The sequence below is a fragment of the Prorops nasuta genome, unplaced genomic scaffold (genome assembly GCF_024137725.1).
Source record: "Prorops nasuta isolate Cenicafe-Biocafe unplaced genomic scaffold, Cenicafe_Pnas_1.2 PNAS00009, whole genome shotgun sequence".
In the NCBI taxonomy this organism is placed as follows: Eukaryota; Metazoa; Arthropoda; class Insecta; order Hymenoptera; family Bethylidae; genus Prorops; species Prorops nasuta.
The window spans coordinates 3,955,733-5,010,062 of record NW_027116806.1 but is presented as its reverse complement, the minus strand read 5'-3'; the positions used below and the strand labels follow the sequence as shown (position 1 = coordinate 5,010,062).

At 38.2% G+C, this 1,054,330-nt stretch overlaps 85 protein-coding genes and 10 long non-coding RNA genes across 174 annotated transcripts; 55 read left to right on the top strand and 40 right to left on the bottom strand.

The window, feature by feature from the left end:
• Positions 1-12,463: 12,463 nt before the first annotated feature.
• LOC136776276 (uncharacterized) lies at positions 12,464-15,095 on the bottom strand. Its single transcript, XM_066731691.1, has 3 exons — positions 14,734-15,095; positions 14,476-14,661; positions 12,464-13,412 (listed from the first exon to the last, which is right to left on the bottom strand). Exons 1-3 carry the CDS (start codon positions 14,980-14,982, stop codon positions 13,362-13,364), a joined length of 486 nt encoding a protein of 161 aa, XP_066587788.1. The 5' UTR covers positions 14,983-15,095; the 3' UTR covers positions 12,464-13,361.
• Positions 15,096-118,155: 103,060 nt separating this feature from the next.
• Positions 118,156-121,126, bottom strand: LOC136776298 (uncharacterized). 2 transcript variants are annotated; one of them, XR_010823050.1, is made up of 3 exons: positions 120,559-121,126; positions 120,359-120,493; positions 118,156-119,996 (listed from the first exon to the last, which is right to left on the bottom strand). It is a non-coding gene; the product is annotated as an uncharacterized lncRNA (long non-coding RNA). The 2 variants fall into 2 exon arrangements; XR_010823051.1 differs by having other exon boundaries at positions 118,156-119,957.
• A 24,135-nt stretch (positions 121,127-145,261) lies between these two features.
• On the top strand, positions 145,262-216,983 carry LOC136776325 (transcription factor Sox-2-like). Of its 6 annotated transcripts, none has more exons than XR_010823055.1 (4): positions 145,262-147,800; positions 180,280-180,345; positions 202,263-202,389; positions 216,718-216,983. XR_010823055.1 is itself a non-coding variant. In XM_066731760.1 (3 exons), the coding sequence occupies exons 1-3, from the start codon at positions 146,437-146,439 to the stop codon at positions 216,779-216,781; spliced, it is 1,494 nt and encodes a 497-aa protein (XP_066587857.1). In that variant the 5' UTR covers positions 145,262-146,436; the 3' UTR covers positions 216,782-216,983. The 6 variants fall into 6 exon arrangements, 4 of the variants coding, with proteins under 4 accessions (XP_066587857.1, XP_066587860.1, XP_066587859.1 ...); XR_010823056.1 differs by lacking the exon at positions 216,718-216,983 and adding an exon at positions 206,702-206,842; XM_066731760.1 differs by lacking the exon at positions 202,263-202,389.
• A 19,500-nt stretch (positions 216,984-236,483) lies between these two features.
• l(2)37Cc (prohibitin l(2)37Cc) lies at positions 236,484-238,430 on the bottom strand. The gene is made up of 4 exons (XM_066731641.1): positions 238,277-238,430; positions 237,794-237,906; positions 237,289-237,710; positions 236,484-237,212 (listed from the first exon to the last, which is right to left on the bottom strand). Exons 2-4 carry the CDS (start codon positions 237,891-237,893, stop codon positions 236,904-236,906), a joined length of 831 nt encoding a protein of 276 aa, XP_066587738.1. The 5' UTR covers positions 237,894-237,906; positions 238,277-238,430; the 3' UTR covers positions 236,484-236,903.
• A 210-nt stretch (positions 238,431-238,640) lies between these two features.
• LOC136776234 (inosine triphosphate pyrophosphatase) lies at positions 238,641-241,763 on the bottom strand. 4 transcript variants are annotated; one of them, XR_010823035.1, is made up of 4 exons: positions 241,372-241,508; positions 239,176-241,098; positions 239,038-239,073; positions 238,641-238,957 (listed from the first exon to the last, which is right to left on the bottom strand). XR_010823035.1 is itself a non-coding variant. In XM_066731616.1 (2 exons), exon 2 carries the CDS (start codon positions 241,085-241,087, stop codon positions 240,515-240,517), a length of 573 nt encoding a protein of 190 aa, XP_066587713.1. In that variant the 5' UTR covers positions 241,088-241,098; positions 241,372-241,508; the 3' UTR covers positions 238,641-240,514. The 4 variants fall into 4 exon arrangements, 1 of the variants encoding a protein (XP_066587713.1); XR_010823036.1 differs by lacking the exon at positions 241,372-241,508 and adding an exon at positions 241,640-241,763 and having other exon boundaries at positions 239,038-241,098; XR_010823034.1 differs by having other exon boundaries at positions 239,038-241,098.
• Positions 241,743-243,952, top strand: Rpn8 (regulatory particle non-ATPase 8). Its single transcript, XM_066731615.1, has 6 exons — positions 241,743-241,854; positions 241,986-242,202; positions 242,353-242,445; positions 242,527-242,705; positions 242,774-242,977; positions 243,044-243,952. The coding sequence occupies exons 2-6, from the start codon at positions 242,028-242,030 to the stop codon at positions 243,353-243,355; spliced, it is 963 nt and encodes a 320-aa protein (XP_066587712.1). The 5' UTR covers positions 241,743-241,854; positions 241,986-242,027; the 3' UTR covers positions 243,356-243,952.
• A 130-nt stretch (positions 243,953-244,082) lies between these two features.
• On the bottom strand, positions 244,083-252,551 carry atk (artichoke). Of its 2 annotated transcripts, none has more exons than XM_066731613.1 (12): positions 252,321-252,551; positions 250,309-250,521; positions 249,017-250,187; positions 248,237-248,943; positions 247,309-247,633; positions 246,873-247,139; positions 246,415-246,568; positions 246,137-246,343; positions 245,723-245,992; positions 245,042-245,537; positions 244,643-244,950; positions 244,083-244,540 (listed from the first exon to the last, which is right to left on the bottom strand). In XM_066731613.1, exons 2-12 carry the CDS (start codon positions 250,470-250,472, stop codon positions 244,083-244,085), a joined length of 4,527 nt encoding a protein of 1,508 aa, XP_066587710.1. In that variant the 5' UTR covers positions 250,473-250,521; positions 252,321-252,551. The 2 variants fall into 2 exon arrangements, with proteins under 2 accessions (XP_066587710.1, XP_066587711.1); XM_066731614.1 differs by having other exon boundaries at positions 245,723-245,830.
• Positions 252,552-253,803: 1,252 nt separating this feature from the next.
• Positions 253,804-256,178, top strand: Tdh (L-threonine dehydrogenase). Its single transcript, XM_066732132.1, has 5 exons — positions 253,804-254,054; positions 254,135-254,398; positions 254,798-255,058; positions 255,593-255,859; positions 255,937-256,178. The coding sequence occupies exons 1-5, from the start codon at positions 253,919-253,921 to the stop codon at positions 256,095-256,097; spliced, it is 1,089 nt and encodes a 362-aa protein (XP_066588229.1). The 5' UTR covers positions 253,804-253,918; the 3' UTR covers positions 256,098-256,178.
• Positions 256,094-258,493, bottom strand: LOC136776536 (DNA primase large subunit-like). Its single transcript, XM_066732129.1, has 7 exons — positions 258,192-258,493; positions 257,777-258,114; positions 257,475-257,702; positions 257,274-257,411; positions 256,819-257,197; positions 256,585-256,746; positions 256,094-256,524 (listed from the first exon to the last, which is right to left on the bottom strand). The coding sequence occupies exons 1-7, from the start codon at positions 258,346-258,348 to the stop codon at positions 256,229-256,231; spliced, it is 1,698 nt and encodes a 565-aa protein (XP_066588226.1). The 5' UTR covers positions 258,349-258,493; the 3' UTR covers positions 256,094-256,228.
• Positions 258,494-258,675: 182 nt separating this feature from the next.
• Positions 258,676-261,943, top strand: CCT5 (chaperonin containing TCP1 subunit 5). The gene is made up of 7 exons (XM_066732131.1): positions 258,676-258,961; positions 259,459-259,883; positions 259,966-260,158; positions 260,233-260,502; positions 260,813-260,998; positions 261,225-261,543; positions 261,620-261,943. The coding sequence occupies exons 1-7, from the start codon at positions 258,854-258,856 to the stop codon at positions 261,745-261,747; spliced, it is 1,629 nt and encodes a 542-aa protein (XP_066588228.1). The 5' UTR covers positions 258,676-258,853; the 3' UTR covers positions 261,748-261,943.
• A 299-nt stretch (positions 261,944-262,242) lies between these two features.
• Positions 262,243-278,930, bottom strand: didum (dilute class unconventional myosin). 3 transcript variants are annotated; one of them, XM_066732126.1, is made up of 22 exons: positions 278,334-278,930; positions 270,888-271,312; positions 270,506-270,806; positions 270,111-270,422; positions 269,441-269,929; positions 269,160-269,366; positions 268,960-269,079; positions 268,430-268,728; positions 267,623-268,241; positions 267,290-267,481; positions 266,838-267,206; positions 266,472-266,753; positions 266,284-266,389; positions 265,744-265,930; positions 265,613-265,642; positions 265,255-265,453; positions 265,078-265,171; positions 264,879-264,947; positions 264,503-264,664; positions 263,734-264,409; positions 263,330-263,612; positions 262,243-263,264 (listed from the first exon to the last, which is right to left on the bottom strand). In XM_066732126.1, the coding sequence occupies exons 1-22, from the start codon at positions 278,358-278,360 to the stop codon at positions 263,145-263,147; spliced, it is 5,568 nt and encodes a 1,855-aa protein (XP_066588223.1). In that variant the 5' UTR covers positions 278,361-278,930; the 3' UTR covers positions 262,243-263,144. The 3 variants fall into 3 exon arrangements, with proteins under 3 accessions (XP_066588223.1, XP_066588224.1, XP_066588225.1); XM_066732127.1 differs by having other exon boundaries at positions 265,613-265,639; XM_066732128.1 differs by lacking the exon at positions 265,613-265,642.
• A 715-nt stretch (positions 278,931-279,645) lies between these two features.
• On the top strand, positions 279,646-286,115 carry LOC136776197 (uncharacterized). The gene is made up of 16 exons (XM_066731578.1): positions 279,646-279,794; positions 279,858-280,133; positions 280,213-280,363; positions 280,440-280,599; positions 280,667-280,930; positions 280,989-281,202; positions 281,260-281,575; positions 281,657-281,964; positions 282,040-283,033; positions 283,214-283,563; positions 283,636-284,217; positions 284,271-284,390; positions 284,453-284,999; positions 285,064-285,309; positions 285,368-285,751; positions 285,855-286,115. The coding sequence occupies exons 1-15, from the start codon at positions 279,646-279,648 to the stop codon at positions 285,545-285,547; spliced, it is 4,857 nt and encodes a 1,618-aa protein (XP_066587675.1). The 3' UTR covers positions 285,548-285,751; positions 285,855-286,115.
• On the top strand, positions 285,917-290,611 carry LOC136776196 (axoneme-associated protein mst101(2)-like). Its single transcript, XM_066731577.1, has 4 exons — positions 285,917-286,255; positions 286,372-286,743; positions 286,829-289,860; positions 290,374-290,611. The coding sequence occupies exons 1-4, from the start codon at positions 285,917-285,919 to the stop codon at positions 290,609-290,611; spliced, it is 3,981 nt and encodes a 1,326-aa protein (XP_066587674.1).
• Positions 290,612-290,681: 70 nt separating this feature from the next.
• LOC136776059 (cysteine dioxygenase type 1) lies at positions 290,682-295,654 on the top strand. The gene is made up of 7 exons (XM_066731389.1): positions 290,682-291,161; positions 291,243-291,515; positions 291,771-292,477; positions 294,713-294,854; positions 294,938-295,043; positions 295,134-295,303; positions 295,479-295,654. The coding sequence occupies exons 3-7, from the start codon at positions 292,248-292,250 to the stop codon at positions 295,512-295,514; spliced, it is 684 nt and encodes a 227-aa protein (XP_066587486.1). The 5' UTR covers positions 290,682-291,161; positions 291,243-291,515; positions 291,771-292,247; the 3' UTR covers positions 295,515-295,654.
• Positions 295,655-295,778: 124 nt separating this feature from the next.
• LOC136776057 (acyl-coenzyme A diphosphatase NUDT19-like) lies at positions 295,779-298,734 on the top strand. Of its 4 annotated transcripts, none has more exons than XM_066731384.1 (7): positions 295,779-295,989; positions 296,520-296,712; positions 296,781-296,889; positions 296,948-297,281; positions 297,348-297,583; positions 297,666-297,829; positions 297,898-298,246. In XM_066731384.1, the coding sequence occupies exons 3-7, from the start codon at positions 296,809-296,811 to the stop codon at positions 298,157-298,159; spliced, it is 1,077 nt and encodes a 358-aa protein (XP_066587481.1). In that variant the 5' UTR covers positions 295,779-295,989; positions 296,520-296,712; positions 296,781-296,808; the 3' UTR covers positions 298,160-298,246. The 4 variants fall into 4 exon arrangements, with proteins under 4 accessions (XP_066587481.1, XP_066587480.1, XP_066587478.1 ...); XM_066731383.1 differs by having other exon boundaries at positions 297,342-297,583; XM_066731381.1 differs by having other exon boundaries at positions 296,948-297,583; positions 297,898-298,734.
• On the top strand, positions 296,222-296,687 carry Sdhaf3 (Succinate dehydrogenase assembly factor 3). The gene is made up of 2 exons (XM_066731576.1): positions 296,222-296,395; positions 296,520-296,687. The coding sequence occupies exons 1-2, from the start codon at positions 296,222-296,224 to the stop codon at positions 296,685-296,687; spliced, it is 342 nt and encodes a 113-aa protein (XP_066587673.1).
• Positions 298,735-299,913: 1,179 nt separating the features above from the next.
• spab (space blanket) lies at positions 299,914-305,135 on the bottom strand. 3 transcript variants are annotated; one of them, XM_066731387.1, is made up of 7 exons: positions 305,041-305,135; positions 304,723-304,785; positions 303,908-304,110; positions 302,388-302,529; positions 301,893-302,042; positions 301,636-301,724; positions 299,914-301,561 (listed from the first exon to the last, which is right to left on the bottom strand). In XM_066731387.1, the coding sequence occupies exons 3-7, from the start codon at positions 304,073-304,075 to the stop codon at positions 301,418-301,420; spliced, it is 693 nt and encodes a 230-aa protein (XP_066587484.1). In that variant the 5' UTR covers positions 304,076-304,110; positions 304,723-304,785; positions 305,041-305,135; the 3' UTR covers positions 299,914-301,417. The 3 variants fall into 3 exon arrangements, with proteins under 3 accessions (XP_066587484.1, XP_066587483.1, XP_066587485.1); XM_066731386.1 differs by lacking the exon at positions 305,041-305,135 and having other exon boundaries at positions 304,723-305,031; XM_066731388.1 differs by lacking the exon at positions 305,041-305,135 and having other exon boundaries at positions 302,391-302,529; positions 304,723-305,031.
• A 4,946-nt stretch (positions 305,136-310,081) lies between these two features.
• On the bottom strand, positions 310,082-311,411 carry LOC136776254 (uncharacterized). The gene is made up of 2 exons (XR_010823038.1): positions 310,317-311,411; positions 310,082-310,227 (listed from the first exon to the last, which is right to left on the bottom strand). It is a non-coding gene; the product is annotated as an uncharacterized lncRNA (long non-coding RNA).
• Positions 311,412-316,290: 4,879 nt separating this feature from the next.
• flz (filzig) lies at positions 316,291-363,078 on the bottom strand. Its single transcript, XM_066732175.1, has 7 exons — positions 362,982-363,078; positions 321,239-321,338; positions 318,244-321,093; positions 317,984-318,170; positions 317,448-317,713; positions 317,207-317,361; positions 316,291-317,011 (listed from the first exon to the last, which is right to left on the bottom strand). Exons 2-7 carry the CDS (start codon positions 321,336-321,338, stop codon positions 316,850-316,852), a joined length of 3,720 nt encoding a protein of 1,239 aa, XP_066588272.1. The 5' UTR covers positions 362,982-363,078; the 3' UTR covers positions 316,291-316,849.
• Positions 323,333-323,868, top strand: LOC136776558 (uncharacterized). Its single transcript, XR_010823085.1, has 2 exons — positions 323,333-323,511; positions 323,581-323,868. It is a non-coding gene; the product is annotated as an uncharacterized lncRNA (long non-coding RNA).
• Positions 330,277-330,809, top strand: LOC136776313 (uncharacterized). Its single transcript, XR_010823054.1, has 2 exons — positions 330,277-330,431; positions 330,497-330,809. It is a non-coding gene; the product is annotated as an uncharacterized lncRNA (long non-coding RNA).
• A 10,434-nt stretch (positions 363,079-373,512) lies between the features above and the next one.
• On the bottom strand, positions 373,513-384,640 carry Np (Notopleural). Its single transcript, XM_066731575.1, has 10 exons — positions 384,532-384,640; positions 380,239-380,580; positions 378,203-380,065; positions 377,031-377,177; positions 376,723-376,860; positions 375,812-375,888; positions 375,342-375,442; positions 374,987-375,258; positions 374,499-374,653; positions 373,513-374,417 (listed from the first exon to the last, which is right to left on the bottom strand). Exons 1-10 carry the CDS (start codon positions 384,638-384,640, stop codon positions 374,253-374,255), a joined length of 3,369 nt encoding a protein of 1,122 aa, XP_066587672.1. The 3' UTR covers positions 373,513-374,252.
• A 10,146-nt stretch (positions 384,641-394,786) lies between these two features.
• LOC136776270 (uncharacterized) lies at positions 394,787-401,555 on the top strand. The gene is made up of 4 exons (XM_066731677.1): positions 394,787-394,886; positions 400,195-400,244; positions 400,356-400,580; positions 400,656-401,555. Exons 3-4 carry the CDS (start codon positions 400,369-400,371, stop codon positions 400,864-400,866), a joined length of 423 nt encoding a protein of 140 aa, XP_066587774.1. The 5' UTR covers positions 394,787-394,886; positions 400,195-400,244; positions 400,356-400,368; the 3' UTR covers positions 400,867-401,555.
• Positions 401,556-401,726: 171 nt separating this feature from the next.
• Positions 401,727-405,167, bottom strand: LOC136776268 (mucin-2-like). Its single transcript, XM_066731676.1, has 6 exons — positions 404,233-405,167; positions 403,972-404,061; positions 403,720-403,830; positions 403,636-403,643; positions 402,157-403,600; positions 401,727-402,080 (listed from the first exon to the last, which is right to left on the bottom strand). The coding sequence occupies exons 1-6, from the start codon at positions 405,077-405,079 to the stop codon at positions 401,812-401,814; spliced, it is 2,769 nt and encodes a 922-aa protein (XP_066587773.1). The 5' UTR covers positions 405,080-405,167; the 3' UTR covers positions 401,727-401,811.
• A 1,016-nt stretch (positions 405,168-406,183) lies between these two features.
• LOC136776324 (F-box/LRR-repeat protein 20) lies at positions 406,184-418,091 on the top strand. Of its 3 annotated transcripts, none has more exons than XM_066731758.1 (9): positions 406,184-406,351; positions 410,869-411,084; positions 411,473-411,540; positions 411,637-411,766; positions 411,891-412,352; positions 412,467-412,658; positions 412,738-412,839; positions 413,119-413,334; positions 413,436-418,091. In XM_066731758.1, exons 1-9 carry the CDS (start codon positions 406,322-406,324, stop codon positions 413,541-413,543), a joined length of 1,524 nt encoding a protein of 507 aa, XP_066587855.1. In that variant the 5' UTR covers positions 406,184-406,321; the 3' UTR covers positions 413,544-418,091. The 3 variants fall into 3 exon arrangements, with proteins under 3 accessions (XP_066587855.1, XP_066587854.1, XP_066587856.1); XM_066731757.1 differs by having other exon boundaries at positions 410,866-411,084; XM_066731759.1 differs by lacking the exon at positions 410,869-411,084.
• Positions 418,092-423,359: 5,268 nt separating this feature from the next.
• On the bottom strand, positions 423,360-425,181 carry LOC136776295 (uncharacterized). Its single transcript, XR_010823049.1, has 3 exons — positions 424,554-425,181; positions 424,272-424,483; positions 423,360-424,184 (listed from the first exon to the last, which is right to left on the bottom strand). It is a non-coding gene; the product is annotated as an uncharacterized lncRNA (long non-coding RNA).
• Positions 425,182-425,894: 713 nt separating this feature from the next.
• Positions 425,895-428,235, top strand: LOC136776294 (uncharacterized). The gene is made up of 2 exons (XM_066731716.1): positions 425,895-426,256; positions 426,344-428,235. The coding sequence occupies exon 2, from the start codon at positions 426,364-426,366 to the stop codon at positions 427,894-427,896; it is 1,533 nt and encodes a 510-aa protein (XP_066587813.1). The 5' UTR covers positions 425,895-426,256; positions 426,344-426,363; the 3' UTR covers positions 427,897-428,235.
• Positions 428,030-429,954, top strand: LOC136776193 (serine-rich adhesin for platelets-like). The gene is made up of 5 exons (XM_066731574.1): positions 428,030-428,063; positions 428,225-428,368; positions 428,433-428,627; positions 428,697-429,077; positions 429,293-429,954. Exons 1-5 carry the CDS (start codon positions 428,030-428,032, stop codon positions 429,526-429,528), a joined length of 990 nt encoding a protein of 329 aa, XP_066587671.1. The 3' UTR covers positions 429,529-429,954.
• A 720-nt stretch (positions 429,955-430,674) lies between these two features.
• Positions 430,675-434,580, top strand: l(2)37Cb (lethal (2) 37Cb). Its single transcript, XM_066731715.1, has 10 exons — positions 430,675-431,069; positions 431,140-431,308; positions 431,383-432,120; positions 432,188-432,492; positions 432,744-432,901; positions 432,974-433,136; positions 433,231-433,341; positions 433,406-433,841; positions 433,918-434,023; positions 434,090-434,580. The coding sequence occupies exons 1-10, from the start codon at positions 430,925-430,927 to the stop codon at positions 434,396-434,398; spliced, it is 2,640 nt and encodes an 879-aa protein (XP_066587812.1). The 5' UTR covers positions 430,675-430,924; the 3' UTR covers positions 434,399-434,580.
• A 636-nt stretch (positions 434,581-435,216) lies between these two features.
• Positions 435,217-437,361, top strand: LOC136776547 (probable cytosolic Fe-S cluster assembly factor AGAP009023). Of its 3 annotated transcripts, none has more exons than XM_066732154.1 (7): positions 435,217-435,359; positions 435,423-435,518; positions 435,591-435,746; positions 435,822-436,089; positions 436,147-436,395; positions 436,462-436,839; positions 436,908-437,361. In XM_066732154.1, exons 1-7 carry the CDS (start codon positions 435,294-435,296, stop codon positions 437,162-437,164), a joined length of 1,470 nt encoding a protein of 489 aa, XP_066588251.1. In that variant the 5' UTR covers positions 435,217-435,293; the 3' UTR covers positions 437,165-437,361. The 3 variants fall into 3 exon arrangements, with proteins under 3 accessions (XP_066588251.1, XP_066588249.1, XP_066588248.1); XM_066732152.1 differs by having other exon boundaries at positions 435,410-435,518; XM_066732151.1 differs by having other exon boundaries at positions 435,407-435,518.
• A 159-nt stretch (positions 437,362-437,520) lies between these two features.
• LOC136776549 (josephin-2-like) lies at positions 437,521-439,279 on the bottom strand. The gene is made up of 5 exons (XM_066732158.1): positions 439,146-439,279; positions 438,830-439,054; positions 438,537-438,751; positions 438,303-438,483; positions 437,521-438,234 (listed from the first exon to the last, which is right to left on the bottom strand). The coding sequence occupies exons 2-5, from the start codon at positions 438,881-438,883 to the stop codon at positions 437,962-437,964; spliced, it is 723 nt and encodes a 240-aa protein (XP_066588255.1). The 5' UTR covers positions 438,884-439,054; positions 439,146-439,279; the 3' UTR covers positions 437,521-437,961.
• A 245-nt stretch (positions 439,280-439,524) lies between these two features.
• On the top strand, positions 439,525-442,312 carry Hat1 (histone acetyltransferase 1). 3 transcript variants are annotated; one of them, XM_066732156.1, is made up of 8 exons: positions 439,525-439,674; positions 439,997-440,149; positions 440,212-440,474; positions 440,543-440,699; positions 441,113-441,327; positions 441,400-441,551; positions 441,632-441,701; positions 441,780-442,312. In XM_066732156.1, the coding sequence occupies exons 2-8, from the start codon at positions 440,001-440,003 to the stop codon at positions 441,926-441,928; spliced, it is 1,155 nt and encodes a 384-aa protein (XP_066588253.1). In that variant the 5' UTR covers positions 439,525-439,674; positions 439,997-440,000; the 3' UTR covers positions 441,929-442,312. The 3 variants fall into 3 exon arrangements, with proteins under 3 accessions (XP_066588253.1, XP_066588254.1, XP_066588252.1); XM_066732157.1 differs by having other exon boundaries at positions 441,783-442,302; XM_066732155.1 differs by having other exon boundaries at positions 441,632-442,297.
• Positions 442,313-443,151: 839 nt separating this feature from the next.
• Positions 443,152-457,618, top strand: LanA (laminin subunit alpha). The gene is made up of 13 exons (XM_066732150.1): positions 443,152-443,197; positions 443,690-443,958; positions 445,065-445,211; positions 445,943-446,350; positions 446,458-446,671; positions 446,815-447,024; positions 447,103-447,375; positions 447,452-447,589; positions 447,677-447,949; positions 448,074-456,502; positions 456,588-456,747; positions 456,825-457,052; positions 457,132-457,618. The coding sequence occupies exons 2-13, from the start codon at positions 443,743-443,745 to the stop codon at positions 457,392-457,394; spliced, it is 10,959 nt and encodes a 3,652-aa protein (XP_066588247.1). The 5' UTR covers positions 443,152-443,197; positions 443,690-443,742; the 3' UTR covers positions 457,395-457,618.
• Positions 457,619-457,763: 145 nt separating this feature from the next.
• Positions 457,764-470,332, bottom strand: LOC136776364 (IDLSRF-like peptide). The gene is made up of 4 exons (XM_066731827.1): positions 469,945-470,332; positions 464,409-464,543; positions 463,538-463,690; positions 457,764-463,366 (listed from the first exon to the last, which is right to left on the bottom strand). Exons 1-4 carry the CDS (start codon positions 470,075-470,077, stop codon positions 463,173-463,175), a joined length of 615 nt encoding a protein of 204 aa, XP_066587924.1. The 5' UTR covers positions 470,078-470,332; the 3' UTR covers positions 457,764-463,172.
• Positions 470,333-470,728: 396 nt separating this feature from the next.
• LOC136776042 (G patch domain and ankyrin repeat-containing protein 1 homolog) lies at positions 470,729-474,453 on the top strand. Of its 5 annotated transcripts, none has more exons than XM_066731362.1 (6): positions 470,729-470,931; positions 471,036-471,087; positions 472,020-472,062; positions 472,194-472,268; positions 473,015-474,231; positions 474,315-474,453. In XM_066731362.1, the coding sequence occupies exon 5, from the start codon at positions 473,060-473,062 to the stop codon at positions 474,140-474,142; it is 1,083 nt and encodes a 360-aa protein (XP_066587459.1). In that variant the 5' UTR covers positions 470,729-470,931; positions 471,036-471,087; positions 472,020-472,062; positions 472,194-472,268; positions 473,015-473,059; the 3' UTR covers positions 474,143-474,231; positions 474,315-474,453. The 5 variants fall into 5 exon arrangements, with proteins under 5 accessions (XP_066587459.1, XP_066587458.1, XP_066587456.1 ...); XM_066731361.1 differs by having other exon boundaries at positions 472,194-472,806; XM_066731359.1 differs by having other exon boundaries at positions 472,194-474,231.
• On the top strand, positions 474,309-474,830 carry Pdrg1 (Pdrg1 prefoldin-like subunit; the record flags this gene model as incomplete). Its single annotated transcript, XM_066731573.1, has 2 exons — positions 474,309-474,543; positions 474,615-474,830. Coding segments are annotated over 2 exons (405 nt in total), but the record flags the coding sequence as incomplete, so codon positions are not given.
• On the bottom strand, positions 474,831-476,254 carry LOC136776191 (decapping and exoribonuclease protein-like). Its single transcript, XM_066731571.1, has 4 exons — positions 475,947-476,254; positions 475,637-475,860; positions 475,123-475,472; positions 474,831-475,058 (listed from the first exon to the last, which is right to left on the bottom strand). The coding sequence occupies exons 1-4, from the start codon at positions 476,252-476,254 to the stop codon at positions 474,831-474,833; spliced, it is 1,110 nt and encodes a 369-aa protein (XP_066587668.1).
• Positions 476,255-476,885: 631 nt separating this feature from the next.
• On the bottom strand, positions 476,886-483,742 carry LOC136776041 (decapping and exoribonuclease protein-like). 4 transcript variants are annotated; one of them, XR_010823020.1, is made up of 8 exons: positions 482,989-483,742; positions 482,759-482,920; positions 482,468-482,691; positions 482,011-482,366; positions 478,669-481,941; positions 478,368-478,591; positions 477,260-477,615; positions 476,886-477,194 (listed from the first exon to the last, which is right to left on the bottom strand). XR_010823020.1 is itself a non-coding variant. In XM_066731358.1 (4 exons), the coding sequence occupies exons 1-4, from the start codon at positions 478,983-478,985 to the stop codon at positions 477,175-477,177; spliced, it is 921 nt and encodes a 306-aa protein (XP_066587455.1). In that variant the 5' UTR covers positions 478,986-481,689; the 3' UTR covers positions 476,886-477,174. The 4 variants fall into 4 exon arrangements, 2 of the variants coding, with proteins under 2 accessions (XP_066587455.1, XP_066587454.1); XR_010823019.1 differs by having other exon boundaries at positions 482,759-483,742; XM_066731358.1 differs by lacking the exons at positions 482,011-482,366; positions 482,468-482,691; positions 482,759-482,920; positions 482,989-483,742 and having other exon boundaries at positions 477,256-477,615; positions 478,669-481,689.
• Positions 483,743-483,787: 45 nt separating this feature from the next.
• Positions 483,788-486,197, top strand: mst (misato mitochondrial distribution and morphology regulator). Its single transcript, XM_066731356.1, has 5 exons — positions 483,788-484,015; positions 484,130-484,210; positions 484,493-484,939; positions 485,016-485,829; positions 485,905-486,197. Exons 1-5 carry the CDS (start codon positions 483,941-483,943, stop codon positions 486,111-486,113), a joined length of 1,626 nt encoding a protein of 541 aa, XP_066587453.1. The 5' UTR covers positions 483,788-483,940; the 3' UTR covers positions 486,114-486,197.
• A 132-nt stretch (positions 486,198-486,329) lies between these two features.
• LOC136776044 (calcium and integrin-binding family member 3-like) lies at positions 486,330-489,801 on the top strand. Its single transcript, XM_066731366.1, has 4 exons — positions 486,330-486,726; positions 486,908-487,028; positions 487,128-487,299; positions 488,577-489,801. The coding sequence occupies exons 1-4, from the start codon at positions 486,641-486,643 to the stop codon at positions 488,792-488,794; spliced, it is 597 nt and encodes a 198-aa protein (XP_066587463.1). The 5' UTR covers positions 486,330-486,640; the 3' UTR covers positions 488,795-489,801.
• A 5,018-nt stretch (positions 489,802-494,819) lies between these two features.
• LOC136776360 (uncharacterized) lies at positions 494,820-496,810 on the bottom strand. The gene is made up of 3 exons (XR_010823057.1): positions 496,025-496,810; positions 495,513-495,735; positions 494,820-495,374 (listed from the first exon to the last, which is right to left on the bottom strand). It is a non-coding gene; the product is annotated as an uncharacterized lncRNA (long non-coding RNA).
• Positions 496,811-504,721: 7,911 nt separating this feature from the next.
• On the top strand, positions 504,722-507,564 carry Hsp83 (Heat shock protein 83). The gene is made up of 2 exons (XM_066732143.1): positions 504,722-504,879; positions 505,216-507,564. The coding sequence occupies exon 2, from the start codon at positions 505,216-505,218 to the stop codon at positions 507,376-507,378; it is 2,163 nt and encodes a 720-aa protein (XP_066588240.1). The 5' UTR covers positions 504,722-504,879; the 3' UTR covers positions 507,379-507,564.
• Positions 507,565-507,853: 289 nt separating this feature from the next.
• On the top strand, positions 507,854-509,462 carry LOC136776514 (alpha-ketoglutarate dehydrogenase component 4). Of its 2 annotated transcripts, none has more exons than XM_066732091.1 (4): positions 507,854-507,998; positions 508,273-508,327; positions 508,418-508,590; positions 509,321-509,462. In XM_066732091.1, exons 1-4 carry the CDS (start codon positions 507,975-507,977, stop codon positions 509,336-509,338), a joined length of 270 nt encoding a protein of 89 aa, XP_066588188.1. In that variant the 5' UTR covers positions 507,854-507,974; the 3' UTR covers positions 509,339-509,462. The 2 variants fall into 2 exon arrangements, with proteins under 2 accessions (XP_066588188.1, XP_066588187.1); XM_066732090.1 differs by having other exon boundaries at positions 508,415-508,590.
• A 116-nt stretch (positions 509,463-509,578) lies between these two features.
• LOC136776510 (nuclear pore complex protein Nup205-like) lies at positions 509,579-523,255 on the top strand. Of its 2 annotated transcripts, XM_066732084.1 has the most exons (12): positions 509,579-509,680; positions 509,876-510,202; positions 510,403-510,753; positions 511,229-511,491; positions 511,555-511,672; positions 517,024-517,187; positions 517,256-517,672; positions 517,739-518,030; positions 518,100-518,813; positions 518,892-522,113; positions 522,193-522,668; positions 522,747-523,255. In XM_066732084.1, the coding sequence occupies exons 2-12, from the start codon at positions 510,058-510,060 to the stop codon at positions 523,161-523,163; spliced, it is 6,579 nt and encodes a 2,192-aa protein (XP_066588181.1). In that variant the 5' UTR covers positions 509,579-509,680; positions 509,876-510,057; the 3' UTR covers positions 523,164-523,255. The 2 variants fall into 2 exon arrangements, with proteins under 2 accessions (XP_066588181.1, XP_066588183.1); XM_066732086.1 differs by lacking the exons at positions 509,579-509,680; positions 509,876-510,202; positions 510,403-510,753; positions 511,229-511,491; positions 511,555-511,672 and adding an exon at positions 516,760-516,894 and having other exon boundaries at positions 522,747-523,175.
• Positions 511,905-514,681, top strand: LOC136776451 (neurofilament medium polypeptide-like; the record flags this gene model as incomplete). Its single annotated transcript, XM_066731983.1, has 4 exons — positions 511,905-512,081; positions 512,897-513,045; positions 513,116-513,302; positions 513,861-514,681. Coding segments are annotated over 4 exons (891 nt in total), but the record flags the coding sequence as incomplete, so codon positions are not given.
• Positions 514,824-516,493, top strand: LOC136776512 (uncharacterized). The gene has a single exon (XM_066732088.1). It carries the CDS (start codon positions 515,238-515,240, stop codon positions 516,198-516,200), a length of 963 nt encoding a protein of 320 aa, XP_066588185.1. The 5' UTR covers positions 514,824-515,237; the 3' UTR covers positions 516,201-516,493.
• Positions 523,256-523,285: 30 nt separating the features above from the next.
• Positions 523,286-524,470, bottom strand: PIG-C (phosphatidylinositol glycan anchor biosynthesis class C). Its single transcript, XM_066732089.1, has 2 exons — positions 524,331-524,470; positions 523,286-524,248 (listed from the first exon to the last, which is right to left on the bottom strand). Exon 2 carries the CDS (start codon positions 524,239-524,241, stop codon positions 523,420-523,422), a length of 822 nt encoding a protein of 273 aa, XP_066588186.1. The 5' UTR covers positions 524,242-524,248; positions 524,331-524,470; the 3' UTR covers positions 523,286-523,419.
• Positions 524,471-524,530: 60 nt separating this feature from the next.
• On the top strand, positions 524,531-528,246 carry Prp6 (pre-mRNA processing factor 6). The gene is made up of 9 exons (XM_066732087.1): positions 524,531-524,678; positions 524,784-524,843; positions 524,915-525,041; positions 525,106-525,656; positions 525,720-526,500; positions 526,578-526,793; positions 526,872-527,213; positions 527,293-527,636; positions 527,747-528,246. The coding sequence occupies exons 1-9, from the start codon at positions 524,584-524,586 to the stop codon at positions 528,024-528,026; spliced, it is 2,796 nt and encodes a 931-aa protein (XP_066588184.1). The 5' UTR covers positions 524,531-524,583; the 3' UTR covers positions 528,027-528,246.
• A 412-nt stretch (positions 528,247-528,658) lies between these two features.
• Positions 528,659-533,616, top strand: RtGEF (Rho-type guanine nucleotide exchange factor). 5 transcript variants are annotated; one of them, XM_066731446.1, is made up of 12 exons: positions 528,676-529,098; positions 529,178-529,304; positions 529,374-529,557; positions 529,621-529,836; positions 529,905-530,103; positions 530,172-530,399; positions 530,463-530,541; positions 530,613-530,731; positions 532,414-532,594; positions 532,671-532,772; positions 532,841-532,928; positions 532,997-533,616. In XM_066731446.1, the coding sequence occupies exons 1-12, from the start codon at positions 529,030-529,032 to the stop codon at positions 533,190-533,192; spliced, it is 1,788 nt and encodes a 595-aa protein (XP_066587543.1). In that variant the 5' UTR covers positions 528,676-529,029; the 3' UTR covers positions 533,193-533,616. The 5 variants fall into 5 exon arrangements, 1 of the variants encoding a protein (XP_066587543.1); XR_010823031.1 differs by lacking the exons at positions 532,841-532,928; positions 532,997-533,616 and having other exon boundaries at positions 528,659-528,758; positions 528,944-529,098; positions 530,613-532,004; XR_010823029.1 differs by lacking the exons at positions 532,841-532,928; positions 532,997-533,616 and having other exon boundaries at positions 528,667-528,857; positions 528,944-529,098; positions 530,613-532,004.
• Positions 533,617-533,754: 138 nt separating this feature from the next.
• MED11 (mediator complex subunit 11) lies at positions 533,755-535,232 on the bottom strand. Of its 2 annotated transcripts, XM_066731452.1 has the most exons (4): positions 535,119-535,232; positions 534,295-534,414; positions 534,074-534,214; positions 533,755-533,979 (listed from the first exon to the last, which is right to left on the bottom strand). In XM_066731452.1, exons 2-4 carry the CDS (start codon positions 534,368-534,370, stop codon positions 533,861-533,863), a joined length of 336 nt encoding a protein of 111 aa, XP_066587549.1. In that variant the 5' UTR covers positions 534,371-534,414; positions 535,119-535,232; the 3' UTR covers positions 533,755-533,860. The 2 variants fall into 2 exon arrangements, with proteins under 2 accessions (XP_066587549.1, XP_066587548.1); XM_066731451.1 differs by lacking the exon at positions 535,119-535,232 and having other exon boundaries at positions 534,295-534,510.
• Positions 535,233-535,445: 213 nt separating this feature from the next.
• Positions 535,446-536,565, bottom strand: LOC136776093 (cytochrome b-c1 complex subunit Rieske, mitochondrial-like). Its single transcript, XM_066731450.1, has 4 exons — positions 536,430-536,565; positions 536,197-536,343; positions 535,944-536,121; positions 535,446-535,753 (listed from the first exon to the last, which is right to left on the bottom strand). The coding sequence occupies exons 1-4, from the start codon at positions 536,530-536,532 to the stop codon at positions 535,462-535,464; spliced, it is 720 nt and encodes a 239-aa protein (XP_066587547.1). The 5' UTR covers positions 536,533-536,565; the 3' UTR covers positions 535,446-535,461.
• Positions 536,566-536,702: 137 nt separating this feature from the next.
• On the bottom strand, positions 536,703-540,359 carry LOC136776092 (vanin-like protein 1). 2 transcript variants are annotated; one of them, XM_066731449.1, is made up of 9 exons: positions 540,149-540,359; positions 539,822-539,943; positions 539,121-539,201; positions 538,917-539,054; positions 538,710-538,856; positions 538,450-538,613; positions 538,172-538,386; positions 537,907-538,011; positions 536,703-537,819 (listed from the first exon to the last, which is right to left on the bottom strand). In XM_066731449.1, exons 3-9 carry the CDS (start codon positions 539,178-539,180, stop codon positions 537,047-537,049), a joined length of 1,602 nt encoding a protein of 533 aa, XP_066587546.1. In that variant the 5' UTR covers positions 539,181-539,201; positions 539,822-539,943; positions 540,149-540,359; the 3' UTR covers positions 536,703-537,046. The 2 variants fall into 2 exon arrangements, with proteins under 2 accessions (XP_066587546.1, XP_066587545.1); XM_066731448.1 differs by lacking the exon at positions 539,822-539,943.
• A 2,719-nt stretch (positions 540,360-543,078) lies between these two features.
• Syt7 (Synaptotagmin 7) lies at positions 543,079-664,139 on the top strand. Of its 3 annotated transcripts, XM_066731860.1 has the most exons (11): positions 543,079-543,736; positions 587,770-587,828; positions 594,446-594,696; positions 651,412-651,423; positions 654,270-654,444; positions 655,455-655,601; positions 655,688-655,835; positions 656,559-656,668; positions 657,535-657,703; positions 657,989-658,198; positions 658,487-664,139. In XM_066731860.1, exons 3-11 carry the CDS (start codon positions 594,452-594,454, stop codon positions 658,585-658,587), a joined length of 1,317 nt encoding a protein of 438 aa, XP_066587957.1. In that variant the 5' UTR covers positions 543,079-543,736; positions 587,770-587,828; positions 594,446-594,451; the 3' UTR covers positions 658,588-664,139. The 3 variants fall into 3 exon arrangements, with proteins under 3 accessions (XP_066587957.1, XP_066587955.1, XP_066587956.1); XM_066731858.1 differs by lacking the exons at positions 543,079-543,736; positions 587,770-587,828 and adding an exon at positions 591,638-592,209; XM_066731859.1 differs by lacking the exons at positions 543,079-543,736; positions 587,770-587,828; positions 651,412-651,423 and adding an exon at positions 591,638-592,209.
• LOC136776386 (uncharacterized) lies at positions 618,024-623,644 on the top strand. Its single transcript, XR_010823062.1, has 3 exons — positions 618,024-618,123; positions 620,052-620,202; positions 621,136-623,644. It is a non-coding gene; the product is annotated as an uncharacterized lncRNA (long non-coding RNA).
• Positions 664,140-665,946: 1,807 nt separating the features above from the next.
• Positions 665,947-672,784, bottom strand: LOC136776380 (dynein axonemal intermediate chain 7-like). 3 transcript variants are annotated; one of them, XM_066731853.1, is made up of 15 exons: positions 672,654-672,784; positions 671,279-671,665; positions 670,426-670,612; positions 670,222-670,362; positions 670,060-670,134; positions 669,755-669,954; positions 669,254-669,426; positions 668,931-669,185; positions 668,682-668,843; positions 668,453-668,606; positions 668,086-668,375; positions 667,907-668,016; positions 667,391-667,609; positions 666,886-666,993; positions 665,947-666,658 (listed from the first exon to the last, which is right to left on the bottom strand). In XM_066731853.1, the coding sequence occupies exons 2-15, from the start codon at positions 671,350-671,352 to the stop codon at positions 666,518-666,520; spliced, it is 2,289 nt and encodes a 762-aa protein (XP_066587950.1). In that variant the 5' UTR covers positions 671,353-671,665; positions 672,654-672,784; the 3' UTR covers positions 665,947-666,517. The 3 variants fall into 3 exon arrangements, with proteins under 3 accessions (XP_066587950.1, XP_066587951.1, XP_066587952.1); XM_066731854.1 differs by having other exon boundaries at positions 667,907-668,002; positions 668,090-668,375; XM_066731855.1 differs by lacking the exons at positions 665,947-666,658; positions 666,886-666,993 and having other exon boundaries at positions 667,442-667,609; positions 667,907-668,002.
• On the top strand, positions 672,462-678,608 carry LOC136776381 (fatty acyl-CoA reductase 1-like). 2 transcript variants are annotated; one of them, XM_066731856.1, is made up of 11 exons: positions 672,466-672,494; positions 672,637-672,882; positions 673,323-673,571; positions 673,680-673,825; positions 673,913-674,022; positions 674,111-674,303; positions 674,399-674,647; positions 674,752-674,928; positions 675,002-675,082; positions 677,588-677,732; positions 678,202-678,608. In XM_066731856.1, the coding sequence occupies exons 2-10, from the start codon at positions 672,670-672,672 to the stop codon at positions 677,721-677,723; spliced, it is 1,554 nt and encodes a 517-aa protein (XP_066587953.1). In that variant the 5' UTR covers positions 672,466-672,494; positions 672,637-672,669; the 3' UTR covers positions 677,724-677,732; positions 678,202-678,608. The 2 variants fall into 2 exon arrangements, with proteins under 2 accessions (XP_066587954.1, XP_066587953.1); XM_066731857.1 differs by lacking the exons at positions 677,588-677,732; positions 678,202-678,608 and adding an exon at positions 675,149-677,527 and having other exon boundaries at positions 672,462-672,882.
• Positions 678,609-680,421: 1,813 nt separating this feature from the next.
• LOC136776379 (uncharacterized) lies at positions 680,422-689,436 on the top strand. 4 transcript variants are annotated; one of them, XM_066731851.1, is made up of 9 exons: positions 680,422-681,179; positions 684,595-685,937; positions 686,143-686,445; positions 686,579-687,561; positions 687,765-687,932; positions 688,035-688,275; positions 688,369-688,495; positions 688,585-688,780; positions 688,889-689,057. In XM_066731851.1, the coding sequence occupies exons 2-9, from the start codon at positions 684,720-684,722 to the stop codon at positions 688,923-688,925; spliced, it is 3,273 nt and encodes a 1,090-aa protein (XP_066587948.1). In that variant the 5' UTR covers positions 680,422-681,179; positions 684,595-684,719; the 3' UTR covers positions 688,926-689,057. The 4 variants fall into 4 exon arrangements, with proteins under 4 accessions (XP_066587948.1, XP_066587949.1, XP_066587946.1 ...); XM_066731852.1 differs by having other exon boundaries at positions 680,423-681,179; positions 688,892-689,057; XM_066731849.1 differs by having other exon boundaries at positions 680,592-681,179; positions 688,585-688,766; positions 688,889-689,436.
• Positions 689,429-692,271, top strand: LOC136776384 (uncharacterized). 4 transcript variants are annotated; one of them, XM_066731864.1, is made up of 3 exons: positions 689,429-689,979; positions 691,130-691,287; positions 691,381-692,271. In XM_066731864.1, exons 2-3 carry the CDS (start codon positions 691,150-691,152, stop codon positions 692,242-692,244), a joined length of 1,002 nt encoding a protein of 333 aa, XP_066587961.1. In that variant the 5' UTR covers positions 689,429-689,979; positions 691,130-691,149; the 3' UTR covers positions 692,245-692,271. The 4 variants fall into 4 exon arrangements, with proteins under 4 accessions (XP_066587961.1, XP_066587960.1, XP_066587959.1 ...); XM_066731863.1 differs by having other exon boundaries at positions 689,429-690,594; positions 690,734-691,287; XM_066731862.1 differs by having other exon boundaries at positions 689,429-691,005.
• A 58-nt stretch (positions 692,272-692,329) lies between these two features.
• Positions 692,330-694,404, bottom strand: LOC136776385 (afadin- and alpha-actinin-binding protein-like). Of its 3 annotated transcripts, none has more exons than XM_066731868.1 (6): positions 694,199-694,404; positions 693,836-694,040; positions 693,567-693,764; positions 693,264-693,395; positions 693,087-693,198; positions 692,330-693,005 (listed from the first exon to the last, which is right to left on the bottom strand). In XM_066731868.1, exons 2-6 carry the CDS (start codon positions 693,971-693,973, stop codon positions 692,791-692,793), a joined length of 795 nt encoding a protein of 264 aa, XP_066587965.1. In that variant the 5' UTR covers positions 693,974-694,040; positions 694,199-694,404; the 3' UTR covers positions 692,330-692,790. The 3 variants fall into 3 exon arrangements, with proteins under 3 accessions (XP_066587965.1, XP_066587964.1, XP_066587963.1); XM_066731867.1 differs by having other exon boundaries at positions 692,331-693,005; positions 694,210-694,404; XM_066731866.1 differs by having other exon boundaries at positions 692,332-693,005; positions 694,121-694,402.
• A 4,042-nt stretch (positions 694,405-698,446) lies between these two features.
• Positions 698,447-721,663, bottom strand: nau (nautilus). Its single transcript, XM_066731638.1, has 5 exons — positions 720,877-721,663; positions 719,397-719,673; positions 718,950-719,120; positions 711,960-712,038; positions 698,447-698,893 (listed from the first exon to the last, which is right to left on the bottom strand). Exons 1-5 carry the CDS (start codon positions 721,119-721,121, stop codon positions 698,763-698,765), a joined length of 903 nt encoding a protein of 300 aa, XP_066587735.1. The 5' UTR covers positions 721,122-721,663; the 3' UTR covers positions 698,447-698,762.
• A 7,166-nt stretch (positions 721,664-728,829) lies between these two features.
• On the top strand, positions 728,830-741,228 carry LOC136776336 (43 kDa receptor-associated protein of the synapse). Its single transcript, XM_066731780.1, is given in 12 exon segments — positions 728,830-732,817; positions 734,398-734,466; positions 736,713-736,935; positions 737,769-737,920; positions 738,020-738,112; positions 738,114-738,164; positions 738,233-738,392; positions 738,483-738,683; positions 738,822-738,920; positions 739,042-739,233; positions 739,459-739,658; positions 739,750-741,228. Coding segments are annotated over 12 exon segments (1,749 nt in total). The 5' UTR covers positions 728,830-732,716; the 3' UTR covers positions 739,958-741,228.
• A 1,730-nt stretch (positions 741,229-742,958) lies between these two features.
• On the bottom strand, positions 742,959-752,051 carry LOC136776407 (dynein heavy chain, cytoplasmic-like). 6 transcript variants are annotated; one of them, XM_066731910.1, is made up of 8 exons: positions 751,527-752,050; positions 750,239-750,627; positions 748,611-749,128; positions 747,317-748,544; positions 746,847-747,223; positions 746,204-746,275; positions 745,255-746,137; positions 742,959-745,188 (listed from the first exon to the last, which is right to left on the bottom strand). In XM_066731910.1, the coding sequence occupies exons 2-8, from the start codon at positions 750,489-750,491 to the stop codon at positions 744,845-744,847; spliced, it is 3,675 nt and encodes a 1,224-aa protein (XP_066588007.1). In that variant the 5' UTR covers positions 750,492-750,627; positions 751,527-752,050; the 3' UTR covers positions 742,959-744,844. The 6 variants fall into 6 exon arrangements, with proteins under 6 accessions (XP_066588007.1, XP_066588006.1, XP_066588010.1 ...); XM_066731911.1 differs by having other exon boundaries at positions 744,955-745,129; positions 745,189-746,137; positions 751,527-752,051; XM_066731912.1 differs by having other exon boundaries at positions 745,023-745,129; positions 745,210-746,137.
• A 631-nt stretch (positions 752,052-752,682) lies between these two features.
• Positions 752,683-758,603, top strand: Patr-1 (Protein associated with topo II related - 1). 3 transcript variants are annotated; one of them, XM_066731445.1, is made up of 10 exons: positions 752,683-752,824; positions 753,344-753,526; positions 753,593-754,013; positions 754,115-754,218; positions 754,286-754,773; positions 754,855-755,065; positions 755,128-755,352; positions 755,437-755,700; positions 755,788-755,996; positions 756,094-758,603. In XM_066731445.1, the coding sequence occupies exons 1-10, from the start codon at positions 752,786-752,788 to the stop codon at positions 756,098-756,100; spliced, it is 2,151 nt and encodes a 716-aa protein (XP_066587542.1). In that variant the 5' UTR covers positions 752,683-752,785; the 3' UTR covers positions 756,101-758,603. The 3 variants fall into 3 exon arrangements, with proteins under 3 accessions (XP_066587542.1, XP_066587541.1, XP_066587540.1); XM_066731444.1 differs by having other exon boundaries at positions 754,289-754,773; positions 755,788-758,602; XM_066731443.1 differs by having other exon boundaries at positions 755,788-758,602.
• Positions 758,604-758,970: 367 nt separating this feature from the next.
• On the top strand, positions 758,971-762,599 carry LOC136776521 (rho guanine nucleotide exchange factor 39-like). Its single transcript, XM_066732105.1, has 8 exons — positions 758,971-760,035; positions 760,108-760,238; positions 760,306-760,527; positions 760,614-760,800; positions 760,875-761,287; positions 761,369-761,509; positions 761,577-761,768; positions 761,842-762,599. Exons 1-8 carry the CDS (start codon positions 759,939-759,941, stop codon positions 761,998-762,000), a joined length of 1,542 nt encoding a protein of 513 aa, XP_066588202.1. The 5' UTR covers positions 758,971-759,938; the 3' UTR covers positions 762,001-762,599.
• Positions 762,600-763,266: 667 nt separating this feature from the next.
• On the top strand, positions 763,267-794,547 carry LOC136776520 (neurofilament heavy polypeptide-like). Of its 3 annotated transcripts, XM_066732104.1 has the most exons (6): positions 786,940-786,954; positions 787,938-788,054; positions 788,124-788,365; positions 789,566-789,716; positions 789,798-789,990; positions 790,085-794,547. In XM_066732104.1, exons 4-6 carry the CDS (start codon positions 789,644-789,646, stop codon positions 792,876-792,878), a joined length of 3,060 nt encoding a protein of 1,019 aa, XP_066588201.1. In that variant the 5' UTR covers positions 786,940-786,954; positions 787,938-788,054; positions 788,124-788,365; positions 789,566-789,643; the 3' UTR covers positions 792,879-794,547. The 3 variants fall into 3 exon arrangements, with proteins under 3 accessions (XP_066588199.1, XP_066588201.1, XP_066588200.1); XM_066732102.1 differs by lacking the exons at positions 786,940-786,954; positions 787,938-788,054 and adding an exon at positions 763,267-763,607; XM_066732103.1 differs by lacking the exon at positions 786,940-786,954 and having other exon boundaries at positions 787,648-788,054.
• LOC136776524 (uncharacterized) lies at positions 763,543-765,489 on the bottom strand. Its single transcript, XR_010823081.1, has 3 exons — positions 765,300-765,489; positions 765,025-765,227; positions 763,543-763,668 (listed from the first exon to the last, which is right to left on the bottom strand). It is a non-coding gene; the product is annotated as an uncharacterized lncRNA (long non-coding RNA).
• Positions 794,548-794,896: 349 nt separating the features above from the next.
• Positions 794,897-795,410, bottom strand: LOC136776190 (cysteine-rich PDZ-binding protein). Its single transcript, XM_066731570.1, has 3 exons — positions 795,389-795,410; positions 795,287-795,346; positions 794,897-795,210 (listed from the first exon to the last, which is right to left on the bottom strand). Exons 1-3 carry the CDS (start codon positions 795,408-795,410, stop codon positions 794,897-794,899), a joined length of 396 nt encoding a protein of 131 aa, XP_066587667.1.
• Positions 795,411-795,440: 30 nt separating this feature from the next.
• On the bottom strand, positions 795,441-802,239 carry LOC136776523 (uncharacterized). Its single transcript, XR_010823080.1, has 3 exons — positions 802,102-802,239; positions 795,789-796,002; positions 795,441-795,707 (listed from the first exon to the last, which is right to left on the bottom strand). It is a non-coding gene; the product is annotated as an uncharacterized lncRNA (long non-coding RNA).
• On the top strand, positions 795,924-802,110 carry Nup214 (nuclear pore complex protein Nup214). Of its 2 annotated transcripts, XM_066732101.1 has the most exons (6): positions 795,924-796,022; positions 796,478-796,774; positions 796,886-798,941; positions 799,023-801,104; positions 801,173-801,356; positions 801,430-802,110. In XM_066732101.1, the coding sequence occupies exons 1-6, from the start codon at positions 795,990-795,992 to the stop codon at positions 801,455-801,457; spliced, it is 4,680 nt and encodes a 1,559-aa protein (XP_066588198.1). In that variant the 5' UTR covers positions 795,924-795,989; the 3' UTR covers positions 801,458-802,110. The 2 variants fall into 2 exon arrangements, with proteins under 2 accessions (XP_066588198.1, XP_066588197.1); XM_066732100.1 differs by having other exon boundaries at positions 796,886-801,104.
• A 1,612-nt stretch (positions 802,240-803,851) lies between the features above and the next one.
• Pdzd8 (PDZ domain containing 8) lies at positions 803,852-811,184 on the top strand. Of its 2 annotated transcripts, XM_066731907.1 has the most exons (10): positions 803,852-804,253; positions 804,491-804,822; positions 804,898-805,090; positions 805,175-805,437; positions 805,503-806,577; positions 806,664-806,926; positions 807,033-807,236; positions 807,966-808,115; positions 809,818-810,000; positions 810,110-811,184. In XM_066731907.1, the coding sequence occupies exons 1-10, from the start codon at positions 804,118-804,120 to the stop codon at positions 810,314-810,316; spliced, it is 3,006 nt and encodes a 1,001-aa protein (XP_066588004.1). In that variant the 5' UTR covers positions 803,852-804,117; the 3' UTR covers positions 810,317-811,184. The 2 variants fall into 2 exon arrangements, with proteins under 2 accessions (XP_066588004.1, XP_066588005.1); XM_066731908.1 differs by lacking the exon at positions 807,966-808,115.
• Positions 811,185-817,286: 6,102 nt separating this feature from the next.
• Sclp (leucine rich repeat containing protein 20 sclp) lies at positions 817,287-827,725 on the top strand. 2 transcript variants are annotated; one of them, XM_066732125.1, is made up of 4 exons: positions 817,287-817,927; positions 823,377-823,520; positions 823,589-823,756; positions 824,008-827,725. In XM_066732125.1, the coding sequence occupies exons 1-4, from the start codon at positions 817,768-817,770 to the stop codon at positions 824,169-824,171; spliced, it is 636 nt and encodes a 211-aa protein (XP_066588222.1). In that variant the 5' UTR covers positions 817,287-817,767; the 3' UTR covers positions 824,172-827,725. The 2 variants fall into 2 exon arrangements, with proteins under 2 accessions (XP_066588222.1, XP_066588221.1); XM_066732124.1 differs by lacking the exon at positions 817,287-817,927 and adding an exon at positions 822,285-822,498.
• Positions 827,726-828,073: 348 nt separating this feature from the next.
• On the bottom strand, positions 828,074-907,749 carry Cip4 (formin-binding protein 1-like Cip4). 4 transcript variants are annotated; one of them, XM_066732116.1, is made up of 11 exons: positions 907,526-907,749; positions 841,296-841,411; positions 836,370-836,420; positions 834,290-834,596; positions 834,029-834,175; positions 833,563-833,919; positions 832,454-832,483; positions 831,638-831,945; positions 831,352-831,546; positions 830,828-830,964; positions 828,074-830,306 (listed from the first exon to the last, which is right to left on the bottom strand). In XM_066732116.1, exons 1-11 carry the CDS (start codon positions 907,547-907,549, stop codon positions 830,149-830,151), a joined length of 1,830 nt encoding a protein of 609 aa, XP_066588213.1. In that variant the 5' UTR covers positions 907,550-907,749; the 3' UTR covers positions 828,074-830,148. The 4 variants fall into 4 exon arrangements, with proteins under 4 accessions (XP_066588213.1, XP_066588215.1, XP_066588216.1 ...); XM_066732118.1 differs by having other exon boundaries at positions 830,828-830,952; XM_066732119.1 differs by lacking the exon at positions 832,454-832,483 and having other exon boundaries at positions 907,526-907,748.
• A 395-nt stretch (positions 907,750-908,144) lies between these two features.
• Positions 908,145-915,325, top strand: sws (patatin like phospholipase domain containing sws). Of its 3 annotated transcripts, XM_066732110.1 has the most exons (16): positions 908,155-908,730; positions 908,897-909,301; positions 909,377-909,796; positions 909,881-910,045; positions 910,125-910,213; positions 910,281-910,659; positions 910,751-911,044; positions 911,118-911,494; positions 911,591-911,759; positions 911,855-912,235; positions 912,327-912,602; positions 912,689-912,875; positions 913,906-914,022; positions 914,160-914,480; positions 914,561-914,853; positions 914,931-915,325. In XM_066732110.1, the coding sequence occupies exons 1-16, from the start codon at positions 908,701-908,703 to the stop codon at positions 915,030-915,032; spliced, it is 4,005 nt and encodes a 1,334-aa protein (XP_066588207.1). In that variant the 5' UTR covers positions 908,155-908,700; the 3' UTR covers positions 915,033-915,325. The 3 variants fall into 3 exon arrangements, with proteins under 3 accessions (XP_066588209.1, XP_066588207.1, XP_066588208.1); XM_066732111.1 differs by lacking the exon at positions 913,906-914,022 and having other exon boundaries at positions 914,931-915,324; XM_066732112.1 differs by lacking the exons at positions 913,906-914,022; positions 914,160-914,480; positions 914,561-914,853; positions 914,931-915,325 and adding an exon at positions 913,372-913,857 and having other exon boundaries at positions 908,145-908,730.
• A 66-nt stretch (positions 915,326-915,391) lies between these two features.
• On the bottom strand, positions 915,392-918,726 carry LOC136776531 (folylpolyglutamate synthase, mitochondrial-like). Of its 2 annotated transcripts, none has more exons than XM_066732121.1 (5): positions 918,498-918,726; positions 917,483-918,000; positions 917,013-917,297; positions 916,833-916,939; positions 915,392-916,749 (listed from the first exon to the last, which is right to left on the bottom strand). In XM_066732121.1, exons 3-5 carry the CDS (start codon positions 917,082-917,084, stop codon positions 915,396-915,398), a joined length of 1,533 nt encoding a protein of 510 aa, XP_066588218.1. In that variant the 5' UTR covers positions 917,085-917,297; positions 917,483-918,000; positions 918,498-918,726; the 3' UTR covers positions 915,392-915,395. The 2 variants fall into 2 exon arrangements, with proteins under 2 accessions (XP_066588218.1, XP_066588219.1); XM_066732122.1 differs by having other exon boundaries at positions 917,483-917,768.
• A 955-nt stretch (positions 918,727-919,681) lies between these two features.
• On the top strand, positions 919,682-928,918 carry aPKC (protein kinase C iota type). Its single transcript, XM_066732115.1, has 8 exons — positions 919,682-921,320; positions 923,847-923,897; positions 924,986-925,071; positions 925,812-926,106; positions 926,790-927,239; positions 927,417-927,889; positions 928,163-928,278; positions 928,689-928,918. Exons 1-8 carry the CDS (start codon positions 920,486-920,488, stop codon positions 928,774-928,776), a joined length of 2,394 nt encoding a protein of 797 aa, XP_066588212.1. The 5' UTR covers positions 919,682-920,485; the 3' UTR covers positions 928,777-928,918.
• Positions 928,777-936,509, top strand: LOC136776189 (uncharacterized; the record flags this gene model as incomplete). The annotated part of the gene is made up of 1 exon (XM_066731569.1): positions 928,777-936,509. A coding segment is annotated over one exon (465 nt), but the record flags the coding sequence as incomplete, so codon positions are not given.
• Positions 936,510-936,531: 22 nt separating this feature from the next.
• Positions 936,532-949,380, bottom strand: LOC136776528 (BTB/POZ domain-containing protein 7). Of its 2 annotated transcripts, none has more exons than XM_066732113.1 (12): positions 948,927-949,380; positions 948,504-948,575; positions 948,124-948,381; positions 947,677-948,041; positions 947,039-947,589; positions 946,809-946,972; positions 946,289-946,673; positions 946,050-946,202; positions 945,805-945,961; positions 945,531-945,709; positions 939,262-939,474; positions 936,532-938,757 (listed from the first exon to the last, which is right to left on the bottom strand). In XM_066732113.1, exons 3-12 carry the CDS (start codon positions 948,360-948,362, stop codon positions 938,461-938,463), a joined length of 2,703 nt encoding a protein of 900 aa, XP_066588210.1. In that variant the 5' UTR covers positions 948,363-948,381; positions 948,504-948,575; positions 948,927-949,380; the 3' UTR covers positions 936,532-938,460. The 2 variants fall into 2 exon arrangements, with proteins under 2 accessions (XP_066588210.1, XP_066588211.1); XM_066732114.1 differs by having other exon boundaries at positions 936,712-938,754.
• LOC136776532 (uncharacterized) lies at positions 940,260-945,455 on the top strand. The gene is made up of 2 exons (XM_066732123.1): positions 940,260-940,513; positions 943,922-945,455. The coding sequence occupies exon 2, from the start codon at positions 944,018-944,020 to the stop codon at positions 945,251-945,253; it is 1,236 nt and encodes a 411-aa protein (XP_066588220.1). The 5' UTR covers positions 940,260-940,513; positions 943,922-944,017; the 3' UTR covers positions 945,254-945,455.
• Positions 949,381-950,728: 1,348 nt separating the features above from the next.
• LOC136776242 (26S proteasome non-ATPase regulatory subunit 9) lies at positions 950,729-952,841 on the top strand. The gene is made up of 4 exons (XM_066731633.1): positions 950,729-950,851; positions 950,931-951,392; positions 951,483-951,779; positions 951,856-952,841. Exons 2-4 carry the CDS (start codon positions 951,282-951,284, stop codon positions 952,081-952,083), a joined length of 636 nt encoding a protein of 211 aa, XP_066587730.1. The 5' UTR covers positions 950,729-950,851; positions 950,931-951,281; the 3' UTR covers positions 952,084-952,841.
• An 8,582-nt stretch (positions 952,842-961,423) lies between these two features.
• Positions 961,424-965,722, top strand: LOC136776442 (zinc finger protein 708-like). 2 transcript variants are annotated; one of them, XM_066731973.1, is made up of 4 exons: positions 961,424-961,779; positions 961,897-961,961; positions 962,045-962,755; positions 962,818-965,722. In XM_066731973.1, exons 2-4 carry the CDS (start codon positions 961,959-961,961, stop codon positions 964,531-964,533), a joined length of 2,430 nt encoding a protein of 809 aa, XP_066588070.1. In that variant the 5' UTR covers positions 961,424-961,779; positions 961,897-961,958; the 3' UTR covers positions 964,534-965,722. The 2 variants fall into 2 exon arrangements, with proteins under 2 accessions (XP_066588070.1, XP_066588071.1); XM_066731974.1 differs by having other exon boundaries at positions 962,032-962,755.
• Positions 965,723-965,902: 180 nt separating this feature from the next.
• Positions 965,903-968,707, top strand: LOC136776443 (ADP-dependent glucokinase). The gene is made up of 5 exons (XM_066731976.1): positions 965,903-966,437; positions 966,511-966,798; positions 966,864-967,000; positions 967,062-967,510; positions 967,577-968,707. The coding sequence occupies exons 1-5, from the start codon at positions 966,106-966,108 to the stop codon at positions 967,817-967,819; spliced, it is 1,449 nt and encodes a 482-aa protein (XP_066588073.1). The 5' UTR covers positions 965,903-966,105; the 3' UTR covers positions 967,820-968,707.
• A 123-nt stretch (positions 968,708-968,830) lies between these two features.
• LOC136776441 (zinc finger matrin-type protein CG9776-like) lies at positions 968,831-975,370 on the bottom strand. Its single transcript, XM_066731972.1, has 9 exons — positions 975,195-975,370; positions 974,576-974,955; positions 974,355-974,483; positions 973,725-973,878; positions 973,319-973,497; positions 972,856-973,227; positions 972,663-972,768; positions 971,444-971,562; positions 968,831-971,364 (listed from the first exon to the last, which is right to left on the bottom strand). Exons 2-9 carry the CDS (start codon positions 974,864-974,866, stop codon positions 969,268-969,270), a joined length of 3,447 nt encoding a protein of 1,148 aa, XP_066588069.1. The 5' UTR covers positions 974,867-974,955; positions 975,195-975,370; the 3' UTR covers positions 968,831-969,267.
• Positions 975,371-975,761: 391 nt separating this feature from the next.
• Positions 975,762-978,011, top strand: LOC136776439 (26S proteasome non-ATPase regulatory subunit 6-like). The gene is made up of 2 exons (XM_066731971.1): positions 975,762-976,956; positions 977,279-978,011. The coding sequence occupies exons 1-2, from the start codon at positions 975,773-975,775 to the stop codon at positions 977,973-977,975; spliced, it is 1,881 nt and encodes a 626-aa protein (XP_066588068.1). The 5' UTR covers positions 975,762-975,772; the 3' UTR covers positions 977,976-978,011.
• A 139-nt stretch (positions 978,012-978,150) lies between these two features.
• Positions 978,151-984,539, bottom strand: spd-2 (spindle defective 2). Of its 2 annotated transcripts, XM_066731969.1 has the most exons (20): positions 984,055-984,539; positions 983,810-983,937; positions 983,612-983,737; positions 983,376-983,524; positions 983,001-983,305; positions 982,763-982,935; positions 982,194-982,691; positions 981,826-982,098; positions 981,545-981,750; positions 981,203-981,466; positions 980,978-981,122; positions 980,556-980,913; positions 980,292-980,465; positions 980,014-980,227; positions 979,755-979,934; positions 979,512-979,695; positions 979,220-979,418; positions 978,831-978,969; positions 978,562-978,746; positions 978,151-978,484 (listed from the first exon to the last, which is right to left on the bottom strand). In XM_066731969.1, the coding sequence occupies exons 1-20, from the start codon at positions 984,189-984,191 to the stop codon at positions 978,151-978,153; spliced, it is 4,371 nt and encodes a 1,456-aa protein (XP_066588066.1). In that variant the 5' UTR covers positions 984,192-984,539. The 2 variants fall into 2 exon arrangements, with proteins under 2 accessions (XP_066588066.1, XP_066588067.1); XM_066731970.1 differs by lacking the exons at positions 983,376-983,524; positions 983,612-983,737; positions 983,810-983,937; positions 984,055-984,539 and having other exon boundaries at positions 982,763-982,915; positions 983,001-983,022.
• A 1,350-nt stretch (positions 984,540-985,889) lies between these two features.
• On the bottom strand, positions 985,890-986,650 carry LOC136776440 (uncharacterized). Its single transcript, XR_010823073.1, has 3 exons — positions 986,491-986,650; positions 986,303-986,401; positions 985,890-986,215 (listed from the first exon to the last, which is right to left on the bottom strand). It is a non-coding gene; the product is annotated as an uncharacterized lncRNA (long non-coding RNA).
• A 22,955-nt stretch (positions 986,651-1,009,605) lies between these two features.
• Positions 1,009,606-1,018,918, bottom strand: GlcT (ceramide glucosyltransferase). Its single transcript, XM_066731648.1, has one exon. The coding sequence runs from the start codon at positions 1,016,118-1,016,120 to the stop codon at positions 1,014,924-1,014,926; it is 1,197 nt and encodes a 398-aa protein (XP_066587745.1). The 5' UTR covers positions 1,016,121-1,018,918; the 3' UTR covers positions 1,009,606-1,014,923.
• A 3,402-nt stretch (positions 1,018,919-1,022,320) lies between these two features.
• Der-1 (derlin-1) lies at positions 1,022,321-1,023,998 on the top strand. The gene is made up of 2 exons (XM_066732159.1): positions 1,022,321-1,022,962; positions 1,023,033-1,023,998. The coding sequence occupies exons 1-2, from the start codon at positions 1,022,524-1,022,526 to the stop codon at positions 1,023,347-1,023,349; spliced, it is 756 nt and encodes a 251-aa protein (XP_066588256.1). The 5' UTR covers positions 1,022,321-1,022,523; the 3' UTR covers positions 1,023,350-1,023,998.
• Positions 1,023,999-1,024,138: 140 nt separating this feature from the next.
• RpL12 (ribosomal protein L12) lies at positions 1,024,139-1,025,438 on the bottom strand. 2 transcript variants are annotated; one of them, XM_066732160.1, is made up of 4 exons: positions 1,025,213-1,025,437; positions 1,025,051-1,025,124; positions 1,024,521-1,024,910; positions 1,024,139-1,024,182 (listed from the first exon to the last, which is right to left on the bottom strand). In XM_066732160.1, exons 1-3 carry the CDS (start codon positions 1,025,247-1,025,249, stop codon positions 1,024,524-1,024,526), a joined length of 498 nt encoding a protein of 165 aa, XP_066588257.1. In that variant the 5' UTR covers positions 1,025,250-1,025,437; the 3' UTR covers positions 1,024,139-1,024,182; positions 1,024,521-1,024,523. The 2 variants fall into 2 exon arrangements, with proteins under 2 accessions (XP_066588257.1, XP_066588258.1); XM_066732161.1 differs by having other exon boundaries at positions 1,024,139-1,024,910; positions 1,025,213-1,025,438.
• A 789-nt stretch (positions 1,025,439-1,026,227) lies between these two features.
• Positions 1,026,228-1,027,967, top strand: LOC136776327 (putative nuclease HARBI1). The gene is made up of 3 exons (XM_066731765.1): positions 1,026,228-1,026,873; positions 1,026,947-1,027,222; positions 1,027,298-1,027,967. The coding sequence occupies exons 1-3, from the start codon at positions 1,026,784-1,026,786 to the stop codon at positions 1,027,829-1,027,831; spliced, it is 900 nt and encodes a 299-aa protein (XP_066587862.1). The 5' UTR covers positions 1,026,228-1,026,783; the 3' UTR covers positions 1,027,832-1,027,967.
• Positions 1,027,968-1,028,135: 168 nt separating this feature from the next.
• On the bottom strand, positions 1,028,136-1,031,060 carry LOC136776322 (uncharacterized). Of its 4 annotated transcripts, none has more exons than XM_066731750.1 (9): positions 1,030,727-1,031,060; positions 1,030,215-1,030,445; positions 1,029,796-1,029,962; positions 1,029,479-1,029,710; positions 1,029,256-1,029,404; positions 1,028,946-1,029,180; positions 1,028,740-1,028,885; positions 1,028,590-1,028,662; positions 1,028,136-1,028,525 (listed from the first exon to the last, which is right to left on the bottom strand). In XM_066731750.1, the coding sequence occupies exons 2-9, from the start codon at positions 1,030,427-1,030,429 to the stop codon at positions 1,028,231-1,028,233; spliced, it is 1,512 nt and encodes a 503-aa protein (XP_066587847.1). In that variant the 5' UTR covers positions 1,030,430-1,030,445; positions 1,030,727-1,031,060; the 3' UTR covers positions 1,028,136-1,028,230. The 4 variants fall into 4 exon arrangements, with proteins under 4 accessions (XP_066587847.1, XP_066587850.1, XP_066587851.1 ...); XM_066731753.1 differs by having other exon boundaries at positions 1,028,136-1,028,522; XM_066731754.1 differs by having other exon boundaries at positions 1,028,136-1,028,516.
• A 3,752-nt stretch (positions 1,031,061-1,034,812) lies between these two features.
• LOC136776396 (U6 snRNA phosphodiesterase 1) lies at positions 1,034,813-1,036,394 on the top strand. Of its 2 annotated transcripts, none has more exons than XM_066731893.1 (4): positions 1,034,813-1,035,079; positions 1,035,192-1,035,334; positions 1,035,383-1,035,738; positions 1,035,832-1,036,394. In XM_066731893.1, the coding sequence occupies exons 1-4, from the start codon at positions 1,035,012-1,035,014 to the stop codon at positions 1,036,033-1,036,035; spliced, it is 771 nt and encodes a 256-aa protein (XP_066587990.1). In that variant the 5' UTR covers positions 1,034,813-1,035,011; the 3' UTR covers positions 1,036,036-1,036,394. The 2 variants fall into 2 exon arrangements, with proteins under 2 accessions (XP_066587990.1, XP_066587991.1); XM_066731894.1 differs by having other exon boundaries at positions 1,034,817-1,035,079; positions 1,035,401-1,035,738.
• Positions 1,036,301-1,041,032, bottom strand: LOC136776394 (tonsoku-like protein). 2 transcript variants are annotated; one of them, XM_066731892.1, is made up of 7 exons: positions 1,041,014-1,041,032; positions 1,040,547-1,040,658; positions 1,040,224-1,040,481; positions 1,039,965-1,040,130; positions 1,039,478-1,039,893; positions 1,037,400-1,039,409; positions 1,036,301-1,037,324 (listed from the first exon to the last, which is right to left on the bottom strand). In XM_066731892.1, exons 2-7 carry the CDS (start codon positions 1,040,635-1,040,637, stop codon positions 1,036,387-1,036,389), a joined length of 3,879 nt encoding a protein of 1,292 aa, XP_066587989.1. In that variant the 5' UTR covers positions 1,040,638-1,040,658; positions 1,041,014-1,041,032; the 3' UTR covers positions 1,036,301-1,036,386. The 2 variants fall into 2 exon arrangements, with proteins under 2 accessions (XP_066587989.1, XP_066587988.1); XM_066731891.1 differs by lacking the exon at positions 1,041,014-1,041,032 and having other exon boundaries at positions 1,040,547-1,040,957.
• Positions 1,041,033-1,041,282: 250 nt separating this feature from the next.
• LOC136776306 (putative nuclease HARBI1) lies at positions 1,041,283-1,042,767 on the top strand. The gene is made up of 5 exons (XM_066731728.1): positions 1,041,283-1,041,332; positions 1,041,408-1,041,600; positions 1,041,674-1,041,960; positions 1,042,031-1,042,574; positions 1,042,634-1,042,767. Exons 2-5 carry the CDS (start codon positions 1,041,446-1,041,448, stop codon positions 1,042,641-1,042,643), a joined length of 996 nt encoding a protein of 331 aa, XP_066587825.1. The 5' UTR covers positions 1,041,283-1,041,332; positions 1,041,408-1,041,445; the 3' UTR covers positions 1,042,644-1,042,767.
• A 320-nt stretch (positions 1,042,768-1,043,087) lies between these two features.
• On the bottom strand, positions 1,043,088-1,044,420 carry LOC136776307 (uncharacterized). Its single transcript, XM_066731729.1, has 4 exons — positions 1,044,215-1,044,420; positions 1,043,793-1,044,124; positions 1,043,529-1,043,725; positions 1,043,088-1,043,450 (listed from the first exon to the last, which is right to left on the bottom strand). Exons 2-4 carry the CDS (start codon positions 1,044,070-1,044,072, stop codon positions 1,043,088-1,043,090), a joined length of 840 nt encoding a protein of 279 aa, XP_066587826.1. The 5' UTR covers positions 1,044,073-1,044,124; positions 1,044,215-1,044,420.
• Positions 1,044,421-1,044,648: 228 nt separating this feature from the next.
• On the top strand, positions 1,044,649-1,053,864 carry LOC136776095 (peptidyl-prolyl cis-trans isomerase sig-7). Of its 2 annotated transcripts, XM_066731454.1 has the most exons (6): positions 1,044,649-1,044,800; positions 1,044,946-1,045,311; positions 1,045,402-1,045,436; positions 1,045,515-1,045,756; positions 1,045,830-1,046,002; positions 1,053,147-1,053,864. In XM_066731454.1, exons 1-6 carry the CDS (start codon positions 1,044,731-1,044,733, stop codon positions 1,053,782-1,053,784), a joined length of 1,524 nt encoding a protein of 507 aa, XP_066587551.1. In that variant the 5' UTR covers positions 1,044,649-1,044,730; the 3' UTR covers positions 1,053,785-1,053,864. The 2 variants fall into 2 exon arrangements, with proteins under 2 accessions (XP_066587551.1, XP_066587550.1); XM_066731453.1 differs by having other exon boundaries at positions 1,044,946-1,045,436.
• The last annotated feature ends 466 nt before the right edge of the window (positions 1,053,865-1,054,330 follow it).

Sequence of the window (1,054,330 nt, the reverse complement as noted above, 5' to 3'; positions counted from 1 at the left end):
TCATCACCCCAACTGCAATCACGCTTAATTATTCGCAATTGGATTTCTCACCCCCCACCCCCACTGTACAAGAGAACTACAAACTCTCGATATCTCGATGCTCGACGATATATATTTACAGTTTTGAGGCTTTTCACGATTGAAAGAAACTCTTTCGTCGTTTTATTTCTTCCATCTCTTGATTTTCCTCATCCACAAGTTCTTTTGACTGATTTCTGAAAGATTTAATTACAACGCTCGGTTATAATTAACACTGGTACTTTTTTCATTCTATATCGTGTATGCAAGTTCACCTTTAAATTATTTACAGTCTTCTCCCTATTAATTTTTTCCATAAGAAATTTCCTGGCGAATGCGAGGCTTCTTGGGTCCCATGAAAATCGGAGCAATTTAATTCAGTCCCAATGCAGGTGTTAATTAACACGCTGCACTCACGCGCTCAAATCTCCTCTTCTTCCACCTATCAATCTATCAACTGCGTGACTCCCCCCTCTCCCCACCTCCAATGAAGCCTCTTCGTGAAATCAGGGACCAAAGTATTAATTATCAATTAGATAATTCATCTAGCTTAGATTATTTCAATAATTTCAAAAAGACTAATCGGTACTTTGATCCCAGATAAAATATTCCAGAAGAACTAACTTACGAACAATTTGGATAGGCGCAAAATTCGTTAAAAAAAATATATAAAAATCACGGAGCTGATCGATGATGGAAAATGAGTCGAGTGTTAATAATTAAGGAAGTCGCTGATGAGTGAATTTTAATTGAGAGGAATGGAAATTGTTTGATTTGCGAGAGAATCGGTGGGAGGCTTGGTCGAAGGGGTTGAAGGTATCGGTGTTGACAAGGGTAATAAAATGTGATAAATCGAGTGACCGAGTGGTTGATGCCTCGATCCCCGAGGACCTGTCCGAAGAAGAGGGTTGAGGCAGGTTGGCGTTGGACCGAGAGAGAAAGAGAGATAGAGAGGTGGCGAGGAGGGGGGGGGGGGGGGTCGGCGAGGTGTATTTTGGAGGGGTTGACTGGGGCTGAAAGAGAGGCGACTCTGAAGAGACGCCGACGCACACGGCGCCTGGCGTCGTGCCGGTACATTCACGTACATGCTGCCGCGTGACGTCACCGCATTGTTAGACGAGCAAGCATTGTAGTCACTATTGTGAGTCTCCGCCATTATTCTAAGACAATCGTCCGACACAATGAGACGGACGCGAGAGGATGAGTGAACGGCCGATTCCACCCCTCCCCCCTCCTCCCTATTCCACTTTTATCTTGCTCTTTTTACCTCACCCCACTTACCATTTTACTCATTCACATCCGATGATAGATCAATAATGATAAACGAAGGAAATTTTCAATTCACGATCAAGTTTTTCGCCGCTGAGAAATCAGTGGATATAATAATGCCCGCTGGAATAAACAGATTGTGGAGGTTTTTTTATTCGAGACTCGTTGCGTTGTCTCGTCTTTATCTCATCGCTATGCCTGGCGATTATCTTTCTGCATGGTATGGGGTAAAGAGAAGTACTCTCTCTCTCTCTCTCTCTCTTTGCTTGTGCGGCCACTGCTGGAAGCGGGAAGTGCAGGGGATGAAAGGAGAACAAGAGAGGAGCGGACAATGGATTTGGCTGGTTGGTGGCTCTCCGCGTGTGTCGGTGTGTGCGTGGCCACAGAGAGGACTCGCCTCGTCCGTGTATTGGTGGCGCGCTGCATTGTCGCAGGGTATTGTCGCGGCTCGGTTATTGTGTGTCGCTGTTTTGTGACTGATCGCAAGGTGGCGTTTGCAGGACCCGACACTCCCCCCCCCCCCCCCTCTCTCTCGTCGCCCCTTTTCCCCCACTCACGATCGTTAGGCACGTTTGCGATTATTCGCCAGGACCGATGAAATCCGCGATAAACCACCCTTCCACTTCTGTCCCCCTCCCCCACCTCTCTCTTTCTCGCTTCACCACCCCCGCCAACTATTTCGATAAATCGCAAATGCTCCCTCATCCTCGCACCGTGAGACGAGAATTTAAATCGCGCGCAAGAAAAACATTTCCGCGCTCTGACAGAGTCGTATGACGCGTGTGTGTTTGTATCGTAACGCACACACAAAAAGGGAGACGGAGAGGCAGCAGAAGTGGTTGCATTCTGCAGTCACGGAATTTCTATGGACTGTTTGTGGCCCCTTTCCTCTCTCTCTCTCTCTCTCTTTCTTTCTTTCTACCTCCTCTCAGTGTCTTCCTCAGAAGTTCCTTCTGCACCCCCCCTCCCCACGCCACCCCCCCTCCTCTCCTTCTTCCTTCGAACCTTCTTTCACCGCCTCCCCCCATATTCCTCCACTTTCTCGCCGTGGCGAACGTCGAGACGCGTTTTCACTCGTCTCGAACGAGCTTTTTCTTGTTTCGGATAAAACTGCGCTATGAATCGGAGATTTTTACTTTTGTCCAATATGTGACAAGTGGTATTTAATTGGTCCTTTTCCTATATTAACGTCCACTCGAAGACACGATCGATTTGCAGAGACTATATAAGATTTAAAGGGTGCATGTATCGATCTAGTCATTAAGGAATAATCGTTCGAGGTTTTTGGTGCTGTAGAGGGAAAAAGGACGGAGTTTTTGGGTTGTAAATAAGGGCTAGTAGAAACAACAGGTGTAGGGCAGGCAGACGGTCGTTGGTAGCCTGGTAGGTGTCCCGAAGCTTTCAGCTCTCGAGTCCTCAACCCTCGACTCTCCTCGTCTCTCAGCCCCCTCTCTGCTGCGGGGTGAGAGTGAGGTGTGTCCCGGTGATTATACCAGGCGTTACGGTAGGTTTCTCCACGTGTTATTTCTCTACCCCTACCAATCTAGGATTCTTTTCTATGGCGTTTGTGCTCTTCGAAGGTGATTGGAAAAATCGAAAGTTGAAGGGAAAGAGAAAAAAGGAGAGAGACAGTGTGCGTGTGTGTGTGAGAGAGAGAGAGAGAGGGTAGATGGAGATAGGGGAGATGAATAGGAGCGAAGGAAAGGATGGGTGGCGGTATCGGTTAAGTGGGGGAAATTGCAAAACAATGAGAAGAGGTAGTGGGGGTAACAATGTGAGGGACAATAGGCCTGATAATGTGCCAGAGAATGGACGCCTAGACAAAAGAGTCGAATAAGGGCGTGCGCGCACCTACCGATTCGCCAGCCACATTACACCATCGACTCATCGCTTCCCTATACTGTACAGACTCATCGCCAAAAACAATGTTACAATCCCCCCTCTTTAACCCTCTATTCATTCCTCTCGCGAAAGAATCGAAAAAGCACAGTCTTTCATCGAACAATGATTCCTCCTCGCTCATAATAACTGAGGTTGGAATTTATAGGGAGGGAAAGGGGGGGGGAGGGGTGGGTGGAATCAAGGAAAATGAAGAAGAAATTAACAACGAAATTTCGATAGAGTACGTGGCATTAAAGTTACGGTCGTGCGTTCGGCGGAAATCTGAAGGGCCTAATAAAAAGGTCAAAGTGCTCTCGGGGTAGGTAGCTTAAAAATTGCACGAGGTATAGGGTAGGGGGGAGCGCTAACTCCGCGCAGAATGGAGAGGAAAGTTTCGAAACGAGTATTTTAGTCACCGTGGTAAGCAGGAGAGTCGGGACGGATGCCTGGAAAACAATAATTAGGAACGCCCGGTGCGCGAATCCGTACAACGTTCAGCGGAGAATATATTTCCGAGCTTTCAGCCCCTTCTACCTACCCACCCCCACCACCCATTGCTTGCTGAATGGAAGCCCTTGGAACTCCGTAAAATAGACAAAAGCCTCGCTGCCGAACAATTCGTCTATTCTACTGCGTGGTTACGAGCGAACGAGCTTTAGCGTATAACATATTCGCATGCACCCCCACCCTTGCCCCTCTCACCGCCAAAACTCCCACCGTCAACCTCGAAACCGTTACAGCCCCCTCTCGTTCCGATACTCTTTCGCCCACTCTTTGCCACTCGAGACAGAGAAGCAAAACTTTCTCTTTCCTCGCCAAAAATTGTCTCTCGCTCCGCGCCACGATGCGAGAAACAAAATTGGTTCTCGATGGTACCGGTGGGAAGAAGAAGAGGGATGGGAGAGGGGGGGGGGGGAGGGGGAGGGGAGATTTTGTATCGAGCGTGAATTTTTAGCGCGAACAATGGCGAGGCTGATTGAATTAGGAGCGGTATTTGTGGGAACGCGTGAATATTCCGTATTGTAGTGACGTAGAGGGGGTGGTGGATAGGGGATGAAGGTGGGTTGGCTTATCAGCATCAAGTTGACAGTCGTCGGTGCGCGCGATGGAATTATGGCCAATGCTTTCGCGAGCATCTCTCGCGACGACCGATTCAACGTTATTACATTACACGCCGCCAACAATCTCCATCGGGCAAACTATAGCAACGCGCACGCACACACACACGTGCAGCGGCAATGCTCATCCATGGACGAGCCCGGGACTCATTGTTCGAGCAACCACCGCCTCCCTCGGGCCACACCGTTCCGCCGCGTTCCCTTAATCGGCTGTTGAAAATAATTTTTAAATCGTCATTTTTTCATCCGTTCTTTCCTCCGATTGGTGCAGCAGGAGTTTGGCGCGGGGACGGTTATGGTATCGGAGAGGCGAGGCGAGGTACAACAATGGGGGTGGTGGTAACGGTGGTGGTCGACACAATACTGGCTTGCCTGACTTCTTTGCGTGTCAAATGATTGAAAAGCCGTGCAGGGGTCGCGCGCGGGGGTTGCTGCAGCCTGGAGAACGCTCCTGCTGGAGGGGAGTCGGACCTCGCTACTGCGGGGGTGGTCCGGGCGGACAGGGTGGTTTTCGGAGGTGTACGGGGGTATGAAAGGCGTGCTTTGTTTGGAAACAATGCCGATACTCGGCTACATCCTCCTCATCTCCATTCTTCGCCTTGACGCAGCACCGCTCCGTGAAGGGTTGCTGCCTTTATTCATCCCTGATTAAAGTTATAGGTTATTTTCGCTCTGTTTCGCACAGAAATCCTCCACCTCCGATCTATACGAATTCTTTCACGTCCCTTGGAGCAACGACCACACCGGAGCTTTTCAATCTGTCCCGCTCCGACGAGTCCTCCTGTTCTCCACTTCCTTCAAGGTCACCGAATCGCAGGTTTCACACCTGCGAGGCCACCCGCCATCTCTCCGCCCCCGCAATCAATGGAAAATAATTTCAGCCATCCTTCGGACCGCGATTGAAACGGGGGAGGGGGGGGGGGAGAGGTTGTCGGAGAGATGTTTGCAGCGTGCGAATATGTGTGTATTCGTGTGTCACGTATAAGAAGTGGAATTTAAAGGACGAAGAGGAGGGAATGTGCGAGTGACGCGACGACGAGTCGTGCGAGCTTCCGATACGCGTGACGACGCGTGCTTCGAGTTTATTTGTACATGTATAATATAACGTAGACTTGTGTCCTTGTATGTGTGTTTACAGACACACGTACGGACACATAGAGACGAGACGGTTCAATAGGGGCGAACGGCATCCATAGAGCCCCGAGCCAGATGAGGTCTTCCAGCTTCCGTTGAGTCCGCGTGAAAGGATGCCCCAATAATATTCCATTCACCAAACCACCCCCTCGGTATTCCCGTCCCGGACCGGACTCGCCTCAACCCCCTGGCCATTGATTTTTCATTCGTCGGCTTTTCAATAGTTTGTTATGAGCTTTCCTTCGACGACGTTTCGCTATATACGTACTCACGACAATCCCCCTTCCCCCGACCCTCTCGTTACTCTCTGATTTTTCAGAAACTGCTCCGTAACCAGAAAACGTCTTTTGAACGGTACCAGGATCTATCCTGGAGCTTATATATATATATATATATAACGAGAGATATTAAAGTCATTTTCAAGATGGAGTATACCTTGTGGATCAATCGAATATTTAACCCCGACCCTCTCAGCCATCCTACACTGATAATCACTCGAAAAATCCACAAGCTAAGAAAGGAACGATCGCGTGCAGCAGCAATTTAGAATTTTTTCATCGGCAATCGTGAGAGGAATTTTCCGTCGGTATTATTGGTATCGATCGAACGGTCGGGGTCGAAAGTTCTTACGTCCGTCCCTTCTATGATTTATCTATCGCGCAGCTTTGAAAACGGGATCCTCGAAGCGGTCTGAAAGCGCGCAGATTGATAAAAGAAATAATCGAGGGAGTCGAGAGAGAGAGAGAGAGAGAGAGAGAGAGAGAGAGAGAGAGAGAGAGAGAGAGAGAGAGAGAGAGATCCGATAGCTGAGGGAAGCGTGGCCGGATACGAGGGTGGCGTTGGGAGGTGGGACGGGCCGAATGTCGAACATCCCTATGAAATAGGGGTAGCTGGATCCTTCGGATGGATTTGCCTCCCCACCCTGGCTCGCGCCAGCGTTTCTGGCCCACGTCACGACGCGTGTCTTATTCGTACGTACTCAACTGGCACGCGCTATATTCTTTTTCTACTTCTCCCTCATCCCCATCATCCCTCTCCCCTCTCCTTTCCTTTTCAGAACGCATCCTGTCTATCCATCCCATTGATCCGCTCCTCGTCATCTTTTTAACGCCGCGAAAAATCTTCCACTCCTTGACAAACTATTCAATCCTTTCACCAGAGTCACATTTTTCCCTTAATTGCGCGCCTTGTACTCTGCGAAAACTCTACTTATTAGGACTTTATTGTACGTGCATTATGAGTCGGTGGGTGGTTAAGCAAGTGTTATTTGGTCCTCGTGGCAAAAGGAGCGCGTGCAGCTCTCGCTGAAGAGTCCAGGGAGAGAGATGAGGGGCTGTTGCGGGGACGTAATGCTGGAAGGGCTTGCAATCGCGCATGACCGCGCGATAAAAGGAAGTGGCGGAGCTGCTGAAACGCCGGAAAGTTGCAAATGGGATGAAAGGGGGTGGATGAGGAGTGTTTGTGCGTCTCTCTCTCTCTCTCTCTCTCTCTGTATATGTGTGTATGGCATGTTAGACAGAGAGAGAGAGAGAGAGACTGCGAAGGGAAACGGCGGGAAAAGACAAAGGGGTGGTGGAGAACTGTGAATCCCGTGGCAGCAATGCCACTACATTCGCTCGCCTTTCAAAGCTGGGACGGTTTAACCCCCTCTCTAATTCCACCCCCCTCCATTCGAAACCTCTAGCAACCCTCAACGAGTAACCTTGTTTTACCATCGTCTTCCGGATTCCGCGTCGAATCGTCCGAAACTGTTAATTACCCTTTAACTCTCTCTGCCGCGTTATTCCGACGAATTTTAATCTCTCTCTCTCTCTCTCTCTCTCTCTCTCTCTCTCAAAAACTAACCTCCTCTCGTCTCACTTTCACCTCGATTTCTCCCTTAAATTTAAAATTAACAAAACTCGAATTCTTCCCTACTCCTGTAAATCGGATCCAGTTTAACGAAGAAATTGTTTTTTCGGTTTAAATTTGAAATCCGAAGCAGCGTATATAGCACGGGATTGAACGGTGGATTTTATTGAGATTTTCCTAAGGGTGTTTTTACGGGGTCTAAGCTGGGATGGTGTGTTCTGTTCGTCTTACGCTTTGTGTGTATATATATTCATAAAGCCCTTTATTGGGGTAGTTATAACGCGACTCGAAAGGGTGAGTTTTCGGGGGATGATTTATCATTATCCCGATAAACTAGACTCGATAAGGATACTCGACACATCGGACACGTTCTGTTTGGATAGGGACGAATGATTTACCATTTCCTCGGTGCATCTGCTCGTTTAATTAACGCTGCTCTCTGTTTCTGGACCTTTTGTTTCCAAGATATATCGACCCTGATACTCTCGATGCTTTTGTCATATACACCGAATAACTTGTTTAAACAATACACTCGAAAGCACCTCAGAATTAGACATTTCTTTTCGTTTCTTCCTTTCACCCTTTTTAACGTTGATAATTTTGGTACGTGCATGGACAATGCGTCTCTTCTACGTTTCATTTGAGAGTTATTTTCCCATGGAAATGGCAAATATATATAAAATATTGAAAAAGAGGAAGAGTTTAAGAGGAGGGATAGAGAGATAGAGAGAGAGAAATTCATGTGTGGTTGGCCACGTTTATGAATGGCTTTTCCATGTGTTCTCAATGACACGTGGTTTAGGGTGATTATATGTAGAGGGGCCGAAGGGAGGCATATTGTTCGCGTGCAAGGGGAATTCCGAGGGGCCGGGGGTGTGTCGACAGGGCGTGGAGTCGATTTACCCTTACCCACGGATCCACCACTATGAAAATCCTCTACCGCATAATCCCGATCAATTTACAATCTTCCCATTATTAATTCTTTCGTTGATTCTCGATTGATCAATCTTGTATATTTTTGCTTTTATTTTTAATTCGCAAGGCTTTCGAAAGAATTAATGAAATACGAGAAAATGTAAAGCGTCTCTCGGTTGAATCATCGGTATTTGTTCCGGTATTTGTACAAAAGATAGACACCGTTGTAGACATCTTTGTGCATGGTGTAAGAGAGAGAGAGAGAGAGAGAGAGAAGTGCAAAGTGGGGTCAAGTGAATGCACCACTCATTTTCTCTCCTCGTCCCGATTCTTCCTTTGATTCTTGCTACGCTCCTTCAATAAAATCGACCGTTAAATGCCTTATCCAGGCACAGTGGTGAATAAAAAATTCACTTCTCTCTCAAAAGATTTTATTTTTGCTTCGACATAAAAGACAATTAAAAAACGTGAGAAGAGTACATCTAATTGATCGATTTCCGTTTCAGGTTCCTGGTCCCGTCAGCATTCATTAAGGTAAGTGCAATTTTCCCATACTTTTCGGTTACTTTTACCGTCCCTTGTGAATTACGAGCCTGCGGTGCCTTCTGCCCAGACTCGAAAGAATCGAGATGGGCAAGGGCTTTGGCGAATTTTTTTTTGTGGCTGGCAAATATGAATAACAATCAAGAGGCATAACCCTCCCACGATATATAGGCTCGCATAATACTGGTAATATATGTATTATACGGCCGGTCTTTACGAGCAACTGGCGCATTTTTATGCTAATCCGCCAATCGTACCCACACTGTAAACAGAAATCGTCACTCGAATTTGTTCCGCGAAAAAAAGTGCCTCGTAAACGGGGACGAGGGTGCATATATTGCATCTCTCGGACAAAGTCCGAGGAAAATTCCTCTCGTGACCTTGGGGGGAGGAAAAAACCTTGAAAACCACAGAAAAAAAGAAGAACAGAGCTCCCCTCGTCCAATCAATTTTCCCCGAATTGGTTGGATAGCGGTTGAACCCGTTTGTAAATTTCATTCGTTCAACTCGTCGCTCTCATACCCCATCGTTTCTCTAATTTTATTCCATGACAAAAAAAATCTTTCCGTAAACAATCAAAGCGTATGATTTCGCAGTAAAATTTTGTTAATTAAAATTTCTAGTTAATTTATTTTATTTTCCCGTAGAGTTTTCACGCTGCTGTCCTAGCAAAATTATACACATTTGCTATATATTATATATACACATCGAGACGCGTTGTTGATTGGGTGGGACTGGGACGAGTGTCGGTGGAGCAAAGTACAGAGAGTCGAGAAGAATTGGCGATACGCTGATGATAGACAGTCGGATAGATAGATGGAGGAGAATATAGGGGAGGGGAGATTACATGGCGAGAGGGTCGAGGGAGGGGAATAAAACGAGCGCCGAGGCATCGCGGCCAGCCGTTTTGTGCACGGCGCGCAAAAGATGCCTTTGAATCCTTAACTCCCTTTGAAACTCTCATTCTGGGAGCAAAATGGCGAGAACGAGCCGTATTCTTCTGCTGAATGACGTATTGAGCGAGTTTTGTATGCCGTTGCGTCCGCGTACGGCTCATCCAGGAGCCACCGGCTGCTTGTGCCGTTTATACTTTATGTATATACATATATATATATATATATATGTGTTTAGTGTAGTATACATACACATATGTAAATACTGTTATTTACGAGCCAGCCCCTCTTCCCCCGACGTCTCCTCGGATAAGAAACGTATCCTGCAGTCGCGTGAGAATCCACGAAGAATGAATTTCGATCTGCTTGTATCAGTGGTGTACGTTTATGATCCATCGGTGATAGGGAGATAAAATTCAATTCATGGATTAATCGAACCACGCGCATCAGATGTTTCCATTCGGAGATTTGATACAAGTTAGAAGAGCCTGAAGAAAAATCTGTGTTGAATATAGCAGGGAAGAGTCTGAGCCCAGAAGACTGTTCGCAACAATAAATTTGTAATGAGTATAAATGGTGTACGGCTGATGATCTATTGGTTCGAGGGAGGGGGGATAAATTTAACTTGGTGGATTTATCAAACCAAGTTTATTAGATTTGTGCACTGGAGGATCTGCAAAGCGGATCTCTCGTTGCAAAGAGAAAATGTTCGTGAATATAGTCAGGAGTCTGAGCCAAGGAGGCTCTCCACACAGCAATGAACTGCGATGCATACGAGTGATACACGTTGATGATCTTTCGATGAGGGGCAGGGTGGAGGGGAGTAAATAAAAGTCGATCGAAGCAAGTGCATTAGATTTTTGCACTCGTGGATCTGGCACGGGCCGTCTCTCTGTGCTCGGAGAAGATTTGCGTGAAGATAGCAGGGAGTCTGAGCCGAGGAGGCTCTCCGCAGCGGAGGAGTAAGGGTGGTGGTGGTGGTAGTGGTGGTGGTGGTGGTGGTGGTAGGAGTATGGGGTGGGGTGGTGTAGGAGGCGGAGGGCATAGAGCAGCTGAATAGGAAGCGACACAATGGACCTGGGTGGCTGTGGAGGCGTGTTATCAAATGGGTTCCTCATTCACATACTGCGGCCTGAGCTACCTGTGTCTGTCTGTACCGATGTCTGTCTGTTATACTTATTCATACGGCCCATTGTGTCCTCCACTGTTGAGTCGAGTTCAGTTCAGTTGAGAACGCGATGGAACGTGCCACAATGCACGAATATGGACTGTGCCTCTCATTCTCTCTCTCTCTCTCTCTCTCCCTCTCTCGCTCCCACACAAACACACACACCTTAAAATCCTAACACCCTTTCACTCTCCTCCCCCCACAACCAACGTCTTCAACCTTTTCTAAACTCTCCCACCCCCTATTTTACCACCCACCAGCCCCGATCTCTCGATGCTTTCGTCCGGCCGGCTGAAAAGAAAATTGTGTTGGGAAATTGTATCCAAGGGAAGACCCTGGCTGGATTCCTCGCTCTTTTCCTCCCCGTCGCTCCTCCTCCAGTCCAGAGAGATTCGCAATTTGCCAAAAGAACGCGAGACCCCTCGACATTTTTTCTCCATGCAATTGCAGGTGGCATCGAAAAGCAGGATGCTCTCGAGTGCAGCCCGTGCATGCGATCCAAGGTGTGCTTTTTGGTAGAATCGCGCAAAGTGCTCCGTGTTACGTTGGAATTTTGGGGTGGCATTGGGGGGGGGGGGGGGGGGGGAGGCGACGGGGGTTGAGGAAGCTTCGGGACGACGCACTTGCACACAATCACCAACGCGCTCGTTGTAGAGCAAGCACCGACAACAATGAGCCAGAGACAAAGCCCAGCTACAATGCTGATGTTGAACTCGACTGATTTCGACGATTTTTGGCCTTTGAATGTGCATCGCGCGTTACTCGACAATGATTCCCGCATACGTAATCATCGCTATGCGCACAGAATCTCCTCCCGCCTACGTATACACACTACGTACACTCGCTACCACCGACAGTGACTCTCAATCCCATCACCAGACTTTCCTCCATGCGAACTCTCGACCTTCCCCCACCACTTTATTATTATTTCTCTTGAAGAGAAGAAGACAAATTTCTCTCGAGTTCTTTTACACCGTGACAAGTGAATTTCTTGAGATTCTTATATAGCAATAATTTTTCTTAGTCCATTTCGAGGATATTCGTGCGTTTGCAAGGTTTCCAGGGAAAATTGTCACTGAGTGGGGGGATCTTGAATCGAAGCTTGTTTCGCGAATGTTTCGGATGTCCAGCGACGATCGATTGAGCACCGCTGACCGCACCTGAATAGATACATTGTACCGGGGCAGCCTATTGACGGGCGATTGTTCCCTCAACAATAACAACAATATCTGAATAGTCGTGCATGCACATCTCGCGCGTAACGCAGCCACGCGAGTGCCTCGACTCGCTTTTCCACCTATGCCATCGGCCCCACTCTCTTTCCAGGAAACACCTACATATACGTCCGAGAAATCCTCCTACTCGCCCGACTACGCGTATCGTGTGCGATTTTAATTTTCTTACTCGTCGCTCTCGCATCTCAGCTTCCTCTTATCTCGATGTAGACATTTATTTGTCCAATCGTAACAAATATCTCAGCAACGTAACGCAGCCATGCAAATGCCTCGGTTCGTTTTTCACCGATAGAACTCTCGCCATCCGCTTGCTTTTGCAACAAAACATTTCCACGCTTCCACGCTCAATATTTGACCCTTGTTTGAAATATTGCGCGCTTTCTATTGTGATTATTCGTTTAATTCGATAGAAGAGAGAAATAGATTTGAAGATCCTCGTGTTATCATGATGTAAGAATTTATTCTTATTGCATTGATATTGATGATATTTATATAAAACAATTTTGGACTTTTTTTTATGTATTTGTTTCTTTTTAGAATTCATTGTTTAATCAGGTTCGTAAACAATAGTCAAAACTATCCGTACATATTATAAAAATCACATTTCGTACAATGTTCGATTATGATTTAGTGCGTAATCATAATTAGCATATAGGAAAGCAGCTTATCTTAGAGTTAATATAAAAAGCTACTAGCAAATTTTTTCTTTCCATTTTAGTATACATATACGGTTGATACTTTACGATGTAGACTTTAAAAGATTTATGTTCAAGAATGTTTCTTGAATCTATGCCGAAGCAGTGTAAGAAAAAAATATTATTTTCGAAAAATGTTAATATTTCGAGTGCACTTGCTTCGGTAAATTGGTACAAACTTGTGTGGTTTGTATGTATATAAAAGATAACGCGGTGTTGTTATTTATATCTTAAAATGAGAAATGACCATTGCAGCCCGTAACCGATTCGCTTCCGCGTTATTGATAAATATTTTTAATAATAGTTTATTAATTATACGCTCGCCTATGAGTAATAAGTGAGAAGTCTCTTTTTGCTATAGGATCAAGCTCTTCATGCATTTTCTTCGTTGTTGTCTTCCATTGTCACGAGGGAAATATGGAATATACGTGTATTTAACGCTTCTGGCGATTACTTTGAAATTCCCTCCTTGGTTTCATTTCTGGTTCCTTTGTGAAACGTGTCTTGTGTAGGTTGAAACTTCTCGTAGATTTCCGTCGAGTCGTTTGATAGAATCGGCCGCTGCTGTATTTTAAATCATCAATGTTGCCTTAAACACTGGGTTTGCGATTTTGGTTTTACTCTGTTTGTTTGTTTTTTTTTTAAAATTGAAACAAGGATGGCTCGCTAAATCCACACTCGTCGCAGCAGCTCTGAAATCCAAAAAATGTTATTTTCATAGCTCGTTGGGTAATTTATACACTTGTGTATGTTTCTTTTTCAGTTACTTCACTCGTATCAAAATATAAACAGTACACCAATATTAAATATTATCATTACCCCCCCCCCCCCCCCCCTCCCCAAGAAATATTTCTATCAACTTTTTCCAATGCACGACAGATCGACTAGTCTTCATTCGACCTTCATTTTTTTCCCATCATAATAGTTCCCTTGGATCGAGGATTTGTCACGCAGAAACGAGTATCTGTCAGGAGATAATTTGCAGATATTTAAATATTCAATTTAGAAACCATAATTCGTATAAAAGAAAAAAATGCAGGACTTTTTGACCACGAGATACCGACAGGTCCACGATAAAATTAAAAAAGCCGATTTTCTGAACATCAGAACTAAGCTCCAAGTAAGAAAGATTTTGCTTCCCCTCTAAACTATAATCCTTAGTGCAATTATTTACAAGCGAATATGGTTTTTAGTGCGTTAAAGAATTGAAGCCTTTAACGAAGTATCAGCTATCGACGTTTTTACAGCAGAATATGATCAAGTATCAACAGACGTTATCGGAGAACATGACAAAATTTTCAAGCCCCAGATATTTGTCGAAATTGGAGTATCTGAGAAAAATTCCTAGCCACAGATATTTATCGAAACCGTGGCAAGTCAGATACTGGATACTGAGCTTCATAGTGTCGATTCCTATCATTTTCAGTACCAATAACAGAAAGTCCAGCAAGATATCCGAAAAAACGGAGGGCTTTAGTAGTGCGCAAAAGAAATAGAGAATTTATAATAGTATGTAGAGAGACAAGACTCGCAAAGGCTGATTTGTTTCTGCGTGAAATTCACATTTGAAGTTTCACAATTCCGAGATCAGAAGAGGAGGAGACAAAGTTTGGTTCCAGATTCAAAATTGAGTATGATCATTAGCTATATAATAATTACAGGGGAATGTATATTTGATTAGAATAAAATGGAGATATAAACATGGGGAAGTAGAAAGAGCGTCGATTATGCTTCATTAGTTTTATGTGTACTCACCGTAGGATAGTCTTCGGTAAGCCCGTAATCGCCCAGTCGAAAATAAACCGATCGGTTTGCCATGAAGGTCTTAAAATTGTAACGGGGCATTGCTGGATTTCTCATTTGCCAAAAAGGCCCCCTGAGATTGGCGCCAAGATTTAGTATGTCGCGCTCCTTGTAAATAACTTTTATCGGCTCGTTCGGCTGAAAAAGTAGATATCGAGAGAATCAGTTTAATTACCGCTTTAATTAAGTGCATTGTCGTGATTAGTCCACCTTTTCAACATTTTTGTTGCATTCGGAAACAGGCGAGCAGGGTCTCGAGGTGTCCGGCGTTAAACCTGGCGTATCATTTTCACCGGAGGGTAAACTACTGATGCCGCTTGATTCACTTGCGGTACTTGGTGAAATTGGCCCGTTGCCGGCTAGACATCTTAATCCTTGTTCGTAAAGAATTCTAACTCCACGAGCACAGAAATGCTCCGGTTCCAGACCCGATAATGGTAGAGCTATGGTCAAGGCCATTCCGAATCGTAAGTCAGTCACAGGAAGAGCCGGATTTCCCGCTTAGTTCAAATTTTTAATTTCGAAATGATTAATCTTAGCGGAGCATATACCTTATTGCTTGCTCCTCCCGGTGCCGGTAGACAACTGAAATGATTTTCTGTGTGTGTTTCATATATTTACTATTTATGACTCCACATCTATTGCATAGTGTACTAATGAAACACATTGGTAAACATGACTTTCAATCGCTCTTGGATCTATAGGAAAATACACAGCTTGTAAATAAAAGCGAAAGGATTTTATTCGCACTTATACAGAAGAGTTTTCAACCTCCCCACCAACATTACAAGCAGAATTTTTCTGTATAACATAATCGTTTTTAGAGATTTTATATTCCTATAAATTTTTTCTCAAAATATCGTTATTGGAAGAAATAAATTTTATCCTGCTGCTGCAGGGATCTACCGATCTTCTTTACCGTTGGTAAGTTTTTAACTTCCTTATCGACCACGAATCCGCGAAGAACCTGTAATACCGACATGTGCTACGGTTCGGGATTTCTACTTTACCCCGAGCGATGCTGCATTACCGACGCTCGCGCTTGCGAATTGTTGCCGCTGATCGCCGCTAGGAAATACGTCTGCTAGACAGAAGCTTTCAGCATCCAATATTTCTCCCAAAATATGGATTTCCGATAGCGGAAAAAATGAAACAACCTTATTTTTGGATTTAGCGAGTAACGAGAATGCAAGAAATTGAAGAATAAATCTGCTTGGGGACCAAAAATTTTTGACCTACTTTCTCGCTAGTGACCGAAGGATAGTACGATTAGTATATAAGGCCAGAGTCTGACCATCCTTTCGTGGTCCGCTACTACTCAGGAAATCCGTGTGTTGGGTGAACTCGACCGTCCCAGATCTTCGAGGAGGCGTTTCAGGAAGTCCAGTTGGCGGGGGGGACTCTCTTTCAGCATGGGATTCTTAACGTTTCGTTGATGATTGTCATTTACAGATTTACTCGTATGTGCCCCGGTTACGATAGTATGTAAAAGCTCTAGCAGCACTCCTCTTCTCTCTGATGAGCTGTACTAATGGAAACTCTGAAGGGCTTCGCAAATGAGTTGTATAATGGCTAATGAAATAAAAGTGATTGATGCGAATTCATAATTGTCAGCTCAAAGATAGCGACATTGTCTGCACAAAGCGACACCAAAACGCAAATCGACACGAAATTAAGAGCCACAAAACCTTGCAGCCGAAGATATTTCAAATGTTGCATTAAGAGAAGGAGCGTGCACTTGACGGCGGAGTCTAATCATGTGAAAACTTTACTATATATATATAACAAATCTTAATATTGTGAAAACTTTACTGATACGTGACACCCCAGAAAGAGCGCGCGCTTGCATCTAATGAAGCTATATGCAATGTTCCGACGAAGCATTGAGTTCCCGGGTTGAGAGTGGAGGACTTCACGTTGAGTGGATGGAATGGCGACGAATTGGGGAGATGGGTGCTCGATGCTTGCGGCGTAAGTCACTAGCATGCTGAGTAATGACATTGACCACTTTTTTTTTGCTCTCTTATTACCCTACATGTTGTGCAGCTCTTCCAAAGAAAATCTCTTTCTCAGCAATAAAAATTAATTATCATCTATCGCACTAACAGAGTATACAGTTAGGACTTTGATGAAGAAGCATCAGTTGGTAGCATGATTTTTAAGCGAACTTTCATTTATCTTTATAGCGGTGGCGTGTGGGAGAAAATTGATGAATTTTAGTCTTTTTTCCAAAGTTTTTGTGTAAAAAAGATTAGAGAGAAGAGGGAGAGAGTGAACGCGTAACATAGAGAGCTACAGGCAGGCTGATTCTCGGTAGCGCGACCCATCCGGTGGCCCTAGCAACGCACATGCGCCCTTCTTGGGCTCTCTGGGGTTTCTCTCTCCGGATGGTTGGGGATTGGCCCGGAGTAACACCCCCTCATAATGGGTTCACCCGTCCGAGCGAGCGCGAGAGGGACCAGAGAGACAGACTGTAACTATAGGAGCGAGATGGAGAGAGAGAGAAGAGAGGTAGTTGGGAGGGTAACGGAAGCCATATTGATTTCCCTATGTTTCCCAGTGTTGTTACTATAGCGCCCGCCGAGGGCGCGAGCACCACCCTCTACCAACCCCCTCTCAGCCACCCTCTTTGCCCTCCTCATCCTTTCCACATCGAGCAAGAGACTCGTCGACGGACGCGAATTCCCTTCCGGTCTCACTCGTTCCATCTCCATCCCCCTAATCCCCTTCCCTTCTCTCTCTTTCTCTATATATATATATATATATATATATATATATCTCCCTCTTCCCACCTCTTCATGCCAACTTCCGACTTTTGCACGACGTTTCGTTCGTTTCTTTTGTCGACACTGTCCTGCGCGGCTCGAATTTGATAAAGTAAAAAAGCCGATGCGTCGGGAGCGGACACGTGTACCGGCAGTCGCCATTGTCTTTTTGCCTCTTTTTCGCTGTCTCAACCGACACTACCAGGCTTTACTCGTACCCAACTGACACATGCAATTTCAGCTGAATCGACCTTACTCCAGCTTCCAATACTCCGCTTTATTCGTTAATTCAACAGTAAATATAATAGTACCTTGATTTTCCTTTCCTTCGTTATAAACGAAAGGTTTGTAAGAAATTGCGAAAGGAAATGCTGGTGAAATTTATAAAGGCCGGGAGAGGCGGAGGAACCAGGTGTTTTTACGAGATTCTCTCATTGTTTTTGCGTGGCATCAGGGTCAATTAATAGGAGTCATTTATAAGGGCAAGTCGGGGAATCTGGGAATCCGCAATCCGGCCGGGAGCAATAAATCTCAAGTCGGGTTGGAAGCGGAACCCCCCTTGTAAGCTGGTTGTATTGTAGCTATTACCGAGCCATGCATCACTAGGTAACAACCTACGCGCTCTCTCTCTCTCTCTCTCTTTCCCTCTCTTTCCCTCTCTTAGCTTCCCTCATACCCCCTCCCAACCCATCCCATCCCATGCCCCATCCTCTCGCACTGCAAGAGCGCGAAGCTACTGGAACGCGTCTCTGGGAAGCGACGCAGCTGATATCGTGCATGGACCACCCAGGTGCTACGCCGATACCTTTCCCCCCAAGGGAAAACCATATCCCGCTACCACCGTCGCGCTAGATCCAGAAACTCCACTCTACCTCCAACCATTTCTCACTCGTCTCCCATCTAAATTTCATCCTTTTACTTTTATCCACGCGGCAAATTCACCAAATCACCTATAATTCATCAATAACTACACGAACGACATTCTCGTCGAGCATCACGCGCACGGAAAAGATATTTCTTTAAGGGGAGAGTCTTTGTATGGGGTCTCACTCTGTTTCTCGCTCCATCGTTAATTCGATTAATTGGTCCCAATATTTTGACAGGTAAGGATAATTAGGTTGATTCATGAGACGGTTGTACGTGGATGTTGGTTTGCGTGCCTGAAAGATTTTAAGTGGCAATCAGGGAGAGAGACGCAGGATGCGCGCGAGGGTCGGAAGAAAACTCGATATCTCGACTCGTGCTGCCGCCACGTGCCGAGAGAGTAGAGCAGACACACCCACCCAACTCCCCCAAAAGATTGGCCGACCCGGTGAAACCCACAGACCCCATAAACCTCGTCGTCTCGGCACCATCAAACGAGTGCTAATGCACTTAATAGCGAGTTCTCGTGAGTCTTGCGTGAGAACCTGCGGGGGCGGGCGAAGCATCGAAACACGCGTGCCAACCCTGTAGCTTCTCCCCAACCATGGCCCAATTTCACCACTACTCTCTCCCCCCTGCAATATGCCACTTTGTCACGAAGCTGCTGCTGCTGTTGCTTCCTAGGACCGTAAATCTCCCCGACGAGACGTCAAGCGCAAAATAAAATGTCGACTTTTAACGAACGAAATGGCAAATTTTAAAAATTACGTCTAAAATGCAACGCGGAGAAGTCGGTGAGGAATCGAAAAAGAGAACGAGGGAACGAGTTTCGAGAGTGCGAGTCACTGGTCCGAGAAGCATTGTTATTCAAAGGTCCAGTATAGTGGTTGGCGAGGGATGGTGGAGGGGGGGGGGGGGGGGGGATAGGAGTCTATCCGCGAGACGTGAAATTTATGTAAAATCATGCGACGCCGCGGGCATATGTGGACGCCGCGCCGGGTGTAATAACGTAAGATCGAAGGTCGCCGGTATAACAAACCGCCTAGCGCGTCCTCATAACATGTAAAACACCGGGATTACCGGATAATAACCGCTGCGCTGGTAGCCTTGTGCGGTTTGCCAACTTATACGCTCTCTTTGCGCGAAACGAAAAAAACAATCTATCCACACACCCACACACACAGACGCGTTTTAAGCGTGCGCGAGTAATTTCCAGTATGAAAATAGAGAGGAGCTCGGTAAATGAAAGCAGAGCGACACGGACGGTAATAAAGCGAAGGAAAAGTAGACGAAAAATAATTAACGTATTCCGGCTGGATTTATGCACGTGTAGCATCGCCACGGACCAAAGTATTCCGGCTATTGACCAGTGTTGGCTTCGCACGAACGCACATACACGCGCGTACCGCTATTGTCTTAGCTGACCAATACGCTTATTGGCTTTTGGAGAGCCGGTGATGGTGCTTTGTGTGCGCGCGCGTGTGTGTGTGCGGCGGTGATAATGAAAACGCCATGGCGGATCAGAGCGAGAGAGAGAGAGAGAGAGAGAGAGAGAGAGAGAGCATTCCCGGCTAGCCAAGATAATTCCCTTGCTGTCCAACGGACACTGGGAATTCTCCGACCAAGCGTACCCCCTGTGGATTTAATATCGCTTTATTAACCCACTTCAGTCACGCGCAACCAACTGTCTTACGCAACGCTCGCGCTATACCATCGAGGAATCTCAATAAGCAAGCGTATACCGATAGCGACCGATGCGTCTCTCGATTAATTCAAATTAGAAGGGCCAATGCCGCACGTACGCGGTTCGTTTGGGTTATTACCGATAAAAGGCGCATGCGCAGCAACGTTGCTGATATCGAGATTCTTGGCGATCTCGCGCTACGAGACCGTTTCGTCGAGTTAAACTGGTTTGAGAAATTGTTTCCGCTCCAGGTAAGAGGCGGCGATGCCACTCGCAGCAGCAATTGGACGCGCCGATATTATTTCTCAGCGATCCTGCAATCCCACGAAACAAGGCACTCGAATCTCCACACGCCTGACTTGCGAGGGAGCCGGCTTAACGGACCAAACTCTCGCTTCGTTTGCACGGGCAAACCCAGCCACATGTCCATTTGAATATTTAATTGTCCGTTATTCGGGGGACTTTTGGCAAACTCGTTGCCGGAGTGGACGAAAGTTTCGCGCGGAGAAGAGTCCGTTGGAGGTTGGGAGTGCGCTGGTGCACGTTTCCCGTCGCGTCAGGTTTCCCGGGCAGAATCAATCGCTGCGCGAGGGGGAGGAGGGGCGGAAGACAATTTTAGCGGAGGAAAAAGCTGTAAGCTTGCACCCTTTTAATCCGCGTATCCCTTCGGCGGGCTTGTAGGATTATCACGGGGTATCATATGGGGCCACTCGAGAGCCGAACCAAAGGGGCTCGGAGCTGTTGGAGTATATCGCGGGCATTGTTGGTGGTAGTGAAAGAGGGAGGGGGGTGGTGAGTGAGGTAGGTAGGCCGGAGGGAGGCTTTTGCGGAGGCAGAAGTGGGGCTCCCGTGGCGCTGCCGCCAAATCCACCGCAAATTCTCTCTCGAGCACTCCTTGCTTAGACCTGGTTGCACGTGCTACTTGAGAGCTAGACGGGGACTATCCGATGAGTACTCTTGCCAAACGTAGCTCGTTTGCTCAAAGTAGCCCAGTCTCGCTCCAGACTTGCATGTTTATAATAAGAGAGAGAGAGAGAGAGAGAGAGAGAGAGAGAGAGAGAGAGAGAGAAATGAAGAGATTCTGTCTTATTTCGAAAGAAACACGAATCGCATCCACCGAGTATCAAAATCGTGACTCTTTGTTGAAAAATTGTAAAAGATGAACTTTTGGTAGACCACTGATTGGACTACATTGGAAACAATACGAGGATTGACTGTTGGCTCGGGCAGACCTAGACTCGACAGAGACGGAAAGCGAGCTATATATATATATATATATGAAGTAGCAGGCTGCTCTGGAGGTGGGGAGGTTGGGGGTGGATACGGGCGAGCACACGTAAACAATCCGAGCGGCGGTGTGCGCGAAGGGTGAACGCGCGTGTCGCGGGAGGGTGTGCGAGGGTGGAGGGAGGTAGGGAGGTGTGGGAGGTGGTCTACCACCCGTCACTCGAGGGGTGGTTTGTAACAAAATCAATAGAGGGGTGGCACGCAGAACGCGACGAGGCCTGTGCGCAGTCCTCTCCTTCGGCGCAGGCGTACTCTCTTCGCTACCCTCTTTCCACCTCCCCCACCTCCTCCACCACCGACTCCGGAGGTGATGGCCTGCGATGGAGTAGTGGAGTACTCGTCCTCCCCTCCCCTCCCCACCTCCAACGTTCACCGTCCGTGCATCTCTAACCTCGAAATTCTCTGCCGAGTGCTGCCATCTTCTCTACGCTCCTCTCCTCCCCCCCCCCTCAAACGCCCTCCTCAAAATCTCCTGAAATTTTCCACTTTTCTACTTCCTTATCAGAAAGCTCTCCGCCATGTATCCATCGTCCATGGAAAGCTTAAGAATTAAAGGAATAAAAATTTCGTGGTTATCTGTTCCAGCCTCCATTCGGATTATTCCGAAATCTGTAATAACGATAGATCGATCGTTGCAAGTGGAAAATGGAAAATTGCAATTCTCTTATCGTTGATTCATTCTCTTTGCAGACGGAGCGTTGTCTCTCGGTCTCGGAAGGTCGTTGAATCAGTAGGAAGGAAGCAACGAACTCATTCGGCTCCGTTAAATATCTTGCTTCTTGGTTTCGTCGCAAGATCGACTCGAGCGGGAAAATAAGAAAATTGTAGAAAATTCGTAGAATCTTGAGATAATCGATAGTTCATCGGGTCGAATTGGTTGGCCGGTGCTAATTACGAAGGAGACGAAGCGGATTAATGTTTCAATGGGCGAAATTAATTCCAGAGCGTCTGTCTGGTACTCCCGAGGGAGAGACGTTGAAAGAGGGAAGGGGGATGTGGTGGGGGAGGGGGGAGGGGGTTAGAGGGCAAGAAATAAACGGGTTGTCGCGAAATCCGGGGAAGCTGTCGATAGCAGAACCAGAACGGTCGATAAACGTGCGAGACAGCGGCAAGAGATGAAGGGGGGAGCGAAGAGATGGCGAGGGAGAGGGGGGATGAAAAGTGGAGAGAAGAAGTGGACAATGAAGAGGCAGAAGAGCAAGCTGGGAAAAACACTCGGCCAGAAACGTCGGCTAATGCTTTTATCGCTACTCTCGATTCCTTCAGCCGATTTTATCCGAATCAAGCCATTTGTCCTTTCGTGAATTCCCGTTCGTAAACATTCCGTAATGACGCGTCTCTCTCTCTCTCTCTCTCTCTCTCTCTCTCTCTCTCGATACTTCCCCTGCCTCGCTCGAGTGCTGCTTCCAGCCTGATCCACGAATTCCACTCGGAGACCATCTTATCCTTCCTCGTGAATCCATTTAAACCCTTATCCACGATACGTTTCGCCAATCGAATTTACCGAATCAAGCCCTTTTTTCTACGCTCCTTCAGATCCCAAGTGCCCCACCGTACTCCAAATAATTCACGCTCGACAATTGCTGAAAGTTTGTTAAATGAGAAATGGTAAGAGTGGCGAGATAAAAGCGAGTGTGTGCGAGAGAGAAAAGGGCAGGGGTTAAAAGTGATAAAGGGCGAGGAAAGAAAAGCGAGGAGGGATAAAGAGATAGGGCGACCTTGGCTGACAAAGGATAACAGGAATCTTTGTTTTCCCGCTGGTTCAACGGCATCCGTGGTCGCGATATTTTCTCAAGGTCACTCTCCGTCTGGAGAGCCACCCTCGAAAACCCTTTCGCGTGGTTCGCGCTGAAAATTTCGCGAGTGGTGGAAGGGGGGGGGGGGGGTGGGGCGTTATAGAAATAGTTTTGGCATCGATCTTTTTCTCTATCTTTCTTCTGGGTCTTCCTCTTCAGGATGGATGATCCGATCGAGTGATCTGACTTTGTAAACTGCTGCTTGACAAAGGCTCGGCTAAGTTCATCGTGCTTCATCGGTGTCGAGGTCGTTTCTGCATTCTGGAAGGTCGTGTGAATGGCATTCTCCGATATGTCCTTACGTGGCAGTGCTTCGTGCTGTCTTTCTCCGACTGTCCGTCTACCCCCTCCCCCCCCCCCTTCCCCTCTCAGTTTTGCCTTCTCCGCGTCAACCTCGAGGCCCCATTGTGCCATGCCGGACTTCTCAATGGACTCTCGGGGGCTGTCGGACGCTCACAGAAATGCAACCAGAAAGGAAATGAGCTCCTATCCCTACTCCATTTCTAACGCGCGAACTACAGAAGAAAATCTTTCCATTTCCCTATATATACCCTTTCCAAAGAAGCGCACCGACATTATTCTCCACTTGCGATTTCCACCAAAGCTCCCTTTCCAACCTCGCGTGTCCAAATATTATTCCCCCTATACTCTGTTTGTCCTGTCCATGTAAAAACAGTTTATCTACCTTGGCCTTTACTCCATATTTATTTTTCTCTCCACCGTCGGTCCCTAATCCCAACTTGGTCTCGATAGTTCTTCCCAGATTTGCAGTTGTGCTATATAGTTTAACTTATGACGTCACCCAGAGGGATATTCTATATACGGAGATCCGGTAGAAATATTTCAGCCTCTGAAGCAGCATCATCGGGGGAGATGGAGAGGATCATCTTTTGTGATGATTTTTTTCCTCCTTTTTGTGGAGAGGACGCGTTGGTAAGACAGCAGTGGAGGAGCTCCAGCTGGACGAGACCGATGCGAGTCACTTAAATCGTAGGTGGCGTGAAAATTGAATGGCTAAGACGGTCCTTTTGGAAAAAGGGAACCCCTCCGGCACTCGCCGGCTGATCCCAGCAAGATCCTGCGCGTGTCTGCTCGCACCTGGCCAATCCACGACTCCGAGTCGGATCTTCTCTTTATCCCCCGAACCCTCTTATTCTTTGTCGGGACACGCGACCGGCGAAATAATGCTCCGGAAACTTTAATTTATCGATCGTAAACTCACCGACCTTCTCTCCCTGTTTCGGGCCTGCCCCGAAGATCCCGTCCTTTACACCGCTCTGATACACCTTATCTCTACGACGTGACAGCGATCAACCTCGAAACTGACAATGCCTCCCGTTTCACTCTTGTCGGACTTGCATCTTCCACTATATTTCTCTCACTCGGAGAGAATCTCTACAGATTTCCTAATGTCCCACGATCATTTTCACCTTGGGGGATGAAAGAGGTTATTTACGCGAGGCAGTCTGAAAAAATCCTTCGATAGGACGACCCTACGCGTTCTTTAATAAGCAAACTTATTTTTATCATTCTTATTCAATTATTTCTTAACAAGAGTGACGAGAGGACGAGAAAATTTAGGATGGAGTGGATGATTCGATGCAGTGCCGATTTCTTGGAGTGGAGTTTCAAGAGTGCGGAAAGAAACATTAAAACTATCGCACGATGCGTCTTCATAACGGCGCAATAAAAGTTCCTCTCTTTTGCAAATGGGCAAACTTTATCCTGCCAACACCGGATGATGATGCCTCCCCCCCCCCCCTCCCTCCCTCTCTTTCTCACTCTCGCCCAGTCTTCTTACCGGCCACCTTCACCCCATAACAATCCTCATCCTCCTCTCCCCGTACCCCGACCCGTGCGACGCTGCGACAATTATTTGTTCGTTTTACTGCCGCGACAACTACCTCCTCTCCAACTACGCTCCAACAAACTTTACGCAGGAAACAAAATTTTCCACTTTGAAATTCGATCGAGCCCCATTTAAAAGTCTTCCAAGTATATTTTTTAAGAAATCCTTCCCGGTAACTTTCCCCCGTCTCGTCGACGACTCCGCGCCAACCTTCTCCTCCTCTTCCCACCGACCACTCAGAATTTTCACTCAAAATTAATCCAATCAGCTTTTCCGCAAGGTTACTTGCCAGTTTTTCCAGTAACAAGTTTAATTCCACATAAAACTCTCGTGGCCCTCGACAAAAGTCCGCAGAATAATTTCTGTCGTCTAGGAATCGTATATGTGGAAAGATATACCTGTTCGCAGAGGGCAAACACTGCGAGAAACGTTAAAAATGTGAAAATCTGTAACGTGGAACGTCCCTGTAGTCTCGTTGGCCTTTGAAAGGGAAAGGATTTTGAGGGATTCGTTGGAAATAGTTGGAGGATTACGAGCTGCTGTAGTTTAGGTAAGGTAGTCCAGGTGTTATTATTGCGGTATCCATGGCGGCTAGATAAATATTTAGCGATGGCAAAGTTGAGGAATCGGTGGAGGAGGGCTTTTGTGTTTGGGGAGTAAAAAAAGGTCGCGTGTCAAGGATGCTCGGTCCTAGCCTCGGTAATCGTGTATCCCGTGGAAGGTGGAAGTTTCGCGGGAGGCCGGGAGATTCGTTCCGCTCGAAGAAATCCTCCTCCGCCCCGTAGCCCGCCAACCCCCTTTACACGTCGCGCATTTACCAAAGCGCATCCTTTATGGGAAGGATCACCTCGGGGAGGAACGGGACACCTGCTCCTGCTCCTTCCTGGCCATTGACGAGTTGAAATATGAAGGTCCCCGGGGACTCGGGACACACCTGGATTTCTCTCCGTACTTACACACCCCTCTCCCTCCTCTGTAACATCACACAGAGACACTTCAGAGTCCGATCCCCAAAGGACAGGCAGGATCCAATGAATCGACGCAAATCACCCGAAAATACCGAGAAATTCCTACGCCAAATTAATCATCCTATATATGATGTAGTAAATCAAATCCAATTTTCTCATAAATTCAAACTTTTTTCTGCAACTTGATTTTATTTTCTATTAAAAGTGTAAGACGTAGCAGGTTTTATCCCATTTGATTGTTCGATTATTTTAATTGCTTTATTGGATTTTTTATGGATTAATGATCGAGGTACCGACGTGTGGTATATTGAGAGGTATAATATACAAGGTAAGAATTAAGGGCGTATTAGAATTACACAGAGAGCTGGTCACTTTTTGTGGTACAATACTCTATAGCAGCCCCATTCAAGTTTATTGCGTTCCTTTTTCCTGTAATAAACTTTGTTGAAGCTGACTGCGGCACGGGAGAGAGAGAGAGAGAGAGAGGGAGAGAGAGAGACAGAGAGACTTTTTTATACGTGGAGTCTTTTCAATTACACGCCACTTCCATGAATCTCGAAATGGACCAGTGCCAGAGAGGCTTCGATGCCTTTTCAGGCCAAAAGTGAAATCTTTCGAAAATTCTACGAAACTGTAACTCCGAATATTTTTTTCTCTCGTTCAGCCCCAAGTTGAGCGCTCCGGACCGGATGTGCCTCAAGAGGGGAGGATGGTCGAAGGTGCGAACGTTTGCAAAGCCCTTTCCGGGATTTTCCTCGCTTTTCCAACGCAAAGCTGCGGTTTACCTGCCTCATCATTCTCCGCTTTTTTCCACCCGAAAGTCACCTTTTTTCGCCAAGCATCAATATTAATCTGTTGGGCACACACGCGCGCCATTTTTCCTATTTATTCCAAATGATGCGAACCGGAAGTGCCGCAGGGAGTCGACATTTATTTTTGGTAAAATTGCCAGATCATGCAGGTATTTCGCAGCGATGGAAGGGTAGGTGCATGAGAATGTGCGAATTTCGTGAAAATCGAGAGTTCTTGGTGGGAAGAAGATAACGAGGCTGGGATCGACGGTGACACCTGAGGTGCGGAGGTCGTGACACGTTACGAGGGTAGTCCAGCCGGGCATCCATCACTTCTTTGTATCCTAGCCGAGTGACACCTGGTTTTTCGCCTCCCGCACCCCTCAGCCTCGACCTTTTTCCCTCCCCCTGTCGGATACCGGCCAGCTCATGATGGCCGGAACCACCCCCGAAATCCCTGCGGGGTGGAAACTCGCCTAGAAAAATAAACAAGTCGCTATCCGGTCCCGGTGATCGTTAACCGAGCCTAATACAGGATAATTATTATTGATGATACGTATCCTGTCGATCGATCTTCCCGGAATTATTCCCTCGGGTCAAATCTTCTCCCGTCATTATTTCTTCGATTAATCTGTACGTGCACGATATTTTCTTCCCCCCTCCCCCCCCCCCCCCTTCTTTCACAGCATCGATCCATCGGTCGATCTCCACCAAGCATTCGTTCATTCGTCTCAGCGAATGATATTCGTTGCTCGATCGAGGTTTCAGTTTTCATCGCGAAAACTCGATCGGAACTATCCGACCGATACACATTTCGAGCAACAAGTTGGCTGGGCGGAGATCTTCTTTTTAATTCGGGACATTACCGATCCATTATGCGAAATACGTAAGCGATTTTGAAAGGTACAATGGCAGAATGACTGAGTCACTTCTTTGATGTTCCTATCACAATGGGAAAAAACGCGTAGCACGCGATATTTTTAAAACTTCTATCGGGAATAGTCCGCGTAAAATTTCTTACCCTGTACAATCGTTTGTATATCCAAGGAATTTCACTTTGGCTTTTCACACGAATTTCTGCACTGTAATTTCCTAAATCGATTTTGTCAGATATTTTCCCTTAGAAGTACAAGAGTATTCTCTCCTCTTTTTCCTTTTTGTTGAAATAAGTCAAAAGTAAGTAGAATTGGCCTAAATAAATAGATCTAATTTTGTTAAATAAGAGCAAGAGCTATTTTGGGAAGCTTATCCATTTGCTTCGGAAAATAAATGGTTTTAGGCTATTTCTTAGGGGTAAGAAGGATGAAATTTGTTGAGAAAAATAAAAATTCTTCTAAGAGAGAGAGAGAAATAGCAGTTTGATGGGATGGATAAATCGTGCGAGGTAAAACGATGGAAGGAACCGACATTGAGGGGTAGCAGTGGAGGCTCCTTTTTCTTTCACGTCAGGATTTTTGATCGAACGAATCGCAGTCGCAGGTGAGTGCGACCACGGGGATTTATATATTTACAAACGCCAAGTCACTGGCTCGGGTTATTAATAAGCTACACCCTGTCCCTATCACAAAAAACATCGGACATTTTTAAATTGCCCTCGCGTCAAGCCATCTTTCCCTTATCCTTGTCCTTAGTTGATTCGATTGATCGATAATTCCACTCCTCCCTCAGTGCACCAGAGAGCATCTAGAAAAATTGCTTCAGCTATTTTATACCTACAAATCCATAATACGCGCTAAACTACTCCTATAAATTATCGGACCACGTTTTTCCTGCGTTTCAAAAAGGAGCAAGTATTTTTCAAAGTTTAATTGTCCTATTGGCTGGACAAAGATGAAAAAAGGGCAATAATAGCTCGGATCGAGTTTCATAGAATTCGATTGAAGTTGGTACGGTGGTGGGCCGTAAAATCTTTAACGAGGCAGTTTCGCGGAGCGTCTTTGTAAACGGCATGAATAACGCAATAAAATGTATACAGTCAAGAGTTTACCTGTATAAGTGCGCGCGAATAAATTCAACGGAACTCCGTAAGGTATGGCTCTTCCATAACTCCAACTCCCACTTCCCCCTTCCCCTCCCCTCCTCCTGTCGAAAACTGTCATAAAAGCCACGAGCGTAGCACGAGGAGATAATTTCACGTAATGACCAAACATAATCCTTAATTTTAATACTTTTCATCCCCCTGCAGTCTGACTCACTGACATCTGCTCCCGTTCTAACGCCATATTCTTGTTTCTCATTCTCATTCGTTATTCCTCAATTTCCAATCTTTCACATCATTTTTCTTACAGATGCGGCGAGCGCTTTCACCGGAAGATGCGTGCCATAGGGGTGAGTACAGATAGTGAAAGAGAAAAAGATACGTTTTAATTTTGATAGAATTTGGATTTTTGCAATGGGCAGATGGTTTAATTATGCGATTGGGAAGGATTTGCTTTGCGCGATCCACCAGCAGTTTCCGGTTTTCCGTATAGGTGTTGCCAAACAGCGAAAAGCCCAGGGCGTCGGGTGATGGTTGAGGAGGGTCTGGGGTGGTTGGAAGGTGGTGCGGAAGAGGATTCCTCTCTGGCGTCACCTCGAGGGCCCAATTAGCGCCAGCCACGAGTGTCATTCCGTCGCGGTTTCCGCATTCTGCCGTTCGCTGGCGTTTTCTGCCATTCCTCACCCTCCCCTTTGCAAATCTGCACACACTATCGTTATTACTATCACTCCCCTCTCTCGTTTCTTTCCTCTGGGCATCCCCCCCCCTCTCTCTCTCTCTCTTTATTTATATGTATATCACACACACACACACACACACACACCTCGTTATCCAATTTTGCACACGTCCGTCTCCCTCATTTTTACATCCCAAGACTAGTTTACGCTAGAATCTTGGCCAGAACCTCTTCAAGTTCATAAATAATAATGCACGATGATTTTCACAGATTCTACGTTAATTAAATGGAGTCGAGGAAACGATGCTCCGCTGTGCATGTATACAAGGGTAAGAGGAATGGGCGCGAGTAATTAAGAATTTTGACCTGTTAAGTTTTCATTCTGGATGGCAGAGGGACACTTTAAGCAACGTTAATTATTATCAGCGTAATGAGCCCCCGGCAAAGTCCGTAGCGGGTTTTCTCTACCCCAGCTCGAAACTTGACGTTTCCTTCTTCATTTCGCTGTCTCGCTTTCTGGAAGACTCGACTGGAGTGTCAAAGAACCCTTTCCCGTCATCCTTCGGGATATCTGCTAAATCTGCATCGCTGCGTCTTTCCAGTGAGCTGATCTCGTTAAGAGATCACCTTTCTCTTCGTATCCCCTTGCTGCAAAAACTACGCTCCTTACACGTTCCCATCATCTTACCAAACCACCACCCACCCTCCGTCTCCTCTCCGAATCTCAACCGAATTGCATTTTCCACGCTAACTATCCTCTCCTAATTACTCCCTCCCCCACTCCAAGCAACGAATTTACGAATGAAAGAAAATTATGGCAGAGCGAAAAACTGATCTCGGTTCATCTCAAAGTCACTCGGGTAATAAAGTGAATTCACTCCGGAAGATTTTCCCGCCCGGGCCAATCGGATCGAGGAGAATTACAGCACGAGTGGCGATAGTCCCTGGGATCCAGGAGGCTATTGTATCGCTCGCTGGAATTTCACGCAGTCGAATCCCCGTGGAAACTCAGCTGTCAGTCAAGCTCTGTGTCGTCTCACGTTTTATTGACTCTGCCTCATCGGGCCTTCGCTCGTAATAACTTGTTCCTCAAAAATCCCGTCTCACCCGGGGATTAGATCCTCCGTTCATATATATATATATATATATATAGTACACCGCTGCCACCTTGAAATAGCGCTACATTGACCGAATGTCGTCGACCTTCTTTTTTGCTTTAAATAATTAATTATAACGAAAAGAAATTGGATCGATAATGATTTTCTTTGGTTCGTGACTTTGATCGTGAGAAAAAATGAGGTGGGGGGTGGAGGAATTAGGGAGGGTGAGATATAAAAGAAGTAAAATAAAGTAAAAGAGTGGATGGGAGAGGTATGTGGTTTCACGGCGCATAAACAAGTGGTTCGTTAAAGCGAGCAGTGTGCTAGGGGTGGAAAGGGTTGGCGTAGGCATCGAAGTCCTCGCTGCTGTAGACATAAGTGCGAATTGCAACACCAGCTTGGAGTAGACGTGAAAACGAAGAGGTGAGTGCCGGTGCGTGGGTGCATAGCGCCGTGGACCCGCGTACTAATTACCTCCTCCCATTCTCTCGCTATCTCTCACACTTCCATAGAAGCGACAAAAATCTCACCTCACGCCACATCCCTCCCTCCGTTAATAAACTTTTCCTTATTTATTTGGCTCTGCAACAAAATTTCAAACACGTAATAACCGAAGTCGATTAGAAACATTTTTTCCACCATATATACACGAAGAGAAGGTGGGTAGATTTGTTTTTATACCAGAACTCTACACTGCATAGAATATATATATATAAATATAGTATAACAGAGTTACTTAGTTTATATACACGTTTTTTCACTAGGCTACAATAACAGAAGGGGGAAACTTTTACAGAGGAACAAAAGTATAAGAGAGACAGAGCGAGAGAGAGAGAGAGAGAGAGAGGGATTCAGTCTCGTTTGTCGAATAGTCGTTCTCGTAATTAGTTCATTTGGCTGTGCTAATTACCTTTGCCTTAATAGATACCTGAGGTACACGCGTGTGCAAGCCTGAAAAAGCTCGAGGCTCGGTATCGCGAAAGCTCATTCGCTCTTATAACCCGTGCAGCATCTCGTTTTTCTCTCCTCTTTCATTTTTCCATCTTTTCCCCCTCCCCCCTCTCTTCATCCCTTTTCCACCAACTCTTTGTCCCCCCCCCCTCCCCCCTCTTTTGGCGTTTCACCTTTTCCTTCGGCAACGGCTGGCTGATCGCGAGACGCTCATCTTTTTCACAGATCAGACGAGCCTCTGGCAGGGCGTGAAACTTGCAAAGCCTGACATAGGCTGAAAGCTTCAAAGTCGCATCGCGATAGCGACTAATTATACTGATTTTCCAAATTAGCCACTCATCCCCCTCTAATGGACGTCAATGTTTCCACCACGTTCTTTCATTGCCAGCTTCCAAAGCGTAGGAATTCTTATTATAACATAATCCACACTCGCTACACTCTATGCTCCTCTCCTCTTTCGTTAATTAACTGCAGAGCAGTCGTGGAAAATTACGAAATTCTCCCTAGGCAAGCGGCTAATTTTGCGGTTTAAAAATTCTACAATCCTTTTCCTGAAATTCGTGAAAAAATGTTAAAGTGGAGGGGCTGCGAGGGAGGTCGTTATATATAGGTATTTTCTCGGAAGGATGGTACACGTACCAAGAGTGTCATTCAATTGCACATCCCAATTAAATAACAGGCAAAAGGGCGACGTAGCGTCGCTCGTGGAGCGTCTCGACGCCCTTTAATTGCGAGCTCCTCCAGCAGGAATCACCGGGAAAACGAGACGAGTATAAACACTCCTCCAACTCTGGTGCAACTTGCCAGCTTCACCCTCTGCGACTCTTTGCTCGTATCCCAATCAATATAGGACCAGATTTTTCCATCGACTGAAACAGACGCGATGAGTCGAATCGCGTTTAATCGCTGATAACGCTTGGATAAATCTGAAACAACGAGAGTTATGAAACGACGATGAATTAGCTTACCGAGCGGGAAAAATAATGTAGACTCATGGGTCTTGAAGAATATCGACTGATAGATAGCGAAGCGTTACAAAGCAATTTTTATTAGCCCTACCACCACGTCATTTCTCAAACAGTCCTGCGAAGAGTGACACGTGTCGCGTGACGTGGCTCCCTCTCTCTCTCTTCTCTCTTCTTTCAAAACGTGAATATGCACGAATTACGAGCATCAACATTTGGAATCAACAAACGTTTATGAAATATTTGCGTCTGCCGAGTGCCATGCGTTTCCTGTTTAAATTATTAATCACTGAACTATGACGTGTAGCCAATATGATTTGTAATCGAAAAAATAGCAAATAATATTTTTTTCTAAAATCCAAAGGAAAAACTGTATTATACGTCTATTTGAAATCGTAATTCGATGAACCTCGGGAGCAGAAAATGAAACTACGATCCACAATTAAAGTAGACTATTTCACTTTTTTACGAGAGGGTGGATGAAGACTTCCGGTTCCCGGAAGTCATACGCGTGGTGGAATTCCGGAGGCCAGCGGGCTAATGAAAAAAAAGACTCGTGCGTGTTTGCATGTGTAAGTATAAGCTAGAGAGAGGGGAGGGGGAACGCAACGAGTTATAGAGGGCTTCGCGCTGTAGTGTGAAAAGGTGCAGCGAGGAATAAACGAGCCCGTTGTATTTCGTCGACTGCGTATCTCATCGCTGAAGCCAACGCCATTTTTTTGCAGCTTTCACCGGGAAATTTCCGCCATCACCGAAATAGGCCAATCGCCGGAAGTGCACGTCTCTTATACATATGTGTACACACCGTTATACCTTCCACCTAGTGCTACCACGTTTGCCCGGCGTATTGCTGCTGAGGATGTGCTGAAGAAATAATTCCAATTTGCAAGTAAGAAGCCGACGAGTTTTTGATCGGTTAGGTAAACTTGAATCGAGTCGAGATGTGAAATGAATAAATAATCGAGGTGGATTTTAGGCGGGATTAGTTGTTAAAATTAATGGGACGGAAGGATCGAGATGGTGAAATTTTCAGGATATCCATAAGGGAGAGGGGTGGAGGGGGGAGGTTGGCTGGTAAAAGGACAGTTTGCAGTGGAGGAGGGGGTGGATGGTGGCAGTTGGCTAATGGATGCCAGGAGTCTTACGACGAAGGAACTAGCGGCGGGGGCGTTGGGGGTGGAGAACGTCGCGACGCCAAACTTTAACTCGTTAATTACCGGCGCGAGGGCAACTTCTTGCCGGCGCTCGAATATTTCAAACTATTGTGCCTCGTAAACCCCTCGGGCTTGGCAAAGCCATCCCCTCCTCCCGCCTCCCGCTTCCCACCCCCGCCCCGCCACCGCACAGACGTCTTCGGTAATACCAGCCTCCTAGACCCCCCGTCAGACTCGCACGTACCTAATACCCAGCCATTTCTTCCCCCGTTTATTCCATCTTACTCTATATATACCATTCGTCGATCTTTAACAAGCTATCAGCATCTCGGTCATGGTTAGAAATAAAGAAAGAAGAAATATATATTTTATTAGATTTCTGAGACTCGTGTGAGTATTATTTGGCATAGAGATATTCAACGAGATACTTTGAGAATTATCTATATCCTTAAACAGTAGATTGCCTCGAACTTTCATTTACACAAATAAACAATTACCACTCTTTCCCTATTTTCACCAAACATTTGATTAAGATTCTGAAAAATTTAATACCATCGGTATTCCTATCGATGGTTTTCAAGAGATTTCTTTTAGAAGGCTGGACGAAACGTAGTGAATTCTAGGAGAAATACTGGAAGAATCTTGGAAGGCAGTGAGTCTCTTTCAATTACAGCGATGAGGAAGGAGGAATTTCGTAGGTGGAACGAAAAGTGGGAGGGGTGGAGGAGGGGGGGGGGGGGTAGGAAGACAACACCCCGGGCGACACCCTCGAGCTTCTCGTTGTTAATCGTTGGTTGCACCCTTTCATGGCTGCGCTCATGGCTTCTTCGCCTGTATAAAGCGTTTTCTCGCCCGTGCCCTTTTGTCCATTAGCCTCGTCGTTGTCGTCGTCGTCGTACCGTCTCAGCTTCCTTCGTTTCTTCGCATCCCTCGACAAGGAGAACCTCACCTGAGCCTCCAAAGATGCGGGATAACAAGCTCGCTCGACCGTGGAAAGCAGCTCTTACTATCCAGACCTAACCTAACCTTCTTACCCTATTGATCTTGTTACATTATCCTTATATGTGTATATATATATATATATGTATACACTGACACTGGGCTGCATTTGCAAAAATTTTAATCCTAATCTGTTTTTCAAAACTCGTATTGCCAGCCTCCACTTCTTTCCCATCCGTTTCAAAGCGACGAAAAAATTCTGAAAACAGCGAGGGAAACTCTCTGAAGTATCGTCATTGTTCACGGGTGAGAGGGGTATGGAGAGTGGTGGCGATTAATTTAATTGCGCGTACCTCTCCCACTCGTGCAACTGACTCTCCGCAACGTGGAAAAAGCAATTAAGCACTTGGAGCGCCGATTGGCCGTACAATTAAGAGAATTATAATATCGCGATAATTGCGAGAATGAACGTTGTGCGACGAGGACCTTGAACAGGGGTCTCGCATAGATGAAAATTCTTTTTGCTATAATCTTCCACTTTTTTCTTGTATACATTTTGTAAAATGTCTTTTTCGATGAGCAGTAATTAACGAGCGGTAGGGTGTATTTTCAGGCGACTCGGTGGCTACAAAGCAGATATATTTTCGCGAGGGATGGGGGATGAAGTGGTAAAAAGAACAGGCAGAAGTCTTGAGAGGATCTTTCGGATTGCGCGTTGAGTTTAAGGGAGAGGAAAAAGAAATGGAGAGAGAGAGAGAGAGAGAGAGATCCATCGTGGATGGATGGAGGAATCGGCGAACAGTTTCCAAGGGGATTCGCACCGTCGCCCAGCAACCCCCGAGCCCCTCGGCCATCTTCTAAATTCCTGTCCCATTGGCAAGTCACTTTGTCCAATGCCGAGCACAACTTTGTCGATTTATCTCGAGTGTATACGCGACGCTCGCGATAAGATTCTCTCTAATTCGACTATCCACCCCCACCGTTTCTACTGCCCCCACCCACCCATCGATCCTACCAGCAGGAAGGAAGGAAGGTATATCGCGCGGCATTATCCAACCTACTGAACGTCCTGATAATCCTAACGACCACGATAATGCTTCGCTGGAAATTTTACTGTAATCGCTACTGCGTTTATGATCCACTTTGCGCTACTCGAATCACCCGAATTACCCCATCTAAAATTTCCACCGTTCGCCATTCGTTTCTACCCCTCCCATCCCTCTTATACTTCTTTCGTCAATTTTTTCATCCCCCACAATTTGCAAACTTCTGATAAGAAGATGGAGCGATGAGAGCCCAGCTGGGTAAAACTTTGAAAATCCCTCTAGCTTGGATATCATTTACCTTGGCGCGTGTGTTTTTATTTATACAGAGTATATCAATGTATAAATGTGAGTGTATATAGACAGCCAGCGAGGAGGAATGGTACTTACGCATTCAAATCCCCGGGCTCATCGAGTGGGACGTTTGTTGGCTCTTCTAATAGAAGCGTTTATCCTCGCATTAGCATATGCACACTGCACACACACATGCATACATTTATAGGTACATTGGCGCGAATGTGCGAAACGCCAGTGTGTTGTGCAGGACGCACTTACCGATTAATGGTCCTTGCTTCCCGTCGTTTTCCTCCCTCTTGTGTTTACCTTTGGCCCCCGTGCGAGAAAACAAATCCCCGCGAGGAATCAGCCGAGCCAACAACAGCGAAAAACTGGCAAACAACTCGTACAACCTCGATTAATAATTAATTTCCACCAGCTTCTCTACCATTTCTCTCTCTCTCTCTCTCTCTCTCTCTCGTGTGTGTGTATGTATTTTGTAAAATATAAAAGAAAGAGAGAAGAAAAGTAAGAATGGAGGTATAATGATAAGATATTGAGGGAGTTGGTGTCGGTCCATTCGGTATTATCGGAGCGTTGGTATCTGATGACCCGCCCAGGGCTGCCAGTGACAGCGGCAGTCGGGAAATGAGGACTTGTAGGAGCATCTGGGGAGAGTGGTGGCTGTAGAATGGCGGTGGGTGGTTAGGGGTTAGGTGGAGTCTTCATGTCATGCACTTAAATATGTACGGAGATAATGCTGCGTGGTAGTGGAGGAGGACGACCTGCTGGGTGAGCTTCTCTCCTCTCTCTTCCACACTCCAATGGAACGGAGCATACCGGAGTGTTTCAGACAGTTTGTTTACCAACCGAGTGTCTCTTGCCTCCCCCCCCCCCCCCACCACAAGATATATATACTACTACACTCTCTCACTTCCTTTCCAACGATTGATATCCTTGCTGGAAATTCGTCCCTTCTCTACACTCTTCTAGAAACAGTTACTCTCTGCCAAGCCAGAATTTTTACTATCCTGTTACACCTTTCTTCCAGCTATAACAATAATAGAAACATTGTTAGACATTGCAAACCTGTTGGCAGGAGAGTAGAATCGACGGAAAATCGCAAGAGGGACATTTTCATGGAATGGAGGGCAATATCCTAGTAGGGCAGCTCGATAATATTGATTCCACGGTCTATTCATCCCTCGTAATGAACTTAGTGCAAATCAATGGCCATTGTTGGACCAGCAACAACGAAAAAAGCACGCTCAAGAAAGGAAAGAAAAAAAAATGATTAAGCAGATCGTTTAGCACAGAGGCAGTCTTGTTTCGTCAATTCTGAAAAGCCAATATTGGCAAACATTCCTGGAAAATAAATATTTCATTGTTAACGAGAGCTTTATTGTGCCGTTCAGCTTAATTGATTTTTTTACTAGAAACTGCTGACGCTGGAGAATGATGTATACATGTAAACTATATTTATACGTAGAAAGGATGCTTTCGAAGAGGTTAAATTTTAATTTTACTCGAACGAAGGAATAAGCTGTGTATAAAAGGAAAACAGTGATTTGGCGTTGAAAAGTTCGTAGAAAGATAATGGCGTGTGTGCGTAAGGTCGAGGGTTGGGTTTAAGGAATTCTTGGGGGGGGGGGGGGGTGGTACGTCATTGTCCCGTAGGAATCATCATCATCATCGTCGTCGTCATCATCAACGACAGGAGCATCCTCGTCAACGCCAAGTCCGTATTTGGAGATTAGACTACCAAATAAGTGGGTACGTGCCAGTGCAGCCCCCCATGAGGCACCCGCATGCCACCCCCTGGGGGATGCAATCAGGACGTTTCAATCAACAGTCGCTGAGGGGGTGGGTCTCTAGGGGTGGAAATGGGGTTGCAGAAGGAATCGCGATTACTGCGATAACCAAGGGGCATTAAATCTTGGCCCGAACAGGCTAGAAACCTCCCCCTCCCTCTCTACCCCTTTGTCATCGAGTGCTTTTAACGCGCGCTGACTCACGTCTCTCGTGTTTTAAAATCTTTCTGAATTTTGCCCTCTCTCTCTCTCTCTCTCTCTGCTTCCTTTCGATAGTCTTTCCAATAACAAAGTCTTACCTGGACGCAATGGTTTTGCTCCTGAAAGTCTCGAATCGGCAAGGAGACAAATATGGCAAGCGTGAACCAGGTAAATTCACGATGTACTCGATGGTTCATCGATCGGTATTGGTGACACGAGTGGTGAAAGTAGAGTTTGGGCAGACCGAAGTCCTGGACAATGGGCTTTTAACGTCACTGTCAATGGTGCCAATGTCCTCCTACGTCCGGACACGAGCTGAAGAAACTCCTGGCGAAAAGAGAAAGGGAGAATGAAGAGGACTTTGATCGGGAAGATGACAAAAGGGTAACAGAGTTTTGGAGATTGCAGTTGATAGCAAGAGATAGAGGTAAATATATATATATATATATATATATACAGGGTGAGGAAAAAGAACGGATACCCTTAAATATCTATCAAACTATATGTTTTAGAAAAAAATGTTTCAAATAGAAGTTTTAGGATTTCAAAAAATCTATCATATCAGATTATAAGTTTCGTTTTATATAGCAAAGTGAATGTAAGGTCAAGATCACTTTAATTTTTTTTAATGGGAGCCCCTATTTTTTATTACATATTCTTGTTGCTTATTTCAAGAGCTTTCCAAAGCACTATAGGAAATTGTTTTTATCTTAAAAATTGTTTAAGTTACAGACATAAAATATGTTGCCACGGACATTAGCGTTGGACTTACATTTCGTGCGTGCGTGTGGGTGTGCGTGTGTGCGTGTGTGTGGGTGTGCGTGCGTGTTCGTGTGGGTGTGCGTGCGCGTGTGTGTGCATGTGTGTGCGTGTTCGTGCGCGTGTACGTGTGTGTGCGTGTTCGTGCGCGTGCGCGCGTGCGCGCGTGTGTATCTGATACTGTTGCTTTTGTGTGTATGAACGGTTTAGATCAAATGTTCGAAATGTTCGCCAAGTGCAGTTTGGCAGTATGCTAATCGGTCATAAAATCCTAACGTAGCATTCTGAATGTGTGCTCTTGGAATCAACACGGCTTGATCTAGAATGCGGCGGCGCAGTTGTTGTACATTTTTCGGCTTTTCTATGTAAACTTTATGCTTCAAAACGCCCCATAAAAAATAGTCGAGAGGCGAGAGGTCCGGCGATCGCGCAGGCCATTCAATCGTACCTCTTCTCCCTATCCAACGGTCAGCGAAAACTTGATCCAAATAACGTCGAACGACTCTTCCATAATGTGGCGGAGCGCCGTCTTGTTGGAACCAAATGTTTTCCATATCTTCACCAACAGTTGCTCTTATTGCAGGAATTATTTGATTTCTCAGCATAGTTAGATAGACGTCTGCAGTTAAATCTCCTTCAATAATGAAAGGACCTATTAATGTATTATTTAAAAGACCTGCCCAAACATTAACCTTACCGCGATATTGCGTATGTGATTCGTCGATCCAATGAGGATTCGAGTCCGACCAAAATCTACAATTATGTCGATTAACTGTACCATCAAGCTGAAAAGTTGCCTCGTCTGAAAAAACTATGTTGGGAAGTAAGTGAGGTTCTGCAATTATTTTGGACATCATGAATTCGCAAAACTCTAAACGTCGATCAAAATCATCTTCATTCAATTGTTGCACTAATTGAATTTTATAGGAGTGGAATTTCTCCTTTTTTAATATTTTGCAAACTGACTTTTGATCTATTTCGTGTTCTAGAGATGCCCTGCGAGTGGAAGTGTGTGGATTCTCTACAAAGGATTGTAAAACATCTAATGACTTCTCAGGATTAGATGCTGTTGCTGGTCTTCCTGTTTTTAATCGGTTTTTAATGCCACCAGTTTCTTCAAAGCGCTTGATTGTTTTACCAATAGTAGCTTTAGAAATAGGTGTATTTCCATTTCGGAAGGTTGCATTAAAGATCTGCGTCACCTCTCTGTACGATCTTTGTCTATTTCCCCAGCCCCTTATCATTAAAAGAGTTATTCTTTCATTTTCGGTGAGTTGAGGCATTTTCAAAAAACAATATTAACAATAAAACAAAGCACAAACAACGTAAACAATAAAAAGTAAATTGATACGTGATTTGGGGTCTCACTGATACCGATGATCTATTAAACCAACAGGCAATAAGTAATGAAAGTAATTAAAAGCATTAAATATTGAGTCGTTATGGAAACAATAAATAACGAATATTTGCAAAAATAATTGGGACGGAGCAACTACAAAAATTACTAATAAATATTATTCAAAATGGCAATGGGCACTAAGTAGATTTCTAAATATTGAGTTGTATATTTTCCAACTTATATTAGGGTTGTCTATGCGGTGTGAAAATCTCATGTGATCATTCATACACCATAACACATACAAGAGATGCAATCTGGAAGAATACATTTTGTGTAATATTAGTTCCAGTGATATCATAACTTCAGAGGTCTGTAACTTAAACAATTTTTAAGATAAAAACAATTTCCTATAGTGCTTTGGAAAGCTCTTGAAATAAGCATCAAGAATGTGTAATAAAAAATAGGGGTTCCCATTAAAAAAAATTAAAGTGATCTTGACCTTACATTCACTTTGCTATACAAAACGAAACTTATAATCTGATATGATATATTTTTTGAAATCCTAAAACTTTTATTTGAAACATTTTTTTCTAAAACGTATAGTTTGATAGATATTTAAGGGTATCCGTTCTTTTTCCTCACCCTGTATATACAGCATATAGGGAACGGGAGGAGGAACAGAGACACTGAGAGAGAGAGAGAGAGAGAGAGAGAGAGAGAGAGAGAGAGAGTTGGTTGACAAGTTGGAGCACGAGAGAGTCGTAGGGGGAGAAGAAAGGGAGAGAGCTACTCTCACTTTTCAGTTGACAGTCGATATCCGGGATTATCGATGAAGTACTAAACAATTCGTAATCGCTCGAGTACCAAAGCCAGAGCTCCTATCGTCCTTCGGATTTCGCCCTTTCCCCTCACCCTTTCCCTTTAGCCGATTCACTATATTTAACCGGAAATCGAACTTTCATCACTCCACCCTTTCATGCTCCGACTAAGATTGAAAGAAATATTAAAAAGTGCTTTGTGCAACCATGACTGCACGCGTCTCGGTTCTCACTCTGTTGGAGTATAAGAAAGATCAAGTTTTTGTTGCTAATAAGGGAGAATCTGGGGGAGGGAGAGGATATCTCAGTCTTTGGGGTGGAAAGTTAACGGCTTGCAGCGGGACGGTCGTTTAATTTTGTTTATGCTAGCACTTTGGGAGACGAAAACACGGTATCTCAATTCACCGACGTAATTTTGCCTTGCAGACGCTTGGCTGCCTTACGATTATAGCGTAATCATATCGGATTGTTATTATGCTTGATGTCCCGGCAGGGGCTTGCGAAGGGAAGCCAGGCTTATCTTTGAAATATGCTGATAGGCCATTTTCCCCACAACCCCTCTCTCTCTCTCTCTCTCTCTCTACCTCGATCTCTTCTTCTTACCTTTCCAACTTCTACCTCTTCTTCTTCTTCTTCTTCTTCTTCTTCATCTGCCACATCTCTCTTTATCTCCCCGAACCGGCAATCGCCCCAGGATTCTCTCCTGCTTTTTTTATCACCAGATTTGAAATTCTCCTCACCCAGACTCTCGCTGGATCCCTGGGAAAAAAACATTCTTCTCTCTTTCTCGCATAATCTAGCCTATTCAATTTTCCATTTTTCTTTAGTGAACAAAATTACTATGGATCGATGCTCTTACGAAATTCAGGCGTGAGCGTATCCTATATACGTGACGTAATTATAATTTGGATATACAAAGAAGCGCAGAGAAAGTGACCCTAAGGATTGAATAAAATTTAGGATTTTTCCATGAGAATTAAATTTGTAACGAATCGTGTGACGTGAAACAGCTGCAGCTGCAGATGATGCATCCCGACGGTTTTAATCATCGTTGAGCTTCGTTGTTGGATAACGTGCAAAGTGGAAGAATAGTAATATGAAATAATACAATGTGTAAGAAGAGAGAAGAAAAGTTAATAATATTTGGTGGTCCATATATAGGAAATAGAAACAAATTTATCTCTCAATAATCGCTAGCTTTAATTACAGTTTATGTCTCCAGGCTTAAAACCCTTTTCACTACCTCGGCAAGAGTAAATAATCGTTCATTGAATGATTCACCAAACGCCAGTATTATCGCATCAAATATACTCGATTTTTCACACCCACTGCCACTTGTAATAAATTCAAAGCTTTATTTATGAATATATGTATAATAAATAGATAACGGTGGATTACCTTGTTTGAAAATATAATCGCGTTTCCCGATTTGTATAATACGATAATAGCACCCTGGAAAATCTCACGTTCTTTGACAAATTACTCCCCCCCCCCCCTCCCCCCTCTTCTCCTTTATCTCGCGCATTGTTACGTATGTAGTAGATTTATTGTCATTTTGTCGTAGAGTCAGGGAGGAAGTGAAGCTTTGATCTCTTTCCATTATCCATGGTTTTTTCTTCGCCGAGAAGCGAGGAGGGATTCCGAGTCGGCGACATCAATTACTGCTACTGCAATCAGTAATTTTCAGTAGCGTTGCTGTCCTATGGGATGATAATAGTTTCGTAAGGGGTCTGCTGGAACAAGCAAAACAAACTGAGCCATATGGGATTTCGTTGACTCGATGCAGGGAGTAGTATAGTAAGAATTGGGGAGGGGGTTGATGAGGGAGCAAAAATGTAAAACTGCTGATACAGAGAGAGAGAGAGAGAGAGAGTGTGTTCACGAGTGATACGCCCATGTAATCAAGGGAAAAGGGGGGTCCAACCGGTACCCCCACAAACCCCATATACGCCTACATGGTGAACCGTGATTAACTTTTCCTCCTAGCCCCATTCATTTGCCATTCATTCCAGTCCACACGCATTATGGTCTCTCGCTCCTATCCGCACGTGGCTGCGTGTGCTGCTTCATTGGCTACTCTCAAATTTTACCGTCTCTTCGTTCCTAGCGCAGCCGTAATACGTCTCACGCGTCGAAAACCGAAATTCAACGAGAAATCGAAAGAAAAGATCAGCCAAAAATTCCAATTTTTTCAATCTCCGATTAAAAGCTTCGGTTTTCAATCTTTTTAGCTTTTTCGGGATGATGGGAGAGGGTTTTACCAAACGAGGATCGATGCGGGATTAGTTCACCGGTCCTTTCAAATTGAAATGGAATTGATGTAGAAACTCAGCTGACTCTGAAAGCCAAAAAGAATCCCCCTTATCAAAGGGATGTTCAAGTGGTACTGGCCATCTGATCGACAGATTGCAGCAAAAGATAAACATTCAATTTATTTCAAGTTTTTCGAAATTGATCCTTCTTTACGATAGTGTTGCATGTGTCAAAAGCTACTACGGATATAAGCAGGGAAAAGAACGTCGATTAAATTTTTTTAAGTCGATACATTAAAAAATGTTTTAATCACACTCGATTATTGATTTTCGACTTTTGTTACTTTTTATTTACAATTCTTATCTAATGAAACAATTCTCCTCCACCAAATCTCTGCATTTATTAATATATTATAATCGAGGTTTTTTCGTTCGAAGAGAAAACAAACAAACTAAAGGATATTTCCTTGAAACTCGCTGTATTATTGTACAGGTATAATAAGCAAAGACGAGAGAGAGAGAGAGAGAGAGAGAGAGACGGGTACTCGAGGGTTGTTGGGGAATGGAAGATTTCGAAAAGATTGGGCGATGAAAAGTTTCGGGTGGAATAACTCGATTTGAGAGATTGTTCTATTGGCGGAGTGAGTGCCAAGCGATAAAGTGAATTGTAAAGTAATTGCATAAGATTAGTAGCAGCGAGCACGGGAGGCACTCTGTCGGTTACTTCCAGCTCAATGAGTCTCAACGACTTTACTTTGAGTCGTTCTTTCCCCTTCCCCCCCCCCCCTCCCCCTCCACCAATTTCCTATTTCCTAATACTTCTCGTTTTTTTATCTCATTTTCTCTCGAATCTTGTTCCTTCCCTCCGCGTTCCATCGGGCTAATTTGTTGAGATACCGCTTGCCAATATTTCAATCCTCCTTTTTCAGAGCAGCGCATCCCACGAATGAAAGGACGCTCGAACCGCGATATCCGCTTCCGGTATAATTGCTTCCTGCCCTACGAGCGTTCATGCGTTTGAAGGATTCGACGATCCTCACGAGCAATTAATGCGAATCCCTACTTCCTAATTGGCTCGGGATAATTCGCGCTAGAGACAATCGTACACTAGCTGCAAATTAATCGACCACCCGAGTCTGATTTGCCGGATACACTCGAGACTCGCGAAAGATAAATTTACCATTTTCGAATTATACTCGATCCACGTGAGTCACGCTTTCGTCGTCTCCATTTTTTTTTTATTCAGAAAGAATCTTCTCGGAGATGTAAAAAAAGGCGAGATTAGGCCGGTCCATTAGGAACCCATGGAGAGCCCTCTTTATTTTCGAGGTTGAGTACGCGAGAGAAGAAAGAGAGAGAGAGAGAGAGAGGGTGAAATCGAGGGAGAGGCAGTATAGGAGAGCGAAAGAATAAAAGAAGCGGAGAAATTCGCACGATTGGAAGGCAGCCCTCGTTCGGATTGCGAGAATGACGCGTAAGAGTGGAAATTCGACTGCGAAATGGATTTGCGACAAGGTGACTGCGAGCCGAACCGAGAATTCTAATAAGGGACCGTTCCACTACTTCGATCTCCCTCTCTCCCTCTTGTCAAACTTGTTGGGTTTTCGTCGAAAGCGCAGAGCAGTAGAGGTTGCTAGACGAGAGGGACGTGGATCGAGGCGAAGATAGAAAAAGGGTTGGCGAGGGTGAGAGAGGCTGGCTAAGTACGGACAATATCCGAGTAATGGCTGCCTCGAGCTACTTTTATATCCTGCGAGCACCGTTGAAAGCTAATGTCCTTGATAACGATGACCACCCCTGAACTGCTCATCCCTCAGCTTGCAAGCTTCTCTTCCTTCGATACTCTCCTTCCGGTAGCCATCCCCTCCCTCTACCTTCGCGAATTCACTTCCGTCCAACTCTGAAAGAACCGTCCGCTCCCACCATAAATGCCACCCTTAATTTAATAGCACCCTCGTCCTGTTTTTTTTCCTTCTTCCTCTTAGTTTTACCTGCAAGACTTTTTCCATTCGAAAGCTTCGCCTAAAATTCGAATGAAATTTTCGAATTTTTGGACCAAGCATTTTTCCAATTCCCATCTACTTTTTCGTGGTCCTGGCTAAATAATGCTGTCAGCTGTCGGACAAAGCTCGCGTTACCTTAGGATTTCAACACCTTTCTCGGGATCTTCCATTTCCATGTATACAGCTTGATAAGAAAAAGAATTCTCTTGTCAGAGAAATCTACGTATCCAGGAATCGCCGTCAGTTTCGTTGACCAGAGCTGAATAAATCGTGTGAATTTTGGGAGGCGCTTGAGTAGGGGTTGGAAAGGGTGTAGAAATTCTTAGACAATATGTTTTCTCGTAGCTGTTGCTGCAAGCACAGACGAGTGGGGCTAGAAGGGACCAATGGGAATGTTCGGCAGAGCTGATAACTCGGTTAAAACGGTACAGATATTTCATTAGACATCCCTCGGGGTGCGACCCTCGACAAACCTGGAAAAGTCAAACGAGAGCCTCCAAAGGGGTCAGGTCAAAAAACTGGAGGCACTGTATAATATAAGAAACACGAGTGTGAGGTAACTATATTTTTCTTCAAAGACTCTCGATTAAAAATTAGTGCTGTCTCACTTATAAAAATCTGAAGAAAAATGACGTCGCGTTTTTATGACTAGTTTTTCATCAAAAATAAATAAAACTCCCTTAACCTCACCACTTCCCCAGAAATTAAATTCCCATTAAAAGAAAAACCATAAATTAACAAATATCTAAAAATTCTCATGAATTTCATCGACTGAGAGAGAGAATAAGATCAATGAAAAAAGTACTGTATTAAAACAGTGATTCTGGTTGAAGAGACGAGGAGGGGTGTAAAGATACTTGAACAATATGTTTTCTCGTTGCTGTTGTTACAAGAAGAGCCGAGTGGGACTGGAAGGGACCAAGGGGACACGTACGGTTAGCAGAGCTGGTAATTCGGTTAGAGCGGCACGGATATTTCATTAGATAAAACCCCCAGGGCGCGACCCTCGCGCGACCCCGGAAATCGGCGAGTCGACCGAGAGTCACCAGAGGGTCGATTCGAAAACCAAACGAAGCCCCTTCCTTATTACGCCGTGTTAAGTCGAGTAACTATACGAATTTTCGTCAAATTATTGGCACAACAAATAAATCTCGCCTATATATATATATATATATATATACATATATACTGCACGAACCTCCAGCAGTGTCGTTTCTACAATTTCCATCGTGGATTCTCTGCATTATCGATCGAACGTTTCGTTTATGGAAAATTAGAGGCTGCTTCACGTGTACGTATATACCTCATATACCTGTGAAATGGTGGAAGGGTGGTTGGGGGTGGAGGAAACTGACAGACGTTCTCTCCCACGATCACCCTCGCGAAGAGCTTAGGATTACCGTGGACCTGGTATACATCTCTCTCTCTCTCTCTCTCTCTCGCGCGCGCTCTCTTTGCGTATCGCGCGCGCGTAAATGCGTAATACGCTACATTAACTCGATCCATCATGCGAGAAGGATCAAGTTTGCGCGTGTACGAGTATCAAAGCCTAACTCTGCCTAAGCCTCAATTAGATTCGAACCGATATCGATGTATACTAGTAGTCTTATATTTCCACGTGGAAACAGCTGTTAGAAAAACGGACGGGAGAGCAATGTAACGAAAGCTTGAAATTTATCGAGGAAGTATCCTATATATGTATATATATATATATATACCTTGGTCAAATGACGTCCGGCGATTGGTTCTTAATTCCAGTGCGAGATAACGCGTTGGTCTGCATGGTGGGAAGCAAAACTGCGAGGAAGGATCGTTTATCATAATCAGTGACAAGCGAGGAATGCGGCGCGTTTCCTCGGTGGCTTATCAAGGCTGCCTAATACGCACGCCCCCACACGCGCCACTCACCGACCGGACTTTGTATATTAGATTTAAATAAAAATACCAGCTGCCGTGTTCGCAAGCCGTACACCTAATAAATCAAAGGGACGTTTAACCGAGCATACCAACGCTATCTGCGATATTCGGAAAAATTACAACCATCTATTTAACGTATATATAGTAAATAATTTACAGGCTTCGGGAAGAGCTCGAATAAATTCGGGTGAAATTGAAGAGATCGAGTGGCGATCGATCGTTTATCGATTTATCGACGAGAGGCGTTTGATTTTGCAGACGGTACATATGTTATAGTTCAATGGTGGCTTTCGACGAATGGTCGAGTTAATTCCGAGTGACGCGATTTGGCTGGCTGTCGGAGGGAATTTCATTAACTGGGTGGTGGTATCCAAGAATGGTTGAAGCGGCTACTGTGGACGGGGCTTAATTTGCACGGGAGTCGGGAGAGAGAATCCATCCGCCCACGCCAAGTAAGGACGTGCCTTAATCTATGCAAGAGAGCCCAGGGTGTGGCACACCAGGTTGGATTATGTGACCGGGAGCCGTAATGAGCACGCCGACAGGATAAATCACTCTACGCGCGCTACCAGGATAATCATAATCCCCATTGCCCTTCCATATCCTTATACAATTTTTCATCTTCAAAAAATCCAACGAATTTTGCTAAAAATTGCGATTTATCGCCAAGCGCGATTCCACTTTTCGTATCAGGTCCTAGGTACCCCTTGCAGCTCCTATAAGGGATGGCAATATCAGGGTGGATGGAATAGGGGCTGAAAAAATATGGCGCAGCATTAACGAAAAGAAGATCCGAGAAATACGCGGGATACGTTAATTGTCCAATAAAGCGGAGTTACGGCCGGTAAAAATATTCCGTTAACACGCTCGTAAGGAGACCTGGAAATGACGCGGAAGGACATTACTTTTTCACTAAAGTCGTTCGGGCCCCTTCGACTCCCTTAAATTGGCCGCTTCGTTCCCAGTTTTTTTTTTTAATCAGTCATTATCGTTTTTACTCCTCCACGAGAAAATCTTCATTAGAGACCCCTTGGAACGTTTCGTTCGTTCGACTCCTTCGATTCGACTCTGCTTCTCCTTCCTTTCTCCTATGTTCTGTGAGTCGTCAAGGACGAAATATCAGTTTCGCTTATAATTTTATTATAAAATTCAAGATTCGCATCTATACAAGTTGCTGTGCATTATTTTCTAGAATCTTATAAATTTCTGCTTTTGCTAATTGATCCTCTATTATGCATAGAGGAGTAAAAAACGTCGAGTCGAATTATGCTACATACATTAAACTATAGCAAGTATATATATATATATATATATATTTCCAACAGTACCATATCATAAAAACGATGACCAGAAATACTGAAATTGAGAAACATCGGGATTAATGGTGAAACAATTAAGATCTTAGTTAATTGAAATTATTTTTTAATTCTTATATATACAGTGACTATATATATTTAGAGTCATGCATATTGTTGCGAAAGCAATTGAACGATGGATTCTCGTCACGTTCAGGCAGGAGACTAAAGGAGAATCCACCTTCCATTTGGTTGTTTCCGCGAAAATGTCCCCTCGAGATAAGGATTTTCTTGTTCCTTTTATTCGTTTTAATCTCGTGCCAGGATGGAGCGCTGCCGCGCCGTCAGTGGTTGGAGAATGAGATATTTCGGAATAATGAGCGTGGATGGGTGCGCCACCGGATAAACTGTATTTATGGGACTCGCTTGTGCCCACCTTTCAGTTTCCTTCTGCGACTCTCTTGAAAACAGACAGTAATATACCTGCAACACAATACAGAAACGAGTAAAAATAATAATTCCTATATATATATATATATATGTATATGTTTTTTCGTTACTCGATAAAAGTTTCTCGCGCTTTATCTTTATTTTTGGAGAAGATTGACAGTGAAAAAGGGATGAAAAGCTGGAACGGTCGGAAGTTTAGAGAGGGTGGTAGGGGGAGTGGGAGGGGAGGGGGAGAAAAAAAGTCATGTTCGTCCATAGAAGAGCCCTTCTTGTCTATTGAGGAGAGCCGCCCTTCGGCAGCTCTATCGATTTCTTTTCATCGCGATACGAAAATAGTTTCGAGTGGCCCCCGCCGGAACTCGAGGGCTTCTTAAGACCGACGAAAGGGTGTACTTCTCGCTGACAGAGAACCCAAAATGGCGTCCCGATACAGGAACACCCTCGCAAATGCCTCTACAAGGAAAACGCATTAAACTTGAGAAAAATATCCATAGCTCACGAAACAAGGCCAAACTTCACCTTGGCAAATCTACACGTATATATATATATATATATATATACAGCATATAAAATAACTTTAAACTCCCGAATAATTCTGAGGCTCTATTATTACAGTATTATACTCTCTCGTACACTTTGTCACATTTTTATAACAGTGATTTTCTCGGATATTTTCTGTACAAGAAAATATACAAATTGTGGAAAGAGATCGTCGACGTACGCGCGATCGTACAAGTTTCTTGTATGAAATCTAATTAAAATGCGTTCCTTCACTCCCTACCTGCCTACTGTTACATATATATATATATATTCATGATACGACACGTAGCATTTTCCCACTCGCTCCACCTGCACGTACACAACGAGCAAATTTTTGCATTTCTCCTTGGAGCGATAAGGCGAAGACGGAAATTAATTAATCCCTGCTCGACGATTGTCTCGGCGTTTCCTAATTGGACTCTCGGCCGCCATCTTCTTGCGGCGATCTTGAAAAATTCCTTGCAATTTGTTGTCGACGCTCGTTAAGCCGGACTTTGCGGTGGAGATTGGAAATTGTCGAAACGTCTTTGTGCGCGCGGAGGATGGTGAGCTGCAGGCGGGTCAGAAATTAAAGGGAGGTGGGACGAAGAAGTATGGATCGAGTGTAGATGGATGGATGCATGGGAAAAGAAGAGGGAAAGGAAGAAAAGAGGTGGGTTGGAAGCCAGGAAAAGCTGGAGAGCCTGGAGCCGCTTCTCGTCGTCGGCTCTTTGACTGATGATTGGCAATCCGTAAGCCGATTACCGGCGCTCAATGTGCTCGGCGAGCCGCGTTTTACCCTCTCCACCTCCACCCCCTCGTGCCACCACCCCCGCTTCGCTAACTCGACGTCACCAACGATCCACCATTTCGGCCCCTTGGACGCGGTGTTATCTGGGCCACCTATATATCCACAGAGAAATTCTCCCTCCCCGACCAACTATACCACTCGAGCGTACACTATAGACTCTACTACACAGTCAGTGATCCCCTTATTAACCGCAGGCCGGTAATTGCGATCGACGAGCGATCATGGTGCGCCTCGATGGCTGCCCTCTGCGTTCGGATTAGGCAGATTAGTCGGCCGTTAGACCGCCGGATAATTGATTGCACGCCCTCCCCCTCCCACCCCCTCCCTCCAATCGCACCGAACGCCTTCCAATTATTAACACCCCTCCCCCCTCCAGCTCCTCCGACACCTTCCTGCTGCAACCACAACCTCCTCACCTGGCCCCATCCATGAACCTATTTTTCTTCTTTATAACTCACACGCACACATATATATGTATATATATATATATATAGTATTTCCCAAGCCATCCTGTTTTTCCGTTCAGGCCACTCTTGATCGATATTGCCCTTGCAGTGTGCGTTCGATCGCCGATAATGACGTGTAAACACTAATTAAGCCGCGCAGCCCCACTAATTAGTGATCCGGCATATAGGAGACCTGCGCGAGCCCGTTAATTAATTAGAATCACTCTGGCGTACCTCTCTCGCTACGATTGCCCGCCTATTACTTTCCTCTCCCTCGCCTTTTCACTTTTCACTTTTAACCCCCGGGCCAGCACCAATTTCATTCGTCAAAAAGCTCGAATTCTCCGGCTAGTGGAGAAAAGCCACGACATTTCACGCTGAATCGGTCAAAAGTGTCCTCCACCCTTCAAACTTACCCTTTTGCCAACAATTTTCCTCTCTATACTTTTCCCTGCAGATTCGAGTGGGAAAACAAATTTTCAATGGAAATTTCCAAATTCTCCATTGATTTTCCTGTATTTTCCACCCTTTGTCGCGAGGAACGTTCGATTTTTTCTAGTGTAACGAGTCACGTGCGGTCTAGAGTTATTTTCCAGCTGCGGAGCGAGCTAGGACAGTTGGGAACTTTTAGCAGTCCAAACAACTCGTGTTTCGGGTTACCGCGCATCAATCTGACCGAGAGAACTCACCATGTACATATATGCGGGCGTCAATCCGTTCGCTCCCTGCTTCCTCATAACGCAAACATTTTCTTTGGTAAAAAAGGGGTCAGTCTTAGGTAAATAAGAATTCGTCTGGACGCATTGGATGCGAGCAAACTGCCTCCCGAAATTAATCTAGAATAAATATGGGAAAATTAGCGATATAACTCCGGACTGCGGAAGAAGGGTAGAAACAATTATCTCGGATGAAAGGGGAAAATCGATGGAAATCCTGAAGGAGGGTTTGTATATATAATAAAAACTCGATTGAATCGAGTTGTTAATGGGAAGAGAATAGTCACTGGGAATTTTAGAGGGCTGTTAAAGACGGTTGGCATGTATAACTGTGAGAAATTTTGCGATAAAAATGTAGTATAGTGGAAGAAGGGTAGAAAAATTGTCTTGGACGAAAAGGGGAGAAATTGATGAAATAAACCATGAAGCACGGTTTGTATAGTTGGCAGAATTTTTAGGACTGTTCGAGGACAGAGAGCTATGGCATGTAAATATAAGAACCGAGCGATGAAAGTGGAATGGAGGAAGGGTAGAGATCGATAAAAACCACAGTGTAGAATAATCGAAGGGTGGTGATAAAAGCTGGACTGGATTGAGTGGTTATTGGGAAGGGGGCAGTTGCTAGAATTTCTAGAAGGATGTTTAAGGACAGTTAACATGTAAATATGAGAGAGCGAGCGACGAAAATGGACCGGAGGAGGGGTGTGGTGGAGAATTTTCTTCGACAGGCGAGAGGGTAAAAATCAATGAAAACCACAGAGCAGAATAATCGAAGGGTGGTAATAAAAACTGGACTGGATTGAGTGGTTAATGGGAAGGGGGTATAGTTACTAGGATTTCTAGGGGGGTGTTTGAAGGCAGTTGACACGTCGTAACCTCCCCCAGGAGGGCCGGATTCGACGCGATGCCATTATTTAGCCAACAGTGAGGGGTCAGAGGCAGCATCTCGGTCCTGTTTCTCCGCTCTGATAGACATTGCAGACTGCGGAGATTCGCCGATTCGACGGGGGTGTGTATGCCACCCCAACGCGCCTTGCTAAATATATGCATGGCGTGTGATTGACGCCTACACGAGCGACACGAGCCTCTCTCCTCCCCTTCGTTCAATAGCCCCATTTCTCAGTCGTCTCGCCATTTCTCACGTAGAAACACCGACTGGGTTTCAACTAAGAACCGATCCGACAGCTCTATATTTATTTCGATCCCCCAGCTCCGTTCTCGCAAATCGACTGGATATATTAAAAATGTCTCCCCTTCCCCCTAAAGCGCCGATAAATAAAAATACAGGATGACGTCCAGCAGCCTGCAATTACAACGCAATTGCTCGCAATGGAACGGACTACAGGAGTGTACGTCGTCGTCTGGTTCTAATATAATAATAATGAGAGAGTGGTGGATGTCGCGAGGCTCTCGCGAATTCCAGGCACGTAGGGACCGTCGCACGAGGCGCCAATCACGGCAACATTCATGCCGTGCACGATGTGCGAGACTGAACGACGATGCGCGCGAGAACTACCCCCTTCATCCCTCTCGCTCGCCGCTGCACCCTCTCTCTCTCTCTCTCTCTCTCTCTCTCTTGAGTAACCTTCGCGAAGGACAAAGACGGAGCGACGAGTGAGACCGGTAACCAACTCGAAACTCCCCAATTATTTGACCATTCGTCGTCAACGTGCTCCAAATCTACAAGTGTGTTTACCCTTTCAACCCCCTACCAGACCCAGTGGCTCGAACAAAATGCCAGAGAAACATAGGCGGCTGAAGGATATTTGCTGATTCTCGAAAATCATCCCGTTCCACCGGGAGTTCCTGCAGGAGCGTTCCCATGCATTGGACCGCGCGCAGCCAACGATCCTAATTGGTCAACGGTAATTATTGCCGGACGTTTTGTGCCGCCAGCTCCGGTCTCTCTTCTCCTTCGACGTTTTATTTCGCTCTCCGGAAATTGCCGATTCGGTGCGATGCGGGTCAAGCTGAGCCAGCTCCGAGGGCCGCTGCTAATCTTCCCTGCAGCGCCGACAACAACCGGTCGACCGACCAACGGCTGACTAAGATGTGATTTTCCCGCAGCGCGCGCGCGCACTCTTCCACAATTTTCCTGCTTTTCGTCGAGTGGCAAAAAACTTTGCAGCTAGAGCGGCGCGTCGCAGGTTTCCTCCGGGTCCAGCGTGAACCAGTGAATCGTATAACGGAAGGGGTATAGTTATTGGAACGTCGAAGGGACGCGTGGTTTAAAAGGCGGAACGTATACGCGGACCGAGAGTGTATTATTATTGGAAGAGAAGTGGATATAGAATGCGAAATTAAACGATGCTCTCTCCAATGGGATTCGGCGGGGACCCTCTGGCATATTGGGTGTCGCCAGAACACGGCCGCAGATTCACTTAAAACCAGTTAGCACTGCCCTTCTGCTCGAGCTTCCTTCGCCCTTCGACTCGGTCTGCGGCTTAGTCGACCCCTCCTGCACAAGGGTCGAAGCACACACCCCCGCCCTCGCCACCTCTCCTCCTCGACGTTATACACCCTATACCCCTCGATTCACGCCCTGCCATACGCACTTTCCATCAGGAGAAGACTTTATAATCCCAACCATTCGCTTCCCATAAATATTCAATGAAATTTCATCAATATCAACAAACTTTGCCAATGAAATTTCACCCCCGAATTACCCGCCGACGAAAATAAATACGAGGTCATCGAGAAACGTTTGGCGAAGAAAGGAGCTTCTTACATAGTATATACACGAGTGATGGGAGAGGGGGCTAAATGCTATAACGATTCAATTTTTAATTTCTTTTTTTAATCGAATGTTTATAATTGTTGTTGTCGAGTGGTTGGATTCAGTCACTTATCGTTCGTAGCATGGATCATTAACGAGAAAACGATTAGCTGCGCTGTGTATATAGGGTCTCTCAGATAGGAGATGCAGGGAGGGGGGTGAGAGAAACCGGTGTACACGCGTGTAGGGAGTTGTAGAAGCAACACGATGATTATTACAACGACACACACGCAGCAGCAGCAGTCTGGGGAAAATTATTAGTAGCTTCTGATCGCGGCTACTTCCCTACTTCGACAAAAGGCCCGTTAATTTACTAACGAGTACCCCCATAACCACTCTTAGGAAAAGATTAACTACCGGAATTTTTCCCTGACCCTCGCACTTTTCCACGAAAATCACGCTAATCGCTTCCCTCCTTCTGCCAGATACTCGTGCATCGGCCATAAATTAAACCCGATGTACATTGCACAGACACATATATATTTCCTTCCACGATGATAAGCGAGCTTATAAAAACGCTCGAGCATGGAATAAAAGAGAGACGGTTTCTTTTTTGGATAGCACTGTGGTGGGGGTAGATTGGCAAGGGGAGGTGAAAAAATGATAGGCTATAGAGCGAATGGATATGGCGAGTTGGAATAGCGGTTCAATCTCGCGATAAGGTAGCTGGCTACGCAGCAACGACTGGAAATACTTTAAACTAAGCCTAAAACATTGCCCCGAGGGAATGTGTTCGCGATCGGGGATCTAAAGTGCTCGTGATAAACTCCAGCCTAGTCTAAGTTTACGATCTGTCGTACGTCTCTTTAAACTACTCGAGGGTGCCTCCTCCCCCTGGCGTTCCACTCCAAACTATGTAAATTACATCGTCGCTTTGAAAAGTCATTTTTATATACACCACCCCAAATATCGATTTTATATCTCCTGGTATTCGCCAGAACGACGCAAACTTATTTTCATCGCACAGAGAAGAGTTTCTCGCGAGGAAAATATCAATGAATTTTTAGCACAGTGGAGATGGGAGGCCGGCCGCAGGATCATCGAAATGTGGAAAGTCCTCTCGGTACTTTACGGAAGGGGTGAAAAATCTCGTTGATCGAGAGCGAAGATTTGGCGAGAGTCGAATGGTGGCTTTACAGAGGTCGACGAACCAAGTAATCAGCGAGAGTTCGTTCGGTCCGAGCAGCAATTATTCGCCACGCGACGATTGGCCCATATTGGGAGAGCGAGTGATTACGCAAAGAGCGCGTCAGAAATAATTTGCAATGACGTACATGCGTTCGCGAGGAAGAAGAGTAGGGGTAGCGGTTGGAGAGGGTTGAAAACGAAGGGGATGATATTCTAACTATCCCACAGTGGCACGGTATTAGGGCACCGTGACGTGTGGCCGCCCCTGAGGTCCATCCCCCACGGGGTGCAAGTAAGAGAGAGAGAGAGAGAGAGAGAGAGAGAGAGATCGGACTCCCTTAAAATCCCCCTACACCCCACAACACCCTCTCCCACCTTGGAAAATATTCACTGGCAATATGCTGACAGCATATGCTACGGACTTGCCCCGGCTAATCCGATTTATTACAGTCCGATCTGTATATATAGATATAACGTGATTTTATCGCGATATATCGATACACGAGGAGAGCGTTACCGATATGGATTACCTCGCTCTTTGTCTCTAAAGGGTGAATTAATAATCTCCCTATAATCGGGATTTCACTTGCCAAGCAACGATAAGGCTTCCCCCTGTACTTGCTCTAATTACCTCAAATGAAAACATCAATTCCAAACGATCTCCCGCAGTATTTAAAATCACCTCGTGTTTCCAATTCTGAAATGGACGCGCGGTAAAATCGCGATTTATTCCTGCAAAGCTCGCGAGGGTTTTATTATTACGAGTGAAAAATAAAAAATCCTTCGCCGTTGTCTCTCGTTGCTCTCGATTTTCATCGATGAAAAAAACGTTCGTCCATCCACACACACACACACACGTGCGTTCGTGTATACGTGTGCGAACTGGAGAATCCTGTTCAGGGTCCCCGCGGCGTTCGCACCGTGGGATTGGAACCGGGTCCGGGATCTCGAGTATCCTGGACTCTCGTGTGCGTTTCGCCCCGTCTCCGACAGCTTCCGGCTGCGCGAGTTTTCCTGTGAGAACCCTCTGCAATCCCCACTCCTCTCCCTCTCTCGCCATCCCCCAACGCGTCATCACCGCCCAAAGACAAAGGACCTTTTTTTTAGTCCCCTCCCCCCTCCCCCCTTACCGCCGGCTCGCAATTCTCCTCCCACCAGACCCACTCACCCCTGCAAAACTGCTCCAACGTTCGCTAGAAATTTTAGCAGCGGTTGCCTCAACGTTTATTCCAACCCAACACTTACCCACAGTCATTTCCCTCAACTGAAATTTCTTCGCCAACTCCAGGGAATTTTTCACAGCTTCTGCTGAAACGTTGTAAAAATTAAGACATTTATCTATATATGCATGATCGTTTCGTAACGCGTGTCTATACTCACTCATCAACGCTGTACACTCTTCTCCGAACTTCCGGCGAGACCAGCCAAAGCACGCTGGACGCCGACTACTATACTAAAAATGACGATTGCACGAGGGGGCGGATGGCTTCTCATGTTACACCAGACCATAACGGAATTGCTTTATACAGTAGCAGCGTGTCTCTTGTTGCCTCGCTACCTTATTTTGTCCTTTTAACTCTCTCTCTCTCTCTCTCTCTCTCTCTCTCTCTCTTATACTCTGGTTCTCCAAGATCGAGTCGCTAACGAGACAGTTGGCCACCCTAAGCCAACCGGGGCCACCTAAACGCGTCCGCTTCACTCACTAAATCAAGATGTACATTGGTCACGCTGTACGCGCTGCCAGCCTCTCTCTTATCCATGCTTATGAAACATTGATTTCACGTGGCCACCATGCAACCGGCTTCCACTTACCTACTGGGTGACTCGAAAATTCGCATCGTCTCGACATACCTCGAAGAACACCGGAAGCTTGCACCAACCTTCCTCTTCCCTCATTATCCCCCCCCCCCCCCCCAGAAAATAATTCAATCCGCATCTCGTAGTTTTTGCCAAACCAACGAGAAACGCGACTGGATTGGATTTTCCTGGTAAAGCAATGGTACAGCCAGCACACCAAGTGGATGGTACAGCAGAACGAGCCCCAGAGTTTTTCTTGCGCCAAAGGTCAGGCAATTTTAATACTGGCAGAACTCGTTGGCTGCATCAACGTGTCGTGCTTCAGCTGCAGGATCGAGAAAGACGGCAGAAAAAAGAGAGAAAATAGCTGCGAGTCAAAGTTGGAAAAAGCTCTTCGCTATGATTTATCGTGGTAGCAGCGATACTTGTAGTAATAAATGTATCGTGGGTGGTGTTTAGAGTTTTTCTGCCATAGGAAATTTCCAGGTCATTGGTATAGAGGATGGACGCGGTGGTTGCAGGGGTGGTGTGCTCGTGGAGGGGGGTGCTGGGTTATCGTGCGTGACACGGATCATTACCCTGGCAGGATACGATGTCCTGCCTGGGTCTAAGATTAATCACTTGGCTTGGTCCAGGACAATATCGCTCGGTACAACGACGCGAGCCTGATAACTCGCGCGACACCTTCGATAAGACCCTGAGGAATTTCCCCAAGTTTCCATACTCCCTCCTCCTCCACTCTATACATATATTTTTAGTCCTCGTCCATTGGCGAAAAAAAACTCACACTCCGCGCGGGAATTGGAAAAATTTCAGCGAAAAATACTGACCGAGCTTTTTTTTCGCTTCATTCCTCATGGACGAAAAAAGGTACTGGATAAATTCAACTATGGCGAGCGGTGGGCTGGAACGAGAACTCTGAAGCGGTTTCGAAGTAATTTTCAAGTTTCCCAGCTACCTCCCCCCCCCCCCCCCCCCCCCCACCTCCCTCATCGTGCAGTTCTCAACTATACTATAACGGAATAAACTGCAGATTTTAATTGCTGCTCGCGAACCTGCCCGGTTTCAGCTGGAATTACTCGAGTGCCCGAGCTCGAGATTTCGCTGTTACCAATGCAGGCGAACCCTACGGATAAATAGCCGATTTTTTTCTTTTTTTTTGTATAAATCTCGCATAATCCAATCAGCGCACTCGTAGGATTCGATCGATCGACGAAGGTCGAGGGAAGAATCGGGGAGTGGAAAAAAGAGTCCAATGTGGGGATTTTCGTTGTTTCTTTGGTGGAACGACGCGAAATTAGCAGAGTCTATTTTCATAGGGTGGCAGTGGAGCCAGGTCCGGTTGGCAAATAATGCGTGACTTAATTCGCGATAAATTTCGCGGTTACTCGAGCGTCCACTTAATGGATGTCGCAAGCCGTATTACAAACCAGTAAAAGGAAGAGAGATGGAGCGAGAGGAAAGTGGGCGCACAAATCAAACGGTGGATAGAGAGAGGCTGGCGTCTGTTTGCAAATGAATTGGCAAGGAGAAGCGTCGCACGCGCTCGCGCTGATCGTCGAAGAAGCGCGAAGGGCTAAACTGACAAAGAGAGAGCGAGAGGGGGAAAGAATGAGAACTCACGGCGGGGTGCACTGAAAACAAGCCAACTTACCAGTGACTGGCTCGCAGAGTAAGGGGGTTAGTCTCATCGCTTTTTTTTTTGTCAAGCTACTTGGCCGTGACGTCATCGGGGTCACAATATTTGGCCCGCAAATCACCGTAGGTGCCTTTCTCTCCTGCTCGACTTCTTCTCCTCTGACCGATCTTTTTGTGTTGCCCAATAATGCGTTTTCCCGCAAAATACAACTGCCTGCTCGCTTATTATACAAACTGACCCCCGATGATCTTATTCTCTCTCTCTCTCTCTCTCTCTCTCTCTCTCTTTCTCTCTCTCTCTATTTAGTCCAGGGAGATTTAGATCCGTATCGAGATTGCGGACTTTAAATATTTTATTGTCGTCTCGCCTCGACCTTTTTTCACGCAGAGCGAGAGAGAGGCTCTCGTTAAACGCGTGACTGCGCCTGCCTGCTTTTGCCCGCTCGGTGAGAACGCCAAAAATGGCCGCGTTAAATGGCCGATGTGTAAATGACCGAAGAATTATTATGCGCATAATTTTAAGTGTTTCCGACCAATCCAATGAATTTATGCTAATCTCTCTTCTCCAACGGCTGACTTTTCGCATATCCACCACTGATCCAATTGCTTCCATAGCGTTGATTGCTGAGGAACTGTGACATTGCTCAAGGTTAAAGCAGAAGAAAAATCTTGCGGATTGTTTAAAGGAAGATACGCGGGTATGAGACGAATCGAAACGCTTTGGCTAGAAATATTCTGGAGTTGCGTTTGGTTTGCTACACTCTTCCACAAAGGCATTTCGCGTCAGAGCGATGGCACTTGTACGCGAATGATCATTTTGCAAATTTCCAATTGATCGTATAGCGACGATTCGACTGTTACGATGGTACTGGTGGAATAATTGTCCATGGCTGATTCGAGGCAAAGACGAAAACAAGATACGCGTCTATAAAAAGCAAACTGACGAAACGGAGAATAAGAAAAAGTTGGAGCGCATATTATTGGCGTAGGAGAGCTAGAAATATCCTTGGTCACGGTTGGTTTAATCCGCGTTCCCAGAAGGGGCTCACATCGCGGCGTCGGAGAGGCGGTGCTCGCGGGGGAGAAGACGTGACTGGGTCGCGATGGCACACGCGACTTTGCGTAAGCAGGTGTGACGATGCACGGACACGCGTCTACCAGGAAAGCCTCGTACGAAGCCGCCACCAGGTGTTCGTGCATGGCTACGACGAATTTCGCGCGTTTCGTTTCTCGCGCGCACGTCTAGAGCCCGACTGACTTATCCTCCCCCTCATCGCTCTCGCCTCGTCTCACGACGCTCTTAATCCTGGCAAATAAATCCTTCGTACGCGTCCCACTAAAAATTGGGAACGATGCGAATCAGTCGGTAATTGGATCGTCCGTGTACGAAAAGCGATATTTATATTCAAAGGGAGGATGTATGTAGGTGGTGGAGAGGGGGGAGCTGTCAAATTGGGCCTTGGATCGAATCATGACACGTTTTCAGCAATGGCCGGTGATCGTTGGTACAAGGGAGGGTTGGAAAGGTTGGCGGGGGAGTGGTGAAAAGGGAGGGGGAGTTAGCTTCGTGGCTACCGGGGCCCGAGATTCGGTCCCACGCAGCTGGGCCTCTCGGCAGGGGCCCGGTCGGGATCCTTTGTCATGCAAATCCATATCCCTCCCGCCACCAGACAACCCCCGACAGGGGACCAGGTGTGCGTTTCTTCTGCCCGTAGGAGCTGAACGGGACTCTCTGTCACTCGATAGCCAGGGAGGAACCACACCGTCGACCCCCGACATTTCCAACGTCCAACGAGACCTTGCACAAAGACACTGGGCCTCGAGGGGCGAAAATACTACCCCCTCTCTCTCTCTCTCTCTCTCTTGCGATCCTTCTCTTGCATTACTTGCCCATGCGTGGTTACACCCAACCTCCGCCCCTTGGCACAGAAAACTGCCTGCTGCTTTGTTCGATCATCCTCCTATAAATATATATTATATATTAGTATCTGATCCTCCAAATTTCACGAAATTCTGCCAATTGAATCAAATATGGTTTAAAGAAAAGCGATAATGGAAGTGTAGATCTTGAAGAGAGAAAAGTTTGTCTCGATGTCAATATTCCAGGAGGAATACTATTAGAAGGAGAGTGGGGGGATCGAGGAGGTATAAATCGGAACGTGCTACGGCACGAGGTCGCGTAAGGCAGGGAGCCGCGCGGGGAGCCGGGAGCTTCGATATTACACCGAGTGCTTTCATCCCTTCGACGCGACACATCGAATCCAATGACGCTCTATACGAGTGAAAGGGTATCAACAGATCGACCCACCGGAAACTGCCGTGCAACGCACCCACTTCTCAAGGTCCTTTTATATTACTACGCTTCCGACGAATAGCAAAAATATGACGTCTTTTTAAGAAGCACGTACATTAAAGATATTTTTACAAAATTTCGTCGAATTTAAGACTCTTCTTCTGATAATCTACTTCTCGGTCCATACCTTGATTCCATCAATGCTATTACATTCAGCCACTCGAATCTTGTGATTTGTCCTGGACGCTTCGCGAGGGTCCCGCGGGAAGAAAGGATTCGCTTAACGGCGGAGGATAATTGGTCCCGTTGGATCTAAATGCGAATCGAGGCAGTCGTGATTTCAGGGGTGAAAAACTTTCGAAAGATTCTCGATTTATCAGGGCAGCGAATCGGTAGAATCTCGACCAATTAGCGAGGACAACCCTTCTCGGCTTGAAAAGGTATAGCGTACGGTTGGCGAAAGTACTCCTGCCTAGCTCTTATTCGAATTCTTATCGCGTTTCGTACGCGGGCGAATCTTCGCAGTTACAATTATTCTCCCCCTTTTTTCACGGGAGGTCGTAGAAGGGAAGGCCGGGCCGTTTGCACAATTTGTGGCAACGAGAGCTACTCTCGAGGAGCGTTGACAGGATTGCGGCTAATACTTTGGATGCAATTTGAGACGCGATAAAATTTTCCGTGGGATTTTTTAGGTGGGGGGGGGGGGGGAGGGGTGTGGGAGCAGGGGGGGGGGGGTTTGCATCTGGCAATGCAGCGTCGCGTCGATCCGGGAGAAGGTTCCAGCTGCGATTATTCCGTGTAATTAAGTCGACGGAAGCTTTCTTGGGAGCTTTCAGGAGGAGAGCTTTGGATGAAAAAGGGGAAGGTGTGGGAGGAAAGGGCGGTTGGGGGAAGGGGAGGGGGAGGGCGAAGGCGGTAATTAAGAGAGTTAGTTGCGGGTCTTCCAATTAGGAAGCGACAGAAGCCAACTCTCCCTCGCCCTGCCATGCCATGCCATGCCATGCCACCATGACGCTTGGCTCACTTGGTTCGCCCTGCAGCCAACTTCTCTCCCAAAGACCACCCCCACCCCTATTTAACCCTCCAGACCCACCTCCGCTCCCCTCTCTCACCTCGCACGCCCCCTGCTTCCTCCTTTTTCATAACTAATCAGTATATTTTTTTCTCAAATTTCGCTCCTTTGTGGCACTCGCCTCATCTTTCCACGGAGAACCAGCAGGCATGAATGGTCATTAACGCGTCACGCAGTCTGGATAAGATCTTACCTTGCGCTAAGGCGGGTTGCGGACTGAGAAAGAGGCTTATCGCGAGATCTGCGCACTGCGTGTTTCACGGAGAAAGGGAGGACAAAAGCGAAACCGACGACAAATCTCGTCGCAATAACACCGACCGCTGATGAAGACGTCGGGACCACCTGGAGATTTCCGAAGATTGCGTTTTCCACCCGCCAACACCTCTCTCTCTCTCTCTCTCTCTCTCTCTCCGCTCCTTCCTATACCTCGCCTACAACAACGTGTAACGAGATTTTTACGACCTTCTCCAGCGAAATCGTCCGAATCCTTCACAAAAGGACTCTTCCACGATGATCCTATCGGATCACGATGGATTTATCGAATTCATTAGTGATCGTCGTCCACCTTGTCCCAAACCACCATTCATTTCTACCATACATCCTCCAGATTCACTCTTGAATTTCTATTTTAACGAGAATTACCGAGAAACTAAAAAAGAGCCAGTCTTTTCGGAGGGAAGGAATCGTTGGTATAACGTTGATTAAATTTTGCGACGGGGTTGTTGCGAGGAAAGTGGATTATTAATTTGGTGGACGATTTTCGTCGGGCGTATGGGCAGGGGGGGAGGAATGAAATAAGACGAGGCGAGGGATCGTCGATCGATATTTGGATCGGGTGAGGATTTTAGGTGGCACGGAGGGAGGGGGGGGGGGGGTCGAGGTTGATGATCGGCATGCTCGTATTGTACGTTGGCCAAGCAGGCGGCGATCGTTAATCAAGTGAGAGCCACTGGGGTTGAGTATGTATGTGTGTGTGTGTATAAGAGAGAGAGAGAGGGAGCTCATTGTGGGCGGGTTATTAATCAAATGAGAACTACTGCGGCCTATTGTCGGTCTCTGGCAGGGATTCCGAACGGGAGGGCAAGGCTAGCTGGCCAAGCGAAAGGGGTGGAGTGAAGCGGATGCAGGAGGAGAGGAGAGGATAGACTCTCCTTCTCGTATCGACCAAAACTCAAGAGAGAACCGCACTCCATGCTCTCACTCACACACACACACACACTGACACACAGTTGCGCAGGAATACACACTTTCGCGCAAAAACATTCTCAGCCAGCAGCTCGTTGGATCTCTACCTATATATATACAGCTACGTACAACTTACTCTTCGTGGTTTCCGCCGAAAACTTTGTCGACTCGACCCGAATTCCTTTTATTAGGTACCTTTGCGCCCCGGGAAAAACCGGGTCACCTTAAAGGGACCTCCTACCTCGTCGACGACTCGTCAATTTTCTTTTTCACCTTTTTATATTATCGTCTCTCTTTTTTTCCCTCTAAAAACTCCCCACGATCTCCGGATCGATAATCTTTTATTCCCGCCTCTTGTTTGCGAGAAATATTTTCTTCAAACGTTCTGTATTTTTGCTATCGATCAATCACGATTCTTCTAGAAATTCTCTAGTTTGTTTATATATTATCATTTCTTTTCTTCCTTTTAAACAAACTCTCCACGATCCCTCGCGATCTATAATCTTTCATCCCCGGTTCTTGTTCGCGAGAAGTGTTTTCTTGAAATTGTATTTTTGCTATCAATCAATCAGGATTCTTCCAGCAAAATGTCTAGTTTCTACATAGAGTTTGGCCAAAAGAGTCGCGAATTGGAATATGCAAATTTCGTAGGATTCGCTACGCAGGTGTTTTTTGTCCTTAGTTAGAAAAGTGTGGGGGAGTGGGGACGAGAGAGGGATTGGGTGTTTTTTCGTTCTCCTCGCCATTACCTGCTGCAGCCAGCCGGGTAGTACTAGCACGGCGAACAAAAAGATCAGCCGGCGGATAACTGGAGAGAGAATTCGTGTCACAACACGGTATACTCTATTATTCCATCGCGAATAAATGCCGAGTCTCGCCGACCGCAAGAAACAGGATAATTACGTGAAAATAAACTGGTTGATTCCAACCCAGAGATTACAGGGAGCGACCGATCCTCGGATAAGCTTCCATCGACAAAAATACACTCGCACGATTTTGTCCTCTGCTCGATGACACTGATATTATTAACGATAAACGAGCTTATCTAGATTTTATTCGACGCTGACAATTTTCGTGTCTCGAAACGCGTGCCAAAGGCCGAGTGAGTATGTGTAAAAGAATAAGTTTGACGATGGAAAGAGCAGAGGAATATATAGGGGAAGAAAAGAAATAGAGAGAGAGAGAGAGAGGTTGAAGGATTTTTCTCACAAACCCTAGGTAGCCCCGTGCACGTGAGACTCTACCTGCTCGAATTCCGACAGGGCGGCGTGCTCCAGTTGGCAAAAGCGTTCCCACGACGTACTACGGAACATAGCTTATGCACCGCCATTTTTGTCCTGTCGACAAGCATGGCCGACTTCTCTCTCTCACACACACACACACACAACGCACGCACGCACCCCCAGGTGCTTCTGAAAAAAAAGGAAAAGAAAAACAACCCTTGAGAAAAGATTGTTCGGAAAATTGAGTAAAATAACAACGTCTGCTAATTTGTGTGATACAGTGATACTCTGTGTTATTTTTTGCTGGAGAGGGGGGGGGGGGGGGGTGAGGGGAAGGTTGCTAAGATAGCACGGATTAATGATTGGTGGACGTGGGATAGTTGAATCGTTGAATGGATCGTTGTTTTTTTTATGCGAATTCCCAGAGCTGACTGGGATAGCGGACAATGCACTGGCTCCAACAATCGGTGCGACAATTAGCAGCTCGGCTTTCTATTTCGGGCTAATTAATGCCCGCTAGTTGCTCAGCCGCAGTAGAAAATCTACAGAGGTGACAGCACGCGTGAAAGCACCCAAGTGCCGTGCGATATTGATCATTTCAAAGATAACGCGCCTGTTCCTCTCCTTCTCTCTCTCTCTCTCTCTCTCTTTTCACCAATAATCAATTCGATGACGTGTAATTAGCGCCAGCATATTTTCTGACGTGCCCTGTCACGTCAATCCACCAATTTGGATCCTCATTAAAAATATCAAATAGCAACCTGAGAACTGCCATGCAGACTCTGCTGCGAATGTTCAAAAATTGCGTTTTTGCTTGTTATTGGCAAAAAGTCTAATGTTAAATTTTGCAAATTCTTCGCTCTGTTTGCTATTTCCTCTAAAGGGAGAAGGAAGGGGTGAATGATTTCTGTGTGTGGTCCTTTACATTCGCGATAAATCATTATCCGTCCTTTTCGCGCTGCTGTTAAATTAAATTAGTCGAGGTAACTCTACGTGAAAACGACGAGCGTATCACAGAGAGAGAGAGAGAGAGAGAGAGAGAGAGAGAGAGAGAGAGAGAGAGAGAGCGAAGTTTGCCGAAAATCGTATGTAAAAGAACGCGTTCTGTCTTGCTTTCTCTATGTATGGTCTACTCGTTCTCCACTGGAGACCTAATATTAAATTGCTGGAATTACGTATTGAAATATTTCCAGGAAACGGATTATCGAGGAGTGGAGGGAGTGTGGGGGGGGGGGGGGGGGAGAGCAGGCGATACTGGAATGATTGGATGAATCTGCTTGGCGCAAACAATCCCGTTAATAAATACCGCAGAGACCAATCCGCGCTAATTAATGCAGATACGCGTGCCCGGGTTATCGGGAATTCATGTTATTCCACTTTTAATGGCAAAATCAGCGCGATTCATTCGACTCGCTGAAAAAGACCCATTCCACGCGTGTATCGAATAGCTTTATTTTTATATATACTCTCAAAATTTTCGCTCTCCCAGTTCGATTGGCATGCCACCAAAGCTGCGCAAACAACGTTATTCCAATTTTGGTAATGATCCAATCAATCAAACCGAGTTCGTCGATTACGAATCAGCCGGATTTCCACTCAGCGACGCATTTCTATCTTTTTTTCGCGTTTATGTTTCTCTATATTTATTAAGGTCAAAAATTGGGCGACAAAGTGGATAAATTAGGGAGATTGGAGGGATCGGGGGGGCTTCGATCGGTTGTTTGTTGCGCCACGTGGCGCGGTTTAGGAAAGCATCCATGTCCTCCAGACAGCCATTAGCAATCTCTCCTATACCACTCTCTCTCTCTCTCTCTCTCTCTCTCGGTCTATGCCAGCGGTGGTTAGCGCTGGAAAGTTTCAAGTAGTTGGTAGACACATGGCAGGCTGCAGGTCTGGCCTCTCGACCAATCGCAATTATCCCTAAACACTGCAGGCACAGCTGACCCCCTCCCCCCTCCCTCCTGTTTCAAACCCTCATATTCCACCCAAGAAACTCTCTTCTATCCACACGTGACACCCCCCTGTACCTCCTCGCCACGGAAAACATTCAGAGGGACCGAGGAACTTGACGACCCAACACGCGAAACTCCGCACAACTTTCAACCACCCACGCTTAATCCGAGTTTCGCGAACAACTTGGTTCAAAGGTCCCGCGTATCCCGAAGGACCTTCCATCACAGCCAACTCGTACTACATACTTACCAGAAATTATCCAAAGAATTTTTACACTCTCCGAAATGAGGATTTTCGATTAATCGCCATGCCAGAGGCATTTGCCGCGATTAAACTCGAGAAATGGCGGTTTCCGGTTTCTTCGGGAAAGCGGAACTCGAGGATCGATTGTTCTTCTCGTTCCGCGAGTCACGTAAAAAGGCGTATATATATAGTTTGTAGAGCGCGCGTATTCCCGTATGCGAGAGGGAGAATCGTCGGAGTTTTCGCGAGCGATGAGATATACGAAGGTGGGGGCCCGGGTGAAATGCAAATGGGGTGGTTTGGAGAAAGGGAGAGGAGAAGGAACGATGCTTAAATTTCCGATATTTTAACCGCGGCTTACTCGTGCAACAAGTCCTTTCTCCTCAGTTGCCTTTGAAAGCCTCGCTAAGTAATTTCGGTTACGCCATCCGGCTCGCGGCTTCCTTACTCGCTTTTCCACCCCTTTGCAGCCTCCCCCTCCCCCCCCCCCCCTCCTTCCTTCGCTCATGCCCTATATTCAATCTTCGCCTTTTTATCCCTTCCTTCCAGATTAAGCAACTCGCCTGGCAATTAACGATCCTTCGCTCTCCTAGAAACTTTCAAACTTCCTCCGACCAATCGTTTTTTGCTAATTATGATCAAAGAAATAATATATATGTATGTAAAGTTCATACTAGTCACACAAATGATTGTTTGGATGCAGAGTTTGCTCGGGGGAATTTGGCGTAAGAGGGAAACGGCACGTGAAGCGTGAAAAGAGAATTGTCTGGGGGGGAGGTGTATATATATATATATATATATTGAGAGGTGGTTGGTCGGAGGTGCAATTGCTGATCGCATGTAACAGACACGCAATCAAGAATGAATTATCGCGAGGCCACGCCTCCTGCCAGTCGTTCACCAGGGCCAACAAAGCAGACGCATCACCAGCAGCAACGCCACTGTCGATGATGTGTGTTAATAATCATCCACCTTTCCTCGCAAACTTTACCTCGCTCTCTTCCTTCCAGCTCCCCCCCCCCCCCCCCCCCTCCCAAACAATTATTAAAATAGAAAAAAATGATATGCGAATCTTCGTATGATATACGTCATCAGATTTTATCATTTCGCGCAGGATTAACAATGGAGAGACGGATAATGTTTACTGTTACCAATCAGTAAGACACAATACATCACGATACAACGTAGATAAACAGACTGTCGGTGATCTCCCTTTGTGGACCAGATGGGCCTGTGCTGTTAGAATCGATTGCTGCTCCGTTCAAGTTGATCCACCGGATCGAGTCCACTGATCCGATTAATCTGTTTGAGCGAGACCTTAATGATCGCCGGTCACTCTCGATTATTGCGGATGCTACAACTAATTAATTTGTTCAACAAAAAGTATTAAATTTCATACGTAACAGTCATTGCACATCATCGATGAAATGCAAGATCGTTGGGGAGGTTATTATTGAAACGATCTATATTTGATCTAGATCAATATATAATGACACTATATATATACCGTTAAATATTAAGATCAAATGAAAATTAATTCATTGCAGCAAACTTTTAAAAAACCAGCAGGCATTGGTCATTACCGATCGAGAGAAACGTTAGAAACCAACACTCATGACTGATTCGATTAATCCGTGCGAGCAAAACATTAATGATCCAGCTGTCACACCGGTCATTATCAACGAGTACGAAAGTTGGAATCGATTAATTATTTATTTGAACGAAACATTAATGATCCGACAGAGTGATGGGTCATTACCATGGAATAAGAAGATTATAGAAGCGATCGCTGACAGATCGAGTTGACCCAAGGAACGAAGACGACTGATCCGGTTAATCCGCTGGAGGGAAATGTTAATGATTGGATATATAGTCATCGGTGATCATCGACGAATGAGCAGGCCGGAGAAAAGGCTGCAACCATAAAGCAGCTGTTTGCCAGTAAACACGTCGCACTGTATATTGCAACAATAATAATAAAGTGTAGTAAAAGAGAGGTACGCCTTGAAAATAGGCTATATATATATATCGCCGGGCAGTCGCCTGACGTACTGGCACAGATTGGATTTGAAGTTTATAAGGCGGAAATTCCTGCTACCCCCCCCCCCCCCTCCATTCCCTTCAACAGCCCTTTACGACCCCGAAGCAAAACTGGCGCCGTTCGCCGTCCTGCACTCTCTCCTCGTGCATGCAACGTTTGTCGAAACTTTTGTTTGCTCCCATGTTAAGCCACATGCCTCGTGTATTAATGGCAAAATAGCCCGGGTCCATTATGCAACATTGTTTGCTCCGCTCTCCGTCTCTCTCCCTCTCGCACGGGCCTTGAAAAAGCACCGGCTCCACTCGAGTCCCAAACGCAAACACGAGGAATCAATCGTTCAGCGAGGAATCTTTGTGCCGGAGCTGCCTCACCGGGAGGATTTGGGATGTTTAAGGGGATTATCGGTAATTAGGCGTTGAGAAGCGAGAAGGAGGGGGAGGGGGGAGGCAGTGGGCGACGAAAATTAGAAATGCAGAGCCACGTCCACGTTGTCCGGGATAGATTAAGCCGAATCCTAAGGTTGATGGATGAAACGGGACTTATGTATCCGGCGGTGTCCGTGTCCGTGCATCATCAATAACTCTGCCAGGTTTTTTCACTGGACGCCGACTCGCGTAGGTCGCCAGGATCTCTCTAATGTGCTCCCCAGCCCTCCTCTCTCACCTGTATTAGTGCGCCAAGCTTTTATTCCACGCGAGAATGTAAGAAACGACACCGTGCTGACTCTTCGTTAGCTCGACTCTCGTCATTTGTCAGCCATACGTGCCTAATGACGAGCCAGCCACGATTACGAAATATATAATCTCGAAGCGATAATAATCCGCGCTCCGCACCGGCGACTCGCACGCTTATTGGCCAATTGCGCGCTTTGTATCGGCTTGCTTCTTCGACGTATAATTGTTATTATTAACGCTGGAATCTGCATGGAAAAAGGAGGAAGGGCATCATTGGCAGGCAGGAGAGGAAGAATAAATTTTCTCGATGAATTTCGAGGGGTGGGGAGGAGAAGCGACGTCGCAGAGACGAAATATCAGGCATTATACAGGGTAGGAGATCGATGAAAGTGGAGAGTAAAAAGTGTACACGCGCGCATCCTGGAAGGCACACGCGAGTTTTGGCGAACTCTGGAAGCTTGCCTGTGTTGACCTAGGGGGAGTGTACCGAGCCGTAAAAGGCCAAATAATTCTTGGCCCGGGAGACCTTGCCGGACAATATCTCTGGGGAAGGGGAGGGGTGGGGGTGGTCGACCTCCGCCCCCTCCACCGTTGGTAATAAATTCGCAATTTCCTTATTACGGGTAATGCTCCGGTCGGCGGGTGAGCTCGCATAAATATCCCGAGTTCCGGTGATCCCGTGACTTCCGGTCAGCCGCAATCACTCGCAGCGCTCCGTATAGGGGTGGAATGGGACCAGGAGGGGGTGGGAGGGGGCAACGACTGCAGCAGGGAATCCCCTTTTTTCGGCAAAAGTGCGGGGCGAAGCTCGCGATGGAATTTGTCCCCGGACGGTTCCGCCCTCCGATGACCACTGATAAATTTACTAGACTCTCACCCCCCCCCCCCCCTCCTCCTCCCAGCGCCACTCTCTTTTTCAGCTCTTGGCTCCGAGTTTCTGGCCCCTCTCCCCCGACCAGTCGACATTCCTGCGAGATATAAATCCAACGCACTACCGATATTCCCCGACCGCAGCCTCAATGGCCACACTGCGACTCCCACTAAATTATTCCTCCACTTCTTTCTCAATGACGAATCGATGGACAAACCGTTCTCTCGACCTTACGGCGTATCGCACGTAATAGAAAAAAAGCTCGTCTCACGATTTCTCCTCGAATCTTGATTTTTCATTCTCCGCTCGAGCCAACAATATTCTCGCCTATGGAAAAGTTCTCCACCACCCTCACCCTCCCTCCCCGAGCACTAGACGAGTCTCGCTCCTCGCCATCCTCTTTCAGCCTCCACCGAGACTCTCGCGCTACTTTTACTCCTTTGAGCGAAGGACCAAGAACAAAATTTCATCGCCAAGGAACTTTATGGCTTGATAATATATATATAATCTAGGAGGATATTAAAAAAGGGTGGGTGATCGTCGGCAGGGTGAAAACGTGAAAGTTGGGTTCTGTTTGTGACAAAATCCTAGGTCGTTATCTGGGTAAATTCGGTCTGGTGGGCCAATCTGTTTCCTTTATCTGTCTGGCGAATCGTGGTAGTGGGGAGGGGCTGAATATCCGGAGACAAGGATACTTTTCTCTCTCTATGTGTGTGTGCGTTCGTGTGGGGGGTGTGGACGAGCTAAGTAGACCGACGAAGATCCCGCTCTGGGGTAAAAATGGGTGTCACGCTCCAATAAAACAAGCAATATCGCGGTGTCCCGGAGCTAAAGAAGGTCCTGCTGGCGTTATCCTGCCACGGGGGGTCCCCTCCCGGCTCTCCCCATCCTCCGACCTTTCGCAGGACTCTATATTGCTGTCGGATCATCGCGCCTGCATCGCATTACGGACGATATCACCCTTTTCTACACGTACGGTTCGCCTACAATGCCAAATCTCGCTGCTACCTCGCAGAAATCGCTCCGAGCCTCCCTATATTGCGTCACCTACTTTAATAATCATTCCTTTCTCCAGCCAGCCGCCCTCCCCTTCCCCCTCCCCACACACCTTCCTTTCTCAAAGAACCACCCTCTGCCACGTTACACGAAACGTATTTTCCCCGATTAACATTCACCTTCCGCTGCGTGCACCTGATTCGGATAAAACCCGAGGAATCGGTATATCTGCAAAATCTATCATCGTTCTAATGGTATATGATTGCAGGAGAACGAATTTGCAGTTTTTTGCTTTTCTAATAAGAAGGGAGTATGGGTGAGAATTAATGGGGTGTGCAAGGTGGGGCTATTGATATTGCCTGGAGAATTTGGCAGCTAGTCATTGGAAAATACCTGAAGGAAGGCCGATCACGCGTGTAACACGCGGATTATTAATCGGGGAATAATTTGACGCTTACTTCAGCCCCTCGGAGCTATGCACACCCCCTTATTCCCACTTACCCTCCATAGCTACCAGACAGGACCAGCATCGAGCCAAGTTATTGGCTTCACGGATTCTCTCTAATGTGTCTTCCGATAGTTCATAAGTCTGCTACGCGTCACCAGCAACCCCAAAGCCACCCCTTTATATATTCACCATCGAGCATAGTAACCAGACAAATTCACTTCTAAAACTACCACCATCCATATTTCCCTCTGTAAATTATTTTATCCAGCCTCTCTTTGTCCAAAAGTTGATCCCTCCTTGGTCGAATCTTCTCTTGCGGTTAATCCCCCCCCCCCCCCCTCCCATACCTATACGCAACCGAGGCCACCTCGTATACGAGAGCAGACACGACTGAGTCACAAATCTCGAGACTCATTAATCTTGATCCTGATCTACGGGACTCGACTCGCATCCTTCAAACTTACTGATATTCTCGAGAAACGATCGAAACCCAAGCCTCGATAAAATATCCACCAATCGATGAAAAATATGGTTCGGCTAATGTTCATTTAACTTCCATTATTCCAACGATTACATATATATAACCTAATAATCCCTCTCTCTCTCTCTCTCTCTCTCTCTCTCTCTCTCTCTCTCTCTCGTTTTTCAGAAAACCATTACTGGGATACGAGGAATATCATGAATTTTGGGTAAGTAAAGATTTTTGAATTTTATAAACATAACAAAGTGTATCGATTGCTCGATTCTGAAAAATATAAGGTTTGAGGTTAAATATATACGGTAGAGAAGATGGGAATCGAATAATTAATTGAGACGCAGAGCGCATGATGACGATCGCGATTGCTGCAGACTTTGCGGGTTGATGTTCGAGGGTATGGAGGATGGAAGAAGAGGAGAGATGGGTAGGCAAGAGGCAGGTGTGGAGGTGGCGAACACGGTGGTGGTGGACACGTCATTTATCTTTCAACCCCTCCCCGCCCCTCGCCCCTGGGCTTACCACCTCCATCCATACTCTAGCGCCATCTTGGGCACTCCCACTCTCCACCTCCCTCAGCTTCCCTCTCTCTCTCATTCTCCTTCTCCAACTTTATTTTTTCTTCCTGCCCTTGAGAGTCACACTCCCTCCCCTCTGTATTTCTCTCCAATTTTACTACGTCGCTGAATTCGCCACGTACGCGCTCTAGACTGTATATATACATGCATCTTTCCTCTTTGTTTTTTCTCCTCTCGTACTCCCACCTCCCTTTTCACTCCGCTCATCATTTTATTGCCGAGCTTCCTTCGCCGTTACTTCTGCTCGAAAATTCTCTCGTAATCATCCGACGATTCCCTCTCTCTGTAACTATCATTCTACTTCGTGTCCTCTTCTTCGCGGGCTATACATAGTACATATATATATATATATACCGAGTCGCGTCTTGCAAGTTTGAAACTAGTCCGCCCACTGTCGCCATCACTCCTCCTCGTATTCTCGGTAGCAGCAGCTTCTCGCTCTTGCGTGGCTGGCAATTATTCTACGTAGGTCCCAGCCACTCTTCTTCCTCCTGCCTAATGAATATTCATTGGTCGCGTCAACGTTGCCCTTTCGCCCTCCTCTCGCACTCTTATCTCATCAAAGCTTCCACCAATTACCGAGCGACGTTGCAAAACTAACGCGCGCGATTCTTGCATTATCCGCCGCGAGTGAAGCGAGAATGGAGCTGGTGGCGAACGAGCGTGTTAGCCGCACGATAATCGAGCGACCGGGAAAAGTTGGTTCGCGACTCGCGTTTCCCGGCCTTTAAAGCTCTCTACCCCCCGTTGATCGTGGTCGCGATACGCGCGGAGAGGGGGAAGGGGGGGGGTGGCAGTGGTGGCACGGTACTGCAGGTGGGAGGGGGGGGGGGGAGGTGCAGGCCCCGCCACAATGGCAAAGCGCGGAACAATGCCTATCCGCGGCTAATTCGAAATTCGTAGCGTTCTCCGCGCTCCATAATTAACGCCAGCCTCCTGTCTCTCGCGTCCTCGATTAAAAAATGGAAGGGGGAGGGGGAAATATCGACGACGTATAATTGCGCGGGACGCGACGCTTTTTTAACGATCCTCCACCACCTGCACCTCTGTATTAATCCGGAATATTGGGATAACGATGCCACCCCCGCCCACCGATGGGAAACGCCAACTCCAATTCACTCGCCCTATTCATTCATCCAATTAACTCATCCGACCAGATACCTTCATCCAGTTCATTCACTCCCCCCCCCCCCCCCCTCTGCCGTCACTCTCTCTCTCTCTCTCGCAATTCTGCAGAATCCAGTCGAAAAATCCTAATAATTCTCCCATGCTTTCAGATCCTCCACTCCCAGAAATTAATTTCTTTTTGGAAAAACTAAAAAATCCTGGGAGAATCTCTAGTTGGAAAATAATAATAGATCGGTTGAATAAACTTTCGCGATTTTTCTGTTGTGTAGATTTTGTTTCAGTTAGACATATGCGTGTTTGTGTGTGTGTGTGTGTGTGTGTATAGGTGCCGCGTATCGGAGCACAGCGTGCAAATACTCCGGTATTCATGAATCCCGGTTCTAGCCCACGGGATGTGTACGGTAGGTCCACAAGCGGAGACCGACTGGGTCCCCGTTGCCAGCTGCAACCTTGGCAACGTCGCTCCCCCTCCCCTCCACCCCCACCTCCACCCTCCTCCCTCTTTCCGTTTCAGCCGGAATAATTAAACTCGATCACCATTCACACCACTGTACATCCCGCACAATCCAACGATCGCGTTCCTTGCAAAAACCTTGCAAAAATTAGTCAAACACCCACGAAATCTCTTTATTCCATTTATTCCCACTCATTAATCCTATAGGCTCGACAAAAAAAACCATTTTCTTTCCTCGAGAGGTCGGTGTAAGATTCGAGGGGAACGAAACGAAGGGAAGTGGAGAATTTGCGAGGAGCGTCAACTATACGTAGGGCTTCCGGTCTTATCGCATTCGCTATCAACAGTGTCGCGGGTTTCGCGTTGTTTCCAGGATAATCACGCGACAAAGCGAGAGCTTTGGGTCTCTCCTCGTACCCCGGGGAGATTGCCGAAACGAAGTCGAAAACAGCGAGGAAGCCTTTTAGGTTCTTCTGTTTCATCCCCGCACTCCGCTCCGTCCATCCCCACCATTGGACTCTTTCTAATTCGTATATACGAGAGTGATCAAAGGCACGTGGAAAATCAATCGTTAACACTGGATCATCACTCGAACGCGCGTTTCGCAAAAAACCAAATTTTTTCCTCGTCCAAAAGAGACGCAGCAGCTGATGATTAACGTGTATCGTATATTCGATTTAAGAATTAACATGGTATTAATTCGTGGGGTTGCTGTGGGGGTGGTGGGAGATTTGTGAAACATTGAGCTTGGCCAACTAGCCCGGGGGCCAGTGTTATCGAGCAGAATTCAAGAACGTTATGGCGAAAGCTATGTAGTATATATATATATAGGGTATGTGCGATGAAGAGAGAGAGAGAGAGAGAGAGGGAGAGAGAGCTGATATCCGCGAGTTTGCAGGGAATTCAGAGTCCAGGCACGTCTATCCAGGTCTCTCTTGGAATATTAGCTTGCAGCAGCCAGTTGGCTATGTATGTACGTTGGTGTGTGTTTGGAAGGGGAAGAGAAAGAGAGAGATGGAGGTTGGGGGTGGGGGAGAGGGGAGGAAACTCTGCCTGGAGCTTGCAAGCGACAGACGTGCATACCGTATTAAGCTGCCTGCTCACTATGCAATTTGTGCGCGAAAACGTGGCCTGTGTGTATTTCCTTCCAGCCGCATATTGAAGATATCAAGCATCATTGATTCCTTCCTTACCCTTTTTTGCCAGTCCTGAACCAGCTATTAATCTCGATGGAAAAGCCTAATTTCATCATCCCGTATTTTTGTCGCCTCACCACCCAATACAATATCACAAATAAACCGTGTATATTGTCATAATTACCTTGGACTGTTAATTTGTATGAAAAATGAATTTTTGCAGAACGGAGGCTGCGGATGAGCACGAGATGGGAATTACCCGATCCCTCGTGATAATTATGTACCAATTTAAGCTAATTACTAAAGAATGTATGGTTTAACCGTAGCTAATTAGAGCGCTCTCTCTCTCTCTCTCTCTCTTTCTCACTGAGAAAAAAAAGACACGAACCACGTCTACCTGCTATTTATTACTGTTATTTACCCTCCTTCAATAAACGGCAAGAAAGTATATATAGCATAGAATTTCTTTCTCAGCGATACTTTTTCCTTTAAACATTAGCAAACTTTCAAGCTTCACCGGTTTCTTTGTGAAATAACTGCACAATTTTCATTGCTCGTAAATGTAAATAAATGTACACGCACCATGCTTGCTAGTATAGTACGCGGGGCTCCATGCTCGTTCTCCCCATTGTCCCATTATTGGCTTGTAAAAAATTCGTCACTGCTGTAACGATGAATGGGGAATCGCTTGTAGTTTAGTGGTTGCAGGGTCCGTTTTCGCCTCCGAATAGAAGCGTCAGAAATTGTAGCGAGTTCGATTGTCGAGTAGGCAAATAATATTTTCTATTTAAAATTCCAAGACCTGTATATATATGCATCTCGATCGATATTACAAGTTGTAGTGTTCTTGAAGAAGAGAGCTAGTTTAACTTGAAAAGACCAGACAGAGATTGGACGTTGCGCGTGTATTATAGAGTACGTTCTATTTTTTATTCGAGTTTCCTTGATAAGAGAAATATAGTTAAGGTGAGAACCACTGGTGAAAGTGGATAGCACTTATCCGGGCCATAACTCCGGTACCCTCGGGTAGACATTCTGGCCTCCAGCGTGCCATAAATACAGTTGGCTTGGAGGGTGAGGAGCGAGGAGTTGGGAGGATGGAAGAAAACATCGCAAGTCCCTCCCTGGAGGAGGAATAAAGGGGGAGAAGGAGGGAGGGGGAGAGAAACAGGAGGGTTTAGCCCACGGTATACCTTAAAACAAATATATCGCGCGTAAATCCAGCATGGAGACGACTTCTGGGATGTTACGACACGCATTCCATGCGCGAAAGGGGACGGCAAATCGTCCTGCTTTGCTTTACATATTTTTCTACAGAATTGCCTTTCTACAGCCTTATATTCCTACCCCGATAAACTCGCGACAACAGTTGTCTCCAATCATCCCTTTCGCTTCGACGATTTATCTTTTTCCACTCGAATCTTACCCCCCCCCCCCCCTCCTCCCTATATCAGCCATCAAAGTCAATTCAATCGATATCTCTTGCGAATATATACATATCGTTTCCAGTAAGAGAGCCACGTGGAATATTATAATATAGTTTGCAGGAAAGCGATTGAGTCAGGTGAGATTGGTAATTTTGCACAATGGTAGAGCGAGGAGGGATGATCCGTTGAGGTCTAGAGATAGGAATAGAGATAGAAAGTTGCGAGGGAGGTGAGGGGGATTATTTTGACTCGTTTGGCACAGTGACACGAAGAGAAGCCATTTGCTGCGGGTGCCTGATAAATAGAACGAAGGTGCGGGGGTAACGGGGTGAGACGACAATGGCCAGTCGGAAGAAAGGGGTAGCTTTAATTTCCCTGACAGTTCCTGGCAATTACGGGGTGGCTCGAGTCGATAGCCATCTCCATCGGCCTCCTACAATACCTCCCGGTGAACCCATGCCACCACCTCCCCCCTTTGCTACTCCTCACTTCCGATTTCTTACCACTTCAATAACTCCTCCCCCCCCCCCCCCCCCCTCCTTCCAAGACCATTCCAATCTTCGACTCCAAAACTCGAAAAAGCACGGTAAATCTCTCAACGAAATTAATCTAAGAGACTCGACGCTGAAAATTTGGAATAATCTTGGAAAAAGGAGTTTGCGTAATAATGGAAAATTGAGTAAAAATTGGAGTTGGAGGACGGGGTGGTTAAACGATTAAAATAGGAAGAGATTTCGAGGCATCTTGGCTGAGGAGCGCGAGACCTTCGCGCAAAGGGTAGAAAGGGGAGAGATAGGAAGGACTAGAGAAGAGAGGTTGTGGATCGAGAGGGGGTGGGGGGTGGAAAGAAAAGCGAAGAGAGAAGCTGGGATCGAGGTCGACGAGTGGCAATTAGGCAAATGAATAATTTCCAGTGAATTAAGCGGAACTCGCTCGACGAAAAAGGCGATAATGCAGAAAGCGAAGTAAATAGAAGGGTGGCTTCGCCTTCCGCTGACTCGAGGGGGGGGGGGGGGGGGGGGTGCGCTCCAGGCCGGGGAAGGGGGGACGAAAGTAGCGAGAGACGACATTGGCACACGTACATTACACGCATACGTCGAAGCTCCTCGCGCTTCCAACAGGAATAACATGGCGCGAGAGGGCCACGCGTTACGCACGGCTGCTGCAATCAAACGTCAATCCCAGCCGGAGTAATTTTCAAGTAATTTGTTACTCCCGGACGTGGAAAAATATTTTACCGCGCGCGTTCATCATTCCCTGTCACCTTATTTCTCCCGGCGTTCTCTGCCAAATGAGTCGTCAAAGCACCTCTCGTCTTGCTTGCCCCCTTATCGTGCCTTCTCGAGAGAGAGAGAGAGAGAGAGAATGAAAGAAAAAAATATCAACGTTGGGGGAAAAACTTGCAATAACGCGATTTCTCATTTTCCTGCGGAAAATTCCTGTCACTCTGATATTTCTGACCGTGGCGAATGAATGAGATTTTTATTTAACATAAGACTGTATATATATATATATATATATATGTTATGGAGTTTTGTGAAAGCGAATATAGTGTTTTCTAGGTGAAAATGAGGGTTGGAGTGGAAGATGGAGGTGGAGAGCAACCAAAATTCGAAGAGAGTACCAGGGAAGAAACTTGAGGGTATTGTCAGTGAGAGCCAATTATTGCGTTCCTCACGGTTTCCTATTCTCTCCCTCTCTCTCTCTCTCTCTCTCTCTTTCTCGTCTGCAAAGCGTCTCTCTGCATACACAGGGGTTGAGGGATGGTTTACTGAGAGTTACGGGAGGTAGCGGGGGGGGGGGGGGGGAAGGGAGTGGACCAAGCGTCTTCGACTTGGCAGTTCTTACTCGTTTTGCCCCGGAGTCCTTCATTCAGCCAAAGTCTAATTAAAGTGCAGCTGCAAGTTAAATTAAAACACGATAATGTTGCCCTGGCTTCTCCTCCCTTTCCGCTCTTTCCCGTCACTTTATTCCTCCCCTTCTTCCGTCTTGTTTCACCTTCGTTACTGTGTCGTCGTCACTGTGGAATACACAAGAGGGAAAACTGGAAAGACAAAGATAAATAGAGAAGGACAAGGGGGGGGGGGGAGAAAAACAACTTATCAACACATTCCCGTGATAATCGAACTACGGAAGCCAATCGCAGCTCACTGGCGTTACTTTCGAGCAGGTACCGGTGAAATTGATCCACGATGAAAACCATATAAATCATAGCAATAATGGAGAAGTTCGACGGAGAGTCACATGAATAAATTGGATGATGAGGACAATAATTGGTTCCGAGTCGTCAGCACTTTGGTGATATTTCGTACGTCTCGCACGTTGGATTGGCGGATTACAAGCATATCGCACGGCTCATAAGTTCAGCTTAGCGCAACGATGAGTCTGCCGAGGGTTGGTTGGCCCGAGGAGGGAGGGAGTAGGGTGTATGATAGGGAGTGGTAGCTAGGTTGGTAGAAAGTGGCCCGTGGTAGGTCTGGCCGTGCAGAATTCGCGTCTGGGGCCAGCCAGAGTAGGAGGGGGGAGGAAGGGTTAAAGATGCGTGTCATACCGCAACTTGATTAATGTACTTTGCTTCATCCATCTCCGCAAGCATCCACCTTCCACCACTCTGGAAACCTCCCCCTCCCGCAGATGCTGCCCGGACGCGCGTCCCACACGTTTGTTACGTGAAAATCCATGCCCGATGAACGCCAACCTAGCTCTTCCAGAATCGCTAGAAGACTCGACGATGAATTTCGCATTCGTGTACTTTCGCCTGTTTCGGCAAATCTGGCTAAAAATTCGTTGGCGAACCTTATCGCGACCGATCGGAAGCTCGACGAAGCGCGGGAAATGATTAATTTCTGGAGATGTGGGAAAGAAGGTGCAGGGAGGTAACTGTGATTTCTCCGAGAGCCGGGACGGATGGGGACAGGGTGACAGACGGACGAAAAACAAGGCGCACGCGCGCGAGAGAGCGAGAGAGAAATGGCAAGTAAGGCTGTCGTCTGGTCTAATCTGGAACGCGGCACGAGAGCCCTAATCCAGCTTATCCAGAAAGTAATTTTCAGTCTTTTCAGGCTACCTCCTTCCCCTTTTTTCATCTATTTTCCTTCCTTTTTTTTATCTCGCCCTGCAGTCCCGAAGGAATCCCCGGGCAAATGCAAGTTTTAACAAGTATTCCGACTGGGAGACGGAAGGGAGAGGTTGATAATAGTTCCCTCTCTCTCCCTCTTCTCTTCACTCGTGCTCCTGGAAAATCGCTCGCCAAACTCCTGCCTGGCAATTATAAATCGAACGAGATATTCGACCGAATAACGCGATACGATCCAATCACACACATATTCGCTTTCAAAGACCACGCAGAAAGCTAAGATCGCATTGTTCCGGATCGAGCATATCTGTCTCGAAAGGGCTCTGGATTTCGACTTATAAGTATATACGAGCCGAGGATCTTAATCTTCCAGCTACAAATTTCACGTTTAAAAAAAAAACTAAGAAGGGGAAGAAGTAGCAGAGGAGATTCTGGATAAAATGGATAGTACGCTTTAATGGTTGATGAAGAAAATTGTTGAAGCGTTTGTTGGTGTTTGCGAGGTGGATTGAACAGAAGTAGGGATAAAGGGGAGGAGGGAAGAGGGGAGTGGGAAGGGGTAGTATTGGGAGGCACGTAGACTCGCAAGTATCCAAGGGAGTCTAGAGAGAGGCCTGGCAGGAGGCACTGTACGCATTACACGTACGTGTACATGGTATATGTGCATTGAGTACATACATACAAATATATATATATATATATAGCAGAGTATACAGAGCGAGCATATAGGAAGGTAGTGGTGTCTGGAGGACTCTCACCGCCGCAACATTACGCTGATTGCCTGAATTATCCGCAACCAGTCCGCCTCTATACCTCTCTCTCTCTCTCTCTCCCTCTCTTCGTGTACCGCCAAATCTACCATATACCATGCGCTCGCACAAACACACGCATTATAGAGGAACGAAGGCGTGCGCACGCCCACCAACTAATATCTAGCTTCTTGCGTGACTCGTTCTCCACAGTTACTCTTCCGCTAATGGATTGTTTACCGTGATTCTTCGCTCATATAACACGAAATTCCCCGCTCGAATCCATGGGAATTACATCGTTACAGGTTTTGTAAAAAATTTCACATTCGAGCGAGCGTCGATTGTCGGATAAGAGCCTCGCGAGACTCTGCCGATATTCGACGTTTAGTTTCGATTCCACCCCCGTAGAGTTTCGATCGGTTTTCCACCTTGGCATTCTCCATCATTGTTTCCAAGGGTTTCTAGGTAGGTAGGTGGGTGTGGGTGGGTAGGGGTGGTTGCGAGCGCGAGATACGAGGCTGGAGTGGAAATCACGAAAGCCCTGTGGGTGCTCGGGATTCGCCCCTTCTAATCTGGTCTCCTTGGTTTCGCCCTCTGGGAGGTGGGCGGGGTGGGAGGGCCGGCTGCTTCTCGACAGAAGGGTAGTTTCCCCTTGTGGAGAGAGCGAGAGGAGGAGCCCGTTTTAAAGGGTAGCGAACGCCTCGACAAAAGCAACCCTCTTTAAGTTCGCTCACTCTCCAACCCTCCGCCAACCAATGCGTACTCTCCAATCTCGATTTCGCGTGCCGGCTTTTCCCAAAAGTGCCCTCTCCACCTAAAATCAATTCGCCTCCCTGCTGCCTTTCTGCCTGCTTTACTCACCCCCCCCCCCCCTCTACCCCCTCGTCACTCTCTCCCCCTCAATACCTCCCAGGAACCAAACTTGACCCACGTGTCTTACCTATGTAACGACCAATTCCACGAAATTCCTCCAAATTTATATTTTATCCAGCACCCTGCGTCGAATTTCATTTCGCAAAGTGTCGTTGCCGAAAGAAACACGCGGCAACTGGTTTTCAAAGTTCCTATATATATACAGATAGATATATAGGGGGAAGTCCGTAAAGTTCGACGATCCGTGAAGGACGGAAGCACGTATAGTGGCGATTAACGAGGAAATTCGATGAAATCGTAAATTCGTTCGTTCGGTCGCGTCCGTCCGCACTCGGCTCGTCGCGTATTTCTCGATAAACGTATAGCGATCCGTGGTATTGGGGGAGTGTATATATATATATATATATATATATATTCCTGGCGAATACTACTACTCGCGTGCAAAAGCAGCGCAGCCACTCTCGAAAAAGTGGCAAAACGGGACACCACGGACGACAATAAAATTTGCTAAACGATGTAAATAATGGATGGGAAAACTCGTGGACGACTCTCACTTATTTCCACCCTGGCATAATTCAAGCGGGATTTATGGCCTCTGCTCCATTACGCAAAATATTGTCAAAAAAAAAAAAAAAGAAAAAAACAACTAGACTGCCCCACAATTCACTCTGTATAACTCGTTTACCCCCGATATACGCGTGTTCGAGAATTCTCAATTATCCCTCCCAATTATTTATTCTCCTTAATGAAACATTTTCCATCCTCCTGCAGTTTCTCCCTTTTTCCTTCAACTCGTTTTCTTAAATGGATCGTTTCGAGCGTTTCTGCACCAATGAATCTCTTTCACGAAACTTTATTCTCCTTTCGGCGAGATTCATTTTTGTTCATTCGAAAGGATAAAGTTTGCCCGGCAGAAGCGATGGAGGGTGAAGATTTCCCGAGTTTATTCCTATATAAATATTTCGTGATCGACGTGTGATTGTTTCTAGGTAGTTGTATATATAGTACGGTTTACTATATATAACGAAATACGATTTCTCGTCGTTATCGTTCAGTGACTATCCACATGTGGGATGTACATGAATACGAACGGGGAGAGATCGAAGATGGAGACACGAGGATGTTCAAAGAGTAATGATACAAAGCTGTGTGGAGAAAGTGAAGGTTTGGGAAAATAAAAATTGCGATAAGGAGGGGGAAGGGGGCACTCGAAGGAAAAGAGAAGGCGTAAGAAGAGAGTTGAAAATAGAAGAGGAGAGAAGGAAGAAGAGAGCGAAAGAGCGAGATAGAGAGAGTGGTCCTCGGATTGGTCCATGCCAGGTCTCCAACCTCCGGCACGCACGTAACGCGGCCAGATCGATACGCACTGCCCAAGCCAACCTCTCTCCCCTCCCCTCGCCCTCGCTCACTTACTCACTCCGACAAGCTGCCTCTCCATTCACCTATACCTTCCCTCTTCCACACACACACTTTACTATAGTCACGTTTCGCCTGGTACTCAGAACATAACTGCCCTCTGTCTCAGCCCACCAACTGATACTTTCTCTCCGTTCCCATCTCGAAATTACATCAGGAATTATTTAATGATCCATCCAGTTAACCGAACAAACGCCATATGCCATCATTCGACACCCCACCGATGATTTCCATTAAATACAGCTTTAAATCCCAGCTAAATCAATAAATTCCTCCATTTTCAACAATTTTTACATTCGCCTAAGCCTATTACGATCGCAGCACGAATACCATACCGTGAGAGATACCCATGACCACGTACTGCACCATAAATTGCTTTTGAGCCTAATCGCCGAAATCGAATGGCTCGAGTTAATTAGCGCGCGAGACGAATTAAGCTGGCAATCCGTAATCGAAAAGGTTTTTCGAAGCTGACTCAAATTGGGTTCCATGATTCGTTCGGTGTGTTCTAGGAACATTTCTCAGTCATGAATGAATTTTCCTTGGCTTTTTTTATTCAAGGAATATAAGGTACATTGGTTTTGGCCAGTTCGAGTCTGGACTACTGGAAAATGGTCTCTCGGCGGCGAAGGAAAAGATTGAGCAGGGAGGCAAAGGAGGGAAAAGCCGATGGACGCTCGTATAGAGGGCTCCTGGACCGGGGTGAACCACCCTCGGCGCGAATCACGCATGTCAATGGCAGTTTTTGTGTGTGCGAGCATAGAGAGCGTGGAGAATCGAATGACAATCGAATTACAGCGTAACGAGGATGCGTCATTATTCATACTGCGAATTAACTAGCCACCCTGGAATCTGTGTACACTTTGCGATCTGCTCTCTTACAAGCCAATCACACGTTGCTTCATTCTCGATAGGCTGGCTCGATTATTTTTTAATCTCAGAAATCCTTCTTCTTGTATAACGTCTTCCTCCAAGCTAGATCATCTTAATTTTCTCTGTTATAATTAATGATAGAGAAAAATGATATGGAACGCACTTGCACAATTCAAGGGGAAACTCGCAGTTTTCTAAAAAAACATTCTGAAGGTCACTGTATTTTAGATTTCAAGGTCATTGCTGTTTTTTAAACAGAGCCATCCATTTTTTATTACATATTCTTATATAGCTAATCTAGACAAGTGTTCGTAATATTCTGTTTTTTTCATTTCAATCAATCGTTTACGAGAAATTTTGATTCGAAATTGCTTCTATAGAAGTGGGTATTGTTGAAGTAGTATGCGTGACCGTACTTGCACACACGCGTATATAGCTGCTCACCTATGTATGCTTTTATATCGAAATTTCTCGCAAACCAGTGAATGCAATGAAAAAATGATAAGAGTGTCTTGGAAAGTTTTGGAAATATACAAAAATATGTTACAAAAAATAAAAAATTCCATCTGAAAAATATCAATGAGAACGGAATCTAACAGAAATGACGGTCTTGAGCATTCTTTCTAAGTGTAACTAAGAACGTTCGATGTGTAAATCTGTTTTATATTATTTTTTCTATTATTTATAACAATAGACACACACACACATATCTTAGATGGGCATGTTTACTGGAACATCCTATATATATTTATATATTTAACAAGAGTATTGGAATAATTTTTTTCTCATCTCAGAATTGGACTTTTAGAAAGCAGTGGGAAATTTAAATAGATATGTCTCTCCAGAGTTGAGATGGAAAAGGCGTGGTCTGCTTGGCCGCAGTCTCCCTTCCGGCACGGCGCGAAGTTATCGCGAGGAAAAATACGAGATTCCCGCGTAGCGGTTGTTGAAATTAATTTTTCCTCTCGCTAATCCGTCCTGGTGGCTTCGTGGACGTCGACTGGATAAGGCAGAGAGATACGAGAATTGATTAGCATTTCGCATTAAAACTCGCCTCACCCTGAAACGCGCCAAGGACCAGGAAAATCCTTGGATTCCATCTAAAAAGTTTGATTAAAGCTTTCTCGCTGTGCTTTCTTTTCTCTTTCACACACACACACACAAATTTTTAGCCCATTATTCTCATGCTAATTATATCAGTCTAGTTCGAAAAATCGGCCAATTATTATACGACACGATTTCAGTCGTCCACCGAAATTCATCGATCCGACAAATAAGCGATGAAAGTTGGCGGAGGCTTTCAAATGAGCGAGCGAACGAGGAGAAATTGGAGGTTGAGGAAAAAAGTGGGAATGCTTGAATGGAAGAAGAAGGAAAAGAGGAGGAGAGGAGAGGAGAGGAGAAAATGACTTGGGGAAAATAAGTTGAAACGTTTTGTCGTATCGATAAATTCGTGGCTGAGCCATTCGGTATAGATCGCGCGACGCCGAGTGAATTCCGTGAGGGTGAAAGAAAGCGGGATACGTCTCTCTGTGGTTGGGATGTTGCGTGGGAGGGGGCAGGATGGCAGGATGGCGGCCCGTTGAAGAAATAAATCATCCGGCGTGCATACATCACGCGAGGAAGCAACGTCGAGAGTGAAAAACTTGGTGAAAACTCGTGGCAGCGACAAACCGCCGGCTTATCCAGTTACACGAAAAGGGAGCATCGACCATTTTTCCCCTCCATTTTCTACTTTCTCTCTCCCCGCGTTCCCCAACCCCTCCTCCCGTCCAGTTATCACCGGAAAAAATGTACCAATTAATGCTCCTAAAAGGGATGTTAATGAACCTCGGTGAAACTTGCGTAGGGTTTGAAAATAATTTGGAAAAATACAAGGGGCTGCTGTAGTATAAATTTCGTAGTACTATATATATATATATATATATATACATACTACGAGACGCTATAACAGTAGAAGCGAGAGGGAGCTAATGGATAACAGACTTATCGCAATCTGAAGGACAAATTAATGACGGTAACAGTGATTAGTGAAAAACTTTGATGAAAATTCGTGGCAGCGACAAACCGCTGGCTTATCCAGTTACGCGAAAAGGGATCATCGACCATTTTTACCCCTCCCCTTTACCAGCTATTACTGACAAAAAAAGTCTACCAATTAATGCTCGTAAAATGGATGTTAACGAATTTCGGTGAAACTTGTGCAGCGTTTGAAAATAATGTTGAAATAGCGAGGGAAGATTTAATGCATCTGGTGGTGGTATGCACCGATGAGACATTACATATAGATATGTCAATGGTCAGACTTATCAATCGGAAGGACGAATTAATGACGGGAATAATGACGAATTATAGTGCTGGTAGATATGATTAGATAGAAAGCGTCATTAGCGATGCCTGTTGCGTTTAATGGTAGAGACGGAAGGCGGATGATCTCTATAATTTCAGAAGGATCTGCGATTCCAGGCTTCTCTGTCTCTGAAAGCGACGCTGCTTAGTTGGCAGTTTAATTAGAATTATGCAGGATTGCTATATTATAGGAAAGCCAAGCATAGGCGTTATGGCAAACATGGAGAAACTGATTAATCTCCCTCTCTCTCTCTCTCACATTAACATTCCCGCACATCTCTATATGTATATATACCTCAATGCATCCACGTCATTCATTCTGAATGACCGGAGATCCGATTGATGAAATCCCAGTAAATCACTGCTTCGTCAAGAGTTGATTTGATTTTTTAGCCATCTCCTTTGAATACTATTATATATATATATAAGAGCAATCAACGAGTATGCTACTCTTAATGACTCGTAATATATTTTTGTAAAACAAACAGCGAATTGTTGGAAATGATAACGCGAGGCCACGTGACGATCCATAGATCTTGGCCCAGTGCGTCTCCATTAGGATCTTTGGAATTGGGTCGTGGTGATAAGAGAGGGATAGGAGAGCCTTACCGAGAGGAATCCAAGGGGAGGGGGGAGGGCTACCAAGGGATTAATCGTCGTCCATTTGGGTAATCTGGCATTCACAGCTCGTTACGCGATAGGCCAATAATATGTCCTCGTTGTGTCTCGCGAGACAATGGTACATCCCGAGAATGTCCCGAGGATGTCCCATGAGTTTCTCTACACTAAAAATACAACCGGGAATGCGGGAAGATTGTACCTCGAACACCCTTGGCGAAACAAAAACTTGCTGGATAATCGGTGGATCAGAGTCCATCAAGTCTCATTATTGCTTCTTATTCGAGTATTTCGTCCCTTTCGGTCCCTTTGTATTTATTTCAGCGTTGAAGCTCCGCTCGGTAAACTGGCTTGAAAATCTTCAATGATTCCTCATTGTTGTCCCCGTTGGAATTAATCAGCGATTTGTATCAGTCGGTTTCGGTAAATAATAAATGGGATGCTCGCGAGCGAGGAGTCTCGAGAGAAACTCGAAAGCTCCTGGAGGAGCATATATATATATATATATATCGGCTATGAGATATCGGTTATTGTAATGCGCGCGACTAGCGGAAAATGCATTTTTCGGCTGGAGAGAGAGAGAGAGAGAGAGAGTAGGGTGACGAGGTCGGAGGGGTGAAGGGGGGGGGGGGGGGGAGGGGGACGATGGGATGTCTGAAGAACGTTGGGACACGTCTCGCGTTGGTCACGCGGCCAAGTTTTCGGACTGATTAGCATTTTTTCCCTCCAGCTGACCCGATGACGTCCGACTGGGGCACAATGCCGGCTACTTATTTATTTAAATACGGGCATCCTGTCTTTTCACGCGAAGATTTATGCACGCCGTCGAGCTAATTGCCGTCCCATTATACGGATAATGCTATTCCGTCGCGTAACGACGCCGACGACCGGGCGTCGCTATCCCCACCATGCACGCTCAGCCTTCCTTCTTCCACCGCTCACAAAAGACGACGCATCGCTCGCGGAATATTCGATCGTCCGATCCGTCCTCTCCTCCGACTCAAGGCGATGGATTCCTGTACGCTCTTCCGACCAAAATAACCTAACCTTACCCCTCCCCCATTTCGCATAATCATCGCTCCTGCATAAACAAGCGTCTGCGTCTTCGCTCGGTTCTCCAAAAAATCCTATATATATATATATATATATATATATACTACACACGCGTTTATTTTTATTTTTCTCTCTCTCTCTCTCTCGAAATTCCCAACTGGAAGAATCGCAGCGAGGCGGTAGATTTCCGCCAACCAGCATAATTCCTGATGAACCTGTGTGATCCACTTGGTAAGAGTTCCATTGGGATTAAAAGAAGTGAAAAGATGTAATAAAGAGCGATGATGCGATTTCTCACGAGGATTTGAAGAAAACTTTTCAGCAGGATCGCCTGTAGGACTAATCCAATTAAGGAAAGTCCACGTACAATCGGTGATTTTTCTCTCAAGTTGGACGGCTCTCTCTCTCTCTCTCTCTCTCTCTCTCTCGGTGCTAGAGTAACCGAGCCCGCACACCAACCACCCCCTACTTCTCTTTTCTTCGCCCTTTCATCGACACTTGTTTCTTACGTTCGCCGATCTAATTTACGATCGGCGCACCGTTTCACAATGGCCGCGACATATTTCTCACGGCCGCTCCAAGAATCAGCACCGACAATGGACCACGCTGCAGGAAACACCGAGGCGCGTTACAACCTTAAACGCCAGGCCTTTGTCAATAAAAATTTGTCCCTCCAACGGGAACCCTGTTTGTCCAATTAATTCATTCGGACTAACGCGTTATTTACCACGCGATATTCAAGCAAAACGCCTTTCTTAAAAATAAATGATAAAGATACCATTGACGAAACATTTATTAAACAAAATTACAAAAATTGTCAGAACGTCCTTTTCAATCATTGATAAATAATCGATTTGTCATACAGGATTAATTCGGTGAGATCGAACGATGCTGTGATTATATATATATATGTGTGTGCAAAGTGAAATATGGCTAGTTTGATCGAGCATGAAGAAATATATAGCGGAGCGATCGTGGTGCGAGCTTCTATAATCCAATGAAAGTAAACCGAGTTACAATGTATCGCTTAATCGAGGAACAAGGGCAGCGTGCTCCTTGTTATCCCGAGGGCACCCTGCAGGTCCCTGCCGGGAATTCATATACGTATTCCTGTGGATTGCTGAACAATGCTGTTGCTCCAATTGACGGATATACAATCGTGTACAGTCCTATACAACGATACTTGTTTACTCTCCCCCTCCCCTCCCCCAAATTAATAACAAGAATTTTTAGATCAAACAAATTTACTCAGTATTGCATATACAAAGTAAAATTTAAATGAGAAAAAGTAGCGTTATACGTATACATATATAAGTGTACGTACTCGTATATATGTAATTCTTGAAGTGAAAACGAATTGGAGGAAAAGATAGCGATGTTTTTTGCGTAGTAAAAGAGCGAAAGAAATAGGTGGGCGAGTAAGAAACGAGGAATAATTTCTTATCCTGGTGAGCATTATTTCAGAAGGCCATTCATCACGAGATGAATGACGCGAGCATAATATTTTATATTCCTTCGGGGAGCGAACGGATCACTCCGGATGCCATCGTCAGGAGCACTCTCGCATAATCCAGGATTCGGTTTTTCCGATTCGTCACGCTATCGTTTCTAGGGTCCGTGTACCACTCTCTCTCTCTCTCTCTCTCTCTCTCTCTGCCTCCCGCACTTTAAATAATACACATACCCACTGTCCAATAATGAAGAAACCAGAAAGAAAAAGTTTTTAACGAGATGGGTTACGCATTTAGAGATCACATTGATGGGGAAATATCGAAATATCGTATGGGAGATGCCGGGAGAATTGGAGGTTTGCGAGAGGAGAAAAAATGCGAGTGAGGTTGGCTGGGCATATTGCGAGCTTCCTCTGGAAAATCTCTGCAGCGGACCGGGGGATTATAAAAATATATATGGATGCAAGTTTCCGTGAATGTATGTGCGTGCACGCGTGTGTGTGTGTGTGTGTGTTGTTGCTCGGTATCTGTTTCGCATGGGTGTAATCAATAAGACATTCGTGACGCGACGGTTATGGCTGATGGGGAGGCTGCACACGGGGGGTTCGAGCCATGAATATCTTTCGATAGATTGCACATCGTCCTTGTTCGGCCCCAATGCGTCGCGATGCGTCGGATCCTGGCGATCCTGACGACCGTCAGGGGTCCTGACGAGGGGTAGAGCACACCCCTGCGCGCGTCTCCCACACTCTCTACTACCATCCTGTTCAGCCACGCGTCCACCGCGGTTGACTTCCCCCCCCCCCCCCTCCCTTCCCCCATTTTTTCATTCATCCACCATACACATGCATATACACCCAACTATATCCTAGCTCGCTCTATATAGCAGAATATATCTCAAACAATTTTCTTCTTTCTCCAAATTTTAATTCTCGCGCTGTATTTATCTGGTGCATCGATCATTTTTCATGATTTATATATATATATATATATATCCACGCGAACGACGGAGAGCGTAACCAGTTTAGGGTAATATTACGAATAAATAGGCAGGATCAATATTTTCATAGGTCATTCTTGGCACGTATATAGATGCAACAGCGGCATGGGATATATTCGTATGGCAAACCGTCCATCGACCAGGGAGTTTGGGGAACGTGAAAATTCCAAGCTACAAGGGTGGAATATAGTTTTTATAACGACGCCACGGGGAGGTTAACGCGTCCACCCTTTCTCACCCCCGCCACGCCAGGACTCGCATTGACCAGGCCAACTCGACATTTGCCACTTTCATTTATCAGGATCGAGGATTTCCTCCATCACTTTTCTCTCGCAAAATTCCTCTAAACTCTCCCGGGAATTCGCTTGATTGATGACTCTGGTCCATCGGAATAACAGTTTAGCGCGAAATTCAATCGTCGTATCAATCCGAACATTAAACCGATCTTATCCGACCAGTCTTTCTGCTGGTGGATTCGATAAATTAGAATTTAATCGTGTGCTTCAATTTTTCCAGGCTTTCCGTGCTTCGTAGTCATTTTTCCGGGTGATGATGAGTGCACGAGCAGACGTCTGTGCATATATATATATATATATATATATATATATATGTGATATGGAGAGAGAGAGAGGGAGAGAAAGAGCCATCAATGCGTTCATTGTGCCCCACTTGACTTTGTTGTCAGGGAACCCCCTTTGTGCCATCTTCTTTCACGTAAATATAAATATATATACCACGCTATAGGTACACGCATGCTATATAGAGTATAGAGATATATATTATCACTCTTGCTCGGTACCCCACACCATTTCGCGCTCTCCCCACACGAGAACGTTCCTTTTTTTCTTTGTCCTCTTAATTATTCGTTTTGTGTACGCTAACAGCCGCCAGATTTCTCAAACGTATCACAGATGTAAGGGGGGACAGCACCGTTTACCTTTGTTTTCTCATTTAGCCCCGTTATCCAGCTGTGAGATGACGACATCGCAAAATCTCTCTCTCTCTCTCTCTCTCTCTCTCTCTCTCACCGACACGTTTCCTCGATCAATTACAATTACCACAATAAGATCAATTACGGAATTCGAGGAACGATACGTTTTCCACGTGATAGCGGCAAACACTGCGGCAGGATATACCGAAAATTTAATAAAAAAAAGAGAGAATGGGTTGATTGACGTTTAGGGTGTGATGAGAAAAAAAAAATGATCGGAACGTGGTGGTGGTGTAGCCACAGAGTAGCGGTATCGAGTATCGAGAGTGTGTTGGAGAATAGGTGTGCAGGGGGGGGGGGGGGGATTTAAGGGGGAGGGGGTAGTTACCGCCTGAGGGCAGCTCGTTAATCCGACGCATAGTTTATACGTCATTAAACGTCTCGCAAGGGGTGGAATCGTCGGCACGCGTGGAATCCGCGGACGTCACGACGTATATTGCCACCCGAGGCGTCGCGACGCCCTAGCCGGAGGCTAGATCCTCGGAGTGGGGGCAGGAAAGGCCCAGGGGAGAGCTGTCACGTCGAATCATCCCTCGGAGATATGACAGCGGTCTTCTTTCTGTAGGGTGAGTCTGATCGACCCCGAAATCGAGATTAAATGTTCGTCCACCCCTCGGAATACCACCCCCTCCAACTCCACCGATCCTTAACCCAAGAAAGAAAAGCCTGGCAAGCCCCGAGTATATCTGGATATCTCAAAACTCACGGAGGAATTACTATTTGTGAAAATCAAAAATCAACCCCTTTACGTGATTCTCCGCTTGAACAGTCAGATTTTCGTCGATTGTTCTACGCTATAAATTTGCTTTTTCAAGGATTTTCTTGGATGAAGAATTTCCTCTGTCGTAGGGCGTGGGGATGGCGAGGGGGGCGGTAATAGAAGGAGTCGGGGAGCGAGAGGGGGAGGAGGGTGGTAAGAGCGAGGAAGGCCATGCAAAGGGCATCATTCTAATTGCCCCGGACTTCCTCCCAACCCCTTTTGTACGACCCTCTAGGTGTTCTTCCTTCCACCCCCTCCCTTGCAACTCCAACGCCAGCTCTAAGTCATTTCTGCGATTAATTTTTCCTTCCAATTTGCACGCGGCAGTAATTAAGGGACCGGGGCGCAGTACATCATCCAAAGCTGTCTGCCCTCTTACTTCCTCGCTCGCTTGCTTGCTTGCTCGGGGCTGATTTTAGTGCCGGGCTTCTTCGAAACAATGGTGGACCCACCTCCCAGCCCCACGCACATATACCGTCTTCAGAACAGCGGATCGAAAAATCCATCCCGAGACCTTATCAAATTTACCTCGGCTGCTTCTTCGTCTCTCCACAATTTTTCATCCCCCGATCTACAATTCTAATTAGTCCCTCGCTGAATTTATCTCCAAAGCTCGCATCAATTTTTCCTCTCCCTTGGAAGAGGATTTCTGGGAGGAGAAAACTGAGAGACTGGAGAACTGTGAAAATTGTGCGAGAAGTAATTTTTTCGACCGAGTTTCCTCACGATTTATGTTCGTCAGGTGTGCAGGTGTGGGGAGGAAGAGCGAGGGGATGGACGAGGTGAGGAATGAGTTAAGTTGCTAAGTACAGTAGCGAACATGGGACATTTTAATTTTCACGTATGACAGACAGCAAAGCAGTGTCGAGCGGAGCGGAGCAAGCAAAGCAAAGCAGAGTAAAGTAAAGTAAAGTAATGTGAAGTGAAGTAAAGCGGAGCGTAAGGGTAGCTTCCGGTTAAGAAGGGCGTAAGAGTAGTAGCCGCAGTGGCTCCTGAAGGTGTTTAATAACGGTAATGCTAGAGATGGGGTAGTGTCCGGGGGAGAGGATGGAACGAGTCGAGACTCGGTTTATTCATCGCGACTAGCTCGTTCGTGCAGCGTTTCTTCCTTATGAATGCACTGAATGCTTCTCGCTATCCATCTCTCCTTCTCACTTTTACCTCTCTTATTCTTCTTATCATTCCTGTTTTCCCTTCACCCCATACGCTCGTCTCTGCGAGAGACCCTCTCCCACGACTGTTAATCTCCAAAAAAATTCTTTTCATCCCTCCCTGCACCCTTGGCTTTCAGCCTCCAACCGATGCCACCACGATTATTTGCCCAACGAATAAATAATCAATCAGGAGGATTTCAGAGAAATTGAGTGGTTCGGCAGGTGAAAAAAAAATCAATGTGGAGGGAACAGTAAAGAGGGTCTGAAACAGAGACGGAACGAGAGAGAGAGAGAGAGAGAGAAGAGAGGGAGAGAGAGTCTCTCTTGCGGAATGGAAGGGTGGAAATTGAGCGGGCTTTGATGATAAATTAAGAGTTCAATTGATGAGGCTCCGCGGTGGAATTAAAAGTATGGAAACCGCAAAGCGTGTGGGCTGAAAGAGGCCATGGGGGTTGAGATTTTCGCGATCGACGGTGTAGCGGAGCACAGGTTCATCCACCCCCGAGGTTTTTAGCTTCGTGTGTCTGTCCATGCATTGGTCGGTGGTCGGTCGACTGGTTTAGTTTGCTGCATCGAAACACGTAAGTCCAGAAGGGCAATAATAGATCCCACAATACTACGCGAGCTTTTCAGGGTGAAAGCTGCTAGGGGGTTGGGTGGATGGGTGAGTTGGCTTGGTTTGGCTTGGCTTGGCTTGGCCTGGCTCGGGTTGGATTGGGTGTGTGGGTGGGTGGATGGATGGGTGGTAGCGAGCTAGCTCATCAACTAATGGCCCGCACCGGAACTGAACTACCTTCTCGCGCATCCTCTTCCATTTCTCTCTCCCTAAGCTCATACGCCATCCACCTACACGACCTACATACTCATGCCAGTCACTACATCGTCTGTTAAAACCTGTACGCGCGTTATACGATATTCTCCCTCTCCCTCTATATATATATATATATATATCCCTGTGTCCCTGTACCTGACTCCGTCTGCTACTTTATTTCAGAAATTTAGCATTATTACCGTCTTCTTCGTTGCTGCCTTATGCCCGGATGAATGTGCCTTTTCTACAGATCCTTTAATCTATCCTGATTGTGTTCCCCTTTCTTTGTCTCTCTCTCTCTCTCTCTCTCCCTCTCTCTCTCCCTCTCCCTCTCTCTCTCCCTCTCTCTCCCTCTCCCTCTCCCTCTCTCTCATTCTTCATCTATATAGTCGAATACCCAGTCGTCATACCGCTTCCTTTTCTGCCTCCATCTCGAGAAATTCCTGAAATATTCAGCCAATTGAATTGATATTCTCTTAGTATATTATTCGTCGATAGAAGCTAAAATTAATCAAGTCGATTGCACGGGCTGGCAAAAGAATTTAGAGTCGAAATTATTAAAATCATTTGTGTATCTTGGGATATTGTGTTGGTGACAGGGGTGACCTTAGCCAAAAAAGTAAAGAGCGACACAGAGGGGTGAGTCGGAAGGAAGGATTCGCATAAATCCAGCCCTTCTGACTAACTCGAAACCGCCCCGCGAGCGGACCATGAATATTGATCAATCCCCTTTCTTCCCCGTCCCAACTACTTCCTGGATCCTGCCGCACCCGCACGCACAACTTCCATCGTCTCCGGGACTATCTCCATTTTCTTCCTAGCCCCCCCCCCCCCTCCCCTCTCACTCTCTCTCTCTCTCTCTCTCCCTCCTCCCTTATTCCTATATACCATCTTTGTTTCGTATAAGCACCAATCGATATTTCAACGCGCTCTTTCTTGTTTTGCGGAAAATCTGAGAATTCTTCCCCTTTCTTCCCCCTTTGCCATAAACTTTCCCTTGCCCCCTGCATCTATTTTTCGTCGAGTCCCATCGAATTGCTCGATTTTTTCCACCCAACCTGCAAGACCCCCTAACGGAGAAAGACTCAATTTGCGCGAGACTTTATCTTGACGCGATCTAGTTATGCCAGGCACGATCCACTCGAGAAAATCATTGTGTGGGATCACCCCCTCCCCCTCCGCAGTCATTCAATCACATTCTATCATTCGTCCTTGCATCGTTATCAGCGGCGACCTTCGCTCGTCTGCCAAATCTTCTCCGACTGGGACGCAAAAATCAATTCGCTCCGAAACTCGTATATGTGTATATGTGTGCTCGACTTATTCCACCCCCTTACGCTTCTCTTGAAAATCTCCCGATTTATCCTGAAACACTGTGGCACCTCCCATCCTGTGCCGATCGAATTCGCGAGGCTTCCAATTCGACCGAATCGTCGTCGATGAAGCAAAGTGTGCCAAGAATCGATCGACTGATTCATTGATTTCTGACACGAAATCCTGGTTCACTTTTTCATGAATAGACTTGTTAAGTATCTTTTAAGCTACCAGACGATATGCGTTCCGCCCCTTTTGTCTTGTGTTTTCCTTTTCACGCTGCTTCCTGTCTTTTCAGTGCTCGCGATCTCGTTCATTCATGCCTCGCCGAGACCTTCTTGCCACGAGGAACCAAAGAATGAAGAAAAAAACAAACACTTCAGCGACGTTCAAAGTTTGCCTCACTTCCGTTTGGCCGAAATCCTAATTACCGTTCGGTCGTTCCAGCCACGATTACGATCGGTACTCGAGTGTACATATTGTATAAGAGAATCTTCTTGTCCCTCTTATGTATATTCCTTGCTATGTAAAAAGTCTTATATTAAAATAAGGGAAGAGGAGTAGATTTAAATGTTGACTAAAATCACGTGACCAAACGAATATTTATACGTTGAAATATTATAGGTCGCGACTGATTGGATGGTCAAGGGTGGTGTGGAATTCAAGTGGGGGGGAGAGTCGAGTCTGTCGAAATATTCATGACGCAGGCAAAGAGAAGAGGCGACGTGGCTTCGGCCACGTGCCGACTCGTCCGACTCGCTTTTCTTTGATAACTTCCGGTATTGCACCCAGTTGTCGGCGGTTCACGTGGGGAGGTGCGTCGAGAAAGAAAAGAGGGGGAGGGACGCGCTTTTGTTTCGCTAAACACCTACGCGTTAGCACATCGACCAATGACGTCACAGTTCCGTATAAAAACTCGCAAATGCGTCAAACGCGAGGGACGTCATTTTGCTAAATTCACTCTCTCCTATACCACCCTCCCCCTCCCCCCTCTCTAAAAAGATCCGAAGGTGCTCGCTCGTCTCATCATTCCATTAAATCCAGGGCCAAGAGAAGAAAGAGATTGCGATATTTGAGTTTTTAGCCCCGACAACCCTATCCGGAACTTTAAACGATTTTAGCGCTTTGAGAGTTGCCATGGCAACCGTGGCCTTGCGTTTGTTAATCCCTGACTCCCCGACGCACCGAGGAGGGGAGGGAGGGTTGGTTGAAATAAAGCAAAAGAGGGTGGATTCTTCCTCTTCCCATCTGTACGAGTTAAGAAGAGTCGGAGGGAGAGGGATGCATCCGGGGAATTAGGAGAGGCTTCATCATTATACTCTCATCATTCACTTGGCTCCTGCTCTCGCTTTCATTTCTCTTCTCGGGCCGCGCGGCGGAGAAACCGCGCTATCGCTGCCATTTGCACCGTCTTGCCGTTATTTATCGCACCCCTTGTGTTTCCCATCGTCTTCTTATTTCATTCCCACCTCCTCCCTGCCGGATCCGTGAATAATAATAAAATACTGCCTCGTCTTAAATTCCTTCGCCGCGGCTCTTCCCGTAGATCGACCTCCCCGCCCCCGTAGCTTCGTTCCTATATATGTATATGTATATATATATATACGACTGAAAGTTATTACTTTTGATCAGTGAGAAACAAATACAACGCGTCTCCCTGGGAAATCCAATCCTGTAACATTTGTTATTTCTTTGGCCAATGCTGAAAACCGTTGACCCACTCCTTATTCCATATACTTATACTTGTAAAGCACGCTGCGCATGTTTTATTTTGCATCCAGTTTGCATAAGCCATTATACATCGGTTCTTTCGCATATATCAAAGCCCCGTTCGGGCATATATCACTCGCGTACTTTGGCGGGCGTTCGTGTAGTCGTTACTGCGTGAGTCGGGGGGGTTACTCATACACGTAGAAAAACGGGGGGAACATTGTTTTTAGCGGGATAAGACGCGTAAAAAATTTCGGAGACTTCAATGCCCGTGATGAATGTGGAAGTGCTGTGTTTGGATTGGTGTGTCGTTGCTAAAGTTCTCTCAAAATGTGTATGCGTGTGCGAGGGAGAAGAAGAAAAAAAAAGATTAAAGTCGAAGGCTCACCGTGGCTCGTTATTCATCGACGGCTGTCAGAAGGCATTATTTACGCGATTCGCGCAGCCGCCATTAATTCCTACCGGTGCATCCGCCACGCAACAAAATTATTCGTCTTTGACGCTTCTCGGCCAAAATTCTCCGCAGCTTTTCTTCGAAATGCTAAATATTCGCCTAACAGATCCATTGAGACAACGTCACGGCTGATTATCCGATGCGAAACGCTCCTTCGAAAATGTCCCCTCTCCACCCCTCCCCCCCCTTCTCACTATTTTTGCCAACCTCTTCATCAATTTGCCACAGAGCAATTATCGACATTCGCGATAAACACGAAACGATTCGCTCGTAAATTTATAAGGCTGTAGGATTTTTCAGCGGAGCACTCGGAGAGTTCGCTTAATTTCCTGGGGACTTCCGGTTTAGCAGGAGCGAAGCAAAAGTCGTCTGGCTTGCGGAGAAGAGCTGTGGAACGCGCAGCTTGGTGCTTGCGGATATCCAATAACGGCAGGAGCATCGCGTTACGGACGGATTTCATTTCCTTCGACGCCCGCGAGATTCGAACCAGCTCGACAAGGAAATCGAGAAGGAGCGAGGGAGAGGGGGGGGGGGGGGGGAAGTGACGAACGGTAAACTCGAAACTTCTCATCTCGCTCTCTTTCTCAATTCCGTGCAAACGGCAAACAATGAATTTCCGACGCAGAAATTTCCAGCGCGAAGCAGCTAAGGAAAATCGTGTTCCATCCGGGAAAATTGATGGGAAGCTTGAAGAGCCGATAAGACTCGCGAAGAAGATTCCTCCGAGCTCAACTATGCGAGGACAGAGGAGCAAAATAAACGGAGAAATTGGATGATTTCTCCTTTTGTTATATATATATATATATATATATATATAGGTAAAAAGAGAAAGGATAATATAGTTTTGCGTGGTAATAAAGGCTGGAGGTAGGTGGGTGGTGGTAGAGGGGGTGGGGACCGCGTGGCAAAGGGGAAGCTGGGCGTCGCACCACCGGAAGTACGTCTAATGTATCCGTCTGGGGTCACGCGTCATCTCGCTTCCGGCACGGCCATTACCTTCGGTAAAACGCTTCGCAAAAGGGGAGATTCGCCATCCTCCATGGTGTCGTTGTCCCAATGCACTTCCGCTACACTCCATTTTTATTGCCGCTCCAGAAAATCCAAATTCTCATATCCCCCAGGGAGCTATACCCGAGCGAAGCTCTCTACGTCAAACCTATAGCCAATATTCGTTATATTCGGTGACGAATTTTCCACCTATACAGGGTGTAACTCGATTTTTCAACTTTTTAAAATATTTTTATATCTTATAGCATCCTCATCATCGTCCTTCGAGTTTTGTGAAAAAACAAGCAGTGGTAACGGAGCTACCGAAGACATTTGAAATTTTATATATATATATAAAAAGTTTATTGACAATATACGAAGCTTAAATATGCAAAGAGAGTATTGCCTCGATCAACTGGGAGAGAAATGGAATCTGAAGATTTATTATCGTATATATAAAAATCGAGCCAACTTGATTAAAAGCGACGCGATGATTTTGTCACACCCTGTACACGAAGGCTAAAGGCGAATAACGCGTTAAGTTCATTTTGCTACTGCACGTTTTCAGCACGAACGTTGTCACTTAACCCGCTTTTGCTCGTGACAGAATATATTTGCGCGTTCGAGAATATTTTTAGGATCGAATAGAAAAATGATTAGAAAATGGTCTTACATAATTCTTACTCTCGGTCTTCGTGTGAGTTTCAGTTTGAGGGGGAGGGGGGGGGGGGGAGAGGGAGTGGAGATACACAAACAGCAGGCAAAGCAAAAGTCCTTCACGCTGCTGAGAATAAATCATGGCGAATCGGACGGTAAAATGCATAATTTATTGAAGAGAGCGCAAATGACGGGCGTGCTTGGGAATTCTGAAAAGTTGTCGCACGATTAGCGGCGGCGCCTCGCTGGATTTCGCCTCTCCGTTTGCGGGAATAACAAACAGCACTGTTTGTGCATTCGAAACGGACCGCGCTCCAAAAGAGGGGGGGGGGGGGGGGGAGAAATTAAAATTCATCGCGCGACCTCGATGGTATCGATTGATTGTCTCGCTCTCGGCAACGCTCAAACAGAAACGCTGAAACTTATAACGACACCATTGTTTTCCAATCTACCGTCGTTTTGCTTATGCTGAAAAATATCAAGCCTCGTTAAATACTCGAAACTCTTCGTTTTATTTGATTTTATATAAAAACCTCCATTGTTATCCCATAATGTATATTCCTCGTTGCGTTACAGACCAACGCTGATAATACGATGATAATGAAGAAAAACGTGTAATATGCAGCGAGCAATCAGTCTTATTTATCGTGGGAGAGAAATTGGAAAAATTTGGTAAAAGAGGGAAAATTGAATTTTCAATATTGTTCGTTTTTCGTGGAGAAAGCAGATTAGGGAGAAAATCGCGGGAAAACGCGGAGGAGCGAGAGGACCTCGGGGCTAAGCAGAGCTAATCTTGGGAGAGCGAGAGAGAGAGGGGGGGTGGGGGGGTGGTGAGGTAGATGGAAAATTTAGTCCGTGGGTGGCTGTTGGTGCATTTGTTTCGCGGGATGGTGCAGAAGAAAGCACAACAATGGCGGCTCGGATCTTGTCGGCGGCCACTTTGAAGCCACCTGCCCCCTTTTCCCTCTCTCTCTCTCTCTCTCTCTCTCTCTCTCTCTCGAAGCTCTTCCTCGACTAGTCTTCATCTTCGTCCAAACCCAGCTATACCTTCCCCAAAGACTTTCTCCCTTTCCTTCGTTCATTCTTTCTTTCTTCCAGCAGCCGGAGATTTCGCTAATAAGCAAGAGACTGCTAAGCTCCGAAAAACCAGCGCGATTACCGATTTATCTACGACAGCCATGATCGCTAGGGGAAAAGCCTCTCCGTGAAACCCGGGATTATTTACCCAAGAAACTGTCCTTCGCGTCTCTACAGTTGCACGCTAAATTCTAAATACTCGGCGACTGCTTTCTTCTTGAACATTAAAGAGAATATGCGATTATCCAACTTTAAATTAATTCGCGCGACACGACTCTCTCTCTCTCTCTCTCTCTCTCTATGAGAAAATGCTAAACTCGATTAAATATCTTTCTCATTCCAGTATCGTATATATATGTATATAGGAATGACGATGAAAGTTACGAATTCTTTGCGGAGCGTAAATTAATTAGGAGAAGAAGCATGAATGAGTGAATAGGAGTGTGGGGAACGTTTGTAAGAATCCTACCTGTTCCTCTGTTCGGATCGTTTGGTAGCGACTGGTGAGAAGGAAAAAGAGAGAGAAAGGAGGAGAGCGAGATGAGATATTTGGTCGAAGAGAGAGGCAAAGTCTGGAATGGTGGCCGGTAGGAAAAAGATCGAGTTGGAGGAGCGGGCCAATGGGGAAAGAGCCCGTTTACCTTACCAGATTGGTCGGCGCATTGTTTCAAGGGAGGCCCGGCGCATGCGTGATCCACTGCGTGGGAGGAACATCTATAGCTCACAGCCCACGACCTATGCACGCAGAAACGCACCAACACTCGATCCAACCAATCTTTATCGATCTTCTCACTATAAATCCACCCCTATATGCATTTATCTTTATTAAACAAGCTATACTTGCCTAATCCTTGCTCCTCTTAAATACCTTATGTAGTATTAGTTTTCTAATTAGTTTAATCAAACTGGCCAATTTTGATTTTGTTTTTATTAAACAATAAATTGAGTCAATATCAAAATCAATTATGACTTGGTAACATATCTGGATAACATAGAAACATTCGACAAAATTCTATCTAAATAATTTTTATCGATTTTTATATCTGCCAAATGAATATTGCGAAATTCTTGCTCTTGTTAAATATTTTCTTTCATTGGTCTTTCGATGGGTTTATTAAAGCTTTCCGCTATTTTGTTTTTATTCTTATCGACCAATAATTCGTGTCAATATCACGAATATAGTTATAACTATCGTATTAGCCTACGATGATCTGTATATAGAGAAATACGTGCAACAAAATTCGATTCGAATAAGCATAATTGATTTTGTTATCGCAGATATATGTATACGCTTTCATTTATCAACCAAATAAATCGTACAAAATTTTTATTCCGATTATAGGTTTGAATTTATTCGAATTCCTCTTCTAATTAGCTTAATGAAGCTTGTCGCTTTTCAATTTTATTCTTAACGATTAACGAAACGCGTTAATATCGTCGGTAGGTAATTGAAAAGCCGCGCGCGCGCGCGCGCGAAAAGGCAGCAGTGGTAATGATCGAGAAGCCGGATCGGGCAACAAATGGGGCAGGATTTCCTTTTTACCGGAGATCCGCAAGGGAGAGCGGGGTGGAGGTTGATTTCTTTATACCCAGTTGGAGAGTTTGAATCGAAATAGAAGCTAATCTTCCGGTAGTTCAGAGCTTTGTGCGCCAGGAAAGGTGGCAAGGTGCTATTATTACGCTGGATAATAACGCCAGGACGATTTTGGAGCTGCATGGTCTTCTTCCTTTTATAGCTTTTTTTCAATAGCACTGATGACCTCTGCAGCCACCCTCACCCCTCCCCCTCTCCCATCATCTATGTTTTTTCGAAATATTATTGCGCCGTACGGAGTAGCAAAAATATTTATGCAATTTCTATAGCCAGATTTTCCAACTTTTCCATTCACGTTCCCAATGCGGCATATTGTATTAAACTCCGTGAAAATTATCCGGCTACTAATCAATGCAAAATTAATCCCTCTAGAAACTCTCGGATTGATTTAAAAGGGCAGCGAAATAATTTTATGTATGAAGCAAATATTGATTGGTCGATGGGATTCTTTTGGGAAAAGAATGCTGATTGGTTATGACGAATTGTATACTGGCGAAGCTGGCTTCTTAACGAGTCATGTTGTTTGAGGAATAGTGAAATAAAGGGAGAAATGGAATAAATAATGAATGGAGAGAGAGAGAGAGAGAGAGAGAGAGAGAGAGTCTTTGTTGAAATTCTCTTTTTTCGCAATGCCAATTTTGCTTCAGGTGGCAGCGCGCTATAAAACAAGCTTCCCCGATTTGGCTGGCTGGGTCTGGCTAAAATTTCGAGAGGACGAGTGGGCGAAAAACAGGTGAGAGAAAAAAACCAGCGCTCCACAACGGATTCTCATTTTATTCCGGCTGAAATCTGCCTGTGTGCGAGCTCGTGTTTCTATGTTTCGCGTGCGAGTGGGAGGAACGCCGAAAAAAAAGGAAAAAGGAAAAAAAACTAGAGAAGAAAAAAAAAAGGTCCATATAGGCATTTAGCCGTAAACGAAACAACAAATTGGGCGCCCAATTAATGGGAAATATGGGCATTGATCGAGGGAAGCACAATCGGAATTTCAATACGCAGCTGAGATTGGGTTCTTATATAGGTGCAGGGAGTTCCCCGCGGCGTCGCGCCTCGCTCGCCCTCTCCTTTTTGTCTTTGGCCAAAAAATGGATTTCACCGCCATTCACCCAGACCAATCAATCTCTCGTTAATAAATCAGAGATGGAATATTGGCGAATTTCCAATTTCACGTGCGTTCTGCTGGACGATCGATGGTAATTTTGATAGATCGCCGAGAAAATTGTTGGATTTCCGATCGAAGCGTTTAATGTTAAATCGAATAATCGGTCAAATGATCGAGACAACGTTGCGCGACTCGCGAACGTTCTAAATCGTTCGTCATTCCTCCCTGTGCTGCTGTGGAATGGGAATGGAGGTTCGTTCGACGACACTGCGCCAATTGTGCGGGATGCATGCATGCAGGTATCGTTTAAAGTCGATATACGAAAATTTTGTGAAAGTCGAGAGAGCAGATGCATCGCGAGTGAGAAAAGGTGGGAGAGGGGGGGGGGGGGGAGAGGATACAGAGGTTCGTTGCTGGGATCGTTGAGCAAGTGAAGATCCTACGAGGAGCGAGGTTGGATCATTAATGAGCGTAATATATTAGGGAGTCCTTTGTCGAGACGCGAGGCTCTTTCAGCGAGTGTCAAGCTGAATCCTGTCGGTCCTGCAAGGCTGGCAGGAAAGGGGGGAGGGGGGTTAAAGATGAAGAGGAAGAAGAAGAAGGAGAAGACGAAGGAGGCGGAGGAGAAAAGGAGAAGAAGAGTAGGAAAGGAATGAGTAATATGGATAGGTGAGAGGTGTGAAAGGTGGCGAACGTGGAGAGGGAGGGGGGAGGGGTGAGGAAAGGGATTGAAAACCGAGAGAATTCAGAGAGCGTATCCGGGCCGGAGAGACAAATGTGTTCGTGGGTACGTGAGACAAAACGCGACAGCGTCTGTCATTCGTTAAACAGGTTTCACGCACGGTGAAGGAGCAGGAGGTGGCGGGAGGGGAGGAGGGGGGAGAGTAGGGGTAAAATGGAAGCACCAATGGAATTTGTCCTTCTTCTTCTTAAATAAAAGAATCCCTCTCTCTCTCTCTCTCTCTCTCTCTCTCTCTACTTATCCTGGTCCAACTTGCTCGCCCACTCCCCCCACCCCTCTTTTTGGGCAAGAGTGCAGACATTCCGAGGTCGAGTGTCATTACTCAAGAGGAATACGTGTCACCAGAAGATTCCAGCGAGAAATGAAAGCGGCCTCGCAGGTAAGCAGAAAGAGAATCCTTCTCGCGCGAGGATGCATCAATGAAAGTACCTGTATACTATATGTACAGGAAGAATACCGGAGGACTCTGATGGCCCGAGTGCTCCCTCCAACTTTTCTCGCTCGACCTGTCAGCTCGTACCGACTTTGCCCGATCGCCTCCTGACAAATCGTCGATGACCAATTCCACGACACGCCGAGACCATACCGTTTCTTCTCGCACTTTACCAATCCTTCCTTTTCACACCCCCACCCGTACTTGTGCACCACCATTCGTACAAATTATCCAAGAAAAATATTTCTCGATGTTGCATAATGAATTTTCGAGGAGAATCTCTAAATAATAATAATAACAATTTTTAAAAACTTTTCTGGATATATCGAGCTGGTACCAATTTTTCGCCATCGTCTCCTGTCAAAATGTCAAAGACCATTTTCACAGCTGACCAAGACAATCGTGATTCTTCAAGTACTTTACTAATTTTGTTTTACCTACTCCCTACCTCCCTCTATACAGTACTTCTACCCCCAATCTTAGCCTCTATACCAACGAGAAAATAATTCTCTCCGTAATGCATCATGAATTCTCGCAGGGTCTCCGAATGAACAGTCATGAAAATTGCTTATCAGCAGAAACGACGTGGCAGTGTTAACGGCAGTCGAGCGCGTAATGTCCCATTGAGCATTGGTAGAAACGGCTGGACGGACAGACGGACATACGGGCGAACGATCCTCACGCGGGATTCGGCTACGAGGGAAGCGGATCACGTTGACACAAAGCGTCCGTAATCCCTTTATCTACTCTCCGACCGCTCTCCTGGGCCCCACGTGTTACTCCCCGCGCTCCTCCCCCGGAATACCCACACCGATTTCAACCTAGCCTAACCTAACATTGCCGATTTTCTCCTCTTTTCTCTCCCACGAGGAATGACAATCGTCGCTCCCGTTTCGTCAAAATCGGGAGGAATTATCGTCTTAGCTTTAGAACTGCGAAATTATTCCATCGTTTTGTTTAATAAAAAGGGAAATTTTTTAATCAGCTATGCTACCCCCTTTGTTTTTTTAAACCACGGAGTGATTTTTAGGGGATTCATCGGATGACTCGTGTATAAATAGGTTTCGACGTATGGAAATTATCAATAAGGATAATAATTATAATTTCCTGTTTATTTGAAGAAGCAATGTCAAAGGAAGGAAGGAGAGGTGGCCGTGAGTTTTTCAAGGCGATTTACTCGAGCCCTGATGTAATCCTCGAGGTAGCTCACTCGCGAGGAAGGACATCAAAGTGGTGGAAAGCGCTGATCCTTAATAAGCATCGAACCCTTGGCTAAAATCTGTGCAGATAAATTACAGGATCTCCCAGCAGGGGTTGGGACTCTATTAAAAATGCAATATTCTCGTTAATCCTCCACGCTATGCTCCACTAATTAGCCTCCCCTCTCTCAACCGGTCTCAATTGTCCTGCAAATATTTCCCTGCAATATCCAGTTCGCAATAAAAATCAACAATTTCCGACCCCTTCCTCCTCTACGCTAGAGTGGATCGATGTATTCTCGATATGAGCAAAGATAGGTATGGTTTTAGGAATATTTAACAAAAAATTGGTTTTGAAAAAAGCTTCGCTAAGGATGAACAACGGGATAAAATGGGAAATTGCGCGAAATATATTTCTCATAGGAGGGGTGCATTGAAAAAAAAATGGCATTTTCATCGATTGAGGAAAAGAAAATACATGGTCCCTGTTGGTCCAGAGGGAATTTCGCTTTTCCCTCTGAGCGGCGTGGTTGGTCCGGTCGACTAGCTTCGCTGATTGCTGCTACATCTTTGATGACCTCGTCCAGACAGAGAAGAGGGCGAGGATCGAGCACGCTGTGCAAAGAGTGAAACGTTGAGATTGATATTTTAACAGACAGATTACCTAAGCAAGCTCCCGGCAAGCCCTCGATGAGTTTCCACCCCCTTCTAGCACCAATTCCATCCCCTCCCCCCCCCTTTTCCTACTTCTTCAATAAATCTCCAAATATAAATAGACAATGTCCAAGCCAAAAACGAGCATGTATTCATCGTTATGGCCTAAAATTCTTCCATGTTGCAGTATAAATTCATTTTCGATAATTTAGAGAATATTTAATTTATTTTTTTTTGAAATTAATTACGACAAGATATAATTCTCTTGGTACTTTGGTCCTCAAAAATTCAGAGATGAACCACTTTGCTTTGTAATTTCTTCCTAATACCGTTGCTGGGCGTGTAACGAGCGATAAATTAATACCAGGCGAAAATAATTAATACACGTTGTTCGATTGATACTATAACGCGCGTCTCGTAGGAGAAAGGGGAGGGGGGGGGGTGGTGTACCAGAGTGAAGTTTGATGAAGTTGGCGTACCTGATTGGCAAAGTTGGCCATCGCGAAGTTGGAGAGTTGACCAAGGAAATTGGTGCTGTCTAGACTGAGGAGACGACTAGGTATATAAGACTCTCGGGATTCTTACTCTCTCTCTCTCTCTCTCTCTTCATGAACGTTCCACGATTATTATTATTATTATTATATTACTACACGACTCGATATAGTTTCTATTATCCCTCTCGCGAGGATATTAGCAAATAATTTTTGAATGACTGGTATCGGTAAGAACTTTGATGCACCTGGTCGAGGTCATTGACCTTGAGGAATAAAAAATACAAGAGCAGGGGAGAGGCTGGGCGGCAAAATCAAAGCTGCCAGTTCTGGAGCGGATGGTGGTATCCGCTAGACGTGATTAATCAAGTCATTGCTAGCCTTCTTCAGGATCTCGACCTTGCCAGCCCGAAGAATGTGAGCATACCGAAGTATCCGCGCTCTGCTCGAGTTATTAATAACCAATTATTCGATACGCTTCCAGACTTTTTCCCTCTCTTCACCCCTCTCCTTGTCGACTCTCATGCAAATTCATCAGACCATTTTTCTACTCCCCCCTCCTCACAATCTTCGGTTCTCCAACATCGAACACCTAGACGAGTCGCAACCACCACTAGAAGCAATTCATATATACATATACATACTCTCGTATATGATACACACGTAAGTTTCGTCTCGTCCTATCCAAGCCCGTTGCTCTACCACACCACGAACAACGCGCGTTACACGTATGGCACTCAAACACGCGTATTCACACGTTTCGTCTCGTCATCTCGTTTCACCGGCAAATCTCTCATCCGTTGAAAAATAAAATTACAGTAAAGTCGACGAAGTTGCGTAAAGAGGTAAGAAAAAATGAAGTAGCGATCGAAATACGTGCGAAGAGAGGAAACAAGATGGAAATCATGCAAGGCATTGGGTAGTTTTACGTAATGAGTCTCTTTTGTGAAATATTGGAAGAAAAGTGACGTGTTTTCGACTTACGTAAGAGTTTTGGGTCGGCGCGGATATTCCGAGTGGCAATTGGCGCAGGTGGATCCGACGTTATATACGCACTTCCGGTGTACGTACGTCTTAGATCCGAAGGACAGCGTTTCTGTCAATGTCTGCGTATATATGTTCGACCGTCCACTATTGGACGTCATTTTTACCAACGAGACAAACGTTGAAGAAACGAGTGTTCGTCGTGGAATTCCCAGCATTTAATTTCTTTTTTCTCTCGGCAATGGCTGCTCGCTATGTTTCTAATTTTGCTATCGAGTTTCACTTAAATTCTTAAACAAAGAGAGAAAGACTGACGAGTGAGAGGCGGTGAGCGAAAAGTTTAGCTTCGCTTTTGTAACTGCGACCCGTAATTGCTGCGTCTGAGTTCCTGAACGTGTTAATGTTTGTGTATATTCTCGATGTCTGACCGCAGGCAATCCCCCCTCCACCCTTCCTTGTTTTTCGTCACACCCTCATAATTAATCATTCCTCCCACTTGGTCCTATACTCACTCTCTCTTTCTCATTCTATCTCGAAGAACCCCGAAAGAATTCATCTTTTCTCTTAAGCTTGGTATTGAAGAAATTTGATGAAATTTGCATTAGGTCTTGTTCCATGATCGATTTATCGAAGAGATAAAAAGAAATGCGAGTTCTAAATAAAACACAAACAGTGTTTAGAAGAAAGGAAAAAAAACTATTCGCATTCTAAACGCTTCTATTCGTTTCTTATCCGGAATCCCCACCCACTCTCAACATGTATCTCTCGCAGAAATTTACCGGTAGAAATTTCATCCCTGAGAATCTCGTGGAGGGAAGCTCCGCAGAGGAAATCTAATCTTAAAAATCCACAGTGGCTCGGTTGGATTCGATGATTTCTAGCGAGGAATCAAAATCTGGAGCAACCAACCAAACGTTGCTGTATTTCCTGCGAAGCGTATTTATTACCGGGGTATTTCAGAAATCTCACACACACACACACACACATACACACATAATAACTCACGGCCAAGTCCGATGGAGAGGAGAAATTACACACATATATATATTTATATATATACACCTAGCACTCTGGAGGAATAAGATGGCGATCTTCGGAACGAAGGTGGAGGGGACGGATTACGTTGAGAAGGCAAGGGCAAAATGTAGTCCTGCCAGCAATCAGAAACACATTATCGAGCTGGCTTGGTAATACGTCTCCGCTCACTTCGGAAATATCCACCACTCAACGTTTCCTACATTCTCGCAGATATTCTTTCGACTATTCCAACAAAATATATCTAAACCAAGATAAACCTGCAGACTCCGCTCTCTATCGAAAGAAAATACAAAAAAATCTGCACTTTTTAAGATATCACGAGGAATATCCTCTTCGATATTATTATTATTATTATGGCGAATAATTTTCTCGATAGAATAGAGAGAGAGAGAGAGAGGGTGGGGTTGGTTTAAGGATATATCAAAGGATCTTAGGTAGGAAGGAGCTTGATCCTCCGGAAGGGTCCAGCTTGTCCTGCAATAGGATCAAGCTGGCTCCGGAAGCCATAAAAAGTCCCTCCGTTTCCTGCCAGAAGCAGCAAAACTTCTAATTTGCCACCGATAAATCCGTCGACTTCCGGTAATGATTTTCATCACGATGCGTTGGCCGATTCCTTCCATCATTCTTTAGAATAAACGCGAGAAAAAAAGCGGAAGCTGCCGGGAGGAGAAATTCTTCTGACCCAAGGATTTATCAAACATTGGTAAATTTGATTCGATAGGATGCATAGGCTAATGATAGACCAATTCGTACAATTTTAGTTGGTCCAATGCTGCACGAGTGGCTATCGAGAATTAAACGTACAAATTATCATAATAGTTATCGATGCTCCGTTCAGAATTGGCTAGAAATCAATAATGGTACACAGAAGGATGAGGACGATGTCGAAAGATGGAGTCGAGATTAAAAACGGATCGATCTAACCTGGAACGAGGTCTGACTTTCAGGAATATCTAAGGAGGAGGGCGAACGAGGCTTTTTATAAATTGTATTAAAATCATACTATATATATATATATTAGGGTGGCCATAAAAAAAGAAATTTTTTTCCGGTGCTTTTATTTTGTTAAGAATGATGCAAAAATAGGAATCGAATTTTTTTAGATTTTTTTGAAGCCGTTAAATGGTGCCGATATCGTTTTTAAAGTTAAAAATCCGATGTTCTTCCACTTCTTCGAGGTTAGATGTAAACCAAAATTCCAATAAGCTTTTAATTTGTCAAAAATTATAAAAAAAAAAAGAGATCCTCGAATTGATAGAATTTTTAAAGCCGTTAAAATGTGCCAATATCGATTTTAAAATTAAAGATTTAGATTTATTGAAAACGATTTAACGAAATTATAAATTAATATTGTGTTTTGAAAAGTCCTTTAGTTAAATTACAAGAAAATGTAATAAAAAAAACATTAATCCAGCACAATATTAATTTATAATTTTGTTAAATCGTTTTCAATAAATCTAAATTTTTAATTTTAAAAACGATATCGGCAACATTTAACGGCTTCAAAAAAATCTAAAAAAATTTGATTCCTATTTTTTCATCATTCTTAACAAAATAAAAGCACCGGAAAAAATTTTCTGTTTTTATGGCCACCCTAATATATATATGTCATCGAGAATGCTCGCATCTGCACAGATCCAACGCGTGCATGGCTTGTGTAAACCTGAAGAACTTGTCTTTCATGAACTTAACCATCTATATCGTACATTTGGTTCTTCTTTCTAACGCACCAATCGATACGTCAAGAGTAAATAAATATAAAATTTCTCATAATCCTCGGGTTTGCTCAACCTCTCAACGATCCAATTAATTATAACATTTAGGAATAATTTGCGAAGTATGAAAGACGAGAAAAAATTAATTTCCTTCATCCGTGGCTCCAGGGAGACTTCCGGTGGGGCTATGCACATTCTTTCTTTTCCATTTGCAGGCTCTAGCTCCTTTCTCTCGATCTTCGCCAACGTAATCACGCCACTATCACATCCGAAAGTTTTTAATGAATCCGTCAAGGCTCGCGTCTCTCCTTATAAAATTTTTCATACCCTTTTTCCATATTTTCGCCCTTTCCTCGACCTGCCCGTACCGGCGACCATGATCTTAGAGGCCTCGGGCTACGGGGAGACCAACGGCGAGCTGCCAGACCAGAGGAAAAAAAGGCTCTGAAGAATATATATATATATAGCCCAGCCTTGCAGAATCCAGCCAGTGTAATCTCCAGATTCTCCACGTGGAACTTCCCTCGAGGTCGCTGGAACAAAATTTCCCTCAGTCTCGCGATCCTCTTTCATTAAATAAACAAAGAGAAAGAGCTCTTTTCTCTTGGCTAAAAAATGTTAAATACTTAAAATTTTAACAAGTTTCGTTTTATCAAGAATTCGGAGGAATAGAGATAAATGAATCTGTGAATGTGGATGGCTGGTAGCACGGTGCAGCGTGGGAGTAATAGAGCGGCAAAAGTAATCGGGGCTAAGACGGTTTATGATTCGATTAAACGATGTAGGTGAATCTGTATCGGGCCACTTGTTCCACTGATAATGGTCGTCTGCAATCTGGCAGGGAGGAAGCGGGCGCGTTCTTAATTTAGCATGGGCTATGATCTTCGCCGGGTCTGATATCAGCAGCAGCCACGAGAAGCAAAAGAAGGAGAGAGGGGAGGGGAGGGGGGATAAAAGAAGGAAGAAAAAGGAGAACGAAGAGAGATTGGAAAGGTGCTGAAGAGGGAGAAGACTAGGGCGAATTGGAAGCGAGAAAAGAGAGGAAGACGCGAGAGGATTGAGGTGGGAGGCCAGGGAACGAAGGGGAGGTAGAACGATGGATGGTTCGTCCATTCAAAGTTCCCAGGAGGCAACAAAGGGCCAGCAACGAGCTGATCAAATTATCCAATTCATTTGGATTGGCGAGCGAATAAGTGCTCGCCGTTACCAAGAGGCCCACTTCAGGGCCTTCGAGCACTATCAGCCTTCCTATGAGACGACCAGGCCAAATAAAATAGCTTCCCATCTCATTTCCACTCCCCAAATACCTCCACTCGAGCATCGAAACTGCACAAATTTCACCAAACTCCTCCACCCTTAAATTCACTCGTTGCGAACACATTGATATAAAAAAGAAAACCACGGTGAATTCGAGTTTTATATATATATATATATATATATATATTTGTACGCGAAGAAATTCGCTGCTCGAGATCCATTAACATTATAAAGGAACGAGGAGTCCTGGTGAAGTGGAGCGCAGGACACTTTGAATATTTCAACTTGGCGAGTTGACGCGAGACAATCATTTATATTCGGTTAATCGGGAACGAGCGTAGTGGTTGGGGTGACGACGATAGAGGGGGAGGGGGGAGGGGTTGGAATTAAGACCACGAAAGTGACGAGGCCGAGGAAAAGTTTGTATCAGGGGGATGAAAACTTGCCCGATAATGTCAACGGGACGTTCGAATGCTCCACGCCTACACATTTGTTTCGCAAGTCCCAAGCGGGGCTCTCCGGAATCCTCGAGAAAATTAATCATTGCGAAAACTGTCGAATCCGAAGTTTCTTGCTTCTGGAATTAAATTCGTTCGAGGAGACGACGAATGAAAAACTCTCCTCTCTCCAGAACTCTAATAATCGTTCGTTGTTTCGCACTGTATTTATTTATGGTGTAAAATTGAAAATTTCGCCATAGAGTCGGAAGGGTCTCTCCGACCAACCGGAAGTGACGCACTAGACGGCTTCACGCTTTTGCGCGTTCATAAATATTTACCAGACGGAGCGCGATGAGGGGCGAGAGGACGTTCGACGCTGTTTCCGTTATGCTTTCTCTCTCTCCGTAGATTTAATGAACCGCACTGATTTTTCACGGCTACGAATGCCGGAGGGTCTGTTTCCATCCATCCTTTCTTCTGCTCGCTCGCCCCGCAATTCCTCTCCTTTTCTTCTCCACGAAATATCAACAATTTTTTCATCCCGCAGACCGGAGCATCGCTCGACGACGCCAGAAAGAGGAAAACAGAAAAATTGTGGAAAGTTTTGATGCGGGGTAGCAAAAAACAAAAAAAATCAGTTGATCGAGTCCCGTAGGATTTTTCGAGGGGAACTCCCGGTCGTGATATTTAATAACCCGTAAGCGAACGAGGGAGAGAGCTAGGTGGACGGGGAGCGAGAAGGAAAACAAGTACACTTATATATATATATAGATATAGGTATATATACAGTATATGTATAACATACACGCGTGATCTGACGTACGGGTATTAAACTCCGTTGCGAGTGTCGGAGGTTCGTTACGTACAATGCGCCGTTGATTGACCAACCAGATCCGCCCTGAAGTGGCGCACAGTTGCCATCTCGTCGCGATATCGGATCACGTTGCCCCAATTGTCACCGTCGCTATCTTCAACCCCCGATACTCACCCTCCTCAGTCGTGCCGCGCGCTGTTTATCCGAATTTCCCAACTTCTTTTTTCTCCTATAAACGGACAAATAAATTACGAATTACTCGATCGAGCTTGCAAATTATTCCACAGAAAAGTCTTTTGTGGTTTCGTCAACCAGAAGGAAGTGATTTTTCTATTCCAAGAATTTTTAGATCAGAGGAGCTAGGTTGTTTTTAGGGGTTGAAAATTCACGCGTGTGTATAATTATAGAGGCGTAAGGACGCTGAAGGAAGTTTGGAGGAATTATATGACGAGACGTTGCTCGTGGGGAAGGTGGTGGAGGGCGAGGGGATGGGTGGGCTGAAGGAGGAGGAGGAGAGAATCCACCCTCGGCATTTGGCCCGTTGAACTGAATAGCCGGCTAATGAACGCGAAGCCTCTGCTCTCTGTCGGTCCGCACGTCCACTCCAGAAATCATCATTGCTCCGGCATAGCTGAAGATGAAACTGATGCTGCGCGATTGCCAGTCAAGCTACTCTAGTCCGGCGCACACGAATTACCCAACTGTGCTATATTTTTCTGCTTTCTCCAGTCGAGCACTCGGGGACGAAGAGAAATTACTCTTTTTTCTAATTTAGCTCAATGGTGGATCACGCGTGTGTCGATGGATATCATTGCAATGAACTATCAAAAAATCATGATTTCTCTAGCATATAACTGAAGATTAAATTTACGTCGGTGCACGAATTGCCAAACTGTGCTATATTTTCCGGATTTTTCATTCGAGCACTCGAGGACAGAGAGAAATTAATTTTTTTGTAATTTAGCTGGATGGAGGAACACGCGTGTATCGATAGGTACAATTTCAATTTTGCTATCTCCCCCTCGTAGTTCTTGGAGAAAGGAAGCTTGGCAGGCTGCAGGGGTTTCGGGGTGTCGATCCGACGTTAGATAGGCGATGCCTTCTCGTTCACGACTGTCACTCAAATCCTCTCTCAACCCCCTTTTCCACCACCCCCAATCCTGTCCCCTTGCGACAAGCCTCTCGCACGTTCCTCAGCATCAGCCACCCCCGCGGACTCGGTAATTGAATTTCACGAGTTGGTTACCCAAGCTCCACCTTCATCCCCTCCCCCTCTCCACCCTCTAGCGTTACAATATATTATTCAACGTATTCCCATAAAATCCCATATCGCGAATAAACTCGTCTCTTTCGTCACTGTCGAATGCACAATTAATGCTGGAATTATTAATACATATATATATATATATATATATATATTAGGGTGGTCATTAAAAAAATTGTTGGCGGATCCTTAAAAAACACTTAAGTATTTGATGAGAAACTGAAACCTGTGGCCTGACAAATGATAGAAACACGTGCCTCAATGGGATCAAATATAATTTTCGAAAAATTTTACAGTTTTTCGCAGATAACTCATTAAACATTCAATTCTATGAAAAGATGCATATAACCTTTTCTCCGAAGAGTTAAATTCTACATAATAAAGATTCTATACATTTTTCTTCTAGAATGCATACTAATCGAGATATTGCTGAAAAATCGATCCTCTTTTTCGTTTATACACATTATACTGATATGTTTATATGAATAATTATTTTTAGTTTACCGTACTATTAACATATTTTATTAAATTAAGAGAAATAAACTGTGTAACTACAGCGAAATAAGAATAACTACTCATATGAGCATGTCAATATAATGTGTATAAATGAAAAAGAGGATCGATTTTTCAGGAATATCTCGATTAGTATGCATTCTAGAAGAAAAATGTATAGAGTCTTTATTATGTAGAATTTAATTCTTCAGAGAAAAGGTTATATGCATTTTTTCAGAGAATCGAATATTTAATGAGTTATCTGCGAAAAACTGTAAAATTCTTCGAAAATTGTATTTGATCGCATTGAGGCACGTGTTTCCATCATTTATCAGGCCACAGGTTTCAACCACTGCAGTTTCTCATCAAATACTAGTGGTTTTTAAGGATCCGCCAAAAAAATCTTTTTTAACGATCACCCTAATATATATATATATATATATATATATCCATTGATCTTATCGCAGCGATTCTCCTCGGATGCGTCATTGCATGGTTTCGTAAAATATCATCCGATAAGTTTGAGGTTAATATACGGTGTAGCGTGGTGGCTTGAATGGAATTAGTACAAGGCCCTGGCTGGGCTGGCTGGCCGGCACAAGCGTGACTCGTCGATTCTCAATCGGAGTCTTTGAAAAATCCGCTGAACGTCTGAAAGTCTGTCTAATATACGTCAAGAAGAGCGTGACGCGAGACGATGCGGCGGAGGTATTAGAATTATTAGCCAATTTTCTGCCAGGATTGATGGACAATTTGTTACTGGAGAATTTCCAATGGTGACTCGTCGAATCTTGAAAATTTATCGATTACGATTTGCCTGTATGAAAAGAGCTCGATACTCGTCGAGAGACTGAAATTACCCCATTAGCCAATTGGAAGCGAATAATTGGCATTTCAATATCGTCTCGAGCCGAATAAAAAGGGAAAATAATTGTTTGAAAAGTGTAGTAATGAATTTTCAGTGGAGCGCGCGGGAGGTGCAAAATCTACTTTTTTCTCTCCAACGCTTCTTTCCCTCCATTTCTAACTAGCAACGAATTCACGATTATTTCCGGAAGACCTAAGCGAGGATAAAAGGGGTTGGCACGATTTTTACGATCCTCGCGCACCCTTCCACGAACACGACGGTGGACCATCGGCCATTTTTTCCATCCGACCCTGAAGAACCATCGTAAAACGCAACCGACACTGCATGGTATATAGGAACGTCGTTTTTCGACAGAGACCAAAAACTTCACGCTGATTTGCCTTTTAAAATACTATATAGAATACACATGCACCCCTCTTAAATACCTCTCATTCTTTTTCTCTACTTGTTAAATTTTTCAAATTCCGTCGGGTCGCTTTAATCTTTCGCTAAATGGCTGCGACGAATATCATTATACAATAATAGGACTGGATGAGAAAAAAATAAATCCATCTTATGAAATTCGAGCATTTGTTGGTGCTATAGGAACGATTCGGTGAATTTTTATCACTTTTATACCGAATAGGGAGAAACTGGAGAAATTGGGAGAAAGCTCGACGATCCTTAGCCGGGGACTCCCGAAAAATCTCGAGTATCCCATTCCGCGTCGCGAAATATTTCCTGCGGGAAGAATCCATTTCTCCAAGAGAGAGAGAGAGAGAGAGAGAGAGAGAGAGAGAGAGAGAGACCTTCCAACCGATCTCGTGGCGGAATCTGCGTCGATCCATGCCACGCCAAGCCAAGCCAAGACCGTCTCGGAGGCCACACGACTGGAGGGAGAGGAAATATTTTTATTGGAACGATTGGGGCTGACGTACGAGGGTCCTTCCTATATTCCGGAATCTTTTTCTCGCTCCAGAACAGCCTCCTAGGATTTTTCCCGTGCTGGATTTCCCAGTATCGAAACTCCAGACTCTCCTTCTAATTTCGCCTCGAATTTATTTTGAAAACTCCAGCAGCACGAAGAGCCTTCGGGAACCTTTCACTCGAAGCAAGAAAAATTCCAAGAAATTCTTTCGATTCGATAATTCATGTTTGCATCCGATTCGTTATAAATATCGAAAAATCATTCGACTTTTTCGATGCAATTTTCGACGATTGAATTTAAGGCTGGAATTCCTGGTGGACGAAGGTGCAGAAAAATAAGACGGGGGAAAAAAACTGAAATTGAGTATCTTAAAGACAGAGAAGAGAGGGTCGGGTTATGGCACATTAGCGGCGCTGGGTATTTTGTATTCTGAATACGTCCAGTCATCCTCGAAGAATCGGCAGACAATATGGCGCCCCCTGCTCGTCGCTTCTCAACCCCCTTAAGTAGTGTACTCGCTGTCCCTCTTCACCCCCTCTCCTATTCGCTCGAAGGAAGTAAAAAAAGATAGAAAACTCCGAGCATGCGTTTCTTTCCTAAGTCTTAGGTACGCTTTGTACTACATCCTACGTCCACGGGCAATCTACAGAAACTACCATGGTCTTCCCGGTTTTCATCGATTATCCCATTCGACTACCTTTGGGCAATAAATTAATCTAAGCTTTCTATATATATATATATCCACAAAAATTCACCTATTAGAACTGAAAATATACAAGGTAAATCCTTCTGACCTTGCTCCAATTTTTCAGCTCTACAATACATAGTCTGTCTACGTATATAATATATAATTAATAATTTAATAGTTTTATTCCAACTTTTCTTTGAATTTTATAACTCAGTACTATACAATTTAAGATTGTGTTTAGTTTGTGAAAGGAGAATTTTGTGCGAAGGGGAAATGTGGGGGAGGAGAAGAAGGACGAGGATGAGGATCAGAAGAAGAGGGGTAGGGGGTGGCTAAGGGAAGGTTTCAGGAATGAAAAAGAGATGCGACGAAGAAGGGGTCCAAGAACCATTCATTCGTGCAGAAGTAAGTAGAGATTTCCGGAGGCTGCCACCCTCTCGCAATGGGGGTGTCTTCTTACCTGGTACCCCCCGTGTTCTCGTTCCCTCCACTGTCTTTCCGCGCCACCATCGAAATTCAGGCCCCATAGGAAAATCTCTCTCTCTGTCTCTCTGCCATATATACTATATAGCATATATAGCACAGTATTGAGTCTGAAACCGAATGAATGACCCGTGCTTGCTGGAATCCTTTGTGCAGGAATTCCATCCTCTTGCCTGGCAGCACGCTCCAATCCAGTTCGCTACAACGACCAGTGTCACCCCGATGCCAAACGTTATTAATTACCCAAACAAAACACTATTCCTCCTCTTCCCTATATATATATATATATTTCCACCATTTTTCCTCAACGCCATAACTTTCGCATGTCGTTTCTATTCCTCCTATAATTCCGCACATTCGCTCAAAGGGCAGATACACAGCTTGAAAAGGGGGGGGGGGGGGTGAGGACAACGAAAAAAAAAAGGAGGGAAAAGAGTCCACCTAGGATGATCTCGCACGTGCAGGTACGCAAACTCCGCGGAAAGAGGCCACAGAAAAGTTTCTCACGGCAGTTTTACGCTGCCACCCCTCTCCCCCACCATCCCCCTACCCCGAAAATCCTCTTCCCCGTGAAGGTAGAATTTCGAGAGTACGCGCCGCGCACTTTGCCCGAATTTCTCTAGCTTCCATGAATGCGTACCTTTTTCTCTCCCCCGTAACCACCCCTTCTGGGAATAAAAGACCTGCGGTCGCAGGATACTTTGTGTCCCCACCGATCCTGCCATCCTCGAAACGTCCTCGAACTCTTTACGACTGAACAAGACCGTAAGATTTCCCATAGTGTTTTCAAAAGAGAAATTCTCATCGATCTCTCTCTCTCTCTCTCGATACTCCCATTTCATTACCAATAGGAACTCAATTTTTTTGTTATATCCAGGACTCGAATTATAGCGCATGAGTTATAAAAGGGGTGAGTTCCATGAAAGTTTAATTAAGAGAAAACGATATCCCACAAAAAACAAGCTTTGCTTGTAAAAAAAGGACGGCAAGTACATAAGTCGTATCTAGTATGATTAATATATAGTAATATAAAATATTTTAATTAAAAAAAAGTAGTGAAATCCAAATGTTAGGCAAGTATAAATTTTTTCCATGGCGAAAATTGAAATTTAGAAAAAAGTAAATAGTAATACAAAAATTACTTGCCAGGCCCGTTGTATGCAATCGTATTAAATAGCCACATTTTTAACTTACGAGAAGCAATGCTTATATTGCAAGATAGCAACTTACACATGAATATTACGGGCCCGGCAAGTAATTTTTGTATTACTATTTACTTTTTTCTAAATTTCAATTTTCGCCATGGAAAAAATTTATACTTGCCTAACATTTGGATTTCACTACTTTTTTTTAATTAAAATATTTTATATTACTATATATTAATCATACTAGATACGACTTATGTACTTGCCGTCCTTTTTTTACAAGCAAAGCTTGTTTTTTGTGGGATCTTATAACGTTTTGTAAGAATATAGGAATTAAAACTAAAAATTCTTTTAACTAATTCAATCTAATAAAACATTTTCCAATGTTCTCATCGTTCCATAATGTAAAGCTTCAATTCGAGATATTAATTTATTAATCTATTAAATATAATACAAAATATTACAATGATGAGTTCTTATCATAATTACACTTTTAGAGGCATTTAACATAGGATTCAATGACTGTTTGAGTTATATTTTCAACATCATATACCCAATATCACATTAAAGCCTTTCGCTTTCAAAAATTTGTTTCTAAATTTACCTTTAAATCCACTTTTTTCTTAGGTGTTACTCTCACTATCATCTTTGCATTATGGCTCTTTCCCTGGTAAACTAGTGACATTTATATATTCTTTTCATTAATATAAACTGTAAAATATATACCAGTTAATGCAATGGAAGTCTATGTTTTTTAGGTATACTGCTTTCAGTTTCTTGAAGTTACACAATGTATGTTCTATTACATGTGAAATATTGAAATTATGAATTCCTTTCATATTTACACATTTACATGATTTTATTATAATTTTCATCAACTATGTTATTTCTAATTCCAAAGTTGTATGCCCAAAATCACCTGCAGGCACTTCACTCTCAAGGATTTTCTTATAAATTAACTCATATTTATCCATCACTTTTTTAGCTGTTAACCTCAACATCAACTTTGAATTATGGCACTTTCTCCAGCACACTAGTGCCATTTATATTTTCCCTTCATTAGTATAAACTAGGAAATACACCAATTTATACAATGGATGCCTCTCTTTATTAAATATACAGCTTTCAGTTTCCTAATTTTATTCACCATATGCCTGATCACATGTAAAATATTGCAATCATGAATTCTTTTCATATTTACACATCTACATAAATTTATTATAATTTTCATCAACTATGTGATTTCTAATTCCAAAGTTGTATGCCTAAAATCACCTGCAAGCACTTCACTCTTAAGGATTTTCTTATAAATTAGCTCATATTTATCCATCATTTTCTTAGCTGTTACCGTCAATATCAACTTTGAATTATGGCACTTTCTCCAGCACACTAGTACCATTTATATTTTCCTTTCATTAATATAAACTAGGAAATACACCAATTTATACAATGGAAGCCACTCTTTTGTGGATATACTGCTTTCAGTTTCGCAAAGTTATTCACTGTAAATTCTATTGCATGGAAAATATTAATATGATGACTTCTTTTCATTGTTTCATTTCTAGATGACGTTATCATTAAAATTATGATTTAATTGACTTATATATTTCAAAGGGTTTATGCCCAAAATCACCTGCAAGCCTTTCGCTATTAAAAATTGGCTTCCAAATTAATTTTTTAATTTCTCCACCTTTTTCCTTAGGTTTAACTCTCAACATTAACTTTGCATTATGGCTCTTTCTATGGTAAACTGGAATCATTTCTGACTTCTTGTATTAAATATTACAGCTTAACCCTGCACAATGACACAATAAACATGTTATTGTAAATCAATCTGAAATAAAATCTCACTAAGTACCAAAAGATATATTACATATTATATTATAAAAATCAATGTTATTCTTATAAAAAATTAAATTTGAATAATTTTTTTGGTAATAATAATAATTTCTTTCTATTCTGATTGGGGAAGCGTAGGTAAATATATGGTTTTAATACTTTTTTATATTATAATTGAATATTAAATAACGATTAGAAAATATTTATCTGCTTTTCTTTAATCGTAGTAATAAGAAAGATTTATTGTCTCATGGAAAATTGTTTCTATATATGATATAACCTATCGGACAGTTGAAATCCATATGAGTTTAAAGAAAAGAAAAATTTAAACATGAAATTTGTTATTGATTTCCATACCTGGATGTTTAGCATATGTTCAAACCTCATCCTTCTCTGTTTCATTTACAACCTTTGTTAATCTGCATTCTCCAATGACAGGGTATTTCCAAGAATTGTTATAGCATTTGGCACTGGTTGGCATCAAACTGCAAACTATGAAATAATGCCTATATATAACTTTGTTTTAATTAAACAAATTCTTTTTACAATGTACTTACTTTACATGAAAATGTTTATGTTTATAGCTATTGAGACACTACCGTGTGTCTTAATTATGAGTGAATGTAACAAGATTATCCTTATCTGTTTTATCTGCAATAACCTTTGAAGTACATCTGGAAAGAGAGACTCAACAAAGTAATTGTTATATTTTAATACATGCTTGAGCTGAATTAAAAAATAAATAAATAAACAATTAATTTTTAATTACATACATTTTAAGCGGTTGAATGAGTTACACATACTTTACCATGTGATAATGAACAATTGGCTTATCTTTTTCTTTCGCTAGTAAATTGACATATCATTGAGTCATCAACAGTTAATCACATTTCAAACTACTGTTTCCATTGCTCAACCAGTACTCCGTAGTTGCATTAAACCAAAGCTCTGTTTTCCAGCAACACATGGCAGCACTATCTTCATTATCTATTTTATTATAAAAAGTAGTAATATCCACTGGAACTGTAACTGATTCCTCTTTAACTATGGTAGTACTTTTTGGTGCTTGCATTTTTCCAAGAATTGTTATAGCATTTGGCACTGGTCTGGCATCAAATTGCAAACTATGAAAGGATACCTTGTATATAACTTTGCTTTAATTAAACTAATTTTTTTCACAATGTACTTACTTTTCTTAAAAACGTTTATGTTAATTGTTGTTGAAACACTACCATGTGTGTTGGTTATGAGTGAACGTAACAACCTCATCCTTCTGTTTCATTTACAATTTTCGTTAATCTACATTCTTCAATAACAGGGTATTTCCAAGAATTGTTAGAGCATTTGGCACTGGTATGACTTCAAATCAGAGGTGCATACAAGGAAAATATTTTATTTATAACCTGAAATAAAATCCCACAAAGTACCACAAAATATTAAATTTTAATATATTTTACAATGTTGTGTTACTTATCTGATTCTCCATCAGACTCCTTCATGTATTTATTCCTTTAGTTTAATTATCTACACTTTGAATTATATCACACTATTTTTATCCTAATACAGAGTAATTTTGATTTTGACCTTATTGACAGTTCTATCGAAATCGATCGAAATTAGGGTTATGCCGGTATTGAATATAGCAGTTGAATATAGCAGCCAACTTCAGCCCGAGACATACAGAAGCGGTCAACTTCAGCCCGAGACATACAGATCAGCCCGAGACATACAGAAAGGAAGGAGAAGAATTTCAACTTCGGCATATATATAGCTAACAGAGTATGAGATCTCTGGATTGCGTGAACCGATTTTAATGTTTATGGGCTCAAATGAAAGCTCGTTCAAAACCATTTTAAGAAAAGCTTTGCTTAAATCATGATAGTGGATTATTCACAAAGAAAAATCGGTTTGAAAATTAGGACAGCCAAACTTGCTGTATAAGAGAGTAGTGCCTCGACGGCCGTATATACATGTTATTATCTACTTTTTTCTGTACTTGCCGTCGAGACACTACCGTGTCTCTTGATTTTTCGAGACCTATGAACCTGCGCAGCATCCACGTACGGCGGATCTGACAGGATGATGTTGGATTGGTAGGTGAACGCAGGGTCGAAGATACTGCATCGTCACGTGTCTCTATTAGATGGAAACTGGCTTTTTGCTCGCGTTCCAGCATCCCAGCTATACGCTCCTCCTGTTTTCTCACTTGCCACTCATCGTCGCAGCCAGCACTCTCCTCTTATTTATTCTCTCTGTTTTTTTATCATCCGCTATAAAAATCCATCCTTCCCTCCACATTATTATATCCCTTCAATTTAGACTTATTTCACCAGCAGAGTTACGATTCTACAAAAATTCCATTTCCACTCGTTCGATACGCTGTGTAATTTTATCGCTCGAAATTAGCGTACCGACAGGTGTAGAATTCTTCCTCGAGGAAATTGCGTTTGAAAAATGATAATAATAATGTTCTAGCGGTGGTACGGAAGGATTTTTTAAAGGACACGGGGGGCGAGTCGTTTGGCGAGTGCGAGTGTACGTCGCCAGAGGTCGTGTTTATGTCCATCTCGACTGCAGGAGTCAGCGTGTGTGTGTGTGCGCGCGCGCGGTACACGCGTTTCGACACTTTGGATAGGGATGAAGCGGGGCAAGCGCGTGGGGGTGGAGAGCTTGCTGGTCAGGGATATTGCGAGAGGGTCAGAAATTCGATGGACGGATAATGGCGGCGGTTTGGAGTACGCACCAGGGGGATGAACACCCTCTAAAATCTACGGTGCCGATGGAACTGTTTAATTTAGCCTTTGTAAACCCGTCCTGTCCTCCATTCCACCATTATATCTCATGCGTGACACGAGTTCTTGATTTACCGATAGCCACCGTGCCACTTTGCTCTCCCTCGTCCAATCAACGCTCGGCTTCCTACTCTCTCCCTCCCTCTACCCCTCTCCACCCCAATTCATCACAATTTTAAATATACACCGAACGAACCCTTTCTCTCCTAGCATTTTTTCACAAATCTACAATTACACTGACAATATTTTCCCATGGATGATATGTACACAAGCAATATGCTCGATATCGGTAAAGCACGAGAGGAAATCGTCCTAGGCTCAAGAACGCGATAGTAAAGGGTGGGGATTTTCCAAGAAACATTTCCATAATTCCCAACCGTTCGGGGTTTTCCCATCGTTATATTTATTTCTGCGTCTCGGAATAATCTGGATTTTATAATGTTCAGGAGGAAAGTTTTATTAGGAATGGAAGAAAATTGGTGGTACAGAGGAATCGAGAGGGTAATGCGATTGGTAGAGGATAGGGTACACGTGTATGCTTCTGTTATAGACGTTGGCAAAATGGCATACCGCAGGATTCACGTAACAATCTCCTTTTTCACCTGTTGCTTATTGTTGTACTGTAAAAGGCAGGCCGATTTGCACGGTGAATGCACTTATGGACACCGATCGTACTCTTGTATGAAAAAGTTGACGTGCCACGAGCTGCGGGAGCAGCTCCCTCCTTTTGCCATAGAATACACCATGTACCCCGTAACTTGTACACCGTATTCGCACACTTATGTGCACGCATACACGTACGAAATGTACACAGAGTCCTGCTGTCCTGTTTCGGGAAGATTCAGCTCCTTTGATCGTCTATTCAATCCAAGTGGAACCCGAACCGCCATAGAATCTCTCTCTCTCTCTCTCTCTCTCTCTCTTGCACATCTTAACAAACTCTCCCCCTCCCAAAAGAGCCACGATTCCATTCTCATCGTTAACGCTCAATAGAGCCCCAAAAAATCATTTTTCCATCTACCCCTAAACAACTCCTAATGGACCCGACTCGTCTCTTCAATTTACACACCTCCATTATGATTAAATTCTTTGTCGCGCTAATCTTTTCTTTTCAATGAAGTCACTTTACCAATTTCTCGACAAATTCCTACCACGTGCAATGCGAAATTCCTTCTGGAACGACGCTCCGTACGCTACAAGAGTTTCTTAATGATGGTTAAATTTGACGATTTCTACCTGTGACGAGGCGAGGCGTCAGGATTGGAAAGAAACGAGATTCCGGACGAGAGTAATCTGGCTTCGATTTACAGTCCTGGTGGGATTTGGCAGATCATATCAGATTTTCCTACCGTTTGGAAAACATTTCAATGGAAGTTTAACGCGTGATGGAGTGAAATAGGGGAGGGTGGAATAATCTCGAAGAAATCCTTCCGCGGTGTTTGGAGTGCCGGTTGAAATTCGAGGTCCTTTCTCGATGATTTTCTCATTGGCCGGTGCGAGGGAGATGTCCTTTGGAGATGGCCCGGCCAGGATCATGAATGAAATTCCTGGACACTGGCCATTCATTGAGATGAGAAGGTCGATAGCCATCGGTATTTATATTCGAACCACCCACTTCCTTTTTTCGTCCTGGCCCATTTCTCCGGCTCCGTAGTTTGCTTTTCCTCGAAAGGTCCTGCGAAAGCTTCGATGGTCGACCCGTTTGTCCAAGAAAAAGAAGTGTCCTGCCAACTCCCCTCTCCCGTTTATACGACAAAACAGAAAACTTTTACCTCGCTCTCTCCACGAAAAACCTCATCCATCCTCGCAAAAATTTCACGACTTACCGCAAGACTCCCCCCACCACCACCACTTCCATCAAATCCCATATTATTCGATACGTCCGCGAAGCTGCAGTCTAGCTGCTGGAACAATATGCGTCCATAACTGATTAACACAACCGTATATATATATATATATATAGGCTTCGACACGAGAACGCGGAACAAAACTGATCGGACGAATGGTAATCAATGCTCGCTTTTTTAATTCGGTGGATGATGAAAAAAAAAGAGAGATCTAGAGAAATGACAAGGCTTTGATGCACGATCCTCCGATTATTTTATTCCGTAGCAACAGGTTGATGCAATCGCTTCTCCGTATTTTATTTATCCATTATTCTCTCCGAATTTCCCAATGCTACGCTGAAAAATCAATTTCATTCTGTGCTGGCGTGCTCGTTAAATACATACATATATATAGGACGCATAGTATTATGATTAAATCGCCAACGGCCAAACAATATTGCATCGAGAGGGAATGACGTTCGGTGCCCAGAGGTTTTTCGCTGCACACTTGGAGTTGTTTGTTCGGTACGTATATACGTGAGCAGCGGTGAATTTTCGGTTGAAAAAAGGATGCAACGATCCTGCAGGATCCCGTTAATAATAATAATAGGCTTGCGAGGCGGAGGGGCAGAGAGGGAAGAGGAATGAAGAAAGGAAGCGAGAGGAGTGAATCGCGAGATCCTGCAGGCGAATTTGGTCGGAGGGAAAGCCTATTAGCGTTTGTCGGGAGGATTCTGCGGAGGATCCTTGGAGGTGGTTTGCCTAGCCGATTGCCTAGCGAATCGCAAAATCCCTGCAACAAAGCGACCGTGATCGCCGCGGGAGATTGGAAAACTCAGCGGTGGCGTCTACGCCGGCGCGCTGTTGCCATCTTTCCACCTGCTGAAGACATAAATCACGCGGGAGTCCTTCGAGGAGAAATCTTTACTTGCAGGTGCCCTCAACCACCGATTTTATGCCTCCAAGCTCGTTACTTCCAACTTTCAATTTCACTTTGAAAACCTTCGGCTGGTACTTCCTCCCCCCTCTCTCTCTCTCTCTCTCTCTCTCTCTATCAAGTACCTGAAGTCCCTTCGACCAATTTTCACGAATCTCAATATTATATATTCAAAAGGACTATTTTAGACTGCAAATTTAACAAGATGACGTAAAACTATTGCACAATTTATGTATTTATATATATATTTTTCTAGATTTTATTTTTCTTGCATTCAGGTATATGGCAAGAAGGATGAATGGAATCGTGGATGATGGGACTCGGCAGGAATGATGAGAGCAAAGAAATTTAGGTGGAATTTTAGACAGCGGGAGAGAGAGAGAGAGAGAGAGAGAGAGAGGAGGAAGGGAAGAAAAATGGCGCGACGCTGTCTGGGCTGTTCGAGTCGAGCGACGCCCGCTGAGAGTGCCAGGTGTGGACCAGGTCGACCCAACAAAATATATAAATTATCCTACGGCACTTCCAGGAACTACCTGGGTTCGAAATTTACGAGCAAATTAATCGTTGCATCGACTCTCGCCAATTTCTTTCCACCCTCCTTTGGAAAATCTCTTCCATGAATTAGCCACCAGTTATATAATAGCGTCAACGATATAATTAAATAAATAAACGGGAAGAAAAGTAATTTTATCAGGAGGCAAAATGAGACCAGCATAGAATTCATTAGCTTTAACATAATTACATAATAAAATTTACTTTGAGATAAAATTCAATGATTATATTCGTTTTAAGCATGGCGAGTGTTGGCGGAATTCCGATAAAAGTTTTTTTCTTCAGGATGTGAGACCAAAGCTGTAGAGTTTTGCAGATTTTTTCTTACGATCGGTTGGTGACTCAATGTTGCGAAAAGTTGGCTTTAAAGAGAGAGAGAGAGAGAGAGAGAGAGAGAGAGAGAAAGTAAAGCATTTGGATGCGAAGGAGGAAGAAAAGTTTGGTATGGCACTCTGCAATAATTCACTTTGGGCTTATTGGCAGTGAGAACTGGAAGGTTTCTAAAAGTATCTGGCTGGGTTGGGCTGGGCTAGCGGAGCAGTGTAACGCAAGCGGGTGGAAGGCAAGCAGCAGCTTTGCTGTTTTCCGCTCTGCCAAATCAAGTGGAAAGCGGAGCAATTGTCGTAGGCCCTCGTCACCCACGGCCGACTCTCGGGGTGGGGATGAGTTACTTGGACCAAAAAAATCAATTATTTGCAAATTCCATCCCACTTATTCAATCTTCACGGCGCAAACGAGCGGAGCAAACAATTTTATAGACCTCCAGCGGGACATAACGAACCGGAAAAATTTCATTATATACAATTCCCGTTTTAGCGTAGTATCATAAATATTTTACCTGTGTGGGACTGGCCAATAAAACTAAGAGGCGAAAAATAAAAATTGAAATCCCTTCTATAGCTATATAGCATATAATAATTTGATTGATTTTCTCTTTCCTCGATTAAAGCACTCGAAGAGAATCCACGCTGCAAAAGGGACAATCCGTTTCTCCGGATAGTACGTACACACGATTGAATCTGATAATCCAATTCTTCTGGCTTTCGAGTGTTTCATTGTTAAACGCTTGTTGGATCTGTGTAACACCTACAGGGGACACTTAGAGGCCACAAAAGACGAAAGGATTAATTTCCGAGCGAATTGAGGAGCAAACTTGTCAAAACATTTGAATGGAATCGATGCAGAATGGATCTATACAAATATTATTCCGTGCCGATACAATAAAGAACATCGGGAGAAAAGCTCCATTCTTGCATTGTTCCACCTGTGTCGACGCCACTGAATTGCTTGGATTATCCACGTGGCGGTTGCGCTTGTAGTGCGTGTGCACTCTATACGTGGCTATACAATATGCACATATATATATAGTGTACAGTGTAGACACACTATATAGTTGTAGCAGGGGTGGGATGGACTAGGCCGCCGGGGAAGCAAAGCAGACAAGGCAGGGAGGTAGGGAGCGTGCTTTCGTTAGGTTTTTATAAAAAGGAGAGTGATTTCTCGCTGGATACAGTCAAGAAAGTACCACACAGTCTTCTCAATAGAATTTGCGATCAAAGCCTGCCCTTTTCCTCCCGGGCCCCTCGTACAAAGACCTCCGCGTTTATTTACCTTTCTGCGCCAATGGCCCAAAGAAAATATCGCCAAATCTGACACGGATCCCTCCTGCACCTTCCTTCTCTCACGATTCACCTTCTTTTCACGCCTTTTACCCTATAATTTTCCACTTTTCAGCCAATTCTCCAAAAACCCTCGGCTTATTTTTTCAACGTCTTAATACCGTTGTGGTGCTCGAGTTCGCTAATAACGTCGTTTGTACCTACCGACCGAATGGATGCGAAACATTGGCAGTCCCACCATATATTGTCCGGAGGACGCTCCGCCTGCCTCGAAACGAGAAGCACTTCGATCGTTGTGTCGTCGTGACGAGTATTATATATGAGTATCTAGGAAGTTTACAGGGATCCTTCTCTGTGCAGGGAAAGGGAGGGAGGGGGGGGGGGGGACATCGCAGGAAAGGTTGGCGTAAAGTGCCAAGCGAGAGGATCTTGGACATTTTATTGAATTAGACACGCGAAGGTGGCACCTTGGAGTGTTTGAGCCTCTCTGCTTCGAATCTGATATGCCAGCTCGTAATTTACCTCGAATAATCGATTATGCATTCTAGGAGTCGCATGCGTGTGGCTGTACTCCGCACACGCTTCTCCTGCTTATTATATCTTCTGTTTGGTCGCGACGTGACGCGACGTTCCATCGGACCCCCTCCCCCCTCTCTTCGTACACATAAATTATCATAGCTCGACTCCTCGTGGACTTTTGAAAACGCATCAAAGAGAAGCAAGCTGCGAGACGAATCTCTCACGCGAGACTCGCGCGGGAGCACTATTTATTTTTAGCCAAGCGCAGTGTGTATCGGTATAGCCTCTTCAAGAAGGTTCTCCACGAAAATCCGCCAGGGCGACCCGTCCTCGTCAACCGGAAATAAACGAAAATGTCGAAGAAGAGATCGAGGTGGCTTATGATAATTTCTAGGACACTGCGGGTAAATTACATCGGTGCCATTGTCAGGGAGAAGGAAAAACTAGTCGAAAGAGTGGAAGTTGTAGGAACAAGTTGCGGAGCTCGTTATCGCGCGCGCTCTTTGTCCGCGCGGTTTCTTGCGCGCGCCTCCGGAAGAGGCCGAGTCCTTAGGAAAAGGAGTCCTCCGAGCGGAGGAAGTTGAATAGCGAGCGCCACGGGACATCGGCAGTTGGCAGGACACAGGTGACAGGAATTGGTCTTCTCCCCCCCCCCCCCCCTCCTCCCCTCTTTCAGAGTTTCTCTAATCTCAACAACAAAGATTAGCCTCATTAACTCTCGCAACGCAACCTCTTTTCCCACGCGCCTCGCGTCCTTCGACCACCAAACCTCCCCTCCAGAACCAAACTTACGCCGAAGATCCTCCACCACCGGTCCAAAACCTCTCTAAATCGTTTCTTTCCACGTAATTAGCGAGCAACCCTTTCTCGACTCATGCTAATTTTCGCCAAACCAGTTTTTCTGGTATTTTGCTCCATATAACTGTTACCCGAACCACTTTTTCTTCTCTTCTCGATAATTCCAGACGCGGAACTCCTGAAATTAGGTATAGGATAACGTTGAATACCCACTCGAGGGTGAGTTGGATGGGTTTTTATTTTATTTTTTTTTTCCAGTAAAAGCCATATTTAATCAAAGAGGAGTGGGGAGGGATAAATCCTGTCGATGTTTCACGAGTGGGTGGTTATTTCGAAGCAGATCGGTGGTATCGTTGGAACGGGGATGAGATCGGAGCTATTGGAGTGTCGAAGGTGAGCGTTGCGTGGTTGGTGGCAGTTGGTCCAGGTAGCATCGGCGAGTCCATTCATGTGTCGGACGACGAAGGCCGGGAGAAGTATCGGAATGTCGTAAATTCCGGGAGCGACCTCCCGTGGATCCTGGACGGTACGTAAAAAAATCGGGAACGCCTGAGAAATATCGAATCACCGCCATTCAAGAAACTCGCAAGTCTACCCCTCCCCCTCCCCTATGAACCTTTCTGTTTCACCGTACTTGCGGCCGATCCCAACGGGATCTCGCAGGATCTCGAAGGATCCTTTGAATTAAGCGGAGAACAAAGAACCTCGAACTGAGTGCAGCTACCGCAGGATCTGGTTTCCTTTACCCTATTTCATCCGACTGACGTTATACTCCCTTCTCCCCGTTCCTTTCTCTACTTCACCGAATTCAACGCTTATTCCTCACAATTCTCTTGTTTTTTTGCAATCTAGAAAAAAAAACGCCAGGACAATTGTTTCACCGACGAGAAAGATTGAAAAGTTGGAAGAGCGGAGAGATTGGATATTTTTTCAGGGTAGATTCACATGCAGGAGGCTTTTTTTTTTTTAAGGAGGCGTGAATCGAAGGAGCACGGGAGGCAGCATTATGGGAGGCAAGCGAGCAAAGGGGAGAAATATCTGGGGTAAGAGGCGCGGAGAGATAAGTCGTTGGTTGTCGGGGCATCTGCATTCTACGGGACTTCCGGCCATCTTGAGCGAGGCTTTGGGGCTTTCTTGGTGGAAACGGTCCATTCTGGCCTCGCGTTGTATCGGTTTTGAGGGACGATGTCTCGGAGGTGAGAAGACGGGATGGGAGGAAACGCTGAATAGAAGATTGGAACTCTTTCTGCGGTGACGGCGTGGCTTCCGGCGGGGGCGGCTGATAGTGCCGGCTATTTCCGGTGGCCACCGTCACTATGCTATCGCCCAGCAGGTTTTCTCCCCTATCCCTCGGGGCCATCCGCGCTAAACGTCCACAACGTCGCCGACGACTCACGCGTTACTCTCTTCATCCTCCAACATATTTTTCCATTCAACTCAGCCTCCCGCCCCCTCCCCCCCTCTTCTCTATCTAAACTTTTGAAATTCCAACCGCGAATATCTCCTTGCGTCGTAACGCCAAAGTTCTAAACTTCGTCCCCTATTTTCATTTTGCTAAAATTTCTATCAAACATAACGCGTATTTAAAATGTACAAATTCATTCAACCTCTTTAACAACAACGAGGAGGAGGATCGTGGAAAAGGTCGCAGGAAATTTATGAGAGTTACTGTACACGCGTGTGTGCGAGCAGACGTTCTGCGCAATATATATAGGAATACACCGCGAGGCTAGATATACTCCTGAGCAGAGTTATTCAGCTGTCAATCAGGCCCCACGACACGGTGCGTCCCGGTGCCAGTCCCGGGGAACATCTGCCCCTGGAGAACGCGATACGTTGGCGGATGAGGGCGTTTCTTAGTCCACGCTCTGCCTCTCTTTCATCTCCCGTCCAGGTTGCTCCACTTTTATCCAAATCAATCCAGAACCGAGTAGAAAAAGACACGGTTCTAATCGCTTTTCTAATATTTTTATTTACGGCTCTGCATTACGTATCAAAAGATATGACGATATGATTATTATTATTATGAGAGGAGAGTCGCAATATAGTGAATAGGACTGAGTCGACATCAAATATTGAACTTTGCCAGATGGACTTGTCGCGTGTAATTAGTATCTTTTGATAGTGCGCGACTGGTGGTGGGTGTTGGAGGGGCTGGCAAGTGCATATATTGGTATAAGTATGGGCAAGTATAGGCAAAAGCCTTAAAGTTGGCGAGATGGACAGGATAGGAGGAATTAAGCGAGGGCCAGGCGTGGAATGAATAGCGAGATGCCGAGAGGTCCATTGAGAGTGAATTAAATGACCCTGCGGTTTCGCTAGATGCTGGATGCCTGGGTAAAGAGGCTTGCGCGCGATTGGCCGCTGTTTACCTCCATTTCAATCGTGGCCTCCATTGGCCCCTACCTACCCTTCGGACGATTATCTTTGCCATGGAATTTGCTTTTCTTAACCGGAAATGGCCCCTGCTCCCCAGTCAACCCCGTCTATATATACCACTTTCCGAAAACTCTGCGCAGGTACTCTATATATATAGTGATGATAAAGCATTGATAAGTTCCGTACAGTAATTGCTCATCCTTCTACAAGACTTTGATTTCTTGGTGAGAGAAATTTCGAGAATTCCAAAATGGCGAACGAGGAAATTTCTTGGGATGTGGAACCGGAAGAAAAAAGAGGAGGCGTTGGATTTAGTAGACATCCATCAGGCGAGCAGGGATCGTGTCCTCTGGTTGGCCGCGGGGCGACACTGACCCAACTGCCAGTTCCTCGTGGAACCATTTGATGGATGCGAGATTACAGCGACGGGGACACTCGTTGACAAGCAGTGATGTATCACCGTCCTATACCACCACCTCCGCCTACATACTTATTACTATGCCCAAAATACCCTACGTACCGATAGAATACGATTAGACCCACCCTCGCTATCATCGACCCTCCCCCCTCCTCTCCTCTCCATATCCCTGCAAACGCAAAATTAGCCAACCCTCTCATATATAAACTAGACTTTTTTCTATTTCTATATACACACGAGGATCGACTTACAGCGATTATTCCCAGAGAGTGTTTTTTTGACGAAGGTGGAAAATAAGTTACGTGGTCGTTGCATGAGAGAAGCAAAAAGAAAAATCAGATATTTGATCTGGCAGGAGAGGAGATGGCGGAAAGGTGACACTGGATCCAATTGTAACTCGTTAACTGGTCCATTGAGATTTCGGGACGTCTTGACAACGTTTCAATGCAAGCCAGACTAGACTTTACGCGTCTCTAGCGTCAAAGGATTCCACGAGTCAAACAAAAAGCTGCTTACAAAAAATTTCTGCCATCTGCTTCACTTTCTCCCCCTCCCCCTTCGAACGTCTCATAGAAGTCATCCTGGTTCCAGATCAAAGTTGAATCTCGTCTATATATATATATACTGCAGAGTCAATTGGCTTAAGGCAGAAATTAGTTTAGAAGGTGAGTATTACAAAGTTGGGTACCTATATAATAGGCTAGAGTTAAAGAAGCAGACGAGACCAGGGTGGTATATGTCGGTATTTTGGAGATTATCCCGAGTAGAAGGTGTTACTGGGATTTTCTTGAGACAATGGAGAACGGGCCGAGGGCGAAGGACCGCTCTCGCGTGTCCTACTAATTACTCGCTAATCCTGCGAGCGTACCTAGTCGCGGATCCATAAAGCCAGGATTACCGTGGCGAACGGTGGATTATAACGGTGTCCTTGATCCTTACCGCCGGAAGACGCCATTTCATCTCTAAGGTGTCTTCTCGCAATTTACTACCTTCTATATCCTCCTAATTCCTCCAACGCCTTCGACTTGCCCCAAACTCTCCCCGATCCTAATTTCTTTATTCCTGCGCTTATGCAGTCGTCGATTCGACTAATCCTACAACTAATAAATTCATCCATTGCAAACTTGTAATATTCCTGACAAGTTTTTTAATTTTCAAAATAGCTGTCACAATTATAAAGCTAGTTTGTTATCCTCTCATAATCCCTCCAACGCCTTCGACTTGCTCCAAACTCTCCCCGAGCCTAATTTCTTTATTCCCGTTTATAAAGTCGTGCATTTGACGAATGCTGCGAGTAAAAAGTTGTCTGTTTCCAAAATGCCCGTTGATCGTGTCCTTCTCGCGAATCCCGGTGGTGCTTTCACGTGGAAAAATGCGAGCGACAGCTGAGAGGGATTTGAAAGTTGACGTGGCTTTGGTCCAGCGTCCACGATGACGATGGCAGACTTCGGATATAGCGAAAGATAAACGAAAATCGGAAGCGCTGCGACAAAAACTGATCGATCTTCCACAGCTTTAACCATTCACGGAGAGCGATGATGCGTCTTGAAAGAATATTTTTTGCCGAGTCTATTTATAGAATATCGATAAGATAAAGAAACTAAACGCTGTGATCACCTAGGATCGAGAGCAACTCAGTAAGTATCACAGCCACAAGTATATATATACAACCAAGGAAACAATTGAAAAATGTTGGAAATCAGGTAGCAAGAAAAGGGAATAAGATATTCCAGTGACAAAAGAAAGAGAAGGTTTTCGGGGTCGAGGAGTTAATGACACTAATCGACGAGGGTGTCGGAGTTTTCATTGGTGGTTTGTGAAAGTGAATATCGCATGGCGTGGTTTTCTTTCCGGGCTTAATTTCAGGATTGCCGGTGGTGGTTGGGCCATTAATCACCCGGCGGCTACGCCGCACACTGGGCTGTTTGCGAAGCAGTCCGCAATAAAGCATTTCGCCGATCGATTCACCGTCGATTCTGCATCGTCGAATTATCCAGATAGACTATGCAGCCACGCTTGCCAACAGTCCACCAGCCGGAGCAGCTACTATCCGTCCTGCCCGCGTCGTTTATTCGCAATAACAACTTTCCCTCCGCGCGCGACAACTATCCACTAATTCCACTCTTCCACCTGACGAGAACCCCTGCCCAATTTCCAATGCTGAACGATGGATGGATGGTTGCATGAAAGCCATACATACTATATGTATACGTATATGAGTATGGGCTTATGTGGCTTATAGCCTTCCGCATATTTAATACTTTATTGTACGCTATAAGAATTTTCAGAACAATGAGTCAGCCTTTCGCTAAATAATTAAACTGGTTACCTCGATGATTTATTATGCTGTTACATGAAAGTATTGGAATCAACAGTTAATCCTTGGCACCGGCTCTACAAAGAAGCCATAGCTATATATATATATATATAGGGCCAACACACATTTTTATTATTAGCCACAACCTGCACCATTTCCAGGACCTTCGAGCTCGCCTCCCAAGGGGGTGAGTGTCGTATTCGTTGAAACAGATATTCCCTAAAGTTTTATTGCTGTGCATTACACTCTAACCTTAAGCTTTGTACCTGGCCATTTTACAGTACAATATACCATCGTATAACAATTATGAATTTGCCTTTCTATGGAAATTCCCGAAAAGCGACTGGTATAATTTCGGGTCGAAGCCGTAATCCCTGAAACGATCCTTGACATGCTTTATGGGACATTGTATATACATGTATATATATTACTGGAGAGATTTTTCCGCCGGTTCCTTCGTCCGTTTGTGATTTTCGGTGGACGCGCTCGGGTCGCGGGGGTGGGAAGTAATTTCGGTGGAAGAACGAAGAAATTGATTAAAGCGCTGAATTTGGCATGAGGCGAGTTAAAGGGTGAAGGAAAAATTCGCGGAGGCGCCATTCTCACCCGAGTTGACCCTGAATTATTCAACGGCCCGAAGACCCGGCTGGAGGACTTCATAAAAATTGCAGACGTCGTGATTGCCGCGCTACGAGCCCGGAGAAAAGAAACCTTTGAAATTTTACCCCTGGCCTCCGACGTTCGCCATCTTCCCTCTCCGCTCCTCTCAACCACGGACTTTTTTAACCCCACACGTGCAGGCGTCGTAAAACCAGACGATTATAGAGACGCGAATGTGCCCATAACGGTCCACTGAATTTTCCTCGAGTTAATCACCTGGCAAGAGAAAATGCCCCTCTCTCCTATTTCCCTCCATTTTCATCCCTTGTTTTCTTCTTTACCTCCTATATACTGTATATATATATATATATATATATATATGTAGAAGCGTGCACATCTTAATGGACACCTGGTCGATTCGTACCTTGCGTCGAAGGTGATTCGGAGCAAGCTTCTGGATATATAGCTATAGGAGGTCTTTGCGAGGATTTCCCCAGGAAAATTGGCACAGTCGAGAGAAATGTAACTGGTGACGTACAATCGATCAGAGTAAATCCCCCCGAGTCACCGCGCTGGCCCCTTAAACCCACCCACGGATCGCTCCGTGGTATGTAAAGGGTGTGTTTAAATTGCGACAAGGGCTTTAGTGGAAAGTTCGCCAGGCGATTCGTAACAGTCCCGACTACCAACTAGCCATAATGTGGAAATCGTGTCGCTTTTCCAAAAGTCCTGCTGCACGTTGCGTGAATAAGCCCGATGACTCTCTTTCCATTTTGTAACTCTCGGTATACTTTGTTTACATATATATATATATATATATATGTATGTATGTAACCGATATCCCCGAGTTCCAGGAATAAATGGCGAGAAAAATTAGCTCGAGATGCAAGAATTGTGAAGAAACAGAAAGGGATTCCTTAGAACGGAGAATAATGATGAAAACGATAAGAGGTCACTCGCGACAATTATTCAAAGAACATTATTATTTGAATTCCGAGAAGATCGTAGAACTCTCGATCGATTATTTCCACGATAAAAAAGTGTATATAAATATATAACGTGTTAAAAAATGAATTAGTATTTTGAAGAGAACCTGTACGAGAGAGTCCATCATGGATAATTTCGATAGGTGCAAGTGGCCATTTCCAGAGGAGCAAAGGCATAAATATGAAGAATAAATAGGAGTAAATAAACGTAATATATTGAGTGGAAGAGTGAGAGAGAGAGAGAGAGAGAGAGAGAGAGAGAGAGAGAGAGAGAGATTGGATGAGTTAGGTGAGGCCGGGAGAGAAGGGAGGGATGCGGGTAGAGAAAAAGGGTCCATGGCCAGGATTGGCCGAGGTTACGCGCACGTGTGCGTGGCTTTATCCGGAGCGGTGAGAAACGGGAAAAAGTGCGTGCACGCACACGCAGCGGATCGAAGCATCCCTCCCCCCCCCCCCTCCGGCCCTATCGCGTCCCCCATCCTACCCCCCTCCCTACACCCCGCGCGCCCGTACACAACCACGTCCGCGCGAGCGAGGGGTGGAAGCCATCTGCATCGCAATGAATGCCACTAACCACCCTGCCCCGCCTAACCCCCTTCGCCCCAGCTTCAACCCCTCGCGACGTGGCTCAGCCGGACGAACGCCATGGGTTCTCAATCCACTTCCGATTTGCCAACTTCCCCACTTCTCCGCTATATACCTCAACTTTCTCGCTTTCATATATATGTATCTTTTTTATTTTATATATTTCTAGTCTTTATTATACTCATGATACATAATCGCTCGTGGTTTTCCCATTTTACCAGCAATTATCCACGTGTGAAGAGATGTTTCTAAAATCCCACGTAACGTTTACGAAGATTCGAGTCGATCGCGTTGAAATTGTTGAAATGTCGAAGAGGATACGGTTTATGAATGCAAAGGTTAGTTAGGTTGGTGCGCGGGGAACGGAAGAAAAGCGTAGGTTTCAGGCTGGTCCCTCGGTGGTAATAAAACGGCAATTTAATTCATACACTTGATAAACGCCAGGCTGGCTGGCTGGCAATCTTGGCGAGAGAGTGGAGCGAGCGGAAGGGCTCATTTTGCAAATCATTGCCTCGCGATTGTAAAATATTGCCTAGGAGGGGATAATGGCGTAGATAAAGAAGTCGTTTTCACCTCGTACGTGTAATTAATTCATAATAATATAAAAGTGTCGAGTTTTATAGGCAATGGGTTTCTCCGTATAGGAATAATAATGGCGCGAGGATAAATCAAGGCTGGATGGAGTTTGATAAAATATTCGGATTTGGATTCTTCCCCCCTGACGCGTACACGTACTTAAATTGTAAGGAGGTGCTAGAATCCCGACTACAAAGCTAGTTATAGCGTGTACGCACGATTTCTTCGAGGTCACAACAAGAGTGAATCTCGGACAAACGGGTGCGTCGTCTCGGATTTAATCCTCGTTCCTCCACGATCCAGTCTTCGCTCCCCTACCCACCCAGTCACCATCCGTGTGTAGTTTTTGCCTCCTGCCGTCTCCCCCTCCCTCCTCGCGTAACCAACAGCATCACCGGTCGCATCGCGAGTGTGTATAATGTAACCTCGAGAGGGTAGATTTCTCCCCTGTATTTACCTGTCACCTAGATGACGATCGTGACGAGGGTATCTACCCTCGATGGCTACAGTTTCTCGTCCTTGAATTCGCAGGTCCTGCCCAAGGACCTCTCGCTCCCCGATCATCCAAAATCGTATCAAACCCTTCCCCATCGACGTCAGCAGAAATATTCGCCTCTCGTCCTAAATTCTATTTAAATATTTTTTAAACATCCTGCGTGATATTTCTTCCTCTCGCTCGTTCTCCAATTTTCTCCCATTCGCGAGAGACTCGAAATTTGTTTCGTACACGAGCCGAGGTGTAAATTGCGATCGCTCGATGGCAACGCAGGTTTTGCAAAAAACCAATTAAGAGGAGTGTAAAGTTTGAAAAGAAATTTTTGTGAGAGAAAAATAGGGGGGAGGGGGGAGGAGGATGGTACTTGTGTGCAGAAGAGGGAGAGAGAGGGATACTCGAGTTTGATTTTCTCGAGCAAGTGGGATCTGATTGATAGAAAGTTAATTGTTAGGATAAACAGGAGGGTTGATTGTCATGCAGAGAGATGCTGGATGACTGGTTCGGGTCTGGTCAATTATCATGAAAATTTTCAACTTGAGAGAAGGCGTCGGAGAGGTGCCAATGACGTGACACCGGGCCGCGTCAAGTTTTAGGGGAGTGCACGTGTACCGAGCCAGGGCCCAAGGGTCCCGCAAAATGGGCACCGGGGGTTAAGATGGACACGAAATTGGCATAAATGAGATTGATACGACTTTAAGTTACTAAGGTACTACCTACTCTCTCTCTCTCTCTCTCTCTCTCTCTCCTGCACCCTCTCCCTTTCTCTCTTTCTCAAAGGGCACGCCACACTCGTCACGCTACTTTTCGCACACCCATAAACGCGCTTTTCGACAGATACGCCCCAAACTACTCAAACTCGACGAGAATCATCAAACCTGTCGTCGCTTCGATCATCCACTCGATCCCACCACTGGCAAAATGAACAATAAAATCTGCATTCCTATATATATATATACTCCTCTCTCCCTCTCTTCTTCTCCACACCACCCCTCCCTCTCCAAAAAATCACCCAACCACTCAAATCTTCATCCTCCACACTCTTTTTCTCCCATTTCAACTATATTTACGACGCTAAAAATTTTCCAAACTATATATATATACACACAAACCGATTGAATTTTACGATTTTTCCAAGCTCTCCTATACCTGGAAGCTGCATGGAGAGAGGGACAAAGGAAACGCTACTAAAAATTGGCTCCGTCGCAGAGGGCGTAGAGTCGAATGAATTTATTGGTGCAAAAAATGGCTAGTATTCCCTTAGCGAGTATCTCGCATGCGGTGGTGTGTAGAACAAGTAATAAAATAATTTGAACGACCGGTGTGAATTATGCGCGCGGTACAAATAATAATATCTGGTCGGCACGCATCCCCGCAATAAATATCTCAGGGGTTGCGAGTGGAGTAACTCGGGAGCGGAGTTGGGTCGAGCGAAGGATGGTTTCGTGTTATGGGGGGGGGGGGGGGGGGGGGGGTTGGTACCCTCGGCAACTCTCGCTGCGATCCAAGGTGCTCTGTGCGGAGCGGAGCCAAACGCTCGCTCGCTATGTGGAGCAAAACTCGGTAACGAGGGGCCCCTGCGAAACCGGGACCTCGCTCGGTCCCTTTTGCTGTCTGCTCCGCTTACCAACGCGCCTTCCAGCCGGAAATCGTGGGAACCGACCCGACCATGCCAAAGCCCCAATACCGCGAACCTTTATAACCATCACCCCATTACCGCCAAATTTCCACAGTACCAGACCGAGTAATAACAGCGACAAGTTCTATTTATACCCTGCGAGAATACGCAAATATATATATATATATATATATATGTATGTATACTTCTGTCATTTGATTTCAATTCATGGACGAGTCTAACCTCCCTTTCCCCAAATTCCTACCGACTCTTCGCAAACAGCGCGATAATAATCGTTCCCTCTCTCAAACTCTTTCAATTTACCTGCTTTGACCGATTAACTTTTTTTTTAGAGATACTCAAAATCTTTATTAACTTTGTACAGTCCTCGTGCTCCATTACAGCGTCCATCTCTCTCTCTCTCTCTCTCTCTCTCTCTCTAATATTAGATTTCGCAGATGTTATGAAATTAAAAAAATGGCCGGAGGAACGCGGTTCGATGCTTCAATTTGTTTTCGATTAAAATCGTTCGCGGAGTGAAGGAAAGATGGAATAACCCGGCGAGATGAACGATAAAGAATTATGCTATGGATAACTATGCACGTATGTATATATACATAAAATAATATACGTAATTCGCGCGTGATTGGTATAGGTGGTACGCATCTCGTGGGACGTCAGGCGCAGGTGTACAAATAAAATGTGCGCGCGAGAGAGCAATCAGATTGCGCACGAACAATTTTTTGCCGGCTGTGGCTGCGACTCTGGTTCTGGTACTGGTACTGGTTCTGGCTGCATCATTCTCCCTGATTGCTAAACGATGCGCGCAACTCTGCAACGATTATACGCATCCGCGAGAATCCGAGTCTCATTGCGCTGTCAGTACGTTTTCACCGCGTAATCTGCCGACCCTCTGCTCCTCCCGCACCCCACCCACCTTTCCCAATGATCGACCCCCCACCTCCCACTCCCCTCTTCCCGTTACACCCCCTCCCATTCAACCACCCATGCTGCACCACTAAACAGTCGCTGCTATTGAACTAAGCTAAAAAAAAAATAAATAAAATGATTGCGAGTAATCTCTCTAGCACCCCCTTCCCCCCCCCCCCTCCCCCTCCTCCCACATCTCTTCAAAACTGATCCCATTTCATCCAGATCAACCCTTTTGCCAACTACCAATATAACGATGCAATCCAATTTTTGTTAAATGACCATCCGATTAATAGAAAAATTCATTCTTCCGCGAAACGGTTTCGATATTATTCGATCGTTTCTTACGTGAGATTATAATTTTTGTTTTAAGAATATGGATTTGTGTAGCACGAGTTTTTGCTGAAAATTTATACTCGTTATCCTTTTGGTTTCAGACGAGGAGACGAGGGGACGAGTGGGGATGTACGATAACGTGGTGAGTAAAAGTGATTGTTTCAAAATTAGATGGTGCACACACACAAGGGTATATATAGAAGAGCGCTTTTGACCCAAGCTTCTAAATTATTTATAACGGTAGCACCTGGTAATGATATATGCCGACGCTCATTCAAAGAACAAGGTGCCACTATGTCTATACCTGCTTAGCCTCGAATAAAGGAAACGTTCAACATTTTCCCAAAGCGTGATTGAAATGAATAAAAATATTGGCGAATCTTAAACGTAATCGATCGGTTCTCTACCTGAACCAACGTGACATTGATACAATAAGGTACGAGTTGCGTGCAAAGAAGCGATTAAATTTTTAGCGCAATCGCGTAAAGCGAGCAGTGTAAAAATTGTGTTTATCGAAGAATTTTTGGATGATCCGAGTGGAATAATTTATTGCCCAGACTGTACTGTACAAAAGAAATAATCGAAATTATTTCGAGAAGAAAGGTAACAATCAGGCTTTGTAATCGGTGCTCGAAACGATAAAGACTTTGTTGGCCACCCTTCCGACGTCACACCCTTACTTCCACCCCCAGGAGCTCCTACCCGCTCCACTATCGAAGCCATACACGCATACACTCGCGCACAATCTGTGTTTCCCTCGAGAAGAGGGCCAATAATATCACCTGTTGGCAATTGCACGCTCATGGATTCTTTCGCTTTGCTGCCGTAGCCTCTGCAGCTTTTCATCCCTTTCCACCGTTCTCCATTTTCTTATCGCGCTTAATGAGATACAAACAAACGACAATCCTCCCCTTTTGGGTTCACCGAGAAAACTCAATCGAGCCTTGAGCCTCTAAAACAAGGAACGTCTTGCCGACTTGAGACAGTCACGAATCTACTGCCCGGGTAATACGATTTAACCGTTATGAAGAGGTATGGGTCAACTGGTATACTTTCACGAAAAACGGATTAAGCCGTCCATAAAACTTCCAAGATGAAGTTATATGACGCAGGTAGTAAAAGGGGTAGGCAGAGACGCAGACAATGTAATAAATCAAAAGAAACCAACAGGAAGCTCTAGGATAAATCCATTTGGTAATTACTTGATTCTCTCCTGCAACAGTTACTCTTTTCTAGTACAATTGTAACGAAGAAAGTAACAAACATAAAATTTATGCTTAGGGACTGCCCCAAAGCATTAGTACAAAAAGACGCGTATCTCTTTAACTAAAGAGACATTCAATTTTCATGTATGACCTTTCCGAAAGCAAATAATAAGAGACTTCGAGATGGTCCTATGCAAAAATTGAATATCTTTTACAGTTAAGGAGATACTCGTCTTTTCGCATCTATATTTTAGGTCGGTACAAAAGCCTCACCCTGTATAAAAATGTCGTCCATGCACGGAACAAGAATAAAGAATAAAAATGATAATTCGTCGAAAAAATAACTTAAAATCTACCAATATTGTTACTAACAATCTTAATAAAGTATTAAAATGAGGAAGAGGGCGGTGAGTACTGTCGAGGGGGAAGAAAGGGGATTACAATAAATCAAATTGAAGAAGCTGATGGTAATTATAGAAATTTAAGTTTTAGGCCACAAGAAAAGTCGACAAGGCCGCAAGGATGATGCGAGCTTTAGGAAAGATGACAGGCTCGGACCAGGCAAATATTGACGTTCGTGTAACGAAACTACAGAGAATTTATTGGTGAGCGTATTCCTCGGGTTCTCCAGAACGTCGTTGGGTTCCCTCGGAGTCTATTGTTTGCGGATCGAGTACCATCAGACCGTATCCGACGGTATGTACCTGTCTCCGCAGCAGGAGAGAGTTATACACGTATATATATATATATATACATTTCTCGCGGTGCATACCTGACCCAAGTGCGACAACCTGCCGACAATTGGCGTTTTTAATTACGCCTACCATGCAGTCCTCCGTCTGCGTACAAAGTAAACGGTGTTAATTTCGACGTATATTTTCCGGGAAATCCCATTATGCGAATCCTTTTTCCTCGAACAATCCTCATTAACCCATTAAATCCACTTATAACTGCCTAATAGCTGCTACAAAAATTCGCAAAATCTCACGAGGCTATGTGGAATTTGCGCGGCTCCTGCTGCATTCTTATATATATATATATATATATATATATATTGCTATTTCGTGGAAGGGAAAGTGGGGGAGGGGTGGAAAAGCGCGCGAAATGCCACAAGTGGCACATAAACCGTGCGGAATAAGTGGATTGATAGGTCGTTACGTGAGTAAAAGATAGATCGCAAGGTGGAAGAGAGAGAGAGAGAGAGAGAGAGGAGTGAGGTGGGGAGGGGGAGCAGGAAAGAGAAACTGTACAATAAGTCGTGATCCGACAATGGTCTACCGCGGGCGGTCTTTGTGATTCAAATCGATGTTTGCGATACTCGATGGCGCACTGCTTTTGTGACCAGCAAGCTTTCCTATAACTCTCCTGTATATAAACTATCCTCATCGACTTCCTCCTCCCTCCGGTTGACCGTGTTTTTGCACCAGAATCTTTAAGTTACCCCTTTTATAATTTTCCTCGCTCGTTCTGTCGAAGAAAATGTTATAACAGTGGCGTTGATTAACTGTTTTGCCAAATGCTATATATATATATATATATATATATATATATTTTGTATTATTATCGAGATAAAAAAGAAAGAAATTTTGCACGTGTGAAAAAAAGTAAGGTTTGCTTTGATTATAAAATGGTGGATTAATTAAGAAAGAGAGTGGAGGTGCTTGCGCGGAGATACGCACCTGCGGAAGTGAGTGAAAAGGGCTATAGGCTGCAAAGAGAAGAGAGACCGAGAGCGAGAGAGAGAGAGAGAGAGAGAGAGAGAGAGGAGAACGGAACAATGCGGATTTTTCTGTCGGGAAAATTGAATGTTCCTGGATCGTAGACGGTGTGTAAGAAGGGCGCACCCTTCGCTCGCGCGCCGTTACTTTTATTGTCACGGATCACGGGGGCCTCGCTATGATTATCTATGACGCATTCTTCCATTATACGCTCTCACCTCCCCCTCCCGGGGCCCGCGGCAACAGGTCCTACGCAGCCAGAGAACTCGCTTAAACGCAGTCGCATCGCCCAATAGACCTCTTTCACCCAACCGACCTCTTTGTGAATTTCCTTCAATGACACGGCCATACCGGAAAAGGCATCCAGTCGCTTTTTAGCCCACCGGATATGAGAAATTTCAATATCTCCCGAGAGAGAGAGAGAGAGAGAGAGGAACGTGCGCCTTCTCCCACACTCAAGTATTACTCGCGATACGATAGCAACGCGATTCATAAAATTCGGGTCCATCGTATTCTTAGACTCTTTTCTGAATAATCGAAAAACTCTTACCACTCTCCATTAATAATCATTTTGTTTTTACGCACTGATCCAAAGCATGACGTTCATATATATAACTACAACGGCCGTGCAATTTTCCACGTCAAATCATGCGAATTCCTGCCAAAATCCAATCTCGAGAGTTGAAAACGACGAATCTCACTGAAAACGGTTTAATTATTACATTTTCCGACAGGATTTTATGGAAAAAAAATGATGGGGAAATGTAATCGAAATTAAAATCCAGCGCGTTGTCACAATTATGTCGCTTTATTATTACAGAGCTGCGTTATTTTAGGCGTAATTGCCGTCTGGCCGGTAGATTCTCATTTATTTATAATTAAAAAACAGTCGTTGAAGCGGGTTTGCCCGTTCCAGTCGTGTATGACGGAGTGACAGGAAATAAAATCGGTCAGGGAGCTTCCCAGGAAATCGCGTACGTTTGAGAGAGAGGGGAAAAATTCGTGCAAGGGAAAATTCCGTGGAAAAATCAGCCTCGACGGATCGTCCTATTGAACTGTCGAAAATTCAGCGTGACGTCATAGTTTGACGATTGTGGCGCGAGAGTAAACGCGACAAGTGAGTTTTTTGTGAGGTTAGAATGCGAGTTTGCAAAAATGCCACAAGTGGTGTGGAAGCTACTGTCACACGAATAATCCAAGGTGTCAGCGTTCCAATCGAGTGATAAGGCTAAACTTGTGGGGACAGTAGTGGTAGAGATGGGAAGAGTGACTTTTGCGTAAAGTAACGCGACGGAACGCGTGGCGAGCATGTATCCGTCGAGCTACTGTGACAAAAATGCTACAAGTGGTATGGAATTCGCTCAACCGAAAACGCATAGTCGAAATGACGACGCAAAACACGAAGCTGAACGAAAAACTCGGTTAAAATTCCTTTGAGCATCTGGCGGGGGGATCTGAATGCATGAATCGCACTCGAAATGAAAGGCCGAGATTTATCGGAGCTAATGAGACGCGATCGTGAAAGAGAGGGAGCCACAGGAATCAAAGAAAATATATCTTCGAGCCGTTTCACGCACGAGCGTGTAGTTGGGAAACTTTTGTCAGGCTTTGGTCTGGGCTAAAGTACGTCGAACCGTTCCAATTCACTTGGGATATTTGCGCGAAAATTCAGCAGCCATTGCGGCATGTGCGAGCGCGGAAAGCATCGCATACCGAGGCAAAGAACGAGAGCAGCGCTCGGCAGAACGCTCGAAAGTCCAGTCGAGATCCGTCGGATAGGCGATTTCGCGCTACGAGGCCGAAAAACAGAGAGTTAGAAGCCAGCAGCAGTAGCAGTAGCAGTGCAGTAACAAACCGGCGAGAGGGGGAGAGAGAGAGAGAGCAACGACAGAGCTGAGAATCGAAGGGAGCGAGAGGGAGAGGACGAAAAAGCGGCCGTAAACGGCAGAGCAGATAGCGAGAGAAAGAAGGAAGAAAAAAAAGCGGGCTGGTGAGCATTGGAAAGAGAGGTACGGAGGGGGAAAGCTTGCAGTGCGAGAGGGATAACTGTGAAGCAGGCAACGCTGCCGCTAGAGGCGCTCGGGCTCGTGACGTCACAGGAGGAAAGAACCTCCTATAGAGGAGTAGGAGGCAGCCGATTGGTCGGAGAGAATGATGGCAGGCGTGCGCTGCCAATCGATTGCCGGTGCGGAGCTCGGCAATGCTCGGCTACCCTCGGTTTTCCCGAATCCCCACTCTGTCGACAGGGGGAGGGTCGAGCGAGGTAGCAGAAGTGGTGGTGGAACTTCGCTCAGTACCAAACGGCTCCCCAGAGGACCCTCAGGCGGAATCCACAACGATCAGATTATAGCGTACGCCCGACGAGAGCAGAGCTGCCACTTCGCTCCTCGTCGTTGTTACGTTTTTACGTTTTCTTTTGCCTACGAGGTTAACGCGGTCCAAAGCCACGTTTCACCCTCTCTCCAATCACCGCTCATGGACAGAGCGCGATAATATCAACGATCACCAGTGAATCCCAGTTATCAGTGCTCACACGATATTGTTGAAAACCTTGGCGTTTTCGGCAATTTTGCATCCCGCGACAAAATCGATCGATCGATAACGCCGGAGGAAGTGACAGTGCGATAGTTGACACGATCCAGACTCGATTGACCCGGATCTTAACCCAGTGTTGACGGGGGTTCGCGTTACGATAGAGCAAACAGCCGATTGACAGTTGTGCCATCACGTGTACCCGTGCCTCGAGAATCTATCAGTGATCATTCGTGACTGTCAATGAGAATTCAACGCTTGCCGGTCGAGATAATCCGCGAATTGACTACTATATTGTGTATCGAGTGACGGACGGAACCGATTTAACGAGATTCGTCGACGATATAGCGTCGAGTTAAAAAGGAAACCGATGGTCGAGGATCCAGCGAGGAATCGTCGTAAAGTGACTAGCGTAAGGATTGAGTAAGGAGTGATATATACGATCGGGGACAAAGTAATAAGCGCACGGATCATTCGGAAATCGAGATATTTTCATGAGCAGCGAGCGGAGAGCGTCGGTCGCGTGGTGACCGTTCTCCAGAGCCTAGAGTGGTTTCCGGTGCACGGAAGGAGCACGCGCGCGCGCGCGCGTACCAGACAGAGAAAGAGAGTGAAGGGTCGGCGCGACTCGTCGAGATTTTCCTCACGTCGATAGACTGAGAAACGGGCGGCAAGCTGTACGGGCACAGGGAGGAAGACATGCTAACGATGGAGTCGGACCTAAAAGGCGGCAGCCTGCACGGTCAGATGCCTCCGCATCCGCACCAGGGTGTCTCGCCGATGGGCCATCACACCGGAGTTTCTCCCTACGGCTCCCTGGGCTCCATCGTGCACAGTCCTGCTCTCTCAGGAGGTAGCCCCCCGAGCAGTGGAGGCCTTGGCCTTGGTCTCCAGCATCATCACCAGGCCCAACAGCATCACTACGCCTCCATGCAGGCTCAGCAACAGCAGCAGCAGCAACAACAACAAACCATGCATTCCCTCGCGCAGCAAAACGCTCAGCAGCAACAGCAACACCATCCTCACCAGCAGCAGCAACAACAGCAACAGAGCGCTCCTCAGCATCATCAACCGCCCAACAATAACAACAATACCAGCAAAAACAACAACATAGACCGCGTGAAGAGGCCGATGAACGCGTTCATGGTGTGGTCGCGGGGCCAGAGACGCAAAATGGCGCAGGAGAACCCGAAGATGCACAATTCCGAGATCTCGAAGAGGCTGGGAGCCGAGTGGAAGCTGCTGAGCGAGTCGGAGAAGCGTCCGTTCATCGACGAGGCCAAGAGGCTGAGAGCGGTTCACATGAAGGAGCATCCCGATTACAAGTACCGGCCACGCCGTAAGACCAAGACTCTGCTGAAGAAGGACAAGTTCCCTTTGGGCGGAGGTGTGGCCGGCGTCGGAGGGATGCTGGGGGTGGACCAGCGACAAATCGGAGCCACCGGTGGTCCGCAGCAGGCACAATTGTCGCGGGACGTTTATCAGATGCCCAATGGGTACATGCCGAATGGATACATGATGCCCGATCCGACGGCTTATCAGCAACACGTAGCTTACGGGGGTCATATGGGGGCTGCCGCCGCAGCCGCAGCTTCCGCCGCAGGTTATCCCAGGTACGACATGGGTCACCATATGAGCGGGGGCAGCCCGAGTCCCATAAACAGCTATATGAACGGCTACGGAGGTTACACCACGGTTCCCGGTGGCTCCCCGTCCCCCTATCACCAAGCCCAGCCAGGCTCGCAGCTCTCGTCTCACAGTCCAAGTGGTAGTAGCATTAAATCCGAGCCGACGAGCCCGGCTAGCGCAGGGATCCACACGCCGACGCCGACGGGCACGACATCCACCGGGGTCGCCGCCTCCCAAGTCAAAAGGGAATACATGGGACAGCCCCAGACTCAACAGTCCCAGGGAGATCTTATACAGATGATCAATATGTACCTACCCCAAGGAGCTGCTGAACAATCCGTCGTTCAACACGGTGCTGGCCTTGTCTACTCTCCAGGACCATCGCCCGATCCTCTCGGCCAACACCACTCCGCGATTCCGCCAGCCTCTCATATGTAAGCATCCTCTTCTTCCGTTTACTTTTATTTCTCTCTTCATTCACGCTTTTTTTCGCCAAATCCTCCAAATAACCAGGACCAACTTCCCTCGATTCTTCGTTACGAGTATATTCTTTCTAGAGACTTGTCCACGCATACACGGGTTTTTGTACTAAGGCAACGCGCGTTGCTCCTGGTTATTTTTCTGGTGGAAAAAGTACGGTTCTGATTCGAGCACAACATATACAGTACTTGTATGGTAGCTCGGTCACGCAACCGCGTTAGTTCTTTCATCTCTGGACCTATTAACATCCTAGTCGAAGTGTCCCGATCCCGCTTCTTCTTGCTATATACTTCAATGTACTCCTTGTGGCGTAATAGTAATTTGGCGGAGTAACCAATTTTTGTTCCTAGCGTCGACTCGAGCTCTTGTACAATTGTTCGTTGCATTCATTAATGTTAAATTTGCTCCGTTCTCGTTGAACCGCTCGATCGAGACAGATATATATATATATATATATATATCGGTTGATACTGAACCATTCTTGCTTACGTCCAGACGTGAAAGATTACGCTAGTATGCTTGATATGATTTTTGAAAAACAAGTGAATATCAAGTTTTGGCAAATGGATTGAGTTAAAACCAAGTAAAACGATCGTTCGTGTATAGAGTGGACTTTTAATAAAAGAATGAAATAAAAGTCGATTAAAGTTGCACTCGCCAATGAGTGGCACGATTAAAGCTTATTTTGTTTTGGCTCAATCGACAAGTTTCATGTAGACACGGGATTGTGAAAGTCACATTCCGCTGAACAAGAAAAACACTTCATTCACACCTAACGCAAAAACAATAACCTCGTAGGATAGCTTAGAAGAGCATGGATGGAAGCCTGTACGAATGGACGCCCTAGAAAATGAAGCAGAAAACGTTCTCGTACGGAAAACGGTCGAAAGAGGCGGGAAAACGAGAGAAAGAGAGAGAGAGAGAGAGAGAGAGAGAGAGAGAGAGAGAAATAGCACACGTGGGGGCAGTAAGGAAGGGAAAAATGTTTCCTCGCAACTTCGGAGACAGTTTTTGCACGGGCTACGAAGGAAAGCCGGGGGTGTAAAGGGGAGCTAGCAGATTGGAAAATCCCGGCAGAATTCGACCAGGAGAACCGAGAAGCAGTACATGTTATACTTGCGGACAAATTTTACTTGTGTAAATTGCGTCGATCAATGGACTTTGTTATTACAGCTGTATAAACAATTGATATTTTTTTAGTTTTCTCTTAATTCATAGTTTTAATAAAACTAGCGTTTGCAATCAGCAAAACTCATCCGAATTCTCGATTGTATCCGAAATTGCGACGAGACCAGGTGCTTACCACCCCCACGTATCTCTCCGCTCCGTAGCAGAAATTTATTAGTAGCCGAGAATCGTTGATAACGAACGTGCGGATAAAGAAAATGGAGAGTTTGAAGATGGGCAAGTTTTGATGCTACCGAAATCAATATCGGAGAGCCTGGCAGTCCTACATTATACTTTTCTTTATCTGCTGATTCGTTGGAAGACTCCAGCAGGCGACAATCCATTATTTATATTTAAAGTCTAAAAAGCGTACGTGTAGAATATATTTAAATGATAATGATAATGAAAAATTGCGCGCGATATCGCTTAGTAGGTAGGCATTTGTAAAGATGAATTTTTAACGGGAAGAAACGAAAGACCCTCTGTGATAAAATGGCGTCGCGACCACCGAGAAAATCCAGAGTATCGATATAATAAGTAACGTATCGGAAACGGGCAATTAAATCAAGGAGAATGGGTAATTTTAAGATGAATAATAATAATCGTTGCTTTTAAGGTTTAAAGTGCTAGGCTCACGCGAATGTAAATAACTATACATATTTATACATATTATAAATAAATAAATATATATATATATATTTATATTTATATATATATATATATATATATATATATTATACAGATATTAAAAAACGGAAGAAAAACATATGTATAAAGAGATTTATATTAAATATTTCTAGTTATTATATATATTATATTATATAGTACACACACAGCTAAATAGAAGACACGCGTGTATCATATTCCTCGTTAAATGTGCTCTTCTACGACGAATTGAAATAAGCGCGAATTAATTACGCGCATCCGTGACTTCAACGCCGAAACAGGAACGTCATACCAGATGGATATAGTAAAAATCACGTAATTTAAATAGAAAATAATTCAGCTCGTATTCGTGTAACCGGTAAAATACCGATAACAGTATTTATCACTTATTTCTTTCGGAGAGAAATAGAATATCTAAGCGTGAAACAAACTAGCCAAGAGTCGTTTCAGTGCTGTCAAATTCTTGATTTTTCACGTTGCGTAGCTGTATTGCTATCAGAGAGATTTTCAAGACTCTTATAACCTACCATTGTACAGAGACGCACGTATTTACGAATAAATGCACCGATGAGAATTGTACGACAGAGTCCGAGGATAAAAGGACGAGCGTTACTTCTCAACGGTTGATGCAGTATATATAACATTGGTACTTCCTATTTTACCCGCTATTTTTACTATTATTATTATTAATATTATTATTATTATTATTATTAACATTATTATTACCGCCACTGGTGTGCTGTCCTTATAATTATTACGATTAATATTAATTTTCTCCATTATTTTTAACATACTATTTATCATCTGTACGACCCATTCCTCTGTACCTCTGTAGTCCGTTTTCCTTGCTCCCAGTTTCCTCGTAGTGACTATTATTTTCTTTTAAACGTAATCGAAGCATAATCTAACTGTATGATATATATAACTCGGTGACATAAATAATATAATCCCATAGGGCATATCGGACTGCGTTCTCTTCGTATTTTTGTGACCGGTCCTCAATGGCAGAACGAATGAACGGTGGACGACATCCTCTTGAAATCTAAATACGAGAAAAAAAATAAAGAGAGAGAGAAAGATAGAGATAGTGTATGTGCGTGTGTGGGTGAAAGAGAGAGAGAGAGAGAGAGAGAGAGAGAGAACAAAAATAGAGACGCCATCAAGAAAATTTACCTGTATACGAAAGGATTATCGCACGCACTCACACGTACACACTCACACTACACACACGATGCTGCTTGCTGTAATTGCGATTTAATCTGTGATAAGGGACGAAATTGTGCAGCTTTTTAAAGGTTTGTATGACGAGACAGAAGGCAAAAGTTTTCAAACCATTTCAATATTTTCGATAATTCTTTTATTGCTTTGTGGACACGAAGGATGAGAACCGAACAAAAAAGTTATTCCATTTGCTTCGCAAAGTTCCGAGCAAAAGTTGGCCTTATTTATAAATAGAGTTTTACCGTTAATTAGTGGAAAATTTCATGTTACAAAGGACAGAAATTTGTCAGACCAGTTTTATTTTTAATCATTCATATTTCAATGTTTTACATGTGTATTTTTTTATTGTTGATGCTGCTGCTTTCGTACATTTTTTGTTTTGTTTTTGACGATAACTGAGAGCAATCTTGAGTACACTCTGAAAGAAATCATTTATAGATTAATCATATTTAGGAATCTCCGCAAACTGTCGCGTTACAGCAAGCAACAAGTTGTACATATACATAAAAATGAGCGAGATCAATAATTTGTCTTTTTTTTTTATATTTTATCTTAATGATTTAAACGACGGAAAAAATCGTTGGTCGTTGACACTTTACGTTTTGTAATCAACGTTTAGATTTATTTTCAAGCTTCTCTCGTGTACCTTCGACACGTAAAAGTTGGAACAACAGTGCTTGTACAAATTAACTATTAATCATTATTGCACGGAATTTTTTAAGCGAGAATTCTGTAATGTATATATTTTTTTGGCCATTACCGCTGTGGCATTTTCCAATATATATAAATATATATATATACATATATAAATACACACTTATAAATATGTATATTGTCGAGAAGCAGCTTTCTTATGTTTTCAATTCCGTCATCTTATATACACTTTTAAAAAATTACCCCGTTACGCTTTCTTCTTTTTTCTTTTTTTTAACAATGTATACCTCCTTTTCCTTCGATACCAAATATCTTATGAGTTTTGTTATCAAGTTATGATATTGTTGTAAAGTGTATATTGGAAATATGAAAATAACTGCAATCATCAAGTTAGACTAATAAAAAGAGAAAATATATATTACTTTTAATAAGAGTTGATTTTTCTTTCTTTTCAACATTATCACAAATTTAGGGTTAAGCAATTAATCGTAGTGAATGGTATAATTTTAATTTTCCGCACGAGAAGGAATTAATTGCGGTGCCCACCGATTTCAAGGTAATTATATAAAAAAGTTTTAAACCAAAATTTCGTATGACTGATTACTGCATGCCTTTGGTGGTATTGGTTTGACTAGGTGATCGTTCGGTAGTAGTTTTGGAAATGGTTCGTAATCCCCACAACTCGAATGGAACAGAGAGAGAGAGAGAGAGAGAGAGAGAGAGAGAGAGAGAGAGGATCGAAACAACAAATTGACTGCGTGCTATTAAAACGAAGAACCACAGAAGGCTTGCTAAACGAGGGGGTTCATTGGAATTTAGTTGCTTGTGGATTTTTCTCGTGGGAGGTCGTTTGTACGAAATATTCCAATAAATAAAACGCTCGGCATGGATGAGTGGAGACATTAATTCGTGCCAATAAATATTCCCATCGTTCCGGCACATAAACCTGGCGTTTGTCATACACACGCAGTCATTTCGGTTAAAAGGCATTCCCTCTGCCACTGAATGCAAATGCGAGTGCTCGTTGTGTGCGCCGGTAGGGTCTCTAAAGTGCTTTCAATTACGTGTTCCACCTAACGTCCTGGCCTCGAGGGCCGTTTTCCTATGTTTTACATAACCGGGATTTTCAAGTGTTTCACGCCCCACGAGGATACCTTCGGCAAAATTCATCAGCAGCCCAACAACTCGCCTCCGCTACTTCTCGCTCACCTCTCGTCGTCGTCGACGTCGACGTCGTCATCGTCGCGCAAGATTTATATTATCACCAGTCTCTCTCCTCGCTCCCTGTCCTTGCCTTATTTCTCTCGAGTTTCCTTAACGATTTTTCTTTCCAACCACTATTGGCTCTCTCGATGGATAGAACTTGGCCCGCGGGGATCCACTAGCCACGGTGAAAGCGACCAGTTTAATGCGTATCGCTCTCCTCCACCGTTAGAAAGGGACAATTTTCAAAAAATCATTCCCCGGAGAGAGAGAGAGAGAGAGAGAGAGAGAGAGAGGAGGGAATCTTGCTGAGGCCGTGGCAAAAATAAACAACGCATAGCCAAGTGCTACACTAGGACGCCAAGGTAAACACTGTTTGAACTTGGGCGAGCCAAAGGTCGAAAAACTTTAGTGGGACTTGGCTGGCAATACGCGAAGCGTGCCAACGGATATCTTTTATTTCTTGGAAAACTTTCTGCTGTCGAAGCAACACAATGCCCGCGCATACGCGCTCGTGTTTTTCTTTTTGTTTACATTCAACTAGCTCGAAAGCTCGCTTATACGAGGAACCCTTCAACCGTATTGTTTTCAGATTCATGGAATTTTAGGTCTCTATAACGCTACACTGAACTTGCATTGTAATTTCATAAATGTTTACTATTTTTTACCCAAGCAAAGCTTTATAATTCGAGCGCTTTTATTCTTTAATCGACATTTTTCTTCGAGACGAACGCAAGAGACCACTGACAAGAATATTCAACGGACAATCGCGTTGTTTTTCGTTACCAGCATTTATCAACCGCGATCATTATATTTCTGTACCCTCGCGCTTACGTTGGCATAAAAAGCGTTTTTCTCTCAAGAGTTGACAGTCGCTGATTACCTGGCAGTGCGTTACCAACTTAACAAGCCTCTAACGCGTTCCTTAAATCCTCTTCATTATCCTCGTAAAAATCATTCTAAACTGCACTACCTGAAAAGAGCCTCGTTTGGCAATTGAGCGATTCAGGGAACTTTGCGTTTGACCTAATTTTACGGTTATCGCTTATTTGCTTATTTCTGCGTCAATTTCACTCCCCCCCCCCCTCCCTTTCTCTATACACATATTCTTCTCTCACACTCTTACTACAAATGTATCCCTATATATGCAAAATTGTTGCTGATCCAGAACTTTTCAACGATTCAAACCTTTGCGACTCATTCAACAATAACAACGGCGTTCTCAAAATAAAACAATGCGTTAATTGGACGAAATAATTAACTAGAAAATTTTCCATTTATTCCCACCTGCCGAAGGTACATGTACGGATCAATCGACCGGTAAAGCTTACTTGAACGTTAATAACAAGGTCGTTTCACACCGGATACTCGATTGCTCAGTGGCAAACTGCCAATAATCCCACCACGCCTGCCGTTAGCTTCGGCTTCGCGCAGTAAGGAGTGCGTTTTAGGTAAATTAGTCGTGAAAATAATCTTCCTCGGGCTGTGTGCGTGTGGGTGCAATCTCGGAGAGGGGGAAAACGGAAAGAATCTCGCGATGACCAATCCCAAGTTGAACTTGCTTTCCAATTAACGCTGGCTTCGCACGCCAATACTCCTGCCTCTCGTTGCTTTTCGTAGTTTAGATTTCGAGACGGGTTTAGCGAGGAATTCGAGGAGCTACCGAGCTGTTTGCCGATGCAAACGCGTGTGCAGAATTTGCGGTTTAGCGGTGTCAGTGTAAATCACTCGCGAGGCAAAGGACAGGTGCCACGGCTCGGGCTCTCGCAATATTTATGAAAATAATCTTCGTGGAAAATTATATCCCGGCGCGCCGCGAAAGCGAATTAATCCAGAAGAAAATATAGCAACGGTAAGGAGATCGTTGAATATTGAAAAATGGAGAATCTAGCGAAGAGGGGAGCGATCGATGTGGAGGAAAAAATGGAAACGTTCGGTCCGCAGCTTCTGCATCGGAGTAAAATTTCCAACGTCTCGGCTCGAACCGAGGCATTCCTCCAGTGAATTTTCTTGCCGTTCCTTTTCTGTTCTCCGAGCCCCTCCTCACGTTCCCCGGGGTTTATGGCACGGGTGCGACAGTTATTGCAAGCAACGGCCGTCATCGGCTATACCGGTGGACCTTCCAATTTGTTAATTGGCACAATAACGTATGCACACTCGTATTTTGCTTCGTCCCCCCCCCCCCCCTCTGAAAACAGTATTATTTACGAGCAAATATAATAATTACCGAACTCGAAACGTAATAATAATTGATTCGTAAATCGTGCGTTTCGTCTATTGTACACCGAGCAGGTTAATTATTGATCAACGCGACGAGGGGGGGGGGGGGGGGGGAGGTGATCGGCCGCAGGAGGGCACCGGGTTAATAAAGCACCGGACTATTATTTTACGGCCGGTGATTTTTCAAGAGCGCGACATTGGCGGAGTTGATAATCGTGTGAGTAATCGCGTCTGGCGACGCTTACGAAAACAAGGGAGCACTGGGGGAATCGGTGGGGGTCCTAATGCCCGATTCGCATGTGCGCCGAGGGGCTAATTCAACGCGATGGCAATCGGCCATATTTGTCTTAATTTCGGAAGGAGACACCTCGGGGGCCTTATCGGAATTCGCGTCAAGTCTATCGCCTTGGGAGATCCGACGGATTAGAATTCGGCTCGTGTCTCTTTAATTTCTAGCCGGACACGCGTCTCAATTATACCCCCCCCCCCCACCCCCCACCCCTCGGTCCCTTTCACCTCGAGCAACGCCACGAAAACCTTTCTAAAACAGGACGGGAAATAAGCGGGAATCCGTCTTCTCTCCCAACAGTATTCGCGTATGCTCGTCCCTAACAAACAGTTTCCTTTTATTCTCCGTGTGCTCGGGGCTTCTCTCTCTCTCTCTCTCAGTCAGAAAAAATCTTTTTATCACCACTCCGCGACGATTCCTCTGCAGCGCACGAGGAGTTTGATCGCCTGATTTTTCTACAATATTATTGTTTCTTGCTTCGGCGAGGCTGCTGTGTCGACGACGTTAACGTTACACGGGACAAACTACAAGGCACTATATCACTCAACGCGCGCGGGAATAATAAACAATAAATTCCGGTGAAATATCGCAGCGAACAAACCTAACCTATATGTTCAGGATAAACTGGCCGCGCGACCGATCACTGCGCATGCGTGGACGCGTCCTCGCTCACCGCGGACCCAACATAACCTCTCTCCTCCTCTTTTCTTTTTCTTCTTCCCTCTTCTTTGTCCGTGGGCTTTCGTACTTTTGCTTCTTCGGCTTTATCCATGATTTTCTTAATGCTTTTTGCGTTCATCGATCTCGCTCGTCGATAAGAATCGGCTGAATTTGTCGCATTAGGAACGCATTAGCGCGCGATAAGGGCTACAGAAGCGTGGCGTGACACGAGTGCCCTTGTAGGCTCAACAATCATCGAGGCTAACAGCTAAACGAAATATTGCAGTAATTGTCAACATTTTTTTCGCTTCTTTCTTATTGCAAGTCAATTACAAATGTATATATATATAGATTACTCGCGTAGTTGTATTCGTATGAAATTTAATACATTTCTCCTTTTTCAACGAACAATTCCCAGATTTTTTCAATCGACTCTTATCAGTTTTGCGATTCCCGCTGTAGTGTGAAATTTGAAGAAAAATAAAGTGTTCGCATGCGGACAGACGTAAACAGAAGGATTGATTTACCGTTGAGGAATTTGGCTGGAAACGAACACAATAACGGCGTGAGAAATCATCCCCACAGGTCCTTGAAGCTAATTGTCGCGTTAACATTAATTACATCGTGGTAGAAAATGGTCGTCTAGCCGATTTTACTGCACATCCACGCACACCGGCGAGAGAATTTCGTTGGTCCCGCGCAAATTAGTAATCGTCACGGCGATTAGAGATTTTCAACTTTAACTTTCCGCTCGCGTTGTACGTGCTCGGTTTACCCCGTTAATTTCTCACTCGTCTCTTAGCGATTTGTCACTTGGTGCGAGCTTAGTCGAGTTTCGTTAATCTCTCTTAGCCCCCCCCCCCCCCCCTTCTCCTCAAGTTCAACGCTCTCGCTTCACCCGAACACACTTTAATCCAGCCAAAAATTCAATTTCGAATTTACTTGAAGAACAAAAATGTAGCTCTAGCGATGAGCTAAATTAAATAAAATGTGCGAAAATGTCGAGACTTTGAATTCCTCTCTTTCTCTTTGGGGCAATTTTTCAATCGAATTAGCAGGAAGCGACGTGGCAGCGCAAAGGGGCGACAAAATAGCGGCTTATTGCGCGGCGGCACGTCCTCCGAGATGGAGACGACGCGACGAGGCAAGCGAAGACGCGTCACGAAGGCGACGCGATGACAAGTGAACGCCCAACGACGAAGAACGGAGGAATTGCATAAGAGAGATGACGCGAGATAAGCGTGCACACGTCCAAGTGCGTTTACACGTGCATTATCATTAATGTGCCAAGCCTGCAGTCCTCGTCTTGCGCGCCCACCAAGGGCATCCGTGCACCGCATGCACCGTTACGCACGAATGACTTCTCCATTTAACTTCGTCACGAGCCACGCACGATCCATTTTCCGTCCAGCTTTTCTCGTGTCTTTTCACGAATTTTCGCCGTGACGCGACCGCGACCGAGCGTCGCGTGGCGTGGGTCGTAGAAAGGAACCAAAATGGCGGCTCTGGTCCCCTCTTGCGCAGCCACCTCGTCCGATCTCGAGGGGACTCGGCCCAGGAAGCTTTAGGCCGAGTGTCATTCTATTTAATTAAAATGTCACGGACGGTGATAAATGTCGACCGCGTGAAAGAAGTTGTCGCCTAGAAGAGAGAAGATAATAAATGAAATTCGCTATCGTCTTGACGGCCGAGGCTCGCGCGAGCTGCGGCAGAAAGAAAGCTCTTCTCGCTCGGAATAAAGCAAAGCACAAAAGAGTCGCAGCGACCATATACGAAACATTCGCCTCTCACCTCTCCTATTTTCCTACGATCGCGCGTCTTTTCGACTAATTGCGCGAGTTCCTCGATTCAATTCCCTCTCCATACACCACTCTCTGTAATCCTTCCTCGCGAGTCGGCGAAAAAATTCGTTCTGCTTGAAAGAGAGAATAACCAGATGTAATTAATCGAAACTGGTAATTAACGAGAACTATTACGAGCTTTGGATGAAAGTTTACAAAAAGCTGTGATTATGTAATAATCAATTCTCTGGACGAACGTTGATTGGAATATCAAAATTTAAAGTTTTGTACACGCTGTGTCTTTGGGGGGGGGGGGGGGGGGGGTCGATAGTCGGTAGCGAGGAGTTCGTTTAGCGATTGAATTGAATTTCGTGGACAATATGCGAAGCCTTCTCCGTTTGATTTTTTCGGTGAGTTTGGTTTCGTGGTGGAACTATTAACAAACGATGGCCGCGAGGAAGGGGGGAGGGGGGAAGAGAGACAGGCACGGTGGATGCCGAGCGAAGGTGAGTCATCCGAAGGGTCATCGAAGAAATAAATTTTCTTCCACGCATACCGTAGCGAACAGCCGAAGAAAGACGATGTCAAGGTGAGAGCGAAGCATAACGTCGGCTTACAGTTTAATTCGACTTTACTCTGCTCTCCTTTTCTCGCCATTCCCCCTCCTCGCACTCTCTCTCTCTCTCTCTCTCTCTCTCTCTCTCTCTCTCTCTCTCTCTCTCGCAAGATGTTTAAACCGATCCGATTTATAGGTCACTTTTCTCAAATATATATATATATATATACATATTACACAACGTACATTACGCGAAACAACTCTGAAAACGTTCCTCTTATCCCTGCTATCAATCTATGTACTACACGTTCATCATCCAAATTTTCAATTTCACGTAAAAGATTCTAACGGGAAATCGTATTTTAATCTTACGATTGGAACAGCGTCAAACTTTGATATACCGTACTACTATTTCATTCGTCCATTTCATTTTCTTCATCGAATTCCAGCACCGAATTCTAGCCTTTCGCTATTTCTCTGAAATATCCAGCGCTCTGGGCATGGCTGGTGGAGGAGGGAGTGAGACGGATGGAGGGGGGGGGGGGGGAATGATGGTGAAGGTGCAGGAAGGCAATGCGATTCCACTCTGGAATCCAATGATTCTGCGGAATGTACACGACGAGATATACACTAACACGTATTCCCTCGCGTCCGTGTGTATTTCTTCCACCAAAACACACACACACACACCTACGCAACGCGCGCTCGCGAACGCTTATTCATCGCTAGACATCTATCTCCAGATGTATTGGTTTCTCGATATTTCCGTGTATTTGTTCTCCCGCTGCACACTTATTACGAGAAACACGCACGCAGGTATTTTGTACGAGTGTTGTATTCTTCTCCACATACACAGATAGGCGCGCGTCGTCGAGTTCTCTCCCATACATTCGTGTCTTTTGAAAAATTCGTTCGAATCTCCGGAGAATGATTTTGCAATTAAATTCCCATCACCGAGTGGACCACCACTCGTTAATCAAATGCTCGCTCGGTGCAAGCGTCGCTCTTCGGTGGCGACTCTTTACCTTTGGTCCTGCCACGTTCTCGGAAGGTACTACGAACGTATCTGATCGTATATCTAACCGTGAACTATATATATATGCGCGCGAGAAGGAAAACAATTTCATTTCCTCGTCGTCATCCTCGTAGCTCGTCGAGACAGGATTAAGGAGTCGGGCAGATTTTCCGAGAAGTATTTTCATTTCTCGCTGAAGAAACGAGGAGGCGCGTGTGTTGGTGAAAGAGGAAGAAATTGAAGAATTAATTAGAGAGAGAGAGAGAGAGAGAGAGGAAGAGACGTCTGCGCTGGTGACAAAACACGACGAATTATGTATGTGTGGTGTGTGTAAGAGAGATTCGTTGCGAGAGCAAAAGTGTTTGGTGGATGAGAACTGGAGGAGGGGGGGAGGAGGGGAGGTGTGAAACACGCTCCCGTGACTCTTTTCTTTTCTTGGCACGAGGGTGCACTTAATTGCGAGTTTAAGTAATTAGTAGCACGCCAAGCGTCACCCTTTTGACGTTTTTCCTCTTTTTCCCCCACCATTTTCCTTCTCCTCCCTCTCTCCCACACCTTCTTCAACTTCTTCTTCATCTCCTGCAGCTTCTCTTCTCTCGATGCTCCCTCAGCTCCTTGCGCGCTCCGGAACACGATACTCCCGTGCAGCTTTTTCTCCAAATATAATTGCGAGAACCGTCGGTTTTTGGCCATCCTCGCTCGGATTCAATGCCGTACAATAAAAAAGACTCCCACCACGAGACACTGTAATTAAAATTCATTCAATGGATTAATACAAATTGCAGCAATTATAAAAGCATGCTGGTCTTTTATTGTAAAAAATGCTCAGTTTCTTCCTCCAATTTATTCTTACTGCTTCGATAAATTTTATTAATTATAAATATTTGCACTTTGTATAGATGTATTGTTGTGTGTGTGTGTGTGTGTGTGTATTTCTAGCATAATATCTTATTCGAGTTCCTTCGCGAGTGCCAGTCAACGCTGCAGGCTGGTAATTGCTCAGCCTTATTAACATAAAACAATCGTGGGTGAAAAAAGTACTCTTGGTACATTAATAGGAATGGGAAAACTGGGCACTCGTAGCGTTCATTATATCGGTGAGTATATTTCCCATTGAAAGAATTTACGTTGCAACTGGAATGATCAAAATGCGAGTGCACTCGACGGCAGGGGGAGTGCTAATGAGTAATTAGCACTGATACTTGAGTGGTAAACAATGCATTTTGTTCTTTTTCACACTCTGGCCTAAAAGACACATGGTATATGGTAGTACTTGTAACGACCGACCGGAATACATAATGTTTCAAGTGGGATATTTGTTTTAATACGATAACCCCTTATCTCGCAATTTCCAATACTCCAACGCCTGATGAATTAATAAAATTACTCAAGCTCGCATTATCCAATTCTATAATGTATATAACGTTCAACGGAGAACGTTGCGAAAGAATTGTCCAATGACTCGAAATACAATTTCAGTTTCTCACTGATAATTGATGCAGTTCAATATTCACTTTAATTAAATACTAATTATTTATGTAATGACGCTTGTTATTGGAGAATATTAAATTGAACAATTGTGCTTTGTTTATTTATATTGTATCGCAAGTTTTATAGATAATTTCGGAGAAAGTTGGTGGCTAAATGGTGGAGAAATGATTTTCTCGTAGCTTTTGCGAGAAATGACGAGATTTTCCTCGATGAGGGAAAATTCGTTTGAAATTTCATATTGAACAGTGATTGGCAGCTTGACGCGGCTCCAAATATCGCGTTATCTCTCGTCCAGTGATAACATTAGCACGCGATAACGCATCGTTGGCACAAGTGGCGCAGCTGTGTGCTACCAGTTTCTTGTTTAAAATGAAGACATCAGACGACCATCCACGTATTTGCTGTTGGCGCGACTCTGGGACACTTTTTCTCTCTTCCTGAAGCAAATTCCTTATCGACGAACACCGTCGTTCTCCGCTATGCTAATTTTCCTTGTATATTTGGTAACAGTGCCATTGCTTCCTCGCCAAATTTCTCTCAAAACCCTCGCGATAATTCTGCCTAGTTTGCCAAAACGATCGAACTCGACAATTTTCTGAACAATCTTCATTAAAAATCTACAATCCAATGGCTTTTTACTCGAGATGAAAAAAAATATTGAAAATTTCCTATATCAAAGTGTATGGACGTTGAGAATGTAATTTTCATCGCAAAGGTTGAATTTATTTATAGGAATGGCTTGGCTGGAGGAGAAGCGAGAATTTTTGGTCAGTCGTTGCAGAATTGGATGTGCGAGAGCCATTTTTCCACCATTTCTCAGCCTCATCCGCGAAGGATTCCGGTTGGATTGGACGAAGAGGGGCGCATGCGTTGCTGGGAAAACGCATTTCTGCCAGAATGCCACGCTATGGCTATACGCCTTACACTGGATGCGCCTGCGCTCGCCCCGAAACCGACAGTCGACACGTCGAGTTTGCGAATAGCGATAGACCAGACTCCGATATTTTCTCATCTGGAATTATCCGGCTAGATTTTCTTTTGTCCAAATGCTGAATTATCTTAATTTTGGATTAGTACGAGACTTGTGAAATATAGGAGTTTGGCGTTTGTTGTAAATGAAATTTATTTAATTTTGAAGAGATATACAATATTGCAACTATACATAATATTTTCATTCCAACGAATATCTTCATGTATATACGGACGAGCGTTGAAATGATCTTAGTAGCAGGTTTACCTCAATTAGTTAGTCTGATGTCTATTGAAGCGTTCAATTTAGGCTTTGGATATTAGCGTGCACGGAGATCATTAGTTTATATATTATATAGAAAAGAGGAGATGGTTTGATTCGATAAAATTGATTATTTTAATAATTATGAAAGAGATAGAAGGGATAAAGATGATCAAATTAACGAAAGGTGCAAGTCATACCTATACATTGGAGTCTGGTAGCTTATAGAAGGTATGTACGATGTTGGATGATAAAAATAGAAATGATGAAAGAATAATTTCTTCAAAACAGCGAATAATTTGAATGGCGAGTTAACGCGGACCAAGGGAATAATATAAAAGCTATGGAAAAAGAGTGGAGTCGATCGAAATGACACTGATGTTGCTAATGGATTTGCAAGAGGTAGTAGGGATAGGTGGCTATATAGGCTAGGACGAAATTAGGGAAGAGTGGAAATCGTGGAGGTGGGAGGTGGCACGGGGAAGAAGGTAAACGATGAATCGGCCAGAACCACGAAGGACATATCATCGAGAGAGCAAATCTTTAATGGCCATTCACATTTTTCAACTTGCCGGGTTTCACGGGCCCAGTTAGGTGCCGGGCTAAGCCGCGGCCTCGTAAATTACATTTTTTTCGCCGATGATTTGTGAGCGTGGCGGGGACCTAGACGAAAAATTCACGCCGTCATATCTGGGTGACTGGGACTCTCCTTCGGCTTACCTAACCCCTCTCTTCGATAATTAATTATTCCACTCGACGCCTCGCCAGTTACCACTCTATAGTCCAGGACGTAAGCTTACACTGCTCTACACAGTGACAAGTACCCCCTATGTATATGTACTTAAACGTATAATGGTACGAAACGTAGTTCAGTGCAGAAGCCTCGACTCTGTAAAATATAAATTGCTGTGCATGGTACGTGGAAAGCTATGAAAAATTGCATGGAAAATGTTGACTTCAAGTATACAAAATTCTGTCTGGTTCGAGAGAACGGGGCACCGTTCTTCCGCATGGTTTTTGCTCGGGATGATAAAAATTCTGTTGCTGTCTCGATATGCGTGAATGAGTTGACGCGGCATAACGAAACGTTTCTCGCGATGGGAGAGTCTATCGGGCCACGTCCTTATCTCGATCGGTCATCGCGATAAGTGAACGGATCCTTCGTGGTACCGATCCGAATCGCTGATGAATTATCCAAGCGAGAAATTCTAGTTGTCCTATATGTTAAGATGAATATACATGTATGTATATATATATATATATATAGGATGACAAAATTCGAGGCAGAATGATTTGGGAGTTGGGAAAAAATGAGTCGCGAAAGGATGGTGCGGCGGAGCTGCAGCGGGAACCGGACGCTCCGGAGGACACCAGGTAGAAATACAATAAAACTTTTGGTCCCGACGGGAGACTGCTGGTCACGCCTGGACGTGTCATATTAGGATAACCAGGATTCCATCCCCCCGAGCCTACTTTAAAAAAACATTAATTACTCGCCGGTGATAAAATCTCCCGCTAATACCTTAACCCACCGTTTTATCTCCTTCATTTTTCATAATTACCAAACTATTTTGACCGTTAAATTTTCATGCTTCGGTCACGATATTCTTATGGGAATATCTTGACGTTCGTTTGTTCCATTTTTAGTTATATATGTATATATCTATATATTGTTGCTAGAGCATCGCATTCGTGTGGTTTTCTTTGAGGGGGTGTGTGAAGGTGGCATGGCATATCTTGGAGAGTTTTAGATTTTCCTGTCTTTTTTCAAGGTCTGTCTCGAGGCGTGAAAAAGTCGAGCGATTTGCCACGCTCGATATCCTTTTGCTCGCGCACGTTTGGCCATAAATTAGAAATTATAAAGAGCCGAGGTCCTCTCCTAGTCCTTCGGATTCCAACGTTTCTCCGTCCGATGCTAATTCCCCGAACGACTCTTCCGCTCTCTCGCCACGAGCCTGTGACAAACTCTCGCTTCTTTTTCTCGTTTTTTTTTTACTTACAAAAATAAAGCGAGAGAAGAGATAAAGTTTTATTGTCGCACTGGGGTATGAAATGTTACGATAATTGCGCAGGATCCCGGTTGGGATACAGTAGTAAACAGGTTAGTAGTGTCCCGTGCAATATTTACAATGCGTGCGATCCTTCCAGGTATATAAAATATTACAGCATCCCTTACATTCTGGTATCTCAGTACCTATAGCTAATCATACTAAAATAGCACGCTAAACACCAGAAATCGTATCTGCAATTTTTCATTCTCCCACTTCTTGACAACTGTACACCACACTCTTGAAATTCCAAAGTCGAATCTGCTCTTTTTCACTATTTAATACGACCTTGAAGATTTTTTAATCATTCAAAAACTTGCATTTTAATTTGCAAATGTCGAATTATTTCAAAATATCACAAGTGTTGGCTATTAAATTTAACGAGCACAGGATACTGATACCAATATAGATAGAGAGAGAGAGAGAGAGAGAGAGAGAGAGAGAGAGAGAGAGAGACGCAGATACGGAAACGTTGATGAAGAGCAGGATAAAGTAGAGTATATAAGGTATAGAGGATAGATAGAAGTGGTTGCAGAGGCAGATATAGTATTGTGCTATATAGGTAGGGGTAAAAAACGTTAACTGGTAGGATTAATTGCCGAGGAGGCAGGATGTTCTTCTTCCTGGCGACTAGCGCGGTGGCCGCGCGCGTTATTTTTGAGAATCCAGCGCGAACGGCATTCCAGGGTGGGGCAGTCCCGGCATTAAATCATTTCGCTCACCGCGACTGCAGTGGCTTGGCTGCCGAGGATTCAGGACTCTCTCGCTCGCAAACATATATATATATATATATATATATATAGAGAGAGAGAGAGAGAGAGACGTGCACAGGCTCGACACTCTCGCTTTATTGCGAATTTACTCCCCGTCGACGATAAATTTCCTTCTGCTACCAACCAGCTTTGACAACCACCACTCGCGACTCGATCCTCCTTATACTACCTATATTACACAAATTTACTCCCCTGCCTACATTAATTAATGCAAATTTCTCCTTTAAAACCTTCGAAACCAAACAACTCCGTTTCTTCCACCCCCATCCCTCCCCTTTATCGTCAAATTATTATCATTATTCTTCTCTTCAAGGACGTTCCTATACAAATAGCCGCGCAAGACAAACTCCCTCCCACTCTTTTACCCATTTCTTCATTTCGAATCACTTATCATCACCGCTGGTTCATCGATCCCAACGACTATATTCTCCCGTTTGCAGCTTCCAGCCGCTAATTGCACCTGCGAATCTCCGTATTTTTATTTTCACGCTCCAATTAGTGTAATTGGTGCTATTAGCTGACGCTCCTTTTTTCTCACGCGATTCTACTATATATATATATATGTATGTATAAATGGATCGTAATTGCGCAGCATCGATGAACCTTCGCACACACCGAGTCCTACCCTTCGGTGACGTAGGAAAATGGCACAGTGACGTCATCCAGGAATCGTCCTGCGAGATCGACTTGCGTTCTTCGATAGATCGAGATGCCCGTGTTGAGTCTCTCGAAACCATAAGATAGAGACTCGCAAAGATTCGCGTTAAACCGCGCGGATTGGTCGAACGACCCGCAACGCTGGAGAACCGCGCGAAACAGATTACGCGATTTTAGCAGCCGCCATTTTGTACCGGAATATTTTCATCCGACACTCGCAAAAATCTGGATAACCACGCCCGACGCATTACCAAGGTAAAACGTATATATATATATATATATACTTGCTGGCAAAGAAGGAAAATCACGCGAAACAGCGCAAAGAAAATCGAGATTCGTCCAACGCTTAATGGACCTTCCATTATCCCGAGAGGCTGGATCGAGTTTCAAGGACGTCCCGGGAATATCCGTCGCACACTCGTGCGGACGTTCCTCCAACGACGCAATTATCGAAATCATCGACCCTCGATTTTCGCCATTTTTTCCACCACCCCCCCCCCCCCCCCCCGATCTCGCCAATGGACAGAAAAATATGTGTTTCATCGAACAATATCGACGGGGATAAAAAATTATCAGCGTTTCGTGCCGAATATGCGGAAGAGATATGGAGGTAACGGATGATGATCGATGTTCGTTGGATGCGGGCAGGCTGCGTTCGTAAAGGTATACATGTGTGTGCGTGTGCGAGTCTGTATACGTACATATGTAGAGAGATTGGGGGAGCCGTGAGTACACTTGAAACGCCCAAGCTTAATTAGGTCCGTGGCAACAACTGACCAGCCACGTGCGTCACCAATCCTACCTACCGGGGAGAATCGTAAACTCCCCCCCCCCCCCCTCCCAACAATAATACGTACACAAACCAACGTAGCACGTCACACAGCTCATGCCATCGCATTGCTTATGCGAAGCATCATTTGCACCTGAATCGCACGCGTTCAGTTTTCCCCCCAAAAGAGCAATTATACACAGAGACGAAACAAAAGTATGGCGAATATTACAATAACAATGGAATTCCATTGGAAAGTCGACCTGCCACGAGTCGAGGGCAATTTTCTTCTTTTATCTCCTGAAAATAGGCGTGAAAGTTTTCGAGGGATCGCGGTCGATGTTATCGCTCGGCTGCTGGTTTTTCCACCCCCTCAACCGAGTCACCGTTTTTCCCCGGTAAACATCTGCGATCCGTCCCTGACACTCGTTTGTACCAGCGGTAATCGGTACCCGCTTAATGATCCTATTAACACAACTGGGACTCCCTGTAAATTAGTCATTCCGGAAAACTCGAACCGCGTCTCGGAAAACCCATGAAAACTGATCGCAATGATTTTCCGCCGTTCCAGTCCAAACAGAGACGCGTTAAGAAAACACCGAGCGAAACGCTATTAAAATTCAGGAGGAGCGGGCTGTGCCTGTGCTCTCGAGAGGGCAAAGGGCAAAAAAAAGGGCGAAGGCATTTAAGCGGGTTTCTCCAGGTTGGAATTTGTCCGACTTGGGCGAACGGGTTATAATGGAGAGGTAGTGCGATTGGTGGGCGAGATAAATTCGCAAAGATACCGGGAAAGCCGGAGGAAATGACGTTAGTTTCCATTAAAAAGTTCAATGGCGGATATTGACGTTGTTGGAAGCCTCGGGTATCCGCGTCCTTCCACCTAGAACAAAGCCAAAGTTTGTTCATCCTGCTCGCACGGGGTACATACTATATATATACATTATAGCATAATATACAGGTCATTCTCCATGAATAGAAAATCCACTCACTAACCGTTGTCAGGCTCGCTATTGATTATTCCCCAGAAAAGGATCTTTCCAGCTCATTCCCGTGCGTTATAAACAGTGAACAAGGTGTCCGATTCATATAAAATGCCGTTGGATCGAGCGAGAATCGGATAGGACAGTGGATCTGTTATTGCTGGCTCTGGCTCTCTCGGTTCGTGAAAGTATTTCGAGCGAGGCGTACAGAGACATGATGAAGAGTAGAGGAGGAGGGGGGGGGGGGGGTAGGAGAGAAATAAATGGCAGATCAGAGAGGCGTTCGGCACCTTTGGGTGATCGGCACTCGAGGCCCAAGGATCGATTCCAAGCCGCTTGGAGTTTCGATGAGTCAGGATGCTCCGTCGAGGTGTTAACTGCCCAGTCACGATGCACATGTTCGACCAGCAAACGTGCCATGTTCCCTTCTACTTTGCCTTCTACCACACACACACACACACACCTACACACGCTTGAAAGAACGCGTGCCAGTGTACGTGGCCAGTGTCAGGTATCATACTCGAGGTTATTGACACTACTGACCAGATATTGACTGACCACTCTGAAAAATCACCAGTGACCCTCGACACACCCAGCAGCTCCACGTAATCATCTTTTAAATTATAATCGCCGTCCTTCCATCGATAATAATATTAAGTTAAAATTTGGCGAACGTCTTGGGGTGTTTCAGCCCGATTCTAATAAAGCAACAATGATGTTGCGTGCTCGAGTCCTGGATGAAGACACTAGAGAGAGAGAGAGAGAGACGATGGACGGTAGCTTAATGGAAAAGTTGATTCGGCAGAGGTGGGTTTAACGCGAAGCTATGCGAGCGAGATAGCGTATATATAGCGTAGAGCGTAGTTGGAGCCGATGGCGAAGGCCGGCAACGCCGCAGCGTGCACTCGACAATGTGTCTGTGCGTCAAAAGCAGCGGGGAAGCAGAGTTTCTTGCTGTAACTAACTACTCGTGAATTTATCGAGGTACCAACTCGAGTTTCTCGCCTTCGTTTGCTGGCGCAGGGTATGAGGGGGGGGGGGGGAGGGAGAAGGTAACCGAGGAAACTTTCGCCAAGTTCCCGAGGGAGCGGGAAACGCTCGGGGGTATACCTCGCTGCTTCACCACCGCCTACCAGCTTCTTCCTTCGGCAAACAAAATGGCGCGCTCCCCCTCCCCCTCTGGAAAATCCACGCGCGATCCTGCGCCGTACCGGGGAAAAATACCGCGACGACGACGAGGAGCGCTAATTTTTCTAGATGACACTATGTATATACACCGGCCGGTACGCGTCGCATGTGCCAGACCGGAAGTACGGTGGGTAGCTTGTCGCGGAGGGATGTCGCAGGCCACCGTGACCGAATCTCGATCCGCAAAATCCTCACCCACACACCTGCTCCCGCGATTAATCACTATACTCGTTGCACGCGTCTGGATCGCAGTCCTTTCTCTCTCTCTCTCTCTCTCTATATATATATATATATACATATATATGTATAGATCGACGCTGGGAAAAAGTGTGATTGAAATTATTGGAAAATTGACGTTAGACTTTTGGAGGGGGGAGGAGGGGACGACCTAAAATTCAGACGCAAAAAGTGGACGTAACTGCATACGGAGGCTACATGCGCAAACACATATTCCATTTCCTGCCGGAGCACGGATGAGTTCCAATTACACAATGGCTGAGAGACTCCAGTATCTATATATACTGTGTGAGCGCATGGTACATGCATATACATATATATATATATATATATGTGGTATATATGCCATATGAAACGAGATAACGACCGACCGCGCTACTTTCATCCACTGCAGGAGCTCGCCAAGTATTCGGAACGTCGCAATTAGATCCAAAGATCTCCTTTCAAAGCAACCACTCTTCATCTCGCATTAGAAATATTTACGAGCATTTTTTTACTTTGGTATTCGCTTTTTCCACAGAAATTGTCGAGGCAGCTTCGAGTCGGACGGAAACGTTCGAGGAACGCTGTGCTGCGTTTCGTGGTAATATTCTCCGAGCTGTCACCAGTGCAATTTTTTTATCAATTCTGAATCGTTTCAGTCTCATCGAAGTTCGTTGAGAATTCTCGTGCCAAAAACCGTTGGAAGAAAAAGTGCTTGGGATTTCGAAAACAAAAACCTCGGTCTTTTATTTGGAGGAATATAAATAAAATCTCACCGCGGGGAGTAACTGAATAGGGGGGGGGGGATGAAATAAAAGAGAGTGGGGGAGTAGCATCGGTGAATGGCAACGAAGCACGAGGTAAATATAAACATTGGCTTCGTGGAAGGATATTAAGGCGCGTGTACACGAAAGTACGTGATCCATCGGACGATGCCAATTACCTCCTGTATGGAATAATTAACCGTCGACCCACGTGGCATCTTCACGCAGAATTTCCATTTTGATTTTCTTCTCACGCGCATTACCTTTCTCGCGTGATTCCGGAAGGGGCACGCGCTCTTACTCACTGCTCGTATCGTACCTGGGATTACATGGCTTCCCCGCAAAGCATATTGAATAACGCCAGCCGTGATTCCGTTGTTCCTCATCACACCTTCCCTGCCTTCTAATCGTCCGCCATTCGACCTTAGCCCACACGCATCAACCGCGATATATCAAACAATCGTTTTACCACGGTACTCGTCGTCGATTATTGCAACACTGTGCCTCGGGAGGAAATAGTTGGATAGCGGGACAGAAATCGGAGAGGGAAGAAAATTTGAGGATGGATGAAGAAATTAAGCGCTGGGTCCGAAATAAAAAAGAATGTTTGATGTACCGAACGCTGAATATACCTGGAGGGTTTTTCTCAGGCCGCCGAACACAAACGTGGGTCGACGTGGTCGCGGCTACTGGATTTCATCCCTGGCTAAACTCTCTCCGAGAGAGTCCAGGAAGCTTCGCCCTCTCCTCTACCTCCCCCCCCCCCCCCCCCCCCCCCACTCCTTTCTTTCTTTCTTTCTTTCTTTTCCGCTCGCCGAAACGGTCTCGAGCCATTTGATCTTGTCCACGATAGCTGCGAAGAGGATCAACTCAGCTGGAATATCTCCCGTCTGGATGTTCTTATTTACCCCCGTGTCTGTGTGCACTCGCCTATACGTACACGTATTACTTACACTATTCTTATGCACAACGTTATTACTATATATTTTTCCGCTGTATCTTCGACAACTTTGATATATATATATATATATATATATATATATATATAGAGTATTGCGGAAAATAACAGTTTATTCGAGTAACGTTAATAGATTGTCTCAATTATCAACAACTGCCTTATTTATGACAGTTTAAGCTGAGAGAAGAATCGCGGGTGAGCGAGTGTGAAAAAAAGTGAAGGTTGATAGAAGGGGGTTCGTTTTAGAGGGAAGAGAGGATGAAAGTGGATTCTGGGTAGAATCCGCAGGTTTGATTCGAAACGACAAGGGAACTTTGCGCGCTGCATTTACTTCAACGTCCATGCGTCAGTATTGATTTTTTCAGCGAGTCGCTTCGAATTCTTCAATTTTATCCATGGAGCGTCCCCCCCCCCCCGTACCGCGTTTGAAAACTCTTCTCGGTGATTCGTCGAAATCGACAGGTTGGCTCGGATCGCTTCCTGGTAGTTGACGAACGTCTCGAGGCCGTCCGGAAGAAGCGTTCCGGAAGAGAAGACCGGTGCACGGTGTACTCCTGCTGGTGCATCGTAGATTTGATTCGAATCCGAGATTGCTCGCTGCTGGGACGCGTTGGAGGGTCCTATCCTTCGGGTCTTTCGTAATTTCCATACAGGAAGCCTCGTAACTAGAGACTCAACGGGGACCACCGCCTCGAGAGTCTTTGCCTTCGACTTCCTCTCGTCTATTTCCCTATCTCTTTCACCAACAAACGCGGTGTGTGATTACCAATCGACGGTGTTACCCCCCCCCCCTCCCCTCCCTTTATTATCGTCCCAAATGAGAAACATGGAAAAATGCGAGGAAAAATAATTCCTCCCTCTACGATGATGAATCTCCAGCGCGTTCCTGGATGCACAATATGCGCGACTTATCTCAGATCGGTCGCTCCAGTTTACACAATGCCGCGGGACTCGCTTAAGTTCCAGACAATTAGAATTTCAACGACTGTATATACGGTGCAGGAGAAAAATTCTAGGAGGAGTGTAGAGTGCGACTCGTGGTTTGCTTGGTCGACGCGAGGTTTTGGTCCTATACCATAAGGCGTGCACGAGAATTTTTAAAGTTTCCGTGTATCGGTAAGTGTAGTAAGTGCACGCGTCGTAGATGGTGGCTGTAGAGAGCGCGCGTGTCGAGTGGGGCAGCAAGAAAAGGCTGTCACGCTCACGCACAAAGCGCGTGGATTCCCTCGTCTCGTGAGCAGCACCGATTAGCATCGCGAGTGCGTTCCATGGTAATTCTGCTTTCGTCTCGTGGTAAACCGAATCGAGCGAAGATTCTCGGGGAATCCCGCTAACTCTTGCTTATAAAAATGCGAGAGAATATAAACTTGGTCTAGAGGTTAGGTTATGGTATCGCGATGGTGTAAACGGGGGTAGGGAGATAAATTTAACGTAAAACTGAGGCGAGAGGAACGAAGAGGAAGAGGGGGTAGGGGGTGAGGGGGAAGCGTAGGTAGGTCGGGGTCCTTTTTCCGCGGGGAGGAATCCAGTTGAAGAGGAACTGGCTGGGATGCCAGGTGCGTGGTTTGGAAACGCACGAGGACGAGGTGGGGGGGGGGGGGGGAGGGGGGGGGCAAAATTTTCGACGAGTCCTTGAGGGGTGAACGCGCATGGATCTGGGTACTGGAGAGAGAGAGAGAGAGAGGGGGGGGGGGGGGAGGTAGCCGAACGATCACCGAAGGGGGCCGAGGGTCTCTCGCTACCTGAGTTCTCCAGACCCTTACCGGTCCCGGTCCCCGGTTTCTGGTACTACGAGAGTGGAGAGCGGACGAGAGCTACGAGCTCGATTCGGGCGCCCAACTGTCTGTGCTGCTATAAACGCACGTCGCACGTCGGTCGGGGACGTTCGGTTCTGCTTCGTTCCTCCCCGTCTCGAGTCTCGACATCAGACTTTCCGCCTCCTGGCTCTCTCGTCGGCGTTGGTGGCTGCCCGAAATTGCCGCCGCGTCGATCCTTACAATTCTCCTTCCTGGCTCCTACGAACACTGGGCCTTACCTGCCGATATTTCCCGATCTTCCGCAAGGCCCTTCCACGGACCCCCCAATAAACGTCCTCTTTAATCCCCGACGAATCACTCGTACTGGCTGCCAAAATTTGTCAAGCTTCCCAGTGACTCTCAACCTTGCGGTTGTACCTCGGAGTAGAATTTAATTGGCTTCTCTTCTTTCTATCGAGGGCTGGGGCGAGAAAAGTCCACGCTTCGAGCCACGCGTGGGTGCTATATTAAATATTTGACGAGGTGTACGGCCTCCCAGTATAAACAACGGAAATCACATCCTGCGTAAGATCCGCAAATATTTGCCCGACCTCACCTTTCCCTACCCATGCAGCAAATTAGCATCCAAAGTTTTCGTCGTGTTCAATTGTATATTTTTGAACACGTGTAAGGGGTACGCTGTACGGGTTTCCTTTTTCTTCTTCGGTAATTTAGTTTTATAGTTTTGGAAGGAGCAGGTTGTGTTTTTTGTAGGAATTTTATTGAGTCATTCCGTTTTTAGGGCAAGCTTGTATATATATACGTGATTTTGTATAGCAACGTTTTAATGATAAAAATATTGAGAAGCAAAGATTAGTGTGTTAATTAATTTCTTTTATTATTTATTGTTTATTCTTTCTCCACGTTTACGGACCTTACTTTATACCGATTCATCTTTAATTTACCGAGATCCATCTCGATAAACTTTCAATTTATTTAAGGTTCCCAAGTGTCAGAATTTTTGCATTTCATTAGTTCACTTGATGTTGGTTTCTTCTCATCAATTTTATCCATCGGTTAATATTTCAACAACGTTCTTCAAAGTTGACCAATCACCAACACCAGCCTCGATCATTTCCAAATTTCTCCACCTGTACAAACCGATTTTCTCTTACCTCGACAAAAAATCACAATCTCAGCCCAAAAAAACAGTCATCGACAATAGCACTGATTGTTAAAATTGTTTATCGAAAAGTCTGAAAATACCAAGATTTCCCGGCTTTTCCGCGTGCGTTGACTAATTTAAGGTTGGAATCGCCACGGTGTCCCGTGGGAAAATCACGGAAAACTCTAAGAGCGAGAGCGAGAGAGAAAAGGGAAAAGTTTCCAGTGGTGGAAGTTGAAGCTGGCTTCCAAGAAACGAGATATTTCGTTATTTGCGTTGCGTTTGGAAGCTTCACGGAATATAATGGATGATCCTGCGTGATTGGTGGAGGGAAATTTTTGGAAAAGGGGATTTTCCTGGACAAAACGCGCGAAAGGTGAAAATCGGCGGTTTGGTCGGATGGATTTATAGAATTTTAGGGGGTGTTAGTAGGTGGTGGGAAGAAAAATTGGCATCGGGCGCGCACAGCGCACTTGTCCAAGGCTCCTAGAAGGTTTTCAAAAGCTATCCCCTGCACTTGATGGCTGTTGGATGCGATAAATGCTCACGTAAATCGCCGTGGAATCCCCTTTCTCTTCGTTCTACGGCTAATACCCGTTTCGAGGGCGTGCAGGTGAATTTATTCAAATGCCGATCGATTCAAAAGGACGCCACTCATTGACACGAGCATCTAACTCGATCTCTTTCTCTCCCTTTCTCGCTCGCACGCGTGTATATATGTATACACCTATACACACGCAATATAGACGCGTATACGCTCGTCCCCCCCCCCCTCTCTCTCTCTCTCTCTCTCTCTATCGCGGCCGCTAATAATCCGTTCTTGCACGGGCTTTTTGTCAGTCGACGGCGATCCTTTTGTGCAAGCTCCGACGCCTCCGGAGGGGAGAGGCTTCAACAATGAGCGTGTTTGATATACGATTCGGGAATTTGTTTATAAATACCTGCGGAGCAAAGCCGGAAGCTCGCGGGCTTGACGCGCCGAAGACAAAAATTCCTCCCGCGCCCCCGAATCTCCCGCCATTTTTCTTCTCACCTAACCTAAAAAAAGCACGCGTGCGTTTCGCCGCGAAAAACATTCGAGAGAAAATATAGAGTCGTGTGGAACGATCGAATAATTCAGCGAGTCTTTGCAAAGGTCGTTTGATCAGGTGTAGTGATACGCGTGTGTGTGTGTGTGATTAATTAGGGGGTTAAATGAGAATATTTTGGCAAATAAGATTCGTTAGGGGCTTTTTTTCTGCCGCGCGAGGTTGGCTGAGAGTCGTTGTTGGAGCGAGTAACTGAAATCTCAGCATCCGTCACCCTCCACCGCGTGCCCCTGATGGCCATGATGGCCCCTGAAGGAGAGCTACCGGTGTGCTCGGCCTTACTCACCCCCCACCTTACCCCTTGTCCCCCTTTTTCATCCCCCTGTGCACGAGGGGTCTGCACAACTGCAGCTGCACAGTCATTGCCAGGTGTGCTCTCTCGCTATGCTGCCGCCGCAAGGGTGATTTTCCCTCTCTCTCCCTCTTACACGCACACAAACACAAGAATCCTCTATTCTTTCTACCTTCAACGATTTGTTTTTATTTGGACTTTTCCTACGTGCGCGAAACTCTTATCCGTCTCCCTCCTCCCGCAAAAAATGTTCTTGGATCGATATGTACAGAGAGAGAGAGAGAGAGAGAGAGAGAGAGAGACCGAATTCCGCTCCGGAAAGGCAGATTGGAAATTGCGGAAACGAGATGGGACCGAGCAATATCTCGATAAGCTGACTCTCCGTGCGCAACGCTCTCATTGCCTCAATTTCCACTTCCGCTTGGCGGCTTCCGGTGTAGATCGCTTTTTCTCATAGAGGCCGTGCCTAAAATCCTCAATCGTCACGCTCGTGCGACATTTCCACAAAAAGGACGCGATAATCACTGCCAATAATTGGTCCATTACGCGACGATCCAACCTTTCCAATTATCCTCCGGCAAATCTTTTCCTTTTTACTCCCACTTTTTCTCTATTCGCGTTTCTTTCTTCCGCATTATTTTGCAATTCTCGCAACGACGTTGCTTCTTGCCGGTCGTTGGAATTTTCAAAAAAAGTCCTCAAAAGTTCGTGCGCGTATAAATTTCGATGAAACTGTGCGGAGGTGAAACGTGCAACAAGTGTAATAAAAGAGAGAGGGTGGGGGGGACGGAGGTTACCGAACCGGATAAGATCTCGTAATGCGTGGTGACGTCAGCGGAAGTAGCGACGGGTAGGAGAGCTAGGATCGGTGGTCCCGGTCGATTCGCGGGAGTCCTCGAGCGGAGGATCCATGGATCCGAGTGCTCGGTTGAGCGTGTTTCCCACCTGAAAACCGGAAGTGGAGGTTTCGTGCGTCTACGGCGAGGGGCGGAGGGGATCGTGGAGGGCAAGCCTACCGGAACACCGGAACCGGAAGGGCGCGGAACTGGCTGAGGCACGTCCCGGACGGTACTGGACTCGCACTGATTACTATACTATATATATATATATATATATATATACGTACTCCATCGTCGAACTTGTCGCCTCGATGATTTTCCTCGATGCCCCCCCCCCCCCTCCCATAACTGTATCACCTCTCCTTTTCAATATTCCCAAAATCTAATTGGATATTTATCAATGAACCACGGCGCTCTTTTCGAACTCTTTCATGGGAACTAATGAGCAAACTGTAGGGGACAGCCTGTCCATCAGCGTGGCTAATGATATACTATTTAAAAAAATGATTGCAGACCCCTTTCGACCGAATTCCCACAACCTTCTTGGTCGTTCAAACCACAGTGAAAAAAGAAATCACTGAATCGCGCGTGTGCCACTCGCGATCGTTTCAGTTTTCGCCAGTTTTTCCCACAATAAGTCAGGAAAGCCATCCCTGATTGACCCCTTTCACCTGCCTCCACCAAATTCCCATGCTTCCTCTGCAGGAAACTCCCCCTCCTCTATATATATATATATATATATGCGTTTTTGGTGCACCCTGCAGTCATGCTTAATTTTCTTATCTAATCATCCATTCCGTGTAATTTATATTTCTCTACACACGGTGTGCAAAAAATCAATGCTCGTTAATTTCGATATAAAAATTGTAAATATTTTTGTTTAATTTAGCTACATGCTTCATCCCCAATGAGTCTAGATTTTTGAAATAATTAATTGGAGCTGGTTCGATTGGATGGTTCAACGATTCATACAGGAATGTGGTGCAGTATAAATATACACACACTCTTACCTCACCATTCTCCCTTCTTACACACACTCCTCGAGAAACGCATGCTGCTGCGCGAATGATTATTGAGTTAAGCAATGACGTTAATCGCGTAATTGACAATGTCGTGTATAGTCGATCTTGATAAACCGCGCAGCATTAAATAACTTTTTCATTACGTAAATTCGTACCCAACCTTCCTTACGTTATCATCAGCGCAAACACATCTGAATTATTGCGAGTCAATAAAACTACGAAACGGGGAAACTCATCGCAGTATCACTGGGGTAATTGAGAATACACACGCGGCGTTAATTGTAATTAATTAGCGCGCTGACAAACGATTCATCAAATTTCCTAGAAAATTGACTACGTTGATTCGAGGCCAATAAACGAGCGTTAGTAAGCGATTTGTCGTGCCGAAAAAATGGGCGTGTATCGATGTTGACTGGGTGGGTCGATAATTGATGATGATAATGAGAATAATGGATATAAGGGGGGGGGGGGAGGGTGTCGTGGGAGGAAAGCAGGTGAGAAGGAAAGCAGAAGGAAATTTGGAACATTTCAGGGTGGCACCTCGCGTTGGAGAACATTTGTCAAGGTGACAAGGCAATCTCACCCCCCGCGAATCATCCCCCACCCTTTTCTATCACTCTCCCCGTCATCGATCAAACCTATTTTGCCACTGGTGCTCCCTGGAAAAAAACTCCTCGCGTTTGCTCCTTGCACCATCTGCAGAGTCTACCTTAAAACCCTACACCTTTCTCCTTCGATCCTCGCAATTTCATCCAGATTCGCCCACTTTTTCGCAAGAATTTACATATATACACAAGAGTGTACTACAGGAGAAGTGGAGAACCGTGCGGATTCCGCCTGGAGGTAGTCGGCCAGGCTCGGCCTCTCTCGCGGTAGAATTTAACAAATGGATCGTTTAATCACGAAGGATCCTGGCAGTTGAGTGGAGTCATTTGGCCTAATGGTAGGCCCTTGTTTAGCGCGCGCGGTAGATTGCCGGGCAATTTCCTCGCGAGGGGGAGAGAGAGAGAGAGAGAGAGAGAGAGAGAGAGAGCGGAAGATGCAAGATTTTGTTTAAACCAGCACCTCGCTCGGATCGCCATTAGTTAGACTCTTCCCTCCCCCCGACCGGCGATGATACGCAGCGGCTAGTTGGGAACGTGTCGGCAGGTTCCCTTTTTTCACCGAGGCTGCAAACTCGCGCGCTGGCCCGTCTGAAAAAATCACGTCCCAACCTGCTCTCCTGCCAGACCATCCCAGAAGTTGTTTATACGTTTATAGTTCAATCTCGGCGAATATTAATCTTCCTGCCGACGCCATTTTTCAAACATCGCACAGCCGTTCCTCCACCCGAGTCCGAGGTCTCCCTATTAAGCCATCGGAGACAGAAATAACTCGATCCTCGTCACGGACTCTCGTTAAGCCGCCGGCCAACACCTCGCCAGAGCCTTTCGGCACACACACACGCACACACCGTTTCGTTCTCTTCGAACTTGTATAAGTACCCGTATCTTCTAGCACTCGCAGCTCGAATTAATCGCAAAGCGTCACGCGACACGAAACTATACCGAATGATCGTCCAGAGAATTCGATTGGATCGCCTTTGAGGAATTTTTTCCGGTTAATGTGCAATGCTTGGATTTTCGTTGTAAATCGGACGATTTCGGGAGAGAGTTAATTCTCTCGAGTCGCGACGAACAAAAGTCCTGCGCTTGAAAATCACCGGTAATTCCATGCTCGACACATATTTCCAGCCGATCGTTGGAACGAAATTTGATACAGTTTACAAATCAGCCGAATTGTTGCTATCGGCTTGTTTGCTGCTATATAACTATTGTGAGTTCTCGTGTTACCGGACTACGATACAAATGTTTCGACGCGCGTTCCCTTTCGTCGTATTACAAAGTTCCGCGAACGTTTAGTAAACGAAGTATGTATCGCTCTTGGCCTCCCCCCCCCCCCCCCCCGCCACCATTCTCCCTTTTCACGCGGGGACAGCTCGCGTCCTGAAATTCGTTTTGCAATTTCTTCCTTGAACGACGCGAAACACGCAGCGCTGGCAACGACTCGATCGAAGCTAAATTCACGAAAAAAATATAACAGTTTATGAATCTTTTAAAAATTTATGCACGTTGTATAATTCGTCTCAGGCATTTTATATATATATATATATATATATATATAAATTCACCTATTTCCGGAACTGTATATAAGAGCGATTTTTTAAAACTCGCATTTAAATTAAAAACGATATTGATTAAAAAATAAATAAGTCTTACAGTTGCGAAAATAAATGAATTTTTGTGTCGACGTTCCGAAAACGAATTAAAATATAATAGAACCAGTGCGATATTCGAAGGTCCTGCAGGATTCTAATGCGATTTCCTCGCTGCGGTAAAGGAGTATCGCGGGGGTTGTTTAGTCTCTCGGCATATTGCGGGAAGCAAAAATCACATTCCGCTCGACCCCAGGAATTACCACGTTGAATATATGCGTATATGTGTGTGTGTGCACTGCATTCCCACACTTTGCCGTGCTCTAGCGCGCGCGCGTGTGTGTGTGCGTGAACAAGAATCACGCAAGCGGCCACGCTTGAATGCGTAATGCCTGCGGACACTGATTTCCACCCTCGACTGCGGGGACAGATGGGGTTCTCACGACTCCCCCCCCCCCCCCCCCCCCAGTCAGTCCTGACAGTGTCACCAACCAGTAGCCTTCTGGGCTTTGCATTAACGTACCTCGTAATCGGGCACCGATAATGTGCCCTGTCACAACACGCAAATAGCCTCTGGCGAACGACCAATCACGCTATACCTTATATATATTATAGATCGTACTCCCTGAAATTTCTACGGTTCGTCAAATCTTGGACGTTCCTATACGAGAATCTTATTAATTCGTCATAAAAATATTTATAGAACATCTACACTCGATTTACGAAAACGTTATATATGAACGTCTAACCATGCACACACGTTATACCTTATATATTGTAAATTGTACTGCCTGAAATTTCTACGGTTCGTCATCAAAACTTGGACATTCCTATACAAGAATCTTATTAATTTGCCATAAGAATATTTATCAAAGTAGACTCGATTTACAATAAGGTTACACATTTTTGTAACAGTATAATAATGATTATTATTTGGGTTATTTAGATGTTGATAGGAGAGCTACAGGAGCAGGAAAGAGAAGGCAAACAATCTACGACAATGGGAGTAGTCGATACAGGCTCGAAAAAGTCGAATAAAATTCATTTCAGACTCGATAATGCATCGGCACGTCGAGGATGAAAGCGCTCCGTGTACTTTTATGCTGTATAAGCGACGCGTCTCTGTACTTTTATGCTATTAAAGCTCTCGCGACGACAGATAGGAAAAACGTATCGACACACGTCGTTCCCGGCGACACCGGAATTCGCCACGTCGAGTCGCGTCGAGTCGCGTCTCCCCCGTCCACTTTATTCGTCGCTCCTAAGTTCACTTCATTATGCGAAACGCGCGCGGACGCTTTCATCAAAATCGACAGATCGCACTTCACTCCCCCTCCCACCCTTTGTTCCGTTACCTCTCTATTAAACTCCAAGATTTTTCCATTTATTCTCACCGACGCGAGCAAGAGCTCTCTTCTTAATTGAAAATTAAACAACCTATATATATATAGAGGTATATATGTTTTTTTTTATAAAGCGCTAAATGCAAAAATATTTTTACTGCGTGTTCTACTATATATATATATATATATATATCGATGTAAGATACAATGCTCTCTTCTAATTGGATCGATTTTGGACTTTCAGGTCGGAGAGCGAGCGGAAAATGTTGAACCCCGAAGCTGGCTGTTATTCGGAATCCGTGCGAACATGGTGAGTCTCTAACGTTGCATAGTGGATGTTGAAGAGAGTTGCTCGGATGGTGCAGCAGGAGAATCGAAGAGAAAGTCCTTGGAGAGATATAGGCTAGCTCTTTCTTATTTGCATAAGGATGCCTTACGAGTGTATCAAGCCGAGTCTCGAATCGAATTACACGGGTAGGTCTAATCGCCCTCGGATGTCTCACTTGGCGTGCCGCGTAATCACCGAAGCGTAGCCTCATTAACGCGCAATCTTAATTAGTTACAAAGCTGCCTGCACGCCGACAATTTTCTACCTGCACGAGTCGCGTGCATTGGCCGAGTCTATCGGTCTACCACAGGCTCCTTCGTAATTCCAAGGACGGGACTCGGTTGTATGTGTTAAACGAAAAAATTAACGTCCTTTAGGTATCTTCAAGGTCAAATATATTTTTTTGTTCATTTAAGAAGGAGAGTGGGATGTTTCGTCGAGTACAAAAAAAAAGTGCGTGCGGAGAAATGAAACTTTTCCAGCGAAAATTTTGTCCCCGTTTTGAAACACCCTGTATAATGCAGGAATAAGCCACGCCCACAAAAGTTTTTCACGCCCACATCGTTGCACTTGGATGAAATCTCGCAAAAAGATAGCATTACCATAGGCGTAGAAAGAGTCACTAATAGTAATAATCCGATTACGTATTCAGTCCCGATAGAATCAATTCTCTAGTCTTGTCTGAAAATTACACGTTGCCGGGACTACAAGTTACGTGGAGATTGCTGAGATTTTCATAAGTGAGTGAACGAGTAAATTTTCATAAGTGGCTGAACGAGTTAATTTTCTCGTAATAACCGTCCGTTCCCACTGCACTGCGATTGAGTAATAGCGCTGAGAATACGGTAGGTATAATTCTTGCACATGCACATCGGACACTCGTGCGTTAGAGAGATGGAATAATCGACTTTAAGAATTATCGAGTATTTTCTCCTTGGTACGAATCGCATCATCCACACAAGGAAACTCTTCTTCGCCTCGCGTACTCCAGTTGATATCGTTCGTCGAGGGTGCAGTATATAGTGTTTTTGCCTGATGGATTTATCGAGACGCGGAAAAAAGGGAATTTCTGGAGACATCAGGAAGGAGTTAGGACTCGGAAGGAATGATTCGGAAGGAACGATAGAGAGAAGCCAGGGTGATAGAGGAGGGTCAGGGTTTTTTTTTTTTTTTTTTAATGCGATTAAGCCTCTTATCAGATGTCACTTTCGTTTCTTGCGCGATCACGTCGCCAAACTCGTTTGTCATCGCGCGACGTCCACGGGGGGTTGCATGATTTACTTCCGCCCCGACCAACAGCCACCCCCTCTCGCCCCGAAAATACGCCGATTCTCGTTCATCCCTCCTCCCCTGCAAGAAACCCGCTACCGATAGCCTAATGGACCGTGACAAAAACGTAATTACTCCTGCTGTCCCTGAAATATAACTCCCTGGGGCCTCTCTCGACTCTACAGGAAAAATTAGTACTTTGGAAATAATACAATTTATAGAAAATTGTCCAAGTTTAAAAACTATTTTTTATCACTAAAAGCAACGAGAATATTTAAGCCAATTGATTTAATATTGTTATACGAATACTAATCGGTGTCTTAACCATTTAATATTTCATTAAATTGCGGATATTGCAAATTCTACTGTGTAAAATAACAATATAAATTGCTATTAATTTAACAATTTACACACCGAGGAAAGAATGTGGTGAATAATACTGTACAATGTAGCAATTTGTATTCTAAATTCCAACGATATAATATTCTATTAATGTCGTAACAAAATAGTTTAAACGTTTTAATTACCATATATATTATATATCACACCGACTATATTCTTCGCGAAGAAAAATACTTTTCACTGCTCGAATCCTCTCCCAGCCGCAGCTATACCTGCCCACACGAAAAATTTCAATAACCCGCTCATCCGCGCCATTTGGCTCGCGACTCGTGGAAATTGAAGAGAGGCTCGCGGTTGCCCGGTGGAATTTAGTTGAACCAAGGAAGTATCTCTCGATGGGACAAAGAAACAAAGGACGAAAGCATCGAGGCTGCAGTGGGGTGGTATCTCGTAGAAATTTTCGCCAAGCAGAATCGGAGAATTAGTTTGGCGAAGCGAAGAGAGGAGAGAGAAGGTGAGTGCGTTGAAAAGAGGTATAACGTGGAGGGAGGGTATTTATGGTGGTATAAACGTCTTGGAATGGAGAGTGGTTGGGGGAGAGAAGCGCGTTGAGAGCGCGTGGTTCGTTTCGGGGGTGGGGGAGGGGGGAGGGGATGGATGGAAGAAAAATAGTGCGAATGCACGACGTGAAATCGTTCGTGAAAGCTCGCGTGCTGCACGCACGTCCCGTGGACGTGTCAGGAAACATCCTGGGATTCGTTAAGGTTGGCCGTTAACGCCTTTGCGCCCCCCCCCTCCCCCCCCCCCCCTCCCCGACCCCTCTCGGCGGCATAACGCCGGCTTAGTGTCGCATTAGCGGCTATCCCAGGAGGGAAAAATAAAGCGAGGAAAGCTTGCCGAGAAAGAATCCAACTAACCTTACATATATACATATATGTACACACCTTCTCTCCACACCTTCGCTGTATCATCCATCCTTTAAATTTAATTACGAAATATACAACCACGCGGAAAAAAATCTGCCACGTGTCAGAAACGAGCCATTTTCGTTCCATCGACAGGTTCGAATATCGAGGCAAATCGCTGGATTTTTCATCGATATAAACTATATATATATGTATATGTTTATCGACCCCCATCGAAGCGTGTATCAAAATAACGAGTGAAGTTGGCAACGAAGCGATGATATTTTTTAGGGCAGGGCCGCCATTGTGGTTGTGTGTTTGCGCGTAAGCGAGGAGGTTTCGGTATAGGAGCTAATGAATGGAGTGATCGGTGAAGGACAATTTTTTCAGGTGATAAGGCATTAAAGTCGGCGGGAAAGCGACGGAGCGGAATCGAATCGATAAATCAGCGTCGACCGACAAAGCAGGAAGAATTCAATCGAGCATTACTCCCCAGGCAGCGCTAAGTGTCTCCAGGGGTAATTAATTATTAATTGGGATTACTCGACCCCACCGACCTCTCAACGACGTAACGACTTCCTCCGGGGCTCCCCCAAGACAAACGAGTCTCCACCCCGCTGCCGTGCCGTGTCGGCGAACTCTACGAATTTTTCGTCCCCTTACACCCTCTGCCATACCTCGTGCACTCTCTCTCTCTCTCTCTCTCTCTCTCTCTCTCTCTCTCTCTTTCTCTCTTTCTCACATTATCATTCGCCTAATTTTCCTAATTTCGTTTCCGTGGAATGCTAAGAGTTTTGTAGTATTTTTTTTTTAGGAAACAATGGAAAAATCGAGCGATCGAATGGAGAGGAGGGAGACTGACTGGGTATTATTGGGAAAAAGTTTGCTTTTGGCAAAAAGTTGGTAGCAGACTCTCTGGAGAGCAGGTCTGGACTGAGTGGGAGGGAGGGACGAGACGGCGAGGACCGGTCTTGTCGGAGAGCCGCGCGCGAGTCGTTCGTGTGTGTCGTTACACGAGTTCCGATCCCCCAGAAGCACCCCAGTTTGTCAAAGCGACCCTTCGGTGTCGCTTACAAGACAGCAAATTTGTCTCAGATAAGCAAAACAAACACTCCGCGGGAGAATCAGAGGACTTTCTCTCTTTTGCTTAGCTACGTCTCTCTCTCTCTCTCTTGCGTATTTTCTTTTTTTTTTGTGCCACGCTCCTGTGGAATGCGCTACTCCTACTACCGTTCCTCGAAAAATTCACCGAGTCTCTGACTTGGCCATTTCATTTTTCTCGTTTGCCGATCGAAAGACTACTGGTTTCCCCCCCCCCCCCCCCCCCACCCCTCGCCCTCTATTTACAATTAAAACATCATGCTAGCTATACAAATGAAACAATGTAATTCTCGAGGAAACTATTCATGAGAAAAGATAAATTTTGGCATAGTTCCTGAAGACCTTGCCCGATTATTAATCATTCGTCGGACCAAGCAACCGATGATTATCGCTTCCAAAAAGCAGGATCATTGATCGAAGGATCGATAAAACTGTCCAACCACGTTCAGGTATATATTAAGAACCTAACGTATCTATTAGAATTCAAAAATCCCAACGGAAAGATTCATTTCGAACAGCATCATTATCCGACCCGATAAAATCTCAGTTTTCCTACGTGAAAATGCAAAGGAAAACTCTTCATTGAAATTTAAATGTCGCCAGCATCCAAGGTTTTACTTTCATTCTTACCAAACGTTCTTAATTTTTAATATAGAACAATTCTTTTTATATATTTTACAACTTCAATATTTTTCTGCCAACTAGCGTGACTTAAAAATCAGGGTTGAAGTGGGAAGAAGGTGAGAGTGATCAGGCAATAAGAGGTTTCTCCACGGTACTCTGGTAAAAAAAAAAAAAAAAAAAAAAGTAGAAGAGGGATGGGAGAAAGAAAAGTGTACAGAAAGGATCAAGAATATTGCATTGTGCGAATAAGAAAGCTGACGTTTACACGCAAGTTAACAACGGCTGTAATGAAGTCGCCAGTGCAATACTATCGGTAAAAGGGGAGAATTTGTATTATGCACGAACCGTCCACAAATAAACACGAGAAGACGAACCTTCCGAGAAGGATAAAATCTAATGTATGCAAATCCCACGAATGGATAAAACGCGAGGCTGGAATGGCTCTCTTCTCGGAAGCCACGTTTTCGTTCCGTTCCTGCATTAATTGTCCCATAAATCCAAGCACGAGGAGAGTCACGTGACCTCGCTTCGATCAACGCACATCGATTTCCCCGATGTACGAAAAATCGCCAAGAGCGTTTCCTTTCTTCCCTTCGCCGCCCGTGTCGAGTTTCCACGAAGAAAAAAAATCGATGGATTAGCGTGGCTTCCCGGAACGCTCGGCCGAGCAAGACAATGAACTTTCGGAAATCTCAAAGCGAACATTTTCCATCCTCGGCCCCCGTCTGTTCGATTTTCCGACCGATCGCGTCCGGAAAAACTGAATTTTCCTCCAAAAATTTCCCGAGTTTTCCATTTTCCATGCACGAGTTATACGAACTCGTCCGATTAACTAATTCACCATCGGTGCACTAGCGATATTCCAATCGCTTTAAAATAGACTATACATATCAAACGAAGCGGCTCCATTGTGGAATTACGTAACGCGATTAGGTCGAGCGAATCCAATCGAATGATACGGGCGATTTTTTACGACAACGTTGTGACATTCGTCGATGAAATTATTCATAGCTTATTATCGAGAATGATGCGCGTTGGGCGAGTGTTGGAGGGGTTCGATATTAGCTGTATAAGAGGGAGGGGGGGGGGGGAGGGGTGAAGGAGTCACGAGAGCACAGCTTCTCTCTGGTCGAAAGTGAAACGAATGGGATCGGTAAAGGATTGCAGTGACGATAATGTCGTCCTAAATGCGATTCAACGGCGAGAATTTCTTGTTGCGCACGAGAGCACCATCAGCGGGATCAGCAACAGCCAGCGTCCATCCAGACTGCGTGGAATTCGTTCTGCCGGCTTTTTCGAGGGGTTGCAGGGGCAGCTGCGCGAAAAAAGAAAATTTCAGCCCCAGCTGGCCCTCGCTCGCTCGCTCGCTTTCTCTCTCTCTCTCTCTCGCTCTCAAGAATCCCCTAGGGTTACCCGCCGCACCGTACAGTACGTGTACCACCGATACACGTCCAACAACCGATCTCCACACGTGCCTTGCTACGCTACTCCATCCAAACTACCATTCGACACGCCTTTCCACCACTCTCCCGCATCTATCCCGAAATATTCCCTTTTCCATCCTCCTGTATGTGTGTCTCTCTCTCTCTCTCTCTCTCTACCTCTATATGTGTACACACGTATATACCGATGGATAAATAACATCGATCGATCCTAACCTCGAAACTCATCGTAGGAGATTCCAAGAAAATTTTTCCCGCCAAATTTTCTTTCGCGAGAAAATTGGCTTTTCCGGAGAACAAAAGTAAACGAAGAGTAATGAAAAGCGAGTGTTATTGTTTTTCCGGGGAGTTTTACGAGTTGTTTAACGCTGATTCGTTGAGCAAAGGAAATCAGGGCACGTTGAAACTTTGGACGGAGGTGTAATCCAGCGTGTCATTCGATTATTCGTCGTAATAAAATCGAATGACGAGCCAATAAAATATTTATGGAATCGAGTATACCGTGCACACTGGCACGAAACGCCTCGCCAGAGTTTTCCCCGGTGGTTACACGATGTTTACCCCTCGAGCAACCCCTAAGGGTTGCTGCTGCGTTCTGCCACATGCGCACACACACAGGGATGCGCGAGAACACGAATGCTCAATGGTAGAACCGATGACAACCACAAGTTTCGCTGGCCGATCCGATGAGCTCCCTCTTCAGCAATCTCGCGCGTGCCACTCTCCAAGATCATTATCTTCGTCACCCCTTCCCCCCTCTTGATCTTCCATTTTTTCCCTTGTATTTCTGCACGAGGATCGTCGAATCGATCATCCTTTCCCTAGGGATTCTACATTTTTTTAACGGTACTCTTGATACTTCTCGGACAATCAGAAGAGGAGTTAAAAATTCTACGCTTAATATTTTTTAAAGGGGCAAGAAGGGGTGTAATTGGAATGCAGGAAGCAAAGTTTATGTATATATATAGGAAGGAGACTCTCGGATTTATTAGTGAGTTTGAAGGAAGTCGAGGTTTCGACGCGTAACTCAACATCCACGTGATGTTGACTGATTATCAGTGCAGGACGTTTCAGAGATTGTAATCTTACAGTTACCAGTGTAATACCCCATAAATTCCCCGTATGGAATATCGAACGAAACCTATATATATATAAAACCATAAGGATTTATTCCAATCGTTCGTTAGAAAGAAAATTCACGACTGATCCCCGTGTGTTTCTCGGAGGAATTCTAAATATAAAAGAAAAAAGGTAAAAATTAATTTTAGCAGCCTACATTCTTGAAGAGAAACGTGGAAAGCATTATTGACGCGCCAGAGGATGGACTTTGTGAAAAGATTCGGTGAATTTTCGGGGGAATGGAAAAATTTCTATTGGAAAGATGAAGTTGTCGAGTCGAAGAGCGAGGGTGGGAGGGAGTGGTGAGGAGGAAGAAGAAGAAGAAGCAGTATTTGGAGGGTCGGGGTGGGGCGGAAAATCGTGAATCGACAAGCGTGACCGAGCGCACGGTTTATATTGTTTCACGCGTTGAACGCTGGATGGAAAATCGTCCGTGGGACTTGAATGGCCGACGTTTGGTGCTGCTGGGGTCGGCAGGTGGGGGCAGAACGGAAATACGACGTCATCGAGCGGTGCCGAGAGGTGCGAAGACGTTTCACGGAATTGCACGGCGATTTAAACCTCGTTACGTCGGTAATTCTTCAAAGTCCCTTCGCTTGACTTGCAGAAAACGAGAAGCGTCAGCGAGAAGGACGAAAATTTCGTCTCTGTACTTTCCTATTCGATAAATCAATCCTGCGCAGTGGTAATTCTCGTTTCGCTCTTTTCCCCGATGTTAATCGCGATGAAATGCAGTGACGCGGAATTTTCTAAAATTATAATACGAAAAGGGAGCATAGTTTGAGGAGAGCGTGGTGTGGGGGGGGGGGGGGGGGGGAGTAAGGAACGTTATAAGAAGGCGAACGTGAAAGCGTCAATCGGATTTCCGATGGGCGATAAAATTTTTGCCATGCTGACCGTAGGCAAAAAAGCGGTGAAGCATGCACGTGCATGCATATCGTGGATTTCGAGTGCTGGCAACGACCAACCACCAGCAATATGGCACTTGTGATACATGCGCGTATAACCGTGTACAGTACTCGTAATACTCTTCTGCGGCACAGCCAGTCGACTGGGCTGGCTGGGACGCTGGGAGTTGGAACTGCGAAATGAATACTTCTCCCCCACTCGAGACTCGCGTCGGTAGCCATTTTTATATTTCCTTAGATATGACCCCAACCACTTACCACTGCACGACCACGTATCTGCCGCTGCGGACCCCAACTCTCTCTCTCTCTCTCTCTCTCTCTCTCTCTCGTCTATTTATACATTCATTTGCTAATATTTACCCATCGTGCGTTTACAGTTTGTTATATTCAAACTCTCTCTTTCTCTATGTAGAAAAATTCTTATTACAACGGTACTAATAATCGCACGATAGGGTTAACAATTTAAAGAGGAACGTGTAAGGAAAATCGACAAGTTTTTGATAAGAGATTATATTGGCAACGATCCCTAATTGGTTTATAAAAATCCCCCAACGATAACGGACACCTGTTGACGGAACAAAAATATGGCGGTTTGTCAAGGTAAACCGCAGCGTGACGGGGAAAAATTAAGGAAATCACGTGACGTTGTTTATTCGATGCGACATGTGCATTTCCGGATAGTATCGGCAGTTGGAATCTTGCTGCAGAGGCGCTGATTAATAATTACGGCCATTGTCGACACTGCTAAACGCTTTAATCAATGTCATCGGGCCAATTTCCGATCCTGCCCAGGAAATTACGTGCTACGCCACCGAAACGCAACCGGAAGTTGTAATTTATGAAGCAGCCTGCCGATCCAGAACTGTCCGCTCGATCCTCTCTCTCGCTTCCACAGAGATCCACACACACACACACACACACACAAACATACTTTTATTCGCCAGTCGTTTTTTTGCATGGTCCACACAGTCCGGTGGCCCGAACGATTTTTGTCAAACCGAAGAAAACGTTCGATTTCCGTTGAAAATCTTGCGGAGATTTTCCAACGACACGATCGTCGGATGTCTGAGACATTTTGGAAGCGAGAACTCGACACGTATAGGAGCGGCCTGGGCTACCTGTCGCAGGTGCGAAAAACTTCGGACACGATTTCCTCGATGAGGATGGCATTGAAGGACCGAAGCAGCTTGGGGTACGTAAGCCTTTCCCTCCTTGCCACAGGTGGCTCCTAAGCCGATTAGACACAGCACGCCGGACAATTTGTTGACGAAACTCAATCCTTGTTTCACGCCGCTACTCTTTTCCGTCTCTTCTTCCTCTGCCACTTTCTTAATATCCTATATATATAATAATATACACTTTTCCACTCTTCCTATACACTACTTTTTTTTCTTTCATCCTCCACTTCCACTCCACCTCCCCCCCCCCCTTAGGTCACTTCTGAACAATCCCTTAAGGCGATCCTCGACCGGCTCACCGACCATAATCTCCAACGATCTATGATCCAGAGCCAAGGATATTTATGCAAGATCAGCGTGACAGGTGGATCTCTCGCTCGTCCCGCCCGCCTTAAAAGTACATCGAACTAAGAGGCTTTATTGCATTAAATCTCCCCCCCCCCCCCCCCCCAAGACCTTAATTGAATTATTTTTCAAGAACCCTCCCAAAACGTATACGATCGACAATTTGCCGGGCAGCACACGCTTTTACGAGGAGCGAGATAATTTTTGATAGAGCGCGTGTCGCACGATTCCTTCGACAATGGTTTTATTGGTCGAATATGCGCGTTAAAGAAGCCCGTATCTCTGTTCCTCTTTGTCGAGCGTTGACGGTTGACGCGCGCGGCGCTAATTTATCGCTCTCGAGCAAAGCCGAACGTTTCTCGGATCTTCGAGGGACGAAGAAGCCTCGTGTTTTTAATCAGCTTAGTCGACTGCCGAGCCTGAATGCCCCAATGAAATTTTACAAATTATCGCTGAAAGCTGCTTTATACACAAACGAATGAAGCTTGTCCCAAATATTTTCCTCGCGACTCGATTCTCCGCTGCTACCGTTACACTTTGCCAACGCTCGACTCGTCGAATCGTCCGATGTAGAATGGCTGTATAGTCGCGAGTCGGTGTACACATAAACAAATCTGACTGTCCTTCTCGCTCGCAGAGGCAAAGCGTACACGCCTCGTGTACGTTCAGAGAGCACAAAGCTCACGGATTGTTTTCGATGCTCGTTTCGAGTCCTCGGAATTTCTGCGAACTCGAGAGACGAAAAAGTCCTCTTTGTTGACGCTCGCGCCACGGAATAAGAGAGTTAATGATTTTAGTTTTGTGTGTATTGTTAAACGATCGGAAAAGTTTCGCGGACTTTTCGTGCGGTTTAATCGGACGTGCAAGTTCGTCGAGTCGGGAAAGTTCCTCAACAGGTGGGGGGGGGGGGGGGGGGGGAGTTTTGGAAGGCAGGCAGGCACTTGAATTTCGCCATTGGCGCGATTGGACGCGGGCCACTCGCTATCGAAGCCTTCGGACGCTTATCTCGAAAACCGCAAATAAAAACTTTCTCTGCTTGTGAGGTGCGGCGGAGAAACTCGGTGGAACGCTGCGTGAGACTCGCGGTGTTTTCGAGGTTTGCCTTGTGCAGTGGTGGAGTCGGGGGAAGGGGGGGGGCGCCTTCCCGGAACGCACACGAGACGCCACGCGCAATAAAGCAGAAAAGGCTGGAAATGCCGCGAGAAAACACTCCCTCCCCTTTGTTCTCCAACATTTAAGTTATTCAGTGGCGTATCTCTTGATAAGAGGCCCCCAAGCCGAGACAATAAGGAAACGCGAAACTTGCTAATAGTTCGCCAACTTGTACCTTGTACTCTTTTGAATAATTATTCAAACGTTTACTACCACACCCACCACTCTCAGACACAAACGCTCTCCTAAACGTTTCTCCTCCAGTCGCGCGGCGCGCGCGCGCGCGTGCGACAATAACAACAATATTTATAATAACACAATGCTAGACGCCGCGGCAGCAGCGTGATTTTCCAAAGCTCGCTTCGGCGAAAAATTGAAATGGGAAACGATTGAAACGAAGCTGCGCGATTCAATGAGAAATATAATTAAGGGACTATCCAGCGCTCTGTAATTTCAACGAGTTTTTGATGGAGACGCGATAATTGAAAGATAATGGGGAAGATAATTAGCTGCGAAAACGCGGGATGTCCTTGACAAAGGGGGTCCTATTTTCGCGGTTGGTTGCTTGTTCGAGGATGCTGGAAGGGGGAGAGGAGGGGGTAGAAAAGAGAATCGAGGCGTCTAATCTGTCGGCAGTGATCAGGATGGAATATCGATGATGAAGTCTCGGAGTTCTTTGAAGTTGGCCGTTCTCTCTCAACGGGGGAGCCAACCGCTCTCCAATCCCCCTCCCCCGAAAGACTCGTCCTTATCCTCGGCATCCGCAGGACCACTTTTCGTCTGTCGGGACTCATCTGCTCTCTCTCCCTCTCTCTCTCTCTCTCTCTCTCTCTCTCTCTCTCTCTCTCTCTCTGACTCAGTCCTTAAATATTCCAAGAATAAAACTCCGGTCACCGATACAGTATCGGAGTGGTCTTTCCAGAGGGGGGAGGGGGGGGGGATGAGGACAAAGTGCAATTTTCCGTGTATCGATTAAAAATGTCTGTGAGAAAAATTGAGAGTGAATGAGAGTGCGGGAAGACTGGAGTGAGGACGCGAGGGGGTGAAGAAGAAGATTGGGGGGAGGGAGGGGGAAAGGCAAGGGTCGTAAGGCAGCAGGCAAGAAGCCTAGACAAAGCTGCGATCATAAAAGTGTCCGTTTTGATGGTCGATGCTGCTTTATGGCCACCGTGCTAGGAACACCCTGCTATACACTGCAGACCTCTCCTGCAGGTAACCGTCCATCCCGTCCTTTTCGTCCTTCTTTTCTCCTTCTTGCTCTCCAGTCTCCTCGAGCTCCTCCGTAGACAGCAACACGCCTACCAACCTTCCAACACTAATTGCCGTTAATCCTTCGGAAAAACGTCGTCACCCTTGCCAATCGCCAACCAGACACCGTTTCACCAACAACTCGACTAACCATCTCACCTTCCGCAAACGTTCCATCTTCCACCCCCTCGCGCAACAGCTGCCCTAATATATTTACACGACCGTTATCCTGAGACTCGCATCCTTTGCTGTTTTCACAAATATTCACTCCGCAACGTTCTCCAGGTTACGTATATAGGCTCGAAAGAAAGAGACGAGTTAATTTCAGGTATCGTACAATTAAGAGGATTTTATGGAGGCGAGGGAGAGTAATTTATTTTCACGAATTTACTCTATATTTCCATGATCGCCCTTTTTACACCCTCGCATCCTCTCATTTTCACAAATATTCGTTATCCAGCGTTTTTAAGCTCGCATACAGTCGAAGAAAGAGCGAGGAGACGACCATGAAATTTCAGGTGTCCTACTATTAAAACGATTTCACAGGGGGCGGGGGACGGTAATTCATTACGACGAAAAGACAAAGCGAGTTTTAAACGACACTGGCGAAGATGGATGGAGCAGGGCGAGAAGGAGTAGGAAGAAGAAGAAGAAGAAGAAGAACGTGGTGAGCTCATTAGTGGTGACATGGGATGTTTCTCTTTTTTCTGCCAAGCAACGGTCGATTCTCAAACGGATGGGCGGATTGTTACGGACAAACCGCAACAAGTCAAACCCCCAGCGACGACACTTTCCAAGACAATGGACGGAGCCGCCTCCCCCTCCCCCTCGCAAAGATAAATTTGTTTTCACCAGGCCGTACTAGCTCCGAAACATCGCGGACCGATTTTCCACTTTTCTAATTTTCTCGTCACGCAAATCAACGAAATTTACAACTTTACTCTTTACCCACAACGCTACAGCTTCCACCTTTTGCATAATTCAACGTTCGACGCTGCATCCGTGCATTTTTGCCACTTTTCTCGGCCCCGTCCCTCTCTCGACTCTTTGGAAATGAGAGTATAAATTAAGCTGATTTCCAGCAGAAGAGTGTAAACAATGGAGCGACGGGACGTGGACTCGCAGCGAGCCAGCGGCGACTCCTCGTGTTCGAGTCAGTATTGTTGATACTCGTGGTAGAACGTACGTATATCAGATAGGGTGTGAGAAGAGTGCATTTCCAGTTGAAATTTCTGCCTCCGGCGGCGTGTGGTTTTCACGTTAATGGCGCTACGTGGACTACACGCAACTTTATCAGTTAACGAAATCGCGGAATTTGCGGAGCTGCAAAAGCCCCGTTGGTCCGGGAGAACTTTGCATTGACTCTACCTCCCCCCCCCCCTCCCTCCCTCACACACACCATATCTATCGACTGCTAGTTTATGTTACGCGTACGTTATTCGACTCTGGCCGCCAGATACGCGAGCTACTACCTCGCTATCGGCTCGTTTCCAGATTTCACCCCGCCCTTATTTACTTCCCACCCCGTTTCATTGTCCAACCCCCACCCCTTTATCGGAAATTCATGGAGAAAAACATTTCATTCGTGGCAAAAAACCAATCGATTCTCTCGATTACCACGATTCGATTTTCCAGCTTTTCCCTTATCGGGAAAATTCGTCTTCGGCGTCGTCCTCCTCTGCTTTATGGGACGAAGAATTTTGTGGAATCTAGATCGGTGCTCGGGCCCCAGGAAAATCTTCCGAGCAGTGTATATATGTTTGCACGTGTGTGTGCGTGTTGTCACGGCGGAGCTGCTGGGTGGTACCCGACACCACCGGTGCGACACTTTCAGCGTGGCAGCTTATAGCTGCGAGTAATACGAGAAGTCGCGTAGATGACATCGAGTGTACCGTGGTCGAGCTGCAAGAAAATCGCGCTGTGAAACTGCGAGCTGCAGCCTGCACGGCGCGACGCGACGCGACGCGACGTCGAGACCAGCACGTGCGCACTGGCCGGCCAAAGGAGAACTTCCGAGAAGCCGGTAACGGGATATCCGCACCGAAGCGGAATCACTCCGAAGCAAAATTTTCATTTCGCCTAGCGGGAGAATTCCTTCCAATCCGTTCCTCCACTCTCGATCCTCTGACATGACGCCGGGATCGAAATATCCCTCCCCATTTTCCATTTTCCACTCGCACTAGAGTCTCGAGGTGTTTTTCTTCGGTGAGAGTTTTCGGGACGGAAGGAAAGTCGAGTAAATCATATTGTTGGCTCGGCTTGCGCGAACCTTGTCCGTCTCCCATCTGTTTTTCTTTTCTGGAAGGGTATACGTATCGCTCACGTGCACTCGGTATGTTTGGCACGTGAGTTACCGCATGCATCCAGCCAATTTGCCATTTTCCACGTTTTCCTCCGCTCGATCCTGCAGCGTTTGGAATTTTCTCGAATTTTATTTGGCTTCTCTCGGAGGTGCAGTGTGCTATATATATATATATATATATATATGTAATAATATCGCAACGCTGCGGGTTATTTGGTCGAGGAGCTGGCGGTGCCACTAATTACCGCAGGAACCAAGGATTAAGTTGGTATAGCGAAGCTGAGAGGTGGCCCGTGCTTTCCGCAGGGTTTCTTCGTGTTTGCGTGGGCGTTTCTGCCGCTCGGACACTGCGGGCTTCCCGCGTGAAAAAATGCCAGAGGCTTTGCGCGCGCCCCACGCAACGCGCAGCCTGCAGTTTCTCTCAGTGTTTCGCCAGTGATAAACACGCCAAGTTACGATTTCTCGGAGCCGGAGCCCCCCATCCCCCCTTCTCACTCTTTTTCGTCCCTCCGCACACGAGAGACGACACGCGTCCCCAGGTACCACAGAAAATTAAACGTTCGCGCCGAAAAGCCATTTCTTTCCCCTCTCCCCCCCTCCCCCCTCCTCTCTTGGCTATTTTATATTTTCAACCCCCTCCTCCTTCCCTCGTCCACCGCCCACCCCCCCCCTCCCCTCCCTTCCCTCTCCTCTCGCCATCGATGTCTCTCGCTAAACGCTCGCCAAAAGATAAATGGCCTGCTCGATCGATTCTGAGAATATTATTACGAGCCAGCTGCTTAACGACAAAATAAATCATTATGCAACGTACCACGTTTATATTCCTATACGGTTTTTCTCATCCACCAACTCGAATCTTTCATTAATTAATTCCTCTTTAATTCTGCAACAGCTCGATCGATCGTATTTTCTCGCAAATATCTTTCGCGAGATCGACCGGTACTCCAATTTTCTAGTTTTTTTCTGGTATAGGAAGGAGAATCGTGTTTTTTTGGGACTCATCGTGCGAATTTTGCATTTTTTGGGCCTTGCGTACGACCTTCGGTGAGGAAATGTGGAAATTTGGTATTTGGTGCTTGGTGGTTTTCGAATGGGTGGGGGGAGCAGCAGCAGCGGAAGCAGGCGAGGCCCCGCTGGTTTTGCTCGCGCGCTGGAGGGCCCAGAGGGCCGAGCGAGGGCCAAGAGTTCGCGGTGGGGCCCGTTCATCAGAGGCAACTTGTCACGCCGCTGGGCATCGGGCATAAATTTCTCTCCGTAATGTGACAGCTCCCCCTCCACATGTTTCCCTTCCCTCAGCCCCACCACCAACCGCCTCTTACCACGAGAAACGAACTTGGGCCCCACCGAGAGAATTCATACACCGGGTGCTCGGTAATTCTTTACCAAACTCGTACTTCCCCCCTTCCACCTCTGCAATACCTCGATCATTTTCACCCAACGTCTCACTCAAATCCACCAACCTTCCTCAATTTCCTAAAACAAATGTACAAAATCTGCTATGAATACACAAAATAAATCAAACGAATATCGCTATAGCCACGTGCATATAGTTTCATAAACAATTAAGCGAATAAACAAAAATAACTCGAATCAAATCAAATTAAATTAAACTCGTCGATATCAAATAAATATTCATTAAAATCAATTGCGGGTCTCGATGCACCGTTCGCCACATTATTTGTTTAAACCAAGTCATTTTTTCATTAATTACCTGCACACCTTCGCGAAACGCTTGATAAATTTTGAAATTCAGCCTCGAAGTCTCTGACCGACATACAGCAGCGAATATTCGTGCGAGAGCACAAAGCAGCGATGGCAAAATTTATCGATAAATTGGATTTTGCACTGTCCTTACATTCCCACTCCTTTTTGGATATTATCGGACGGATAGGACAGGGGGGGGGGGGGAGGGGTAGAGGAGAATTCGCAGGTGGCAGAGAGAGGAACTGCATCGATAATTTTGCGAGAGAGAAATCCGGTATTGGCTATATATATATAGCTCCGAGCTGCGATAACGTGGCTGATATCGTTTGCTTTCTGGGTTCGCGCAGACGAGGCGATGCTTCGCTCGTTGCTGCTGCCGTTGGTTTGCGTTTGGGGAGGGGGGGGGGGGGGTGTAGGTGGTGATGGTAGAGGGGGGGGGAGGGCAGTTTCCTCCTTTCCGCCGGAACTCGATAGCCATCGACTGGCTGATGCCACCAACACACACACACACTAACGTGCTTCCGCATTTTCACCCATACACAGAAAACGCATTATCGTAGGTACCGCGTAAAAATCCCTCATTCTCGTAATTATCCGTTTCCTCGTTCGGAGAATTTTATTGCTGCCCGTGCTATAAACCGCACCATCGCTGCTGCGCGTCCCACAATTTTCAATCGAACCTAAAACTTCAACCTTCTCTCCCCTTTTCACTATATATAGCAATAATATTATAATCTCGATAGGTAGCTCGTCGCACATTTTCATCGCTCGACCACGCAATCGCGTCAGATATTTCCGATCCGCGGTGTAAATTCGCCGGAGATTGCGAGTGATAAACAAGTGGAATTAGATTTATGACGGCTCGGCGGTATTGCCAAACCTTGGAGGGGCCGTAATTTTCTCACACGTTCAATCTTCGAGGCTGTAACACCTACGAGAGCGGCTTATTAATCACTGACACTCGGTACTTTCGTCCTTCCATCTCCGCGCACATACTAAATGATCCTTCCACTCTCTCACCTCGCAGTTACCACCTGACGGACAAATACACCGTTTGGACTCTCCAACGCCTCGTCGAGTCTCGGCCTTCGATTCCTCCAACCCAAGCAGCATATTTGAGTCAGGAATTGGAGAACAATTAAGTTATCGAGTAAATTATGTCGATAATTGAATCATGGATATTCAATTGCACGAAAATCTTCGTATTCTCGTGGGTCGTCACTCGAGAGGCAGGGTTGCTTAACTTTGGCTCAAGGAGGAGGTGGAGCGAGATGGAGAAGAGTGGTTTGGGGGGCGGGGGGAGTATTAATCTCGCGAAGATACAATGGTGAAAAGTCGTAACGGCGGCACGTCATTCCTCAGCGAGCTCCTCATCACTCTCGGGACCGAGCCGTGACCAATCCGGAATAAATATTGGCGATTATTAAGCGGCCAGTTTCTCCCCTCCCTCCCCCCCACCCCTCTCTTTCGGTGCGAGCTTTCTCGAACGAAGAACAGCACACGGAGACGCTTGAGACGTTAAGTGGGCCCATTAGCCGCGTTCCTTCCTACGTTCCTGCATTCCAAAGCTAACCTAACTTAACCTCTCGTCTCACCTGCCACGCGCGCTTCAGGAATCCAACCCCGTTTCAACCCTGGATCCGTCTCTTTCCTAAATTATATACACGTTGGAACGAGACGTGTCTCTGCGTTTGGTATTAAATTAAGGATCGAGGAAAAAGGTTTTCCATCGATTTCCCAAATGCAGAACTCGAAGGGTTTGTCCATAGTGAGTTTTGCTGAAATAACGAGTATTCCTCCCCGAAGACAGTCGTATATATTATAAGGAGGGGGATGCGAAATGTGATCAGGGAAAATTCCAGGTTAAATGAAGAGAGGATCATTGGGGGAATGATTTGTAAGGAGGTGCGAGATGGAAGGGCCGACAAAGGGCCCGAGAGTCATCATGACGAATACACGTTGCAAGGGAGCGAGCTGCGAGAGAGGTTCGTGCATGGATGGAAAGGAAGAAGAATCCTTTCTGGCTAGGATGAAGATGTCACCGTGGAGGACCTGACCCCACTGCAGGAGTCAGCGAATTCCTCGAGCGATCGATCCGCGAGCCCATGTCACGATGAAGTTATCCGTTCTCTGTCACTTCTCTTACTTCTTCGTCCTCCTCTTCTTCTTCCTCGCCTCTCGCAGCTCCACTCCCCCCCCCCCCCCTCCATCCTCCTTTTCTTCAGGCACGTGTGCAACTCTTCTTCCTCGCATTCTCCACTATTTAATCTTGATCGATCGTTCTTTCCATTCCACGCCTGAAAATGACACCTCGAACTCCATCGCTTTTTCAACCTGAAAGCCTTCTTTCTCCTCGGTAACCTTCGTAATGCGCACGATGCATCTCGCTGATTCCCGTGTAATTATTCCTCCGAGAGCGTGGACCAAACGTGCCATGCGTACTATATATATATATATGTGTGTGTGTGTAGGTGCACTGCTCTTTTCGGAGAGACGTGCTGCGAGGTTCTCTGCAGTTTTATTGGTACGCTGCGAGGACAGGGGGGGGGGGGGGATGGAAAAAAGGGAAAATCGAGAGGAAGGAGTAAATAAAATAGGAAGGAAGAGAAGATGGAGAGACATCGGAACTCGAAACGATGCTGCGGACTGGCAGTTTTTATGGATTCCGGTTCGCTTGAACTTCCGGTTAGCGATCTCATCTCCAAACAAGCTTCCCTCCCTCTCTCACTCTCTCTTCCTGAACCATCCTCTCTACGATTCATTCTCCCGTACAACCCCTCGCGACCTCGTCCAGTCAAACTCACCCCGACTCGCCACCCCCCCCCCCTCCTACCCCTTTATCGCTATCGAGCCTGCACCTTCCAATTCCAACCGCGCTCCATTTCGCTCTCTTTTTCCTAGAGCTAGCTCTCTCTCTCTCTCTCTCTCTCTCATCCCAGTTTATCCTTCTCCAGTTCGTCGCGTCCTCGTACTTCCGTTTCCTGCGAGTGATTTGTCAAGTGAACATGGAAAATCGCCGAGGTTACGATTGACGACTCTCGGCGTCCAGAACTATCGCATATATATATATATATATATAAGAACAAGATATTGCTGATATGCATGAAAAATCGAGGCGAGACTCGATTGGAAAAGAAGAGGGATGGTTATAATCCTCAAATATACAATTAATTATTCGAAACCTAATTTTAATTTCTTATCTACTTAGAATATCAGAAATTTATATATAAGCATTGTGATGTTAAAGCGGACACTAAAATTTAGTAAATTTTTCTGTGAAAAATATCATATAACACCAGTATCGAAATAATATGAAATTTCGTATCCTGCAGAATTCTCTTGATGCAATTTTCAGGAAGTATTATGCCCTTTAAGGGTTGTCTTCTCTCTCGTATCGTCTGCATGGCAAATGCTCTTGATTTTAGCTCGTTTCTTGGCAACTGTCGTACAAGGAGATAAGAGGGAGCGAGAGGGGTGCAAAGAAAAATATAGGAGAGAGAGAGAGAGAGAGAGAGAGAGTTGTGCGAGCAGCTGATAAGAGAGCGTGTCTCGCGTGTCTTCGTGCATAAAATTAACTGACGAATTTGCAGCGCGCGCACGCGAGTTAATTTGCTAGCGGAGCCTCCCTAAGACACCTTGTCGCATCGTGGAAAGCGACGTCTACTCCGAGACTTCATTAACACTCCACTAATTAGTCACTCCTCGCTCCCTAAACTAATCTTACGCCACGACTTTTTCTTGCCAGAATTCACCATCCCTCTATGATATCAACATTCTCCGCCGTTTCTTCGTCTCCCTCCTCCACTTCCGGTTAATATCGACGGTTCAAAGGTCAAACGTAGTCGTTTCCAGGCGTCGTGGGAGGAGGGAAGAAAGCAAGATGGAGTTTCTGGATTAGGTCGATGTATACGAGATGTATTTTAGTTGGTTTTTCCATGGGAATGGATGGAAGTGTATATATATATATATATAGGAGGGGGGGGGGGGGAGTAGTGGGGGATACGTTGTTATCGACGGCTTGCGCATAAACAGAAAACTCAGCTGGCCGAGGTTATCGCGAGATATACACGGCCGTCTCTGGTTGGCTGAGCCGCAGCTTCGGCCTGGCTGGCCTCCGGGTTGGCTGACACAGGCGAATCCTCCATTTCGTTCCGTTCTGTTTCCTCGTTTCTGCCTCCGCTCCTTCCCACCCGCCCTCTTCCTTCGCCAGATATCTCACACACCATCACCTGTAACCTCCCCACTTTCAAAAAAATTAGAAAAATAATTTTAACTACCGATGCAGCTCCAAGCAAATTTTTTATACTCATTTAGAAAGAGAAGGGAGTAGAGCGAGTAACAAGAGTGTGCCGAAAGAGATTCCTTGAGTTTTTTCAAAGAAAGAATATCCTTGCACTCTGTACTAAAATCTCACGTACCATCTTTTTTAAACTACACTTTCAAGAAAAAAAACATCAAGCAGAAACGCAGCTGAAAGAAAATGTTATATAGCGAGTTCGAGGGGGGGGGGGGCAGTATGAGTAATAATAATAATAGTAGTAGTAGGAGCGTGGAAGGAGAGATTCGTCGAGTTTAGTCGAAGCGAGAGTACAATAGTGATTACGGGGCGATTCGCGAGCAATTAAAGCCAAGTGGCCGGAGCAAACATCGATCGGTCGGAGTGCACAAGGGGAATTGGTGGTAAAGCACTGCGAATAGAAAGCACACACGTCGTGCAGAGGCTGTCCCGGTTTGTCCATTGCGCCGAGGAGTAGGGGGGGGTACCGGTTGTAGACTCTCAAATATTTGCCAGTCCGGGCAAACACCACTCGTACCATTGTTCCTCCGCGCTACTATGTGTAAATTTAATCTTTCCGGACCCCGAGAATAAGCACCACGTGCTTGCACGATCTTGCAAACTACCGCCTGTGCTATATCTCCCCTCCCCCACCTCCTTCCCCAAACATAACCTAAAAGCATACAGGTCTAAACCGACGGAGTAACGAATGCACAAAAAATGCAATATTTTCTTTTCTATAAAATCCTCGCGCGCGGTACAATGGATCAATTTTCAAGTTCTCCCGATAGATTCAGGAATTTCCTATCGCAACTCAAGCATGCGCGTTTAGGTCAAGCCGATCGACGAGTCTCGCACGATTCCGTGACATTCCCGACGTATGGAAGAGAGTTTTCTCGCCGTGGGCGTACGCTAGATTGGAGTGGAGCGGAGAAGGTAACGAAGAGCCGGTTCATTACTCGGTATCTCGTGACATTTGCGGGCCTCGTAAATGAGACGTAGCAGAGGAGGTGAGAGCGCTCGGAGCCGTCTCGTTACGGCCATCCATCACTTTTGCACCTCCACGGAGGTGTCTTATATAGCAAGAAACGCGTTCCGCTCTTCATTTTCTTATACTCCTCGGATCTTTCAGCTGCTTTCTCTCTCCCCCCTCCACGTCCAGTCCCGCTCCCACTCCCACTACCGCTCCACGTCCAATTCCCTATGCTGCATTCTCAATCTATATATATATATATTAGAGTGGCCATTAAAAAAAAAATTTTTTCCGGTGCTTTTATTTTGTTAAGAATGATGGAAAAAGAGGAATCAAATTTTTTTAGATTTTTTTGAAGCCGTTAAATGGTGCCGATATCGTTTTTAAAGTTAAAAATCCGATGTTCTTCCACTTTTTCGAGGTTAGATGTAAACCAAAATTCTAATAAGCTTTTAATTTGTCAAAAATTATGAAAAAAAGAGATCCTCGAATTTATAGAATTTTTTGAAGCCGTTAAATTGTGCTAATATCGATTTTAAAATGAAAATTTAGATTTATTGAAAACGATTTAACGAAATTATAAATTAATATTGTGCTTTGAAAAGTCCTTTAGTTAAATTGCAAGAAAATGTCATAAAAAAAACATTAATCCAGCACAATATTAATTTATAATTTTGTTAAATCGTTTTCAATAAATCTAAATTTTTAATTTTAAAAACGATATCGGCACCATTTAACGGCTTCAAAAAAATCTAAAAAAATTTGATTCCTCTTTTTTCATCATTTTTAACAAAATAAAAGCACCGGAAAAAATTTTCTTTTTTTATGGCCACCCTAATATATATATATAGTGCTCTGGAAGATTAACAGAAATGTCCATTTTTTGGGGGCTGAAAATTTCAAGGACACGACGCAGGGACGAGAAATATATATATATATATATATATTAGTATACCAATCGTAATACCAGCTGGTCACTCATGGTATATGCGTGCCTGGTTTGTGTTGCAGGGATTGGAACGCGACGGGCAACGTCCGCGTACAAGAATCCTGGCCGACGTGAGCGGCTTTCGCGACGACCACCTCTAAATTCTTCAGCGGCGAAGGATTAGGATCCTTGAGAGTTTTGCGCGAAACGGTGAGTTACATTTCAATAGTTCACTTATAACTCCACATGCAGATATATGCGAGTCGCTCGACGATTGCACGAGTCCCGAGGGATAATTATGTTCGGTTGTTATGGATAAATGTGTGATATAGCTATATATATATATTATTTTTGTGCTTTGAGAAAGAATCGAGTCGACGATGCAAACGTGCACCGATCTATGTGTGTGTGCGTGTGTTTTAGAAGTGGGGGGGGGGGGGGCGTCCAGTGGGAAGCAAAAGAGAGGCAAAGCAAAGCGAAGAGGATCGTTTGGGCCGCGAACAGGTCGGGGTAGATTAGTTTCAGGAGTGATCGGCGGGTAGAATCGGTCTGGAAGATCGTTGGATCGATCGATCGATCTCCGAAGGAGAGATCTCACGGCGTGACCGATTCCTCCCGATCGAGTGGCGCGGCCAGTTAAAGCGGGACCCAGCAGTGTTTTGCCCCAGTTTCACTTGACAGGTCGATCTCCACGCCGATTTCGTTCCGCTCAAGCAAACTGCTCGATTTCCTCGCTCGATAATATCCAGCCTCCTCTCGGAATCCAATCCGGATCGCCGAAAATCCCCCTGGATCCCGCGTGTCAACGATCTAACCTTAATTAAGTCCAGCCCTTTAAGATCTGCACGCTTCGCGAGACGAGGAGGAACGAAAGGTGCCGTGCGTCGAAGAAAAGAGGATGACCGTTCGGGACGTTGAAAATCGGTCCGGTCGTTTGGAGAAGCTGACTCGTTGCATCTCGGTCCCGTATGTGGCAAAGGATCTCCTCTTCAGGGTTTAGGAGTGGACGGGAAGCGCGATAGAGTTTGACAAAAATTCGGTTAACGGTGGTGGGGGGGAGGGGGGCGGTACTGGACGATTTTACTCGAAGAGAATAACTGAATTTCTGGAGTTTAGGCCGAGGGCCGATCGAGGAACGGGACGTAGTACATCGGCCGTTGCCCATCAGCGGTGTCGCGATCCGGAATTTTCTCCAGAAGAAAAATATGGTTGATTTGCGAGCAGAAGAGCGAGGAAGAGAGAGGAGCGATCGGTGAGAGGGTATAGTTGCGAGGTTCGAGGGGGAAGAATGCGCAGAGTCATCATCCGATCGAGCCAGCAGCCTTGAAGAGGTACCCGAAGTTCTTCCAACGAGCACGACAGCTATGAAATCGCCGCTGATTGCTCCTCCCTCGCCTCCAGCCAATCCCCCTTTAACCCCTCGAGAGGAAACCCCCCAAAATCCCCCCTCCCTTCCACTGAAAAATACCTCCAAAATCGCCCGCGAAATTCTACATTTTTTTCTCTCGCAAATTTCTGCCCCCCTTTGGTCCCCATTCTTTCCTCCTTTCTTCAAAAATCGCTCAATAGCACTATGAACCTTGCACGCTCCCCCTTCCCCTCCCAATGTGATCCAGCGTCGTTCAACATCGTCACCCACTCCCCCCCCCCCCCTCTCCAACTCCTCGTTGAAACGATCGATTAATTGGTGCACTTATTGATTTTTCCCTTTTTTCTTCCAGCGATTCTTCACCATTTTTCTCGCTGCTGGAATAACGCTGATTCACGAAAACAAGAAAATCCAGAAGGGAGGATACGGCCGAGATTAACTCGTCAAACGTGACGCCTGTTGTCTTAGCAACTTCGTAATTCCCGCTGGATACGCGTCCAATGGCTTATTTCAGCCAATTAACCGGCTGATATCCTTTCCTCCTCGCACCTGCAAAAACTCACTTTTCACCCTACGCTTATATTTTAGATAAACAGATGCGTCTGCTTCGGGTGAAAACTTCATTTCTTCCTCGATTCTTTTCTCGAATAAAAGTTAACGTTGCGTAAATACTTCGGAGTAAATTGTACACGAGAATTGGTAAAACCATATATAGATAATCCTTCCGGAGAATTTTAAAGAATCTACACTCCTGGCCTTCTTCTTGCGCAGTGGTTGTCAATCGGAGATTCTTTCGTGGAATTTTTTGCGACGAAGAAGAGTTTGGCTAAATTTCGCTGGTGTCTTTTGATGTTGGGTCAGAGGGTTGATAGTTATGGTCGAGAAGGAGGAAGGATGATGTTGGAGGGGGGGGGGGGGGGGGGAGGCGAGCTGTCGAAGGTGAGAGAAGGAGGTGGGGCCGTCGAAGATCGGGCGAGAAATCGAGTTCGTCCAGTCATCCAGCATAACGAGCTTCGGCTTCTTCCGTGAGCTTGTGAAAGCTCTCCTTACCCCATCTATCGTGATTGGCCGATCCATCGTTCCTAACCTCAGCACCGACTGCCACGAATCGTCGCTCCTCGTCACACGTTGCCTCTATTAGCGATCGACGAGTTTTCTCGATAAACTATCGTGCCTCAAAAGTATAATAATAACATTTGAGAGTGAAAGGCAGAAAATTGGAATTCAAAATTCTTGCAAATCAACGTACAACCCTGATATAAATGGAGGTATATATATATATCGAAGAAAAGTATTTCGGTTAATTTCGGTGGGATTATTCCCGGTGGAGACTCTGAGCGTTAAATGCGCGTAGAATTCCCATCCAGGTATTTTCTGTCAGTTACCGCCGAGTTCCTGTGGATGACACAATCTTTGTGACGCTGCTCCTTCAGAACCTGGGAAAACATCGCGCACTGGGACTACTCGCTGGAACTGTCACTGACAGGGCATCTCATTCTCGTAAAAATAATTACATTGACTGGGCGAGGACGAAAGGGTTTGGGGGGAGTAAAATCCAACACGCGGGACCACACCGAGAAACTCGTAATGGAAGGGCTGAAATTATAAGGGTAGCCACTCGCAATTACCATAGCTTTTGTCCCAATCTTATGGCTGATAAATTGTGAAATGGAATTCATTTCTACCAGCTCGCTTATGCCATTCATCGATTAATATCGTTCTCCAATTTATATCCCGTAAAAATTCTTATTGCTCTTCTTCGATGCGGACAATTTGCCAGAGGACCACGAAAACTTTTCCAGATTGTTTTCCTCTGGATAAATTTAAGGAACATATTTGTACCAATTATTTATTTATTTCTTGCATAATCCTGATGAGTAGTAGGGGGGGGGGGGGGGGGTAAAAGGAGAGCAAGAGAATACGTTACCGGGAAGGAGGAAGGAAGGAAACCGATTGAGAGTGTGGAGGAGGGGGGGGGGATGACTGTGCGAGAACGGTGCTGCGCTGGCCGCCTCAATTTCTGGCGTCAATTAAAAAGTGACGCGGACCGAGGAAAATCTGTAATTAACGCCCCTCCCACTCCTCCATCACCACCCTCAACAATCGATCCTGATGACCTCGGTACTATCTTCACGCCCGACTTTTATCCCTCGTTAATCGAACCTCCCACCCGAATCTTGATTGAGACGCGCAATTTCTGCCCTTCCTCCCTTTCCCTACGACCACCGATATACCACTTTTCTAAAATTATATTTTTCTCATTCTCGACGACGAATCGCTTGAAATCGAGTCACCAGGGAAATGGAACGTCTATAAATGAAGAAGAAAGAGACTCGAGGAACGACGCTTCGATCGGTAATAATGAAACCGGCACGGATCTACCGGAGGATCCTTCGGGACTCGATCGACCAATCGAGGGAAGCGAAGAGATATATATGTAGATATAGATGTGTGTGTGTGTGTGTGCATTAATATATATATATATATAGATAAAGAGAGGAAGCGTTAATTCGCGCAGATCGATGATTGCCAGTTATGGATGGGCGTCAGCGTGGAACCGTTTCAGCTTCGTTATTGTTATTATTATTACGCGGTAGCGTCGAGTCCAGAGGGACTTCTCCTCTATCGCGCCCCTTCAATAGACGCGTGCACGCGTTCCTGGTAATTAATAATTGCGAGTAATTATCTCCTATCTTCCACTCCGCTCCCAGCAGCCCCAATCGAAAACTTATACTCGAGTGGTTGAATCTCGCAGGACCAAGGATATAATACATCCTCCGGGTTATTATATCCCCCCTGAGTTATGTGGCTTCCAGCCAATCAACGGCTTTTTATTTTTGTCCCCGGGAATCATCGGGACTCGTTCGATCCGACCTCGGAATATCGCGAGAACTCTTCATCGTTGAATTTCCATCCAGCAAGTTCAATGGTCGTCGAAGTATAATCTTAATAATTTTAACCAGAAAACCGTGTAATTTTGTGGATCAAATTTTCAGCGGACCAATAGAATTCTTTTTAATTTAGCGATTGTACCGGATTGGGATTTAAGGGGGATATTAACAATGTAATAGCGATAATGATCGACAATGACTGAATGGAAAATATAGTTTATCATGAATTACCAGGCAATGTTTCTTTTTTCTTTCTTTTTAGAGGCAGACCAGGGGAAGCGCGCGAAGATCGGCCCCAGCCCGGAACCTGTTATGAACATATGATTAAGCTCATTTTAATAAGTTTTTATGTAGATCTTTACGCGTAAGGATGTATAATAAAAGTAAGTGTTGAATAAACGAGATACGTTGAAGCTGTGCTGCGTTCTCTTTATTGTCCTCGCCCTTTGGAAGCAGAGAAGAGAGAGTGGGGAGGAGGGATGGAAAAAAAACAGGCAGAAACTGGCCTGCATAATGAAAGGAATTCTTTATCCTGGAAACGCCGCTGATAAGTTATCGCGAAACGTTGCCCCGAGTGCGGAATATTCCGAGCTCTGATTCGTACGCCGCAAAGTCCCAAAGAATTATCGACTGCTTTGAAAAACTTCTTTTTCATCCCCCTTTGATACGCGTCGCAGTGGAAAAAGCCCTCGATCAATTTCTTCACTAAAAGAACCTGTCTTTTGCTACTTCCCCAACCAACATTCTCCCTCTCTCTCTCTCTCTCTCTCTCTTATAACTTTGCAATTAAAAAACTCACTGAAAATTATCCCAGCCTCTCCCCTGCAATTTTCCAATCAGCCCAGAAAACTACCCTCGAGGTAACTTTGCATTTTTCGTATACTTATATGCCGAACTATTCGAAAAGAATTTCACTCTTCGCTCGAATCTTTCTCAGACACCCTAGGGCGATATTTATGGACTATTATTACGAGATTTTGGTCGGTGATATAAATTGGGGAAGGAAGGAATAACTAACAAGGGAAATATTAGACGGAGCTTGGCGAAATTCGAGAAGCCGGAGAAGATGGTTTCCGGGAGGAATACCCGGGGAGTCCTGCAGGATCTTAGCTGGCAGGTTGAAGGACGAGGGTTAGCTCCAAGTCGCCCTATTGGCTGTTCCAGACTATCGACCAACCACGGACCGGCCCTTTGTTTTAGCCACCACCCTTCGTCCACTCCCTACCCACGGAGTCTCAACCCTCCTCCACCCTCCAACCGCCTTTTCCAACCTCGCCAAACTCCTCTGCAAAATAATATCTTTACCGCATTCCTTTATATGTATACATTCCTTTCAGAAATTTCATTGCCCACTCGTCATCGCACTCGAGCTTCGTTACATTTGGCAAAGGTTTTTAACGAGAAACCGAAACCGTCCATCTCCGTCCGTTAAATTCTCGCGAACCAAAGTTTAGGGAGAAAAGTGTGCTGCACTTTTCCTGTGTGTGCGAGACAGAGAGAGAGAGAGAGAGAGAGAGAGAGAGAGAGAGAGAGAGAGAGAGTGGAGGAAACTCGAAAATACAGATCTGAAATTTACGAGAAAATAATATGCAGCGCGCGTCTGGCGAAAGCTTCCTTTTTTCTGCCAGTGTCTAGCAACTTCCGGCGCTGTTGGTGTAGGAAAGGGGGTGGTTGAAAAAAAAGCGGAAAAACTGAAAAAGAAATTACTTTTCTCCTTTGTATTTCGGTATCTGGCGTGCGGGGTCTGTCTTCCAGGAGAACGGAGGATGTGGATGAAGGAGAGTCAGCTTCGTCGTTGTAGGTTTGAGATATATATATATATATATATATGGGCGAGGGTGAGAAGAGAGGGGTGGGCCGAGGTTTTATCTCGCTCATCCTCATTAAAGAGCCTCCTTTCCCATGCGTTTTTCCGTCATCCTTCATTCCACTCGCTTCTCTTTCCTTTTCACTCCCTGCCCCCCCCCCTCCCTTCCCGCTCTCTCTCTCTCTCTCTGTCACCCTGTAGACATTTTTTCTTCCATTTCTCTCGCACTCGCCAAACGCAAATTTTTCCCAGAGGCAAACAAGGTATACGGGTAGCGCGTACCATGGATTTCAGAGACGGGTGTGTGTGTGTGTGTGTGTGGGTGTAAGAAACAGAGAAAGAGTATATAATTCGTTCACGTACACGCTTGCAGCACGCCACCGCTGCTTTTTATGTAAACAGTGAAAGATGCTTCGGCAAGTGGTGTCTATCCCGACGCGAGTAGAATGAGTGGGTGGGGGGGGGGGGGGGGGGGGGGACACTGCAGCATGCTCTATTAATTAAAAAAATGAGCCCCGCCGAACGAGCGCAACTCTCTCTCTCTCTCTTTCTCTCTCTCCTCCAACCCCAAGCCCCGATGGCAGAAACAACAGGCACACGGCTCCAAAGGTGAAAAGCGAATGCGTTACTGCGCATCAACGCCCGCGTAATTGGTCCGCATTAATTACTGCTTATTTTCCCTCCATTTAGCAAGATCCGACTCCGCGGCAGAACTATCTGCACCACCAGCCACTTCATTTCTCCGCCAACGCGAATCCACTCGAATCTTTTTACTCGAATTTTCACGCTGAATTAGACGCTCCGAACAAAAAATATCTCCACTTTTGTTTCTCCTCGAAATTTCGCAAAATTTCAGTAATTAGAAATTATTCGAGTACTCGTTCATCCTTATTCTCTGCAATCACTATTTCCTCTACTTTTCATAAAACTGTGATAAAAATATACACGAAGAGACTAATTTAATTCTCTTAATTGCAATAAAATTGATTCCAAAAATGTATTGCTCTGTGTAAAAGATGAATTAGGTCTAAACAATAAATTACCATGAAAGTGCGAAGAAAATAATGATTCGAGTCAACTGGTGTATAACCAGCTAAGTACAATTTGTTTCTCGGTGTAAAGACACCATCCACAGGACGCAATCACTGATAACATAAGCTACGACCTCGTAACGCACTACGTTAACAGCATCGTATTCAAAGCGTTCGACCAGTGCACCTTCATCCGCTTAGCATAATTAGCTGTTCGATGCCCAACTGCCCTATTGGATCGATGCCCTAATTGATTCATCGCTACCGAACGATTCGAGCATCGTTATCCTCTCTACAAACTTCCCCTCGAAAATTCTTCGAATACCGTCGATAATGAAAAAATTAACCGATAATTAATCTCCTTTATTGTACTCGTACTACAAATATACAACAGTTTAAGCAAACGAACGCTTTGCAGCTGTGACGATCGAATTTGATATATCTTCCATTTTTAATTGCGAGTCGTCGAGGGTTGTTACCGCAACAATGATGATGATAGTGGTGATCCTGATGGTAATAATGATAATGATAATAATAATAATATGGAATGGAGGAGAGACGAGGAGGAAAACAGTGGAAGAAGTGGGAGCAAACGAAGGTAGCATAACTGGAACGTCAATCAGGAGCGTTCTCCTTTGGCAAATTACTGTCAAGGCCAATTAGAATAGACATGGATGCTTCGAGAGTGGGTGAAATCAAAATATCAGCCCTCAGCGCTACCATTACGTGCCCCGGGCTATTTTCACCAACGCGAATCACCCGAACGATCCTGCGCCTAATTATAATCCATCCCGCAAAGCCTCGACTTTCATTTTCAATATTACAGTGATTATGGTAAAAATTCGATGCGGCTAATAATATTGACAAAAATTGCTTTATTGCCGATTCCAACGTTTTCAAGTCGACTTCGGAAGGTCGAGTGAATTTTGCATCGGCTGAGAGAAGAGAGAAAATATATTTATCGTGTATTAGAGACGTAATCATTTTTTTCATAGAAATTTTAGTTATATATATATATAGAGATGAGGAGGAAAGGACGATGCGCGAGACAAATGCGAGGAATAATGTAGTTGCTGGATGGTCCTGGAATAAAAAGACCACTGGAAGAGGATTGTGTCTCCAAGAAGGATAAAGGGGAGGGGGGGGGGGCGGTGAACAACCGAGCAGAGGGCGAGTAGGGGTGATCAGAGACGATTTCAGGGATTTTCTAGGGGACGAACGAGAACTGATTCGCGGGGGTCGAACACGTGATTAGATGGCCCACCCCAAACCACCAGCCTTTACCTCCCCCTTCCTCCTCCTCCATTCGATTCTGCAGATTGGAGACGCCCTACCGCGGAGACATAAAAAAATGCAATCGGCTCTTACACTAATGAAAAAAAAGACCCCAGGTAATTCGTATAGCATTCTCTCTCTCTCTCTCTCTCTCTCTCTCTCATTGTGCAATAGTAATACGAAATAAAAACTATATATAGAACGAGTGACAAGTACTATCTGTCACAAATATATACCGAAAAATTTCTATGAAATCAGTGGACGCTGCTGCATTTCTCAATGAAAGAAGGCTTAAGCTTGCCAATCACTCGGCGCGAATGACGAATCGGCGGATTTTCATTGAATGGAAAAAATAAAGAGCCGGGATGAGAAGAATGAAGAAAAGTCGTTTCTTTGGTCTTTTAGTTCGTGGCATGGACCGAAGGGTGGGGGAGACGTAGAGGGGCGGTAAGGGATCGAATCCTGCTCATCCTCGCGAAATCCCAATAATCCGCGATGAGACACAGATTGAGTTCCGGTCGGTCGCTGCTAAAAAAGTCCAAGGAGTCGCAAGAAAATTGCAATCCTTCCGGAACGGGGGATGATAAAATTGCCAGTGGCCAGGTGTTACCGTAATCCGGATAGTGGAACTGTCCAAGGACTTATCTCTCTCGTACGTGTGAACTCGTCCACTCTCTCCACACATACACGCACCACCAGACTCATTCAGAAAATATCCAGCAAATTTTTCCTTTCCCTTTTTTATCGCTCCATCTCCCCCCCCCCCCCCCCTCGCACAGTGACGTCACGCTCCTACATTTTCCTCCTGCGCACTGCGCTTTCTTAAATAAACAGCTTTGCTGCAACTATGTAGCTGCGTCGTCGTGTCTCGAAAATGCTTCGCGAGATTCGTCGCGGCAGCCAACTGCGGTAGAAATAATCGTGCATACCATATTCGAAGATTAAATTGCTGCTGGATTTTATCTCTCCTGATAGCCTAGCTGCGACTGCAGTACGGGGAATGTCCTGGGAGCTCGTGAAATCAGTTCAGGAAATTTATCGTCGTGGAAACTTGAGAAATTCCATTGACCCAAACGTTCTCCACTCCGAAAATAGATTCCATTCGGATTCGAGATGAGAACGCGCGATCTACATACCTATAGTGTGTGGTTTTCGGGTTCGTTTATTAGCTGAGAGAGACAAAAATGAAAATTCGTTTAATTATGTTTTTAATTATTATTAAAGCTTTAGTGATTAAGATCTGGTTTTGCCCAGTTGTTCCTTATATACATGTAGAAATAGCAAGGTGATGCGCGAGAGGAGAGGGTGGAAGGTTCCACACATCAGGTATTAGCTTGGAAAGTACTCGAGAGGGTAATGAGAAGTCGTTGAAAACCTTGCAAACTCGGTAGAAAAACGGTGGCGGTGGATGCAAGAAAGTGAGAGAGAGAGAGAGAGAGAGAGAGGGGGGGGGGGATAGGAGATGGGAGATCGATTGGAAAATCCTCTTAGGCGGAAGAGATTGAAGGAGAGAGCAAAGAATGAGGAGAAGAGCCGTCGAAGAAAAGGGACAAAATGGCGGAACGCGAAAATAATGATGGCAGCGCGTGAGATAATTGGCGTAAGGAGCTTGCGTCTAGTGGTTCCACGGCTAGATCAAAGGACTCTCGCTCATCCCCCGTCCCCTCCTCGCCTCTCCCATCGCTGCTGCTCACCAACAACGCTTTTTTTACTACCGCGGGAGAGCTCCTTTTTATCCCCTCCCCCCTCCCCCTCCCCCTCTTCGGCAGCCATCTCCACCCCTACTCCTATATATATATATACCCACTTTATACCCTGGCACGGAAACCGTGGCAGATACGCGAGATCGATGATTAATTTCCAATCGCGACTTAATTACGTCTAAGCTCGATTCAGCAGCGAGATAGAAAGGACTCCCGTGTGGCCTTGGGAAAAAAAGATTAGAGCCCGGCCACCGCGAGAGTGTGCGAAGCCCTTTCAGTTCCTCTCTCACTGGCTTCGCTAATAATAAAACACAATTATCCCAATGATTTATCAAAGGGCTCCTCTCTCAATCTTCTTATCGCTCTCATTTTTAATCAATTATGAGATTTTTACGCAACATATATAATATTCATTTACGCACCAGCCATTTTTCCTCGTTTTCAATCGAGAATCAAATTACCTCTCGGTCGTTCGCCATCTTTTTCTTTCTTACAAATATTTATGGTGTATCAAAGGTGGGGTAGTGGGGACTGTTTTGTTTATTCCAGTGGACCACTTTGTGGGAGAGGATTGTTTTCGAGGTGGAAAGAAGCTGATGGGAATATAGGAGCTATGGAGATATGTATATATATATATATATATGTAACGTAAGAGTGGACATCTGTGTCTAGGAGGACAACCTTCGTCCTGATTTTCGCAGGACGACCCACGCAGATCCTATTTCTCTCTCACTCCCGAGCAGCCACTTTGTGCAGATAGGATCTCGAAACAAATTACGAGTCTTGCCGGCTGCCGCATGGATTAAAATCATCGGGACTCTCGTGTTCTCCAAATCGATAAACACGATCTACCACCTCCCCCTCTCCTCGCTATATATATAGTATATACATATAGCACCACACACCAAATAGAAAATCTGAAAATCTCACTGGCACAGATTTAACGGTTGCATTAATCTCGCTTCAGTCCCTCCACACTGGACGATTATAAATTCTCCTGGAAAATATTATTATGATAATTTTTAAGCTTATATAATTATCGGTGCTCGAGATGTAGATCCCACGGATTTAAATGGTATTTTGTCGATTAATCCGAGTAGTTAGGGTCCAATAAGCGTGTCGTTTGTCGGTTCGCCATTAATAAGCGAACCAGAGTGGATCCACAAGGGCGACTGGATAAGGAACGGTCGACTACTGGTTTACACTCTTACGCAGAAAGTCCAATGTAATGCATATGATATACGACACAGGAACCAGCGAGAACCTGACCCTGGCTTGCAGCTTCTTCTACCCACGAGACTCGCTTACCACAACATTCACGTTACCTGCTTGCCTACCTATCCAACTCTAAATTATCCAATAAGAACTCTGCAGACTCCCGGAGACTCGCTTGGTAATTTATACAACAAATTTTACCTTAAACCGACCAAACGAAGAAGCTCCTTTTCAATGCTGTGTGTCTGTGTTTGTGCATGTGTGTGTGTGTAGAGACATCCATCGGAGGGTGACACATCCGACTTGTGAAATGGGTGTAAATGAGAGTTTGGAATTCTTTTGTGTAGATTAATGGAGAGGGGGGGGGGGGGGTAGAAGGATGAAATAGAAAATTGGAATATTACGAGGTAGAAGGGTTTGATGTCGGGGTCAGAGGGAGGCTGGTGTATCGTATATCGCACATATCGGGTCTGAGGATCGGTGTAAGCCGGTAGCTGTGCTGGCTGGCTGCACGTTGCAGAAACCACAGCCCTCCACTCTCGTCCACAGCCACGCTCGATGCGCACAATTAATATCGAGCCGTATCTCCGATCTCTCATTATTACCTGCTGCTGCAACGGGGACCAACCTTCTTCTCCCTCCTCCCAAGTACCTCGCTCTCTATGGAGAACCACTGAATCACTCGAGAATACGACAGTTCTTTAGATATTTAAATTTTATCGAAGAAAAACTCAGGGCCGCTCAATTTTTATGTAAGAAAATATTTGCAATATTTTCGGAATTTTGCTTAAACGTACTTTAATCTCTTTCCTCATTTTTTTCTCTAATAGCTATCGAGAACCACTGCGTATCCTTGGCTGAATCACGTTGTAACACACGCGAATAGCACTCTGGAATAATTCGAGAGTGAAAGATATGTTTGGAGGAGCCAAATATCTTCGGGCGTTGTTCAAGGAATTTGGCTAGACTGCAGATATTAAGAAAATCATAGTTCACAGCTGTGGCTATTGAAAATATCACAGCTTTATGATATCAATGATCTCGAGAACCAAATGGCAGCAGGATTGGCTCGAGGCACAAAAATCACGCTATTAGCGTTTTGGTGCTCCATAGTTTCGCTGGTTATATACGATAACCTCGAGAGGACCTAATGGGGACAAAAATAGCTCTAGGCAGAGAAACGATTTTACTATTTGCCATTTGGCGAATCTACGAGCCAATTAACACCTCTACGAACGTTGTGTTTATACTAATTCCATGCTGGTGTGTATTATTTTGGAGAGGCGCAGCGGGGCTAATGAAAGTTAGGGGGAAAATGGGTCCATCGGGGAAAGGGGAGGGGTAAAACGAGAAATAGGAAAAAATAGAGTTGGTCCATATAGGTGTGCGTTGGATAACGGAGGAATCTGGTGGTTTCCGTGGATGAGGTTGTGTGGGTAGCCGCTACCGTACGCCCCGGGACACCAGTGTCGACCATGCATCACCCTAACGAGCCGGGCATCGCGTGCCGATCTGTATTAAGGATTTATAATCCCCCGGGTACCGACTCCTAGTGTCCCGTTCCCTGGACCAGCCGTGCACGGATATTTGCCTATACTCTCACGATCGCCTTCCACCAGGATCGACCGGGACAGATGGCTCACCCACGAAGAAATGCCTGATTCCAACGCGAGATAACTCGGAGAATTTATTCTCGCCTCTACCCCTTGCCTACCGGAGAGATATCATTATTTTTACCTTGCTATCTCCTCATTAATCACATTAAGGCTCACTTATTAATTGCTCCCCCCCCCCCCCCCTTTATTTTTAAAATCCTTATCAGGACCTGGACTATGATCCTTTTAGCAATTCCATTTGTGACGTTTGTGTAGAATAATGTAGAAAAAAGGTTATCTTATTGAAACGGAGTAACGTTTACATATAAGTATAGGAATAGAGAATACTCTGAAAAATAACCACAAGTTTTTGGAGGAAAACAAACGCGACCGTTCCCTCGTTACAATTTAGATCCTGAGATAAAGGTATTTTCTCTCGTAAACGTGAAGAAGCAGTATTTGTCATCCGGAGAATAAATTTCTCTGGACAGAAAAATTGTCTCGATCAAATTCCTAGAGGTACGTAGAAGCAAGGAATTTAAGGATTCGGTTCTGGTATCTTCATGATTGATTTTTCGCTGGTACGAGTCATTAATTAAGTTTTTCGTGTAAAAAAAGAATGTTCGTAGCTGGAAGAACTGGTTCCTGGTTATTAATTCGAGGTGGAAAAATTCTAGGTTATATAGGAGAGAGATAAAAGGGGGATAGAAATAGAGTTGGACGCTCACGAGAGAAATGGTTCTGTCCTACCACAGTGGGTCGCCAAATTAATAAGCGTTTAGACCGAGACATCAGCCACGAGATAATTCCGGTAAAGCTGCGTCGTCGGCCATATTGATGGGACCTCCTGCGACTCGACCTCTCGTGCAGGAAAAATACTAATGAGTCCTCGATCCTCGCTTCCGTCAAACTTCGTGATTTCCCCCCAGAAAACGTTCCTGGCCTGTAAACCAAGCGAAAAACACTTTAACGCTATCTCTACTCGAATAATGAAGAATTTTAATCATTTCGGACAATCCTTTCTAAAACACAAAATTAATGAGGAAAAAGTTAGAAAATAAACTGTACTAAGATATAAAATACTCGTATGTAATTAAAAAGTTGTGTGCATGGGAGAGTGTGGGAAATAATTAATTGGGGAAAATAGGGGGAGTTTCCTATATATATAGTGTCCAATTGCATTTGGCCAACTGTTAAAAAGAGTGTTCGAGGAGAGTAGCTCCAGCTGGTAGAGTCATTCGTGGGGATACCCACGGGTGGCCTCGTACCGTAGGACTCTACGTAGCCCCGCGAGAAGAAACCGAGCACTGGCGCATTAATAACACTGGTAGCCACTCATATGTTAAACGTCCACCCCGTTCTGCCCCCTCCCCCCACCCCCCCCCCCCTCTCCCCGCTACTACCTACAGCGACGCGTGCTCCTCCGCGACACCTCCTATCTATCCGATACACTCCGTTATCCTTCTGCTACCAACTTCCTGCTCGGATTACAACTGCCTCCCCCCCCCCCCCCCCCCTCCCAACCTGTCATAATTCTCAAACTCCCTCTATATATTTACACACACATATATATATATATATACATTCTCCATAAATCGACTCACTCGCAAATTTTACCAGTTATTAACGAACTCTCGCAATTTCTGTTGCAGGTACCAATACCCTGAGGAGCACAAGTCCTACTCGAGGTACTACGCCTCAAGGTCACCGCAATAGTGCACAGTCCCGGAACTTTTCTGTTCGTGCCAAAAGTGCCGCTGGACTCTGTCTCGTTACTAGCGAAAGGAAGGGAAATATAGAGAGAGGGGGGAGCGTGCGATAGAAATATTGACACTCTTCATGGTATCTGTTATATTGTAATTATTCGTCGATATCGCAAGTTATAATAAAATTATTATATAATACTAACATAAACACATTTTTAACATACCATCGTCTGGCTTTTATTTCACCTTTTTTTGTTTCAATGTCAAGTGAGGTAAGGAGTGAAAGGGAGTAGGGGGAGGGGGGAGTCTGCCCCTCGGCAGATTTCATTCGGGACTCGCCCCGAGATCTTTTAATTTGAGGCCAAATTCCTCTCGAGGATGAAATGCGGGGAGCCACCGAGTGCTCGTATTGCGAGAGGGTGGCGGCTCTGCCTGGCTTCCCGCTTGTTTGCTACCCCCCGCAGAATTCTAAAACACCCCCTGCGTGTTTACCAGCGCCTTTCTCCAACCGAATCTCTAGCCGATCCACTCGAAACTGCCTTCTGTCCCGAATCACAGAATTATATACACCAGCCAGTCGCTTCCTTCCAAAACTCACCCTGAAAACCCTCCTACGCTCTCGTACAACCTAATTACCTATACCCCTGCAAAAATCACGAGTGCACGAGGGAGATAAACAGAGATGGACGGAGAATTTCCTCGGAAAATTTCCGGAAAATTAAGTCCGATAAAATGATTCTCTCTCGGCTTAGCAATTTTTCTCCAATTTCTTTCACGCTCAGCAACGCATCTGGTTATGTTCAAGGTAAGCAGGGGAGGGTAGTTAAATGGGTATCGATAAAAGTCAGGGTACAGGATGGAAAAAGTAAAATGTTGCTGGCCGCATTCCTGAGGGAGGCGAAAAATATTGAAGAGGGTGGTGAGGAGGGTCCTTCTTGGTGGGCCTTCGCTCTGCCTCGATCCACCGTCCGCACTGTATATGTATATATATATATATATACGTTTCCAAGCAGGTGAACGGTGAATCGTGTCTCCCATGCACCTACTTAATATAAGCACGTACATCCGTGCCCGTGTGCGTGCCCACGCGAGACTCCTAACTTATTGCTCGACTACCGTTTTTTCGGAGCACCCGGAGATTCCTACACTGCAGATTCCTCTCGCGTTATTTCCTCAATGCTAATTTTATATATAATCCTCGAAATTTCTAGAAAAACGTATAAACTGTGAATATACGCAAAAAATATCCCTCACCTCCTATGTAAATTTAACTCGTGCTTTATTTCTATTATTGCAATTTTTATTAATCGTGGAATTAAATTTTTTCACTGCTTTTTTTCCGGAAGGAAGGTCGTGTAGGGAAGTTAATGCAGGCCAATATCCAAAATTAAAACGCGTTACCGGTGCAGCAAATCATTGGCGTACAATGCCAGGAAGTAGGGGGGGGGGGGGAGGATGGAACGAAAGAAAGGAGCCGTGTCCTTGCAAGGATATTGCACAGTTCTGTGCGATATTACCCTCATCCTTTCTTATTATTTCTTTTGACGTAACCCACCATCGATCCATTAAAACTTCCCTCCACGCGGATTACTCCTTATCCACCCCCAAGCCCCTCCTACCCCTAACCATACTAAAACAACCATCACCCAGCTTCTATCAAATTATTATCAACAGCCAATCCTTCCACCCGAATTTCCTCGTGAAATCTAAAAATCCAAACGTATCTCGTTCACGTTATTTTCCATGTGACTCACGGGTAATGTTATATCATCGATGTCATTATGATTTTCAGGAATTTAATCGTAGTGGAATTCGCTGGTGGTACTAGTGGAGTGATTGAAATTACTGCAGATTTAATCGAATGGAATGAATCCCGCGAGATTGTTTGTGTGATTTATCGACGTTGGAAAAATTTCATTGGGACGGAGAGGGGGTGGGTGGAGCAAGAGGGAGAGAGATGGTAAATTTTTAGTCGCGCCGATTAGACGATTCAGGAATGTACCAGGAAGATCCTGCGTATATCGAGGCTCGAGAGATCATTTTTTAAGTTGGTCCAAGGCCTGGGGTCGATGGAATCAGAACGCAGCCCTAAGGGGGTGGTTTGCCCTTGATCGTCGCGGCCACCCTTCCGACCGCAGATTGAAATTCTTAGCCAAGCAGAATTGCTGGGGGTCCCTCGAGTGGCTGTTCCACCCCTCGCTGGATTACGTTATCTCACTCGTCACTCTATCCGTTGACCATCTATCACGTTTCCTACGCCTGGCTAATATCGCCCCTAACCCCTGCCCCGTGCCAACCTTTCTTCCTTTTCATCCTCCCCCCTCTTTCTTCAATTTTTTCTTCTATGTTTCTTTTTTTCATTTAAAATTTTTAAACGATACAATAATACTATCGTTTCCACTCGATTCCCAACGTTTCAAGAGGGGGGGGTGAAAATCGTCGAAACAATAAGCTGAGATAGAATGGGAAGAACTACGGGCTGGTCAAAACGATACTGGCTATCACAACTGACCGACTGGCCTGTCCATCGCTGACAAACTTGCATTTGCATTTACACCTCTGCCTTTTCCCTCAACCTTTCCATCTATTCAGAGAAATTATCAATGCACGAGACGCGATTCCCTTTCTCTCTATTTTTATTCCTCCCCCCCCCCCCCTTTCTCTCTCGCTCCACCTCGTACTCGCGTAAAACCTTTTTCCAAAAATTTTCATCATTCGCTATGGAGAAACGAAAAAATGTCCTTTTCACTCGCTTCCATCACGAGTCCGTAACAAAATTCGACGGGAGAACAAATTTCTGGCGCTCTGCAGCGTCGAATTGAGAAAAAAAAATATTCTATATAACTAAAAACCATTTGGAGGTGGAGTCGAAGTATCGCGTGACGTTGGCTGGATATTAAAAGGAAAAAATTGCGTATCCGCCGAAAAGCAATAATCGTTGCGGGTACGTTCGCGTGTTTCGAACGAATTCTTGTTTCACCACGACATCCTTTCACACGTCAGTAAGCAAATAGATGAGAAAATGAGAGAGAGAGAGAGAGAGAGAGAGACCTGCAATGTATATCGAGGAGTACCTCGCCAATAATTTTCGATATAATGTACACACTGGTTGGTGGCCAAACGCGTCAATTTTTTTAGATGGAAATTAAGCCAATGAAGAAAGGAGAGAAACTGCTCGTGTGTGCACTTTGTGGAGGAATTCAAGAGAGTATAAGTTGCCATTTAACTCGGAACGTTCGAGACTCTGTGCATTTGCGCCATTCCAGTTTTCTTGGTACTGGCCAGCCAGCCAGCGCCAGAGGTGATCCACCTTAATTAATGAGTTTATCGGAAACTCTCCGAGTCCGGGACTAAAGGAGGAGGGGAGGGGGGAGAAGGCTAGAAAGCTCCGTCATTCGCCGCCATTTTAATTTCGCGAAGAAACTTTCTAATTACGAACTTTTCTGATTAATCACAGTAATTAATTAGTAGCCTCCGCGGAAGGAAGTAAGGAAAATACGGAACTCCTGGTTAAAACTCCCTCACTCCCCCCCCCCCCCCACTCCCTCGCTTTTCGGGTCCAACGGGCCATCTTCTAACTCTCCTCCCCACACCCCTCACTCTCTTTCTCCCCTTTCAGACCCACAGCTCCTTTTCATTCCAGTTTTACGCCTGCCTCCTTGCTTCGCTTCAAACGTCTTAAGAATACGTTTTTAATTAATCGTGCGCGTTAAATTTTCTTGCAATTCTAGACGAAATACTACTGAGCTATAGTTATACTGCATTTTCTATTTTATACATTTATATGTATCACGAAGGTTTTATATATATATATATATGCTTTGTTCTCTATTTTTTCTTTGAAACAAATACAGAATTGTATGTTCATTACGATATAGTCAATATTGCTTTTGAATCCTGCCACAGCTTCAGTCTCCCAAATGACCTATTAACCTCCCCCTCCTTATTTTCTCGTTTCTTCCCTTTCCAACGAAAGCATCTCTGTGCGAAGAAATCCTTCTCGACTCGGACTATCTTAGCAGTAAACTCAATGAAAATGATAAATTTTTTAATTGCAAAATCACACATACGTTTCAATAAATAATTTATCTATATATAGAAAATGTATTTGTTTGACGAATTTACTCTCTATGAAATTCTTTGTGATTTACATGTATTTAATCGGAAAGAAAAGAATCGCGCTTGACGTCAGTCTCCCTCGAGCGAGTCGAGATGAAAAAATAGAAAATTCTGATTTCACTGCTGGACAGATGACTTTCTCGATTTAATGCGATATATTAATTTTCTTTCTATGCATAGCTGGAGTTAAACGGAATGTATAAGTAAGAAGCTTATGGGAGCCGCCCACGCAACCGCCCACCAAAACACACGAACAAGTCAAACAGAGCGCTATTCCGTTACTGGGTGTTAAATGTGGCGTTAAGTGGTTCGTCGATGAACACGTATAGTGAATACCAAATACAGAATATCTCTCTCTCTCTCTATATATATATATATATATAAACGAACAAACATTTATCGACCATTTAATCGCTTTTTATTGATTCATCGCCACGAAATTTCTCAATCATCAGAAACCGACTCCTCCAATTTCCACATTTTCCCATTTTCCAATAAAAACTTATACTCGAAGGCTTACTTGGGATTTGCCTGCATCTCCCAGCAGCATACACCAATCGGTTTCATTAATTTCGAATTTAGTTTGCTTTTGATGAGGCAGGCAGGGAAGGTCGAGAAGTTAAAGTATGGTGTTGCGGGTGCATGGGGTGGGGTGTTACAAAGATGAGTATATATATATATAAGAGTAGAGCTGAGTGGTGGGGGAGGGGTATTGGAGGGTTGATTTAGAGATTTCGATGAAGAGAGGAGGGTGCGGTGTCCTCTGGAGATATCGCGAGTCGCCTCGTAATGAACGAGCGAGCATCACAGAGGGGCATGTGACACGCGTGTGCGTGAACATCCTGCGACACGGCGGGGGAGGAGGGGCCAAATGGAAAACACAATGCGTGTCTCCTGGGAGACGCTTATCTGAAATTACAATGTTACCTCGCATCAGCCCCTGGACCAGCTGCTGGAAATCCGTGTCCTGCCACTGCCACTCAACGCCTACCACCGACACTCCGACTACCACTAATTCATACACTCCCCCCCCCCTCCCCCCACCTCCCCCACGAATCCCTCCTTCTCTCTTAAGAAATTCCACTCACCATCCATCCATCCACCTATTTCCTACGCCTCTCCTCGCGTCGCTGACACTCTTATTTCCCTTACCACCCACGAATCCCTGAAGATTGAAAAAAAACATCTTTTAAAAAGACCGGAAAATCCACGACGAACGAAATTTTGCAAATTAAACGACCCGATTGTAAAAGGATGTGGACCGGTGCTACGAATGAGTTCCGCGGCTTCTTTTAACATGGCGACAAACTGGAGCGCGTAATGAGGGACTCGTCTTGGGAGAGGCGTCGAGGAGGACACGAGGAAATAAGGTGAAAGAAGAAGTCTGGCTTAGAAAGATAAAAGTGGGAAGTCGGGGGAAGAAATGGAGAAGTGCGTTTGGTCGCGCTAAAAGCTCGTTTTAAAAGATATTTTTCTACTTAGGTGTATATATATATATATATATATAGGTGTATACACGAGTATAGAAACCTGTGCCGTCGACGTAGTTTTCTATCGAAAAGGAAAGTGTCCTTTCATCAGCGGGACTGCCAGCAATTATATCCCCTTCCTTCCCATGCTTCTTCTAACTCCTTATAAGGAATTCAGAAAATTAATTATGTTACGCCTTAATTGCACGCCCTACTGATCCAGCCCGACGACGAGTAGAGGAGAAAACTGTTGGGAAATATTTGTTATAGTTTTCTTATTCGACAGAGATAAAGAAATCTAATCTCAATTAGTAGGATTATCATTTTCGAGGTGAGTGATAATTTTTGACACTTTGAATTGAGGGGGTAAGAGAAATTATTAGGATTTCTCGTCGATTGGGCTCGGGTTGATTTTCGGTAATTGATGTTAAAGCGGGAGGGAGGGGGAGGGGGAGTGCCCGAGGATAGGTGTCAAAAGGATCACGGAGACGAAACGTGCGTGATCAGGATTCATCTTGGGCTTTGCATGTCTTGTCGCAGTTTACTCCCCCCTCCACTTTCGCACCTTCCACGGTAGCGGCCGTTGCGGCCCGGGTAGCCTCGCCGGTAACTCGATCTTCATTTCAGCCACTCCACCTCATTCGTTTCTCCAAATTCCCCCCCCCCCCCCCCTCCTCCTCCCTCGTTACTCACCCCTTATCACGTACATTTAAGAAATTTTCAACTTCCAGTATAATTCCACCATAATACTCCACAGTCGACAATGAGACGCGTTCAGTTTCTAGAAATCTACTCTCTAAATTTTCTTGTGACGTTTACAAAGATCGAGGTGAAAAAACGTGTTTTGAACGGAACGGCAATTGTATCGAAGCAATAACGAAATGAAAATAAACGAGAGTGGAGGGAGAGAGTTGGTTGTTTCTCGGTAGCGAAGACTAAACGTTCTGGCGTATACACAGGGAGAGAGAGAGAGAGAGACAGAGAGAGAGAGAATTGATCACAAAGAGAGAAACTTTGAGAGAATCTGCAAGCTCGGTATTCGTAGGTAGGAAAGCAAAAGTGGGTGGAGGGGGCGAGAGAGGCGTCGTGGATGGGTAGATCGGTGATTAAGAGGGAAGAAAAGGGTGAAAACGACTGGGGGATAGAAAAGAGATAGCTGGAAGGACTAGAGAGGACAGTTTCGCGATTAATGAGCGGTGTTTGTTGTTAATTGCTGCCGCCATTAGGTTTGCTCCCACTTTTTTTCCGCTCCCTCCGGCCCCTTAAACCCTCAACAGCTCCTCGAAAACGTGCATGTTAATGATCGCCAGCCACGGTCTTTATCTTTTCCACCTCATTTGTGATTCAACCTTCCTACCACTGAAAAACTCCCCGGTTTCAACCCTCTCGAGTCCCCCTCCCCCACACCCATCTTCCAATGAAACGTTTGGCTAAGCGAGTCCTCCAGAGTTCAGTTTCGCGGATGAATTCCTTCTTCTCGAGTCCTCCGCGCCAATCCGAACCATACACGTTCGCTCCATGGAAAAAGGATAAAGGAGCACGTAAGAGAAGGAAGGAGAAACGGCGCCCAGTCGTTACAAAATATCATCACCCTGTATCGCTGCTGTATTAACGATGGTCCGACTCTAATGACGCTGGAACGCTCCGCGACTTGAAAATCATTTTACTCCACCCTTTTTAAACCCTTGCTTTCTTCCTCGCCATTTATACACAAAAGTATATTTATCCAACTTTCCTCGCGATTGTTATTCGTATATAAATTATTTCTGCAGTTTTTTATAACGTCTAAGATATCGGCCCTGCAGAAAATGGGTGTGTCCAGAGAAAGAGGGAAATTAAGGAAGTTCTCCAGTACGCAAAGTAATGCAATAATTATTCCGAAGGAAGTAATAAAATTAATCTCAGCGGCTGTACCCATCGTGGCTTTCCGGGCGTTTTCGGTGGCGTTGCCCTCCTATAAATCAAAGTCAGTTTAGCTTTTAATAATTCGACGCGGGGGCGGTAACCCGGATAATATACGCCCCAAGTTTTCGGTCTTTGCACAACGCGCAAGCTACACTCGACAACTTCTCTCGCTGCACCCTGACAAACTTTGCTACTTCTTCGCCCGACCTCTCTCTCTCTATATATATATATGCGTTCCGAACTTTGCCGAAGGATTTTTTCCGCCGCTCACCTCGAGGATCGATCGAGGACGAAGGAAATTAATCGATTTTCGATTCGACTTTCCAAGCGGACGCTGTATATAAATATCCGGAAGGCCTGCAAGAACGGAGCGGATATATGGTACGCGAAGGAAAAGTGTAAGTGGCCACTGGGTAGGTGGTGCTCGGGGGCAGAACGGGTAAGTATCAGTAAATAATCGCGGCGGACGTTGCATTACCGGTCGGAATTTATGATTCGGGCCGTCCGGTCACGTTCGCCGGAGGCTCCTTTGGCCACCGGAGTCCCAAGACGGTCCGGATAGGAAGGTGAACCTAAGAGAAGGGGGGGGGGGAGGAAGAGGAAGGCAACCGAAAGTAGAGAAAAGAAGACTGAAAGAAAATTGGAAGACGAGAGAGAGAGAGAGAGAGAGAGAGAGAGAGAGAGAGAGAGAGAGAGAGAGAGAGATGATTAAAAGAGTGGGAGCAGCTTCGCACACAGGAGTCCTTAAACGCCTCGCGAACCAATTTGCCACGGTGTGTGTCCATCAGGTGATAAATATTCCACTACCCTCGCTACGTTTGCTCCACTCAACAGCTTCTCTTCCCCTCCCCTCCCCCCTACCAATAACACAACTACCAAATTGATAATCTCCTCTTTGCAAAATAAGTTTTTACCCTTATAGGTTCAAGCGCCCTTTTGCCCGAGACAGGATAATTATTGGAGTATCGATGATTTAGTCATTTGCCGATTAACCAGGAGATCCGCCCCCGGATCACCTTTCCTCTCATTTGCTTCGAGGGCGTTACTGCCGACCACACAGAATCCCAAAGAAACGTATCGAAATATTAATTTATCCCACGAAACCGACGTAATTGGCGAAATTCTATCGAGGAAAACTGCTCGTAAGAAAAAGAGCGTACTGAATTTATACTATAAAATTGCTAGGATATATATATATATATATATATACCATGTAGATGCGACGTTCGTGCTACAAAAGGATCGAATCAATCTATCGAGAATAGAATCGAAGAGAAATTTTAATAATATCGAGCGAGAGAAAAGCGATTGGCACTGCGTTGGATGACATTGGTTGCACGGTTATCCAAATGGGATTTGGTCGTTTGGCGAACACGAATCTCGCCACCCGTTATAGCTGTTACCACACAGGGTGTGATTTACGCGTCCCCTGATTTACACTGATTACGGGGCCCCGCCACGTCGCAAAGCAAATACAGCTCCCCCTCCCACCCATTCCACCTCTTCCCTCACTCTCCCCGTGGGTCGTCCAGCACCCACTCGCCAGGGCCAACATCAATTTCCGCTGATTGATTTTACTCAGGTATTAAATTAATTCCCCTACCCCTCTCTCTCTCTCTCTCCCCACTACGCCAACGGACGAATATCCGTGCTCCACCCCCCCCCCCCTCTTTCTATTTTCTATACCGCATTATCGCCTCATTATCGCATCCTTAAATCCCACTAGTCAGTTCACCATCGACTCTCCATTCTAATCCCTCGATCCTTTCAACTCGATCGACGCCCAATAATCCAATCTCCAGCACTGTTGCGCACCCAGCTCCATACTCTTCTTTATTGGATTATCACGCTTGTTTATCCGATCGGTTCATTTTCCTCCAATCAATCCCATCGACTCTATAACTCCCATCTCATTCGTTTAGACTCCATCAATAGAGTTGGATCGATAAAGCTGTTCTCTCGGATCCTTTCGTCAAACTCCAAAGATTTGAGTTTGTAGTTTTCCATGAAAATTTACAAGAAACGTCTTGGGTGGATTCAACGGAGCATTCGTCGACAAATTTTAATCAATTTGACCGAGCGATCCACACCCAGTCGAAGATTTTTCGATTTACGAACGGCCGGTGATTCCACGCGGTGAAGCCCCTCGTTTTGACCGTGCGTGCGTGGCTCCACCTATCGCTTAATTTCGCGTACTACGATTCCTGACCAGAATATACTGCAGCGCCAAACTGCACAATTGCGCGTGGAAAATTCACTTTTCCACGGAAATTCCAGTGCAGTGACAAATTTCACCGTCGTCCTACTATCGGCCGGTCAACGTTCCATGGCACCGAAGCGATTAATTAATTTTTATAGCTAGACATTGATTACCGGTGACTCGCTGTTTATTATTCCTAACCTCAAATTTCCACCCAACAATCTTTCAAGTAGGATTTGCTTCGACCTAATCGTGATTTGCTGGTATCGACAGAGTTATCGGGCAAAGGACTTGGTTGGACTACTCCGAGCACTGTTATTATTACTGATTTCCGGAGAGGAAAAGATATATTTATCTGCATGGATTTTGGTTATAGAAATGGAGGAGCGCGAGAATCCCACCTCGGAGGGAGAAAAATGTTTGGCTTCGTGGATGGCGGATGACGAAAGATGAGTGGCGAGGGACGGGGGGAGGGGAAGTGGATATCCAGCGGAGTGAAGACCTCAGCCGAGGTGACCTTCGACCCTGGTGGATCCGAGCGCGCATAATGCTTCATTGTAATTACAATAAAGGTTATCTCGCCGGGATTTCGAGACTCGGCCGTTCAGTCATTCGCGTTATTGAGATGGTAAACGGCCCCAAGACCCGGTTACACCTCACCTCCCGCATCTCTCCCTCACCGGCAATCCCACCACGTCCAACGATGGACAGATAATGCCCACACGTAGACAACGGGCCGAGAGAACAAAAATCATACGGCCGATAAGATATCGCGGGATATTGTGTATCTTGGCCTGCAACCTAAAAGAGATAGATGAACACGCCGATATACGGCCAACCTGATACCACCGAAATATTTCTCTACCGCCACAGGCCAAATATTCTAATTCGCTCTCTTAATTCTCAAACATTTTTCTCTGCCTCCCACGAAAATTTCACGGTTTTCTCAAATCGTGTCAGAGCGAATTTGGCTAACGTTTCGCAAGTTTTTGGTCCTCGGAGGGAATGGTCGAGAGGTAGAATTGATTCGTCTTGGTTAGGCTAGGTCGTATAGAAAGAGGAGTGGGGGTAAAATTGCGCGAATTCTTGTGTCGCACCTCGACCGACGATATTGGGCGTAAGATGGTCCTGGATATAATGATGATGATTGTTCGGAATAATTTTGGCCGAACGCGGCTTCTTTGAGTGTCACGCTATTCTTGGCACGGTCCCAACGCGAAAACACTCGCAAGAAAAAACGGATCTCCCGACACACAAACTTCCTTAACCTTCCTCTCATTACCCTCCATTTAACTACAAAATTCGGGAAACACTTTGGCCGATAAAATCGACAGGAATTCAATGTTACCGAGTTCTCCAAGAATTTACCGCTTGGTACCACTCGAAGTGTCTTCTTTATTATTATCATTCGAATATAACGTTTATATTTTTTGTAACAAAATTTCATTTTATGAGTGAAAAAATATATAGACATTCTTGAATTTTCAAATAACTTCCGTTCACCGTTTGATTGATATTTTTTCTCGGAGCGAAAAAGGTCATCTCGTTGACAAAATGAGAAATAAAGTTTTAGTACTTAAAGCTAATAAGTAGAGTCCTAATAAGAGAAGCAACGGTTGGAGAGCAGCTTGTCGCCAGAAGAAAAGCGGAAGTTTCAAAAGGATGAGAGCGAGTGGGGAGGATCGTTTGCAGAGCAAATAGATCGCATTGGAGGGTGACCAGGCTCGTTTTCGGCTAAAATGAAGGGTTGCTACTGTTAAATGGCGGGTTAACCCGGTTCCGCTCTGGATTTCTACGATCCTCTAATTCAATTAGGATCTTAGAGAGCGAAATCGAGATGCGATTAGGCTACCAGCTGGCGCTGGAAGGCACGAAAAAAGTCAAGTTTGCCCGCCCGGTCATTAAGACAGGTGAGGTAGCAACCCGAACGAAACATCCTCAGCCAAAAAACTCCTCGATCCAATCTCCCTAATCGCGTCCAAAACGCACTTTTATCCAAGAATCTGCCAAATCTTGCAAATCGAGCAGTCCTTTCGATAAATAGTTTAAGAAACTTCATTGTCGAGGACCGACGAGCCCTCCTATAATTTTGTTTACCTATAATGACACCTGACGCGTCCTTAACTAATTATTCTTATTTGCCAATCGTCTTCACATCACGCGATACATTGTGTGCATTCCACGAATAAGTTAAAATTTCTTCGGTATAATTCTACTTTGGTACAAAAATTCTATAACAAAGCTAATAAAGTATGACGAATGCTGTTGATAAAATTCAAGTGGATAAAAAATAACAAGAGCTTTCCCAAAGCAATAAGAACGTTCGTTAATATGGAAAAATGAGGAATTTTACTTGTCAATCAGGAAACATGATGATGAGACGAGGAATATTGTCGTTGGCCAGCTGAGAGCTATAAAGGGCAGGCCCTGGGCCCATCGCCGATCGCTTCCGCCGTCAATAACGTCAACGGAAGCTGGACCTGTAATTTTCCCCTGCGTAATTCCAACCGGCACGAGGACTTTCGCCAAATCCGATGCTCTCCGAAGTACATATATATACGTCCAAATCGAGACTTCCGCTCTCTGTCTTTGCATTTTCACTCGACGCGCGGCCCTAAGGCAAGACTCTCCTCTAAATGACAGTTTCTCGCTTCGACGGAAACTCACCCGGTCAAGTTTACTTCCGCTCGAAATAGTCGCACGCTCCTGCATGATTCACTCTCTTCGTTAATATACTCGCTATTCCACAATCGGGGCAATGTTACGATACAAAAGAACCGTTTATTCTGCATCCTATAGATATATGACACATTGGAACGCTCCTAAAACTTTTCTATCGGCGCATCGATGTAAAGGGAACGTTATTGTCGCGTTTAGGAAAGACTATATCTATACTTGCGAGTGGTTCTTGAGAATTTCTATAAACAAATTTAATTGCAGTGGCACGCAAAATGGCGGAAATACCACAATCGGGGCAATATTATAATAAAAAAGAATTGTTTGTTCTGCATCCTATATGACACATTGGAACGCTCCTAAAACTTTTCTATCGGCGCGTCGATGTAAAGGGAACGTTATTGTCGCGTTTAGGAAAGACTATATCCACTTGCGAGTGCTTCTTGAGAATTCCTACAAGCAAATTTAATTGCAGTGGCACGCAAGATGGCGGAAATATTCGTGTATAATTCGGTGGATGAAATCGATCGCTCGGAACTTTCGTCACGCGACCTGTTGCGGCCAACTCAAACTTGTGCTGCTTTTGTCTTTCCTGTGCTTCTCTTCCTTCCGTTCCTGTATCGCTTGGACACTCACGAAAACCGAGCGACTCGACCTTCGACTTAACCTCGCTTTCTCGACATCGAAAAATTCCAGTGAATTTATCAGTTTTATTTGCACGAAAATTAATTTTAGATACGAAGAAATGGATGAGAGTAATTAGGAAAAATTTTCTGGGCAATTCGTAGAGTAGATCCTGATGGAGAGAGACAAGGCGAGTATCAATTTTCCCTGTTCAGCAGTCGCGTGGTGGGAAGAAAATGGAGGGGTCGAGTCCATTTATCGTCGTATTATCTGCGTGTACATGTGCCCGTGCTTTTTTCTCCTTAATGAAGATTTATTACATTATCTTCGCGCGCTTCTCGCTCGCAAAGAAATTAATCTCGTCGGCATCGTTACGTGTTCTTAGGCCAATCTAAGAAAGAAAAAACAGATCCGGGGGAAATTGCTGAAACGCCCTCGCGAAAAATACCGTCCAGGAAGAAACGGACGCGATGGGAGAGATTTAAATTCACGTTGGGACGAAACAGTCCGCCAGTGGTGCTCAATAATCGCATCTAAATCTCTGAAACGAGAAACTGTCTAATTGTGATAAAAAAACATCGAGACGGAATATATCGACGCGTTTTCCCGATCCTCGAGCTTGTTAAGCTTCGTTCATAATTCATCGCGTGCGGATGAGAGCGTGGGATCAAACGCGAAGCTCCATGAAATTGTCTCTGTCTGGTGACAGCTACCTCGCCATGAACTCTGACCTTGTTCATCCTGCATAGGAGACGACGTCGCGTTCTCACAACTGCGCTACCGTCGCATCCATCAAAATTCTTTATTAACTCAATTATACAGGGTGTTTCAAAAAACACGAGCATCCTTCCGCAACAGGATAAATAACTCCTCCCATAAATGCTCGAACTGACGGTGATTTGAAAAGATTATAAATAGTATTTTACAGTTCTACTGTACGTTAATTTGGAGAGCGTACTTGTTCGTGAAAATTATTATAAGGTTTTGCACTTGGAGGAAACGAGGGAGAAACGAGAGGAGTCTGCGGAATGAAATTGGAGGATGTAAGATGGAATTAAAAGAGAAAAAGAGTCGTGAGAGGGGTACGAGGTGGTTCAAGGGGATTCGAGAGGGATTCGGTGGAGAAGGGGGGGGGGGGATGGATTGGTAACATATGTGTAACGCGAGGGGCGTTCCGTGGTTGAGTTGAGGTCCGGTCCGTCCATCCGTCTGTGGCAACGAGTCCTCGGACGTAATTGCTACATCCTCAGATGCTGCTGTTTCTCTTCCACCATCCAACATCCACGAAAATCGTCCCTTCACGTGCGTGTTGCACATATTTTGCGTATTCCCTGTGCACGCATGCACAGCAACCGGAAGACGCGGAACTCTCCTGCTATACCTTCCTCTTGTCCCAAATTCAATTACGATCCAACTCTTTCCTCCAATCGCCAACTTTTACACACAATTTTCTATCGTGATTATATAGTCACCTCCCCTCGATAACGCGAAAAATCTCTAAAATCAGAAATTAAAGCAAATGATTATTACAACGTTAAATCCAAAGCGATCGCATAATTCAATCGCTTCTCTTTATACATACGCGGTTCTGATTCAGTCTCGAAGTTATAACGACGAGGGAAAGATAACGGTGGCCTTGAGGAAAACCCGTGACCTACCGTATCCTTAGCGGTGAACCCTTCTTCCTCGCGGATACCTCTGACAAAAGAAAATCGCGATCGTCTCTTGCAGTTTTTGCACGCGATGACCCGAGCCTTTCTGCAGGATAGATTTATCCCGAGCAGAAAATCTCCTAACGGGACCTGTCGCACGAAACTGTACCGTCAAACGTCTTTATGAACAACATCTCCGGAGAAGATTGAGAAAACATGAAAAATTTGCAAAATTCCTGGTCGCCAGGTAGAAAACAAAACACAGTCGAGACTAATACGCTTGATTTAACCTTGCGTTACATTCTTGTGTCCATATAAGAAAATAAACATCGTATAGTATATTCAGGAAGGTTTGCTTGGCCGAGAGACGAGAATAAACAGTTGGTGTGCTTCTCATGTGTGTAAGAGAGAGAGAGAGAGAGAGAGAGAGAGAGAGAGAGAGAGAGAGCAAAAGTATAATGATGACCATTAGCACACTTATCGAGTGGAAAATACAAGGTAGGAGAATTGATTAGAGCGTGGATGACGTTGTCCCGCGAGGAAAAAGGGAATTATCGAATGCCCCGGGTGGTTCGGGTAGCATTGCCGGTTATTACGAATTTTTTCATCAATTACCGGCGCGTACTTACCGCTTCACGCGCGCCATCACGTGAATTACATTGAATACTCGCGTGACAGGAGGCTCGGCTACCGGCCATCCAGTTCCACGCTCGAAAAATCGGCATCTCACAAAGGCTGAGATTCGGCTGACCGTATACAATCATTCTCGCACTTTCGCTCGACTTTCTGTTCTTCGGCCCTTCGACCAACTGTTTAATTTACATTTTCGTACGCAATTACAATATACAATTTAGCTTATTCCGGCCACGAGGGCTGCCTCATTCATACTCGCACGCGATTCCTCCGCCGCGTCTCTCGCATCAGCCTCCGCTCTACCCTCTCTCTTCATCTTATTGTTCTTCATCATTTTCTCCTCTTCGGACACCAACGTTAGATATCAACTTTTCAACTTCCTTCCTGTGTGTGTGTGTGTGTGTATGTGTGTTTGTATAATTAGTTCATCGACCAACCTTAACGTAAATTTCCCATTTAAGGTTCCACTCGTATTTCACGCGCGATTTTTATCGCCCGGATCTACGAGTTTAGGACTAGTCATTTTGGCTCCTGACCGCGCTCACGAGCTTCGATCCTTCGGACTGATACTTTTAACGGCTCGTTAGCACGGAAAATCATCGCCTGAAAATCGCTCATCTCAGCTATATCGCCAAAATTGCCCCAACACCTTTTTAACCGTCTGCATTGTATACCTATATATTTATATCAGAAACGTTGCCTTTTAGACCGAGTCTTGTTAGGTTGGATCAAATTGATCTGGATTGACTAGTGAGGTCAACCTAAGAGATAGTATGGTAAATTTTAGTTGAATTAATAATTTATGTTTTACCAATTTTTAATTTCAAAAATTTGCTGTACTTTGGTTTGAACTGCCTCCTCTGTAATTAATCTTGAATTTTTTAATAAAATCTGGTACGGCAGAAGATTCGACTATTAAAGTCGAATAAAAGGTAGATTATTTTTGCTCGAAAATTGAACGATGAATTATATACTATACGTATATATGTATATATTAATGGTAAAATATTATGATAAATGATTTACAAGACTTGGGGAGACCAGTCGAAAATGCATTTGCGAGTAGAAACATGGTCGAGCAGGAACAATCGACCACTTTGGCAAGAGTTTCACTAATAAAACACGAATACGAGTGGATTCGGACCACGTTGATTGCAGCTTAAATGAATTTCGTCAGTCGTCGGGTCGAAGGTCGATCTTTGTGTAGCGAAGAACCGCGGGGCACAAATGAAACTGGCCACTGACCACTGGACGGATTAATGAGTGGAAAATCAGACGTCCTCCTGCACGGACCACAAAATTCAAATGGCCCCGAGGACTTTGACTTTGGTGTTTCGACCAGTTGACCAACCATGCGTGCAATTAACGACTTAGCGCTCAACCGTTGATGAAAACTCATTAGGAATCGCTAATGAAGACTTCAAACGGTGCAAGGAATGACGAAAATTTGTTTGTTTGCTTGTTTGTGATTTTCAGCGATATGTCAGGGATCGAAGAGAGGAGGAGCTATAGTTAAAAAAAAAGATGAAGGAGTGGGGAGGTGTCGAGGAGGCTCGCGTGCTGGAACCGGCGTGGCAGCGAGATTACAGGGCTGGCCCCGGGGACCCAGACCAAGTGGATCCTAAATCTTTAGTGAGAAGGGGGGAGGGGGGAGGAGGGTGGAGACGGATGGCAGAAAGTCCCCGGGGGCTCTCACCTGAAGCTGCAGCGATGCACTCATCAAGCAGCCTGTACTTCCACATCTCCTTCTGCATACAACTCCCCCCCCCCCCTATCTCCCTACATGCCTTCCGGAATTAGCGAATAGAGCGGGGACCTCGCGTGCAATTCCGTCCTGCAGAACCCTCGCACGGTCGAAAATAAAAAGTTTCGGGGGCACCGTGCGTATATAAGCGATCCTCTCCTCTATTTAATAACTTTTAGAACACTTGCAAATAACCCCTTGCTAATGTCCATGGCCACCCAAAACCAGAGTCATCGCCAACGGCCCCTCTCCCCCCCCCCCCCTCCGAAACGTTTATAGAGTATCATTTTCTAAAATTATGCTAATCCCTTCACGCTACTGGTCTTCCTCGCTTCTCGCGTACGGAGAACGATTTATCGATCAAACTTGCGATACGAATATAGGTTATGTTCGAAAACGAATATTCTTCGATTCTTCCGCCGCTTTCACCTACATTTGCGAGAATGGTTTATTAAAATGACGCGCTTGTAATTAGGAAATAGTCGTTGATGTGTTTGTGAAACGGAAGCGAAATGACGTTTAATGTTATATATATATATATATACAGCGAATATTCCGATACTTCCGCTAGTTATTTTCACGCGTGCAATGAGAATCAAAATATTCCCAGCCTGTAAAAGAGCGGGATAACCGACGATGGTTTACGACGTGGAATGAAATATCGAAACGCAACCGCGCAAATATTTACAGCTCGGAAATATTTTTTCCAATCCTTCCTTTGGTCCCACAGCCTCCGGCCGAACGAAATTTATTTTTCAGCTCCCTATACGCGCGATAAACTCTTTCTCGCCTCGAGAATTCCTTCAGCCTTAGCTGCTACGTATAAGAATCGGTATATATTTTATAGCTATTATTTTAGAACAAGTCTTTATGTATCATTTGAAACCTTGCTCCCCGCTATTATTATCGACGGAATATTATTCTTGTACGAGATTCCACGGGAGCCATCGAAGCTGCAGAAAAAGACTCGGAATAAGAAATATAAAAAGATGAACACTCTTGGGTATTATCTTAAAGCATTCTAATTATCATTTCTGTCTGTTCTGGCGATTCGCGTTAAAATGCGCAGCACGCGATCCGCCATTCCCAACGAGTGCAACGGCCGATTTTGTCGCCTTTGGCTTATTCCTGCACTCTCCGCAAATAATCATTCCAGCATTGCCCTCGGCTCGGTTCTCACTCCCGATACTTCCACCCTTGCATTCACCCACCAATCTCGGACTGATTACCTAATTCTACAATTTTTACTTTCGCTCTTATACGATTTTTGGACGGAAACTTTTAGGAGAAAGGGGTGATGGCTTGCGAGGAGGAAAACGAGAAATAAAGGATGGGGGGGGGGGGAGGGGGGTGCCTAAGGCATATTTAGTCGCTTTGGCAACGGCATATGCGGCTCGCGTGCATCGCTGCAACCGGAGGAGCTGGGAGTAACAGGTGCAGACGCCAAGGAAGCGATCGTTAGCCCAACAGCCCGCGGTGCATGTGTGCCTATTATGATTTCTTCGTAATTAGTCTCCCCCTCCTTCCATCATCCAGAGTATTTGGCGTACCTATCATTTGTTTCGTTGCATGCATGGCCCCGAAGAACATGTGCTACCCGTTGTCGTAGCCCCGACTCCTCTTCTTGCAGCGGTTTTCTTCTTCCTCCTCCTCTTCTTCTTTTTCTTTTTCTTCTTATTCCCTCAGCGGTTTTCTTCATCCTTTTCCTTTTCTTCTTCCGATCTCCTCGGCGGTTTTCTTCTTCTGGTTCCCTCGCAGTTTTCTTCGGTTCCCTCAGCGGTTTCCTTTCTCTGGTTTTCTTTATCCCTCTCCTTTTCTTCTTTTGACCCTCTCAGCAATGTTCTTCTTCCTCTTCTTGCTGCAAACATACGTGAAACTGTTATAGCCATTCCCACTTCGTAAGAAGGCTACTCAGCAATACGTTATTTTTATCTTCCTTTGTTATCGTGACTATATATAGACAAGGTGACTTAATTATTTACCACTTATTTCGAAATTATTTTTCTCACATGATTTTTCGATTCGAGATTTATCGTGCCATTGGTATAAGATAGTTTTAAAAGATTTGTAAAATGTTTTTGGAGAAGTTCCATGAGGTATTGCAATAGTGCAGGAAGAAATGTTAGAGGAGAGGGGAGAGAAGGAGCTTTACCGACTTCGAAATATCCGCGAATCGTCTTATGTAGGATTTCTGGGAGGGTTGGCTGTTTGCACCTCTCGACAAATAAGGGGAAGTCGTTATCCCAGTGGCTGGGTGGAGTAATTAACTGCTTCTGGCTCCTTTCTGCCCTTCCAAGCTCCTTCCTTTCCGGCTTTGGCTTCTACTCGAAGGAGCAGACTTAAGGAGGCTCGCTTAGGCTTTCACGGGGTCGTGTCTTCATTATTCACGCTAATCTGCTTTTGCTGGCTTCTGCTACTACACTAACCTTCTCCGTTTCTCTCCCTCTCTATTTCTCACTCATTTATTCACTCTATCTATCTATCTATCTCTCTCTCCCCCGTTGCCTTCATCGCGCCGACAAGAGAAATCATAGAGACGTACTACTAACAAACGCACCATGAAATTTCGAGTAAACGTTGGAGAAATTATCTATCCACTACCCCTAATTCAGAACTAAGCTATCATTCTCCTAAACTTTCTTTTCGTTCGTTCCATCCTTGTCAATAAATAGCAACAACCAATGACATAATAAATTTAACACAAATTTATTTCTATCCCTTTATAACAATCGTTAAAAACTATAGGCTATAAAAATACAAGCAGCATGGATACTGGGTTTATTCATTTCTGTTACTTAAAAAGAAATGCAGAGATTAAGTCAGAGGTAGACGGATAGTTAAATCTATTTATAATATTTTCTACAGTGAAAAAACAGATATGACAGACAAAATCTCGTTTGCTCTGCTTAATAGATAGAATTTATCAGTTTTATTCTTTCAATTGGAGAAGATTCACTTAATATAAATGCTTGAATGGTGCGAAGAGGTACACCGGAAGCTCTTCTTCCGATTTCTAGGTCTTTTAAAGAAGAAACGAATCTGCTGCATTAAAATAATGGTCTGAAACGCATTTCATCATTTCTGATCTCGACAATTTATTTCTTCCTTCTTTATTGCGGTAAATTTAACAGGAAATTTTGTCCTGTAGGGAGATAGGCAACTTGTCGAGCTTTTGATAATTGTTTGGCAATATCCTCTGCAGCTTCTATTCTCCTGAGCTCCACGAGACCATCACCAGCTTCACCGAGAGACTTGGCAATTAAAAGCGCAGCTTGTGCATCACCCTCGGCGCTAATAATAGTTGCTTTCTTTGTTTGTTCGGCCTTTTCTACGACAAATCTAGCCTTCTCAGCTTCCTGTTGGGCTACTTGCTTTAACTCAACAGCATGAGTGAATTCCCTTCCAAAAGTTAAATGCGTCTGAAATTTTAATAAGCATAAACATTATATCTTGCACAAGAGAAACCACTTAAACTATCCAACCATTTGGACTTACAATTGAAATGTCATCTAGGATGACACCAAACTGTGAAGCTCTTTCAGTCAAAGCCTCGCTAACTTTTTGTGAAACTATTTCTCTCTGTGTGATCAATTCTCCTGCATCAAATTGTGCCACAACAGATTTTAAAACTTCATTTGTTATAGAAGGCAAAACACGCTCATCGTAGTCTTGTCCCAGTATAGTATAAATTTTAGGTAATTCCTCCGAAACTGGTCTAAAAAGAATACGGAGTGTAATATTTACATTCTGAAGATCTTTGCTTCCTGTAATGACTGGAACATTTCTAGGCTGTGATCTGATATCAAATATAATGGGTCTTTGAACCCAGGGGATAATAAAATGTGTTCCTTCCCCCATTACTTGGCTCTTTACCCCTGTAAATCTGTCAAAGATTACAGCTCTTTGGCCTCCATCGACTAAAAAAAAAAAAAAAACAAACAAAAATTAGGAACTCCTTAATTTGTATACATTTTTCATAAGGATAATCAGAACCATTTACCATTATAAAGGGCTGAATTTACTACTCCACCAGTAATGGCTAGTCCTATACCAAGTTGACTCAGCCGATTCATAAACTGTCCCACTTTCTGCTGTGCCATTATGATATATGATCTAAAAAGTGTTAAAGAATAAGACAGTCGCTCAGAAAGATTCCTGATAGAACATTATGAAAATATTTAAATATAGACATCTACTATACAATTCTTACCTAACCTATAAATTTCATATAATGCAACGCTACAGTATATTTCATACAGAGAAATTAACATTTAAAAGATTTCAAACTTTAAGTTACGTAAATTATTGATTAAGAGAAGTTCTATATTACTTACAAAAATATTAATCAACAATTAATATACCCGGTGTATACTAAGTTTAAAGGTCCATATCAGTTCAATAAAAGTTTATACAAATAGCAGATAGATATCAGCATACAAAAGGATGAAATTACGAATTATTTGCTATTAGTTTAGTTACTTACGCTTATATAATCCGCTTGTCTTTTAAGAAGAAATTATTAGTTTTTTGCCTCGTGAGCTTAGCGGCTCTTTTCGGCATTCATGCGTTGATAAAAGGGGAATAGGCATGGAATAGCTATAGGTTACGATTGGTTACTTACTTTACTGACTGGACTGATTATAAGTATCTGAGTAGGGTGTGGAAGGGGTGTATTCAGTGTCAGTATAGGTTAGGGTTGTTAGGAATAGCAAGAGAATAGTAGCCGCAGACGCCGCAGTAGCGCTCACTTGCTTCTGCTTTCTGCTCTATCGACTTGCCATCGTAATTCGTAAACGTGACCAGCCATCTTAAAAAATCATTACAGCGGGAAATTGAAAATAAACAACTCTTACTAAATAATTTTATTATTGTTTTCGTTACAATTTACAAACAAAAAATGTACAAAATAGTAAATATAACTGCATTAATGAAGCAATCACTATATTGTGCAATAACAATGACAATAATTGTATTTTTTTTAAATTATATGAATATCATATATCCTAAAATTTGTCTCACCTACAGAAATTCCAGTCAAAGGTGCAGAAGAGAAAAACGTACAGAAATTTGTATCGTAGATTTTGTGGCATCCGAGAAAACATATGTTGATTCTATTGATCCAATGAACCGGTTATTGCAGGCCAAGTAGTAATTTCAACGTAGTCTAGTGGTAACAACCAAAGAGAACATTAACGTACACAGGATATATACACGAGAAAAATATTCCCATTGGTCGCTACCCACCTTGTTTCGGGTACTTCCCACCAATTCAGAGTCCAACTGTGATATTACAAACAATTTATTTAATAGATAAGATAGGTGAGATAGCATTGTCTACATATATATATATATATATACATATATATGACATTATTTTTTTACCTGTCCAATCTCCATCAAGTACAGATTTTAAATTTAGACATTACTTCAAAGTCCCATCGATACCAAATTGTTTTTCTTTTGGCAACAATTTTGTGCCTTACCTGAACCAATCGACCAGCACCTTCATCTTCACGTGGATCGAGACAAACAACTGGTAGACTGAAGCGATGCTTTTCCCTATTTATAAGGCGCAAAATCTGTGGGATGCAAAAGTGCAAGCTATCGATAACCTCGCGGGAAAGGGTGTTACATGCGTTAATAATCTACAACACAGATAACCCCTTTCAGCCATCTCATTTTAGTAGCTTCAACTTTCCAAACACTTTTTTCATCCTCTTCTTTTACATATTCAGCTCCACCTTCAATGGCCATTTTGCACTTAAGATCAATGTCACTTCTTTGTCTAGTTTAATATTTATCAATAAGGAAATAGCTAGTTAATTAATGAGCTTTTTGTCTTTCGGTATTTTTAAATCAACTCAGTACTGGGAAGTTGAAGAATATTTTTATCAACTTTAAAAATGTAATTCATTATAAGTGTGTAACTATATACGCGCACAAAGATTTATTGTTGTGTTATTAATGATTTCACAGAGACGACTCGCGGTATCTTTTATATTTTTGAAGCACAAAATTATCAACATTTAATCTGCTTTTTACTAACCCAAAAAGTTAAAATAGTAATATCAATTACTTTCTCACACATGCTAATTACAATTATATGTATTTAGTATGCTACCATGCATGTCTCTTTATGGGATTCACTTTACCTTTTTTATCAATAAAGATTAACGATTATTCGAAAAATAAAAACAATAAAGTTTGAAGATAAAATAGATTTTCTTTTATTTCTCTAAATTGTCTGACACTAAATTTTTTGTCTGATAGCTTTGCACGTACATAATTACCGCAAATTCTTGAACTACCGGAATAAATATGTAATCCGAGTATTGTTATACATTGGAATTTATCAGCCAGACAGCTCTACCAAAATTACAATCTTGTTTTCAATACACATTCATTCGATAGAGAAAGATCAACATACTACAAGAAAGTAACGTATATTTCAACGATAAATCAATAATAAAAGCCGAAATGAGATGTGCGTTGAACGTAACTCGAAAATCTCGAGTAGTTAGAGAAAAAATAGTAAATATTTAAAACCTACTATAAACAAATAAAAGGAATAAGTTCACTTGCTAAAGGAAAGAAGTGTTGCTATAAAATCATTGTTATTTTTTCGTCAATATAACGGATAAATTCTTTATAAATGTCGTCGTTTTATCTCCAGCCATTACCAGCATGAAACTGGAGAGCGTCAATAAATAAAAGTTAAAAATTAGCTATGAGGGTCATTTAAAAAATACTTTTTCAGCTCATGGAGAGCCTTGCTTCTATGCGAGATTTTGTTCTTCTCCTCTTTAGGAAGCTCAGCGTATGTTTTTTCAAATCCCGCGGGTTGAAAACATGGGTCCCAGCCAAAGTCCCTCGGACCTCTCGGATCTACAATTGTTCCCCGCGTTCGTCCTTGGAATAAAATCACAGGATCCTCTTCTCCGCCGGCACAATAGGCGAATGTGCAGATAGCCTCAGCCGTTTTATCTTCCCATCCGTGTAACATTTTGTACAGTCCTTCTGGACCAATGCTATCCAGAAACCATTTTATGTACGGACCCGGAAGTCCCTTGTAAGCGTTGAAGCACAAACAAGTATCTTCGATTACTACCGGGCCTTTAACCATTCTTGCAGCCACTTTACATTTTTCCTTGCAAATTTCCTCTATTTCACCTTGAAATTCAGGTAAATCAATTTTCATATTCGTCATCTTACGAGGAAAATTCTTTCCTAAAATGGCGACAAACTCTTCCAATTTTTTTGCGTTTCCAGTTACAAACGTGATGGGTTTAGCCATATTTTTCTATTCTGAAAATACCAAAAACAAACTAATTATTCAATTTCTCAAATATTCCGTATAGAATTTTAATGATATTCCCGCCTTTCCTCACTAGCGCCACGATTTATAGGTCAGTGAATTTAAGTTTGTCGAAAAATGATTTAAAATGATATTCAATGTGTCTGAGGAGGTGCATCAAAATTTAATAGTAAACAAAATCAAACGATAAATGGTAAAGTGCGATTTGGGATAAGTTTTACTCTTTGTAAAGAAATAAATTCATTATGAAAACTAAAACTAACCTTTCTTTAAAACGACGAGTATCTAACTTTGATCCGACTAGTGACTCTACTAAACTCTAAACTGTACTGAAACTTCTGTTTAGGTTGTGCTAGCAGGGCTGCTAACTACATTCTTGTTTAGATTAGCAAAAAATTGTCACTACTCGACAATAAATTTAATTCTATATTTGATTACAAAGCATCTTTGTATCAAGTAGTTTGAAGTAGACATTCGTAATCACGTAACGTTAAGTTTACAATTTAACCAAGTAAAATTATGGTTAATTACCCGAAATAAGAAAGATTCATTTAGCACGTAGTAGTTTTTATTTAAAATATCTTTAAAAATTCAATAATTGTGATATAATAATGAATTTCTATTTTATATATTAGGTAAGCGTCAAGCGAGTCCATCTAACCCTATATTTTCGTTTATTTAAACTGTTCTGAAATTAAGCGAAAATGTAATTTATTGGCAATAAAGGCTATGTTCTGTTTTCCACTGTGAGTATTGAAAACTTATATATTTAATGTCACACAAACTGTAAACATTCAGTCTTCACAGTCCATAAATGGAACACGGCCAGTGTCTTTTTCCTATCCTACCTAAGTTTCCTTCGTTTCGTTGTCCACAGGTCCACTCCTTTCTTCAGTAAGGTCGCCATAAAATTGCAAAAATGCCGAGTCAAGAAGTAGCCACGACAAAAGTGGTAGTCCACCCATTAGTTTTATTAAGTGTAGTAGACCATTTTAACCGTATGGGAAAAATTGGAAATCAGAAAAGAGTGGTCGGTGTACTTTTGGGCTGCTGGAGGGCGAAAGGCGTTTTGGACGTGTCAAACAGTTTTGCAGGTTAGGTTACTTAAACCTGAAAAATCTCTGTTTCTTATGTTGATTTTTCAATTAGCTTGATCTGTAGGTCATTCTAACATTAATTTCATTATGTAAGGCTTCTTAAAACATAGATTAGTGTTTGGATAATTAATTTTCACCATTTTTCAGTTCCCTTTGATGAGGATGACAAGGATAAAAGTGTCTGGTTCCTAGATCATGACTACCTTGAAAATATGTATGGAATGTTCAAAAAAGTCAATGGTAAATACTTCTAAATTATATTTTTCTTTCTGTTATATTTTAAGCAATTGATTAATGGAGGCATAAATTTCTCTTGTTTAGCAAGAGAGAAGGTAGTGGGCTGGTACCACACAGGGCCAAAGTTGCACCAAAATGATGTAGCAATCAATGAATTAATCAGACGGTATTGTCCAAATTCTGTTCTTGTAATAATTGATGCCAAACCCAAAGATCTTGGTTTACCAACAGAAGCTTATCAAGCAGTAGAAGAAGTTCATGATGTAAGTTGTTGAAAGAAATTGTTATTGCACATATAGTATATTGCAATTATCTATCATTATTCTTGTAGGATGGATCACCAACTTCTAAAACCTTTGAACATATTCCTAGTGAAATTGGTGCTGAGGAAGCTGAAGAAGTTGGAGTGGAGCATTTATTAAGAGATATTAAGGATACGACTGTTGGAACGCTTAGTCAAAGAGTCACTAATCAACTTCTTGGTTTGAAGGGACTTCACGAACAAATTAGAGAAATAAGAGATTATTTAATACAGGTTTGACTTTAGTTTTTTTTATTTAAAACCGAAAAATATTTTCTATTAAAAATCTTATTTGTTTAGGTTGGAAATGGCAAATTACCAATTAATCATCAAATTGTCTATCAACTTCAAGATATCTTTAATCTATTACCAGATATGACACAAAGTAACTTTGTCGATTCTCTTTATGTGAAGACAAATGACCAAATGTTAGTTGTATATTTAGCAGCACTTGTAAGATCTATTATTGCTTTACACAACCTAATTAATAATAAATTAACGAATCGAGATGCTGAGAAAAAGGAAACTGACAAGAAAGATGCGAAAAAAGATGAAAAAAAAGAGGAGGAGAAAAAAGATGATAAAGAGAAAGCTAAAACTAAGAGTCAGTGAATTAATTAAATAATCTCTACGTTAATCGTGCAAGACTGGTTAAGTGAGAAATATTTTATGACTTCACTTGTAAATCTATGATAATAAAATTTATTTACAGGATAGATTTTACACAAGAAATATTTGTTAAATAAATTTTGCGATGTATCCGTTTGAAATTTAAAAAAAATATAACAAACATTTGTAACTACATCTCAGTAAACAAACGAGACATGCATGTAAGTGTTCTGAGCCAAGTATTTTCTTTCATTATTAAGTAAATAATCATTCATAGTCCAACCCTTGGAGTAAAGAATATTTATAGCCTAATTGCTTAACTTCTAAACAAAAATGCAAACGAGAATACATGCACCGTGTGACGTTGTTACTTCATCTAAAGTTACTGAAAACCTAGAGTTTATATACAATTAACAAAAACATTTTTATTGTACTATTATTAATACCCAAAGTACTTCTGAATATCGAAACATCTGAGAGTCTAAAAAATCCTTAGATCTTAAGATAATTTCAAACATTGTTTACACTGTATTTTTTAAGAAAAATCTCAAAAAGAAAAAATCAATATGCCATTAAAATAAATAAACCGCTTATCTGTCAGTCGTTTTCTTTTTTAACGAGAATGCACATTCATTACATCTAACGTTTTGCTAGAATAAACAACAGAAAAAGCTTATGAGTAAAATATTGTTATAACGATTTGAAAGTATTAATTTTTGGAAAGCAAAATCTAAATGTTGTACCAGACGAAGAAGATTTGTATAGCGGTAAACATAAATTGAGAAATTCCAATATTTGTAGTTTTTCCATAAGAAACACCTACGAAAGGTTCTAAATCGCTATCGTTGTAATGCTGGAAGTACCAATTAAATGCATTATCGTCCATCACTTTTGCATTTCCGTCATCTTTCCTGTTTTTGGACTCTTGAGATTCCGAGCTTTTCTGAGCAGCTCTCTCCGCGTTTCCAATATGGGGCGAAGGAACTTTTGTGATGGTTGATCTTCCAAGTGGTCTTGAACTACTAGGGAGTGACGTCACTTGTCCACCAGGAATCAAAAGAGCCGACAATGCCGAAGCCTCAGTAGCTCGTTCTGTTGAGGATATTAAATACTTGTCCTCCAATTTTTGTCTTCCTATACTCTGCGTCAGATAATACGGTAATTCTGGAGTCGTTCCATGAATATTTTCTGTTTAACAAATTAAATGTTAAAATTGATTAGTTCCTCATTCGTTGTACAAGTATAGAATGCACTATATCAGCTCTCTCATAAAAAATTTTAAGCACTCACCATCGGGTTTTAATCCATCTTTTGTATTAACTGTAGTTACTTCTTCTTTCTCCTTATTACTCCAAGGATAATTCGTCGTTATCCTCCCATCTTTATCGTTCCTATTAGTTTCCGATGTCATACTGTTCGGTGTGGTCCATACAATTTTACTCGCAGTTTCTTGCGACTTATCTCCTACCTTTGGTATATCCACGCTTATCTCCAAGCTTTCGCCACTGTAAATTTCTGTCGAGACCAAAGCTTCGACCGTTTCTTGCGAGACTTCCTCAACTTCGTCCGTACTAGTTGCGTTTTGTGGAATATAGATACTGAAAAGAGTCCATCATATTTAAAAACGATCAATCAATTATGCTACCAATATTATACTGAATTATCCAATTATTTGTAAAGTATAAATACCTGATTTTTGTGTTATTAGTGGAGAACTTCCGAGTAACGGTACCGGTTGGAAAAGAATGGTTTTTGCTGATACTAATATTTGATAATTCATCCCTCTCCCTCAAAGCAGTCTTAGGTTTTGTGTTTCTCAAGAAAGTTTTTTCTACCTTGGCGACAGTTGCATTCGAACTTTTCCAATGTTTTCGCTCTTCGGTCATTCGAAGAGCGGTTAGATTTTGGCTCTCAGAAATTTGGGTCTCTTTGGCATGTGCCAAGCGAGGATCCGGAATTGGCAAGAATCCTCCCTGGCCTCGTGGTAACGGGACGAAGCCACCACGATGGATCTCTGGTTCCGTCAATGGAAAATTTTTGTATCTACCTTGATTGGACCTTCCAGTCACAGGATCGTCTTTCCTTTCTGCCTTCCTTCCACTATTACCCCAAAGATTAAAGTTCAAACTGGGCAATGGTACCCCGAAGAAAGTGAACCCTGAACTGCTCGGCGATGGCGGAACTCCTGAAAAAATAAGGAAACTTACAGTCCAATTTTAGAACTATCTCAAATTGAATCAAATGATAAAAACCTCGCCAGAGGGTCAAACAACAATTTACAAATATAAATTCCCGTACAGTGAAGATCATTGGTAAGTCTATTAGTCTCAACTTAAATAATATAATATCTAAAAAAAATTCTATTCCAACCATTTTTCTTTACAGGAGAGGTACTATTCTTCACAGTAGATTGTGGCTTGGATTGCTGATCTCCAGTTTGTACTTTGGTCATCTCAGAGACGTTGAGTTCCGGTACATCTGGAAGTAACGGAGGAGTCGTCGAATTCACCAGTCCAAAATCTGGATTGTTCTGATTATAGTCGATATAGTCGTAATAAATATCTGTATCGGTCGGTGGTGCCTTGGTTGATGAAATTTTTATGTTCATCCAAGCAGGCAACGTCTCGGTAACACCATATACTGATGAAAAGAGTTAATTAAAATATCTGTGCATAAATTCATACCAAAATTATGATGATAGGAATTTGGATTTTGGAGATCAGATGGTACCGGAAACGTGACCGTAGTGAGGTGTGCTTTGCTGAAACAAATGTTTTAGCTTACTGGAAGAAGCAGGTGAGATAGCATTGATCATTTCTGCCTCGCATCCAGGAGGAATTGGCTCTGCCTGTATGTCCCTTTGACAATCCTGTCGAGAAAGACGAATTTCCTTAAACAAGGAGCCATCGGCGCATCTAGGGCCTTCCGCGGATGATTGCTGCAGCCACCCTCTCAGCCACAACATTCCACAAGAACAAGAGAGCGGATTTCCTGAAATTTTTCAGACCTACATGAATATATTTATGAAGGAAGAAGAAACATTTCAGGCAGAAGATTGTTACCATCGATATCCAATATGGCAATATTGGAGCGTAGTCTCTTAAAGGCAGTTTCTGAAACGGAAGCCATCTTGTTGCTCCTGAGGCTAAGAACCCTCAGCCTAGGCATATCGTCGAACGGCGAGCCATGAATAGCACAGATTCGATTGTTGTCCATCTGTCCAGAACAAGAAAAGGAAGAAGTCAGACGCGCGAAACTGGATCGCTATCTTTCATCTAATTAACGATGCAAGGATACGAATAATTATTCCCCGACCATAACGGCCGTACCACGCTTCATGGCGGAGTTTCACTCTCAACGAGAAAGTATTCTGCATTACGAAAACTCTCTCTCTCTCTCTCTCTCTCTCTATTTCTCCTCATTCTACAAAAATCTTTTGTGACGCAAATCAAAGATGAATTCCAACGATTCTATTTCTTATATCAACTTTAAGCAATATCGAGTGCGAATCATGATAAACCTTTAACTCGACGAGCCACTCCATAGCTGCCAGACTATCGCTGGAAACTCTGGATAAACGATTGTTGCTGAGATCCAAAACTTCCAAAGAGCGAAGACTATCCAGTCCAACGTATTCCAAACCAGCTAGATTATTGTTGCTGAGATTCAGGAAGAGAAGGTGGGGCACGTTGATAAATGCATTGTTTGCTATCTCGTGGATACGATTCTCCTGAAGCTCTGCACTTTGCAAAAGTGGTAGTTCCGTGAAAGCTCCGCTAGGTATCGACTGAAAGCAAAAGAGAGGAAGTAGTGCACGAAGAGTCTAAAGAATTCATTGATAAGAAAGTTTAATTTCAGTGAAATTGAATTATTGGTTTGATAACGCTATAAAAACAAATTATTTTCTCGTTAATATAATTAAATTTGTTTAAAATAGAAAAAGAGCGATCGATCACCTGCAATTTATTCTTGCCGAGTCTAACAGCTTGCAGTTCTGGAAGTGCTCTGATGGCGTTTCTCTCAATGACCCTGAGATCGTTGTTTTCCAGGTCGATCAAGGTCAAACGTGGTAGCCGATCGAACGCACCCTCGCGGAGCTCCCTGATTCGATTTCTTACGAGCTTCAACTCCAGCAAGGACGAGAGGCTGCTGAGGGTCTCCGGGGACAGGATGTTCAGCTTGTTGAAGCTCAAGTCGAGCACCTGAAGGGCCGTTAAACCGTGCAGCGATCCGGGTAACTCGGTCAAAGTATTGTGCGACGCGTACAATTCTCGAAGGTCCCTGCAATTAACGTCCTATCTTGACTCTGACATCTCTAGTGACAAAATGTCGCTCTTCCTCTTCAAGCTCTATCATGCGAAAACTTTCTTTCGAAACCGCTCCTCTCTTCTCTCCTATTCAATGCAAATTTAAAAATAACGGATGCAACGAATTAATTCCAAGGGCGCCGTTGCCCCACTCGGAGCCACTGGTCCTGGAATTTCATTTCGACAATGACGGAGAGAAATTGCGCGAGATTCGAGCGAGGAGGGGTAAATTGGACGACACGCCATGATGCTACCGGACAACGAGGAGAGGTGGACATTAAAGTGGTCGACGTAAAACTTTCTCGCCACCATTTTTCAAGTGACGCAATCAGAAGACTACGAGTGAAACCGCTTTTCCCACTAGCTCGAGCTAGGGGAGAAACGTCGAGATTCTACATAGGTTCACTTGTTTTCGTCTCCACTTCTTACCTCTGTCGTCGAATATCGCTCAATTTCAGCGAAAGTCATTCTTCGAATTTCTGCTATTTATGAGAAAGTTGAGGGAAAATTCTTGAAAATTGTAGAGCATGTAGTTTTTCAAGGATAACGTGGAAGATTTGGGAGGCTGATTTCTTACCTGGTGTTCATGAAACACGAGTGGGGAATTTGGGCAAGGTTGTTCCTGCTGATGTCGAGTCTCTGGAGTCTAGAATTTTCTTGGAAGATGTCAGGTCTGATGACCTCCAATCGGTTTCCTCTGAGATTTAGGTCCATGAGGGATCTGAGTGGTCGAAAGCTCCTACCGTGGAGGGTAACCAGTCGGTTGTACTTGAGGTCGAGTTGCTCCAGCCTCCCAAGACCATCGAAGGTACCATCCTCGAGGATCCTGAGGGCGTTGTAGCCGAGGTTCAGCTTCCTCAAGGTCGGCAGGTCGTTCAGAGTACCAGGTGGGATCCTCTCGATCCCGTTGGCGCTTATGTCCAGAGTCCTCAGAACCGGAAGTGCTAGATCTTGCGAGGTCACGCTTGGTAACGCCACTATCCGGTTCATGGACATGTGCAGGTGCTCGATGTTTTTAGGTAGGCCTGGAACTAACTCCAGCATCCGGTTCCAGCCAATATCCAGCTCGTATAAATTCATCAAATGCCGGAATGTCATCGGGTGCAGCACCGACAACGCATTACCAGAAACGTTCACGTGCTCCAATGCTGGAGTATTCACGAACGAATCTGGTTCTATCAAACCGATCGCGTTCCCACTTAGATCCAAACGTCGGAGGTTCGGAAGATTCGCCAACAATCTTGGCTCCACGTGACGGAAATAATTGCCGGAAAGATCGAGACCCTGAAAATCGCAGGAAGTTAAAATTATATATTTATAAAACTTAGGAAGAGGAAAATGGCGAAAATGTACGGACCTTGAGAGCTGGCAAGTTCCAAAATGGCGCCTCCAGCAAGTTGGAGAGAGAATTGTTGCTGAGTCTGAGTTCCCTAAGAGCGGGCATAGCGGTGAAACTTTCTCTCTGGAGGAAAGCGAGTCTGTTATGGTCCAAATGGAGTCTCTCCAAGGTCGGATGGCCCCTGAGAGCTCCAAAGGGAATTTCCTCCAATTGATTGTGGCTAGCGTCGAGGAATTTCAATCTAGGTAAAGATTCTAAAACCGATCTCAACTCGGCTACGTGGCTCAGATCGTTATTGATGAGCCACATTTCTTCCAGGCCAGATCCCATTCTTCTGGAGGAAAAGTCGGGGTGGATCCTGTGTACCATGTTGTGATTGAGGTCCAGGGTCTTCAGCATTGGTACTCGCTGGAAAGCTCCAGGAAAAACCTCGGTGATCTGGTTCCTGGATAAATACAATTTGGACAACATTGGAAGATCCACGAAAGTGGCTTCCGCTAAACGATTGATCCGGTTCCTGTCGAGTTTGACGATGCTGAGGGCCGGTAAGTCCACGCAGGCTCGACCAACTAATCCAGCGTCGATGAAGGAGTTCCCGACCAGAGAGAGTTCCTTCAACTCCGGCAAGTCTATCATAGCTCGTGGGTGAATCCAATGAACCCCGCAATCGCTCACGTTCACCAAATTCAATCTGGGCAAGCTTCGCAAAACACCAGCCTCCAACCTGGTTAACCTTGGACTGCCAAACACGTGGAGCTGCTCCAAATTTGGTAATTCTCGAAAATTCCTAGGTGCCAGCTCCAAAAGGGCCGGGGAATTTATTTGCAGGTATCTGAGCTTTGGCAGACCGGAAAATCTCGGTAATCTCTTCATGACCTTGCTCTGAAGGGTGACTGCCTCGAGACCTTGAAGGTTCTCCAAACTGTCGATCGGTAACGATCGCAATTCGGGCTCTACTATGAAAAGCTCCAGAAGAGAATCGTGCAGACCCTCCAGCCATCCTGACGAAACTCTCTCCAGACGATTATTTCGCAACATCAAACGGAGTACTCGAAGACTCGTGAAGACCTTGCCTGGTAAACTTGGCAAATTGTTGTTCTCCAGAATTAATTCGTCCACTGGTCGAGTTACGTAATGACTCACTGCGTTCAGTCCTTCCAGTACCTTTGGCAATTCGCTGTGGCTACACCTGTATTTTATTCATAAACTTCTAATTAAATTATTGTTTCATCTTGAAAGTTATTTTTCACAAGTTGCGAAATAGAAGCGATTATATTTATCGTTCTATTTTCTTCAAGATAATTGCTCACCATATTTGAAATTCCATGTCTCGCGTGGAACATCTGCAGGGTAGAATTTTATCCTGAGGAGGACAACCATACTCCGGTCCCAATTGGCCATTGGTACCCACCAATTGAAGCACCAGGTACCAAAGGACGATTAGGAGGCCTCCACCTTCCAACGATCTGACCATCGCGCATCTGGACCAAAGTCTAGGGCTTCAAACAACACTCCTGCATTTTCTAGAATTGCATAAAAATATCCAATGCATTTAATTAGGGGTGCGACACTCCTCCATTTTATAGAATTCTTTTAAAATTGTTCTGGAGGTGCCACATGGAGTTTTCCCTTGACAGGACTTGGTATTACGGGCACTCTCGCGCGACAGCAATTATTAACGGAGAATGATTGTCCTAGCGGTCTTTAACTCTGCTTACGGTACGCAGCATCAATTTGCCAAGCTGTGACCGTAACGCCCACACACGCACCTACACACTCTTACACGCAAACTTGAAAAAATTCTCGAACCCTCCAGCGTGACGCTGAAGACCCCAAGAGCCCTGTAAAATCCATAAACGCTCCTTTGCTTTTCATCCACTTTTTCCTACAATTTATTCAAATTCATCAACTACCCAATAATTTCGCAAGTTTCACAGAAATACCTTTCATCTTTTGTACAAATTCGACGAACGGCTATAATTCTCGATCATGAGAGAATCGAAAGAGAATTGTATTTTTTTTTTCTTTTTGTAATGTATAATGTATTTCTTTTGTTTTTAGAATTACCTGTGGAAATACTTAAGATTCATTTTCCTGGCGCGTATTTCCTCGAGGCTTACCGGAGACAATTGGTTGAATTTCTTCGATAAGGGGAAGTTGAAAGGGGGGTGCTGGGAGAATTGCTGTGATGCGTGAACAAAATTTCGCAATGGTTCCCCCGAAAGTGGAAAACACCACACTGCGCTGACCCGAAAGCCCGTTGGAGCGGGAAGAATGTCGAAGGTGCGATAAATCGTAAGACTTATTAGATCGTAAAAGCATCAGTCGCCTTTTTCTTGGGACATCAATGACGCCCATCCATTGAGAAACATATACTATGTATCCTTCCGAGGTATCAAATTCTAACGTACATATTTTACTCGATTAATAAATTAATTAACAAAATTTAGCTAAATTTAAATAATTTTTAATAATTATATAAATAATGCTCTATATAATTTCAACGAGAATAACAATGATTATACGATTAAAAATTCTTTAATTTTCCGGTGGTTGTTAAAGTTGTTTAATGCAACAGTATATATACATGGGATATCCAGGTGAATTTTTTCTTTGACGATTTTCGTTGCATTGTAAGGTTGGCGCGTACGTAACTGACGCGTGGCGAGGATAAGAGTCATCGGGGGATCTAGTGAAAGTGATTCGTACTTCCTCGATATTCGTCTTCAACGATCCATGCCAGCTCTTACCTCCAGCCTACTTTTTCAACGATTCTATCGTTGCTTTTTATGCAACAGCCAATATAAGGTCATGCACCTTACTGCACACAGTCGCGCACCGCAAGGTCTTCCAACCACTCTGGGAATAGTTCATTAATCCTCTTTTATTTTTTGCAATTAAATCGTTTGTACGTTATTAGAAAGAGTTACATTGCTAAAAGCACCTCTAAAATATCTACACAAATTTTAAAAGCTACTGTAAGAAGCAATTATTCCTTACATTTTAATATTTCCTCGAATAATCGTCGTGAATGAAATAAACATTAGTATTTAAATTTACCAAATTTATCTCAGTGATGCGTTATTTGTAGCTTGACTATAGTTTGATGAATGATCGCGATAATGGAGGAAAACGAAGGAGGAGTTGGATTGTCTGATAAGAATTAAGGATCTCATCCGGGTTACTGTTACGCATTTTCCGATCTGCTAAACCCGCATCAATATGTATAGAGGATAATAAAGTTTGCACACTGGTCAGAGTGAAGGAAGCGGCTTCTGGAACCATTGCTGAAAGAAGAAATAACAGATTTTTATAAACTCACCTCAGTGGCGTAGCTCCTCGAAATGGTAACGAAAAATTCGCACAATCACACTTTTTATTTGATTTTCCAACCAATTGGAAAACGAAAGAAAAGTTTAAAAATTATGTACGAGACAAACGAATTGGTGAAAATTATAATGGAAAGCTGACGTAGAGTGTAGATAAGATTCGGAATAAATTTGGCGATAGTTAATAGTGAAAATAAAAATAAGAGACACTTTATGTAAGTGGATGAAAGGTGCAACCGCACAAAGTAGTGGATGGAATATGACTGAAACGTAGGCGCGAGGGAGGAAAAAGAGAATTGCGAAGTGCGTGTCCAGCCACCATGAAGACACGCTTCCAGGAAATCTTCTTCCCTTTCCACCAAATCCTACTGACTGCTTTAGATTGTTTTTCACTGACGGAAAAATCACCGCCCCGTCTATACGCCAGCGATTGAATAATGAAAGAGAGAAAATTGTGAAAAATGTATTGCAGGGCAATCATCGAAGTCGTTTTGTCGTTTTACTAAATTACTTCGTGATTTGCTATGGCTAGATCTACCGACTAATTAAAACAACCCATAATTAGTCCTATTAGTTCACAGCTGGCACGTTTGACCGTGTTCTTAGTACCGTTCATCATAAATGTCTCCCTCTCACGTACCTCGAGTAACTTAACAAATTAATATATTGTCTTTTGATTGTCAAAAAATGTCAAATATTCCATTTTTCATACAATTGTATTTATAAAAGATTCGGCACTTTTCGTGACAATTTTTTCTTAGATAAAATCGTTTAATTTCTTCATAAAGTGAAATGTCCTTATCTGTTTTGGATTAATAACGAGTTGCTAATCTAACAAAGTTAATTTGCAGTTGCAAATTTGTACAGTTACCTAGTTCCGCTTTTATTGCAAATTTACGGTGCCAAAATTTTATCTTGCGTTTTAATATTTAATGCGATGGATTAGAGTATTAGAGAATAGTTCTCGTAGATTGGATCTACGAAATATTGAGATACAACCGGTTCTTGATCGATTGGATGACGTAAGCCCAAGATAGATCCCACAGGTATATGATCTAAAGCTAGATCCGAGGATCGCATGAAAACCGGTATCACCTACTACTATGCTTTAGTATATAAACATTGTTGACGATACTCGTTACTGAATTAAAAAAATTAATTGGTAAGCATTGAAAAAAGCATAATACTTCCGATAATAAATCGAATGTTTTTATCGTCCTGCTGAAATACCAGATGAGATGTTTGAAATATTTCAAAGAATATGAAAAAAAAAATATCAGTATTGAGTTATGAATAAATAATTGTTTTAATATCAATATTTCATTGTACATTTGCGAGAATATCGTGGTCTATTTGGAAGGCCAGAAGATATATCGTGAAAAAAGATTTATGTGTGTGAATGTATATATTTCCTGACAGGTGAGATGTTTGTGTGGTCGAACTGGTTTTCTTAAGGAACTATAATCTAGGATGATTATGCGACTCTTGGTCAGTTGCTTATCGACATTGCTACTCAATAGAATCGGCTTATTTGCCCCTTTTGAAACGGAAATTTTAGACAATTTTTTATCAAACACTTCCTTTTTGCAAGATGTTAACAAAATACCTCGTGAGAATCAGTGGCAATCTTTTTACAAATTCTTTGAGAAGTTTTAGTGTTAGTTCCTATAAGCTTCAAAATAGATATATCGATGGGATTGATAGGCCTCCTAGAATATTGATAACAGGTGAAAAGTATCCTTTTTCCACGATGAATAACATTACTAGTAATTATAATAATAATGAATAACAATAATTGACAAAATAGGAGGCTTGGGCCAATTGGGCTCCGAATGCGCAAAACTTTTAAGAAGCCAGTATGGGCCGGAGAATGTTATACTGTCGGATATTATAAAACCAACCGATGAGAACTTAGCAAACGGTCCGTTCATCTTTGCTGATATCCTGGACTTCAAAGGTCTTCAGAAAATCGTTGTCAATCATAGAATCGATTGGCTCATACATTTCAGTGCTCTTCTCAGTGCAGTTGGTGAACAAAACGTTCCACTTGCAGTAAGAGTTAATATCGAAGGTATTTAATTTCTCTCTCACCACCGTTGTAGTATCCTTTAAATTATAGCGTTAACTCATCCCGATCAGTGCACTGCTAAATAATAACTTTTAATTAATGCGAAAAAAAGATTTCTAAAAAAAAATTGCTTTTGATATTATAAAACGAGGCACGAGTGAAACAATATGTTCTAACGAGAGATTTTTCTTATTTGATAAGAATTATATTCTGTCACGAAAGACAATTTGCGGGTGAAAGTAAAATGAATTCCGGAATGTAAGATTTCTACTGAATTTCCTCTGTTCCGTAAATTAATTCTATTTTGAATCTTCATTATTGATATAGTAAATAATTAATTATCGCACATTGCCTTTCGTACTGTTATTATATCAGGAATTTTGCATGTATAAATTCAATTAGGAATGCACAATGTTATGGAATTGGCTAAACAGTACAATCTGAGGATTTTCGTCCCTTCGACAATTGGTGCCTTCGGTCCAGATTCACCGAGGAACCCAACACCAAATGTAACGGTTCAACGACCCCGTACCATTTACGGAGTTAGCAAAGTCCATGCGGAACTTTTAGGAGAATACTATTTCCATAGGTTCGGCCTTGATTTTAGATGCCTTCGATTCCCAGGAGTTATCAGCAGTGATCCTCCTGGCGGTGGTACTACAGGTAAACTATACTGAAACCTTTGTTTTCCTTGAAACAAATTCATGTCACATCTGGCTGAAATCTTGGCTAACGTGGGCTTTCATAATTTTCTACTAAAAAAAAATATAAGTTGTTCTATATTGTAAACAAAAAATTACAGTAGAATTAGTAAAAGTATCTGACTTGCAGAAATACCACGAGATAAATGTTGGATTCCAGTTCACTTATTTCTCCTTTCAATATTGCGTTCGACATTTAACAGTTTGTTTACAAGAATTTTCTCGGTGATTAATCACTAAAAGAATTTGCATAAAACGGCTTGACTCGGGTGAATGTAATGGAATAAGGAACGCAAGGAAGGGGTCTTCGTTTTCTTGAAGAAGTAGAGCATGTAACATTGACGATTACAGTAATAGCGCAATATCGGTCGTCAAGGACAATAATTCGACTAAACTGAAAATGAGTTTGGTCACACGATTTAAGCATGTTTTTCCATGGATATGTGGGATAAGTCCAGATAGAAGCACAATTCTGCCAATGTTTTATTTCTCGCAGATTATGCCGTTGCTGTTTTTCACGAGGGACTGGTAAACAAGAAGTATGAATGTTATTTGGAGCCTACGACGAGATTGCCAATGATGTACATCGAAGATTGTTTGTCATCTCTCTTCCAGTTTTTAAACACACCCAATGAACTTCTACGTAGGCGAGTATATAATGTGACTGCAATGAGCTTTACTCCTGATGAGCTATTTGCTGAATTAAGCAAACACGTACCTGACCTACAAATCTCTTATAAACCGGATGCTCGACAGTATATAGGTAAATCTACTAATAATTCCTCCTTAAATTGTCCCACGTTATTGTACCATAATCAATATCAATCACTTCACCAACAGCCAACAGCTGGCCGCAAGTTTTTGACGACAGTGAAGCTCGCCATGATTGGGGCTGGAAGCATAAGTATGATCTCCCAGATCTCGTGGAACAGATGATTCGAGATGTCAACAAAAACTTTTTGTCTAAGTTAAAATTGAAGGAAGTGAATAGTTATATATGATGCAACGGGCATAATGAATTTATTTCCCAGAAACTCTTAATGATGTATGAAGCCTTTAGAAGAATAAACATATTTTTAGAATTTGTGATTAAAAAATTAACAAAATACCTAATGAATGCTCATTTATGGCATTAGACCTCCCCATCGGGTACTTGTGACATATCTAAGTCATCGTTCAATAATTCTTCAATATTTAATGGCGTTTTTGAGTTTGATGATTTTGGAGTATTGACTACTGTTGATAAATTTCTAGCAGGAGTACTGCTAGTGATTCTCCTTACTGGAGTAGAATTGTAATTGCTTCTTGAAGGAGTTGAATTAGGTGTCCCATTAAAGCCTTCATTTCTTCTGGGTGTACCACTGAATCCTTCATTTCTTCTAGGAGTAAAATTGTTTGTACTTTGGGATATCTTATCATCTTTGTTCTCTGTGAAAAGGAATAGAAAATTATGGTTTTATAACAAACTTTTTCCTTTAAAATTTTTACCTGGGACATCATCCTTTATTAAAATTGTACGACTTTCAAGGAAGTATGCATTAGGATGTATGATTGGTCTTTCTGGTAGTTTTTTGTGAAATATTTCAAAATATTTGGTACATGCTAAAGAATATTGCCCTTCTTTTGATAGCTCCAATATTTCAATAATTTCTGTAATAAAATATACAATCAGCACAATTTTCAACCCAACCTAAGAAAATTAATGAGTAAATAAAAACTTACGTGCTGGTGGCACTCCATATTTTGTTAATTTTTGTTTCAATACATCTTGATCCATGTGCTTATAGGGGCAGCCATGATAGTCACCAGGTCCAGGAAAACTGCCCATAATTTTTTGACATCCCACAGGGGTGTAACTTGATCGCTTACCTTCTTTACCGTATTGATGTCTAATATTGTAAGTATGCTTTTTCTCAAATTCGATTTGGTCCATTTTTTTTGTAAATTCTTGTTGCCAAAAACGCATTGAATCTTCTAAAGTTACTCCTATGCCTTTAATAAATAATCCATATTGAAAACGAGCCCCATGCCTAAGGTGATGAGTTTCTCGTAGAGCCTCATGCATAACTCTCATGCAGAGAGGATATGATGTTTTAGACAGCTGTAATTATATTTAGAAATTCAAATAAAAATATGAAAGCAAAAGTAGAAATTAATTTTTGAAAATATGTAATTACTTCATCTAATTTTTCAATAGGTGTAGTAGAAGTCGTCCAAACAACCTTGGTCATCTCTGAAAATGAATTTGGTAGGGATTTGAAATAAGAATATAAGCGATCATCGTCAGAAATATTCAGCAAGTAATTATTTGCTTTCTATAAAAAAAATTTAATTATTCTTAAAAATGATAAATGACAATTTTTTAACTTTGTTTTTACCTGTAAGCCTGTCAATAAATTTTTTTTAAAGTGTGATGTAAATACTGAAGACAGCTCAATTTGAGGAACATAAGTTACGCCATCTTTTAGTAATACCATTCTTTTTCTTATTAAATCCAACACTTTTATAAATGGAACCTTATAAAAATCTGTTGTGTCAATTGACATTACCCTTGCTGTAGACAAATACAAATCTTCCTTTAAATTTTCTTTTTCTTCTTGAGAAACCTATAAAAAATAATTGTTTAATTAATATTATTGCAATTTTGTATAATTATACCTTATAATAAAATCTAACTTACAGATGTGCACTTAATTTCACTTGTATTAAGTAAGTATTCAATACCCTCTTTGCTTAGTGAAGAAAACCTTAATTTAAACAACTTTGTCTCCTGTGTTATAAACCATTTCTGTTGATCTGGATCTAGTGCATAAGCCATTCTAAGAATATGATGAGATAATCGATCTTTTTTTCTAGCTTGAATATCTGTATCTTCGTTAGACGTACATCCTTTTCCAAGCAATAAATGTGCCATAAACTTTATGCCATCTTTTTTAAAAGCTGTAAGTAGAGCATCTTTGCGAGCTTCAATATTTGGTAAATCTGATCGTATAAAAACACATTCTACCAATTGAAGTGCTGCAGTTTACACATGGAAAAACATTGGTAATTAAGTAATAATATTTTATAGAATTTTATGTTTAAATAAAACACACCTTTTAGCCTGTCCAAGCCTGCTTGTTGAAATTCAATTAATGCAAGTTTTTCACCTGTTGGTGGTGTTTCATAAAATTGCAAATCAAATGGATAAATCTCTTTAAGAGAATCAATTTCTGCATTTACTTTATAACGACGACGGACTTTATACTCCATTTCTAATGTTTAATACTTAAAAAGAGCTTATTTATTAGAAACTTAACGTAAATAATTATTCTTAAATTATATATTTTTATTTTAGTTTTGACATAACTCTCTTTCTACATTTTCCACCATATTGCAAATTTTGCCGCCAAAATACATAACCTAAAACGTCTAGTAAACTTGGGGTCGTCTGCCAGTATACTGAAAACCTATATTTTACGTGACATACATTGTAGGGTTTTAGTACTCGCAGCTAATAAACGAACGCAGCCGGAGAGTACTCAGTACATACCCCCGCGGTCCAACTCAACCCGAGAGTAAAGCCTGAAGCCAGTCCCGGACCCACCCGGACCGCTCGTCACGACACATCTCCGATTTTCCAATAATATTTATTGATCAGTCTTTTACGGATAATAACGAGTTAGAAAAAAATAACTTTTTCGGACGATTTAAAAATCCTCCCGGACGCTCCCGTAAGGTCAATAAAAGAGGTCAGTGTCGGGGGAAAAGAGGACAGATGGCAACCCTACCCGGGACCGTGGCTTTTGATGAATACGGTCGGCCATTTATCATCCTGCGGGATCAGGAGAGGCAGAAACGCCTGACCGGTCAAGATGCGATTAAGGTAAGTCCGAATCTATAATTATCTTACATCTATTAAATAATTCATTTCAACTGCCAGATATATTTCCACGTTACATAAGTTTTTCACAAATTATTTTTATGTAAATTCTTTAATTCACTGAAATATACGTTTCATTTATGTTCGCCACGTGATAGTACAAATGGCGGCTCCAATTTTTCTCATTTACAACTTCATTTTCTCAAATCTGCTTATATATATATACATATATATCTTAGGGCTTAATATTACACGCAAAAGCTTTATATTACTTTATGGCAAAAAGAATTTTAAAATATATGGCAAATAATTTAAACTGATGATTTCATGGAGTGCTCATTTTTTGACCATACAAGGATGGAAAGCATGAAGATTCTTGTGTTTGAAAATACTATTATTTTTTCGTATAGAAAATTTAAAACATTTTTTCTTTGTTTAATTTTCATAGTTATTTCGAAACCTAAGTGCTGATTAAAAAAAAAAATTTTATTAAATTTTAGTCTCATATTCTGGCTGCACGCAATGTGGCAAATATTCTCAGAACCTCTCTGGGACCCAAAGGCTTGGATAAGCTGATGGTAAGCAGTGATGGTGATGTCACAGTGACAAATGATGGAGCTACTATATTGAAAAATATGGATGTTGACCATGAGATTGCAAAACTCATGGTTCAACTTTCTCAATCTCAAGATGATGAAATTGGGGATGGTACAACTGGAGTTGTTGTACTAGCTGGTGCTTTAATGGAACAAGCTGAGCAATTGCTGGATAAAGGAATCCATCCAATAAGAATAGCTGATGGGTTTGAATTAGCTGCAAAGTGCGCCATTGAGCATTTGGAAACAATTACAGATACCTTTCATGGTAGTGACTCCAACCTAGAGCCCTATATTGAAATAGCCAAAACTACTCTAGGTTCTAAAATGTAATTATCTTTAAAAGCATAAATTTACAATTAAATTTTTTGTTCTCTAATAATATTAATTGTTTTTTTATTCATGTTATAGCATTAACAAGTGTCATAGACAAATGGCAGAAATTGCAGTTAAAGCTGTGTTAGCAGTTCTAGATAAAGAAAACAATGATGTAAACTTTGAGCTTATCAAAGTTGAAGGTAAAGTTGGTGGTAGGCTTGAAGATACCATGCTAGTTAAAGGTGTGGTTGTTGACAAAGATTTTAGCCATCCTCAGATGCCAAAGGTAAGTTGTAGATAAATTATTACAAAATATTTTGCTTTTTTAGCTCAGTATAATTAATTTACAACAAATTTCAGAGGTTGGAAAATGTAAAATTAGCCATTTTAACTTGTCCATTTGAACCACCTAAACCAAAAACCAAGCATAAGCTGGATGTTAAGTCAGTTGAAGATTACAAAGCATTACGTGAATATGAACAAGAAAAATTCATTGAAATGGTAAAGAAGGTAAAGGAAGCTGGAGCTACTCTAGCAATATGTCAATGGGGTTTCGATGATGAAGCTAACCATTTATTATTGCAAAATAAACTGCCAGCAGTGAGATGGGTGGGTGGACCAGAAATTGAAGTAAGTTAATAAACAAAGTTTGTATTGCAATTTAATTGTAATATGCCTAATGATGACAAAATGCAATAGAGGAGGGTAAGAGACTAGTAATTTTGCAACTTAATTTAATTGACCAAATTGTTTCCTTAAGTTTTCTTTAACTTTTAGAAATATCATTGTTCCTTTATAATAACTTGTGAAATAACTGGTTGATTACAGTGGCTCCAATGACCATAAGATTATGAGAGCTGAAGGCTTATAATTTTTCAGAAATTAGCTTTTATTCTCTGTATCAAATAAAATTTCTTAAAGATATAATCAATATTTTTAGCTCATCGCCATTGCTACTGGTGGCCGCATCGTTCCACGTTTCGAAGAGCTATCTCCAGATAAACTTGGATTTGCTGGTGTTGTAAGAGAATTATCTTTTGGTACTACAAAAGACAAGATGTTGGTCATTGAGGAGTGCAAAAACTCCAAAGCAGTCACAATCTTTATTAGAGGTGGCAATAAAATGGTAAGTGAAAAGAATTCTATAACGTGCAAGGAGAATTCCAGTCGTGCCAATTTAATGCACCAACTGACCAGACACCTTGCAAAATTAAAATGCATTTTTGATTCTAATCGTTCAGTTTAAAATTGGACTTCATTTGGAAATGCTACAATCAATTTTCAATAATGTTACTTAAAATAATTCTTTTAAAACATTCTCTTAGTTATTTAAACATTAATATTTTTAATAGATTATTGAAGAAGCAAAACGGGCCATTCACGATGCACTTTGTACAGTGAGAAATGTAGTGAAGGACTCAAAGATCATTTATGGAGGTGGAGCAGCTGAAATTTCCTGTTCCTTGGAATGTGCAGCTAAGGCTGATAAGATCGGAACTTTGGAGCAATATGCTTTCCGAGCATTCGCTGAAGCACTCGAAGCAGTTCCAATGGCCTTGGCAGAAAATTCTGGATTGTCTTCAGTGGACACTATTGCAGAAATCAAGGCGAGACAGTTAGTTGAAAAGAATCCAGCACTTGGCATTGACTGCCTAAATCGTGGAACTGCAGGTATTTATTATCAGTGATATTTAAACGAAAAAATTACTTTTTAATATTAACAATTTCATGATTATTTCTGTTTCAGACATGAAAGTTCAGAATGTCATTGAAACTTTAACGAGCAAAAAACAGCAAATTCTCTTGGCTACACAATTGGTGAAAATGGTATTAAAAATCGACGATATTCGGTCACCCAGCGATGCCCATGAATAAAGCCTAATGAACTTCATACTCTTAGCTTTTGCTATTTTTTAAATTATTACTTAAGATATCTTTGATTAAAAATGCCACGGATCCTTATTTTCACGCTTTATTCACATTTCTAACTGATGTTACGTAAGTCCGATTCGTACTTTAAACGCTTTGAATAATATATGTTAATTTGGTAATAAAATAATAGTGAAAATTATTCGAATCGTTTAATTCATTTGTATATATATATATATATATATATATATATATATATAAGCTTTATTAATTGAATCAATAAATACGAGACTTTTGTATAATGCTACATATTCTTGGCTTAATCGCACGATTGCCTAAATGATTAGGAAGAATTTATAGTTTTCCCTTTTTTACTTGCGTTTGTTATTTATTATAGGAACAAATAGATTTTTCACATCGAGTCATTTATGGAAACCGGTTCTATTTGGAAAACGGGACAATAATAGATTGTACTTTCATGAAAAAATGAGGAGCTGTATATTGAAACCGAAAACAAAAATATATTATATAGAATTTTCAGTGTGTCCAACTTCCATTTTTTCTCTAAAATGGCACAGATTACAGTAATTTGTACATATTCGTAAATTATAATATAACAATAACATATCTATAATTTTCTTTCGCTTCTCACTCTTGCTTAAATTCTCTCTCTTATCATTTTCTCTATATCACACTCTGGTTTGCCTTCTTCCGGATCCACGACAGACCCAAAGTCATAACGGCTCTTAGCGTATCACAAAATATACAATCTATCCCAACAACACAATATTTATATCTCTCTTCAATTTTCTCATTTTTACACGATAAATACATTAAAATACAATTTCTCTACATGGCAATGCAGATATTTTCTTTCGACGAAGGCCACTAAAACGATTACCAAGTTAACGATGGAAGTCAATGAAACGAGTCTTAAAACAATGGATGGCTTTTTACGATTCTTACATGAACAATCAAATCGCAGTTGACTCTCCTGACCAGTGCTTACAATTTCTACCATAATTATCTTCGTTCGTCACTTACTTTTTAAGTGCTGATAACAATTAATCGCGATCGAAAACAAATGTTCTAATAAATTGCGTCATAATTTGGGGTAAGGTGTGCCAATCATATATAAATACTGGATTTGGGAATACCAATTACCCAAGAGTAAAAAAAACTCTAAATATGTATACAATTTTTATACTATATATATGTGTATGTGTATGTGTTGTGTGTGTATAAAACGTGATAACGATGGCTTTTCTGGGATGCGATTCAAGCTAATCTACATAATTTCTGCATCGCTAAATCAACCAATAAATAGGCTAAGCAAATTCGGTTATTGACTAAAACTTATGTAAATTGGAATTATATGGGTTGCTAATCACTCGTATAATTTTTCACACTTTCTTAAGCATCGGCAAGTCCAACACGTCTGGAATTTCAATGTCTTCCAATCGGATGTTCGATGGGTTAAATGGGAAACGTATGGTATACGAGTATTTGAGATCCATTAATAACTAAAAAATACATTAAATTAGTCTGTTACTTCTTTTCATCATCATGTAAATTAAACAATCTTTACCTGCTCGTTAGTTTCTCCACGCTCAGTCAACTTGGCTTGTACTTTTCGGATGAACGAAACTGGTACTCTGGTCTCGTAATCATCAGCAGGTGTATAAAGATTTAAGATTTTAACTATCTGATTTGCCGTAAGTTTATTGCACATATCGCAGATTGATTCAACATCCTCATCAGTTTTTCTAGCTTGTAATAACTGAGCAGCTTGAATGATTGGTTGAAGAGCATCGGCTGCCAATGCAAGATTCCTGTCTCTACTCCATTGCTCCAAGTGACTTAAATTATATCTGTAAGTAAAGTATTTATCGTTCAGTGAATCTTTTTTGCTGTCAAAATAAAAGTTACGTAGAAATCGAGGGAATCCGGTACAAATGTTATTCTAAGAAAAATATTGATTAAAATTTGTACCTAATCTGCATCCCTTTGGTCCAATGACAAAGTTCATTTCTCAGCAGCAAGTTGTTCAATGCACTGGCACACATGAAATAGAACAATTGTTTGAAGAGCTGAGCAATAATTTCAGGATCCACTCCGTGGTACTGTAAAGTTTTGTGTACTTGACTAAGCTCGTCCAAAAGTTTATCAAGTTTCTGCTGGGTCGATTCGGGCTCTTCGCCTACCGAAGATGATCTTGGTCTTCCTGATTTGTTGGAATTGAGTCCACTGATAGCTTCGTGTTCTAGTAAAGCTGGTACGGTGAGAGCTTGTATGTGCTCTTTAAGCTTTGTGACAATATTGTTAAATATCCAATGCGCAATATTGCCCAATACGACTCGATACTCGCTGAGATCAAAGTTCTTCAGACATTGCTCATTTTGTCTGGGTGTATTTCCTATCTGAAAAGGCTTGTCTCCCGAATATTGCTTCAGGTTGTGCAGCAACCTTAGCGTATTGCTTAACCACAAAACGCTTGAGTCAAAATCACCTCGTTTTTTCACCACATTTTTTACGGCATTCAAATAACCCGTGAGCAAAGAACGCACTTTATCGTCATCGTTTATATAATCTGTGTGCCTTACACACATGAACAAAATATATGCTGGTAACCCTGGTAGCAACGTAACTGCGACTCTGGGCTTTAGTTCTGAAAAAAAATTGATGTTTAGATCATGCCTTACAAATTGAAATATATAATTTTAAAACAATCATATTTAAACTATTTTAATAATAGTTTTACCTATGACTAAATGTCTAATCACAATCGTGACTTCTTCCTTTTTGAATTCAAACATTCCTTCGAATTCTCTTTCCTTTTTCCTGATAAGAGGCAAATTTCCTTCAGTGGAATCATTTGACGACACCCCGGAAGAATTATTGAATGACTCCATGCTGTCTATTACTATATAAAAAAATGTCGAATTAAGGCAATTAGTGAAAACTAATTAATTTTATAAAAGTAGTATATAAAACAAAGAAAAATAGTTTATGCCAAGCTGAGGGTAAGTGTAAACGTGAAGTAAAAACAATATTCAGTCAAAGTGAGTTTTGGTCTTTGGATGGATCAAAAAGTGTGTAAACAACGAATATTGGTCACACACAGACCATACACTCACCGCCACCCTTAACTATATACACAGGGCGATCCTTATATTCCTTAAATTCCTTAGTATCTTCTCCCTCGTCTATGCAAGCAATAAAAGCAAATACTTGTATTCAATACTAAGCTTTCCTAACAATTACTTCTTTTATTCGAGCATTATTAATATTTTCGTATAATTCAATCAACAAAATTTCTGATAAAGAATTACTCACAGCCAGCATCTCTCAATCGTTTCGCCAGCAGCTTCAGTTGTTTCCTTAATTTACGGCAGTCCTCAGCTGCCCCGTCGTATTTCTCTTGCAGATCCTATTCAGTGAATATTCATTTAATAAAAGAATATATTGTATGATCTGTATATGCATGGACAATTATATTTTTCAATTGCATACCAGATTTTCAGATGTTAATCTAGTGATTTCGTACTGCATATAAGCTTCGGTTTGAGATTGAGGAGATTTGCTCAAGTCGATGGACAACAATTTCTGTTGTCTTTGAACTTCGTCCATCAGTCTATCGATTTCAGCCCGCCATTCATCTTTCTGGGCATTCCAGTTGTTCTGCTTGGTTTGCAGTTCATCTTCCAATTGTCTTAAAAAACAACACAACAAAAAATGTATCATATATCATCTTAATAGTTACAATTTTAAATTGATTAGAAATCTAGAATGAAGAAAAAAAATATATTTCTAAGGGATGAAGAATAAAAAAAAATTGGAACATCAAGGTAACAACATCTACTGAACTCACTCTCTGGATGCCTTTCTCTTTTTAAGACTACTGAATATGGACGTGCACGCATAAAGGACAAATCATGATTAGACTAGACTCTAATTTAGCAACAGTATTATAATTTTTTTTCGATTAGCTGGATTATTTACCTATTGATCTTCTTCTGTGCTTCAAAGGCTAACACCAATTCGCCATCTTCATTGATAATATCCACATCTTTACCATAATTGGAACCCATATTTTTTATTCTTCTAGTATGATCTGCCAGAACACTGTGAAGCTGAATGCATTCCTCTCTCCTCCTTTCTAGCTCTTCTTGTAATGCATCGAATTGTGCTACGAAAAATGTAATGTATATGTAAAACAAGTAATTTAGATCCACCAAATCCTCTGATTTTTCATTCAATTTATCAACGATAAAATATGTTTAAAATCAGCATTTTTCCATTTAAAATTCAGCCAAGACGAATTAACTTGTTTAGGAAAAGTCAATTCAAGAGATTTTGGAAATGAATGATGTAAAAGCATGGTTAGAAATGAATAGTAAAGAAAAGCGAGAGAAAAAAAAGCAGAAAGACATGTGAGCGTGGTTTATAATGTTATTTATTTTGTGCTAAAAAGAAACAATGATAAAAAAAAGTCCACAAAATGATTAATAATATATAAAAATAGACGAGACATGAATTTACCCATAATATTTTGTTTCGCTGCCGTGGAATCTGCCTCAATCACTGTTTTCCTTAGCGATCCTAAATCCTTCTTCAGCTGAGCATTCTCCATTTCTAGTTCTTGAAGCTAATAAATATTCGATGTGAGTAGAGAATTTAATCATAGCTTTTTTTATTAAAGGTAAAATATTTGATAAATTATTAATCACCCTAAAACTGTCCTGTGTTCTCGAACTATCCTCGGGACTATCTTTTTCTAGATTTTCCACGAGTCGATTTAATCTTCCATTTTCTTTTTCCAAATCTTTCAATTTTTGCTGCAATTTTAAGACAAGGCCAATGTCTACTGGTGCATGTGTTGGTCCATTCGTAGATTGGACTTCTCGATCAGGTGGACTATCAGTACGTTGCTGGTTCCAGTCTATCGTCTCCACGCGTGAGTACGGTGTTGACGAAGAAGCAGTAGACCTTACAGAGCCATAACCAAAGTCCTTGAAAGTGAGAAAATTTTCAAATGAATGGTCGTTAGACATTTTTTAGCAAAAATTACTTAGAATTAAAAAAAAAATAATTACAATATTAGCATCATCCTGAGGAAGTTCAGTAGTGGTTACTTGTCCACTTCCGCTAGATGCATTGCTCAAGGACCGAGAATGTCCAGGTGCTTGCAGAGCTGCAACTAGTTTTTGCTCCAACATTTCCGCATGCTGTTCCAGATCGTGATAATCCTTTAGTAGACGCTGATAGGCTCCGCGATCCTGATCCTGATCAAGGAGCAATATTTCTTTTTCTTGCTCCAATCTGTGCCTCAGATTTTCATCAGCTCCTCTTAAATTGGTTCTCAATTTTTCATTTGCCATAGACAGTTCTTTTTTGACCTTCTCGGTTTCTTCCTGTAGCCTCTTAATTTCCATTGTTTTCTTGGACATGCTCTTTTCTTTATCCTGTAAAAAGCAATCGGTTATTTAAAAGAAGGAAGAATAGGAGAAGCGACGAAGGAACAAATTAATAAAACAGCTGTACTAACATGTAAGAGATCCAATTTCTCTTCCTTCTCTTTAACAATAACCTCCTTCATTTGCTCCACAATTTTCTCCTTCTCCTTGACGAGTGCTGCCAATCTTTTATTCTCAGCATCGACCGACTTATATCCTTCCAGCTTGGCTTTCAACTCAAAAACTTCATTTTGAACAATTTTCAAGTGCTGACTTTCCTTTGCCTGGAAGGACATCATCGATGACGCGAATAGTTAGTATACAACGAAGAGAAAAAATAATAATTAATTCCAGCAATTTGGGCAAACATCTAAAACCAAATGGAAAATAATATAATAATAACATCGAAATGCTTCCGGTTTTACCATTTCATTGATCTTTTGTTGAAGAGTAATGATCTTCATCTCGAGGCCTTTGTTCAGGGATTTCACGTGCTCGACGCTCCTCGCTTCGGCCTTCAGTCTCTTAAACACTCGTTTGGCCAGGTATTTTCTGATACAGGACTGAACGATGATGATGTTTCTGAGCTTCTTCTTGCAAGCACTTCTGACAAGGTAGCCTCTGGCAAATCTTTGAATAACAATGACCGCTGCGGTATCCCTCATAGCAGCGAACCTCTCGCGAGCCATCTTCCCCCTGCTGTAAGTCTGGATGCCTAAAATAGCTTTTCTGATCTGCAGGAATTGCTTCCTTTGCAGCCAACCCTTCACTCTCGCCTGAATCTTCACAGCAGCCCTTTCTCTCCTGATGGCTTGCGCTTTCTTTCTGGCTATGTAACCTCTGCCATGTTTCTGTAGGCCCAGAGCTGCCTTACGAATCTTCTGATATCTTTTGCGGCAGATAAAACCGCGCACCATTTTCTGCATCATTATACATGCATCTCTTTGCTTTTCTCCTCGCAGTTTCTCCAGGTAAGCTACTTGGCCTGCTCGGAACAGCACTTTTGTCTTACCAAATTTATATTTGTCTTCATCGTTGAGATATCTGTGATACAAACATTCGCAAGTCAAACTTTATTCTAAACCACAAATAAGCTATCAATAATAATAACAGTGGACTTGAAAAAATATAAAAAACAATTGTACAACATATGGGTGATGAGACTCATTTGAATATATTTTACTTTTCGCATGGCCCACTGTTATATCAGATAGGATAGATTCGTAAATGACCTTTGCAATATTCGACGACACGTCTCTTTGAGATCATTTCTATTAATGTCCTTGAACTTGCAGAGACTCCTAAATCTCTGGAAGAAATCTGCATAAGTGCGTTGACTCGGGAAGCCCGCGGCGGAGATCCTGATGGTCTCGAGTACTCCACAAGCTCGTAATTGCTGCACCGCCCGAATTGGGTTATACTCGAAGGATTCTTTTGTATCGTTCGGTTTGATGCATCTTACGTAATGTGGCGTAGTTTCGTTCAAGGTTGACATTAGCATATTGAGAGAGTCTCGGAATTGAGAACCGACCTGCCAAAAATTAAGATTTTTTAAAAAGTCCATTCTTTCTAATTAACTCGATCAATTTATTATTATAGAAGAAACGCATTATTTTTTTTAATTTTTTTTTTCTACAGATCACAACAAATTTATCATTTTTTAAAGTTTGACAGATTAAAAAAAAAAGAAGAATATAGAATGAAGTTCTACGAGGTTGGTTATTTTGAATGGGAAAAGCGGGAAATCACTGGTTCCTCTTACCGTTTTCTTATTCTGCTTTGGATTACTTTGTACCGGCTTTTGAGCAGATACCTTAATCCTTGCATTTGGCACTACGAGCTTAGTTTCTTCTTCACGGAATAACTTTTTCAATAATTTATTCTGAATAAAAAAGAAAGATTAACATTTCTCCCACTTTTTAATATTAGTTAATTAATGGATCAATTAATTGATAAACTTACTTCGCTGGACCTCAGTACATCGATCTGTTCCTCTATCACAGTATCTCTGTTCTTTTCCAGGAAGCCCACCGTTTCGTATTGAACACGATCAGCAAAATGAATAATGAGAAAAGCGGAAGTGCCGAATCTTGGCTTTTCGAAGTGCTTGGATTTCGTACATTTTGCATACAATTTCTCAGCCCATGAGCTATCCGAGCCTTTGGGCATCTAAGACAATCAAAGGCTAAGTTAAACAATCAAGTAATCGCTCGCTTCGGTATTTTATCTAATTTTTTATTTACCCGACACTCTTCGTCTAGCAAGTCGAGGATGCCCAGTTTGGTCTCTATGAGATCTATACAAGGTTGATTATCGTAAAAATCGATAAAAGTCCATTCTATCTCTTCCTTCAAGTATTCCTCTTGTTCCAATTTGAAGACGTGTTGATTGAATTGTTGCTGCAACTTTTCATTGGCGTAATTAATACAGAACTGCTCGAAGGAATTGATCTCGAAGGTCTCGAAACCGTAGATGTCGAGGACCCCGATGAAGTATTGGGCCTTCACTTGTGATTGCAGGGAAGCATTAATTCCGGATACTATCCAATTGAAGAGCTCTGCATAAATGTGCTTAGCCAAAGCATCTCGGGCTCCAATAGCCTGATCCACGTTCATCGGTTTGAGAAAAACTTCATGCGTTGATACTATCTTCCTATGGCACAGCCATTTTCTCATAATATTTACATCCGTCCCTAACAATTCTGAGATTATTAGCAGATGTTTATCACTTGGCTGAAAATTGTAAATAAAAACTTTGAATTGTCATCATCCATGCTTACTTAAAATAGACTTATTGCCCAAATGTAACAAGTTAGCATAAGAGAAAAGTTTACTTGTTACATTTTTACAGTAACTATCAACAAGTCCAATACTGTACCATTGAACAATATCTTAACAAAGCTACGTGATTTACCGATATATAACTAGCTTCAGTATCAACGTCGTTTCCACTGGTCTGATAAGTGCAGATGTTAACGTTTCCAAGATGTAATATGGCAGCTAAAATTCGTAACATGTCATCCTGTTGTTTGGAGGTGAAGCCCAGCATGGTTAAAGCGCTGATTGTCTCATCGAAATACTCTAGATCGTCGACCCCATCAATCTGTGGATTGTTCCCTTGGTTCAAATAATGAAACTCATCCTGGTAGCTCAAGTGCAAATGTGGAAACCTATCCACCGCAGAGCACATTTGATAGAATATGTGATAATTCCTTTCCTCGTTGGCCTAAAACAATGACATAAGTTTAATACTACGTCCGACACAAAATATACGTTTAAAAAATCACAAAACTCAAATTTTATCAATACCTGAAAAACGACTCTGGATTTCTCCAGTAGATAGGTTCTCATACTGGCACCAGTGATATTGTAGTTCTTGTTGAAGTGGATCTGAATAAATTTGCCAAATCTTGAAGAATTATCGTTCCTGGTGGTCTTGGCGTTACCAATTGCTTCCATGATGGGCGAGGATGCCAGGACCTTTTTCTCCACTTGGGTCTCGGTAGCGGAACCACCGACGGTTGCAAAATATCGCATGGCATATTTGGCAGAGACCGTTTTGCCGGCGCCAGATTCGCCTGAGACTATAATGGACTGATCATGGCCTTCCCTGAAATTTGTTGTCATCGGTGAGATTAATTTTTCCGCAGCATCAAAATTTTCTAGGGTTGAAATAAGAATAATAAGAAACCTTTCGAGCTTCGTGTAGGCTTCCTCAGCCACAGCGAAGATGTGTGGCTCCAAGTCACCCATGGCTTGGCCTCGGTAGGCCCAAATAGTGTCATTTCCATAAATGGGTAATTCGTTGTAAGGATTGAAAGCGACCAGGACGATTCCACAGTACGTGTAAATGCAGTGTCGTTGAAACCTAATTTGTAGGTTGTAGAGAACGGCTGGCTCGTGGAGGAACGACAGTGACGTCAGATTGTTCTCCCCAATCAGGATATCCGGGTTTCTCAGTGGTGGAAGATCCGAATCAGATTTGATGTCCAAACATCTGGTTTCTCTGCTTTCCTCGGTGAAAACCTTCAACGTTGGCTGATTCAACTTGTAATCCTCCAGTAGAACGGCGCTCTGCCAGATTTTGTCTGGATGAGGCACCCACACCCTGCTGTCCTGAAATCACAAATACCTATTTTACACATTTGCTATTATGAAAAAAAAAACAAAATTTACTTTCATTATACTAATTCCTATATACCAACAATAAAGTATCAGCTGTTACTTGGAATAATAAGTCAACATTAAATGAGTGTGATAAGAGGAAAATTAATGGAGAAAGATAAGGAGTTATTCATAGCAGCAATTTTATGTCATATAATATATATTAGCAATAATTTTTTTTCTTCTTCCTCAAGTTATACGATATATTCTTTTCAAATTTGTCCAAAGAATTTCGGAAGGAATTCTTCATAATTTTCTAAAGCTCCGAATTTCCGACGTTGTAGAACCCCGAATTTTCCGGTTGCTTTAGCAGAAAACTGGAGAACCGAGGATTTCATGGAAATTGATTGAAGCTAGGAAATAAAGGATTGTGTAAATTTCGACACGGTTGAGAGTCCGCAACAAAGGGGTTCGTAGTAGTTTTCATTGCTTTCTAAGTGCGTTTAATTGGCCGTGCTGGTCTTAAAGCGTCCGTTTCATTAATTTGTTAATCATGAGGTAAAACGCTATTAATATGTAACAGCACGCTCGCCATAGTCGTCCTGCGGTTTCATTATCATTGCTATATTCGTAAATCATACGAGATGTTCATTGTTAAAGTAAAACGGCGTCTGGTCGAAATCCACTCTCACTTTCGAGTGAATATTTATATGGAAACTCGTGTAAAGTGTGCAATTTAAAACTTAACATGGGAGTGAAGAGGTAGGAGGGAGAAAGCAAAAAAAGGAGGAGGGGGGGGGGGGGGGACAGAAAATGGTGCCAGAGCAATTTGGCCGAATATTTATTATGCTACGAGGTACATTTTGCTATCTGGTGTAACTTGAATAATTTTCCTAGAACTGGCTGTAAATAATCCAGAGTTTGGTCAACATTTATCAGATCAGAATTTACAAGTAATTGTGGAAAGTAATGGCGGGTGGTTTACTGCTTCTCAAATGTCCCTTTGCGGTTTCTGCGTGTCTTAATAACTCGCGTTGTCTATACTTGACATTTTCCAGGTATATACGTCATGTTCTGTATATACATATATATGTACACTTGAGCATACTGGAAGGTAAGAGAGTCACGAACAAGAGTTCGAGAGCTGGTTTAACGGTTCCCTGATAATACTCAATAGACTTTCGCGCTCTAACAAAGTAGAAACGACGAATTGCCACCCGTGCAACTCGGCGTGACCGATGACCAAAGAATTTCCGAGTCTTGACCTCAAAAAATAGAGAAAAAAACAAAGATTCAATTACATCGGTCATTAACTTGACCTTTGTATTCCTTAAACTCTCCGCGATGGTCGACAAAAATGTTTGCCTTTATTTCTGAATTGTTTATGCTTGTTCTTGGTAAAACGTACAGACAGATTTCTTCTTTGTTATTATTTTGCTCTTTTCAGTGGCCCGCTCTGCAAAATTGTACGGAAACATTCGCGCTCGATCCGAATTTCATCATTGTTTACCTTAATCGCTGCAGCAAGAATTTGTAAACAGAGAAAGACAGCATTTTTTTCTCGACTTGGAATCAATCATCGGTTTGCGCGAAGATCACGTTCGGCGAAAGTTTTCATTGATTATGCAAGTGCGATCAGTCAACGTAACGCGAGTGGAAGCGAGCATTATGCATTATCTCGCTGATCGAGGAAAGTGAGACTGTAAACAATAGCTTACTGGGAAGATCGAGCGAAAGATAATAGAAATTGGATTAATCTAAGCCTCCCAACAAAATCTGTCCAATTTCCAATTGCGTCATTCAACTTTTTATTTCCCTCATTTCAATCATAATTATTTAGATTTCGTTCCTTTCTCTCAACAAAGAAAGAAAATACGCTGGGTTTTTCTAAAAATCGAGTTTAAATTTTCCTTTTTGCGCCAGCCTTTCATTCGTGAATCGCGTTAATTAATTTTCGCATTAACGGCGAAGCCAGTGACTCGCGGAGGGATTTAGCAGCAACTTATGGCTTTATTTATCGGTATTTCCAAGGCGCTGAGGCATTCTCGCGGAGGTGGAATGGCCAGAGATTGGTTCCCATGCTTTCTACGTTATATCTGCGGTCGAGCAACTGTAGTCATTATCACGAGTCACTCGTGCACGCGGAATAAAACAAAAAGTATCACTCTCACGGTTCCCACGACGGAATTCCTCCATCGTGCGGGGGTGGCGGAAAATATACCAAGTCGAGCGCAACTTTGAAAATTCTGAATAAAGTTTGTGCTCGAGTGCTAATTTATGGATAAACTGGCTAAAATACATGGAATCTTTTCTTCTATTTTCTTAAATACTCGAAATAGTTTGATAAATTATTGGAAGCAAGGGAGGATAGGGTGGGAGAGGAGTGTCGATGCTACGTGGAACCCCCAGCACTTGTATTTTATTTGTTATGCTCAACAACCACCGATCTACGGCTTCTGTCACCTTTCCTCCTCGTCCGTTTCAAAGAAAATACAGCTGTGGATGTCTCTCTTGACACAGCCCGAGTTTTGTTTACGTGGCTGTCTTTATATTTCGCTGCAAAAAATTCCACGTCTTTTACTGACTCGCACTTTTCGCGAAAAGTGAAGAAAAAAAAGTAAACAATGAACTCGCTCGCTCGTCGTTTCCGAGTAGCTTCTTTGTGTAGATTGTGTGTGATAGTTTACCAAACGTTGTATCGAATATCGGAATTAAATAGAAGAGTTGACGATAATGTAAACAAACTTTTTTATGATTCGACTCGAGATACGAAATACATTAAAAGCGGGGTTCTTCGAAGCAACGAACAACACCAAGTCCAATCACGAGTCGTGGAGAAGAATTCCTATGGGAATCTAACGGTACATCGAGTTTATTCCGTATCGACTATTCGTTAAACACTCGTGCTCTTTTCCTTTTCAACAATACCGAAGCACTTGACGTTAGAAATTCATGCTTCATGGGAGTTTTATAAATTGTCACGTATTGTAGTTTTATCTAGTTTGCTCCAATAACCAGCTGTCTCTTTTTATTCCATTTCTTACATCTGGCTTTCCAATTTTTGTCATGAAACATTTTCAACCTGGAAAAATCTCAATTATTTTTAATCGCAGTTTAATTAGATAAACGTGCAATCGTAGTTGAAAAGTGGGAGTATAATAATCTTATCAGGATGAGACCATCCCACTCGTGAGTCATCGGAACTGATTCAGTTGTTGGGAAATAATTAGGCTTCGGTTGCAAACAGCTTTACCTATTTCGCAAACAAAAATGAAAGATGGCTGCGAAGCAGGAAGCTTGAACAACAGCGATCTGCAATCCGAGCCTTTTAATCCACTTATGCATTATAGTGCAAAACCTGAAGCGTGGAAATAGTTTCAGAGGTTAGGATACCCGGGGCCCTACATCTCTCCTTCAAACGAAATAATACATTTACATTTAAATCTTAGGAGTCGAATCGATGGAAAACGAGGAATCGGCTCGTTGTAGTTTCGAATGTTACAAACAAGATGGCGGGAAAAAATTTAAGTGAAAAATATATTTATTTGAGAAAAATACGTGGTGTTTATTAAATAAAGCAGATGGACCTGTTAAGCTTCGTGTAAGCTGTGGTTGAAGCTTTTCTAAGCGCAGCAAAATCGATCGTTGCACGAACGCTATATAGTAGGTATACTGTAATGATATATTTCACGTTATACGCGGATTGCATATAACCCGCATTTCAACCTAACGGGGTCAAGTTCTCCATACGCGTTCTCCTATCCTTCTCTACGGTCACCGAAAAGGATCAATAATTCTTTTTAAAAAGATGCTGGCGAGTCTGAGGAGCAAAAAGCTTGGTCATTTTTCCTATTTATAAAAAAATACCTTTAAGGCGTCTACTAATTTATGTTTTTACAGCTCAAAAGTTATTCTGTCTCGCTATTTTCTTCATCCAATTTATTCGCTCGTTTCTTTTTCTAGCATTAAATGTTTCCTTCACCAGAAGCGAGGAAAATTGATAAATTATGCGCGAAACTCCCACAACGATTTTGCGCAACCTCAATACTATAATATCACTTTGTACTTGTGTGATAATTACGTCAACGACTACCAGATAGATATCGCGAACCATTCACAATTTTATGCTTGTAATTCTCATGACTAGAAAAACGTCAACGGTTGTGCGAAACTTAAACGCCGCATAAATATTTAACGGAGATTGCAGAAATAAATCCGGAGAATAGAAATTGCAATTTTTCTCAAGTGTGGATCAGGAGGAGACGTAGTGGTGGAGTCTCGCGTCTCGTATAAAAAGTAAACTACACGTGATCGAGACATCGAAAATATAATTTTCTTGACATGCTTGATTTTTAAAGCTGTTTCAAAAGGACTAAACGCTTTTCACGACCAGCAATGTCGTCTTTAACCTTTTGATGCACGAATTTTTATTCGGATAATGTATTAATCTTTTGCATTTCAATGTATAAGTATATGTGCAAGCCCCTGTATCAAGGGTTAAGCATTATTATTGTAGGAGTAGTGTTAGTAATATATGAGATGGGAGATAAATTCTGCTGTGCATAAAACGTATTTCAGTGAGTCGAATTCCTGTGGAGGAATCCTCTTGGGGCTGGATGAACAGGGCACGAGAGAGGAGAATGACCTATCTTGAGAGTTTTTGTTTTTCTATGGGGAGAGAAAGGGATCTAGTTGGCCATAAGCGACTCTGCCGATCACGTTCCACGGCCAATCGTGCGAGAGCAACACAGTTCTCTCTCTCTCTCCTTCGAACGAGGATAACCTTACTTATACACATATGAGATATTCACACGTGTTATTACGACCACAACAAGCCAAAAAAAGAATTGATAAGCCCAGCTCAATTGCAAAACTTCAGCATAATATCGATCATTCCTTTCACCAATTTAGTTTCCTTTCTTCGGTTAACCTTATTTCGCTCTGCTATTTTTATGCCTTTAGTTTGCGTTTTTTCTTTCCTTCTCTCTTTCAATAACAGTCACGAGAGTGAGATGGCAATATTCCTTTTCGGGATAACGCAGCGCGATTCTCCCGTTTGAGACTTTATATTACTTTGAGATATTTTGCTTTATTCGGCCACCTCGCGCAGCTCTTCCGCCAAACAAAAGAAAGTATAAAACGCTTCCATCCAGTAGGTCGTTCTCCCCGCACTTCAAGAGCTTCCCGAGTAAAGATAGTTTCACGTTGGTAATAGTACTACAGTAGTACAGTATAACGTATTTGGAATGAAATTGTTGGCAAAAGGTGATTCGTCTTGTTAAACGTAGCCTCTTGAAAAAGCCTGATGTCAGAAATTCAATGGAAAAACAAATAACCCTACAAGTCCGTTAGACCTTGTGTTGACCGTAACACACATTTTCATTTCTATAGATAGAGCTTCGTACCGATAGGTATACTGCTTATTAGCGTTTTACATAACCGACCGTCCATAAATTAATATCATAGCGTTATTTTCAGACCAGTCTTGATAAGAAATTACTTATCTTGATATTTCGTATCTTTTCTTATTGCAGCCGCCATATTGATTTTTGTAAGAACAAGATTTATGTAGGACGAACGTTTGGCAATCTTCAGACTCAATCGATCTAGCTTGCCTTTATGACTCTCTGGCGCAAGACACCGATGCGTCTTCTGGTTAGCGTTGCTATATTTGTATTAATTAAATTATTTATCGTTGGTACAGATCTTGGAATGATAGAATCTCAAATTAACTTAGAGGAACTACGCGTTCACCTGATCAGAGTTACGAATCAGGTAGTAATATAGAAAGTTAACCTTAAAGGGGATCTAGTAATATGTAAAGACTCCGGAGAATCTCGTAGGATACCACGATGAGCCCCCCAAACTTCCCTGACCCTATTGTGACGCAAGTCAAACTCTGTTAGGATCAACCACGCTCGTATTACACATTTTCTCGCAACACTTCCGACTTTCTCAACGCTACAATACAAATTTCACAATTTACAAATTACTCGTGCGAACGAGTCACATTGTTCGATCAAAACACTCCACAGAGTTTCGCTTAATTTAATTAACGATACATGACGAGAAATCGAAATTTCTTTGAAATATAGCAAAATATAAGAAATTTCTGCAAATCGTTTCTTGGAAACAAAATAGTTCCATTTTACGAATCATTCTTTTCCTTGAAGATATAAAAAATTAGATACGATGCTTTTGCCAGATGCTCAAATGCTTTCGGATCAATGGGAATCTCCACTGGAGAAATCGAACCTTCTTGTGTCACCTTTGTGTTTCACCCACCAACCCGTGCATCTTGAGAGAAAATCAATCTCATGCGAGTTTTGTTAGGCTTTCAAACATAAAAGAGCAACAACTAGCTTACATTTTCTCTATAATATAGGTATATTCCTTTAAAAAAATGTATAATCTCATTTGCTCTCGTTCCAAGTGATTACGGATAATTACAATAAAATCTGCTTCAAAATAAACGAAAAAGGTTTATAGAGCCGTCACATTTATGCGCAGAATCTAAAATTGAACTACAGCGCAGAAATTTGACCGTTTCGCGAACGGTTTTTCTAGGTTATTCGTGATGCTGGAACACTCATTATATCAGCGAGAGTTTGTCCATTCAATTTGTTATTTTTAATTAGTACAGAGCTAGGTATAAAATATTTTGTAAAAAGTTTAGATCAAGGTTGCAATGGATGCTTTGGATGAGATTCGCGCCAGTAGGTATTTCGCAGAGGTGATTCTCACATAGATAATTTAGAATTTGGATCGTGACAGTAATAGAATAAGATTTATCGTCGTTTGTCAATCCCTTACTGCGCAAGTTCTTTCGCTATAGCGAAATCGAGTTGTCCCATTTCCGGCGGGCGTATCATTCCCGCCGACCCAGTCCGGGAGTAGTGGGCCACACGGTAATCCAGAATTTAGGTTAGCAGGCGCGAAATATCGATTGGCTACGTGAAAATGAAAACAACGAAATGACGAGTGGGAATTGGAACGTTTTTGGAATGCGCCGAAAAAGATATTTGTATTCTACCTTGACGTAAAGCTCCCTAGTAGTCATTGTAATCGAGTGATATCCTTTGGTATCCTTATTTTCACACACCACTCACAAGCCACAAGCACACACACATGCACAGGTGCACTCGTAAACTTAATGGAACCGGCTAGACCGAAACATCGGATCACTCTACGCGCCAGATTATCAATAAGCTCGAAATTTTCGAGACATCCTGGTTGTCATCTACCGAGGTCATGGCATGTTTATATCTGTATCCCATTTAACTCATTTAATGTACTTCCCTTATCAGGACGAGAGATACAAGAATACAATCACAATCTCCCTTTCTTTATTAACTTTTATGATTTGCCACAATGTGTGTAAACATATATCTATGTGCGTAATTCAATTACATATTTTACTACTTGGTGCGAGACTCTACAGTCTCCTGATTATACAAGGACACTTATTTCTTCGTGATATCCTTTGCATGGAAACGTGAAACTTTCCCGGATACGGATTCCACGCACCTCCACGTAAACGTCATACGACGGCACTGCTACAGCTGGTTCGTTATCGGTTTAGATTGGGCGCCCCTGGCCCCTCCATTTTACCTTTGCGATTCTAACACAAGCCGCGCGCACCATCCTCTCCCATCCTTTTTTGTCCGGAGGAAGCCAGTCGTTCTCTCCCTCTTCTCTTTTGTCCGAAAGTTGAAAGTAAAATCTCCAAAGTCTCCTATGTCGCCATCTTGTGACTCTCCGACTAACCATCCATACTCACCCTCCCCCCTTTTCATGTCCCTATAGACTACAGTCGTATTCAGAATTTCTTTCTCGTTTAATAAAAGTCAAATTCTCCGTTAAGCAACTCATTCTCTACGATTATTATTTATTAATCAGTTCATTGCTCGAAATTAATGCTCTTATAGATTTTTTTATGGAAGACTGCATAAAGAAAAGGACAAGGCTCGTTCGACGATTGATTCATTTATAACGGTATTTATGTCGATATTCAACTACGGAAGTATGTGTAGTATATATACTTGGTCCTCAGGCGGATGATCCCCGTTATATGAAGATTGGATTTCGGAATAAACCGGTTTGCTGCCACACTGTTGCTTAAAAAATTGTGATTTTTTGTATCTTTCAGAAATTTTCCTGCCTTCCCGGCGAAACTTCTTTACCGAGAGGAGTCATTTTGTGGTAAAACAGGAAACCCCCTATATTATCCTATGAGAAGCTGATTTTTTCTAAATTTGACCAAATTCACTCAGAAGCGTTAGAAGAAGTATTTTTCGTCGGCTTTATCAGGAGGTTATTTCAGTATTCATGTAGAAAGTTGAGTAATGGCGTTTTTCCAGCTGATTTTAAAGGCTCGCAAATTAGAAAAAGCTAGATTAATTTATGAAGATGAAAAACTAAAGTCGATTGAGATATCTGAAGGCGCCAAGCCTCATTATACGTTTCAGCAGAAACTTCGAAGACAAAAATTACGGTATGTCGAATATTCAACTAGAAAAGAGTCTCCTTTTTATTCCTTCTTTCAAAATATTTTTAGATGCAAAAGAAAAACAAAGGAGCTCTTGAGAAAAGTCACAACATGTCCAGAAGGTTCTTGGTTTCACAGAAGAGCCGTTATGCTTCGAACGGACGGAACCTTCGAAAATTATATTTTTAAGAGCCTTCTAGGTTTCCTCGGGGGTATTTTCCTCACGTATTTGTTCTTCATGTTCTTTGTCTTCCAGTTGAATTTTACATTGCAATCGGCAACGTTGCTTTGCTCGATTTTTGGTATAATTTTAACGCTTGGACTCGCATTTTCTTATCGGGTCCGGTAAGAAAACATTGCGACGAAAAAAAATGTGGTATCGCGAGTTGCAAATGCATCAAAAACAATGAAGCGTATTTTCCAGATGTATCGTGTTTTTGCTGTTGCCACAATTTTTTTCTAAAAGGGGTAGACAAGCTTTGATGGCCTACGCATTTATTTTAGCTCTCACTGGGCCGGCTAAAAACACTCTGCACAATACAGGAGTGCTTTCCGAATCTTTGGCATGTGGGCAGGTAGTTTATTAAGGAAAACGCGAGAATATGCCAAATCAATTCCGGTGACCTCATTACTCTTATTTATTTTCTACAGAAACAATTAAAGGACGCCGTGAAGGCTGTTGTTGACCTAATAAAGCAGCCGTTCTATGCTTTGAAAGAGGCAATAACAAAAGTGATAAAAACGGTCAAGTTGATCGTGAAAAGAATCAAACAAACGCTTATTGCTATTAAGAGAGTAGTTCTCAGTATTTGTAAGCAACATATCTTATTATTAGCAAATAATTTTCCGTTTCACCTAAGTAACCTTTTCTCTTTTAGTAAGAGTAATCAAATCCGTTTTCGAGTGGCTAGGCAGTATTGTAAATATTTGCAACAAAAAGTTAGGCACTCCATTCGATAGATGCCAAAGGGTTTTTGAAGGAGCTGTAGCGGATTGTAAAGCAAAACTCGGACCATTTTTTGGGGGCATTTGCAATCTCACATATGTAGTTAGCGCACTGTGCTACATTGTAAAGCCCTTGGACTTTATTTGTATGCTTGTATCCTACGTCGCCGATGCCATTGTCGATACTGTGCGAAAAAGTAAACTTCTTCGAGTTCTTCTACTATTTTCTTACTTATTCCCAAACTGCTCTTCCAGAGATAAGGAAATTTACAAAACGTATGAAAGCCATGTTTTACGTGAAAATACAATTTTCCCATTCGTTTCACTTCGAGACAAATCAGAGCAAAAGTTTGGAGGAAGTATCGACTGGGATTGTAACAGAAATTCGTTCCAGAACGGACAAATTTTTAACCGTCTTTGACTGGATGAGTTTTGGCACCAGCTTCTTCGTCGTTTTCATGCTACTCAGGTAAACAAGCAACAAAGGGTTAATAATTCCTGCCATGAAAACATTGATACTTTGCAGAGTTATTCACTATCGCCATAAATGGCTAACAAACGAGAGATTCGATAACAGATATTTAACCGAGGATCTACGAACAATAGACTTGATAAGATGTCGCCAGGACAAAGAGACAGTTTTACCATTGAACCGTCGAGAGCGTAACAAATACATACCTTTGACCTCCATGACCTTAGTGAGAATGGAAAAGGTGAAATTGGCTAGATCAGCTGTTTTTCTCGCTCTAGCAACTTTTAAGCTTTGCATCCACATGCTTGCTGACTACAGTTTATATTGGATACTCAGTACCATCAGGTACCACGGCAGATTCGAAACTAAAGTATATCAACCTTCGACGTGCTTTCTCAATTTTTTCAACCAAACTATTAGAGTTATAAGAACTAATTCTTGGAAAATATAGGTTCAACGACCAAATTCAGTAGGACTTTACGTTTCTGGTACTGGATACCTAGCAGAATTGTATCGTAGCATAGCAAAGGCGTTCACACCCCACGCCAAAGACATGGAGATAGATTCGATACCATGTTTACCAGATCCAATACCACCTGATTTCGATAGGTACACGCAGATCGTATCATTGATAGTGCTTTGCTGGCTCATGGCGATCTTCGAACCTTACGGATTGAGACTGAGGCACGTGGTCATGTCCTATTACCATCCTGATAGGGCGAAGCAAAGAGCTACCTGGCTCTACAACCACATAATCAGGTAAGTTATCGATAAATGATAAAATAAAAATAAGCAATTTTCTTAGAACAACTATTGAGTCTTAAATCTACGTAGATCCAGAGGAAGTTTTTTGAAATTTGCCCGAAGGCAGCTTCGTCGTAAATTTGGCATGGCTGGGGGCGATCGAATAGAGGGTGTCACGGTCAAACAGAGGCTGGCAGCGTGTTGTCCGCTGTTACACAGGATGTTCGACGACAAGTTGGATCGTTGTTTGATGTGTGGCATGGTGCAACGCCCTGGCGAGGAAACCCATGTGAAATGTGTCACTCCAGATTGTCTGGGGTTTTATTGTCTTCAGTGTTATGCTGACCTTGGAAATCTTTGCACTATTTGCAAGATGCCTATCGAGTATGGGGATTTGTCCGACATGAGTGAGGAGAGGGATTCCTCGGACGATCAGTTGGCTCGAAAGGTGGAGAGGTTGATGAGAGAAAGTAAGGACAAGGAAGGAGAGCAGAGGAAGAAGAGGGACGAGAAGTTGGAGGACGTGGAGTCGAAGAAGAAGAGTTCTGAAGAGGAGGATGATGAAGTTTTGCTAAAGGACGAAGCCAATCAAACGGATAAAGGCTTCGAGGAAGCAACTGGAAGTAGCGAATCTTTGTATAGCTATACTTACCAGGAAGAGTCACCGGAAGAAGGGGAGGATACCGTACATAAGCGCCTGCCTTTCAGGGATCTCGAGGCTCAGAATATTCGTGATGACGTCACAATTCAAATCTTTAATCAACTTGCAAAAGAGGAAGAATCATCCAGCGAAGGTCCCACTTCCTGTTTTGTCGTCAGAGCCCGTAGGAGGCTCAAAACCAAAACAGGAAGGGATAAACAACGAAAGAGATGCGTTTGTCCGACCAATGAATCCTCCAGTTCATCAGGCTCCACAAGGACCTCGGATTCCAGCGAGGAAGTCGACGAAGAGGAAGTCGTCCATGTCGAAGTCGAGGATAGCTCGTGCAAACTCGTTTCCGGTGAAAATAAGGAGCATGTTAAACAAAACCGGACTCAAAAAATTATCCAAGCCCTCTCCAAGGTTCCTTGGCTCCGGAAGAACGTAAGACTCTTTCTGGTTTAAACGTGGCATTTTTTCTGTACAAATTACAAGAAATTAGTATAACATGCATAAGAATATTATAAATTAATCTGGATATCTTATATCGCAAGAATAAGAAACTACTGATAATTTTCTTCTAATTTTTTAACAAGTTTATTATTAATACCGTAATTTTTATAGGAGGAGGGCATTTCCGGTGATTTTGGTTCAAGGCCGTCATTAATGAGGAAAATAATTGGAATGTTAAAATCGGGTAAATCGAAGGGGCGGGTACAAACTTATAGAAGAGTTGGGAACCGGAAGCGAGGTGAAGAGAAAAATTCGTCGAGCTCCTCTTGCGACGAGACTTGTGCGTTTTTGACTGCCAAAGAGAAGGTGGATCCTGGATTCAACATATATTCCAAAAATTACGATTCTCACCGAACTAGGCGTAGGTTCCTTTCGAAACCGGATGACGTCGATTTGAGAAATTTCAACGACCCCTTGGAACATGCAAAAGGCGAGAAATTGTTCTCCAAAAAGCATCCCAGGTACACTTTTGGGAAAAGTTGTTAAAACTGGTTGTTAGGATCTGCTTTAATACATGAAATTGTATAAAAAAGGTATTCGGAGACTGCATCAAGAAATACAAGGTACTATGAGATAAACGAGATCGGAAATGATGGTAGGAGGAGGGGTGAAAAGATGAATATCAATTTATCGATAGACACGAAGACTCAGAATATCGAAGATGGAAATCATTGGAATATTCCCACTGATAAAAATCTGGAAGACTCTAGTGAGGAAATTTCGAAAAGTTCTTCCGAAGTTGAAACAAAAGAAGACGAAAATTCTCAGTCTAGCACGGATAGAGACTTCGTCCATAAGAATAGAATGCAAGGAGGGGCGGATACCGAAGATGGAAAGACTTCTGAAACAGTTAATCCTGATATTTATGACCCTTTAGCTGGACTAGAATTATACGGGGTGCAGTACCAGAGAAGAAAACGATTGACAGGAAAAGAAGAAAATACAAATTTCGAAGAGTTTAAAAAATCTACAAGGACACTTCCGGTGGCTACAGTTGACAAGGCTACCGATCTGCCGGATAAAAGCAGAGCTGTTCAGACTAAATTACTTAAGCAGGAAGAAAGAATCGAGGAGTTTGCAAAAAAGAAGATAAATCAAGAATATCCCAGGAAAAGGTAGAAAATTATATAGTAAAAGAAATACTTTATAATAAATATATATTTTTTAGAAATAGAAATGAATATAACGAGCCAGAAACCTCGGAGATACCAACGGTGGATAAGGGTAGATGTTTGAGAAAAAAGTGTTGGCGAAGAAAACACCAAAAAAGAAAACGCACTTGTTCTTGGTGAGATTGCTGATTTTTTTATCAATTTTTGGACTGTTCATGGTATTTTTTTGTATAAATAGCTCAAGATGTAGAAAAGGAAAAACGACACGTAGGAGAGAGTCCAGTAAATGCGTTTGTTCCGTCGTGAGATCAAAGGAAAGAATAGTTATGTGTTCCAGATCGGTTCAGAATAGCCAGATAGAATTAAGAGAGAAGGGTATGCAGTGCGAGTGGAGGGAGCCAATTATGATCGAATGTCCTCGCGAAAGGGAGGAGAGTGACGAACGTTTGGAAATGGATTTTGATCATAGAAAAGTGGATTGTCGATGTATTTATCGTTCTTCGGTTTGTCACGAGGATAACTGTCCCTTTTTTTCTCAACGGTGTCATCCGCTTTACCAAAAATTGCAAGAAGGACCGATGAGGGGTCCGAAAAGGAGAGAATATTTTCGTGGCATTGGAAATCCAAAATTAATCGAAGAACTAAAGAAACGAGAAGTGGTGAAAAAAATTGCCAAATGTGGGGTTTCCAGGATGGCACAGACCCCACGTGAAATGTGGATGAAGCCAGAAATGAAAGACGAAGCATGCAGTTATTCATCCATGATTTGTCATGCTCCAGAAACTGTACTAGAAATTATTTTTTATAGAAATAATTTTCGTTTACTTATAAATATATAAATTTCTTCAGGATCCAACTAACAGCGATGAAGAGAAAACGCTTCCTTACCAAGAAACAAATGCGTTTAGGAAAGTTGTGCGAGAATTTCGTAACATGACGGACGAGAGAAATAAGAAAGATCGTCAATCTCTAATTTCATTTTCAAAGAGAGCTGATAAAATGAAAGACGTACAGCAATTATTTCCAAAAGTTGAGCAGATGAAAAGAGCCAATATTTTATCAAGATTTAAGGATCGAGTTACTTCTGCTATTAATGTAATTAGATTATATAAAATTGTTTTTTTTTATTAATTATATAAACGTTTTTCAACAGCCACTGGGTGTATCGACAGCAAAAAAGCTGGAAGAGTTTTCTGAAAATTCAGATTTTTCCGAAACCGAACCTGAGAAAGTATCCTTGTTGAAAAGATATCCATGTGGAAAAAGTCGAATTGGTAATTTAAGTACTCATGAAGATACCACGAACTATGAAGAAACAGAGGATCAGAAATGAGTTTCCTAACAGAATATATTAGAAAATCTAATTACAATTATAACTATACGACCGGTTTATTGTTGTCCACAGTAAAAAAGTTCTATTCTTTCTATAGTCATTTATTTTTCAAATTCAAACTGTCAACATAACCTACTATTAGACAAATCCAAATTTTAAAGTTCTCGGCCAGGATGGTAAAACACGATAAAGAATAAAATAAAAGTAAGATGCTTGTACATAAGTATGGAACTCTTTTGTAAAATAAATTAATTTTTCTATCGTATTCTACGCGTTTCTTTATCTTCTTATTGTTTTTGTTGTATAGGAACTATGTAAAACTTAAATCAACTGTAGTATAAAAGAACTAAATCGTATAAAGAGGAAATAATGTTGCAAAAATTGTTTGGTCACAAAAAGTCCGAAGATGGGAAGAAGAATAAACCGAATTTGTGTGCTTTTGCGACATATCCCTGTCAAGTGGCTAAATCCACCAGTTCCCCCCCTCCACTTTTGGTAGACGCTTCAGTAATTACGGATGAGAAATCGAAAAATTGTCAAGATGTCAAAAATATGCCAAAAACAGACTCGAAAGAGGCGAGTGATTCTACTGGCAATGGATCAACAGTGAGATCTGAATCCAGTCAATTGAATTCGCTAAAATTGAAGGAAATCATCGACCACTCGCTGAAGGAAGCTGTTCAAACCATAGTGAAACAATGCTCAATGGTACTTAAGACGCGACTGTCTACGAATCGCAGAGACAATTAATCGTAATAAAATTAATTGGCCAAAAATGTCTACTCTATTGTGTCAATGTTAATTTTAAATCTAATTTTTCGCAGGACGGTGATAAATCAGGGAAAAACGTGGATTTGCCAACGGTTTGCTATAACAAAGAAATAAAATCATCAGAGGATAGATATTCACGAGAAAAACTGGTACCATGTGTAACTGGCGAGGCGAGAAGATTGTCAGTGGAGTCAGAGGTTCGCCAGAGACGCAGGCTTCCTTCGAAGGTCACGAAGAACATCGAGGTAGCTAAAAAATGCTGTAGGGGCAGGGATCGTGAGAAGGAGAAGAGGGAAAAAATATTGGCAGAGAAAATCCTTCGTAAGGAAAGGAACGCAAAGGCATTGACAAAAAAAATGGATAACCGTAGAATGACCGGAAATGTGAATATTTATATTTGTTCAGAGGCCAATGAAAATGTCCAGGTAAAGGAAAATTTTTATGAATGGAGTTTTGATTTTTTTTTAAATAATTGAGTGAATAGGAGTACAATTTGAATATATGTTTTAGGAGAAGGGGAAGAAGAAAGAAAATGAGAAAGTTTGCTCTGAGAGCAATTCGGGAACAACAGCGACGGTTGGTTCAACGATAACGGCTGGTGGATCGTCGAGTACGAGTAGCAAATTGCTGGAGAGCATGAAGAAGAAACGGGAGAAGGCTCGGGATAGATTGAGCTGCCTCTGCGAAGAGGACAGCCAACCCAGTACGGTAATTTCAGCATCCGGTAGTTCCGATTTAAAATACAAAACGTCCGGTCGAGTCATCCAGGAATGTCCATCACTCCTTCGGGATTCCTCCAGCAGGGACACTGGAAACAGTTTCTCCACTTCATCCAGAGATTTCGCCGATTCCTCTAACTCTCTTCAAGGTCGAAGATCTAATTTCCGGTTCGAGCAACAACCCGACTTCTCTCGCAAGGAACACGAGTGGTTGGACGAATCCTTTCACGCAAAACGCCAAATTAATCGGGATAAACCAACTTGTAACTGTTCGATGAAAAAGGATCTAGATAGAATCAGACAGGATACTGGGAAAAACAATTTTCGCTCTGTTGGTGTTAGCCAGAGGGAAAACCAGTCTCAACAGTGGTCCAAATGCAACTGTATCGCGATGGAAGATGAATCTATGACCAATTTAGGAAAATGCAACGTTTGTAAGCCGCCAGGGTTTAAAGAAAATTTTAATGTCTGCGGAACGACGAATTCTGAAGAAAAATTCACCGTTTGTAGATCTGGAAACTCGCGAGAAAATTGCAAAGTTCGTGAGACAACAAATTTTAAAGAAAAGTTCACTGTTTGTAGATCTGGGAATTTGCAAGAAAAAGTCAATGTTTGTGAAGTAGCTAATTCTGAAGAAAAGTTTACCGTTTGTGGATCTGGAAATTTGAGAGAAAATTTTAATGTTTGTGAAACGACAAATTCTGAAGAAAGATTCACTGTCTGTGGATCTGGAGGCTCGGGAGAAAAAATAACAGTTTGTACGAATGATGAAAAATTGGAAAAATCTGGTAGATTGACTGGTGGCCTGGCTAATGATACGAATGTTGAGGGGGAGAAAGAAAATTCTCATAAAATGAAACTCTCTGTTGTTAACGAGGAGAGAGATTCAATAAAATCAATCGACGAGTCTGAGAAGAATAGCGTTGTCATGGAAAAACTAGAAAAGAAAAAAGGATTTTCTCCAATCTTGAAGAGAGCAGCAATAGCTACGATTAAAAACGTGAAGGGTATAGAAAAAACTAAAGTTTCCGATGTTGCTGAAGAAATAAATGATGAGACCCTTAAAGAAGAGAATAAAGAATCGACGAACAATGTTGAAGAGAAAAAAATTGAAAATAATAACGAAGAGGGGAAATCAGGTGAACTGGAGAAGAAGGATGAACAGGTTGTTCCTGAAAAAGGATCTCTGGTTGGACAATACATAAGAAAAACTCTGCTTGCGGTGAAGAATTTAGTGTTTAAGGAAAAGGAGCAGAAAGAAGAGTCGATAATTCAGAATTCGAACAAACCTGAAGAGAAGAAAGTAGTTGAATCGTTGCCAAAACCGATTTTGGACATACCGATCGTGAGGAAACCAACCGTACCATCGAGAAAGCCAGCAGTCATGAGAGTCCAAGGGACAAATCCTCCCCTGCTACCAAATCGGAAGTCTTCAAAGTCGAAATTGGTGACAGTTCTGGGCAATAGGAAGATTGAACCACTTCAGAGTCCAGAAAAGTTACATCCAAAACCTGAAGATACAAATAAAAGATTAGATTCTATAAATGGAAATCAGAACAAGGATAAAAAGGAAAATGTTGAAATCTTCAACAAACAAGCAGACATTAACTTTCCATTAAGCAGAAATAGAAGAATAAAAAGTGACGAAGTTGAAAGTAAGAGAGAAATGGAGAAAAATGAGGATTTATCTGTAGTTAAGAAGCACTGTAATCGGTGTAACTTGCCGGAATTCGAGTGTTGTTGTTCGAGAAAATTGGAGAACTGCGCAAGGAACTCCATAGAAAAGCCTTTACGTCTCGAACAGGAGTTTTGTTGCAACTGCAATAACGAAAAAATTCGTTGCACCTGCGAATCCATAAATCGTCGTTCTTGCAAATCCCCGGAAACTCATGACTGCTTCAAGGTCAAAGAAGATGAGAGACCGAGGACCTTAGAGATCTGTATGGAGTGTTTGGAAACGAGGAATAATTGCAGGTGCAAAAAAATTGAAATTTGCGTTGACTGTAGCAACGTAAAAGAAGTTTGCAAGTGCAAAGTAAAATTTTGCGGCTCTTGTGGATTTTCCCTGGAGGAGTGCAAATGCAGGAAATACTGCGCTACATGTCTTAACTTTAAAGACCAATGCAAATGTACAAGGTCAGCCTTTAGGCAGCCTTTCAGAGAAAATGGTACTCGAGAAGATTCTCCAAAATGCAATTGCAACAAAATAGACATTTGCGATAATCCACAGAAGTGCAGCTGCAGGAAAAGTTGCATTTGCGAAAATCAGCAGGAATACAATTACAGGAAAATTTGCATTTGCGAAAATCCACAAAAATGCAGTTGTAGGAAAAATTGCAATTCTGAAAATCCACCTGATTGCAGTTGTAGGAAAAATTGCATTTGCGAAAATCCACAGAAATGCAGTTGTAGGAAAAATTGCAATTCTGAAAATCCACCTGATTGCAGTTGTAGGAAAAACTGCATTTGTGAAAATGTGCAGAATTGCAGTTGCAATGCTACAAGGAAGTCGTACTATTTAACGAAAATATATCAATGCAAGTGTCCGGAAACCGAAGGTTGCAACTGCAGATGTTCCATCGAAAGGGAAAAAGCAGGCCCTACTATTCCACATTCGTGGAAGCTGAAGAAACAAAACGATCAGTGCTGCTGTGACATAACAAAGCCCTGCGGTTCCGATAAGCTTCCGTATCAAAGACTGAGCGCTTTTTCCCATGTCATGAACGAACTTCAGCAAAAAATCAGCGAATCAGTCTGTTGCTCTCGTTGTAGAAGGATTCCCTGCTGCTGCAGGGCCAACGATCGCCAAAAATTTTGCGTCAGGTAAATCTTAACTTAACTTTCCCCTCTACTGCTTTAATAACTTCTATCATCTAGCAAAATCTTATATTACGAAAATTAAAAAAAACCATGCGCGATTTCTACCTTAGTCCAAGAACCTACAAGAAATTGGAATCGAGAAAAAGAGGAAGAAGCAGATCGCCGAATAATTACAGACACGAGCAGCAGGTCCCGAAGGGGAGCACCAAAATTCCAGTGGTCCCCGCGTGCTGCACTTGCAGAGTGACTCCGTGCAGGTGCAGGAAAAACAGAACGAGGAAACCTCAGGCTAAATGTTATTACTGCAAAAATCTTCCTTGCTCGTAAGTAACAATTTAAAGCTGATGTGTATTAAAACGTTTTTAAAGCGTTCTATAATTAACGAGCATTGAGTTAATTTTTATGAATAAATTGCGATAGTGAAAAAACAATTTTGTCGACACTCGGTATTAACGGGTACGTGGCTGTTTATCGTATGGATTTTCATAATTGTGTTTATCAAATTAATTTTTGCAGTTGTATGAGTGGAAAAGAGGTCAATCGGGTGAGAGTGTGCAACTGCGGCGATTCGCCAGTGAGGCGAGGTAGGAAAGAGGAGGACCGGAGACAAGAAGAAGGGGAAGAAATTGTGCAGTGTGATAAGTTATCGGCTAGTCCTAAAATGGAGAGGAAAATTGTCAATGACGTATGCCTTAAGAAATACGACAGATGTGAAATTAATCACGAAGCGTCGATCTGCGAAAGAACCAGATGATCGAACTTTGTTAAAATCTCATTAAGTATATATACGATTTTAGCTCCGGCACGCTTATCTAATTACTAGTAGTCCTTCGTTTATTCTAACGTGACCAAATATTGATTGCAGCTGCGAACGCAGCAAAATTGTTAACGTTATTAATAAGTCATAATTGAAGACAAAAATTAATGTCCCATTCATAAATGTGACTCGTAGTTCATCGACCGTTTCAAAAAGCAAGATTTACGTTTGGAGCGTTAATGAAATTATATCACAGGCGTTGCGCGAGTGCAAATATTATTCTTGTTAAAAATATTGTCGTACGATATGTATACTTTGTAATTACGAAAGAATCGACAAAAATACGTTAGTCACTCGACGAATAATATCCACGTGGATTATTTTCACATTCGGATATAGACTTATCGGAAAAAGACAAAATTAACACGAGCAGAGGAATCTGCCATTTTTTTTTTTATTTCAATAAAAAGCAATTTTAAGATTAAAGTTAACGTGATTTTCAGGCGGCTTTTTTATTATTCTAACCGGATGTGTAATAATTCTCATGGTAATAGAAAAAATCATTTAGAAATATTGTTAAAGTGTTACCTTGGAGGATTTCGAAAAATTCTTTTAAACCGATCGAAAGTTTTTCAGGCTAAGGTGAAATAGTCACAGACTGCCATAAAGGAAGATTGGCAGGTGACTCTAGGAAACACAGGTGTGCTCTGAGGTTGGAATGGAACTATTGTGACAAAAGGTAAAGCTGTGACAGAGCACACGCGAGGTACACTCATCCAGGAAAAACAACGATAAAAAATAATTAAACAAGAATTCAGAGAGAGAGAGAGAGAGAGAACGATCCAACTTTACAAAGCTCCTTTTTTAACTCTTCAAGATCAAATTGCCAGAAGCGTACGAGGTATAAACCAATTTAAAACTTTGTAGCACAAATGTGAGAATATTTATTTATTATATGTATAGAATTTTCTTAACGTCCAGTTTTTCCAATGACAAATTTTCTCGATTAGAGTGAAAACGAGAAATGCTAATTTTACAATACTACATATATGTATATATATTCATCTTCATAATTATTATAATTTTTCTTATTAACTCGACAATACAAAATTACATTTGATCCTTTGTTAAAAGGTCCAGATATTTTTAATTGCAGGAGTCAGAGACGGATCGTGCGTACAAAATTTGTAGGGGGCCCAGAGTTACTACGGGTGGAGTAGGGGACTTATATACGCTGCATATAAGATGTTGTTGCTCGTACAGTAGAACGACACGAACCGTAGACGAGTAAAGGCAGAAGTTGTACTGTACGGATTAGACGTTGCAGCCAAAGACATTTTCATTCCCTTCGCTTTTCTCCAACACAACGACATAGAAAATTATTTTCCCTAAGTGAAACTTCATCGTTCTCCGCAAGCCGTCGCATTCCATCTGCACCGACATCGTCACGCGAAAATTGTCCGATGTTTTTTGCTTCGTCTTACTCAAAGCCCACGACAAATCGAGATTCGAAGGAATAAAGTGTCGTTTGTTTACACAGAGAGGGTTCTGCACTTTTACCTCGTGGGGAAGTTTCTCCCTAAAAACTTTTTTCGTTTGGCTGTAGCAATTAGAGGAAGAAAAAATAGCAAAGATGGAGGTGTGTAAAGAAGACAATCGGGTATTGGGTGTGACGCGAGAAAAATCACTAAAGAACCAACCGTTGTACGAGAAAAAACAGTTTACCCTTCGAGAACTGATCGACGAGCTTTACGAAGCCTTCAAAACAGATCGTGTCGACATCGACCACGTTCAAAACCTGATGGCTGCTTACAAAAGCAATCCTCTCGAGTGGAAAAAATACGCCAAATTCGATAGATACAGGTAAATCTTTCAATCTCTTAAATAAACTATAGATTTTATTTGTTTTAGTTCTCTTTTATTGTTTCGTTAACCGAAGCTTTGAGGAAGATTCAAATTGTTCATCTGATCAGAGTTTGTGCACTGGAAGTAAACACAGAATATAAAGAAGAAATAGGAGAAACAAGAAGATTCTAGGATAGATGTGTATAGAATTTTTGGCAGCTTTTGGTAGTTACTCCAGTTATTGCTCAGATTATGAGGTAAACGTAACGGAAATGGGTTTGCAACCTAACGGTCACCGCCGATTAGCTACATTCCCAGAAGAGACAGAGCAAGCTGGATTTTCGTAAATTGAACTTTACCAGCGAGTATTTTTGGCAAAATGTCGCGAGGTAAGGAGACCGAGTCTATGAACATTATAGATACATACGAGTTCATGGATTTTGCACAATCGGTAAATATTTACCTCGATTATCTCTCCAATTGAACTGCGACTGGTAATTGTGAAACTTCCAATGTAGCGAAGTTCATGGGTTATCACAGGCACGCCATGGTTCAAACGGCAGATATTTTCCACGAGGGCGTAATCATCACGATCCACACAACTGATTTTTAACGATCCTTAAAATATGTACATGTAAAAACAGTGTACAATTCTTTCTTCTCCTTTGACAGATGCTTCTATCTGCTCATTTGTCTAATAATACGTTTGTTTATAGATTTTTATCAATACGTAGGTAGAGGTTAAGAAATTGGACGTTGGTGAAGAGCAAGAGTGGTTAATTTTTGTTTGATTTCTGCAGAGATTTTCTCAATTTTTCTTTATTATATTTCTATAGTTTTGTGTATTTATGAACTGAGTGAATTACGTGTATGTCAAGTTTCTCGTTGGCACTTTAGATTCGAATAATCGGCTAGGCTCCTACAAAATAAATATGATTCGTTATAAAGAAGATGTTTTTTCACGTGCATTCATGTCTCTCGATTGTCACGCCTAATGTACATTCAAAAAAGTGTTGAGTTTGGCTGATTTGGCAAATCTTAGAATGGAAATTGGAAGAATCAATGGACTTTATTATTGAGTGAAAACATCCAAGCTCCAAGAGGATAAAATTGTTTTTAATAACAAAATCAAGAAAGGTAAATAACGGTTGCGATATCGCGAAATGTCAGGAGCACGTGGCTTCTGGTTTACCTATGATATTTGATTTATTTTGCAATCTTATCTGTTTTTGCTTTGAATTGGTAAAGATGAAAGCGCCAGTTACGGGTAACGAACGGATAGGCTTTTGTTTACTATATTACAATTGTAACATAGAATTGGTGAGTGTGTTTGTACAGCAGTATAGGAAACTAAAGGAATGATCGAGGGGAGGATGTATAAGAGGTTTATAGCCAAACGATAATAACGAAGTTTCTGGAACGTGGTAACAATTAACCAAAGGCACGGTTGCTACATTGTTTGCACGATAAGTGAAGTCAAACATCGTTCTACGTCACAAAGTAAATAAAACGAAATTCCAGGTTTTCTTTAACACTTTATTCTATTACAGTCTCAGCTTTTTTTCTCTTCGGGGACTCCTCGTTTAATCAAAACTCTTTCCGATCGAGCTCATTCAGTAATAACAAGCAAGATAAGGACCAATTAAAAGTGGAAAGAAACTATCCAATCCATATACGATTTGATTGCTAGTACGCGATTATTTTTTCTAACGAGATTAATCGCACGTTTGACACAAAGTTGACCTACGAATTATCAACCAGACTCGTTCATCCGTGACGCACATCCGTTGCTCATCGCCATTCGCAATATCGCTTATTTGGCCAATTTTTTCCTTCGCCAAACTCCAATGTTGCAGCTGAAAGTGAACGTGATTCTGGAATTTCTATGCACACTTTCGTACACAGGCTCTTGCAACAGTAGTGTATACATACATGCATACTTTCGCGCGTTAAAACTATATGGGTCGGGTCATTTGCCAGCTGCGAACTGTAATTTCTCTCCAATCGTGTTCTGCAAAATTACGAGCACTTCCGGTTACCGGTATCGATATATATTCCAAACTCGCGATTCTCTCGCAGGAGAAATATGAGAGTAAATTGGTCGAAGAAAGTTTGATTTTTATGGACTGTAGAATTATTAGGATTGCAATCGAGGAGGAACTGATGCAAGAGTGAAACGAATCATTTTGTTTGAAATTCAGAATTTATTTTTTAAATAATAATTCATCGGAGATAAATTGATTGATTGCACAGATATACCAGGAATTTGGTGGACGAGGGAAATGGAAGATTCAACTTGATGGTACTGTGTTGGGCTGAAGGTCATGGCTCGGCCATTCACGATCACGCCGATGCCCATTGTGTCATGAAAGTTCTTCAAGGGGAGCTGTGCGAAGTAATAAACAGGAGAATAAAATATATTTGTAGTTACATGTTTATAAATCGATAGCTCTTGACAAATCTGTTGCATCTTTTTAGACCAGATACGCGTGGCCGTCGGACAATAACATTCAAGATAACGGTGAAGGACTCCGGGAGCTGCAAAGGACCACACTTGGACTCAACGAAATTTGCTACATAAATGGTACATATTTCGACAGTGTACTGTATAATACATTTTTTTTCTATCGTTTTAATTTTTAACTCTACCATTTTTTCTTATATTTTGTCTCAGATTCTCTAGGATTGCATCGAGTAGAAAATCCAAGCGCAGTCAATTCAGCTGTCTCCTTACATTTGTATTCACCGCCCTTCGAAAGTTGCTCAGTTTTTAATAAACAGACTGGCCAGAGAACCACTTGTAAAGTTACTTTTTGGTCCAAATACGGAGAAAAAAGATCACGAGTAAGTACAAAAGAAATGCTAAGGTGCGGGTACACACTGCGCATTCGTTCCACACGTACCATACGCCCCGTCCGTGTATTTCGCGATCCGTATACTCGCACCTTTAAGATTAAAAATATGGTCTTCACGAATTGTTTGATCGTCAAAATTACAAATGCCTTTTTTCCTTTTTTAGGAAGTTCAAGATTCTCGGACTCCCGAAGATAATTAAATACATATTTTCATATAATTTAATCATTTAAAATATATGTATATATCGTTTATATATTTTTACTTAAAATTTGTATGCATGACTTCAATAAGTAATGATCGAATGTAAATATAATATTATAATAACTATATATATATATATATATATATATATTACATTATTTAACCTTGACAAACTATCCTTATTATATATATGTATAAATTTTATATATATATATATATATATATAAGAAAAATCACTTAAAATGTAGATATTAACAGCTATAAATGCAGGAATTGTTTAAACCCGTGCATTTGATTAGATTGCCCTTGAGGACAATTATCAATTTTATCAACACTGCATGCTGGTAATTATTGCTTATAGTTTCGAAATCTACTGAATACAATAACCAGAGATGAAATTCTTATATAAATGGTTGGACATTTAAGCAAACTAGATTTCCCGCTTCATGCGCAGTTAACTTGTTTGATTTTTGGTAAGTTTTTTATAATTACACACCTAAAGTACTGGAACTGTAGTAGGATTCACCTCATCATGTGACTGATGTGACTTTTTTCCTTATAAAAACCGTTTAACCTTAAACTTTACCTGACATGAAAGTTTACTCAATGTATAATTGTATAAAATATTCCTAATTATTCTTTAATAAATAAAATAAAACAGTATATTATGCAACAAACATTTTCGATAGTTAATAATCAAGTACCATGGAATTGTCACATATACAACGAGTTAAAAAAGTCTATAAGATAATTTTGAGGTTACACCGTGGATTACCTCCAGAAATGCAGGTTTTAGGAAATAATTACGTCCGTGATGAATTTCAAAGACATAAAACTTGTAATACAGGTGAAGCCGCAATTTTTATGCACGAATGGACTGTTAGTATTGTTTTATTAAACATCTAAATTGTACTACCTTAGGTTATTATAATAGTAAAGAAAATTATTTTTTATAGTCAAATTTTTATATATCTTTTTTTTTTCATAATTGCCATATTTGCAGGACTATGCTTTATCATTAGCCAAACAGTTGGGCTTAAGAGGACCAAAAACTGCTCAGCAACTAGGTAAAGACTTGAATGAAAAAGATTATGATAAGTTCCGAGATGAACAAATGTACCAGTTGTATGAATTGATGCTTGCTGCCACTGGTAAATCTAACGAGAAATAAATGTAGATATATTATAACAATATAGGTGAATAATAAACATTCAATTTAATTTATTTTTCAATAACGATTGGTTGACATAATTTTTTTTCCTAGAATTATTATAATTTTTTAATAAGCAAAAATGAAGACTTGTAGAAATTCAGCTAGTCTTATAATAGCAGCATATAATAAACAAAATAATAATGATTCATCATTAGCCACTGTAAGTGTTAAAGAAAATTATATAATATTATAAGATATTCTCACACTTTTTATTTCAGTACAATTATAGCTTGCTTTGTTTAAAACGACATCAAAAGTCAAGTTTTCTCCCAGGATCATATGTATTCCCAGGCGGTGTTGCTGAGCCAGCAGATGCTGACCTTAAATGGAATAATATTTTCTCAAAATTTAATTTAAATTATAAAAATTTGTTGCCCTTAATTCCAAATACTGCTCAACCTAGTATTTTAAAGTCTGCAGTGGGAGAATTGCCTAGACAGGTTTCATTGCGAATTACAGCAATACGTGAAACTTTTGAGGAATGTGGTATTTTAATTTGTAAGAAACATACAACAAAAAAGTCAAGATATAATTGGGCCCAACACCTGGAAGGTAATGGAAAATATAAATATATATATAAGGCTGGTAGTTTCAATAATAATTTTAAGATAGTTATAGATCCGGATATTGATTTACATGATTGGAAAAGTAAGGTTCACAGTGATGCTACCCAATTTTATGAACTGTGTGAAAAGCTGCAATGTTATCCAGATTTATGGGCTCTTCATGAGTGGAGCAACTGGATGACACCCTTATATATGAGTGGAAAACGCTTTGATACTATTTTCTTTCTAACGTGTTTATCTTCCATACCCGAGACAAATTTTGATGAAAAAGAAATGGAAGATATGAAGGTATATAAAATTTTACATAACACTACTAACAGTCATTCGTTTTAAAATTATATTTGATCTTAATTTTTATGAATTTTTATAGTGGGACTTGCCAAATAACTTTTTTAAAACAGAATCAGAAATAATTCTTCCACCTCCACAATATTATGAAATAAAAAGAATAGGAAACTTTCAAATTCTGGAAGACCTGCATAGATTTGCTGCTGACTGCAGTATGAAAAATATTCAATTATTTTTACCTGTAAGGTTAACATTTTACAGTAAGGGTTTTTAAACTTCTTAGTTTTATATTAATAAAAATATTTGTAGGTAAGGGTAAATTTGTTGGATGGCTTTGTTCATGTTTTACCTGGAGATTCCATGTATCCTGAGGAAGCAAAAACACAAGGAGAACAAGTTTTAGATAAAACCGATATGACAATTAGAGAGTTAAGAGATATCTCTTATAAAAAAAACAGATTTGAATTTTTTCTAGATTTTACAAAGAAGCAATTAGTTATAGATAATTTTGATATCATATCAGATGTTTTTGTATCACCCAAAGTGTATATTGAAAATTTGAAAACTAAACTGTAATTTATTGCATAATTTTTATCTTGTACCAATGCAAATATAGATTTATATTTGAACAAAAAGAAAGTAATTTATGTGAAAGCTTTTTAACCAACCGAGAAGTAGTTATCTTACGTAAAACAAAACTACTGGCTAGTGGCCGCGTTCGGGAATCTATTGCCTGAGGTTATACAATACACCGAATCATGTCGTACTGCCACTTGCCAGTAGATTCCGGAACGCAGCTTAAGCTACGTGATTATCGATGTTCTTTGCTGTTTGATTTAAAAAGTGGATTAACAGGTGTAAAATTAAGGTATGTTTTCATGGTGTCGATCTTTCGGAAGCAACAAAAGGTCAAGTGAAGTGACTCGTGTTTTCTCCATCTGATCGCTTTACTCTTTGCTTCATCGCTAATGATGCTTGCTGAAAAAAGTTAAATTCTTCAAACTTTTAATAATATTTTATAAAACAATTAATCGATGAGGTATACGTTTAAATATGTGTGTGTTTAGATCAATTTTTGTAGAGCTTGCAGTAACATAATCGTACGTAGGCATTATTTAAAACCTGCTTAGTCGTCGAGAGTGATATATTCTTGGCGTCACTAATGGAAATCTCACTAGCACCAATTTTGAATAAATATATACGAAACGAAGCTGAACCAGAAATGATTGTTTCAATTTTAAATAATTTCTTATTACAATAATTAATTTTTTTAAAAAAGTTTAAACGAATAATATTTAAAGTAAGGTACACTTAATTGAAATATTATCTGAAGATCTTGTTACACTTAACTATTGTGTTGGTTTATTTTATAATTTTGAACATTTACATATATTCATACACATATATTGATGCTGAAATAATTTTTCTGCAGAGGTACTTTTGACTCGAAGCCAAGCGGCTGAATTTTTCTATGTCTACATTATCTCGTACATATTGATGTAGGATCTTCAGTTTTAAAATTCACAAAATTAAATCTGGAAAACTTTATCACGGGTGATCGTAAGAGGAAGAAGAATAGAATATTTTACAGTAATTTTATTATTAATAAAAACGTTTCGAATTGAATAAAAAATCAACGTTGAAAGAATAGCCTAATGCAAAAAGCGTAGTCATAAAAAGTTTCAATTCAGAGCTTGTTTGAATATTAATGAAAACAGAAACGATTCTCCGATCGATAGCTGGTTTCTGGTTCATGCTCTTGTCTTTAACACAAGCTTTAACCTTCCGGCGGGCGTTTTGTCATATTTTTTACGACAGAACCACAAAAATGTAATATTTATATCCTATATATAATATGACACAAATAAAATTGTTTTAAAGTAAAAATGTGAAAAATATGCATAGTTCATCATTGCTGTGTAAAATATTTAAAGTTTGAATATTGATGAAAGTATTAAAAACAGTCGAACGTAAAACGATATGCGACCATCGCTTGCGCACAAAAGAAAAATGTTAGGGCTCCTTAGCCCCTTGTAAAGGAACAACACTTGTGTTTTATGATATGTTTTTATAATCTAACTTATAAATGCGGTGGAAATATCAAACTTCCCTAAAAATAGCCGACTTTTTAATGAAAGAATATAGGGAAAAAATTGTGGGAGGGATATTAACAATGTACTAGGCGAGCTTCCAGCGCAGCGGATTTCCACATGTTACGAAATTTGTCTACACTATATACCAGAAAAAACCTCAAAACGTAAATGAAAATCTTGCAGGTAGCAGCAATAAATATTTTCTAGCTATATCTTCAGAGATAGGCACAATATGAGAATAATAAAATAGATTAAACAATACTTTTTGTTATTTTTGTTTCTTTTCTCTGTATATCCGAGATATTTTAGTGAATTGGACATATACATACGATAAAAGGATGTTACATATATACTTGTATTAGATATACATCTCGAGAAAATATATGACAGCTATGCTATAAGATATATGTATTATAGAGCTTAGGTGTATACACAGATATAAGATAAAAATATAATTTCGATAGAATATTTCAATAACATTCACAGTTAAAACACTCTCAATGCTTTAGGCATTCGCGTGATATGTTTAGCTCTCCTTACATAATTAAGTAAGAAATACTAAAAGTTACTGATATGTATATTTGGTTTTCTTTTCTCCTGGATTAGTGACGCAGGTGAAAATATTTAGTCAATACAATGTACGATCCATCTTTCCGATTTTTAAGGTAATCCCATTGCAAATATTTGTATATCTCGTACTTAAACATTACTACTTTCATATGCTTTGTTGTTTATTAAGGTTTAGTCTACTATTAATTATTTATCGAATAGGCCTACCGAGACTTTCAATATATAGTTATCGATTAATTTAATTTTCTGTCGTATTATAATATATTTATTTCATTGCTTCCTTTGTCACTAATGTCAAGAAATTACTGTCAAAAAAACTTGTATTCTTCACGTTTTCTAACGAGCGCGATAATCACGATAAAAAGAAGGAACCCAGATGCATAATCCTGGATTAAACAGTTTCCGTTTCTGCGTGCAATGCAAAATATCACATAATTTATAAAAATAATAATAACGTACGCCAGTTGATCACAGTCAAGTGAAGTTCTGCATTTGTGTGTATTTGTATGTAGGATGAAAGAAACGTCAACGTAACTTAAGAAACCGAAGAATTCGCAAATAATTGGAATTTATGTTAATCAGTGTTAATTGACAATGGACGAAAAGTTGCTGTAGCACGAGTCGCAAATCATTTCATCGGTTCTCTTTTGATAGTTATGTGCGTTTCCTTCTGTTTAGCCGCTTTTATACAGACAGACTTTCGGTTTTTAGCTTAAATCTTAAATTCACTAATTCACTTAAGAAGCTACGAGACGGTCGGTCGATATGTGTCGGTTATTTCATCAGTCACAATTCTTCACGAAAGCAAGATGGATACCTCACCACAATGGTCACGTGACGGGTCACGTGACTCGCAGAAATATCCATTTCTACTTGTTATTAGCTAGGGTCAAGATCCAAGTCAATTCAAAATCTCTCTCGCTCTCTCCCTCTCTCACTCTTGAATTTTATATTTCCTGGAGGATTTCTAACCTCGTCGCGCGACCATCGGAGGTGGACGAACATTTTCACCGGCATATGTAGATTATTTGAATATTCTGGTGGAGCTGCTACCGGTGCTAGAGGAATAGGTTACGAGTGGAAAAAATCTTAAGTTCTATTCACAGGATGACTAGGGGTAATTTGATTCTTGCAGTTCGTCCCACCGTCGCCATCTTGATTACGTAGGACCTTAGGCAAATGGCAATCGTTTGAAGAGACGGTTGCCCTGATTGGCGATTCGTTTCTCACCAGAAGTGTAATCCACGATGGACTTTACCTGATCTATCGCTACCGGACCGATGCAAACCAGAGGATCTTTGAAATATGAGCAAACCTAACAAACACAATTGTTAATTGGATGAATGAAATTAAGCGTTGTGTAATAATAATCATATTTATAATAATTACCTTCCTTGGCGTCTGCCTGTGTCGCCTCTGTAGTTGACAACATAGTCCACGACTGGTGTCACATTCCCCGGACGTTACGCATTCCTCGCCTTCAAATTTAAAAAATAATCGATTAATTCTGCAGCTTTACTCGAATTTCTGGTATCCGAGAAACCACATATGTACGTGATACTCGAAAGATTCCACTTAAAGCAGGAACTGTTTTACTCAGGTAATTCTGTATACGTAGTTAATTATTGAGGTTATAATGAGCTTACTGTATTGTTTATTGGAGGTAACCGGAGGCTGGCACGAGCGTGTCGCACCACCCGCTACATCTACGCACATCAATCCAGTCTCGCAATCGGTGTCCCTTCTACATATCTCGCCTTGCTTCAGGCCGTACAAAAACACGCACTTGCCCTCTTCTGCGAAACATATAACAACAACTCGTCAGAATCCTTTCTTTCGCTTTATCGTTGAATATTTTATGGATTTGCAAATAAGTTTTAAAAAAACCATAAAATGCTCAAACGAACAACAAGATTGGATGTGCTGACAAAGGAATATTCTCAGGAAAATATATAATAAAAGGCAGTGTTTCACCTTTGAACCTTTGCACGAGGCGATAAATAAAATGTGAGATTTTTATCAAGCGTGGTGCAAAAGAAAAATAAGGAACATTCTCGGGGAGTGTAGCGTTGTTTTGGTGAAGAGTGCGAGGGGTGCTGGAAGGTTTTTTTTGTACACAAAGGAAACTCTTAAGCTATTACCACCAGCAAAATTGCTGTTGACGCAAAATTGGCCGGAGCAGCAGTCCTCGCTAGTGATGCACTTCCTCTCGTCGCACGGATGTTCCACCATTTCGTCCAGTGCATTTCCAAACCCGGTTGAATAGTCATCCGCTAATGGCCGCTATTCAATTATGTTACATCGACCGATCAATCAATGCACAATATCGTTAAAACTATTTACATCGCTATACCAAGTGTAATAATATTTGTAGAATAAACTCATAAACAAATAAATTTGCGTTTTTTTAGCGAGGTATGGAATGAAGTGGTAAAAGAGTGGTGGGGGTGAAAATAGAGTGTTCGTCGTTCAAGATTCAACGAGAATTGCTCGAGGGAAAAGGTTTTTCTCAAGGAGAGTCTCGTGCGTCGTGGAGAAATAAGAAGGAAAATACTCGGATGTTAATTTGGTTGGAAATAGGATTTTTCGGAGTTGAAAGTTTTTTATCGCGTTAAATTCGTGGCTGGTGTACTCGAAGGGAAGTTCTTTTCTTCGGAGGAACAAGTTATTTTGTCGCAGTACACTCTAGCCCGATCGATATTCCATTTTCGCGTTGTTGCATGCACTTATATAATGGCGAGGGCAAACTTCGCAACCGAGGAATTCTCCAGGGTGAATTCTCCTACTTTTCGCCCCCGCACGACATTAGCTGCGCAGATTAGGCCGAGATTGCCATTGTCCCTACACCTCCCACCCCCTCTCCCCTTTTCACCCTCAACCAGCATTTCCCCTTTCTCTTTTACAGGTATAACATCGTTTATATCGCACGCACCATAAGCCAGTCAGCCCCATTCGAGATCGTCTGCGAGATATTCGCTTTAAGATGTCAGCTTCTGCCATTAGCATAATGAACGTTAAAGAAATTCTCCGAACTTCTCCTTCAATTCCATCAACACGCATGCCATTTTATCCGTCCATTGAGAAATAAACATTCTTCTTCCGTTAATTAGAACATTGCCTGATTGCATGGACAATCGTGTCGATGGAAATTATTTTAACCCTCGGATTAGATTTTTTTCTTGTTTATTAATATGGATATTATTATCCTCCAATTAACATAATTGACGTTGGAGACCAGTTTTATTTAGCAAACGCTTGTACTCGTACAATTTTATTGCTTCATTGAAAGTAAACACACGTTTCCTACAAATTGGAATATTGCCTGACTACGTGAAAATTGTCCAATTTTCTCCTTCGTTCCAGAAGACCATTATCTTTTATATAGACTAGAGTGTCGAGTACTTCGTTTTCTTAGAAAATGACAAAAAATTATTGTTGTTAAAAATGTAATTTTCAGCTTTTGTTTGCTAAGCAAAGTAGAAGAGAATTATACTCTCTATTTGAATAGAGTAGAATAAAATTTACTCAATTTTACCGAGAGCAATTTTACCTCAATTAAATTAGGGTCGTTTGGAAAAGAAAAGAAGTAGGTTTTTAATTAGATAAGTAATTGTATTGTCAGAAAATATGAGAAAAATGCGGGAGAAAATTGAAGGGTTACCTGGAGTAGTCCGGATTTGCCAAGGTAGCCATTGTGATGTCCATAACCAAGATTCGACAGCATTTCCGGACTGAAGCGGTTAAAGAGACCGCCCCAGGCATCCACGTTGACGAACGTCACCACGAGGGTCACCAGTAAAATCGTCGCACACGTCTGTAACTTCATCATTTTTCCTCTTTCCCTCTTTCGATCCCCGTCAGATTCTACAGACAAATTCAGGACAAAAGCCTCGTTTAGTACAAACGTAGCTCCGAGCGGAAGGAAATTGGGTCATCCGGACTGCCGAAAATTCTCCTTTAACTTCGCGCTTTGTCCATAAAACCTCGTGAAAAATTTCCCACTCGCAATTCCTCTCACAAGATTAACCGATTTTTATCGTCAAATTGACCATTTTTCATCAAACACTCCCATCCATCACCTTCAACTTCCCATACAAATGGCTCTGTCCGTACAACCTGTTGGTTTCCACCCATAATCCTTCCTCTCCTCTCTCCTTCCAACCCTGTGACCACAAACATTCCCATTCACTTGAAAATTTTCCACAAAAACCATTCAAAAAGTAAAAACTACGCTCGAGGAAATAACCAAACGATATTTTGTAGACAAAAACTATCATTATATCCAATATAACGATGAAAATTATAATTATTAAATAATCAGCTGTTTCCAGACACTTGTTGTTTCAGAATTGAATTTGTCAGAGGAATATAGCTGATTTTGTTCCAAAGTTTTAATAATAACTGAGCAAAAAAAAATAACAGGGGTGTCGGGTGGGAGTAAAAGAAAGAAAAAATAAGAGTGTCGAAAGGACTTACTAAATATCAAGGGCGTTGGTCAGCTCCTTGTCAGTTGGCTCTTATCAATAGTCCAAGGTTAAGCTGCAAGAGGGTAAATTTTTCAAGGTGTTTGGAGACAGGGGGATGGGGGCGAATGTTTTTATGGAAAATGATTTAAAGTGTTAGTTTGTCTACAGAACGACACAGAGTGATGAAATTAGGTTGCACCGGATTGAGTGAGAAAATTCTAAACAGACAGAGAGGGGGAGGAAGAGGCAAACAGATAGAGAGGGAAAGAGAGAGAGAGAGAGAGAGAGAGAGAGAGAGAGAGAGAGAGAGAGAGAGAGAGAGAGAGACCCGTGAGCAAAATGCAAAATGCAGCACGCGATATCAACAAGTCCTCGGCGGAGTTTGACGAACGACTGAGGTATCCTCGTACACCCTGCCAATCTATACTCCTGGTTCCTACCCTACGTCGTTCCGTTCTGCTTTCGTCGTGCAAGCGCATTTTCACCTCGCGCATGCGCCCCTCCAACTCACCCCAACTTTCTACGTACACTGTTTGCACCCCCTCTACCTACGTACGATTTTATTCATTCAGTTTTTCATCCCCGGCCAAACAACCCTTTCCTTACGACTTTTACCCATTTATTTATCCCCCTCCCCCCTCTTCTTTTTCTTAATTTAAAATTTTATCCGATTTCAAAAATTTGACAAATATTCTTTGGACTCTGTCCCCCTTCAGTGTCCCATTAACGAAATTTACTGGGATAAATTTTATTTTAAACACTTTCCACGTGAAAGATTTCTCAGTAGAAAGTATACGAGTGGACATTTTTATTAATGGAAGCAGAAACAGTATGGATCTGGAACGGCGTTATGTGGAAACGGGATCTGCTTTGTAGTATAATAGTGTTGTATAATCTTCGTGTGTCGCATTTAAGTAGTTTTATTGACTTTTATTACGTGATTATGCATACTATTCGTGTCAATGGTCTACACACTCCTTTTTATATCTTTCAGGAGTTTTTATATTGCACTATGTGTAATTTAGTTGCAGTTGCTTAATCTCAATGGAAGAAAGGCTTCTTTTTTCGAAAACTGATGCATAAATAAATAAAGTTTTAATTTTATAAAGTAAAGACTTTTAAAAATATGTATCATTATTCTAGTCATATATATAATATTGTAAAACATATAGGAAGATTATATTCTTTTCAATGTAGGTCGGTTTCTTAGGAATTTGAGAAAAATCTTTGGATATAATACATTCTGGACCATGATTTTCATTCCAGATCAAATTAAATGTACAGTTAATGGATAGCTTTTCATGAAGTGCTTTTATTCCATTATTCCTATAGTAGTGACTGATTTTTAACATGATTATTTTTATTTAAGCCAGACAGCTTTTATTGTAATATTTTTATTTGCTTCATTTAGTACTAGGTAATAAATAGTTTTAATTCCTTCCACTATCTTAATAGGATGAGGTACTTATGACGCCTAGGATTTAAAACGTAAAATTTAATTTATTTCAAGAATATAGCAAATCTTAATTTATAGACAGAAATTTGTAGAATGTGAAACAAGATAAAAGATTCTGAAAGGTCTTGTACAACATTTTTACATCTCTTGTAGCCAACGAAATAACATTTTCTTACGTATATGTTTTATTTTCTAAGTGTATAATTGCTTCATCCTGTGTAATAAACTAAAACTAATATCTACATACATATTGAATATTTTTTGTTGGCACTATTCTAAAATAATTAATGCATAAATTTTAGTAAATATTTTTATAATATGTATTTTGAATTGGTACAAAAAATTGTGAAATTTGAATAGAATACTTCAAACTTAACAAAGGATTGAAACTTGAGAAATAGTTTATATATCCAATTGTAGTAATTTTATTTTCAATAGTATTAATGGATACCAGGTTTCACAGTGTAGATTAAATATATACATATGATCTCTCATAATATATCTCACCGTAATTCAACAAGGCTAATAATGGCAGTATATAACGTATTAAAAAAACGGATTTTAGTTTTTAATAACATTTTACTAATAGGTCAAGGTCAACGAATGTTATAGCGTACATTATCAACTTTGCTTACACACTCAAGAATTTTCTACTTTTACTTTTTAATATTAATAATAAGATTACATTAGTCGAATTAATTTTAATTGTTCAGTTTCTTCACTTTTTCATCGTGTACTGTTTTACACTCGACTACCAGTTTCTGCAGGTAGTGCGAGTTATCTTTAGATTCCTGTTAAAATTAAATTTGTTTAGGATAAAACGAAATTAATTTAAAATTTTCTAATATATGACAATTTACATACGGCGGCTAAAAATGCGTTGTCCAAGCAAAGTTCGTATTCTTGCTGGGCTGCTTTTAATTTATCTGATTGGCCATCTGATAATATGCAGCTTATAATTCCAGATAAAATGAAAAGAACGGATATTAGAAACAGCTTCATGACGTAATTTCAATTGGACTGTAGTTGTTGCGGATGTATAACTAATCGGCTGAGTTTTTGGTCGCTTTTATACCTCCACCGTAAAAATACATAAACTGTCTTATCTTAATTTCTTATAAAGAAGAAAATTTTATTGAAAAATTAAATTTTAGCACGCTAGTTGTATCGATAGCTAATTTTTATTTTATTTCTTTTTTTTATTTATTTTAAATCGATTTCCGCAATCGAAATTCAATGAGTAATTCGTGATATATTTCAACTATGGAAACCAGTGTTTGAAAAATAAAAAAATTGTTTAGAAATATTTGTTTACATAATAATTGTTGCTAAAATAAGTTTGTCTTTCTTTCTAATTATTTCTGCAATAGTAAATCGATTAAAGGTATATTACGCAGCTGTATTTATCAGCTGCTATTATGGTTTTGTGTGGTCCTTCATTATAACATTATTGAACCGTATACAGCATCAATCATCGTCCAGACATTCGCCTGACGAAACGTCGTTCATCATGATTCTAGACCAAATCAAAAGAACGATAATGTATAGCATCATGATGCAGTTTCAATGTTTCCTCAGAAATAACTAATTGGTTGAATTTTTAGCAGTTTTTAATTTCTTGTGCGTAAATTAACAATTTTGTTTCTTTAGAAAAGAAGAAATCATTTAATCATTATATATTTATTTATTTTGTAATATTTTTTCTAGGATGAATAGCGAGAGAGAGATAAATAATTATCATAAATCTATATGTAGAATATAAGAAATTCTAAACCTATATAGGTATAAGGTGATTTTTCTAATATGTCACCTTAAATATTTTGACAGTGATTAAATTTTATAGTTTTTGATTGATATTTATAAATATAGAGAGAGGAAACAGTTATAATGAATAATGAGGTTACAGCGCAGATAAAAATAGAGGTACGATTAGGGTTTGAGTTTTTAACTTAAATTTCTTTTTAATGGAACTCTTTAATATTTATTGCTTTTTCATGTAGCTTCTTTGGGAAACTTTTGAAAACATTAATTAATGCACAGTCGAGTGCAGCGAAGGTTACTCAAATGGCTATACCCCTTTACTATTTTCCCCGTCTCACCCTTTTACTAGCATTTGCCTGGTTTTTCGATCTTCGTACAGCCGGCTATGCAAATTTATCTGACCATTAAAAAAAATTCAATTAATCTGCAAATCTCCTTAATTGTACCTCCACTTTCAATTAAATCTATATATAACCTCGTTACTTTACTTCTCCCTTCCCAAAATTGTTTTGAAAAATGATAAAAATCTATAGGCTCTCATCACTTTACTGTATATACATTTGCTTAATTGGCTAATGGCTAATATGTATTCATACGTTTGATATAAAAACGAACTCAAATGAGAAAAAACGACGTGTATATACATATTGCTCACCTGAAATGTGAAAACCTGAAAAATCGACATAGAGAAAAAAATTATAAGAAGCTAATCCCCTTTTATTTATATATAATTTTTAGATTTATTTGTTCCATGGAAACATTTACTGCTATTTAGTGTAAAATTTAATCGTAGGTCGAAGAGTAGTTGAACAATTAACAAAATGTCCCACGATTACTAAAAAAGCATGCTAATTTTGACTGAAAACATTTTTTCTCCTACGTCTGTATTATTTTCCAAGTTTTATCATCCCAATGCTTTTCAATTATATTTCCTTCTCTTTTATTAAAAAAAATCGACCTTTTATTATCTGTAGAATTACATTTTGCAACTCTTTTATCGATGCATTTTAATCATCCACCACGGTAATCTTATTTTTTATCCACTATTACTGTTTCGCGTCTCATTTTATTTAAAAGTTCGCCACAATTTTATTACGTTTCTTATTACTCAAGCTTTTTTATGTTTCTCTATCGTTCGAGCTTGCTAAAAACCATTTTGAAGGCTTCTTCCTACCATTTTTAGTATTGATGATCGAATTTTAACGAATACTTCATTATTATTTATTGTAAAGAAAAGTAAATGACTCGATTTATTGAGTTTTTTAAAATCACATTGGTTTGTTAGACACAACAAAAATTCCTATAACAATTACTTTTAAAAATATTAGAAATGACTGTCCTCCACATACTAACAAGGAGCAATAAAATGTTATGAAAACTACTGATAACGAAATGGCTTTCATCCTCCTGTTTACACTGCTCTCCTTATTTGTTTAGTAAATTTCTCGCGAGTACTTAACATAAATTTTACTAAAGTAGTTTATATGATTTTTCTTTGATTTAATGTAAGTATGGTGTCTTTCAACAACGCTCCTGTTTTAAATAAATAAAAATATAATTTGTGAAAAGAGACGTACTTCTATTTTAACTAAACATATATACAAACTCTTAGACTAGTAATGCAATACATTATTTTCCAAATATCCATAACAGCTACTCTTATAAATTTCTGTTTTTCCAGAAAAAATTTTCTTCGTGCTTTGAAATAAATTCCTTGTTTAAAAACTCTTTATAATAAATAGTAAATATATATATGATATTCAATATTAATTTTACACATATAAGAAAGTATAATGGAATATGTATAATTAGAGCATACAGAGGATTCTCTGAAATAACTTGTCTAATGAGAAACGCATCTCAGTTGCAATGAAAGATTCAGGCTCGTAAAATCGTTGATTAATCTCATACACAGCGTTGTTATCGTGGAAAATATTACTAGGATAGAGCATACAAGGTTTCAGTAATATTAAATGTGTAATACATTTCTCATGATGAAAAACGGATAATAAAGGAATACAGGAAATGCACAACAGCGAATTTTAACCTACGCAGATATTTCATCAGATTTTTTCAATAAAAGTCCACACACATAAAAGTATTTTTACCAATACAAAGGAGAAATAGTTCAAGCTAATTTTTCAATTAAATATCACGAATAACAAGTGGTTTATTTACTTTAATTACATGTTTGTGTTAATGAATAGGATTCTATCCTCCATAAACTTGTTTATAACATTTATCTATCCATTGGCTATACGTTGCTTGTTGTGCAGGATCAGTGAAGTATTGCGGATACTATTGATAAGAAGCAAATATGAATGTAATTAAAAAAAATGCGCAATAATATATATTTTAAAGTTTATATTATGAACATTTTTACTTACCCCGTACCAAGGCCCTTCTAGCATACATTCTTTGTACTTCTGGCACAGTTCATCATTCAGACAATCTTCCGACAACACATTATTCATCGTGATTCCTGCCCAAATTACGAGAACGGGTAATAAATACACCTTCATTATGTAACTTCAACGTTGCTGCAGAAATAATTATTAGGTCCCGTTTTTAACCGTTTTTATACTTTTTCGGTAACATGTAGCATTTAAACTATCTTATCTCTCTTTAAAAGAAGTGAAGTAATAATATGTTATTGTTATATTTTTAATGTAATTGTCGCAAAGCGAATACCAACGAGGTTATACTTATAGTTAACCTTTTCGTCACGAATTATTTACTCTTGAAAAAAAGACTCATGGCACTACTAACCAGGTCTTTCGTATTCAGTTTTATTTTCTGATAACAAAAATTAACAAAAGATGAAAACACCGTTCTCTAATCAAATTTATGCTTATGACAATACGAGGAAAATGTTTAAAATCAGTAAAATTTATCAAATTTAGACATTCTCAGCATTTATTTAGTGTGTTCTTATACATATATAAAGATCCCATGACCCTGAGAGTCGAATAAAAGTCAAAGAGTATCTGAATTTAATTTAAAAGTGAATTCAAACCGTGAAGAAAATAAACAACTTCACATATAGTATAAGGTTTCAATAATTTGTTTGTATATAAAGAGCGTTCACTGGAAGAGTACGTATAACATTTGTACGCAAGGAAGGAATTTTAAGAAACCCAAATCCTCTTATTTATGAAATTATTAGATTTACTTCTACTCTTATTTCCTCTGTTAATCCTGACAGTTTCTTGGAACTGCCTGTTTGTCGTAATCCCTTTTTCAGGAATTTCAGGAATATTTTATTCCTGCACAATGTGGGAGGCATTATGTTTACGTCTGCATTATTCTCCACGTGTAATCCTCGCAAAGCCTTTTCGATCATATTTCCTTCCTATTTCTTCAAAAATTCGACCTTCTATCCTCTAGAGAATTACATTTTACAACTACTTTATCAATGCATTATACTCGTCTACCGCAACAATCTTAATATGTATTTGCTGTTATTTTTCCAGTTTGACGAAATTTTATTACACTTCTTATACTGCCTAAACTTTTTTATTTTTCCCTATCGCTTGAACTCGCTAAATACCATTTTCTCAAGGCTTTTTCCTATCGTTTGCAGCATTATCGATCGAATTTTTCACAAAAACTCCACGTTATCACTTCATATATAACATTGACGATTTATTGTGTCCTTTTAAATCATTTTTATTTCATAGACAGGAAGAAATTTCCTGTAAAATATTTTTAAAATATCCGTCTTCTCAAGCCAACTGGGAATAATACAAACTTTTTGAATATATACTACCAATAACGAAAAAACTTCTACTCTGTTGTTTACTCAATTTTCTGTATTTTTGAATAATGTCTCGAGCGGGTCCTTAACATAAATTTTGCTTAGGTAGTTGATGTAATTTTATTTGAAAAATGTACAGTATCTTTCAACGGAGGTATCGTTGCAAATCAAGAAAAAAATGTAATGTTTTTGTGAAAAAAGGCGATATTGTTATTTTCATCTAAAGTGTAAACCCTAAAAGGCTTTTAACATCTATAGTAATAGGATACATCTGTGTACTTCATAGTATTCTTTTGAGGATATAAGTCATCACTCTTATGAGACGAAAGAGAGCTCTTGCAGAAACTTCCTTTAAAATATTTAAGACTTTAATATTTATTATATACTCAGCTAGTTTAATATTCTTGAATCTTATTTCGATCCTAAGTTTTACTATATGCCCATAGTACAGTAAATTGCATACAAAAATTTGTTGCTTCATAGATATTTTTAAAGAGTATAGAATTTTAACACAGTTTAAATTTATTTTGATAAAACAAATTTTATTGTTATTATTTTATTTGAATTGAGGGGTTATCACTGATTAATAAATATTCATATGTTATTTTGTTATAGCATATTGTTTTAAATATAATATAACAAAGAAATATATATATAATAAATTATAAGTAATATCTGTAAATAATTGTCTCACCTGTTCTCTCTTTGTTTACACAAATCGATATCAACGTTAATGGAAAGATTGGAAAATTGTTTAAAAGGGTATACCAAAAAAATAACTTTACAAACACATAATAAATTACAGGGTTTGTTATTTTATTTTGTCTTGTTGTTACACCAACCTTCTTTAATCCATTACATCCCAAGCTGAAACTAGGCTAGATATAGGATCGAAACTAATTACTCCCTAGTAGTAAAATTGGTCCCAATGACGTCGAAATGACCGGATTTCTAGTTATCGTGTCGTTAAAATGACTAATTTTAATACTAGGCCTGGAAACGTATGTGTCATAGATGAAAAAAGACCCATTTTTCTTCTCTCATTTGCCACATTGTTTGTAAAAAGTTATTTCACTACTTATGATTAAAATTTAAATTTTTAACAAATTTGCACGTCGATCAGTTCTATGTGAAGAAACACGAGTATAATTACTCTTTCATTTTTTTCTGTAAGAGTACCGCTTATTTTGTAAAAAAATTCATTATATTACGTTTTTACTGAAAATAATTAGTCATGATGATTCCATATACGTAATAGGCATAATTGATTAATTTTCCTATCATGGTTTACTTTCAACCCATCAATCATAAAATCCATTTCAACAAATTATCGGCAAATGCTTTGTTTGAACAGTTTTTCAATTCTAAATATTACTTACACTTATATAAACGATTCAATTAAAAGTTAAAATCTGACCTTCAAATGAATTTAAAGGGTACCACAAGGTTACAACGAAGGTCAACATTTTGTATATAATTTTACACCTTCTTTACAGTGATTTATTTAAGCAGTAATATGCGTAAATCTTTTAATGAAAAATGGTAAAATGACAGCTATGAGCTATTTAAAGTTCAACAACGAAACGTAGACTCAAATTTAAATTTTTTGGAAATTAGTGTTTCATGGTTTATCATCCATTGTCCTGCAAAATTTCAGAATCGATAGCCAGAATATAGGATATGTTTGGAGGTCACTCTCTGTATCATATTTCGAAAAACGAAACCGATTTATAGGAACAACTAAAAAGTATATTTAAATCACATCTGTTATATAGCTGAGGCTAAAGTTTAACTTTGCACTAAAATTTGATTCTTCTTAAAGAAAGATAAGACATTTTATGAGAGTATTTATACGATAGAGATACAAAAACAACAGATTAACCACAATTGGGTTGAAACTACATCATGAAGCTGTATTTATTAGCTGTTCTTTTAGTTTGGTCGGGAGTTATGATTAATTGTGTGTTATCGCAAAACGATAATGCTCCTCTGTGAAAGAAACTGCAATGTGTAAATCTAAGGTATATAATACACGTATACAAATTGTCATTTTAAGTATTAAATTATTTTGGCCCAGTGCTATAATATTTTTTATAATTTCTGTAGAAAAATATTGCTTGGGGAGGCCTTTTTGGAGCTTCTATAGAGGCAATCGCATGATAATGAAAACAAAAGCAAAATAAGAAAAAAATTGCATTTGAGATTGATTCCTCACAATCTTATGATAATACACTACTCCTTGAATTTACAATGCGAAAAAGAAGTCGTTAAAATTATATAAATAATATTTTACTGGAATAATACTGTGCTCCGATACTCTTAATTCAACATAAATTTCAATAAAATCAAGCACCATGGTCTACTACACACCAAATGATATTTCCACATGGCTTATTACATTTAAATTCATTTCATGTAGATGAAAATGATCAACCTCACACGTGAAATCAATATTTCACACCGAACGACGATATCCAATTTCGTACTGCGAAGATCAAAACTTGCACAGCAACCTCATCAAAATATTTCGCCAAATATCATAGTTCATAAAATATTGTCTAAAAATAAAAAAGATATCTCCAAAAGGTTTGTTTAAAATAGAAATTTTCAGGAAAATATTTACCTATCCAAATACCATAGAGCTCTCGAAGGAAGAAGGAATTGTTAGTCGCGTCAATTTAAATTTAAATTAGCCATCGTGTTGTTTTTGCAATTAAAAGAGGGAAGATATGTTTTTTCATACACAGGATAAAAAGCTCATTAGTATTTGCGTCGTTTCCGGTGTTGCTTGGGGCAAGAGGGGGGGGGGGGGGAGGGGGTCGCTGCCAGAGATTTTTTCTATTATAAAGATAATGGAAATTGGTCCCTCGGTGGGTATACGTTAGACGCGTAATTTCACGTACATCGTCATTTCCGGTTTTTCTCCTTTTATATATACTATATACATATATATATATATATATATGTAACTGAGTATATCTCTCGCACGAGCTTGCGCATATTTGTAGAGGCGCGTGGTTAGATTCTCCAAGTGGTCGTAAGTCGTTCTTTAAGTCGGTTAAGTTTTTCGCAGCGTTCCCGCTGGTCAGAGAGTCACGGCGTGTAGGTGTTTTAGCTTCATCCTTGTTGAATTTTAGCTACCGGAGTTACCGTATCCTCTTCTAGCCTGATAGTATTGATCCTGGTAGTCCCGCTGTTCCCGCTGGGCTCCGTCTACGCACACATATTCCAACGCCCACATACACGTGCTTATGCGAACGCCCACAATTTACCTGCACAGGTACGCAATCCTATCTATTCCCATCCTCTCCCACACATATACATACACATAACGTTAATAACATCCCTAAGGATCTTCCAGATAAATTCAGTTTAGCACCCAGGAAATTTCATTATCGCAAGGCCATTTTAGCTGATAAATGCTACTCCTAATTACTCCCTCCAATAAACAGAAACTACCTTCTGACCAAAAAAACCCAGATTTCTGGATCAGCTAGACATCAAGCAAATTAAAATCTTTCTGAAACGCGTTTAGGACGCTTCAAAGATTTCAAAGGACTTGTACATTTTTTAGAGAGTATCATCATAATTTAAAATTTTAAGTGGATTCAACGTACTTTGTAATTAAAGACGTAATTGAGTGAACATTTATGTAGAAGAAGGATTTAGTACACATTTTTATATATCATTGAGGAAATGTGATGGTGAAGAAGTAAATTAAGGGAAATAATCGTGAAATTCGTGTCGTTACACACGAGAAGCTGTACAATACGAGTAGTGATTGTTTAAAGGGACAATTGAAACTATCCATCTTAAATTTGTTTCTAAAATAACACATTGGTTGACGTTTAAAAAATAAAGATATTGTTTGGAAAGAGTTAAATTGTTTAGCGATATGTTAAATGTGCAATGAAGTAACATTCAGCTACTAAAGTAAAATATATATCTTATCTCTTATGCAGGGGGAAATATATAGTTTGTAAGTAACAGCTTTTTTTTCAGAAAACAAAACGAAAAATTATTTCGTGATAAATTAACAATGCTAATCTGCTAATATGATACGATCATCCATGATGAAGTCACTGCAATTAACGTTCTGCATGAACTGAATGAAGTTTCTTAAGAATTTGATAAACTTACAAAAGACTAAAGATTTGATGCTTCTATACAAATGTGACAACGAAAATTCAATGATGCAACTATTAAATAATTTGTAAATGTAATATTAAATGTACTCTAATGTACGTTAAAGTTCCCAAATAAAGATGGTTACTACGAATCCTCCCATTTAAAACAGAATATTCATATTTTGACACGACTTTTCTAGTAGAGACAGGTATATGCATAGTGTAATTCGGCCTTTAAACTTGAATGCGCAGGCTCTCTGCGGATCCAGCTTTTACGCTTTTCCTTTTTCAACAGATCCACTCGTTCCATTTTTTTCTATAAAAGTAAAACCTTGCAATTTCGATATGGAATTTCATAGGAAACCATAATCCCACTGAAATTTAAAGTATTAAAAATTTTGAATTTCAATACATACGAATCTTGATGGATAAAAAATTTGTGAAAGGTGATAGAGAAGAAAACAAATTGTATAAAAATGAGTTTAATAAATAACAGCTAACAGCAAAATAAATAAGGCTTTTGTAATACGATATTTCCATATAAGAGTTAAAAGCATGTTAATGTACCTATATATTATAGAAATATTAATATCTCTATAAAACATATATATCATATATTTATATTATATATAAATATGTACACAGAACACAACGGATATACGAGGATCGATGACATCGGACTCTCCGTGTTTAAAATGATGATCCGTGTGTGCTGGGAAGAATATCTCGCGACGTTTTTTGCTCATTCTACAAAGGACAAAGCGCCATTTCCCGGATGTTTTAGAAATATTATCTCTCGTAGACACTAAGAAAGTATAGTATGCTTTTACCACATGTGGATATAAAAGCTTGGGTGAATAACTGAAGCGTTCCATACGGTACATAATTTAATAATGGGATGATAAAATGGCACTTTATCGTTTGAACGAGGCTTCTAAGTCGCTGGATAATAATTGTCCTATCTCAGGAGAAATAAATTAGTCTTCCTTTGTACATTTATACAGATTGGCACGGAATGGCCGAATGCCACTGGATCTCACACACCGGTGATACCGTGGAGCCAAGGCTTGAAGAAGGTGGTCCTCATGTAGACACCTGGTAAGTACGGAGCAGCACATTTGATCCCATGGGAAACGGTGCCAACCAGGAACCATCTTCCATCCGGTCGTTCCATCACCAACGGTCCACCACTGTCGCCCTGAACAAACAATTTACTTCTATCAATAATTTCCTTGCAAATGACAGTCTTCCAACGACCTTGGACTCTCAAACCGTATATTTATCTTGACGAGATCCAATTGTAGCCGGGCAAACGTCACCCCCCCCCCCCCTTTGTGCCAGAGGCTAGTTGGGGGTGGCGTATTTTACGTTGGAAGAGAAGAATTTTATTTACCTCGCACGAGTCCTTTTGACCGTTTGCATAGCCAGCGCACAGGAAGCTATCCAGGATCAACTTGGAGTGTCCTGCCGTTTGGAACATTTCTTGGCAAACGGAATTCTTTATTATCGGCACCTGCACTTCTTGCAATACGGAAGGCACGCCACCATCTGCGATAAAAATTAAATTTTTTTCTCAATTTGTCATAGAAATATTTAATAATATTGGTGATGGTAATTAGTAACAACGTTCTTACTGTATTTCAGTCTTCCCCAGCCTGTAACCGTGGCCATTCTTCCGGTAAAATCTGCTCCGTCATCTGGCATGCAAATTGGAACTATGTGGGCATCGAATTGTACCGGACTCTCCAGCTCCAAAAGGGCCAAATCGTTCTCAAAGGTGGCAGGATCGTATCCACGATTCACGATCACTCGACGCACGTTCCTCGTCACGCTCCTCTTAGACTCCAGTTCTCCAGAGATGTCAAACTCTCCGAATACTGCTACCAAGGACGCCAGGAACCTATATGGGATAACGATAATATTAGAAATCAAGAATTTCCTTCAGATCCCCAGAGGCAATGAAGGAAGAGAGTTTTTGATTAGAGAAATGCTCTGGTAAAAAATTAGAACGAAATTTGTGAACAAAGAGATATTACGCTGGAAAATGAAGAGATAAGACAATGAAGTTATATTCTCGTAGCAATAATAGTCAATTAAAGGACTGTTTTATGGTGAGCCGTAAAAACAAAGTAACGTGACGCGCCATTAGCTATAAAGATCATGTACACACCCTGGTTGACAGTGAGCGGCTGTGATGACGTATTTGTCGGTGATGAGCACACCTCCACACTTGTTTTTTGTGAACAATCCGAGCCACGTGGCTTCTCGTACCAGGACTTGCCAAGGCCACTCCCCAAAGGTAGCTCCTTTTCCACCAACGATTCTACCGGACTTCACAAGTGGTCTCACGCCACATTCTGTTTCACGAAGAAAAAATTTGTTAGATTTGATAATTGCATTAAAAAATGAAGTAATCGTAGAAAAACTCACGAGTGCGAAAATCAGGCGTAGGACTAGCTTCTTCTTCTACGGTGGGTTGTATAGTGGTACCAGGAGAAGTGGCTTCGTAGAGTACAGGGGCAGTACTTGGTGGAATTGTGGTGGTGGGCCTTTTAGTGGGCCTTTTGGAGGGCCTTGGTTTCTTGGTGGTAGCGGAAGACTGTGGTCTCTTAACGGTCACACTGGTAGGTTTGGGTCTGGTAGTTCCTCCTGGTTTCTGTGGCCTCGAGGATGGTTTCTGGGTAACGGGCCTGCTAGGTTTGCTGGTGGGCCTATTCGGTTTGGTAGTGGGCCTGCTGGGCTTGTTGGAGGGTTTGCTCGGTTTGTTAGCTGGTTTGCTCGGTTTGCTAGAGGGTTTGCTCGGTTTGCTAGCGGGCCTGCTGGGTTTTCCGGTGGGTCTTCTCGTCGTAGTCTTACTGGTCACCTGACCTGGTCTCAACGTAGTCCCAGGCTTCGTCGAGGTCCCTGGTTTCCTAGTTGGTTTCTTCCTGCTTGGTTTTCTCGTTGGCGCTGCTACTGTCGTCGTCGCGTTGTATACGACATCCTGAGGAACGACGAAATTACCGGTAAGACTCTCGTCCCCGATGAGAGTCGCCGTGGAGATGTCACCGTCGCTACTGATCTCGATGCTGGTTGGATAGTAAGTACCGTTCAAGGCCTCCACCAGAGTGGGCTTCTCTTGCTGAGAGCCAGGATCAGAGACCGTAAGATTGGGATTCCTGACTGGTGGGAAATTCACAAGATCGTTCTGTTGTGGAGACTCGTCGTCACAAGCCGGAAGTGTGGTCTTGGTGACCGTAGTTATTTCCGTGTCAACGTTAGGATTCTTGATTATGATTGTGTTGATCGGCGAAAGAGCGTCGTTTGGCCACGAAAAATTCGGCGTTGATGGCTTCGGCCGCAAGCTTGGCTTTCCGGACCATGCGGAAATCGTGGTCCAAACTGTCGGACGTTTCGTTGCTTGGTCGTTGGAGCTCGCCACTTCCGGTCCCGTTGAGGGCTTAGCGCTCGTTGGATCCTTCAGGTTTACGCTTATGTAGCTGGTGGAGACTACGTGGTTGTTATTAGTGGAAACGGTACCGGAAGTAATGACGGTACTGATGTTATGAGTTATGGTAGTGGAGACGCTGGGTTTCTTCGTGCTAACATTGCTGGGTTTGTGGACCACTGGTTTAGGGGTACTCGATAGCCTTGTAATGGCCTTTTGAGTGGTTTCGGTAGAGTACTCGGTACCAAGGGGACCAAGGACTATGACGGTGGGTGCTGGTGGATTTGTCGTTGGTCTCGCGGAGTAACTGAAACTGCTATATGGTCCATAGGTGGTCTGAGTGGATGGCCTTGAGAAGGGATTGGATGTTGAGTGGGTGGAGTGACCGTTCTCCGTTGAAACCAGCTCGTAATTGTAGAAGGTGTCTGGTTTGGAGGGTTTGTAGTAAGTGTAAGGGAAGGATTCTGTAGTTGTCGATGGCGACCTTGAAGTGGAGACTTTGTAGGCGGAAGGCTTAGAGGTCTCGTCGATGCTAACCCAACCTTGAGGAGGCGAGGGGATCTTGGGGACAGTGACTCTGTTCTCAGGACTTTGGGTTGTGTTATTCAATATCGATATGATATGATTAATAGCTATTTCCTCTTTATCCAAAATGTCATTTTTCTTATTTCCTGATGGAACGTCGTAGGTTATCGTTGGTACCCTCACTAGATCATCCTTACTCACGTGACTGGTAGCAGTCAAGGGTGTGGTATTTTCAATCGACACACTCGAGGACTTGACGGAGCCTATGGACGTTCTTTCAGTGGTCCTCTCGTTACTAAATTTATCCAATTTGTCAGCAGGCATATATTGAACTGGTGCTGTAATTGGAGGAGTCTCTACTTCCGGCAGCTTATCGAATGTCGTTGGTTTCTCCGGTTTGGACTGATCGGGGAACTTGACCCATTGATCTGGTTCCACAGTCGTGGTCTTCCTTCTCTCGACAGCCACTGTCGTTTTCTTCTTAGAGTCCATGAAACCGGAAGTGACCTTCTTCGTGGGAGCCGGAGTTCCGTTTGCTTGAAAGAATTCGTCGGTTCCATGAGTCTCGTCCAGCTGGGTACCATTCTCGTTGAGAAGAATCGTGTCTGCCGAAGAATGATTGTTGACTGTTATTCCATGGGAGAAGAGAGCTGGCAGCTGATCGACGGGATCGGCTATCTGCAGAATCTGATCGGGCCTTAGAAGAGTCGTGACCGAGTCATGGTGATTCTGTTCCTTGTGGTTAGTCTGCTGAGACAGGAGGTTCGGTAGCTGAAGGTTATCCAGGATTTCCTGCTGACCCAGCAAAGTCGAGAAATCCTGCTCGAAATGAGAGAGGTCAAGCTGCTGCACTTGAGGCTTTTCCGCGTTTTCTATCGTGTCGCTCATCGAAGAAGATAATCCTGAAGAGGACCCTGAAGAAGACCCTGAAGAAGGCATCAAGGTCGATATCTTCGTGTAGGAGGTATCTGAATTGTCAGAACTGGTTTCTCCAACCTTGTTCTTCAAGGAATTATCGGCCTGCGTTCCCACAGGCGTGCCATCTGCGTTTAGTAGGATCGGGACTTCAGGCACGTGGTCTATCTCGTGAACATGAAGAAGCTCGTCGATGCTCAGCTGAGTGGAATCATCCTGGCCGTGCTTACTGGGTAATTGACAACACGCTCCGAACAGGAACCCATCCATGCATGCACCGACCACTTCTCCGTTACGCCTGCTGCACTCGTAATTGAACATGCAGATCGCCGGCTCGTTGGACTTTATTCTCGATGGTAACGTTGGCTGACACGCTTTTGGCACTATCCTGTACCCACCGAACAATTTTCTCCCTGGAACAATTTTATCTCACTTATAACTCATCCACGCCTTCAACATCTTTTCCCAACAAGCATTCGCTTCGTAAATCGACGTGCTTTCCATTTTCACTGACGAAACCCACGTCTTATATTTTATTATAAATTTAAAAATACTGACCTTCGCTTTGACCTTGACCTCCTGACGTTTGCGGTAGAGAAAGACCATGTTTCAGCCCAATTAAAAGGATCAGTAGACCAATGAATTTGTCAGGAGCCATCTGCGAATGAAACAAAATTATGTAGTAAGGAGGAAACGAGTGATGGATTAAGTTGATAGATATGCTATTTATTATACTGGGGTGTAAGGAATCCTTTAAGTGCAAAGGTATAGCAAGGATATCAAGTGGAAGCGACAGTTACAAAAAAGCATAAAGAGTATAAATAAAAACAGAAAAGGTCATCTGCCACTCCAATGGTTCCGTAATAATAAAATATGTAAAGCGCAGAAAAAGAAACTACGAAACGCTTGCAGCTACCTAACGTTATGCACAATCTTCAGAGAGATTAAGATTAAACTAAAATTATAGTTATAATATAAAGTACCGCAAAAGATTAGAGAGTACATTTTTAGAGCAGGTACAAAAATTTCGTTTTCGTAGCACTGCTTTCTATGAAAGATGTAGGCATATATTTGAGGCTCCTTTTCGTTTGAACCAAACTAATCCTATAAGAGGCAAGAAAGTTCTGAATAATAATATATTGATATATACCAGAGAGTGGAGAGCTCCGTAATACAAAAATCTGAGGTGTAGGAATAACTAGGTCGAATTCATTTTGCCTCCACCTTCGTTTCCAGTACGCGAGTTGACAGGCTGAATCTTTTTCTTACTCTCCTTTTATTATTCTTTTATTTTATTTAGCGCCACCTCCCATACAAGTCTCGCGTAAAAGTTATTTATGAAAGCAACGAGTCCAAGCTTAATGCTAGTCTAGTGTTATATAAATAAAAGAAATAATTAAAACATAACTCTATTTTCCTTTATGTCATCAAACATTTATTTCATGTAAATAATTAACATATTTTATAAGAAATAAATAGATACGCATTTTTGTTAAAAATAGTGTAATTATTTTAGTTTGAAGCAGGTACTTATTTTTTGTATTAAGAGTATTGAAGCAGTAGTTTTTTTTTTTATAAAAATATGATTTTTAAATGGCAATACTTTTAGGACAGTGTATATAGATTATGAGATCGATATCTTATCCGATCTTCCGATCTGGAGCCAGTTACGAGAATTCCGGTTATCTTATTTCCAACGTGACATTCCAATATTCCTTTATACATCTCTTAGGAGCTATGAAATATCTGTAATTATCTTTGCCAAAAATATATTCTATAAGAAACAAAAATGATTAGAATTAAGAAAAGATATTTAACTGTTTAGAATTTAGAATGTATAGTAAAAATAGAAGATTACGAATATATATATATATATACATAGAATAAAGTATAGGATCCTTCTTTTCCTTTGACTATTAGTTGCTTCGCCGAGCTTATTAGTTACCGTAATTACTATACAGATGTTTAAATAACACATATATTTATATATTGCAATGTTATAGAGACAGTTCTTCTGGTCCCCTAATACGTATACCCGCACGTGTAAACAGATTAGTTGAGTCATGCAGTGATATAATTTTTATTGCTATAATAATGCACGTGTAGAAAATAGAAGGGATATGTAGATACCAACATTTATTTTAGCATCCAAAAGTATTTGATACCCTTCAAATTAATCAGATTTTTTAAGCAAGATTTAGCCAACTCAAATTTATATAGTTTCACCAATGCAAAAACGATTTAAAAGAATGTCTGCATTGTGGCGTATAGCTGCAAAAGTGGCAAAGCAATTTCAAAAAAATAATTTTTTACTAAAAATAACTTTTCTCTACCTGTACATATACTACTTTGTAAACCCAGCACGTCCTATGTTTGTCCTTTAAAAGTAACTATATTTTTATTCCGGATTAGTATTTTTTTTAGATTGGATTTTGATGTTCTGTATAAGAAAAAGCAATCAAAATAATTTTGAGGAAAAATGGATTTTATCACATTTCTGTAGTTTATTACTCAATATTATTTAAAAAATATCTCTTAATTTAACTGAGTCTAACATTTATTTTTGCAATAAAACTTGAATATTTCAATATAAAGATTAGACTTTCTATGAGATTATAATTGTATTTATGTACAGTACTAGTATATTAATGTTTGAAAATTCAATCTATTAGTTACTGTTCGATGAAAACTACACCATGAAGTTGTACTTATTAGCTATTCTCTTGGTTTGGTCTGGAGTTATCATTAATTGTGTGTTATCATCAGCAGTTTCAGATGAAGATAAAGCTAAAGCAGAGAAGAAATTCGAAAAGTGTGCGGACGAAGCACTTGTAAGTTGAAGATCGTTATAAATATTAAAATATCTTAATTCAGTTTTAACCAAATTTCCTTTTTTGTAGAGGAGGCATGGATACTTATTCTCTACCATTTATGCCACTGTGCATAGCAAGTGTATATACCAATATAAACAAGATATTGGAGAAGAACTAGATTTCTGGGACAAGCTTCGATTAGTTGGATGATGTATCGCTTCTTTAATTGATGCTGCACAAAGGAATGTTTAAAAAATATATAAATTATATTTAAATTAAAAATATATTGTTCCAATATTTTCACTTGGAAACACAAATATGTAGTATCTATTATTACCAAATAAAGTAGTTACAGTATTTTTAACTAATTAATAATTATTTTTTTCTCATGAAATTAATTAATAATTTTTATCAAATAAGTTTATGACAAAATTAATGGAAAACAGATATCCGTGTTAATCATATCTTTTTTCATTCACTATAATACATAACCATCACTGAGCCTAAAGCCATTATTTGCACGAATGATTTTTGCATGAGACTCGAATGTGTGCGACGAAAAATAAAAGAAAATGACGCTAGGAGAGAAAGAAAAAATATGGAGCTGGTTTCGAAGGATCAAAGGATCCGTAACGTCGTTGGAGAGAATATATAAAGCAGGTAGTTGGCATAATGCGATACTAAATGACTCTAGTGAGAAGCGCGTATAAATAATCTTGATTTCAGATCTGCTAACCACATCGAGGATATATATTTATTGCTAACGGTAACGCCGCGGGGATGGAGTTGTTGGCACGCGTTGCGGAAACTGGAAATCTCGAGAGACGAGTTTTCTGGTCCAAATGAACTTTCCTATGGGAAAGAGTGACACTTTTTTCTTAGACTTTACCTATGGCAATTTCCCAAATGTTTTTTTTTTAACAATTATCAAGTCACGTTACAATTTGAAAAACTTATTAAGAAACCATTTGATAACGATTTTCCAATAGCAAGAGATAAAAAAGAATATTTTCTAATAAGGCTGTAATTAAAACAATTATTTACAAAATTAAAAAAAAAGTTTTCAAAGAACTTGTTTGTCAAAGAAATTAAAATCCCAATATTTTTCGGTATAAAAAATTAAAGTTCTTTCCTATAAATATATATATATATATATATACGACAAAGTTCGAAGGAAGCATTGTAATTTAGTGCATCAAATTCGATCGTGCTTCGACTGTCAATCGTCTTACTGTAATTTGCTTCGATTACGATTGACCCGATTGGCGACATAAAAAAAATTCCACGCGAGTCCTCGGCGACCGAGCGAACCGGAGTGTGTCTCGCTAACAAAAGGAAGAAAACATTCGAGGCTTTTTCTTGGAATGAGAAAAAAGCGGTGAAAGGAGATGAATAAATATCAGCTGAAAAGTATTACGGATTCTCTCCTGAGAGTAAAAAAAAAATCATTCGTAAACAAAGTAAAGCAAACAGCTATATAGAAATGTAGAAAGAGAGGGGCTGAACAAATAACGCGTACGTATCTTGATTTTCATTCCGGATAATAATCAGCTCTTGCTTTTGCTCGAATAATGATAATTCGTGACATAAATTATTAACCAGTATTTTCATTTCCCAGAGACAGGTATGGAATGAAAAAAATAAAATGAAAAAAGGAGATATTATTTAACGTGGAGAATGCAGCTCGCGCGGTGCTTCGATATCATTCGTGTAGATAACGGTCCATTGTTGCTCTTGCCAAAAAATGATAATATTCGCGGTATAAATTATTATCGAACGTTTTCATTTCCGAGGTTAATGGGTCACGGGAGGAGGAACGATGTATCGGGCTCGCGACGCGCGGTCTCGTGTTTCTGCGTGATCTCGCGGTGTATATAGTGCGCTCGGTCGGTAAAGTAGATCGCGTCTATAGAAATTGCGCGGGAAAAACGAGGAATGGAAGGAAAAATATATATCAAAGAGTTTGCAGTCGAGACGGCGTGGCTATTCGCCATGACCACGACGAATCCCATATTTGCTCGCGGCGGAACCATGCAACGACTTTCAGCAAACGATTAACAAATTTGCATTGTAAATCCTCGACGCGTTCCTCGACTTAACCTCCAATCGGTCATTTTCTCCATGTGCTTCTAATGGCGCGGGCTCCTCGGTAATTGTTTCAAAATACTAAGTCGATGTTAACATTGTAAACAGCAGAAATTGCGTTGTAAAATTGACTCATGAAATTCAGATGAGACGGTAGACTCTATATACGATAGGCAGGATATAACGTTATGGTTTGAGGATAATATTTTATGGCGATTTAATGAACAAATTGCAAGCTTTGAGCGAAATTTAATCACAGAGCTGCGGTCTTAACCTTGCCCGTGAACGTTTTTGAACTTCCGTTATATCCGCTGTAATTTAAATATAATCTGGGGGTGGTCCCGTAATTATATATCTGCGATCTTGCAACCCCTTGGACTCGCGAATAAACGAAGGTTAGGAATTTTGTTAATCAAATTGCAAGAGAGGTATTAGCATAATAATAACAATCGAATGGAAATAAGGATGACCGGAGGAGAAAAAGTAGCAGGACGCGATGTATACTATAAAAGTTGCAAAATGATAATCCAGGAGTCGGTGATACAGAGTGAGTGGGAGTTGGATATGGAGGGGGGATAGTGAGAGGAAAATAAAAATGTAGGATGGAGAGCCCGAAGGCGAGGAAGCTAACGGAAGTTCACGAGCAATCGCGGGCAAGGTTAGCCGAGGTCCATGATTAACTTTTAGTTAGTAGTAAAGAGGTACCGTATGCCATATATAACAACCCCCTTAAATTCAATAATAGAAAAAATACAGTTATCGAACAATAAAAAAATGGGGGACAAATATAACAGTGAACAGGAATTGATATAAATATAAAGAAGAAAATAAAAACATCGATAAGATCGTAAGTCGAAGTTGGCATCGGAGCCGATCGTGAGAGAAAAATAAAATTGTAGGATAGCCCGAAGGCGAGGAAGCTAACGGAAGTTCACGAGCGATCACGGACAAGGTTATCCGAGGTCCATGATTAGCTTTTAGTTAATTACATGATCGAAAGGTATGGTACCGTAAGTGAAAATACGCCAAATTGCAACTTCTTCGAGCACTAAATAGAAAAAATAAAGATTATATTGAATAATAAAAGAATCCACGACTACGTGCAGTGGATTTATATGAGAGGAAAAGATTGGCAAGATCGTAATTGGAGTTGGAGCTGAAATTGGAACTGATCGTGAAAGGAGAATAAAAATGAGGAATATAACTCGAAGGTGAGGAAGCTAACGGAAAATGACGAGGGATCACGGGCCAGGTTAACCGAGGGCCAGGTTAACCGAGGGCCATGATTGCGTTTTAGTGACTTATATATATATATATATATATAGCAGACAAGTGTATGGGAGAAAAGAGCCCCCCCCCCCCCCCCTCCATCCAAAGGTTTTCACGATGACTCGAGGAGGACCGAGGACCGAGGAGGAGGCCAGTCGGAAGAGAAGAACCGCGTGCCACGCGCGCACACGCACGTGCTATCCTCTACCTGTGTATGCGCGTGCTGCTCGAGTCCCGTTACCCCGGACGGAGCACCGGAGGAACATCGCGGGACACCCAACTTCCTCATCCACCACTTTTCATTCCTTTTATTACCATTGCCCCCGTCCTAGCAAAAACTAACATCCTACCCATCTTATCTTCCACGAAATTAACTCCCACTACGTCTATTCCCATAAACTTCTTTAAATTAATAACCAACTTCTTAGGATTTTCCTCATATTTCTTCAAAACAATTTAATTCTTAACGTGTTTTATACAGGAAAGTTTAATATGATTTTTTGTGTTTGATAAAGTAATTTTTATTTTCTCAAAGTTTATTTCTTAACTGAATTTTTCTATTTTTGAATTTTTTATGAAATTTCATTAGGTTTATTTTTGAATATCTAACTCTTCTGATTGATTATAGAGAAAAAGAGAGAGGTCCTCCCACACTCCATTAAATTAAATTATAACTTTATGCAGGAGTACTTGAAAAAATTATACAAGTTAACTTTTATGTAATTTTGTTGAAATTCAATCATTATTAGTTTTAAAGGAGAAATTAATTAAGCTAACGATTAGTAAGAGTCCGTATATTTTACAAGATAATTTTACAGACTTTTTGCATTTATATTTTTATCCAGTGTTCCGCTTTTTATTTATGAAATATATGAATGGCATACTAGGAGATTCGCTATATATTAATTGTACGATTGTGCCGCTCTAATTTTTTACTCGGACCGTTAATGCGATAATTAACATCCGGAGAATAATCACTGATTAATCAGTAGGCTGTAGCCCAGTTTAACCCGGACATTTCCAACTACTATTCTTCATCGACCTAGACTTTTGTACGAAATACCAACAAACAGCAAGGTCAAATTGATGCTCGAGAACCTGAGCAATGCATTGACGAGAAATTGCTGAAGAAAGTTGGACTAAAGATAATGTTATCAAATATTTATGTGCTTGAAGGATCACTGTCTTGTTAAACGATTCTCAAACGTTCGTCATTCGAATAAAATATGTTTAATTTAACCCTTTGCACTCGCGACAGATGACTCGATCTTAGTCACCGTCTAACGGGGGGTAAATAATTGTCTCGAGTGCAAAAGGTTAATCAATATTCACACTATTTTCATATATCATATATTTATTTATATAGTATCAAATGATTCCTTGATTTGATTAATATTTTCCTTCCTACATTATAAATCACTCCATCTTAATATATAATTTTTGTTTCCAATGTTACGTATTATTAAAAGGCGTGGATATGTGTAAATTTTCCTTTATCATGCCAATCAATAGTGTATATTTTACAAATTTAAGATTACCCTGAGACTATACTTAGAAAACATTCGACAAACCCATAAGTTTGTAACGCCAAACAGTCTCTGATACAATTGCTTAAATTGTTAAAAAAACATATTTCAACATTATTAGAAGTAAAATTTATTTTTGCAATAAAATTTAAATATTTCTATCGAAAGATAAGACATTTTATAATGAGGTATAAAAACGGCTGAAAATTCTACAGATTAGTCACTGTTCGATTGAAAGTACATCATGAAGCTGCATTTATTAACAGTTCTTCTGGTATTGTTTGTAATGATGTTTAATCATGTCTTATCAACGATAGTAGCAACAGAGGCACAAAGGGAACGCTGGCGTCAGAAAGCTGCAAGAACACGTACTTTGTGTAGAAAGAAGGTAAATGGTCTATGTAAATATTAATATATTTTTATTTAGTTAAAATATATTTGCTTTTTTATAGCATCATCTGGAAGATAATAAACCATTGCCTTTGGATATGTTTTACCAGTGCATGCTCGAATTTTCACCAAAGGCAGGGTGAAATAAATTGAACTAGGATTGGTTATAGGTAAACAGTCTAATCGTACTGCTGTATAATTTGTACTATGAATAACAGAGACTAAAATGAAATAAATATTATTTCACTTACAAACAGCTATTGTTTTAGTATTCCTAATTAAAAACAAGATTATATCTATATTAAAAAATAAATAAATTAATACATAGTACACATTTTTCTGCTTCTTTCGAATAGTGTTGAATGGAATCACTGAAATATATTTGTCTGTAATATAAGCTACTACACTCCTTTCGCCATATTTACCTTCATGGTTTACTTCAACAAATTATGTTTCATTTCGTAATACAATAATTTTGCATAATGCTGCTGATTTTAATCATTTTTATATAGTATTATTTAGGTATACGAAAATTAATTATAAATTTAAATTCAAATAAATTTAAATTTGTTTAATAAAGAGATTTTATCCACATATTACCCTGTCTTTCATGGTAAACCTTGCAAATTTTTGTTGTTCGTATTACTGTTTCTAAAGAGCAGAATCTGAATAGTACTATCTTTACCTCGGTAAACTTCATTTTATTACTGTATTTTTATTTGTCTTATTTAACGCAAGCTAATAAAAATTTGCTCTTTATGTTCTTAAAGCACGAATCGTAATAAACAACAATCAAATCCATATGACAAACTACGACAAACTCAGTAAAAATGTATTTCACCCTCCCTCTCCTTCTTTAAAAATTAAGGGAAATATTAAACATGGAAGATAGAAAATATTAGTTAAATTTTTAATGGACCAAATAGTTGAGTAGATTGAACAAATAAAATCTGAATTTTTGTTAGTTTTACCTAATCAGAACAATACTAGGTCTCCAATTCTAATTTAAGCTGAAATTGAGATAAATGCAATTAACGAATAATATTGTTTGGACCTAAAATTATAAGTCATTCGTGACATATTTTTTTATAAAAAATAGTACCTAATTTTCAATTCATTTTATACATATTTGCAATTATAATTTAGTTCCAAATAAGAATTAATTTTTGAGTAATAAGGTGCGTTATGCATGGACGTGGTAAATCACAGGATCTGTCTATTTATAAAATTGTTGTTATCAGTGAATGCATCGGTAACATCATAGAGGGATAAAGATTATCCTATGTCTTGACGTTCGAAGTTATACATTTGCCTACCTTCGAAATGATCTGATTCCTTAAAAGATACACGATAAACCCTCATTTTTATCGCACAGACCGATTACGGAATTTTTTTTAGTTTTAATATATATGCTTACGTAACTCTTGGGGTAAAATTTATTTTTGCGATAAAATTTGATTATTTCTAACAAAAGATAAGGCATTTGCTACGGAAGTATAAAAGCGGCTAAAAATTCAACAAAAGTAGTCACTGTTCAATTGCACCGACATCATGAAGCTGTACTTATTAGCTGTTCTTTTGCTTTGGTCTGGAATAGCGATTAACCACGTGTTATCAATGCCTGCACCAGGAAAGGCCGATGCAGACTTGGAAACTTGTGTGCAGGATGTAAATAATCCTTTAAAATGTTAGCACATTTGTATCTCGTTCTAATGGCATTTGCCTTTTTGCAGATGGTTGAGAAATTGCCTCCTGACTCTACCGAGTATGAGACCATATATGATAAATGTCTAGAAACATACCGCGTAAGCTCAAAGTAAAATATATCATAATTAGGTTAAATCAATCCATAAGATCTGATAATGACTGTAATCTGCACTGCAGAAAAGGATCTAAAATGTAATAAATATTATATATATATATATATATATATATATATATATTTAAGTGAAAAAAAAAGATTGTTTCAATACCTCCAATTCAAAACAAAAATGTATTTTTTGCAAAATAAATCAACCGATTCATAATAAAATTGGTTAAATTTTTCTAACAGTGTCAAATGGAATCTTCGAAATATATTTGTCGGTAAAGTAAACTACTGCATTAATCTTACAGTATCCACCCTCGCAAAGTAGTTGAACCGTCTGTAGAGGAGACCGGGGTAAAACGGTACCCTTAAGGATAAAGGCTTATATTTAGGTTATTATTTTTAAAAAATTGAAAATAAAACGACTTTGATTTAATATAAACCTTATTTAAAGTGGTGACACAAAATTAAATAATTATTTTTATTTTTGATCAATCAAATCTTTTTTATAATTTGAAAAAAAAACATAACAATTTACGGTTTTACCCCGACCCATGGGTAAAATAGGGTACTCCACGGATTCAAATTGGATACAAAAAATTGATACAGACTTAGCATGTATTACATGAGAAATTATATAAATCTTCAATTTTCTAGTCAGTTCATCCTTCATAAGGCCATTTTACATTTTTTATGCATTGTACCCATCCTTCTTGTAATTTTGTTAATGCGCATATTTCTTTAAAATAAATACATTTATTAGGGGAAACCCAGGTAAAATAGGGTACCAGGGTAAAACAAGAACCCATTAATATAACAAAAATTATATTCCTGATTCAGTCATTAATGAAGGTATGAGGTCCGATTTTACCCCGTACGGTTTTCCCCTTAACCATACAAAGTGTATTTAAATATTATACAGACATATATCGTATGTAAATTAAAAATACGACTAACGAAATTATAGTTAAAAATATTACAAATTAAGTGACTTAAGTGAAAATTTACTCTATTAGTCCAGATTTTGTACTGAACACTTCGAAATTATCGAAAACTTTTAAGAATTATGTGCAGAGATGAAAAATAAAGCGTTTGGAAAGTAATCAAGCGCCAATGTTTACAAATTTTTGCTGATAAATATCTTTAAGTGGCACCATTACATACCTTCATTAATGATTGAATCAGAAATGTAGTTTATGTTATATTAATGGGTCCTTGTTTTACCCCGGTACCCTATTTTACCCGGGTCTCCCCTATATGTTTCGTTTGGTAAAACATTTTTTTTACCACCAATATTAATCAATCTAATTGTGTTCTTTAGTTATTTGCTAATAATTCATTTTCAGCTTGTATAAAATTTATAATTTCTCTAATAATGAAATTATCTACAGGATATCTCGTGTCTTGTATTATGTATGTAAATTTAGTAGAAATATTTTCTTATTCGTGTTGCTGTTACTAGAGGGCATACTTTGAATGATTTTATCTTCATTTCGGTAGAACCAAATTTATTGCTGTATATTTATATGTTCTTTGTTTAGTCTCTATTCAATAAAATTGTTGTGCTTTAATTTATTATGGCGCTAATTATAATGAATAATAATGCAATTTCTTTGATAAAGTTTGATTAATATCTGTAAATGAATCTCATAATTTCCATCTCATTCTGCAAAAATTAATGGCATCAACAAAAAAAAAAAAAAAAAAATAAGGAAGTTGGTCTAATTTAGGATGGTCCGAAGAGATCGACTTTAAAAATAAAGTATGATTTTAGGTAGTTTTTGTTTGTTTAGAACACCACCTCAATTTAATATTTAATTTTGATCTCCATTTAAGATAAATAACCAATGATTGGGAGGGGAGTCGTGTTTGAATTTATGATTAAAAATTATGAGTAGCAGCATTCTTTGTTAAAAGTAGATCCTATTTTTGTATCAGATATATCTCAATTTAAAAGGAAGAACTCTAAAATTCTGGCTTCTACTTGCTTTTCATCTAAATTTATTTAATAAAAAATAAAAAAATTTATTACTGAGGTTCATAAAGGACATGATGATTCGTAGGATTTTACTTTTTGTATAATCATATTTCCGATGTTTATATCAGAAATAACACAGATGCATTCAGAACATCCTTTATATACCCTGGCACTTGGAAGTATAAATTTGTTTACCTTCAAATTAACTTAATCATTTAGGCAAGATCTGTTAAAAATTCTATTTTTTGCATCGTGAAAAACTAATAGGGAAACATTTTTTAATTGTTTTCAAAATAAACGTCATCATAGCTGGGGATAAAATTTATTTTTGCAATAAAGTTTAACTATTTCTAAGAAAAGATCAGAAATTTTCTAAAGCGAGGTATATAAACCGCTGAAAATTCATTGGATTAGCCACTTCGTGACTGAAACTACATAATGAAGCTCTATTTATTAGCTGTTCTTTTGCTTTGGTCAGGAATTACAATTAACCAAATATTATCAATAGCACAAGATGTAAAAATGGATGTCGAAGCTCAGTTGAAGGAATGTCTGAAAAATGTAAATGACCATTACACAGACAAGCATGAAAATATTTTTATTTAGTTTTAATTCATTATTATTTTTTGTCTTTTTTGTTATATGTAGATTCCTACGTACATTCGTAAACCGTCGAGCAGATATGGCTACTGTGAAGCGATATACAACAAAAATATACAGAAACTAAATTAATATCTAGGAGTAACTACATAAATGTAATCGGATTACCACTGAAATTTACATTATTAGAAAGATTCTAAATTGAAATAAATATCATTTGAATGAAAAAAAATATTGCTTCAAAATTATATTCTTAATTCCTAAATTAAATTAATCTCTTACAAAATAAAGCAAATGTAGTATTTGTAGTAAATTATAAACTTTTTTTTATATATTCCAGTGTAATAATTAAAAAATAACATTAAAAAAGTGTATAATGAAATTAAAAGAAAAAAATTCAATCTTAAGTATCTTTTGTATTAACATAATACATCATCATAGAGCTTGAATCCATTACTTGCATAAATGACTGCGTGAGACTTGAATAAAAATGTCCAAAAATAATATATAAGAATATTGATTTAAATGAGAAAAAATGGAGCCAGGTTTTCAAGAATCAGATTTTGTGAGGACGTTGGCATAATACAATACTAAATAGCTGAAGTGAGAACGGCGTATAAGTAATCTTAGCTTCAGGGATTTACTAACCATATGACGAATATACTCATTATATATTTATTGCTGACAGTAACACGTACATTGTTTAAGTTTTTGGTACATGTTGCTGAAACTGAAAATCAGATGCCACAAGATTTCTGGTTTAAGTGAACTTTATCGATATGAGAAAGAACAATGCTGTTTTTTCGATTTCTTCTATACACGAATTTCCCAATTTGATACAACAATTTTTGCTGTAAAAAGGATATAACGTAACTATTTTATCGTATTTACCCTTTTGGCATAGCTCAGCCAACAATACACGTTTTTTTTGGTAATGCATTATTTTTTAATACTATACCAATAATAATAACTATTGTTGAACTCTTTAGTTATCTACGAATTAATTCCAATTAATTTTATATATATTTTACTTTCGGTAAAAAGGAAATTATGTGCAAGCTATCCTGCCATAATGGTAAATTTTGTAACATTTTGTTTATTCGTATTATTGTTTATAAAGAATAGAATTGTATCAGTTCTATCATTATTTTAGTGAAACGAAGTTTATTGCTATATTTTAATGGATATTATTCAATGCTAACTAATAAATAGTTATATTTTATTATTTTATATATAGCGCAAATCGTAATAAATTATAATAAAATCTGTTGACAAACTATAAATAATATCTGTTTATGTATAGGTTTGGACGCTTTATGACACTGCAGCAGAGATGGACGTAAAAATCCATTTATCTGCGTGGCTCTAAGAGATATCAATTTTTTCTGTAAGAATTCTTTAAACGCAAATAAAAAATATCTAAGGTTCTATAAAAAAATTGTATCCCTTAACGGGATAATAATCGCTTACTTCTATCAATGTCTCTATGCTATCTCTCTCTTTGACACGTTTTCAGTGCCTCTCACCCTGCAAAATCTTTCTTAATTTTCTTTTTCCTTCTGTAAAATTACAATAAATATAGTAAAGAATGAAAACTGATTAAATTTAGAATAGATTAACTAGCTATGAGAGGTCGATTTGAAAATATTGTATGATTTTAGGATAATGTTTGCCTAAATGAAACCAAATCATATTTGCAATCACAGTTTATTTATACTACAATTTAGATAAGTATAATTAATGAGTAACCTTTTTTTAATACCAATTTAAATCAAAAGTCATGTATACCATTTTCTCGTTAATAATAGTCCCCAATTTTTGAATAACTTTTGCTCAAACAGAAATATAAATAGTTTTAAAATTTTGATTTTTCATCTATTTTTGTTCTGTGAGTTTAGTTCCAAAAAATGTATAATTTTCGACATAGGAGCGTTTTGAATACAATGTAAGACTAGACTAGTGTTTATATATAGTATAATTGTTATTTTTCATCAATCTATCGGAAATAGTATAGATTTAGGTAGATCATCCTTTGTTCCGGGGTATCCAAAATATTTATTTATCAATATGCGACAAACCCAAATATGTTTCGCGAAAAACAATTACGGAAAATTTTTTAAAATAGTTTCATAAATATTAACTAACCTAGCAAAAGGAAATAAAGTTTAGTTTTGTAATAAAATTTTATTATTTATAAAAAAAAGATAAGGTCATGTATGAAGAAGTATAAAAACAGCTGAAAATTAAAGCGGCAATAGTCATTGTTTAATTGAAACCACACCATGAAGTTGTATTTATTAGCTGTTTTTTTGCTTTGGTCTGCAATTACGATTAGCCAAGTGTTATCAATAATACCAGAAAAAAAGAAAATCGAAGATGAGAGGATCGCGTGCTTGAATAAAGTAAATATTAATTACAAGAATTGAAATATTTTTGTTCAGTTCTAATCACATTTTTGTCTTTTTATTTAGGTTCCTCGGGGTTCTCCCGAGTATCAAGCCAATTATGACAGTTGTATGGCCGCATATCGCAAAGCTATGAGGGAAATAAACTGCAAGCTAGGATTTTCTAGCTGCTAGTGATCGGATCGCTGTTCTATCTGTATTTGTAATGCGATCTAAAAAGAAATAAATATTATTTGTTTAAAAAGAAAACTATTGTCTCAATAGTCCCAATCCAAAACTAAAATATTTCTATTACAAAATAAATCAATAAAAAGTAATAAGTTTTGCTAATCTATTTGGATAGTTTTTAACGGAATCTTTGTTATATATTTGTCATCATAGCAAAGTATCAAATTCACTTTGCCGTATTTAAGAGAACAGAGTAACCTAGCCAACTACGTTTTCTTTTGGTAATACAGTACTTTGGGCCAAAAAGAGATTTTACAAGGACTTTTCAGTTTTTCAATTTATCTTTTTAATTTGTAAATAATCTTTTAAATTTCTATATTATTATTTAATCAAAATTTGTTATAAATAATAATAATTTGGTTTACCACTTTATTAAAACCGATTACAAGTTATAAGCTTTAATTTTTAAAGTCAAACGTCCCAAGTTTTTCACGATCTCCCCTAAATGTAGTAATCACAGGTTTGATCTGATTCTCACAGAATTGAAAATACAAGCGTATGTCTCATAAATACCACGTATCTTGGAATATCATCCTCTATTCTAGCATTCGAAAGTATTAGTTGCCACCTTTTATATTAATTTAATTACATTAGCACAATTTAACCAATTCAATTTATTATAACGTAAACCGAAATAAAAAAATTATAAAAATATATAGGCTACCACAGGCAGGGTATAAAATTTAGTTTTCCAATAAAATGTGAATATTTTTAAATAAAGATTAGGTACTTAATAGAGGGGTATAAAAGCGACTGAAATTTTCATCGACAAATAATGTTCGATTGAAACAACATCATGAAGCTGTACCTATTAGCAGTTCCTTTGATTTGGTTCGGAATTATGGTTAACCATGTCATTTTTTCAACAAATATACCAACAGATGAAGAATTGAGAGCCTGGTTCATGCGTAGCAAGCTTTTTCTGAATTGGTGCAGAGAGAAGGGGGTAATTATATAGTGCTTATAAACATTATAATATTTTTATATCATTTCAATCACATCTGCGTTTTTATAGTATCATCTGGACACAAACAAACTTTATCATACGGAATTTAACAAGTGTTTAGAAGAATATATACATACAATAGATTTTTGGAACTAGCTTCATCTCTATGCAGACGGAGTGATAGCTCACGTAATGTAGATCGTCGAAAGTTTCTAAGATGAATTAAATATTATTTAAGTTAACAAAAACTATTATTTTAATATACCTAATTTATAACAAACAAATATATCTAAACTATTATAAAAGAAAGCAATATTTTACTGTTTTTAATAAATGAAAAAACTATTTGTTTTGGTGAAATAAATGAATAATGTAATTAAAATTAAAAGGTTTATAAAACTATAGGAAAATGTAATTCAGTTTTCATTACATTTATCTTCGACACACGATCATTATTTAAATTAGATTCGTTTCTTGTACATAAATGACTTTAGCCGAAATTTAAATATGATAACGAAAAATTAAATAAAAAAGTGATTAGAGAGTAGAATTAAAGAGAAAAGTTGAAGCTGGGGGTTTTCATAAGGATCCAGGAATCTATATATTAGTAGCTGGCATAATGCTATACTAAATGAAACTGACGAAAAATGCTTATAGATAATATGCGTATCTGACACCTGCAAACTACGTCCTAGATTTACGTATATATATGTTCCCCTGTGTACGCTTAAGTGCTTTATGACACTCGAGCGGAGATGGAATCTAAAACTCCATTTATCTGCATGCGTACTCCTCAGAAAGATCAACTTTTTTTATACGACTTCTTTGAATGCAAATAAAAAATAGTTTCTACAAGGTTCTATGAAAAAAATCATTTTCTTCATATTTAACGAAATAGTATTAGCTTACGTTAATTAATATGAGTATCTATGGTTTGATGCGTGTCTAAGTTCACCATCCTTTGAAATCTTTTTTTCACTTTCCTCTCTTACTATAAGAATTACAAGAATATATTAGAAATTGATCAATGGAGGGGATAATTAGATGTAATGGGCCAAGTCAAATGATATTGACTGATTTATGTTACTTTTTGCCTAAACGGAACAAAACCAGATCTTAAATCCTAATTTATATACACTACAAACTAGATATATGTTTAATTAATAATCTTCTTTTAATATCAAATTAAAAGCCATATGTTATTTATTTATTCAAATTATTTATTAGTTCCAAATTTTGTATTAGATTTTTGCCTAAGCAGAAATATTAACACGTCAAAAATTTTGGTTTTCATCTCTTTTTCATCTGATTTTAGTTTTAATACAAGCTTTAATTTTTGACATAGGACCGCTTTGAATACAGTTAACATGGATCCGATATTATTTTAAGTGCACCTATATATTAGAAATAGTATGGATGTAGGGACATCGTTCTTTGTTCTGGTTTCCAAACAATTTATTTGTCAATATTTAAAAAACTTAAGGTGGTCGTCTAGTGTATCAGGCCAAAAAAATTGTTTTTTTTAAATCACGTCTAAATTATGTTTAGAATACGTGGATAAAAGGATTTTTTAAAATTCGAAGCCGTTCAAAAGTTTCAGCCGTAAATCGGTGCAGGTATACACAGTAAGTATACGGTGTGCACGGGAATTTGTTAGTTTTTCTCGAAACACGTTTTTTTCCAACTGCTGCCATAATATCTCAAAAACCAGTTGACCGATTAAGTTCAAATCTATATAGCATATTCAGTATATGTACAACTACAAAGTGAACTAAAATAATTAACATTGGTTCAATAGTATTTTTTTTACCAGCTAAATAGACCCCGAAAAAATGCGAAAAATTTATTTTTAATTTTCTAATGCGTGTAACTCTTTTTGTGTTTGGAATTTTAACTTCATTTTAGTTCACTTTATAGCCTCATATCACACGATTAAAATGGCACTTGAATTTTTAATCTTAAATAAGCAGAACCGCCGGAATCTTATTGGCAGCAGTGGAGCACCGTTTTTTACAGACGCATTTCTGTTAGGCGGCGTATCTTATATTTCGTGCAAAATATTGGCATGAAATTTTTTAAAACCTTGTTTTAAATGGTATTAAAACTGATATACAAAATATAGATTGTTTTATTTAAATGGTTCGCTAGAAAAAAATTAAAAAAAAAGCAATAAAAATAAAGCCTTAGCATTAGACGACCCCCTTAATTTGTTTTGCAGAAAACTTATGGAAAATATTTAAAAATAGTTTTAAAAATATTGAATAACTTATATAGCAAAGAAGAAAAACTTAGTTTCAAAATAAAACTGTATCGTTTCTAACGAAAGTTAATGCATCGCATGAAGAGCTATACAAATGTCTGAAAATTGAACCTGCTATAGTATAGTCATTGTTTGATTGAAACAACACTATGAAGCTATATTTATTAACTGTTCAGTTGCTTTGATCTGCAATTACGATTAACCAAATGTTATCAATAATACGAGAAAAAAGGAAAATCGAAGATGAGAGGATCGCATGCTTGAATAAAGCAAATATTCATTACAAGAATTGAAATATTTTTGTTCATTTCTAATCACATTTTGGTCTTTTTATTTGGGTTTCTCGGGGTTCTCCCGAGTATCAAGCCATTTATGAAGTTGTAAGGCCGCATATCGCAAAGCTATGAAGGAAATAAACTGCAAGCTAGGATTTTCTAGTTGCTAGTGATCGGATCGCTGTTCTATCTCTATTGGTAATGCGATCTAAAAATAAATAAATATTATTTGTTTAAAAAGAAAACTATTGTCTCAATACTCTCAATCCAAAACTAAAATACTTCTATTACAAAATAAATCTATAAAAAAGTAATAAATTTTGCTAATCCATTTGGATAGTTTTTAACGGAATCTTTGTTATATATTTGTCATCATAGCAAAGTATCAAATGCATTTTGCCTTATTTAACATAACAGAGTAACCTAGCCAACTACGTTTCCTTTGGTAATATAGTACTTTGGGCCAAAAAGAGATTTTACAAGGACTTTTCAGTTTTTCAATTTATCTTTTTAATTTGTAAATAATCTTTTAAGTTTCTATATTATTATTTAATCAAAATTTGTTTTAAATAATAATAATTTGGTTTACCATTTTATTAAAACCGTTTACAAGTTACAAGCTTTATTTTTAAAGTCAAACGCCCCAATAAGTTTTCCATAATCTCCCCTAAATATACTCAATCACAGGCTAGGTCTATTTCTTATAAAATTGAAAATACAAGCATATGCCTCATAAATACCACGGATCTTGGAGTATCATCCTCTATTATAGCATTCGAAAGTATTAGATGCCACCTTTTAAATTAATTCAATTACATTAGAAAAATTTAACCATTTCAATTTTTGATAACGAAAACCGATGTAAAAAAATATTAAAAGTTCTGTTCAAAATATATAGGCTACCACGGGCAGAATATTAAATTTAGTTTTCTAATAAAATTTGAATATTTCTTAATAAAGATTAGGTACTTAATAGAGAGGTATAAAAGCGACTGAAATTTTCATCGACAAATACTGTTCGATTGAAACAACATCATGAAGCTGTACCTATTAGCAGTTCTTTTGATTTGGTCCGGAATTATGGTTAACCATGTCATTTTGTCAACAAATGTACCAGCAGTCAAATCATTCCGAGACTCGTTTTCGATGAGCATACTTATCTTTGATTGGTGTAGAAGGAAGGGGGTAATTATATGATGGTTATAAACATTATAATATTTTTATTTCATTTCAATCACATCTGCTTTTTTATAGTATCATCTGGACACAAGCAGACCTGATTATAACCAATTTTACAAGTGTCTGGATGATTATGAACGGAATAAGGATAAAATTGATTTCTGGAACTAGCTCCATCTCCATGCAGACGGTGTGATAGCTTCCTTAATATTGATTGTCGAAAGTTTCTAAGATGAATTAAATATTATTTAAGTTAACAAAAACTATTATTTTAATATACCTAATTTATAACAAACAAATATATCTAAACTATTATAAAAGAAAGCAATAATTTACTGTTTCTCAATAAATTAAAAAACTATTTGATTTTGTGGAATAAATGAATAATGTAATTAATTAAAAGATTTATAAAATTAAACGAAAATGTAATTCAGTTTTCATTACTTTTATCTTAGATACACGACCATTATTTAAATTTGATTCGTTTCTTTGATATAAATGACTTTAGCCGTAATTTGAATAATGATAACGAAAAATAAAATAAAAGAGTGATAAGAGAGTAGAATTAGAGAGATAAGTTGTGAAGCTGTGGGTTTTCATAAGGATCCAAAAATCTATATAGATAATATTCGTATCTGACACCTGTGCCAACGATATAAGCATCTTAGATTCACGTATACATCTATTCCTGTATAAGGTTAAGTACTTTATGACACTCCAGTGGAGATGGAATGCAAAACTCCATTTATCTACGTACTCCTCAAAAAGATAAAATTTTTATATGACCTCTTTAAATGCAAATAGAAAAAAGTTTCTACAAGTTTTTATGAAAAAAATCATATCCCTCATAATTAACGAAATAATATTAGCTTACGTCAATTAAAATATGTTTCTATAGTTTGACGCGTGTCTAAGTGCCTCATCCTTTAAAATCTTTCTCACTTTCCTCTCTAACTATAAGAATTACAAGAAGATATTAGAAATTGATCAATGTTTAAGAGGAACAATTAGATATAATGGGCCAAGTCAAGAGATATAGACTGATTTATGTTAGTTTTTACCTAACCGGAACCAAACCAGATCTTAAATCCTAATTTATATACACTATAAATTAGATATATGGTTTAATAAATAATCTTTTGATATCAAATTAAAAGCTATATATTATTTTTTTATTCAAAATATATAGTTTCCAATTTTTTATTAGTTTTTTGCTTAAGCAGAAATATAACCATATCAAAAATTTTGGTTTTCATCTCTTTTTAATTTGAATTTAGTTTCAATACAAGCTTTAATTTTTGACATAGGAGCACTTTGAATACTGTATAACATGGATCCGATATTATTTTAAGTGCACTTATTAGAAATAATATGGATTTTGGGAAATCGTTCTTTGTTCTATTTTTCAAAACATTTATTTGTCAATATTTAACAAACACAAGTTTGTTTTGCGGAAAGTTTAAGGAAAATATTTAAAAATAGTTTTACAAATATTAAATAACTTATATAGCAAGGAAATAAAACTTAGTTTTAAAATAAAACTTTATCGTTTCTAATGAAAGATAGGGCATCGCATGAAGAGGTATAAAAACGTCTGAAAATTGAACCTGCTCTATAGTCATTGTTTGATTGAAACAACATCATGAAGCTGTATTTATTAACTGTTCTTTTGCTTTGGTCTGCAATTACAATTAATCAAGTGTTATCAATAACACCAGAAAATAATGCAGTCGAAAATGAGAGGATCGCTTGTATAAATAAAGTAAATTTTAATTACAAATATTAATATATTTTTGTATATATATCTTAAATCACATTTGCTTTCTTTTAGTTTACTGCAGGCACTCGCAGGTATCGGGCCAATTATGATGCTTGTATGATCGAATATGACAAAGCTTTGCAAAGAGTAAAGTGTCAGGTGGGGCTGGGATATTCTAGTAGATGCTAGTGATCGAGGGAATCGCTGCTATAATTGCACTGTGTGAAAAGCAATCTAAAATGAAATAAATATTATTTAAGTGAGACAAAAAGACTATTCTTTCAATACTCCTAATTCAAAACAAAAATATTTCTATTGCTAAATATAGATCAGTAATTTCGTAATTATTTTTTCAGATTTATATATCCCGATAGTGTTGAACGGAAGTTGTGAAATAAATTTATCAGTAAAGCAAACTTCAACATTTATTTGGTAGTACTTAGGAAGAAATTTGCAGTAAAATTTACTTCTAAAAATTAGCAAAAATTATTGTATTACACCATATTTTATTGGGACGTATTAATAACTTTGTAACAATTACTGGAAACTAAAGAATCTTTCTTATCGACATGATAAATTTTACGTTTAGTACTATAAAAGTTAAAACTATCAATAATTATTATGATGAAGCACCGTAAAAAATACTATCACTCCGTAAAATAATTATTCCTGTGCACACAATACGTATATTTTTTATTAAATTTAGGGTTATAATTGGTTTATGCCTTAAGCATAATTAAAAATTTTAAATTTAACTCTTTAATTGGTCTTGATAAAGCTCACAAGAAAAGCTGTGGATAATATTGGTTTTTGATTTGCTAACTAAATAGCATATATATATTGTTGTGATAGTTGAACCGGATTGGATTTTAGAGGACACGTTTGGAAGCTGTAAAACTCAAGACAAAAGTTGTCTGATACAAATGGACATTTGTACGAAGAAAATTACAGCTGTTTTCTTCGATTTTATTGTTGTCTTAATTATCCAATTATGACGTAACAATTCTTAGGTACAAAAAGGAGAAAATGAGAGGAAAAGCGCTAATTAAAATAAGAAATAAGAAGAGAGATTTGCTTTCATACACCGTAGTAGCAATAGGTACTCTATCTGTCTTGCACAGTCAAATTTTTACTTTTTTAGTGTTATTATTTTCAAACAGTAGAATTTTATTAGTACAATTTTTATTTTAGTGATAGTAATTTTATATTGCAATTCTTTTTTTCGCATTATTTAAATCTAACTAATAAATAGTTGCATTTTATTATGTTTATTAAAAGGTGAATCTTAATAAATTACAATGAAATTTGGATGATAAACTATGAGTGATATCAGTACATAGAATGTCCTCACTACTTTTTTCGCGTTCTGTAAATAATTATTGTTAATATTAAAGAAAAGAATAGAAAACTAAAATCAACTTTAGGATGGGCCAAAGAGATAGATCGAATCGAAAATGAAGCCGATTTTTTGGTAGTTTTTGCTTATTCAGAAGAAATCCAAGTCTTAAATCCTAATTTTGAACCATACTTCATATAAACAAGCACCGAATAATCTTCTTTGGAATTGAAATTAATGAAATCCCATATATGGACATTTTTTCATGAAAAAGAAGATTCGATTCAGGATTATTTTTTGTCTAAGTTGAAAAAATGAGGTTTAAAACTATAATTTTGTATTTGTCTTTCTTTGAAATTTATTGTTCGATCGTGGTACGTTATAAACATTGTAAATCAAAGGCTCGATTTTTTATTGTAAAATTGAAAATACTCGCACATATAAGAAATAGCTTGGATAAGGAAGCCCATCCTACTACACTGGCATTCAAAAGTATTTATTTGCCAACACCTAATATGCCTATAATTATATAAGGAAAATTGGTCAAACTCGCACACAAATTTGTATCGGGATAATTAATTTCAGGAAACTTTTTTATATTACTTAAAATACCTATAAAAACAGCTAAAATTTCAAGAGAATAACATTTAATTTTGTAATAAAATGTTTAATTTTTAAATAAAGATATGGTACTCTGTAAAGAAGTATAAAAACGGTTAAAAATGTGACCCAGTCACCGCTCAATCGAGACTCCATCATGAAGCTGTACCTATTAGCTTTTCTTTTAGTTTGGTTTGGGGAACCATAAATCACCATGCTTCATCAACGGTTATAGTATCATCAAATTTATACAAGGACCCCATGCCTGATGTTGCTAATTTTCAATGGGACATGATTTGGTGTAGAAATAAGGTGAATGGTTATTATAAAAAGGATAATATATTTTGACTTTGTTTCAATCATATCTGTTTATTTTTATAGGCTTATCAAATATTTGGGCCAACTAACGGAAAGGAATATCACGAGTGTATGCTACGTTATGAAAGAGAAAAGGGAAAGATGGGATGATTTAGTCAGAGTATTTAATTCCATAGTAATGATGTTATTAATTCTGTAATGTACACTGCAGAAATCAGTTTCTAAGATGAAATAAATATTAATTAATTTAAGAAAAGGTTGTTTCAATAATCCTTATTTAACCCTTAATTAGGCGCATCAGAACTATTACCATGTTAATCAAATGGGAGTTGATCCCATACAACGAAATAATAGCCAATTATTGAATAAATATATAGCATTATTACAATGTCCTTAAACATTATTTTTCAACCGATGCTCTCCGTCATAGTCGGAATGTTGTACTGTTCATTATTTTATGTTAAGTTGATTGTAATAACATCTGCGTTAATTGATTTCCTTACGTAGACTTAAAAATATAGTGACGTCATATTAATGACCACTGTTAACTATTTAATGTTACCAATCCTTAGAACAATCACAACGAACATCAATCCATATCATTCTTTGGCATTAACTCAGGTTTAAATCGTTAATATAAATACCTCATAGTATGAAGCTATACAAATTGACATTATTATTACAGTTACTTCTGAGACATTAATTTATCACCTGGTTCATTATTTATAATAAAATGCGGTGATCAACAGGACATAATATCAAACATCGGAGTGTTTAGTTTTACGTATTCAGTTCATTGGTATAATCTAACATTCGTACTAGACATGATTTTTGACATTGAATTAATGTTAATGTTACATTACGATAATTGTAGCATAGGTATTAAATTAAGGATGATGATATTAAATCAATCTTAAGCATTCCTTCATATAATTACTCTTGGATATTGTATTAATTGAAAATACATTGTATTAATGATATCTAAGCCGATGTTCACCATGTATTAATAACAGGTTGACTATTTCTTTCTGTGTAAAGCATGTGTAGAATACGTGGATAAAAGGATTTTTCAAAATTCGAAGCCGTTCAAAAGTTTCAGCCGTAAACCGGTGCATGTATACACAACAAGTATACGGGGTGCACGGGAGTTTGTTAGCTTTTCTCGAGACACGTTTTTTCAAACTGCGGCCATGATATCTTAAAAACTAGTTGACCGATTATGTTCAAATTTATACAGCATATTCAGTATATGTAAAACTACAAAGTAAACTAAAATAATTAACATTGTTTCAATAGTTTTTCTTTTACCAGCGAAATGACAAAAAAAAATGCGAAAAATTGATTTTTAATTTTCTAAAGCGTGTACCTTTTTTTGTGTTTGGAATTTTAACTTCATTTTAGTTCACTTTATAGCCTCATATCACACGATTAAAATGGCACTTGAATTTTTAATCTGAAATAAGCAGAACCGCCGGAATCTTGGCAGCAGTGGAGCACCGTTTTTTACAGACGCATTCCTCTTAGGCGGCGTATCTTATATTTCGTGCAAAATATTGGCATGAAATTTTTTAAAACCTTGTTTTAAATGTTAATAAAACTGATATACAAATTATAGAATGTTTTATTTGAATGGTTCAACAGAAAATAATGTTTAAGAAAGCAATAAAATTAAAGCCTTCGCACTAGACGACCTCCTTAATTTGTTTTGCGGAAAGCTTATGGAAAATGTTTTAAAATAGTTTTAAAAGTATTAAATAACTTATATAACAAAAAAAAACTTAGTTTTAAAATAAAACTTTATCATTTCTAATGAAAGATAAGGCATCGCATGAAGAGGTATAAAAATGTCTGAAAATTAAACCTACTATATAGTCATTGTTTGATTGAAACAACACTATGAAGATGTATTTATTAACTATTCTTTTGCTTTGATCTGCAATTATGATTAACCAAGTGTTATCAATAATACGAGAAAAAAAGAAAATCGAAGATGAGAGGATCACGTGGTTGAATAAAGTAATTATTCATTACAAGAATTGAAATATTTTTGTTCATTTCTAATCACATTTTGGTCTTTTTATTTGGGTTTCTCGGGGTTCTCCCGAGTATCAAGCCAATTATGACAGTTGTAAGGCCGCATATCGCAAAGCTATGAAGGAAGTAAACTGCAAACTGGGATTGTCTACTAAGTGTTAGTGATCGGGGATCGCTGCTGTATCTCTATTGTTAAATGCGAACTAAAAAGAAATAAATATTATTTGTTTAAAAAGAAAACTATATTGTCTCAATACTCTCAATCCAAAACTAAAATATTTCTATTACAAAATAAATGTTTAAAAAAGTAATAAGTTTTGTAATCCATTTGGATAGTTTTTAACGAAATCTTTGTTATATATTCGTCAGCATAGCAAACTATCAAATTCACTTTGCCGTATTTAAGAGAACAGAGTAACCTAGCCAACTACGTTTCCTTTGGTAATATAGTTCTTTGGGCCTAAAAGAGGTTTTACAAGGATTTTTCAATTTGTCATTTCATCTTTTTAATTCGTAAATAATCTTTTAAGTTTTTATTATTATTTAATCAAAATTTGTTTTAAATAATAATAATTAGGTTTACCTTTTTATTAAAACCGTTTACAAGTTAGAAGCTTTAATTTTTAAAGTCAAACGTCCCAAGTTTTTCACGATCTCCCCTAAATATAGTAAATCACAGGTTTGGTCTGATTCTCACAAAATTGAAAATACAAGCTATGTCTCATAAATACAACGGATCTTGGAATATCATCCTCTATTCTAGCATTCGAAAGTATTAGTTGCCACCTTTTACATTAATTTAATTACATTAGCACAATTTAACCAATTCAATTTTTTATAACGAAAACCGAAATAAAAAAATTATAAAAATATATAGGCTACCACAGGCAGGGTATTAAATTTAGTTTTCCAATAAAATGTGAATATTTTTAAATAAAGATTAGGTACTTAATAGAGGGGTATAAAAGCGACTGAAATTTTCATCGACAAATACTGTTCGATTGAAACAACATCATGAAGCTGTACCTATTAGCAGTTCTTTTGATTTGGTTCGGAATTATGGTTAACCATGTCATTTTGTCAACAAATATACCAACAGACAGACAATTGAGAGACTGGTTTAATCGTAGCATTCTTCTTCTGGATTGGTGTAGAGATAAGGGGGTAATTGCATGGTGGTTATAAACACTATAATATTTTTATTTCATTTCAATCACATCTGCTTTTTTATAGTATCATCTGCACACAAACAAATTTGATAATGCGGAATTTAGAAAGTGTCTAGAGGAATATACAAATACAGTAGGAATATAATTGATTTTTGGATCTAACTCCATGCAGACTACGTGATAGCTTCCGTAATGTAAATTGTCGAAAGTTTCTAAGATGAACTAATAATTATTTATAAGTTAACAAAAACTATTGTTTTAATATACCTAATTTAAGACAAAAATATATTTAAACTATTATAAAAGAAAGCAATGTTGCTATTTTTAATAAATTAAAAAACTATTTTATTTCTGTGAAATAAATGATTTGTGTAAATTAGTTAAAAGTTTTATAAAACTAAACGAAAATGTAATTCACTTTTAATTATTTTTATCTTCAATAAAAGACCATTATTTAAATTTGATTCATTACTTGTATATAAATGACTTTGGTCAAAATTTGAATAATTGATAACGAAAAATAAAATAAAAAAGTGATTAGAGAGTACAATTAAAGAGAGAGATTGAAGCTGGGGGTTTTAATAAGAATTAAAGAATCTATAGATTAGTAGCTGGCATAATGCTATACTAAATGAAACTGACGAAAAATGCTTATACAAGTAATTGTTTGATTGAAACAACATCATGAAGCTGTATTTATTAACTGTTCTTTTGCTTTGGTCTGCAATTACAATTAATCAAGCGTTATCAATAACACCAGAAAATGATACAGTCGAAAATGAGAGGATCGCTTGTATAAATAAAGTAAATTTTAATTACAAATATTAATATATTTTTGTATATATATCTTAAATCACATTTGCTTTCTTTTAGTTTACTGCAGGCACTCGCAGGTATCGGGCCAATTATGATGCTTGTATGATCGAATATGACAAAGCTTTGCAAAGAGTAAAGTGTCAGGTGGGGCTGGGATATTCTAGTAGATGCTAGTGATCGAGAGAATCGCTGCTATAATTGCACTGTGTGAAAAGCAATCTAAAATGAAATAAATATTCTTTAAGTGAGACAAAAAGACTATTCTTTCAATACTCCTAATTCAAAACTAAGATATTTCCATTACAAAATAGACCTGTCATTTCGTAATTATTTTTTCTGATTTATACATCCCAATAGTATTCAACGGAATTTGTGAAATAAATTTATCATTAAAGCAAGCTACCACATTTATTTCGTATTACTTAGGAAGAAATTTCCAGTGAAATTTACTTCTAAAAATTAGGAAAAATTATTGTACTTTACCATACCTTATTGGGACGTATTAATAAGTTTGTAAAAATTGCTGAAAATTAAAGAATTTTTCTTATCGACATGATAAATTTTACGTTTAGTACTATAAAAATTAAAACTGTTAATAATTATTATCATGAAGCACCGTAAAAAATAGTATCACTCCGTAAAATAATTATTCCTGTGCATAATATGTATGTTTTTAATAAAATTAGGATTATAATTGTCCTATACCTTAAGCATAATCAAAAATTTTAAATTTAAGTCTTTAATTGGCCTTGATAAAGCTCACAAGAAAAGCTGTGGATAATATTGGTTTTTGATTTGTTAACTAAATAGCATATACATATATATTGTTGTGATAGTTGAACCGGATTGGATTTTAGAGGACACGTTCGGAAACTGTAAAACTCAAGACAAAAGTTTTCTGATACGAAAGGACATTTGTACAAAGAAAAGTACATCTGTTTTCTTCGATTTTATTGGTGTATTAATTACCCCATTATGACGTAACAATTCTTATAGGTACAAAAAGGAGAAAATGAGGGGAAATGCACAAATTAATATAAGAAATAAGAAGAGAGATTTGCTTTCACACACCAGACTAGCAATAAATATCCTATAGCTATCTTACACAGTCAAATTTTTACATTTGTTCTGTATTATTGTTTCCAAATTGTAGAATTTTATTAGTTCAATCTTTATTATAGTAATATTTACATTTTGTATTGCTATAGTTTTATTCCGATTATTTGAATCTAGTTAATAAATAGTTGCATTTTATTATGCTTTATATAGCGTGAATCATAATAAACTACAATAAAATCTGTACGATAAACTATGACTAATATCTACATTAGACTATCCTGCATTTTTTTTTATTCTTTTTTTGCTCCAGTCCCAAAAATCGTTAAGTTAGATAGAAAAAAACAACTTCCCGAAATTTGTAGTTCGAAAAAAATTGTTTAGAACTGTCTCAGTCAACATTTATGATTAATTTGCACAAAAATTCATTTATCTCCGAAACTATAGAAGATATCAACTTTCTTTATATAACTTTTCCTGTGCCTCTCTGCATTTATTTTCTGAAAGGTTGTTAGCAATAACTTGATATCTTTTATAGTTTCGAAGATAAATGAGTTTTTATGTAAAATTAACATAAATGTTGATTGAGTCAGTTCTAAAATTTTTTTTGAGCTGAAAATTTGGGAGCGTTTTTTTCTATCCAATGTAACGATTTTCAAGACTGGAGTGAACAAAAAAATATTCAGGACGGTCTAATCTATATGTAGAAGTTCTTTACTCCCTACTTCGTTCTATAAAAAGTTATTCCCAATATTAAAGAAAAGAATGGAAAACTATAGTTCAATTTTAGGGTCTCCTAACGAGATAAGCCGAGTCAACAAATAAAGTCGGTTTTGTGTTAGTGTTTGTCGAATCAGAATAAATCCAAGACTAAAATGCTCAACTTTAATAGTATTTTAAATACGTAAGCAACGAATAATCTGTTTTGGAATTGAAATTATTGAAATCCCATGCATGAACATTTTTTTTTTTTGGAACAAGAGATTCGATTTAGGCTGGGGCCACACTATGCGTTTTAACCGGACCGGTAAAAACGATTGCGTTTTCACCGGAAAGCATTCATAAGTAACATTGCCCCTGTTGGGCAGCTTGCGGCGAGTGCGGCACGACCGGATCAGTGTGGCCCTTCTCATTCAAAACTATGTGCTTTCGCAATACATCCATTTTTACCGGTCCGTTTAAAACGCATAGTGTGGCCCCAGCCTTAGGATTAGTTTTTGTCTGAATTGAAAAAACGAGGTATGAAACCGTGGCTTTCGATTTGTTTTGGACCTGAATTTAGATCTGAAAAAGAATTTATTGTTTGACCATGGAACGTCATAAATATATAGTTAATGAATCGATTGGGTTTTTTATTGTGAAAATTGAAGATATATGAGTGAATGTATCAGAAATAGTACGGATAAGGAGGTATCATCCTTTACCCCAAAAATGAAAAGTATATATATATATATATATATATATATATATTTGCAAACCTTCAAATACGCCTAATTCATGACAGAAGTAGAATTCGACAAGCCTAAGCTATCTGTATCGGAATAAGTCATATCAGAACATTTTTTTATATTGTTTTAAAAATATAAACTAATATTGTAGGAAGATAAAATTTAATATTTTTAAGTAAAGATAAGGCACTCTATAAACAAGTATAAGAATGGCTAAAAATGCAAGACCTAATCACTGTTCAATCAAGACTCCATCATGAAGTTATACCTATTAGTTTTTCTTTTAGTTTGGTCTGGGATTGGAATTGATTATGTTTCATCAACAATTGTATCATTGGATAATAACCAGAAAGACTTGTCTTTGGCTGCGTTTTTTCATTCTGTCTTGAATTGGTGTAAAACGAAGGTAAATGTTTATTATAAAAAGGAAAATATTTTGATTTTGTTTCAATTACTTCTGATTTTTTATAGTATAATCTACAGATATTGACATATAAATCAGAGGAATTTCGCAAGTGTGTACAAGAATTTAAAAAAGAGCAGGGATAAATGGGATGATTTTTATTATCAGTAGCTCCATGCTGATGGTATTATCGATTGTGTATTATACGCTGTAAAAAATGTATCTAAAAGTTGAAGTAAATATTAATTAATTTAAAAAAAAAGGTTGTTTCAGTAGGGTAGACTGGGTACGATTGTAACGGGGTACGGTTGAAACAACTAGAATATCTAAAAAAACTATTAATATGAAACTGATGAGTCTTGGTGAGAAGATAGTGGGAGATAGTCTAAAATTGTTTCAAAGCCTCACTTCGCTCTCCTTGCAATAATCCCAAAAACAGAGGGGTCCATTGTATTTCAAATGCTAAAAGTAAGTATTTTTGATCGATTCATTTTGTTAATATCTGAATATACTTAATCTCTAAGCACTATTACGGTGGATTTTTCATAATTAGTACTGAGAGAAAAAATCGTTTGAATTTAATGAATGTATTTATTTGAATTTGATTTATTTCAATCTAATGATTTTTAGTTCAATTAAATATATTTTATTTAAATCAAATGAAGAATTAATTGAGATTAAAAAATACATGCATTAAACAGCATTTATTTGAAATACATAAATATTTGTTTTTCTCAAATATTATTTATTAAAACCAAACGGCCTGCATACTTAAATTAATCAACGTAATTGATTTAAATACCAATTTTAAGAAGTTAGAAAATATTTTTTTCACATTAACATATATTTGTTAAAAAGCATAAAATATAGGATTGCCTGAAGTAAGTAACTAAATAAATTAATATTTTATTGAAACAAATATATATTGATTGCACGTCATAAAATATTCTTTTCTTTCAATTATATGAAATACTTAAATTAAAAATAATACACACGCATATTTTGAAACTATTATAAATGGGACCTCCAAAAGCTTGCATTTCACACCACATTAACTTATTTGAATGTAATGAATTATTTCTTCCGTTAAAACTTCTTATTCATTAAAATTGAATAAGAGATTGTTTAATTTTAATGCATCCTTGTGTTATTTAATTAATGATTGCTTTTACTGAAAGAATCCATTTATTTGAAAGTAATATTCTATTCATTTATTTGCCAACAACATATTTAATTGATCCAATAAAAGTTTGCTAATTCTTATGCTGAAATATCTAATACGAATAAATTCTATACGTTTTGATGAAAAGAAATAAATCTTGTATCTAAGTACACTATGCATTTGCTTTCAAGAAAGTTTAGTTTGTGCTAAACGATTTTTAATTTGGCTTAAAATATCTATTAATTTCATTTAAACGAAGAATAGAATAAAACAAAAAATATATTCTTGTTTAATTTAAACTAATAAAATCTAGATTCTAACGATTCCTAAATTAAATATATTCCTGTAGCAATATTAATTTGCCTTTTTATGCAATCATTCCTTAAAGATTTTAATGCAAAATTAAAAGCAGGTTGTCGACTACACGTTTTGTATGTAATAGTGGTTGAGTGCACTTTTTTAGTGATGTCCATAATATTTCTTTAAATCATTATATTTGTTGAACAATGGAATAAAACGTTCAATTTATTTAGCGTCTTGGAAAACTTTTATGATATGTCAAAAAAACTTATATTATGTAGGAAGCCCTAATTAAAAAACTCTAGATGCATTTCAGTAACCTCAACTGAAGATTCCAATATTAAATAAAGGACACCGTTGTTTATACCTCTGCTCTATAAATACATTGTAATTAAGGGAAATGAAATTTATTTTGTACTATTGCAAATGAATACTATACCGTTTAATAATCATTTATATGGCTATGAAATTGAAGAGTCGTCAACTTGGAAAGTCGTTTCCCACAAAAAATGTAATTGATTATTCTCCATATTATGCTCACGTAGTAGTAAATGGAAAAATGTACGTAACAGGTCTGTAAAGTTTGATGTATATTTTACACCTTCGGATCCTATTCATATGGTTTAAAGTTTATAATAATTTCTAAAATGTGCACAATAAATTTATTTTCATCTAATATTTTGTATTTATTAGTTCATAATATAAATTTGTTCCTATTTACAAAAATGATTAAAACAAAGAAATTATCATACATAAAAAATGGATGTGAACTGGGACATTTAACAGAAACTCCATTCGTAACAACTATATAGAGATCCTTAGATTAAAAAAAAAATTGGTTCAAACAAATTTTTCTTTGAATGATTGCCATCTCAAAATATATTTTATACAAATAAATTAAATAAAGTTTGATAGAAATTAATTTGATTCAAATCATGATTTGTTTTATTTAATCAGTTGTTCATTAAAGCTATGTATATATTTGTTTGAAAACTGATAAAGTCAACATTTGTTTCAATCAGGATCCTATATCTTATGCATAACAAATTTTCCATGCTTTTACTTCCTCAATCAACAAAAAAATTAAATAAAATATATGTTGTTAACAATTCGGTAAACTTTATAAATGAAGTTATTACTCTGCCGTTATTTCCAATTAAATATTTCACCAACTCTATAAACTTTGAGAATGTATTCGGAACCAAGAAATTATGTATTTCTATAAATTAAATATATTCGTTCCTTAATACTCTTATATTCGTTTGAATTTAATGTATATTTATAACTATACACATGCTATTCATTTTGCGGCCACTAGATGGCACATGACACCTCGCGCGCGTTTCTCTCGCTAGTTACCTTCGTGTAGTCAGTTTCTATATAAGAAAATATAATCTTATGTATTCTGGCTGTTATGAGAGGTAAGTGTATGTATATTAATGTATTACATATATGTATATGTTGTATGTGTCGTATTAATTGTATTGTAATTTCTACTTTGTTTCAGACAAATAAATGTAAATTAATAATGTTTTCAGGTGGAGAAATTATTCGTTAAATACAAATGATCGATGTAATGAAGAATATTAAGCATTATAAGACTTCTGATCTCAGAAAATGTTATGAACAATGAAAATATCCGGAGCGATGTAGTACAGGCACAAAATTGAAAACATATGGTTGAATGAAGTTTAAATATAACGTATGAAGCAATTAAAATTTTTATAAATTTTATATTATATCTAATTATTATAAATGAATATTTATTTAGATGCAATAAATAAGTTCTTTGAGACAAACATTTTAAACGAAATTTCCGAACGACATTGCTTTTAAAATGAATGAAATAATTAATGGGTTGAAACTAATACAATTGTGAAATATATTTCATTTCAACGAATATTTATTTCTTTTAAACAAATATGGGATAAAAATTAGCCTTATTATGACGTGTTTTCTTATTACGTAATCAATACGTCATGAACACGTCATCAATGTGTACTTTTATATTTCATTACTAATAAATACTTTCTTTATTTTATAAAATGTCTGCATGGTTTTAATGAATATTTACTTCAATAAAATGTGCATTTATTTAAGTTTAAAAATTAATGACGTCATAGCCGTACATCATAAATGACGTAATAGCGGTACGTCAAATAATTCGCGAAATCTTAATGCAGCATCCGTTACACTATATCAAACGAACGTTTCAAAGAAACGCATATTTTGGAGACACAATTGTACATTGCTTACTTTGACATGAATATGTGCATGTTTTTAAGATATATGCATTTTCAGAAAAATTTTTGCAGTTGTGGTTTATGAAATATATTCTTGAATTAAACATTATCTATGTAATTGAACCAATCGTTTACTGAAATTAATTAGATATTCATGTGATTTAAAATGTTGATTTTTTTATTGTAATAAAATAAGTTTGAATTTATCATATATTGATTTAGAGTTATTCGTTAGATCCAAACAAACTCGTTAAAATCAAATAAACTAGTAGCATGGACGCATATTAAGTGCCGCATTTGGTTGAATTTAACGAAAATCATTAGATTCAAACGATTTTTTCTCTCAGTATATTTGAGTTTTATTTTGTGTAGTTTAATACTTTTTATAGATTATCCGATAAATTCGTAAGAGCTATTAAAGTCTAAAATCGGAGGGTGGGTATGATTGTAACACTTTTCTTGGTGTCGATTGTAACAACCATTTTTTTTTTATATTTATCGTTTAAGATGCCAATACAGCGAGTCAGAAAGATATCTAGAAGTCAGAACGACATCTCCTGTTTCGAAGATGCTTATGACGCAGTGGAAAGAGGTACATCCTTAAGGAAACAACAGCATATTCAGCGAAAAACAGTTAACAGGGAAAAGAAAAGTTGCTTAATGAATTAAAAGAAAAAGGAGTAAAAGGCACAGCCAAAAAAAAATAAAACAGTCATAGAGCATCAACATCTAATGAAGAAAATGTTTGCTTGGTATGCATTGAATTATTTAATAATAGTAAACCAAGAGAAAAATGGATTCAATGTCAAGGCGAATGTATATATATAGATATATATATAAGCTCTGCAGGGCTCATTTATGATGTACAGGAGGTAGTCGTACCTTTATCTGCTACTATTGTGATGAATCAGAATAATTTATTGTTTAATTAACATAGTTATAAAAAGAATTATAAACAGATGTTTCATTTACATTTTTATATATTTATATGAGCAAAAATATTGCATTTATTGATGCCTTCAATTTGTTTATGTTTAATAATAAAGCAAAAATTTTTATGTAAAATTTTTTATTGTTGTTTACGAAGATGTAATAAAAACCATTAAAATTAATTTATTTCATATTATTTTCATGTGTTACACACGATCCCCATGAGTGTTTCAACCGTGCCTGGTATGAGGACGATTATAACAATAGCACAGATGTAGGTAAAATGCCTATGCATTAAGAAATCATGGCTTTTAAGCATCTGATTGTGATGATATCTTAAAGACAGATATTTTTCTTTTAATTTTGTTGCATTGCGTTACCATTATTGTGAAAAACGAAAATAGTACAAGCGATCAAAGTAAAATTGTTTCAATCGTACCCAGTCTACCCTTGTCCTAATTCAGAACAAAAATATATTTACAGTGTTGCAAAAAAAAGTTACGATATTATTTTTTGGTAAATTTAATTTATTTTTAATTATTTCTCATCTTTAAAACACGATCATCATTAAACTTTGACTCACATTATTACTTGCAATAATGTCTTATGCAGAAAATTGAAATAGAAAAGACAAGAAGTAAATAAAAGAATGATTAAGGGAGAGAAGGAGAAAAGTTGGAACTGTGGATTTTCAAGGGTCGCTAGATCTGCAACGTCGTCGATGAAAATATATAGAGTAGGTAGTCGGCATAATGCTATATTAAATGAAACTAACGAGAAATGCTATAGGAAATATTGGTTTCTAATTTGCCAACAAAATGGTAGATATATATATTTATTGCCAATAGGGTAGCGGAGTTGGATTTTCAAGGACACGTCGCGAAAAATGAAAATTCGGAAACCAAAACGTTCTCCAAACGAACTTTCTTATACAAAAAAAGTAACGCCATTATCTTTGACACATTATAATTTTACCAATATCTTAATCACGACAAGACACAATTCTCTGCTATAAAATTAAAAAAAAGAAATACAACAAGAAAAGCACAGATTAAAATAAAATCGAGAGAAGAAGAGAGATTTACTCTCGTTAAACGAAAGCACGTGGAGGAGTCGATGGCGCGCGGGTCCGTAGATGAGGGAAATCACTTTCCTCGGAGGACGGTATAGGTGGAAGTATTCACAGTTGAACGCGCAAGACCTGAAAAGCTATCGTGTAATGATCCCGAAGTCCCGATGACAATGATCACCGGAAGGAAAAGGAGAATTATAATCCAACTACGCGGGAAATCACGTGATAATTACAGCAGAAAGTACATATACGTCCCAATCATACCTGTTGCACCGCACGAATGCTATTTCATACTACGCACCTCTCTTCGTGTGTTCCCCACCTCTTCAGACCCTTCCCCGCCCGTCCCTTTACGGTACTAACGTCACATTCCTGTTGGGGAAAATCTTCGGCTACAAAGTTCCGTTAATTTCGGTAATGCATCGCCATTAACGATAAACGATTACATCGATAAGAGTATCTTCGTCGATCCAATGAGTTTTAAACTCTATTCGACCGATGGACCGAAGATGGACTTCCGGTTGAGAGTTGTAAAGTCGCGCGAAGAAGAAACTCCTAATTTGTCAAGTGGTTGAAAGGGACTTCCGGTTTGGAAGACGAATGAATGCTGGAAGCCATGCAGAGGGAGAAATTGAGAAGAGGCAGGAGACTATTTGCAAAAAGAAATGGAAGACAGAGGTTGAACGAACCGAATGATGACGTAAGTAGATTGAGAGTGCGAGGCGAGGTCTCAAAGATATTTTCCCATGTGGATCGAGGGGAAAAAATGTGGACGCAGCAGCTGAGGTAAATTTTCATGCCAGATAAGGCGAGCAACCGCAACACGTATCGAAAATTCTTCCGCGTTCATTGGCCGTTCATCAATATAATGTTGCATCGGGTGGTCGACACAAGTGGGCTTATATATATATATATATATATTATTGCAAGAAGGAAGAGAGTGGAAAGGTGGTGGGGGGAGATCGAACGAAGAGAGCAGAGAGCATAGTAGACTTAGGAGAAAGCTCAGTTTGGCATGCCACTTGCTTATTGGATCTGGGTGACCTGATTGTGCCGAGGCCAAGCCACTTCCTCATCTTCTTCGGTCTTCCTTTCTCGACTGTCACCATACTGCACGTTGCTTCCTTCATCGCTCGCTTAATTCACCCCCCATTAATTTCTTCTTAATTCCCACGCTACAACTCATTCTCAATTTTGTCAATTCACCTCCTCCCTGAATCCTAACTCATCGATTCAATATCACTTCATAAGTTTTTCTCAGATTGCAGCAGGTTTGATCGGATCAAGATGATTCGTCAATTTCCTTCTGTCGTTACTATATTTCCACGTGATCAATGATTTCTCGTCCCTTATCAATTATTCCAGGCATGCGTTAACTCGATTACTCGCTTCATTCGTTCCGACGAGTTTCCATTCTGCGCATGGATATCATAACTGTTGGATGGTTTGGCTAGCAGCATTTTTCAATGGATAATGACTTTCCATTAATTACTGTTACTGTCACAATACAGTCGAAAGATACCGTTCTATGCAGGTGCTTTCACTGTTTCTCCCCCGGGCGTTCTCGACAGGATCGCTCGTGCAAAACTGATCGACTTCTTTGCCGACCTGTGCTCACTGCTCAGCTGCGACCATTCAATCCCACGGAAAGCGACAGTTTATCTTTTTCAATCTTCTCTTTGCCGATATATATATATATATATATATATATATAGTTGCTAAAAACTGTTCGTTGAATTTCAAAGCTTTAATCCAACGATTAACGATGGGAAAACCTTTTACGAGTTTCTGTAATATGGAAACAACGAAAAAACGACTGTTTCGATTAATAAATAAGTTATCGGTTTGCCAGCTATTTTCAGCGATCCTTTACCGATTCATCAAACGAGCGTTTCATCTTATTTTCGGATTCGATAAATAATTTCTGCAACACTGACATAATTAATGATGATAGGAACGTGGGTATATAACTCGATCGATCGCTTGGAATTACTCGATTATTTTTTACCACTTTTATTGTTCAGCAATTCGAGAGTGTCGAGGTTTCTAAAAATATATTAGCAGGGAGCAGCGAGACATACTCCGAGGCGAAAAAAAGGTAAATACTAGGTTAAACGCTATTCAAAGCTAGCGCAATTAATCGTTGAATTTCACCGAAGAGCTGTCAGCGTGAAAAGAATCGATGAAATATAATCATTCCAAGAAGGTTTCCATGTGACCCGTATTTCGTCTCTCTTAACAAAAGCACCTTGGACGCTCGACTGGCGATTTTCTACAACACTGTAGTCGACTGTAGCCCGGAATGAAATAAATACTAGGAAATACGTGGATGTAAACAAGATAAGTAGTCCATCGGAGAAGAAAGTCACTCGGTTCGTCCGATAATAAACAAACTAGGTACAAAATGTATATGCTATATGTGTGTATACGCGTAATATATTTATATCGCATGCTAATTTTATTATACATTGCACGTATTTCTTGGAAATAAAATAACAAGTCGAATGGAAGTAGAGCAATGGGAGAAGAAAGTCACCGGGAGGTTAGGCGGGGGTTTCGGTAGACGCGTAGACTACAGGAATTACTATTTAATAATGGTCTGTGCCCAGACTTGGAATGCATCCTGCCTGCAGTGCATCAGCACATTTTCTCGGATGGCACAAATCTCATTCGAGGATTCCGTCGGCCAATCAGCCCAATCATTGCTGATAATTCATTTGGATCTTTCTCTCCACCAATCAAACCGCTGATTCTCCCTTGGCAGCTCGTAATTTCAACGACATTTCGCTCGGTGCATATGGTGAATTCTTATTGAATTTCACGAAACGTCCGCTGAATATCAATCACACAGGACTGACCCGAATATCACTCTTCCAACACGTTTCTTCTCCGGTAGGAGACTCGGGCATCGAGGATGGAGCTTTTGTAGGTTATACGGTGTTTCCGCGCATGCGCGAGAACGTTACACGTGACAACTTAACTGAAAGAGCACAGTGTCAGGAACGTTCCTGACACATTCTTTCTTGTTTCAGGATAAACCCTCGTAAAAATGATTGTTTTTTAGTCTCGTTAGGTTTTTTATTATTAACAAAACTTATCCGTGTATCTTCGATCGAGTCAAGGAGAAATTGGTAACCGGTTGAAATCGGGATTCCGAGGTAATTAAATTGGCAAAGATCGTGTATCACGTGCGATTGTTTCATTTTGCGGTTTGGTGCAGCTTTCGAGTTTCTTTATTGGCCAGATTCAATGGCGAGCGATTGGATGACGATTCAACAGAGCGTCGCGAACCTTTTCTAGAAATATATGTGTTAGAAATATTCTATACATTGAATATCTCAAATGCGGTCCGTTTACCGCGTGCTGAAGTCGGCAAGGCAGCTTTCTCCTCGCATCTAGAGCCATCGACATGGACGTCTTGTATTTACACAACTGCATCGATTCCCGATTTTCTTTTCTCCTGCAAACCAACCAATCCCTGTATCGATCTAATCCCTCGTAGCTCACAGAAATCTTATATTACAACAGGAAAATCCTATTTAAAGCCCTCCATCTTTCACCTAGCACTCCTCTACTACTCGTTCAACCTCGCACAATTTTTATTTTCCATTTACTCCTACCCCCATTCTTCCACTCTTGTCCTCAATTTACTTTCATCCCATTCTTTCCCTCCGTTTCAATCAAATTCTTCCACTCCTCTCCTTCATTTACTCCCATCTCATTCTTCAAATCTTGTTTCCCATTTACCCCTACCCCATTCTTGCATTTCCTTTTTTTCTCCTCTTCCATTTTATTCCTTTACCTTGACTCCCTGCCCCCCCCCCCCCTCCCTTGTCCCTCCTTCGAATGTGCGTAGCAAATATTCTTTTCTTTAATTAAATTTCCTTTAATCGTAATATTCCTTTACCTTGACACCCACCCATTCCCCTCCTTCCTTCTTCAATTATAAATTTCCTTTAATTCTCTAATTTTGTATAATTTCTCCATTCCTACTCCTGAAAAACGTTTTATTTCAAAAAATATTTAAAGACATCGCGCGACTGTTAAGATCCATTCTTACACATCGTAGTACAATAGATACTAAATATATATAGTTTATAAATCTCGTGTCCCACGTGTGCTTAAATAAAGAGCAGAATTATTTGCGGCTTTAACCGAATGATGCTCGGCGGTATACGAGGAGACTGATATGGATTGAAATGAGCTTTGTGATTGAGTTTCATCCGAAATGGTTATCGATCGATCGGATTCACCTTTTGTGCTTCGATGACGGGGAGTCAAGTGGCGTCGAGCGACGGGTCATCGATAATTCAGTGAACGAGCTACGCGACATAATTTATGGCATTTGGAAATTTAACATCGGTGGTAGCAAATATCGATTTTGCATAAACGCTTCGGGAAGACGGACGTCGAATACGCTTAATAGCCGCAATTTGCGACGCTATTTGTTTTACTGTTAATAAAAGCGTCGTCGATAAACAGGATAGTAGCTCGTTTGTTTCTTAATGGATAAAAAACAAACGATCGACGTTGACGAAGCAAATGAGCTTAATTGAAATTTTACAAACGACCCTGTCCATTCTTCCCGGGTTACCGATCGAGCAAAGATCGCTCCTCGCTTCCAAGAAGCACTGGGAAAAAATCGTTTAATTAATTCTCGGCCAATCGTTTAATGTTTACGATCGATATTCAGCACGGACGAAGCTTTAACTGTGGAAAATTGGCCACGTTCGTTACGAGGATCGCTCTGAGAGAACGAGCAATAAACCGTCGTACTTGAGACTCTTAGCCTCGGAATCGATCGACCACTGGATAAAGACACTTGCTCTGTCGATCGGAAATTTTTCCCCCGCGCCATCAGTTTCATCGATCTCGATGCTAAATTTATCATTAATTCACGCGTCGATATTTTTCTTCGTCTCTTTTACTCGCCTTTGACCATCGAGAGTGTTCGGCAAAAGTCGTGGATCCGCTCACGCGATTTCCGTCTTTCGATGATCGGTCACGATGATTAATTTGATTAATTTTATCGAGAGAAATTTCATTCGAGAACGACGATGAGATTCCATTGGACGTTGCGAGTATACACTTTGAAATTGATTTTTGCAATTCACAGGTGAGCCGAGATTCGAGTTAGTGCGTATTTGCAAGGAATAATTAACATTCGTCAATTTATACCGTTAGCGGCTGCTGTTGCCGCTGGTGTAACTGTTCTTGTCATCTCAACGTCGAAGGGGAAAATGGTATTTAGAGAGAGAGAGAGAGAGAGAGAGACTTGGAATAAAATCGTGCAAAACTCTTGGGATCGAAGGCACAGTATTGGTTTATCGCAGGATCGCTGTGCGAGATGCGAATCACGATTGGAATTAATATTTGAAATTACATCCGGTCGTCGATTTTACTATCGATTCGTTTCATTGTAGACGCTAGACTCATAATCCGAGGCTACGTGTGCATTTTTCATTCACGCGCGTTAATCTGGATTTACGTGACCGGCATTCCTACGAATGCCAACCGGTTGTGCGGACGATGATTTTTTTTTTCGGTGGCAAAGTATTCATAGTGAAATCTCGAGATAAGACCAAGCGGAGTGATTATATTGATTACGAGAGATAAAATGTCGTTAGAGACCCGAAATTGACGCGCTGGACGTAAAAATGTGGGTTGAATTGTGGAAAATGTAGAGGATGGCGGTGAAAATCGGCACGATCGGTAAAAAATCAGTTGACCAATGAAGCGTTTATCGGGGTCGTAGAATTTTCACGGGGCGAATTTATTCCGTCGAGGCAGGACAGCTGTTTTTTCTCTTTCCGGCACGGCTAGGACTACCGATCCGTTGCGGGTTCTCCGATGTGGGTTAACCGGTCTCGGGTTCTCGTGGCGAATCCACTTACCGTGCCAAGCGCAGAAACCGTCGTGGAGAGCAGCCCGGTTAACAACAGCGTCTCATAACTTCCTGCTTGAAACAAGCTCAAGGTCACTCGCAGCAAAGGGTCCTCCGTCTTCACCTGCAGCCACTTGTATCACTTGCCTCGTGGAACTGGGATCACTGTACCGATCACTTCGGGACCTGCAGGAATTATCCGGTGATTCTCCTCACCGAGGTCTTCCGGAAAATATACCTCGCGAACCAAATGAAACGATCGAGGAGGCGAACCGATCTTTTCACAAAACTTTCGATCGGTATGGAATCGGTATCGATCGGTACCGGAAGTCGATCCGAATACCGGTTATAGAAGCTATCCCGTGTGTCCTTGTTCGAAAAGGAAGAGATCGGTATTGTAGCTGGGTGAAGAAGAACGCGGAACTTTTTGAAAGCGATCGGCCGATCCGCGTTATTCGTTCATCCGGCAGGTTAACTGGATGGTACCTGTCTGGCCGGTGTGCCGCGGCGGCATGTGCAGGAATCGCATGGCTAAGTCATAAGCCAGTCCATCCAGATGATGGTGGTGGCTCCAGTATAGTGGCAGGGGCCTCGCCTGCACGGGGGAGGGGGCCCCGCAGGTGGGGAAGGGGACGGAGAAATCAAAGTGGGCCACTGGCCAGGTCACGTGGAGAAGAACGGGGCCCAACGTCCACAACTGCGACACACTGTCCTACTCATTGCCTATACGAGACGTTCAACGTCTTCTCCTCCTCCTCCCCCACCATTACCATCAATTTCCTCGCCTCCTCCTTTACTATACACACTCTTCCATTTCTACCATAATTTCTCTCTCTCTCTCTCGTGTTTTTCTCCAATTCTCCAATTCCCCACCGATAGGCCCAAATCTTTCCGTCGATTCAACGATCCATATAGGGATGGTTCGTTCGTGAGGTCTTTTCAAATTCAGGCTAGAGACCGAAATCAGGCTACGGTAGACTGAAAATAACAAAGTGGAAAACTGAGAGGAATCGCGCGACGTTTGAGGTAAAACTGCGCTTTCATCGGGTAACATCAAAGCGGAACGTTGACTCTCCTTTGGTTCTGGGGCCTCTCTCGTCGATCCGAGCACAGAAGGGTCTCTGCTTGGTTAACACCGTTATCAATTAGACATTCCTCCGGCTGGCTACGAATTCTAAACACCTCTCGGCTTCCCCGGATCATCCTATTGCGCCTTCGCATTGAACGGTAATATCGAAAAATTATATCCCCGACTTACAACCGAGAGACTTGTTAACTAAATTTATCGCTTCCTTTTACACTGTATACCATTTTTAATTATAGCAAAGGTGCCGTTGCGATGCGAGCCGAAAGTCCGAAGAACGCGAATCATCACTCGTAAATATAACGAAAAGCGATGTATTTATTGCCATTATTTCTTTTTCATAATTTTCATCCTCTTCGCTGCTATAATTATTCCATTGCGCGTAATTTAACATAACACACGCGTGTGTATACAAGGAGTTTTTTTCTTCCCAAAAGATTGAGATAAATCGATGGACGATGAATATTAATCGTAGACAATTTTTGGAACACCTGGAAAGACTGGAAGGTTCGAGGAACTGCATGATTAGTCAGCTTTGGTGAAAGAAAAAGAAAAAAAAAGGCGCACGAAGGAAAGAAAAATAGAGTCAGACGAATAGCCCAGCGGCGTCGGGCTGACTCCGAAATGAGGTGAAATTCGGCGGTCACGAAGCTGATTGGCATTCCACATGGCGAATCATCGTCCGCGAAAGTCCACTCGGTTTAAACCACCAATTCCGGAGCCCCTTTTCTTAAAAAAAAATCCGTTAAAATTTCTTTCGACGCGATAACAATGAAACGCTTCATTCTACTCGACGGAGATCGTTGACACGCGCAGGAGAAAACTCTCGGCGAGGAGTACGTTCTATAGCTAACACTTTTGGTGCTAAATATCGCCATGTTTTCGCACCAGCGATTTCCGTCTGGCTCACTGGCTCGACAAACGAGTCAAAAGAGGCTCGCGCAATTGCGTTGACGTCTCTCTTGATTGGCTGATATATATTCTTCACTCTCATATATATAGGTGAACGATTGGCAAAAAAACTTGACATATATGCATATATATATACGTATCCTCGAGTTATCGAGTTTCCATACACCCGTGGTATATCGGATTTTCCCTCCTCCCCTTCTATTGTCACCTATTTATATATATAAGCAAAGTATACCACAGCGCCAGTGTCCCTTCTCTCTCCAACGTTTATTTCAATTTTTCTAAGACAATAGAGGAGGGACGCCTGGTGGAGTGGGAACCACGATGCAATTTTATCGAGGTAAGTGCACGAGTTAATTCCTTCGTGACGTAAACCGTTACATCACGTTGTAGCGTGAGAACTGTGACGTAGAACATTCTGCTCCATCGTTTTAAAGGACGTATTCATCACAGAGCCAAGGCGTGGGTGTTTAACAAAAACTTGGGAAACTACCCAATGAGCGCTCTCGCTCTTGTCCGTATTTTCGAACAAACCGTGTTAAACACTTGTTAACACCTGCTGCGAATTTGTCCTTTACAGCTTTGCTCGTTCAACGACTTTCTGTTTGAATTACGTTCCTCATTGTTGGAAATATATTTAACACCTCGGCGCCATTCATGGAAATCGTTATAGTGATGAAAACTCGCTACAAATGAAACAAGCTCGAAATTCAAGTTTGTTATTCGCTTTCATTTCCACCTATATTTCCACTCCCAATTACCGAGGGTGCTCGAAAATTCTATGGAACTTTGGCATTTATGCGAAAATGTCTCGGTTTTCCGGACCTTTTCATATTTCTACGATCCGTTCCAATCGAATAGCGTGTAAAAGGAAAAAGAATTTTCCTGTTTTATACACTCGATTGGATAAAGCATCGTTGAAAACATCAAATCGATTTACACTTGCTGCGTATATTTGTATGCTATGCTATAGGAGAAAGGTCGACGAATCAATTTCCCGTAATGTGTGCAGCTGAGTTAATCGTTTTATTTAAATCGGGTAATATTATTTTTGTACCATTGTACATTAATCTATATAACGTTGTAAATTAGAGTAATTGGGAGCATTAACTAATGCCAGGATAAACAACCACTTGACACTTTTATCTCTTTATTACATCGCTTTATTAAGGCACATAAAGTAAGGTGTAAATTAGTCCATGTGTAGCAGCATTACGTCTGGATGCATGAATTTTCAAAGGTAATCATTATCTCGATCAAGAGCAGAACGATATGCTCTACATTAGAAAAAGAAGTTTATTTCCGTGGCTCATTCTGTGCTCCCAGCTAATTTCATAAATAATTTAATGCTGTTACATCACAAAGCAGCTCAGCTGGCTCTCTTAGTTTATTTATAAATATTTAACAAACTGGATGTACAGGAATCTCCAAAACGAGACTAACTTCCTAATCTAATCTCATCATTTTACAAGTAGGCATTTTCAAAGAATACCCTGGCCTGATTTAATGCTCCAGTTTACCATTTTAACGTTGTACAATTTTACAAAATTCTTTTCACAATGATTACACATTTTTTCCACGAAATTCCTTCCTTCGACGATCACAGATTCGTCGAGTGGCCTCGGACAAATTTCCTCTCCTGTTACTTCCAGCTGGAATTCCAAAATCTCGAAGCTCGCCGTCACCTTAAATTAGCTTTGGTAATTTAATCGGGTTGTACGAGAGAGGGGCATGCATACAGAGGATATCGGTGTTTGACTTACGAAGGAGCCGGCGGAGTGGTCAGTTTCCGAGCCCAAGTCCGTGAATATGTATTCGGTTACCAACAAGTACCGTTTCCAGAGGTTAGGAGGCGCGTTATTTGCATTCCTATATAGCAGGTGCTACCGAAAATCCTGAGGGATCCTCCGCGTAACGAGATCCTTCGGATTCCCGAAAAGATTTCTTCCTAACCTCCGTTCGACTATTATACACCTGTGCTCCCCAGGCGTTCCTGTCTCTGAGTGTTTATTTTCTGTGTCCCTGCATGTGTGTGTTTTGTGAACGTGACCGGACCCAAGTAGGTCAGGACCTGCAACTTTCATCACACGGCGTCGCACATACATTCGTATAAAGCACTATTCCACTTTAATGACAATACGTGTATGCGGATGACTTTGTTCGTGTAATTAGAGCTTGCCCAGCCAGTGATATCTCACCGCGCGACGAAACGTGTAATAGTTACCAAGGATACACGGTTCAAGCATGCTTTCGATACAAGCATGCAATTAACTTAATTACATACATTTGCTGCTTACTAATTGATTTTTATCAAATTCCCCTTTCTCCGTAATTCGTCCACTTTAGCCACTCGATTCGACAAATTCGCATGTTCCATTTATATTCAAGCTTTACAGTTATAGTCCTGAAAAAATCCACGCTTGTGATTTCATGATCCATGCAAGAAAAGGCGGTATTGTTCGATGTTCCATTTAAGTTTTTAGGTTAGCTGCATACTACATTGAACGTTAGTCGTGAAATTGCGATCAGTTCCGTTTATCACATCCAATAGTGAAATTTTCCACGTTTAATTTCTCTCCGGCTGGATCTCTGTCTCTCTGTTATTACTACCATTGCAGCTTTCTGGCCCATTTGCTCGCTCGACTTATTTACGCTCAGGTTGTCCCGAACCGAACGGATGGCAGCAGCGACCGAAGCACCTAACCTTAGTTACGCACGAAGACAAATTGGCAAAGCTTAGGCGGTGCGCTACCTTCTGTTAGGAAAAGCTTCCCGTGGATTAATCTAACTGTACATTTATACAGAGGAGAAATTCAACGATGACATTAGAGATTATTAAAACGACAGAAAATCTCGGGCCGACAATGTGGATAATTATATTTCCTCCAAAGAAGCCAGTTGTGAACTCTTATAACGCCAGAGGACTGTGCGTATAGGTTAGGTTGGATGATCGTGACTTTCTGTAAGTGGGTCGCGACCCGTGCTTCTTTCAATGAATTTTCATTGATACGTGTAATCACGTTTAGCCAATGGCGTGCGTGGGAATCGAGGAGACTTTTTTGCAACACCTGCGCCAACAACATCAAAAGAAATTCCGAAACAGCAGCTATATCTACAAGTGCGCGTTCCAAGACTCTTTCTCGTCTTAAATCAAGAAACTTATTTCCAACTCCTACGATAAAACGAGTGGAATCGTTAAAAAAACTCCCGGTGATCAAACCGCATCGAGGCAGGGACAACTTTAATTAGAATCGTGAAAAGAGCCAAATGAATTGTAGAATAAAATGACGAATGGCAAGTTTTGCATTTGAATAAACGTGAGAAGAGGAATCATGAAATTTTAACCATGATTTAAATCGCGTGGCTTTATGGGAAAGCTGAGTAGCGAAATTGATGGAAGTGGCTCAGTCGATAAATTAAGTTGTTTCGAGTGTGGGTATCCCGCGATATATATATAGTAACCGAGACTTTCAGTGACTGTTGAAAAGATTCTGCATCTTGTGACGCGTTGACTAAAAGCCAACGGCGCAGGGCCATAAATTTCCAAGGATGAGAACTCACGGCTTATCCCAAGAAAGAATCCAATACATTTAGGCCACGACCCCATAAGCTGAGGAACAATCGATGGTCATGACCCAGGATACACCCGCAGAACTGGGTCAGAATTGCCTCTGCCCTTTCACGTCGCACGCAGTTTTTTTTTACCGTTGTGTTTCTACAACCTGCTCGTAGAGTCCCGGTGGAACCCGAAATGAGAAGCTTGACACCTAATTTTGCTAATTCTCTAATTAAACCGAGAGCTGCTGCGGGGTCTTTACATCTGTCTCGCACGATGAGTCCATGGAAGCTCACAAATGTATAAAACTTTATAGTTCTCCTTGAAAGTTTTCAAAGACCCTGCCTGCACGCTTTTGACAAAAACAACAAAATCTTTATACGATAATTTAAATTCGCAGGAAATCTCTCGAGCGAAATATCAATGTCCGCAGAACACGTTTTACTCTGTACAAAGAGAATGAGTTCTGGTTTCATGCAGGACGTACGTGGAGGTCGGTGTCGTGTTCCAGGAAAGAAATGTCAAAACTGAGTAAAGTGGTAAATTTGAAAATTAAGCAATGTAGATCGTGCAAAAGGAGAAAACAGGTGGCCTCGGTTAGAGTAGTTGTTGCTACTACTAAACCCATGAAGGTATACCGTCTGGCAGGAGGCAAGGTCAGTCCGTGACCCTGGCAATCCGTGCGACCCCGATTCGAAGGAAATTCCATGATCGATCACGCCCCCACAGCAGCAACGTAGTTGCGCCGACGCACCTTGCGTTTTATCTCGACTACTCGACTTGCACATTCTCCATAGCCAAGAATTTTAATCTTCGATCCATATGATAATTATGGCGTGAAAGAATGATGAAATTCAGCAAACACAAACGTCCAATTTTTGAAGGATCGATATTGGCCACACGCAAGGGCCAAGTACAGCTCATTGATAAATCGCCAATAGGGCAGAGTCATCGTACTCTTCCACTAGAAGATAGCATAGAATGAAATCATTTTTAATCCTTAATGACATTAATAATAATAACTAAGTTTACAAGTAATATTAATGTTCTTTTTTCTTAACATCCTCCTTCCATCTTGATTTTTTGAGTTGCCTCATTTAGAGCGACTACCGACAGTTAGCGAAAAGAATTCGTGTAGAACGTTCGTAGAGCTCTTTTTATGAAACAAAAGATGTACTCACGCTCGAACTCTTTAGAAATTCTAAATCCATTTTCTGATACCATTAGAGTTCAAAAAAAGAACCCCTTTTTTGCTCAACAAAGTGGAAGAGTTGAAAAGAATTTTCCTTACAACCTTATATGCATAGCTGTAATGATAGGTTATGTTGCAATGCAATTCATTGAATTTTTAGATTAAGTAATTTTATTACATTTATACATCGTGGGAGATAATGAAGGAACCGGGTATTCGACTGCTACATTAAGCGCAACACGCAATATTTCGTGTGTTCGTGAAGAGAGTGCAATTATTCCTGTGGAAGAATGGATTTCACTCCGACACGCAGGCACGCAGACAGCCAGACGTTTTTCGAAGAATGGCCAGGAGGACACTGGCTCCGTGCTCCCGATATCGATCAAGCCCAAATATAACCTAAAAAGACAGCGGATATTTCTTCACTTTCTTCTCCTTAGCGCGCGTTTCGTTGATTATGCTGCATTTTGCGAGCATCGTTTCTTTATTTCTTCCCTCTAGCAGTGGAAGAAGCTCCACTTTGCACAGACTTGGCTGTAAAACGGTACTTTATTCGTGAACCAACAGTTACCATAGCTCGTGGCTGGTAATAATGCAAATCCTGCAGAGAGGCTAGCCTAAGTATCCGATGATCGAGAGTAAAATATGGGCTTCGCGTTAAAATGCTTATCGTGCAACTAGCGACACTCGTAATGAACCAGGGAGGATACAGTTACTAGATTAAGCGGCATGCATTAAGCTCTCTAACATCACGCCAATTTATTTTATTAGCCCATTTCAATATGCTAAACTGAAGTAGTTGAAGCAAAAAGTCAGCGGGAAAGAAAGCGAGGTAATCTGACAGTGACGAGAATGAAGACAAACGATCGATGGAACGCGGAAAATGAGGTTAGCGTTGACCAAAAAGGCGGGCAAAAATATATAAACTCTGCCAATAAAGAAGAAGTAGCAATGATGTTTTGAAAATAAAGGAGAGATCGTGAAATCGAGCAGTTTTAAGAATATTGCGTGAAAAGGAAATTGAAGAAAACGAAAGGATGGGAAAAGTGAGGTTAGGTTAGGAGAGCTCTCTTTGTTTCCGTGGTATTTTTGGTATTGTCGATTTTACAGGTGACGGTCCAATGAGTTAAGTACGACCAATGATTTACTGGCTGCTTTCCGCGTACGGTTTCGTGACTTCATAAGGAAAAGGCGGAGGTAGCTGGCTTTCTCCAAAGCCACTTAACCCGGTCCAGTAACATCCATCCATGGCCCGTCACGCCTCTGAGGTTTTCAGCAGTTTTGCTTTTGCATTCGCTAACGTTTATCGCGCTAGCATCTTATGGCCATTCGCAATACGTGATCCAACATACAAACTTCCAGCAAGAATCTTTTCCACTCCAACCCCTGACTCGCTCGTTGAGTACATTCCATATATTTTTCCCAGAATTCGTTTCATTTCCCATAAATTGTAACATCTTCTCTAGGCTTCACATCAGTGACTCAAAGTCTCGCATCAAGAATGGCTATAAAAGGGTATACAGCCGCCCTGTATATCTGTGAATCATATTGCATCATCCAAGGAGAATGGCTAAACGCACTATATTATTACTTCTTAAGATTAGGATACACAGGAAAACGGATGCTGCCGGGAAAATTCAACTGAAGCATCATGCTAATCTAATATGAAAGATTATGTAAATGGGTCGACTAGGATTTACAGCAAAACATAGATTTTTGCATAACAACGTAATTGAGATGATTTTCGTGGACACTCGTACTGAATACTAAACGTCTCTCGAGTTGAGTCACATTACTGTTACGGTATCTTCCGAAAACGATTATTTTAGAGCATTCCACTCGAGAGACATTTTCGTTTATACGAAGATTTTAGATTTCTCTCGAGTCTTCGGGATTTTTCTAGATAGTTTTTCGCCGATAGATTATGCTAAATACCTCTCCCATCGAATGTTTGATCTGGCGAGAGGAAAAAGTAATGGGAAATAATAGGAGCTGCATGCATCAAGCTTGCGTTTGACCTACAAAAGACTTCCAGTTTTCCCGCATGTTAAAAAAAAATGTTTTTCCTCCTATCTCTACCTTTCTCCGCGGAATATCTTAATTACTAGAACCAATCATGCGCATATTTCGCGTTCCATTAAGTTTTCTTCTTATTATCCCTTTCGATCGTCGATGGAAATTCTTTCCGATATTTTCTATCTGTGGCGACCTCTCAGCAGCCAGGGATGAATTACCATTGTGTAATCCGCGGAAGAAGCCTGAAGCTTCGGAACGGAAGGTGTGTACGTGGGTAGAGAGAGAAACGGAAATTGAAATTTTTTCCATGAACACAGCCTCTGCTTATAACGATATAATGCTTTCACTACCCACTTTAGCTTTGAGATTGTTACATGGAAGCTTTTCGAGAATATATTTAATTATCGATTGTAGTAGGAAGCTGAGTAAGTACGATAAAGGTTATGTATGGCTCACGGCGACCGTAAGGAAAATATGTAATTGATAAGATTATTAATTAACCCTGCGAAGGAGAAGAGGATGAAATCAATTTAAATGCGGTAGATAAGTATCGATAGTTTTCTAGAACGTTACAAATTTCACAATAACATTGGGAAAAATCAGCACGGGTCGTCCGTGAGTACACGATGCATGTGTCGACACCTTCAATCACTCTCAAGTGTGTTATTAAGATAGCACACGGGATCGTATATCATCTTGTTATTACTGCTATAGAAAGCCACAAGCAAGTATAATATTCACATATTTACGACATATTAAATACCGCTGCCCTAAAACTGCCGTAATATATAGTATAATAATTTACGAATCGTGGTTAAACTTTATTTTCAGTATTCTGTAAAATTTTTAACTCGATCGTCTTTACGCGTCCAATCGAATACTCCAGGTTAGGTTAGGGTTTGTTTAGCTCGTTCAGGAGGTTGCCCGGGTACTGTCGCGGGTCCCGAGATGTGGCGCTTTGTTTTACGAAATAATGCAAATCGAGATTGGCCATGCTTTGTTCACGAAATAGTATTGAAAATATTTAATGAGACGACTTGAAAGGAAGTAGAGTTGTATTGCTAATGTAACAATGGATCCGGTGCTCCGTTAAATAGAATCTAAAAACCTCTCGGCTCTTTCTAGGCCAGCCAGTCGACTAATGCAGTCGGTGGTTTCCTTTTTCGGCGCGAATCGACGCCAACGTCACGCTGTTACCGCTAATAAAACACAGAGTCTCTGGCAAAAATAGGCGTATTTCTTAAATATTGATACCACAAATAGTTCACCATTAAGCTACACCGCGTAACTATGTATTAAACTATATTTCGGTGCCAGAAACTGCACTTCGAAAATTCTAAAGTCCCCTTTTAGCTCTTCAAGGCGATTTATATTCATGCTGCTTCGCAGAATTACCTTTCCATTTTTTATCGATGGTTTTTCAAGTACCATTTTTATTTGGTGAATCAATCGTATCGAGTTACCCGTCACTTTGCGAAAGTAAAAATCACGCGATGTCCCAATTTTTCTTAGAGCGTGACGGGCAGCATGAAAATCAACCGGAAATGAAAGATATATTCGAGGAATCTGATTCTAGCTGGCCGCAATCCGGATCATTTGTAACCAAGGATGAAGGATATTAGTTCTGGTGCAACCCCGGAAAAAAAATATTTTCTCAATTCTGCCTTAAATAAGTAAAGTTTTATGGTGAAACATAACAAAAGAATAATAAAAAATAGTTTCAAGATTCTTGATGAGAATTAAAGCGAGAATGGATAATTTATCTATATTTTTAATGAGATTCGTTTTTGTTTACAAAGATTCACCGCTTCCATTAACCTATAGGGACAGTAAAATAGCACTGGTTTAATGTAATAAATTTAAATAGAAGCGATGGAATACAATGTAGTTACAGGGTATTTTCTTTTATTCGCAATTCGGCTCCGAACGACTCGTGCAATATAATGGGTCTTAAATAGTGACCGTAAATCATATCATCGTAAATAAAAAAGCTTTGGAATAAAAGAAAGTACCAAGCGTTTCTGTACAGTCCCCTCGAGCTAAATATAAATATACTTTAGTTGGTTATATTTTCTTTTCAATAAAAATATAATTTTAAGGTCAGGCTAATCGTATATATACAAGAACATTGGTGAGACGTATGAGCCGTAAGACTTTTCTCTTTAGGCACATTTCGGTCAAACTTTTTTAAATAATTATTACAATAACAAATGTCCAAACACTATCACTGGTACTACGGGACTCTTGGAGAAGCCGCGATTTCTAGTTCATTAGTATTGGCATGTAAAATGAGTAAAAACGTTTTACGAGGTGAGCAAAGGCACGCCATCTAATGTTTTATGTATCTAGTCGGTACGGTAGCGACCTCTCGGCCGTCGATATTTGCACTAAAATCCACTCGTATCACACTGAGACAGAAGATGTCGCCACTGTGGCCTTCCTCGGCCGCTTGGGCAATTTGTAGTAAGACCAAACAAACGCAAATTGTACGATTCTTTCGAATCCAATTTTTGCTTTCAGCTTAGAACTGAAGAATTTGATTGATCCATTCACGGAATTCCGAGATTCGAGTATAGACGCCTGGTTGATTGGGAACGGCACAACCGATTCCCCAGCTGATCACACCTGCCAGGATCCATCTTTTGTCTTTGGCTCTTTGGATCACCATTGGACCACCGCTGTCGCCCTAAAATCCACGTAAATCCAATATATTACTTCATTCACCGCTGTTCCAATTGAAATAATGTTTCACAGTATTATATCTTACCTCGCAGGAATCCGATCCCCCCTTTCTCCAGCCAGCGCAAATGAAAATGTTCGGTATATGCTCGATATAGCCGGCATTTTTGTACATGGATTCGCACACTGTGTTATTAATAACCGGTACGGCAACTTCTTGCAAAATGGAAGGTAATGGGCCCTCTGCAAAAACAAGCAAGCACGGAGTTGAGGAACGCACAGATACGAGAACGGATCAGCGTCGTAAAATTTACCCAATGCCGAATCACGAGTGAAATTAAATAATACGACTGCGAGACAATACGGAAACTTGATTATTATTAAAAGATATGATCGTGTTTAATAACGCAGTAACCTTGCGTTGATCTAAAAATGGACGGAGGAGGTTTGTCAAATTTATTGAATGAAATGAAGAATGAATGGGATTAATAATATTTATCTTGCGTCAGGATATCAAGATATCGAAGCAATCGGGCTATTATTGATCGATGCGAGGACACTATTATTCTTGCTTACCGTCGTAGAGCCTGCCCCAGCCAGTCACGTAAGCTGTCCGGCCAACGTAATTCTCATCGTCGTCCGGTAAACAAATCGGCAATACGTTGGGCTGGAATGGCAGAAGTGGTTCGTAGAATCTCAACAATGCCAAGTCATATTCAAACGTTCGTGGATCGAATTGTGGGTGACTCGCTACGATTTGCACTCTCCTCTCCTGATACCCGTAAGGTTCTTCTTCGTTCGCCAAATCGTGCTCACCGATTCTCAACAAAAGATCGCTCGGTGGTACGCTAAAAGACAGTTATGCAATTCATTCAATTATACTTGGTATTTTCAAAGCTATTAATAATTTTTGCCTTATTAGGGTCCTTACTTTTCCACGCAATGAGCCGCGGTAATCGCCCAATTTTCATTCAGCAAAGCAGCGCCACATTTGTGTAAATAAGTCGATGTCCTCCATTGTCGCAAAGAGATCTGTACAGACAGCTGTTCTTAATTATCAGAAAATCTACTAATCGCACAGATCATTACTCAAGATGAACTTTATTTTCAATGCCAATTTTACGCATTCGCGAGATTCACTGATAAACCGTGATATAATCACAACTTCGAGCGTGCAAATACCAAGGATCTACGAGAACTCTCATTGACGTAATATAAACAGTAGCTCAATAATATCCTATTTCTCCAAGAACACGAAACGTCGGAAACAAGCGTGCCGAGTGAAAAGTGTGTAAAGATGCGGGGAAAAACAAATACAGAATCTTCGATAGAACATAAGTAATAATAAACAAAGTAGGTGACCCTCGAAAGTCGATGGTATTGTTTTTTTATTTTTCTTACCTGCCAGGGCCATTTACCGAAGGAGCTGCGATTTCCACCAACGATTCTGGATTCCGGAAATAGTCTTCTGCCGCACACTGCAAGAAGAAGCATTGTCGAGTTTATACCTTTCAGAAGATTCGTGTATCTCATTGCGGGAGAGTTTCGTCGGAGAAACGAACTGTCTGTATTCATCGGACTGGATGAACCGGTACCATCCCGTGCTACTCTTTACCTTTTTTGCCCCCCCCCCCCCCCCCAATCCCTACTACCACGATCCGCAACCTCTCGCTAACCACAGCATTAACTTTTTGCTGTTCGCATTGTGTTTGCTCTCGCGTCCATTCTTTCTTTACCTTCGATCGATTCTCGGAGACAACATGGCGCGATTACTCGGAAACTTATTCACTTCTGTTTACCAACATCTGTGTTAACGATCTTCCACAGAACTTATTGAGCAAGATTTCGCGAATTGCCTCGAGATCTTATTTATCTTTATGGTTAGGAGAAAAAATATTTTTTATCGAAAACATCGGCTATTCGCAAACAGCAGGACGATATTGAATAAAGCCAATCTCGAGACCGGACGAGACAAACTGGATTAATCGTTGGACGATGAAGATTATTTATTTTTCGCTTCGCTCGTCGTTACAGAATCGACACGCCTTTATCTCGTACAAGAATACGCCCTGACCGTACGGCTCTATTTCTTTCAATAAACATACTCCTGTCGGTAACAGAGAAACCTGCACCGCCTTTTTCTCCATTCCACCTTTGAGTAACTGTAAGCTTTTTTTTGTCATTCTATTCGCACGATCTTAACGGTACCAGAAGCTAATTGATGCGAGTCATATTGAGATTCCTGAAATACAAGTTAATTCCGGCCCAGGTTCTGGTTTCATTGTAATCGGTTTGCGGTGTAAAAGAGTCACCTTGCTTGTAGTCGGACATGTTGAGGGTCTCCATTGGTACCGGAAGCGAGGAATCTATAGTGACTCCAATGGGGGGTGGCAGCGTGGACGCAGCAGGCCTCTTTGTTTCGAGTTCCACGGTTGTAGCTTCGGTGGCCGCTAGAAATTCATCGAGATTCGTAAGATTGGCAGAAAATTTCTTAGCGAATTAACATAATGATGATACTACAACTGGCGGATCGGAGAGGCTGATATAACAGAATTCCCGATGACTGAGCCGTGGCTCCGAGCAAGCAGAGTCTTTGAGCGTGTTTCGATTAATGCCTTACCAGAAGTCACAGGTTGCTGCTGGGTGGGTTCGACAACCGGTTTTGTCGTTGACTCTTCCTGAGCTTGCGGTTTTTCGGTAGTCGGCGATTGAATCATTATCCAACCATCGGGAGACGTTATGGGGGTCCAAATGCTCTCCGTTTCTCCTGCAATAGAATTTTATCGTCTCCGAATTAGCCAAGTCCATGCTAATATATTCGTCAATTACAAAATCCATTAAGTTTTTTGTGTCCGAAGAAGGTCAGGGGATCGGGCGATTTTACGAAGGTAATTTGTTGTACGATTCGATCGAATCAGTTGTCATAATTGGCTGGAAGGATCGACCGCTGGTGGGGGAGGAGGAAGCTAAGTCGAATCGCTCCGGGAGCTGCCATCAGCGAGATTAAACCGTTGGTCGACTCTTTGAACCGTTACAACGTCCCGGCCCAATAGAATTTATCTTCATTCGGCTTGCGACACTCGGAAAGAATTTAAAGCAGATTTTAATTGGCTCAAAATTTTCCATCTTAATTCGGAAAAGATTTCCATTTCCACCTCCAGTCACGATCTAACGGATTTATTACGGTCCTCGAGGTTCATTCATTCTCGCGCGAACGATATGAATATTGCGATAAAAAGAAACGTGTTTGCCCGCTAAATTCACGGGTATATCGACGACGATGTTGGCATTTGATCAAGGATTATGGCAGTCTGGTGAGAAAAAGCGTGGCTGGGCAAATTTGACGAGGGTCAACAGAGCCAATGAGGCCAAAAATCGATACTGCAAGCGATACTTCCCAACGTAATCAATCAAATCCCACTCGAGCTTAATTCCAGCCATGATCCGTCTATTCTAACGCGAATCCCATCATTTTACCTCAAGGCACTGGTAACAATTGCTCTTCTCAACTTCGACAATAGGCACCTATCTCAACTATTCCGACGTTAATTAATGAAACGCCATTTGTATACCTAAGAACAATATTCTTCCCACACACACATACACATTGAAATAATTCGTTCAATAATTTACGAAATTTTCATATTATTCGTATACATATATGGTTATCTCGATTGATATTAATTTTTTAATCGATGGTTTGTTTTAGATTATGTTCAATTTTACGCGGGACATGGTCGGTGTCAAGGAGAGGAAAGTTGGATGGAAATTTTGATTATCAATTAAGCTTACCATCGATAATGCCAATGGTGGACGAGACTTCCGGTACCTTCGTAGCGAATTCATCAGAGTTCGATGACCAAGTAACAAGGCCCGGTGAATATGTTGTTTGGCTAGTGGATTCAGTGTTGGTGTTTACTTCGGGAATTAAAGGAGTTTGAGTGCCGGTGGTTGTGGTCTCGTCCAGGACACTCGTGACGTTGACAAAACTGGTTGTCGAGGGCTTTGTGGGTTTAATGGGCTTCGAGGGTTTTTCGGTTGGCTTCAACTTAGTTGTCTGAGTGGATAAAGTCGAAATCTTCTCAGTTGTGGTTATGGGTCTGGTAGCGGGGATGGCAGGCTCCTTAGTGGTGAACGTTGTTATTGGTTTTGACTGGCTCGTTGGTTTTGTTTGAGTAGTTGGTCTCGATCCTGACACAGTTGGTTTGGTTGCCGTCGCAGTTGGTCTAGTTACTCCCACAGTTGGCCTAGTCTCGGTTACGATTGGTCTGGTTACTCCCACAGTTGGTTTAGTCTCGGTCACGATTGGTGTGGTTACACCTACAGTTGGTTTTGTGTCGGTCACAATTGGTCTAGTTACTCCCACAATTGGTCTTGTCTCGGTCGCAATTGGTCTAGTTACTCCTGCAGTTGGTTTGCTTTCCGTCGCAATTGGTCTAGTTACTCCTGCAGTTGGTTTGCTTTCCGTTGCAATTGGTCTCGTTCCAACTGTAGTTGGTCTTGTTCCAGTCGCAGCTGGTCTTGTTATTCCTACAGTTGGTTTGTTTTCCGTGACAATTGGTCTCGATCCTAGTGTGGTCGGTCTTGTTCCAGTTGCAGTTGGTCTCGTTCCTACAGTAGTTGGACGTGTTTCGACCGTAACTGGTCTCGTCTGTAATGTGGTCGGTTTGGTCTCTGTAGCAGTTGGTTTCGTTTCTATCGGTACTGGTCTAAACTGAGTAGTAGTTGGTTTACTGGCCAATTTTGTGGGTACCGTAGGCTTGATACTGAATGGCTTCGTGACAGTGGAGCTGGATGGTCTAGTTGAGCCTGAAGATGGTCTTGCAGTTGGTTTACTGAACGGCTTCAGACTAGAAGGTTTCGATGTAAACGGTTTTGTCGTTTCCGGGAATTTCGTGCTGCTCGATCCGAAAGTGGTTTGAATCTTTTGGTCTACCGGCTTTTTAGTGGTCACCTTTTGATCATCCACGGTCGTCGGTGAATAAAGAATGGTAGTCTCCGTGTTTGCGTTCAATTGGATGGTAGTCACGGGACTTTCGGTAATTGGTCTTGTAGGGTAAGTCGAAGGTTTACCGGAAGTCGATGGTCTTTTCGTCGGTGAACTCGGTTTTTTTGTGGTCACCGGACGTTTCGTCACTGTACTTGGTCTTTTGCTCACGGAAGTGGTTGGTCTTCTAGTTGTACTCTGACTTGGCTTCGATGTCGTGTTCCTTGGCGGAAATCTCGTAACGGAAGTCACCTTTTGCGTTGTGGTTGATGTTATCAAGCTAGTCTGGGTCAAAATTGGGGTCTGCGGTGGTCTCTCAGTGGTCGAAATCTGAGCAGGTCTCTTTGTTATTGGCTTTTGAATCGGCGTAGGAAGTTCAAACGTAGTTGATAATCCAGTTTCGTTCTCCGAAGACTGACTCGTAGGCTTGTGACCCAATGTGGTCATCGGACGTTTCGTAACCGTACTCGAAAATGGTTTCAGCGGCCTTGTCACCGTTTCCTTGATCCCATTACTGGTCTGTGGATTGACGGTAGTTGAACTCGATCCATTTTGCACGGATTGGAAAGTGGAGAAACGAATTGGTTGGGTCGTTGCTGTTTCTGCTATGGTGGTCATCGGTCTCTTCGGCATTGTGTCCGTCGTGTCTTTCACGCTACTCGAGCTCGCTAGCGTAGTTTGCGTATTTCCCTAAAGAAAATCCAAAAATTATATCGAACCAATATAATTAAAATTCATTTTAAATAATTCTTTAAATAAATCTTATTTTTCAAAATATACGGGCTCCTTTTTCTCACGTGAAAACTTCTTAATACAATCAATAAGCAATAATTTAACGAACATTTTACAAAGCGATACCCAAAATAACTAACCAAAGTTTGCTGAGTGTTCCCAGTAGTTGGTTTGGGTTTATTATAGAACTCAGGGATGTCATTACTCTCGATTGGTCGATGAGTTGTGACGAACGGCCTTGAGAAGGATGGCCCATCATCAATGGTATTGTCTTGAGGGAAGACATCGGGCTCCTCATCGATCTTGCAACAACTGCCGAAGTAGAAACGATCTATGCAGGTTCCCAGGTGCGTTCCGTTTGCCTTTGCGCAGGTAAACGCGAACATGCATACTCCGGTCTCTCCCGTCCTGCGGGATACGCATGGCAAGTGTCTTATGTTCCTTCCGGTTCCTGAAATTCGTTGGGAATCTCTTTAAAATTCATTTTAAATTTAAACTGTACAATATAAAATGTAACCTCCTATAATTATAAAAATAAATGTTAAAAAATTCGCGAAGCTGAACGATTTGTTGATGGTTTCGAGCTGTAAATTTGATTAACGAGAAGAAAAAGGAGGGGAGGAAAGAGATAGGATGACTTCCGTGACTCTCGTAATCTCAACCTTCACCCGGTAACTCTAACTGTGCATTTGCCATGTATCTAATACGTTCCACATTCCAGCTACGGATGCTCGCTCTCAGCTACAGCTGTACTTCTAATTTTCCAAGCCTATCCATTTTATAATCATGAAGAACCAGCAACGATAGCTTGGATTTAATCCACCAAGAAATTAGTGTATCAAACATGAATAATTTTCGTCGCACGATGACAATTTTGTTTTTCGATGGATTAAAATTTACAATCGTGCAGTTGTATATTCTATGACTTCTGGTGGTTGTATACGTAAGAAAAAGAGGAATACCCGAAAGGTCTTATAGATGCTTTCTTCAAGAAGGTATGACATTTTCGGCAGGGTTGAAGTTTAGGGTGAATTCGTAAAAAGGAGATTTGGTTTATTTACGAATGAGTATATAGCGAGTGGTTATCGAAGAATCGATGTCAGTGCTGGCATTCTGGTACCGTTAAGCTTCGATGTATGAGCCAGTTGTGTATCGGACAAAAGTGGGTCATAGTCATAGTCCCAATGTAACTGGTTGCTTCCTACTCTAAGACACCTCGTAATCTTCAGCTCTTCTACGTTTTTTATCCTCTCAAGACCCCCGTACATTCCTCGATCCCGCATACCTGACCCACACCATCATCCAACTGCACTAAGTCTCAACTTCTTCATCATCTTCTTCCCCTTTTCATCTTCAACACACACAATTTCTATCTTTTCCCTCTCGTTCTTTATCCTCCCCAAACTTCATATTCATCCTCAACTTTCAGTTTTGAATCTATCACCTTGAAAGTAGCTATGAAAACATTGTCAAGTCTCAAAATTCAATTCTCTTATTACCATTGTAAAAAATATCAGATGCTGAAGACCAAAGAATTTTGACGTTTGAAAAAATTGAAGCATAATCATTTTATCCAAAGTTGTATTATACGAGAATATGCATGATTTATTAATTGGATAAGCGATGTACACGATCGATCCACTAGAAAATTGTATCCATTTAAAAGTGCAAACAAGTTTTTATCAGGTATACTAAAACTGGGTTAATAGCTTAATCGGGACAAATAAAATGATTGATCCAGTTAGCCCAGCCATTCTTTTCTACTTGCTATACACGTGATGTAAAAATCCACCTCAGTTCAGTATCAGTTCTCGCGCATGATAATCTTAATCTTCAAATTCTGTACTTCCTTGATAATTTAAATCTCCAATTTTCCGAGCACAATTATCATTTCCGCTTCGTTATTCCTTGCAACGCAAAGTACCTGTTACAAGTCTCAGATTAGCCATTATCGCGTTTCTTTACTCATCCATATAGATAAAAGACCATTTTCGAGAAATTCGTTTCTCAATTACGAATAAGTATATATATATATATAACAAAGAAGAAAAATAATTATTCATCCCAGTTCCTCCAGTTCCCAGGGTCGTTTCAGGGTAAAACGATTCTTCAAGAAGAACAGAAACGACGAAAATTGAGGGAGAAAAAGGGAAATATCGGTGCTCCACTTTTTCTCGTGGTCTCGATGGTCAATAATTGAGAGAGAGAGAGAGAGAGAGAGAGAGAGAAGGATAGGGAAGAATCCTTCGAGCGCGAGAAGAAAGTATTCGCATTGTTCAATTGTTTCCCGCAACCGTCGTTCCTCGTCATAGGAAAAAATGCTTTGAGCAAAAAAATGGAGGCTAAATGTTTGTTTGGATTCGAGGTCAGTCGGTCGTTCCCCAAAAAGTACTCTATTCTTCCTCAGGCTGATGTGCGCTGGCGGAAATTCACTGTGAGTCACGGACAGTTGGAAGAAAGTTAGAGAGACGACTGACTTGGCTTGGCTTGGCCCCATGGAATTCAGTCCCGATGTTTCCTCCGAGTGTCCTTCTCTATGTGTATATGCGTTTATATCTGCACGCCTTTTCCTTTTACGTGCAATCGTGTGTCTTTACGCAAGTCTGATTACTCAGACACACAGAAACACAGCAGATTCTTGTCCGGACGTACCTTATCGTTTCAAGTAGCCCAGATATGACGTAAGAACTGCTTATAATGGATCGATGTACCATTTCGTAAACTATTACTATTTTATCACTAATAAACGTGCTTAAACTCCCTTGGAAAATTGCATTTACGCGCGTTGCGTGGGATTCCCCTCACAGCCACAAATTACCTATCCTTCGCACGCATGCGTTTAAAGAGATTTTGACTATAGAGTTCTACGTCACACATATAGCTTTATGATCCCAACGTGTGTATATCGAAGTTTATTTCTAGCTCCGGCCAATCTTACGTGTTTCCATCAAAAGCGAAATATTTAACCTTCCTCTTTAAAATAGATGCGAGGTGAAATGTTAAATAACGGATAAGGATAATTGTTCAAAATTTAATTTTCTTCGCTTTTTCAATCTTATTTTTTTGTCCGTTATTTTACACGAGTGAACTTGCATTTTGATTATAGAGAAATATATTAATTAAAAATCCACATTTCCTTCGATCCATCCGATTGCATTATCTTCTTTAAACCGTTCGATTAGAGTGGTGAATTCAAAGAAACCAAGAAACGATTCGAGGAGAAAATTGGTTCATCAAAAGTGCGGCTGATTTAGACGGTAGGACGCGTCACTGATACGTGCGATAGTGAGATTTTTCTTTTGACAGAATTTAATCTGATGTAGAGAATGGTATACGTTCGACTATCAAAGTTCAATATGACTGTGTGAAATTAAAAAGAATTTTATGAAAAATTGTCCTGACTCATCTAAAAGAGGAATTCTTGAAAGATTAGATCAACTAAATTCCAATATTTTTGAAGAGTAAACTCATCATCTTACAGCAGCAATATAAACATTATCTACATTTAACGAACATTTTTAGAAAAGAAAGTAAAACATTTTTGTAAACTGAAAGTCAATAATTGTAAAGAGTGAAATTCTTTGCGCAGAAAAGATGACATAAGGAATTGTTGATTCGACAGGAATGATCGGTAGAAAGATGACGCAGGGATGTTGGATTTGGGAAAGATTACTGTTGGATCCGCGTGCATTATTATTCTCTCGTTGCGGGCCGTTTGAGCGAGAGAGGGGAGTGGTGATCAAACGACGAGTAGAATGTTAATGAGAACGGTGAGAGATGACGATGGCGGAAAAATCAATGTGTGTCCGGTGCGCGACGATGACCGCGACTGACCCACTTGCGTGTAGAAAACTGACCAGTCCGCCCACACGTTCGCCCGTTCCAATAGGAACCCAAGGTAGGTTCAATGTCGTCCCTGGCTGGACTAAGCGGTACCCACGTCCGACGTTCCGGCTTTGGGCCTCACCAACGCAACACACATCCACGAAAAATCCCGTTCAATTCCCAAAACTCAACCTCGAAAAACACTGACTTCTAACTGGTGACTGTTGTCCCCCACCCCTACATTCATTCCTTTTTATAACGTAATAATATTAGCATCCTGAAATTTAACTTAATCGCAATTTATTAAGGAAAATGATGAGCTTGTCTTTAAAATATCAATTATTTATATAAGGTCGAACCGATAATAAATTATATGGGTTTATGAACGAGGTGAGTTATGAAAGTCAAAGCTTTCTTTCGGTCGTTGAATTTCTTCGAGTGTGTGTTGCAGTTATAATTAATTCCGAGCGAAGGTGATGGCGGACCGGGGGCAGCAGCTATGGGATCGCACGTGAATCACCTGTGCGATTCTACGTGACGAATGAGTCATGAAATAATCCGTGTCACTCGAACTTACCACCTGGCAGAAAATGAGGTACGTAGATTGGGCTGGCCGTCACTATCGAGTGCAGTAGAACGTTGCCAAGGAGAACGATGGCTACCGATCGCCTTTGTTGGTCCCACATCTGTAACAAGACCAGTATAGTGTATTGATTAAGTAGATCCAGTTCTCCCAGAAGAAACACTCGTCGCGTTATGGTATCGCAGAAGACCAATGGAAGAATTTCAGAAAAATCTTTCATCGGATCTGAGAACTTCTGCCTCCAGTTTTCCGATAACTACGACGAGTTGTCAAGAAAATTTCGTGGAAATTTAGAAACTGGTACGTGAGCGAGTAAAACCTTGAGGAGAAACGTGATATTTTTTTTCCGAATTCCCGAAGAAACCCTTGCATTTGTACAATTAGTGCGCTAGAGATGGCAATGCATATTCCCACAATCGACAATGCTGAGAATATTCTCACCAAAAGGACGAATCCCATTTTAACCGAAACTCTATGATAATCGGGTAATTTTTCGTAGCAACCCCATGCGATACTTTAATTGCTATCTTAGCCGAACCGGATGAGCGGCCATCTTGCTTCCGGTTCTCGCAAAATTATAACTGAAATTAAATATAATAAACTCTGAAAAGAAACACGATTGAAGAAGAATCGGTTGAATCAACCTTTCTAAATTACACTAAACATACGAAGAAACTCGGGAGAGTACCATCCAACAATATACACATAAATTTCCAAAAGTCGAGTACCCGAAGGCTGACCAAAAGTCCCAGAGAAATTTGGCGGGAAAAAGAGGTTAGGTGCAAAAACGCGTGGAGCGAATCGTTCGATCCGCTTTGAGTTTATCAGCTTCGAGACGTCGATGAAAGAAGGCTTCATATATATATATATATATATATATATATGTGTGTGTGTGTATATAATATCCCGACGGACTCTTATTTCCCCCGTGGCTGATTAAACGAGCACGAACGATTTTTCCCGAATGGTTCATTCGCCGGGTAGTAAGCGAGGTTGGAACTACAGTTATGTCGAGGCTGAAAGAATTTGGGTGTAACGTTATATCAACGAGAGGAACGTTAAATTTGTCGATGGTCAGGTCAATCCTCCAGCTAGCCTAACCCCGTTACGTACTCAAATTTCCCCCAAAATAAACGACGACGTAATCGCGTTACATCCTCGCGCAATTTGCCGTATATCGAACGGGACGAGAACGACGCGTGACGCACTTCGCCGAGTGACTCCGATCGGGGATACCAACCTTCTGGAAATAAATCATCTTCTTGTCGAACGAAAACACTCTGTAAACATACTCAACGATGAATCTTAATGTACCCTCTTTCTTACAGTGTTTACTACGAGGACTCGAGATTACCTGGAAAATAATATCAACGGGCTTTCGAGAACTCGAGTGTACTCTGTTTGTTTTGGTTTTTTCGTGGCTTTCGCGCGTTTGCCAAGGTTTTAATGGCCAAGAAATTGCAGTGACCTCACTCGCGCCGTGCATTCCCTTCTTGGAGGAAGTGATAAAAACCGTTACAGTTATTCGACGATGGAATTCGGCTGCCGAAGCTACCGAACACACTTCGCCCCACTGTTATTATATCGCGTTAAGAAAAAACCCACGTGAGACTTTGATCCCTTGCCCGTGCTTATTATCGTTGTTTTTGGAATAAGTAAGCAGACGTGTTATATCTCGTTGTGTTGCAAGACTCTCCGGGGAATCAGAGTTTTGAAATAGCTCGCAATGTTTAAACTAATGTTACGGGTAAGAGTTTCATTGTAATTTTCAGCTGTGGCGCGAGTGATAACGGTATCCACCACTTTCGTTTAGAAGTGTTCCACAACCAACACGTGGTTGACATCGTGTCAGGCCCTCGTTTCTCCTACTATACATAGGCGTAACGTTAAACGAAAACTATTCTCGTTCCACGGATCAACGACCCAACGCCATTAATGCATACGCACTTTATCGGATTCATGCAGGAAATTGATGCAATTTCTAAATCCACCTACCGTGGAGACTTTCGCTTTTGGTAAATGATCGTTCCAGCAGCTTTTCAGCCTCATTGAAATTTCGGCGGTGGACTCGACTTTATTTTTGCGATTATTCGAGTTTCGACTCGTTCATAGGAGCTTTTTATTTTGCGCGTTTGAGAGAAAGGGATAGAGATATATGTATATATATATAGAGAGAGAGAGAGAGAGAGGCATAAATAAAATGTGCAAAGCAGAGACGATGAGGTTACGGTTAACGTAACGGGCGGCGGTTTGAAAGAGAAGACAAGGTGAATTTCGAACGAAACGAAGTTGTCAACGGTTAATGGCTGCATGGATTCGTGAAAGTCGAATTGACTCGGAGGAGCAAGTGGTACCGCTATTCCTGAACGACATACGGGTTACTCTTCGGCAAACATGTGCCAGCCGATACAAATTCTACGCGTACAAAATCCACGTGACGCGTTAACAATATTATCCTCATAGCAGAAAATTCCTCTAGCCAACTGCCATTAAAATCCACTCTACACACTATTTTTTTATAATAATTTAATACGTTAAATCTGTTCAACTCTATGTACAACGTGCTACCAATGGTAAAAATTGAGAAAAAATACATTTTCTTTTTTAAAAATTGCTCTAGATATTTTTAATCAATATCTCAATCGATTAAGAATCACGATCGATCCAAAAATAACGAGCAGGACGAAAGATGGAGTTTTTGGGATATATTTATACAAGCGAGGGTAGAAGATGGATGCGCGGTGAAATACGTTGGTCGAGAGATAAGCGATGTAAGTTGAGCGTGATTGATACAGAGTTGAGGTCACTCGCACAAGAAAGAAGTTCTTTGAACGGAGACCTTGAAAGAAAATCGTGCTCTTACCTTGTCCGATACCGGCCGGTCGATGCAAAGATGTAAACCTCCCCGTAGTTAGGCTCCGTAAATCGTCATTCTTTCAACGAATATCTCCTCCCAAGAGCTTTGTCTTCGGCTTGGAAAATTCTTTCCTCTGGATTCAACGATAAATACCGGGCAATGATTTTCTCTTCAGCGTCGAAGAACAGTCATCGATGAAATTGGAGGAGATTGCGATGGAGTACTTCAGGGTAAATTTAATCGAGGTCTCTCGGGTGTCTCTCACAGGTGTCCATCAGCCATTGAACAATAATACCGATGCAGAATCCGTAAGCAAGCACGTGCACGATCTCCTTCGCGTTCGGTGCGACCTTCGCCGGGGTCCTTTCACAACTACAACAACCGGAGGAAGACGATGATTTTGGCTCACACTCGAAACATTCTCAATGAGGAGACAGCGGTTAATGGTGGAAATGGTAAGGTATTCTGTTGGTGGTAGTAAATTCTTGACGAGACCCTTGTCTGAAGGAATTTCTTGGTGGGATGAAGGAGGATGAGGACGAGGAGGAGGAAGAGGAGGAGGAGGAGGAGGAGGAGGAGGAGGAGGAAAATGGTTAATAAGAAGGAGGAATTTGGTGGATTTTCTGTTATGAGAGGAGGTTGTGGTTGGAAGGAACGAATAGTCGAACAGTTGGACCTGGTGACCCGTATGGGACTATTATCTTCTATTGCCGAAGGGCTGCTGGACTATGAGTAACGACTGGTCGATCCGATCTTAGCCGATCCAGGTGCTTTTAGCTCGGCTCCGCGTGCACGAATTGCGCCAGAGCAACTCGACCACTTGCTGTGAAAGCCCTCTCTTTTCCCTGTGTGCCTCTCTTTCTCGCTTACTTCGGGCCCCCTACCACCTGCAAACGCTCCACTAAACTGTCCAGGGGTTCTGTTGTCCAGCTCAAACTCTCCTCCTCTTCTCCTTCTCTCCTCGCGTTACTCCCCTCCGATCCTCCATCAAAAACTCTTTCCCTCCTTCTCCATCGTTCGCCAAAACTCATCTCGATGTTCTCCAAAAGAGAGAGAAAAAACAACGAGATACCCTTCCTCCGGACTCTATCTAGTCCCAGCGTATCGATATCTCGACTTTTAATTACGTAGTGCCTATATCTGTCTCTTTCTCTCTCTCTCTCTCTCTCTTCCTTCCTTTTTTTCCTTTTCCAGGGGTCTCTTCCTCCGGTTGGATATTGCAGCGCTAGCCTTCCCGCTTGCTTTTAGTCTTTGTGCCCACTCTAGCGAGAGAGTCGAGTCGAGGTGGTGGCAATGACCGTTCTCCTCAACGATCCTCCTTCTTTCCTCCTCGCTCACAGCGAGCTGTCTACCTTCCAACTATTCTTCTCCCTTCCACTCAATCACGTATCTCCCTCTACAGTGTAAAAGCCTGTTGCTTCTCACTCCAGCCGATCGCTCACTTTCTTCCACTTATTTCTGTTTCTGTATCTCTTCTTCTTCTCCGGCCTCTCTTACTCGGTTCTTCCTCTTCTCTCTCTCTCTCTCTCTCTCTCTCTCTCCCTCCCTTGCTTATTTTCTTCGTCTGACTCAAATATGTAGTATATAAACTCCCTCCCCCCTCCTCTTTCCGTCCAATCCTTCCCATCCCACAGGTACAGCGACTATCATTAACGCTCCTTCCAATGGACTTCCAACCGGTACATCTGCGACCCCATTAAGAATCATTGCTACACGAGAAAAATTTACCAAATAAAGAAACATTACAGCCATAAAAACATTTATATCTCAACCTTGAGGGATTCTGATCTACCGCAAATTTATAAAAGTGAATTTTCACCATTTTCATCCATATATATACAAAATATTACACGTAGGAATTTTAAGTCTCCTCCTCTCGCGTACCCGTACCAACTAGTCGAGTGGAATCGGTATATAAATTAATGGTGACTCGAGTAGACGGTTGGTGCCGGCTAAACTTCGCGGATCGCGTGGATAGTGCCAGGAATGTTCCTGAAACGTTGCAGGACTCAATCTGACACGTGTATCGTTATACGCGTGATCGAACGGGCTTATTTATAAAGCGAGGAGAATCGATCGTATTGGACAGAATTCACGGTGCATGAGTCAGGAGTTGTACCAAAGGGAAATTAAATGGCCTTTATATATATATATATATATATATATACACATATATTGTGGTTGTTGTGTTATCGGCCGAATTTACAAAGTCGAATGGACTTTTAAGGAGGAAGACTGAATTTCCATTTTTCACGTGAATAATTTAACCGGCAGCCGGGGGTGGGGGTAGTGAGAGGCGAAAGGCGAAAAGCGAGCTAGCCGAAGAAGAAGGCGCGTCGCGCGTTTTTACATCTTCACCGGAGCCGACGTCAATTTTTGTCCCATTGACTTTCATTCTTTTCCGCCAACCTGCGGCGACTCGGCCATCTTTTCACGCGCTCGTAAATCGAACAACCTGCCAGGAGATTCCATTCGCGAGTCTCTTTGATAATTCAGTCCCCAGCTGCGACCTCGTTTCGCTTATCTTTACGATTCGCGTGAGTTTATTTTATTTTCTCCCCCGAAAGCGACGCGCGGACGTACGTGTTAAATAAACATCGACGCTTCCGCTCTTTTTTCGGGGGGTGGACTGCAGCGGTGCAGCATCCGCTGGGACCGATTTTCTTCGACCTTTCCCCTCGAGCCAACCATGCACTTCTTTCAATGCCAAATGGACGACTTATGCTTTACGAGCGATTTTCTTTTCACGAACCAACCGACTCGAATTCCATCCTATATTCCTCGTGAAAATCTTCTTCGCCTGCCGCAGGTAACTTACCGACCTGTCGAAGGCTCTTTCAGGATAATCTACGAATCTTCCTTCGATTAATTTCTTTAATTTTCCTCGTTTGAAAAAATTCTATCTTTGTATTTATATTACGTCTCCTCTCTTCGTCTCGAAGATGCCTCGTTCTTGCGTAAGTTCTCCATTTTGTTACAGGAAACCCATCGAACGGTTTACTACCAGCAAACTTGTTCCAACCCAGATAACAAAAAAGTGCATAAAATGTTTTAAGAATATTTATAGATTGTACAATGTTCTCTCTATAAATATTCTTATAATAATCCGTCAAGTTTTGCGCTATCTGGCAAAAGAGCGAATTAGGTTACGTTGGAAGTTTTGCCGGAGGAAGCGCAGGGCTTAAGAAAGGAGTGGAAGGATTTTCACAATGCTTTATGAGGACTTTGATTCCAGCCAGTAATTCTCATAGGGGGGTGATAAACTTTTTAACGACTATGACTCTGCACTTTGGCAGGCGCTCTGCATCGTTATACGCGATACGCGAGCATACTTCGCGCATTCTCAGCATTCGACATTTCAACTTCCACTTATGATCGTCCAGACGCAATCTCAGCCAACTGGAAAATTGCGAAAATCCATCGGGATGACAATATTGCGAGAAATCAACTAGCTCACTTTTTTTCTTCCTTTTTAGAGGCCTGGACAAACTAAATATAGACGCTGATCACGAGAGCCTGTAAATATAGACACTTGCATGATTTATTAGACACATTGGGGTAGTTCTGAATATAGGAGTTTAGGCAAAAATAGCTGGCCCTGCAGAGGGTACTTAATTAGGTAATTTTTGTAAATAAATAATTTAATTATGTTCTTAATTTGGAAAAATATTTTAGGCGTAAGCAAAAACGAGGCATGATAAGGATATAGTAACAATGAAAGGGAATGTTAATTGTTAAGGAAGAGGAAAAGAAAGTGGTAATTATGTTTATTTCGTTTCTGCTTTAAGACGTACATAAAAATTTAATGAATTTTTTGGGAAACTGTTGGAAGGTACAGGTAAAGGTGGTGGTTCGTGCAAGCGACCAAGTTGGCAAGGGAAGATCAATCATTTTGGTGGAGGGCAGTAAAATATAATTAACCGAGGGTTTAATCCAGGTGGAATTGATCCGTGATAGCTCATAATGCTGCAAAAGTCGTATCGTTATGGGGTGTCTCGATATTAATAACGTTCGGTTCAGCCCCCTTTCGTCGGAATGGGATTTCAGATTTTTTTCTTGCTTATCGACGTGTTCATCACGATCCGAGGGCCCACGTATATAAGGGATTACAAGTTGCCTACCCCACCAGACTCGCCACACCGTATATAATAGCACAGATGGCACTACCGTCTTAAAAAGTTCAAAGCCACAAACTGCCAAAGTAGCTTAGCCAGTTGGGCTGGCCAGATTTTCCGACTATCCCCGAAATCTTTTCCGACCAAAAATCTCTTCATATACCAAAATTTCCAATCCCGTTCTTCAAATATCGAGCAGCCATATAGCGCTGATCATTCGTGTGACGTCGCACCAATTAACCTCTGGACCAACGTGCACGATTGCTTGGAGGAAGATGAACAAAAGGAAATATATTCGATATATATGACTTTTTCAATTCTAAATGTTATTTTGATAGTCAGTGTATGAAAATCATCAAGTCTTGATTATAGTCCTTTACGGAAATTTGGAATCGATCGATTCGATAGCTGCATTGACGTTCAAAAGTCTGAGAAAACTAAAGTGAAAATTAATTTAAATTTAAAATTTTTTATATTTGGATAAAAAAATGGCTGGGGTCTGTTTGATATTGTTCTACAGATTATTTCAAAATCTTTCGAATGGTGTAATTGTTAAATTCACTGCTCCTTTTTTTATTTTTTATATAGCTAAAAGTTTACAATTAAAAAATGTTAAATATTTATCTACTTTACCTTTACATATTTCATATTAATTTTGGAAATAATGGATCTTAAAATAATGTGTGCTATATTATTGATATACTGTTACTTCAATAAAACTACCATGCACCTACTCCACATAAAACAAAAAATTAATATTTTTCAAATGTTTTTAAATTATTTTTACTCCATCTTCGTATTTAACAATTGAAATTTCTGCATTGTGTTAAATTAATAAAAAGCAACATTTTTACATTAACACTATCATAGCATTTGAATAATATAAAGATAGAGAATTGAGCAAAAAGTCCATTATTTTAAATATTAAACATATTATTACTTTCGATAAAGCATGAAAATATGCAGCGAATATAAATGTTTAAAAATATATTCAAATAATTTATATAACTATATATACATACTATTTAAAAAGCTTAAAAAAAATATTTATAATAAGACCAAGTAAATCCCTGTACCATTTTTCGAATCAAAAATATATAACACTTTGATGTAGAGTCGTTTTTCACCGTAGTGATTATATACAAAGTTTTGAACAGCAGTGTATGTATATTCTTTCTTATCACCCTTATGATCACCCGAAACTATATATATACAGGATTTCTCGTGAGGCATGGGGTGTTCAATGGTGACGAAGCTTTTTATTGCTGTATTTTGCTACTAAAAACAGAAAGCCGTAAAAACTTGGCTCACACCGCGTAAAAGTCTAAAATAACCCCAAAAGGGGAATTTCAGATAATTTTATCATACCACAACCGTTATTCCAGCCTAATTAGATTTAATTAATTTTATTCGCAAAGCGTACTGCCGTCGCCATCTTTACGACTCGGTAGCATTTTTATCGAATAAATGAAACGGTGTCTCCAGCAGGTATATAGTTGATTGTATTTTTATACACTTGGAATACCTGATCCTTAATGGCAAATTTCCAAAATCAAAAAACCAATTATTTCCACTAAAAATATGTTTTTACTTGTGAAAATTGTTTACAATATTTATTGAACTACTTAAAACAAAAAAATATTATTAATAAGTGAATAAAATTTCATTTCCAATTATTTCCCTGAAGCTTGTCCTGGTAACGAGGAAAAATCTGGAATAATAATGATTATTCCGACGTTTAGAGCAAAAATTTATTGTTGGTTTCTTTACTGATTGTTGCGTGGCAACATAATAGTACAAATATGTCACGTATATTTCCATAAATAACAGCCGCCCACAAATGTGTAGTGAAGAGATACGCTTGTCATACAATACTAATAAATTCATTCAGCTTTCACTTCTTTATGAAAATCTGAAACAATTTTCATCTTGCAAAACTGGTCGTTCGGAAAGTCGATTTCCGTCGAACCGTGAAAAGATTGACGTAATTTTTGCATTCGACTTTTGTAATCTTCGCTTAGTTCGATATTAAATACATTTATGCAAATAAATTTTATATAGACGTAACGCATGTACGTATGTCTATATTTTACCGTCAAGCACGGAATCGTGACGCGCTTCGCCTATCGAGGAGAAACTCAACCATCTGCCTTTATTTGACTTTTTTTTTTTTAATAATCATTAATCAGGTTATACGCACATTGTCAAGATAAATATCTGTGAATTTCCTATCGTTCGATCGCGGTCTAAAAAAATATTTCTTGCAATCATTCCAGGTAATTGCTTAATTAATTTCGTCTATTTTTAAAATACCACCCCTCCTCTTTATATATAAAACCTTATTCAAACAAATATTAGAGGACCCAATCGTCACGATAATCTCCAATCCTTCGCCCGATTATTTTCAACTTTTCTCCCATTTCCAACCCCCAAACACACAAGGTCCGTAAAATTCCTGATTCTTGCCTCCCCCAGCCTGTTGCTTTTACGACCATTTTGTATATCGATTCCCGTCGAGTGTCCCCAGAAGCAGCAGCCTCGACAAAGCCTTAGTGATAAATCGTTATCGTCGCTTTTATTCAAATTATTTGCACTAGCCGTACCCACCATCAATTTCATTTTTACAATGTATCCGTCTCATCCGCGACTTCCCCCAATTTATCAAGACACTTGGTCAGTCCTTATTGTAAATATCGAAGACTCCCTCCCCCTGACAAAGAAATCACTCCAATACCAATATATTTTTTAAGACCAAGACGGAAAATTTCCACGATTCTATAAAATTGCTATCGCATCAAAACTAATGCGAAGAATGGTAGAAACTTTAAAATGGCAGTTTTCTAAGAAAAATTGCACGCTGGTGTACACATCGATGGATGATGTAAAGGGGCCTAGGGTTGGAGGAAGGAAGGATTAAAATTGGATGTTGATTTTTGGAAGGTGGTAGAAATTTGTTAGAGTGTCAGAGGGGGAGGGGGAGGGTGGTTCTTCGCCCACACCCCCATGGGAGGCCGAGATAAAGTTGAGTTTGCGAAGTGGAGAGGAAGCGAATTAGCGTGTATGTCATCTGGGTGATTCTGTTGTGCGAGTAGGTGTTGGGTGTTGGTAGAATGGAAGGAAAGCGTGGAAGGAAGAGTTAGGTTGAGGAGTAGGGAAGTGATTGGTGGGGCTGGTGGTTCCTCGAGGATTGGTCGCGCGCGTTCCACACGGGCTGCAGCCGAGGGGATGCGTCGGAGGGTGCGTCTCCAGGTATAAATCCTCCTGTCCGCGCCAGAAACAGCCGATCCGAACTTACGAAACGTTCGCATCCATCCACGACGACTCAGGAGAACCACCACTTCCGGTCTCGACCATCCATACGAATAATACAAATCCGCGTGAGTACTTCCTATTCTCTCTCTTCTACCTTTCATTCATATCTCACATGCATCCTCCTACAAAAATTATCCAACCTTTTTCTCAATAGTATCATACATTTTTAATTTTTTCTAATATTCACTTTACCCCCTTCGTATATATATATATATATATATATATCTAATTCACATTTCCCCCCACAAACAATATTTTAACCATTAGAATTTTTTTCTTTATTATTATTTATTTTATTATTATTTTTCCAGTGAACCGAGTTTTTTTCCGTGTAATTTTCTTTTAGACATTTTTTCTCGTTTCTCTGTTTGACCTCTTGAACTTTACAGCGCTGCAATTCTATTCGGTATGGTTCGACGTATGTTACAACGTTAATTACGCGTAGTGCTGCAATGTGTGTACTAAATTACATAGGTCTAATAGTGATGATCAGCATAACTGGGATTTTGTTATTTTTTAAAATTCACAGAATGTTGTAGCTGCATGACTATTTCAATTAAAGGATTATTATAAATATTAGGTTTTTAAAATTATCTCTATAACGGATTTGACATTTTAAAGTCAGAAATATAATATTTTGCATTTTTAATAATGTAATGAATGAGAGGAAATGAGTTTTTAGCCTGGCAACAAGATACAAGATTTTCGACTGGCTTATCCGGGATTCCATTTATTATGTAACACGACACTCCGGTACAAACGTAGCTGTCTGATAAGCTTTTGCTACCAAAATATTGAAACGCCATAATTTAACGAGTAGCCAAACAAACGTGGAAACAAATACTAATATTTATATAAATGTTTTTAAAATTTTTCGTACAAACAATTTATCGTAATCTATAGAAATTTTCGAGCATTTTTTTTTTACAAATTACGCGATATATAATAAATAATATAAGTTTATTTATTTCAACCAAATTCAAAGGCCATATTAAATATTGACCACGCCAACACGTCCATGTTTCAGCCGCCACCTCGAAATAGCATCAAACGTACACTTTAATAACGTAACGACGATACTAGTTTAATTTTGCGGCTACGTTTCGAAAGAATTTTTTCGCTGATGTATCCATGCGACGTGGGAGGAAAATTGAACAGTTTTCGAGGATTGATTAGTTTTTCGGGTTAAGAAATAGCATGGAAAATCCTCGCGGCGAAAATTGAGTGTCCCTTTAAAGTGGAGAAACGGTGGCTTTTACGATGTGTATTCTTTTGGTCAACGAGACACTATAACGGGCAAGATGGCCGACTTTCTATGTGGTTCATGAAAAATGCTCGGGCGAAAAACATAAAGCATGCAATATTGTTGCTTTAACGGGGCCGTAAAGCTCGTGTAATTAATTTTTACAGAAAGGACAACCTCAGAGTCGATGCTGCTCTTTCAAGATGGCCACCGCTCAAAAAGACAATAAATTCGCATAGACAGCGAGCTAATCGAATTTTTCCAATCGCGAATTAACTTCCCAACTCCCCCACCCATGCACCGTTCTTATAACACGAATCCCTATCGTCAAATAGGCGTGAATAATCAAGGGAGATCCGCCTTTCCGCGTTTCACATGCATTTTAATTAATTTGCATGTTAAACGATTATTTACACGCGCTACCAAATCCGAGAAATCAATACACGCGAAAAATCAGCCCGATTTGCAAACTCATTTATTGCTTTATTACATTCTATTTAGACAACTTGTTTACTCTAGCAACATTCTCGACTTTGTCACCAACTAACCGTTGTTATAATGCTCTTACCTAGTTTTACTCTCAATTTATTACAACTGCAGGGGGGAGTTCTTACCCGCGTACAAATCGTAATATCGAAAATGGGCAAATATCGAGCGTTGGCGTGCTTGTCCGGTCGGGAAATGTTTGGCTATTGGCTCAACGCGATTAGAACTTTCAAGTACCAACAGACATTAATCAAATACAGCGCCCTCTCTCCATAGACGCGATAACCTATAGAAATTTGGAACTATTCCATTTGGGAAGATTGATCCCGGTAAATAGTCGACCAATAGGAGAGCGTTCCTCGACTCCAAAGAGGAAAGGCCTAAAAAAAGAAACTGGCCACTTTATACGTGAAATGAAAAGCTCCAGTTATCCTTTCTCATTTTAGTTCGGAGCTCCGACGGTTTCGTTGAACAGTGAATAAGTGGAAAGGGGGGAAGAAGGGGGTGAACTTCCGCTCATTGTTCACCTGACGTTGTTTGACAATGAAACATCATCTGTTACTCGCGGTTTACCTTATCTTAGACGATTTGACATACTGTACGAAACACTTTAAACGTTTCAATTCTAACGGCGTCGTTTCATAGCCGAGACATTTCCTGGGATCGCAAAGCTTATTTTCTTCCTTCGCTACTTACTTACCTAACTTACAAGTAGTATATTTCTAACGACGCGGATCAATTACGTTAGATAGAATTTTATGTAAGCTCGTGTGAACGTTTGGTGAACCTCCCATAGAACACCAAATGACTTAATGACATCTTTTAGGCGTCTTTTAGTCAATTGGATTACTAAAATATGCCTATAAGACAACTTTTAGTCAAGTGTGCTGTATAAGCCTATAATCTCTTCGATTAATTATCTCATTAGTTGGATCTTAATTATTATACTAGGGTCGCGCGTGCATATATTTGCAATACAGCGAGGTGAGAATGTATGTAACTGCTGTATGAGTTTGCAAGAATAATTCGGTAAAAATTGTAAAAGTTATCTATAGGGTGTTCTCGTGGTATGCATACAGCAATTTGCACTACTGCACATTCTCACATTAATGTTGCTGCATTTTTTATTATGCATTGTGAAGATAATTGTAATAAAAGAGTATCTATTAGTAAATACACACGTGTGTCTAGACTGCATGTAGTACCGATACGATACAAAGTGGCCGTGATTACAGTAACAAGGACACACCGATTACAGACTTAACCTAAATTTAATTCTAAATTTCGATAATCATATCAATATCCAACGTAATGTAAATATAGTACATATGTGGTATTACGAAAGCTATCAAATTCCAAGGCTCCGATAATAAGGATTTGAAGAGCGAAAAGATACCACTGCGCCTTAGTAAATTAAATATAATAAGTAGTTTTTCGGTATGTCGTAAGTGTTTTAACCATAATTGATATTGGATGTAAAGAATGTCTGATACAATATAATATTTCCTGCGGTTGATGACTTAGATATAAAAAATTATTATTCTTTTCAATTAAAAATACTCAACTATATAAACTCGGTTTTAATAACGATACTTTAACCTTAAAAGCCCAATGTTGTAAATGTAAATTGCAAATCCATAGACAAAAATGCAAAAATTGAAACGTTAAAGATGTTCTTTTTATCATAAGGTCAATATTCTCAAAAATTATATATTATATCTAAATTAAATATTACACGTGTGAGATATCCACATTTAACGAGCTATGATGCAATATATTGAAAATTTGCCCCTTCCTCAGAATTTAATTTTTAACCGGATCGTTTCGCAAATGATATTGTATGAATATATTTTAGTAGATTGGTCAAAGTGAAAATATATTTATGAGATTGGCTAGCGAGGTACGATCGGTGATTACAAATTCCGTAAGCTTTAATGATACCGCGGGTAGTAAGTGCTGATTAAGTAAAGAGGTCAAAGGTATGTTAAGGTGTGTGTGAAAATGTGACCGAAGGGACATCCGAAATTTCTCGCATTCGAGAATAACGGAGAAGTTGTTTGTTATTCCGCTTGAAATGCAGATGAAGCAACAGGTAACTCGACTTCAAGGCTCAACATCGTCCCATTTCGTACGTTCGCTGCCTGCTCTGCATTTAACTGCTATCCAGCTAACCATCTCTCGTCTTTCCGACAAATCAAATTTTCATCAAATAATAATTCGATTTGCCTTTTTTCTCCGAAAAAAGCACGATCCCTTACCGTCAATCCCAACGTCTAGTTAATTAAGCAAATGCCAGCATCTTCTCCTCTATCAATAATCAGTTGTCGTTCATCTTTAATCATATTTCACATACATACTCTCGTTCTTTAAATTATATCAATAGTCCCCTCAGTAGTAATTTAAAAGAATAATTATTGAATCGATCAGTGATGTGAATTGATTTAACCAATAGTACAACGCGACGATAAGATAAGAATAATTGTCCCTTTAGCGAGCGTACACTGTGAGAAATTTATTCGTACGTAGCTCAGCTAACTTCACTTTGTACTTTCTGAACACAATTTTAAATCCCCCACGCTGTATATTAAGGATTTGCTCCTATTGCAACCTTGACAAATCTGTTTTGAAGACTCTAATATAAAATGTCGACTTAATTTTGATAGAATCATTATGAAAATCGGATTTCACTGTCTGATAATAATAATCAATTATCTCTGATTTAAAGCTGCTTATCTCAACTTTGAATGTCGGATAGCATAAGTGTTATTTACCCGAGAAACAATGTTAAATTTTGAATTTCTGGAAGTACTTCTAGTTTGATTAAAATTACTCAAATCTCTCGTATATTACTCAAGTATTGATCAGGCAACAGATTGATCATCAAAGTTCATCCATAAGATGCAAATTGATTCCGTTCACACCCACGTGCTCCACATATACTGCACCTACCCCAGTCAAATATGGATTTATAATTGAAGCTATACATTTTTCCAAAAGCTACTACAGTCATATATTTTTTATACTTGCTCGTTTCACTGCTAAAGCGAAGAAAACCTCTTTTGGAAAAAATTACTTTTTATGTTTGTAATCGAATGCTATACTGTTAGTAAGAGATAAGTAATTTCGAGAAAAAGATTTAATACTTAAATTAGTATAGTATATAAAAAATGATTTAGATTTTAGGAAATTCTTATACTGTTAAAACGTTTTTTACCACATCCTCAATTTTCACATTTTACCGACCGTATAAAGATCGTATAAAAAAAGTTGCGTTTCTTCTTTTGGCATTCACTAAAAAATATTAAAAGCTTTTCCAAGACAGTTAAGCAGTTTTGCTAGTAATACAACATACGTAAACTATATCGTGTAGCAGCGCAGGTGATATTCTTCGATCACAGAATGTAACTTATTGATACTTTCTCTCTCTCTCTCTCTCTTTTATCTCTCCAGACATATAGAAAACACTTAAACTAACCCACTGCATGCGGTTACCCCAAATAACTCTATGAATAAAAAATAATATACATAAACTGCTGACATTTTCCCCAAAAAAGTAAAATGATACTTCAAATTTTTATCGGTGAAAATCCGGATAGATCAGAAGCAATATATGAGATTGAGTTTGATTTCTTGGTTTATTTCAGTGTTCCCTCCAAGATTACACGGTGATTCTTCCACCATTGAATAATCCAAGGTTGGATGAAATTTCGACACTAGGACACGATCGGTTCTTAACGGATTAAGAATCCCTGAAGACTAAGGAGAAGAAATCATCGTAGAACGATATTTTGTCTTATTTTTGCAGAAATCAAAATAAAATGGCAACGTCAATGAAGAAGGAAGCTAGAAGTTTGAATTTCTCTTACGTAGCCTTTACAGTGTTCGTACTGATGGTATTCGCAAGTATTTTTGTCAATGCGGAACCGGAACCTATGGAGAGGCCTACGAGGCCCAAAGAATTCCAAAGTAACGAGGAGTTGAAGAAGTATTTGATCGACTATATTCGATACTATGACCGATACTCCCCCAGGTATCTTCAATAATCATTTTCCGCGAGTGAATATAATTTTATGATCTACAATTAAGTATTATATGGATATCGCAGTAGGTATGGTAAGAGGGATGTTTCGGACATACCACGCCTGGATCGACCGTGGGAAATCTTTAGGATATTACTGGAAGCACGTCGTCAAGCTCAACAGCAAAAATTAAAGGAACGACAACACTACGAGCAACTTTTACTACAGGACGTAGAGCGTCCAAAGCCCACCAACTTTCCGGAATTACTGGCTAAACTCTACGACGAAACGCAATAGATTCAGCCCTATCTTCTTCTCACACAACGAGAACTTTACACACTTTACTACCTTGTGCTTTGTTCTTTTGGTCAAATAAATTTGCGAGGTTTCGTAAGAAAAAAAACTCATGGCTAAACGCTGTTATATCAAATTGATACTTTAAACATGTATACAGGGTGCCCTTGAACCTCCACGTGGACTTTTAACTGGTGACTCTTTGGAGCGTAACAAAATAATTTGTTTGAAAATTTAAGTTTTACGAAGTAGTTTTCAACTTATGAAGGTGTTAAATCGACGAATCGCGTCTTCGGAAATTCGAGCAAGATGCTCATTGGTTTCACTAGTGAGACCAGAGGCAAGTGAGGTTATAAAAGTATGGAAAGTGAGATGTCAGAGTGTAGAGACTGTGTAATATTCTTCATCACTCGTAATTAACGTATATAGTAATTACAACCTATTTTGCAAAATATAAATTTTCAAACGAATTTTATTGTGCATCCTGTATAATATATACATTAATTCGTAAGAAATTGCTATCTATTCGCATATACGTGTACAGATATACATATGCACAAAGGTTTGTCAATATATGTATATAATATATCTGTATAATGTTAAAATCAACGCTGATTTTATCTCTTATCGTCTATGCCAAAGAATCTTGTGCAATTATTATTTTCGTATGAATAAAGAACGTATAATACAATTATTCCTTTCACGTTTATCAGCGAGTCATCGAGAGGTGCAATATGAAAGAAAAATGGAAAAAAGAATTAATGAATAGTTAAAAATATTGTTTTTATTTTTAAAAAGATTATACAAAATGATAAGGACGACAAGTCAGCTTTTTCAGCTTGAATGGTGCAAATAAAGTATAACGATATTATGATTGGATGCTGCATGTACTTATAGGTATAGTATACTTAAAACATTTGAGGTATGCATTAACTATTTAAGATTGTATTAAAAGAAGCGATTGATTATCGGTAAATCGCTGAACCAAGAACGTGATCTGGAGTTCAAAGTACAGTGAGCAGTTTTCGGGTCGTAGCAGCCAACAGCTTCGGGGTCAAAGTTCAGTCCTTCGGGACAATCGTAAATGTAGGTAAGACTACTCTCGCAAGCACAGAAAGTGCTGCACTCATTCGTAGGCACAAAAGCTTCCTCTTCTTCCGGACATACGTCGGTACAATAAATTCGCTTGCCACCTTGTATTTTCTCGCTTGCAGGCTCTGTAATTAAAAATGATGGTTCGCCATGAAGAAGACATCTTCATCAACTTATAGACGTTTAATGTTTATGACTTACCTGGTACCGGAAGCAAATTGTGAGCAGCGGAACATGTTCGCTTACTCGTGTGAATGCAAGCTCGAAGAATCGGATCAAAAACTAGACCCTGCATACACCGTCTCAGGTCTCTTTTCCCATTCTTGCATAAATAATAGAAAAGACAGTTTTGCTCATGCGGCAAAGCGGTCATTGAGTTGGGTGGACATTCCAAAGGAGCTTTGGGAGTCGTGGATGATTTGTTACTCGTAGCAGACGCTGGTTCAAGAGTATTCGCACTGTCCTTAACGCATCTGAGCAATGTAGGGCTGAAGTGGAATTTATCTCTGCAATTGTGCACGGTCTTCACGCCATTGGTGCATTGATAATACTTAGTAGGGTCCGTCTCGTGTGGGAAATAAGTAGTTTTGCTACCAGGCAGACATTTATGTTTATCGAATGGACATTTCACCTTCTCAGGAAGATCACAAATCTTCTTTACAGGATCAAAGTGCTTCTGTTTGGTACAAACTTGCACTATCAAACGTCCTCCCCAACACCTGTAGTACTTTGTGCAGGAACCAAACACCGGTAATAACGTGTTATCCGGACAAGCTGGTGTGGCCACTGATGTTGCTGGTGTTGTCGTAGTCGGTGATTTGGTATGCCGAGAAGTTGGTGATACAGGTGTGGTTGTTGTCAATTTGGGAGCTACCGTCGTGTAAGGACAGTTTGCTTCCGAAGGCTGCTTGCATGTCTGATCTCTGCGATCAAAGTGCAGACCTTTACGACAATGCCTCAGCACCAATTCGTTATTAACACACTTGTAATACATCCAACAGAAGCATTCATGGGGTATGTATTCGTTTTCCGGACAGACATGGGCTGGCTCCTGCGTCGTAGTAGTTGGGGCATCTGTTGAAGTCGTGGAATGGGTCAAATGAGGACAATCGGCAGTTGACGGATCCTCGCAGGTCTTTGATACATTGTTAAAGTGCTTTCCATCATCACATTCATGTCTGAACAGCTTTCCATGTTCGCAGATGTAGTAAACGTTGCACAAACACTCGTGTATGAAGATATCACCATCGGTACACTCGGTTGGAGGCTCAGGAGTGGTTGTAGTTGTTGGTTTTGTCGTTGTAGTTGTGGGCTTTTCTGTAGTCGTTGTCGTGGGTTCTGGTGTGGTGGTTAAATATGGACAATTGGCTACTTTTGGATCACTACACTTTTGATTTACAAAGTCAAAGTGAAGTCCATTTGGACATTCTTTGCGAACCAACTTTCCATCTTCGCATTCGTAATATTTCCTACAGCTACACTCGTGAGGAATTTTTTTATCATTATCACATACTGGTTTGGGAGTGGTGGTGGGCTCTGTTGTTGTGGTTGTTGGAGGTTCTGTAGTTGTAGTCGTTGGTACTTCCGTTGTGGTCGTGGAATGAGCCAAATGAGGACAATCGGCAGTTGATGGGTCCTCGCAGGTCTTTGATACATTGTTAAAGTGATTTCCATCTTCACATTCGTATCTTATTAGTTTTCCATCCTCACAGATGTAGTAAACATTGCACAAACACTCGTGTATGAAGATATCACCCTCGGTACACTCGGTTGGAGGCTCGGGAGTGGTTGTAGTTGTTGGTTTTGTAGTAGTTGTAGGTTTCTCTGTAGTCGTTGTGGTGGGTTCTGGTGTGGTGGTTAAATATGGACAGTTAGCTACTTTTGGATCACTACACTTTTGATTTACAAAGTCAAAGTGAAGTCCATTTGGACATTCTTTGCGAACCAACTTTCCATCTTCGCATTCGTAATATTTCCTACAGCTACACTCGTGAGGAATTTTTTTATCATTATCACATACTGGTTTGGGAGTGGTGGTGGGCTCTGTTGTTGTGGTTGTTGGAGGTTCTGTAGTTGTAGTCGTTGGTACTTCCGTTGTAGTCGTGGAATGAGCCAAATGAGGACAATCGGCAGTTGACGGATCCTCGCAGGTCTTTGATACATTGTTAAAGTGATTTCCATCTTCACATTCGTATCTTATTAGTTTTCCATCCTCACAGATGTAGTAAACATTGCACAAACACTCGTGTATGAAGATATCACCCTCGGTACACTCGGTTGGAGGCTCGGGAGTGGTTGTAGTTGTTGGTTTTGTAGTAGTTGTAGGTTTCTCTGTAGTCGTTGTGGTGGGTTCTGGTGTGGTGGTTAAATATGGACAGTTAGCTACTTTTGGATCACTACACTTTTGATTTACAAAGTCAAAGTGAAGTCCATTTGGACATTCTTTGCGAACCAACTTTCCATCTTCGCATTCGTAATATTTCCTACAGCTACACTCGTGAGGAATTTTTTTATCATTATCACATACTGGTTTGGGAGTAGTGGTGGGCTCTGTTGTTGTAGTAGTTGGTGTTTCGGTCGTAGTGGTTGTCAAATACGGGCACTTGGCAGAACTGGGATCCGTGCAGGTTTTGGTAGCTTGATTAAAGTGCAGGCCAGGTTTACATTTGTATAAAACTTTTTTTCCTTTCTCACATTTATAGTACTTGGTACACGAACAATCATGAGGAGATCTTTCTCCCTCTTTGCATTTTGGATGATCTGGTTTGGGAGTAGTGGTGCTGGTGGTGGTAGTGGTAGTAGTGGTAAAAGGAGGATAGGGATAGGGACATTTAGCGTTTTCTGGTGTATCACAATCGGAAGTTTTGGAATTGAAATGTTCACCGTAATCACACTCGTACAGGATCAATTGCCCTTTATCACAATGGTAAAAGTATTGGCACTGACAAGGATGCTGATAGTTTTTTCCATCTTTGCAGGAGGCTGGTTTGGCTGCACGATTATCGTTTTCACATCCGGCGGTCCATGGCCAATCACAGACCTGATCTTCCACGTTAAAATGCAACCTGTGTCCGTCTGCCATTAATCCACACTCCTTTTCGATTTTCACTCCGTTCGAACACATGTAGAACTTAGTGCAGTCTATCTCGTGAGGCAGCAGGGTGTTTCTACCCTCTGGATTCACCGAGGGACATACTGCTTCTTTACCACCACGAACACAGGCTATCGTGACCAAAGTCACGACAGCTCTCAATAAAAACCCTAAATAAAAAGAAAAATAATATTAGAAGCAGAAATCATTACACGAGACTGATCGTAATGACCAAATTTTTGTATTTTCATCGCCAACAAAAAGTTGGTAATTTTAATTTCAGAATGATATGTTTGATTGTCTGATAAACTAAAAATCTTTTACTCTTACCATTCATTCTCAATTGGCAACAAGCACCTGGTCTAACAAAATTCTGGCGAGGATGAGGAGGCGGTACTATGCTTTATAAAGAATACATCTATCTAATCAAATATTGATAATCAAAATTCGTCATCGCTCGAGATTCCTTAAATCTATAAATTAGGCCGAATTATTTTATCGAAACGTTATCATATCTTTAACATAAAAGGCGCCCAAAATTCCTTGGTCACGCTTATCAAGCTTCCCAACATCGATTCTTTATTCTACCTATTTAACTCGATACAATTAATTTGTTTAAACTATCTAATTCGGCATATGATCTGATAAACTCTGCAATATTTGGAAAATGAAATTGCAAATACATGTTTTTCGTGTATCAAAAAAATGATATAATCGATCGTGGAATTATCCCGGAAGATTAGGAAGGAATCGGCAGTTGCGGGGGTATCGGTGGGTGGTAAAATGTTAAGAAGAGAAGGGTGGTAGAAAGAGGGAGAGAGAGAGCGAGGGAGAGAGAAAGTTGTTACGATATATCGGTAAAGAAGATTCCTGCTGCGAGCGAGGAGAACCGATTGAAAGCGTTGCAAGAGCGAAGTGAAACGAGAGGTAAACAAAGTTTGCGCAGGTCCAATGGATGCAGACAAAGTGCACGTCGCGGTCGGCTGGTCGAAAATAGCGAGCCAATGGCGAGCGTGTAAACAACGGCTGGAAGTGCGGTGATTGGCTGCACTGTCGCCAAGTCGACCATCGCGAGCCAATGAAAGCGTCGCCTCTGTCTCCTAGGGAAATTGCAGCAGAGGCTATCCTTTTCCCCACTCCGGCGCTACCAGAGCGAGCATACAGCATATTTTCAGTAGACTCGGCCATTTCCCTCGCGACGCGTCCCGTTTCTTTTTTTCCGAAAAACCGTGCGGGTGTTCCCGAAAGCCCTGCAAAATAACGCGACGCAAAAGGATGATACACTCCGGGCGCACCAGGCTCGAGGTAAGTCAACGACGATCAATTCTCCGGGAGCTGGCAAAACGAACAACCGAGCTCACTGTCGGAGATCGTGCGTGTCCAATGTTGTCATTGTTGAACAGCTGATTCGCTCCCCTGACCTCCGCGAATCACCACTGATGCCTCCCAAGCGTGAAAAATTCGGGAAAATCGATGAAAATCGAGAATCGTTCTCGTTCAGTTATACCAGCGTTGCCTGTCGATGGGCTTTTAAGGATCCAATGGGGTTCTGGTCACTTTATGGTGGATTCTTCTCTTCGACAGTCTTTCCAAGTGCATATATGTGTCTGTGTCTTTCTCTGTGTTCATAGTACATGCGTGCGAGCGTGCATGTTTGTACACATCGACCAGCCAAGTCCATCCTTTGTTCTTCCCATCACCTGCCTGCCGGACACTTCCAACTACAATCAAATTCTTCTTTCGTTTTTCCATTTTTCCGTTTTTTCTCCAGTCATTTTCCAACTTTTATCCCTAACGTACTCCTTTGTTCTCCAGTTCTTCGCTTCTTAATTCCAGTCTCCGTATACCTGCTGACGTAGGACTCGCTGTTTTTCACATTTTCAACCTAAACGCTCTCTCTCTCTTTCTCTTTCTCTCTCGCTCTTTCCAACTCTGCAAGATTTTTTCTGGCTGCTTTGATTTCTTAACGGTGACCCGTAAAACCTGCACGTAATTTTTATTTTTTTCCAGAAATTCTTGGTAAGTCTTTTCACCTTTCACCAATGTTTCCATGAGATTCTTTACATTTCACTTTTGCACGCCAAGTGTACACGTTTCTCTCCTTCTCTGTCAATCTTTATTACATTTTTGTTGTTGTTTTGCTTCCTTATCAGCAGTCCCCGTACGACTCCAACGCTCGCGTCGATTGTTTTGAGAAAATTCTTGCAAATTCTCTCCGCTTTGTCGCTCGTTCAACGAAAATGTTTCCTCGTTTTTGGTCAGTTTTCTGCGTTTTCACTCACTCTAATCTCATTTTATGGCTGATATCGCTCGACCATATCGCACAATAACGATCTATCTGTCCGACGCTCAATTTACATAGTAAATTACGCCATAACGCCGTGCATGTGTTGTGTTATTTAATTTTTCTCGTTTCAATTCGACCTCGTCCACTTTGAATTTTTTCGCCCATGTCCTTTTTCCTGCAGAGTCGCTTGGAATAAAGATTTCATGGTGTCAGGACTTGAGATTAACAAGGATGAATAATCGAGTGTGACGGGACGATGTTATATTGGAGAGAGACGAATATATATATTTTTGTCGTCAAGCGCAGAACGGCATGGATACAGGGTTTTATTTACACCGCTCGCACGTGTTAAAGAATACCTTGGTTATTCTCGATATCAACAACCGTGGCATCCGTTAAGTGCAACGTAATTTGATAAGAATGAGCATTCATAATTTATTAACACTGCTCATTGTCTTTTACTACCCACATATACATGCTCCAACAAGCTCACTCTCAGAACCAATGTAGGTGTATATGTATAGCTAGAAGCACTCACGCGCGCAGTACTTGCAAGTCGATATATGGAATTACAGTGCCATTCTTGATATTATCACGTTTAAAAATAGTTCATTTCTTTTCTAGCATTTTCTCGCTCACAAAAATTGAGCTTTAATACACCTCTGTTATTTATGTAATCAAATAAAATTAATTTTTCCCCTGATCCCTTCCACATTCTGTGTATATCTTTATTCTTTATTTTTTCTACGCACGTGTTTACACTTTTTACTTATTTTTACGTACTTCTCGTGAACAATAAGCTTTGTTGGACAAAGCAATGTTTCAGAATCGCTTGGTTTTTAGACTTTGTTTCATGCTCTACTGAATGTTTAAATATTTTGTCATTACTTAAATTATTTTTTATTATTTACAATAAAAATATTTAACACAATTTGGAAAAACATATTTTTGTAAAAGTAGTAGTACAAGAAATTATACGAAATTTCGTATCTTTTTTTTTTTTCACTATTTTCTTATATAAAAATAGCTTCCACTAAGATTATAAAGACCATTTGAACAGCTTTGGAGCAAGCCCGTATAAATTAATTTTTAAGAAAATTTATATCAGTATTGGTTATCGATTAAGTTATTACACTGCATCGTATAAACTAGATAATTTTTAACAGAATCGAACAAATAAAATTATAATTCGGTTGCTATAACAAATTCTCAGTTTCACCACCATGTATTTTAACAATTTAATCAATGACAATCACTGATACCTTTTTATAAATATGAATTTAGTCGGATTTGATTCGAAGATTCTCATTAGAAATTTCTTTCCACGAATTCCAAAAAAAAAAAAATCATTCCAGAAGAGGAAACGTTTTTTTAACGAAGCATCACGGATTACTCGGCTCACGATCATTTTGCCATTATCGTATTTTAATCCACCGAAACTCTGCTTCGCACATTTTATCAATCATTATTATGTTGCGCATCAATGAATTTTCACGAGTCTTATCGAAAAGTCAGGATTAATTCGGATTCCGTTCGATCGGATCGTCAATATTGATGGATCGCTGGAGTTTCTTGTCAAAATTAATTTAATGGTTAGGGGGAGGGGGGGCGATCCATTTTTTGCTCTCCCAAGGTAGAATAGAATATCTGCGAGCACGTGGTCCAGTCGAAGGAGATACGTTGTACGATGAGAATTCATTCCGCCCTTGGTAAGAATCAATCTAAGCAAGTTAACATCCAATTCCGCAATTGCTCAACCGTTTGCCTCGAAATTACCGGCGATTTGTCCCGGCGACCATTTTTTTTAGATCATAATGCAGCGTTGGATTATTTTATCCTTATTTTTCTTTCAAGAGAAGTTTAACGATTTCAGCGAACGATGAGCGTACGTAGAAAGGAACAATAATAAAACGATGATTCTCGAAGTTATGGAAAATGGATTGTTATGTTGTTTTTTCTATTCTTTTTTTACAGGAATTAAACAATGTTTTTCAAAAAATAAAGCGTTTATGGAATCATAATAAAGAGACTATTTTTAATCATTTCATTATTCAATATTACCAAATACAGTTTTATCTTTCTCCTGATTACCTTCCACTCTGATCAAGCTCAATCGCGTCACCAAACTATATTTTCAACTAAATTTTAAAAATGCCCTTCAATATAATCGTGTCTGAAAATTACTTAACACTTCATTCTCCATCTTATTTTTCTTTTCATTCTATTCTGAGAAAACACCGCACAATTTCTTGACTCGAGCAAAATTACCGATAATAACAAAGCTTTGTTTACCCTTAAAAGAGCATCGTGTTTGAGAGCGTAGCGAGCGGAATGAAGTTTATTGCTCGGGCGGAAAATTTTTAGAAGTATGTCTGAAAAATCTGTTTCGTAGGGTATTATAAAATTAACAGCGAAAGTATCATTGGATGATTTTAGGCAGCGTATTATAAAAAAATCCGGGGAAGGACGATAAGCAAATAAGCAACAATCGTGAAGTTTACGTCCATTGGAAAACTTGATTAAGAGAAACGTAAACTAAGGTCATAGGTGGGTAAGTAAGACTCAATACCCGAATCTACTTTTTCACGAATTTTTTTCTTAACTTTTATCATTTTTTTTCGTCTCCATTAATTTCAGTTTGCGCTATTTCCTTTTGGTGATAAATACCAATTTCTAACGAGAGTTAATGATAATTTTCCTGAGGAGAGATCAGGAAAACTATTGTACGGTAATTTTCAAAAAAAATTGACTTGCACCACTATCTTATATAGCTATATAATGACTCATTTTCTAACGCTTCATTTATATCTCCTAGCTTCCACCAGAGCGTTTGGTTTATCAGTTTCTTTATCCAATTGCTTGATTGCTTGATAAAAAGACACGACTGAGACTTGAATCGACCAATGAATTCTTCACTTTTTCTTGATTTTCTTCTTCAAACGTCTCGCTTTGTCCAAGCATCGTTAAGAAAGTGTATAGGATATTTGCTGATTGGATTTATTCGGTATAACTAAAATTAATCCATCACGTTTGGACAGTCGATATATATATATATATATATTTATATATAGGAACAAATTGACGGATTATACGGTTGATTCGACAGGTTGATTTCCTTAATTTCCTTCTAATGCCTCCGATTAATTCTGCCTGCTTATCATTTCATTAACTTTTCCGGTAACCACACTAATGAGATTCGAAGGGTAAAGTATCGCTGGTTAATTGAAATAAATAAAACATGAATGTGTAAAATAATCATTTGGTTCTCGTTTGGTCGTTCTCAATATTTTTGGATCTCCGAGTCGTCGCATTGTTTATTGACTACAATTGTTTGTGCTTTGGTGCAGTTTATGCGAAGATAATTCCACCATTTTGTTTTAATAAGTATGGCGTATAGTTATCAGTCGAAGGTGCTTGATTTTAGTGTGTTGCGAGGGGGATGGGGGGAGGGGAGTAGAAAGGAAAATTGAAGGGATAGACAATTAGAGACAAGATTTTAATGCGAGGGATTGTAAATTGGGATGTGTTTTAGAAGAAAGTAAGTCGCGTGGGCGTGGGAGGAGGGAACCAGGGTTTACAAGCTGTCGAGGAATCCAGTACCGGAAGTCAGTGGTGGAGACAGCAGCATCCACCCTTTCATCATCACCATCACACTCACCATCATCATCATCATCATCAGGCCAGTTATTATTCATCGCAAGCACACTCTTACAACAACCCTGTCAGTACCATGAAGCAATCGTACATGCAGGTTGGTCTATCATCCCCTCGAAAATTTAAACATCATTCTCGCTAAAAGCCCATCGAACAACACCATTTCCATTATCGAACGCGTGGAATTAACAAGAAACAACCATAAAACATATATTATCGTAGAATACATTTTTATCGTTCTTACAATATAGTTTCAAAATTATAGAGAAGAATCTAATTAAAAATAGGTAATTTTGATTAATAATTATCAAGTAAAGAATTGTCGAATCATCGCTTGTGGCAAGTTATTGCTTGCAGTGAAAGGAAAAAAAACAGTGAGCAAATAAAAGATGTCGTAATGGTTTCTAGGATGGTTAAAGGTTTCCAGTAATTTTTTGAGAACTTATCGTGGTACATAACCTAATTCTTCTGCTTTCGGTTTTCAGCTGACATGGGTATTTCACGACGATGAGGCACAGATCAACAAGAAACTGCCAAAAGAGCTGCTACTAAGGTACAAAAGTTAAATTACATTACTTCCATGACTCTTTAATTATTTTCCATCCGCCTGTGACTGAAACGAAAATTTATGATATTTAATGTTTTGCAGAATACTTTCATACCTCGACGTAGTGTCGTTATGTCGCTGCGCCCAAGTCAGCAAAGCCTGGAACGTATTAGCCCTGGATGGATCCAATTGGCAGAGGATAGATCTGTTCGATTTTCAAAGGGACGTCGAGGTAATGTAGGATGTGTTAAGAAGCGCTGGAAAATATTTTGGTAGATGGTAGAAATAAAAGCTTGAGACGATGCAGTGGTACATGTGTTGGAAAGTGGAAAAACTGAATATATGGTGTTTCACAGGGACCGGTAATAGAGAACATTTCAAGAAGATGCGGGGGGTTCTTACGCCAGCTGTCTCTGCGAGGCTGCCAGAGCATCGGGAACAACTCGATGAGGACCCTGGCTCAATCCTGCCCTAACATAGAGGAATTAAATTTGAGCCAATGCAAGAAGATCTCAGACGTGACCTGCGCGGCACTCAGCTGCCATTGTCCCAAGCTGCAACGACTGAACTTAGACTCCTGCCCGGAGATAACCGATATATCCTTGAAGGATCTCTCGGACGGATGTCCCTTACTCACACACATCAATCTGTCCTGGTGCGAGCACCTCACCGACAATGGCGTCGAGGCCCTCGCCAGGGGCTGCCCTGAACTCCGCAGTTTTTTCAGTAAAGGCTGCAGGCAACTTACCGACAGGGCCGTCAAGTGTCTTGCTCGATACTGTCCTAATTTAGAAGCTATCAACTTGCACGAGTGCAGAGTAATTTCACTTAATTCTGTCAAAATTTCTACCTTACCGAATGACTCATTTTAAACTTTAATTTTGTTAATATTTTCATTGGGATAAGTAGTTCATTCTAAATTTCATTTGCAGAACATAACTGACGATGCTGTAAGAGAATTGAGCGAGAAGTGTCCAAGGCTGCACTACGTGTGTTTATCAAACTGTCCTAACCTAACAGACGCATCGTTGGTCACTCTGGCCCAGCACTGTCCTTTCCTCAGTGTCCTCGAGTGTGTAGCTTGCACTCATTTCACCGATGCTGGATTTCAAGCTCTTGCCAGAGTAAATATTAATGAGAGTTAGCCAGAATTCAGGAGAAAAATATAGTCATAGAAATTTAATTTTGCTCTTTTCTTTGTAGAATTGCAGACTGCTGGAAAAAATGGACCTGGAAGAGTGCCTTTTAATAACCGATGCCACCCTTATTCACCTGGCAATGGGTTGTCCCAGGCTTGAAAAATTGGTGAATTTCTTTGAACGCTTTACTTACAGTACCATGTGAGACAAGTGTTTTGATATCAGGACATTAATAACATTGGACTGTCCTCCTTGTGCTAGATTTAACAAAATTCAACTATTTTTATCAATCGTTTATATGATTAGGAGACTTTCCAATAGTTAACCAAACGTAAAATATTTTATTATTCCATTGATTGACTCTCTTCATCTAAAATTAAATTATGAAGAAAGAGATAAAATTAATTAAAGCTTTCAGAGAATTTATATTTTGGGATCATTGCAGAGTTTATCACACTGCGAGCTGATAACGGACGAAGGTATCAGGCAACTGGCATTGTCACCTTGTGCAGCAGAGCACCTAGCAGTATTAGAATTGGACAATTGTCCACTAATTACTGATGCCAGTTTAGATCATCTTCTACAAGCTTGCCACAATTTGGAACGCATCGAACTTTACGACTGCCAGCTAATTACACGAGCCGGTATACGTCGACTAAGAGTAAGATTTGTCACGTACAAATATATTTCTTCAAAATATAATGTTAACGATTGCCCCAAAAGAAAGCTCAATAATTCTGTTTAAATTCATTTTTCCAACAGACACATCTGCCCAACATAAGAGTCCACGCATATTTCGCACCAGTGACACCCCCACCAAGCGCAGGAGCATCCCGACAGCGATATTGCCGATGCTGCGTTATTCTGTGATTCGACATTCGCGCAATGTGGAAGAAACTCATTCGGAAATTCACGAACCTGGTGGTCCACAATCGGTGATCGAACCACCTAGCAGTTTGACAAGGCTGACAGGGTGTGATTCATCCACCGTCTCAACATTCTCTAGCACTACTACCGTGGTGGCGATCGTAAATATCGTAAAGCAAATATTTGCTAGTATTACTGCGACTGCTAATTATGCTTCAACTACCGCTACTGTCGCTAATCGTTTGTACTAGTTAGTCAGATAGGCTCAACCTATCACGAATCGTTGGAGCCATCGTCTCTCCAAAGGAAAGAAATTCTTTGGTTTCACTGCCTGTACATAGTATATTCGTTATTGGAAATCTTACTTTCTTACTTCCTTTTCGTATACTCGATTCTCGCGAGTAATCCTATATCGTCACGAACGTATCGTTCGAGTCACCTGTGTAAATACATTTATACCTTATGTTCACAAGGGACTGCTCTAATCACGAGTCCAGGTAGATGTTAAATATATCCTCCATTTTTTTTAATTTTTTTTATGTTATAAGCATTGTTGTATTGCTTTTACGACTGGTCGATGCTTCGTTATAGCGAAGATGGTGTCTACGTAACCTGGATTTTTTTCCAGGTATTTGCTTCGATAAAATAAGACTAGGCCTTGCATCTATGACTTTCATCCTTGATGAGTCATGCAGGATTTTTTCCAATGCTGTACTCTCTAGGGTTTTCCGTGGACTTTCTCCTAGGCTTATCTAGGAGGTATTCATGGATTTTTTTAAATCCATCTTGATGTTTCATCGAGTTCTTGAAAGAGGACTAAGTTCGCGGCGTCTAGGAATATATATATATATATAGCCGGGCAAAGTTTGAGGGCTACCGCGAGTTTCTTTCCTTTCAATGGAGATCGTGAACTTGACTCGGCGCACAATTCACTTAAGAGCAACTCTAAAGGTCATCGTTGATTTTTACGAGCGACATACATTCGAATATTATCCTTGATAGCCGCACGAAACGGCTTTAGGATGCATTTCAGCTCCCTATGTGTATTTTAAAGCCTCATCGCCAATCAAAGCCCATCATTTTCTTCTTATTTGTGATTATAATCAAAATTTCTAGTCGATGTTATCCTTTTTCTCAACTTTATGAGTTAATCGCCGTTTTGCTTTAAGAAGGAGACGGTGGGCTTTTAGCTGTCGGTGAACCAATCACGTTTCTCCTCTCAACAGTCCGGACTTTTTCCCCTTTTACTGGTCAAGGACTAGGAGAGCACAGACTGATAAACGAATCAAAGTGTTAACCGATTTAACTACACTCTCAGCACACGAGATGTTGATATTTTTACTTCTTAAAATCTGAATGTGACGCTAATGATGAGTTCATCTCTCTTGGCGCAAAGCTTTAAATCGTGTCAGGAAAGTTTGTAAAGAGATTTTCCAAACAACCGAAAAGTTGTACTAGCAAAAATAGATTTTTCCTTTGTTTAATTGATATTCAATCAATAAATGTGTGTGTGTGTGTGTGTGTGCGCGTGCGTGCGTGCGTGCGTGTGTGTGCGTGTGAGTCTTCCAATGAGAAAACAGTTTTGGAAAATGATATCTTTAATTATCTGTATTAAAACTCGATTTATTAGCTATTATATAATGGTTTCAAAAGTATCTGAGAAATTTTACGGCTGATTTGGGAAAGGTCCTTCAGGCTCCTGTAACTTTGATTCAAAATGTGAAAGAGCGCAGCGTTTATTGCGTTAAATCAGATAAAGTATCAAGTTCTAATCCTTGGTAGCGTATAAGGTCGCATATATCTAATACTTAGAGTTTAACAAAATAACGGATGAAGCAATTATACATATACTATACACAAACACAAGCGTAAACAAGTATATAAGATAAGATATATTTTATACGCTGCATGTCATCTTTAGAAAAATAACATGATCATCGCTGGAGAGAGTAAATATTTAAGAAAATTAATTAAGGAGTTCATTGCTATTGATACTGCAAATTTATTCTACGCGCTTTTGAGTTTTCTTGTTAACGTTACCAAATTCTCACAAATTTTTTGTGAAATAATCAAACGATCTTTAGTTATCTGTATAAAATAATTTTATTTGAAAACGATTGAGAAGATACAGATTGAAAAAGAATATATCTTTCTGTCTCTCGGAACATGACCAATTTTTAGTTATCGAATAAAAATCATTAAACTACAGTTCACAAAGGCTTTTGTCCAATGCAATTAGGCAAAATAATAATTTTTAAGTTGCTGTCGATCTTAAAAAATTTTATCTTCTTTGTTGATATTGCAGAATTAAAAGCAGAAGATAAAATTGTATAACGGATTTCGAGATAAAAGGATTGATCTATAAGATATTGTTTGTCGAGTGGCCTTGGGTGAACTTTCTGGATGTTAAGAGATGGCAGGGTTTCCGCCAAATTTTCGAACTGCCATTATTCAATCAACTAACTATTATCTAGTATATGAAACTCTTAGCAATATTCTACGATCATACGACTTGCATTTAAAGGAATAGCTTTGAAAAAAAGGAGGCATAAAGAAAGTCGGATTTTTTGTACGCTATAGGGGCTATTAGCGATCCTGATAAACTTATTCCTCCTGGTCTCGGTTTCCGTTTAATATTACAAGTAAATTTAGCAATTGAAAGCTTGGAGGGCTTAAGAGGAGCAACGCGATAATAAGATGACCGTCATGTGATCGCGCTGGTCGTTGGAAGCCTTTACGATTCATTTGTTATATTACGTGGGTAAACGTTACCCACGCGTCACTGGCAATTTGTGTATATTCTATATATATATATATATATATATATATATATATATTTCATCGCAAACGTTCCTTTTTTCACGATGAAACGGAATAAACGAATCCTACGGCCGCCATTTTGCGGAAGGCCTTAAAATGCGTATTTCGACGAAACGTTATACTAATATGCAAATAGAGACAGACAATGATTGAGGTGAGAAGAAAGAGGAATGAAAAGAAGGAGAAGCGATATTATATTCGATAACACAGACTATCCGTCGGATAAAACGGGCAGATCACTTCTGTACTTTACGAGAACACATTTTTGATAAGTCGAGCCAGCGTTTTGCCGGCAAAGCGAATTTCGTTGACGAACCAAACTAACCAATAGTGAATGGTCAAAAAGGCATCGATGAAGATTTGCGAAAACTAATGTCATTTCTCGTGAATTTCATCCGTGCCTCTTCGGCGCATTGATATTTTATTGTCGAAGAACAATGCTAAAAGAATCCACGAAGCGATACCGAAGAAAAGTTGAAGCCGAGTGGTCGAGCAAGTGTTTGGCTGTGCAATAGATTAGGAAGAGAAAGCGAAACGTGTGTAATAGAATTTGCGAGTGTGCGTATGCTTGTGAGAGAGAATGAAAGTAAGCTTAGGTATGTATGAGAAAAAAGAAGTTAGGGTGAAAAGAAGACAGAAGAAAGGAAGAGAGACGATAATCGAAGTCAGCGAAGACAAATTGTTTTATCGGCGATTTTTGGCATTTTCCATTGCTAGGAATATTTTACACCGAGATATTGAATACGTTGAAAGTAAGAAAAATATAAGGAATAGGGGAATTTTTATTGTTTAAGCTATATTGACACTGTAGCTCTGTATAAATTTGGCTGCACAATCTGCACTAATGCGATAAGTTAGAAATTGATAAAATGATTATCTTCTTTCAGCTTTTTGCTTAAAAGGGACAGTGCACAGCGAGGTATAAACTTTTAAGGTGTAAACCACGAAAACAGATTTTACACTGTGCAGCATGAAAGGCTACTTTTGAATAAATGTGTTTTCTGTATGTTAAATGTATACTTACATCTCGTATTCAGTATCCTGGTACAAAATAGCTCTTAAAGAGAATCGTGTGCACAGCCTCTTACCTTGATCTCAAAATTTGTCAGTCGGTGATCGCAAATGAATTATTAAGTTCCTATGAAAACTTTAAAAAAATATTTAACGGTTTTCGAACATTCGTAATGTAGGAAAATTCTTTTTCACCGAATTTTGAAAAATCGTCTTTTGTCGTCGATTACCGATCGGTTAAGTTTCGGGATCAATATGTACAAAGCTAGATAAAGCACTAGGTATGCGAGGAAAATATAGAAGCCTGTAGATTTATACAAACTTGACTTAGCACTGAATCTAATAAAGTTCGATTACTTGTAGATTATAACTACTTCATTGTTGTGATTGAGGAAATTGTGAAAAAGAGAAATGCACCGAGCACACGAGACTCTTTCGCCGAAGGATTATTTTCGGGAGCGGAGATAGCCGCTGAAATTCTTCCCTCAGAGTTTTATGTCGTCCTAATTGTTGGGATTATTTTTAAGGGACTGGGCAAACTGGCCCTAAGGCCCTGAAGGGATATAGACTATCTCAGCTATCGAGAAGACGTTCTTACAAGTTTTTCCGTACAGAATACAGATTCACATTGTAGCTGATTATATCGTCACTTCGCTGCTTCGACAAGTTGCAGTCTACCATGTATATATATTTTCATTAATGTATGTATAATAAAATATATTCGAGACAATCTCTAGCAAGTTTTTTCCTGTGCGTTTTTGCCTAAATGTGAGAGATTTGACCCGGTATGATTCCAGAGTAAAACTAAAAGGGGAATGAGGTAGGGATACTAAAATACTATTCGCTATGTGCACACCTACACATTGGTAGTCAGGTAAGAATGTGTAGTGATGCATATGCATAATATCAGCGCTGACTGTCGATAAATTTTGTCATTTTTGCCGGACTTTTTTTGTTTATGTATATTGCTACACATTCTTACCTGACTGCCAACGTGTAGGTGTGCACATTGCGAATACATCCAAAGTGGAAAACACAGATGGGTTATCGTGAAAGCTAATACCAACAGGGTCCTGGATTCAAGCAGTACGGATCTAGCTCGAGTTAGTGCGGCTGGCGTACTTAAGTAGTAAGCGGGCAGCAACTTCCTCGTAAACGAGATTGCTCCTCGCCAGTCGCCGTAGTCATCGAAGTAACTGAATACGTACCTGCCAAATTGAATTAAAGATTAATTGATAGTAAAAAGCATTTATAATACGATATTGTAGCTTATATGTATAAAAATGCTAAAAATCCCAATCTGATAAATAATAATAATTATTTCTTTCATAATCCTTCTACTTTTCTCAATATTTAATTAAAAATGGGTGTATCCAACCGACAGCAACGGTCTCAGCCGCTAAGTAAAATATACTTATGATTGGTCAATTTTAACTAATCAACCAACCAATCATACGCGGATTTTACTTAACGGCTGAGACCGCTAGTGTCGGTTGGATACACCGAATACCCATACACCCAAACGTGTCTTTCAGATCATCGAGGTTATGTTGATCTAACCTAAAGATGCGGGTAGTACACGCGCGTGAAACGTGTGGAGGGTGTGGAGTCAGTGGAGTGGACACGCCACGCGGGGTCAGCGGACGCGCCGCACGCCCTATTCAAAAGTCCGCGCCGCGCGTATACTATTTCACGCGTTGTGACTTGTGTGATGTCCAATGGTCCAATTGTATCGATATTTTGTATCGATACGTACGTATCGTAGTTCGATAAATCAATATTATACTGTATTAATATATCGATACACACAACTTACAGACTACAGTATAATAACAATAACCTACATGTTTTTTAATAAGAATACAAAAATCTAAAGAAAATATCTATTATCTATTTTGATTTTAATGAAATTAAAAATTTACTCATGTAAGAAATGAACTTAACTGTTACATGTTGGAGTTGGTATGTAATTATTAAGAAGGAAAAATAAATTGGACTGTTTAAAACACATCGTTTCTATTTTACTTTAAACTTTATTTAGATCAAAATAATTATAAAATTACTAAACCTATAAAATAATTAACCTTTTACATTACATCCAGTCTTCAAGGGGCAGCGAGCTTAAGAATAGTAACTGATGTAAGTGTTCTCCACTCAAACGATTTCTACTTTCTGTTACTATTCTACCTGCTTTTGAAAAAAGTCTCTCACATGGCACTGAAGATGCAACAGCTGCCAAATATTTTTGACCTAATTTGCTTAATGCAGTATTATTCATTTTCCAAAATTGTATCGGACATGCATCAATATTAATAGGCAACTGACCCAAATAAAATTTTAAGTCGTCAGGATATTCTCTTGGATTAAAACTATGTCTTTCTTTGGATTGGTTTACTAATGTTTGATGATATAACCAGAAACTATTATTATAATTAATATCCACAAGATTATTCTCATCTTCTTCGTTTAGAATTGTACTGTTAGTCATGGTTGCTATATCCATTATTATTTCAGAGCAAGCATCTTTATCATTGAAGTGAATGGATTTGAATCTAGGATCCAAAATGGTTGCTTTCGCCAAAATTGTGTCCTTTTCTATATTTTCAAATCTCATTTGAAATTGTTCCAATAGTAATTCTTTCATATGATTTGCAGTTTTTGTTACGGGTTGTGATAACATTAGTGTTTTTTGTAAAGTATTTTTTACGGGTATTACTTTACTCGCAGTTAGGTAATATTCTCCACTTATTATTTTTGTGGCTTCCTTAAAAGGTTTTAAGAGATTAACTAACTCTTTTATTATTTGTAACTCGGTTGCTGCACATTATTCCGTACGTAGAAATTTTCGCAGGTAGACGGTTCCAAGCCATTAGAGCTTATGTCTTTGCAATAGATACACAACGCTTCTGAATCATTTCATAAAAACATTCCTACTTTATCATTATTTTCTGCGTCAACTATATTTCGCCCATTTGCAGTTATTTCAGATGCAAAGATCGTTTGTGCAGTGGCCGAGCGAGAAAACATGGTGAAAATGAAATTATTGTGAAAAATCCACACAATATGCATGAGGCTGACCATGAATACTTAAAAGTTGCTAAATTGCGGGAAAATACTTTTAAGTATTCGCAGGAAAATCTTACAACCCCCAGAGAAGTCTATGACGAATTGTTACAAAAGTATGTTATATTTATTGCCCGTCAAATAATGCTCTCTTTCTTCATTTTAAAACTTCATTCCTTTTAAAAATCAACAGCTTAAACAATTTTTCAAACTGCTATTCTATTTAATTTAGAGCACATTATAAATTGATCTGGGCAAAATCTAGTAATTCGCAATTGTTATCAATGGTTGGCTGAAACGTTTAAGCAAAATATATTTTTCAAAATTTTTTGATAATATAAACTGCAACTACATTATCTTATATTAACAAAAAATAAACTAACCACGGTGTAATTTTGGATTTCATTTTTCCAAAAGAAACTCAATTTTTGTCATTTGACCAAATAAAATATAGTTTACAAAAATGGTGTCAATTGTCGAGGCCCCCCTACAAGAAAATATATCTGATATTGATATTTTATTAAATGAAAATAACATTTGGCAACAAATGTTAAATTTTACATGTAACAATAGCAATTACAAATTGGACATTTTTAAATACGTTGACAATTTCAACGAAGACCACGTCTCTATTGTGTTTGGTTGCCAAAAATTTAATGAACATGTTTTACAAAATGCAACGTGTTTTTTCATTGATGCAACGTATAAGACAAGGCCACGAGTAGAAGGCGCTTATCAGTTGCTGACAATATTAACCAAAAAATATGAAAAGATTTGTTTTTATTTCATAATTAATATAAAAAGAAAAAGGAAAAACTATTAACTAAAACATGGCTAGTATAATGCACCTTTCAGATATTTATTAGTATTTTAACTAATAAGAATTTCCTTAATTATTTATTATTAATATTTCTTCTAGCGCATACCTATTGCATGGGCAATAATGTCGAAAAAGACGAAACGTCTATGTGCATGAGAAAACCCTCATAATGATAAAACGGCACATTGCCCCGCAAATGTCCGCGGTGAAATTCATGGCCGATTATGAAATTGGATTATACAGTTCCATAAAAAAGGTTTTTCCAACATGTGAAATTACAAGGTGTTATTTTCATTTGATATATGTAAGTGCAATTATTTAGTAGTTTTTTAATTGCATAATTATCATTTTCTTCTAATGTTATTAATTTCAAATTTTTCTAAAATCTGAATTAATACTAAACAGAAATAGTAGTTAAATAATATTTGGAACACCTGTAGTAAAAGAAAAAAATCTTAATTTAAAGAATATCAGAAAAAAGCTAAGAAAAATGGGGATCGAACGTACCATTAAAGATTTGAACCAAAATGATGGAGTTATTTTGAAAAAAATAATTCGAAAAATTATGAATGTATGCTTCCTGCCTCCTGCACTAATTCAAGATGCCTTCCTTCAATTGTGCGAAGAAGCTGAGGAATATGAGGATTTATTTGACATAATTTCTCCGTTTCTCGTATATTATAGAAGGCAACGGATTATGCAAACCTCGCCTGAGGTAATGTCCCTTTATAAATGCATAGATAGGACAAATAATGCACAGGAGAGATTCCATTTATATCTACACCAAATAATAGACACCAAGCCACCTGTGCACAATTTTTTTTGTAAGTATTTCCAATCAACGCTGTTCTCTGAAGCAGATAAGGCGACACGTTAAGAAAATTTTTGAAATAATTATTTCCGTCGATTCATAGATTCGCGTGATAATACGATTAACAGTGCACAAGGCGTTTCTTGATAAAAATCTTGTAGCTTCCAATTTCCTTAAGAAATACAAACTCTACTTAATCGTATATACATAGCACGGAGATTAATTGTTTTTATTTCAAATTTTTAAAAAATATGTACGCAACTGTTCTTCTACGACAAATTTATGCATACCTCCAATTCCATATTTATAAAAGTGTAGGTAGTTTTCTTTCTTCGTGGGCTTGTATTATTAGTTCAGCCCACTTGTAAAATTTATATTCGGTGTGGGGGGCTATTAACAACTTTAACACTTCGGTATCACAAATTTTATTTTGATGTTGGCTTTACAATGATCTAATTACAACTGACTCGCTTCTACAAATTCGGATTGATCTGCTTAGTCGATCCAAACTGGTTTACATTTTTTTTGTATACAAATCATAATTACCGTTTATTATGTTCTCTTCGCAACAGTGCTCATCTATGAAAACCCAACAACTTTTCTCTCCCCCCGAGTCATTACATTTAATTTTATTACATGTTAATTGTCTACCGACTGAGACATCTTCGTGCTTAGGATTTGTGATGCCCTACGCCTGAACCAACACGACCACAATTGTGTTCCAAGGAAATGAATAACAAAATCCCTTCTATTTCCTTTCTATAGCGTACACCAATCTTTAATGAAATATAATTAGAATTGAAATTATTACTAATTTTCAAATACTGAATTTACAGTTTTTTTAATATAAAAATTCAAGTCGTCGTAACAAAAACAAAAAAAATATATATATGTATTTTATTTTGCAGATACCATTGTACAGATAAGTAAAAATTATCGTTACGCTTAATCAGTTGAATAGAGGAATTAATGTGCAAGAAAAAACTAGAAAAATTGTCTAAATGGCTTGCAAAATCTTGGGCTGATTTTGACCGATATCTTTTTTTGGATAAGGATGGGCCAATTGTAAAAAATAAAATTAAAGAGTTTTTGGAGCAGTCCTTATATTATACACCGAAGATTTTTGACAACATTATACATGATCTTAATAGACATTATTCAGGTTTATATTATTCATTTCATTTTTAATATCTTTCAGAGAGAATTCTTTTATTAATAAGTGTATAAAAATTTGCATACAATAGACAATAAATTGATAATATTATAACATTTTATGATCTTAAAGTAAAGTTGATGTTCTAGTTAATTTATACACGAAAAGATAACATTTTGTAATCTGTTTGATGTAAATCTTTATACATGCAAATGTTTAACGATTATACAGTTTCTATAAATAATGATTAATTCATTAATATCTCATATTTTCTCTATTTTTGCAGATAACAACGATGAAAATGTTATATGAACATAAGATTTATCGCATTAGGCACTTTACAAACGAAGGCATATGATGTACTTCTTTTATTTGTACAGACAACGATGCTTATAGAAAAATCAAGGCTCGCGAATGGAGTCATTTTAAAAAGCTGTTGTATATATTGGAACACATTTCAGAATAATTTTTTCCATTCTTGACATCCGTCCAGTTTTAATGCCCGCGCCAAATTTCTAGCGACCGCTAATTTGAAAATATCTGTCTTATCCCCGAATTTTGGATGATTTCCTTAAGCCTCTATGCAACGTAACAGCTCAAAACTATCACTGGACGAAAGAAGAACGTCTTCTGCTTCCAATAATTGTAACTCGTCAGTCAAAAGAATTTATCAAAATCTAGGAAAAACGAAGAGTAAAGCTTCCCATAGAACACCAAATGACTTAAAGATATCTTTTAGGTATCTTTCAGTCAATTGGCTGACTAAAAGATGTCTAAAGGATAACTTTTAATCAAGTGTGCTGTATGGGTTAGTAGTTTTATTAGATATACAAATTGTTTAACGACTTCAGTTATAAATCTCTTACTATTTATTTGTTAAATTAGAAATCAAAAGGGCGACAAATAAACTTGCTAAATCCTTGAACTCTCCATTTTTGAACTTTTGATGAAATTCAGAATATTCACCTCGAATTAAATAAATTTTATAAATCAGTACAAAATATACTACATTTTTATTATTTTTAGTACTATCTAAGTATAAAATTAACCAACTTATATATGTGAGTCTTTCAATAGCCAGCATACAGGTTCCTAAATCCTCGAATAAATCACAACATTCCAAATCGCTATTATCAGCATAATGTCTCAAAAATTGATCAGCAATATAAGTAATAAATCCATTATTTTGCGCTTTCAATGCCCAAGTAAGAGAATTTCCCATTCGTCCTTGTTTTATGCACTTTAATCCTTGGATATTGCAAATACTAGAAAATAATACAAATTCTTTAAATATCTATTAATTGTCAGTATCAAGAAGCAAATTAAAATACTTACCGACATAATACATATTATTATCCTTGACAATATCTTTTATTTTAGATATTCTACATTCACTTCCCATTGACAGTGATTGCAAAAGAATCTCTAATCTTGCTTTGCCTTACGTTTCACAATGCATTAGATTAGTAGCACCACGTTGCGATAATGAGTGATGGCATGTTAATGTAGTGCCGTACTCTAGTAGAAGGCATTTGTGAAATTGTTTAATAACTTTAATTTGATTTTTATCCTGAATATTAAGCTTGCCACTATAATAAAGTCTATCAAATGAGCTGCAAACCATCCTTTCTCATTCATGTTTTGTATCGTTTCTATGATCTGAGGTAAATTGTTTACTATCAATGCAAGCGTAATGATATCTGCTAGCCTGCTTGCGTGCCATTTCTCTGCTACTTTGTTAGCATGATGAGACAGTTTATGGAGTTTGCAGCAAGGTATTGAATAGATAAGTTTTGCAGTCAAAAGTTCAAATCAAGCTTGTGTTTACTCAGTATGCTCCAATAAAATTGCTTTATTCCCTAAAACCACAGTTCCATTAAATACTCTAGTTCATTGGTTTCCTCAGCTTAAGGGGAATCTGTATATCGACATTACAGAGCGAAATCTTGCGCCAAACGAAACGGCCTCATTTCTTAACCGATTTTAACGTTTATGCACCTTTTTGGAAACGCCAAAAGATTATCTAGCGATCTTCGTTGGCCGATTTTTTAAATTTCACTTTTTTTTTAGTTTTTTATTTTCTAAAAAATCGGCCAACGAAGATCGCTAGATAATCTTTTGGCGTTTCCAAAAAGGTGCATAAACGTTAAAATCGGTTAAGAAATGAGGCCGTTTCGTTTGGCGCAAGATTTCGCTCTGTAATGTCGATATACAGATTCCCCTTAAGATTATGTAAAGAAAACCCCTCCTTCTCTTTCCAGTCACGAAACGTAAGAACTGCTTCAGGCCGGGAAATATGCATGGTGGGGTATGGTTCTACATAAGGTAAAGTGGCCAATACTGGGACAGTGTACAAAACGTGTCCTATACTGGGACGATAATAAATAATCTTTGCTACCTATTACATCTCAAAATAGAATATCAAAGTAAAAATTGTTTAATATTTTCAAAGTTCTTACTTATTTCATAACACTATTTGTTTTTATTTTGATAAGTTAAATGTTTTATAAAAAAGTATTAAAAAGTGGTTCTCAATAAATGCGGATGAACGTTGTCAAAACTCGCCAGTTTGCTTGTGCTTCATAAGTATGAGCCTAACTTTCCTGTCCTTGATTTAATGAATTTTTGCACATACATAAATGTAATATTATTTCTTCACATTTTTATTACGTTCATAAATGGAATGAGTGATTATTTTGATTATTTCATTCAATATATTTTTTTAAATCTTGTGTTCCATTATTGGACAAGTTTTTGAATGAGTTGCGCAAACTGGAACAGGATGGCGCTGGTCGTTCCAGTTTCGGAATCGTCAGCGTGAGTTGCATATTCGCGTTGCCAATACTGGGACATGTATTTCAATAGGGTTTTAAGTAGTATTTTGCAATAAATTATACTTTGATAGAGTTTAAACAATATTTTTGAACTTTACGTGTGTAGTCAAGTACTTATAGTCGGTAGGAAAATTACTTGAAGTACAGTATTGTGTGTGAATCAATCTAACCTCCATCTAACCTCTAGTTCTATATACAATCTAGGTAAGATATTTTTCCATACATATTCAATTTAATTTTCTAATAAATAATAAATAAACATTCATATTAATACTTCAATTAATTTTATAGATATCTAACTTGTTCAGAAAATGGCCAAAACTAAAAAAAATGGATCTGAAAGTACGTCAAAGAAGAAGAAAGAGCATGATTTGAAATGTAAGAAAACTAAGTCAAAGAAGAACAGTAAAACCAACAAAATGAAAAAGAAAAGAATAGAAAGAAATTATAATGTGCAATCGATTAAAGAAGCTTTGGACGCAATTGACAAGGGGAAGTCGTATCGTGAAGCATCAGAAAGTTTTGGAGTTCCCAAGACCACGCTGTACCGGTTCAAGAAAAGTGATAACCCAGAGCTAAACTCCAAAAAAGGTGCTCCGACAGTGTTCACTGCATCCGAAGAAGAAAACTTTGTTGCCTGGATTCTCTATCGTGCTGAACGGGGGTTTCCTGTTAATAAAAAACTGTTGTTGGATACAGTTAAAGATTATGTGATGAGTACAGGAAGAAATAATCCTTTCAGCAATGATGGACCAGGATACAAATGGTATCGACTGTTCATGAAGCGACATAGCAACTTGAGTATCCATTCTGCTCAAAACCTTACCACTACCCGGGCATCTGTATCAGAGAGTGACTTACGACAGTGGTTCGCTAAATTGAAAATATACCTAGAAGAAAAAAATCTTTTGAACATAGATCCAAAAAGGATATTCAATTTGGACGAATCATCATTTATGTTAGTGCCTCCAAAGAATGATGCTGTCATTACCAAGAAAGGCGCGAGGGCTATCTATAAGGTTGTAAGCGGGAACGAGAAGAGCTGTCTTACTGTACTGTTCACTGTGACTGCATCAGGACAACTACTTCCTCCGATGATCTTATTTGATCTTAAAACTACTCCGAGGAAAGAAGTTTTGGAAAAAATACCCACTGATTGGGCAGTAGGCAATACTGAAAAAGGTTGGATGACTTCTGAGAGTTTTTATAAGTATATAGTAAATGTTTTCTATAACTGGCTGGTTGAAAATGGTATTGAGTTTCCTGTCATATTATACGCAGATAATCACTCGTCACATTTAACGATGCCATTAGTTAAATTTTGTCAAGAAAAACAAATAGAGTTGATCGGACTTTATCCTAATTCTACCCATATTATACAGCCACTGGAGGTAGGATTGTTTCATGTTTTAAAAGACAAGTATAAGGAAGCTAATGACGCGTGGAGGATAAAGAATAATGTTATAGACGTTAAAAAGCATATGTTCACTGAAATTTTAAAAACTGCTTTGGACTCTTACAATTTTTCAAACTGCATTGTAAGTGGATTCCGTGGATGTGGACTGTTTCCGTTTAACCCTGATGCAGTGCAGTATAATATACTTAACAAAAAGAAAAAAAAGAAAAAAAATTCGACTGCTCAGAATTTAGAGGAAGTAACTGCTGCAAATAGCTCATCCAGTAATAGTGACACGTTCCTCCAGACTTTCGAAAGGAAATGTCTTTCTTCGAGTATATTGGATGATTTCACAAGAAATGAATCGAATGAATTCTGGATTGGAGACATTAAGTTAGAAGGTCTCTTTGAAACTTGGAGAAAATTAAGAGGCACTTCTGGTAAATAAATGAGACTTTCGTATTTTCTTAATGCAACTACTTAATGTCTACTATTTTTATTCATTCATGAGTCTATTATTACTTATTTTAATTGTAAATTATGAAGTTCGATCAATTTTACATATGATTTTTTAAAACTTAATGTTTCAATTATTTATCTTAATTTTACGGAATGGTGATATGAATGTAAATTTTATTTTTCATCTTAGATAACATTACAAGAATAGAAAATCGTAATTCACCGAACAATGTTAGCAATATTGGTGTTGTTGATGTCATAGATGATACCGCAGTGGCATTTGAAGATGTAGATGTAACCAATAGTATTTCGACAAGACTTGATAGAAAACAGCAGTTTAGATAACTTAAGTCAGACTACAAATTCTTTCAATTCAAATGAAAATCAAGAAGATATAGCTTTAAATGAAACATGTAGTGCACATGAGAATACTGGTTCTGTTGCTTCTAATGAGTTACATGGTTAGTTAAAATTATTATTTAAATTTGAATTATGTTCGTAATAATAATACACGTATTTTTTTAGACATCAGCACTTATGTCGTCGAAGAGACTGTTGTGGAAACCGAGGCACTTATGACAGACGATCCTGCATATATCTATGGGATTCCTACTCCTGACGACAGTTTGTCAAGTTCGTGTCTGCGAACTGGTACATCAGAAGAGATTGTACATAATAATATGGATACATTTAATATTGTGTCTTCTGAAAACTCACAAGGTTGGTTATAATAAATATTTCTATTTGAAATATATTCAAAATTATAATTCACATTTTTACTATTTTCAGATGTGAGTACTTTCGTTGAAAAGATCGTTTTTCAAGAATCTACTAATGGTCAGGACCATTCACTCAATGATAGCATCTCAAGTCTACATAGTGGTAGAGAAGTAGATATAGTCACACACGTATCCACCAATGAGTCATTGGATTCTACAAGTCAATCGATCGGCACTCTAAAGAACAATCCTGATAATAGTCTATCAAGTCTCCACAGTGATACTGAAAAAGACACAGTCTTAGATTTATCGACAAGTTGCTCATCAATTTCTACAAGTCAATCTAAATCTATAGTAACAGACTTTAATAGTGAGAAAACTTTAACAACAGAAGAAACAAAAAGTTTATCGAAAACTTGGAATCAAAACGAAGAAGTTAAGGTTGTTACGAGTGAGTATTTTTATTTTACTAATATATATGACTAACATAGAATACCATATTTTTAATAATATTTTAATGGTTGCGTTTCAAATTTTAAGCGCTAAGGTAGCGCTATATCATGATTGGTCAGTTGAATCAATTTGACCAATCATGACACGTATTTTACCTAGCGCTACCATAGCGCTAAAGTTTTGAAACGCAGTCAATGTATGCGTATATTGTAGCTAACGGGGATTTGAATATCTCTCCGGAAATTCTCAAATTTGCAAAAATCCCTCAAATTAAACCGAAAAAGAGGAAAATTGAAAGGAGCGAGGTCACTGTCAATACTGTAGGAGAAGTTATACAAACTCTTCAGAAAAAAGAAAATGAGAAAATATTGCGGCAAACCCAAATCGAATTGAAAAAAACAGAAAGAAGAGAAGAAAGTATTGAAAGACAAAGAAAAGACCGTAGCTAAATCTTTTCAAGAGAAAAAGAAGCAGTTAAGCAACGACAAAAAAATTTGAATTCACAAATTGAAGCTCTTAAAATTGCCATAAAAAACGAAGAGAATAAAGAAAACCGAGTTGTTCTTGAAGAAAAGATGAGCACCTTAATCAATAATATTGAAGAAATTGAACGAGAGCTTGTGCATGTTGAAGTGCAATGTCTACAATCAAAATTAAAAATAAAACAGGAAAAGATTTAAAGATTTTTTATACTTATAATTAGATATTTAAACTGTTACCAAACATTTAAAGACTGTATTAGTTTAATGTTATCTAAAAGATGAAAAATAAATTATTTTATTTAAGAATAAAATGTTCATGTTGATATGAAAAACGTTTATGTCATGCTCATACGTATTTTATTAAGAAATTAAGATTAATAAATGACGTTCTTATGTTCCACAAAATAATCGATTTTTATTCTTTTAACGTATCCCGCAAGTTTAATGTGAATTCGTAACTTAATTCTAACTAGCGCATATCAATTTTGCTTGTCCCAGTATTGGGCACGGTGTGTTCCACTTTAGGGTTAACTTCAAAACTGCTGTCCCAGTAATGGTCAAAATGACTATCTATTAAAATACAGTATTTTAATACTTATAATGCTTTAATCATCCTATATCATTGTGGGAAACGGATCACGAATGTGTTGGCTACCTGCTATAATTTTTCTTTTATGGAATAAAGCATTATACTTTTTTTCATTTATCTTATGTAACTTAGATTGTCGTAAGTGTCCCACCCAGTATTGGCCACTTTACCTTACGCAGTACGCATCGAAAGCGGAAATACGTAGATAGGTTATTATAAAATTTAAATGAGCAGGGTATCGGATCGCAAGACAAAGACAGCGCTAGTGCACTCCAAAAATGAGATAGGGAGCAAGGCAAGGCTCCCATGGCTCAAGCTCAAGTCTCAACAAAGTCGAGAGTGGTCGAGAGAGCGAAACCTGGCGCGCCGCCGGCCGCGCGGCTCGCGAGCTTAAATACTTCTCGGACAAAATTTGACTAGCGAGAAACACTCGCGAGACGGCCATCTGGCGGCGGTGTGCCAAAGTGGGAAGTGTGGAAATTAGAGACGGAGAGCGAGAGAGAGTCGAGAGAGAGTGAGTGAGGCTCAAATTCAAGCAAGTCTGATGAAGATTGAAGACTTGAAGAAGCCAGTCTCGGAGTTCGGACCGCTCACCAAGACACATCTCCGATTTCCAATAATATTTATTGATCAGTTTTTAACGGGTAATAACGAATTAGAAAAAAATAACTTTTTCGAACGATTTGAAAATCCCAAATAAATTTAAAAATCCCCTCGGACTATCCCGTAAGGTTAATAAAAGAGGTCAGTGTATATCCGGGGAAAAGAGGACGAATGGCAACCCTAAGCGAGGACAGTGATAGCGAAGAGGAAAGGCGTAAAAAGGATATTAAAGAGAGAGATGAATTTGCAAATAGATTAAAAGCTAAAGATGAAACTAAAATACGTAAAGTTGCTATGCCAGCAGGCTCTGGAGCAGGTTTGACATTTTGTTTATATCTCATTTTTTTCAAAATAATCATTATAAATTGAATATAAATATCTCTTAGCCGAGGCAGCAAAGCGACTTAAAATCATGGAAACTGTTACAAAAGAGAAGCTGGTACCAAAATTACGTGTTGAGTCTCGAAGAAAATACTTGGAAAAAAGAAAAGAAGATAAAGTAGCTGAATTAGAAGCTGATATAATTGATGATGAGCTGTTGTTTGAAGAAGAAATGTAATTAGTTTTCTTTTAACACACCTTGATTTTAAATTATAAAGATAGAACTTAATTGTTTAACAATTTTATAGATTGACTGAGAGAGAGAAAAAAGAGAGAGCTCATAAGAAGCAATTGCTACAATTAGCGAAAGAACATGAAAAGGCTAGAGAGCTTGAGCGTGTACAACGCTATCATATGCCTTTGGATAAAGGAAAAGAAGGAACAGAGCAAGAACCTCCTGAAATTGAGCCCCCTCAGTCTGAGCAAAATAAATGGGAGTCCGAACAAATGTCGTCAGCTGTATTTAAATTTGGTGCTAAAGATCGCAAAGCACAGCAAGAATATGATTTGCTTTTGGAAGATGAGGTAGAGTTTATTCAAGCACTAATTATGCCTGGAACGAATGATAAAAAGAGAGAAGTAAGTCCACCACCTGAAGTTAAAAGAATGCAAACCATTCAGGAGACAAAGAAAAGCCTTCCAATCTATCCTTTTAAAAAAGATCTCATTCAAGCAATTAAGAATCATCAGGTTTTAATTATTGAGGGTGAGACAGGATCCGGAAAAACGACGCAGATTCCGCAATACCTTTATGAATCAGGTTTTACTAATGACAATAAAATAATTGGATGTACCCAGCCGAGGCGTGTCGCTACGATGTCAGTTTCGGCCAGAGTTGCGCATGAAATGGCTGTAAAATTGGGAAATGAAGTAGGTTATGCTATTAGGTTTGAAGACTGCACATCTTACAGAACAAAAATTAAATATATGACCGACGGTACTTTGCACCGTGAATTCCTCAGTGAGCCTGATTTAGCTTCATATAGGTATAATAATTGAATGCACTTAAATTATTATATTAGTAAAATTCTATTAGCTGACAAATTTTTTCAGTGTAATGATAATTGACGAGGCCCATGAAAGAACTTTGCATACGGATATATTATTTGGTTTGGTAAAAGATATCACAAGATTTAGAACAGACTTAAAACTGTTAATATCATCTGCTACACTGGATGCAACAAAATTCAGCGAATTCTTCGATGATGCTCCAATTTTCAGGATACCAGGCCGTCGGTTTCCAGTTGATATTTATTACACAAAAGCTCCTGAGGCTGATTATATAGATGCCTGCGTGGTTTCCATTCTTCAGATTCATACTACACAACCTCATGGAGACATTCTCGTATTTTTAACTGGTATATCCACATTTTTAATTTAAATTTATTGAAATCATAAGCTCGTAAAAATTCACGCATCTTCTAAGTATTACCTCAAATCATATTGATTAAATTTAGCTATATATTGTTAAAAGAGTATTGTTATATTTAATTGATACTAGAAATAGGTCATTAGACTATTGTCACTGTAGGACACCAGTAAAAACATCAGTTTGGAAAAATATCAACACCGTGGAGATATCAAGTAACTTAAAAATATTAATGTGAAGGTCAGGACGAGATTGAAACGTGTCAAGAATTGCTGCAGGAGAGAGTCCGACGGTTGGGGAGCAAATTGGGCGAACTTTTAATACTGCCAGTCTATGCAAATTTGCCTACCGATATGCAAGCAAAAATTTTTCAACCTACACCACCTGGTGCTAGAAAGGTATAATTGAAACTTTATTGAACTTTTAAACTTGAAAGAGTAAGATCTATTAACATTTGTTTTTATATGCAGGTTGTACTTGCTACAAATATAGCAGAAACGTCATTGACAATAGATAACATTGTTTACGTTATAGACCCAGGTTTTGCGAAGCAGAATAATTTCAATTCTAGGACCGGCATGGAAAGTTTAATGGTTGTGCCGATCAGTAAAGCGTCTGCGAACCAAAGAGCAGGTAGTGTTTCTTTATCAGTTCTACTTTTGCATTCTTTCTATAACTGACAAGATAAAATAAATTAAATAACAAATTTTTGTTTTCTTATGGACAGGTAGAGCTGGCAGGGTTGCTCCAGGAAAATGTTTCAGACTTTATACTGCATGGGCTTATCATCATGAATTAGAAGATAACACTGTGCCGGAAATTCAGAGGATTAATCTTGGTAACTAAGAAAATGTAAATTACATCGATTACCGCATGCACTTAATTGAATTATTTTGTTACAGGAAATGCTGTATTGACCCTTAAAGCTTTGGGCATTAATGATTTAGTGCATTTTGATTTTCTGGATCCACCACCACACGAAACATTGGTTTTAGCCCTTGAACAACTCTATGCGCTCGGCGCTCTTAATCATCGAGGAGAGCTCACGAAACTTGGCAGAAGAATGGCTGAATTTCCTCTAGATCCAATGATGGCAAAAATGTTAATTGCTAGTGAGCGCTATAAATGCTCAGAAGAAATTGCGACTATAGCGGCTATGCTATCGGTAAACGGTGCAATTTTTTATAGGCCCAAGGATAAAATCATTCACGCGGATACAGCGAGAAAAAATTTCCACGTTCCGGGTGGCGATCATCTTACATTATTAAATGTTTATAACCAGTGGGCTCAGTGTGATTTTAGTACTCATTGGTGTTATGAGAATTTTATCCAGCACAGGTATATTATTATATAATATTATAACCACATTTTGTTTATTACGATGCATTATAATTTTTAATGTCGTTTTATACAGGTCTATGAAACGTGCCAGAGATGTAAGAGAGCAATTGGTAGGATTAATGCAACGCGTTGAGATGGAGCTCGTTTCTGGTATTGCAGAAACAGTAAATATAAGAAAGGTACTTAAATTCTTCTTCCTTAGTTACTTAATAAACGTAGAATATTTTAAATTATTATTTATTTAGGCTATTACTGCTGGTTACTTTTATCACGTGGCAAGATTGTCCAAAGGTGGTCACTATAAAACAGCAAAGCACAATCAGACAGTTTCGATTCATCCTAACAGCTCGCTTTTTCAAGAATTACCACGATGGCTCCTTTATCACGAATTGGTTTTTACCACTAAGGAATTTATGAGACAAGTTACAGAAATTGAGAGCAAATGGCTTTTAGAAGTTGCACCACATTATTATAAGCCTAAAGAGTTAGAAGATTCGACTAATAAAAAAATGCCGAAAGTTGCCGGTAGGACGGCTCCGGATGGAACTAACTAGATTTTTCCCAACCTTTATATTAAAAGTTGATCATAGTGACATCAGGACGATACAAAATCAATCTTCTCGACAGCATATGACCAATTTTACTTTCTATGCGTTAATTATATTGTAATGTAGATTGACTATTTTGTACAAAATAAAATGTATTTTTTTTCTATAAATAAATAACTAAAATTTTAATCATACAAAAGTTTTATTGAAATGTAGCAACGGTTCTCCAAATGAGAATAGCGATTTTTCCTTTTACGTACATGTACAATAATGAATTTACATGATATGTTATGGAAGAGGCAAAAGCTTCTCCAACTACAACGTGAAAAGGTGGGCTAAATTTTTCATCCAGAAAATTTTTTATCGTACGAGCTGCCTGGTCATAATCATCCAAATGTTTTTCTATCGCAGTTGCACAAAACTCTACCGTTTTCCTTTTCATGTCATCGGGCATATTTGTATACTAATAACAAATTATTTTATGTACTTTAATTATTATAAATAGTTAACAATTATATACCTTGCATAATGGATATTTGTGAAAAACAAATGTCTGTATTTCCTTTTTTACCTCACCCGCTGACAGCATAATTTTTAATTTGAATTGGAATTGGAAACAGTGATGCCACAATTGGCACAATCAAGCTTCTGGCAACGAAAATGAAGTTAGCCGCTAGCCAGCAGCAGCATAGAAAATTTGAAGGGAAGGGGTTGCAGCTTTGCTTGTGTATGTATGTACATACATACATATACATATGCCTGCCTGCAATAGTCACATTGGCCGATGAGTAGAAAATGTAGAAATAGGGAGAGAGGAAGGAGATGGCATTGGTGTCATTGGTGAAGGAAGACAGGTTTACGGATTAAATACAGTAATCATAGATTTATTTTTTATGAAAAAATGTCTGCAAGATTTAGTGGCATTTTACAAATTACTAATCTTGACGATTTTATCACCCCTTCCCAAGTGAGTTAGAAATTTATTTCTATAAGTTTTAACTATTGTAACCACAGTAGTGTTTCATTTCAGGAATGTATAAAACCTGTTGAAATTGAAAAATCAACAGGGAGCATTACAGGAGCAAAACTTAAAATTGAACAAGATGAAGCTTATATGGAAGTGGAAGTAATGGAGATAATTTAATATTTATATAAATAGATTAATTAATTTCGATTTATTTCTTGCAATCCTTTGTAGAATCAGCCATTGGAAAAATTGAAAAAGGTTGAAATTACATTAGCTGATTGCTTAGCTTGCAGTGGATGCATTACTTCTGCGGAAAGTATTTTAATCTCTCAGCAAAGCCATGAAGAGCTGCTTCGCATATTTCAACAAAAAGTACAACAACAAAAGGTAATGGTTTGAAATATATAACTTTTCTTATTTTGTACTGTAATACATAGTTAAGTCATTAAATTGTTTATTTAGAGCGAAAGGGAGAAGTCAATATTTATAGTTGTAAGTCTAGCTGTTCAACCAGTTTTATCATTAGCTGAAAACTACAAATTAGAACCAGAACAATGCATGAAAAAACTTGCTGGATTTTTTTATGAATTAGGAGCAGACTGTGTTTTAGATATGACAACAGCTGATGATTTTTCATTATTGGAGTCTGCAAAAGAATTTGTTGAACGTTTTAAAGCAAAAGAGGAAGGAATAAAGAAAAAATTACCAATGCTAGCTTCATCTTGTCCAGGTAAGTAATTTCTTTTAAGGTTTGATCTGTAATCTATTGATTTCTTTATTATTATAGGGTTTATTTGCTATGCAGAAAAAACTCATGGAAATTTTATACTACCTTATATAAGCGAAACAAAATCAGCACAGCAAATCATGGGATCTATAGTAAAATATCATTTAGCAGAAGCTAAAGGTTTGCCACCAGAGCAAGTTTACCATGTTACTTTAATGCCCTGTTATGACAAAAAGTTGGAAGCCTCCAGAGATGATTTTTATAATAAAGAGAGAGGTGCTAAAGATGTTGATTGTGTAATTACAACAGGTAACTTTTCACAACCTATTAAATTATGCTTTATTTTTTTATGTAATAAAAGGGTTTCATTTTTAGTGGAAATTCAGCAAATGTTAAATGAAAAAAATATAGCTTTGAATGATATTTATGAGGCAAATTTAAAGAAACCCTTTGGATCGTACAGTAATACAATAGATAATACATTATGGGGTCATAGCGGTTCAGGAAGTGGTGGATATGCAGATTTTATATTTCGTTATGCTGCAAGAAATATTTTTCATGAAAATATAGATACAGTGAAATTTAAGAATCTCAGAAATCCTGATTTTCAAGAAGCAATATTAGAAAAGGATGGAAAAATTCTATTAAGATTTGCGATTGTAAATGGTTTTAGAAATATACAAAATATTGTTCAAAAATTAAAAAGGGATAAATGCCCTTATGACTATGTAGAAATTATGGCATGTCCTTGTGGTGAGTAAATCATTTAATACAAAAAATTGAGTAATCAGAGAAGTAAAGAGGTGACAATTTGTTATCAGGTTGTATGAATGGAGGTGCACAAATTAGGCCTGAAGAAAATTCTAGTAATTCCCAGGATAAACCTAGAGAGTTGGCATCAAAATTAGAAGAAATGCTGCACTGTTTACCACAAATTGATCCAGAAACCAATTCAGTAACACAAGATTTGTACAGAACTTGGCTTGGTAGTGAACACACGGATAAGTCAATGGCATTTCTTCATACCCAATACCATGAAATTGAAAAAGTTAATACTGCCTTAGCGATAAAATGGTAGTATAATAAAATTGTAATATTTATGGTGATATTAAATATAACCTGTTGAATCATATGTTTTATTTACTCTTACATATTAATAAATACAATTTCCCAATAATTATAATCAATGATAACACAATTTTATATATTTACATAGCATAAATCTCAGAATAACAGAATAGATTGTGTAATACTTATGGAATGGAACAAAGAACAATAAAAAATAAATTAAAGCAACATTCTTAAATCTCACATATCTTATTACCTCTGTAAAGAAGTCACGTCAAAAATATATACATACTTATAAAAAGTGCGCGTGATAATAAAAAAAATTGTATATCATTTCTTATAAATAAATGTCCTTTTTTTATTTTCAATCAATTTTAGCGTGAATATGTATAGCGTATCGAACTGATCGTTTTTTAATTTATCAAAATTCATAGTTATTTAAGCTAACTTTGTTAATTAAATCATTTAAACATTCACATTATTCTTTAATTTTATGTTTATTTTAAATTCTTTCTTAACATCAATCTTATTTTTGTTAAATTTTTAGGATCATGTATACCAATACATTGGCAGCATAGTGAAAATGTATAACTGTATACATATGCAGTAATGTTCATTAAAAATATCAAAATTTATCAATATTGGCGCTGATAGTATGTATACACAGTATTAAACATTCTCACTTCAATGTCATTGTATTAATGAACATGGAGCAAATATGGTAGCCTAATAATTCTTTAAAACATGACCAGAGTTTGCTTCCATACAACAGGCACAAAACCTTGAACTTCATCACAGTAGTTTCAATTATCTTAAATTTTTATTATTTTCTAAATCCTCTTTAGTATTTTTATATTCATTTAAATTTTCCTCTATTTCAGTTGCATTCACATCAGTCACCTCTGGCTGATAGCCTTCTTCTATATACCTGATCGAATCTCTATCTGCATTATTATCCTTCTTTTCAGTTGTGTTATTCAACCACCCATGATTAATATCTACTTCTTTAGATACAACAAGAAACAATTCTTTTTCCTTGTTATCCATTTGATTCTTTAGGTACTGCAGTAGATCACTGTCCTTTAAAATTTTTAATAATTAATATAAGTTTTTGTTTTCTCCTATATTCAGTATTAATTAAGTCCAACCTTTCCTATTAGTTGTGGGGAATGTAATTTAGAATCCAGATTATAAAAAACATCCTGGATCTTTCTTAAAGCAATCCAATGCCTTCTTCTTAAAGGTAACAAAACAAAGCCTATTTTATATTCCATTGGAACATTTAATATAAATCCTTTAATGTTATCCAAGCATAGACATGTGGGATCCCTTTAATAAAGGAGAATTTACTAGTTGTCATAAACAGTACACTATTTTAGTACCTTCTTTTATCGAACCAAACAGCTTCACATCCTTTTCGTTGCAATGCTGCCATAATAACATTGATGTCATAATTGCCAATTCCTAACAGAGACTTATGAGGATTGATCCAAACATCAGGACTTAGACTGTAACATATTTGATCTAGCTCTTGTTTGCTAAAGCCTCTTTCTTGAAATAAATTATTTAATGCATGTAGGGCACATAGCTCCTTTACCTGTAAACAGAGATATATATTGTAAAATATATTTAGTATGATATTTGACTTCAACAATGACTTATTAAGAAATATTACCTGCCGTTCATGATAAATTGGCTTAACCATATCAGCTCCTGCACTAGCAACCATTTTTAAATGAATTTTTATTATCCTTACAAAATAATTAATATTAATAACATAACTATCACTTCATGAAACTACCGATGTTATGACAATTATAAGTAAACAAATGTTTGTGTATGTTCTAACTGATGTTTCTTGTGTGGTTTTAACTACTCTTCTAAAATATGTATAATAATCCTTAAAGCAAAAGAAAACCATTAAGAGCTTATTATTGAAGTATATATGTACATATATATATACAAATTTCTTTCCTAGCACTTATACATACACTTTAATTACGTTTATTAAGAATAGGTTAAGTTTAATTATATTCGTTTTCTAATTTTCTGTTATATTTATTTTAGACATTTCTCCGGAGATTCCCGAACAAGACAGCCGATTTTCCGGATTAAACCGAGTACTTCGTCGCGCTTTATTTTCAATTTTAATTTTTATATTATTTAAAAGTTCTTTTAAAATGATTCATTATAATTTTTGACTTTATTGTAATTTTACTTTATAATTTGAAACATTAGATATCATAAATGTACTATGAAAATATTGACAAAGTGATAAAAAATATATTCATGAAAAACCGTCTTTATGTTAAGCAAGAAGCCATAGAGATCATTCATAGGATGCAGAATTTAGCAGCATACATATATATATATATATTTGAGCATATTTCTCATGAGGAGAGCGGTCACTTTCTGATTTTGGCGCGAAGTTGATACAATTAATCTGTTATTCGTCTCCTTAGAAAGAAAAAGAATTGTAGGAAAATATTTAAAAATCTTGTAATGAACAGTATTTTACAAGTAAGTCTAATATTACGATTAAAGTGAGAATCTTCACTATTCAGTTTATTTTATATTTTTGCAATAACGTCTTCCAAAGAGCTTTCAGTTAAATTTGTTTCCCATTACGCATTAAATTTAATGACCATGAAGATCTTTGGACATTACTTTTTAATTGTGTGAAATAAATTCTTTGTAATTTAATATCTCTCCCTAATTTATTGATAAAAATTTTTATTCAAGTGATTTATTTTATAGATGCTGTAAAGTTGTTTAAAATTTAACCTTAAAGTTTTATGAACAATGTGCATTCTATTTAATGCCATATTTTGATTTGTTTTAGTAAAATGGAAGATTCAGTAACAGCTCGCTTGAAAAGTTTAGTAGTTAATAGCAACGATGCATTAGAATTCAAGATGATTCGAAAAGTTCAAGATCTTGAGGATGATGGAACAACATTTAAGCCAGAAATGTCTCATCAAGTATTTGGAGATAGGTTTGTAAAATAAATATAAGCATGCAGTCAGAAGATAGGAACAATTTAACTTTATTTTTCAGTGAGACAATATTTGGTTATCGAGACCTTAAAATTAAATTATATTACTCAGCTGGTAGTTTGGAAACATATGTAGGAGTGTCATATTCTGAAAAAATTTGTAAAGATTCTTATGAAGGTATTGAAGCTGATGAAATATTACCTAAGTTAGTGGATAAACTTGCACCAAAGTTCCATGAAAGTATAGATTCATTCACGGAGTCTTTAAAAAAGGATGAGAATTTTAGACCTCATGGAGAATTACTACATGCATTTACATTAGATGGTATGAAAGCAATTTTATTCTGATTATTTGCTCATTTACTCCTATAGAAAACAGTTTTTTGTCTACAGATAATGGCTCTGCAAGACACTTTGAAGTTTATAAAGCTGATATGAGTTATAAGGGTTTTAAGGAATATCACCAACGCCTCCGAACATTTGTACTATGGTACATAGATGCTGCAAATTTTGTTGATGTTGATGATGATTTATGGCATTATTTTACAATGTATGAAAATTCTTATTTTGCTATAATAGGCCCAAGTATAATTCTGACCAATTAGAAAAATATACAGAGAGGAGATTATTTTAAGAAGAAACCAATTATAACATTGTTTGGTCTAACTCTATTAGTAAATTCTTAAGGAGAAGAAATCCTTTAATTTGAGGCACTTTATTACTCAACAGATTTTCACTGTATTGACCAATAGGACAGAGCCACTTGATTCTTCTAATAATACAAAGCCTGAAAATAATGAATTTTTAATCCTTTTAACTTTTTAATTAAAATCTAGGGCTAAACATTTTATAAATATTTTCTGCTTAAAATTCTCTTCTCTTTTTAAATTTTTTAGCTTATATATAGTTAACCTCAGGGCCAATATGTAATATTGGAAAACAATAATTTTTATTTTTCAAAAGGTTTGAAAAATACGATGGTAAAGTTGGAAGTCCCCATTATGCAACAATTGGTTTTGCTACGGTTTATCAGTATTATGCGTATCCTCGTAATACCAGACCGAGGATCGCGCAAGTTTTAATTTTACCTCCTTTTCAAGGAATGGGCTTGGGTGCTGATTTACTCCGAGCAATTTATCGCGAATATGTAGGTAGAAATGAAGTAAAAGATATCACAGGTAAGAAACATTTTTTATTTATTTATTAAAAACTTGTCAGTTATTGCTACAAAATAAATTATTTTGATTCAGTGGAAGATCCTTCAGTAAATTTTCAACGTATACGAGATTTCGTGGATGCATTAAACTGTTCTACCTTGTCTAGCTTTTCCAAGGAAAATCTATTGCAACCTTTTAACAAAAGTATGGCTGAAGAAGCCAGAGAAAAATTAAAAATTAACAAGGTAAATTTTCTTCAATCCGCGGTTGGCATAAACTTTATACATCGTTTGATAAATTAATTTGTACAATAATTTTCTCATAGAAACAAGCGAGAAGAGTGTACGAAATTTTAAGATTTAGAATAACGGATTTGTCAAATGAGAAGGAATATCGTGAGTATAGATTAATTGTAAAGAAAAGACTAAATCTCCCTTACAAGCGTGAACAACAAGATTTTAAAAAACTGCAAGCAGCTTTGAAGAATCTGGACAAGCGTCAGACGAACATTGCATTACCGCCAAAGGAGCAAAGATACGAAGCACTCGAAAAGGAATACAGAATTTTAGAAGAAGCATATAAGAAAGTTGTTGAACGACTACAGGATGAGATTCAACTTTGAACTTTGCTGCTTCTCTCGTATACTTTCTGAGATAAAAACGAAGATTTTCCAAAGCTCGGACATACGACGAATCAAAACATATTACAGAGTAGATTTGAGGAAACAACTTGTGATAAATCTCTAAACACTTTAAAATCTTATCAAGAACCTTACCGAATTCAATCGCACGAAAAAGGAATATCGTTTAAACTAGGATTTGTCTTTACACAACATTACATAATATTTCATTTACCAAAAAATGTAAAACAAATAATATTTAATTTTTTTTTTTTAGTATTTTTAGTCTACTTTTAAGAAACCTATTTTACAATAAATCAATGAATAAAGAATTCCTATCTTTCAATCTTTTAGAACTCTTTTTCTTTTATAGTTTAAATAGAAACAATGATTTCCGTCTCTTCTGAACGTTTATAATACAGTTTTGTCAAGAGCATGACAAACGAGGTCGTAATTTTGTTTATAAAATAATATAATATACAAGGCCTGCAACTCTTAAAACGTCTCAGAACATGGAAGTAATGAGATACGTATCTTTGTAATAATAAAATATATTACATTTTTGAATATTACTTTTTTGATACCTCTTACTATTCGCTATGTGCACACCTACACATTGGTAGTCAGGTAAGAATGTGTAGTGATGCATATGCATAATATCAGCGCTGACTGTCGGTAAATTTTGTCATTTTTGCCGGACTTTTTTTTGTTTATGTATATTGCTACACATTCTTACCTGACTGCCAACGTGTAGATGTGCACATAGCGAATATGCATTCAAACGGGTCTGGTACTAAATTTTGATACTTTTAGAAAGTGATGAAAAACGCTTTCTTACATGCATTATTTAAGATGTTTGAAGTGTCTGAGTCTGTATCTTATATTATAATATATTATATGTTTAATACAATAGCAGAGATTTAAATTTATCGAATAATTATTAATAATTAAAAATGAGAATTCTAGACATTTTGATTTTCGAAGAATAGCAAGATTGAGCACGATTGTGCAAAACTTCCAAGAAGGATGGGAGAGACTTTTGTAGCCGGTAGCCGTTGAGAATGACTTAAAGGGGGGAAAGATGAGCGATTTGCGGGGCAAACTTATTCATTGGCATTTCTGAGATGTTTCGCTGGATCTTTTCTGGCGAGAAAGAGACAGAGAAAACGCGTAGAGAGACGCCAGCCTCTTCAAGTTTGGCCACCGACAGCCTTGCCAGACGGTCCGCAGCCTCCAAGCTACACACTTCGGACTCTAAACGGCAAAAACAAGGTATTTATCCCTTATTCCCTTTATTCTCTTTCTTCTCTCTTCTATTCTCTTACTATATCATTCAAATAAATCCATTCCCAAACCCTTCCATATTATTTATAAAAATTTTCCAAGCAATCTTTTCCAAAATTATTTTCCAATTAGTTTACTCAAATAATAAAAAGACTCCCTTATTTCCTTTATCCCTTTTTTGTCTCACCTTACTACCATAAAATTAAAAAAAGGAATTCACATACTATTCGTATACTAATTCACACAAATTTTCCAAGTTTAAAATAATTTTGCAATTTTATTTGTACAATAGCAAAAGATTTCGTTATCATTTTTTCCAATTACTATTTCCTTTCTTTCTTTCCTTACCACATACAATTTCAAGAAGTAGATTTTTCCTGTTTCAAATAAAATTATTGAAAAAGTTCTTGAAATATTAATAACGATTCGGTTTCTTTATATACGATACAAAATGTTCAGTTACAATTATTGAATTTCCAGAAATCGTAAGAGAGAGAAAAGGACGAGGGTGAAGCAGTAGTAGAGCTGGCAAGATGTTGCGGTGGCTGCTGGTAATTTGCCTGGCCAGTCTAGCCATAGAAAATACTTTGGCAGAAATTCTAACGCCGCCGTACTTCAATTTAGCCGAAGGAAAAGAGATCATAGCCTCGGCTACATGTGGTGTCGATACACCTGGACCAGAACTTTACTGCAAATTAGTCGGTGCGAATTCTGATCCGGATGAGGACATTAATCTTATTCAAGGACAGGTATATATTATTATTACTCATTTATCACTGATATTGAACCATCCATTCCTTTGTTAAATTTCGTCAACATTCTTCTATACATTTCTAAATACAAGCGATTAAATCATATTATTTATTTAAAATTAATACTACGATGAAAGCAAAAATAGAATCTTTAATGAAGAATATACAATGAGTCTTAAAAAAGTTTTATACAATCTTTGAGCCACGTGCATCGAACTCTTGAAAATACAAATGATCAGCGAAGGATGCTAATCGTTTCTGACGGGGTGTCAATGGGTTCGTGAAAGAAGAAGAAGAGAAAGAATCTGCTGACGGAGCAAAACTCGCTGATATAATTAAGAAGAAAGTAATTATCGCTAATTGCATAAACCACGACTCTTCGATAGCCAATTGCATAAACATGAATTTTATAACATGTAATCGTATTTATTTATAAATTGCTATTGATAGCCAAGATGTTTTTTTTATAGCATCAATATAAAGAGGTTTTATTCGGTCGAGTTATCTTCCTTTAGAGCCCTACATTTTAATAGAGGAAGCTGACCTGCTGGACACAGAACGATTCAGGACAAAGACTTTTTCCTTTTTTCCTTTTCTCTCAAGGACAAAACAGCAGGCTAGACACGACAATCTTGAATTGACAATTTGAAGAATATTCTATACAATGTATTTTATGCATCAAGAGATTTTTTGTCGATTAATATTTATCCAGTATCCACGAAGACGTATACTGCAAATTCGGTAGATTGTGTAGAGTTTCAGTCTGATGGAATAATATGCCTATTCATCTGTAGGCATGAAATGTGATCCCGTTTAGACTAGAAGAGAGAAAACAGATAAGTAAATTGAAGATAAAGTTGACCTCCCGATAACTTCTTCTCACTCTTCTTCTTCTTCGTCTTCTTCGTAAAATAATGACCTACATAAATATATATATATATAGATACGTTTGAACGAAATTGAATAAAGTTTTATAAATTTGTATTTATTTATAATATCTATAATGATAAAGAAAATAATAACATAAATAGATGAAACAATAAAGCGGTTTAATGCTTAGCTAAAGTTGGATGTAATAATTATGTAAATTTTTTCTTGTTTAGGTCTGCGACTATTGCGATGAAAATAACCCTGAAAAGAGACATCCCCCTGAATATGCTGTGGACGGTTCGGAAACTTGGTGGCAATCACCACCGCTCTCCAGATCCATGAAATACAATAATGTCACCTTAACAATTAACCTCGCTCAGGTATAAACTGAAACAAAATTGAAGCTTGAGGCATCGTATTAGGGTGTAAAACGCTGAGCAAAGTGTCTTATCTATCAGAGAGGAGCACTATCACGTGTCGTAGGCGTTTTCCTGCAGTCGAAGAATAATCTTCGGGTTACATCCGGAGGACAGTCGATAACGTTTCAAAAGAGATATTTTACAACATGGGATAGCTACAAGAAGCTTTGAAATGAGTTCATTTAACTTAATTAATATGAATTTCGTTAATTTATAATTTTTTAAATTTATGAATAGATTTTTGTAATTTTATAAATGCTGTAGTAAGAATAATTTAATTTTGAGGGTAGCATTATAAGCTTTCTAGAAATAATAATAGAATATGAGGGAGAAAACGTGTTGAAGTGGCCGCCTGGGTGGACAGGCCAAAAATATCCTCTGGTTAATAGAGTGAGTTTAATGGGAAGGGATGGAGGGGGAGAGTCCTCTTATGGTACCCCACCACGTGCATTATGGCACCAGCTCTGAACATGTGTTATGCATGTGGCCCTTAAAGAAAATACGATGCTCCACACAAAACTTCTTTTTCATCAATATTATAATAATGGAACTGACCAATTAAAAACTTGAACTTTTAATTATTAACTTTTAAAAATTACAATTCAGCTTTTACATTAATATCTTTTTAAGCAATATATAACTAATTTCCAGTGAATAATTTAAGTGTAATAATGATTTTTTATTAATTTTAGGAGTTCCATGTTGCATACGTTTTTATCAAGATGGGAAATTCACCACGTCCGGGTTTATGGATTTTGGAAAAGTCTAAGGATTATGGGAAAACTTGGCAGCCCTGGCAATATTTCTCAGATTCTGAGAGTGATTGTTTAAAATACTTTGGGGTTGATGCCCAAACACCAATTACGAGGGACGACAGCGTTATTTGTTCATTGGAATATTCGAAAATCGTTCCATTGGAGGGTGGAGAAATTGTAATTTCCATTCTTAATAATCGACCATCCGCCAAAAATTATTTCAATTCTACTCTTCTGCAAGAATGGACCAGGGCCACCAACGTTCGTTTCCGTTTTCTCAGAACAAAGAACTTACTGGGACATTTGATGTCTGTTGCACGCGAAGACCCCACGGTTACTAGAAGGGTATAAAAAATTAATTCATTTTGTACAATTCACACAAGTTTAATTTGTATTAAAGAACGTTGAGTATTTTTTTCCAATTTTAGCTATAGCTATAAACTCTTTTTTAGTACTTTTATTCTATAAAAGACATCAGTATTGGTGGAAGGTGCATGTGTAATGGCCATGCTGACACCTGCGACGTTCTCGACCCCAATATGCCGAATAAACTGGTGTGCAGATGTCAGCACAATACTTGTGGACCTCAATGTGCCTCTTGCTGTAAAGGCTTTGAACAGAAAAAGTGGCGGATATCCACAGCGTTTAAAAAGTTTACTTGCGAACGTAATTATAAAAAGAAATAACTATTAGGACTACACTCGTTTATTATTACGATATAAAACTGGTATAATAATAAATGAACGTAGTTTTAAACGTATTTTAAATACTGACAAACAAGTACAGATAAAATCAATTTTATTACATAGCTTGTAACTGTTTCGGACACTCCGATGAATGTGAATATGATCCGGAAGCGGACGAAAAGCATTTGTCATTGGATATTCATGGGAACTACGAGGGTGGTGGTCGTTGCAAGAACTGCAAACACAATACTCGAGGAATCAATTGTAACGAGTGCCAACCACAATTTTATCGGCCACGAGATAAGCCCCTTAATGCCACTGATGCGTGTCAACGTTAGTTTTTATAGTCTTCAGTTTATTATGATACTTATCAAAACCAAACTATTAAATAATAATACTTCGTTTCTTTAGCATGCGACTGTAATCACTTCTATTCAACTGGAAACTGCAGTGAATTTGACGGGAAGTGTGAGTGTCGTAAAGAATTCACTCCACCAAATTGTGACTCTTGTAGCTATGGTTATTATGGTTATCCAAAATGCAGACCTTGTGATTGTAATATAGAAGGAACCGATGGTTACCAGTGCGAAGCCAACGAAGGTTTTTGTTCCTGCAAACCAAATTTTGCTGGGCACCATTGTGATCACTGTGCCGAAGGCTATTATAAAATCAACGAGTGTCTACGTAGGAGCAATTAAATTCTTTAAATAAATGTCATGGAATTTAAATAATACTTTAATTATTCATTACAATACTTTAGCTTGCCAATGTAATCCCCTCGGAGCCCTCAGTAATATTTGTGACGTAATATCCGGAAACTGTACTTGCAAGAACAACTATGGTGCAAGATCTTGTGATATCTGCGAGGATGGATACTTCAACTATCCAGTATGCCAGTGTAAGATTTACGAGCTTATCCAAAATTAACCATCTATATCACAAATTTTTCAGCATGAATAGCAATTGCGATAATTTTTATTTATAGATTGCGACTGTGACACAAAGGGCACAGAGCCTGGAATTTGTAACAAGGTGGATGGAACCTGTTTGTGCAAGCCAGGCTACGGCGGACCGAGATGCGATCAATGTATTAATGGATATTACGGTTATCCCAACTGTAAATCTTGTAACTGTAGCTCGAATGGATCTTCGTCAACTAGCTGTGATTCGAGGGGAAAGTGTTCTTGCCTCGCTAACTTTGCTGGAAGGACTTGCGATCAATGCAGTGCTGGAAATTATTTGTATCCTAGCTGTATTGGTAAGTAGTATACGCGGTACTAAGAAAATAACTACTTAGTTTTAATTTACTCCATAGATAGTTAAATTCACAATAGACTAAAGTGATTTATCATTAATTTAATCTAATTTTGAAAATTCCGCAGCTTGCAACTGCGACAGTCATGGGTCGATTGGAACGTCCTGCGATGCTGAAGGAATGTGCCAATGCAGAGAGAATTTCGATGGGCAAAGGTGTGACAAATGTAAGGAAGGCTATTACAACTTCCCCATTTGCGAAGGTTGTAATTGCGATCCAGCAGGGGTCGTTGAAACTTTCCAAGGTTGCGGAACGCTACCATCTAACGAGCTTTGCCAGTGTAAGGAAAGAGTCGAAGGAAGGATTTGTAATAGCTGTAAACCTCTATATTGGAATCTGCAGCCTTACAATCCTGATGGCTGCGAGCAATGCCATTGTAATATTCCAGGAGTTATCGGAGGAATTGGCGAATGTAACACAAAAACTGGTCAATGTAACTGTAAGCCTGGCGTCACTGACAGGGATTGCTCGAAATGCGTTGATGGAACTTACAATTTGCAAGAGGGTAATTTGTTCGGTTGCTCGGATTGCTTTTGCGATATCGGTGGTTCCGTCAATTCTATCTGTGACAAGATTTCTGGCCAGTGCCCATGTCAACCACGCATCACTGGTCTAACATGTAAAGAACCGCTGCAAGCCCATTATTTTCCCACTCTTCACCAGTTCAAATACGAGGCTGAGAATGGCAGGACTCCGGACGATACACCTGTTAGTTATGGCATCAGTGAAGAGTTCTTCCCTGGTTACAGCTGGAAAGGATACGCTGTCTTTTCCATTCTTCAGAATGAAATTCTTCTAACCGTTGATATCTACAAGTCATCCGTGTACAGAATGGTAATCTATTACGTGAACTCTAACAACGAGTCTATTCTTGGTACCATTAAGATTACACCAGACAATCCGGCTGATGCAGAGCAATCTTTCCAAGTCCATTTCAAACCATCACGAAAACCTTCGTTCGTGACCGTCGCAGGAGCTGATGGTATTCGTCCATCGCCAATGGTCATAAATCCTGGACGTTGGTCTATCAGTATTATGAATAAGAAGAGTTTGTTCGTTGATTATATTGTTCTATTACCAGCTGAATATTACGAAGCTACCATTTTGACCCAGGACGTAAATGTACCTTGCGAAGTAGGCTATAAAGGACTCTGCAGGCAATATGGATATCCTAATTTAATGAAATTCGATTCCGTTCATGGTGCGGGTGGATTCTTGAATGAGAATAACATAAGAATTCCCCTGACTGAATATTTTACTGACAAGGAAACGCTCAAGGAAATAGGTGAGAATGAAGTACCTTTGATCAATGATAAACAAGAAGAGATCCACTTTGAGTTGAGGATATCTAAGCCAGGACCACACGTTTTACTCATTACTTACGTTACCTCCAAAAACGAAAATTCAACATCGGTATTATTGATAGAGGCAAACTCAGTTGGAAAAGGAAAAGCTACCCTGTACCCTTGCAGATATACAAACATTTGCAGACAAGTTGTGACGGATGTCTATAATAGGGTTGCTATTATGAATTTCCCATCGAATTACGTTACCCTAGTACTCACTGGAGAGCCAACTTCGAATGTGGCAATAAACTCTGTCGTGGCCATTCCTATTCAAGATTGGTCCTTGGACTACATTAAGCCAAAATCAGTTTGCGTTAAGAAGAATGGAAAATGTGTGCAAGGAATCTTCCCCGAAGCATCTGAAGCCAAGAAGATCGAGTTCGAAACAACTAGTGAAGATTCTGAACATCTGCCTCAGGGAATCTTTGACAATACCACAAAACTGATTTATTTGAATGAAAAGAATCCAATGGTGGATGTTCACGCCAAGGTACCTGAAGCTGGAGACTACATCTTCGTGGTACAATACTACCAACCGGATCATCCTGAGTATGCTTTGGATGTCCTGGTGCAAAATGGCAAATTCTATGAAGGCAAAGTTAAAATTGATCATTGTCCTAGTAACAGCGGATGCCGTAGTATCGTGAAGCAGATAGATGGTAGCAATAGATTCCATGTAATGGAGAGTTTTGTCATCAGTTTGAAGGAAAACTTTAATAATGGACTTTGGTTGGACTATATTCTGGTAATCCCAGCTGATCACTTTAACGAGAAGATCCTAAAAAAGGTCCAGTTCGACCAAACTAAGGAGTTTATTAAGAAATGTGGTACCAACCACTTTTACATCAACGTTACCGAGGCAGGTTTTTGCAGAGATTCGGTATTTTCTTTGACTGCAGATTACAATAACGGAGCATTGGCCTGTCACTGCGATAGGGAAGGCTCCACTGATTTTGAGTGTTCCAAATTTGGTGGTCAATGTCCATGCAAGCCTAATATCGTTGGTAGACGTTGCGAGTACTGCAAGAATAATTATTATGGCTTCCCTTACTGCAGACCTTGCATCTGTCCTCGTGGAAATTTGTGCGATCCTGAAACTGGTGATTGCTATTGTCCTCCTAAGGTCACTGGCGAGTTTTGTGATAAGTGCATCAACGGTACTTACGGATATGATCCATTCATAGGCTGCAGAGACTGCAGCTGTTCCCCTCTCGGTGTGGTCCCCGGAAACTTGCAATGTGACCTTTTCACAGGTGAATGTAACTGCAAGGAGAATGTTGTGGATCGCCAATGTGACAAGTGCAGAGCTGGTTATTCCCAATTCCCATACTGCGAGAAGTGCGACTGTGACATCAGGGGTACTACAACTGACATTTGCGATCAATATACAGCAGAATGCTTCTGTAAGAACAACGTTCAAGGATCGGCCTGTGATGTTTGCAAAGAGGGAACCTTCAACCTTCAGGATAACAACGAACAAGGTTGTACCAAGTGCTTCTGCTTTGGCAAAACCACCAGATGTACATCGGCCAATCTTTACTGGTCCCAAACCATGGACATGGTTGACTGGGATCTGGCCTCTGTGGATGAGAAAAGTGGAAATATCAGCTCTTTACCTCTAGCTCTTCAAGGACTAAATTCCACTAGTTTTGTCATAGATCTTGTAAACAACGATGAAGTCGTGTACTTCAGTGCGCCACAGACCTATCTGGGTAAAAGAATCACTTCTTATGGTGGACACCTGAACTACACAGTTCATTATACAACTGGACCATTTGGTAAAGCTGTGAGTAGGCCTGATGTGATTCTCTCAGGTGGAAATATTGTACTATTTTATTATGGGGAGGAACAACCACCATCCTTCACCAGCTTCAGAGGATCAGTGCAGCTGGTCGAAAGCAACTTCCTAACCGTAAATCGTCAACTTGCTACCAGAGAACAGATCATGATAGTACTGGAAGATCTTGAAGGCCTGTACATCAGGGCAACCTATTGGAACCAAAGTATCACAGCAACTTTATCCTACGCTATTCTAGATATCCCAACAGACCACTATTCACCAAAGTACAGTGTACCAGCCAGCAGTGTCGAGCAGTGTCAATGTCCGCCAAACTACCAAGGATCATCTTGCGAGGAATGTGCTCCTGGCTACTACAGAGTTCAGTCCGGACCTTACGGTGGCTATTGCGTTAAATGTCAATGCCACGGTCACTCGGACACCTGCGATGTCAATACTGGCGTCTGCACAAACTGCAAGAACGGTACCACCGGGGACCATTGTGAGTACTGCGAACAAGGATACTACGGAAATGCCACAATTGGAACACCATCCGACTGCTTGATTTGCGTGTGCCCATTACCGGTTCCATCCAACAATTTCGCCACTGGTTGCGAGGTTAACGAAGAAGGCAACAAAATCAGCTGCGATTGTTTGCCAGGATATTATGGTGCTCGTTGTCAAGCCTGTGCTGCAGGATTCTATGGAAACCCAGAAGTCTATGGGGATTACTGTAAACCTTGCGAATGTTCTGGTAACATTGACACCAATCAAGTTGGGTCCTGCGACTCCATCACCGGAGAATGTTTGCAATGTCTGAATAACACTTATGGGAAGGCATGTAACCTGTGTAAACCAGGATTCTTCGGTGATGCAATCGATAGGAAGGATTGTCAAAGTTGTCTGTGCGACACCTGCGGAATGGAGGAGTGTGATAATCGTAATGGTCAATGTCATTGTAAGGAAAATGTCGTTGGTGAGAAATGCGATAGTTGCGAGGTCAATCATTATGGTTTCAATTCCTGCGATGGTTGTAAGCCTTGTGATTGTGGTCTCGCATCGGAGAGCAGCCAGTGTGATGATGAGACTGGTCAGTGCAGATGTAAGCCTGGGGTAACCGGAAGGAAGTGTGACCAGTGTATAGCAGGCTATTGGGATTATGGTCCGGATGGTTGTACTTCTTGCGGTTGTAACACTGGTTACTCCGTCGGTGCCTCTTGCAACGTCACCACTGGCCAGTGTACATGTCTCCCTGGAGTTATCGGAGAGAAATGTGACCACTGTCCTTACAGGAACGTTTTATTGGAAGGTCAAGGATGTTTCCAATGTGGTTCCTGCGCAGGAGATTTGCTAGACGTTACTGACGAACTTGCAGGCCTTTTAGATCCAGTCTTCTACGAATTTAATCAAGTGGCCGACAGCTACTTCACCCACCAGAGGCTGAGATTCATCAATGACACTGTTAACGAGTTATATCCGGAAGTGAAGCTTCTGGACCCTAGCCGAGTGAACCTATTTCCTCTTCAGCAGAAGCTTACTAGTCTGGACCAGGAGGTATCCAGTCAGAAACGAAGGGTGGAGTACACTGCTGAGGATAGCCTCAAATGGAAACAAGGTGCTCAGCAGACTCTCAAGGACATGAATGACCTTGAACAGGAAGTTGTCGACGAGATAAAGTTGGTGAATTCAGTGGTATCAGAGGTGCAAACTTTGTCACAAAATATAGAATTGGGTAGTGCTGCTAAGGTGGACAGCGCCCTGAAGGAGGCCCAGGACATACTCAAGAAGATCCAGGAAGTGTCCTTCGTGACCTTCAGAGACCAAGCCACTGATAACGCTGACCAAGCTAATATCATCTTCTCTTCGATGATCGAGTATAACTTCCCAGTGAACAATTTAAGCTCCATAGCCTCTGAAATAAACGAGAAAATGAAAAACGCCACTGAGAAGATGGATGATCTTGCGAGGATCGCTAAGGAGGCTGAACAACTCGCTAGGGACGTCGAGAGGTTGAATAAAGAGAACAGGGTAGCAGCTGTGACTGGAAATTTAGAAATTATTAAGAATTTCACTATGGAGGCTCAAGAAGACTTGGATGTTGGTTCTCAGCTAAATACGAACGCTAGTCAGTTCCTCGAGGAGGCCACGACAAACATGGAGATTCTAGCGTCGAATGCATTGGATAATACTATGAACGATTTGAACGCATCTATATCGGATAATGACCAGATGTTACTGGATATTCTGGATCTGGTCCAGAATGCGAATACTCACTCCAGTGCACTCCACAGTTTGTCCCTTGATATGGACAATCTTCTGGAGGACACTAGGAATACCAAAGCAGTTAGGGCAGTGTCTGCTTACAAGGATATAGTGAAAGCAATTGAAATAGCAAGGGATAACTCTGAGGAAGCTAGGGATGCAGCAAATAATGCCACAAGCTTGTTGGATGGATTCGAGGAGAGCATGAAGAACTCCAGGAACAACTCGACAATTTTATTAGCTGAAGCTGAGGATGCTTTGAGGAAGACCGTTGGCAGATCCGAAGAGAATCTTCAGCAAGCTCGTGCTGGTGCCAAATCCATCGATGAGCAGAACAAACGTAACAAGGAAATTCTCGATAACATCGACAAGGTCCTAGCTAATAGTCCTTCGGAGTCTTCATCGCAGGCCCAGAGAGCCAAACAGGAAGCTACTTATATCGAGGCTAGCATTCAGCAAGGAATCGAATACATCAACGACGTCGTCAATAAAATCCCTCTTGATGTTAAGGAAGCCAAACAGCTCTCGAAAAACACTTCTGAATCAATACGCGATGTTTCTCAGGCTAAGAAACAGTTAGATATCGTGGACAGGGTGAGCCCGCAGATAGTTAAACTGATAAATGGTTTGAACGCCACTCAGGCAGGAATAGAAAATACCGGAAATGACCTTAGGAGTAAAATTGAAGCTTTGAGAAACAAAATTGCAAATGCTAGGGAATTGGCTGATAGATTCAAGGTTGGATTGACCTTCTACAGGAACACCACCTTGGAATTGAAGAATCCTGAGAATTTACCACTTTTGGCTACGTCCACTAAGATCTCTGTTTACTTCAAGACCAACAAAACTAATGGATTCTTGCTGTACCTCGGAAACGAGGATAAAACATCACCAAGGGTCAAGAGTCACGACTTCATGGCACTGTTAATTGAAAGTGGATACCCAGTGTTCATCGTGGATTTAGGTTCTGGTCCTGAGAAGGTCATCCTCAACAAGTACGTGGCTGATGATGTATGGAGGAAGATAGAAGTGGACAGAACTGGGAAGAACGTGAAACTGAGGGTTGTTGAGGATGCTGGCGAGGGTCAAGAAGTGTCGTTCCTGAATGATGCTGTTATATTAGGAACAAATTCCATCTTCAATTTGGATCAAGATCAATCCAAGCTATTTGTAGGAGGATATCCACCGTCCTTCCAGATACAAGACGCAGTGACTGCTTCCTCGTTCGAAGGACAAATGGAGGAGTTAGTTATAGGGGATACTCCAGTTTCATTCTGGAACTTTATGTATGGAGAGAATAACAGACAACGGGCACGCGAAAGGGATAAACTTGTGAATCTACAGCCAAGCACTGGATTCAGATTCGACAGAAGTGGCTATGCCATCATCAGTCGAAGGAACTTGCAGATTCCAGTGGACAGTAAAAAGTTTGGTATCAATCTGAATTTCAAAACGTTTACAGGGGATGGTTTGATATACTTGATGGGTAACAATAAACAATTCTTGGCATTAGAAATAAGAAATGGTAATATTCTATACCAATATGACTTGGGTGAAGGAGAGATCACGCTGTCCTCTCCAATGAGGTACAACGATGGTCAGTGGCATTCTCTCGAGGCTCGTCGACTTGGCAAGATTGGTTTGTTGAAGATAGATGGTCAAATGGTGGCTAAAGGTGAAGTTGGTGGAGAAGGCAAGAGTTTAGTTGCGCCCGACCATATTTATTTCGGTGGATATCTACCAAACGAGAGCCATATGTTTAAACCAGTGACAAATCTGGGCTTCGATGGCTGCATCGATAACGTTGTAATCCTGGAAACCTCTGTGGATTTGAGTAGAAACGTTCAAGCATTTGGTGTGGTGCCTGGATGTCCTGTGAGATTTGCCAGCATTGTGGCCTTTGAAGAAAACACACCAGGCTATGTGAGGTGGAGAAATATTTCAGCAATAGATACCCTGCAAGTGAACTTGAAATTCAAGACGCTGGCCAGTAATGGCTTGATTTTCTACGTAGCTGATGATTACCGAAACACTGCTTGCTATTTAGCATTGTTGAATGGTGATTTAGTGTTCAATAGCCAGGGTGTAGAACTGAAGGCTGAATCCAATGGAATTAAATTCAACGACAACGAGTGGCACGTCGTTACAGCTTCGTATACAGCAAGGACCCTGTTATTGGATATTGACGATACGAAGAATTATAGTTCGGACTCATCTCCACTTCCTCTTAACCTACAGAATGCTAATTTGTTTATAGGAGGACTACCGAAGTATGTAAAAGCCAACGAGCCTGAAGTTCAAACTCCATTTGTTGGATGTATTGGGGATACTACAGTAAATGGAGCAATTGTTAATTTTGCAAATACCACAGAGAAGCCTAATGCATATTTAGGTAAATGCAAAGGTGGTCAACCACCTTTGCCACCAGTCGTTGGGCCAGAAATCAATTGGCCAAACTTGTTACCTACAGAAGAAAATAGAGAACCAGTTGATGAGACGACTCAAATTAATATTGTAGATGTGGACATAGATAAGAATGAAGAAGAAGAGCCAACGTTGGAAGGACGTGGAAAAGAACGAGAAGGGCCTCCCAAAATCCCCACCACTACTCCAGCTGCATTATTACCGGAAACTGTTGATAATTGTCATCTTCCTTATTATCCAGCTGTTGATCCTGATCCTGAAAATGCTTGGAGGTTTGGCACAGTGAGGAATAGCAGATTGGAGTACAGATCTCTTACAGGAACTTATAAGAATAAATACGACTTCCAAATTGACATTAAGACACTAGCAGACGAAGGAATCATTTTCTATGGTACCGATCTCACCAGGCTGGACTTGATTGCTGTATACGTATTGGAGGGGAGAATTCACTATAAGTTTGATTGTGGAAGTGGACCAGCTTTGTTGACCAGTAAGAAGAAGATCAATGATAATCAGTGGCACAATATTATATTTAAACGGGAGGGCAACTATGGTGAACTAGCTATTGATGATGAACCTGAGATTACTGGTTACTCCGAAGGTCACACAATGGCCATCAATGTCAGCCCACCTTTCTACGTTGGAGGTGTTCTTCCAGAATTGAATAGGGCTGCGTCAGCAACCATTGTAAGCATATGCAATTTGATCATTATAATAGTAGATAACATTTCTATAATTTGTCTGCTTGCTATAAACTACTTTTTAATATTAGGGAGTGAACAAGACATTCAGTGGATGCCTAGGCAATTTCATGCTAAATGGTCAGCAAGTTGGAGAAGCATCAGCAAAAATTGGGGTGATTCCTTGCTCGAAACGAGTCGAACTTGGCCTCTTCTTCTATCCTGGAAATGGAAGCAACTTGTTCAAAGCAAGTAAGTAATTAGATTTGAATAGCTATTATATTAATAAAATTTTGACAAGAACAAGAATTAAAATCTGGCATTTTTAGTTGACAAATTTAACGTGGGAAGAGAAATAGATATTCAGATGGATATCAAACCAAGATCTACTTCCGGCCACCTTCTTTCTGTTCATGGAAGACGTGACCATTTAGTATTAGAAATGGTGAACGGCACTATCAAGTTCTTGGTAAAAACATTAAAAGGTGCGATAAATAGTACATTTGTACCGGCGATGCCTAATTCTCTGTGCGATGGTAATTGGCACAATATTCGAGGTAATTATTTTTTTCAGTGTTTCCATCGAAATATCTACGAGTTTATCAATTATTTCATGCTTTAATCTTCATTTTACAGCTGTCAAACAAAAGAATGCTGTTCTGCTGTCGGTGGACCATAAATCAGCTTCGCCAGGAATCGCTGAAAAAATTGAAAAAGTTCTATCTAGGCATCCAATGTTCATTGGTGGACATCCTCTACTTGGTAAACTTCGTGGAAGTACATCCCAAGCTCAATACGTGGGATGCATGAGGAATATCTGGATTAACACGGTCCCCATCAGCATAGACGCAGATCGTACCTACGGAGAAGTTTTAGCGAATGTTTGTCCAACGATATAAGCCATCGTTAATCCAATATCATTGACATAATATGGAAAATATCAAGTGTTTGTGTACAAAGATTATTATCAGATTTTCATTCATTTGTCATATTTTTATAAGCATGAATTAAAGATATTTTAAATACTTCATTAATTTTGTTTCAATCAAAAAATGGTATTTGAAGAAATCAAGACTGTTCTTCGTGTTTTATCCAGCTAAATACAACAAATAAAAATGTTACTCAGAAGCATAAAAGCGTTTTTGTTATCTTTTGTATATACTTGGATATGAATAAGGGTGTGGGAATTATGCGAGTTTTATTTTTGTTCAAAGAAACTGTCATTTTTTAGTATATGTATATTATTATACCATACCATAAGACTTAAAACATGAATAGGTAAAACTGAAGGATGTTCACTTTATTATTCATTTCTTATCGCGCGTAAAAATGATTTTCTAGGACATCTGGTTATTAATAATATTAATGGTTATTAATAATCTCTCAATAAATGCAATTACAAAAATCTGAAGAAGCTAAATCACTCGTACAGTGTCGATAATACATATAGCAATTAAGATACAATAAATTGGCAGTAGAACAATACAGAAGTGGAAAAAACAAATAGGGGTGCATGATTTGAATTGATATTATCACATATCTTTGAACGTTTAAAGAAGAAATGGTCGATTATACCGTCGATTTTACCGTCGAGTCGGAATGACAATCAGTTATAACTGAAATGATTAATAATCATAATTACGTAAACTGGTTAAATCTAATGATCCAGCTACTATAGAATATGCATACTCTCTATCATAAACTGTTGGCTTGACACAGAAATAACCAATAATAATCATCATAATCTTCAGTTCACAATCATCAATATTGACTATGATTATAATAGAACCTAAAAGCTTTATATCACTCAACCTTGATTGCAAAACAGAGTTCTTTATTATCCCATAAAAATATACTACTTTTCCTTTTGTCTCTCTCCCTTTTTCTCATTAATTATTATCAAATGTCAATTGAACAAAGGCACAAATATCTATTCTAATATAAATGTATATTCTCTGATATATATTTAATTATGTTATTTATAATATCTCTTAAAACATATTATGTCATCTTTCTGCATTGCTATGAAAAGTATAATTTATCATACAGATCTATTCACTTTCAACTTGGAAAAGGATACTCGTGAATAGGCACTCAATAGGCATTTTTATTACACAGTTCACTGCTAGTTTCTTCATTTTTCTTTTTATAAGAATGAAAGAAAAATACGCAATTTCCATAGAGGTCATCATGAAGAACGATTATTCAACTTAATGGATAATTAATTGACAAATTAATTGTGTCGAATAAGCTAAATTCTTTCCTAGCAATTTTTTAGTATGACAGAGGCTTTAATATATTTTCTGCTAATATAGAGGTGAGTCTTGAGGTAGTGTACAAGATTGTCGAAGAATATTATAATTGTAAATATGTATGTTTTATAATAATACTTAACATATTTTCCACTCGATGTTCTCAACCAATACATCATCATGTTTTACTTTAACATATAGCAACAAAGGTGAGGATTGTTCATAAACGATATTGTAATTGTAATTTATAATAATCAATAAATTTATTAATCACCAAAAAGTTAAAAGATAGTACTCCAAAAATTGATAAAGTGCTATTTAAGAACGACCAGAAGTTTTCTCTATTAAATATACATGAAGTCAGAAAATTCTTAAATCTTTAAAGAAGATGGTATACAGAAGTTCCGCTTAAGTCGACAATTAATGTTTAATGTATATTGTAAATTTTATTAGCACATACTCAAAGCATTTGTATAGTTGGGTCAATATCAATATTTCTTCATTCAATTAATTCTTGTCACTTCTTCACGAAGCTGCATTACATGGGGAAAATAAATCCTGAATACTAAGAAATGTATAAAAATAGTAAAATGATTAAGAGCACTCGATTCGTTAGATTTTTTATCCTAGTAAAAATATAAAGTTCAAGAATACGATAAGAAAAACTCTTTTTTTTCCAATCCAACCTTTGTTAAGATCACAATAGTTAAGTAAAGAAAAAGATTTTTAATCAAATGGAAAAAAATGTTAAAAGTTCAATGGAGAAAAGTTTGACATTGAATAAGAATGAAGAAAGATTGAAAAGTCTTTGGTGTAATAACTGAGAATGTGCTACACGACAATTCTTATATAGTTACGAAGTTATAACGAAAGGGAAGATAATTAGTTAAGACTAATTAGCCATTCCAAAACGACGGTATTATTACATGCAGCGTGCGTTTGACGTGTCGACGGGGGTGACTCCAATCAGATCATTGGACTGGATTTTACCTAGTCTGACATTATAGATTGAAAAGAAAGAAAGGGCCAAACCGCACGAGCGAAGGATTTCTGGCTTAGCCCTTCCACACGCTCTTTTCATTTTAATACACAATTATTTTTTCCCTCTCGAATTCTGCCCTGTTCGGTCCAGGCCCTACTTTGGACCGTAATTGACATCTGGAGGGAATGTTACATTTTATACCAAAATATTATCTACCATCTGATAAAAGAGACTCTGTCCGTCGATATAAGTAATCGCTCAACTCCAAACCTCATGCAAATTTCCTGTCACAAACTTATGGAGTTCGAGATAAATGAGCAAAGATAAAAGCTTTCCATCCCTTTTCGGTTAATCAACCAAGTTCCAATTAACGTGACTCAAGTCTTAAATCTAAAATTTTGCAAGAAATCAAAGGAACGACGACTTCAACTTGAGAATAATTAAGAGTTAAAAAAGTCCTGCAGGAAAATTTGTATAAAATTCAGAGTCGCTCTTACATGGTTGATTCTCTTACGAAAATTAGTTGCTTGAAAAGCAGATACGTCTGTAGATTTATAATATATATATACTTTCATTTTTATAGAATTTTCTCAAGAAGTCCTATCCACTCGTCCCCCGTACGCCCGTTTAATCGCTAAATTATATACTGTTAGCAACCATTATGGTGCCAATGATATGTCTCAAAGATCACGTATAACTTTCTCATCGATTAAAATCTATGGCCGATTTGCCAAATGATAAAGTAATGATAAAGAATCAAATAATAATCGAATTGCGCGATATACATAAATTTATATATATATATATATATATCTAATAAATAATTTTAATCAAATGGATTAATCGATCAATGATTCAATCGTAGAGAATAATCCAATAATTATTATTAAATTATATTCTGTGATCACCTTTTACGGTGTCAATGATATGTCTGAAGGATCACGTAATTTTCTCATCGTTTAAACTGCCTGGCCATTCGCCGATCGATGATTAGATGGTAGCAACAAAATGAGTAATTCGAATCACGCGATATTCTCGATGGACAATTTTAATCAGGTAAGTCAATTGGTATCAATTAATTGGTTTCATCGTTAATTCCATAGGAGGAAGAAGGCAAATTGATTGATTAAATTGTGACGAATGAACATCACTTATATTGGAAAAACAGAATCATCGATCATGGAAACGCCAGGACATTTTAACGTGCGAAACATTAATATTGATATGTACGCTTATTCGTCACTATACGTTAAAGCGTGGAGAAGTAAAGGCCTGAAAAAATTCGGCTCTCGCTTCAATTAAATTTACGTTTAAAATTACTGATATGTATGTCTGCGTATTTTAAGTGATATGTACGTGTTACCGTAATGAAAATATTATTAAAGCATTATCTCTTAATTATCTTCTTCGTACATAAGTAAACTCGCGTCATACCCTGAAGAAACGCGGTACGATGCTTGATTTGTACCCAGCTTCCTGCCTTTCTTTCATAAGCATATACAACAATTATAATCTCATATAGAAATATTTGTTTATACGCTTAAACAAATGTAATCCTGCTAAGCTGACACAATTAACTCTAGTAATATGCCTTAGTTCAGATGCGCGATATCGTCGAATTGGTTTTCTCCAAAGCAGAAAAACATTGTGCGTAATATTAATGAGAAATAGTTATTGAACAACTTTTCATCATCAATTTCATTGTTATAACGAAGAATTCCTTATATCAATAAAATATTCGTTATATCAATAAATTTAACCATCACCTCTATTAATTTGTTCATGAAAACTGGTCCAATAACCATTTTGATCCATATTACAGACTAATCTTTTAAGTATTCTCAAAAATCAATTTTTGAATCATCCTCGCGCAATAATTGCTCGTTTGAAGCGATCAACGAGCGACAAGAAATGTTAGCAAGCTTTTCCTCGACTCGCTATGAATTTATTTTCCTTGCAATACGATAATGCTCGATATCTGAAAGACTTGCCAAAAAGCTTACACACATCTCTTAGTTAAATTTTGGATTATCCGTGCACGTTACAGTTAAATACAATAATTCAAGTATTGACCGGAATTTTCATAAACTTTTATAAACTCTCAATCTCTCTCTCTCTCTCTCTCTCTCTCTCTCTCTCTCTCTCTGAATTTTTGCTTTCACCATATAACCATATAATAAATGAACTTTCAGAAACATTTGTAAACTTTCACAAAACAACTCTGAATAATCTCTCCAAGATATGTATATAATTTTATACGATAATAATAACCAAAAAAAAGGAATATATTTAGAAAGGTTTATAGATTATTTATAAATCATTCCGAGTGAATGCGCCGCACAAGCAAGCTAGTGTCTTGAGAAAAGAAATAATAAAGCCAAGGAAAAATTTATTTAGCAATTAGTAGAGCAATGATTATTCAACTGTGAAAATAAATAATTGTAATAATTGAATAACAGGTTATTAAGAATGTTTACTCACACAGTCGAAATAAGTAATAATTCAACGTAGCTCAATTCCTTGACTTTTCAGTAGCTTCTCGAGTTACAAAAGTCAATTAAATCAACAATTAAGAAAGAGGACCGACCATGAAAAATAAAACGTAAGAAAATGTAAAGCTCTGTGTGGATATTAAATATTACTCTACTACTAATTGAAATTAAAAGCGTTAAAGAAAAGATGGGAAAACTTCCCTTGGCAAAGCTCGCGTAGAGCGAGGAAAGTTTCGTAAATAAATGATTGTCAGATTTACATTAAGCAGTCAGTAATCATTGAAGAAAAGTCCCTAATATTAATTAAAGTCGTAATTGGACAAATATTCACGATCAAAATTGAACGTATAATAACAAAAATGACTGAAATAAAGAATATTTAAAAGGTCCAATAATCACTATTAATTAATATTACGAACAAAATGCTTTTAAATGATCACTTCGCTTAACTTTCAAGCGGTGCTTTCAAAGCGATTGTACAATCACCCACTGATAAAGTCAAGAGGGTCTTTATCAATTTATAAGGAGACAAGAGAGTCCTTAAAAATTCTACAAGCTGGGAAAGTTTACCCTCTTTTCAATCGCCACCTCCGCAAAGCTCGAATGAAGCCACCTTGAAAAATTCCGATCAAGAAAGTAGCGAATACTCCTCCTTGACTTTCGAAGAAAAACTTTTCATCAAACCGTGCATCTTCCTTTTTGTATCGGAAATTGCAGGCTTTCCCGTTTCCCTCTTGATTAATTGGAGGAAAACGAAGGAAAAGTCGATTCGCTTGACACTTTCGAAAAGAATTTTCAAGGGTATGAGAGACGAGATTTGTTGGAGGAGAAAAGAAATGAAAAAAATATATATATAACACCACTAATCAGATCGTCTATCGGATACTGAAACGAGGCAAACTTTTTGTAAGTGAACAAAATAGTCTCAAGTCTTTCCTTCTCCAAGGAAGCTCAATCGAGAAATCCAGTTTTCACGAGTTTCTCCAAAAAGAATTTTACGTCGCCCAATTCGGAGTCTTTAATCCCGAGGGATTTCAACATTCCTAGATCTCCGTTCTCCACTGCCATAAAAACTGAGCGCAGATGTTCAAGATCGGTGCGCACCAAATGCAGAGCTGCTCCAAAATCTTCGATCGTCTGTGATTCTAAAAGAAAATACAAAATTAACAATATTTTCTTTCACTTTATACATTATGTATAAAATAAAAAGTTTTTTACAATATATATTTACTGGATAATATTATTTTCTTCAAGTTCCAGAAGTGAAAGAATATATATATATATATATATATATATATATGACAATATAAACATACCAGAAAGTGCAATGGCAACTTTATCCACGCCGCCCAAATGCTGAAGTGTGTCACGTGCCTTGCTACCAAAAAGCTTCTCTAGATAATTGGGACCGTGGCTGGCCAACAAAGAGTGTAGGAAACTTGAAGTTTCTTCTACAGGTGGTCTCTTGGCTGAAATAAGGAAATGAAAAATTAGTAGCCTAACCTGAGCTTCGAGAGACCTGGGAAATTTCTAGGAAAATCAGGGAAATTAAATTTCGTGGAAAATCAAGAAAACAAACGATTGACAATTTTTACAAATACAATAACGTGAAATTGGGAAAATTGAATAAAAGAAAACATCAGTGTGTAAATATAAAAAGATAGTAAATATTGTAAAAAGGAAGAAATTTTCATAAATTTGATAATAAGTCAATTTGTGGAAAAAATATAATTATCAAATAAATGGAGTTGAAACGATAACATTCGTAAAATAGAGAATTTGCGCGAGGTAGAAACGTTAGAAAATACACGAAAGCCAAAGAGATATGGGGGAAGCTGAATTGCAAACAGGATTAGAGAACATCTGTGTACCTACATCGCTATTCTAGAGACAATTGGACCACTTTCAGCAATTTGTTGAGTAAACTACCAGTCACGGTTGAAATTACGTTGCAATTGGATATGAAGCTATTTATAAAATGATGCAATTTTGTCAAACTATTTGTAAAAAAGATTAAAATGCATTGTTTTCGTGTCTTCTAATTTGTTCGTTAATAAATTACACTATATTCGCGTGTCTCCATTAATTTGATCGAATCAAGTGTTTGATTCATCTCACTTTAGCGAGACTAAAATAATTCTTCGTGCACGAATGAACGTAGCGCACGATAGGAATTTCTTGTTGTACCTGCTGTGCACAATCGAGAATCCTCGTCGTATCCATCGGGACAATCGGGTGCTCCGTCGCATAAATATTGTATCGAGATGCAGAGTAATTGATCACCGGGGCATTTAAAAGGTTCGTACGGATGGCAGGAACTCCCTGTGAAAAATAAATCGTAAAGTCAATATTTTTTATTGATACAAAATTTTAATTGAGGAAAGGTGGAAATATTTCACGGGTAATACAAAATTGAAAGGAAAAATACAAAACTCTTGGATAATTAGTTCTTATTTCACAAATCAGTGAAATTTCCCTGTGGGACTAACAATAACATTATACACTTTCACACGTTAATATCGCTTCAGATAACAGTAAAATCAATTTTCTTAATTTGACAGAAAATTAAAATTGAGGAAAGGTGGAACATTCGATCGATACTAGGAAATTAAAAGGAATAATAAAGAGCTCTTGGAAAATTCTGGTTAGAATCCTTTATTTCATAAATTAGTGAAATTTTATTCCCACCAGTAGAGCTTTCTTCACTATCGTTAATAATTTTCCTATATGGAACCACACACACAACAATAACAATTAGGTACCTACTTTCATGCGTTCATAACACTTCAAATATATAACGCCTCGCGAAACCCACGTATTTTTCGACTAATTACATTTGTTTTGTTCCATGAAATGAAATTCACGCAACTGCAGTTTTTTCAATAAAAATAATTTTTCTATTTTTGAAAATAATAGACGAGGATTAAACGAAATATCCTTTGCCAGGATAAATATTAACAATGAGTCCTGCTGCAATAAAAAATTGTGTGGAAAAATATTTTCTCTAACTGATGTTTACTGATGCGATAAACAAACGGATGCAGAAATGTTTCTGGGAAAAAATATGTTGCATTGGAAAGAATTGTTATCGATCGCTAAATAAATAGAAATTCTTACAGTTTCGCCCGTAGCAGCCATGCGAATTGAAAACTTTTCCGAGTAAACATCGTGCAGCACGTTGACGTAAAAATTAACAGACATTTCTTATTGTTAAAATAATTTGTTACAACCAAAGAAATCTAGATGAATTTTTAATGAAAATCGGTGCTTTATATTTTCTCTTTTTCTATTTTTTTTTTTTTTTTTGTTAAAGAAAGTTTTGATTAATGCATTAAATGTTTTTATAGTTTTTTTTCTGCAAGATACCCGTAATATTATCGGATGGCTTGTATTATTCAGATACGCTACGAATATCGTTCCTGGAAAAAACTCTTTAGCTTCGTATTAAACTTTTATCAGTCCAGTTCATTTCTTGATCAAGATAAGCCCCCTTAATTCCTAAGTAATTCCCATTTGGGAATAAAATGGTGAGTGACCAATTCGCAAAGGTAGCAAAATTAAAATTTGCAGTATTTTTTATAAAAGAAATAGGTTCCTTTAATCGCAAATGTATCTCGACTTTCAGTAATTTCTCTTAAAAATAAAAGATGGTTTATCGGAGATAAAATTGTTCAATCCGTTATTACAAGTTTTGAGGAAAAAGTTACTTTGGAATTCCCAATAATCTTACCGCGCCTTCAATATTGAATACGTTGGCCCCTTTCAAACTAGGACCAGTGCTAAAATCGAACAATGTGTCAAGGCTACCCTATTTAATTATCAAACTTAATTCTATTAGAGCTAAAGCGATTAATAGTATACCGACTCATGTTCCAAAATTGCTTCAGGGAGAAACAGACTTTGAATCTGATCTAATCGACTCGGAGTTGACGTTGATTGTGCAATTCAATGTAACTCTTTCTTTAGTGAAAAGTTAAATACATTTAATGCTTAATTAATAAAACATTATGTGAGGTACAATTAAATTCTAATAAATAATTATAGTATTATAGTAATTATTAAAAATATAATAGTTAAATAATAAATAGAAAGTGAATATACTGAATAATACAAATAATCATTTAATTTTTATTAAATATTCAGTAAATTCTGCAACTCTGGTTAATTCGATACTTCCCTGATAAAAACCAACCCAATATTATTGCCTATTTCAAAGCACATAACGTACAGTACTCACGTACAGTCGTATAACCCTCGTCTACAATTTCGTGGACGAAGGAAAGAAACGTGTCATATTTGAAGCAAAATTATGCGAAGGGGGGAATTTATATTTCGTAGCAGAGATTCTTCCTTCGCCTGGAGTTGGCTTGCATTAATAAATAATAATTAATGCGTGGATAAATGAGTAAACAGATGGAAAGTTATAGTTAACTCAATTCTAGAAAGAATTTTATAAAAAAACACTTCTTCTCCTTAGTAGGAATAATTTCCATATCAGTGGGAATCTAAAAAAAAAAAGAAACCATGAATGAATGAATAAAAAAATTGTGAAAAATACGAGGTAGAAATAATTTCTCGTATACGAAAAATACTTAAGATTTGGCTGATTTCAGAAAGATTTGTGCTTGAATTGGTGTCGCTTTTTTTTACTTATCCTGATGAATAATATTTCAGCAGCGAAAGGTGGCCCAAGGGCCTCCCACGTTGGTCGTTAATGCAAATTCACCGGGTAGGATAGCACCAGGCTCCACCCTCTTGCACACGATTTCCCATTCAACGCCAGTACATTTTATCCTTTCAACGGTGCACCGAAAATTAAATCCCCCCTTCGTTTCCATAGCTCCGGCCATTTCACTAAAAAATTATTAAACAAGCTTTTCTGTACCCTACATTCCAGTTGCTCGACTGGAAAATTGTCCTATAATAAACCCTACAGTTATTCCTTTTTCCAGCGTTTTTTCTGTACAAGAAAAACGCAATAATGATGGGAAAATATTTAGGATGGAAAATCTAATGAATAGACGAGTTTATTGGCATTACTGTAATCATTGCAGTGATTAGGGATGAAGACCAAATCACTTTGGATGATAGCTTTACACCTGGGACTGACGATAATTGAACACGCGAGCTTTGAACTCTCTCACTCGACTAATTTTTCCATTTTCCAGCAATTTTCCTATACCAGAAAAACACAATGTTTGTAGGAAAATATTTAGAATGGCAGATTTAATTAATAGAGAAGTTTAATGAAATTGCTGTTACCAGTGATTATAGGGATGAAGACCAAATCATTTTGGATGCTGGCATTACGCGTGGCACTGATGGTAATTAAACACACAACCTTTGAACACCTCTGCTCGACCTTTTCTTATATTCCATCTAACGAGAACAACGCTGCAGCGGTGTAATAATAAAACGTTGCAAACAGATGAAAAGTCTGATGATAAACCCCACTGTTTTCACTTTTCAAGCATTTTTCCTGTACAAGGAAAACGCCATGTTGAGGAAGAAATATTTAGGATGGAGAATTAAATTAATCGACGAATTTACTGAAATTGCTGTAATTGGTAATTAGATATATAGACCAAATTATTTTGGATGCTAGCTCTACGCGTGGAACTGATGATAATTGAGCACGCAACCTTTCAACTCCTTTGCTCGACCATTCTGTTTTTCCATTTTCCTTCCTTTTTCCTATACAAAGAAAATGCAATGTTGATGAGAAAATATTTAGAATGAAAAAATTAAATGAATAGACCAGCTTCCTGAAATTGCTGTAATCGGTCATTAGGGATAAAGGTCGAACATTTTAGATGCCAGCTTTACGCGTAGGACTGATGAAAATTGAACACGCTACCTTTGAACTCCTTTGCTCGACCTTTCCCTATTTCATCCAACGAGAACAGCGATACCATAATAAACGGTAGCACAAATGAAAACTTACCATTTCTCACTTGCAAATTGACTTTTTCCATTTTTCCACATACAATTTTCCTTCCTTCTTTGAAATCACCTCATTTTTCTCCTCTTGTTGGGAATATGCTCATGCAGGACAATCTTACTCCTCCATTAACCTACATAAATATTTTACTAAAATATTCTACCAGCTTCGAGCTTCCGTCAAAAAATCCCCTTTAACCTAATGACCACGCTAAACAACCTTGCTATTCTATTCAGAGCGTGTTATTGTTTAAAAAAAAAACACTTTAATAAGAAAGAATTACTCTGCAATGTACCTAAATTTTAACTACAACTATTTATGTACTTGAAGCTTTTTGTTGAAACTAAACATTATTACAAGAACTTCGTAAATTGTTATCTGAGAAAATATTGTAATTTTGTACCGTTAAATATTTAGATAAGGGTGGTCGCGTAGACGCGTTGCTCGAGAGATGAAGCGATAAGCTAGCGCGGAGTGTCTGACCATGCAACTACCCTAACCACTTATACGCTTTCTGAACGCAAGTCTCGATGCAGTGACTCATTTAGCTTGCCAGAAAAATGTAAACAAAACTGAATTGACTTCGTGTAAGCAGTGTACCTTTTCAGGGTGACTCACGTGTTCCCGTGTAATATAGATTATACTGACACTGGGCAATTCGCTATATTGATATTGATCATACAATCCTTTTATCTCCCTAATGGTCCCTTGACAAGCTGATCCGTGTAAATTATCCATCAACCTACTGCAAATAGTCGTGAAATAGGGGTAAGATAGAAGGAGTATTAAATTGATACAAGTTGCTTCGTGAACAATCATTGTTGAATAGTGAAGTATTACACACTTGAAAACTGATTTCGTGTTTAAGTGGAAAAAGACTAGTCACGCGCAGTCAGTCTTATTTCTTTTTAACAAAAAATTCGCATGGCGAATCAACGAAAACCAGTTTAAAAGATAAATATTGGATTAACATGAAAGGTCCCTTGATGAATAGACCCATGTGGATCGTTCCTCCAAATGTTTCACGAAATATTTAATCCCAGTGGGAAAGAAACTCGTCACGCTCAGCACCAAGAGTTTTTTCTTACCCATAACGACGAAATACTTGCACGAATGTAAGTAAAACAACGAAAAACGGGTCTAAATTATAAATACACGACGGTAAACTGTAAATAAATCAAGTTGACATTCTGCATGGTTCTACAAGAACAAAAAACACTTCGCCACGTTCTCCTACCACGAAATCCTGGTCACGCTTGTTAAGCCTTCCACGAAAGGAGTCTCCAAAAACTCAGTATCCTAGAACTACAATAACGAAACAATACATACAATTTTGAAGCAAATACACATTCTAATAAAAGAACAAAAAGAAATCAATTTAATGATTTCGGATTTCACTAACATTATTAAGCTATAACAAAGTGACGATATCTTTTAAGTATACTCTTGATATATTGCTGTAAGTTTGATGTTGTCAAGGAAATTTTATCTTTGAAAAAAAAAAACATAAAAAAGTCAATTTTGAAAGGACTAGAATGATTTAAAACGAATCAACTGTGGAGGGTGGTTAATTGAATTGGAAAATAAGAGAGTTATAAATTTTCAGAGAGTTGATGAGAGAAGAGCTTATGGTTGATGGGATAATGAAGAAAAATGTGCAAGTTTGAAAAGAATGGAAGTAACATCTGGTAGGGTGTCGATTGATATGCGAATGGAGTGTCTGTGATTAGTTTGTGTGCCATGTGTGTATGTTTGTGTGTTAGTGTATGTGTGGTGTAGTACCTGCACGTTTGGAGAAGGGGCTGTAGAATCGGCTGAGGTCCATCGCCATGACGGGGTTGAGGAAGGCGGCGCAGTAGGTGAGGGCGAGGCCGAGGCCGAGCGCGAAGACGCGGCTACGGATGCCCCGGAACATCCTCTTTGATCTTGGGGGAAGGCCAATTGGAACGCCCTGGATGGCCTTGAGGATGCCTACAGCTGAGCGGGCCGTCAGCGAATGCTCAGAACGCAACTTCCTGCAGGGCAACGCTCGGAAGCTGCTGGCTGGCTGGCGCTCACCAGGATGCCGCGTTGCACTCGGCAAGTCGGCACTGGCCGCCACCAGAGCACTCTGCAATCCCACCACAGCACCATCGGCTCGTCTCGGTAATCCTCGGCTATCATCGGTTACTTCCCCCCGGAACGGACCAACGAATCTTCGTTACCGGCCGGAAATGCTCGGCAAACCTCGGGGCGATTCACCGAAAAGCACAAACCTTCCGTTATTCGGCGCCTGCCGGAAATTCTCGACAGCTTTCGGTCGTTTTCCCCCACTTCCTCTTTTCCTCTATTTCTCTTTTACATTTTATCCCCACTCCTATTTTCACGAACCTGACCAATTGGAAATTATTGCTTTTGTATCACTCTCCTTTCCCTATTTTTTCGAAATCATTTTCAAAAAAGACGTTGAGGCACTATAGCCAATCAGTGTCTTAAAATGCTTCGGCCAATCACACTGCTCGGAATTCTCTGGCAATATTCATAATTCCTGAACACCTACGCTTCATATCCAGTAACCTGCCTACATCGATTTCGCACGTTTGCCAGGAACACCTGCTCTTCCTCTAAGGATTCAGTCTTTATTCCATTTACGGGTGGAAAAACTAGTAGGAGTAGATAAGACAAAGTTGTTCAACCTTCGACAACTCTAGAAAAAGAACTTGAGCAAAAATCAAATTTCCGCATTTGGATAGCTTCTTACGCTAATTAAAAAATTTTTTTTTATATCAGGTAAAACAAATAACAAAAAAAATATATTAAAAGAAGATAGGAGTTTCACACACACACACACACACACAAATGCATATTATTTATTTTAATTATAATAATAACAGGTCAAATTTCGCTGTCTTGTGGCAAAATGAAGTAGAATTTTACACTATTTCGGTAAGTAAAATATGTTTAGTTTTAAGTTTTTCATCTATTCATTTCGAAATCACAGAGATTTTAAGAAAAATATTTAAACAAAAGTTATGAAGTTGAAATTAATCTATCTATTAGTCTTAAACATTTGACCTTGTAGGCCTTCATCAAGGATACGTAAAGGTTACATTTGAATTTTTGACATATAATGATATAGTATTTATTGCATATTATACATGTGCATAGTCGCTTATCTACTTATATTTTTGAAGCGAAATATATTAGGGAATAATTCGATGAAATCATAAATGAATATAGTTATTTGAAAAGCTCTCTTAAAATATATGTTATAAGAAAATACAATTAAAAATACACCATTCCATTTAAAAAGTTCAAGGTGACCTTCCCATATTCTCCATAAGGACACATAAGATCTAATTTTCAATGCCGGTATATACATACATCAGTCTGCACCACTTTGAGCCTTTAAACTTTTGCTTGAAGCATTTTCCCCAAAAATCCATTTCTTTTCAAAATGATTAGGCAACACAATTAAAATGGAGCATACTGTATATGAGGCAATTTTTCTAACTAATGTTGCTTGATTACACTTATATCCCACGGATTTTTAAATGACTTTCATAAAATTTTCAAATTTTTTCACCGAATGTAATAAATTCCACGCGCGTACGACCAGACAAGTTGTATGAATTTTTTATAAGCAATATTTTTAGCTTTATGTTATACCATTTGTATACTTTTACTACTTGCCACGCGAGTCTGATATTTATTAGGTTCTTCTACTGCATCAGTCATTCCCCTCTCTTTATTCCAAGTACAATTCTCCTTTAATTGCTAAGAATGCATAAATATAACTATGGAATAATAAAAGCATTTAAAGCTGGGTATAATAAATTATTTATATATAATTTATTAAATAAAAATTATTTTTTTAGCTACAAGATTCCTGACTTACCATCAATACAGAAATAAAAATAAGTAAGCACACTTATCTTGAGTACTACAACTACATTACCCACTACTACACCTCGTACACCTCTACTACCTTACATATGTATTTCTGTATAGATAGCGCGCATGCGCAATGAGGATATTATTTACCATTACAGACAGAGCATCATATCGTCTTCACTTCAACCTGGTTCAGCCACACGTAAATCGTAATCATCACGTATCAATCATGCGTATGTACTATTTATATCAGTTTATGTATGGGCAGTATGGATTTAAAGTTATTAAAGGATGAAATTGTCAAATAAAAAGAGCTAATGCACGATTACCAATCGCCCACGCTATTTTTCCTAAAAGTCAAAGGTGTCTTATCGTGCAATCTCGTGTGTGTGACCATGTGTAAACGTTTGACCTCGCAAATTCCCAATAGTTCCAATTTTCAATCTTGTCTTATTCGTCCTTCAGTCTTGGTACACTAAACTTTTTTTTACCGCATACAACAATTGTAACTGCAAAGTTTTTAATTAATTTTAGTACTTTCGTTTATCAACATAGATCATAATAATAAAGCTAAAAATTTAATACATTGTTCATTTTTCAAGTTAGTAGTTTTTTACGTTTTTTATGTGGACTAATAGATTTAGGCAAGTGTAGCTAAAGCAAACAAGTATTTTTGCAACATTATAAATTTTTTTTTAAGTTTGTTGAATTTGTGTTTTTATTCGAAGTGGCAAAGTATAACAGAGAGAGAAAAAGAGTATGCAAGGGAAGGTAAATAATCAATATTCAATACTTATATATTTTCCACTGAGTACATAGTGCTACATACTTTTCATATAATTTTGATGAAAAATTGCTCTTTTTAATACAAGAATACCTACCATAATACTGTAAATCACCATGGATTTATTACTTAATTAAAAAAGACTTTTATTTTATTGAAGATAACAGTAAATGCCAAGTTCATTCATTCTTACAGTAGTTGGTTAGTCTAGAAGGTGGTTCATGGTATTAATCGTTGCTCATGGAGCTTCCATGGAAAATTTTTGTTCGTGAATCTGAATGTATTGAAGATGAAGCATCAAAACAAAGTATGCATATGCTCAAATTCCAAGGGGATGAAGCTAAGTTAGCATACGAAAACATTGTTAAACAAGAGTACCCGTTAAGTTCTATTGAAAAAAGAAAGCAAAATGTAGCATTTAATAATTCAGTTAAAAACCACTCCATCTCTAGTGGTCACATACTTAATAAACAAACAAAGAAACATCAAACATTGATAAATAGTGGACAAATTGTTTGTGCAAATGCAATATTGAAAGCTGTGGAACAATGTGACTTAAAGTTTCTGCAAACTTATGTAAAACCAGAAAATGTTAACCTGTGCGATGACTTTGGATGGACACCTTTGATGTCAGCTGCATATTGTGGACAAATAGAAATTGTTAAATATTTACTATCATTAGGAGCTAATATAATAGCAAAGGAAAAGTCTGGTTTAACTGCTGCACGTTTAGCATTAAAAAAGAACCATTTTAATATAGTGGCATTATTAAAAAGCAGGCATGTCTCTTGTCCTGGTCCCATTCCAGAGAAGCCTGAGCAGCAAAAAGTAGAGCAACAAGAACACCAATTAGATATCTTAAAGACTAATGTAGTTCAAGAAAATAAAATTGTTTTAAAGGAGAAAGATGAAATTTCAGAATTTTATTGCGAAATTTGTAAAACTACTTTTTATGAAACAAAGTTGAAAGCTCATGAGTCCTCTACATTGCATATATTTAATTCAAAGCCTAAATTAAAAAGTGTTATGTATACAATTTCAAAACAAAACAAGGGATACCAAATGCTTCTAAATACTGGTTGGGACGAAGAAACTGGTTTAGGGCCATCTGGCAAAGGAATGAAATATCCGATTAAAGCAACTATGAAAATAGATCGTAAAGGAATTGGGCATTCGAAAGAAAAAGATGCTAAGTTAATGAATACAAATTTTATAAATGTAAACCCTACAAACAAACAAAAATCATTACGTAAGAAGGATAGAGAAAAACTTTTAAGTTTTGAAGCTCAGAAGGACAGAGCTATAAGAATAGCTTTGTCTTAAAGCATTTCCATTTATTCTTTTTTTTCCTAAAAACCTTTGCAAATGGATTGTGAAAACTTTTAAAATTACTAGCTACTTTTTTTAAATAAGTAAGTTTAGCATTTGCACATTTGCCACTTCTTTTGTATCAATGTACTTTTATTTATGATTACTCTTTTTCTTTCTGTTACAGGCCATGGGTGATATACAAAAAATGTTAAAGCACTTGGAACAAGTGGAATCAAAGGCAAATGAGATTCTCACAGACAGACAAGAAATTGTTGCTCTTGATAAGAAGAGGAATGATGACCGTATGGGGATGAGAGCTTTGCAAAAATCAAAATCTGACAAAAGCTGGATAACCATTGGTCCATTATTAATCAAAATGCCATCCAAGAAAGCTGAAGAGTTGCTAGTAAAAGGTTAGTCTTTGTTAAAAGTTCATTTTATTCAAAATCACCTTATATTAAATATTATATTATTAAATTTTTAGATCAAAAAGAATGTGATATTGAAATTAATAAAATACAAAGCAACTTAAAATTAAAAGTAAATGAGTTGCGGGATTTAGAGCTTATTAATCCAGTTCCTGGCTTAATGCTCCAACCAATGTCCCATAAAGAGATGTTTGCAATTAAAAAAAACTTAGGCCAAAGTCTTTAAAATGTGTCTTAATTATTCAATAAAAACTTATATCTATTAAAGTGTATTAATATTTGTTTTCGAAGTTTATTGCTTTTTCTATATAACCTATGGGCAAAAAATTGTATTGTTCGTTAGATGGACTTAACTCTTCCATATGTATGGTGGTATTTTCATTTTTATCCAATGAAAATTTATATATACATTCATCATAGTTTTTGACAACACTTTCATAAATGAATGTCAATGTTTGTATTGCCGCTTTTTTATATTGTTCACTATTGCCAATTATGTCCTATAAATAATAGCACAATTGTTATTATCTTAAACAAATATTAAAAAAAACGAAATTTACTTACCTCGATTTCCCCTAATTTTAATTTTTTAATGGATTGAACAATTCCGTTTTCGTTTCGTAATCCATAAACTATATTTTGGATGTTTGATAAATAGCTTTGTATCCAGAAGATACTGTACTTTTTATGAAAGCCCTTTTTATTATTAGGAGAGCAATAAAATTCATTACTTGTTCTTATTAATACGAATTCGGTATTTTTTTCTACAGTTTCAACTTTGGTGTCAGACATGACACCATATAGATCTGCCATATAAAGCAAATTAAATCTACCAAATTGACTTTTAAATACGCAATAAAACTTGTCTGTAGTTTGTAAAGGCTTTGTAGGATCTGGTTCAGTATAAGGGGAATCTGTGAAAAGAAGTTAAATGTTTTTGAAAATTTTCGAGTATGCGGTATACAAATGTATGAAATCCGGCTTTTACGGATTTTTTTATATTATTTTCTTTACTTACCATCAAGGTGCTACCGTGCAATTAAAAATGGATAAATTAAATAAATTTAAAAACAAATACCTGATAATAAATATTGCTCGAATTTGAAATCCCAAATTAAACACTTTTTTAATTTGTTTGCAATTGGTGTTGGCCTGTATTTGTCTTTATCAGGCATATATATACACAGATATATAATATCTAAAAATTTAATAGCGCATATCGTCCATCCCTCGTGGAATGCAATAGGTGACGAGAATATTGCATTTATAGTGCCTTTTACACTTATGAAAGTTGGCTTAATCCTACGACACAAAATGCAGAACAAATTTATTTACTAAAGAAATACAATTCCTTTTTAATATTACTCATAAGAAATTAAAATAATAACCATGCTCCACTTATTTCATCTCTTTTTTGCACACGCGAAAAATTGTCCGTTATCCACTCAAATAAATCATTTAGTGCTTCCTTTTTTTTATTAACATTATCTTGGTCTATCGTTACATTCAGGTCAAAGTTTATAAAACTACCAGGTTCTTTGTAGTATTTTAATGCCGAGCAATCGCGCTTAATTATTTTCTTCTTAGAGTTATTATCTATCCCTAATTCTTCCTTGACACTGTAGTAGTCCACTATTTGAAGGTCACTAAGATCTGGATAGAAATGGTCGTTTAAGTCAATCTTTTTAATAGACATGATTGATAAAAATTCACAAAAAATATCAGATTAAATAAAATTCTTTATTCATAGCTTCGACTGAACGAATCGACGTTAAAAGTATGAATGCTCTCTATACAAAATTCTATATTCTTTCCATACAAGAAAAGTTTGATAAGCCAAGGCTACTGTTTATTTCTAAGGCTATATAGTATCGGATGTCGAAGATACGATAAAATTGTTAGTATTATTAACTTATAAAATTGGTTACAGGATTAAGTTACATTGACACGTAATGCATTATATTGTATATAGAATTTAAAAGCTTATATATAAAGGGTGTCCCTATGATTATGGCTATTTAAAATATCTTAACTATTGTTAATGATAGAGAAAAATAATGTAAGATAAAGTACTTAGAAAATGTTGGCATTGATAAATCAATTTTGTAATCGATCTTAAATTAATGCAAGAACTAACGAGGGCTTCTTTGAACGCGCGATTGTTTATTTTTCTCAAATTTTATTTTACTTGGAGTTTCGTTACAGCCTTGCTGTACGTGATATTATGGCTTTATCCCAACATCTACGTTCCAATGCTGTGCTTGTTATGCATTCTAATAATTCTCATTAGGGTGTATATTCACTGATAAAATATTTCACTTTGCATATATAATACTCAACAGTTTTTATTCGTATAAAAATAGGATATTTGTAACATTTTCAAAATGCTTTTTTTAAGTCTATTAAGCTGTATTATTAGTTTGAAAGGTCATTGCTTTTTCTATGAAATCTTTGGGTAAAAAATTGTATTTCTCGTTAGATGGACTTAATTCTTCCATGAAAATAGTATCTTGTTGATCAACGTCAAATGAAAATTTGTAAATGCATTCATCATAGTTTTTTACAACATTATCATGAATGTATGTTAGTATTTGTAATGCAGATCTTTTGCATTTATCACTGCATGCTATGTTTTTCTGTAAATAAAAATGTAATTTTTAATGATTTCATTAAAGATTGAAGAGGCAAAGATCATACCTACTTCTATTTTTGACAATTTAAAGCTTTTTATGAATTTGACGATACCAGCAGAGTTTCTAAAACCGCAAACTATAGTCTGTGTATTTGCTAAGTAGGATTGCGCCCACCACTTAATATACTTATGATTATCCCTTAATTTATGTTCGAAGGCATAATCGTATCTCTCCCCATTAGTTTTGACTTCTACAAATTCTGCCGTTTGTTTGAGCAAATCATCAGCTTTATTATGTAATTTAACACTATCTATTTCAGCCCTATAAAGCAATGTAAATTTGTCAAATTGAGTTCTGAATACACAACAAAACTCTTCTAAATTATCCACAGGCTGCGCAGGGTTTGGTTCGCTATCAGGAGAATCTATAAAAAAAATAGTTTAATATACAGGGTGTTAGAAAAGTCCCTGGTCTCTAAATTAACTAAAGAGCGAAGCATTTTTTAACAAATCTGTCGAATATATATTTTTGGAAACTTATCAAATTATACTACATTCTAATATTGCGTTAACTTTGCATGAATACTAAAGAACGAATGAAAGATGTCTTGAGTTTTTATTGTATTATTTGTTATTGTAGTTGATCTCGGGAGTACTTCTTAAATCACATAAATCTACTAATCAATCCAGATGCTTGTGGAATATTTAGATTAGAAATTGTGTACATAAATTTGGATTTTTCTGAAGTAATGGTGTAACTGATACAAATATAAACATATGCATTCGTTTATCTACCTCTAATTTCGAACCCAAATATATCATAGACACTTGAATTGAATGGTCCATTCATAAGGAATCCTCGAAAGCTCTCGAGATTCGCTATAATAGTACATATAATAACGATGTATGATTAAAAAAAAACTTAAGATGTGTGTCATACGCTTTTTAGTACTTCAACCAAAGTCAATTTAAAATCACCACGTGGTATGTAAAAATTGTATAAAAATCTTAAAATATTTATTCAACAGATTACTTCAAACAAACTTCGCTCCTTAATTGTTTTAGGGATCTGGAAATTTTCTAACACCCTATATATTTTATTCTGCAATTCGAAAAACTCGAAAAGAAAAGTTAAATGTATTTTTCTGAAAATTTATTTATTATATATTATAAGTACCTGATAATACATATTGCTCAAACTTAAAACCCCATTTTGTATATTTACTCTTGTAATTGATTTGTTTTGACAATTTCTGGATTTCTTTATCTGTTTTATATACTGAGAGGTATATAATACCTTGGAGTTTAACAGCACAAATAATCCATCCATTATATTTTTCAGATGGTGTGCATAGTAATGTGCCAATGGCACCTTTGATGCTTACAAAATGTGGCTTAATCCTATGGTATAAAAACTAATTAAAATTAAATGAAAAAAAGAATTGATTTGATATTTGGCAAAGTATTTAAATAAATACCAATGTCCATTCGAATCTTTTTCTTGTATAACTGACATATTTTCAGATATCCATTTAAACAGAAAATTTAGAGCTTCAGTCTTTTCTCTTACCTCATCTCTTGTTGTTGTTATGTTTAAATTATAATTTATAATACCTTTTGGATGCTTATAAAATCTCAACTTTGAACAATCGGATTTTACAATTAACTTTTTATCTCTTTGGGGTGCCCTGTACTCTTCCTCTACTATGCTATAATAGCCCACTACTTTGATATCAGTAATATCAGGACATGGACCAAATTTTGAATTGATTTTCATGCAAGACTTGGTTGACATTATTAAATACTCAAAGGCACAACAATATGTCTTCACAAAATCCTTTTCTACCAACGACTGAGCGAACTGTCAGTGAAAATTAAATTGATAGTGTAATATTTACAATCGTGCAAGAAGAGAAGGGATTTTATCTGTTTATTATGAATCATATATACTATACAAAGAATATCAACTATCGACTATCTATGATAAGATGAAATATTAATTACAGATGATACGGATTTATGTATAATTAACTTGATATTTTTTAATTATTTAAATATTAGCTGTGTATTTATTTTTAAGTTGTGTCTCGTAAGTATGATTTTAATATTATTTACAGGCACATTTTAAAACTTAGGTAAATATGAAAAAAAAGCGCTTTAAACCCTTTAAAATATAATTATATTATCATTTTCTGGTAACTTTTATACAAGTTATACATACACAAATATATTTAATAATAGTAGATTTTATTTTTTAGATATAAATCACACCTTTAGAACATACGCTTAATTCTTTATATAGGGTTAGCCAGATAAACCGCCTCAGGCTATGGACATAAAATGCTGTTTAACTTCATAATTATAAGAGATAGCAATTTTTGTAATAAGGCCTTTTTGAACGGAAATCAAAAGACACTTCAAAAATAGCAAAAATTGCTATCTCTAATAATTACAAAGTTTAACAGCATTTTATGTACATGGTCTCAGGCGTTTTATCTGGCTAACCCTGTATAAATGTCAAATCATGACTTTAACTATTTTTAGGAAAAAAAAGCGTAATTACTACAGTTACATTTCGAAAATTGTACATATTGTTCTATTACAAATAAGGATAATTTCGCCATTTTGGCAAGTGTTGGAGGCTATTATGGGTTAAAGATTATAGATTGACATAAATAAATGTAATAAGGATTATTGATATTATACACTATAAAGATAATGTGTTTTTTTTAGCTTTACTTAGTATTTTCCTAGCTAAATTTACATATCACATTACAGTCGAATCACGCACAAATCAATTTCCTACAATACATATTTAGGAAAATTGTCTGATTTCAGAAAAAAGAAACAAATATTTTAAGGCCCTTATTCCGCGCGAGTATACAATCCCTTCCAGGAGGCTTTAGACTAGCGACGAGCTCATGTTAATAAACCCAATCAGATGATGACAGTAAACGGAGCAAAATCAAAATCACTCTGACCCTAACTTATATATTTATAATCGAACAATATTTTTATATTCTTATTAATATATTATAAGCATTTTAAAAATGAGAATGAGCCCAAACACGAATTTATTATATTTATTTCTACCATTTATGCTTTATGACATAAAAAATAATTAGCCCAATAAAGTCTTATTATGATTTATTTTCATCTTAAAAATATAAATAATGCATCACTGATAATTTTAAAATTATTTTATGAAAAACATAAAAGTTACTAATTTTCTCTAGAGATAAAATAATCCCATCTTAACGGGAATCCGTATACCGACATTACAGGGCAAAAACTGCTTCGCATGCAGCGTCGTCATTTGTTGGCGGATTGTAAAGTTATTATAGGTTTTTGGAAATGCCAGAAGATTATCTACTGAAGTGTACGTTGGGCAAATTAACAAAAAATGAAAAAAATTTTTGTTTAAATAAATATATTAACATTATTGAGAAACAACAATTAAATCGCAAAATCCCCCAACGTACTTCACTAGATAATGTTCTTACGTTTCCAAAAAGTCGACAAAAATGCAAATCCGTCAAGAAATGACGATGCTGCATTTGGAATAAATAATGGAAGAATTTCGTGTTGGCGACTTCCCGAGCTCGAAATTCTTCTATTATTTATTTCGCATGCAGCATCGTCATTTCTTGACGGATTTGCATTTTTGTCGACTTTTTGGAAACGTAAGAACATTATCTAGTGAAGTACGTTGGGGAATTTTGCGATTTAATTGTTGTTTCTCAATAATGCTAATATATTTATTTAAACAAAACTTTTTTTTCATTTTTTGTTAATTTGCCCAACGTACACTTCAGTAGATAATCTTCTGGCATTTCCAAAAACCAAAATAACTTTACAATCCGCCAACAAATGACGACGCTGCATGCGAAATAGTTTTTGCCCTGTAATGTCGGTATACGGATTCCCGTTAAGAAAAAAGCAGTATTTCCACCTTTTATCATCTTCATTGTAACTGTTCTTACAACCTGCTTTTATTATTACACAGTAGCTAAGAAAAAATGTTGTAAATGTTCTTTCCATGACTTAATAAAGCTATCAAAACTAGCAAGTCCAGCTTCCAGTAACCAGTCGTAAATTGAAATGCAATAATTTAAAACTAAAAGTAGTAGAAATGTTACCTTTTTTATTAGGGTGCTAGAATAGTATGAAGTTTCATTGTTTTTGGTCTGTTTATTGTCATTGGTTTATTCCGTTTATTGCTATAGAAATTCTATGTTATAGCAAGTATAAACCACTTAGTAAACAAGCCTTCTTTGCCAAAGAAGGCCCCTTAAAACATACGTATTAGTATTGAAACAAATTAATATCCTTAATGTATATACATAGAATTCTAACATTTTGTATGTATAAAAGGCACTTAGTAGAAGAAACTTAAAAATGTATTGTAAAATTTAAAAAAGCAAGATTTATATTAATGCTAAAATCATTTGGTTCACAGAGCAATATTTATAATTAAAAAAGACCAATTTAGTGAATGTAATCATAATTTAATCAAATAACTCATTATTAGTCTTTTTAAAATTTACTGCTTCTTTTATAAAATCGCTAGTCAAAAATGCATAGTTTTGATCATCTGGACTTAATTCTTCCATGGAAATTATATCTTTATGGTGTAAATCATATGAAAATTTATATATACATTCATCATAGTTTTTTACAACACTGTCATAAATGAATGTTAGCGTTTGCAGTGCAAATCTATGACATTTATCAATTTTTCGTACAAATTTCTATAAATAAAAGAAAAATATAATTTTTATTACATTTATTAATACTAAATTTTTACCAAAATTATATACCTCCAAAGTTGACAAGTGAAGATTCATCATGGATGTTATTATACCTTTATTATTCCTAAAACCACAAACTATATGTGGAATATTCACGAGATAGGATTGTCCCCACCACTTTACATATTTATTTTTATTTCTTAAACAATTTTGTAATGTATGATCATTTTTATCCCCATTAGTTTTCACTTCAACAAATTCTACATTTTGTTTTAGTATATTATCAATTTTTTTATCTGAAATAACACCATCTATTTCTGCCCCATAAAGCAATTTAAATTTTCCAAATTGACTTTTAAAAATACAGCAAAACTCATCTGTATTGGATACAGGCTTTGTAAAATCTGGCTCACAATCAGGAGAATCTAAAGAAAGAATTAACCATAGCATATAGTTTTTCTGCACTTACAATTTGATAATTAAAAAAGTTAAATATATTAAAAAATTGTTACATATGGATAAATACCTGAAAATACATATTGTTCAAATTTAAATCCCCATTTTAAAAAATTTTCTACAGTTTCAGATCTGCTTTCAATCTTCTGTTTTTCTTCATCCGTTTTAAATAATGAAAGATATATAATACCTTGAAATTTACAAGCGCAAATTATCCATCCATTAAAGTCCTCATATGGTGAGCATAAAATTTTGTTAAATGTGCCTCTAAAACTTATAAAGTCAGGCTTCTTCCTGTATAAAATTAAAAAAAATTACTAGTAAAAGTCTAATGATTTTATAATGCACGTGTAATACTTACCAGTGTCTATTAATATCTTTTGTAAATATATTTGGAAAATTTTGTTTAATCCATTTCAACATAAAAGTAAGCTTTTCTTCTTTATTAGTCATTTTATCTTCATGCAATGTTGTGTTTAAATCAAACTTTAAATGGTTATAGTTCTGAGGCGGTTTGAAATATCTCAACATTGAACAATCAGGTTTATAAATTCGTTCATTATTTTCAGAAGCTATGCTGAAATAACCTACCAATTGAATGTTGGTAACTTTAGGGCATTCTCCTGTATTTGAATTTATTTTTTGTGAATGTTTAGACATAATGACGCTTTAGATAAAAAATTAAATTTTTCGTAGATCTCGGAAAATATGCACTATTTCTTGATATCAACAGATTTGTTCGTGTTACTAAGTCTGTTTTTTTCCGCTGTACTATTGAACTGGTGCAATTAGTTGAAATAAGACAAACATATTGTTTTCTCACTCTAACTCATTGAACTAGTGCAGCAGTGCACAAGACAAAAAAACAAACCTACTATCTCAAACGAAGTATATATAACTTAAATAAAATATGCAGAAAGTGCAAGCAATGCAACAGGCTGCAATAGGCTAAAGAGTAAAGGCTTAAATTTATAAACGAAACTTAATCTTAGTACGGTCTTAGCTAAGATCAATTGTCTCACTTTAACCTTCAATTACTGAGATTCGAGCTTAAGTTTGGTTTATAAATTCGATCCAAAGAGTGTAAAAAGAGTAGATATAACGGGGATGCAACAATCTACATTATCCAACGAGGGCATTTAGCTCAGACAACTTTTGAGGGAGCGATGTATGTTATTGGCTAGTACTTTTAGATCCTACAATTTTATCCAATAGAAGTAAAAGTTTAAAAAGAATTTCTCAACAATTCCGCAACTGTGTCTGGGCCGTCTGGGCTGAATACACAAACACCATGCAAACACCCAACACTACGGCTATAGTGGCTCCGCCCAGCTCCGCTAGGCGCTATGCCACGCTATCCGCTATACCCGCTATACTGGCTATTCGGCAGAGTTGCCAAGTGGCCCAAGTGTAGACAGTACTTTCGGTAATCGGTACTACCTGGTCCTGGTACTACCGTAGTACTGCAAGGAATGATACCTGGAGAAATCTTATTTCAATTTTCTTTAGGAAATGAAACAATAAAATTTCAATAAAACAAATAATGACTCGAGAAATAGTGACAATTCAATTAGGCCATTATTCTAATTTTATTGGGACACATTGGTGGAATATCCAGGTAAGATGGAAAATCTAACCTCTCCCTTTAAAATCAATGAGCCTTAATAAATAGAAGTAGAAGTCGTATGCGGAATTATTTCTGTCAAAAATAAAGTTAAACTTTTATTTGCAGGAAACTAATTTTTCTTATGATCCTGCAAATCCTTCAGAGATTAATCATGATGTGCTGTATAGAGAAGGGGAAACACAAAAAGTAAGGCTAGAACAGATTAGATTTATTGAAGTTTTTCATTAATTCAACTAAGAGTGTGAATGAAAAATTCATCTATCTTTGTAATTACAAAAGATCAATTTTCGCATAAATGCTGTTCGGATATATGAATAAAGAGTATTTTCAGAAAGGTTCTATGGAAAGAAGTGATATCTTTTATACTAAAAAAGATAAATGAATGTGTGTGTTCATACTCTGGGCAAATTAAATGAAATACCTTATATAATCAATTATTAAGTATCTAGGAAAATATTAACATTTCAGAGAGAAGTTACTTATACACCAAGATTATTAGTCGTAGACTTAAAAGGATCAAATGGATATTTAAATGAACAGGGAACATTGTATGATACATCTAACAGTGGTAGTAATGAACCAATATTATGGGATGATGAAAATTTGGAAGTATCCACTGAATCTGCTATAGCTAAACCAAAATTTATTGAAGACTTGGATAGACCATCAAAGGACTTGGAGGAGCATTTTTATGATCTGGAGAATTCAATTAAAACATGGGCAGACTATCTAATACCAAGATATCATCCTAGAACTCTAAGCTTTATAAAAAAATACAAGCATGAATGCTCAGAACAACCTTTCGATGTATTCACGTATGGCCGTGCTTTATGGAATGAACCCCAATTTGCTGATGATTTTTCAGATAAAATAAGAAAATATGTAGAGGAATGTGATTTTTTGCAAGGATTTCAGGTTTGTAACTACAAATATTACAATTATATTTTAAATTATTATATATTTAATACTATTCTTTTTATATGAAAATTAGATACTTTTAGATTCCACAGATGCTTTTGGTGGGTTAGGATCTTCTTGCATTCAGCATTTGCATGATGAGTATGGAAAAAGCATCATATGCTTTCCTTCTATCAATTATGAAAGCACTGAACCATCTATGAAAAGTCTAGTGAAGGCCATAAATACTGCATTGTCCTGGCAATGCATCTCAGAGAATTCATCTTTGTTTAGTCCACTTTGTGTTGGAGAAAATAGCTTATTTAAATGTGGAAGTCCAAGGAAATTTCAGTATTTGAATTATAATCCAGAATTAAAATATCACAGTAGTGCCCTGCTTGCAACAGCATTGGACACCTTAACTCTGAGATATAGACGTAAAGAGTATTCCAATATTGTCTTATCAGATTTATGCGCAGACTTAAACAAATTAGGCAGAAAAGCAGCAGCTACCAGCCTGACCCTGCCATTTCCTATGATAGAAAAACGAGATTTGATTGATATTTTGGATGATTTTGCAGATAGTGATTCTGCTTTGTGGACCAGTCTAACTCCATTTTGTGATATTAGTTGTGAAAGAAGTATGCAGTGCATTAGTTTACGAGGAGTTCCTGAAGATAGACTAAAAAGGCCACTCTCTGAAGCTAAGAAGCAAATTTCCAAACCAGCCTATAAATGCTCCAGTGTACATGAAATGATGACTTTATTTTTGGCTTGTACTTGTCGTACAACGGCCACTTATCTATCCACAATTGAGTCTGGTTTGAAGATTAAAACGCCCTATCCGAATATTTTTAATACGAATGTAACGGAGAATGGTAATATCGCAGGATGGCCTGTAGGAATCGGTAGGATTTTAAATTTCTCTTAATAATTATTATAATAATATGTCATCATTCATTATCTTAATTCATTTTGTGTAGATGTTAAATCCGTTCCTGTTATGGCTGGAATTCATAGTGGAAGTAGCTTGGGATTGATGTATGAATCGCTCCATGAACAACTGAGAAAAGTGAAAAACATTAAAAAATATCATACATTTTTAGATTCTGGCTTAGAAGAGGATGAATTTAAAGAGTGCCTTGAACATTTACTTGATAGCAAAGAATTGTATGAAGACCATTATGATTGATTATTTAATTTGCTAAAAAATATTATAATTTATTGTACTATTAGTCGTTCGTATCCTTTACAATAAATACTTTTATAACTTAAATATTCTTCCTTCGAATATTTCGCAAAATTGAAAAGATTATTAATTTAAATAATTATGTAAACATATATCAACGGGTATATTTGGAGAATACTTAGAGTAGTGAGGCTTCTGAAAGTGGGTGCGGCGAGACACACCCTGTTTATTAGATGGCACGATTTCGTATTGAACTTCTAGGGTGTGAAGCGCAACTAGTCTCCCGTTAACTTTGAAACAGAAAGGACACATAATTAAAATATTGGTTGAGTAATACTCTTGAAAGCAAACCAACAAGAACTTGTATTTACATAAATATTATCATCTGTTGATTTTTAAAGAAGGTTTAAATATGGGGAAGGAAAAATGATCAACTTTCAGTTTTAAAAGTCCACTATTTATAACTATAGTTTCGTCACAAAATCTGCCAACAACGTATGCAGGAAAATTGAGAAAGAAGAAAAAAGATCATGGGAAATAAAGTAGCTACTTTTTCTGAAGAGCAGTTGGAGGATTATCAGGATTGCACGTTTTTCACGCGTAAGGAAATTTTAAGGTATGCTGAAAGTTCACCAATAATTAAAGTAAACGTTTACTTTGAATGAACTGAAAGGGCATAAGCATGGAATTAGAGAATCTTAAAAAGAAGTTATTACGAAAGTTACAATCAATTATTGGCTTTGATTTTCTTTTTAGAAGTATTGATAATGATCCTTATATTGTTTTTTCGTCGATAGGATATTCAAACGTTTTCGTGAGATGGGAGATCCAGGAATGATACCAAGGGTCATGACATCACAAGATGCATCTACGGTCAGATTGCCATTGTCCTATTTGGCACGAATACCAGAATTAAAGGTATACATATGAATATAATCAATAATACTAAGTAATATACTTTAAATTGTATGTTTGTTAATTTTTCTTAACCAACACCTTACCTGATACTATTTTCAGGAAAATCCGTTTAGACAACGTATTTCGGAGGTTTTTACAAAGGGACAAGAGTCCTCAGGGTATTCAGCAAATGCTGAAGGCATTTGCTTCGAGGAGTTCCTCGAGATGATGTCGGTTTTTTCCGAGCATGCACCTAGAGATTTGAAAGTTTTCTACGCCTTCAGGATCTACGGTAGCTCTTAAGAAACAATAAATATTAGATAAATATAGTTAAGCTCAGAGAATTAAAAATATAGATTTTAGCAGGGCTTATATTCTTACACTCTAGTCAAGGATTTCGTGAGTGTGCGTATCATGCGCTACAAATGACTGTACATTTTTTTACAATGTCATTATGAAAACAGTCTAAGAGCAACATTTAATGGTTATTGTAGAAAGTAAAAATATTAAAAAGAAATATAATTACTTTCCGCGGAAAAGCATAGGGCCAGTGATACCCCCCCCCTCTCTCTCTCTCTCTCTCTCTCTCTCTCTCGGCACAGCATTCTGCATTTTTAGTTAATACTGGACCCTTTATGTGTACATATATTTATACTTTGAAATGGTTTTGATAGCTTCAGTGTTAACGGGAGTCCGTATACCGATATTACAGGGCGAAAACTATTTCGCATGCAGCGTCGTCATTTGTTGACGGATTGTAAAGTTATTACAGGTTTTTGGAAATGCCAGAAGCTTATCTACTAAGTTACGTTAAGACAATTAACAAAAAATGAAAAAAATTTTTGTTTAAATAAATAAATTAACATTATTGAGAAACAACAATTAAATCGCAAAATCCCCCAACGTACTTTACTAGATAATGTTCATACGTTTCCAAAAAGTCCACATAAATGCAAATCCGTCAAGAAATGACGATGCTGCATTTGGAATAAATAATAGAAGAACTTCGTGTTGGCGACTTCCCGAACACGAAATTCTTCTATTATTTATTTCGCATGCAGCATCGTCATTTCTTGACGGATTTGCATTTCTGTCGACTTTTTGGAAACGTAAGAACATTATCTAGTGAAGTACGTTGGGGAATTCTGCGATTTAATTGTTGTTTCTCAATAATGCTAATATATTTATTTAAACAAAACTTTTTTCATTTTTTGTTAATTTTCCTAACGTAACTTAGTAGATAAGCTTCTGGCATTTCCAAAAACCTGTAATAACTTTACAATCCGTCAACAAATAACGAAGCTGCATGTGAAATAGTTTTTGCTCTATAATGTCGGTATACGGATTCCCGTTAAGAGTGATTACATTATGCGACTACACTATATAATTTTTATGAATAGGATAGAAAGTATAGAGAATAATAACAGGCCTTTAGAAATTAAAGACATTCGTCGTTTAAAATATTTAACAAATCAAGTTTATTTTTATGAATCAGTGGTAAATAGTATAGTAATGAATTGAGAAGGAAATAGAATACGCGTTAATGTATTTTTTTTTTAATTGTTGTAGACTTTGACGACGACGGTGTATTGGGACTGAGGGACTTGGAGCACGCTTGTCGCCAGTTGGTACAAGGAGGTTTAAGCACCGAGGAAGTAGACATAGTGTGCAGAAAAATCCTCGAGGAGAGCGACATCGACTGCGACGGTGCTCTGTCGTACCTGGAGTTTGAGCACGTCGTTACTAGAGCCTCAGATTTCATGGCAAATTTTCACATAAGAATTTAATTTATAGAATCTACCTAAAACTGTTAAGTTGTAGATTAACTCTTCGTTACATCTCAATGTGATCAATTGAATTACAATTATCGTAGGTGCACATTGAAAAAACGAACACGCAGCTTATGAAATGCTAAATTCTAAAGTTTATTAACACATTTGGATGTAATAATAGGATGGTGGGACAGAGAATAAAGTTAACGAACTGAATATGTAAATGAGCAACGTTGAACGACGCCCATACGTGTTACAATATGTAAAATGCTTGGGTCACGTAAGTAGTTTCTGTTGAGCAATAGCAGTCGGTAGTGGGCAAGTAACCGGGCCATTCATCCTTGCACTATGAATTTATTTTGAAGGAGAAATAGTATCAGAGCTAGTAAAAATGGAAGTAGCGTATAGGAGAGGTAGAATTTAAAGAGAAAAGAGTTGGAAGAAATATAACAGGTAGGGGGGTGGAGGTAGACGAGCAAAAGAGAGGGGAATGGGGGGATGAGGATATACTGGGGCTAGGAGAGGCGGGAGTCGGACTGCCAGTGGCTTAAAAAGCGGTCGAAATCGGAGATACCGCCCTGTGGCACAGAACGAGAGTCAGTTATAGTCGGCTGGTAACCAAGGCCATCCGGTCAGTTCTCCCCCTTTGCCTCTGTCCTCGGCCGCCATCTTTGTTACCCGAGCCCCTCCATTGCGTCCTTTCGCCGTGTGAGACCCTCGGGGTTCGACCGAAGAGGGTCCGCTCCGCTCTCGAGCATCTTCCCCCTCCCCTCTGAACCGACACGGCCCCAGACAGCAACCTTTTACACTGGCGTAGACACCAGACTTATTTTTTAAACCATCAATCTGGCCTAACGAGCCTATCCCGCTATCGAAAGAACGATTCGACTCTCCCACAACGAAAACTCATTCGCAATTTCATTCTTCATCCTCCATTGCGACTCTCAGACAGTCTCAGCTAGCACACTTTTTAGAATAGTAGCATTTCTTGCAAAGGCGCAGGAATATTTTGTATGCTTAAACGCCGAGATAAATAAAACAGCGCCCTCTTTGCCAAGATGGCCGCCCATTGACTCGATCCAAACGATCACCTCGAATTTTCGAACTCGAGGACATCTCGTTAAGTGGAATAGGTCCAGCAGCAGGTAGCATTTTTGGTTTGGGAAAAGTGGCAAGAACTGGGATTTCATCGCGTGCTGCAGTTTCAGCTACTTTTTTCTTCCGAAGAAGCTACCGAGTTCAATTTTGGGAGTGGAGATAAAAGATTGCGCACACCAGCTTGTTTCAGCATTCTTTGGCGTGGAAGCACTGGAAGCGTTCTGGATACGGGTCCGTGAGGAAGAGATGGAGGGGAGAAATAAGAAGACAGGGTTCGCGGGTGGATGCTGCGGAGGAGGCCTCAACGAGATTTGAAGCTAGCTCTCTCGGGAAGCTCGGCGTGGGCGAGATTCGATTCGGAATCTCCTTGTCCTTCTCTACCATAAAAAACTAACAATGTCACGTAAGACACGCCTTTCCTCGACCGACAATCCCTTTCTAATTATTCCGCTTGCTTCTCGTCGTAAACCGAAAAATCCAATCCCTTTTTACAATGTTCATTCCAGAGTCTTCTTCAACTATTCCCAAACCACCTAGCCTCCTGCGCTAAAGCATTTATCCCTGGTACATTTTTATAAACAATTTGTTAAACGTCTTTTCTCATCAAAAACTTGACCCAATCAATTTGAAAATCTTTTAAACAAAATCTTAAGAATTATCAGAGTTATTCACGATGCACGTGTGTAATATTATGACGACGTCGATGAGGAAAAGTCGAGTGTGACGTAAGAACAAATGGCACATACATAGACGTATGTATACATCATTTGAGCGATTATTCGCAAATTTTCAAGGCGCAGTCGAGGATCTTGAACCTTCCCAAACCGGACTTGGTTGGATCTGTTATCTCCCTCCTACCCGCTGGTTTGCACAAGTCAGACCTCGTACTTGGCTCTCAAGGAAAAGGTTGAACTTAAATTTACATTCGTGATTCTTCGTTGTTATTATTAAAACTTTTAATATCGACGTTCCATCTTACCCACGTGAAAAATGTACATGCAGACGTATGACAAATGAATCAATGAAAGAGGCAAGAAGAAGAAGAAGAAGAAGTGAAAGAGTATAAAAAGGTAGGGTAAGAAATCCGAAGATAGACGATGAAAAAATGTCAAGGGATGGATAGCGACGAGATATTGAGGAAACCGTAGGGATTGGTGAAGAAATAGGTGGAAATAATATTTGTGGTATTGCGGTGCGAGCGAGCAAGAGTGTTGTTAGGTGTGAGAAAATTATGGGGGAGTTTGACAAGGCTGTTTGACGGAAAGTTGAAACGGTCGAAATAATATTGGCGGGCACATATCGTGATGGTTCATAAGAGGTTCTGGCGTCTACCTCAGAGAGGAGAAGAAGAGGTGAGTGGAAGTTAGTAGGGGGAGGGGGAGGAAGGGTTCGAAGGAGTCGGTTGGCCAACGGAATGTGGCTTGACCGGCCAACCATCCCCCGCCCCCTCCTCCCTCACTCGAGACTCGGTCCAGCAACTGAATCCAACAAGAGTGACCGAGATGCAAGACTGGCCCAACCGCCTTTGCCTCCTAATGGCTTCCATTGGGGTGCTCGAAATATTCTTTCGCTATCTACAGTATCTCCTCCATCCGTAATCGACCACTCTCCTCATTCTCTCCCTTTTCCTCACATACACACTCGATCTCTCTCTTTCTACCACGATTCTGCTCTATTTCCATCTCTGATCTATTCTTCCTCGTCATCTTCCTCCTGGTCTCCTTATTATCCCAATTAAACGTTCTCCGGTATCAAATTCATCTATGCTATAAAGTATATTCCAGTTTTAATTAAATTTGCAGGTCATTTAGATATGTTATTCTTTTATATTCTTACCTTTCCTCGAGTGATCCATTCTTTACAGTCCTCGTCCAATTAGGTACTTTCCAGTTTTTTCAATTCATATTTATCGCAATCTGTAGCATTTCACCCAAGATCAATTTAGCTTGTGCAGGAGCTAGTTACGCGTTGACAAGCCACAGTTCCTTTCATGGAAATGACCAAATGTAGATTATTCAGATATATAGGGAATGATAACAGGCTAGGGAGAGAAAGAGAGAGAGAGAGAGAATCAGGAAGGAGCGTATTTCTGCCTACTTTGAAATTGTAGTAGTAGTCTGGTAGAGCGAGGAGTACTCAAATGAATATTGATTTATCAGCTCCCCATAACGGTGCTGAGTCGGAACGTGTTGGGTCAAGTGGATCTCGCATCATAGGAGCAAAGCTCGTCTAGCCTAGTTATGAAGAGTCAGTGACCTTCCAAAATCACGCGGAGTGATAAACACCGCTAGAGAAACGACCTTTGCTCGACGACAATTAGTCGATAAGCAATAAAGAATCTTTAAATAAACGAATTGTTTCTAAAAGTCTCCTTTTAAATTTCATTTTTTGTTCAAAATTCTAAAAGAAATGGAAATTATAAAATCTCACAATTTTGGTTTTTCGAATAAAATATCGAGCGATTTCCGTCACGGAAACTGATAGATTTTAACCTCGTAGCCACCAATTTTTAGACCCGTCACAGCTACCGCAAACTAGAATTTTCCACACTGAAATTTTTCCCGCGTCATTTCCTCTCAATTATTCACACGTATGCAGAATCATTATTCAGAAACATTTTGCAGCTAATGGCGAAACAAAAGATTATTCACAAATTCATGGAAAAGTGATAATAGAGAAAAGGAAACTGGTAAATCAAGAAATAATCATTTCCGTTCCAAATATAATAAAAGAAAATGTCGTCAGTGATCTTTAGCTCCTGTTGAATTACAAATTTGTGAGAATTGATAACAATGAACAGCAGATAATTTGTATCTCAATTTAAAATGAATTTTTCCCCCAATTCTTATTCTTTTTGTTCTTAGTCAACCTTATTGTTAAAATCGGTTTGTGCTTATAATCTTTTGCGAAAGTTTATAAACTGCTTTGCATATTTTTCGTTTCTTGGAAGATACGCGTGACGGTCGCAAAAGCTACCGTGTATATTTGTCGATACGGGCAACGTGTGTTGTTGTGTAAACAATTGGCACGCCTGTCTCGGCTTGTCACGACTACTCAAGGAGTTTCTCAAATCTACTCAGTTCAAAGCGAAAACAAAACTTGTCTTAAGAAAAATATGGCCGATTTAACCAACAATATTCTAAATAATTCAACTTTGTAATTTTTTCCACGTTGAAAATTTCCTAAAAATCTTGCTCTAGAATATACTTCTTTTTGTTTCTAACTCGAATTATAAATCAATTAAACAATAATTCTAGATTTTGTATATTTTCTAGAACTCCCCAAAAGTCTTGTTTTAAAATTAAAAAAATCATTCATATCTGAAATTAATTAGCGATAATTGATGAACTTTTGGACGTCCCCTAGTTTCCTCTTCATGGATCATCCGTGAAACGTCCAAAATCGCGTAATATTCCTTGGAGAGCTCGCCCTTCGAATGCACGAGACGTTTCTGGAATAAATTTGGGTCTGGCACTCGAGCAGAAAGCTGATCCACCGGCCACGAAGAGTTGCAAAACTTCTTTCGACAGCTCCCTAGCGAGACTCTTTTCTTCTATCGGACACTTTGTAAAAGATAATCAATTGTCGCTGAATGTCATACGAGTCTCCGGACATGAATTGAAGTTGTCAAATCTGATAGAGAAACATCGAATTAAACGAGTACAAAAAAATTAACCAGATACAAACTTAAAAAAACAATCTTATAATAAGATTGTAAAACTACATAGAATGAAAGAGTTGAATGAAAAGAAGAAAAGGAGGAGAATGGAGGAGAAAAAGAAGTCTCGCGAAGAGATACCAAGTCCAGCATGGAGTCGCCACTCGAGGGTACTCAACAAGCCAAACGATTATTAATTTTTCTCCCTTGGTCGTAAGTTTTTATCGCCCACGAGAAGAACTGCTTTATCCTCCCAGGACCTGACTCCTGTTCATCATATCCTGGAGAGAAAGGCATTCCACCTTAAGATTAACGCACTACAAATCGCCCTCGAGAACCGGTAGGGTCTGTGAAGCTCTTGCACTCTCCCCATAAAAATCCTTGACTGAAAGAACAGTTTGCCAAACTCTTGTTAAAAGTAAAAAGAACTTTGTATATTTCCCTCTGCCAATAAACCAATTAATGTTTCTTTCTCTCCTGACTATACATGTATATAATAATCACTCGAAGTCCATGCTAAATACCGATGCAGAGTATTACTGGTTTTCTCTCTGAACCGGGTCATTTCCTGCTCGGCGAAAATTGAAGAAAATGGAAGATCACGGTGGATGAGAGTTTTCTGGCGAGACTGAAGGGAGGTTCGAGGGGGGGGGGGGGGAATGGAGAGCGAGGCTGGCTGAGGCTGAGGAGCTCCATCTGCATAACCGGTATATGGAGAGGCAGAGGCAGACAACGGCAATGGCGAGCAAAGGTAAAGGTAAAGGCAAAGAGGCAGCCAAGTCCCAGCGATGTCCGAGGCACGTTCGAGCCTCGTGTCCTCGGTAGTATATATACGTTATATGTATTGCTTGCTCGGCCGCGCGCGGCGCAAAGTGTGGATCGGCGGAATCGGCCAGGACGAGACGGCGAATCATTGCGGGGGGGGGGGGGTAGAGAAGATGAGAAGAAGTGGATTGTGGAAGGGGGGAGGAGAGAGAGAGAGAGAGAGAGAGAGAGAGAGAGACAAGACGGAACCGAAGCCTTTCCTCTCGATGGGGGAACCAGAAGATTTGCCTCGTGTGGGAAGAAGTTGCTGGGTCGAACGAGGAGCCACTGTGAGATTCAGCAGAGTAATGCTTACGAGAGAGATACGAATACTCGGATAGAGGAAAGGATAAATAGATTCTACGGATAGATACAAAATGGTAGGGGGTATACCATATGCACGAGCTCTTTGATAGAACGAGCAAAGAGAGATTGATACAAATGCATTATTTTGTACAATGAAAATATATTGATCGAAGATCGAGGAGAGAATAAAACAGAGTTAAGAGAACTGCAGGAAGAAAAAGGTGGATGTATCGGAGAAGACTGGAACAAAAAAAACAGGATGAGTTGAAAGCAGAGGAACGAAGAGTCTGGATAGGGAAAGAACGACAGGAATGAAGAAGGATTTAGGGTGAAGTGTTCGGAGGGAGGGGGATATTTGGTCCAAGGGAGAATTTTTGAAGGGGAACTTGCGTAGAAGGGAGATCGAGGATTTTTGGTTGATAGGGAATTAGAGGAGATCGGGGGGAGGAGCGTCGGATCGAGGAAAGAGGGGATAAGAAGCGTTTATAGTAGAGGAAACTCTTTGGTTAAGAGAGAAAAAGGAAGAGCGGAGGAAAGCGTAGGCGCGAGTACTCGCTGACGATGACATCATCGACACTCACTCGCCCTGCCGAGTCATTCCCTGTCTCAGCCAATGGTCACCTTTCAACTTCATAAACGTCACACATGACTGAATTTTCTTCGACGAAGCCACGAAGAATGGTTCGTTCCATTTTCACCATAAGATTAACCGATTTATATTTTTTGCACCTGAAAATGTATTATTATTCTAGTAATTTTATGGTTTCCTCATCAAGAGATTGCTTGCAAGAAGCATTCTTATTTTTATTAAAATTGCGCCCGACGAGGAAAATAATTTGGAAAAAATCTTGATAAGTTTAAACCTACCGCGTGAGATTTCAAGCTCGGCCTGCTTGATTATCTGCCGCTTGGTGATTTCAATGGGCAGCTTGCCGCAACCGCAATGTCTGCTGCCCCTCGGTCCAATATCCTCCATCCTCCATCGCCATTTCCAGAAGCAGCACGCAACTTCCAATCAATTTAATCGTGCTGCTATACCAAATCTCGACTCATCCCAAAGTGCGAGCTTAACGAGTCTCTTCCATGTCCCCTAGGATTAAGAGAAAACTTAAAGTCGACAATTTACAAGCTCCTTTTGTTCATGGAAATTTCGAAGGTCGAGTGATTTTTCATTGGCAAAGATGGATAGAAATTTCCATGAGAGGTATAATATAAGATTGTAGGTAAGAGGAATGGACTGTGCGAGATTAGAGGGAGTTTTTGAGAGATCAGGGCCAGATTTGAAAAGGTCCATCGTTATTTAAGTCTTTGTTCGCTGGAGTTGGGATCATTAACGGAAAAGGCCCAGGAAATGGAAGGACTCCGGATCGAAGCCCTACCTGCTCTGTATAATCAATGGACTATTTGAGAAAAAAATCTTAAGCTTCCCAAATTGCTGAGAAATCCCACGTCGTCCAGGAATGGCCGTTGTCGTTAGGGTTATTCGAGGAAAATGGCGGTCGAGCGTTGGTTGCTTCAACGATTAACAAAATTGCAGATGACGAAGAGACGCGTGTTTATCGAAGGCTGGTATTGGACGAAGATGGATCGTCGTTGCCGAAGAACGCGCGTCTCCAGATTCTGGAATGGTGGAAACGACACTTTGGTAATTTATCGAGTTAGAGTTGCGCGCAGACAGTTGGAGCAGGTAGCTTGATGCTTTGGAAATGTTAAATTCGAAGGAGCCGCTTTCGACGGTTGTGCAGAGGCGGTTACCAGGACGAGGACTATAGAAATCGCTTCGCACCTGCCTGAGAGGTAAAAAGGAAAGCTTGGAACCCCCGTGTAGTCCAAGAACCGAAACTTCATAGTCCTCTCTCGCCCCTTCTGCCGCCACTTGGGACTCTTCGTGTTTTTCTTGTGGGGTTAAACGCCATCTTCTCTCTCTCGGCTCAGGTGGACCGGCCCCAACAACTTCCAGCCTCAACTTGGTCCGTTACGGTTTTCCGCCATCTTGCCAATCCCTCTCTTTCCCAAATTTATCCTCCACAATTTCTTCCTTCTTCTCGCCTCGGTCTCCACTAGCCGAGTATATAGGAATAGGACGACGCGTAGCCCCAAGGTTTCCGCGGCAAAAGTGCAGCCGCAATTACGCGCGTTCATCCTTTCTTGCCCACCACGCTCAATTGTTATTGGCCACATTACCGAGCTAAACAGCGATCTTAACTGGCAACGAACCATTAAAGACCCCTTTGAAATCAGGCTTGAAGCGTAAGAAAGACTTTCACACCTTTGCCATCTTTTTGTCTCAATTATTTCCCGCGCAAAAGTTTTGGGCCAAAAAACCTTGGGCGTTTGTTCAGGCACGACCAATCGATTAAAGATATTCTAATCAGTTTCTTGCATCTCTCGGTCGCTTTCTGGGATCCCTTAATGGTCCTTTTCTTTCAAATGGAATAATGTATATGAATGTCTAAGTCTCTGGACTTTTAAAATGGTCTTTTCTGTTTATGGTAGGGGGCGAGGGGTCTCGCAGTCTGACACTCGGTTCGTGTGAAATAAAAAGTCAGGTGTGCGCTAGTGGAAAACGGAAGAAAGAGCGAAGCAAGGACGATGTACATCCGGCGGAAGTCGAAGGGCATCGGCTCGTGACGCCAACGCCTGCGTGCCAGAGCCATCAGCCATGGATTAGCCTTATACCTGGACAGTCACAAACCGAGCGAGACTGCTAGGAGGATATAACTGTACCGATCTTCTCCATCCCAAGAATCCCAACCCCTCGAATTCATAATGCAGGGATCACTCCCGACTACTTTTCCACCTTTTCTCCCTTTTCCCTTTCCTTCATGGACTTTTCCAAAGCCTATTTCTTAAATTCTGCGTCTCATTATTTATCCAACCAGCCTTGCACAGTCTCACCTCGCATTCCCTCGTATCGAAACTTCGGCAGCTAGACTGAAAGGAATATGAGGAAACTCAAGTTAATCGTTCTGGCTATAGTGGGAGATGTAGAGGCTGAAGTGAAATTTTCCAAATACTTATTTCAGGAAATATGTCTCGGTCCATTCAAGTTTCAAGCTCTCCACTGGTCGAAACATTGTGCGCGCATCCAACGCCAATTAAGGAGGCATGTGTGGCTGCGTGTCGTAATTTTCAGTGGTCGGAGCACGAGCATCCGGGTTAAAGTATCGTTCAATGAGCGACCATTGCGTACGGAGCAAGGGGTTTGACTCTTCGCTCTCGATTCTCCGTACCAGCAACGCCCACCTTTCCACGCAGTCGATATCCGTTCGCCAATTCATTTGAAATTAACCTCTCGTGGTGATTTCGGATAATCGATGAAACAAACTCGTTTTCACCGAGCGAGAAGCTGCAGACTTCTACAGAAATCCGCTCCATTGGTACAGCGAGCAAAGAAAATGGCGTCGGTGTGCGTAATCTCGTGGACCTAAAAAATTCAGCAATTAGAATACTGGAGCGTGTAGAGGTTGTAGGAAAAAACTTGGGACTTGGGATGATTATTTGTCGTTTCGTGGCATTGGAATAATGAAGTTGGCGCGTTGGACGATATTGTGGTGGCTCGGACGGGATTTCTGCCGGAGGCTGTACGCTGTAAGCGAGAGCGGCGGAAAAGGGAGAGCAGGAGACACGTGGAGTCGTGCAAAACGTGCAGAAGGTCCCGGTGGGTGAGCGTTGAAGAAGGATGGAACGAGGGAGGGAGGTAGAAAGGTATTGGTAAGGGGAGAGATATATATATAAGAGGGGGGAGGGGGGAAGAGAAAGAGAACCGGAGATCGGTAGAGGGGTCATTGGTTGTTCCGAGCTGAACGTATGGGAATCGTTATGGACCGACTATAGTCGTTGGAATGCATCCTTTTTTTTCCTTTTTGTGTCTCCCCGTCTACCTGACGGACCGCCGCCGCCACCGCCGCCACCGCCGTTCTCTTCGACGCACCGGCACCGTCGTCGACCCAAACCAGCAAGAAGGGGCTGGCACGTAAGTAAAAGGACGCAGACTATACTCTCGTCTCTCCATCTTACAACAGACAGAGATACCTCATTTGAGAGCAAGACGAGAGCAAAGATGCTGCCCAACCTCCGAAGCCAAAAATTCACCTCCTCCTATTCCATTTTAACCCAAAGGGAGGACCTGCAAAGTTAAATCCAATGTATGTTCGAACGAGCGTTAAGAACTTAGAGCGAAATTTTCAACATTGAAAACATCAAAACGAACTTCTGGAGTTCCAAGTTGTTATTCTTTTTTTTTTTTTGTTTTTTTTTTCAATTATAGAAGAGCCGGGCGAGAGTTTGAGAACTTTCGGTGTGTTTCAAGGAGATCCAATATGTTTGGGAGAGGGACGAAGACGGCTTGAGAAAGGAGAGGAAACGTGGGAGAGAGAAAGAGAGAGAAGAAGGATTTCAGGCAGAGAGAGCACCGAGGCACACGTAGAGGAGAGTACACGAAGACTAGGTAGGTAAGCAGGTAGGGGCGACGGAAAGGGGAGAGAGAAAGAGAGAACGGAGTCTTTTATGGGAGAAGAGCGAGCGAGAGAGAGGGAGAGTCAAGGGGGGAAGGGAGGATCAACGACTGAGAGACGTCGTACGTTCGCATCGGTGACGTCATCCGGCTGGTTTGAACGCACCAATCGCAAAGCAAAATCCTCGAGGAGAATAGTGGTGGTTGTCGACTTTGAAGAAGGGGCCAAGAAAGGTGCGTGCGGTACGGTCGTAGAGCGCGGGGCCAGTTGATCAGTGAGTGCGGTAGTGATCTCATCGCAAGCTCGTCCAGGTGTAATTTTCTTCCCTAACATCCTTATATCCTCCTCCCTTTTCTATCGTAACCTCATTCCTTACATTTCCGTCCAGCCAACCTGTTAAAAGTAGACCCTCTCTGTGCACTGGTTCTTCGTAATATTTTCGGAGTTTTCTTCAATTTTTACTTTATCCTCGACGACCTCTTCAGGTATGAACTCTTACTTTTCGGCCAATATCTCGTTTTTTTCTAGAGATTTCTGGTCCTACTCTCATCCGGTCCACCTAACCTTGCTCGAGTATCCTGCCACCATCTGTAATTACGAATTCGGACAAAAATGAGACTTTAAGTTTTTCTATTGTTTTGTTAAATTTTTCAACGATTACGTCGATTTTACCGCCATTTTAAAGCATCCGAGACCTCTCAATCAGGAAGAGATCGTTGAAACATGTTTGAACGGGTTTTCTTACCTCGATTAGGCCCCTTCTCTCAACCGTTTTCGGGCTTTTTCCGTTACGCACGTAGATTCAGTCGATAAAACATTCTTTTTTACCGATCGGGTTTACTACCTACTTGCTGCTTTTTCCCGCGCTTTACCTTACAGTTCGCGTGCGAATTTCCGTAGATCACTCTCCTAGCAACAGGTTATCCAGCCGTTTCTTCAGCAACGGCTAAATTCCTTCGCGTTTCCTGCTGAATTTATTCACCTTACTCGTCTAGAATCATTAAACTGCGCTCGCTACTGTGTGAAAAGCACCATTGCTACAACCATTTTCATTACCATTATCAACGTTCGGGTACACTCGGTATTAATCGCCAACGTTACAAAATCAAAGTCAAAGCAACGTTCGAGGTTACCGTTAATGTTCCATGTCGAAGGTATCCTTGACGTGACCCGTATTCACCAATTTTTAAGTTATTTGTATTTTTCTAGAGTTTAGTAGAGCAGTTTTCGATGTCATCGGAGGACTGATAAACGCGTTTTTGTTCCACACATTAATGTAATGCGTCATTTACCTGGCTGACGTATCCTCATCTGACTTTGAATAACGTGCGTATTATGTATGAATTAGCACGCAAACCAGCCACAAACCGTTTAACCGGCTCAGCATTTTCCATTCCGAACATTCAAAGCTGCCAGTAAAACAACTGGCATTTTATTAGGATAGTCGTTTATACATTTTTTCAGTGAATTTTGTGGAGGTAATTTTTTCCTTTTCTACTTTTTTCAGTAGACAAAATTGTGATTATGAAAATAAAATCATCGCGAATTATCGTGGCATTGTAGAATACAAAATTTATAAATCATGTACAAATGGTATTGTAATGAGAAAATAGATTACCTCGGGTTCAAGGTCATCTTTGTTATACGAGACTGTTTATAGTGTTTACGTATCATTTTCGGTTCGTGGCGTATTATGACTCAAAGGTTCGTTATCGAAATTCAAACTTGGCTCCCAAGCTTGTAATAATGACTAGAATTTTAGGATTTCGTCGTTACGATTCATCGAGAAAGGATTAGAAAAAGTGAGTGAGAAATAGAGGCAGAAAAATTCAAAAGCCCCTACTTAATTTTTGCAAATCGAAAAAACGTATCTAACTTCAGCGATATCTCTCAGTTTTAGCGAGTCTTTGGTAAAATAAAATAAATCCACCTCGATAAGTACTAAAGCGATAATGGTCGTACACACGCAGATATACTATATTAGCCCGTGACAATCTCGCTTACTCACACCAGTTGTATTTACCCAAGAAATTTTACGGAAAAGTGGACTCAGCGAGGAGGCAAATATCGTGTACAGTTGAGAATCACCGTTCGAGTATTCGAGTAAAAATATCATTTGAAAATTAATGTTGGAGAGACATCTGTGCTCTTGGCCAGTGTGGATCTGAAACTCGGCGAGTGATTGGCGGGAATCAAATGACGAAATGGCCGTTGAAGCGCGATAGAAACTTATAGCTATTTGATAACCGAACGGTCAATAAAACGTATCGTCCAAAGACCTGCTTTCAGTACGTTAATTTCAAGCTTGTTCTCTTATTTAATAGTAATCTAAATTTTTAGATTTATTGTCCCTCACAACGAACGACTGCTTGCAAATCTCTTCAGGTATTTATCGGAAAATTTCAATCTATTTTCATTTCCACGTTCGAGTATCGACAACGCTCACCTGACAAATAAACGAATCGAAGGCTGGCTTATCGTGTGAGATAGATATGTGTTATACTATAAGTAGATATGTTTGTCGTGCGAGTACGTGACGGTAATTTGCGATTCGGATAAATCGCTGTGCTTCGCTCGAGAGCAACGAGAGCCACATGGCATTATTATAAATAATTGAAACCACGGAATGCAGGAGATAGACTCGCTTGATTCTTGACGTAACATTGGTGAGATAAGGTATAGTTATTACTTTCCCTCACAGATACTTACGAAACGTTTCACACGTCAACTGTAAATTAACCAACATTTGTCTCACCGCTTTCAATTAATCACAGCTAAATTACTGCTAAAATCTTAATCGTATCGTTTCAATACTAATTTCTCTTCAGATAATTGCCATGGTTAACTGTGCATGAATCGATAAAGTGCTTAAATCGCTACAACTTTTTGCTCGTCTTGGAAACTGAATAAATTGACCAAGAGAAAAGAATCACTCGATCTTACCTTGAAAAAATGCGTTCTACCGAGTAAATTGGACAAGACGGTTATCTTAAGAAATATAACGAATGTTTGATTGAATATTGTTGGATAAAAGAATCAAGCGAGTACTTGGATAATGATTTTGTATGTAAGAGGAGGAACTACAGAGAGACGAGGAAAGAAAGAGTGTTCGCATAATGTAGGCCTCCGTTATAAGGTACTTTCACTCTGAAATGTCAATGGCTCTCTCTGTCTTTTTTTTTTTTTTGCTTTTCACTCTTCTCACGACTGACATATAAATTAGTCCTGGCGACGTCACAAGTGATTTTTGTTTCAGGCACGAACAGAAAGCTTTAGTTCCGTCGAGGGAAGAAGATGGCGCAAGAGGAATGGCAGAGAATCAATTTTATTATTATCACGCTGGAAATCTGAAGATCTTGGCGCGGACATTTTCTTTGGTTATCTAGCTGTATGAGTTTTATACTACATCATAAAGCTAGGTTACCGGAGTTAAGTTCCTCGCCATATCAACTCCAACGATCTATTCTCTCCCCACCTCCTTCCTTTTTGTGCAGCGCTACACGCTTCAGTGAAAATAAAGTATACTCGGCAATGGGATCTCGCGCACCCGTGAAGATGGACTTCGTTCATTTGGTATAAATAGAAAATATATTTTATTCCTGATTGTAATTAAACTGCGACAATATAGATTAAGATAAAAAGTAGTTTTTATTCTATACAATCCAATCAAATAAAATGTAATCAGCTTGAGATATTGTTCTATCGTAATTATATTGCCATTTTCATTTTCGTGATTCACTGTATTTGCGCACGATTCTCATTCTGCAATCGAATAAAAATAAAATGCGAAGCTTAACTATAATTTAATCGCTTATTTCTCAACGCGTTTACGTTGACTGGATTTTGTAATTTATTCACCGTTAATGCTGGGAATTTATATAATAGTAAGAGTTTCTGCTTGTAAATTAAAGCTACTAGTTTTCCTTGAAAATTTTGAGGTCGAGCCTTGAAAAGCAGAAACTCGATTGCTGTCGACCTTGATACGAGGCACAGGCCTAACGTGTACATTTTGACGCATGGCTCCATGGTATCTTTAAAAATAACACTTCCATTGATATATATTTATTTGATTTATTCGTTAAATGTAAGAAATAGAATATAAGTTTCGTTATGCGTTAGTGTTGGTAAGTTAAAGCTGAAATCAAATTATTCGAGCAAAAAGAAGTGCTTCAGAGGATTGAATTTATTAGGAGAATGTATATTCTTCTCGTACTTGCGGAGGTAATACTCTTTTTAGGCACCGACACACTTCGTGACGATCGCTGTTCCCACAGCACAGTTGAAGAGCTTGGCCAACTGCATGCATGTGTATTACAATGAAACCACCTTGAAGGGCGGATGTCTCGCTTGAGGTACTTGGAATGACATCGATACGAATATTTGGATGGAATATATGTACACGATTTACTCAACTCTTCTATTTTGCACCACCCCAGCTAAACATATATATTATAAAGTATATCTATAAATAAATATTTGTCAGTAAGCTCCATGTAATGTTTTAACAAAATAAACCTTTGAACTCTCATGTTAAAAATTGTATATACTTTAATCTTGCTTTACTTTATTATAAAAAGAATTATCATATAATCTATCTTAACAATGTTATTGAATTTCAACCTAACTTTATCTTATTGTCATCAAATCAATTATATAAAGTTGTAAATTCGATTAAAATTAATAACATTCGTAATTTATTATTGCATTGAGTTCAGATGCTTATTATGATAAAATATTATTGGACCAGGAAATATGCACAATGAACAAAATTACTGTAATCTCGGTCGATAAGACTAATACGATGATAAAAAAAACAACAGCAGCAGATGTCTTAAATATCTTCTGTTGATAGTTATTTTTAAATTTCAAAGCTCTTTCAAGTTCCAGCTAACGTTACAGAGGGCACCACAAGACAGTCTCGAAATATACTGACTGAAATTTCACTGATGGTAAAAATCGCTGTGTTTTATGTGTGTATGTATAATTCTTTTTTAACTTCTCTCCATTCAAATAGGTCCAAAAATAGTAAAATCAATAAAAGTATAAATAAAATTTTAGAAATATTATCTTTTAACAAATGAAATTCTTACATCATTTACTTTAATGCTTAAATAATTTAGCGCAATTCTTTATTCATTTATGAAAAAATCATATTTTGTTTAATGTTTCTGAATTAAAATTATAATCATCATTATATTGAAGTTTAATTTGAAAAGCACATTATTGTTATTGCATATTTTACTACATGTCAAATAGTCCAATGTGTATAGAATTCAATTAATTATGAATTTCATGAATTTTGTACCGTAATGTAAAATAATAGTAACAAATGTTCAAGAAGCAAAGAAATAGAAGAAATGTGCATTTTTGGAATATTCGCGATAGAGCTGGTTCTAGAACAAACGAATCATTCCATATAAAAGTCGGAAGTACTACGTTCGTATAATGAGTTTCGAAAAAATTTTATTCACCCCATTTGGATATAAATAATCTTATAAAACTCTATTTAGCAAAACTCGCAATTAAATGCTTCTAATTGATAGTTCTGATTCAAATATAATAGTTTATTTCAAGAAAATTTGTAATTTTAGATATTAATATCATCGGAAGTTAGCAGTATTCGACTCCAGGAAACTTCTAGAATATTCCAGAATGTTCTAGAAATCGCAGCGGTATATAAAGCAGGGAAGTTGCCGGCACGCTGCTTTTCTGTCTGAATCAATTGAGTGTGTGTTGTCGACTTTCAACTTTTATCAATCTATTAACACAGAACGAAGGTGCGTATTTTGTAGCTTAATTTTCACCTATAATCATTCTGCTATATTAAAATCAAGTGAAAATGCATAATCAATCAGTTATTTTATACTTATAACTTGCATAAAATTTAACGTTAGTTCTTCCTTGCACGTGTCAAAATAATAAGATAAAGTTTTTAGTGATATCGGTTATGTTCTTGTCATCAAATTTGATTCTTTTAAAATAATTTATAAATTAGTTTTAAATACAAAAACTGTCATAATTAAGGAAAAAAATTAATGGGGTGTAAACTAATATTTTGAGGAATATGTTTCCTACTTATGTACATATATGTTAATAATTTTTTGAAATTTCAGATGCCAGAGAAAATGGAAACCAACACAGAGGTTGAAACCTTTGCCTTCCAGGCTGAGATTGCTCAACTTATGTCATTGATCATCAATACCTTCTATTCCAACAAAGAAATCTTTCTCAGAGAATTGATTTCCAACTCCAGTGATGCTTTGGACAAAATCCGTTACGAATCTTTAACGGACCCATCAAAGCTTGATAGTGGAAAGGAATTGTATATCAAGATTATCCCTAACAAGAATGATGGAACATTGACCATTATTGATACCGGTATAGGTATGACCAAAACTGACTTGGTAAACAACCTTGGTACAATTGCCAAGTCTGGTACAAAAGCTTTCATGGAAGCTCTTCAAGCTGGTGCAGACATATCCATGATTGGCCAGTTTGGTGTGGGTTTCTATTCTGCTTACTTGGTTGCTGACAAAGTCACTGTGGTTTCAAAGCACAATGATGATGAGCAATATTTATGGGAATCCAGTGCAGGAGGTTCCTTCACTGTTAGAGTAGACAATGGTGAGCCACTGGGTCGTGGAACAAAAATTATTCTCCACATCAAAGAAGATCAGACTGAATATCTAGAAGAGAGTAAAATCAAGGAAATTGTCAAGAAACACTCTCAATTCATTGGCTATCCAATCAAATTGGTTGTCCAGAAGGAGCGTGAGAAGGAGCTAAGCGACGATGAGGCAGAAGCTGAGGAGGAGAAGAAAGAAGAGGAAAAGGAAGAAGATGGTAAACCAAAAGTAGAAGATGTTGGTGAGGATGAAGAAGAAGAAGATAAAGATAAGAAAAAGAAGAAGAAGAAAACAATTAAAGAGAAGTACTCTGAAGATGAGGAACTGAACAAAACTAAGCCTATCTGGACCAGAAATCCAGATGACATTACTCAGGAAGAGTATGGTGAATTCTACAAATCATTAACCAATGATTGGGAAGACCATCTAGCTGTAAAACATTTCTCTGTAGAAGGGCAACTGGAATTTAGGGCTTTACTGTTTGTGCCAAGACGCATGCCCTTTGATTTGTTTGAAAATAAGAAAAGGAAAAATAACATCAAATTGTACGTAAGAAGGGTATTCATCATGGACAATTGCGAGGAACTGATTCCAGAATATCTGAACTTCATGAAGGGAGTTGTAGACAGCGAGGACTTGCCACTAAATATTTCTCGTGAAATGTTGCAGCAAAACAAGATCCTTAAAGTAATCCGCAAAAATCTTGTCAAGAAATGCTTAGAGCTGTTTGAAGAGCTTACAGAAGACAAAGAAAACTATAAGAAGTTCTATGACCAATTTAGCAAGAACATCAAACTAGGTATCCATGAGGATAGTTCTAACCGTAGCAAATTGGCTGATCTTCTTAGATTCCACACCTCCGCATCTGGAGATGAAGCATGCTCTCTAAAGGACTATGTTGGTAGAATGAAGGAAAATCAGAAGCACATCTACTTCATCACTGGAGAAAGCAAGGATCAAGTAGCCAACAGCTCATTTGTTGAACGTGTAAAGAAACGCGGATTTGAAGTCGTTTACATGACAGAGCCTATCGATGAATATGTAGTCCAACAGATGAAAGAGTTTGATGGAAAGCAGCTGGTATCTGTAACAAAGGAAGGTTTGGAACTACCAGAGGATGAAGAAGAAAAGAAAAAGAGAGAAGAGGATAAAGCTAAGTTTGAAAATCTTTGCAAGGTTATGAAGAATATCCTTGATAGCAAAGTAGAAAAGGTTGTTGTATCCAACCGATTAGTAGATTCCCCTTGCTGCATCGTAACCTCCCAATACGGTTGGACGGCAAACATGGAGAGGATCATGAAGGCACAAGCACTTAGAGACACTAGCACTATGGGATATATGGCTGCTAAGAAACATCTGGAAATTAATCCTGACCATGCTATTGTTGAAACTCTTAGAGAAAAAGCTGAAGCTGACAAAAATGATAAGGCTGTTAAGGACTTAGTAATTCTTTTATTTGAAACCGCCCTTCTCTCGTCAGGATTTACTCTCGATGAGCCACAAGTGCATGCTTCTAGAATCTATAGAATGATAAAGCTTGGCTTAGGTATTGATGAAGAGGAGCCTGCTCCAGAGGAAAAACCTGCTGAGGATGTAACACCAATTGAAGTTGATGCAGAGGATGCATCTCGAATGGAAGAAGTTGATTAAACACATCTGTCTATTCGTTTAAGTTTATAATTACATAAAGACTGGTAAAAATAAAAAAGTTTTAAGCGGTTTTGTAATATAATAGTATTAATTAATTTATCATTCCTAATTGTATTCCCAATACCAAATATTTTCTCCTGTAAGTTTAAACATTAAATGTTTTAATAAACTTATTATTAGATCATATATTGAATTTTTATTAGTTACAAAAATCAATCTTCAACTCCTGTCTATCTTAGAAAGTAAGTTGAATTATGAAAAGATAATTATTATTTTAGTATACAAGTACTTGAAGCAAGTTATTTATTTCAGCATTTACAAATTAATTTCCATTTACCTATTCCAACATCTAAACTTATAACTGATAAAGAAAGTGTTCTGGAAATAATTAGCTGTTTAAAATTGTCAAAAAAGCGCGCTGAGGTCGGAGAAGCGCCATCTACTTATGAAAGTCTATTTCTCTCTCTTGAATTAATACAGGTCAATACACGTCTCTCTTTTGCCTTTCATATAATTCAGACGGGTTTACCCAGTCAGTTCCGAACTTCTAGAAAATTATTTTAAGTAGAAATTTTTATTTAACTTCGATCAAGAGAATGATGGCAAGCAACGGGTGGAAGGTCAGCGAAAAAATAAAATATTTTAGTATTACCTATTTATTTCATATCATATTCCTAAAATGATTATCAATCAGTTGTATAATTGTAACTAAAACTTGTTTACATAGGTTAGGGAGTATTTTTTTTAAGCGATCTATGGTTGGTCTCGGCTATACTTTATAAATATAATGGTGAAATAAAAAAGAAACTAATTCTTTGATATAGATTTCTTGGATTAATGTACAATTACATAATGTTAATTTGTTTACATAGGTTAGGAATGATTTTTTTACAGGTAGTAAAACCACGCATTCCTATGATAAAATTTCGTTACGGAGGAATTAACAGAGGTGAAGAATTAATTGCAAAATGAAACAATAGTGCTACTTGTTCTTTATATTGAGGAATTTTAATTTTAAATATTTCAAATTGGTTAGCAGTCACTGGTGCAGCGGCTGCGCCATCAATCAAGTCAGGAACGTCGAAGGTTCAGCAAGGAAATGGAGGTGCAACAGGGCCCAATGTTACTATTTTACCAACTATAGACGATATATATCTACCTCCTAGATTCCAGAGAAGACCCTTGGATGATCGAGAGATTGAATATATCAATGTAAGATTCATAATATTCGTTAAATACATTCCGCTTCTCTGTATTTTCCACAACTTCTCTTTTCCAGAAAATTCCGTCGGCAAATAAAATAGATCGCGAGAAAACCTCCATTTTATTTGCCATGCTTTGTAATATTCCTTAATTGACAAAATCCATTTTGGACCAATTAAAAATTATTCATTTTTTGAATTTGTTTCGATGAAATTATTGAGAAATCGGACAAATTAAAGTAAGCTTAACAATTTTTACGAAAAATCATTTAATTCTCTCTAAATATTTTTTCTAGAAAATTTTTTATAAACGTTTAAAGTACTTAAATCAGATCGATAATCCTGCTTCACTTTAAAGCCCTTTCCCTCGAAATTGCATAATTTGTGAAACCTGGTGAAACCTAGCAAACTTAGATCCATCTATATCTTTAAAAAGTGAGCAGTATATGAAATATAATTAATGCAAAAGAGAACATTCTAATGAATGAATAACCGTAAGAAGAATAAAACGTTTATATAAATAAAACGAAAGATTATATTTTTTGTGGAGAAATTTTTAATATCCTTATGTATAAGGATCGTCCTAACAATTAAAAACAAATTTTTTACAGAATTTAAATTTTAATGGAAATTCCGAAGGCATCGAATAAGCAATAAAATACCTTTTGTTTGGGTTAATTTGTGTTTCTTAGAATTACAAAGTTTTTGTCGAACTAATGTTGCTTTTTATCATTTTTCAGCGTGGCGGACCGGAATAAAAGTGCTTATAGGTTTCAACGAATTTAGGTCATCGAGAACATTGAATTCTATTTACCAATCAATTAATATACAATGTATTACATAAATAAATAAAATCGCAAATGATCTAGTCCCGTCGAAAAATATCTACTCTTACTCATAAAACTGACAAGGTCACTCGACTATGACATTGCCCGAGCACGCTATTTTCGACCACAGGCTTTTAGCTCATTTCTCTAACAGCTTAAGAAACGCTCAGTGCTATAGGCAAAAGCTGCTAAAAGCTCGGCTTTTCGAGTGAGTGACACCATGAATAAACGCACAAAATGAACAATTCTTTATCGAATACGACCTGGATCTGTGTAAGTTGAAAATATCTGTTTGGAAAAAAAAAATAAGCATTTATCAAATTAATAATTTTTTTGCTATTTGAAAAATTGAATAAGTGATAAAAAAATAATTGTGAATAGTAATCAATAAATCTTATATTAAAATTTTCACGATTGTTAGCGTTTTCTAAATAAAACTTTGTAAAAAAGAAGGTGCTTAATAATAAGTATAACATTTTTCGAGGGTTCCAGCAGATGTAGACGCAGCCCTGCTTGATGATAGAAATAGCAGACAGCATTTACTTGCTGTAAAGCAGAGCATTCATTTGCCAACAGTTGTGGTTAAAAGGCAGAATTCTTCCAAAATCGTCTAATTTCATCGATCTGGATAACGAACGAACTAATAAACGATGGCTGAAATAACTGATTTTGGCACAAAGAAAACTGTGTTGATACTAGCGATAGTTGTCGGCTGTTTTGCTGTTTTGTGGCCGAAAATTTTTTACCCTATGATAAATTCGACTGTCAATCCGCCCCGCACAATCGATGGCTCTAGTAAGTTGTACACCTATCATTAATTTACTTATTTGTTTTTTTATTATACGTAATTAAGTATTCTCTTTTTTTCATTTAATTAACTTTTCCATTACTTATATTTGTTGGCTAGTTTAGTATTTACATTTATAAAGTTTGTTATTTATTCATTTACCAAATATAATTATTTTTTATTTGCAAAACTTGTTAATTTTTGTTAGCATGCTGCGATGTAATATTTGAAAGTGATGTTACGGCTGTGGACATTATGCAAGAGCTGTGTCGGAATATATTAAAGCACCATCAGATTGATCCAAGGATTAGAGATGCATTAAATACAAAGATTACACCTCAGAGCACAAGTCTGTGTAGAGAGGAGGTTTTAGCTAGATGTGGCATAGATTTGTCATCTTTCTTAGCTGAAAGAGAACGACTGGGAAAAACTTATAAACAAGTTTTGGAGGATATCAGGACGCTTAATAGCTCTTTATGCCTTAAAACATATTATGGCATTCCCCTTTCTCGATTAGGAATGCCACACCTTATAAGATACCACATTCTAATGCCACACAGTAAGAGATGCATTTAAAAAAATGTGAATATTTAAACTAATTATAGATAATTCTTCTATAATTCACAATTATGATTCTTATTCCCCTATATTATAACATAAGTAACCAATTTTTGCTTATTGTGCTGTAATTAATATAGTTTTTTTACAAAGTAGAAAAAATAATAAATAGGAATAAGTTAGTATACATCAGCAGATATATATGAGAAGTAGATTTAATTTATCCATTTTCTATTGGAGATGTTCCAATAAAGTGACTTTAAGCTGGCACATTTTACTTAGAGTATTGTTAAAGTGTGAATATAAATATTATAATTTATAGTTTATTGCATCTATTTTTAATTTGTAAATTTGAAAATTATTTGTTACTAACATAATATATTTAAAACCATTAAACGTGTTTTAATGTCTTCTTCAATAATGAAAGAAATTCAAACTTAATAAAGCTAATTATTTTGTAATTTATATGCAAATAGATCCTATAAAGCAAGAACGTCGGACCCCTCCACATGCTGGAGGGCTACATCCAGCCCTGAGAGAGCGTGGTAGAGCAATTCCTTCTTCACACATAGTGCCAAGAGTTGTAGACAGAACAGACAATGGTGCTCAAAAAATAAGGCCACCCTTGGGTGGTGCTGGTCATGGAGGAAATCAACATAAGGGAAGCAATCCAATGGGAGTAATAATGCCTGTATATACTATTGGCATTGTAGTATTCTTTTTTTATACCATTATAAAGGTAAAAGCTTAATATCAAATGTTAAGTGTTTTATTAACGAATTAAGCATTTTTTATCAAACAGGTCTTAAAGAGAAATACAGATGGCGAAACTGTTTCGGAATTTCCTGGCGTTGATGCAGAAAAGGAATTCCGGAAAAGGGTCTTTAGTCCTGATATTCTAACTTCTGCAATGACTGGTGGTAGATGTCAATATCAAAGGGATAGATCTCCATCACCAATTGGACGTGTTCCAACTATAGAAGAACTTAAAGATCGTTAGTATATTATTGTTAGTAACAAAATCATTATTGATCACATTCTACATGAATAATTGAAATATTCAAAACAAGCACAATTAGAACACGCACGCAGTGTTATACGTTAAAGAACTTAACTTGTGCATATAAGGTAATAATTGTATATTCCATTTTGAATCAACTTAATGTTGTTGCACGTGCTGGAACGCTAGAAGCGGCAGGAGACATAGAAATAGATCAGCTGAGAAGGAGATTAGTCGAAACTGAAGCAGCTATGGAAAGAATAGTTGTCCAAATGGGCAATATTTCACGTTCAGTTGTGCACAGTTCAAGTTCACAAGCAGATTCTAAGGTTTACTAAATTAATTCTACACAGATTCAATTTTAGCTTGTCCTTTTCTAGAAACATGCACGTCGTTGTGTTCTGATTGCGTTACAAGCTTTCTTCATCTTTAGTTTGTTATAATAGTAATACTATTTTAAAGAAAATATTTTGAAATTTCGTAACTATCTTTATTGGCATTTAAAGCTTGTGAGTATTGAGTTAAAAAAAATTTGGTACTTTTTATATATTTTGAGTAGTAGATGGAGCTTCAAAATCTAATGTCCTGGCAGAAGGCAGCATTAGTTTCAAGGTATACTCATCAAAGTATATAAGAGTTCATTTTATAAAGGTGTAATTAATATTTCTCAAGATATATGTAACATTGGCTAATAATTAATTTGCAAATTTGAAAAAATGCATACTTCTAAAATTTATACTTTACATGCATGGCATTTAAATCAAGGAGTGTTTTAGTTTATAAATTATCATTCCTTTATTTAAATATTCTGTACATACTGTTGTTGATTAAAGTTAATAAGTAGATTTCGTTGTTTAACAGTTTGTTAGTAGTTTTCTTAGTAATTAAATAGGACATAAAGGAAATCTCGCACATTAGCAAAATTATGTTTTCTTGATCAAAAATTGATTGCTTAACTCATTTTAGGTTCGTCCTGTCAAGATTTACGTTTTATAATAAGTAAAACATGCACGGATCTTAAAAGACCATTTGTGAAGTTTTTTTCAAAGCTTGCATTCTGTGTTTTTTTAGAAGTTTTATTTTATTAAACCCGAAGAAACTAAATGTACTAATAAATAATGAGTCACTGGTTCCTTGTTTGCAGAAAGATGAAGATGAAGATGAATTTAAAAAGAATGAAGATAGCCAATCGCCATCTGTTAAAGTACTCGGAATGGAAATGACTGCATGTTGTGAAGGAGGCCAGAAATGTACGAGTCGACCTACGACCCCAATTTTTCCTGAAAAGTCAATGTAATTAAATTTTTATTTAAGCAATGTATATATTATTCCATATATAATCAGTGTTTAAAATAAATTTCAGACAAGTTGAAAGAGAAAAGACTCCTCCTGTGCCAATTTACTTAGAAGGTGCGCTTCCGCCACAATGCGAGTTGCTCGTAACAGATTCAGAGACTCAGGAACAGAAGGCGGAAGAAGATGCCGAGGCTGCAGTGGTCATCTCGAGTAAAATGACTTTGTCCCTCATCAGCTTGGACCAGACAGCAGCTGTAAGGAAATATTAGAATTACCAACAGAATCAAATGAAACTGCGGAGCCTTGTTTTATTTGGTGATTCTTTCATTCATTTAATTGTTTGCCTAACTTTTGTATAGGTTACATAATATAGCATCACAGATCACTGGAACTAATTACAGCAAACTATAAATACGCTTCTTTTTAATTGCCTTCGTAAAAAAGTAGTTGGTAATTATTTGGATTGTTCAAAACAAAGGATCTGTATAATCTCACTGACACCTGCTGTGAAAGTTTTTTGATTAATTCAATTTATTTTGAAGAGCACTTGTTGTATTTTAATTGATTATTTTTCCAATTACAATTGATATTAATTTTATGTTTACATTTAATTCGGTATATTTCGCGATCTTTAGCAAATTAATGTTTAATTATATCACTAAATATTCATAATCCCTTTTTGTTATTAATTAACAATTATATCTTTATTTTAATTTATTATTTATAATTTATTCCGATGGTATATATAGCTACAATTTTTTATAAAATAATTGTTTTTTCAATAGATAATAATGATTTTTACAATTTAATAGGAAGCTGAAGAAAAAACGAGGCAAATATTAAGAGAAAGTGTAATCAGGGAAACAGGACAAATTAGCGAAAGAACTGGTAATATTACAGAAGATGAAGAGGAGGAAGATGAAGTTGATGAAGATGAAGAAGTAGATGAAGAAGAAGGCGAAGAAGGAGAGTACGAAGAAGAGGAATATGAAGAAGAGGAGGAAAATAAACCAGATGGAACAAAAACAGAAGTGATCGCAACAGAAGAAAAACAAATAGAAAAGGATTATATTGAAGATGACGAGGACGAAAATATTCCCGAAAATTTATATGAGAAGGAAGACTACAGTAAGAATTACAACATAAATGCTTTATCAACTGATTCTAGTTCTGATGATGAAGAACTTTAATAATCACTAGATCGTATAAAAATTAGTATTTACAATTTTTGTAAGTAATTGTCTGCAATTCTTAGAGTATTATTTAAAATAAATTTTAAAAAAGATGCCAACAAATAGCTTAGGAAGATTTAATATTGTTTATTAAAATATTGCCGGGTATACAAAATTTGTAAGGTTTAATTTTATTATCGTTTATTTCATCAATCTTTATTGAAAATTAACATAATACATAAAAATCAAAATTATAAGAAGTCATATTTGGATACCATATTAATATACAAAACGTTAGCTTTTATCCTAAATTTTAGATAAATCTTTAGTGAAAATTTGATTGTACTGTAGAAGCAATGAATCTTGTTTAATCTTGTCATGTGAGTGGAAAAATAGGATTTTTGTCTGAAAGTAATTGATATAAATATTTATGATATTAATAAATCATTGTTAACTGTTAATTGCGTTTTTATTTAACATTAAAGTAAATCTACTTTTGCATAGGTTTATATAGACTATACCGAAAATTATCCGCGTTTCTTTGTAGTAGTTTTTACTGAGAAATTAAGGACTGGAAGATTATATATGTATACATATATATGTTTATCTCTGCATTTATTGTAAACAAAAATTATCGGTAACTTAAATTACCTTCATGTTGATAAGGCATAAGGACGACGACTGGGGATCAGGTCGATCAGGGCTGCGGCCCCAGACTAACGGCTTGCATTTGTTTATTTTATGATCGAATTACAGAGATTGATGAAGAAATTGGAAATACGACACCAGAGAGCCAAGCTCTTCTGATAAGAACAAAAGTGAGATCTGCAATGCAGCCATAATTATATAGCAGCAGTCTCGTCTGAACATTCCTTCTGATCAAATCTTTCTGGAGTGTTTTAAATCCTTTGTGTCCAGCTATAAGTATTATAGCAAGCAAGTGGCAGAACTTGCATCATAACAGAATCCATAAGAAAATAAGAAAAATAATATTTTTGTTTCACTTTCGTCTATATCATGTCTAATGACAAAGGTGCTAATAATTGTACACTGCGTGGATTAATGGCTGATCCGTTTGTTCCTGAATGCTTAAATAGTGTAAGCTATTGGCAGAATAAGCAAAAGACTCGTATTATTTCAGATTTTATTAATAAAAAAGACTTTGACTTTAATAAATTGAAGCTTGAATTTAGTAAACATTGCAAGGATTATTTGGATCCAATAAAGAAAGGAGTAGGTAGCTTCAAAATACAATTTTGTAGTGAAATTATATACACAAAACCATCAGAATCAAGCACTAATAGCAAAGATAGCATTAGTAAATACATTTTCAAGGATACTAGTAATATTGATCATAAAGTATTCGTAACTAATATTAATGATAATAAATATTCACTAGACAGCTTGGGTGTAAAAGATCCTGAAAACTGCATGATATTAACATCTGAGCAGGCAAGATTGATAGCTTTAGAAACATTCATGCAATTATTGGAGTTTAATTACATCGAATCACTAAAACCTACTTCATTTATGAAAAATAAGCTGCTCTTTACACCAGTAGCTAAATACTATTTTGCTGGTGCAGATGTAGATCTGTTAGCGAAAGAATTACAGGAACCTACAAATTATATTATAAAAGCTATAAATAGCAGTGTCGAAAGCAATGGATTTTATTTGCAGACTGCAGATGTCAATTTTGCTATATACTGTGTCTTACAAGCTATTGAAGACATAAAGGGCCAAGACATGAGAAGATTTATTATGTGTAAGATTGTGACACCATATTTAGATAGAAATTTTATAATCAAAAAAGAGAGAGTACAAATTATAGCTAAGATCATGAAAAATGATGCATATTCTAAATACATAGATGAGGCTCTAGATGAGTTATGTGACCCATTATGTGACCATAAACATAAGACTTATAGTCAATCGGAGATTGATGAAGCTTGTGCTTACAAACGTTTTTCTTTTAAATAATGTTACCTTTGGTACCAATATCTTCTACCATTGTTAAGCAACTGAAGCAACATGAAAGCATACAGATTTTTGTAATAATGAGAATTAGAGGATATTTTAATTTTCTTTAAGCAGTATATGACATTAATCCTCGTAATGCTAGAGTTTAAGAGATTGTTATTATTAACACTATTATATTATTAATACAGATAAAGCATGTAGTTTCTAATTAACAAAAAGCTTTTATTTCTATTTTTTAATTTTCTAGTAAAAAAATAGGAAAATGTTTTAAATAGCAATAAGTTTTTATTTGTATTTTATAAATTCCTAATAAAAGAGTTAAAGAATGTAAAATTATTATATTTTTCCTCTACCTTCTATTCTACTTCAAAAGCACTTCAGTCAGACTTCTGACTTCAGTTTAGAGCATAAGACGCAATGACGCATAAGAGTGCCGCAAAACAATTCGAAATTTAAACAAACAATTTTTTCGTCACTTTTAAAATTTCGATACTAGCGATATCTATAAAATATTATGAAAACTAAAATTCGAGTGTTAACCTAACCTATTCCCGCGCTGCAAAGCTGTAAAAGTACAAGTATGTCGAAGCCGGTGTGCTTGTAGTCTGTAGATATTCTTTCAGCACTTAAAGAGCTACAAATTCATTTCATATTCAACAGGGGACTATTAAAAAATTTAACAATATGACTGAAGGTGATGAAAAAAATTGTATATTTGGAATTTTACATTTTTAATCTCTGTTTTAATTAGGATCTTATATCAGAAACAGTTGTGCTATTTATTTTTGAATGTAAGCATGATACATTTTATGAAAAATTTTAGATAAAATAACCACTGAGGATATGTGGACACCTTATAAAGAGCTACAAAATCTTGTGGAGCGCTATATTTTGTCAGCTCAAAACTCTCATGACCCACAGTATCATGAATTTACCGAAGCCTTGAGGAATCACAAACAAAATTTTTTACGTCTATTAGAAAATCCTGTGAGTAATGATTACTTATTTTTTGCTACCTACTACGATAAAATAATTATTTTGTTTTCTTATATTAGGTAAAAAATGCAAAGAGTAGAGCAGAAATAGTAAACGGTGTGACAGAAGGTATAACATTACCTGGTCTAGGACATCAATTATTGTCAAAAGAATTAGTGGATGATACTCTGATTGTATCGGATATGTATAATTTAAATGAATTTATGGCATTAGATATTTTATGTACTGCTCAATTGCAAATGCCTCACCACCCTGGTTTAACCAGAGGTTTAACAGCTATTCTTTTATACTATGATGGTAGAAAAGCACTTACTTCCACTTTAAGAATTTTAGTCCAAGCTAGGTTGGGGCATAGTTGGTTGTTAGATGTTCCAAGAACTCTGTTAGAACATATTACAGCTTACACAGACACTCTTAAGGAAAATGGATTATTAGATAGAATTTTATGCTTGCTTAAAGAAATGGATCCTACCAAGGTATGTCAAATTAACCAGTACAGAATATTTCTGCCTCTGATGCATTAACAACGGAATTATTAATAGGAGCAAGATCTTTTACAACAAAATAGAGCACTGGGAGGTGCCAAGCATCATCATATGGTCATGAAATTATATAATGATACAAGACAAGATCTTGCTGATATAATATATTTATGGTCTGCACAGTCATCTTTACCAAGTAAAATTTCATTTAGCCTATTATCACTTCTGCAAACAAGGCAGGTTGAGTCTGAAGCAGGAGATGGAGGCCCAAGTAATGTGACTTTGGCACTTATCATGGCTTTGTTGAATTCCATCCATCCTTGTTTACTTCATAGTCATGAAGATGGGGAAGGTAATAATATTAATAGAAAAACAAAATATACAATATTTGTCAACTAAAACTATTTTTTCTATAATTTAGAACTAATGAGGCAAATGCCTTTAATAGCAGAAGCAGGAATACTAGAGGAATTACATCAGAAATTAATAGCCGATCATTTATCTTGGGAAAGCGCTGGATTGCGAGGTGTGTTTCAGTTTGCCCTAGCTGTAGTGATACCTACAATAAAAACTCTAAATCTACCTCATTTACAAAACATCACGTACGAAGACATATTGGAAGCTGCACTGAACAACAAAGCTTTTCACTTTATAACTAATGCTGTCTTTAAGAATGAAAGCTTTCATAACGAGGAACCTTACGTTCGATATTTTCACAATCTCATTTCTGATTTTATACTGTTGATGCCTTTAAAAATCAGAGAGTTGCGAAATCGTGCCGATGAATCAATGAGATTCATACAAGCTTATCAACAACAAGGAATAGAGCCTCCAATGAATTTTGATAATCACTTTGAATATCTGATGCTCATGGTTGCAGAACTGTATAAAAAGGATCCACTAAAATTAAACTTAGTTATGGACTATTGGTGTCAGCATTCTGATCCAAATCATACACAAAACACTGTTCATATAAATCGTTTACCTTCTAGGCAAGTTGCACTCTTCAAATTTGTGCGATTAGCTAGCGAAGTTCTGCCTGCTGGTTTGTTTGTTCCATATTTAAAAATGGTCGCATCCCTTGCATCCTCACCACAAGCTGCCAAACAGGCCTTTGACTTTTTAAAGCCTAATGGTATATCTTTAAAGACTTTTTGCTAATACATTCAATGCTTCTAATACTTGTTTCCTATTAATAATACTTCAATTTCAGGCTCGGCCGGATCAACAACCATATCGTGGGATCATTTTTTTAACTCTTTGAACCACTATCATTCTAAACTACGAGAAGAACTACCACCAAGTCAAGATACAGTTTATAGACAAAGAAGTCATCCAAAAGGGATTACTCCACATGAAGTGAAAGGACTAGAAGCAGTTTTGCTGGTCGTTCAAGTGATAGCAAAATACGATGAGATGTCTCGAGTTGCCATTTGTGAACATCCAAGCTGGAAAGTTTTGCCATCTCTAATTGGATTAGTTGGTTGCACTATACCAATCTTGCTAAAAGCTACTCTCGTACGAACTTTGGCAGCCCTAGCCAGATCACCAGATAGCTCCTCAACAGTTTGGCAAAGCTTGGAGGCTGCTCAAATTCTTTCAACAATTCCAACCACCAGTAGTTACAGACCTAGAGGAGTGCAAACTGAGCTGGAAGAAGTTGAATCTAGAAACGAAGAATATCCTCTAACAAGAGCTATTTTGGAATTGTTGGATGTGCTTACAGATTTTCCAATTCCACGATTACTTGGTGTTGGTCAAAGAAACCCTGGCTTTGATCCATATCTGTACTTCTTAGTAAATACAGTCTTCCTACGATTTAATACACGATCCTATAAGAATCCTGCTGAAAAATGGGAGGTTGCCGAGACTTGTTTAAAAATTTTCTCCAAATTAATCAGACAGTATGAGCCAGTCATAGATGATTTTGTAGGCTGCAAAGTGGAATTGCAGGGTGGAGAAACGACCTTGGTCAATTCTGCACCAGGATATCATATTATGACGAAGCTCTATTCGAATTCCGAGCTTTTGCACGTGATATTGTATATTTTAGGTGAAGGGTGTTTAAACTTTGATACATACGATGCTTTTCCTGGGAAAAAGCACATGGAGAGTAGTACTTTGTCTTGTTTGGAGATTATTGAAAGGGGATTAAAGATGCAACACCCTTACATGGCACAATCAGCAACAGCCCCAAGTAGCAATAAAGTCTTGGTAGGTCTTTCAAGACTGTTACTGGGTGTCAATCCTAGAAGTGGAAAACCAGATCACATGGTGAACGTAGTTAAATATGTTTCGTATAATGCTTGGTATCCCAGGCACGCGTTCGTTGCTGTTGGAATCGTACAAGGTGTTGCAACTGAACCTGGTGCAGATTCTGAACTACTGTTGACCTTTACAGCAACCCCAGCTTTGACAACAAATATCAGGCATGGCTTTGTGGAGTGCTTAGATTCTGATAATGCTTCTGACACAACGGATGATCATCCAGAACCACATGGAAATTGCAAAGAAAGAATTTTGTCACTTCTGATGCAAAGCATTCATAGACCAGCACCTTGTCTGGCTCATTACCTATTGGGATTCGATATTTCTAAGGATATTAGAAAAACAATTATTGAACAGCCAGGAATTCGTGGTTTTCCCCGTACCTGTCTGCATTCGATTTTAGGGATCTTGGAGCAATCCTTAGAAGACGGTCGATCAAAAATTACAGAATCCTGTTATTGTTTCTTACATACTTTATCAGCCAACAATAAAACGTCACAATCAGTTCTGAGATTTTTAAGAACCGCTACTAATCAAGATTTTGTTCAAAGACATTTATCAAAGTTGCCATTCCAAGGTGAAAATCGAGCGACCGAATTGAGCTGTATGTCCTGGCTATTAAAAATCGCTGCTATCGAATTAAGAGTAGTGGGTGGAAGTTTGCAAAATTCATTGATTCAGAGGCTGATAGGAAATTTCAGCAATGATAGAGATGTAATCTTTTCTCAGAAGTTATTGATGGATTTATTGCATTATATTGACTTCCAGCTTTATTTGGAACCAGTCAAAACATGGGAATGCTTTGACTCAAATCAGGTAGAAATGGTCTTAAATCGATGCAGTGTCTCCGTGTCTCCTCTAAGTGGACCTCAATTGATTGACATCAGAAAATTGCATTCCCTTATTACAGAAGAGATGACAGTTACTCAAACTAGTGCTACTGTCAATCAACGAAAATTAATGCAGCAAGAATTGCAAGCTATTCTTCAATATGCATTGAAGAGAAATCAAACTAAAATGCTGTCCTACGCAACTGTTAAGTTTGTTGAAGGGTGGTGTCAAACTACAGAAATTTTGTTCTGTGTAGCAACAAATCAGCAATTACCGGCCTCGCAAAGGCAAAATCTTCTTTTAAACTTATCTCACGATCTGCTACAAAAGATGACAAGTTGCGAAGCTTTGAACGAGATTAAGACGCTTGTATCAGGTACTGTGCTGATGCTATTAGTAAACTTGAGAAATACATTTGTAATACAAACTGATAATGAATTACTGCCCTCATCTCCTTCAAACACAACAATGATGAAGATAATTCTCAGCCACATCCTGCAGTGGATTTTAAATTCCGCAGCATCTTCTCAGAAAGTCCTTACGCACCTGTACGGTGCTCTCCTCAATTTTCTTTGTGTCGTCGGTTTGGAGAGAACGGAAAACTCAAATTCTATAGATTCAATGTATGTCAGTCTTCTCGATAACACTCTCAACAGAGTTGTTCCAGTTCGAGAAAGGTCTCACCGATATGCAACAATTCAAGTTATCAATAGTTTTGGCAGTAAATTAATGGACATCCTCTGTCATAATTGTTTAGGTGGGCACGACGTGTGTAAAATGTTAGCTTTGTCGTGTTTGGACAAAATTTTGGAACTGGATTATAATAATGCTTGGATGATATATCTTAGCAGTCAAGGATACCTAAAGCACATGATAGATAGTCTGTTGGAATCCGACAACTTGTTACGAGCAGTTTTACAGCCGGAACCACAAACTCTTAGGCCTCTATACTTGTATGAGGCAAAAATGGCAACTTTTTGCAGGATGGCAAGCACCAGATTAGGAGCAGAAAGTTTATTGGAGAATAAAATCTTACCCTGTATGTCCAGTATGTGTGTGTTCGATCAACACCCAGATTTTCAGATGAAATTCGATAGTGGTGACTGTTCCTTCATTCCTCCCATTAGTCAGAGATATCAACAAATATTTTTACCTGCCTTGTACTTGTGCGATGCCTTATTAACTACTTTAGGAACTGAAAATCAATCTTGTGCCATACAAGTTTGCACGTTTTTGCAAAGCCATCGGGATACCGTAGAAATGGCTCTGAGAAATCCTCTGTTCCTTGGAGAGATTGCTTGCTTGACTGGTGTAATTTCTAGATCAGCCAATATTGGTTAGATTTCTTTATATCTTTGTAAATAATTTAGTAAATTGTCAAATAATCAATTTAATAATGTACTTTTTAATTTTAGATATGTACAAATTAGTGGATGAAGAATTTTCTCGTACAGATTTAAATCAGCAGCAACTGGAAGATAGTGCTGGATTAAGAGAACTTCGTGCGCATTTATATCGCCTACAGAAGTTGATGTTATCCTTATTACTAAAATTTCAATTACAGTCTGGATCAGGAAACATGAATAGTTCCGATGAGCATTATAGCTCTTGTGTGCAAATTATTGCCAATATTATGCTATACGCGAGAAATCAAATGCAGCATAGTCGTATGGATCAAAAGATACGGAATGTTTTGTTTGATCCATACCTGACAATAAAATCTGGAAAGAATGATCAGATGAAAGGAATGTCTTCTGGCATACACCTAGGAATTGTCGTCGATCAACTCACTTCTGCTACAGATGTAGTTCATTCTGAGATACCCCATATCGATACTCTCATAAAAAAAGTATCCATGGTACCAAATATGAATACTGGTGAACTTAATAAGGTAAGCTATAAATGTATGAATGTTAATTATTTAATTCTCAAATAATTTAATAATCACTTTTACCTTGTTTCATTGCAGTATTTGTTGGATACAGAAACAGATTTAGATTTAGAGAAGCAGCGAATAGTTGTTGAGCAAAGACTAAATCATTATACCAATGATAAGAGAAAAACATTGAAGTATTGTTCTCTCATAATAGAGCACAGCCTATATATTTTATGGAGTCATTTAGACTTTTATGCAACTCAAATTATATCACCTCAAGGATGGAAACAAATTCCTTCCGGACGGGTAGATGAAAATATGTTGGATTGGATTTTATCCACTGAGACATTATCTGAGCTATTTTTAGGACTGGTGTCTGTATTTAATGACAGTTTTATTACTAAACTTTTAAACTCACGGAGTGAATATACTACAATAGAACTTACTTTTATAGAATCACTTGTAAGAAGAATTAAAAGGTTATTACAATTTGTTAGTAAAGTACATTAAAGATATTGAATTGTAAAATTTTTATATAACTTGTTGGTTTGTCACACAATAAAATTTCCATTTAAGCAGTATTTATAAAATGATAATCAATAAATTTTAAATAAAAAAAAAAATATCTTGTTATAATTTTAAATAATCAATTATAATTTATTCTTTGGTTGATACAAAGCTGGTTTAAAATTATTCTTAAATTTAAATGACAGCTAAATCATGTCATAAAAACTAAATTAGCTAATTTAAAAAAAAAAAAAAAATGTCAAGATGTAATTATAGCTTCATCCCATGGGCCATATATATTATTTTTATATTTTTGACATCTGACATACCAACCAGGGCAAATAAAGTGTACATAAATTGTAACTATTATTAAGGCATAAGAAAGAACTTTTGATACAACTGACAGTGCATATATTGTTCCAATTGCCAATAAAAACGATATAATTAATTTGTTTTTCATTTGATATAGTAAAAATGGCAGCAGTACAAAACATTCAACGGATATGGTTAAAAGAGAAAAAGCATGTAAAGCTGAAGCTAATCTAGAAGCTAACATCAATGAGCCAAATATTGAGGAAGTTATTGATAGTGAATCTGAGAGACAAATTTCCAAACATCCATATTTTCCAAATATCAGATGTATGAAAAACATTATTATAGCCATTGCATAGATAGTATCTGTACTAATACTTTCTGTTAGCGTCTTAAGAACTGGAGATAATACATATCCAAAAACTAAAAAGACTAGTACAGTTCTAATGTCTTTGGTCCATTTTTCTAATATATTTGGCACTTTAAAATTATAAATTAAATATCCTAGTATGGTGAGAATTACACCAAGAGTAAAAATAAAATTTGGGGTTGCGCATTCATTATTCAAAGATATAAATATTATCACAAATAATACTACAATATCTAATTTTATAGATATACTAGCTGCTAAAGTAATTGCTTCTAAAAGCGTAACATTATTTGGCTTAATATTCTTTTGAAGCTGTTTCAAGAATGTATTATCTGTATAATTATCAGGAACGCCATAATTGTCATACAGGTTCTTTCTCCAATGTATTTCCTCTACCATAATGAAACTGCAAAATTTAAAAGGATTATTTATTCTTTAATTTTAACCAAAAATTTGTTTAACGAGTATATTTTTTTTTAAGCGCTCACATTTTTTTAAAGTAGAATTAACATTTGATAACAATTCAATAATTAGTATTCCTATTGTTATCATAAGAAATATGTGCTGAATTTTTTCCATTGTTTACCGTTTATTATTCTTAAACAATCCATGCTTTTTAACTGTGGAGTGTGTGACTTATTGAGTTCGTAATAATGGGTTATATTCAATTACGGAGGTGGTTTGGTTATGTCAGGTCAGGTTGTATCAAAATATTATGACAAAATATACGGATAAAGTACAATGGCAGTGCCGTCAGTCTCGTTGTCTACCCGTAATAAAAAGCATTTCCTAGGAGTTCCAGCGCCATTAGGATATGTAGCTGGTGTTGGCAGAGGGTCAGAATCAATTCGAAGCTTTTGTCGTTTTAAGAATTGTTTTTATTTGACAGCAAAACAAGTATTCCAATTGCCTAAATTCTAACCTAAACTTTCCACTTTCAGAGCAACTGGTTTTACTACCAGATCTGATATTGGTCCTGCTCGTGATGCCAACGATGTATCGTAAGTGTAAGATTTTTTATTTCTTCTTATAGCTAAAGTATTGTTTTTTATTGTAAATTTTGTAAACCTAGGGATGACAGACATGCTCCACCTACAAAGCGTACAAAGAAAAAAGAAGAGGAAGAAGAGGATGAAGAAGACTTAAATGACTCTAATTATGACGAGTTTTCTGGATATGGAGGCTCATTGTTTAGCAAGGTACATGAATAATATTTTTTTTCCATTTTTGTAAACTTTAATAAAAGTTTAACATTTTGTAAAGGATCCTTATGACAAAGATGATGAGGAAGCAGATGCAATATATGAAGCTATTGACAAGAGAATGGATGAGAAACGTAAAGAGTATAGAGAAAAGAGACTGAGAGAAGAATTAGAGAGGTATCGTCAAGAACGTCCTAAGATTCAGCAGCAATTTTCTGATTTAAAGAGGGAATTAGTAAATGTAAGCGAAGATGAATGGAAAAATGTTCCAGAAGTAGGGGATGCTAGAAATAGGAAGCAAAGAAATCCAAGAGCAGAAAAATTCACTCCTCTTCCAGACTCAGTTTTAGCAAGAAATTTAGGAGGTGAAACTTCCACAAGTATAGATCCTTCTAGTGGATTAGCATCCATGATGCCTGGAATGGCAACACCAGGAATGTTAACACCAACAGGCGATTTGGACCTAAGAAAAATTGGACAAGCTAGAAACACACTGATGAATGTTAAGCTAAATCAAGTTTCTGATTCTGTGGAAGGACAAACTGTAGTTGATCCTAAGGGGTATCTAACTGATTTACAGAGTATGATTCCAACATATGGTGGAGATATAAAGTAAGTCACATAAAATTTATGAAATGAATAAAATAATTAATTCAAATATATACATTATTTTAGTGATATAAAGAAAGCAAGACTATTATTGAAATCAGTAAGAGAAACAAATCCAAATCATCCTCCAGCATGGATAGCATCGGCACGATTGGAAGAAGTAACAGGAAAGGTTCAAGCAGCAAGGAATTTAATAATGAAAGGATGCGAGGTTAATCCAACCTCAGAAGATTTATGGCTGGAAGCAGCGAGACTTCAACCACCCGATACAGCAAAAGCCGTAATCGCTCAATCCGTCAGGCACATTCCAACATCTGTTAGGATTTGGATAAAAGCTGCCGATCTTGAAATAGAAACTAAAGCAAAGAGAAGAGTCTATCGTAAGGCTTTAGAGCACATACCAAATTCTGTGAGGCTATGGAAAGCAGCCGTTGAACTGGAGGAGCCAGAAGATGCCAGAATTCTCTTAAGCAGAGCTGTCGAGTGTTGTCCGACGAGTGTAGATCTTTGGTTAGCCTTGGCGAGATTGGAAACTTATGACAATGCCAGAAAAGTATTGAACAAAGCTAGAGAAAACATTCCCACTGATAGACAAATTTGGACTACAGCTGCGAAACTCGAAGAAGCTAACGGCAACAAACACATGGTGGAGAAAATTATTGACCGCGCTATTTCCTCTTTGAGTGCAAACGGGGTTGAAATTAACAGAGAGCACTGGTTCAAGGAAGCCATGGAAGCTGAAAAAGCTGGCGCCGTTCATTGCTGCCAGGTGATTGTAAAAGCTATTATTGGTTTCGGAGTCGAGGAAGAAGACAGGAAGCACACTTGGATGGAAGATGCAGAAACTGTAAGTTAGATTTGTATTATTCACTTTATTACAGATGATACTAATTATAGATAAATATTTTTGTTTTCATTCTTCAGTGCGCGCAACAAGGAGCATTGGAATGTGCTAGGGCAGTTTACGCATATGCGTTGACCGCATTTCCAAGTAAGAAATCAATTTGGTTGAGAGCTGCATATTTTGAAAAAACTTATGGAACACGAGAATCTTTGGAATCACTTTTGCAAAGAGCTGTTGCTCATTGTCCTAAGAGTGAAGTTCTTTGGCTTATGGGAGCCAAGTCAAAGTGGCTCGCTGTAAGTATTAATTCGATTAGGTTTTTTACATGAATATATTTTTGTTTACTATCTCACATGGTTATCGAATCTTCTTAGGGAGATGTTCCAGCGGCACGAGGAATTTTATCTTTGGCATTTCAAGCCAATCCGAACTCGGAGGAAATTTGGCTAGCAGCTGTGAAGCTCGAATCAGAAAACAATGAATATGAAAGAGCTCGACGATTATTAGCTAAAGCAAGAGCCTCCGCTCCTACGCCAAGAGTAATGATGAAAAGTGCAAAATTGGAGTGGGCTCTAAACAATTTGGATGCTGCTTTGCATCTTTTGAAAGAGGCTCTGGAGGCTTTTGATGATTTTCCAAAGCTGTGGCTTATGAAAGGACAAATTGAGGAACAGCAAGGGGATCTGGATAAAGCTTTGGAGACTTACAACCAAGCTGTAAGTTAAAGTAATTTAACATTAAATAACATATATAGATACAAATTATTTTTCTTTAAATATAATGGTTATTTTGTAGATTAAAAAATGTCCGACGTCTATTCCTATATGGCGTTTATTATCACAATTAGAGCACCGAAAGGGTCAGATTACAAAAGCTCGTTCGGTATTGGAAAAAGCTCGACTTCGTAATCCAAAAAATGCCGAACTCTGGCTGGAAGCGATTAGAAATGAATTGAAGCCGGGCGGTGTAAGAGATATGGCAAATACATTGATGGCTAAAGCTTTGCAGGAATGCCCAACATCCGGGCTACTGTGGGCTGAAGCGATTTTCATGGAACCACGTCCACAAAGAAAAACTAAGAGCGTGGATGCATTGAAAAAATGTGAACATGATGCACACGTTCTTCTTGCAGTGTCAAAGTAAGTAATTTAACTGTATGAAGTATCCTTTATTTATTATTATTATGCAGGATGTTGCTAAATCATTCGTTTTTCGGCAAATTCCAACTTTTGGCAAACTTTTTTTGCAGGCTTTTCTGGTGCGAACACAAAATATCAAAATGTAGAGACTGGTTCAATCGAACAGTTAAAATAGATCCTGATTTAGGTGATGCTTGGGCCTACTTTTATAAGTTTGAGTTATTGAATGGAACGGAGGAGCAACAGGAGGATGTTAAAAAGCGTTGCGCGGCAGCAGAACCACACCATGGCGAAAACTGGTGTAAAGTGTCGAAAAATATAGCAAATTGGTGTTTAGGTATCGATCAAATACTGGTTCTAGTAGCGAGAGACTTACCAATACCAATATAGAAAAAACCAATACCTCAGATACATGTAATCGTTTATCAATAAAACAAATTAATGTATAGTTTTGACGCGCGAAAACGCCTTAGAAAAAAAAATTATTTATAATAACTTTGTTTAATATTTTTTTTATCTTCAAAAATATATAATACCTTTTAATCAAAAAGCATGGAATAATTTATTAAGCTAAACTCAATCTTATTCAAAAGGATTTTATATGATAAGAATAAATAAATTTTAGAACATTTACATACAATTTTCGCACAAAATACATTTCATATTGTTTTGCTTTTTACGATTGTAGGTATAAAATGAATATGAAGGCAATGGAATAATTTTTTAACTTTTTCAACGATTATCAGCTAAATGTATAATGAGAAATGTACTACATATATATATATATATATTTATCATTACATTTAGCTGATGTTTGTCGTTAAACTTGATAGAATACGGGATTACAAAGTCAGATTATTAAAACCTTATATGTGTATGTACATATGTAATTAGTTTAGAGTTAGTTAAGTTAAATTAAACTATAGAGATTTTACGTCACATCCGAATTTTGAAGTCTCGTGGCTTATTTGAACTCGGCAGTCGCCCAGTCGACAGTCACACACTCACACACAGGCCATAGGCCAGCCAGCTGCTGCCAGGCCACAGCTCATTGCAGCTCACACGTATCACTATTCACATTCACAGGCATTCACAGCCGTTCGTAAGGGAGTCAGCTTTAAGGTAACCCTTAGTTGTGCATTTAACGTCAAGCTATAATCTATATATGTCACAATACGTCGTAGGGTGTGTTATATTAAAAACGAGTAATAACTATTTTTGGTAATGAATTCCTTAACATTATAGTTGCTCCTTTACACTTAAGTAATACAAAAAGTGCATTGTAAGATTTGTGACTTTTTATTAAGGTGACAAGCCTTCAAATGAGAACGTCCAAAATGTTACCTTGAAAGTTCTATTTCTTCTTTCCTTCTATAAGTTGCCTCAATTAATTATGTCGAAATCCGATGGACCTAAACTAGTCACAGCATTATTTTCATTTAAAGGCAAAAATAACGACGAAGTAGGTGTTATTTAAAACTTATGCTAAAAAATATCTTAATTCAAAATGTAAATTATACTTTTATTGTATTTTTATACAGCTGTGTTTCAAAAAAGGTGATATTATTACAATAACACAGACTGATGATGAGGGTTGGTGGGAAGGTACACTACATGACAAGACTGGATGGTTTCCATCAAATTATGTTAAGGAATATAGAGCAGCAGGTATGTGTAGTTTGCTGCCAGTTTTTTATGTGGCAGGTTATAATTGGAACGCTTAAATTTTTGTTAAAGATAATAATTCTCATTCGGCCAAAATATCTCCAGAGAAAAGTCCACAGGAATGTTCATCGCCAGTTTATCAAAAAATTAATCGGGATATAGTATTAAAAGATATTGTGGATTCAGAAAGAGTGAATGTAGCTGAATTACAAGGCTTAGTTACTAGTTTTCTACAACCATTAGAATTGGCAAATATGTATGTAGTAAGCATCATTTCTTACAATAAATGGTTTTTATAGATTAATATTTTTAATTCCAGATTAAAAAAAGAGGAGTACAAGCAAATGCTTGGAAATATTCATGATGTCTTAGAAATTCATCAGTGCCTTTTAGCAAATTTAGAAGCAGCTGTCTCTCAAGGGCTAACAGCTAGGATAGGACATTTGTTTTTAATGTTAGCTCCTAAGTTAAAAATCATTCATACTACATATTGTAATAACCATCCTCAAGCTGTTTGCATACTTGATAAATATAGGTAATATTTTACTTAAAAATGTTCAAATTCTTAATAACATAGTACTTATATTTAAAACTTAATTATAGAGATGAGCTGAATGAGTTTATGCAACATAAAGGAGCTATTTCTCCTGGAATATTAGTTTTAACAACAGGCCTTAGTAAGCCTTTTAGAAGACTGGATAAATACTCACAAATGCTACAAGAGTTAGAAAGATATACAGAAAAGAATCATCCTGACAGGGGGGACACTCAACGCAGTATAACTGTTTATAGAGAAATTACGGTATGAAATACATTTTGAAGTAATCATGTAGATATTCTTATAATGTTTCATTAAATGATATATTACAGGACCGTTGTGCCTCAATACGAAAGCAACGTGAGCTGGCATTGCAGATATTAACTAGCGGTATTAAGAGCTGGGAAGGTGAAGAGCTTAGCTCACTTGGTGATGTTCTTCATGTAGGAGCCGTAACTCTTGCAACAGGTGGAGATAGGAGAGATCGATACTTTGTACTATTCCCAACTACATTACTGGTTTTAAGCACCAGTGCACGAATGAGCTCCTTCATATACGAAGTATGTTTATTTAAATACTAAAAATAAAATATAAAGAAAAACTAAAAAATTAACTCTTTGTAGGGAAAATTACCACTTACGGGTATAAATGTTATTGTTAAAGATGATACTGATGATTGTAAATATGCCTTTGAAATTACTGGTGAGTCATTTAAAAAATGACTAAACAAATTACATGCTTAACTCATTATATATGTACATATAATATTTTAGGTCCCATGATCGAAACCATAATGGTTCTTTGTAGTAGTAAAGAAGAAAGGCAACAATGGATTGAGCTCTTAAGCCAGGAGCAGAGAAATAGCGTGTTAAGGTCGCCAACGACGCCCCGTGTGAGTTGTAATCACCCCCCTTATACGCGGCTTTCCAGATATTTCGCGAAACTCGTGAGGAGTAAAGTAATATATCCACAATTAATAAAGAAACTTCTTTATCGTCAATACATTTTAAAGCCAGATTTAAGTGGTGTAAAATTAAGAAAGTTTAAGGTGACGACGTATTCCGCGTATCCGGTTGCGAGCAGTAGATTTTCCGACTCCGAAACAGACACTGAGACGGAAGAAAGAACAGTTTCACTAGAACCGTCGCGAACTCTTCGTACTTCCACCTTGACATTGGACGTTAGATATGCAATAGACGATAGAGATTATTGTCCTGCAGGTTTAGTCAGTACATCCTCTCTCACGAATTTCGCGTCGAGAGTCATTAACGAGAATCGTTCATCCCTCGAAACGAGCAAGAGTTTACCTGACTTTGCAACGTCGAATCACATCCTGCCGAACCTTCTACTTTCAACATGTAATTCTGATACACCAATTTTATTGCCGCGAACCCATGATTTTTATCGTGAAAATCTGGACGTGCCGCATAACCGTATGCTGCTTTGTGGTGCAACGGTGAAACACTGGAAAGCTGTAGAACTCTGCGAGAAGGGAGCTGAACTTTCTGGTGAAAGTATCTCGGTACCTTCTACTATTACCAGTATAATGGCTGTCGAATGCGAAAATCTTCAGCAAGAGCAGAATCCATTATACCTTACATCCAGCTTGCTTTCATCGGATTCTGGCATGGCTGAAAGCTGCTATTTACACTCTTCGGGGATTAATTCATGCTACAAATCTTTTGGGTATAACCGTCATAAATATATACAGCCAATTAGCGTGTCACATAGTGAAAGTGAAAATGATGAGAACAAATATGAAAATCAATGCATATGCACTTCACCTTTCGGTTCTACTCCGAGAGACAGTACACGTTCAGTGGATATGCACGAAATCACTGAAGAAAGTTCGGATTCGTGGAAGACGGCACACGAAGCAAATATCAATGAGGAATTTAAGGATGATGCAAGTGGTTCTGCACTTGATCTAACCGCAGAGAATGCTAAGACCTTTTGTTTATATAATTATGAAAATACAAAGCAAAAAAGATATTCACAGCCACCACCGCTTGTCCACCAAAGTAAGAGTAAAAGGGCTGACAGGCGTATACAACGGCCAAGCCGGGAAGATCCCAAAGAGCAAACGCAACAAGTTTATACATCTGGATTATATGCTCATTGGTGGCTGAAGAAAAGCATTCCATTGTCTGAATGCACACAACGAGGCAAGCTTCCATGGCATGGCTGTTTTTTTCTCTTATCGATTTGATAACTTTACCAAATCCGCTACTAATTGTTTATCATCAGAAACTTTTGCTTTCCTATTCACAGCCATGTTGTGTGAAGTATGCTTTTGCTTTACACCATCACTAACATGGAAGTACACCGGTCATATTATGGAATGCATCACAATGCAACCAATACATTAATTCTTTTTGTTGTATCTTCATCTCTCATTCCGCGAAAATGCGTTGCGTCCAATTTGATTTTTAGAATAGAAAAGTGCTTTTATCGTAGGTAGGGCGTGTGCTTCATTCATACGAGTCCATAAAACATTTTCGCTTGTAGTTTACTAGCATTACATAAAAGCCAATAACATTCGTAAAAAGTTTTTTAACTCAATTCGTTTAACAGATGAACAGCAATCACACGAACGGAAAACTTCAAAAGCAGCTGCTGGAGCATTATTCGTCCCCAGGGATTAAAAAACCTTGGAGCCTTGCCTCGTTGCGTCCAGCAGCTCCGACATACTCTTTTAAGAATATTGGAAAATTTGATGCCGCCATGGATCAATCCCGTTCACCGCGATCTTGTAGTAAATATGCGTAATATTTTATACGTAAAAAATGAAGATATTTTATCTTTTGCCTCTATCCTTTTTTATTTTATAGATGAACGTCAATTTGAAGATGATGCCATCATTTTGAAAGTAATTGAAAGCTACTGCCTGACAGTTAATACTAGATTAACGGTACATTCAAGTGAATCAAATCGTAAGTATCTTATTAAACAAGGTTTTCTTTACCGCACCGATATTTTGTGTGATCTTTTCGTCTTGCAGCCATACTGGACTTGGAATCACAAAAATTTCGTGATAGAGCTTCTGTGTCGCAAAATAAATTAGGGAATTGCGATTCAAGTAATGATAGGTACGGCTTGTGGCCTTGAGTGTGTTGTAAGCCATTTTATATGAATAATTTATTTTATTTGTTATTAGAGCACTGTCAGAAACGGTTAGAACACTGAAGAATCAAATGACAGATTTACAGTCACAAATGTCGCTATTAACAAAACAGCTAGACGAAGAACGAAGATCAAGGCTTTCTTTAGCTGCTATGGTGGAGCGTAGCATAGCTATTACAGATGCCCCAACTTCTACCACAAAATTTAATCTTTATCAGTTTAAGACATAGAAAAACAATCGCGGTGAAATTTGTAATAAACGTTTGAAATTTGCAATATACACTAGTAGGATTGAAACTGAATTTACATTTTAACGAGCGGCCGCATAAATTTATACGACTATTTTATATACTTTTAGATTTTTTGTTATTATTTTTTTAATTAGCTTTAATTATCTGAAGTCCTTATTGAATTAAGGCGTCAATTTTCTCGATTGGACTGACAAAAAATATTGTAGCTCGTTTAGCTTATACTTTTCAAACTTTTATAATTGATATCAACAATTTAAGAAGTGTAGATAAAAGTAATTGAATAATTATCTCACTAAAAAATATAAGCATTTAGTGTGAGTAAGATTGAAATTAGATACTTTTTAATAATAACATTTGTTTTTAATTTGTGTTATAATCCAACTACATCTATCCTTTAAAGAAGTTGTTATAGTTTATGTCAACCAACCAAATATATATATAATGAAAAATTGCAATGTACTAGTATTATGTTACTTATATATTATATTACACATATAAATTATAGGAATAGGTTTGGCAGGAAGTTTCAAGTTTAATAAAAAAATATTCACAAAGTTTATTTGACATTTATAGTTAATAATTAGTTTTCACGTAATTAAAGCTAATCATTACTTTTACACAGAGTAGATGTAGCAAAATACTAAAAATTATGTTTTATTTTTTATACGTCCTAATTCGTTAACTCTGCTTCGAACATGTTCTAATCTGTGCCAAGCCATTTGTAAAACTTTTTGACTTGCGTACCCAGATCCCTCGTGTGGTTGACCTGTTTTAATTCAGATTAGAGTATTAATGTTAACAAAAATCTAAGAAATGTGTCTTATCAAAAATTAATTTTAATAAAGAGTAAAAATTATTACCTGTTGAAACTTGAGTAAGATAGCTAATTTGTTCGCTTAGTTTAGATTCAACATGACCCAAAGTTTTTAGAAATTGATGAGTCTGACCTTCTGCTTGTTTTAAACTAGATTTTTCTTTACTTAGTTCCATAAAAGCTTGACCTTAATAATATAAATGAAAATTATTGGGATTATTCAGTGGAAACAATTATTAAGTTTTTCTTAATATATGATATATTTACCAGCACTTTGTAAGCAAACTATAATGTCTTTCTCTATTGTTTCCAAAATTTGAATTCTTTCCATCGGCGGAGTCATTTTTACTAAACCTCACAAATCTTGAAAACTTTTATGTAGGACAGCTATAATATTTAGATTAAGTTTAATATTTACACTTAGAGGTTATAATTACATATGTATGTATATAAGAATTTGACCAGCGCGGTAAGCTTAGCTTTTCTGATGGCGCAGGCGTATGAGAATTATGGGAAATGCGCGTGAGCACTGAGCAGTTGAGTTTGAGAAGTAATGTTTGCAGGGAGGATGAGGAATGAGGATGGGGACATGGGGAGGATTACGTAAACAACGTCACGGGGATCATAGGATTCTTAGGAAGGGAAAGAGTAATGAGAGTAATGGAATATTAGAGCTCGATAAAGAGCTATGTGGAGTTAGTAATATTAAAAGTATTGTTTATTCGTATAGTTTATTTATTGGTTAAGAAATTTCTTTACAATATACCTTTTGAAAATTGCGTAAAACTTAAGTTATTTTTGTTATAATATTATTTCGGCTGTGTAATAAAATTCTTCAAATTTAAACCGAGGAACAAAGTACATAAAAATTAAACATTATTGAAATTATTTCACGTCATATTTGGTGGTGTCGGTAGATGTTATTGGTAACTGCCTTCTGCGTGTTATACTGTGGATAATAGCGTATTATTGTAGTGATGGAATATTGTAGAAAATCGGGACCCTTATACCGTGACTCTTATTCTTATGGTGGTTATCGCAAGGGAGTCAAAGTAAGGTGGGAATTTCCAATTCCAATAATCTTTCATCACCTGGTTAGATTTTAGTAATTCCACAGATTTCCAGACAATTCAGACAGCAGGCAGGTTCGGCAGATGGACAGACATGGTCAAGGTTACCCGAGTGCCCGACAGCCAAAATACCGGACGTCGAGGTGAACAGAACTGAATATAAACTCTTAATCTACGTCATTCTACGTTTACCTTTAAATTTTCGAAATGTTCCCAAAACACACCTTCATTACTTCATTCATGTAAGAGAGGTCGTATATACATTGACTAAAGTAAGCTGAAGTTCTTATATGCTAGATAATATACTTCAGCAACAAAATTAATTCCAACAAAACCATTTTTAAGAAGTATGTATAATAGCATGTTATCCAATTAATAAATCATTGTTTTCTATAAATGCGTATTCAGGAACTTCTAGATTAGTCGGCGCCGGTCCTTTACGAATCCGACCGCTTGCATCAAAATGTGATCCATGGCATGGACAAAAGAATCCTCCAGGTATTAGTCCAGCATTAGGAATTGGTACGCAACCCAAGTGGGTGCATATGCCAACGACGACCAACCATTCTGGTCTCTTCACTCGTTCATTATCCGTTTCTGGATCGATTAAACTTGACACATCAACAGCTCGCTCTTGATCAATTATTGACTGGGGCCTAAGAGTTATCATTATTTTATAATTTAATTGATTTCAATATTCGCGTTTATCTCAATGAATGTCTAACGAAAAATTCAGTTTTTAACAAAAAAATATATATATATATATTTTTTTTTCAAGGATTCAGTTTGAAAAACGCTATCGTGCTGCAATAATGCAGTGAAAAAATAATATTTTATCAATTAAACCTGTGATAAATAAAAACTGGTCTTCCTCGCCATTTGACGGTTAAAATTTTTCCTATTGGTATTTCAGAAGTTTTTATTAGGGATTGCGCTTCTGCCATCACAACGCGAGTTGGACTAAGAAAATTTAGATAATGAAGGGTACAGGCTTTCGTACCGTAGAGCAAAGTGGCTCCTAGGACTAAAATTATTGTATTATTTTTATATGATACAGGTATAATTTAATAAATTTTAATTAAAATTTTTTTCTTATTACCAGCGGAGCTCAGGTAGCTTATTACTTTTCGCTCATCAGCATTACTTGCTGCTAATTTGCATGGATCTTTATTCGATTTTCGTCGATATTCATCAAAATTCGGTTTTGGAATGTCCGTATACGAATAGCGATTATGATTGAACACCACTGAAATAATATCAAATTTAACCTATTTCAATTGCCTATTATGATGTTGTATATTTTCGATAAGAGAATTTTTAACTAGATTATACCTGTTTTGATATTTAGAGACGAGCATATCAGGGGATAATGCTGTTTCTTCGGATTGCTTAAATTATACTTTTTGAAAAGTCCTGAATATAAAAGTTTAGCCATGACTCTTTTTTTTAAGAATTATTTTTAAAAACTTGTGATATATCGTTGTTAACAGTCAAGCTTATTGCCATTAAACATTCGAGTTTCTTTTTTTCAGTTTTCGTATAGTTGAATTATTGCTGTTATTGAGCTCAGTTCACGCGGACAAATGAGAATTAAGATTTGTTCGATTGTTTAGAAAATATAATATTTTGTTTATTTGATACAATTGATACGAAAGTAATAAAATAGCTTTCGACTTATATAAATTAATTATTGTTATTACAAATCGATGAATTCTCGCTCCGTTAATACAATATTATAAAAGCTTTTATGCAAAAGCATAATCTTTTTTCAATAATAAATATCTATGCGTACACGCAAGGCACTAGAAGGTATTGAACTAAGCGGTTTTAAAGCTTACGAAATACAAGGAACTCTGTTTTTGTTAAGAATCCAAAACAATTATTTTTGTACATAATTTTTGCTACAATAATCATGATCCAAGAGACTATACTTTATGATGTAAGAATAGTTAATTGTACATATAAAAAATAAAATACATAATCGTTGCAAGACTGAGCAAATTATGCATAGAATTTTTAGATGCAGCACTATATGTATCTTTGCTGTATTCCCTGCAGTACAAACCAAAGGTGAGAACATTTCGCACTGGCTCAGTTTTGCTTATAGTGACGTGACCATGCTTTTCGTGTTTATGCTCTTCGAATAAAAAGTTGTTCAACGGCAACAATGATGGGCTTGTCAATGTATTTGGCATAACTAATATCTCGTCATAATTGTCAAATGTGCCAGATATTTCAATTTTCTTGAAGGTTGTTTCGGATGTTTTGGTGCTCCAGCCGCATGATGCGACAGTATCGTTCGCACACTGAACCACTGCACACACACGTGTACCAGCAAATATGATATTGGAGTAAGTACGTAATCCATTGAACACTACAAAACGATAGTTGGAGGCAGGATCGACGTGACTGATGTCAACTGTAAAATCGCAGCAGAAACCGTTGTGACAAATCTTTTTCGTAGTCGACGTGTTAAAAGCAGCAGTTTCGAAAACGGTAATATCGTCATGATACAATTTAAGTTCACCGACATCATTGGCACGCTTTACTCTTGTTTCATCATTTGCACGTGCACTCAGATATTCAGTATTTACATGCTCAAGTTTCATGGAATTACTTTGATCCCCGCTTGGTGTGGTCTTTTTCTTCTTTAAAACATCCACTGCCAGATAATGTTCAGTGGTCTCAAACGGAAATGTTATTTTTGCGATACCATTTCGACCTGAAAAATCGACGAGCAATTATTACGACAATAGAAAGCTTTTGCTACACTTTTTTGACAAATTATTTAATGTTTGAAAATAATTACCCATGTAAATTCCACTTCCCGAGTTTCCTACCTCTGGTCTATTGTATCCGGAAGCCAAGAAATTAACGTCTTCGGCATACGACCACCCAGCCTGCATCTGCGTCGCTGTGGAAAAGTACGTTATTTTCTTTTACTTATTTATTTATCGCTTATCTGCTGTTATACTGTTGGTAATTTAACGCTTCAAAGACCATAATCGTGGAAATCCCATTTTTCGGTATCAGCATGAGTATTACTCGAGCGTTAAAGTATCGACACGACTTACCGGTTAAGAACGGCAGCTCGGAGAACCAAGCGGTGGTAAAGATAATGTCGGTTATTTGATGCTTCCTCGTTAAAGTTAAAGCTGGCTCTTTGAACAATATGTCGAAACACGTAAAAGTTCCAAATGTCACTCCAAAATCAGTATCAAACGTTACGATTTCCGGGTTGGTTGTCACGTTGAACTGTGGCTCCAGATACAAATGGGTTTTACGGTATCTGAAAGCGAAAAGTATTTTGTATTCCATGATAAAGTAGAGCGCATAAGCCAGTGTTACCAACCTAGCGATAATTTTTCCGTTACGATCGAACGCTACATTGGTATTGTAATAAAGAGTGTTATCTCCAGCGCAATGCTTTTTGTGTTCACACGGATGTTTCTCAGCAATATTTATAACGACGTAAATTTGATTCTGCTGGGCTGCGCAGGATATGTTTTTCAATACCTTTGGTACATTGGAAAGAACATGTAAATAAAGTAAGGAGAACAAAGAAGTGATGCTGCTTTTTTATTTACGTTTTAAGACAGTGTAAACACTGACCTGGCTCACAGGAATCGTATCATTCAGACACGGAATGTAGTTCTCGGACACTGCGGGAACTAATGTTGTCCACGACTCTATTTCGTCTCTTCCTGGTAAGTCGGTCGTCGTTAAACCATCCTCAGGAAAAACTATAATGTCGGCACGCTGAAACCGGTGAATCATAAATTCTCGCGTCTTTTTCCTCCATGCAAATCAGCCGCTTACCTGAAATTCCGCTGCTTTCTTAATAATTCGAACGTAGGATTCTGAATTCTCGCGTAATCCTAACTCACTGCTCGCTTCCTGTTTCGGTGGAAATTCCACCACTGCGGCAATGTAACTTGGCGAGTCTGGCGTTGATTTCTGATCAAACGATATGATTAAAAACACGGATAATAGTTTATTATGTTTTCAACGTTATGTAATTACCTGATCAGATACTTGCAAGCAGATTAACAGCGAGCAAATAAAATATAATTTTCTTCCCATTTTTTCCGGGTAGATTTTCTTCTATATTTATAACAAATAAAAGCATGATTAAAAACATTGTTTGAATTTCAATGCATAGATTGCGTGGGTAAAGAATTTTAATCAATTGTGCGTAAATTTCAAAAATATGAGAGAAATATAATGATAAAAATATATATATTTCTTATTCTTTTTAATTGAAACATAATAATAGCTTGCATAAATATTGTGAATTACTTCATAGTCTTGTTTAATTGAAAATAAGAACGAGACACAAGATTAAAAGTAATTTGAAAAAGCGTGATACAAAGTTCGCTGATCACTGCAATCACATGACTCGGATATTCTGCTGTTCCATCTTCTATCCGTGCAAAATAAGCAATCTATAGTATATGCCAGCTACAGTAAGCAGTCGAGCGAGCGTAAGTACCGGTGATTCTTTGTTGATACCCAACGCAATTATATCTAGATTCCTTAGCCTTTCAAAGTGTTTTACTCTTATTATTAATGGCTCACTTTTATTTTCCGTAAAAACTTGCCAACGATTGCACACGAATCTTCGTCAAGTATTTTAACTTGTATTTTGACAATTAAAACATATGCAACTCCTACATTAATGAGTAAACATGCGAGAAATGATTATTTCACTAAATATCTATTACCTTCTTATCACTTATTTTTCGATCATTTTCTTCAGTGACTTAGAATCTTCAAACGATTTCTAATGCTTATAAGGATATATAGAACGATTGATAATATTAATTATATAAAACACTGGATTTTACTGGAAAAAAAAAAATTATTGTGTATGTGTCTTACGCTATAAAAGATCTTGTTATGGTCGTGTATAGTTGTTTTTGTGTATTTTAGAGTTATTGGATAAGAAGAATACAATGTTTACCTTTTGGTTTGATAGATATCGTTGTTTCAATATAAATGCGTGTGGATTGTATACGTTATATATGATTTATAGAGAATGTAATATTTACCTAGGATAATAAAATGTAGTAGCACCTACGTGCTGGAGTTCCTGGAAAATGTTGTATCAATGAATCAGAGGATATACGAAGTATGTAAAATATAGTCTTTTATCTGTGTGGAAAAAGCCTAGAATGCCAGTCAACAGCAGCAGCACACTGCACACAGATCCTTATAACTATCACGACTGTACCGGTCAGTACTCTTTAGTATAGTGAAAGGATGAGAAGCGGTGGCTGGCTTTTCCCTACTTAACTGTATATGCGTACCGCCCCACCACTAAACTTATAACTCTTAATAATCTGTAGACAGCAATTGTTGAAGCAAACAATATATATCAACTTTTCAGACATGATAAATTTTTATCTGGAAAATTTTCGTCGTGTCATTAAAAATGCTAAATTATTAACTTGTCCTTGTACGTACATGAATTAATTATAACTTTTTCATTTAATCGGATTTGAGGAGAAATTTTACGTTGATTAAAGCACACTCGTTTTTCGAAGATTATTATACATATCAGAATTTTCCTTTCTTATTATTTGTTACAAATCAAAGAAGTATTCAATTTTGTCGGTAATGCAGATCGAGCAAAAATTGTTTGCCAAAAGCAGCGTTCTTTTTTCATATATAGCCAGTGGATTATTGTACTCTGAAAGAAATTTTATTTGATACTTGATATAATAAATTTCTAATGATAAAGATTCAACGATAGAGTAAGTTTGTGAAGTGTCGATAAAGTAGATTGTACCTTAAGCAGTAGATGGTCATATGTGAAAAAAAAATGATGATATAACAATGAATTTCAATTGAAAATAAAAATGCTACCCTATTTTGATAAAAGTATACAATTATTAAAATAAAAAAAGATTATATTTTAAAAATTATAATGAAAAATGTTTGACATGATTAAGCATTGAACTTTTAAGAAGCTTGAATTTATTTTGGTTAAAATTTCCATTATTCAAATGTAGCTAATATTGATACAAAGAACAAAAATAATGCTTTCCAATGTTTATTATGAATTATTTACAAAAATATAATCCTTTAAACAGTATTCATATTTATCAATCGATAGAATATATTAACTGGTTTAGACTACAGAATTTTGTAATGGAAAACCAGTTTTCCCCAGACATGAACGAGCCTGAAAATCCATTGTCGAGCTTTAAGAGAATCTTGCCTCTTTTCCTGTCTAGCTAAGTAAGTATTTACCATGCACCGTTGAGCCGCAAAAGAAGTCTCTCCTGGTTTATATCAGTGTTTGTCATCGGTTTGATACTTCAATTTAATATATACTATATTCATAAAAAAATTATTTACCAACACCTTGTCTGATTTATCATTAAAATTCATCAATGTAAATAAAATTAATTTAAATACTTGTTCTAAACCCACTTAATACCCTGATATACGAAATATATCCAGTCATTTGTATTATAATCGCAAGATTCGTATAAATATTAAGTAAAAAAATTATAATGCTATATTACATATATATATATATATATATATATATATATATATATAAAATCTTATAAAAATGATTTATTTATTATTTATTGTGTATATATATATGTTTTCGCTGCAACGTACGAATTGTGGCTTACTTCCGAGAATAGATTTATAAAAATGGAATGGAAAGAAGGGCTAAAATAAATCAGAACCTTGACGTTTTTCCATTTCAATTTCATGCTGCTCTAAAGAGAGCAGATAAATTCAGTTTGATACGGCGCATCCTAATGCGATGCTTTCGGTGGACGCAATCAGCAACTGGACCAGATTTTCAAGGTCGTTAGGACCTCGTCCATCGTGAGGACAGCGAACATCCAGAGTGCTCAGCGAGTACATCGTTACTTTCAACTAGCCGAAATTCTCCAAAGTCCTTTGCCTATATATATATACCCTTGCTTTTTTCTCATTCCTGCTTCTCGCTCGCAACTAGAAGCTTAAAGGGATATATTGGACTGTAATCCTCGTACCATTAAAGACTCTTGCACCTTTTTAATCCTTCAGCTATACCTATATCGAAATGAATCTTCCAAAGCCATGAAACCTTCTACGAATCTCCTACGAAAGTATACTCGAAAGAAACTCTGAATGCTTCGTCGAGTCAAGGGCTAAAAAAAAAAAAAAAATAAACAATGGGACAATTTTTCAGAAAGCCTTATAGAATAATTCCAAAGAAACCACGAATAGAGGTCGTGCAGCGAAACGTAAATATTATTGTACGAGGTACCCAAGTGCAAATCGCGTTGAACGAGAGTGATATGGTTAAGAAAAAGTGCGAGTGAATATTTACATTTGTAAGAAGAGTAAGAGTACAAAGATCGAATATATCGATCTTGGCTAGAGAGTGTTGTGAAAATATTGGTTGGTGTACAGTGGTGAAAAAGTAGGAAAATTTTTGATGTCGTTGGTAGAGGGAATCTGGAGAAGAGGGATGGAGATCCAAGGGAAGAAAAATGGGTACTGATATATATATATATATACCTATAGGAAGAAGTGCATTCATACACTGACTGAACCGAAAACTAGAGAGCTCCCCAGCGACACGTTGGTCTCTGGTGCAAGAGATTTTGCACGTTTGCAGAATCAGACGTCTGCTACAGCATTGGTTAGGATCGAATGGATTGGTATAGGTAGAGAGTCCGCGGCAGGATGGAGGTTTGTGTGTTTTGAGTGATGTGGCGAGGTAGGGTAAGTGGAAGAAACTGAGAAGAAGCGAAGAAGATGTATATATAAATATAGAAAGCGAGAGAGAGAGAGAGAGAGAGGGAGAAGGGAGTGTCAGGTTAGCGCGGGGTGCGCGCGGTTTTCTTGGGGGTCGGAGCCGGGTCGGGGGCGCCGCGCCGCACCACTCTTGGTGGGGGTAGCGAGCCCGCGAGTGGACGACGAGGGTTGGTTGGGAGCCGCGAGCGAAGCAGCAGTGCGTCGCGACACAAGCTGCCACGCGGTGGCTCGTCAGTCTTCTTCTTCTCCTCGTCGTCCTCGTCGTCGTCGTCGTCGTCGTCGTCGTCGTCGTTCAACTTCCTCGTACTACATTTTTCCTCGACTGTGCGACGTTTCAGTGACCAGCTTCGTTCTCCGGGCACCATCCTCGATCCCCTCTGCTCGTGCTCCTCTCCCCCCCCCCCCCCCCCCACCCTTAGCCTTTCCTACGATTCTCTCTTCCGCTATTTATCTTTCCATTTTTTGCCTCTCTACCCCCACCCCTACTCTCTCATCCCTGCAACGAATTTTCCATATTCCGTCCGCGAAAATTGGATTTTTCTCTCACGCATCAGCACCAACAATTGCGACCCATTTTTTCATCCCTCTCTTTTTTTTTTCCGTCTCTTCCGGAGCCTCTCGAAAATTCCTGCACCCTCCCACAACGTTTTCTCGTGATCTTCGCTGGCTGGTCTCTCCACCGTCGAGTCTCAAAGGTCAATCGCGAAGGCACGGTGGAGATTCGTGGAATCCCTCTGGGTGCGCGGTAACTGCAAGCGTGCGCGATATGAAGTGAGTTGTTGCTGACGGTTGTTCCGCATTGAAATTTGCGCGGCCCCACCGCCGGCGCACCTGGAAACGGTCATCTCCTCTGCTTTCAGATCCGCGTAAGTATAGGAGCTCGTAAACTTTTCTATGCTTTTACTCCTTATTGTTACTGCTCTTTTATTTACCCTCCGCGTGCAATTTACAGCCCTTTCCCGAGCTCTTCCCCGACGCTGCGAAATGCATCCGACCTTTTCGAGCCTTGCACCGTACCACCTGACGCTTATTTCCACATTATAAGGACGTTCTCGAAATGCGCATTGATTGCTGCGATTGTGAAAGGGACGGAAGACAGGACGATTGATTTAAGGTTGGCTTCGGGCCGAGGATATTGCGATCGGAACGCCGCGCCGTCACGAATTTTGATAGCGCGGATAAGAGGAGTTTTCGGACTTTGCCCGAGCGTCAGAGTTGCCGCTTGAAATGTGAAAACAGACGTAGCACTTAACCGTCTTGTTTCACTCCTGATTAGTTTCTAAACTTGTTCCAGGATGGTTCGCCATTTGCCGAGTTATCCACCAACATCCCCTAAGAATTTCTCACCTTTCCGCTGTCCCAAACTTCCGAGATACGATTTTCCTCTTTCGTGGTTTATTCCGCTATAGGATCTTCTCCCCGAGTTTATACCTCACTTTCCTTTTGCTTAATCGTTATCGTAACGTACACTGTGTAAATCTTGGAATGTTTCTAAATTTGCTTGTAAATTATTGGTTTTCAAATTATTTGCTATTATTATAAGAAAATAAAATTATTATAGCAAGGAATTGTTCCTGTTTTCCATTTGATTTATTAAATTAATTTCCACTGCCCCAAAATTCTAAGATACGATTTTTCTCTTTCGTCGTTTATTCCGCAATAGGATCTTCACGAGTTTTTTTATTTTCCTTTTGCTTAATCGTTATCGTAACGTACACTGTGTAAATCTTGGAATGTTTCTAAATTTGCTTGTAAACGATCGTTTTTTAAATTATTTGTTCTTATTAAGAAAACAAAATTATTATAGCAAGAGATTGTTCCTGTTTTTCATTTGATTTATTAACTGGAATACGTTGGACGTTCGAGTGAATTGATCGAAGCTGCAGGGCCTGCAGGTCCCCGACGAGGAAACTCACTCGACAGCATTTTCTTTCGTTGTTTGCGCGGCAGAATTTCCTCCAGCAGTTTTCCAATCTTTTCTCGAATTTTCTTTCTAACAATAATCCTGCGTCTCGAGGTATTTCTAAATTCGCTCGTAAATAACCGCTTCTCTCGTCGTTTATTTATTATTAAGAAAGTAAATTTATCAGTGAAGGGTTTTATGCGTTCTCCAGTTGATTTATTAATCGAAATAAGGTAGACGTTCGAGCGAGTTGGTTAAAGTTGGGCCCCGACCAGGACGCGTAGGCTATAGCTTTATCTCGGTGTTGCCTTATCTCTCTTATCTATTAATTTTTTAAGGCCATTAAGTATAGCGTTAAGCGTAGAGTCCGCGTTCGATGAAGAACCCTGAAATGTCACGCTTCGGTTACGTAACGTGGAGGTATAATGGAATAATTGATCCGGTGCGATATCTTTCTCTTTCCTTTGTACAAACACTTTGGTAATAGAATTTGCACTAGGATGTCAGGTTGACTCATTTAAACAGATGCGTGTCATGGAAATTGCTTTCTGAAAAATTAATGTTATGGACGTTATGAAACTATAGCTTGTGTTTTTATTTCCAACTCGTTTGTCTCGATGCACGGAACAACTTTGATGTAAAGTTGAATTCTTGCAGGTCGGGAGTACCGGGACATGGATGGATAGATGCATGCTTTTAAAAGACAATAAGAATTCTATAAAGTTCATAAAATCAGTAACAATGATTTTATCGATTACCCGGCTTATCATAATTTCAGCGCAATTTTCGTGTCATTCATTAAGCTTGGATATTCCTGCAGGAAGTGAATCTCCTTTGAGAGAGAGAGAGAGAGAGAGAGACAGTGCTTTTTTGCTCTACTAAAGACGGATAGATGCATGGTTTTAAAAGACAGCAGGAATTGTATAAAGTCAATAAAATCAGTAACAATGATTTTACTGATTGCTCCGCTTATTATAATTTGAGCACAATTTTCGCGTCATCGATGCTCGAATATTCCTGTAGGAAGTGAATCTCCTTTGAGAGAGAGAGAGAGAGAGAGAGAGACAGTGTCTTTTTGCTCTACTAAATTAAGTGGGCGGAAATGACGTGGCCTTGTTAAATATCAGTGCTGATTACGACGATAAATCGTTAATTGTTTGCCCCGCCGCGCCAGCCCTATTACCCTTAAATATCTTGTAATTAAATTGCACTAATACACGCTTTACTCGTCCTTAGTATAATAATCATTTACGCGCGAATAGATGATTCTTGTTTCAACTTTGCGAGGTATAGGTGAATTATCAGTCGAGGGGGAGGGGGGGGGGGAAGAGGAATATTTCTCTCTGCTATATAATTAAAGCGATAACCACATTGCAGCGAGTAATAAATTGTTGACTCGTTCACATCGAGTTACAGTAAATTTTCCAAAGGGCTGTGTTTATTGGCATAAAAAGATCGATGGAACCCTGCTAGGCATTCGATTGATCTCAATTAGTTTATTCGCCTCTCCCTCTCTCTCCCCCCCCCCCCCCCTCTTATCAGGGCCACGTGTTTCACAGAATTCAAGTAGAGTCAGCTTATTACTGATAATCGATATATAACTTATTTTTTCAATCCTACGCTTCTCTTTTTGCATAATAAAATTTATCCCATAAACGTAAATTCGTTTTAGAATTTTGCACACGCCTTTGAATAGACGAGTCGAAATTGTATCCCTCGAGGGATGAGTGGATGCTGAAGAATATTTTGTTTCCTTCCTATATCGTAATTTTTAAAGTTGCAATAAAAAATTTCATAAAGAAGACTTTGAGCACGCTGTATATAGCCTTGGAGAAATTAGCTTCAAATGGATCAACTTTTGGCGCTGCTTAAACTTTTCACTTATCCTGCAACCTGAATCCAAGCATTCGTACGACTTTAAGCAGAAAAGCGATTATCGCGCAGTAAGCTCGACTGATCAAGCACTTTATTTAAGCCAAAAGCTTGCGTCAATATTGAGAATAAAGCCGAGGAAAACACACGAATAATATTTAATTTCCGGATAAAACAAACGCGATACTTTCATAAATCGTGCATCGAACGAGTTTCTGTAAAGATTAAAGTATTGTTTGCATTAAATTTGTATAATACCAGAGGAAACCTACCAAATCTCTCTTCTCCATTTATCGACTAAAATATTTTCGTAACAAAAATCCCAAAGCAAATAGAATAAACGTTAGGACACGATTGAATACATTGTTTGAAAAAAGAATTATTCCATACACCCATACATATATATATATATATGTTCTCCACACGTAAATAAAATTAAAACTAAGAATTTCCGTGTTCCAAATACGTCGACTGTACTCTGCTCGATTAAGTTGGCGAGTCTCGTTGCGAGTTTGGAGATTTTTGTTCCTTTTGAGCAAGAGCACCTTGTCTGGAGAAAAAGTCTTGCCTTTCCAGGGCTTTTTCGAGAATGAAAAAGTTAAAGTGAGATCGAAGAGGAGAAGTAGTATAAGGCCCGTTGGAACGCGAGCACAGAATGCCGTAGACACCGAGCTTCTTGGCATTCCAAGCAATATTCCAAAGCTGCTTTTATTATGGCCGGCACATTTCGAGCCAATTGACATTTCTTAACGTGCTGATGCGATACCAGTGATTTCTTCTGCCTCGTGCTTTCCAGGATTCTCATCGATGGAGCGGCTCCATTTTCTCTCGATCTCACATGCACACGTATCGCATTCCTCGTGAAATGCATCACACACACACGCGTGCGTTACGATCGCATCCCGGTTCCAGCAGCTGAACGCTTTGATCGACCATTTCCGAATATTAACTATAATTCCGAAACAGGTGGGGGGTTGGAGGAACTCGTGAAATTTCTATAAAACCTCATCCCGAGTAAATAATTCATGGATAAATGGAACTTATTTTCGCTCCAAGCGTCACTCAAGGTCGATTTGAATAAAATTTTCAAAAAGGCTTGGGAATGTATAAAAATTTCAACGATCCTCTCAACCTTCCTTAAAGCGTATACAAACATTAATTATTCCTCGGTAAATGCGATTTTGTTTCCTCGAAGCGTCCAAGCTTCCTTCGAGTCTGCCTCCATCCGCTATTTTTTGCCATCTGCATAAAAAACAAAATGTTTGGAACGGTGTACAAAGTTCAGGACGGGATAACGTCCTGGTGACACGAAGGATTCCTGGAAAAGAACGATGAATAATGTAAAAGGAGCAAAAGCATAGGTGCTCGCACTTCCGGTGCAGTGTACTCTGTGTATTCTTTGGAAAATCTACGAGAGTATGGAAAGCGGAGGAAAATTCGATTTGGATCGGATAAGCGTGGTAACGAGTGGATCGAAGTCGTTGATCGTTTTCCTGCGTGGCAATAAGCGGTTGCATCGCCAAGTCAGCGCTCGACCGCCACGTTTTCCTGTCCGATTCTTTTGCTTTTTTCACTTTCGCGACTTCCCCCCCCCCCCCCTATGCCGCGTGCCCGCCATATCTCATCCGACTCTTTCGCTTTTTCGTGGTAACGAGTGGATCGAAGTCGTTGATCGTTTTCCTGCGTGGCAATAAGCGGTTGCATCGCCAAGTCAGCGCTCGACCGCCACGTTTTCCTGTCCGACTCTTTTGCTTTTTCCACTTTCAACTCCCCCCCCCCCCCTAATGCACTTAAATCCACATACGTTTCACCAATTCACCCAAATTGTTACGATTTTCATAATAACTCGGTCCCAGGAATTTTGCCCCAGACCCTTGTCCCCTCTCCTAACTGTGCTCCTTTAACAAACTCTCCGCGCATGTTAGGAAAGTTTGCGATTCAATTGCGCGAATTCCAGTGAAATGCCACTACGAATGCGCTTAATCGCCCATTTAAAGCTTTGCCGTCGTTTCACGCTGCGTCACCTGCTAAACGCGAATCCGTTGCTCATTCTACTCGCATATACATCTGTCAAGCTCTTACAGCACAAATATTTTGTTATCGCGAAACTTGCCACGAAACGCTAATACGATTCTTGGGGTGAAACGGCGAAGGAATTAAAATCAAGACGAATGTTTCAGAAACGTGTACGTGAGAAATGCTTGTCGTTATATCCACTGACCTTTTCTACTTGACCATTGTGCTGGAGGTTCGCCGACGAAGCACAAGTTTCTCTTTTGGATTGAAAACGTTTTGTATGTGTGGGATGAAAGGAAGGGAGGGATAATTTTGTAGATTTATGGCGCGGAGATTAGATTTCGATGGAAACTGTGGACCTCGAATTCGTTAATACTCGAAATGCAACGAGCAGAGTGACGTGGAGAGTGGAGAATGCTAGAAACTAGAGTGCGCGTGGTACAGTAGATATTTGCAAGTAAAATTGCTGAGTATATATATGTGAGAGTATTGCTGGTGTATGTAATTGTTGGGCGATGGAGATATTTTATAATAATAATGACCAAATTAACGAATTTTCTCTCTGACAGTTGAAAAAGTCGATAGGTTTGTTCCATAACCAATTTCAGAATTGACAAATTAATTAATAGAAATGTTGCCAAGGTGGGATTTTGAATTTTGTTACTGTAACGAACATGGTGACGTCAAATCCACGATTTCTGTCTGTTTAGAAATTTGCAAGTGAAATTGCAGGTTCTGTGTGAAAATGTATTAGTTGTGAATTTAAGGCGAGGGATAAGCGTTGCTGGAACAATGAAAAAATAATCAACTTTTGCCACACGAGGTCAAAAATTAGAGATCCGTGTTTCTTTTATAATAGAGAAATTGGCAGCTTGATTAAAATTTTGCAAAGTTGCGTAGTTGGAAACATCGTTCGAGTCGAGTTCTTGAAATATACCTAAGCTGCAGGTTTGTTTATTTCACTTGTTCATATATCGCGTTATGGCAAATCTCGCACAAAGACATTTGTAAAACGAATACAAATACATTCGTGTTCCTCCAGCTGCTCGCATGCTGCATGTACCTATTCGCTACTGAATTTCTGATAGGCGTAATTTTAATTAACTTTCATGTCGTATGAATATATGTTTCTCTCTGCACACATACATGCAGCTTACCATACTCCATATGCGAATGTATATGTCAAATTGATAAATGCTCCTTATCCATCAAAACCGTAGTTTCACTACGATTCATTAATTTATTCTCTTCTCTTACATCCTGCAAAAACTTGAAAATAACTGGGTGGGAATGAATGAAGTTTGTGGAACACACGAGACGCAATTATTTTTCTAAAACGAATATACTAGAGCCTTAATTGCGTTTCTATTATATCATTTTAATAATACGAGTGTATATATTTGCTATACTTTTGCTCGGCAATATGCAAGAGCCCTTCCTAGTCGAAAGAGAATTTCATTATACCGAATTAATTAATTCGAATGACCAAAGGAAAAGCAAAATGTTTCTCCGAGCAAAAGAAAAAATTAAAACGTGTCAAACGATTTTATTATTGCAACAAAAGATTTCGCTAAATTTCTGTTATATCGTCATGATATTAATTTTCCAGCGATAAATGTTCATTTTCGCTGTGGCCGATGCACGAATACTGTTTATTTCACGCATTGATAATTAATGCATCAAAGTGTGCGTTAACTGAATAATTATGCATACTTTCCAAGTTAAATTAGCTTCTGTAGCTCCATGGAAAAGTTTTTCCGGCAAAATATTGTGCGAGAATACACGCAACTTCATTATATTGTCTCGTAAAACATGTATGGTTGTGTTTTATTCACGCGTCATTATTAAACATTTTTGCGTTATTTACGACGTAGATAAAATTAGAGGGTAACAATATCTAGTGAAAAATTCGAATCTGGGGGAATTTCGTGAACATTGGACGTTTGCGATATTATTGACTCGGTACGATAATGTTTGAATTAGGAGAATGCGAGTTGCATGACAAACAGATTGCAATTGCCTGATCGTATACTCTCTTGATACTGTATATATAGAAATTTTCGAAAAAAAACAAAAAACAAAAATTAATTCGGTCGATTATATACGTATATACATATAAATTGGCAATTATCCTCGTGGTAATTTTTAGCTTCCCTCCAGCTCAAGAAATTTCTTTTTAAATTCCTGCCTCGCTTTAGCTTCTTCAGCATGGAGCACTCGTTTCACAAGGCAAGAAATTGCTAAATCAAAACTATTCTTCAAGTTGATACAAGAACAACGAGAAACGTCAATTATCCTATTATACCAAAACGATCTTGCTTTTCTCTCATCTGTGTGTATGTTTTTTTTTTTAATATTCCTCCTTTTCAACACAGTATACCAACAATTGAATTATTCATTAGACTCGCTACGTTTCTTTTGCAAGTTGTACGAACGAGTTGATTTTAAACCAAGGCAATATTCGCATTAAATTGCAGGGAAGCTAAATACATATTTAAGTTTAATTGAAAAAGGATCTTTGATGAAAGAGTATATAGGGGGTGGGGGGGGGGGGGGTGGAAGAAAGTACTTGGAGAGATACTTTGTTAATGGAGGATTGTTATTTACATTCTGTCTGATGCGTCGAGCTTTCTCCACTGCGAGTGTAACTGTTCGATTGGTCGTCTCTGCTCGTTTGACCCTAGCTACGGTCCAATTTGGCGCATCTGTCGATAATTCGGGAGGGGGGGGGGGGGTCGCAAGTGCTTCGGCAAAGTCATGCACGTGCCACTCATTTTACGACTTATATAATTAGATATAAAGAACGTAATCTTGTGCGTATGAAGATCGAAGCAAACGCAAGCTGGTTTTGCGAATATTTTAATCATAATAATGTTAGAGAGAAAGAGGATAAATTTGAGGGGAAACGAGAGCAAAACTATTATCAGGAGTTTGAAAAATGCGATATATACATATATATATATACCATGTTTTGTTTATCGTGTGTTATCGGTAAAAGGAGGATCAATTTTCCTTTGAGAGAAAACTTCAAGTACGTTTTCACAGTACGTCGCGAACATTCTTCGTCAAATTTTCGAAAGTTGCACTCGGTAAATCTGACAAGACCTGCGAGTACGAAAAAATAAGCTATGATTTATTTTGTGTAAAGTAAATCGTTCGAGAGAGATGTACGAAGGTATTGCGTAATTGATCGGCTGTTCTAAATATTATACACGTTAATTGTAAATAATAATCAGTGCATGAAATATTTTCGTGATTGCAAATATCGTGTATTTTTATCGAATTGTTTGGTGATTTTGTCTTAGGAAAAGAGGGAAGCGAATATTAAGAACTAGTATGCAGTAGCTTCGTTCGCTGTAAACGCTTTAAAAGAGGGTTGAAATCTGCAGGATTAAGACGTTAATTCGTGCGAGTTAATTAAATTGTAAATTAGCACAGGTAGCGAAGCAAATGCTTTGGAATTTGTCGTTTTCATACAAAGTGGTATTATATGGATGAATTAAAGTGATTTGTCACACGCTGGGGTAAGCGTACCCGTTTCAAGGCTATACCTTTCTATAACGAGAAGCAGATTAAAATTAGTCCGAGGGAGGACGCAATTTTCTTGGCCTCGGGATCGATGAAATTAACAACTTTTACCAGGAATCTTTCTGCTTCGCTCGAGAAAAACTTTGTACTATAAGAGTATAAGGTGATAATTCGATTTATCGTACTTTCGCAGCTTCTTCAAGTGTAAATTAATCTTCATCCCTTCTTTTCTTCGCTCTGATTCAAGAGGAACGTGTAACGTTTCGTTTGTTGCGCTAAAAAAGGCTTCGTGATAAAGATTTCATAGCTCCCCCCCCCTTCCCCCCCCCCCCTGGATCCCTTTCCCGCAACACGAGATTGTTAGCATTCTTTATATTCGGTATTCGAATAAATATATCCTTTTTATATATATATATATATATAACTTCTCCTTTATCGTAAATCGATATTTTTACAAACTTTTGCATTCCTGTGGATGCAGTGGATTATTATTCTTGATAAAATTAAACGAGAGAACGAAGCTCAAAAATGTGTAAACTTAGAGAGAAGAGATGTGGCAAGAGAGTTCTTTAATTTCCATTCTCCACAAAGACTTTTGTATTTCTTAATTGAATTCTTATCGTCAGCAGTGTTTGTCCAGATAGTCAGCTGAGCATATAAGAGTAGAGTTTTCGAGAGGAGCGATTATTTTGCGATATCGAGAATTTTATCGGTTATTGCAATTGTTTTAAAATATCAATCAGTGGTGACGAGATAACTCTCGTTCTTATTCATTGATGGAAAATTCAATTGCAAATATCGCACGATATATTTTTATCAATTTTACGTATTAAGAGCGCGTGTATCGAATATGTTTCGGAGAGTTTAGGTATTGACATTTGCGTTTAAGATACATTTCACCGCAGATAACAAGGATATGTGTGAGATCGATTCTTATGTAATGTCACGGTTACCGATGATTGATCAAACTGATGCATGACGAGCTTTGTCATTTGTAACTAATTCGTACCAGCCTGGAAATGCGACACCATCAATTACTCAGCCACGTATGAACGTTACAGATCAATAAGATTTTGATAAATAGATCAAAGAGACGTATCTATATGTCGAGCGAACACGCATGAGCTCGTGGTGGTTCTTATTCGTGTAATTTTCCTATTTTCAAGATCCATCGTAATATCAGAGAGAATACTCTGCTTTTTGCAATGGAATATATAAATAATCGTTTTTCCTGATACCAATGTTTATCCATTTTCTTGTAATACAATATTATATAGTGCAAGCTATTATGCATTGTTTGATATATATATATATATATATATATATATATATATCTAATATTAATTTTAGCATTCGCACATTTTGCAAGGCATTTTCAAACTGTTTTAATAAAATATATATACTAAATCATTGAAATTATTGCATGTATCAGGTGTATGGATGTTTTTTTTCTAAAGTAAAATTATAAATTTCGAATGTAGTCGTTGATCAATATTGAATCATTTCCACCATGGTTTATTATTTCAATGCTTCATGATATCGATATCGATATTAATTGGTAGATGTGCGTATTGTATGGAAAAGTCGCCGACTCTGTTAAAAAATGCATCGTGTTTGAATGCCACATTGGTAGGAATTTGTCATTTTATTATCAATCTCAGTGTTTATCTGGTTGATCACTTTATTTTTACGCCAAGTGTGAAGAATATTTGCTCTTGAGAGCAAAGCTTTATAGCGTGTGAAGCGTTTAAAATGATTTAAGGTATAGCTTTAAATCCTTTTTTGTTTGAAAGGTCCAAGTTCTTCCAGAAAAGAAGTCTCTTGTAAACTTTATAAATCATTTTTCACCTTAAACTTTGATAAATCAAGTGCTATGAAAAAACTGTGGAGGTGCAAACAAATAGAGGGCCAATAAAACAGAGACTATTTTCAATCCCTTGATCTGTCCCAAGAAAAAGTTTAATCCAATCCTATTGGTTCAATTTATATGATAAATTGATATAAATTCGCAATTCTTTTTGCGTTGCGAGTCTTTAGCTTAACAGAATTAACTAAGGTGCTGCTAGATAGTTTTTCACACTGTTATATCGATCAAACATTGCTTGCTTTTTTCACAAGGACACTTTATTAAATGCTTTAATGTATAAATAAAATAATTGTCTTATTTTCTTCCAGATATATAAGAGTAAAATAAAAATGATGAGATAACAAATCAATATTTTACGATAAATTAGGAATTTTATTTCCCTCGATACGCATTGACTTGTTTCCTATGGCTTCGAGAAACTGCCAATATCATGCTACTCTTGCTGCTTGACTTTGTAGGTTTTCAAAAAGAACAAAAAGCAACACTGTGATTTTCCATAATACTCGAATATCCCTCGAGTCGAAAATAAGTTTATCTTTCACTTTTCTCGAAAATGCTGTGATCGTATAATTTTTTTATGGATGTATTTTGTATAGGTGCCTCCTGACGTTTATTAAAAGGAACACTGACCCTCGATACACATCGAACCCTCTAATAAGTTTCCTATTATTTGCCATATCCGTTTTCTTTGATATTTGGGCTCTTAATTTACGTTGGCCTGTAATTTGCTTTCAGGAAAAACCTCCTTTTTCAGTTTCATTTCTCAACTCTGATTATATTTCCTTAGAAATTCCATACCAGGATAATTTTTATTGAAAGAGCAAACAGTTATTAAACGATGTATAATCTGTGAAAATTATAGGCGACTAAAGATGCTTTAAAAAGGAACAAAAGAAATGGCATCAGGAGGCTGTTGAGAGAGTAAGAGGAGGGAGAGAGGGAGGGGGAGAGAGAGAGAGAGAGAGAGAGAGAGAGAGAGAGAGAGGCAAAAGAATATTTGAATAGCGAGCGAAGAAGAATACAAATCGTTTCTGATTAATATTGTAGGAGCTCTTACGCTCTTTCAAATAGAACATTCAAGCCCATTTTTGCTTGTATAAAATATCAAGTGACATTTGCTGCATAAATATCAATTCGCTAGCCTGAGCGTACATTTTTGCGAATAAGAGAAAGTTTTACAGCGAAATTCAAAGAAATAAAATGATTTTTGAAATAACACTTTTTGTAAACACACCCCTTCAAACGTATTTCACTATACTAATTGTTCTCCTTGATTATTTCCTTGGCAAAACAGAGATTGAATAAATTTACCCAGAGCCTATGTACCTAGCAGAATATCTTGTTTCGAAAAAATCCTGGAAAATGTTAGTGACAAGTGCCTTAATTACTTTGTGAAACTGAAATTGTTGAATATTTGTTTATTCCTATATATACATGTGCAGTTGTATGCAATGCGCATGTACATTCATCGCAAACATTGAAACACGTGTCACGTCTTACACAAGTTTTATTTAAGGTTATAATACGTTCATGCCAAAAAGTTTAATATACTACTTTGTAATTTAGATGAACGAAAAGTTTATTCCTATATCGGTGGGGAGAATACGTACGTTATATCCGGTTTAACTCAACTTTCTGCACGAAGAAATGATAGTGATGAAATACTATTCCCAAGCACGCACTGCAAGGGATGATTTTGAACAAAATCGTTTATACGAAGTTTTCAGGGAGAATAAAATATTGAGAGGAGCCAGAGTGCAAGTATTTTGGAAGGTGCGTCATGGGAGAGGTATCAGTCGAGCTTGGGAAGAAAAAAATCTAATGAGAAAACTTGGTCAAGCGAGGATAAATGGTTGGTGGCGAAGGAGGAAGGTCGAGGGTTCAAGGCTGAAATGTGATCTTGGCAAAAAGACGCACTATGGTCACCTATCAGCATCATCTTCAAATTTTCTTTAATCAGAATTTATTACTGCTTCAATGTTCTCTTTCGATCGTCCATGCACAATGCTGCATGTAGCATATGACTATAACGTGACATCTCGATTTAGCCTCGAATCGCTTGTTAACTCCCACGTGTGTCTCTCTGATATGTAACACACTATCGGCAGGATCGTTCGTCAACATTGACATTCTTTTACTTTTCATTCTTTTTGTCTCTAAAGAACTATATATAGATATACATTTGAAATTACGAAATATAAAATTGTAGCGTATCGAATTTAATAGATCGGAAATTAAGTTACTCGGAGCATAATTATAATTATCAGTAGGGTACATCATACGTATCGATCATTAATAATTTCGTCTATCGGATGAAATTCAATAATAAACCACCGCTCGATTAACAGCTGGTAATTAGAATAAATCTATCAGAGCAGAGAGCTACGTTGAAATTGCTTTTAGCGCCATGTTTCATTCAGAAGAAATTTTGCGAAGGGGAAAGTATTCAATCACTTTTCTACTTTTTTCTTCTCATCGACGTCAGCCCCTTCGGCACGTGTATATACACATTGAAATTGCATTATGGCAAAATAGAACGTCTTCGGTTTATTGAATCCGTGCAATCATCATGGGACCTAGCTTGCACAATAAAAAAGTGCTAATATTAGAAATTCTTTTTACATACCATGCACTCAAACTATAATTCTATTTCGAGCCTGCAAAAAGCTCGACCAACCGACGAAAAGTCATTATTTTCACCTTGAAAGAGTGAAATTAGCGACGATTATCGAGGAATAAGTTTTCGGAGATTGCGCGGAGTGGGAGAGATGAAGTCTCACGAAGGAAAAGATGTCGATTGAAACTTTATTCTCGAATTATGAAGGGAAAAAAACAGTTAATTAAGACTTTTGAATAAATAGAAGTGATAAAAACTTTGGCGAAAGAGCGATTAACCAGAGAAAATGGATAATAATAAAAGTTTGGCTGCCATCTTTATTGTCACCCACTGGTTCGTATACTTTCCAATAATATTGGCTCGATTATAACTTGGTCTGCTCAACTGTGCAATATTGACATTCCTCGTGATCGTTTTGGAATTTTAATGCTTGCTTGCGAAAGGTAGCGATATCTCTCTCTCTCTCTCTCTCTCTCTCTCTATATATATATATATATATATATATATACTAATCGTGAGTTTCGAGATAACAATGATATTAATATTTTGCTTTTTACTCAGTCGTACACACGCACATATACGTCGAGTGTTGAATTTTCGTACGTCACGTGTGATAAATTTCCACCATGATACACTATAAACCCATCCCTAGGGGAAAGTACACATATATAGCAAAGTTTTAGAAATCGATTTAATGCTTTATAACCTTCTGTATGTTTCCTGTGGACTGAACACAATCTTACCTTTATGACTGTTACAACAATTTTTATATCAGTATAAAACGCTTTTCTATATCGCCAAAGCGATTTTCAGCATTACGTATGTGGGGGCCAGTAAACAAGTTGAAATTTGAAATAAACTTTTGGAAATTGTAGCGAAACTCGTGTTATATATCGGTATTTAATTGCCACGGGTTCTGCTTTGACCCAGAATTCTTGAGATGGCTATATGCAATTCGAGCTGTGTATATACACACAGGAATCTCAATATTCCTCGTGTAACGTGCCATAAGTGACAATAATTCTCGAGGTGGCCTTTGGAAAAAGTGCTCGCTTTGCCCATCAGATTAAAGCCCATGCACTCACAGGAGACGCTAATCAAATCTACCCAAGCTCTTGTATGTGTCTATTTATATATATATATATACTTAGACGAGAGATTGTAATCTAAGAACAAAAAAACAAGCAAATTTATCCTCCACTCTGCATTGTCAGATTGACAGTGCGATAAGAAAGTAATCATTTGCTATTAAAAAAATTAACCCGAAGTAGTCCAAGTAATTATAGAGGGAGACATTAAATATTTATGGAAATATTTCCAGGAAAATGACTGATTCAGCACTTCTGTCAAAGCTCTAACGTAATAAATACTTTGACATAAATATTAAAATGTTACGGTGCGATGGAAGACGATGGAGATATTTCTGTAAAGCAAGAATTTTCCTCGTACGTATATATAAAATAATATATCGTACGTCGCGTCTGACGCTTTTCGAATTATCTGTCGTGTTTGTCACATCGAAATAATGCACAATGCTAATAATGGTCAGTGCATGTGATCACAAATAATATTTCATTTTTTTGCTCTACTTTGTACAGAACGATAAGGCCATATCTGGTGGAAAATCCTTTGGCGCAAGATGCAGGGATCATCTTACGTTGGCTTTATCTCTTCTATTGGGGACAAGAGTGCACTAAAGTTGATTTGCAGCTGGCATTTCACGGTTTATAGTAGCAGATACCAGCGATACATTTGGTTATGGTATAAGTTAGTATTATAGAAAGTAAACGATAGCCAGGAGTAATATCGTATATAGATGATAAGGTGGAATGGCTAGCCATTGACCAGTAAGCTTTACCATTTCTAATCATAATTGATAGCCCGAGGATATGTTGATAACAGTTTACTTAGCCAATAAAATGCCACCATAAAAATGGCATAATGGTGATTTGGATTAATGTTTCAGTAATAACGCAAAGATTGGATTTTTATGTAAGAGCATTAGTATAATAGCATGGCAATTGAGCGTATACGTTCCATGCTTATTATATGGCAAGCAAGATTTCACGAGACTAATAACGTCCAGAAATAAATTATTGCCATACGAATCGTTCTGATCGTTCTTTCATACAGAAAAATCTAATTATGCCTCAAAATCTGCTACTTATTAATTCCGGGATAATTACATCCAGCAAAATAAACTCGTAAAATTTCAAGTAAAGGCTTTCGAAGGAAGGAGTATTTTAGTGCAAAAACTTTATAATGGAAACTCTCTCGCTCCTCCATAAAAACCAAAGTTCTCACTTTAAAGGATCGTGCTTACCTAGAGGTTTAATGTTGACAATGACGTCCAATGTCGATGGAAGCTCGCTATCCAATTTTATCCCGAAAGGGAAATTCTCTCTGTCCAAAATATATTTGCAAGAATGGTTGGTTTTATATAACTGCAACGCTTATAAAATGGCTCACAAAAATACGTATTATACATATATCTATATGTCATATAACAGCAAGGGAGAGCGAAAATTTCAACAATAATACTGAATAATCTACGAAGCTCTCGCGATCTTAATCTCCATGATAATGAGGTTAATGGACCTTATTCGAAAGCTTTATACATTTGTTAAATATATCACTGGGTCGTTGTACTCGTTCGGTATTACGTGTGGAAAGTGGAGCTATCGTGATGAGATTGAACCGATTAAAGGGTTGCTATAGAGAGAGAGAGAGAGAGAGAGAGAGAGAGAGAGAGAGAGAGAGAGAGAGAGTTTGCGTGAGAGGGGAAGAGAAGAGGGGGGGGGGGGGGGGGGGTAAAGATACAAGTGGAAGGAGAGTACGAGAGAAATCTAACGAATGGTGAAAATATATATATATATATATATATATATGGGCTTCATTGAAAGTTTCTGCTAAAATGCGGTGGATGACGATGACGACCCAGACGAGCTTCGTTCAAATTGCCTTAACATGCTACGGAAGGGTCGATGATAAATTAGAAACGAGGTCAGATGAAAAGTAGTTGAAGTGGGGGGTCGGCTTACAGGAAAATTGAGCTGCCTCGTGCGCGCTTTGCCGCAGTTACAAAATTTCCACTATTTGCTTACGTTTTTCCTTCACGATTACTATATATATATATATATATATATCTTTGTCTCTGGATTCTTTGCTCTCTGTAATTTATTAAAAGCAAACCGAGAGACAACTATATTGTTAATCAACGAGATGCAGCATTGATAGCTGTGGAAAAGGATCCGGATCAATGCAAAAAAAAAAGTTGATGAAAATTTGCCTATATATCGTAATAAATCATTCGCTCTCGGGCAATTTTCTTGTATTACGCCTTGCTTTTCATTTTCATAGCGAAACTGCCTTCGATATTAGTCCTGATGATGCTCGCGCAGCATGGCATGAATGCTCGGCAGCCAAGTTTTTCAAGTCAATTGGACTCTGCATGAAGCTATAGCGTTTTTCATCGAATTGCCTCCAGCTCCTCGACTTTTTACATGTTAAACTTTTTATCGATATTACAATTTCAAAATAGACTAATTACACGTCAATTTTTCTCCCCGATGACCTTCACCAATCAACTCGCCCTGAATTAAAATAATAAATTTTCGAAAATCAATTAGAGTTTTGCAAGGAAAAATTTGCATTTTAACAAGTTCGATCTGTAAGATTGGAGCTGGCTTTAATTACTTTATCTCGAGGAACGATATAATCTTGGACTGTGGAACTTGTTAAGGTTTTTAAATTTCTCTTTTCTCAGTGTGTCTGCGCAGCGTTTGTACTTTTATATAAAAAAGTAGAGAATCATTTATTCTTTTTCCTCGCCTTATTTAGATCGTACTAAGCTGTGTTAAATAGCTGGTGATTGGCATTTGCCATTTCTCACTGCTCCCTATCTGCTACAGAGAGCTTTGCAATGTGCTCGATTGTCTCTTATCACAGGGATCGATTGTCCAATTATTGTGGCCGTGCCTCAGCCTTTAATTATACCAAGCGCTGAACGTGCATTAGCTGGAAGAACTACTGAAAATTAACTACGTCGCTTAAAAACCATTCCTCCCAAAGCTTCTCATCCGGTGAACCTTCGATCATGCTGTGATTATTCGTGCAAAAATTTATATATACTTGGTGTAGCTTCGATGAAACGTAACAGATATATAGGGTAGATGTGTGTGTGTGTGTGTGCGAGCAGTGCATGCAAAATTTCGTTAAAACGATACGAATTAAGCTTTTTAGTAACATTCATTAGCGTTGGCTTTTGTGCTCCAACCGAATTCCATTGTTTCTGGTTGCTGCGTCAAAGAAAATTCGTTCCACGCGTCGATCGTGACATGTAAATGTCAACGGGACATTTGAAAAAGCTCATTTCGAGTAATATATGCTGTATCAGTGATTTGTTACAAAGTAAACGATTTTCGTAGACTCGACGAGACATTGAGTTGACTAATATTTATAAGCTGGAATGTAAATAATAATTAAACTTTTTTCGCTGTGCTTCTTTGGATGTGGTGACTTTGATCTAATTTAATGAAGAAAAACATGATTTTAATTGAGAATTACAGATTTAATCAAAAGTGACTTTTCTGCTATACCGAGGCGATTATAATCAATTTCTCGCTCAGACACTATTATTGTCGTCGTGTTAAATTTGTACTGCTTATAGATACCCTATCCTTGGTTTGGCCACTGCAAATTGATTTTCATATTTTATAAGAAGCTGAAAATAATTTACTGGATCCTTCATAACCCGATTATTTTTGCTCATCAAATAAAGACCATGCAGTCCCTTGAACGTTTCCATCAATCAAAAATCTATTACATATAGTTGTAGAAAAAATGTTGTTAATAAAATAAAAGGATCAATGTATTTTAATAAACGAAGAAAATTCTGTAATCTTGTCACTGTAAGGAAACTTAAAGTATCTTACCTTTTTTAGCAGTATTTCAAAAGCTCCTCTTTTATATATGGTGCTTTGTCCTCAGCATGGACCAAATTCTGGAAAATACGAAGGAATGACAAAACAAGCAGGAAGATTTATATATAGGAAAAATTGATATATTCTTTGCAAGAATATCCTTTCTCTCGTTTGATTTGGTGTCATTGAAATAATTGGCAAAAGATGTGCTGGTCTTTTTCAACTTTTATATAATACGTGCTACGTCCAAATTTATAATACTGTTATGATCAAATATTTGTTCTCTGGGGATAGCCGGAGACGAGTTAAGCCTCGACAGAAGAAAGAAAAGTTTTGCCCTCTTCAAAGAATGGCACTTTAAATACTTGGCTACGTGCCAAAGTGGGTCTATGCAACCACTTTAAAGGATATTTTAAGAATATTTCGAATAATTAAATTTGAAGAATCCATAGTGCAATTTTATTACAACAATTTTCCCTACAACGACACAACCTGATATTCTCACTCAACTGTGCAGTGAATGAAATAGTAACTAATTTGCAGCGCCATGTTTTATCAGTGTAATATCTTGATTGCAACGTTGCGTTATCACAAGGACAAGGGGAGGCCACACGTAGCTCGAAGGATTACATAAATTGGTCAGATTGCACGTTGAAACTGTAGAAACTTTGACCCTTCTCCAAGAAATCAAGCAAAGTACTTGAGATCATGCCAAAATATACATGAGCCAAGACGCAGCCAAGACAACTCGAATAAACATAACAAGTATTACGTTTTAACATATTTTTTGCATTATAAAGCTGATGGATTTATGAGAATTTTATGATAAATTGAATCATTTTTGGTCCAGCACACCGTAAAATGAAATCTCGTAGCATTTCTCTTACCACAAATTGAACTTAAAGCTGCAAGCTTTGCACGTGTCAAATGCATTTTAAAGACACTATTATCGTATTTTAATAATGCTCGTTATACTTGGTGGAATATAAAAATATTTGATAAAAATTCGCGTGTAATATTTCTCAGTGGAGGTGGCAACAGTAATAGGAGTTTCGAAATTGGCTGTGGTGGTAGTAATGGGGAGTCCTGGATGTCTGATCAAGATTAGGCATAACTACTGCGATGCAGTTATTGCAGTTCTGCTACTCTGGATAGGCTTTCTTATAATTCTACCATCAGCTGCAATTTTTTCAACTTACTCCAAACTATTTCTTTGCATTTAACGCACAGCCTCGAATTAATTTATTTAATTTCAAATAAAATGCCATTCCATCTCTTCATCCCTCCCAAAGTTAGTTTTCCTGTCTCTAATACGATTCGCAAATCCAACGATTCGCTCAAACTTGCACATATTTGCGAGGCATCATTTTTGACACGATGCTTTGCAAAGTTAGTAAATAAACATACCAGAGTTTGCAGCATGGTGGAACTTTTAAAGCAGGAATTTCTCGATGATAGTAGTAGATATGATTATGTATAGGAGTACAGGAGGTATGGTGAATAAAGCTGAGGATTCGGCGTGTGCCTTGGTGCACAGCAATAGGGGATATATTACTGGAAAGGTACTAGACTATCCTGTCTCAGTATTCAATAAGACACTGCAAATCCGACGATTCGCTCAAAATTGCACATATTTGCGAGGCATCATCTTTGACACGATGGTTTGTAAATAAACATATTAGAGTTTGCAGCGAAGGAATTTCTCGATGACAGTAATAGATAGGATTACATATGTAGGAGTACAGGAGGTATGGTGAATAAAGCTGAGGATTCGGCGTGTGCGCCTTGGTGCTGCACAGCAATAGGAAATATATTACTGGGAAGGTACTAGACTATCCTGTCTCAGTATTCAATAAGACACTGCAAATCCGATGATTCGCTCAAAATTGCACATATTTGCGAGGCATCACTTTGACACGATGGTTTGTAAATAAACATATCAGAGTTTGCAGTGTGGTGAACTTTTAAAGAAGGAATTTCTCCATGATAGTGGTAGATAGGATTGTGTATAGGAGTACGTATGGTGAATAAAGCTGAGGATTCGGCGTGTGCCTTGGTACACAGCAATAGGAAATATTTTTTGGAAAGGTACTAGGCTGTCCTGTCTCAGTATTCAATAAGACACTGCAAATCCTTGAAAACTGCTGCTGACTGTGTTGAACAGATTCCTGTACAGATATCGGATTTTCCTGCTCGAAAATACCAACGTAGGAAATGTTTGCGAAAAGCGATTCGAGATGGGATAATTTTGTAAATCTCCGGAAGCCTCTATTAATAATTGTTCGAACTAAACACATGTAACGTTTATATATATATATATATATATGGTATTAAAGTTTATATCAATTGAATAATCGATATATGAGTTTTCACGTAACTTTTAACGAATGTAAATTCCAGTTTAAAAAAGCTTCTTTTTTTAATAACGTTCTATCCGTTCATGCTCGATCGAGCAATAGCAGCTGAGCATTTTTTATGCCTCTAGTAGAAATATCGATCGACCCGTGCCACGTTTCTACATTACTCTTGCGGATTTGTCTTATGCCAGTGTACTTTGCGATTCGTGTACAAAAGCTTTCAGTCCAAAGACAAATTTGATTAAACGCTAAATAAATTTCTCATATTTTCGGTCTCTGAAACAAAAGTGATCCAACGTGAAAGAGACTCGGAGTTTTTGCTCGGTATTAATTAAAGTTTTCTTTCAAAACGAACTATGTATTTTTTAATTTTCCTATTATTATTATTAAAGCTAAAAATAATAATTGTTAAAAGGAGAATGGAGATTACAGGCAGAATTCACGCGTTATTATTCGATAGCTTTTCAGTTTAAACCGTTTAAACATTGACCTATACCGCTTGCACGCATTCTAACTTATAATTACATGCATAGTTTTGAAACACGTATGATGATACAGGTTGGTTTAATTTGATATTATACCCTATTCAGTTCAGGAGTAATGATAATATTGATTCGGGGTCAGTGACGTAACGCGTATAATTAAGTGCTGCAGTCAATTTATCAAAGCACGTGGCAAAAACCTTGCTGGGTAATGGTTCTAGTATAAACTCGAGCCTGCGCAAATATCTTTAAATCGAAGGGACACGGAGAGTGGAATCTTGCGAACGCTCAAGGAATTTTTCGTATAAACATTATTCCTGCATGGAATGAATGAAGGAAAATCTTACGAAATAAATGTTATCTGTTCAGATCCGTGTCAGTATAGTATAGGTTGAGCATTGCACTTTATCGATCCTCGACAACTCGTGAGATTACGTGAAAGATACGAGATAATATTAGATCGTGACTAAATGAATAAAATGCCGGAAGTAGAGGGAAATAACGAAAGCTACAAAATACTATGGATACGAAAATAATAAAAACGTATATATATATATATATATATTGTCAATTATTGAATATAATTAATCGAGAGAAAAATTAGTAAGGTGCAATACAGTGTGATGCATTGGGAATATTTTGAGAGAGAGAGAGAGAGAGAGAGAGAGAAAGAGTAATATTTCCTGCATATTATGAAAAGCTTGGTGGGAAAAGAGTTGGTTTGTTTTGCAGATCGACTGAGAATATATATTTGAGAGAAGAAACATTCGATAAGCGCATTTGTGTACCTTCGACTCCTCTTATATTGCATATGCAAGCTTTGCTATCGATTCATCATCAAATTATTTAACCATCCCAGTCCACCTTGCATATATGTACAATAACGAGATATATATGGTAGAGAAAGAATTGTCCGAGTGAGGTTGTGATCAACCGAGATTTCTATCCAATAGAAAATATTCGATAAGTGCAAAACCAAAGTATCTCGAATATAAGAGCTTTCTTATCGATTGATCGTCAAATTATTTAACTAACTCAGCTCGATTTATATATATATATATATTATAGTGACGAGAGATTTGGTAGTTCAAGAATTGTATGTGTGTGTGTCTGAGGTTGATCGAGCAACACTTTTAAACCACCACACTATTATCGTATATAAGAGCTTTGCTATCAATTGATCATCAAATTATTTAACCAACTCGGCTCACTTTATATACAGTAACGAGAGATTTGGTAGTACGGAAGTTGGCTGTGAGAGCTAGAAGATAAACTTTATTGAGCTGGCGTATCTTTCGAGACAGCACTTCCAGGCATATGCGAACTTGGATATCGATTGATTATCAACCATCCCAGTCAACTTTGCTTATATATATATATATATATAGTAGAACGAGAGATTTTTGGTAAAGCAAGAATTGTCCACTCAAGTTGTTCAAACAAGATTTTTAGCCATACATAAAATATTCGACAAGTGCATTCACTTATTTTTTAAACTACTATAGTATCTTGTATAAGAGCTTTCTTATCGATTTATCATGAAATCATTTAACCATCCTAATTAACATTACCTATATAGTAACGAGAGATTTTTGGCAAAGCAAGAATTGTCCACTCAAGTTGTTCAACCAAGATTTTTAGCCATACATAAAATATTCAACAAGTGCATTCACTTATTTTTTAAACTACTATAGTATCTTCTATAAGAGCTTTCTTATCGATTTATCATCAAATCATTTAACCATCCTAATTAACATTACCTATATAGTAACGAGAGATTTTTGGCAAAGCAAGAATTGTCCACTCAAGTTGTTCAACCAAGACTTCTAGCCATAAACAAAATATTCGACAAGTGCATTCACTTACTTTTTAAACTACCACAATATCTTGTATAAGAGCTTTCTTATCGATTTATCATCAAACCATTTAACCATCCTAAGTAACATTACCTATAGTAACGAGAGATTCACTACTATGAAAGTTTACTGAGAGAATAGACAAACTTTCTTGAGTCTCGTGGTGTTTCTTTCAATAACACTGTTATAAACATATATATATATATAAGCTCTGTTATGAATCGATCGCAGAATTACCTCGAATTTCCAATCACTCGATGCTTATCACCCGAGAGAGAAAATTTAATAAGTGCAGCCACAAGTTACGAAGAAGCCACCAAATTATTAAACTATCCTGCAGCTATATGTATATATAGTAGCTGACTGAAGCTGATCGAGCAAGACTTTGATCGCAGAAAGGAAATCCCCTTTAGTGCGTCCACGTAATCATACTCCCTGAATAGTTGATGTAAGCCAGCGCTCGCTTTCCTAGCTTTGTTTAATATATATATATATATATATATCAAGAGACACGGTAGTGTCTCGACGGCAAGTACATATAAAAGTAGAAAATGACATGTCTATACCGCCGAGCACTACCGTGTAACTTATACAGCAAGTTCAGCCGTCCCAATTTTCAAACCGATTTATTTCTATGAATGATCAATTGTCATGATTTAAGTAAAGCTTTACTTAAAATGGTTTTGAAAAACCTTTCATTTGAGCCCATAAACATTAAAATCGGTTCACGCGATCCAGAGATCTCATACTATGTTAGCTATATATATATCGAAATTTAGATTTTTCTCCGTAATCTTCTTCTTCTTTTCCAGCCAGAATGTATGTCTCGGGCTGAAGTTGGTTGCTCAACGTAGATGCTAGTGACGTCGGTAGACGTATGCGTAAACATAGTTGCACACAATCGTAAATAGTGTGTCTGTGTGTGTATCTCCGCGACATGATTTACTTTGTTTATTACGGTAAATCAGGTTAAGCTGCAAGTTTGATTGACAGTAATAACCTTAAAATAAGTAGAACCCAATTTTATAATAAATAAATGAAAGAACATTATTAGACTGTTCTTATTTGAAAAAGATGAGGTTCTACTTGTACTCAACATACTCATTAAATGGATTTTAAAGGAATCAACAGATTAGATAAGTATAAAAATAAATTTTATAATATAATTGTAATGTATCTTGTGGTACTTTGTGGGATTTTATTTCAGATTAAATTATGGTGATGTATTTATTGTCTGACTGCTGAGGGTAGAGCTGTGGAGTGAAGAATTAAAATTTAATGTGGTTGTTGTACCATTGCGGAGGATAGAGCCGACTGGATGAACTAATATTTACATATCTTCAACACCGTGCCAAAGAGAAATATACTTTTAATATTAATATGCATCGGTGATTATCAGGAGCATATTAATTATAAGAAATTGTTAAGGTATTTGAAAATCATATGGTAAACTTCCTAGTATTGAAATCATTAACAAAATCCATATTTAACTGTTTCTTTTCTTTTAACTGATGTGGGTTTCAACTGTTCGATAGGTTATATCATATTCTCAATTGAAACTCAGTCCAGAAATTAATGATTTCCACTCCATTTTGCAGCAAGTTATCTGACCAGTTTGAAAAGTGTTTAGAAATTTGTGAAACGTACATATGAGGACTCTGGCACAGGAAATGTTATAAGGACCACTTATCAATGTAATTTCCATGCGACCTTTGTCAAGAGTTAGCAGCATAAACGGATCAATGAATAGTGCTGAAAAGAAACGGAGTATGCAAAATGACAATGCCAACTTCGACTATATGCTTGATTCTAGCATATTCGATACTTTACGAATTGCTTGTCCAGTCTTGCCCCTGTATCACCCAAGTAGCTGATGGAGTTACTGAAGTTTGGCAAAGTCAGATGTTGGTAAAAAGTCAAGTGTTGACAAACAAATGAAATGATTCATGTTTTTGTTTAAGATATTATTTTCTTTGAATATTGAGATTATTAAATGATGAATTTGATTTTAGGTTTCCTGGTAGTGTCGTCATTTAGTATTTTATAGTCACTGTACAAGTCTATTACAGAAAATAGTAATACTTGTGCTTTGACTTAAATACATTTGGTATAATTGAACTAAAAATCCAAGGAGGAAGGTTCGCACATATAATGACTGATGGAGTTGAATAAAAAATTGGACTATTCACTCCTGCATTTCCTGAGACTTGAAACAGGCCAAGATGAAAGCTTTGAAAGATTGGCAAAGTAAGAAATGGCCAATATTAACAAAAAAGTCATCCATTGCTCAGCCATGATTTAAGGATGGGATTCATTGGATGATATTATATAAAGTTGAGTTAATAACTGCTGATTGAGTTAATAACTGCTGATTATTTTCCTCCATTACCTATGCAAGTATTCTAGGCCAGAGGCAGTATACTGATCATTGGTATGGATGAGAAAATGCATGTTTATTCTCAATTGAAACTCAGTCCAGAAATTAATGATTTCCACTCCATTTTGCAGCACCAGTTATCCGACCAGTTTGAAAAGTGTTTAGAAATTTGTGAAACGTACATATGAGGACTCTGGCACAGGAAATGTTATAAGGACCACTCATCAATGTAATTTCCATGCGACCTTTGTCAAGAGTTAGCAGCATAAACGGATCAATGAATAGTGCTGAAAAGAAACGGAGTATGCAAAATGACAATGCCAACTTCGACTATATGCTTGATTCTAGCATATTCGATGCTTTACGAATTGCTTGTCCAGTCTTGCCCTTGTATCACCCAAGTAGCTGATGGAGTTACTGAAGTTTGGCAAAGTCAGATGTTGGTAAAAAGTCAAGTGTTGACAAACAAATGAAATGATTCATGTTTTTGTTTAAAATATTATTTTCTTTGAATATTGAGATTGTTAAATGATGAATTTGATTTTAGGTTTCCTGTTAGTGTCGTCATTTAGTATTTTATAGTCACTGTACAAGTCTATTACAGAAAATAGTAATACTTGTGCTTTGACTTAAATACATTTGGTGCAATTGAACTAAAAATCCAAGGAGGAAGGTTCGCACATATAATGACTGATGGAGTTGAATAAAAAATTGGACTATTCACTCCTGCATTTCCTGAGACTTGAAACAGGCCAAGATGAAAGCTTTGAAAGATTGGCAAAGTAAGAAATGGCCAATATTCACAAAAAAGTCATCCATTGCTCAGCCATGATTTAAGGATGGGATTCATTGGATGATATTATATAAAGTTGAGTTAATAACTGCTGATTATTTTCCTCCATTACCTATGCAAGTATTCTAGGCTAGAGGCAGTATACTGATCATTGGTATGGATGAGAAAATGCATGTTTATTCTCAATTGAAACTCAGTCCAGAAATTAATGATTTCCACTCCATTTTGCAGCACCAGAAATCCGACCAGTTTCAAAAGTGTGTAGAAATTTGTGAAATGATCATCTGAGGACTCTGGCATAGGAAATGTTATAAGGACGACTCGTTAATGTATCTCCTACGTCACGTTTGTCAAGAGTTAGCAGCATAAATGTGACAGTAATTGGTGCTAATATTATTTTCTTTGAAGAATTGAAATTGTTAAATAATGAATTTGATAATAAAAGAGTTACGATTAACAAATTTTTTCTATCATACCTACGAAAGGGTGGGAAAAGGAATACAATGGATTTGAAATGACCAACAGTAATAATTATAGTTTAATATATTTATTTTAACATTTATTTAAAAATTTATTATGTAAAACGACAATGCTAACTTCGATTATATGCTTGATTGTAGTTTATTCAAAGCTTTAGGAATTGCTTGTCCAGTGTTGCCCCTGTATCACCTCAAGCAGCTGAAGGAGTTACTGAAGTTTCGCAAAGTCAGATGTTGGTAAAAACTCAAATTTTGATATAGAAATGAGATGATTCATGTTTCTTTAAATTATTATTTTCTTTGAAGAATTGAGATTGTTGTATGATGAACTTTATGATAAAATAACTACGATTAACAAATTTTTTCTATCAAGAGACACGGTAGTGTCTCGACGGCAAGTACATAAAAGTAGAAAAAGTCATGCCTATACCGCCGTCGAGGCACTACTCTCTTATACAGCTAGTTGAGGCGTCCCAATTTTCAAACCGATTTTTCTCCGTGAATAATCCATTGCCATTATTTAAGTAAAGCTTTTTTTAAAATGGTTTTGAAAAAGCTTTCATTTGCGCCTAAGAACATCAAAATCCGTTCACGCAGTCCAGAGATCTCATATTCTGTTAGCTATATATATATCGAAAATAAAATTTTCCTTCATAATCTTCTCTTCCAGCCAGAATGTATGTCTCGGGCTGAAGTTGGTCGCTAAGAAAAATGACGTCATTTTCACAACGCTTCCAACATAATATACTCAACGATCAAACTATATGGTTGTGAACTGTCAATTCGGCGACTATATTGAACTGTGTAAATTGTAATGTGAGGTTATTTTTATTTAATGCAGTGAGATTATTCATCGTGTTGCGATATTGCATCTGTTAATTTCTACAATCACAAATAATTCAATTAACAGTGACTGAAAGATTCGCGAATTAGATAAGTATAACAATATATTTTACAATACAGGATGTAGTATACTTTGTGGTACTTTGTGGTATTTCTTTTTCAGATTAAATTAAGACAGAACATTTTCATATTCATTGATGAGGATAGAGCTGACTGGATTAAATAAGATTAATATTTACAACTCTGTGCCTATGAGAAGTATACTTTCAACATTAATGTGCATCGGTCATTATCAGGAGGATATTAATTGAAATAAATTGTTAAGGTAATCATATGCTAAACTTTCAGGTATTGAAATCATTAATCAAATGCATGTTTTGCTTTTTGTTTTCTTTAATCTGATATTGATTGTAACTATCCGATGGGTTATATCATATTGGGATCTGACATAGTTGAAGCGCTCCAAGTGGTAAAAAATGAAAGCAGAGGAAGCCCATGTTTATACTTTGTTTAACACAGGAATTTTAAAGAAAATGTTATTTAATCAATAAATAAGTTTATATTATGGAGGCTGGTGAATTTATATTAAGGCAAAAAAATTCTAACACCGATCGTTGTGTAGTAAAAAATTGTGGAAGTAGAGCAGACAAAAATTTAAACCTTAGATTTCATTGCTTCCCAAAGCCTAACACACGCATTATAAACAAGCAAAATATCTTTGGCAACTCCGAAAAAATTGACATTTGCAAAGCATGGAAAATTAATTTAAAAATTAATAATATTAGTAAAAAAACAAAAGTGATTTTTATTATTACACAATTATAATCTAAACCTATTCATAAAATACACTTTACAAAACTTACTGATAGCAATACAACAGAGAGCCTATGATGTGCTTGCACTTTTTTCCTGCGCCAGCTTTACATGAACAAACACAATTTAAAATATCACCAGTATTTGACACAATTCCATTAATCTCGTGTGGATTTCCTCTTAAATTAGATGTCTGTAAGCATAGAGCTGTGAAACTAATGGTAGCATCATTTTCTGATCTCTCATTTGTCCCACATTTAATTATATGTCCCGACTGGTAAATTCTTTCGCCTTCTACAAAATTACGCTGCGAGGGATTTGTTCCAGCCCAAATACAAATACTTTTCAATGATATCATTAGATATCACTATTAATACTGATCACTCTATATTAATATGCTATTTAACTCTAGGCACTTCTGCGCCATATTGAATTTTCTATATATCTATATATATTGACTCCGCCCACATGTCAGATCCCAATATATACGAACAAATATTTTAGATTAAATTATGGCAATGCTTATTTTAAAGATATGAAACATTCCAAAGAATCTTCATTTACCTAAAATACAAGTTAACCAGTATTTGGATTTGAACAAATTATACGATAGTAGATGTTTACAAAAGATGCGAAGACAACCAAATATTACAGAAGTTAGGTCAACAAGCAATAAAGAAAATGGAGATGGGGCAAAATCAAATACTGGTAAGTAACTGAGATGCTTCATGTTGCTTCAAATATTTATTTTCTTTGAAGATTAAGATTGTTAAATGATGAATTTGATTTCAGGCTTACTCATAGTGTTATCATTTAGTATTTTACAGTCACTGTGGAAGTGTCTTATAGCAAATGGTAATACTTGTGCTTTGACATAAATACATTTGGTACAATAGAGTTAAAAATCCAAGGAAGAAGGTTCGCTCACATACTGACTATTGGACTTGAATCAACAACTGGGCTTTTCACTCCTGTATTCTGGTACTTGAAACAGGCAAAGATGAAAGCATGGAAAGATTGGCAAAGTAAGAATAAGCCAATATTCAGAAAAACGTCATCAATTGCTCAGCCATAATTTAAGGATGAGACTCATTGGATGAAATTCTGAAAAATTGAGTTAATAACTATTAATTGTTTTCCTCTGTTACCTATGCTAGTATTCTAGGCCAAAGGCAGTATACTGGTCATTGGTATGGATGAAAAAATGCAATGTTTATTCTCAATTGAAAGTCAGTCCAAAAATTAATGGTTTCTACTCCATTTTGTAGCACCAGAAGTCCGACCAGTTTCAACAGTGTATAGAAATTAGCGAAACGAACATCTGAGGACTCTGGCATAGGAAATGTTATAAGGATAGAACATACAGTGAATAAATTTGGGAAAATGAAAGCAGTATATCTAAAATAGAGGCTTCCATTGCATTAATTTGTGTATTTTCGAGTTTATATTGATGAAAAGAAAATACAAATGGCACTATTTTGTTTGAAAAAGAGCCCTGATTCATAGTTGATATTGGGAGTAACAGTTAAGAAAAAGAGATGAATTTCTAACCAAATCCTTAAAAGTGAAGGGCTTGTAGATGATTTTGGGTATACAATTTTGGAATTAAAAATCACATACGTGATGAAAATTATAACAAAATCATGTAGATCTGTAAATATGAAATAATTCATGATTGCAATATTTAACATATGATGGGGCATTACGGTGAATAAATTTAGGAAGCTGAAAACTATATATCTAAAGAAGAGAGGCATCCATTGCAGGAGTTGGTGTATTTCCTAGTGTATATTAATGAAGGGAAAATATAAATGGCATTAATGTGATGGAGAAAGTGCCATAATGCAAAGTTGATATTGAGAGTGACAGCTAGGAAAAAGGTGGAAAAATGAGTCAATTCATAAGAAAATCCTTGAGAGGGAAAAACTTGCAGGTGATTTTGGGCATACAACTTTGGAATTAGAAATCACATAGTTGATGAAAATTATAATAAAATCATGTAGATGTGTAAATATAAAAGTAATTCAGGATTTCAATATTTCACATGTAATAGAGCATACGATGTGTAACTTCAGAAAACTGAAAGCAGTATACCTAAAAATCATAGGCTTCCATTACATTAACTGGTACATATTTTACAGTTTATATTAATGAAAAGAATATATAAATGTCACTAGTTTATCAGGGAAAGAGCCATAATGCAAAGGTGATAGTGAGAGCAACAACTAAGAAAAAGGTGGATTTAAAGGTAAATTTAGAAATAAATTTTTGAAAGCGAGAGGCTTTAAGGTGATTTTGGTTATAAGATCTTGAAAATATAATTCAAACAGTCATTGAATCCTATGTTAAATGCATCTAAAAGTGTAATTATGATAAGAACTCATCATTGTAGTATTTTGTATTTTACTTATTAGATTAATAAATTAATATCTCGAATTGAAGCGTTACATTATGGAACGATCACAACATTGGAAAATGTTTTGTAAGATTGAATTAGTTAAAACAATTTTTTAGTTTTAATTCCTATATTCTTACAAAACGTTATAAGATCCCACAAAAAACAAGCTTCGCTTGTAAAAAATGGACGGCAAGTACATAAGTCGTATCTAGCATGATTAATATATAATAATATAAAATATTTTAATTAAAAAAAATAGTGAAATCCAAATGTTAGGCAAGTATAAATTTTTACCATGGCGAAAATTGAAATTTGGAAAAAAGTAAATAGCAATACAAAAATTACTTGCCGGGCCCGTAATATCCATGTGTAAGTCGTTATCTTGCTATATAAGCGTTGCTTCTCGTAAGTTATAAATGTGGCTATTTAATACGACTGCACACAACGGGTCCGGCAAGTAATTTTTGTATTGCTATTTACTTTTTTCCAAATTTCAATTTTCGCCATGGTAAAAATTTATACTTGCCTAACATTTGGATTTCACTATTTTTTTTAATTAAAATATTTTATATTATTATATATTAATCATGCTAGATACGACTTATGTACTTGCCGTCCATTTTTTACAAGCGAAGCTTGTTTTTTGTGTATATATAGTATATACCACCACAAGCTGGGCTTAAAAATTTTATCACTCCACATTAAGGTAAATTAACACATGATATACAAGAGAAATGAGAGAGAGAGAGAGAGAGAGAGAGAGAGAGAGAGAGAGAGAGAGAGAGAGAGAGAGAGAGAGAGAAACATAATCCTCCTGTGTTATTACCCATGTAGATAATTTATTATTCGTTCAACACAAACGTCACTCGACAGTGCAATAATTCCATCGTTTGAATTTCTCTCTCTCTCTCTCTCTCTCTCTCTCCTCTATATTTTCCGTTAGCTCTGGCATCATTGGCGATTCTCGACTTTACTCCTATATGCTAAAATATCGAGCTTTAACGATGCGTCAAATCCATGCTAAAGCCACCCCACTTTCCTCTATCCCTTTATCATTTCTATTTTTTCCATTCCTCCCTTTAGCCCATCGTTCCTCCCTGTATTCTTCCTTCCTGCTCTAACTTCCATTGCACCAATAATCGAGAGAAAAATATATTTCGGTTGAAAATTTTTCCTTCCACTGAAACTCTTGCACACTGTACAAAAATCGATATAAAAAGTTGTAATGATTTCCAAGCAATGAGAGAAGCACCAAGTCACGTAAGCGATTCTTTGCTTTTTCATTTTAGTGTAAAAAGAATAATGACTCTCTTGGTTATTACAGTATATTGTGTGTACCACCCCCCCCCCCCTTTCTAGAACGTCGATAAATATTTTGCTGAAACTTTTGAAGACACGCTAAATTTTCAAGGGACAACGAGGACTTTATTTATCGTTATTATTACTTCTAATTCGCACGAGGAAAAATTGATTTCTCTTGGATCAATGAGTATCGGTCCAAATTGAAATAAGTTAATTTTTCTAGAGGAGCGAGTCTGCGGAATAGCAAGAGTTTCAGCGTTTATTGAACTGCACTCCCTGAAATATAGAAATAATTTACACGCGGGATGGCAGAAAATAATTGCTGAAACCCGGAAATTGCAGAGTTGCAAACGACATTCGTTAGGTCAAGCTGTCGCTGAGTGGCAACAACTCATCGCTCCATTGTTATTTCTCCGAGCGATGTGTTTGCTGGCTCGCAACTAGAAACAATTGAAATTTTCCACTCAGCTTATATACCAAAGTCTAAACAATAACAGAGTTAGGTAATGATATATAGGAAATTGCGATGTTATCTTAGGTGCAATAAGTCGAATTGTGTCTGCTCCGAGGCGAGATGGCGCCAAGTAATTTAATAGACGTTCCATTTTTACCTCGTGTCATTTTCAGTGAAAATAATCATCGTCATTCTTCACGAGTCAGAAGCTTGTCAAGCTAACTTATTTGGACACGCGAGTGTCTTTTTATACGCATACTCCACTGGAGAAGCACGATAAATCCAGCCAACTTTCCTACAACTTTCGATAAATAGAGTACATTGAAAGACCAGACTCATAAAGTGCACTAAAGTTTCTACATTTCACTCCAATGTCGCAATTGCTAACTAACTTCATTGCAACTTCCACTTGGGTATCCCAAGGTTTTGTTTAAACATGGAATGATAATAAGATTGAATTTTTTTTAATTTTTTCAGTCTTTGTTTATCTATTGATCAATGTTTGCTGAGAATTGCAAAATTAGAATAATGTTGTAATATGAAAATTGTTATACGAAACTCTACAAAGTGATTTGTGGTTTGGTTTATTTGTTTTTTGCTAAATAAATTATTATTATTATTTTACTATATATATATATATATTTGTAGCTGTTGGTTTAATTTTTAAGCACGAATGAAATTTTCATTTGTCCTGGAATTAATCGATTATTGATTGGTTGATATTGACGGTAAAAAAATGAGTAATTTTTTTAAGTAGCTCTGGTGAAAATTTGATGTTGAGAAATGATTCTACCTTATCGCCCATAGCTTTAATGTACTGGCAAATATGAGAAAAAAATTTAATGAAACCTGGGTGAGGTAATGATAATTTGAACCTTCAGGCTTGAATTCCCTTTTTTCTTTCGAAGGAAACTTAATTTAAAGCGAACATCATTGTATCGCTATAATCCTCTTTCCAGTATCGTCTCCGGATTATTTTAATTTTGCTGGATATACATTCCAAGAGAAAGAACCGTCGACGAAAAAAAAAGCAAGAGGGAAACAATAACGAAGGCGTGGAAATTTTTTGCACCTTTCGCACGATATAAAGAATCTCAGGAATCCGAGCTACCAAAAAATTGTTCGTCGTTACGTTAATTAACGGGAAATAGCTTTACTCCAAAATCAGAAAAAAGTGATGAATGCTCAAAATCAAAGAACGTCGTGGAAGTAAGGACGTAAAAACCGAAAATTCTCAATTTTTCATCAGAATTCATACCAGGGCCAAAGCCAGATGCAGAATTTGCCAGTATTTTTCACTTACCACTTGTTGTCTATATAACTAAATTATCCAGTACAAAAACCATTGAGTGAATATTCGACTGTTTTTTTCGCCACGAATTATTTATTTCCCTGAATTATTAGCGATCTCTTGCCGTATCGTACTCGTGCCTTTGTTACATGTTTTATCGACTGTTGCTTTAATTATCCACCAGATAACGTCGCAACGCTTTAAGTTTTTCATGCAAATGAGAGGGAGAGGGGGGGGGGGGGGAGGGGTGTTTCCTTTTGGGAATTGCTAATCAGTATGTTCAAATTGTCAGTATGGACGTCCAATTGCCTCTCGTGTGCAAATATAGCAATTCCACAGAGGTAACCCCGCCATAAATGTTTACTGATCCAGGGAGAAGATTACGGAATAACAAAATAAATAGCAGCATTTGACGGATGCTACGATATAAAAGAGGATATCTCCTGGTTGCTTGACTATATTTTTCATAAACTCGAAGCTTCGCGGCGAGAAACGCGAATTTAGAAGAAAAAAAAAAGAGGTCAAACCGTTTTGAGGAGTTTATATACGTGTAGGGGGAGTAAAGTTAATGATACCGTGTTCTTTTTCGCGACGAGTGCCATTAGAATCCTCGTGGCCTCTCGAGGAACTCGGCGGACGAGAGTAAGACGCGCGACGGAAGTTGATAAGTATAAAGAAGTAGGCAGGGTAATTGAGAGGGTTGTTGGGAAATGGGGGATCAAGTGGAAGAGAAACGGAAACATGTCAGCTTTAACTTTTAAATAATATATGAGAAGTGGCATTATTGAGAAATGGCTCGCAGCCAGCAGCCATGTGAAATTGTCGCCTCGCGTATGTATGCCACTCAACGGTTGGCTGAAAATCGAGAAATCTTACTGTCGACTGCTATATATTTCTAGACTACTGTTTGAAAACCTGGCGGCCTTATATAAAAAATGCTTATTTTCTTTTCTTTTTCTAGTTTAATTGAAATAGTTAATATTGGTACAAGTTTGAGTGTATCTTCTGCAGTTGTATATATACACGAAGCATATAAGTATTTCGAAGCTTGACTTTTTTGCAAAAACGTGGATAGTGGGGATTGATGATGGGAAGGGATGGAAAGGAGGTATATATATGGAAGCTTCTCTCTCTCTCTCTCTCTCTCTCCTTGACTAATAAGTGGCTTAACGACTTCTATCAAGGAGGTTGGATACTTGGGACCACTATAGGTACGCGTGCAAACGCGTAAACGTACTTAGGAGAACTTTATATACCTTATTCAATAAAATATAGTCTGTGAATGATACCTCGACATCAATAATTGTAATTATACGAATTTGAATGATAAAAATCATCAGATTGCTTAAATGTAAAAAATTGTCGAGTTTTTTATTAAAGCAAAAACAAGATTCATCTAGATCATTGAGTTCGTTCTAAAGTTTAATTCGTAATATCTAGAAGATATTCTTATTTGTCTATTCGTAAGAGTGTATGTATATATGTATAAGGAAAACAGTGATTTTACGCAGATATATTATGCACGGTCAGAACTAAATTTTCATTTTAAAGGCCAAGATCTTCGCAAAGAATTTCATTTCCACAAATATTTGCAATGGCGGATATAAAAGCACATTTAGTCGAAGATTGACAAAAATCTTTTGGGATTTATTAAAATTATTTTCTACCAAAGTCAAATATATATGTATAGCACATTATTTCTCACGATCATTCTCCACCTGATTATTCTCGTCCGAGCAAACGCTCTATCCCTTCGTATTCCCAGGCACTATATATACGTACTGCATGCGGTATAGCGTGGAAAGTGGGGTCTCCGAAATTGACGTGACCGGATCGATCGCAGGATTTAACTGTCGCATTTTCTGCATTATCGATTTTGGAAAGACGCGAGTCTCCAAAAGCTTCTTATTTATTTCTTTCGTTGGAGTTGGTTATTCGAGAAAGATAATAATATATATCATTTAAATCTGTATTGGAGGCACAGTGAATTATTTATTGGAAAAGAGCTAGAGGGGAGGAGGGGGGGGGGGGGTGGAAAGTCTGCTATCAACATAGAAAAGCATAAATTAATTTGAAGGTTCGCTCTGACTTTGCGGTATAATATCGATCGATGTTCCGCGAGAATCGAGGGTTCGCTGCCTTAATGGCGTAGAACACTGTGCAGAAATGTGCCAGACGAGAATGTGAGATTCTCTGCCTTTGTGGAGCATTACCTTGCATCACTACTGTCTTACACATGCGAGCTTTGCTATCCTCCGAACATTGAATTATTTCATTTTCCCACAACCCATGTTACATATATATAGAACGTACATTTCAGCTTCGATAGAGAGCATGATAATAATTAATCATTCTTCTCTCTTTCTGTGTGTATATATATATATATATATGTGTATGGGAATGAAGAAGAAGAAAAAACAAACAAAACAAGTCTTTTCACACACTACTAAACCGAATGTGTATCGTACGCAAGTGTACATACTCTTATAGGCGTGAGGTGGTTCTTATAATCTCTCTCACATACCGTTAGCACATGCTCGCTTGACCTTGACATCCATTGTGATAGATATTTTTGTTACGGGTGTTTTTATCGATTAAATTAATACACGTGACGAACCAAATATTGTTCTCACGCGTGAAATTTCGCCTAAAACGAGATGGAGAAGAATGACATCATTTAAAAAATTCTATACGGTACACCAAGTATCGGAACGAAAAGATCTTTGGAAATGAAAAGCATAAGAGAGATTTTTTAACGCTGTTCAGACTACGAATGAGAAGCATAAAAACGCCTATGTGACTGTAAAAAAAAATAAAGAATTTTTAATAAAACTGTAATATGCAATATTGTTTATCGTGCAGTAAAAATAAATTACACGATGTAAAAGTTGTTAAGGCCAAGTTGGTAGTTGAATCAAGTTTCATAATTTCCAAAGGTAGTATCGGTAATGATTAAATCGATAGCAGGAAGAAGGTAGGTGGTTGACGATCATTGGGGTTGTTTTGCGAGTTATCGCTGATAATGATGGTTAATTAAGTGCGATGGTGTGGCGTTCGACAAAAACTCATTATTGGTGTAATAATGTGGAGAGGAAGGTGGGGAGAAATGGCATGTGTGATAAAAATATATAAATAAAGATGGCAGTGTGCGAGAGGGAGGTGTATAGGTTTCAAAGGCACAAATGTGTGCCTCGCCTAGCAGCATACAGGCACGATTAGAGAAGGGCTTAATTCGAGTTCTAATCGTATAATAGGAAAATTGTAATGCAAACGCGGAAGTCGTGTGATAATGTCTTTCGGCCGAAATTCTCCCATCTGCTGCATAAAAATATATATAAATAAAGATGGTAGTGTGCTAGAGAGAGGTGTATAGATGTCAAAGGCACAAATGCCTCGCCACAGCACACAGGCATGATTAGAGAAGGGCTTAATTCGAGCTCTAATCGCATAATAGGAAAATTGTAATGCAAACGCGGAAATCATGTCATAATGCCTTTCCGGCGAAATTCTCCTATCTGCTGCAACATCCAAGGCCACCCTCATCAGCTGTGCAAGCTTCCCTATAGATATAGCACGAGGCAGCTTCGTATAGGTATATGCTTTAAGCCACATGCATAAGTATACTTGCGCCACTGGCTCTACATCTTGTTCGTCTACCTGCACACATGCATATATATATATATATATATATATGGTAATATGTAGATCCATCTTATCGTTGCGTTGTTTCGCACTATATTACACCATACTGTACTGTGCTCGCACTGGCATAGAGTAATCCAATTAAATTCCTGGCCCTGCTTCGTATAAATTCAACCCGAATTCGAATACTTTGCTGGGTTCGATTGGCCATCAGGGAAGAAAAAATTGTTCCCTTTAAAAAACTTTCGGTCGTGTCTTATCTGCTTTAATAACGAGTCACTGCAATGCGAACTTGATTATGTGCCATCGAATTTTCAACTTTGTTAATTGGACAGGCTTTGCTCTTCGTGAGATAAACCTTGAACCTGGTGAAACACGCGCTCGTGGACTTGCAGGAAGTATTTTAATTAAGTCTCTATTTATTCTCAATGATTTTCTGTAAATATACTTAATTTTGTGGGGTATAGATGCAACATTGTTTCTTTTTTGCAAAAAGTGGTTTTTTCATGTCCAAGTTTATTTATTATTTTTTATATACGTTTGTATAGTATATATTAAAAATTATTATAACTTTGTGATTTTTTTTTTTTAGTAAGTTCCGATTGTTGTTATCAAATTACTCTCGTTCAAATTCTTATTTTGTGCGATCTTTCAATACTCTGAAGTAATACTTCTTTCACAGCCATTTTTGTTGCTTCGGATAAAGTGCATTAAAGGAAATATCTTTTGACCGTGCTCGATTCTATGTGGAGGATATCGAGCGAAGATCTGACCGAAATCCATTGGCTCGGACTTGGCTCAAAAGTATCTCTAAAAGAGAGATACCCTTATCGCTAAATCTGTTAAGTACGCTTTCTTCTTCTCCTCAAAGCTCAACTTCCTCCAGTACACTTGGACGATGCTAGTTTTTATCTAAATATATACAAAAACACGCTCTTTTATCTTCCTTAAAAATATTTGCAGAAAAGCTATTTTAGTGCAAATGTGCAACATCTCATTGCGAGTTTCTTTACAAATTTTTGTATCCAAGAAATGCGCAGTGTATCAATAATACAAAAATAGAGAGAAACTATTGTTTTTTTTTTAACATTTTCTAGAGCTTGAGAAAATCATATTTGTAAAAATTGTTCTCTGAAATTATTAAAGCTTTGAGATAAGTTATTAGATAACTGAAATGTGTTTTGTGTTCGCGTTCTCAACGGTCCAGCATTGAGGTTAATAATCGTATCTTTTTAGATAAAGAGAGAAATTAAAGTGTCTAGAAACGAGCGCGAGATCTGAAACAAGCCTGTAAGAGCAATTAAATTAGTGCCTTTTAAAGTGCAAGATCGTGTGGCAACTGCTTCAAGTTCCTAACCCTTTGTAGCGTAATTCGCTACCTTGCCTTATCTAGCAAACTTTCCTCTTTGATTTAATTTTATACATTTAATATCATATATATATATATATATATATAATAGCCAATTTTCGTATGTATACAGTGTTAAACATGGAACAGCGGTGTGCTAAATTTTCGCGACTACTCGAGTAATTTGTGAAATACAAAATAATTCATATAGGAAAAAAATGGAATGAACAAATTTGTTTATCGATAGTATTAAATAAAAGATACAAAAATCTTATTTAAAAATGATAGATTTCAGTTGAATTAAAGAAACCTGCAGTCTCCTAACTTGGACCAATAGCTGTCTAAAATAGATAATCAATCTTAGGAAGCATAATTAATAGAAAAAAAAAAGTTTCTTTTATCTCGATAGATTACATTTTCCCTGAGATTGTATACTATATTCGAGTTATTGGATTATTATTAGTAGTTTTGTTTTTTTCACGTATTGGACAAAACCAAACAGACTTGGATTGGTTCTATTTCTTCTTCTTATTGATATTTTATAAAGATTATTTTTACAATGGAAGCTTACAATTGTATCAACTTTTTCAACTATTTGTTTATTTCGAGAGCCTAACGAACCGTGCTTCGAATTACTTGTTATACTAGGCGTGATACAGTATTGTTCAATTTAGGAAGACGTTGGCCAAACTTACGTAACTTATGAGCAATTTATAAATAACAACCTCTACCCTAACTTCAAACTTCGGTTGATAAATCTATCATAAGGATTTTTATTCGAATAATAAAAATATTATTACTTGCCTTAAAACAGCGGGAGACTCTTTGCTTACTCTTTATCACCAATTAAATCACTAATTGGAGAAGAGTAAATTCTGTACATTTTCGTCATAAATAGGAATCCCTGGTGGTTAACGCTGATCTCAGACGAATAAACATAGTGTACGTAAACGCGAAGGTAATTCAAGACACACTAAAACACCGTGTGAAATCAAAGCGTTTACACTCCGTTTTACGTTTAGGTCTGAAGCACCCATTTCACAACTGTTTAAAACTACAAATATCTTATATTACCACGGTTAAGTTACATCGTTGGTGCAATTAAGCCAATATATGTTCGAAATTAGGCAAATTTCTCCTATATAAATCAAGCTTGCCAATCAGCCAACTAATTTCGTTTTTATTAAAAGAAAATAGTAATTTTGAGTCGATGGATCAAGTCGTAAAATCTAGATGACCAGTGTTAGATGTATCGTTATAGCCAGTATTAAACGTTAACGGTAAGTATATAGAAAGTCAGTAAAGTGCAGAGCTCCTCACTTTTCCAGCTTATTCAGTTTACAATGTGTCGGTGTTCGAGTTGAAGCGAACGTAAAAACATTTCATGATCGAGCTTCTACCGAGGAAACTATGTCTTTCGCTTGGCATCTTTCGCAGTTGATTTTCCGAGCAGTTTCTTCATAGGAAAGAGGTCGAGGGAAAAATGGACCTTTGATGAAACGGACCAAATTACTTTAGTCGAAAAAAAAAAATTGAATTCTAATTTTTTTTAAGGGATTATTAGTGTGTGCTTGGTACCACGAAACCTCGAAATATGAATGTGATAAAAATATAGCTTCGAAAGGTGCATGGATAAAAAAGGGCTTAGCTGGCAAAGTACGATCATTAGAAGTTCCAGATAACGAGGCGGTCGCTGTAAATACGTAGGAAAGTGATTATAAACGCGTAAATTTAAATGGAAAGAGACAAAAATGCAGGACTATTAGTTGTTTCGTGCGACTCCTGATCGGATTTGCGACACTTTCCGTTGGATGCTCTCAAATGCTATATCCACTGGGAAACTAATGACGCTCATTCCCTTCTCGTTTCACTCTGTTTTATATTTTAAGAGGTCATGCATAAGAAAGGCCGGGCCTCGGGCAGTGGACAAAAAGTGAAAAAGAAAAATATTTTACAAAACGATGTTCCAGCTGAATTCTTTTCCAGAAGGTTTCCTCCTAACTTTTACATCAGCAGAGCGCCAAGATTCTTCCTGAAAAACTTTCGAAAATGTTTCTTTGACTGTGCAAAAGGAATTTTTAAATAAATCCCTTTTAACGCGAAAGTAATTTATTCCCGCATATATAATAATTCTCGAGTTAATTAATTTCGTGTCATGTCCGTTTTTCTCACTATTTGTTACGTCACGAGGTGACACTGCCAACGTCCATATTTACTCGACATAAATCCCCCTCGAGCATGCCCACAAACGTGTTCCCTTCTCGTAGAAACAAAACCTTTTCTCCCGCTTTATCTCCTCTGTAATCTAAACTCTTCAAGAGCTCTAAACACGGTAACAAGGCTTATACATCGTTTAATGTACTCGGTAAATCAACCCCCTCCCTGTTAGTCATCGGTCAAGAGGCCATGACGCGTTCAAACCTCCAAACCGCTCTATAAATGGTCGATTAATCTATTTATTCAATTATCACAGTTCAATCTACCACGAAGTTATATAACCTTTGAATATTTATTGCTTCACGTGTCGACAGAATCTTGGGTATAAAGGATTATTATTTCATGCGTTAAATTTATCGAATCTACCCTGCTTAACTGTACTAAGAACCGATAGGAACTCGAATCTTTTTGCAGCAAGTATAAATTGTTTATTAAAATGTTTAGTTATATAATCTTTGAATAGTTATTGTTTTATTGTCGAGAGAATCTTGCGTATAAAGGATTTTATTTGATGCATTAGATTTATCAAATCGAGCCTGCTTAACTGTACCAAGAACCAATATAGGGACTCGAATCTTGTTGCAGTAAATATAAATTGTTTATCAAAGTTTTCAACATTACAACCATTATTGAATTTCATGCTTATTTAAAGTTCCATTGCTAATCAGTATTATTTACTTTTCCAGATCTCTTGGATGATAAAACGAATTTTGACTAAATAAATTGCAGGTTTGCCAAATTGAATAAACCGAAAATCTACTCTTTGCTTCTCCAATGAGGATAGTGGTATTGTGTGATTAATAATAATGTATATCATTGAGCGAAATATTAATTACGATTAGCAGGGTCGATGGTCAATTTTAAGCAAAAGTGGGTTTACACGCGGGATGTTTGCCAAGCATCGAGTGGAAAATACAGGGTAGCGTCGATATAGGGGCCGGTGGCTTGTGGCGAGCGTCTGGATTCGCCGAATAAACCTCGAAATGCTAGTCGCCCGTAAATTGCTCGCCACTCATTCCCACAATCAGTCTTTTCATCCATATATAGAAATGGCCAACCGACTTGCCAACCGAAAGAAACAAAAGGAAAAAGCTGTAGGAGGAAAATAACGAAACGTTTGACCGGAAGCACGCGAATGTATTTACGTGCACGCCCTCGAATTTCCACTGAAATCTTTCCAACTCTTTTGAAGCGAGCTGCAGGCTACGCGAGAATCAATCAATTTTTTGATTTTTACCATTTTCCAAGCTCCTCCATTTATCGTCCGGCTGTATAAATATTTGTCTTTTCCTACGTGCTTGGTAAATACAAATTTCTGTCTGAATTTGATTCAGAAATTCTACTTCTCGATACGGTCAGACTGATGGAGACAAAATTAGGGGATTATGCCTTGAAAATTGTAATAGGGAGAGGGTGAAGGAGGGGGGAGGATTTCGTGAAGAAAATAAGAGAGTTTTCGAGGTAAGGATCGAAGCAGGGCCAATGACGAAGCTGCTGTCATCTATTTTCTAGGGGGGGGGGGGGATGCGAATGGTTTAATAAGTTTTATGCTATCTTGATAAACATTGGAAGAGGGAGATTTCGTAGCTGCGGAATTGTAAGTATCCAATCGAACTTTCCACCCTCTCTTTTCTGGGAAATTATTCTTTTGTCGGAAATCCAGGCTTAACCTAATTTCGTGCCACTCTTTTCGTTGGATCATCAATTATGAGCACGCTTTCCTTTGGTTGGCTTTGAGAGAGAGAGAGAGAGAGAGAGAGAGAGAGAGAGAGAGAGAGAGAGAGAGAGAGAGAGAGAGAGAGAGAAAATTTTGGATAACATGGACGACGCCGACGGCCATAAACCGTAACGTGCTTTGGTTCTCTTTTATACAATTACGCAATTCCTCCTCTGACAGAAACATACATATATATATATATATATATAAATTAAAATATTTATAAAAAAGCATAAAATACATTTTTAGTCTCATCTTTCTTCTTTATTCATGTAATTTTTTTTACTCACAACAAAAATAATCCTCTTAAAATTGTTCTGTTGAACGTTGAGAAGGCAGAAACATTATAGAATCTACTCCATACTTAACTTTTTGACACGGTTGGCCTAACTTTTTGTTCCCGAATCTTGAAAAGTGCTTCACCATTATGCTGATAAGTCCTCGAGTGAAAATTGCTTGAAATTAAATAACCCTTGCAGAATTGAATGCTAGAGTCTAAAATTATACCTAATAAAAGCAAACGTGCTCCTTCACGAAGACAGTGCCTTTATGCACGTGTTTCAGAAAATTTGGTAAATTCTCGGTAAAATGTATACAGGCACGAGTGATTTTTGGCTGTGAAATTTTATTGCTACGTTATTATATATAGTCACGCGATGTTCAGTACGATGCAATAAATCTCAATGGTAATCCCTATGTAAATTCATTGGCAGCTTTGTCGCGCAAGTTGGACAATAAAGATCCATGTGTTTTCTATTGACCAAGTTCAGAAGTAATAAAAAAAGTAATCGGGGTAAATCGAGAATCGTCCGTGTAATGGTATAAGTCGATGCAAGGTTTCAACGAGGCATAATATTTGTTTCCATTGCTGCATGGAGATTGCGCCTGACCCAATTCCGTTTATATTCACTTTTGGAATTTATCAATTTTACTTGTATCCTGCGCTTGTGTGTGTGTGTGGGTAAAGTCGAGGATGCTGAAGAGTAAGTAGTGATACTTTGAAACTGGCCAGACACTTACCGAGGGGATAAACTCTATCAGTACCATCTAAACATGCTTGGGTGCAAAGTGCAACTACGAGCTACGAATAAAGGACTCTCTCTCTCTCTCTCTCTCTCTCTCAATCTCTAGTATTCTCTAGAAATCCGCTTGACTAAAATAAGTCTAAGTTGGCTTTGTTCACGCGCCCCTAGGTGGCGCGACTTGCTCTATACAATCGATTGTTTTCCCTATAAGATGCATTAATAATAATAAGGCTTTCCCACGTTTTCCTACAACAATATTGTTTCAGCAAAAATTACTATTATAGTAATTATTTAAAAATTTTATTGTTATACTTAATTACGAGCAGCATGGAGACATTCGGTTAAAAGAAAAAAGGATATGTGTGCAGCAGGGAGAAAGATTATTTATATTTTATTAAAGAATATTGAGAAAAAAAGAAAAGCTGTTGTAAAGTTTGATATATATATATATGCTCTTAAAGAATTAATACTACTGGTGCTCTCTGCTTCCTGAATTTTAAAGGGTATTCCATCTATAATAAATTATTAAAACTTAGTTTATTGGAAGAAATGTAATAAAACTTGCTTCTGTGCGTTACTGGTAAAACAAAATACTAGAAGGTACATGCGACTACAGCTTTTAAAAGCTTTTAAAAGTAAAGTTTTCTGCACTTATAAAACGTCCATGTTATTTTCAATAAAACAGATTCACGTTCCACTATCGAGGTATACGTATGTGTTCTATATCAGCCAAAGTTTTTCTATATCTTTGATCTCAACAGTTAATCATTCTTTTTGCAGAATGTGCATGACAGGATGAGACATGTGCCATCGTAAACAGCTCGTTTGATTGACATTCGGTAAGTGCGAGTAACTCTAATAGGCATTTATGAACTTAGTAGCTTAAGCTAACGTAAAGTATTAACGCGATTGCTATGAATATTTTAATTTGCTTGGTAAGATAGGTTAAGCTATTTCTTGCATTTAAATTACAATCTCAAAGAACATCAAGCTTACAATGCAAATGTTGGTAGTGGTTGTATATATATATATATATATATATATATATATAGGATTTCTCAATATTCATAAAAGTATCTACTTAAATAGTTTGACTCTAAAGAAGATGAATTTGCATGAGACTATTTCAGAGGTAATAGTGCTGAATAATGGCTAAATAAATTTCCTTTGCACTAATGTCTTTGCTATTTCCGTTTATAAATGTATGTGACATTTTCGTTTGAATTCAAACAGTTAATGAGAATAGAGAATTAAGAACCTAAAGAGAAGGTTAGCTTATCTGTCGAAAGATTAAAGTGAAATTACTATTGATCCACGATAGACTTCATTTTTAATCAGGTAAGTTATTTTTCAAGGACTATTTTTAATAACATAGGATTCATCCAATTTTCCTTAGCTTTTGGTAAATTATTCATGAAACGTTACAAGGGTTTTCATCAGAGCAAAAATTACCTTCAACGATGAATAATGCTACGTAGGATAGAATAGATAGAGCAGTACCATAGGTCGGTAACATCAAGCTAGCTCCCATGGTAACATTACCATTTACACTGTATTTCTTTAACTGTTTCTTATCCTTGTATTTGTACAATTAGTAGCAATCGCACACCCGAATCATTATACAAATTTTAAAGCTATATATTAAAAGCTAGGTGATGAAAATTGCAACATAACATTTCCTAATTATCATACACATTTGAACCCATGGTAAAGTGGTTCATACCTGGGTAAGGCTGACAAACCATTGACCTCCTCTACTTCAGCAAGTAGAGAAGGTAAACAGTTACCGTCGATCGTTTTTCACTCACTCCTGTCGCAGTACTAGTCAGAAAGCTTGTAAAGATGGCTCTGGAAGAGTAGACAAATGTTTATCTCCGACTTATCATCAAATTTCTAATAAAGCTCTCTTTGTTCCATATACACAAATCTCAATTTGTGTCTATACATATATCGAATTTTGTTTTAATCAGGCCAAGTGCTTTTAACAGTAAATTTAATGTAAAATGCAATTAGGAATTGGAAATAATAATTTATAAATTAAAAATTAATAAATAAATTAAGCTAATTTTCGGTAAAGCGAAGTAGAAAATATTTTTCAGTAGAAATAGTTCAATTTATATTGTACATATATGTTACGTGTGCGTAAGTAGAAACAGTCTTTAAGTATTGACACAAACTAGTTTCCTCATATTACTTTATATAAATGTATCAATTAAATGCAACGAGTAATTGGTATTTGAAAATGCAATAAGTGTTGCAAGTTTGAAATGAATATTTAAGAATGTAGATAAAAGTTTGAGCTAATGCGATATCTACCGTAATTTATCTATAAGAATATGTAGCTACATCATTATTAATGTGATAGTATCATAAATTTCGATGTCAACCATTGGATTGACGGTGTATGTATACGATAATGATGTCGAAATGGAGAATTTCCGACTTGTTACACGTGTGAATCAATTTCCACATAAAGTTAGGGAGATAAACACACTATATTGAGTAGTAGATATTTCAATAGCAGCAGGTTAATTATTCCTAGCGATTTTTGGGACTTTAAGATGTAAGAATCAGTTTATAAAATGTGTTTCTGCAAATTTCGTTTTAAGTTATTTAAATTTTAAGCAGACCAGAGGCATCTCCGGATATTCGTGTCAAATGTTGACACAACATCCGAACGTTTGCTGTAGTATTGACAAGCGAAGTGTTAAAATGAGCAGCATCGAGAGTCACTCTAACAATAACATTATTGAATACACCAATATACAATTAAATGCAGAAAACAAATTAGTAACAATACCTTCGATTTTATTAAGATACTTTAACCACAGGCTGAGTTGAAAACTCTCCAATATTTAAATAATTAGGAAATTAGTTTCAATATTGAATAATGTTTCAAGAATATCAATAAATAATCACCAAACTTTCCCACGTATTAGTGTTTGAGAATTAAACAATTAGTCGATATAGTCCTTTCAGGTAACTACGTCAGTTTAGAAATCCCAATAGTTAATAATATTCAAAATAGTTTCCAGCACAGCAAAATAATTAAAATTATTGGAAATTTCATTCTCCAATACTATGGTAAACAGGAGCAACGCGTTTTGGGCAATATTTGTTATACGCTGAAAAATAATGGAGAGTAGCTGCAAATATTTGTATATGCAAATTTGTATGAATTCGCAAAATGGAATAGTATAGTATATCGTTGAAGAGAGAGAGAAATTTCAAATGGTCAAAGGTTTGCAGGAGCAATATATCAATGATTTTGGCGTGTTTGGAGTTTAATTCAAAGTTTCATTCGCGTATAAAGTGTAAGTTGACGATAATTAAAATAGTAATCGTATGACCAGTGTGAAAATTGGAGTTTCGTGGCAGGTTCGCTTTGTGGAAAGGAGGGGAGGGGAGGGGGGGGGGGGGGTAGAGCAGGGTATGTAGGTGACGTTAGGGGGGTGGTGGACGCTGTAGGGAGTGGATATGTAAAGAGAGAAGAGGAGGGAGGAAAAGCATAGGTTACTCGACGATGAAACCCGAGGACTTCCGGAAAGGGTCGAGCAGAAAGGGGTAGTGGTCCACGTTCCGCATTCACTGGGTTCAAGGGAGAGGGATGGATGGTGGATGCTACTGTTGGTGAAAAAGAGAAAAAATAATATCGAGAAAGAGGGGTGGGGGGTAAGGAGAGGCGACAGCAAGGTGGCTCGTTTGACGTTCCTTGGATATACCTATAGTACTGAGAATATCTGGTGCGTGTGCAGAACGTGTTTTACGCGACACCGACACCGACGCCGACGCCGACGCCGACGCCGACGCCGACACAAACGCTGGCTCACACTCGATCGACGGCGCACACGCCAGATTTAGCAGCACCTTACTGTCAACGATCTGTACTCCTTTTCCGATTTCGAGATACCGTTACACTATTGCACTTTGAAATCTACGCGTGCACCTCGTTAACCTGGACTTTGTTTGGAAATTGTGACTGAAAATTCCGAGTATCGTTTTTCCCAGAAGCACGAGTACTGTAGAAAGTCGAGTTCTACTTGAAAGGAATTTCGTTGCAGTGAACCAAAAACTGGTTGGGAATTTAATTTTGCACTCGTTGCTGTTTTTTTGCATTGTTTGCTTCTGTAAATAATAAATATACGGTCAATGATGATTAGCTCGGCCTAATAATATTTAATTGTGCGGTAGTAATGCTGTTATTTATGATTATAGATTATTGCCTAGTGTGAGAAAGCACGTTGCAGGCTGTTGTGACGTAGGTGCTATTTTAACGCAACTGCATATGGTGGTGGTGGCGGTGCTGTCTTTTTTTTTAATATTCTAGTTTTTGTAAAGAGTTTCGAGAAATTTCAGGGAAACTCCCTTCTTTCCCATTATTACGAAATATTTTTTTGTTGAATCATGTTTCTATTATTTTCTTCCAAATGTAATTATAAAAACAATTATATTAACTCAAATGGAGAAATTAGTCAATTTAATTTCGAGTGAGTCATATCGTGGCTGTTATATAGTTGAAGTTTTTTTTTTAGCCAAGTTTAATTATCGCCGAAGATTCGAGTTTATTCGGCGTTTTAACATGCAGCAATAACGTAAAATTGATACAAAAATTAAAGGCAAACTACCGACTCTCAACGAGACTTGACAAAAATTGAATTCTACACAGAGAAATAAGTTTTATGTAAATTTAGCAAGCGGATGAAGTATATAATATCTCTATGATGGTTTGTGGTATTGGGATTTTTCAGTATCGTGCATTGCGTAATAAGGAAATGGTAGAGTAAACACGCTTTGCTAGATTAAAGCTACTGTTGAATGACGCTGTTACTCGCTTAATAGCTCCATTTCAATGGGAATCTCTGGACGACAAAAGATGTTTCATCGATGTTCTGAATTACCAATCCTATTTTCATGAAAGCTGCCTTTATCACGCTATTCGTCGATTGGAGGATTTAAATGAAATTTTAGGAAAAACTTTGTAACAATTTCGAAACAGTTCCATTGAAACATCCTTTTCCAGTAAAGTGCCATTATATTTTATTCTGACAAAAGAAGCAAACTTATCGTTAAAATTTCATTGAGGTAACAACCAATAGTGGCAGAGTTTGAGCTATAAAAATGGGCTACACGGGGCTATCAGGCCAATATTTTTCGGAGCTGGATCCAAATTTTAGTAGTCCACCCAGTGATACCGATCCAACTGTACGTGCACGTAAACTTGTAAGTATTCTGACTAAAACTATTTTTTGATAAATTCACTCCTCCAAGGAATTCATGTTACGACCTTATATATCGAGTGAGATTTCTATACACTGGCTCGACAAAGGCCGGAATTTTTCTACTTAGATTCGACGAGCTCTTTAGAGGCATTTATTTTAATAGTGGAATGATCAAAGTCTGTCGAGCATAGAATTAACAGAGCTTTCACACCATGTTGTATAATGTAAAGCTGATAAAGGGTTAAGGGAGCTTTCAGCATACACTTCAGCTACTATAAAAGCAACTATGTGCGATCTTACATATTAAATTATACGTGGGTATACGTGTTTGCCTCGACTGTCTAATTCGTCTTGAGAAGATACGATTGTTTCTCTGCTGTATGGGGCATAAGTATAGCAAATCAATTTATGTTACGTATTATCTCGTAATTTAGAGATACAGAATGAAGCGAAGACGTTGCTATATTGATTAACTTCCGAGTTTTTAAATATCGTATAGATAGTACGACCGAGAAGACAAAATATTCGTACTGACGTATATTTAAAGCATCCAATCGATTTTTCACATTTAAGATAAAAATAAGATGTAGCCTTTCAGACATGTTGAGGATACAGGTTGTCAGAAGTTTTTCTCGATTTTAAACAAAGCTTATATGTTTGGTTGATCGAAAACTTTCCGAGTAATCGTTTTCGCGTTTGGTTTAAACATGAAAATACATTTTAATGGGAAGGGATGAGAGAAAGATGGGAGGGGGGTGGGGGTGGATGAAAAAATTGGAAAGGTGCATGCACGACCAGGAGAAAAGTTGTAATGCTTCTCGATAGTAGAGTTAAATCATGGCCAATTTATTTGCAATTATTTTTTAATTGTGATATACGCAGAAGACTGGGATAACGAGCCGTCCAACGAATATCCCGATTATGGAACATTTTGATCTCTTTTGTCGGCTTAAGGCCATGTTACATACGCTATTAAAATATATTCCATATTTATTACACCAAGCTATATTTGTAGTTTTTACATTTGAGGAATGTGAGAATGATACTTATTCGCGTTACTGTTTTCAGATTGCAATATATACAGTATATATTTGAGATATTGAAAGGTCGAGTCTCATTTTTATTCCTCGCACGATTTCTTCTTTAATGTATAGTGCAAAGGTGCACGTTAATTACCTTAGACACGTACTTTCAATTATTCATGAAATAACTATGTGGTTTTCCCATAGGTAACTACTCCTTCCCCCATCGGTCTTCTCCCTAACTCGGTTTGCTCCGTGCCACTTCCTTGACTAGGAAGTATGACCTATACATACCATTAAGGTGAACCCCGCTCGTATCGACCGATTAGGAGGTCGCGCCAGGGTTGGATTTGTCTTTTACAATTTCTAAAAAGCTATTTTTTCTTACTCCAAATTTAACTCCATTTTGTATTTATATCCCAAATATCATTATCCGATAACTTTTTTTAACCCCTGAAGACTGTTGAAATGTTATGAAACAAAAAATAAACATTTGTTTTTTTAGCAAATTTAATCATTGAAGAGAACACAAATACACAATTTAACATTTCTTAAGAAAGTTAGAGTGCTTGTGTGTGTGTGTGTGTTTGAGATAGAATACATAAATTTACCAAGTTTCAAACTTTACGCGAAAACGTTTGTATCGGAGCCTCCGGTGTGCACGCAGATATTTTCCTCAATCGATGATAAGGAAAAAATGATGTTGGAAAAAGTTGGAATATTTTTAGAATTATCTCGCAACTAAAAAGTTTTCTCATAACTCAAGGTAACGCGATCAAAAGATTCCATCATGATAGACGGTTACATTTTCTACATATAAGATAATTTAATATACCGAGGAGAAAAAAGTAAACAGGTATGAAATTTTATTTGCGTTCATCGTAGGAAAATGCACGCGATTTGCTTAACGACCTGTGTACAGTACAAAGGACTTTGATAAGACTATTTAACACGTGGTATATACTCTCATTACACATACGTGTATAATATATAATCCAGGCATTATTACCTCTGCAAGTATTATTGTCAATTTCGGTAAGACGTTGAAAGAGACAGAGAGAGAGAGAGAGAGAGAGAGGGGGGGGGGGAGGGGTAGGAGAGAGGGTAGAAATAGAATATTTAAAGGACTAAAGTAGGGCTATGTAGATGGAGAATAAATTTAGAGGCAAACTATTGATTATACGTGCTTCGAATCTGAGCTGATATGTCCTTCAGGTGGGCATGGAGCGCAGGGACGTTATTCTGACTGCAGTTTTCGGGACAGTCGGAGCGCTCGTGGTCTTAGGCGGCATCGGACTGGCGATTTGGCTTTACTTGCGCGCCAGAAACTCGAAACAGCGAGACGACGACCTGGAGGACCAAAATGAAATTAGGGACGACGGCGGTGGAAGCCAGCAGCAACAGCCAACCAAGAAGAACGGATTCTTAAATCTCAAAACTCCTCTTATCAGCACCAAAGCTTTCGGGTGAGTCACATGTATACCGTTTGCTTTCTTTTCTTCCTTCCTCAAACCGTCATGCACAATTATTATCATATACTTAACTTCTTCTACGACTCGATGAACAATCTACGTGTATGTGTAACCAAATCTATATATAGCTCTTTCGAAGAAAATTCAAATATTTACGTTTTTTTTTTACTCAATTTTCTCTTCCTCATTTTTATTCTCCGTATCTCGATCGTTGGTATATTCATAGATTCATTGAATTATGGATGCAGGTTGGTTTTGTTTTGAAATGTTATAATTGAATGTGTGGGTAAGTATAGGAGTTTTCATGTACTTGTTTCCTTCTTTTTCATCCTTCGCGTGTTTCTCTCTTCTTATTTTCGTTAACAAATTTAAATCGCTTGGATATTATTCTTACGCAAATTTTTGTGGTACCAGTGCTAACAATAGGAGAGAGAGAGAGAGAGAGAGAGAGATTTGGAGTTGGGGACTGTGTGTTTCTTAAATCGTAATTTTAAATGTTCTCTCTCTCTCTCTCTCTCTCTCTGCAACAATATTTCGTTTGACCATCCATCAACATACTTATTTTCTGCATTATCAGCCAGTGGTGCTCGAGAGTAAATAAAAATTGATCATCTGTCAGAGAAGTATCAGTGGGAGAGCTTCAGAAGCAGCTTGCGATAAGGTGGAAGGAATGTTCGATAAGCAGAAACCTGCACAGTTTCTGTTCCAAGCTCATCGTCGGCAAGGTAGAATATTTTTATCCACAAGGCATTCGAGTAGTAACGTCCAATATGTGTAGGACTTGCTGTCTCTCGTATTGCCTGGACCAGCCCATTTTCTACCACCAGCTCTGATATTATTGCTACTTTGGTTTAACTTCGCTTTTCGACGTTCACCAATTATTAACTCATCGATCAAATCTTGAAGAATGCTTCATTATGGATGGCAATGAAATTAGAATAAGACTCGCTTAATTTTTTCCCCTGAACAATGTCGTCCTAAGGATATTGATAGAAAGCGTACTATAGTTTTCAGACAGCTAAAAACTGGTCTCTCAATTAAATATTCATGCTCGAACGACTCGTTACTTGCTCTTTATTTAAACGTTATTTCGTTTACGTTTAACCTTCCATCCTTCTGAAAATAATTAAAATATTATCGTACTTTTTGCTTATTACGACGTTACTTTATACGTTTCAGCAAACTGAAGTGGGAGAAACGAAAAGGGTCTATCTGTACGACGATTAAAATTTTTGGAGCTTTAATCTTTTCGCAGCTTCGTGGAGGTGTTTCTGACACGTTTTACCAGCACAGATAGGAGCTTTAATGATAGAGCGAGATGCTTCGAGACTCGAGATGAAAACAATGGGAGCAGAAATAGAAAACTGTCTGTCAGTGACTACTGTGCTTACTCGTTTGTGTGTTTTTCAATATGTGCATAGTATATTAACGTTTTTCTCTCTATCCCATTCATCTAGGGGAAAATACATAGGTTTTTTTATTTTTATCAAAGTCAATCAAAATATTTGACACGTTTAAGGGGAATAGCCTTCAAAGATCCATTGTTCAAATTTTTGTATTGTTAAGAATTTTAATTATTTTAATATTTATAAATGCATCGTGGTGTGTGAGCATTGAACTCTGGCATTTATGCTGCATATTTTCAAGTTAAAAAATAATTCTACTACTTTACTTATTTTTTAGCGATACAGATATACGAATTATTATTTTCTAATTATCAGGTGATACTTTTAAAACTCGTATACCAAAATCTTAAAATGGAAGAACGAACTTTCTTTTTGATCGATTACGTTAGCCTTTTTGGACCGAATGCATTTGTACAAATGAACCGAACGCTTACCTCTACATGCGACTAACAGGGACACCCCCACCACACACACACACACACACACACATCCCCAATGCGAAGCACAGTCTATCAACTCGTATCGATTTACCCGTTTCTGCTCTTCGAACAGCAGCTACTTTGCCATTTCGTCAAATACCAATTTAATACTTTTTGCAAATCTCCTTCACAATTTATTACGTAATTGTCGTTGACAAATAAAAGCTTTTTCGTATTTTCTCTCCAGGAAGAAAATATTTTTCGAGATGCAAAATTTTAAGAAAAACGCAGAAACACAATACGTGCTTGATCAATGGAATAAACCGAAGAGAAAGAATTATAGTTTTAATGCATATATACGCAGACACTCCGTTGTGTTATGCGCGAGGTTGGTGTCTTTGCCTTTTGTAATTCTATTGGATAGAAGTTGGAGCTAAAAGCTATGTTCTTTCATACCTACCCCCTCCCCTTCCCTCCTCTCTCTCTCTCTCTCTCTCTCTCTCTCTCTCTCTTTCTCATCGCAATTAGGAAGATTATAGAAAAAAGCGTGGACTATTTGGCGCAAAAAGAGAAGAAAGATAATTTGTGTGGCTCACAATAAGAATTGTAATAGCCACCAGTATCATTATCTTTGCTATACTGTAACGTTCATTATCCACCATTGTTAAGCCACTTTGATAACCGAACGAGCTCAACAGTCGAGGGTATATCGCTTTTTTACTTCTCTTATATTAAATTTGGAAATGCGAACTTTACAATTGCGTTTTAATTAGAGCCAAGGATACAGCGTTGCTCAATCTCAATATCGGAGTATAGAGCAAGGTTTTCGGTCGACATTTTCATCGAGACTGCAGTGTTTCACTTACCTACTGCACGACTCATTGTGCTTATATATATATATATATATATATATATATATATACAGTATATCTCCCAATCGCTTGGTACTTAAATTTTACAATTACTCAATTTTTAGATAGTTCCTAAGATATAAATATAAGCTCGCAGGTTAATGGTACTTCCACACGCTTTTATCTCGTCCACCATTATTTCCCTTTTCGTAATTTTACGATTTCATATTAAACAGAAAATCCTCTTTATTCCTTTCTATCATTTAGCATTCTTTGCGCATAAAATATTCTTCGCATTATTCACGCAAGTTAATTAGTCCATGAGAAATGATTTCGTGTAATTACGGTTACTTTTTATCAATGTCATAAATTCATTGTTCGAATGGCAGTTGGAAAAACTAAAATACTCGAGGAAATTTTTATTGCAACTGTCAAGTTTATATTTTACACACAAGAGTGTCATATATAATAACGTTTTCTTATTTCGTATCACGGAGGAATATTGGAGAGAAATTTGGAGCGTTTTTAATTGTTATATAAAAAATTTGCTCTTTCATATTGGAGCGAGTAAAATAATTTCCATTTTTAACTTTTGACACCCAGCTGGCTTTGTTGGTCTTATCGAGACGACAGCTGCGTTGTGCTCCTTTATTTCACCTGCCGTATTATCAAGCTTCGAGACTGATAAGTTTGATAGTTAGGACACCGCAGCTGTCGCATCCTAGCTTTCATCTCCAACGAGAGAGAAGCCTATAACAGATTTTTCAATCTTCGCTTCGCTGTCAATTGCACACAAAATATCATTATTTTCGAGTATCAATTTAATGGGAAAGCATTACACTTGAGATATTCGAATAGCAAAAATAAAGATGATAAAAATAAAATATGAGATTATATGATATATATATATATATGCAACAATTGAGCTGTTGTAACGTCGATCGAATTAGCGGGGGAAACATATATATATATATATATATAATACAATGTCTAAATAAAATAATTGATCGAGCCATTGTTATTATAGGATGATGGGAGCGAGTCTGAGTGGGGGGGGGGGGGGGGGGAGGGGGGTTGGATTGTTTGGTGGAGACTCGTCTACTATAACTCGAGTAGCTTTGCAACTTTGCCGTTATCTCTCGTGTCGCGTCACGTCATATTGGTTTATTTGTCTTGCAAGCAATCCTGGAAGCAGCTGCGCGCTCAGCCCTTCGTCTAATGATCTATCTTAAATAATTACGCCGCTCTTGGTATTGTCCTAGCCACCTTGCACACGCAAATGCCAACACAAATCAGACGCTGGTAACACCATATATAGATTGCTCTAATTATGATCTCAATTATTTGTCTGGAGAACAGTATAATGGGTCACTTTTAAATATTGTTTTGTGCAAACATCACACAATTAAAACTTTTATATATATATATATATATATATATATATATCTTTTAACGAAATTATATACAATTTAAAGAAATTGGTTACGTATAGAAATAATTTTAATGCTATTTTTGTAGAAGAAAGGGGGCACAATTTTGAACAGTAATTTTCCTTCAATTTTCTGCATCCAGTATACTGTATTTTATCCGTTGATCGACTGGATTTTGAGGCACTCTCCTCTCTTTCTCTCTAATCATTGCTTATCGCATTACGCTTATCTCTCTTTCTCCGCTCCTGAATTCCTCTAGGCTAGACCACCATTCTCTCTTGTTGTAGACCGATCAATATACGAGAAAGAGGGAGCAATATTATAAGCAATAAAAAGGAGCGAAGAAAGAGACGTCCTCGCATTCTCTCCTTCTTTATATTTTCCATTTCCCAATACTCGGCCACTTGGAATAAATTTTTTCCTGATAAAAAAATGCTGCTAAAAAATATGCAATTCTGTACACGATTTTTAGTTGTTATTTTCAAGAAAATAACGCTTCTCGTGATTCAACCTAACGTCACTGTCGCAGATTTTCGCACCATAGCAGAAACCTGTTACACACGTCCACTTCTTCGATGTGTCATAAAATTTGGAGTGCAGAAAATTTACTGTTTTTTTTCTCTCACAAGTTTTTTCCTTCAACCTTCTTCGTCTTTTTAAGAGCACACCCGTTTAAAAGGAGTGTAATTTTGTTCAACTGTATCTTGCAGCACATTGTTAAAGAACTGAAGTTAGTAGGTTTAAATTTTCATGATGGATGCGATCCAGAAGAAATTTCTTACAGTGTATATATTCATATTCATGCTTGACTTTTATATCTTCGTTCACTTTGCAGAAGAATAAGAAGTGGAAAATGTATTTCTTACCTTGTTACACAAAGGTCCCAGCTGCTTGCCAGTAATTTTTCATAAAATAGAAAGAGTGCAGAGTGGTCCTAGTATAGGAGTAGCAGCATTGGATTACAAATACCGTGCTTTATATTCAGCGTGCCTCGCTCTCCATGGAGGATGGTTCTTTGACCAGACTTCAAATTGAAAACAGTTTGAATTTAGAGACTTTTCCATGAAAATGTCTCTGTCGCCGATCCAAAGTACATCGTGATAAAAGTGTCTCCTTGTGATCTTTCAACTCTCCTATAGTATTTGCCGAGAGTGAACAATGGTAAAATCAAAAGATCCTCGAATATCTCGAGTAATAGAAAAATAAAAGATTACGGGTCGAAGTAGAGTGGTTTGACAGTAGCGTTTTATCGAGAAAACTAATGCATAACGCATTTTCCTTTCTTCCAAAGCAACGCTACAACTATTTATGGATAAGCGTCATGTGCCTGGAGCTAGCAACAAGAGTTTCAACATTTTCTTCAAACTTTCGCTTCGCAGCCGTAGTTTTAGCTGGAATTGCAACTTGGCAAGCTTCTCCGATCTTACGAACGAATATAAATGGAATGTGGATAATTATGAGCGATGTAACTCAATTATCATTAGTTCCTGTTTGCTGCACGAGCGTCGCGAAAAGAACAAGATAGTCATAGGAGGTTTATTGCTATGGAATTCATTAATGGAAGCAATTTATCACGCGGAGTCGTGGAAGCCCTAAGCGCCGCGATGGACGTTTCATTTTGAGGCTGCAGCCTGTCAAAGGCATCAAGCTCGAGCCTCGAGGGTGGCTCGCATTTTAGCCCAGCATAGGAAAAAAAAAAAAAAAAAAATAGTGTGTTGCACGAGTTTTCATTACTTATTCCAGACGTTATTTCTTAAGTATATTTTCAACATCCCTTAGAGTCACGTCCACACCACAGAGTCCCTTTAAAAAATCTGATAATTTTTAAACAAGTTCCAATCTTTAAATTGTCCTCATAAACACTGATGGTTGCTATTAATTATATTTGGATGGTTGTAATAATACTGTTCCATTATCTTTAAATGACAAGTACTATATATACACGCGTGATGTACAATTTCGATACGAGAACATTGTTACTACTGCGAAAGTGTCGTACTACTTGCAAATAATTTCATTAAAATGGTATCGAGCGAATAAATACAACGAGCAAGTATAACAAATTTGTGTGTTTTCATCAATATACCCATCAAAATTCGGATTGTCCAATATTGATGCACAAACATTTATGCAGATCCGTAAACAAGTACTTGCTGGTTTAGATTTCTATATATATATATATATAATATGATCAGAGTTTGCTGTATTTTAGTCGCAAAATTAGTCAACGTGTTATACAAATAATTAGGATAAAAAATAGTCATTTAAATCCATAATATAAAATCGAGTTTCATTTGAAGCAAGGTGCACCAGTGTGATGGAAAGGTTTGATTGAAATTTCCAAAGAAACTAGAATTTAAGAAGGACTGTGTCGAGGTTTTCTTAGAAGAGTATTTGCACAATAGTTGATGAGGTGTCGTACATATATAAGTAGAGAAGGAAAATCGTGGTTTGCTCAATATTGACCATCGTAAAACTTGTATCGGTAGACTTTGGCTCGGGGCTCGTTGCATCAGGTGTGGATAGCATGCTCGGAAGCAAAGGGGTATAAATCATCAATGATGCAGGGTGTTGTTAACCGCTGATGCTAGAGATCCGGAGGATGCATATGTCCTCAAACCCCTTTACACTGATACGTTTGATGCATGGCACACCTCTTTGTGACATATTTACGACCTCTATTATACACATATACTTTAACCTCACATATAATTATTGCAAGCTTTTAACCATGCGCGTCTTCATTAACATAAAACTATTTTGCACAAAACGTGTCTCTCATAACACAATAATAACACCTTCATTTTTGCTCCAATTAAAATCAGTCCCAGTCTTCTGTGTTACATTCTTTTTTTATTAAACCACTACATGTGTATCAACGAAACTATTGTTGCTATATACAACATTAAATAAAATAATGAAAATCTCTCTTATAGGATAAATGTTAAAGTGCACCTGTACCCCTCACTGATTCGTATAACTTTATTCGCAGCATCTTTTTACGAGCCTCTTAACACATCCTATTTACAATCTCTTTATTTTCTATTGGATAAATCCGTGTAATAAAAGTCTCTGCGTCATGGAGTCTTTCTGACGTCACGCTGGACAGCATCCACAGGAATATGTTTTCTTTAACGTCGAGTGTAATGGGAGCGAGAGAGAGAGAGAGAGAGAGAGCTAGATGGAGATGTGTGTATTTTTATGAAGATAAGAAATCTAGGAGAAAATTGCAATTGAGATGATTCGTCTTGTAGGACACTCGTATTTTTCTCCTCTATTAAACGAGTTCCTTGGGGAAGCAGCGTATAATGTGATGCAAATGCAATGTATCGTGCGAGTCAAGGAGTGTTATATGGGGGGGGGGGGGGGGGTGGGAGAGGGCCAAGCTTTGAGAAAGAGGGAGTGTGCGTCATGTGTGTGCAAGGGTGAAGAGAGAGAGAGAGAGAGAGAGAGAGAGAGAGACCTGTTTCTCAGTATCATAACAGAAGGGTACTCGAGAACTATACGTATATACCTCTTACCTCGAAGGCATTTCGTTTCCTCTATTTCTAGCTGTGTCGGTGCTTCCGTTGGTATCTCGAAACTTGACTGAATAAATAATTCAGAGTAGCGTATAACCGGGTGAATAAGGGAGATCCTGCGAAAAATGCAATACCAGTGTATTTCCGTAATGGTTGATAAGGTGCCAGTTGGAAAAGGGCCAAATCGCAATAGCCAAGTGTTTTACGCTACTTAAATCAGCCAAATGCAACAGATGCCACTTGTTACGTTGCGTTACGATCCTTAACTAGCGAATTCTACACTCACCCCCCACCCCTTTCTCTATATCCACCTTCTACACACCTATCGATTTTACCCTGTTAAAAACAGCTGATATTTGTTTTTTATCAAAGCTATAATACAGGATGTACCACTGAAGACACCAAAGCGTGGACGTAACAGTTGATTTATTGTCGAGTTTATAATAAACATATTTTTTTCATAAGATCTTTTTCAATCCTCTCGTTATTTGCCACTTGAATAGTTCTTGGCAAAAAATTTATATCCTTTATTATTTTAGAAATAATTTTCATCTTACGTCTGCATTCTGGTGCTCCTTCAGTGGTACACACCCTGTGTACAGTCCCATGTACTTGGATCTTTTAAACTCTTTCTCTCTCTCTCTCTCTCTCTTGTTTTTGACTATTTCACACTTTCCCCTTGATCAATAGAATTTGTTCAACAGTGATAAGACGCTGTTTAGGTTTTTTTTTACAAGCAATTGTCTGTTTACGCTTTATTAAAGGTCACCCCTCTATCTCAGCAGTGTGTTCACATAGTAATTTGAGTGGGAATTCTTTCGCTTATCAACGCAGCCCTCACCCTCATTAATCCTCGTTTGTGGCCCCTCCATTTTCACAGTGCTTCCGTCTGGCTGGGATATATATTTTCAAGTATACGTCTCCTTTCTTTTACGAGATAAACTTATCAAAATTCTTTCACCGCGACCCTGTTACCACCTAGAAAGCTTGGATTTTACCTCCTTTTTATGCCATAGGGGACAAGTGTTATCACCAGCTTCCTCTGATTGCAAAATCCGGTCAAGAATATTCAAGACGTCACACCGAAAAGACTTAATCTCCTATATATATATATATATATATATATATATAGCGTGATGTCGTGCCATGTACGATAGTGCCCTACAGCTGTGCTCGTTTACTAGTTTTGCGCTATATAGTACATCCACCCAAACTATTATATATATACGTATGTACAAACGTATTTGTACATATTCGAACATTCGTCGGTTTACAGAAAACGTGAACGTTTTATTTTTATCACTCTGCTGCTATAAAGGCATAAAATGAAAATCCAGTGAATTTAAATTTGATAAAATTATAACTCGTACGTGTGCGAGTGGAATAAATGACTGTGTAATCGAAAATAGTCGGTATTGAGAGTTTTTTAAGTGACACATTGATATGGAGGCAAAGGGAAATAGAAAGGAAAGTGTCGTACAGTTTTCGGGGCAAATTCATCAAGAGTCTTGCATGTGGAAAACTACCCTCCCAGTAGAAAATGTGGCATTTAAAGTAGACGTATAGACAGCCTTTCTCGGTGTGTGTATGGGAATCAAACAGAACTTGCTCCGGAGAGACAAGAAATTTTTGTCGAGCCTCAGTCTCGAGAAAAGCTGACGTTGTGTATGAGAGGACAAGTTAAAGCTTTTTAAGCACCCGTCGTGCATAGCAAAATTGTTTTCCAAGTAAGAGCGACGTACCATCTGTCTCGGACATGCCGATAATCGAGAGAACCCGATGATAATACTATCGTGCAATATTTGACAGATTCTTTTTACTTGGAGAAAAGCTCTTGTATCATCGAGTAGTATTTTTTTTTTTTTTTTTTTTGATAAATCTGCTTTTGGCTGAGACTCTTACCGGTGGAATTTAAACGTATATATATATATATTGGATTATATGCATAAATATAACAATTTATCGTTTCGTTCTTAATGAAGAGTTTGCGTCTAAACAATGAGTGGTTCCGGTGGGAGCATTTGGACCAGGCTAAATCGCTTTGTGGAAAAGATAAATGAGAGAATTTTTCCCGCATTTTCGAATGATCGCGTTTTATCCCATTTTTCTTAGTGGCCACCCCTATGGATTAGTTCTCTGGCGATACAGCGCCCATTTACAAAGTCTGATCTATCTAATACGCGCGTATTCGAAGCAATAAATAATTTACAGGACATTTAAAGTCATCGAGTGCTCCCCCTGCTTCGGTCCTCCTGCAAAAATTTATCATCCACGAATCAGTAAAGCCCATCGTTTTTGTTACTCTTGTAAATAATTCTGGAACATTATTGTTTCGTAAGAAGAATACTTAATTGATACGTTACACTTTGGCTTTTTTTCAAAAATGAAAGTTAGTTTGATTAAGATGATATAGTTATGTGGTATTTGGTTTATAAATCTTTAAGAATGGAATTATTGAGAATTATATAATGTCAGAGTATATATAGATATTATTCTTTTATTATAAATTTTATTACTCTTGTATATAATTCTGGAACATTGTTTCGTAAGAAGAATAATTAATCGATACGTTACACTTTGGCTTTTCTTGAAAAATGAAAGTTAGTTTGATTAAGATGATATAGTTATATGGTAGTTTGTTTTATAAATCTTTAAGAATGGAATTATTGAGAATTATATAATTTCAGAGTATATATAGATATTATTCTTTTATTATAAATTTTATTACTCTTGTATATAATTCTGGAACATTGTTTCGTAAGAAGAATAATTAATCGATACGTTACACTTTGGCTTTTCTTGAAAAATGAAAGTTATTAGTTTGATTAAGATGATATAGTTATGTGGTAGTTTGTTTTATAAATCTTTAAGAATGGAATTATTGGGAGATATATAATTTCAGAGTATATATAGATATTATTCTTTTATTATAAATGTTGATGGTTATGATCGTTGACAAGCAATTTCGTAGCGTCTCATGATAAATTGAAACAAGTGTGGCTAGTAGGCTATTTTCACAGCCACTGGCTCTGCTAGCAGTCATATCGGTCATCAGAGGTCTGGGACAAATCACATTGTTCTCTGTACTCTACAAGGATTAATTCCTCTTTCCAAGCGCTTGCTTTTCATCAAGCAGAAAAACTTACAACGTTTTCTACGAACTCTCTCCTATATAACTACATTTTCCACTTGTATTCCTCGGAGTTATTTTTTTAATTATTCCTCACTCCCCCCCCCCCCCCTCTTTCTCTTAATGATTCAAAATAAATATAGACCCGAAAGAGTTTAAGTAAAGACCAGATCCGAGCACGTTGTACAATTTTGCTGAAAAGCTTTGGCCGGTTCTTGGTCGTTGATGGTACCGAACGAGCGGCCACAACTCGCACACCATCCTCTTTAATATCCCCTTTTATTACCGTCCCTTTCATTTTCTTTTTTTCCAGATTCTTCTAATTTTTTTCAAACTCTATCTCTCCATCTCCCTGGAAGAATAATTATTTGGTCGTTACTTTCACAGTTATCGACAAACTTGGAAAATTGTTAAATTTAGAATTTTATTCGTTTTACAGCAGAAAGAAATTCTTTTGAAAAACATATATTTTTTGTAAAAGCTGTTTTGAATTGTTTAAATTTTTATTTTAATGCTTAATTCGAAAACTTCCATCTTCGAGAATGAAGAGGGGGTGGGGGTGTCTACGAGGAGAGTGTTAATCGACATAAATATATACAGTCGGAGGAGATCCAAAAGCGTGTGTATAAGGGGAAGGTTTACTTTACAAGTTTTCTTTTGTCGGTAAGGCGAGGCACTCGTGATCCACTTAGCCAGAAAAGTGGATGGGACTTATAGAAGCTACTTGTGCCGGAGCAGCGGGCCATTTTGATAAAGCAAGGCCATGAGTAGACCGCGTCGGAGCTGCGCGAAGATCCGACACCGTATAATTACACATAAAAGTAATTAATTGCTCAATTTTCAAGGAAAAACGTTTTATACGTGGATAGTCGTCAGTGTTGGCTCTAAAAAACATTTCCATTTCCGTTCGTCCAACACCAAAATTGTTCGATTAACAAATTTTCCCACTTATAGGAACGCCATTGATTTTTCATCTTGTATCTTCAACTTTGAGACAGAATCCCATTAAGGAATTAACGATAATTCGATAAAACTAGGTTCGATGAAAAAATTTAATTTTTCCACCCAAGTCGACCTGCGTAATATCATAAACGATGACTCGATATAGTGCAAAATGGAGGAAGTTTGTTAGATCAATTATCCTTGCTTCATTTAATTCGACAAATCGTTTAATCCAATGAACAACGTTAAAGAGTGAGAAGCTATTTTAAGTTGGGAACTAATGTAAATTGCTGATACTGAATTAAGCCACGAATGACCTTTGCTCGAATGGTTCCAATTATCGAAGTTAATATTTTCTTCAAGTCCTGCAACTCAGGTTGATAAAAAAATTGGAAGGAATTTTTAATAATACGTCGAGTGCTGATTTATCTGTGGATAATTATATATTTTAGATTAAGCTAAAACTCTGGAGTAAAGTGAGAAGAGCTAAGCTGGACGCACTCTGCACCCTCGAAGGATTAAATTACCACTTGGAGCATGAGAAAAGCAAGTGTTATCGATTTCAGCTTCGGTCATCTAGGAGATAAGCTTACAATTACTTTCTATATACTTACTTGCTAAAAAGCTGTTGTCTATAGATATGTATATATTATGTTGGTGAGTGATTGGATCAGAGTTGTATGTATGTACATACACACACACACACACACACAACATTATCATGATAAATTATTAGCAGAGAGGCTAGTAAATCTTGGCGAAAGAGTTTAAAGGCAATGCAAGTGTCGAGTGATAAAATATATAATTTATCGAACAATAAATTATTTACAAGTTTTGACCCAATTTTTCGTAAATGTGGCTGAAAAGCTAATTAAGCTAATTAAGGCTGTAATCGATGGGCAGAAAATACATATATTTTCGTAGCTGCTCCATTATTTTATTTTCCCTTATAAAGTCTATGCTAAAATGAGTTTTTAGGTAAAATGCACTGGCTTCTACGTAGAGTAAGCTGAAACGGGAGCTTTACGCCTTAAAGCCGATCAATCATGCAATAAAACGCTGACTAATGGTATCGATAGGCCAGGCAAGTAAATCAAGATGCACGGAAGCTTTTTCACCGCAGCATCGTTGCGAGCTTGCAAGTCTGCGAAAAGCGATAGGACGTAGAAATACAAAAGTTAAGGCATTTTCAACAAAAACGGTATAGTATATATCGTAAAGTCACGTGAAAGATATACAAAGATCAATCCTGTAACTAAACAAATTTTTTCTTTTCCTATATATATATATATATATATATATGTATGTAAGCATCATTAATGCAATTCCTCGGTAAACTCGTTTGTCGGAATAAAAATATAGAATCCGAAATAAAATTAAGTAGAGACGTAATTGTAGAAAGATTGATGAGAGTTTCCAAACTTGCTTTTCATTGCATCAGCGTTTTTACTTTCGAGATAACGATAATCTGATCGAGGAAGAAAAAAGTGTTGTAAAAGATCGCGTAATAAGTTTGCTTGGATGCCGAATGCCGAATCACTAATGACGTAGCTCCCTTGATACGCAGGCTAAATGCTTGGATTTCGAGGCATTCGATTTTTGGTTCGGCTCGAGAGGGGAGAAAAAATGGTCAGACCCAAGTAGAGCATAGATGTGGGCTTAGGTATAGGAAGAATGAAGTTTTTAAGGAGGTCGTTAGCGAAGCAAATCTGCAGGTAATTTGGAAGGTTATCAGTGGCTGGCATTGTCGCGACGTTTCATAGCTGCTTTCATTATTACGACTTGGGCGTGGTTCCTGCAAATCCACCATCTTCTCAGACGGATCTTCAGTTTATTAAAAGAAAAATTATCTGCTGATTTTTAATGAATAATTAATGTTTAGTACAGACAAGGGTACACTCAATAATTCTTACTCCATCGTTTTTCTCCTATCTCTCTCTCTCTCTCTCTCTCTCTCTCTCTCTATATATATATATATATATAAGATTTGGATACAAGCTTTTAAGTTGGATTCTTGCTTATTATTATCGAAATTCCTATATCGAATTTAAAATGTAATTTTACACCTGGGTATTTATTCTAAGGAAATTTTAAATGACAGAGAATTATTATTTATTTTTTACATTATTGTCTATATATATAAATACTAATTAGGAGAAAAATGTTTAAACCAATTGACAATTGCATGCACGTAGTTGACTGATGTTTGCATCAATTGTTCGTTGTAGAAATAAGGTGTTTGATTTTTGTAAAAACAAGTCTCATTACACACGAGATTAATGATCATTACAACGAGTGCATCAATTGACCTCATTCGAGAAAGTTAATTTTTATATACGTAATCTCCTTATTGCTTTAATCCTTGAGGACAGCTTTTTTGCAGGGAATTATTTTGCCCGATATACCCCAGTGCATTTAAATAAATTGTACCACGAGGTTCCTTAATGAAATTAATCAGGCCTAGTCGATCGTTATCGCATGTTGCCGACTCTTACGATCGACACACAAGCGTTTTAATTAATTACTGATGGCGGACAGAATGAATGGAGGACAGAGAGAATGACATTGCGTGAGAGCTCCTCATATCATTTAGATACAAGCAGGATGAAAACTGTGAGCAAACATGAACGTTAAAATATATATTAATTTGCTGCAAGGTGAATATATAATTATTACAATTATTGCTTAGCTGTAGCAAGAAGCAAACCGCGCGAGCTTTCAGCTTTACTGCAGCTTAAATTCATGCATCAGTTCTGTCGCTTTTCTTGCCTATTTACCATTCAACGATTGCATTCAGCAAGAAATAGCAGGATTAATGCTGACTTTTCACGAATCTCTTTCATTTTTCAAAGCCTTTCTCTCTTTTCATCAACTATCGCTCTATTGATATATCGCAACAGTTATTTTATTCGTACATGGACTATATATATCCTCGACAAAAGCTCCAATGCAAATGTTAAATATGAAATTTGACATTTCAGTGTGCAATTATGTATACGTTTATTATTCAAATGCGTGTAGTAACGTGAAATTTATTGCTAACATGTGCCATCAGAAATTTAGATGCCAGACCCCTCGCGTCATTGACACACGTGTAACGAATTTCAATCTGCGAATTAGTAATTGTTAAATAGTCATGTTACTCGTTCGAAAGTAGCAAATGTTTGCAATAAACAGAAACTTTTAATCGAATTAGAAAACTTTTGTAAGAGAGTGTTGATAAAATGAGAAAGATAGTTGGTATATGTCAGAGAGGAGCGTTTGTGCACTAACATTTTGTCAAAGCTTTTCCTGCCTATGACAGCTTAGCTAATCGAGAGAGCTTTAAATCAATTTTCCCTGATTAAATTAGCGTTTATAGGTGGTCGTTATTAACGATAATTAATAAATACTGATTTATCAATTGATTATACCCTGTACTCCTTTTTTTTTTTTTGATAATATAAAGTTTCAGCTATATCAGAATTTTCATCCCAAACTTTAATATTGAAAATTGTTAAACGTAGTGTGTAAGCAAATGTTGTAGATGAAGCACATTAAACTGCCAAACGTGTTCGCTCCTTTGATTTATCGTAGACGTTGAAGCCAAAAGTCTTGGACGATCTTTTCTTTCCGAATAGCTGTGAGCATTTCTGATTCGAGAGACGAGGAGATGAAGAAAGAAAAAAAAAAACGACCATGCTTACCTTGCGTTATTTGCCTGGGAAGAAAGATATAGAGCTAGATGGGAAAAACCACCCAGGTTAACGCTTTAAAAGCTCGGATACGTCAAATCCTAAAGTAACACTCGTCAAGCGCAGATGTTTAATCTCGAAAAGGAAAATTGATCGGAAAACGAGGTAGAATATAGTATGATTTACAGGACGAGTGTTTTACCGTGCGTATCATTGGTCGCGCGGCCATTCCAGTGTGTGTCGATCGTCGTGCAATTGGGAAATGGTGTCCGTGTGTGTGTGTGTGTGTGTGCCAGCCGCCGAGTCATATCAGATTTGCCCAAAACTTTCGACGATTTCGTCATTATTCATATAAAAGAACGAGCTTCGGGCTTGCTGCCACGTAAACTATAAATCATTGCTTTTCTGCTATCGTATCAGAATTTTCCATGACAGGTGTGTGTGCCGCGAGAGAAAGGTTGGAAAAAGAAATGAAAAATTCTCTCTATCAGCTCCGATTGAATTTTTTTAACGATAGCTTGAGGCCTTTCGAGCAAAAATCTCTGAGAATTAAAGAATTTTCTCTCGTTCTGAAATGTTTCGATGCATTTTTATTGCATACGTATTTGTTCTATGTGCAAAAACTCGCAGAACGATCGTGTATCTGCACAAAAGGATGTGTAAGAAAATATTCTTGAAGTCTGCAGCATGTACAATGGAATAATTTTACAGATTTTACAAATATTTTAAAAAGCTTCCATCGCATCTTTAAACCATCCTTAATTTATCATCAAACGATCATCGCAACTTATTTTTATATGTACATGAACCATCGAGAGAGGTTTTAATCGCAGGGAGAGGAAATTTGTGGAAAACAAACGGGACGACAGTTTTTTGTCGAGGGAACAGCTTTGTTAAAGGCCAAACGAGAGTTAACTGCTCCATCAGTGTCAGCCTGTTTGCGGAAGTTTCAAAAATGTCTCGCGTTCATTCTCGCACAGCTTCTCTTTGGCTGGATTTATTTCGATAAACATTGATTTTCACGAAGAATCGTGATATATTTTTTTGCTTTCTTCCCTCTCTCCACAGCTTCTCCATCAATGCGATAAGAATTCAACTTATCCTAATCGGAAAGTTCTTGATTCGGTAAGAAAATAAGAAAAACTTGTACACGATTGAAGTAAGGGGGTCGAGAAGAGAGATAACGAGGAGAATAGTACTCGTCGCAAAGCTTTGTCGTGCTCGAAGGAAATTTATATCGAATATATTTTATCAACCAACACATGGATGAAGAGTGTTGAAATATTAAATGAACGTTCGATCACCGAACTACTTTTTATTTATACAATTTTCTGTTAGCCTAATTATTTTTCTCACCAATTTTATCAATCTCGATCAATCCACGTATCTATATATATATATATATATATATGATAGTTGGACTGCTTGTCTAAACGAAACTTTCTCAATTTTTAATTAACTATATATGAATTGCCGTTGTACATATTGCTCTACCTCTGTGGTGTGTGGATGATTGTTATTTTTTCAATACGTTCGTGAAATCTCCATTTTTGACGAGAATCCAGCTACCACACACGGCGCGTTGAATTTGTTTTCATGAAAAAGAGAATGCAAAAATAGTGGCGTATAAAAGAAGCGTTGTATAAGTAACGCGCGCAGCTTTAGCAATGAATTTTCTGGTGAATCCGTTTTATACCGTATGGTATACGACGAGACGCAAAGCTAACAGTTCCACCATCAACGTCCTTGTGAGTTTACTGCGACACACTTCAAGCAGGACCTCTAAGAATCTAAAAGTCTTTTTTATCGATTTCGTATACATCCTTGCACTTCTCATCTCACATGTTTTTCTTCTTTTTTTTTCCAAATTACATGTACATCGTTACGGAGAAGTTTTCAGAGCTCCTAGTTGCGAAATTGGTCCGGAAGTGAACTAAATTGAAAAAATGTTTTAAACAGTCAGAGAGTAGGAATATTTAATGTTTAGGTGCATCGTATAAATGCACATTTATTATATGATAGTGCAGGTGGCAGTAATGCAGTATGGTGGTGGTGGTGGTGCCAGATGGCGTTGTGAATATAGGAATTTCTTTATATGACAATGCGACAGCAACGGTGAGCAACGTCTCGTCGAAATAAGACTATATAGATTTTGAGGTGGAAGGAGAGAGACAGGATCTTTTTGCAAAAATCCAACAGAGAAATTTTGCTATACTTATATATATATAAGGTATATTCTAGTTGGACCATCGGAAATTCACGTATATAAAAAATTGCACACGAATCCCACTGATTCGCATGATTTTTGCTTATTTTCATAGAAAGCTTCTCGTTGCTTTTTTGGCAAGCAGCGCTACATTTTGCCAATAAATCGTGAGTATTTTTGCAAAAACGATGATTTGATAAGGTGAAAGGGAGCAAAATGTGAATTGTGGGCTTTGTATCGGGGAAAAAGCTTTTGAAAACATCTCTTAATGGCGATACTCGTTGAACGTTTTGAGATCGCGAGACACTGTACGATATTTCGAGATAAGGGAAGAATTATGGTTTATCGTTAGCCGACCGCGAAGCTGCAAAAGTTCCAGAATCGAGAGTTTCATGCAGGCGTATCGAGGTGTACATCTCAGCCGTCAGAAATTGTGTTATAGTTAGTTATCCATTTTCGCATCACTGATTTAGAATTATTAGGTACCAACCAACGCGAGGTTAAAAATCACACCAAACTCTTTCTCTCTCGTGCATGCGTATATTTTTATCGTTAAATTATTTTCTCCCCCTTTTTTAATTTACGTATATGTATATGTTCACTTCAAGCCTTGTACGAATGATCAGGTTAATTTTCCCACAATTGCAATAATAAATATCACATCTTTAATATTATGCAAATATGTTATTACGATAAATACTTTCCACCTCTCAATGTAAATTTCGTTAAATTTCATCGGCAAATGTACCAACGTTAATTGCTGTACACGAAGAGTATAGGCAAATTTGCATTCTCATTATCATTTTTAACGATCGTGCAATAAATGTACCGTTTAAAATAATATATTTCGTTCATAAAATCCACAAGGTTTTAAACTAAGATAGAAATAATTGATTTTGTTAAAAAGGGGAAACGACGATATTGGTAACTGGCGACAAATACGGCACTGATTCATGAAATTTGCTGTAGTAGACATTATCGTAGATTGCTCTCCGTGGTTTCGAGTATACACGTGTACGTATCATCAGAAATCTGCTATATCGGAATAATACAGAGTACGAACTATTTTCACCTAGGCAAGCACCGCACGGTAATTTGCTATTTTCCAGTAAACTGTCTCTCTCTCTCTCTCTCTCCTCCTCCCTTATAGTTGCTGAAATCTTTCGACTCGCGTGTTCTCCAACGCGTAGAAATAAATCAGTAGAGAGAATATCAGGTTTTCCACATACGGTTTATCATTATTCTCCAGTTGTTTGGGAACATTTATAAGCTGTCGAGAATAAAGGATAACGAGGGTTTCGTGGGGCTGTTAAAAGGGTTCGACTGGAAAAAAGGGAGCAGTTGTTTGTTAACAACTCGATGTTCAATATTCATAGAGCTTAAAGTGTGAAAGGTCTTTGACAAGAAGATCCTTTCATTGCGATATTTGATTTGTCGGATTTGACCTAACGCTGTATTCTTGTAATAATCGATATAACACTTGCACGTGAGTATATATATGTACAATACTCTGCAATACGCGCTTTGTAGCTTCCACGCGCCTGATTCTTCGACTCCCCCTTGTTGCAAAACATTTATGCATGGCTATACAATTAAACACGTTTGCAAATTACGTTCTCGACAGCTCGCAATATACACTTTCATGCACACCTGTACTCGAAAGCTACGATCGGCACTAAAACGTACGAATATACGATATATTCTACTCTTTTGTTAGCTCTACCTGTGCGCCAATCTTTCATTTAACATTTTAACGTTCTCATAGAAACTGCTGAAAACTATCGAGAAGAATCTTCGACTCGATCCTTTTTTTGCCTCATTAACAAATAAATCTCTGAAAATTGTTTATTAATTTTACTATTATAATAATATATATATATATATAACAGTAAGAGAAGCAGTATGCAAATTTCTTTAGAAATCCTTTCCATCCGAGAGCTCGCAAATTATTTCGCGCGTCCAATATTCATATATATGTCTGTTTTCAAGAGCGAGATTACCATTGAGCAAAGCTAGCTTTTGGTATATCCGCTGATCTTCATTTGCCTATAATAGGGCTTTCCCGCCCGGAAAAATAATATAATGGACTCGAGAGATGCATTCGCCACGAGGAGAGTACATGTGCACTTGCGTTATCCATGATTTATATTTGACCAAAGTTTCGAAAGCAGGAACTCTTTTTTGCATCTCGTACGACGACGTAGGTGCATAAATACTCTGCTTATCCGAAAAGTGAAAACTATAGAACGATTTTATCGCGACAGAACTTTACAGTGCTTTCGTACTTTCCATGCTGTACTTGGAAAAAAACGCTTTGGAATGAAAAATTATTATACACTTCTAAAACTAATTCATGGACTTGGATTTGAAGCTCGATGTTTAAAACGTTGTAATAATAATTTAGTAAATTTATCGAACTTGGCAATATTTACTTGCATTGTTATTCATTCGGTGACTGCGCCTCGATGCTATTTAGATGCAGGTGGTTATACTATACTCGTTAATTATTTATTTTTGTTGTTTTTTTTTTTTCAAGAATTTTTCTCCCGATTGTAACAATTTCTTTCTTGTAAAAGAATTGCAGAGCGAAATAATTATTTATCCTTTGATTAGATTGCTTAATGGAAAAGGGAGTCGCTTTCTGCCATAAACAAAATTTGATTGCAACTCTCGTGTATAGAGAAATAAAGTTCTCTATGCTGATTGTCCAAAGTTCCGACTGTACAGGTACAAAAGAGTCTATTAAATAGCTATAAAAAAGCTTAAATTTTATCAAATTAAGTTAATAAATACTGCTAATAGTCCCAAGTGGCTTGGCATGCAATATCTTCTATATAATATTGAAAATTTAGTATCAGTGTAATATCAAATTAGGCTAAAATTTTATTAGAATCTTCAACTGAAGCCAATATTGATAAACAATTTATACTCGTGCTATAAATCACGTTAAAACGAATTCGCCTCGGCCAACTTTGGTAAAATAATTACCAACCATTTCACTATACACCCTGCAACGAGTATATACCTTTGTGAATCTATCTTGTTTTACAGTAAATGCACAATTACTTACAATAGTTCTATAATTAGTGTCGTTAAAGGCAATATACTTGAATCCATTTCAATGAGTAATCAGTAAGTTTAGCAATTATTGTTACAACTGCTTCGATAGTATAGTGTAATTGCAGACAGCAGGAAAATCAGATGCTTGCAGAGGCATTTGCACTGAACGAGCATTTGGCTGCTGAATACAATTTTTAGCAAAAACTTTACTACGTAGGAGGTTTAGGTTGCGTATACTGATGGGAGTGCCAACATAGCAATCGATAATACTCCTGCACGCTAATGCTACGCGTCGTGACTCTATGTGTACTGTTGGAAAATGGGAGAAGGGTCGAGCCAGAGGATACGTGTGTAGTTTGCAAGTGTGTGTGTGTGTGTGAGAGAGAGAGAGAGAGAGAGAGAGAGAGAGAAATGTGAAAAACTTATGGTTCAAAGTTCATACACTAACAAGTAAGAATACGAAGAGAATTCTACGTTATAAATAATCTGTTTTTAACATATACATGCCAGTTTAAACTCGGACTATATCACTAGATTTTGTATGACTGAGCGTACAGTTGGATCACTGAACCTTTCAAGTAGTAATCCCCTATAGAGGCTGCTCCTTCTTTTTTACACCTATCAACTTTCTGTTCTAACCAGTCTCTCCCTCGCATATACGATTGCATAACACGTAGATCCTCGAATTACATGGAAAAGCTCATCTTCGCTGTAAACTGATTGGAGTTACGTAAGATAATTAAAATTTATCCATTAACATTAATAGATAAAATTGTATCAGACGTGTTCATCGTGCATAAATTGCTATACGAAAGTCCAAGCTGTTATTCAATTATTTATTTTCACCTTTGCATTATTCAGACTATAAACAGGATTAGAATTGTTTTATTATACGATGATAAAGCTTTTAGTATATTCAGATGGGAGTAGAAACACATAAAATGATGGAGCTTTGTTATATTTGCATGCATAAAAGAAAACCTTCTTCAAATATATCATATATCTATACACAAAGAAGAAGATGTATTTTTCAGAACAAATTCGGTATATAGCAAGCATGTAATAGATGATAGATCCTGGAACCCTCTTTTACCGAGTTTAGCCATTAACCTCTATTTGCACCATGGTGAGTTAGGATGGGGTGGCTGAAATCAAGGGATCTAGCCAGACTTTACGATTCCCTCTCCAGAAGTTTATCAGAAAATTGTAAGTAAGCTCCTTTTCGATAATAAAAATCTTCGACTTCGTCAATGGATTAAACCCAGAGCAAATTGAAGAAGAAAAAAGGAAAGAATCGTTTGTTTATACAAAAATTAAATCGTACCCCACCCTCGGTTGTTAAACACGTTCACTGTAAATTATCCGGAACATGATAAAGGGCTTGCCTGAGGGACCTGCTCGACGAAGTAGAGAAGGGCAATTCCCCGAGTGTCCTAGCTAGGATATAGTTTCGTAAGAACATTGCATCATTACCTTTACTTAATTACGATACGTGCTCGTGTAACGTTCGATAGGCCAGAGTACAGGAGCAAAAATAATCAATATGACAATCGATACACAAATATCCCACTTTTACTTTTAGCAACGACTCTAATAATCAGTCTCGTTACGTCAAAGAGGAACAATGTGGTTGCTTATATTATTATCTCGGATAATTACGTACCTGTACCACACTGTGTACCATTCCAGATACTTGGAATCTGCCAACGAACGTCCGCAATTTTCCTCTCCTCGCGTACCACAGCTGAAACTATAAAGTAGAAAGCAAAAATAATCGAGGAAAGAGACACGACTGCTTACACTTTGGCCCGAAGATTCTTCCAGCATTTCGATATAATAATTGCCTCGAGGAAGGATGTCGAGAATAATGCGAAGTATGATAACCTTAACGAAGAGAGAAGGATCGTTAGATTTTTCGCTGCCGCGTGGGCCAGGGTCCCCAGGTTGCCTCCAGTCGACACTCGTCGACTTTAATCCATAACGATGACGCAATTAACGAATGCTCGTCGACGTTGAGAAGCAAAAAGCAGCGAGAAGAAAAAAAAGATCCTATCGAAAGCAGCAACCGTATAGGAAAGAAACTTTGTATCCAATACGTTCCAACGAGTTTCCAGGGTGAATTTGCGAAACGCGTAGCGACTCGAGGATTAAGAACGTCAGCTTTAATCGAGGTATTAATATGCAAGTGTACTATGCTATCTATACCACTCTACCACCTATATATATACATACATAAAAGCCTGAGGGACGAAAAAGAAGGGGGTGAACGGGGTAAAAGTGGATGATTCTGCGTGACTGTCCGGAAGTAGGTAAAATTTGGATATGACACGTGAAAGTCAAGTCGTTGGTTGGTTGATGGTGCGCGTCGAAGAAGGGGGTGCCGCGCGCCGCAAAGTGGACTCGGTGGAGACGCGAGCGCGCAACGGCGCGGGGCCAGTCTGAGTCGAGTCGAGTGGAGCGGGAGAAGGTTTGAACGGAGATGAGAAGAGGGGCGAGAGAGGGGGGGGGGGATGGGGTGTGCTGGTGGTGGAAATTGCGCCAGGGAGAGGTGGAAATGGTGGCTGGTCTGGTAGTGGAAAACGAGCAGCAGCAGCACCGAGCACGGAGAACGGAGGGGAATGCTAAAGCTGGGGGTTCGAAGCAGCTGAGAACAGTAGGAGTAGGTCACACCGTCGACCACAGCGGCAGTCTGCGTTTGGCGAACGGCTCGCCTGCTCTGCTTCCATCGATACCAGAACGAAATTTCTATCTCGTCTCCATTCTCCATTCTTCCACTTTTACCGTACGTCTATTCTTTCTCTTTCTCTTTAACCTCGCTTGAAACCGTAACATCCCCCCCCCCCCCCCCGCCATTTTCTCGTAGGGATACATTTCTCGGCATTCCATCGTTCGTACCCCATAATCTCACTCGATCGTTAAATTGTAGCGAGCATCGTACACTCGTATTTAAATGTTCTTTTTTTACTTTTCGTCTTCGCGATCGCTGCTTCTCTTCCCCTCCACGCCTATAAAAACCAAGACAGCTTCTGGGCTGTCGAGGTACTCCGCGTCGAGTTTCCGATTCGCGACGAAAAAACAAGTCGGTGTACGGGTTCTATATAGAGATCGAGGCTTTTGTTGCACCAGTAGAGAAAAGAAGACTCGAATCACAGTGGCTGAAAAACTCGCGTCTGCTGTTATCACTTGTATTACTACTGCGATTGCTATATATAGCGTTGCTATCACCCTCACCCTCTCTCTCTCTCTCTCGCTTAGAAACCCCTTTATACCCTCGTTCTCTCTAGTTTCTTTTTAGGTCTCTCTCTCTCTCTCTCTCTCTCTCTGTAACAAAAGCTGCTTTTCCTTGCGAGAGTCCTCAACGATATGCCAGTGAATCTCTGTCTTTTTTTGGACGACGAAATATTCGCGTTATCGCGAATGAATGAGAAAAGTTTTATTGCAGGATGCACGCTCGTGCACGGTGCTCGGCTAAAACTTGCTAATGGGAGAGCAAATTCTTTCTTTGCCTCGCAAAGTCATCCTCGAGACGAACGATTGACTCAGCGACCCGAGTGTACGTACGCTTTCGAGGATGGTTAACCAACTGCAATTTTTCTTCAATCATCGAGATTCGACCCTCTCGCTACGCGGTCCAATTCGGTTTGCATGTGATTCCGGAACTGGAATCTTTCTCCGCGAAGCCCCTTGCCTCTCGACACTCGGCACATTTTTCCTCCATTTCTATATATATATATATATATATATATCAGTGGAGAAATTCAATATCGCTATATAGGAAGCACCGAGATATGCCCTGCTTACCGGCAGCTATTTTTTATTCCGATTGCTAAATAGATTAAATTCCTCCTAACTCGGATCTTTGTCACAATTTTCTCTTCACGATCCTCCGTAAAAAATAATTTATTTCAAGGGCAATGAATGTTGGAGCTCCGAGCGTCGTATAAATCACGTTACAATTTATTCTTGCAGACTATAGAATCTTTTATGGGAAAAAATGTAATATTTTGCTCCAATATCAGCTTCACGTTTATTATATTTCTCGAGATTGTTTTTTTTTCTTCTCATTTTATAATTAATATATTCCATTCAAAAGGAACGTTGTTCCAGCGATGGGAGTAAACGAGAGATCCAAGATCGAAATATGTTTTTGTTCGTAGAGAAACTTAGAGTCCGAAGTGATCGAAGGCCGTTTCGTCAAGGATAAGAGGAAGATCCTCGTTTTTACGCTCGAGAAAAGTTCGCTCCTTCGGCTGTCGACCGAAAAAGGAAAAAGGAAAAACTGCTCATACGATGGGGACTCGTCGTAAGAAGCGCTCTGTCCTTATCAAGAACGAGTAGTTGGAGTTGCATTCGATCGTTGGGCCAACTTTGGCCTGATAAACGCTCGCGGTGAATCCTCGTGCCACTCTCGCTTGTATATTTGCAAAAAATGTGCGAAAAATTGCCTCGCGACTGAAAATAAATATTTCCCGTTTTGGAAGAGAACCGACGATTCGATTTCTGGAAAATTGTCGATTCTACGAGAAATTATCAGTCGAGGAACGAACGGACGAGTTTATAATGAATCGACGCGCGATGTTTCGAATGCCTCAAACTATTCGCTCTATTCATTTCATCATTTCCGCACTGAATGGAGCGCGTCGAGACCGCGTTTTGCATTCTACAAGTTTTGTCATTTGGCGAATATAGCAGTGGATAATTAAATTGTAGATTACGGCGTGTCGAGAGAGTCTACGAGATTGTGAGAAAAATACTTTGGTGCAGGAAGTATGGCCTACGAGACTTAGCAGTGTGGTGCTCGTTACAAGTGTGAAATGTTGCAAAATTTTCTTGACGAGTCAAGCTGGACGGTGCGTTTATTGTACGTAAAAAGTCTACTATATATATGCATTATAGTCCCCGTAGATGTGGTAGAGCGAGTAACGAAGAGAAGAGAGGACTGTTAATTTACAATTGTTGATCTTTTACAGTCGTTGCGTAACGTTTCTCCTTGTCAATTAATAACCGCTGATATTGTGGTTAGCTCGTTAAAGTTCTATATATATGTATACACGGTTTGGCGATGTTTAACACTCGCAATTTTCTCGATAAACGTGTGGTGTAAACCTCGAGCACTCAAACTACCCAAACTATCCCTCCTAAGATGGGACAACTCGATCAACAACGCTGCCAGAAGTGATTTAACAGATAATAAGCTCGTCGCGAACAGTGCGCCGAGACGAATAAAGAAATCGTAAAAGTGATAACCGTCGCCATGTTGGATTAAGCCGATTTTTCTCTCTTTCTCTCTCTGTGAAAAAAAAGAGAAACCTGAAAAAATGCGAACGACTGTAATTACCTTCAACTAATTGCAAATTACAAGCTCGATTATAAGCATAATCTCCCGATTCTTTCGCAAAGTATACTTATTAAAAACCACGTGGCGAACGAAATAACGATCCGTATATAGTGGCGATTTTTGGTCCCGTTCTTTTTTTTGTTTTTCACCGTGATGCAACAACTGGTAAAGTTGATTGGATGGTGCAAACCAAGTCGAAGGCAACTTTTTCTCTTATTTGTCTCAAAGATACAGCGTGTATTTCGTTGGGGCGGAAGAAAGAAATGAAGGGTGGCGAATCAGAAACACCCCACCTGATCCGAAGTAAACGTTTTTGAGGTCACGGCAGTCTGGGGATCCGGCAATCTTCTCGATACTCTCTCGTGCCCCTTATATATATATATATATATATAAAATATATGTATATATATATATATATATATATATGTGTGTGTGTGTGTGTGTGTGTGTATACAGGGAGAAGAACGAAGAGGTATAGAAAGAAATCTGGAGTGCAAAAGCCACGACGTACGAGATCAATAGGATTATCTCCGGTTAAACGAGTGGTGCGTGATGGCAAAGCTGATATCAAAACGACACGCGTAAAGTGAGATACGTTGCTGCAGCCATTCGATTGGAGAAAATTGCCCACGTGCCCTTGGTAAGCTGAGATCGACCGAGGAAGACTCCTGCAGCCCGGAAGTACTTGGACGGAAATCTCGCGCACCAAATTGATTGACTTTCGAGGGATCGACGCGTACATGTGTGCTATATAAATAGGATTATTCGAAAGACTGATATCAAAAGGATACGTGTAGTGTGAGATTCGCTGCTGCAATTCGATTGGAGAAAATTGCCCACGTGCCATTGTCAGTTAAGATCGACCGAGGAAGACTCCTGCAGACCGGAAGTGCTTGGACGGAAATCTCGCGCACCAAATTGATTGACTTTCGAGGGATCGACGCGTACATGTGTGCTATATAAATAGGATTATTTGAAAAACTAATATCAAAAGGATACTTATAAAGTGAGTTACATCCCCTCGTTTTATTGCAACACTCGAATCGACTCGAGAAAATTACGTTCCGCTGCCCTTGTACGTACGACCGCGATCACCTCGAAGACACTCGTAGATACCGGAAGTACACAGGAGGGGACCAGTGATTGTGGGGTGCGTGAGAATTGATATGCATGAAAGTGACACGCGTGAATCGAGACATCCTCTCCGATGCCGAAGCCATTCGACTCGAGCAAATTGCCCACTTGCCCTCGGAGGATCGTTCTAGGAAACACACTCGCGCCAACCGGAAGTTGGAGGGACCGTGCAGAATCACCTCGGGTTAACGAGTGTGCGCGATGCTAAACCCGATATGCAAAGAACGACACGCATAAACTGAAATCGCTGCTGCAGTCACACTCGAGTCAAGAAAATTGTGTCCACGTGCTTGTTCTCTTGCAGAATCGCAGCCTCGTCATCCGGGAAGACTGAAACGAACCGGAAGTAGCTGAAGAACAAAGAGAAGAGATAAAATTATTTTCGTGATTAAACAAGTGTGTGCAGTGGCAAAACTGATGTGAGATCGATGGAAATAAAGCGAGATACTCCTTCGACGTTGGAACCACTGGAGTAAAGGAAATTAACCAGAGCCACGTGACCCGTGCGCGAGCTAGATCACCTCGAGGGAAAGAGTATATAAGTACTCGAAGAGAAATCTTGCGCAGCACACCGATCGACTTTGTTGCTGCATCCTCGTCTATATAATTAGTGCTACGGATTCCATTGGAATTGACTCGCTTGGAAATACATTTTGATAATGCAGAAATCGATGCATCGAGTTGTCGGAGAACAATATTTAACGAATCTTGAAGAAACAATAATTCGCAGCTGATTGTATAATTAAAAGGCACGTCGATATTCAGCTCGACTCTTGGAGCATTTGCATTGTGCTTCTTAAGCCCATGCAGCTGAATTATTCAAGCAACTTTGAATCTCAATGGATTACAAATATCCTCCTGCTGGAATTTTGTGCTTGGAATTGCATTATACGGTAAACTCGCAGGGTGGAAATTGTTGACGAAGACGAAGCGTTAATTGTTCGGATAATTGATCGCTGACTCTGTATACATTTGGTATAGTTGAAGAGTATTGAGGGAATTCGTGCGAGCGGTTAAAAGTGACGATTGTCGAGTGTTATTGCGGAATGTAGGGTGGATGTGCGAAGGATGTTGGGGCATTTTAAATGGTGGATTATCGAGAGAGTCGACTCGATCCTCGTTGCGAAATGGATCGACGTATTTTCAGAGTGGAGAGAGAGGAAGAGTAAAATCGATCGCGCCCCTCTGGACGTTTTTAAGCGCAACGCCAAGCGCGGAGTAACTAGCTCTTATTTTAAATTGAATCCATTTGCTGGGAATAAGGAATAAATTAAATTGCGCAACGTGTGTCGACTCGAAGGAAGCAGCAAAGGGATTGATAGTAGTCGCGCGTTGTTGCAGCCTCCAGTCGCATTAGCAAACTGCTCGCAAACTTTGAAAGATTAAAAATTGACCGCTGGGAGCGACCAAAGTTCAACTTTTCTTCTCCCTGGAAACTATTGGCGTTTCAGTGGGCTTTTTTTACGTGTTAGAATCGTACAAATTTGCTGGGATCCAACATGGAGACTCCGAGTGAAAGCGTTCGACATTCCTGCATGGCAATAATATTGATACACCTTCCTGATTGGCTCGAGTGACGAGGGTTCGAGTTCTGGTCAATCGCACCTTTAAGCTGATTCGTTGAATCTAAAGCAGCGCACAATATCACTGTACTAGGATTTTACAAGGGAAATTTTGTCATTTTTAAAATAGACCAATCTTGACTAAAGAGCTGCACGCACAAAAACATTTCCCCTGGAGAACGAGTGCATCGAAATCGAGCAAGATAGAATCCTACGATTTCTGATACGCGTGGACGAAATTTTAAAATATTTCATACGAGATAAAAGGAACCGCGTTAATAGTCCTCGAGAACTGGTGTATCGTACGATTGATGAGACTGAAAATAACAACGAATTTTAATTTGCTGGTTAAAAGGTTCGAATGAATCTAAACGGTTGAAATCAAGTAGATGTTTGTATAACGGGGGGGGGGGGGGTAAAATAAGTGTTTGTAGAGATCGATCTTGATGTAAGGAGGTAATATATAAAGAAAGGAAGATCTGGATCACACATGAGTAGCGAGTGGCCAGTTAAGTGCAAAACAAAAATCTCCACTGGTTACGAACAATATATCGCACAAAGGAAGGAAAACTGATAGTTTGGACTGTTATTCGTTTGAAGAAGACATAAAGAGTATCGCAAGGCTATATTCTCTTTCTCTCTTGAACAATATATAAAACTTTAAAGAAAATTCCAGAAAAGGTAGAAAGAGAAAATCTTGGATTGTTTAACCTACTTTTGTCTGGTTTGCAAGAGAACCCCTCGTAAACATCATAAATACACGCTCGAAAGGTTAATCCTATTTCGTGGCTTGACCAAAAATCGTAAGAATTCGAAGAAAGCAACATTTTTCTTTTAATTAACGCGTGCAAGCTATACAGGGTGTTCCACTTAAAAAGTGACCCAGAGCATAGATACAAAAACACGCGTATACCGCGCGCAGGACGAAGGATGTCAACGAAGCTCTGCTTAGATTTCACCGTGGAGCCTTCGAGCGAGTGAAAAGTTTTCGTTAAAATTAAAGCTATAGGATATTGTTCGGCCGCTGGAGGCTCGAGGCTCGTATCCGAGTAAATCAAGCACGAAATATTCGCGAGCTGTCGCGACATGATTCAAAGTGATCTCGGTGTTAACCCTCGTTGTACGGCGAATGCCAACCACCGGCGTAATTCGTGCACACACACCCAGCAGCGATTCGCAGGGAACAGGAACTCATCTGAAAATTAAATCTTGAGTCAAGCAGGTTCGATAATCGTAGTGCTGCAGAAAATTACCAATCGAGGCGTTTGGTAGATGCAAGAAGGAAAATTCGTCTTGGATAATTTGTTCCCACTCGATCCCATCTCCCCCCCCCCCCCCCGCCCCCTCTTTTTCTATCCCAAAACGTGTGTAAATAAATTGTGCTGCCCCTTGTCGACTCCCCAACGCGATTCGCATAAAAAAAAATTTCATTATTATTATCTATATATATATATATATATAACATCGTGGCTTCTTGTTTCGAATGGGATTTTTCTCAAAGAACGATTAGCGCGGGTGAAAATTGTGGGAGGAAAATATTTGAGAAAAATCATGGGCAGTTTAAGAAGGGTGTTATTGTCGAATCGGGAACTGACTTCAGCAGGACACGATGATCGTCGATGAAGTGATAAAGAAACGTTTTTAGTATACACTGGAAGAAATTCTGGGGAAGGACTGTTTGAGGCTCGTCGAGCTTTTGTATACTGCAGAAAAATATATATATACATATATGGAGTTTTGAGTGTACCGTTATTGTCACATCAAGATGGAGACTGCAGCTTCCGCGATGTTGGATGGACTAAAAAACAATCGGATAGGCAAGCTGGCCCTTTCGCGTTTCCTGTCACAGAGTCTGTGAGTAAACTAATCTAGAATGAAATGGTTGGTTTGACGTTCGGGGCTAATGAGAACATATACATATATACCGAGGCATCGGCACGTAATTGGTTCATTAATTGTTTGTTATCTTATTGTGTGTGAGTGTCGCGCTTTTTCCATGCCTCGCATCCAATTTGTGCAATGTGTATCGCTTGATTCTTCAGACCCTATTCCTATGTCATCCAGCCTATACTGTATCTTATTTTCCATTCTCCTGGATAATTCCAGTCCTTTTCTCTTGAATCGATATGTTTATGTATCACCCTTCGCCCCTCGCGTTCTCCAGCCTCGGCATGAACCGTCTTATATATATATATATACATATACATAGATTGTAATTGCGTTGGAAATATTTTCAACCAAAAAATGTTGTTCGTAAATGTTATGTCTGATTAGCTATGGCTTGGCAGAAATATTTGTCCTCTGAAGAGAATGGACTTTTAAGAAAGGTCAATGGTTAGCTGGGTACTTGTATTAAATTTAACTTTTCCAATGTGTATATTTTTTTTATTTTAGAAAATTCTGTTTTTTTTCTCTTCGCTTATTAGCTTGAAGCTATAAACATTTATGTTACACGACACGAATAAAGTTTTTACTTAAAAACTATTCAGTTATTATGTGTATACATTAGCAGAGAGGTAAATACGAGGCTTGGAGAGGGGACAGCTGCAAGTAAATGTATTCTCTTTTTTAAATGGAATCATACATTTATTTTTACTGCATGTTGTAATATGGAGAACGTTGAGACGGATTCAACGATATGCATCCGTATCGTGACCTTCGATCGACGCTCCACTCAAATGTGTTTCGATTAAAATACAAGATTTTTTTATACCCTCCAAATAACGTCGCTGTTCGTATTTCAGTGTTACCATATAGTAGATATTTTACCATATAGTGTAAGAGAAACTCTTTCGTATGACTATTACTACTACATACACTCAACCAAATTTTGCACATAATATGCATTAATAGCAGTTATGGAGTAAATTTTATTGTTACCATAAAAGATTTATGAATATTACAAATACTTATAAAAATGATTTCATTACAAGCTTTATGGATAACATGAAAGAGCGTTTATGTTCCACAGGAACGTAATTTCATAGATACAATTGATTATTTTATATTTAATATAAACCTGAACCTGTTTTCATAAAAGGCTTAATGAATTACATTAATAAAAATTATTAAGTAAATTTTATGGATAATATGTACTTCTTGATGTAATTGATGAAACGATTTTATGAAAACATGTATATATATGTATAAAGAATAAAATAATTAAAAATCTCCATAAAATTCCAATTTTATAGATAGAAAATGTTATTTAATTATTGTTGGTGATCGGAGGTATGTTGATGTGAGCGGGGTCCGAGTTTCTCGGGCTGCCTCGCTCCAGCGCACTCTCCGTCTCTCTTTCACACTCTCCACTTTAGCACTACGCCGCCAGATGGCCGCCTCGCGGAGCGTTTCTCGCTAGAAAAATGTTGCTCCCATTGTATTTAAGCTCGCGAGCTGCGCCAAATTTTACTCTCGATATCATTCGAATCGAGGGCCATGCTCCTTAACCAGAGCTGCTTATTTTTGCTCAGTGCTCTTAGCACTATCGTATCTTGCAGCTCTGGGACCCTGTTCCTTAACTTTACCAATAACCCATCTGTGTATTCCATTTTGGTTGCACAGTCTAATTCCTATCCTTCTCCTTATTCCTATTTTTTTTTATATCACTCCGGAATATTCATACCGGATAAAATATCTCACAATTATATTGATAAAATTAATAATAAACAGCTGCAAATTAAACGTAATATTCATTAACAGCGTTTTTTTGCTCAGCATAAATATAATTTTATAGATAACAGTAATTATTTAATATTATACATTAATATGTTCATGAAGGTATTTAATACAAAGGTTAGTTCTAAGCCGATACTTTGTAAAGGAGCAAATAAACGAGTAGGTTAAATGCTGTATTAGTAACCACAAGATTCTAGGTTCGAATCCCATCAAAGGTATGTGGTTTTTTCTCAAGGAAAAATTATATAGTTCGATCAGAAGGTAAATTGTGACAATATACATACATATATAAATCACAAATAAAAATATATATGTATACATGTGCTACAGTGATATATAGGACCTTTCATGCCATTAACAATGTGTGTTAATCCATACACGTATATGTAGAAATCTATACAAAGTTGAAATAATCTTAAAGTGCAAGAGAGAGAGAGAATTTCATGCAGAGTAAGTGTAACTATCCCATAGATTCAAAACTATAAGTTACGTAATATGTTATAAAAATAATACCATTTAAAGTGAATATAAAATGACTACAAGAAATTGAGAATGTACTTAGGATTTCCAGTGTACATTTCCTCTGATAATACAACACTTTTTTTCCACTAATTAAATGTCTTTAATTTAATAATTGCAGCTATAATATTTATAAACAACGTATATTAAAATAATAAATGCATTTACAAAACTCATAAAATCTGATTATTATTGTCACAACATGCACTTTTACTGGTATTACGTAAGCTCTTCGCTGTGTGTAGAAAACATTTTGTCAAATAAATAATTGTAATTATTATATTATAATTAACGCCTTGATGAAACAGTTTTGACACACATAAAATTGATTGTGATATCCATGAAATCTCTTTCTTAAGCTTTCAATAGTAATTTTGATATACATAAAGTCATTTATAATATTCATGAATGATAAATTCTAAATCGTATAAATAGTGTTAATAGTATCCATGAACGCAATAATGGGCAAAAATCGAGCATAAACGCTTGTTCGTTGAATACATAAATCCAATTGTAGGGTCACTTTTAATAACCAAATTTATGGTTTCAGCGTACATTTTTATTGATTCTGGGTACCTTTTTGGTTGAGTGTATATACAATTAACAAGAAGCCTGAATTTAAGTACAATTTAAGCAGCATGATTATTATTTTGATCAGAGTTTGAGATTACTTTAAAGTTGGAGTAGAAAGTACCCCCTTTCTAATTCGGACACTATACATACGAACTTAACAGCTTTGTCAAGATTGAAGCTGAAACTGAGCAATTCTCAGAAAATCTCTGTTGAACTGTGAGATTGTTGGATCTGTGTTTAATTTTCAATGGTTTCGAGCATTATCGACTAAATTCCCAAGACGTTATAACAGACACAATCGGAGTTGCAAGCTTATTTTAGAAACGAGATGATGAATTCTTCTCGGACTCTGGTAATATTCTCTTCAGGTATGCTTGGAAAGTAGCTTATTATGCATAATAAAGTTGCACCCATCACGCGTTTGCTCGTTGGATATTGAATTACGCAAACGGACAGTTTTATTGATAAAAATAATAAGGAAAGGGAAAATGTGTGGTGAGGCTGAGTTAAATGAAAATTTGTTTGACCAAACGAAACAGTGTAAACACACACACACACACATATATATATATATATAGGTTATTACACGAACGTTTAACAATTGTTTGTTTCACTAAAAAAGAATGAACGTATTCAAGGACAACTAGGCTTGTACAAATCTAGGGAATTATTTGAACACTTCACTGACACTTATGCAGCATCATAGTTATATCTCGCAGGGGCAACTGATTTATATTGTTTGTTTTACTGAAAAAGAATAACTGCATTTAAAGGCAGCTAGGCTTGTACAAATCTAGGGAATTATTTGAACACTTCGCTGACACTTATGTAGCATCATAGTTATATCTCGCAGGGGCAACTGATTTAAATTGTTTGTTTTACTGAAAAAGAATAACTGCATTTAAAGGCAGCTAGGCTTGTACAAGTCTAGGGAATTATTTGAACACTTCGCTGACACTTATGCAGCATCATAGTTATATCTCGCAGGGGCAACTGATTTAAATTGTTTGTTTTACTGAAAAAGAATAACTGCATTTAAAGGCAGCTAGGCTTGTACAAGTCTAGGGAATTATTTGAACACTTCGCTGACACTTATGCAGCATCATAGTTATATCTCGCAAGGGTAACTGATTTACCACACGCGGAGTGTACTTTGTAGCGAATGCATCGCAGCTGCTATAAACGTTTAGTTTGCACAAATTTTCGTGGTTCAATAGTTGATAATAGGACATTATGGTGCACACCGAGTGTCCGCCTATCCCTCCTTTGTGTAACAACGTAAACTCATTAAACATTTATTCCCTAACAATTAATTGAATCACTGATAGCGTTGCGTAATACAGTCATCCATAATTGGATGAATTTTCAACAATATTATAGAACAATAAAAACTCACACGTGTATACTTGGCTATAAGAGATATCGCGAATAATTACAAACAGCTGCTTAATTCCAGAAGAGAAGCATTGACAATAGTTTTACACGCGTGCATGATTTATCCGAAGCGTTTATATTAACGATAACTGTCAAACGCACGTGTATTTTTCTCTGCGGAACAAAATATTCGATTCGAAAATATGCATCGTCGCTCCTACCTCATCCAGAAACAGTTAAATTCCAATAGCTCTGTAATTACGTGGATATGATGTTCGTTTAAAGGAAAAGAGGGAATTCGATCAGTGGCAATATTGACATTTTTAAAATCAACGTTTTATTAGCAATAGCTTTTTTCTAATCGTGCAAATGGAAATGTCACTGTTAGCTATGAGATAAAATAATGGTCAACCCATGCGTTCTACTTGCTTCTCTCGAGTACCTGCAGGGAAGAGAGCTTTATCGCACACAACCTCTTCCCTAACGATTAATGATGATTCAAGTAAATTGTACGTCGCGTCGTGGTAGAGCAGCCTCTATTCAGGCAAATAGTTGATATTGAAGAGAAGTTAGAGCGAATCTTTGAGCCACTCGACACAAGCTCGTCGAGCCACCCCCCCCCCCCCCCCCTCCCTCCTCTCTTCGAGTACTCAAAGCGAAGATTACGACACTCAATTTGAGCACGCGTGAACGCAGCACCAGCTCTCTCAGCGATTTCCATAGGCTAATTCATTTTAACAGTATTTCAAACACTATTCGAGGGTATAACTGGAGAATATTGTTATTATGCCTAAACCCTGTCGACGGAGCTTTTATTTTAATATTCTTTCACTCTGATTAATTGTTTATCGAGTGACATTAAAATACATCCATAAATCAAATTTGCTTCGTAGAGAAAAGGTTCCTCGTGTCTGGGATATATTCTAATTTTTTTTCATAAAGAAATAATTAGTAGTTTTAGATGGATCTAGGAATGGGCGTGTGGGAAATTCTTTTTTGGTATATAAAAGGTTGATTCAGTATTAAGCAAATAGTTTATCTCAAGTTTAAGTTATACTCTCGATGCATATTGGATTAACTTTGTATGGGGAAACATAGATTATGGCTAGGTTTAATAGCGTCGTTAAATTCGATAAAGGTAATTTATACTACCGTATGCTACTATCTCCATGAAAGCTAAGACTACTTACGTAAACTATAACCTTTTATTGATCAGCCGTTCAAGTGGAATATTTGAGAAAATTGTGGCAAGTGAGAAATAATAAAAACGTTTGTACAACGTGTCAGCGTGCATGCAATGTTTATCCAATGAATGCACGGAAAATTGCTGAAAATGCATTAATAACGCTTGAAAAATTTGACACCTGGTGATTCTGCAGTGTTCTCTATGTAGAATGAAGCAAAATAAAATTTCACATATTCCAATGGACAAGAAATTTAATTCTTTGCTTCAAGTCATGAATTAATCTAAAGTTTCAAATCCTTTGCAGTGTGCTATAATGATTTATACGTATATTTTTCGCTGTAATTATATTCCGTCCAAAGGGCAAAAACTTTTCAGCAAACGATTTTGTCTCATTGAAAGTCTCATTAAAATACAGAGGGTACACATGTGAGATAATAGCTAGTTACCTTTTACATTTTGTGTATACTACCAGCCATGTAGATGTATATTGTACTTCTTAGGCTCTCTGTGATGCTCCACTTTTACATTGTAAACGCATGGACTAATTACATTCATAACTTTTGCTTACCCCTTTACGAGGCTTATTGTTGCTTTGGTAGCTTTTCAGTTATGAGACACTGGCTTATGTGTCTGGAGCTACACATACACAATAAACGTGCGATGATCCTCCAAAACATTGCAAATTATAAACTCTATTTTCCTTCATTTAAGAAAGTTACTGCTAAAGTTTTCTTAAACAGTAATTTTATAGTATCTTTAAAAAGGCAAACTTTGTTACTACAGTATGCTTATCGTTGTGTTCCTTTGGGAAAATCGATAATGAACGAATCAATGCATTTTACTTTTTTAATTATATTTCAACACACAGGTTCGTACGAGTAAAAGATCTGTCCTTATGCCCTCTCGTGCATGCTTTACTAGCCGAGTAAAAAGAACAATGAGATTACATTAGCATATTATAAAAAACAGTGTCAACATTCACATTTGTATAAAAGCTGTATTTCTATGGAAGCAGTATCCCGTGTAATCGCAATTGTGCTGCGGAACATAGAACTACAAATCCAGTGTATATATATACGTGTAAGGTACAGCAGGAATAAGCAGCTTTTTCGAACGAAAGATTCTGCTGAAGCGATCGTTTAATAAACCTTCAATTCCATAAGTAATCATTTATTAAAGTGCATTTTCACAAGATAGACTTCTTTATTTTTCGTAACGTTAACATGCAACAATTTTTCTTTTATTATAATAAAATACATAAAAAAAATTCATGCAGCATGAGAAATATCCTTTGCTATGTATACTTTTAAAATCAGTTCAAAGCATAATTTAATCTCACTGATCAAACAAATATTGTAATGTATTAATACACACGTGTAGGCGTCCCTACGTATACTTACAGTTTATTATTCAAAAAGCTAAAAAATGGTATTCAAAGTCCAAGTATCGATTCAGCTTTACCATGGTGTGAAAATAAATAATACGTATTAGAATTTTGATCCTTGTTGATACTTTTATACTCTTTCATAAAATATAATAAATAAGCGTGGAAGTAGCTATGAGCTTTTCAAAGAAATTTAATCTTCGAGCGTAAAGATTTTCCTTGGATGCGAAGAATTGAATGAAGAAACCTGTGTGTGGCCATGTTGCTGATGGCTATACGCTGGTACAATCAAGAATTCTGAACATTATCTGACACAATTTTTTCAAAGAACAAAATAGAACATGGGGGAACAATTCTTCTGAATTTCAAACGAAAGCATCATTATATATATGTAAAACCATCTTAACTTTCAAGCCATTATCAATATAAAATGAAGTGAACTTTATATATAAACAGCTTATCCTCATTTTTAAGCAAAACTCTCCTAGATATTAATCGCTACCTCTAATTACAGGCTAATTCAATTTCTTCGTTTTGTATACACAAGCCAGAGAATACTTTACGTAATCTGTAGTAGTTTTCGCAAAGTTTTGATAAATTGGAATTTAATTAGTATTGCATAGAAGAGCCACGTATATATTTTTAGTTCATGTTATTGAAATTAGTCCAATTTATCAATAGCCTTCGCAGTTTCGATCCGTTCAACCAAGCGTTCTTCAATCAATTTTTTTTAAAGCTTTCCTGACAGGATCAAGTAATATAAGAGATTTTCTTGTCTTAACCTTGAGATAGTGCAAAGACGCAGGCAATTTTTCATGCATCGATGGACATATCAGCAATTTATCAATTCCTTTGATCATGACCTATAAAAGTATTAAATTCTACAATTCCTTTTAATTGTCAAAGCACTTTTTAATCCTCGCACAGCATTGTTCTCCTTAAAATAGAAAATTTTTTATTTCAAGGGAACTTTGTGAATTGAGCAATTACTTGACCCCGTTCTTGCTAATAATTTTACATTCACAGCATCCTGCTCTTATTTTTTAATTCCACTAACGATTTATGCTGTCCAGAGAGACGCCAGACTCAAATGCAATTTTAGTTCTCCGGATTGCTAAGCTGCTGGGTCATCTCTGATAATTCTCAAGGTTTCTCCTCATCTAACAACACGATCTGCATGATTCTCCTCCCTTACGAGACGTCACCTCAACCCTGCATCAATCTCAAAATTACAAGCCCATTTAATTATACCTGTTGACAGCATATTTCTTGGATATATTCGACAAATATTTCATTGCATCACGTACACCTGCACATTTTTCAATCTCCTTGTATTTTTAAAAATGTTTTTATTTGAACGTATAAGTCTCTCCCCCCTGTAACTAAGCACTTAAAAACGCTTGTTTACGCTCATGAATACTCATGACTGTCTGACAAGTTTGCTGCTTCGTCGACACAACTATATAGATTTTCTATCATGCTTGCTAAACTCGTGCAAACAAATGATCTTTTATTATATTGTTTTAAATAGATTTTTAAAGAATTTTGCGCACACAGTGGGTGCATTATAACTTTTAATATAAGGCGATTGTTCAAGCTCAGTGAGAGAAACTGCAAAACTTGTTTGTACTCACGTATACTTTGCTTAAATTATTATGCAAAAGAATCGAGTTGTTTTATTTTCTTTTTTTTCAAGGATTATGGAATAGAGAGAGAGAGAGGTGCAGGAAAATTCGAGTGAAGAGGATAGCAAAATTTTACCTCGTTTTGAAGGTCTGGAAGGATGAACTTTTGTTTTCAGTTAAATTCTAGGTCTCTCGCTACAGTGTGTTCTTACTAAAATTGATGGAGGTTAAAATTCTGAAAAACCTTCTGTCTCTCTCTCTCTCTCTCTCTCTCTCTCTCTCTCTCATTTATTTACTTGGACTAAAAAAGCCTTGAAACAATAAAACTCCTAATATACATATATGTTAAAGGGTGGAAAGTTTTTACCCCATTTCTAAATGCTTTTTTTAAAACTGCAACTCTATTACGTAACTTTCAGATAGGTTCTCTAGGATAGTTGTGGTTATAAATATAATATTCGAGTGTTACTAAAATCTATGTTGAAATACATTGGCAATACTAGATTATTTTTAACGTTTAATTTATTTAGGTATATTCTTCAGGGATGACAAAAGTATCCAAGTCGTATTTTCAGGGTGGCTTTCATTACTTTCTACACTTGATCAATTTAATAAGGTCGGTAAAATAGGTATTATATGGTAAGAAAATGGCGTCGGTAAACTCTGCAGTAGCAGCTTTTATCACTAAACCCTGCTACGACCCTCATTTACCTCGGTTGATTTTACACCCCTATCGGCTGCCAACCTACAGCGAAACAACTAGTACGCCTCTGTACTGTTGATAAATCTCTCAAAAAATATTACACCTCCTTTCACCTTCCACACTTGTAATTAATTTAAGTAAACCTTTATTTTTCTGCGAAAACTAATTGAGCAACGTTATTTGCGTTTTCATTCAAAAATATATTAATTATAAATTTAATTAATAAATTTAAAATCTACTAACAAATACAGCAGAAAAATTACTACCAGAATAAACACTAAGGGTTGAAAGGATTCCAAGTACAAATTGACGTTTGTTATTTCGCAAAAGCCAATTAGCATGAAATAAGCGTTATAAATAAAGTTAAAAACTAATACTCGTATACGTATCCTATATATATATACATAAGAGGCACATGCACAATATAAAAATACTGATAATCAACCCGTTGGAAATTTGTAAAGGAAAAAAATTTGTATAGACCGGAATGAATAGATGGTTAATAAGTAATATCGAATGCTCTGGATGTATAATGTTTTCTGCAAAACTTTGCACAGGCATTGATGTTTATTGTTTAAAGTACTCTAAGTATATATAGAGAAAGATAGATCTCGCGAATGGCTCCAAAGTTAAATCCAAGGTCAGTTTAACTTTCCGAATACTCAACAATTTCACAAATTTAGCCTAGATAAGATTTCCTCGCGAAACTCCGAATAATAAAATCCTGATAAATATTGGTATATTACAAAAGTTGTAAATTTAAAACAAATACGACAGTAAATCTAATTAAAGTTGGCGAGGAGAGCTGGCAGAGACGTCTTGAAAATTTCTCAGAAATAAATGAATGCAAATACGAATTTTTCGAGCTACTTGCTTCCGGTATTGATTGAGGCTACGAAATGATATTGAAATGCATTTAAATTAAATCGATCATGATGCTATGCAGGGAAACGAATATAAGGAATCCAGCTTTTCAGTTTCTAATCACAAAATGCTTGAAAGGCGGGACGTGTGAAAGAGATAGAGGGTTAGAAGGTAATGGGCTCTCCCGTCAGCATTAATGAATAAGACGAGAAGAGAATAATTTTCTCTCCTGAAATACGGAAGCTGTGCTGGAGCTGTATTGATAACGATGATGATGATGCTAAAAGAGCTCCGCGGCGAAGAGATAAATAAGAGAGAGAGAGAGAGACCGAGAGAGCAAGGGTCGAGGGGTCTAGTTTGAAGGTGCTCGTGAGTCTGACACACGTGGATAAATGTTTCGAGGCAGATATAAAAAGATCTGTCGAGGTTCGGAGCATTGGGCTTCGGTGCTTCCATCTCGCTTCTGAAATACCACGCGAGTCCTGACCTAAATAACATTGGAATTGCCAGGCAAAAACCCCCGAGTAGCATTTTCAAATTAGAAGCTGAACAGAGAATCTCAGTCATTTTCCATTTTCCAGTTGCCCCCCCCCCCCCTTCCCCCGCTCAATGTAGATTGTAGCCTATAGGCCTCTCAATACTCGCCTCCATTTCACGTATCGATTGCTCAAAGAATAATGGGCTTGACCTTGTGGGAAAGACAGAAATTTTTTCCATGTCCAAGCGAGTCGCTCTTCTCCCATCAATCCCTTAAAAAATATACTGTTGTTACAATAATGCGTCCATGCAAACGTGACGCGATGCACGATTCTTTAAATTCTGCATGGTAAAAATTGAAAATCCACCGCTGGCTCGCTCTTTATCAATTGATATATACGATTTTACGAAACTTGCAGTTTTTCAACAAAAAACGATTTTACTTTTTACGTCGTTCCAGCAACCTGGAATAATTAACGTTTTCATCTCCCATGCAGTTGTTTCGATATTATTACCCAGCTTTCATCCCTTTCAGGCTCCGGCCTCTGCGTCAAAAATCTGCTTTTAAATATTGCAATAAATCTCCACTGTCCTCGCTCGCATTATTTAATGAACGGGCACTGTGAAATTATAACGAGTATTATGTTTGGTTAACCCATCGCGTCGTGAATCGGTGAATCGCTAACAACGTCAAGCACAGAATTAATATTTACCCATAAAAATCACAACACGCACATCGCGTAATTAATAGTAAATAATAAATCATGAAAAGCAAATATCTTGCTCGTAATGACCAACGTGAATTAACGCGACTTAAAAATGATTATCTCTTCTTTTTTTACCTTTCCCCTCATCTCCTTGACTAAAAATTTCAATACACGCTTCATAGTACGTATATAACCGAAGGTTCGAAGAATTTGTGAAGGAAGTCGAAGGATTGGAGCAATCGGAGCTCGAGAACAAAATTGGAGCAACAGTTTTCCGACTGTGCTGAGCGAAAGGTTGAAAAAGGACCTCGCGCTATGATCGCGAACGAAGGGATATAGAATATCAAAGGCGCGACTTTTGAAAGAAAAAAAGAAAGGGGGGGGGGATACACGAAGAAGGAGTGAAAAGAAAGTGGAGGAAGAAAGTCGTACTCGTAGGTACTGGCTCGGTGTGACGTTTGGTCTCGATGGGGGCAGCGAGGTGGCGCCAACGTATCGAAAAGCTCTCAAGTTGTACGAGGGGTGGGGGTAGGAAATGAGGGATATAGCTAGAGTGCTAGGTTTCAGTCAGTGATTAGATGCCGTTATGATCGGACGCATCGCTGTCGGCGTAATGCGCTAAAAACCACTTGTTTCCGCGCGACAACGAACATCGAGTCGTAATAGAGTGAGAGCACGGACAGGCTGACGGACCGTTGTGTGCGGTCTGACATGAGGCTTGCGTGGCTGTCCGTAGTACGTGCCAGTGACGTATTATATATAGTGCCGCCGCCGCGTCGCGTCTGACCATACCACCGAGTCTCACTACTTATATCGTCCTCTCTAAGACGTTGGGGTCGATGAACTCTTGTAGTTTGTATTAGACGCTTTATTTTTCTTCGACAATTTTTATTTACAAACCCCCTCCCCCTTTGACTCGTTTTACATTCGTCGTGTCGTCCAATCACCTTTTGCGACATGGACGAACCGACCGCGTGGATACTTTACTACGACCCATCCACCTACTCACTCCCAATTCGCTGAGGTATATAGAAATGTGTACGTAACGTTAAGCAGAAATAAATAGCAAAGCTCTTTTCGAGAGATTTTTCAACTTGTTGAAAAAGCCCCCTATCACCAATCTTATCGAAGCTTTTCCTTTGAAATTATATTCTTGGCACGCTATGCCACTTATGGTCGATACGAGTTTTATTCGTGGTAAGCTGATTTTACGTATACTTTCTGAGTTGAATGGTTCGACTGGATGATCTTGGGTAAATTTTCTTCTTCTTTAATATATTTCGTGTAGGAGAATCAATTATTTGTTTTAATGAGGTTGAGTTAGGTGTTTTAACTTATTAATGTTTTTTTTATCTTTTCAATACAGTTTATATTGCCAAGTAATGCAACGTTGTGAGGGAAGTTGATACAATTTCTAACAATGAGAGCTTTCGTACATGTATAATTAAAAATCACAAGCTGGGTATATATTTCTTCGAAATTTAGAACTTTGTACAGATAGTTCGATAAGAGGGAGGAAAAAGATGAAGAGATTTATTTCTGTTAAAATTCTGGATTGATATTTATTATTCACTGATACGATTATTGGAGGCTTAAACTCTACCAAACGAGGAGAACCTGTACGGATCCAGTTGTAGTGTATTGCTATCAGATAAGTTGATGAGAAACAGATTTTAATTGGGTGGAAGAAGAGATGTATACTAATTGGACAGTGTAATGTCTGATTACTATATATATGTATATATATATATTATTACAGCACTTAAGAAATTTATAAGCTTATAGTATAAGGTTAAATAAAATTAATTTTCTTGAAAAATTTGTTTGTTGCTTTATAAAGACTCTGTAAAGAGTAGCTCGTTTAGAAAAATGTCAAGAGCTTAATTTCTTCAATTACTATTATTCGGTTAACCCATCTTTTAATTATTTAAGTGAAACGAAAGGTAATTATAAATACTAGACATTGCATTTAATAAGAGTTTAACATCCAAGCTTTCATCCATTTGAATTTCCAATAGTAAAAAGGCAATGGGGGATTTCAAACGAGTATGCACATATTGCATGTAAAGTCACATATAGTACAGTGCATATACTGTAGTATGCAGGATAAGCTAATATCCTATTTCGAGCTGTTGAAACGATTTTTCACGTTGTAATTTTTCACGTTGGGTCGGGACAGCTTGACATTTTGCGAAATACTATAGAAGGATATAAAAATAAAAAGAACTAATTTTTATCGTTATATTCTTCAAAATGTAGCTACCGTTTGTACAAAACCTGACATTAAAAGTTGATGCTATATGTTCCAGTCTTTTTTGTTATTTACTAAAGATTTGGAGCTTTTTTGAATTTTAAGCCTTTAAATTTACAAAGCAATAGAAAAGGAAATTGTGTAATCAACATTCAAATCACAATTTTTATTTTCGTACTTTAGACTAATATCAGAGTAGCTGTCCCTGACAGTACATATTTTCCATATTAAGCTTATACACGAACTAGCTTGCTACGAAGAGATTTCGCTGCATAATAATTAGGATCTGGAGTTACAATATCAGGAAACGTGCTGAGAGAGAGAGAGAGAGAGAGAGAGAGGGAACATTTTGAGAAATAAACTAATAGGTTGAAAGGCAGAGAATATAAGAAATAAGTGATAAAATAATCAACCTTATAAATACCTATATTAAAATCTATCATCTCTAAGGCAAATTTTATAAAAAAATATATAATTCAAATTGTTTTCAAATTATCAAATTATCTTGTAATTTCTCTCTTTAGCAAAAAATATATAATTTTAATATTATATGTACAAAATTGATCAGTGATAATAGCCTGAATTAAATTTAATATTTACATCTCTAACAATCTCTAATAAACGAGAATTAAGAAATAATTGAAGAGTCTAAAGAATTTGAGCGTATAACGTAAAAAAGACAGAGATGGAATTGAGGAAAAAGTTTTTCACTGCACTCGTATATAAGACTGTGGTCTTTTACTTGTCGTAGTGAGCTACTCGGTGATAATAACAGGTGGACTGGAATTGACTTGTCGGATAGCTGTACTGTCGCCTACTACACTGCTACAAGAGTAATTCACCAAATCCTTTCAGGGTTCTATTAAATAAACTTACTATAGCTGCTTCAAATTACTGTGCTTTCTCAAATCTCCCATTTGCCGAATGTGTGCCAACGGATGAAGATTAAAATGTAGTGGGAATTTGCTTGATACTATTTATCATGTCTATTTCGTAGGATGAACAGTAAATTTCATTTTTAACAAAGATCTAATTAAACTCTGTAGATTTTGTCCCCAGGTGCTGCAGTCATTTTTAAACCATGTGGTAGATTAGTTTTTGCCAGAGGTCGTGCTGTCAAAGTTAAAATCTAGAGAATCTGGTGGTTTTGATTAAATTAATCTTTCTGGCAGAAGCTATTATTGAACCTAAGTGTGTACTTATTCACAATGCTGCCAAGTTTAAACTGTCGTCGCTCCATAAAGCGTTCGTCGTTTTAATAAATTTTAACTTTACGCATTGTTTAAATAGCAGTAGTCAATTTTGACCAACCCTGGCCCACTTGAAGGAAAGATTTCACACAAAATTGAAAAACCAATTTATGCTGCTAGCGTGAAAAATCTTTTTAATGCGATCATTTGGTTGGCTGAGAACTAATTCGAAGAAAAGCTTTTTATTTAAGATTATCATAAAATTGGGCAAAAAATTGATGAGGAGCGATAATCCAATAATCCTGGTTTGCACGTAGCACGAATATATACGGAGAGTAACAAAAACAAAGTTACACAAAACTCGTACAAATCACCGTCAGATCGAAGCCAAAACCAGCTATTACAGTATGTATTGAAAAAACATAAAAATAAAATATCTGCACGTATACAAAACATATCCTTATCAAAGTTTTGTGAAATAAAAGGGATTTTAGTCAAATATATATATAAGCCTTTCTATATTTTTATAATAATCACAGAGTTTTTGCACAGAAGCTCTGCCTGTGTTAAAGATACTTCAGATAGAAAAGCTAAATCATTTAAGTGTTTGCATTAAATTTTTTAAAAAATTACACACACACACGCCAGAGCTGTTGTTTCAAGGTTGAATGAAAAATGAAACATGTTTTTCAGATTCCAAAAACAATGATCGCGGTTTTCATATAAAAGTTGATTACATTTTCTCGTGCGTCAAGATAAAGAGAAATCATGTGCATTGTTGTCATAAGGACATTGCTCGGGAACAGATAACTTATGCGGGTCACAGAGGGAACAACTTCTACTTATTGCTTCTCGCACTGTCAAACGATTGTTAAAACTTTTATATACCCACCGTTTTATCATTTAACTTTTATCTTCAAATTATTAATTTCATTAAGAATGAATCTATGTATAGGTATATATATATATATATATATATATATATATAGTCATGCCTTTTGCTTTGCGTTGGGAATTTTCTTCAGCTCAAAGTGACTCGTTTAATTAAATGCTTTAGAATAATTTTCTTGCTTTCATTAATTTTACCTCTTCAACGAAATATTGTAACAGAAATTCAGAAGGGCACGACCCATTTGCAAATATGAACTTCGAATGACCTTGACAGTGAAAAATCGATAAGTTTCTATATATACATATATATATACATGAGCTCCTTAACAGTAGTGACTTTTGTCTCATGAAGTCTTTCATACGATTGAAACCAAGCTGAAACCGGAGAGAATCTTGAACACATATTTTCAGTTTCAAGGTTATTTGCATATAGCACTGAGCTGTACATGTACATATATTAAAACTTTATTCGTATAAAATCATTCTAGTAATGAACCGTGGGTAAAAGTGTGCGTGTTGTATGGCAAATTTTCTTCACAGAGGTAATAAGAATTGCACAATTTTTCATTAGTATAGTTAACAGTAATATTGCTCTTACAGTAATAATTTTGTAGCAGAGAGAAATAATGAAATCAATCTAAATTCCTATTATAATTACCCACAATGATTGTTAAAATTTCCATGAATTATTTATGTCATAATTAAATTTATGTCAAATTCATGACGCGATGCGCAATTTGCCTGGTTAAAATATAGATTTTATATTGGACATTTAATTTACATGACTTATTCCTTCATATTAGAATTAAAATTATATAAATGTTGCGTCATTTCGGTACACCAACGAGAAATTAAATTTAATAAAATCTTTTGGCCACATTATATATCCGAACAAAATAATGGGAGGGAACGGTATGATACAGTTTTTTTCTGTTATATCGGTGAAAAAGCGTCTCTTAAAAATGAAGGGTCAATATTCATGAACTAGTCGGTAGCTTGGATACTGATTTTATCGTAAATCTGGATTTCCTGTAATACATACATATATAATCTAAATGAATATTCATAAAAAAAGAAAAGATTTTAAGCAGATAAGAGCTCTTACACACGCTGACAAGTATCAAAAATAAATCCTGTAAAATCTGTAGGGGTAGATAAAATCCAAGGGCTCTTCCACAAGTAAAAGTTTCGCCTAATAAAAAACGAATAATTACACACAAAAATTGTCAAGAGTTAGGGACTCTTTTCATCGATTTTTCATTAGAATAATTTATGTACCCTTATATCACTTGACTCGTTCCATAATTAGTTTGATATAGCACAATATAACTATATATGCTGGTTCATTTTGGGCCCATTGAGATAATTTGCAGTCGTGCAGTTATTCTCAAAGAATTAAAATACAAAAAAGGGGAATGTTCTTTTTATATATCTTTACAAATGCGACGACGTTTCGTAATTCTCACAGCGAAACGTGAGAGAACGCGAAGGATTACGTGTCGTTGTAATGTGTAGTCTGACCAACGTCAAAGCAAATGCAAACTGTACCAAGGTGAAACCAAAAATAGCCACATCGTTCACACTGTTATTCAAGTCCCTCCAAAAGTGAAAGCTTTCTCTACACATCTGAGCGAAGCTCTTTAAGCTATCAAAGGAACCGTTATCTTACCTGCCTGTAAAGCTAAGCTATTACTCGGATTTCGCTCCAAATATTAGCGAAAAATCTCTTCTAACATTCGCTTTGAATCTTATCTCTATCTAATATTGCTGCAATACCATGCTTATATATCACGAATAAATATATATAAATACATTAAAGATTGCATTTCACATTCGATACAAGCTAACTATGGAATTGTAACAAAAGAGCGAAATATGAAATATTTTCTTCGTGTGATGCTCGTATATTACCAATTGAAATCTCCTATATATATATATATATATATATATATATAGTAATAAACGTAATAAGCTGTATCAATATATACGTCCTTCAATGGATCTATTCAGAGTGATGAAAGCTTATTTTCCATGAAAAAAAAGAAAAAAGAAAAAAAAGCGAAGACAGCTAAACACCCTCGCACTCGACGAGAGAGCTGCAAGCTTTGTTCACGGGTTTTATATGAATGTATACAGGCATAGTGCTAGCAGCACTTGGTGGCGTTACGCGCGAATTTTGCATTTTCTATTTCAAGATAACGAATGTAACGTGAAAATTATAGTTCCCAGGCAACAGCCGTATTGGTTTTGTAAGAATAGGACATGCTTGTGTTTTAGAGAAGGACCTGTTGCCCTGGTATGTACCGTGGCACGCCATGTCGTGACAAACATGCGCTCACGTATATCCAACACTCTCATTTCATTTTTATTAAACCACGCGGAATATAGTATAGTATAGTGCACTTATAACAGCGAATAATCGTTATATAAACTTTATAGCACAGCTTTTTAATAAAATTAAGAATACTTTCGTCTGAGAAATGGGAAACGAATAATTTGCACTAAAAACGTCGATTTTTATTCGAATAAACGTGAAATACGTTGCAGCTCGTATTTGTTAAACCCAGTGAGATTTAAAATGGGATTTGCTGTTTGAGGTCAATTTATTTGGAAGTATTTGAAAAAGTGCACGGAATGGTGAAGCTGAAAATTAGATAAAAGGAACTATTGATAATCGATATTTATTGCTTACTGGTGTAAGTAAATAAAAAGTCGAACGAGAGCATTTTGCCATGCAAGTGAATATTATTTCGAAATTTAACAGCATTATTATATTGACGCACTCTCTCCACTCGTCTACAAACATTGCACTAGGACACAAAGGCAAACTCTTCTTGTTTCAAGAGATATATATACGAGATATCATAATCAAGCCCCTATATGTATAATATAATGAAAAGATTCTAATCTCTTCTGTTGTTTATGCTTTGCATCTAAGAGTCGACTCGAATGTATTTGAATAATATATACATTATTCAGTTGGCGATTCCAGTTAATTCGTATAGCCTTCGATGCATTTCCACTATAGCTCAGATTACTCATTCGCACTAAGAATCTTGAATAATCCAAATTATATAGCCACTCGAGTCTCTTCAATCGTTCAACGATAAATTTGCTGTTGAGTATAGAATCATAAATTTTTCTATTAAATTTAACATACGTTATGTGGAGTCTAGCAATTTTTCATCAAGGTATGCACAATTATGCAAGTGCTGCGACGAGTTAACTAAATTTATGCCGTTGGCAGATGTATCTGTTTATAATGCGTTTATCAAAAGCATCTGCTTCTGTCTGCTTGACCCAATAGTGACTTTGCCATTCGAGACCATGCATATATGTGCATAGCATTCTCGACTAAATTCACCGAATACTCGACTAATCAAAGAAAAGACTTCCAAAACTCCACAGTTTCACTTTTTTTTAATACGTTAGGTTTTTAGCAGTATAAATTATTTGAAGATAGCGAAAAAAGGATTTTGTGCAGTGGCATAAAATAACTTTGGCCAAAACTATCGTCCATGTTGAATCACTTGCCATCGATGTTTATTTTTATCCTAGTTGATGAATAAACAGGTTAAAAAGGCTCAAAATATATCACTGTATATATATATATATATATACTACATTCCTCGTGTTAAAAAAAATTTTTTTTATTCATAATCATACTATATAAATGATGTATATATAATTATGAAACTAAATGAATGATTTAGATCAACTTATCCATATAAGGCCATAAATTTCCGTTAATGCATACACATGAAAAAAATAAACTAAAAGTTTAGTGCAGTGTAAAGCGAACGGGGGGCTTTCATTAATTGTTACCGTATCGATCACCATCATCGTTGCACACACTAGCCTTTATTTCTAACGCGTACTAAATATAGTCTACAGCTTTCAACGACTTACCGAATAGCATAGGAAATCAATAACTTGCTAACTAAATAACCTTTTAATTTTATTCTGCCATGCCTACGAGTACTCATATAAAGTCATAGAAAAACTATCGTTAACTATTCTGCAGCCACCTCGATCAAGAACTGAACATATATATGCTAAATAAAATGTTCAGAATAATTGAAAAAAAAAAAATAAGGTAAATTGTGATTACAGAGCTCAATGTATCGAGTAATTCTAAATTCTATGTGCATTCGTTTTCTGAGTGTATAAAATTTTCTATTCTAACCGCGCTCGTTCGAACTTGCTCAAACAGAGACAGACACGCAGTTGGAATTAAATTTAAATTGAATAGTTGCAGAGTAGAAGGATGGAAAATGTATGCGATAAGAACGATAAAGGGACGAAGGAAGAATATTATGATGAGTTTTATTCGCGGTTAAACTTCTTAGTCCAGCATAGTAAAGGCCATAAATTTTCCTACAGATTTAGCATGTCGAAAATAAGTAGCTTCTTAGCTAAATTTTGCATTCCCAAGTACAGAAGTTTAGCCAATAATCCCTTTCGTCTCATCTAACTCTCAATGATCTTTCTCTAAAGTCTGGTAAACCCATTAAAGTTATAATTAAATTATACGAGTATTATTATACTAAGAGGAGTGGAGCAAACTTTAAAAAAAAGAACGTTTTATTTTTTTTTATTTAATGACGATAGTCGTAATCAATAAATTGTAAAAATAAGTAAAATTTCTATGTATTATCTGGATACTGGAACGCCTCAAATTTAATAATTTTCAATAAAAATTCACTCACACAATTTTTACTCGAAGAACAGGGTAGAGAACAACTAAATCACAGATGAGAGTCAACTTGATAATTCAACGTTTTCGAAAGTATAATATTGTTTACCATTGCAGGTAGCATGTGAGGTAATTATAATGAAATATAGGATAAAAACAATTTAATTTTTCAAAATTCAATTCACGGACTTGAGAAACGTTTAAGATAAAGGGAATTGCAAATACTATAAATTATTCATCGTTAATTTTATTAAAAAATATTCGTTTTCTGAGGTTAAATATTCTTGTCGAGTTTATTAGAAATAATATATTAATGTGTAATCTTATAATCTCTGAATACTTAAAAATACAAATTCTCTCGATTAATTATTTAAATCTTTGCATTGATTTCTTGCGTTTTCGTCGCTCGATACTGAAATAAATCTTGATCTATTTATAATCTTTATGACCGGATATCAGATAGCAATGCAGACTATCGATAATGCGATAAAATCTTTAGATCGTGAAAGAAGCGTCGAGAGTCCGAGAGGCTCTTGCATGCACAGAAAACAGCAGGTAGAACCTGTTGCTCACTAATATACGGTGATAACACTGCAAACTAGCCTTTTATTTATCTGTTCTCCTCGTAAGAGAGTTATGGCTTTTATAGTTTAATGGATCATAAAGAATTAATAAACTGAATTGTAAAATCCAAACTAATCGTAGGAATTTACTGCTTGAATTTTTACTCGATTTAAACAAATTTCCCTGGGACAATAATTGTATATCTCTTCTTCATTCAAACACTATGTTTTGTGGATTATATATATATGTATATATATATACAAAAATACTACATAATTATATTCATTTAATTTGGCACAGGTTTTAACAGAGGCCACAGTAATTGAAAGGATCATTTGACAATCAATAATTTTCCTTCACCTACTTCGTTTGTGATAGAGAGAAGGGTGTATCGAAACAGGTTTAAAGATAATTAGAAATAAAGCATAGACGGAAGTTGGCAAAATAATTGAGAAGGGTATGGTTTCCAATTTTAGAAGTAATCATAAAATATAATCTCCCAGGAAAAATGAAAAAAATACGAGGGCTCAATATCATTTTGTATCTATTTTTGCATAATAAATTACAATTAAAGTCGCTTTCCCTCAGCAGAAAAGATCTCGCGAAATGTTCTCCTTTTAGCTTAAAGCTTGTTTAGACTCATCATTCAAATTTAATCAACGTAAGGTAGTTACTTTCTTTTACATTTTTCTTTCTCAAACATATTTTATCAAAAGCTTGACTGATAAAATTAATATATGAAACAGTGACGTCTAATTTCACTAACTTTTGATGACTGACGATTTCAGTAATGGACATTTTAAAGTACTTTTAAAAGTTAAACCATTTTGGGTACCTGAAATGATTTATTCGTTTCATCAAAATTAATAACCAACCACGATCAAAGCATAATCTTTTTCTCTGAAACGTGAATAATAAAAGCTAACACTGACTGTAAATCAAACATTACTCTCATCGTGAAAGAATTCGTTATTTTATTCTTTAGAAAATTCTCGAAATGTGTAATATTTCGATAAAAAGTTTAATGAATAAGGATACTTAAGAGAAAATCTTGTATAGCGAAGATTAATGTAGAAAGAAAACGTTGGTTAAAAAGATAAGGCTGGTGTTCAATATTAAATCAATGTTATCAACCGTCGTTAGTGGAATTTGAACGTGGCGGTATTTCACCTAAGTATAAGGATCGTAAAGGAAAAGGACGGATTATCAATCATTTTGTGGCGAACATCTACACCACATAACTGCAATCTAATAGCTAGGTCACTCGGCCGGATAGTTTTTGTTCAAACTAATCGGAATGATTAATCGTACAATTTAAACGATTGAACTCCTTGTGTCATCAATGTGTACATTGCATGAATTCTCACAGAGACGATATTTTCGAGCAAACCGTGAGATTTTTCAGAGGAGTACACTGGACAAAAACATTTCTCTCGCGATCAATATTGCCACCTGTCGCTATTGGTACTATCACAGCTACAACTTGGACAATCTTGCATTATACATATATATATATATATACACACAAAAGATATTTTAAAGCTATGCATCCACAAGAATCGTACAATATTTACAAAAATAAATCTACACATTTGTATATAACATTACAACTCGTTTAATCAGCATCGATATAATTCAAAGTACTGCACAGATTTTGCACAAAAATTTTTCTATTTCTATAAAAAAAAAACTGTAAATTACCCAGGTTTATGTTAAACTTGAAACTGGTCTGAATTGTATAAGTGTAGGTATACTTAACTGCTAATAGAGATGAAAAGTTTCTTGCTAAAGAGGTAAAATAAATACTTTGCTTGTTAGATAAACCAAATAACACGAAAGCCACTCGTTAATTGAGTTGATTACTTGGAACAGTTTGAAGCAAGGGTTTAATTGGAAGAATTGTACGAGTAATGGCCATTCATAACGGTGTTTGTGATAATATGAGGATTTTTTTGGTCATATTCACGATCACCTTAGAAGAATGTGGAAGAATATACCAAGTGGAGCCATACGGACCCGGCCAGAGCTGGCCGTGGTGGTATAGTAGCTGGATTCTGGAATCGATCCAACCCCCTATCCTCTACATCCAACCAACTTCTCCTCTTTCATTCTCCCACCACTTTCCTTTCTTCCACCCCATCCCCCTCCCTCCCCCCCCTCTCTCTCTCTCTCTCTCTCTCTCTGTTCCACTATCTACACTCATCCTGTACACTTCTCTTTACTCCACAGATCCAATGCGAGCAACGCGATGTACAGACTCGATATCACGCACATGCATATATATATATATATATATGCGATACTACACCTCAACACACTCGACGCATTTTACATTCCACGAACCTTACAAACACCACAATAAGCCTCTCCCATACCCTCACCGATATACTACTTTCCGTGTGAAATATCCTCGCAGATATAATATACCTAATCTCGCGAACCTAGCCACCACCGCATATTTTCCGCATGAGAAAACACTCGAGGAAACTCTTTTTATTCCTTTAAATTAAATCTCAAGATTTATAGGACATTGTATTAAATTTTAATATAGTATTGAACGTAAAAAATGTATATTTGAGCCTTTTTTTATAATAGTGGAGGTTCGAGTTAAAGGGTGTCAGAGGGAACGTGTACTTTTTATGTAATTTTAAGCTGAATTTTAATGAAATTGTAATCGAAAAGCAGCGATCGGTCGATCCTATAGAAAATCGTGTTGGTCGACAGAAATGGATGGATTCGTTTATTGTTTCCTTGGGGAAAAAATCTCTGAGATTTTTCATCCACCTCGTTCCGATTGAATTTCTTGCAGGATATTTTTCTAACGAAATTGCTTTATTGGTAAATACTTTTTAACTTTACCTAACAATCTTTTTTTTTTTTTTTTTTTTTTTTTTTTTTAATGAAACTATCGAGTCCACTCTACGATTCTGAGCAAAGTGTAAAAAAATAGTCCTGATTTAGTTCGCTTCTGTGGTGTTGCTCTTTTAGGGGCTGTATATGTACAGGGAAACTTTCTTTTATTTAACTATTGGAAAAGGCTTTTGGACCTCTATGCAAAAATATTGGCGATTCCTCCCATCGAAATGCTGGAAAAGAATAGCCAATAAAATTAAATGGATTTCAGGGATACTAGAATGCCAACTACTCTCATCGTGAATCTCATTATGTTACTGGATTTGTTGTACTTTGAGGTATTTAATGATCCTTAATTGAAAATCTTTCTCATCTACTTTCACTCACGACGTTGCATTCAATCTTCGAGAAATTGAATCTTTGGCATATGTAAATTAAATTTTCCAATCCTTTTTCTAATGACAATTATTTAATTATATATATAAAGATGACACACAGAAAACTTTTATTTTATAACAGATGTATCCTCCAGTTTTCGATCTAAATGCTCTCGAACGTTAAACGATGTATCAAGTTTTTGGACGTTGATACTAAATTAACATAATATTATAGTAGTTTAAATAAGTGAACTTTGTGCCAAGCCGGAAGCTATGTGGGCAGCGGTGACGAGATCTTTAAACTTATTGGTAGCTTTCTTCGAATATTATACTACGAGGTAAGATGTATAAAATATTTTTAAAAAGTCGACTAAAGTACTTATAATGAAAAAGATTTCTCAGTGGTAAACAGATTGTCCTTTAAACAACTTCTTTGTGTGGCTGATCCTAAACAAGAAGCCCATATTCATTTCCTGATGCTCCATATACTCCCTTTAATAAAAATTCACAACTCAGATTGTATTACATTAAGATAATCAAGACTGTGCAAAGGATTTTAGAAATCAAACTTTTTCATGGTCCTAGAAAGTAGTTTATTAAAATCTTTCGAGATCCTCAATAATATTCATTTTCACTTTTTCTAAATCCTCGTGCTGCTCATCCTTTACACCGAAGAAAACAAATAATTTCTATTCCAGAAATAATAAGGGATCTCGTAGATAAAGAGACGAACACTCGAGTGAATACAGCTTTATCTCCTCTTCCTATAAGATATTGTTGATAAAAGAATAACTCTAAAAAGGAAAAGAATCCATTCTCGATAAAATCCAGACTCTCGTATATAGATTACGTATTCTAGAAAACACATTTGTGCATCTTAAACATTTCACTAATGTTTATACGAGGTTCCAATCTTTCCAATTATGACTAGCCACATCAGCTGCAATTGCTCGACGATGTTTCTTTTATGAAGAATACAGTATACGACCAGAAACCTGTTGAACATTGGAGAAACTTACATACTTATTTGAAACACACAATTGCATTTACACCACTACTTCTATAGAACAATTAGATTGGTAGATACGAATTTGTTTAAGTTCCAACACTGATCTATAACTTTGAAGAAATTACTATTAAAAACTGAGATGTGTTTCGTAATAAATGACAAAAATGAAAAATTACATGAATAAGGGTGAAAGAGAGATATATATGTTAAATAAAAGATTATATAGTATTATAATATACAAGTCGATATTAACGAATGTGAAAATGTACTTTATCGTGACGCGTTACATGTGTGCAAATGTGGTTATAATTAGCACGTTCACGTTTAACTTAGCTATACATTGTGCTTATACTGTATCTATGTACATCGACCTTTGTCGAGCAGTATATCGAATCAAATATGATTATTGAATATTGGCTGGCATTCAGCATATCGTGCATATGGCGTGAATAAAGGGACACTAAGACTGCGTGAACGTTAACATTCCCAAGTTGCCTATAAACTTCAGTAAAATCGTGCTATTCTGACAGGAGTATCAATAACTACGAGGGCCAAGCTCTCATATGTCACTATGTAATTTTCACAGCTAGCAAGCTCATAAAACTGCATCACCCTTTGACACTATTCACCAACAATCTACTCTAGAGTACATAAAGTTACAGCATTTGTACCACAATGTGCTGTGTGCTATTGCATATATATATATATATATATATATGCAATAAATGTTGAACGAAGCAAACTAATTAAAAAACATGACCTGTGGATTTTTGTGTACACTACATATATGTCGTTTTAAATGGATATATACATATATTTAGGATTTTTAAGTGTTTTCACCAATACACACTCGATGTTACCTAAATCATCCTACAGTACACTACTAGTAACTTTGTGTATAATTATTTGATAGTCAACGTCGTATCAGTGTTGATTTGACGATGATTAATTTTCGACGAGTTGAGTGATTCGAGCTCTCAGCCTTATTCATACCGAATCCTACCTGTGTTAATTTCTCTTTGCCAGAGAAGATATCGCTTAATGTATATCTTAACTAATTAATCATTACCTTTTTCTGTTTCATGCTTCGTTCCCTCCTAACTATTGGATTCCAGAGCACAATTAGAGTAAGTATTATGGCCCACCGTGTAACGAAGGTTTAATCAAGATTTCTTCCATTTTATTTCTCTTAATTCTGCATAGATTATTTACTACTTTTTCTTCTTTATACACTCTTATCTACTTTGCTAGTTATCGATTTTTCTTCGGTCAGTAAACCATATTAAATTCTGTAAGTATTGCATCTTCTTAGTCCTCTATTCTTCTCTTCTTTCATCCATTCTTCCAAGCACCTATTATTAACTATTTTATTCACTTCTTTCTTAACATAAATTACTTCTTACCATCGTCGAGTAATTCCTATTTACTCGTAAGATAATAAATGATATTAAAATTAGAATATATAATACATAGTCGAGCCTGATGTTTGTCTTCAACCATGATTAATTTAATGGAATATAACACTGATTCTATTATACAAATTACAACTCTCTCTCTCTCTCTCTCTCGAAACTTTTTGCTCATCGATGAAAATAGCTTAACCAGTACGTAAAGCAGAATTTCAGGCTTGAGATTTTCTTGATTCTTAAATTTAAAATGTAGACAGCGATGAAAAGTCCTGAATTGATGGAGAGGCAGAGGGATATTATACGATTCGTGACCGAGTTATACGTGGCCTTCGAGACTCGCTGAATGAGTACATTTTTCTGATTTGAGCTTGCCAGATAGGTGTGTAGAGGGTGTATAAATCTACGAATAACCAGGCACAATATCATCCCTGAGGATTTCGAAATCATCGTATTGTCAAGTTACTCGTTTTCTTTTTAATCTCCCATGATAGCTTCAAGTCTAATGGCACCTGTTGCACTCATCCTTAAAATATTATCTTTTGCAATTATTAAGATTTTTATCTTTAGTAAGACAGATTTGTAAAATAAAATGAAAGAATAAACGAAAAATTTAATTAAATTCAGGTGGTTTGAGCAATTTGTCAATTTTAGTTTCACGACGAATTCGATTCTAATAAAAATCATTCTCAGTCTGCTTTGTTCTATAACTATTACGTAAAAATCGAAGATAATAAGAGAAATAATTGATAAGTAATTACAGTAAACAGGAAGGCAGAGTAATTAAATTATTTACTGGGTATCGGTTTTCTCCGAAAACAATAAGATACGGTAATGACTCACATTTGATAATTTAACCTTCGCTAAGGCGAAACATATCGATCGGTGCTAGCTACAATTGTGCATTGTGGTCTACACCACGTACATAATGTACATGTTATGTACCAAACACACCTATATGTAATATTAAAAATTATATTACAATCAAAGGATTATTTTCATTTAATTTTTTAATAATAGAGTGATCAAGTACTTGCATAATACTGCTTTAGAAAAATTCATTACTTGATGGAAAAATGCCAAACCTTTTGGTTCCTTTATACTGATAAGACCCAGAGAGTTTTTATGGAATTACTATACATATATGTATAGGTATATAGTGTTCTATTTTCCAGCAGGCTACATTCGTGTAGATATTGCCTTGGCAACCAAATATGATTGTCATCGAGTTTAGAAGTTATCTTGATAATATAGGTATTCTTTTGAAATTACATTGTTCGTTCGACATATTAAAGCGAATGGTATTATGTATAGGAAAAACCTGTATTATTATACATACGAAAATGGTTTTAATCAATTTTCATAATTAATAACAACAGACAAACTTTGAAATTTGCATAATTGTAATAAATGGTCTCCTCTTATCACTGTCATAAATTTTCATAGTTGCTTGTCAAGAGGATTATATTATGCCATTAAACTAAAATGCATCTTACTATATATACACTTTGCCTGAACTTTGTTCCTCAGCATTGCTTCGACATTTATTCAAGACTGTTATATTGACATCATAAGAAATTAATATATTGTCCATTTATCAATCGGAAATATTCTGTCGAAAATAAATACTAAACACTTTTTAGATCTCTTTGTAGAAAAATTAACGAAATGTTTGAAAACAAAAATAGTTGGCAATAAAAGGTGATATCACTTGTGCACGATTATTGAAGAAAAAGTTTGTTCGACAAAAGATGGTAGAAGAATGAAAGTTCGTAAGGAATAAGAGTAGATGAATAATATTAAAACTTTAATGACTACTAACGGACGTATGAATATCCTGAGAATAGCAAAGTCTTATATTAGATACGCTTTTATGTACTTTTACCTTTTATTAAATTTCTCTTAAATTGACATACAAGCAGAAAAATCTAGAGAATCTAATACTGGTAGATACCGGAGAAACAAAAACTAATCTTCATGTGAAATAAAAGCTACTTTAGTAGGCTGGTCAATGGGAGTTTTGTGCAATTAAAAATGCTTCGTGCTTTAGAAAGCTATTTTAGTTAGCAGGCTCCTATAATGCATGAATATAGTATATGGACAAAATGCTTCTCGCAAGCAAAATATTTAACAATTTTCAGTGGCTAGCCAACCTCCAAAGGGAAGATAGTTGAAATGCTTTCGTATCATAGAGCTATATCGAAGAATTCCTTTAATCAATCAGGAATGAATTAAAGAGCCCCAAGTAAAAATTGTTAAAGCCTAAATTTCAAACGAGTCAGTTTAAGATTCGTTGAACGAACCTCTCGTACTAAAATCTTTCTGATTGTAAAGATTTTTAAGAGAATTGTAAAAAACCTTGCAATTTTCCAGAAGGCTTGTGTGCTAATAACAGTTTCCAAGTAAATGCTTCCTTTTATCTGTATATCGAGTCGTAGAAAAAGCTATATTGATTCTGAAAAGATTAAAAAATGAAATTGTAACCGTTTGAAATTTTCAGATTTTCCAGAGATATTTCGGTGGAGGATAAGATTGATTTAATTGGGAGTGTAATTGTTTTTCTGCAGGACTACGGGTAATACGGCGTCCAAGTCACCAGCTGGTAGCAGCGGAGGTCCTGTAAGCAGTGCAGGTGCAGCTGTGGCCGCCACTAGCAACGCAAGTGGTAGCGCGGAGCCACGTACACCTACTGCTGGACCGCAGAATAAACAGCTTCAGACAGTTAAAGGAGAGCATCCTTCGGTAAGGTTTAACCCTCTGCCACACGTCTCTATATTCTTCTTCTTCTTCTTCTTCTTCTTCTTCATAATTGACAACGACGTAATTTATTTCTACAAAGCTTCTCTTGAAAATTCGAGTCAGCAACATTTGTACAAAAATCCCCTAAATCTTCTATGACCACGCAAATGTTCTCCAAAGTTGTACGAAATTCTGGATAAAATATTTTGTTTAAAAAGAAATATATAGAATTTTATATATTCGTACGCGAATTTTTTATCAATGCATTTAGTATTGCTCACTGGGTTAGAAAGATGAAAATGTATAATTGAGATGGTGAATGATAATAGTGAGATATCAAAAGTAATAAGGTAATTATGTTGTGGTACACGAGCGAGCAGAGAGCACAATGGAAATTGACGAATCTGATACGATCGGAGAGTCAGCTATCATTTTATTTGATTATCTACGAATAAGATAAGCCCTGCTTTCTAAGCAAGCTGAGAATAATGTACCGAGGTGAGCAACGCTATATATGTATAACAAAAATATGTGGGCACCCATATGAAAATATTTGCCAAGTACGTGCACAGCTTTCCAACTTGGCCAATACTACTGTTAGCTTCCTCATCGTAACTTTAACTCGATTGACTTTTTAAATAATTTCGCGATGTATTGTTAAGATGTTGATTATAATTTCATCAGTCTGATATAACGTCGATCAATTATTACTGGAAAATCTTTAATATTAAATAATTAACTCGATTGACTTTTTAAGTAAATTTCGCGAAACATTCGTAAGACGTTGATTATAATTTCACTAATCTAACATAACGTCGATCAATTATTACTGGAAAATCTTTAAAATTGAATAATTAACCCGATTGACTTTTTAAGTAAATTTCGCGAAACATTCGTAAGACGTTGATTATAATTTCACCAATCTGACATAACGTCGATCAATTATTACTGAAAAATCTTTAAAATTTAATAATTAACTCTAATAAAAATTGTGCTTCTTTGTTCTCTTGTAGAAAGCGTTTTTACAAAGTAGATCCATCTCTTTAGTCGACATGTACATCGATAATTACAACACTGAGCCGAGCGAAAATGTTGGTCAAATTCAGTTTAGCCTGGAATACGATTTCCAGAAAACGACGCTCGTCTTACGTATAATGCAAGTAAGTTTCAATGCGTTGTTATCTAACGAGGTATCGACCAGTCGTTCAGCGTTAACGAAGATTCTGATAATTGTTATTGATTTCAGGGTAAAGACTTGCCAGCAAAAGATATTACAGGGACATCCGATCCGTATGTTCGAGTCACATTGTTGCCAGATAAGAAGCATCGGCTTGATACGAAAATTAAAAGACGTACGCTGAATCCTAAATGGAACGAAGCCCTATTTTTTGAAGGTAGGATTTTCGTGCTTGGCATTTCTAGCTCGTAATAGAAAACATGTGTAAGATATATCACTTTGATATATATATATACAACATTAACACGTGCTAGGGTGCACACCGAATCAAATAAATAAAATATATATAATAATAATAACATATACATATAGTATACAACCGTGTCGACTATAATTCACAAACTATAGTTGATTGATAAATAGAGATCGAGGGACTCGGTAATAAAATAAATCAAATGCAAGGGTAAGTTTCTTAATCGGAATCCGTCCATGCTTTTCAGCTTAAACATTATTCAAATTACTCTGTGAGTATAACTCGGCTATAGATTAACAGAGCCAAAGGTCGGTGCTAATGTAAGCGCACCTTGCTACGTATTTTATTATCCTCCGGTCGAGTTAATCATTTCTACCCTTCGCTTAATTATCCGATCGTGCGGTTACAAGAGAATTCTCCACAGTGTATAATAGCGAGAACACAAGGTGATCATTAAAACTATCCATATATTTTAATGAAATCCTTTCGTCTCTCTGAAAATGTAAATGCACATTTCCTTCTCTTGTTTTCCACTCGAGCTCTCGATCTTACAAGATTATTCAGCTTTGAGAATAGAATTTTCGCGGTTCGCTCGCTATTGTTCGCGAAATTATTGGCTTTCGTCGGTTCCTTTAAGAGTGTGGCATCGAAATTGAATGCACGCTATGGATGCAATTTTTCTTGCAGGTTTCCCCATTCAGAAGCTGCAGAGCAGGGTATTGCATTTGCATGTCTTTGACTATGATCGATTCTCGAGGGACGATCCGATAGGGGAAGTGTTTCTACCACTTTGCCAGGTAATTTTATAATTTTGTAATATTCCTGTAGCCTGCTATTATATTGCAAATACATCGAACAGCACATCTACACAAATACTTATATAAATTTCATTAAAATCGTTACGTAAGTTGGGTCCTCGTGTACTGTACACATGGCTAATGCTCTTATTATATAATTAACACACTTTCCTATACATATAATCAAAGTACTCGTGTCATTTATTACTGCAAGTACCAAAATTCTATAGAACGCTTCTTATTAACCTAATATAGACATTGATAATTTTTTATAATTATATCCAAACGAAAATTGATAACGAGTGTGGCTTTAGTTGGCGAAGAATTAATCTATACAGATTAAAATCAGTTTTAGTTATATTAGAGTCGACGTGTTTGATCCGGAGGATAGAGTTGTAAATTTAGACGAGTTATAGCTCAACGATAAGGGAGGATTGAGCGTTACATGTCTATGAGTTAAGCTTGTTAGTTAGGTATGTATATATGTATACGTAGAGCCGAGAGCACATGGCTACGATAATTCTCCGGGTGCACACATTCATTTCCCAGGAGGCAATCGTGCATCGTAAATGTCGTCGTCAGGTTCAGCTGGGCTAATAGGCCGGCGATGGAAAGTGTAAGCAGGCTGAATTTAATGTTTACCTAAATTTCCTACATTTCCTAAATTCTCATGAATTTACGTAACACGTGGCTCCTTCCAACACTGAGTAAAATTTTAATATTTAATCAGGCTATGGTGGTATACATATATATATATATATATATATACTCCTTTGATTCGATACAGAGACATGCTAATTGTTTTATTCGAGGACTCACTCGTAGATCTCTATAATAGATTAATTGCTTTCATACATCTCTCTCAGGTGGATCTTTCAAGGAACAAGGTATACTGGAAACCACTGAAACCACCAGCAAAGGATAAATGTGGCGAGCTGTTATGCTCGTTGAGCTACCATCCAAGTAATTCCGTACTTACCATAACGCTTATGGAAGCAAGGAATTTGAAAGCCAAGGATATAAATGGAAAGTCAGGTAAATTTGAGGTTTCAGTAAGTTTATCTCGTATGAATTATACTTGTAATTACAAATTCGTACCTTCGCGATTAGATTTCTCGACAATTTTCTCTTACTCGTTGCTTTATTCGTTAATTAAAGAAATTTCATAATGATAGGCTCAGAAAGATTTAAATTAATGAGCGAGTGTGAAATTTTCTTCTTACCTGATTAAAAATGAAAATTATGATTAAAGGTTTTGTTTTGAGAGAGAGAGAGAGAGAGAGAGAGAGAGTAGTTTTGAAGTTTGGCAACTCTTTTCAGATCCTTACGTAAAAGTGTGGCTTCACTTTGGTGACAAAAGGGTTGAAAAGCGCAAGACGTCCATACTAAAGTGTACATTAAATCCAGTGTTCAACGAGGCGTTCTCCTTCAATGTCCCTTGGGAGAAAATCAGGGAATGCTCTCTGGACGTAATGGTCATGGACTTTGATAACATTGGTCGAAACGAGCTCATCGGCCGTATCCGACTGGGTAAGCTTATACTTTAGCCGATTTATGCACATTCATTTGAGATTTTACGCAATAATTGGTACTTATGGTACACTCAGCTATGTGCAATAGAAAAGATTCGTTAAAAATCCATTTGAAAAAGTTGGAATTGTGCAAATATTCTTTCATCAATTGTAAATATAATTGTTTATTTCCATGTGAATAATTTTGTGAATATTAGTTTTATTTTTGAACATTTTAATTAGCACCAAATCCCAGCTATAGTCATATAATTATTGTTAAAATTGATAAAATTAATTATCCTTGCAGGTAAAAATGGGAGTGGGGCGAGTGAAGCAAAACACTGGCAAGACATGATTTTAAGACCCAGACAGATCGTTCCTCAGTGGCATCGTTTGAAACCTGAATAAATTGGAAGCTTTCGCAGCTGTAATACATCAATTCGAGCAAGTTCAATTCCGGTATTCTTTGATAAAGCTTACGTTATCGAAGATCTCGCAAGAAATTACACGGTAACTTATTCTCGAATAAGAATTTCTGCGTGACGTATCACGTATATATATATATATATATATATATATATATATTGTACAGATATAAAGACAAATGATCTCAAAGGAGCTAGAATACCATTCGAGTGCTGCAAAGGTAGGAACACCCGACGATAATTTGCCTGTAACAAAGATTCCACGTGACTGCATATACTTAATATGTAGTTACAAGAATCGCGATGAAGGACTGCTTTTACAAAATCAAGACAAAGTCTTTAATTTTCATTTAACTTCGGCAAGATGATATTATATTTGCTTTAGATTAAAATGCAAAGTACATTTTTTCAAGTAACATCATTGCATCAATTTCAAAGCCATGCTCCAAGTATGAAAAATGCCATGCTTTTGTAAGATTACATCATATATGTAAATTCATCCCACTCTAAATAACCACAAGAATTTGAATAAGAAAGAAGGAGAAATTTAGCAGTTTCGATGAATATGTCACACGCAGAATCTGGATTGATATCCATACACACAGTCTTTCGTTATCGTATGACCCGTTGTATAATAACGTTATAATTATTGTGTAACGATGCCAATGTGATAATAGAAAAATTTAACTCGGTCTTGTAAATGAACACGACAGCGACCGAGAAAGGTGTTCATAATTTAATTATATATTTAAAGGACAAATTTGCTGATTTGTAAACGATTTATAATATTTTCTAAAAATGGTTACAAAAGCGAATCATTCTTCAAAATTAATGGAAAAAGAAATGCACGAGTCAACTTTGATCTATTATTTGACTATTCAAAACTATTATGCATCGTCGAAGAAGATAAAAGATGTAATACTGTGTATGTATAGTTGAAAGGAGGATTAAGTACGAATTCGGAGTATTTCCTCATATGATCTCATCGCGATGTTGCTGTACCGATTTCTTATATTTCGTCCACACAAAATTGTCATATTTTTATCAGCTTTTTCATCACATGTGTTGTATCGCGTAATGGCAAGGGTATCGTATAACTAACGTATTATTTAAATACTCCTTCGCGTGACTTGTTACATAAAAAAATGATTATCGGAAGAGAAACGCGAGTAGCTTGAGACTTTCGTTCAAGAATATCGCTTCTAGTTTCTGTTTCGGTGTAAACTTAATGTCTACGGTGTATAAACAAGCTTATCAATTAATTTATTTATATATTTACCAAATATTTCGTGAGCAAGGGCTACTTGCCAATCTCGAAAATAAATGTCTCATTTGGCTTAATTTTTCTTCGTTTCTATATAATAACACTTGTTGAAAAATCGTTGAAACTTTTAAGCAAATAAGAAGCAATTATCTGATTACTGAGAAGACAACGTGTGATTGTGAGAAACGTTGAAAATGTTATTTGCAATTGTTGCAATAGGGAGTAGGGATCGTACTGACGTTTAACTCGTCGTGAGGCATAGTCGAGGGTGACGGAGGGTCTTGGTTATTCATCTCAATTAGAAATTGATAATTGATAAAAAGGAGGATATTTTTAACGATGTTTTTGTAATAGCAAACTCAGAAAGAGACTTTTAAAGATTTTTGAGCAGTAAATTGTGATCGGTGTACTTTATACGCTAAAACTTATAAAAAAGAACAAAAAAAGATTACGTAATATTCGATAGTCTGCTGTTGTTAACAATAATATAGAGAGCCTCAGCCTCGGACACAAATCCCCTATTGAATTTGCTTCATATACTGGAAAGCACACACACACACACACACACACATAAGAAAGGCATGCGCGTGTTACCGAAATCGAATGTAGTGGTAGGAGGAACAACTGACACAGTCTAGATGACTGGTAACCATGTATAGTGTCGAAGTATGAAAAAAGATTGCTCGAAAGTAATTGCTGCAGAGAAAAGTATGCATTTTCTTAAATTTTCTTCTACGTCTCTCTCCCCCCGCGTATACCTTCGTGATAAAGGCATGTGACGCATACGTAACGCAGGTATCTGCTTAATCGAGTCCGCGAGTGATTTACCAAAGAGAAATTTTCATGTGATACGAGTTTCATTTTCGATTGACAACATTATAAATTTTCTTGGATCACGTCAGCGGTCTCCTTCGTCGTTGAGTACCAAAGAACGCAAGGATGACGAGTAGAGGAATAAAATGAACGAAGGAAAAATAAATAAAAGTCTATTATGTGAAATTTGATTAAACGATTACACGTGAATATAATATATACAAGTATTTGAGTAGCACAAAGCTTAGTTGATATTTACATGTCTAGTCTGTATATACTATAAGGTTAAAAATATTAGACCGATTAACTATATCGTTGCGTTAAAATCTTGCCATTTAATAGTGAACGATGGAACAATATACACACACACATATATATATATAGTTTTTTTTGTCTATTTTTACTTTGTTGATTTTCAATTTGAATAAACATAATGACTTTGCTGACAACGATTATATCAGTTTCGATACCTTGCACCGTGTACAGTATAACGAAGAGAATCTTAACTTTATCCTAAATTCGTACACACACTTGTAGGAATCTCGTTTCTAACGTACCCATTGTGGCTCGATTTTAACGTCTTTCACGAGTGGACGAAGCGTGCGATGCTTACTTATCTGTAGCATGAGACGCTATCTTATGTTAGGTATATTAATTTTTATCATGATGTATGTGTATGTCAAGATATATAGTTAATACACATAATCGGTGATAAGCGAGGGAAAACTAGTGAAAACTGGTGGTCAGAAATGTTCGATGTTAAACATTTTACATTGCGCAGTTTGAAAATATGTTATTATTAGAAAAGAGAAAAATATGAAGAGAGAGAGAGAGAGAGAGAGAGAATGAGAATAAGAGAGAAAGTATTGGCAAATAGTATAGCTAAAAAATCCATGTGAAAAGTAAAGTGGGCCTTATAATTATGAATTACCTCATTTATAACGCAGCTTAAAGCAAAATTCCAAGCACGAGAATGGTGTGCCACTGTTATCAAGTTTTACGTAGAAAGTATTGTCGACCTCGTGTTTGATATTAATGGATCAATTAATGTACGACACTGATTCACTGTTGCGTGTGAATGCTTTTTACATACCTAAAAATAAGAAAAGGATATTAAATGGTGTACCATTAATGCATTTTCTATTGATAAGCTCATCGATGATAAATATGTAGGGAGAATGCTCCTTGCGACTAATTCATAAAGTTTTAGCAAAAGTTAGACATTGCATTGATTATTCTCTCTGTGTATGAATCTAACAATAAGAGATGATATAAATATAAAGATAAAACATACTAGCTGTAAGATTATAGTTTTAGAGTAAATGCTTGCAATTGATAGCGTGTAAATGTACAAGTAAATTTAAAACGAGAGATTTAACTGCTTTAATGATCGTTTATTCAGTGTTAGATAATAGTTACAATTAATGGATCTTACCTAGCAGCAGTGAACCAGTGACATATATAGCGCTGGCTGCGCGTACATTATTATGTACTACTTATTTAAGCTAACACACATGTCCTTTATACGATTTATCCTTACCTATGTAAGATGGGCTGTAAAAAACAATTACTTTAAGATCATTCTCTATCACACTATATCTTCCTTTTCCCAAAACTTGACGAATACGAAAACTTCTTGCAGAAGTTGTAAATTCTTATCTTGCAAGAGTCAATAACGATGCCCTGCTGTACCATACGCGTAAACACACGGCAGATACAAAACTACACACACATCAATGCGCATGTGCGTACCCGCATGTACTCTTGTACGTGTAGCCCAGCGCACACACACACACACACACACATACATCGACTAAAAAGACACAGATATTTTTGCTGCGCAATGGATAAATTATAGGGTAGCGTACAAAAGATGTCTATTTCCAATACGCTATATGTAAGATAAAAACTTCTGTGAGTATGTATATATATATACATATACATACATATATAATTGACTAAGCTATAAAAGCGAAATGTATAAGATTTTTAGGGATGTAATTATCATCGGCCACCCCCGTAGACGTCACGTGAGACTCGAATAAATACCAAAACGTGTGTTTTCAAGAGGTCCGCGTTCCACCAAACTATTCCCATAGAGCACCAAATAACTTAAAGACAACTTTTAGATGTCTTTTAGTCAATTGAATGACTAAAAGATGTCTATAGGACAATTTTTAGTCAAGTGTACTGTATGGGTTCTTTTACTCAAATATCTAAATCTCTGTATTTCCGAACGAATAATCCAAATAGATGATACGATACAGTCACTGCGCTTCACACACGACTTTGTTTCAGCTTTGTACGCTCCTATTTCAAAGGAATCAATTTTTTACTTAAACATTGGTTAAAATAAGCGTATAGGAGTATCGAGTATATATTCAAAAGGCATAAATTATTTTGTAAACTATACGATCGTTGTGCGACTCGTTGGAGCAAAAAAGCTCGGTAAAATTTGCAAAAGTTATTATTATAAATGTCTATCGCAAATTAACGCGAACGATTTTCCATTTCTTCCCGAGAAACGAATCGATGCACGAGAAACGTACGAAATATTGGAGAAAACGATCGTGGACCTCTTTGGAAGCACCGTAATTACGTTGTGCCAGTATAAAATGTAAGAGTGTAGCTTGTGATTGTTGTTTAGCGAGAAATAAGTTTGAAACGCGCGGACGTACATAGAAGCTGAAAAGCTGCAGGTGTCTAGTTTTTCGTTGAGATATTCTTGTAGTTTTTGTTAGACGAAGGCTCAAGTAGCTGACGGAGACTTAGAAACACGAATAAACAAATATGTAACATAAGAAAAAAAAAATGATGTTATACATATGAGTAACGAAACGTTACATGATCGTGACCTCACCGAATGCATATCTTTATCGTTTATTAAAGAGCCTCGTGGCGCTGTTAAAAAGAACTGAAAAAGAATTATTACAGAGCATGGGCTAAGATGTACCTAAAAATTATTTTCCTAATCGAACTTTACTTATCGAATACTCTTTTTCCTTTCTTTTCATAAATTGGCGTGGCACTCTGCTTTGCCAAATCGTGACTGTTTATATAGGAATAGAGGAGTGGACTAAAGATCATTGATCTTGTCCAAGTTTTCTTCTGGCAGTGCTACACTTTAGGTAGTACTATCGTCTTAGCGTTAAATATAGTATTCGCATCGGAGGATAAGAGAATTTCTGCGTTACTGTATATTTCCATTGATTAAGCCCGTATAACGTCGTTGTTATTTGCATTCTTATGTAGCTCGTAGGAAATTATCATGGTAAACTAATAACAAATCCAAGTACTGAATGTTTTTATTTCAAATAAGGATATACAAGAAATATTATACGTATGTATGCATAAAAAAAATACACATTAATCGATACATCTGGCAGTGGTTCGAGCAGATGATATTTGTACAAGCTTCAAATATGTTTTGACTCAATAAAGAATCCGCGCAAGTGATAGTGCAGTCTCTCTCATCTTTGGCCATGGAACATATATATGTAGACTAGAGTGTATTCAACCGAGCTCATTATCGATTCTGATTTTTATCGAAAAGCCTAGAACTCTTTTCACCCTCTTCTTTCGATCGTCGTTCCTCGTCTCGAGCATCCTCCATTTTTTATGCGCAAATTAAACCTTATAATTGATTCTTATTCGATTGTTCGAGTCATTGTGTCTTTTCATATTTTTCCACTTCATCCACTGCCAGATTAACATATTTTCGACAGGCTGTACAATTGGAAGCATCGAGGCAATCACTCGACACAAAATAAAGAAAAAAGAAAAAAAGCTATATATTCTGTTACGAAAAATACAAATCTCGTTGATTAAACTTTGTTGCTCTCTGTGGAATATATATATATATATATATATATATAGGTGTAATTATATATATGTACAGAGGTAGCGTAAGGTTCCAAAGTGTTAATCAAGGAGCTACAAAGTTAAAGGGAGGGGGGGGGGAGGTGATTGCGAATTTATCGATAGCACAGAAACATGCAGGATTGAGACTGGATACGTGCCAAGAGATAAAACGAAAATTAATACAAAAACGAGATCCTTCAGAACAAAGTATTGACGAGTACATGGTAGATTGTTGTGACGTGTATAAAGAAATATTTTGCTCTACTTCTGATATTCCTATTAAGCAAAAGAGCTTCGTATCGTTCGTTTGTACCCAATAGGAACAGTAACGTTAAATCGACGTGTAAACAGAAGCACAAAAAATAATATTCCCTAAAATGTAAACGTTCGCTTGCCAATCCATTGGTATTGAAGGTAAGGTAGAAACTTCTGAATTACCTCTTGATTCTTACAAATATTTTATTTGCACCGCGAATGATTCTAAATCAATACAAGATAGTAACACTCTGAACAAAGAAGGAGAAATAACATGCGAAACGTTGATATTTCAATGACTTTTCATGATAGTTAGATGGGTGAAAATTTGTATTTAATTTATTGACGTGAATTTACGGCTACGAATGATAAAAGACGTAAATATATATATATATAGGTAAGTACAAAAACTCAGTATATCAATGTTGCACTAATACTGGAGGGAATAACCTATAGCATATTGTTTGAAACTCATAATTATTTTGTCGATATATAATAATACGTGATAGTTTGCCAAAACAGAAAAAAACTGGCTTTTTTATTGTTATCAATATAATGTTACAGTAACATATTGCGCAATTAACACTTGTACACAATAGCTTCTTCTTATCTTATTCGGCAAGGTAGCTCAATTAACTTAACGATTTTTAATGAAATTCGACGTACAGTTAATACATTATAAGTCTAGTTGATGTTCGACAATATTTCCCAACAACGCTTTCGTAATGTTACAGCTCTTATTGGGTAAAAAAAGATATTTACAAATGTAATAGGATAACAGTCGGATAGTACTAAACGTAGAGGTAATGAGATTTTTGCAATGGAATGCATGATTAGTTGTGCAAATTGCAAATGATCCCAATCGAGGCTTGACTTTATATATATATATCCATTACAATATTGGCTTTTGCTATTAAATTTACCATTATTTTGTAGTATCGATATTTACTCTTCGTCTATATATCACATATAGACTAAAAGCGCGTAAATTACACTCGTGTGTCGAGTAATCTTATACGTAAAAGAGAAGGAAAAAACTAGGTTAATCCTGTAGGCCAAAAAAGGAAAGTTTGATAATTATTGTCAATGATAATCAGAACGTTGCGTTTATATGCAGAGCAATACGCGTTACACGTATCCAGTTTGAAGCTCGCATCACTGCAGTGTTTATTTTGTTCTCTCGTCTTGTGTGCATCTATATATATATATATATATATATATATATATATATATATATATAGCAAAAGTCTATACCGTTTGAAAAACAACTACTGAAAATGTAAGCTATGTGTACGTCGAATAAAGAAAAATATATCGTGCTATCAATGGCGAGCCTTTAATGGGCTTTGCTAGTATGCAAAACGTCATATTACTTCAATCTCTATAGGCTACACCTTATTTATAATATATATAACATATTATAGCTCGTACTGTTTTCTCGTTGATTGCATACTAGCACTCCACTATATGCTTTCCAAATGGTGCGAAACGTTTTGCATTGTTTTCATAAAAGCAACGCGCTGATTTCGTAAGTATGGCTTAAAATTTAAGACACGTTATGTATTTAAATAAAACACTTCTGTCCGAAAAATATCATTGGTCGTTTGTATTCATCGAAGAAAGCAGCAAGCACAGCACCTGGCCCATTCCAGTAATCTCGCGTTTGCTCTCTCTCCCTAGCTCCTCCTCGATCCAACCTCAAATTGGCTACCAAGAAAACTCACGAAGACATACTGATCACGTTTGTTAGCTGCAGCAACGAAACAACGCTCCGCACTAATTTGAATGATATCTCGTTCATCGCGATCCCAGTTTTTATACTTGCCTTGTGAAGAGCGTAGTGATAAAGGTCACTGTAAAACTAATCCAGCGTCGAAACTCGTTAAAAATTCATTCCAGTTCTTCGCACGTGTTAAAATTATTAAAATATCATTTTTATATCCTTGACTTTTGTCAATAAATATAGATACAATGAATTAACGAGGTATAAAATTTAAGTCAAAATCAGGTACAAGAGAATTTTAAAGAAGGAATAATATTAAATTAAAATCGAGATTGAGAGAGGCGTGAATGATGTTTGATTGTTACCTTGGCATGCTCGCCATCTGTCGGAGCATCGGAGAATTCTTGGCTAACCTCGCTACACTGGATCTCAACGGTTTGTACGGGTGTTACCAGAAGCGTTAAGCTTGATCGCTGAAAATCAAAAAGAGAAAGAAAAAAATACTAGTAACATAAGTAAACCTGTGATGTCAGAGGTTAATATTTGCTCTATTTCAATAAAGCGTTTATTCAAGCAGCTCTCTTCAATGTTGTTATCGCGTATCGAGTGAAAAAATGATAAATCTCCAGCTTTGTATACAAACTGCAGTTCAATAAAAGGTGCCAAATGATTTTACTTATTATTATTAACGATCAATCTTTTTCAAATAAAGTCTGATTTCTCAGATGAACAAAATATCAACCTACTCGTCTCTTATCGAACTCAAAATGGAACAGATGCACGAGAGTCTCGTGGAAATCGGATAAATTTTTGAAGGATCAACGTCGAAAGAATTATTGAATTAAAAATATGTTTATTTTTTTCATTAACCTCGTTAGCACTCCCTGTCAACTCTTTGCATTGCACGACTATTTCCCTGGATGAACGAGTGGCATTCCACCGGGACCAAGAAAAACTGTAGCCAGTGCACAATAGTCCCATGCACTCCTGCAGATGTCTCTCCATGATCGGATGCTTCATAGACAATCCTTTCACATAACAAAAGGCGTCTCGCTCGGGAAACAAATCACATCCACTGCTTTGCATCGTCTGCTTGGCAGAAAAAGAAGGTAAGCGACATTTACGCGAGAATCGAGAATTTTTCCATCCTCCAAGGCCAATGGCAAAAAGTGGCTCGGCTTTCGTCAATTATGGTTTGCTCGCGGTTAGACCAGAAATGGCTCTTGTGAAAGTTGCGAGTTGCGACCAGGCGACAATGAGCCACAAAACATTTTTTGCCATTGACTTTCGCGAAGTGATGCGAACGAGTAGAACGAGTTGAGCTTGGAGAATCGTCATAAAAAAAATTCACTTATATTCCTATGTTTACTAATAGTATATGTATACCCTCATGAGACTTTTGATTTTCATGTATCGCCCGATTATATCCTCCAGTGCAGAACAAGTACCTCCAATCATAGAACTCAGGCACACGGTATCTTCCTGATAAAGAAAGCCTGGTTTTACAAAACTGTTTTATATTCCTACTAATGGAAGCGTTTCAGTCGTTAATCTTTGAAACTTACTTACTCTAACGATAAATTCAACCTGCACTGCGGCACCAATTATATTGAGAAGTATACCAGTTTTGCTGTTTTTTCCACAGTCAGGCTTCAACTCCCAACTCTGAAATGGCAAATTGACAAATTTATTCGCTGCAAGACCGTGAATGCCCAGTCTTCCAGTACGAAAAGTGATCATTTGCTGCTCCTCGTTAAACTTTATGTCGTGTATAAATTGCGTCGACCAGATTTTCTTCTCCGCCATCCAGTGAGCAACCAAGGGGGGCTCGAACCAAAGAATTGTATTTGGTAATCTGTGAAAAATTTTTTTATTCACCTTCAATTTCAACACTTGCAAAGACTTTTACTCTATTATTTCGTAGGACATTACTTGAGGGTTACCAGTGCCAAGGCTTCCATTGCAGCCTCTAGAGCTTTTATTTCTTCCTCTATGACCTCGGGCGTTCTCTCGTCATCCGGTGCTGGAGCTGGTGGATGGTACTCCTTGTAAAAGGGGACCTGCTTTAACTCCTTGGGTATCTCTACTGCCGATGAAAGAAAATATTTTATGCTTTTTATTATTATGCTCGACACTCTACATTATAATTCATAATGCTTACAGGTTGTTAAAAATGTACGTTTGCCCAAATCTTTTGGCTGTGGTGGTTGATAAAATAAATCCACGTGATAGATACCTCCCAGAATTTTATATTTTCGTAGATTAATTTCTGTCTTCTCGCTACGAATAGACAAGTGTTTTCTCAGTGCTTTTCTTATATCCTCTGCAATACGAGTCATGTATCAGTATTAGAACCAAAATTCTTAGATTTTCCTATGCTTATATAGAATATATTTGAATAATTCATTACCTTCTCTACTTAAAAGAATTTCATCGGGTGTAGGTAAGTATGGCAGTGGTTCGAGATCAGCTTCTGGTTCAGATTTCTTCACTTTTATTTGCTTCTTGCCTTTTTTCTTTCTATCAGGTTTAATCACTGCTGGTGGATTTTGCAATTTTTCGAGCTTAGCTTTTTTCTCTTGGAGCCTTTTCTCACGCTCCTCTGCTTGGTCCTCGCGAATCTGTTGCTTGCTTGAATAGAGATTTTGGCAGTAGGTCAACAGATCTGTCGAATTGAAGATATATAAATGTATAAAAGAAGATAAATTATTGCACATGCGATAACTCAGTTACCAATGTTTAATTGGCTTTCTATAGGAATTTCCGCCATTTCGTAGGTCGAGCAAGTATCAGAAATATGATCGTATATGGTCCAGAGGCCTCTGATAGCCATGCAATAACCATCGATATCCAATGGCATTTTTATGCTAATACCAATCTCTCGAAATTCTACTTCTATTGCTTTCCTATAATGCACGTTGTAATGTATTGACAGACTAGTGTACCCAAGTAAATGCATCTGTAGAGTGAGGTTTTTAATAAACTGCAGGACATGAAAAAGACTGAACGTAAAACATCTATCTTGTTAAATATAAAAGAGTCAATTTTTTTGCTAAAACCTTTTCCAACGTTTTATCTATTGGCATTCAAAGGGATCCAGTGGAAAAATTGAAATCTTTTATAGGGTTATCGATAAAAAAATCTCCTTTTACGGTTTTTAATTCCAGGGTGCCATAAGTATATACCTCACCCTAATTATAGAATGACTTGAATTTAGTTTTCTCTTCAAACTACCTGTCATTTACTGGTACAACTCTAAGACTTATTGGTAATTTTATCAGAGCCCAAAGACAGGATGTAATCTCAGCCGACTCATAAACATATATTGCATTTTTCATATCAACTCTGACCATATCCCTTTCGATTTGCCGCAGAAGACGATAACAGGCTTGATTTACCCCCTCCTCCAACTTGTTTCTAAATCTCTGCCGGATCTGTTCATTAACGATAAGATAAAAAATGTAAAGTGACAGTTTTCTTAAAAAAAAGAAAAGAAATTGAAAGAAATAAGAAAAAAAAAATTACTAATATCTCCCTACCACTTTCCACTCCTCTATATATCCCGTGGAGTTTGATTTTGCACGTTCTATCAATTCGTCTACCTTGATTAAGAGCTGAAAAAAAGCGTAACTGATGCAAGATCAAAACATACCACTATGGACAAATTCAAGTTGAGAATAAAAAGGGGAACGTATGCTGACATAAATAATAATTCTACACTTGTTTGCAATATGAGCCATAGTAAAATTTGCATTTTCCATCGACCAAATAAAGAAATACGTATTCATGTCCGATTGAACAGCAGGGTTGGGTAATCCATCACACTTTGTATACCATATCCACTGGAAACGACGATTAAAGTGTTTGAAAATACATATTAATTTTCGAGGTTTCTATATACGCACGTTTTCTTCCTTTTCATCGTCGAGCAAATACTTTTCAAAGGCTTCCTGGTTCTTATGAACCGCGGACCACGTGTTCTCCAACTGAATTTTACGCATTTCCATTTGCTGCTCGTCCAACAGCGCCCGCTGCTCGAAATTGTACTTCTCCAACCGAATTTCCTCGTACATTTCGTCGATCATTTGTTGCCTGCGTCAAATTCCCCGCGTTACTAGACGCTCTTTATTTTAACTTGTATCACGCAATGACTATATATGTATAATATACAACCGGTATAATAGGACAAAAAATACGAAAATACCTTTCGGATTGAGTTTTAGATTTTGCTTGGACATTCTCCGCATAACTACGGAAAAATGTAATGATGCTCAAATCGTCAAACATTTTTTACGTCGTTTCTAAAAAATCGTTTCTTCCATTCAATTCTATCTTGAATTTTGTTGCCTTGCAAGGAAATTAACGATACTCGAATGGTGAAAGCTTTTACTCGCGCTTTAAAAGTTGCACGTAAAGGTCTAAAGCTCGACTGAGAGAGGTAGGTACTCGTGGCAAATTCTCACTTGTCGGTGGGGAGGGTGAACCGTCAGTTAGCTCGAAAGTAGGGTAGTCTGATAAGGGATGGGAAACTAAGTATAGAGGTGTGCCAGGCTCGCGAAATTTCCATCTGCATTTCATACTTGTTACACATGCATCTATGTAGTTATTAAGAACCGATATACAGTTTTATTATTTAAATATTTCGGAATATTCAGACTTCAATCTGCTGCTCGTTTAATTATATCGACTAATAAACATGTATCATTCAAATTTAATTTTTCTTTCAATAATGTAAAAAGTAAAAGTTTTAAAATTTACCTAATTTTTTCAGCCTCAGCGGCAGCTGCTGCTGCTCGCTGTTTTTCCGCAGCTTTTTTTACTTTCTCCGACATATTTGTCTTTATCGCAGCGTGGACTCGGGCTATCGAGTACAGCAGTCCAGAGAAATTATCGGAAATAATATTTGCAAGGACAAAAAATAGTTTCTTCGCATCGGTATTTGTTTAAGATGATAATCAGTGTTATATGGTATCTTCTTTGACGATAGTATCGATTTACTATTCAGCCCTGATCGTATAAAGTTGCTGCAGCTCCGAGCGATGTTTTGCGGTGCATGCAAACTGGAATCCAGGAAGAGAGCCAAAGTTACCCTGCATTTTCTGCTTTTCCACGAAACACTCTCTTGCTGGGAGGCTTATTTCGTTTCTAGAAAATGATCACGATAAATTTTATTACTTCCGGTGTAATCGAAGACTCGACGAATTTTTTTATAAATAAATTAATGTTAATTTGGAAAAGTTTCATAGTTTGAATTATTTTTAAGCCCTGTAATATATTATAATAATTTATTAAAAAAGATTCTTATATTCAATGTTTTCTTTCACACGAAAACCATATTGATCCTCTGTACAGATATTGATTCACACATTAGTTTATTTATAAATATCTATTTTCCCTTTCACCAAGAAAACAATGCTCGTCGTGAAGGAAGCTACACGTGGCAATATAATTAACAATTTAAAGACTCTATTTTTACCAACATCAAATAACGAAAGGCTTATCGTATAATACTATGTATATACACGTAATAACAGTGAATATGCAAGAAAGGTTGGTAGAATTGATAGTGTGGATAGCGAATTAATCACCGCAATTTAAACGGTCGAGATTTCATCATTAGAGAGGATACAAATTTCAGTGGAATTAATTTGGAGAATTTGTTACCATTAAATAAAACGTTGAATGCAAAGAAACAAAAATGCATGATTATTGAGTTTGTTTTGTTAAAAGCTAATAATAGTAATGTGTTGCCAATGATTTGCTGCATTTCAATATTTGTAACAATATAAAGAAGTTAATATGTAAATGAATGTTGATGAATGTACATACTAAGTATATGACTCCTTGAACCTTAGAAGTGCCCTCTTTAGCAGAGTCAGCTACGTCACTTCCCGTTGCTTTGGAGGTATATGGTCATTTGAGAATTGGGCTTGCAGTGAAAACGAAGTAAAAAAAATAGTGTTTGAGTGAAAAGGTGATTGACAAATTTGTATTATTTTTTGTGCTTCGGTCGATTAAATTTAATTAAATAGGAGAGAACGAGTTTAATAGTGGCAAATTCTTGCTATTTAATCGAGTGATATTTCAAAGATAGTATAATAAATATATGCTTATAGTGAGCTATTGATCTTACCCATTTCGATTGAAAGATGAGTAAGGAAGAAGCGGACTCCTCCATGTTGATACCAAAATTTTACGCTGGACGAAGCATTTTTATCACAGGTGGTACTGGATTCTTGGGAAAAGTTTTAGTGGAAAAAATACTGAGGTCATGTCCCGAGGTGCGAGAAATATTCTTACTGATGCGTCCAAAAAAGGAAATGAGTATCGATAATCGATTACGCAAAATGCTAAGTCTACCGGTAAAAAATTTATAGATTACTATCCTACATATAGATATGCTTATTACGAAAGATTGATTTTAGTGAAAAATACAATCTCTCTTGGAGATAACTTGACGCAAAGATTCACTCTGATATCGATATATATATATATATATGTAAATACAAGTGTCAGGTTTGATATATTTATTAGAAGATGAGTGTCAATAATTATCAAGTATTACATAAATGCTAAAAAGATGTATTTGAGAAATATCCGGAAAGCTCGATATTGAAAATTAATTTTCCTTTTTTTTTATGCGAAAATAAAATATTCTAGAAGCTTTTTCACAGTTAAATTTGGTTGTGATTGTTCATGGATATCAGTGTTGATCGTGTCAAGTTTTTATTTATCAAAAAAATCTTTCGAAAAATTGGTATAACTAACAATATATAGAATACTTTGGAAAATCTTGTTTCAGCTGTTTGACAAGTTAAGGGAGGAGCGGCCATCTTGTTTTGAGAAATTGATCCCTGTGAGGGGTGATGTGACGCAAGAAGGTCTCGGATTGCCACCTGTCGAAAGAAGAGTGATCATCGAAAGAGTCTCCATCATATTTCACGTAGCAGCTAACGTACGTTTCGACGATAAATTAAAAGACGCCATTTTTGTTAATTTGAGATCGACCAGAGACGTCTGCATCCTCGCTGGAAGCATGAAGAATTTAATTGTAAGCTTCCTACTCGACAAACAATAATATTTATGATAAACTCGATATATGATTACAGCAACATTGCAATGACAATCATGCAACATTGATAACACGATTTTTCGTTAGTCTTTAGTGCACGTCAGCTCAACCTATGCACACGCCGATAAGCCACATGTTGAAGAGATTGCTTACGAAGCTAATATCGATTGGAAAAAAGTCATAAAAATGGCTGAGACTGTGGACGAACACATCCTTAATACTTTCAGCTCCAAGTAAGTGATTTTAATTTCGTTAAATAATTTATATATACTTTGTGAGGAACATAAATAATTTATTCTCTCTCCCTCCTTTCTCCAAAGGTATTTGGGAGCCATGCCAAACACTTACACCTTTACAAAAAGATTAGCCGAGCTGGTGATATCGGATTATGCAAAAGTATTACCAAGTGTAATCTTTAGACCCTCGATAGGTAAATAAATTTCTATCTCATCTATTTTTCCACTTGAATGACTCGTTACTTTTTTAACGAGAGTGAACAAATAATTATTCCTTTGCAGTAATTTCGTCGTTCGAGGAACCTGTGAGGGGTTGGATAGACAACTTTAATGGACCTGTTGGTATGATGGTGGGGGGTGGTAAAGGTGTGCTAAGGGCGGTTTTTGCGGACAAGAAAGCATCGTCCGATTATATGCCAGTCGACATGGCGATCAAAACAATGATGATCGCTGCCTGGAAAAGAGGAATGAAAACGTGGGATTAATTTAACATTTCATTCAAGGGGAACCATTAATTCAATTTAATGCATTTTCATCGGTATTTCACAGACTTGATGAATTATTTTACAGCGTAACCGAAGATCCAGATGTCTACGTTTACAATTGTGCCTCTAACAATATCAAAAGCATCTCGATGGAAGAATTGATAGCCATTGGACTGTACTATAACGAAAGAATCCCTCTGGATGGAATAATTTGGCACCCTGCTGTCACTATAACGAGATGTCGAGTTTATTATTATCTACTCGTCTTGCTAACACATTTACTTCCAGCAGTTTTGATCGATGGTTTATTAAAACTGAGTGGCAGAAAGCCTATGTAAGAGTTTGTAGTATCAGTAACAGATTTTACATATATATGCACACATACAACATTGGTTGAGATTCAATTATTACTCTATTGTTTTTTGTATACTCTGACAGGCTTGTTAGGTTACAACGAAAAGTTTACATCTCGAACATGGCCTTGTCATATTTTACAACGAATGACTGGAGTTTTTCAAATGAGAAGCTGCTGAAACTATTGAATGATTTATCACCGGAAAATGCGAAAGATTTTGGATTTGTCTATGAGAATTTCGATATTCCAGAATTTTTCAAGTAAAATAGATTTGAATTTTTATTTATTAAAGGGAGGACGAGGCAAATTTTAAGAATGATCTACTTTTTATAGGAATTGCCTCTACGCCAGCAAAATGTATCTACTGCACGAAGACGTAACTCAATTGGACAAGTCCAAAGCTCACTTTAACAGGTAAGATGTACGAAGATTGATTGATCGAATGATTGCTTACCACAGTAAAATCCATTGCAATTTCAGTATTAGTTTTTAAAGTACATATGTGGGTGGTAAGTGGTAGTAGTAGAGCCAGAGCCTGCGCGGACCTAAATAGGTCCGCAATCGTCACGTTATCTTCGCTTGGAATAACATTGGAACATTAATTATTAGCACTTAACGCCAAGTAAAAAATCCTTACAAATGCTGACGACGATTCTAAATTTACTACGTAACAACATCTGATTAGCAAGGTATCACAGTGGCCTGGTCATTTCTTTTGTTACATAAACAGTTTTTTCATAAGCATAATATATTGTAACGAATATCCATTATTTTCAATTTTAAACATTGGATTAGCAACAAATTAAAATAACCAACGTCAGAGTTGAACATTCGAATAAATATCGTTAACAACGCGCGAGCGTGAAAGGATACATTACATACGAATTTCGATATACAAATAAATAATCCGGATGCAATTTCATTGGATAAAATTCGAGGTTTTGTGTAAATTAATGATTTTCGGTGATTGTGTGGCGCGTACGTATCTACCACTATTTAAATGAGAATAAACTGGTGGTGACCAAGTGTCCTCACGATGTGCAAAAGATTGTACGCGAGACTGAAAAGTCAACGACAATATATGTGATATCAGGATTTTGTGCCAGTTGGTTTATTCACAGTGTTTGGTCGATGGCATTGTCGCTAGTGTAAAACTAGGTCACTAGCTCTTCTGCAAACTAGAATAGGTAGCTACAACGTTGCATCTACGAATACGCAGTCATTTACGCACATACGCGTATGTGTGCGTAACAATACTAACTAATAAAACAATTTGTGAATCTTTGTCAGACATAATTTCTTGGACAAATACGTGCTTACTCATTGTTTACACAGATCAATGAGAAATAATTAAATAGCATCACTCCGAAAAGATCTTATTAGTTTAAAACACATTAAATTTTGTTAAAATTAGAAATATTTAAAGTAAAAAATTAATTCTTTATAATGTTTTAATTAGAACAAGGACCTGAGTTCTCGAAACGTTGTTTCGTTACAAAATTAATTACTAAAAAATGCTAATATTTGATTTTAAAGTATATCACTATTTGTTTATAATCGAGTTTAAATTGTTTAACCAAGTAAATATAACACTGCTCGGCCAGTGTGCGTGTGTGCAAAATGGGTGCGCGAGTCGTGAGCAGAGATAGTGCAAAGAGTGTAAAGTGTGTAAGAACTTCTCGAGGGGAAGAAAAAAAAAGAAAAGCAGAGAAGAGATAAGTCCAGCGTCACGCATCGACAGACCGAGGAAATCCCCAATGGATTTTCTTACGAGTCTATCCCCCCTTCGATCTCCCCTCTCAGTCCCCCTCTTCTCCTGCACCAGCCACCAACACGAGCATGCGTACATATATTTTTAGACCGTCGCCAATACATTTTTAGACACCAAAGCGATTTACCGAAGACTTTAAAATTTTAAACGGATAAACTATGGTAAAAGAAAATGCCATCTCCACTCACTTTCCAACGTAACGTGGCTCGTGTCCTAAGCACTTTTGGCTTGCAAGACGCCATTGCAGGGTCTGCGGGTCGTTTCACTAAAAATCATCCACTTTCTTCGTCGCCTTGCACGTGCAGCGATGCAAATTTATCGCTATGAAAGATAAGCACCGTTATTTAAACAAACAAATTTACCAGACATTTATTCACTCTTGCAACTACGATGAATAATCATATTTTATATCACTATTTTTTTAAAGCTTCTAGCATCACTCGTTATAGCATTATCTTAAATTACGTAAATATATCTTAATAAAGTTTGTTAAACTTTGTACGTGCTCGTATTATATTTACGAGATATCTCGCCATCTTTTCCTATTTTCGTGCAAAATGTTAATTATATACGAAACTTGTTTGTCATTTACGCCTACCACTTAAAATAGAAACTAAAAATGTAAAGTGTTCTCGAAATACAGTGAATGGATTAAAAATGTTATTCCACCTAAATGTGGGTTTTTAGCTAGAAACGGACAATTTTACGCAGTAATAATTGTGTAAGAGCAGAGAATCGATCACGGTTGTTGTAGTTTAGAAGAATTAAATGGTTATCTTGCGCTAATCGCGAATGAAAGGAGATAAGCTTACGTGTGCGCGTTTGTTTTACAGGAAAATTAAAATTGTCTGTAATGCGAAAATTAAGCGTATTATTTTTTCTGAAGCATTTCTGATTATACATACAGGAAGCTACTTTGCAACACACTTGTAAAATTCTGATAAATTACTCTTTATTCCCCCTGAATTATTGGTATTAATTATCGTGGTACAGGTCAGGATTGATATCGGCTCTAAAATTTAATTAGCTCTCTCTCTCTCTCTCTCTCTCTCTCTCTCTCTCTCTGTAGTCAGCTCTTAAACTACTCTAGCCTTGTATAGTCTTACAACTGTAAATTGAAAAAATTTTTCTTTGTTCTTTCATTACAGGATGCTTTGGGTCGACAGGATATTTAAAGTTTGGCTATTGGCTGTCACTTATTGGATAATGTACGCGACAGGAGGTCTTGCTTACATTAACAATGTGGTAAAATCAATCATTGATGGATCCATGTTCGTCGAATAACAATATCTGGTTAATATAAAATGATCTAACAATTACTTTTACCGGGTAACAATAGTCACTTTTTAGATTAAATTTGATTCACGGTAATGTAGAATATGAAGTGTGAATAATGCAGTTGAAAAAATTATATCTTTGACTAACGCTTGTTTACACAATTACGGTGCTTCACGATAAAACTCTGCCAATTGAGACAGTTCTTACAATAAATCTTTATCGTTGATAGCCAAGTTAAAAATAGTTGTGTTACACCTGTCGTTTCTTTTATTTATTCTTAATCAAGATTTATTAACTGTTTTTCTCACTTAGTCGAACGAGCACGTGTAAATTGATTGAAAAAAATTCGAGTATTTAATAATCTTTTGTCTCGAGCTTAACTTTCTCGAATAAAATTGCGATAATAGAGCAGTAAGCTGTGTAATAAATGCGTTACAATGAATTTTCAAAAATATTAATAATCTCCTTTCGTTCTCCGCCATAGGGTAAACTTAGCTTCCTACGCACATAATTCATCATTCGCAATCGTATACGAAGCTGCATAATCTAGGTACAAGATTTTCCTGGAAAATTGCCGAGTCTTCGCGAATGAAGAAAACCTGTTTCATAATTCAGGGAACTACACGAGCAGTCTATTGTATCCTACAAATGATATCGATGCAATGTATACGTATCGCACTATTTTCCGAAAAATTCAAATAAATATTAATAAGTATATATACATACCTATGCCACGTGGATGTGGAGATGTCGGGATAAGAAAAATATCACGATCCTTCATACTTTATACCAGTTTGTTTAAAGGATATGCTATATATACAATTTAAGATAATTGTAAATATGCAAAACTGCGGTTATTTTTCATTGGAAATAAACTGGTCTTACTTTGTATCATCTTTAATTCCTTTATATATGTATACAATATTCAATTATATAACATAAATAAAACAAAATTAAATAAAGAGTGCTGCAGTCTGCGTTGGTAAAAAAAACACAGGGACAAATGATTCGTTTAACAATTTTATCAATATACCCCTTATTTATTCGATCGTTTCGAAGAAACAAAGACGTAGTAGCTGAAACAAAGAAAATTGCATTTCTCATTTTCTCATTGCTACAATAAAATTAATGCAACTCGAAATAGATTTAATCCTTGTGAAATACTGCTATTTGCGTAAATGCATCTCACCTGATCTTGCGTACTTAGCTTCAAATCATTTCAAATTGTACATCTTCATTTTATAAGCACGTCATAGCAATTTACTTATACGTCATTTCTTCGATTCTCTTATACCAAATCTTCGAGTACTACGTAATAAAGTATCTATTACATCATATCGATTCAATCTTACCTGCACCGTGCGTTTACGATATTTGATTGGTTCTAAGTAGTAATATTGACGTCAGCGAGACAAGCTCTCCTTTCCCTAGCAAGAATCAAATTCTTGCACAAACCAAGATTTTATGCATAACAAAAGAGATGCATAGAGTCTCCAATTAATATAGATACCCCTCCGAGTCCTTATACCAATTCGATCGTCGATCAATCGAGGGTTACATTACACACTAAGATGTCAATAAGTGTATCCAGAAGAAAAATCAGTAGCTGCATTACATAAAGTAATAACGTTTCAACTATATAATCCTCTAATCGCTCCGTTGAGTTTGCATAACTATGTATATACTCATCAATCTCATTATACAATCAGAAGCTTAAACACAGTCAAATCGTTTCGATAAAGTTACTGCGACGTAAAGAGAAAGTATAATGTTTCCAATAGCAGCTCGACCGGACCACAATAATTATTCGATGAAAAGGAATAAAATGAATGATTCCAAAGTTCCAATGGCATTTTACTCCAACGATTTATCGCGATTTTTCATTATCATTCGATCGGTATTGCAAGACTGTTTTAATTTTTATAATTGCAGTTGCATTGAGAATCTGGACGTCCTTCTCGAAAAGTGGTCCACGAATCGCGATATACCCTTTCGAAAAGTCTCGCGTGGAATCTCGAAAGACGCGTGACACTCTTCCACATCCACTGTTTCCCAAGCCAGGGAGGCCAGGAGTGCAGGGAGGGGAGGCCCCAACCAGCGGCCAGCCGTCCAACGAACGAAAACAAACTGTAAATGGCACTGTTGATGACGTAGCTGCTCGCACATGCGCAGGCGCCCTCCTTCCTTCGTGTTATTTAGTCACAGTGGCGTAGCTCCTCGTCTTCGCTCGGCATACACACTATACACACACACACGCTTACCGAGCAGTAGCCAGTAATGGCATATGCATCGGTAAATAAATAAACCCCTCGCGATGCTCGACAAAAGACACTTTTTCTGCCACAATGCCTACGAAAATAACCCATAACCTCTAAACACGCGCGATGGAAAATTCACCCAACGAGCGAAATATTATTACTGTAACAATTCAGAGAGACAATTCCAATTACACAATGATAACAGCAGCCTTGACAAGAAATTTTATTCGTATAAATTGTGAGATAGTAATATCTAACAAGTATGTTATATACAAACAAAGTGTAGTAACGTACACCTTTACCGCAAAATAGAATAAAATAAAAAAGGAGTAATTTTGCAAGAACAAGTAGTGCCAAAATTGGTACGTCCCTGTCGATAAGGAGGCAGCAGAGCAAGGTGAGGCAAGGCTGAAATACGAGAGAATCGTGAGTTGGAGACTGAGTGGAAGAGGGAACGATGATTGAAGGGGCAGAGAGAGAGAAAGAGAGAGAGTGATAGGACCTTCTCCTCTCCCCTTAATCGTGAGGTCGCTATGGAATAGGGGAGGGGGAGTCAGGAGCGCGAGGAGGAGGCGGACTCAGCGAGCTGGCTGGTTGAAAACCTCGGACTCGACTTGGAGTCTCAAGCTGGCTCAACGTTTAACTGTCTGACTGGCTGGTTTACTGCACTGCAGCAGGTTGATTCGATCAACTAGGTGGCTGCTCTGCTCCTCCGCTGGATCCGTCCTCTGCCACGCGCGTCCATCCAAGTGCGTCGAGGCTCGAGTGCTGCATTGAAGTTGGCGCGAGACGAAACGCGCCTTCCATAAGCTCAAAACTGTCCGTATACTGTACTGACTGACTGCGTAGTGCGTAGTCCGCGCTCGGCAGTCGACAGTCGACATTCGATTCGACAGTCGTGCGAGTGAATCTCGTCCGCGCGCTCGCTGGCAATCGCGAGCCAGCTTTTTTCTTCTACAGTGTGCCATTTGGAAGAACTGTTGGCAATTTATCTACGATTCTCCTCTCTCGAGGGAAATAATTGTTTTTCTGTCCAGTGCAAAAGCTTCGCTCGCGAAGCTCGCAAAGTGCTAAAAAAACACACACAAACACACGCAACAGTTTTTCATCGATTCTTGTATTACTCGATCGAGTGTATCAGTGTTGAACCGTGAGAGTTTTACAAGCATGAGCCGTCGAATAGGTCGCTGTGATAATTTATACAGTAAGTCCGATCTCGTTATCAATTTCGATTCTCGCGACCATTTCGGTGTTTGGTTAACGCGCGTTTTCTCTCTCTCTCTCTCTCTCTCTCTCTATCTCTCTTCCCCTTTCTGGGTTTTCCAGTTGACGTATATATATAGCCCCTTCTCTCTTCTTTATTCTCCCTGATCTCCCCCCTTTCTCTCTTACTCTCACTCGCTTGTTTGCCACCACACACTCACCACTCACTGTATGCACATGTATAGCAACAAGCGAGTCTCGACACCACACCGACCGGCGCTAACCCGCTCATTTGCGAAATAATAATTTGCATCATAGATTTCTTTCGGCAAATTTACGAGCTAATCCTAAATCGGTGAGAAACATGCCGGTGATGTTGGTGGAAAGTTGCGAGGACGCGCGGAGAGGAACAATTATACGTATATATATATATATATATATATATATATGCACTTGTGCAGAGTACATGCCGCGGTTGTGCACGCTTGGCCGTTGATGCGGGCAATTTCTGACAAATCTCATCAAAGATAAGATTATGGGGAATCGGTCACGGTATTTTTAATCGCTCGACGCGACCAACGCACGCTTCTGTTTACCTCCATTTCTTAGTATTTTCCCTCTTTTGTTCCTTATTTAATACATGCACATGGCAAGTGCTGGGATCGAGGCTGAACGAGGAGCCACCGCGAGCGCGATGTGGAAGATTGACCTTTGATTTATAGCTTATTGGCCCATTTGTTTCTTCTCCAGTTCCCACGTAACGAATCATGAGTCACTCCTTTATATTCCTCCGTTCCAAATATCGACGCCGCGAAATAACCAAATACGAGAATCTAAACGCGTTGCTAAAACAAAGATTTCGCGCGGGGAAATCTTCCTAACTTCGGTGTTGACTTCGATCGCACACGAGCGTGTTACGCGGCTGGATGGATTTCTCGAAGAACCTTCGAGACCTAGCTGCTAATTTCCATAAGTTTAAGGTTTACGAGCTAATATTTCTTTGGCCGAAAACCTAACGGTTTTTGGACAAGTTTATGCCTCGATGATTCGCGTGCATTAATTGGCTGAGCCAGTCTCAGTGCGAATCTGAAATTTTTTGAATTTTAGAAAAGAAGCTTCGTATCAAACTCGTATATATATTGTAAGGAACATAAATTATGTTGCAACTTCGTCGAGTTAAGAAATTTAAAAACAATATTATAATAAAATTCCAAATCTATCATTGTACATTATATTACGTTTGATTGATAAGAGAAAGAATAAACTTGAAGTTTCGAACAAATTTTTAATTACAAAATTCCATCGTTTATGTCCGAAACAACTTTAATAAATTTCACAATAAAATACATTTATTTGTACAAAACTATGAAAGGAAATAATTGAATGATCGTACGAGTTAAATATAAAGAGAGCCAGATCGAGATCAATGTTTATTGTCCGTATAAAAAAATTTGGTAGTGAGATATGGGTCAAGAGAGTAGATATAGAACGATGAGTGTTTTTGATATGCCGCGCGTGAGTTACGCCTGGTGTCGACTGGCGATATAGCTGGAGGCGTTTTGAGTGCACATTGGAAGATTAAAGAACCGCTGGGATCTTTCCAGCAGCGTCACTGACAATGAGATATGCAACGCATCACGGCAATGCGTTTCAAGCGTACCGCGTACGAGATTGCTAGATTGCTGCTTGCTCGGCTTGGTGATATTCTGGTCGTGTCGTGTGCCTCTGGCCTGTAACAGTAGGCGGAGCCTCCTGCCTGATGCGCGCGTTCCGCGGAAACTAATAAGGTTAGGTTTCGGAAAGCACCCGCACGAAACCAGCTACAATACGTACTCTGCAGAGAGAGAGAGAGAAAAACACTTATTAATACTGCTAACTGCATTTTAACCACTGCCACATCTCAAATTTTTGGAAAACTAACGAGCCTCTTTCGAGAAGCAACTTCGAAACTAGTTTAAATACTATAGACAAAACAGAGTTTATTAATATTGCTAATGACATTTATATCATTTTCATCCTTAGAAATATTGGTGACGAAATGATATTTTATACAATGGTACGTTGAATATAGAGAAATAGTAAAGGATTTTATTTGAGAGGTAAAGTCTTCCGAGCACAGTATGTTATAAACAAAGACTAACCAAATTTTGAACATTCTGGCTGGTAAAAAATATTTTTTACAGTATTATTATCGTATGATGATTATAAATGTATAAAGCAATAATATTATGTCGAGGATATACGCAGTTAAAACTTGAGAGTTTAAGTTGAAGTTTAAGGCTGGTAAAATATATAGTCAATGTTGTATGTGTTAAATGTTCGAAGATGCTGTTGAGTTCTCAAGTTTCCACTCTGAATCCTGTCCTGTGTTTGGGAAAGTCAGCCCAAAGCGAAACCAGCTATAACACTCTGTAGAGACAAACAATTCTTATTAATACTGCTAACTGCATTTTAAGCATTGACCCGAAAAACTATTCTTTACTGCATTATTGTCATATCAATGTTGTAAAAATAGTCTGCCTCTCGATTGGCCACATATATATCCCTACTTCTTGCACGATACACGCGATTAACTTAACTCACCTTGCTTTGGGTCGAATACCAAATCGTGTACGTGTTTTTTGCAAAATTTCTTCCACCATTTTTCATGGGGCTGTATATAGATATATATTACTTTATAGTTTTATATAGCAAACTTTCGTGGCAATATTCAGCATTTATTTGCCTCTGGCATAGATAAAGACTAATTTTCACGTTCGCGAACAGCCAAGCCGTTAATTATTGTTACAATGAGGCGATCGTGATATCGAGTCTACTTTAACGCTTCGTAGCGTGGACTTTTAAATTTGGATATAATTAAAAAAGGTGTACCGAGGAATCATAAATTAAACAAAAGCGAGATATTTAAAATTCCAAACAGGTCGATTTTACGTTGTGATAGTAGTTTTACGATAGATAAAAAAGCTTTTAGCTGGTAAACGAGGAATACTTAATACAATATGTGTAGCGCAAATTGAGAAAGCAACGAGTAAACTGAAACATTGATAAGGCTTTTGAGGGAATTTAGATGCAGGCGATATACCGTGTGTATTTAACAAGTAATTATACAAGGCTATTATTTGTCGTCTAATACTTTAATTGTAGGTGAAAAATAGTCTTGATTATACGACAGATAAAGAGAACACATGTTTCGCTGAAAATGTGTAAAACTTGTTTGATTGCTCGAGTCGTATACGAGAGAGATTTCGAGCGAGTCGAACGTTAAAATTAAATGTGATATTGGGAGGGAGTTGGGGTGTTAGAAATTAGGCTAACAAGTAGAATTACATGTTTGGTATAAGAGAGAGAGAGAGAGAGAGAGAGAGATTGAAAAGACACCGTAACCTTAATTATCATATTTTCTTATTTCCATCTAGACTGTCTATGAATTGGTCGGGAGGTCGACCTTGAAGAAAGAACCTCAACTATCCACGAGGCAAGGTGATCCACAAAGATCAGTGGAGGTTCTCAACTTGGATTTTTTAAAACGACAAGTGGAAGGATGGCCAGCACCGAAGCAACCTCACCAGTCTGCATCCAAACTGCTCTGATGAATCGCACCAAGGCCACCAATCGCTTCTACCCCAAAGATCACTTCACGATACCAAGCGAAAATTGCAAATCGACCCAAGAAATGGGCAATTTTCGAGACGTCACGGTAAACTTGCAAAAATTCGACGACATCATCGAGAAAATCGAGTCGTTGCGATTTATTTGCGACGAGGAAAGAAAAATCCTCGAGAAGGAAGCTTTTCTTCGCTTGGACCTCGGCAGGAAGAAGAGGGACAATGGGATGTCGAGGAACGACGAAAGCAATCGAGGGACCCACGCCACTGCTTTGTCAAAGATAAAGGAGGAAATTGATCGCAATAAAGAAGCATATTGTTGCGAAGAAAACGCTATAACGTGTAAGGTTAACCCGATCGACCCGGAAGTTAATAAAAATCCAACGGGCAATTCGGTAAAAGCTGTCGCAATTAGGAAAAATGTGAATTCACCGACTGCGAAGAGAGTTGCGCATTTTTCTAACGAGGATCATGATAATTGCGCAGCAAAAGCGAACGACAGGAAGGATAAAGTTGAATCTCGTTTGGATAACGCGAATCATCGCGAAGATGCAGTGGAGGAGGGTGATTGTTCGGAGGAGGAGAATGCATCGGTAAGCTCTGAGGAAAATGAGGGAAAATTGATCGAACGTGGACCGATCGGATCAAGCATGCACCATCGGACACCCAGAAATCAACCTTACACGTCCAACGTGAATTTCCTCTCTCTATCTGAAAGCAAGGAGTATCGGTCGAGCTGTCGAGATGGTGGATGTCGTGCTAAAGTTGGAATGGGAGAGGAAGAGGAAAAGGAGGGAGAGCTGATCGAACGTGGACCAATCAGACCAGGAATGCACCATCAGACACCCAGAAATCAACCCTACATGCCTATCGTCGATTGGCTGGCTGACTCGGAAACGAACGAGCATCGCTCGAACCCTCGAAGTTTCGACGAAGCTGCCGAGCAAATTCTCATGGACAGGAAGTACAGCGAAATGATGAATCCAGCTCTGGACAGATTGTCCAAATCGTACAACGGCAACCTGCCCCCTCGAGATTTCGCAGCGGAGAACGAAGGAGACTTTCAAGATTCTGCCAATCGACTACTCGAAGAAAATGGCTGGCTGGATTCGAGCGAGAGAGCTGGCCTCGATGGAAACAGCAATGACAGTAGAGTACGTGGATTGCACTGATTATTAATATTTCCCATGAATGAAAATTCGTGCCACTCGTTCAATCGTCGAATCGAACTGTAATAACGTATTTTGCAGAATAATTGATAGAAAAACGTTGATAGAGTCTCGATTGACCAAAATTGCGGGTCTCTCCGTTTAATAATTGTACATATAGCGTGTTTTAAGAGTATTGATAAATTCATAGGCTGGGCCAATTCCATCGATAATCGTGAATGATTCTCCGGAAGACTCGTTACTGAAGATCCTAACGCAAGGGGGATTCCAAGCTGGCCAAATGTTGCCGGAGAGTAGTGGTAGCAATTCTGTCCCATCTCCGTTAACCAGAGCCGATACTTGGAGCGATTCACCGATCAGTAGCTGCAATATTGGTATTTCGAGACCGGCCAGCCGTTCCTCGAGTCGTGCTCAGTCTCCGGGCTCGGGAATGAATCTCGAATCACCCATAACCCACTCTAACGCAGCGGGCAGTCCAATTGGCTCACCGCAGGTATTTAGCGTGAAACTTTGTTCATGAAAATTGCTTATTGAAATTATCGCCGTCCGTTTACAATAATCCAAATGCTATTTTAATTGCGAGCCTCGTTCCTATCGTCGAGCGATCACTTTTCGATGACTTTTAGATTCCATCTGTATATCGAGTGCCCCAAGGCTTATCTTCGTCATCGTCGTCGAATCAGTCGTATGGCGATACGCCCAGTCCATCGAATTATCAAAACTGCTTAAATCCACAAATCGAGGAACAATTCAGCGAAAAATTTGACGCTCTTACGGATTGGAGAATCAATTATAATTCATCAGGAACGGTTATCAACAGCTGCGAGACTGTTTATCCCATTGACAGTAGCGAATTGGAACTCGTGGAAGAAGTCGTATTGGGCGATTTGGGTAGAAGGAATGATTTTACCGATGACATGCAAGTGGTCCCCAAGTCGCACATGTTACCTATGAATAACGAGAACGCCTATTTGGGACTAGAGCATTTCGAATCCAATCTGGGAGAGGCTTTACCTGGTGACGATGGCGATGGCGGTGACGGTGACGGTGACGGTAACGGTGACTCTCCAAACACCAACCGAACCAACAATCTCAATCTTAATAATATTTATTATAACGAATATAACGCATCCGAGTTCAATAAGATGCGACTTAACAATTATAATCCTGAATATTCATTGAAAGATATTACAAATAATTCGCAAAACACGATTCAGCTACCAAGAGCAAACAATCTGTCTTGTTCCAACGAAAATTATATACAGGCTATGAGCAATCCAAATTTAAAGGACAAGCTTTACAATAATTGTTCCATGAAGAATGCAATTGGCAAAAGTCCATTGGAGCAACTTCAAGAGGGTACGATGATTCCAAGCCAAAGGGATAACGGCTTGTGCAACGAGTCCTGTGATTGGCCAGCCCAACAATTTGAAACTTCTCAAAACATTATGTACGATTGCGCATCTGCAGAATCTCGGCAATCGACTTCGACTATCGAACAAAGTCATGCGATAAATTCCAGTGGCGCCAATTCTCCATCCGAGTTTAACGAGTTCCAAATACCTGAAATGGTATCTTCGTTCAGACCCAGTCGCTCTTCTCCAAAAAGGTACCAATCTTTCGTTATCGCTATAATGTATTAATATATATATATATATATATATATATATATGAGTGAACACTCTTTCGTAATTGCTTGAATCTGGTTTTATCTGCTTATATCCAAAGACGCAATGTTTTAATAACGAATACAAACATCCACAGAGATAAGAAGTGAGATGTTAAAGTTATTTCTCTTATTACACATCATAGAATCTCAAAGAGGACTATCACACCATGGCCATCTTTGAATTTACCTTCAGTTCCAGCAAGTGAAAGATTGAAAGAAGGGCTGCATCCAAAGGACGTGGAGAGAGCTATGCTGGATCTTTTGAGGAAGCCTGTGGAAGAATTGGCCAAACCGGATATTGATGGTGACACGTTAGTATTTCTTTTTTTCTCCCCCTAGTATTTAGACCAATATTCATATATAGAGAAACTGTTTTAAAGTAGAAGTAAAACCATTTAAATGTGCAATTTCAGGATGCTCATGTGTTTGGTAGGCAATGCAGAGGAGCTTGCAAAAAAGAGGGCATATCTAGCACCTTTGGTGGAAAGACTCGGCACTATTCATGGAGCCTTATCCATGACGAATAATCATGGAGAAGATGCTCTATATCTCTCAGCGATCAATTGCCCACAAATGGCTTATATCACTGGCTATCTAGCCGCTGCCATGTTGCAGAAAGGAATTGATATTAACCAGAGGCTGTATCATACGCGGGTAATGATTATTTGATTGATATAACAATTAGATAGGTGTGACGAAGAATTATAGTTAGCATAGGTGAATCAAAGAGGCATTTGATAATTTTAGGGTGATACGTTAATACATTCCTTGGCAGCAAAAGGTGACTCTCACGACCAAGTTTTAGCAGAGCTTTTGTCTTTAAAAACAAAACAGGGAAATGGAGTGTTTGACCTTTCAAAAAGGAATTACGATGGTAAGCTTAAAAGCAAAGGGAACATTTTGTTGTTGATGTACGTATAATGGCTGGTAATATTGAAATGGACAATTTCATTATTTTTAAAGGGAGGACTGCTCTCCATGTTGCGGTTGAAACCCATGATCCAGTGGTTAAAAGCATAAAATCCATAAGTACTGTAAGGCTTCTGCTGGAAAATGGAGCAGATCCTAAAATAAAAGAGACCAAATGTGGAAACACTGCCCTTCACGTAGCTGTATCATTGAGCTGTGATCCTACACTTGTAAGGGTAAGGAGTTTTTTGTATGTATATTTTCATATATGTATATAAAGAATTCATTCATTAATCTCGTAGCTATTATCGCTTAATTGTAGTATGAACACTTATGCAATATTGTTTTCATTATCAAGCAGGTATTACTGTCCAAGTCTAACGCGGACGTGGTAAACGCAACGAATTACAATGGGAACACACCTCTGCACATGGCAGCAGCAGTATCGAAAAATATTAGTTTGGATAAGCAAAAGGAGGTATGCTTGCATTTGCTCCACGCTGGCGCTCAAACGAATATTCACAATCGTCAGGGAAAGACCCCTTTGGCATTGGTAACGTCAGAGCGAAAGGAAACGATGAAAAACCTCTTTTACAAAAAGTTATAAATCGTTGTTGGAACTTAAAAACGATCTCAATAAGACTGAATTTTATTTAACACATGTAATTTGACAAATACCCTATTTTCTGAAAATTTAAATAATCTTTTAACGTTTCATCGAGAGTATAAAATAGTATGATTAGCGATTAAAGACCACACATTGACACGTGTTACTTTTAAGAAGCTGTGAATTAATTTTTATGTGTAAATAGATTAGAATTTTAGAAAGGTTCTACAAATTTCAACGCCTTTATATATTTTATAAGTGTAAAAAGCTTAAATATGGATGACGGGGAGGAGAGGGGGGGGGGGGATATTAATTGCATCATTTTTAATTTAATGCATTTTACAATTTTATAGAATCTCTGCCGATATATAATATAATAAATATTTTAACGATACATTTGAAACCTGTTTGACCTAATGCTATTACTCTACACATATGTAAAGCAAGTTTCTTTAACTTTGTAACATTGCTACCTATGAATAAATGTCAGTTTTCATATAACTTGTGATCTTTTATAGATAAATTATGCGCGTACATAATGTATATTAAGTCATGCTGCTGGTATTTCCCCTTATTCACAGCCACATCCGTTGTGGTCATCTCACACTATTCTCACAAAGATTACAACACTTTGTGAGAAAGACCGTATTTTGCGTTTGCTAAATTTAAACTATAGTTTACTCTGGCAAAGATTAACGAATTTTACATACACTCGATAGTACATTTCTTTATAAACTAATCTGTGTTATTGTAAAATCATGGAGGATATGGAATAATTTAAAAGGTATTCAATGCAAAGAATTCCTCTTTATAATTAAAGAGTCTACAAAATTGCACAAGAAGTAAGCTTTTATTAAAGTATAATTTTTAATTTTAGAATAAAATAATTGTGATTTTTCATTTTTCTGTAAAAATTTTTTCTGTGTGTCGCGTTTTTTACGTCTCTCTCTCTCCTCCTCTAGCTCTCTTCTTCAGTCTGAAATTTATCAATGATTCTTCTATACGTAAGATTTACATACTTATTAGTTTTGCTCAAAGCTTTCGCTTAAAAGCAAATAAAATCGGTTTGTAATGAAAATAAATCGTTGATTTCCGAAACTGCTTAATATACCTAGTAAAGTGCACCGAACTTGTCACTCACCATAAAGAGCGGCGTGAAAGAAGTGTCCATCATAATTTTGGGCTTCATTCGATACGTTTGCTCTTGTGATTATCAAACTACTTGTTCTACGTACAATGTAACAAAGCTCCAGAGTAAATAATGTAACGCTAGAAACAAGTTGGAGTAGACGGTAGTGCAAAAAGTTTTTTTAGGCATTATTTATTTAATTCAAAGTTAAAACTGTTATCGATTGATGAGTGATTAACGGCACTGAGGAAACATCTTAGTTGGAATTTGAAAAACTATTTTACACGGTGAAAAAGAAGGAAGTTAAATTTTACAATACTAGAGAGAGGTATGTACAGCAATGTCGCGCTGATGGCGATCCAACTTAGAGAGATGAAATGGCAATTATAAATTAACTAAACTATTATATAATCAAACAGACTCCAGTAAAAAATGTTTATGTTGATAATAAATTAAATTTTAAATAGGTCTAATAGTCACGTTCCTTCATCTTTCATGTATTTTGCTACATTAAGAAAGTCAACATTTGTTTTTATCGCTGCTCCGCAATTCTGTACTATCTCTCAGATGCTGATGAAAAGTTACAATTATTTTGTTATATTCTCGTAGGACTTGAATTTATCAAGGACAAAATTTATAACAAAGGATTAAAAGAAAATATTAATTGCATAGCTAATACAATTTGGATGTAAAAATAAAGAGCTCTTGCTTTAAAATATTTAAATAAACGAGTGATAACGTAATTATATACAGCAACTTTAAATTTCATACTCAGTTTTCCGTTACTATTGTTTCAAGCCTAGCTAAAAAAGGAGCTAGAAGCTACCAACTTTTAACTGTCTCATATTAATTTGGTACAACAGATTTCATCAGGATCACCACGATGAATAGTCGTTCGAAATTAACAACTAGCTTTCTTTTAATACTGGTGCTCAACCCAATAAAGTGTTATATTAATATTAGTGATGAATGTCAAATTTTTAATGGAACTCATATTAAGTGTAGCTGCAGCCGAAACGAGGTAATATTCCATTGCTGTTAAATCAGTAATTATTTGCAAGTATAGTTATACAAATACCTGAATGTTAATAAATATATATAAATAATTTTTCAGATATTCCAACTGCCAACCAATTTCAATTATGAAAACGTAACGAGTTTGACCGTTTCCTCTTGTTCAACTGCTGATTTACATTTCTCAACTTTAACAGAAGCCAATCAAATTGAGGAGATCACAGTACAGAATATAAGTAAAGAATTAATTTTTGAGCTCATTTTAACTTCCAAACATGTGAAAAATATAAAATTTGCCGGTGTAAGACATATTCCTCTTATTACACATGACAAATTCATTAATGTAGCTAAAATTCAATCATTTGAAATTGTCGACACATTTATTGATAGATTTGAGGAACAATTTACAGATACAGCAGTTACTGAACTTATAATGAAAAATGTAACAATCAATAATTATAGTGGCATGCAGCTTGCTGAAAAAGGTCAATTATTGAGGGTAGTAGATACCCAATTTAATAGAGTTGAAATGCCTATAAATTTTGCTTACTTCGCAAAGGTTGAAATTATTAATTCTGTTTTCACCGTGCCAGAGCCAGGCCAAATGTCGATAGAAGCTAACGATGCATATATTGAAAATAATATTTTTTCTAACGTCAGTATGAATCTTGTTGCGAGCGATAATATTACGATATCAAACATATGTGCAGATGGGAAAAGCTCATTGAGACTTTCTTCTAGCAAAATTACCAGCTTTAACAATAAATTACCAACTGAAATCGTTTATACATTTTCTAAACGTTCAAGTTCTTTAAATGAGATATATTTAAACATTAATAATACTGTATGTATTGCTGGTAATTGCAAATGTCAAAAGAGCAGTGGTCAAGATCCATATATGTTGCAATTTCATTATGTTATACAAAGTATCTTGTCAGCATTACTTGTATTTTTATTTTTATAAGTAATATTTTGATTATTTAATACTGGTTGTAATATTGGACCAATAAAAACTCAACATTGGCGTTAATTTTACACAATCTATATTTTTCACCGCACTTATATAACAAATTTTCCTTTATATCACTAGTAAAATTATTCAATAATTTAATTATCACAAATACACATTTAAATGTTTCACTAGTTCAAGCTCTTTAAGATCTAAAAATATTACATGTGTACTAACATTCTATTGTAAAAGCTTTGTTAATGCTGCACATGTCTTATAAATATTACTTCTCATTTAAAAACTTAATTATATATATAATATAAAATCTTTCACGTATTACAAATAAAACAGTTGAAAGAGTAACTTATTTTATATCTAATTTATACATCATTCACCAACAGCTCACTAGCTCTTATATTAAGTATCGTCACACACAATTCTCCATTAATCATTTTAAATTACACAATGAAGTTGTTGTATAAATATATATTCTATTGATTAATATGTTATTATTGGCTAAGACTAGCACCAATAAATTTTCAAAGTTATATAAGACAGGAGCTAGTAACCTGCTTCAGTCCAAATTCCAGAAGCTTCGATTTGTAAATCTATACCCTGGCGATGTAAAGCTAAACTTTCTTTCAATTCATTAATTTCTTCTAACATTTGTCTGTTATTATCCTCTAGACGTTGAATGATTTTCTTGTAAGCAGACTTTTCTTTTTTGTATTCTGTTTGCAAATTTTGTACTACCTGATCCTTTGGTACATAAGTTCCTAAAGCATATAATTGAAAAATTATGCTTTTAAAGTATTGCATCTTGAAATGTTAAAATTTATGTTTTAAAAATTGCTAACCAATAGACTTTTGCAACTGTTCCTGTAACTTCTGGCCACTTTGAGTTACCCTTCTCATCTCATGCTGGTGCTGGCTATCTTTAGATTGTAATTGTTTTCTCAACTTAAGTACCTTTAGAAGAAAAAGACTGAAAAATATTACATGTTCTTAAACAATATGCCTGTAGTAAATTATACCTCATCTCTCTCTCGTTTCAAGTCACGGGACGTATTTTCATATTGTACCTTGAGCCTCCTTTCTCCTTCTTTCGCTTGTACCAATAAATCATCTTTTTTCTTGATATCATCTTTTAATCTTTTTACTTGGTTCTAGGAAAAGCAAGATTGATTCTAATTTTATTTTTATATAGATTGGTATTTTTATTCAAACAAAATTCATATTAATTATTGCTTACTACTATAAATCCTTTAAATGCAGCATGTCATAACATAATAGACTGTTACTGATAATAATTTTATTTGTATATAAATATTACTTACTTTAAGATTGTTGTTATCATTAGCAGTTTTGAAATGTACATCATTAAGCTGATCATGACTTTTCATTAGCATCCTATGCTTAAAAATAAATTTCCAGAAAGCATTCACTAAATCAATACAAGTTTCTTTCAACAATCCTATTGTTTTTAAATCATTTTCATCTCCTACTATAGGTAATAATCCAAACGATTCCAATTCCTAAACAATGAAAACAATGAGTACCTCATGACAGAGAAAAATAAGACAGTTACTGTTAAATACATTTATACCTCAGAAAGTGTAAGTAGGGATTCTTCCCAATTATCATTTGTACAAAATACATTTCCTTGAAATTCAGAATTTTTACGTATTGCTAATATATTCCTCGTTCTTTTTATTGAGGATAAATCAATATCATCCGTTGCCATTGCTTTTGCTTTTGCCGAATTGTCTTATTTTACAAGATTATTCTATATTTATGATAAATCGATGATACTAAAAGAAATTCAAAGCATCTTGCGTCATTTAAATAATATAATGCACGAAAAATATTTGAGAAAACTAAAATTATTTACTTCTTTGTTCTTAGGAATGTTTTCTAAGTAGTTTAAATTTCATATTTAGCGCTATTTATGTAAAAATTTTACGCAAACCTGATTGTTACCTTTCCATCTGATATAACGAATTTATCTATAAAAAACAACAAGAAGTCAAGCAGTTTCTGTTTGAAAATCTCAATGACTGAATGTATTTGAAAACTGTGAAAAGAATCAAGTTCGACAACGCTCACATTGCTCACCGGAATACAAAAGACAATGAATAAAGGCGCAAACAGTAACAAAAATAAACATAGGTAAGGTCGGAGTAGGTTACTCGAAAGTCGAACGCTATTCAAGAATTCAAGTATACTAGCTGAAACTTACGTAAGATGGCGCTTCCTGTACAATTCCAGTGTGTTAGTTCAATTCATTTGAGTTTCAATATTTTTGAAAGTCTTATAACATTCTTATCACTTTGAAATATTTAATTTTTCAAATCCTACTTATACAACCGATAATTTAACAATTTTTTGTTAGAAAATCACTCGGATAATTGGTCTTGAGTATAAGTACCGAATATACAATACAATATGTGTAATCCAACAATTAACTTTAAGGTTGTGGCGTACAAACTTGCCGTTATGTTGTATAAAACAAATGTAGTGAGACAACGCTTCACTGTATCGACGCAATATCAATTTTTATGTACTCGTTTTTACTAAGTTTTATGCACTTACCATTGAGACGGTCGCAAAACTACCGTACAAACCGCATTATGTCTCTCGTTAACCCTATCAAATCGAAAACTGTACGAGTAGAAATACTGCATCTCTATGCGTGCATAAGAATCATCGCAGAATTCTTGATAAAAATAATAGTATATATTAATTCAAGCTTTCCGATTGGACACTATAGGCTGGCAATGACAGGTCTCATGCGTGCAAAAAGATAAAGTAGGGCATCAATTTTTATCGAGTATATAACCTCACATACATGTAATAACGATTTCCGGTTTGATCGCCATTCAAACGACTCGATCTCTGTAAAAGAATGATATTTAGAGAGTTAAATGTGTTGATATTGGAGCTTTAACCTTTGTCATATAAACATATATGGAATTGTTCCTAATAACGACTTTGAAACACTGACCACCTTGGGGAGTAAACAGATGTTTCCCTTTAGACGACCACACTGCCACACACACTACTCTCTATCTCTATCCGAAATGGTATAAAAGTTGAAGTTGTAAAATTTTTTTAATTCAAACTTATCTTACATTCGTTGTAAATATCATTATAATTAGTACAAATGAGAGAAGCATAAATGTTAAGCAATGACACCGTTCAGAATCAAGTAAAATCCATTTTTATATGCTTATTTTTAGGCTCCGGAACTCGAAAGATTTTAGAACGAGGATCCCGAGGTATTAAGTTTAATTGAAGCAATATTTCAGGGCACGGTATCTAAAGTCACGTGTTTTTATACATTTCCTTCCCAAAGAGAGCGAGGACCCTGAAATACTTGACTGGAGTCCCAACACCGACACGCACTCGTGTCTTTAGGTTAATGCGGCACTTAGTCGGCCGTGCCTACAAAACTACTGGAAACGCCTTAATTTAAGACATCGGATTTCAGTTTAATGTTCCACCAGTGAAAAAACGCTCAGCGGTAGTACCTACATCCGTACTGCTAAACTGCCTTAGCTGCCTGGCTTTTTTATTAGTTCACTGGCTCGCATCTCTTCGAATGCTAATATTAGTTCGGTAAGAGAGGAAAAAATCTTATTTAAGTTATATTATAAGTTTGCACAAATCGAGAGAGTTTATTTCTCTCTAAAGGTTGAATAAAGGTGCTACTCGTGTTGTGAAACAGTCCGAAAGGTATGTTTTGAAAATGGGGTCGTGCTGGGTCACTCAAGGTCATCTTATAATTGTTGCAGAAGACGCGGTGAAGTATATGCCAAGTGGGAAACATGGATGAGAAAAAGGTTCGAGTTTGACTGGACAGTCGCACGCTTTAGGAGAGCGAGCATCTGGAAAATGCTCTCGAGAGTGGAGTCTCAACGTGACGGTGGCGGGTGGCGGGCGGCGGGTGGCCGGACCGGACCAATAGCTTCCGGACGATTATATGAAACGAGAAGACAGAAGAGGAAACACGCTTTGAAATTTGACTCGGATCCGCGCGACCGCGGGAAATTCACACTAAGAAAGCAGATGCTCTGATGCTTTCCTTCCTTCTCCCCCCCTCCTCGTCCCTCGACGCTACCATTAGGCCCTTGTACATTCCACACTCTGATCACTTTTTTCAATTAGCTCAAGTTAAATTGCTACAACGACCAATTCATATTTCCATTGGTAGTTATCAATTCATTTCACATGCTTTCTCTTTATTTTATATAAATATTTATATATACAAATGTTCTCGCAAAAGGTTTCATAGATTATTGACTTTGCTATATATTCGATTAAGTAATGAAAGCTTTTTAATAGAATTATTCGAGCTGTTTGTAGTTTTTCTGGCATCAAGATTAACGACCAATAACGTAAATGGGATGCAGCGTTTAGGAAGCTTTAGGAAAACTGACAAAATAGAAAGCTCTAGGGAATAGAGTGACTTGGATTCTAAATTTGCCGATAATGGCTCTTGACAAATGGGCACAGATGCATTCGACGTGTCTTAAGGGACGGGCCCTGTTTTCAAAACGTGCCGATATTCTGCTAAAGCACGGGCACACGTGAACTTGACATAACTAGACGGATTTACCGGTCACGACGTGAACCTTCTCTTTTACGGAAGATCCCTCCCACGAGATCCTCTGTACTATTTACGATCATTCGCTCTTATTCACACTCAAAATAGGAAGACACTCTTCCCACCCTCCCATTTTATTTAAAATTCTTCGACTTTTACCAAAATAATTTAAATAAAAAATTCCAAGTCTCTTTTTTGTATTATGAAAACATATTTTGTAATCGTTTAAAAATAATAATTCGTTATAGTTGAGAAAAATCCATTGTACCGAAGCTTCAAGTTATATATATATATATATATATATATGTATATATGTATAATAGAAGTAAAGAAGAGAGTGGAATAAAACAGTGTTTATTAATAAAAGATCTTTTAATCTCATGGTGCTTATTTAGTGACACGTGTCATAAGAGCTTACTCTACTATTTTACTGGTCGTGCCGAGTTAAATCCAACTTCATCTGATCGTTGTTTTAGGACAGAATCGTTTTTTTCTGTTTTTTTTTTTTTAGTCAGGTGTAGGGCTAAAGGAAAATACAGCCTATATTTGTAGACTGCATATAATTTTAAAGCTTTAAAATTGTCGGTATGAAATAAATGAAACGAATTAAAATCCATTTGAGAAATTTGATATTTTAAGATAATAAAAATAAGTATAATATATACCTTTTAAATTGAAAATTGATCTTGCCCAATGTCGCGTACAGGAGTTTCAGAATTTGCTGTGGTAGCATGTACAAGGTATATCTTATATAGAGTTACATTAATAACTTTTGACAACCGCGAAGCTACGAGGTGTTGAAGCATTCTAGCCTTAATGGTACTAGCAACGCTTAATTGGATGATTAATTAATCTCTTTGGAAGAAAAGTCAGTTAATTTAACACACACACATACAGATGGGTTTGCGAAATGTCAGCGGACATTAAAAGAAGAAAATAGGATATGGTATAATCGATAGAATAGGAGTATATACTGTATTTTAATACTTATATACATATATATGTATAATTAGTTTTATTTTGTATAGTATGTACATTGTTATTGCTTGAGCAAGTAATAATTTGTACGACTGCTCATTGAGAACGTTCTTTATCACTATTTTATAATCGAGTTGACCAGATTATTTCGAATCTGATTTATTAAGAAAATGTGAAAAAGCTAAGTTTGCTTGACCACAAATGCTAACACACTAAATTATAACAAATCAATAAGCTTTTTAATATTTAATTGCAAATAGTAAATCTTGTATTTATCAAAATAGCTATTATTATAATAGTATAATTCATACCCTGATATTTTAAGGCGCATCTTTACAATCTTTGGATATTATTCGGTAGACTAGGCAGATATCGACTACGAGTAAAAACTATGCATATTTCATCATTATCGCATTATTGTCAACACAAAGCCATAATTGCTTTTACCAAAACTTTCACAATTGTCATTGACTGTTTCTAACTTACTGAAAAAATAATTAAAAACTAACGATACTTTTAAATCGACAGTATCGAACAAATTTCTGGTTGGAAACTTATAATTTAAATTCAACTATTAGTTTAATGAATAATTACAGATTACTACATAAATACATTAAGTAGAAATGAAACCTATGTACACAAATGAAGATTTATTAAAACAACTACGACATATACAGATAATATTCTTTCATTCACCAAAATTATTGCATAAAAATTCCTTAATCGTTTCAAAGGTGTATTTTACTTCATAGAAAGTGATAGTATTAATTAGATAAAGTTAGAAGAATGATGAGAGAATTTTGTGTCAATCTAAAGGAGCAAATTCACTTTGCTAATAAGTTTCAGCCTCATAAAATCCCAGTGCTATAAAAATACATTTTTTACAACTTTTGTGTGGCAAAGTTTCTTGTTCATTGAGATAAGGAGATAATTGTAATACTGCGGAGTTTTAGTGGTGTGATGGATAATGACTTCCAACAGGCACTTGTGGCGGTCCATTAATACTCTGTACAATCATACTGAGGCAGTCCAAGCTACTTCCATTATTCTGAGAAGAGATCGTCTCGGCTTGCTCGAATCCTGAAAGAAGAAGAAGAAGAAGAAGAAGAAGCAATTACTTTGAAGAAAAAAATATTAATTTATCGTTACTCGTGCTGCTGCTACTTTGTTAAAGTTATATGGAAAATATCGCATTAAAATTGTGACTGACTGGCAGGAACGATTTGTGCCCGACGCACTGGCGAATCCTGGGAATCAAAGCAGGCTTCTTCCGAAATCCTCGCTAACGTTTCGTTTGCTCGACAAATAAACATGACCTTCCAACTGGCCACTAATAAATATACACACGTGTATCATAGCAATACATTGAGGAAAACACGAGCGTACCTAGAAGCGTCTGCTGTCCAAGCATAATAATAAACTATAGTTCGTTTCAGGCTACATCAGTTGACACCTACTATAAAATCCAACGAATCTTATAATTGCTCAAATATTACAACTTTATTATACATACGGCATCTACGACTAAATTTAATTTTCTCTTTACCAATGTCTAATGTACCGTGGGTTTCCAAAGTAGATTTTCATTGAAAAAATGTTAAAATGATGTAAGAAGAATAATCTCGAAGAAAGTAGAAGAAATACTCCCGTCAAAAAAATACAATTATAAAAAAACGACGTTGCAAAAAATAATGTCTCGAAAGCTCTTAATATCTTCGAAAACGCATACAGTAGGTCCAACTTTTTCTCCCAACCAACATTATCATCCGTTCGCGTCGAAAAGCGAAAAAACTGTCGCGTTTGCTTCGAGCGTTCCGCGTGCAGTCCCCCCCCCCGGAGGTACACATTCAAAGAGACTCCTCGATTATTCCATCATCGCGCAAATGTAAGCGCGAGATGCTTAATCCGTACCGACCGAGCGAGCGAGCGTTTAATCAACTCGATAAATCGGAGGATTTAGTCGTAACATCTCGTAACGTTGGGTAAGCGTGACGAAAATAACCACTCAAGATACGTATAGGTACGGCTGAAGCAAGGTATAATTTCAAAACGGAAGTCTACCTACGAATAGATCGTCGGATGTCAGCCGTGTCGATTTTTCAATGTTACAATCACTGGGACACGCACAGCTTTAGAAAGACACCGCATTTGTACGAGTATTGAGTAATTGGACGGATCGAACGACGAATCTGACACTGAGAATCAATTTGTTGCGCTGTTTGTGCGGTATAGGGGGGATGAGATAAGGAGGGGGGGGGGGGGGTGGTTGTAGCTTCAAAGCGATCGTAAGATTCGGTCAATTTGTAAATACCGGAGACATCGTAAAGTAGTACAACGGCTCTTTTCATCGCCACCTTCTCATTAGCCGGCAGAAACTTACACCACACACACACACACATGCTGCGAACGCTGTTCGAGCTAAAACGCGCTTTGACACTGAACACGTGTTCAATCCACGCGTCTTTATATGAATTAACAATTGCACCGTGGCTTTCGTCAATTTTTTTATTGGTATATTTTATAACGATACAAATTAATTAACGTTAAGTTAAGGTTTCTCGGCTTTTTCAGTATTTATGTAGTTGCTGTACACTGTAAATACCGTTCGAGTTAATATATATATATAGCGTGTGTCACTGAACAAGTGTTTACGTGTCGCTTTGAACATATCTATATATGTGTACATGAATTAATGGAAAATTGTTAAACGCATATCACTGGTAATTTCAACAACAACGGTACGTTGCAGGTTTTTAAATGAAAATGATGTAAAAACATAAATCAGCGAAGGTTGATATTTGTCCAAGAGCTTTATCGATTGTACCTATAGCGAAGCTTGTGTATCGCCGGTGAAGAGGACCCTTTCGGCTTGTTTTCTCCGCGAATAGGATTGCGATTTGCGGCTGCGTGACGTTTTCCGGAGATATTAACGGATTCTTGAGTGCGGTAAAGTATGTATTTTGGCCGGAGTTTCTGTCGTGCTTAAATTCGCGTTCCACAGCTCGGAGGACGCTAGAAACGATGCGTCATACTAATGTACCGTGGCAATATATGGCACTTTCGCCTGACTGAAATTTTCTCTCTCTCTCTCTCTCTCTCTCTCTCTCTCCTCCTCGCGCCACCTTTTTCCTTTTGCCGTCACACCGCACCACGACCACCTAACCGCTCGTTCTCCTCCCCCCCGAGCCGAAGAATATAACCACGTAAAGGAAGAGTTCGGGGAATTATTGTGGATGAAAGAAACCGATCTCCCCCCACCCTCCTTTTTTATATTTCTCTCTTTATCAAAGAACCAATATTAAGTGTATAGCAACAATACCTATTCAGAGGAAAACCACAGATTTCCATTGGAGCTTTCAATTTTTGCCAGTTACAACACTACAATTGACTTTGATTTCGTGTTAAATTAAGTATTTTGTTAACCTGTCGTGACCTTGAATATTTAAATTAGTCGATCGCGATGAGTGTCGATGATAATCATCCTCTTTTCTTTCCTTTCAAGATACTTAGTACCGTGAGGTGGAAGAATTATAATTGGATGAAAAAATCCATGCAATTTGGTTGATTTATCAGCAGCAAATTCAAAGTATTGATATATAAAATAAACGACAGATTTCCATCGAAGCTTTCGATACTTGCCAGTTACAACACTACAATTGACGTTGATTTTGTGTTGAATTAAGTATTTTGTTAACCTGTCGTGACCTTGAATATTTAAATTAGTCGATCGATGAGTGTCGATGATAGTCATCCTCTTTTCTTTTCTTTCAAGACAGCTATGTTACCGTAGGGTGGAAGAATTATAATCCGGATAAAAAAATTCATGCAGTTTGGTTGATTTATCTGCAGAAAATTCAAAGTGTCGATATACAAACGCAAACGATCTCTCCTATCGATACTTTTAATCTCTGCTGCTCGGAAAATTCTCGTTAACTCTGCGTGAGAAATTGCATCGATTTATAATCGCGTCATATAACTCGGTAGCTTTGGCTGCGATCGAACATTTCCTCGCGGCTAAAGCGGTACTTGCTGCTCGGCAAATTTTCCTTCAGTTATTCGCTTTTAAGAAACTTATTGCGAACGTTTCGTTCGTAAAGTATCCTAAACGGAGATTATCGGTAATCTCCCATTATTATTCGATAACTCGAATTGGTTGAAATTAAAATTTAACGTAATTCAATATCCTCGTTCGGTCAAAGAACCACGCGAATTTCAATTTAACCAATAATACAAAGGGATCCTGTAACAGTTGGATGTTTAGCAGAAAAATCAGTAATTACATATAAGTATGCTAAATTTGTCTTGTTATCGAAGTTTTTCATTTTATTCGAAGCCTGGCAAAATTTCTCATAGACTTTGCTCGAAAAGCTTAATCGTCACCCAGCCGGACCCTACATGTTGAAAAAACGTTAAAATAACGTTACAAGCGTTGATTTTTGGTTATGGTTGAAAATTTCAACGTTATATAACGGTTATCTGAGAACGTCTCGATAGAACGTTATTTTAATGTTTTTTTTTTTAAACAAATAATGTATGCATCAGAAAAAATGTTATTATAAAGCAAAATTGAATCGTTGAATATATATAACTAATTACAATACGTTAAGAAAACGTTGAGCAATACTCTACATAATATACATGCTAAATTAACCTTATTTATAAGTTATAATAACGTTTCAAAATAACGTGAAATATACGAACATGTAGGCAACATTCATTCAACTAAGCAATAATTCACTATCACACATATTAAATTAAGAAACTTCAATTATCACACCAAATTTTCTCATAGACTTTACTCGAGAAACTTAATCGTCAACGATTCACTATAACAAATATTAAATTAAGAAACTTCAATAATCACACCAAAATTTCTCATAGATTTTGCTCGATAAGCTTAATCGTCATTCACTCTCACACATAGTAAATCAAGAAACGCAAATTATCACAGTATCATTCGGATCACTGAAATTTACTGCCTTATCGCCTGAAAAACGCACTTTAAAAAAAGCTTTCAACATATTATCCAAAATTGTTAATAAATTGGATAAATTTTTCCGAGCAACGTGCAACGATTCGCCTAATTTCGTATGAATGCGAGGCCTCTCTGTGTCGATGCACGGAAACATAAAAGAAAACAGATCCCATTTGGCTGGTTTATGTCCATCTAGTTAGAAAAGAAATATGGACACGCTATATGATTCGCGTTATGAAAGCACATTGTGCAGAAACGACAGATTTTCCGTTCCAATATAATAACATATAAATCACCAGCTCCATGCAGTGCTCGTCAAACTTGTCGCGAGAAACTTTTCCTGAACGTTTCGCTCGCAAACGGTATATATATATATATATATATAGAATGGATTTATATGATTGCCAATGACAAGCCAGTAGCTGTGGAAAATTCACCATTGATACCTGATATTTCTCTGTGTTAGTTATACGCAATACTTGGCACATTTTGATTTTCCAATAATTAACCATGGCTCAAGAGATCAGTGAACAGCTTTGTACCGAGTGCTTGGAAATTTGCCTGGTGCTTGCTGCATGTATGTCTGTATATATATATATATATACATCGAGTTACACGCGTTAGCTAATATTATATCAAATGCATTTTGCCAATTAGCTTTCATGAATTCGTCCAATTCAAGTATTTTGATATAGTGGTGAGATATAGCACAGTGGAGAGCAACCTAGTCGCCATAATTTAATTCTCACTCGACGTTATATATATATATATATATATATATGATGGGACGCGGGATGAGATGGGGGAGAAACGCTCGCGTGTGTCAATTTGCAGTTTTAAAATTCTCCTAAAAACAAGCATTCTACATGGAAGCTCTTGCGAAGCTACGCGGAATTTCCCCGCGCGCAAAAATCCAACCACTCGGCATTTATGTAGCTATGAAAGTTTCAAGCGCTAAGAATGCGTTTATGCTCGAATGCAGAGATAAGGGACAAAAAATAGCATCAGAATTAGTTTGCAAGTAAAACATTTTTTTTTAATTCGTTTTTATTTGCGTGTGTCGAATATTCGCTTCATTTGTTTTCTCATATTAGTTTATGGGTCTTTCACGCAACTATGGTACTGAACAAAATTATATATATATATATATAAATCATCCATGGTCCTATATTTTTAGACTCCTTCTTTTTTCCCTCTTTGACAATTGAAATAAAAATGAACTTTTTTGTCGTTGAGGAGATACATTACGGTACGTGCATAGATCTACAAGAAAAAGTTTAAAGCATGATACGAGCTCAGGAATTGGCTTAAAAATAAATTCGCATTAATGAGAAAGCTTCTTATTAGATCTATTTAGAAAATCCCAACAATTTTATCAATAATCCTGAGTCGCTCTATAACCATCTACAGTGTATTTCTTTTCCTCGCCAAGTTTCTTACAAGCTTGAAAGCTCAATATCAACGATAATTGAAACTCAAAATCAAAAGCATATTAACAAAAAAGCTTTTCATTGGTTCTCAATGTTTCCAGAAAACGTCCCCCAACAATTTTACCAGTAGCTCTGAGCCACCTCGTACACACACACACACATACCATCCACATAGAGCTTATTTCCTTTTCCCCTAAGTTTCTTACAAGCTACTACGAAGCTTAATATTGACGGTTGGTGAAATATGCCCGCGGTGGTTTACTGTTGGCAGCAAAGCAAGAGCTAGGAAGATGAGAGTGCAGTTTTTTTTATTGCTAGACATCTTTCGTGAAAGCAGAGTCCAGAAAATCACTGTTACAGTTGGTTTCGTTCTGAAAAGACGTTGGTCTTTGGCATGAAAGGATCCACTTGCATTGAACAAACACGAGCCACGCATTGCTATATATATATATATATAAAGGGACACTGATAGAACACTGCAGCGTCAAAGTAGGATTATATTCCAAAGAGGTAAGTATATATATATATATATATATATATATTATAAAATCGAATAAGAAGCAAGTGCACGTTGCAGTGAAAGTTTATTATGACGATCGAGGACTTAACGAATATCGAAACTCTAACGGACGATAAAAGAGCTGATTTGATTTGTAGGAACGGGAGAGATTTCCAGCTACTCGCTTGTTTACGAATAAAGTCGATTAAATGGATCGTAACGACGAGACATTAATTAAAATAATCAGAGTCCGCGTGGTAACCCGGCCGAGTTGTACGCTTCGGTAAATCGCTTGGCAGCTTTAGACTCTACGGGGCGGTCTATGCTAGAGCAATGCCTGCATAGATATCGTTCGCACTTATATATGTATATAGGATATACTGTACAACGTGTAGTAGAATCCTGCCCGTTCCACTCTGCTCTTAAGCACTCTAGAATCTAGAGAGAACAGGACATGTGCCATTGCAATCGTGACTTATAGCACGACGCCTTTTATACTTGTTGTGCGTAAACACATTTATATATATATATATATAGGGCCCGGGCCAGGTTTACCATCTTCTTTTATATTCTTCATTTATCGAGTATAAATTTCAAGAAGAATCGTTAACCGCACCAGCTTATTATAAGAAATTCATCGGTATTTTTATCGCATCCCTCGCAAAACGCTTTGAAAATAACACGGGAAACAACAAGTGGAATTATAAGACAATGGACGCATAAATTAAAGTTATCAGTATAACACGGCGCGGCAGGGCGGGCGGATCTTCGCATAAATTCAAGCAAGCCGTGCACGGCGAAATAATTTGCAATTAGATTGCTCGTCACGAGGTATTTACATTGGCTGTAGGTTTGCGCGTCGGAAATTGTGGGTTTAAAAAAATTACAAAACCCAAAATTTCGCTGCATGGTAATATATATATATATATATATATATATAAGTGCATGCATGGATCACTTTACAATGTAAATATTTTTCTGAAAATTACAACGACAGTTGTGGGTGAATTTCTAACTTGTGTCTGCATGTCGTTGCAAATTTACACGTAACGCGCGGGACAATTAAGTATAGATAATTATTGTGAAATTGTTAAACTAAAAATGTAAATTTGCACAATGATTATACTCGTTTGCAAAATTGCCCAGGACTGACGTTTGAATTTTTCCATAAATCTGTAAGTGTACGTATGGTATATAGCAATAAAGAGAGCGTCGTTCTTGCTTTGCGAGTGACGCGCGCGTAGAGCGGCGCAGCAAAACGGCCTCCACGAAACTTGTTTCTCGCCGGACTGAATTATGTTCCACGCTTGCCAATAGTCAGGTATTCATTAACGTTAATTAATCCCGAGCTATTTTAATAGACGCTTTGCGCGCAAAGTCCCTATATACTACTTGGCTATAGCTATATAACTAAGTAATAATACTAGTAGAGTATACGTGTGCGTGTAAGCGCGCGTTAACGTTTAGCTCAGTCCTATACTATACATACGTATGTACGTACTTACTCGTTATCGTTTTACGTTCATCAGTCGCGAGTTCCGCTGCTGCCACGCGCGCCCCTAACTTCACCCCCCTCTCCTCTCCACTCATCTCGTCCAAGTAAGATTTTATCTCTTCCAAGACTCGTCGCGTCTCATTGTGGGAGCTAGTGGTACTCGAACATTTTTCGACCAAGTTAAGAGAGTCAAATCTTTCAATTTAACTAATGAAAAATAACATTTTTATGGTTATATTTAGTTATACACGTGTGTGTCTTCTCGTTTTGCGTTCATCAATCGATTTCTAATACTTGCTGCGAGTCCCTCCACTCTTATCTATGCAAAATTTTATCTTTTATTAGCTAGAAGACTAAGTCATCCCAATGGGCGAATGGTACTTGTGAAATTTTCAACTTTGCCACTGATATTGTAGCACCAAATTCCTCCACGTATTCTAAAATTTCTATGGTATACGATTAAGAGACTCTAATCTTTCAGTTTAACTAATGAAACATTGTACATGAGTGTTTAAAATAAAGTATTCATGTGTATTTAGCCAGGTTCGCGTTTTGCACTCGTCAGTCGAGAGATGTACATGAGCTACCTGTAACTCCTCCACTCTCATCTACGTAAAATTTTATTTCCCGCGAGAGCAAGTCGTTCGAATGTGCGCCAGCGTGCTTGGAAATGTTCAGCTTTGCCACTGTGTGTGTGTGTGTGTGTGTGTGTTCTCCTACCATATGCAAAATCACCCGTAAACCTTCTGCAATTTTGCTCCATCATCTTAAGAGAGTCCAATCTTTCAAATTAATAATTATAAAGGAATACATACCCATAGAGCACCAAGTAACTTAAAGACATCTTTTAGATGTCTTTTAGTCAATTGGATGACTAAAAGATGTTTATAGGACACCTTTTAGTCAAGTGTACTGTATGAGTATACATATATGTTTAAAATAAAGCTTTTATACAAGTATATTTAAGCACGCGTATACATTTTGACGAACAGTTAATCAAATTTGATACTCGTGGTTCGGTACGAGTATGCGGAGAATGAAGAATGGGGCTGGTTAGAATGCACGTGTCACGTGTCTCGAAGTAAGAGGCGAGCTACGCTGTCGCTGTATCTATAGTTATAGGATCGAGGCACACGAGTGCAAACTTGCGAGGAGTTTTGGTATTCTTCGATGGGTGATAGGTTATAGGGGCGGCTGCTCGCTCGCGCGCCTATACCAGCCTGCTCCCTTGTCATAGATACATGTATACGTATGTGTACCGGCAGTGGAGCTTAACGAGCAAAGTTCAGAGTTCTCGACGTAACGAATTCTCTGGTGTGACTCGCACATATATATATACGCATCTGCGTCGCGCACGGCGCGCACGGATCAAATGGCAATGCAAATACAGCAGAAATGCTCGCCTTGTGTTGGATTTGGCCAAGATCCACGAGCTATATTATCACTACGGTCTTTCCACGCTCAACATTGGACTTTCTCTATAGACTATAGCTAGCTCCCCTGGAAAACGGTCTGCCTATCCGTAAACTAGCTCTTTTTCTTCCTCTTCGACAAAGCCAACCAACAATTCAGTCTAACACGAAAAAAGCATCAGGCTTGCCAAAGTCACCGAGGCTACGCACTATGCACTGTGAAGTAGTCTGTTAAGCACGCCAATCCTCGATTCTCACCGCGCGTTACTACGCGGATGGCAAATGACAATATTAGTCTCTTGTGTTCGAAGCTTCCCGGAAGTTCGAGTTTTACAAGAGTCGATGGAATTTACAGAGAATTATTTGATAAACTGCGAGAGAGAGTGTTGTGGGTATCTAAGAAGAGTCGCGCGGAGGGAGCAAAACTGCTTTCAGAAGAGAGAGAGAGAGAGAGAGAGAGAGAGGTTTCTCGACTCATTATTTTGAAAACACGAAGAGTCGTTCAGAGTTGGAAAGAATGAAGAGGAGGGGAAAGGAGAAGTCTGTATACGTGCATGGCAGGCACCACAGGCACGAGTAGAGGTTAGAACGAAGAGTGACTGACTTTTGGCGTGATTTCCGTCGAGATATGGAGCGAATCGGATGCTCGCCGAATAATACTCTTGTTCAGTCGGTGACTTTTCATGCGAATCCACGTTCGAAGGGATGTTCCCACAAATATGTATATATATATATATATATGTACTCATCTATACGCTTATTTTAAGAATGTAGGCCAATTAATTCCGCCACATTTTCAGCAGAGATGAAAAACGAAAACTTTACAAATGTCACATGCACTAAAATAACCACTAGGATAAATGTTCGAGTACCGTACGTGGCTTCCCCCTCCCTCATGCCCTCATCCCGTTCATCGTAGTGTCCTTCCTTCTTACATGCGCATGTATATACTCTCTCTCTCTCTCTCTCTCTCTCTCACCAATCTTCCCATCCCCCTCGTTCCATTCCATTCTTTACGGATATTACTATTCGATGCTGTCTCCTTTATTCAAGCTACACATGTAAATGCACGTCGTTTAATAGAGAACACGTGTTTTGCAGCCACTAGTTAATTCCTCGCTCTCCCACTTTCCATTTCCATCTCGATGATGTGTTTACGCCCGCGTGAAAATATTATACAACTGCCCTTTATCCGTTTCCTCGCAGCCTCGTCGCTATCCCCTCAGCACCCCCCGCTTTTATTCCCACGTCCACTTATCACTTTGCTCTTCCAATTATCATCCCTCGCCCAATAAATTTTCCCCATCATTTGCAAAATACACCAACTCGTGGATCGAAAGTTGTATTTCACGCTCCGTAGAAGATTCCAACCATTTCCTCCACTTACCAGAAGCAAAATAAACCAGAGTATCCGTTTTCAAACAACTTTGTCCAAGGATATTTTTACATCGTTTAGAAAAATATCAAAAGAAATTATACAGCGGTCTGAAATACCGTAAATAATCTGCAATGTTTTGCCAATTCTAATTTCAAGTTCTCGGTCAACTATACGAGATTGAGTCACATTTTTCCTTGAAACAGAGTGCCGAGCTACAAAAGTTGATTCGATCGGTAGCTATATTATTGTACGTGGGTTTTGTTGTTGTTTTTAGAATCAGTGATGAAACATTGAATATATCGAAGGAAGTTTGATGCTTTTTGCAGGAATCGCGGATTGCATGGATGCGGAGCTTTTTCGAAAAGAAGCCTCGTTCGTATAAAGGAAACGTCTCGTCGTGTCGCGAGTGTGCTACGTAATACGATGATGAGGGCAGAAGAGCAAAACTTTTTCACGAATGTCTCAGTATTCATTGGAAAATTGGCTCCTTTCCAAATTGGCGTTCATACTACTGTAGACGGTGTTTATCACTCGAACAACTAGACCCTCCTTCTCCTATACTGATTTACCATGCATCTCATAAATCTCCCATCGCCAGGCATATTCGTGTTTAGCGATGCTACACGTATTGGTGCATGTTCGAGGAAAACATTAGACTGCAGGGCACTCTGATCAAGCTTTACCGATCATTCTCAAATACACCAATTAACAGGCACTACTTGCGATATATCAGTCTCACAATCCTAATTCCCTTGAAAAAAATCAAATTTTGCTAAATAAAAAACCCATAATAGTGTAATTTCCAAGTACGAGTTTATAACTTGGTTAAACTGTTTAGAGAGAGAGAGAGAGAGAGAGTTGAGTGGTGAATATGTTAATACTTTTTAGACGGTTAATTATTTTAGAAAGTTGTGCATGGTAATTGTGCAAGTTTGGATAAATCGAGTTGAATTTTGATGCTTGAAGAAAAATGGGAATGCGTAAGCTGGCGAAGGTAATTGTTGGGAATGAAGCAACGTGTTCGGTATGTTAGGCTCTTGCATGGAAACTTTGCGCTTTGAGCCTAGTTTGCTGATCTCTAACCACGAGTAGAGCAAAGTTTTTTGAAATGAATTAAATCGATTAGTACACTCCCTATGAAGGAAAATGGCTGCTGGAGGGGTTGGCTCTCTAATGACGAAATGTAAAAATAAATGGAGGAAACAGGATAAGCGACCTACCACCAATGTGCACGAGTAAAATTCAATTATACAGCGAGATCTCGGTGCAGACAATTGAATCAATTGAGAAACGATGGAGAATGGTTTACGAGGAGGATGACAAAAGACAAGATTGGTCAGTCAGGCAAAATATCGAGCTTTGCATTCCCAAATTCAAAGCTAATTCTGTACATATATAGACTATATAATTGATCCCTCGAAAGGCCAAGACTGGTAAACCTCGAACCTTTTATCATGAAGGAACCTGGATCATATTGGTAAAGAGGAATAATTGAGAAGTGATTGAAAAATTCAGCTCTTTCGAACCTTAATTTCTACTTTGCATGAAAATAAAATTCAATAACTGCAGGAATCTCTTACACACACGTGGTCTCTAAATTTATTTACAAAGCTTCGATATCGACCACTATTAATTACTAGAAATGATGCATGTGTGAATAAACATTATTGCTCTCTCTCTCTTATATATATATATATATATATATATGTATGCATAGAGAGACTACACTCCTCCTTACCCGAAAACCATATAATAACTCTTGAATTTCTCCTTTTGACACTGACGACTAACTTAAAATGTAGGCTAGATAAATATAGGCACGAACAGTAGCGAGACGACTCGTAATCGGTTAAAATCGTTAGAATCGCAAAAAAAAAGAATGCATATACTATTTTAACGAGTATCATATAGACGACGTTAGACTGCTCTAGAATTTATAGTTTATGCAGCAGCTTCTGAAATCTTCCTGTCTAAAATTACAACTGAATTTACATAGTTATATATTAGCAGCAGTCGCGAGAGGCACGATTCAATCATGCTTGCACCATTGCCACTCTCGTAGAATAACACGATAAATAAATTTCATGGCGAATCTATCGATTTTAGCAAAGAATTTCAAGAAAATTCCTTCATCGATCGGTGCATCAGAGTCAATTGCAAAAATTGCAAAATTGCAAATAATAATAATAATGCACCATGTCTGTGCGACGGGGCGCACCATTCGGAGAGCCGGGAGAGCACGCACGAGGAAGTGCAGAAATGTTCATGGGTGGGCTATCTATAGAAACGAGTGTAACCGAATGGAAGCCGAGTGTCACTCAAGGATGACAAAACTCATTAATACTGATCTGCTTAATGCTCCGTCTCGTGTCCGGCATTAATCTACTTAAAAATACCTGTAGTGCGACTCACCTACCATTTTAGATCATACCAACATCGGATAACTTTATACGTGCTCTCTCTCTCTCTCTCTCTCTCTCTCTCTCTCTCTCTCTCGGTGCGGAGGAGAGAGCCTTTAACACGCGTGTCTCCGCATAAGTTTCTCTGTCATTTCACCGCAATGTGCAAAATCTCTCTATAGCTTTAGCTCGCTCCTCGATGCTATTTACGGTTCGAGAGAGCACGCGAACAAAAACTAATTACTCAAATTTATTTAGCAACATTTATACTCATGCTCGATTAAGAGAGAATTCCTTTATTCAAGCTGATAAACATTATTTTGGTAGCGAATGAGTTGTATGGAATGTTTTTATATATATAGGTATATATGTATACGTGTGTGGAAGCAATATGAAAAAAGAATTGGCTCTCCTTGTCTTTTGGAAAGACAAAATGACAAAATTTATAACCAGAAGCACGAGTTTATGGAGGAATGAGAAAAACGTCGCGCACTCTCACCATTTCAATGTGATAATTTATTAGCTAATAAAAATGTTTCTAAAAGCCACACCACTTACCATTAATTGGTTGAAACCTTGCCAAAGGATCCGAAAATTGACGGAGTCTGTCCGTCACGTATTGAGGCGAATCTCTGTTCTGTAAATAAAAGAAGATTCCACTTACACGAACGTGCATCACGAATACATGCCTATTATAAGAGATTTTTTATACAATTTCGACCATGCGTATATATATATATATATATATATATAGTTATGCTCGCTGTATTTATATTCCTTAATTTATATTACGCGTCGCATAAAAGCTAAGTTTCGCTTGTTAATTATTCCATCTTATTGTCGCTATAAAAAAAAAGTCGCCATTGTTGACAAGCAATTAAGTTTTTAATAGTTTGCAACATTATTCCTGTCGTTTTATAGTGGCTTATTACCTAGCTCGCGGAGATTCAACTCGAGTGTCAAAGCTATTCTTATAAAAAGAAGATTTATATATATATATATATATGTGAGAAAAAGGTGATAAAAAAATACGTGTGAGTAAACAATTCGTATGGGTTAGTGAGTTTTATCAAGCCAACTACAATTGACGATGCTTGTATCGTATATATATATATTTAATCTGAAACTTTAGCTTGTGCAGAGGGTCGACGTTACATATCCGGTACATCCGTGATGATCTGCACTTGATATTTGAAAGCTTAGCGAAACCTGCTACGTACATGCTCGAAAGGCATTATTTCGACGAATCAAAAAGTTACACTGTATGTCACTCATCATGGCTCGACCCCAGGCTCGATCGCCTCTCCTCACCTAGTCCAGCTATTAATAGCTAAGTAACGACCTTTCGTTGTTATAATCTCAATTATTAAATTATTTGTTAGATTCAGGGACTGTACAACGCGAGGAAGATTAGTAACACTCGACGAAGAGCAGGCTCGATACCATGCAAGTTCGTATTCACTTAGAGTTATCGGTTGATTTTGCAGCAGCTTCAAACTTGGAAGCAGGCACGAAATTGGGTCATGATACTTTCTGTTAAAGCTTCGGTAATATTGCAATACTTTGCATAATCGTTCATGCATGTAGTGAACGTTTTCAATCACGTTGATTAAATTGTCAATACGACTAATATGCTGGGTATAATTTAATGCTTGAATCATTATTTATTCAAATGAGTTTAAAAGGCAAAAATTTGAAATGATATATATATATATATATATATATATATATGTAAGAATGAAATGAAAAGTACAAAATATATATTTAAAAATAAAGAAAGAATTGCAGATTCACGAAAGGTACAAAAGGGTAATGTATTTGAAAGAGGAGAGTCATAATTTCCCTCGGCAGACCAGTAGACAACCACCATAAACTTGAAAAGATAAGTTGTCACGAAAGAGTCAAGCAACTTAATTTATCTCCATGTCGGAAACTTAACAAATTATGTATAACATTGACATCTCGGTTATTTGACAATTCACGGTCAACAAACGCCATGATAATATTTTTAAACTGGAATATATATAGTTATGATGCATAGCAACAGTTTTAAGCGAGTATCTATAATTTTTAAAATAAAAAAACATTGCAAAACAAATATTGAACTCGAAATTATAAATTAAGAGGCCTGCTGGAAAATCATATTAACGATTTAATAAAAATACAATATCCTTATTTCTGTATAGAGTTTCAAAAACATTACAAGGGTAAATATCATAGAAAATGAATGTATCAGTTTCCAACTTAAATTATTCTCGGTATTTTACGTGGATGAGCCACGATTAAGACAGAGTTTCTAAAAATGGCTTTCTATAAATTTGAAAGAAAGTTTTGGAGCAAAGTAGGATCGAGTTGATATATTTGATAAATGCTGCAGCGTTTAATATGTATTGGTTTCTCCCGGTCATTTAATCTTGTAGCATTCTGTCACTAAATAATAGCTCGAATGCATTTAATCTAAGCTCGCATCTTTTATTTGTGCTCGAGGTATCTATATGCAGCTCAGTGGTGAGCTATTCTCGGAGTGAAAGCCTTCACGACTACTCTTCACCGCCAGCACCACGCTAGTTGTTACAAGAAATCTTGTGACATGCACCAGTCGCGAGGGTGCGATACATTTTGAAGGTATCCAAATGGGTGCGTACGCGCAATCCCCTCGCGCTGATCCCACTTACAACTATCCTTCCCAGCTATTACTCACTCACCGCCAAATAAACTATTAAATCACAAATATTCTTTTTCATCCTCGTGAATTTTAAACCAACGAACAATCGCGAGAGAATTGTTATTAAAAATTTATTGTTGTTATTATTTGTCCTGGCTCTTAGCTGCATGTGCATTTTAAGGCGACAAACCACGTGCATAATAAAAGAAAATTATATATAGAGTTTTTGTACAATTTTATAAATGCTAGACTTTTGGAAAAGGGATGAATTTGGAATGGATGAAGTTTTGTTGCTTCAGTGGGACTAAATAGAAATACCTATATGTATGTGAAAAGTGCAAATTCCCAAGTGTTATGCCATTGTTATATTTTGACAAAGCTGCTGCTAACTCTTGCAGCTTTTGCAAAGAAAAATATTTCTTCATCAAGGAGAATCCTGAAGAAATTTTGATCCTCGAGTATAGCATGTATACATTGAACGAAGTTTCAGTGAAAAGGCAAAGACGAGAGTGCAGGGCTCCACTGGGGTGCCACCTTCTTATCCTCATCGGGGCTTAATTGAAACGCACGTTAATTGAGTAATAGCTGCTTTCGCAGTGGCTCGCAGTCGCAGCTAGCGTTCTCCACCACTAAAATATGATAACTGCACGAGCAAATTACTTTTAAGATTCGCAACTTGTTGCTTTGATAAATGGCAAGTGTAATAAATTGCATGCAGTCGTTTTTTAGAGGTGCTTCAAACAGCAAAGTGTCATTTGATTCTTGCGAGAATATTTTTCTAAAAATTCCACGACTCTTATATATATATATATATATATATATATATATGTATATATCGCGATTGATGAAAAGTTGCAACCGCGCGTTCTTCCTTAATTTTATCGGGGCGAGTGGCCAGTGCACTCGCGATCGAGTTAGAGATTCTTTTCAAACTATATATATACCATCGAAGAAGACGCGTATTTTTTATACCTTTTACAGAGAAGATTCATCGCGCAATCACTGCGCGTGTCTTTATTTATTTTTCCACGACATTAAGAAAGTAGCTCGCAAAGCCTCCCTCGAAATAATTCGCAAGAAGAAATCAAACGGCTTTTATCATAAAATAGAATGAGTTAACAGGCTTGTGCGTAAAATGGTCGCTTTAAATAAGCCCCGAACGTTTGCTCTTGAATGTAGCGGCGAGCGGCGTGCGCCGAGCAAGGGAACTGCAGGAGTCGTGGTGAATCGTCGATGTTGGGGGTCGACGCGACGTACGCGGCGCTATCTCGCCGTCCTCCTCGTCTAATGTACTGCTGCTTAACCCGCATTAGCCATGCAATGTAAAAGGAATCTGGCAATGAATTCACTCGCCATTCAACCACGCACTTCGATTCAACCGTATCATTTTACTCCCCCTGCACTCTTCACCCTCCAATTATTATAGAAAATTCGTTATTACAATATCGTGCACTCGTTTAACGAATAACCTCCTTTGATAATGAATTTTTATAGACGACATTTTTAACGTTAAATTTCAAGGAAGGAGATGGAAAAGGTTAAATACACGAGACAGTTATTAGATGTGAAATGGAAATGTTTACGAGCTATAGACACGAATGTTTCTGAATCACTCTATAGTCGTAAACAAAGCGTATAACGAGAGAAGAGGGATAAAAGTTGATAAATTTAACACGAGTACGGATATAATGATCAGCTTGGTCGCAAGCTCCTATAGAATCGAGCGAATAAAACCAGAATATTATTACTGGAGCAAGCTCGAACGGCTATTAATTAAGCTCAGGAGCCTTAGAGATTTTCAGCCGTTTTTTTTAATCTTCGCTGCTCGCTGGGAGATAAGGTAGTTGGGAATGATAAGCGATCGATTCTTATAAAAGATGGAGGATGCTAATTGGGTCAGAAATAGACTAATGGAGCAAAGCTTTGGGATAAAAGGGTCGTGTATATATGGACAGATCTCGAAAGTTGCGACGAGAAGAAAAAAGTTCCAGCCACGTCGAATTTTACTTCTCTTTGACGTTACTTCATCGATAAGAAAATTACATACATATATATCTACATAGCAATGATAAGCAATCGATTCTTATCAAAGATGGAAGATGCTAATCGAGTCAGAAATAGACTAATGGAGCAAAGCTTTGGGATAAAAGGGTCGTGTATATATGGACAGATCTCGAAAGCTGCGACGAGAAGAAAAAAGTTCGAGCCACGTCAAATTTGACTTTTCTTTGGCATTCCCTCGTCGATAAAATAATTGCATACATATCAATGATGAGCGATGGAAAATTGTGATTGGTCCAAAGGTAAAATGCTAAACTATAATAAAAAAAAAGAATCGCGAGTCATAATGGACTGCAGACTTTAAAAGCGCCGAGAAATGACAAAGCGAATTTCAATCTACTTGGACATTAAAGGAAATTACTAATAGTAACACGACCGACTAATACAGTTGTATCAAAGATGAATGACTGTGATCGAATCAGAAATAGAACGAAGGTAAGCATTTCGATAAAGAGGAGAGGAGAGGAGAGTCGCGATCGTGCACGGACGCCGGCGGCTATGAAAGGGAACAGCTATAGAGACGGAGAGACGATGAAGCTCGCAAGGGGCAAGAAAATAATGAGCCAAAGTGAATTTGAGTTTTTCCAGCGACACACAGTTGTGATTTGTGACCCTTTGCTCTTGGATCAGTATGGCATCGGGATTATATTTAGCGTGGGGGCTTCGCCGCCGCTGCCACAGCGACTCAACGCGAAGAAGGACCGGGGAAATGTATATTTCATTGTGTAATCCCCTCGAGAGAGAGAGAGAGAGAGAGAGAGAAGAATCCGAAAGTGGCTGGTGCGTGGCTCGAATCGTGGACGCAGGCCCGCCCAGCGCGAAATCGCCTTGTGATTCCTGCGAGAAATTCCACTGCTCGCCTTCAACAATCTTCTTTTCGCTTTCAACGCTGAGAAACGAAATACTGGAGCGTCGTCAAGAGTCTCTCTCTCTCTCTCTCTCTCTCTCTCTTTGGCGTCTCTGGCGCTGTACGCGAGCGCGCGACCTCTGTCTACACTCTGTATGTACGTACACCTCCACCATTAAGCTACCAACCAACAGAGTTAGCTCAATTTGTCTCTCTTTTCGACGAATCCACTAAAGAAATTACCCCCCCCCCCCCCTCCTTATACGCGTAACCTATACACCATCAAACTCTGAGAGGTTAACCTTTCTGCCCCCTCTTTCTCGATCAATTTCATTAAATTTAGACACAAAATTATTTCGTCCTAAAAAACCTTTGATTTCATCCATCTATAGTTTATGCAAAAGCAAAGCGTTTCTTGAATGAAAAACATTTAACGAACTTCTATTATCATCAATGACGATGATGAATTATAACGAAATTAATGTAAGAGAGTTTAAAAATGATTTCGAGGCTTGATATAGAAAAATCTGTTAGATTTATGCAATTAACGTTCATTTCGAATACTTTGTTCTGTATAAATTTTGATACTTCCGCTTTTATACGTTTTACAATATTTTTTCCTCTTATTTGTATAGAACAACGATCGAGAACCTCTATTGGTCTGACATGAAATTATAAGATTATACCAAAGTTCCGAAAAACTTAACTCTTTTCCAGCTCAAAGTACATAATGGTGTATATACCTAAAGTTAATGTGCTGTCACAGGTCAAAAACATTAGACTGCTGTTTGAACGCGTAGCATCTGCTTCCCACGTGTGCAATATGTTTTGACAAAAAAGAATGAAGATATCCGAACAAATACCGTGAAATCGAGACATCTTATTAAAATAAATAAAATCTTACTAATCTCATCAACTATTTAAAAGAAAAATGAAAACAATCAATTTTAGTATACTTTTAATTTTCGATTAGTGCAAAATTATCATCTTTCGATACTCAAATTCAATCTATCCACCAAACACGAGATTTACATTGATTTTCACATTGATCAATGCTTTCCACTTTAATCAACGACATTGAGTAGTCGTTTGAAATACGCGAGAAAATAACACCAAGGTTAAAAACTTGAATATTATTGTTAATAGGCAAAAGCAAAGCTGCTCGAATCTGCATAAATCTGCACGAGTGAAGAAATTACTCTGGCAAATTTGCATATTCTGTTTTTGTCAGAGCCTGCTGTTGGCATGCTCGGAAGAAATTCGCGTTGAATGTGATAAGGATTAAAGAGGAGAGAAATAGAAATAAGTATACATATATATATATATATATGAAATCTTTTCATCTCAGGACAAATGCAGGATCCCGTATTGTATTTTTGTTAAACCACCAAGTATACGTGCGATTGATGGCTGGATAGCTTCCATCTCGATCGACACCATTCCAATACCTCTGAATATGTGCAATTGAATTCACATGGATTCCTTGGAAGATGATAGCAAAGCGAGACACGTCATTCATGAGCTTCATCATTTTATTTAACAAAGATTTTCTCAGATACCACCAAATTCTTATCGATCCAAATCTCGTCATTATAATACCAATGAGAAATATATGGTCACTCTCATTAAAACGTACGTTTTATGGAGAAACAATTAAGAAAGAATAATTCGTACGATATAATTTATCGCGAGGATAATACACGGACTGTGATTTAATTCTTATGAGTGTCTCGGGTTTGATTCATAGTTATACGCGCCTCCACTCGTAAAACATAACTATGACTGTTATGGTCTATCATTACTGATCACAGAGAAACACTTATGTAGGGGACCACTTACATAGTTTTCGCTTACATTCCCAACCCTTTGTTAATCATAAATCTACCTTTCTTTCGCATGACTAGAATTATACAAAAATGCTGTAATTTATTATTAACCTCTGCATACATACATGCACATGTGTGTGTCTACTTACCAAATTGTCCGAAGAGACGTGATCTTGAGCACTCGTTGAATAATTCCCTTGTAAAAGAGCTTCTAGGCTTTCTATGTATTCTATGGCATTGCGTAGAATCTCTACCTTTGGTAAACGCTGATTCGGATTGTTGCTCGTTCTTCTCTTTAATACTTCAAAGGCTTCGTTCACCTGTAAGTTTTACTCGTTATAAATATGTTTATTTTTGAATTCCCACGGTGCTCTATTTTGATATAACAATTGTTTATGAAACTTATTTAAAGTAAACAAAGATTGGCTCGGTGAATGTAAAAAAGTGCATATATAAATAATATTAATGAGACTGTTTATATATATATATATATATAGAGAGAGAGAGAGAGAGAGTATAGTTCAAATTGGCTATTAATATATAGCTAATAGAAGAAATATTGGCATATATAAAATCTTTGAAATTTATGATTATACCTTCCTTAGTCTTCTTCTCTCGCGCAAAGTGGCGGCTTTTCGCCGATCGACGGTGACAGTCTTCTTCTTGCAGGCCTTGCAGGCCCAAAGCAGGCAGCGCCTGGCTCCATGGGGCGAGCTGGCATCGAGCGCATGGGGATGAGGCACGTGCTCGACATTTTCACTCTCGTTGGTGGTCTCGTCGCCATCCGCGGAAGGCGATTCCAAATCTGCCGAAGCGTCAGCTGATACAATCGACGAAGCGTCGTCCGAGTCAACGATGTATCTGCTCTGAGACCTGCGCGTTATCAATTTTACTTTTCTTCTTTTCATCGTCGACCAATTTTACCACGAATGAACCATGCAGATGTTTACTTTATAGTTTATATGTATGTCGGAGATGATAGGTTGGCAAGTGAATGGTTGAGGAGGTATAAGTAGTTGGAAATGGTTAGGCTATTATGGAGTATTGGCGGTGATGTGTTGAGAAAAACGAGTGAGCGTTAGGTACGATGATATGTAAACAAATCGGAGTTCGTAATGTAAAGTTGGATAGTAAATAAACAGGACGTAGAAGGGGGGGGGGGGGAAGTAATATGCTGGGACAACTAAGTGACAGTTTCACGATAGAGAGGACGGAAAAATTAAGAATTCGGGCGGAGGAAGGGAAAATTGAGCTGTTATCCGACATATATATATATATATATATGGAGAAATAAAGTGGAAAATGCCACTATATATATATGCATATATATTTCCAAATTTGCTAAAGTGTACTATTGATGAGACGTTATACAAATCAACCATACATCTGCCTTGAAACATCCACTATTTTTATTTTCACCTTTTACAAAATCCTTTAATTTTCGCAATGAAAATCACACACAGGCATATTTTTTATGAATAGTCGAATAAAACTGCAAATTCATGAATTTGGCTAGCCAAGACAAAACTTATCCAATGAACTACGAGTGTAAGTCCTGGTGGTACCACAGAGATCTAATCGTCTATTAATTATCGTTATTCGCTACTTAAGAAGGTAGACACGTGCGTATAAGTCTGTCAAAGTACGGTTCTCGTGATTGGAATGGTTCCAGGTGGTGCTTGACCGACTCGACCCTTTGGAAGGCTGAATAGTTATGGGATTCGAGCTACGAGGGAACCACAAGGATTTCTCGGAGAAGGGAGAAAAATGAGTTTGAGGAACGAGGTGAAAATGTTTTAATGCGCGATAAAAACGTCATCGTTCTTTCATTTAAATTATTCATTTTCACTCGTTACATATACACGACGAATAGCACAAGGATTCTATAGGAAATCTTTGAGAGAAAAGGAAACTATATATACAATAGAGATCCTTATAACAAGTGGATCATTTTTTTTAAAACTATTAATTTTTATCGAAGGTCGAATCACTTTTGTCCACTGTATATTATTGCAGAGAAAAATGTAGAAGGGGGGGGGGGGGGTGATTTTGTAAAAGATGAAGGCTCGTATATACCTGATACGATCATGATGATAATGCGAAGAGCTGACAGAGGCTAGGCTACTATCAGCACTGCTGGTCCTTGTTTGATGTTCGATATCTCTTTTCGTTGCGGTATAACCTTGCAAATAGTCCACTTCCGTCGAAGCGTATACATGCCGATGACGATGATGATAATGATGATGCCGGTAGCTATCGTAAGACGATCGTGTCGCGGCTTCGTAAGTGTATGGTGCATTATCAGTCATGAGGGTCATCATTTCACGAAAACAGCTCTCTCTCTCTCTCTCTCTCTCTCTCTCTCTTTTTATAGAATTTATCACGCAAACTCTTTTCCTAAATTATATTATTATCACTCGTATTGGGTTACTCGAAGGATGCAACAAATTCTTTGCCCTCAGTCTTCCAATTCGAACCCCAACTTCATCACAAACTACAGTCCCTCTTTTTATTGGTTCTCATATATAATACATATACGAAATATTAACAAGCACATAATTAGCATAAACACATATCATAAAATAACCACTCGATAATCTCACGTTAAGTTTCTCGAAAAGTTGACACGAGCGAAGATTCGAACGATTGCACAAAATCAACCTTATAAAATTTGTAGGTCGCCGTGAGACCAGCGACGGGTTGACGTATTTAGTTTTTAATGAAAAGTTGCGTTTATAAGACGTCGGCTCAACGAAGGAACAGAGATTTGGTGAAAACGAAGGAAGTTTTCCTCGACTGCAGCGATTTGCAAGGATCAAAGGAAGCGGAGGACCGACCCTGAAGAGTCGCAACGAAACGAAATCCTTCGAGTCACGGATGAGAATGCAGAGCAGAGTTGGTCCGCCGCGTGGGCCGTGGACCACATGCTTCTCCCGCGTGGTTCACTCGCACGTACACGTGCATCCTCCTCGAGCTTTTCCTCTACGGACGAGAGTGGAGGCGTTTGAACATTTGGCTGGTGCGTGTGTGTGCGTGACACGAGTCACACCCAGCATGGCTATTTTTGAAGACTTTTGGCCAATCGAAGCGGAGGAGAATCGTGTTGGAAAGGCCAAAGACCCGCCCAATGTTTCCCACTTCTAAAACTGGATAGAGAGTAATTTTTGAGAGGGGTGCTCACGGGGTGTGGCTTAGCCATTAATTAGCCCTGCACTACGCGATTCTCAGGCACGTATCTGCCCGCGATAACCATGGGCTTCGTTTGTCCACGTAACGCAGTTAGAACGCGCGCGCGCGAGCGAGGAACTCGGCCAATTCTGCAAGATGGCTCAATTAGGTTACGATAAATCCATCTCTCTGCAAATTTCATTCGTTTAATCAATCGAGTAACCGATCGGTGCATGCATGTGTATAATTCAGCTAATTGGTGAAAATTTTCATTTTTGTATTATATAGGTACCCACTGAAATAGAATTTCCATTACACACACACACATATATATATATATATATATATATATCAGTAATTTCTAAATGACTTATTTTAATCTCTGTCCCATTGCTAAGAAATATTAAATAAAAATGATCGAACGAAATTGTTCGAAATTTGTAGATTCAAGATGAAATAGTTTGATGCATGAATAAAATCAGTTTTGTTATGTTTGCATGTAGTATATCGCGGTTTGTACCGAGTCGTAAGAAAGTATAAAATGGTACAGCTGACGTAGCTCGAAGGATAAGCTAGATCAGGCAGGTATATAGCAGTGTGCTTTTGGAAAATAATGCAAACATCGTATATAGCATCAGCTGCTGCTAGGCTTTGATAAGGGCAGCTCCAGCGAATTCTGTGGATGCTTCAAAAATTGCAATGTCCGCGGCCATGCGGTATGAGCGTGCGATGCATCAGATTCGAGTTCCGCCCGCACCACCCGCTCGACTTGCACGATCGCTGCTTCAAACGTGCGTTAATTTATGGAAATGCGTAGACTATCAGATTTTATGCTCCGCTTTCATGGAATTAAAATAGACTATTGAGCATCGAATAAAAGCTAAAATTACTTTGGCAGTTATCCAGACGAGCCAATATAGAAAACAGGCTAAAGTAGTGCTCCGAGTACTTTTCGCCGAATATATATATATATATATACCAATTGGCATATTCTGCCATTATAGGTTCTCCTGTCAAGAATCGATTTTACATTTTAGCAAACGTCACCGAATAACCTTGTCTATTTGCAAACGCTCTGTGCACAGTCCATTATTCCTTTCAGCTCTCGCATCGCCTCGTCTTCGATGCATGGACAAGTATTCGGTGACGATAATTCTTCTCTCATTAATTTTTTTATTGGAAACACGTGACATTATTGCAAAAAGTGCAACCCTCTTGATTTCTTTTTTTTTAATTCTGCATCGATGGATATGCTTTTAAATCACTATATATATAATATTGCATGCAATATACACTTGTGTTTTAAAGAAAAGAGTCACAGGAGCTTTCCAAAGGTTTCCAACTGGCAAATCCATCCCATTTGGTTAATGATAATTTAATGTCAATGTAATATAGGGGAGACTGTTGTATTTCAGCTCTTAATTGTACAGCAGGCTCTAGTGTTTCATAATAATTATGATAAAACGTATATATACGTGTGAGAAATGTCAAATGATGCAAATTTATTAGACACGTTGATCGTATTGAAAGAATATGGCGTGGTTAATAATCGATAAAATTGCACTGCGAAAAAGACACGATTGGTCGAAGAAAAAAATGTCTTTTATAAAAGCACTCGATATTTTTACGTCTATCAAGGTCGATTCCGACAGAGTGCAAGTTATACCCTTAAAATAATGGTTTCGCTGCACGAGATGGATTTAGCGAAGCGTTCCTTGTACAGTTTTCAGCCACCCTTGAACACTAGACCGATAACCTACAAAGATAATATTACCTCGCAGCTCGCGCGCGCGGCTGAATAAAAGAACCAGCCAGCTGACATTGTACCTATACCGTTGCACCTCATCATGCAGGAGTATATATAATTTAATATTCCAATTTGCGTTTTTCACCCTTGCATCGACGAGCTTTCGGTTAAAACCACGATGAAATTTGTTTATCCACTCGCCAATGATCGAGTATCGAGTTTCCTGCACTCGATCTCAATATTAAAACAATAATATATAGCTGACATTGAAATAATTTTTATATCCAACGAGAATGTTATGGTGGTATTAAAATTTACTTGCTAGTTCAGTAATAAATTAAAGTTCTCGTGATACAAGTGAAATAAAGTAAAACGAGTTATATATACGAGGGAAGCAACGAGATATCGACAAAATCGTATAACTGGTCCAAGGAAGAAATTGGTGAAAAAGAGAGTTAACGTTTGTTTATATGAGGAGTGAAAATTGGAGGGTGCAGTTTGCCCCTGACTTTCCTCTTTAAAGCTCCAACTTTATTATAAGATATTGATTTGCGTACCTGCACGGAAATATACTTGCAGAGTGGCAAGGTCTCACCTTCACCGCCTTTTCCTTTCAAAGCAATGAAAGCGCACTCCTGCGTCAAATCAAGCCTAATCGGTGACTGGGTCAAACGTTCATAATCATTTTATACGTTCATTAACTATAGCAAAAAAGCGTTATAAGAACAATCTTGCAACTCTTACGAGACGAATCATATATATATATATATATATAGCCAATACAACAAATTTCAACATTAATATTAATTACATGTTGATTAGATTCCAGTTAAGATGGCAAGAGTGCTAATTACAGTTTTGTTCCAAGACTCGAGAAGGAAGTGTGTCGAGGAATGTTGGAGGGGGTGGATTAATTTTTAAGGGGTAGAAAGAGAGAATTTTTCACGCGAGGCACTGGGTTAAACGTATAGAGGGAAGGGGTTGTGCTGGAGGGGTTTGACGAGGGAGATGGGATCGCGATGGTCCTCCACCTTTTCATTCCCAAAGTTCGTGAACGTTCGGAGGTACTCGGGCAATCTCGAGAAGGAAACGCGAAGAGGGAGCTAGCACGCAGTCGGGGATGCAGAATAATGGGTCGATGAAGGGAGATGGAAAACGGGTCAGCTCTCTCCTCCTTTCAGGATTCGGCTGCCTGGCCTGGCCTGGCTGGGATACCTACATCTGCCAAAGCTAAAAGTTCACGGGAGGGCAATGCCTCGCCCACTTTTATATGGGACCATCGTTGCGCGCCGTGGCGCGTCTTAAGGGGCTGCTGTGCTCTACGGATCGAGGTAAAAGCAGGCCAGAGGGGGGGGGGGGAGTACGTCGAAGGCTGAAGAAGCGCGATGGGAAATACACACACACATGTGTGTGTGTGTAGGGGAGAGGAATAGTGAGACAGATATCGAGACTCTCGCGAACCACACGGTCCTTCGTACTTTATTCTCTTCGAGTACTCATGCATCATCCGTGGTGTATCAGTTGACTTTTTATATATGTACAGTTTAAACTGCAATGTCTGCATGGCCACGCGCATCATCCCTCCACCTTTTAAACCAATCTTATCCTCTTCCCTTTCTTTCGCTCTCTTATTTCCTGTTTATATATATACCCTGCTCGACTCTCCACTGTACTATAATTTCAGTCTTGGCTTTTTCATTATAACTCTCCTCATCTTTCTCGAAGCTTCTGAGAATTTTTCATCGTCTTATTACCGTCTCGCATTGCTATATATATATATATATATATATATATATATATATAGAAAAATGATTTAAAAGTCTTGTTAGAAATTAGTTTCTGCGGTTACTCTGTCATCATATCGCTTCTAATTCGAATTTGCTTTAATTCTAATTGTTAGCTCTTTTTTTTGTTATACACTTTTTATGTCAAGTTCCTTTATTTCTAATAATTAAATGGTTCTTTAGTCGCACACCCATGGAAGTATTGAGAATCTCGAGTAGATCCAAACTTTTCTCTCGTCACTTTAAATCGATTTTATGGAAATACACGACCTATGAAGCTCCCTTGGCAAGTATTAAGCTTAATCGTAAAATATCTCTTCGGGAAGGTAGGGTGATATTTTATCGATGCTTCGTTTCTTTGATTTAATTGAATTTCTTAAGAAAGCTGTCAATGTATTTTTCAAGGTATTATTGAATTTACGTAATTATACAGGGTGTGGCGCGTAAGACGCCACAGAGCAAGAGCAGAAAATGACGCGTATACCTTTAACTATAAGAGATATTCAATTTTTGTATATGACCTTTTCGAAACCACTTGTTATTTGCTTTCAAAACTGTCATATAAAAAAATTGAATATCTCTTATAGTTAAAGAGATACACGTCATTTTATATATATGCTGTGGGGCGTCTTGCGCGCCACACCCTGTATATTTATTGTATTTGCGTTTGATTATAATTCATTTGTGTGATTAAATTCACTATTGGGATATGTATATCTATATATATATATATATAGATTTTCAAGTGGTATTTTAAAACGATGTCCAAGCTAGAAAAATGACCAAGGTAAATGACGTTTAACGTGCATTGGCAAGCCCTTTGAAAGAAAGGTATCAGAGTTTTGGGTCAAGGAGTAAAGTCTGCAAGTACAAACATCTTTGACTTCCCGAGCAATTTTTCGTATGTTTTCAAGCAATCAGCCAATATCAGGTGATTTATGAGCAAAAGGTTACAACAGTCATCTCTTTTACAACATTTGTAGACGATAACAACACATTATGGGATAAAGCACGACATTCTTTCCTCTATTTTCTAATGAAAATTTATATCGAGCAGAAATTATATAAGCGTTTATTTATTTACTGATACACATTCATTACAGCAAATTTGTTTAACACGATAATTGGAATGAATAATTAAAATGGAGTATATTTCATATTAAATCAAATTACTAAACTGCTAATACGAGGAACATACCATATATTACAGTGAAAATTAAGAGGTGAGACGTTGTGCTTTGGCATCGATATTTCAAATCGTGCAACGATACCTATTTATATTGTAAATATCTGCTCTGATACAAAGACTACCTCGCAGCTGCAGGGTAAATGGTCTTCAGCTTCCAAGCTACATTCGTCTGGACATGGAAAACTAAAACTTTGCATTCTCTAGTGATATATATATATATATACATATAAACCGCAATGGAAAGTTATATACAATGTGTGATATTCTGCATATATATATGTACGCGAGGTAGAGTGCTGCAAACCTCAGAGTCTGTATAGGATAATAAATATTATTACCACACTTTGGAGTAGCTTTTTCGATCATAAAAATGCGTCATTCCCAATCCCTCGATGTTTGCAATAAAACTCTGAAAATATTACAATATAATTTTCGCTAATTTCCACGTTAATGGGAAAAGTTAATTTGTGTACGAAACTGCATAAAAGTGTACGATACGCGAGACGTGCAAGGTTCGATCGTTTCCAATATGGAAATTAAGTAGTAGAGAAGTATGATAAATCGGACACAGAGTCTATAGCTCTCGCAGCCCCTTTCGGATGAATTTTTCAAACGCGATATATATTAGAGATTTAAAGGGGAAATATTTGCTGCGTCGCGAGTATCGATTGCGACGCCTGATTGGCTTCCACGTACACTCCAGCTCGATAAACGTCGCTATTATGATCTAATACTATATAGGAAGGCGTACAAAAGAGTCTTGATGCACACACAAGTTCAAGAGCACCGATAGGTAGGGGTATATGTATATATATATATACGCCTCTCTTGCTTGGCTTTAGCGGAATGACGGCTGTGAGAGACAATTTAACGGTATTATGCTTTAATTGTTAGCTTTACTCTGGAGTTACGTAGTTTGCCTTAATAAGATACCCAACGGGAAATTAAATTTTAACAAAAGCACCAGACGAACAACAAAGCCCATTGAATTTCACCCTGCACTCCTGTATTTACAAAGAATCTATCAAAAGAATCTCATAACTTGCTCCATTATCACAATCGAATTTCTTCGATCTAAAGGATGATTTTCCAGCATTTTCGCGAAACTCATAAAAGTACGTAAAAGTCTTTTTTATTTTCACCCTACGAAACTCAGCATTCTGTATCTACGTTAAACATTGTTTCAGAGGCATCAGCTGCGAGGAATCATACTGGTCGTTAAAAGAAAATTGACTTGAACAAGTTTTAGGTAGTATATATATATATACATAGTTCGATAAGAATTCCAGAAAGCAATTTATCGCTTGAAAAGTTTTTCTTTTTTATTCGAAATCGTTTTGCCTTTGGGGATCAGTTTACCAAAGAGAGGGAGAGAGACCAACGCTGGAGATATCGAAACTGGTCGATCCGTTGAATAAATATAAATGACTCGATTTTGTTTTATCGAGCAGTAACACTTTAATCCTTGCCGAGTCGAGCCAGGAGGGTTTCTCAAGAGTGTCAAGAGCTCCACGTGCTGCGCGTTTCTTCGAGCGATGATAGCTCAGCAGCTCAACCCATCGACCCGGCTACTCAATCCGTTAAAATGATTGAAGAGGCTTAATTTTTTGCCAACTGCTAGGAAAACTACTTTTCCACGGTATTCACCAATCGCCTAATTTTTTATATTACAAAAATCAACAGACTCTCAATCATTATTCTCTCGTACAAAAACAAGCGTGTAAGAATATTTAAAGAAACAAACAAAAAAATGGAGGAAAAATTCAATAAAAGCCATTCTTCTCGAACAAAAAGTATCACGTTCGGTATAAGAATTGAGTATGGAAAGAGGCGGAGGTGCAGAGTTAAATATCGAAGAAGAGAAGAAAATCCTGCAACGTGCAAAAAGGGTAGAAAATATTAGTATACGGTTGTTCAACGAGTTGGTGAGGGAGGGTGGGGGATGATGCTGTGAGAGAGAGAGAGCGCGTGCGGGGGTGTTGGTGGGTGAGTCGAACCGAGGCAGAGAGACGAGAAGGGTGAGAGCCGTGGGGGTGGTGGGGGAGAGGGAGTGGGGTAGTGTATTGCGGGCTGCTGCGGCTCGAGTCGGGGGCTCTCGCTCGGGTTCTCGGGGCTCGGGCGCGACAGTTCTGCCTCGACCATTGCCAATGCTGGATTTTCGCGTCTGTGCGCGAGCGACTCGACCATAGTCGACGATCGTAGCGCGCGCGCGACCCTCGAAACGCACGGAGACTGCTCTGCCACTCGAGATCCCAGCGTAAAAACGCGCGGCGCGCTATGCCGAGGCACGAGCGACTACCGAGGCGCCCGAATCTCGTCCCGGCCAATCGATAACGATAGGCGAGTGGTCGAGTATAGCGCCGGAAGCAGCAGCGACGAGAAGAGCCGAGACACCAGCTGCTTCGCGGACAACGCTATAGGCAAGCGTGTGTGTGCCACTCACGTACGCGGAACCAGCTGACGCACGCAGCTTGACTCTTCCGAAATGACGAATCGACGAGCGACGACGACGACGACGACGACGAAGCGGGTCAACGATAACTCCAGTCGGAACTCCGTTCGACGAACCTGAAGGGGAATTTTGCAATTGCAGGGAAGATCCGCTCGATTCGACCTTGGATGGTACAGTCATGGGTTTCTCGTTGTCACTGCCCAATCAAATGTAGATACGAGAGGTTGTCGTGGTATAATCGCAAGAGGGTCGTACAGAGATATATATTCTTCGGGTCAAAGCAGAGTGGAGAGGATACTTCCTGCGGGACACGTTCCCGGGAATTAAGGAACGCGAGTCGCGCGAAGGTGCGAGGGGGAAAGATTGGAGAAGAGCGCAAGGCTAGGCGTTTTTAGCGTTATCGATGAAAGGGACGCGTATATAGTCCGTGGAGCGCGTGCTTTCTTCTCTCGCCAGTGCGACTCGACGACGACGCGAGGAGCTTGCGGGGGGAAGGGAGAAAGCGAGATAAAAGCTCGGCCCTGACAATACACCGAGCCGCACCATACCCCCGAACCCAGTTGGGAACGGATAGCGAGGAGAGAGGGCTTGGTGGGAGCCAGCCGCCAAAAGAGGCCAGGAAAGCCCGCACACATCGATCAGAGGCATGCTCTCGAGCCTCGCCTCGAACAAAAACGACAGAGCTTTCTTCACTCGCGAAAAACCCTCGCGCCACGCTCCCCGATCATTTCCAACCGAATCGCCAATTCGTTCTTATCCTCCCGACAAACTGCGCCAACGCGAGCTATTTTTCCAACCATCTTCCAACGCTCCAGTGATATATATTTTTTAATCGCTGCGACGATTTATCATCCATCAGAGCGATTGGCAAAGTTTGCAGAATTTTTATCGTTTCGTTGAATATTTTAACAGGGTTCTTCCATGAGAGGGAAACTTTTTTTAATAGCCATCTGATAAAAGCGTGGTTTATCCAGAGTATCGGAGCTTCTCGCGTTGATTTTCGTACAAAGTACGAGAGATGCGTGTATATTGAAGGAGGAAGGACGCATTTTCCGAAGAAGCCGGACGAAGGATGAGCCTTTCGTGCGCCACGACAAGTCTGTGTCTGATGGGAGAACGCGTAGTACGTTCGTCGAGATAACCTGCAAGTTTTCCAACTTTCGCTCGTACGAAATAAAACGGCCGAGGCGAGAAACGAAGAATCGCCGACGCGCTTCTTCGAAATTTAAATACGACGAGCAGCGTTTTAATCAGGAATAAGGACGGCCATGGAAAAGCTCTTCCGAATCAAGATTTCGCCCAGATTTGTCAATGTCCACGAAGATCCTCTTCGACTATAGAAATTACTTATTTTCCATTTAAGAAAGATAATGAAGGAATAAGACATTTTCCGAAAATATTTCTATATCAGATTGTTATAAATTATACTTCATCTGCCTCCTGCACTCGTGCTGGTAACGAGAATATCGACGGCAGCGAACGATGCGCTTATTCCTACGTGCGATTATCCTATATTTAAAAGCTCACTTTTCATAGAAATAAACTTTCTCTCATTGAAAATAAAAATTAGTCTGCGAGATAAGGTTATTCAGGTGGAATCAATTGGACGAATACGTACGAGCACTGTCGAAGGAAGGCAGTTTCCCAGCTCCTCGGCTTCTCCTGGCACACAGCGAGTCGTTCTTATATAGCGCGATTGCATGGTCAAACGAGCAACTCTCGCTGTCAATAATTATATTAAAAGACACAATGAGATAAGAGAAAAAAAAAAAAAAAAAACAGTTATTAAATAATAATTCCTGGTAACCAAAGTAAAAAAGAGATATATAGAAAGTTGATTAATTATATCAATTGAAATATTTAGATAAAGGAAAGTGTTAAAGGCTACGGATAAATAATAATAATTATATAAAGAAATTAAATAATAGTCAATAATTGATATATAGAGTTATATCGTGTAAGCCAAGAGAACTACGTTGATCGTTTTCGGATATTTCGAATCCAGGGGAGAAAAGATATAAACTTATTTACCAAACCAAACTGCCACGAAGCATTTGCCAATGAAATATTATATCGTTGTAAATTAATCCTTTAAACGACTAATTTTCTTTCGGTCTTCCTAGTTTCATCGAGACAAGCAAGAGAAGACATCGATGCTCAATTAACGATAAGTACAACGGATTGCCAAGGAAAGGAAGAGCGGAGAAAATTTATGGAAAATTATTTTTCTTAAATAATCGCTATTGGATCAGCTGCGTTGGACTTCTCGCCGATGGAGAGAAACGATCGCACAAACTGTGTCCATATACTGTCCAAGAAATATAATTTACTATAAATTAAACGATATATATTCTCTATTTTAATGAAAACGCGCAGCGAGTGAAAGAAACCCCTGAATTTACAAGGACTCGATCGATCTACCTCAAACAAAAGTTTAATCTCGACAAAGTCGATACATTCGTTCTTGTGTGTCTCGTACGAAAAATACTGGAATATAGTCCGGCTGAGTTTCATCGTGTTAAATGCACAGAGATTATAGTGAGAATTTAACATATAGAGTTCTAATCTATATATATATATATATATATACTCTTTACCGATCGTCCATGTAGATAAGGGATTACAAAATATAAACACACATACATATATTATATTATCGTTATTGTTACATTGAGAAAGAACGAAAAGGTATATATATATATATATATATAGACACACGTTATTGAATAAGGAGAAAATGATTTTAGCATATAAGAGAATTTGATCTTGATGTAAACGACGTTGCTTGTTTCGTCGAATAGATGTATAACCGCACGATTCGAAGCTCTACGAAAATTATCACGAGTAGAAATTAAAAAACAGCTAAGACTCTGCGCTTAATTACTCGAATACATGTATCCTATCGTATAGAAGAGGACTGCTGTGCGCCAAATTCTCGAAAGGCTATAAAACATACGTGTGCAATTTGTATAAGCTCGCCATTTTTTCCTGTATGGAAAAACGACGAAACGGTTAAAGATTCGAGCCAATTAACAAAATATCCAAAACGCTTGTCGAGGCTCGCGCCTTTTGATCGAGAGGAAAGATTTCCAGCTGCAGCACGAAAAGGAAAGTTTACATCGAGTAACGTCAGCACTGTGGAGTGCAGAGTTTAAAGCTTCTCTCTCGCGCGATTGTATCTTAACACGGTGTGTGTGTTTACCGAGCAAATAATCCAACGAGACGAGAGGGAAATTTGACAGATATTTTTATTATAGTAAACGAAAGGTGCTGCAGGCAAATGCTCGAAAAATATTCTGCAGGGTTCGTTTAAAGGACGAGAAAACAGATCTAGATATAAACAACCCTCCAACTTAATCTCTCATTGGAAAATTAAAGTTACGAGGTCAAGTTGGTAAAATTCATCAGCTGCAACGAGGAAGAAGAGTTTTATTCTTTGTATTTGAGAAAATTCCATTTGCCCAGTAGAGAATCCAGGCAGAGATGGATACGTATCTCGAGAGGAAAAAGTGCGAGTGCGGTGAAAAGGGGGAGAATATTGGGGAGGGGAGATGAGACTCCAACTGCCAGTGGAAAATGGAAACAAGAGACGAAATACCAAACTGGGTTGGAAAAATACATCCAAAAAAGGACACCGTCATGTCATGGGAATCTATAACGTCTAGGGATTATCTCGGGCAAGTATCAATTTATTCTCTACAGCTGTGTTACACATATACATATATAAACCACGTCGATTATATCACTGCATTTACAACAGCTATTTTCTTCGATACGAGGAATGCACGATATAGCACAACGAGCCTGTATATATATATATATAGGCTTTTAGTTAACGCAGCTTTGTATATAAAATCCTACATTTGATTGCATCCCCCTCAATCGCTCTTCCATTATTTCCATCTTCTCTCGCCACGCTGTACCGTTTCTTCTTCAGAATAACCAAATTATTTCTGCACGTGTGTCGCACACTCGTTCTCCCATTTTTCTATCTATTTTCCAGGTACAGCCAACGACAGCACATTTCTTGCCTCGTCGTCTAATTATTTCATTAATCGATCCCTCTCTCCCTTTTATAGATTCTCTCGTTGCAGTATTTCGAGTCAATTTACAATTATGTTAGCTGAATGATTTACTTACTCGAGTTGACTCATCTCTGTGATATATATATATATATATATATATAATTATAACGAAGAAATTTTATTGAATCGATATACCGTTCGAGTTGTCAAGGAGAGAGTTGGGTTTAATGGTTAAATGTCTGTGATAGAAACAAGGGTTCTAATAGAATTTTCTGCTTAAAAACTTGTCACTAGTACCAAGTACGTATATATGTAGGGTTCGGTTCGGTACGGATTGGTGGTGCGCGCGTTCAACGTTGTCGGTACATCCGCTACGCCGCGCTACGCCGCGCTACGCCGTAAATAGGTCAGGAAAAGGGGTCGCAGGTGCCTCGCCCACTTGGTAATTGCGATGGGAAAACTGCAAGCGTATATTTCCCTTTATACGAAACAAATTTACCTATACAAGAGTTCTTCATCCCTCGCGCCTCGGTACAAACTTGACGCGAATTATATTATGGAAAAATCGTGTTTATGTAATATTGTTATTATTATCGCGACTTGATTTTAATTAACATTGGAAGAAATAAATTTTGCTGCACGCACCAGTTGCATTTTTCGCGCACGCTTCGCTTACTTGGCATAATAATCTTTCGAGAAACAATTAAATAATCCATGCAGCCTTTGTCCCAGTTCAATATTTAAAAGCAGTTTCCTCCGAAGATATGGAATATTTACGGGAATCTTCTCTTATCCAATAGAGTTTATCTCGCTCTAAGAATATATCGCAAATAAATATAAATCCAACTTGATAAAAAATCGTCAAAACTTGGAAAAACGATTCTTTCTTTTTTCCAATTTTATTTCTTGTTTGTAATCAAGCTTGGGCTATCGTCTGCTAAGAAGATTGATTTTGCGCTACACGTGTTTTGTTCTCTTCTGTTGTTTCTTCGTTTTGTGTGTGTTTTTGTCATAAATATGAGGCTTGGACGAATGCTGTTTGCTTAAAATTTAATTTGCGAAAATTGGCAGCTTCCTAAAAGCATTTTATCGAGTTAAACCAAGCGAAGGACGTTGAATAACATGGAAAAACATGAATTACAAAGGCATTTATTACAAGTATGCAGTGCCTAACGGTCTAACGAGCTTTCTATTGCGAACAATGGAGTTGCGAAAATGGCGTAATGTTACAGTGGAGAGGACTCAAAGAAGCTTCCAAACGAGCTGTCAGCGCTGATGAAGCACACATGCAGATTGAGCATGTATGTGGTACTTTAATGTTGTAGCTAACTAAGTCTGCATATATTTATAAAATTTGACAAAAGCTCCGGATAATACACTGGAGGTCTTTGATCAAGCAAATTTTAATTCATCTCTTTCCCAAGACCTAATTGCAAACAAAACTGAGCATAATGTATTCTTTTGTAAAGGATGCACAGGCACACACACTATATTGCTTTAACTGTGTTAAGGTTATTCTGTATGTATATATATATATATATATATATAGTATGCATTCTCATTGTAGCTTTCCTTCTGCTTTCAAAGTTTACAAACTTGAGCTCCGAGATGATAACGCACACGATGCTTTATCATCCGTTACACATTCTAATTCTTCAAAATAATTTTAAGGTCAAACTTAGAAATGGCCGGAGTATAGCTAATTAACATCTGCCGAAAACTTCTCTTTCTGCATACGATTCTCCTTGACCCAGAACCACCAATGGGCTTGCCATTCTCCCCGACACTCTTTTTTATTAAAATTATAAAATCTACCCTTGCCTATATGTATATATATATATGATTCAACGATTATTTTCATTTTTACGAAATGTACAATAACGCGAAAATTATACAACGATAACAAATTTTTAAATCGCTCTTCATTAATCGAACGAACAAATTATTACCAAAACAATAAACTTATTATCATATGCGGTAACCGATTATCGACTGCACTCCCTTCCATTTGATCTTTTCCATGGAAACGCTATTTTAATTAGTTACGTTTTATACAGTGAAATTATTGAAACAAATTGGAAATAGAATGTAGGAAATTATACCACACAAAACTCGTAATGAATAATAAGTATTCTGGAATAGTTTTACATTTACAATAATCTACGTGCACCGGCCCATTTAATTAATCAATTCCTCGGATTCCTCTCGGATAAAACCATAATATCCGGTTTATCCGGCATACCAACTACTCGGGCAAACCAAACATTATCATAAAGAAAAAAGGATGAATAGAGTAATGTAAAATTGGATAAAGAGGAAAATTTACAAAATATCAGAGAGTCATCGAGGAAACTGGTGTGAAACAGATAATATTTACTCGTCTTTTCAAAATTACAGAATTGAAATGAATCTCGCATTAAAGTAGAAGAGATTTTGACTAGTATCATTAATAATAGGATAGTTTATAAGTTTTACAATTTTTAGATCATAGACACAATCAGACTTGTAAAGTTTTTATAGTTTCATTTATTTATTTTTAATATAAAGCAGAGCCTAGGAAGAAAAATGAATAGCTCGAAAGCAGGCGAAAGCGAAGGCCATGCACGGCCCACGTACATACATATACTACTAGATAGGTCCGGCACGTTCTTTCCACTTGTTAGGGGAAAAAGTATTTCATGCTAGACGCGTCTTGTTCTCCAAATGCACCGCGCGAGCCCGCCTTCTAAACTCTACATACTAGCTTATTCCTCGACTAAAACTTAATATATATATGCTTATATAATAATTTTTGTTAACATAATTTTTATAGATACGTGCTATACTCATAATTGCTCATTTTTATCAATAATCGTCATTTCCAACTATTTTTTACAAATTCGAGATACCCGACAATCTTTTCATCATGCTGCAGGGAAGTTGTTTATTAATGATCGAGAGACTAATGAGAAAAATAAAAAATATTGAATTTTGTAAAACATAGCTGGTAACATATTTGCAGCTATTGCTCTAAAAGAATACATGCATTACAATAAAACTTTTGTACTATATACCTATATCTATATATATTTTTTACAAGTCGATGCAGAGAGAACAATGTCCGATCTATCGGTGAAGCAAGAGGGATTTAAGATTTTCAAAGTATACCTATATATATTTTCTCATTCGTGCGAAATTGATGGCTCTGCATATGTGTCCTGGATTGTATATTGGGAAAAAAGAACTAAATCTCATTTTGTATCCATCTCGCGCGGGAATAAGAATTTTAACGCGAGAAACAATGTCAGATTCTTCGATGAAAGAGCCTATTGATATATATATATATATATATATTTCGACGCCTCTCTAATAGGCTCCTTCCGTTTTTACATATAAAAAATCCATTAGTATATTATATATATATATATATATAGATTTATTGTGGAAACATTACGAGCTATTACATGACACGTAGGTCTAGTAAATTGCTAAATTATGGACTGATAATTGAGTGAACGTATATATATATATATAGGTAATTAAATTAATAATCATGATGAAATTCTAGTGGTTCCGGCAGTCATCAATTATCAGCCACTGCTTTGTTGGGCAGTCCAGATGGTTCGAGGCATCCACTGGACGTCTGTGAATTCGCCGAAGAGGACTATGGTCATCAAAATTGGAACGGCAATGGCAACAGTCATTACCAGAATGGCCACAGCGGAATTGGCATATGGGAATGTTTCGTCAGCTGCAGACGCCGGCTCGATCAACACTTTGCACGGCGAAAGGTATTTATCTAAAAATATTATGTTTGCAAAAAAGCGTTGAACGTGTATCTTACGTGCAGGGGATTAAACACTATAATATATATATATATATATATATATATATCTATAGATATTTTTATTCAAGTACCTGATTCTCTATATCGATTTTGCCTCATCAAAGAATAAATCTTTCACTGACAAACGTGCTCGCGATGGTTGCTTCAATATGACTTTTAAGCGTTCGCTCATCCTCGCCAACTCGAACATCGAATTAACCGGAAGTTAACTCATACAGCACACTTGACTAAAAGCTGTGTTATATATAGACATCTTTTAGTCATCAAATTGACTAAAAGACGCCTAAAAGAAGTCTTTAAGTCATATGGTGCTCTCTGGGAAATTGCGAAGCGAAGCAACATTGAGTAATTCCAAACCGTTCGTTACTGCAGACCTTTTTCCAGGTGCAAGCGTAATTTTATTGTCAGCGCGTATATAATATTTGAGAGTATGCACGGGAAATACTGTATATATAGAGAAGAAGGACTTACAACGTGTAGATTACGCGGTATACCGTTAAAAATTGATAATAGTCATGAATAAACGGGCAAAGATTCTATTTGGCCCCTCTGCATCGTTACATTCAACTTGGTAGCTATCGACATTGCACGTAACAGCTAGGACACTCCACGGATGCACGGACGCACGGACGCACGGTTCTATAACACAGTTCTATTATGCGTATATACGTGTAGGTAGTGCAGGGGGTGCAAGGGGTGTAGGTAGAAAATGTAAGGAAGCGGCCGACATAATGAATTAGAGCGGTTGATAAAGGCGAGGGGTTTGCTGCATTGCAGGTGGAGGAAGGCCTGAAATTATATCGTGCACACAAACAACAAGCCGCCGTGCGTAAATGGCGAAATGCATTGAAAAACATTAGGAAGCACGAGGATAAATTTACCCTGCTCGGTTACTTGTACCAAGCTTACATGGATTGGGGCAAATACAGGTATATATATAGCATTAACATGTACAATAATTCGTCCCTCCTCGCAAAGCCGAGAGATTAACGAAAAATGAAATGATCCCCTTCCGATACAACATGCAGAGACAGCATTGATTTTGGCCACAAGCAGCTTCACATTTCCGAGGAGATGGATTCGCCCAATATGCGAGCAGAGGCATATTTAAATTTGGCGAGGGCACGAGAGACTGGGCGCTCTGGACAGAGCTCTGGATTACGCTCGACATAGGTAAGCAACAGCAAAAAGATTGAATTACTCGAAAGCTGGAGAAAAAAACTGACGTGTAATGCGCGCAGCTTGTACAACGAATGCGATCAATGTGCCACCGCTGGCTTGGTTCATTTGACGGTGGGCAGAGTTCACTTGGAACTGGCTGGATTCTGCAAAGCGTTAGAAGCTTTCCAAAGGGCCCACAAAATCGCCCACTCCATTCAGGATCCCTCCTTGGAGCTACAAGTATTCTATCACACGTTCTTATTTTACTTTCTCGAATCATCTCTCAAACGAAGCAACTTGTAAATAAAAATGATCGATTTGCTGTTGTAGGTATACGTTGGCCTGTCGGAACTCTTCTGTAGACTCCAAGACGCCGACAAAAGCGCTGGTTACGCCGCGAGGGCCTACGATCTTTCCAGGAGCTTACAATTGGGTGATTTAAACTCTCGACATCACAGAGCGGCACTTCTTCAAATGGCCGCCGCTCTTAGGAAGAAGGGTGAACTGGGCGATGCTCACGATTACTGCTCGGTAAAGTAGATTTCTTTGGTTCTATATATGTATATATACCGGTATAAATATAACAGGCCAACCCAACCTTCCTTCGCTATTCCATTCGCGTTTTCTTTCCTCTCTCATCTTATCTCCACTTTCTTATATTCCATGCAGGAAGCTACTAGATTGTCGTTGGTTTCTGGGGATCAGGCGAGCTATGCGAGAAGTATACGCATCATGGGTGATATTTACAGGAAAAAAGCTGACATAAATGTAAGTCGAGTCCCTTACCTGGAACACTTGTGTGTGTGTGTGTGTGTGTGTGTGCGAGAGAGAGAGAGAGAGAGAGGATACTTATTAAAAAATCTGCATCATGTTCAATGTGAAACTGTAGAAAGCTTTTCGCCAATACGAAAGTGCGATGGGCTCAGCGGCAGCTACGGGTGATCGACTTTGTCAAATGGAAGCAATGGACGGTGTTGCTAGATGTTTCGAGGTTCTTAGGTTGCAACGGAAAATATGCGACTGTCGCCCTCTGGAGTTCAACACCAGACTACTAGAGGTTGCTGGCTCTGTAGGCGCCAAAGTAAGATTCAATCCTGTTTTAACTTGCTTCCGTGTAGTACAATACAGTAACGTTGTTCAAAGCGTATAACAGCATTTACCAATTGTCACGTATTTAGATAAAATTATTTCAAATTCAAATTCACCTTCCATCCTTCGCTTCTTTAATCCTGTTAAACCGTGGAGAATAAGTGAAATATAAACTTTTCAACGTTCGTTAACAGTGTTGTATTTGTATTGTTGTCAGCTTTTGGTGAGGACAGTGAGATGTAGACTCTCGCATATTTATGGATCTCTGGGCGACGAGGAACAAAAGAATCATCATGAACGATTGGCTGCTGCGATGGAAGAAGATTTGGAATTACGATGCGGTAGTTGCGACGAACCGTTTGGATTGGAACCCGATACCCTCGAAGCACTGCCCTGCTCTCACATATTGCATGCCAGGTATTTGTTTTCATTTCTACTCAATGCACGTTCGTACGAACCTCGAGAACCTCATGAATCCACTTATCACGCGACCAATTATTGTCCATAGGTGCGCATATGATATTTTGAAAAGGCGAGATAAGAAGAAAAAACGCTTGTGTCCGGATTGTCACAAATCTGTCAGCTCACGATTGTACCTGCATTGCGAGGATCCTCATGGGATGAATACTTTAAATCATAGTTCCTTAAGCTTGGCCTCGCTTAGGGCCAGCAGCCTAGCAACACTGGAAGATTCTCATGCTACGAGTAGTGTCTAAAAATTCTACTCCAATTACATTCAGCTTCAATGTGTATAAACATTTGTCTGCAAAGACTATTTCATTATTGTTAATAAATGAGGTAAGAGATCAGTGGAAAGTAGTGTGTGTGCGTGTGTGAGTGTGTGTGTATGATGCAAAATAATAAAATGGCAATAAAAGTGCACATGAAAATGATTGTGTTGAATTATAATCATTATATTATTGTTCCTTATTGTGATGAAAAATATTTCCTTACTTTCTCGTACTCGTATCAATTCGAAATATCTTCGGACAGTAACATGTGTAATATCTTACAAGCTCGGAAAGTCCTTCATTGAATACGCATCGGAGCATGAACATAAAAGTTCATTCATTCTCACGCGCGCGTAATTAGAAACAATATCATTTCTTTCCATGAAACCTTTTTGAATAGGAATAAAAAATACTTTCGGAAAGGCCTGATGAAAACAATTGCACATTTTGGTTAGATCGTCGAAGATAAATCAACTTCTACGTAAACGCTCTGCTCTGAGCCGAATTAAGCGAGACACCCCGTATTATTGCTTTTACCTCCATTTTCCACACCATTTTTTCAATATCTTCTCGAATTATCAGAGTTCATTTTAAATATAATGATTTATACCCTTGAGAAATAAGGAAATGCGTATGATTTTCACTGAATAACGATACACGGAAATTGAGTTACTTCGTGAATTTGATCAGATTAAAGTTCTGCAGGTATCTTAACAGTTACGTGGAAGCGGCTGAATACCAATTGTTGCTTGTTCGGCGCAGTAATAAACAAATAATGAAACCCTAGCTCCTCTTTGGTTTTATAACTATTCGTAGGCACTAGGCTACATTAGGATATATACGTTAAATCATTACAATTTTGATGAACATTCAACTAATATTGAAAATTACCTTAAGTTATTTTTTTCGAATTGGATTCTTAAAATCTTTGTTAAATATTTTTATATCTTACAGTTTTTTAATCAATTGAATAAATATTACAAGAACAATATTTTGAACTATATCCTCGACATAACTGCAGTTCACGAAGAAAGCGTTGTGCTAACGTCATTTAATCGTTGTATCTACAGAAAAAATCAATATTTAAAATACGTTACAAAGATGCCATCAATTCTACCGTTTCATGTTAGTTGTGGAGAAAAACGTTGCTTCATCAACGTATAATACTTTTGATTAAAGATTTGTTTGTCGTGCCCGACAATCATTTCATTTGAGGGACTAATTGTAATATTATACAAAAAGTGAATAAAAAACGCATATGCAAAGTATCACAGATCTTTATTTATTAAATTTACCCTACTGCAATAACTTAATTACATAATTTACACAATGTTTCAAGAAAATCTTTAATACACTCTGTGAGCAATTTCACCCAATATGATATTCCGGAGTAAATTTAAAATAAAAAAGGGAATAAGAAAAAAGGATAGGAAGAAGACTACGCATCCAAAGTGGTAGTGGTATAGGTAAGATGGGTTAATTGATAATTTAAAGGAAAAGGGTCCCTGAGTCGTATGATACGATAGTGCTACAAGCACTGTATGTACAAAAACACGGATACATAGGAGCACGGTCCTAGCTTCAACGGTTTGAGACGATGCTGGAATCCCGGCTGGAAGACCTGGCGCAGCTCTCGAGCTTAAATACAATGTGATAAAAATTTTACTAGCGAGAAACGCTCCGCGCGAGGTGGCCATCTGGCGGCGTTGTGCCGAGATGGAGAGGCTGGAATTGAGACGGAAAGTGCGCTGGAGCGAGGCGCGGCCCGACTCGGATCCGGACCGCTCACACCAACACATCTCCGATCCCTACACACTCTGCTATAATTCTTTTTTATGCTCCCACACACCATACCTGCAAATATAAAATAAAAGAATTTTATAATATTTAAAACAATATAAATATTATATCAATAATCTAATATGTATTGATATGCTAACATATATATATTGCTGGATTTTATACTGAGATATTCCTTCGCTTGATCAATTAAAAAACGTTTTCTTAGTGTGCACTTTACAAAGCTGACTTTAATTAAATCAGATTTCACTGTGCCTTTTAATATTATCCATATCTTCAGATAGCGTAATAGATATACTGTCAAAGTTAACCGGGTACTAAGGTATTAAATTAAAATCTTAGATAATAAATATCTAGATATTTCAGCCCTGTTTTATCTATGCTTAATTTTGATGGTGCAGAAACAGTCATTTTAAAAGTAATTTTATATCAACTCTTTTTCCAAAAAAATCTCTTATTCTTCTAAATTATTTTAATGCAATTCTTGAGGTATACAATACAAGCATTGCATCTCATAATTTCAAAATGTGGCTATTTCCATACAACAGACCCCCGGCAAATAACTTTTCTGTTACCATTTTATTTTTTTTTTCGAAATTTAAAATTTTGCCACTAAAATATATATTCTTGCCTAACATTTTGATTTCTCTAATTTTTTCAATAGGATTATTATATTTTACTTCATTATTTACGCTAGATAATTTTTATACTTGACGCCTTTTTTTACAGGCGAAGATTGTTTTTAATGGGATTTAGACTATCATAACTGAATAAAAGATAAGATCACCCACATATTGTTTAGTAAAAAGAAACTTACTGTTTGCGAAATTATAAGCAGCAAATTGGTGTTACAAAACACTAAGGGCGGTATTAATAAACCGGACTAAGCTGGAATTTTAGCTTAGCAATTACTTAAGACGAAGAACGAGCTAAGTATTGCACTAAAGGTTAAAGTGAGACAATTGATCTTAGCTAAGCCTGCCCCAAACTTAAGTTCAGTTTATTGATACTGCCCTAAACCTTTCCAGGGTCACTAATAATGTTACATACTACAGTCTTGCCCTCGAAGAAATGACTAGATTATTAAAATTTCGTTATGTAAAAGTATACGCTCATATATATAATTTGTTTTTTTTTGTATGGAGGATATACATCTGGAAAAATATCAAACAAATTTTTTGCTAATAAAAGTATATATTTAAATACAACAGTGGATTACTTATAAATATGAATGCATAAAAATAAATAATTGTTGCCGGCATACATATTGCCAGTTATCCAGGTATTTTGTTACAACAAATTTGAAAATGTTCTTATTTTGTAAGCGTCGTTATCGCCAAGCCTAAAATTTCATCTTATGTACCACCAGAAAACCTATCTCAAAACAATCCCTTCCCAATATTAAGCTAGGCCAAGGTTTAGTAGAATAGGTCTGCCAAAACAGTAGTGAACACATTCAATGCTTAACTTTAACCCCGTTCAACTATACAATTACCTTATACATAATTAGTTTCTATTATTATTAGCAGAAGAGAGCAGAGAAGCTAGATGGATTCTATGAACATGTGGTAAGTTGGGATTACGCAAGTCTATAAGTACCCTCACATGACTACTAGTCTTGAATCTTTTTAGCTCCCAAATTCAGGTGGGTCATTTGTAAAACATAATTCAAAAAGGTTAATAATGAACACCAGCACAAAAATGTGCAATTATATTTCATCAAAAAAATAAAAAATGCTTTTACATATATGATAAAGACAGAAGATACCTAACAGCATTGTCTAATCTGCTTAACGGGATCCCTCACGCCTACTTTATCGACAGTTCAAGTCAATAAACAATTCGTTTAATAAAAGTAAAATGCGAAGCAAATTGAACAATCGGGCGTTTGTTGGACAATGTGCCAGTCCTAACGAGTCAAACGAACTTAAAAACACTCCAATTAGTTGCAAAATAACGCTGTACCATTGTGCCGCGTTCTTGAAGAGAGGTTACTTTTGGTTATTTCCACTTCAAGAACGCGGGACAGTGGTACAACGTTATTCTTCATCCGATTTGAGTTTTTTTAAGCTCGATTGACTCGTTAGAATTGGCACCTTGTCATAAAGAAGCCCGTTTATGCAATTTGCTTCGCTTTTGACTTTTATTAAACGAATTGTTTATTGACTTGTACTGTCGGTAAAGTACGCGTGAGGGATCCCGTTAACATTCTTATTTTTCTAATTAGGAACTATTTCACCGTTTTTTCCACCAATATGAAAGATTAATGTAGCAATAGAGTAATCTAGATTCTCCAATTTCTGTTACAAGTTGAGGTTATCAGTTGTACCTAATAATAAATGTCTATATATGAGTTGATAAGTGCATCCACAAAATATTTATATCCGACAAAGTCCAACTCATACTTTTTGCAAGAATACCTCATTTATTTCATTAAAGTACTCTAATATCAATTCACCTTGAACTATGTGTGTAAATCACATTTCCACTATTCTGCTTTCTTTGCTAAATGGGATTTCATTCTTCCCCAAGAGTTAAACCACTAAGATCACATTTCGCATTAACATGCTTCTTTATTTGTTTCTAGCGAGTTCCTTTTGGAAAGTTGGTTTGTAACTTTAGGATGAACAGATTGGCCTTGAAAATACCAATGCGAAAGAATCTTTTTAACTGACTCGTAAGAAGAATATTCTTTGAAACTAGTCGGTAGTCCTTTCAACTGAATCGTCAACTTATCAAATTGTTCCATTCACTTATTTCTAGATTGAACGAACATTGAAGGCTCATTTCGAAATTCGTCAATCTGAGGCCCTATGCTTCTTGATAAACACCGAACGGACATGTTTAAAATCTTTTGGAATTTTCTTGAATAAAAATCTTGCTGCAGTCTACTCTTGACACTTGACGGGCTATCTGTTCTTCATATTCCAAAGTATTCTTGTCCTTAGAAACCCCGTCTTTTTTCTTCTTCGCTTTGATAAATTTGATCTGGCACTACTGCAAATTCTGTGAAGATTCTTCTAGACGCTGCTTACCTCCCGCAAGTTTCATTTCTTCTCAAACATTCAAGGTTCATGTTGTTCTTGTCTCGATTATTTTATTTTGAACAGAAGCAACTTGCATGCGTATTTCTCTATCCTTTCGTTCGACAATTTCGTTAATCAAGACCCATTCTCCTTCGATATTATCCAAATCTACCCACGATGGTGGAAAAGGGAATTTGTTACATTCAAGGAACTTATGACCTTTGTTATAAATATCCATCTGTTCCTCCCACGCTCTCATATTTTTTTTCAACAAATTAATGTAAGTTATAAATCTTACATTATTCGATCCAATTGCATTTTTGTTTGATTCCTGTTGTAAAAAGTTTCGGTATTTTAATAGCTGATCAGTGAAGGTTGATATTTCATTACCTAAAAGAATTCCAAACATACATAAAATTTCCTTGTGCAAAGAATCGTATTTAAGAGAGACTTTACTCTGTAGTTTTGCCAAATTAATAATGACAGGGCCAAATTGTCGTTTGGTACTAAAAGTATCGAAGGTATGCTTGGAATTTTTAATGTTGTTTAAACAACTCATCCATAAATTAATATCTTTGCCAAGTTTCCTGTAAAGATTATTATCAGGCTGAAGATCCAAGAGAGCTTGATAATGTAGCCATTCATCAACATAATCAGCAATGTCCTTTATTTTCGATTCAACAGCCTCGTAAGCTGCTTCCAAAGATTGTTTTCCACCTGGTAATTTTGTTAGCAAGTTCCTATACGTTCCAGATTCTTGCTTATCCAACCTTACTTGGTATCTCGTACTCTGAAGACGAACTTGGGAAGTGACGATAGCTTGCCAAGCAAACAATTGCTCCATTATCTGAAATCTGGTATCTTCGATGCTCGGATGCAAATAAATTTTCTGATTCGTGATTCTCATTTCTTGAATTTGGTTCTGTATCTTGGGATACCCACCAGATTTGCGTTCCGAATGGTGGTTTATGGCATCCGTGTCTATACTGAAATCGATTACTTTATTTTGTCCTGTAAGAACGTTTTCCCAGGCCTTGATACCAGCTTCCAGCCTTGCAGCTAGAATTTTGTCAACCTCTTCATCTAATCTGGCGACCCAAATGTGCAAATTTGAATAATTTTTCGAAGCAAGCTCATCGACAGATTTTTGAATCTTCTTAAGAATATTCGCAAATGTGTTGGCTGAATAAGGACAGGTTTCCAAAGATCTAACGTCCACTACCAGCTGTTCCTCGACTACCAAGAGATCCTCTACTTTTTCTTGGAAAGACACTACTGTATCGGAAAATTGTTGGACATACTGGTCAAGCTTAAAGCTTTCCCAGAATAGATCGAAACCCTGAAAACGAAAGTTTAAAATATTTATCCGAGTTAAATTTGTTGATTAAAAAATTATTTAACTCACCTCGGAAATGAGAGTCAAAACGTCTTTACGCATTCCAGCCACTAGTGGAGTAATACTGGCCTTGTCTTTGATCTGTAAAACATCAATTTCGTTTCAAAATTTTTGTAAAAATAACTGATGAACGATTGGAAAACAGATATACAACATAAAGTTCGACTTGCCATTCAAAAAATAATGGAACTGCCAAATGCAAAATGATAAGTCCCTTTATAATAAAAAGAATATTGATTAAAAATTCTGGGCAGGTAACATTAGATCTAAGCTATACGGCCTTTGTAAGCAGATTACTGAAATAAACTCTAAACCTGAAGGAAAGGAGATAATGAAGAAAATAAACTTGTAGAATTTGTGCTACATTGACTAAGCAGGCAGACAATGACTGCAAGTTTGGGTAAGATGCATTATATTCCTGGAAGCTTCGAAATCTACCTTTAATGCGGGACAGTGGGGACTCCGATTGGTAAGCTAAAATATTGGAGATCCATGGGATTAGATTCTTAATTAATCTAGTTTGCATCTGAAACCTGTCACTATACCCTAGTATTGTTTTTTTTTCGCTATTAACTATAGTAAGTATATGACTCTTTCTATGTTATCTATTAAATATAAAATTTGTTAGTTTGCAGAAAAATGTAAAATTCACCTTTTCCAAAGTCCTTTCGTAAGTCCTGATGCTCTCAATGAGGCTGATGGCAAACGGATAAACATAATTGACCTGATGAGCCTTGTTCACGATAGCTTGTGGCACACGAAACCCTAGATTTCTTAAATTTCTCACTTCTTTCGAAAGAGTGATAATCTCTGGCAGAAAATTTACTTTTAATTTCAATACGCTTCCACCTCCGTCCGTTCTGGAACGAACACTCTCTATGGTGAAAATACATCCAGCTACAACAAGATTTTGTTGCTGCACCTTTCTAGCCCAATCATCAAAGATTTCCTGCGTAGATAATTTCATCCTAAAACTATCCCCATCTGCTTTCACCTTCCGTCCTTCAATATGATCCTCCCATCCCTTTCCTGACAAAAATGAAGTAAATAAAAAGACAAATTAATAAGAGTTGCGAATTATAAGTTAACGAAATACGACAAAAATATTTCGAGTAAAATTACCTAACACATCTTCCACACGTTTCAAAGACATCGTTAGCTGATAGTCAATCTGCTTAGCCCAAATGATAGGTCCAGTAACAGGTGGTAAGCCCCTGACTAAACTCATCTTACAACATTTGCTACCTGCATATTGGGCCTTGAATTTTTCGTGAAGAGCCTCAATGTCCTCCTTCACTCTTTGTATGAGTTGAGTCTGGTATTCTCTAATGCCTCCTCGAATGTATGGTCGAACGGATAAGAGTGCATTAAAATGGGAAAATATACGGAACTTTTCGTTAGCATTTTTAGCAGTTCCTAATCGATCTCTCAAATGCGTCGTTATTCTATTCTCGACCCTTTCGATACGTTCTTGGTATCGATTAACAGCAGCATCCCAGGAATCCAGACCTTTCTTCGTAATATCAAGGCAATCCAACTCTGTTACGTTCTCATAAGCTAGATTAACTTCGCTAATAACATCCGCATTAGCTGCGTGAAGAGCAAATTCAACCTTGATATTGTTGTTATTCGCATTTTTCGAGCTATTACTGTTTTGCCGGATGGTTGGTCTAAGCACACGAACAATAGCAGTACTTAACAATTCGTGCTGTCTCCTGAAATGTCTCATGTGCCCCATTCGAGTCTGGAGTTTCTTGTGAGCTAAAAACACTTCCCGAACCATTTTCACATGCTCGTCCCATTTCTTCCTCACAATGTCTCTCAATAATCCTGTAAAGTTGTCATATTCATTATCCCACGTTGTAAACACATCGAAGCATTGGCTCATGACTTTTTCGAAATCGTCAAAAGGAATGTGCATCAGTCTTCGCGATCCTAGAACCTTTAATAGCTGCTGTCCTAGGTCTCTTGAAATAGCTTCTATCAATCTTAAAACTCGTTGTATCGGATATTTGCTGATTCGAATCTTTCTCAAGTGGGTGAAAATCGGTTTAATACTTGCACTAATTCTCTCGAAGTCTGTTGCTGATTGCAAGCCATTTATCGGAAAATCTTCCATAAGAGGAAGGTAATCGTTTACAGTGGCCAAGGCTTCTTTCAATCCTGTATCTGTATCAAAGCTGACAGTTGCATGAAAGCGTTTTCCATGCTTCAGGATATCCAGAGTCAAAGTAATTTCAATACTGTTTCTCTTTTCTTGAATATGATAAAGCGCTCTTTTCAAATTTAGCCAGAAGGAAATTTCTTGCAATGCAGTTCCAGATTCTAGGTCCCAATTTAATTTTGTTACCTAAAAAAATAATTTCTTACATGCATATATTTTTAATTGAATTTAGAACGAAATAGCAAGATTTACCTTCTGGATTTCTCTAATCCATTTATTGACTCCATTCTGTAGCTGATTCAAGAATGTCGAATCTTCCACTTTACCTCCAAAGTCAGCAACTTTCGGCTTCCTATTTTCCTCTGAGCATTGCTTAATTATTTGAGCTACAAATAGATGTACAGGCAACGAAATTTCTGGTATATTTGTATTTTGCTGTAAATGCAATAATCCCATTTCCAATTCTGCAATGGCTTTCTCTGCAAGTGGTGCCATTTTGTTACCATCCTCATCAGCACGACCAGTCGCTTTTACATAACTATTAAAATAAAGTACCATGGCATTGCTGATTGCACGTAACGTTTCATAAGGTGATCTACCTGCGAAAGTAACAAGTCTTAACTGCGAATGTATAGATTTATCTGCTTCTACAACGGTTCCACTTTTAGTTAGAACTAAGAAGGACATTTTAGGATTTGTAAAATGTATCTCATTTGAAATGTAGTATACAAAATTATTATTTTCCTTATCTGTCTCTCCACTGTCATCCCCTGAAAAAAAAATGCTTTTATTAGATTTGCTTTCCTTAAAAAAAGAAAGAAAAATCAGCTGGAAATCAATACTTCAAGAAAAGAATATTTCTTGTCAACAAGTAACAAAAAAAACTATAAATTACTGCATTTATTTATTTTGATAACTGAAATATTTCAGTGATTAAATTCAAATTGGAATCTCTAAGAATAAATGAATTAATATTGCTGCGATCAAAATGCATAAAAATATTCATCAAATAATTTAGGAATTGAGAATTAGTTTTACCGTAACTTCGTTATACCTACCGGTTAAATAAAGGAGGGGAGGGCAGAAGATGACGTTTTTTGACTATATCGATTTCGACGGGAGTCACCCGATCAAAAAATTTATATGGAGATGCTAGGTAATTCATAATAGTATATGCACATTTCCTGTTTAATTCAGTAGAGAGTGGGGCAAAACGATCCCTCTGAAGAAAAATCCATCGTAGTGCGGCTATTATCGATTTTAACATAGCAAAAATTTTGTGTAACGACGATCACATATTGCTTTACATTTCAACGTAATCACCAAAATTAAATTGTTAAAGATGCGCTCTATAGTAATCAATTTAAAGCAAACTTTACAAAAAGATCATTTTACCCCACGAGTAAGGATAAAATAATCTCATTCCAAATAATTTAAATTATGATCTTATAACTATAGATACGATAGAAAAAAGCTATAAAATTTTCAAATAAAAAGGTAGAAAAGCATATTTTAATGCTAACATTCTATTCTTTTTTTATATGAAACAACACGTGTTATTCAAGTATAATCGCTTCAGCATAAAAAGAGTAAAAAAAGTACATACATTGAATTCAACCTTCTTAATAAATGTCGTTTTTAAACCGTTTGTCGTTTATAAAATTCATTTTGGTTACCATCATTATCATCGTTATTACATTTTGAGTCACGGTCTGTTTTTACCTATAAATCCACTAAGGGATTGTTTTGGCCCACTTTCCTTTACCATATTGTAAACAATAATATTCTCCTCTTCGTCCAGAAAGCGAGAAGGGGTCGCGTTGGCCAAAGTAATCGAAAGAGATTATTCAATAAGAAAAAATAAAGGAGCGTGATGATACCTTTTGCAGAACTTCTTTGGATGTAGAGTGTGCTGATCTGAGAGTCACTAAGGAACTCTCGGATAGATTCTTGATTTTTTTCATCCTCCAGTGCCAAATTGAAATCTGAAGGAACTGTATCTTCGCCAGGCAAAAGTATGGCCACCACTTTCCTCAGGTAATTCGCGAATTGCGAATACTCCACTGTCTCCACGATTGCCACATTCTGTAATTCTGAGGGGGGTTCCCCGAACCCGACCAGCGAGTCTCCCATGTTTCTTTCTTTCCTTGATTAACGATTAATGCTGTTAAATTTTCGGTCTCTTCATTCAAGGCTAACCTGGCTTTCCTCTACTCCTTTCACTGTATCTTCATCACTAATTTAGAGACAGCATTATAACTCGTAAAACCTGCGGGAAATTTGTTCCTTTAATTTCATTTAGCATTTTATATATAAATTAACAATTGCGTGTTTAATTTATAGAACTCAAGATGACCTTTGTGTACCCTTTAGTGTACGTTTCAAGGTTTAACCAATATTTTCATTGATTATATAGTCTTAAACATGATAAAAATAAATGTATACCGCGTCTTTTCTTGCCTCGCTTAGTTTTCGAAAAAAAAAACAGCATTATTTTGAACACCTTGTTATGTGTACATAACGATAATATTCGAACACTATTATTTATTCGCGAAAATGCTCGATCAAAAACGAAATATATCGCAATGCACTTAGATCTGGTAGGACTTCGAAAGACTCGTTGATAATTATTATCCGATAATATTAATTTTTTATATAATTTCTGTTTATTGCAATGTGTATATGTAATTCCATAAGCTGTTCATGGTAATCAATTGGAGAGGCATGTTTCAACTGACTGTCGAACAGGATATTTGGCAAAAAAGGAAGTTATATTTATCTTGAATTTGAGTATCTGCACTGGTGCTTACTGAATATATTTCTATCTTTTTATTATTAATGTGAAGGCAGAGAATAGATATATATTCAGTGTACACTAGTGCTGTAGGGCTATTTTGTAACTTATTTTATCGACTAATTTCGGTACGTGTAATGAAAAATGTGTATAGATATATCGGCACCGAAAATTTTCGTTAATGTAGTTACAGATTACGGCGTCAAGTATCCCAATACGCGATAAACATTGTATGAAATAGAGGTCGTCGCTTATACTCTATGTTGACAGACGCGCAAATATATATACACACACACAAGTTTTGGAAAAAATTGGTTTATATAAAATAAACCATAAACCGAAAGATTGATAAGAGATAATCTCGTCGATCTTACCTGCGAGTCTCCGCGATGGTGAATCCTCTTTTCTGATGACTGCTTCACTGTAAATCAATACATCTTTCGATTTCCACTGAATGCAACGGTACACTGTGACACACACTAGTTTACCCGACTCAGTATGATCAATCACTGAGTGATTGGCCCATAACAACACGCTATGACCAGGCTCGAAACTTCTTGCACATTTCGGACATTTTCCGAGACCGATGCTGGGATACTCCCCACGACTAATACACTGCGACTGACGACGCATTGTAAACGCCCGCAGGTTCTGGTACAAAAAGCGGTATCATTTTATTACTAATCTGTTAGCAGGAACTGACAAATCAGGTTCTGTTTCAAATATGATGCTGTAGGCCCTGTAGGCGATAATTGAACTTTTAAATACAACCGCGTAAATTTATATAGGCGATCTGAGCGCTATAGGCGGGAGATTAACGGGATCCCTCAAGCCATCTGTAACCAACATTACGGAACGAAAAACGAGGGAGAATTGTCCAGCGCTATTTTTCGACCTATTTCATTGTTTTTGCCATTTTGGGCTTGTTGGAATCGTTAGGGTACAGCATATGCGCAGCTCTCGAGCTTAAATACAATGTGATCAAAATTTTACTAGCGAGAAACGCTCCGTGCGAGGTGGCCATCTGGCGGCGTTGTGCCGAGATGGAGAGGCTGGAAATTGGAATTGAGACGGAAAGTGCGCTGGAGCGAGGCGCGGCCCGACCCGGACCCGGACCGCTCACACCAACGCATTTCCGATCCCTACACACTCTGCTATAATTCTTTTTTATTTTCCCACCAACCATACCTGCAAATATAAAACAAAAGAATTTTATAATATTTAAAACAATACAAATATTATATCAATAATCTAATATGTATTGACATGATAGCTAACTTAGGCCTATTTAATTTTTGTTTGACATTTCGGGACGATTCGATTTCCCAAAGTGTACGTAGAAGGAGATAGTTGCTTCTTAACGGCCCCTCCAACTTTATTGTCATTTTTACCGTAATTATCGGCCAAAATCGTATCTCCTTCGCGAGCGCGCGAATGTTACTATACATATACGTAACCCTTTTCGAACGGCGATCTGCGCGTGTTGTTTCTCGTATATTTCGTAAAGTAACACATGCGACATCTACGGGAAATACAGGAATTCTATGGCTAACCGCCATGACAGCTGATGCTCTGTGAAGTAGAACTTGACGTTTAATCGGAACATGACATTTTGCAAATATAATTCCAACAAATGGCAGACTCTTTTTTCGGTTTTGATACAACACTTATGGTATGTATTATAATCTATTACGTAATCTCATTGAATTTTGTAAGTATAGACGCTAATACGAGAGAAAGAACGATATAGATACGATGGAAATTTTACTCCAACAATCGCGTCCCGTTTTACCTTAGAATTACCGATATTCTTTACATTAATTTCAATTTCGATTAAAATAATTCAGCAATGGTACGTTGGGTTGTTCCAAAGGTAAAAAAACAATAATACTTGTAATATACAAACTTTTTTTTGCCACAGCCTATGATTTGCAAAAACAAACCTTACTTTGTCTTATAGAGGGCAATGGAGGTATGTAGCATAACCTCACTTTTGTTTCATTAAAATTTACAGTCAATAACATGTGACAGTTAATTGGCATTATTTGTCCAAAATCTTATTGGAACTTTAAATAATTCATTTATAAATTTTATTTCGTTTGATTAAAGAAGAGGATGTTAAACCAACTTTTTACTTCCCACATGTTCCAATCAAAAGCTTCCATTAAAGAAAATCGTTTATAATAAATAGGATAGCAGCTTAGATGGGCTTGACTGTCCATTAGAAGATGATGTTACTGAAGAAGAGGAATACGATGCATTAAACAATGAAACATTTGGTTCTGAAGCGACTATTGGAGACTGGGAGCAAGATCATGAAAAATTGGCCCAGATCACCGAGTCCAGTCGTGCGCATAATAATGTTTTAAATAAGGTAGAGTATCTATATTACTGTACTCTTCAAACCACTGAATATTTACAAAAGAAATTATTATTTCAGAATGGTGTAAATGTGGACATAGAAAATAGTTTGTCACACTTAGTCTTAGATGAAAAAGAAGGAACTGTTCCCAAACCTGGTGTATGGGATAGTCCATCTCAATATGCTTTGCCAAAATTTCAGCCGGTACCAGCATTTTCTTCCCCCTTGAAAAATGTGTGTACTGTTGAAGAATTAGAAAGAGGTCTCATTGGTAATAGACCCCCACCTGGTCTTAGTAAACCTTTACAGCCATTACAACCACAAAAATCAGATGGATCAATTTTTTTTGATACATTGTCTTTGAATGAGAAACTTAATGGCCTACCAGCTCCACCTCGTTTTCCACCAGGTTTTCCACCTGGACCACATCCAGTTGTTATACCTCCTAATATAAGACTACCGCACCCTCAATTCATACAAAATCCTAGATTATTACCCAGTAAGTTTCATTAATTATAATAAATTCATAATTCTCTAATAAAATTAAGTTCTAATTTATTATAAAGGATTTTTAATTTACATACATACATAATATTTTAGATCAAGCTGGTAATGTATTAAGATATCCCCTCCCACCACATTTGATGTTGGCACATGGTACTCAAAGACAATTACTTCATGGTCCTCCTGGTACAAATTTTCCTGTGAGTATCATAATTTATGTGAAAAAATGTTGCAAATTGCCTATGTTATCCAATGAAATTCTTACAGCAGCCTCCACATCCAAATGTGGCTTTACCACGATATGTGCGCGATCATCCCATGATTCCATTGTTTCCTAATAATCAGAATAACCATCAACATTTTTCCCATGGTGTAAATCAAAGAGCACAAAACCCAACTTTTCATCGCCGTGATCAACAGGTCAATCATCAACCCTTTTTTAAGAATAATCAACACTACATTCACAATCATAATCGAAATAACCAGTTGTATCATGACTATCATCAAGGTAAATGGAATAACACTCAAAATATTAATGGAATAAACATTTCCAATGGTTATGATGAATACGCTGGTCTTATGAGCACTCGTGAAAAACAATGGTTAACCAATATCCAGTTATTACAATTAAATACAAATCAACCTTATATCGACGATTATTATTACACTGTGTTTTGTGATAGACAAAATAAGAAAAATGAAAATAAGAGTCAAGATAAAAAACAACAAAATAATGGTTTCCATAGAGAATCCAGGTTGGACATTAACAAATTATTCATGGAATATTTTTCAGTTTTTCTTTAATTTAAATACCGTTATTATTATTATTATTTCAGAGACAGGGATCAATCCCATACGATTTCTAAAGTTGTATATACACCTACACAATTTGAGAATTCACTAGGAAAATTACAATGTGGTAGTGTAACAGCACCACGCAAAATCATTGACATGGATGTTGTTCCTAATAGTGACCCTCAAAATACCATAATCATGCAGCAAAAGGATAGTAAAAAAACTCGGCAGCTTCTTCTAGAGATTGAAAGGGTAAGTGCTGTAAAAATAATACGGCTCTAGCACAAATGAATTAAAATTATCTTTTTTTTTAGCTTTATACACTTCAGCTAAAGCTGGAAGACATAAGCAATCCCCTCGCGTTGCTTAGCGAACAACAACAGCAGCAGCAACAAGAAGAGGGGGAATCCGAAACAGAAACGCAAACCGAAACTGTTAAAAAAACTGCACCTGAAATAATTATTATGATGTGGACACCACTTTTATTACTAATTCAAGATGATAAAATAGCCAGTATGCTAAGTATTCGTAAGGCAAAGGTAGTTATAAAATTTAAAATATAATTCCTATTGATTGTGTTATAAAAAGAACATTGTTCTCTAATACGTTTACATTTTTTGTAGATGTTGTTATTACGATTTTTACCTTTTCTCGATGTAAAAGAATATAGTAATCAATTGGGAGAACTATGGACTGGAATTTTTCATGGATTAGCAATAATAGGTCGCAGAGACTCCCACTTATTATTCAATTTTTATCCTGAGTTTCAGAAATGGCTTAGTAATATTTCAGACTTTAAGATCGTTCTTAGATTAGCAAAATCACTAAACGATTCTGCAAGCCAAGCGTCAAAAAATAATAGTTTAGCATTTGCCCTTGCAAATAAGGTAAGTTCTTTTAATTATTATGCGGTATTAATGTAAAAAAAAGTATAATACATTAATCTTAGATTTATTTTTAATATATCATTTCAGTTTGGTATATCTGCTATAGCTTCAATGATTGTACAAGCAGAAACTTTATTTCCAGCAGAAGAATCTTTAGTAAATGAATGGTCGACGTTCATAAAAAATGTTGACGAACTAATAGATGACTCAATGCCTTCTGACATACCCTATGACCCAATACAGGAATCTTTATTAATCAATCATTTGAAACGAATTTCCGGGTTAAAAAGTGAAAGGTACTCGACTTTACTACTCTTATTTACTCAAGCCAATCATTCACGATAGTCCAAAATTACTAGAGTAATTTTTGACTGGTTTTCTTTATACTTTTAGTTCATAAGATGAGCGACAAAATAGGTATAACAAAGAAATAATATGAAAATAAAGATATTGTAATATTTCATTAATTATTCACGTTGATAAAATTTATATTCAATATTTGAATTTATTTACGTTCTCATGTATATTACAAATTTAAGCTTTGTGATAAAATACGCAAGCTATATAAATAACTTTTCAAGTATAAATTGTCATCAATATAGTTAACTTAAGTTTATAGACCTAACTGTAGGATAGATAACGTTATACAATTACGACAATGTACTATGTTTTGGATCACGCCGAATCATGTGTATAATTAGTAGCTAGTGTTTTATAAATATCTTTTAAATGCAAAATATGCTATAATGAAGGTATCTTATACATTTTAAACTGCACTCCTAGTTTTGCATTTCTATAAGTTATATAGGTATAAAACGATGCACAAGTAAATATTCATTGGTGGAAAAATATTTTTAGTAAGTATTTCAAGAACCTAATAGAATAACGCAAGACTTATTCTTCAGTTTTCGACGTTGAGATTAGAGTAAGAGATCTGATGAAAATATCTCTCTGTCATATTAATATTTAAGAGAGTTTAAATGACAATTATTTGAATTTGGATTCATCATTATCCACTGCCAGTACATATTTTGTATCATTTTAAGTAGAGAACGATTTCCTTTTGTTTGATTCCCAAAAATTGAAATATCAACACCAATGATGAAGGAATGTGCATTGAAAACTGTTAAAAAGTATAATTTTCATTGTCCTATTCAGAAGTGAAAAAAATCTAAGTTTGAGGAAAAGTATATTTTCGTTACCCCCATATATATTGTTATTTTATTTTGAATACAATAATTAAATTATATGTAGAAATGTATTTCCACTTTAGAACACAAATTATTCAATTTTTAATAATAAAATGTATTTTCATAAAGATAACATAAAATTACTGTCAACTATAATAGTGTGTAAAAATTTAATTTCAATTAAGCAATCCAAAATATAAAAGAATATGTTTTATAAAGAAAATTTAAAACGATTACCATAATGTTGCAGTTAACAGTAAAACACTTTTTCAATGAACTGCTCGCTATATGTTACTGAACAAATAATGCTAATAATAATAATAATATAATAGCAAAAACAGTTATAATAATATATGCAGTAATTGCATACATTTGTAAGCAGAGAGAAAGTGTTACATCGGTTTTTATATTGTACACTATATTAGTAAGTAAAGTTAGTTTCTATAATTATCAATATAATGTGCGTGTGATAAAAGTGACATTACTTAGCTAAACAGTGTAAGAGCTTTGCAAGCTAGAAACAACTTTTTTAAATTTAATTAAAATGAAAATCATGTTATAAATTTCAATAGCAACATAATCTCTTTCTACATATGCTCCGTACGAATTAAAAAGTTTTTATCTAAAATAAAATAATAGCACGGCCTTTGATATACTGTGTATATTAGTTGATTTAATACAATATAAATTACACGTTTCAGTATGTATATAGCAATCTTAATTTAAGTAAAAAGGAATATTTTCTAATTAGATGCAAAAAAAATTTTTTCTCTTCTAACATAGAAAACAATATTTTTCTCCCTATAATATAAATATAAATACATTATAATTTTTTATAATTACAATAGTTAAACTTAGGATTTATACAAGCATGATTTATAAACAATGTGTTGTTGCATTGCCATTGTAATTATAGATCATAACAAATAGCCGTGAGTTTATTTGGATATGCCAACTTTTGCTAAAACTTGCTATATTCATCTGTAATTAGGTTACTAATGCTTAACAGATATCATTCTAACTCTGGTTTCATAGCTTTAAATATTTCTCTCATCATAACGAAGCTTTAACATTTTCCGATTATGATATATTCATAGAAATAAAACTAAATGTCACTTCTATATGTAATTTCTTTGTAATTTCAAAAAGTGTATAAGGGGAAACGAATTGACAATGCTATTGCTATGGCACTCTGTTGTTGTTGCATGGAGTGAATACTTAAAGTGGAATATATTAATTTTTTTTTTCTCGTATTTTCAAATAGAAATTAAATTTATATCAAATAATATTAATAATTGCTGAAAAAAAATGTTATTAATTATAAACGTAAGTAAATTTTTGGATAAATATGACTAAAAGATTTTTTAATAGCTTATTGCCCATCACATAAAATAATCCTAATGAAGCGCAATTTATACCATCCGCGATCGAGTACATGCTCTGCTACTTTATAATTTTTATTTACTTTAATTGTTATACATCTATCTGATTCATCATCTATTTGAATGGTTAAAAGCTTATACTTATAGGAAATTATATAATCACACAATTTATATTTGTCCGATATCATTCTTTATTACTCCACTACATTAGTTTATAAGTACAATTTAAATTAAATTCTCTCTACAAAATTATCATTATATATTTTAAGTTTTTGAACACATGTAAAATTAATCTTAATTTTGATATAGTTTTACAAGCGAAAAAAGAATTATATAATTATATTACCCTTAAAGTAGTTGAATAAAAATCAATCGTATTATATATATATATATATATATAATTTTCATAAAGGTATTATTATTATTGCTTATAAATTGAAGCATGACAAAGGCATTATTAATAAAAAATTTTATAATTAAATAATTCCTTTGTAAATAAATTATTAATTATTATAAAATAACATCAGCTATAGTCTTCGAAAATTAATCGAATAAATTATATAGGGACCGTGCACATCAACACAATGATAGAGAAGTGTCAATGTGTAACTATATATGTATAAATAAATTACACTCAAAAACTGCGAAAATTGACCGATAGTTTGCGCTGATAGTATGCATATACACCAATACACATTCTCATCTCACTGTCATTGTGTTGATGTGCACGGTCCCTTACAATTAAGATTCGGCATCGGCAGATAAAATGATCTGACTACATACATAAAACTTTTTATCTTTGAAACTAGAACTACTAGAAGTGGCATTCGTTTGTTGTATAAGACTATTCTGAATGTGAATTGAAAGACGTTTTCAAAAGATCTTATACAAAAAATTTATATTTCTTAAGTTTAAGAAGTTAAATAGAATGTTATGCTCATTATGAAGGACCCAATTGAATAAAACCTAACCAGGTCGTTTTATCTGGCGAAGGCGAAGTACATATGTTATATGTATGTATGTACATACATACGGTGTTATAAAACCATTATCTTCTTATTAGGTTGAAATGTAGTTAAAGAAAAGAAAAAAGACTCGTGTGTTCTCCCTATGCATTTTGTATCTATGCACGGATATGACGTCAAGTTACTCTTTCTTTTCTGGTTATTGGACATTGGTGCGGTCGGTAAAAAAGTTTGTGTATTTTGAATTTTGACGCATTTGAAATGGAAACGGGATGTTCGAATAAATAAGTTTTATAAGCTATAAGTTTTGCAAGTATTATCTATACGTTTCCGTAAGACTTCCAATTATTTTAAATTTCCATTTCCCTTAATTTTGTGGTATTGTAAATCTTGTGAGCGCAACAAGTGCATTAACGACAATAGATTCCGTAGTCCGAGAGTCCTACAGTAGTCAGTACGGTTCTTCACTAATTCTTCACTCTTCAATGCTTTTACGATCTTATCCAGTAAATAAATTCTACTGTACAAAATTTATTTATGTATTTCCTTGGAAAAGTATATTGTTTATTTTGATTTTGTTTAAAATGTTCTGTAATATTTTTGAAATAATAGAATAGGTGTAGCGTGCATACAACAATATTTATGTACACAACTACATAATTTCAATAATCCGTCAATAGTTTTAAGCAATTCCATGAACAATGAATACATTCTCAAATTTTCAAACAAATATACCTGATGAAGTACAAAATAATTTTAAGGAAAGAAATGCTCTTCGTACACAAAGTCGTATGAAAGGTATAATAAAAAGGTTAAGTTTTAATTTCTGAATTTAAACAAGTATTAAGTAAAAAATTTGGTTTCATTTAGTTTTAAAAGCTCTGGATGAAAGTAATCACAAATATTTGTTAGAAAAAGAGATTAAGTTAAGGAACCAAGCTATTCAAGAAATTATAACAACAGAGACTACTTATTTTCATCAATTAGAAATACTTATGCAGGTAAATGTATAACAGTATTAAATTTTATATAGCTGTATAAATAATAATTATTTCTTTTTAATTTCAGTATTTCTTGGAACCAATATTGCAAAAAAAGCTTATCAATCATTCATTACTTTTCACATTGCATGAAAATGTAAAGACTTTATATAATATTAGTTTAGAACTGATCAAAGAACTTACAAAGGATGGTGAACATATTTCATTCGCATTTCAGAGGCTTGCTCCATTTTTTAAATTGTACTCTGTATATGCTTGTGATTATCAGCAAGTATTAACAGTATTAGAAGTATGAGTATTATTTAAAATTACAATTTAAGGCTTATATTACAATTTGTTAATACTTCTCAATGTCCACGTTATTACTTCCTTCAGACAGAAGAGAAAGCTTCGCCCAACTTTAAAAGCTTTATAAGTAGTCAAGAATCAAGACCAGAAGTTGGCAGAAAATTACCATCTTTATTAATAACACCAATACAGAGAATTCCTAGATATAAATTGCTTTTAAAAGAAGTTTTACAATACACTCCAGCAAGACATAAAGAATTTTTTTCTTTGCAAAGTAATGTTGTCCATCTTATAAAAATTATTGTAAAAATAAGTTCCTATTTAGTTATATTAAACCAAAAATTTTAGCTTGTTTAGCCGAGGTGGAAAGAGCTTGTACACATATAAATACATTAATAAGTCAACATGAAAATACAAAAAAGCTTTTAGAGCTTCAAGCACGCATCACAAATCCAATTAACTTAGTAAAGCCAGGCCGGATGTTGATAAAACATGGGTCATTGATGAGAGTTTCAAGATCAGGAAATTGTTCATACAAAAGATATTTTATTCTCTTAAGTGATACCTTTCTGTATTGCAAAGGTAGTCCATGTACCTCTCTAACAATATCATGTGCACTGCCACTAAATAAATGCACAGTGAAAAGTATATTAAGAGGTGGTCTATTCAGTGTATCATGCTTGAATGAAAAAATATTACTTTATTCAGAAAATAATGATAGTAATGAGTGGCTGGAAGCCTTACAGACATCTGTCAAAAAGGTATTTTTTCTAATATAAATATATAATGTAATTACGTAAGTCTAAGAATTTTGATATGAATATTTTCCACATCTTTTTTAGTATACAGAATGTAGACAGACATTGAAAAAAGATAGCAGCTCAAGGATACCTTTAAGACACAACAATGTAAATCAACTTACAACAGATAATTTACAGAAAAAATACAATAAACGAAAGCACATTCAAGATGAAGAAGAGATGGTAAATGAAGTTTTATCTATTTTATATAAATATAAACAGTTATTTTATGTTTAACTTGTTTTCAAAGAAACCCTATAGTTCAAAAATACTAGCTTCTAAGGAAAATGTTCCTGTGTTAAAGAAATTAAAAAAAAACTTAACTAAAAGTGCAAAGAAGGATAAAGTATTGGAAGCTTGTATGAAAGAGATGGATCATGAGATGGCTAATATCAATTCTCAGAACAGTAATAGTAGCATAAATCTAGGAACTCCAAGTAGTGTAAGTTGTTTTCTAAATAGTTAAGCTGTTTAAAGTATAAAATTTAAAAGTTAATGTCTAATTTGTTACACAGGATTCATTTAATGATGCTGAAAGTAAACCCAACGATGAAATAAATTATTCTGTTGAAATGTCAATATCCAGATCCCAGCAACAATCTTCAACGACTCACGTGATAGGTGAATTTATCACCAATATAGTTACCTCGATAAAACGCTTATTTCATTTTTAATAAAGTTAATTAATATCATCCTATTTTTTGCGATCTTTACCCTATCCAATACCATTCACCAGGATGTCCACTGAAAAATGTTAATTTTCTAAATTACAATGATTGTTAGGTGCGTTTAGTGATCGACCTCAAAACCCAAAGAATGATGAAGCAACAGTTATTTTAAGGGTCTGCTTTTCACATATTAGTAAACATCTTGGTAAAATTTTGATTAAATAGATCAATTTAACCAATAGGTAGAGAAACTGCTTCAAAAGTCTACCTGACATAATCGAACAACAACCTACCATCAACCTACTAACTTACCGACATACGCGTGCTTTAAGTCAAGAGATTCTGCAAGACTGCTTGACTTTCCATGCTTCTTCGTTCTCGTTAGTTCCAGACTGCGGTCTGCTAGGCTGCTCCAGAGTCCAGTCCAGTCTCCAGTCCAGACGCCCAGACTCCAGTCTCCAGTTCCGATAGTTCGCCCGGTATGATCGGTTCGTTCACTATGTTATTACCGTCGCGACAAAAATTTCTCTTAACTTCATGAATGTATTTATATATAAACATGAACAATAATCCCTAAAAGATAATATCTTTACAAATCGCACAATCATAATCAACTATACATAACAATAATAAAAATATTAATCAAATATAAAAAAATGAAATTTTGTAATAAATAGATATATATATATATATATATATATATATATATATATACAGTAAACTACAAAACACTCCTTCCCAGAGAAACAGTTAAAGATACGAAAAATTCAATACGAATTGCTACTAAATATGATGAGCAAAGTATTTGAGTATAAGACGTATGTACGTGTAGACGAGAAAGATTTCTGTGTCAAGATGAAAGTTGTGTAAAAAAAGGAAGAGAAAAGTATCTGTTTTCAAGCATAATAATTAAAACTAGTGGGAATAAAAAAATGCTGAGAGCACAAAAAAACTGAATGAGAGAAGAGTGAGGGATGGGAAAAATAGGAAATTAGTAGAAAGAGAGAAAGAGAGAGAGACTAAAAGACAATCAAAGCAGAAGAAACCGAGTCTAAGGCATGGGCACGAGGAGTGCGAGGCAAACCTGAAACGTGTTGTTCTCCTTCCCTATGCCACAACTCCCAACAACTACTCTCAACGCTCTCAAGCAGTCAAACAGGTCAAGCTAGGTAGGTAGGTAGGTGTATAGGTAGGTCCGTGGCCAGGCCAGAAGCACCTGTTGCTGCTTACCTACCTGTTTTACTTGCTTCGTGGCTTCGCTCAGTCAGTACGCCGCGCGGTGTCACGGCGAATGCCACAAAACTGCGTAGTGTGACGGTTTAAACCTCGAAATTCGAAAAGATTTAAGCGCGAAAAAATATGGTTGCGTCAAGTATCGGCTGGTGAAGCAAAACCTGTGCATTTGGATAGTTGGAAATATACAGTGTTCGCAAGGTGATCATGCGAGCGATACGGAATTGACAGACAAACCTCTGAAAGGAAAGCCATGGATGTCCAGGATACCTGCTTCAGTTCGGGAAGCGTGGCAGGGGCTGTGATTGGGACGTTTTTCACAACGACCCTTCTTCTTGCAGTCGCCGCCCTCCTATACAGGCAATGGCGTAGGCACAAGGGTAAGTCCCCTCCTTATATATATATATATATATATATATATATATTTCACAAAAGTCTAACCTACATTTATCACAAAATCGCACCATTATTCCTAAATACATTCAAATAAATTGCAAGGTAATTAGCGGTGCATTCTTTTCATGAAAATTTTCTTCTTCCGACTTTTCAAACTTTCCGTGCTATAAAATTTCCTATTTTAAACCTGTCTGATTCTCAATCGGCTTAAAACGAGTTCATTCAAATACTTCCATTACTGCCAGTTACATAAAGCATAATTATTACATTTCCAACGACGTTTCTGATTATAAAATTCCGACAGGCACATTCTACCAGCGAATCATAATAAATCTCTCTCTCTCTCTCTCTATTCACTTTAAAAAGTACTTTCTTTATCGTAAACAAGAAACTGAATAATAAAGCAAGTGATAAATTTATTTTTTGCGGCGCAATTAGCACATGTGCAATACAAAAAACGCGATCTTCGTCAGTCTTGACAGAATATTTGTATTTTTTTTTGCTGTGTGCTTTGTGTTTAAAGGAAAGAAAACTTTCTCACATTGACGATTGGCCGGCTCGGGTAAGAATGCGCTATTTTCTCTAATGATTTTTCCGAAGTTAAAACTAGTGGAGAAAACTGGATAATCAGGGACCGCGTATAAAATAGCAGCTTAACAGTACACTGGAGAAGGAAATGACTGAAGAAGAATTAGCGTAGGAAAATATGATAGGTATCCGTGGTGGAATGCATCGGAAGGGCCTGAAATTTGCAGTATTCAAATGTTTGAGACCGGTCTATCAGGTGGAGATGTGTAAATTCTCACTACGCCGAGACTCTAGCGTGTGTTAAAATGTGAATAACAATGAGTAATAAGATCTTTCCAAGTATTAGAGCTCGCGTTTAATCTTCCGTAATATCCATGCAAACGTCACACTCTGCTGCCGATATCAATCTCCTCTCCATCGATATAATTCCACCTATATCTATTACGCTTGACGATGAAAATAAATAGCTGATTATACTGATATTTTAACAACCATACATTTCTAGTCTACTTAATCTGTACGCCGATGCCGGTCAGTTAACCTCAAAACTTGGGATTAAGTTAGTGCACGTTGAATAGAAAAGATGGCATCATGGGGTGACTGTTGACGTAAGATTAAAATTTGTAAAAGTAGTCGCACGCGTTTTTGTAACTGCAGGAGCAATGGTTGACAATAAAACACTTGGAGTGTTGTGTTTTGGGTTGTAGAAGTTAATTTGGAAGTTGCTTTAGCTAGGATTGGAAAAAATTGATGGATATTTGAGTAGAAAGGATAAATGGCTCTCTCGATAGAGAGTGGACTGTGGAAGGTGGAGGACCGTTGACATTAAAAGTGAAATTATCAAGAGTTCCGATGTGGAAGAGGTATAAATACCTGGAAGTATCCGAAGGTTGTCTCCGAGGATGAGCAGCCAGTGTCACTTATCTTTTCCGCGTTTCTCTTTCGGTGCATAAATCTTCTAGCTGGACGCAGCGATGAGAAGGTGGGGTGGGGTGGGGAAGGGTAGTCGTAAAACTTGCTACTAGAGGCGCTCAATTTCGATATACGCTACTGTATCCCCATCTTCGAATGCATTCCTAAAAGTAGGAAATCCATTTGGTCGAATCGAATGTTACTTCAACGGTCGTGCGCCTCTAAATCACTTTCACCTTTGAAAATTCCAGCCTCTACTGCTAGCGTGTCGCGCATAATCGCCGTTAAACGCTAAAATCTTGTTGTTGTTGTTGTTATCAATGACCGAGTAGTATTCTACACAAGCGTTTCATGCGTAATTCGGAATGTAGCCCGGCAACCCAGGTTTTAGGCACATTGGCGAATCAGAAATCACACACGCCTTGTAGAAGCATCGGACTGATAATCGGAGGTTCTCATTGGTAAATGCGAGTTGCTGCTAAACTGCGCATCTGTCGCCATGTTGAATTTTGAGTGTTTATGTCGCGATGAAACGATGGGAATAATTGCATCTACTTATTCATAGTATACTAATATAAAACAATTCTAGCAATGTGTGGAAAGGGTTATGCAGTGATTTACGAAAGAGTGTATCTTTTATCGATTTTTCCGTGTTTTTACAAAGTAACAACATGAGTGGTTTTATCCAATATCACCGAAAACCGTTCGTAGAACCTTCAGGCTTCTGCGTATAATCTGAAATCGAACCACTACCGTGCAGAAATTTAGGGGTGAGGACCTATCAGCTTATTAAGAACTCATTAAGTTAATTTTGTTATATTTCACGTAACGTATAATGTAACAAAATTAACCTAATGAGCTGAGAGGTCTTCGCCCTTAATTGTCCAGCAAACGATCTTTCCAGAAGTTTGTCGTAATATGGAAAAATCATAATAGTGAGTTTTTTCGTGGGATTCGATCGAATTAGAAATGGATTCAGTTATCTACCGAATGTGCTATGTTTAATTGTGTTCAACTTTAAATCGCGATTGCATTCCGTCATCCGTGAAAGACTTGAGAGTAATCACAATGATCAACTCATAGTCAAAATTGCAAGTGAACATAACCTAAAAACACGTAGCCAACATATTTGCACGTGACGATAAGCACGGAAGAGCAAATAGAGCATAAATTTCGAAGATTGTTTCCCGAAGCGTTATCCGAGCTGACTGTACCTAGTAATAGATCTATTCCGTGGACGTAGCCATTTCTAGTCGAGTGTTTAACACTAGGCACGCATCTGTGTGTGCGCTATCCGGCTTTTCAAGAGACTTCTCTTAAAGATTATTGTTTCCCATTATGTATAATACTGTGTACCCCACCACTTGTAGTCTAGCCGCTTTTTTCTCCGCAAACTGGATTTTGCTTTCCGGTGCAAAAGCGACGGGAACACGTTTTCTTGGCTAACGGAGAACTGGCCTGGACATACTTTCCGTCAATATGTCTCTTGGAATAAAAAGCTATCCTAGACAAAAAAGGTATTGGCTGCAAAATCATAGATAAAATCACGGCGGAGTATATATGTATGTATTATGTACACAAATAAAAGCAATAAATTCCTATGTAAATTTACCATCTGTCAAATCACGAGTGAAGTTTGTTTGATGCTCGATGGTTTTTCATGGAGAGCCAGATATTGAAGCGTGGCGCAAAAGATAAGTTAGTGTAACGAAATAAAAGCTGCGTTTATCCTTCTGCAAACGGTGTTTGGAGAGCTTTATCGTAAAACGAATACTCTCCTGACACAATGGGAAGTGGTTTGTTTGTGACTGTGTGTACGTATGTATGTAAATGTGCATTCATGCGACAGATAATCGGCTCAAGAGTTATGGTATTCAGCCATTGGCTGCTCATCGTTGCAAACTTAGCAGCTTGCTAATACCACCACGAGTCACGAATCTAAGCTGTATAAGCATTATATAGTTAAACATCAAACATCGCACATTATCGCTTATACTCGAGATATTCCTCTTCTAAAAACTCACTGCAATCTTTGCACTCTGCGAGGCCTCCAGTGGAAACTATTGATTCTTATGTGTTTTTTAAGTAAAGTATATGTAAAACTAGTTACTATGCCATTTATAAACATTCGGTTTGCCAAACATTATTACCAAGACCGACTGACATCATATGAAACGGGAGCCTAAGATGGTATGCGCATGTATTTAACATAAACTAGGATATTAAAGAATACCGATCACGCTGCGCTGGCATCGAGTACATTTTAATAGCACAGCCGTATCGGTGCATGTGGTTGCTAAGTAAGATAAACTGGTATGTGCACACAAGGTATATACAGATTCTGTACTACAGTCTCATCATCCCGCGCGGTCTGATGTGCTACTGGTGCATGGACATTGTAAGAAAAGCTTACCGTATTGGAGGGATCCGTGTAACGCCAGGAAAAAGAGTATTTTTGTCAAGTATTGTCAGCATGAGAATAGTATCCGAGGAAAAATTTGTCAGATGGATTGACTAGGTGTGTGTGTTGACGCAGGAGGAGGATGGAATGCTGCAAAGTTGCAAATGCAGATAGAGATGGAGATATTTGAATGGAAAAGATTAGCGAATGCTAGGTTATGGCAACGGGCGGCAGATTGATACGCGGGACACGCGAGGCACGGCGCTGCTGTTGATCGTTGGTGTCTGTTGGACTTTGAGAGTGTGTACGGAGTACGGAATACGGATCGCGTTGGACGGTAGGTAGACGAGCTGCAAAACCGGCGAAGGCCTTTAGAAAGTGCGGCTTCGAGGCCCCTGCCAGGCAGGCCAGGTCGTTGAGTCTGATACCACCGGAGGCACGGCATACCGCGGATCGTTCCCGCTCTCGCACACTAGCGCCACGAATACACTCGTGCGCCGCGTGCGTGCCTTCGATGAAGGAATGCACGCGCGCGGCGCACTTGCGCCATGCCATGGCGCGACGCGGCACGGGACACCCGTAATCCATGCACGCATGTGCGTGCCCGTACGAATACGCGATTCACAATACGAGACGAGCGTCCTATGTAACGGGTGATCCATTCATAACCTCCAAAACGAAACACTCTTAATTATAGGTTATACTTTTCCATGAATTTTTCGTTCGATCGAATCTCACGGCTCTTACTGATAACGAATGTACATGTAAACATTGGAGGATTTTCACACGAACATACTACGGTGTGTAGAGAGGTTTTTTTTTCTAAACAAAAATCAAATATATATCTGGATAGAATTTTTTGTCACTTACGTATATTTTAAGTGAAGAATCTCAACAAAATTGTATATGTAAATTAACGTTAATATTGGAGTTTGTTTTTGTAAATCGATCATCACAAAGTCGATTAGAAAAATGTCACCCGGTATGTACCGTTGGAAGGATCGAGCAAAAAGCTTTATAAGGGCGTAAAAGAACGACGTTAGCTCGTTTTGTTGGAGTTGAGTTGAGTTGAGAAAACAGTATATTAGGAAGAAAAATCGATTGACCGTCGATAATAGCAGGCTGTTGGTCGATGACATTCGCGAACGTGTTAGACAATATAAATGAAGAAAAAGGAGAGCTCTTGCGAAACGATCGGATAGAATTTGCACGCGTTTATATTGCTATTCCAAACGTCTGCGTTTTCCAAATAAGCTCGTGTTATCCGCAGGCAGCTGCTACGTCGCCAAAACACTCGGTATTTCGTTCAACGAGCATCCTCCTCGGGAAGCTTATATCTGCCATTAACGAATGCCTATAGGATCGTTATTATTATTGACAAATAACAATTTCACGCGCCTAACTATATATGCAAGAGTTTTTCCGTCTATCATTTTTTCACCTAACCTCACCTGCGGTACAAAACGAGGCCATTATGGACCCCAATCTCTACTACTTGTAAAGTGAATGTTATATGTTGTAAATGTGTGTGTGGGTGTGTGTATCTTTAAAATCTTCAAGTATCTAAACTTCTTCGTGTTTTCGCAAGGAAGAAACAGATAAATACTAAACACTGTGTAAATGTAAGAGAGTATTGGTAAGAGTGGTTTTAAAACAAACAAAATCAGAAAAAATAGTTTTCTTTACCTTAAATTAAATAACATTTATTCCAATCGATATAATTTTGAAAAACAAACGTGTGGTGGGGGAAAAAGGACATGATAATTTATACAACTATATGTATATGTTATATAATCGATGTAGCATTATTTCTAAAAAGTATAATTATTTAAACATGTGAATATGGGAATATTTCAGAGAAGATTTATCTTAAAAAATTGTACTTTATTATTGTTAAGCTATAAAGGGGAAAACGAGTGAATTAGAATTTGATGCGCTCGCATACGCACTAACATGTTCACATTGAAGAGATGAAACGTAATAATTAATGCATGTCCGTACTGTGTTATAGCTTTCTACCGATAAAATTTCGTCAATTTTGAACAAAGTTGTTGTATACATAAATGCATGTATAGAGCACCAAATGACTTAAAGACATCTTTTAGGCGTATTTTAGTTAATTGGATGACTAAAAGGTGTCTATAAGACAACTTTTAGTGAAGTGTGCTGTATGGACAGTTACATATTCTCATATCATTATTGTTGTTGCATTGGTGTGCAATCACTTATTATGCTTCTACATAGAAACAATTGTGAATTTAAATTATTAACAATTTTATTTGAAAATACAAACTTGGCAGAAAAAAAGTCTCGAATCGTAATGCACATAATACCATCCCCACATCGCTATTAAATCAATTTGGGATTTCATAATTAATTAAAATTCGCTCTCCGAATGTTGTAAATAAAATTACCTCAAGTAACAATATTATGAAATGCTCAGCAAAATATATAATTTAAAATTAGTCTGAAGCCCCTTTCTCGACCTCACGCATGTATGGTCTTTCTAAAGTTAATCGTGCAGATTTAATATTACACTCGATTATCTTTGATCCAGCTGTTTACCAAACAAGGATCGAATTACATTGTATCATGTAAACAAATTTGCACCAACTCTGCTCCTAAAACATTGACTCTCGATGTGTGCGTGTGTTAGTAAATAGACTCTCTCTCTCTCTCTCTCTCTTTATTCCTAACCTAAAGAGACAAATTGAACGCGCGAGTTTATTTGTAAACAATTACCGTGTTATTGTTTTTCTCGATGTTGCTTCAAGTTGACTGAGAATGATCGTTCGATCTCTCAGTTTTCCCGATGATATAATAGGTATAGGTAAAACTACGGTGGATAAATGCGTGTGATGTTGAATCTCGCTGGAATGGCAAAAAGTAATGTTTGTGCGTGGAGATTTGTAATCCGGGCTAAACGCAGCTAAGAACAAGAGAGAAAGAGGCAATGGCGAGGAGGTAGCATTAGCGATGGGAACACATTTAGTCAATTATACGTTGCGCTACCTTCTCTACATTGTATTTGTGATTCGCTCCAAGAACCGCCAGTCAGAAATATCAGCTTTGCGTGAGAGATCATCTTACTTGGAAAGAGAAGAAAAATCAAATCGATTCTGACCGCTCGAATTTGATTACACTCCACGCAACTGCAATTTTCCCATCCGAGACATCCCAACGCGTTCATTAAATCTCATTTCAGGGACAGTTTCACCCAACGAGGGAAACTCCAATATCCCGTCCAATGTATACTCAGTTCCGTGTATTACTCTTCATTTTAGAAAGAGCAGAGTGCACTCTTTCAGCTTTGTAAGCTATATAACCAATCGTATACTACTCCTTTCGAACATTTTTCTTATTATATAAATTATTGTTCTTCATTTTTTTCATTACCTTAAATATCTGCAGTACGATGTGGAGAGTGAGAGATAAATCATTGTTATTATATTCGAGATCTGGGTTCATTATGTGCAAAGTCATCATTGGTTAGATTTTTAGAATGTAGCTATATACATATACTGCTTTATTGGAGAGAGAGAGAGAGAGAGAGAGAGAGAGGATAGAAAAAATATTACATAGTCATGGAATGCCAAACGGTGAAATATTTTCCAGGTTTCTCTAGGATTATCGTGGGAAGAGATTTGATGAAAGAGTGTAATATAGGGGGGGAGTTCTCGATTGTGCGTGGTTTACGGCAGAGGATGCACCAATAAGATCGTTGACACGACTGACGGCGAATCAGCTTTCGCAAATCGCGATATCGGCTACTGCAGCGCACAGCGGATAAAATTGTAATTAAGGAGAGCAGGAGCAACCTCTGAGCAACAATAACCAACGCAGAATCTTGGTGCATGGAAACTTTCACGAGGAGGATCCAAAGGAAGAGCTGAGGTTTTTCGAGCGATTATACTCGATTATATGAGATTATGTAGGTAAATGGAGTGCGACCGGTGTGGAGAAACAGGTGCGAGCCACGGTGCCACGGTTCATACGTCGAAAGCGTGTCAATGCCGTCAGCCGTCCGTGTATTCCTTTGCCTTTTCAAGCGAAGCAAAATCCCCTCCCCTCGTGTCTTGCCTCGTACATATACTGTATGCTTACAACGCCACCTATGACGACCAATTATATATATACAATTTCCACCACAGTCAGCATCTCTTCCCAAATAAAACGCAGTTGCGGCACGAACCGAGAAACTTTTAACTCTTATCCGAAAGCCAAACACGAAAATCGTGTCAATGTCGTCCTACGCCTTTTCTCATCGTCAATTGCAAAACTGCAGTGATTTTTCGTCTCCCCCGAGTGTAAATACAATTGTCTCTCAGCGCTCGCTTATCTTTATTTCAATATTGTCCAGATTGAGCGATGTATGTACATACACGTCGCTCGTTTCCTTTACTCTGCGGAGAATCGGAAACGTTTATAATTTTCACGGGAAGATCATCGTTGCTTTCGATTTTTCTCGAAGAAGATAGGCTGAGCGAGTGACGAGACTTCGATTGTGGCAATGCGTTGGATATAAAAGGACGCGAAAAAGGGGTGTAGAAGGATCCGGGTTACGCTACGTCAGAAACGAATCTCTCGTCCCGCAAATTTCCTATACGTTTAATTAAGGGAATCATTGACGAAGAGTCGCCATCGTCATCGAGGAATTTTCATTCGGCTCGTCATCCGCGTGTTTAGGTTATGTGTGAGAACGCCCGACTCGCCATTCCGGCTTGGTCGAGTTCGACCGAGAGACACTGTCAGTCATCGCCGAGCCGATGAAATTCGAGTCGAGTTGGGGATTTGTCGTTTGCATAATGTATTTATCGACACGCGATTCTTCGTCGAGAATCGAGCGTTTATTCCGTCCATTTTATTTTCTATACGCGGTAAGAAAAGAGACGAGGAAAGACGGTCCACTGGCTGATAGGTACGGTAGATACTTTGGAATTTGCCTGTAATTTTAGTGGAGCGGCTTGGCGGAGAAAAGGCGCGAATGTCTTGGCGAGAGGGGGATTAAATAAATGCTCGGTTTACACGCTAGACTCGCATTAACGCCGCGTTTCTCTCAAAAGGTTGAGTCCGTCGGACAACTTGTCGTAAAAGTAGCAATAAAAGCGTTGAAATACAGCGTGGGCGAGTCGTAGCTACCTCCTATATGAAAGTCAGGGAGTGCAGGGACACCGACGATGAAAAATGAACGAGTCGCATTGTGGGCATGCAGCAGTTGCGTTATTCCAGACTTCCAGTCACACATCTCTCCGTGCACCGTAGGCCAAATATTTGATTGCTCCCACACGCACGGTCGGTAACACAGTTTCTTGCTAATGGATACAACGCACGGTAGAAGCAAATAAGGCTACTTTGTCCGTATAAATAAAGGCTCGGATAAAGAATTCGAGTTTTGCCATAATAAGAAGGAGAGAAGGTAATGCACGTGGCAAGCAAATTGAAATGATCTGTTCTCGGTAGCCGTGTCTCAGGCGTCCATCGGGGGATTCGTTTGTTGTCTGCAAACGTGTGTGTTACGAAACGATGGGAATACGGTAATGCGCGCGCGCGCGCGCGCTACACTGGCTCGAGTGTCGTCCTTTTTTCTACACTTTTGTGGTGATACTTGGCGTTTTTGTAGAACTGAGAAAAACCTGCCACGTGCTCTTCCAATCCCTGTACTGTCCTTAAGTTACGGGTACACGGCGCGTCCGCTCCACACGTTTCACCCGCCGTGTACCCGCACCTTTGTACGATAAAGAAATTAACCTATTCGATACTATGGATGACTATAGTCACTCATCATCAGAAAACGTTGCATCTCTTACAGAAATGGAATAAAAAATCAAGGCAGAGGCTACCAACTCCATTTTTTCAGTTCGCAAACGATTGTAAGCGCTAGTAATGTTACAAAGTCGTTTTTGAGACAAAAGTCTTGGCTCCGAATATTCAAGACTTATAGCACGGTGCTCCGTTCCAAGTAAGGCGCTCCGCGGCGAGGACCGCCGTAGCGAAAGGGTTGATCGTTGGAACGATTAACCTATCCCCCTCTCGCGCATCCTAACCTCCAAATATTTCCTCAACGATCATTCTTCAGTTATATATTATTCGATCAAACCTTATTTGCTAATCATTTTGCTAAACATTGACGGATTGAATTTAACACGTTTTAGAAGCTTTTTTTTCATACCATGTGTACTATACATGTACTATATAGGCCGCATCTCAAAGAGTAGCTCTACTATACGTTTGTATAACAAACGAAACGCGTGACCGAAGATTTTCGGACTTTCGATGGTGCTGAGACACGTGGTTTTAGCAGTATGAATAATCTCCATCTCTCTTTTCTACTAGGCAGATATCTTTATAATATATATATATATATATATAACAGATCTACCAGAGTAAATGTATACATATATGTATTGACTCGTCAAGTTCTCGAGGGCAAGTTGGCCATTGCTTATAGGTTAATTAATAGGATTCTCCCTCGTCGCGCCGGAAAGTGAAGCAACCGAGTTAAAGGTACACTTGAGCGAGCCATATTTTCGAACAATGGATGCTTTATTTTTTGCACATGCTTTTCAAAATTCGCGCTACTAGACACACCTGTTACCGCTATTTTAACGTATTATTATTGGCTAATTTATATTCGATTCGTTTTTAATGATACACTCCTCCCCACAGTTGCTTTCTCTCTCTCTCTCTCTCTCTCTCTCTCTAATATTCAAGAATCGTAAATTACGAAGAGAAGACCTTTGCCCACACATCACGCCGTCCCTTCTTTCTTTGAAACTCTTTAATTCTAACCCATTTAAGCTCTCCTATATACAGGAAGCACAATCCTAGTATGCCAACCCGATGAAAATATGTAATAAAGGAGAATTTGAGAAAAAGCTTTTATAAGTGATTTAAATGTAACCTTTATTAAACAAACTGTTGAGGACCAAACACTTGTTTAATTGGACGCTTTTCATTGGTCGAACAATCTTTAATCCTTGATAACTTTTTAACTAACAAGTAAATGAAAAAACTTTACAAGAATACTTATCTAAAAATTCCCCGTCCGTTCGGATTAAAAGAATTTGCAATTTCGAACGGAACACCCTGTATAATGCTGTTTCACCGTCTTTCCGATTCCGAATGGTATAAAATACTGATGAGAATACCCAATCCAGCCCCTCGCATTTACGCCACGTCCCAAAAGCTGAATTTTCCACGAGATTTAATGAAAATTGCCAAAGCTTCCTTCTCATCGCGAGCGATAAAAAATTATAAGCCACGAGTGTGTGTGGCTGTGGTCACAGGACCCGATAAGTGGTTTCTTATCTGGCCGTATAAGCGCGAGATATCGGGCTGCTTAAACGGGTTTCGCGACTCGCCAGGACCGAGTTCTTTGAACGTCTCACTTATACCGGGTGTCCCTTTTTCCCTCTCCACACTCGCATCCACAACCATCATCATAATCGACGGCTTATCGCTGATCGATAATTAGAAATACTTTTACAATACCATTTCTAATCGGCTATCTCTGTATCTCGCTGGAATTTATCGCGAGTTAAAAATAATCTATATACATATATATATATATATATATATGTGTGTGTGTGTGTGTACAGTAGAGTAGACGCCACTCTGAGATAACACTCTTGGCCACCAAATTCTCACACACACACACAACTCCAGCCCACGTGACCATAGAACCACTTGCAATCAACAATTACCAACACAACTCTTTTCTATATAGAGCTCTGCACACAAAAGATCAAATACTCTACTTATTTTTTCTCTCGAGTCGAAATAAATATGGAGAAATATCGAAAGCGTTCTCGTATGAAGAACCACTTGGAAACGAGTCAATTAGTTGGATTTCTACATACAATGGAGTAGTATCTTAAAAGGTAGAATCTGTTTAGGGGGATAAACGGTGTCTCGCGCGCGATGGTAGTTGCGCTGCGCAAGTTGTGGCAATTGGAATTGGAAAAGGGGAGAATGGGCTAGATGACTGTGCTATTGCAAAAAAAAAAAATTTCCTGCTATTTCAAAAATCCAGCCCAAAGATAGAAAACGTCAGTTTATCTATCTATTCCGAATTCTGTTTACTTCTTGATTTAAAAAGGGCATTAAGGGAGTCGCGAACCCTCACGAAATGCATACTGTTTTATTGAGAATTTAATGGGCTAGAAGACTGTGTGGGTGAAAAAAATTAAAAAAATTTCCTGCTATTTCTAAAATCCAGTACAATGTTAGAAAACGTTGGTTATGGGAGTTGAAGTCCTATTTCTTTGTTAAAAAGGTCATTAAGGGAGTCGCGAACCCTCACGAAATGCATACTGTTCAATTCAGAATTTAATGGGCTTCAAGACTGTACAATTAAAACAAATTATAAAAATTTCCTACTATGAAAAATACAGAAGCTATTGGTTGGTGGTAACCACTATTGCGAACTTATTAAAACCATTAATAAGGTTATTATTTTTAATATAAATCAATGCAGTTTATTGATTTATATGTAAAGTGAGCCCTTGATTTACTGAAAATACGAAAAAATCGAATTTTCAGTGAAATAAAGTGTTCGCAGTGGTTCTCAACTAGCGCCCGTAACTGTGGGCTGAAAGTGTGGGCTAACTTCAGCCTCATGAGGAGCAGTGGGTTTTCTTTTTCTCGGGGGACGAAAAAGGAAGAAAGGTATGTTATATATATATATATATATATGCAAAGAGAGAGAAGGGGCGCGCGACCGCGTCTCTAATCTCACGTGGGATCCCACGCGTACTTCGACGCTCGCTCATCGGTCGGACTAACGAAATTATATAATAAAAAGCAATCCTACGTTGTGCCACGCGTTTCACGATGGACAACGCGATACGCGTGGGTTGCTGACCTTATTCCAGCTATGCATGCATTATTATCGGAATCTGATTCACCCCACCACCACCTTCCATTTTCCACACATACATGTCCAACTATACACTATAGTATATACACCTTTGCGGAATTCAACATTTTTCCCTCGCACGAAATAGCTGAAAGATTGCATCATCGGTCAACGCGTAATCCACTCTGCTACATAATAATCCTTAATTCAGAAATGGTCGATTTTAATACGGCAAAACTCGAAGAGTCTTTGCTCCGGACTGGCTACTTTATTTTTTTCGGCCACTCTTTTCCATATATATATATATATAAACATGCTGGAGGAATTCACCACAGATTCCCTTTACAACAAGTTCCAACATTCGACCGAGATTCTCCATTCTCTCATTGATGTAAACACGCAGCAGCTGATAAGTCTTATCACAGTTCCGCCACAATCTATTGTTATATATATATATATATATATACGTTGTAAGGTGAATCGCGCGCACGCGCGCGTGACGGATCCATTGTGGCAAATCGGATCGCGAGGGACGAATATTGCTCTTGGCCAAACAAGACAAATATTATTTCAAATATTTCCTCAGTGTTGCACATTTATGTTGTATACTCGAGGAATTCAGCTGGCACTCTCGGGTTATCTCCACCAGTCGATTGTAACGTGAATTTTATGCTTTGGCTGTAGATACCCGATGGAATTTCAGTTTTAAACGAGATAGGAAGTGGCGATTGTTGATCGTCACGTGCGTTCCCGCTCTACTTGTCCTTTGCCAAATGCCTATTGAACGTTGATTAAACCTCCCTGTATATGTATACGTGTGTGTATATCCATTCGTATTTAGCAGTGGCCGGCCAGGAAAACCTGCCATAAATAACTCCATTGGAATACATTGTGTTCAATTCTGTGGTGTGCTACTTTTTATCTTGTTCCTTTTAACGTATACATTTATATGTATATATATATATATATATATATATATGCTATACCCTATCTACTTTGCAGCAAACTACCATTTTTGTCCTCTTTACCTTTACACAAGCTGTTATAGCTATTATATATAGACTTAATCGCAAATTATCTCTCTCTCTCTCTCTCACACACACAATCAGACAGCTTGATTTAGTGTCGTCGATTCCCTTATCCACCAATCTCCCGTTTTCTTCGCTTTATCTCATTGCATTTGCTATTGTTGCTTTCTCGATGAACGTTAGCAGAAAGCTCTTTGAGATTTTCCGCAAACGTTTTTCGTACTCGTTATTGATTATTCGATATTACGTTTTAAATACAAAATTAGTGATTTTTTCATTTTAATTAAATGACATATAATTCCAGAAATCTGTAAAGGAGAAAGAAGAGAATGATTTGAAGATTGATTTAATTATGTAGAAAAAGTATATAAAGTAGTGAAATTTGATGAAGTAACCTAAAAAGATTTAATTGGATTTTCAATCAAGCATAAAATCGTTAACGCTCTTCTCTTAACTATCGCCTGCAGTTAAATTTGTAAGAAATAATGTATATATATATATGGACTTTTCTTTTTTTCTCAAGATTTTTCGTTCCTTCTTGGTGCAAAGATAAAATAAAATCAGAATAATGATAAACGGCCGAGGGAGGTGTGGAAATAAGAAACTCGAAGATTCGCACGAAGATTGTTAATCGCTCGAAGCATCGGAATTAAGTGTAGCTCTGTAATACAACCGTATTTCACATAGTGGCTGCAGTCTACAATGTAGCAATTATCTTCACTCGCATTTAAATTGAACCGCGCGAAAGATGGCGTTAAATTACAAGACTGGTGCGAGATCGCAATAAGAATATACACGTGATTATCTATATACATTCTTAAAATTAACCTATTCCAGATATAATACAGAGTATATAAAATATTAATAAAACGATTAGGCTAGAAAATGAACTTAAAAAATTCACGCTTCGAGGATATTATTTATATACTACCAAGTGATTTCGTCATCGGCTTATTAATGGTCAAAAGGGTAATAATACAGGGGTATATATATATATATATATATATATATATATATAAGACGAGATGAAAAGCTAGAAAAATAAAATTTACATATTGAGAGGGGGGATAAAGGATATTTATATGCGAAATGAGTGATTTCATGAATAGTTGCTCGGTTAAAGGTAATAATGGGAAAAACGATTAGGCTAGAAAAATGAAATTTACTGATTGACGGTTGGAGGATATTTATTACCGATGGAAGGAGAGAGAGCTTTTAGAGCCGAGAGCGCAAACTGCAACCTCCGCATCAATGCTATATCTATAGACTTCACTTAAGGCTCCTTTTTACGGATGCCACGCCTCGCATTTCTGCATAATCACGCCTGTTGTCATTCCCCCACCAAACTACCTACTTCCTGCACCCCCTCCCCCGCTCCCTCCCTCCCAAACAACTCTACCTGCTCCTCTTTATTTACCATCCCGCACGTGCAAACCGTCCGTCAGATTCTGAAATAGATGCGCGCGCAATGGGAAATGAGAAGAAAATATTAAGAATTGAAAATTGAAAATTGAAAATTAAAAATAAATTAAGCAAGTTGCATGAATTATACATTATTCTTCTCTAACGCACATTGTTACTATGCACAAGAAGCTTGTTCTCGCGTCCACCCATTGCACTTATCAGTCGACTCGACGAATGAAACACATTCGTCATTTATTGCTGGATGTTTAGAAAAACACGTCGAGTCCACGTGTTCGTAGAATAATTGCCTCGGTTTTCTTCTAGCGTCGGCCAGATCGCTCATTAAGTGTGTTAGTCTATCATTGCAGATCGTACTTGAAATTCGACATTGGCATCCAGCCTTAAACGATCGTTATTGAATCCATAAACACTGTTGAATATATATATATATATATAGGTACACATATGTGTAAGCCATTTATTTGTTTTTATAAAAAAAAAAAAACAGTATATGCAATAAGAAAATTTCTCTCTCTCTCTCTCTCTCTCTCTCTCTGAAAATTTCATCGTGTTCCGCAGTTATACAGCAATTACGAGAGGTATGCAGCGTGCAACACGAAATATTTCGTACAGACTTTCCTAGAAAGGATGCTAATTATTCGATTAAACCGAAAGTGCACGGAAACTAAATCTCGATACGTTTTCGAGAAATTCTTCTTTTCTTCGTCGGAGGGATGCGCGCGCGCACTTTAGTTTCTTCATAAATTCTATAAAGCAATTATCCCGAAGGAATTCGCCTAATGGGTTTAAGGAAGGATTCTATTAAACGAATTACACGGTAATTATGTTAGCTGTTTTGCCCAGTAGCAGTTTGCGTTGCCTCTGCAGGAAGAGCGCGTATACAAGAAAAGGGTCTGTCTGGTGAGAAAAAAAAATGTTGCGATTATATACAAGGCATCCCGCGACAATGGAATTAATCGTGTTTCGCTTGAGAAATAATGCAGCGATAGCGAGAGACGCGTAGATCCCGCATAATTAGGTTTTCATTTCGCCGTGGCGTGGCGTGGCGTGGCGTGGTGCGTGAATGCGGTTAACGAGCCTACGTGGGAAGGTCCGTTCTTCAAGGTCAACGCGACGACCCAGAGCTCGCTGTGCCTCGCTGCTACTCTCGCTATATGGTCCCCCATTTCAAACTCGACATCCTCTTGTACAGCTCCTTCGATAAACATCACCATCAATGCACGTATCATCTCGTTTTATGTATTTGACTCGCCTTTTAATTATCGATGCTAAAAATCGATAAAATTCGATGATTCTCTTCAATTCGACTCCACCTGATCTCTCTTGGATCCGCTGTATAAACACTGTCTTATTTAGTGCATAAAAATTATTCTTGTCTATTTTGCGTGTGTAATTTCTTCTTTCTCGCACCTAATAATAATTCGTTGCATTTCAATGAAGCAAGGATGGCTAGGATACATCAGGATATATAAGTAATTCAAGTAGGAGTAACGGAATTTACCGATGGATGGTGCTGATATATGTATATTCTATTTTATATACATTTATTACGCTATATATATATATATATATAGATGTTTGGGGAGTTATTAGCGTCTTGTACAGTACGTGTAAAAAAAAGGTGGAGCAATCTCATTTATATAGCAATTATTTTGAACTTGTATCTTCTGAGACGAAACTTGGAATCTTTAAAAAATATTAACAATTCTTAAACAGTGTTTAGGAGAAAACTCCTTTTTTTAGGCTTGTAAGATGAAAATTCAAAAATCGTCTAAAAAAACTCGAAGCTTCGTGCTGATGATTTTTGAACCTGACAGAAATTTATCTTTAAGTTTCGGAGCAATGACTGTTTTGTCATAACTATTTATGCCACCTGACAAATATATAAATGTTCTAATAACCAAACTAAAAAGGTGCAAAAGCAAGCTGGTTCTCTCTTCGATCGGGTTAAAAAAAGGATAGAATGAAAGAGTATTTAATTTTTTTTTTTATTATTTAGGAAGGTCGAAACAATGACCTAGGTCTCGGTAGGTTTGTTGAGCGTGTGCCCATTCGGTAATATCATGCATGTTTACGGAGACGAGACGATAGCAAGCTACAAAAACATGCGGTGACTACCAATTCTCAACGTCCCTCCTGAAAATCAAAACATTTCATTTTATATATGGTATAAAAGCGAAAGAAAACAGTAGCCTGCCTCCTGACTGACACAGTCACTTCCTCACTCAATATATATTACGTTCATTAATCTTTTTCTTCGATTGCATCTTCTAAACAATGCGCTCGCTTTAAACACTGTAGTCATACTGGATTATATAAATATTTACAGGGTGTCCTATACGAACGATGTCCATGCCAATACCATCGGGTAGGATACAAAATTCTAAGCAAAAAAATTCTAAAAACTGTTTAGCTACCACTCTTGGTTAAAAAGTTATTTGCAATTAAAGATTTTCGATTATAATAGCCGTTCTTAAAGAGGAAGATTCTTTTGGTAGCATTATAAGGCCAAAAATACTATGATTCTAGGAATTAGAATAATAAGAAAAACACAAGGCCAAACACATCCACTTGAGCCTATATGTAGTAGTTGAAAAACGAGCGGCCGAGTTTCGAGCATGAGAGATATAAAAACAATCAAAACATAAACACTTTCGAGAAAAGCTATAAGCTAAGATTGAAACTTTTGCAATTTTTATTTAACAAATTAATAATAATTATTTTTGAATTGTACGTATTTTTACGATGAAAATGAGTCCAAACGTGACATAATTACGACTATTTTTAGCGATACTATTAATTAATTAACTCTAGAATTGACGTAATTATGTTGCGTTTGGACTCATCTTCATCGTAAATATATGCACAATTCAAAAATAATAATTATTAATTTGTTAAATGAAAGTTGCAAAAGTTTCAATCTTAAAGTTTGTCAAGACTGTTTATGTTTTGATTGTTTTTATGGCGCTCGCACTCGAAACTATCGATCGGCCTTCAACCACTTCGTAGGCTCAAGTGGATGTTTCGCTTTGTGTTTTTCCTATTATTTTAATTCACAGAATCTTAGCATTTTTGACCTTATAATGCGACCAAAACAATCATCCTCTTTCAGAAAGGCTACTGTAATCAAAAATCTTTAATCGCAAGTAGCTTTTTAACTAAGGATGCTAGGAAAACAGTTTTTACAACTTTTTTACTCAGACTTTTGTCCCCTATCCGATGGTATTGCCATGGCCATCGTTCGTGGGACACCAGTATACATTTAACAGGATAATCATAAAAAGGCTGCAAATCAAAGATGTTGTTTTTTACTCCATTTTTTCTGATTTTTGTTGCTTTAATAATAGCTTATGCGTCAGTCGGAAATTAATAGCGTTTAGTTACGTATTCAGAATTCAAATCCATAGCAATAAAAGGAGATTTGCATAATAATGATAGAAGCGAAGGAATTTCATTGGGCACGGTTGTGCTTCGTTTTGTTTTGATTTCACGCAGTGTTGTGTCGCAGTTACGGGCAAAATTCCGCAAAGACGCAGCTGAGTCAATTGGGATATTTCGTTGGCTATAGAATGACTGATGCGCGACATGTATACATATATATATATATATATATATATACCCACGAAGAAACATATTTTCCAAAGCTCAAGCTCGACTACTCTACGCTGAAAAAGATAGAAAATGACCTTGAGGAACAAGATGACTGACTGACAGTTCGAACTGTGCAGTCTTAGAGACGATATCGGGCAACCTGCGTCCCCTGCGGCCCCCGCGGGCCCTGCGGCTATCCACGGTGCACCTGGGTGGACCCAAATACCAGGTCGTTGGAGTGTAAAAAAATTGGCCGGCCGCACCGACCAACAGCACAGTTTCCTTCTCGTAATTCACGCGACGATACACCAGACTGCACATTTTCCTTCCAATCACCTCTCATTATTCTCCTTGTTCATTTCTAATCCCCAATCAGGATTCGTTCTACATATTCTAACGATTGCTTCTACCATTAACGCCTGCTTCCATTTCCTTTCAATTATTTCAACTTTTTTTATTTCGCACTCGCGACTCGAATTTCTCCTACTAACTTTGCTTTACGGCTCTTCAATAGAGCGAGTTAACGTCTTTTTTTTTCCTTCCTTATAGTTTCAAAGTATACCCGATTAAATCCAGTTTCCTCCGAATCTTCCGCGCTCAATCTAACTTGGTCAGTTTCCATTTGGGGTTTAACACTGAATATCTTTATTGCGTACTTTTATTACCACCCCCCCCCCCCCCCTCCCCCCACTGTCAATATCCTCCTTGCGTTAATTTTCATTTGACAATAATTATACAGGATTAATTTATGCATATTCCAACGATATCGCTTCTTCGATCGTTCAACACCTTCCCCCACTCTCTTTAAATTATTTCAGATTTCTATCTCGTATACTTAAGCCAAATTTCTCGTTCTAATTCTATTTTACGATTCTTCAATGAAACAATAAGTCGCCTCTCGCCAATCTCGCGCAGTCCCAGTGACGAATGACTCATCGCGCTTGACCAAGAGTTATACTAGAAAATTAAGTCAGGTTACCCGTCCCGATAAACCTCATGACGTAACGCAGTAATTCTACTCTTCTAATCGGCAAATTAAAGTATTATTTTATAGCAGCGATCGCGCGGTTATCTATATCATCTATATATATATATGTGTGTGTGTGTGTGTGTGTTTTTTATTATGCAATAGATTATTTCAATCGGAAGAAGTAATGCACAACACTCGTTTACTGCCTTATAAGACACACACATATTCGTGTAGAGTCCTTTATGTGTATATACGTAACAACGATATGTCAAACACGTTCGTACATGTCCGATTTAGTCCGGGAACGTTTTCGGAAGGTTTCTGACAGCACGGAAGGTATACCAACCGGACGAGTCGATTCTACACGCTTGATAGAAATAATTTCCAATTTTTATTTATTTATTCCTTCTTTTTTCTCTCCTTCTTTCTTAATTTGGCCGAGGAGTTGCTAATCCTCTCGTTTCAAGCTTTGCGTAGAACGAAACGACTATTTAAAGACGGTTATGTGAGAACGCTTACGTAAAACTGCGTATGCAATTTAGCTCGGAGACGCGTGTCTTTCTCTTCCTCTCTCTCTCTCTCTCTCTCTCTCTTGCTCCTAGGCATATCTACAGTATTTAAAATCTACTCTTTCTATACGCCACGATTGTGTACTTTTTCCTGTTCAAACACCAACGAAGCGCGAGCACTACTGTTTGATCGATCAATAAACAAATTACTCGACGTTTCACCTGAGAACAACTATCGATTATGTATATGTCAATACATAAAATAAGTCTAAGATCATAAATAGTAGCTATACAATAATTCATCAAATTTGACAAAAAATTCTTTCACCCATTCGTCAATGAATCTTCCAAGGATCCTGTTTGTACACAATGTTAAGAATTTGCGGGGGACTATATACATATATATACATATATATAGAGTTCTCAAGAATGGTTACATTGAAGAAAAAAAATCGTTGGTGTAGTGGTGATCGTTCGCAAAGGTGTGTCGATAACGGGGAGGGTAAGATTTTCTTTGGTACCGATGCGCTCTCCGGGATTTCTACGCCGATGGTATCGGCACCAATGGGCGGCGCATACCATGGGCGCCAAGGTGAGCCGCCTTCTCCTTCCTCTTCTCAGCTCTCCCGCTCTCATCGTCAACCATGCGATCCGAACCGTGATTGCACGCCCCTCCCCGATCTGCTCCCCCCCCCCCCCCACCCCCCTTTATCCTCCGTCACGCACCTATATCTCTGGCAGGTGCCCTTTTTTTTATCTCGCCCCCTCATAAACGCCGTGGATCCCCCCCCCCTTCCCACTTTCCGTAGCCCATCACCGCAAAAACCATCCCTGTCTCCACGAATTTCCGTCCCCCTTTCCAACTCTCGACCGTATCCTCTCTGATAATCAACGGGGATCCACTTACTCGCCTCTTCGACGGTCGAACGCGCGGACAACTACGTCCCCCCCCTCCCCCCCCTCCCCCTCTCCCACATTTTTCTCAAAAACGCTCGTAAAACAACGACGGACCAATGACGACGATCATCGCATGATGCGCCCTCTTTGAAAGGGAACGAATCTACACGGTCGAACGAACGATTTTCGTGCTTTTGCGATCGCAGCTATTTTGGTGCCAAGCAAAGTATTTACGGCTGAAAAATTCGAGAGCCGAACGAACCCGATAAATCGATCGCGCGAAAAAGGAGGCAGCGCGCTGCTTATGGTCATCGGTGCTAACTTTGTTCGCGGTGCAAGGTCGTCGACTGTTGAGACGATCCTTCAAACGTGTATATATGTGTGTGTAGTACAGAGTGTATGGTGCTGGAAGGGGGGGGGGGGGAGCCTTGCTAAATTTGCCGGCAGCGACATCTCACCGATAATACTTTTTCACGTAGTTTTTTTGGCAACGCCCGGATTTCTTGCTATTTTCGCCAAGTTTCGTTGATTGGAAGCGATGAGTGCCTCGGGTGCTCGTCAAGAATCCCATCTTGTATCTTTTCTCTCTCTCTCTCTCTCTCTCTCTCAGCTGGCTCGGAAATCTCGATAAACCCGCAGATCCAAACACAGCGCGGAGCGCGTCATTCTATATGAAAAACCTGTTCTGCCGGTAACGATCGTCCGGCTCGAATTTCGTTTCTACGACGCGTCCAAATCGATTTTCGAAGAATCTCCAATCGTCTTGTGTGAAAAATCAGCAAATCTATGCAAGCTCGTTCTTCGTTACAGTCTCTAGAAAAATGTAAAAATCACTCTGAGGAGTCTTAGAGGCGAAAGAGATTTTTTCAATCCGAATGAAACGATGCGGAGTCTTGTGTATTTGGTACTTGGCCAAAGCGCACGTGTAAAGAAAGAGAGAGAGAGAGAGACTGTGCAGGCTGATACTTTGAATGCTGTTTTCAATGTTTGCTTTAGCGAGAAGCTACTGGGGAACGAGCGCGCGACGAGAGGTTAAGAATGTAAACAAGCGTTGGACTTGTGTAGCAGGATCACACACACGCGCATCGATTTTGAAAGTATCGTATATACATAAACGAATTAGTCGCTTCTCTCGAACGTATACGTGTGTATATATGAAAAGTCAAATTTTATTTGCTTTCACTATTTTTTTACAGAAGCGTTAAAAGTGATATATATATATATATATATATATATATGGACGCAATGGAAGCTAAGGACACACATTAGCAGAACATTCTGGTTATATAAGCGGTCGATCCTCCAAGCGTCAAAGGAAGACCATGTTTGGGCGAGAATCCACCGGAAGGAAACGCATTCTTCGTATTCTCACAGTGTCCCGCTATATCTGCACGTATATCCATTTCCTCGCACGGATACACCACGGCATTCCCATATGTACATATACAAACGTTCGTTCGTCTCGCTGTATAGATTCACCGCGCGAAACCACGTACCGCACGTGTATTTATTCATTCGACACATGCACAACCCGATCCTCCACACAACTCCTACATGCGTGTGTATATATAGGATGGCCCCTATATAGCCGAGCACTTTTTACGTAACGCACAATGCCACTTGGAATTCTATACCTACACCTGGATTGGCTAAATCTAAATACAATAACGAATAGTTTAACAGTCGTTTATACGCATAGGCGAGGATTATTAACAAAACACGGCATTTCTGGCGAAACTGCCTGGCAATTATTTAGCATCGCGGATAAAGCGATATAATGATGATAAAGAAAGACAAAACTCTGGGAGAAATTCGAGGAATTTCCACGCTCGACTCTCGTCTTTAGCCAAATGAAATTCGAGGATAAATCTCCGTTCGGTTAGACCAGGAGCCCAGGAAGACACAAAGGAGTCGCGCGCGCGCGGAGTATCGCCCTGTGCACGGGGATTCGCTCGTATATAGCGTTCAGCAATTGGCTGCCTCGGCGTCACCGTTCATTTCACTTTTGCGGAAGAAGAGGGGAGGGGGGAGCACGAGTGGAGAGAGAATTGACGGAGCGTGACGAGTACCGTTACAGTATAGGCGCGTATACAGCAGATTTTTGCAGCACAGCTGTGTTTCTCGTCTCGCCGCTGGACCGATCGACCGGATGGATTTTCCGTGCGGCGAAATGCGAATTTTGTTATTGGTGTCGTAGCAGCGGGATCCTTCCGGTGTGCCACGCGAGCGAACGTTTATTTATCCTACTTGATTGCCTGGCGTCCCTGGCGTGTCTCTGCATGCTTACCGAGCCTACTTTACGAGCTAATCTTTTAAATCTAACTTTACTGCTCTCCCGCGAAGCACGATAGCCGCGCGGCGACGCCTCCTCCACTTCTTTCCCGCAGTCACTGCCGCATACCTAACGCGTATTTTACAATATTATACATACCCGAAGACTTGGCTGCACGCGTACTTCAAGCTCTTGGATAAAACTATTCTCAAATATAATCCAATTCAAAAGTTGTTCCAGTGTGCTCGTTAACGCAAAGCTTTTCCGATGTATCATGCCAGTGAAATAGATACATTATTGGATGCTACGTAATTGCATAGTTATAAGAGCTTTTCAATTAACGTAATTTTAAATTATAATCACGTGAATACTTTGTACTGGATCGGGTCTTTTAACCTTCCTTATTTCTCAAAATAAAATATGCATTTTTTATACAAAGGAATTTTGATCCAACGAGCAATTTTCGTTGGCTGCTTAATTTGTCATTGTTGGCTAATGATACGTTGCTGTTCGAACAATAAAATTTCTTTGAAAAGAATTATGGTAATGACTCGTTGACGCGTTGTTTCGTTAATATTATCATCGTCGAACGGAGGTCGGGCTTATTCACATTCTGCTCGTTGCAATTACTGCATCTCTGAGGAATCGACGTTATAACGAAATTGGATCGGCCATTCTATAGATTCTGGCCTGGAAAATTACCAATCTTCTCTGTGAAAATTTACTCGAGATCCAATCGATTTTAAATGGGTGAAATATGCTAATGAATCCGAGAACTCGCTTAATGCCGTTCAGAAATTTATTTTTCCTTGAGATTTATTCGCTGTTTATTATATTACGAGTAATATATAAGATGAAAATAGGTAATTATTAGTTCTGTGGCGAGCACTCGTTATTTAAAGATTCTTATCGATAAATTTACAGTGTTCCACGCAACTAGAGCCGATGTTAAAATAATAATGTGATTTTCCTTTATTCCTGGAAAAAAAAAACAAACAAACAAATTATAATTCATTAATCTACGAGTGCGAGATTTAAGAGGTGAATTAAATAGTTGGAAAAGTTATCAATTATGGGATAATATATAATGATTGCTTTTTATTTTTGTAGGAAAACACCTAGTCCTGGTGACGGACCCAGAAATAGTCGAAGACGCTTACGCATTCGACAATCCTTGCTTCAAGGACGCCACGCCTGCGGTTAACCGGCTTCAGGAACGCCCGGTGAGTTCCACTCCTGCCGAAAATTCCTCCAAGGATTCTGCAAGGTGGTCCACACCCTGGACATCCTTCGGACTTGGTTCCGCCTTAAAACACGACAAGAGAAAAACCTTTGACGATTCTTGTCTTGGGGTAAGCATCTATATATATGCATGGTATAGTAAACATATGCCGGGTCTGATTGAGTACAGCCAAACGTACAAATTGAGATAGTGCGAATGATCGTGAGGCAAATATTCTATATTTTTAAATGTAACATTTATCGAAGAAATTAGAAATGATCAAGGATTAAAAGTTGTTTAATTCGAAACTTCGTGTTGGCTCGAGGAGCATTCTGGTGATGTTTTTGACTAATTGATGAATGATCGGCGAGTTGCTCTAACGATAAAAAGTGTCGATTTAAGCATTTTTTTAATTTTGATAATAACTTGTTGATCAAGGGCTGGATTTAAAAATGGTAGAGGAACATTTTTCTTATAATTATTCATACTATCCAGTTTTGTAAGATTGGCAAAAGTTAACGGAGCGCCCTGTATACAGGGTGAGGCACTTAAGCCGCCCCAGAATATGGATGCAGAAAGGCGCGTATCTCTTCATCTATAACAGATATTCAATTTTTCCATAGAACCTTTCTGAAAGCAAATAACAAGAGGCTTCGAAAATGTCCTATGGAAAAATTGAATATCTTTTATAGATGAAGAGATACGCGCCTTTCTGCATCCATATTCTGGGGCGGCTTAAGTGCCTCACCCTGTATATACAGGGCGCGCCAGTAAAAATTACCGCAGAGTTTGGATTTAAGAATTCACTTATTATCCCCGTAACAATGGAGAATATCAAGTTTTTCACACGCAGGACCTTCTCAAAGCTCTTAATTATATGCAATGTGAAATATCCCAGATATAAGGCAACAAATTGATATTATCTATTATTATCTGTATGACAAGTGAAGTTTTTATACGTTCGTTCTTTGGAACCCTTTCAGTGATACACCCCGTATATTCGAATAGAGATTATAAAAAATGTCACACACATTGCAACAATGATTCTGCTTTTGTTATATAAAGCAACCAATGTGTTATTTCGTCAGTTGAATCAATCGAAGACTATGTAAATTTGTGATCCTTTTAGGAGTAGGGGATATATCGAATATATATTATATACCGAGATGGGATACACTCAAGAGAGTCGAATCGGTCTGTATGCATGAGCGAGTATAGATATATGTATAAGGCATTCGGTGGCTCGTGGCCACCCACGCAGAAACGGGCGTGTGATTCGTCGCTTTGCACAACGGCTAATCGGAGCGATTCCATTTTGTCGCGCTTTCAGCCCAAGGCGACCAGGGTCAGCATCGTTAGCCTTAGGAGCAGAGACTTCACGGGTCTCGGTTTCAATGTCTGCGGCAACATGCGCGAGGGTATCTTCGTGAAAGACCTTCTTCACCGTGGTCCTGCTTCGGAATCCGGTCGAATCCATCCTGGTCAGTTGGTTTTTTCTCATTTTAATTGGGCCACGATCTCGCGATGGAAATAATTGAATTAACGTTTCAACCATTTTATAGGTGATCGGATAGCCAGTGTAAAAATCAGTTTTAGAAACATGGTCTACGAGGATGCGTTGACTATTCTGAGCTACGCCTCGCCGTACGACGTCGAGCTTGAGGTTGAAAGCGGTGGGACCAGTTCAAAACCAACGACTCTGCTTAAGAAGTCCGTCGGGCCGACTGCCAGTAGAATTTGCCATCCTTTGTACAGGTAAAAGAATTTTTATAAATAATATTCCCCCGCCCCGCCTCCCCTCCCCTCCTTTGACATATATTTTATATTAATACGTTGAAAAACTTTTCAGAAGCCAATCGATTCCAGAACTCTCGCAAGCCCACAAAAGTGCGGCCAAGAGACTCTTTATCGCCGACCCGAACGAATCCATGGGTTCGAATTATTCGACGATGAATTCCACCCTGAAATCCACCAAATCAACACCAGCCAGTCACGCGGTTGAAAGGCGTCACGACGAGACACCTAACAATCACTACTACAAATTCGGTATAAAAGTTCTACCTGCTCTGGATGGTACGGTGCACCGTATCGAGAACCAAAACGAGCACAACACAAACTTGGAAAGACGACATTCTCGAAAGATCGAGGCCGAGAAGAATTTAGCCTCGAGTAAGAGCAATGGGAGAGCAGAGGTGGCCGGTGAGATGGTCGATAACAGAAAAGTGACTGATGCGAAGTACGAAAAGAGTGGAATAGATGAGACTGATAAAGTAAAGAAGCCTACGGAGATTTCGCTGAACATTCCATCGGAAGTGCCAACGGAAGTTCACAATGCTGCAATGGCCGCTAGGAGAAACAGAAAGAGCAGCTCGGAAATGCTGCAGACTCTTCAGAGGGCCGCCGAGTCGGGCGAAGCGGAAGGACCGAAAAGTCCTCAAAGGAACAAGAGGAAGGCTCCGGCTCCTCCGAAGAACTCTGAACAGGAAGTGGCCCCGAAGAAGAGTAACGCTTCTTCCCAGGAGACGATGATGGAGCGGGAAGATACGATTGACACCATTACGGACTACACCGATTCGTTGAACGAATACGTTAGCAAAGTTAGGGAGAGCAATGATAACAGGGCCGAAAGAAACAGTCGGAGCTCCAACAGGAGAAACTCCGAGTCGGATACGGACAGCGAGTTGCAAAATAGTTTTACCACCATCGAACTGAATCCAGCGGACATTACGATCCATCGCACACCGGTACCTGAGAGCAACGACGATGAGAACGAGAACGAATACAGGAAAGCGGCAAGCTTGGGTGACCTGTCCAAGTACGAGAATAAGGCTTCGGCTACGTTGGAGAGAGCTCAGAGCTTGGACATGACCGACAATGGCTCGAAGAAGCGGAAGGCCCCGTTGCCGCCACCGGAAGACATCAACGAGTCTACGGAGGATCTCACGAAATTGGATCAAATGGACACTTTCGATAGAAGGAAGTTGAAGAAATCGAGTGAGTGGGGTACCCTGGAAGACGCCATTTGGAGCAAATCAGCTGCGATGGATGATATTGCAAAAAAATCTAGAACCAGAAAGAAGAGCAACGGTACCTTGGAGAGATCCAAGTCTGCTGTTGAGATCAAGCTGAAGGAAGAGGCCCCAGTGGTGCAGGCTTCGTCCGAAAAATTGCAAAATTCCCAAGAGGAATATGAAACTAGCATAGAGTTATTCAATCTTCCGCTTAGCAAAAGATTGACTGCTGAATTTATACGCGCGGAGAGGATGTTCAATCCCGACGAGGATAACTCTTTGGCTAGGATCGTCAATGATGGGAGAGTCCTCAAGAGTCCTACCCCCGAAGAAGTGGAGCTGGACTTTCGACAAGCAAAGCCCTTCCCCGACGAGGAATCGTCCGAGGATATAACATTTCCCGATGAGAGCGAGAAAGAGGTTGGAGGCGAGGAACGCGAGAATCAGGTTAACGAAGACTTCAGTCGAGCCTTGAGATACTTCGAGACACACTCCAGTAAAACCCCACCTTCCAATGAGATCAAAGTAAACTTGACTCGACTCGACGAATGGAAGAGCGAAAAGTCACCATCGCTGAACGATACCTCGTTGTACGTCGGTAAAAAGGCGGTAGTCGAAGAACCAATGACGAAACTCACCGTAACTAGACCAATTTGTCCTGGTTGCGAACAACGAATGGGTCATCACGATGAAAGCTGCACCAAACATTCCAATGTCCCAAAGTCTGGCTCCAAGGAGTCTGAGGTGGAACAAGGGGATTCCGCGCCAGAGTCTCGTATACAGGCTCCAACAACGGCTAACAATATTCTTCCCGACGATGTTGATCAACGTCGGACCAAAGAACTCGTCGGACTGGACCGGAAGGAATCGTCGACTACGACGACGAAATTGCTGGAGCCGCTGGGCGAGACTCGTTTCGCTAAAAGGGTCATTAGTGTATTCCCTAATGACCTTGGAAGGAACGAGGACGAAGAAGAGGAATACGAGTTTGGATCTAACGTCACCGTCAACAGCAAGAATCTTTCGTCGCCGAGCGGAGACAGGCACAATATTAGCAATGTAAGCGTTTCCAGTGGAGAGAACAGCGAGGACAGTGGATTGGTCAGGGAGTCCATGGACTACAACAATCAGCAGGAATCTGAGACTCGACCACCCTTACCCTTGACGCCCATGCCTCCAGCAAACGCATCGCAGAAGATGACGTACATCACGGAAATTAAAGTTTCTCCCAATAGAGGGGGGCACGTTCATCGTGTCACCGATGAATCTAGAGACAGTGAGAATAAGAACGATAGGAAGCACGAAATCACGGTGACATCTAACGGGAAACCGGCAACTGGCAAGAAGCCTCCTGTGCCTCCCCGAAGGTCGGATATCACGAAATTAGCCAAGGATGAGTCCGCGGAGAAGCAAGTTGTTTACGTGTCCGAGTACAAGCCATCGTCCATCAAGGACCTAGAAAATTCCACTTCTGAGCATAGAAAACCCGATGTTAATAAGAAATTCGAGCATTGGATCTTCCTGGGAGATAACAAGGATCAAAATCCTTGGGAAAACGGCTCGAGTCAACCGCAAACCGTGACGAATATTATGTTATCATCCGGGGACGACAATAAGATCATACAGCAGTAATGTTTTGTACCGCGTGTTTTTGCTGTAGCTTTTTCTTAAAAAACAACAAATTCACAAGTATTATTCAAGGGTAACTTTCGTGCGAATTATGAAGTAATTGTTAGATCGGGATAGAGGAAAATGAGAAAATTATGTGCCATAGGATAATAATTATTTGTATGGCAAAATTCTTTTATCTCTATTTATAATCAGACACTTGGTAGAAATTGTTCGTTATTGTTACGAAGAACAAATTAATTGACTCTGATTATGAATATGGATCTAGTATTTTATAAAAAGACATAGAATATAATGACTAATTATCTTAAACTCCGTACGTCCTCTTTAGCTGTTACCATTAGATGCAGCTATACTAATGTTCATCTTTTTCTATGAAAATCTTCTCGTGTCTTCATATTCATGTACAGGCCAGTCCAATAAGGGAGCATTCATTCTTCGGAACAATTCACATTAAGACTTTTCTTTTATAAAGTGTAAATGTGGAAAACTAAGAATTATGTACAGCTTGAATAATTCGATTTTAACTATCGATGAATTAAAATTATTGCAACAAGATACGTCCATTCTGAAAGTAAATAAGATCTGTAGACAAAGAGATATGTATAAATTAATGCGAATTAAGTAATGTAAAAATTATACTAACAATTACATCATTATCTTTGGCAATATTGTTACAAGCTACGATTGCTTTAGTAACAGAATTTTTAATGATAATTCATTTTTGTCACCGATTTTTACTATTGATAACATTAAAGAAAAGCGGATACTATTAATAGAATCATTTTGATAAATAATGTATATTAATAAAACTTGCGATTAGCATAGACGCGAATGCATTTTAACGTGTGATTCAGAGTATTTGATTAAAAGAAAGCAATATGCAAGTATTCCAATATTATTACTGTAGCATTCTTACAGTAGTTTTTGTCGTATTGGAAATTGCAATTTTCTGTATAAATCACGTTACTTAAGAATGTTGCTTAATTGTGTATAAACAGCCTGTATATCTTTGCACTATTATACAAAATACTATTTTACAAGGATATCTATCTTCACTTAAATTTTATGATTTTGTTTCCAAAGTAACAAGAACAAATTAAACACCGCTAATTACTCATAGTTAACTAATAACTTATATACAAAAATTGAATAGTATATGAATGGCGGAAATATTTTTACATATTGGTTGTTTATTATTTGTTAGTAATTTGTACTAATCTTTACAGACACAAATGTATATTTTTTTATTTAACCACTTAGTGCCACAGAAATATATTTTTATACTAGAAGTAAGCTCTTATGAAACAAAAGATGGCTTTTCATGCCCCCGAATCCAATGAATTTTATTATATTCTACGTTAGTGTTATATGTTGATACGCGTTTAATCATAATCTAAGATTTATGAAATCATATTAAAGGTGTAAATTATAAATTTTATATAATGCTTAGTATTTGTATTATAAGTACTTTAATGCATCTTGTAAGAAAAAATACGGCTGTATCCAAAATTTTTTGACAACTAGATGAAATTATTAAACACAATTAAATAATAAAATCAATATTTTTATTAGGCTACAATATCACAGACAGCGAACAAAAGCTCCTCAGCGTAACGCTTCTTATTAATATTGATTTTATTTGTGGTAATAAAAAGTTTTTTGCAACTAAGCAATATTAGAGAGTTAATTATGAATTTACCACCATTCTTTTCTTATATACTTATTATACTCGTCATCAGAGAAATATAAAGCCAGCCCATGAAGGTTGATAACATTTCAGACAATTAAAGGTATTTATGTGGCATCTATAATATAGCTTTAACTTATTGATTTTAAACATGTAAGAAATTTTAAAAATAACATAAATTATAAGCCCATTTAAATACCTATCATTGTGAAGTATACCTATTTTTCGGTACAGCCTTGAAGAGAATAATTTTTTTTAAACTTATATACATTTTATATAAACATGATTGTGGCATTTGTAATATAATTGAACTATGACTAGTGTCTATTGTTTATGTAGCAGACTGTTTGTAATTCTTTGTACTCATAAGCTTCTTTCCACACATTGCACATATTGCTTTTTTATATGCACATGACTGACAATAATGAGATCCCACTTGATGCACCTTCTGTCTACAAATTCTGCAAATCTCAAATTTTGCGGTGTAAGGATTAAATCGATTCTTGCTTGCAGAGAGTGCTTTGTTTTCACCAACTTTTCGTCCACCACTCTCTACTGTATTACGTGCGCCTAATTTCCATGGATCTGGTGTAATAACCTTTCCTAATTTCTTTTCACACTTGTCGCAAACCATGTTAAAATATTCTGCAAATTAAAGAACAATATAAGTTATTACTCAATTTGGCTTTTAAATTCATGATAAACCATATCAATTAATAACTCAGTTTAAAATAAGAAATGCACAAAAGTCGAATTGACCTTTTATTTACTTTTAAGAACACTTAACAATAAATCAGAAATAGTAACCTATTGCGTATAACACGGAGCTTTTTGTTATTCAACATTTCAATACAAAGGAATTATATTACCTACATGATCCTTTTCAATATAGGAATATTATTAAATTTGTTTGACGTTTGATGAAACGATGCTACACAACCATTCTAGTAATAGATAATGCTGCGTTGCAGTTTGCGTTTTATGCAAGCAGATAAAGTGGGGTTAGCAACGGAATTCCTTTTTTAGTTCTAGTCGTTCTGGTGTTCTGAATTAATGGCGCCAGCCGCCAGTGCCGCCACTGGCGCCACCAGCAGAAAGTCGTCAGCGCAGCCGATACAGCCAACCGTAGGTAAACAAAAAATCTATGGGGTGTAGGTGGTAAATATTAGTAAACAAGTAGTATTGTTGGTAAATTAGTAGTATGTATGTACAGTAGTACTTACATGTGTGTATGTATGCATGTGTACCCTCTCCACCTTTTTAACCGATTCAGTTCCATCAGTTCCATGTTCCATAAATTTCATTGACCAATCTAACGATCACTGGATTACTGGAACTGGAACTGGCACTGCAGACGTTTTACATGTTAGGTTAGTAAGCGCGGCCAACAAACCTCCAATCTTCAGCTTTAAAAACGTGACAACATGAAGCTCGCACCTGATCCGAAAGATACACAAGTAATAATTCGTATATGTGGTATTTTCTTCATTGAAATATTCCAAGAACAAATATATTTATAAATAGTTTAAGTACTATATGTATCATGATAATATTTTTCTGCTTTTTATCAACTAACTAAAGATACCTTTGTGACTGAGGGCTGTTTCAACCAAACTTTGTAACTCAGGTTTAATTTGTTAAACTCAAGTTAAAAATATAGTGACTGTTACACAAACTGTAACATTCTAACTCTTAGTTAATTTAACTATGTTTGTGGTTGAAATGGTGCTAAGTGTAATTTTGATCTTCACCAAATCTAAGATTCTATTATTTCCATTTACTTTTTTCAAACTTATTTAAAGAAAAATTAGTTTTAATTTAGTTTTATTATCACCATAAACTTTATATATTTCTTGTATCACTTGCGATGCTACTAATGAAATTTTATAAATTTGTTTCTTGATACTTTCAGGAATTTCAGTTTAAACAATCGACCGTTCATCAAATACTTGATAGTTTTACAGTAATACCACCAGCATGTAATTTGATAGTTGCTGATGTTTGCAGAGGCTTATTGTACATAGGTCATAACAATAAGCTTACTGTATTAAAACCTGGAAATGATGAGGAAAGTACTGAATGGAAACTCGAGCATAATCTTCCAGTCAATATCTCACAGTTAGCCCTTAATTGTGATTGCTCTTATTTGGCAGTAACTTCTCAAAGTCCTATAGTTCTTATTTATGATGTTACCAGTCTCTCAAAAAATGTAAGCTATCCGAATAAATATTGTACAATATTATAAAGCATAATTTAGAGACTTGTAGAATTAAGACCTAACAGAGATTACTCTATCATTCAATAATATTATTTCTTTTAGGATCTGGAAATATTACATAAAATTAGAGTATCAAAAGAGTCATCAATGGAACAAATATTTGTTTTTGATGTAAAATGGAATCCATGTTTTCCTGGAATGCTATGCACGGTAGCTAGTGACGGCAGTGTAGGTAGTTTCCAAGTGAAAGTAAACGATCAGAAAGTTACTGTCGGTTTAGCGGGTCTAGAGAAACCTAATGGGCTTGATGCCCGTTGTTTGGCATGGAGTCCAAAAGGCAAACAAATAGTGATAGGCTGCAGAAATGGGAGTATTGTACAATTAAAGCCTGATTTAAAGATTGCAAGATTAATTCCTGGCCCAGAGCCTAATATTGGAGAAGTTATATCATTGCTGTGGATTAGTAATTATCAGTTTTGTGCCGCATATCTTAATACATCTGAGCGACACTTCAATGTTCTCATTGTTGATGCACCAAAAGGGAAGACAACAGCAAATTTTACAAATTACGAAGATATTACATATGCATTGTTAGGTGCTGAAGGAGAAAGCGCGCTTCCTAGATATTATTTTGATCACATACCCGAGTGGGGCTTAATTATTGCAGGTAGTAGTGGTAGTAGTGAAATAGCTTTATTAGCAACAACAGATAGTGGGGTAACTTGGTGTCAATGGCAGCCAGTTGATAGTGGAAGAGCTCAATTGCCTCTTATAGGCACTATAGAAAGCTATCCAGTAGGATTTGCTATTGATAAGTCGCCTGTAGAGAAGTTGCCTTGGGGGGCAGAATCAACATTACCAAATCCTGTTCCAATATTACATATTTTTAGTACTTCTGGTCAACTGTGTAGCTTTCATATGGTTAATTTGCTGCCCAATTGTCCTGTGGTTTGTTCAGCACCTATTGAGATTGTATTACCTCCGCAAACAGCAAAGCTACCAGATTCGCGTTTAAGTATTGCGCCATCTGAACTTTCGTTTGCCTTAACCAGTGCTGTAACTAGTACACCTCGTCCGTCAAACCCAACGGAAATAACTTGTGAACATCCGAAGGCTGCACCAGTAGCGAATCTATTCAGTGAACCGGCAAAACCTACAGAGTTACCAAGACAAATTCAAAGTAATGAGCTGAAAGCACACGAAGTAGAAAAACCAGCAACAATCATTGAGAGCGACGAACTTAATACATCTATTGCAAAAACTCAAGTGCAAGAAACTCAGGAGCAAGAGGAAGCAAAGGAAAAAATATGTATGCAAGATTTTATAAGAGAAAAAGAGCAATTTGAAAAAGAGCTGCATGAAATTTTGGAGCCCCAACTGAAATTGGAAGCAATAGGTGATTGTGGTACATTCCTTGTAGATAAATGTATAGAAATAGATAATTTTATTAAAGATTTACGTAAGGAAACAAACAATTTATCTAGCAGTATAGCATATTTAAAAACATCACTTTTACAGTCTTTTGCGTGGGTTGAGAAAACGAAATCGAGAAATGCGGTAAATAGCAATATTACTACTCGAGGTCTTGAGGAATCTTCAAGAATAGCAGAATTAAAGAAGCGCTATTATTACACACAGAACCAATTAATCCAAGCTACAAAAGCTTTAGATCTAAAGTGGTCGGATCATAGGTCTGATGAACAATCAAAAATGCGAATACCTAGTACTGAGTATCTTTATCAAACGCTTATAAAGCAAAATGATATAATCAATAAAGAGAGAGAGAAGCTGGAATGTCTGCGAAAAAAATTGAGATTAATCATACATCCATCAAGCTCCAGTGGCTTGGTCAGCGACCTGAATCAGTCTATGTCAAGTTTAAACATATCGCCAAAAGAAACTTCACCGCTAAGACCCGATTCTGAAATTATACAGGCACGTTGTAAGGCCATTGCGATCAAAACATTAGCTTTCACGAATGAGAAACAAGCAAAATTGAAAAGACTACTAGCGCAGTCTAGTCCGAAAATTATCAAACCAATAAATCCTGCAACAATTCCTCATCGACCAGCAATTAATACAAATATAGAGGAGATAGCTCCTTTGGACGAAAGTAAACAGCAATCGACCAAAGAAATTAACGAGCAGCAGCCGCAAGGTCAGCCTCAAAATCCTTTAACTTTCTTGAACAATATTGTAGCTAGAATAGGTACATCAGAATCAAATGGAGCTTTTACAGAAGCTAGACAAGATGCTACCGCTGCATCTACTATGGCCAAGCTTTCTCAAGCGGAACAAAGAACAAGCGCGATGCCCATATTGACACAATCCTTGTCAAAGCCTTCAACCACGATTACCTTCGGCAAACCGGATACGACAAGTTCCTTAGCGAATGCGCTGAAGCCTCAGAATAAGACGGAATCTGGTAACTTTGGAATGGCAACATTGTCGACTCAGGAAGTACTGCAACAGAAACCTCTGTCCTCGGATATTATTTTTAAAACCAATACACCACAGATGCAAGCCCTTCAAAAATTAGAAACCTTATTCTCGAGTGCTAATTATCCGTTAACGACAGAAGCGCCAACATTAACGCACCCAACGGCTTCGAGCAACAGTCCATCAATGCCAGCAATAGCAGCAATGCCTCCTTTGTCCGCATTGAGCTTCTTGAGCAAAACTGCTGCAGCTATCAGCACTGCTGCTCCATCAGCGACGCCGCAAGGTTTGCCACAAACAGCGCCAATATTAGAATCCAAACTGACAATGCAAGCACCTCAGCGAGCAACGCCACAGGCGACTTTGGATTTTTCAGCATTATCATTTGGCTCGCAACAAAATGCAGGTTTTGCCAATATGGCCGTGCAATCACCTCCGAAGGGTGCAACATCTACCACAGCTTCCACTATCAACTTTGGAAAGGCTTCTCCTCTTCCCGCATCATTGCTAAATCTCACCGCTAGCATTCAAAATGCTGCTGCAGCGCAGGCTGCTGCTGCCGTTGCTGCATCAACAATTAACATGAATATTTTTAGCAAAGCTTTAAACGTTGCTTCTCCTACAAGTGCTACTGCTATCACTACTAGTACTACCACTGCTTCTGCTACTACGGTCGCTCCAAAACCTGTATTAAATGTTCCATCGTTTACTGGAGGCACCACAGCTCAAGCGCAGAATTCAACATTATTTGGTGGCCAATCGACTGCAGGAGTAGTTCCTGCATTCGGCAAATTAGTCACTTCACCGACGGCCTCTGCCACTTTTACTCCTTCGACTCCCATTGCTGCCTTGTCCTCGTTCGGGAAAGCCATTACCACTACGGCTGTAGCGCCATCCACCAATGCCTTCGGAGCTGTTATTTCTACCACACCCCTCACGGCTGATACTTCTACCACAACGACTACCTCATCCACCAAGTTTGAAAACAATGCATTCGTAAACAATCTGTCAACTTCCTTAACATTCGGAACACCGACTACCACTACCGCTACTGCTACTATTGCTCCTTCCTTTTTCACTCCAACGTCCAAGTCATCGGCTGAAACTGGCAAAACTTCAGCCTCGGAAATAAACTTTGCAAATGCTATCAGCAGTTCTTCGACGGCATCCACTTTTGGAAATGCGAACACTCCTACGACGATAGCTCCGGCATTTGGAAAAGTGTCTCCGGCGACGAGTGTAACGGCAGCGACCACATCTGTAACTACACCTCCTACCGATATTTTTGGGAAAGCAGCGATTAGTAGCACAGCGCAGCCATCGTCACCTTTCGGCTCGAATACAATGAGTCAATCGATATTTGGTGGTACAACTGCTCAGCAATCGTCATCACCTTCGATATTCAGTGGCAATTCAGCTGGCAGTAATTTATTCAAAACACCAGCTACCACGGCATCATCCATCTTTGGAGCGAAGCCCGCAATGACAGCATCTATGTTCGGTGGTAATACCTCCGCATCATCTCCAGCTTTCGGGACGCCGTCAACGATGCCTTCCGTATTTGATAATAATGCACAGAAAACTGCAAACGCCCCAAGCTTTGCAGCTTTTGCTTCTCCTCCAGCTACGGGACAAGCATCGATATTTGGAAGTGCGTCCAGTAATGTTACTCCAGCCGTTGGTGGTTCTCCTTCATTTTTTGGAGGCTCTACTACACCCGTCATCACCGGTTCACCAACTTCTCCTGCTTTCGGTGCATCACCAGCTTTTGGTAGCAAACCGGTATTCGGCTCCCCTCCGGGAGGAGTATTTGGGAATGCCAAATCGGTTTTTGGGGGTGGATTTGCTACAACAGCGTTTGGAGGTAGCCCTACGTCTACAGGTACATAAATTCTAAAGATATGTACCTTGTGCAAGTTTTTAATTTTTTTTCTTATATTTCATCAAAAGGGTTTGGAAGTGCTCCAGCTATGGGGGGTAGTCCTCCCCCAATGGGAAGCAATACTCCTAAAGTTTTTGGAAGTACTACTGGCAGTACTACATTTGAGTCATTGGCTGGTCAAACGGAAGGATTTTCGTTCGGTAGCTTGGCTCAAAAGACAGCAGAACCAGAGAAGCCTCCATCATTTGGAGGGTGAGTTCCTATAAAATCTCTTTCAATATTTTATCTTATATAAAATGTTAACATGCGACTTTTTTATTTTCAGTGGAAGCTCATTTTCTACTTGGAGATAGTTGTAAAACAATAAAGTCTAATAATTGTTCATCATGGAATGAAATATACGCGTGAGACACATGTATTCAACTTTTGAAATATCTTATTTAAGAATGTACATATATTTTTAAACAATGAGAAAAGAAATACTAAAGTTTGCTATAAAAGTCGTAATTAAATATTTTTTTCATTAATTTTCATTAATGTGAAATGTCAGTTAATTACTGAACCGCTAGTTATTTAAATAGATTGGAACATGTGTATTTTTTTTACAAATTAAGACAACTAATGATAAATCAATTTTTATATAATTATACACATATCTCTTTTGATGGACTTGGGCGCGATAGAGACTTTGGTCGGTTTACAGAGATCAATGTGCGACATATGGATCATTCACCGGTGAATGGTTACAAGCACCAGTGGATGGTACCAACAATGTTAAAGGTATTTCTACATTGCATGCTTCCATCCAAGCTTGATGAGAAAGAAAAACTGTAGTTCGCAATCTATACTCGTTTTGCAACCATAAGTCTAATTCGCGTGGTAACAATAACTGTACTTATTGAGCCGGATGTCTTAATTTAACGCGTAAACTATGTGGATCTTTTAAATTTGTTATTTTTACGGTTAACGGAGTTCCCAGTAAAAGACCGCAACTGACCGTAGCAACAGTATCATCCCTCCCCAGGCTCTTCAATAATCGCCCGACAAAGACGAGTTGTCACAGGTGGCCTTGGAAGTTTTTCCTCCCCTGGTGATGGTAGCACCAAAAGGAATGGTAGCAAAGGCCTCGTTAATGATCCTGGCTTTACGTCTGGGTAAAATTGGTATTTCATATACCAATGATCTAGAAAACGGGGGAAGCTTTGACGTATCTTGAGGCAGGGAATCAACTTCCAATAGAAATAATTGTCGCGCTGGAGGTAATGCACTATCAATGGCACTTTTTGTCACTCTGACTAACGGGAAACCGTATACCGACATTACAGGGCAAAAACTATTTCGCATGCAGCGTCATCGTTTGTTGACGTATTGTAAAGTTATTGCAGGTTTTTGGAAATGCCAGGTGCTTATCTACTAAATTACGTTAGGAAAATTAACAAAAAATGGAAAAATAATTTTTATGTAAATAAATATATTAACATTATTGAGAAACAACTAATAAATGGCAAAATCTCCAACGTACTTTTCTAGATAATGTTTTTACGTTTCCAAAAAGTCCACAAAAATGCAAATGCGTCAAGAAATGACGATGCTGCATTTGAAATAAATAATAGAAGAATTTCGAGCTCGGGAAGTCGCCAACACGAAATTCTTCCATTATTTATTCCAAATGCAGCATCGTCATTTCTTGACGGATTTGCATTTTTGTCGACTTTTTGGAAACGTAAGAACATTATCTAGTGAAGTACGTTGGGAGATTTTGCGATTTAATTGTTGTTTCTCAATAATGTTAATATATTTATTTAAACAAAATTTTTTTTTCATTTTTTGTTAATTTGCCCAACGTACTTCAGTAGGTAATCTTCTTCTGGCATTTCCAAAAACCTATAAACACTTTACAATCCGCCAACAAATGATGACGCTGCATGCGAAGCAGTTTTCGCCCTGTAATGTCGTTATACGGATTCACGTTAAGCTAATTGGAATTGGAAAGTATTACAGCTGCGTTCGTTTATTAACTGCAAGTACTAAAACACCACAATGTATGTCACGTAAAATATAGAGGATTTCAGTTCTAGCAATTGTATGTTTGTATACATACAATATCTCTAGATATATCAGTACAGGCAACCTTTTCGAAAAATTTGAAATTTAGAGTAATTCAAACGGCAGGAACTTAAATTATTTTTCCACCTATTAATAAATGGCTTGGTAAATTTATCCGTTTGGTAAAGCTTGAAATTGAATAGAATTTATTAAAATTTTAAATTTCCACCAAACAGATAAATTTCATTAATAGGTAGAAAAACTGATCTGAAATACAGCCGCATCCCGATCTCTAAATAAAGATTTTTCGGTGATAATCCCTTTCTACGAATAATCATACTACCTATACTCTTTATTTTAATAGTGATTCATTAACCAATTGAGTAAGATTAATAAAATTCGTAAGCACATCATTCTCCGTAAACTTTTTATTTAGTCCTTTCTTTATTAAAAATAATTACCATTCTATACAAACTATAATTCAAATACTTTTAATGAAATCAGCTGATAGTTCTGCACACCCTTATAAATTATAAAAGAATAGGCTTCAATAAAAATAATTGTTAAAAATGGATAATAATATTTGTTACTATATAATAAATATACAAATGCACATGCATTATAGCTCTACGAACTGTAACCTGTTCAGCAGTAACACGGAATAAGGGAAACGCCAGCAAAGCAGTGTCGCAAGTGTCAAAGTGACAGCTTGTTCGGTATTAACATGGCCGACGAAATCAATAGATAGCTGTCAAGATAGAGTTCATTTCTACTTTACGGCGTTATTAAGTATTAAAAAACAATATGTGATATTAATTAATATTTCGTAGCTAACGAATATTATATATGGAGAAGAGAATCATATTATATATTTTAATTACTAGCTGATTAACTGTAATTCAAAGAGAAGTGAAAGTGTCCAAAGAAACCACTATAGCCGTGATGAATCGTAATTAATAGAATAATAATGCAGAGGGTATTGTTAGAACGAAGGATTTTACTTAATGTTCCCGACTACTGCTACCGTATGCCAATCAATTTTCTTAGTGTCTTAAGTGAGAAGCGGGAATCTTCCTGTATAGTAAACGAATGGCATATATATTGTAAATAATCGTAATATGTTTATTATTGTAATAAGTGCCAGAAATTTCTTAAACAGATTTTATTCTGTCATTCTTCATTATATCAATTTTATCTCATTTATACACGTATTTTAATACCTGCTTATAACTCATTTTCAACGAGTTGGCAAAGATTGTCCCATTGTGACAGATGAATTTTAAATATGGATATTTTTGAATTTATCAGTATATTTGTGATCACATTTTTATGTGGAATAGCATGCACACTTGCAGTAGAATTTTATTTATTCAAAAAATATTTGGAAGATTCGCCAAAGGCGAGTCCTCCAGAAAGACCAACGAGGCATGGCAAGGCTGTATTACCTGAAGAGTTACTGGATAAAGTTCAGGATGACAAATCTAATATCAATAATCGAAAGAACATAGCACAAGGCAATGAAAATTTGGCTATAAACCTAACTTTACAATTTCTTTTTAACGAGTTAAGAAATGCAGAAAGAGTACGCTTATGGTTGTATAGAAAATTGAATAATGAATTTAAAGAACTGCTGACGCAAACAACAACTGGAAAGTTACTGGATAGTGTAAAGGTAATAATTCCATAAAAATAGTATTTATATTTTAAACCTACATAAATTTGTACACCACTCGTTAAAATTTTGCAGCTCAGAGATTTGCATTTAGGCACTGCATTTCCCACAATAAAAGGTTTGGAAGTAGCTGATTCTAAAATTGATGCAGATACGGGTCTTCTGGAATCATTAGATTTATCATTAGACTTGCACTATTCAGGAAACTTTCAAATGTCTATAGATGTAAAGATGGTATTAGGAAAAACAGCTTACATGGCTTTACAAGGTGTTTAATTTATTTGAAAAAATTTATAAATGTAGAAAAATTTTATTTACATTTTCAGTGATTTTAAAAAATTATTTTTTTTAGTCAAACGTGTGACCGGCCGTGCGAGATTGCAATTTACACGAGTTCCATATACACATTGGTCTCTTAGTTTTTATTCGGATCCTATTTTAGAATTAGAGGTACAATCTCAATTTCAAGGAAGACAATTGCAACCACAAATCATATCACTGATTACGGGACAAATTCGACGAGCTATTCGTCGGAAACACACTCTACCTCGTTATAAGATGCGTTATAAACCGTTCTTCCGCAGGCTGAATGATGAAGCTGTGGATTTGTCAGAAGTGAGTAAGATATAAAGAAAAGTATATTTCTCATGATACACATGATCGAATTATTCCATTTACAGGTAATAAGTACACTGCTCACTCCAGGGTATTTGGAAGTATCACTACTCGAAGTAAGCAGATTGAATCTTGGCTCTATGCTGGCTACCGAAGATCCATCGCAAATAGAAATTTATTGTACAATGAGCGTAGATCCAACTCCTTGGGTCTATCTGACTCAATACAATGGAATAGCATATATGGTTCTGGATTTAATTATCAGTAAAACTTGCTCCCAGCAACTTGGTGTAGTTTTTAAGCAAGAGGCAGTTACGGAAATTGGACAAACCTGTGTCTTGGTAGAGACTATCGTTGCCGGCAGTCCAGCAGCTATTGCAGAAATGAAAAAAGGAGATATATTAGTAGCTGTTGACGGTAGAAAGATCTCAAGTATGAACCAGGTAGCGAAACTTGTTAAGAGTGCTGTTCAGAGACGTTTTATCATAAGGGTAGAGAGGAAATACGTTAAATCGGATTTGGAGAGGCAATTTGGTTCAAGATGTTCGGATATTGAAAAGGCAAACATAGATAAGAATGTAGAAAGGAAGTCCTCGAAATCCGAAAGCATAATAAGCAAGACCGAGCCCAGTATTGACGCAGATGTTGGAAAGATGAAAGTGGAGAACCAAATAAAGTTTTCCGACTTACGAGATTCCGAAAGCGAGCATTTGGAGAAGCCGGATACAGGAAGCAAACTATTTAGAAGAAGAAAGAGTAGTGCCCCTGCGAACGAAGACGCAGCTCAAATACCAGACACGCCATCGCGAAGAGTTTCAATGGTATCTAATCATTCGACAGCATCTAGCAATCTTGTATCGTTTGGATCGGAGGATATAACAAATATGACAGATTTATATTTTACAACTAAAGAAAAACCACTGGCCTCTTTGATAACATTCGAGGAAACGAGAAGTTTTCAAATTGATTCCGAGGTTCCATTCTTGAATATCGGTGTTTGGGGCAGAGTCAAAGGAGGAGAGAATCCACCAAAACTCTTAGGGTACATCAATACACCTATAAAATTAATTTTAGCTCAGTGCTCAACGTCTTCGACCGGTCATTACCTCAAATGTCACGCCCTTTTGCCTGTTGACACTGGTATGCCATTAAATCATAATTTTGTAAAAGTTGGTTAAAGATTTATCATGGTCTATTGTAATATTAATAAGTATATGGTATTTAAGCATCCACAGCGACGTCCCATTTAAAATTGCATGGATATTCTGGATTTGACCCGACGTTATGTTATGGAGATATATTGCTGTCTTATGTATGGGAATCGAGTGATATCAATCGTAGGGGTACTGGAGAGTTTGGGAAGAAGGAAAATGTAGAGACTGCCAAAACACAGCCTGTCCTAAGCGAAGAGATCCTCGATAAACGTATGCACGATTTTATTAGAACTCACTTCCATAGGGCAACGCATTGTGATTTTTGCTCAAAAAAGGTATAAATATACATATATACGCACACCAACAGCAGAGATGATTTTTTCTACCATTTTATTTATTTGAAGTATTGAAGGGAAATAACGAACAAGTCTATTGTTGTAGATATGGCTGAAAGACGCTGTACAATGTCGAGAATGTGGAACGGTGTGCCACAAGAAGTGCGAAGTTCGTTGTCAGGCAGCAGAAAACTGTGGCGCAGAAAGCATAGCGACACTGGCGTTAGAAGCGGACGAATTAGATCCTAATACTATTACAGGAGAGACAAGTCCAGAGATTTCTCTAACTGGTTGTGAAGAAACTGTTCAGGTATTAAAGACGTAATAAAAGAGTTTAAACGCTTTTAAAAATGAGTATTGCTAGCGGTTAAAGAGACATGAAATTGATATGTTAGCAGTGCCAACCGGTATCATTAGTCAGTGATAGGGAATAATTATTTATACGGAAATCATTAGCAATTTAAATTATTTATTATAATTATTTATAATTTCATATTTAAAATACTAAAGTCTCGTCCATAATGATTTATTTTAAATATTGATAGAATGAATTTTTATCACGAAACTACTATCGATTCTAGTCAAGAATCTCTGTGTCGCGTACGAGATCAAGAGACGTCGCATATCCATTTATATTTTTTAGATAAATTTAAATGTGTTTGATAGAGAAATTGAGAGAAAAGATATATACAACACTGTAGGTATATAATTCATTTGGTATTCTGTATATACATATTTAACAATTGTTAAGCATGGTTCAATATGTTGTTATTGGCAATAAAAGTGATCATCTGCACTCAGGGAGGTGAAGGTTTTTTGTAAGCTTGCACCTTGACCTTGCTACTAATAACGAAGTATCCATAAAGTGTAGAGGCTTTGAATACCTATTGTATCTGTATCTTGTATTTAAAAAATCTATATTGTGTTTTAAATTACTATTGTATATCCGTTAACTCTATTGCTTTATGGACTCTTTTTCTACTATATAATTACTAAAGTATTTTCTTTAATCAGTTTTAAATTAAACTCGATTGATCAGGGGCCCAGTATGATGGCCATGAAAGCAAGTATAGCTAACACACTGTTGGGCCTGAAGAAAGCTGGAAGCACTAGTTGTTTGGCTCCACCGACTTCCGGTATTGGTCTGGCATCCAGAAGTCTTCCCCCAAGTCCCTGTGCATCCCGCAAGGTAGAATTTGACAAAAACACGTTTTTGCTTGCACCAGGGTTAATACTGCTATACGTGCATTTCTCATTTTATACACATTTGATAGAATATTTTCATTTACTTGTCAATTATTTTCTGAAAATTTGTTATGGTGTAACAACTTTGCTTAGTCTTTCTCTCTCTCTCTCTCTCTCTCTCTCTCTTTCCCTTTCTATCTCTTGACACTAACCGAAATTCTTTCCAGTATTATATATTTTTGTAGTTTCAAAAAATAACCAAATATCCATTTACACACTAGCTCTTCAACCATATCTAGATCCTACGAAAACACGCTTCTCATTAAAAGTAATAAGTAGTTTTAGCATGGAACAATGATTAGCTTTAATGATTCTCGGATAGAGTAGGAATGATATTATGTACTTTTCTGTCGCCAAAAGTGCATAGGATACTTAACAGAAATATTGGTCCACCTTACATTAAGCAATAATTTTATCAAAGGGTAATGTATTTGATATTATAGAATATTTTCATTATTCTATTTTTAATTAAGTTTCTTTATATTTTGGCTTCCCCCCTCGAATCTAGTTAATTCTTTTAAACAAATTTTTACAATTTAAATTTCTAACGACTAGGAAATCTTCTGCACTTCGATTAGCGCAGGAGTTAATACAGAAATAAGAATGTAATAACTGAACTATTTTTTTGTTCTTTTTGTACATAAAATCTTGAGAATTCTGTCAGGATAGGAAGAAAGAGAAAATAATTTTAAAAAAAAGTCATGTGGCTTTGAGGGGGACGTAAGACAATGTGTGTCCAAGGCTTGACCTTCAAAGGTAAAATATAAAAGTCATTTCGAATTGATTAAACGGAACCACCTGCTTTTTATAACACATTATTACAGTTTATATGAAAAATGTTGAAAAACCATTTTTGCGATTCATCCAGTCATTTAGGAGATATTTCAATGTGAATTTATAAATAGATGAGCGCGGGACTATGCATTTCTGTGCGTAACAGTTACACACACTAATTTAGCGAAAAACACGCATACAGGTTGACAAGTTGAAACGCGAGAGAACAGCATATATTAAATATCGTAATAAGACGCGTATCTCCCTATAACTATGAAAAATGTCAAAATGTTGGGTATAAGACCTTTTCGAACCATCTTACAATATGCAATCAGAAAGGTATCGTGCGAGATTTTAACAACTATAATAATTGAAGAGACGCGTATGTCTACTCTAATCCATCTCTTAAACAACTGGATGAAAGGGAAAAATGAATAAAGAGTTGGGTGGATAGATTTAAAAATAGGCTATAACAATGCGTTATAAAAAATAGGAGGTAGGTTCCATTTATAAGGAAATCCAAATGACCTTTGCCTGACCTTGGAGCGACCTTTCAAGGTCAGACCAATGGCGTCGTCTCATGTCTCTCCAAACAATGTTTATTTTTGACACATTCTTCCTTTCCACCTTGCTTCGACTAGAGAATAATCCAATCTTACATTAAAACGCGGTCCACCCCCTCCCCCCCCCCCCCTCCAATAGCGTTCGATATATTTAACTTATTATACATAAGGGGGCCATAACTATACGTACGTATATTAATTTTGCAATTTTCATTTAAATATATGTGCTGCTATGCACGTCTACAATTGCACAATATTTTTAGATTTGAATAATTCGTCTGAAATTGACAAAATTCTTATGACATTTAGAATTCATTGATCGGTGGTTTGGGGATAAGTTCTGAGCTGTTGGAAGGAGCCGAGCCAAGCGTCGCGACGCCTCTTATAGCCGGTGACCTGAACGATGGGCTCATGTCCAGGGCCAAGGATACTGGAAAATATTTGTACAAGTGTTTGGAGCCACAGCAGCGCGTCGAGAAGATTAATAACATGGTAAAAAAATTGTCCCACATAAAACGTTCTTATATAGTATAAATAAACGTACATTAGTAGAAGCAATAAGATGTCGTTGGAAATATTATAATTATTTGTTTTCAATCAGATGGGCAAGTTGAAGACTGCCCTTGACGCTGAAACTACCTCGAGGCACGAGTTAGCTCAAAGTGGAGAAGCGGATAGCATGAAATTAATTGCACAGAGCGACTTACGCGTGCAAGCACTCAGTGTCTTACTTCTTCACTATTGTGCCGGCTTGCAACACGCGCAAGAGGCACTGGACCATTTGGATCTCAATAGCAAAGAAGCTTAGTTGATAATCACTCGAAGCCTCACCACGATTCAACCAAGACAATTTTATTCCTCCGATCGTGTGTCAAGGATTAATTAACCCAGAAATTAATTTATTCTCATAAAATGTCTCATTTTTCAAGTTTAGTCTCTACTCGTTAGTTTTCGCGATCGATATTTAACTGATGTTTAGTTGTCAAGTGAACCTAAGAGATTTTAGCGAAGAATGGAATATTTTTAAATAAAAGAAAATTCACGTGTTTTCAATGTAATCTCGTGTAATATCTACGTTAGTCAATTTATAGAGAATCGAGATCTAGATTTAATGCAACATGTTCTTGGAAGAAATATATACATATATAGACTATGTACACAATTATACCCAGCCAGCCAGGCAGCATTGCATGAATGTTTCAGAAAAACTGCTTGGAAGGACGCTGGCTGAAGATTTATTGAAAATGGGAGTCTTTAGATTATCATGGTCGTTTACGATGAACGCTTTTAGAGATTTTTTTAATCACGCGCAGTATATCAGCATAATCGATAGCGGCTAAAACGATACGATACTCGTTAGAAATAAAATAATAATAAGCTACGCTGAGCCACGTGGCATTAAGCTTTCAGCAGAGAACACCAAACATTGAGACTCATATTTATAGATAAGTTGTATATTGTCAGATAACGAGTACTAGATCGCGCATATATAGACACGATATGGATATTTAGTAAGTATTTCAAGGAAATGCTTAAGAAAGGAGATCAATTAAAAGGCGTTGTAACTCCGTGTCACGCAAGGGCTTTAAAAGTACTTGAGAATATATCGTTAATCTATATACTCTCTCTCTCTCTCTCTCTCTCTCTCTCTCTCTCTCTCTCTCTCTCTCTCTCTCTCCATTCCTAAATCTCTCACTCTCTGTGTCCTTTAACGTTTCTCTTTCTCTCTAACTTTACTAGCTCTTGATTGAAAATAATAATAATTATAATCAAAACGTTTAGCTCGAATCGATACATCGCCATCGGCCTCAAGAGTCGTTGTGTATTACAAATTACGTACGTAGCTGACAACGAAGAAAAAAGTTGAAGAAAACTTGGACTGACTTTTCAATTATTAATCTTACCACCAGTATAATTATACGTAAAGGCCTAGAAGTCCACATCCATAGAACGCCTTTCAGTGGCACATAAATGCATGTAGCCATTGTACGTTTAACGATTCAGACAAATGTACCATTATCTTTCTTGTTAAGACATTAAATATATATTATGCTACATAAATTATTATTTAAGAGCATTATTTAATCTATACTCCTTTATTATTCTCCTCTTTGTAGTTTTAACACGATTCTCTCTCTGCCTCTAGCGAGCCAATCGCGACTCTTAAGGTGGCTTCAGCATTAGGTATCGTACCAAGTTGGTGCTCTAATGGTGCTTACTAAATTTCACTATTTAAATTTTATAAATTATACCTATACGTTGTTTTTTACCTTAATAACGATAAATGCCAAATATTTTTTTAAGTAAAAGTAAAGCAAATAAGAGAATTTTTATACTTTGCAAATACTTGTTTACAGACACTTAAGGGGAATCTGTATATCGACATTACAGAGCGAAATTTGCGCCAAACGAAGCGGCCTCATTTCTTAACCGATTTTAACGTTCATTCACCTTTTTGAAAACGCCAGAAGATTATCTAGCGATCTTCGTTGGCTGATTTTTAAAAAAAAAAGTGAAATTTGAAAAATCGGTCAACGAAGATCGCTAGATAATCTTCTAGCGTTTTCAAAATGGTGATAAACGTTAAAATCGGTTAAGAAATGAGACCGTTTCGTTTGGCGCAAATTTCGCTCCGTAATGTCGATATACATATAGATTCCCCTTTACAAGTTTGTTTGGTCGGCAAGGAACACACACACAATTTTCTTAATGATATATTAGTCTACGTAAATCGAACAATAAAGTTCTTGTTTTTTTTAATTGTTTATATTTTAGAGCTGAGAAAATGTGGGTATAGAACTAATATGACGAACGATAGTATCATAACGCTAAGGTAAAAATGATATTTTTTCTCAATAAATTGATCGGTTTCCTCATTTTTTCGTTGGTTCTGGAAAGTTAAATATATGAGGAATACCGTAGAATTTTTTCAAGAATTTATTAAATTTTTGTAAAAGTCGCTTGAGCCTCCTTAAAGAACTGCAGCCCCTGTAGTATCTCTTATTTATATTTACTCAAAACGAGCTTGTACGTAAATCGTTCCATTTTCATTTTGACAATAATGGTAATAATAACAGCGGTGCAGCTTCGCTCGAGCCTCGGATCGAGATAGAGCGTCGTGTCGCGAGGAGGAGTTTGGAAAAGCTCGTGCATCTGGGAAATTCCGTTTATTGCGATAGAAAATAGAGTTGCAAAGTTGCGAATATTGGGCTGGCCCGTGTGCAGCGCGATATGCGAAACGACTGTGTCGGTATTGGAAAAAGCGTCGTGGTTGATGCACTTCCGTCCCCCTCCCCCTCCTACCCCACTCTCGAGGACGAAACTGCGACGAGTCTCTCCATTTCTTGGGAAGCACGAAAATACGTAAAACGCTCCAAGACGCAGTAGGGTGAAACGCACAAAGAATTCACGTCAAACAGTTAACTTTTGCCAAGGGCCAATGTACGAGACTTGGCAAAATCTTCTGCCAAATCACGTTTTCTACCAAAGAAATCCACAACACGTGTTCTCAATAACTTCATTCCTACCGCCGCTCCCTCTCTCTCTCTCTCTCTCTCTCTCTCACACTCCCTTTATCCTTCCTCCACATCCCGATTAACAATAAAGAATCCAGATATTTATTGCGTCTCGATATTTCCAAATTGTTGAAATTGTATTAAGAAAATAATCGTTGGAATGTTGTTGAGAATTTCACGTAACTTTTTCCAATATTGTTGATCAGTTCTTTGTGTTTTGTTATAGTATGTAGCTCGCGAGAGAGATAAATACCTAGGAGGAAAAGAGCAAAACATTGCTACAGTGGAAGTTTTTGTTTACACGTGGAGCACTAATATACTGTTGATTTCTGGAAATGCTATTCGTTTACCGAAATAGCCGTTGATCATACGCGAGTTTCACTTTGAGCTAAAAAATCTACTAGACTTTTCAAAGTAGTAATGGGAGGAATTGCGTAAAACAATAAAAGTTGATATACTTATACGTGTATGTATATATATATATATATATATATATAGGGGACAACGATTTACTCTGTTTAACAAAAAAATGTCAAAATACTGGCTCGATGAAATGCAATTCAAAGGTGTCGAGGAGAAAGATGAATGTTTTTTAGTCATAACACGAGAAAGCATTTCTTCCACCGTATTCGTGCAATTCATTGAGATAAGAGAAGCATGCGGTTGTTCTTATTGCGAAAAAGAACAATCAGGAAGATTCGAAGGACATTTCTGACATTAGGTACATATATATTAGGTGTAGGCCATGCATTTTAAACATTTGTCGAATCATCAAAATTCCATCCGAGTTATGGTCAATAACGGCTATGAAACACGATTACCAATTAATATTAAAACGTAGCTGAAAGTATAGTGTGAAGGATTATTAAATTTGGAGAAACGAGGTTATATGCGAGGCCGGAAATTGTGACGCGGTGAGTCAGGAGAGACAACACGGTTAATTGGTCGAAATTCGGGGGCACGATTAACCTGCGGTGTAAGAGAGTTGAAAATTGAGAGGAATAAGTCATGGGGGATTTTTCTCGGCAATGTTCTATTTTCGGCATTGAAATGCTGCACGCGCACGGCGCAGAATATTCTGGCTAGCGGCCAACCATGCCCCTCCACTCCGCCCCGCAGTCCGCGCGCGACGTATTAACACTTTAACCCTCGCTTATTGGTCTCTACTCCCGAATCCATGCACTCTCACGAGTCTCGTGCAATGGAGAGCAAAGTTCTCATTTTCAAACATAAACCTCCGGCTGCAAAGTCACTTGCAAGGTTAGAGAGGCACGCGCGCGCACCAGAATCTCCCCAGCCATCCGCCAGGTGGCCTTCGGGCCGAAATTATTCCAAATCCCATGTCTCGATCTATAGTACATGTATGTACCTATTAGTACCTAATGCAGTCATTTTCAACTGGTGTGATTCGCACAGACCATAGACCTCCTAAAACTTTGCTTCTTCGAAAAAGTAAACTTTTGTGATTGTGGAATCGGTGCACCTGCAGAGTTTCCTTTCTTCAAAGTTTGTCGAAGAGTGATATTTCTTTCGACCCGTCAAACGCGAAGGGAGAAAAAGCAGAATGAACGATCATCGCACGCGCGCATACAATCGTCTTTATTTACGCAAGCACCAGCGTATAAATTTAACTGAGGTCGTTAGACCAACTTGGAGATTTTCAGGCGTGCATTTCTCAGTAGTTGTGTTGCTGGCTGATGCAGGCAAGAAAATTTCCACACACCTCAATGCTCTGAATTTGAAGAAACGCGCGTATCGTGATTATTTTTCATGGGTATGTAGCTTCGATGCCTACGAGACTGAGAGTTTCACCGCGTTTCCTTCGATCGTCTTCAGCGAGTACCGATTACCCCGACCGACAGAGTCAGCCAAAGGCGCATTACGTACATATATATAACCATAATGTACTGTCCGTTTGTCTCCGTCCCGGTTATCCGAGAGTTTCGACGCGCGACCATGCGAGACACGACGGCGTGGATACGAAAATACCCCCCTCCCCCCCCCCTGCCTTCCCCCGCCTTTGTGCCGGCAGCCGGTGCCACGGTGCCCACGGTGCATCATAACAAACCTCTCGGCTGAACTCGGCAGCTTTTTTTTCCGGACGCAAATTCCAATTTCTCTTCTCCTGCAATAATAGACAATTCCGTTTGCGAGATCATTAGAAACACGGAGGGCCATCCATCCCCTCCATCTTCACATTTAATTAACACTCTTTCTCATTCCACGTATCAATTAACTATAATTACAGCTCGATGAAACTATCCAACGATGAGCACGAATCATTCGCCTTTTTAACGCATAAATTAAACGTTTCACCTTCGTTTCGATATTTCGATGCTAAATAATAATAATATTGCATGATAAACAAAGTGGCGTTCGTGGTTTGTTATTCCAAGCGTATTTCGCTCGATGAATCTCTCAAGAGCTTCCGCTTTGGCGCAAAAACGATAGTTGGCTGCATGGAGGAAATCTTCTACCGTGTTAGATTTTTCTTAGTTGTTCCAACTTCCTATTTTTTTTACCCAATTCGAATAGCATTCCGACGGGCTAACTGGCTATTCGTTAATACAATCGTATAAATAAGAGTAGAGCTACTTCGATATTATATATTTCGTTAAACTGGAGAAATCGCTTTCTTCGTTTTTCCGTTTACCTCCCACCCGTTCAATCGACGGATTAATCCACTCGAGTATCATCCACTTTTAACTTGGCGAGAGAATCTTCTTTTTGTCCTCTTATATTCATTGTCAAATAAGCTTGGGATATTTGCAAACAGCGTGAATCATTGGAAAGTCACTACGTTCGACACGGATTTAAAGGATCGATAAAGAAAAGAAAGAAAATCCAATTGAATAAAAAAGCAAAATGCGTATCAAGTTTGCTTCTATCACAATGGAAAAATTACGAGATAGATAGGCGCAAAAGTATGTTATAATTGTGCACACACACAAGCGACCTTTAATACGTATCCTGCTTTCTTTCGTCCATGTCACTTGCGACTAACATATGTATATATAATAGTAAAAACTAAGTTTTATTTTCAAAATTTATCAAAGTATCTCACATTCGTAGGTTGTGCTATATATATTTTATAAGCGAACCCTTTTATTTATTTGTTTGTTCATTTGGACAGTGGCGCACAATGCTTCCATGCAGATTTTCTAGATTGAAAATTCCTATTATTAGAGGCTCAGCAGAGTAACAGATAAAGAGAGGATGCGAAACATAAGAGTTTAATTGGTCGAAAATAATTAATTCTCTTTAAAAATGTTCGATCAATTATATTCTTGTTTCTTTTTATCCTATACAGAGTCCTTTATCGTGTCAGTCGAGTATCCTTGTCCGAGGTTACACGCGTTTACATTCTCAATCTCGGAATCGCGCGTTCGATGTATCGAAAAGTGAGTTAATTAGATGAGTCACTCCCACATAGATAAGTCCATAGAAGAAAAAACAGTTTACTCTTTGGATTTTTTCGATCAGTTTGGAAATGTTTACCTCGTTTGCACAAAATCCATCGAGGTTTTTTCATACTTTTCTATTAAAATACAAAATCGGTTCAATTATAGCGGTATACATATATCTATAAGACAATCCGTTTGCATCTGCACCCGTTCGAAGAGGAGGTAGGAAGAATTTGATCGTGTTACCGATTGGTTCATCGGTGATCGATGCACAAGAGCGTTTAAAGCTCTCTGTCGTCACCTGGACTCTGCAGGATACAAAACCTGATGAAAATGGATAAATAGGAAAACGCGAGAGAGACCCTTGACGATAAATCGGCGGCACGCACACACACAATTCCATTGACACTTTGAAGGTTAAAATCCCCAAATAGAGAAAAGTTGCATTCGTCGTTCTGGAACAATAAAGAGAGCAGCACTCGAGCATCTTCGAATGAGAAAAAATCTTTCCTTATCGACAATGACAAACTCTTATTTTCTCAGTGTTCGCAGAAATATTTGTTGTGAAAAAATGGAAAAAGTAAATTGGGAAAGTGTAGAGGGAACGATTGATTTCCTCTTGGATTTTCGACGAATGACTCGTGGCGTTTCAGAGGATGCAGCGTGCTCGTGTCGGGTTGTTTTCAAACAAAAGAGAGAGAGAGAGAGAGAGAGAGCGCGAGAAGGCAGACGCAAAAGTTGCGTAGTGCAGACCGACAAGCTTGTGCGAACAAAGTATAGTCAGCTGATCGGTGAGTTGCATTAGGTGGGAGAGAGACTCGAGTAGAAGGCTTAAATAGCACCGCGTGGAATGGTGCAGGCCAGTCCCAACTCCCAGTGTCAGGTCGGGGCAGCGTTACCTGTCAGCAGCCAGTTGGTGGTTGGTAACGGGCCTCCTTCGCGACCCTAATCGTTCGCATCTTGGAAAACAAGGGCCCCGTGTTGGTGTAAAAGATTCTCTTCCTTCGCCCAAAGGAAGATCAAGCTGATTCGCTAAAACTCGATCGCTGCAGCTTGAACCGGAAGGCGCGGCAATTTCATATATATATATATAAAGAAGAAGACTTTCGGACAGTCATTTTGCACGCCAAAAGTGATACCAGTGTGCTTTTTCTTCAGCGAGACGACTCTTGGTAATATACAGCGTGCCTTATTGAAATTTGATGGGAAAAAAGATTGCAGTGTGCGTATGCGGCGTATCCAGTGAATCGACGCAAGGTTAAAAGGAGAGAGGGGGGAGGAAGAGGATTGTGTTGCGCGGAGATCGTCATTGGGAGATATCGAGAAAGCGAGCTGAGAGGATGAGGCCTCCGGCGTACAACGAGGAGCAAGTTCAAGGCCAGGTCAGCCCGGAACAGGGCGAGAGGAACGTTGCCATGGCCGTTTGCATCCAATTGGCTGGTCGCGCCATAATCAGGGTGGTTTCTCGATGCGAGGAAGCTCAGGATAATTGTAATTTAGGTGATTCGAGACGCGCGTGTTGCACTTGCTCGCACGCTCCTCTATGTACATATAGCTATATAGTCTCTTTTGTCCAATCTGTTGTCACTCGATCGGGACCGGAACCGGAACCAAGGACGCGTTCGTTTACGGACCATAAGCCAAACAAATTTTTCAAATCAAATCTTCGTCAATCTATACGCTTCTCTACTCCTTTTCATTGTCAAGAGACACGGTAGTGTCTCGACGGCAAGTACGTATAAAAGTAGATAATGACATGTCTATACCACCGAGCCCTACCGTGTAACTTATACAGCAAGTTTAGCCGTCCCAATTTTCAAACCGATATATATATATATATATATATACTGCAATAATTACTTACTGGCGTTGTAATGGAGGGGCGCAATTCAAGCTTTACCATTATGAATTCAACATTTCACTTTGATCGTTCTCTTTGCTTCTACAATTGGACCAAGTTTGCCCCATTTACACCAAAGATTGCAACGTGTATGTATTTAACGAACAAGTTCCTTTGGTTAAAATCCAACCAGCAGAGAGAGAGAGAGAGAGAGAGATTTACTCCATGTTTCTTTTTCTTCGCGAGAAAAGAATGGATTGTTACATTTCGCGGCAATTAGGTAGAAAAGAAGCATTGGCCACTACAGTTGTTTCGCGATATGAGAAAAAGTAGAACAATTGGGTTGCGGGCATACGTATATACTAAAAGAGATTAGAGTAATTGTCGGAGGCTCCTCCGCGACTCTCGCGTCGCTCGCCGCTCGGTAGGAAATCTAGGGAGAATGTTTCAACGCGCGGTTACAGCAGGATCTCTTTGAAAACAACTGCATTTTTATTAACCGCGTGCACCTAGTTAGTTTTACGCTTTTTCTTTTTATTCCCTTAATTAATACTTCTGCTTGTTATTTATTAGTAAACTCTGTGAATCACTCTATGACTCTTACGCTCCAATTTCTTCATTCCTGACGCAATGTCCAATCAGATAAGATAGGACAATCTAACAAATGTGCATGTCCAAAAAGTTATCGCGCGAAATAATTTGTATATTGTTATTGAGCTTCACCTTTTTCTTAACATTTTTTCTCTCGGCGAGTAATGCAATAATTTTGTAGATTCGTGAATGAAAATTTATAATTTTCTATAGGAATTATCTCAGGAGAATGTCATATTTATAATTTTCTGATTTTGGATTTATCGCATTTTATATAGATCGTATATATAAATTACTAATGTAATGCTTGTACTGCCTTCGTCAATTGAGATTTCGTCTTTGGCAGCTAGTAGTTGAAACTAGCCTGACCATGCACTGGCACAATCTACTTGACTCCGAAGTTGGCTACGAATTGTCCACTCGATGACGTTTCGCCACACACTGTACATTTCTTTCTTAACGCGTTCGTGTCATTGATCGATTAATCATTCGAATTTCAAGCAATGCGTTTTCTCTAACGAGCTAATTGCGTCTAAACAGCCAATTTTAGCAATGTCGATAGTCCAACATTCAATGACAGAATAAACATTTCCGTTAAAACGTCATAAATATTTTCGCGTAATGTAAAAATGTTATTTTCATTAATCTTTTATTTTAGCATGAAAATTTGACCAATAATGGACTGAGCGCCCTCTGTAATTTTTAATTTGAAAATTTCAACAATCACTATATGGCACGCAAATTACAAGTATATATACGCGCGCGAATTACTTTCGCTACTTTTCTCGCTCGTTGCACTATACTGAGAAAAAGCATTAATTTCCCTCTTAGCGGTGAAATTACCATAAGATTTATAACGCACGGCTGGGCGAAAGTACCGATGAGGAAGAGAAAGAGTCGAGAGAGAGAGAGAGAGAGAAAGAGAGAAAGAGATGTCATTGTACCCAAAAGAAACGATCAGTCTTGAAAAAATGATGGAAACATCCTGATTCACTCATCTTGGCGAATCACCTGCAAAATTTTTTTTTCTAGCTCGATGAGTCGTGCGATCGTTTTTTTTTGTTTTTTTTTTACGTGTTAATAAAAAGAAGAGGGAAAAGAAAGTGGCTCCGAGGCACGTATCCGGGATGTGTTTGCCGGTTAATGAAATAGGAAGTACGTAAAATCGAACATGTAAGAGGTAAACGCGCCTTTCTTATGTTCTATGCGTAATTCGGTTCACCAATGTTGTTTGTTTTTCTTCCGTATTTCTTACAACAGTGGATATAGGTTTGAAAGGATATTGCGCCGCAAATGGTACATTGTTGTCGTATGCAAAGTGTTAATTCTAAGAAATGGAGAAATATAAGCGATTGAGACAACTATTATAATACGGCTCACGGCTGTAAATAATAGGTACAAGAAGCATTGGCGAATTCAATGAAGAAATTGATTTTTCGTCTGCTCTGTGAATCTTTTAAAACTTTTTAAATATGCAGATTTAGTAGGGTGGGAAGTATTCTCAGAGTTGTAAAAATATTTTTGTCGAATTCGCGTGTGAATCTTCGTAGATTCTTTGAATAATCGCGTCTCACGAGAGAAGCATGATAAATAAAACGATTCAAACTTTAAAGGATGTGAACCGCACGAATCGATGAAACAACTCGCTACTTTGGGCTTTTGGCTCGGTTCGGCTCGGCTCGGCTCGGCTGGGATCGACTTTGCTCGGAGTTTAACCGACCGTAGTACCCGAAGGACTAATTAACCGAGGATTTTTTTCACTGCATCGCTGCGCTGTTCTGGTATACTTAATAAGTTGAAACGAGACAAGCACATCATTCATTAAATAAATGCTTAATAAGCAAACATTTTTGAATTATGTAAATACATGTATAAACGAGGCAAGTAGTTGTAGAAAACAAAAGTGCCAGCCGAAATCTAACCTAATTTTACGCCCAGCTGAACGACTATATAATAACAACAACTTCATAATTTATGTACATTTTAAAAATCGTTAGTTTAGTAATTTAGTGACACTTTTAAGAATTTTACTTACATACACGTATCAATGAATACTGTTTTAAAATAACAAATAGATGTAACTATGTGAGAGTGAGTGTGTGTTTTTAAAAGAAACTGACGAGTATAATAAATAAGGAGCTTATAAATATTAACTTATTTGATTAGTGCTGCAAAAAAGAGAACGTTGAACATTTGGTTGCGATTAAGGTAGATAAGCATGGAGAAAATTAACAATAGAAAAATCAAACGTCGAAGAGATCAAGTTTATCCTTGGTCACTCATGGAATATTAATCAAATTATCCATAACGGCGCGAGGCTAATTATTCTAGTTCAATCAATTCAAGGCAAGCTTGCATTATTCGTCCCACGTTGACGCGACGGTCGGTAATGGTCGCAATGGTGTAACAGGTGGCTGTGCTCTTTTGTTTGCTTGTGAATTTTATATACAAGTCTTTCATTTTTTATTTGTATTGGAGGATCAGACACTGGAATAAAAGTGAAATGCTCCCAGGATAGATAATTGGTCGGATAAAAATCGCCTTTGTTGCACAACCCATCCGGTCTTTGTTCTTTTGGTATTGGTTATATTCTGTGGTAGTGTGTGTGTTACCCTAATAATTTATTTAAAATATTATTTAGTTATATGTATGTAGCAAAGCCGAGTACTTTGGAAGAATCACAGTGAACATTTGGACGAAAATTTGTTAATTTTATTCAGAGTCAACGCAAGATACCGCTCAGTGCTCCAGATACTGTTTTCTTTACGATTACTTCCTGTACCTCGCTCAATTCTTGCATCTTTTTGGTTCCCCTTTTCTTTATGTTTCACGTGTCTTTATTTCCCTCGAAAGTTTTCTTTACTTCAATCTTAAAATTGCATAAATCTCTAAGTAAAACAATGTCTATCAGTTCCAGTAATTTGTTTTGTGGAATCTACTATATTTATAATGATAAAAAAGAATAGATACATACACCAAACACAAGACTTGTTTTAGAAGTCGTCTCTCCCTGTATGGCGAGCTATTACCTTAATAGGAAACTTGCGTTAAGATGTTCGACTGTTTTGTAAAAGAAAAAATTCATCTCACCGTGTGAGGCGAGTTTTCAAAAGCTTTGTTCGTAAAAAATCTATTTTTATCCTCTCCGTAATTCGCGATCCAAACTCCTTAACCTATAAGACCGTATTTATAAGGTTGTAACATTTTTTAGATTCTTCTAAATATAATGAGTTTTATGCGCACTTAAAAATTCGTCAAATGCTAGAAAAATGTGACGTTATGGAATAATATGAATATACAATCAATTTTTAAATAAATCATTATAATATGGCATATCTATAGGTTATAGAAACGAATAGTTCTTTGCAAATGTAAGATCTCTGCATCTAGCAAGCTATAGTGCCAAGGTTAGATATACAAAAGAGTAGATTTATTTCTGAAATGTGTCTCAAAAATAAAGCGTGCTCGTATGTAGAGGAGGGTGGTCGTTATAACTCGTTTCTCGAGTTAAATGAGTCAGATCCGAACCAAAGGCGGGCGGGAGTCAGTCGGACGTCAGTCAGTCCGCTAGAGAAAATGGCGAATGCCGTTACGAGAGTGATATTGCGTTGCGAGGAAGCCCAAGAGAATGAGAGCCTCGGTAAACCGAAATCCAAAACTTTCCACCCAAAATAAAACTCTTTCGTGTCTTTTAACCATTCCTTTCTTCTCGAGAATACGATTCTTTCACCGAGAGTAACGGAGCGTGACGAAACGTCGTGTATGTTCGGTTATCCACTTTTGTGGCAGCCCTGCCACGGGAGCCACTTGTATCTTGTCGCGGTCTCTTACTGTGTGTGCGTTGATCTACCGTATGGCGCCAATTACAAAATCACTTTAGGAGAAGGAACCAAATGATGATCGGATTGATTTGTGTACTAAAAAACTGTGCTACTTATCAATTCACTCTCTCTTTTTATCGAATCACTGACCTATAGGTATTTGCATTGCATCACAGTGAATGACACGTTTTGATTAAAAAACATAACTTAAGAATCTAACCTATTTTCATTTGTATCACCCCTTCTATTCTGTACCATCCACTCTACACGACATCAATCAATTCCAATGGGTTGGTAGCTACATTAATAGCTTCTTAAGTTACGTAAAAACATTAATATGCAAGAGATTATAAAAACAATTGCGTAAGTTAATCCAAAAGCTCAATGTAAAGTTTAATAAATTTAGATAAATTATGCAGATAGTGGGATAAAATTTGGAGTTACAGAGCAGTTGAATAAAGATGTTGGCAGGTGGTTTTCCGCGGTGGAAATCGGGCAGGAGAAAGCGTGAAAGAAACGTGTTCCACAGTTAATTCACTTTCAAAGCAATCCCATTTAGCTATGATGTATCGAGTGTCGAAGAACTTAATAATTCGCTAGTTGGCGAGTTAACCTCTAAAACTTTTCGATCGATTTAGGCATTTTTCTGGATCGTTTTATTCTTCTTATCTTTTCATTTTTGTTGCCTTAAAAATAGATTTGTCGGAGTGCCAGCTGATGCAAGTTCCGGATGCCGTTTATCACCTCATGAGACACACCGAACTGAAGAGGTGCGACCTGTCCGGCAACGTGATTACCAAAATACCGCCAAAATTCGCCGTCAAGTTCTCCCTGATATCCGGTAAGGTTCTCGTTCGAACGTTCGAACGGAAGAAAAGTGAATTTTAAAATTAACCTGATGTTTCATAGAGCTCAACCTCAGTCATAATCAGATGAGTAAACTGCCAGAAGAGTTATCGGAACTGCAAGCCTTGGAGAGGCTGGACATTTCGCATAACGCTTTCATCAATCTGCCACCCGTTGCCTGCCGGATACCTCGGTTGAAACAACTTCTGGCCAATAATAACTCTATCATTGGTAAGTATATATACGCACAACGCGTAAATTATATCGTTTTCCTAGACGTTCACAAGTCTTTTACCCAATATCAATAGCAATTATCGAAAAGGTAGCTCTCTTGGTTTGATTGTGATTCGATGATTAATCCGACCTTTAAAAGACCTTCGATAATTACTGTTGTCATTGAAGTAAAATAAATAATATTTTTTAAAGTACCTACAATGCAATAGTGTGAAATGACTTTTTCTTTATTCTTGCGAATTAAACAGACGTGGACGTTGAGAGGCTGAGGCACGCACCTGAATTGGAGTTGATTGACCTTAGAGCGAATCCACTGACTCAGAGAATGCTGGATCTCTTGGCTACCTTGACTCGCATTAGGATCGAGCTTTCCCCACGACAGATGGAGGATTGGGAAGACCTGACCATTTGAGCAAGATCCTTCGGAATAAAAAGACAGTTAATATTTGTGGAGGAAAACTCTTTTAAATATGTTCGGCTGCTTTCTCGGACCGTGTCACGGTGGGAAAATGTGCCTCGAAGAGTCCACGCCTCCTCTCTTTCACGACTTAGACTTTAATGTACTTTGTACAGTAACATTTAATTAGAGACTGATGTTTGCGATTGTGTAGCACAAGCAAAGAGCTTTAATCACGATTACGTACCAGAAGTAATCGCCGCGATTTCTCTACTGGTAAGAAGCTCTTAAAAACGATCTGTACTTAAGAATCCTTCGTTTGTCTTTGTATATTCTCGACGAGAGCATTGAGATTAGCCTTTTTAGCAGTAAACTTATGTTCAGCGTATCGAATGACCATTTTGAAACGTAGACAACAATGTTGGATAGTTTTAACTTTGCTTTTCTACCAAGTCACACAATTTTTAAAAAATTTTCTTTTTTATCTCGCAATCCCGTGATAAAATTCGTAGTCTCGTCTCTCGGCGTGATTTCGAATTCGCGTAGAAAATCGTGCTAGCTCCCCTCTTTCCTCCTACTTTCGATCCACGCATGGCTAGCTCATCTCTTTTTACACGATGCGTTATTATCGAATTAAATCTTCGACTAGCAATATGGCCGACCTCTCCTCTTAACTGCCTTTAACGAATTTCCTCTAAATAAGATTTCATTAGAAATCATTATTATCTGTACATACATCTGGCCACGGCTTATTTTTATGTCTAATGCGATCATTGAACGATCGCCTTTCTCAGCTGCGTACAAAATGTTGGTAATTATGTTAGACTAGAAAGTTTTCATGGAGGAACAGTAATTTGTATCTATCAAAGGTAAAACCATTTGTGCATTCGATCGATACCGATTAATAATCGACAAAAGGGCTAAATCAGCAAGTCAATCGTTTCTGCTGTATTTTTATTTATCGCAATACTTGCCCAATATTGTACCAGATTCAGTGTTGGAGGGAAACTATGCAGCTATTTATCGGGTGTGAAATTTATTTTTTATTTTTTTTGTAAAGAATAGATTGTGGAGAGCTTCTTGCATCGTATACTGGCGACTCTATCCGTATATTTATGTAGCGCGAATAGAATCGCAGAGCTTGCCAAGAGAGTCTACTATTAATTTGTATTTTCGATCTAGTCAATTATACATGGGATGCTGCAATACAATCTAGAAACAAGTTTTCTATCGTGTTCTATTCTCTTCGTCGCCTGTGGTGATATTACTCATTCGAAAAACTTTTTTCAAATATGTATAATAATGATAGCTAGTATGCGTAACGTTTTCAAGTAAAACAAATGCGATGTGCATATTGACAAATTTGTCAATAGTTTTTATTTATTTTTAATCGATTCTTCACGTGTGACCAATAGCATATTTGTTATAACTACATTATTACTGTATTCACAATGTTTGATGTAACCTGGCGTTTTACATGAAACTATTTCTAGTGGTGATCGTCAAAATAATTTCAATTTTAGGATGAATCAATTGGTAATAGTAGAAATATAAAGGGTGTTCTCAACAGTTGAAGACCAAACCGAGACCTTGGATAGAGGTTCAATTTTATTCTGAAAAGATAAAAACTATTACACAAGTTTTTAATTTTGTTCATATTTTCCGAGTTACTTAACGATATAATTAAGTCACAAGCATGCATAAATTATTATGCACTTTGATGAATATTAATAATATTAAGAAAATTTATAGAAATTTTATTTGTAAGTCTAATAATAATAATAAAAAACTTGAATAACTTTTTTCATATTCCTAATAATATTTTTAAAATGATATAAAAACCGATTCACAGATGTAGATTCGTTAGATCGATAACTCACAAACATTACGTAACTCGGTAAATGAAAACAGTATTAAAAAAAAATTGTATAAAAGGTTTCTTCTCTCTCTCTCTCTCTCTCTCTCTCTCTCTCAGATTTGATTCTTCTGTACAAAAGTTTTCGGGTTGTTCATAAATTCTGAGACACCCTGTTACTATCCAAGTTCTTCAATTTTCTTACTGTTGTTAGAAAAAGAAAGGACCTATTGTTCTAAGTGTATTAAGACAGCTCGATCGTCAACTTTTCCGAAACAAAATCAATGGAGATTAGAAGTATATAATATGCAAAGCAACGCTACGTCACACGCAATACTTTACACAAATTTGTAAATTGCGTTGATTTAGTATCTATATTTTACATCACTATTAATATTGTAATTTATAATATTATACTAATTAAATTGTACAGCGAGTCACAGCTTTAATTATCTAAGTATGCTTGATCGACGTGCTCTCGAAAAACTGGTTTGGCTAGCTCTAGTCATGGTGATCGACGTTAATGTCACATCTCGATAACCATCCTTTTGACTTACCCTTGAGAAACCGATGTACCTTTAGGGGCTGAGCCAACTAAAAAATTACTAAACACAGTTGCACACCTTGTATTCGGAAGGTCGCAACATACGAGCTTTAGGCACGTGGACAATCTTATTACTAAGATCTTTTGCTAAGAAAGACCCTGTATATCCAATTTTCTCGTTCTTAAACTCTACATAGCTTACTGTATAGCAAACGGAAAGCTGATAACAACTGATGTATTAGAGAAGTGTCGCGTGGATAGGGGTTACGGAGCCAGGATATTGGAATGGCGAGTTAAAATTGCGCACGAGACACGTTTATAAATGAGTGACGATGGTTTAGTACCTATATTTCTTCAATATTACTAGTAATAATTGAATTTTATAATGAGACGCAGAAGTAAATATCTACAATACTTGAACATTAATAAAAAATCACATAATATACATAAAATGGACATGATTCATTGTTAAAAAGATATCAGAGAATTAATTTTTCTCCCATCGTCTTTCTTTCTTAACAACATTCATGGATACTCTTTATCATTCTCTCTCTCTCTCTCTCTCTCTCTCTCTCTCTCTCTCTCTCTCTCTCTCTCTCTTCCGTCCATATCAGATTAAACGCAACTATTAATTCAACCGGACAGTAAAAATAATCAACTTTTTGGCCGAAAGATTGAATCATAAATACCGTCGCGCGAGCCTCGTACGATCTTAGAAATCCTCAATGTTGACAAAAAAGACGAGAAAATCGGCAAGGATTTCCTCGTTTAACATTTGAAGCAGAAGTTAATCGAGGATTTGGAAGATGCGACAGGCAGTTTTAATATACATGGATAAAAATATAGCGTAATTGAAGGAGCCCGAAACGAGCAAATAGGCGAAAAAAAGGGTATCATGTACGTGTAAGATGATACACATCCCAGTTCTATATCGAAAAGCTATGCTTTTAATAATTGATGATATATTTATATATTTATATATTATATACATTTAATATTATACGAGAATATATATACGATTACGCAGCTCATGTTATCGTGATAATAGCTAAGACGAGTATGGGTTCTCTTTCTCTCTCTCTCTCTCTCTCTCTCTCTCTCTCTCTCTCTCTCTCTCTTTCTCTCTCTCTCTCACTCTCTCTAACAAATCTGTAAAACAGCAGATTTCATTACTCACATTGCGTGAAAATCACGAGGCCGATTTCTGAGTTTGCTTGCTCGTCGAATCTTGAGGTTATTGAATTTTTTACAAGTTTATAGTATCTCTGACCTGGCACTGATTATCGTCAATCTACCATTCTCTCGTCGTATTTACATGGATCTAGCCCCCAACTAAATTTGCTTTCAGGCATTACCAACCAATAGAAGCAGCAGCAGCCGCCGCCGCCGCCGCCGCACTAGGGGATATACTCCGGAACGACCCACTCTGTAGCACCGCATTATATTCTTAACGCAAACGAATGCATCGTTAGAGCTTGGTCATTGTGAAAAAGACTATACGAGAATGGAGGAGTGGCATATTTCTCATGTCAACTTTATTTCTCACAGTCTCAATCGCCAAATCTCACATGTCATAAATGAATAAATACAATGTATAGTATAGGAATCGCAGATTCTTAGTCCGAAGAGTATGAACAATATAATTAACGTGTGTAATCGTTTAAGGAGGTTCATACGCGAAACACAAAAAACAGAGAATTGAGTGAAACTAAGAGAACACGTCGTTTTACGGTATTCGAATCACCCTGATTTCTTATGATATTTTTCCTCGAATATATCTCGGTAATATTCGATTTTGATGTTTGTAGATTATACACGGACTCTCTTACGAAACACGGTCAAACACACTCGATTGACATATGGAGTATACAATATTGTAAAAATACAACAAACAAACGAGTAAAGAAGACTATCAAAATTTATCGTTTAAACTCTTCGGAGGCTGTGTACGAAATTTCACAATGTGTGTAAACAAATGAATTTCGGAGTAATCCAGTAAAGCGTAAAGAAACCGTCAAGCTTGTTGGCTTGGCCAGGAGGTAGATGCGCGGTGAGGTGGGACACGCCCCTTTCCTCGCCTCATCCGAAAACTGTACAGAACCTCCTTAACAGCAGGCCGACCTTAGCGAGATACAGTAGCTCACAGCCAAGCGAAACATTGAATACCTCTTAATATTTTCACGACTGATGTTGATCATTCTTTAAAGTCTTACGGATAATTTTCGGAGGTCGATCTTAACAACGTAGTTGCGGTTTGGACCTGCACTTGTCACAAGACATTTACATGGACTCGACTGACGTGTACAGCTGGTCGAAGAAATTACACGTAAATGCGATCGAACGTTGAGAAGAATCAGTCTCTTGTTCTCTAGCTCAAAAGTGAGTCGTCCTTGAGTAATAGTCGCCTGGTTACATGTTTAATTTTTAAACAACAGGAAAATAGAGCTCGTGCTATTACGAGAATTGGAATTATTTTACAAGTGATACAGAGCGAGGGACCGTGTGTGCCGCGTGCACAAGCGCCAATCATACATACTACAGCAGAAAAAGTAATTTTACTTTTATATTTAATAATCGTGTCAATCGTTCACGTATCCTTTAAACGAGACCGAGTCTACGCTTGCAGAAAAGATACGAAAATTGAAGAAACCACGGTAATTACATAGTCAGCAGAAATTCTATATTAACAAACAGCGACGAACAAGCGCTTAACGGTTAACGATACAACCAATCCAATACGCAACATTTATAAAAGAAGGCAAAAGTAAAGTCCTTGACGCAAACGAACATTCCAAAGCATTTGGCTGCTTGTCAATTAAAAGTTCCTTAAATATAGGAAATGTCTCGTCGAGAGTTTAGAGCTTCAGAAATGGGATGGGTCCAAAGATGACCGATCGGGAGAGAGGAAGGCCATGCCAGTTTGAAAATTTCTTCATATCGACGTTAATCTGGCTGCTCTCGAGAGTAGTTTCACGCGCGATTGCTACTCGGCGAATGAACTTGGAGCTGAGAGATTAATAAGAAACTAAAGGTAATTCGGTGTTGCACGCAAACATGTGCAAAAATCTAATTGCAAATATGAAACGCGCAAGTTTGCCACATCGTCCGTTCATCGTCATATAAACGCAGACGCAGACGCAGACGCAGACGGAAACTACATTACAGAATTTATTGTTTGCACGTGCTTCCCCGTGCTTTCGTGGCTCATCACGGATGACTGCGCTAATATTTTGGCAGTTGACGAATGCATTCCGTTCCAGCAAAGGATTGAGAAGAAGCAAAGCCAAGGTTCGTTAGGACGACGACGAGTGGTCGGTTGGATGTCGCCGTGTCTCCTTTGGTGCTTTCTCTTGCAATTAACAATTGGAGCCTTGTCCATTGCAACGAAGAAGCCAGAGAGCCCCAGCCGTCCATCATCCGTAGGCCGGGTTTCTCGAGAGGAACCAAAATTTCATCCTCGTACAATAGAATCTCAAACTATTGTGGAATCTCAGCATCGAATCCCGTCGACTTGAAAAGATTCCTGAAGTATCCGTGCTCCGTTTCCGTTCGGAGCTCAACTTTTCTTATTCGCTCGATGGACTTTGTTCTAGCTATGTATTGTAAAGATGACATTCTATATAGGAAGTGGGTACGAAACCCTCGATTGGCTGGGAGATACGCCTGACCCGCGTCCATCCATCTCCTTGATCCAACTCGATCATGTAGAGTTCCTCACCGTCGTACATCGGTATGGATCCTTCGCTGGTAGCTAAAAAGAAGATGATAAACGTTCGATTAGAAATCTCTCGCCTCTTTCATAGGTCTATAGTATTGATATATGAATTTTGGAAAAAGCGCTAGAAATGTGCCAAAAATAGTCCACCGCGTGGATTCAATTATATATATATATATATATAGCAGGGCTCGGAAATTTGTGCAACTTTTCAGTCGTTTACTATAGTCACTGATATATAGATAATCCCTATTACCGACTATAGTAAATAGTTTAAAAGTGCAAATAATTTCAAGCCCTGTATCATAGCATATATAGATATACAAGCACAATCGACCAACTATAATTGATCGCTCCACTCGGACAATCGACTAAGAAAAACGTATTATTCGAGTCGAGTGAATACATTGATCGATAAATGTCGTCATTGGTGCATGATCGAGATCCATGGATTTTCGCAATTCGTGCAATTATACAGCGTGCAGCATGATCCAATGTTTTATCTATCCACAAGTCGAAAGGAAGATTGTGGTCGGGTTGAGCTGGCTGGTACTTACCGTCGAAAGGATAGAGCGCGCGACAAGTGCCAAGCGGTGGCTGCGCATCAACCTCGTCCACGTAAAACTCTTCTCCTCCACTTCCAGGCAGAGAAGTCCTCGACTCGCCAAGACCAGATTCCGGGCTGTTCGTGGAACTGTGCATGAGTACGGTAAAGCGAAAACCGTGTCTATTGGTCTATATCTCAGTGTATTAACCTAACGCATGAATCGCGCACGCTAAGCTCTCTCAAAATATAAATTATAATGTACAAAAGCAAATTCTTTCTTCTATCTCGACGTGTACGCGTGTCCAACCTCCCCACAATAATACCGTTAAACCACGGCTATAAATATTTTTGCAAAAATTTCAATAAAAATATAATTGGAAAAGAGGATAACAATTCACAGGACACGCACGATATATCCAAGCTCGGGCTTCGATCCTTAACTCGAGGCAATAAATAATTAAGAAGGAAAATTCTATACTAGCTACAAGCTTTCACTGCTGCTGCTGCTCGGCATCGATAGAGAGAAAAACTTACGCGTGTGTTGGCTGAGGCGTACTAGGTGCACTCTTTTTCTGCGTCGTCTGATTGGCGTTGTTGGTATTGCTGACACTGGAATCGGAGGCTGATCTCGAGAGGCTCTCCTCCCCTCCAGAGTGACTCGATCTCCTCGAACTCAACGGTCGATTTGCCGAGCCGTTCGTCGTTGGCTTCCGAGACGCTTGACTCGGACTGTGCGACGTGACACACGATACATAAGATTACTTTCAAGTCCTTTGAAATTGCTCGTGAATCGCGACGCTGGGCCAAAGGGAATATTTACCTGGACAGCCCAACACCTGCACGCATAGCTTCGTCGAGGTAACCTTGAAATTTGGTCAGCTCAGCGCCCAGTTTATCCAATTTGTGGCCGGATTGATTGAGTTGGCCCTCTATACTCATTGGATCCCCCAATGCAGGGTTTTGCTCGTAGACACCTTTCATCTTCATCAAACCGTCCCTAGCCGCTGTCTCTTGTTGAATCTTTGCTTGAATCTCGTCGAGCCTCTGTTGCAATCTCTTCTTTCGTTGATTCGGTGGCAAATCGCTGCAGTCCTCCTTTGCACCGTCCCCGTAACCCGGCACGTTGTTCTGTAAATTCCAATAGATAGGTTATAGGCCTTCTTCTTGTAAAACGACAGGATCGTCACACACACGCACATTATACACTTTAACGCAATTCTTCAAGAAAAAACAAGCATAACGAAGCTTGCGAATGACACAATTTGCATAATGCACAATGCACGTGGAGTGCAATCATGAAGAAACTTTGAATTAAATTTAATAATAATAAAGTAGTATATATACTATATGTTTTTGCTGCACACCTATCATGTTAGTTGATTAATTGTTAAATCAATGTGCCACGTGATAGATGCACTGGAGCAGTCTTAGGATTAAGCATGATAATAAGGTTGCCAAAAGATGTATTATATATATAAAATAATAATGGATCATTTGAAATATGTCATTCGAGCATCGTCGACTTTCTTGAATGCTTCGTTCGAATAACGTCACTGCGTTACGACGAATATTTGTATGCTTATAGTGTTAACGATATTTATAATAAATGTAATAAGTAAGCGTATGAAAGACAGACCTTTAAGCTTATGCACACCTCGATCAACTTCTGTGGTTTGCATGAAACAAAAGCAGTTATCATTCGGCGGATGAGAAGAAGAACTTTGTGCGGATTCGAGGGTAAAAATTCAGCAAAGGTTGAATTTTCAAAAATTTTAAATTCGTTTGATAGTGGTATGAAAATTCACACACACACACACACACACACACATATGTGTGTGTGTGTGTGTGCATAATGTGGAACAATTGCTGAATTCTCTTGCTCCCTCTATAGTAGGAGGATTTTCTCCCAATACATATATTAGTGAAGATAGAGTAGAAGAATTATACAAGAGTGCAGGCATTCTCACATACGACACGAGCACAATCTACATGTACTTACTATAGGTGAAAGTATCCAAATTCAGATGCCATGGTAGATTGGAAAGAAGAGAGAGAGAGACCAGTGTGGTAGATTGAACCATCCACCAAATTAATAGAAAGTACAGAAGAATAATAAAGTTAGGCTCTCGTAATAGCGGATAAAATTAATTTTAATCACATATTACCAAACATGAGTGGTCGCGAGCGACAGATGATTTAAAAGAAATGATGGAGAATGAGAGATAAGAAGGATTTATAGAACAAAGCAGGCAATAACACGGTCTAAGATATTTAGTGTTTAAATTACTTGCTCGTGCAGCGATCAATTTTATAAGCAAATATATCATATTTATTTAAAGTTTACTAAGAGAGCGAGTCGTGCAAATTAATTTTCCCGCGACATGCAGCAGCGTTACATTGTAAATAAACATGCATCGAAAGGATCTGTAAATTTTATGCCTAAAAATTAGATGTATATGCTACTATATACAAAAGAGTGTAAATTAAAAATTTTTTTAAAAATGTGTGTGTACAAGTATTCTCGTATCGACAGCGTTCTACGACAAAATTTGAAGTATATACACGTGTATATGCTGCACAGATAGACACGGTAGAGCATAATGGTCCGATCAAAGAGGATTTCTTTGAACACACATATACACACACATACGCAGAATCCTCTACAAAATTACTCTAGTCCATCTCTAAATAGACGAATGCAGCAGCTAGCCAACTGTGGCCATACACACACACACACACACACACCTTGTTACTACTGAAAATTCCAAAAATGCCAACTCTCTTCTTGATTTTGCCACCGGAAACCGTTCCCTTAACGGTAAGATGATTGTGAATAGGTTGCATGGCAGGTTGGGCCAATTGACTGTTGCTATCATAGCTCTTCGCCACGGATAAATCCTCAAAAGGAAAGTCTCCCGGTGGTTGGAATCCGCTCTTGTAGCGTTCGATCACCAACATCGTGTCTTCCTTCTCGTTTATCTCGTTGGCTGCTTTCTCGATGCCGTCCAGACATTGAGCAATTATAGGTGCCACCGCTCGCTCTATTTCCACAGATTTCACCATGTAATTCCTCATGTTTTTTATTCGCTTCTCGTCCAATTCCTGAAATCACAAATATGGCCGTTTGGGCGTGAGTTATACGCAGGAAGAAACAAAGGGAAGAAAATTTTCCACGTTAGGGCCATGAAGGAACAAGACACGATCGACTTGCCTGTAAATGTTGAAAAACCTCTGGCATCGCCGTGTGGTAGTGTAAAGTTTGCATCTCGTTGGTTTTCTGCAATTGATTCGCATACTCGGTTTTAGCTTCCTCGCTCTGCTGGGTTTTCATGGTCATGTTCATTCTCTGCTTCTCCAGCTACGATAAATATTTATATATATATATATATATGTATATTGTGGAGTGGGGGAGGGGGGAGGGGGTATGATATGGAAATTAAGGGAGAGTTGAGAAAAAGAGAAAAAATGTTACCTCGGCCCTGGAGAGATTGAGGTCGGAATCGGCCCTCTGATAATTCTCCACCGCTCTTTCCGCATCCCTGAAGGCCTTCTCGTAGGCTTTCCTGGCTCGCTCGAGGTTCCCTATTTGTCCGGCGAGGCTCGCCATCAACCTCGCGCCTTCCTGCAGGTACTTTTTCCTGTCCTCCTTAAAGTCCTTCACCAACAGGTTCAGCTCCCTCAGGACGTTCGCCTGCAGATTCTCCGCTATGACTTCTCGCTGACCAGCCTGATCGTTCACCTCGTTCAATTCCAATTTGAACGCTCGACATGGACTGTACCTGTTGTGTTTCGACAGAGAAAAATTGCACGTTATTGATCAATCGTAAAATTATGCGTCTCTCTCTCTCTCTCTCCCTATATATATATATATATAGACAAATATATTGTAAAAAGCGAAGAAAAGCGTGGCCTTTTAAGTACGGGCCACCCCCACCTCTCTCCTCGTTATAGTTCCTGTACATATAGTACATTGTCCTCTACGTATATATATATATATATATATAGAATATAAGATATACTAATCGCGCGGGCGGAAAAGCTAGGTTCAATCAGTTTACATTATTCGAAAGATCTCGCATTCCTCAATCTGAAGCTCGCTCTAAACTTTTATTATTAGGTTTTAAGAGTAACATGCGCGTGTGTGGGTGGGAGCAACGCAATTTCCTCCATCGAATGAATAATATCAATATACCTATAATTAATAATAATCAAGTTTATATATCGTTCTCTTTTCTCGAAAGGTGAACAAGTGTTGTAATTGAAAAGTGAAATAAATAAAGAGTAAGCTTCGTTATATAAGAATATATACGTATATCGTTTGATAAATGGTCAGTCGTTATGACGTTCTTCTCTTTTATTAAAAAAAAAAAAAGAAAAAAAAAAAAAAAGTCTCCGAGGTTGGTCAATGACTTTTTTCAAAATAATAATTAAAATCTAAATATGATTACTGCCTTATACACGCAATAATATCCGACTAGACAATGTAATTTTCAAACGAATAGGATAATGGCGCTTGTGTGAAAAAAAAAATTGAGATTCCTCTTTTATTTAGAGTGCTCGACCATTACGATGAGCGCGCGAGTGAGCGAGATTCTATACGCGATCGAACCATCTACCTTGTGTGTATATGTATACTATACGTATAGTTATGACGAGACGAGATTGCAGGCTGCGGCGGTTGCGCGAAGGCGTGTACGCGTAGAGAGAGAGAGAGAGAGGAGGGGATGGTGGTAGGGACGCGGATCGTATAGGCGCGGCGCGCGAGAAACGAGCGAGTTAGTGAACTTACTTAGGACGCATCCCACGCGCCCCACGGGTCCCACGATTCTCGCGCGCTCGATAAAAACGGCCCCGCTCGCTCTTCCTTCTGTTTTCCGTCTTACTCGACGCCGTCGTCACCGTCGCGCAAACAAGCGCTCGATGTAGTATGTCCGAGCCCGAAGAAACCTCCAGATCTCTCGGTCTTCTCTCTTGGACAAAATTACGCCATCTTTTCCTTTTTTTCACACGATAGAATGAAAAAAATCTTTAACAAACTGAAAATTATCGACTGTTTGAGATAATTACAGTTTTGCAAGGATTTTGTCGAGAGACCTGGAGAAACTTGGAATATTCTTGGTATATGGAAAAATGTTAATTAAAGAAACAATTGTTGTATATATAACATGTTGCGTGGGTGAAGAAAGGCGAAGACGGGGCGAAGAGAAGAGTTTTTAAATTTCCTTTGGTCGGTAGTAGTGCAGCCAGTGGAGAAAAGTCGCGATTCCGCGAGAGGCTCTGGTTAAATAATAAATAAGGCGGAAGGCTGTGTGTCCGTATGTTTGTTGGTTGTTGCGTAATTTATAAAAGAAAGAAAATCCGTACGGATTGTGTTAACGAAAGAGTAGAGAAGAAATTGATTGCACGCGCAGTGGTGCATATGTTGCACTTGTATATTTATACGGATATATGTATAGATAGACAGTACACACACGAGAGCCCTCTTCTTGAGGGAGAGAGAGAGAGAGAGAGAGAGAGAGAGAGAGAAAATAATATATATTTTGTAAACTTACTGATAATCCTCCTCTTCCTTCTTCTTTGGCTGATAGGTCTTGACGAGACGCCTGAAATGAGAAATGAAATGTGTAATTAGAGATAATCTTCAATCTGTAACGTTCATTAATGTTGATAAATACTAGCTCCCACGAGAGAAATTATTGTAAAATAACTGAAAGATGACAGAGTGGAATAGAGGGAGAAGAAAAAAAAAAGTATAAACTCTGTATGAATAGGGAGTGTGAAGAACGAAGAAGAGCTAGTAACTGATGGAGAGTCTGTTTGTAAACACTGATTGTTTTGCTTTAGAAAGAGTCGTGCGCGCGACACTGACGACAGCGCATCAGTCTCTACATTGTTGCCAATGAATTCCTAGAACGTAGAAACGTTGAATTGATTGGAGAATCAAAATACTTGTGTTTTTTTGTGGTTTAGCTTATAATAATAAGATTTTATCTCACGATGAGGAGAGTACAGCGAATGTGCGAGGCAAGGTTAATCGTATAATTTGTCTGGTAAGAGAGGAATGGATGGTGGTGAGAGGATTTTTTGGGCGATTGGTCATAATCGAGAGGGGTATGTGTAAGGTTGGAGGTATTTTCGAGGCTGCGTGCCTGCCTACCTTTTATGGCAAGCGGCCGGCACTGAGGCAGCCACGACCAAAGGTCAATAACTATACATTGGACTCGAACTCGCGCACGCGGGAGTCGAGACGGAGGTGAGTGTGTTTGCTGGGCCGAGCGCGCGCGATTACGGACTACATACTAGGTAGTAGGTATTCCGTATCCGAGACTTGGTTGGGAAAATGCGAGTTTGTGCGAGCAGCTATAGAGACGGAGAGTATCCTAATAGGTCGTGCGTGCGTGCGTGCGTGCGTGGGTTATTCGCTCTCGCTGCTTATTGAATTGCCAGGCTTATATTTGGTCTCAACGACAGAGATATATATATATATATATATATATACGAAATCAGCGTTGGCCGCCAATCGCTTAATAAAAACTGACACGGATGGACAAAAAAACATAGAAATTTATTGGTAAAGATCCATGGAGAGACGTTATAGCGTCTGGTGCTAGAAAAAGACAAACTGCACGGCTATATAGGTTAGGTTTAGCCGGTAGAAAGGCTCGTCGGACCACGCCGCACGCGTGACGCGTGTCTTGCCGCGTGAACGATATTACATATATATATATATAAGACATGGATTTGTTTTGAAGGAGTGATGCGCGGTGAAAAATACCTGCCTCGCGCGCTCGATCGTGCATGTGAAATACTCCACCATAGACAACCTATACGATTGTTTACACACACATACATATATATATACGAAGAGAGATTCCAGAGACAGAATAATATAAGATCGACGTACCATATACAGGTCGTGTTCCCAGTTGAAATAGAGAATTTGCCGAATGATCGCAAGTGGCTGCAATGGGAATGAGGAAAACGGAGAAATTTGTCCACCAAAAGTTGCATGGCTTAGAGGGGACGTAACCGAATCGTGCAATTGGTTTGACCTTGAAAAGTTATTTCGAGGCTGGAAGAAGGTCGGGTTGAATTTTTTTCAACGAAACCGTGCGAATCTTTTATTACCATATATATTCTACAGCTGTTGCTGCTTAGAGACCTCTTCAGCAATTATTCAAAATACTGGCTTATCAATTTTTCGTGCCATATCTGTAGTCGTCCGATAAATATTTCGATTTTAAATTACATATGTGGGTTAGCGACTCCTCGTTGCACGCTTGTGTACGCGTCCGTCCGCGTGACACACACACACACACACACACGTAGGTACACTAGCTGCTACTTGGTGCAGCCAAAGCTATACACATACTCGTATGTAATTTCTAACGCAAATACCTGATGAATGACCGCGTATGAAAATGATACAATTGAGTCATCTTCGTTTGGCCTTGAAACGTGTAATTTCAAGGTCAAACTAATAGCACTATCGAATCGGCGGTGGCGGCCTCTCAGCACCACACTCTACTAAATTTTCTATTCATTTTCAAGCTTTTTGCCAAAGGAATAAAAAGTTATTATGACAGGTGGAAAAAATTAGGTACTGTAGTAAATTCTTATTTAATTTCAAGTTTGATGAAATTTGTTAATTAATTTACCATAAGGAAGGCGTTTACCAGCGAGAAAAACCAATGTTCGAACCAAAGAATTTTTATTAGAAAATATTTGGCCACCTTCCTATACATATATACTACTGCATGTATATACGGCGCCATTCTAGTCGAATTAATAATCCGCGGTGGGGAAGAGATATAAACGATTTCTAACTCGATAGAGTTGTGTCACCAGTAACATAAAGCACACTGATTCGGTCAGTTTTTTATTCACGTAGCACATGTATGAATTTACTACACACATACACACACAGAGTGTCGACGACACAGTCCAAGACACACGAATAATCCAAAAAACTATGTTACTCCTCAGTTTTTCTCCACGTTATTCAACTCGAACATCAGTAAGACGCGAATGAATTGTTCGTACAAGGAAAATGAATTTCCCTTAATGAATTGCGCGCGAAGCAAATCGATCGCACAGGAAACGAAGTTGAACGGTAACGCGTGGTGCTGCCCGGCAAGTCTCGCGCGACGACGGTTACACGTGGCCAAAGTAATTGACGAGGGGGGGGGGGGTCGGTGGCACGAGGAAAAAACACTTGACCGATCTCCGACTCCGCGCAGCTGCGAGGCTCTCGAGCGAGGAGGAAGTGCAGTGCTGCACTATGCGCTTTGTGAAGTACTAATACAATCATAATGTAGGGAGATTGTATTGCAATATATGTATATATATATATTAGGGTGGCCATTAAAAAAAAAAAAATTTTCCGGTGCTTTTATTTTGTTAGGAATGATGAAAAAATAGAAATCCATTTTTTTTTTAGATTTTTTTGAAGCCGTTAAATGGTGCCGATATCGTTTTTAAAATTAAAAATTTAGATTTATTGAAAACGATTTAACGAAATTATATATTAATATTGTGCTTTGAAAAGTCCTTTAGTTAAATTACAAGAAAATGTAATAAAAAAAACATTAATCCAGCACAATATTAATTTATAATTTTGTTAAATCATTTTCAATAAATCAAAATTTTTAATTTTAAAAACGATATCGGCACCATTTAACGGCTTCAAAAAAATCTAAAAAAATTTGATTCCTCTTTTTTCATCATTCTTAACAAAATAAAAGCACCGGAAAAAATTCCCTTTTTTTATGGCCACCCTAATATATATATATATAGGAAAACGTACTCCCAAAAATGCTAAATGTTACCGATAGATAACGCTGTTAGTATGCATATGCATTACTACACATTCTCACTTTACTGTTTTTGTATTAGTACTTTATTAGCGTATATGCTTACTGCTCGTTCCAACAACTATGTATATATGAATATAACTATGACGAGGCTTTTGCAATTGAGCCGGAAAAAGGTTGAATCGGCTGATGCTCCTCGACATTTAGAGCAGATCGAGAGAGTGCGAGCTATATATATATATATATATATATATAGATATATATTTATCATCTTGTGCACGAAGCTCTCTTCGATCGTCACTCTATGTACGAGTTATCAATGAAATTTCTCGAGAAAGCATATTTTTTTGCTACAGGAATTAATGGAGCGTCGTTATTTATGATTTGGAACGATAATATAACGCCGGGCGCTTGCACTCTCTTTTTGCCACTTCCGTTTGTGTCAATGATCGAGGTCGCGTCGGTATACGAGAAAATCAGGCTGCTGATCCACTAAAAGATTAAATCGTAAAAGTCATGCACGTTTACTATATCTAGCTCCGAGCCAAGTTTACATTCATTGTTCTCCTTTATTCGCCAAGCAACTTGGTTTATGCCACTCGCACTCCGTCTTCTTATTCTTCTTTCCTTCCATCTCTTCGATCGTGCCTTGGGAAATTAACTTGCGTAGAAATACTGATTCATATATACATATGTATGTGTGTGTATGTATAGCCAGTGGAAATTTAATTTTTTTGCCAAGGCATAGGACATTACTTATCCTTGCAAAAGATTTTTACAGTTTTTTCGTCAAAATTATCGACTGGAGAAGAAAAATTTCATTTCAAGGGAATTTTTCAAGAAAGGAAATTGAAATATAAAGAAAAGTTCTTTGTTTGGGATGAAACGAATCGAAAGGAAATTGAAAATTGGTAATGCAATAAATGACAGAGCGGTGTTTGGAAATGATTGTTTTTTTTTACGCGAGAGTAGATAAGAAATTTTGCGAGGCGTTTAGATGGAGAAAAAATGCAGCGGTCAGTTTCGGGGCTGCCTGCTGCGACAGTACCGAGGGGAAAAAAACAGTAACAAGGGGGCCTTTAATGCAAAATTACCAAGTGCGACTGGCGTGGCGTCCCTGAACCCTCTCTCCTACCGAGTGTGCAACGATAGACTCTCATTATACAGGATACGTCCCATTCGAATCGTTAACCTCAAACGCAACGTTATTTCTCTCGCGAAGCAAAAAACGGTAGATAAATATCATTTCCATAATTGCAGAATATTCGACCTTTCGACCTTTCGAGTTCAGTCTGGGAATAAAATAATTTCGCAGAATTTATATATATAGACATGCAGCAGCAGAGAGAGAGAGAGAGAGAGAGAGAGAGAGAGAGTAAGGAGATGAAATCTGCATAGTTTCATCGTCAACTCTTTTTTCTCTCACTTCAAAGACAAAGACACGCAAGTATTTTCTACCCGAAGAAAAACAATAAGAAACATGAGAAAATACTGAGAAAAATCGCTTTGGAAGATTGGCAAGAATCGATCGATGAATAGACTCGAATGAATATCGAGTATCGAGGACTGCACGTCGCTAAATTGTGATAAACAATGAAAATGTGTATGTGTGTATAGATGAGAGGGAGGTATATACGATATATATATATATATATATATGCTCACCTGAGTTTAGCTGCATATTCCACTTCGATGACGCAACGATCCCGGATAAAGTGGCCATACCTCTCCAGGAATTCAATACCCTTTTGCGTGTGCAAGGACAGATTATCAAACTGGTCCTGTAAGCAAAAAAAAAAACAGATAAATTTCTATTAAATTCCTGTAAAAATCTCCAAGATGATGCATTTAAGCCTCTATTTATTATATGTATATATATATATATATATCGATCGAAGAACGCGCGAGTCGATCGTTATTTATAAAAGTATACGACGCAGCGGAACGAGAGAGGATCGAGGCATTTCCCAAAGGAAAATTTACTCCATCGACATTTCCTACTCGATAAATCAGGTTTATTCTTCTCTCACTTGTAATTTCTCTACTCTTTCATCGACTTTCTTGGCAATTTTATTAATCGTATATGGATAAAATGTGGAGGACTCGCTACTGTCATTGGTTTTCAAGCATCGAGCGTCGAGGTGAAAATTTCATTGTGTGATATATATATGTATACTTTATTAGAAGACCCCGCACGATTAATTTTTGACATATTTTATTTTTCAATATTTAAAAATTCTCATTTCTTCTAGTTTTAGTTCAGTGCAGTTTCGGTGGCATGGCAATCACGTGCTCTATACAGGGTGTTTCTTTTAATTCGCCACTACTAGATGGAACAAGTGGATGTAAAATGTATGTATTCATTTCTAACCATTCGAGGGATGAATAAAATTACAAAAGTCCACAGACTCTGTATCGAATTCATGTATATATATATATGTATACACGCAAGCCTTGTACAAAGAAATTCTTTCATTTTTGTCAAGCCTCAAATATCAGTGTTTTTACTACATCGAGGAGAGCGCGTGCGTAGCACGGATGATGATTTCATTTAGCAGCAATTATTAGTAGTGGCAAATGAAGAGTGGAATGCAGGAAGAAGCAGCACGTCGATAATTGTAGTGTGCGCACGAATGGGTGTACGTGCCAACCTCTTGCGAAATAATAAATATAAAATAAACAGACGAATCTGTATATATATTTTAATCTTAATGCACACACACATAGATAGATAAATATGTACGATGATTGGCAGCCGACAAGATAGATATATATAGGTTAAGGATGGGCAGATCGAGACGACCAGTTCCAACAGTAAATCTCGTATCTTTTTCAAACGGATAAACCGATCGCTAGCGAGCAGCGCGAATCGCAATCGAAGGAAATAATTTAATAATTTTACACAAAATGTTATATATAGGGGAAAATTGGAAGGGAGGAATCTAACATAGCGGTGGGGGGGGGGGGGGGGGGGGTGATCGGCCGTCAAGGAAAGCGATGGAGTCTCTCGTTTGTCCCGCGACTCATCTACATACACACATATATATATATATATAGGTTGCACACACAGATGTGACGGCGTGCAGTGTTTCTTGGCGCGAGACAATGCAACGAGAACGCGGTGAACGTGGCGAACGCGCGCGAGGATTTCGCAAGAGAGCTTATTATGTAGCATGGCTGGTTGGCAGCTCGTTCGCTCGAGTCGCTGGAGCAACGAAGAAACGAGGTGGAGCGAGGACGGAGACGAGTGCAGAAACAGGGCTCTCGGCGCTGCGCGAACGAGCGTCCATTGGTCGGTGGCTCGGCCGGTGTCTCGTTTAGCGACCCGACGCGAAAAGTGAAACCGACTCCTGCGCTGCGCGAGGAACCCCGCGCAATCCCTCTATGTATGCGGGTGGCTGCACTCGCTGCGTGCCTTGTGTGACTCGACCCCCCCCCCCCCTTCCCCCTCCTCATCCTCCTTTCATATTTACTCAACCAGACATTTATTCCCTTCCACTCGAATTCTTCACGCGAAAAACTCCATTTTCAATTATAGCGTAAAGTAATTAACGTAAATTTTTAACTGTTCCGAAGATTCGTTACTAAATATTTATTAAAGTATTCTTCAAAATTGCAGCAGGACGTATTATAATCATTATTTGTACTTTCTTCTTCTATAAACGGACAAGAATTTTAAGAGAAATATTAACAAAAGTTAGTATATAGTTACGAAGGCGTCAATATGTACTTTAAAGAGCTAAAATGCTTAATTTGTATAACATGTATATTTAAAAAGGAAAGAAAGGTTTTAAGGATCGACGTGAAAAGTGAAACTGTGCTTATCGTGTATATATATATATATATATATATGTGAAGTGAACGGGACCCGAACGCCCGGCTGGCCCGCATATTTTCCTCTCTTCTTTCTCGGAGACAATCGACCACCTCGATCCTTGTTTCTAGCTATTATATATAGTTGCTCGTTTAGCACAAGTACGTATATACGTGATCGAAGACGATATAAATATACGTGTCCTAAGGGAGAGAATTTAAACGGAGAGTATTTGCGAGGAATTCCAGTGAAATTACGAAGAGGAGCATTGCTGCAGACACGCGCGAGGATCCCGACGGACGGATCCAATACATGCATGACCGACGTATACGGCGAGCAAAAGAAATTCGCTCGAATCGCGAGATCGGAAGAAGGAAAAATTTAGCGCGCGGCGCGCTGGAAATTACCTATATATATATATATATATATATATACTGCATCGCACCGCAAAACTCGGCTACTTTTCGTTAAGGAAATTTGCTCCGATTATTGAAAATATGTCTCGATTACAACCGGTGTGGTGCGCTACGTGCTCGGTGATCCTTGCGAAATCGTCTCTCTCTCTCTCTCTCTCTCTCTCTGTAGTACACGCAATCAATCCCTTGGCTCACTCTCCAACGGCCAATAATACAATTATTTATTATCCGAAACACTGCGGTACCGCGACGAATCAATGAACCGTGACAAAATTAGCAACATTCACGATTTACGCTTCGTTCAGCCAGCGAGAAAAAGGAAGAAAAGAATTTAAACGTAGGGCTGTTGCGCTTGAAGAAATGTTTATTATTGCATAGCGACTTTTTATGGAGGATAGCAGAGGTCCCATCGTTCTCCTCGATGAAGAGTTTGGTCGCAGAGCAGTCTGATCGCGTACGGTTCGCATCTCTCCAAATTCTTCACTCTTCTCCCATTTCCATTGTGTAGCAAGAATAAATTAGGTGTCTAGGAGTAAAATGCAATTATTCCACATAGAAACACACCGCGACGATCGACGCATCTAATTGATATAGAGTACCGAGGACAAATGCGCATGCAAGTACATAGTTGTGGTGCTTGCCGAAGACACAATGATGCATGATTTTATCGCGGCGTGACGCGAAATTCTGAGAAAATCCAGGTTAAACGATAATGATTCGAGAGGCTCGAGTTGTGGCGCTGCAGTTGACGAGGCGTGAGTAGTGGGAGTGTGTGTGTGTGCCGTACTGACTCATTTTCTCTCTACGTGTGTCTATATACATATATCTATTAAGTGCATGTGAAAGGATGATTCTTCTCCTCGCGGTTCACGCATACGCGTTTCCTGCGCAATGTCAAAATGAACGAGAGGCCAGGCAGCCAGACGCGATGTATAAATATACCAATATAGAGATTCACACACACACACACACATTCAATTTTCATTCATTTACCTATACTATTTACAACGGCGGTATTTTATTTATATATAAATATATAAATAATTTGTAAGTTAAAATGTTAGATAAACATTGTATAGCGCCGTACGTAGGGCAATCGTATTTGAAGGTCGATTTTCGCAATGTAATAAATAGCGTTGAACCGAATGACATATAAAGGTTGTTGATTCGAATCACATATATATATATATATTGTCTTGACCGAAAGAACACGGCGATCAAGGCGGAGAACATGTGTGCTCTCCCGCGCGTTTCTTTCCTCGTCGTTCCCCTTTAAAACTGCAAATCCTATACCCAGATAGACTTGTATGAAGATCATTGTATGCTGAAAAATGATTTACTCTAAATGTACAACAACTTAAAGTAAACTCCTTTGGTGCAATTAAATTTACTGCAAATTGACGAAAAGTTTACATTCAGTAGTGAATTAATATTTTTGTCATGTAATCCATAAAGGCATTTACAAAACTTTGCATCAATCTTGCTAGTTCTACAAACAAAAATAGTATGGCAAATATTGCTGCAAGATATATTTCAAACTTAATGAAAATTAAAGAAGCATATCTGCATCATCACTATTGGACTATTTAATCTTTCCCATATTACAACAAATATATTCCTGCTATTAATGTTTCTATTTAGCAGATGCATTATGACTTTATCCATGTCTGAAATATGAATACAAGCCCCTATGTAATTTTGTTAGATTTATAAATGTATTATTCTTTGTATCAAATTTGCATTAACTTGTAAGTATTCTTAATTCATAGTAAATACAAGAAAACTTTACTGAAAATTTATAGATTAGAATGAATGGACTAAGTGTTTAGGGACACCACTAGGTGGACATTCAAGCAGCTAATTTCTCGCAAGTAATTATGACGTGTTCCTCTTGAATATATAAGTCGAATTTTAAAGACAGTAGCATATAGGTTTGCGGTTTAATGCGTAGATATATAGTTCTTTGTAAGCAGATATAGGTTTCTTTCCTTCCAGTTTCTTCAGCTCTTCATGCAGAGGTTACCCATATTAAGCAATCAATAATTAACAATGCTGATTTAATTTACTTGGCTTAACAACAATATATATATGTCCCATATTTAAAATAAAAGATTGCACGAATTCAGGTATAATTGGCAATGTCGCTATAACCGAATAAGAAGCTTAGATAATATAAAGATTTCAGCGTATAATAAATGAAGACGCGTAAGATTTCTTCATATGTATATATTTTGTTGCAGTCCATTATTTATGTGGTTATTTTCTTTATATATATATATATATATATATAATTACATATGTGTAATCGTATAAATAAATATGATGCAAATATTGTGCACACTTTTTCACATGAATTTGAGTCAAGTTTACAGCATCTTTTTGTCACTTTGATCGCCAATAAATGATTGAAATTATAATTAAATTTCGAGTAAATTAGTTATCGTCAATGATAGACCAAATAATGAAGAAATATTGAATATTTTATTTGCGACATGCGTTGTTGTCAAAGCAAAGACTACCTGAGCACTCGTAAGGGGCGCTACCTTGCTGCGAGGGATGATGATGAGTATTGTAAATTTGAGATAAATCTGATGTATACCTGTCTATCTGGGTATATATATATATATATAGGTTTCTCTGGTCTCGTTGTTGTTGGTGGTTACTGAAAGCACGCGACCTTGGTTGCATAGCTAACCAGTCGTGCATGCATATATCTATCGAAATAACTGGATTCTGCAATGTATCGCCAGCCTTTCTATCCTTTTATCAAAATTATCGCACGATCCTCTCAATTTTTTCTTTTCTTTCTCTCAACGCTATCTCCTTGCGCGAAGATTAATCACCATAATTATAGATCCAAGAGCGTGTCAAAAAATGCCTCCAACGGTTATAGAGAAGAGAAACCAGTAAAAGGACTAGTGGCAGGTATATAGGCAGGCAGAGTTGGAAGAAATGAAACCGAGTAACGGGCTGGCCCAAGTCGGGCCATGCATATCTAATGTATATAGTAAAGCGAAAACTACAAATAATTATTTATATCGAGAATTGCGCTTGGACCACCCATGCGTGCATTCGATCAACTATATATATATATATATATATATGTATATATCGATCGATCCTCATCCTATAGACTCGCGTGTCATTTCGACCCACTAATGAAACGCGCTCTTCGAAAAAAGTCGAAACAATTACGGCATAAACGTGACTCGACTCGAACACGCACGCAACGCTTGCAAAATCTTTTTCTCGCAACGCTTAACGCGTGCAAGACGAAACCAATGACACAACCTAGTTTCGACGATTCAGAAATTTTAGCCACTTCCCACCCACTCGTTCGCTCGCTCGTAGTAATTAGTATCGTAGTAGTACCAGTGAAATTTCATCCTACGAAAAGCTAGCTTGCAAAATTCTCACCTATATACGAAATACGACACGAATCATATTATGTATATCTCATTCGTCAGCTTCGAAACATGTAATTACCAAATGTTTTGTTTGTTTTTACAGAGAGAGAGAGAGAGAGAGAGAGAGAGAGAGAGAGAAACAAGTGTTTTTATTTAAATAGATTTCTGATTAAATCATTGATTCTTTTTAATAAAATATTGAATTGAGTAAAAATAATTCTCTCGATCACACGAATCTTAGTCGATTTAATTTTGTAGATCGGGTTACGTAGTATTCGCTCTCTATGTATTTATATACAAGGTGTTTTGCGTAAAACGCCCCAGAGCATGGATACAAAATGACGCGCAATCTCTTTAAGTATAATAGATATTACATTTTTTCAAATGACCTTTTTGAAAGCAAATAACAAGTAGTCCAGTCAAATTAGGAAATTGCATTGCAAAAAATACTTCAATGGAATTTTTTTTTTTATTCAAAAGGTTATCCCTCAGACAATCGGAATCCGCAAAGTTCGAACTCTTAGGGGTTGTGCTACGGCCGCCATCTTGAAAAAGGGGTAAATTTATCAAAATGAGGATATCTTGGTCAATATTAGACGCAGAACATTAATTTTTCTTTCGTTTTATAGAGAAAAATAAGCACTACAAGTTATATTTGAAGTATTTCTTTATAACTTTCCTGTAAAAAAAGTTATTAAAGAAAAACTGATAAAAATTTGAGGGTAGATTTGTTTTCCCTCCATTATCTCTCCCCCTGTTGTTTCGATAAAAAAAAAGGTCAAATAAATGTTGTAGAGCATTAAATTCTCTACAAATTTCATATGTTAAAACTTTACGAAGCTTTAAAAATGTAGAAAATAGACATCAATATAATTGACCATATCAATCTTATCCTATTAAAAATGAAACATACTTTTATGTTCTATTCTAATTATAAAATGATTTACCTTTTACTATATTTGAACAACATTAATAAACGCTTTTCCCGCACCACCAAAGAGGTAGTTCCATGTGCATTTTTTAACGTGGTGTCCCCAGTAGGTATAATCCACGAATAAATAATAATCTTAATTTTTATAAATATAAAATACTATTCTTTTTGCCCTTTTCTCGCATGGGCCTTCTTTAGTATAGCATTCATCATATTAGTATAATTCGATGATGTGTTAAATGAGTAATATTCTGTAAAATTCAAATTGCTGGTGTGTTATTATATTCGATCTGTGGATAATAAAATGGGGGGGAGGGGGGCAACATACAGAAATCGAACTGTAAACCTAATTGAAACGTTCTTATTATATTTAACTATTTTCTTTGCTCACATATTTTTGTAGAGTTTCAATTTCTCACTTATTGTAAAACTTTATATATACGCAAAGAGATAATTATTAATAACAAAATAATGAAAATTATTATATAATGTAGAAACTCTATTCAGTAATTCTTCATTAGTAGTTTCTTCTACATTATTTGAAATACCATATTTATGTATATCAAGAGATCTAGTACATTTTATAAGAAGTTTAATTTTAAATTAAATTGTATCTCCATTACTTGCAAAATAATGAATAAATTTTTTTTTCTTTAAATAATAAAGTTCACTTACAAAAATATGTGAATAATATATGCAGTGTAAATGTATTTAAGTAATATATATATTATTTCCATAAAATTATGAAATTTAGTATAATTTTCAATAATGCTATTATATATGCTATATACATGTTTCTAGTAAGCCAAACTTAGATAGATGTTTTATTTCGTGATAGTTTTCAATTTTTAAACAAGCGTTAAACCGATATACAATTTAATTGTTCTTAATCGTTAGACTTTCCGTTTAAATTTCAAGTTTCAAAGTGTCAACATGTTTATTGCTGTAAGAACATTCATGTATTCATTGTGTGTTTCGTTTCTTACTTAATAATACCGTTAAGGCACTAATTGCTGATCAGTACCCAATTTCTGATCAGTCTGGCAAATAAATCATTTTATTAAATTTACAGTGCAGCAATTTAAATATATTTATACATATTAAGATCAGATCGTAAAGAAAAAATAAAAGTACAATCTAAAAGCTGCAATTGAGAGTTTTTAATTGAAAAAAATTCAGTAATTGATAAACGTAACCTGAAAAGATTAATTATGCAAACAAATTTAATAATGATTGAAATAGTTTCATTTGAATAAGTTTTCTAATATTTCAATTAAAATATCGACTATATATCCATAATTAGAATGTAGTTCCTGAACTGATAATAAATTTATTTCGTGGATGAAATAGGTGATCAGAAATTAGTCCCTTGTAATTCACGATAAATTCATTTAATTATAAATTTAATTATTTTTATTTTATAATAGTTTTAATTGTTATGTATACCTTCAATATTTACCTTTTACTGAAAAAAAAAAAACATTTTATAATTTCTCTTCTTATATCTACTGTAATATTGAGTGCAATGTGAAAATTTGTGTTAACTGATCAGAATCTAGTGCCCTGATGGTATATTAAATTTAAACTAAATACTTAAAGATCTCGTAATACATAATACATATAACAGTTTTATTCTTACTTAACCTAAATTATAATAGATTTTTTAAAACATAAATTTCCTTTGTATTATTTTTACATTGATGATAGTCAATTGTAATAATTATTTATTAAAATTGAAGAAAGATTGTTATATGTATTTTTTTTATTTCAAACAGATTAACGGGACGCATATACTCAAAAATTGAACACACAAAAACACGAATTTTGCGAAAGAGAAAGAACAAAATGTTTTGCTTCATATGTGAGAAAATACTTGTTGAAGGAGAAAACGTTAATGTTAAAGAAAGGGGTGTACGTAGATTACATGCTTTCGCCTTAAAAAGAAGCGATGATGATCATGCGAAAATGTTGGAAAATGCTCAGAATGTAGATATTCATATGTCATGTTGGAAATCTCACACAAATGAAAAAATGGCAATAGCTGCTGTTCGTCGTCGTAATATTTCATCGCAAAACGCATCCTCGTCCTCGAAGCAACAATTAGAAATTCAAAATCAACCGCTATTTGATTTTGAACATCGTTGCTTCTTTTGCGCGGAAATTATAAACGAAATATTTTTAGAAAACCAAAAAAAATTAAATGTAGATAGAAGAAAGGAGATTTGTACATTGCGAGATAATTCAACACTAGATAGAATTTTGAAACAATTAACTGATCGGGATGATGAATTATCTCGTAGCATTATTAATAGAATAATTACAATTTCTGATTGTGTAACAATAAAAGCAAAGTATCATCTTCATTGTTACCGACAAATAAGCTTGCCTCCCCTAACAAATAAAAGGAAAGGGAGACCTGCATGTAAAAGTATCGATAGTGTCATGGAAAATATTTACTCTTTTTTAAATGATAATTCTGATGAATGTCAATTTACACTTACAGAATTAATGAATGAAATTAGCGAAGAACATCGGCCAGATAAGCGAACGGTAAAAATGCGATTGAAAGAAAAGTATGAAGATGAAATTGTTTTCTTTGAAATGAATAAGCGTGAAACCATCGTTTGTTTTAAAAATACCGGCTATAAATTGCTTGCTGAAGATTGGTATAAAAAAAGAAATACTAATATTCAAGAAGAAAAATTACGCGTGGTTCGAGAAGCAGCTGCTATCATCGTAGAAGAAGTGCGTTCCAAAGTTTATGATTTAAATAATTATCCACCATGCGATAAATTTATGAAAAATGCTACTGACGATATACCAAATAGCCTAAAAGTTTTTCTTTCAGAAATGATTATGAAGTCGAAGAAAGGTGATGAATGTGCATGGCAAAGAAAATGTACTTCAATCGGACATGCAATTATATCTGCTATTCGTCCACGTTCCTTTATTTCACCTATTTTACTTGGAATAGGCGTATTTCTGTTTAAACAATTTGCTTCTAGAAAATTAATTGATATTTTATCCTCATTTGGTTTTTCAGCTTCTTATAGCGAAATAAATTTATTTCAGACAGCATCCATTAAGCGTCCTCCACGCATTTTTCTGCCCCATGCCTTCTCTCAATTTGTATTTGATAATGCTGATTTTAATACATGCACCATTGATGGATATGGAACGTTTCATTGCATGGGTGGAATTCAATGTTTAACACCATATGATGCAATCAACCCTGATACTTCTTTTAGTCGAATGCCTACAAAAAGGTATTCTACTTCTATAGATGAGTACGGAATTATAAATATTCAAACGTACGAAAAAGCAAAATATCAAGGTTTACAAAAAGTCAAAGTTACTGATATTTTAGGCGCACAGGAAATTCATGAACAAATTATGCCAACATCGATAGATATGATGTGGCTTTACGGTAAATGGGCTCAAGTTAGAGAAATTGTAGGCTGGAATGGTTTCATGGAAAATGTAAAGAAGGATCTGTTTTATGTTAAATCTAAAATAATAGCTCTTCCTTTCATTAATGCTCCTCCTTCAAATTATGATACTATTTTCACATCTCTCATAGAAGCAGTTCGATTGGGTAAATCTTGCAATCAAAATACTATTTTTGTTACATTTGATCAAGCGTTGTATTGGAAAGCTCGAGACATTGTTGCAAATGTAAATGATAGGTTTGATTTCAATAAAATAGTAGTCAGACTAGGAGGTTTTCATCTTTTAATGTCTTTCCTTGGTTCAATAGGTAGTATTATGAATGGCAGCGGAATTGAAGCTGTATTAACAACGATTTATGCAGAAAATAGTGTTAATAAAATTTTACTTGGCCACGCATATAGTCGAGCGGTACGCGCTCATACAATAACTCACATGTGTTTGGCTAAAATCATTATGGATGAAATTGATTTCCAAGACGAAGAACGTGATGAATTAGATTTATTTCTTGCCTGTCCAGACTCAACAATAATACAAAATATTGTCAATAACGAGTTCCTACGAAGGACATGTTCTAAATTCCAGGAACAAATGAAAATAATGGAGGGAAGAGGTCCAACGGCAAAACTTTTTATTCAATATTTTAGAATGGTAACTTTAATGAAACAATTCATTGAGGCAGAGCGTTCTGGAAATTGGAATCTTCATTTAGAAACTATTAAGAAAATAATTCCAATATTTCACGCTAGCGGTCATTTCCTTTATGCGAAGAGTGCTCAACTTTATTTACAAGATATGGGAAACTTACGTGAAAGAATGTCTGATGATGAATTTAATAAATTTACAAATCTTGGATACTTTACAATCCGTCGCTCTGATAAATTTTGGTGTGGAGTAATGTCAGATATGGCCATAGAACAAGGTTTAATGCGTACAATGAAAGTAACTGGAGGATTAACACATGGTGGAAGAATGAATGACATATCACAAAGAAAGTGGACGATTGGAAGTATCCATATGCAAGATATTTGTGAGGAAGTTGAATCATTTTGTGGTATCATAAGAGGAACAAGTGAGCAACACGTTGATACACGAAAAGCTCGTGTTTCTCGCGATAATTTAGATGCCGAAAAAATTACAAATTGGTTTGCGAGCCATTATCCATTTCCTGAAAATAAAAACATTGTATCCCTTAGTACTGGAATTGTAGGATCTGAAAATATTAACTGTCATTATGCTTTCGAAATTGGTTTTCAAATGGCTAAAAAAATTATTGGTTCCTCATTTGATTCACTTTCATTTAAACGAAAGGATACAGTCTTATCTTTAGCAACAATGAAAAGTAGTCTCAATATAAATTCTATTCCAGTTGCTATTGATCCGACGTTATTATTCCAAAGAATTTCATTAAGCAAACAGTCTGAAAGTGATTTAAAACATTTTTTATCATTTGAACTTTCTCCATATCCTCTTTCATTATTTACAGAACAAGGAATGAGAAAAGGAACCAAATCATCGTTTTATAAATTGTTCTCTCCACTTTCAAATATACCAAAATTAGGTGAAAAACATTTAGATGTGGTAGACGGTGGTTTCCTGTTGCATAAAGTTATTTGGGATAACCATTCTACATACCAAAAATTTTGTGAAAAATATGTTACCTATATACGTAACCATTTTTCCAAATATGTTTCCGTCGTATTTGATGGTTATTTAGATAACACAAATTTAATGGGTACCAAATCATCTGAACGTTTAAGACGTGCTATGAATCATCAATGCGGTGATATTATTTTTCAGGAAGATACATTAATAAGAATCAATCAGGAAAAGTTTTTATCCAACGAAAGAAATAAAAATAACTTTATTTCTATGTTAATAAAAAATTTCAGATTAAATGATATTACAGTAGAACAAGCTATAGAGGATGCAGATACAATTATCGTTAAAACAGCGATGCATAATTCTACGAAATTCGATTCTGTTACAATTATAGGTGAAGATATTGACCTTCTTGTTATACTTACAGCATTAGGGGATAATTTAACAAATATTTATTTTAAAAAACCGGCACGAGGACGATCTACAGAGGCATTTTATTCTCCCAAAAGCTTTAATTATCCTATACTTAATAATGATATTTTATTTCTACATGCTTTTACAGGCTGTGATACCACGTCTGCTATTTACAATATTGGAAAGTCTAAATTAATTAATGTTATTCAGAAGAATAAACGTCTTCAATCAATAATAGCCTTGTTTAGTAATAGTCAAATTGAAAATAATGTTTTGGCAGCGGCAGGTGAACAATTATTTGTTGCTTTATTTAATGGTGATGAGAATGACACATTGAATTCCCTACGATATAAACATTTTACTAGGTGTTCAACAAAAAACAAATTTAAATTAAGCTGTTTACCGCCCACTTTTGCGGCTGCAAAACTGCATACTTTTCGTACATACCATCAGGTCCAAAGTTGGCTTGATATTTATAAAGATCCGCTTGACTGGGGATGGCAAAGAACAACTAATGGATTGGAGCCTATAATAAATACAGAAGACCCAGCACCGTCAAGCGTTTTGCAATTAATATCTTGTAAATGTAAAGAAAAATGTGGAAAGGCATGTGGGTGCTATAAAGCTGGATTAAAATGTTCCATTATATGCCATTATTGCTGTGGAAAGACTTGTGAAAATGTAGCAGTCTTACAAAACCTAATAGAGGATGAGGATGCGTGTGATGAAATATTAGAAAACCCTTTAATTGATCCAAATCATAAAGATATTACAATTTATGAAGATGAAGAAAATGAACATACAGAGGATGATGATGAATGCTATACTAAGGAAGGCCCATGTGAGAAAAAGGCAAAATTAAAATAGTACTTTATTAATTAAGATTATTATTTATTCGTGGATTATACCTACTGGGGACACCACGTTAAAAAAAATGCACTTGGAACTCTACCTCTTTGGTGGTGCGGAAAAGAGTTTATTAATATTGTTTAAAATATAATACAAAATAAATAATTTTATAATTAGAATAGAATATAAAAGTATGTTTCATTTTTAATAGGATAAGATTGATATGGTTAATTATATTGCCATTTATTTTCTACATTTTTAACGGGAATCCGTATACCGACATTACAGAGCGAAAACTATTTCGCATGCAGCGTTGTCATTTGTTGACGGATTGTAAAGTTATTACAGGTTTTTGGAAATGCCAGAAGCTTATCTACTAAGTTACGTTAGGAAAAATGAAAAAAAATTTTTGTTTAAATAAATATATTAACATTATTGAGAAACAACAATTAAATAGCAAAATCCCCCAACGTACTTTACTAGATAATGTTCATACGTTTCCAAAAAGTCCACAAAAATGCACATCTGTCAAGAAATGACGATGATCATGCGAAATAAATAATGGAAGAATTTCGTGTTGGCGACTTCCCGAACACGAAATTCTTCCATTATTTATTTCGCATGCAGCATCGTCATTTCTTGACAGATTTGCATTTTTGTGGACTTTTTGGAAACGTATGAACATTATCTAGTAAAGTACGTTGGGGGATTTTGCTATTTAATTGTTGTTTCTCAATAATGTTAATATATTTATTTAAACAAAAATTTTTTTTCATTTTTTGTTAATTTTCCTAACGTAACTTAGTAGATAAGCTTCTGGCATTTCCAAAAACCTGTAATAACTTTACAATCCGTCAACAAATGACAACGCTGCATGCGAAATAGTTTTCGCTCTATAATGTCGGTATACGGATTCCCGTTAAAGGTACGTAAAGTTTTAAAATATGAAAATTGTAGAGAATTTGACGCTCTACAACATTTATTTGAGCTTTTTTTTATTCGAAACAACAGGGGAAGAAATAATGGAGGGAAAACAAATCTACCCTAAAATTTTTATCAGTTTTTCTTTAATAACTTTTTTTACAAAAAAGTTATAAAGAAATACTTCAAATATAACTTGTAGTGCTTGTTTTTCTCTATAAAACGAAAGAAAAATTGATGTTCTGCGTTTAATATTGACCATGATATCTCATTTTTATAAATTTACCCCTTTTTCAAGATGGCGGCCGTAGCACAACCCCTAGGAGTTCGAACTTTGTGGATTTCGATTCTCCGGGGGATAACCATTCGAATAAAAAAAAAAATTCCATTGAAGTATTTTTTGCAATGATTTGCCACTTTTCTGTCTAATTTGACTGGACTAAAGAGGTTTCGAGAAGGTTCTATGTAAAAAATGAATATCTCTCTTACAGTTAAAGAGATACGCGTCATTTTGTATCCATGCTGTGGGACGTCTTACACAAAACACCCTGTATATGTGCATAAATAGTCCGAAGACTAAAAACTTTATTAATCATCCGAATACTATAAATATCAATCTTTTGCGCCGAATACCTTCTTGAATCTAAAGAAAAAAAAGGTATTGCAAAACAAATTTATATTGCATTTACCAAGATAAAAAATCTTTGTAAAAAAAAAAACAGGTAATTCTCCATTAAAGAAAATTACACTGAAATAACAATCTCTTTTTTCGTCTAAATTCACCAAACTACTGGAGCATGTCTGCATGTTGTAGCAAAACAAAAAAATGATGAAAAGAAAAAGAATGCTGTTTAGTAACGTGTACGGTATACCGAGTTGTTATTGTTTTTTTCGTCGCACAAATGGGAGAAGTTTAGGCAGAGTGTATATCGTAAAGGCTGCTCGAGCGCGCCAGATAAAAAAGCTTCGGCTGTGCAATCTATATATACATATACATGTTCAGGTAGCGGATGATGAATAGCAGAAGAAGGACGAGCATCGAATGCTTATCGAAACGATTCAAGTGCATCGAGTGGCCTTGATACATCAATAACTTTCTAAGCCAGTTGTAAGTGCATCGGCAGAGCCAGGCTGCAGACAGACAGCATAATTGAGATTCCTCCTGTTCTATCGGGTGGTCTTATCGTTTCTTTCTCAAAACTTCTATTTGCTTTCCTTGTACGAAAGAACGCCGCAACGGATACGGCGTCTTATCTCACCACGGCACAAGGTCACTATTCCGTTGCTTCCTTTCAATGTTTACGCTACGCAGACGCTTTTTGAGGTTAGCTTCGTATACATGTCCGTCCGTCGTTCCAACGACGCGACTGTGTAGTGGCAGCGCAGTGTGGCCTACCAGCCAGTCAGCAGAGCACAGCGTTCTCATAAACAAACAGAGATGGAGCTAAAACCACCGATGAGCCAGCCGACTCTCCTAAACACACCAACAGAACTGGAGCCACAGGGCACGGCTTTCTCGCATCGAGGCAAAGTGTACAAATACACGCTGAGCGCGCGTGGTGCGCGAGTCTCTCCTGCTCGCCATTCGCCAAACGTGCAAACCTCATTATTCGCTTATACGAGTATAAGAATTTACCACGAAATACTCGAGGAGTATTTTTAGAACCAAACGAGAAACGTATATACGTATACTTGGTCTTGATAGAAGAAAATAGTTGTTTATCAGATTAATCCGTCTTACCGATCGTTAATTGTGTTTTCGTATAGTCGAGTGGAGACTCTTTCTCTCTCTCTCTCTCTCTCTCTCTTTCGGAAGGGGAAATTTGTGAAAAGAGAGAAATAGGGATCGATTATTATTAGGAATATAGGTACGTGTATGAGAACGGATAAATTTAATGCAAAGCCAAAGGAATAAATGATGAGAGAGAGAGAGAGAAAGAGAATTTATTATTTTGCACAAAAACGTAATCCGATTTGTGCAAGATAAAAAAGAGAAGAGAGTGAAGTGGAGGAAAAAAAGTAAACAATTGGCACAAAACAGACTCCGTGGTATAACGTACTGGGCTCTCGAACGCTTTACTTTCCTCGATTCTCCTTATTCTTTTGCAGCACGAGATAGTTTGTGCCTCATCCATAGCCTTCCAGGGCCTATATAGGCCATATAGCTATATCGTCGAGTCACTCGAGCAATTTTTCTCTCCTTTTGCAGGAGCCGGCCGGGAAAGCTACCGGCTCGCGACCTTCCTTCCCTTCGTCATCACCAACAATAAAAGAAACGCGCTGTATACGCCAAATGACGCACCGATTTCATTCTCGAATATTCCTATACTATATATATATGTATAGCGTGTATAGTTGAGACGTAGACACCACACCACCTGGTCGATCCTCGATAAAACTCGAATCAAAATCCAACAGAACCTATGTTTCTTGCAATGTCCGGAACACATATATACACACGCAAGACACACACAAGCGTCACTACTGAATCTCGTGCAAATACACGGAGGAAAGAACCTTTTTAAATATGTATCAAACGAATTTTGATCCTACAAATTTTCCTAATTATAAATCATTTCTATCCACGTATTTTTCTCCTCGACGAACGACATTTTTTTTATCAAATAAAAAGCGAAAGGATGATAAATAAAGTGGCGAGAAAATTGGCCATCTGTCGCGGTGGAAGATTGCGCGCGCCTATATAGGATTTAGCATTTTATCAATCCTATCGGTGGTGCACGCGTGCATTGCGTGCGTGCAGCTCACACGCGTCGGAGCGATATATGCATATAAAATAAAGAAACGAGTGGCTCGCTCGGATGAGCCGATTGGCGAGTCGCGGAGAAGCGGGACACTTCCGTCTTACGCGTGTACCGCTTTCGATTAATCAAATGTAAATGGGATACGTGCAATGGTGAAACCGCGCGGACGGTGGTTCGCTCGACTCGTTCGATCCATTTCATTGGCCGCCATCAGTCGCCACCGATAGAATCCACGTTAAAATATTCTATATATTTAGGGATGCATAAACGGCTGCTGCGATTTTTATAGAGATGGGGGGGAGGTGATGCTGCAACTGTACCACGCATACGTCACGTCAACTCGACCGATCGATCCGGATCACGTTGGATCTTCTTCGTTTCTCCTGCGTCACACCACAACGTAGCACAGAATTTCCATTCTTTCGAATTTTTCATTCATATAGAGTAATTTATGGTTTCCTGGATCTATATACATATAAACACATATGATGAGTTTCCTCAATAAACATTGAAAAAATTCTTGTTTTTCTATAGAAACACACACAACTTTTGCAATTTTTGATCAAAATTGCAGCAACCATAGGATCGTGAGTCTGTATTGAATCAGCGAGTATATATATATATATATACGTACGATCGATAGATCTCGATCGATATATTTGAGTGGAGAGAGCGGTTCTCCTTGCGGCGGGCGCCGCATGCTATATCGATCTGTGTCGAAATCCCGTTAGGAGAGAGACCCGTATATATATATATATATATATATATAGGAGATTTGCATGTAGGTACGTCGAAGCTGCCAGCTGCCTGCCACTGACTTGTTTGCTATCTCTATGTGACATTCCTGATGCAATACGACACGACAGGACGGTATACGCGACGAGAGCAGCTAGGAAGCCGACGCGACGCCATGCGCCACGGCGCCGCATCCCGATCATCAATGACGCTGAAGTTAGCCGCGACTCGACTCCAGCCGCGAGTTTCGCCATCAGCTAACCTAAAATTAGCGTGACAGCCGGTATACGAGCCACACAAAAAAATTCTAACCAAATGTTTTAATTTCAAATTAAAAGTAACGAATATGTTGCATTCCTTCTAAAACAACATAAATAAAGAATTAAAATAGAAAATTGTTAAAAGAAAAATAAAAAGTCCAATTCATTTTTATCGCATTTGACCTAGGGGGAAATTTTTTTTGATCCCACAGTCATCCAGCTTATTAAATTCTATTATGCAAGCTAGTATGATTTTCATTAGGGATCGCGACTCCCTTAAAGATTTTGTCGAGCATGGAAATTAACATGGAGAGCCGAATCCGGCGAAATCTATGATTCTAAACTTTCTTCTACAATTTTCAAGTGTCCGGAAATTTTTTTAATATTTATGGATTCCACGGTCATCTAGTTTCTTCAAACTACATAGGATGGTATGCAATTCGATAACGATCGGGAATTTGTAACTGTAGTTTCTACCGGAACAAATATAAATTTATCTCGAAAGTCATGTTCTCTATTTGAAAACCATTAAAGAAGTCGCGATCCTTGATGAGGCTCAAACCAGCTCATTCAAAATTTTATTAACTGCAAAGCTGTGAAATCCAAAAAAATTAAAAAAATTACCTGGCACTTGAAAATTGTAGCCGAAAATTTAGAATCATAGATTTCGCCGGATTCGGCTCTCCATGTTACTTTCCATGCTCGACAAAATCTTTAAGGGAGTCGCGATCCCTAATGAAAATCATACTAGCTTGCATAATAGAATTTAATAAGCTGGATGACTGTGGGATCAAAAAAAATTTCCCCCTAGGTCAAATGCGATAAAAATGAATTGGACTTTTTATTTTTCTTTTAACAATTTTCTATTTTAATTCTTTATTTATGCACACGGAGAAAAATGATTTTGGTTAATTTAGCAATAAATGAATTGCTAAAAAAAAAATCGCACTCATAACAATATTTATATTTAAAAAAATAGTTCACTGTTGCTAAAATAGCAATTTAAAATTTACAATAATTTTATTGTAGAATAAGCAATAATGTAATGTTAAGTTAACCATTCATATTTGTTAAAACTACAGGTATATATTAGCAAAACTTTATTGCTATTTTCACAACAAAAATTATATACGATTATAATAAAGATTGCTATTTTTGCAATATTTCTTTAGTTAAAACAACAATTTATTTATTGAGTATTCAGAGCAATACCACAATAGTTCTTGTTACTAAAAGAATAGTTACTACATCCATAAAAATATATGTTATAAGGAGAAGAGCTTGTATCTTATACAAATGCTTTGTTCAGCTTTTATAATTATGTAAAATAGTATCGATAGCTGATGGCCTAAAGTTGAAAATAATATATTCATTTTTGATAAGTTCCGCTGTTATTCCAAAAAAAGATAAACTGATTGAGAGGGCATTCTCATTTTTTGCTCTAAACCGTCTTGTTTATGTCTAATGCGCATAACCGTTGCGCGTTGGCATAGTTGGCGGTTAATTGCATCAGAACAGTGTGTTGGGAACTAAGTGGCCACAGGACAATTTTCAAACCGAATATAAATACGCGTGATCTACCTAATGATAAAATTAGTGCACAAATTACATGGATAAACTTAGTATCTGGTTATTTTCAATAATTATATCCGTGTCTCGATCATTATTCCCCAGTTGTAAAGTGCAGATTTTGTGTCGAAGTAAAGATATTATATATACTATACGGCATTTTGGGATTAGCTTCATATCCTCTCTCAGAAATAATTTTTGATGAAAGATAACTACAAATAAAGTAAGTACATTGCACATTCGTTTAACATACTTTTTTACCTAAAATTTATTGTATTTAGTATTCTAAAACTCTAACTACATATGAAATTCTGGCTCAGACCTGTTTCGATCGGCTCTACATATACCGTTCTCTTTTCATCATTTATCCATTGTTCATTGGTTCGACTATTTCAACCTAAAATCTAAAAAACAATCATTAAGCAATATGAAAACAGTCACGTTGCTAACCGAGACACTCTTGTACAGTAAAACCTTAACAGTTTTGCTTTAATAATGTATGTAACAGATTTTTTTTTTAATTCTTAATTATAGATGGCAGATGAGTTTGTAAAACAAAAGCTATGTGAATGGAAATTGGAAAATTTAATAGAGAAATTTGAATGTAAATTTATAATTTCTTTTTTTCTACTTGAATAATTTGTTTTCGAGTTCTAACTGCTTATCTTCTTTGTAAGCTGAGGGTATTGAGGAGGAATCATTTGCTGAGTTAAATAAAAATAATATTAAAGAAACTGATCCCCAGACTAAGCGAACGTTTAAAATTTTAAAAGAAGTTTAAAGAATATAAAAGCTCGTTGCAGGTAAAGTAAAGAATTCTTTATAAATGATTTATTAAACCATAAGCCAAATTATTAAACACTGCAGGGTGACAAAAAATCTGGAGAAGAAACAGAGCCTATAACGTCAACATGTAGGTTCATTTTTATTTTATATAATAATTGTTTTAATTTAAAGTGTACGTTAGAAATTTTTATTACAGCATTAATGTTACACACAAACAAACAAAATATTCAATCTAAAAATAAAGTTTTTTGTATTTTGGAAAATTCTGTCGAAGGAGTGGTAATCTTAAAAGTTTACAAAGAGACTCAAATTTTAACTACGCAGTTAAGAACAAAACTTGTAAATTTAGTTATCACTCATGAATTAAACAATTCTAAAGATAACAAGTAAGAATAATTTAATTGTTTTAAAAGTTCCAATTAATAAAAATAAATTTTAATAGAAGAAAAAAATTTTTCAGAATATCAACGATTACATTTTTACAATTATGTGAGGATATTGTTGCAATTTTTCCAACAGAAAAGAAGGCAATTATCAAAAAATTAGTATCTTACCATAATCATTATATATTAAATTGCTATTTAGTCATTTACTGTTAAACATTAATTTTATAGGGAACATATATACCATATACTCAAGAAAATGGTAAAATGTTGCAAACTAGGGGAAAATTGTGGTGTAAATATTATTATTTAAGACGTATATTAAAAAAGTTAAATAAAAATTCTACGGTGAATGTCTCAGATGAAGGAAGCAATACTGACTTAAGCGAAGAGGCAATTACTGATGGTAATATTTGAATATTGACAGGTTTATTTAATTTATTGTATTAAAATAAATATTGAATACTATTGTACAATTTTAGATACATATGAGCCATCGGCTGAAGATAAGGATAAATTACAATGGTTAAAAAATTCAAAGGAGCCATGGAATCAAATTGTGGAATTTTGGAAATCAACTAGAAGAGCAAGAGAAATTCAGTTCAAGAAAGAAATACTAATTTATGATTATGTTGAATCATTTACCTGTTTAAAGCAAGCGTTAGGCTATACACTTGTAAGTAATTACATAAGAGATGTTACGGTTACTTTTTATTTATGTATAAATACATTATCTGTAATTTTATTTCAGATTGAAATAGATTTTGCTCAAAAGTACCCAGGAAAAGAACTAAGTTTATTTGACAAGTGGCCAACATGTTCTTTAAAAATATTGAATATTGCAAAGTCGTGCAACAGAGTTGACATTAAAAATTGCCTAGATATATTAAGTATTTCAGATACAGAAGGTACATGTTTTAAATATTATATTAAAACAACTTTAATATAATTATTTTAGATATTATATTTATAACTATCTTGGTATATTATTTTAGATATAAATTTTCAGAGACATTGTCATTAATTGCTTTGCGTATTCTCCCTTTATTGATTCCTATTGTTTCCATTCGTAGAAACAATAACACATGGCGCCCATCAAAAATAGAAATTCAGGATCGATTCTTTATTCGAATTAATGTAAGCAAGCTTTTCTATTAATTAGTTAAGTTTCAAACTCATAAATTAAAGAAAATATTAATTATTGATTTTAGACTGTAGCTGATCTGCAACCAATTATCCAAAGACGAAGAGAAAAAATGCTTAAATATGGTTTAAATGTTCAACCATTTATAGTAATTATCGGATCTTCACTCCAGCGAATAGAATGCAGCTACGTAGTTATAGATAAAATAATTTATCTATTAGAGAACACTTTGAAAGCGGTGGATATATGTTTTAAATCATATCATGTGTTTTCTGCATTATATCCATATGAATGTGAGCAGGTATGGAAGTTTTTTCAAAAAGTCATATATAACATATCTACCAAATGGAATAAGAAATGCAGAATGTCAGTTGGATTAACAACTTTTATATCTGATGTTGAAAATGAAAACTAAAACGCGTTTTTAATATTTAATTACATTAATTCAGAAATTTAAGTTTGTTACAAATTACGAAAACAATGCCGAAGTGCTATACATGCCAAAAAGATTTTGACTTTATTAAAGATTTACTAAGGCATATAAAAAGTTGTCATTATATGTATAATACAAAATTGACATATGCTGAGCAAGGATGTATGAGAGAATTTGACAATTTTTCTGTTCTTACGAGACACTTGAGAAAATGTCATGACTTCTTGTCAACTAAAAATGAAATACCTACAAATAATATTTCTACCTCTTTTGACGATATAAGAAGTGATGTTTTAGATAATGTTTCTGATTTAGCTTTTAGCTTTCCTGCTCCCCCTACACTTAGTTCATATAATACAGTTGAACATGTCAACTTTTCAAAAGAGTTTAATGAATCAAATGCATTTCTTAATTTCAAGAAAGAATTTTTGTCACGTTTTATTTTTTTTATTATTAACTTGTATGGTAATCGTTTATTACCCCGAAACTGTGTATAAAATATTATCCAGGAGTTATCTAAATTGTCTGAACCAATAGTTACTTATTTGAAGACAGTTATTGGTCATAAATTGAACATACTGGGGGATGAAAATGTGTCAGCTTTAAGTAATACATGAGATTTCATAAAAGACACAGTAAATAAAATGTCTTCAGATTATTTACGAATTAAGTATTTAAAGGATAATGGATATTATGAGGAACCACAGGATTTGGTAATCGGTGAAGCTTTAAAAGAAACAATTTTACATGATAAGATTGTTTTAGAAACTGGTTATGAGACTATTAAATAAATTTCTCTTCGAAACACTTTAAAAGGTTTTTTTGAGCTGCCTGATGTTTTAGAAATGACACTACAATACTTAGATGAATTATCTACATCTAAACTTATTATTGAGAATTTCACGCAAAGTAATTTATGGAAACAGAAGACTCTGTCATATCAAGGTAAAATCGTGATACCATTATTTCTTTATTTCGACGAATATGAAGTCAATAATCCGTTAGGTACCAGGTCTAGTATTAAAACGTTAGGCGCAGTTTATATTTCCCTTCCATCTTTACCACCCCACTATCGGTCCAAACTAGAAAATATTTTTTTAGTTTTACTGTTTTATGCAAGAAGTAGAATACATTATGGAAACGCAGCAATTTTTAAAGTATTAATAGATGAACTTATTGCTTTAGAAGAAAAAGGTATTGCAATAGTTACACCAAATGAAAGTGTGCAGGTTTTTTTGTATTATGTCTTATTATAGGAGACAACCTTGGCTTACACTCGATTTTAGATCTAGTTGAAAGTTTTTCGGCTAACCGGCCTTGCCGTTTTGGTAATATCAGAAAAGATAATTTAACATGTAATAGTTTTATCGATAATTTTATTAAAATGAGATCACGCTATGATTATTTAAACAGTGTAGCAAATAATAATGTGTTTGATTCTGGGATAAAAGAGGAGTGTATATGGAATAGAATTCCAAGTTTTCATATAACGGAAAACTTTGTTGTTGATATAATGCACGATGTTTTAGAAGGAGTTTGTAAATTTGATATCTCTTTAATTCTTAAATATTTTATAATGCAAGTAAAATTATTTACACTGGAAACACTAAACTGTAGGATTAAGTTCCTTAATTACGGTTACATAGAAAAACGTAATAAGCCACCAGAAAAGAAAAATCTTGATAATATAAAAATGTCGGCTTCCGAAGTATTTTGTTTTATTCAGCATTTATCATTTTTTGTAGGTGACTTAATACCAGAAAATATAGTTATTGGCAATTGTATTTGCTTCTAAGAGATTTGTTAGATTTAATCACAGCACCATATATTCATAAAGAATATCCTAATCTTCTTAAAACTATAATTCAAGAGCACAATGAGCTATATGTAGAGCTTTCTAAATTTAATTTAAAACCAAAACATCATCACATGATTCATTACTCTTATGTAATGCAAATGTCTGGACCGCTAGTTCACTTATGGTGCATGCGATTTGAAGCAAAACATAGACAGGGCAAAATTTCTGCAAATGTAACTACATCTAGGCGAAATATTATTCACACGGGGTATATCAGTCAGAGAATCGATAAAGTTTAGTGAGCGTCTTATTTTACATAAAGGTTTTACAAATGAACAATCGACTGGACCAGACATACACCCAATAAATATTAACGAACTACTTATAAAAAATAAGTTATCTTCACGCTTTGAAAATTATAAATATGTTAAATGGGTTAGTGTCAATAACTTAATTTACAAACTTAATTTGTCTGTGCAAATAAACGATGTCCCAACAGTTGGTAAAATAACAAAAATATTAATAAATCAAGAAAACAAAATTTATTTTTTGTTAAGGATATATGAAACAATAGATTATATAGGACATTTTCGTGCATACCACGTTAATGAAAAATCTGAATTCATATATATATATATATATATAGAATACATGCAGTTAATAAATCAGATACCATTTTTTTGTAATTGAAGCAAGTAATGGAAATATGTATTTCTCAAACAGTAATAGATTAGTTACTTCGGCATTGTAATCGTTAAGGTTTTGATATATATTATTACTATAAGTTTGTTTAAATAAGCGAAATAATTTTTTTAACAAAAAAAGAAAAATGTTTGACAAAATAGTTACTATGAAAATTGAAGTAATATTTTACTTTTGTTTTATTTGAATTTTTTTTTACGAAATTTATAAGGATAAAAGATTTAATGCAAGATTGTGTGCGTGTGTATTAAAATATAATTATATTTATGTTTTTATATTATATAATATATGTCTTTCTAACGTTTTTATGCAAAAATAAATATACATTGATGGAAATTTCTTTCTAAAATAAATCGTATTTTTTTCTTCCTTAAAGAGATGAAAAAAGTGCAATATACTATATTGTGTTTATACGACATACTATTATAAAACATTAAATCGTGTTTTAACATTTCAACGAAGATATAAAATATGATGTAATATACATTATAACATGGCTCGGAAATTTGTGCACTTTTCAGTCTTTTACTATAAGTCTCTAATACGGATTCCTCATTTGTGATTGTAGTAAACAACTGATAAATGCAAACATTTTCGAGCCTTGCATTATGATAATAATATGTCGTATATGCAACATTATATTGCAATAAAAAACTGCAATGCAGAATTGTTAATAAATAATACTGCCCTAATATTGTTAATTCTACATTTCAAGTATTGCAAAAAAAATTGCAATGGTAATTAACAATAACTTTTGTTAGATTTTTCAAAAATTTAGTATAGTAATAATTGCAATACTGTATTAGCAATATGGTTTAGTAATTTGATATAACAAAAACTATTGTGCACTTATTTAACAATAAAGTATTGCAAAAATCTACTACAAAAAAAAATACAATACAATTAATATAAAAATCGCTGGTCCAAATAGAGCAACAATTTATTGCTAATTCAGCAGCTTTATTGCCATTTTTTTTCTCCGTGGCACGCAGGGTGAGATGATGTATTATGTAATTGCGCGATGCATTCTGTGCATGGTCACTCATTCTCGCCCCTGCCTCGAAACACTAACCTATAGTTGTTTAATTAAAAAAACATTTGGAGAAGAAAATATAGGAGCCTAAGGTGCGGGTATAGGGTGCGTGAAACGTGTGGAGTGGACACACCGCGCGTCTTACCCAAAAATTCGCGCAGCGCGTGTACCCGTACCTTAACCTTTGGAAGGTCGGTGTGACCACACATATGGCCAGCAACAATCTTGCCGCTTAAATTAGTCACATGGGCTACATATTTGAGTAAATTTCAGTTGAAAAAGTTGATAAGTTTATGTGGAAAAATGTCGGCCCTCTGCAGGTTAATAGAGGTACATACTTATAGCGAGGAGGGGGTAGGTCGTGCGGCGAGTAAAATTCGTTCGAGAAGAATACTCATGCTTCATATACGATTTTCATCGACTCGATTAATCGTCATCGTCATCGTCACCGCTTTGCCTTCAAAGGTATACGCGTATATATATGACACATTAATTCGTCAAACGCGCCAATAAGGAAATCCCGAGCACGAATCCCCTCCCCCTCCCGAAACCTTCCTTCCAGGCTAATCGACCAACATTTTTCTACGTAAATTTATCAAATGCATTTTCCTCCACTCGCCTCTTTCTTTCTCTTTATTGGATGTGCAACGTATAGAAATAGTTTTCTAATCATTTATCGTGACAAGGGAAGGATTTTTTCATGAATAGCAGTATATATATATATATATATATATATATATATATATAGATATATGCTCCCTAACTCCTAATCGATTTATTCACTTTCCTCCCCCCTCGACCCTTCGTCCCTATATGACATTCGATCGTGTTATGTATCTCGCGATAATTGCAATTAAATTATTATGGAAAATGGATTTTTTCTTTCGAGTGCATGAAAGTTTGTAGGATTGGGGTGAAACGGTGCAATCGGGTTACCGGGAGTGTCATTGGGATAGCAACGCACACACATACGGAATTTTCTCCGACGGCGCAGGCCGATCGATATAGAGGAAAAGCGTGCTCCGTGCCTCGGTCTCGCGTTCCTTCGTGCGTGAGTCATTCAACGACCTACGGCCTCGTCGTGACTACTCGTCGTGGCTCCCACTTCCCATAACTTTTCCCGAAAGATGCGAACTCGCACAGCGTCGTCGCGTGGTGGTGGTTCGTTTCCCCATGCGCGCACGCGGCGTCTACCAAGCCAACTTGCAGGCCACCCTCGTTCCTCCCCTCGCAAAGCTTCTTCCACTACACAGAGTTGTCACTTGCCAGAATCTGCTTCTTTCTCACCAATACACTGTATTGTTACGTACATACGAAAAGAGAATTGCTAGAATCCAGCCTTTTCTTTACAATAATCTTGCTCCCTTTATTATGCATTCACCGTAGATGTTACGTGGGGAATAAACTTACCTAATTTTTATCAGGATATATTTGCAAATTGTCAATTAGAAAAGAGAGTTTTCATTACAGCAGCAATGTGATATTTCTGATGCTAAGATTCTTTCGCGTAAACTATATAGAAATGCATAATAGTTGCACCACGTGATTGAGAAAAGAGCATTTTGGTTACGACGATGTGATATTTCTGATGTTAAATTATATTATTACGCGTAAACTATATAGAAATGCATAATAGTTGCACCACACGATTGTCGTTTTAATTAATTTGAAAAAGAAGAAAAAATATGGTAAGAATATTTGCAAGGCTCTGGAGAGAGAGAGAGTTAGAGCTCTTCTTGCCAAGTTTCTCCATTCGAGGGAAATTTCGGTGGCGGAAGACAATCGACGGTGGCCGAGCCAAGCCGAAGATAGGATAAGACCCCCCCCCCCTCCCCTCCTGCACACCAAAACACAAACCGGACCCTTTTCTCCTCCTCGACCGTTACATGGTTAAAAGAATTTTCTTTCCATCACGACCCTGCAATTCTCAATTGCTGGATGCCTCTCTACTACATACCTGTCGCGTTGCGATTCAATGTTCCTGCACTAAAATTCATAAACTAAATATAACTTTCAAACAAACATTCGTCCCACGCACAATGGTCCCGATGAATTGATGGAAGGTGACGCTCCCCCCCCCCCCCCCCCTGCCACGACCAAGCTATACGTCCACAAGCCCGAGGAACACCCATAATTTGCTCCTATATATATATATATATATATGTATATATTATGAGCACGGTGAACTTGGAGACAAAAAACCAAGCAGGAAAAGCTGTGGATAAAATTTTTGAAATCTCAATTCAGAGTCCAAGAGCGACCTAACCTATACTCTAATTATTATATTTCACACACATACAGTCAGATAGGAAATATTCAATGGAATGTCTTTATCATCATCTCGGTTTCGCGCAAGTTTTTCCTCTGGCTCGACAAAATTTCCTGCGTTTGCGGTTCGAGCGTGAAATCTTAAAAACGTTTCACAAGGAAAAAAAGAAAAAATTCATGGAGGGAACTAAACCACCGCTGCGTTACTTTTCTCTCTCTTTCTCAATTACCACAACTTTGTATACTTTCTATAATCGATTTACGCAATTACGCGTGCATCGCGATCCTCTCTCTGGCTGGCTGATTTGCAGAACGAAACGAGAATTACTCGCTCTCCTCCTAATAAATCCCATGTATAACATTAGGAAAGAATCGCTCTTACAGCAGCATGCTCCTTCAAATGTCATGAATATTAAATTCTTTTCGTAAAGTATCGATAATATATATTTATATATACAGAAAATACCTTCTCATCTTTCAATATTAAATTCGAAAGAAAAACTTGGACCAAAAATGACGAAATTTATCTTTTTATAATTAAAAAAAAAAAAAAAAAAAAAACATTATGCGTGGTCCATAAGAATGAAGCACAAAAATGGACAATAACGAAATTAATATAATCTCGTTGTTAAATTTGTGTGTCAATGGGCAGACAGACAGGAAAGTTTGCATACGGTTGGGAGGAGAGGGATGACGATCGTACGTTGCATGGAACGATTGCGAAAGCGAAGGTGAACGTGAAAGTAGGAAGCGATGAAAAGGAGAGACGTCGACCTGACCAACACCAACCTAGGAGGGGGGGGGGGGGGGGGGGGGGAAGAAGCTCTGCTATAGGATCAAACTTCCCCCAGCCGATTGTTCGAATAAAGGAAAACAATGAAGAGATTCGAGATTGAACGAACGTAAAATTGCTCGCTCGATTGACGCGAGAAGAATGTAGCGGATTCATAAGATTTTGTTGTTTTCCAACTTTCTTCGGTCGTATTTTTTCTAAAAATTTTCTAAGAGAGAATATTCTATTACGTTATTAGATTGATCTCGAGGAAATTTAACAATTTCGTGCAGTGGCTGACCAAGCGATAAAAGTTTCTCTTAAATTTATAAGGGAATTTGTTGTAATATGCTTAGTTGCATGTTGTTTGCGAATTTTCGAATTATCATTTGTCTTTAATTTAAATAAACCTCGCTTTTTGGTAGAGAAGCGTAGAAAGAAGGTTGAATAAAGATTTGTCTATTTTATAAAATGCTCTTGGTTTTCTATATTTATTATATTTTTCTTTCGCGGCTCGTCGTCAAGTTTTTTTAGTGGATTTCAATGAAGAGTATTACTTATTTGTGTGGAGTGTGTGTGTCTACGTGTGCGCGCGACACTACACTATGAGTCACGTAATTCGCGTCGGGGTGTTTCACCCTCCTATCTCCTCTTATCGATCCTACGTTTCCGTATATATTCTATAGCGGTCGTCAGCACATGGCTGTATATATATATATATATATATATGTGTGTGTGTGTGTGTGTGTGTGTGTGTGTGTATACTAGATTCGTTGGTCGAGCTAGTCGAGAGACACGGGAAAGGTTAGTGTATGATTGTTGTTGCTTGACTGCTTTGTTCAAGAGGGAACTGTATGTGTCATCGACGTACATGTTGCATATATATGCATACATGCGCGCACAATATGGAGCGAAATGCGAAGAGCGTACATAGAAAGATGGTGGAAGCGTGCGTGCTCGAGGGAGGAACAAGTACAACGCGCGCGCGACGCGACGTCTCGCTCGACTACAGCTGCAAGAGGAGTGTGTGTTGTGTGTGACTGTGTACGTCAGTCTGCGTCAGTCATCAGACTCTGTCCACGTATCTAACCAGTTGATTTACAATAGCTAGCCAAGATCGCGTCAGACACGCGCGTAACCAGCAGCAAAATCCATTAGGACATTATTTATCCCCCCCCCCCCTCCTTCAAACAGTAATTTTAATCCATTGCACACGTCGAACAATTTTTTGTTTATTTTAACAATAATCCATTAATTAAAATAAACTTTTCTATTTATATTCTTATAAACATATAGCATTCCCTAATTAACGATCACTAATAAAAAATTTCACTCTTTGATAATTCGATCGTTCCGATGAGGATACGCTTACTAAACTGAATTATCTCTCGATCGAAGAATTCCCGTGACTGCGATAAAGAAAAACCTGCTTGCTGACAACGACAATCGATACTCGAGCGAGAAGTGAGACAATCGAATTAGGCTAACAATAAAATCCTGCTGATAAATTCTTTCGGGCGCCTCCGATAAGCCTCTCTCTCTCTCTCTCTCTCTATATATATAAATATATATATATATAAGCACGTACTTCTGGCCGCCTCCTTCCATACATACATACGATAACATATAAATCGCCAAAGTATAATATTCCTGCTAAAAATCGTAAAACGAACGTGAGCGAGCGAGGGAGAAACTTTCCGTTGCTGCTATGACGTAACAGAAACACCATTAATATAAACAGTGTGACAATGAAAGGAGTGAACGACGACGCGTCCGCTCGCTCGCGCACAATTATATATATATATATATATAATAGTTGTCTTTTTACTATTTTACAAAACTCCTACTATACAGCGGCGCAGTGTGTACGATTTACCGTTAGTGATAAATTGCAGGTTGAAGTATTAGTTACGACGACAACGACGCATTATTCTATATGATTGACCATGCGGGTCTTTTTCTCAAACGCGATTCGTTTGGTCGCGCTCTCGAACCTTTTCCACCACTAACTCGGTCGACGAGTAGACTCCTCCCCTTCCCCCCCCCCCCCGCCTCCCGCACGGGCAGGCAGCAGCCAGAGAAAAGACTAAAACAGGGCTCGGAAATTTTTGTACATTTCAGTTGTTTACTACAGTTAGGGTTGCCATCCGTCCTCTTTTCCCCGGACACTGTCCTCTTTTATTAACCTTACGGGGACGTCCGGGGGGGGGGGAGGTTTTAAATTTGTCCGGGATTTTCAAATCGTCCGAAATAATTTCTTTTTCTAATTCGCTATTACCCGTGAAAGATTGATCGATAAATACATTTCTATAAAATATTAAATATGATATTTTATAATGTTCTAACATTTATTTTTTAATTAATAAATATTTTGATTTACTGAAAATATTTATTAAAATTCTATTTTTAATTTTTATATATTTCTAAAGATACAACACACAATGAAAAATGAAAGTTATGAAAATATTTACAGTGTGAGGCAAAAGAGTATACAACGTATAACAATAAATTATAATATCTATATTGAGTTAAACAGTTAGTATTTTCCGTGAACCTACAGCTATGCGGTGTTTTGTTTGTTTTTTGTTCAGAGACGCTAGAAGTGAAGCCACTCTGGATCTAAACAGACCCCCCACTCTGACCTCCCAGCTTATAAAACTACATGGGCTGGGAGATCAGAGTGGGGAGTCCGTTTAGACTCAAAATGACTTCACTGCAAAGTATCGTCCGCTCGAGCAGGGGGATCATATAATTTAGTCCAGAGATAAATAAAATATTCTAGGTGTGTGAACTTATATCAATTTCGTAAGTGTTTGCAAAAATATTAGATACTGTAAAATAAAATGCCAAAAAGAAAGTGCGTTTTTAACGATGATTTACAAAAAAAAATTCCATTCATGAAACGGGGAAAATATGATTGGGAAGTGTTTTGTAATTTATGTTCATCAACAATATCGATTGCAAATAAGGGATCTTTTGATATTAATGAACATATAAATACCAATAAACATAAAAAAAGTTGTAAAGATGAAGCATCATCATCAAAGATTGATACATTCTTTCCCAAATCAGTCGAAAAGGATAAAATTCAGGTCGTTGAAGGAACTATTGCCTATCATACAGTAAATCACCACATGACATTTTCATCTCTTGATTGTACAATGAATATTAATAAATGTCTTTTCAAGGATTCAAATATTGCTAAAGTCACAACATGCAATAGAACAAAAGCTACAGCAATAATAAAAAATATTTTGTCTCCGCTATCTATGGAACAAATAATAAACAAACTTAAAGATATAGAATGTATAAGTGTTTCATGTGACACTAGTAACCACGGAGCTATTAAATTAATGCCTATACTTATTCAATATTATGACCCTTGCTTCACAGGTATAACATCCAAAATTTTAGACATTTTGTCTTTGTCTGATGAAACTGCTGAAACCATTACCGTATCTATTTTTAATTTATTAGAAAAATATTCTTTAACTTCAAAATGTATTGCTTACTGTGGTGACAACTGCAATACAAATTTTGGTGGCAGAGAAAGAACTGGGCAATGTAACACTTATTCAAAATTAAAAGATCGGCTCAAAAAAAATATAGTTGGTGTCGGGTGTCCAGCTCATATTATTAATAATACTGTCCATAAAGGCTGTGATATATTTTCTGTTGATATTGAATCAATAGTAATGAAGATTTATAATCATTTCTCAATATTCACTGTTAGAACAGAATCACAAAAAGGAATTTTGCTATGAAGCTGACGTAGAATATTCGCGAAATTGCTTTATCATTCAAAAACTAGATGGCTAAGTTTATATCCAGCTGTGGAGCGAATATTGAAGTTATTTAAACCTTTAAAAAACTATTTTTTGAGTTTAGATAATTCTCCAAAATTTTTAAACAGCTTTTTTGAAGATGATATTAACGAAGCTTATTTATTCACCATTCATTCAACAATGAATATAATACATACTAATATAGAGGCAATAGAGAAGGCTGACAATTCTGTTATTGAAGTAACAAATATTTTGAATAATATTATTAATAATTTAAATCAGAGAATTGATCAATGCTTTATACCATTAAAAGTTAAAGAAATAATAAGGAAACTAAGTCTACAAAAAAGTAAAGAGTTTCAAGACGAAATAAAATTATTTTATAAAATAATGAAAGATTATTTAGTGTCTTGGATATCGCCTTTAGACGAAATCAAAGTTTTCGAGTGGATGGATGTAAAAAAAATGACTTCAGCTGAATGGTTAGATCTAGAACCCTCCATTGAGTTTTTAAAGTCACGCGACATAATATTAAATGAAGAAAAATTGTTCAACGAATTTCTTTGCTTGAAAACATTTGTTAGAGAAACTGCTATTAACAAGTCAACAACAAATAGCAACAAATTTTGGAATACCTTTTTCACTAAACATGAAAATTGTAATTGCCAGGAATTGAAAAAAATTGCAGAATTCTATTTCTGCATTCCAGCGCATAATGCGCACGTGGAAAGAGTATTCTCCCTAATTACCAGTCAATGGACTAAAGAGAGAAATAAATTAAAACCAGAAACGGTTAATGATATTATTAAAGTTAAATATAATTTTAACATGTCTTGCGAAGAGTTCTACAACTTTCTTCTAAACTCCGACAAAGAAGTGTGGAATAAAATTGGCAGCTCACTTAAATATAATGATCCAATTAATTAATATTATTTAAATTATAAAAAAAGAATGTTTGCTTTACTTTAAATCATAATATTGTATGTTGATGTTTTTTAATTATAAGAAAACTTAAAGAGAGAGTATTTTTATAATATTAATATATAATTATAATAAATTATTTTTTTTTATACTAAAATTTGTTTAATAGTTTTTACTTTTAGCAGTTTTAGCTCAGACATGAGTATGTAGGGTTTATCTCTAACGGTGAAAAATATACATTATACATATAGCTTATACATATAACTATATGTATGTACAGTAAGTGCACAAAATCTATACTTAAATAACCCGTTTCTATTTTATCCTTAGAGATAAATCTAATTTCTAATGTGTCCGGGGTTCTGTAGACAAAGTCCGGGGTTTTTTGTTTTCAACTTCTAGTTTCATCAAATTTATTATGGCAACCCTAACTACAGTCGTTAATAGCAAATCCCTATTAGTGACTGTAGTAAACAGCTGAAATGTGCAAATAATTCCGAGCCCTGGACTAAAGAGTAAAGAAACTTGGTTTCGGTAAATCTTAATAAAAGCCTCGGTGCTGTGCTTTGGTCCGTACTACGCACAATGTGCACTATAACTACACAAACATTTTCTTTGGTCCTGTAGTTTGTTATATATTATACAAAGTTGTGGCTGAACACCGCGAGAGAAACGCGACTCAGCTGTGACGAGTGTGAGAAAAAAAATTTTTTGTTATACCAATAAGTAGAACAGCCACGACAATTGACGTCCGCGTGGACGCGTGCATTAAAAAATATTACTTATCCCTTCTCAAAATTCTATCAATCGCGAAAGAAGATATTTAGCGAATAAATCAACGAGTTTTGTCCAATGCTACTCGCTCATTCTGCTCTCCAACACCTCTCCTCGTGGCTTTTTCCAGCAATCTCACTATTCAAACAAAAATAAAACAGAAACAAATATCGCTCAGCATTGCAAGGCTTGGTCAAAGCTCTTTCCAGTTGCTAATAAGAAACGGAATTGCAAACGTCAACAAGTTTGCTAAACTAGTACGAAAAGATTGAAAGAAAAATAATAATATATTATATATATATATATAAAGGGAGGGAGAGAGAGAGCAAATTATAGTGTGTCAATACCCTAGATTTTGAAAAAAATCATACCGAGAAATGTTGAAAAATACTGTTGTACTTAGAAAAGTCATAATACGATAAACAAGCTTGGTCGAAACTCTCTTTCCAACTGACAACAAAAGACTGGACGAAAAAAAATGTAAACAAGTTTAATAATTGAAGAAAGAATAAAAGCTAAACCAACCAAACATAATAATATACTATAGCAAATGTATACTGCGCTCGCTCTCCGTACTGAGAACAACAAGAAAACTCCACTCAGAGTTACCAAAAAAATTGTTGTATATATAATAGATATTGGTTAAAAGGTGGATGGAACAGGCGAGAAAAATGTCGCTATCCTAGCATAAATCATAATATAAAGCTAGTTGGCTATGGGTGAATGTGTGGTATATTGCATTCCAAGGTTAGAGAAGGACCGGTAATGTTGCGAGCACCAGCTAGCTCTGCAACATGGAAAAGATCGAAAGAATGGAGGAGTGCCGCGTCCCGCGCCACCGTAGTCGGACTTCGGAGTCTGTCTATAAACACGAACAACTGTGTGTACGGTCGTATACACGCGGAGAATGTTTTCTCGGTGTTTTACATCGCCGAGCGGGAGTCGGTCGGGAGAGAGAAACTATTCAGTGTGTTTCTCGCTCCTCGTGGAATGAATATGAACCAACTGACATTGCATCGCATTGCAACCGAAGCACAACCGGCCGGCTATGATCTATGAAAGCAACAGTACACGGCACACTCGCTTGTTTTTATCATCGTCTTTCTCTCTCACGTACACGCGCACACGCACTCATCCTCCTTATGGAGTTCCTATCCTCTCGTGCCGTATGCATATGTATGTACGTAGCTCGACAAAACTATGGTAGCTAATAGTTGTTGTGTGAGTGTTCCGACGGGTATTCACCGAAGCGCTTAATAATCAGATGGAGGAGCGCGCGCACGCATGCACGCACGCCAGATATCATGTATATGCAATATACATAGAAACGTGTCCATTTACATTTGCACGCAATCTTTCCTTTTAAGAATAACTCGAGATGGCCAGACCGTGAATCTGTGTGTGTGTGTGTGTGTGTGTGTGTATGGCTTCGACACTCGAGAGATTCGAGAAATTCGACGACGCAAAGAAATTTAGCAAAAAAAGTTGTTCTTTGGAAGAAAATGTCAATAAAGGTATACCCTGCAGAGGCCAAAGCGCTTCCTTTTTTTCTTTATTGACAATTAATTCGTGTTACAGATATTAATGCTGGAAAAAAGTGTTTACACATTTATTACATAGGGCAGGGAAATAGGAGACAAAGGTTGGAGAAATGTGTGTGTAGCTTTGGTGGTGCAAAAGGCGGAGGTCGCAGGTATATGTATATATATATATATACAAGCATGTACGAGCTTCTTTTTTTTCTCGTCGAAAAAACAGGAAGATTATTGAGAATAGGATCGAGGGGTGGACTGAATTCTGACCAAGTCTCGATACAAGTTCACTATCGGACGTCGTCGGACGCGGGACGGATGGATAGTGGACAAAATGCGGGCTACGCCAGAGTAGGAACTTTGCAGCTGGTCCCTTCTGAGCTGCGCGCTGCGCGACCAACGCGCGTCTAGCGACTCTCTTCTTCAGCAGAGAGCGAGCGAATGTCATACACGATGTGCACAACGCTCACTACTGCAGTATACATATGTACATGAGTTAATCTGACCCATTAATCAAGCTCGAAATATGCTCGCGATATTGATGAAATTTTGAGAAAAGTAAACATTGGTTGTTTGGTCGCGCAGAAATTTTTCCAAGAATTCAAAACTGTGGCAATGTTTACATATATATGTAATGCGTGTGGCGTTCTTTCATAGCGCGAAGTTTCGTTGTTGCGCGCTGCGAAATTCAAATGGAGTTGACCTTGTCGTGTTTCGGTCCCACCCAAATAGACCGGCTCGCTCGACCCTCAGCCAGACACCGTCCGTCTGGTCGAGCAAAAGAAGAATCGAGAGGAATACGCGCGAGCGATAAAACTGAGAAATTCAAGAAAACAAATCACATAAACACAGACGCACGCACTCAGCTTGCTGTGCTTGACCTTTCTCTACATTTTTCCACGGAAAATATTCATGCTGAATTAATGCGCGCGCGTACATAAACACACGCTCGGTGTGTTTTTGTATACTCGCCGCTCGCCTATAGGTACCACCCAACAACAACACAGTTATGTCAACACGAGGAGAATTCCTGTTGCTATTGCTACGATAGAAATATAACGCATATTAGATCTTCAATTCCAGTAATAAATTTAACCTATCAATGAATTATTGTCATTCTTTCTTGGACTTTTTTTTACGAAACAACATCTACAGTTACGCATTCCTATATATACATATATCTGTGTGTTTTGGTACGTACGAACGAATAAGCGTACAAGTTTAATTGTCGAGCGCGGAAGAGTCGGCGTATAAATACATGAAATTGACGAGGTTGGCAATGCTCGTTGCTCGCTAATTCTAATCGCCAATAAATATACATGAGTTGAGAGACGAGGAGGGGAGGCGCGAGCGAGTGACCGATTCCTCGGCAGCCACAGTTGACGCGTTCCAAGGCTCGCGCGCCATCTCTCCTCCTCAGCTGCCCTGCCCTTCAGCCACTATGTATATATATATATATATATATATATGCGAAATGATGCGCCGCGTCGCGCCTACAACGAGTAGACTGGCCGTCGCGTAGGGTCAGACGCTACTTTTACGTAGCTAATTTTTTCTCTATATATTTTCTTGTAATTCAACTCGACCAGATACATCCTCTCGAGCTTTTAATAGGCCCTGTCCAAACCAACGATTTAACGCTTCTAGCTGTAACCTGCAAGAGCACAGCGGCCACCACAAGCCCGACATGCACCACTATACTCCACTGATGGAAAACAGATTGTATATATATATATATACACGTCACGTGCGCGCATTGCAATTATAACGATGTTGCTCGCTCGATAAAATTCGTTATACTCGACAATTTTCTTAGACGCGGTAAAGAAATCTCTGCATGGTGTACAGGATATGTGCAGAGGACTTGAAGGAGATATATATATATATATGCTGTCTCTCTCATCATATATAGATATAGAAAAGTGAGCGGAGCGCGAGGCTGGGTCCCCGGCCTCACAGCCGCGGATATTTATTTACTAAAGCAGGGCTCGGAAGTTTTTGAACATTTCAGTTGTTTACTATAGTCGTTAATAGCAAATCCCTATTAGTGACTATAGTAAGCAAATGAAATGCGCAAATAAATCCGAGCACTGTACTAAAGTATCGAGCACGGTGCGCGCGTTTGATACAATGTAGCTATATATATATATATATATATATATAATTTGAAAGAGAACGCGAGCGAATGTTTGAGAAAAAGGAATGTTGTCCTCGGTCGTGCGTGCGTGCTTGGTCTGGATAGACTAATCTGCACAAGAGCCTCTCCTTTCAATTCTCAACGTAAATACGATTCCATTACATTTAGTTTTAGCGTCGGTGCTCTACGTAATCGTTGCTCGTTCTCTTATCTCTGTTTGGTGGTTTCTGCTACAAGAGAGAGAGAGAGAGAGAGAGAGAGAGAGAGAGAGAGAAAGAGGCGGGATGGATGATGATATTATGCAGTATAGAGAGGAGTAACCAATTGAAAATGGTCGTCCGGCACCACAAGAATCGCGCGTACCTTTTTCACTCGAATCTTTCATTTGCACACTTCAGTTAAGCTTTGCAAGGATCCTGCTAATCTCGAGTATTTCCGTGCAACACTCGCACAACTTAGCCGGCTTCTCTTCGCGCCAATCCTATCAATTACAAACAACTCATTCTTTATCGACCAAATTTAGCTTTTACAACCTGCGAGCGAGCTTCGATCCCTTTGAGGATAATAACACTTGGAGTTGAATGATTTGTTTTTATCGTCGGAGAGAGAGAGAGAGAGAGAGAGAGAGAGAGAAGACTCCATCTCTCTCTCTCTCTCTCTCTCTATATATATATATATATATATGATATACACATGCATTTCAATCAAATTCAGAATGAATCATATATATAAATATATATAGCTATATTAAATAAAAAAATACGAGAATTATCCAGTGCTTTATACCAAATGAGCGAAATGTTTTTTTCTACTAATTCCATTTATTAATTTATTAAAAGTTGTACCTACTCTATATTTAAAGATAATAACATTGGAAATGAAAGAATCTCGGTGAAATTCGTCGCGTGCAACATCTATATAGTTTCCTAACGACTGGAAAGAAGAAGGAAGGAAGGAAGGAAGGAGATGAGGATACGGATGGAGAAATAAAGAGATTGTGCAGCACTTTGATGCGATAATAGCTCGTGTGACGTGACGTGACGTAACTCGATATAGTTGCCAGTCATTTTTAGATTAAGACATTGCACCAAATCGGAGTCGCTCGTCGAGATACGAGGAACGAAGGAAGGAAGGATTGCCAACGCATTTGGCTGCTGATGGATATAGGATATGGTGTATAAATGACTCCAAAAATCAAAGCCTCGCTATTGGTTGATTTAACAAAATTGAATAGTGCGCGCAACAATTAATATAAAATTAAATGATCCAATTAACACTTTTAATCAGAATATGAGTAAAATATAAGATTGGTGAAAAATGCAAGGAATTGATAGAAAGAAAAACGGGACCAGATCGAGCTATTGAACAACGTGTCGGAGTGTTTGTTGTTCGCAAAAGAAAATAATAATAGAGTCTAGTGGTGGAAATGAGAGAATTGTGCGTCCCTCGCGCGCGTACCCTGCGTATTTGGAGATTAGTCAAGCAAAATGGACGGTCGCTGCCGTTGCAGCGACAATTAGACTGGGACCAGCTGCTAATATTTTCCATCCTGTCAGGGTCGAGGACCGGATAGCATTGGTGGTGTATGGAGGGGGGGGGGGGATCCACTCGTATACATATATATAATACCAACGCGGCATCGGTCAAACAACACAGCACACCTTTGGCTATAATTACTATAGCAATAAGTGCGCTCATCTGCAAAAACTCCTTCACCCATCCGTAACTCCTCCAGCAGAGAGAACGACGCTCGCTTTTCTCTTTTTTATCCCTAGGCCTTAGCACCTACAACCACGACAAAGCACCGAAACTTCCGGGGAAGCTCTTAATAAGAATCCAAGTACCTAACGAGAGAACCTTTAAAGAGTCGTAACTAGGCAATTTTCTTCTTGTGCTATATATATCAGGGTTCGGAAATTTTTGTACATTTCAGTTGCTTACCATAGTCACTAATAGGGAATCCCTATTAGTGACTATAGTAAATAGCTGAAATGTACAAATAATTTCGAGCTCTGATATATATCATCAGCAGGATTATCATTTTTCTAAGAGAAGCTTTCGATGTCTCTACTCGAGGATGAGAACAATTGTGGCAGGACGATCGAGGAATATTCTTGATACGTATATACTCAATTCATCTATTGAATTGCGTATATAATGCAAAGCTAATGTCCCGATTCGTTTCACTTAACAAAGCTTGCAGGATATTGTGTGCAATATATATAGCTAATATTAAATCTCTTTCTATTTTCACTATACGCGAACAAAATTAAAGTGTGCAACTATATATCTGAAGCAAAGGTTATTAGCAAAGTTAAATAATTTATATAGATTCAGAGTTGAAGAATGATGAGACGGTGATCTTCACTCGACTCTCAAGCGCGTTTCTTCAGCTAATTACTATAATCCGTCCATCCACTTGTTAAAAATACTCTCTCTCCTTCTTTCTCCTCTCACAATGTCAACGAGCTACAGCGAGGTTATAAAAGAAGAAGAAGCTACGTTCATTCCATACTTAACACTTGACTTTTTGTTCGTCTCGTATGCTAAGCAGAATTATTGGGGGGGGGGGTGTACGAATAGTTGTTTGATTTTGCATTTGAAATATAAGCCTCTATATCGCTCGGCAAAAAATCTTCCATCGTTGTATCCCCTGTGAAATGTTGCATGTACTCTACGCACGTTATTAATTCGGATGGTTTTACAAGGTCGAGTATCACTTTTCATGATAGCGCGATTAGCATGATTGACGCGCCGGCGCTCGACCGGACCGGGCCTTCGTTATGAATTATATCTGTACGCGGGGAGGTTCGTAGGGTGAATATTTAGGGGGACTAGGAGAGAGAGAGAGAGAGACACTTGTCGTGCCATCTCATCCCTTAGCTCTCCCTCTCTCCCCCCAAGATTTCTCAGCAAAAATCTCTCTATAACGTCCATTTCTCCCTTTTATTATTTTCCGAAGAAAGAAATTAAATGCGCGTGTGAAATAATTTGTACATGCAGTCTAAGAGTGCCGCGTCGTGCACCAACAGCAGCAGCACAGTCTTTATTGAAAGAGTTAATAAAAAGGATTAAAAAAGCAGCTAGACTACTAAACTCATTCATTCGTCGAGAGCATTCTTCTTCCTTCCCTTCCCTCCCTCTATCACTCGTATACAATACTTATCCTTCACCCTAAAAAATGTCGTTAAAATTACATGCATAATAATTGTAAATTTTAGGAAATTTACAATTATTGATAATGTAAAATAGGAATTTTCCTTTTTCGTGTAAAATTACTATTATTTTAAATGAAATAATACAAAATTTTTTACAAAAAGCTTTGTAAATTTACTATTTTACATATAAACTGTTTTTTTTACCATAATAATAGCAGTAAAATTACTAGTGGAAATCGTACAGTTACGAAAAAAAGTACTTTTTCAATTCCATTTCTCAAAACTTACTGAAAACAATAAATATTTCACTTTTTGATATGGCAGAACGTACTTCAGTTAAAATTGTCTGCTCAAACTTACATTAATTCTTAAAAAATACAACATTTTACAGCGAAAATATATTAAAGTAATGAAATTTCAAGTCAAACTGTTTTGCGAACAAATTACGCCACGTGTGAACTGTCCTTTAAACTTTGTTTAATTCGGCGGTAGTCTGGCTGCTATGCGCCGCTGCGCCATCTATTTCTACTTTAAACGGGGGAAGGTGCACAGGGCCTATCATTCCACCATCTTTTCCTGGTTAAATCTTCGTTGAGGAAGGATCTCGTTCGATAAGATATTATTTTATATGCAACCGACAGTGTGTGTCCCGTAAAAGTTCTTAAAAAACATCTGTGGTAAAATTTAGTTAATCGTATACTTGAAAGTGAATCTCTAAATATTAATTAATGTGAAATATACTTGTGTTTCAAGAATTAACCTAAAACCGTTAACAGAGACCTCTAGAGGGATACGTAGCAAAGTGAATCCAAGAAGCAGGAGAAAGGCTACACATTCAATTAGATTGTATGAGATTGCATTTCCTGGAATTTTTCTTCACATCGATAATTGCAAGTCGTGCAAATCTATTTCTGTAAGTACTACAATTATTATTTTTATTGAAAACAGTACAGGGGGGTATTACGTCTCTGAGAAAAATTTGAAATAGACCGACGACGCAGAATTTTAAACGTTCGTGAACAGGTTTCTATCATGTGGAGATTAAGAATAAATGATGACACTGAAGTTAGCCACAAGTTGGAGAAAAATACAAAATGAAGCAAATTGAATAAAAAAAAATTTATAGTAATTATAAACCATTGGAAACATATGTCGCTACTATAATAAACATTTATTTAAATAAATAATAAAAAAAAATTAAATGAGAAAGTCATAACACCACACTTACAAAAAAAAATTTAACATGTACCAGTGAATGTTTTCTAAATTTTTTCGATTAAGGAGCCTTGAAGACCATTAAATTCTGTGTAGAATAATGTTAGTTTTACGAAGGTGCAAGATCCCCTTAATGTTTTATATAAAGAACATAGACAGAAATGCATAAGCGAAACCACGTTTTTCAAAGATATGTTAAATCTTAAAGATATCGTTGAAGAACGTGGTTTCGCTGATACATATCTCCTTAAAATGTTTATAAAAAAACATTAAGGGATTCTTGCTCCCTCACAAATTTTACACTATTCTGTTCAGAATTTTATTGCCATTCAAACTGCATGAGTGAGAAAAATTTACTGATATCCTAAATGTTAAAGATATCGTTGAAAAACAACGTGGTTTCGCTGATGCATTTCTGTCTATGTTCTTTATATAAAACATTAAGGGGATCTTGCTCCTTCCTAAAACTAACATTATTCTACTCAGAATTTAATGGTCTTCAAGGTTCCTTAATCGAAAAAATTTAGAAAAATTCACTGGTACATGTTAAATTTTTTTTGTAAGTGTGGTGTTGTGACTTCCTCGTTTAATTTTTTTTTTATTATTTATTTAAATAAACGTTTATTATAGTAGCGACATATGTTTCCAATGGTTTATAATTACTATAAATTTTGTTTTATTCAATTTGCTTCATTTTTTATTTTTCTCCAACTTGTGGCTGGAACTTGTGGCTAACTTCAGTGTCATGAATAAATTCAATATTCGCACGTTACTTATTTTAATCCATTCTTTACAGACGTGAAAAGTTGAATATCTTTAATGTCATACATATTAAGTTAATTTCACATATTGTTGAATAAAATCCCTAACTAATAACACATACAATTAAAGAGCATATGTACTAATTAGGTGGCAAAACAGAACATGTGTAAAAAATGTTAATAGCTTGGCTATTGTGGGGTAACCCTTAGTATTTCATTAGCCTCGTACAAAATATATGCAATTTGTAACTTCAATTAATAGTGATCTGTGAGAAAAGTTATAGTGTATTCAGTCTTTTTATACACCAGATAAATATATACAAAGAAATTTATATTGTTTACGTCAAATAATAAGCTCAGTTGAAGAAGAAGTTAATTTATTGTAGACCGGCTTATACTGAATGTCACAAGATTGCTTCAACAAATATTTTAGGTTTAATGCATCTTAGAAAAATCTTGGCTGAACATATAGCATTACCAGTGTTTGAAAATGGTTTTGATGTCTTGATTAGCACATATATGAAATGTTTTTTGCATCGTATGGACTGAAATCCAAAACTGATTTTACAGAGAGACAAAGAGAATAAAAATTAGATAATTTTAGATGGCAAAGAAACATATGTACAATAAATGGTAATAACTTAGCTATTGTGGGGTGAACCTTAACATATTATATGCCATATTCAAAATAAATGCTATTTGAAATATAAGTTACTACTGATCAGTGAGTAAAGTTATAGGATATGCAGTTTTTTTTAAATACACCAGTAAAGTACACAGCAAATTTTGGACCGCTTATGTCAAATGATATGCTCCACCGAAGAAGTTAGTTTACTGCGTACCAAATCATATTGAATGATACAAGATTGCGACAAATATTTTGAGTCTTATGTATCATCGAATATTCTTGTTTGATCATATAGCTTTATCAGTGTACGCAATTGATTTTGGTGTGTTCATTAACAGTTATATGAAATGTATTTTGCATTGTACGAATTAAAATCCAAAATTAATTTTACAGGGGGATAAAGACAGTGAGAATTAGATGACTTTGGAGGGCATAAATAATGTGGTTAATAAATGTTAATTTCAGATGGTTCTTTTCTTTAAAATATGGTCTCTTGACCGAAAACAGAAAATAGCCATACCTATCGAAGAATGCACTGATTTATGTACAAATATAGTTATGAAGGCTTCCAAAGATTGAACATTACTGGTTCAACTTTGGTGCTGGAAAAAGATGGAACGGTTATTGAGGATGATGAGATATTGAAATTATGTACTTCAGAGATTTTATTGTTGCTAGAAGAAAATGAACATTGGCCATGTGCGGAAAAGCAATTATCCCATTTAGTTCATACAGATTCATCTACATCTGATTTTAGCTCATATACTAGCGAGTCAGAATGTCAAAGTACAATTAAATCACAAAAGTCGTGGTTAGATTTTGAAGTGCTTTGGAAAGTATTGGAACCGTCTGTATTAAGAGAGCTAGATGCAGGTAATGGAAATAAAAGTGTTATTGGTGCTACGGTAAATAGAATTGTATCAAGGATGAGGGAATATGATACATTCATTCCTTCCAAAGCATTTAGAATCGTTGCAGCTAAAGTTGCAGCAAGTATCCTTTAATATTTAAAGATATTGATGAAAATAATAAGTGTTTTGGAGAAGGTATTCATACGCTGTTCCTGAAACTGCGTGATCGAAATGCTTACCTAAATAGACCACATATGAGAAGATCTCTTATGAGAACCTTAAATATACCTGTAGGAAAACAAAGGAGCATATTAAGTGCAAAAGTTGGTTGCAGTAGTTGGCAACCAGAAGATTATCCTCTAAATTAAAGTGAAGAAACAATCGAGGAAAAAGTTGAATTTTTAAAAAATGTAGTTAAGGATAAGATTAATTTATTCAATCATAAACAAAAACTACTGATGTACATGGATGCAACTTACTCTGTGCAAAGACTGTATATTAATATCACTAAAACACCAAACATAGAAGATTTTAAGAAGGAATGGCCAATTCTTTTGAAAAAAGAATTTATTTTGTGGCATTATAATAAATTAATGGGCCATGAAATAAAGCTTTTGGCGCAAAATTTGGATAAGAAAAAGTACAAAATCTTGAAATATGGATTAAAGAAGAAATACTTGTTAAGTTTAATCGTAAATAACACAGATGAATGTAACACAAATATTATAAAAGTAATATCAGCTCATTTTAAGGAAGATTTTACTAAATTATTTAAAACTTATAAGGTTTCTTGTTGAAAATCTTTTTATGTATATAATATTTTTTTTATCTATGAAATAATCTGCCAATATTTTGTTTATCTATAAGAAGTCACCACAGAAAATATTATAGTCAATTTCAATGCCCCTTGCATTATTATTATAGGTAAAATTGTATATTACACGTTGTTTTGATGATTGATTCATTTCAGCTGTTAATACATAATTTTTTTTTTTCAGAATCTACCACTTCTAAAAAATTTTATTTATATATAGAGAAAATTTTAATAGAAGAGACTGAATCGTTTACAGAAAGCCTTCAAATGTTGTTCGCCTCTTATTATGTTTTTAATATGGAATATCCATCGAAGCATATGTGCACTTTCGAATTTATATAAAAGTATATAATGGGGATACATCCAGATGTAGGAAGTAAATCAAAGAAAGCTACAGCTACTAAATTGAAGGTTTCAACGCTTTTCAATATGTTGCGAAATAAAGAAGACATTAACCAAAATAATGATGAAGAAGAAGATCCGTTAAATGAGAAATGTTAATTTTTTTATCGTAGTTCTGTAAGTTTTTAACAGTTCCATTTTCAAAATGGTTTTTGTCATTATTGAGATAGATAGCAGTAATTTTATTACGTAAAAATTAAATATGAAATGTTTTTAAGTGTTTAATTGTTTTGAGTCAATAAAATGCTAATAATACATATTCGTATGTATTGTGGAGTTTTCCTTTAGCGTTTCACTGTCTCATTAGTAGTTTAAATATATCAAGAAATTTTTACTTAAAGGAATGCAGAAATTCTTCATATATTAAGTTTTTAAAGTTTGAAGTTAAAGAGTACCATGCTAACTGTGGTAGAGAAATAGTTAAAAGAGATAGAGAGCATAGGACTTGATATTTATAATTCAATTTAGATAGCTAAGTACATTAATAATTTTGTTCAAATAACTTGACAAACAAATCCTTCAATAATAAATTCGTTGCGAAAGTTTTTAGCATCAATTAGTTTTATTTTTAGTTGTTTTGAGACAATAAGGTACTTATAATACATATTTGTATGTATTGTCAAGTTTTACTTTACGATTTTCATGTTTCATTATTACTGACAATTATCGAGGAAGTTATTTGAAGGAATACAGCATTTTATCACGTATTAAGTTTTATAAGTTTAAATTTATACGATTGTTTCTATTGTGGTAGAGAAGTAGCTGAAAAAGAACATAGGATTTTATATGCATTGTTTTATGTAGATAACTAAGTAAATAAGCAATTATTTTCAAATAGCTTTTGAACCAAACTAAAAATGATAATTTCGTTGTGTAATGTCTTAATGCCAATTAGTTTTATTTTTAATTCCTCTTAGCTAATAGAATACTAATGATACATCTTGGTATGTATTGTGGGATTTTCCTTTACCATTTTATTAGTTTTCTGAATTATTTATGTTGATCGAGTTATTTGAAAAATTCAACATATCTCAAAACAATAAGATTGCTGAATGATTTATGTTATTTTCCTTAGTATATTCATACCATATTGTAATACGTTTACAAGTGTCGTAATAAAAAAGTGTTCATATCTTAATTTTCTTCAAATTTTTCTGCATTCTTTACAAAGCCTTACCCATTAAATATAAGTCTCTTGTTACTCTAACAATTGACATTAACATTGCAAAGTATGGTATAAAGTGTGATACCTAAAATCAATTGTATCTCGCTCTAGAGTTTAAATTATTAGTGTCTCATGGTTTACTCTCAATTACCATTCAAATGAAGGTAAAAATTCTGAGCGACAACTTAGGCGATTTTTTTAAACAACAGTACATATTGCAGTAGAAAAAATTAAAAAACAAATTTTAATATTACGAAATTATCGAGAAAGTTCACAATTGAAATTTAAATTTATATTCGAAATTTTAACTTCTCACATTCAATTTTGGAATATTCCGATGTGAAATTTGAATTTTACATAATCTTCGTAATTTATGAATTGAGATTATTATTTTTCTTTTCCAGTTATGTAATATTACCATTTAAAATATTATTTTTACATCATCTTTGTAGCTTTCCAATGGATAAGATTATTTTTCCATTCAGTTTCTGTAAAATTACAATACGATTTATTAAATTTCCGTTATCTGTGTAATTTTACGACAGAGAATATTAATTTCTCAATTACGATTGGTAATAATACTATCTATACGAAGTGATAATCTTATACTAAATTAGAATTTTTCCTATTTACAGTACTAATGTTACAATATTAACGTGTAATATTCAAAGAAAATGAACTTTTCACATTCTTTTTGTAAATTTTTGTTTCTATGTAAATTTACAAGCTCAGTCGTTGGCTCGTCGTGTCCCACTATTTAAGATGGAATTTTACATAAAAATTATTTTGTATACTGTTTGAGAAAACTCATTTATTAATGGAGTATTACTTATTAAGCAATCTCTGATAATTAATCGTTTTTTAATTGAGGGGACTAAAGATAAAAATTGTCTAATCACTTATCTTTTTAAATTCTCATTCACTTTTCTCGGATTTTCTAATGGTTATCCTTAAAGCTGATGCCTGCCTTGCATATATATATATATATATATATAGGGGAAACCCTGGTAAAATAGGGTACCGGGGTAAATAAGGACCCATTAGTATAACATAAACTATATTTTTGGCTCAGTCATTAATGAAGGTATGTAATGGTGCCACTTAAAGATATTTGTCAGCAAACATGTGTAAAAATTGGCGCTTGATTACTTTCCGAACACTCTGTTTTTCGTTTCTGTAAATAATTCTTATAAGTTTCTGATAATTTCGAAGTGTTCAGTACAAAGTCTGGACTAATAGAGTAAATTCTCACTCAAGTCATTTAATTTATAATATATTTAAGTATAATTTCGTTAGTCGTGATATTAATTTATATACGATATATGTGTGTATAATATTTAAATACACACTTTGTATGGTTAAGGGGCAAAACCGTTCGGGGTAAGATCGGATCACATACCTTCATCAATGTCTGAATCAGGAATATAATTTATGTTATATTAATGGGTCCTTGATTTACCCTATTTTACCTTGGTTTCCCCTAATAAATGTATTTATTGTAAAGAAATATATGAACTAACAAAATTACAAGAAGGATGGGTACAATGCATAAAATGTTTCAAATGGGCTCATGAAGGATGAACTAACTGGAGAATTGAAGATTTACATAATTTCTCATGAAATAAATGCTAAGTCTCTATCAACTGTTCGTATGCGATTTGAATCCGTGGAGTACCCTATTTTACTCATGGGTCAGGGTAAAATCGTAAATTGTTTTTTTTTTTTTTAAGTTAACATTTGATTTATCAAAAATAAAAATAATCATTTAATTTTGTATCACCACTTTAAATAAAGTTTATATTAAATAAAAGTCGTTTTATTTACAATTTTCTTTTATTAAAAACCTAAATATAAACCTTTATCCTTAAGGGCGTCATTGTACCCCGGTCACCCCTACATACAATGAATTTCAAACAATTCTTTCTTTCATTCCAGTGTACAAAACTCAACTCAAAATCACGACTAATTGCTATTTTTATTCTTAATATCATTTCTTTTATAACTAGAGCAATGAAATATTCCACAGGTGAGTTATTATAATAGTTTTAAGGAGGGAGAGGGAGAAGTGATTGGAGCATTTTCGTCATTAAAACTTGTCCCATTAATTATCTCGTAAAAAACGAATAAGACGAGAAAAAAGAAGATTGATATCGAAATGTGTAGCGAGCAGGATGGCGTCGAGTCTTTATGAATGGATCGATCGTAGCTAATCGAGTAGAGGAGGTGTAAGTTTTCTTTACTCGGTACGATCTGCTTTTTTACTCGCGCGCGCTCACCGCAACAATCAGCTAAGCTCGCCTGTATGCATATATACTCTTCCAGTTATCTCCGGATAGACGATATCACTGCCCGCCCGCTGACACGTCCGTATGATTCATCCCAAGAAAGATTTTTCACGCCTCTCTCTCTCTCTCTCTCTCTCTCTCTGTTTCGGTATAGTACACGTACCTTATATATATATATATATATACAAATCGGTTTATGAATCATGCAGCGTCATCATCACGACTCACCACGCGGTCAACACCGTAAACCGGGTACTTTAAACTGATTCATTAACAAAATTTCAATCCTATATTTTACACAAAATAAAAGTCTGAAAAAATTTTAATTGGCATGGAGTTACCCCACACAGCTGTAATTATTCACAGCGTTATAGACGTTATAATTTTTCGTTTTCAAAGTTTACTTTCATTTTGTCAATTAAAATATACAAGACTCTCTTTCTTTGAAATCCGAGATGATATGAAATATTGAAAAGATAAAGTGTGTGTGTGTCTGAGGCAAACAATTAATCCCCTTTTCTTCAAAAACGAGAAATTTTCTGAGAAAATTTCTTCGATACTCTACTTTCAGCTTCGACGCGAATAATTCGTTGAAATTTTCTTGTTTATTTCTTTCTTTTCAAAGCATCGATTATTTTTCTCAACGAATCACACATTCTCCCTTTCCTTCCACGACACGACACACGAGACAATATCAAATAAAACTGTCGACTACTAATATAAGAAATATTAGATCAGATTTGTTCAATTCTTCTTATATACATTAACAAAATTCTATAGATTCCGAAAAAAAAAAAAAAATAAATAAATAAATTTTCAATTTTCCAAGAAAACTCTGATTTGCCGAGAGTCACCGATGATTACTCGAGATTTCTTATCAATTTTTTTTCCAAGCATTGGCTAATCTTATCAATTAATCAGACTTTTCTGTCTCTAGAATTTCAGAGGGAGAGAGAGAGAGAGAGAGAGAGACGATATAAATGGAAAAATTGGAGGAAAGGAATTAATTCGGGCCTAGAGTCTCATTTGCCTAATTGGAATGTTGATTGAAAAATCTTAACGAGGAACGTATAGTTACGCTTAATCAATCAATAATTTAAAACAAATTCATTATCCGATATTAAAGAAAAGAAAAAAAAAAGTAGGGTAAATATTCTATTTGTTTACTTTAGAGAGATGCAATAATGGTTTATTTGAAAGTTTTCGAGAGTAATAAGAAAGCGGAGAAAAAACAAGTGTGAGTAATCTGAACTTTGATATCGACTAAGGATGTCTGTTTGATAAGAGCAGCGGCAGCACAGTGCGTAGGTGCGACCGTATACTTTACAGCTCGAGACAGATTAAAACCCACGTTCTTATTTTTTCCCCGGCCAGCGCCATCTTTCGATCCTCTCTTTATTTATCTCACAGAGAAGCTTCAATTCTTACACGCGTTTCCCACAAACTTTCTTTACCTCTGCCGATGGCACATTTAAAAAAATACTAATCAATAAAGGAAGACACGCATAAATCTTGACAAAAGTATACATGCACGAAAGAAAAAAACCATAGAGAGCTATATCTCTCTAGTTTATAGGGGAAAACTATATTTATCAGAAATTGTGAGAAAGAAAAATTAACGTTATCCCCCGTCGAGATGAAGAATCTTTTATTTATTTATTTTTTTTTCCGGCAAAGAGGAAATAGCTAAGAATGAGCGAGAGTCGAGAGGAATCCGTTGTCTTTCAATGATAAATTCGTGTAGAGTACGTGCGTGCAGGAGCTAAAAGTGCAAATCCGAGGAAAGATGAGACGATGGAATTGCGCAATGATCCTCGAGCGCCTTTTACTGGGAAAAATGAGTTTTCGTGCAATAATGGAGAGAGAGAGAGTGGGATTGGCTGCATGGACCACTAGAGCCAACTCTGCTTTCTCGCTCGCTCAGTCATCTCCGCGTGCGTTATCGATCGATCCGATAAGGCTACAGGGACTCACTTGGAAGAATTTACCGGTTATCAATCAGCTTATCAATCACCAACCACGTCCGAGCGAACGAATCACACAGCACTCGTGGAAACGAATTAACTCTTCGTCAGTCCTCAACTTGGACCAATCACCACCAACAACATTTCTAATATATTTTTCTCATCAAATTTATTAACTCTTCGCAAAATATATCCCTTAGGCTTCTTTCTTCGTCGATCAAAAGAGTATATATATATATATAGATGCAAATACAATTTATCTCTCGGAATAATATTTCTACAAACCTAGCCCTCGCATTAATTGACAACAACAACAAAACTTGAATGCAAAATCAACATGTATTTTTTACAAGTTTTTTTTAGTGTCACCTGTCCCCCCCCCCCCCCCCCTTTGTTCTGTCTGTAATCAAATCTTGCATGTGTTAAATTTGATCCACTTCCCGGTTTCCGATTGAGCTGAAATTTTGCATGCATGTATAAATCGGATGACAATGCAATAAAATTAAAGAGAGAAAAAAAAAACTTTTTTAAAAAGAAGCTTTTTTGTTAATAACATGAAGTAAAAAGTTAAAAAATGAATTAACTCTAATAAGAAATATAACACTTTATAAGTTCAATGTAACCTTTATTATAAATAAAAGCGTGTTACATTTTGATAGCAAGAGGAAAAAGAAGGTGCTAAATGTTCTTAATTATAACATCAAAATGTAACATGCTTTTATTTATAACAAAGGTTACAATGAACTTATAAAGTATTATATTTCTTATTAGAGTTAATTTATTGTTTAACTTTTTACTTCATTTTATTAACAAATAATAAAAGCTTCTTTTTAAAAAGGGTTTTTTTTTTCCTTTAATTTCATATGTAACTAAGATGGAATATAAAGAGAGAAAAAGAGTTTATCGATCTTCGAACAAATTGGGTTTCGAATTCATGTTTACATGCATCGTGTTGCGGCGTTCTTCCATCTTTGACATTTCGCCAAGGGAACGACCATCGTCATTCATCATCCTTTTGATGAATTCTAGGAAAAACCAAGAGACTCGCGCAGTTCCTATAGTGCTTTTGTCGAATAATTGCATCTCGTAATAAATTATTGAATTTATTAGCAGTGCAAACGTTAAGACGAGGCGAGACGATAGACAAGAGGCTCGTCGCGCTGGGGAGAAATGAAAGATTAACGGTGAAACACGCGAAGAGCGGGATGCGCCTTATCCCAATTTCGCAAATGAGCGTAAGCCGTCGATCGAAGGCTCTCCTAAAACCATACAAGCGTGAACCTTAATCTAGTTTGCTCCATCCATATATATCACCTATGCATACAGGGTCAGACACTCGCGCGAAGAAGCGTTCCTTCGAACCATATAGGCAGCTTAACACACACACACATATGTATATATACAGATATGCAAGAAAATTTACATATCCTCATAAAGTTATCGTTGCTAAGAGAGGAACGTTTTCTCGCATCTGAACCATTTCAAACGCGAGGATTTTCCATCTTACCGAATCTCCGCACGGCGTTTACTATAAATTTTCTTCGTCTCCCTGTACGCATATATGATGTATAGTATCAAGTGTAAGAGCCTATTCGGTAGGACGTTGAAAATTTTTCAAACTATTCAATTTTTTCCAATGAACGTACACAGAAGCTTGTAGGTATAATACTGTTGAATAAAGAATATAAAAGCAACTTTGACACTACGTTTCGTCGCGTTGACAATCTAAAGAAATTCCTCCAGATCTACTCTCACATTTCCCAGAAGCTTATCAATTAGTCGTTGATAAAACAGTGAAATATTTTTGAATAGAATCATCGGTCTGGCGACGGCCACGCACGCGCGCATATTAGTGGATAAGAAGGAATTTGACCTTATTGAGTGAGAAAGAGAGTATTTAATACGATTAACCACGGGCGTTCAACTATACAATTAACGAAGGTTAAGTAAACCTTTTTGCTGGAAATACCTATTCTTCCTAATGTACAAACAACTAGAAACCTGTTTCCCCATGGCTTTTGCGAACGATATACTACTACTCGGAAGGTTATTGCTTGTGTGTGTGTGTGTGTGTGTTATACGGGACGAGTCGATTGGGCCGATGCAGTCGAGGCCCGCTCGATACGAAGAACAAGAAACGTCGACGTTGCAATCCTCTTCCTTCGGGGAAGAGACCTAAACAAGAGTTTTAACGGGTAGGTCGAGCGAGCGAGGAACGTGCCAACTCTTCAACTCCGTCGTCGTCGCGCGTAAACCAAGCAAGAAACAGATGCACGCGCGGTGTAACGGCTAAACACACAGTCCTGAGAAGGTATATACTGCGAGTGAGAAATAATTACAGTCACATCGCACAGTGTATACCTACTCCTAAATCTCTTTTAAACTCTCAAAATCAAAAGAAAACACTTTCGCTTGATTATATAACGCTGGCCCACTGGCCCAGACCCACCCCCCCCCCCCCTCCTCCATTCGCACTGCTTCCATCGACAAACTCGATCGTTTACGCGATAAAACAACTCGGCAAGACTCTATCGTAAAACTATAAATATGCGCCTTTCTTTCCATCTTTCTTACCGCGCAAAAAGCATTTTTCTTCAATCTTACAGAGCGTATTTGTAAAAGAAAGAAAAAATCTCAAGACGCGTTGCAGTGTTTTCTTTGATTTTCTTCTTCAAAGAGATTTCCATGCGATTCCTTGCTAAATAATTTCTCTCGTCGTATCAACGTAACGCATAATAGGTATATACATGTGGAACAACGGAGAGAAACAATCTCGCTATAGTTATATAGCTCTTTCGTCATTGGTGCATGGCCAGCAGCCAACTTGTCCATTTAGACGTGTTGCGTTATAGTAGATAAGCCATGCGGTTTCTGTGACCGAGTGGTGAGGAGGGTGCGGGGAGGTTTTCAAAGGGTCTCGTAGTGGGATCGAGTAAAGTTAGGGTGTCGAGGAGAGGGAGGGGGTATTTTTCTCCCTATGACGCCGTTCGAAGGTCTCATGGTGGGAACGATTTTAGTAGTTAGGGTATAGTGAAGGGGAGGGGGTATTTTTCACCCTATGGTACCGTTGGTTAGTTATCCTACGGGATTCTAGTCGAGTCGAGGGAAAGTTTCTTCGCCCTACGGAGTCGACGGTTGGGCTACGTAAAGTATAACTAACCATCGACTTCATAGGGTGACGAATACCCTCTCCCTCCTCACTATACCCTAACTAAAATTGCTCCCACCATGAGACCTTCGAACGGCGTCATAGGGAGAAAAATACCCCCTCCCTCTCCTCGAAACCCTAACTTTACTCGATCCCACTACGAGACCCTTTGAAAACCTCCCCGCACCCCCCTCACCGCCCGGTCACAGGAACCGCATAGCTTATCCACTTGCTTGAGATTATAAAAAAAATCAGCTCTTTATGGATCGCAGAAAAAAATGTCAATAAATATTATCAACACACACGCACGCACGCCAGGATTCCATCCTGTTTACTCATTCCGACGTGTCAAATCTCTATAAAGATTTGGCACGTTGCGTGGGAGAGGAGGGGATTTCCTTCTCTCTCTCTCTCTCTCTCATTTCTTCACTCCTTCGCCGCTCTCGTCGTCACTCTTTTCCTCTCCCCTTCGAATCAATGCGTAATATGGTACAAATGACAAGTACCATCATGTACTTAGAGGTACTGCAAAAAATTCTACGGTCCTCACTTACCACATTTACTCTTATTATAATGGATTAAGAGTAAAGATTTTCATCGGTTGCGACGACTTCGCGCGCAACAATTTTTCTACGAGTAAAAACTTTCGCGTCACGGTTCTTGCGAAAGTTGAAAGAACCTTTATTATGCGCAGGATAGGATCCGAGCCACGACGATCGACGTCCCATTGCGAGGAGCATTCATTCTCACCCGCCTCCTCTTATACATATGTATAGATGTATATAGGACGAAATTGCTTCTCTTATATATATACATATACCTATATGGCGAGGTACCTGATGAGCTTTTTTTGCCTTTTCGAAACATAGATAAAAAACAAATGCTACAAGAAAGTAACAAGTGTCATTTTATTGGCTTTGTACTTTCAAAAATATAGTATATATTCTAGGCTGTGTTTCAAAATTCACTGCCAATACTACTGGCACTGAAATTTCTACATTTTATGTCACATATCTTATAGAAATGACAGTACCGACAGTTAATTTTGAAACACGCGGCCTATATATAGGAAATTTCTCCCTTTCCCTCAATAAATTAATGAGATTAAATATTTTTTACATTTAATAAGAGAGAGAGAGAGAGAGAGAGAGAGAGAGAGAGTAAGCGCGCGCACTAAAGTCATTGGCACAGGTGCATTGTACGAAAATACGTACTTTGTTGTTTGAGCAGAGGAGTCATTCGACGCTGAAGAGATTCGATTGTTCCTTTTCTTACCCCCCCCCCCCTCCCTCTCGCTGTCTCGACACACATAAAGAAACACGCGACGTTCCAGCAAGTTTCCCGATTAAAGAGCATGTACGCGCATACTATATATATATATATATATATATATATATATAGGAGCGAGCGCACAATAGCGTGGCACTCGAGCGACGAGCGAGTATATAGAGTGCACGAACACATTAAAAGTTAAATACGTGCCAATCGTGCGAAACGTTCCATCTCTTGCAAAAGCTATTTCGCACGTTCCCTGCATGTCCGCCTGACCAACATTACACGTGTTCAAGTACAGTAGAATCGCTCCCTTATTATTCACCGCATGGCCGCATTCAATGTCTCTTTAATGCTGACAGATAAAGTTATACGTGTACATTGATGCAAACAAATAATCGTTCGATACAAATTCTCGTCATCCAAACAAATAATAACTAAATTGACACACTTTTGCAGCGACGAGATTATTGTATTTTTGTTTACATCGATGCTTGATTCAGCGAAGAAGAACGGTTGCTCCTCGAGCGCCTTTTTCCACGAAGCAACAAAGTTTGTTTTGATCCGCAAAAAGTTGAGAACGCGTTTGAGACTCAAGTTTTGTTACTCCTATGATAAAGGGGGGGGGGGGGGGACCGATAGGTGTGTATATGCATACGGCGCGGTGGCTCTCCTCCGCATGGGCAGAGCCACTTTTTAACCTGCCACGCCGAGTACATACGTATATAGTATGTGTACACACGACGTATGTTATTTTTCTCGTGCGACGTACGCGCCCCGATCGTCGTCGAGGTAATCGGGCAGAGAATATCGGAGGAATCGACTCGATCGTCCCACGTGGCCTCCAACATTTTCTCTCGGAAGCACCTCACTTCGTTCGTCATATGCCTTCCTGAAACCTCTCGATACTTCCCTTTTCTCTCGTCGCAAATGTAAAACTGCTACTATCTCCTGCCTTCCCGCATCAATCATTCGATCGTACACATGTACGTTTCGCGTCGTTTTATAAATACGAGAAAAAAAGAGGCGCGAACGCGAGACTAACCTCTAAATTTTTGCCTCTCCAACGTTCTCTCTCGGCAAAGTCGATTATTCGATCGATACGGAACGCCTTTATGTAGAGTATTTTCAAGATCGGCGCATCTCTCGAGCACGATGCAATCTTTCGTCGTCCGAAGCGTGGGAAAAGAGTCGTGGTGCGGGCGGGCGGGCGAGGAAGCAACGCAACGCCACTCGCAACTTTCGATGCAGCAGTTGTGGCTTGTGCACGCCACCGTAAAAAGCAGCTTCCACTACCTGCACCACCATGCACCTACGGCAGGACCAGGCAGGACTGTCGACCGACTGTGCATGGAATTCTTGCAGTAGTACGCAAGAGGAGGCGCTGGCATCGCGCGCGCATGCGCGACTCCGCCATGTTTTCCAGCCTGCCAAAAATCCAGCAATCTCCTGTACACGGACCGTGGCAGCAAATACAATGATAGACAAGTGTCAATGTGTAACTATATAAGTATAAATAAATTACACCCAAAAACTGTGAAAATTGACCGATAGTTTGTGCTAATAGTATGCATATACGCCAATACGCATTCTCATCTCATTATCATTGTGTTGATGTGCATGGTCCCTATATAGGTTGTAGCGCTCGTTCTTCGAGGCACGAGTCACGACGTTCCAACCATGTTTCTTCCGGCCGTTGTAATTTGGAAAAATGCAGGGCTGGAAACCTTAGAATTTCAAGACAAAATTGCAGTAATCATTCTAGGTAGACGGTAATTCCATGCGAAAATGATAAATTGTTATTTAATTTATCTAGTTTTACTTCAGAGTGTCTTCATTTCAAGCTCCCGAACATAAAAAATGCTTTTTTGTTTTCAAATTCTGAGGTTTCCAGGCCTGAATTTTTTCAAATTACAACGGCCCTTCCAGTTCAACGTGCGAATTTAAAGCTTGTGAAACTCTCTTAATCCTGCACTAGATCCAACAGTTGACACTTTATTAATTCTTAAACAAGAATTTCTCATATAATTTTTTGTCGCTTCTCCCAATCGCGAGAAGAGAGTATCCAAGCAACTATTTCCCAATAGTACATTGTGTTACAAGGGCCGAAAGTTGACGATTGCAAACGAGCGTGAAGTTGGCAGCCCTCGCTTCGCTCGTGCTGCCATCACACGAGTGCAATCGTCAATTTCTGGCCCGAGTAACACGCGATATTTTTTATAACAAGTGTAGGAAAAGTTGCTGTTTTTAGCAAACAGTTCGAATATTGATAACAGGTCAGCGTCAAGCTAAGTAGTGTAAGCAGATGAGAACAAAAAAGGGGGGTCAAGGGGGCGAAGCCCCTCGCTGGGGGTTTGGGGGTCGGAGCCCCCCATCAAAGAAACATAGCAGGCTTATGATAAAAATTTTAATGTATCTCAGTTTTTAATTAAAAGTAATGGAACAAATTTGTTGAATTGTTAATAACAATTGAAAATATTTTAACGTCTTGTAATTATCGCGAATAACAAAGCTGTGTAGTCATGGGAACTATTAGTTTTGTTGCTATGTACTTTTGCTGTAAATACAGGTTTTTAGCATTGGCAGTATATGAGCGAACATAGCCATACTAACTGTATAAAAATTTCAATAAATGTTGTGATCGATTGATCTTCTTTTTTTTTGCAATATATATAGGCTACTTAATTTTCAGCCCTAGGATCGAAAGTAACTTTTCGTTCGATTAAAAACTCCCAAGGGACGAAAGTAGAGTAAACCGCTATTACGCATGTGCGAGTAAGACTAGCATGAAAACAGTTACTTTCGGTTCAAAAAACTAGGCTCTGAAAACAGCCACTTTTCATGCACTTGTCATAAAAAATTTATATAGCTATCGTATTTAGAAGAGGTTCAAAGTAAACCAGGTATTTATATTGAAATAACAGTGGTTGTTGAGAACGATTGCTTCTTCGCATGATCGACGACGTTTGGATGGAATTCCAATAAAGGTAGGCAGGTCTGTGCGTGCACCGCGCATGCGCGGCGTGAGACGAAGAGGTTGATAAAGGCTGAAAGAAGTTTGACGGTGCACGATAGTCGCGAGTGTTTGGTGAGGACGACGAATCGCAGTTAAAGGCGTGCTAATTTGTCTCGTTCGCGTTGTACGAACATGCATACGCGGTAGGTTAGCTTCGTTAAAGATGCTGGAGGAGCGGAATGGCCAGCCGCTATAGAGGTTAACTTTTGCTTTAAGGATAGACCGCAACGTCGATGACCAATCATCGTCGTATAGCCAATCTCATATATATATATATATATATATAAGTACATACAACCATCGCGAGAATAAATAAGCGAAATGGCGTAACGCGAGCACCGATCGTTGCACGTGTCATCTTCCTTCCCGTCGCAGCCCTTCAAATCCCACCAAGATCGGTGCGATGGATACCATCGAGTTTTATGGCCCTTTGAAAATTACCACCTTTTTACTTTGTCGCGTCACGTGACCAAATAGCCACGTATTTCAAATAAAACGCGCGGGAGTCTATTTAATATAATTTTAACGAGACTCGAGAGCTGGCAGTGAGGCAAAAATGCGAGCAAAAATGGAAGAAAATGATTCGTTTGTTGAAAATTGGTACTATAGTCTTGTTACACGTTCTTTATAACGGAATAGCACGCACGCCTCTTTCAACAATTTTTCTCCTTATATATTAAGAAATCCCTCTCGAATCAAGCAAGCAACTCGTAATTAACGCAAACCGCATCGTAATTACAGAATTATCTCTCTTCGATGATAAAATAAAAGAAAAAAAAAAAAAAAAACAGTTTGTAAAAATCGATCGAAGCTTGGTTGCAATGAACGAAACGAGTAAGTTTTCTTTTACAGTAAACTATATATGTATACTACTCGATCTCTACATTCGAAACAACGTGTTCCCTCGTAAAAAAAAAAAAAAAAAAAACCAAACAAATATTTCGTAACTCTTGGTAGGCGATATCGACCGAGATACTGTACAAGTTTTACAAATATTTTTGACAATTCGCGCGAGAAATGGTAAGAAAATCTTTTCCATTTGTTCATTCGAGCTAATGAATCATTGAGACTGTGAAACCGAAGGAATTAAGCCGATAACTATACCGATATATACCCCGGCCAGTCTGTGATTGTAAATTTTGATAAGCGCTCTACGTATATCTATGTCACATATGTATATAGGTCGAGCAACGAGGAGGATCCGCGAAGAAAAGAAACGGTGTGGCGGATCGATGCATGTTCCATTAATCTCGTGTACGAGCCACAGGCAGGCAAAAGGTAGATCGCCACGCCGTGAGAGAATAATATCGCGCGAATATACCGTTTTGATTTGTGCCATTTGGTTCCGGAGTGTAAGTGACGAGTCAGGCGTAACCATACTCCAACAGAGAGAGAGAGAGAGAGAGAGAGAAAATTCTCCTCCCTAGAAAATTAACAGATCTTCGCTGCTTTCACCGCAGAGGAGTTTTTACCGTACAGCGTATATTCTGATATATATATGTGCGACGACAAATATGGACACGTTGACGCTTCTTCTTGGCCTCTCGTACTTTCATTATTAACGCAACCTTTAAAACATCCGGAGATAAGGGCCGATCGCGCGCACTGCACGTACGCTGAACAACGAGGAGAGAGAAAACCTATTATATATTGGCAGCAGGTGCGGACTGATAACGAGAGAGATCGAGGCTCGGGATTCGGATAACGACTCCCCCCCCCCCTCCCCCCAACGCCTTGCGTTAAACACTCCAATCAGCTCCATGTACGCGAGCGACCCATGGGTTTAAAAGTTATTTTTACAATTTGCCGTGAAACCGTGCATGGAAGTTACGGTGCAATAGTCATTGCAGCGCGATCGTAAAAGTGTGGAAAATGACAAAAATCTAGCGTGTATAATGGTGACTCTCTTGATAGCGCGCGTTTCCAAGAATTCCTTAGGCCTCGCAGCAACAACAGCGGTGACCGCGACGAGTTCTTCGTAGAGTGTATATATAGGTATAGCTGGAGCAGCTAGAGGATACAGAGCGCGGGGGGGGAGGTTCGAAAAGGCTCGGAAAGACGGCCGATATCGCGTCCAAGCAGAACTCTGCTGGCCAAATGGGGCGAAAGTGACGTCACGAGGTGCGTTAGCCAGTCTCACGCCACACAAAACGATGAAAAAATCCGTCAATGAGAAAAGCCTGCCTGAATCTTTCTGCGCTCATCTCTGTAATACATGTATGTATATATGTGTGTGTAGGTGTGGTTCCTTGGGAAAAAGAGCGTGAGAGAAAAAAAGAAAGCGCGTGCGTCTAATCGATTGGAAAACCCGTTAAATTCCTGTACCTTATATACATATATACACCGAGTGGAAAGACGTCGTTGACCACGTATAATTGTTAAGGACGCGTGCGCGCGCGCGCTTCTTGGCCAAAGAAAACTCTTTGATAATTAATTCAACTGACGAATCTACGTCAAGCTTCGAGCTTCTAAATCGGTAAACGAGCATAAGTTATACTTACAAAAAATCATTATATTACTCGTAAGACACGAGCGAAAATCTTACCGATCGACCAGTGACGAATCTACGTCGAACTTTGACCTTCTAAATCGGTAAACGAACATAAATTATATTTACAAAAAAAATTCTTCCGTTGCTCGTAAGACCGGAACGAAAATATCCTACCGACCGACCAGATTCGTACATTCTTTGTGTGTACGCGGGGTATAAAAAAGAACAAATATTGCTTATCGATTTACACCAATAGCCAAGAATTGCCGCAGGGCGATAAATCCAGGTTGATTGCGAAATCTTCGATAGAGGTGGAATGGCGGAACGATCGACGCGGGCGCCAAGGTTAATCGCGTGCGTCGTGCGTGTTCACCCGGTATATGCACGGCGCATAGAACCCTCCCCCTTAACGAACAGGAGCACCGGGTCAGTCAGATATTGCTATATGCTACCGTGACAAATTACGAAATAGCAGAATCTCCTTTATATACATATATTTCTAAACGATCCTGATGCTCCGATATAAGAATATGCTGATCGACCTTGACCCTATTTCTGCTAAAAACCAACATTTCCATTTGAGAAGATTAATTGATTTCAATAAATCTTTCATTTCCGAGTTCCCATCTTCATAAAAACTTTTTGCTTGCAGCGATAGTTCCAAGAAAAGTATACTGTTTTTCTTATATCTGATACATAAATCGAGATATGGTATATAGATACAATTAACGCATAGGCCTAGGAACACTTCGAGACTCCTCCCACTCCCCTTTTACTGTTTGGGATCCTTCAATTGAAGAATTAATATTGATTACACGTAAAATCTATCTTTTGATTTTTTGTTTTAAAAAGAGGAATTAAATTCGCAGATTTTCTCCAATTCGAACAAAAAACGTTTTTCACGCGTCACGCCCACGCCCACCGGAAATACTCCGCCCTTCTTAAGATTTTGCTCGTCTCGTAAGGCGAAAATTAATACAATATTTCGCGCGTATTTCAATATAGTTTCCTCCTCCGATATAAATATTCTCTTATTTTATTGCGCGTTACACTTTGCATCGTTTTCTAATTCCAAAGAGCTTTCAACGCCAATGTTTATTTGCGCAAAGAGAAACGGGCGGACATGGTGAATTTCTTTTGATTATCAATTGATAGGGAGGGAGGGGGGGGGGGGGGGGGTGGGTGGGTGGGTTCTGCAAGCGAGGAGAGGCCCTATATAAAACAACGGCAGTAAGAATTTCCGCTTGCGCAACACACACACACACAACGTTAGCCAGGCCACTGTTGTATTCCATGGCGTTGGGGGAAAAGTCGATGCGCGAGCGCGATCGTAGTCGAATCGTTTCGAATTCCAATTGCGAGCTAGCGTGTCCTTGCAGCAATGGAGAAAGTTACGGTGCTCTGCTGAATAAACTTCCTTTTCCACGTTTCGCAGTGATCGTGAGAGCACGCGGATTGACTGGCTGGTTCATCGATGGGAGCAAAAAAGATCGTTTATAGAAGAGTTTTCGACCGACCTCCTCGTGCGAAAAAGTTATCAGCCTCTTATCGGTTATCTATCTCAGAACTCGGAATTATTTGCACATTTCAACTATTTACTGTAGTCACTGATAGGGAGTTCCTATCAGTGACTATGGTAAACAATTGAAATGCGCAAAAATGTCTGAGATCTCGCGTGGTCCCAGCAACGCCGCGGAGACGACGAGAAATCTTGAAAGAGAAATTTTTTAATCTTTAACCGTTCGACTGTTGAGCAGCGCTATCGCGCTCTTCTCGTAAATGCCAAGTTTCTGTAAACAATTGGTATTTTTCTTGTTGCAATGCAACGCAAGTGAGTTTATTGTATGAAAAGTGTTTGACATATTTTCCCATGCACACGCGCAATTAGTGCCGCAGTTTTGGCACACGTCCGAAAAAATACGTCAGCAGCCAAACGGTTAATAACACTGCAGCACACTCGAATTATACGTGGAATTTTTATCGAAGAAATTTGTAATTCCATGAGAGATTTCATATTCGACGTGAATTAATCGGACACACCCGCTCTCGTACGCACCACGCACGCGGAGGCAAAAGAAATTATGAAGATAATTCTCTCTTTACAAATTTAATAAAGAAACAATTGAAAACCCGTTCCTTTATCTCCATACAGAATTGTTGGAAAAACGATTGCAATTATTTCATTTTTGCGCGACCTGTAGAATGGAAGGAGTGGGGGTATACAGGTCGCGCGTTTCGTGAAAAATTCGGCCGAAACGACGCTAAAACAGATTCATCTCCGTAATTATAAGGAATATCAATTTTTCTCCACAGCATCCTTCAAAAATCCTTTCTATTTGCAACGTGAAAAAAAAAGGAAGGTGGTATATCTCTCACAGTTTAACACGAAGAGATAAAGGAGTTTAAGGTTCGCACTTGAAAATGAACATAAGAACGAAAGTGCAGTCTGCGAGCGCGAAGCATATACGCGTAGGTATAGCGAAGACAGAGCAGAAACATTCCATTTCTTGACCGTTTTAACGATAACACTGACGAAATATCGGGTATATAGGATATGTAGGGACAGTGGGGGGGGGGGGGGGGGATAACGGCTCGCGCCCGAGGACGGGCAGAGGGGGTATTTTATTGTATCGAATGTGTGTGTGTGTGTGTGTGTGTGGAGGAGACGACGCGAGAGGCTCGCACGTAGCGCGAGATATTGCGATTCATTCAAGTTTCACGAGTATGTGTGACCGGTGAGGTGAATCATGAGATACGTACACGTACGTACGCGTTCGCGTTTGTGTTCAACTGCTAACGGGTGCGTGTCCCGCGCCCCCCCCCCCCCCCCCCCACCCCATCGCGAAACCCCCCACCACTGCATATACCACCGCTTTACCGGTTATCCCGATCGCGATTGTGCGCGTGCGCGTGCATGTTTGTAACATATCGGGCGTGCCCACTTGTCCAGGCCGTAAAGGACCCACCTTCCACGCGTCCACGCACATTCGCCAAATTCAAAGTCACACGCGGATCCTACGACTCAACTTGTGTCATACTACGCCTACTTTCGAATTTCTATCGCGAAACGAAGGAAAAATGAGCCACTCAGGGAGGAGGACTCGGAAAGCAAAAAAGACTTTTTTTGACTATCGATAGTACCTATTTTTCTCCTTGGCCTCCGAACCTAATTTGTTTCTCGACAAATTCATCGTTAAAAATATATGTAAAGTATCGAGGTAAAGTTCGCCGAGACACGAGTCGTTTGACGTAATAGCGGAAAAACGAGAGCTTAGGAATGCACGCGCGATTAACGGAGGTAGGAAAAATTTCTCCATAAATCGAGACCGTTAATCGAACGACTGTTCCTAATCGGTAATTAATGCACAAAGAATAGTGCTTGTTTAATCATTATGCTTTTCCTGCGGCTCTTTCGTCATTTTAATCTACCAGCCCCAAATATCGCTTAGTCACGGTGCTATCACTCTCTTCCAGTAACAATTTTATTTATTCTTCCAACGGATCCGAAAATTACCTTCAAAAATTCTATAGTCGCCTGCAATAATAATGGCGAGTAGCAAGTTTCCTAGGGAAAAAATGCTTGGAATGCGAAGATGAATTATTTATACCGAGTAGCCGGATGGGGATTAAAGAACTCGAATTTACTGCTTTGGAACAAGTTTTAGCGTACAGAACATGCTATAGTGTGTACATATATATATAAAAGGGGATTTTTCTTAGGTCTGGTATAACATATCGTTACATTGAATATAAATAATAGGAAATGGAAAATATTCCGCACTTGAGGAAAAATCAGTGGAACCTTCTCAATTTACTCATTTTTCGTTATAAACATTAATGAAAAACATTTGCCTAGCGAATAGACTCATAATTTTCCTCGTAATATACACAATGACGAAGTTTAAACAAGCCGCGCGTGTTCGGTAATTGCCTGACTCGTGAGAAATCGATGCATAGTATATTGTATAAATACATATACACGCGCCATGGTATGTATTAGGTTCTCAGATATATCTTGCCTCGCCGAGATGTATTCGGCGAATTGAAAGATGTAACTTTCGATAGCGCGCTTGAATATTCCCAATGAGGCAGGCAGGCGGCATCCATATTTCCCCATAGCGCGCGCAACAGCAGGATCATTCATAATTATCTTGAAAATGTCAACCTCTCTGCACCAAGTATCAACGACTCCTATCAAAAATATACGTCTGTAGCCGAGGAGAGAAGGAGACGCGTTGAAAGATCAGAAAAGAGCTATTGGAGAGATCTTCGATGAAAATGTCAGTTCATCTCTCGTTCGATCGCATCGCTGTACGCGATGATAAATAAATCGCGTGTCCTTATTCACAAACGCGTATATATGTATACTTATAGGAACTCTCGGGAGCTCCGCAAAATACCGTCAAGCGCGTGTACGCGTATAGTTTCCATGTTCCGAGCGGCACGTAAAGATATGGAAAAAGGCGAGTTATTAAAAGCGGAGCAAGAGCAACGGAACGGTGGCTACACCGATATGCTCGGTGAAAATAAGACACGAAGCGAGCGTAAAGTTAGGGAAGGCTATCGGTGTGTAGGAGGGAAAACTGTGAGAACGATCGTGGGCCAGTGAATGAGAGTTTGCGAGACGCACAAATTGACAGTTGGAAAAGCTGAAATACTTGCGAGGAATTCCATGAGAAAAGCGGAGGAAGAAGGGGAGCCGTGAGAGGAAAAGAGAGACGAGAGGGGAGTAAGAGGGAGGGAAGGGTAGGGGCGGGGATTGAAGAATAAGCTCGCCATCGCCCGCGGCTAGTAACCGAAAAGGCAAAACTGCCAAGAGCTCCGAAGAGCCACGGCAGCCACCACCAACTGGTTTTTGGCGATATCACGGTTATGTGTCGGCGAAAATCTCGGGAGTTCTACGGTGTTGCTGGCCGAGAAGACGGGCCAGCGTCCGTGTGTGTCGTTTGACTGGGAAAAGAGAGAGAGAGAGAGAGAGAGAGAGAGATAGAGAGATGAGGGAGGAGGGGAGGAAGGGAGGAAGTAGACAGTGTGAGAGAGAAAGAGAGAGACCTGGCTGTAAGGTAGAATGAGACGGTTTGGTATTGCGGAGCTCGGAGAGCAAGAAAGAAAGATGACTGTACGACTCACCCAGAGCTCCGTACCCCAGCTCATTTTTGCTGGGCCGGGTAAACCAAGCGTGAAACAACAACTTCACACAACACTTCACATGTATCGGCACCACACAATCCGTCCTCTCGTCTTACGGCTAGCGTACTCCGAAAACGCATGAAAATCACGCATTAGACTTGTCGCGCACAGTCACGGAAAAACTTTCAACATGTCGTCCTGTAACCACTGACTGGCCGGACCCGACTGTCCATCGAAAACCGCCCGGAATTTGGCACAGCTGGCTCTCCCTACCGGCGGCCCGACAAATCTTCTCACACTGCAAAACAGCAGTGGGAGAAAATCGAACCAGCTACCTTCCCTGATTGGCTGACCTGATCTTTAAACGGCTCTTCCCGCCATTCCTCCCACTTTTCTTCTCTATCCTATCATCGCTTGTTTACTTGCTCGAGATGTTTCAAATCATATGCTCTTTTTTTAAAACAGATATGCCAAAACATCTTTTCAAGAATTCGAGTTAATGCGCAATTCCGTAGTCTAAAGCGTAGCTGTTGCTTCTCTACGATCCTTTCTCTTTCTTCGCCATTTTCTTCCGAGTAGACGTTTTCCTATTATACTCTTATTATATTAGTGTTTCTCGCGATAAGGACCCTATTATTCCTTCTATTAAACCGCAAACAGCTGATAATTTAACACAAGTCTTGATCGGTTTCTCACATGGCAGTCAGGTCATGGCACAATTAAATTTCTAACGACACCACTCTGTTGCCATGACATTGTTGCTGAACAGTTTTTCTCCTCTTGTCATTGCATCTTTATTGTTAATTTGCGATAATTCAAAGTGAACAGCTTCTAGCGAGGATATATATATGTATATACAAAATTTCATACTGTCACAATTGATTATATAGTATACTAGTGAATGGGGTGCGCGTAAATGGAAAATGGCGCTGGATGACTCGAACCAAGTATCAAAGGTCGGGCGTTGCAGTTTTCCTCCGTTGATCTGTTCTGTCCCTCTGTGTTATATCATTGAAAATTGAAACGTTGATCGATCGATCACGTTGCGAACGGAGCTAAATAATATTTCAGTTTTTCTTGTAATTTTCATCGATGCATTCGTGACAGACAGACAGTCGTCTCCACTCGTTAGACAAAGCAGTGAATGTGGATGAAGGAAGAAATGAGTACTCATTATGGAGGTTGTAACAACAATACAAACAAACGTATATCAGACTTTATTTATAACACAGTATTATTACATTTCTTTATTTATATTTATTTCATGTTTCCCTCTTACATAAAGTTGCAAATATTATCATAGGTTAGCTGTCAATTCCTTGCTACTTCTTTTGTGCGACTTTAACCAGATATTTTCTTGTATTGCTGCAGGTGGTGGATTTATTTAGCAAGGTCAATCAAAGCCTGAGTGCTTATCTCTTTTCAAAATGGACAGGGGGCTTTATAAAAGAATATTATGCCTTGAAGGCAATATATGCAATACTTATTTTAATCTTATTGGCATCTCTGATCATTACTGCGATGCTATTTCGAAAATGGAAGAACAAGCCATTATTCCCAGAGGTGAAAGATTTTGTTGCCGGTGTTGGCAGTGGGAAGCCCCGCTTCAGAAAACGAGACAAAGTACTATTTTATGGCAGAAAAATGTTGAGAAAAGTGAAATCTATCAGTGGCCAAGTTCATCCCACTGGCCAGGGCAAGAAAAGAAGAGCTGTTATGAGATTTGCCCGTCGACTTTTACAGCTTAAGAAAGAAACGGTTCCCCAGCAACTAAAGGTACGTATGATTCATATAAAAGTGCACCCTCTATTCAAATTTTTACACTAAAAATACTCAATTTTATTTTCAAAGGTATTGGAGCCTCCTGCTGAATATTTAGAAGAAGATCTTGGACCTGGCGATAGAGTACCGCCTGATGCTTTATATATGCTGCAAAGTATCAGGGTCTTTGGACACTTTGAGAAACCAGTTTTTCTAAAGCTTTGCAAACATACAGAAATTGTGAGCTTGCCAGCTGGGAGTACTCTCTTCAAAATCGGGGATCCAGATGAGAGCTTGTTCATTGTTCAACAGGGCTTGGTCAATGTATTCATCGTTGGTCCAGATAATTCCCAGATCTCTTTAAAAGTAGTAAAGACTGGCGAATCAGTAACGAGTCTTCTTAGTTTTACGGATGTACTTACAGGGCATACAAGTACATACAAAACTGTCTCTGCCAAAACCATAGAAGATTCTGTTGTTGTAAAGCTACCTATGAGTGCTTTTCAAGAAGTAATTTATAAACATTTATTGTGGCTATCGTGCCAAATTTATATGACAAGACAATCTAACGATTTTCTCTGCAAAATCTTGTAGGTTTTTCAAGATCATCCTGAAGCCTTTGTTCGAGTGATCCAGGTCATTATGGTACGTTTGCAAAGAGTAACGTTCACGGCGCTGCATCAATATCTTGGCCTTTCTTCAGAGCTAATCAATCAAGGATCTCATAAGAAGAAGCAAAGTCCTTTTTCCGGCTCTCCGGTTAGTTCAAGAGTGACAGAAAAATTTCATGCACAAAATTTAGTCAGTATAATCTAATGTATTTTCAAATTTTGAACAGAACGACGGAAGCGAAGTGTCGCAACGTGATGCTACTAGTTCGAACAATACATCCATTACCCAACCGGTACCCATATTGGTAAACCGACGGTAAATGTTGAATTTTCAGTATTCCCTTAATTCATACTCTGTAATCTTGACATTGCATTCATTGTAGATCGAGGGTAAGCTTGGATTGGAAGAGCCAGGGCCCTAGCTCTCAGTCAGGTCCGAATCAGGTAGATATGGTACCGGAATGTGACTCCCATTGGACGAATGCGTCGCATACAACTATTGGACTAACGCCACAATCATCTAATTTTTACGGGACACAGATAGATCCTACCCAGTCCGGTTCAGGACACTCCGGTAGAAAAAGATCAACAACCGAGGGAGTCCAACAGCAACAATTGGATGAGGCTCAGCTTGTGCAAATTGCAACAGATGCATTTGTTAAAGAGTTGGGTTTGAAGGACGACGCTATTCTCAAAGATGGTAAAGTTCAGATAAGGGAAGTGCAAGCTGGTACTTATTTAATGAAGGAAGAGTCGCATAAGGTAAATTGAAATTAAATAACGGGGGAGAGGATTGTGACGACGACCTTCAAGATGAAACGTTTTAATCATCAATCATTGCTTATCCTTATAGGACGTTGCTCTTGTCTATGTGATATCTGGATCACTGGTGATGAGTCAGCGTGTAACAGAAGGACGTGACGAAGGTCAAGAGGTACACATGTTCAGTGCTCATCAAGGTGAAATTGTCGGTGGCTTAGCCGTGTTAACCGGAGAACCATCCTTTTACACGATCAGGGCGAAACATTCGAGTCGTATAGCCCTTCTCAGTAAATCAACATTTTTCGCCATTATGCGCGAACAACCTACCGTGGTACTTCACGTTGCTCATACAGTCGTTCGTAGATTGAGTCCGTTCGTCAGACAGGTAAATATAATTTTTTACACAAGAGGAAAATATATATCTGTGCTTCTCTTAATCATTGTATGCTGTAATTTAGGTGGATTTTGCTCTAGATTGGCTATTTCTCGAAAGTGGTCGGGCGGTTTATCGTCAGGGTGACGAGTCCGATTCTACATTCATCGTTTTAAGTGGACGTCTCAGATCGGTAATAACGTACAAAGACGGAAAAAAAGAACTGGTAGCGGAGTATGGTAAAGGCGATCTAGTAGGAATCGTGGAAATGGTTACGCAAACTCCCAGATCCACTACCGTCATGGCAGTTCGTGATTCTGAATTGGCAAAATTACCCGAAGGCTTGTTTAACGTTATTAAACTTCGTTTTCCAATCGTCGTCACGAGACTTATAAATCTGCTTGGTCACCGTATACTTGGCTCCTGGCAGCAAGCACCGATGAAAAGAAAACTTGGAAAACAGTAAGTACTTGTTTGCAATTATTTAAAAAAAAGGTATTAACTATAGAGCCGATCGTTCATCAAGTAGCTAAACTTGAAATGCTATATTTTATATAGGCAAACTGCTGCGACGGTGGACGCACGACCATATCGTGTTAATTTCTCAACAGTTGCCATAGTTCCAGTGTCGGATGATGTTCCTTTAACTGCATTTACTTATGAGTTGTATCATTCGCTATGCGCGATCGGGCCTTGTATGCGTCTCACGTCTGACGTAGTGAAAAAGGTAAAGAATTCAAATAAATATTCGGAATGCTATAACCACCATAGCCGTTGTATTGAAAGTCGTGGAAATTGCTATATATCTGTAAATATTTGCAGACTTTGGGCTCTACCATAATGGAGCCAGTAAACGAATATCGATTAACATCGTGGCTGGCGCAGCAAGAAGATCAGCATCGTATTACATTATATCAATGTGATTCTAGCTATACTTTGTGGACTCAAAGGTGTTGCCGTCAAGCGGATTGTATTCTAATAGTAGGATTGGGTGATCGACCTCCTTCGATAGGCAGGACAGAACGCGAAATAGAGCGTTTAGCTATGAGGACTCAAAAAGAATTGGTTTTATTGCACAAAGAACAAACCGGTCAGCGACCTTCCAATACGGTTCAGTGGCTGAACATGAGAACATGGATTTCTAGTCACCATCACATTCAGTGTCCCAAGAGGATGTTTACCAGAAAGTCGCAATATAGAATTGTAAGAGTTTCATAACTCGCATCTTCATCGTTCTAGTTATTTACAATTTGTTATCGTTTAGGGGTTTTTTAATTCAATTTTTATTTTACAGAATGAATTGTATTCGAAAGTTCTAATGTCAGAGCCCAATGTGCACAGCGATTTTAGCAGACTGGCACGTTGGCTGACCGGAACGTCGGTTGGACTCGTTCTCGGTGGTGGAGGAGCAAGGGGTGCGGCTCACGTTGGGATGTTAAAAGCCATCATCGAGGCGGGTATACCGATTGACATGGTTGGAGGAGTGAGTATCGGTGCATTCATGGGTGCTTTATGGTGTATGGAGAAAAACATTACAGCGACTACTCAGAAAGCGCGAGAATGGTCAAAGGTAATATTATGTTTTTTTGTACTACCATGAAGGAAGAGGAAATACGAGAGGTCTTCGTTTATAAGAAATTATTTTTATTTAAATAGAAAATGACGCAATGGTGGAGGCAAATCTTGGATCTGACTTATCCAATGACTTCAATGTTTACTGGAAAAGATTTTAATAATACGATACAAGCCACTTTTGGCGACACTTACATCGAGGATCTGTGGTTACCATACTTCACAATAACGACTGACATAACTGCCTCTTGTATGCGCACGCATACACACGGTCTGTATACGAACACGCGTAATTTGCTTTCTCAATTAGTCAAAAGCATCAATAGTCTTTGATTAAAAAGTTTGTCTTAGATGAACTTTCACCCGCTTCTTTCTAAAGAAAATGTTCTCGATCATTGCTACCAGTCAGTGCTTCTTTTCTTGTTTTTCTGCATAAATGCTGTTACCCCCTCCTGAGAATGTCTTCATTTCACTCATTACCGTAGAACATTGCTAATTATAAAAAACCATGCATTAACAGCGGGAGTGAGCTTTCTGGGTAATCGTTGTTGACGTACTCTCCGTTTCAAATTTCTCATTTATAAAATCCAAAGAGGAGATTTGTGTAGCTTCGTTTTTTTCCATAAAATAGAGAAAACGAATGAAATGTTTCAATGTCGAGGAAGAATTTTGATGTTTTATTTCTGCTATATGTTAATTATTATAGGCAAAGATATAATTAAATTTTGCTAGACCTATTAAAATTACAATAACTTGATGGTATTTAGGGTCGCTGTGGCGCTATATTCGGGGCTCGATGTCCTTGTCAGGCTATATGCCACCTATGTGTGACCCAGTCGACGGACATCTCCTGCTTGACGGCGGGTACGTCAATAACCTTCCAGGTAACTTTTCTTCTCCAAGTGCCACAGAGCTTTGTGAATATTTATTACTCTTTTCTTTAATTTATAAAATAGTTAAACTATAATATCTCTCCCCCTTTCCTTCTAAGATAATTCACATAAAATTACATTCAATCGTATTATGTTACTATGACAAAATATTTGTAAATACCGTCTTTCCTTAAAAAAAATGTGCTATAATTAATAATTAATATTGAGGAAAAAGTATAACAGTGAAGAAATACTATACGGGACATTTGTTCGCTGTTACAAATCTTTCAAAATAATAAATTTTTTACTCGAGTTCCGGACACTTGGTCATAGTTATTAAAATGAGAAAGTTTCTTCATTGTTGATCTCACTCCCGTTGAAAAAAGATGCATCTATCAAATTCTGAATATCTAAGTATACTCGGCTCAGGTTCGCTATGGAGATACATTCGAGCCAGTATGACTATTGCGGGTGTTTTTCCTCCGCTTTCCGATCCTCTTGATGGGCATCTTTTGGTCGACGGATGTTATGTTAATAATGTGCCAGGTATTTTCAGTCATAGCCGCCGGCGTCGCTTTAAATTATGCTTTATTTAAGAGAAAAAAAAAAAAAAAAAAAACAGAATACGCGTAGAAAGAAATAAGTTTGATTCATACCGCTCCCACTTTAAACTCTTTTTCAAGCTGACGAAATGCTAAGGCAAGGAGCGCATCACATCCTGGCCATCGACGTTGGATCACAGGACGACACGGATCTCACGAATTACGGAGATTCCTTATCCGGCTGGTGGTTATTATGGAAGCGGTGGAATCCATTCGCGACGACCGTCAAAGTTCCTAATTTACCTGATATACAGTCGAGACTTGCTTACGTTAGTTGCGTCAGGCAACTGGAGGAAGTTAAGAATTCTGATTACTGCGAGTACATCAGACCTCCGATAGATAGATACAAGACCCTGCAATTCGCCAATTTTGACGAAATTAAAGATGTCGGATATCATCATGGTAATTATTATGAACATAGTCATATTCGGTAAATGATAAACAATTAATTGTCAATTTTTATTATTGTCCAAACAATGCAGGAAAGACGTATTTCGATGGTCAGACAAAAGCTGGTGTCTTACCAAGATTTAACGCTGATCGAGAAATCGCAAGAGCTCTGAGAGCAAAGAATCAAGCACACCAGTCGTCAGCTTCGTCGTACACTTTTACCGACTTGGCTCAAATGGTTTGCAAAGTCTCTCAGCGTAATCGATTCGTGGATGTTGAATTGGACTCTGATTCTGACGATTTGGAAGAGTACGAGGCTGATCTGGAAGAAGACGCGCACGAGGTGGGATATGTTTCCGAGCCTACTGTTGGAAATTTAGACCAGGTATTTTTGTCGTGATCACTTTTCTAGAATGATTGCATTATATCCCTAAGTAACGGTTTTCCCTCGATTCATTACAGAGTCCCGAAGACAAGCGTTTACGTCGAAGAACAGGGGTCTCTCTAAGTCTTTCTGATACTGAAGCAGAGTCAGAACTGGAGTATCATCCAAAGATGTTTTGAAAGTTACCAGAGAGTAAGAGAGATAACAGAGTCACGGCTTTATAAAAAATTTTTTGATCATTTTTATTCTCAATCAAATGTAGGTTCAAACTGATGATTGCGCAGTTTTAGTTTTATCAAATGTCTTATATTTACGTAATAAAAGTACAAATACGATGGAGAATAGCCATGTTATGCAGGATTTTGTGTGTATAACAATGTGATTTATTCTTAGTATGTAAGTACTAATTCTTGTAAAGAGCTTGTTATAACATGATTACAAAATATAACGATTCTATGATTTTTAAAAAGTTATATGATTTCTATGGTCGTAGTATTATTGTATCAAAAAAGTGTATCAATATTTTTCATATTACCGTCATGTTAAAGGTCACTTTTCATGGTGAGATTCTTGTCTAACACGGTTAAAACAGCTCCTACCAAGTGAAGCGATCCCGTTACGAGTATTTGTGGTTTTTGTTTCGTTTCAATTACGCATTCTTCTTTAAGCGATTCTAGAATCTCAACAATATTATTGGCAAATACAGCATTATTTCCCCATATAACGCAATGCTGCTTGCACTTTAAAATGTCAGAATCCGATGCATGAGCGGAATTGGTTATAGCGTCGATGGTGGACACGCCGGCTATGTTTGGAACAAAATATGCTCTTTGAAAGTTTAAAAGTTTAAAGAGGCTTAAAAAACAAGCAGAATTACGATTACCAGTTATATTAAAAATTAAGTATTTTTTATTTGCGCGATCTAGCGGAACATTGCCGAACCAAGCAATGCAACCTTCAATACTCTCTAACGTATGTGCGCCATCTAAATAAAAATCTGCCACGCTAGTATTTAATATTTGCATTCGACCTGGCCATTTACAGGATGAAATTGATTCTGTTATTTCAAGTAACGATAAAGGATCAATCAAGTTCTTAACCGAAGATCCATTCTTATTTACCATATTTGTTTCTTTAATATTATTTGTTATATTTTCAGCAGTAATTAATTTTTGGGCATATATATTATTTTTTGTTTTATATTGTATCCATGTTGCTGCTAGTGACATTGCTAAACAAACATTATTTTGTTGAAAATTATTTGTCATTATTAAGTTTGGTAAATTCTTCCATCCAAAGGCTTGTAAGGGTGGAACAATGTGTAAACTGCACTTTCTCTCCTTTGCTCTTTTCCTTAAAACATCTAATGCTTCTATCTTTTGAGGCACGGTATAGGCTACAGTATTGTATTTAAAGATTCCTGCTTTCTGATGTGCAATTTCTTGAATTGTATCTCCTAAAATAGCTGTGTGCTCCAATCCTAAACTGGTAATACCTACGCACACTGGGCATCTTATTATGTTAGTCGAGTCTAGCTCTCCTCCTATTCCTACCTCTACTACTATCACATCGAGTTTCAGATCATAAAATATATGAAACATTAATATAGTTAGAAATTTAAAATACATTGGCATATCCATGTCGTTCTGTTTTGACTCATCCAATTTCTTATAAACTTTCCAAAAATATTCTGTAAACATAGATTTACTAATTGGCTCCCCATTAATTCTTATACGCTCCCTAACCGTTACCAAATGAGGAGAACTGAAAAATCCAGTTGTAAAGCCATGATGTCTCAATATTGATTCTGCGAAAGCACACGTAGATCCTTTACCTTTAGTACCAGCCACATGTATTATTGACATTTGATCTATCTGTTTAACTGACATTCCAGATCTACAAAAAAAAATCACTTTCTATAAATGTTTCGCGAAACATTGTACAGCACAATGATTAAATAAAATGCAAGATTATTTTACCGAATTAAACATTGCTCAGTGTTTAGAAATTTTATATACTTAGAAGTACTAGCAGTTGCTTTATAGGCTGCATTGCTTTGTAATTTTGTCAATGCCCTTAATGCGTCCTACATATTTGATCAAAGGGAGAAAAATCATTTTAATATGTTGAGAAAAAATAAAATTTACAAAAGAAATTACCTCGTAAGTTGACATAGTATGAGCACAATTAGTACTACTATAAGGTTTCAATTTCTTTAGCAGACTAATCATCTATATATACATTAATTATGTGCTTACTAGAAATGATAAGTATCTCTGCATTTTCTACGTATTAAGGTCGATAGATTAAAGGTCATTGAATGCTGTAAAGTAGAATTGTTATGAAACCATAATCTACCAAAAAATCACAGAGAGATATTAAAACTATTATAATTTGTGTAGAAATTGTGTAAATTTCTTCTCAATGTAGAAACCTGAAGCAGCCTGGATTCATCAGTTTATTTGGTATTCCGATATTTTCGGATTTTTTCAAACGTTAAGAAGAAGAAGCGGATCACCATTATCACCAATGATTTAAGATTGATAAGAGAAAAAAAACGATGGATTATATATTTGTCGAATTTATAGATATTTGATATTATTGATAAATCTAGAGCTTTAGTATTTACCTTGAAAGCATCGAAGGGCTTTATTTAGATGGTGTTACACGCATTTCGCGCAAAGAAGGATAAGCATTCGTTTTACCAAAACAGCTTTTAAATTTTTATGTTTTCAAATTCACAGCTAGAGAGCTATACGCGCAACTCCCACACGTGGCCCACTTGTTTTTATTGCGTGTTTCATAAAGCATGTAGTTTCATTAGAGATTTTTCGTTACCGTTTGGCATTTCGTCCGTTTGTTGATGATTTTTGGAATAAGCGCAGCAATCATTCATAGATATTTTTAGTCAATGACTGTTGACAATTTAAAATAAATATGAATATATAAAGATATTTTTTTAAATTATCAGAGAAATGACACACACACGGCTCTGTTTCAAGCCACTTTTATTCGAACCCTTCAATTGAAAACCTTGTATATTAAGAATAAGTTAAATAATATCACTTAAAAGTTAAATTTAATTAGATTTTTCAAGAGTTGTGCAATAAGTTATCTTAGGATGCCTTCAATTACGCACAAGTTAATCTAAAATTGTAAAATAATTTTAATGAAATAATTGAAAATGATTGGAATAAGTTGTATTTGGGGGGGGGGGGGGGATGGTGACAGGGATTGGTACCTATGTGATTGGTAGATTAAAAAATTTAAAAAGGTGTTTAGAATTTTAGAAATGTTTGGATTGGCTTAAATAGAAATGGACAAACATGGCGACAGCCAAGTGACAACGCGTTCCGTGCAGTAGAAAGTGCCTTTCTTTTTATAATCCTTTTATTGTAGCTTAGTGACTTTAGTTTAAATAACAATAAAATTGAAGCTGATAAAGTTTGTTGATTGTATTTGAGATAAGACGTTGGGAACCTGGTGCATAAATTTTGCACAGCATCTCGGGTGAGTCAACGTCAACCGAATCAGCCTGATGACTGTAGGGTTACGCGTATAAGAGAGGTTAATTGTCACTAAAAGGAAGCAATTATTTAAGCCCCGGATAGTCCAGATCTTGCAATTTAATGTAAAATAAATACCACTGTGTTCCAGTTGTAACAAGTCCGATTCGGAAATCGCTGGTAGTTTATTAATGGACATATTTTAGAACGAATGAAAAACCCGAGTTTGGTTGACTTAATTCTTACTCATAATTCTGTCATCCAAGTAAGCACAATCCCCTCTATTCAACGCACAGTACCAATGACAGATCTTTGAAATATTTTATCTACGCAGAAATCTTCTGATTTGCCATAAAGTAGCCTTCTCTCTTCCATGAATCAGTAAGCAACTCTAACCTATACATTCTTCCTGAACGGATTTTAGCCCTGGAAATTATAGTGAGAAATGTATGAAGAACTAATATTTATAAAGGATCGTTGTGTTTATAGCTGAAGGTGAAAGAAGAACGCGAGAATGCCAACGCAAACAGCAGATAACGACGATATTAGAGTGAAAATTGTTTACAATGGGTAAGTATTTATTTGGATACTCGTAGACTAATTGGGAATACATTGAAAAAGTTGGAACATCGAATAATGACCTTTAACAATCTAAATGACAGGGAAGTGCAAATTACATACATCACGCCTGGTATATCTGTGGATACTTTACGAGAGGAGATGCGTACTATCTGTGGATTTGGTCCAGCTGGCATCGGGCCAGACCAATTTACAATGAAATGGATCGACGACGAGGGGGATCCATGTAGAATAGTCTCCCAACAAGAATTGGACGAAGCTCTCCGTCTCTACGAACTGGAAAAGGATACAGAAATTACAATACACGGTTGGTAGAGCAAAGATACTAAGATTGTCCAGTAATAGTCGAAAGGATGAAATATTAATTTTTGATAAAATGCTGGTAAATAATTGTCGGACAAACCCCTTTTGAAATGTAAGTAAGGAAGAAGCAGCAACGGAGAGAAAAATTGGATTAATCCCAACCATTAGAATGGTAATGTCAATGTGGGAGCATTGTAATCGTAGAAGGTATGGAATTTGCAAAGCGCTGTGTTGGAAGTACGAAAGAAAATAATGAATTCCATAATGAAAAGAGCTTCCTCCATCAGCAATAAATAAGGTTAGAGAGAGTAAAACTGCTTTAGGTGGTTTGGTGAAAGCAGCTGGTAGGGGTAGTGGGGTAGTGGTTAGTAGGCGTGTCTCTGTGCGAAAGGTAGCAGCCGCCTCGTTTGCAAAGCTGGAGAGTACCGCGTCTGCGCTCGGTGATCAGTTTGATTCCCATTTCTCGTTTCCTCCAGTTAGAGCCGTATTCCGTTTCGTTTCGTCTGGTTGGGTGACAGCGCGCGCCGGGCGGCGGTGACAGTAACGCGTTTCGCCGCACGAGTCGATATCACCGAAAGAATTCAATTGGTACAGGAGGAACAGAAGAAAAACTGGATCCTTTGGAGAATCGTGAGGTGACGCTCGGAGATTCTCGCGTTGAACTCTCGCCTCTTGCCAAACTGCCCTCTCAACTGGCAGGACTCTGTTTTGCTTGATCACGGTAACGCCACGCCCTCGGCGAAAAAAGCAGCTGTGCGCGTAGAGAGCTAGCAGTGGCGAGCGGGCGAGCGAGGGGTGGACAGGCGTCGAAGCAGCTGAGAAACGTCCGATAGGTCGAGTCGATGGTAGACAACTCGCATAGGACGCTATAGAGACGCGTTTCGCTCTCTCCAGGTGCTTTCTCTCGAGATTCGTTCGTGTCCTTGAGCAAATTCGCGCTACCGAGAGAGGGAGAGAGAGAGAGAGAGAGAGAGTGAGTCCGGTCGAGACTCGGGTTGGTTCGAACTGAGCGGAGAAACTGCAAAAGAGGCGGCAAAGGGACATCGATCGAGACTCGTTGGTCGCGCGCGCTTATCCAGGCTCCTGCAGAGGGAGAGATTGCGCCTCGGGGGGATAGAGAGAGAGAGAGAGAGAGAGAGAGGAAGAGCGCTCCCACGAAGGACTCGAAATCCGTGACACCGTGGGCGAGACGCAGTAAGAGACTGCCAGCGGAAGTAGCAGAGCCGTGCGGGTCGAGAGGAATCATGGCTTGGGGATTCTGGAGTGCAACCTCTGTGAGCGACCGTGGCCGTTCGCCACGGCGCGACAAGGACAAACACCAACAGCACTACGCTCAAAACACCGTGGTTTACCAGTTGCCGTCGCAGCTTCAGCAACCACAACAGCAACCTCAGCAGCAGCAGCAGCAGGTGCAAACGGAAGCAGTGTACGCGACGACCTTCGCGCAGAGCGAGTTGGGGAGAGGAGCGAGTGGAGCAACGGCGAACGCGGAGGAAGCATCCTGCAGCAGCTCCATGATACGCGGTGGTTCCTTCTACTCTTACTCGGCCGCATCCGCGGCCGCTGCGGCCGAGACCGCGGCCCGCCGCGTCACCGCCATCGTCGAAGGCTCCTCCTCCTCCTCCTCCATGGGAATCCAGGTGATGCCTCGTGACATCCACACGACCAGCAGCAGAGCCTCCCTCGGTAGCATAAAGCACGGCTCCAACTACCCTCCGTCGCCTGGCAGCGACTCTGCCGAGTACGAGCAGCCCATCGGACCCTTCAGGGTGGAATGCGTCAGCCGTGACAACCCGTCGATCATGACCGACCTGGACGTCAGACGGGGATCCTCCTCGGTCCGCTCGTCCCGCAAGAAACTCTTCTACGAGTCCGAGGACGAGGACCGCTCCGAACTGGATCACGACGATTCCTTCGCCGCGGACATGATCTACGAGAGGAACAGGGACCTTGGCATGGGCATTTGTCGCATCCATGGTACCTGCACCACCATCCCCGATCCCGAGCTCTCCCTTTCCTCTTTGAGGGACGACGACCATCGGGACAACTCCCAACTCTGGTTCAATGATATTACTTGGGGTAGGTCCTGGATCCCCCCCCCCCCCCAAGCCGCCACGGAGTCTTCTTCCCGGAAGTTGCACGCGTTACACCATTCCTTTGCTGAGATTCTGTGAAAAGAACCTCCACCCCACTGTCTCCTCATCTTCCAACACTGTCCATATTAACGCGTTCTTTTGATAAGTAGTCACGGCGCAGTAGCATCCCTTATTAAATTGTTAAATAGCACCGCACGAGTGTGCACCTTTTACCTTGGTCGTTGCACCATTGCATCGTCCACATCATCTTCAGCGCCACCGTCACGCTCCCCCCACTTTTGATCTTATTATCCTTATAATTCCTCACGATTGTACACTTTCTTGACTGGACTTTGACCAATTCTAGACACACGCTAAATCGCGTTTCAATCGGATCGCGTGTTTCTCCTGGCCATTGATAATTGCGTTTACCTTGGTATCGATTAAAACCTGAGGGGATGCCGAAGGAGGCTGCCTGTCTTTTACTACTTTAATAGGACAATCGTATTTCCTTGTGTACCTATACCAGATACGGTACTGCTGTTCAGAAACTGCAATAGCTCTCCAGTGATATTCATGAGAATTCGGCTTATCACAACATTGGATAATTTACTGGTGTATGATCGCGAGAACTTTGCAAATGAGAAGTCATTATCTACCCTCTTGTCGATATCGCTGTATCGTGTCTTACAGAAACTCGTGTTCGATTGTCCATTTCAAATTCGACTCGTAGAAAAATCCCATCTCGTTATTTCGTCTCGCTCCTTTCATTTGGTCCTTGATACTTTTCCCCTTTACCAATTAGCAGTGATCATTCTTCTTATTCGCTCGACCAGCACGGATTTATTTTCTCTCTCTCTCTCTCTCTCTCTCTACATATATATACAAGGAGAGACGGATCAATCCATATAAAATACGCCTGTCGTTTATTTTAATAACGTGAAAAGCGTAGGAAAGTAAATTAGAGTTTGCCGCAGTGCGCTATACGACTAGTGTGCTAACTTTAAATACGTTTGAATTTAAAGCAAACCTGTGTACACTGATATGCAAATACTAGATATATAATTAAGATACATACTCTGCAATTGGGATGAGTCTAGGCACGTGTTTATTTTATATTAGGCGTCTAGCCTAATACGAGAGGCTGTTGACGAAACTCTTCTGCGCGAGCATACAAAAAATTCACTTTTAATTACGAGACCTTGCTCCTTCCCATCTCCAAAAATTCGTTTCTCAACCTTCATCCAGCATTGGGTATTCGTCTGCTTAATTATAACGACCTTTTCCAACAAATATCTCATAATCCACCAAAACCTTGTCTCCATGGATTTTCACGAGAAAATCCAATTACCCCATCGAATGGTCTTACGTGGTTACACCTGCTTTTGTGATTTTTTCATTAATAACGAAAATATCTCCGATCGACCGCAATTTGCCTATACAAGTACTCCAACCGAGAGAATCGCCGGCAGAACGACGTTACTTTATCATACAAATTTGCGACTCGATCGCGACAATACTTTTCCAATGTGTGCGAGCAATAATTTTTACACTTTTCTTTTTTTTTTTATCAGGGGACTGCTCTCAGTGATAACAGGAATAACCACCACCTTACTGACTTATTGCCCAGTGTTTTTGCGGAAGTTTAACCGGGTTAATGTTGATTTACACCGGACGCGCGAAGGATGGAGAATTTTGCAACTATTTTAATTGCGCAAAAAGTAAGATGGGCGATGATTAAAGGAGAGCAGTCGTCTGGACTTGGTTTTGCGGCGTGGCACGAGAGAGAGAGAGAGAGAGAGAGAGAGAGAGAGAGAGAGAGAGAGAGAGAGAGGATCTGGATAGCGAGCACAGGTGTACGGATATCGTTGGTTAGAGCCAAGCAGTGACGTCTTTATCGCTCTGTGTCATCAAACATCCAAGCTGGAGATGCACGCGCGATAAGCGTCGTTCTACGATAAGGATAAGGAAAAGGAAACATAATAGAAGCGAAGCTCCAGCCAGCACACACCTTGCGGATAATTTCAGTGACTGCTCTTGCACGAAACGCGTGAAAAGCAAAGTTATCGTCGCCCGGTCGAGACAGAGTGGCGAATGGCGCTCTATGGGAGCAAGTTGATGCGAAGAACGTTAAAAATAGAAGGGATAATCGAGCTTGAACTCATTCGTAACTACCTCTCGCTGTTTCCAAGCGGTACGTCCGACTCGATCTACGACCAGTCATTAACGCGAAATGTTTGTTTGTTAACACCACTGCGCGAGTATTTGCACAGCTATACCGATTTGCGCTTTAACCTATATGTATATATATATACAAATAGTAGAAGGCAATTTTCAAGGATATTGCTCTCTCTCTCTCTCTCGCTCTATACCCCCCCCCCCCCCCTAAGATTAATAAAAATGAACGGATTCAAAGAGATTGCCCTTTGCACGCTCTAGCAGCGAGCCAGCATTTTATCAGAAGTAGACAAGCACAGGCAAAAGCTTGGATCGTACGTATATCAACTTGTGCCTTTATCTGCTGTTACAGTTTTTCCAAATGTGCCACCAGCGCCAGGGATGCCCTGTCAAGGAGAAGACAGTGAGTAATTTTGCCAGTGGTAACTCCTGTCACCGATCCTGCACACGAACCGATCCCCCCTCCTCCGCTACTCGTCCGGAATGTTGCGATCGGTATCATCGAAGTGTCATTTGGATCATCGAAACTTATCGAGGGAGAATTGGCGCGCGCACCTTTATCTCATCCACGAAAAAATCTCTTTTTTTGTATGAGGGGCTTTCCTCCCACCTTTCCAACTTATCATCCCCCCCCCCCCTCCCCCACCACCACTTTTTCTCTCGGACGCTTTAAATATAAATTTCACGAGGTGACGAAGCACGCGATTGCGCAAACTCTGTCTAATGCCTGCCATTCAATTTTCTTGTTTACACTTTTGCAAGTACGCACTCCGAGCTGATCTGGTAAGAATCGCCACGATTTTCCAATATATATATACAGAACCGAGGCACGCCGTTTTTTCTTCGGCTTTCGATCCTGCCATAATACTAGATCAATGTTACGCACAACACTGGAATTGCCAATTGCTCTCACAATATATATATATTCTTATTTCTTATATTTATATCCGAGAGGTCGCCTCGCCTCCTTCTATGTTTACAAATTTTCTTATTTCCTTCCCCCACCGCCTCACCTCATTAAATACTAACCACGAACCAATATGGAACGCATACGTTCCGATTTTGCTAATATTCCACATTTGTTCTTTCCATAAAAGAGATTCGAGTAATGAGATTGAGCAACTAGGCAACACGAGGGAAGCTCGAGTAATTCGACTTTTAAAACGTTTGGAGGAATATTATTGGAAGCTCTGTATAGTTATTTCATCATTATTATTGTGTAATTTTGCATTGTTATAATAAGGTGACATGATAAATTTCTAATTCGACAGTGAAGTGCTAAATTGCCATGTTAACGAGGTTCTCGATACTGTTGGGTGTACTCTTAACTGGTAGTTATACATATGTGTGTGTGTGTAATAGATACGATCCATTTTCCTCCTACTTACCGTACTAATGCATTCGCTTAAAAACATTGTCCTGTCTCAGCCTCTATTCTCCTCCAACCCGAGTCATCCTATAATATCACTTGACATTTGTATTTTTTCAAAGGGAGCATCTACAGACGCGGGGCTCGTAGGTGGAGAAAGCTGTATCGGGTCAATGGTCATATATTTCAAGCGAAACGATTCAATCGAGTAAGTAGTTTTTGTTTGCCCCCACCCTCTTATTTCCGACCTCTCGCGAATACCTTTGCTTCTCAATGCAGAAATGCCATGCGATTATCTTAAAAAATCAATTTCACTCATGTGCATATCTCTTTGAAAAAAACTTTATTCGCCATTTCTTTTTTTGCCTTTCCCTCTCTATTATCGCGTCTCGAACAATTGGCTATAAGACACTCGCGATAAGCAGATAGTTAAAACCAAGGACGAATACAGGGTCATCGCGCGAGTGAAGATGAGCAAAAATTGTAGCGTCGAGTTTGAAAAGAATTATTGCAATTCGGTGCATGGGAAAATTTGTCGTTTTTAGTCGATGGAATTTTTGAAGGAAAAGTATGATTTATATTTTAGAGCAGAGCTCGAAATTATTTGCACGTTTCAGCTATTTACTGTAGTTACTAATAGGGATTTCCCATTAGTGACTATAGTAAACAACTGAAATGTGCAAAAATTTCTGAGCCCCGTTTTAGAGGGACTAGGACCCACGTTGCACGTTATTCTTTCTTCGTATACTGCAGTATATGTATATAAGACTGACACGTGTTTCCTGCGCAGAAATAGAAGACTGGGTCAACGAATCGTATCGCGAGAGTAAATTGCTAATGTTTTTATTCTGGCTCGAGAGATGCTGCGTAGCGAGGGATCAATAGCGAAGCGCGATCTTGGCAATTGCGAGCTCGAACGAATAATTTATCATTGTTTTCTTCTTTCAGAGAGCATTCTGCGCCTACTGCCAAGATCGGATATGGGGACTGGGTCGACAGGGATTCAAATGTATACAGTGCAAGCTTCTGGTGCACAAAAAGTGTCACAAGGTTGTGAGGAAACCGTGTTTGAGCTTGCAACAGCAGGAGCAGCAGGCACAGCAACAATTGACTGGCTCGCAGTCGCAATCTTCCGAGAGAAATGGCGATCAGCAACAACTGGACTCGCCACAGAACAGTTCGGCTGGTCACTTGGACGAGGAAGGAGGAGAGTCGTCCATCATCGACGATCATCCACGTGGTCGTGAGTTGACTCTCATGCAGCTCCTTATACCCGTGCAATTAGCTGAAATTCAATTTTACAAACAGTCTAAGAGAGAACTGTAGAATCTGTCGTTGCTGTGTGTTACTTGGACACTGAGAACGTTTCTTTATAATGCTACTTGTGGGAGACGATGTTCTTGTTAATATTGCTGCGATTACTTTTACCAGCAGAGATGAAAGCAAGAAAGAGGGAGTGAAAGAAAAAATTGTTCGCTGCGTGCGGAGGACGAGGTGAATATAGGGGGAAAAGAAGAGTATCGAGTAAATTGTATAATAAAAGTGGTTGGCGTTCAATTGATTATTTATAAGAAGAGGCTGAAGGAGGAGATGCACGTTATGGAATGAGCGCTCCGACGACGAGCCTGTTGGTCATGCCTCGATGCCAGATGCCAATGGCAAGAGCCTATTGGTTCTGCTCGACGTAGCATTTAGAGAGCTGACCAATTAAACTGTTAGTTTTAATAAATGTCCCCAAGCCCCTCTTGCTGCTCCCATCTCTTTTTTTTAATCGAGCTACCAATTTACAATATTGCGCCTTTTAAAGAAGAAGGCCAAGGTGGAAGATTAGTTTAATCTTTTCTCGATTAAAGAATATGTATATTATTGTGCACGTTGAACCGTGAAAGAAGGGGATTAACGATCGATCTTTGTATGAGAAAATAGGTGCAAACGACGATGGGGAGGAACTGCCGTTAGACACGATGGGCGGAGCGGATGGATCCAGCGATTTGCAGAGCCAATATTCCCTCAAAGATTTCGAGCTGATCAGAGTTATCGGGCGTGGATCGTACGCAAAGGTGCTGATGGTCGAACTCAAGCGGACTAAGAGAATCTACGCGATGAAGGTGATAAAGAAGGCACTGGTCACCGACGACGAAGACATCGATTGGGTACAAACGGAAAAGCACGTGTTCGAGACGGCCTCCAATCATCCCTTCCTCGTAGGGCTGCACTCTTGCTTTCAAACGCCCTCGCGCCTCTTCTTCGTCATCGAGTTTGTCCGTGGTGGCGATCTCATGTTCCACATGCAGAGGCAGCGTCGTCTTCCGGAGGAGCACGCTCGCTTCTACGCTGCCGAGATCAGCCTTGCTCTCAATTTTCTCCACGAGAAAGGCAAGTAGTTTTGCATGGGTGTCCTCCCCCCACTTTATACATATATATATATATATATATATATATCCACACATCCTGAAGAATCCTCAAGTTCAACAAGAAATTCTTTCCTCTTGCAATGCATTGTTTATCTATCCCCTTCACAATTGTTACACCTGTGCGTGTGTTTGTTCATAGGTATCATATACCGGGATCTGAAGCTGGACAACGTATTGCTGGACCACGAAGGTCACGTAAAGCTGACCGATTATGGAATGTGCAAAGAAGGCGTGCGAGAGGGTGACACGACTGCCACCTTCTGCGGAACGCCAAATTACATTGCGCCCGAGATCCTGCAGGGCGATGATTACGACTTCTCCGTGGATTGGTGGGCATTGGGAGTCCTCCTCTATGAAATGCTGGCGGGTAGGAGCCCCTTTGACGTAGCCGGTGCATCCGACAATCCTGACACCAACACAGAGGATTATCTTTTCCAAATTATTCTGCAAAAGACTATACGTATTCCACGCTCTCTCTCCGTCAAAGCTGCTTCCGTCCTGAAAGGTTTCCTATGCAAAAAACCCTCTGAAAGATTGGGCTGCGGCCGCAGGCCAGCTGCCTTCATGGAAATAGTTACTCATCCTTTCTTCAAAGCGATCGATTGGGAGGCGGTAAGCATAGTTACCTGCAAAGAGATGCACGAATATTCTTTTTCAGTCTCTCTCTCTCTCTCTTTCTCGCAGCTTTTACTTGGATGTGCCATTTCGTATCTCGTAAAATCCATTAAACTTCTTTTAAGGGCTTATTCATTAAGGAGAGAGAGAGAGAGAGAGAGAGAGAGAGAGAGAGAGAGAGAGAGAGAGAGAGAGCATATAATGCAACCAGACCATAAATAATATTTTCACGATGCAATATAACGCAATGCGATCCATTTCTCCTTTCAGTTGGAACAAAAGCAAGTGACGCCTCCTTACAAGCCGCGTTTGGATTCTGATCGTGACTTGGCAAACTTCCCACCAGAGTTCACGGACGAGCCTGTTCACTTGACGCCCGACGATCCGTAAGTTATTGTGCATTTTCCTAATCAGATTAAAGCATAAAACTGTCCGCATACATTAAACTTCTCATCAGACTCTTTTCGCAATACTTTTATACTTAACGAACAAAACTTGCGTAATCTCTTTATAATATTTCATCTAAATGGTAATTACGGTAAACGCAAACTCTTCACTGTTTTCCTGCAAAGTAGAGTCTGTAGCCAGGGGATTCTCTCTTCTTTCTTCTCTCTTCTTCCTACTCTTTTTATTCACTGCTCCAATAACATTGAATAATAAATATGTATACTCGCACTATAATTTAACTAGATTTCAAACCAACCACTCGTATCTTCGGTTTGCCAATTAATAATTCTACCGTGATAAGGGTGAAACTCGTGAAAATCGATGGACTGATAGTTTATCTTTATTGCAGGAGCGTCATTGACAAAATTGACCAGAGCGAGTTCGAGGGATTTGAGTACGTGAACCCGTTATTAATGTCCTTGGAGGACTGCGTGTGACAAGAACCGGAATCTCCTGTGCAATGGCACTTGCAGGAGCAGGAACAGGAACGGCAACAGAAAATACAACAGCACGAAAGGCTCAGAAGCTACTTATACGAACTGCAAGATACGCTCGCCAAGCTACGAATCAGTCCTTACCACAACGTTAACCCGATCAATCCTGTCAACCAAGGATATCATAATGACGTCTTCTTGATGACTTACAATGAGGAAAATGAAAACGAGTATAATTATAATGACTATCGGTTGCCACCGCCTCTTCTATTTCGATACGACAGTTCAATTTATTCCCCCTCGCCGAGCATCACGGACGGTACTTACGATTCTGGTAATAATAACGCAATAAGGAATTACGATGAAAATGATTACGACGATGTTGACGTTGATGTCGATGTCGATGTCGATGACGAGAGCCCGAGGAAGGGACTTTTGAAGCAAATGTTTTGCCTTCCATTAAAGTAAGCTAGCCTCCTCTTATTCTCTGTATGGAGAACGGAGGATGCCACAGGAATCACGAGTGAAATTCTTCTCTTATATTCGCTACGTGTCAGAAAACACATTCCACTGCTATTATTTTAATATATTTTTCGTTATCTACCCCCCCCCCCCCCTCCCCCCGCCTTCCCCTTTAATTTCTTCGATTCCGTAAACATTTATTTTTCAAAGATAATTGTTAAAGCTGAAAAGGTACCTGACTACTTCCACTAATTTCATACAAATTATTTTCCAATTTTAAAGATTTCTCGCCCTATATATCGATATTATTACAGAAAAACTCGCATTGTACAATTTTCTAAACTTATTTTCACTTGCGTCAATTAACGCCCTCCGCGCCTTCCACCTCTCGCCCCGTCTTTCTACATTCTTGCTCTTCTCTCCTTTCTTCCTTTAAATAACAATGCGAGTGGCCCGTCTCATCGAGAATTTCCCTTTTGAATAAAATATGTAAGATGCACCGTAAGATATAGGAAACCCTTAGTATTGATACGTTCATCATATCGATAGAGAAACTTGCTAAGCGAATCATTGACGAGCGTATAAAATGTTTATTACAAGGTTTTACACTATTAACAGTTTATACCGTTGTATATGCCAAGCGGCGTTAGAAAATGTTATGCGTAGGAGTCCAATCCTATTTATCCTTGAATATTTGCGGCTTCTCCAAGCTCAAAGTAGTTAAACGTGCGTATATATATATATACACATATGTATGCGTATCCGCATACGCACACTAAGAATACGCTGCGCATTCAAGATACACCGTATATAAATAAAGAAATAAATAAATAAATATAGCTACTTGTAATATATTAATACGGTTGATATCCCAACAGGATACCACGTAGGTTAAAGAGTCGAGGCATTCAACATTGCAGAAGCATTTCGTCTATTTACCACTGAAACAGATTCATAAATAAAGGAAAAAGCTGTAGAACAAGTAAAATTACACACACACAAACATTTGTCGAATAAAGAACAATGTGTGTGAAAATTAATCGGTAAAGAGTAGCTGAACGTTTTTCCAAGTAAATTCGAGTGATTAAGCAAGTTTACAATTTCACACTTTGAGCAAAAATACACTCGTAAAGCTAGACTCGACTATACTGAGGTATTTGAGATAATGATTGTTGCTTGAGTTTCTCATCTCGACATACGTTCAATGTAATTGATATATTGCAGGCAGCTGACAGTGTATCGGCGATTTGAAATAACAAATCAGGTTCGAGAAAACCTCCCTTATTTATACATATATATATATATATGTATGTATGTATGTATGTATAATTCTACGAGGAATGACAGAAGGAACCTCGTTGCTCTCTGCCCTATTGACAGAAGTAGCTACATTTGCACTGCGATTTGTACACTCGAAGATTTCTACGATAAGAAATCCATTCCAGTCTAGATCAATTCGATTGATTTCCTGGTAGTCGATATTGCGTCGAATGACAAGAGTGATCAAAAGAAAAAAAAAGTCTAACGTAATATAGAAAATATCAAAATTAGTATAGGCGCTTATTATACATATATTTACCTTGGATGCCAAGAAGCGACCCGATTTAAATACGGAATACCTACCTTTAAGAATAGCCCGATTGATTATTGCTCATTTCAAAAGGGCATCTGGTTGAGCGAGCAATCATCATGTAGCTTATATAACGAAGCTTAAGAGTTGTGGAACCTTGCAGTTAGATAGTTTCAAATTGACAAGTGAATTTTCGCTCGTCGCTTCAGCGGCTAATCACCAGCGTGGTCTGGCATTCGAAAGTTAATGAATAATGATCACTTGATTTTGGAATTGTATCGTGGCGTTATACCGTGTACATTATCGTTGATAGTATTTTTATAAAGTCTAACTTATGTTTCGAACAGAATTATCTTAAATGAATAGAACAGTATTTACAATTGATGTTGAAAATGTATGAGTTAAGGCAATTAAAGAACTGGCAACCGAGTTGTGTTGCTTTAAGACAAATATGAATGTACTCGACAAGATTATATATATATATACACACATACGTGGATTGTAATAATAAAATAACGTCTAATTAGATAATTACTAATGTAAATAATTACACGTGGCTTGCGAAAAGGAATTAGTGAACCTAGAGACACCAGTTCGCAATTGTACTACGAATTGAATCACATCGGCCTGTTCGCTAAACTCGTGGGAAACTTTTCAAGAGATATTAAAGTAATAATAATCAAATAAACCCACTAGTCTTTAAGGAAGCGCCGTTCAATATTAACTGTCATAGGATATTATATATATTTTAAGTACGGCTGATATATAAAAAACAGAGTATTTATAATGAACAGATTAATGAGAGAGAGAGAGAGAGAGAAGAAGAAGAAGAAGAAGAAACAATTGTAAAGGGGGAAAATTCGATAAAAGGGAATACCAATCAGATCGGTAAAATGTTACATAATAAAAATCGAAAAGTTCTCTGAAAAATGGTACTTTATATAAAAGCATGTACATATAATACAACCACCAAGCTAGTGCATTTATCAATAATAAGCCAACATTCTAAAAGAACATTATAAGCGAACATTTTCCATTAGCCACATTCCATTTTTAAACGTTTTAAACGACTGACATTAGCATTGTATAGCTCTGTAGTGAAATCTTCTTTCGAGGACGCGTTAAACGTTCTACAAGTATACTCAATTTTCTAAAAAGTATTAAATCTAAAATTTCCATTATTTTTTCTACACAATTTTCAAAGTTTCATGGTTTACCCTGACTTAAAACATCCTACTTTGCCGAGAAAATATTTCTACAGATGTCGAAAAGCAAAAAGGAATTTTTGGTTTCTCAGTCCAGTATAATATATACAGAGCACGCAAATAACCAAGGGATTGGTGCAGGCGCGAGCACTCGTATCAATGCGAAGGCTAACTTTACGCTAAAAGAATTATTTATAAAGCAAGCGCAATAGATGGGGGCGTGGACTACCGTTTAATTAATAATGACAAATGATTTGTTTTTTTACGAGACTTACTGGGTGTAACAAAATTTACAATGAAACCGATTATTATGCGTTGTAGGAAGTTATGCGTTGCGTTGCAAAGGAATATTTAACTTGTGATGGATTAATGTAAAAAACATTTATCTCTACCAAATCATTAGGTGACGCGTAGTGTCTGCCTAGATAATGAACCATCGTGAAAGACAATGGCAAGCTAGTCATGAATAATAGTAAAATTACAAAATGTTTTTGTACAACTCATGCAACAAACTTGAATGATGCAACCATTGCGCGCAGTACATAAAAGTCTTAAAATCATGCTACCAATACCTACACTAATCTCTGTTCAGCATTAACCGTGTATGAGATATTTGCTATTATAACGTTTAAGCTAAATGTATTTATGAACAATTTAAAATGATTATTTATATTAAAGCTACCAATGTTAAATGGTTTTAAGATTCTTTATAGAGAGTTTTTTGCCTAAAAGTCCTCTAGCTCCATTGGTTATAATGGGCGTATGTAAATGATATTTCGAAAATTGTATCTGCGAGAAAAAGGAATTTCGCTCTTATATACAGTCTTTGGACGTTGTTACGCTTCAACACCGAAGTCACTAATTCAAAGTTATAAATATAAAGATGCGTGAGCTTTGTTACACCCTTCATATAGCATTACACGTGAAGCCTTGAGAAAAGAAATGAATCCAGCGATAAACAGCGACAGATGAAAATTCTTTTAAGATATCTATAATGGGATTCATGTTTCTTGACCGACCACTCATCGATAGTTTAATCTCTATGCGAATGTCGCGAATCTTGTGTGTGTGTGCGTGCGTGTGCGTGCGTGTGTACACACACACACACCAGGCCGATACGCATGTAAATATAAATGTGTAACATTCAAATCTCGGTTTGTGATACACCTGTGAATTTATCGAATATAATATACTGGCGATATAAAAAATGTTCTAAATCATATAATCCACATATTACGTAATTAGATACTTGCTATGATTAACTTTCCTCCGGCTTTGCATGACTTACCTTAAGAGGATATGCTGCTCCAATAATATGCGAGAGCTTTGTAGGTTTGATCGTTGGTTTTTCTTCAATTGGCAGAAGAGAATATTAGCTCTTTTTTAAATATACTGTAAATTTAATCTGTGGGGACAACGAAAATTTCGTAAGATTTTCTATTTTTCATTTTCTTTTCTTTTTTTAACGAAAACAGTCGTGCTTCTTTACCTCTTGCACTATAAATATGTGTACGAGTTGATAAATGTATATATTAAAGATTAGAAAATATTTCAAATAGGAAATGTGTAATGTACATTATGACTAATGGTGTTTGTGTTACGTATTAATGTAATACTCTTGACGAACCTTATGCAAGCAATGCAATCTTACTAAATACCGGATGTATTGGCACGAGCATTAAACTCTGTCCCAATATTGTCTGCAATGCTTGCGTCACACGCATTAGATTCCTGTACAGCTTGGATCATGACAAAACACACAAAAGTACTATTACTATTATTAACTCATAAAGAGACTAATATACTTTAACGAGCTACGATTCTGGGCGTAAAGCTACACCGACTGGTATGGTGTACTTGCACTACTTGCCCATTCTCAGTACCTGAAATTATCGGTTTAACGACTTGCATGGATCGATACTCGCGAGATGTTTAGTCCAATCGATAGAATCAAAGAAACTTGAGAAATGAGACGAAAAGATATTATGGCAAACGACAATCCGGTAAACATTTTCATTAACTTATCATTTCTCTGTTTTCATCTATATGTGCGTATAAATCTACTATTCTTGCGTGCTATAAGAATAAGCAATAAATAAATAACGTAATATTCGTGAAAGTGATTAATAGCCTCAAACCTGTCTAAAAGAATCTGTAATATACTGTAAACTGTAGTGAATTTAGGAGTACAAAGTAATTTCTGTAAAGTAGTTTGAGAGGAGGGTCAAACACAGCAATATCGACAGTCTTACTCCCCAATTTGCAGTGGTATGCCTTAGAAGATACTGCAAGTAACAATATTTCATGATAGTACACGAGGTAAAATCACGAATTATTCCAAGCTCGATAGTATTTCAGGTCTCAGTAATGTTTCGACAACCGATAAGCTTAATTATCAGGTACTTTTTTCCATGCGACTATCCTATTATTAATAATGAAATTCATGTCAATTACATGTATGACTTGTATAGGTTTTTCGTGGTGCGTATCGTGCCAATTGCTCCAAGAATAAGCGTCGAGTCTTCCCATCTATCGAAGAAGAATGGTCTCGATGCATGCTTTCTTGATGTGCGTCAAAAGGGTTGTCACATGTGTGTATGTGTGTGTGTGTGTATATATATATATATACATATATATACACACATGTGCATTCTAGTAGTATAATCGATACAATCTCACAACAATGTATGGTTAAAGTCAATTAACAAGTGTAAGTAGAGTACATTAGAAGATAGTATGCTAGATAAAAACGTTCGATTATTTTCCAATAATGATACTTTTCCACATATGTAGCTTTCCTTTTTTTAATTCACCCTACTCTCATATACAATGGTTGAATTCAATGAGTTTGTATCGTATGTAATAATTATACTACAATCAAAAATGCCATGTCGCAAACACTTTAAGTATATTACACGTTTATTCAAATTTGTCGGGGATGTACATTTTTTGTTTGAATAACGATGTGTTCTTTTTGTGAAATAGACGTAATTGCATCACTTGTCACGTGTAATTTGTTTATCCGTATGTCCGAAGTAGTTTTGAGTATTGGTGGACCTTAGTATTGTCTATTGTAGCTAGTTTAGTATTAAAGATTTCTACATCTGCTTCGAAGGAAGAGCTGCCCCGAGTGCGAGTGGAGCAACGAAGAGGGGCCAGCAAATTCTTTGTTAAAATATAGCGAATTTTGATTCGGTGACGGATCATGATCTACAATCGGACTGCAGAGTTTCACTGAGAATGCGCTATTAGCGCATGGCTGCCAGCAAAGCAGCAATGAAATAGTGTAATTTCATCTAATAAGAGTGCTTGAATGATTCGTAAAAAAAATAGATACAGTCTTTTACAATTCTGTTCCGCAATAGCCTGAACAAAGCCTAAAGCTATAACAAAAATCAGCGACGTTAAGTTAAAAATAACGATAAGAAACGAGAAGAGAAATAAAAAACAATTATACGATAAACTAGAAATAACAGTCTAGTAGCATAGCTTTCTCACAGCATCATTTCTAGGATAGATATAGTCAACGTACAAGAGTAAATTGTCATGAAGAAATTGTGCCTAACCTTTCTATCGTGAACTTGTTTCAATAACATTAAGAATATAAGGAAGAATGTTTTATATTGCACTTATCAGCGGGTCCACCTTTTAGACGTATTCGTCGATCGTTAAGCTGCGTTTTAGCCGATACAGCCGTCAAATTGCGTCAAGTAAGAGACTGATATGATTGGTAAATAACTCGGCGCTTCTTGAAATTGACCAATTATATCGAGTTGCTTACTTGGGACAATTTAATGTTTCGTTGACTAAAACCCATCCATTGGAAAGACTTTCGTTCAAACCTGTTTATTCTCCGATGAATTATCGCAAAACTTTTGCTTGGTCCTTTTTTCCTTTGCGAAAATTAAATTTAGATCGACCAGAAGACTGTCATGTGGTATGGAGTACTTTCTTTTCCCAATCATTGATCGATTATTCCCAGAATTCATTGAGATATTCAATAATCTTTCCTAAACCTCAAACCTCTAGGTTGAAGCTAATTAAAGCTAAAATTAATTTAATTAACATCTACATTCGACTTCCGACGGTTCTTAATCAATTAAATACAATGCTATGCAATTCTAACTTCAAGCACTCTTAGTACATATATGCTTTCCTCCTACGCTCCCTATTATAATTTTGCTTTGTGTAGCCCTATCGATTGATAATTTTCAAATTAATCATTCGATAATCTTTTCTCATAAATTCATAGCCAATTAATGGTTTACAAAGTTACGCTTTACAGTATTCACATAACTTCCTTGAACCACAAAATAACATAATTACAAGATCTTAAAACGATTACACTTAACGCACGACGTTTGGTCAATGATACTTCCGCATCGCAACAGCAATCTCAATTTCGATACAATTATATACAAGTATACTGTCTCCAATGAGCCCAGAAATTTTCGGAAGCTAAATAGATGTCAGCAGAGAAATCGGACGTTTCGCTCGTCTTGCTCTTACCTATCAATCCTTCCCCCCCCCCCCCCCCCGTGCGTCTCTCTCGAGATTCGATTCCAAACACATTTTCACGTCCTACGCATAATAGCCAGACGTTTAAGAATCGCGCTACTTGACTTTTCATCCACAAACGGAGGAAGACCGAACGAGACATTCACGCGTGAAAATGATGCAGAATCGAGCCCCTGGATTTCTCTCATCCGAGTAGTTTATACAGGTAGGATAGTAGCTTGGAGGCTAACACTGTGCCGTTCTAAATAAACCGCTGGTTAAAATCGGCAGTGTACGAATCCAATTGATCATGGAAAGGATAATAAAAGAAAGATTCGTAATTCAATATCGTCCGATACAAACAATCTCTTTCATTATCCCTTCTGTTTTATCGTAATATTTATATATTTATACCATAATCACTTGCATGTGCAATTAGCTTGCGCGATTTGGGGTTTCATGAATATTTTACAACTAGTACATTGGGAGAAAGTCGCATACCCTCGGCCGCGCTAAGTCTTTTTGCCAAATCAGCCAGATGCAGTTACCGCGTTTTTTCTCATTCTATATCTGGCTATGGACCATGTTCCATAAATAGAAACTAAAACGTGAATGAATATCGCAAAAGCAAAGATCCTATATACCTCGTTCAATAACTCGTTTGTAAACTTATTTTATTTATGGAAAATGCAGCATTTTCTACTTTTTACAAGAAGTTTTTCCTATCAAAGAATACGAATGATGTTAGCTGGCTAGCTTCATCATTGGAGTTTCTTTTTTTTGTTTATCATTATTAAGATATAGCTGAAGAGAATCGTGAGATGAATTTTAATAAGAGTTGTTGCTTATCGCAATGCACAGCTTTTTTGTCATTGAAATAGAATACTTATAGCAGAGCATTTGCTCCTTTAAGCACGATTATAATTGCTCTCCGTCAAAAATAGCGCTTTATCAATAACGATAATAACATTAAAATTGAATTCCAGATCAAGGACTATCAATAACGAGAAACCGTTGATAAATTCGAATCTAACTTGAACACTCTAGTCCTTATCGGTTTATAACTTTACGAATTATGGTGAAGTATTATTAATAATGAGAGAAGTATTAATTAGAAAAGCGATATTATAACATGCGGCGTCGAACTTTTCAAAAATTCTTAAACTTTTGACTTAATTTGAAGGGAAACGCATCTAAAATTTATAAGGGTTTCCTAGCACTGCTAGATATATGCCTTTCTCATCTAATTTACTGGCATTGCGATATCTTTACTTGACACGACTCTCGTGGGATCTTTTTTTTTTTCTTTTTTTTACAGGAAGACCTTTCTAGCAATCAGGAATTTGTCTACTGCTAAGTATCTAGCTAGCTCTCTCATTTTACGGTCCCTGTAGTCGTAAACGTTATTCTGCAAAGTTATTCTCAATGAACAGTAATGCGAATCTTTAAAAAATCAGCTCTAACACGACCCTCCGGTTCCTTCGAATACTCCACGCCTATCAGCTTCCGATTGTTCAAAATCGAGTCTATAACCAGAATATCCCATAAAAATGTCAACGCAACGTCATTTGATTCCACAGGAAATTATTACAATAAAAAGACAAATCGCGCAGGAGTTTCATCAAATGCATCTTTAGCTTTATACACTTAATTTACCTATTCCAGTTGTCTTTGTTGGCAATTTTTTCGCAACAATTACAGGTCGCCGAGGCTGAAGCTCCGAGAGGCAATAACTGTGTTCAGATACGATGGCCTTTATATGTATATATATATATATATATATATATATATTGAACTTTTTACAGGGCAAGACTATTCCACCCACCGTTGGATCCAAGTCCATCGGCAGACTCGTTTGATCGTAGCCTATGACTAATTAGCCCTCTCTCTCTCTCTCTGATAAGTACGACGCCTGAGTTTTCGGGCTCAGGACTAATCGTACTCAGGCATGTCTCATATGAATCTCGGCAGATCGTTCCCCGATCGACGGTAAACGATGCAAAGCGGCTCGCGAGCAGATCCAGAAAAGTGTCGCTGTCGCTGATGAAACTGTTGAGGACGATGAAGACCTATGGCACCCGGCGAGGTTGGTGTGTGCTGCATCATGTGAGAGGCGCCATCCCCGAGATCCAAATCAAGTTCCGGCTGCTCCAGCAGCTGCAGAGCATCGAAAGCGGCAGTTGCCATTGCCACATCGGGCATCACTCCGGACAAATGACCGTCGCTGCAAGAGTTGCTTTCCTGCTGCTGCTGAAATTCCAAAGGTTCGATATATAAATGAAAGATTCGATTATGGATGATGATTGCTGCGAGGAAGAACCTCCTTAAAAAAAAAACGGCCCGTGCAACCGAAGCACGGTGCACGGGGGGGGGGGGGGGGGGGGTGGTATGAATGATTCAAACGCGAGATTCTTTCCTCTTCGTCTCGACATAACCTAATAAATTTGTGTTTGCGCGACGATAGCCTCTCGATGACTATCCCCCCTCCCCGTGCTACTCTCTACACAGTAAACACTCTTCCTACTGAAATTCAAACGAAACGTAGAAAGGCGCACGATCGATCCATCTCAGGAATGCGTTGCCATTAATCTTCCGTCGGTACTTGCAAAAACCTCTATTGCATAATCCAAATAATTTTCTCATCTCGAGCGAAGCGCGCGCAGCATGGGAAATGACGAACGATTCGTGGCTGCCATTGTCTCTCATATGAAATTCTGAATAAAACAAAAAATGCTGCAGAGGAGTGAATCGTACCTCCGCAAGAAGCCTGTAATTTTCTCCTTCTGTAACTATCGCTGGTAACTCGTGCCTGCGCGCGTAATAGGAAGTTGGTCGTGGAAATGTCATGTTTCTTCCATAATACATAGGAACAGAAGTTTCCATGTTGCTATCCGCTGTCAATGATTTGAAACCTTCGACACTGGAAACTTTGTCGTTCTCCTCTCTGGCTTCGCAGGATGCTGCGCTCTGAAAAAGATAATAAAAATTACCATCTCTCTCTCTCTCTCTCTCTCTGTCAGATAATAAATAATAGCTAGTATTTCTATTGAAAAGGATCAAATCCTCCACACGTCGATAAACGTATTGTCCAAGAGTCTATATCTACAACTTCTATTTGATAATCCTGCAGTCACAATCGATAAGAGAAACTTGAATACATTTCAACACCGGCTAGTCGAGATAAAACAAAGCAAGCCTAATCTCTCACGTCTATATAGTTAAAGCTCAAATTTCCTCACAAAATTGATACTCGTGGATGAATAAGTGTATAATAGACGCACGCACGTACACACGTATACGTATACTATATTTATTTATTCACGGTCTCTCGCATTACGCGATTGATAAGGGTCACGGTCCTTTTGCACGAAAGCTCATTAAGAGCCAATTGCTATGTTTAATTTCCTGCTGCCGCCTTTAGAACAATTTCAAACGACTCGGAGGACATAAATGGTTGATCAATGGAGTCGTGTTGTGTCAGGAGTTTGAACGGTTGTGCAGAGTGACGGAGTCGAGCAAAAAACGAGAGAGAGAGAGAGGAAAGAATGGGACGTTATTGTAATGTAAATATTTTGATTGTGACTTATTGTACTCGTAGAGCAGCCGAGTTTGACGACGCGACGGTTCGAACGCTCTTGCATCGCGACGAAGGAAACTGTTATAAATTATATAATGGTGTGTGTGTGGTACCGACAGAAATGGAGCGGGCGAGGGGGGAAGAGGAGAGGGAAAGTGGTAGGGGGTCAAAGTCAGACGTTTGGTTGGAGTAGAGACACTGAACGCGAAGCAAAGCAACCGGTCAGCCGTAAGCGTACACGGTTTCTCACCGAGTCTCTCCGACTAGTCCGACAGAGTCCGACTCTTCGCTTGGCAGTGATATAGACTAACCGCGTGTCAATCGTACGACCAACTCTCCTCTATTTTCCGACTTACTTTGCTTCGATGAAAAAAGAATAAACCATCCGACACGACACGTGCCAACAATCTCACCATCGATACTATTAAGGTATTGTCCATTTTTTACCCCATTTTCTCTGCACAAACTTTTTCGACGGTGCAGCAACTTTGTGTCTGCAGTTCGCGGGATAAAAGCTTTCTAAAAAGCAACGAACAAGCGTAAAGTCGAATGAAAATTATTGCCTACGGAAATCATGCACTGATATAAGTACTATACACGGATGTGATAAAATGAAAATCGTCTTTTCTGTCAATCATAGAAATCTTCAAACCCCCCCCCCCCCCCAGCCAGGGATTATTTTTAAGCGTCGATTATGAAATACCAGCCTGCAGTATCGCTAACCACCCACTTTAATTTCTATCAACACGTGAAAATAAATGGCGCGGAATTTCAAGCTACTCGATCCTCTTAAGCACAGCAATCTTTTCGCTTGAAAGCTTGCTGTCAAACTAATTTTTCTCTCAGAGATTTTCTCCCTCTCTCTCTTTGTACACGATAGGGCAGGAAATTTAAAATTATTAGGGACCGTCCTCATCGTCGTTCAATTATGAGAAAAGATACAGTACTCTCAGTTTGCAACTGATTAAAAACTGTTAACAGTCGTGAGAGCGCAAAAAATGTTAACGAAATGCATGGCAGTGCTTTGACAACGTAATAATTATTCTCAACAACTATTTACCGACCATGGTATTGATAATGAAAATACCAGCAATGTTAGAAGTAGTCGGGGTGGTAGTAAAAATATTACATGAAAATCATATACCAGCCTAAAATGCTCTTGACTGTTACAACCAAACGATTTGAATGAGCGTAATTGCACAGGCCTGAGACCATAGTGTAAAACAATTAGCAATTTTAATATTCATGATTTTCCAAAGAATTGACGCAAGACTGACAGAGTGTAATATCAGGCGATAAAAATATATTATAGTTTGTTCGTTTATTGAGCAACTCGGTTAATACTTTACGTGTTGAAATTTAAAATGTTCCAAAGCTTACGTTTGCAGTGAATGTGAAATAATTTGAGAAGCTGCATTAAATATCGCTCAGCCCCTTAGTGACAGTATCAATAAACGCATATTTATATTTAATTTTTCTTTTTAAACATTTCTATTTAGAATGTAGATTAATGCGCGAACGCGAGAATTTTCATGGATTACTTTGCAGTAGCCATACATACATATATATATATATGTATATGTATATATAATGTCTTACCGTTTGATTCGCGTCAATCGAAGCCTGATTTTACGTACATACAGTAGTGATAGAAGCTCTAGCGGTACATGACAAAGAAAGTAATTCCAATCTAAATTTAAACAGAGAGCCGATCACGTGTTATATAGTGCTAGGTCAGTTACCAACCCAGTTTGGTCGTTCGACCTTGGAATTTGAATGACTTGACAATAAACTCAAAAAATCACTCGCGACAATTAATACAGAGCCATTGCGTGACATTCGATTAATTTCTTCACACCTACGGGTAGTTTTACAAAAATTGGCTCGAGCTTGAGTTTGAGCTTGAGCCACTTTATCAGCAGCGAGGCTCGGAATGATTCAGTTGGTTGGATAATTTCTAGTGCTCTCCTTCAAGCGCGTATATCAGTAATGACCACGAGTTTTAACTATGCTCTGCTGGCACATGAATAATCTTATTGCAGTAATAGTTGCTCTCGAAAAAAATACAGCAAGCAAAAAATTTCGTCACACACACACACACACACAAATCCAACGTGTTTAATATATAACGCATATACAGTATTTTTATCGTAGCTACTTTTTCCTTCGCAATCACATTTTACTCGTTACGCTGCATGCAAAACTGATCAGGAAATTCCTAAAACCTCGACGGTATTATCTCTAAGCTTTTATTTCGCAAGTTTTAATCTGCGGTAAATAATGACGAGCAAAGCTTAATAAAAATTGAACAAGTATACAGCCTTGTCAAAGATAATAATAACAACCGCGTTGGAGCCAATCGTGAGAATTACTTTACCTCCATTTACAGGCTCGAGAGTTGTGTGGATATATTTTGTGCTTTTCCTTTTTTCAATATTGATTTACGCAAGCAAGCATTCTGTCTGTCTGTCTATGTCCATTTGGTGTCGTAAACATTTAAAATAATTAAAAAATTGCCTATAAATATTCCTAATGGTAATTGTGTGGTTTTTCCAATTAGCTCAGCAGTACACATATACAAGAAAACTTGCGTGTGCCGTTTGAATAAAAAATATCAGTGTATCGTTATCTCGATACACGAACGAAGTGGCCAGCACGATATTGATAAGTTAGAGATAGAAAGAAATTGTAGAATGCTCGATATTCAATGGAGAATTGGCAGAAGGATCGAGTCGATGCAGCTTAAAATATATAAACGAAGAAAGGTACAATTACAAACTAATGGAGCAGTCCCTAGATACTCATAATTTTCCAGTAAATAAGTATTAGATTGAAACGGTATAATCCAAATGCGTATATGATAAGCGATAAGAGTACGAATCGACACTGAGTAGACTTGATCGGTCTCTGTCGAATGCCAGCTGTCCACGCACCGAATGACAAACACCAATACAAACAAATGCTTCTCGCCACTGGCTCGATCCACGTGCTTGTATTAACAACGATGATGCATGAACGGGAGCGCACGGTTATCATCATCATTGTACATTTATCCCCTTTATTTCCTAATGACAAAGATATCGTTTACGCGCAAAAGAAGCAGCAAAATTATTCATCGTCAAAAAGCGTTAGTGACAGTGCGTTACCAAGCAAAGAGTGACTGGCCCCTAACACACGTACATACACAGTATATATATATGTAGACAATACTATTTTCCGTCCAGCTTTATCGCTTTTAACCTACTTCGTCGAATAAACGAATCATCGATCGAGGAAACGCGCATCTTTCGAAAGGCGCTCGCAGGAGCAAATTAGCTTGATAAAAAAGAATGAGAAAATTGCAGCGACTTTGCGAGGAATTTAACGAAAATTATTGTCTCTTCGCGCTTGCATACTCACCGCGGGGAGCGATTACGTTAAAGTGAGACGGGTCTCGACAATTACGTCGCTTAGGTGAATAGGCGAAAAATGAAGGAAAAAATTAAGAGATGAGATTTACATGTTTAAAGGCAGACGTACGTATGTACTTGTGTGTGTGTGTAGATATATACGCATGCAATGCCAGACAAAGTCAAAACTTTCAAAAGACGATCGAGGCTTTCAAGGTTAACTTTTTCCTATAAGAGAATACGTACATATATATATATATATATATATATGTATATAATAACATCCTTTACTGCAGCATATATACTGTCGCGAGGCGAAGGACAATTTTCAAAGTCAAATTAGTCGCGTTCGATTATAATCTTCCGTGGTATAGAGAGAAAACATTGAATATAAAAATAATAAATTGCATGTGCGAGAGCATTTATATCCATGCTTTGTATTTTACAGGCTTTTGGAAGATTCTAGGGGGAGAAGAACGAAGCGAGAGATAGGATATAGACCAAAACTGGAATACAAAGCTCCGTGCGAAAGGGCATTAGCATCATGCCGGAACTAGGTCCTTTGCCAATCCAAGACTTTCATGGTCTTGTGAAGAAATCATTGGGAGAAGACTACAAGGTGAAGAGCGTAGAATGGAGATACCTGACGGAGCCCGGGGAAAATTTTGGCAGCATAGTCCTCGCCATTGACGCCACAGTCTCTCGAGACAATGTCGCAAAGACATACAATCTCGTGATCAAACTTCCACCAAAATCAGATTATCTCTTGGACCTTTTCAACAGCCCCTTAACTTTTAAGAAAGAATTGAGCTTTTACAAAGACATTGTGCCAGCGTACGCGCAAGTTCAACTGGAAAGTGGAATAAAGAGGGAAAACCTCATCGATATCGTGCCACGTTTCTATGGTGGCAGATTGGGCCTGAAGGATCCTGACAAGTTCGACGAGCAGGGCGTAGTTGTATTGGAGAATCTCACCGTGGCGGGCTTCAAGATGCAAGATAGAATCACAGGAATGGACAGAGACCACATGGATTTTGCGATCAAGGGATTGGCCAGTTTTCACGCAGTCGTCATATCCCTTAAACTCAATAGGCCAGAGTTCTTTGAAAGAGTCGTGATGCCTTCGCTGGTCAAGCCGGTCAATGACACTGCGACCAAATGCTTGAGCGACATGCTGATCAAAGCTCTGCAAGATATAGGAGAGTTCCAGGAGACCAAGAAATATTATGCATCTGCGAAGAAAACCATAGAGTACGCTGAGAAATTGGCCGAGAGCGAACAAGAGCCAGAGGAGCCTTGGGGAACGATCGTGCACAGCGACTTCTGGGTGAACAACATGATGTTCAGCTACGACACCGCCGGAAACATCGCTGACATGAAGATAGTCGACTTTCAGTTGACCTACTATGGCTACGGTCTCAACGATCTCGTCTTCTTCTTGATTTCAAGCGCCACGCGAGAGGTTTTGGACGATTCCTTGAACCAGATGATCGATTATTACTACGAATCATTTCTCAAAAGCCTCAAGTTACTCAAACTTGGCACAGAAACATTTACCAGAAACAAATTTGACCAGCATTTGAAGCTTTGCGCCCCGTTGAAATTCGAGCAATGCCTCAGAATGGCTGGGGTGATACAAGCCCCGAGAGGCCACGGGTCTAGAGAGAATGAAGGCAAGGAAGCTGCAAGCTTTTTAAACTGTGATAGTAGCAAGGAATACAAAGAGAAATTATTCCACATTCTTTGCCTATTCGACAAACAAGGTTGGCTGATAAAATAACCTATTAAAAGGAAGGAACTTGAAAACTATTACAAAATTAAAGTACAAATCGTGTATTAGCTGAGATACCTGACAAATGCAACGGAGAGAGAAAGGGAAAGGGAAAGAGAAAGAGGGGGGGGGAGTACTTGGCTCCTTCTCTTTCCCACGATGACTCTTCCAATATGTGAAATATATAATTAAACTTCCTTTTTTCACAAAAATATTGTTGCTAATTTATATATATATATATATATGTCTCTCTCTCTCTCTCATGCAAATAGGGATGTATACTCACTTCCAGCAAGTCTGCTACAGCGTCTGGTAAATTGAACTCCCTGACGACTCTCAAACGGACTTGCCTACTGATTTCATGGCGCGACGAAAGTGGTAAATTAATCGCACGTTGACAGCTAGGCGATTGTCGCAATTTTTGCTCCCGTTTTATCATGGCAGACATGGTAGCGGAATCTGGAACTATTTTTTTCCACCCCCATATCGTTATTAATGTTTTTAAATCGAGTACGAACCATCGAGACCCGGAGACCCAAATTTTAAACGAAGAAAACTACCTGGCAGTGCAGCAGCCAAAACATCTACGCCCACGGTTCCAACAGCTTTCGCCTTCTCATCAATCATATACAATGTATCGGGTATGTCGCTGACATACCTAGGCCTTCTTCCTCTCACGAGATCAGCTTCTTGAATCAATTGGTCTTCCACCAAGGACTGGCGATAAAAATCAATGCTTTTTATATGACAGTTTAAAGGTACATAAGAATAAAAGAACGATTAAGTGAAAGAAATAATGAATTACCTTTATTTCTTCATAGTATGGCATAAATAGACGAGGCCTGACGAACAGTCCATTCCTTTTCCCTCCTCTTATCCAAGCGTTCATCCTTACATTGTCACCTTCGTCGCCTATCATGTGTGTTGGTGGTGTCGAGACTAGACCCCTTCTTATAGCCTATGATTTTACAATAAAATCATTTCCAATGCAATAAATATTTTTACCTATACTTATATTCTAACCACACGCGTAGTAAAACTTACTTGTACCAATATTTCACTGTTGGAAGGCAGAATATGATCCATCCTAACCAACGGTAAAAGATCACTGAGAATTTCCCTGAGCTCTATGTCGCTCAGGTCCCTCTTCTTTACACCTTTTCTAGTCACAGAGTGTACGGTGTGACTGACCAAATTTGGTTCCCGATCCTCCATCCGTCGAACCAATTCTTGCTCGCCCCATTTCAGCACCGCTTGCAATATTTCCAGCTCACTAGCTTGCAAGAAATGACTCTCCAGTACATTTACCAAATGAACGTGGTCCAACTGATGAAGAATGGAGGAAGACGCTACTGGCTGAAATTCTTCCCGAAGGTAATGCAAAGCCTGTCTATGGACCCAGGCTGAACCGTGAGGCTGACTGCTCCATCTGTAATTTTTTGGTTTATTATTTTAACACATCAGTTTTACGACGACAATGCAAAGGAGGAAAATAATTGTAGCGTGTACACTAAGTGGTAGGGACGATTATCGATTACCAATTATTCGAGCAGCATGTACTTACTTCAAAACGGCTGGAAGCGACTCTAGAGTAAGCCATTCTAAAATAAGATCTTCGCAACCCTGAGAAAGTATATCTAGCTCTAAAAATCGACCAATCTGATACAACTCCATAGCCTCTTCCAAGGGACTTGGTCGCATTCTACCAGTATGAGTTAAAGCTTGCACCTGAAAATTCATATATCGGGGTTGCTGCTATTTTCCATCCATCAAAAACAGTCAGATCATTTTTACCTCTCCAAGACTTCCAGCGCCATTCCCACAGCCGCTTCCTCGAAGTATTAACGACAAGTCAACGCTGTCTAGATAAACAGCGTGTAGCAAGACTCTGGCATATCGCTTAGGTATTACACTTTCGTCCAAAACTATTCTAGTTGGTATGTGTAGCGCTCTCTCCGTATGATCCTCGCCCGATCTAGTTCTTCGTTGTATCAAATTCCGGAAAAATGGAGATCTAGCCGAAAGTATTGCCTTGTGGCAAGGTAATTCCAATTTTGGTCGGAAGCCATATTCCGAGCTCCCACTGTCTGGTCGCTGATAGTCGTTGTCCGACGTAAAGACTAAAGCTGCATCAGCGTAATCGCCAGTATCCAATAAATATCTGAGATCATGTTCCAAGAGATTTGGCGTCCCGAATTCTTCACCAAGCCGACGCAAAAGATTGCTTTCCAGATTACCATCGTGTGGACAAATATCACCAGTATATAAATAACGGAGCAGTGCAGAGAACATCTGTACCTCGAGATTCGGAGTTCTTAATTCAAGACATATTCGGGCACCATATCCTATTTAAAGATCCAAGAAAAAATTTTCAATTTTTAACAGAGGGTTTAGTAGTTTAATAGAGTTGATCTGTCCCATAAACTACGCACCAGGACATCCAGATAACAGATCACGGAAGTAAGGAGAGCGAGCTGATAATATAGCTCTGTGAACTGGAAAGCAAGCACCTCGATAGACTAGATCGACGTCGGAGCAATGCTTGTAGTCGTACAGCAGAGATAGATCCTGCTTGAACGTTGCAGCTGGAGGTCTGGCAAGCTCCGCCTGTACATGGAGATCCTTCAAGGCAGCTAGAGCTTCGTATTCTTCCAGAAGCGCTGTTGCTTCCAAGGGACTCCATGCCGATACTAATTCTCTAATTATTCTACCATGATCACAAGCCTTTGAACACCGTCGGCGCCTAATAAACTTCTTACGCAAAGTGGCAAATCCTGCAACTTTTTTCTTCCTTTCCCTTAAAAGAAAAACAATAGGAAACTATAATTCCACCAATAACTATATGCTTATTTCAAAGATATATCTCTAGATTTACCTACCTAACCGTAATCCCATGTTGTTCTGGATTTTCAGAGAATGAAAGTCTAGCAGCTTGAACCGAATCACCACCAACGCTGGTGATGCTCGAAGATGCACTAGCACCCATTCTCTGAGTCATATATAAGACATTGCTTCTCCGTCTTCTCACAGGCCAACAACCCTTTTCACCGAGAGGACAGTTCTCCCTTTGTTCCTTGCGTTGTAGCGCACATGGAATAAATATTTGAAATACATTCATAGCTCACCCAGACACCAGCCTGAAAGTTTTATTTTATTGCTTTATATTAATCAGTAAATTAGAAATTTACCGTAAAAATTTCTTAATTTCAATTAACTTAGTTTTCTCAAGATATAGTTAAATACAAGCTTTGGTAGTTACCTGTGTAAATTTATGTCCCATATCATTGGTCATGCGTACTGTCATGCTTTACAATACCAAACTTTTGTCCGACTTGATAAATAAAACAAGAATTAGTTGGATGATTGCAAAGGGAAAAATTAGCAAACAATGATTTGGTATTATTTATAATATTTCAGTACTATTGTCAAATCTGTCTAAAGTGCATTAATAGTGCAAGGGATTGATTGCAATAAAAAAAAAAGGTAAAAGATTTTCTAATGTTAATTATTCTTCTTTTGAGGAGCGAGTTACTTATTGTGTCAAAACTTGACGAGACGTCCCATACCCACAAACACACACGCACGCACGCACGTAAGCAAGCATACACGTACCTAATTTAAAGGGAGGGCACGTAAAGAAACCTACCGATACGGGTATTTATTAGAATTGTAGTGCAATTACCTGGGTGTTGTGTATACATGATTGCTTTTGCTATTTAGCAGATCTTACAACATTTTGAGATTTAACTTTATACAAATACTTGTCGTAAGGCACTACGACGGCCATGTTTATACTTCGATGTATCCTACACACAGCGAAAACTTTAAACTATTGACATCGATACACGAAAGAAAATCACTTGACCTCGGTCATCTTTCATGATAGTTCATTATTGATAAAACACAATCATTGGAAATTCGACTAAATACAGTTATTTATTATAATTTAAAGCTACTCCAAACCAAAGGATGGATTTACAACATTTAATAGAGAAGCTTTTAGAAACTAAATCAAATATTGTTATCCAATGATTTTATTGCGATGCAAGAGATTAATTTATCTCCAGCCTCCTTCGTACCCATTTATGTTCTCTATTCGATACTGTTGTGCTGTGTATGAATTATATGACTGACACTGTCTCCTACAGGCTACAACTAACCTTAACCATAAACCATAACCATAATAACATAAACGAAGCTTAACTCTATTCTGGGGTCACTATGAGTCATAAACAATAGATATTGCGCAAGATAGATTCTCTTCTCTTCCTCTTCTTTGTTGTTGGGTTATGGCCGTTATGGGCTTCGCAACAGCGAACGATTACCCACTGTTGGTACAATTAGGACGTGGTGGAGAGAGATGAGTCGTGGACAGCGTGGACTGTGGAGCTGCTAATGCTATATTCGGATTCCGTCTACTATCTAGATTTTTAAGGTCCGGGTCCAACTCTCTCACTGAAAATAAAAAGTGGTAACCAGTGGTAACTTTTACTCGAGTGTCGAGCAATAAATACTTGATGAGCCTAGTAGAGGTGCTCAAGTAGCTTTTACTTTCAGACTCGAGTTGTTTTTACTATTAGGCTCGAGTGGTATCTAAAATTCTAAGCATTTAATTGGTCTCATTTGATAGGAATGGTATAAGGGTCGGTGAAACGTTCGCAAATGCAATACTGGAAACTTAAGAATTTGAAGCCAAAACAGCAGTTTTCATGTTCGAGAACTCGAAATAAAGATATTCTGAAGATAAACTAGATAAGTTAAATGGTAATTGTCATTTTTACGCTGAATTGTCGTCTATTTAGAATGATCACTTCTTTTTTGGTTTCGAATTCTTAGGTTTCCATCATTGCATTTGCGAACGTTTCACCGACCCTAATCTACTCTACTCGAGTATCCGGTAAAGACTACCAAACTCATGAGTAGAAATAACTAATCTTCTAGAAGGTAGATTTAGCTGGATTTAGCTATGAGTAGGAAGCTGTTACTACCACTTTTTATTTTCAGTGCTGGTTAAATTTAACCTTTAACCCGTAGTTAAAATGGTATAGCCTCTGTCACTTAAACTATACCATTTTAACTACGAGTTAACTTTAACGGGATCCCTCACGTCTACTTTATCGACAGTTCAAGTCAATAAACAATTAGTTTAATAAAATTCAAATGCGAGGTAAATTGAACAATCGTGCCTTTGTAGGACAATGTTCCAGTCCTAACGAGTCAAACGAACTTAAAAACACTCAAATTAGTTGAAAAATAACGCTGTACCATTGTGCCGCGTTCTTGAAGAGAGGTTACTTTTGGTTATTTCCACTTCAAGAACGCGGGACAGTGGTACAACGTTATTCTTCATCCGATTTGAATTTTTTTAAGCTCGATTGACTCGTTAGAATTGGCACCTTGTCATAAAGAAGCCTGTTTTTGCAATTTTCTTCGCTTTTGACTTTTACTAAACGAATTGTTTATTGACTTGTACTATCGGTAAAGCACGCGTGAGGGATCCCGTTAAGGTACACAGAGAGGCAAGGCAAGATCTGGCTTCAGTCAACTTCACTGCTCCTCAGCAGTGCTCAGCAGAATGCTGATCACACGGATATGGCCTAAAGTAGTGTGAGTATCCCCTACCTTCTCCTCTTGACTGGCGCAGTATGTATGTACTCACTACTCAGTAGCCACTTCACACTCATAGGGGCTTACGACTTTGTGTGCTTGCCCTCCCTGTTCAACTGTTTCTGTTGCGCAAAAAAGGCCATTTCTGGCAACTCTGGAGGAGCGGCCTGCGGCGAGAGCTTACCGCATTGTCACAGATTGTCACCAGTCACCACATAACCTTAGTCTGGCCCAATCTGACTCAATCTGACTGAATCTGATTAGTACATATATACCAGTACATACTACATATCTATTCTTTACGGTCTGGTTAGTTGTGTGTATTATATTACATGCAGTTACACCATAATTAATAATAATACTCCAGTTCCTTCTTATTTCGATTCTCTATTCTCCAAATTTTATATACAACTAAAAAAACTGAACAAAAATGGTGGTTGATAGAGAATTACAAAACGCTAAAGAGAACGTTTTAGAACTTATGAAACAAAAACAAAATATTGAGAATGAAATTAATACTTTAAAAGCGATTTTGGACACTGTAAGTGTAATATGATATATGCTATGCACAATTCTTTCTTTTCTTCATAAATTTATCAAGATGTATAAAATATTTTATCTGTATTTTTAGAATAATGTTGGTATGGAAGAGCCATTAATCGATTCAGAAGGCTATCCCAGAAATGATATTGATGTATATCATATAAGACACAGTAGGCATAAAATTATATGTCTAACAAATGACCACAAAGCATTAATGATGAAAATAGAGGAAGGATTGCACCAAGTTCATTCTTTATTAGGAAAACATGATACCAATACTATTGAAGAAGTAAACGCTAGTACGAGCAGAACTGATGATGAGATTCAGTTGGAAGCATTCCTTAGAATTGATCTGGTGTCACCAGATTCGCCAGCTGCAATAGCAGTAATTACAAAAGTTGTTTACTTTGAATGTCTTATTTTCTTATTAAAACTATAGATATTCAACTTTTTTTAAATAGGGACTTCAGGAAGAAGATCTTATACTACAATTTGGTACAATAAATTATAGAAATTTCTGCAGCCTGAAGGATTTTTGTAGCTTGGTCGAGAATAGCAGATATAAGGATGTTCATATTAAAATAAGACGTCGATCTGAAATAATTGATCTACGTCTTACCCCTCGTCCTTGGGATGGTAATGGTCTCTTAGGATGCCATATTATTCCATTGGAGACAATTGAAAGATAAATGTGTTAGAGGAAACCCGTATTTTATGATAATATTTAATTTTAATTTTAAGCATATTTTTATGAAAAATAAATTGTCTATTATAATTCATTACTAAAGCTGACAACAATTTGAACTATGATCTTTTATTTCCAATTGTTAAAATGTCATGTTCAAAGAATTGTGAGCGATTAGCATGAGTTAGGACCTATTTTACATAGGCCAAATTTATATCTTACCGGTACATTTCGGTACCATATAATGATAAATACATATCAATATATAGGTCGTTTTTGACCCTTACCGGTAACGAAGATTTTCATTGAAGTTATAGAATACTAGGTCCTGAAAACCACCAAGATCTAATCAAAATCGGGTTAGAGTTTACGTTTCACCATTCATCAATCGAAATCCTTAGAATCGGAGTCTGGAAAAATACGTCGCTTTCTTTTTTCTAGAAATTTCAATTAAATCTCAGTTTGATGATTTAGTTAAGTAGAGTTTATGTAATTTAAGCCATATACAAAAATGAGTCGCTTCAGATTCAATTAAAGTATAAAAGGAAGGTACGTTTAATCAGTAAAAAGATAAAGACAAAAGAAGATTTCGTACTTGAAATCTTCAATTATGTGTAATATACGTTACGTAACGAATTTATGCGGTATTTGACTCGAAAGCTTTGTACCGTTGTGAATACTACTGTAGATATCTTGACTTTATACTTTTTAAGCTTGTTATGTTTCCTTTAATATAAACATATGTATTTATGTAAATATTAATGCAAGGCATTTGTTTATTTGCAACGTTTGAATTAGATACAACAAAATGATACAAGATGCAATAAATATTTTTAAGCGTAGTAATAACATATATCGCTCAGCGGCTGCAATAACGGCACAACTCAAAAATGCACAAATTTGAGAAAACCCTCTCTAACGATATTATCTGATAAAAGCTACCATTATGTCTTAATATCATAAAATGTAAAAAATTGCGTTGCGCTGCTATTGTAAGAAGTGATCAGTATAATGGTACGACATATTAAAATTGTTAGACAGGGTTTACTCAAATTTGTATATTTTTAAGTTGTTCCGTTATTGCAGTCGGAGAGCGATGTGGAGTGTACTAATTACAGAAGTTTCAAATTAGAAATAGGCAACATCCTGCTTGATAATTAAATAAATTATGATGAAATATTGATTGTTTGAATCCTAATACAAAAGAAAATATTTCACTTTAATATTTGTGCATCGGAGATCATTTTATCATAATATATGCATTAAAGGAAAAGAACAACTTTCGCACTGTATTTTATATGAAACGTAATAATGAAATATAAACGGTTAGTCTGACATCATCTGACATCTTCTAGTTTAAAACTAAAGTCTCTTAATTTATTGCCTCAGAGAACTCAGATAAGAGCTGATATTTTTAGGGTGAACTGAGGGGAACCTGATGAGAGTGATGAGATGAGACCTGGCCAGACCATCACCGACCACGAACCACCAAGCAAGGTTAACTGAAGTTAACCCAACTCAGGGGCTGGACACTCAAGCCTCGAAGGCTCGAATTATTTGTACCGAAGGCAATTCTTAGCCAACTAAAAAAAGTTAAAATTGAGGAAAATACAGTATTTAAGTTGGTAGCAGTGCTTGATGCGTTGGGTGAAAAATGGTCACGTTAGGTTAGTAAGGACGATATCTTGTTACTTGACTATAGCATAATTCACTATAGGAATATTACCAAATTTCGTTTAATTTAGTTGTATTAAACGTAATGAATAAAATTATTTGAGACAAAATGGTATCTATAATGAAAAGTAAAAAATATAATTAAAGTAACAAAATAATTAAAAATCCAATGCTTTTAGTTTGATGCGATAATATGGTGAAAGCAGCCAGCTTTAATGAAAACTGAATACCAAAATATTATAAGAACCGAAAATCGTTTAAATGAATTGCAACTAACTATTCTACATATCATAAATTTATTTAAATGATTACAATAAAAGAATATATAAAATATTTTAAAGGTTGTCCTTTAATGTTATTACTCCGATTAAACGTTCTAATTGAAACATGGGGCATTCCTCATCAAATCACGGAGCTCAGAAACAAACTACTTTTTATTTTCTTGAAAATTGTTTACTGTGTAGAACTTTTTGATATAAACTTCAGTGTAAATTTGTAGAATTTTTCATTAATTCTAAAAAAACTTGTGAATTGTTGAAAATTCAACGCTTTAACGATTCCGAGATTTTAAATGTTTATATTTAAAAGAAGAAGTAAGATATTTCAATGTTCGGCATGCCAATTTCCTCATCTTGAATTGAATTTTATTTGTAAAAAAATATGAAATAATAATTTCCCTATTATCTATTTATTTTACATCGAATCAAAGTAAAATTTTTAGTTTTTCAAAGTGAACATCATTTTTCATTTTTTTTTTAAATTCTCAAATAAAAAACAATTTTTAAGGCCAATATAATCATGGAACAATCTTCGGTTCTTTTGTTTACGTCAAAATAAGAAGAAAATATTTTTTTTGTAGGGTGATGATTTGTAATTAAAAGATATATGATACTTTCTTCTTCATTTTAAGCATAACAAAAGAACCGAAAATTGTTCCATAGTCGCATTGGCATTAAGAATCGTGTTTTTATCATAGCAATTTTGATTGATATATCTAAGTATGTAAAACAGACATCGCTATGAACACAATATTTTTTTAAACGTCTAATCAAGTACTATTTGGAAAAATATAGAGTTGCGCAGCATAATTAATGCTGGTAACATTGTAGATTAATCAACATACCCAAACACATTTTTTTTACATCTGAAAATTTTAATATCTTGAAAAGTGCAGATGATGTAATAATTTTAGAACCAAATTTGGATTCAGCGAGAAAATTTACATAAAATTATACTTCGAAGTCTCAAACAACTTTTAAAATCCCTAATTTTGTTGTCCTGTGTAATTATATGTATTTTATTACCCATCTATAATTTAAAAAAATAGAAACTCTTCAATAGCAAAGAAGGCTATGCTTGAGGGGCAACTCCGCTTGACGGAACTGCTTAGTTTTTAAATAAATAAAATGTATACAAATTACGAAAAAAAAGTCCGAAAGCACAAAAAACTCTTTTCATTGTTTTATACACCTTTTACACTAATCACGATTACAAATGATATACGATCGTGCAATGAATTAAGCCGTATGCCGGTTACAATGTTTGTTACGCACTTTCGCATTCAATTGGCGAATCATTCCACATTTCGTATATATTATCGTTTAGCACGAGTTACGTCATTTTTCCAAACAGCCGAGCTGTCGAACCATTTGTATTCGTTTAGAATCGGGCCTTATGTCTTTTGCGAGCAGCCAGGTTGCGGAATCACTCGTATTCGTTTAAGACCGGGCCTTATAACTTTACAAAAAACCGCGCTGCGGTATGATCAAAAGTTTAAAGCTTCAAGGGGAACCGAGCTCGCTTATTACTTCGATATTTCAATTATCGGTAGGTAATTCGTCTTTTCAATCGGGTTAAGGTGCTCGGGGACGTCTTGATTGAAGGGCTATTACCAAGAAGATATCTGCTTTCGGCATATGTTTCAGGGAATTGACTCTTGTAGTGTAACGAAAACCAATTCTTGCCAATGATTTATAATCGATTACTACGCCACTAATATCGATTACCTGAAAAAAAGCCGGGATTCGATCTGTTACCATGTAAAGATCGAACAGAAACTTTATCGCACTTTGAAAAAATTCACTGAGCAATTTTACTCTAGAAAGAAGTAGATATTCTTAAAATTTTAGAAGATTCCTTGGAATAATTGTAATAGCGCGACTAAGTCAAATTTCAAATATGTCTCCGTTTTACTATTAAAGTTTTGTCAAAATAATCTTTTATATACAATTCTAAGAACGTTTGTTTCTTTCTAACAAAAACTCAATCAGTGAATTCTGCCAAAGTGCAATATAGGCTCCCTTTTTTGTAATTACTGATAGGAATAAAAAATAATTATTTATATTCAACTTTTTTTTTAAATCGGAAAAATATGCCTTTACGTACTTTAAGTAGATTAAAAGCAGAGGTAATTTGGTTCTTATGAAAATTTATATTCCTCCATTTATAGGAAATTTGTTGGAATTACATTTTTGCCACTCGATGCATCCTTTCAATCATTAGTATATTATACAGGGTGTATCAGCAATGATGCATTTAATTTTAACAACGTATTCTTGGGACTAAACTAAGACAAACAGTCCTATACTATAAGGTCTGGAAAAGCATCATTGCTGAGATGAATCAATTTTAAACCGATAAATCAGGGATTTGATTCAACGGAAAAATTACTTTCATTTCACTTTCGTTGACAGTTCCCCTTTAAAAAACAAAAGAAGTTTGTACTTCTCTGCCGATCCGTATACACACACGCACGCAACTACGCCGATTATTAATATTACCTCCTAATGTCCTACATTTCTGATCCTGTTGTTGATGAAATTCATTTTCTGCCTATTTTTAAAAGGATCCTCGACAGCATCCATTTCATAATTGAAAAGTCTAAAGAATAATACGGCGTTATTTGTAGATTAATTTCAAGGCGTTTTATCTTTGCGGTGACACGACATATGAACTGTTCTAAGGTAGTCAAGAATTAAGTATTATATTAATAAAGCTATAATAAGAAATTTTTTTTTCTGTTTTTAAAAATCTTACTGTTTTATCAGATAGAGCAGTTTGCTGTGTGCATCATTGGAAGATCAAAATGACTCGGTAATAGATTTTCAAGTAAGGCCATAGTCTTCTCTGGAAATTTCAATCTAAATTGAGAGGTTGAGGGATCCCTTTAAGAATAAATAAGCCTTTTTTCATTTTCTGAAGAGACAAGCCAAAAAATTAAAAATAATTTTTTGTTAATGCTGTAGATTATTATTCAGTCTTTGCACGCTCTTAGGTATAAAAAGATTTCAAAGATAAATTAGTATATGCATATGTTTTTCTCTTCACTTTATTACGATTTGCTTGGTGAATTGTAAAATATTTCTCTTTGGTGACCATATCAACTTATAGTCACTATAAACTAGAATCTGATCTAGCAATTGGCTAATTTTATTGGCTAGTCCATTTAGGCAGACACTATGCAAAAAGGCAAAAACTGTGGACAATCTACGACATAAAGAAAAAATTATTTTTAATTTTGTGGCTTGTCCCTTCATAAAATGAAAAAATGGCTAATTCGTTTTTAAAGGGATCTCTCAAGTTCTCCACTCTCTTAGATTGAAATTTCTTGTGGACTATGGCCTTACTTGAGAATCCATTTTCGAGTCATTTTGATCTTACAATGATGCAGCAAACTGTTCTATCTGATAAAACATTGAGACCTCCAAAAACAGAAAAACATACAATTTCTTATAATAGCTTTTATAATAAAATACTTATATTTTGACTACCTTAGAGCAGTTCATATACCGCGCCACCGAAAAGATAAAGCGACTTAAAAATTAATCTACGAATAACGCCGTATTATTCTCCAGATTTTTCAACCAAATGGGTGCTATCGAGGATCGTTTTAAAAATAGGCAGAAAATGAATTTCATCAGCATCAGGATCAGGAATGTAAAACATTAGGAGATAATATTAATAATCGGCGTAGTTGCGTGCGTGTGTGTATATGCGTGTACGACAATACTGATCGGCGGAGAAGTACAAATTTCTTTTTTTTTGAAGGGGAACTGTCAACGAAAGTGAAATGAAAGTAATTTTTCCGTTGAATCAAATCCCTGATTTATCGGTTTAAAATTGATTTATCTCAGCAATGATGCTTTTCCGGACCTTATAGTACAGGACTTTTCGACTTAGTTTATGCTCAAGAATATATGGTTAAAATTAAAAGCATCATTGCTGATACACCCTGTATATTGACTCGAAGATGGTAAGTACTTCCTGACGCTATATTGTACCTGGAATATTTATTTTATACTTCGAATTGGTATTATGCTTTTCCGTTAGCTTTCGAAATATTTAGGGGAGAGTTGGGCAAAATGATCACTCGGGGTAAAATGATCCCTGAGGGTTTTATAGAAACTATTGATACTATTCGTTTAAACATTAATCAATATTAAAATATAAACTTCTAAGTACACAATAATATAATATTGTAATGTCTATTTTTAATACGTAAAAAATTGTTAGCGGCATTTATGTTTTTCATCATTTTTCTGTAAGATAAGCGATTTTTGAATCATATAGGAAATAAATGTGGGGATACTTTTCAAATCGCAAAATTGGGTAAATCGTAATAGGTATTAACTTTTATTTCCTCTTAAAATTAATTTAAAATCGGCTTTGGTAAAATTTTAAGATTCTATGATAGATGGGCAGCTCATTTTGGGCAAAACGATCCCAGTGGATTCATTTGTAAGAAGCAGCCGGTGCTCAAAAAGTAGTAACGATGATGACAAAGAATGTATTTTTCATACAACAAACAGTTTAAAAACGAGACTTATTGAGAAGATTGGATCCAGTGTACTTTTTTCACGCTTTTTGCGCTTTAAGCGATTATTATACTTGAATAACACGTTTTCTTTTCATAAAATTCAGAATGTTAGCACTAAAATATGCTTTCTACTTTTTTATAGAAAGTATTATAGCTTTTGTCTATCGTATCTATAAATATAAATTCATTATTTTAAATTATTCGGCATGGGATCATTTTGCCCCACTCTCACCTACAAGTTAATTTTTGTCTATTTTTCACCCTTCGATGGCGATATTTTCAATAATTTTGCGTGTTGAACGTCAAACATATAACAAAAATTATATATAGGTGGTAGCTAATAAATGATAAATATAAGAAATAAAATATTTTTTCTCATAAATTGTTATAAATTTAAAAAATGTATTCTATTTGATTTTTTTATATTCAATATAATTGTTTAAATTTTCTGTAACATTAATTTTTAATGTATATATTGTGACGCGGTTTTTGGAGTCTCCCCGTCCCAATGTGTTAGTTCGAAACGGAATTCGGTAACGAGAGGGGAACATAATAAATCCACCGACTCTCCCTCCTTTCACCCCCCACGATTTATTGTAATTATCTAAGATTGTGTCGAGCCAGCACTTCGAGTGCCAGAAATGGATGTTGTTCCGTATACTAAGAAGAAAGGGGAAAGACATGTATGTAGAATGAATGAGCAGGATAGTAGACGGCGGCTCGCGGTTCTAGGTGCGGGGGTGGATAAGTAGTAGTATGGGACATAGAATAGGCATCAGCAACGGATGACCACAATGACGAGAAGAGGAATTTAGGAGAAAAAAAACCTTGAGCGAAAGGCCCCCCAGTACCCACTCCCATCCGAAAAGATACGACGGAAAGATCTACGAGAAGATTCTACCAGCCAAGAACCCATCCTGAAAACATGGGCTTTTCAATTGGTAGGCGGCCCCACACCTGTCGCCGCTAGAAGAGTGGTATGATAATCAGCCAATAATTGGGCCGCGGAAAAAGGACCCGCGAATGACTAGATTAGATCGATCCGATCCCGGAATAAGTAGGAGCGGAGTGGGGAAGAATCAAGTGGGGAATGAGACTATTGAGAGCAGGAGAGTAGTTCTCTTCGATTGGAGACAGGGAGCGGAGCGGATGGCTCAGGAGATCGAGCAGGATCGTCCAGGATCCGAGATGGAGAGCCAGTCCGAGGTGTAGGAGTTCGGCGGAGGAGGAAAGGAGACGTCCGAGGATTGTACCAGGCCACCGATAGATGAAAAGGTCGGTAGCTGCGAGGAGTTGGGTGTTCGAGCCGACCAAAGGATTCCTCCGGACCGAGTTTGAGTAAGGTAGGGTGGTGTAATTTTCGGATGTACTCCGCATGGCGAGGCTAGCTGGGTGAACTGGCCCAGGAGGGGGGAGGTGTTCCGGTTCACTCTCGATACGGGGCTCCCCGTCATGTTCCCCACATCTTTCCCGAGAGTGACCTCTCCGACGAGGAATTGTCCCTTATGGAGAATCACTCGGGTGTGTGGGTGAGAGTAATCGGGAGTTGGCGAGAGGGTGTAGAGGTCCCCTCGTCTCAGGGCCGTCGAGATGACTCGGGACACCACTCCCCAGGTATTCCCCAGCCGAAAGGTGTAGGTAGAATAATTCTCCCGTGGGAAGGAATCGTGCCTTTTCCGTTTAGATGGGGGAGAAGGAGGACCGTCGGTTGGTCAATAGTGGAGAGCGCGAGCCGGTCATCTCGATTTCAACCCGGTTCGGGATGTCCGATCGGAGAGGAGGGTAGGGAGTCGGTGCCTCGGCGCTGCCAAAGTTTGGAGTCGGTTGGGGTATTGGCTGACCTTGTCGCGAACCTCTCTCCGAGCATCTCTTCTTGGCGGGGCCCCTCTGAACGGTACAATTAGGGGGTGAGTGCCTAGGGCCTCCCCTGCGATTCGAGATGATCTGGCTCGTCGAGAAAGCCTCCTACGGGACGTGGCTGATTATAATATGGGACGACTCATTCCCCGAGATCGGGAGTTTCTCGTCATGCGGAGGGACGCAGGAGAAATAGATTCATGAAGAATCCCCGCTCCTTTGACCCGCGAGCCTATGTACGACTGTATGTATGTTTGTGTGTATGACGGTGTATGTGCGAAGGTGAGAAAGAGAGTGATTATACTGAGAATGGTATTTAGAAGACTGATTATGGGGAAAATTGGCGATAAGAATAAATCGTATGACCCCAGTATTATCTAGTGCTTATTTCGTTTAAATGCGCAAGTACCTAGTCCTGTGGTTGTCTCATCCTTCTAACCCTGCCCCTCTACCAAAGACAATATCCTGACTAGCTGGAGATGGAAGAATGTCGAAGTGAATTTCTGGATGGTTTGATCATGAAATCTGATCTGGCGCCCAACACTCCTACTTTAATGAGGAGCACTATTCTTCCCTGTACCGGGACGATTATAGCCATCGGAAATCATACTTGACAATTTTATATAATGGGAAGACAGAAGGACTCGTTATAATATATAAATATCTTAGAAGACTGGGTCCGATAAGACTGATAGATTATTATTAAACTTTACCTAAATTGACCGTAATTAATAAGAATTAATCAAATAGCTTAATCAAATTATTGAATGATTTGATACTATAGTAAAAAAATATATCAAAGAATGCCTGAAAAAACAAGAGTAAACAAAAATATTATTCAAATGGGCATCAAATTCTAAAGAAGCGCAATAACGCCATCTACGCAGTGCTGCCAATTATATTGCTCAGGATTTTAGGTTGGCTAAAGATTGCCTTCGAGCCTAGGGTGACAAATAAGAAAGGGTGGGGGTAGCTGAGTGTCCTACCTCTGACCCAACTTACCCAGCCCAGAGTTATGTATATGTATAAAGAGGTATAGTTCCTGTCACATAAACTATACCACTTTAACCCTGGTTTAATTTAACCTGGCTTGGTCGGATTGACATTAAATAGAGAAAATAAGTACATATATAACAGTAACAATTTGCTAGAAATAGTTTTCAGCAAACTTTATATGTTGATGTAATAAATTATTATTTGTTTTGCCTTATATTACAATTTTTTCTAACTAAAATAAGTATTATTTAGGTTTGCTCAAAACAATGCATTTCTTTTATAAAAGAAAGTAGAAAATATATTTTAAGCAAGGCAAAATATTTATATATACATATGGATTCTGATTGTTTGCCTACAGTATGTATTCAAAACTATATAGACTTTTATTTTTATATTAAAGTTCTTTTTAATGTTTAATTTGTAGATTTTATTTTACTGTTAAACCTACTAATAATTTGTTATATATATGTTTAGATTTTCACGAATTTAACAATGGTCATTTGACCTGCTAAATCAATAGTTATATATCATTTGTAATGGTAAGTCTAAAATTAAAAATTATACTTACACTATAATTATATATATAGTGATTATTTATTTAAATAATAGGCCAATTTTACAGGCTAGCTTAATAGGTTTGATACCCAGTATGATCATAAATCCCAGCAATATTCAATCAAAGAATTACATTGAGAATAACACATCCTTAAAACACCTTGAGCGTAGAGGACAGATTGATTTAATAGAAATGCAAGTAGATCATGACATTTCTAGATACAAATATTTCTTTGTGTACAAAGACTTAGATTCAAGCTTTGTAGTGCTTAGAGCTGTACATAACAATAATGAATTTGAAATAGCATCAAAGTTATTAGATATTCTGATTATAATTGGAGTACCACAAGTTTTACAAAGTGTCAATGGTTCTAAATTTGCTAAGTCAATAGTTCACCAGTTGCGCAACCTGTGGAAAGACATTGCAATAATGCATGAAGAGATGAATCCTATATCAAAAAATAATGTAGATTTTAAAGATACACTTCAAAAATGGATAAAGAACAACCCTTCTGAAAATTGGCACAGAGGGCTAAAATTTTTACAAGTTTTACACAACTCTACTTTCTGTACTCAAAGTGGTAAAACTCCTTACAATTTATTACTTAAAAAGAATGTTAATATCTGTGTTTATAAAAGAAACCAAGACTGGACTGCAGAAAAGACTGATTCATTAGAAGAGCACAAAAAAATTAATAATGATTCAGAACTAAAAGTAGAGCATATGTGCGAATCTCCTTTAAAAAATGATATAAATTGTGAACTAGTACTTGATGTTGTAAGTATATTACTCCTTTTTTTTAAAAATGCGACCCTTACTAAATATACTTCTCTTTATAGAGCACGGGTGATTATTCTAGTGATTGTAATAAAAATGAATCTACAGAAGAAAATAATGGTAATGATTTCAATTTTATTAATGTAGTCAATGAATTAACTTCTAATATCAATCATACAATGTATAAGGGTGAAAAAAAATTAAATACAGAATTTGCAGATCAAATTATTCCTTCTTTAAAGTGTAAAGTTTGTAATAAGGAATATATAAAACAAGGTCATTTGAAAAATCACCTGAAGACACATAGTAAAAATAATGTAAAATTTGAATGCACATTATGCTACAAATCTTTCCAAGTACTAACTTTGTATGAAAAACATATGCACCAATCTCACAAAGAGAAAAGATCTTTGAGAAACAATTGTTTATTGAAGCAAGATACAGTGCAAAACCCAAACAAAATGCTGCAGTATTGTGGACTTCAAAATCAAAGGCAGCAAGGGATAGAAGAGTCACCAAAACATATTACAGCATATGAAGAATGTAACAACCAAAGTGTTGAAATCATGGCTGAATCTTCAAGTAGGAGTAAGAAAGAGTCGAAGAATGGAGCGAGTAAAGATCGTCGAAGACGAAACGACAATCCAACATTGGTGTGTTCATTTTGCAAGCAAAAGTTTCATTTTCCCAGTGTATTGAAAAGGCATATGAGATCCCATACGAATGAACGTCCATACGTTTGTGACATCTGTAACAAAAGTTTCAAGCAATTGGGGCATCTTAGTCAGCATTCATTAACTCACAAGGACTACCGCTCCTTCCAATGCGCGGCATGTGGAGTAAAATTTGAATCTCTGGATAATCTGAAGCTTCACACTCAGTCACATAAAGACGATTGTTTACTAAAGACTAAGGAGGTTTATCGTTTATTCGAGTGTGACGACTGCAAAAAGGTATTCACAACAAAAAGTGTTTTGGAACGGCATATATTTACACATACGCACGAGCGCCAATTTGGTTGTAAGGTATGTGGCAAGAGATTTAAGCAAGCCGGACACGTAAAGTCTCATATGTTGGTTCATACTGGCGAGCGTAAATTTGAGTGTAAGATTTGCTCAAAAAAATTCAGCTTATCAAATTCCCTAAAAAAGCATATGTATGTACATAACGGTGAGAAGCCTTACCAATGTGATATTTGTGGTGCGCGTTTTCTTGAAAAAAGAAATCTGAATGGTCACTTGATGACACATACGAACGAAAGACCTTTCTCCTGTAAGATTTGTGGTAAGCGGTACACATTAGCCGATACTTTGCGGCGTCATATCAGTGCGTCCCATGAGGATGGCCGCACTTATCAATGCGAGATTTGTGCAAAGATGTTCAAGCAGCTCGCTCATCTTTCCGTTCACAAGAAGGTACACAATGACGAGCGGCCCTTCCAGTGTCATCTTTGCGCTAAGAATTTCAAACATAAAAACGTACTTAAGTCTCACTTGGCGATTCACGCAAACATCAGGCCTTTCGAGTGCGACGTGTGTAAATCGAAATTTGTCAGAAAAACCAATCTTCAAACGCACATCGCTTCGGCTCACATGAACGAAAGACCATATACCTGCACCATTTGCGGTAAACGTTTCAAACAAATTAGTCATTTAAATGGCCATGTTGTTGTTCACAGCAACTCCATGCCGTATCAATGCGATTATTGCGATCGACGCTGCAATCGGCTAGACAACTTGAAAAAACATATGAGGCTTCACACAAAAAATAAACAATAGCTTGATCATCCTTATTAACCCCTTAACGCGTACAAACGTATTAATACGAGCGCGCAAAACCGGCCAAAATGTGCAGATCCTTATACAGGGTGTAACACCAATGTTTTTAATTTTAACCACATATTCTTGGGACCAAACTAAATAGAACAGTCCTACACTATAAGGTCCGGAAAAGCATCATTACTGAGATAAATCAATTTTAAACCGATAAATCAGGGCTTTGATTCAACGGAAAAATTACTTTACTTTCACTTTCGTTAACAGTTCCCCTTGAAAAAACAAAAGAAGTTTATACTTCTCCGTCGTCGTTCCGTATTATCGTACACGCATACACACACTCACGCAACTACGCCGATTAATAATATTACCTTCTAATGTCTTACATTCCTGATCCTGGTGCTAATGAAATCTATTTTCTACCTATTCTGAAAAGGATCCTCAATAGCATCCATTTAGTTGAAAAGTCTGGAGAATAATACGGCGTTATTCGTAGATTAATTTTCAAGTCGTTTTAAATATACAGTCGGCGTCGCAATTTATGTCGCTAAAATGTTCACATTCGAATATATCCGGACATTGAAAAATTTAGGTAAAATTAAATATTTTTCAGTTTTTTTCTTCGTCTCCTCCTTCCCCTTCAAAATAGTAATTGGAAATTGAAAAAAATTACGATGGGTACAAAATTCGATCTGCAATGCGATTCAATATTCACTATAGTTGTTTATCCACTATAATTATTTATCCACTATTTTTATTGAATTTTTAATAATTTTTGCATTTTTTTTAAATTATTTATTGAAATTAAGGTCCAAATATGTATTTTCTTAAAGAAAAAAAATTGATTTTTTTTGGTCGGTTTTTTTTAAATTGTGCGTTAAAGGGTTATTAATAAAATTCAATGTTACTTGTATATTTTTTTTACACTATACAAAACATCATTGCTGTTACACCTGTGTGCGATCTACTGTATCAGCTTCGTCTCTCTATCAATTATTATATATTTCGTTCAATCGATTGTACATAATGTATGTTAATGCTGATCATATAAATATGATCATTATTTGTAATGATGAATGCCATGTAAAGGTATAGTTTTTACTATAAATGTATTCCAATTCTTGAGTGCAATATGTTGCAATTATAGAGATTATAATTGTATTTTGATGTATAACGGGTAAGAATGCGGAAACAATCTATTTTAATTATATCATTATTTTGAAAACTGAGAAAATATTGTTTATTTGCAAGTGTGGATGTACATACACTTCCTTCCGTTCCATTTTTTTTATCGGTTCGGCATCAGTCCACTCACTCAAGTCCAGTTGAATGATCTTCATATCATTTATGTTGTGACTTACTTCAGCTGCAGCGCCTGCAGCCCCTGCAGCTGCAGCTACAGAGTACAGCTGAGCTGATTACTATACTTAGCTACCGTAGGGGGTTTGTGAAATGAAAAAACTTAATTTCTTAAACAGTTTTAGAGGAGTGTCAGACTGATAGTGGGCACCGAGTTGATTCTCGGCGAATTTTTGTAAAGCCCTTTCTAGCCACCTTACATTCTCGATCTTCAACATGACCATGAAAAGAGGATTAAGGTACGGGACAGTTTTGACAGTGTTGATAGTCTTCGTAGCAATTTATTATCGAAATACGGAAAATATTCTGCAAAAACGCCTTTACACCGTACTGCAAGCTCTGGAAAGGTTGGAAAATAAACATATAATAACGACAAGACCGAAAGTCGCAATAGGTTATGGTGCCTGTACTGACGTTTATATCGATGCAAAATATTTGTTGCAATATTCTGAAGAAGTTGGTAGACCGGAGCATTATGATGAAATCAACTCGCAGTTGGAGCTCTTAAAAAGTTTTGCTTATTACTTTCGTCATGGAGCCGCTGCTGAGTAAGTTTTGTTAATAAATAACATCATTTTCCACTAATTCCACAATTTTCTAATAGTACTACATAAATTATAGGAGGTATATGCCAAACAACACACTGTTTGACGAGCTTGTTTCCAAAGCACGTTCATTTCCATCTTCGTACTCTACTATTGGAGGCAATGCAGCAATCATGGCTCTCCGTTTTGCCAGGGAAGGCTGTGACGTTACAATGGCTGCTAAACTAACCAAATCCTTGCAACAGATGATTCCACAAGCTATTAAAGTTATTGGCGGTGAAACTAATAGGGATGATATTCATTTAATATTGGAATATAAGAACGGCGAATTTTGGGGACCATACAAAAGTGCAAGGGCAAACAGGTGAGCTAAGAGCTAAGTTAAAAACCTATATAATTGTTGCATTATTAAATTAAATACTTTGCTAGGTATATTATCCACAATGATGCAAATAATCCAAAAATTAAATCTCTCAATCCATTTGACAAAGTATTATCAACCTATGATCCTGATTTATTGGTGATCAGTGGTCTTCAAATGATGGATAATTATCCTCTTCCCAAAGGTAAGTTCATGTGTTTCTGCCAGTTTATGTATTCCAGCTGTATTGACTTTTGTTTGTTTAGGAGAAAGACAAAATATTCTAAATAAAGTGAAAAAGCAAATGATAAACAGATCTCCTTCAACTAAGATTCATTTTGAGATGGCTTCATTTGTTGAAGAGCAATTGCTTCTTGATTTGTGCGATTCTGTGATACCTTATGCTGATAGTTTAGGAATGAATGAACAGGAGATAGCTAATTTGTATAATGTCATGCATTATGGAAACATTTCTTTGGTTGTTGATTCCACTCCAAGAGTTGCAATAGTACTTGATCAAATGAGGACATTATTCAAGCTGATATACACCAAAGGAAATGATATTGAGAACTCGAGAAAATTAACTAGAATTCACGTTCATACTTTAGCTTATCAAGCTATTTTTACTGTTAAAAATTCCATATGGAAAAACACTATGGCTGCTGCAGCTAAAGCGTCATTAACTGCCCATAGACACGTGTGCGCTACGAGCAATGTAAGTTCCAAAGTCCAATTATTCAATAGTAATTTAGTCTAATCTTTAACAAATCTTCAATAATAGGTCGATGTAAGAAAAGCGACGTTGATAATGGATGAAAGCTTTTCGACGTCCACTATTGATGGGACAAGAATGTCATTAAATTTAGATAAGCCTGTATCATGTTGGGACGAAGTATTAAAAATTAATGAGGACAAAATTTATATAGAAGCATGCGTTGCACCTGTACTTGTGTGTACAGAAGCCAGTCAAACTGCAGGTGGAGGTGACAATATTTCAAGTGCAGGTTTGGTACTTCAAATCTGAACGTATAATCTCTTCGAGAAGTAAGATAAAATGTTACTGTTGCATTACCAAATTTCTTTTGAAGAAATTTATATTTCCAGCGGACATCGTTGCTCAACGATTATAAACTGCTAGCGATTAATCTGATTAAAGAATAATGATTTCCAAGACCTTGAAAACTTCATTCCATAAAATATTTACTCTTATCATTCCTTCTATCTTTAAAAGATGATCATTTACATTTTCTTTTAAATACTTAAGAAAAATTTTACCAATTGTGCAACGTATTTTGCAGAAAAATCGTTTATTGACGATTCCAGCATATTTACTGAAATATGTGCTAACGTATATGTTATAAAAATGTAGAAAAACTTGCATTTACTATAATATAACAGAGTCTTTATTCCGCAATCGCACGATAGACAATTATTGCTTTGTCAAAATAATTCAAAAAATGAAAGATACATGACAACGATAAACTTTTTATTAACGATCTATTACTACGGAAGTCAATATTTCTTATTGAATAATAGTATTTTAGTGGTATCTAAATTAGTGAATATTAGAGCTTTTAACGGTATGGTGTTACATTATTGTAATTTTAGTAAATATTTTACATATTGATGCAAAAATTCCCTAAGTTTTATGTTAAAGAGGATTTATTAGTATATGTATGTGCCATTAATAGTTGTTGGTAATATATCAGTAAAATATTCTTATAAGAGTTTATTTTATCTGGACAATCTCTTCTTAATTGCACATTTGGATCAAATGCAAAATAATGTGAAATGAAGGAAAAATGTAATTTTATGTGTTTTTTGTTAAGAATAATTTAAATAAACTTAACTTTTCACTCAATGGCTGTGTTCTTCCTCTTTTGTTCTCAACTAATTTATACACTGTACACTCCTACTAGTTCTAGATAGTTTATCATATCTTCCTGATACCTTTTTAATGTCACATATTTTATTTTCAACATTACCGTTCATTAGTGGGGTATAAAAGAATAAAAACTGAAATAGAAATAAACCAATAATTAAAATAAGCATGTATTCTTTCTCTGCTTACAAGTGTATATTTATAATTACGAAATATCGTACATTTCATTTATGTAGAACTCTGATTGGTTTGTAACTGAAAAGTGTTCATGTGTATATGTTTTCTTCAATGCTTAGAGATCACATTACAAATATTGAAATTCTGTAGTAAAAATGCAGATGCATTCAAAATATTTTACACAAATACTTTGATTTGCAACAATAACTTTAAATTACACAAGACGGATTACATTTTTAGACCAATTCACAGAATAAGTTTCTTGGTACAATTTGTGTACAACACATAACTCGAAAATGCAATTTATAACCTAAGCTTTGTAGTGTAACGTACGGTCAATTGTAGTTCTCATTTTCTTTAATATAGTAAAAAGGAAAAAGAACGACAAAAAATAATTTAGAAAATTGAAGTATTTAGAGGATCGTATCACCTTCATCGATCCCTAACATTTCCAAATCACACGGACTAAGTTGAGTGTCTGCTTCGGTTTCGGTATTGGTGATTTCAGGAGGTGGTTGATCCATATATTCCGGTCCATAACCAACGCAACCTAACATACTATACATGGACGAATACATGATATTGGCTTCCTGCTGCGCTTGTTGTTTCATCTCTGATTCGTCTTTGGGAAAAATAATATTCAGAGCTTCTTGAAGATCATCTGGAAGAGGAACGCTAGGATCTGTCCGCTTTTCATTCGTAGCTTCTGTTATTTCCGTTCCATCAGGAGCAATAAGGGCTGTAGCATCTAGGCTAGTCCCTGGTGGAATAGTCATTGCAGGATGCTGAACTGCTTGATGATTGGTAACGTAAGGATTGGCAACAAAAGGTGGGCGGCACATTGGCGGCCTTACGGGGAATCTAGCTGGTACAAATGGAGGTGGATTTGTGATGAAGGGAGGTGGTCTGGAGGTAGTGAATTGTGCCGAAGTTAGATTTGTGTTGCTGTAAGCTGTGGATTCTACTTGTTGAGTCAATGACGGTGGTGGATGAGACGGAACAGTTACTTTCGATGGCGAACTTTGATCTTGTTGCTCGACTACCGACTCCTCGATTACGGTTTCTTCTGATTGATCCTCTATCTCCATATCGACAACTTGCAACGTTTGAGCAGGTTTGGCGTCGTTCAAAACTGGCGGCGGCGGGGCTACCAATATCTTCATCGGCGTTGTTTTACTAGTCGTGATTGCCGCGTTGTTCAAAACGACCGGAGTGGCTAATTTTGTTATGTGAACTACTCCTGGAGGATTAATAATTTCATTAGGAACTCTTGGTGTATCCTCAAATTTACTCTGCTGATATGGAAGCGGTGCTATATCCTTTTCAGGTAGCTTAGGATCCTCAACCTTTTTCTTAAATAACGGTAATCGTCCGATGAAGGGCAGTTTTCCTTTTCCCTGTTGTTGCGATGATGACTTTTTCGAAGACATGCCACCTTTCTTTCCCTTGGCCGATTCGTTTGTCTTTTTTTCAAATTTTGACTCGTCATTTGAGGAGTCGTCTCTTCTATCCTTGTATTTATCGTAGCCTCGTTTGGGGCTGTCTCGCCAACTCCTATCGCGCCTCGGTGAATCATTGCTATCTCGTTTTCTACGATCATCATAATAATCCCTGTCTCTGTCTCTATCCCTATCACGGTGATCCCTGCCGCGTCTTCTATCGTATCTCGATGAGTATCTATCGTACTTATCCTCTCGGCGGTCGTATTTTCGATCTCGATCATCCTTGTACCGATCGCTACCATCTCTGTCATCGTCTTTATCTTTATTTTCAGGAGGTTTAACAGACATGTTCACCTGCTGTTTTGTCCAGAAGCCCATGTGAGGTTTTGGCATTTCCTCAGGTTTCGGGAGTTCAATGGGCTTGTTTGGCATAGTTTGCGGCTTCTCCTCCTCTTTCTTTATCCAGAACGGCTTAGGTGGCTCCTTTGGTCCCCACGCTTCCAAACCTTCCGGTTTTTGATTAAAATTATTCTGCTCGTGCCCAGCTACCATTTCTACGTTTTCCAGCTCCTTCCGCCGAACCATTGATTTCATTTCTTCCTCTTGTTTCTCCTTTATTTTGTTTCTAATTGAATTCAATAATTGTCGTTCTTCGGATTCTTCTGGTAAATGATCGGAAGGTGGTTGATTGGGTGGGGCCGACTTGTTCCAGTGTCCCTTCATTTTTAGTCCATGATAATCTATTTCCTCGTTTAAGATTGCTTGTGTCGATGCCTTCATTTTGTTGCGCATTGCGACGCGTATGCTCTTTGACATATCGTGATCCGAATCTGACTCTGTATTTTCGGAATCGCTCGACGTATCACTCGCACTGCTACGATTCCTTCGTTTCTTGCTCTTCTTTTTGTTCTTCTTGCTTTTCTTCGATTTCTTTGATTTTGGCGGGGGCTCATCATCTTTCTGCTTTTGTAATTCCAATTGAATCTGCTTATGCTTCTCTTCGGAGAACGCCTTCTCACGATCCGCCATCCAATCAGTTTCCCAAGAAGGATTCTGCTCCACGTAACGCTGTAGCATAAAAACCATTATTTCATTTTCTCCTACATCATTGGTATCCAAATAAAATTTTGATGGAGTAAAATTTTACCGAAAAGTTTTCGGAATGTCGTTTTGACTTCAAGTGCAGACTAGCGCAATGGAGGTCCCCGATCCAAGCGTCGCATAGCTTGCAATACCAGGCAGTAGCAGGGATGAAGAACTGCAGACCTATAATCAGAAAACATCCAAATCAGCAATGCTCGAGTCATGAACCAGGTTATTTATCCAATTTAAATTCATTAAGAATGACCTTATTCTTTTCCGCGACAAACTCACGTCACTGAAAGTAAAAACAAATCATGTATATAACATATTGAATTTTTAAAGATATTTGTAGCTGTTTTCCAATGTGGACCACTGGTACCTATTTCATAGAAAAATAGGAAAGGAATGTTTCATTTATTAAAAAGATAATGTATAACAATTTTCATGACTCTTACACAAATATCGTAATAAATACATACATAATAAATATATACAAAGTTATATATACAAGTGACAATAATTTTAAACATATTGTAAGCCTTTCAAGCTGTCATATTATTTTTGCACCCTTACAATATATTGTACATTAATCATACAAAGAATTTTGATAAAAAAACTGAGTCTTATACGCGAATAAGTTTATATACTATACTGATTATTAGTATAAAATATTCAAATAACTTACTTAAATACCAAAAGTATAATAAGTGTTTTACAAAAACATTTGATCACGCTCACGCTAAAACACATACACACGCGTTTATGAACACATACGATAACGTGCCCAGCGATATTCTTATCACCATCTTAAACTATTTTGTTCTTGACTTCATAGACCTAGATAATTCTTTCCACGCTTTATGCATACACAAGAAATATTAAGCGTTTATGAAAAATTGAAATTCCTAAAATAATTAAATATCAAGGTGCTCACAGTTCAGTTTATATCCAGTGCATCTCAGTGTGGTGTTAAGTGCTTAAATATTGCTATAAATTTGTTGCTTTAGCTCTAACACGAATTTGTTATATATTATTAAAAGTTATACAAACTATTGAGAACATGATCAATTATACATCGCATTTTTTTTTTTCAAAAAATAAATATCCTTTTAATATTTAAAATACTTTAATTTTACCATGATAAAATATCATGAAAGAAGCAAACTAATTTAGTAGCAATGCACATCCTTAGATCTCTCCAATACATACCGGACACCGCAGTGCCTGTGCACAAGCTACGGAATTGTATTCTATTAGTAATTACCCACTGAAATCATCCATACCTTTAATTGGTGTTCGTTTCCTTGGTAATCCAGGATAATAGGGTATTTCCTTTTCTGTGCCTTCGCCATTCCGTTCATGCCACGGCATATCAACGATTTTGTTTTCCTGTAAATTAATGAATACTATTGGTAACTGTTAAAATAATTGAAATAAAAAAAGAAAAAAAAAATATTAGAAAATTCTGTCACTCACTAAGCAAGCTTCCTTGTGCTCATTACTATGTAGATGGTTGAGATACTCCTTGGCTGTTTTTGGAAAAATATCGCAGACTTTGCACCAATGCATTTCCGGGTCGTAATGTACAAAATTGTACAATGGCTTAGCTCCTTCAGGAGACCTTCTATCTCTTTCTGGCTTGACTTCTTTCTCAGAATCAGAGCCTGATGACCTATCAGGCGACGCTGATTTTCCTTTTGGAAAATCTTCCTTAGGGCTTCTCACTTTTTTATTCAAGTCCAACTTGAATTTATTTTTCAGATCATCAACAGTAGCCTTGTCTCCAATTATTCCAGTAAGCATATCAATAACATTGTGTATTGACTTCATTTTATTTTGTATTTCAACCTAAAAGTATATTTAATAAGCAAAAATATGTTATGCATGTCCACATAAAATACCTTAAATTAAAATATATTTTTTATTGTGAGTTAATTACCTGAAGTTTTTGATTCTCCTTTATTATACGATTATTATCCCTTCCACCTTCTTTGGAAATTTCGTCACATTGTTGTCGCAAAATTTCTAATTCGCGTTGCAACGTAGTCGATTTCTTAACGTATTCTTCACGTTGTTTACCTAGTGTAGCTTTCTGTTGCTTGACTTCAGCTGCAATTGCTGTTGGATAGTGAATTTAAAGAACCTTTTTTAAAGTCTTTCACATAACAATTCTACATTAAGAAAAAAAAGCTATTAAAATATTTCAAGATTATGTCAGTAGACCACAAGAATTACTTTAACATATTCGTGTGAATAATATAAGAAAACAAAAATGATCAAATTAATATTAAATCTTAGAATTTCTCATCAATAATTGATTATTTATCAATAAGTAAGTAGTGCACCTTCTTTCTTGGCATCTTCGGGTCTTGATATATTTGAAGAACTGGTTTCTACAGGTCTAGATGATTCCTGTGTTGAAGCTAAAGTTGGAGGCGGCGGTGCTTGTTGATTGGTATATGCTACTTGTCCTCCTTGCCAATTGGGAGGGGGATAATCCTAGTAGAAAAAGTTTTATTTAACTTTGGGTAATGAAACTGTGCTCCAACGAGGCCTTACCTTTCATTGCCCAAAACCAAATCACATTACTGATAAAAACATGGTTCATTCTTGATGTTGAATCATCTGGTTCAATTTAATCATTTCGATGTGAATAAAATAAATAACCCGAAAAATATACTTACTTTTGAATATCTACCATCTGCTGAACAGTATAGAAAATAATACCGATACTCTGATAAAACATTATTACACATTGATAATCCTTATTGAAAGCTTTTAAGCTTTTTAGGTGATTTTTTAAAAATCAAAAAGAAAGAACATTATTTAAATGTTTTCAAATAAGTTCTTGAAAATTACAATTTTACTTATAACACTCTATCTCTTAACAGCTGCTTTATACTTCTTTAACCAGGACTCCAGCAATAGGAACGTTAAAAAAGATAAGAATAAAGTAGTCCAAATAAATTACTTACACTGCGATAACCTGCCGGTGGTTGGTAGCTGTAATCATAGCTTGAACCATAATTATAATTGTAGCCATAGCCTGAATTGTATGCAGCTATAGGTGGTGGGGGTTGACTGGTATTTGGTGGTGGTGGTGCCTATAACAAGAGAAATATGATAAATCCAATTTCTATTAGCGTCAGAATCATGCATACACATAGCTTATAAATATCAGAAGTCCGCTTTGAACCTGGTACTGATTATGAACTGGTGTAGGTACATAAGGAGCAGCAGGAGCAGTAACAGAAGGATTCTGGGCAGGATTCGCAGCTGGCGTCTTCCATTCTTGCGATCTTGATTCCTTTCTGCGTCTATCTCTTGAGCTTGAACGCGATCTTCTGTCGCGTGATCGTGATCTTCTATATCTAGATCTTCTTGGGGACGGAGAGCGATCGTATTTTCTTGATCTGCGCCTATGCGAGGAATCATCAGAATCAGCACTAGGGCTTCGAGGACCCTTCCTCCTCGATTCGGCCTCCATTTCCTTAAAAAGGTCTTCCTCTAGCCTTGGTAAGAAAGATCCACTTTTCGGTGCAACTCTCAAAGTACCTTCAAAGCTTCTTGAATATTCTGTATCATTGAGAAACAAGCACCTATTAGCAGATGACATTTATATACATACGTTTTACTTAAGCTTTAAAGCCTCATTAGCAGCTTGAAGTGTCTAATGATTTCTTTCTAATATGTAACGAATAAGTTTAATTTTTGTAAGAAAATACAGCATGCTTTGCGTCAATCGTTACAACAGCACTAAGCAAGAACTATATTTTCATAAAGTTTCGTTACAAGCTAACGATCAAAATGCTTACTTTAGAAAAATTACAAAAGCCGAAAGTGCTCAATTCGTGCACGGACGACTTTCGGCAACATGGCGATGGAATGGAGGGAATGGAGGATTTACTGGACTCACTTCCCCTCTCCCCCCTCCAACGACCCACAAAAACAGTGCCACGACGTCCCCGACTATAGTTGTTGTACATTCCCTTCCCCAACCCAAGTCCACACAATGGTTACCGAAAGGATGACAATCACGACTCACAACGGTCAATAACTGACAGCCAATCAAATCAATAATTTTGTACATAGGTATAGGTATGTACATATGTATGATGTTACAGACGTATTTAAATAAGCGTCATCATAAGCATGAGAGCATGACGTCACTTCCCTAGACAAATAAACCAACAAGTTTAAACTTATATTTTGTTTATAACTTTAACCTTAATTTAAATTACCTTAATACCGGGAAAGATTATAGTTTTTTTGTAATTTTAAATAATACACGAAACTTTATAGTAAGTTCTAATTGATGTAACTTTTGCATTAATTGTTAAATTGTAACAATTACCTTTAACGAAAATTTATTAAAAGTCTAGGTTAATGCACGATGGATGCTGAAAAAGGAAGCGAGGAAACCCCAGATTACATGCTATTGCCAAAGTTGAAATTTAAATTAGGACTTAGCAAATATCGAGACGATGCAAAATTAAAGCAAAGTCTTCTTAACATTATTGAAAAGAATCATATGGCGCATTTTTATGAGGAAATCTGCAAGGAATTTAAATGGAAAATCGACAATGATTTATTGGATGCGATGTACAGAGCAAATGCTGTTGTGTGGGAAGAATTGGAGTCGAGGGTAGTAACGACACAGGTAATACTTGATTTGGACAATTTGTATACTTTTGGACAAGGAAACTGGCGGGAAAGACTAGAATTTGCGTTTTCAACGGGAAATTTGGAACGAGCTATACAGATCGCTTTATCAGTTATAGAAAACGAGAAAAATTTGTCGAGTTCAAGAGCAGAGGCTGCGTTCACTATTTTTCGTATAGCTTATTTTAAGAATAATATTACTGAAATGGGTAAAGCTATCAAGATTATTAACAATTTGCTGGAAGGAAGTTGTACCAGCGGCAGCGAATGGTGCTGCCGTAATAAATCGAAAGTCTACCAATCCATTTATTGCTTGGCCACGAGGAATTTCTCGCGTGCAGCACTTCTCCTTCTAGATTGTATTTCAACATTTGAGTCTTATGAATTGCTGCCATTTAAGGATGTTGTGGAATATACGGTTTTGGCAAGCATGATTTCTTTGGACCGATCTGAATTGGACAAACTTTTGAACAATAACGGTACTTTGCAACAGGCTTTGATAGAAAATTGCCTGGAATACAAAGAATATTTATCCTGTTTTTACGGTTGCCGGTACGCCGAATTTTTCGAAAGACTGGCATGGATAGAAAACGAAATGAAATGCAATCCTATTTTACGGCCCCATTATTCTTATTACGTTCGCGAGATGAGAATACGTGCTTATAATCAACTTTTACAAGTCTATCGTGTTCTTGGCTTGGCAAAAATGGCAGAGGAATTTAATGTTGCAAAAGAGTATATTGAAGAAGACTTAGTGCGTTTCATAGCTAATGGAAGAATTCATTGCAAGATTGATAAAGTCTCCAATACAGTTGTGACTGTGAGCTCTGCTGGGTGTGAAAGGGGACAAGCTCCGAGTAAGTGCTGCGATCGTGGAACAAATTACTCAAATACGATAAAGAAGGGTGATAATTTGCTGAATCGGCTACAAAAATTGGGCCAAGTCATTCATTTTTAATCTCATTTCTCTATTTCTCCGTCGTTTCTATAATAAAAACTTAGATTTCATGAAAAATTATATTTTTTGGCGCATGCGCATTTGAGAGTTGCGACAGACGGAAAAAGCGTTTGTTTTGATAAAATAAAAATACTTACATCGAGACCATCGACCGACTCGGCTAATTTAAAAAATGATTTTATATATCTCTGAGAAATTTTATACTTGAACTTGAAATGTAACATATAGTTGTCACCATGATGTATTTTTTCTTGTTTTGGTTTAATTGAACTTTGCGAGTTATAAAATGGCCCATAGAGCTTTGATGGGAATAATGTCCAAAAAGCCAAGAAAGGTTATGCAAAGATTTAAGTATCTTCTTGTCATGGATTTTGAAGCCACATGCCAGGAAGTAGGTTTGTTGAAACCACAAGAGATTATCGAATTTCCTTGCTTGGCATTATCTACGAGTGATTGGGAAGTGAAGAGTCTATTTCATCATTATGTTAAGCCAAGAATTCATCCCCAACTCACCTCTTTTTGTACAGAGTTAACAGGTATAATGCAAGAAACAGTAGAGGAGGAGCCTTATTTTCCTGAGGTATTTGCTAAATTTTGTAGCTGGCTGGATAAGGAGGGCTTTTTAAAAGACCCAAATGAAAGTGCTTTTGTAACATGTGGAGATTGGGACCTTAAAGTTATGCTTCCTAATCAATGTGAGCTTGATAATATTAGTCTGCCTAATAAATTTAATGAATGGATCAATCTTAAGGCATCATATTGTCAGGCCATGAATTATTATCCTCGTAGTCTAAAAGATATGTTGAACCGTTTAAAGCTACCCACAAAAGGACCATTTCATTCTGGAATATTTGATGCTAAAAATATGGTTCAAATAATACAAGCAATTGCAGAAAAAAAGTTGATTTTTGATATTACATCTAAATTGGATGCACCGAGTAGTATACAAATTAATGTAAAGAGACAAAATGTATAAAATTATTTAATACAATAAAATAGTTTGTTACAATTATTTCTACTATTCAGCCTTTATATATAAAAAAATTTTTCTGTGATTTCTTAAAAATTGTAGAAATTATAAGGATACACTCCTAATTGATAAAGAAATTGGTGTATACAGTTTAAGTACGAGTAGCACATTATAATAAAATTTATTTTTCACTGCTAACTCTTATTATTACCTGTTGCTTATTATTTTCTGTGAAAATTTCTAATAAAGCTTCCAAATAGTGTTCAATTTTCTTTTTTAATCGAATCTTAAGAGTTAAAGCTTTACGAGTAGGAATCATTCCCTCTGCTGGCACAACAGATAAATATTCACTATTTGATATGACTGTTTCATAAGTTTGCGCTATGCTACAAGAGCTCTTTATTGTAACAGTGGCTTCTTTCTGTTTTGGAGCTAATATATGCACTGCATGTGGTTCCACAATAAAATAGTCTTCACTTGTGTTGTGAGCTAAAAGCTCGTAGTCACTTTCAATTCTGTAACAAAAAAATAATACAGTATTTTAATGGCGTTTGCTGTGCTTGTTTAGTATAGGAATTATAAATAAACATACGCAGATGGTAAAAAACTTTTTCCGTTTCCTTCGTAAAAATGACTTTTATCGCTACAAAGTGAATAAAACATTTGTGACTCATCAGCATTCTCGTGTAAAAGAGATAGAGTCTCGTCGGGATGCATCTCCATTGTTAACATTATTTCATGCTGATGCACCCCCCGACAGAGGTCCCCAAGATTTTGCTATTGAAAGAGATATTTATCAATGAATTAGTTTTTAGTAAGCTTTGAGTTTAAAAATGGTGAAAAGTGGAAATATTAATTTACCGTAGTATCATGAATAATATTTAAATCCGATAACATTTGTTCACCGGGAAAAATAGTACAAATTGGATGGACAATATTTCTGAACGGACCGCTATCCATTCCATAAAATTCAACTGCTTCTTCCGCCTTTTTGTACAATCTGCCAAAAATTAGTAGTGATCAAAATCACACCTAAATATTTAATATTATGCATTGATAATACTTGATTAAACGGTCACTGTAATATCTATCTTAAGGTGGAATTTCACGCCGTGTAGATCGACAAATCTCACGCTCAGTGGACAGTGTAAGATATAACACGACTGAAAGTGCAGCCATGTCCCCTCACTGCCTATCGAGCGCGCGCGCGAGTCTTTTCAATCCACACGCCGTGGTCATCGCACCATTACCTGCGTATACGCCACCGAGTCGGTTCATCTCCATATGTAAGTGTTAAAGTTCCAACATGCGAGACATCAGTATGCTGCAATCTTGTAACATCTTCTTTTTTGGGTTGAAAATTTACTGAAATGTACTGAGTCTCTTGTGGTCTCAGCAACAGTTCCATTGGCTCTACATTCCAGCTAGACATCATAGCAGGATAAACAGCTGTAAAGTATCAAGTATAAGATTTATATAAAATAAATAAAGATCAATTCACACACACACACACACATACACAATATATACATTATGAAATACCTTTTGGCAATAATTCTACTTTAGCATAAGAACATAGATCCCCGACGTTCTTTACTCTAATTCTAGCAGTAAGAGTTCCACCAGGGTTTAATGTACCTAACGACAACCACATTTTTCCACTTACGTCTTTAAAAATTTCCGAGATCTCTATTTTACCACTACCGCCATATCCATACAAGAAAATCTATAAAAATAATAAAAATTTCAAACATATAATTGCGTTTCATATCGAAATATATTTACAGCTTTTGACGGGCGAGATCCTGTTAAATTTTCTGTTTTTGGCTCGTAGTGTCGAAACACTATTTTTCCCGCCGCAGCTCCAGTGTGATGGGGATTAAATACTACAGACAAGGTTCTACTTTCCATTCGCTGCAGGACAAGTATAATATGTGAGCTAGCAGTTTGAAGCTCTTTTAAAAACTAGAAAGAAAGTTAACTTTCAATTATAGCAAAATAAAATACAATGATTATTAATTATGCGTAGTTATTAAAATTTTACTTTGAAGCTTTTGTTATTGTCAGAGATATAGGCTTGAATTTTAATTTTATTATTGCTGGTGTTGCGAATTGTAAACTCCTTTATATCAAACTTTCCAGCCTTTACGCTATTCCATACTAAAGAAGCATGTGTTGATCTTATTGGTATTCCTTGCCCTGATACGGTAAGACCAGAAGTAGTGCTCATCGGCGAATGTCTACCTGACATTTCAGATCTGTAAAGAGATAAAAATCTTTAAAGGCCTGTCAAAAAAGACGAAGAAAAGTTATATATCCTACTTGGATGAAGTTACACTGTACGGAGATGTCGGAGAAGTTAAGTATGCACGATGGTCAGGAGTTTCACATCGAGACATATTGTCGTTTGCTGCCATTTCCGAAACTTTTCTTTCACCAATAATGCAATAATAATACTTTTTATTATCGGACGTTAACTTTAACTGGATTCTCCTACTGAATAATTTAAGTTATATTGGATTATTCTTAATGTTTGACAAAGTTTTATGCAGTTTTATGCGAATGTTCATAAAGTATTATGCTCACCTTTCAGTAGTATCTATGTTTGGTGGCTTGTAGGAAATGGTGAAGGATCCTTTTTCTCTACACTGAAGAGTGAGATTGGTTGGTAGTATTGAAAAATAGTTTACGTGACTTTCTTGAATATCATCTTCTACAGTAGTAGCATAAACTGTTGCAGGAACAGTGCCTATGTTTATAATGTGCAACTGTTTACTTTGTTCTTTAGGTATCACTACTGGTAGCTCTGTATCAATTACTTGTATTTTACAAACGCCAAATAATGCGGTTAAGGATAATTTATATATTAGAATTTCATCTTTTCCATTTTGAACAAATATATTTAATTCTCCACTGATACGACACGGTTGAGTGAATTCTTGATCTATAAATTACAGAGAAGATTAAAAAAGATCACTTAATAAAATTGAGACATTGTTAAATCAAACCTTTTATCAATCCGGATGACGCTTGAAATGCTATGTTTAATTTATTTTGTTCTAACGCTTTAAGCATAAAACTTTTGGTCTGTAATAATTCTTCTGGCCGTGACGGATCCTCAGCATTACAAATAAAAAAATTCTTTGATTCATTCTAAAGTAAACGGTAATTATTTATATATTAATCTTTCTATCTTAACAATAAAATTTAAAAGTAAAAATGAAATAGTTTACTTGTGAAGAAGAAGCTCTTATTAAGAAATCAAGATTATTTTTATTTTCAATATTAATTGGTATAGTCTTTACTGCATATTCAGTAACATAGTTAAAATTAAGTTCTTGGGTTTTGGAGTTAGTCGTTACGTTAATTTGAAGCTCTTCTGGTACAAAACAAATAATTTGTTTAACATTCCATTTTGATTGAGTCACCGCATCTGTTATAGCTAGATCAAATACTGCTACTATACGCTTACACATTTTTAACACTGTAGCCATAATCTAATAACGAAGGAAATTATTATAATATTTATTTAACGTTTTGTTTATTTTTATATATAAATAGTGAAAGATTTCTACCTCAATTGAATAAGTACCATATGGCTTTAAAATAATGTTCTCTTGTGCCTGGATATTAATGTCAATAGATCCTTCTTCAGCTTGATTCACTTTGATTGAACATATTAGCCATCTTTTACTGACATTGATCAATGAAATACTTGTTTGTCTTAAAATTCCGACTACACAGACACATAATTCTTCTGTACTTGTATTTACAATGGAATCTAAAAAAATTAATATACATTAGTAACCAAATTTGAAATAATATTTATGGCCCTAAATAGGTAAAACAGCCATACTACTTTGAATATCGTTATCGATCATCACATGATCGGTATCATCGTATACACTACTTTCTCTAGTTTGGTTCTTTAATAGAATATCTTCGGTTTTAATCGAATCCTTCAATAATTCATTTTGAGGTTTCAGCTTATTTGAAACGTCCTCTTGGAATACTGATGTTTTTAATTTAGAGGGACAAGTTGACAATGAATCCTTCGAGTTATTGCAGGCAGATAGATGAAATAATTTGGTTTTATGAACTGCAGGTTTTTTTTCTGGTAATGAAATCTCTATAGAAAATAAATTTTTTTAATTTATTGGACATTAACGCTAAACTCGAAAAAAGAACATATTATGACAGAGAGAGAGAGAGTCCTTTATCTACCTGATTTTGTCTTGTATAATGATGACAAATCACTTTTTGTTTCCATTGTTCCAAATGTTTCTGCATTAGGAACATTCAGGACACTTTTCACTGGCTTTACTTCCGACTCGAAAGATAACATACGAGTTGGATTCCGTTTAATAGTTTGCTTTCCACTTATTTTTTTGCTATCTAATGATAATTTTCCAGATTGGCTTAATATTCCCGCGTCCCTCATATGAATACTACTGCTAATACCTGGTGTTATCGGCAATGATTTTCTGTCTATTGTGAATGTCTTACTAATAGTATTTTCACCTTGTGCTTGAGCTTGTCTTTTCTTCTTTTTCGCCATTATAAGTTTATCAATCAATTCTCTTGGAGTACCACTAACATTATTTTGTAAGGCTTGTGCTATTGTACTTAAGCTTATTAAGCTCTGTTCATCTATATCTTTTTGAGAATGTAAAAAGCTTTCTGAATCTTTATTCTGATAAATAGATTGTGCCAAAGATGTTGCTGAAGTTTTAAAAAATTAATATTTTGTATTATTTTTTAAGATTGATAAAACAAAACAGCAAATATATTACCTTCTGATGTAATAGTTGAATCGACAAGTGGTATTAGCTTGCTATTTCTTTTAGGACTTGAAATAGGTATACCTAAATTTGGCCGTCTTAACTCACTGTTAGAAAGTTTGCCTATGCTGTCACACTTTCGTCTGAAGAACTCGGTAACTGACACTTTACGACCAGGACAAGACCTAATGGTTTCAGTGAATTAGACAAATTCAAACATTTTCACGCTTTAAAAATAAGATATACCTACTCTATCGACAAATCTAATTCCCCCATAAAACCAGAGAAACAAGATAAATCCAAATAATTTCTTTGACTATTGGTTGCTGATGTAGGTGCAAAAAAACAATTTGATTGTTCATCCGCAAACAGTTTGCTACTCATTTGAGATCCAGGTAAAAACTCTTCATCTTTTATCTGAGCCTGAAGTTCACCCTGGGTCGTATCAAAGCTAATACCTTCAGAAACCTTGGGTCTCAAATTGGAAAAAGTATTATCACAACTCTTGCTTAGGCCAGAGGATCGAGCACTGATTTCTTCAGGCTCAAATAATATCTGTAAAACAATCAGAGTATAAAAAAAAAGATTTTTTTTAGTAATAAGCTAGAAAATTTGACTTATTTACATTGGATGGATTGGCTGAATTTGTAAGTGCTTTCAATGTACTTTCCGAATGAGAATTATTCTGCTCAATTGAACTATTCAAATCAGTAAATGTATGAATTGTTTTGGGTGTCTGATTTTGAATATTCAAATTATTTTCCTTATTGAAATCTAAAACATTTTAATTTGTAAGAAACATCTCGATCAGTTTATTTTACTGCAAAGACAAGATTTGGTTAAGATAAGAAACTCTTATACCATATGATTTTACTGGGGTTTTTTGTTTACTACATTCTTCTAAAATTTTTCTCGCATATTCCCTTTGGGGGTCAGAAGTATTTGAATCCAAACATGATTTTTCAATTAAATTACTGTCTCCTAAAACTGTTAAAAGATACATTAGACATACACACTTTATTGGAATGAGTGGTGATAAAGATATGTTTGTATGTTTACACGATGATAAATTATGTAGTAGACCTAATGACGATTCTTCTGTTTTATGTACAGACTCATTATAATTTGACGGTGTATGCTTTGTGCTTTTGTTCATACAACTGTTATTAAAATATCGATGTGTCGATCTAAAAACAATGTCAGGTTTTTAATATAAAATTAATTTCCCAGCACATATTAGGTTGTAAAATGATAATTGAAGATGTTCAGTAAGAGATTTATTAATCAAAATGAGAAAAACGTACGATTTTCTTTCAACAGTAGATGATGCCTGAGGTTTTGGTGTATTTAAAATTGTTACATCTCCAACAAAATCTGTAATAAGATTTTTTTTAGCGTCGTTGATCGTGTTCTTTGCTTGCTGCCCAGTCTCCATATCCATGTATTTAAATTAAAACTCGTAGAAAACTCTGTTTAAGAGAATCGATTATGTATATCAAGAGCATTTAGGAATTCATATTATTTACAAGATTTACAATACATTTTTTGACAGTTAATTGTTCAAAGTTTTCAAATTTGAAAATGATCCAAGGCTACCGTGAATAAGCTAAACGTATTAGAATGGAGTATGGGGATTGGACCGATTGGACAGATGGGAATACATCTTGTAGTGTATCGTAATGTACAATGACCGCCAGTAATGGCCTGCAAGATTTTTTTGATGCGTTTAGGAACCATACCTCCCCATAGATTTTTCCCCGCCTGGACTGAGCGACTGGAAAGAGTATAGGATGTGTATGATAGGCTATCCTTGTTTAAATGCCTTAAAGAGAAAGAGAGAGCCTTATACCGCGTTCAACGTGGTTTCTCCAGGCCTTCGTTTCTTATTTTCCTATCTCGGACGTCGCCATTGCTCTTCTCTCTCTAACTCATAGATTTCTATCTGCGTCTTTGTCTAAAATAATTCTACGCCACTGGGTGATTTTTTGGTGAGTCTATACCACTGGACCTATCTGTGAGTCTTGTGAGAGTGTGAAAAGTGCAGAAATGTCAGTTTGGCAGCGCGGATTTTTAATCAAACGAGTGTTAGTATAAATTGTTAAAGAGTTTTAATTTGTTGGAAAATGTTAACCAGTTATAGTGAAGTTATAAAATTTTTAATGACTTTTCTGGATTATCGAAAAAAACAGGTATAATAAATTTTTTATACTTTTAAAAACTTGCATTACGTATTAAGGAAATATATTAAGTTAATTCTTGTCAAAATTAACTTAATATATAAATGTATGAAACAAATAGATTCATGAATTTAAATAAGAAATACATAATAAAAAATATTATTATAATTTTTTAAATAAAATGCAGATCCTAGTGTATTTATTATCATGTATAGTTAATTGGTAAAATTACTGCTAATTATAATGTCTCTTTTTCCTAGGTGTAAAGCTTCTATGGAAGGTCCTACCAGGAGTAATGTGCATATGTCATACTGATTTCAACCAGAGGAATTAAGCAACGCTAAGGAATGGAACACAGATTCAGATCACGCAGCATGCTCTCCACATCTATAATAAGCCAACCTGTTTTCTTAGATAAGTAATATTACTGATAATCATATATAAAATGTATTCAAACATGATCCTTTGTGATTTCTCTTATGTTTCGCAGGTCAAATGTTCTAATAAGGCTGATGAGCTGCATCCAATTGGTGAATAAAAATGAGGCCAGGCTATGTGTCAATTCTGCTGCTTCAAATTTGGAATCTCCATGCAGAAGCCAAATGGAAATATTAAAAAAAGATTTGTTATTCAGGTATTATTTAAATATGATCTAAATGTATCAATATGGCAATTACTGGCAGTGATTTTTCAAACTTGTTATATCTAAACTTATTTTCTTTGCTGTTTTAGATCCAGTAAATATTAAATCTGGCCTTCAGTATTTGGTTTGAATAACTGTCCTGCATTTGAAATGAAGATGGAAGAAAATCTTATATATGTATAGAAAGTAGGGTACAGGATAATGAATTAATTTTTCAAAATACTTTTCTTTTCTTTATTTAGATTACGTTTATATATTGTACTGTGAATTATAAAAGATACATCATAATGGGTATATATACTTTATACGTGAAGGCACATAATATATTCCTTTTATTTGTACAAGTAACAGTTTTTATAAAATAATTAAGGCTCGCGTATGGAGTCATTTTAAAAAGCTAATATATATTTGAACATACTCAGGAATGATTTTATACTGTTCTTGATATCCTTCCAGGTTTAATGCTTGCGCCAAATTTCTAGCTGCCATTAGTCTGAAAATATCTGCCTTCTCCTCGAATTTTATTTGATTGATTACCATATAGCAATATACAGTGTGAAGCTCAAAACTATCGTTCGACGAAAGAAGAACGTCTTCTGCCTCCAATAATGGTGTATTTCGTCAATCAAAAGAATAGGCCAGAAACTAGGAAAACGAAACGTAAAGCTTATTAGTATTCGTATTAGATATTACAAATTGTTCAACAACATCAGTTATATATAAATATCTTACTATGTAGGTTTTAAATTAGAAACCAAAGGTTGACCAACAAAGTCGTAGCATCTTTGACCTCTCCGTTTTCATACTATTGATGATATTCACAATATTTACCTGCAATTAAATAAGTTTTGTATATCAATACAAAATATACTTCATTTGCGTTATTTTTGATACTAGCTATAAGTATAATATTCACCAACCTAACAATGTGAGTCTTTCAATAGCCAGCACACAGGATCCTAAATTCTCGAGTAATTAACGACATTCTAATTCGCCATTATCAGCATAACGCCTCAAGAATTGATCAGCGATGTAAGTAACAAATCCATTATCTTGCGCTCTCTGTGCCGAAGTAAGAACATTTCCCATTTGTTCTCGTTTAATGCACCAAACTCCTTGCATCTTGCAATACAATATATAATAATTAATACAAGTTTCTTAAATATCTGTTAATTGCCAGTATATAATATCAAATTAAATTACTTACCAACATGATTCATGTTATTTTCCTTGACAATATCTATTATTTTAGATATTCCAGATTCACATCTCATTGGCAGTGATTGCGAAAGAATCTTTAATTTTGCTTTGCCTAATTGCTTTTCACAATGTATCGGGTAAGTAGCACCACGCTGCCGTAATGAGTGATGGGTCATTACTCGAGTGCCATACTCTAGTAGAAGGGATTCTTGAAGTTGTTTGCTAACTTTATCAAATGAGCTGCAAACCGCCCATTCTCATTCATGTATTGTATCTTTTCTAATACCCATTACAATATATCTTTTATAATTCACAGCACAATATATAAACGTAATCTAAATAAAGAAAAGTATTTTGAAACATTAATTTATTATCCTGTACCCTGGTTTCTATATATAAGATTTTCTTCCATCTTCATTTCAAATGCAGGACAGTTATTCAAACCAAATACTGAAGGCCAAATTTAATATTTACTGGACCTAAAACAGCAAAGAAAATAAGTTTAGATATAACAAGTTTGAAAAATCACTGCCAGTAATAGCCATATGGATACATTTTGATCATATTTAAATAATACCAGAATAACAAATCTTTTTTTAATATTTCCATTTCACTTCTGCATGGAGATTCCAAATTTGAAGCAGCAGAATTGACACATAGCATGGCTTCATTTTTATTCACAAATTGGGTGCAGCTCATCAGCTTTATTAGAAAATTTGACCTGCGAAACATAAGAGAAACCACAAAGGATCATGTGTGAATACATTTTATATATGGTTCTCAATAATATTACTTATCTAAGAAACTAGGTTGACTTATTATAGATGTGGAGAGCATGCTGTGTAATCTGAATCTGTGTTGCATTCCTTAGCATTGCTTAATTTCTCTGGTTGAAATCAGCGTGACGTATGCACTTAACTCTTGGTAGGACCTTCCATAGAACTTTTACACCTGGGAAAAAGAGAATTATAATTATCAGTAATTTTACCAATTAACTATACATGATAATAAATAGGCAAGGATCTGCATTTTATTTAAAAAATTATAATAATATTTTTTATTATGTATTTCTTATTTAAATTCATGAATCTATTTGTTTCATACATTTATATATTAAGTTAATTTTGACAAGAATTAACTTAATATATTTCCTTAATACGTAATGCAAGTTTTTAAAAGTATAAAAAATTTATTATACCTGTTTTTTTCGATAATCCAGAAAAGTCATTAAAAATTTTATAACTTCACTATAACTGGTTAACATTTTCCAACAAATTAAAACTCTTTAACAATTTATACTAACACTCGTTTGATTAAAAATCCGCGCTGCCAAACTGACATTTCTGCACTTTTCACACTCTCACAAGACTCACAGATAGGTCCAGTGGTATAGACTCACCAAAAAATCACCCAGTGGCGTAGAATTATTTTAGATAAAGACGCAGATAGAAATCCATAAGTTAGAGAGGGAAGAGCAATGGCGACGTCCGAGATAGGAAAATAAGAAACGAAGGCCTGGAGAAACCACGTTGAACGCGGTATAAGACTCTCTCTTTCTCTTTAAGGCATTTAAAAAAGGATAGCCTAACATACATATCCTATACTCTTTCCAGTCACTCAATGTAGAAACTACTCCAGGCGGGGAAAAATCTATGGGGAGGTATGGTTCCTAAACGCATCAAAAAAATCTTGCAGGCCATTAGGCCGTGTTCCGTTATTGACTGTGAGTACTGAAAATCTATAGTTTATGTCACGCAAACTATAGATTACTAGTACTCACAGTCAATAACGGAACACGGCCTTAAGGGTCAATTCGATCAAGTAGGCTAGAGTCGGCTAGAGCCCAAGTCAGACTTAAGTTGGTATAGTTAATGTGACGGGGACTATACCAACTTAAGTCAGACTTGGGCTCTAGCCTACTTGGTCGAATTGACCCTTAGGGTGAGATTCACCAAGTCCGGCTTGGGGCTAGCCGGGCTAAACTCATACAGCTCATGTAACGGTAACTGTACTACTTTAGTCCGAAAGTATACCATATTAGCCCGGCTAGCCTTCAAGCCGGACTTGGTGAATCTCACCCTTAGTGGCGGTGTATGTACACACGCGGGTGCTAACGGGTGCTTTCCAATTTAGCTTACCTATAGGGACCGTGCACATCAACACAATGACAGTGAGATGAGAATGTGTATGGTGTGTATACAGCGCCCGGAATTCATAAACAGAACTTGAGTTCAAGCTCACCTTGAAACCTACATATAAGATGTGTTCGTAGACTATAGATTTTACCCGTCTTAAGCTTGAACTTGAGCTTAAGTTTTGTTTATGAATCCCGGGGTAGGTTAAGAAAACGTAGGAATTAAGTTTGGACATATTCATTCTAATTACTTCCTTAAACCAAGTTACACTGTTTTCTTAAGGCCCGATTCCATAAGACTTGTTTAAACTGGATTAAGTTAATTATGCTATATTCTATGTGACATAAAATATAGCAAAATTAACTTAATCCAGTTTAAACAAGGCTTGTGGAACCGGGCCTAAGTCGATTTGTTTTAATTCCGTTTGAACTACTTGTATCCTGTATTTTAGTTAGCATTTACTTCGTAACTTTACTTTGTTGTAATCATTATTTCTATTATAATTATACTATTTTGATCATTTCCAAAGTGAAATTAATGTCCACATTCTTTCACATTTCCATCCCCATCATCATCAAGGAAGCCCTTTCTCAACGGAATAAAGGTATACCGGTCCCGGGCAAACTAGTCGAACGTATAGTGCCCGAAACGGTAAATCTGCGAACAGTACGGGTTTTGTATAGTAAATTCAGCCCCGTGAACCAAGACGTTACAACAATCGGACACAAATGTACATTGCATGATTTGCATGTTACACAAACTGTACATTTGTGTTGGATTGTGTCAATTTTTAGGCTAATTGGAAAACACCCCCGACATGAGTCATGAGAGCTTAGCTTAGGGTGAACCCGACTTGGTAGGTTTCGCCCTTAGGGTGAGGTTCACCAAGCCCGGCTTGGGGCTAGCCGGGCTAAACTCATACAGTTCATGTGACGGAAACTATACTACTTTAGCCCGAAAGTATACCATATTAGCCCGGCTAGCCCTCAAGCCGGACTTGGTGAACCTCACCCCACCTCACCCTAACCGTAGGATTTTGCTAGGACAAATTGTCGTGGACTTGAATGACTTCATTGAACACAGTCGCCGAGTCGCGCATATGTATAGTACTATGTAGTTTTGTTGACACTGTTTGACACACTTGACACTCGCTCGCCACTCGCCAGTGTCGCCACACTCGCCACCGTCATCACTCCGATTGATGCGTATTTTCTTGCGCTCATCGCGTGCTCCTTTCTTATCTTGGCGTGGCAAATGGCAATGGGCAAAAAAAAATTATACCCAATTACCCAAGAATACTTAAGCAACTCTTGACTACTCTTGAGTCAGTATTGTAGCGTTCAACAATAGGTGCTTTCCTTTTTGTATGTATACCTTAAAAGTGAGTCCGATCGACTCATTTGTATACAGTTTAAGTTACATAAACTGTACTCACATCTGAGTCACATAATGGAGATCTGAGTTTTAGGGTGATGTTCACCAAGTCCACCTCGACGCAGTCGAGGTGGAGGTACGACTGTGAATACGACCGTTGGTGAACCTCACCCTTAAGGCCCGTTGTCAAAAGCCTTATTTAAGTTAAATCAAACTAATTATAGTATATTATATGTTACGTAGAATATAGTATAAATAGCTCGATTTAACTTAAATAAGGCTTGTGACATCGGGCCTTAGTGTAAAAGGAAAGCACCTAATAACATAACCCCGAATGATAAGAATTTCAGTGGATATGAAGCTTTACATTTAAATTTTAAAACGAATTGGACAATTTTTACAAAGATTAGATGAAAATGTTTCTTCGGTGATTACTATAAAAAATATATTTATTAAATCTTTTGAAATAATGAATTGGCTTTTACAGAAAATAATTCAAGCATTCAAGTTCATAAATATATGTATATATATATATATATATATATATATATATATATATTAATTATATTTGACCTTGACACTGAATTTCGTTGTGGATATTAATAAATGAATGTTCGATAAAGAAATATTACGAAGTTAATTGATAGATCTATATTTTAAATAATAAAGCAGCTTATAAAGTATAGTCGAAGAATAAAATGCACTGAGGAGAGTGAAAAATGTTTTTCAATCGGTATGTGCTTGTGATTGGTAACGCCCACCCAAGAATTACAACTGTAACGATTATAATTGTAATCTCTATGTGAATTTAGTATTCGTATAGAGTTATGTAGAAACGTAACGAAGGAAATTCTCTCAGAGAGCCAAGGTGATCGTCAAGGCTCCTCCAGTTTCTTAATTATGTATATAGAAATGCATGAGAGATATTCGTGTTTGCCTACGAGTTGTGCAATAATAAAGATGAAAAGAGAAAAACAAGAAAAAGTACAATTGTGAATTTACAGATTTGAATAATTGAGCAAGTTCGATCGTAACTAATTCGATAGATCTGGATTCCGGGTTCTGGGAATCGATCGCTTACACAAAAGAACCTCTCTTCCTCTATGTTCTAAGAAAAAATAGAAACAAGATGGAATTTTGGCAAGTATATAATAAGTGACATTTTTTTAGACTCGAGCGGAGTTTCTGACGCATTAACAAGCGCGTTATCTGTACATACGTAGGATGTGCTGCAATGCGATATTTAACAGAGAATGATCCTATCATTTCCAGCGAAGCATGGCAAACAGCCTGCATATGAGTAGTCACGGTCGCAATGACTCACATTTGAGTCTACACATTAAATAGAGCTACATCTTGCCAAGAAATCTAATAATATAAAATATGAATTACATATATTGATACGGCAGACCATCGAACGAATACATGGTACTACAGGCAGTAATAAACACATAGGATGTGATTCGAGTGTTTTCGCTATTATCGATTATACCCTTACGACCATAATCTATCTCTCTCTCTCTCTCTCTCTCTCTCTCTATATATATATGTAAGTTGGAAGCATCAATCGAGCCGTTGCTCGACTCGACTTGGCTCGAATAAGCACCTAGCGATTGCTCGTGAAACGGGTGAGCTTTTTATTATTGTTATGACAGAGTCCCATGCATTGGAACAGTGATTAAATAATCACTCGTTGCCGTTTTATAAAGAAAGAGGAAATTGTAGGACAATGAAAATAGAAATATTGCAAGATATATGCAGGGTGTGCGCGTGTGCATATGTGAGAAAAAAAGGTATTTATTTTTAGTATTTCCGTGCGCGCGTCCATGGGCCATGCGTGACAATAAAACTTCGATCGGTTGTTTCCTGTAATTGTAAATATAGCTAAAAGGCTTGTTACATCAATCCCATCTAACGCCATGGTAATTCACAGGTAAGAGCATATTTTACGCTGAAATGTAAACATTAGGTTTTCACGGCATGTCTTTTGAAAGATTGCTTTTATTGTTTTAGAAAGTCACTCAAACGCGCGTGTAAAACTGTAAACACAACCCAAGAACGACAACAATGGCACGAGAGAATCTAACCTAAATTTGTGCAATGTACAAAAAAGTAAAGATGAATGATACAATTTTTACGTAAAATAATAAAAGACTGGATGACGTAGATCCTTTAATTTGGTATAGAGCTTACATGGATTAAAAAAGACATTAGCTCGGATTACGTGAGAAAGCTGAAATTAAAATATCTTTTTCGAGTTATTATACAATATGTTTGATCGATCGAAGCGTGCAAGCAAGGTCTTTCTGGCAATGTGTACATAGAAAAACTTTGAGAGAGACTTGCTTTGCGGATTGGCACGTTACGATGAAAATTGCGATAGGGAATTAAACAGTGCAGTGGTGTGTGTGTGTGTGTGTGTGTGTTACTGGATTCTCAACCGATACCTCAAATTTGTTTCCATTCTACCAAATATCTAATTTCTATTATGTGCAATTCAACTGCTTTTATTTATATGCAAGGACAACCTAGCTCATCTTTACGATAGACGCGTGCGCGAGAGAAAATGTTAGAATGGGAGATGATTTTAATTGCGGAAAAAATAGAATTAAATGGCATTGCGCCACGCACACAGTGCTCGGCGGCGCGGTGGTGCGGCATCGGCACCGGCACCGGCGTTGCAATGTGATGCGTGCAGAAATATAGCTGCTCGCTGCGAGTATCGCCACGGCGGCTCGGTGTGATTAAATTACCTTACAGTATATAGTTATCGAAGAGAAGCGAAACTTCCTAAACATTATTATTTATTTGCTATGATCAGAGATGGAGCAAAGTATTTTTTTGCATGCAACCGAGTGGCCTCGACTATAGATAGAGGAGGCCTCCGTCCGACACTCCGACCGGCCGCCTTTCATTGTCTCCGCGCGGTGCAAAATTTTACACTCAATCGGATGAGAGGATGAGAATATTTGAAATTCCATGAGATTTCAGTTACGTAATTTGTAATAGCCTGCACTTATAGTTTATAGTGTTTAATAGAGAATTGTTTCTTTGTTTTTTTTTTTTTTTTTTGCGTGATTCAGCAGACGGCCTGGCCCGATTACACGTAGTTTGCTTTAATCTATATATGCGATATATGTACAAGATACATTCTCTTTAAGCATTAATCATCAATTGCTTTACTCATCCTGACATTTTTGCAGCTTTACGTGATTAATCTCAGTTGATAAGTGTTTTGAGATTGCGTGTAGAGAGTCATATGTGAGAAACGATATGCCGCTACAATAATAATTTTATCCCAGATGTCATTTAATTGATTTCGCTACTGCTGTTAGTGTTTTTGTTATACCAAAGAAAATGTATTCCACCGAATAAGTGTCTTATCAGGAGATAATTTATAGCTAAAGGTAAAAATGCTTATCTTGCATCGATACGATATAATCACTACTCGAGGTGAATTTCTATACTGTGAACGGTTCTTTCATAAAATTCTATGAACAATAGGCAAAAGCTCGAAAGATTTTTTTCTTGGAAACGTAAGCGCGCGAAAGAGGGAGAGAGGGAGAGAGAGGAGAGCGCGGGCGCGCAGAAGTACTTGGAAATCTTGACTTATTTCTTATATATATATATATATATATATATCGAAGAAGGAAAATTCTAAAAATATTGGCAAATGCGCTTCAGTAATATGTAAATAGTTTAAATCAAGAGAGAATTAGCGAAGGGCAAGTCGAATGAAAGATGGGTGGCGAGCAAGCTTTTTAATCTACATGTATGCCTATGCCTATATATACATATATATATAGATTGCAGTTTTAAGTTAAAAAAGTAAAAGTATTCAAAGTAATTCAATAGTTCAAGTTTATTAGTAAATAGAAAATGTTAGACTGCACGCAGAGCGAGCTCTAACCTGGTGAAAAGTGTGAAATATATTACACATATAGCGTGCCGCTTTTAGCAGGATGTTGAAAAATATCAGTGCTAGTGCTAACAAAAGGAAAGTGAATCATTGAATAGCTAACACACATGGTTACAATCCATATTTAAACATGTCAAACAACTTATTATTCGTCTTTCCTGGAAAAACACGATAAATCGCTTAACGTGTGAGAAGATTATTTTCCAACCGCGGTGAATAACGCATGTTCCTCGATAAAGTTCATTCTGCCATTATTGACAAAATAATAAATAACTTGACACGCGTGACAAGAGTTTTATATATCATTAGTTTTCTCTTCCACGCGCATAGAGGTAGTCCCTCTCTAATTTTGAGATTAAATTGCATTTGAGAAATTAAGGTTCTCGCTCGTCATAAAACTGCAGCAGCAGATAAGACAAGGATGAAACACGCACAATAAGAGGAGCCACATTGTGCTAATGTATTTTATTATATGGGACAATTAAAGTAGCGTGTCGCGAGTGCTCACCAACGCGTCCAATCGAACCAAGGTCAAATTATCTGAAATTCAATTTGAAAGCTTTTCTACATTGCACAAGCTTTTGCTCGACTTCATATACAGATACGATTAAAGTCGATTAAAAATGATTTTTCGAGGATCGTTCCCACTGTCAAAATATTTAAATGTTTTTTCACTGATCGTTCAATGAAATTGAACGACTAATGTAATTAAGAAATATATTTGCATTTATGTGTAAAAATGCTGTTCATAATTAGTGTAGCTTGTCCGTAGCCTTGGATTGGACCGACAAACTTTTACGACAATCAATTATACAACTTATTTTTCTATAGTTTTTCTTCTTCCTCTCTATCTTAAGCAATACCATAAATTTCTTTTAATTAAATTATAATGAAAATTGTGGACAATTTTTTAATCTATATCTCTCCAGTGGCAAATTTACACTGGGCTGGCAAAAGAACGATACAAGTATTTATTATCGCAAGTAACTGGTGAATTTACATGAACAGTCGTGAGGCATAAAATTTCCCACGATTGTTATTGTGATTTTACGAAGAAAAGTCTTAAAATTTAATTTGAAAAAAGGTATTTTATACGCCGAACAATTACTCAGAATGCTGCTGCCAAGTTCCATAATTATTCTTCGCATGCTGTATCCGCGGTGACCAAATCAAGGAGATGAACAAGCTGATCCTGAAATCTTTTCTTGCGAATACCATATGTAGTCAAACATTTTCCTCTGCTACACCTATATTTATTCCCACAAGCTAAATCAAATAAACAATGTCAATGCATCGAAATTTATGAAAAAAAAAAAAAAAAAAAAAAACCGAAAGCTTATTAATTTTCCTATGCACAATTATATTGTCTAAACTGTAAATTGATTTAATTAATCAATAAATAAAATTTGATTGATTAAATAAAAAGAAGACGCGATTAAAGCCAATTGAGCAAAGTTGGCAGATAAACAGGGCAGCATGAATTAATCAAAAAGATAAAAATTATTCCATATATATATATATATATATATATATATATATATATATATATATATATATATATAGATATAGGCCGGTAATACTACCACATGTAATAAAGATAAAAGGAACATATCGCGAAAGTCATCGTTCAAACTCTCTGCTTCGACACGTTATTTACTGACTGTGTGTGTCTCAATCCAGATTTTGATACACATTCATATATATATATATATAGATATAGATATAGATATATAAACCAATATGTATCTCAAACAGCTAGACCCATCTCTCTATGTATTTGTATAATTCTTCAAATTAGTAATTTAATCAAGCCGATCTAATATCTTACAGCATGCATACATAGGAAACTCCAAACTGTGTGTGTTTTTCTCTTCCTTTTTATTTCCTACCCATCAACGCGCAAAAGTGGGGATCCCTCGATAGTCTCGCGATACTACAATTTTCATCAACGAAAAAATCGTTCAAAGGTTAAATATCTGCAGGTGAATAATTCTAGGTAATATATAATTTAAAAAGTAATTCCTCTCGAACTGGTTGCAAGACCACAAGGTATATACACCTATATGCAAAAATAATAAAACACGTAGAGGTTAAAAAAATGTCTCTACCCTATCACTTTATGTATGTATAGCAACGATACTCGTACACTGGCTAATCCGTTAGAAAATCACAAAGTGTAATTTCATGCAGTTTAATTGTTTTGATACGCCATAAGCAAAATGTGCATATACGTGCATGCAGCTATGCATAAGAAAAAACACCATCGGTCTATCAGGGCTTTCATCACTCTGATAAATTGCACCAATGATATTTGATATATATCATATGTATATATATAATACTATAACAAACCATGTTTTACACACCAATGTGTTTACGCTTGAAAAAATATTTGTTATTTTAAAATCTTCGTCTCTTTCTATATATACAGAGGATATATATAACTTGTGTTAAAAACTTAATTACCCTTTAATAAGCTATCCAATGTTTTAACTTAGCTACGCGTTTATTGAGAATCTAATGGTCGGCCTGTTTAAACTTGGCTGCGCCAAATAATCTGCATAATCGTTAGAGGTGTAATGCATATGTACGATAACGTCTGGATATGATAAAAGTTCATACACAGCGTCTTGATTACCGTTAGAAGAACGGACGTAGCACACCTTTCCTAATCATTTTTTACAGGCACATTAATTTCAGGGAGATTCCTTTTTTCTTCTGATCTGTTTAGAGTGAAGCAGTTCTGAAGTACCCCTTAGAGAAGTCGGAGCAACAATAAAATTACTGGTGTCACACAATCTTTATTTTCTTTAATATATACCTACCTGAAACCAAGTCTATTACAGAGGGAATAAAGGAGAAAAAATTCCATCGCGAGCGTAAAATCATTCCACGCAAGATTTTCTATTATCTTAGATCGATCGTTTAATCAAACGCGAGGAATGTAATAAAACATTTGATTAACTGTGTGTAAGCCAGTGAGATTTGCAAGTTTCACCGTTTTGCTTGTAAAAAATCCACAGTTTTAACCGTGAGATTTGCTCATTAGGCGAACATCCAACCATGATCCATCTGCAGTCTGCAGGAGATGACGACGATGACACTCGCGCGCGTGATAATTTAATTCAGATTAATACGACGCGACGCGGAAGGTTAAAAATTGCACTGCGCGACGCAAAAGTTTAAAAACTGCACTGTGAAATCGAGTTTAAAAATTTTACTCCACCACGCAGACGTTCGGTTCCCGCGCTTGCACCCCAAAGTGAGGTCGCCCACTGTTACACGTAAAAAAAAAGAGAAATTCTGTTATTAAATTAAATATTTTGATTGATTCTTCGAGTTGTGCCTAGCTTTAAAATAATAATAATGTTATTTCCAGGCTATGAGTCCTTGAGGCTATTGCCCTTGGCCGCTGCATACACCAAAACATTGCATTAGCTGTCACAACACTCGCGTCGCGCACTGTCTTTCTTTACACGAATTACTTCGTTCGTAAATACTTTTATTTCAATCACATTATGCATTTCACTGTTATATAAATTTAATTAAACCCGCACTGAGAAAAATATCCTCAATCAATGAACATTTTTGCGTTTAACAATGTAGAAATTTCATTGATATAACAAATAAATTCATTGATATAATAACGAATAGTTCATTACGTACTAAACTATTCGTTAAACCAATGAAAAATCTAAATTAACTCACTTTGTTCATTGTCGTAAAAAATGCTTGTTCATTGGTCGAAGGATTTTTTCTGCGTGGACTAAAATTAAATTATTACAACAATGTGAGATTGCACGTGCGTGATTGAAATAAAAAGTAATTAATTATTTTTAATCCCGAATAATTAATCGGTTGTCAGCAATTACGACGAAAAGAAAGGTCGGCGCGCGCGATTCACTGACAATCAATCACGTGGAATTTCGAAAACTGAACTGTTTGACAGGTGATAAGCAACGTGTTCACCCGAAAGTGACGCAATCGAATCTGACTGGTTGGAGATTTGGCTGGCCAATCATTGCTGAGTAAGCTGCGTATTGAACACTTTCGGTCTGAATTATTTTGTGACTGGAGCCGCTTTAGATCTAAAATAACGATTGCCGATTGATTATCTGCATTTTTATAAGAAATCAGCGATCAGCATTCTAAATTCAGCAAACAATTCAACGTTAAGCATGTTTAGACAGCTTTGCATTACGATAGTACTGCTTCAGATTAAGACGCATCATGCATTGGTCGAATTAACCGAATCGACCAATCACAACACAGCGTTAAGGTGTTCGGTTTGCTATATAAAAGTCTTTTCTTTAAGATGAAACGGCTTGAAAATTAATCAACAGTAACGCCGTATCATTGCCCAGAATTTTCAATTTAACAGGTGCTTTTGAGGATCCTTTTAAAAATAGGCAAAAAATGAAATTTCATCAGCACTAGAATCAGGAATGTAAGACATTAGGTTGAAATATCAATAATAGGCATAGTTGCGTGCTCATGTGCAGTATATTGGTGTACGACAATAAGGATCAGTGCAGAAATACAAATTTCTTTTGTTTTTTCAAGGGGAACTATCAATATAACGAAGTTGAGAGTAAAGTAATTTTTCCGTTGAATCGCAGCCCTGATTTATCCTTTTCAAATTGAGTTATCTCAGCAATAATGCTTTTGCAGTATTAATGGTACATGACTTTTCGACTTGGTTTATGCTCAAGAATATGTGGTTAAAATTAAAAACATCATAGCTCATACATACCCCGTGATTACAAATATAAACCATGCACGTATATATGTCCTATACGTATACATATCTTCTACGTCATACGTGCTCTTGATCCGCATAGTGCGGTAGAGCTCCGCGCGTGGGTAGAACGGAGACAGAGCCGAATTTTCCGCATCGCGTGCAATTTATCGACTCGTGCCCTACATAAATAGGAATTTGGGTGGAAATTTTCGAAAAACCTCTCTGCGGATGTTCGTCTTCTCTCCTCCCCCCTTCACCGTTCGTCCTCGCGTCGAGAAGAGAAACATCATCGTATCGATCCTGCACAAAACCGCATCGCATCGCATCGCGCTTTAGCAAGATGAGCTTCAGTCATTGATCTTTGCGAAGCCGGCCAAGGTCGAGGATTGTTTTGCTGGCCAACGGATAGACGGACAGACAGCGAACGGCTTTAAATCTGCACTCTGCGCGCGGCGCGAAGCTTCTCTTATCGCGTGCATGATTCACGATGACATAGCTATATATATACATATATACGCGTAATAGGAGAAGAGGATAATAAAAACGGAAAGCTTCGCCCCTTTTTCTCTTCAAATCTGTTTGTGTTTATGTTACGATATTAATGCGTCTAGAATGCTCGCGTTTCGTAACTATGTATATACATATATATATATATATATATATAGGCAAACTTATTTATCTGGTGCAAGGAAACCACGCGACTTTTTCCCCTTCCCTCCCGACTCTTACTGTCTCAAGTGGTACTAACACCAACACACATCCTCGTCGACCTCGACGCGATCGCGTATATAGGAGAAGCGTTCTATGTAAACTCTTATCAAGCTCACCAACACGATCAAAGAGATTCGAGTGTTTACCATAAACTGATAATCGTAAAGAAAATTGGAGAACACGCATGGGATAAGGCTAATAGTATTTTTTTCACACACATGCACGCAACGACCCTTTCGTGCGTGCATTGCTCTTTTTCTTAGTATGAACAGAGAGAATTTCCATTAAAAAGAAAAAATTCATCTTTCACTTCCTCTTTCTTCAGCAAATAATCGAGTTGGTCAAACGAGAACCTATTAGTTGAGATTGACAATAAGCGTTGTAGGCTACAAGAGAGCAAATTTATGTCTTCCAATTACTCTCTCGTCAATTAATTAACCTACGTACCCATTAATCCAATGTAAAACGAGTATTATCCCAGTTTTTGCAGTTCGCGTATTATGTCCGTGGTATTTCGTGTAAACTGCAAATTTTCCGATCAAGAGCCGAATATGATATATATATATATGCATCTGAAAGAAAAATCAATTGATTTAGAGTTGCACACGCGTACAATGGTGCTATTAGGATCCAAAGATTTTTCTTCAGAGAGCTAAGGCCACCCTATACTCGAGCGAGAAAAGTTTATTTCTAGCTAGATCTAAACGACTTTCGGGCAAAACATATTAAGTTGAGTGTTGGAGTCGCGCGTTGGAGATGAGAAACGGTAGAGGGGCACACACACACACGGATTGAGAGCGTACACGTTTATTTACAGAAAGAAAGAAAATGGAGGGGGGGGGGGGGTGAAGCAAATCAAAGCGCTATCTCAGGCGTGGTCCCTCTCGTTAAGCGCTCTCTTTTGCTTGCATGGAAGAAATTGGAGCAACGCGCTCTCTCGACTCTTAGTAATCGTACGTGTATATATATGTATATAAAGAGAAACACATGCGCAAATGTACTAAAATTGAGAAAAAATTCAAGTAAATACTGGAGAGAGTATACACAGATAAATATTTTTCGATATATATACTATAATTTATAATAATTTTGAAACAATATTAATCGTACACAGCGAGATATATATATGTATATATGTGTATGTGTATTTAAGCCTTGAGAATGACAGTGATCAATAGATTCCTGAATTAATTTGTCAAATGGAAAAACGTAGAAATGTTACGAGTGAAATAGTTGAAATAAGCTTAATCCTGTTCGATTGTGCAGCTAATCATAGGATATAATACATCCAGCGTAAAAAGACAAAGGCTATAAGAACGCAAAGTGGGAAGACCCTACGCGAACCTTGCCTAATACATACATATATGTATAGGAGAAAAAGGTCGCGCACTTTACACTTGAGATTTTAGCCAAGCTGCAGTAAGTATATAAGTAATCCGATTTGTTTATTCCAGCCGTCAGTGAATTTGCATGGCAATTTTACAATTTTACACGGGTCCAGTGAAATTTGTCACTGCTCTTAAATTAGAGCTTGAAATAATTAACGATAGGGATGATTAATGACTCGTATAAAGAGCACTACATATACATACATATTGCACAGTCTATGGAGAAAATATTTCACAGATGCGGGGCAGGATTAATTTTGTACGGTGAGGTTTGAAGGCGGCGATAGAGAGAGAAGCTTTTGCCTCTCGATGCGCGAGGAATTGAATAATAAATGACGATTGTGCGAAATGTGCGGTAAGGCTGGAAAATAAATGGTGAAACGCGATCGACGCACGTGTGACACGAACATATATATATATATTATAATAGGAAAATTGTGTATTGTGTGCAATGGTGTAACGCCATTCATTATATATATATATATATATATACTCTATTAGAGTCGAACGTTTAACTATGAGTTGTGCAATTGATTCGTCATTGTCGGTATACAAGTATTTTTATGAAAAACTATGAAATATTATTTGAGCCCGTAGATTTAAATCGAAGGGTCGTGGACACTCACTCGACTCGATTATTGTTTTACTAAACAACGCTCGTCTTCTCCAATTGATATATATATATATATATATATGTGTGTGTGTGTGTGTGCGTGTCATTTTACGTGCTACGAATAGCATAGCCTGACGAGAGAGGGGCTCCCTATCCCTGTCCAAGTTTATCGATTGCCAGTCCAATTCGATCCGATCGAGCCCGAAATGAATGAGAAATGTGCGAGTTTTACCAAAAGTATCTATGTATGTATATGTACTGTGGAAGCACGCGCTCACCTTTTTCGCTCGTATATACCGATAATTATCGGTATCTCTTGTAAGAAACCAGCCTTATTTTTACCTTATCTCCTTCCTTTTTACAAAGCCCCATGCACTAATAGATCAGTCACGAATATACTCCTTTACATATACATTTTTCATTACTTGCACAAATATATAGCAATCGAAAAAATGGAAAGTGTCAATGAATATTATTATTATTTTCAGATAGCAGAGGAGTAGGAAATATGTTCATAAAAAAGAAAATGGTTTTAACTTCTATCTGTATATCTATATAGCTACCTTTTAAAAACCCACGCTATCTTCATGAACCTTATCCACACGCATCTCCTTCTTTTAACAAAACCCATGCATTATACCAACGGATCAATTACTCGACTCAACTGTTTTCTAATTATTCTCTGAAGTAAAAATGGAGGATAGAAATAATAAATGCTGTAATTAATGTTATTTTCTTTGGAACGATAGGTATATGTATATCATAGGGAGTTAACCTGTTATTTGAAAAAAAAAAGAGAAAGTTTTGTCATTTGTTTGATTGTCAAGGTTTGGTGTCGATCGATCATAACCGAACGAGTGAATGAAAAGTGTGTACGTGTGGTGTGCCTTTAGTTATTTACGACGGCTACCGGCTACCGACCGACTACGACAGTAGCAAATACGCAAAGGTGGCGTTCGCGGCCCCCAAACATGTTTGAGTTTTGAGTTTCAATTTGACCCCCCCCCCCCCCTACCCCCGCCCTCGTGGACAAGATCCGCTGAAAAAGCTAAATCTGAAACCCGACAGAGCTCTTACACGTTTGTCTACACCCAACATGCGAGCGCTATCTCGATACATTAGTCATATATATATATATGTATTCTCACACGATATACTATCGTTACAATATAGATACCAGCTGATATCTAAACAAAACAATCTTCGGTGTTATATGCATGTAGATACGAATGACTACGTTGTCGGTGTTAGTGGCGAACTGGCGCGTTCTTGTTTCGGTATAACTCTATCTATATATAGTTTATAATACGTATATGATATGTAAGCTACGCGAGTATATATACTATATACACACTGTACAAGGTGTTCGATTAACTCGTCTGAAAGAGATAAGTTCATATGGAGCAAATGATCGTAAGAATGAAATTGGTACAACATTTTTTATCCATCTCTTGGTTACAAAAATTGTTATATAAGAATTGCAAATTCCTTCTCAAAAGTTGATATTATTTCCTGGATCATTCAAGAAATATCTTACTGATGGGAGAGAAAAATTTGCTAAATATAGTTTCAACGACAGCACATGGTGTTTTTTGATAAAATTTATTGATTTGCTCCGAATTATAGCTGGATACTCCGTGCATTTTCCATTTATATAACTATATGAATATAATATAAAATTACCAAATTCTCTCAACTCTAATAATTCCCTACACACTCAATGACAAAAATGTTCCATTCGATTCTTTCATACACAAGGTCAAGTGGATTAATTAATATGGACTACTCTTATGAGAGACACATTTAATTAAAACTGTAATACACATTTGTAATGAGAAAGAGAGTAGAAATAAATACATGACACGAGCATGACAAGTATTGCTTCTCTCTTGAATTCAAAAAGCAAACTATACGTTAACAATGTATTAGCATGGTTGCAAGAGATGTGTAACTGTTAAAAGAGCACAGAGCTCTATATCAGAATTATCTTTAAACAAGATTGGAATAAAATGTCTAAAAAGAATATATATATATATATATATATATATATATATATAGCGATCAATCATAGAGCGCGTGATTCTCTGGTCCGTCTCAAGTTTTTTCAAGGTCAGCTTCCTCATTGTTTTTATCGATAGGAAGATTCAGCAGAAGAGCTTTTGTCACCATCGATTACGTAATAATGACGAATAAAATATTCAGCAGGCGCGCGTCCGCAGGGCTTTCCTTATATATATATATATATATGTATATATGTATACGTGCACATATATATCAACTAAAAAAACTAGACCACAGCGAGTTGGATTATGGATTTCATGCAAATTAGCTTTTCGTGCCGGAACCGGGGATGATAAATTATTTTCATACATATTACACATTTTCACGTGGCTTGCGTGGGCAAAAAGAAATTTCACTCTCGAGATTGTAAAGTTACAGCGCGCCGCGCTCGAGACTTTTCATCGACCTTTTACATGCATATTTTCAATATTAAGTGCATTCTATTCTTCTCTCTCTCTCTCTCTCTTGAAAGGAATTCTATTCTTATTTAGCGCTTCGCCATTCGCGTTTCAGCTATCGATGTCGTACAGTTCGATTTTATCGCGTGGTAAATATGCTTGTTCGTTATGACAGGTATATATGTATATAGAAGCTATATGGAACGTAATCGATAATGTATTGTTATCTCTTGATTTGGGGACTCGGCGTCGTCGGCTCGCAACACTCCACATGTTCGTGGAAAGCATAAATCCATTTATCCAGCTTTTTTTTAACCTCTCTCTCTCTCTCTCTCTCTCTCTTGATTAGCCAAGTTGGATTTTTATCTCAACTCTTCTCTTTTAACGTCTGCGTTCCAAAGCTGAAATAATGAATATGTATATAAAGTGGCAATTACAGCTGTTCAAATTACGGATTATTTAGAGACAGGAGAGCCGAATTAAAACTTTATCGCTCTGGCGCTCGCACGCTTCTCCTCCAGACTCGATACGATTCAGTGTTTTCCTCAGGAATTCTTAGGAAATCAGCCATTTTATTTTAACTCGAAAGAGTGGATTAATTAAGAGATTATGAGGATTAATATACCATATGAATAGAGAGCTGAATAATTCACAAGTTGAGATTCATTGATAAAATTGTACAAATAGTTGAATTATTTTCTGCACGGTCACTTTTAATTTTCCTAAAATAATTGTTGCATCTCACCTAACTATATACTGTAACGTCCAGAGTTGTATGATTGCTAAATTTAATACTAAGCTCAACTACAATTTATATTATCGCTAAGCCCTTAGGTAGCGTTATTAATTTCTTTTAAATAAGGCGTCGTAGATAAGGAAAAGAAAACTCTGGCGTACAAAATGAGAAGAAAAGATGAAATTCAGGATTAGAAATAAATATAATTCAAATATTACCTGGTGATGAAACAACAATAAAAATAATGAAAGAAGAAGGTAGAAGGGAAACTCTCCTGTTAACTGCTGCTTGGACTACGGTCGTCGTCGCCGCGCGCGCGTTCGTAGGGAACTAGGGATGATTGTGAGTGTTCGGTGAAAAGAAAATATGTGCACTGAATCGATTATAGAGTGAAACGACTTTTAATAAATTTGCTCGTTTATAAAAAAAAAACTAATGTTCTTGTATTTTGACAATATTATAAACGCGAACTTTGTCTCACTTTCTAGGTTCAACTTTATGCAAATTCTAAAATTTAATGAATTGACTTAAGCAAGACGTGCGAGATGAGTGAAAGTAATTTAGAAAAAAAACGATGAGTCTAACTTGAACGAAAGAAATGAACGAACGAAACTAAACTTGAAAAAAAAGAACGAAAGAATGAGCTGCGGCGTCCATCCACTCCGCTCTTAAATAATTAGCTGGGGGGAGGAACGTCGCATCGCCTTCAGCCAATCAGAAGGCGCTACTGCCTAAGCTTGGGTACGCTAGAGAACGAGACAAAGGGTGCTGAGCTTGCACCTTTTTGCATACAATCGTTTACTTATGGCTAAAACGCAATTATAAAAGAATATTAACAAAATTTAATGATTAATACGGCATTAGCCGTCGCATGAGCAAAAAGTGTCCTAATCTAGGCACGAGAGAAAAGTAATAATAATTTTAAAAAAAATGAAAAATTGCGAGAGGAAAACGATCACCGTTTTAGGGTTAAAGATCCCACAACAATTATTGTTAAACGGTTGACCGCTTCCAAGGGCAAGTTATATAAAAAAAAATAGTATACACGTGGCTGCTAGTGATTCGATATCCTGTTACTCATGGGACCGGATATCTAATAACCTAATATTTCTTATTCCTATGGTTGGAATTATATAGATGGTGGCCCGAATGGTTACGGAGAAGAGGAGAGAAAAAAAACGGTTAAAATAGTTAAGCGTGAAAAAAAAATGCCCGAATGGTTACGGAGGAAAAACGCTTAATATTTTATCGCAATTATGTTCTCCATGGTTTATTGGGGTTAGGAAAATCGAAATTCCAATATCTATCTTCGTAGATAATGGAATTTACAAAGGTTCGATTATTTTCCTTTCGCTGAAGGGTTTCACTATGCAAATAAAAAGCATGTTTGCAGCAAAGGCACGTGTTAAGTGGGGCGATAAAAAACAGTGATCTATGACAGATGTTACAAAAGATGTGGTGTCCTTTGCAGCTCTAAGACGGTGTTGACGTATTGTCGCTAAGATATTTCGTTTGTTGTCCGGAAGGGCGGCCTCGCAATAGGCACAGATCCTTTGGGCTGGATTGGTCCTAACATATTTGTATAATAACCGCTCGCAAACGAAAAGTTCCTTTGGGGCCATGCTGGTGACAGAATGGATTTGATGGTTAAAATTTGGACACAGGATGTATTAAAGATGGAATAGAATGGCATAGGGCAGTAAGCGTGAGATCCGCTGATTAGCGTCTGAGAGAAACGTTATCGCGAATAACGTGACTAACGGTGGGTTTCTGAGGAAGCAAACAAAGAGGGAGAGAAAGAGAAAATAAGGAAGAGAACAAAATTAGTATTTGTTAAATAAATTAGGGGAAAAAATATGGAGAATTGTAAGATGAGGAGGATTTTGGGCATTGAAGAAAGTTTGGATTTAATGTGCTGCCTGCAATCTTTTATTCCCGACTAAGGGAAAGTGCTAGCATTTTAAATGACCAAAAAGGCAAAATAGATTACCCAACAGGAAAGAATGATTAATAAAAGAAAGATTATTTAACAATCGAGTTAATTAATTCCTTTCTAAGAAAGGGGGAAGAAACAGGAGCTGGGTCCGCGCGGCGCGGAGATAAGGCCAGTCGCTGGCGCGTGTATTGGAAATATGAGAATATTTTTAAATATAAATAAGACATTTACTCTTAAACGCAAGAAAAAATAATGAATGAGAGCGTTTTTAAATATAAACAAGACATTTACTCTTAAACGCAAATCTATTTAAAAGAAATAATAAAAGAAAACTAAAGTTATTAGAACGCCTAATAATTAAGAGTAAACGGCTTGGACGTTACAGTACTATATAAAGTAGGGTATGAGGTTATTTATAAGGAGTGCAAATTGTATGCCAATTTTGAAGCTATTGTTCTCGCGAGGAAAAATAAAATAATGCGTCGTGTCTATATATATATATATATTAGATTCTTCCAAGTGAATTGGAAAGAGATGCTGTGAATTTGTCAAGCGTTCGCTGCTGCGGCTCCTGCGGCTGCTCTGCGGCTGTTCTGCGACTGCACCACCACCAACCAAGTCTCACCAACCAACGCGTGTGGTAACCATGCACGTGCGAGCATAGAGAGGGGGGGAGGGGGGGGGCTCGCATAAACGCTCCATAGGTTAAGAAAGAAAAATTAATCTGTGCTATATATATATCTTGTATCACGCCTTCTTTCCTTCCAAAAGTTACAAAAATGACCGTGTGTCTTGTCACAGCTCCTGATAAGTATTTTCCTCAGGCCTGTCCATTGCAGTCTGCTATAAATAGGAAACTCAAGATTTTAATTAATTCATTGATTGATCAAGGAATCTTATCGACCTCGAATACACACAGCGCTTTATACAATTGAAATCATTATTTATATCCCATGTCATGGTTCAAAGGAGAAAACATTGGATCCTTCGTAGAAACGTGTCTCGATTCTCAGGGTGCGACAAAAGTCAATCGACTGCTAGACCCACCGAATGCAGAGGTGCGGAATAAAAAGAAAAGAGGAGAGTGAAAAGAGCGCGTTAAACTGGTTCATCGCTAATAACGAAATTGGATGTATGGTGTCAAAATAAGAATGGCATAATTAGATAGTAAAAATAGAATCTATATTTCTGTATTTATTCGTTACCTGTATATATCTTTAGAAAGGTAATAAAATGTAATAAATTACAAATTCGGATAAGGGCAATGACAAATCAGGGCGGTGCCGTAGAACGTTCCTTCATTTTATCGTGTATATAATTTTTGTCCTTTTTTATATAATTTCGAAACACCCATTTAATGCAAACCTTTAATTCTCCAAGAGTATAGGTATACACATACTGGTCTGACAAGAGTCTCGCGCGATTACAAAAATGTTCTCTCTCTCTCTCTCTCTCTCATTAATAACGTTATCTCATTCATTTCTTTCGGATTCGCATTCCCCGTCGCCTCGTCAGGTCACGCATGATTTATCGACGGGCGGAGGGAAGGGGAGGGGGAATAGAGGGGGAGGGGGGACGGTGGAAAAAATTTGGATGAATCGTATGTAACAGGAGAGTTACGCACACAAGCACAGGACTTACTTTAACCCAATACAATATCAAACGCTCGTCGTATTGTAACAGCGACATCGAAAGATAACACGGAACGCAAAGGACATACTTTTATTCTTGCAACATTAACCGTTTGACTGAGAGAGGACAAACGTACATACGTTATCGCATTTTCTGTGCGGCGTTGTTAATTAAGACTGTGTGTGACAAGTATAAGAAACAATTATAAAAATTATAATATAATACAATTTGCCGTTGTAAGCGCGGTAAGAAACGATAATAAAAGTCGACGTTAAAAATTACAAGAACGTATTACATTATGCATAGTATGTTTATACGTGTACGTGTATATATGTATATATACACGTACACACATATATTTATAATATGTACGAGTAAATCACAGAATAGGACAACTTAGGCGCGTCCATACGTAAAAGGAATACTGGATTAAAGTGTACAATTTATCGCTAGGATTCTTCCTCTATAATAATTTTATTTTACGCTGGCAAGAAATTTTCGTCTATCTACAGCCACGAGTGACTCTTGCTTATTTAGCCGCAAACTTGTGTCTAAGCAAATTATATCCTTACAAGGACCAATAAGCCTGGTCTTGGTTTCTTTTTCTCTCACTCGCGCGTTCAAGCTTTCCCTCTCTCTCTCTCTCCCTGGCACACGCGCGCGCGCGCGCGCGCACACACACACACACACACACACACACACGAACAAAATTCAAAACGCGTCTCCATGAATGATATGTCTTTAGTCATTGAGACATTCGCAAATCTATACGAATCGATCTTGAGCCGCTCTAGTTCCAGCGAATCAGGAAGCAGAATTATTATATTACATAATTTTTAAGTTTACAATTTTACCATTTTTTATGTATACATATACACTGGACTTTTACTCGATTTGGTCCGATAAACCCTAAACGGTACAGTCAAAGTCAACCTTTCGATTAATGAACGTATAATACTCTGAACTTTGACCGGACGACCTTGAAGAGCATGGAAAGATTGAAAAAGAAAAGAAAAGAAAAGAGAGAAACGAAAGAGAGGCCACGACTGTATTCTTCGCTAATTCGTTAAAAGGAGAATAATCTCGTTACCACTGTCGAGTCGATTAAGCGTAGAATAATGACACTAGAAATTTTCTAACATTTTTCTTTTTAGTTTATTTTCATTCTTTTTTTTTGTCTTTTTTTCTCTGTTTTTTTGTTTTGTTTTTTTTTTTAATTTCTATAGATAGCCATTGCGAGAAAGGGCCTTTTCATGAAAACTCTTCAAGCGTCCTTCTATACACAACACTAGGTTGAATTAGTTATTATCTAAGAAACTTGCTACTTATATAACTAATTTGATTCTTCTGATTTGTTCGAGGTATCGATCCTATTCGTTTTGTGACCTCTTCTCCAATGCTCGCAGAGTCGCTCAGCGATATTCTAAGAGATAGCTGCATGCATATCATCGTGTTCTTATACTTAGTTGAGGTTTATTTCGGAAAAGAAACGAGTAGGAGAAAGATTGGGGAAGCTGGTAGCTGGGAGGTGGGAGCTGCGAGCTTCGACGTCGCTTCTTGCGGCCAACAACAAATCAAATCCACTTATTGGTATAAATTTCGCTCTTTACGACGCTTGTTCCTATGTAACGTTGGCTAGACGCTTTTCTAACTGTTATTGTATGTATGTATGTAGCGTATGGAGAGATATGTATATGGAATAATCGGTGGGGAGTTCGAATCGATGGCGCGCGACCCAGAGCCTCAGAGCTAGCACTCTGCTACTCCTACGCTATACAATCGAATCGATCTCGCTCGCTCGTGGTAGTCGCGATTTAACCCCAACCCAATAGTTATGCATTGGAATCTTGCAAGGAGAATCGCTAAAAGATGATTAACTTGGCACAAATACAATTAAAGCATTGAAAGTAGCTGCATATAGAAGGGGGGGGGGGATGATGTTAGATTTTCTTTCTTTTTACTTATCGTTTTCCTCTGCTATGGTATTGAGATCTGACTAACTCCAAAGCGCCTCTAGTGGCCATTAGTTAAACTATTTCTTTCCTGAAAAGTCAATTGGAGTATTTAGAGTTACAGCTCACACGTAAAAAATTTATCGTAAAAAGAGTTATATTTGCAAATCGGTATACTTCTTCGGTTGTAAGAAACATTTCATGCAATATTTTGTTAATATTTATTCAAACTCGAATTGCAAAACACGTGGTATCTTTCAGGATTGCACCCCCATATTGGTTTTGACGCCTGGCAGTTCAGATCCCAATAACTCTGACATTCGCGACGAGACCCTTATACCTACACACACACACGTATATATATATATACAACGCGTCGCGGATAAAACTCGCTTCCCTACTAGGATTGACCAATGCACGTTGCACACCGCTATAGGGCCCGTGCACACCAACATAATGACAGTGAGATGAGAATATGTATTGGTGTATATGCATACCATCGGCACAAACTATCGGTCAATTTTCGCAGTTTTTGGGTGCAATTTATTTATACGTATACAGTTACACATTGACACTTCTCTATCATTGTATCGACATAAACTATCGGTCAATTTTCGCTGTTTTTAGGTGTAATTTATTTATATACGTATATAGTTACACATTAAGGCTTCTCTATCATTGTATTTACTACACGGTCCCCATTGGGCGGGTTTAACGAGTTAAAAAATAGGAAAGTTCTAACGGAGAAAATATCATTGTGTGAATTTTAACTAATCTCACTTTATATATATATATATGTATATGCATATATAGAGCTGCGAGAAAGCAACGACTAGCTTTGACTTTACTTTAAACCTCGAGCGCGTGGTATATATCAGTCTATCTGTTTGTAAAAGATATTATGCGATAAAATTAGCTCTAAATGCCAGGATAATAGACGCGGGAAAGAAAGTGCATCTTGAAATATTAATACTTTGATATTGGTATAGTATCGATTCATTATAATATACTTATTACGTATAAGAGAGTTAGATGTGTGTGTGTGTGTGTGTGTGTGTGGTGTGGCGAGGCAAGTAAGGTCCAACCTAGTCAAGCCTCCCCCCACCCCCTCCTTATCCATTTAATTACTAGTATATATTCTCTCTCATCTAAGGAATTATCGTACCGAGCGTCTCCTTTTTTACTCGAAAGTATACGTTAAAAAATATATCTTTTTCTTAGGCATCTACGAACTGCGGAGAGAAAACTATATGATTCGCTATTGATGTGCTTCAAGCCCTATCCCTTATATGTATATATATATATACGCCTATAATAATTTAATTTACGGCTTATCATTAGGGGAAAAATCAACGGGGCTGTATTTTATAATTCATACAAACCAATGATACTAATACAATACCATTTTTCCTTTTGGAAATACAAGTATATAGTACAATATTAGCCTTTTAGAAGCGTACTACGCTTATACACACGTACCTACTATATTATACGAGAGAACACAACTTTTAATACCCATTAACGCGCGCGCTCTTTGTTCCAGCTACACAAGAAACATTAAAGAATTCGATATTCCATAGGAAATAATGAAAAGCAACCTACACGTGCGCGTACGATTCGTTCGTTATTGTCGGTAATGTACTTGATCGGTAAGAAAAACCACTGACGTCACTCGAATCGTTAACGCGTAATTATTAGTTTCTTCCTCTTTTTTCTAAAAATATATCGAGTTATACATAAGAGAGGAGTGAAAAAAACAACGATTAAAGGTAAAAAAGAAAGAGCCAATGGCAAACGGGAAAACTTGAGTATTATGGAAAAAGGAGGAAAATCGATTTTCTCAATATTTCTTGAAGATGCGATATGATGTAGTTATTTGTGTATGTGTGTGTGAATGCATGGGAACGAATCATGAAGATCAAGTATCAACGACGATAGACGTACACCGCACCAATGCGAGATCCAACATTCGTTAAAGTATTTAAACGGAATTTTTCGCAAACTGCGAATTAAAAGTGATATGCATCGATCGATTGTTTACTTTATACTTTCAAATTCTTCCATTCGTTGAAATACACACTATACGTTCTTTTTTCAATTCTACCCAATTTGATAGGGATATTATCACTCATTTCCACTTGGTATCTATATGTCTCAGAAATATTTGTTGGAACGTTCGAAAGACGATGTAGAGAGCAGCAACCAAGGTAGAACAATCGACTTGAGATCGAATTTTTAAAAATGCTATAATATACGAGTGCCGAATTTATAAAATTCATTTAACAATAACCTAAGCAGAGTTCATTTTCTCCCTACTCCGATCTCTTACATCTCGTGTATATGATGGTATAATTGAAAAACAAATATTCCATTCTAGTAAATATATGTATATACGTACACACACACACACACACACGCGCGCGCGCGCGGAGCAAATCATCCGTGAGGTTTTACTTATCCAGTGACACGCGACTATTCATCATTTTTCTGTGCCAATCTGTCATTTTCCTTACGTAGACGTAAACGACCCTGACGCGAGTTGGCGATTGTTGAAACGGAGTCAATTTTGATCATATGCGAGATGTGACGTGTGAGAGAGACTCGGGGACCGAAGATCGTCCCGAGAATACAAACAATAGCCAAAGTAATTATTGCACTTTGGCATGACTTTTCTCGGAGAGAAATTATCGATAGGAGAGGAGGGGGGATAGCTAGAATCTACGAGAAAATTCCTAGCCGCTCCGAGCCAACCATTTGGAAAGTGATTTTCTCGGGCCGTTAAAAAGTTACGAGCATGTTCGTACTTGCCAGTGGTAATTTACTTGGCATTCCTGGGCTTTGCACTACTGGGGCAACCGCCAACCGTGCGTTGATAAGTCAGTGTCATTGAGACGGCTTGCTCAGGGGTGTCAGGGGACTTGGCCCGGCCCGGTCCGGCCTGGCCTGGCCTGGCCTGGCCTGGATGATAAATTTACGATTCCAAGTGTTGTTGGTAGGTGTATATATACTCTAGCTCTAAACCTAGGCCAGGTTTACTGTAAAACGATGCTACTTGTCCTATCCTTCGCTCTCCTCGATATTAATAACATTGGTGCTAGCGCAGTCACCTTCAGCTTTTTCATCTACATAGAGGGTGCCGCTCGCGGTGTAGTCCGATACGCGCATACCCAGTTGACAGTTGAGCAACGCCAATGCGTCTCATATTCTCATTTCTCACTGAGAGAGAGAGAGAGAGAGAGAGAGAGAGAGAGAGAGAGAAAAAGCCGACGAGAAAAATTCGTCTACAAACTCTATGCTCTCGGATTTCGATGCAAGACGCAAGACGAAGTTGCGTCCGCACATACCGAGTTACAATACATAGACGCATTAGAATGTACAGGTGGAAGCGTCCAACCTTTCCCATAGAGACACCACTACCACTATCCCCTATCATACTCTTCCGTTTTCGCTAGGCCAGTGTTATATACTTTTAAAAATTGCGCTTCGTGTTTAGTCGAGTTTTTCAATTAATATTATATAGATAAAGCTAGGCTGTCCATCGTGTGTAGCAAAGGAGAAGAAAACAGGGAAGAGGATGTCTGTGCTACCCCTATAGGAAATATTCCCCACTCCCGACTCTATACGCATATACCAAGTTACATTTCTCATACAATGTAAACAATTTATTAGCGCGCTCTTGTATAATTCGGAATCGCATATCATTGATACACTCGCCTCTCTCTCTCTCTCTCTCTCTCTCGAACAATAAAAATGTGAAAGATCGCAGTTTTCCTCGCTCCTTCTCAGAATTAACAAAAGGAAACGCGCGAGGGAGGGAGACGAACGATCGTTAACAGTTTCTTGAGGACGAACCAGTCGAGTCGAAAACTGATTCATTTTTAACTATATATCGATTATTTATTACTTGTGTGAATAATAAAGCAACACTGGCCGCATATGCTCGAAACATTTCTCTCACGCGACGGGTACTCGGTTTCGCCTCTTGCCATGATAATATTCTAAGAGGCAATTAACGATCGCGTCGTCAACGACAAAACTAGGTTTTTGTAAAAATTGGAAAAAGTAAAATACGAATAATAATAAACTAACAAAGTATACGGAGTCGGATGGTGCGTGTGAGAGAGAGAAAGCGTCGATGAATTCATTTGATGCGGTGGTGGTAAATTATCGTTAATATGCATAGAGAAGAGACACACCCGTCGCTCGCACGCACGCACGCAAGTACACATAAATACACGCATACAGATGGAACAATCAGCGGTACACGCCCAAGTTAAAGAGGAAAAACAGGCATGATCTAGATCCAGATGTAGACGTAGATCCAGAGGATAGGGCGTAGGCGGATAGGCGTTGTCGTCGTCTCGCGAAAGATTCTTGCAAGATTTGATAGGGTCGGGGGCATGCATGGCATGTATATATATATATATACATAGAGGTTAGAAGATGGTCGAGAATGAGGAGGAGAGCGGCGCGGGTTGTTGCTCTCGAGTGCACGATCGAGGCTGGCCGGACTCGGCTGGAGTGTGGCCCGATGGGATGGGAAGGGTCGCGAGATCGTCAGTACTTGACTTTCGCCTTCACCTCCTCCGCTATGCCGCCCCACCTGAGCCTGTAGATCCTCGAACGCCACTGTATAAGGGGATCCAGAATAGCCTGGAAGAAGAGGTACGGCCTCGTAATCTCGCTAAGCAGCCAGCCGCACACAAACTCTAATTTGTTAAAAGGAAGCGGTCCATTCTGGACGACGCACAATAGCGTCCAATCGAACATGAACCATAAAAGTACGTGCACCAAGTAAAAAACTAAAGAGTCCCAGTCGAAGAGTATACTGGCGGCCCAGGAGGCACAGGCACCGTTCAGCAGGCACTCGCTCAGAGGCTCCAGGATTATGGTCGTTGGTAGCATGGCGACCCTGAGCTTTGCCCACCGTCGAAGCCGTGCCTGAAAGCTCTGGAGCTCGCAATAGCCGCTGTTTTGGAGGGCCGGCTGGGAGGAGACTGTTATCCTCCAGCCACGGTCGGCCAGTGATTTCGCGTAGAAAAAGTCTTCGGCTAGGTACACGCCGAACGTCCGAAGACCGCCGACCTCGTCGATCGAGGCCTTCCTCAGGAGCGCCGACATCCCCGTGTGACAGTTTATCCTCAGCAGGTCGGCCGCCAGATACATCCTGGACTGGACCGTCCCGAAGAAGATCTTCTCGTAAGCCGCGGCGAAACCTTCTCGGTCGCACGTGAACGGCATCTGGTGAACGAGAGCCACCTTCTCCGTCATGTAACTGGCCATGTCCAAAAGAGTGTCCTCTTTCATTCGGATTCCACTGTCGCTTATCAGGATCAGCTCGTATTTCGCAGCCTCGTAGGCAGGTTGCATATTGTTGATCTTCGGATTCACGCCGACCTTGTAACCACCCACGAACAACTTGGAGTCTATTTGAGGATAATTTTCCATGAGTTTCCTAACGAGCATCAGCACCGGATCCGAATCGTCTTCCACGCAAAAGAGCAGCTCGTATTTTGGGTATTCCATGGTGAAAAAAGTCTCAAGGTTATTGAAGAGATTCGGATCGACGCCCATCAAAGGTTTTATAACGGAGACCCCTGGCAAGGGAGTCTCGTAAGTCGGGCTCTGCTGAATCTTCCGATGAAGCTTCCAACGGCCGGATATCAGAGCTAGCACGTGAACTATCCACATCACTGTCCAGAATACCATAAAGAACGTCGCGAACCCATACAGGGTGTACACCATCGAGCTCATCTTCGAGGAGGATGATGGCTCTCGATTTTCCCCTGTCTCCTCTGCCTGCTCCTACATGTATATATATGTATATAGCTACCTCTCCTCTATTCGGATCACTACGAATATCTGTCACACACACACACATACACACACGCACACAGCTCTAAACTGACCGTTCACCCCTTCAACCCTTTCCTCTCTCCGCTTCCCTCTCGTCTTTTTCTTCTTCTTCTTCCACGTCTTCCGCCGTTCCCCCTTCTACTCCTCCTCCCCCCCCGTTCCACCATTCGCGATTGTGCTTTCTATCCTGCACCACTATCCTTCGTCGATTTACCCCAACTTAAAATCATCGCTCGCCTCTCCTCGCGTGCACTCCTTCGTTAATAGCGCTGCTTTCATCGAACAATCTCCTTAGTCATTTGATTATCACAATATCTATCCTAACCTATCACATTGGCGAATATTAGTTCTTCATCCAACATAAGTTCATGCTGCTCTTGCTAATGTTCATCACTGCAGCGCGAGCAAATTATCATTGACTTTGAAAACTATCATTGTTTGGTAAGTCCTTCTTAATTCGGCGTTACGACGCAAACACGTCGTACTACCTGCTGTCTTTAGCAGCTGCCGCTGCTGTTTGCGTACATTCACCTGCATATTTCTAAATCTCCACCGACGCGCGTGCCAAACTCTAGAAATACCACCACAATTTACTATTTACGAAACTCGTGCCTCGTTAACTCGTACTCTCCTTCTCCTTCTCCTCCTCCTCTTTCTCCTCGTCTTCCACCTCCTGCTCTCTTCTTCTTCCTCTCCGTCTCCCTTGCTTTCCCTCTCTTTTTCCTTCTCATGCGCGACTTTTACTTTCGTTTGCCTCGATAATAGCAGCGCTGACTCAACGAGCATCCAACGAAATTTGCTTCGTCATTTCTCCATTTCCCGTCATGAATGAACTCTGTATCCTTTTATACTGTCCCTCTCTCTCTCTCTCTCTCTTTCTCTTTCGTGCTATTAATTTTTACTTCAAAACGCATCTAATCTTACGCAACAAAACGAACGCACAGATATACTCTCTCTCTCTCTCTCTCTCTCTCTCTCTCTCTCTTTCTGGAACGATGGGTTTCTACTTTCTGCTGCAATACAGAAGCAACTGTCGGCGTATGTCAATCTTCAACGCTGGACGATCTGGATCTCACTCCACCTTCTATCTCCACTCCAAGATAAAACAGCCAATAGAGTTGTGTTACTGCACTGGTAAATACACACGCGCGTACGCACTTACGCACGCACACACACACACACACACACACATATATATATATATATCAAAGTTTAAAAATTAAAGCCAAAAGTTGGTTATGTAGCTCGCATTTTAGCTGCCAAGCATACTATTTCAGACGTGGCGGCAGCAATGGACCTTCGACTTCATTTCAGACGTTTCATGTTGCGGTTGGTCAATTACAAAGCAGTAAGATTATCGATTAAAATATCCGCGCGTCGCGTCGAGTCTCTCAAGGAGTGTCAGGTGAGATGGACCGACATGCCGGACACTCGTTCACGCATTCTCGCCGGGTCTTATCTTGCACGTATAAGCTCCACTCGCCGCGAATGCGCATCCCTCCTTTATCCACATCCTGGAATATAGGATGATAACGACCAAGGTGGCGTCGCGGTCCGCCAGCTTCCTTCTTTCCGTTCAATCCGTGTATAAAAATACGTGAGAAGCGTGCCGACGGGAGGCCAGTTTCCGTTCGATTACACAGATCTATATCTATGGATGTATGTGTGTCTGTGCTCGGCGAAGAAACGTCTCGTCGAATTAGTGGATGCTCTAAACGAATAAGGCCGGTGTACTATGCTCCCTCGGTAATCACTATGTATATATATGTATTTTGCAGTAAAGAACCAAGATTGGTTGATTGCTGCCAAGCCAAAAAAGCTCGCGCGTTCAAGCATTAGTGGGTAGCCAACTCCAACAGTGTTGCCTCGAAAACCACCCTTGTCCTTGTGTATTTAGCAGCGCATCACTGACGTTTACAAGGCCTTTTCTACAATTTTCTTGCTCAGCATTGAAATATTCGATGCAACGGAGCATATCCTCCACCGTGTCGCGCACTTTAATACAGCGATAGCTATCTATTTGTGTATGTGCTTCCGGTTTTGTTCTTTCGCTCCTGTCGATTGTGTATATCGTATCTATTATGCCTGCCTGTCTGTCTCTCTCTCTCTCTCTCTCTCTCTCTCTTTCTCTCTCCCTCCTTCCCGACGCGTCTCTTTCCCTCTCCCCGCGCAGATGAAATTCGGAATGGACGATGGATATCGCAGGCGCCACTCTTAATTTTCTCAATGTCTACACACTTTTGCTCTTTTCCATTTTCTATCGTCGCCGCCACACCACTCGATCACCCATACTCCCTTTCGTTTGTCTCAGACACTACATTCACGCTGCACTTCTTTCCATCTCTTCGAGGTATTCGCGGTTGGAGCTGAACCGACGCCCCGGTTAATTTTACACCTTTGCACTAAGGTCCAGAGAGGAGATAGAGGACGAAAAAATCCCAAGAATTACGAAGATTTTGAGAAGCAGAGCTATCTCAGGAATGCAATAATTGTGACAGTCGGCACTGGTAATATTGGCATCTATTTTCCTTGCCTATATGTTTCTGGCTTGTCTCTTTCTACCGGCCAACAGTCCCTTATTGTTAACGTTTCCCTCCGTCGAATTATGACCGCACTCTACCGAGTACTGACAGATACTGACGTATAAAACTTCGTTCCTCCACTCTGTCGACTGTTCTGCTTTAATGGACTTGATAACTGTGGCCCCCGCTCTGCCACTGCCAAATGCCAAATGCCACTAAGCCCACCACCAGGCACCAAACCAATACCCAACTCAATGCCACTACGACCGTGCATGTGACAGCCGGCGCGGCGCCTTGGACGACGTGTATGTTGTACGAGTACGGCGCATAGCCACCTGCGGCCAACTTCAAATGCAACGCTATCAATTTTATACTTTTTACCTCTCTGCTCTTATACGTTTTCAACGAAAAAATTATCACAGCGAGTTGTATAGTTAAGTAAAAGAATATTTTTCTTACTGAATTGAACTGGTTAAATTATAGCTTCATATTAGTAGCATTCAGTAAAGACAATAGTTGAGGGAGCGGTGTATGTTTTTGGGTATTACTCTTAGATCCTATAATGCTATCCAATAGAAGCAAAAGTTTAAAAAGAATTACTCACCACCCATTAGAGGAACTTTTCGTCTACAAGGTTGGCAGCACTGAGAGCACAAAGAGTTTTATTCAAGATAGGATCCCTATAGCCATTTTCTGCAACTACTAACACATACAAGGTACATACATGTGTTTTTGACAGGATGAGGTTAACTGAGAAATAATTCCAGTGAGAAAATAGGAGCAAGATATAGTATAGAATTGGAATACTTGGAAAAATATATAAGAAATATTAATAAATGGATTTAATTGGTTTTTGTATATAATTAATGAAGAATACTTTATTGTCACATCGCATTGAAGAATGGAGATACAATTAGATAAGTTATCATTTATTTTTATATATCTATCAAATGGATAAATTAATGTAAGGGCAAAATTCTTTGTTCAAATGTGGCTTTAATTTTTGCAGATTAACAAATTATAACCTGATGATTGACTTCGATGAATAATCTATAGGAAATAATAAGCCAATTGAGTTTTTCCATTGATGTATGGATGGACTTAAATTTAGCGAAGACTGCATGCTCAAATCTACGTACCATTGTATCCAGCTGATTAAACTCATATTTACATAATTTAACAATGGCATTAATATGAGTCGCACTTTGCTAGAGCATAATATTGGATATGAGAATGAAATTGTTTGTATTGGGAATAGTTTAGTATCTTATATGTATGTACAATGTAAACACACAAGTGAGTAACCCAAAATTATCATATTTATTATTATGAGTTTGTAAGTGTTAGGTTTGGTTAATTATTTATAGAAATATCAATCTATTTTGTGCGATAAAATCTGTTATACACATATGTATAGGTAACATGAGTTAATGTATCTTTGAAATTTATAGGTCTAATGTTGAAAAATATGAATTAACTTATTTGGTTTACTATGGTATGTATATAGTAATTCACATTAATTCTATGTCTATATGAAAGGATCTGAAAATAATAACATATAATTGTATAAAGACAATATGGGCATAAATACTATTCGTTTATTTACTTTATAAAACACCTTCATTTATAATTACAAATTGGAGCTGTTCCTTCTTTTGTAAGTATTTATTTTTTATTACAATCAATTTATCTGCAATATTTGTTGAATAATCTATTATGATAGCTGGAATTTCCTTGTTATTAATAGTTTGCACTTCTGATCCTCTGCTACCAATATTAAGTAATCTATTTACCATGCTCATTCTTACTTGATTTATCAATTCCTTTATGTCCATAAACTCTTCCATCAAATTTAAAATCTAGAATTCTGTATTTCCTGTATTATTTAGTTCTTTTAAGTTACAATAAAATTTATTTATTTCGTCGTTTAACATTTATATTTTCTTTCTTTTATCTCTTGGTTCATAAATGCCATTTTGTAATTGTTTAATTTCCTTATTGCTATCTTTTAATAGCATTTTTATAAAGCCTAATAAAATATACAAATATTTGTTAATTGTATATATATTTAATTCTATTTTGCAGGAAACTCAGAGAGAAAGAGAGATTGAATCGACATTAATTTAAGAAATATGAAAACAATTATTTGGAATTAAGGCAAGACATGGAATAGATATGAAAGCTTATTGCCTCTTTAAAGGAAGGACAAATTTCCAAGATAGATAAGAGTTAATCATTTCAAGGCACATTTTTGGCGCTTTTATAAGTGTGATACGTTTAATCCATATTTTATTTAAGTAAGAACGAGCATGGTAAATAGATGACTTAATATTGGTAGCAGAGGATCAGAAGTGCAAACTATTAATAACAAGGAAATTCCAGCTATAGTGATAGATAATTCAACAAATATTGCAGATAAATTGATTGCAATAAAAAATAAATACTTACAAAGAAGGAACAACTCCAATTTGTAATTATAAATGAAGGTGTTTTATAAAGTAAATAAACGAATAGTATTTATGCCCATATTGTCTTTATACAATTATGTGTTATTATTTTCAGATCCTTTCATATAGACATAGAATTAATGTGAATTACTGTATACCATAGTAAATCAAATAAGTTAATTCATATTTTTCAACGTTAGACCTACAAATTTCAAAGATACATTAACTCATGTTACCTATACATATGTGTATAACAGATTTTATTGCACAAAATAGATTGATATTTCTATAAATAATTAACCAAACCTAACACTTACAAACTCATAATAATAAATATGATAATTTTGGGTTACTCACTTGTGTGTTTACATTGTACATACATATAAGATACTAAACTATTCCCAATACAAACAATTTCATTCTCATATCCAATATTATGCTCTAGCAAAGTGCGACTCATATTAATGCCATTGTTAAATTATGTAAATATGAGTTTAATCAGCTGGATACAATGGTACGTAGATTTGAGCATACAGTCTTCGCTAAATTTAAGTCCATCCATACATCAATGGAAAAACTCAATTGGCTTATTATTTCCTATAGATTATTCATCGAAGTCAATCATCAGGTTATAATTTGTTAATCTGCAAAAATTAAAGCCACATTTGAACAAAGAATTTTGCCCTTACATTAATTTATCCATTTGATAGATATATAAAAATAAATGATAACTTATCTAATTGTATCTCCATTCTTCAATGCGATGTGACAATAAAGTATTCTTCATTAATTATATACAAAAACCAATTAAATCCATTTATTAATATTTCTTATATATTTTTCCAAGTATTCCAATTCTATACTATATCTTGCTCCTATTTTCTCACTGGAATTATTTCTCAGTTAACCTCATCCTATCAAAAACACATGTATGTACCTTGTATGTGTTAGTAGTTGCAGAAAATGGCTATAGGGATCCTATCTTGAATAAAACTCTTTGTGCTCTCAGTGCTGCCAACCTTGTAGACGAAAAGTACCTCTAATGGGTGGTAAAGTGTCGCCGTCCCACTCCCAACTATGCCACGTAAAATATAGATTTTCAGTACTGTCACTACTGTTAGTGCATAAACGAACGTAACTAATGTATTACACATAAAACTCCTTAATCACACGTCACATATACGTCTAATAGAATAAATTATTTTTTAATATTATAAAACTCCAATTCGTATAAAGTTTAACTATTTTGTTTTCTTTTTGCTAGACTAGTGTACACTTTTTTCAATATTTTAAATTATATGTATACATTTTAATTGTGTTAAATAATAAACAATGTCAGATTTGAGGGATTGGTTTAATTCTTTGCCAATATTTACAAGGTACTGGCTATTGTTTACAGCGAGCTTGTCACTGATCGGTAGATTTGGAATTCTCCATCCACGTTTATTAATATTGTTATATGATCGTTTCATTCATCATTTCGAAATTTGGAGAGCAGTCACTAGTGTCTTCTTTTATCCGCTCAGTCAGTCAACTGGATTTCATTTTATGATCAATTGCTATTTTCTGTACAATTACTCATTGAGATTGGAGCGTGGGGAATACAATGGTAGACCAGCTGATTATTGCTTTATGCTATTGTTTAACTGGATATGTTGCGTTGTGGTTGGACTCATTGGTGATTTTCCATTGCTCATGGATCCAATGGTTATAAGTGTATTGTACGTTTGGTGCCAATTAAATAAAGATGCCATTGTGAACTTCTGGTTTGGTAAGTTGACATACTGCAATCAAATTTGAATTGATTTAATCATTGAAATTGTTTATTTATTTTCCTTTAGGTACACAATTTAAAGCAATGTATCTACCATGGGTTCTGTTTGCTTTTAATTTAGTCATTTCTGGTGGTGGAATGATGGAATTGTTTGGAATTTTAGTTGGACATTTATATGTGTTCTTGAAATTTAAATATCCTCAAGAGTTAGGTGGCCCTGAATTATTAAATACACCAAAGTTTATTGAATCTTATTTCCCACCTCAACAGGGTGGTATTAGATGGTTTGGAAGTGCTCCTACACAAAGGATACCAAGTCAGCAACAAGCCAGAAATGTGTTCGGTGGTCATAATTGGGGAAGAGGACACGTCTTAGGACAATGAATTTTGTACATTTGTATTAGAAAATTATAATAAATGTCTACAAGTTGTTTATTTTGTTAAAAAATTCAAACTGAAAGTTTAAATATATTGTATTTTAAGTTTAATAAGGTAAAATAATCTGTAAGCATACATTTCAATATTCAAAGCACAAATATCAGTGGAAACCAGGGAGATTCGTAATGTAATTCAAAATTTGATATACAATTTAATTTCCAATAATTACTATAGAAAAACTTTTTTCTGCTCTGTATTTAAATCACGTTATTATTCGTCTAGATTACTATCTTTAACAACAGGCTTGAACAAATTTTACTTTAAAAACCAATTTGCCCTGCCCACCTTATATTTTCTATATCAGTCACAGAACTTAGTCACCTAATAAATGAACTTGTAATATAAACAGTAAAAGTATAATTAAAATATGCTCAAAATTAAATTTATCCTTGTATTCACATTTTACTACAGCTTCATATAGATATTTAAATAAAAAATGAGCATTTATCAGCAATGGTAGTAAATATTGCACAAAGTTCTACTCTAAAACTTATGTTCGATCCTTAATAATTTCTTTTCCAATTTATTTTGTTTGCATATAAAACAATTAAGTAAATATCTAATATTACAAATGTGCATTAAATACTGGGCGCTTTCTAATTAGCTTAAAGCACAAAAAAATTAGTTACAAATGATATATCTCAAGGTACTCAAGATACATTTGTCTTATTATGTCAACCTTTAGGATAACTGGGAAACTTCCACTATGAAGGATGAAATAAAAATAAGCAGTGCTAGTTTTATATTATTTTAATTATCTTGTGGCTTATACATCAAACCTGAAACAATGGAGAAGTTTATTTAAATAAAAATGATACTTAATGTTTGGTACTAGAATTTTTTTTTGAGGTTTTCTTCCTCAATGGCAAATTATGCCTGTTAAAATGACACATGATTTTGAAAAATCATAATCATATTAACCAGGTGGATGGGATGCCAACCCCTACCAAGAGCCCATAACCAACATTCTCTAATGATATTAGAATCAATAATTTGATACCAATGGAAAAAATAGTTCAGGAAACGTATTTTTAACAATTTTTAAAACTTATATTTATATAAAACTACCAAAACATTCTGTGAAATAGAAAATGCTAGTAAAGGGCTCTAAACCTACCAATTATTCTTCAGGAATAGCAAGCTTTCCCTCATTAATATCATCAATTAGATCATGAGGAGGTCTTGACTCTACTGTACACCCAACTGATTGGCAGCTACCCAAAATTTCTTTAACTGTGCCACTTAATTCCCTAGACATTGATCTTGGCCTCATCTGTCTAGCAATGGATATGATATCATCAAGCGATAAGTTCCCACTATGCTTGATATTTTTTTGTCTCTTGCGATCTCTTGGTGGTTCTTTAAGGGCTTTAATAATCAAGGATGCAGCTGACGGAACCACAGAGATCGTGGCCTGTCTGTTTTGAATAGTAAGCTGAACTGTAATCTTCAATCCTTTCCAATCACTTGTAGCTTTGGCAATATCATCACCAACTTTTTTTGGCGACTGAAATTCAAGTAAACAAGTTAAAAAAATTAGTAAAACAACTGTAAAATCTTTAAGTGCCGAAACATTCATACACGTGGTACTGCCGTGGTACGAAGGTTAGAAAATTACGAAATTTTAGCAACGAAAAAAAAACTTACCAAACCAAGCGGACCAATTTTTGGGGCAAGAGATGAAGTGGCTCCTACTTCTCCACCAACACACCTTAAGTAAACTAATTACGAGAAAAGATAATTATTGCATCTTCTGATCTACATTAGTTCATAATCAGCAAATTAAACTATAGTTATAAACAAAAATACCTTTCTTTACTTCATTCGGATCAAACTTTGGTGGCATTTTAACGGTTGTGATTTAAAAATACTCTTAACTAAAAGAGATGAAAATGGATTTCCTAACAAAAAATAAGCTTAAAGAGTTAACGCCTCTTATAAACTACCCACCATCCGAGTCAAACTTCGAACGGAAAAGAACCGGAACGGAAAGGAAGAGAAAAGAGAAAGCCGAAAGGCGCGTTAAAGCATAGGCTATGTACTATAATCACACTACTGCACACTCTTCTTCTTCTTCTATCTTTATGAACTTTGCTACAGTGAGCAATTATTCTCTACATGCACTATGTATAGCCAATAGTACTAGAATGGGGAACTCTGTTACCAACCTTCGCCTGACAACTTACTAAACCATGAGGCATCTATCCTATAGTCGTATATGTACTCCGTGTTTCTTTTCTGCGGATTGGATCGGATGGATTGGCATCTAGTCACAGTCACGCAACTTACAACAAAATATAACTAGATTTCCTATAATCCGGTGTGTCTATTCCTGTGCTGGGATTCTGTAACTTCCCAGCGATGATTGTCGGTATCGCTAACTACTGATAGTTGTCGCTTGCAGTAACGAAAAGAGCGATTCTGTAACTTCCGTCTATATGGATTCAGTAACTAGTTATCGACAACTTTCGGTAATTGAATCGAGTTACCGAGAGATATCGCTAACGGCCGTACTCATAGACGTGACTCCAGCTAGACTCGAACTCGACTCGAATAGAGTTAACTCGAGTTTGGGTGAGGGAAGTTTCTCGAGCTGAGCTCGAGTCAAGCATCGATTGGCTCTATAGTATCCTAACTTATCGACAAGTGTAGCAAAATTTAGCCATCTTACCTGTCTTGCTGTTCTTACCATAAATATTTTGACAGATGTAGGTTATGTTAAAATATGTCAAATAGTAGGATAAATAGAAGAAAATTAATGAATTTTAGATAAGTATAACTTTTTTAAATTATTTAAATAAAATAGGATATGATTCTTCCTGGTACCTCTTTTTATTTTGCAGATGGATGGATTTCATTTACCTAGCTAAAAATAAAGAATTATGGAACATTATTTCTATATAAAAGATTTGGAAAAAAATTATAACTTTGGCATAATTTTGCTTGAGGTATAGTTTCTCTATTTCAAATTTTGAAATAACATTTGCTAAGTTTCCAGTCAAAGACAAATAGTGAAATACCTCTGAAATAGAAGCAATGGCTTGTGGTCATTTTGTTTCCATACATTTAAACAAAAATAACGTTTTTCTTTGAAATAGAGGATCCATTTTTAACTGACTAATACAACTCTTTATCTGATTTGATCTGACGTATAGTTGTTAGAAGCTTGTATAACGGAAAGTGAGGGTATAACAAGTAATAGCAGCTGCTTTTCGTCTTCTGATGAGGATGAACAGCTAAGGGTTGCACCAACAAAAATATATCTACGTGATACCAATAATCCATTAGAAGAGTTGTCGGATAGAAGTTTTAAGCTTCGGTATAGATTCAGTAAAACATTTGTAAAAGATTTTTTACTTCCTATAATTACTGATAATTTAATGGAAAATGTGAATCGAAGAGGCCTTCCAGTTTCTGCATTGGAAAAGTTATTGATAGCTTTACGATTTTATGGAAGCAATTGTTTTCAAGTATGTGCTTCATATAATTTTTTTAATAATCAGAATTAAAAAATTAACACGAAATTATATCTAAAATTCACAGAATATCAGTGGAGATTTAAGAGGTATTTCTCAGCAAAGTGTCAGTAGGATTGTTAAAGAGATTTCAAGGTGTTTTGCTGCACAACTCCCAAATTTTATATTTTTACCAAAAACAGCTGAAGAATGTGCACACATTAAACAGAAGTTTCATCAAATAGCTGACTTCCCTAATGTTATTGGAGCCATAGACTGCACCCACATATTAATAAATAATCCTGGTGGAAATTATGGTGAAACCTTTCGTAATCGCAAAGGATTGTTTTCTCTAAACGTTCAAGTAAATTTTGGTTTATTTTTATATAATTGTAAGTTTATTGTTTTTGAAAAATGTTAGGTTTTGATTTGCATGTAGGTAATTGGAGGTCCAGACCTACAAATACAGGATATTGTTGTAAGACATCCTGGTTCAGCACATGATTCGCTAATTTTTCACCGAAGTTCTGTTCGTGCACGTTTCGAACAAAATAATGAATTGAATGGATTACTATTGGGGGATAGTGCCTACCCAGCTAAAAAGTACTTATTAACACCAGTACTAAATCCTACCAGTGATTCTGAAATAAAATACAATCAGGCACACATAAAAACACGAAATGTTGTTGAGAGGTTGTTTGGTGTTATGAAAAGAAAATTTCCATGTTTAAAAAGTGGTTTAAGAACGAAACTGACAACTTCATGTGCAGTTATTGTGGCTACTGCAGTTTTATATAATATAAGTGTGAAGTATAATGAAAACGAAATTGATGATGATGAAACTATTGAAGATTTATCACAAGATGAAAATCTCCTAAGTGAAAGTGAATACGAAGATGATGATGAAGGAGAAATAACAGAAGAAAATGGTATTGTCTTTCGTAGTCAATTTATAGCTGAACATTTTATTTAAAATTGTAAGTAAATGTTAAAAATGTAATTATTGCTCCAATTTATTTATATAGTTCAATAAAATTTAATAATTATAAACGGATTCCATATATCAACTCATTTTATTAGACTTTATAACTCTTAAGAAAACAAAGATATTAACCTCAATGTATATTCTTCTACAGAGAATTTATAAAAATAAACATTGTTTTATATAAGATAACATCCAATTTTAAGAACAAGTATAAACTGTAAATAAAAATAAAAATTATATATTCTTATTAATAAATTCAGAACATTATTAAATATATAGTCTATTTTGTGAGTACAATTAAAATAACATAATAATCGCTTTTAATCAATAATATTCTCATTTTTAATAATATTTGGAATATGACGTTTTTGTTATGTATTTTTTTCATTAAACATCATACTTTTCACATTTCTTTTGAAGTTCATCCTCTTGTTTTAACAATTTTAAAATCATAAGTTTTGATTCAGTTTCAGCTGTCTTTAATTTCATTTTATGCACTTCTCTTTGGTAAACAATAGATTCCGCTGCTTTAAACGTTCTTAATATTAGCTCACTATTTTTTATTTTTTCGACCTTAAAATTTGGTAAATATTCTTTAATGACTGTAATTGCTAAGTCGTAATTATTTTCTTTATTGCTGCACTCTTCCTCTACTAATAAGCAATCTGAATTTCTGGATCTACTAAAATGAATGTTTCTGTTTTCATTAAAATTAAAGAGATTTATGATATATTTATTTCCTTTACCTTATACTGCTATCATTTTTATAATCATCTGTAGATTCAGTAAATTTTGTTACCCTTTCAGGATGAATTTTGTCTGTAAAAATCAATTAAACAGTTGTCAGCATAAAAAACCAAAAACTAAGCGTCACTCTTTAAAATTGTATAACTCACGAAGTGATAGGTGATCAACGGAAGTTTTATTAAGTGAAGACTTAATTTGATTTGCAGATGTGTTTGCATTACTTTCCCAAAGGGACCTTTCGGTTGCTAATAAAGAGGAAGAATAAACACTCTCAGCACCATCAAATATTTTTGTCCTACAAATTATAAATGTTTTATTGTTATGTACGTTATTTCTTGAAAATAGATAATTTAACCTTTCCACTGAATCATTCACAGATTTCAGAAATGGAATAGGAGATTCCTCCTTCAAATCACGATTGTAGGAGATATCACCGATAATGTTAATATTTTGGTTTTTATCTAGATCATATAAATTATCCATTTTTGTGTCCCTCTTAGTATACTTTAATATTGGATAATCAGGGAAGCTATTACTGTTCTCATCATTATAATAATTTTTTCCTATTATACTACTAGGTGAAAAATGGTCTGAAATAATGAAAATCAGTTTGTTGAAACTTTTTAAAATCTCTACATATATATGTGTACAATTCCCGAACTCACGATTTATGTCATCAGTAGGAAGTTTTTTAAATGAATTTCTCAACTCCATATCATTCCCAGAAATATTAGCATAATTTTTCGAAAGGGGGCTTTTAGTTGCTAATAAACAGGAACTATGAACATTCTCAGCACCATCAGGTTTCTTTGTCCTGTATAATTAATAAATTTTTTATTGGTATGTACATCATTTGCTGGAAATTAGAAACTTTACATTTTTACTAGCCTCTTAAAAGATTGCAGAAATTGGACAGGAGTCTGCTTTATTAACTCATGAGTGTTGGACTTGTCACTGTAAATGCTGATGGTTGGGTTTTTATCTAGATCGTATAAAGGATCCATCGTTTTGTGTCTTTTATTATACTTTGGTATTGCATGATTGGAAAACTCATTGTTGCTCTCATCACTGTCATTAACGTAATAAATACCTTTTATTTTACTTCCAGATGGAATCTTATCTAAAATTTTGGAAAAAACTTATTGCAAAATTCCAGAATCTAAACAGTAATACCCGTTACTTCATAAAAGTCAATCAAAGCTCACGTGTTCTTTCATAAACAGAAGTGCTGTCAAAAGTATTTATTTCTACATCATTGTACGAACAGATTGCATCTACTTTTTCTAGTAGTGGGTCTTCCACAGATAACAAAGGGGAACCACCCCCAGTCAAAAGTCGATGAGCCTTTTGATCACTATGATGCCTTCTCGTTCTATTAAGAAAGTTTCTTAGTAAATAAAATAAATTACGTCATATACAGTACATCCCTGGATAACTGAAGTAGTACCCAGTAGTATAATTTGTCATTTTTATATCATTATGATCAGAAATATAGTTTTTTTGATATCGTGCTGTGAGATTAATTTTACTTCTAAGAATTTTTGTGAAAATCAAACACAATTTCTTGGTTAATTTATATATTTTAGAGTCCTCACCTAACAAAGGACGAACTTATATTCTTTACCTTTGAATTAGATTTTTCCAGCATTTCTTTAGTTGTATGGGAGTTTTCTCATCTAGACCATGAGCATTATAGATTTTACAGATCTTATTCCAGGCTTCTTCTTTTTTTTTTATATTGATTCCATTAGTGGCTTTATTTTCCAATATAGATTTATGTTGCTCTACTAAACTGCATAGTATTTCCTTTTCATGGTCTGAAAATATTGTTCTACCCATTTTAAAATTTCAAATCCTAAAATTTATAACAAAATCATATTTATAATTAGGAAATTAATAAATTTTATAAAGATTGTTAACAGAGTAATTTGATTCAAATATTTTGATTAATTTAGATAAACCTACAATAAATCAGTCAATAAAACTCTAATTTCTCTGATCTACGTGAGATGGTTCCTCATCTCACTGTTTACATGCAACTTATTATTCACGTGTATCTTCTGTAAACGGAATTATTTTTCTTTTGATATCAGTTTTTAAATAAGATTAAATAATGTAACACTTTTTAATACTCACATACATAAAATTTATTGTAATAATCATCAGTTGCAGGAAAATAGTAGAAATAGTATGTTTTATATCTCGTATAGGGGAAGAATGTATATTTCTTTAACACATTATTTGAACAATTTTCGACTCCTGACGAAATCCATATGAAATGTGACAAATAGTCTATCTTATTTTTCAAATTTCAATACAAGTAATAAGACTATGCCCAAAGCAATATGTATGTCTAGTAAAGCAGCTCCACCAATATCTCACTACTACTGCCCTCTATTGAGTTAATTTCAAATTATATCCATAAAACTCTTTTCGAGACAAGTTCGAGCCGAATCTGGGTCGAGTCGGCTCCAATTTTACGAGTCGGACTCGAGTCGAGCCCGAGTCACGTCTCTGAGTACCAGGGTAAGAGCGATTCTATAACACAAAGTTTTCGATAATTGTCGTTAAAAATGGCGGTCGCTACCGAATTCTATCGTTAACTTAACGACGACCGTGATAGGCGTCGGTAGAAGTTTACCGAGGAAGTAAATATAATAAATGTCACAAATATTTCTTAAATTAATATTTAGAAATCACAAAAAAGTACTTACAATAAATTTTCTTTATAAATTAAGGCTTACAGTAAAAATCGTAGGAAATAAAATTTAATATTTTTCCAATTTTTATATTTAAAAATAACTATATATATATATATATATATGCAGAGGTTTTCTCTAAAATATTTAACTATAGCACACAGGCACTAACTGTACATTGTCTAACTCAAAAAAATGTTAAAACATTAATTTTTAATACTTATTTTAATTAAAATATACTTACGTTTTAATACTTCTTTTAAATAAAATATGATAATTTTGCTATAGTAAAAATTGCTATAGTCAAAATTGATATAGTCAAGTAACACAAAAATTCCTATTTCGGTTGGTATTAAATACACCAATATTACCAACTTCCCTAGAACCTTAACGAATTTTATCGTTATCGTACAAATTTGAGTTGCACCGACTATTGTCGTAAAGCTAAAGTTACAGAATCGCTCATTCGTTAGCGCAAGCGATAACTGTCGGTAGTTAGCGATACCGACAGCTGTCGTTCAGGGATTTGACCCACTTGAGGCCAAAAACACTCACAATATAATAGTTGATGTGGTATATATTATTTATTACGAGCATTGTGAGTTTTTGGTGGAATGCGTACAGTTGAGCCCAATAATCTTGCGTCAGGCGAGGGGAAGTAGAAATCAGAGGGGCGAAGGAATTTCTAGGGAGTTTGTCCGCAGCTGTCAAATGGCGCGATTAACCCTAAATTTTGGATCGTAAACAAAAATAATATTTTCTTAAAACGATTGCGGAAAAGAAAGAAGGATTTTAATACATTACAGAGAAGAAAAAATATATTAGATGAGTATAAATTAATAACAAAAATGAAAATTAATGTAAATTTTTAAGGAAATACACTTTGTGGTTATTTTATTTCTGTTACAGGCTAAATCCTATTCTTCATGAGTTTAAATCGCAGGAAAGAAATACTTAAAGACCAATGAATGAAAAAGGACTGATTTATGAAGCATTTCTGTGTGGCCCAGTCATTTCAATAATTGTGACATAATGTTATAATAGTGAAAGTGTAAGCGATTGCTATGTATACAAAGAAATTTTATTACAAAATAATAATAATTTTGTATGATAATGTTTTGATTCCTATTATTATAAATTAAAGCTAGTTCAATTAAAATTAATTATTTTTATTTCTTCCTTAACCACACACAGATTATATACATACAGAGTAATTACATATTCTTGTAGAACCTATCTTTCAGCTAATATAACTAAATTGTAACTATTTTATATCTGCATGTTATAACTATTTGTTTCAATGATTTTTATTATTGAATGTGAGATAAATTACGTAGAGTTTCTGCAAATTTCTTATTAGTCTGTCACATCCTTGAACATATTAGCTTGTATGATATTTATATGTCTCCTTTGCACTATTTTCTTCTAGTCTATAACATATAACAATAATTTTATTATCGTTTTTAAATACACGCAGATAAGATGATTATGCTGATTTGTAATTAATTTTATAAATATTGGAATGATAGTTAAACCATTGTCTTATTAAATTTGGAAAATGGGCATTTGAACGATGCTATTTAAATTAGGCCTCTTTTCTGTGAGATATGTTCTCATAATACTTGATTAAATAAAGTTCCTTAAAAGTTATGTGTATAATACTGAGTTCATCTTATTTTTTAGCTTCAAGTAGTTTTCCAGCAACGTGTTTGAATATACATTTTGAATATAGAATACTCTTATTTCCTTACTCTTATTATAATGTTGTCAGGATTGATAGAAAGATTTGTCAATCATCTGAAAATGATAGGATATACATATGATGACTGGATAAATTAAGGTTTTAGGACAGATAAGTCTCATGAACAAATAGGAATAATAAAATAAGTATTGAATATTGGAAATGGATATCCAAATATGTAGCTGGAAAATATAATTTGAAGCTGAAAACAAGCTGAACTCAGCAGTATATATAAACGTATTGGTCGACAATATCCTCTCAAATAGAAGAAAAAGATATCAGGTGGATGAGGGGTCAAACATATTTAAGTACAATAAGTCCAGTGTCCATTCTTCAAATTTAATACAGCAATAGTTTACCAATCATCTTAATTATTATAGAAACAATTAGACAGCAGAATAAGCATATTTGAGCATATTTAAAAATATTCAGAGAATTATTGGTATATGCATTGAAAACTAGAAGAAGAAGGAACATTCAAGGCAAATAAATGTCATACGAGATGTGGAAGCATATGTGACGAATCAATAAGAAATTAGTAGAAAATTTATACAATTTGTTTCACTTTGAATAATAAAAATCATTGAAACAAATAGTTATAACATGCAGATATAAAATAGTTACAATTTAGTTATATTAGCTTAAAGATAGGTTCTACAAGAATATGTAATTACTCTGTACATATATAATCTGTGTGTGGTTAAGGAAGAAATAAAAATAATTAATTTTAATTGAACTAGCTTTAATTTATAATAATAGGATTCAAAACATTATCATACAAAATTATTATTATTTTGTAATGAAATTTCTTTGTATACACAGCAATCGCTTACACTTTCACTATTATAACATTATGTCACAATTATTGAAATGACTGGGCCACACAGAAATGCTTCATAAATCAGTCCTTTTTCATTCATTGGTCTTTAAGTATTTCTTTCCTGCGATTTAAACTCATGAAGAATAGGATTTAGCCTGTAACAGAAGTACAATAACCACAAAGTATATTTCCTTAAAAATTTACATTAATTTTCATTTTTGTTATTACTTTATACTCATCTAATATATTTTTTCTTCTCTGTTATGTATTAAAATACTTCTTTCTTTTCCGCAATCGTTTTAAGAAAATATTATTTTTGTTTACGATCCAAAATTTAGGGTTAATCGCGCCATTTGACAGCTGCGGACAAACTCCCTAGAAATCCCTTCGCCCCTCTGATTTCTACTTCTCCTCACCTGACGCAAGATTATTGAGCTCAACTGTACAAGGAAAAGCAAAGGTTTATTAAAGTTATTCGTCGGATAAATTTTAGTACCGTTGAACCTCTAGCGACATCTATCTCGGTCGTTGTTAAGTTATAACGATATTATTAGTTTTCCTTTCAATAAAAAACTCAGTGAAATATCAATTCTCAGCTAAATGATTCGGTTTAGTACAATTTATATTAACTTCAATTGTTCGTAACTCCGTCGCTTAACAAAGATTGAACTGAGAGTTTTCTTAAAAAGGAAAGGTACGTTTATTTGGTAGGATTCGGTAGGTTACCGACAGTACCGACATTACAAGCGACAATCATCGCTGACTCTGAGTTACAGAATCGCACTTAGCGATTTCTGTCGGTAACTGGACTTAACGATACTGAAAGTTGTCGCTAAGAGTTACAGAATCCCACTACTGGGCTTTCCGGTGTGACGAGTGTCTCGTGTCGTGCCAACTTGAGAACGGGAATTTTTATGTCGACAGACTGATTCATCGATGTTAGTCCCGCTACCGCCACAACGCGTTTGCCAACACCAGCGCCGCCTACCGATAGGGATTGCCTCGGGACCTCGCATGAGCAATCTCCCATGTATTATTTATATTAGTATTTGAATTGCACAGAGCGAATAGGGTGAAAACAACAATGAGCCTTTATGTTCCATGTAATAACGATTTATTAATTTATTCTTCAAACAATTATATTTTATTAGAGGTTTACACATGTCGAGTTTAAATTTGATAAATACATATTCTTCGGATTCAGATGAAGCAGATGAGAATAATAAAAGGTATTCCCCTTTAGTTTTTTTGTTTTCAATTTAAAAAAGTTTGTCAAACAAATATTGGTATTTGATTGGAAGCATAGTAAAAACTAATTGAAAATAATTTCTTAAAATGCAGCTTACCTTTACCAGATAGTATATTAAAATGGCAAGGAGTAGTGCATCATACTACAATAATTGATGACCCATCACAACATGGTGGACGAATAAGAACATTTAAGCACGAGAGAGGAAACTGGGCAACATTAATTTATACAAATTGTATGAATAGCCAAAATAAGCAATGGAGTAATTCCTGATATAATTAAGTCTTTTGGAAAATTTCAGATGTACCTTCTGTTTTTATGCAGACCTGGATTGAAACTATAGGCAATCAACTATCGATTACAGGTAACACTTGTTTTGAGCAATTTCATATTAGCTTCACTCGAACCCTAATTTTAAAATATCACTGGATTGAATCCTTTGTGGACAGCCTCAAAAAGCTGTGTGACAAGATGAGTCAGTTTACTTTAAAGATTCTGGATTTTAAATTATACTGCAATGAGGAAAAATCTCGTACCTTCCTTGGTCTAGAATGCTATAATAGAGATGGAATTTTAGATCAGTTTGTATTAGCTCTTAACAATCTTCTAACGGAATACAACTTACCAGCATTTTACGAAGTAAGTATATAAATTTTAGTATCAACTAAATATAAATTTATAGAAAATATCATTTTTTCATTTAATTAATTAATTGAAAATTTTAATTTTAAGGAAGCTTCTTATCATATTAGTCTCTTGTGGTTTCTCGGAGATGAGAAGGAAAATTTGAAGAGACTGATACCACCTTTAACAACTAAGTTAAATGAATTTTTAACTGAATACCCTGAAGAGAGCTACATACATGTTGATAGAATAGAATGTAAAATAGGAAACAAGATTTATAATTTTCCATTAAGATCGGATCATTTAAAATAATTGAAAAATATTTAATTCTTTATAGATATTAAATATTAGGCTTTTTATAATTCATGAAATACTTTTATAGTCTTAGGAGATTCATCAGTAAGGGTGAACCCTACCAAGTTGGTTTAGCTTAACCTAGAGTTAAAGTGGTATAGTTCCCGTTACATTAACTATACCACTTTAATTCTGGGTTAAGTTAACCCGACTAGGTCGGGTTCACCCTAACACATACTGTTTTGGGTATCTGATTTTTCATAGTTGATGAAATGTGAGAAAATAATCTTTAAAGTATATTTAACATGTTTACACATAATTTTATAAGGAAAATAATCTGTTAACAATTAAAAACAAATAAAGCTTATTTTATTTTGGTTTGATTATTATTATATTATGCGGTAGTTTTTCTACGTTACTTTCTCCGCGCCATAAATGAAGCCAAGATCCTTGAGATTCAGGAGAGATTGTGGCGATCAGTGTGCAAATTGAAGGATTTTGAATAACTACTTCTGGATCAGGGTTCTTTGTAATAGGATTGCAACCGCTGACGTCGATATATCTTAAAGTTGGACGATAGCTTAACAATATATTAACAGATGACACAGTTATTTTAGGATTTCCATTAAGAATGATTATAGTTAAATTTGGTATATTCCGCAAAATATTTTTGACGTCGAAATCTACAACGTAGCAAGATGAAAGATTCAATGTTTGTACATTCATCAAAGCATTTTTGAAACTATGGGTAAGGCTGGTAGCTACAGACAAATTGTTATACTTTACTGTATTGCATAAATTTAAATTACACATTTGCTTTTGCAAATAATAAACATGTTCCCACTCTAGAGGATTCCATGATAAATCTAAATTCATCAGACTATTACATTGTGCTGGATAACGAAATTTGGATAACTCGCAATATCGTAGATTCAATGTTTTCAAGTATTTCAATGGTAAAATTAAATTGTATAATACATTCTCGCTTTCTACTTTTAATGGATTATAGCTAAGATCTAAAGTAGTAATTTGCGAAGGTAGCTTTTCTATTCTAGTTAAACAATCACAGTCAATCTCACATCCTTGCAAATAAATTTCTTGTAACAATGTCAGTTTAGTTATGCATTGATTTAGTTGCTCCCCATGAAAAAGTAGTGTTCCACCAGAAAAACGAAGAATTTCAAGTTTTCTTTGATACTCTAAGCTTTTTAAAATTGGTATTAATTCATCGTCATTTAAACTTACAATTTTTAATTCAAATGCATTTTCACACAATTTCAGGCATTTAAGAATATTTTCATCTGGAACTAAAAATATTATATTGAATTAATAACAAATCATCGCATTGTGAACTATGAAATAATTATTAAGCTCATACTCACTTGTATTGTAAGTCTTGCATATAGTTTTGTACCGTTCATCAAGAGCTGGAATTTCTAAATCTACCAATTCGCAACTTAACGTTTCTATATCTTTAAAATTTTTTAAAGAGCTCAAAGTACTGAAAGTTGATAATTCATTGCCATCCATAGCCCTTAAAACCAATTTAGTTTTGCATCCTGTTTCATTGAAAAATTTTGTAGCTATTTCATTTGCTATACTACCAATCGTTCTTTTTTCTTCCTCGGGAAATCGAACTTTTACGTTGAACTGTTTTTCATCAATAAGTATTTGTAAATTTAATACTGCATGCAATGATGGCCTTTTGTTACAGCTTATGGTTTGAGTAATGTTTAAAGTAGTGATAGGCGAGGGTGTACGAGACTCGCATCTGTCTTTTGTAAAGCCACTTGCAAGTAAATTGATTTGTCGAGCGGCTTTTTTACGCGGACTCTGGTCTTTTGATCTACTTAACGAATCAAACATTTCACTATTGCTATCAGTGCTATCTTCATTGACCAATGCCATTCTTTCAAATTGTTCAGAGTCCGTATCAGAATAATTTTTGAATTTCTGACGCTTCGCATCTTTCTCTGTATCCAATGAAACTGAATTACTAGGTTTTCTTTTATTGGAAAGCTGCAGGTCTGAAGCTGACGCTTTTCTCTTCATATTCTGACTAATGTCATCTTCTAGCCAATCATCAACTACCTCGTCACTATCTAATAGAGGTGTAACTTTTTTTGCACTGACAGGTTTTGCGGTTACCGATATAATTGATGGACCTCTGTGTTTTAAATTTGCAATGGTCCTCTTATAATCCTCACCTACAGATATCGTTTCTTCGTCATCTACAATACTCAGCCATCTGGATTTGGATTTACGGGATACATTGTTAATCTTACGACGATTTGGATTTACTGGGATAAGCGACAATAGCCTTTTATGTACAAAATCGTATTCCAATTGATCTTGGGATGATAGATCTTTAACGCGCTCTCTCCAATCTTCCAAGCAATCTAAAACCGTAGAACCTTCTTCCGTTTTGAGAGAAAGATCAGAACCACATTCCATTAACAAGCATATCATTGGCACGTGCCCACAAGATGCGGCGTCATGAATCGGTGTAACACCTCCACAATAATTCCCTCCTCGATCATTAACATTTGCTCCATTTTTAATCAACAGACGTGCTATTTCAACATAGCCATGGTTAGCTGCTTCGTGTAATGGTGTCCACCCGCAATGATCTCGAACGTCCGTAGGATGACCTTCCTCCAATAACTTTTCTACAGTGTCGATATTTCCATTGATACAAGCAATATGAAGTTGAGTTTCGCCTTTCTCGTTTCTCTTTATAACGTGCCGTCGTCTCCCTCGTTTTCTCTTAACAATGTCACTATTGTTTAATCTCTCTTCAATGTCCGAAAGTTCTTCCAAGCAAATGTCCGCTCCTATGTTTAACGTTTCTTCCTCATCCTCGCTTTCAATATTTTCAGCTGTCTTACTGACTATATTATCTAGCTTTTCCTTTATTTCTTTTGCTTCAGAAAAATGTCCGGATTTTTGCAAATATGTTAAATACTCTTTTAAAGCTGATACCTCTAAAGATACATTACCACTTTTCTTAGCAGTTGATAACGCAAGATTTAAATATTCTCGAATCTCCGGCTCAGAGGAGTCCGTTGATGCCAGTAAGTCTGCCAAAAAGAGAGAGGATCTACATATATCCGACGGTTTGCTAGATAACAATAGTTCTCTACGTGCATAGATTACAGCTTCTTCTGATTGACCAGCATCTCGTAAAGTTTGTGCTAAACTGATTAAAGCCGCACTCATTTCTTTACTTCCGGTTTTCTCTGCACATGTTAACATATTATGATAATAATCTATTGCTTTGTCAAAACATTGTACTTCTACTGCTGCATCACCCATAACTTCATAAAGCTTCAACCTCTTATTGGGCTCCTTTGTCTCTAATAAAGTATTTTCTGACTTCATCAATGTTACAGCTACAAAAGAAATTGTCATAAGTATGTTTGTTATTAGAGCATGTAATAATTTAGTAATGCTTTTGTACCTATCCTTAAGCTTTGCTCAATTTGTTGATTGACATTTTGTGGAAGGCCCTTGGTTAAGTACAAGGTAACTAGTAATTTACGGGCCTCGAGCCAATTTCCTAATTTAAGTGATAGCTGAGCTTTAGCTAATTGTGCATCTGCTTTAAAAGGGATATTATCAACCTCTGCAGCTTTGTCTAGATACGTTTTAGCAAGCTCAAATTTTTTCACACGCTCATATATTGCTCCTAAAGCTAAGTTTACTCGATGTAAATCATCGTATAATTTATATTTTAAACATAATTCTGCTGCTTTCTTTATTAGTTCAATACCTTCTTCAATATCTTTCTGAGCTTCTAATATCAAGCCCAAATTCAAAAATAAACGTGCTCTCATTGTCATTAGCTCTTCGAATTTGATATCAGTATTTTCTAATCTGCAATAATATTGCAAGTAGTTATATAGTGAAACTTCAATTTTATAATTAAAATATTAAAATTGCCTTACTCATCACAAAGCTTTATACTTTTCTCATAAGCCTTCTTAGCTTCCAGCAAAGCTTTACACTTTTCTTGATCATCCAATAAACTTTCAGCTAAGCAAAAGTGTGTTCTGCCCAAAGTAGCAAAAGCTCTTTGTTCTTCCAATAAATTGTGTACTTCAATCGCACCTTCTGTTTTAGCAAGAAAATTTCAAAATACGCATTTTCATCATATTTATTTATAACAATATTTATGGCAACAATGTTATAAAAAACTTAACAAACCAAGATGCAAATTTTGATGAATCAAGGCATTTTCATAGTCACCGAGACTGGCATAAACCTCCCCAATCATTCTGTGAGCTACTGCACAGTTTAATTTATCATTAAGGCACTCACAAATATTCACCTGCTCCAAATATTCTTGTAAAGCTTTTTCCAATTGTCCTGTTTCAAAATACATATCTCCAAGGTCCTTTATAACCTCTGCTAATTGTCGTATATTTCCATCCTTTGATGCCCTCTGCTTTCTTTTTAATAATTCTAAAATTATAAAGAAATTAAATAATATTCAACATAAATTTTATGACAAATTTGACAAGATTTACTTTCTGTATCCATTTTATTCGTGATTTCTGTTGGAGATCGGAGGCCAGTCCAGTAGTGGGATTCTGTAACTCTCTTAGCGACAACTTTCATCGTTAACGGGATCCCTCACGCCTACTTTACCGACAATCCAAGTCAATAAACAATTAATTTATAAAACTCAAATGCGAATCAGATTGAAAAAACAGGCTTCTTTATGACAAGGTGCCAGTTCTAACGAGTCAATCGAGCTTAAAAAAACTCAAACAGATGAAAAATAACGCTTTATCACTGTCCCGGGTTCTTGAAGTGGAAATAACCAAAAGTAACCTCTCTTCAAGAACGCGGCCCAATGGTACAGCGTTATTTTTCAATTAATTTGAGTGATTTAAGTTCGTTTGACTCGTTAGGACTGGCACATTGTCCAACAAATGCCCGATTGGTCAATTTGCTTCGCATTTGAATTTTATTAAACTAATTGTTTATTGACTTGAACTGTCAATAAAGTAGGCGTGAGGGATCCCGTTAAGACGGGTAAAGGGCCATTCTTAACCGTTGAGGGTCCAGGTTAAGTAGAGGTACCAATTTCTTAAAATATTCCTACACTTTCGGAAAATTTTTTGCTTTAAAGTTTTCAACCTGAAATATTAATAGTCTGAAGTTATTTTAGGAAAAAGCGAGGGAAGTAGATAAGGCTTGATTAATTCAAACGAAATATAATAATTTTGCGATAGTCAAAAGTACTATAGTAAAATAACATAAAAGGTCTCATGTACCGCTATTGAAGATAAATCGGGTATATTCACAGAGTTTAGTCATATAATAACACATGAATATGAATAGATTATTTCCAATGAATTATCTAATTATGTTGGATTTCTTAGACGAAGAAGAAGAAGAGTTGGATGAAAATACGCAGTGCATGTTTAAAAGAAAGACGAGAATAATAAGACCGCGGATGAATTGGTTCAATATATATAATGCTGATGATTTCAGAAAACGATTTAGACTTCATAAGGAAGACGCTTTAATATTATTGCAGAAAATTAGCCATACGTTGACTTTTAAAACTGATTGGTAATTGATATTTCATATTAAAAGATAAATAAACATTAATATATTGTCATCAATTGTATTTCATCACTTTCAGGAATCATGCAATATCACCAATGATTCAGTTGCTAATAGCATTAAGGTTTTATTCCACTGGCTCCTTTGTTATAATTATATCTGAATTTGTTGGGGTTTCAAATGCTTCCGCTACTAAAATTGTACATCGGGTGTCTTCTGCGATTGCTGCTTTAAGTAAAGAATATATTAAATTTCCATTAGAGCCTGAAGATATTTTGCGAACCCAAGCAGGAAATTTTGAGAAGTCAGGATTCATAAGAGTTCTGGGCGCAATCGACTGCATACATATTACTATTCAATCCTATGGTAAAAGATCATACATTTTTAATAATACAGACTATTAACTGTTTCACCAAGAGGATTATCTTTGCTGTAGGTGGAGAATATGCAGAGCTATTCAGAAATAGGAAGGGGTTTTTCTCGTTAAATGTCCAGGTTATTGTAAATTCCAAACTGCAGATAATGGATATTGTTGCGCGATGGCCAGGATCCTCGCATGATTCAACAATTTTTAACAATTCGCGTATAAAACACCGTTTTGAAGTTGGCGAATTCGGAAATAGTTTGCTTTTGGGTGATTCTGGTTATCCTAATCTACCGTATTTATTGACCCCATTGATTAATCCAAAGTCACCAGCTGAAATACTTTATAATGAGGCTCAGATAAGAACTAGATCAATGGTCGAAAGGTGCTTTGGCATTTGGGGAAGAATTTTTCCCGTATTAACTATCGGCTCTCGATTCAGAACGCCAGAGAGGACCATGAATGTTATTATATCTTGTGCCGTTTTATACAACATCATTAGATCAAACGTAGAAGAAAATATAACCATTGATCAATACAACAATATAGTAAGAAATTATAATGAAAATTTACATGCAGACGAGAGAAGATATTTGATAGAATCTTATTTTCAAAGGTAGGTGTTAAAAATATTTCAGTAAAAAAAATAAGATTAATAACTATTGTTTGTTTTAGCTGTCTGTAAGGATTGTGAAAAGTATTAACCTCTCTTGATTCCATTTTCCTAAATAGACTTTTTGTTGTTCTTGAGAGCGTCGTAAAATGATTCCACTGCAGATATCGTTTGATAAAGAAATATTGTAGGATTATTATTCGTGACAACTGAAATATGTAAATTAGTAGTTTGAAATAATGGAATGTTCAAAATGTATGGATTTTTTACCTGGGTATCAAGTTTGCTACAAAAAATTTCATTGAGTAACTCTTTAATAAAATGTAATAAATTAAAAATGTATTCTTCTATTTTCGTACAAAAAAAAATATTCAGGAATAATAAATTCTTCTTGGCTTATATTAACAAAAAAATAGACAGTAATATTAAAATAAATCAAAAATATCATTTTAAATAAAAAAATAAAATTTGGTAATTTCAAAAACTATAATATACTGAATAATATTAATTTTTTAACTAGTCTGATGAGTCAGAACTATTAATAACCTGTATAACGTTATTGTTATTTTCACATTCTTTTTGTAATTTATATTCTAATAATTTAACTTTTAGCCTTTCTTTTTTCAGTTGTTCGCCTAAAACTTGTATTTCTAAATTACTTTTCTCATTTAAATCCTTTTTCATTAAGTTGCTAAGCTCAATTTTGCTTTGCAATAAATTTTTCTGCATGTATTTTGTATCATTCGAGGACCTTGAAATAGAGCTTGTTGAAATTGATGGTCCTTTAATAACATTATGTAGAGGTTTGCTTAAAGATTTTGATAACTGTTTTGAGTTCCATTTCTCCCACCTATTAATTTCTCCTTTGCCAGTTAAATACTATAAAATAATAAAAAAATAAGTCTTAGGATCAATTTTTATATTACATTTTAAAATCATAATTTTAATATTATAAACCTTAAACACTTCATCAGTATTTGGATCCTCGTTTTCTTCTTCATATGCAATAATTTCTTCTATCACATTAATCGTTTCCTTCGCACCAAATTTACCATCACTATCATTTACATTTTCTAGTCCATCAACAGAAGTTTTTATAATCTCATATGCCTTATTGTAAAGAATATTTGATGTAACATTATTTGATCCACCTCCTAAAAAAAAAGATAATACAGGATTTGTTAATTGGAAACCAATAATTTTCAATATTATCACAATTACCTGTTTTATATGTTTCTTCCTTTAGTTTTGCAAAATATTTTCTGGTACATTTTTTAATATTAGACCATAAAGTATTTAAAGATCCTTCACTGGCATCTTTTTGCATTTCTTTATTAAATTTAACACATATTATATTCCATGTTCTATTTTTTTCATACAATCCTACAGCATCAGTTTGTTTATTTTCAATAATCTTTGAATATTGTTGAATGATATCAACCAATGCTAATTTTTCTTCAAATGAATAATTTTCATTTCTGTTCTTTTGGCTAATGTCCATGTTGCAGCTCTTTTCGTCGTTTTTTGTTATATTATAATAACCTTTGTTTCAGCTTTAAAATAAATCCTAAATTATATGAATGTACGAATTTCTAATTCTTCTTTGTACCGTCTACCATTGATATATGTGGCTGAGTATGTACCTAAGTTTTTCTGTATTTACTTCCTCTACTTCTTTTTATCTATTACCATGGGTATGACTTCAGACTATTAACATTTCAGGCCTAAAACTATCAAACAAAAAATATTTCGAAATTGGTACCCCTACTTAACTCGGACCTTCTACGGTAAGAATGGCCCTTATAGGTTTCAAGGTGAGCTTGAACTGAAGTTCTGTTTATGAATTTCAGAGTCGGCTCAGTCTGGCTCAGTCCTCAGACCTTCCCTAAAATAAGGAAGCAAAAAATCATATCTACAATCTAATTAAAGTATACTAAAGTAGTATGGCAACACTGCGTATAGGTGCGTTCACGGAGCACGCTTTTAGCACTGCCAACGCTACTGCGCATAGAAAAATGATTGAAATGTGTGTGTGTATGCGCAGTAATGAATACGGCCGTTAGTGTTCCTTGTTGGTTCTTGTCAGTTCTTGTCATGTAACAGGCATCTGCAATATAGTAATAAACACAATAAAATAATATAATAAACAATTTGGTAAAATGGCTGTGGTAATAGAAACCACAATAGGTGATTTTACTGTTGATTTGTATACTGATGAACGACCACAAAGTAAGTGAAAGATTTCAGTTTATACAGATTGTTTTTAGGTTAAGATTATTGCAATTTGGAAATACATATAATGTCCATAATCCAAATCTCAAAGAAAATAATATCAATTGTTCAAGTTGTAAGTAACTGGTAAAATTTCTTTCAGCTTGCCGTAACTTTTTAAAACTTTGTAAAGTTAAATATTACAACTGGAATTTATTCCATTCAGTACAAAGTAATTTTATAGCTCAAACAGGTGATCCTACAGGAACTGGAAAAGGAGGAGAAAGTATTTATGGAATGGTATTGGGTGAGAAAGCCCGATATTATGAAGTGGAACAAATGCCTAAGATAAAACATAATAGAGCTGGTCTGTTATCAATGGTTAATTGTGGAAATAATATGCTTGGCTCACAATTTTTTATTACATTAGCTCCAGAGCTTCAATCTCTGGATGCAGAGCATTGTGTATTTGGCGAAATAACAGAGGGTCTAGAGATCATTCTAAAATTTAATGAGGCCATTTGTGATGGTGACCATAGACCTTATCAAGATATACGTATATCTCATACTGTTATTTTAGAAGATCCATTTGATGATCCTAAAGATTTGATAATTCCAGATAGAAGTCCCGAACCGACAAAAGAAGCTCTTATGGTAAGTTATTTGTTGTATTCGCAATAATATCTATTTTTCATAAAAAATAATAGATTGAAAAATAATTGTTTTATTTAGAGCGATAGAATTGGAGCAGATGAAATAATTGATGATACAGCTGGTATGACTGTAGAGGAAATTACAGAGATGCAAAAAGAAAAAGAAGCAAAAGCAAGAGCTACTATTTTAGAAATAGTAGGTGATATACCAGATGCTGAGATGGCTCCACCAGAAAATGTTTTATTTGTGTGCAAGTTAAATCCAGTAACAAACGATGACGATCTGGAAATAATATTTAGTAGATTTGGAAAAATTGTGAGGTAAGATTTTATATTTTATATAAAAGTTTGTTTGATTCATATAGAAAAATGTTATTGAGCTTAAATTTTTCAGTTGTGAGGTAATCAGAGATCGTCAAACGGGAGATTCGCTTCAATACGCATTTATTGAATTCGCTGAACGTAAGAGCTGCGAAGAAGCATACTTTAAAATGGATAATGTTTTGATTGACGATCGACGTATACATGTAGACTTCTCTCAATCTGTTGCTAAAATGCGTTGGAAGGGTAAGGGTAAATGTAATAACTAATGATATATATATATATATATATATACACACAGGTATAATAAATACACGGATATTGCAATATTCCTTTATTCCCTTGCACTCGGAATCACACGCTCTGTTTTACATACAATGGTGGTCTTCACATCTACGAAGGTTTACATACTGCGCTACAGATAGCGCTGAGCCGCCTCACGCAATGCTGCACTCCGAATACACCACACTCATTGGTATAATACTCTACAATCCTCCCCATTTACTTTGCTACTTTATAGATTACAGATCCATTCTTATTCTCGGTTTACGAATTCTGTCGGAGCGTCCCGATTACGTTTGATTCCACTTCTAACCTGGGTTTATACTATTCACTGCTATTATCGGTTGATGACGTTCCGGTTATGTTACCCCGTATATCTCGTAAACTATTATTTCTAGCTGCATCGACGAACTTCAAGCCAAGCTCTTCGTCCACCCCCATTTCCGAATCTGTTTCTTCTGATCAGTTCCTTTGTTGACGTTTTCTCAACTAGATCATTTGGCATATTGATACTTTGCCTGAATAATTGGTCACTGTGCCTTTTCCAAATTTTGCCACTGTCAGTGTGTACTGTATAGGTACCAGGGGCACGATTCTTGAAACTGTGATCTTAGATCTCGTATGCGAAAGTCAATAAGATATGTAACGGAAACTGTAGAGTTTCACATACGAAATTTAGGATCATAGTTTCAAGAATCGGTACCCAGAACTAAGCTTATCTCAGATAATCGCTTTTTCCCATTTTTTGTTCGCATAATCTTCGGCCATTACCGTGTCGTTTTGTTGAAAATCAATCTTTCGATTACCACCAAAATATTTTTCTTGATTATGCTGCCGTTTATAAATATTTTCTTTAACTTGGCCCTTCAGTAAATTAAGTCTTGTTTTCATTTTACGATCATTTGGTAATTCCGCAGGGCTTACCCTCGTTGAGAAATATGGTGTTGGCCTCCAGTAAAATACAAATTTTCGTAATGTCTCGCGCGTTTCTTGATTCATTTGTCTTCAATAATAGCTTAAATTTATTTTTTTGCAAGTCTTAACTGCGTTTTTCGCAGTTCCGTTTGATGCCGGATGGTACAGAGCCATCCTAATATGGCTAATTCCGCACATCTGCATAAATATTTGGAAAATTCCCGAGTAAAAAGTAGGACCACTTGACCGTGACCAGTTTATGTGGTAATCCCCACACATAAAAATAATCTTTTAGCACTTCAAACATCGCTTCGCTAGTGATTTCGTTCATCTCTCTGATTTACAGCCACTTAGAGTGCGCATTGATAATGATCAAATACAATTTTTCGATAATTGGACCTGCAAAATCTGCATATAATCGCTAGTTAAGACCCTCTGGCCATCTCCATACATGAAGTTTGGATCTCGGTGGATCGGATACATTTTCTAAGCATAATGCGCATTTCGTATTAATCTATTTAATTTCTTTATCGATACCCGACCACCAAATATATGATCTTGTTAGGGCTTTCATCTTTTTAACTCCCATGTGAATGCAGTGCAACTCCTTCAACAGTTCTGTCCTTAAAGTGTGAGGTGTTACCATTCTATACCCCCACATAATGCATCCTTGCTCCATTGTAAGTTCATTCTCTTTGCAATTGAAATAATGCAGGCTATCATGAGTTTTAGTAGGCCAACCCTTTGCAAACTACTTTTTGACGATTTTTAACGTCGGATTCCTATTCGTCCCTTTTTTCACGACCTCACTTGATATTATCTTAACGTTTTCTGTCAGGTATAGTTTAAATACGTATATTACTTGCTTGCTCCAACATTTTCTGTTGTTTCCAGTGGGAATCTGAATAAACTATTTTGCACAATGATTATTCCTACCTTTAATGCACTTAATTTCATAATCATACGTCGATAAAAATACGCTCCACCTGTGTAATCTTGATGCAGCTATCTGAGGAATACCCTTTTTCTTACCAAATATATATGTGTATATATAAAGGGTCCGTGGTCAGATTCCAATATAAATTTTCTTTCAAACACGTATCGATGGAACCTTTTTATACCATAAACTAAAGCCAATGCTTTCTTACCCATTTGAGAGTAGTTCCTTTCTGCCTTTGATAGTACACGCGATGCAAAAGCAACAGATCGCACTGACCCGTCTTTTAAGGGGATGCATTACGCGTCAAAAAAGTACTTCTAAATTATCTTCTATAATTGTAGAAATTTGAATATTTTTATAGGGACCACATTGGTTCGTGTTAATCTGCTTACTTGACGTAAAGGCTTATTTTTTGGATTAAAAAAAATTTAAATCGGATATTAATAATATTTTATTTTCCATCAATAACGTCGAAAAAGGGAGCCTTTACGACGCTGCGTCAAACTTCAACGATTAATTTGAGGCCAGGAAAAAACAAATCTTCTATATTTATGGGAATATTTGTTTTTTCCTGGCCTCAAATTAATCGTTGAAGTTTGACGCAGCGTCGTAAAGGCTCCCTTTTTCGAAATTATTGATGGAAAATAAAATATTATTAATATCCGATTAAAATTTTTTTTTAATCCAAAAAATAAGCCTTTACGTCAAGTAAGCAGATCAACACGAACCAATGTGGTCCCTATAAAAATATTCAAATTTCTAAAAATGTAGAAGATAATTTAGAAGTACTTTTTCAACGCTCAATGTATCCCCTTAAAAAGTGCAAAAACACTGCTCCAATTCAATGTAGTGAAGAGTCTGCTTTGATCTTAGTTGGTAGATCTATATCTTAATGAATTAATACATCTTGCGACGATAAACTATCTTTGGTATTCTTAAAAGCTTCTCGGCAATGCTTTAACCATTTCTATTCCACCCCTTTCCGCAACAGATCATATAAAGGCCTTACTATGTTTGCATAGTTTTTAATAAATTTGGAATAATAATTAATCACTTCTGAGAATGTTTGTAACTCTACTATTTTCGAGGGTTCCTTAAGAGGATCTACGATTGAGATAGAGTTTGAATTGAGAAAATATGAAATATAGGGAATAAACAATTTTCCTATTCACAAGAAAATTAAGTTTATTGCGCATAATGGTGCGAAAATCTTGGTTTCTTTTTGGAAATAAAAAAAATATAATTTTTTCCATATAAGAGCTGAATTAGTCGGTCAAGAATACCTTCCAAATTTTTAAGAGTATTTCGCTTATATTGGCATTCAATTACTCCTTGACCTTTGTCTGAGGGCGCTAAAGTCTAACTTTTTCAAAATCATTTAAAAGGAAAAAAATATTGTTCAAAAGTTTTTGGTTTTTTTTTTATAAATTCAGAAAAACTGATTCTGTAGCGCCCCTAAACACATAGAATAGAGCAAATTTACTCCTTAGTAACAATATTATATCTCTTCAATGGATTCGAAGATTTTCTTGATTGAAATTATAGTTCCTTCATGGATCCCCTCAATACTCGTAATTGCTTCAATCTTATCTCGCGCCGCAAAAGTTCCGCTCGCATTAATTATGTATCCAAAAATTTCACCTCCTCTTTTCAAAACTCGCATTGTTCTTTTTTAATTCTTATCCCTATGCTCGATAACTTTAATAACACCTTTGTAAGTCTTGTTCGGTGTTCCCTTTCTGTTTTTCTTCTAATTAAAATATCGTCAAAAAATATTACTATCGCCTCGATATCATGGAATACTAGTTCCATTTCTTTTTGGAATAAATCCTGTGCTGAAGCAATCCCGTAGTTTAATCTATTATACATAAAAAGTCCTTTATGCGTAGAAATCTTAGTAAGCGCTCTAGATTCTTGTTCCAATTCTATTTGTAAGTATGCATGAGATAAATCTATATTGGAAAAATTCTTGTCATTCTCAAGTGTTGCTAGCAGATCTTGAACTCTAGGAACAGGGTACCTGTTAATTTGTAGGTTAGGACTTGGGGTAATCTTGTAATCACCGTTTATTCTAATTTGACTATTACTTTTAACTATTGGGACTATGGGTGTCGCCAAATCGCTACTGTCTACTGATGTTAATATACCCGCTCTAATCAACCTATCAATCTCTTTTTCTACTTTGTTATGGATTGCATATGGAACTGGCCTAGGTCGATGAAATACTGGGGTTGCGTCTTTTTTTAAAAATAGTTTAGATTTCTTTTTGGTATACGTACCTATTTCATCCTTAAAAACATCGTTAAACTCTCTTAGAATTTCCTCCGTATAACTTTCCGTAGTATAATTTATATTATTCCATGTCTCAATATCTTTAGTTAATTTGCTGAGTATACTCAATTTACACAGTCACTATATGCCTAGTATTGGTCGTCCCGTTCCATCCATCGTAAATAATTTTAATTCTAATTTTTCCTTTTTTGCTAGCCCTAATAGGACATTTAAAACTCCTAGGAGTATGATTAAATTGCATGTGTATAGCTCCTAAAGACTCGGTTAGTTTTCTTTACAGGTAATCCCTTTAAAAATGAGTTGTAATAATATTTAGAAATTGCTGTGACTGGGGAGCCAATATCCATTTCAAATTTTATATAATTACCTTGAACTCTAAGTTCAAGCTCTATAGGTCCCAGTTTATAATCTATCTTGATCTCCCTAATTGCATATAGGTTATCGCTTTCTTCCAATGATTGCTCTTGTTATGATAAGTAATGTTGCCTGTCACTATTCCCTTTGTCCCCAGCATTATCATTATTACAACAACACTCTTTACTATTATAATATGCCTTGGGTCTATCGTTTCTCTTATTTACAATAGTCCTATTAGCCTTGCACCAAGTTGCTAAATTTCCTGTTTTGTGACAATTATGACAATTACAGTCTCTAACTTACAGTCTCTAGCTATGTGATTTCGTTTTTGCCATAACAATATCCTTGTGGCGTTGCACTGGATCCTGCTTCCATGGATTTCTTCTTGGATCCCTTTGCAATGTAATTTAATGAAGTTGTTTGGTCTGCCCTGCTGCTTGAATCCATTACCGTTGCATTTCTATTAGCTAATTCTAAGGATAAGACCGATTCGACTGCTCCAGAATATGCTACATTCTTCTCTCCTAAAAGCCTTTTCTTGATGAACGTGTTTCTCAGGCCCCATACAAATTGGTCTTTTAATATTATTTCCAAATTTTCCTTGAACTCGCAGTTCGTTGATAATTTCCTCAGCTTCTCAATAAATGCGGCAATGCCTTCCGATTCTTGCTGCTACCATTCCTTCAATTTATATCTTTTAGCCACAATATTAGGCCTCGGCTGAATGTGGTTTTTCATTAAATTAATTAACCCATTGAAGCCCACGGGGACACTTTATTCACCACTTTTTCTAAGCTTTTTAGATGATATAGATTTGGGTCTGAAATTTGTTTCGAAACATGAAATTTATAGATCCTTAATCGCTCTTTCCAATTGTTATATTAAAAATTGGTAAAAGTCATTTTGTAATATTCAAAATTAAGGTTTACGTATAAAATTACAAAGAAAGAACAAATTTTCTTGTTTGAACTTCAATTTTCATTCACTTTCCTTTATGTAATTACCTTAAAATCACAGAAAAAAGTGTCCTTGGTATCATACCTATAAAATAACTTATTGAGAAATTTAAATGTGTTTTGGATGTTTCAAAATGGCATCCGAAATGAAAAATTGTACCTAAAAACTTTTGGAAGCTCTAACTAAAAAACTAGGAGCTCTAGAACAAAAGGCGCAAAAATGAAAAGTTCTTAAAAATCGTTAGCGAATACGTTGAAATTTTTTAAAAATTTGTTGAGATATTTTTATTTTGTTCTAATACCAATTTTCTTAAAAGTTAACATTCTCGAATTAAAAAATATGAAATATAAACATTTCCATTTTACACTTGATTTTTTAACTTGACAATATTAACGTTTAGAAAAAATTTTTGTTACGGAAAAATTACAAGATTTCATGAAAGAAAACAATAGAATTTTTTTCAGAATTTTCGTAAAATTTCTAAAAAATAGGTATCAAGAAAAATTTAATGTCTCAAAAAATTTTGAAAAAATTTCAGCGTATTCGCTAACGATTTATAAGAATTTTTCGTTTTGGCACATTTTTTGCTAGAGCTCTTAATTTTTTAGTTAGAGCGCCCGAAATTTATTAGGTATAATTTTTTATTTCGGATGCCATTTTGGATCATCCAAAAAACATATTTAAATTTCCCAGTACGTTATTTTACAGCTAAGATATCGACGACACTTTTCTCTGTGATTTTAAGCTGATTGCATAAAGGAAAGTGGATGAAAATTGTATTTGAAATAAGAAAATTGTTCTTTCTTTATATTTTTCCATGTAAACCTCAATTTTGAGTCTTAAAAAGTAACTTTGTCTAATTTTTGATATGACCATTGGAAAGAGCGATTAAAAATCCATAAATTTCATGTGTGAAAAATATTTTCAGACCTCAATCTATACTATGTAAAAAGCTTGGAAAAAGTGGTGAATAAAGTGTCCCCGTGGGGCTTAATGGGTTAAGTGTTAAAATGGCTTGGTTGATTGCCTATCAGGGGTACAAAGGTTTATTAATATTTCGTAACCTTCTCCCTCAATAAATGTAATTAACAATGCTACTTTTTTCTTTTCTACTACCACATCATTTGCCAAAAAGAATTACTCTAACCACTCAATCTACATTTCTAGAAAATTTCTTTACTCTTCCCAAGTAGCTCGACATCTTGCTTCCTCTTTTAACTATTGCTTGTATTCTCTTGTCTAAGTCTTAGTTTACAAATAGGATTCTCTTCCTTTGTTCTGCTAATTGTTTTTCTCCCTCTTCTATATCCTTTAACCTCCGCTTAATTTCGACTTCTTTGTCTTCTTCTGGGTTCTTTCAGGACCACATTCCGCATAAGCACTTTACTGTAGAGTACTCGTGCATTTCGTCCGTTTGCATGCCTTTCACTTTTACTCAATTTAATTATTTCCGGTTTGAACCATTTTCTTCCTTTGCTAAGCTTTTTGTTTTATTCTCGTCGCCAATTGTAATAACTAAGGATATGCATGTATAATAAATACACGAATTTTGCAATATTCCTTTATTCCCTTGCACTCGGAATCACACGCTTTCTTACATACAATGGTGATCTTCACATCTACAAAGGTTTATATACTGCCCTACAGATGGCGCTGAACCGTCTCACGCTACGCCACACTCCGAACACAACATACTCATCGGTGGTACAGCACTCTACAATAAAGGCATTCAACATTTTGAAAATAATGGCAAGGAAAGCAAGGAAGACCCGGTAAAAAGGGAAAAGTATAGATTAAAAAATAAAAAATTCGAAGGATCACAACATTCTGAAGAGACAAATAAGAGAAAACTTGACTACAACAGACATAATGATTCGAACAATCACAGAAAGCATGAGCGTAGGAAAGAATACGAAAAGGAGTATAACAGCAGCAAAAGATATTCTAATTATTATGAAAGATCTGTCGAAACTAAAAGCTATGAGAATTCACATCAAAAGAATAATTATTATAGTAAGAATTACGATGACGAGAAAAGGAGAGAGACGAAAAGAAATCGTGATAGAAGTAAAGACAGGGCAGATTCAAATTCAAGAAAAGAAAAGCATGAGAGAAAAGATGACAAACACAATATGAAACACACATCTAAAAGAAGGGACGAACGTGCCTCGACTGAAGAGAAAATCGATAAGTCTAAGGAACGACATGAAAGAAAAAAGAAACGTACCAATGACAGATCAGATGATAAGTATTCAAGGTCTGACAATCGCCACAGACATCGATAGAAAAATAATATCTATTTAAATCTGAATTTCTAAACAATGTATAAAGTAATTATATGATAACTTAACGAAGACTTAAAACATTTTCGTAGATTTTTTTGTTCTTCATCCTCTTTATTTTCTCCTCTAAGCGTGCATTATCACGGCAAAACATCGAGAATGAATGGTTTCGTAAATTAGCGGAGCTGCAATTGTAGTCTTACTTACTGTATTCTTTTTCCTATAATACTTATACCTTAAGTAAAGACAAAATGGAAACAAGGAGTTTTTCGGTAAATGTAGCTTACCGAGTTATGATACGTGTGAAATCATGAGTGAATTCACTTTAACTTGACACAGAAACTGTAAGCTACACATGGTGTACCACACTTAAAACGCCCCAGAGCATAGGTACAAAAATACACGTATCGTTTCAACTACAAGAGATATTCAATTTTTAGATATGACTTTTTTTAAAGCAAAGAATAAAAGGCTCCGAAAAAATTCTTACAAAGATTGAATATTTCTTATAGTCAAGAAGAAACGCGCGGTGTTATTGTATGTAGGCTC

Coding starts and splice junctions, on each gene's coding strand:
- LOC136776276 (XM_066731691.1), bottom strand. CDS start 14,982: ATGGCCTTGACCATAGCTCTACCATTATCGGGTCTGGAACCGGAGCAT. Junction 14,662..14,733: donor GCAACAAAAATGTTGAAAAG/GTGGACTAATCA, acceptor CTACTTTTTCAG/CCGAACGAGCCGATAAAAGT. Junction 13,413..14,475: donor TTACCGAAGACTATCCTACG/GTGAGTACACAT, acceptor TTTGGATTTCAG/AGCTGCTGCGACGAGTGTGG.
- LOC136776325 (XM_066731760.1), top strand. CDS start 146,437: ATGCTAACGATGGAGTCGGACCTAAAAGGCGGCAGCCTGCACGGTCAG. Junction 147,801..180,279: donor ATTCCGCCAGCCTCTCATAT/GTAAGCATCCTC, acceptor TTGGACTTTCAG/GTCGGAGAGCGAGCGGAAAA. Junction 180,346..216,717: donor TCGGAATCCGTGCGAACATG/GTGAGTCTCTAA, acceptor TTTCTGTTGCAG/GTACCAATACCCTGAGGAGC.
- LOC136776234 (XM_066731616.1), bottom strand. CDS start 241,087: ATGGCTAAACCCATCACGTTTGTAACTGGAAACGCAAAAAAATTGGAA.
- Rpn8 (XM_066731615.1), top strand. CDS start 242,028: ATGCCGAGTCAAGAAGTAGCCACGACAAAAGTGGTAGTCCACCCATTA. Junction 242,203..242,352: donor CGTGTCAAACAGTTTTGCAG/GTTAGGTTACTT, acceptor ACCATTTTTCAG/TTCCCTTTGATGAGGATGAC. Junction 242,978..243,043: donor TAAGAGATTATTTAATACAG/GTTTGACTTTAG, acceptor TTATTTGTTTAG/GTTGGAAATGGCAAATTACC.
- atk (XM_066731613.1), bottom strand. CDS start 250,472: ATGGTCAGATCGTTGGAAGGTGGAGGCCTCCTAATCGTCCTTTGGTAC. Junction 245,993..246,136: donor TATCTCACCTGCTTCTTCCA/GTAAGCTAAAAC, acceptor TCTTTTCATCAG/TATATGGTGTTACCGAGACG. Junction 244,951..245,041: donor ACTAATAACACAAAAATCAG/GTATTTATACTT, acceptor GACTCTTTTCAG/TATCTATATTCCACAAAACG.
- Tdh (XM_066732132.1), top strand. CDS start 253,919: ATGTTAACAAAATACCTCGTGAGAATCAGTGGCAATCTTTTTACAAAT. Junction 255,059..255,592: donor TCCTGGCGGTGGTACTACAG/GTAAACTATACT, acceptor TATTTCTCGCAG/ATTATGCCGTTGCTGTTTTT. Junction 255,860..255,936: donor GGATGCTCGACAGTATATAG/GTAAATCTACTA, acceptor CTTCACCAACAG/CCAACAGCTGGCCGCAAGTT.
- LOC136776536 (XM_066732129.1), bottom strand. CDS start 258,348: ATGGAGTATAAAGTCCGTCGTCGTTATAAAGTAAATGCAGAAATTGAT. Junction 257,703..257,776: donor GTGAAATTAAGTGCACATCT/GTAAGTTAGATT, acceptor TATTTTTTATAG/GTTTCTCAAGAAGAAAAAGA. Junction 256,525..256,584: donor AATAAAGGATGATGTCCCAG/GTAAAAATTTTA, acceptor TCCTTTTCACAG/AGAACAAAGATGATAAGATA.
- CCT5 (XM_066732131.1), top strand. CDS start 258,854: ATGGCAACCCTACCCGGGACCGTGGCTTTTGATGAATACGGTCGGCCA. Junction 258,962..259,458: donor CCGGTCAAGATGCGATTAAG/GTAAGTCCGAAT, acceptor ATTAAATTTTAG/TCTCATATTCTGGCTGCACG. Junction 260,503..260,812: donor TGGGTGGACCAGAAATTGAA/GTAAGTTAATAA, acceptor CAATATTTTTAG/CTCATCGCCATTGCTACTGG.
- didum (XM_066732126.1), bottom strand. CDS start 278,360: ATGACTACTAGGGAGCTTTACGTCAAG. Junction 267,207..267,289: donor AGAAATTGGATCTCTTACAT/GTTAGTACAGCT, acceptor TGCTTTTTACAG/GATAAAGAAAAGAGCATGTC. Junction 265,172..265,254: donor GATTAACATCTGAAAATCTG/GTATGCAATTGA, acceptor TTCACTGAATAG/GATCTGCAAGAGAAATACGA.
- LOC136776197 (XM_066731578.1), top strand. CDS start 279,646: ATGGCGTTTTTCCAGCTGATTTTAAAGGCTCGCAAATTAGAAAAAGCT. Junction 280,364..280,439: donor AATCTTTGGCATGTGGGCAG/GTAGTTTATTAA, acceptor TATTTTCTACAG/AAACAATTAAAGGACGCCGT. Junction 284,218..284,270: donor CAAGAATATCCCAGGAAAAG/GTAGAAAATTAT, acceptor TATATTTTTTAG/AAATAGAAATGAATATAACG.
- LOC136776196 (XM_066731577.1), top strand. CDS start 285,917: ATGTTGCAAAAATTGTTTGGTCACAAAAAGTCCGAAGATGGGAAGAAG. Junction 286,744..286,828: donor AGGCCAATGAAAATGTCCAG/GTAAAGGAAAAT, acceptor TATATGTTTTAG/GAGAAGGGGAAGAAGAAAGA. Junction 289,861..290,373: donor CGCCAAAAATTTTGCGTCAG/GTAAATCTTAAC, acceptor TAATTTTTGCAG/TTGTATGAGTGGAAAAGAGG.
- LOC136776059 (XM_066731389.1), top strand. CDS start 292,248: ATGGAGGTGTGTAAAGAAGACAATCGGGTATTGGGTGTGACGCGAGAA. Junction 292,478..294,712: donor GCCAAATTCGATAGATACAG/GTAAATCTTTCA, acceptor TTGATTGCACAG/ATATACCAGGAATTTGGTGG. Junction 295,044..295,133: donor CGAAATTTGCTACATAAATG/GTACATATTTCG, acceptor ATTTTGTCTCAG/ATTCTCTAGGATTGCATCGA.
- Sdhaf3 (XM_066731576.1), top strand. CDS start 296,222: ATGGAATTGTCACATATACAACGAGTTAAAAAAGTCTATAAGATAATT. Junction 296,396..296,519: donor TTTTTATGCACGAATGGACT/GTTAGTATTGTT, acceptor CCATATTTGCAG/GACTATGCTTTATCATTAGC.
- LOC136776057 (XM_066731381.1), top strand. CDS start 296,809: ATGAAGACTTGTAGAAATTCAGCTAGTCTTATAATAGCAGCATATAAT. Junction 297,584..297,665: donor AAGAAATGGAAGATATGAAG/GTATATAAAATT, acceptor GAATTTTTATAG/TGGGACTTGCCAAATAACTT. Junction 297,830..297,897: donor CAATTATTTTTACCTGTAAG/GTTAACATTTTA, acceptor TTTGTAGGTAAG/GGTAAATTTGTTGGATGGCT.
- spab (XM_066731387.1), bottom strand. CDS start 304,075: ATGATGAAGTTACAGACGTGTGCGACGATTTTACTGGTGACCCTCGTG. Junction 301,725..301,892: donor TACCTCCAATAAACAATACA/GTAAGCTCATTA, acceptor TTAAATTTGAAG/GCGAGGAATGCGTAACGTCC. Junction 301,562..301,635: donor ACAGGCAGACGCCAAGGAAG/GTAATTATTATA, acceptor TGTGTTTGTTAG/GTTTGCTCATATTTCAAAGA.
- flz (XM_066732175.1), bottom strand. CDS start 321,338: ATGGCTCCTGACAAATTCATTGGTCTACTGATCCTTTTAATTGGGCTG. Junction 321,094..321,238: donor AGGTCAAGGTCAAAGCGAAG/GTCAGTATTTTT, acceptor AAATTGTTCCAG/GGAGAAAATTGTTCGGTGGG. Junction 318,171..318,243: donor TACGCCTGATTTTCGCACTC/GTGAGTTTTTCT, acceptor TTCGTGAAACAG/AATGTGGCGTGAGACCACTT.
- Np (XM_066731575.1), bottom strand. CDS start 384,640: ATGTGGGACCAACAAAGGCGATCGGTAGCCATCGTTCTCCTTGGCAAC. Junction 375,889..376,722: donor CATGTCCGACTACAAGCAAG/GTGACTCTTTTA, acceptor TTCTTCTTGCAG/TGTGCGGCAGAAGACTATTT. Junction 375,443..375,811: donor TCGGTAAATGGCCCTGGCAG/GTAAGAAAAATA, acceptor CTGTCTGTACAG/ATCTCTTTGCGACAATGGAG.
- LOC136776270 (XM_066731677.1), top strand. CDS start 400,369: ATGGCAACGTCAATGAAGAAGGAAGCTAGAAGTTTGAATTTCTCTTAC. Junction 400,581..400,655: donor TATGACCGATACTCCCCCAG/GTATCTTCAATA, acceptor TGGATATCGCAG/TAGGTATGGTAAGAGGGATG.
- LOC136776268 (XM_066731676.1), bottom strand. CDS start 405,079: ATGTGTTCGAACGGAGTGAAAATCGAAAAGGAGTGTGGATTAATGGCA. Junction 403,831..403,971: donor CACCACTCCCAAACCAGTAT/GTGATAATGATA, acceptor ATCCAAAAGTAG/CTAACTGTCCATATTTAACC. Junction 402,081..402,156: donor CAATTTGCTTCCGGTACCAG/GTAAGTCATAAA, acceptor TTTTAATTACAG/AGCCTGCAAGCGAGAAAATA.
- LOC136776324 (XM_066731757.1), top strand. CDS start 406,322: ATGATACACTCCGGGCGCACCAGGCTCGAG. Junction 411,085..411,472: donor TGAAGCAATCGTACATGCAG/GTTGGTCTATCA, acceptor TTCGGTTTTCAG/CTGACATGGGTATTTCACGA. Junction 411,541..411,636: donor CCAAAAGAGCTGCTACTAAG/GTACAAAAGTTA, acceptor AATGTTTTGCAG/AATACTTTCATACCTCGACG.
- LOC136776294 (XM_066731716.1), top strand. CDS start 426,364: ATGGCCAAAACTAAAAAAAATGGATCTGAAAGTACGTCAAAGAAGAAG.
- LOC136776193 (XM_066731574.1), top strand. CDS start 428,030: ATGTTTCAATTATTTATCTTAATTTTACGGAATG. Junction 428,064..428,224: donor TATCTTAATTTTACGGAATG/GTGATATGAATG, acceptor TATTTCGACAAG/ACTTGATAGAAAACAGCAGT. Junction 428,369..428,432: donor TGCTTCTAATGAGTTACATG/GTTAGTTAAAAT, acceptor GTATTTTTTTAG/ACATCAGCACTTATGTCGTC.
- LOC136776547 (XM_066732151.1), top strand. CDS start 435,286: ATGAAAAAATGTCTGCAAGATTTAGTGGCATTTTACAAATTACTAATC. Junction 435,360..435,406: donor ATTTTATCACCCCTTCCCAA/GTGAGTTAGAAA, acceptor TTGTAACCACAG/TAGTGTTTCATTTCAGGAAT. Junction 435,747..435,821: donor AAAAAGTACAACAACAAAAG/GTAATGGTTTGA, acceptor TTGTTTATTTAG/AGCGAAAGGGAGAAGTCAAT.
- LOC136776549 (XM_066732158.1), bottom strand. CDS start 438,883: ATGGTTGCTAGTGCAGGAGCTGATATGGTTAAGCCAATTTATCATGAA. Junction 438,752..438,829: donor CAATTTATCATGAACGGCAG/GTAATATTTCTT, acceptor CTCTGTTTACAG/GTAAAGGAGCTATGTGCCCT. Junction 438,484..438,536: donor GTTTGGTTCGATAAAAGAAG/GTACTAAAATAG, acceptor CCTTTATTAAAG/GGATCCCACATGTCTATGCT.
- Hat1 (XM_066732155.1), top strand. CDS start 440,001: ATGGAAGATTCAGTAACAGCTCGCTTGAAAAGTTTAGTAGTTAATAGC. Junction 440,475..440,542: donor ACATGCATTTACATTAGATG/GTATGAAAGCAA, acceptor TTTTGTCTACAG/ATAATGGCTCTGCAAGACAC. Junction 441,552..441,631: donor AAAAATTAAAAATTAACAAG/GTAAATTTTCTT, acceptor ATTTTCTCATAG/AAACAAGCGAGAAGAGTGTA.
- LanA (XM_066732150.1), top strand. CDS start 443,743: ATGTTGCGGTGGCTGCTGGTAATTTGCCTGGCCAGTCTAGCCATAGAA. Junction 447,376..447,451: donor TAAAATCAACGAGTGTCTAC/GTAGGAGCAATT, acceptor ACAATACTTTAG/CTTGCCAATGTAATCCCCTC. Junction 456,748..456,824: donor AAGCAACTTGTTCAAAGCAA/GTAAGTAATTAG, acceptor TGGCATTTTTAG/TTGACAAATTTAACGTGGGA.
- LOC136776364 (XM_066731827.1), bottom strand. CDS start 470,077: ATGTTCCGGGGCATCCGTAGCCGCGTCTTCGCGCTCGGCCTCGGCCTC. Junction 464,544..469,944: donor CCCCTTCTCCAAACGTGCAG/GTACTACACCAC, acceptor TATTTTTCACAG/GGAGTTCCTGCCATCCGTAC. Junction 463,691..464,408: donor TTCTCGATTGTGCACAGCAG/GTACAACAAGAA, acceptor TCCTTATTTCAG/CCAAGAGACCACCTGTAGAA.
- LOC136776042 (XM_066731362.1), top strand. CDS start 473,060: ATGGAGCTTCCATGGAAAATTTTTGTTCGTGAATCTGAATGTATTGAA.
- LOC136776191 (XM_066731571.1), bottom strand. CDS start 476,254: ATGTCTATTAAAAAGATTGACTTAAACGACCATTTCTATCCAGATCTT. Junction 475,861..475,946: donor GATGAAATAAGTGGAGCATG/GTTATTATTTTA, acceptor TTTGTGTCGTAG/GATTAAGCCAACTTTCATAA. Junction 475,059..475,122: donor TAAAATTAGGGGAAATCGAG/GTAAGTAAATTT, acceptor TATTATTTATAG/GACATAATTGGCAATAGTGA.
- LOC136776041 (XM_066731357.1), bottom strand. CDS start 478,985: ATGTCAACCAAGTCTTGCATGAAAATCAATTCAAAATTTGGTCCATGT. Junction 478,592..478,668: donor AAAGATTCGAATGGACATTG/GTATTTATTTAA, acceptor TTTATACCATAG/GATTAAGCCACATTTTGTAA. Junction 477,195..477,259: donor TTAAATTGTCAAAAATAGAA/GTAGGTATGATC, acceptor TTTTATTTACAG/AAAAACATAGCATGCAGTGA.
- mst (XM_066731356.1), top strand. CDS start 483,941: ATGACTCGAGAAATAGTGACAATTCAATTAGGCCATTATTCTAATTTT. Junction 484,940..485,015: donor ATTTTTTGCAAGGATTTCAG/GTTTGTAACTAC, acceptor TATGAAAATTAG/ATACTTTTAGATTCCACAGA. Junction 485,830..485,904: donor AGGATGGCCTGTAGGAATCG/GTAGGATTTTAA, acceptor CATTTTGTGTAG/ATGTTAAATCCGTTCCTGTT.
- LOC136776044 (XM_066731366.1), top strand. CDS start 486,641: ATGGGAAATAAAGTAGCTACTTTTTCTGAAGAGCAGTTGGAGGATTAT. Junction 486,727..486,907: donor ACGCGTAAGGAAATTTTAAG/GTATGCTGAAAG, acceptor TTTCGTCGATAG/GATATTCAAACGTTTTCGTG. Junction 487,300..488,576: donor CTACGCCTTCAGGATCTACG/GTAGCTCTTAAG, acceptor TAATTGTTGTAG/ACTTTGACGACGACGGTGTA.
- Hsp83 (XM_066732143.1), top strand. CDS start 505,216: ATGCCAGAGAAAATGGAAACCAACACAGAGGTTGAAACCTTTGCCTTC.
- LOC136776514 (XM_066732090.1), top strand. CDS start 507,975: ATGATGGCAAGCAACGGGTGGAAG. Junction 507,999..508,272: donor TGGCAAGCAACGGGTGGAAG/GTCAGCGAAAAA, acceptor ATTTTTTTACAG/GTAGTAAAACCACGCATTCC. Junction 508,328..508,414: donor TTACGGAGGAATTAACAGAG/GTGAAGAATTAA, acceptor CAAATTGGTTAG/CAGTCACTGGTGCAGCGGCT.
- LOC136776510 (XM_066732084.1), top strand. CDS start 510,058: ATGGCTGAAATAACTGATTTTGGCACAAAGAAAACTGTGTTGATACTA. Junction 510,754..511,228: donor CCACATTCTAATGCCACACA/GTAAGAGATGCA, acceptor ATATGCAAATAG/ATCCTATAAAGCAAGAACGT. Junction 511,673..517,023: donor AACTTCTGCAATGACTGGTG/GTAGATGTCAAT, acceptor GAAAAATTTTAG/ATAAAATAACCACTGAGGAT.
- LOC136776512 (XM_066732088.1), top strand. CDS start 515,238: ATGTCTAATGACAAAGGTGCTAATAATTGTACACTGCGTGGATTAATG.
- PIG-C (XM_066732089.1), bottom strand. CDS start 524,241: ATGGTAGAGGAAATACATTGGAGAAAGAACCTGTATGACAATTATGGC.
- Prp6 (XM_066732087.1), top strand. CDS start 524,584: ATGGCAGTGCCGTCAGTCTCGTTGTCTACCCGTAATAAAAAGCATTTC. Junction 524,679..524,783: donor GTAGCTGGTGTTGGCAGAGG/GTCAGAATCAAT, acceptor TTCCACTTTCAG/AGCAACTGGTTTTACTACCA. Junction 524,844..524,914: donor CGTGATGCCAACGATGTATC/GTAAGTGTAAGA, acceptor TTGTAAACCTAG/GGATGACAGACATGCTCCAC.
- RtGEF (XM_066731446.1), top strand. CDS start 529,030: ATGTCGAAATCCGATGGACCTAAACTAGTCACAGCATTATTTTCATTT. Junction 530,400..530,462: donor TGAGCTCCTTCATATACGAA/GTATGTTTATTT, acceptor AACTCTTTGTAG/GGAAAATTACCACTTACGGG. Junction 532,595..532,670: donor CCGTTCACCGCGATCTTGTA/GTAAATATGCGT, acceptor TTTATTTTATAG/ATGAACGTCAATTTGAAGAT.
- MED11 (XM_066731452.1), bottom strand. CDS start 534,370: ATGACTCCGCCGATGGAAAGAATTCAAATTTTGGAAACAATAGAGAAA. Junction 534,215..534,294: donor AGTTTGCTTACAAAGTGCTG/GTAAATATATCA, acceptor TATATTATTAAG/GTCAAGCTTTTATGGAACTA. Junction 533,980..534,073: donor TCTTACTCAAGTTTCAACAG/GTAATAATTTTT, acceptor GAATTAAAACAG/GTCAACCACACGAGGGATCT.
- LOC136776093 (XM_066731450.1), bottom strand. CDS start 536,532: ATGGCTAAACTTTTATATTCAGGACTTTTCAAAAAGTATAATTTAAGC. Junction 536,344..536,429: donor GTCTCTAAATATCAAAACAG/GTATAATCTAGT, acceptor ATATTATTTCAG/TGGTGTTCAATCATAATCGC. Junction 535,754..535,943: donor CCAGTTTTTATTTATCACAG/GTTTAATTGATA, acceptor GATAACTCTTAG/GCCCCAGTCAATAATTGATC.
- LOC136776092 (XM_066731449.1), bottom strand. CDS start 539,180: ATGGGAAGAAAATTATATTTTATTTGCTCGCTGTTAATCTGCTTGCAA. Junction 538,614..538,709: donor ATACGATTCCTGTGAGCCAG/GTCAGTGTTTAC, acceptor AATGTACCAAAG/GTATTGAAAAACATATCCTG. Junction 537,820..537,906: donor GGGAAGTGGAATTTACATGG/GTAATTATTTTC, acceptor TCGATTTTTCAG/GTCGAAATGGTATCGCAAAA.
- Syt7 (XM_066731858.1), top strand. CDS start 592,108: ATGGGCTACACGGGGCTATCAGGCCAATATTTTTCGGAGCTGGATCCA. Junction 656,669..657,534: donor TGTTTCTACCACTTTGCCAG/GTAATTTTATAA, acceptor CATCTCTCTCAG/GTGGATCTTTCAAGGAACAA. Junction 657,704..657,988: donor GGATATAAATGGAAAGTCAG/GTAAATTTGAGG, acceptor AACTCTTTTCAG/ATCCTTACGTAAAAGTGTGG.
- LOC136776380 (XM_066731853.1), bottom strand. CDS start 671,352: ATGTCGGAGAAAGTAAAAAAAGCTGCGGAAAAACAGCGAGCAGCAGCA. Junction 669,955..670,059: donor ATATAGAGGAGTGGAAAGTG/GTAGGGAGATAT, acceptor GTTAATGAACAG/ATCCGGCAGAGATTTAGAAA. Junction 667,610..667,906: donor AAATCAAAAGTCTCATGAGG/GTATACATATAC, acceptor TCTGCCAAGCAG/ACGATGCAAAGCAGTGGATG.
- LOC136776381 (XM_066731856.1), top strand. CDS start 672,670: ATGAGTAAGGAAGAAGCGGACTCCTCCATGTTGATACCAAAATTTTAC. Junction 673,572..673,679: donor GAAGCATGAAGAATTTAATT/GTAAGCTTCCTA, acceptor ATTTTTCGTTAG/TCTTTAGTGCACGTCAGCTC. Junction 673,826..673,912: donor CTTAATACTTTCAGCTCCAA/GTAAGTGATTTT, acceptor CTTTCTCCAAAG/GTATTTGGGAGCCATGCCAA.
- LOC136776379 (XM_066731849.1), top strand. CDS start 684,720: ATGGCCAGCACCGAAGCAACCTCACCAGTCTGCATCCAAACTGCTCTG. Junction 686,446..686,578: donor GTCCAATTGGCTCACCGCAG/GTATTTAGCGTG, acceptor GATGACTTTTAG/ATTCCATCTGTATATCGAGT. Junction 687,933..688,034: donor CCGGATATTGATGGTGACAC/GTTAGTATTTCT, acceptor GTGCAATTTCAG/GATGCTCATGTGTTTGGTAG.
- LOC136776384 (XM_066731864.1), top strand. CDS start 691,150: ATGAATAGTCGTTCGAAATTAACAACTAGCTTTCTTTTAATACTGGTG. Junction 691,288..691,380: donor GTAGCTGCAGCCGAAACGAG/GTAATATTCCAT, acceptor ATAATTTTTCAG/ATATTCCAACTGCCAACCAA.
- LOC136776385 (XM_066731868.1), bottom strand. CDS start 693,973: ATGGCAACGGATGATATTGATTTATCCTCAATAAAAAGAACGAGGAAT. Junction 693,765..693,835: donor CCCTACTTACACTTTCTGAG/GTATAAATGTAT, acceptor TTCATTGTTTAG/GAATTGGAATCGTTTGGATT. Junction 693,396..693,566: donor ATGATAACAACAATCTTAAA/GTAAGTAATATT, acceptor TGCTTTTCCTAG/AACCAAGTAAAAAGATTAAA.
- nau (XM_066731638.1), bottom strand. CDS start 721,121: ATGATGACCCTCATGACTGATAATGCACCATACACTTACGAAGCCGCG. Junction 712,039..718,949: donor ACGTCTCTTCGGACAATTTG/GTAAGTAGACAC, acceptor TTTTATTTACAG/AACAGAGATTCGCCTCAATA. Junction 698,894..711,959: donor AAGGTTTCAACCAATTAATG/GTAAGTGGTGTG, acceptor TTCTTCTTTCAG/GATTCGAGCAAGCCGAGACG.
- LOC136776407 (XM_066731909.1), bottom strand. CDS start 750,491: ATGGGAGACTCGCTGGTCGGGTTCGGGGAACCCCCCTCAGAATTACAG. Junction 749,129..750,238: donor CCAAAGAAGTTCTGCAAAAG/GTATCATCACGC, acceptor TTTTTTTTTCAG/GGGATGACAGTGGAGAGACA. Junction 748,545..748,610: donor GGATTAGAGAAATCCAGAAG/GTAAATCTTGCT, acceptor TTATTTTTTTAG/GTAACAAAATTAAATTGGGA.
- Patr-1 (XM_066731443.1), top strand. CDS start 752,786: ATGGCAGACTCTTTTTTCGGTTTTGATACAACACTTATG. Junction 754,219..754,285: donor CTCCTGGTACAAATTTTCCT/GTGAGTATCATA, acceptor AAATTCTTACAG/CAGCCTCCACATCCAAATGT. Junction 755,353..755,436: donor TAAGTATTCGTAAGGCAAAG/GTAGTTATAAAA, acceptor CATTTTTTGTAG/ATGTTGTTATTACGATTTTT.
- LOC136776521 (XM_066732105.1), top strand. CDS start 759,939: ATGAATACATTCTCAAATTTTCAAACAAATATACCTGATGAAGTACAA. Junction 760,239..760,305: donor AATTAGAAATACTTATGCAG/GTAAATGTATAA, acceptor TTTTAATTTCAG/TATTTCTTGGAACCAATATT. Junction 761,769..761,841: donor ATCTAGGAACTCCAAGTAGT/GTAAGTTGTTTT, acceptor TTTGTTACACAG/GATTCATTTAATGATGCTGA.
- LOC136776520 (XM_066732102.1), top strand. CDS start 763,481: ATGGATGTCCAGGATACCTGCTTCAGTTCGGGAAGCGTGGCAGGGGCT. Junction 763,608..788,123: donor GCAATGGCGTAGGCACAAGG/GTAAGTCCCCTC, acceptor TTATTTTTGTAG/GAAAACACCTAGTCCTGGTG. Junction 789,991..790,084: donor ATTTGCCATCCTTTGTACAG/GTAAAAGAATTT, acceptor AAAACTTTTCAG/AAGCCAATCGATTCCAGAAC.
- LOC136776190 (XM_066731570.1), bottom strand. CDS start 795,410: ATGTTGAATAACAAAAAGCTCC. Junction 795,347..795,388: donor GTTGAATAACAAAAAGCTCC/GTGTTATACGCA, acceptor TTTATTGTTAAG/TGTTCTTAAAAGTAAATAAA. Junction 795,211..795,286: donor CATTTCTTATTTTAAACTGA/GTTATTAATTGA, acceptor TTTAATTTGCAG/AATATTTTAACATGGTTTGC.
- Nup214 (XM_066732100.1), top strand. CDS start 795,990: ATGAAGCTCGCACCTGATCCGAAAGATACACAA. Junction 796,775..796,885: donor TTACCAGTCTCTCAAAAAAT/GTAAGCTATCCG, acceptor TATTTCTTTTAG/GATCTGGAAATATTACATAA. Junction 801,357..801,429: donor AAGCCTCCATCATTTGGAGG/GTGAGTTCCTAT, acceptor TTTTATTTTCAG/TGGAAGCTCATTTTCTACTT.
- Pdzd8 (XM_066731907.1), top strand. CDS start 804,118: ATGCAGAGGGTATTGTTAGAACGAAGGATTTTACTTAATGTTCCCGAC. Junction 805,438..805,502: donor AAGCTGTGGATTTGTCAGAA/GTGAGTAAGATA, acceptor TTCCATTTACAG/GTAATAAGTACACTGCTCAC. Junction 806,578..806,663: donor CCTTTTGCCTGTTGACACTG/GTATGCCATTAA, acceptor ATGGTATTTAAG/CATCCACAGCGACGTCCCAT.
- Sclp (XM_066732124.1), top strand. CDS start 822,300: ATGTGTCTCAAAAATAAAGCGTGCTCGTATGTAGAGGAGGGTGGTCGT. Junction 822,499..823,376: donor CCAAGAGAATGAGAGCCTCG/GTAAACCGAAAT, acceptor CCTTAAAAATAG/ATTTGTCGGAGTGCCAGCTG. Junction 823,521..823,588: donor CAAGTTCTCCCTGATATCCG/GTAAGGTTCTCG, acceptor GATGTTTCATAG/AGCTCAACCTCAGTCATAAT.
- Cip4 (XM_066732116.1), bottom strand. CDS start 907,549: ATGAGCTGGGGTACGGAGCTCTGG. Junction 834,597..836,369: donor AAGGAAGAGGAGGATTATCA/GTAAGTTTACAA, acceptor GAAACACAACAG/GTACAGTCCATGTCGAGCGT. Junction 830,307..830,827: donor CGCGCTCTATCCTTTCGACG/GTAAGTACCAGC, acceptor TCTTCTTTTTAG/CTACCAGCGAAGGATCCATA.
- sws (XM_066732110.1), top strand. CDS start 908,701: ATGGAGGTTGTAACAACAATACAAACAAAC. Junction 909,797..909,880: donor CTATGAGTGCTTTTCAAGAA/GTAATTTATAAA, acceptor AAAATCTTGTAG/GTTTTTCAAGATCATCCTGA. Junction 914,023..914,159: donor TTATGTTAATAATGTGCCAG/GTATTTTCAGTC, acceptor CTCTTTTTCAAG/CTGACGAAATGCTAAGGCAA.
- LOC136776531 (XM_066732121.1), bottom strand. CDS start 917,084: ATGATTAGTCTGCTAAAGAAATTGAAACCTTATAGTAGTACTAATTGT. Junction 916,940..917,012: donor ATACTATGTCAACTTACGAG/GTAATTTCTTTT, acceptor TCAAATATGTAG/GACGCATTAAGGGCATTGAC. Junction 916,750..916,832: donor ACTGAGCAATGTTTAATTCG/GTAAAATAATCT, acceptor TTTTTTTTGTAG/ATCTGGAATGTCAGTTAAAC.
- aPKC (XM_066732115.1), top strand. CDS start 920,486: ATGGCTTGGGGATTCTGGAGTGCAACCTCTGTGAGCGACCGTGGCCGT. Junction 925,072..925,811: donor AAGCGAAACGATTCAATCGA/GTAAGTAGTTTT, acceptor TTCTTCTTTCAG/AGAGCATTCTGCGCCTACTG. Junction 927,890..928,162: donor AAGCGATCGATTGGGAGGCG/GTAAGCATAGTT, acceptor TTCTCCTTTCAG/TTGGAACAAAAGCAAGTGAC.
- LOC136776532 (XM_066732123.1), top strand. CDS start 944,018: ATGCCGGAACTAGGTCCTTTGCCAATCCAAGACTTTCATGGTCTTGTG.
- LOC136776528 (XM_066732113.1), bottom strand. CDS start 948,362: ATGAATGTATTTCAAATATTTATTCCATGTGCGCTACAACGCAAGGAA. Junction 946,674..946,808: donor TCGCTTCCAGCCGTTTTGAA/GTAAGTACATGC, acceptor AAAAAATTACAG/ATGGAGCAGTCAGCCTCACG. Junction 945,710..945,804: donor TTTGGCTGCTGCACTGCCAG/GTAGTTTTCTTC, acceptor GGAAAAAAATAG/TTCCAGATTCCGCTACCATG.
- LOC136776242 (XM_066731633.1), top strand. CDS start 951,282: ATGGTGGTTGATAGAGAATTACAAAACGCTAAAGAGAACGTTTTAGAA. Junction 951,393..951,482: donor TAAAAGCGATTTTGGACACT/GTAAGTGTAATA, acceptor CTGTATTTTTAG/AATAATGTTGGTATGGAAGA. Junction 951,780..951,855: donor ATTCGCCAGCTGCAATAGCA/GTAATTACAAAA, acceptor TTTTTTAAATAG/GGACTTCAGGAAGAAGATCT.
- LOC136776442 (XM_066731973.1), top strand. Junction 962,756..962,817: donor GTGAACTAGTACTTGATGTT/GTAAGTATATTA, acceptor TTCTCTTTATAG/AGCACGGGTGATTATTCTAG.
- LOC136776443 (XM_066731976.1), top strand. CDS start 966,106: ATGACCATGAAAAGAGGATTAAGGTACGGGACAGTTTTGACAGTGTTG. Junction 966,438..966,510: donor CGTCATGGAGCCGCTGCTGA/GTAAGTTTTGTT, acceptor CATAAATTATAG/GAGGTATATGCCAAACAACA. Junction 967,511..967,576: donor ACGTGTGCGCTACGAGCAAT/GTAAGTTCCAAA, acceptor CTTCAATAATAG/GTCGATGTAAGAAAAGCGAC.
- LOC136776441 (XM_066731972.1), bottom strand. CDS start 974,866: ATGGAGGCCGAATCGAGGAGGAAGGGTCCTCGAAGCCCTAGTGCTGAT. Junction 971,563..972,662: donor GAAACGAACACCAATTAAAG/GTATGGATGATT, acceptor TTCTGATTATAG/GTCTGCAGTTCTTCATCCCT. Junction 971,365..971,443: donor GACATTCCGAAAACTTTTCG/GTAAAATTTTAC, acceptor TTTATGCTACAG/CGTTACGTGGAGCAGAATCC.
- LOC136776439 (XM_066731971.1), top strand. CDS start 975,773: ATGGATGCTGAAAAAGGAAGCGAGGAAACCCCAGATTACATGCTATTG. Junction 976,957..977,278: donor ATAAAGAAGGGTGATAATTT/GCTGAATCGGCT, acceptor GAACTTTGCGAG/TTATAAAATGGCCCATAGAG.
- spd-2 (XM_066731969.1), bottom strand. CDS start 984,191: ATGGATATGGAGACTGGGCAGCAAGCAAAGAACACGATCAACGACGCT. Junction 981,751..981,825: donor CGATAACGATATTCAAAGTA/GTATGGCTGTTT, acceptor TAATTTTTTTAG/ATTCCATTGTAAATACAAGT. Junction 979,935..980,013: donor ACAATAACAAAAGCTTCAAA/GTAAAATTTTAA, acceptor CTTTCTTTCTAG/TTTTTAAAAGAGCTTCAAAC.
- GlcT (XM_066731648.1), bottom strand. CDS start 1,016,120: ATGAGCTCGATGGTGTACACCCTGTATGGGTTCGCGACGTTCTTTATG.
- Der-1 (XM_066732159.1), top strand. CDS start 1,022,524: ATGTCAGATTTGAGGGATTGGTTTAATTCTTTGCCAATATTTACAAGG. Junction 1,022,963..1,023,032: donor CATTGTGAACTTCTGGTTTG/GTAAGTTGACAT, acceptor ATTTTCCTTTAG/GTACACAATTTAAAGCAATG.
- RpL12 (XM_066732161.1), bottom strand. CDS start 1,025,249: ATGCCACCAAAGTTTGATCCGAATGAAGTAAAGAAAG. Junction 1,025,125..1,025,212: donor TCCGAATGAAGTAAAGAAAG/GTATTTTTGTTT, acceptor TCTCGTAATTAG/TTTACTTAAGGTGTGTTGGT. Junction 1,024,911..1,025,050: donor AAATTGGTCCGCTTGGTTTG/GTAAGTTTTTTT, acceptor CTTGAATTTCAG/TCGCCAAAAAAAGTTGGTGA.
- LOC136776327 (XM_066731765.1), top strand. CDS start 1,026,784: ATGGAAAATGTGAATCGAAGAGGCCTTCCAGTTTCTGCATTGGAAAAG. Junction 1,026,874..1,026,946: donor ATGGAAGCAATTGTTTTCAA/GTATGTGCTTCA, acceptor TAAAATTCACAG/AATATCAGTGGAGATTTAAG. Junction 1,027,223..1,027,297: donor TGTTTTCTCTAAACGTTCAA/GTAAATTTTGGT, acceptor ATTTGCATGTAG/GTAATTGGAGGTCCAGACCT.
- LOC136776322 (XM_066731750.1), bottom strand. CDS start 1,030,429: ATGGGTAGAACAATATTTTCAGACCATGAAAAGGAAATACTATGCAGT. Junction 1,029,963..1,030,214: donor TGGAAAAATCTAATTCAAAG/GTAAAGAATATA, acceptor CTTTCTTAATAG/AACGAGAAGGCATCATAGTG. Junction 1,028,663..1,028,739: donor CGTTGATCACCTATCACTTC/GTGAGTTATACA, acceptor TGATTTTTACAG/ACAAAATTCATCCTGAAAGG.
- LOC136776396 (XM_066731893.1), top strand. CDS start 1,035,012: ATGTCGAGTTTAAATTTGATAAATACATATTCTTCGGATTCAGATGAA. Junction 1,035,335..1,035,382: donor AACATTAATTTATACAAATT/GTATGAATAGCC, acceptor GATATAATTAAG/TCTTTTGGAAAATTTCAGAT. Junction 1,035,739..1,035,831: donor ACTTACCAGCATTTTACGAA/GTAAGTATATAA, acceptor TTTAATTTTAAG/GAAGCTTCTTATCATATTAG.
- LOC136776394 (XM_066731892.1), bottom strand. CDS start 1,040,637: ATGAAAGTTGTCGCTAAGAGAGTTACAGAATCCCACTACTGGACTGGC. Junction 1,040,482..1,040,546: donor GAATAAAATGGATACAGAAA/GTAAATCTTGTC, acceptor TTATAATTTTAG/AATTATTAAAAAGAAAGCAG. Junction 1,037,325..1,037,399: donor ATGCAAGACTTACAATACAA/GTGAGTATGAGC, acceptor TAATATTTTTAG/TTCCAGATGAAAATATTCTT.
- LOC136776306 (XM_066731728.1), top strand. CDS start 1,041,446: ATGTTTAAAAGAAAGACGAGAATAATAAGACCGCGGATGAATTGGTTC. Junction 1,041,601..1,041,673: donor TTGACTTTTAAAACTGATTG/GTAATTGATATT, acceptor CATCACTTTCAG/GAATCATGCAATATCACCAA. Junction 1,041,961..1,042,030: donor TATTACTATTCAATCCTATG/GTAAAAGATCAT, acceptor TCTTTGCTGTAG/GTGGAGAATATGCAGAGCTA.
- LOC136776307 (XM_066731729.1), bottom strand. CDS start 1,044,072: ATGGACATTAGCCAAAAGAACAGAAATGAAAATTATTCATTTGAAGAA. Junction 1,043,726..1,043,792: donor GGAAGAAACATATAAAACAG/GTAATTGTGATA, acceptor CTTTTTTTTTAG/GAGGTGGATCAAATAATGTT. Junction 1,043,451..1,043,528: donor ATACTGATGAAGTGTTTAAG/GTTTATAATATT, acceptor ATTATTTTATAG/TATTTAACTGGCAAAGGAGA.
- LOC136776095 (XM_066731453.1), top strand. CDS start 1,044,731: ATGGCTGTGGTAATAGAAACCACAATAGGTGATTTTACTGTTGATTTG. Junction 1,045,757..1,045,829: donor AGATTTGGAAAAATTGTGAG/GTAAGATTTTAT, acceptor TAAATTTTTCAG/TTGTGAGGTAATCAGAGATC. Junction 1,046,003..1,053,146: donor TGCTAAAATGCGTTGGAAGG/GTAAGGGTAAAT, acceptor ACTGCCCTACAG/ATGGCGCTGAACCGTCTCAC.